General features: G+C 45.0%; 1 protein-coding gene across 4 annotated transcripts; it reads left to right on the top strand.

The window, feature by feature from the left end:
- The first annotated feature begins 108,613 nt into the window (after window positions 1–108,613).
- On the top strand, window positions 108,614–593,690 carry LOC146798199 (uncharacterized). 4 transcript variants are annotated; one of them, XM_085627943.1, is made up of 5 exons: window positions 108,620–108,742; window positions 260,426–260,535; window positions 457,691–457,756; window positions 590,449–590,522; window positions 593,548–593,690. In XM_085627943.1, exons 1-5 carry the CDS (start codon window positions 108,648–108,650, stop codon window positions 593,572–593,574), a joined length of 372 nt encoding a protein of 123 aa, XP_085484069.1. In that variant the 5' UTR covers window positions 108,620–108,647; the 3' UTR covers window positions 593,575–593,690. The 4 variants fall into 4 exon arrangements, 1 of the variants encoding a protein (XP_085484069.1); XR_014969125.1 differs by lacking the exon at window positions 590,449–590,522 and having other exon boundaries at window positions 108,614–108,742; XR_014969124.1 differs by lacking the exons at window positions 590,449–590,522; window positions 593,548–593,690 and adding an exon at window positions 458,475–458,878 and having other exon boundaries at window positions 108,614–108,742; window positions 260,426–260,531.
- Window positions 593,691–1,075,644: the final 481,954 nt, after the last annotated feature.

The following is a 1,075,644-nucleotide window of genomic DNA, read 5'->3' as shown; positions in this document are numbered from 1 at the left end:
CTCACTGGAACCACTTTTTTCTGCGGTTCTAAAATTGGCATCCCTGAACAACCAGGTTCACTAACATCCAATAGTTCACTACATGTGTCATGTCTTGTTCGTCTCAGGTCACTTCTTTCTGCTCTTTTATCTGAATCTCCTGAAGGACCAACTGAATTTGTCAGGTTATTCCCAACATATGGAATCACCAGTCCATTCTCACCTGCTCTCTGTTTGTCAAACACAGGCATAACTGGACCTATTGTTACAGGCACCGTAACAGCTTCCAGATTTTTCGTTAACTCCCTAATTTTCTCAGTCAGTTCTGTTGTCGTTTTTGCTAATTTTCTGGCATTTTCCTCACTACTTCGATTCTCTCTCTCCCTGAAAGAACTACTACCTCTTGATTCAGGTGTCATTTTTTCTTTCTCCACTGTATCTCTTATCGGAGAAACAACTGGTGTACTCTCATCTGGTTCTGGTCTATATGGAGGTGGTCTCTTGTAAATCATGTCATTTAAGACCTCATCCTCATACTCTCCATATCTTCTCATATCTGACTCAGGAACCCTTTCTACAGAAGGAGCAGAAACTTCAACTGTTCTCATTGGATATAATCCCTCTGTCATACTAGCATCTCGCCATCTTTTCATTCGATCATGATGTGTCTCACGATCATGTCTCCTCCCAAACATGTACCTGTAATACCCTCCAGATCTTTGCTTTTCTCGGTCATGAACTTCCTCTTCCCATTCCACTAAAGCCTCGAACTGTGTAGGTCTCGGCTTCGGGTCTAAGCATAACATCTTTTCCCGTAAGTTTCTCAACACGGCCAAATTAAATGAACCATGTTCTGGAAATGCTAGAACACCATCTTCTTTAGTATACCTAACCCAATTCTGCAACCATATACAGGTATGTAATCCATATTTCGCAACCATGAAGGATGCAGGTGTTTTCGCTGGAGGTAGCAACTCACCCTCTCTCGTCTTAACCTCTTTATCTTTGCTAAACCACCTTTTGACTTTTCCAAAGAATGTCTTTTTCTTTTTCTCTTCTTGGTAATACATTTTAGCGCTTACTAAAACTCTCTACTCTCTCCGTATTATAAATATACAATACAAGTTTTCAACCAATAGCAGCGCGACTCACACTAACGCACCAATCCTGGAGCGTCTACGTCACTAAACAGCTCTTCCAATCCCTGCGCGACTCACACTAACGCACCAATCCTAGCGCGAACTCTTTTCTGATCCACTATCCAATCAGAGCGCAGACCTTCTGACGTCAACAGTCGCTGCAGTCTCTGTCTCCTGTCTCTGTCACTCGTCTACCCCTCCTTTACAAAAAAAACTCTCAGTAGACTTCGTGTCAAGATTTTTACAAAATCTATTAGTTACAACATTGAAACATCTCCATTGTCTGCCTCGCTAACCACAGAATAGTAAAAGAGAGTCTATTTCTCAAGAATCAACAAACTTACATACATCTCATAACTGTTTCCTCTAGGACGTATCCAAAGAGTCTTACAATTAATAAATGTATATGCATTCACGCACATTCATACAAGGAAAATATATAGTACATGCACACAGAATCCTGCTTCCCGAGAACAGCGCACAATCTGTCCTATTACAGAATTATAACTCACAACAACTAAGCAGCTTACCTCTGCCCAGTTCCTCAAACAAGCTCAGAGAATACCTATTACTCCTCTCGCAATAAGCTTTAACGGCAATCCTTACGGATCCCTGGGACTTAAGACCAGAGTTTCACAGATAACCTTCACTACGATACACACTCCTTATATACCAGAAATATCTAATAGTAACATACGACGATGTCACTAATTCCGAACCCAGACAATGTGAACGCGCAACTTCTATTGTCACACGTAATTCCTTACAATCCCGTCTTTCCCGAGAGCAGCATATACTTCCCTCTGCCCTTCTACGGAACTGCTACAACAGCTTCCAAATTCCAGAAGCACTACATATAACTCAACATGACGACTCCAACATATAGTATTAGTACATATACCAATATCATCAAAAATAAATCAATAATCAATAAGCTAATATACAAGCAATCTTATCTTATCAAGATCAAGACAACCATCTATAACCATCCTCTGCTACCAGAGAAATTGATAGAGATCAGGGTATCAAAAATATGTCCACTACCACGGATAGAGTAATCTCACAGTTACACGCACATACATTCATCATACGCTAGGGCCCATTTCACTAACATACGCTCAAATACTCTACCAGCAATAAACCTGTGGGAAGAAAACTCCTAAACCACCCTGCATCTATATCTAAGCGATAGGACCTGATTATAGTGGTTGTCCTTAAACATACTCTATATAATCTATACAACAATGATCAAAAATGTACACAATAATTGACAAGAAAGAATATTCAACACCATGTTTAAAAGTTATATTGCTTTATCTAAAATTAGTCAAAGTAAATCAATCAGAATAAATCATTTCTCATAGTTACCTATTCTAACTAAGTGTCAGAACGGGTCAGGACCAGTCTCTCAGTAAAGTCTCTCAGGACAAAGTCCTCAGCACGGTCCTCTGCAACGCAGCTTCACGCAGCAAAGGTAAAATGGCAAGTGGCAAAAACCCTCCCTAAGCTAACAATTCTTATAATGAAAAATACAATGGAAACACACATAAAGTTGGCAGGATAAACTGTATCACTGAGCAGAGCGAGAAGGAAGAAATGTAACATTGCTACATCTGAAAATCTCCGCTCAGGAAAAGTCACAAGACGTGAACTACGGAACAGGAACCAAGAAACTATTAAAGTATCCAACTTGTACAACTTCCCTCGGCAGCCAGGCCACAGTTCATTGTCTGTTTCTGAAGCTCCTTTGTTTGCCATTTCTTTTGGAGATCCTCCAAACTGCTGATGTCCTCATGGAAAAATACAATAAGGACCACGGTCAGTTGTCTTCGACCTTTTTCCAGCAGGGGTCTCCCTTGCCACATCACAGAATATGCCACAGCCAGGCTTCGAAATACTGTCAGCTCGATTAAGGCCTTCATAGGCCACAATAGACCATCTTTAATTAAAGAGACAAAATAAACGTTACTACAGCATAATGATTAAACAGTGTAAACCCCACTAATACCCTTATGTGTATGTATTTATCTAGCTTTGCGACATAAAAAGCATTAATTCAGACAGCGTTTTGTGCTCAAATAAATAGCACACAGCAATGTTTAAACATGAAAACTTGCACGTTATTGTAAATACAGAAACAGCACAAATAAGCTAACCCTCGTGTAACTTTCTCTTGTGTTAGGACAAACAGGTTGATTAGTAAAACACACTTGCACAAAACAAATAATTAATTGTTAATTATTAATGAATTAATAAAACGCATAGACATGCCAGAGCTTCAAAAGCCCCAGAATTTTCTAAAAGAAAACTCTGCTCCAGCAATGACTGAAACCGAGGAACCTCTCTTTATGTCTGCTTGTTTTCTGTTTTATTTGCCTGACGTATCACTCTAGAAACTCTGATACCTAGAAGGCAGCCGGATAGTTTGAGTCAGGAATGGAATGATTGGGCGAAAGAAAACGGAGCTCACACAGAACTATTCAGCATGGCAGAGGTAGAGGCTTGATCAAAAGACAAATCATCTCACCAGGATTGCCTATAAAAAAGAAGGAATAGAAAATATAAAAAGAGACCACTAACAATTATCGTGCTGCGGCTGCTAACAGGTCCTGGGAGCTGGAGCTTCTCCTCTGAAAAACAGGAATTACTAAGTGCAACTTCTCCATGAGACAATAGGAAAAATAAAATTGGCAAAATAATCAACATCGCCCAAACCACTGTAATATCAAGGGCAAGGGGAGCGTGGCCAGGCTGCCAACCAAGATGGCCGTGCAGCACTGAAGCTCTGTCGGATGATCCCAGCAACTGCCACCTATCGCATGATTATGTGCGACAAATGCAGCTGAAACCGGGTCCCCATAACCGCGAAGAGGAGACTCCACGGAGCCGTCGATAGCTCCTGAGTTCGATGGAAGCCGTCTGAATTGAGCCTGGATTCTGATGGTGGGAGTAGTCAGCCACTGCAATGCAACGCAGCCTAGCGAAAAGCCCGGCCTACACCCGAGCTTGAGTACAAGCCCCCGGGCCTCAAGAACGAAAGTGCAGGGTCCCACTCTCAATGTGAGTGCGGTGAGTCGGCTTGGAGGGTGTCCCCCCTTATCCGCTCCTGCCGAGTGCTCCTCCATCCCATTTAGGTTGGGGTGGGTGGACTCGATCGGAGCCGCTCGCGGAGGCCCCGCAGTGACAGGGTTCGCGGGTGAGCCTGGGAGGCAGCCACCCGGCTGTAAACACAGGCTTGCGGGGAGGGAAGTACCACTGAGCCACCAGCCTAAAATAGGGCAAAAACCAATTATTTCTGGCCCTGGGAGCTGCGAGGAGACAGTGGCGGTAAACGACTTTCGACCACCATAAAAATAGATCCTTGTGCAACGTGGCAGCTGGCCACCACACAATCAATACTGGAGACCGCGGGGGAGTTGTGATCAGGTGCGCTGAGGACCCACTGCCTGCGCTTTTATCTAGCGCGCGGACATGAAGAGATTCACATCGCAAAAACCCGCCGCAAGCGTTGAAATGAGTTGAGTTGCTGGCTGGGCAATTAAAACCTCGACTAATATCCCACACAGACCGTGGTGCTGATTTGATGGGGAATACTATTCAGCAGCTTTGATCTGGGCGTGCTACAGACAAAGACATCGATCCACAGACCCCAAGAGGGGGGAAAATTACCCAGTTGTTTTGTCTTATGGCCTGCTACTAGAATGCCGCTACTATCCACTGTGCATATGCATGGGCCGTAAAGACCCTAAGCAAAGGGTTTTACAGTTTGGAAAGGCTGCAGAGAAAGTGCAGGAAACCAGTACCAGTATGGCGGAAGGAGGACAAGAAGCAGCCTCCATATGGACCCTTCGACAGCCCGGCTTTCCTGTTACAAGAGCTTAAGGCTGGCTTCAGAGCACTAGATTTGACGCCCTGGAAAGAGCCTGGACAATCTAGGTGCCAAAATTGAAGTCCATGATAAGCGGTTGGACACAGTGGAAGGGAAGGTTTCAGATTTGGAGGACAGGACAGCCTAATCCACCAAGCGTTTGGAACGCATGGAAAAAATCCTCAAGAACGTTGATATCCAAAACGAAGATTTGGAGGCACGCAGTAGGCCCAACAACTTTCACATTCTTGGGGTCCCTGAATCGACCAACGCTGGCCAAATCGATATATTTGTAGAAACTCTACAATCTGACCTTTTTTGGTAAAGACGCTTTCACACCTGGCTTTGTTGTTGAGCACGCACACCTCTCCGTAGGCCCTCGCCCCAATCCTGGCTGCCCTTCTAGACACATAATTGCACACATCATGAACTTCCGAGACAGGGACACTGCACTGCGCCTTGCCAGAGAGCATGGTGCGATCACTTGGCAGGGATCAACATTGGCTCTGTTCCCGGACTTCACCACATTGGTACAGGAGGCATGGCGCAAATACAACGGAGTAAAAGCCACGCTTAGAAATTTGGGTCTCAAGTACGGTATGCTATACCCAGTGCGCCTTCGTGTGGATATTAAGGGCAGATCCCGTATTTTCGACACACCTACTGCGGTGCAGGAATTCTGTAGAAACTACAAGAACAATGGCAGTCAAAAGAACGTAGTTAGGCCCCTCACAGCGGCTCAGTGGTCAGTGTGGAACTCTTCTCCACCGAATAATACCGGCACCAAGTCCTGATTCGCTGCTGCTCAGTTCTGAGTGTTTTTGTAATACATTGAGATAGGATAATTAACATGTTAAGTTAATGTACTACAATGCTGGGTGCTGTCGGGCGTTGCCTCTCCCCTGTGTGTTAGTTGATTATAATGTACCTTACTATTCTTCAGCTCATACATCTAGGATGTTTACATGATACATTTGGTTATCGTGTGATGGGGAAGTTTCCTTGCGTTTGGTTGCGCAAGGATGGGTGGGGGGAGGTGGGGAGGAATGTTTACAGTTTTGGTCACGACAACTTGTATATCAGTATGCTCACTGTCACACAAGGAGTTTTTCTCACGCGCAAATACAGTATTCATTGAAATTTTGCCCAGATGACGACGTTGAATAACCTGTCCGCCTACTCTGACCTGTCGCTGATCACCTGGGACGTTAGAGGCCTCAATAATGCTAGGAAAGGGAAGCACATACTACATTACTTGCAGAGGCACAAAATCGATGTGGCATTTTTTACAGGAAACCCATTTGCCCAAAGCAGAAGTCACCCATTTTGCATCGAGTTGGGGCCTTCATCACTACTTTTCAAATTATAGCACATATGAGAGGGGCACTGCGATATTGATACATAAGCGTTTCCCTTTCCACCTATACAAAACTTACTGCGACAGAGAAGGCCGCTATACAATAGTGGTGGGGAAGCTGATGGGCGACAGTGTGGCATTTGTGTGCTCATATGCCCCCAGCACCGACTGCCCTGAGTTCTTCCATGATTTACACTATCAAGTCCTGCAACTAGATGTAGAGCACACATTTATGGGGGGCGATTTTAATTTCCTGCTAAATCCTACATTAGATAGCTCCTCCCCCACGAAACAAAGCCGCGTGCATGCCGAGCGCTGTTGAAATTGTGTGATTCCTTGAAACTGCTAGATGTTTGGAGATGGTGCAAACCGACTTCCACCGCTTAAACTCATTACTCTGCTCAGTATGATGCATGGACCAGATTGGACTACTGGCTTATCTCCCCAGGCCTGATACCGTGGTATAGGGACACCCTGACTCTCCCCAGAATGTATTCAGATCACTCCCCAGTGGTGATGGGGGCTCGTATTCACAGACCAGAGGTATGTGAATGGCAGTGGAGATTCCCAGACTGGGCCCTTAACGATGACGTATTCCATTTCAAACTTAGGGAAGCAATAGAAGACTATTTCGAACTGAACACTGTTACAGTTGAGACCTGGGCCATTCTCTGGGAGGCTTTCAAGACATATATGGGGGATTTCTGTATTTCCAAGCATGCGGGGGTGTTGAAAGACCTTAGAGCAACTCTGGCACACATTGAACAGCAAGTGGAATTATTAGATAGAGAGCTGCTTGACTGCCCAAATCCGAAAGGGTTTGAGCAACGTTTAACTCTCCTGACCGAATTAAGGAAAGCCGTGGAATGGGGAAACCCACTTCTTAAGTAAATATGCAACCGCTTGCCGTTACGGAGAGGGCGAAAGACCAGGCCGGAAACTATCGCGACTTTTAAGACCCCAATATGGAAGATCTTGCATAACCGAAATCTCCTCACAGAAACTCTAGAAATTCTAGATGAATTTCTAGCATACTATGATGCGCTTTACACATCTAGAGAATCCCATAACCCTACAGATCAGGAGGAATATCTGGCGGAGATAGCCTTGGTATATTTGGAATAATTAATGCAAGATTTCCTAGCGGATCCCTTCTCAACGGATGAGATTATTGAAGCACTGAACGGCTCCACTGCCCCGGGCCTTGATGGTATCACGGGGGATTTCTATAAGTCTTATAAGGATCTATTGGCGCCTCAGCTGCTGGAGGTGTACAAGGAGGCACTTGAGGAGAAACCCTGAGAGAAGCAGTGAAAATTCTACTGCCCAAACCGGGAAAAGCCCCACTAGCATGCTGGTCATACAGACCGCTCTCCCTTTTAAACTTAGATTATAAAATCCTGGCTAAAATGATCACTTTAAGGCTTGCCCTCTTGCTGGACAGAATCATTTCCCCTGCCCAGTCGGGTTTCGTCCCCCATAGAGCTACCTCCTTAAACTTGAGAACCCTGTTTGCGGTGCTGTACAGGATAGCTCCGGAAGTCCCAGCCGGAGCAGTCCTCCTAGATACCCAAAAAAGCCTTTGACTCCCGAGAATGGCCCTTTTTCCTAGCGGTGATGCGGAGAATGGGTATGCCCAAAGGTTTCATTGACCACACAGCGCTGTTATATGCCGTCCTGACCGCTAGACTGCGCCTAAATGGCACATTATCTCGCTCATTTGCTCTCTCAAGAGGATCTAGTCAGGGTTGCCCTCTATCGCCACTACTATTTATATTAGCTATGCACCCCCTGGTCAGACACTTTCAAGACAGGCATCTGCAGAGAGGACTCCAGTTTAATACGGGCCCTCTCCTAATTTCTCTGTATGCGGATGACTTTATTCTGTACATTCGGACCCCGCAGACGAACCTTGAGCCCCTGATCTGGGAAATTGTCCAGTTTGGCCGGTTCTGGGGCCTGGGCATCAATTGGAATAAATCAGTGATATTCCCTCTCACCGTCAGCACCAAGAAGTGGAGTTGTGAATTCCCACTCGAATGGTGTGAAGACTCGAACAAATACATGGGAATACATAGCCACATGGACACAGAACAAATAATCTGATTGAATTACGGCCAGGCTATGCACAAACTCTGGTTGCAGTTTGAGAGATGGTTGCGGCTTCCCCTCTTGATTGCAGGCCGTGTGGCACTGATTAAAATGATAGTCCTCCCCAAATGTTGGTATTTATTTTACAATATCCCATACCGCTCCCGATTCGCTTTTTTCTGACATTACGCTCTTATCTTATCAGACTGGTCTGGGGGGGCAAGAGAACTAGGGTTAGCTGGAAGATTATGACCCTACCTTATGATAGAGGGGGATTTAGTGTCCCAAACCTTCAGTTATATTACCTAGTCGCACAATGTGGTTATGCACACTCCTGGTTTCACCTGGATGCTAGAATTCCATACCTTAGACCGGAGGCAGATTTAGTCTTGCCTGGTTGCCTTAATGTTGTACTGCCTCAGGGGTTCCCGAGAGACCCGCAAGACATCCAAACAGTCTCAACCACCTGCTGGGGTTGGAAAAAACTGATTAGAATCACTTGAGCCCTCATGTTATACTCCCCAGATAGCCCGATTATAAATAAATTATGGATACCCATCATAGAGGAGAAATTGATGCAGCGCACGCTTTCAAAAAATGACAAGTAAAATTGGGGACCTATTCACTGGAGGGCATTTATTCTCTAACACAGAAGAAGAGAGATTCAGCGAGGCCACGTTTATGGATCAATTTATCCTCAACCGGGTGCTCTCCGTACTAAGAGCGTTAATGCCGGGTTCCCCTTGGAATCTGAGCCTTTTGTCCCGCTCACCACAGTGATTGGGAGCCCAGGGGGAGAGCACCTAATCTCCAAACTATACAGGGCGTGTGCTGCAATACTCCCCATTGATGACGCCAAAGTCCAAGAAGCCTGGGAGGTAGATCTGGGACACCCCATCCTTGATGAGCATTGGTCTTTTTGCTGCACACAGACAAAGGAAATCTCCCTGAATATCCAGCACAAATTGATACATTTCAAATTTTTGCAGAGAATTTACATAACACCAGAGAAACACACACTATTGATCCTGATAGATCTCACTGTTGTCTGAAGTGTGGGGCGCCACACGCAGACTTTGCACACCTCACCTGGAATTGCGTTAAAATGAAGACCTATAGGGGTGAAATCTTCAAAGGAATTGGGGAAATCGTAGATCTAGAGATTGCACCAACACCTGAAACTGCATTGATGGGCTATGTGTTCGGCTTCCCGAAGGAGGTCCGTCATTTTGTGGCAATTGAGTTATTGCTGGCAAAGAGAGAGATAGCCATTAAATGGGGATGTAAAGACGCTCCAAAATTAAAAAGCTGGCTTAACAGTTAAGCATACTGTAAGATAAATAGCCATCTATACGCTAGCACCCTGCCATGAACATCCCGCCCGAAAGATATCTGAGGCCCCCTCCAGTGTTATTCGCCAGCATTAACCGCATCAGCTGCTGGGCAACAAGCGCATGGGATTGTGCCGACTGGTGTGGGCTAGACTGTTTTTCAGCTTGGTTTCGGTTAGTAAAGTTGCTAGACAACATCATTTGGGCAGAATGATGCTATATATGGCCCAGCTGGTGAAGAGAATTTGTGGTTGGGCCTAGGGGTCGGCCAGAGTGGAAAAGATTTTCCTTTTGCAAAATCTGTAATGGTTGTCTATTCCGTATTGCGTTTTATTGTCATGTATAATACAGTGAGTACTCATGAATCGAATGTATCTCATATGAAACTGGTAAATAAAGCTTTTTAAAAAAAAATATATATATATATATCAAGGGCAAAAATTAATACTAAAAACAGTCAAAATAGCTAGAACATATGGTGAGGGGACAGGAGGAGCATTATCCTTCTGTATTTAAGGATAATGAATTAGTGAACAAACGTTGAGACTGTGGTTACCCATGAAAAATCCCTATAAGAGTCTCATATTTATAAGGGGAGGCAATAAAGCATATCGCTCTGAATGGGGATGGAATAAAAGTTGTGAAAGCATTAGAAAGAGAAGAGTGTCATAAAACAAAATCTAGCCCTGAGAACCAATGCATGCGTAGGGTGTAACTGTGCTACATAATATAATTTGCCCAACAGCTCCGTAGACCTCAAGCTATAATTTAGTCCAGAAGGGTGGCTACAAGCGTTTCCACCCTAGTAGTGCCAGTTACTCCTCTCACTATTGGGAACAAATTGAGAGAGGCGAAAAAGTATTCTGGATATTCCCAATTTGAGCACAGCAGCTGATTTCTTGGATAGTATGTTGCAGCAAGTATAGAGGATGAGGACAATTTAAGAGACAAGCCAAAATAAACCTAGGAATATTGCTGGTCGCTGGACCAACTGAAAAAGCAATAACAAATTCTAGCAAAAACACAAACACTGACATGGATCTTCACCTGAACAGTCTACCACTTCTCCCCTTTTGATCAATGGAAAGACAAGATCTACTGGAATGAGCAAAGATGGCTCCTCAATGAGCCAGAGTGAGACAAACTGACAGTCTAAAAGACTAAGGGGCATATTATCAAGGAACTATCGCCAAGTTATCGGCACTTTAGCACAGCCAAAGTTGCGATTAATTTATCGCCCCATTCACAAGCTGGTGCTAACAGCTGATATCACCAGTTTTCCGGCGATAGCATTCTCAAAAAACATTGCCACGGATGAATCCGGCAACTATCGCCAATGAGAAGCAGAGTAGGCGTTCCCTAGCAAAAAGCTGTGACAACACCACTCCAAAACATTCTCAACGGCCAGCCAGATCTGCGATAAGAACAAAAAACATGCGATAAGGCGCGTTAGCTGCTCTGACCTGGTGTAAATTTGGACGACAACCAGCAGCAGACAAGGAAGCACAGCCCAGAGCCACACCTGGAGAACAACAGATGCCATGGAGCCAACGATCATGCAGCTCGGAGCCCCATCAGGGCCACAACACCCACCGCCACCCATCCCCAGATCGGACCCCCCCCCACCGCGGGCACCCCCCCACCTCCCCCAGACCAAGAGACTGCACATCAACGGCACAAAATTATGAACAAAATCATCTGCCTGATGCCGCAGAATCACAACAACTAACAGTCATGTGAGTACAGAAAAAGCTGAATCAATCACCATGGAAAGTCAGAACAAAATATCACAATCAAATTTCTCAACAAACAACTATTTGGAAGAGTCATGGCGGGTCATCCCTGGTCAATCTGTAAGGGACAGCCTGTAAGGCAACATCCAAGATAAGAAGGCACTCATCAGAGAGAGAGAGAAGGGGAGAGAGAGAGAGATTAGAGAGAAAGAGAGAGAGACAGAACAATGAGCGCAAGGACAATCGGGCCATTGGCCAACTGCTGCGTTTGTTTCGCAATTGGTGCACTCTATATCTAAGGCCTGACAACAATTTCAGCACGAAGGCCACATCACATTTCAGAAATGCAAGCATTAGTCAGACAAAAATTAGGCATGAAAGCTCCTTCGTCTCAATACACAAGGCAGAAGGACATCCGAACCTCCGACCTTGGTCTCCATTCTGCTCGGCACCCCCTGAGTGTGATACCATAACAGACATTTACGACTCCCACACCACGAACTGCGCTAATGAAAGAGCAACTTGTCCACATCCCACACACACTTGTCCTTGCTCGAGGTACACCTGCATGGCATGCCCCCAACACATTGCCAAAAAACAACCCATACGTCCAAACGTTGAACACACATACGACTCATTTCTCCGAGCTGTGGCATATCTTCCACAGAACTGCCGCCGGACTGAGGAGTGCCGGTGGTACGAAACCAACAAATGCAATGGCAGGCAATCCCGGGCACATGCACAACCTCTGTCACGTGGAACTGTACCGTGCATGAATGCTGCATCTGTTGGGAGCTTTGACAATGGCAGTTTTGCGAATCAGTTACCGTCTGAGTTTCCGGCTTGCGTACGTCACATGCATCCAGCCCTAGTTACACTGTCAATCATGCACATTTGAGTGGCCCATGGAGGTCTGCCTATCCAACACAACTGTAGCCGAACTGGATTATGACTTGTGTGTGTGCCCCCTGTTGGCCCACAAACAGGAGTGCAACTGGGATAGGTGTGCATGGGATGCCCTGATCTGTGACGTATGTGCTGGCAGTAGTGGATGGGAGATTGCACAAGTCATCTTGTGCAGTGACCACATCGAGGCGCTCCCCTATTGGGCTGTGTTGCGGATCAGTGAAACTGCGTGGTCGGAGCACATCTGTCCGGACCAGTTAATGGATTGTCTCTCCCTCGTGTTCCTTGAATTCGAGAACAACGTACTTCTGGAACTGATTGCTTATGTAGCAGAGCTTGCATTCATGGACGAGAGTGTACCTTTTTTGTGCAATCAATGTCCCTACATTCATCTATTCTCGTACACGTGAGTGAACATAGACATGACACATCTGTGTGATTTGGAATGTTTTATTCACATCCTGGGGAGTGTCGGAGCCGGAGGGGTACATGGCCAGTTCAAGCCCACATTACGTGGTTGCCCAGTGATGCGACAACCAGAGTCCTTGGGGTAATGCAAAGTTAATTTGGAGAAAAAGAGTTCAGTCCTCAGCCGATTGCTGTGTCATTGGTGCAAGGGCAGATATGGCAGTCCATGTCGGGGTCCAGGTGAATGTCTCAGAGTGTTCCTGGGGACAGTGGGAGGTGTTGTTCCAGGGCATGATACATAAGGCTGAACCAGGCAGGTACAGGCCATGTGGCGGCTGCGGATGCTACTGCCTCCTTCCTCACACAGTCTTTACTCTCCACATCTTACTCCTCTGAGATGTCTTCTGTGTCCGGTGTGTCAGGTGTGTGTGGTGGTGTTATGGCTGCATCACCGTGTGCCACTGAGACATCAGGGGGCATAGATGGTAGGGCTGCATCACTGTGTGCCACTGACACATCAGGTTGAGGAGATGTGTGTGTCGAAGTTCCAGCAGCAGTTATCTGTGACAGGCTCATTGGCAGCAATGGCAAGATGAGGATCTGCGAGGCATGGAAGATCCCAGCTACATCTCACTGGTGTTCAGCCGTGGCAGCCCTACTACCAGGCTGCATCGGCTCCATGGTCTCCATTGTCCTCCGCATCTGTGTCAACTCTGTGCTGTCATCGCTGGAGCCTTTATGACTAGACAGTTCTTGTATCCGAGTCATGGCCCCAGGGATGTCAGCCAAGGATTGTTGGTGAGCGTGGTGCTGACAGTGGGTGTCTGTTAGGAACTGTAAGTGGTCCCTGATGGGACTCAGACACCCAAGTATAGCATCGAGTTTGGCTGCCATGAGGTCGAACCCCACCTGCAGCTGATCAGCCATCTTCTCCTGGCACCCTAGCACACGGCGTTGGAATTCCATGTGTTGGTCGGGGGGTCCTTTGAGCCAGCAGTGGTGGTGTGTGCTTCCTGCTTTGTGGTCTGTGCAGGGTGTGGTGGCACCGCGATGCAGCTGGGCTACCCTGCTCTTGGGGGTGGTGTGCAGATGCTGTCCACGAGCCGTTGGAGGGTGTCTGGGCAAATGGGCAGGGTGTCCTCTTCATCATCACTGTGGAGATGTGTGGTCTGATCTACAGGAGGTGTTGATTGTCCTTCTGCAATGTAACGGGGAGATGCAGGTTAATAGTGTGTTCCATGTATGTTCACGCATTGTAGATGTTTACATTCAGACTGCATGACAGTGCACATTTTGGCTGTTTTGGTGAAGCTGGCTATTTGATGGGAGACAGTAGACATTTTGACTACATGACAGATGTGAGGTTATACTCATACATTATCATCTCACAGTGTCATGCACTGCCAGATGTGATTGGCCAGTTACTACGCACGGGCGGCACCAGTTGTGTCCTCTGCCCTGTGGTGTAAGGGTTGCACTTTGTACGACATTGTGGTCAATGTTGGTGTACTGTGCTTGCTATGTGTGTATGCTGCATTGTTGGCGAGTCGCCCCTGCAGCTCTGATTTTGCGGCCCCTTATCCCTTTGAGTCGGTGTGCTTTTGACTTGTGTGCTTTTCGGGTGCTGGGATGTTTGCGTTTTGGGTCATTTGTACTCTTGTACGGTTTTTGTACTCTTGTGCATTGTTTGTCTGCAGATGTGTTTTTGATGCCATGGGTTGTAGGTGCATGTGGATGTGTCAGAGTGTGGCCTGCTCCTTTACGGATGTGGTCCACACTCAGCCACCTCAAAGTCGTCTTGTGCACCATGGCATGTATTGTGACTGCAGCCATGCTATCTGTCATGCAGTGTCACTTGCATTGTCCGTGTGGCTCACAGAGCCGCTACTTTTCTGGATTACGCACATGTGCATGGGTAGGTTGGGAAATTGGTGATATGGGGGGGCCATTTGTAAACATTGTGGATGGGGGCCTACTTGGTGTTTCTATGTGTACTGCAGTGTGCCAAGGGTATCAGGGACATTTTCACACTCATTGTGGCTGTGCAGTGTGCTGCTCATTATTGTGCATGTGTACCATTGTGCCCTTCTTCCTCCGTCCCCTCTGTCCCTGGTCGTTACTCACCCTGTTGCTGTTGGATCAGGTCATATCGAGCTGTGTCCAGGCCCCCAACTCCTGCCACCGTCTCCACACTGATGACGGTGGCCACCATTTCCTCCAGCTCATCCAGCTCCTCCTGTGGTGCAGGAGTCCCACCTCCTGTCGCCTTTGCTGCCTTCCTGTTGGCAGCGAGTTTCTCCTTGGTTTGGCTGTGCACTTCATGCCAGCGCCTCTTGACCTCCTCCATTGACCTCCTCAATACTCTGACTGCATTCAAGTTGGTGACGATGGACTGCCATATTTTCATTTGTGTTGCCAATGACGCAGTGGAGGTGACGAACAGTTGTTGGTAGTGTTCTGTCACCTCCGTGATGATGATCCGGTGATCCTGCTGCATGAACCCCGTCTTCCTCTTCCTCTTCTCCTTGCCCTTCCCCGACCCCTGGGTTCCTGGCTGGTCCTCTGTGGGGATTGTGGGGTTTGGTTGTCCTCTACACTCGGTCCGGGTACATCCATGGTGCTACGCAGTTTGATTTGGTGTGGTTTTTTTTGTGCTTTTATAGTGCATTTTCCCACATGACGCGTGGGAATTGCAGCCCTGTGGCTGGTTGTCACTGGTTTTTGTATCGCGATTTGGGGCATCGCAACTTTTTTTGCGTTGGTGTTTTGCATTTCTGCGGAATCGCGTTGATTTTAGTGCAGACATTAGATGCGTTATCATAGGCCTATCCCATGGTACCGCCAGCTTGGGAATACCACGTTACCACGGTGTTATTTTCCCGCGACAGTCTGCGATGTGAAGAGTTGCGTTAAGCTACTTTTGCAGTAGTTATCACATGTTCTTGAGAATATCCCCCTAAATATTTACGTAAAACAACACAAATCAAGGACTATGCTTCATAGAACCATATAGTACCAATATATGAAAGCACCTGGGGCAGATTTACAAGCCCCTTGCGTCACTTTTGTGCTGCCGTTGCATCACTTTTTGTGACGCAGCTGCAGCGTAAACAATGCGCCACGTTGTGGCCCATTTACAATGGGACGAAACTAGGGAGATGCATCACGTTGTAAATCCCTGCCGCACATTATACCTGCATCAGGTATAATGTATGCAGGGTGGGCATTCCCACGCAAAAACCCGTGTAGAACTGAAGCTGTGAAATCTACACCATTACCCTGCGTCACACTACGTCTTTACTGCGTCAAAGTCTCTACGCCTGCTAAGACGAGGTATAAGGAATGATGCAGGGCTTTTTGGCACAGTGCTGGAGTTGCGTCACTTTCATGAGCAACTCCAGCAATGCGTCACTTTTTGTGCCAACAGATACATCAGAATTTCTGAGGCATGTTAATGCTTGCGCTATGGAGCACTGTATTATAAATACAGTGCATCCACGGTAGTGCAAGGACATTTGGCGCTGGCGTAAGGAAACTGACGCATCTATACAGATGCTTCAGTTCCTTGTAAATGAGAACCCTAGTCCTTAGGCATAAGAGAATTACTAGAGGTAAGCTTTGGAAACGGTCAGAGCTCAACGAAAAAAAGGGAGCAAAGGAGATTCCGAGGAAACAGTGAATACAGCAGCAATCAAGAGCATAAACTTCCTTCCCCAAAGAAGAATCAGGCCAGTTCCTCCACAAACGATTTACTGGGAGCCATATAAATGTGAAGAAGATAAATTCTCTCAGGCGAAGCATAATGAAAACCTTGATCCCCTTAATTATAAGGTAGGTGATATGGCAAACAAATTGAAACTGTTCCAGAGCCCTTCGGATAGTGGAGGGCCTTGTATATCAGTTGGAAGACATTGGTAATGCAACTTCAGGCTAAAATCTACAGAAAGAAAAAGTGAAGAATTTAAAACTATGTCAAAACAAGTCAACCTACTCATAAGCTGCATGGCGGGACTGAAGGATTCAACAGTAGAACTCCCATAGAGAGTGTTATATAGGAAGCGCAACCCAGTACCCCTTGTGAGCTTGGGTAAGAGAATCAACTAAAGTCAAAGGCAAACAAAGGTGCCATTCATAAAACAGTGTATGCTTAGTCTAGATATGTAGGTGTTTTTGATATTTGGTGCATTGAATTGAAGTGTATGAATTAAATGCAATCAAGCGTTTAACCATCATAAAGCAAATTGACAAATCAATTGAATTGGATAAAAAAATCAATCATGGGGCAAAACATTGAATAAAAAATGAATGAAAAACAGCCGTACGAAAATATTAAAGCTATTGCATTCTCTTAATGTAAATTTCAGAATAACATACAGTAGTAGGGGTACATAGAAAAGTAAAGAGACACATATGTCAAGTGAGTAATTTGTTCATGTTGTTACAATAATCGTGTGAGACAAATGTATGTCAACTCCACTCTCTCAGAAGAACATGAGCTGTACAATGTGTTCTAATGGTAAGTAAATTACATAAGGGTAATGGAACAATGTTGATGTTTTGGTTTCTGTAGTGTTAAGTTCGTGAGACCATCCTCAGGACTAATTGCATTTGTGAAATTTGAGGTCCCCTAAGACGCCTCATTTCCTGTGTAGTGCAAGAAATGGACCATATCTGATTAATTAACACTGGTTAAATTCGTCCAACAATGGCAAAGTCCTAAGTTGCATTTTGGCCAGCATCAGCTCTAGTATGGTATGGAAGAACTCGTTCCAGTAGCCAGCCATGAATCAAACGCGCCTGCTCTCCGTCCTCCAGGAACTGTCGTGGGTTCGGTCTCTATGCTAAGTACGTTAGACTGTCCTCTGGACTAATTGCATTTGTGAAATCTGAGCTCACCTAAGATGTCTCATTCCCTGGTGGGGAAGAGAAATTGACCAGATCTGATTAATTAACACTAGTTACATATGCCCCACAATGGTAGAGTCCTAAGTTGTATTTTGGCCAGTCATCAGCTCAGTACAGTGTGGAAGAACATGGCATGAATCAAACACACCAGCTCTCCTTCCGGTAGGCAGTACAGCTGATGTGGGTGTGTTTGATTCACTGTTAGCTACTTATGCAAAATCCTGGAGGAAGAAGAGCTGGCGTGTGTGAATCATGGCTGGCTACTAGTGTGAGCTTTTGCACCCCAGACTAGAGCTGCTGCCTGGCTAAATACAACTTAGGACTCTGCCATTGTGGGCCATATTTAACCAGGGTTAATCAAGTCTGGTCCATTTCTCTCCCCACGAGAATGAGACATCTTAGGGGAGCTCAGATTTCACAAATGCACTTAGTACTATGGAGACCAAAATGTTAACATAGTTCCACTACTCTTCTGTAACCTACTTACCATTAGAACAAATTCTACCGCTCATGGATATGTTCTTCTGAATGTGTTTTCAGAGCAGAGTTAACATACATTTGTCTCAACCATGATTATTTTAACAACATGGACAAACTACACACTGGACATATTTGCGTCTGAATGCTTTTCCCTGTACTCTACTTATGTATGTTATTTTTTTAAATACATAAAGTGAATGTAATAGCTTTTTTGTATGCCTGTTTATAATTCTTTTTTTCATTCATTTTTCTGCCAATGATTGATTTGATTTATCCAATTCAATTGATTTGTGTATTTGCTTTAATATGGTTAAACACTTGATTGAGTTTATTCTTATGATTTGATTCAATATGGCATATACCACAGACATTGTCATCAAGTGTAACAGGACTTTTGTTAGACTATTTACTAGGAGAGGGAACATTTGTATTTCTATCTCATCTTTTATTAACCCGTGTGCGCTGCAAGCCTACTAACATGTTCAAAAGTGGGAGGCGACCAAAAAACACACCGTTTTTTTCCCAAGACTGCACAATCAGAAGAGTGTTTGTTAAAGCTTGTAAAAAAAGACACATAACCACCTCAAAGGGAAATGCCTTTCCTGAATTAGCATTTGGCATCTCCATAAGACTAAACAAAATGAAGATGCTAATTCCTGCACTTAAGAAGCCTGGGGTACCTGTGTCCATCACCCCAATATCTAATCTAAATGTCACCTGGAAAGGTACTACTTATGTTCTGCAAGAGACAGGATAAACCCAGGACCTCCGAATACAGGTACAGAAAGCTGGTTCATAAGAACTCTGTAAAGCTAATCTGAATGGACTCTACTACTTTTCTCCTTACTTTCTCAAAATACTAGCTGTAATGATATGGGGCTCCATCCTTCAGATCCAGTACATTAGCTTCCCTTAAGGAATATCAAAATGTGCATTCCAATGTTTTCGGAGTAGGGCGGGGGCAAATGAGGGAGCAGGCTGGGGAAGTGGTCCAATGGGGCGGAAATAGAGTCAAGGCAGGGGGGCAGGTTGGAGGGTGGGAGTGGGGGAAACAAGACGAGTCTAAGAAAATGTGGTGAGTTAATAAAAGCATAGAGAATAAAGAGATGATATAAGCAACCAAAAATAGTATCCTCAAATCAAGACCCCTCAGGCCCCGATTTATCAAAGGACTGTGATGGAGCGGAAATTTATATCCTACACGGGGTACCTGTTAGGAGTGCAATGTAGTATGCACCCACATATTATTCAGTGTAATAGGTGAAATTAGATGTTAGCAGAAATGTGAACCAATTAACATGTTTTTGTGAAATTAACACGATTCACTGTGAAGCTCAACTAATGATTCACAGAATTGTACTGAATATGTATAAACGATGTGATACACTTATATAGGGCTCATTTGTGATGCAGCACATTGACCCGCTAAATGTATCTTGATTGTTTATTAGGCCAATGATGTAGTTGAACCAGACGCACTACTATAGTTAAGTGAATGTTTCTTTTGAGCATGCTAATGAGTTAATGGAAATGCTAAATGTAAATACCATGGTGCATTTATTAGTTTTGCCTTAGTTGTAGGCCTTAATCTACAGTACATTTTAAATGTTCACGTTTCTGAAACTAATGCTTAGATTCCCATGCAAAATTTGTAGAATGGTATTTGTTTAAGGGGAAGAGACCAAGGACAAACTGTTGCAGAAGGGCGTACATGGAGAAGGCCGTGAAAGGATCAATTTTAATGGGACACTTTCGTGGCTGGGCCTACAGTTGAGTATGTGAGACATTTGCTGATTAACATTTTAAATATGTGATGCTTTGAAGAGAGGAACAAATGCCCATTTCCATCTTGCCTTCCCGACAGAAAGCACCTGAGTGCTAGCTTACTACTTTCCTACATGTGGCTTTATGCTGCTGACCCTTCTGATGGTGGATCGACTTTTTAGGAAGATTCTCACCACTGAAACTCTTCCTCTTTTGAACTTTTGCTTAAATACTAAATTAGGGATGCCATTTCTAGAGTTGGGATAGGTAGAATTAAATGCTTTTCTCCCATGAAGTGAAGATGCAGGGGGACCCTAACTTTTGCTTTCTGATTAAATGCCTAATAGTCATAGAAATTGTTGTTCTTTTCTTGCTGCACCGAGTAAATCTCTTCTGGAGATTTTGATTTCTTTTGTTTACTTTATATTTTACACTCTCATGCTGAGATTTGCAAATGTCTAACTATTTTTAAATTTGGAATGAAACTTGACTAACCTTCATTTGGTTGTCGATCTGAGTTAGGGTGTAGACAAAATAGGGCTACACTGTATCTTAAATTGATTTACGAAATCTTGCTCCCCTTTATGCTTTCATGCTGCTAAAAAGAACCATCAAGGACTGACAATGGAGGAAAATTGAACAAATGGGCCCAGGCCCTTTCTACTGCGTTGCCCTTGGGTCACGCAGAGTGTCGCAAGGGAAATGCAATCCTTAAGTCAGATTTACCATGCCACGCAAGGCCCCCTTCCATGGCCCTGCATTGCTTGGTAAATCTAGAATAATGCAAGGCAACGCAGGTCGCTGCCTTGTGTTACTCTGCACCAGGAAGGTGCTACATAGGTAGAGCGTGGATGTTCCCAAGTATCCACCCATGCTTTTTGGCACATTCCAAGATTTACCAAGACTGGTAAGCCTGGGAATGCATCACAATGGTACACCTTCCCAAAAAAGGAGCAACAAGGATAAATATCTTTACTTCTCCTTGTTGTTTCCTCTTTCTAAGTGTGAAGCATTCTGCTGCACACATAGAAAGAGAAAAAAGCCTCTATGGATTGTTTTTGTGGCGGAAGGTGTCTCATCCTGCACAAAAACAACCTTGCTTTCAACTCAGACACCCTTGCACCATGGCAAAAGAGTTCCTGCGCTGGCTATGCAGCACATAGTGTTCCAGCGCAGGGAGATAGCTGTAATGTGCCATATCTTGGCAAATCTTGGTAAACCCTCTCCATGTGACTGAGCGCAGCAAGTAGTCTTGCTGCAATGCGCTGTGTCAAATAATGATAATTCTGGCCCTAAATTTCAATGGCCTAATAATAAATAAAAATGCAATTTCTTGTTTTCAGTATTTAAAACACACCAAAATACAGAATAATTGTTCCTTTAGTGCCTCATATTGCTAAGGAAAAGCCGGCAGACCTCAAATGGAAACAGAAATATAAATGGATACAGGAGAGCATACGTTTGTGCAACTCAACAACTCAGCAAGGTACTCTTACTATCTTGCAGAGGCTTCCTAGTTTGAATATCGTGACATAGCTGAACAGGGTAGATGGACTGTTTCACATAGTTGTGCTTACAAAGTGGCATTTTCTGTGGTCTCACACTATGGCCCTGTAACCAATGAGCCAGAATCTGAAATGAAGTTAAGAATCACACTGAGGGAATATCTCATGCATGTTGTTTTTGTGGGTGGGATTTCGTCTCACCCCAACAAATGTGGACACCGCTGGGTATTGGGCCTTATCTAAACACTTCTAGAAGGCAGACCATTATTCATTTACAAGAGCTAATAACAACTTATGATGTTATTGATATCCGGCACAAAAGGAATCCCCTAGAGTTCCAATAAACGTATCATAACACTGGTGTTACTCAATTTTTGTTCATCATAATTACATGGTAAGCAAAGCACAGTGTTTGTAGTTTATCAATACTATACTTACAAACTCAGGAGTTAGAAATGTCCCATCCAAATCCAGAGGCGCAACCAGAGCCACATTTCGGTAAGGGGGGGGGGTGTAATTCTTCCAGCGATAGTCAGAGCGGAGACGCAGGGGCTCAAGAAGGGGTTAAAAAACTAAAAAGCCTCGTTAGCAAGTAAATGGTCTTTCATAGACCTGGTAAGTGCTCGGGTGCGGCTGTGTGTGCCCAGGAAGCTATCTCAGCCAGGGCTGCCACACACGATGGGGGGGGGGGGAGGGCTGAAGCCCTTTCAGCCCAATGGGCGTTGCGCGCCTGTCCAAATCTATAGAAAAGTTTCTCAAGGATCCTCCAATGTCTGCCTGGAGCATGGAGCGCTGGAATTATGTATAGAATGGGGAGAAATTGACGGACAATTAAGGAACGTCTGGTAGAGAAGGTCTGTGCGCTGTAAGGTGTTGGGATTGGGATTCATAAAAATGATAGTGATATCCTCTTTCCACGTCTATTAACCCTATTTATCTACACCTAGAACAGAGAAACAGAGGAACTACTGACCAAGGCTCCCCACCTCCCGCTGACCTTTTGGTGATCATTGAGGCTGCACTGGCTGCTTGTGCCCCATGGTGGATCAGGAAGATGGGTTAGGCTGTTGGCAACTGGCAGGGGATGGGGCCGAGCCGAATAATGGAGACTAGCGGACAAGCAACATATTTGAGACTGTATAACCAGGCGTGCCCATTGCGCTGGCCTGTACATACAACAAGGGCCTGGAGTGCTGCTGCTGTTCAACGAGGAGCTGGGGACCCTCATGGAGATGGCAACAGCTGGCTCAAGTGAGCCATCATCCTTGGAGTCACCAATGGTGCTGAGCACATAGTACGTGTCCTGTGTGGCATAGGGTAGATTGGAACTGGTTAATGTGGAGGCTCTCCTACTGCTCTTTGGGGCCTTGTGCCCTGATCACTGCATCTGGGAGATGGGAGATGGCACCACCCCTTGTGTCCTCTCCCAACTGTTGAGGTTGTCCAAAACAGTGGCCTATCGAGGGACTGACCTTGGACTATGGATACTGTGTGTCACACTGGCCAGTTAATGGTGACCATTGCCCTCTGGAGCGAGAGGGGCACAGTTTGAGGGTGTAAACAGAGCACTCTGGCAGAGGAACGACTGGGAAAGACATGAGACGGCAAAACTGAGACACACCTCACTAAGATTTGCAAGCAGTTCTGAGCATCACTACTCTAGAAGACTACAGGGAGAGATTGGAGGTACTCCTGCAACAGGTCCTGTAGGGGAGTGGTATGTGGGAGAACTGACTGGGTATGAACATCCAGATGCACCTGTGTACAATCCCTGTGTGGGGGGTTGGTTTCCAGGTAAGACCATGGTGAAAGATAAGGCAGTGAAGCAGCCCCTCCAGACCTACATAACATCCAGGGACACTTGTTCCTTACAGCTTAGCCCAAAACGGAGCAATTAGCCAAGGCATTCCCCGAGCTGACCCAGCTGCTGGAGGAGAGTGTGTTTCCATCCTCATCGGACTCAAAAGAGGTCTACCTGCAGACAACATGTTGATCACTGGAGATTGGGGAAGAAATCGGGGATGTGTCCCTACTGCGCCACATTCTCTACAATGTAATGGATTTTATAAATTTACATAAAAAGGCTGAGGCAGTAGCACATTTCACCTAACACTTTAGTTGGGTAGGGTTAACAGTAAATCTGGTGCATGGACCCAGATGACCAGCCCCTTTCGTCTTCCTCACAGGAAAGAATCCATAAACAATTCCTAAATTCAAATGGCTCAGCATTGGTTGACAAGAGATGACTTCATATAAAAATCTGTTCAATATAATTCATCACAATTATTTGACATACTGTACAGACTCCATTCTGTTTGTTCAAAGAGATTTCTTTATTCATGTTCTTGTTTTTTAAAAACATTTTTTTACCATCTTTAATTCAAATGTAGACAATGCATTTCGTTACAGAGGACTTCTTCAGGGCTTCACTTGGAGGTCCCTCTGAATGACGCAGTGTGGAAATGTCATGGAGTTTATTGTCCACTGGCTCTTCTAGCAAAAATAAGATTTGCGTAGGATCGCTGACGGGAAGTTACTCATTGGTGGATAGACCACTTTTTATATGAAATCCTGGGACCATATAATTCGAACTGGAATTGTTGTTTAATGCAACATTGTCACGAAACCTGGTATGTGTTTCTAGTCTGTATTCTGTCTGCTGATTTATAGATCCAGTAAGTTTGATGGCTCACATCAAGAATCCTGTGCGCTTGTTCCCAGAGCAAAACGTCATCAGACTCAACAGAGTTCTACCTGCAGGCTACAGTTCATACTATCCAGGCACCATGTTGATCGCTGGAGATGTGGGAAGTAACAGTGCATGTGTCCTACTGCGCCACGATATTTACAATGTAGTGGATTGAGTTGCTTCAGTGGAAGTCTGTATTTCGGATGCTGAGGATTCATTGTAGGTTCACACTCCACAATGACCTGTCTGGTTGACTGAGTGACGCAGTGGAGGATACAGAAGAAAGAGCATGCTGCAACAAAAGCTGCATACTGTTGATCCCGAAAGAGGTAGAAGAAACTCTACCCAGAACAATTCTTTTGCAAATTGCTTTTGACATAGGTGCTAGCTGAGGACTGCTCGATATGCTTAATCATTGAACAGCCACACAAGCCCGCGGCTCAGAAACCCTCTCCTGGGGCCTCCCCTCCACCATTATAGCAAGGCCGCTTAACTACTTGGACTATTGCAGCTTCTCTATGGGAGACCGAAGCAAAAGTCCTGTATGATTCAACCAAAGTGGTGATGTTCACCGACTCTGCTAGATAGGTTCAACAGTAGAGGAAGACCTTGGCGGCCATACTAAAACACAAATTGCAATAACTGGACGACAACTGCTATATACAGATAGGCTGAAGCTGATCTAGATGATCCGAAATGGAAAATTCCACTTTTCTTGAGATGCCAGAATCTGCAGAAGACTAGGTGGAGGAGCTAAAGGACCTGCGTAGTGGATCGACATGCAACAAGAACAAAGTGGCTGTATGTGGCAACCCCCAGAGTACCATGCAATATCCTGGATTATGAATGGTTCTGTGACATGATCAAGCAAGAGATAGTGTTGTCCTTCACCAGATAGCATGCACCATATGTTTGTAAGCTATAAAAGATGCACCTGTAGATTTCTCAAGTGCCATAGCTATGACATAGTCCACTCTGGGTGCACAAGGGCATCCATGAGAGTGGTGCTCCAGTTCTGGAGATTAGTCTCTCTATCAGTAGTCTCAAAAGCTCTGAAGGCACTCACAAGTGTGGTGGGGAAGAGGTCATTGTTCAGAAGTACTCTGTTATGTTTGCTCATCAATGTTCTACCTATTTCTAATTATGAATGGTTTGCATTCTCCATCAAGGTTAAGAAAATGTTTACATTGACAGGGGCCCTGATATAAAGATAGCCTTAAATTGAGACTAATTTTGTGGCCAATTTTGTCAACAATTTGTCCCCACTCATTCTGAAATCTTCTAACTTCCTGTTGATGGGATAAACTTTCATTTAGATAAACAGGATATTAAAGGTACACTGTAACTCACGAAGGCACTTTAGGTTTTAGGTCTGAAACAACAATGTTTTCAGCCTACTCAACAGGTAGGACATATTTTGGACTCTATTTTCTCCTCTCTTGAGTCCTGTTTGGTCAGCTCCCTGTACCGGTTATCTGGGCAGTAATTTTCTGGTTCCATTTGGTATTAGGATTTCCCCAGTATCTAATGTTCCTGCCCAGAAACCTTCAGACTATTTGGTGAGACCCTGATATATGGTCACTCAACCAAAGTTGTCATTTAGAGGCTACCACTCCAAATGCTTCATCGTCGTTTTGGACTACATATCTGCATTAAATGACTGGTTATCTAGCTCCCTGGACACAGTTGTATCACTTCAGATTAAACACCTTTCAGAGTGAAACCCTTGGCTTCATGGTATTCTGAAAAGCTGAGAACTGTGAAAGTGGATTGCAAAGCTCTACAACGTCACTGGAGAAAGAATTAGAAAGAGGAGGCTAAAGGGTTATATCGAAGGGCCATTAAGAAACATCATCCTAGCATTTGATTGACTCTTTATAATTGTTTCGCAGACAGGACAGAAATCCTTCCAGAGAGGTCTTCTCCAGCTTGACGAGTCGTCATTACCCCTGGACCTGCTCCAATAGTATAATTCTTTCACAAGACCTGTGCAACAACCTAGCGGTCTTTTTTAAAGATAACATTCTGAAAATATGGTTCTCCTTCAGTCTTGAAAGTCCTTGTAGCATTGCCTCTGATAGAGCTTTAACCTAGCACCAGCCTGTACAAATTGCCTCCTCTATCTATTGAGACATAAATCTCTTATTACCAAAATTAAATATTGCTTGGCAAAAGATTCCTGCCCGCCTCGGATCTTGGCTCTTGTCAAGAATTTAGCAGCACCTAAATTGACTAAAATCTGTAATAAATCTTTGGCTACTACCACTCTCCCATCAAGCTGGAAACATGCTTCCTAATGAAGGAGCTAACTTGCATCTTGTGGCAGACAGGTAGTTGCAGCTCATAACTGAATGTGGTGATACAGTTCTATTTGCCACTGCCTGTGGGCACGTCACACCCTGACTCTTTTGCTAAAATCAAATTAGGTCCATGCCTTGGACCCTTCTCCCTCTCAGTGTGGTTTGAAGGCTGGGTTTCCAGTTACCAGTAGGTCTAACTTCTTTCTGAAGGACATGCTCCTATGACATGAGAGAAGGCTTCTTTTGCTCTCTCCCTTAGAATCTGTCATTCTCAGGTGTTGTCATTGCCTACCACCTCAAATACCCAGTTTCCCCTGCTTAGGTTTCTTTCTCTGCTTCTTTTAGATTATATACATCCCTGAGCTAGCACTGTACAACTGCATTGAGAAAGGAATTTGCAAATTACTGGACCCTGCATGCTTGACCTTCAAGAGAGGACTATGCATGGGATTGCAGAACTGGTAAAAGATGAAGAAGATTGATCTAAGAACAGCAGACAACAGTGGCATTAGGTCTGCTGACTTGAAGGACCAGACCTAAAGCAACTGCTGACATAGACCTGTGTGAGGGCCTGCTCAAGAAGAAAGGACCATCCAAGATCATCTGCCCCACTATTCATGGCTACTCCAAAATGAGAAGATGGACAATCAGGAAAGAGGCCGTCGAGCAATCTTCAGTGGACAATGCCAGCTCCCAGCTCTGCCACCCCTGTTTTTTTGGGTGGAGTTCTATTTAGGGCAAACTAGACCCGAAGGTATCAGAGCACTTGACATGAGCATCAGCTGCTTTACAGATGGACACATTCATTATTTTTGTTAGGCACAGGTAAATTAAGGGCCTCATTTATGAGGTTTTGCCGTGGGGCATTGGTGCGCTGCCCTACTGCAAAAGAAAAGGGCAGGAATGCATTGTATCTATCAGATACAGCGCATTCTTGTCCTTTACCTCTGCTCCGACGCACAATGGGCTGCCATGGGCCAACGCAGGCACCTTTGCACCATGGTGCAAGGGTGCCTGCAATCTGGGGATGCTTATTTTTATGCATGAAGGAAAAACAATCACAAGAGGCTTTTTCCTCTTTCTATGTGTGCTACAGAATGCAGCACACATAGAAATAGGAAAAACAAGGAGAAATAAAGGTATTTCTCCTCGTGCCTCTCTTACGCCTCCCCTGGGGAGGCATATGTTTTTGGCGCTTCCTCAGAGTTACCATTTTTCGCAAATCTGGGGCAGTGTCAAAAAGCCATGGATGTTGCTGGGAACGCCCCCAGCAAGACCAATTGCACGCCCTATCTGAAAGAGACACGTTAGTGATAGCTTCCTTACCTTAGAATAACCCCCAGGCATCAGACTGGATCCCCCTGCACGTCGGTAGGTGCCGTTGTGCGGCTCCACGTGTGTCGCGGGCATTGTAAGCGCCGAGATGATGTCATGGAGACTACTTAGGCGCCACCCATGCGCGCTGACGTCAGTTCGTTCTTTTTCCGCTCTTGTAAGCGCAGATCCGGTTAGAGCACGTACCTTAGTCACTTTTTGACTATCTTTTTGAGACTTTTTGTCTCCTGTAAGTTTGAGTCTACTCTGGTGCACGTAGGGCTGCCTGGTTTTAAGTCTTGTGGGGCCTGCCGTCGCAATATGTCGGTGGTGGACCCCCACGACGTCTGTCTCTACTGCCTGGAGAGCGACCACGACTCCCGGTCCTGTATGGACTGTTTGGCCATGGCCCCGAAGGCCTTGCGGTAGCGGTGCCAGAAGCTGTTTGAGGTCCGGCACTCGTCCCCTCGCCGTTCACGGTCCAGGGGTCGCTCCAAGAAACGCTCACGGGGCCACTATCATCGCTCCTCGGGCTCCAAGTCTTCACCCTTGGATTCGGGTAAGAGACAACACAAAAAGAAGTCAAAGAAGCGTTGTCGCTCTCTGACGTCCCCCCATTGGTCCCCAGATGCGGACAAGGGGGACAGGGGTTCTGCACCTGTGGCTCCTTTGGAGCCCGGGAGTCTCGCGGCCTACCCACCTTATCCAGGTCTGTCGGCGACTCACGCACAGGTGCAAGAATTTCTTGCTACCATGGACCGCCTGTTTAGGCCTCTGGTTACCGCCGGTATGCCCTCAGGCCCCGAGGTCCCGTGACAGGATCCTGTCGGGCCGTCGGTGGCTCCGGCACCGGCCCCAGTGCAACCCCTGGCTCCATCTCCGGCACCGCTGTGGGTGCCATTTGTTCCGCCCCTGCCCAGGTTCTTGGACAATTTTGTCCCTACCTGGGATCCGCATTGGGACACGGCACCGGTTCGGCCCCGTCCGGCGCCGCTCCCAGCGCCGTTTGTTCCTTCCCTGGTCCCTGCCCTGCCGCCACAGTCTGTCCCACATACGGTGGAGGTGGAGGAAGACTGGGAGGGGTCCGAGGACCCTCTTGTTTGTCAGTGTGACTCTGAGCAGGGCTGGGCGGACGAGTTAGAGGAGGCCGGCGGCCTTGATCTCTCCTCTGACCCAGGGTTTGCCTCTCCTCTGCCTACCATGGAGGAGGGCGCTTCGTACACAATGGTGCTCCGTCGGGCCGCTGAGGTCCTCCACCTTGATCTCCCCACAGTGGCCCTAAAGACTAATCTCCTCACTGAGGTGCTCCAGACAGCATCCACTTTGTCGGAGCCCCTGCTGCCATTTAATGACGCCCTCACTGACGTTTTACTGGGCACTTGGTCACGGCCATACACAGGGCCCCCGGTGGATAAGAATGTCCCCAGGCGTCATCGACCAGGTGACCCTGCCTTTCTGACCACTCATCCTACGCCCGAGAGCCTGGTCAGCCAAGCTGCGACGTCCCAGAGTGCCTTTCCCAAGGACTCTAAGAAGCTGGAGCAGTTCGGCAAGCGGTTGTTCTCTTCTGCCAGCTTAGGGCTGCGGTCGGTGAACACCGCATGCCTCTTGGGCCGCTATTCCCACGCGGTGTGGTATGCCGTTGCACAGGTGTTGCCTCAGTGTTCTGAAGAGACCCAAGCTGTGCTGTCTCAAGCTGTTGCCGAGGTTAAGTTCACCATTCGGTGTGGTTTGGACACCGCAGACTAACTAGGTAGAGCAATTTCTACGACTGTGGCGCTTCGTCGCCACGCCTGGTTGAGATCTACCAGGTTCTCACCAGATTTACAAAGCTCACTCATGGACATGCCCTTTGATGGCACTTTCCTGTTTGGTGATAAGGCCGACAGTGCGCTGGAGCATTTTAAGGGCTCGCGGGCTACGGCCAAGTCCTTAGGTCTTTCCACGAAAAGCCCAGCCACTCCTGGTTTTTGTTCCTTTCGTGGCCACGGAAGGGGTGCCCAGGCATGTTCCTTCAGCAAGTCTGTGCAGAACCAGCCTCAGCGTGGCTGCGGATGCGGTTTCCGCAGGGGCGGGTCTGAGAATCAGCGTAGGGGTCTGTCCACCTCTGCCCCGCAGCTTCTACCTCCAAACCTTCCTTATCCGAGCTTTGTGGGGCACCCCTCGCCAGTGGGTGGCAGGATCTGCCATCACCTCCCCCACTGGCACGCTATCACATCGAACAAGTGGCTATTGCAGATCATCCGCAAGGGTTACTCCCTTCCCTCAATCCACCCCTCCAGCTATGCCACCTCAATACCACCGCATGTCGATGGAACACTTGGCAACTCTCCAGCAGTAAGTTATGACCCTCTTGGCCAAGGGGGCCATTGAGTGGGTTCCTGGGCCAGAAGTAGGGAGTGGTTGTTATTCCCACTACTTTTTGGTCCCCAAGAAGGACAAAGGGGGTCTGCGTCCCATCTTGGACCTCCGGAACGTCAACCGCTTCCTCCGGAAGGAGAAGTTCAAAATCCTGACTCTGGCTCAGGTCTTGGCTGCCCACAACCCTGGAGACTGGATGGTAGCATTGGACTTGCAGGACGCTTATTTTCACATCCCCGTCCTGCCGGCCCACCGGCGTTACCTGCGGTTCACGGTAGGCCAGGGGCATTTTCAGTTTGCCGTGCTCCCCTTCAGCCTTACCAGCGCTCCTCGGGTGTTCACGAAAGTGATGGCGGTGGTTGCAGCTCATCTGCGCAGGTCAAGGGTGTCAGTCTTCCCCTACCTCGACGACTGGTTGTTGAAGGCGGGCTCGCCCCAGGCAGTTGTCTCCCACCTTCAGACTACGGCCGACCTCCTGCATTCGCTGGGGTTCTCCATCAACGTGCCGAAGTCGCACCTGAGTCCCTCTCGGCAGCTCCCTTTCATCGGAATGGTTCTGGATTTGACGCGGTTTTGGGTTTATCCTTCCGAGCAGCGAGTACGGGATATTCAGGCTATAATTCCAATCTTTTAGCCTCTATCCCGGGTTTCAGTCAGGATGACCCTCCGGCTCCTGGGCCTGATGGAATCCTGCATCCTGCTAGTGCAACATATCAGATGACATATGTGGGCTCTGCAGTGGGACGTGAAGTTCCAGAGGGCGCAGCATCAGGGCAACCTGTCCGATCATGTCCAGGTCTCGGAGGGCACTGCACGACAATTGCAGTGGTGGCTCACGAATCCCGATTGGGTCAATGGCAGATTCCTCTCCCTTCCCCAACCGGAGCACACAGTGGTGACGGATGCGTCCATCCTGGGATGGGGAGGCCACTTGGGAGAGGCGGAGATCAGAGGACTCTGGTCTCCGGCGGAGTCCCGGCTCCATATCAACCTTTTGGAGCTTCAGGTGATCCGACTTGCACTGAAGGCTTTCCTTCCCTCTGTCTGGGGAAGTGTGGTGGTGGTGTTTACGGACAACACCACCACCATGTCGTATAGCAACAAACAGGGCGGGGTGGGGTCCTGGACCCTCTGTCAGGAGGCTCTGCGCTTCTGGACATGGCTGGAACATCAAGGCAATAACTTGGTGGTTCAACACCTGGCAGGTTCTCTGAACGCCAGGGCGGACAAACTCAGCCGCCGGTGCTTGATGGATCACGAATGGTGTCTGAACTCGGACGTGGTGCAAGGTCTCTTTGAACAGTGGGGAAAGCCTTGGTTAGATCTATTCTCCACCGAAGAGAATGCGCAATCTCATCAAGTCTGCGCGTTGGAATTTCCAAGGCGGCTTTCGCTAGAAAACGCTTTTCGTCGCGAGTGGAGTTGCAGTCTATTGTACACCTTTCCGCCTATACCACTTCTGCCCCGAGTGCTGAAGAAGATTCAGCGCGACTGGGCCCAAGTCATCTTTGTGGCTCTGGATTGGGCACGAAGATACTGGTATTCTGAGCTACTCAGCATGGCGATCGATCCCCCGATCCGACTGCCTCTTCGGGAGGATCTTCTGTCACAGCAGCAGGGGATGTCCTCCACCCGAACCTGTCCAGCCTCCACCTACATGTGTGGAGATTGAGCGGGACAGTTGACAGCCTTCGATCTTCCTCTCGAAGTCTGTGATGTCATTCTGGCAGCCAGGCGTCCCTCCACTGAAATGGTACACGCCAGCATGTGGAACAAATTTGTGGCATGGTGCACAGCAAAGGCTGTGGATCCCCACTCTGCCCCTCTTTCTGAGGTCCTTCTGTTCCTGCTTTCTTTGGCCCAGCAGGGCTCTGCTTTGGGCACTATCAAAGGTTATCTTTCGGCCATCTCCGCCTTCCTACGGCTTCCAGATCAGCCTTCTCTGTTTAAGTCGCCGGTTGTTAACCGTTTCTTGAAAGACATTACGCACACATTTCCTCCCGTGCCGTTCAAAATGCCTCAATGGGACATAAACCTTGTTTTGACATATCTGATGTGCGCTCCCTTCGAGCCCCTTCATACCTGTCCTTTGCGTCTTCTCACTCTTAAGACGGCTTTCCTGGTAGCTATCACCTCTGCCAGAAGAGTGAGTGAGCTCCGGGCTCTTTCTTCTGTTCATCCGGACAAGGTGGTTTTAAGGACCCGTCCTTCTTTCTTGCCAAAGGTTGTCACGCCCTTCCACATTGGGCAGACCATCACTTTGCCCACCTTCTTTCCACCTCCACATCCTTCAAAAGAGGAATAGCGGCTCCACCGGCTGGACCCAAAACGTGCGCTCTCGTTCTATCTGACGCGCACACAAGAATTCCGGGTGGATGACCATCTCTTTGTTGGCCACGTGGGCGCCAAAAAAGGTCGGGCTGTGCACAAACTAACCATCTCTCGGTGCATAAAAGCATGTTACTCGTTGGCCAAGAAGGAGCCTCCTGTGGGGCTGCGGGCCCATTCTACCAGGGCAACAGCAGTCACTACTGCCTTGGGATGCGGCGTTCCCTTGCAGGACATTTGTCAGTCAACTACGTGGGCTTCGCTGCACACGTTTACCAAGTATCACTGCCTTGGCAGTCAAGTCTGGAGAGACGGCTTCTTTGGCTGTTCTGTTCTCCGTGACTTTCTGGTGTAATCTTGTTCACAGACCCACCACCTGGGTTGGTATTGCTGGGGTATCTATTCTAAGGTAAGGAATCTATCACTAACGTGTCTCTTTCAGATGCACAAGTTACTACTTGTGTAACGATATATCTGTAAGAGACATTAGTTAGTGATAGATTCCTTACCGCCCCACCCATCCTCCCCGTTCTGCGTACTGATTCTAGGGTTAAGGTCATCCCTTTCAGGGCCCTAGTTTCATGGCACCAGTGGTCAGTTTCTTGCATGGCTCTGCGTTCCTGGCGCGGAAAGTCGTGTACAGAACTGACGTCAGCATGCATGGGTGGTGCCTAAGTAGTCTCCGTGACGTCATCTCGGTGCTTACGACGCCAGCGACGGACGCCGAGTAGCACGACGCCACCTACCGATGCGCAGGGGTACTGCTGACGAAAAAACATTTCCGGATCCAGTCTGACGCCTGGGGGTTATTCTAAGGTAAGGAATCTATCACTAACTAATCTCTTTTACAGATATATCGTTACACAAGTAGTAACTTGTGCTTTAATTTAGAAAACTGTGTTAAAGGAAACGATAATTACGAGACAGCATTAAGCTAAAAAAGTGGCTTAGTGCTGCCTTGTAAATGTGGAGCAGGCTCCTGCACCACAGAACGTCACAAAAAGTGAGATTCTGGCAGCTCATGAATGAGCCCCTACGTGATTTGCCCAGAATCACAGGATGTTGAGCGTTCCTGCCGAGACTCAAACCTGGCTCCCCAGTTCCAGGGTCAACCGCTCTAGCTGTTAGGCCACATCCTCTCACCAAGACTCTTGCAGACTGGAGTGGATTTTAACCGTTGACTTTAGATGACTGTGTCCCAAATTCCATTGTTTACCTTTGCAATCATAAAAGAGCACCAGTGATTTTACTTGTTTGGCATGTGTTGGATGTTTCCAAACTCAAATTTCTGCAGCATTGACTAATAGACTGATTACACTAGTAAGCCCCATACCATACAAAGGGTTCTGTTGGCACTGGTCTTAAATGCAGCTGTCATTTAAACATCTCAGATTTTATATTTTTCATTTGCCTTCTAGGAAAGGGAGATTTCTAACAGAGTTCCAAAGTGTGGGGCTTTGGACAAAAAAGCTTGACCACCTTTACTGCAGAGATGAAAGTGGAGAATTTTCTGAAGGGCTTCAATTTTGCTTCACACTTTGCAGTAAGGTAGGTACTACTTATTTTGAGGGCCATATAAATGGAAGCAAGGTCATGCAGGCACTTATAGTTCAAGCGGCCTACCTTAAAATTAATATGATCTAGTACAAACAATTCTGTAGCTTACAAGGGCAGCATTTTGGAACTTTTGCAGGCTCCAGATTTGAGGTTCTGTAAGGCTTGAGTGAAGGATGTTTCAATGGTAGAGGCACAAGTTAACGTCTGGCTTTGCTGCCACTTTGCACTGATCATTAGTTATAGAAGTAAAGATTTCCCTTTCTTTGCAGGCACGCCACTGGCGTGCTGAAGGCGCGCCAAAGGCAAGCCCATCTGCGCACCCATCCATGTCCCTACTGCAACCAGCGCCAGAAACACTGCCACTGCTATGACTTAGCCACCCTCCTCGCACTCAACGCCGGAAGAAACAACTGCCAGCAGTCCGTGCCAAACACGACACCCGGCAAGTTCTCCTGCCTCAATTGCCGCAAATCCTTCACCACCGCCCCCGCAGCCAACACCAACCACACCCTAAAGTGCATCCTCCTCAACGTCCGCTCCTTGCACAAGCATGCCGTAGAGATCTGGAACACCCGGCAAGTTCTCCTGCCTCAATTGCCGCAAATCCTTCACCACCGCCCCCGCAGCCAACACCAACCATGCCCTAAAGTGCATCCTCCTCAACGTCCGCTCCTTGCACAAGCATGCCGTAGAGATCTGGAACTTCCTGAACACCCTCTCACCCGACGTCGCCTTTTTCACAGAAACCTGAACCAGCGCCTCCTCCGCCCCGGACATCGCCATCGCCATCCCAGAAGGATACAAGATCCAGAGTAAGGACCGGTCCAACCACCCGGGCGGGGGTCTTGCCATCACTCAAAAAAACCTCCACCTCTCTACTGCGAACGACTCCTTCCCCGCAGCCGAACACCAGCACTTCCAGGTTCGAACCAGCCCCAACTCCACTCTCCATCGCACCCTCACCTACAGACCCCTGGGCCCCCGAGCCCTTTCCGCCGACACCATCACTGACTTCATCGCCCCCCACGCCATCGTCTCCACTGACTACACTCTCATCTGAGACCTCAAAATCCATCTCGACAACCCCAGCTATCCCAACACCACTACCCTCCTGGACAACCTCGCCAACATTGGACTAAAACAACTCCTCCCCACCCTGACCCACAAGGCAGGACACACCCACGACCCCATCTTCGCAGGAGGAAACAACATTCACTTCAGCCACACCACTCAACCCCCCTTGATGAATCACCACTGCGTACACTTCCATGTCGACAAACCCAAACTGCCTGGCCCCACTCCACACCCGCTAGGAAGAAACTGGAGAAGAGTCACCGAGGAGCAGCTCAACTCCTTCCTCAACCTCAACGAGGCTCCAACCGATGCCAACCTCGGAGCCAACGAATTTCACACATGGATCTCCAACTGCGCAAAGAAACTTGCCCCACTATGCAATGCCGACAGACACCACCACAGCAAAGCCACCTGGTTCACCACCGACCTCCAAAAAGCCAGATGCACCTGCAGACGCCTCAAAAAGACCTGTAGAAACAGCAAGACACGCAAACACGACTCCACCTACAAAAACGCCTTGACGGAGTACCACCAATGCATTAGAACCCCCAAAAGAACCTTCATACGCAACATAATCCTTGCCAATGCCAGTAACTCGAAGGAACTTTTCAACGTCATCCAGTAATTCACCAAACCCCCCAGGGAAGCCACGGACATCACCCCATCCCAGGAACTCTGCAACAAGCTCAGATCCTACTTCCACTTGAAGATCAAAAACCTGTACGACAATTTCAACGGCCAGACCCCTGATCCAGCAACTATCATGCCCTCCCGATAGCGCCAGACAGACCACCATCTCCTCCTGGACCCAGGTCACTACCAAAGAGACCACCTTGACTATGAAGGGCATTCACTCACTCTCTCAAGGCCACCACCGCCATCGCACCAGAATTAAGTCGCACCATCAACACCACCTTCAAGACTAGCACCTTCCTCGATGACTAGAAACGGGCAGAAGTTAGACCCCTGCTCAAGAAACCATCAGCAGACCCCACGGACCTCAAGAACTACTGGCCCATCTCACTCCTCCCCTTCACAGCAAAAGTTGCCGAAATGACAGTCAACCAGGTTCCTGGGAGACAACGCCATCCTCGACCCCTCTCAATCCGGAATCCATAGCAACCACAGCACCGAGACCACCCTACTCACCATCAGAGATGATATCGGCACCCTCTTTGACCAAGGCCACACCACAGCCCTCATCCTACTCGGAGTACCCCAGGGATTGTCGCTCAGCCCTACCCTCCTCAACATCAACATGATCCCCCTCACTGCCATCGTCAGACAACACTGCCTCAACATAGTGTCCTATGGTGACGACACCCAACTCATCCTCTACCTCACCAAGGAACCCACCACCACCAGACTCAGATTCCAGGAAGGAATGCAAGATGTTGCATCCTGGATGTGAAACAGCTGCCTGAAGCTCAACTCAGGGAGGACAGAAGTGCTCGTCCTCGGAACCTCCCCGGCAGCATGGAATGACTCCTGGTGGCCCACCACCCTGGGCACCCCTCCCACCTTCACGGACCACGCCAGAAACCTTGGCATCGTACTTGACTCCTCCCTCTCCATGAAGCGTCAGGTCAACGCCGGCACCTCCAGCTATTTCAACACCCTCTGCATCCTCTGCAAGGCTTTCAAATGGATCCCCTCCCGAGTCAAGGAAGACAGTCACCCACACCCTCATAACCAGCAGGCTCTACTATGGGAATGCCATCTACGCTGGCATTAACAAGTCTCTTCTCTGCAAGCTCCAGACAATACGGAACATTGCCGCCAGACTCGTCCACAGCCTCCACCGACACGAACACACTAGCCAACACCTACAGAACCTCCACTGGCTCCCCATCGAGAAGAGAATCACCTTTAAACTACTCACCCACGCCTACAAATCCCTCCACAACACCTGACCCCAATACCTCAACAAAAGAATCACCTTCCACGCACCCAAGAAAAACCTTTATTCTGCCAACCACGCCCTCGACGAACCCACACGTATACACAGAACCAGAACGGGGGAAGAGCATTCTCCTACATCGTGGCCAAGACCTGAAACGAGCTGCCGACCAACATCAGACGCGCCCCCTCCCTGAACACTTTTAGGAAGGCTCTCAAGACTTGGCTCTTTGACTGAATGGAGTTGCAGACACGCCCCCCTCCCAGCTCCTTGAGACCCTCGCAGGTGAAGAGCACGCTTACAGTTCCCTGATTGACTGATTGATTGAAACCAATGGTATAAACAACTACTGACTATTGAAACCAGTTGGATGGTCGATGTAGTTTCAGAGTCAGAAAGTATGGGCAGATTCTTCAGCTTCTAAGATACATCAAAGTTTAGGTAAAAGGTTTTGAAGTCTAAGAGAGGCTAAAGCTATTCTACCCTCCGTCTGAAAATAATTCCGGCTTTGAGTTGTTAAGTTGGCCCTCAGCTAGATGTCTACAAGGCGATACTGCCGAATGACGTAAATTTGGGTCTTGTTGGCAGTGGACCGACCCAAAAGCTGGTTGTGGTTAAAAGGACCAAATAGGGAAGAAACAAATGCTAAATAGTGCAGGTACAAGAACCCAGAGGGATACCACATGAAAAAAGGCATCCTTTTGTGCAAAATAATCCATCTTAAGTTGATGGGATCTGTTCTCAAAGAAGAAATGAAATCATCTTACAATTTCTTCTGAATCCTATCACGGGGGGGGGAAACGTTTCAAAAGAATCCACTGGCCCAACCTGTCAAGGCGAAAGAAAGATGCAGTAGAACCCACAGGTTAGAAGCTCCCCCATCAATGACATTAAGGGTCTTGTCCCATAAACTTGAAATGGTCTTTTCTGATCCATGACGGGATCTAAAACCAAACTGTTCTTGGAATATTGCCTTCTGAGCTTTGGGAACACCCTACAATATAACTGAACAAGCAACTTAAAAGCACTAATTTTTGCCGGACAATAGCCTAATGCCACTAGGGCCTAAAGGTGGTTATACCAAAATAGCATTTGGGGTCGTATCTTTGTCCTAGATGGAACTAAGATTTTTCGAATTATGTTTTTCTAACATCGTTTTTGCTGTTCTATTATACAAAAGTACTAATACAGACCATATGTAATGTATTGCGTCTGTCGTATTGCGCACATTATGCCGTTAGTATGCCCTTGCAGCACTAACTGACTCCACGTAGCACCTAAACTTGGTTTTTATTTTTATCTGAAACTAAAGTAATAGCTAACCTTTGACCTTCTTTCAGTATTATTTGGCAGTGTGGTTCTCCTTTGAGCTCCAAACCCCTAACCCTGAGACTCCCTTCTCGATCTCAACATCCTAAGAGAGTTGAGGTCCAATGGGAGGCTGTGGCACATTTTAACAGCACAGTAGCATCCAAGGCAGGGTTCACCGCTGGTAAACAACAGTTACATAGTTGAAAACTATCCAGTGATCAACAGCTGCCCTAGGACCTGGAGCAAAGCACAACAATCAGTCTTAAAACAAGGTTCATATTTACTACGAAGTGCTGGAGCGTGGCTTTAGCCTCCTTGGTTTACCACCATGCTCCGCCACATCTGAAATGCAATATGGTGCAGCCCTGCATTTCCCCCTGCACTAGCGCTAAATTTAGGAGCTTAGCACCAACGCAGTGCAAGGGTGTCTGCGTTGAGGGAAGATTGTTTATGTGCAGAAAGGTATCCCTTCCTGCACATAACAATCATCAATGGCGTTTTGTAACTTCTATTTGTGGTCCTTAATGCAGCATACATAGAAGTTGTAAAACGTAATTTTTTTAATTGATTGTTTATGTGCAGGAAGGGTCACCTTCCTGCACATAAACACTCAATGGCCTTTTGCTGTTTCTAAGTGTGCTGCACATCACAGCACACATAGATACAGCAAAAACGAGGAGAAATGAAACATTTCTCCTCGTTGCACCTGATTAAGACCAGGTTTTCCCTGGTCTTAATTTTGGCCTGCCCTATATTTACACAGCCCTTGAATATATGGGGCAGCATCAAAATCAATCAGGGTTTTTAATGTACCGCCCGCCCGGTCCAGCGGGGCTGTGGGCGGTGAGATTTCCAGAAATCATTGCTCCTTTTTTACTTGACGCTGACAATTTTACTTTGTGGGTGACCTAAATATTCATTTTAACGATCCCAGAAGTAAGATTGGCTCTGCCTTGATCGACGATCTAGAAGCTATGAATATGTCACTCTGCAACTCAGGTCCCATGCAAAGGGCTGGTCATCTGCTGGATCCCATCCTTTCTAACCTGCAAAACATTACATGCCAAACAGCCCTTCCCTTACTTTGGTCTGACCATTTTCTAGTAAGTTTTAAGGTGGTGATCGACCTACAGCTGAAAAACTCTCTTAGGGGCATATTATCAAGCACGGTGTTAAAATTATCGCCGCTTTAGTGCCACAAAACTGCCGCTAAAGCGGCGATAATGGGCTTGATAATATGTCGGTGAGAATCCCAATAGAAGCCTATGTTGACACCAGAACATGGGCTTCTATTGGAATTCTCAAGGGCATATTATCAAGACCATTATCGCCGCTTTAGCGGCAGTTTTCTGCCGCTAAAGTGGCGATAATTTTAACGCCGTTTCTTGATAATATGCCCCTTACCTCTTTACCCAAACCGAAGTGTAGAAATTGGAAGAACTTGGATATTGAGTCTCTCAATCAACATCTAGCGAACAATATCCCAGCTATTCCTTCCATTAAGATTTCGGATTCAGATACCATCCACACTTGGATCATGGTATCTGTGAATACTTGCCTTCCAACGTCTTTCAAGAAATTAAATAACCATCACCCCCCGCCCCTTGGTTCACAGAAAAGCTAAAAGCCAAAAAACTAAATGTAAAGCCTTGGAAAGACACTGAAGGAAGGACTATGCACATGTATCCAAACATGGCTATAAACTTGTTAAGAGAGAATACAATTCCCTGTGCAAAGCAGCTCGGGCCGAACACGTGAACAATACTATTATATCTGCACATAATAATTCTAACATTCTGTTTAAAATGGTTAAGGAGCTCTCAGGAGCAACCTGTCAACCGACGCCTCCGGTACTTGATGAAACACACTGTGAAGACGTGGCAAAGTTCTTCATTGAGAAAGTAGAGAAGATCTATGCAGAATTAAATACAGTAACAATTAATGTTGAACTGCAAATAATGAACTCGCCCTCCACTTTAGGCTGAAACTCGCCACACGGGACCCTTGACTCTGTGTCTACTCACAGAATAACAAATTGGCAGCTATTAGACTCTTTGTCTTTTAATTGTATTTTAAATAGCCTTAAATCAGGCTCACCTAATGACCCGCTCCCCGTTCATATTTTCCAAAAACTAGAACCCACCTCGCTGAAACTTAGTATGAAGTAACTTAATGCATCACTGAGGGAAGCTATTTTACCAGCCGCATGGAAACACGCGATGGTTCTTCCCCTCTTGAAAAAACCGAATGCTGACCCAGCTGATCCTTTAAACTTTCGTCCGATCTCTCTGCTTCCTGTTTTCTCAAAAATCATGCAAAAACGTGTCAACCAACAGCTCACGCAGTTTGTGGAGTCCCATAAAATCTTGCATGTGTCTCAAACAGGCTTTGGAGCTAGGTACTCCACAGAGACCACACTTCTGGGAGTTACAAAAACACTACGTCAGCATTTGGACAGAGGGGAAACGGTGGCACTCATTTTACTTGACTTGAGTGCCGCTTTTGACACGGTGTCCCATTTAGCTCTTCTAAAAGTACTTCAGTCCCTGGGCATAATTGGCTCAGCTCTGGATTGGATAAAAAACTTTCTGACCGGAAGGACTTTTCAGGTTTTTCCCCTTCTGCTAGCTCTAAGATCCATTTATCTCCGTATGGAGTACCACAGGGGTCGATCCTTAGCCCTGTGTTATTCAATCTCTATGTTAGCCCTTTAGCTACCATTGCAGAAGAAGCTGGGCTGTCTATCTTTGCTTATGCGGATGACACCCAGCTTCTCTTCTCCTTATCCTCCAACGAACCATCCACTGTAACATCTCTACAGTTAGGGCTGCATAAAATACCTAGCTGGTTGCACACTAACTGGCTAAAGTTAAATGGTGGTAAGACTGAGGTTCTGATCCTGGGGAAAAATAAAGACCTCTGGGGCCCTCATCATTGGCCGCCACAAATGGGCGACGCAACTTAGGTATGGTTATAGACGATCAGCTATCTATGAGACAGCAAGTAGTTAAGATTGCATCAACTTGCTTTCCCATCCTAAAATGGCTCCGTAAGATACTGTGGATGTTGCCTGGTTCCACTCAAAAAACTGTGATCCAAGCCTTGATTATGTCTAGGCTGGACTATGGCAACGTCCTGTACCTAGGAGCCAATAAGGAGGAAGTTCGTAAACTGCAAGTGGTTCAGAACTCAGCAGCTAGACTGCTTTACCATGTGTCAAGAATGTCTTCCATCTCAGGTGCTCTCTGCGATCTTCACTGGCTCAGGATAGAGAACCGGACTAAATTTAAGGCCTTATGCTATATGTATAAGATCAAACTGGGCATAGCACCCCAATATCTTTGCTCCCTAGCTCAGACATACCTCCCAACCCGTCTGCTCCGATCTGCATCTCAAGCAAAATATTTAGTTCCTAGGTTCAAACTGTCACGCATGGGCGGGCGGTCTTTTTCCTATCTGCCCCCTGTGCTGTGGAATTTGCTACCCGCACCACTTCGTCATGAAGCCAGCCATAAGATCTTCCGTAAAGGCCTCAAAACCTGGCTATTTAATCAGTAGGTGTTGTTCTCTCTTTCGTAATATGTCCTTGGCGCCGGGAAACCTCCTGGTAGCTGTGCGCCTTATAAATTTAATTTATTAATAATAATAATAATAATAATGGGTGTTGGGGTGGAACGCCCACTGCAACACCCACTGCCCACCCCTTTCACGCTAAGTATAGCGTGAAAGAGGGCCTTATTCACAAGGAGGTGTTAAGCCATGTTAAGTGGCTTAAAGCTGGATTGTTAACCCCTTGTGAGCCCATGACGAGCTGGACTCGTCATGGAGCACAGTCGCGCTGTGCCCATGACGAGTCCAGCTCGTCATGAGGCATTCCCTGAGGAATTCCCTTTAATTAAAAATAGCCTCGGGAGCTGGGGAAGAGCTTCCCCAGCTCCCGAGGCCCCCCCCCCTTTCACTGTAATGACGATCGGCGCGCACGTCATTACAGTGAAAGTGAAACTGAAATGAGCCAAGAGGCTCATTTCAGTTTCACTTTCTACGTGCCACAGGAGGGCGATCCCCAAGCAGGGATCCACCCACTAGACACCAAGGAGGGGGGAGCGGCCCCTTGGGCAAGGGCCTTTGCTCCCCCCAACTGACGTTGGCACCATTTAGTCTTTTTGCCCCCCTGGGGGGCATATGGGGGCATTAGCCCCCAATCTGCCCCCCGGGGGGGGGTAAAAAGCCCACTAGACACCAGGGAATTTTTTTAAACTAAAAATAGGGGTGGGGGCTGCCCAAAACGGGCAGGCCCTTGCCCCCACCCCCACCCAATTACTACAGTCTTTCTGCCCCCCCCGGGGGGCAGATGGGGCATTGGCCCCTAATCTGCCCCTTCGGGGGGGCAGAAAGCCCACTGAACACCAGGGATTCGTTTTTAGGGTTTTATTAGGGTGGGGGCTGCCCGCAACGGGCATGCCAATGCCCCCACCCACCCGCCACCATTACAGCCTTTCTGCCCCCCCTGGGGGGCAGATGGGGCATCGGCCCCCAAACTGCCCCCCGGGTGGGCAAAAAGTCCACTAGACACCAGGGAATTGTAAAAAAAATAAAAATAGGGGTGGGGTCTGCCCAAAACGGGCAGGCCCATGCCCCCACCCCACCCCCCAATTATCACAGTCTTTCTGCCCCCCCCGGGGGGCAGATGGGGCATTGGCCCCTAATCTGCCCCTTCGGGGGGGGTAGAAAGCCCACTATACACCAGGGATTTGTTTTCAGTTTGTTTTAGGGTGGGGGCTGCCTGAAACGGGCACGCCAATGCCCCCACCCACCCACCACCATTACAGCTTTTCTGCCCTCCCTGGGGGGCAGATGGGGCATTGCCTCCCAATCTGCCCCCCGGGGGGGGGGCAAAAAGACCACTAGACACCAGGGAATTTTATAAAAAATAAAAATAGGGGTGGGGGCTCCCCAAAACGGGCAGGCCCATACCCACACCCCACCCCACCCCCCAATTATTACAGTCTTTCTGCCCCCCCGGGTGGAAGATGGGGCATTGGCCCATAATCTGCCCCTTCAGGGAGGCAGAAAGCCCACTAAACACCAGGGATTTTTTTTGCGCAATTGTTTTTAGGGTGTGGGCTGCCCGAAACGGGCACGCCAATGCCCCCACCCTCCCCCCACAAAAATGACAGTCTTCCTGCCCCCAGGAGGCAGATGGGAGCTGTAGCCCCCAATCTGGCCCCCCCTGGGGGCGCAGAATGCCCACTAGAAACCATGGATTTTTTTGTTTTATTAGTGTAGGGGTAGGGGCTCCCCAAAATGGGCATGACAATACCCCACCCCACCCCCTGAGAAATTCCAGTCTTTCTGCCCCCCCCCCCTGGAGGGCAGATGGTGGCAGTGGCCCCTGATCTGCCCCCTGGGGGGCAGAAAGCCCACTAGGTGCCAGCGAGTACGCAGGCTTTTTTTATGCGTGGGGGTTGGGGCTGCCCAAAATGGTCATACCAATGCCCACACCCCCACAAAAAATAGCCACAGTCTTTCTGCCCCTTTAGGGGCATATCAGGATGAAACCCCCTTCCCCGATTCCCCCCCAGGGCGGCAGAAAGCCCACTGGGCTCCGAATTTTTTTTAGCAATGTGCATACCTGTGGATTTTGGGCCCTAGCGCAGTTGGCACGTAGGCAAACCTAGAAAACCTGTACATTTTTTTAAACTAAACACCGAGGGGAATCCTGGATGGGGTGACTTCACTGGCTCTCAACAGGTTCTGTTACCCAGAGTCCATTGCAAACCTAAAAATGTGTCCAAAATAACACATTTTCCTCACATTTCTGTGGTGGAAAGTTCTGGAATCTGCGTGGGTCCACAAAATTCCACCCACCCTGCTTTCCCCAAAGTCTTCAGAGAAAAATGGTACCTCACTTGCGTGGGTAGGCCTAGTGCCCGCGTCAGGCAAGGGCTCAAAACCTATTGAGGAGACATCAAAATTACCTATCACAAAACAACCTGGTTTTGCAAAGGGGGTCCCATGAGTTTTTGGCCCTGGGCTTGGCGGCCATCTAGGGAAACCTACCAAACCAACACATTTCTGAAAACTAGACACCCGGTAGATTCCAGGGAGGTATGGCTTGCGTGGATACCCCAACGTTTCCTTACCCAGAGGCACCGTTTTTATCGGGAGACCCGGGGGAACGCTGGGTGGTAGGAAATTTGTGTCAGCCCGGTGATGCGACAACTTTCCCACACAAAAATGTGTGAAAAAGGTGATTTTTTCAGCTAAATTTGAGGTTTGCAGGGCATTCTGGGTGAGGAAACGTTGGGGGATCCACGCTAGACATACCTCCCTGGAATCCCCCGGGTGTCTAGTTTTCAGAAATGTGTGGGTTTGGTAGGTTTCCCTAGGTGCCGGCAGAGCTAGGGTTAAAAAACTACAGCTAGGCACTTTGCCAAAAAAGGTTCATTTTTCACTGCGAAATTGAGGTGTGTCCACGATGCGTTTTGCGCCGTTTCCTGTCGCGGGCACTAGGCCGACCCACACAAGTGAGGTACCATTTTTCTCGGAAGACGTTGGGGAACGTGGGATTGGTGGAAATTTGTGGATCCACGCAGATTCCAGAACTTTCCACCAGAGAAATGTGGGGAAAATGTGTTTTTTTGGCAATTTTTTAGGTTTGCAAGGGATTCTGGGTAACAGAACCTGGTGGGAGGCAGTCAATTCACCCCATCCTGGATTCCCATGGGTGTCTAGTTTTCAAAAATGTGTAGGTTTTTTAGGTTTCCCTAGGTGCCGGCAGAGCTATGATTAAAAAACTACAGCTAGGCACTTTGCCAAAAAAGGGTCATTTTTCGCTACGAAATTGAGGCGTGTCCACCTTACGTTTTGCGCCGTTTCCTGTCACGGGCACTAGGCTGACCCACACAAGTGAGGTACAATTTTTCTCGGAAGACTTTGGGGAACGCGGGGTGGGTGGAAATTTGTGGATCCATGCAGATTCCAGAACTTTCCACCAGATAAATGTGGGGAAAAAGTGTTTTCTTGGCAATTTTTTAGGTTTGCTAGGGATTCTGGGTAACAGAACCTGGTGGGAGGCAGTCAAGTCACCCCATCTTAGATTCCCCTGGGTGTCTAGTTTTAAAAAATGTATAGGTTTGCTAGGTTTCCCTAGGTGCCTGATGTAATGAAGTTAGCAGTCTAGTAGTTAGGGGGGCGGAGCGAGTTGGGTGGAGGGGAAGAGGAGGGGTCAGGACAGGATGAGGGCGGTTAGAGTAGGGACAGGGCTGGGGCTGGATGCAGAGAATAAAGCTCCAGTTGTAATTACAAGTAGCGTCTGTGATTATTTGTAGCGCGATGCTACAACTGGCGACGAGGGTGGGATGACCAAGCCCCACCGCTCACAGAACCCCATGAAGGCACCCTGTCCCAGGCAACGTCGAGGAGAACGCTGCCGAGTAAAGTTGAGCTGCCGCCTGAGGAGAAGAGGCCAGCAGCAGGGGACCTTGACCCCCCAGAGACCGTGAGGGAGCTGAGAGCGGCCGCAAGAACAAGCGCTGACGCGCTCGAAAGGAATAAAGCCGATCGCGCCGAAGCGCGACTCACGCCAGAAGCGTGTGCCTTGGGTGAGGCTGGTAAGCGCAGAAGTCGGGAGCCCACCCCGACCCTGCCTCGCACCCAAGAGTGAAAGAGAAGTGCCCCAGCGTAAAGGACGCCGTCCCTGAAGGCCCGCTGGCGAGCGCCGCTGAGCACCTTGAAGTCCGGGCTTGAGTGCCCGTCGATGTTGGAAGATCTCACGCCGTGAGTCTTGGCACGCTGTCGCAAGAAGAAACGCAGGAATCTGCAGAATAAGGCAGGAGCCCACCCCAACCTCACCTGGTAGTAGCCCCCGTTGGGGAGAAGCAGGTCCTGATGTGTGCTACCCTCTGAAGCAGCCCGCCAGTGAGTCCAGAGTGAAAGAGGACCGAGTGAGCCATGAGAGAAAGCCTCGTGTGCATGCAGTGACAGCGGCCATCTTGGAGTCAGGCACTTTTCAAGACAGACCCCTTGATTGTTGTAGAGCGGCCATTTTGAAGTCAGGCATACAGCAACAGAAACAAGCAATGGCGAGAAGAAATAAACAAGCATTGACAAGAGCAAATAAACAAGCATTGGCGAGAAGAAATAAACAAGCATTGACAAGAACAAATAAGCAAGCATTGGCGAAACGAAATAAACAAGCATTGACAAGAGCAAGTAAACAACCATTGGCGAGCAGAAATAAACAAGCATTGACCAGAGCAAAGAAACAAGCACTGGCGAGAAGAAGTAAACAAGCATTGTCAAGTGTAAATAAACAAGCATTGGCGAGAATAAATAAAGAAACAGGCACCAACAAAAGGGTGAAAAGAAAATAACGACACAATGGTGACCCCCAACACCTCACCACAGCGGAAGCCCCTTGTTGCGGGAGGATCACACCTGCGAGCTCCGGAACCTCTGACCGTGACCACGGGAGGGAGTATGGGCCCCGAGTGGCAAGAATGGTTAGAAGACTTCGAAGATTATATCGAGGGATCCAAAGTGACGGAAGACAAAGAGAAGTTAATTGCCCTCCGCAACCTAGCAGGCCGGGAAGTAAGCAAAATCATCAAGGATCTTTCGCCTGCAGATACTGGAACCTATGACAAAGTGCGTGAGGCACTCAACAAGAAGTTTCTCCATAAAAGAAACGTGGACTATGAGCACCACGCATTTCACCAAGCGCGTCAAGGGAAAGAGGAAGCAATGAGTGCATTCATCACCCGGTTACGACGGCTGTCGAGACACTGTGAGTTTGAAACCTTCTCGCCTGACGCTGCCATCAAATCGCAAATCATAGCCGGCTGTCACTCAGAAGCACTCAGGAGACGGCTACTGAGGAAACCCCACGAATTGGAAGAGATTGAAGAAATGACTCGTATATACGACCAAGCGGAGGAACACGCCGCCACCATTGAAACAGGACACAACGTCAGTCATGAGCAAGCACACCGCGTTCAAGAACAACCTCGTAGCAGAAGGAAGTATTTTCAGGAGAATAAATGGAGACATAGTCCGTCGTCTCGCCAACGACGCCCGGAGTACAGGAGAAGAGAACCAGGGCGAAGGGACCGAAAGCCAGAAAGGACTAAACGATGTTATCGGTGTGGATATGACTATCCTCATATAGACACCTGTCCGGCCATGGGTCAGCGATGCAGGAAATGTGGGCGATCCAACCACTTCGAAGCAATGTGCGGGGACTATCACAAGGAAATGCGAGGTGAAACAACGAGATCGTCCCGCTCAGACGCAAGGAAACATCACATACGAGCTGTTCAAGGAGAGTTCATGCGGTCCCCAGGCTCATCACATTCCAGCTGGGAATCATGCAGGTCACGATGGGAACGCAGATCCCCATCTCAGGACTCGAGATCATCTTCCTCCAAAGACTCGACCTACACTGTGGAATACTTGAACATGATTGCGGACCCTGATCAACTGAAAAAGTATCCACGCCTAGACATTAGAGTGGGGAATCACGACACCAAATTTGTAATGGACAGCGGAGCCTCGCTGAACTATATTCCAGTTACGGAACACGAGAAAATGGTCCCGAAACCCCCACTAACGTTCGCACCGGTCCGCGTCTTCACGTGGATGGCCAAAAAACCACTCCCCTGCCTGGGTAAATTCCACACAACCCTCACCCATGATGACATCACCATCATCATACATGTCATCAAAGGGCCTGAAGCCGACTGCCTACTTAGCCTCCCCACTGCAGAGCGTCTTCGTCTGATGGAAATATTATTCAAAGTCTACGACAATCAGAACTGTGCCAGCAAGTTTCCCAAATTATTTCAAGGCTTAGGCAAGCTGAAAGGTTGTCAAATTCGGCTGCACATTAACGAACAGATCAAACCCGTTGCGCAGCACCCACGCCGTGTTCCATTTCATCTTCAAAGTGCCGTCGAGGACGAACTTCAGGAACTTCTATCCGCAGACATCATTGAGCGCACGGATGGCCCGACCCCTTGGGTGTCGCCGGTGGTCATCGTACCTAAAAAAGGGACTCCCAACAAGGTGAGACTGTGCGTTGACATGCGCCTACCCAACACCGCAATTGAAAGGGAGCGACACCCTGGACCGCATCTGAGCGATATGATTGCTGCACTGAATGGCGCAAGGGTCTTCTCGAAGCTAGACCTGAACAAAGGTTATCACCAGCTAGAATTAGACACCAAATCTCGCTACATCACCACGTTTGCAACTCACCTAGAACTTTTTAGGTACAAGCGGCTGAGCTTTGGTGTCTCGTCTGCCGTGGAAATCTTTCAGGAGGCAATCCGTCAAATCATTCAACACATCCCCAACACCTTAAACTACAGCGACGACATCCTGGTCTATGGGTCTGATGTTCGTGAGCATGACATCGCTCTTGATCGCGTTTGCCATGCCCTGTTGGATGCAAATTTGACGCTGAACAAGGAGAAATGTGAGTTTCACTAGGCCACTTTGAAATTCTTTGGCCACATTTTCTCAGACGAGGGCATGAAGCCTGACCCGGACAAGATCGCGACCTTGAATAATACCAAGAGCCCGCAGGATGTCAATGACTTGAGGTCCTTCTTAGGGATGGCCAGCTACTGTGCCCGCTACATCCGTGACTATGCGACCATCATTCACCCCCTTCGGATTCTTACCAAGCTTGGTCAACCGTTTGACTGGACCCCTGAGTGGTGGCGGGCGTTCAGGGACATCAAGCATGCTATAGAGTCGGCCGACAGCCTCTCATACTTCAACCCTCAACGGAAGACTGAGATCACCGTCAACGCCAGCCCCGTTGGATTGGGGGCCATCTTGGCTCAATATGATAATGACTCTGGCCAGAGGCGGATCGTTGCCTATGCCAGCCGCAGCCTGTCTGATCTCAAGAAGAAGTACTCGCAGCCAGAGAAGGAAAGTCTTGCTGTAGTCTGGGCATGCGAACACTTCCATGTCTTCATATATGGCAAGCACTTTACCCTGATCACTGATCATCAGGTGTTGATCACCATCTGCGGCAACCCGAAATCCAAGATGCCTCCGAGAATTGAGAGATGGGGTCTCAGACTTCAGGAGTACACTTTCACTATTGTTCATAAACCGGGGAAGGCGGAGAACCCGGCTGACTACATGTCCCGCCACCCTCAGCCATCTTCAGAATCCAAACCATCGATTGCTGAGGAGTATATCCACTTCGTGGCTGACCAAGCATTGCCACCTGTCATTCCCATGGACGTCATTCGGGAGGTCACCGCCCAAGACACTATCTTGCAAATGGTACTCCACCGGATCCAAACTAATAGATGGAGACATAACACGCAAGAAGAAGACACAGACTCTACAATCCGGAAAGAGATACAAGCATTCCGGCACGTCTGCGATGAACTGTCGGTCACCACCGATGGAGTCATCCTAAGAGGTCAACGACTTGTCATCCCCAGTCAACTACGGCAGAGTGTTATCAATCTGGCCCATGAAGGCCACAGAGGAGTAGTATCTACGAAGCGAGCTCTACGGGAACGCGTCTGGTTCCCCTTTCTGGATCAAATGGTAGAGTCTACACTAAAGGATTGCCACCTCTGTCAGTTGACCAGCAAAAGCAATCCACCGGCACCACTACAAATGACCACCCTACCCAGTGGAGTGTGGCAAGAAATTGCTATGGACTTTTATGGACCGCTGCAGTCTGGAAAATATGTGGTTGCCATAATTGACAAATATTCATGATTTCCCATCGCACAAATAATATCGTCTACAAGCGCCTCCTGCACTCTCAAAGTGCTAGATGAGGTATTTGCAACATGGGGTGTCCCCAAAGAAGTCAAAACGGACAATGGGCCCCCATTCAATGGACACGAATTCAGTGCCTTTGCGAAACACATGGACTTCAAGCACAGAAAAGTCACACCACTCTGGCCACAAGCAAATGGCACCATTGAAAGATTTATGGCTACGATCAAAAAGACATTTCAGCAAGCCACTGCTGAGAAGAGAGAACTGCAGGCAGCTCTGAATGAAGTTCTCAGAGCTTACAGGACAACTCCCCACTCAACCACCGGACAATGCCCTGCAACCCTCATGCTAGGGCGGCCAATGAGAAATCGCATCCCGACATGGGAAGGTGCCTTGCAAGTGGTATCGCCAAATCACATTCACCAGGAAATGGCTGTGATTGACAAGCATAACAAGGACAGAATAAAATCGTATGCTGATGCCAAAAGGAGAGCGAGGTCTCCATCCTTGCAGGAAGGGGATCATGTCTTCATCAAACAGGAGCAGCAGAGAAAGACTGATTCCCGATTCCGTGACGAGCCACTGTTAGTTACCCAACAGAAGGGCACTATGTTGACGGCGGAATCTGAACAACGCAGAATCACCAGGAACATCTCCCACTTCAAGAGGTGTCCGCGAGACATAAAAGGACCTGGGATGAGCCTGACTGGCACTCCCGCACTTGAAGAACCTGGCCTTGGTGATACAGAAGGCAGAGGTCAGCAGAGTGAGCCCGTGCCGAGTGTGTCCACTGGGAACATGTCATTGCGGCCACGTCGTGATATCCAGCCACCAAAGAGACTCATTGTAGAGATGTTCTGAAGCACTTTTTGCTTGTTTTATTAAGAAAAGGGGAGATGTAATGAAGTTAGCAGTCTAGTAGTTAGGGGGGGGCGGAGCGAGTTGGGTTGGGGGGGAAGAGGAGGGGTCAGTACAGGATGAGGGCGGTTAGAGTAGGGACAGGGCTGGGGCTGGATGCAGAGAATAAAGCTCCAGTTGTAATTACAAGTAGCGTCTGTGATTATTTGTAGCACGATGCTACACCGGCAGAGCTAGGGTTAAAAAACTACAGCTAGGCACTTTGCTAAAAAACGGTAATTTTTAATTGTGAAAATGTGGTGTGTTCACGTTGGGTTTTGAGCCATTTCCTGTCGTGGGCACTATGCCTACCCCTACAAGTGAGGTACCATTTTTATCGGGAGACTTAAGGTAATTCAGATTTGTAAAGGAACTGTTATTACCTATTGACTTTCGATGCATTTCTGCCTTCCAAATGAAAGACATTGTGTAAAAAAGAAGTCATTCTAAAAAATGACTGATAATTCTCATGCTAGTATGAGTATTCCCAATTTCGTAAATGTGCAAATATCTACTGTTTCTAAACTCTATATTTTGTTGCCAATTCAGGAATTCATAGGTGTCTGTCATACCGATTTTTCCATGTACATATTTTTACAGAATAATTACTATATACCCGGTACATATTAAAAAACCATTGCAAGTTGCTGCTCAGTTTTTGGACCTGGGTTCGTCGGGTTCTTGGTGAACCTACAAGTCCTATATATCCCCACAACCAGTAATGTCCAGCGGATGTAACGGTATATTGCTTTCAAAGAGGTGTCATAATTAGAAGAAGTTACAGGTGAAAACGTTGACACAAAAGTCTTTTTTATTCAACAAATGTTCAATTTAACCTATATTTAACTGTTAGTTTCTATAAAAAACCTTGATGGATCTACACAAATGACCCGTTGCTGAATTCAGAATTTTGTCTACTTCTCTAAAATGTATAGCTTTCCAGGATCCATTATTGCTTTTGTACCCATTTCTACCATTAACTGGAAGGAGGTCGAAAGCACAAAAAATAGTAAAAATAGGCTATGTCCCAGAAAAATGCCAAAACTGTGTAAAACATTTTGGGTTTCTGACAAAAGTCTGGTATACCCTAAAAGCTGGAAAAATGGTGATTTCAGCCCCACAACCCCTTTTTTGATAACACTTGCAGGGAAAAACTCAGAAGCTTTCATTTTCAGCCTGTTGTTCCCATTTTCCCCCCAAAAACTAAATTTTGCTGTATTTTGGCTCATTTCTGTGACCCCTCCAGGGGAATTCACAAACCCTGAGTACCTTCAGAATCCCCATGATGTTGGAAGAAAAGGACGCAAATTTGGCGTGGATTCCTTATGTGGTCAAAAAGTTACAGGAGCCTCAGTGCGCACTACCCCAAATAGCCAAAAAAGGGCGTGGCACAGGAGGGGAAAAGGCCTGGCAGCGAAGGGGTTAATAAGGTGAAGCCCCTATTGCCACTACAACATCATGAAAAGTGATGTTGTGGTGGCGATAGGGGCTTATAAATATGCCCCCAAGTGCATTAAAACTGGAATGGGGAAAATGTAGGTGAGTGGTAATCATTTGTTTAGCCCATATTTATCCACTCTTTTCTTTACTCAGGACATTTTAGGGGCATATTTACAAGCCCATTTTCACTCCACAACATCACTTTTTGTGACATTCTGGTGGCAATAAGCCCTTTGCCTTATTCACAAGGCAGCGTTAAACCACTTAATGTGACTTACGTCACCTTGTGGATAATACCCCCTTTCATGGAGCACTTAGCATAAATGGAGCAGACAATGTGTGTTGTGGTAGGTGTTCCACTGTAACATCTAGTGCTTTTGGTGCTGCCTCCTATTTACAAGGGTGATGTAAATATTGGGCAGCACCAAAAATAAGATCAGGGAAAACCTGGTCTTAACTTGGTGAAACGAGGAGAAATGATTAACTTCTCCTCGTTTTTGCTCTGTGTACTGTCTTATGCAGCACACATAGAAACAGCAAATCACCACAAGTAATTATTTATGTGCAGGACAGTGTACCTTCCTGCACACAAACAATCATTAAAAAATGACGAGTTGCTACTTCTATGTGTGCTGCATGAAGCAGCACACATGGAAGTTACAAAACGCCATTACTGATTGTTTATGTGCAGGAAGGGACACCTTCCTGCACATAAACAATGATTCCCCGCAATGCTGGCACCCTTGCACTATGGTGCAAGGGTGCCTGCGTTGGCACTAGGCAGCTAAATTTAGCGCCAACACTAGGGAAAACACAGGAGTGTGCCACATTCTTGTAAATAGGGAAAATCACTGCATTTGGAAACTGTCGGAGCGCGGCATTAGCAACCTTGACTTAACACCATGCTCCAACAGTTTCCTTGTAAAATTGCTCCACAGTCTTTTTCTCATTTGCAGTGTAGAGGCTCACTAATTGGGCCTCACTCAAATGCGCTGTAATTAAATGAGAAATCATTTTATTGCCAAATTGTTATAGTTAACACTCTGGTAAATCAGTTGGATGTATGATCAAACACACAGATTTACAGCTCATAAGCAATCTAGGTGGCTAAGGCAGGTACTAAGGGTATATTTCTTTTTGACTTAGAACCTTCCTAATGTTATATGGACTATGCAAAATAGTCTGACTGCCTGAATGACTGATCCCCGACTGATTCCTGTCTAGGGCTTCTGTCTAGGATTCAAACCTCATTTACGACTTTGTGGATGTAGTCTCCGGCTGCTACTTCCAATGACTGTTTGCAGAATAGCCAAGCAAGGAAAGAAAGAGGAGGAAAACGTACTAGATTACTGCCAAGTACCCATCAAACTCCCCATTGGTGCAAAGCAGCGCGTAGCACAACTTTACGTTACTTTAGGAACTTTCCAACACAAATCATGGTTTGCTTTGAAATCACTAGTAAATCTGGTCTTTACCAACAAGGATTGCGCTTGAATTTCAGCTTGAAGATAAAATGAGCCTCTGGTCTTGACTTAAACAATCATTTTAATACAGTTTGACGAATATTGGGTTTTTATGAAAGACATACGCTCAAGTTATCCCATACAGTGTCGCCCACCTCGGTGTTTATTTCTGCTCTGAGATATATGTAGGATATTTATGTTGTTTCAGATTGGAATGGTAATTTGTCTTTTTTAGCAAATGCTTTGCACTGTTATAAAATATTCTTCTTATTTTTTAAGTTAATAAACATGTTTGTGGAAACCTTGGGAGAAATTCATTTCAAGGTCCAATTATCACAAAGGCAGGTTTAACCTTGCACGAGGATAAGGACAACAGATATTTTTAGTTGCAATATTTATTTAAGGGCTTAACTACTATAAGTAAATTTGAGGAGTACTTGTTTAATCTGTATTTTGCCATGTTCAACAGAATAATTGAAGCAGCAATCTTGAAGTTTGGAGTATTATGGGTATTATTGTGCTGTTGCTATGGAAACGCAAACTCCTATTCACTGCTTGAAGAGTAGAAATAGAATCATTATGCACCTCAGTGTTTTTAATAAAATCCTGTTTTTAATGAAACTATCAGCACAGAAATTCGTCAAACTCCACAAGGTTGTGCGCTTTCTGGGTTACTCGGTAGAAGTGATGCTCTGGTCGGGGTCTTTTATCAGCAGTGAGTCTTGTGCAAGGACTTGTTGGCATTCATTTCCTGATTCACTCCTGTAACATTCTTCAAAATAAACTACGCTGGCTCTGATAGCCTATTCATCACTATGTGATACATGTATCAAGCAGTCTGACGTAGAGGCTCCCCCATCACCAGCACTCATGGCAACTTCAGCACCCCATCAGTCGTGTGCCATCTGAAACCAAGGCAAGTACAGAAACTTTGATAGTACCAACCACCTCTCCACCATTGTGCACCAGCCTCTCCCAAACCTTCACCCCTCACTCTAGGTCACCCCCATCTCATTCTTCCAATCGGTGTTGGCCACCCACCTCTCCCAGTCTTCCATCAAGAATATATATATATATATATATATATATATATATATATATATATATATATATATATATATATATATATATATTACCTACTGGCGATAGCCAGTAGGTAGTTATAGTTAGGACCACGTTTCCATAGGAAAACCTCAACATTCTATTTTGAATAACTTTGGCGCCGGTCGACGAATCCTCGCAAATTTTTCAAAATAGGTGGGGCGCTACGCTCCGCTCCTACCCTGAAAGTCTCGGGGGGATCCGTCAAGCGGGGGCTGAGATAAAAGGGGGGTCCCAAAACGCGTTTTTCCCATGCATTTTTCCATAGGACCTTTAGAACGAGCTACAGCCCGAACGGCTGAACAGAATTACTCAAAATTTGGCAGAGAGGTAGTCCCTAGGTCAAGGAAGTGCCTTTTGTAGGTTTGGTGTAAATCTGTTCAGTAGATTCTGAGAAAATAGCCTTTAAATCAATATATATATCTGAGCCAGCTTACGGTACGCTTACCGTACGCTTACGGTAAGCGTACGGTGGCGTGCGCGAGCGCGATTCTGATTGGCTCTTAGATCTTAGTAAACATTCGAATCGGCCGAAACCAGGAAGCGGCGGCCGCCATTTTGTCTCTCGCACTGAGAGTGATTTTTAAAATATCAAGCCCAAAAACATGTAAAGGGGCTGTTTTGACAACTCCCTCCCACATAGTCATGTTGAGGGAGTCCCCAAACATCCCCCAAGTGCAAAAACGGTTTTATTTTTTTTTCGGCAATTTCGCGGGGTACGCTTACCGTACGCTTACCGTAAGCGTACGGTAAAAAAATAAAAATAAAAAAAACACTATCCACACTTACCCCACCCCCTGTGCTTTTGGTGGCCGAAGGCCACCAAATGTACAGGGCTTATCTTAAGGGCAAAAAACACTATCCACACTTACCCCACCCCCTGTGCTTTTGGTGGCCGAAGGCCACCAAATGTACAGGGCTTATTATAAGGGAAAAAAACTTAGCATTTAAAAAACCGTACTAATTCACTGAAAAAACCATAGGTTTCACACACGTTATAGTTAGGAATTAGCATTTAAAAAACCTTGCAAATTCACTGAAAAAACCATAGGTTTCACACATGTTATAGTTAGCGGAAATTTTACTGATAAAAAACCAGTGAAATTCCCCCGTTATAGTTAGCGCAGGCAACTATAACTCACGCGACTGCAATCTTCTGCTGATGACATATGTGTCTTTATGAAAAAAAAATATTTGTAATATATGTATAGCTAAAAATGTATGGAAGAAGACATGGGCAAATAAGTGTCTAAATACAGTATTAGCATCAGCAGAGGATTGCGGTCGCGTGAGTTATAGTTGCCTGCGCTAACTATAACGGGGGAATTTCACTGGTTTTTTATCAGTAAAATTTCCGCTAACTATAACATGTGTGAAACCTATGGTTTTTTCAGTGAATATATATATATATATATATATATATATTTGCAAGGTTTTTTAAATGCTAATTCCTAACTATAACGTGTGTGAAACCTATGGTTTTTTCAGTGAATTTGTACGGTTTTTTAAATGCTAAGTTACTTTACGCCATTCGTGGCGTGCGCGCCCACTTAACGCAGTTCGTTCCGTGCGCGCACGGTGCGCTTCGCGCACCGTGCGCGCACAGTGAGCACGCGGTGCGCTTCGCGCACCGCGCGCCCACTTTACGCAGTTAGTGCCGTGCACGCACGGTGGGCACGCGGTGCGTGCCCACGTTACGCTAGATGGGCCATGTACGCACGATGCGCTTCGCGCACCGTGCGCACATGGAGGACATATGATGCACTTCGTTTTGAAAGGTAATATTTAAATTTTTCACACCTCTTATAAGCCATGCACAAATGGTGCGCTTCGGGCACCATTTGCACACGGGGTGGGGAGAGTGTGGATAATTTTTTTTTTTAAATATTTTTTTACCGTACGCGTACGGTAAGCGTAATCGGCGAAATTAGCGAAAAAATAAAAATTCGGTTTTTGGCCTTGGGGGATCATTGGGGACTCCCACAATAAGGCTAGGTGTTTTGGAGCTGTCCAAACAGCCCCTTTACATGTTTTTGTGCTTTGTATTTTATTCCACACTCTCAGTGCGAGAGAGAAAATGGCGGCCGCCGCTTCCTGGTTTCGGCCGATTCGAATGTTTACTAAGATCTAAGAGCCAATCAGAATCGCGCTCGCGCACGCCACCGTACGCGTACGGTAAGCGTACCGTAAGCGCACCGTAAGCTGGCTCAGATATATATATTGATTTAAAGGCTATTTTCTCAGAATCTACTGAACAGATTTACACCAAACCTACAAAAGGCACTTCCTTGACCTGAGGACTACCTCTCTGCCAAATTTCTAGTAATTCTGTTCAGCCGTTCGGGCTGTAGCTGTGTCTAAAGGTCCTATGGAAAAATGCATGGGAAAAACGCGTTTTGGGACCCCCCTTTTATCTCAGCCCCCGCTTGATGAATCCCCCCGAGACTTTCAGGGTAGGAGCGGAGCGTAGCGCCCCACCTATTTTGAAAAATTCGCGAGGATTCGTCGACCGGCGCCAAAGTTATTCAAAATAGAATGTTGCGGATTTCCTATGGAAACGTGGTCCTAACTATAACTACCTACTGGCGACCGCCAGTAGGTAATATATATATATATATATATATTCCTGGTCGGTGATCCTATCTCGGATCATGAATGAGGCGCACTCCATGGGAATATCTTCATTAAGGTTTATTCAGCAACAGAACACAAAACACCCGACAGACGCGTTTCGGCTACACGCCTTTGTCAATGTCGGTAAGGTTAACATTTCTTCGTCTTTTAAATAAAACAATAAAGTTTCATCAACATCGAGAGAGGGGATCACTTTTTACATATCATGGAAATAGAGGAGGGAATCTCATTCTACAAGATCTCTTGTAGGGGCAGACATCTTGTAACGTGTCATGATTACATATAGAGTTTGATGTATTTACATAATTTGTGATACATATTCACATTCGATAATCATTGAATTTCATGAAATACATATTAAATATACATGAGATTTTAGCCCTGAATGGGCATACGCAAACAGAGGTTACTATCATGGTTGCTAAATATTTTTTCTTTATAACCACTATAGTCTAAGCACCTCTCTCTGTTAATTGATGTCTCCCCTATTGCATCCCCTTGGTTCCCTGCCGAGCCTTTCACAAAGAGGAAATTGGGGTGATACCGATCTGATAATTGTTAACTGCTTTCTGATTATCTATGTAATGTGTACCCAGAGCTCTTCTTCGTTGTTCAGACCAGAGGGGCTTTTAGTTTGCATCTCCAATATGTATCTCGATTCGAGTCTTCTAAGTTTCTTAGTTCTGTCCCCACCCCTCTCATCTTTTGGGATATGGTCCAGGCAAAAGAACCTCAAAAGGTTCGGGTTGGACTTGTGAAACTCCTTAAAGTGGCGTGCCACTGGATAGTTTACATCATGATTTTTTATAGCACGCATGTGCTCCAGAATTCTCTTCTTAGCGGGATGAATAGTGCTCCCTACATACTTTAGTTCACAGGGACAGGACAGGCAGTATACAGCAAATTCGGTGTTACAATTCATTAATTTGTTAATTTTTCTTTTCGTGGTTCTGCCTGGAATCGAGAATTCTTTCACCTTAGTTCCATTTTTGCACGCCTTACAGTTCATGCACGGGAAAAACCCTGTTATTTGATCCTTTCTCTTGGGGTTTTTGGGGAAATGGCTCCTTACGAGGTGATCTTTCAGGGCAGGGCCTTTTCTATAAGTTATCTGTGGGGTCTTCGGGATATGTGTCCCTATAACTACATCTGTTTTTAGTATTTTCCAGTTTCTCCGGAAAATCTGTACGACTTCTGATGACTGAGCCGAATATTCGGTTATCATTCTCATTGTATTGCTGTTATCTGTGTTGCGGGACTTACGTTCTCCCATTACCAACTCCTGTCTTATCAGATGTTCCCCTTTCTTCTCCGCCCTGTTCAGTGTTCTTTCCTTGTACCCTCTTTTCCTCAACCTACTGAATGCTTCATTTTTGGCTTTGATAAAATCCTTGTCAATGGTACAATTCCTCCTTATTCTGACAAGTTCTCCATACGGGACCCCCTCTATAACACTACTCGGATGGAAACTCTTTGCATGTAATGTACTGTTTCCAGCTGTAGGTTTCCGATATAATGTTGTCTGGATCTTGTCATCCTCAATATAGACTGTTAAGTCTAGATAGGGTACCTGGGTCTTACTGATGCACTCAGTGAACTTTAAATTGCAATCATTTTTGTTTAGGGCCGCCACATAGAGACTCACCTCCTCATGTGTCCCCTTCCATATAATGAAGAGGTCATCTATGTAACGGACCCATAAAGCAATGTTGTCTAGCCATTTCTCGTTCTCCCCTGCCCAGGCCACGTGCTTCTCCCACCAGCCTACGAATAGATTCGCATAGCTGGGGGCGAAGCACGTGCCCATCGCAGTCCCCTGCTGTTGATGGTACAATTCTCCTGCAAACATGAAAATATTGTTTTTCAAACAAAATTCTGCAAATTCCATGATCATTGCATTATGTTCATAATACTTTGCATGTCGTTTTTTTAGAAAGAACTCAATTGCCTTCAGTCCCTTATGATGTTCAATACTTGTATATAAGCTAGTGACGTCTAGGGTCACAAGCCACATGTCCTGTTCCCATTGAATGTTCGAGATTGCACGAAGAAAGTCCTTTGTATCCTTGATATAAGAACTCAGGTCCCGGACTAGTGGATTTAGAAAGCAGTCAATATAGATGGATACATTTTCCAATAGGCTGTTCAGAGAGGATACTATCGGTCTCCCTGGTGGATTCGTGTGACACTTATGCACCTTTGGCAGGTGATAAAAGGTGGGAATTTCCGGTGCTTCGCAAAAAAATAAAAAAAAAATATATATATATATATATATATACGCTCCACTTTCCACCTCTGGCGTGTTCTGCACTCTTACTGACGGGTGCATAACAGAATGGAGGTAGATCCATTCTTTAACATCAAAGCTACCATGTCCCGTGTTCGAGACACACTGCGCACTCGCGGTTCCTTCAACTTTCATCCAGCGAGGACGCGTTTCAGCATTCTGCCTTCTTCTGCTCGCATTAAGGGAATGAAACAGCATGGTAGTGTCGGTACTTAAACTGCTAGATGGTTTCTCATTGGAAGCAGTGGCTAGAAGGAAGAACGGGATTGGCTGCTCATCTGCCAATGTCTTTCTCACTTTTTGCTGTTATTGCGAGGTCCATAGTTCGGGAGTATTTCTTAAAAGTTATTGCAGTTCTGATGGTAAATGACTGTCTTGCCTATTAAGCCCAATGGCGCTCCCAAAGTGTCAGTTGTATACCTCTCCCTTCGCCACTACTCGGTTTAAAAAGTACCTCACTAGTTGTAATGTTGATCCAGGTTGGGGGGCCCCTCGTCAAACCTTGGGCTTAGAGACACTCTGCGCAAGGGTCGGCATATATCCTGTCCCTACCAGACTATATGTCTGGCGACCTTGTCGACGCTGGTGCCTCTGATGCCCATGCGGCGGTGCACCACGCAAAAAATATAAACGCTCCACTTTCCACCTCTGGCGTGTTCTGCACTCTTACTGACGGGTGCATAACAGAATGGAGGTAGATCCATTCTTTAACATCAAAACTCCCATGTCCCGTGTTCGAGACACACTGCACTCTCGGGGTTCCTTCAACTTTCATCCAGCGAGGACGCGTTTCGGCATTCTGCCTTCTTCTGCTTGCATTAAGGGAATGAAACAGCATGGTAGTGTCGGTACTTAAACTGCTAGATGGTTTCTCATTGGAAGTAGTGGCTAGAAGGAAGAACGGGATTGGCTGCTCATCTGCCAATGTCTTTCTCACTTTTTGCGGTTATTGCGAGGTCCATAGTTCGGGAGTATTTCTTAAAAGTTATTGCAGTTCTGATGGTAAATGACTGTCTTGCGTATTAAGCCCAATGGCGCTCCCAAAGGCCACAAGAAGAATAATTTCTCTCGTTATTTTAATTGGCAGCCAGCAAGCAAAGGATTGATCAGCAGCTTTCATCTAACAAAGTTCATGCGCCGTAATTGTCACTGACCATGTCATGAATGATGTAATATGTGACATCATCAGCAGTGGATTGCGGGCGCGCGAGTTATAGTTAGTAGAACTAACTATAACGGAGGAATTTCAATGGTTTTGTACGAGTGAAATGTCCTGCTAACTATAACACCCCTGAAACCTATAGTTTTTTCAGTGAATTTCTACTAAGGTTTTTTAAATGCTAATTCCTAACTATAACATGTCAGAAACCTATGTTTTTTTCAGTGAATTTCAAAGGTTTTGTAAATGACAATTTTTAAATGTAATAATTGCTATATATTTTTTTTATACTGATTTACATTTTTTTAAACTATTTATTTTTAGATATTTTTTTATTTAAATTACATTATAATTACATTATACATTACATTACAAAATATACTTTCTCAGAATGAATTACTTTAGTTTAAATACTTTGCAAATAGGCAATAGACTTTTAAGTACAGTAGTTACAGTTGTTGCCATGCACAACACAATTTCAGACACAATGCAACATTGGGCTCAATGTGAATTTCTAGTTAAATGGAATTAGTTACTTTATGGATTACTTTTCTAACCACAGGACTGGATCCTTGATTCAGTCCTGGGACATCTCCTGTAAACAGTTGAGTAAAAGCATTTTGGTTACACTAGTGATTTTTAACCCTTTCAGCGCAGCGCGGATTACCGCGCTGTGCTGAAGGGTTCGTGCGCGGGCCGTGACGGAGCGGTTCCGTCATCCGCACAGAGCGACCGACGCACATGACAGAACCGCTCCGTCACACGCATCGAAGGGGTTAAGGAATATTATTGTATTTTAAAAGTTGACACTTAGAAACTTTTTCACATAGAATCACCAATGTTATCCTATGGGAGGAAATTCACTTAGCAGGTAAGTAGTGTTATCATTACTTTTTCTTACTCAGTGGTGGATCCTGGATCCAGCACTGGTGCATCTCCTGTAAACAGTTGAAAGAATGCGTTTAAGTCATACAGGCGATTTTTTAGGAATATTTTTAGTTTGTGAAAATAGACACTTAGAGACTTTTCTGCTGAAAACCAGACAATGGATTCCTATGGAAGGAAATACAAGTTACTGGTAAGTACGGTTAGAATTACTTTTCAGGATCAGTGCTGGGCTAAAAGATGCAGCACTGGGTTCCCTCCTGATAACAGGAGAGTAAATCGGAATTCGTTGTTCAGATGATTTTAGGTGAGTATTTAAAAGTTACAAAACTCCACACTTAGAAGAATTTTCCAAATGAAACCAGTCAATGTTAGCCTATGGAAGGAAATTCAAGTTACTGGTAAGTATGGTTAGAATTACTTTTCAGGATCAGTACTGGGCTCAAAGATACAGCACTGAGGTCTCTTCTGATAACAGGTGATTTAATCGGAATTCGTAGTACATCCAGTAAGCGCCACAGAGCTGCGTAGCAGAGAGATGTAAAAAGGGGCACGGCCTGCACCACCTCTCTGAAACGCAGCGCAGTGGCGCTTCCTGGAAGCACATGGTGGGCTACTTGGTCCCCATGGTCCCTCAGGTTTGAAGTGGAATTTTTTCTCCAACTTAAAATGCGCCACAGGGCGTGTTTGCACACATCACGTCAGGCCCGTCCCCTCCCTTCACCACTGTGTAAACGCGCCCTGTCACCGTTCTAAGTTGAGAGATTAAGTCCCCTTCAATCCTAAGGGTCCCTAGGGTCAAATTAGCCCACTAGGTACCTCCAGTAAGCGCCACAGAGCTGCATTGCAGAGAGGTGTAAAAGGGGCGTGGCCTCTGAACACTGATCTGTTTCAAAGCCCCGGGGAGGTGGCGGTCCCCGAAGCATGTGGGGGGCTTGAGCCCCCCACACTGGGTATATTTTTTAAAAATAAAGCCCCGGGGGTGGCGGTACCCGGGGCCGTGGGGGGGGCTGTGAGCCCCCGCCATACATTTTTTTAAGCCCCGGGGGTGGCGGTCTCCGGGGCTGGGGGGGCCTGAGAGCCCCCCCAACAAAGAACTTGAAGCCCCGGGGGGTGGTGGTCCCTGGGGATGGGGGCGCCTGAGAGCCCCCCCGCACATAATTACCAAAGAAGCGCGACCGAAATCAGTGATATCATCAGTGATGTCACTGACCATGTCATGAGTGATGTAATATGTGACATCATCAGCAGTGCATTGCGGATGCGCGAGTTATAGTTAGCTCGATTAACTATAACAGGCGAATTTCTCTGGTTTTATTTGAGTCAAATGTTCAACTAACTATAACGTCCCTGAAACCTATGGTTTTTCAGTGAATTTCAAAGGTTTTTTAAATGCTAATTCCTAACTATAACGTCTGTAAAACCTATGGTTTTTTCAGTGAATTTCGAAGGTTTTTTAAATGTTAATTTCATATTTTAATGTTTATAAAACCTATATTTTTTCTATTATATTTTGAAATATTTTGGAACTCTATTATACTTCTTGTTTTTAACTTTAAAAATCATGTAATGTTTTATATCTTCCTCAAAAAATATGTATATTTTTTTTTGGGGGGGTGAAAAAACTGCACTCCTATACCGGTAGCGTACCAAGCTCCATCACCACACGAATCCTATCCACCATATTGCTAAACTCGTAAATGATGAGCATTTCATATCCGACGAGTTCATGGCACTGCGTCCCGGGTAACATCATATATGCATGAAGTCACCCCAGATACTACTTTGGTATCCGACGGGTACGCAATACTAAGCCACGCGTTATGTCATGTACGTATGGGGTTGTGCCTGCTGCGCGTTGCGAAGGATGCACTCAACTCCTATTTTCAATCAAGCTTGAAATAAACCTTCATTTACCTCCAGACGTTTCCACCATTAAATTATTTTTCCCTTTTCAGACAATCCCTTCATTGCCACAAGAAGGGCGGAGTGGGAGCTGACCCCGCAATGATGCCCTATCATTCTGACACCTTCCATCGTGGTATCAAGACACCTTTCCCGACCGGAGACCTGGTCTATCGTACAAACATACCCCGGACTAGGAGCTTGCACCAACACGTCGTGGGACACACCAGTGGTGGCAGGTGAGCAGTGAAGCCTCGGTGTGCAAGACCTACAATTGAGCACAGTGCGGGGGAAGGGGTTGGGGTGCAGCACCCTGGGTGCACAGGTGCATGCAAGCGATTTTCCCGTAGCTAATCATGTAGGACTTTATTATCAAACAACGGCGATAACATTACCACCACTTTAGCGACAGGAAACTGCAGCTAAAGCGACAATAAGGGGTTGATAATATGCCCTTGTAAATTCCCATAGAAGCCGAGGTTCACACCAGAACCTGGGCTTCTAAGGGAATTCACAAGGGCATATTATCAACCCCTTATTTCCTGCCGCTGACACTTAGAAACTTTTTCACATAGAATCACCAATGTTATCCTATGGGAGGAAATTCACTTAGCAGGTAAGTAGTGTTATCATTACTTTTTCTTACTCAGTGGTGGATCCTGGATCCAGCACTGGTGCATCTCCTGTAAACAGTTGAAAGAATGCGTTTAAGTCATACAGGCGATTTTTTAGGAATATTTTTAGTTTGTGAAAATAGACACTTAGAGACTTTTCTGCTGAAAACCAGACAATGGATTCCTATGGAAGGAAATACAAGTTACTGGTAAGTACGGTTAGAATTACTTTTCAGGATCAGTGCTGGGCTAAAAGATGCAGCACTGGGTTCCCTCCTGATAACAGGAGAGTAAATCGGAATTCGTTGTTCAGATGATTTTAGGTGAGTATTTAAAAGTTACAAAACTCCACACTTAGAAGAATTTTCCAAATGAAACCAGTCAATGTTAGCCTATGGAAGGAAATTCAAGTTACTGGTAAGTATGGTTAGAATTACTTTTCAGGATCAGTACTGGGCTCAAAGATACAGCACTGAGGTCTCTTCTGATAACAGGTGATTTAATCGGAATTCGTAGTACATCCAGTAAGCGCCACAGAGCTGCGTAGCAGAGAGATGTAAAAAGGGGCACGGCCTGCACCACCTCTCTGAAACGCAGCGCAGTGGCGCTTCCTGGAAGCACATGGTGGGCTACTTGGTCCCCATGGTCCCTCAGGTTTGAAGTGGAATTTTTTCTCCAACTTAAAATGCGCCACAGGGCGTGTTTGCACACATCACGTCAGGCCCGTCCCCTCCCTTCACCACTGTGTAAACGCGCCCTGTCACCGTTCTAAGTTGAGAGATTAAGTCCCCTTCAATCCTAAGGGTCCCTAGGGTCAAATTAGCCCACTAGGTACCTCCAGTAAGCGCCACAGAGCTGCATTGCAGAGAGGTGTAAAAGGGGCGTGGCCTCTGAACACTGATCTGTTTCAAAGCCCCGGGGAGGTGGCGGTCCCCGAAGCATGTGGGGGGCTTGAGCCCCCCACACTGGGTATATTTTTTAAAAATAAAGCCCCGGGGGTGGCGGTACCCGGGGCCGTGGGGGGGGCTGTGAGCCCCCGCCATACATTTTTTTAAGCCCCGGGGGTGGCGGTCTCCGGGGCTGGGGGGGCCTGAGAGCCCCCCCAACAAAGAACTTGAAGCCCCGGGGGGTGGTGGTCCCTGGGGATGGGGGCGCCTGAGAGCCCCCCCGCACATAATTACCAAAGAAGCGCGACCGAAATCAGTGATATCATCAGTGATGTCACTGACCATGTCATGAGTGATGTAATATGTGACATCATCAGCAGTGCATTGCGGATGCGCGAGTTATAGTTAGCTCGATTAACTATAACAGGCGAATTTCTCTGGTTTTATTTGAGTCAAATGTTCAACTAACTATAACGTCCCTGAAACCTATGGTTTTTCAGTGAATTTCAAAGGTTTTTTAAATGCTAATTCCTAACTATAACGTCTGTAAAACCTATGGTTTTTTCAGTGAATTTCGAAGGTTTTTTAAATGTTAATTTCATATTTTAATGTTTATAAAACCTATATTTTTTCTATTATATTTTGAAATATTTTGGAACTCTATTATACTTCTTGTTTTTAACTTTAAAAATCATGTAATGTTTTATATCTTCCTCAAAAAATATGTATATTTTTTTTTGGGGGGGTGAAAAAACTGCACTCCTATACCGGTAGCGTACCAAGCTCCATCACCACACGAATCCTATCCACCATATTGCTAAACTCGTAAATGATGAGCATTTCATATCCGACGAGTTCATGGCACTGCGTCCCGGGTAACATCATATATGCATGAAGTCACCCCAGATACTACTTTGGTATCCGACGGGTACGCAATACTAAGCCACGCGTTATGTCATGTACGTATGGGGTTGTGCCTGCTGCGCGTTGCGAAGGATGCACTCAACTCCTATTTTCAATCAAGCTTGAAATAAACCTTCATTTACCTCCAGACGTTTCCACCATTAAATTATTTTTCCCTTTTCAGACAATCCCTTCATTGCCACAAGAAGGGCGGAGTGGGAGCTGACCCCGCAATGATGCCCTATCATTCTGACACCTTCCATCGTGGTATCAAGACACCTTTCCCGACCGGAGACCTGGTCTATCGTACAAACATACCCCGGACTAGGAGCTTGCACCAACACGTCGTGGGACACACCAGTGGTGGCAGGTGAGCAGTGAAGCCTCGGTGTGCAAGACCTACAATTGAGCACAGTGCGGGGGAAGGGGTTGGGGTGCAGCACCCTGGGTGCACAGGTGCATGCAAGCGATTTTCCCGTAGCTAATCATGTAGGACTTTATTATCAAACAACGGCGATAACATTACCACCACTTTAGCGACAGGAAACTGCAGCTAAAGCGACAATAAGGGGTTGATAATATGCCCTTGTAAATTCCCATAGAAGCCGAGGTTCACACCAGAACCTGGGCTTCTAAGGGAATTCACAAGGGCATATTATCAACCCCTTATTTCCTGCCGCTAACGCGGCGATAATGTTATCGCCCTTCCTTCATAATATGGCTCATAATCTCTGGCCTCATGTATTTAATTTTAGGGACTTGCTGAACCACACTCTTTCTCGCAGACCCCAGCGTTCTAGAGCAAGGGGTGACGGAGGGTAACCACTAAGGGCTGGGTGCAATACGCCGACGCTCTGTATCCTCCTCCCTCTATTCTTTTGACTCTCCCTTCCCTTCTCCCTTCCACCCACTCCCCCTCCCTTCCATTCTCATTATGGTCCTTTCAATCGGACTATCTTTCTTTACCTCTTCCACATAGCACTTATGTTTCATTTTTGTCTTGCAGGTTTCCTACGCTGCTTCCACTGGCGTCCAACCCACGTTTTTCTATTATACTGTTCTACTAAAGTTACATTTCTATTTATTTCTATTTATTTCTGTTTTAATAAAGGCTACTTATCTTTTCAAATAAATAACTGAGTGTATAGGTCTTCTTTTTCTGATGACACTTGTCTATTGTTTATTGTGAAATCATCTGTTTATAGGAGATTTCAAGGACAACATTATTTAATATTAAAGTGCGCCTACCAAACATAATCTAACTGACTATAAGACAAATGAAGCCTCGGTAATTGTACAACTGCAAGAGTTCTATGAGTGTATCACTTTATAACACCATAAGTACTGCCCGTGTGATTACAGAACAAATAAGGCACTACCTCGGACCACCGAGGCATCAGGGACTGCCGAGGCCCACCCTGCATATTTAAATAAAGACCCAGAGTGTGGCGATCCCCGGACCTCAGTTGGCCTCGAACCCCCGAACAGTTAGTAAACAATACCCGGGAAGGTGGCGCTCCCCTAGGCTGAAAAACGTCTCTGTGCCCTTCCACGCCTAATTTACATGTGACATTAAGATCCCCAGTCCTTCAGAGACCTCGCAATATAATAATTGGATTGGCCATGGAACATTACCCACCCACCAGGGGCCTCATTTAAAAGAACGGGTGAGACCCCACTTTTGTTTTTTTTGTTCTTTTCTCTCCATTTTTACCATCCGCATCCCCTCTATTACAGCGATACGAGGTTTTCCTCCTCTCGCTTCAAGTAGTCGAACAAGTATTTGCTATCACAGGGTGGAAGCCATGCACCACCCTCAAATAGCAAAAACAAATGTCCAGCGAATGCCTACCCCGGGGCATTGTATGAGCTGCGCCTGAGAGGTCGCCCTCCCTACTACCATGATGCCTTTTTTAGTATAAACGCATATTAACACTACTTACACACGTGTAGTACAGCGACCAGAATGTAGTGAAGAAGCAGAGGAAGCGCAAAATCTTAAAATATAAATCCTACCTGAAGTCGGATGACAGTTCAATGAGCCGACGACCCTGGCATGAGTAGAAACAGCTACACGAACAAAACGGGTCTACAGCACAACGCAAGCAATTTTGAAATATTGCTGAGTGGTGCCTTCTTTTTGCCTTCTCCCACTCGTCGCCAAATTTATGTAGTGAAGAGGCAGACAGCAGTGAATCCAATAAGTAGATTTATTACAAGAAAACAAGACACCTGAAACAACCACCAACAGGAGCAGACAGCAAAGCAACCGTCTAATCCAGCACCGTGTACAAACTCCGCAAGGTTCCCCTCATGACAGCCCTACATTCTAACATTACATACTGAAGGCCATATTATTAAGGAACGGCGTTAAAATTATCGCCGTTTTAGTGGCAGGAAACTGCCGCTAAAACAGCGATAATGGACTTGATAATATGCCGTAGAGAATTCCAAAAGATGCCCATGTTCTCGTGTTAACATGGGCTTCTACTGGAATTCTCTACGGCATATTATCAAGCCCATTATCGCCGTTTTAGCGGCAGTTTCCTGCCGCTATAGCAGCGATAATTTTAACGCCATTCCTTGATAATATGCCCCTTAGATTCTACTAGAATTACATACTAACATTCTACTATGACTTACAATGGAATACTACACAGAGCACATGACTTCACAGCAATAAGCTTATAGTTTCATCCACAAGTCTTGACACTGGTAGGGGTAAGACTTTTGCTTCCCACTCCATATATTGTATAAACATAAACTAACACTTCTTCCACAAGTATGATACAGCGCCCAGAGCACATCACTTTACAGCAATGAGCTCACAATTTAGGCTCACAGTTTAATCCCTGAGTCTTCACACCAGTAGGGATGAATAGTTCGCTTCCCACTCCCTATATACTATAAACACATACTAACACTACTTACACACCTATACTACAGCGGCTAGTATCCTACACCGCCCAGAGCCCATCACTTTACAGCAATCAGCTCGGTTTCATCCCCAAGTCTTCACACCGGTAGGCGTAACTACTTCGCTTCCCGCTTCCGGTATACTATCAACACACAGGAACGGTCAGTAGTTCGCTTCCCACTCCCTGTATGGTATAAACGCCTACTAACACTACTTGCACACGTATGCTACAAACACCAGACCACATCACTTTACAGCAATGACCTCACGGTTTAGACTCTCGGTTTCATACCTGAGTGTAGCACCATATCATATCACCACCATGCCACTCTGAGCAACACCGCACTTTCAGACCGTTAACACTGATAACTACCTACTGGCGACCGCCAGTAGGTAATCAAGAACAAATTACAATAGTTCCTTGATTCTTTAAGCTTTCAAAAATTCTCTCTATTACTGTCTTTCTACTTTTCCATATAACTAGTTTTTTAAATATTCAAGTACACATCAACGTCAGAAATGCAAAGTATTCTATCAACACACTTTCTAGAACATTCTACAAGACCTGGAGGTTAAAAGTTCATCAATTTTTTTAAACCTAACTATTTTTTTTTGCAACATTTTCTCGAACATTTAACGGCACGTGCAGGTTAAAAGTTCACAATTGTTTTACGTTCGAACAGTGCCTTCCAAGTGCAAGTAGCAGGTGTGGTTGAGTTGAGCAAATTTTATCCTATAATATGTATGTGCAAACTGCTTTTTCTTAACCAATCTCAAACATATTTTTCCACAAAACGAATGTGCACCCTAAAAACAATGCTTTTCATCTCCCAATCAGGTACCGTTTTGTATGCGAAAAGAAACTAGTTCCCCATCTTTAAACATATCTCTTATTCTACGAAGGAACTGCATGAGCTACAGACACCTTTCCATACCTTCCAGCAATACCTTCAAAATGCTAGTATGCATCGTAGGACATAGCTATGTTTTCTGGTGCAAGAGGTATGCAGAACAGAGACGTATTGACTTAGACCTAGGTTTACAAAATGTGGACATTAAATGGTTTGGACAGAGAGGATTGAAGTGGCACCAATTGTTGCCTTTGTTTAAAACCTGTTTGCATCTCCAACACCCTGACTCATGATTATTCACTGTGGTGGAAACGACCTAGGCACATTGACTGGGGTAGATTTGGAAATGCTTATGAAGGACACCTTTGGATAATTGATTTTACTTTTGCCTCAAACTGTCTTTGTATATTCCAATATATGCCAAAAACAGAAGTGGAAATGGTCCCAAAAAGTTTGTCCACAGATTGAGAAATCTCGGAAAAAAGTCAACAATGCTATCTCTGCATACCTCAGAGACCACAAAATGGGGTACATATACAACAACATATATTTTGATATGGCGGATATATACAGAAGTAATGGAGTACACTTCACAGATCAGGGAAACCGAGTTCTCCTGAATAACTGGAAGCTGTGCAACCGCAATTATATGTAGCTCTAACGAATGAACACATGGGCTCTTTTTAGAGCCACCCTATAACTAACAACTTAGGCCCCCTATTTTAGGGCCATATAATGCCAACTTCCGCACCCTCGCCAAAATGTACAGCTGTGGCGCAGCGGCCAGACCATCTCACTTTGCAGCACAGACCTCTCGCTTTGATCCCCAGCTCTACTCACCCATAGGGGTGAGTAGTTTGTGCTCTACAAATACCATATTGATTTACCTTCACACTCCCTATACAACACCACCTAAGCACCATACACAAGCTACAATGCTCTAAACAAAAGTTCATTCAAGTACCTATAACCACATGCTGACACTACTTGCACAGATGTGGCACAGTGGCCAGAGCACATGACTTCACAGCATATGACACACAGTTTGATCTCACGCTTTCATTCCCGACTCCGGCAGCTGCTCAGCTTAGCATCATGAGACTCTAGACAATACCTTACATATATTCCGTACCCCAGGACTTTCATACCAGTACGGGTCAGTAGTTCGTCCTAGTAGTTATAAACACATCCGGGCACTACTTCCACAACTGTAGTGCAACGGCCACGGCACATGACGTCACAGCATAAGAAACACAATTTGGGCTCACGCTTTAATCTCCGAGTCCCGCACCAGCTCACCTTACCCGCATCAGACTCTACCCAATACCTCACTTAATTTCAATAGCCAACCACTTACACACCGGTAGGGGTAAATACTTCGCTTCGCACCCCTCGATAGCACACCCTAAACACCCCACAGAGGTTACAGTGCTCCTACCCTCCTATTTCCCACTTTTTTCCCCCTTTATTTTCCTCTTTTTTCACCTTACTCACTTCAACAGAATCACAAAATGGCAGACAACACTTCCTATTTGCAACCGCTCGCTCTGCTCGCAGCCAATCAGCAACAAGCTCATGCTCGTAACGCCTCAGCCAATCAGATGGCAGAATTTCCAAATATCGATATCTGTAAATTTTGATATTTCTCAAAAAGTACTGAACGGATTTACACCAAATAAACAAAGGCGTGCTTTATAGACCAAGACCCTTCTCCCTGCCAAATTTGGGGTAATTCCGTTCACCCGTTCGACCTGTAGCCTTGTCTAAAGATTCCTATGGAAATTAACATTGAAAAAACACGTGTTGGGACCCCCCTTTTTTCTCGCCCCCCCTTCATGAATCACCCCCAAACTCTCAACATAGGAGCTGATCTCAACAAAGAATTGGTTTTGAAAATTTCGCGAAGATTCGTCAATCGCCGTCAAAGTTATTGGGAATAGAATGTTGCCATTTTCCTATGGTAACTAGGTCCTAACTATAACTACCTACTGGCGACCGCCAGTAGGTAATATATATATATATAGATAGATATATAGATAGATAGATATATAGATAGATATATATACTGACAAAAAAACAAAGGTTACAGGGACATTATAGTTATGGTCAGATTTCACTCGTACAAAACCACAGAAAATCAGCAGTCATAGTTACCTGAGTTACCTATAACTTACACTACTGCAATGCACTGCTTATGACCTCACATATTACATCTCTCATGACATGGTCAGTGACATCACTGATGACATCTCAGATTAGTGTATGAGTCTCTGAGTGGGTTTCCAAATGACTCTTTGAGTAGGTCTGTAAGTGGCTGTGTTAGAGGTGCAGTACAACTGTAAATGGGTGCACGAGGCTCTGAATGGGTGTGTCAGTAGGTTCATGAGGTTCTGTGAATAGATGTCGAAGTGCTTAAGTAAAACTGAGGGTGAGTGTGTGAAAAAATATATATATATATTTCATTATTATTCATATTCGCGACCCAGGGGCCGCGCTGATGGTCTTTGTAAATATCTTGCATAATTAAATAAAAAACTGACACATAACTTTTGTCATTAACACCTCCATTCCTCAAACATGTGGTCAGAGTACCTCCACCCTGACCCCTTATATCACCTCTCACACACATTTTCATCCCCATCCCCCTGAGAATACTTTTTTATTAAAGGAGGAGGAGACACACTGCCCCCTCCCTATGCCACTATTGGCTGAAGGGACCCCATTCCCTGGGGCTTTATATGTTATAAGTTCGTGCCAAGGTGCTCATCTGGGCAACCATAAAACATATCATTGGGGGCCATAGGAGGAGCCCCAGAGCCCCAGCCAGCTCCCCGCATGGGAGCTGGCATTGCTCTAGTCAGGTGGGAGCAGCTTCATGTGCTTGCTCCCACCAGGCAGGATGAATCAGACTTTCCCTGCCTACAAGGGTCCGGGCAGAGAACCAAAAGTGTGCTCCACCCAGCAGGAGCATTTTCAAAGCTCCCACTGGGTGGGAGCACACTTGCTTTCCTTGCCCACGCTCCAGCAGGCATGGAAAACTACTGTGTCCCTGAGGTGGGCTCCCTGGGTAACAGTGAAAGAGTTGGCACAAAGGGATTGGGTGCTCTGGGGTCTCTTAAGGCTCAGGGAGGCCCACCTCCCATAATATAAATGATTTTGGACCAAAGGATGGGTTCCTCAGGGCCTCTACAGGCTTGGGACGGGGGCAGCACGTTCCCTACCCTAGTAATACATTTTTCCACCCCTGGGGATGGGGTCCCTGGGGTCTTTCAAGGCTTTGATAGGTGGGGCTGCATGCCCGCTCCCCTAAATATATATTATTAAAGATACCCATCAGCGTTTCTCTTTTTCATTTAAGGAAGTCATGATCCCACTGGAGCCCGCAGGTTCGCACATTTAAATATATATATATATATATATATATATATATATATATATATATATATATATTCACTGAAAAAACCATAGGTTTCACACATGTTATAGTTAGCGGAAATTTTACTGATAAAAAACCAATGAAATTCCCCCGTTATAGTTAGTGCAGGCAACTATAACTCACGCGACCGCAATCCTCTGCTGATGCTAATACTGTATTTAGACACTTATTTGCCCATGTCTTCTTCCATAAATTTTTAGCTATACATATATTACAAATATTTTTTTTTCATAAAGACACATATGTCATCAGCAGAAGATTGCGGTCGCGTGAGTTATAGTTGCCTGCACTAACTATAACGGGGGAATTTCATTGGTTTTTTATCAGTAAAATTTCCGCTAACTATAACATGTGTGAAACCTATGGTTTTTTCAGTGAATTTGCAAGGTTTTTTAAATGCTAATTCCTAACTATAACGTGTGTGAAACCTATGGTTTTTTCAGTGAATTTGTACGGTTTTTTAAATGCTAAGTTACTTTACGCCATTCGTGGCGTGCGCGCCCACTTAACGCAGTTCGTTCCGTGCGCGCACGGTGCGCTTCGCGCACCGCGCGCCCACTTTACGCAGTTAGTGCCCACGTTACGCTAGATGGGCCATGTACGCACGATGCGCTTCGCGCACCGTGCGCACATGGAGGACATATGATGCACTTCGTTTTGAAAGGTAATATTTAAATTTTTCTCACCTTCGGGCACCATTTGCACACAGGGTGGGGAGAGTGTGGATAATTTTTTTTTTTTAATATTTTTTTACCGTACACGTACGGTAAGCGTAATCGGCGAAATTAGCGAAAAAATAAAAATTCCGTTTTTGGCCTTGGGGGATCTTTGGGGACTCCCTCAACATGGCTAGGTGTTTTGGAGCTGTCCAAACAGCCCCTTTACATGTATTTGTGCTTTGTATTTTAATCCACACTCTCAGTGCGAGAGAGAAAATGGCGGCCGCCGCTTCCTGGTTTCGGCCGATTCGAATGTTTACTAAGATCTAAGAGCCAATCAGAATCGCGCTCGCGCACGCCACCGTACGCGTACGGTAAGCGTACCGTAAGCGCACCGTAAGCTGGCTCAGATATATATATTGATTTAAAGGCTATTTTCTCAGAATCTACTGAACAGATTTACACCAAACCTACAAAAGGCACTTCCTTGACCTGAGGACTACCTCTCTGCCAAATTTCTAGTAATTCTGTTCAGCCGTTCGGGCTGTAGCTGTGTCTAAAGGTCCTATGGAAAAATGCATGGGAAAAACGCGTTTTGGGACCCCCCTTTTATCTCAGCCCCCGCTTGACGAATCCCCCCGAGACTTTCAGGGTAGGAGCGGAGCGTAGCGCCCCACCTATTTTGAAAAATTCGCGAGGATTCGTCGACCGGCGCCAAAGTTATTCAAAATAGAATGTTGCGGATTTCCTATGGAAACGTGGTCCTAACTATAACTACCTACTGGCGACCGCCAGTAGGTAATATATATATATATATATATATATATATATATATATAGATATATATATATATATATATATATATATGTGGGTTTCTCATAATATTGGCTGTGAAGAATTCCCTGTTTCCTGGATTACGTGCTTTTTATAACCTTGGACTTTATGCTTTTAATGTGGAATGAGGCTGCTAAACAAGACTAAGCCAATGTATCCTCTGTAGATCCATTTGCGTCCACTGCAGGCACATTCTGTCCTGACCTCACAGGAAGTCAGAACAATAGGGTCACAGTATGAGATGTTAAGTATTAATTGGTATCCTGTTGTAAAGTAAATTGTAGAAGTACAATCTTCTCTGGCCCGGTTTCATTTAGGCTTTTGTTATGAGAGCCTGTGCTGTGGATTGGTTATCACCCAGTCCATAAATACTTCAAATGGTTCGCAATGTAATACAATATTATTGTGGCCTGTTTCCCATAAATAAAAATGTAAATCTAACTGAACATCCATAATCTGAATTTGGTGGCAGTGATTAATATATATACACAATGATACAAATGTGAAGTTTTCCAAGAAATGCAAAATTAAAAGAGAATTTTTTATAATATTTTGTTTTTGAACTGTAGGAGTTTTTATATTTCTTCTTGACTTGATTAAAATAAAGAGTACATAAGTAGTGCTACAGAAAAATCTCACCAGCTTTAGCGAGAGGTCCTACTGTAAAATCTGCCAGTTCCAGAAGTTACAGCATTGCTGAACAGAAATAGGGCTTTGGTGAGTGGACCTGTGAGGAATTAACCAGTGCATACCAGATAATCCATGATTGCCTTTTCCTTCTCATTTTTTTCAAATGAACTGCATCCCCACCTCTGCTTTTCTAGTTGCTTTGTGTGTTTCTTGCTTGTTGACTTCGCAGTGAGTAAAGAATGTATTAGAAGTGGATTTGGCTGAACTGACTGACAGGGAGTGGAGTTGTGTTTTAAGGGAGAGGTCTGTCTCACTTACTGAAACTTCCACCATGCTGACTTTCTTATTCAAGAAATACAATACATGAAGAGGTATGATATTACAAGTCACTTTCCCAAAGGGAGTGTTGGAACGAACATGAAATGATAGAATACCTCTACCAGGGGAACACCACAATCTGAGGAGGATGACACTGTTTCTTTCAGATGACATTTTGGTTAAGATTTTCTGGTACCATTTTGTGCTGGGTCTAAGATCTAAAATGCCCAGCATATGACAAAATCCCACAAGAATTTGAAAGGTTGTCAAGAGCTAATCAGACAGTGGTATAGTCAGAAGGTGACTCCGGTTGAACACCACCGTGGATAGAGGGCATGGGAGGAAGAGCCAGTGGACGCCTGGACACCAGAGGATACGTGGAGTGGGCTGTCCATTATGCTGGAAGAGAAGGGTAAGGTGACTTGCCTCCTGTATCATGCCAGCCCGGGGGCCTGCACAGGGTACTCCAGGTCGACCACCTTAAACCCCATTATCACATGCCTGACATTGTGATGCTGTTGGTGACATACAATAGGACACTGAGTTGCTCCATGGTCTGCTATACATGACATGGAGGGCTTATTGGAGATAGTGGTATCTGCCACACTGACAGAACAGCAACAGTAACACTGTCATCAGTTATTCTATCACTTTATAGTGCTGTTCTTACTGACACCCAATTTGGTGCACCCAAGACAGTGACACAAGTGACAGCATTCCTGTTAAAAGCAAGATTTATGGGCTGTCTGAGAAAGTGAAGGCCATCTTCAAAAAGGAAGTCTTCAAGATCATGTTGAGGGGGGTGACTGGACCCTCTATTACACTTTGGTCCAGTAGCAAATTCCCCAATGGAAGCATTGATTGCACAAATCATATTCTCATTGTATCACAGGGGCTTAATGTCATCACCAAGACTCACCAGATCATTGACATGTTAGGGGCTGCCAAGTTCGTATGCACCTTTGAAGTGACTTTGGGGTACTGGCAGTTTCTCCCGAGGATACAAAGTAGGGGTCTGCATTTTCTACATCCAAGGCAACTTTCAGTTTACAGTGAGACCGTGTGTAGTGTTTATTGTCCATGCCACCTTCCAGCCTAATATTAACCAGGTTCTGCCTGGACTAGAATACTTCAGTGTTGCCAACCTGGATAATTACATCATTTCAGCCAGTTTGGAATGACCAATTTGTTCAGCTCAAGGAAGTGCATCGAGCTATGAAGTAGCAGGCTTCTGAATCAAGGCCAAGTGTTGGATAGGGCTGGAATCTATGTTGTACCTTGGCCACCAGGTAGGCTGAGGTTGTGTCCAGTCTCTCAAGTGCAAGATCCCAACCATCATGGCTCAAGAGACTCATGGGTACTATCACCGGTTTGTTAAAGTGTATGGGAGCATAGCTGCGCCCTTGACGGAGCTGACATTTAAAAAGAACCCAAAAAGATTACTCAACTGAGGAACATCAGAAGGCCTCGGAAACCCTGAAAAAGGCATTGTGTACAGCACCTGTGTTTAGCACCTAACTATAACAAGGAGTTTGTTGTACAAACTGATGCTTCAGAGCACGGCACAGTGGCTGTAACTTCCAGGTTGAATGATGAGGGGCTGAACAACCCTTTCACGTTCATCAGCAGATGGCTATTATGTGGCAGCAGTGGAACAGCACGGAAAGAGAGGCCTAGGTGGCATATACCAAGGCTGCCACATATGCTTGAGAATCATTTTTTCCGTTCTGACCAACCACAGACTATTTAGGTGGCTAATGCAGATTTGGCAAAGAATCCTAAAGTGTTAAGGTGGCCCATTTCTTTACAGGAAATTCATTTTACAGTGGGATATCACACTAGTGCTGAACATTCCAACTAGGATGTACTTCTTAAATTCCTACACGTTGGCAATGAGGACTCCCATGGAGGGTGCTAAATTCTCACCTAACAAGCAGCACTGGGGGCCATGTAGCAATATGAATCTCCATGAACGTTTTCCACTATTTATTTGGACTGAATTTGCTGATTTGATATCTTTGACTCTCGCCTCTAGGAAACTTCTAAACATGCTTCCAGAGCATGTTCTTTTCACTTAAACAAGATAAGAATGTTTACTTAGGATTGGTTTATCTGACCATACATATGTGCCATACAGTAATATGGCACAGGTAAATGCACCTGGAGTCTTAAGTGCTGATATTACAGATGGGCTGCAGTACACATTTACTTACATTTATGGCAGCTAACACGGGTGCCGGTAAACTGTTTTGCACAAGGTGAAAAATGTGTACTTGTTAAATAGCTGAAGCACTTGGATTTAATGTTACGTATAACAGAGATTATTTTATGAAAATCGTCAATTTATGCCTGAGATAGGGCAACACCAAGAATGACGACTCCCCGGGTGGGCCTCCCACCCAACCCTGCAGTGACTGCGATGAGGCTTCTTCTGCCCAGAGCTGACCTGGATAGAACGTAAATGATCGCCATTGGAGTCTTCTGGAAGACAAAGGTTGAAGCTTCCTAGTGGACCTCTAAGAGGAAGAATGGGTTATAAGTGATACTTCCTTTCGGTCTTCTTCCTCCCTTATGCCTATTGGTGGAATGTTAGAGAGACATAGGACCTGCATAAAAAGAACTGATATGGAGGACTTGGAAAGGCTATTTCCACCAAGCAGTGCTCTAAGATCAGAGGTTGTTTTTAAAGCTGCCCGAAGTCCGGCCAGATTGCCTCCCACGACTAATAGAGTGGACAACACCTCAGAATCTGCTAGGGTGTGTTTGCTAGACATTTAACCAGTGACAACGTCCTCTACTTGCGAATTGGTGGCTCTAAACCCTGGCCCGAAGATTCTTGCATTTTGAAAGACATCCAGGGGAGGGTTCCCTGGGATACATTACATTATGGCTGACTGGAACTGGTAAGAAAGTGAGCAGGATGGACTGAGAAAATTCCTTATAGCATGGCAAATTTCACTATAAGAAGTGGCTTCATCCCCAGCTCTTTGGAGCACGGTTGGACTTGGTGAAGGCCAACCGTGGATTGCTCTGTTGTCTAGTTGCCTGTGGAAAATGACAGAGGCTTGGCAAAGCAAAGAAATGGTTCTCTGTTGAAATACCAGCTGTCCAGTTGGAGGTGGAACAGGGCAGGATTGTATGGAGCCCTGGCAGATGTGAGTGAGTGTGCTGGTCGCTCATTACTCATGCATCCTGGAAGTCTGAGGGTACTTTAAGTCACCATGAAGAAGATATTCCACTTACGAAAAGGTGAGAACCGTACTATTGGTCATGATCCGGAAGCCAGGTTGCTGATGGGTTTGTCTCCACAAAGTCCCCAGTGGTGAGGGTCTCACTTAGGAGTCTGTGAAGATTGGCAGTACTGGAGTGTGCCCACTGGTAACTGAACTGACTCTTTCCTGACCTTCTGGTCTGTGTGAGAGCAAAAGCAGCCTAATATGCTTGTAACCCCATTTTGCTTTGTAAGTAGGAGTGGCCTGCAGAGGTCACCTGTGGGTAATGCAGAGGAATATCTGTAGTTTCTGACATCTCATTTGTACTTATTTTTGTTTATTGACAGTTTACTCAAGAATCTAGTCATCCAGAATGCTTTATTCAAATATTGACATTTTGGTCTTGTTGTAAACTATTTTTTTTCTTTTTACTAAATTGGTTAATTGATTTTACTGATTAGCTACCTGCCTTTGAAGCTACTTTGGTGCTGTTTGAATCCTTCAATAGTACCTCTTGGCACAAATACTTGTCATCAAAGATGAACCAAGGTTTTCTCATTAAAACTGTATTTTTGTAACAAGGCACTGGAGAACTACTGTGGTAGCAGCCTCCCCCTACAGCATTAATCCTTCAACCCAGAGTAGCTGCTGACTACTGGAGTATTACAAGTGGAAAACGAGTACTTGGAGTGAGAACTTGGTGAATCTTCACCAGTTGAGTGGGAAGAACTTCTATGGTGTGGGCTGCTGAGTCCTGCTTTGAAAAGTATTTACTTAGGTCTATAGTGCTTGGAAATTCAGAAAGTCCAGCAAGAGAAGACGACTGGCAAGTATACGATTTTCAAGTTAACACGTGATTTAGAAGAAATTTGTAAACGTTGTTCCAGTGGAGGGATTGCCCCAACAACTTTAGTAAGCGACTGGGCCACTCTACTAGTTCTATATATAGAGGCTACACGGATGAAGTTTGAATACCAGTTTACACATCCAAGGGCCAGCAACGTCACTTCAGAAAAGCAGACTGCTGCACCTAGGTAACCTATTCCGTCCAAGTCTTCCAGCCTCTATGAACACCCTTGGGCAAAGCCCTCTGTTAAATACTCTATGTGTACTTCTGCCCATTAGAGGCTGTTTTGATAAGAAACTATTTTCTAGGTGCTACTTGCTCTATCATTTCCTTCATCATTTAGGCACATCCCCTTTGCAATGCTCCAGCGCTAGCCTCTCACAGAACACTCCAGAGCTGGTTGCCTGCCACTGCCGGTTTTCCATCCAGGGTGCAGACTCCTCAGCCCTCCAACGACATGGTGGTATTCTCTCCCAAACTCATATCCTAGGCTGTCTGCTTCTTCCACCTTCAGTGCTATCGTACCAGTCTGCCCCTGTGTTCCACCCCAGGCTACCAGCCCCGAATATAGGTCTTTGTCCCGCAGTCTTTTTTCACGCATGGAATCACAACGCGGTCGTTACAATGACAACGACTTGCGGAGGGGGGCGCTGGATGTTGGAATAGTATAATTTACCATTCCAACTCCAGTCTGTGCGGAAACTAGGGAAGGTGTTGGATTTTAAATCCAACACCTCCCCCCCCCGCGCGCAAGTCGTTGTTTCGACTTGTGGAGTTATGGTATGCGGAATCACAACGCGGTCGCTGTAATGACCGCATTGTGATTCCATGCGTGAAAAAATTTTCTGCATAATCGTCCATTACCACCAGCCCCTCCAGCTTCTACAAAAGGGACACTGACTCTCAAAGTTCTCTAATGAGAGCCCTCGCCATATGGATGTCAGTCACTCTCAGTCCTTCAACCCATAGACACCAGACTCCACAGGTCCTCCACCCTTGTGGTACCAGCATCTCCCAGCTAACCATCCAGATGTGTAGTTATCCTGGCTGGACTTGGGAGCAAACCTTTTAAGAAAATATGCTGCTTTTCTAGGATTAGTGACTGTCCAAAAATACTGGTAATGGTTCCTTTAAAAGCTTTTAGGTAAGGGAATTATAGAACAAATCTCTGCAGAAAATGTCAGTGCACATATAAGAGCACATTAAATTGGAAATACAGACAAGAGCAACATGTTTCTGAATCACAAATTGCTCAAAACAAAAAGGTAAATAATTGTCATTTCAAACTGCAGTGCCAGTACTGAAATACATTTCAATACAGTTTAACATTGTGTGGTTGCTCCCGCCCCAAAACCTTTGCACCCTTATAGAGCCCTTGCATAAAATATACCCAAGCATAGCACGAGGCATTAGGATTGGGACTCGTGAATGATGTTACATATCCGCTTTACAACATTTCGAGGCCATAGGGAATGCTCTGCCCCCATATAGTTCCCAGATCAGGATCTGCTGGAGAGAAGAACTACCTATGCTTAAGAGTTTTTCTTTTGGCCTTTTAAGTATGGAGGGACACAGAAATATCTGACATACATTAAGTTGGGATTTGTTATAGAATCCTGGTCAAATAAATGGAAAATAGTGTTGGAGCCTGATTAGTTCCCATGATCGATTGGATATGCTGACACCATGAAACATTCCATGGGTAGGCAGGCACTCCCTTGAGTGAGCTTGGTTCCAATTGGACAGATTGGCCCTCTATCCCTGGGAATTGATGGATAAACCTGGCAGTCACCCTAGAGAAAGGATGATCTATAAGGCCCCAATGCAATGAACACTATCATAATTTGAATAGTGGGAAAGGAGACTGCGATTCCAGTGGGACTGCAGTCCCTGGCACCTCAGAAGGTCGAGGAGGTGGCCCTTCCAATCAGATGCACCTGGGCGCGCCAGGCGTTATATAACACTTTAAGGTTACCTGCTGCGTGGGAAAGGGCACAGCGATTCTGGCGGTACTGCAAGTCCCAGGCACCTCAGCGGATCCAGGTGGTGGCCCTTCCAATCAGATGCACCTGGGGGCCTCACGCAGTATATAGAACTTTAATGTTACCCTCTGCGAAGGGACACGCGCAGGCTGCGCCCAGACTAAGGGCGGTCCATCTTGCGCCCGTCAGCGACAGTAAGAGGCAGGGCTGGGCCACCCTCTTGGCTCTTAAAACTGTTCACTTTTGATGCTGGGAAAGTGTTCCGATCCATTACAGGTACTTTTAAAGTGACTGTTTTGACTGTGTACAGTGCCTCGTGGTTCTGTTCCAACATTCATTGTATTACATGTGTTTAAAGCTTTTATGGGAGGGGAGGGGAGGCTGAAAGACTTGCAGCTAGCTCTGCACAGGTCTGACTTGCCTTGACTGCCACGCCAGCCCCATTTTCACTTCATTTGTTAAGTTTATCTTCTTCACTTCCATCCTTTTATGCCAAGCAAGTGTTGGGAGACAATGGGGGTCCACGGGGAAGTGTTGTCGTGGGACTGGTTCCTGCAGCTTCTGCAAGAGCGTGGGGAAAGATCTGGGATGCTCTTTGGTACGGTTACAGTTGTGTGTCCGGGAAGGCAAGGACTTTATCCTTCCATAAGTGGTGACTGCAAATGGGCCTTCTTCTTGAGTGGGTGACTAAGGTTGGCAAGTCAATTGTACCCTTTAGTTGGCTTTGGGGCTTGGTTGGCTGAACTACAATCCTATGACCTTGTGCATCCGGGCCTTCTAACAATGTTGTCACCTGTAATAAATAGATTAGTCAAAAATGGGCAAAAGAAAGGCTGTGGGTGGGGCATAAAGGGCTTCAATTGACAATAAATCTTCTATTTCGGTAGATGATAACTGCATCATAGATAGGATTAATAATCCTATATCAAAATGTGCATATATTATCAATTCCAACCCCCACCCGGGCAGTAAAAACACTAATCCCACTCCAGTCGAACCTGCAAAGCGTATTCCTAAAATGTGTGAGAAACCCCAATCTTGTATCCACACTCTCTCTCTCTGAGGGAAATGCCTCAGCTCCCCCTCACTGCTAACCCTGAGAAGTCTCCCCCCATTCCGGCCATTGACGAAACTGAGTGCGGTAATCGCTATTCTGCTCTTTCTTTATAAGATGCTGTGACAGAGAGGCCTCAAGTAGAAAGGTCTAGTCTATCCAACTCAGGGATTTTCCTAATGCTGCAGAGGTTGAAGGGGTAATTGGGGAGCTGAGGGATTGGGTCAAGGCACTCCTTAAGGTAGTGGAGAATCTATATGGGAGTAACAGCAGAGAGCAGGCATCGAGTCGACCTGGGTGAAGGAGGGGACCGTGCGGGGTCACTTGTACGAGGGAGCTTTTTTTAGGGGGCACGGGAGCCGAACGGACCTGGGGTACCCTATGATAAAAAATAGACCCTCTCTCATACTAATTATCTGAACTCCACAGCCCCCCATAGCAGCCACTACTAGTTAACTCTACCCCACCCCCCCATGCTTTGCCTGTTCCTTACTACTGCTCATACATCAATGCAGGGCATGTGGGTGTTCAAGGCAGCTACCCTAGAGCACGTTTGCAGGAGACGGCTGCACGTACAGGCCCACAGTGGCGGAGGAGCTCATTGGGTTCTCGCGAGCCCCAACCAAGAGACTCTGTATGTCATATACCAGAGGGTAGATTCATAATGATTTCTATATCCCAAAAAGGCTGGGGAAATCCCGGCCATGGTTTACCTCATGCATGTCCTCGAGCGGACCTGGGGAACCAGGGAAGATAAGGATTCACTCACCTATAAAGTCATCCACTGGTTTTGAGAGGTCAGGCACTGCTACTCCATTATCAGGAGCAACATTGCAAGTGTAGAAAGGAGAACTTCCCCCAGTGCATTGCATGATAGGGCATAGCTCTATTTTTAACATGGGGATCTGGAAGAGAGCCTTATAGCCATTGACTCCCAAACTATTTCTTGTTCAAGCACTGGCATACTGATAAAATATCAAGCTCCAACCACATCACCTGGGCCGAGCAGTTGTAGGACTGGTAAAACCGTGGGGGTAAATGGGAGCGGTGCTAGCTAGGCTTTCCCTTGACTGAGCCTCGGGTATCCGCCATGCTGTGTCAAGGATACACAGCTTCTTGGGGAGGGCATGCAAACGTATGTAATCTCATTTTAAGTATTGTCTAGTTCTTCTTGCAAGGCTGGGGGATTCTTTTACGGTCTACCTGTGAACATGTGTCGGTACAGGAGTCCCAACAAGTGAACAGCTCCCATGATGTTATACTGGAGGGGAATCATAATGGTGGCATCAACCTCCAACCCTCTACAGTAGATAGTCTGCCTCATCAGCCATGGATACAAATTGCATCCTGGAATGTATCCGAGGTATCCAAATTGTTATCTGAGGTGGAATGGGGTCAGTTTATTGATACATTTGATATTTGCCTGTTTCAGGACACGTGGTGTTTAACCCGTTTTTTACAGGAGTGGATTTACATCTTTTTGTGTGAACGCGTACAAGTCTGGCAGAGGCAGGCCTTGGGGAGGGCTTGGAATTTGGTTCAAAACTACACTCCAGGGTAAAATTAACATTGTCCCCAATTGAGTCTCCTGATAGCCTAGCAGTCAGGCTGGTGCTTCCTTCTGGTCTATCGCTAAAAATCTTTAATGTCTACAATAGAGCGGGAGTTTGTAATGCTGAGTCTAGGATACTTAATGTACTAGAACATGCCCTTTCTGAACATTTGGGCAGTGGTTTACTGTTGGTGGCAGAAGATTTTAACTACACTTTCGAACCGCTAGCTGCCACCTCCCTTGACTTAAATGAGGATTGGGACAGACTGTGGGGTATCCCGCAAATGTATCTACTGACTATGAGATGGACACCCAAAGCTGCCCAGGTATTGGCAGTAACATTAAATTTTGACTTTAGAGCTTGAAATGGTAGAACCCCCTCAGATCACCAGTACAAGATGACCTATAACAGGCCCGGTTGTAGGAGTAGAATTGACTACTTTTTCACAAATATAAAGCTCTGGCCTGCTATAGCGGTCATATAAGTGGCCAAATCGAGTAGGCAGTGACCACCACACCCTTAGCTTGACTCTTTTGGACAACCCAGTCCTGATATCTGCATGCCAGGGAAATAGGGATCAAAGAGAACTTTTGCATATTAACAACCGGACATTTATCAGGTGGGATGGGTGGAAAGAATCCTGCAGCCCTAGAGATAGTAAAACTAAGAGTACTTCTGGAGGTCGAACTTTTGTCTCAGCTACCACTTGAGTATAGGACTGAAAGATTTAAAAATAGTCATGAATTATTCACCCAGATAAGGGAGCTGCTAGCTCAAGCTAGATGTAAACAAAAGCCAGTGCCTAACCCGACGCTTGGTACAATGGAGCTTGCAGGTTAGCTAAAAGCAAGCTCCTAGTACCAATTAAATCAAACTCTCAATTAGAGATAGCAAGACGCAGGTCATGATATCGATAGGTACTGACCCAAGCAAAAAGGGATTGAGAGAGCTCCATGTGGCTGTCTCTGTATGAAGCTCTATCAAAAATAATAAGGACTTCTGGAGGACTGCCGCTGTTTGTTTAAATGGCCACAAAACTGCAATAGATTGTGTGTACAACCTCAAGAACGGGTGGCCCATTTCAGTAAATTGTACACTAATGTGTGTGGCACAGATAAGGAAGACAGTGCACCTTTAGGAAACATGTAACTCCAGCTCCCTTTGCTGTTCATTAAATGAAACAATATGCAATTCATTATTGTATCCCTGCTCACGCCCAAGGTTTGGACATGATTCCAAACGATTTATACAGAGCAAATCTGGAAATTTGTGGGCCATACATGAATTTGCTCTCTAACATGATCCACTCTGATATGGATATCCCTTCCTCATGGAAATTAGCAGAAATTATAACAATATACAAGAAGGGGGATTGCTCCAACCCCGGGAACTACAGGCCTATAAGCCTGATTGATTCCCTCCAAAATGTTTCTGCAAGCAGGTTTTGGCCCATTTACAAGACTGGATTAGTTGAGAGAGTGTCTTGTCAGATTGGCTGGTGGGATTTAGAATCAATGTAAGCACCACAGACCAGGTTTTTTGCTTTATCTGTATTTACTGGAAAGAGGTGATGATTAACGAGGGTAAGCTCTAGGTTGCATTTGTCGATCTCCGATCCGCTTTTGATCTGGTTCCCCTAGGGGCAAGTTGTGGAGGGTGTTGGAAGAAATTAGCACCCCCACTGAACATGGTAAAAAGGCTGCATACAAACAGTCTCAACCAAGTAAGTTGGGGGAAGAAAGGGACATTGACAGATTCCATCCGCGTAAATCGTGGGGTCAGGCAGGGGTGTGTTGTGGCCCCTGTTCACCTTATATATCAATGGAAGGATTGCGTTTGTGAACAGGGACATCTGTGATGTGCCGAAATTAGGGGTGCAGGATGGATCCTGCCCTCCTATTTGTGGACTACACCCTGCTGATTTCCAACACACCACAGGGGTTGCAACAGCTATTGACGACATTCCAGTTGCTTTGTGAAGAGTGTGGCTTGGATCTTAACAGCTTCAAGAACAAATGTATGTTTTTTTCCAAACTGAAGGTGATTCGATGCAAGAGATGCCTGCTGGTGGGTGATATCATAATAGGCGTGGTGGCTGGATTTGACTATCTAGGCATAAGTCTTACACCAAATGTGTGCTGGGCACTGCATTTGGAACAGGCTCAGTTGTCCCTAATTCAGCACACTGCAAACATAATAAACATTCATAGGAAAACTACATCTAGAAGGGTGGCCTTAGACCTCAAGATCTACAATATCAAGGCTATGGGGTCGGTCATGTATGCGGCAGAGTTATAGGGTGGCATGAATACACAGAGTCTTACTTTAGTGGAGCACAGGTTTCTAAGATCTCTATTAGATATTCCTGCAAGTACCCCATTGACCCCTCTGTATCTCGACCTGGCCCATAGAAGGATCTCTAAAGAAATTGAGTGCAGATTCCTTACTTTTTGGCATTGATTTTGGTCCTCCCCAGCTTTAGATTCCTATTGGGTGGTCCTTGGAGATCTTATGGCTTCAAAACGTGTCCCAAAAATCCCTTGGTTTTGAATTGTCAAGGATCTACTTCAGAAATTGGGTCTAGACCTATACTGGTCTTCTCCTAAGACATTGTGTACAATTCCCAGAGCCAGTATAAAAGAAAACTATTCGGAGTGTGTCGCTTTTGAAAATGTGTTGTACTGTAACGGAACGCTAGCACTAGCTTTCATTGATTTTAAACCCCTGTGCGCAGTGCGAGCACACAATTGATGAAATAGATCCCCCATTGGCAAGGAAGTTGTACCTGCAATTGAGGTATGGATCTTTACCCATCAAAGCTTTCAGCAGTAAATGGCAAAAGAAGGGCATTACAGATGATCTATGTCCTGCAGGCGGAGGGGGTTCAGAATTATTAACCCACGTACTATTCTTTTGTCCATCTTTTCACCACCTCCAGAAAAAGTGGACTGTGCCACTCTGCAGAAATTTGGGCACCAGAAACTACATGGAAGTGTTTCGACTATTGACAACGGATACAAGCAGAGAAGTGGTTTTTGATATGGCCAAATACCTAATGGCCCTGTGGTTAAGACGCATAAAGTGTTTACAGGTAATTACTGATCTGACAGTTGGCCAGTAGGCATTGGAATCTAGTACTCTTGCAGATTTGATTTCCAAGTTTGGTTGCAAGTATGGAGGGGGAGTCTTCATGAGGTCCTTTTACAAATGTATGGGCCACCTTAAACCCAAATTAGGAGGTTGTCCACTACTGTAGTATTGAATCCCAATGTTGTTTAGTCCAGTTTTTCCATTATATTGCACACTGTTGTTTAGATGCTTTTTTTTTTTTTTTTTTTTTTTTTTTTGAAAACCTTTATTGACAGTTCAATCAAGAACAAGTATGGGCCTACAACCCCCCGGGGCCGGCCGCTAAGCAATCAGAGCAAACAAAAGGCAAGTGTAAACACAGGCAGCACTTCGGGGAGCAGAATCGTAATGCTAATACTGTGAACAAAGTAGGTAGGGCACCAGGAGAAAAAGGTTTTCATTTTATAATGAAACAAGGCAGAAGGATCAGGTGCCAGACAATTTTCAAACCGCAATTACAGGTATGCAGAGTAATAAACGTAAGCGATTTAAAGCAATCCATTAGGTCAATGGCGCAAACACAAGAACATCAGGATGGGGAAAAATGTCATAAGCAGTTGCGCCTGCAGTCCCACGCCAGAACTCCCGGAGAGCACCCCGGAAATTGTGGTACACACGGAGCGGCAACGAGTCATAGCAAAGGAGGTGTATCACGCTGATCCCAGAAAAGAAAAACAAAAAGAATCAGAGAAGAAAAAGGAGGCCATGGAAAAAGAGATAAAAGACTAAAGAATCCCCTCCCCCAACCCCCCACCCTGCACCTCTGCAGATGAGTACGGCCCCCCCCCCAGCAGTGTGCCTGTCGCCCTGGAACCAGACCCGAAATATAGGAGAATAGGGAAAAAGAAGTAGGAAAAGAACCCCACCAGACGGGGGGGGGTAGAGAAAGTATTAATAAACTGGAGGAGGGCTTTCAAAACATACCCCCGGCTTCTCCCTCCCGCACGGTAAGTTTCCCCCAAAGTGAACAATAAACGGCACAAAATCTATCTTCTCAAAGAAAAATGGGGAGCATTATGCACCTATTATGCTGTTAGCTATGCCAGGAGAGCACGCAACCCCTGAGCCCGCCCGTCCACTAGATGACCACCCCTGAAGGATCAGCCTCATCCCTGACCACTCTTTGGGAGTCTGCCCATGCCTACCCCTCGACCCAGCACCATATCCGATGTTCCAAGGTAGAGGATTGTCCAAAAACGTCCGAGAAGCGACGCACACAGGTGGGGTGGAAGTCTCTGAGCATCAACACAGTCCGCAGCGTGGAGAAACAGGCTTCCCAGTGCTGCACAAGGATATGCACTGCACTCCAGGTCCAGGAAGGCAGAAGCAGCCAAAGCAGACAATAGTTGCTGGAGTTGTCTCTGGGTCGCAGGAGGGCACGTACGGGACGAGGCTACCACATCCCACTCAGGTCTAATGCCTCCGGGGCAGATTAGGTCCTCAGCTGGACGAACACACTGTAGCATACTGGCCGGAGCGTCCAGCCGTGCACTAACCTCAGGGGTGGCCGCCAAAGTGTCCTCCTGTGCGCAGTGTGGGTAGTCCCTGTGTACGTGCGGACAGGCGGGCCGCCACTGCCCCAACGCCGACGCCACACCGTCAAGCTTACTCCCCAAGACCCCGACACCATGAATCAAGGAGGAGTGAAGAGCACCAAGGGCCTCGAGGAGGTCGCCGTACCCCAGCACAGCTCTCTGCGATCGCGCTGCCACACTCCCGAAAGTCGCACTCTCACAATCCCGCTGCGGCCCAGCGGACAGGATGGTAGGCTTCATCGCAACAAGATGGCCGCCAAGTATGCCCGACCCTCACCGGGGCCGGGACCCCGGGACAAGCGTCTCGATGTCCATGTCGCTGGTGACCGGGTTCCGGGGGCAGGCGAAAAGTTATCCGTTGCGTGGTCACGGGCAACAGTCGTCCCCACTACGGACCAGCTCCCGTAAAAATTCGGGGGCGGCCCGCAATGATCAGGGCAGGATACGGGCGGCGGCCGGGCAGCTCACCATCAAAGGCAGGGGCAGCCACCGGAGGGTCTGAGAATTGCACCCCCGGGCATGCACTCGGTCCGCTACGCTTGACAGTAGAGACGACCACGACGAAATGTAGGCCGAGTTTGGCACCGCTCCGGTGGACCGACTCCACCCAGTCACAACAGGCCGCTGTTGTTGAACTGCCACCCGGCCACGGCGTCCACTCGAGGTCCCGGCTCCAGGGCCGCACAGGCCGCAAAGTTCAAATGCACATTTCTCCAGCGATACCGCAGCCAGAAACCTCGGAGTCACACAGTCGGGTGCCTCTCTCCTTCAGAAACACGACCGCGTAGCACAGGTTAAGGATCTCGTGCAGGATATCCGTGCGGGATGCGGAGGTTCACGGAGCCGGGAGTCTACGCTGCCGTCCCGGTCGCCATCTTGGCTCCTCCCCTGTGTTTAGATGCTTTTGATGAATTTATGAATTGGTCACTTTAATACAATGACATGGTTTTGCACTCTACTGTAGCATGTAAGATCATTGCTATGGTTGATAAAGTTTAATCATAGTGCTGGTAAGTCTTTTGGGATTCCTGGATACCTTGCTGCTACTATATTGTACCAGCTGTTAGCAATTTTTGTCTAGCATCTTAAATAGTTTAGGGTCTTTTTTATTGTGCACTAGTTTTATCCTTTTAAACATCACTTCATGATATTGGATCTTTATATTTTATCCAGGATATGTTAATATATTATCCACTTTTTATGCATTTTTGTAAACCTTTTATGTAATGTATAGTGATGTACTTTTATGATCCCAGTGATCGATAATAAAGTTTTGATGATGATGATGAATAGCTCTTCATGGGGGAGTGTCATGCCAATGCCATGTCCTTTTAGAGGCATTGTAGTGTAAAATCCGTAATGGGGGAGGTGTGGCCAGCAACATGGCCATGCAGACGTGCTCTTTGAGAGCGCTGGCCGAACACAACAGATCCGACCTTTATCCAGCCTCAATAAGGGTCATCCTGTAAAGCCTTGCTAACACTAATCAGGACACAGTCATCCTGAACACCCCACTGGAGATGTCCAGTCCCATAACAGCCATAAACAACCATCAGGCGCCCAGGGACAGAGTGCTGAATGTGGATACGCAAAATGGCGGCATGCACGGAGAAGTCAGCACGTCGGTTGGACCTTTCTGAACATTTGGGGAGTGGTTTACTGTTGGTGGCAGAAGATTTTAACTACACTTTCGAACTGGAATGTTGCATGCGGGTCGGCCTCTAGCAGGGCCCCTGAATGTTCGGGGGCTACGCAGTCATCATGAGCAGAACCATGAACGAAACAAGAGTCTGGCCTATCAACACTCAGAGACTTGGGTGCTAGACCCAAAGAATGGCAGCAACGGTGATGGAAAAAGGGCCACACATCAGCGCACTAGGGTAGGGGACTCTGTACCCAATGAAAGGACCAGGTTGCAGAGGAGAGATGTCATCAGACACTGAAGGAGAACACAGACAGACCCCAAAGAAAGCTAGGGGAACCAAACTCTTGAAGGCCTTCTCACCAGGCTTTGTGGGAGAGGAATGGTCCTCAAACTCTGAAGGACCACACCCACTTGCAGCAGCAATCACAGCCCTAGAACAAGCTCCTGAAAGCCAGGCAATGCAGCCGCAGACCGGTACCTTGGATCAGGGACAATAAGATCCTTGAGAAGGCAACTGTAAGCTGGAGACCAGAATGTTGGCAGCATATTTAATACCTATTGCACGCCCGTCAGCTACTGTTTGAACTGGGAAGAATTTTTTTTCTCTGTTTTTCTTTCTATTGCCGTGCTCTTTCGCCTCATTATTTCCTTTCTTTTTTGCCTTTTTGATTGCGGTTCCAAGTATTTAAATTGGAGAGGTTGTAAATGGAAACGGGAGGCGGTGACAGACCTCTCCATATCTTCTTGCGCACAAGTGTTTTGCCGTGTTATGGTTAAGTGTTGCAGGGAGACAACAAGGGGTTGGGAGGGTGGGTTGTAGGGGTGGCTGAGATGTTGATTGTCCTCTTTTTTTTGTTGGTTGAGATTGCTTCCAGAGGGCAAGTATGGAGACGGTGGCACACAAGTTATATGGGACACTTTACTACTGGAAGGCAATGTTATCTGAGTCTGGCAACAACCTCCTCTGAGGGCCGGGGCTTCTGTCTCTTGACACGGAATGTCAATGGTTTTGTAAACAAGATTAAATGGGGACTGGTGGCCCATTGTTTTAAGCTTATGCAACCAGATGTAGTTATGTTACAGGAAATGCACCTACAGGGAACCCAGTGCGGATTCCTAGGAATGGGGGCATGCACAACCTTGGCCCACGCAGGCTACACATCCGGGTCCAGGGGAGTGGTAATCTTGATCAAAAAGTCTCCTACCTTTAAGACAACATATAGATGGAATGACCCTCAGGGCGATACGTGGGATTGAGGGGTACATGTGGACGGCAGGAGGTTACCCTATGTGTTTATGCCCACCCTCGACTACAGGCTCCCACACTGAATAAGGTGGTAGACATCCTCTTGGAGATGCCCTCCTCCCTTCATCTCATAGGCGGTGATTTCAATGATGCAATGCAAGTAGTACTTGATAGATCTACACCTCCCACTGCAGACCCACATGTAACCCCGCTGGTGCATTTTGTACATACAATGAGGTTGTCTGACTTATGGCGACGTAAATACCCAAGAGATCAGCAAAACTTCCATTTTTTGGGGTCCCACAAGGCATATTATCGACATGATAGAATATTTGTCCCAGAGGACGAGATAGGAGGGGGAACTCAAGTGGATTACTTAGCCTGAGGATTATTGGATCACTCCCCCTCCTCATATGACTGGGACCCAAAACTAGACACCAAGCTACGGTATGGAAATTGAATTCCTGGGACCTGCAAGATAGGCAGATAGACTGGGGTCTCAGAGTAGCAATCGAGTTATTTTTTTGTGGAAAGAAAAAGGCACAGTCTCCTCCAGTATGACATTGTGGGAGGCCTTCAAGACCGCCCTAAGGGACAGGGCCCAGAACATGATCTTGCAACAAAAAAAACAAGGGGTTCTGAAACTAGAGGGCCTAGTACAGCAGATCCATCACTTAGTACAACAGTCAATTGCCTCTCCAGACCCTGGGGTCACTAGACAGATCGAAGCAATACGCACAGAATACTGCGACTTGACCCAAGACAACGCCAAACAACACATGATGGAGGCACTTTACATGCTTTATGAAGTAGGTGATAAGGCAGAGAAGGTCCTTGTCTAGCTTAGTAAAAAGAAAATAGAAGCACAAAGGGTGCAGACCATAATAGACCATGAGGAGGTAACCCATGCCACCGATGCACAGATCACTCAGGTATTTGCGCACTAATATAAGTAATTTTATGAAGCACGCTCCCATAGCGAACCCCACAGATGTTGCTCAATACCTGGCTGATGTTCATAACCCAGTACTAGAGGCAGAAGTGGTGGAGACAGACAAAACCCCGGGATCTAAAGGCATCCCTACTGAATTCTATAAACTCTACTTAGATCTCATGGGGCCTCACCTGCTGAACCAATACCAAGAAGCAAGTAAGTCGGGGACCCTACCCTCAGAACTTCAGAAAGCCACAATTACAGTACTGCATAAAGAGGGCATACCTAAAGACAGATGCGAATCATACCGCCCAATCTCACTCCTGAATACAGAAGTTAAGATCTTGGCGACTATACTAGCAACACGCTTGACACGGACCATCCCACTTCTTATCCAGAACGATCTGTCAGGCTTCATGCCAGGCAGGGCAACCCGGCTTAATTTACATCACACACATAATTCGATGGCCGTAGTGAAAGACTGGGTGCCTCCTCACGTTTTCCTGTCCCTTGATGCAGAGAAGGCATTTGATGCAGTAAACTAGTCCTTTTTAGGAAGTACATTGATTAAGTATTATACCGTAACCCAATAGCGGCTGTAAGGGTTAATGGGATGTCATCTTCTGAATTTCTGATTGGTAGAAGTACTTGGCAGTGTTGCCCCCTCTCCCCTCTCCTTTTTGCAACTGTGCAATCCCCAGCATGCAAGATGACGCTTCCACCCAGAAACAAAGGGCTCAGCTGGTCGGTCACCTTACAATACCTCTGAAAAAGAATATGCCTTTGTCATCACGAAGTTTCAAGCGCATCCATCAAATTAATGCCAATACTGGCTTCCAAGCAGCTTTCACATGTGCAGGTTAACCAAATGTGCACATTTACATTTCTTTCAGGCAGAAGACATCGTGGAAAAAAGGTTTGAATCTTGTTCAACTGTCTGTCTCTCTCTTGGCTTCACAGCGAAGGAGACTCCTTCTCTTCCACTTCAGCGGAAGCTTCTCAAATGTTGAAGGTAACCATCCCCGGATGGTTGCCTTTTAGCATAAGGTAGGGGAACCGTTTTTGTCAAATTATAAAAAGTATAGAAACGTTGTGATCCTTAGATCCCGCCCACTTTGACTTCTGGTCGCAACACATCTCATCAGCTAATTTTTTTTGTTGCGATCTTCACAGCATTGCTATTTTTGTACTTGTTTCTTGCTTCTTGCTTCTTGCAATTTGGATCGTTTGTTTCTGGATTCTAGTTCTGGTATTGCCTTGCTTTTTTCTCCTTGATGTCGTGAGGAGATTGGTGCCTGGTTGATTATTCCAGTGCTATCCTCAAATTCAATCAACAACTACTAGATCACCATAGGAGGTTTGTTATGCTTTGTTTTTCCTCCTAACTGTAACCCAGCTGGGAAGACACTTGCCTCATTTCACGTATTTAACTCTATGAAGGGTGGCACTGTGGCTATTGGGGGGACACCTCTTTCCTCAGACGATTAAGAAAGTTGCTCTACAGACATCTCAGCATCCAGGCCCTGATAAGTGGCCTACCTCAAGATGCGTCCCCTCCCAAAAAACAAGACCCCTGCAGTTGGCATGGAGAGGACATGGCCTCCTGAGTTTGATGTGAGCTCAATGTCGCTGCATCCCCTTTTGCCCAGGCGTCCAGGAGCCAGCCTGATTCCACATCCATCCAGCACACTGACATTGCTAGCTTCCATCCTGCCAAAAGAGTCTGCAAGATCTTTCCTTTTCATTGAGCTGTGCCAAGGAGGATTCAGAAATGAATGCACCAACTTGGTCTAGGATGGGAAGTTAGGCAGATCATTCTCTATGAGAGGAAGCCAAGAACTGTTGTCTTTTGGTGTTATTTGGAGGGTTCATTGAACCAAGACTCATCCCAACCTTAAGCTTTTGGCCCCAGTTTCTTCAAAATAATGACGCCCACTAGTTTGCCTCCCTGTCCATTCCACCATCTATGGCCCTTCAACCCTCCCGCATGCGAAAAAGTCAGGTAGATGTGGCTCAGGCTGCTCCATCTACCATCATCAACAACTGGGCGGCCCTGCCATCTACCTCGTTAACTCACTCCAACACGACATATCCCTGGTCGCCCACGCCTTCAGTCTCTCACCAACAGACATCACCAGTAAGGGTTCGAAGTGCCGTCCTGAAACAGATTCTCTTCACTGGGCCCTGCAATGACATTATATACAGTTTGCATTTTCACCGGGTTCTCCCAGATGCATGTAATAAATCGGGGTTTCTTCATATGCTCTTATTTCGGTGTGCTTATGCTACAAATAGTGTTCACGCTAGTGTGTGTTGGGATGGATTTTCCCCTTATTCTTCGCATGAGCAAGGACTGAGTCGGATTTCAGAACAACATGCCCACTCCATGTTTCAGAACTTGTCTGTGACAAATAGTCACCTGCATTCATCACCCATGCTCCAGGGCGGGCGACACTTTCGAAGCTACCCTGGGGGCACTTGCACAAACCCCATTCGAGAACCAACGTCACGTGCCTCTCTCTGGTTCGGTCAGCCTAGTGAGGACCGCAAGTAACGAGAAATAAAGAGGTTCCCCAGGCTAACAGCATTGTCATTCAGGGGCGTAACACAGGCCACTGCAGCGGGGCCCAAACCCTTCAGGGGGCACCAAACCTTTAAGGGGGCCCCATAAAGTCCACAGCCAATGAATATTTGTGAGATGTGGAAATCAGGGGCCACTCGTCACATTCTGCAGGAGGGAAGGGTATTATTTTGCATCACGCTACTGCTGTCATGTGCCTTACCTCAGGGAGTACTAGGCCCCCCAGGCCTTGTCCCTGCTCCTCGCAGCCCAAACGAAGCCCACTGACGTTCTTTACTATATGGGGCTGAAAAGCAACACTGCATCCTTCCTAGGGTAGCGACAACTCCCACCCGTAAATAAAGCACTACCTCATTCATCTCAAATTTGCAACCTGCTGTGATGTAGAATGCTGTCTCCGCCCTTCCCATGCTACAGCCAGAGCCCCAGCCCCACAACCCCAACCATCATCGAAGTCTGATCAATAACCTCCTCTCCCCCCCCCCCCACTGCTGCTCTCCCATCACAGAAATGCAGCCTAATCGATCATCTGTCCTCCTGTCCCGAGAGGTGGACAGATTCCCATTAAGCTGTTTCTTATCAGTAGGCCCAGGTGCGGTTTCTCCTGCCCCTATTTCGGCCGGAGATGCCTGCGAGATGGCGGCACTCTTTCTCTGAGTGCTGACCCGGTACCCCAAGCCCGCTGCTGGAGAGGAGGCGAGCTCGGGGTGCATGTACCTGAGGGGTGTGCTCCTGCACCCACGGCTGTGCTGCTCTGCGAGCACTGGAGAAGGCCTCTCGTGCTTTCTACTGGTCTAAACCTGCCTTCCAGGCCTCTGGGGGTTGGTCCATGCCACCAACCTCAGCCCAGCCAATCCCCCCACACTTCAAGCCTTGCATGATGCATGGCAGCTACCTACCCTCTCCCTCCTCATTGCCATACTTGCACACCTGGCACTGCAGCACTGGAGGTTTGGGCAACCTTGCGTTGACCATGCACATTTGGAGAAAACAGCTGATCTCATTGGGGCCCTCAGTTGTGCCCAGCTTCTGCTCCTAGCAGTGCATGGTTTGTGGGAGGAACCGAAGCAACCCTTCTCTAGGGCCCTGTTTCCATCAAGTACCCAGACAGAATTTCTGTGATAATGAATCAATGATAATATATGGGGTGGACATTCATCCAAACAAGGCAATGCAGGGTCTTAATAACTCTGGTGAATTGTCCTCCTCTCTGCTCTTGCACCCTTGGAACCTAAATCTCTAGGTGCCCTAGCTCGGTCATGTGTCTTGTGCTTCATTTCCAGAAATATTAAGTTCAGGGGCGCAAAGTTTTTCTTAGAAGCCATCTTCAGGCACTGCTGAATGCCAGGGTTGGTGTGAACCATGGCTGCCAAGTTTTGTTTCCATTTCATGCCCCTTTCTTCCACCACCCTACACTTGCTTCCTCTCTCTTTATCCTGCTCCTGTAGATTGCTTTCCGTCACTGCTTTCTCCCTTTGACACATCTCCTATCATTTAATGCATAGCTGCCAAGTTTCTCATTTCCATGTGTGAAGTGCTGGTCCACCCAAGTTTTCTTTGATTGTCGGACTTGTAGTCATGTTTTATAATGGAATAAACAAGACTACAAGTCCCAGAAGTCACAGAAAAAACAGGATTAAAGCTTCACATTATGTATGCCCCTGGGAAACTTGACAGGACTGTCATTCCGTTCCCCCTTCTTTCTCCTTTTTCTTACTTTCTTCTTCTTTTGCCCCGTGCCAAACTCTGATGAACAAAAATAAGTCTAGGCCCCAACAGGAGTCCAGATGTCCCCGACCCACACGAAATAAGCGCTGCGTTTGCCACCACCCCGTACAGCCCCTACTTCTGCGCCTCTGATCGATTATGATGTCACCTGTTGGGTGCGTATTCCGTGACGATCGCACGGGGGTCGCCGTGCGTGTCCAATTGGCAGCGGAAGCCTGTTAGGCAAGTTGTAAGGAGCGCCCTACCGGGCAGCGGAGGGGTAAAATGGAGGAGGAAGGGGTAGGTTTGAAAGATGCCACAGTGAGTGACGGGAGGTGTCAAGCCTGTGGAAGAAACCTCTGACGTCTCCTTGGCGGCGGATTATCAGAGGAAAATGTTCTGAGTATTTATTCTTTCGGTATTAATTCAATTTTTCGTCGGCTCACAGGGGCCTGCAATGTAATTACCGGAGTCATCGATCGCCGGCTGCGACGTCCATGAGAGGCGCATCCTCCGGCATTAACCTGACGGGTAAACAGGGGGGAGCGGGGTAAGCCGATTACTGGCTGCAGCAAGATGTGACCTTTCCGTTGGCATCGGGCGATGTCTTTAACCTCCGATGCCACCCCACGTGCTCTGTCGAAGGAGAAATGTTTCAGCTACAAGACAACACGGACAGCAGCATGTCTGAGTGGCAGTGGCAGTAACGCATGTGGGGGGGGGGGGGGAAGGGTCCTTCCGAATGTGAAGAAGGGCCCCTCAGTCGTCCATATCTCACAGATATTCATTGGCCTTAGGTTGAATGTGGGATTCCGCCCTCACAGCTTCGCGGAGGCTGCTGCGGCCCGTGTTACTTACTCCCTTGCTGAATAACCCTCATTGGGGAATTGAGGCCAATGGGGTTGAGCGGCTTGTTGCTAGGTGGTTTGAGAGGCTACTGCCATCATTGACCTGGCAAGGGTGCCGTGGAGCATAAAAAAAACACGTGAAATGGGCCGCACCGCCCCGACTGGGAAGTAAAAGATAGCCATAATTTGGGCTTAGTGAGACCCTCACATTCTGAGCGCCGATGCCATTGAACTTGATACACAAATGGAAGGCAGTTTACTTGGCAACTGCTATCAACCAATGCCCTTACAGACAGGGCTTTAAGTGGGCCGGGTGTCACTGGGTCTGAGCACCAGCAGTTTTTTAAAGGGGGCCTCGAAACGGGTCTCTATCGGGTTCTGACCGGTTACTCACCGGTAATATTCATTACTCCGAGTCGTAGCCCTCCCCGTCCCAGTCCAGGTTCCCATCCCTCCCTCCCTCCCTGTTCGGCTTCTTGTGCTTGGTTGGTACAGGATGTGGACTGGCGGGTCACGGAGTTATATGCCTCAGGGTATGGGTGTGGCCTGGAGGGAAGGGATGGGTTTTAAGTTGCTTGGGAGTTTCTGGTGGGAGGAGCTATGCTCATGTGGTTAGGACTGGGACGGGGAGGGCTGACGAGGAGGTAATGTTTTGTCCCTGGCACGAGCAGTCCGTTGTTTTACGGACTGCAGTGACAGCAGGCACCTCGATGTGCGCTGCTCACTTCTCACTAGAGGCAGTGCTTTAAATGGGCCGGTACTGTCCGGTATGGAGTACCGGCACTTTTTTATTTTGAGGGGGAGAGTTCCGGCACTTCTCAAGAGAAATGCTATACTTTTAATTGTAGAGTACTGGCACTTCCCAGAAACTAGCAGGTACTCTGGTTCAGAGTACCTGCACTTCTATTTTCCCATTTCAAGCACTGACTAGAGAAGTTGCGGCATGACGTAATGTCAAGTGAGCGTTGTAGGGGAAGGGAAATCCTTGCTTCTTACATCTCCCATTTGTCTGCTTTTTAAAACACGACTCCGAGCGCTGTTGCGAGTGAGGGGGCCGTATTGTATAGCGCACACTGCATATTTCCACTTCTCTTTTTGAAACTCAGGAGCAGCAACATTGTTGTGGTGTCACCAGGACTTTAAGTGGAAGCTTTTTCAATATTATAGACAAGCCATAGTTGCTGCTTATTTATCTTTTGCAACTAACAACCATTGACGAAGCCAATAGTCCTGACTTGTTGTAGGTATGATGTTACTTGTTGTATCATATATCTGGATGCAATGACAGAAACAGCAAAATACAAGTCGGGCGGCACACTATGCTAAGCACAGATTTTTAGCTTATGTGTTTTAAGTCAAGCCCCTTAATTACATTGGCCACGCCCCTTTGAGAGACCCCAGTTTTTCATCCCACTTAACCCCTTCCATGCTCATGACGGAACGGTTCCGTCATGAGCCACGGTTGAGCTGTGCTCATGACGGAACCGTTCCGTCATGGTCCCGCCCGCGCTCGAACCCTTCAGCACCGCGGCGGAATTCGCCCAGCGCTGAAGGGGTTAAAGCCCTGCTAACAGGTTAGTGTGAAGAAACAAAATGATCTGCCCACATTAAAGTCGTGTAGCTATCGCCTGGGCCTCAGTAGAAACAGGACCCTGCAGACTGGTTCGAAGGGGCAGCAGGCCAGCTAGCCTGTATCTGTCACTTGGACCTCAGTGCCACCATGGCGTTACAGGTTAACAGGGTGGGGCTCCCGTGACAGCCCTGTGCTACTGGCACCCTTCATTTATGTTTGTTGACATTGGCAAAAGGATGGACTCTGGCCTAATTCAGGTCACATACTTTTTAGGTGGGCCATAGGGCACCTAAAGCAACGGGCATAGGACCCGTGGGGAACAGACGGGATGTTTCTCCACACAGTGTGGAATGAGGGGATGCAAGGGACAATTCCCCCTGAATCCCACTTTTTAAGTATGAACTGATTTTAAATAATGTCAGGCCTTCGCTCTGAAGCCAAGCTGCACATCACCTAAGTCTCCTTGAAGTGCGTAACCTTAGGTGCGAACTCTGTGGGGGCCCACAACCTCTGTTTTGTTAATTAATTCTTGGTCATTGAAGTGTGAATAAGGAAATCCTGGAACTGCTATTTTATATTAATGTTGGCTCACCTGACCTGAGAAATAGAAGGTTTTTAGGAGAGGTTCAACACCTCAATGACCGCAGTTCAATATCTGGCAAAAAACCCAAAGAGGTCTCGGAGCCCCCACACAGTGTGCTCCTGCACCTTGAATTCAGAAAGGCACATTCTGTCATGGTGTTTGATCTTCAATGTCTGTAGAAACATTCCAAACAGGAAAGCACCCCTTTAAATCTTATGACATGCATATATATCTCTGTAAATAGTCAGTTGTATTCAAGGTGCAATAAGTGTATTTATTAAACTCCACATAATAACATTAATTGAATAACTGATCACAAAGACCTCACCTTCGGTGTTGAACGGCAGAGAAAAGGATTTAACCAACCAGTATCTAAGCTTCCCAATATGCAGTCCAGGACTCAGATCCAGACTTCTCCACTTGACCAAATTTGTGATCCCCGACCCATCCCTTTACTTCACTATCATCTTCCTTAACTATTCAGTTTGATAGCACACTGGAGTAATTCAGTACAGGGTATGTCCTTGTCAGTTTTAGGCCGGACTGAAACTCAAACAATAATGTATCTGTTCAATAGAGTTCTTAATTTTAAACAAAAATAGGGCAAGCTTGTAATCTTCTTTTTCTTTTCTTCAAGATATTCCGACGTCCAACCACCCAGCAGGAATTCGCCCTTGTTATGTTATGTGTTATGTTATGTTAGCCGGATTTGTATCGCGCACAGCTGCCCCAGCAAAGGGGCGTCCCGGCGCTTAAAAGAAAAGAAGAAAAGAAAAGGCCAGGCGTGAGTCCTTTCACTTCCTCTGTTTCTAAGTTTAATTAGAGAGCAGAGAGGTAAGTGATCGAGGGTTTCCCGATAGTAGCCCACACCCGTGGTTTAAATGATAATCAGTCTCAGAAAGGAAACAAAAGAAAATAATACAACACAGGAAGTCTTGTTATTCCCACCAGACTTCTATGGGTCAGTATCAAATTAGCATGATTCAGATCAGCAACAGATAGCGAGCTACTTCCCAACGGAGTGTACTGTTTTATAGAAGCCTGTTCACCTCACAATCCCATGAAGCATCTTCTGCCCCCCTCCTTCCCAGTATCCCTTGCTCTACCTGGCTGAGCCATGTTTCTTCAGAAATGTGGCTGGACTTTAAGTTCTGTTGGGGGTTTCAATGGAGTTTTCCATCTCAGTCCCACAATAATGGCGCCAACTTGGATACGTCTTCTACGTCTTCCAGGGTTTTTGTCGGGTGTTTACCAAATGCAGCGTTGGTACGAGATGGAGGGAGGTTGTTGAACCCGAGGCTTTTCTCCTGCTCCTGAACTCTCAGGACAGAAGCCAGGTAAGTTCCAGCTCCATTCTCTTTTTCTCCGCTTGGTCTCCCATGTCTTCTCCGTCGCTGACGACCTTCATTTCCAGATCTCACCTTTTCCGTTCTCTATCGTAGGTCTGAAAGACCCAGCATCACTCTGTGATATGTCCCATGTCTCTTCTGTGATCACCTCCATATGCAGACTGAGAAGGAGAGACATATCTGCCTGTTTGTTTAGAAGAGCTATCAAGCGACTGTGGGGACAAAGAAGATTGCTTGAGTAAGGGTTTATTACTTAAAATGACATGCCAAAGTATGTCATCCCCTTCTAAGTCCTGCGTGAGACTTGTCTTACAATGCTCTACAAAAACAACCCACTTATATATGTTTAATATAAATAATTTTGCCTCATATTTAGTAAAAAAATACTCTATAGAAGTAGAGAACATGAAAAACTGACATTGTACGAACCCCTTCCCGAGGGCCACAGTGCAAGCACGGGTCACTGGGCCCAACTGTGGGAGTTGAGGCCTTTTACTCCTGATGTTACAGGGCCCGATTTGCTATGGATTCTGAGTAACTAGGCCAGGTAGCTCTTCTTTACTTGTTTCTCAGGGTATGCGTGATCCGAGCAGTCCAAGGCTCTTCTGGAAGGGGGGATACAGGACATTAAACAAGGGCTCATAACTCAAAATACGAGCAGCAGCAGCAATAAATCATTGTCCAGTCAAATACTGTTTTATTTCTACCTCCTTCCACACAAAGGAAAATACACCATTCACAAAACAGTTACGCAGTCCACCTTCAGGTTGGGGCTCTAGTCTTCCTTTGGCAATTCCGTAGCCCCCTCCCTCCTCATGTTGACGATAGTGGTTTTGCCCCATTAGTGACATCCAGGATATGCACCACTAGCAGTCCGAGTCTCAAGAGTCAACTTTGACTCTAATTTGAAGTCAGTAGACTTCCAGTGCTACCACGCTAACTAGTAGTGAGTTCCCCTGGGGCCAGACAGCTCTGATATCAGTTTTACCAGCACCAGCAGGCGGGAAGCGCCTGGAGTTCCTGACACACCCTGCCCATGGTTGTCTGAAGCAGCTGCACCTGAATTCAGGTGAGTCTGCCACACACAACCTAGACAGCTGCACTTGGAAGGTGCGGAGTCTCTCATTCGCAGTTGAAATCCAGAAGCGACCGGAGGTTATCTGCGGCTTCTCCTGCAGGGAAAGAGTATGGTTCATCTCCTGGTGGGGGGTGGTTGCGTTGATCCTATTGTGGTTCCCTCGCATGGGCGATGCTACACAGGTGCTTCCATGGAGTTCTCACTTACCAGCAGGAGATTGCAGAACAGGTCTCAGTTCTTGATGGTCCCAGTAATCCCTCTGGAATACGGGGCACCATATCTCACAGTACATGGTGTTCCACCTCAACAGCACAGAGAAGTCTTTGGCTACGGCCCCTGCTGATTTATGGGGTTGCATTCCGCTATGGCCATAACCGCACACCAGTCTTTTTCCACAGCAGCTCCTCCTACTATATGGGGTCGCTGATTCGGCACTATCCCGAGGTTCTGACCCGATCGGTGCAGTGCGGCACACATCTCTCTTCTAGGCTGCTATCCCCCGCCAACTTTGCCCTGTATAGGAGCAACGACCCAATCGTTGCAGCTGCCATTTCATCACACATTGCAGAAGGAATTCACTCGACAGGGCTCCCTACTGGACCTTGCTACCTCCAACACTCTCCTCTTCCTCAGAGGGCACACTGGTCTTGGCAAGCAGGCAGCAACCAGTGCTCCAGGCTCCAGGGCAGGTGGTGTTGGATTCCCTGAGTGATGTCCCCTCCCCCAGCAAGGAGACTAACAGGCCTTGGCCCCCAGTTCTGGTCACAGGCAGGAGTCTTGTAGAGCTGCCCCTTCTCACACAGCCTGTCTGACTGCTCAGCAGATTACTATTTTGGGGGCCTCAAACTCCCTTTCTTATAGTCAATTTATAGAAACCAAATGTGATTTAGGTCCTACTACTTGAAGTGTTATGTTAGGGTGCTGTTTCTTTTGAAGGCTCCACTCCTATGCTCTCTCTCTCTTTCTTTTGAAAAGCAGTCTGTCACTTCAGGTGCAGCTCCAAAGCTAGTAGCCCCACAACACAGGCCATTAGAGGGACTAGAGTTAACACTTGAATATCAGCCACAGTGATAGGTGCATCAAGAGGTTAGGCCAGGGCCCCCAGCCCTACTCCTTATGATCCTCTTACCAGTCCCATCTCCTTCTTGAGATGTGGTCAGACTCCTTCCTTGTCACCTCTCACTCAATCAAAGAGCAGCCTTTGAAGTGTACATGGGAAACCTGGCTCTCTCCTCCCCAGTGTGTGTCCCACCCAGCTTCCAGGAATGCAGCCATACATGCGTTATCCATGTATAGCACCCTTCTAAGGCACACATACACCCAGCGCAGATATACCACTCCTGTGCTGTGCAGCACTTCACAACAAAGTGATGTAGACCAGGGGTGAGTTATGCACACAAGAGCGAAACTTTAAAAATGAGTGAACCTGTAGGCCTCATTTCAGTGACGCAGGTTAAAAAGGACCTGTTCAAGCCCCTACTGATCACTACACGGTATGCTACCACCACCGTGCTCGTGCTGCTTAACTGATGGTGAAGGCAGTAACCTTACATTACCATGCAGACTTTTCCATCCCAGCAGACATACTTTGGGTGACTCATGGCAACTCCATCAGCATGTGGGTATTTGCAAAGGTTTTATTTTACAAAAACAAAAAAACATTACTTTCAAAAAATGTCATTTCAGTGTTGCATTCACATGTACACAATTGAGACACTGATAAATGTTGAAAAATTAAAAAAATTCAATTTTAAAGCTCATATTATATTTCTTGTGACATTTGTTTCCGGATTTGCATTCTTTGATGGCTCTTGGAGCCAAACCTGACACATAGTTCTGCTCTGCCCAAAGCCATCTCTGGCCACAGTAAGAAATGTTGTGTCTCCTATGCCCTTGACTAAAGTCCTGCAGCAGCGTTTCCCAAATTCGGAGTCACAAGCTGAAATTTGGTGGGTCAGAAAATTCTAAGCAATAAAGATGACTTTAAATTCTGTTCACATTTGCCAGCTTCAAAGACAGAAGTCAAATGTCAGACTATGTCTTCTGGCAAATTTCTGCATGTTCTTTTAACATGGGGATTGGTGTTTACTTTTCTTTCTCTGACAGTAAAGTGAAAGGGGTTTTTACAGGAGTACAGGGAGAGTGAAAAGAAGGCTTGTGTATAGCGCTCTAATACCCGATTCGGGTCACGTTTGTGCTATATAAAACTCTGTAAAAAAAAAAAAAAGCTGTAGAATGTCAGGTTTTTTTGCAACCCACAACAAATTGTAAATGCCTGTAAATGAACTGTATGCATTCATCAGTTAGGAAAGCAAAAATGAAGCCATTTTTTGTATTTCTGAAATGTGCTGGGAACAGATTTTAATAGAATCAAAACAAATCAAGATACTTTTCTTGGTGATACACAAGGGATAAATATTCAAATAAACCAGATTTCCACACATTATTATTTGTGCGCTATATAGTTTTATCAGCAAAACTGTTCAAATTTACTTGCCAATTCAATGGAAAACATGCTATCTGTAAATGACAATGCTCTACCACAAGATGCTTTAGTTACATTCAAAAATAGCCCCGCCTAATGTCCTTTAAAGATAGGTGGGTTGTGAAAGTTGTTTGTTCTAAAAATTAGGTTGTGATTCTACTAGGTTTGGGAAGCACTGCCCTACAGGACATTTGCCAGAGTGGGACTGTCCAACTTCACCAGAGCTCCTGGTTCTAAGCCATAGAAGTAGAGTGACCTCACAGCAGGCCAACTGGAATTAAGCGATACAATTGTATTTTCTCCCACAATCATGGATTTGCCACATATTCCATCCTGCCGCGGGCGCTGCAGGTAGTAGCGGTGGGGGGTGGGGCCGGCTGGGGGGGGTGTTTCCAGAGACGACCACAAGGGAAAATAAAATAAATAATTCATTTTCCCTTGTGGTCGTCTCTTGGAATCCCCCCAGCCAGCCCTACCTCTGCAGCGGCCGCGGCTGATTCCATCATCTACACTATAATAAGAAAATATTACCCCCAAAATAATTTATTGCGCAACCGGATCACGCAGCGATGTGTGTTGCTGCACAATGGAAGGCCCTTCACAAAATTGGACTGGTCACCTTTCAATTGGTTATTGCTGTGTCTTAGTGTTAAACTGTTATCAATGAGGGGGAACCTTTGCTCAGACATATTAACGTGTAAAAGACAAAATAATGCTGTAATACAGTCACAAATTGTGCCACATTACACCACAAAATTCAGTCAGCCCTGCTGCATAATTTGGTCCTCCCCTGTTGCATAATTTCGGTGGCCATGCCTTACAAGTTGTTTGGTCAACAGAGATGCTCCCACTCTTCCTCCCATCAACCAGGCCTTCCAAGAGACCAGAAAAATATGTGGCTGTGTGCGAAAGAGAAAAAGGTGGAGGTCCATCGCCCTTTCAGGGCTATGGCTACTGTTGCACTCAGACTAAACACTAGGGGGCCTATTTACAAGCCCCTTGCGCCACTTTTGTGTCAATTTTAACATGGGGACAGTGACGTACAGGTACCTTTGGTACCTTTCTATATTGCCTTTCGGACCCCACCCAGTGCTGTACTTGACTGGCCACTTGGTGTACCTGAGTGTGTTTGCCAGCACCCTCTAGGACCTAGGCCAGAGTTTAGGTTTTCTAGAAAGGAAGCCATAACGTTCCATTACTTGCATATCTGAACCCAACGAGTAGAAGATTAAGAAAATACGGTTGTTTGTCAAAATGGGTGCCCCATAAAAGTATTTCACTATCTCGCCCATAGTCTGCAGGTTTCACGTGATTTAAAAATCTACACATAGGAGGAGTGGCGTAACGGAAAATGTGGAGGCCTCCCTTCAAAATGTAGCGAAGGCCCCCTGCTGCGCAGAGGCCATCGTTTGGTCCGTGCGGGGTGCTTAATTTAAATGCAGGGCTCAATTCATGGCATAACAACTATTGAATGTAACATTGGTAACATTTTGCTCGCTATAAGAATCTTACCCATATAGTGCCTTACTCTGCCCGGCCACTAACTGTCAGGGCTGCTTCATTGTTCCTCCTTCCAGGAACCCTGAAATGCCATATTCAGTTTGGCCACTGGTTGTCACTGTTGCACCACTGTATGATCCCAGCGGGACCTCGGAGAAAGTCGAACTTAACTGTGGGTGCCCCAGTGTTGGGCCAATGACATTCACCGCGCCGATGCTCTCCTCATGAGGCATCAGGGCAGTGACATCACAGGTGCTCGACGTCTTTGCACTGCTGCCGAATGTGTTGCTTATGTTTTTTTGCAGCTTTATATAGCGCGAACTCGATCCGAAGGTTATGGAGCGCTTTACATGAGCACCAGTAACATTTCCCACGGTCACATTTAAAATGTGGCAAAATCTGGGCAGATCACTTAATCTCCCTGTACCTAAAATAAATGTGACATTTATTTAGGCACAGGGAGAGTAAGTGATTTGCCCAGAATCACAGAATTTTGAGCCAACGCCAAGAATAGAAACTATTTTCCAGTTCCTACGTTCGTTCCGGGAATCTTAAGGGTTTTGGGTGTCCTAGGCCAAACATATTTTGGGCCCCCCTATTTGGAACAGTTTTGAATTCATGATCCAATTACAGGCCAGGTCGCTGACAGTGCGCTGTCACGTTGGTCCAGATTTTAAATGTGTTTACCTCTAATATTCAGGGATGTGTGTGTTCAATATTGTAACACAGCAGCTCACTAATATTACTGTAACTGATTTCTGTTACCCCCTCCCATTTTCTAAGTGTCAGTTCTTGTTTTGATGTAAAAGAAACGTTTTCTGGATTTTGCATTAAACATAAATACAACATTTATCTGCAAAATGTATGTAATAGACTCACGCATCCTCTACATTAGAAATACATGAAAGGAAAATGGTATTTTAAACAATCTGTTTAAGAAGTAATCAAGAGGGCAAGACTCTCTGCAGAGCTGGTTGTATCAGTACCCCCCCCCCCCCCTCCCCCCAGAAGCTGAGACCCTGGGCCAGAGCCCACTTTGCCCCCTTGAAAGGTCTCTGTGGTGGCTGTGGCCCTAACGCCACATCGTCTCGGCGACAAACACAAGGCCACTTAATATCCAGGGGTGTAACACAGGCCCCCCACAGCCCCCCGTGGTGCGGGGGGGGGCAAGCTCCAGGGGGCCCCCACAGCACACCACTCTGGGTGCAGAGCTCCTGATTGAGCCTGGAGGGGGCCCCTCCACGTGTCTTGCAGGGAGTCCCCCTCAAGGTTCGTTATGCCAGTGTTAATATCCAAATGTACACCCATTACCAGGGCTTTAAGTGGGCCGGGTATCACCGGGTCTGAGCACCAGGCAGTTTTTTATAGGGGTCCTCGAAACAGGTCTCTATCGAGCTCTGTTTAGTGCCCAGGCACAGGGGTCCGTTTTTTTCCGAACTGCAGTGACAGCAGGCACATGGATGTGCGCGTGCTCACACCACTCACTTCTCACTACTGGAGAAGTTACCGCATGACGTCACCCAGGTGTGCATTATAGGGGCAGGGAAATCCTTTCAAGAGAGTCATTTTCTCTCTGTATTTCCCTTCTCTGTTTGAAACTCGGGAGCAGCAACATTGTCGTGGTGTCACCAGGGTTTCAATTGGAAGCTTTTTCAATATTTTATACAACAAGACTGCTAATTCATCTTATGCAACTAACAACCGTTGACAAAGCCAATAGTCTTGACTTGTTGTAGGTATGATGTTACTTGTTGAATCATATCTGGATACAATGACAGAAACAGCAAATTACACGTACGCGGCACACTATGCTAAGCACAGATTTTTAGGTTATGTATTTTTAAAGCCACGCCCTTAATTACACTGGCCACGCCCCTTTGAGAGACCCCACAGTTCTTTCATCCCACTGAAAGCCTTGTTCATCACATGGGTCCTCCCGGCAAGCCCAGAGGTAGCGAGAAGGGCCTCCCACACACAGAAGATTTGGTAGCTCCGGACGTGTCGATGGTCCCGAAGATGAGGTAGGAAGAAACCGGGCCTGCTCTAACGCCGAGTAGGAAAGTGAGGACTATTCGCGAACAGCCTTCCCCCTCTCTCCTTGCCGCCAGTGTCTTTCATTTCACATCGACCTTCAGTGAGGTGTGTGGCGGGGGGCGAGGAGAAGCCTCGCCGGGGGAGAGAAAGCAGGTATAGATTGAAAGCCGCTTTAGAAAGCCGAGAGAAAGGGTCGCGGCAGCTGGGGCGCGCCGCTCTCCATTCTGTGTCCAGATGGAGGAGCCAGCGGGGGGAAAGAGCAAAGAAGGCGGCCGTGGTGGCTAATGGAACTTATTTATGTACCTGGTCCCCTGGTATTTCAACTCTCACTACCCACTCCTGCAGGTGCCCCCTCCCTCTCACAGCCGAAGGCAAGGGAGGTGCAGTCAGTCAGCCAAAAGGTACCAATTATCCTAGTATTATTCACCAACCGAATTGTCTGTTTATGTTTTAATAGTGGGAATTATTGCCACACAATTAAATGGTACGTATTTAGTCAACCCGGAGAGCGAGGCAGGTTATGCATGTTTACCTCAGGATGCGAACTTGGCAACCCCCGGGCTGCTTGACTGACGCCTGCTGTAGGCGGCGCTCAACCTCCTGGGCGGGTCTGGCGGTAAATCCTTTGCTTCCTCGTTAACTCTTCCAGCTGAGGAAAAAAGCGGGCTGTCGGGAAGGAGAGATTTGCCGAATGCATTAGCAACACGCCTTAAACCCGGTTTAATAATTACTGAGCTGATTAGCAGGCACAGATAAGGTGATCTGCTCGTGTCAGACTGAAATCATCTGATCGACAGTATCGATCTACCTGGCTTTGATCACCGGGTAGCGAAGGTAATGGCACAGACGATTCCCAGACAAGCATTTTAACTAGCGATCTTAGCATGTTTCAGTCTACAGAGGAGTCTACAGGGCCTAATGACTAAAAGTTTCATAGACGCGCAAAATGCATTAAAATCACTCGGCGCGAGAATCCGCACCCTTTCTATCAGGGTGTGAGGTGTTTTTCGCGACCGCCGACTCAAGGGAGAAAAGGCGGTATAATCCAGCAGTGGGAAAATAGCAACATTTTTTAAGTGAACGAAAAGGGAATGTGGTAGTTTCGGATCAGAGCCCAAAGCTTCATTTTCAACATTAATGTGTAGAACTTGTATAGCTGTTCTGGGGGAACGGCGCTGCCTGCGCGCTACTAGAAGTCAGTTTTAGAGGCTCTAGATTTATTTGCCTTTTCCTCTGACTTTAAGTTGTTTTATCCATAAGATGGCAATTTCCCCCTTCCTGGGCGCTAGTCCCACATGCTGCACAAATGACTGACACAGACACGAAGAGTTAGTGGATATAATTGGCCACGAGCATGTGCGCCCAGGCCCTTTTATGTAAGTGTCACCTGACTGGTGACGCCAGTTGGATGGGTGTGGGGTGGGTGTTATCACTGCTCCTAGGGAGGGGCTATTACATGATGTGTCTAGCAGAAGACTACATTCTCTGCTTTGGGCTCCCACCATTTTTACCCTCTCACCCTGGGCTCCTTTACCCCCACCCCGCTGCTGCCCCTCCCAGCCCTGTTTAGTTTCCTGCCAGCCCAGGTATTTGTCAATAACCATGCCACATGCAGAAAGTAGTTGTACACATCTTTATTCTGCTGCATGCACGTCAGAACTCAACATTCGAAGCTTGCCTCCAACTCATCTCTCCGATGCTTATGTCACAGGCCTACAGTGTACAGTGGGAAACAGAGGAGTTCCAACGTTCTTATATTTGCCAGACACTAAAGGGCATATTTAACCCCTTGGCTGCGGCAGGAATTCCGCCGCAGCGCTGGGGGGGGGGTTTGGGGGCAGCGCGGTGGCGCTGTGCTCATGACGGAGCCACTCCGTCATGAGCCACGGTTGAGCTGTGCTAATGACGGAGTGGTTCCGTCATGACTCCGCCCACTGCGCTAATCGCCCGCACAGGCGGGGAATCAGCGCAGCGTGGGAGGAGCAGCGGCCAACGGCCGCAGCATGACGGAACCACTCCGTCATGAGCACACGGCACCCGTGGCTCATGACGGAGTGGTTCCGTCATGAGCGCTGAAAGGGTTAAGAGGAAGTGGCAGAGTGCGGCGTTGGCCTCCTTGGCTTAACGCCGCTTCTGAAAATGCAGGGCTGCACCGTATTTATAAAGATACGGTGCAGCCCTGCATTTCCCCCTTACTGGCGCTAATTTTACCGCCTAGCACCAATGCAGACACCCTTGCACCACAGTGCAAGGGTGTCTGCGATGCAGGGGAAGATTGTTTATGTGCAGGAAGATGTCCCTTCCTGCACATAAACAATGTTTAAATGGCGTTTTGTAACTTCTATGGTGCTGCTTAATGCAGCACACATAGAAGTTACAAAACTTCTTTTTAAACAAAAATTATTGTTCAATGGGGTTTTGCTGTTTCCAAGTGTGCTGCACAATGCAGCATACAAGGAAACAGCAAAATGAGGAGAAATTAAACATTTCTCCTTGTTGCGCCAGGGTAGGACCAGGTTTTCCTTGGTCTTAATTTTGGCGCTGCCCCATATTTATGCTGCCTTGTAAATATGGGGCAGCGTCAAAATCAATGGGTGTCGCAGTGGACCGCCCACCGCAAAACCCATTGCCCTCCCCTTTCAGGCCAAGTATAGTGTGAAAGGGTGCCTTATTTAGAAGGCAGCGTTAAGCCACGTTAAATGGCTTAATCTTGCCTTGTAAATAAGGCGAAGCCCCTATCATCACCACAATGTCGTGAAAAGTGATGTTGCGGTGGCTATAGGGGCTTGTAAGTATGCCGCTACATCTCTCGCTATGTTAAATAAAGTTGCACGTTTTTCACAATAAATAAATAAACAAAAAAATACATGCTTCAATACATAGATTTACAGCAATTCTAACTCTTCAATTAAATGCTGTGGCACCTGAATCACATGTCTTTATCGGGTCATTGGAGATCGGGATCTGGCAGTCAAGGTGTAAGCGATCTGCACAGGTGAGGTGGAATCATCAGCAGACAAAGAATCATCAACAGTCTGCCTGGATCCAGTCTCTACATTGACATATGTTCGGTGAGTGATTGGCCACATGTCCAAAATGAGAGGGATCTCTCATAAGGCACTTCCCAGTCACTGTTGGACTTGGCTCTTTTTGCAGGGTTATCCCCAAACGTTTTGCTGCTTCCTCCTATTTTTTCCTGACCTTTTGTTGTTGACTATAGGACTCTGGGCACTTTACCACTGCTAATAAGTGCAAAAGCGCCTATGCTTTCTAGGTAAATTGTGTTTATGGATTGGTGTATCCATGATTGTCATATTTGATTTACTGGTAAGTCCCTAGTACAGTGCACTGTGTGTGCCTGGGCCTGTAAATCAAAGGCTGCTAGTGGGCCTGCAGCACTGATTGTGCCACCCACATGAGTAGCCCTGAAAAGGTATCCCAGACCTGCCACTGCAGTGTCTGTGCGTAGTTGTTAACTGCCATGTCGACGTGGCAAGTGCACCCACTTGCCAGGCCCTAACCTCCCCTTTTCTTATATGTAAGGCACCCCTATGGTAGGCCCAATGTACCCTCTTGGACAGGGTGAAGTGTATGTGAAAGGTATGTCAGGTACTGGTGTGTGTGACCTGTCCTGATAGTGAAATACTGCCAATTTAGTTAGTTTGAAAGGCTATCTTGCCCCATAGGATAGAATGGGAAATGCTTTGTAACATCTTGCAAGTATAACTACCCTCTGGGACAAGATAGTGTGCCTCCTGACAGCACCTTTGCTTCTGTGCCCGGATCTGTAATGTGGCGTAGGCGCAGAGCCAAAGGGATTCCCTCATTTGCATGAGACCACGCCACCATGCAAATGAGGGAATGCCCTCTGATGATGGCGCTGGTGCTTTATGTATGCCAGTGCTATAGATATTACAGAAAGGGCTGCACATGTGTCTGCAGCCCCTTCTGTAATACCAAAGTGCCACAGGGGCTTGCAAAGCGAGCGCTAATGCCCGTTGCGCCCCTCGGACAGTTCTATAAAATAGCCCCAGGTGTCCTCTCCTTATTGTGACCCGGTGAAGGGCACAATAAGTTTCCTGCTTCTACTCTACAGTCGATAAGCGAGGCCAGTTTTTATTTGGTGTATTGTGTATCACTTGCATTTATATATAGCTTCATACTCTTAATGAGGCCCTAATGTGTGTTTGTGAACGAGTAACACACCACTCATGGGGAGTGCTTTGGATTGAAGAGTTTATGACTGTGATATTGGCTATATGGGTAGATGGTGATATCGTGATTGCGGACCAGACATGAGCTCTTATCTGTTGCTGCTCCTACACATGACTGAAATGAAAAAGACTGAGGGATAGGACACATAAGTTTTAAGAAAAGGTGTTTGGATTGATGAAGTGTGAGACTGCATTGTGGCCTATGTGAAAAGGGTTTTATTGTCGTTAATGCATAGCAGATACTCTTCTAACTGTTGCTGTTTGTTGTGCTGCCAAATGGATGCAGTCATGCATGCTTGCGTTTACAATTTTTGGAGATGTCTGTAACCTGTAGTTCACACCAGTAGACTATGAAGCTAGTACCTATACAATCCACCAAAGCTCATGCTCTAATGGGTCCTTCTAAGCAACATTTTTTCATATGCTTAATTTACGAAGGTGTTTGCCGGTGCTTGGCGCCTGCACTTATTTCTACACACCAGTACATTTTTATCCACCACATGGTGGTGCTCTGCATCTATTTTATAGCAGAATTAATCCGTGAAAGACGGAATATTCTAGTGTACTTTTTAAACTAGCCCGTACGCACTGTGTAATTAGCTTTTGGCAGCAGTGGCTGTAGCTGATGCCACCTGCAATGGGCACCGTAGAAATAGTTTGGGCACTGGCACTTATTTTTCTTTTACAAATTAAGCACTGACTGGCCAGGGCAGTTGTACATTTCCACGACTCATCCAAGGTGTTACGTAGATTGACTCGTATTAATGGGTATTATACGTCCAGCCATGGTATCAGATTTCAGGGTTAGCCCAGCAGTGGCAGATCAGGTTTGGAAATGGTGATGCCCTTGGACACATGGCCTGCAGACCCTGATGGAGCACCTAGGTTACCAGTAATATCGCAGGTTACCGTTCAAGCCTGTGACAATGTTCACAAAAACCCACGGATAGTCGACTAGTATATTTCGATTCAAGCAGTATCATTTACAATTAGCTGAGTTGTAGGATAAATGAGGATTGGAGTGGCTTCTAACACTCCACAAGGGAACAGGCCTGTAATATCTTTTGGGGGAAACTTCACTCAAGTCGCGAAAAAGTGCACACATTTGTATTTTGCCCTGCTATGTATATTGGTTGAAAACTATTTAGCAACTGTGAGAGATCACCAATTTGTTGATGGTTATTGAATCAAGAACACAATCCAGGAAAAAGACTGCCCATGATGGCAGTTTCTTTAGAAGCAAACTTTGAGTTTAATTTGCACCTGTTCTTGATAGGGTAACAAAAAACCCAAATGGCAAACTATAAGGCTGCATAGTGCCAATAAAGTGAAATATGGGACATTTAGGCCCCCAAAAGAAATAAAGAAAAAGTTTAACACACAAAGCAAGAAAATCCTAGATTGAAAAAAACAGAATTAAGATATATATTTGTATGTGTGGTAAAATGTAGATATGTGTGGGTATATATAATTTTTAAGGCATAGTGGCGTATAAATTATGCAAAAAAGAAGCAGAGAATTCTGGGTAGTTCCCAAGTTAAGGTGGAGAGGGGCTCCTGTCTAGAGCACCCTGCAACAGTGATACTCAGAATTTGCTCCCATCAAAAATCTGCTTTTCTATCAGAGTTTTTAAGCATATAATTAGCACAGTGCCATCCATGCTGAGGCAGAAAGGGTCAAAGTTCCATTCCAAGTTCCTTCGTTTTGTGGGTCCCTTGTGATAATATGGTATGCATGTTGCAGAACCATCAGACTAGCCCTTCCCTCACACTGGCATAGCCATACTGTCACACACCACTTTCTGTCATGATTGATGGGTGCCTTGAATATGTAGTGGAGGAGTTGCTGGATTCCCAATGAGTTTGAGGGGAGTTGCAATATTTATTGGTATGGAATGTCTATGATGCTTCAGAGTGATCCTGGGAATCTGCTTTGTATGTAAGAGCTCCTAAACCAGTTAAAGAATTCCATAAATGGTTTCTCTGGAAACCAAACCCACAGCGTGTAAGGTGGCAGCTATTCAGGGATAGGACTGTCAAGAAATGGACCCAGAGTCAGGGTTCTCCAGGGGCTAGGTATCTGGAAACAACACAACAGGGAGTTAATTTTACCCATTTCATCCCGGTTCATTTTACTGAGCACCAATGGAAAAGCTTTGGCTTACTTTTGGCACCTGTTTTCATCATGTTATGGGCCAGTCCAGCTGTGGCCAGTGTTTATCTTTCAAGCTGTTGCGATTCCCACCCAGTACCACAAGTTCTGTAGGATAAAAAATCATGCTTCCGAGTTGGTTGTGTCTGTAAAGAGGTTATTGCAAGAAACAAAAGTTGTGAGTCTGCTATAGAGCGTACCTGCAAGAGAATCCCCATAGCTGGCAACTAAAGACAAGCTCCCTCAATCAAAGGCAAGGTGCAAATTTATAATGTTCTACAGACAGTTTATAGTATTGATCACTAGATTCTCACAGAGAAGCACGTGCGATGCTGGGCTCATGAAAGCTGCTCCACAGCCTTCACAAGTAACAATAATGTAAAAAAAAATTCAGCTCCGCAATCTCGTTAACTAATTCTGTCTCGAATGCCTAGGCGATGCTTGCCTTGCCACAGAAATGGGACATATCTGAGCTAAAAGACCTAGGGCCTCATGTAGGTAGCCAAATACCGGTCGGTAACGGCCGATTTTCGGTAATTTTACCGTTACCGACCGGTATTTTGGCTAATGGTATGTAGGGGGACAATTTTTGGTGTCGGAATTTACCGAATCGTTAAAATTACCGAATCGGTAATAATACCGAATCGGTAATGTTACCGATTCGGTAAATTCCGACACCAAAATCGAGATGTAGGGGGAGTGTGTGGGTGTGTTTTAGAGTCGGTATTTACCACCAACTTTTAGTTGGTGGTAAATAATTAAAGTATGTATTAATGCATTTTTACGCGCGTAGCAGTGTGCAATGTGGCATACATACATGCCCTTAGGGCATGTATGTGTGCCACATGTGCACACATGGCCGAATCAGGGGTGCAACAGGGTGTCAATGTGACACCCTGCCACCCATGCAAGTGTTCCCCCCATTACCGAATCTGTATTTACCGATTCGGTAATGAGGCATACCTTCCCATCAATGGGAAGGTATGCCTCATTACCGAATCGGTAAATACCGATTCGGTAATTACCGAATAGTAACGAATCGGTAAAAAATACCGACTCATTACCTACATACGAGTTACCACTTCTAAAATACCGATTCGGTATCGTTCGGTATTTTAGAAGTGGTAACTGGTATGCTACCTACATGAGGCCCCTAGTGCTTATAGGGTAGTATTCACATAGATCAAAAATATCTCTCATATTTTTCACTAGTAATTCCAAGAAATTTCCATTTGAATTGGCTGGAAATCCATTTGAACTGTAAACTGAGTAATCCCTGTGACTCGTCGCAGGTTTTTCCCTCCAGTAACCTTCCCTCAACTTTGGATGTAAACTGGTGCCCTAAGCCAGTTATTTAGTTTCCCTATGACTTCTAAATACTTTCTTCATTGCTGTGAACCTGATGGTTAACCAGGACTAGGCACAATCCCCTGGTACACCCTTCACGAGAAAGTGGCGGGGGACTCTCCTTAAGGAAAAGGACCTTCCTATGACTTTGTGGAACATGCCTTGGGTCCTGCTGACAAAAAAGCTGGTAGGCTAGAAGGAGATACCCACGATGAATAGACCAGCTCTTGAGGTGCCTGATACTATCAAGATGCAACGATGCCAGCAATCAGCTGTTATTATAGGAGCTCCCAGTTGATGAAACCCTCTTGATCAGTTGGCCCTTTGTGTGCTGCTTTTTGCTCCTGTGTCTCACGCAGCTTGGTGTTTGGCACACAGGCTTGTATCTCAGTGGTGTGCAGGCATGACTTGGAATATGCAAGGTTCCCTCCAGAGCCACCACACTTTGTCCTGTTGGGCAGTACATTTTAATAGACTTCACTGCACCATGTTGAAGTGTTGTCAAAGTCAGACCGAGTACCCTGAAGTTTCTGATCATTGGAAAAGGCTAATTTTGTCCTGACCTTCAATCTAAGTTTGGCAGCCGCAGCTGCAACTACTGAAGGTAAGAGTGGTGCGCCATGTTGCCGACTGGGGGGGGGAGTTAGAGAGAAGACCACAACGTTGTTCTGCTTGGGTTTTCGGATCAGATAGAACCCGCTCAACAGAGCCTCTCTAACCCAGCCAGAACGTTACCCCCTCCCTAGGGCCTATTCACACCTAAGAAACCACATGTATATATACCACCTAAGGACAGGGAATTCCTACTATATATATATATATATATATATCTATCAAGACCTCTTATAATACAAGTGGCGGCCTCGCGGTCCCAAATGGACCCAGGACTTCCTGCCCAGACGGCAGCCTCAGCCTCGCGGTCCCAAACGGACCCAGGACTTCCTACCCAGACGGCAGCCTTAGCCTCGCGGTCCCAAACGGACCCAGGACTTCCTACCCAGACGGCAGCCTCAGCCTCGCGGTCCCAAACGGACCCAGGACTTCCTACCCAGACGGCAGCCTTAGCCTCGCGGTCCCAAACGGACCCAGGACTTCCTACCCAGACGGCAGCCTCAGCCTCGCGGTCCCAAACGGACCCAGGACTTCCTGCCCAGACGGCAGCCTTAGCCTCGCGGTCCCAAACGGACCCAGGACTTCCTACCCAGACGGCAGCCTTAGCCTCGCGGTCCCAAACGGACCCAGGACTTCCTGCCCAGATGGCAGCCTTAGCCTCGCGGTCCCAAACGGACCCAGGACTTCCTGCCCAGACGGCAGCCTTAGCACGAGTTCATCCTATAATTACCACGACATACAACAAGGGAATCAGTGTTACTATGTATCAGATCACACAAAGACTACTAGTTGAGCACAACCTGTTCCCCAGTTCGAGGGGCTCTTTTCTCCCTTATTCAGTTACCACCTACCTGATCAGGATTAACATCTGTTCATGTCAAGTCACAGCTGACTAGAAGAATAGGCTACCCTCTTATACAAGAACACGCAGCACATGTTGATTCACTACAAACTGGATACTTTATTTAGTCACTACATACACGCTCACAGAACATAATACATATCACATATAACCTGCAAAGAAAAGTGAAAGATTAAGTTGTACACTCTAATAATAAAGGGGTTGACATCACCTTGGTCGTATGTAGCCTGCACTCAATGGTCATCTAGCTTCCCTTCTCGTCTGTGCCTCGGCTTCGCCTGGAAGTCACACCTCCGCAGTCACGGATCTACTCCCTTCTCCTTCTCCGAGTCACTGGGACCTCTTCCTCATCGGCTACTCTCTTTTCTCTTTGGCTATTCTGTTAGAAGAATATCTATCTCTCGGTTTTTCTCCACCTTCAAGTTTGTCATCTGTCTTCCCTGGAATAAGTAGTAGCTTTACTGCTAACGGCCAGGTGCCGCCTACGGACTAAAAGCCAGTGCCAGTATCTGCCTCAGACTTTCACTAATATAGAGGTGCATTTTCTCATGGAAAATTCCAGCCCGTAACCTGCCGCCCACCAAATTCTTGTACCTCCCCGTACCAAGGACACGTTCCCAGCCGGCCGGCCTGATGTAGTGTCTTCGGCATGAAGAAAAATACAATCCTTCGATAAGGGCCGGCCTGAACCGGTTCTCTCCAAGCGAATAACACCTCATAACTAAAACATCACCCTCGACCTAGAAACTTTCCAAGCTGCCGGAGCGGAAGGAAAGATGGAGTCTCTCCCGTTTAAGGCCTACCAGGCCTGGATTCAGCACGGCTCCATGAAATACCCTCACTATAGAACAGATTACCCCTAATACTAACGAATCTATCCTCTAGGATATATGTGCAAACCCTGATCTATGGGTAAGAACACAGGATCATGTCGAAGTGCCTAATAAATAGGCTCTATACGCTACTCTAACCCTTAGACTTGGATGGAAAGAGACTGAAGTCACATTAGTTCCCCTTAATCACAAGAGAGCTGGGAAAATCGAGCAGTACAAACGTAAAATAAATTCTTAATTTAATTTTTCCTTGTGGTCATCTCTTAAAATTCCCCCCTAGCCCGCCTCCCCGCTCCTACCTGCAGGGGCCGCGGCAGGTTATGTCCTAAAGCTTGTCGACGAGCCAGTGATCCCACTGGGTGTTGGATGGATTTGCGGAATGTATGCATTTGGAAATCTCAAGCTCTCCAGCACTGGCTCTGGCATGCGAGTAAGCTATCTATTATTTGGCTTGTTGCCCAGAGACACTGTTTTAGCAATTCCCCATGAAAGTCATTATTGCTAAGAAGTTTGATCTCTAATTTAGAAGTGACCTGTTTTGACTCGTCTGCTTTTGTCTGACATCAAACTGCCGTGAGATAGAAGAAGCTATTTTAGTAAGCATGGCCACGGTCGGATATCCTTCGGAATCAGCAGAGAGAGCTGCTTAAGATAATTATTTCCATGTCGTTATCTGTAGAATTTTGAAACGTTAGTGAAATAGGTACTTTCCAACTTTTTTTTTAGCTTTAAAAACTTCAGTGTTGCCGCAATTTTAGAAAGTGGCTTTAAAAAACGACAAAGCACTATTTTGTAAGATTTCTCTTTCGAAATTTTTTTGGGAATAGATCATCTGTATGAATGGTTTTTAAACGATTCACCCACGGGCAAATTTATGGGAAATGGACGAATGTTGCAAATTTACAAAGCTGTGACCTTTTCAGTTTCACACACCCCTGGATAATGTGGACTGTAGGGGGCAATGGACATCATTGGTAGCTGACTGAACAGGGAGAATTGCTATGATATTTGGGGTCACTGCTGTGCTAAAGAATCTGGTTGGACTTTTTTATGTGAATTGCTGAATATAATTTCTTCACTTTTATTAATTTGTGTAAATAAAAACTTTTTTTTTAAATTTTAGTTTTTTATTATAGCTCTCGCAGGACATTGACCTTTATTGGGTGTTTCTTGATTGTACTATACTGCATCCAATTTCCTAACCTGGGGGCACAACCTAGCTCACGGTTTTTCTTTTTTTGACCTTACTACCCATTGATCAAAGACCCAAGTAGGGTCTTTGGCAGTTTTGATCAGTGTAGTAGTACCTAAAGCCATGGAACACCTGTTGTAAATTAGACTTGACATCTGCCTAGTAATCACAGACTCCCCCAGAACCTTGAACAAAAGCCAGACTCACTGTTATGTATTTCAAGAGATGTCCACAGCAGATTGTTGGTAGTGTCCATTACTTGCCAAATGCATGTTGGTGACCCTAAGTGCGTTCTTTAGGCATTACCCCTACGAATATGCTTTCCCGACATATGCACTTTGTCATTACTTACATGGCTTCTTTTGCTGCCAAATGGAGTCTCTGTGGCAGCAGCAGAGCAGGAATCTGACGCCGGACATTGGAACCATCCACCCATGATTTCCAAAGAGCAGCCGGACAAACCAGCAGGGCCAGGGTTGAAAAGGGAAAACCCAACTCGGTCCCTGTCCTGGTTTCTTCAACTGGACCAGGAACTGGAAACACAACCCTATAAGAAACTGGGACAGTGCTGGGGATCCTGTCCCTGCTGCTCTGTGTGGCTTCTTAGTGGCCTCAGGAATGCATTGAGGTGCGCACAGACAGCCACATTTTAGCAGATATACTGTGCTGCCTGAGGCATGCACAATATGTCTGATAAATAAAATGGATTGTGCCTGCTCGAGGGGATCTTACATGAACAATGGCCCTGAGGTGCGCCATCCACGTACAAAGTGCTGTGTTTTTAAACACCCTGTGGCTGGATCATTCCTTAGCCCCCGCAGCACCTCTCCTCATCTTCCTGACGAGGCCAAGAGGGCTGACCTGCACACTAGCGCTGTTTATGCAAACACTAAAGCCGTATTTTCGTGAACGCTACCAAATTAAATAATGTGCAGTGTGGGGCGAGGCAAGGGGCAGAATGTTGGCCTCACATGAGGCAGGGCTGCACCCTGGTGCCCCTGATAAGGAGCCGCCGCTGCTCAATTGTCTCCTCCTCCAAAGATTCTCCAAATGGTGATCTATTGTGCTCTTGTGTTATGCAAACAAGAGGTCTGAATACAAATGATTGTTTCTATTATTATTAACCCCTTGCGTGCGTATGATGGAACCACGCCGTCATGAGCTACGGGCGGCGTTTGCTCATGACGGCGTGGTTCGGTCATGCTGTGGCCGCTCCGCCCACGCGTCACTGATTCCTCGCCTGTGTGGGCGAAATAACGAGTGGGCGGAGTCGTGACGGAACCACGCCATCATGAGCACAGCTCGCCCGTGACTCATGATGGCGTGGTTCCGTCACGAGCATGGCGGCGCCGCGCTCACCCCGCACCCGCTCAGCGCCGCGACGGAATTTGCGCCGCGGCGAAGGGGTTAAGATTGTTGTTGTTTGTTATTATTATTATTATTATTAATGTTATATTTAAAAGTGATCCTACATTGTGGAGAAGTGTGGCTCAATGGTTAGAGCGGCAGACCCTGATGCAGAGGTCTGGCCCAGGACCAGGGTTCAATTCCCGCCTTGGCGGATCTTGGGCTCATAATTCCTCGGACCTGATTTCTCGCCTCGGTGCCTATTCTAATCATGGGTCCCACGCTGCAACTCTGGGCAATAGCTTGCTTAATCTCCACAACGGCCCCAACAGCGCTGGGATGCCTGGCTTCACCCTGGGGATGCCCAGAAGTGGACATTTCACAGGGAAAAACCAGAAAGGGTTCCCTAGCGGTATGAGTACAGCGCCGGGAAACCCCGAAATGGGGTAGCTGTGCGCTATATAAGTACAAACACATTTACAAATTTACATTGACCATGGCGCTGTAGTTCACTCCTATTTAATTTACATTGCTGAACAGCTGAGGTGAGTATGGAGGGGACGCATGTTAGGTGGACAGTGCTGGAAATGGGTGCATCCAACCGGTACTTGCACAGCTTGTTCCGTTTAAACAAGGCCTTTTATTGTGTCTTTTTGCAGTGGCACAATTCTGTTCTTTGGCCTCAATTCTGAGTCACAGACGTCAAACTTTGAAATTGGTGACATAAATGGCAGCGGTGAGTAGTGGCAGCTTCCGATGTCCGACTGTGGCATACATAATCAATATAAAATGCATATATCAAGAGTAATGAGCAAGCTATAATTGTTTAAGAATGGTTCAGGAAAATGCCAATGAGTGCATTTTGGAGAATAATTTGTGCTTATATTGGCTAACAATCAATGAGTTCTGAAAGGGCATTCGTGAAATAGGTCAATACTTTAATTGTCTTCCAGTCAAGCCTGACTCTCACCCGGGATGTTTTGAGTTTCAGCCTTTCGAGAATGTCTCTCTCTTTTTTTTTTTTTTTTTAAAGTGCCAAAACTGCATTCTTTAGCGCATGTTATAAACAATTAGCTACAAAGCCATGGATATTAGAGGCAGTTCAAGAAAAGTTTGGCATGCAATATCACCTAACTCATTTTTAAGATGTATGCACCATCATATTTCACTTCTGCATTCCACTTCCTTCCATTTCCTATCCTATTCCTTCCAAACAGATAGCCAATCGTAGTTTATTAGTTTGACTGCCAGTTTGCTTGAATGTGCCAGGGTGGACAATATAAAGTTATACCACTCAGTCTCAGACTGTAGACCGCAGAAGCAGACAGATCTGTAACTGCCATACAGTGCAGGCTTCAGACAACATTAAACGCACACAAAAGGAAAAAACTTTTATTATATTCAATTTATCACAATCTGCGCTAGGAAAACCCTAAGGGTTTATTAATACTGCCCTCACCCACTAGTTAGTGGCATGCTTCATCATAGGACTACTTATACACCCTGCTGCAGGCCAACATACGGGGTGGAGCGCAATTTTTTTTTGGGGGGGGGGAAACTAGGGATCCATTTTGCTGAGACAGTAATCAAGTTAAACTATCTAGGAGGGTACTCTCTTTATTCCTTTCTCCCTGGGTTCTTCCTGATGGGGTGAAAAATGTTTCGGGTGTACTTAGGAAATTAACGTCCCAGTCACCCTCTCTGCTTTTATCGACATGTTTCTGCCAAATTCTTCTGCGCCACTAGGGGTCATTAGCATTCCTCAGGATATAGATCCTGTTTACTGACCTCCAAGCATATTCTTTAGGTGAGGTTATTCGTGTTAACTATACTTGCCTGTTTAAGTAATACTCCAGGAACTTCCCGAGTTTCATACATCCATTCCAAAACTCAGAGAGTGAGAGTGGGACGTTGTCAGGAGTCACACTTACTCCAAGGAACGATCATTGCCCATTTGGTCCTCTCTTCACCTTGTGCCTGTCAGACGACATTAGTCATGAAGTCATAAAAAGCTTAATAAGTATACATCATGCCTTTCTACAATTCATTAAATGAAAGCCACAGCATGCATTGCCCTCTGCCTCCAAGACCCAAAAACATCAAAAATAGATCTATTTAACTTGGCATGAATTAGTCATTTCGTCTATAGACCTCAGCTTCTGATTGGAAATGTATGGACGTAGACACACTTCAAGATCAAATGGAAGATTTTTCTTTAGATAAATAGACTCAAATATTCCAAAAAAGAAAGAATTCCATGTTTGTGTATAAAATTATTTTGAAGCATACTTCTCCCTGCAAATTCTTCACCTGTTGAATATCCCAGACACCAGACCCGGTCCAGAAATGTCAGGTATAAGGTGGTAGGTGGCACTGGCTCCCACTCTTCCTCTACCTTCAAATGTTCTTGAGAGAAGAAAAGACACAAGAAGAAAAAGAAGTGAACTAAGGCATCTCATTGTTGATCAAAATTGAGGGGTAAATCGCTGCATCACACCAATCCTCTGCTCCGATACCATTTTCTTCCTTAGAACCAGGATTGGTGGAAATAACCCCACCTCAGGAGCCCCTTCCGGCACCGCCCACCGCAGACACTATATGGGAAATGCCCCCCAACTCTGAATTGCCTTTGGGCTCTTTTCGACTATGTGGAATCTGCTGGGGTTGCTGATGGTGGGTCTTAATCAAGCATCAAGAGCTTCCTTCATTCTGCTAGGAACTAGTCTGATGCTGGACTGAAACATACCAACAATGGGATCCTTGCTGGCTATACCTGTATCGGCACAGATAAAGACATAAGTTTCAAAGCTGTTGATGCCAAAACCTTCACCAAAGCAGACTCCTGCTGCTTTGTTGGATGCGCTGATGGCACCAGTCACGAAAAAGCACTCCAGAAAAGAGGCTCACAGAGGAGAAAGAGTTGAGACAACAAGTTGAGACTGCCAGGGCCAACATTACTGGCAAAGGATTCATGGTCTCTTTGGATCTAATTCTGACCCTCGACAGATGCAGACGGGACAACATCAGGGCATAAACAATAGTGGTGACGTGGCTTATCCGTTTCCACCTCACTCTTTGGAGATTGTTCATTATCTGGCCCTGCAAGATGCCGGCTAGCTGGACACCTCTCCAGACATCAACATAGAAACTTCTCCAGGCCCTGTCCCCGGCAGAAATGGCATTGATCCTCTCAGGTTTTTTTTCCAGAAAGCAGCTGAACTTCTGGCTGCCCCTTCCATCGATGAAACTGAAATTAAATATTTTGACAGACTTCTTGCAATCTGACCCTACGCCGGCACACCCGCTCCTAACTATTAGTTATTCGCTGATGGAGCCTATCAAGGACGCATGCGTCAAACCTGGATATGCACCTGCCGTGAACACATCTGTGGAAAAAAGATACAGACCGGCACAGTGGGACTCATGAATCTTGCCAGTTGATCCCTTGTAGTACAAGCCCTCTTTATGTGGTGAGCAGAATCCAAAGCCCTCTCCAACCTTCCTGCAAAACAGGGAATCCTGAAGGCACTTACAAAAAAAACTTTTTGTGGGTAGCATGGCGCTTCCTGGCACGCAACTATGAGGGGCGTGTTTCAGTTTAATTCAGTGGAAGTTTCCACTTCATTGTGCATTTTCTCCCATTCCTTTGATTCCTCAGATTCTGAGGAGTATTTGAAAGGAATGAGCATGGGTTATCGTCACCGGTATGGACTGTCCAAGAAGGATGTGATACTCAAAACTACTGCACCTCTCCCTATGTCACAGGCTGTGCCTCCCACTCAGGACGGCCTCCTCTCCTAGTCAGAGTGACAAATTCTGTTACACAAGCTGCTCAGTCTCCACCTTCATGCATGGAGATTGAGTGGGGAGATTTGCATTATTCCCAGTTGCAACAGGAGATGGTCGATATTGACCTTATGCTCTCATTGCCCCTCTACCAAGTCTGCCTATTCTGGGAGGTAAAATATGGTTTCCACGTGGTTTGCTGTCTAGAACATGGACCCTTTGAAAGCTCACCTTCTGATTTGTGCCCTTGCTGGCCTTACTGGACTGTGCAGTTGGCACTGACAACGAGTACCTGGCAGGTCTGTCTGCTTTACTTCGCTTCCCAAGTCAATACCTGTAGTGATTAGATTTCTGAAGGCACAGGAAGATCTGTTTCCACCCAATCCCTTTATCATGCCCAAATGGTATCTGACTTTAGTTTGAACCCTTTTGATGGGTTCTCCCTTTGAGCCCCTTTACAGTTGTCACTATGTTTGTTAGTTGCAGTTAACCCGCCAAGGTGTGTCAATGAATTTACAGGCATTGAGCTTCCATCTGCCATTCACAAGCTTCTTCGCGAATAATCTTCAGTGCAAATGTGGTGTTCCTTCCTAATGTGGCGACCCCTTTCCATCTGTGGCAATCCACTACTTTTCTACTTTCTGTACTTTGACTCATCCCGCCAAGGTGTGAGAGACTGCACTGGCTGGACTTGATATTAGCTGTCTGCTTTCACATACCTATGAGGCAGAACAGGAAACTTTAGAAAGTCATAGGCTCAATGGAAGCCCATATTACTTTCTGACAGTGTATCAGAATGAAGACATGTGAGTAATAGACTTATGAGTCTACAAAAACTAACAGTAAGGTACCCGTTGAATTTAGAATTAGGTCCTGACGAAAGCCTAGGTCTTGATGAGCACTACAGGCTGAAACATGTTGACCACTCATTCATTATGTTACGAGCAACCTACAAGTCCATAGAATGTCACCACTTTACATTTTAATCTTACTCCTGTATGCTTCACCCTTATTAAAGTAATTGTTTTAAGATACAGGAGGTAATTGTATATATCACCATATGGATCCCATCAGTACTTTCCATCGGAAGGAGGCAGTCCTCACCTAGAGAAGCGAGTACCTAGGTGCGAAACCCAAGGGTGAGGCTGCCCAACAACATACCATAGTGGTAATAACTTACACCACCAGCTAAGATTGGTGGAGGGTTTCTGTTCCACACTGGAAAAATCCAGACCCTGCAGAACTGACAGGGCTCACTCTCATTTGATTATACATGTTATTAGATTGAAAGAGTAGTGAACTCTACACAACTTCTATTTCACCACCCAGAAAAATAATTACCAATGGTAAGTAATGTTTTATTTTTTTCCATTAGTTTTTTTTAATAAATTCAAGTTTGATACAGAAATATTGAATATGAAAAGGTAGTGCTTTACGTTCATATGTATAACCATCATTTAGGAAGCTTGGTTGCTATGATAGGGAACAGTCTCTAACCACCACCTTAATACAACACTTAATCAAGCAAGCACTGTGTCTCAAAGATAACCATGTCTACCCCCTGAAGGTGTTGGCACGAGAACATAGGCCTACTACTGAGCAGACCTGCTACAAATGCAGAACAGCATCAAAACAACACTTGCATTAAGAAACCACTTAGTAAGGTTCTGAAATAACTTTAGCAAAATGAAAGTGTTTTGTGACTAAAATGAGACCTAATTTTGTTATGAAAGGAGAACTTTTGTGTTGTATGAATATTTTGTCACTATGATGCACACCCCTTAGAAATTTTAAAATATGCCCATACATTTACTATTTTGCAAGATTAGGATGTAACCATGGAAAGCTTTCTCTTTTTGTTTGATATGCCCCTCTTCCTCCCTCCCCCCAACCACCACGGCTCTGCGCTGCAGGCTCCTGTGATGCCTTTAAAAAGGCACAGTCTTGTTCTTCTGCTTAGCTACATGGCACAAACGAAGAGTCAATTGTGCTCTTATGGTTGAGAAAAAAAATAGAGAGCTCGCTTATATGCAATCACCAGCAACTCATTGGATTAACCTCTTCTGTGCCCATGACGAGATAGTCTCGTCATGGAGCACGGTCGCGCTGTGCCCATGACGAGACTATCTCGTCATGAAACCCACCCGCGTGGGAAACGCCCGGCACAGGAGGGGGAAAGGGCGTGGCACCGAAGGGGTTAACTAATCAATATTTCCTCTTGTTTTATTGGAAGCCCATGCTATCAAAACCAGTTAGTTATCTGTTTGGTGAGGTGAACTCCTTCACAATGGCAAATATTCCTTTGCTTACGTTGATGATGCCATCGATGTGGTCTGCCAGAATGCAATGTTTTGTGGTCTGGATCATTTGGTGGAAGCGTCTCTGAATGGTTTTGAACATTCTCCTGTCTGCATTGCCCTGGCTCATTCTCCACTTACTCTCCAGTTGTTTGCAGTGGGTTTTCATCAGTCTGTATTCATCCATGTACCAACTAGCCTGAGATCCCGATTTTGTTTAATTTGCTCTGTTTGTGGGGGCCAGGGTGTCAGCCTTGAGGTGATCCAATTGTTGAAATGCTTGATGTCTTTGTGGAGGCTGTTGCTGTGTTTGTGTCCATTAATGTTGCGAACTGTGTTCCAGTCCTTGTCAGTGATGCTGTTCCAGTTTCAGTGGGCTGATCTGGCAGCGATGCTTGTGCTTTGGACTGGGAGGAGGAAGCTGAAATTGCAGAGAGAGTGGTCTGTCTAGGAGACTGGTGTGAGCTTGTCTACTGAGATCTTGTCAAAAGTGGTGATATTAGGTTCCAGGAGATGTCCAGCATTATGGATAGGTCCCTCTACTCGGGTGAAGACCAGGCTTCCAAGGTCTTCAAGGAGTGCTTATGAGTTGATGTTGGAGCAGTCGGAAGTTCATGTTTCTGAGTAGGATGCAATTGCTGGCCTTGAGGGCAAGTGATGGAACGAAGCCTGATGGTAACAATGAAGATGGTGCAGGGTCCCAATGACCTGTAGATGATAGTGCGGTTAGGGTGATGTTTAGTATCACGTGGAGCTTGAATGACAGGTGTTGCATGTTGGAGGATGACATGCCAATGGAGTTGGTACACCTGATGATGTTCTTGTGGATGGCATTGATTCTGCCAACGGGCTTGTGAAGTCTGTCTTGCCTGACCGCTTTATAGCTGAGGTGATGGCTGAGGCAATGTCAGGTGCTGATGAGACATTCATCCAGGTGTCTGTGAGCAAAGCAAAAGTCGTCCTGGGTTGTTTTCATTCAGCAGGTCCTAGATCTCTGTGGCATGTTTGGTGAGTGGGTGTTGAGGAGCATTCACGCAAGTGCATAGTGTTGTTTGCAGGACTGTGTGAATGTGAGAGAGTGGGGTGTTGGGTGGTGTAGGTACAGGTGCAGTTAGTGTTGAGGGTGGATAAGTGCGTGAAAATGTTCAGCAAACGCACAATAACACTTCCTCTGAGTTATGTGGTGCAGCGAGGCATTAGCGTGTAGAGGAGCAGCTGGCGTTGATGGCGAGGATGGTCTCAGCAGGGTAGAGTTGGGAGGGGGAGGCCTGGGCTTCAAGGCACTGGACATGGTCAAGGTGAGGACGGGCACAGACAGGCTGGTTTTGGAGCACCTTCGGCACGCCCACTGTGCATGTCCGCTGCACGTCTGCTATTAAGTAGGTCGGTGGAAGTGATGTCACTTCCTGTACATATGGATGAATGGAAATCCATTGAAGGCACCTCCTATGCAGGTCGATGATGGAAATGAGTAATTTTGCTTGTCTTCTTTTTTTTAAAGACTGTTTTGGCTGGAAACCATTGATGTCACTTACTGTGCACATGGATGATGGAAATAATTTTCAGTTCACAGGCTGAAAGCTGCTTGTAGGGTTTCTTTGCTAATCGCACTCCTGCTGAGACAAATGCAATCACTCATGTTGGCCAGAAGTGCCTACACAGGCTTGGCAACCCTGAACAAGGCACAGCAGAAGGTAAAAGGGCCAGTGTTTGGTGTCTGGCACTGCAGATTACACTGTTATGGGAGTCTTTGAATCTGGGAGCAATACAGTTGATTGCAAATTCCGTTTTCTGGACTCCCAGCGCTATTGTGATTTACCTTAAAAACATTATGGATTTAAAAACACCACTGGTTGTCCAGATTTCCACTGCAGTATATACCCACATGTCCCAGAGAGGTAGTCCCAATTTTACAACCAGGGGTTTTGAACTTGGATTACTCCACAACTGCTCAAGGAATTTAAATAAATGTTGGAATCCGTGAAGTCCTATCTAGCTACTTCAACAACACTCTCCACGGCAGACGGTCACTCATACATACATACACCTCAGAAAGTCTTCTCTCTCATCTCGCCCTCAGCGACACTGACCCTTTTGTAACTTAATTTTCTCCTTTGGTCACTCCAGATTTTGTGAATGAATTACCCTGCACTCAGTCTGATTTACTTAGTCTTTTAGGGGACTGGGCAGCAGGGAGCATGCAATTTTGAAAGAAAGGGAGTGGCCTTACTATCCAAGGGACAGGGTGCAAAATATGGTAACAGTATTACAAGAATTTATTCACACAAATGTTGTTTGATATATGTATTTTGTTCCAACACAGGCACACATGACTCTGTGCTATTTCCCATAAAAAGACCATTCTCGTTAAAGGTCCTGAGGAAGGTGATGCAAAATTTGTTAGCACACTGAAACGCGTCAACGCTCCTGTGGTGTTAAATTCAAGGAACTATTATATCATTGATATAAATTGAATAAATGTATGACATTTTTTTACATTAGAGCGTGAATTTGTGTTTATAATTATGAGCTGGGTTCTCTAAACTACACATCTATGAGAGTGATTCATATTACTTACGGTTGAATGTGGTGTACAGAACGGTAGTGAACTCCAAGGGAACAAATTCTTGTAATACTGTGTTAGAACTGGCGATTTCTGGTTGGCTAAGGCTTGCGCCAAAGTCAGGCAGAAACCACCACTCTAGTCAGGGCAAGGAAGTTACACGCCAAAGATAACCCCTGCTCACCCCCTGGGTAGCTTGGCACGAGCAGTCAGGCTTATCTCTGAGGCGATGTGTAAAGCGTTTGCGCGCGCACCCAGCAACAACACCCAAGGCCCAAACTCCACACAAGGTATTCTATAAAAATAACCTTTGTATTAAACACAACACATTGGATAAAAACACACACTTTACAAGGTGCCAACAGGCACGGGCAGAATTTACAAGGGATTATGTACAAGACCGGGCCACCTGGACCACTGTCAGGAATTAGCACTTTTTAGATATTTAGCACACAAAATATATAAAATCACTGTAGCACAAAAATAATCTGTATAGCACACAACCAGTACTTACTGGTATCGGGGAAGTACCACCTACGTAACCCTAACTACTTTAGGAGACTGTCACGCAGGGAACTAGAACCTCACTAGCACCACCTGTACTAGGAGAAAGCAACAACCACCTACGTATCACAACACCTGTAGGGGTAATAGAACGTTACACATGATGCATCACATTCAGAGGTGCAAGGAAGGAACACACATGATGCATAAAACATTCAGAGGTGTAAAAGCAATGGCACATGATGCATCAACACACATTCAGAGGTGCAAGTAGGAACAATTGCGCAAGACTCCACCTGAGCCACCACCTGTGGCAGTCCCTGGGCCAACTGGCCTGGAAGGGGCTAGGACGCCCTGCGTTCAGTCAAGCTGCGCCAGCTGCGCAGACTAAAACAAGAATGGTCCCCCACCTAAACGTGGCAGCTGCCCACTAAGTGCTGGGCAGCTGGAAAACGAACTTCAGGCACTCTGCGTGCCTCTGGAACGGATGTATGACGTTAGAACGCACACTTTTACAACGCATGCACTTACAACGCATTTTTTACAACGCATAATCCATTACAACGCATGACATTACAACGCATGACACTACAACGCATTTTTAAAAAATACCTTTACAACGCATTGCCATTACAACGCATACTACCTTTACAACGCATACCATTACAACGCATTATATTAAATTACATTTAAGGTAAGTATTAGATAGTATAGGGGTAAAATTACTATTCTAACTCCAGGGGGTGCAACAGTAGGGTAAGTGTTGGATAGTATAGGGGTAAAAATTACTATTCTAACTCCAGGGGGTGCAGCAGTAGGGTAAGTGTTGGATAGTATAGGGGTAAAAATTACTATTCTAACTCCAGGGGGTGCAGCAGTAGGGTAAGTGTTGGATAGTATAGGGGTAAAAATTACTATTCTAACTCCAGGGGGTGCAACAGTAGGGTAAGTGTTGGATAGTGTAGGGGTAAAAATTACTATTCTAACTCCAGGGGGTGCAACAGTAGGGTAAGTGTTGGATAGTATAGGGGTAAAAATTACTATTCTAACTCCAGGGGGTGCAACAGTAGGGTAAGTGTTGGATAGTATAGGGGTAAAAATTACTATTCTAACTCCAGGGGGTGCAACAGTAGGGTAAGTGTTGGATAGTATAGGGGTAAAAATTACTATTCTAACTCCAGGGGGTGCAACAGTAGGGTAAGTGTTGGATAGTGTAGGGGTAAAAATTACTATTCTAACTCCAGGGGGTGCAACAGTAGGGTAAGTGTTGGATAGTATAGGGGTAAAAATTACTATTCTAACTCCAGGGGGTGCATCAGTAGGGTAAGTGTTGGATAGTATAGGGGTAAAAATTACTATTCTAACTCCAGGGGGTGCATCAGTAGGGTAAGTGTTGGATAGTATAGGGGTAAAAATTACTATTCTAACTCCAGGGGGTGCATCAGTAGGGTAAGTGTTGGATAGTATAGGGGTAAAAATTACTATTCTAACTCCAGGGGGTGCATCAGTAGGGTAAGTGTTGGATAGTATAGGGGTAAAAATTACTATTCTAACTCCAGGGGGTGCAACAGTAGGGTAAGTGTTGGATAGTGTAGTGTAATATTATGCGTTGTAATGGTATGCGTTGTAATGGTAGTCTAACTCCAGGGGGTGCATCAGTAGGGTAAGTGTTGGATAGTATAGGGGTAAAAATTACTATTCTAACTCCAGGGGGTGCATCAGTAGGGTAAGTGTTGGATAGTATAGGGGTAAAAATTACTATTCTAACTCCAGGGGGTGCAACAGTAGGGTAAGTGTTGGATAGTGTAGTGTAATATTATGCGTTGTAATGGTATGCGTTGTAATGGTAGTATGCGTTGTAATGGAATGCGTTGTAAAGGTAGTTTTTAAAAATGCGTTGTAGTGTCATGCGTTGTAATGTCATGCGTTGTAATGGATTATGCGTTGTAAAAAATGCGTTGTAAAGGTAGTGCGTTGTAAAAGTTGCGTTGTAAAGGTTGTTCCCCTCTGGAACCCTCTCTGGGCTCTGTTCATTAAAGATATGCCCTCTAGAGCCCTCGTGGCTCTGCACAACGTTGGAGCCTCACTGGGCTCAAACAACAATGCCCCGGGAGCCTTCACGGCTCTGAACCAACATGCCCCCGAGGTCGGAGCGTTCACTGCGCTCTTCGTTGGAGTCCCTCTCAGGGACTCGAGTCACCACAATGCCTCCGTTCGTTGGAGTCCCACACGGGGGACTCTTTACACACAAGGCCCCCCCAGAGCCTCACGGGGCTCGAGACATGCTGTGGCAACTTTTGGAGCCTCCCGGGGCTCGATCACTGCCCCCGCACCCCCAGCACATGCGCGGAGTCCCCCAGCCCTGCTAAACACTCACCGGGCTGCTCGGGGACTCCCGCGTCGTCTCCGCTCTCCACGCCGGGGCTTCTAGTCACGCGGAGGGGCAGGCACCGACAATGTGCCTCGCGCCCCCTCCGCACCAGCTCCTCTCGCACTCCTTTCCTCCGTCCAGCGCGGGGTAGGCTCCCGCCTGGATCTTCGCTGCACAGGAGCGCGGGGTAGGCTCCCGTCCGCTTCCTGTCTTCAAAACGAGGCTTGCGGCCCGCCCCCAGGCTTGCCTGACTTCCGGTCACGAACCGGGCTGCAGCGGTGATCTCGGTGATTAGAGGGGTGGGCTCCCTCCGTGAATGCAATCCTCGGCGGGGTAGGCACCCGCCGCAATCATAAGCAAATAAGCGGGGTGGGCACCCGCAAGCTGAATCAAAGCGCTTCACAGCGCTACAAGGTGAGCCAGCGCTCGCAGCGCTACCAAGGATCCTAAAAGCGCTCCCAGGCTCTGAGAGACAGCTAGTCCAGGAAAACAGCGCGCCCAGCGCTATAAAGTCCAGAAAGCGCTCCCAGGCGCTACAAGCAGTGTTCAGCAACAAAAAAGGTCCTTCAGAGAGCAGGGGGCAAAGGCTGGGCCCAGAGCCAGCTCACAGGGCCCTCCAGCAGGGAGGCAGTCCCCAGTGGCGGTCTCTCCTGGCGCCCAGCAGCAGCAGGCCCCCCCTCAAGTGGATCCTGGAAGAGAACAACATGTAAGGGGACACAGCCCCTTTTTATACAGTACAAGGCTTTGTCTAAGGTGCAGGGAAGGGGCGAACCAGTTCCAGCAGGTTCCTGAGCACTTTGTTTTGCTCAGCCCCTCTCCCTATTCACTGGCAGGGCTAGGGTCATTAGACGCACCACAGGGGCCGGCGCCAGCATTGTGTGGGGGAAGCCCTGTCCTATTCAGGACCCAGGTACACTCCTCCCCAGCCATCAACATGCTACCTCCCCATTCACCACTGGGTGACTCCTCCTGACTCTGGGGAATTCCCTAGTCCGTCACCTGACCCCATCAGCCAATCGCCAGACAAGCCACACATTTCAGACTGCACACTGAAGTGCCCACTTCTAGAAGTGGCACTTCCACACCAGGTACATGCACGCCGCACACATCAACGCGCAGCATTCACTCACACGAGTCCGCACATACCAAACACGGGCCTGCACACCCCACGCATCAGGAACTACCGGGACACATACATTCCCCCATGCATTCCTATGGGAGGGCAGGCCGACCTCACCAAACGCACGCACTTTACCCTGGGACACAGCGGTAAAGTGCGCAGAAACCAAAATCCATTACACCAAGTCACAATATTAAGCAAAAAGTTTCGGGGTGAACCGGCCAGAAGGGCCAAGTCCAACATACTGTTAGCAGTGAGCATGCAACCAAACCAATGTGTTGCAGGTCCTACCTGCCCTGCACTATAAATTGCTACAAATCATTGGGATTGTCAGCACTGGCTGATGCTAAGCGAAACCTTGGAGATGTGATTGGGAATAAATAACGTGTATTGAGACAGCAAAAGCAGGTAGGGTCGTGTGGAGGGCATCCCCTAGCCCTGTCAGACACTCCTGGCCTCCTTCTCCAACACTGTCTGTGTGTCCAGCAACTGTGCAGTAAATGTCTGCCGGTGTTGGACCACAGACGCAACAAAGGCAATGGTTTCATAGTCTCAAATACCAAACCGCAGTGGAAGAGACCTCATTTCACTTCCGTTTCCACAAAGGCGCTGTATGGTTTAAGTTTGCTCTCTTGTTTCATTTAGTTCTCACTAGGGTGCTGCATTCTTGAAGAGAGATAGGTTGCCTGGAGTATGTGGATGGAGTTTTTGTTACTGTTTCTCACCAAGTCATCAAAATCACTGTCTGGTTAAAAGACCTAATATTTGTCACCAAATTTGCTCTATTAACGTCCAAGTTTTTTTCGTAAACTTTACTAGGGACATCATTGAAGTGCCACAAAGCATCCAAGTGGCTTCTAAAAGGGTTTTTAGTTTTAGGTTCTTAGGCATCTGCACCCTCTGGCATAGGATTTGCTAAAATTTTCTGCACGACTTCCTCTGATACAAAGTGTGGCATAGAACTAATGGCACCGTAATTGATAGCAGAAGAGTCCTTTAGGTGTCATCGACAGGCGACCTTAATGCCAGGACTAGGACCTTGGCGTGGATCCCAACTTCAGTTGGGGTGCTTCAGATTTTGATACTTGTATCACTTTTCTGGAATTTGCTAAATCTAGGATTTCAATTAAAACCTCTGAAAGGGCCCACACCATGGTGTAGCTTAACCCATTAACCGCAGCGTAAATTCCGCCGCGGTGCAGGTGATTTATTGCGCGGGCCCGCGTCGGCCAACGCATGTGCGCAGCACTACCGAGGTAGTGCTTGCGACGGCCATTGGCCGACGTGCGCACGCGACGGGTTAAGAGAAGCAGATGCCATCTTTTAGCATCTAGAATCTGTAAGCTACCCCATGACTACTTAATCATTCTATTGGCTGAATTGGTCAGATGTTAAAAATGGTAATTTTTAATCTGGTGTTGATTAAAATACCTAGGATTACCCAGTGTCTTTGAGAAAGCTAGCGAGATTGGCTCACGCACAAAGGCCTTGGTAAGGGACACATGCCCTTAGAGATAAGATGAGACTTGAGAAAGTTCTAGACATGGTAACTGTCTGTCGCCGGGCCTCGGGAGAAGAGGAGGGGTACGAGACAACCCTCATTGATGACAGCTTTACACCTCCCCTGCAGGGTGCTGGCGGCCCCTTTAACGCCGGCTGGCTCATCGCGGACGAGGAGACTCCCCCTGTGACGTCTGCGGCAGGGAACCAATCGGCAGTGACCATCCCCCGTAAGGCGGAAGCCCGCGAGGAAGACGCCGCGAAAGCCAGTGGAGGAGAGCGAGGAGGAGCGGTGAAGGAGAGCGAGGAGAAGAGTGGCGAACGAGAGGCGGAGGTCGGTAGCAGAGCGGTGCGAAGAACGAGTGCGACGGAGGAGGAGGAGAAGTCCGGAGGAGGAGAGTCGGAGGTCCGGACCGGACGGGACGAGAGAGCTGCAGAGCCAGGAGGCCACCTACACGGCGTCTCGCCCCGCCACGCGCCTGGAGGAGCGTGGCTGGGAAAGGTACGGGGCCGGGTCCTGGGACTATTGTCTACACGTGGAGGGAGGTAGCTATCGGGGAGGTCACGGGACGTCTAAGGGCACTGTTTCCTTCTGTGAGTGGAGGGACTCGATTCACGCACAAACCTCATCTCATAGCACGTGTGTTTTGGTGGAAGACCCCGGTGACTCCTCACACCCTTCCCCCCTCAGAATCCCACAGAGAAAGAACAGGTCACTAATATATTCACTCTCCATTCCTTGCATATATCCCGGAGGCATACCACTTGACGAGGACCCCGGAGAGGAGAAGAGAACCGTGTGCATACCCACATCGGAGAGGGAGAGAGAGACCAAGACTTTTTACTGTAACCTATAATAAATCCTCAAACTGAGTCCACTGTCTAGCCGTGTCCTTCTACCCACGGGGAGTGTAACGCATTGGTGGCACTGTCCATTCATATATCCCACTGTTAACCTGCGAAGGCATGCAGCCCTATCGGACATGGATAAAGGTACCAGAACTCAGATTTTATTTGTCTCCTTCGAGTAAATATGATTTCCTTCCTGGTAACTTTCCCCCTTACTGGGAAGTGGTTTGCATCATTACCCTGCTGCCCATGCGATAGTGTCCATACAGTCCACTGAGCACTTTGTTATTTTGCACTTCATATTCTGCTTTTAGTACCTGTTTTTTGTGCCCAATTTTAGCCAGGAATGGTTTAAAAACACATCAAGAAGGTTTATTGTTTCTACAACACTGAGTCCTCAACAATCTGTATGCAGTGTTGAATTTTATTACTCAGACGAGAAGCGTAAGGAAAAAATATGCAGCATGATTCAGCTATGATGCCATGGAAGGGCAATGATGACATACCATACATTTCAGTAATTGACTTTTGTGATTTCAATGTGTGTAATCTGTTTGCAATTGCTTTTAACATGATTCTGTGGTCTTTTTTGACAGAATAAAGATTTTGAACTTTGAACCTTGATTAAAATAATCTGGTCCTGTATATGATGGGGCAGATGGTACACTAATTGAATATGTGTATGAAGTTATTTTTGCTTAGATGGTGGTTTTATTTGTAATAATACCACATAGGGAGTGATGTTTTTATTTCTGGAAGTTGATTTGATATTTGATAATGTAAATGTTGATGATTAAATAATGATGAAGCATAAATAAAGATGTGATGCTTTACAGTTGAATTTTATTTTCTGAATAAATGTCCAAAAAGAAAATGTATTGTATTGGTCGTAATATGGATTATACATTCTTTGAGCGATTACCTGCAGTCATCTGCTGATGACTTAATTATTAAATGTACCTAAAGATATAGCGCCCCATGCATCAGCGAAAAAAAGGGCTCAAGGGAGCAGATTCCCAGAATCTGCCCTTTTGCAACTGTTATTTTTGCATTTGGGATGCATCATTCCAAATGCAAAAATCGCAATTTTAGGAATCGCAAAATTTGCGATTACTTAAATTGCGATTTGCATTTAAGGAATCACAAATTGCAATTCCTTAAATGCAATGCATTAACCTTAAAAAAATTAGCGATTTTGCAAATTGGAATTGCTATTACCGTCAATTTAAAGTTGAAGGTAGTTTGCGATTTCTTTGAAAACACACACATGCCCTTGGGGCATGTATTGTATTGTAATTGCATTTATATAGCGCTTACTACCCCTGATGAGGTGTCGAAGCGCTACTCCAGGACACATAAAGGATTAGTGTTGAATTAGTTTAGTGAAATATGAAAGTAATTAAAGTGGTGGATAGGTTAGTCAGTTATTTGGAAGGAAAGCGGAAGGATAGACGAGGAAAAAAGGTTTGCATTTATATCGCGCTTGTTACCCCTGATTGGGTTTAAAGCGCTTTTTTGGTGAGGAGCACTCTACTCTGGAACCCATAAGGATTACTGTTGAATTAGTTAAGTGAAATGTGAAAGTAATTTGAGTAGTGGATATGTTAGTCAGTTATTTGGATTTAGAAGGGTTGGGGAGGGGTAGAAAAGAGAAAAGGTTTGCATTTATATAGCACTTGTAACCCTGATTGGGGGTTGAAGCACTTTATTGTCGAGTAGCACGCTACTCCGGAACCCATAAAGGATTATTTTTCAAAATTAGTATAGTGAAATATGAAAGTAGTTTGAGTGGTGGATGTGTTATTCGTTTCAGATAGAATAAGGTAGCGGGGGGATAGAAGAGGGAAAAAGGTTTGCATTTATATCATGCTTGCTTACCTCTGATGAGGTGTTGAAGCACTTTTTTGGCAAGTAGCACGCTACTCTGGGACCCATAAAGGATTAGTGGCGAATTAGTATAGTGGAATATGAAATTTGAGAAGTGTACATGTCAGTCTGGTATTTTGATTGAAAAGGATAGTGGAGGGATAGGAGAATGAAGGATTTTGAATTTCTTTTTTGGGGAGGTCCTAGCAGTACCAGGAGGCTTTTGGATGAGTTAAAAGGGGCTATGGAGGGGAAGAGTCAGAGGGAAGAGTTTAGATAGGTTTGTTTTGGGAATCTGTATAGTAAAAGAGGTGTCAGATGATGCAAGGAGAGGTAGAGTAAGGGAGAGTCTAGAAAGGGTTATTTTGGGGATCATAGTAGTGGTATGGGGTTTGGGATAAATGAGTGGGTGTAGAGGATATATTGATTGAGGTATAGGGTGAGAAAGAGGGTAGTGCATTAGAAGGAGTAGTAGAAAGAAGTTTGAGATGAGTCACAAAGTTGGGTTAGAAGATATATTGAGAGAAGTATAGGGTGAGAAATAGGGTAGAGCATTGGATATTCTGAATTAGAAGAAAGTGGTAAATATATTGATCCATAAGTACATTGAAAGTATATAGATGCATAAAGGAGGTAGTTATATGTAGATTAAAGATATTGATAGAGGTACTGGATGAGAAATAGGGTAGTGCATTGGATATGCTTTTACAGAAATGCATTACAGATATGCTGTTCCCAGAAAGAGAGACCTGGCTTCTCCTCCGTAATATGGGATTTGGTTTGAGGGGAAGTGTGTGGACGCCCTCTTAGACCTTTTTAATTACCTATGCTCCTTTTCTGCACAATCGGCAAACCACCAGACTATACAAGCCTGATGGAAGTGAAGCTGACTCCTGGTCAAATGTTCTCACCTTTCAAAATGGAGGCATGTGTAACAGTGTTGCCCAGTTTCTGTTACCTGCAAAAAGGGATAATTGTTGTACGAGCTAGTCAACTGGGTTTATGAAAGCTTTTATCTGAGAAAAGAAGCTAATTTAAAACGTATTTAAACTCTGTTTTGAATATGCCTATATGTGCATGTTTGTAACAGTACCAAAATAAATCGATGACTGATTTCCGAATGACCTTGTTGCCTCTCTCATATTTCAAAGAACCTCTCATAGAAGGTACACTATGAGCACTGGGAGAAAGGTGCAGATAATGGAAAATTATAAACTGATGGTTACCTGTTTACCCGAGGCTCGTCCACTCCCTGAATGCCCAACTGCGATCCAGTGTTCGGGGGGGAGGTGGTGGGAGGCAGAACAACAGATGCACAAATTAACAAAAAAGACACTCCTCCAAGAAAACCACAGCCGCTCAAAATGATTGACTTGAAAAGTAGGTGCTGGAGGCCAGGATTTTTCTCTTAAGCATGCCACCTGCGATGCCAAATGCTGGGGTTTCAAAACTAAGACTGCCTAATGCTGATTGAAGGTCACTCCATCACCTACACATCCATTCTCTTATTCTTGCTGGATCTTTGTTTTTCTATCCTTCTGTTCCTACTCCTTTTTCCCTTTTCTGCCCTGGAGTTCTTGGACTGGTCAAAGTCTGATGATAAAATAAGTCCTGCGCCTCAAAAATATGTGCCCAACACTTACAATCAATGGTATAATTAAAGCTGCAGCTGCCACATGTAGCAGTAACTAGACAAAGAAAATCTTTGGCTCTGTGGATAAATTGTAATTTCAGGGGTACAACGGGGTGTCCTTTTGGCACCCTTGCACCTTTGAATTTGCATGCTCAATTTGTAAGTACCTATTTGGTTTTCCAATTCCCATTAATGCCTCTAGGCCCATAGGAATGAATGGGAATCAATTCCTTAATTGCAACTCATAATCTGTGAGTCTCATTTAAGGAATGAGTAGGAATCTCAATTTTGTTTGCGATTCCTACATACATAGGCAATAGCAAGTCTTTAATTGTGATTCTTTAAAAATCGTAATTAAAGAATCGCTATTGTCTATTTTGATGCATGTGCACCATAATGTCTTCTGTATGTAGTGTGATGAAGCAGGTAAAACAAAATGCTGTATACCTCCTCTAATTTGCATGAAATTAATTACGTAATCATTCTAAAGTTAATTTACAATAACATGTTTGCACTGGAAGTGTTATTAATCAACCTTTTACACCTTGATAAACAAAAATACACGTGGGACTAAATTGCTAATTGCTTGGCAGGACAATTAATTAACTACGGTATGCAAAACTAACCTTAGATTGTGGTGAAATAGTAAAATTGCATGATTCATGTTGCTTTGCGATCATTTGTGCTTTAAAAGTTATCAAGTGGTAAGTATTATTGCGTTAAATGTTGCTACAGCTAGGAAAATACTAATATATAGTGGGATTAGCATGGGTTTGAACATCAGAATTTTCATTTCTATATTTTAATTGCTGTTATGTCTATTTCTGCTTAATTTGGCATTCGGGCCTATTAGGCCGCAGTACCCAAGATGGCGTCCTCTGAAGCAGATGCTACCATGTGCATGTGATGACTTCTGCGCATGCCCAGATGGCTCTTGAAATCACGAGGTAGCTTGAACTCCTGACATTGTGTTCCCTGCCAAGGCCGAAGGTTAATCACTTGCCCGCAAGCCAGAAGATGATCAAATGGGAGTCAAGGAAGAGACAACCTATCAGTGGGATCCTTTTTACCTTAGGAAAAGATACAACTACTGTTTCCCCGCATGGGAACTGAACAGACTATGTCGATTTGAGAACTTTGTGAAAAGTCACTATGGAGAGCCAGTTTGCACTGGGAAAATTCAACAGACTACAGATAACCCCGAACTATCCAATCAGAACATTTGGTCTGTCCCTAAAGTTGCTATTCTAAAAATGGAGTAAGGCAGAAAAGGGTATATAACCTTCACATCAATCATTACGGAGAGAGAGTTGGAGTTGGAAAGGTTGGTTGCAGCAGCGTTCGTTCGTGGGTTCGTTTGTTGGGTTTCAGTTGTGGCTGCATATATCTTTGGGTTATTTCTTTGTTTTTCCTAAATTCTATGCTTTCCGTCTGAGTGTGGAATTGGTCCATGCTCTGGATTGATGTTCAGACTTTGCTGAAATTCTGAATTTTTCTACGCTGTATCCTGTATTTTGCATGCTGGTTTGATCCTTTGGTGAGGACTGGACTGCCCGTTCGAGGGAGCCTTCATTTGAGAATGCTGATAACTCTGTTTGATTTGAACCTTTTTTCATCTTTCAATTGGTAATGATTCAATGTACTTTTCTGAAAGTCTATGTCTAAGAGTAATTTCTGAATGTTCATATTTAAAAAAAAAAAAAATTTACTGATCAAATAATGAGCTCTAGAAAATAAATGACAACTTAAGAGATTAACAGTAAGATAAACACATTTTTAATAATAAGAAATTAGTTTGTTTTTCTTAAATTAATTACAGAAAATATCAAATGTTTCCTAGGCTTTAATTGTGTCTTAGCTGGTTCTAATTCACCATCGACCAAATAGTGGAGTGCCTTGATGTTAAAGTCAGGATTCTGAAGCTGTATATATAATGTAAAGCAAATTAATCCTGATAGGTAATAAGGTACCCACATGTCCAGTACCTTTTTCTCCTGTGAACAGATTCGAGTGAGAATGAATGAATGACGAGTGTGTTGATGTTATGGGCCCCACCAATGAATGAGTGTATGTATGAGCTGTTGTGAATACGAATCTGTGACATAAGGAGAATATGAAAATGCTGTCTTCCGTGCTGGATCAAGTGATATTTATTAATTGTACGCTTTTTTTCATAATTTTTCCAACTTCTTGCGATTTCACGAGGATCTAAGGCTATGCAATTTTCCTTTGTATGATGTATTTGAGACAGCAACTTATGTCATGCCACTTCCTGTGATGTCACAAGGCGAGTTAAGTTCAATGTTGCGTCTTCTACCCCTTTGATTGCTGCAAAATACCTCCAGTGTAGTCAATCTCCACGCCTTTATTTGCCGCTTGTTTAGGCAGAAGTTACTTTATGATTGTATATATGTATAGTAGAGCATTTGCCAATTGCTTGGCCTTTTGGTGCTTTGTGCAGAAATCTCCCTCGGGGGTTGTAATTCACACAGCAGTTTTTCACCACTCTGGATTTCATTCCAGGAGGTGGGTGGTTTGCAGAGGCGGCTCCTCCACTATGACGGAGGAGCGTCGCTCCACCTCTGCTACCCAGCAGAGACAGCAGTGAAAAATAAAATGATAATAAAATTATTTTATCTTTCGCTATTGTCCCTGCTGAGTAGCCGAGTCACTGGCCGAGCCACCCTCCTGAGCTTTGGGAGGAATTGTGGGCACTGCTAAGTGTGCATGACTAGAACGTCCGGCCATACGGCCATGGGCACTTAGCATTTCTCTACCCGGCTGTGTTGTACAGCCTGATGCAGAAAGGCCATAGGTTCCCTGACACAGTCCCAGTGGCAAACCAGGCCGCTCAGACCAATCCCAGCGCTTCTCTCATGCTGGGATTCCCAGCATGAGAGAAGCACTCTGATTTGGAATCTGGGAGCCTGCGCAGTGCCCACAAGTCCGAGGATCAGGAGAGGAGGAGGAGGAATATATATTTTGTATCTATTTATCCCCTGCCACCCTACCACTTCACATTGGGAGTAGCCACCACATGTGGTTTCAAGGGTATTGGTTATCTTCACAGAGGTGTTCTATAAGAGATGAACCTTGCTATTGCCAACCCAAGCAGTTTAAATGTTGGGTGTTTAGTTGGTTCTCTTTGTTTTGTAGTTGAGGCTTTGGTCTCAAGGGTCTCCTCTTAAATTGTATCAGTAATGGCAGTGTTGTCTTGTTTGGCAATAAATATTGTGCCTTTTCAAATGACCTAGGTCGTTTCATATCATTTTCATTTCATTAGTCTTTATTCGATTAAAAATCATAAAAGACACAGCATCAACAAATATACAAAACCCACATCAATAAATTACATAAAAAGATATTAAATATTCCAAGACTAATATGATGGCAATAAAACAGTACAAAGCAATAATCCACAAAACATGGAACCCAATAATAGATTTTAAGTCTGCAAATGTTTCCTTCTTATGACCCAACACAAGGACCAGAGCTTTGCCCCGGCAACTACAATAACCTCCTTTGTGTCACACTTAAAAATGCGCAAAGCTGTTTGCGCAGAACTTATACCTAATTGTTTGCACAGGGGCTTAATCCACTTCATACGGGGTACTCTATATGCTGGGCAAACAAATAGCACATGTGGAATAGTCTCTGGAATCCCTGGGCAACAGTGGCAGGAAGTATCCATATTTAAACCCAGATTTTGACCCCAATTTTTGGTAAATGATTTTAAAGGTAAGCATCCAACTCTGAATTGATGGTACAACTTCCTGTCTCCAATTCCATTAATAATGTCCCAGTAGGGTTCCAGTGAATAATCGACCTTATGGTCCATAAAGAGATCAGTTAGTGAGCCCCCAGTGATCTGAGCGTAAGATTTAGATTGGGACATCTCAACATACAGTCTCTTGAGCTCTATCTTCGACGGGAAGGAATTCCCAACTGGATCTAGCCAAAGTTGTCCTAGGTTCATAGCCATAAGGACAGCTCTGATTTTGTTGAGCCAAGGGATTTGGCGGGACTTATCCACCCCTATAAGATGTTTGAGAGCCAAGGCGTAGGGTGCTAACTCTGGGGTGGTCCATAAGCGTCTCCAATAAGCCAGTGGTCTAAACCCTGCTATCTCTTCAAATGTTACACTCCCCAAATCCTGCAGCAATGGTTTTAGGGGTGTAGATTGAGGTAGACCAGTTAGGGATCGCAAAAACGTATTTGGGGCAAGTACCAGGGGTTGCAGGTTTTCAAAACCCCAAAGTTCCGCACCATAGAGTATTGACGCTTGGACCTTCCCATGATACATCTTCATTACTGGAGCTATAGGTTTAGTTAAAGAGGATCTGTGTTCTTTTAGGAGTGCTCCCGCTAGTTGGTTATGTTTAATTACCGAGAGATCCAACTGATGGTTCCAAGTAAGTCTCCGTCCCAGAGTCCCCCTAAATATGCAAAATGGTCTGTTTGTTCAATAGGGGCATTATTCCTTCTGAGTGATATACTAATTTTTTTCCTCTTATGTAGGACCATAAATGTTGTCTTCCCAACATTAACCTCCAACTCATTATCACTACAAAAAAGTTGGAAGCGATCCAGAGCACTCTTTTTAGTTTTGGACAATAAAAGAGTATCGTCCGCAAACATTAAAATCGGTATTCTTGACCCAGCAAGTGTGCGGGCATCCGTGGGGTAATCTGTGAAATAGGGTACGACATTGTTAATAAAAAGGGAGAATAAAGTGGGAGCAAGCACGCACCCCTGACGCACACCTTTAACCACTATAAAACTGTTAGTGATCTCCCCTTGCCCTCCCCATCTCGCACAAGCAGAGTTGTTTTCATGGAGCCTAACAATAAATGATAAAATCTCTAATGGCATCCCAGCCCTTTCCAAAGATTCCCAAAGCTTGTTCCGTGGAACCAAATCAAAGGCGGATTTAAGGTCCACAAATGCTGCATATAGGACACCACCACCCAGCACTACTGTGTTCCAATACAGCATCATAAATCTGAATACCTGGTCAATAGTGCTGACATGGCTCCGGAAACCCGCCTGATAATTTGAAAGTATATCATTTTCATCTATCCACTCTGCTACCCGATTGAGTACAATTTTGGCCACCAGCTTCTGGGTAGTGTCAATCAGGCTGATAGGCCTATAATCGGATGGCAGGGCCCGATCGCCCTTTTTGTATATATGGATTATTTCAGCCCCCCGCCATGAATCTGGTATGGGGGCACCTCCTGCAATACCATTAATCAATATTTGGAGATATTTAACCCAATTTACACGATCAATTTTAAAAATATCTGAAGGGATCCCATCTGGGCCTGGTGCTTTCCCGGCCGGTAAACCTTCCAGTACATGCTCCACCTCTGCATAGGAAAATGATAATGCTCTCACTCTTGGGTAGGACAAAGAGGAAAACGGGATCATCGGATTAGTGCAGGCGAACTGGGTCTCAAAAAAGATAACCCAGTCGTCAGGGGATACATTATTTACCGGATTAGGGTTATCCATACAGCTTCCCCATTTAATAAGGTGCCAGAATTTACTCCAATTCCTATCCCAACATGATGACAACAAATCCCTCCAACGTGACTCGTCAAACATCCTCTTTGCTGAATATTGGGTTTGCTTATATGCCGCACGACATCTCCTGATTTCTGGAACTTGCCCCACTTTAATTGCACAAGATAAAGCCCTGAAAGCCCTCTTACAGTCCCCATTGTACCACTTAGCCGACTTAAATATTTGTTTTTTTTTATTGGCACAATTGGGATTTGGGCCGGATTTAAAAAGTATTGACCTCAGCTTCTTAACCATTACTAAATGCTGTGCTGTTAACCCTTGAACATTGACTCCTGCATTATCTAGATTTAACTGGGTGACAGCAGCAAGGGTATCCGATAAAATTTGCCCAATCATAGAGCATCTAACTTCATCATTTACAATGTGTTCCCACTTCACTCTACGACTGTTATTAGTGACTAAAATAGAGGACGGAACACCAACTTTCTCTATTTCCACTTTCTCTTCCGTGAAGCCTTCCAACTGTACTAAAAGTGGGTCGTGATCACTCTCTGTCCTAACTCGTACCTCCATATCAATCAATTTGGACCACAGTTCAATATTTAAAATAAAATAGTCTATCCTGCTATGCTTTGTACCCATGTTATAAGTAGGTTTGCCCTGGGGTTCTGATTTGGACCTACCATTAACTGCCCGGAGCCCATACTCCATTGTGAGTGCTTTTAGCTGAAGTGCGGCTGCCGACCAATTTTTAACAGGATCTAATGACAAGGTCGGGATATCCCAAACTAAATCCTCCTCACACGTGAGATTTCCATCTTCAAAACCAAGGGGTTCGTAGGTACAATTGAAATCTCCAGCAATAATAATATCCATAGGATTTTTTGGGACTGCAGGAAGATATCAAAAGCAGCCACTGTGGGTGAAGTTCTTCCACCCACCTGACCTCTGGCTTAAACATTCACTAGGATGCACTTGAGACCACATCCAACAGAAATAGAAAGAGCCAAAATGTCCACATCTGCTATTTCCACCTCCTTAACTACAATATCAGCCTGTTGTCGTACCCAAATTAGGAGACCTCCCAAAGATCTGCCCTTGTTTCTAGGAGCTGGGGTAGCTAGTTTCTATTTACCTGAACTCGTACCTCCATATCAATCAATTTGGACCACAGTTCAATATTTAAAATAAAATAGTCTATCCTGCTATGCTTTGTACCCATGTTATAAGTAGGTTTGCCCTGGGGGTCTGATTTGGACCTACCATTAACTGCCCGGAGCCCATACTCCATTGTGAGTGCTTTTAGCTGAAGTGCGGCTGCCGACCAATTTTTAACAGGATCTAATGACCAGGTTGGGATATCCCAAACTAAATCCTCCTCACACGTGAGATTTCCATCTTCAAAACCAAGGGGTTCGTAGGTACAATTGAAATCTCCAGCAATAATAATATCCATAGGATTTTTTTGGGACGCAGGAAGATATCAAGAGCAGCCACTGTGGGTGAAGTTCTTCCACCCACCTGACCTCTTGCGTAAACATTCACTAGGATGCACTTGAGACCACATCCAACAGAAATAGAAAGAGCCAAAATGTCCACATCTGCTATTTCCACCTCCTTAACTACAATATCAGCCCGTTGTCGTACCCAAATTAGGAGACCTCCCAAAGATCTGCCCTTGTTTCTAGGAGCTGGGGTAGCTAGTTTCTATTTACCTGAATGAGAAATATATGTGCTGAGAAAAGGATGACTCTACGGTTGGTGGCGATGGAACGTGAAGCGTGTTGCACATGGTTCTGGATGGTTGATAGTCTGTTCCCTGCTCCACTGCTCTTTGTGTTCTCCGAATTCTACCCAGTAGGACAGCAGCTTTAGGTGGGACATGCTGTTCCCTTTCACTGATCAATACATTCACCTGCAGGACCAGGCAGGTCTCCCTGCTCTGTTTCACTACTATTATTAGTAGAACCCATAGAAAGTTGGATGGAGGGAGATCTAGGACACAAGTAAAGGTTTTCTTAAGGGACTGAGATGGGAAACATTCGCAGTTCAGCATGTCCAGTCCAGGCACGTTGGAATTTAGATGCTTAACGACTTGGAGCAAAATGTATGATTTGGAAAAAGGGGACTCACAAATGATCGATCAGAAATCTGTTTATCAGTGAGTACTGGGAAGTCTCATTGACCGGTCGGGATTTCCAACACAAATATGCTAGTGGGGGCCTTATTGAACCTGCAGGTGTATTGTTGTCATCGCATAACCTTGGTTCCATGGGTCCCAAGGGCCCGCTGCTGGAGTTGTCTTTGATCTTGCTGGGTACATTAAAGATGTCACCACTGAACAACATTTCCTAACTGTAGGCCTTCCACACCCACTGAACGATTGCAAAACCTCCCTTTCCCCTCTAGGTACCAATTCACAAGTGACTGCAGTGCACGAAGGGGAGTCAGAGGCTGTTTAGAGGGAAGGTAAGGAAGAAAGAGATGAGGTAAGGAGGAGAAAGAACGGAGGGGCTGGGAGAGCCGCGTCAGGAGCTGATGTTCCGATTGGGGGGCAGAGGCCCGTGCAGGCAAGGGCTGAGGGGGAGGGCAGGCACACAGGCGAAGAGAAAATTAAATATTGATTATTTTGTAATGGAATTTAAATTTCACTTATCTCCCGGAGTTGGAAGTGACGGTGATGATAGCAGAAGGCGCAGGACTACAGGGAAAGCCTGGTGGCGGGGAACGAGAGGGAAATGCTGTGAGGTATCTACAGGCAGCAGTAGGAAGAGCTACATGCTAGTTCACAAAAATGCCAGGGTTTGCACAAGTGACATCAGCCTCTGTTTTGACCCCTAGTGACATGGTGGGCCTGAACTCTGTCCTACACTTATTGCTCAACAGCATTTTATTTGCTACTGACAGCCTTGAAGAGTATCAAGGAGAGGAAAGAGCTGGGCGTGAGCCTGGACCGGCAATCTCTGTTTGTGTTCTTATCTTGCAGCTGACTTTAAGATCTCTAGGTGCAGGGTACCTAGGGCAGTGCCAGGCAAAACTATCAACAACCCAGGGCAGCAGCAGCTACCCTGGTATACCCTTAATTAAGGCCATGGGTTTGCGGGCCCTGCGCCACTGGAGTAACGTAATGTGAGGGTGCCCCCCCCCCCTGAAAAGTACATGGAGGGGCCCCCTTCCATACTCACTCAGGAGCTCTCAGGCCAGGTACTGTCCTGAAGGGGCCTCCTGAAGCTTGGGTGCCCCCCCCCGCACTGTGGGAGCCTTTGTTATGCCACTGCCCTATGCCCTCCATACGTACTGTGCAGCAATGTCTCTTTTTTTTGTGTGCTTTCTCCTACCTCACTCCTGAAGTTTGGAACGACCTGCCCTGCACATCGGAGTCTCCACATAAGTTCCTAAATTCTGCAAGAAACTGAAGACCTGGTTCTTCGGCTAGCCCCGGCAGGATACCCTCCCAGGTGAATTGTACGCTATGCAAATGACAGAACATGCTCTGCAGTACTTGACCTGCACCAGGCGAGGCCCTTCTGTACCTTCCCCTCTAGCGAATGCCCTGCTGCACCAGTCTCTCTGCCAGGTAAGTTCCTGCTAAACCAGTCTGTGTGCCAGGGGAGTCGCTGCAGCACCCTTCCCTCTACCGGGAGAGTTTCTGCAGCACTCGTTCCTCAGACAGGGGAGTCGCTGCAGCACCCTTCCCTCTCCCGGGAGAGTTTCTGCAGCACTCGTTCCTCAGACAGGGGAGTCGCTGCAGCACCCTTCCCTCTCCCGGGAGAGTTTCTGCAGCACTCGTTCCTCAGACAGGGGAGTCGCTGCAGCACCCTTCCCTCTCCCAGGAGAGTTTCTGCAGCACTCGTTCCTCAGATAGGGGAGTCGCTGCAGCACCCTTCCCTCTCCCGGGAGAGTTTCTGCAGCACTCGTTCCTCAGACAGGGGAGTCGCTGCAGCACCCTTCCCTCTCCCGGGAGAGTTTCTGCAGCACTCGTTCCTCAGACAGGGGAGTCGCTGCAGCACCCTTCCCTCTCCCGGGAGAGTTTCTGCAGCACTCGTTCCTCAGACAGGGGAGTCGCTGCAGCACCCTTCCCTCTCCCGGGAGAGTTTCTGCAGCACTCGTTCCTCAGACAGGGAAGCCGTGCTGCACCTGCTTCTCTTCCAGGGGAGTCCATACAGCACTGGTCTCTCCGCTAGGCCAGTTCCTGCAGGGCCAGTGTCTCCAGGGATGGACCTGAGCACCTGTGTCTCTGTGAGATGAACTGCGGCCCCCACCCCTGCCCAAGGGATACCATTTATGTTTTTTAGCCCTTCACAAACCTTTAGTGAGAATGGAAAGCTAGGTAATTGGTAACGCGACAGGGCCCAAGGTTTCCCCTCTGCTCCCCTTCAAAATACTACTATGTCTGTCAAGGAAAATCAGGATCCCTCCGAGTTCTCAGCAGCGGTGCATGCTGGGCTCAAATAAATTGCACGGGAAGAATGCAGGAGAACTGTGTACGGGAGAAGTGAACCTTTTACACACTTACAAAGCCTTACGCAAGGCTTTGTAAGAGTTTTTTTTTTTAGGTCTGGGTTATGACAGTGTGCCTGTTGCCGGGCCGCTGGAATTATGTGATGCTGCGAGGTTTTCCTGCATTATCATAGCTGTGCCGCATTTGCCACATAATCCAACATATGCAGCATACTTTGCAGATTTTCGAGCTCAAATGAGTCCAAGGTTGCTAAACAAAAGGCATGACCCACAGTTCCATGCTGTGACAGATCCGTTGCAAATGTCAACGAATGACCTTTCAATTATTGACTGCAGTTTTAATATATTAAACTAGTGCAGAGAAGGTCAAACTTTACCCAGACAGTATTTATAGGTGTTATAATTACAAAATAATGAAATAATCAGCCTCCATATTGTTTTTCATTACGCTGCATATTTTACCCTTTCTTTCTGCATGATTTTACCAAACCTGGTGCATAAATGATCCTCACCTGCATAGTTACAGACTCCATGCCGAATGCTAACAATATACATAGAGTGGGCTTTCGGTATGCTCTTTGACTGCTGGCTTTCTTCGATCTCCCTTTTTCACTACGACTGACCCAGGGCCATCTCCCCTTCAGGAAACACCTCAAGACCTGGCTATTCGAGCAGTAGCAGCCCCCCTCTGCCTCCCCTCCCCCCCCCCCTCCCTTCAGCGCCTTGAGACCCTCACGGGTGAGTAGCGCGCTCTATAAATGTCACTGATTGATTGATCATTACCTTGAGACATGGTGAACCACGTTTTGGCTCAGCCCAATAGAGGGTTGATCGTTACCTAATGCTATGGGTGGTTTGGGTGCATCCTTACTCCACTGCTTGCATTAAAGAAAGTGAAGAGCTAGCCCTCTCGGACTGCTCCTGCTGGCTGCTTCCAGTGTACCTCGCTAGAATGCACACCCACTACTTGCGTTTGCACACTAAAACCAGAACTGTTGGCTTTACCAATGCTTGTTCTAAGGAGGCTAACAACGAGGTAAACGTACTGACACAAAGGCACCTTATCCTCTCATTTCCAATTTTTATGAGCAGCAATTGCCCACTTTTCCTCCGTACAAGCGGAAAGCTGGTTGTAGTTACATTGAAACTTTGTATTCCAGTGTTTAAGAGGCTGCTTGATACATGCTTGCCTTCCGGTTATTGTCTGTAACCATTTACCAATCACAAAACATTGAAATGTTTCCGGGACAATTCTGCTCTGTAGTTTGGTCCTCGCACCATACAGTACATCTCCTTCACCCTGGCATGCAAGCGCACCCAAGCAGCTGCTCTCCAGGACCGGCTTTGTCGCATTCATCCACATCCTTCAGTGACATGGGTGTAGTGAGTACATTGTGTTTTACCATCTTTGTATTTTTTGTCCGCTAAAGTTATCCTTCATATAAAAACCTCCTTCTCACTTCTTGAATTCCGCAAGAATCTGAAGTCCTGGCTTTTTGAGTGGTCCCGCTAGGCCCTGGGTTTGTTTGGACTCACACCTGCTCAGCGCTAGGACACCCTCCTGTGTGATATTGCTTCTAAAAATCTTGCAAAACATATCTCTGATTTCTTCGTAAGAAAACTTCTGCTCCTCTTAGGTGGCTTATAACGTTACGTGTGTGGTGACGATGAAAGCTTATTTTCTTAGTTCATTCTAATTTAAACCTAGCTTTGCCCGCGGGATGTGATGGCAGGTGACTTTAAAGTAAACTCTGCAGAAACCCCTTTTAGTGCTTGAGGTTTTCTGCACCAGTGGCTATGGCACCAAGTAAAGCTGCAGAACATGATGTGGTTGCATCAACAGAGGTGTGGTTGGGTCCCTTCATTGGAACAGTAGGGAGTGCTGCAGACCAGGATTGAGGTGCGGCAGTAGAACAGTTTCGATCCAGGACTGGACAGCAAGGCTTCTGCAGGCTGCTCCTGGGCTGCACTAGCAGAGCGGTGTGGGTTGTAGCACTCTGATCGCAGGCAGCACCAGTGGTTAGGATTTAGGTGGATTTCCAGATACATTTGGATTTCAGTGTTGTCTCAGCAGGGGATGGTGCAGAGGTGCGCATGGGTTCTATTTTGGTTTGATGGATGGGATTGGCAGAGTTGTGTGCGGGCCCTGTTGATGGAGTAGTAAGGGATGCTGCACTATAAGATTGAAGTGCACTCGCAGAGGTGTGCCTAGGTGTAATAGACTGACTATATAGGGATGCTGTAGGACTGAATTTTAGCATAGTGGCAGAGGAGCAAGTGGAGATGAAGAGCAGGCTTGGGGAGAATTGGGAGCGCTGTGCATTTGTCGCTGAGATATGACAGGAGCTTGAACGGTACTTAGATGCGAGGGGTCGGTTACTGGAGAAGCAAGTGGTGATACAGGACAGGATGGGGTGTCATCACTGTTTAATTTGAGCCCGTTGTTTCCGTGCTCAGCACCGGCAATTAATTGTAGGAACCTGGACTTATGACAGCTGCCACATGGTGGCGCTGTCTGTGTAATTTAGAGATGAGCAGTAAAACAGTTGTTTGTTAATTCAATATACATTAAAAACAACCAATACCCGCCACCCAAGACATTCTTGCCACCCAAGCCATTCTTAAAGCTTTGGCGGCCTCGGACAGTCTGAATTGACACACTTCAGTGTGATGGGTAGGAGTTGTGTAAGTAAAGTGGCAGTGTGTGGTGCAAACTGTCGTGGCCTCCTGATGAGGGCCCCGGCACTTTTTAAAATTTCTTCTTACAAATTATACAATGGGGGGCATATTTACAAGAAAGTGGCGAAGCGTGTCATTAGGCCAAGAAGGCTAACAACACGCTTCGTCACTTTAGAAACACAGGGCTGCACTATATTTACTAGAATATGGTGCAGCCCTGCGTTTCCCCCTGCGCTGGCACTAAATTTAGCTGCCTAGCGCCAACACAGGCGCCCTTGCACTGTAGTACAAGGGTGCCTGTGTTGTGGGGAAGATTGAAAAAAACTGTATTTTTTTTTTTTAATGATTGTTTATGTGCAGGAAGGGGGGACCTTCCTGCACATAAACATTCTTTGGTTTTTGCTGTTTCTATGTGTCTTGCTCAGGCAACACCCATGGAAGCAGCAAATAACGAGGAAAAATAGAGCATTTCTCTTCGTTTTGCCTATTTAAGACCAGGTTTTCCCTGGTCTCAATTTTGGTGCTGCCTCCTATTTACACTGCTCTTGTGAATAGGGGGCAGCATGGGTGTTGCGGTGGAACGCCCACCGCAACAACAATTGCCCGCTCCTTTCACCCTAATGTATAGCGTCATAGGGCGCCTTATTTACAAGGCGGTGTTGAGCCACATTAAGTGGCTTGACACTACCTTGTAAATAAGACGAAGCCCCTATCGCCATCACTACGTCACTAAAAGTGACGTTGTGGGTGCGATGGCGGACTGTGTGTGGGCCCCGTTTCTGCAGCGCACTAGAATGTAGTGCTGAGAGGCAGGCTTGAGGCGCATAGACACTGCATAGTGTGTGTTCCTGTGCGGGAGCAGCAGAGGGTGCGGCGGTTTTGTTGTGGTTGATGGGTGCTGCCCTACCTGCCCGACCAGGAGCTCTCGGCTCTCCGCCGAGGTCACGATTCGCTCGACTCCCCGCGTCCTTACTAAACACCTCTTCTCTGGGTTCTTTATCCTTTTCCAGGCAGTTATTAAAAGCTTTAGCATTTCCATTTTTCATCACTCTCTGTTGTTATAGCAACGAAAGATCGGTCTCTCAAAAAGCCACACGTTATTATGGTGCCCAAGTTTTGTGAAAGGACAAATCCGTCTCGAGGGCGGTTGTCCTCACCTGCTTCGCTGACACTGTATGCCCTTCGCTGCCCTGAGTGTCTGCGGAGGTTCGAATGGCGGCATCACGGATCCTGCCTTTTATCCTTCTGGGGATAAAATGTGTACATTCGAGTCGTGCACTGAGACGATTCTTCGTGAGTTGGATGCTGTTAAAAGGCCGGCTGTTCTTCAAGAGCAAAGGCAGGAAAAGCTGTAGGAGGCTCGGGCACAAGAGGCTGGGGTGCCGCTGTGGCAAGTAGCAATCTGTCTCCAGCATCTCCCAAAGCACTGTAAGGCCACATTCACGCCCAACTGTGCTCAAAATGGCGCGGAGCAGCGCTGGGTTGCTGGAAGTGAAAAGAAGCATTGGTACGGCCAAGGGATCTTGCTTTTTGCAAGCTGGTGCAATCAGAGCTGGTCTTTGCTCAGACAGCACCCTGGACAAAACCAAGTTTGGTGCCCCTTTCCGACTGGTCGTCTTTAATTCTCTGTGTGTTGAAAACATGGGGTGGCTCAGAGGGTGGAGTAGTGGGGGATGATTAAGGAGTTCCACTAGAAGGTACACAGACCAATGGCGACTATGGCTCAAGCAACCTTCATAAAGTGTTTAAGCGCACTTTTTTTGGAGCTAGGTCGAAGATTGACAGTTGCAGACTGGCTACACTCTTCTGAAGGCTGAAAGTCAGCACTCTGGACGTGGGCCTAGAGCCAAAAGCGGGTACTGGGTGCAATTTCTTTTTGTATTCCACACACTAACCATAACAGAAAAATTAATATGCAGCCATATAGTTCAAGTCTAAAATTTAAAATTAAAATTGTACATGATTTGGCAGCTTTACTAGTTCTATTTCTTTAATTAACGAGCTTTTCAGTTGTGCCGTTCATGCTGTTGGTATGGTTATATGGTTGGTTGTGAAGACAAAGAATAAATCGCCACATTACTAAGCACTCAAATAGCAGGCAGGTACGATGTGACAATGCCATTACACTCTATTAAAGTAACTTTAAAAATGAAATATATAATAAATCACCATCCAACTTCCCACTTGATGTGCAGGAAAATACAGAAGCAATATTTAAAGTTAAGAGTTTTTAAAATTTTTATATAGGGCGAACTTGACCCAAAGGTATCCGAGCGCTTTACATGAGCACCAGTTGCGCTACAGATGGGCACATTCATTTGTTAGGCACAGGTAGATTACTGATTTTCCCAGAATCGCAGGATGTTGAGCGTTATTGCTGAGGCGCGAACCTGGTTCCCAAGATTTGAGGTTGACCTCCCTAGCTGTTAGACCACATCATTTCCCCTAATAAAGTTATTATAAAAATAACATAAAATATCAACAATCAATCAACAAAGCTTTATTTCGATATTTGATTTCATAAAAGCACATTTACAGATTAAAACACAATTCAAAAAATACAAAAGAGAAGTCATGTAAAGACCTTATTACGATAAATAGTTTTAAAAAGTATTAAACTTTAACAGCTTTATGGATAATAAAAAACAATTAGTACTAATTCATCATACAGCCTTCCGCCTAATCAACCAGGCCCAACTTAGAAATGTAGCCACCCCACACACTATAGTTGTTCTAGCGTCAGCCTTAAGTCTTCGAAGTGCAACAGAGTGGTCCCTAGTTACAAGCTGCAAGCACACAGGTTTTAGCCATTTCAATCTAGGTTTCGAATAGACTGGGCATACAAAAAGAAGGTGGGAAATGTTTTTATTGACACCTAAGCAATTTGGACAATCCACGGGGGATTGATGCGGAGGCTTCCACTTACTAGTACGATCACGAAGAGGAAGAGTGCCCATCCTGAACTGAATAAAAGGGATCTATCCCTAGGCTTCATAATAAAGTCTAGATAGGGCTCCAAGTGGGGCGTAGACTTATGCTGCCGAAATGCCTCAGTCAACCTGCCTTGGTTGGGGTCCCTCTGCTCTTGATTATCGACCCATGCCCAAAAGGCTCTCTTGATTTCTGCCTTAGATGACAATGCCCCAGACTCCCAAGCAGTTACAAGGCCTATTGCCAAGAAAAGCTTCTTTATATTCGCTAACCATCCAATTTTATAAGCTCCCTGGAGGTTCATGACCTCTCTTAGGCCGTCCACGTACCTAGAGAGCTCTGGAATACGCCATAACCGCGCCCAGTATAAGAGAGGGTGCAGAATAACTAGGTCTTTAATAGAGCGCCGACCCAAATCGCTCAAAAGTGGCTTGGTTGGAGTGCCCCTCGGGAGCGATACAAGCTCTCTAAAGAACTTGTTTTCTGAAGTAACTAGCACATCTACACAACCAAAGCCCCAGAGTTCTGCACCATAAAGGGCACAGCCTACAGCTTTTGCAGCGTAAATTTCCAGAGCAGGAGCAATGGGCTTGGTTGTAGAGGCACGATGTTCCCTCCCTAGTACTCCTACTACCCGCTTGTGATTTAATGCCATTTTATCAATGTGAGGCTGCCATTTGAGTTTGTCAGAAATTCTGATCCCCAAGTAGTCAAACTCCCTGACACGCTCCAATGGCGTCCCGTCAAAAGACAAAGTAGATCTAGACGAGCTGCTCGGATTAAAGTAAAGGAGCTTAGTCTTGGAAGTGTTAATGGCAAGACCCTTTAGCTTATAAAACAGACAGAAGCGATCCAACAGCTTTTGTAATCCTGCCGGGGTTTTCGATACTAACAGCTTATCGTCCGCAAAAAATAATGCGGGAACTTTATCACCCGCCAGGACCGGGGCGTCGGCATTAACCTCGAGCAAGAAAGAAACTACACCGTTCACGAAAAGCGTGAAGAGTGTGGGAGCCAATACACGTCCTTGACGGACCCCTCTATTCACAGGGAATTTTTCAGTTTTTTGCTCCTGCGACCCCCATCTAATGCAGGCATAATTACCATCATGCATACGGATCAAGAGATTCAAGATAGACGGAGGAATACCCATCTCCTGCAGGACCAGCCATAGTCGGTCACGGGGAACCAAGTCAAAGGCGGTCTTCAGGTCAATAAATGCCAAGTAAAGACCGCCCTTGCCAATGGTAACCACCTTCCAGTGTAAGAGCACCAGCCTAAATGCCTGGTCAATTGTACTTGTACAGGCCCTAAAGCCCGCCTGGAACTGTGAGATAATATTATTTTCGTCTGCCCATGAGAGGACCCTCTCCAGGAGAACCCTGCCGACCAACTTCTGTCCAGCGTCTATAAGACTAATTGGACGGTAGTTGGCAGGGTCCCCCCTGGGACACCTCTTATAGATAGGAATTACTTCGGCCCCCTTCCAAGAATTCGGGACCGGTGAGCCTTCCAGCAGAGCGTTAATAAAAATCACAAAGTAAATGGCCCATCCCTCAATGTTAGCTTTAAATAGGTCACCCGGAATGCCATGTTGTCCTGAGGCCTTAGCAGGTACAATCTTATTTATAGCAGCCTCCACCTCCTTCTTCTCTATCTTATTAAGTGAAACCAGAACAGGGTGGGTGGCTGTGGTGCCACTTAAGGACCCTAGACCACCTGATTGCTCATCCCCTACATACAGTTTCCTGAAATGCTTGAACCACTCCCTATCCGTTATATGATTAGGAATTTGGTCCAGATCGCGGCCATTGGATCTTCTCACTAAAGTCCAAAAGAGCTCGCCGTTCTTAGACTGGCTCGCAGTTTTTAGACTGTCCCAATGCAATTCTTCCAATTCCCTCTTTGCATCTACAATTGCCTGCTTATATTGCAATCTTGCCAGCCGGACGTCACCCGGGTTATTAGATTTAATAGCAAGGACCAAACTGGCTTTTTTCAATCTACAGTTTCTATTAAACTACCTCTGAGCTGGCTTGACACTCATTGGGAGCTTTATACTGGGGTCTACAAACAGACTACCAATCAAATCTATAGTGTCCACATAGATTGTTTCTGCAGCGGCGGGGCCAGCCCTATCCTTACATGCTGCAGAAAGCCTAAGGGTCTGGTCATTGAGGATTTCTTCTAGGGAACTTAATCTTTGCTCATTCAACATGAACTTAGGCCACTTGAGAAACCTATTACAGTTAGATGGTAAAACTGTCTTGGTTAGCATTCTTGGTCCAGTGATAGAGGTATGCTCCTTCCTTTGCCACATTTCCAACATTGTAAGGGACAGAGGGTTATGATCACTATTTACTGATGGTATAATGACCATGTCATCCACAAACTTCCATGCCCTCCTGTCAACCAATATATAAATAGGCTTTCCTGTTTTCAGTTTCTATTTTTGGTGAATTCTGGTGGTGTTTTTTCAGTGTTTTCCAGTGATTTCAAAACCTCAAAAAAACAGTGCTTTTCAGTGGTTACTCATTTTCGCCCCATAAAAAACAACTGAAACGGTGTTTTACCGGTGTTTATGGGACGCTTTGCTTTTATTATTGTTTGCTTTCTTGATTGGTGCATGGAATATAGACGGTCTATGTACAGTGTATATGAGGTTAAAATACAGTTTTACAAGTCAAATTTATTGTAGTACACCATACAATATTTTTTCAGTGAATCTTTGGTCATTCGCGCTCTCTCTTTCCTACCCATGTACACTTTTATTGGGAAAAGGCCCTCTCGACATTGGCACTTGAGACTGGCAACGTCAAAACAGACAGTACAGTACACAATTTGCCAACTCTGGCCACTGACGTAGCTTTCCATGCCAATACTGGTGCACCTCAAGGTTGACATTGTCTGGGCCAGGTTCTGAAACATATGAGTTGAACTGGGTGCATATGCCCTCAGAGGTGTTAAAGCGGTCAAAAATGAAGCTGTACTTCGCAAAGTCTGGAGAAAATTCCCCTTTACGGAAGGGATCTAACACTTGTGCAGAGTACCAAAGTGAGGTTTCATTGGCTTCAAACGCCATGGTTGGTGAAGGGACATTTCTATGCATCATAGCTAGCCATTTCTCATGCATTGTGAAATAAAATTTCCTGAATTGGTCCTCAACACTTCTCTGCTTACCAAGTGGCAAGCATTCTAACAGGGAACGTGTTGCAGTGCCAAAGTCACTAAAAGTGTCGCCTAGCCTACTCTCGAGGAGATGTTTGACATCTACACCAATTATGCTGAACACTTGGTAGACCAGGGTGTTTTCTGACTCTATTTTTTGATTATGTCCACTACAGCAGTCATGTTTTCCTGTAGAAATCTGAGAATGCAGTACAATGTACTTTTTTTTACATCACTATCCATATGCACCCGAAGATCCTCACATTTCTTGCCTTTTGCATCATCACTAAGCAAAAAATCAGTAAACGGTCACCACATAGATAATATTGCATTCACGGCCTCTAGGACTGAGAACCACCGACTAAATGACACAGTTGGGATTACTTTTTCTTTCCTGCCACACAAAACAAAAAATGAGAAATATTTGCGTTTTAGTTTCCGCGCATACCGAAACAGTGCACCTGAATGGACTACAAAATCAATAGCATTCTTCATTAGCTCAGAAGATTGTAGAGCTGCTTTCAGCATACCATCTAGCGAGTGGCATGGATCTCTTACAGGGAAACACTTCAGCTCAGGTATTGCTTTTGACAGGTCATCACATAACTTTTTCATATACGTTGCGGAATCTCTGCAAATGCAAACAATATCACTCCAATCTTTGTTAAACTTGGTAAGAACTCTCTGCAGCAGCATTCCAAGTGACACTGCGTTGCATGTTTCCAGTACATCTAGATCTGCCATGATGGTACGCCTGTACCATCCATTTTTTGCATCACAAAATGTGATTAGCACTGCCACTGCTGGGTCGCCACGCATCTCTGGGGTTTCATCAAGGGTAATAGAGATCTTTTCATCACCTTGGAGTAACTCTGAAATATGTTCAAAATCTGCAAGGAACACCTCTGGTAGGTATTTGTCATTTGTGTTGCTCTTGGTAATGTTTTGCATGCTGGTGCACGCTTGCGGAACAGATTCCCAATGGGTCCATCGGCTTGGTGTAAGCTGGTTCCAGATTGCACTAGGGCACGTACAAATTCATGTGCCACATCCATTTCTTCCTCACGTTTTCTTTTGAAGCGTGTCATTGTCTCAGCAAGAGACATCTGGCATAGGCTGTCGCTATTAGGTGGCTCTTTCAATTTCAAGTGGGTCTTGGTGACAAGATGTTCAGCAATACGGCTTGCAGTCTTCCCAGTTACTATTGGGACAGTCACTCTGCAAAACCTGCAAATTAACATCTTTTGCCCACGCACTTCTTCAACCATGAAATCCTTGTTTTCCAGCACATAATCTTCTGCCGTCTTTATTCTGCGGGGCATGTTGTTCTGCGCAAACTAGATCATAAAAGAAACACTTAGAAACCGGTTGTGTACTGTTGAAAAAATAATGATGCCACTAAACAGGCTGCCAACCAATTGGTGAAATTGACGAACACATATTTGAGGCATAGCATATGAATCCATTTTATCTTTAAAGCCTGATGACACCGAACAAAAAGTGTACCCAGCCACCCTAATGAGACTCTCAGTCCAATCTGACATGAAAAATGCGTTTCAACGATGGGCACAATGTGGCTCCGATTCCTTGCTCTGGGACTCTCTCCCTTGTCCTCTTGGCCTTGAATTGACTAAGGATTCGAAAGTCTTCAAAATGTGTTTGTTCCAATAGCTGACCTTGACGCAAAACCTTCAGCCATCAGGGCTCTAACAGGAACATTCACGAAAACTGGCAAATTGCAGTTTCTCTGCCCCCGGTACAGCGGGGGCAGAGAGCTGCAGAGGCCCAGCGGACCACAAGCCCCAGGAGCCAAAGGGGCATCGCCAGCATTCCAGGTCCCGCCCTTTACTTGCCGGGGGTTCGTTGAAGACCTCGCGCCTCCCGCTTCGCGGGAGACGCAGCGCCGGTACAGCGGGGGCAGAGAGCTGCAGAGGCCCAGCGGACCGCAAGCCCCAGGAGCCAAAGGGGCATCGCCAGCATTCCCGGTTCCGCCCTCTACTTGGCAAGGACTTGATTAGGAGCCCCTCCTCAACGCCACTCGGAACGCGCGCGGGCGGCGCCGGACGAAGCCTGGGCAAAGGGCGGGCCGTCTGTGGCTGTCAGGGGCCGAAGGAGGCCGGGCTGGGCCACCCATCTAACATCGTCTAAATGGGTAAGCGCAAGCAATTCAATTGCGGGGAAGGGGGGAAAAAGGCCAAAGTCCCCAGGAAGTCGGAGTCTATAATTTCGTACCTATCTTCCGCTGTGGGGGCGTTAACGAAAGAAATAGCAAATGCGGAGTTGGAACTTGGCCTACAATCGACCACCCCCCCTGCACTCCGCCTGATTCCCCGTCTGCAAACACCCCCAGTGTCCCCTTGGAACCAGTAGTCACCATAGCTAATCCTTTTGCCACTACTGATCCGGCTGTCCCTTTGACAGTTCATGATGACAGCCAGGAGCCCCCAGTAACGATTACACAGGGTCTAGCAATGGGCCCCAAGAAGAAAAAACCCAGGAAGACTAAAGTCCAAGTCCCACCCAAGCCTGGCAATGACGATCTGGGGGATATGATAGTCACTGGTCTCTTCACGGTTGGAGCCTATCCTTACAGATCTGGCCAAGGATATTGTGGACACTTTGAATACTTGTGTTGCTGGACTTTTGGAAAAATGTGCTAAAATTGATGATTTTATGAAGGAGTTTAGGATGCAGAACAGATTGGGTGCGACTGTTGTTAGTACCCCAGGGAACAATGCTGAAGCACACATGATTAAACCTCAATTAAGTCGCAATCCCAGCACGCATAATCCTGTGTGAAGTAAGGTCAGTGTCACCCATGCCACAGCCGGACGTAATTCACTGGGGGGTTCTTATGGTAAAGGGCAAGATGTTTTGAGTAGCACCCCTGACCAATTATCCCCCAGTTTGGCCGATCCGGCTCGTGATAACCCCTTTAGACTTGACTTGCTCCCAGAGGCAGCCCCTCTGGTAGCAGTCTTTGTAGGTGTTCCCCACCTTCAGGCCGGTGAGTCTGAAATAACATGTGCCTTAATGAGGAAGGTCAGTTCTTGTCCGCGAATTATTGTAGTGGAGGGGAAGACATCGCCGCCAGTATAATTACAGCCAGAAGAGTGGGATGGATAGGGCATCGGCCAAAGGCAGTTAGGGGGGGACTGTATTGTAGTCAATTTCAATAATCCTTATACAGCATATAAATTGTTCTGGGATGGCTCAAAAGTCGCACAGGATGGGATGGCTCAAAAGTCGCACAGGATGGGATAAGACCAGTCCCCCCTACAGTTTTTTTTACCCCTCCGTACCACCCAGTGTGGATACTACCAGACCTCCTAATAACAATCCTGCCTGTCATAAGTCCCTTTTCCCCCGTAGTTCGAACTTGGTACAATATAGTGATCCCCGGCATGCGACACTGAGGGCCCAAACCTTAGAGGGTAATGATGGGGTTTTTGAGGATCCGCCTGGAGCTGCGATACCACACTTTGAGCACTCCAGGCAGGGGGAGGCCCTTGAAGAACTCCTAGCTAACTGCAACGTATTTGAACTCGATCTTATAGAAGGGGTGGATAGGGTTCCTACTTTTAAGGGTTTAACCTCGGGCACCGTGATAGATTATTTCTTCATTTCCACGGGCCTTTTGCAACTGGTGGGGACATACGGGGCAGTCCCGTCGTCCTTTAGTGATCACAATCCTGTGTTTCTCGAGTTGATTCTGGGGGACATTCTTACCCCCGAGAGTTGTATATACAGGGTGGGGGCCCCCCTTGTTGCAAAGGACCAAGGTCGGAGAATAAAGTGGACGAGGGTTGTGCCCGATACTTTCTTAGAGATTTTAACCACTGAGGTAGGAAGTCAGATGTCCATTTGTCTGGATAGTGAGCGTGTAGATAATGAGACCATAAGCGCCTTCGAGATAATCTGTTCCCGGATCGCGGCGGATCTCACTAATACGAATAACAACAGTGGCAATTCCGACCCTAGGTGGTTTGATAGTAGTTGCTCCAAGGCACATCGGGCGCTACTACAAGCATTAAAAACAAGTCCTAGAGATAGGGGGAATGTAGCCAATTTACAAAAGGCTTATAAATTAGCAATCGAAGGGCGAAAGAAGTCCATTAAAAAGGAGGCTTGGGACAAATTACTGTCTATAGATGTTTTGCGGGATAGTGCCAGGTTCTGGGCTACCATTAATGACCCTTTTCTCTCCGGCCAAGAGAATACTAACACCGACTGTGTTATTCAGGATGATGTTTGGCTTCACCATTTTGAAGAAGTTTACGGTGTTGGTGGCATGAGTAACGAGGGCCCTCCCGAAATTTTTTACCCAACGACCCCAATAATTTTTAATCGGGGGGAGGTTGAAAAAGCAATCAAAGAAACACTAAAGAATAAAGCCCCGGGTCCATACGGTGTCCCCGCTGATCTATACATGAACTCACCGACCTTTTCGGCAAAAATTTTAACTAATGTTTTTAATGCATCTGTTTGTAATCCTTTCCCAGCCTCTTGGTCCACCTCAGTCATAGTCCCGATTTTTAAAAAAGGTCAGCGCATGGACCCCTCTTGTTACAGGCCCATTTCCCTGTTAGACTCTGCCGTTCAAATCATGGGCAGAGTCCTCCTATTTAGACTCAGGGAAAATGTGGAGAGGCTAGGGGTGCTCTCTAATTTACAATATGGCTTTCGAGAAAAAAGGGGTACCATGGACCAATGCTTAAATTTACATCTTTTAATAAGCAAGTACACAGTGGCAAAGGACGGGTCCTTATTTATGGACCTATCTTCAGCCTTTGACATGGTGAACAGGGCCAAGCTTTGGAGGATCCTACATGATATTGGCATTGATCCCCCACTGATTAAATTTTTAGCGGCCCTACACGAAAAGCTTTTTGCCACCATTAGGGTAAACCAAGAGGGAAGATGCACTCGACACTTTAGTTCAGAGAGGGGGGTTAGACAAGGTTGCATTTTGGCACCCCTCCTTTTTACTATTTATATAAATGCCCTGGATAGCTTCCTAGGTACTACTAGGGCAGATTTCCCGCGTGTAGGAGCTTTATCAATCCTCGTTCTCCTATACGCGGATGATGCTGTCTTACTGGCCCGCACTGGGGTGGGCCTGCAAAGGATGCTGGACTCTTTTGCCTCTTTTATGGACCAGTTAGACCAGAAGGTGAACATTAATAAATCTCACGCCATGGTCGTGGGCAGAAGTAGCCGCAGCCGTAAATTAAAAACCTTTCATTGCAAGGGGGCGGAGGTGTCAAGGGTTCGCACCTTTCCATATCTAGGCGTTCTCTTTGATTATAAGGGTTCTTGGGGCCCCCAAATCAAGTTAAAAAGCATTTCTATGGCAAGGTCCACCAGTGCTCTTTTGGGTTTCTCAAAAAGATTGGGGGCGAGACCATGGAGGCACTGGTAAAAGTATAAAATGCTAAATGTTTGTCCATCGTTTTGTATGGTGCCCCGTTGTGGGACCACGTAGCCCAAGTTCAAATACAAAGAGTTAAAAACCGTTTTTTGAGATCCCTCCTGTCTGTCCCCCAATCCACCCCCACATTTAGTACTCATACAGAGGTGGGGATTGGATATATTACGGACAAGTTGAGGGTGGCCCCCCTGGTTTGTTGGGCAAAAACATGGTTAAATAAGGAAATTACGTTGAACCATGCCATACTTGCAGATATTATTGCCATGGAAAATGCCAAAAGGATCCCCTGGGTTGAGTATGTGCGAAAGACTTTTGCTGATCTAGGTCGTCCAGAGCTCTTTACGTCCCCGGAGAATATTGTCAAGAAGGACGTCCAATGGATCAGGGCTACTTTTCTAGAAGAGGCAAGGTTGACCCAGAAGGAGATGGAGCTTAAAAAACCAGTTGTGAGACAGAACTATGTTCTGGTCACCTCGCCCTCCCTGGAGCCATATTTACAGCTCGTAACTAAACCTTTTCATAGATTTTTACTGACCAGGTTTAGATTTAACCTAATTCACTACTCCCTGGGGAGTTTCCCTGTGTGGGCCAAACCTGAATGTAGTACGCCCTGCAGGTGCGACAATTTTTCAACCCAAGATACCCTGTATTTTATCATGTTTTGTAGTTTTATTCTGAAATGAGGAAAAAATATTTGCTTCCACTTTTAAAAGAGAAAGGTTTTATCCAAGTTAGACCAGCCCTAATACATTTACAGATGCTGAGTAGCACCGGCGATATTTTTTATGTGGCCAGCTTCTTGGTGGCAGCTATGAGGCTTAAGAACAAAAAACTGTCTTTCTCTGGGGAGATTGATTGTTAATTCGTACAATTGGGGTTTTTGTGTTTCTTTTAATTGCATCCTGTGGCTCCGTATGAATCCTGCTCCTTGCACATAGAATGACTTCTTACTTTTATAACTTCTTTTATTATTGTTTTTATCACACTTGTTTTATTCAAATTTTTATATGCTATTTACCAATGAACTGTATTTGTTAGTAATTTTGTGTGATTGCCCATTGCTTTTATGATTTTAATTAATCGAAATAAAGTGCTTTGACTGACTGACTTTGACTGATTTAAAACATTAAAAATCTGTATCCTTGGTACCCTAAATGCTTTTTAACCATCATGCTTTTAAAAAATTCGGTTCTGGATGTATGCACATTAGCTAACCTCCAGCTTGCCTAAAAGTGATTAATACTTGGTGGTCGAAAGCCCTTAGGCCAATTTCACGCTTTAAAAAAGTCCAAATAAATGCGATGTATATACAGATGCAGGTCAGGTAACCTATTGTCAGGAGAATGTTCAGCTTAATGAAAGGGGAATGTTGAATCCATGTGTACAGTATGAAACATTCATATACAGTTCAACAGTAATAAGGACCTGCGGCGTAAATATACTTGCATAGCTCCCAGATGCGCAACTACAGTCAAATTTCGGGGGGGGGGGGGGATTCGTCCAACAATCGGCTGAATGGAGATGCAGGGGCTCTAAGAAGGGGTGAAAAACAAGACAGCCTCATTAAGTAAAATGGTCTTTTACAGACCTGTGACGTACTCTGGTGCGGCTGCAGTAAGACAGACGCTGAGGTCTACCCTGGGAATATCCAGCTACGTCATAGGTTTCCCATCTGCATGGTACAATAAGCCGAAAGCCATATGGAGTTTTCCTAGTTTCACACAGTTTGCTCTAGTGGGTAAGCTGGGAGTCAGCACTCCAATGCTGGACCCAATAGCTGCACTTAAGCCACTGCAGATAGTTCCAAGCACTTCTCACTGGCACACCACGACGTCGCCATTGGTAACCTGCGGGCCGGCCAGATGGTGGGGGGGGGGGGGGTCAGGAGGTCATTGGTCCCCAGGCCCCACGCATTCTCAAGGCCTTGAACGTGGGCAACATTATTTATAGATTTTAAAGCACGTCTGCCCTATTTATTAATTACGAGCCACCTGACCATGCCGGGGCCTTAAATGGAGCCAGAGGCAGGACCTCAGGGCCGGCTTTAGGGCGGTGCGACCGGTGCCACCGCACTGGGTGCTGGCTTCCTGGGGGCGCCGTGTTTGAAAGTTTATTAAGCTTTTGAAGCACCTGCTGCAGCGTTTATTTCTGCCGGCAATTACCAGGCTTCACATAAATGTCAAGAAAACTTGTGTGATTAATTATCTTCCTGGAGAGAGATCAGTGTTTTGTAAAGTTGAGGTTTTGACTTGGGTGAAGTTAGTGCAGAGGATTAATATGCCTGCTGCAAACAACGTGTAGCAAGTAGATTACAGAGTGCATATGATGTAAACAGATCAGCAGATAATTGCTTTCAAAAGAGACTTGCAACATATTTTATCCACACAGAGTGTTAGTGTTGTATGCTGTGTTGCAGGCATGGCTTTATTATACTTTTTCATGGGTCCTCACATCCGGCTAGGGGTAGCAATGCTAAGATGAGAGTGAGTGGACCAGAGCAGCTGAAGCGAGGGGAGAGGATGTGGCCTAAGGGCTAGAGTGGCCGATCTCGAAGCTGGGGAACCGGTTCGAGTCTCGGCAGGGACACTCAACATCCTGTGATTTTGGGCAAATAACTTAATCTCCCCGTGCCTAACAAAATGAATGTGTTTGTCTGTAACACAACTGCTGCTCATGTAAAGCTCTTTGATACCTTCGGGTCTACTTCACACTATATAAAACTCCCTCCCCCAACACCCCCCCCCCCCCCCCCCAAAAAAAGCAGGTGCCAGATGAAAGAGAAGGTTGTCACGCAAGGTCAGTCGTCTTGTTTAACTAAGCCTGAATTCAGTTGGTCAGGAGGCCCCGTATCATCTGTGACACCTTCACCCAGCCCTGCATTCTTTTTAAATTCAACACCAAATGCATTCTGGGATTTGTAGTAGGCTATTGCTTACCATGCTATGCTGCTGACTGAGAGATTAGTGCTGGCTAAAGGCGTCACAGAAGGGACTTGCTACCTAGGCGGTGCGTAGGGGGGTCAGTGTCCCATTGAATAGGAAATGAGAGAAAGATGTCCCACTGTACCACCTAGTAGGAGTTCCCTTGCGGCACAGCTACCTCTCTAGAAATGTACAGCCCCCACCCTCCGTGACTGCTGCTCACACTACTGACACCGCCTGGTTCCCCCCCACCCTCCGTGACTGCTGCTCACAGTACTGACACCGCCTGGTTCCCCCCCACCCTCCGTGACTGCTGCTCACACTACCCCTCACCCTCCGTGACTGCTGCTCACACTACTGACACCACCTGGTTCCCCCTCACCCTCCGTGACTGCTGCACACAGTACAGGTACCGCCTGGTTCTCGCCCACCCTCTGTGACTGCTGCTCACACTACTGACACCGCCTGGTTCCCTCTCACCCTCCGTGACTGCTGCTTACAGTACAGGTACCGCCTGGTTCCCCCTCACCCTCCGTGACTGCTGCTCACAGTACAGGTACCGCCTGGTTCCCCCCCCCCCCCCCCTCACCCTCCGTGACTGCTGCTCACAGTACAGACACCGCCTGGTTCCCCCCCTCACTCTCCGTGACTGCTGCTCACAGTACAGACACCACCTGGTTCTCCCTCACCCCCGTGACTGCTGCTCACAGTACAGGCACCGCCTGCTCCCCAGGACCTGCCCTGCTTTCGGTTTCCCCACAGCACACTTTTAAAACAGGTCCTCGCACTGTGGGGTCCCGCGTTAGTCTGTAGGCCCCGGGCCCTGTAAGAAGCTCGGAGATGCCTGGTGGTAACCTGGCCTCCTTCAGGCACAGAGGCGCAACTAGAGCCAAATTTCGGTGGGGGGGGGGCTGAATCTTTGAGCAATAGGCAGAGTGGAGCTGCAGGGGCTCTTAAGGGGTGAAACAACAGCGAGGCCGCATTAACATGCAAATGGTCTTTTAAAGACCTGTGAAGTGCCCGGGTGCGGCTGTATGTGCGCCGGGAACCAGTCTCATCCCGGCCTGCCACACACGACGGGGGGGCCTTTGAGTCCATTGGGTGGTGCGCGCCTGGCACAAGCCCACCTTCCGGTAGTGTTTAACAAGGGCTCATTCTAATCTAAATTAACAAAAAGCTTTTTTTTCCTCGTTTATATACGTGGCTAAAATTGGTATATTCTCGTGAAATTGTAATAGAATGGCAACATTTGCTCCCTAGCTACCAAAATCTAGCCACCCTGCCAGGTTCCGCCTGTGCAACGATCCGCTACACCACGCTGGCTAGTGTTACAAAACAACATGCGGCATGTATGTACGTATGTATGTTGTTTCGTGACGCATGCAAGTCGAGGTGGAGTTAAGAATAGTAAATACTTCCCTATATGTATGTACCGTGCCAGCGTTGATATACAAGTCCAGGCTGATAGTAGTAACCTTGATGTTTTCACCTATAACCACAAGCACATAGATCACACTGAAAGAAGGCCCCACCACCCCCACCCGGATCACTCAAGGAACACAGTCTGATGATTTCACATATTTTACAAGCGATGAAATAAAAATGACGAAACCGAGGCGGTGCGCCGGAGCATTGCAGTAAGTTAACTCCTTGCCCTCCACACACTACGACAAATAGGCCAAACCTGTCATCCCTCCGCTCTTCAACCCCTGCTCGCAAGGTATTGGGACATGAACACACACACTTTCCACTTACCTGCTGGGCCTTGGAGCACTTGGAGCACTGGCAGTCGTCGTCTCGCTGTCGTCTCGTCGTCGCGGGGGTCTGAAGTGCGCTGCGGTGTGGTGTGGTGGGCCAGACAAAGTCCGGACAGCATTTTCAATCGGACCTGGCCCCACCCACCAACCTTGCCAACCAAAGTGTGTCCCCGAATTTAATGGGGGTGACACACGTTCCAAACTGCTCTGTTCTCGGGCCTAAATTGGGGCTTTGCATCTAACGCTTTGGCTCCATCAAGTGGCCATGTGGTGCAACAGCAATGAAAATCAGTGACACTCGGTTTAAACCGAGTCCGCTGATTTTCATCCGGTAGGGTACGGTCTGTCACATTCGGTTTAAACCGAATTCCGGACACCCTATATATAATCAATTCTACTCTGACAGGGGACCCTGTTGTATGTAAATGCTCCCATTACATCAGAAGTCGTACGCCCATTTTCTGCTCTTAACCCAAATTCTATCATTAAAGCATTCATTTGGATGGCAACTGGTAACCATCTCTTCGCCGGCTTAAGTGACAGAGAGGGGATGCCCCATCTGGCATCCTCATCATAAACTCCCAGGATGTCATCTGCTACTAAAGGCTCAAATGAGCAATTGAGGTCACCAGTGACCAAAATAAAGGAATCAGAGGGACAGGAAAGGAGCATATCGGAGAGAACAGAAATAGTAGAGGATTTTGCCCCCCCTTGGGTACCTCTAGCATATATATTAAAGAGTTCCCAGATGTTATTACTCTTCGTACCCTTAAGAGAGAGTCTCATTACATCTGGTGTAGAACAAGGATGGTGGGTAATCTTAAGGTTGAGCCCTGCCCTAACCCATATCATATGCCCTCCAGATGGACGACCACGACCTACCGAAGAAGCTGGGACACAGAAACAAGAAAAACCAGGCTTATACAGCGGTTCGAGGCTCCAGGTTTCTTGAAATAAACTAAGGTCATACCCATCAATAAAATCATTCCAGTCTGGTAAAGAAAGCTTATTTCGTAGGCCCGCCACATTCCACGAAACAAGCTTTAAATGACTGGAAAGACCATCACAGGAGATTAAGGCACTTGGAGAATGGTCGAAGTGTCGACCAACAATATTGATAACCCTCTGTGGTACACTAACAGGAATTGGTGATTCGGAACCCGGAAACTCGAGTGGTACAAAAAGACTAGAAGAATGACAGCCTGAGGTAAGCGGGGGGACTAGTCGGAACTCCTGCTCTATCCTGGAGTCAATCGACAGCCTCCAGACTAGTGAATCGATTTTGGATGGGGGTACAGTCTAAGGATAATAAAGGCCTTTGTCAACCCACATGCGACCGCCCCCTCCCAGTCCGCTGTACTAATGTCCACCCGTCTGCTAAACATGTAAAGTGGCCTGGGGGATAAAAGTAGGTCAATGGAAGGGAGTGAATAGTTACTCCTGAGCTGGGGTAGCTCCAGTTACGGATATACTCAACTATTTTAGGGTCATTGAAGTTGATCAAAATGCAATCCCCCTTTATATTCTTGGCCAGGTGTCCTACCCATGGCACCCTCCTAACCATAAGTATTTTACACACTACATGTGGTGGCAATGGTCTGTTTTGGTTTAACCAATGGACAACCCTGTTGCTCAAAGTTGTAGAAGATTCAACTTCATGCTTACCCAGTTCTGGGACCCCTGCTAGAATTACCATAAACGGACAGGCTTCCGGGGGTAAGTGCAGAATATTTTTCCCCCTAGGAACCTGGGCTATGGAGACCCCACCACCCTCACTAGACTGAGATATGTCATGCTGGCAGGATTTACTAGCAGCTGCCACAGCTGTGCCCTTATTGGCTTCAGCTAGGACCTGATGATCCATAGCCAATGCTGAGGGGTCTTCCAGGACAACCGGGACATTCTCTCCTCTGGCTTTATCCAGTGGTTGGGAAACCCTGGTATGAGTATCCTTCTTTAGGGAATCATTAATTCCCACAAAGTCATGCTCCATCCTTATCAAGTGCTGCTCAATCTTGCTTAATCTATCCTCGACTGGGCGAAGGAGAAGTCTGAATATATTAGTCAGCTCGAGGACCATCCCCTCTGCCCTGTCAGCTTGGCTTGGCCCCCTGCTTTCAACCTGAAATGCCGTTCTGGTGGACGATGAATGAGCCAGAGGTGCAATTATATTTGCTGTGGTAACCGTATCTGGCTGCTCCAATATGGCAGGGATTGGTCTAGGGTTTCTAGTATATCTCGTGGCTTTCTTTTTCTTCCCACCGTTGTTGTTCTTCCCACCATTATTGTCAGACAGCCCTTGCTTATACTTGGGAATAGCCCCTGGGTGTCTCTCCCGTAGTTGCCTGATGTTATTCTCCATTACTATACTGGGAACAAGCGGCAACATATGGGGAGAAGTCAACGAGTCAGTACCGTAGACTGCTCCTCCGAGGGAACATGGGGTGTAACACAGGGTGATAAATGTCTAATGGGGGTTTCTAGGGTTGGTAATACAACAATACCACTATTTCGTCCTTGGTGGGCAGGGGATCGCACTTTAGCAATGTGCCCCATTGAAGACCTCCTGGCCATTGCAAGGTCCTGTGAAACTCGACGTTCCATTATTGTGATCTGATCTATAACACTATTTACCCTCGTAATAAATTGATCCATAGTTCCTGTCAAGTTAGCATTGACCACTCTACCTCTGGCCTCTTTTGGTGGCATAACGAGGCCAGCAAGTCAATATCAAAATAGGGAGCAGTACACTCACGAGTCAAACCCCCAGGCGAGACGAAAGAGGGGTGGCTCGTCCCGTCCTTGCACAGGCTTGAACGGGCTAAAACGGGCCCGCCCTTGGCCCGGGCTTCGCCCGGCACGCGCCCCCGCGCGTCCCGCGAAGCGGGGGCCGCGAGTAGATTTGTAGCTGCAGGCAGGGGCAGGGTCAAAGGGAAGAGGACACAGGTGAGGAGATTATCCGGGCTGCTGGTCCTCGCAGTCCCTTGCACCAAACCGGGAGAAAAGTCCTTCTACTTCGAGCGGCACCCCAGCTGTAGCAAAAGGAAGGCCCTTTGTACTAACCACAGCTGCCACTTTGGAATGGAAGATTTTTAAATTTCCCAAACTGGCTTACTGCAGACCAGGTCCTGTGAAATTCCGATGTCGGGAGATCTGAGCCCGCTTCCCGCCTTCCAGAGAGAACATGAAATACCTTGAACCAGATGTCCAGTGGAGGAAGCAGATGGACATGTATGTATGTATGTATGTGTGTGTATATACATATATATTATGTAAGACTTTTTTTTGAAGCATAATAGTCTAGTGAGACACTTAGAGCTGGCATAAAGTCCAGACCTAATAATTGCACCTCATGACATTCACAAAGAGCGACGTGCCAACGTTGTTGTCGGCCTTGCTTCTGGTAAAGACAATAAGAATCACTCCATGGCATAAATATGAGCTAGAATTGTCTTGGATAAATATTTGCACTGGAAGCCCCCCCCCTCCGGTGAGAAAATTTCAACAACCATTGAAGAGTAGGCTGCATCAGATGTAGGACTTGATACTTACCCATCCTGGAAAAGCTTGGAAATGTTCTCAGTGGAAGGGCTGGAATAAGTTCCTTTCCGGGATGGGAAGGGCAGTGGAACATCCACAAACTTTGTGGGAGGGAACGGGAAGGGATCTCTCCAAGGAGAAAACTATGAATTTGCACAACGGGTTGCTTATCCAGAATGCAGAAAAGTTAAATGTGGTATTCCATTTATCTTTACACCTTAGACTATCACCTAGGTTGCTTGTAGAGACCGAGATCCCTGATGTTTGGGAACTTTTTTCTTTTTGAAACCAAACATAAAGACAGGTACCTCCTTGCATAAATAAAATTTAAAATAAAAGCCGTCTGGAGTAAATATGTATTTGGGTGAGGAACAATGGTGGGGATGGTGGAGATATCAAAGTTGGTGAGAGGAAAAATAATAATACAAATAAACACATGAGGATGACGTGGGGGAACCGACTAATTCAGCATCTCTTGAGGGCTATGCCTGCTTCTATGAGCCCCTCACCGCAGTGAGCCCTTCCTGCTACAAGGGAAAGTGGTTTAAGCCCATTGTCCAAATTAACTCTACACGCAGTTGGGGGTCGTTTTAAAAGTTGTGTCTCACTGAGATTACAATCTGGACTTTTGATATTTTTCTTCTTAATTTTCTAAAAAGATTCTACTTTCAACGCTGTGATTGAACGTGAATCTTCTCTGGATAAGATTCCAGTGTTGGGGGCCTCGTGCTGTACATCATATATTTACTTAAGAGCAGCCGAAGATGTATGCAGAAGAAAGAAATGGTGAACAAATCATCCACACTCTCTCACCACAAGATTGGATCCAGATGCAAATCAGAGTAATAGTGCTGATAATGGGATTTGTAAATATTAAGCCTTGTGAACTAAACATATCCCTATATTTTGGGTATCTAAGCATCTTGAGATGGTTTTATGGTTCATTTGTACTGCTGGACCGAAGACCTCTTCCAGTGACACCTAGTTATCGGTTTCTTTGCTTCATGGGGACATTTCTTCTGGAAGATTGAGGTGCTCTTTTATTTCAGCTGTCCCTCTTTTAATGTGTGGCCTTGCCCTTTCTTCCTACTTAGGAGGATATCTCTGGCTAGGCCAAGTATTTGAGATTTTCTTGGGGCAGGATGTAGGTGACTTCTGATTTTGGGCCTGCTGCTCTCCTCGCCTTTCATATATCTGATTTTGAGTAGCATCCCTGCTGAATTTTGAGGTATATCGCAGGGCACATTCCTGCTTGAAATTGTAACTGCTGGCAATCCGCTTTCTGCAGTAAAAGTAGTTGATTGTCTAGTATGACTAATTTTTGATGCACACTTCTAACTGCAGATTCCTCACCTTGTGAATATCCGCAGGTGCAGACTGAATCTGTAGATTTGTATCTGCATTTACCTCATGCACCAATAGGTGGCATCTTGTGGCTTTCCCCTAGCTCTGTTGTGCCCCTGAAATGATGCCAGAACCACATACAGCCTCCACTTCTATGCACTGATGTCAGGTCTTTTCTTTCTGCGCTTTTCAACTTGGATCCGAAGCTTGCACCCTTGTTTTCCAGTCCTTTGACAGAACTTAATTTTGCCAAAATGTTATAGTGTGCAAGGGATGTATCGTCCTGCAGGCTTTAAGTCCTGCAAGGATTGTAATAAGCAGATGTCCGTGACTGACCTCCATCAGGTATGCAACTGGTGTCTGGGTTCCTCTCATGACTTGCAATCATATGATGACTATGCCAGGATGAACCCAAAGGCCTTTCGAGACCACAAGCCAAGCTCTATATTGCTGAACAACTTTAGAAAGCACTTAATGGCTGGTCTCACTCGAAGCATAAGAAGTGAATGCATTCTCCCTCCCAAGTCTATACCACCTTCTTTCTGCCGCTCTTGTCGAGAGGTTGCATTGATGTAAGGAGGCCTCCCCATCTCTCTCCCGGTTCCCCGCAATCAATCAATCAAGCATAGCATTTGTAAAGTGCACCACTTACTTGTGAGGGTCTCAAGGCACTGGGGGCAGGGGGGGGGGGCGGAGTTGCTACTGCTCGAAAAGCCAGGTCTTGAGGAGTCTTCTTAAGGTCAGCAAGTCTTGGGTCTGCCGTAGGTGTATGGGGAGGTAGTTCCAGGTCTTGGCGGCGAAGTGGGAGAACGATCTGCCGCCAGATGTCGCTCTTCGGATGCGGGGGACTGTGGCGAGGGCGAGGTCGGCTGAGCGGAGCTGGTGGGTGGGGGTGTAGAAGCTGAGTTATCTGTTGAGGTACGCTGTTCCGGTGTTGTGGAGTGCCTTGTGTGCGTGGGTGAGGAGCTTGAAGGTTATCCTCTTGTTGCCGGGGAGCCAGTGCAGGTCTCTCAGGTGGGGTGTGATGTGGCTGCGGTGAGGGATGCCGAGGATCCGGCATGGAGAGGCGTTCTGGAAGTGTTGAAGTCGTTTCAGGAGTTTAGCCGAGGCTCCTGCGTAGAGGGTGTTTCCGTAGTCCAGCCTGCTGCTGACAAAGGCCTGGGTGACCATTCTCCTCGTTTCGGTGGAGATCCACTTGTAGATCCTGTGGAAGGTGTTGAAGCAGGAGGTTAGAGACGGTGTTGACCTGCTTAGTCATGGAGAGGGTGGAGTCGAGGATGACCCCTAGGTTGCGTGCGTGGTTGGTGGGTGTTGGAGCTGTTGTCAGTGCAGTCGGCAACCAGGGGTCGTCCCAGGCCGAGGGGGTGGGTCCGAGGATGAGGACCTCCGTCTTGCTGTAGAGCCAGTCCCACTGCTCCATCCAACCTAAATTCTCAGGCCCTTCAGTGACACCACAAAAGGTCGAAGCATTCAAGTAGACCATGTTGTGTATATTTGGCACCCTACCAATTCCAGCTAGCTTGTTTAGGTTCCCCAAGGATCTGAGGAGGCCTCCTGTCGGGCTACTGCCGGTGAATCCGTCCCAGATGCCGACTATGCCTCTTGATCCCACTGCTAGTTCCCCATGCGTCAACGCCACCAATGCCAGAGGAAGAACTTACTGTCCTTTTGGACTCTGAAGCAAATCCAACTTCACTGAAATAGCTCTCATTTACACCACAGACACCACCCTTGCAGACCCATTAGGACTTGAATGGGACATTACCACAACTGACACATTGATCGGATTCAGCACCCCATGATATTGATGATGATGCTGTTCTGCTTGGGTTTTCGGATCAGATAGAACCCGCTCATCAGAACCTTTCTAACCCAGCCAGAACGTTACCCTCTCCCTAGGGCCTATTCACAACAAGTAACCACAGATATATATACCACCTAAGGACAGGGAATTCCTACTATATATATATATATATATATATATATCAGCCAACTTTTCTTGCTCGGTTACAATCACCGCACCACCTGAACAAAGGGCGCGTCGTCCGTCCGGATCGTCCGGGCTCGATCCGTATTAAATGCTCCAAAGTACCAGTACTCGAAAGTAAAGGATGACGACGCCGTGTCTTGCAAAAATTCAAAATTTAATTCTCAGCTGTTGGACGCGTTTCGCCTGTCCCGCAGGCTTGTTCACCAACCGTTTACAATAAAGTTTGCCACCATTTTAAGACACTTACAGCGTGTCACGTGCACAAGGACTACAACTGCAGTGTATCCAACAACAGACTGGTAGTTTTTTCACATATATGTCAAATTGACTTTAACAATCTCTTAGCTTGATTATTCAAGAATCAATATTGATCCAATCATTGAAAATAAAACTAAGTGCCAAAAGAACAACGAACAAATTAATGCAGGAAGACAAATTACACGATATCATTCATAGGAAATCTCGTAATTATCGGTGATGTACCTGTCAAATGCTAATTGCATTCTCGCTGCAAAGCAGTGCCGTATTCTTTGGTTACATTAACTACAAAGATGTTTAATATTAATCAAGTCCGGTGTATTGCCCATTAGAGACGGTGTTGACCTGCTTAGTCATGGAGAGGGTGGAGTCGAGGATGACCCCTAGGTTGCGTGCGTGGTTGGTGGGTGTTGGAGCTGTTGTCAGTGCAGTCGGCAACCAGGGGTCGTCCCAGGCCGAGGGGGTGGGTCCGAGGATGAGGACCTCCGTCTTGCTGTAGAGCCAGTCCCACTGCTCCATCCAACCTAAATTCTCAGGCCCTTCAGTGACACCACAAAAGGTCGAAGCATTCAAGTAGACCATGTTGTGTATATTTGGCACCCTACCAATTCCAGCTAGCTTGTTTAGGTTCCCCAAGGATCTGAGGAGGCCTCCTGTCGGGCTACTGCCGGTGAATCCGTCCCAGATGCCGACTATGCCTCTTGATCCCACTGCTAGTTCCCCATGCGTCAACGCCACCAATGCCAGAGGAAGAACTTACTGTCCTTTTGGACTCTGAAGCAAATCCAACTTCACTGAAATAGCTCTCATTTACACCACAGACACCACCCTTGCAGACCCATTAGGACTTGAATGGGACATTACCACAACTGACACATTGATCGGATTCAGCACCCCATGATATTGATGATGATGCTGTTCTGCTTGGGTTTTCGGATCAGATAGAACCCGCTCATCAGAACCTTTCTAACCCAGCCAGAACGTTACCCTCTCCCTAGGGCCTATTCACAACAAGTAACCACAGATATATATACCACCTAAGGACAGGGAATTCCTACTATATATATATATATATATATATATATATATATATATATATCTAGACCTCTTATAATACAAGTGGCGGCCTCGCGGTCCCAGACGGACCCAGGACTTCCTACCCAGACGGCAGCCTTAGCCTCGCGGTCCCAGACGGACCCAGGACTTCCTACCCAGACGGCAGCCTTAGCCTCGCGGTCCCAGACGGACCCAGGACTTCCTACCCAGACGGCAGCCTTAGCCTCGCGGTCCCAGACGGACCCAGGACTTCCTACCCAGACGGCAGCCTTAGCCTCGCGGTCCCAGACGGACCCAGGACTTCCTACTCAGACAGCAGCCTTAGCCTCGCGGTCCCAGACGGACCCAGGACTTCCTACCCAGACGGCAGCCTTAGCCTCGCGGTCCCAGACGGACCCAGGACTTCCTACCCAGACGGCAGCCTCAATACAAGTTCATCCTATGATTACCATAACATACAGCAGGGGAATCAGTTTTACTATTTATCAGATCACACAAGAACTGTCAGTTTGAGCACAACCTGTTCTCTGGTTCGAGGGGTTCCTCTCTCCCTTATTCAGTTACCACTTACCTGATCAGGGTTAACATCTGTTCATGTCAAGTCACAGCTGACTAGAAGAATAGGCTACCCTCTTATACAAGAACACGCAGCACATGTTGATTCACTACAAACTGGATACTTTATTATTTATTATATACGCAATCACATAACATTACTATGTAACACATAACCTGCAAAGAAAAGTGAAAGATTAGGTTGTACACTCTAATAAGAAAGGGGTCGACATCACCTTAGTCGTGTGTAGCCTGCACTCAATGGTCATCTAGGTTCCCTTCTCGTCTGTGCCTCGGCTCGCCTGGAGGTCACACCTCCGTAGCTCCCTTCTCCGAGTCACTGGGACCTCTTCCTCATCGGCTACTCTCTCCTCTCTGGCAATTCTGCTAGAAGAGTATCTGTCTCTCGGTTTTTCTCCGCCTTCAAGTTTGTCATCTGTCTTCCCTGGAATAAGTAGTAGCTTTACTGCTAACGGCTAGATGCCGCCTACGGACTGAAGTAAGTGCCTCGTAACTGCCTCAGACTTTTACTAATATAGAGGTGCATTCCCTCATGGAAAATTCCGGCCCGTAACCTGCCGCCCACCAAATTCTTGTACCTCCCCGTGCCAAGGACACTTTCCCAGCCGGCCGGCCTGATGTAGCGTCTTCGGCATGAAGAAAAATACAATCCTTCGATAAGGGCCGGTCTGAACCGGTTCTCTCCAAGCGAATAACACCTCATAACTAAAACATCCCCTTTAACCTAGAAGCATCTCAAGCTGCCGGAGCAGAAAGAAAGATGGAGTCTCTCCCGTTTGAGGCCTACCAGGCCTGAATTCAGCACGGCTCCATGAAATACCCTCACTACAGGGCAGGTTATCCCTAATACTAACGAATCTATCCCCTAGGATATGTGTGCAAGCCCTAATCTATGGGGAAGATCACAGGATCATGTCGAAGTGCCTAGTAAATAGACTTCATTCACTACTCTAACCCTTAGGCTTGAATGGTAAAGAGACTGAAGTCACCCTAATCACCCATCAACACAATAGGGCCGGGAAAATCGAGCAGTACAGATGCCCATCTTTATAAGGAAGAAAATCTTTTTTTTTGTTTTGATCTCTAAGACGCTATTGGACTAGATAAGTCTCCTGACACTGGCCTGAACTCTCCACTTGGCCCTTCCACTGAGGTGTCAGCATCTTTCGCTATGGTTATGAGGATGGTTAAGGAAGACCTCCAGCTGCTATCAGTAGAGATAAAAATTAACGTTCTCTCAGAAGTTCTGCATCCTGAGCAGACTGCTTCAGAGCCATTCCTTATATTTAACGACAGCCTAACAGATACCTTAGTGGGCTCTTGTGTCAAACCTGTATCTTGCCCATCTGTGAATAGGCAAAATCCCAGACAGAACAGTCCTGCACCAGGGGAACCCATCTTTCCTCATCCAGCACCTTATTTGTGAGAGTTGTGGTGCATACTTCCACAAGCAGGTTGAACCCTAACTTCTTCCCTACTATGTCCCCAGACAACGACACATAGAGGCATTTTGGAAGAGAATGTTATCATCTGCCAACCTAGCCCTCAGATCAGTTAAATCAGTTGCCCCTTAGGACTACTCTCACACATAATCGTGAACAAAATCTTGCCCATGATCCCTAATGAGTTATGCACTAATTTGCCTCATATCGTACAATATGGACAGGACTCTGCAAAGGGCATTATCAGATGGGAGCTGGAAACCACAGATTGCTTGGATAGGCTAGTTGGTACCTGAGCGGCGCTTCTCGGACATGCTTTGATGAGATCCATAGGCTTCTCCATTGGCGTCTAGGTGTCACTACTGGAATGCCATTTCTTAGAACCTCTCTCTTCGGAGATAAAGCTGATTTGACCCTGGAGTGCTTCAAAGAAAGCAGAGCTCAAGCACGCTCCTTTGGCCTTTCAGCAGCCATGCAGCAGTATCCCCAACACTACTGCCTTCCAAAGTTTCAGAAGGGGCATTTAGCCGAGGCAATGCAAAGGCCTGACTCCGCAACAACAGACCTCCCAATCCTTTCAAGGTTACGGTCAAGGATCAGGTCGACAATGCCCAGGCCCTCAGAATCTACCCATGCCGCCACTCCCAAGCGCCTTTAGCTTGCACTCGGCTGCACATTCTCATCCTGTTGCATGCAGGATCAGTTATTACCTCCGCAGATGGTAGAGTATGACATTGGACAGATGGGTGCTACACATTGTCCAGGATGGAAATGCCCTACCTTTTCTCCTCATATGCCACCTACAACACAGCAACTTGCGGAAGACAATTTGTCTATTCTACAGAAAGAAGTCCAGGTTCTTTTTGATAAGAGCGCCCACACAAGGGTTCTGGCATACGTATTACTGACTGGATGCTTTTCCCGTTATTTTCTGGTGCTGAAGAAGGTCTGAGGACTTGGTCCTATTTTGTTGTTGCCTTAAATGGGTTAATATGCCGGTACTACTAGGGCCCCTGCCTGTTTAAAAATATATATATATGTATATATATTTCTTTGTCAATCAAGTTAGCATACTTTAGTAAACAATGTCACAGTTTTTCCCTCATGAAAACTCATCTTATTTTGTGCTAGATAATGACCTTTCCCTGCCGTTTGTTCTCAGTCCAATCCACATCAATAATGCACATATCCGTAAGTGTACCACACTCTCCAAGCAGGCTACCTACCCCCATCCTCATACCTGTTCTTTGTGCAGTCTTGCATGCTATCTTCTAAGTTTTGTTAGTGTTCCCAGTTGTGTCATCTGTGCCCTGCTTCCTCAAATAACTGTAAAGTGGTTGCCCAAGTAGTGAAGTCTTCTGCCACCTTGTCATCCATCTGTGATAGTCTCATATGATTCTCCTCTGCCAAAGCCCATTCCTTTGTATCGCTCGCTAGTCCAGTAAGCTATATTAGGGTTTCTTGTCCCCAAAGAGCCAATAGCTATATGAATTTCTACTCGCACCATTGCTAGATGTAGACCTTTATATAGCATCAAATTCCTCTTTGGTTTTGATACCATACTCAACAACTGCAGTTTTGGAGAAAGCTCTATAGCGATCCCTGTTGACAGCTACTGTCTTTCCACCACTTCCGTCCAATAGTCTGAGATGTTGGCACTGTTCGGTGTGAGATGCATAAAGAGTCCCCTTCCACTCCACTGCGCAGGCAGTCTACCGACCTACCCTGATAAATGCTCCACTATTAAAACAGGGTTCGATATGTGCGATGCACATAGTTGAATTGCTTCTTCTTAAATCTGGCATTACTAGAGACCCCTTTCACCTGTGCACATATTGTCACACACTCCTTATCAGCGAGTAGTTGATCACCCAAATCCTTCTCCAATGCTAGTCTGGCTTTCAGTACACTCTTTTGTCTGTCAACCTTCAGGGCATTACACATCAAGGTCACCAAGTGTCAGTGCACAGTCGTATGATTGCCTGTAGTATTTCAGGCAAGGGATATGATTTGAGAAAGTCAGTCCAAAGGGCTCTGGCAGGCCTGGCAACCTTGATGTACTGCAAGAACTGACCGAGCCCTCTGAAAACACCTTCTGTGCTTCCTGGAATTTAATGAAAGTCTCCTCCGGTCATAAGTCTTCCAGCAGCTGCCGGACTTTGTCCAATTTTAGTCATGTGCCCTCTGAACCTCTTCAAAAAGGGCAAGTTCAAGATTCTTACCCTGGCCCAAGTTCTTCCCGCACTTGATCCAGATGGCTATATGGTGGCGTTGGATTCGCAAGACGCCTATTTCCACATCCCAATACTGCAGGCCCACAGACTATACCTGTGGTTCCAAGTGGGATACAATTTTCAGTTCTCTGTGTGCCTTACGAGTGTCCATGACAGTGATAGTAGTGGTCGCTGCACATCTTTGGTGTTTGGAAATACCAATCTTTCCATTCTTCGGCTACTGGCTTGTGAAGGCAGGTCCCTCTCAGACAGTTATGGACCACATCAAGATGATGGCATATCTCCTGACATTCTTGGGGTTTTGTTCCATGTGCTGATGTCACTACTGACTCCTTCCAAGAGAGTCCCCTTCATTAGAGCTATTCTTTAAATGGTGCAGTTTAAAGCCTTTCTTCTACCTCAACGAGTCTGGGGCATTTGGGGTATGATCCCCATGTTTCAACCTTTGGACTGGGTCTTAGTGAGATGGGCTCTTAGACTTTTATGCTTCTTGGTCACCTGCATCCTGTTAGTGGACCACACCAGCTGGCACATTCAGGTTCTGCAGTAGAATCTGAAGTCTCGGTGAGCTCCTCACCAAGGGAACCTGTCGGATTCTATTTAGGTATTGGAGGAGCCTGCAAAAGATTGTTAGATTGCAGCTAGGTCAATGGAAGACTCCTCACACTGCCCTACCCACAGCTGATGGTCGTTAGTGATGCATCGTTGCTTGGTTAGGGAGGCCACCTGTGAGAGATGGAGAGTAGGGGACTCCATCGGAAACCCGGCTCTACATCAATGTGCTGGAGTTACAGGGAATTCCCCTGGTACTAAAAGCCTTCTTTCTGTCCAAAAAGGGAAATGGGAGCCGATCCTCTCAGATAACTCTACCATCATTTGGGACTGCAACAAGCAGGGTGGTGGGCGTTGTGATCCCTGCACCAGGAGAATTACCCCCTCTGGAACTGGTTGAGCCATTAGGGGATTTCGCTGGTAGTACACCACTTGGCAGGAGCTTTATTAGTAGGAAGGATGAACTCAGTCAGGGTTGCCAGTGGATCACAAATGGCAATTACATTCAGAGGGCTTCCAGCAGTGGGGAGAATTGAATCCTGGCTCAATCTTTTCCTTGAGAATGTGCAGCATCCAAGCTCTTTTTCTCTGAGACTCTTTCTGACTGGAATGGAGCTTGGGACTTCTGTATGCTTTCTTGCCTCTACCTCTCCTGTATGAAAGTTCTGAAGAAGATCTGGAACAACCAGGCCCATGTCCTCTTAGTTGCTCCAAACCGGGCCAGAAGAGTGTGGTATCTGGAACTTCTGGCCATGAGCATCTTTTCTCCGATCTGGCTGCTGCTTCGGGGGGTCTTCTGTTGCAGCAACAGGCAGAGCCCTACATCTGGCCCTGTGCTATGTACATCTACATGCTTGGAGACCGAGCAATGGCAATTGACTGTTTTTGATCTCCCAAGGTAGTGGATGTATGTGTGTGCCTGAAGATGGGAAACGTTTGTTACTTGGGGTACTTCTCTGGACATTCAACCATTACAAGTCTAGTTATCAAATGCATGGCTGTTTGTTATTTCCCCTGCACAGCAAAAACGTGCTGTGACTACTGTAAGAGGTTATATGTCAGCCATTTTGGCCTTTCTGTGTTTACCTGATCAACCATTGTTATTCAAACTACCGATTGTGAAGAGTTTCTCAGAGGGGAAACCCACATGTGTCTAACCAAATCCTTTGTGGTGCTTCAAGGGGGCCTTAAATTAGTTCCAACAGTCTTGATGTGAACTCCATTTGAGGCGATGCACACTGTTCTCTTCATCCCCTAACCCCGAAGACCGCTTTCTTCATAGTGTTAATGTCAGCTCTTTGTGTAAGTGAGTTGTCAGCTTGTCCTGTCTGGCAACCAAATTCCACCTTCTTTTCAGACAAACTGGTGCTCAGACTCAGCGTGGCATTCCTAGTGAAAGTCGTGACACCGTTTCTCGTCGGACTGTCTATCACCCATCTGGCATCCATCAAAGAAGAACGAGAGACTACATGGCTTGGATCCCAGAATAGCCTTCAGTTTTTATATTGATCATACCAGAGAACACCGGGTGGACGATCAGCCCTTTGTGTGGTACGCTGGAGCAAAGAAAGATCTAGCAGTGCAGAAAAGAGCAATCTCTAGATGGATAGTCCTCTGCAAGAAGATCAGCTTCACAATGGTCAATATGTAAACTCCAGAGGGCTGGAAGCCCATTTCACTGAGGCCACGGCTGCCTCCTCAGCATTAGCATGTGGATGGCCTGTCTTGGACGTCTCTCAGGCTGCTACATGGGTGTCAGTACACACGTTCACAAAGCACCACTGCTTTTGATAGTCATGTCAAGAGGGACACTTTGCCCGTTCGGTCCTGCAGGACTTTCTGGTCTGAGCCTTTTCATAGACCCACCATCTAGGAAGGTCTTGCTTTTCTACCGATTCACAAGGTGAGGGGTCTGTGGTTAGAAGTATCCATCAGAAGAACAACTTACTTGCCCTCTAACGCCGTTTCTGGTGGGTACTCTCCTCTAACAGCAGATTCCTCGCCTAGCCACCCATCTCCCAGTTCTGTAGAATGGAATCCTTTTTAATTCCTAATAAGATTCCATTTTAGAGATCTGCACACTGTTAACTTGGAACTGTGTTGGCTCTGCATCTGACAGTGTGGACAATCGAGACCGAATCTGACATGAGTACGTGCAGAAAGCGGGTAAATGTGGCTCTGGTGTCCTCTCTGGGGTGTAACGGAATCAGTGCGTAGACACACGACACTACCTACCAATGCGCAAGGGAATTGCTGAGAAAAATTTATGGATCCTGTCTGCCGCCTGGGGATATTCGCAAAGTTAGTAATCTGTGTTAGAAATTTTAATCAGAAAGAGTGTTATCAAAGGTCACTAACTTGTTCATTCAGAAGCTTCTTATATTTCTTCTGCAGTACTCCTAACTTGAAACGTTTTTCATTTGCCCCCTGATTTTAGGACCATGGAAAAGGGTGGCTTTTTAAAAATTCTGGCAGAGAAAGCATCAGGATACCCTCATATGTATTATGAATGTTGTAATCCTCTAGAGCATACCTCCTGCCTTGTTGGACAGATGGTTGATGGTTTTCCAATAGGGGTGGGCGGAATTGGCAAAATTCACTTTCGCAAATTATCGCGAAAATGTTAAAAAATCTCCGCAAACACGCGGAAATATCGCAAAGATGCGGAAGTTTTTTTCCCGCCCGTTCGCGGTATGTTCTGCGTGGTCGCGGCTCGCCAACTTACCCATCCGGTTGCTCGCGGGCGCAGCCATCTTGTTTTCACTTGTCTCGCGGTGCATGATCGCGAGAAGAAAGACGTGATCGCGCAACGAATGACGTTACTGCAGGCGCGAATTGTCGCGAGTCAGCGCAAATGGCTACCAACAATCCAACATCTCGTGGAGAACGCGACCAGATCGGGAAAACTTGTCGCCGAACGCGGGGATTCAGGGAAGGCGATCGCGCGCACGTGAGAATGTATTATTTTACAGCGCGAGCAAGCAAAAAATTTCCGGTAAAATGCGGATTGCGGAAATTTTGACGTTTTCGCGCTCTCCGCCGAACGCGAAAATGTCAAATTATCGCAATTTCCGCGAGCGGAACGGAATTTTAGCCCAGGCCTAGTTTCCCACTCATGTGGTAGATGATCTTCCTCCCAGGCCGGCACATTCATTTTTTCCCTTTGCCTGAGGTGCTGGTCTTGGGGTTAGATATCCTATTACTGAGCTGCCTTGCAGAATGGGCTCAAGGCCAATGTATTATAGCTTTTTTTTTTTTTTTTTAATCCAGAGAGCACCCATCACCAATCTGTCCGAGCTGCAGACAAGAGTGCTGTTGTCAAGTAGTAGACCAAGATGTTAAAATATGGGAGGACCAAGCAAACACTCTTGTGCTCTCTGATTGGTCCCCGCAAGACAAGTAATGATGCCGGTCTTAAGCCAGACTCTTCTATGACATTAGACTTCCTGCCACACCTTGCGCGGGAGGTTAGGTATACTAATTTTTTTATTTAAGCAGTCAAAATTCATCTATTTTGAACTCCAGAATATTTTGTGAGTAAGGCCTTGCTGAATGCCGGCTGCCCGTGGTCCACGCAGGAGACCCGCTAACAGGGCGGCCGCTTTAGTGCCACAAGAGGGCACAGGAGGCAGCCTCCGAGTGTTTGGAACCCTCATGGGTCCGGTATGCAGCGTCACTTCCGGGTAGAGGGGGCAGGGGGTGAGGTGTGTATATATACTGTTGTGTTTACATTCTTAGTGTGTTTCCTAGTTCTTAATTCTGTATGATGACAGCTAAGTGTTCTTAGTGGAACGTGTTTTGTCATTACGGAATGTATCTTTTGTACTAGGAGACAGTTACAGGAATTGAGGAGAACTGTTTGTATACTGGTCTGCTCTTCGAGTTATTAAAGGATATTGCTACCTTTTATCCTGATTCCTGCATCTTCATTACACTGGTGACGAGTTTCGAAGAGCGGATGAACCCACATCAACCTTGGAAGCAAAATTAAGAAGATTGTCAAGCTGTGATCCGAAGTTACGAACTAATGCTGTTCGGGAGCATCGGAAGATAAAAGGGAACCGGAGCAACCGGAGCGGACAAGGGAGCTGAATCTTCAAAGAAAAACGAAGGAAGTAAGACTGGGAAGTCAAGTATTTGACGAGAGAACCTACCTGAGTCCGTTGAGTCTCGACCACGTCTTCGCCATTGCAGTGTCTCGAGCGCGCCCTTGCTGCCTGCATTTTGTGCGCGATCATCAAGCCGAGCGTGGAAGCGTCATAGCAACGTGCGTGCGTAACCCTGTGTACGCGTTGCTAGGATACCGTCACTCCGTGGCAGAACAAGGAAATAACGCGCTGATCGACGTTTCAACACATTTAACACAGCGCAATACAGAGGAATTGGAAGTCAATGCTACGTTTGCACTGAATTTTTCAGCGAAAGGAGTAGTCAAAAGCGTGGTGGATCCAGTTTAGAGTATTTCTTATATATTTTTTTTTTAGTTGCTTCAAGGATAATCGATTACATTTGTTCCAGCACAAACAGCGTACGTACTTGCCGGTAATTAAACCGGGTTTCAACGAGGAGTATTTTTCACAATTTTAACAGTTTTATCTTGAGACTAAGCAAGTAATAAACTAACACATTATGAGTCAACCCAATTATAATATTACGCCCCCACAAGCATTTTGGATTTCAGGAACAGAACCTCCTTTGAAATGGTTGGAGTGGAAACCTTACTTTTGCAATTACATTGATGCATTGGATGAAGACGGGAAAATGTCTCATGCGCAAAAGAAAAGATTACTGTTACATGCATTGGGTCCAGTTGGGTTAAAAGTGTATGAAGGAATGTCTCAACCTTGTTTTCCAGGTGATCTGAATGTATATGCTTTGACCTTACTACATTTGGATACTTATTTTGCGCCTAAGGTCTGCATTAGCGTTACTAGGTATAAATTATTTTCTAGGAAGCAAACTAAAGACGAAAGTATTGATCATTATTTAGCGGATTTAAAAAAAATGGTTTTATATTGCAAATTTGGGGTGTTACAAGAGGATCTAATGAGGGACCAAATAGTAATGCATGCCTTTAACCCCACAATACAAGATACAGGTTTAGTGCAACTTGCAGTTCACATGCTGTAGCCCTAGAGGAGCTTATACGGCCTTTCATCCTTTCCACGGGTCAAAATAGTTGCACAGTTGAGTTGGGCGATAACTACTCTTTAATTGTGTGTGTTTGGTGCTTGGTGGGCTCTGTAAGACCAGAGAGATGCTCAGGTGTTCAGTGTCTCACCACAGCAGCCCACATTGTCAAGAGTAGCTGTTACTTTGTTATTACCGCCTATACTACAGCATTGCAGTGGCCCGTGGTGGTGGGGTGGCCCACAGAGGTCGTGGCTTGCAAATAAAGATGGTGAGGCGAACTTTGACTTTGGATTAATATGTGATCCCGCTTTCTGGAATAGGAATTCGACTACCTCTGAATTTCTGACGCTCACTCCTAGAACTAACTCTGCAGTTTGCATTCCCTGGTCGATGCTCAGCATTTAAGGGGAAGACAAAAAGCCAAGCTTTTACTGCTCGTTCATTTAGGCCTTTAAATAACTTGTTAAGTCTTCCTGAATAATAAGAAAATATATATATTTCTGCAGACGGATCTCTCTCTTCACTGAGTGCACTGCAGAAAATGCAAAGTGCAGCAAAAAACGCAATGTTCTGTCAGATCTGTAACGAGGGACATGTGGAGGAGACAGACTTCAGATAACAGCAGCTCTGTGCATGCTGGAGAGAGTCGAAATCCGTAACGAGGGGCAGACAGGAGAGCACAGGCAGTGAATTACAGCCGGTCTTTATTGGAAGAGGGAGTTCAAATCCGTAATGGGGACGAGGCAGGAGAGGGCTGCTCGATGTGGACAAGGGAAAGTATTGTTGGAAAGAGGAGGCACAGATGAGGAATGAGACACCAGTGAGATTGCCGCTGCCCGCGTCCCACGCAGTGGGACATCAGCAGGGCAGCTCTCTAGTGGCCGCCCGTCGCAGCCTTCCCCCAGGGAGGAGTCCTCCCCAATAGTGTGCAGGTGGAGGCGGGCCGTTGGGGGTGGGGGGCGAGGCTAGCCCCCCTACTTAGACGGCCCTCTCGCCCAGTTCCTCCTCTGCTTTCTGCGCGCCGCTCCAGCTCGGACACGCGTATTCCCGCCGTTCGCCACGTCGTGTGTCGCCCCAGCGTCCTCCTCGTTGCCCTGCACACCGGTTCTTTCGTGCCGTGCCTGTTTTCGGTGAGTGTCGTTGCTTTGGGCAGCAGAGTTTCTTGAAGTTTGCCAGGTTTGTGGATAGCGACGAGAGCCGTTTTTTGCGGGCTGTGCAGGGCGGAGGGCGGACCGTGTGGCAGGAGAGCCTGTTTCGAGTACGGTCGTGGGAGTAGCAGCTCGGTGACCGATCGTGGCCGATGGTGGCGCGCTAGGATCGGAGGCACTGTGGCATGGTTGTTGGGGTCTGATCGCTGTGAGGAACGGTTTTAGTAGCAGAGCGCGTTGGCGTATTGTGCCATGGCCCCCGCAGGTGCAGAGCGGGGTGGGGGCCCCATTGTCGTCGGGTCGAGTTCGCGCTATATAAGTATGTAGGGGTTGACTGCTGTAACTGTTGAGCCAACGTCCCGGCGACGGCGCAGTACTGATAATTGCAGTAAGGGTATTTTGCGGTAGCTCGTTGTTTTGCATGAATGAGTCAGCTGCATCTGTATTTTCCTCTGCCGTGCTTGGCGAGGTCAGGGGGGCTGCTGACTACGAGTCGGGTCTCGGCGGCGCTCCTGCCACCTCCGGGGGAATGGGTGCGGGGCTCTGCCGCCTTGGGGCAGCAGATCAGGGTTGCGAACCTTTGAGCGTTTGGTGTGCGCCAAGGCGGTTCGGCAGAGTCGCGCTTTGTATGTAATGATCAGACCCATGGCTAGCCTGCCGACTTTGGGGCTGTGTGCCAGGGTTCGAGCCTCGGGGTCGCTTCCGGTGATTCTGGGGCAGGTCGCGTGGTCCCTCCGTGCCTGAATGTGTAGTGTGGATGCGGTGCTCGTGTGAAGCGCTCCGCTGCCTTCATGTCGAGTTCGCGCTATATAAATATGCAACCTTTTTTCAGCCGTTGGGCGCATATAATGCCTGCTGTGCTCGCCACACCACTGCGGGACCCTCCCCCCACCTCCCCACCAACGCGGCAGAGTTGGAGCATGCTGGGGCCCCCCCGCGGATCGCCGGTGGTGCAAACGAGATCTGTCGGCGCACCAACCCCCCCCCCCCTTCCGGTGGCCGCAATACGGAGCGGGTGTGAGGGGGGCATGCATGGTACGGCGTGCGAGGGATCGGGTTCTTGCCCATGAGGTCACGTCTGTTTGCGGTTGCCGTAGCGCACGTGTTCTCGAAGTCACGGTCCTTTGTTGCCCGATGGCGGGTTGCTAGGTTTAGGCGTGCTCATTTGGTGATGCCTGGAAATCACGTAGAACCTTATGGTGGGTGCTTCCGGGCCCGGGGACCCGAGGCCTCTGTGGTCGCGGCGTGCACAAAGGGTATCCACTCTCCGCAGTGCCGAGAGGCAGCGCCTCTCCACCCAACTTGGGCCGGGCAGACCAGCTGAAAGGCGCACAGGCACACAATTTCTCATATACGCATGGAAAGTGAAGGCATTTTTCACAGTCGAGCAGCCACCTCACCGAGCTCATCTGTAGAAGCGCAGTAATGGGCATGTTTGCATATTGATTGCCAGGGCGTGATTAAGCCACACTTCAAGGATTGTATTGTTTTATCGCCGGTTCTGACTGTGGCTTAAAAAGGTTTGGGGAGGTAGTCACGCTTGGCCGGTACGTTAGGCACAAGGTGTACTTGGCATGACTAAGGATGCTTTTCTTCTCCTAGAGACCCGGAGATCTGCTCCCTTGGCTACAACAAATAATCATGTGACAGAGTTTGTTTCAGTCCAAGACTTGTGAGAGTAGATTAGGCCGATATAAGTGTTTAAACTTCCTTATTTTATATTTGTCGTGTTTCCCACAGTTGAAGCGGTCTGTTTGAAAACAAACCATGCCATTTATAAAGACTGGAAAAATCGAATTCAATATTCAGTGCGGGGGGTGAGCACCGGACACATACAGGGCGGGAGCAGGTCTGGGGGTGACACAGCTTTCCAAGAATCCTTTCCCAGGCGCTTCATCAAATTCCTCCTCCTATGTTTCGCCTCCAAAAGCACGTGGGGCCTGGGTCACCTCAAGCAGCCTGCAGGAAATTGGAGAGATTCTGTAGTGGTATATTTGTGCTTTATTGTTCAATATGCTTTTATCGGTGAAGTCACTGTGTGTTTATCTGTGGGGACACATCACTCGGGGTTAAAGTAGGATATACTGTAGACGTCAGGCATCCCTCGAACAACAGTTGGATATGCGAATAATTATGGCTTAGATGCATCGATAATACGCGCACGTTATAGACGTGTGATGAGCCCCGGTGAACATTATGTTCCAATTGCAGTCTGGCCGTTCCCATATTGTTGATTTCAGGTACCCATAGAAAGCACGAAGGGCAGGGTAAGAAAGGCGGCGCACTAGTTGAAATCGGGGAAATTGGCATGCACACCATGAGACACAGCATTAGTGGTGTGGTTTTGGGTTCCGGCTGGGGATAGTATATGCCACCTGGCGGACACTATGGGGATGGTTTTATTACCCGACACGCAATGAGTGTCAGTAAATTGCTGATGACGCGGGCCATGTCCAGTTTATATGGCTCCTCCCATCAAACTCTCGGTCGATCCGGGCCTAATATAGGAACTCTGGGTCAAGAATTAATATTCAGTGGAGGGACGAGCATAAATGGCAAGGACATCAATTGTTTTTGCAGCAGCAACGTACACGGTACAAATTCCGGGCGCTTGTACTGCAGGGATGTTTACGGTGTGGTCTAAAGCATTCTATTTATCTGAAATGCACTGTGTGGTCGAGAAAGATTGAAATTTTCGGGACAAACGCCGGGCACCTTTGCGCCAGACGCATGTTCACAATTTGGTCTACGCCGCCCTGTTTTCGGGACATGCATTGTTTTTGGGTTGTTTTAATTGTTGCAGATACGCTCGCAGATAGAGCTTGCGCTATATAAATAGGCAGCAACAAAGCAGAGTTAACAGCCAGGGGGGGGACAGCATATGCCAGAATGTGTAATGTAAATACGGTGCTACGCAAAGCGCTCCATACCTTCGGGACGAGTTCGCGCTATGTAAATATGCAACAATTTTCAGCCGTAAGCGCATAGAATATCTGCTGTGTTCGCCCCGTGTCGCTGCGCTTTGCGGTCATAGGGCTGAGATTGGCAGAGTGGCGTAGGGGCCAGCTGCAGTGTGTCCCAAGCCTGACAACCTGATGGTAGTTCTATTAAGCCCCCAGAATGGAACACGAGTGATAATATCAACTTAATGGTTATATAGTGCGTCTAATCAGAGCCCAGCACTATTTACAACGCGCTGTACATAACAAGTTCTATTAATGCGCAATTGAATGTTACTCAATTTATCGGGCGCCAAAGGATGTAAGGTCATAGTGTCATCCCAGATGTGATCAGGAAGCGCCAGATTCTTAAGGCTCACAACGAATTATTTGATAAGATAAGGTTTCTTTTTTTTCACGCCACTATGTCGGTGCCACGAGTCAGGATGACTCGTGCGATTCGTTACCATCCTGGAGAAAGATCAAGACTTTGTAGATTTGGAGGTTTTGACTTCAGTGTAGTAGTGCAGATGGTTAAATAAGCCCGCTGCAAATAACGTGTGCCAAGTAGATTTTCAGAGTGTGTATGATGTATAGAGGTCAGCAGGTTACTGTGTTCAAAGGAGGCACCCCTTTTGTCACTTGCAATGTAGATCTTACAGCCCTCATAGTCAACCGTGAGCTACGAACGCTCATCCTAGAGCTGCATACACACCACTAAGCGGACATCATTAGAACATTGATTAGTGTTGCAAAGAGGGTTAATTAGGCTGACTCGACCGAGCTTGTGCTTCTCCACGCCAAGCAGCCTTAAACTATACTGATATTTCATGCCCTGCGCAATTGAGTCAATTTCCCTCCAGTTCCCTGGGAAGGGTTTGGGGGCGCCAGGGTGATCTATGACGAGTCTGTACTCATTACGGTTTATGGTAAGCGTTTGAGAACATATGGTATAGTTTTTTACTAGTTTAGCTCTTGGCCAATGGTAGTTTTTGCAGCCAGATTCGGAATAGCTGGTATTGCAAGACACTAGAGGCGGTTGCGTGTCTGCCCAAGTTGGGGAAGGGCAGGCTTTGCAGATTAATTGATTACATGAATAAAGCCGCAGGTTATAGCTCGAACAGTGCAACTGTCACTAATCTGGTTGGCATTAGTTCCATGCCGGTGGGTACGAGTGGACGAAGTTGTGTCTCCCAAGTGGTGCAACAGGATACGGGCAGGTCGATAGGTAGATATATGTTCCCTGGCAGCAGGTGTACAAATAGGTCAAGGTTCAGCCTACATCCCAGTCTCAACCATGCTGCAATGGTCAGCTTGTGGAAAGGTGTATCACAGAAATTGAGCGACCAATGTTATTAATGTAAGTTCAACGCTTGAGTCAGGAGATGCTGCTGTCTCTCCTCCTCGCCTTGCTATTTAAAAAACAGCTGCGGTAAGGTTTCTCAAATTAGTCATAGTGAGCTGTTTTGAGACAGGCGGAAGGCCTGGGTTTGTCTATCATACTTAGCAATTTTGAGGTTATTCTCCCCGTTCCACAGGGAGGCCAGGGAAAGCACGGGGTGGCATGGTTGACCGAGACTTAGCCTGGCTTGCCGCTTCTGCGACCTTGTGGGGTTGGTTTAGGTATTGTATGAAGGTGACAGAGGCTGTCACTGTGGTTTGCTAGGCGCCAGGGCCAGATGAAGGTTTCAGTGTTAGGCCACAGTTGGGGCTGTAATTCCAGGCGAAAGCATTAAACCAGACAGCCCTGGGAATTAGGCAGGCGTACGATTGGCTAAGATTTTGGTCAAACTGAGGGAAAGCATATCGACCACAGATGATTGGGGAACCAGAAAACGCTTTACAAAGCAATGCTGTAGATTTCCGGTGGAATGCTGTATGGAATGGATAGGCTTCAGGGATAAGGCCGTGACCTTTCTGGAAGGGGCATTCTTCTTCGACCTGTGTCGAACTGGGAAAGGAAGTAAGGAGGGCTGGATAACTCTTTATTCTACCTGCGTTGGCACAGCTTGCCAGGAGTGATTGGCAAAGGTTTTGCCTTCAGCCAGCCTAGGTTAACACCCATCCCTCCCAGCTATTTGTTCATGGTGGTATTGGGCCGCATTTACACAGCGCAGTATTGGGCCCCTGGGGTTGTCAGTGTCGTGAATTACTAAAATTCCCTGAACTGAAGGTGTGGCCGGGTTTTACACGAGCAGAAGTTTGGGAGTGCAAGCCTCCACCTAGGGGGTGGTTGGCTGAATGTGATGAACTACTTCAAACGGTTCACAGCACTGCACGTGGGAGAGTGGCAATGCCCTGTGCATACTTCACCCGGACACCACAGAATGAGTGTCAATTATCTGTGCATACTTCAACCAGACACCCGGGAGTGGCATGCCCTCATCTACATGGTAATAATTGAGAGAGCAGAGAGCGACCATACCCCGTGAATATTGCACTTAAACTTTCTAGTAATGAAAAGGGATTATCACCTTCTGAAATAAGCATGACCAGAGATGTGCTGCTCTCCACTGACATTTGACAGGTTAATGGGCAAGGCTAGCGGAAAAGCCAGATGTATTGTCATGATTTAAGGCGGACGTGACCGAGGTATTGGCAAGATAGAGACACTGCCAATTATGGGTTAGGAACGAAATCATAACTGGGGCGCACAACAAATTATTTGATAGAAATGAGAAGTTTCCTTTCAAGCCACGATGTCGGTGCCGCGACTTACCTATAGCACAGCAACACTGGTATAACAAGGACTGTAGGCAAACACATTAACTCCTTTCAGCAGCAATAGAGTCCAAAGCTAGCTGCTATTCAACAAGCAAGGAATTGGATACGCTGTCCCGGTGGAGAGTAAGAAAAGAGTGGGATAACAGCGGGACTAGTATATGACTCTATCGTCCAATTTAAGGTAACTTAATTTACAAGTAGAGAGGCTAAAGCGAGGAGATGTAGCTAAGATATGGGCCAGTTTGTAGTAAACAATAGACTAATACGAGGTGAAAGGAAGCAAATTTAGGTAACCGTGATGTCAGCTTGTGTTTATATACGTAGGTGAGGTGGTTAACTCACACGTTACCTTCACCCTGCTTATTGTGCGGTAGCTGTTGGGAACACAATTCCGTGCCAGGTGGCACCTAATTGGGCCAATTGAAAAATCTTAATGGGATTGCAGGTCCATAGCGCCTATTTCACCAATGCCTTGTTACCGATGCCATATTGCCAGCCCGAGAATCAGATTTAGGTGTTGCTCTTCTCGCCCCGCCTTTCCTTGGAGCCAGGGAGGGGGGAAACGTTCACGAATTGGGGTCCGCGAGCTGAGCGATGTACCTTCGGCAGCTCAGTCAGCATATTGGCTTTTCCGGAGTCAAAACAAAAAAAAAAAAAAAAAAAAAAAAAAAAAAAGAAGCCGTCCATTTAGCAGTCACGTAAAATGTTCTGTCCTGCTAAAGAAATCATGCAATCCCCGCAGCAGCAGCTGCTATTCAGGAACCATGACGCTATTCTGGCTCCATATGTAGGTGCTAGATCTTCCCGTAATTCCGTTAGGAAGATCTGCAGTGGCATCGCTAAGAAGGCTAGTAACTCCAGTCACGTCTAAGCTGAGCGGCATTGGGGCCAAGAGTCATTCGTTGTTAGTCTGCCCTGGGCTTCTGAGTAATGTTGCAACTTAATGCCGTATATTTACGGTTACAGAACAGGACCCATTATTTAGCCCACTGACAGCTGGCTCGCAGGGGCGGGCACCTATAAACAGCGAAGGGAGGAAGGGGGGCTCTGGCAGCGACGGTAGCCTCCCCAGAGCTGTGGCGGAGTTACAGGGCGATCTGGATGCAGACGGGTACAGTAAGGGTACCTCTGCGACAGGCGGTACAGTAAGGGTACCCCTGTCCGGCACAGTAAGGGTGCCCGAGCCAAGGTCCAGGAGCCGAAGGGGGTTCTGGGAAGACCGCGACGGCGCCCCGTTAGTCCTTCGGGCGGTTGGGGGGCCTGACCAACCGGGGGTGTGCCACAACACGCTCCGCCCCTGTCAGAAGGGGCGGGAGTAGGAGACAGATCACGTGACCCAGTGGATGATCTGAAAATAATTATGTGCCACACTGCCGGGCATCGACCCACCGTTTGTGCAGGCTCACCAGGCGGGCGGAGCAGCTAGGGGCTGCTTGCCCTGGATCGCCCGTAAGATAACCCAATTTTATTGTCATACTATGTTGTATGAAATAAACCTGCAGCAGTTCTTCACCCACAAAGAAAGTGTCAGTGTAATCTTTGGGTGACGTCTGTGCATGCGTGTTGATTGAAGCGGATGACGGTGTGGTCACTATGCCGCTGCCCGCGTCCCACGCAGTGGGACATCAGCAGGGCAGCTCTCTAGTGGCCGCCCGTCGCAGCCTTCCCCCAGGGAGGAGTCCTCCCCAATAGTGTGCAGGTGGAGGCGGGCCGTTGGGGGTGGGGGGCGAGGCTAGCCCCCCTACTTAGACGGCCCTCTCGCCCAGTTCCTCCTCTGCTTTCTGCGCGCCGCTCCAGCTCGGACACGCGTATTCCCACCCTTTCCGCTTACCCTGCGTGGTGGAGACAGCGCGTTGTTGGAATGTTTTAATGTTTTCTTTTGCGTTGCAGGCGGAGTTACAGGGCGATCTGGATGCAGACGGGTACAGTAAGGGTACCTCTGCGACAGGCGGTACAGTAAGGGTACCCCTGTCCGGCACAGTAAGGGTGCCCGAGCCAAGGTCCAGGAGCCGAAGGGGGTTCTGGGAAGACCGCGACGGCGCCCCGTTAGTCCTTCGGGCGGTTGGGGGGCCTGACCAACCGGGGGTGTGCCACAACACGCTCCGCCCCTGTCAGAAGGGGCGGGAGTAGGAGACAGATCACGTGACCCAGTGGATGATCTGAAAATAATTATGTGCCACACTGCCGGGCATCGACCCACCGTGTGTGCTGGCTCACCAGGCGGGCGGAGCAGCTAGGGGCTGCTTGCCCTGGATCGCCCGTAAGATAACCCAATTTTATTGTCATACTATGTTGTATGAAATAAACCTGCAGCAGTTCTTCACCCACAAAGAAAGTGTCAGTGTAATCTTTGGGTGACGTCTGTGCATGCGTGTTGATTGAAGCGGATGACGGTGTGGTCACTAGACACAGACCCGGAATGACAGAAGCCGCTGCTTCAATAGAGAGAATTTACCGTGTATAGAGGGACAGGTTCGGGACCGTAGGCAGTGATTGACAGCGGCAGATTGTGTAGGAAAAAGAGAACTCCGCTCTGAAAAGAGGCGCCAGCGAGGACCCAGTGACAGTGGGTGAGGGGTGTCGGGAGAATGAGGGCGTTTGGAGAGCGACACAAACGAGGGACTATGGCAGGACATTTACCACAGCAGATGCTTGTGGAAACAAGATCTCGGATCTGGACTGAGGCTCCAGTGAGGGATTATACACACGAATTACAGCAGTGAATGAGAGGACAGACGGTGAGAAGATGTGGCGTAACAGTCAGAGCCGCCGACGTTGGAACTGGGGAACCATGTTCGAGTCTGGGCGTGGGCGTCGGCTCCAAAACCCTCGGTCGAGTTCGAGCTATATAAAACTGTAAACAAAGTGGGATGGGCGGGCGGCCATCTATAAAGAGGCCGCAAATGTGCCAGGGAGCAGCAGTCCTATCTGAAACCAGCGACAGGGCCGCTTTGCGTGGAAGGAGGATGGCGCGTGGATCTGTCACGAGGAGCTGTCGTGTGGGGGTGGGGCATGGAACCTGTGGGCACACACGCCCCGCAGCTCTACATGAGTTATGTGTAATTAGCACGATTAATTCTCCAGCCCTGCTGGTAAGGTAATGGCTGCACGCTGTGAATACCTGAGCGAACACCAGCGGGACAATGCCATTTGTCGTCATAGTGACCATAAATATTAAGGAGAAGAAAGAGGGGTGAGCGTTGCAGGAAGAAGGAAGCGTGGAGAACTCGGAGGATGGAGAGAGGGAGAGGCAAGGAATGAGTAAAATTGCAATCAGATGGACAACAGAAGGCAACCGGTTCTGCCGGGAGGATGAATGGGTTCTAAAGGGTAGTGGACACCGTGTGGATTTTCTGTGTTACACCATGCACCAAACCGAGTTTGCAGGGTAGATCTTTGCACCTCCGATCCTTTTCAGACCTGAACAGGTAGTGTGTCCTGGAATCCGCGAAGTACGTGGAATCCAGTTTGTCAGGAAAGAAGCGCGAGGGAGCTGCTTGTGCCTGGTTGTCGGAGTGTGCATGCGTGAGCCTGCCTTCAGATGCGTGACTTGGAAGCATGGTGCGAGCCCAGTAACTCTAACTGGACTGAAGGCATTTTGCCAGCAGGACACCGCTGTGGTGGCCCTGCCCTGCTTTCCCCAGCATGATACATTGGGGAAGGAAGATCTCCATCAGAAGGGCTCCTCAGGAACCTGATCGCTGGACGGTCTCCAGTGGTCAGACTGCCCTAGGCCATTATGGTCCCCAGATCGTATTCACAAGGCATGCACATGTGGAGGAGGGAAGGGAGCCTGACCCAAAGAAAGTGAAAACAAATGGACTACCCACCTCTTCACCTCAGATCACTTCACCTCAGATCACCTCTTCTATGGGTACTAACCTTAGTGTGTAAGAGGGATCTCCGCCTGTATCTAGGGTGTGGGCCTTTCTCTGGCCGTGACCTATGGATGAGTAAGCGCCTTATATTGCATAGCCATATTTGTGTGGCCCCAGCATTGTTAAACCCACAAACTGACTTGCGTACCCCGTTGCCCTCTAACGGCCTGTTATTTGCTACCAACAGCCAAGGTGGTAGACAGTCTGGGCTGCGTCTGAGAGTATTACGTTATCGGTAGGTTACCTCATTGTGGGAGAGAGACAGAACCACAAGAATGAGTGAGGTCTGAAAAATATTTCCCCATGTGAGTGAGGCTTGTTTTATATGTAATAAGGTTTTCCAGACAGCCATGGTATGTAATATATATAGATGAATCCGACTTCCCTTTAACGCAAGTGTGATGGACCACAGCTCCCCTTTGTATTAGGGAACAACTTTCAGTGAACAAAAACCATAGCCTGGTACCCAGCCAGCCATGTGTGCATCTTTATTTTTGTGTCCGAGCTGGGTGCCTAGATGCTTTTAACTAGATGAAGGCTTGTGTTGCTTGATTCTTGGTAAAATGTGTTGAGATGGTGAAGCCAGCAGTGCATAGAGATGAACTAAACCTGTGAACACATAGTTACATCTACACTGAAGACTAGGATGTGTGCCTGTTGCTGTACAGGTTAGGGTCACACCTGACATCCTACCTGGGGGTTAGGTATTCACAATAGAGAAACAGGGGCAGCTCTGGACATACATCTGGAAAGACTCTATGGGGCATATTTACATGGAAGTTATGGAGTGCAGCATTAGCCTCCTTGGCTTAACGCCGTGCTCCGCTACTTCTGAAATGCAGGGCTGCACCATATTTACACAACTATGGTGCAGCCCTGTGTTTTCCCCTGCACTGGTGCTACATGTAGCTGCCTTGCGCCAACGCAGGCACCCTTGCACCATAGTGCAAGGATATCTGCGTTGCAGGTAAGATTGTTTATGTGCAGGAAGGTGTCTCTTCCTGCACATAAACAATCTTTAGTGGCGTAAAACAGCCCACATAGAAGTTGCAAAATGTCATTTAAAAAAAATGATTGTTTATGTGCAGGAAGGGAAACCTTCCTGCACATAAACAATCAATTGGATTTTCCTGTTTCCATGTGTGCTGCACAACGCAGCACACATGGAAACCGCAAAAACGAGCAAAAATTAAACATTTCTCCTCGTTTCGCCAGGATAAGAACACCCTTGTAAATATGGGGCAGCATCAAAATCAATGGGTGTTGTAGTGGAACGCTCACAGCAACACCCATTGCCGTCCCCTTTCACGCTAAGTATAGCGTGAAAGGGTGCCTTATTTACAAGGTAGCGTTAATCCACATTGGTCCCTTTCGCCATCAAATCTTCCCAAAAAGTGATGCTGTGGTAGCGATATGAGCTCATAAATATGCCCCTATATGTCAGGCTCTGCTAGAGTTTTTTGACTCTGGTGTATATAGGAAAACGCTGAACACCTTATGACCAAACCCTTATATGTGCATCCTAGCTCCCTCCTTTTGAACCCACAGGAAACTGGATTCTCACCTCCACTGTCACAGGCCAAGGTTGACAACCTGGATTTATCATGCTTGTATCATGGCAGGCACTGTGAAAGTCTTAAATTGATCCATCTCCGAAGGTGATATGTGAAAGAAGCATCACTCAAATATATGTGCATAATGCATCAATATGTCTCACACATATGCCAATGAGGCATGGGCATTTATCTCCGTGCCATTGGCATAGAGTAGGAGTCCACTTCTGCAAACGTGCTAACTCAGTGGCCAGACGGATGAGAACGATGAGTTGGCTCAAAGACAACATGTCAAAAAGATGGTGCACCTATAGCCTCACCTTCTGTCCCACTTTCCTATCCAGGAACTTCTGCTGCCAGTGTTTTTTGGTCTTAGAGAAAATTTGCAAGTTGCATAAAAAAGCTAGGTGCCCAGGAGGCCTGATTCAGGAGTTCTGTGTTAAAAAAAAGTAGTATTTTGAATTCCTTAAAAACCTATAAAATGGAGATGAATTTCAGAGAACCAAATAATGAAAATGCTATTTAGCAGAAAAAAGAAATGAACTGAAATGAAGTTTAGTAGCAAAAAAGTAGAACAAAAACATCCTGAGAACAGTTTAAAGAACGTTACATGAACTCACCTGTGGGGAGCAGTGATAGGTAACTTTAGGGGAGAAGGCAGCGGTTATCACAACATGCCCCCCAACCCCCTACTATGTGCACAAATGGGAAATATTTTTGGTAGAATCCACATCTGTGTCTTAAATGCACATTACCAACGTCCCTGCATTCGCAGCCATTCACAAGGGTTAGCAAATTGGGCTTGCGTAATTAATCTTAACATTAGACAAATCATTTTTTGACGCCCTACCAAGACACAATTTGCGTTGCGACCTATTAGTACACTGGCCGTATAGCACATTCCATACCTCTTGACAAACCAGTGTGCTCATTGAACCTCTTGAATTACAAATAGGTATTTGTACATCAGGTGCATAGTTTTAATACTAAAGTGAAAAAAATATGTAAGCAGACCTAGGGAGATGAAGGCAGAGTAGAGAAACGGTTAAGAGGAGGAATGAGTGTTCAAAAGGGGCCCCCCAAAACAGTGGAAAAAGGTAGAAGCATAGGAGAAGGTGAAAATAAACCAATGACCAAAAAGATCTGAAGGAGAGCATTGGTAGTGCTCCCCACTCCCAATAAAAACACAAGGGTGGAGGAGAAAGGGAGAAGTAACATTACATAGAAAAAGAGTATTGTAAAGAGAAAAGGTGGCTCCGGGTGTGGGTTGGGCTAAACCCTCAGAACAACAATTAAACCAAGCATTGGAAAAGCCATAGGTCTTGCCTATGTGAGATTTATTGGCTTTGCTAATGTTTTTTTAGCTATGTTGCAAATGGCTGAAAGTAGGGTAAAAAAAACTATGACACAGCGAGCATTGTCTGTGTTATAGCTCTTTTAAAACAAATATTTTCTGTTATGCTGCACTGAAGCTAGCACAGCTGTATCTTATGGCTAAAAAAGAATCTGCCAAGCCAATTGATCTCGCATAGGCGAGACCTATTGTCTTTGCCAGTGCTTGGTATGGAATGCCGTATGGTAAGTTATACGAAGTATTTATATAGTGTTTACAATGGCTGAAGTGCTAATGTTCTAGAATGGAGTATGCCCTTGCCAAGGTGTTAGTGTGTCCAGATTTAGAGGCATTTTAGTGCCATACAAAAACGGTGAAAATATGCCATATGCATGCACTGAATATAACATAAGTTGTAGGTCATGGGTCTCCAACCGGTCGATCGCGAGCTACCGGTAGCTCGCGGAGACCTTGTCAGTAGCTCGTGATGCTTGCTGGTCAATTTAGTAGCCCTTTAGTGTTGTTTGGGCTGTTTAGTTTGTTTTCAGGCTCTGTTGCCCGCCCTCTCCCAAACCAGCTGCTCAGATTGGCTTTGAGCTTAGCTGGGGCGGGGCGGGCCAGGCCGAAGAGGATGACGTTTCTCCCCTTCCTACGTGCAGATCAGCGTGACTGTCTATGCGCCCCCTGCCTTTTCCTCACTGGCACCGCGCGCATTGAGTGAGTTACGAGTGCGAAGGGTGCCATCAGGCGTGGCTGTGCAGAGCAGCTGGTTTGCAGGTCGAGCAAGGCAAGCAGTATAGAACTGCCGGTACCCACGCCATCTGCCCTTTTCAGCAGAGCAGAGGTAAGCCATGGGAGCACACCCGACACTCCATGTTGTCTTACAGAAGCTGAGAAAAGTCTTTATTTCCACTGTAGATGAACTGCGAGGCAAAAAGCACAACACCTTCTTATTTCCAGCTGCTGCCGTTTTTTCAGAGAAACCCGTTTTTTAATGTGATGGCCCCATTCTCCTCACTTTCCACTTCTCTTTGTATTCATTTGTAATGCCCTTAAACATCTTTGTGCGACTCGGCACGTTACAAAACAAGGTCATTTTTAAAGAAAACAATATTTGCGCTGCGGTGATGTTCCAAATATGCCCAGTAAATAAGTAAATGAACTAGATAGGTATGTAAATATTTATAGACGTACTTGAGTAGGGCACGCAGAAAGAAGAGTACTTTAGTAATTAGTAGTAATTAAGCCAAGGAATATAAATATAGTGGTGATGAGTTTTAATGTATATTGAATTAATAAACAAGTGTTCTTTTGGTTATGTCTAAATTTCACAAACAGTGCCACCATATGGAACCTCTCATAAGTGCTGTGCCAATGCGGAGCCCCAGAAACCACTGTCCCAAAAGCATGGCAAACCTCTCTTTATTTCTGCTCCTTCAGCCCATTAACTTTTCCAGCTGACAGACGGGACGGGAACATGGGATGCCTCACTACCTCCATATGTGCAAATGTTAACTTTGTTGAAAGGCCCAGACATGATACGAGAATAGAACCGTGACACCCATCCATTTGGCAACCATACCTAACCGCACCCGTTCATGTGTGCGCTACCCCGTTTTTTGTGCCAGTTGTGGAGCTGAGGGGTCACAGTGCCCATCCAGGTGCTGGGGCAGTGTTACCGAGCATCCTGTGAAGCAGGCCCTGGCCCTTGGTGGGCTTTTGGGAACACACTATCAGTGCATTACGAAGAAGGTGAGCCACAGTTAACGTGACCTTGAGGGTGACTTTTGGAATCCAACACAGAGTATCAGGGTACATCACATGTAGTGCATATGACTCCAACCTTCCTGGGGAGGTCCCTACTTCAGAGGGAGGCCTGGCACTACCTGTCATGAAACACAGATGTTGTGCTTCATTGCTAAAATCTCCCCAGCGCCTTGACTACCTCAAAGGATTACTAGACACACTAGGCTAGAGCAGGGAGACCCCAGTCCGGTCTGTACTGGGCACACACAAGAAGGGGGCGCACAAACACAAAGTGGGGTTAAAGAAGGGTTTGTTGAGTGTTTCCAAGTAACAGAACGAGCTGCACTTTAATGACTATTAATACTTTGTAAAGCATTGCATGAATGGTGGCTTATCTTTGCCACATACCTTCCTGGAGGTCCGTATTACAGTGTAACCCCCCCCCCCCCCCCCCCAAGGATGCTGCATGTGGGCACACTTTGTTAGTGTGAAACTGCTACAATACCTTCCACAACACCCTGAGTGTGTTGCAGTCTGGCCTGGCGCTTAGTCAGAGTGCATAAGCTTCCCATATCACCCCATCAGCAGGCTTCTGAGTGTCTACTATACTACACAAAATTAGGCACAGTGGATAACTACACCCACCCTCATTTGTGCCCTGGCCTAGACCAAAGGCCTGGTGAAATGTCTCTCAGATGGAGAGTGGGGCTGCGTGGGTCCACTCTGGATACTGCCCCTAGTTTCATTGCTAAACCTGTAAAAAAAAAAAAGTTAGGAGGCCACTGCAGCTTGCACCACAAATTGCCCCTGCCAGTGATGCCAGAACCAACACAACTACTTGCCATCACGCTCCTACAAGTGTGACTTAGGCAGCAGGTTTTGGTAATTTTTTATATACATTGAATTATTAAACAACTGTTGCTGTGCTCATCTCTAAATTAGAGACAAACACCACCACCACCATGTGGCAGACTGACATAAGTGCACGTTTTGAAAATAAAGATACAGTGCCAAGCACCAGAAGTCAGCGGCTCAAATTAAGCACCAAAACCCATGTCTGTGGTCATGCCTAAGGGGTGGCAAGGGCATAAGAAAGTCCTTAAAAACTTTTCCTGTACATAGGAGCCACTCCCTATCCGGATGTGGACAAAAAATGTAGACCACCTCCTCGAGATCTGCAACAGTATGAGCTCCGAAGAAATTAGGCTTAAAGTCTATGAAACTGGGCGTGGGGGGATCTCTCGGAAAAATGCGTGAGTTGCTTGGGGTTTAGTAGCTCACGGCGATTTTCACTGACCAGAAGTAGCTCTCCCTACACAAAAGGTTGGAGACTCCTGTTGTAGGTAGACAGAAGAGTCCAATAGGTTACAGCTTTTATTACAATGATTCTTTAGGCTGTTACTTAGGGTGCAATGGTTAAAGAGAAGCAAAAAAGCACCCTTGACTGACTTGTGACTGCTTGTTTAGTAGTAACATATAACAATAATCGGCATTCAGCGGGTGTCCTAGATATTTTAGCCCCTGCACTACTGCACCTGCTGCACCATCCAAATCATTGCCCTTGTGCCTGTAAGCACTCAAGACTGCTTGCTTAGTAGTAACACATAGCAATAGTCAGCGTTTAGTGGGTTTTCTACACCTTTTAAACCCTGCGCCACTGCACTTGCTGCACCATCCAAACCATGGCCCCAGTGTCTGCAAGGTAATTGCTCTTGTGACTGCTTGCTCAGTAGTAACACAAAGCTATAATTGGCGTTCAGTGGATTTCCTAGACCTTTTGACCCCTGCCCCACGGCACCTATTGCACCATCCAAATGATGGCCCTACTGCCTGCAAGGTAACTGCACTCATGACTGCTTGCTTGGTAGTAACACATAGCAATAATCGGCGTTCAGTGGGTTTCCTAGAGCTTTTGGCCCCTGAGCCATTGCACCTGCTGCATCATTGAAATCATGACTCTAGTGCCTGCAAGGACAAATGAGGACATCTTTTATATCCAGTAATGTATGTGTTCTGAAAAAGGCACAGTTGCAGATGAAATACATAATTATTGTGAAGACAAACATAAACACAAAAGCTTTCATAAAAAGTGCCTTTAAACTTGTCCAACTCTCCAAAACCAGTTGCCGCAGATGTCTTCAATAAAACATATACTTTACACAACAACGTGAAAACCAAGTATCGCTAGATTGTGTTACAATGTGACTGGCTCTTTCCTGTGAAAAAAATCTTATCCTGTGCTTTAGAGTGAATGTGCCATGAACAGTTTAAATTGCCCAAGATCACCATATGTTAGGCTGACACTGAGACTGAAATGCGTTTTTTTACTTTGTTCCTGAAAGGCAGTTTCATAAATTAAATGGACTCGCCAAAAAAGAGATTTTTCAAAAAATTTGCAAATGTTTTGTGCAGATGAAGAACAAGATACCTTCTGAGATGGCTATGTCTACAATAAATTAACAAGCATCTTTGATGCAATAGGTCTTGCATTTATGCACGTTTGAGCTATTGGCATTGCAAATGACAATACCTTTTATTTTTGTTTTGGTTTTTAAAAAAGAAATAAAAGGCATTGTCATTTACAATGGCAATATCTTAAAACTCCCACAAATGCGAGGCCTATTACATTCCAAATGCTTGAAGTCATCGCTGAGTTGCCCCCTTCTGTCTTCCATGGCCTCTGATGATCTCCCCATTTGCTACTAGTTAAATAAACAAGCCGGTGGTCACAACTGGGCACGAGAGACCCTCCTGCCCTCATGCAGTAAGAGAAACTCATTAAAGAAAACAGTGCTTACAGACTAAAGAAAACGTTTAGCAACCGAAGTAAAAGGGACGTAATGGGAGGTTACAAACGAAGACAAGGCGGTACTAAGGAGGGACTAACAAGCCTAATAAATCAGAAGCCAGCATTTATGAAGGACAATGACACAAACCAATGACCAATATGGGCGAAGAGTGTGCGGGACTTCAAGTACATACTCTAATACAGCATGCCACGCAGAGCAGAGCATGCGCTGGGTATTCAGTTAAAATATCGAGCTTGAAATGTCGATTTGCCCTAATATTGAGTTTTAAATATCGTGACACAGAAATATCGACCGCAAGAATATCGTGGTCAAGACTATCGACTTTAAGGTAAGAAATATTGATTTTAAAATATATAGAAGTCAATAATATCGTTTACAAAAATATACTTGTTTAAAACATCGATTTTTTTTTAAATTAGTGTTCTGTATTTTAGTATATATTAATGTATGTGACTTATTTTTTGTATAAGTATTGTTTGTTTTTAATATATATGTTACATTTTTAGTAGTTAATAATTTTATTTTAATAACATTTTGAGGTTTTTTGTTCCGTGGCAGGTTGTGGGTTTATACGGGAATAGGGTGGGAATAATTTAATGATAATAAATTAATGAATATATTATTTATTAATATTTTTTAATTGAGATTTTTGTAATTGAGATTTTATAATGTTGTGTTTTTAATTATTTGGAGTAAAATGTAGTTGTTAATATTAATTAATTGATTGGCAATTAATTATGGCAATTGTGTAATTAATTTTAGGTGCTGGTTTCGGGGTTTATAGGGGTAAAGGGTGGGAAGTAGTTTATTTTTAATTTATTATAATTATTTGTTAATTAATATTAATTAATTGACAATTATGGTAATTGTGTAATTCATTTTAGGTGTGGGTTGTGGGGTTTTTAGAGGTAAAGGGTGGGAAGTAATTTATTTTTTGTTAATTATTGATTAGTTGAACATTAATATTAATTATTTAGTTGATAAGTGTAATTTTTAAATTGTTTTTTTGTGTGTTTTTTGGATTTATAGGGGTGAAGGGTGCAGAGTAAATTAATTTAACTTACTTTATAATTAGTTGTTAAATACTATTAGTTATTTAATTGAAAACCTTTTTAATTGTGTAATTCATTTCTTTACAGTTTAATTTTAAGTGTGGGTTGTGGGGATTATTGGTGTTAAGGGTGGGAAGTTAATTACATTTTGCGTTTTAATTTGTTTTTTAATTAATATTTGTTTAATTGATAATCATGTTAATCATGCAAATACATTTTCTTTCGATGTGAGTTGTTTGGTGTTATAGGGTAGGAATTAAATAGACCAAATGTATGTAATAATTAATGTTTTTGTTGATGATTTCTAAATAAAAATATTGATTTGTTTGGAAATTATTTTTATGTAATATAATATTTGTAGGTATTTGTGATATGTATTTAACATTATAATATGTTTTGTATATTAAATATATCAATATTTTTAACATATATTTATATTTTTTATTTACTTAAAAAAATATATATTTATTTTGTTGAAGATATTTTGTTTGTTGTTAATTTTGAACTGACTGGAGTGAGAATAGTACATTTTATCCCTCCGCAATCCAACACTTTCCCTATTGATGTAGTGACTGGAGTGGGAATAGTACATTTTGCCGGTCTGCTATCCAACACCTTACCTATTGATGCACTGACTGTCGTGGGAATAGTAAAATGTATCTCTCTGCTATCCAACACTTTCCCTACAGTTGCACTCACTGGAGTGGAAATAATAATTTTTACCCCTCCGCTATCCAACACTTTCCCTACTGTTGCACCCACTGGAGTGGAATTAGTAATTTTTACCCCTCCGCTATACAACACCTTTGCTACTGTTGCGCTCATTGGAGTTGTAATAGTAAATTTGATCCCACCGCTATCCAACACTTTCCCTACTGTTGCACTCACTGGAGTGGGAAAAGTAATTTTTACCTCTCCGCTATCCAACACTTTAAATGTAAGTTTAAAGATTTTTTATGTTATTGGGGGTGGGGGTGTGCGTGTGTGTGTGTGTGTGTGTGTGTGTGTGTGTATATATATATATATATATATATATATATATAACCTACTGGCGGTCGCCAGTAGGTAGTTATAGTTAGGACCCTGTTTCCATAGGAAAACCGCAACATTCTATTTGGAATAACTTTGGCGCCGGTCGACGAATCCTCGCGAAATTTTCAAAATAGGTGGGGCGCTACGCTCCGCTCCTACCCTTAAAGTCTCGGGGGGGGGGATTCGTCAAGCGGGGGCTGAGAAAAAAGGGGGGTCCCAAAACGCGTTTTTCCCATGCATTTTTCCATAGGATCTTTAGACACAGCTACAGCCCGAACGGCTGAACGGAGTTACTTGAAATTTGGCAGAGAGGTAGTCCTCAGGTCAAGGAAGTGCCTTTTGTAGGTCTGGTGTAAATCTGTTCAGTAGTTCCTGAGAAAATAGCATTTAAATCAATATATATATCTGTGGCAGCTTACGGTGCGCTTACGGTGCGCTTACCGTAAGCTTACCGTACGCGTACGGTGCCGTGCGCGAGCGCGAATCTGATTGGCTGTTAGATCTTAGTAAACATTCGAATCGGTCGAAACCAGGAAGCGGCGTCCGCCATTTTCTCTCTCGCACTCTGAGGGGGGGTTGAAAAACAAAGGCCAAAAACATGTAAAGGGGCTGTTTAGACAGCTCCTAAGCACATAGCCATGATGAAGGAGTCCCCAAAGATCCCCCAAGGCCAAAAAGGCAATTTTAATTTTTTTGAAAATTTCGCCGATTACGCTTACCGTACGGTAAAAAAAAAAAAAATAATAATTATCCATACTCTCCCCACCCCGTGTGCAAATGGTGCTCGAAGGGGACCATTTGTGCATGGCATATATTTAACCTGAAAAATTAAAAGATTACCTTTCACAACGAAGCGCATTATATGTTCTCCATGTGCGCACGGTGCGCGAAGCGCATCGTGCGTACATGGCCCATCTAGCGTAACGTGGGCACGCGTAGCGCACCGCGTGCCCACCGTGCGTGCACGGCACTAACTGCGTAAAGTGGGCGCGCGGTGCGCGAAGCGCACCGCGTGCTCACTGTGCGCGCACGGTGAGCGAAGCGCACCGTGCGCGCACGGAACGAACTGCGTTAACTGGGCGCGCATGCCACGAATGGCGTAAAGTAACTTAGCATTTAAAAAACCTTGCAAATTCAGTGAAAAAACCATAGGTTTCACACATGTTATAGTTAGCTGGACATTTTACTGATAAAAAACCATTGAAATTCCCCCGTTATAGTTAGTGCAGGCAACTATAACTCACGCGACCGCAATCCTCTGCTGATGACATATGTGTCTTTATGAAAAAAAAATATTTGTAATATATGTATAGCTAAAATTTAATGGAAGAAGACCTGGGCAAATAGGTGTCTAAATACAGTATTGGCATCAGCAGAGGATTGCGGTCGCGTGAGTTATAGTTGCCTGCACTAACTATAATGGGGGAATTTCAATGGTTTTTTTATCAGTAAAATGTCCAGCTAACTATAACCTGTGTGAAACCTATGGTTTTTTCACTGAATATATATGTGTGTGTACGAATATATATATATATATATATATATATATATATATATATATATATATATATATATATATATAGAATTTTAACATTATAAAATATATTAAAATTATTAATTTAATAATTGTTTTAAAGTAAATATATATGTTAATTATTTGTGTTTAACTTTTTTAAATTAAGTTTATTTGTTATGATTGTTAAAATGTATATTCAATTAGATTTTTTAATTCATTTTATTCTTTAATATATTTAATATTTATACATTTATTTTATATATATATATATACGATATTTTGTACAACTATATTTATGACATTGATATTTTTTTCTCGTTAATTTTGGACTTACTATTAAAAGTATAGGATGTAGATTTTTTTAATATTGATATTTTGGTCACAATATTTTTGTATGGAGATATTTTGGGCGTTGATATTTTGCCAGTGTACCCATGCGCTGCCTAGGCTCGACCTAAAACAGGGCAGAAGCAGGCTCCATGGAGAAAATACGCTGCAATCCTCTTTCCTATAAACACTTTCACTTTGAAGTCAGCTGAAAGCAAAATAACCAGGCTCCCACGAAAACACAGCTTGACATTTGACCTAGCTGTTTGAATGTCCAGCAAACGTGCGAGATAAGAACAAGATTTAAAGTCCTGTTGACAGAAAACAACTTCTTGGAAGAATACAGTGAGCATGACTTTAGGGCAAGACAAACTGAACCTGGACAGCCTAAAGCAAATTAAAGCCAGCAAATGGGAAGTAAGAAAATGTGAGTTACAAACCACAAAGTCAATGGCAAGCAATTGGCAGAATGCCTTCCCAGGTCAACTTTTTAAAACTCGACAAGCTGTCTTTCGCACACCACACAGCTTCGCTGTATGGTAGGCTGTGACGTAAAAAAAGGAGATTGGACCTCACCCAGGTGCAGGACGTGGGAAGTAAGTGAAGGAAAACATGCCTGAGCAAACCTTATAGAGAAACCAACACAGAGAACCCTTTTTCAAAACTTATGGCCTTTACAGCATTTAAATCAATGTAAAAGCCGACATTTAAAAAAAAAAACCTTCTAGAGTTTGGTTTCTACCATATCGTAAATGCCATTCATCTTGAAAATTGAAATTAAACTTTATGTGAAATGGTTTCTCCGCATTGGTATTTTATGAATATGTTTTCCTATGAAAACACATATAACCATGTAATAGATGTTAGTTTTTCCAAATGATCATAATGATTCTTGACCGTTAACTGTGACTTTGACACTCTTTCTGAATTGTCATGATCGCATTGTCACGAGTTGCGGGTCAGATACTCACATATTATATAACCTATGGCTTCAGACAACGTTTATAAATGCGAAGAAAAACCTTCTGCATTCATGACGCAGTAACACTAGCCCGCGGAATTCTATATTATTGGACATGCTTCTAAGCTACTTGTTGCTAAACTTTGCTTAGCTGTCAACTGTTAGAAACCTTTGCTTTTAGCATAATTTTGCGGAATATTATGATGTTTTGTATTAAATGTGTTGCTGTTAAATAATTAAAATACACACCTGATGGGGCTAACAGTAATTTTTATCTCTGAAATGGGAAACCTGAAATTGTGCCCTGTTCCGATCACTTTAATTACATTAAACCTCACTTTTACGGGTGCACCCATGATTTTGTATTTTTTATATATTGCCTCTTTTATAATGCTCCGCCCCATCACCCTGTCTGACTCATTTACTTAATTTCGGAGATGACTTGGTTGACCGCTCACTATGATTAGTGCTTAATTTAAAGTGGTGATTGTCGGTGGGGCCCACCAACACAAATGTTTGGTAGGCTGGCACTTATTTTTCCTCATCAGACTTAGACTCAAAGCAACAAAGAGAAAACACAAAAGGGTGAAAGAAGGAGGATGAAAAAAGACTGAAAACAATGACAAAGAAAGAAAGCAGGGCCATAAAAAGAACATGCAAGAGTAAAATAAAGGGGCAGGGAATGTCTGGTGGTGAGTGAAAGAGGCTTATGTTGGAGATAAGACTTGGTAGCCTTGGTATTCATACCCGACCTTCAATAGTGTCAGACATGGACTTTTGAGGAACCTTTAGGACACCAGCACTTATTATTTTACAAATTAGTCACTGACTACGACTAAAGTCATGCAGTTTGTCAGAAAACAAAATTAACATTGAATATCCGTGGCCAAAAAGACACTACATCCTAGCAGCCAGGGTAGGTTCAAAGGTTAAGCAACGGAACTTGGTATCATTCAAACACCTTACGGCTTGAAGGTAAAATGTGTACTCGAGTGTTTACTGAATGTTCATCACAAGACTGGAATGAAGGTGTTGCAGGATGGATTTTTGAGTTGTGTTACATCACAACATCTTTTTTGTCTTTTCTTTTCAGTCCTCATATGAGTTGAGGCGAGGAGTCTATTCTTGCGAAGACACCTGAGGCCATGTTTTGAGCACCATCTACTGTACATGGCCGCGTTCAACATTCAAGAGTTTCCAAAGGCTCTCAGTTCTTCCTTTGTTGATTTTTGTCTTAATCCTTGGACCTCTGAAATTCAACATTGTTACATCTTGAAGAGGTATCTTACACCTACTTGGTCACCGATACCGTGCCACGAATTGTTCCCATATCTTAATCCATTGTCATCGCCCATTAGTGCAATCCAACTTACATATAAATTGTGCTGCTCTGAAGTAATCAGTGTAGTCTGGTGGAACTGGGGATGCCCATGGCATGCTTATTTACCTTTGCTGGATTAAAATAAGCATAAAAACGTGTTGTGCTTGTGACTTCTTCAGTCTACCAACCCTCCCATTCCCCTCTAGGATGCCAAATATGGCTAGAGCAGGCTTACCTTTATTTCTCCATTCATTGTGTGTGTTCAAAACTTACCCACTTTCTGACAGTAAATTTGGACATCCGTACACTGCCAGAACATGTGGACATTTTCTGCGTTCTCTAGGCCACATTTACGGCAACGCCTCTTCTTTTGTTCTCCCATCTTCACTAGTTTCTTTGAAGACCAGTATGCTCTGTGCAATGTAAATAATTGATTTTTCTCAAAGGTGCAGATTTAAAAGTAGCCCAAAGTGTAGACATTGAATTGTTACCTTCAGATTCGTTGTGATTGTTACCTTCAGATTCCCGGAACTAGCCCGCAATATATTGAGACGTTCGGCTGAGTCCCCTTTTTATGGCTCAGATATTAAACCTCTCCCACCAGGTTTTTTCTACAGGCCAGGTCCTATTGCCAGAGGAGCCAGTAATGGTAGCCAGAGAGATGGAGGCATTCTCATTGAGGAGGGGAGGGTTGGGTGTTAAAACACTTATGCCCATCTGTCGGATCTTAATGATCTGGATTGACAGGGGGCAGACATTGAATACAGCCAAGTACAGTCAATAGTGAATGACCCCCTCAAATTCAGACAGCTATGCCCTCAGGGGAGCAGTAGAGAGAGAGTGTAGACCTTCCCATAAGTTATCCTAATCTGAATCACTAAACAGGACTCCAAGGTGACAAGATAATATTGTCCAGGTTACCCAGTTCACAGGGAGGGAGCGATATTAATCTTATATCCTGGAATGTGGCAGGGCTAGGCGTAAAATTCGAGAATGAAAGATGGATTCAATCCATATCCAAGTAGAAGATAATTTGCCGACAAGAGACTTAGGAGGTGGAAAACATATTTTTTTTGGAGGGTTGCAAGTCATTCTTCCTCCCAGCGGAAGAATCGCGACATGGGCGAGCTAAGGGTGGTCTAATTATCTTTATTGCCCTTCATCTATGTGGGACAGTAAAGCAACTAAACTGAAAATTGACAGTGGCGTTAGGTTTAAAATTGGGAGTAGGTAGAATGAAAAGTCTCACAATAATTATTTTCTACAATGCCAAAACTAGGAATTCAAGTTTGTCGAGTGTGAAGGAGTTAGCCGGGCTCTTAGATTAGCTGCAGGGGGATGATTTTTCATTGGGCAATCTGATTGTGCTAGGGGATTTTAACTGTCATTTATGTCCAAACATTGGACAAAACACTGGGGTTACTTCCGCATGCATTCAAGAAGCAGAAGAATGGCACATGGAGCACTCTAAGGAGGGTCAGTAATTAAATGCCCTTCTAAACACCCATGACCTAACGTTTACGCTCCAAAAGGCAGTAACGCCACCCAATAGTCTTTATCCGCCCACCTATAAAGGTAGGGGCTGTGCATCCACCACTGATTTTTATTTTTGTGTCTGTAGTGCTGACTCGTATTATAACATCTTTCAGGACTATAGAAAGTCCTTTCAGTGAATATAACCCTCTGGCACTGGAGATGCGGACACAGTGGCTGAAAATAGCCAAAAACAGCAGGGTCGGAGGGACATTATAGCCAACAGACCAGGGAAGGGGTCTGCGATGGTCACAGGTTGATAGTAATGGTTTTTATTTATCTTTTTTCAGAGAGAGGCAACAGGAGATTCTGAATTGCCTTGATATCTCGCCCTCCGAGGATGATGTACTCCGATCTTTTGACACCATAGCTAAGTCAGTGAGAACACTCCTAACTCTACCAGTCGTCACTTCCCATTCAAATAGCCCAAGGTGGTTTGACAGGGAATGCTCTGAGGTCCTTTAAAGCGGCTTTAAAAGAGACCCCCGTACTAGGTCTAAGGTAGCCAACTGTCGTGGCATTTAAAAAAAGCTCTAAAGGAACGGAGGTCTACCCTACAAAAACAGTCTTGGGGGGAACTGGTCGAGGCCAGTGATTTGAAGTCTAGTTCCTTATTTTGGAGTGTTATTAATAGACCTTGTGTCTCCGATCCTGACAAACCATCCATATGTCACCATATTGCACAAGATCAAGGGAAGAGTTACTTCCAGTCAGTCTATAATTATGGGGAGAAAGTGGATTGTAATAATGCCTGGGAGCCTCTCCCATGTGACTCTTGTATTGATTTGCAGCTACACAAGGTAATTACCGGTATAGAGGAATTGACTAATAACAAGGCGCCGGGCCAGATGGGATCCCGCCAGGCCTGTTTAGAAGTAACATCGAGGTGTGGGCCCCTATTTTACCCAGGGTTTTGTATGCAGCGGTGTCAACGGTCATGCCCCGGTCTTGGTCTACAGCCACCATCGTCCCTATCTACAAAAAGGGGAACAGGGATAATCCCAACTGCTGTAGACCCATTTCATAGATCGACCCGACCGTTAAGGTCATGGGGCGGGTCATACTCAACAGGCTAGTGGAATGGGCAGATAAAAATCAAGTTATCTCGGATATCCAACATGGCTTCCGAGCAGGCAAATCCACAGTGGATCAGTGCCTGAACCTCTACCTAGTGATAGCTAAATACACAATTGCTAAAGCGGGATCCATTTACTTAGGTTTTATGGATCTCAATGCAGCATTCAACAGGGTGAACCGTAGTAAACTATGGGCCCTGTTAGACGACTTGGGAGTAGAGCGCTCAATAATAAATGCCTTGATGTCTTTATATGCCCATACCTCAACTGTAGTACATTTCACTCAAGAGGGAGATATTATCGATAGTTTTAAATGCTCAAGAGGGGTGCGGCAAGGCTGTATTCTTGCCCCTTTTTTGTTTGCAGTGTATGTTAATGGGCAGGAATCTGCCATGATATCTCTGCATGCCGATACTCTGAGAATAGGTACTAGATCAGTACCAGTTCTGCTTTATGCAGACGACGCCGTGCTCATAGCACGTACACAAAGAGCATTGCAAATTTTAATTGATGGATTGGTCTCCTGTATGAAGAGACTGGACTTGTCTCCCAATTACGCGAAGTCATTTGTAATGGAAGTGGGCTGTCAAGGGAAGAGTAATACATTTTAAAAGGCAGGCTCTTATAGTATAGCCAACGTCCCAGCTTTTAACCCTTTCGGTGCCACGCCCTTTCCCCCTCCTGTGCCGGGCGTTTCCCACGCGGGTGGGTCTCATGACGAGATAGTCTCGTCATGGGCACAGCGCGACCGTGCTCCATGACGAGACTATCTCGTCATGGGCACAGAAGAGGTTAAATATCTCGGGGTTTCATTTGATGCCAAATTAAACTGGAATACCCTGAAAGAAGAGAAGGCAATGGATTTGAAGAAATCAATGGGTGCTATAGTGAACTTTGCACGTAGATTAGGTACATGGTCATCTAGGGTGATTTTAAAACCATATCAATCAATTGGCATTTCTAAAGCCGTGTATGGGAGTGAAAGTTGGGGCTATAATGGTGTGGGGGAGCTACAGACGATACATAATAAATACCTGGGATGGCTATTAAAGGTCCCTCAAGGTACCCCCGCCTATTCAGTCCACGAAGAATTCAGGGTGAGGCATGTGTCAGATTTAGTTGCAGTTAAGCCTCTGCACTGTTGGCTGAATATTTGGTCAAAGGAGGAGGCCTCCCTTAATCGTGAGATAATCTTGGATTGCCTCTCATTGGAGCATGCCCTTAAAATACTGATGCTAAGAGATATTAAAGAAACACTATGTAGCCTAGGAAGATCAGACTTGTTTACAAGTTTTAGATCAGTGAAGAAAGGCGATAAAAAAAACTAATAAATTAGCTTTTTTTTTAAAAAGGTTAGTGTGGAACGAGAAGAAAAGGAATTGTTAAAACCGACAGTTAGAGCACATGCCTAAGTGAAATCAGTGCAAGGAATAGAACACTATCTTACTATTTTAACTAGTGCTTAAGATCATTTTTTAATTGCCCATCTTAGATTTAATATGTTCCATCATTTAGTGGCCTTCCCTATCGGGTTCACAGCTTGAATTAAAGCTAAAGGACCCTGTGGCTGCGACAATAGGTCTCCACAGGATATTTTACATTTTGTCTTTTGATGCAAATATTTTACACATCCCTGTTGACTACATCTTAAACCATATTTAAAAGAAGTGGGTATTAGACCGGCTCGAATTTCGCTTTTGCCCATGCAACTTTTGCAGAATGAACACACTTTATTCGTGGTTACACACTTTTTAAGAGCAATGGTGAGATCCAGGAAATCTAGGAATGATTAAGAAGAGGGGCATTTTCTGCGAATTGCGATCTGTTCAAATAGGTTCTTAGAAAAATCAGCTAGCTCCTAGATCTATGTATAATTTAATGGCCCTGTAAGAGGAGTTCATATTGTGTTATTTTTGCAGTGATGATAAAATGAATTAGCCCATTTTATGACTTTGCTATTTTAATGTATTGTAACTTTTATGGCTGTATGCTTACCAAATAAAGATTAATAATATAACTTGTATAATTGTCTGCCTTTTATGAATCCTTTTTGATCTTCATGTACAAGTCCACCATTTACCTAGTCTTGTCTTTAAGTTATGATTTGGTAATAAAAGTTATAATCATTGCTTGGCTGTGATAGTGGTCTGTATGATTCAGATTCCTTGGGGTCTTTATTAAGCTTTAAGATTATACTGATTGTTGCTTCATCCGAAGAGTTAGGTTGGGTATCGCACGCTACATATACTGGAGTTAACAATCTAGCCAGGACTGGGGTTCGTCTTTCAAGATTATATAGTTCACTAGGTAAACCGTCCGGGCCTGGTGCTTTCCTTTTTTTTAGACCTCAGCACTCTTCCCACTTCCTCAGTGCTTATCTCCTGATTTAAACTGTTCTTCAACCCTGCTTGTAATACAGGGAGAGTCTCTTCCTTGAGCCAGATGTTCATCTGTTCTACTGTAATGTCTGTGTCCTTTGTGTATAGGTTCTTAAAGAAGTTTATTAAAGCCTGCTGTATATCTTGATCATCAAGACAGTGTTCACCACTCTCCTTAATTATTATTTCCTTGATCTGGCTTTTTGAACTGTCTACCCTCGTTTTCCATGCCAAAAGTTTACCACAGCCTTCCATTATTCATAATGAGCCAATTTTCTGGCCTCCCATCTCTTCCATTTAGATAGTCAAAAAGTTTCTCTTTTGTATCTTTTAGTCTATTGCTTAGATCTGCCTGCTCCCCGACATTATGGTTGAAGTGTAGAGCTCGTTGTAGCCCCCTCAATCTTTAATTCCAGCTCACTCAACCTACCTTGAAGTTCCTTTTTTGTCTGTGCTGCATAACTAATTATCCTCCCCCAAATAAATGCTTTGTAAGCATCCCAAATGATGTGTAGAGAGTCAGAGTCTTCACTTATCTAACAAAACTCTACTGTGTTGTTAGAAAGGATGGACGGACCTGGAGGGTCGGCCGGGGTCGGGAGGAGAGGTCTCCGGGGAGAGCCGTCTCCAGCGATCGTACAGATAAGTAACTTCCCCCCCACAGACAGATACCACACAAGGATAAGGTTCAGTGTTCTTTATAAGCACTTCTTAAGGTACGGTTGAATGGTACAAGGAGGTCTGGACTCAGGGGTCCCCTCGATTCAAGTCTCTCAATGCAGGGTAAGGGGGAACGGGACAGTCTGGTTACCAGTCAGGTAGTTCGGATGAGATGATGACTAGCTCACAATCCTCGAGCTTGGTGGTTTAGTTGGTACGGGCCGCGGCAGCGCCAGCAGGTCCCGGTCGAGATGGTCGGTACACGGTCCGCGGCAGCGCCAGCAGGTCCCGGAAAGATGGTCGATGTACGGTCCGCGGCAGCGCCAGCAGGTCCCGGTGAGGATGGTCGTTACAATGGGCCGCGGCAGCGCCAGCAGGTCCCGACGAGGATGGATGTTGCAGAAGGCCGCGGCAGCGCCAGCAGGCAGGACGATGGTTCACAAGAGCGGGCTACGGCAGCGCCAGTAGTCCGTCAAGGCTGAGTTCTCTCGGTGTCTCTCGACTCCAGGATACAACTGCCTTCCTGCTCCGGAGTTGCCCCAGTTATAGGGCAGGCGCTCTTTGATGTCCGGACCCTCGCACTTGGAGGTCGGAGGGCCCGGGATGAAGGTGTCCAGACACCCAGCAGGGGGTGGAGCCAGCGCCTGGGGGAGCTGGAGGCGATCGGCACCTGGCGGGGGAAGAGCTCTTGACACTTCGTCCTCCCATTGACCTGCCAAGTGGTCCGCTCACCTCCCGGGTGGATGGTGGTGCCGGGATGTCGGGGCCGGTCAGGCCCGGGGTTAGGGTCGGGGCGAGGCCACGCGGCCTCGTGGTGCAGGGCCCAGGATGGCGGCTTGAACCGGCCAGGGGAGCCGGTGGGGCTGGGCCCCGTGATGAGTAGAGGTCCGAGGGCAGAAGATCCGTCGGGAGACGGGGTACAGGTGCTTTTCGTGGGTTATGCCTGGTGGGCCGGAGCTCGGGCCCTGTCGTGCGGGGAGGGAGCAAGCCCTTCGTGTGGCCTGTCCAACATGCGTCCCCCCCAGCTGAAGGCGGGGAGAGTCACCCATCTCCTTGGGGACTCTCTTCGTCGAGGCGGAAAAAGCGGGACAGGCCATCCGCGTTGGCGTGGTCTTGGCCTGGTCGGTGCTCCACAGTGAAGTCCATTCCCTGCAGGGAAATGGACCAGCGCAAGAGTTTTGGGTTCTCCCCCCGCATCTGCATCAGCCACTGCAGGGGTCGATGGTCGGTTTGTACCCGGAATTGGGTACCGAAGAGATAGGGCCGGAGCTTTTTGAGGGCCCACACCACTGCGAAGGCCTCCCTCTCGATGGTGCTCCAGCGCTGTTCTCGGGCCAGGAGACGTCGACTGATGAAGGCCACCGGCTGGTCATGACCTTCGGGGTTTAACTGAGAAAGGACGGCTCCGATGCCGTGGTCGGAGGCGTCGGTCTGTACCATGAATTCCCGACTGTAATCGGGGGCCTGGAGCACAGGGGCGGTGCATAGAGCGGCCTTCAGCTTCTCGAAGGCCGCTTGACAATCGGGGGTCCAGTTAATCCGCTTCGGCTGGTTCTTGGACGTGAGACCCGTGAGGGGCCCCACGATGCTGCCGTAGTCTTTCACGAACCGCCGGTAGTAGCCGGTGAGCCCCAAGAAGGCTCGGACCTCGGTCTGGGTGACGGGGGGCTGCCAGGACTGGATGGCAGCAATCTTAAGTTGTAGCGGGGCCACCAGCCCGCTTCCCACTTGGTGCCCAAGGTAGGTCACAGACCCTTGGCCAATTTGGCACTTGCCGGCCTTAATTGTGAGGCCGGCCCGCTGGAGGGCCTGTAGGACCTCGTGGAGGTGACGGAGGTGGTCGGGCCAGTGGTGGCTGTACACAGCGATATCGTCCAGGTAGGCAGCGCTGAACTCTTCGAGCCCCGCCAAGACCTGGTTCACGAGGCGTTGAAACGTGGCGGGGGCATTCTTCATGCCGAAGGGCATGACCTTGAATTGGTAGTGGCCATCGGGGGTAGAGAAGGCTGACCGTTCCTGAGCCCTGGGTGTGAGGCCGATCTGCCAGTAGCCCGCTGTTAGGTCGAAGATACTGAGGTAGCGGGCGGCCCCCAGCCGGTCGATCAGCTCGTCTGCTCGGGGGATCGGATGAGCGTCGGTCCGGGTGACAGCGTTCAAGCCCCGGTAGTCGACGCAGAATCTCAGTTCAGGTGCGGTGCCGGGGGCAGCGGCTTTGGGGACCAATACAACCGGACTGGCCCAGGGACTGTCCGAGGGCTCGATTACCCCGATTGTGAGCATCTTGGCCACCTCCTCCTGTATGCAGGCCCGTACCCGATCTGGTACGCGGTAGGCCCGGTGTCGGACAGGGGGACTGTCCCCGGTGTCCACGTCGTGCGAACACCAAGGGGTGACCCCGGGGGTGAGGGAGAACAGGGTAGCGAACTGCAGTAGGAGGTTCCGGCAGCCCTGGCGTTGCTCCGAAGTGAGGGTGTCAGAGAGCCGGACCCCGTCCACGGAGCCGTCATTCTCCTGAGTCTTCAGAAGATCCGGGAGGGGTTCGGAGTCTTCCTCTGCCCCACTGTCCGTAGCCATCAGGAGGCTGAGTTCTGAGCGCACAAAGTGTGGTTTGAGTCGGTTGGTGTGGAGGACCCGAAGGGGGTTCCGGGAGGTCCCCAGGTCGATGAGGTAAGTGACGGGGCTTTTGCGCTCGACCACCTTGAAGGGCCCCGTCCACTTATCCTGCAAGGCACATGGTTCGGTGGGGGACATCACCCATACTTGTTGTCCAGGCTCGAACTCAACGGAGGAGGCATTGTGATCATACCACCTCTTCATGTCCTCCTGGCTGGCCTCGAGGTTCGCCTTGGCCATCTCTCTGAAGCGCCGGGTCTGATTGCGTAGGGCCAGGAGGTATTTGAAGACGTCTGGAGGGGTCTTTAGGGGGGCCATCTCCCAACCTTCTTTTACTAGGCTGAGGGGCCCTCGCACAGGGTGCCCGTACAGGAGTTCGAAAGGGCTAAAACCGAGGGACTTCTGGGGAACTTCGCGGTAGGCGAAGAGGAGGCACGGGAGTAGTACATCCCACTGGCGACGGAGGGGCTCTTCCAATCCCCCAATCATCCCCTTGAGGGTGCGGTTAAAACGCTCCACTAGTCCGTTCCCTTGGGGGTGATAGGGGGTCGTGAATCTGTAGGTGACCCCGCATTGTTGCCAGAGGGACTTCATGTATTTGGATATAAAGTTCGTGCCTCGGTCGCTGACGACTTCTCGGGGGAAGCCTACCCGGGAGAAGATCCCCATTAGGGCCCGGCCAACCACCGGAGCTGTCACGGTCCGTAGGGGCACCGCCTCGGGGTAGCGGGTGGCATGGTCCACCAGTACTAAGATGAACCTGTGTCCTTGTGCCGTGCGGGGGTCCAGAGGCCCCACGATGTCTATCCCCACCCTCTCGAACGGGGTGGTGACCACAGGGAAGGGTTGCAGAGGGGCTTTCAGCTTCCGACCACTCTTCCCGCTGGCTTGGCATGTGGGGCAAGATCGGCAGTGGTTCAGGACGTCATTCCTCATCTTTTGCCAGAAAAAGTGGGTCACTAGGCGGTTGTACGTTTTATCTTGGCCCAGGTGTCCAGCCAGGGGGACATCGTGGGCCAGGTTGAGCAGAAAGTCTCTGAAGCGGAGAGGTACCACCAGTACTCGACCGGCCCCCAGCTCGGCGATTCTTTGCTCGCTGTATAGCAGGTCGTTATCCCAGTAGACACAGTGAGTTCCGGTGGAGTCCCCTGCGTTCTGGGCGCTGGCTTGTTGGCGGAGTCCCTCGAGGGAGGGACAGGTCTTTTGTTCCTGGCGGAACTGTGCTTGGGTGGGCCCCCCCTCTTGACGCCACTGAGCCAGGTCAGGAAGGTCCTGGGGTTGCGCGTACCCTTCGGCCGTCGGGTCTGGGAGGCCGGCCTCGTCGGTGTCTTCTACTGGGGCGACTGGGGGCGGAGGTGCTGGCCATTCTGGTTCTTCTGATCGAGGGACGGCACGGGCGGCCATGGACCGGGTGGTTATGCAGGCCCAGTCCGGGAGGCCCAGCATCCCCAGGTGCTCTCTTCTCTCAACGGTGGCCCACGGGGAACTCCCGAGGTCATTTCCCAGGAGGCAGTCCACGGGGGCATCGTCCCGGACCGTCACCTTCAACAGGCCGGAGACCCCTCCCCATTCGAATGGAACGCAGGCCATTTGGCACAGACTTTCAGAGTTGTCTGCCGAGCGGACGGGGCAGAGAATGTTCGGCAGGATCTGCTCGGGCTTCACCAGGTGACAGCGGACGGCCGTCACACTGGCGCCTGTGTCACGCAAGGCCTCGGCTCGCTGTCCATTAATGGTCACCCACTGCCCATATTTCCTGGTGTTAGCGGGTAGGGGAGCCCGCGGGACCATGTCTCTTCCCCCTAAGCACGCCAGGACCATGGCGGCCGGTTCCCACTCTTGCTGGGCCGGCTCATACTCCTCTGGTTCCTCCAATGATCGCTCTTCCCCCAGGGCGGCGGCAGCTACCTGGCGGGGCTTGGGTGTTTGGTTCTGCGGGCAGCTCGGGTCATTGGCGTAGTGGCCGACTCGCTGGCATCGGTGGCACGTGACGTTGGCTCGGACCCCAGGACGCCACGGGGGGTTGCCCCGACCGGCCGGAGCCGGGGTGCTGACCACGGGTGTTGCGGGCAAGGCGTCTCTCCCTCGCCCCTGGCCCCCTCCTCCTCCCCGAGGACGGTGCTGGCCTTGGTTGTTTCTGTTCTGTTCGTGTGGCCCCCTCCGGCCCACTCGGGTGCTTTCCCATCGGTCAGCTTCGGCGGCGAGCTGCCGGGGGTCAGTCAGCTTACTGTCGAGGAGGTGTTGCCTGAGCTCGACGAAGCAGTTGTTTGACAGGTGCTCCCATACCATCAGGTTAAAGAGTTGCTCGTAGGTGGTGACCTGGCTCCCCTTTATCCAACCCTCGAAGGCACGGCTGAAATAGTTCACGTATTCTACCCAAGTTGTACCTGGGATCCGGGTGCAATCTCTGAACCTCTGGCGGTACATCTCGGGTGTGAGGCCGTAGCGGGTGAGGAGGGCAGCCTTCATGTGGTCGTAGGACGACATTTGGTGATCTGGGAGCTGTAGTAGGGCATCGCGCCCCTCGTTGATAAACCTCCCCCAGAGTCCGGCTCCCCAATCACTCCGGTCGATCCGGTGGGAGGTCATGGCGATCTCGTAGGCTTTAAACCACTGTTGTATGTCGTCTTCTCGGACATACTCGCGGACAACATCCTTGGGGATGTGGACTTTTTTCTCGATTGGCCCCGGGGTGTGTGGTCGCTCAGGCACCCCCAGTTCTTTATTCTGTTTCCGAAGTTCTATTTCCGCCAGTTTGCGCTCGTGCTCGAGCGTTATTTTTTTCTCCTCCAGCTCTCTCTGTCTCTGCTTCTCTTCTCGTTCATCTCGGAGCCGCATGTGCTCGAGGTTGAGTTTCTGTTCAGCTAACTTGAGTTCCCCATCCATCTTGAGTCGTGCCATTTCCAACTCGTGCAATCTGGTTCTTTCTCTTTCTCGGATCTCCTCCTGCGAGAGGCCCGTTCCCCGCTCCTCGGGAGCCGTGGCGTTCCCCTCTGGTGTGATGCTGCTTTGGTCGGAGGGTCCGGCGACCCCAGTTTCTGCCCATGACTCTAGTGCGTGCTTTAGATCCTCTTTGGTACTCAGGCCGGTGGTAGCAATGCCAAGTTCTATGCAGAATTGTCTCAGTTCGCGGTGGTTGTATTCTTCTAATTTCTCCATTTGGAATTTCTCGGTGGGGTTGCTATCTTTGGCTGACATCGTGTTGTTGTCGTGGGGTGAGCCACTCTCTGTACGATTCCGCGTTGATTCGGATCGCGCCGCTGGCCACCAATGTTAGAAAGGATGGACGGACCTGGAGGGTCGGCCGGGGTCGGGAGGAGAGGTCTCCGGGGAGAGCCGTCTCCAGCGATCGTACAGATAAGTAACTTCCCCCCCACAGACAGATACCACACAAGGATAAGGTTCAGTGTTCTTTATAAGCACTTCTTAAGGTACGGTTGAATGGTACAAGGAGGTCTGGACTCAGGGGTCCCCTCGATTCAAGTCTCTCAATGCAGGGTAAGGGGGAACGGGACAGTCTGGTTACCAGTCAGGTAGTTCGGATGAGATGATGACTAGCTCACAATCCTCGAGCTTGGTGGTTTAGTTGGTACGGGCCGCGGCAGCGCCAGCAGGTCCCGGTCGAGATGGTCGGTACACGGTCCGCGGCAGCGCCAGCAGGTCCCGGAAAGATGGTCGATGTACGGTCCGCGGCAGCGCCAGCAGGTCCCGGTGAGGATGGTCGTTACAATGGGCCGCGGCAGCGCCAGCAGGTCCCGACGAGGATGGATGTTGCAGAAGGCCGCGGCAGCGCCAGCAGGCAGGACGATGGTTCACAAGAGCGGGCTACGGCAGCGCCAGTAGTCCGTCAAGGCTGAGTTCTCTCGGTGTCTCTCGACTCCAGGATACAACTGCCTTCCTGCTCCGGAGTTGCCCCAGTTATAGGGCAGGCGCTCTTTGATGTCCGGACCCTCGCACTTGGAGGTCGGAGGGCCCGGGATGAAGGTGTCCAGACACCCAGCAGGGGGTGGAGCCAGCGCCTGGGGGAGCTGGAGGCGATCGGCACCTGGCGGGGGAAGAGCTCTTGACACTTCGTCCTCCCATTGACCTGCCAAGTGGTCCGCTCACCTCCCGGGTGGATGGTGGTGCCGGGATGTCGGGGCCGGTCAGGCCCGGGGTTAGGGTCGGGGCGAGGCCACGCGGCCTCGTGGTGCAGGGCCCAGGATGGCGGCTTGAACCGGCCAGGGGAGCCGGTGGGGCTGGGCCCCGTGATGAGTAGAGGTCCGAGGGCAGAAGATCCGTCGGGAGACGGGGTACAGGTGCTTTTCGTGGGTTATGCCTGGTGGGCCGGAGCTCGGGCCCTGTCGTGCGGGGAGGGAGCAAGCCCTTCGTGTGGCCTGTCCAACATGTGTCTTCCTTGAGTTGACTAATAACTAAAGGGTCACCTAACAAAGTTATATCCACTGTCCATCTAGCTGTTCCTGCCTCTTTATCCAGCAGAAGCTCCAACTTCACCACAGAGTGATCAGACAACCTCTTCTTCAATGTAAACCCAGTTGGGCATTGATTGATGGTCATGTGGTACCACCAGCAACAAGTCCCATGCTATAAGTAGGAAAGTTCAGTAACCAACAGAAGGTAGTTCCTTAAACAGGAGGTGTGTGAGAACGTTAGACTATGGTCTCTTACACCCTTAAGATTTTTGGTTACTGATAAATAGAATGCATGCAATGCCACACCAAACCTTTTGCTTTTCTCTTTATAATTCAGAAAGTGGAACCGAAAATAAATGCCTTTAATGTTTATTGGTTAATGAGATATAAGTTAGCTAATCTCCCCTTACCAGGAGAAACCTCCTTGGATTACTTATGGAAGTCTTTCGCTCGTCGTGGCCTTTTTTGGAAATGCAGGTACATTTTGACAAAACCTGTTTTTCTCTGAGAGCAGTTGCTGTTCATCTGAAAGAGGTGAAATGTTGGTGATATTGAATGGATCAATCTGGCTTAGGCCCACATTTGCTAAGCTGTTGCACAGATGCCCATATGACACAAAATGCTGGTACGTGACACAAACTGGCACAGAAAATAGGGTCAATCACTATTTATGTGCATAATATTTTTTGTACCAATGGCATAAATCACGTTATCTACATACATTATTTTCCATTTGATTTTTTTCATGTCTTTATGTATTACCTGGAAGACATATTTCTACAATCTTTTGCATGTTAATATCTGGGCTTTAGGAGAAATTGGTTTCTAGGCCTACTAACCTCGACATCAAACGCTAAGCAGCTGGGTCTTAAGCTTCTCCACAGAAACCACAGGGCCCTTGAGTGAGCCCTGGTGATACTTATATTGGTGCCGCAACCACTACGAGAATGTGATGGGCATGTGCTAAATGGCGCGTCAGCCTTAGTCTGGTGGTACTCCGGTCTACTGAATGAGATTATGAGCACTCCAAAATGGGAGAACCCACAGCCTGCCGGCCCTCTGACTTGAGGCATGATACCATCCGGAGGCTTTAGAATTTTCCTGGGGATTTTGAAGAGGGGGAGTTGAGCATTGTTTGTATAGGAAAGCCATTTCTCTCCTTCAGCGTAATGTGCTGCAGTCACCCAGCACCACGTGCATAGCCAAACCCTAAGGTCATTGAGCTGCTTTAAGTCTTATTGCTGTTTTTGCTGGTCTTTGCTGGCCACATATGGTGAAGGGTTGCAATGTGCTTCTGTAAGGCTGAAAGATGGACAACATTTGTTGTTCTGGTAATTCAGACACCGATAGATTTAAAGTCACCCCCCCCCCCCCCCTGTCTCTGTTTGAGACCGCACTAATCAAAGAGATCTCTAAGAAAAGCAAGGCACAATCCCTTCTATCAGATATTACCCTTGTCAGGATCTCTGCCAATGTAGGAAAGTATTATCTAGATTTGATTTTCTTGGCATGCACATTTTATGGCATGCTTTTGTGTGGGTGCTGGGCTCTTGACTGGCGGGGGTTGTGATATGTCAGCATTGTTTCTTCTGGCTCCTTGAAACATGTCGAATTCCAGGAACTCTGGAGAAGTTGGCATGTGCTAAATTGGCACATAGGCAGTAGCATCTCCTCTTCCACGAACCTCTCTTCTGAGATAAGTCCTGGGGAAGCAGAGTGAGGCCTAGAATTTACCAGGAGACCAGTCATAGGCCCTTTTTTTAAATTCAAGATTTTTTTGTATCGGAGAGATTCATCAACAGGCATTCGATTAGGATTTAGAGCATGACAGATGCAAACCGAGCACTTATTTCAAACAGAAAGCATAAAAAAGAGAAAATGCATCTATCAATAAAAAAGACATTGTGCAAATGTGCCAAACTAATTCAACGTATCAAAATTAAACGATTGGAAATATGTGTTTATCCTCAAAAGATGAAACCGAAAGAGAAAGTAAGTAATGGAAAGTGAGAGAGTGAAAGAAAAAGAGAAAGGAAGTGACGAAGATTAAAAGACAGAGTGCCATTATAGGCAATATAAACAACCGAGTCGTGGGCAGGTATATCTCCAGGGGGATTCATCTTTTTCAGGTATAAGTCAAATTTCGACTACAGTAAACGTGAGGATTTTTTCTTAAAATGAGCATTGTGTAGACTGTCTGCGCTTCTAATAAAACCTACTCATGTCCACCATGCATGGTGTGAGATGTTGTCATTTTCCCCGTTGGAAAAGATGGTCTTTATACCTATAGAGACTTGTATATCAATCAAGAGACGGTCCCAATTACTTAAGGAGTCTAATAATAAGACTTCTGAACAAGCCAATATCCCTACGGTAACGATTAAGTGAATTAGGGTAAATTTGATTTCAAAAATATTGTTCAAAGTCTCTGCAATTGATCTCCAGAGACTTTGAACATGTTTGCAGTAAAATAGTAAACGTTCAATCTCACCAGAGGGGTGATCACAATGCCAACCTGCAGCTGAGGTCGATATTTCGTGTTTGTACAGCTGCACAGGAGACCAGAATGACCTAGAAGCAGTCCAAAACTTGCTTTGAAGGATCAGGGGGGAAATTTGTGACGCGGAAGGGAATCCCAGATTTTTTCCCCAGGAGGAGGTAGAGATGGGATTGATAATGTACTTTGCGCAGGAATCCCACCAGACCTGTTGAGTATGTGCGGTGTCCAGTTTGGAATTCTTTTGTAAGATTATTTTAATTTGTGAAGCGGTAGGAGATTGAACTCAAGTTTCTCAAGGAAATTTAGGCAATCCGCAGGGTGGGAGTGCTTGAACTCCGGTAATAAGATTTTAAGTTTCAGGAAGCTGCAGAAGTCATATGGCTGCAGGCTGAATCTTTCGCACAACATAGCAAAGGAAAGGGGATTACCAGGGTAACCAAGGGGCATATTATCAAGCACGGCGTTAAAATTATCGCCGCTTTAGCGGCAGAAACAATGGGCTTGATAATATGCCGCAGAGAATTCCCATAGAAGCCCATGTTGACAACAGAACATGGGCTTCTATGGGAATTCTCAAGGGCATATTATCAAGCCCATTATCGCCGCTTTAGCAGCGGTTTTCTGCTGCTAAAGCGGCGATAATTTTAACGCCGTGTCTTGATAATATGCCCCCAAGATCTTTAACATAACCGAGTCTCATGTTGTGATCTTTCTCTCTGGTGGCCCTCGTTGACAACTTCTTATGCAGCATGACATATGCCATTACACTTGTTTTTCTAATGCTACGTAATATGTTTATGTAATTTTTTTAATATTTTTCAGTAGAAGAAACCCATTAGACAGTTTAGTGAGTACACTCAGAGCAGCCTCACCGCTTTGGAGGCCTCAAAAGGCTGGACCAGCACACTTTGGTCTAGAAAACAAGTGAAAATACATTCTCTGAGTCCAGTGTTGCCCTAGTGACCAATTTATGAACTGTATGTTCTACTTAGCTTTTTCGGTGGATAGAGTGGGTTAAACTAGCCACAAGGATCACAGTTTTAATTAATAACTCTATGATACGGGATTGGTGAAACGGGGCGTAGCTGTGGAGGAGGCGGAGCCCGCTCGAGCTGTGAACGCGAAAACTGTGAGCCACAAGGAACCGCCGCGGGGGCCGCGACCTGCGGTCCGCCGGTCCACCGAGATTGCCGCCAGTTGCTGGGTCTGCTGGGCCGGCGCCGGTTCCTGGGTGCCTGAGGCGTGACGCTGACGTTTGCTGAGCGGCCTGCTGGAGCACAGCTGGCAGCTTGAGCGAGTGAGTGGGCGCAAGGTGAGGGGAAGTGGGAAGCAGAACTGAGTGGTGCGAGAGGAGCGGGGTAGTGCGGAGCAATTCAGGCATAGTGGTGCTCCCCGCTCCCGCCCCTACCTCGCCCCTACCCCCCAGCCCCTAACAGGTTGCTTTTCAAACAAAGGACTGTGCTGAGACTTTGCAAGTGTGCCTAGAGCCTAGAGGAAGACCTGCTCTGAAGAGCACAGAGAGAGCGCAGAGCTCGGAGTGCGGTTCTCTGCCTCTCTCTTTTACCTCACCCTTCGCCCTTCATCCTTGCCTTCATCTCCTATGTACGGGGGCCCCCGGAGACCGCCTGAGCCTAGTGGGCTATTAACATTCACAGAGACAGAGACTGCGGGTGGCATTCTTTCCACGATTTGCCTGCATTTGTCCACGCTCCTGGTGCTTACCTGTGTGCCTCTGTGGTGCCTGGGGCTGCTGCCTCTCCTGTTGGTTCCTGTCTCTCCATCCCGCCGTCGCCGGACACCGCGACCGCAGAGTGGGGGGGAGTGTAAGACGGGACTACACTTCCCAGAATCCCTCAGAAGCGGAATTTGCGTATTTTCGCACCCGAACGCGCTACTAAAGTGACTCTGCCCCCTGCATCGCGGGCAAAGGGCGGGCTGTCAGGGGCCAGAGGAGGCCAGGCCGGGCCACCCCTCTTGTTAGTAATCGCAGGACATCTGTACGTGAGTAATACTGGTCGGGATTCGGGGTTGATAGAGGCAAGACATCACCCCATTTTTTCGAGACTCTACCATTTGACAAGCCACTCATGCTGGGTTTGCATATTGCGAAAGCCGTGATAAGGGGTGGAGGGGTCTAACACGCTTTTATCCCATGTAGGGTGCAGTGAATGTGTGGTAGGGTGGGGGTGATCAAAGACACTTAATATATTAGTATAGGTACTGACTGTAGCGGTGGGAAGTATGACAGGCAAAACAGTGACGCGCTCGTTAAGAGCAAAGCGTAGCACCCCGAGGCTTCTATGGCACACAAAGATGATACTAGTTCTGTATTCCCTGTCATCATGCAGCCTACTGCTATTGACCGAATGCTCAAAAGAGCGCTAGGGGCTGTGTCGAGCGAAATCAAGCGCACAGAGAGGCGCTTGTCTCTAACCCCAGATCCTGATCTTTTCTTAACCACACAAGATCAGGAGCAGGAGGTTGTATTAATCTCACGCCCTAGTCCCTCAGAAACCAGTGAGAAGGACATCTCAGGTGCCCAACTCATCACCACCAGGAATAAGGAGCACCTAGGCCCCACCAAACGTGCTACTCTACTTAAAAAAAAGAGATGCGCCCAAAAAAAGTGTAAGAATATAAACAGCCTAATCACCCACCCCAATCCCCCGAGTAGAAATAATAGTGGGATAGAGCGAGCCACACAGACATCCGCTCAAGCAGATCCTCCAATTTGGTTAACTAAGATCATGTTAGACCTACAGGCCCAAATAGGAACATTGATTACAAACCGGCTGAAGCCGGTGACAAGTAGGCTGGACAAAATTTTAAGTGCACTAAAGAATAGAGAGACAAAAGGCAGCTCACTAGGTGTCTCAAGCAACCCCACTAGCACCTTAGATACTAACCCAGTAATCCAAAGGGCGAATAACATCAGTGACATAAGGAACGTGCAAATAACATCTGCACAGATCCACGATGCCCCGGCTACCCATAGACAAGTGAGCAGGAATCATAACCCTAGTGAGCGCGGACCGTACCCTAACAGTGGCCCAGGTGCACAACAATTTGACAAACAGCCCCAACCCCCTGTTGATCCCAAATTAAATGCAGCAAATCATGAAGATAGGTTTTTCACAACACATAAGAGATTCCCTACCATAAATCTTCCCCCAGAGTCGTGCCCGTTGGTCGTTGTTTTTGCAGGGGTCCCAGAACTAAAAGAGGACCAGAGAGAATCACATCAGGAGCTTAAAAACAAACTCATCTATTGGCTCACCCAAAACAGACCAATATCTAATAACCAGAATGGGGAAATTCTCTTGGTCAGACGAGTGAATTGGATAGGGACTAGACCTAAAAATATTGAAGGAAACTGCATTATTGCTAACTTTAGGGACAGGGGGGTGGTTGAGCATATTTTAAGACAGGGACCACGGGGATGCACGACGGGCATAAGGCCATTGGCACTTAGCTACTTCTATTTGAGGCAGCAGGCACCAAATGAGGGACCGTACACTATAGGGGGACGTGTGGAGGGTCGAAATCCTAGTTTAAACGGGGCCCCAAATCACACACGCCAAGTGACAGGGATCTGGGAAGGAGGACACCCATGTTGGGCAAACAGGTTCACCCCACTAAGGTCGCTAGAAGAGATTGACTGACTACTCATTCCACATTCCCCTATTGTGCAGGCTGATACGGATCACACACAATCCAATCGGATTGACTCGATAGAAGGAACCCTTCCTACACATTGCCTGACTAAAGTTGATGTACAGTCTTCACCAGGGGTGGGTAGGCGCAGGACCCTAGCAAGGACCTCAGGAGCTCCAGACCCTCTTGATGGGGGTTACCCACAAATGCCATTAGGGACAGGAATCACAGCCCCTGTGCTAAGACAGCAGGTTAGTGATTCACAGAAACTATCCCCCAGGAACAAAGGGGGGTGGGCTAATATCACTCAAAGCATGGCAGGGGCAGGGCCCGTTACTATTGAGAAAGCGGGCCTGAAAATTATATCTTGGAACATAGCAGGTATTGCAGGAAAATTTGACAATAAGGACTGGCGCCAGTATATGGACCATTTCCATATAATCTGCCTACAAGAAACCTGGGCATTGGATAACATCCACCTCCAAATGGCGGGTTATAAATGTTTTTTTACGCCTGCACAAAAAACTTCTGCAGGTAGGGCCAAGGGCGGTTTGATTGTATATGTTGATCTAAATATAGAAGGTAAATGGTCTAACGTGGACTGGTTCGCATGGAACATCCAGGCCCTGAGGTTCAGGAATAAAGGGTTTTGTTTTGTTTTGTTCAATGTGTACAATACCGGTCTCCCTGAAAATGATACTACTTTCACGAGGGAATTAGACGCTAAGTTGAAACTAGAACTCGCTCCCACCCATGGTGCTTCGGCCATCTCGATACTAGTAATGGGTGATTTGAATTGCCACTTATGCCCGCGGCTGCTCCCGATCAGCGCCAATTGGTCAAAATGCCCAATAGTAAAAGGTCCCCATTTTAGCCACTCCCCAAGTGGTTTAGAATTGGGCAAGCTCTTCCACTCTCATGACCTCGAACACACAGTAGACATGATCCCACTGGGACCAGACGGCACACTCCCCCCTACTTTTAAAGGGAGAGGGTGCTCGTCCTATATAGATTATATTTTTGTCTCTAGAGGTCTAAAAAATCGGATAACTAAAGTAGGAATTGAGTGGAGCCTATTTAGCGACCATAACCCTTTGGTTATGGAGCTCTTGTATCAGGCCAAGCAAAAGAAGAAGGCAGTTGAGGGCACCCTTGAAAGTGTGACGGCCCAGGGCAGAAGACTCAAGTGGGCAAAATTAGATGGGGTTAGATTTTATCGGTCCCTGATGGAAAAAGGCAAGTCACTTATTGATGAGTGTTTAGACCTCTCTGTGGTAGGGGCTCGCTTAATAAACGCGTTTGGACAAATAACTAGCTTGGTGGATGGGCTATTGTTGACCAAGGCCCCCAAGAATATTCACCCCAACTCGCCGAGATGGTTTGATGGGGGTTGTACACGTGCTCTGAAGGATCTAAAATTAGCCCTGAGCAGCACGCCGAGGGACCCAGTAAAAGTTAACACATGCAGGTCAATATATAGGAAGGAGCTAAAAAGAAGGAAAGTAACACTGCAGGGGGAAGCATGGGCGGCCTTGAGAGAGGCCTCTGAAAAAAGGGATATTACAGAATTCTGGAGATTAATAAATTCCCCTTGTTTTCAAGACAATAACGCCCCTGAGGTCGCAACAAACATCCTACCGGAACAGTGGATAGGTTACTTCGAGGGCCTGTATAACCATGGGGAGGTGGACACCATAGAGGAGAGGGGGTGAACATACAGAGAATGATGGTGGTATTCGCCCTGGAAGAGATTAGAATGGGTATCGAGGGACTTACCAAAAACAAAGCCCCGGGCCCAGATGGGACCCCCCCAGATGTGTTCCTGAGTCACGTGGAATTATGGGCCCCTATTATAACTAGAGTAATAAACGCGGCCATTACGGTCGGTTTGCCGCGGTCCTGGTCATCGGCCATTATTGTACCCATTTTTAAAAAAGGCAACAAAGATGACCCTCAATGCTATCGCCCTATCTCTTTGATAGATGTCACAGCCAAAATCCTGGGCAGAGTAATCCTGAATCGATTGACTGAGTGGGCCGAGGATAATATCATCTCAGATGCCCAGTACGGTATTCGGATCGGTAGGTCCACCAGCGATCAATGCCTGAACCTATACATGCTGGTCGCAAAGTATACTAAAACCAGCAACGAAGCCATGTATTTGGGGTTTATGGATTTGGCCGCTGCATTTGACCATGTCAATAGGAATAAGCTATGGGTAATGATGAACCAACTCGGAATTGATCCAGGGATAATCTGCATACTGAGGGAATTGCACAGAGATACCTCCGCCAGGGTACGCTATAACAAGGATGGGGGATTGACAGAACCCTTTAGCTGTACCAGTGGCGTGAGGCAGGGATGTATTTTAGCTCCTTTTTTGTTTTCGTTATATATTAATAATTTGGAACAATCTCTTAATAATCTAAAAACAGATTGCCCAAGGGTTGGGACACGTAATATACCTGTGCGGTTGTACGCAGATGATGCGGTGCTTCTGGCACGAACCCCCAAAAGTCTCCAGACCCTAATTGATGGGTTCGTCAAATTCATGGAGGCGCTAGACTTGTCTGTCAACCTAAAAAAATCATATGTAATGTCAGCAGGCCACAAACCACGGACTGGCTTCACTTACAGAATCGGCACCCACACATTAGAAAGGGTGCATTCGTTCTCGTACTTAGGTGTGCTCTTCGATGAGTCACTAAAATTCACACCTCTTGCGCAGGAAAGGTGTGGCAAATTGGTGGCATCATCTGGGGCAATTTCAGGTTACGGGAGGAGAGTTGGCCGCTGGTGCCCGGAACAAACAATGAACCTTTATGGCTCAATGTGTTGTCCAAAAACTTTGTACGGCTCAGAAGTATGGGGTTTTATAAATCTGGATGGACTACAAAGGGAAGAAAATAAAATATTCCGCTCATTATTGAAAGTCCCCAATTGTACACCAGCTCTCATAGTCCACAAAGAACTAGGAAGACCCTACTTGGAGGATCTGATCAAGTTTAGACCAATCCTGGCTTGGCTCAAATTATGGACGAATCCGGAAGCCGCATTGAGCAGGCTGATTATACAAGATTGCCTTGGTAGAGATAAACATCTGAACATCCCATGGATCAATTATGTTAAGATTAGTTTGGAAAGTTTGGGTCACCAAGAGCTGTACTCAAATCCCTCACTGATTACTGCTCCGGATAAGCTTAACCTGAAGAGACTTTTTATGGAATCAAGAGTTTCGGGCAGGGTTTCACTAGAAGGGAGCAAACCAACAGTGAGCATTTACAGTAGGCTTGAAACACTGAAGGGATGGAACCGTATCTCTGTGTCTTGTACAATGCCCAAGAAAGATTTTTTAATGTCACGTTTTAGGCTCAATTTTTTTACCTTATTTGTTAGCTGATCCAGCTGGTTTTAATAAATCAATTGAGCAGAAGGGTGCCTGCGGCTGCGACAATAGCTCTCCGCAGGACACCCTTCATTTTGTACTTTTATGTCCCATATACACAACTCCAAGACGCAGATTTTTAAAAGATATTTTAAAAAAGGCAAGGTTTACCCGAGCCAAAGAGGCACTGACCTTTCTTCAAAGGGCTAGTGATCCGCTAACACAATGTGCGGTGATAAGTTTCCTGATATTTGCACTTAGACTCAGGGTAACCAGAGGCCAGCATTAATTATGAACACTGTAGACTTGCCAACTTGTCAGTTTGAATAAGCTATCAAGAAGGATTTTCTGTGATTAATGAACTAATTGTATGTATAGTGACTCGTTCAATGTTCTGTAAATTTATTTAATACTGTATTTAACTGTATATATGTGTACTCTTTTATGATGGTTTTTAACCACCGAATAAAGAACTATTCAATCAATCAATCAAATGATCTTTATTCGGATAATTTGAAAACATCCATAAGAGTACATACAAATGCATCACTCATCACTATACACATTAAAAATTACATTGAATGTGCAAAACAGCCAGATAAGTGCAAATAGCAATGTTCAGATTATACAAGGATGCTTCTAAATATAGTGGGCCATGTTCATTTTGTTCTACATCAAGGAATAAGAGAGAGAATAAAAACGATAGCTCTAAAAACACATCCATTTAAATATATATAAAACATTAAAAGTCATCCCAATGACAGTAAAACAGATCTTGTTAATCAAAGCATATCTAAGGGAACACCCATTGTGCAAAAAAGCAATGTGCAATTTATGATACAGACTATCAGGCCAGAAAATTGAACAGCCTTATAAAATTCATATTAGGATGTGTTTTAAAATCATTATTATAAAAATGTATTAAACATATTCTTATTCTACTGGTGTAAAGCAATGCCTGGAAGCTCCTGTCATATGTTTCCAGCGGTTCGACTTTAACATCTGCACTAATTTTAACCCAGATGGATAGTCCCCCACTGGGTCTACCCAAAGCTGGGGTTGGTACAGTTTGGTTAAAACAGCTGTATCCATCAAAAAGTAGGGAAGTGGTGCACCAAGTTTCTTGAAAAATCAAGATGTCAAATTTGGAAATCCAGTCCGCCCAGTCCCCATTTGTTACTTTAGCATTAAGACCAGCTATATTCCAACTCGGGATTGTCAAGTTATTAATGGGTGATACCAAGGTGGAAACATAACTATTGCCCTTAGGCGCCTTGGCATCATTCGTAGTCACTGTAGTCGGATCAATAGTTGGTTCCCCCGCTAAACCGGATATATTAAGATAATTCCTGCTTACTGGATCTGGGGAGGTAATTGGTGGTCAGTCCAAGGTACCCAGATCAGACAGTGCATTGAACCTGTTATGCAGGGTAAAAGATGGTAAGGCAGGGCTAGGTGGTCTATGATGGGGTCTGTAGAAGTAGCCCAATGGCAGAGAGGTTATGACAGTAGAGGGGGAAAAGCACATATTGATACTACCAAGAATAAATTTGACTGTGGAGGGATTTCTTAAATTGATCACAATGCAATCCCCTTCTATATTCTTAGGTAGTGGCCCAACCCAGCTCACCCGTCGAACGGTCAGGATTTCTCTCAGAATGTTAGGACCTACCCCTTTGTGTTTAGATAGCCAATCTATACACTTATTGTTTAGCTGCATCCATGACTCACTCTGTCCCTCACTTAACTCAGGTACTCCGGCCAGAATTATTACATAAGGGCATGCGTCGGGGGGCAAGTGGAGGGCAGACCCTGGGTGTATTGTTGGCCTTGTAGCGGTGGTTCGGCCCTTGTCTAATCCAGTATTGATAGGTACCTCCCTCCTTGTAGCTGGCAGGGTGGGAGCATCCTTTGACATAATGGTGGCCGTATTAATAGGGCATACTGGTTCTGTTGCTCCTATCAGGGTGTGCTGGGGGTTTTTTACAATGTGATTTCTCCCTTCGTTAACGGCTTTGGATGCAGTATTGGAGGAAATTGCGCTGCTGGAAGCATTGGTCCCTTCACTCAAAGTGCCCCTGTTGGTAGCTACCAGCTCTTTCAGAAGGCGCTCTCCCCTTATTAAATCAAGACTGATAGCCCCCCTCCTTTTGACATCTTCGTTCTTTATCAGAGTTTCTATTCGATCAAGTCTTTTAAAAATATTATTAAACTGTTTGATCATCTGACATTCTAGCTGTTTAAAAATAGTGTCCACAATGGTTTCCATAAAGTTCACGTTAGACTTCTTTAATGTGATTCCTTCACTAGCAGGATCGGTCTGTGTGCATGTGCAATTATAGCCATTACCTGGGGGGGTAGTGTCCAAGGGTCCTTCAACAAATTGCACTTGTTCAGTCATGACGTTACTGCCCCCAATTGTTTTTTGTTTCCCTCTAGTACACATACTCTGTGGTGTGGGTTGGCTATTATTGCATATAGCTTGTTTTCTTTTATTGGTCAATGATTTAGGAGGGCCTCTTTTCCTTTTTCCTCCCGCTGCTTTGGTTTTCGGGGAAGCAAGAGGGGTGGAAACGTGTACAGTGGCAGCAGACTGAGAGTCAAGAATAATTGTGCCACTTTCCCCCCCAGAGGGGATAGGTGGAATATGAGACGAGTTTGATTTTATAACTGTAACAGTTGGGGATAGAGGTACGATATGATCTATGCTTGGGTCCCGGGGCTCGGAGTGTGCACGTAAAAGCTCCAATGACATCCGTCTCTCTGTACTCTCGATTTCATTGGCAACCATGTTAAAAGCATTATCCAGCACACTTTCTAGAGATAGCGATGATATGGGGTGGGCCAATGCCGGTTTACTAGTTGGATTGACGGAGCGTTTCCCCCTGATCGACATGTCTCCTCGCTCACCTGACTTCTCAGCTTAGTGGGGTGGCCCGCCCGACCACTGTTGACCTCTGAGGGCCTCAGAGGGCCCGCCCTTTGCCCGGGCTTAGCCCGGCGCCACCCGCACGTGTCCCGTGTCGCGGGGGAAGTCCGTAGATATATGCGCCTCCAGGCGCGGTGATGATGGTGGCGGGCTTCCGCCGCGGAGGAGCTTGGGGGCTGTAGTCCCTCCTGCACACTGCGGCCGCGGGAAAGGATGGCTACTGCGGCGGCAGGGAGGAGACGCGTGCTCTTGGTGCTTCTCATGGGCTGGACACAGGTAGGGGCTGCCAGGGGATGCTGCGAGGAACAAAAGCGATCACCCGCTCTGCCGGGGAAGTCCGTAGATATATGCGCCTCCAGGCGCGGTGATGACGGTGGCGGGCTTCCGCCGCGGAGGAGCTTTGGGGCTGTAGTCCCCCCTGCACACTGCGGCCGCGGGAAAGGATGGCTACTGCGGCGGCGGCAGGGAGGAGACGCGTGCTCTTGGTGCTTTTCACGGGCTGGACACAGGTAGGGGCTGCCAGGGGATGCGCTCTCGCCCACTCCTCACTCTAAGTCTGCGTCTCTCCTCCCTTCCGCTAAAGAACTATTGAAATTGAAATTGAACTCTATGATCTGTAAAAATATGCATATTCAACCCCAAGCTCTTCCCAAACGACCCTCTCTTCTACCTTATAATTAGAGGTCAGCGAGCCGACAAATTAACAGACAGAGACAAACCAATGGTCTGGCTGGGATCTTATAGCCCATGCACAAGTCAAACCCTGAAAATGTGTTATGTAAATCATACAACAAACCATGTAAAATATGATAAAGTCTCTTCAAAGTTCAAAAAAGTGTATTTCTTTAACACGTGGAAGCTTTGACATTAATAGGGCACATTATAGCACTGTACTGAGAAGACCATATTAAAAGTGATAGTTTTGTACAACCAATAGTCTGAACTCACAAATTGGGAAAGTGCTTTCATAAATAATAATGAAGAAAAAAAGAGTTGGGGTGAAATAAAATATTTGCCCAAGATCACACATTTTAAGCAGGAAAGCCACTATTGATCCAGGGTTTCTAGTTTTACTCCATACATATCAGCCAGTAAATGGGTTTCTATTTGTCTTTCCTTATGTTAAGGCTTTGCTTTTACTTTAGTGCACTCTTATACACATTTAAAAATACAGAGCAAACTCAATCTGAAGGTATTGGAGAGTTTTACATGAGTACCAGCTGCATTACTCAAGGTCACATGCACTATTTATATGCACGGGGAGATTAGGTGATTTACCCAGAATCACATGATGTTGAGCAGATGCCCAGACTGAAATTTGGTTCCCAGAGTTTAATAGTCGGCAGGTCTGGCCATAACACCACATCCCAGGTGGAGGAAGGCAGAACTTTAGTCACATTAAAACTCGGCTCGTGGTTCCAACAGGGGCTTGAGCTGAGCAAATCCAGCAGCAGATTTACAAGCCTCTTGCAACATTTTTGCGCCACCGTTGCATCACTTTTGTGACGCAGCGGTGGTATAAATAATGCGGTCAATTTACAACGTGATGCATCTAGGGAGATGCATCACGTTGTAAAGCCCAGTGTCAGATTATACCTGCATATAATGTGGGCATTCCCATGCAGGAAAGCCTCATAGAAGTGATGCAGTGAAATCTACAAGATTTCCCTGCACTACTTCTAGGATGCCACTGCATCAAAACCTTATGCCTGCTTGAAGCTGGCATAAGGAGTGACGCAGTACAATGAGTATAGGCCTCCCCATGTACTGCAGGAGTTGCGTCGTGCTTGCGACACAACTTCAGCAATACGTGACTTTTGGGCCAACAGATGAGTCAGAATTTCTGACACATCTGTCAATCCTTGCGCCGTGGTGTGCCATATTGTAAATATGGCGCTTCCATGGTGGTGCAAGGGTATCACCGGCTGGTGCAGGTTAACTGACGCATCTCTACAGATGTATCCGTTCCTTGTAAATCTGCTCCCCAGGTTTCAGGCTCGAGCCTGCCTTAAAATGTTAGTACCTCACCTACCTTTAATTATAAAGTATGAGAGAATAAAGAGAGAGGAATGATTTGGATGTGCAAGAGAAACCCAATGCATTCAGAGTTGAGAATGGCCTGTAGATAACTGAAGCTGAGGCTTAAATGAATGCCTTTCCCAGTGGGCTACAACAACAACGACCTAATTAGCTTTGGTGCAGATGTTAACTGGAGATGGCGCAAAAAAAATACGGAACTGGCGTGTCTACGTCAGGGCGTAAGCTTGGTAACGTTTGCTCAGAGTGGTTGATGCCCTGTTTGTGGAAGAAGGAAAAGCCAGTAAGGGAAGATATCCGCACAGAGGGGAATAAAGGGTGAATCTGGCACGTGATGTGGATAGCAATAGTCGATCGGCTTAGGGAGGGGGCTTCTATTTTGCTGGGCATCTCGAGGATCTTCTGGGCTCGCAGGCCTGGGCTGCCCCCTGAGCAGGTGCGCAGGTCACGGTTCGGCGTTCCCAATGAAGCGCCAGAGGCGGTTGCCCATCCCACCAACAGCTGGCGCGTCCCAAGAGCGGCCTAAGGAACGGATGAGCGGGCCGGAAATGCGCGCGCTCCATCCACAGGAGAAGGGCTCCAGCGCCGCCCTCGCCCTGTCTGTGCACGTGCTCAGTAGTCACGGTGCGCAGAAGTGTGACTGTCAGGGTGTTGGCAAGGAGAAATGTCAAGAGATGGCGATAGCTCCTTTCCCAGAGACAAGTGACCAGACAAGCCGGCAGGCTGTGATTATCTGTGGGTATCATTTGTGCTGCCCCGGTATTTGGACGGTTGGAACAGTGCAGCTGAATCAAAGCCACGATTTATTCAGTGGAAGCGGTCTCGCGCCTGACGTTTTATCCAGTTTGTACTTTTAAAGTGGAAAGAAGAGTTATAGGGTGCAGACGGTTGAATTGTTGCGGCTTGCTTATATTTGGTCTAAACATATGTATGAAGATTCAATTAGACATGTATTCTTACTATTTCCGCGCTATCTTAGTACGCCCAGGACCTTATGGACCACAGGACCCCAGAGTAACCATGCCGCTGTCCCAAACCCCTCTTCTTTCGTTTGCCCTGACATTCACTTTATTTATCATCTTTATGCGGAGTTTGGGTAGCAGCATAAACTTGGAGAGTTATCAGACTTCTAATGTAGAGTTACCCAGGGGCAATCTAGCCCTATTAAAATGGTGATGGTAAACTGAGCTTCCCACCTTGTAGTTTAGCAAAGTCCTGAATGATGGCAGTATTTGTGTTTTGGGAAGCATTAGCTGCAAGAAGTGGGTGCAGGAGGGAGTTGAATACAGGGGGTGAATAGGGCTCACAACTCAGGGGGTGAATAGGGCTCACAACTCAACATGTGTGTAGCAGCAGCAAGAAATAATTACCCATCCAAATACTTACTTTTGTGATAAAAGGAGTATTTTATTTTTACCTCTACTAAAACAAATAGAAATGCGACATTCACAAACATCTACACGGTCCCCCTGAGGTCAGGACTCTAGTGTTTCTGTAGGCGGTTCCCAGGGTACCACTCCTTCCTTGTGATAGTGGTTATCCCCCATACAACATTGGTAAGTCAACAGTGTTTGTGCACCGCAGCGCTATCTTGCAAGCAATTTCCCCGCAGCCAACTGGCCCGAAATTACTATTACCAACACCTGCAGGATCGGAATGACTGGCGGTCTTGAGGGCGCCCTTCTCTGAGTGATGGAGCGGCAATAGCTGATTCAGATTAGTTCGCTGCACTCAGCCCAGGTTGGGGGCACTCAGCGATCGTAGAGTTCCTCACACGCGGTCATGCGACCAGAGGTTCTTTGCAGCCCCTCGGTGCAGGATAAAAGTCTCTGGTCCTTCCAAAGGCAGCGGGGGTTTGGGAGGGGTGCAAGGTTGCAGGTACACCGGGGTCCCCACAGTGGCCTCAGTTCTCTGACAATGACTCCAACCAGGTCACACGTCTTGCTAGTTCCGCTGACCCCCCTCTAGTATACAAGGTCTCTGTAGCCTCACTGTCCATTGGGCTACGACCCGATTGGCACAGCAAAGTTTGCGGCGGAGGACCCACCTCGCCGCGTACAGGGTCACAGCTCACCCCTACACAAGGACTACTGCCCTCACAGCTCAGTAGTCTTTGCACGGTGGCCCCTCCTGTCATGTGGGGTTACTGGCTCCTCACTGCGCACAGGCCCTGGCTCGATCGGTGCAATAATGCATATGGCTCACTTCACAGGTGCCCTCCTTTGGCATAGGAGGGCTGCTGAATTTCCCCTGCACACGGGCAATGGCCTGATTGATGCAGTAACCATCTTCTCACATCTAGCAAAGGAGTCCACTCTACCAGGCTCCCCACTGGACCTCACTCCCTCCTATGCTTTCCTCTTACTCACAGGGAACACTGGTCTTGGCAAGCAGGTAGGCAATGGTGCTGCATGCTCCAAGGCAGGTGGTCTTGGATTGCCTGGATGATTACTGCACTCCCAGCAAGGAGACTAACAGGGCTTGGCCCTTAGTCCTGGTCACAGGCAGAAGTTTGCAGAGCTTTCTCTCCCATCCGGCTGCTTGCCAGTTTATAATTTTTGGGGTCTCCAGCTCCCCTTCTTATAGTTGTCCGAGTCCCCTCTCAAGGCATACCGTTTCCTTGGTGGGGTGATCCTGCAGAGGCGACAAGAACCACCACCCCGTTTCCCGCCGTGCCCTAGTCGGGGTTGAGCACCGCCTAGGACAAGGGGGTACCCGGGTAGAAGCCAGAGAGGCGCGAGTCTAGATGGCGCTGGACACCAAGCTGTGAAGGAAAGAAGGGAACACGATTACTGTTCTGTCCGTTCCTTCTCTTCTCTCCTCTGTGTCGTGCCCGCCTACTAACCACTGGGTTACCTGGTGCGATGTCGTGTGACCCTCCTCAAGTGACTGGCCTCCGGTTCCCATGTCCAGGACTACAGGGCCGCAGGAATAACGTGCAGCTCCACAGATGGTGCAAACCCAAAAACAAGAATATAAAACCAGCGCTCCTGCGCAAATGATAAAGGGTCCCCTGTGTACCAGTCCGGTACTCTCCTGCGTGTTTAGGAAGGGAATGGAACCAAAATCATAGGAAGCAAAAAACCAGCGCTCCTGCGCAAATAATAAAGGTTCCCCGGTGTACCAGTCTGGTACTCTCCTGATTTTAGGAAGGGAATGTGGCAAAAATCATAGGAACAAAACCAGCGCTCCTGCGCAAATAATAAAGATAGGGTGAGTACCCTACTCCACTGTACACGCTCCGGTGTGCCGTGGTATGACTAGCATACAATGTCCCGATGGCAGAGACTGACGTCCACCTAACCTCGGTGCGTCCTCTGCTAAGACAGTACCTGTACCTCTCGAAGTCCGCAGCAGCGTCCCTTCTTCGGCGGTTTGTTCGGATGCTCCGGAGTGGCATCGCTCCTTCCGCGGCTAAGGCGAGAATTCAAAGCGATAATCAGCCGGAGTTCCCGGCTGTTATGCGCGATCAACCGGAAGTGAGTATTTCTGCCTTCCGGTGCGGTCTCGTAAGCACCAGACCGCTAACCCCTCCTCCTCGGTGGCGGGCGGCTCGCAGAACCATGACAATAGTCCATTTCCAGACACTAAATGTGATTTAGTGTCTGAGTTTTTCAATTTTATGTTGAGGGGTCGGTTTCTCTTGAACTGCCCACTCCTGTGCCCTCTCTTCCTCTTGAAAGCAGTCTGTCACAGCAGGAGCGACTCCAAAGCTGATAGCTCACTAACAAAGGCCACAGGAGTGACTAGAGTTCACACCTGGATGTTAACCACAGTAATATGTGTATCAAAAGGTTAGCCCAAGGCCTCAGCCCTACTCATTATGGTTCCACCTCCTTCCTGAGATGTGCCCAGGCCCCTTCCTTATGACCTCTCTGAATCAAGGAGCACCCTTTGAAGTGTGCAGGAAAAGCCTAGCTCCCCCTCTCCAGTGTGTCCTACCCAGCTTCCAGGAATGTAGAAATGCACAAATCTGTCTGTAGGGATTTCTCTACCCCCTGTTCTCTTGTTTAGCCATGCAGGCCTGGGTCTCGGTAAATGGAACCCACAGTTTACCATCTATTATACCATTCACATACCCACATACACCCAGCACATGCATTTAACATAAATACACACACTACACAGTACTGTATTCTTCATGTGCTGTACCACTCACAGGCTCACATATACTCAGTACATGCATTATTCAATATGCACGCACTGCACAGCACTGTTTTTCATTAACTGTACCAGGCACTCATACACCTAGCAAACATGTTCTACATGCACACACTGCACAGTGCTGCATTATCGCTGTATTTCACCCTTCTAAAGCACAAATTTACCAGAGCAGATACACCTCTGATGCACTGTGCAGTGCTCCTCATCAACCTGATATAGGCCAAGAAGTGAGTTAAGCAAACAGCTGCAGAACTTTGAATGAGTATGCCTGCATGCCTCACTCCAGTGACATGGGTTAAAGAGAACCTGTTCACTCCTACCGATCACTGCACTTGCGCTGCTTAACTCCTGGTGAAGGCTGTAGCTTTCTAGCACTATGAGGGTAGCACTCTGGATTCCCCTCCATGCTCAAGAAGACCGCAATCCATGAGACAGGCATATGTCATGGTGCAGACATACAATCAGTGTTTGCCTATGGCAACAAAAATCATCAATAGGGATCCGGACATCAGTGCAGTTGGTGCAGTCCGGCTAGGGGTGCACATCCATTACCTTGCAGAAGACCTTTCTGTCCCAACAGATCCTGATTATGGGAATATACCCCTCTGCATAAATCTCCGTCTCCTTATGTTTATGCTGACCTCATAGATTTCTGTCATGAGAAAGTTGGTTCAAGTAGACATGTCTTGCAACAACTGACAGATGTTAGGCAAACATTCACAAGATAATTCTATTTTGTGAATAGATGGTGAAAATGGAACTCTTGTGAAGAAAAATATTTCAAAAGTCGCAATCATTGTGTGAATAGACTGTCTCACCTAGAACGCATAACACCTATTGTAATTATAAGAGTAAACCTTCTGCGTGACAAAACACAATATGAAATCTCAGCTCACCCCTGAAGGTTTCCAAATAGAGCAGATAAGTAAATTATGTACCTGCGTAGTACCATATAGGCACAAGCCCCATCAATGTATTCTAGCACAACGGTGTAAGATTTAACATACCCAGCAATCTCACTGTGGGGGAAAACTGTCCCAGTTTGACTGGTTGGGCAATTTTGAACTCTGAAGTTGTACTGGCAATGATTGACATTGGACTTTTATAAGAATTCCTACAGTAAAGGTGTTAGACCTGACATCTTTTGGCGTGTTTCACCAGTCTTTTTGATTTCTGACATCCTGGTTTGACTCTATTTTTGCTGGTTTAGTGTCTCTGCGCACAGTCCCACTACTGTTCAGTGTTAAAGTGCAAGCGCTCCTTTTTTTTTAAAAAATTTTTTTATTATTGAATCATCATCAATCTTTACAACTGTAATCATACATATTTCAAGACTTAAATTAATCATATAACACAGAGAAAGGTAAATGAAGGAGAGTAGAACCAGATACGCAGATGAGAGTAAGAGATACCGAAGCGTGGCACATACAAAGAGACAGATAAGGATTCAACCCAGTCTTAATAATGAAATCAGTATACCAATCTTTCAGTCCGTCTAATATCGTTTATCATTCCATCCTTGATTGCCATTCAGCTATTGGTGCCCAGATTTGATTTCCCAATTTTTTTAACTTCCTTCCCCTTTTGTCATAGAGTGCTTTTTCTAAAGTATATATAGCCAGGATGCGCGATAACCACTGATGAAACGTAGGTGGATTTGGATCTTTCCATAGAGATGCTATACACAGTCGACTTACAGTCATAGCCAAAAATAAAAATTCATAACATGCTACGTCAGTGCCGTCTTTAGCCACCCCTAATACCATAACTTCATCTGTTAATCTGATAGAGATCCCAAGTGCCCTATCCATAAATTGTTCTATCAGTTGTTTATACAGATCTAGCTTAGGGCACGCAGCAAACATATGGATAGTGTCTGCCTGCGTACTCTGACATCTAGGACAGGTTATACCACTTGTTCCGCCCCAGCAAGCGCTCCTATTGTAAATTGTATTACTTATTGGTGTTTCCAGGATTGGCATATTTAATTTACTGGTAAGTCCCTAGTAAAGTGCACTGAAAGTGCCAGGGCCTGTAAATCAAATGCTGCTAGTGGGCCTGCTGCACTGATTGTGCCCCCACATGAGCAGTCGTTCAAAGGGTTCCCAGACCTGCACTGCAGTGTCTGCTCGCAGTTTACTGCGAAGTCGACTTGGCAAGTGCACCCACTTGCCAAACCCTAACCTTCCCTTTTATTACATGTTAGTCACCCCTAAGTTAGGCCCAAGGTACCCCTATGGGCAGGGTGCAGTATATTTAAAAGGTAGGACATGTCCTGGTGTGTGTGTGACATGTCCTGATAGTGAAATACAGTGTCATTCGTTTTTCACTAATGAAAGGCAATCTGTCCCATAGGATAGAATGGGGAATACTCTGTAACATTTTACAAGTATATCTTCTCATTGGAACAAGATAGAGGAACGGAGTTCAATATGCCTGAACTGAGAATGTTGAAATGCATCTTTTAGTAACAATGATTTTTATGTTCTGTGTTTGAAAATAACACTTTCATAACATAGGTATTTTCTTTCTTAGCCAGCCTGTGTGCCTCAGCTGGGTGGTGGATTGACTGTCTGGCTTTGGAGTGACAGGGGCTGGGGATGTGCATTCTCTTCAGACAGCACTTGGGGGGGGGGGGGGGGAGGTGTGTCCCTCCTTTCCTGGATGAGTCAAGGCTGGGCTGCATTTAGAGTAGTGGGAGGAGATTTCCATGCACCTGAATGGGCCTGGTCTGCCTTAGACAATGCTGTCTCTACCTCCTGCCGGGATGCTGGGCCAAAGAGGATCAAACTGGTTGGGACTGAGCACAGACACTCTCTGCCCAAGAGAACAAACAAAAATGCAGTATAAATACTGGGGCCCAGACCCCAGAACTTTAGAACTCGCTTGGATTACGGAACCTGCCAAGAAGAAGAGCTGGAAGAACTGCCAGGAGAAGTACTGCCCCTTTGCTGTGTTTTTGTTTTGCTGGGTTGGCCTGCAGTTGCTGCTTCTGCCTTGGCCAGTGAAAGGACTGGACTGAACTTTCTTCACTTGTCACTGAGTATCTCCAAGGGCTTGAAATAGAGCTTGCCTCCTGTTCATAAAGTCTAAGGGACAGCAAATACTTCACTTACCTCTGGGTACCGCCTCTGGAACCGCGAGTTTCAGTTGACACAGAAGGGGAAAACAAACACTGCAGTGGGCTCTGTGTCCTGAAGGCACCGCAGAGGGCACTGCTGCACTTTGCACCGACGACTATGACCACTTCTGCCACTGAGCCGCTGCTTGCACTGCGACCTGTAGGCACCGCTTTCAGCACCGCCTCACTTCATTCTGTCGCCCTGGCCTCACCGACAATGTCGCTGTCCACTGACCTTGACACTCGTGACCGCACCGTGGATTGGGGGCACCGCTTGTAAGTCACACGACGCACCGCCCCATCCCACACTTCAGTCTAGGCATACCAACGCCAGCTCCCATCAACCGGCTCTGTCGCTTGCTTTGTGACCTCTCAGCACCACCACGAGCACCGCCTCACTCGGCACCACAGCCCTGGGCTCACCGACACCACTGGACGACCGTCAGTGAACCGCAGCCTGCACTGCCAATTGAGGGCACCGCATGCCGCACCACTGTGCCTCACATCACAACCACAACAGTTGCCATGACCACCTTGCATGATGCGGTCCGCGGTAACCAAATTTACTGTTTACGAGTCTGCTGACACTTACACCGGCCTGAACCAAAGCAACAGCACAGACCCACTGTGCCTTAGCGAGCATTTGTCCAGCCCACTCAGGCCAAACTCCTTGCTGATCTCATGATTGAGAAGAGAGTGGGGCTTGGATGGAGAGTCCGATGCAGTCCTAGTGACCGCTAGGACGAGGAACAGAGGAGTGCGACGTGGCTGGCAGCACCAGGTAGGTCTTGTTTTGAAAAATGATTACCCCCAGTGCACTGTGCCCCAGCGCGCTTTCTGCTGTCCACTCTCCACTCTGGAGCCCGTCCACCCCCCCAGTCTTTATCTATGTGGGCCATCACTGTTTTTGCAAGTAGAATGCCCAGTGTCCTGATTAGGGGAAACCACTGCCATCTTTCCTTTGATACTCCAAGGTTGTCAGTGTTACTGCAAGTGTTCACGCAAATACCCGACAACAAATGAAAATAGCAATTTGAGTTGGGGTGCCTCTCGGTGAGGAGTCTAAAGAGTACCTTGAAGGGTGTCGCACTAGTGATTTAGGTGTCCATTTAACATGTAAGAAACGACTGACTTTGGAACTGAGCGCCTCAAACTGGGCAGGATGAGGGCCCAACGTGATGTCCATGCGTAGGCACCAAAATGAAGGCTAAGACTGTTCCAGCCACTTCACAAGTGTCTTTGAAAACCAATATTGTGTTTCAAATGCATTGGGCAGACTGTTATTTTAAAATGGTAAACTGGTTATCAGTATAATTACAATGTTTTAAATGTTAAGTAAGACAATGTGAGAAATGAAAAAGTAACAATAAGTGCAAATTTATGTCATTTAGCCACTTTTAACTCAACTGACAATTCCACTCTGATCCACACCCTGAAACCCACAGCCAAAACACTACAAGGCTAGAGATAAAGAAATGGAAGAAAGAAAAAAATAGGAAGCAGGTCCTCTCCATCTTCACTCACAGAATCTTGAATCAGATTTTAGTATCCATCAGAACTGACATCTCTCTTTAAAAAGCATGACACCGTAATAAGTCCCCGTCTGAACCCTTTGTACACACCCTGATTATACCTTATGCCGATTGTCCCTGTACAGCATTCCACTATCACTGGCTATATTTTCGCTATATGAATACCACAGATACATATATACATAATTTATTTGAGTGTAGCCCCTCTGCTTCCCACGGACTCTGATGTTTTAGTTTGATTGTTCACCATATTTTCAGTTTCAGATGATGAATGTATTTGTAATGAAAAACATGATTTTTCTTTTAAGAAGCCTTCGTCAACTCTCTATTGACATGTTTCTCTTGATTTCCATATCTGCAATGTATATATTTGCTGTAATGAATTGAAGCACACTACTTAGTATCAATTTTGTGTAAATCTATAGCTATCAACACAGAGAACATCTTTGTATATTTACTCAAGGCATGGCTCAGAATAAATCTGTTTGAAGACCTCCGATAGCATACATGCAAATCTTTGATGACACTTAAGAGGGACAGCAGGGTTTTAAGGAAGCTCCCTGAAACACTTACAGAGGCTCTGTGTAGTTACTAGTTAGGTCAGAGTTTCCATAAAAAGAGTGTTTTTTTGTTTTGCTAATAAATGTGACACCATTTCATGAATCCTGTATAAAACTTTCCATAAAAAGGTTCATCCACCTCAACTCCTTCATGGAAAATTTAAGGGTGGCTCGTATAGCGAGTTCCAGAAAAAGGTGAGGCGTTGGCTGTCCAACACGTTGTTTTCCCATGTTAATTCCCATTTGTGAGAAATATATGTTTAAATACGTACTTGGTTGGTCAAGAAGGGGTTAAAGAATAGCTTCATTTATGACAAAAGTGTGCACATCTAAAGCCATGTTGATGGAATCAAACATGCAAAACTTAAATTTAGCAATGAAACAAATATGGGGTTCTTTTTGCTATAGGAATTATTAGTGTTCTAAAAAATTTAAATGTGGACACATTTTCTTTGAGTTCCTAAATATCTTCCTCATCCATTTTAGTAAAACCTTCTGTAATGCACAGAGGAACGTGTGATTCCACCACCACAGCTGTCTGTCAGTTAACTCTCTATCAATCAACTGCAGCATCACCACAGAATTATAATAAACTAGAGCGGTAACCATTTTTATTCTAGACCAAATTAATGCGCACTTTGTGGGAATAGAAGTTGTTGAAATTAAAGCCTTTCCATGAAGAGTCGGCTGAAATATATGAGCATTTATCATGCACACATGAAACCAGAGGGTTCAAATTGTAAGGGGGTTTGTAATAATTTGTGACATAATATATTTGAAAGGGGCTGACAGTAGTTAAAGGGATGTTGGCATAACTACAGCATGCCTTTTCCACATCTGGTTACTCAACCTACCCATCTCAGTTGCTTAGTGGCCTCCTAATTTTAAAATAGTACCATTGTGATAGGAATATAGTAAACCAAAGTTTCAAGTGATGTAATTAAGGTAGGTGCTAGACCTTAAGTCATTGGAGACAACTAGAAATGTACTGGAAAACACATTGATTAAAATGAAGTTATAATTAGGTGTTCGAGTAAGACACAAGCTAACATTAAAAACCAAAAGCACTGGAAAATGGCAGTTATAGTTTAGTGAACTTTTTCACCATGTGGGCTCCTCCAAGGCACTTAACCGGCAGCCCCCTTACTATGCTAGTCCTGGGGCCCACACACAGCTCTGTCACTACACTTCACTCCTGATCAGCAGCGTCACTGCCGATCTGGTTGTGGGCTGCTCCGATTTGCAACCATGCTACTAATCCAGTGAAGGACCTCATAATTCTCTTCAACTCACCTCAGTCTAAGCTTGCAAGACCAAAGCTAAGAGCAAACAGAAGCTCTGCCAAAAGCACCCACAGCCCAACACTGCAGCCCTTCCACTATTCCAAGTACGGCTCACGTAATGCACCTCTATCTAGACAGGGGTGACTGAAAGATGCTTATGCCCATATTTATAAAAGTTGTGCGTTGCCCTTGAACCACTGAAGGAGATGCAAGGACGATGCAAAACCTAAATGAGATCCATCAAGCCACTCAAAGTCACCTTGCATGACTTGATAAGTATAGCATAACGCAAGACAGTGCCAAGCGCTATACTTACTCTTCAGCAGGGAAGCATGCCATGGGTGGAGGTGGGTGTTCCCACGCATGTACCCATACCTTTTGGCACATTCTCTGTTTTACCAACACTGGTATACATGGGAATGCATCACTCTGGTGCAAGTGTGCATGCTTAACCGGTAGGCAGCAGTTTGCGCCAATGCAAGCAGAGAGCAGGAATGCGCGATATAATGTTTATTACAGTGCATTCCCGCCCTCTTGCTTCCACGCAGCACAGCACAGCAAGGTAGCTTTCTTCGCTGCATGAAATATTGATAAATACGGGCCTTAGTATATCATTTATTCTAGGTCAGTTGGATCCTCTGATCCCATTTTGGGTGATCCTAGTGTTACCACTAATTATGATAGGATTCCACAGGAATATCTTAAACACAGATTAATACTGGAGTAAGTGCAGCAGCTCTGAGAAGAAAAAAGGAGAGAACAGCAGAACTGGGGTGGGGGACAAAAGACTACAATCAAAGAACAGGGGAGTAGCTATCAATGTTGTATCCCCACACCAATGCATCAGAGGGGCCCACTGCACTCTGAATATTGTCATATTTGACTTCCCGACCAGAGGCTAGATGCACTTTTACCCTTCCTTTATGGGCTGATGTTATCCTTGATACGCCATGCCTGAGAAAAAGAGAGAAGCCAACTGCAGATTTGTTGACAGAAGGAGGAAAGGAGATGGAGAGGGCTGATGAGATATGGGTAACAGGTGAAAATGAGTCATTGAAAAGGAGGTAGTTGGGATGTTACAGTAAGACAGGGCCACTGAGTCTAAGAGCAGCATGCAGTAGTAATGCATTACTCAAAATTATATATAGATTTCAGCATGATTGAAGACAGTGAAAGTGATAGAAGGCCAAGCCATGAAAGACCTGCAAGAATTATAAGGGGCAGATGTACAAATATTTGATGCACAAAAATTTGTTTCAAATTGTGCACTAGCTTTTTGTGAATTCAAAAAGATTTGGGGACAGACCTATGGACTAATAGGTTGGTTTGTAAAATATCCATTCAGAGTGGTTCGCACTTTGACCATCCTCATCAATATTCATGAGGTAGGTCGCAAATTGAGACCTGTTCTGATATGATGTCATCACAGGGATGGTGGCCTGCTGGGTCAGCCAAGAGTGAGATGTGAAGTCTTCAAAGACATTATCAATGAAGAAGTGATGGTGTCAGGAACATAACCGCCCCCTCACCCAAAGACACAAAAACCCTTCCGTTTAGCGCCGTACGACATAGAGACTACATCTCCCAGGAACATTAGCGTTTCCGGCATGCGCGCGCCGACGCGGAAAGGCTTCAAAGAGTGCTTCCGTGCTGGCGGCGTTGCCGATTATTCTGTTTACAGAGAAGACGCAGCGTGTTTAGGTTGCAGAGTTCTTCCTCCGGTTGTTTCCTCAAGCAGTCTTTTGGATTTTTGGGAATCTTTATGAACATTGGCTCCTGGGATTTGGTTCTTGGTTTTTGTTCCAAGAAGCCTGGTGACAGCGGGCGACGTAGGCAGCAGCCTGGTCACAGCGAACAGTGTGTAAGCAGCCTGGTGGCAGCGGGCGACGCAGGCAGTAGCCTGGAACCGCGAACATTGTGTGCAGCAGCCTGGTGGCAGCGGGCGACGCATACGGACCTCTTCATTCCAGTTGGGTATCGGTAAGGGTGCTGTGCACCGCCTCGTAGTTGAGCACCTACAGTTGTTTTGGTCACATTTGTAGCGATCCGTGGATACGCTGTTAACGGAACTAAGCTAAGCCTTGAGGGGGTTATTCACACCAGGTGTTCCTCCTTGTTGGAGGGCCACACGTTTGTAGGCTATTGCGAGTTGTAGGAATACCGGTGCAGTATCCCCCATTTCTTCCACGAACATTTAGCTTTGGTGGACCAGATATCAAGACCGTGTGGTTGTAACACGGAACTTTGTCACGTTTATTCGCCACACTGGAGTGTGGAATGATTTTATTTGCTTGAGTTGTTTAACACTGTATAGTAGTTCATTGCACCACTGTTTCTATTGTGTTTCTTTAATAGGGGTATGTGGATGACATGTGAAGAGCTCATACTACCCCTGTGAAGCACAGCATCTATAACACAAGGGTATGTAGAGGACTAGAGCAAAAAAGTAGCGAATACCCGAAAGAGTGGCAGGGGCGTTTAACCCATTCTGTGCTCTCTCTTTTGTAGTGGGACCTCTTTAATATTATTTGTACCAAACGGGCCAACCGGACTCTCGAGCTGAGGGTAAAAGACTGAAGGCTCCATTTGCTGAACATTATTTTCCTTTTCAGGTAGTGTGGATAGTGAGGGAACTACATGCACATACGACCTAGTGGTGGAGAGAGAAGAGGGAGGATCAGTGTTTAAACGTGTTGTTCTTCTATCGTTACAGATCTCCTTCCCCGCTGTCCCCTCCCTTTCCTTCCCTCACTCGACCACTTCGATAATCTGGGCTGTAATAGCTATCAGAATTGAAGCTGTCGAGGGGTGGACATAACAAGCATCGTTCCGGTCCTGAGGAGCTGAGTAACCCTGACAGAATAATCGGCCCAAGGTGTTAGCTCCTCCTGATCGAAACCTCTGCTTTAATATGGCTACCCTGGACGAAGTGGTGGCCGCCCTACAATCAGTGCAACAGGAATTAGCGGCCTCCAGACTAGAGACGGCTAATTTACAGGCTAAGGTAGACCGTTTACAGAAAAATCCGTTCGACGCGGGGGTTTTTTCCATGTCTCATCCTTCCCCCATTACAGTAGAAGTCCCCACGCCGATACCCTTATCACCCCCGGAGAGATATTATGGAGACGCCAATAAAATCCAGGTCTTCTTGACACAAATCATGCTGCATTTTAATTGTAAAGCGAAAGCATTCACCACCAATCAAGCTAGAGTAGCTTTCCTTATCTCTTACTTAGCGGGAGATGCGGCCTTGTGGGCCGTTCCATTAGTACAACGGGACGACCCTCTTCTTTACGATTGGGAGGGCTTTAAAGAGGAATTCGAGAACATCTTTGATCGTAGGTCGCATACCCTCTCAGCAGACCGTGAACTTTTAGAATTACGCCAAGGCAATAAGGAACTGGTGGTCTACCTTACTACATTCAGGCGTCTGGTAGCGGAAGCTAATTGGCCTGAAGAGAAGCAGTTCGCTATTTACTATCAAGGGTTAAGAGATGAACTCAAAGACATAATTGCGCAAATCGATCCCCAACCAACAACTTGTACGGATCTTATCAACTTAACCCTGCGATTAGAACATAGGTTGGGTGACAGAAAGAGTGACGTTCGGAGGAAGGAACGCATTCCCCTTCGTCCTGACAGAGTCCGCTCCAGAGATACACCACCGAACCCAGTCGAACCAATGGAAATCGGAACAGTGAGAGCTCCTTTGACTAGCGAAGAGAAAACCTTGAGACGGAAAAATGGTCTATGTCTCTATTGCGGTAAAAAAGGACACTTTGTCAGAGATTGCCTACAGAGACCCCAGAACTCTAGGGGAAACATTGGAAAAGGAACAAACCCTTCAAAAGAGGCGGAAAACTAGAACGCTCGAGTGAATTAAGAGGGAAACCCTCGAGCGCTACCTATTTGCCCTCTTTGAACGCGGCGGAGGTGAAAAGGTTTTTTTACATCAACATCGAAGTTAAAATCGGCGAAGAATGGAAAGAGGCACAAGCACTGGTGGATTCCGGTGCAACCGGCACGTTCATGGATGAGGAAGTGGCAGTACAGTTGGGAGTCGGTCTAGTGAAGAAAGCGATACCAGAAGTCGTGGTAGCGGTCGACGGAAGGGTACTAGAATCTGGCCCTATCCGCTTTGTAACGAACAGGATTGAAGTTCGATGCAATCGCCTACATGAAGAAGACTTGGAGTTCAGCATCATACGGTCCCCCCAACATGGTATTATCTTGGGGCTTCCCTGGCTCCAAAAGCACGACCCTCATATAGGCTGGATTACGAAAACCATTAGGTTTGATTCAGAATATTGCAGCCAACATTGTTTCAAGGCATTGGAAACTTCATCACAAGCTCTTTCAGAGCGACAGTGGATCGCAACTGCTGCAGAAAAAGACATCACCTTGCCCGCTAGTTACACAGCGTTTCAGGATGTATTCAACGAAATCCAAGCAGAAACCCTACCCCCGCATCGACAATATGATTGTCAAATTGATTTGATACCAGGAGCAGTAGTCCCTTGTGGTCGCATATACGCCTTAACGGAGAAGGAGAATGAACACCTACGACAATACTTAGACAAATATTTGGAATTGGGATTCATCCGCCCGTCCAAATCACCCGCGGCCTCGCCCTTGTTTTTCATTCCCAAGGCGAACGGAGAGCTTCGCACATGCATCGACTACCGAGCATTGAATGACATCACTATCAAAAATCGCTATCCCCTTCCTTTGATCCCGGTTCTCCTAGAGCAGGTGAAGACCGCGACCATTTACACCAAATTGGATCTCAAGGGAGCTTACCACCTGGTTAGGATGCGATCTGGGGATGAATGGAAAACCGCGTTTAAAACGCGATATGGCCTATACGAATATAGGGTAATGCCTTTCGGCCTTTGCAACGCTCCAGCGGCATTCCAATTTTTCCTGAATGAAGTGTTACGCGACTTCATGGATAAATTTGTAGTCGTTTACATCGACGATATACTGATTTACTCTGCATCAGAAGAACAACATGTCCACCATGTGAGCTCAGTGTTACAAGCCTTAAGGGAGAACCACTTGTACTGTAAACTACGAAAATGTGAGTTCCATGTGGACAATGTGGAATTTTTGGGAGTAATGCTTACTCCGAGGGGGCAAGTGATGGCGGAACGAAAAGTGCAAGCGGTGAAGTCCTGGCCGGAGCCACAAACAGTTCGCGATGTGCAATGTTTTTTGGGCTTCGCCAACTTTTACAGGCGCTTTATTCATCATTTCTCAAAAACCGTAACGCCCATAACGAAGTTACTCAGAAAAGGAACACCATTCAAATGGTCAACCGAAGCTCAAACAGCCTTCGAGGAGTTAAAAACAGCGTTTATCACGGCCCCAGTTTTGGCACATCCCAACCCGGAAAAACCATACATTGTGGAAGCCGACGCCTCCGAAGCTGCCATAGGAGCGGTCCTATCACAGAGAAACGACACAACAGGACAATTACATCCCATCGCATATATGTCCCAGAAATTAAACGAGGCGGAAAGAAACTATACAATCGCCGAGAAAGAGCTGTTAGCGATCAAAAAGGCCTTTTCAGAATGGCGACACTTCCTCTTAGGAGCCAAAGAAAAAGTAACAGTATACACCGATCATCGGAATTTACAATTCATGCGCTCAGCAAGGCACCTGACACCCAGGCAACTACGTTGGATGCTTTTCTTTGAAGAGTTCGACTTCGTGGTGACTTTCAGACCCGGAAAGGATAACAAGAAAGCGGACGCACTCACCAGGCAAGAATCCCTTCGAGACGAAGACATATTGATTGAACACGCTATCATTCCTCCTCACAAAGTGGTGGGTGCTATTCAAACCCATGATTTTCTACAGAAAGTAGCAGAAGGCAGTAGGACGTGTCAATGGAGATCTTGGTTCAGGACCCATCCAGAATGGAAAGAAAGACAGGGCCTATTCATGAAGGAACAAGTAATGCTGATACCCACCAAGAAACTGCAGAAACAGGTGTTCCAATGGTGCCATGATATACCCAGCGCAGGTCACAACGGTGCATTCAAAACCTTGGAGCGTGTTGGGAGACAATTTTGGTGGCCCAGCATGCGCAAGGATGTGACATCATGGGTTAATAGATGTGACATTTGCGCACGCATGAAGACCGATCACTTGAAACCACAGGGGTTGCTTCAACCCTTACCCACGCCATCAACACCCTGGAAGTACATATCCATTGACTTTATCACCGGACTTCCCAAAGATCAGGGCTGTGATACTATCATGTGCGTAGTCGATTACCTAACGAAATTAGGACATTTTGTTGCTTGTCCTCAGATACCCACAGCTGGGCAACTTGCCAAATTGTTGCTAACCCATGTTGTGCGACTACATGGTTTGCCTCATCGCATAGTGTCTGATAGGGGGACCCAATTTACTGCTAGATTTTGGAAGGTTTGGTGTGAGGCCCTACACATTCAAGTAGCCTTGTCCACGAGTTTCCATCCCCAGACGGATGGACAGACAGAAAGGGTAAACCAAACTCTCAAACAATATCTAAGATGTTATGTAGACTCCACGACAGAAACATGGGTGGATCAATTGTGGGTTGCAGAGGTAGCATATAACAGCGCTGTACATAGCTCCACAAAAGCGACCCCGTTTTATAACACATATGGGTTTCATCCACGGTTTCTTCCCTTTGTGCATCCCGAGACTGGAAACAACATCCCTGAGGTACACACTAGAGTCAAACACATCAGAAACACACTAAAAAGAACCCAAAATCAGTTACAGACCGCCAAAATGCGCTATAAAAAAGAAGCAGACAAACACCGGCGCAGTGGTCCCCAGTATAAAAAGGGTGACATGGTGTGGTTGTCTACGAAAAACATCCACTTCAAAAAGAGATCCATCTTCAACCCCAGATACATAGGGCCATATAGGATATTAAGGGTTTTAAGTCCTATTACAGTAAAACTTGCCTTGCCTTTGTCTCTTCGCATTCATCCCGTTTTCCATGTATCCCTCCTCAAACCGTCCGTAGCCCCAGTAAAGAAAAAACCCACTCCTATTTGGATAAATAGTGAACCCGAATACGAAATAGCTAAAATTCTCGACACAAAGACACGAGGAAGGAATAGATGGTACTTGATAGCTTGGAAGGGATATGGGCCTGAAGACAATTCCTGGGAACCCGCAAAGGCCATACACGCACCCCGTTTACTTGCAGCCTTCCACAGAAAACACCCGTTACCAAAGACCCGTTAGGAAGGTGCCTAAGAGGGGTGTACTGTCAGGAACATAACCGCCCCCTCACCCAAAGACACAAAAACCCTTCCGTTTAGCGCCGTACGACATAGAGACTACATCTCCCAGGAACATTAGCGTTTCCGGCATGCGCGCGCCGACGCGGAAAGGCTTCAAAGAGTGCTTCCGTGCTGGCGGCGTTGCCGATTATTCTGTTTACAGAGAAGACGCAGCGTGTTTAGGTTGCAGAGTTCTTCCTCCGGTTGTTTCCTCAAGCAGTCTTTTGGATTTTTGGGAATCTTTATGAACATTGGCTCCTGGGATTTGGTTCTTGGTTTTTGTTCCAAGAAGCCTGGTGACAGCGGGCGACGTAGGCAGCAGCCTGGTCACAGCGAACAGTGTGTAAGCAGCCTGGTGGCAGCGGGCGACGCAGGCAGTAGCCTGGAACCGCGAACATTGTGTGCAGCAGCCTGGTGGCAGCGGGCGACGCATACGGACCTCTTCATTCCAGTTGGGTATCGGTAAGGGTGCTGTGCACCGCCTCGTAGTTGAGCACCTACAGTTGTTTTGGTCACATTTGTAGCGATCCGTGGATACGCTGTTAACGGAACTAAGCTAAGCCTTGAGGGGGTTATTCACACCAGGTGTTCCTCCTTGTTGGAGGGCCACACGTTTGTAGGCTATTGCGAGTTGTAGGAATACCGGTGCAGTATCCCCCATTTCTTCCACGAACATTTAGCTTTGGTGGACCAGATATCAAGACCGTGTGGTTGTAACACGGAACTTTGTCACGTTTATTCGCCACACTGGAGTGTGGAATGATTTTATTTGCTTGAGTTGTTTAACACTGTATAGTAGTTCATTGCACCACTGTTTCTATTGTGTTTCTTTAATAGGGGTATGTGGATGACATGTGAAGAGCTCATACTACCCCTGTGAAGCACAGCATCTATAACACAAGGGTATGTAGAGGACTAGAGCAAAAAAGTAGCGAATACCCGAAAGAGTGGCAGGGGCGTTTAACCCATTCTGTGCTCTCTCTTTTGTAGTGGGACCTCTTTAATATTATTTGTACCAAACGGGCCAACCGGACTCTCGAGCTGAGGGTAAAAGACTGAAGGCTCCATTTGCTGAACATTATTTTCCTTTTCAGGTAGTGTGGATAGTGAGGGAACTACATGCACATACGACCTAGTGGTGGAGAGAGAAGAGGGAGGATCAGTGTTTAAACGTGTTGTTCTTCTATCGTTACAGATCTCCTTCCCCGCTGTCCCCTCCCTTTCCTTCCCTCACTCGACCACTTCGATAATCTGGGCTGTAATAGCTATCAGAATTGAAGCTGTCGAGGGGTGGACATAACAAGCATCGTTCCGGTCCTGAGGAGCTGAGTAACCCTGACAGATGGTTTCCAAACAAGTCATCAGTTTGGCGTTACGTCGCTCTTTTTGGCTCAGACTCGCATACCTGAAACCTGAGGCACAACACAAGATTTTGAAGCTCCCTTTTTTAGAGAACTTATTCTTGGATCACATGCTGATGATGAGAAGTCTCATGAAAACAAAATTAGACACACTACAGGTCATCAGATTGGAGAAAAGAAAGAAATACAGGTTACATTCAATTAAACCCTATGACTGTCAATAGTATCCTCAGAGGGTTCAAACCATTCACTGGCCTTAAGGTAAACATCAGCAGAGCCACTAGCAGAAGAGACCTCAATCCAGATGTACTGGAGATCACCGACAGTCTGTCTCAGCCTTTAAACCTGCCACTGGTGGCAAACAATGAGTTCTCACTACTCCCTCTTCTATTAACCATTCAGGGGGGGGGGAAGCATTACATTTTACCTGGAAGAGTGGAAAAACATAGCCAGTGACATATGGGTGTGGAATATTTTGTAAAATGATTACTGTTGCAAGTTCAGTTATCCTCCATAACTAGTTCCACTAAAGAAGTCATCCTCTTTCATTGGGAGCAACTTTGTCAAGAAGTCTCTATTGTCCTGCAAAAACAAGTGGTGGAAAAAAAATCATACAAACCTTTAAAGGAATGGGCATTTATTCCTGTTACTTTCTTGTGATGCAGTGGAAGTATTTTCCAAATTTCATTACACCAAAACAATTATTTTCATCATCTCTAGCTCGGTTCATAAAAAAACAACAACCTTTAATTAGTCACCATCTTGATTATGAAACTTTGGTCCTCCAATGGATCTTTTTGTTGAGCTAACAGGGACTTGAATATTTAGAGAACGTGAGGCAATTTACTCATGAGGACCTGAAAGAAAGAAATGCTAAATACATATCTATTTGGGGGCGTGGCTTGACGCCCAAGGAGTATGGACGCGTCTCCGTGAGGCTCCCGGTCCCGGAGCGGAGAAGTGCAACTTTGTGATGATTTCTAAGGAGGCAGCTGGCAGCAGTTAGCATAGGAAGTGCTCCTGCATCGCGCACCATGGTTTTCGAACAGTTTTGAGACGATTACTTTGCCTTTGTCAGGTAATTTCTGTCGGCTCGTCTCAGCAGTAGCGCGACCGCCATTTTGTTTTCCGGCGGAATGGCTTCTCCTTTTGCGAATTTCCATCACAAGGCGACCTAAGGACATAATTCCAGTGGCAATCGGAATCTCCTCCATTCACGATGTTCGAATGACCGTATCTTCTGTTTTTTTTTTTTCTTTTCTGGTGCTGTTTCTACCTCAGCCTGCATGGATACCAGCAGTGGCCGCCATCTTAGATAACGACTCGTCTCAGTGCTGACTGGGTCTGCACAATTTTGCTCGGAGCCTGCGAAGTTTCCTGCTGTCACTCGTCAGGACCACTTTTATGACGGAATGTATCTCTGACAACCGTCTTGGCAAGTGATTCCTGATCTTCGCTGACTCGCGACCAGCTACTGCGTACCACAGTTGGTGGCTTTTTCTTTTTTCCTTTTTCTTTTTTTTTGTGTGTGGCGTGCCCTGCTACTGGCCCTGCTGGTTGATGGGTAGGTCACGAGGCGCTCATACCAGCCCGTCCTTGCCGCCACGTTCCTTTATCAAAAACTCTACTTTATTCTCACAACTCTCCAAGTTGGAAGATTCGCTGTTAGCTGAGGAAGAAGACAAGCATTCAAAGATGGATTCTGCACCCGCTACAATCGCCAAGTCGAACGTGAAGAGGCTAAAGAAAGACCCTCCCTCGCCTCCCAAAGCATCCTCGGACATCTCCATGGAACTTTTGCTACATGAGATAAGGGCTCTTAGACCCTTTATGGAGGAAACAACCTCCACACTACAAGCTCTCTCTGATAAGTGGGGGCAACTTGATACAAGGCTTACAGTGGTTGAACGCGATGTTGCCACTTTCATTGACACTACTAAAACGATTCCTGTCATAAACTCGCAAATCACCAACCTCCAGAAACAGGTTGAGGACCTCGAAAACCGCAACCGGAGAAACAACCTCCGTATTTTTGGTCTGGGGGAGGGACTTGAAGGAAGCGACCCCATTGCGTTCTTTAAGACTTTCCTCCCTAAAGTCCTTCACTTGCCAGACGGAACTATGCTTAACATCCAGCGAGCCCACAGGCTGGGGCGCGCTCCTTTGGCGGGCTCCTCTCCCCAGCGACCGAGAGGGGTCATTATCTATTTCCTAGAGTACACGGATCTGCTAAAGGTGTTGGCGGCAGCCAAAGCTCTTCAGCGCGTCACATGGTCAGGTTCCACACTATTTTTTGCGCAAGATTACTCCAAGGCCACCGCTGACCGACGCAAAGCCTTCCTGAATCTTCGACCTGATCTTCGTTCTATGGGGGCCAGATTTGGCCTCTTTCACCCTTGTCTTTTCAAGGTCACGTACAATAATAGAACCACGACTTACGAAGACCCCGGACGTCTGCAGAGCTTTATTGACTTACACAGGATGGATGCCACCACCTCTGCCGGAGCATCCTCCTCACACATTGCTTAATTGTCACTCAACATTTGTGATTTTCTATTATTCTCCTTGCTCCACAGTTTCTCCACTCGCTAGGCGAAGTTGTTTCCGTTTTATTATATACAATAGTACCGGTTTTTTGTGCCGATTTCCACTGCATTGATGATTATGCATTGTTACAGTAATGTTCTTCATTATTTCCTTCTTTTCTAGGCCCGTATTTTCTTGGTTCCTGCTTTTTATTTCTTTTACAGTTGCTTCTTGAGGTTAACTCTTGTCACATGTTCTTGTTTCACAGTTATGATGTTTCCTCATACGGTCTTCCCCGTTCCCCATCGGATCCTCCCTGGACGTGTGTCTGCTCCATGTGGCTTCACCCACCCTCCCACTCACTCTCTCTTTTTGTAGGTATGTTTTACATTTTGTTTTGCGTCCTCGTTATTGTAGTGTTTTTGTTTTGTTGCTGTGTTCTTTCATTCGTATCTCATTGCCTTTATGGTATCCCTACTGCTTCGATTCCCTCTCTCTTATTTACCTCTATCCTCTTCTCAATCCTTGCTCTGTCTCTCTCCTCTATCCCTCTCTTTAATCAGAAGTTCTCTTTTGTGCCATACATTTTTTCCATTTCTTACGGATCTTGTACTGCATTGACTTCTCGCTTTCCAACTGCATTTTGTTTTACTTTTGAGTGCTCATGTCTTTGAAACTAGTTACTTGGAACGTTAGGGGTTTACATTCCCCTATTAAACGGCAAAGGATCTTGACCCATCTGGCCAAATTAAATGCGGACATTGTCTTTTTACAAGAGACTCATCTCTCCGCTGATGAATCGTTAAAGCTGAAAAGGGGCTGGGTGGGGGAGGTCTTTTTCTCTCCAGGGGATGGCAAACGGAACGGTGTCATGATTCTTTGCCGTAAATCTCTTTCGTTTACATTATTGTCCCAGAACTCAGATGTTAATGGGCGATGGTTGAATGTCAAATTATCCTTTAAAGGGGTTCCTATATCTCTGTTCAATGTGTACGCCCCAACGTGCGGAGAACCTTCCTTTTGGTCCACCTTAGCAGCTCAGATTGCCCTTGGTTTGGAAGAAAATGTTATATTTGCTGGTGATTGTAATCAGGTTTTTGACCCCTTTATAGATAGGAATTCCAAAGTCCCTTATATCCCCAATAAACCCCAGAAATCATTTGTGCGAGTCATCTCCCAACACCAACTCTTTGACGCCTGGCGTCTCTGTAATCCAACCACCAGAGAGTACACCTTCTACTCCCCCTCTCATCATACCCAGTCAAGAATCGACTACATTTTTGTTTCTCACTCCATCTCACAAACCCTTACGCAAGCAGAAATTGGCCCTATCCTGTTATCAGATCATGCCCCTGTGTCAATTGTATTCGAAATTCTCACTCGAGCCACAGGTCCTAAGAGGTGGCGTTTTAACAATACTCTCCTTTCTGGACCCGAAATTCACCGCTGCTTTTACTACCTTTTTTGAAGAGTTTTTTGAGTTTAATACCGACCAATCCATGCCCTTCTCCACCATTTGGGATGCTTTCAAGGCCTCAGCGAGAGATTTCGTGATTGGCTTTGTTGCAAGGAGGCGGAAACTTTCCCGCAAGTTTACTGCTGACCTTCTACGGGACATCAAGACACTGGAACACTCCTTTTACACCTCACACTCGAGCCAATCCCTCGCGGCCCTCGTCAACGCCAAATTAGCATTTAACAAAAAGTCTACGGAGGATGCTTCTTTGTACTTATTAAAGTCCAGTGCTAAATTTTATGGGGGCAAAAACAAGGCAGGAAAGATTCTGGCTAACTATCTGAAAGTCAAACAGAATAGACTCAATATTGAGTCTATTTATGATGAGTGCCTGGATCTCAAATTTAAAGATTCGGATATTCTGACCGAATTCTCCCTATTTTATAAATCCCTATATGCCTCCGAATCGCAGCCCTCTGAGGACTCTCTCTCCCAGTTTTTTTCAACACTTCAGACTCCTTCCTGTCATCAGTCGGATCTCACTCTCCTGGAATCCGATCTAACGCATCAAGAATTGTCAGCGGCACTCCAGCTGCTCAAGAAAGATAAGGCGCCGGGGCCGGATGGCTTTACAGTAGAGTTCTTCCAACACTTTTCAAAGCTCTTATTACCCAAGTTGCACTCCCTCATAACCTCTTTTAACACACTGGGGCGTTCCTCAGGCACCTTTTCGGAAGCACACATATGTTTGATACCGAAGGAAGGGAAAGACCATAGACACTGCAAGAATTATAGGCCTATTTCTTTGGTTAATATAGATTATAAGATTTTCTCAAAAGCCCTAGCCATACGTCTTGACTCTTACCTGCCTGACTTACTAGAAGCGGAACAGTCGGGCTTTGTTAAAGGCAGATTTATCACGGATAATACGAGACTTCTCTTTGACGTCTTGACCAAATCCTCGTCCTTGAAACACCCCCTAGCGGCAATAGCGCTCGACGCCGAGAAGGCGTTTGATCGAGTCGAGTGGAAGTACTTGTTTCATACTCTTCGTTGGTTCGGCTTTGGTCCCAAGTTTGTGTCCCTGATCTCTCTCCTTTATTCTAACCCCCGTGCGGCTATCTGTGCCAATGGTCTGATATCCCCATATTTTGATTTGGGTAGAGGAGTTCGTCAGGGATGTCCTCTCTCCCCTTTTCTTTTTAATCTAGCTTTGGAGCCCTTTCTCTCTAAGCTTCGCCAGAATCCGAATTTATTCGGCTTTCAATCAGCGAACATTCACCTTAAATTAGCTGCCTATGCAGACGACATTTTGCTTTTCATGTCCAATCCCAATGTTTCTGTCCCTGCCTTTTTGACAGATGTACAGGCATATTCCAAAATCTCTGGCTACAAATTGAATAGCGATAAGTGTGAGATTCTTCCCCTGACCAAGTACACTTTTAAAGCAGATTTCAGCGCCTCAAATTTTACATGGAGCCCCTCCCATATTAGATACTTAGGCATGCATATTACTCCCTCAATACCTGACACAGTAGCGCTATGTCTAAATAAATGCCTACAAAAAATCACTGATTTAACGGCCAGGTGGCATCCATTGTACCTCTCGTGGTGGGGTCGGCTAGACACCATAAAGATGATGCTCGCACCCATGGTACTATACACCATATCCAATATTCCAGTCCCTATTCCGGCCAAATTCTTCAAAAAAATTAATTCCGCCCTCTCTTCCTTCTTGTGGAATTCAAAGCGACCTCGTATGTCATTAGCTAAATTGATTCGCCCAAAAACCGAGGGGGGAGTTAACTTTCCTGATTTTCAGGTCTATCAAAAAGCTTTCCTTCTACGACAAGCCTCACTTTGGCTGCTTGACCCTTCGGAGAACTGCCCTCTATGGCTTAGAATAGAACGTCTTTACCTCTCTCCTTTCTCCTTCCTTGAATATCTCTCATTTTCACGTAAACCGCAGGCGGTGTCCTCTCCTATAATCAAACTGACTTCCAAGCTCCTGTTGCCCTCCCTTCCTTCGCCTCCAGATTCGATCGACCACTTCCTAAGTTCAACAATCTGGCATAATACTGACTTGACTATCCGCGGCAAACCATTCTTTTGGAAAACCTGGCGTCGAAAGGGTTTAATATGGGTGCACCAGCTTTTCTCAGACTCAGAGTTTATGTCCTTTCACCTGCTTAAACAATGTTTTGACCTGCCTGCCTCATTCGCGCATAAATATTCTTTGCTCAAACCGGCTGTGATGGATAAGTTAAATCACCTATCTGCTTTGCCTCAGGTCCCCGCTTCTCAGACTTCTCCCTCACATCTCTCCTCCCTACTTAAGTCTAAGCCCTCGGCTTCTAGCATATATAAACATCTGCTAGGAGCAGGTGCTCCTAGACAGAAATCTAAGGTGGAGGAAGCTTGGGAGCGCGATTTTCAACTTTCATGGCCACTTTCTCTTTGGAATAATATCTGGCTCAAGTTGCGCAAATCCTCCAGGGCAGCAAACCTCACGCAAACGTTATTTTTTGTGTATAATCGTATTCTACTTACACCGAGTGCTTTGAGCAAAAGATTCGCAACTACTCCAGACACATGCTGGTCATGTTCGTCCCCAAACGCTGACATATTTCATGCGCTGTTCTTATGTCCACTCGTGCAGAGCTTTTGGGAGCGAGTTTGGTCCCAAATAAATTTGATTTTTGACACTGCATTCCCTTTTTCTATCCCTCATATTTTCTTGGGGAGTCTTGCACCATGCTGGGAGAATGTCCCAGGTAAAACTAAAATTGTTGATCTGTTGTTGGCAGCGGCTTTTCAGCAGATCACGGTCAACTGGAAGGACTCCACAAAAATTTCCTATAAGGCGTGGTGGTATGTAATCTGCCATAATCACAGACTGGACACCTCTTTTGTATATCCCGTAAAACTGGCGACGAAACGTCTAGAATTGTGGTCCCCTGTTACATTGTTTCTCGACAAGTGTGCCAAAAAATCCTCTCAGATAAAGCCGTCCCAACCTGAGGTCTTGAAACCCCCATGAACCCCTTACACGTTCCCAGATTTACTTCCAAATTTTAAATATTGTTTTGGTTCATTTTCTATGCATTACTGGCACATCTCCTACTCATGAGTTTATCTCTTATTTTTTCACGCAGTATAAGTCGATTATAATATGATGGTATGAAATTGTCGTTTTCTTTTTGCTCTTTGTCAATGAATTACCTTGATATGTATTTATTGTTATTGCCTGTCACATGGATACCTTTATTTGTCTCAATAAAACTTTTCTTTCAAACTTAAAAAATACATATCTATTTCATCATTTTCTCTGAGACTTCAAAACCACTTATCTTGAGACAAGAAAGTGAAGACCCAAAGAATGACACACATACGAAAATATTTACTCATGGAAATCATTTATCTAGAGACTCAATTTGAATGGATAGAACATAAAATTGCATATTTCACATCAGGTTTAATATTTGATAGTTATTGAAAATTGCCACACATTACAAAGCAGATTCAATAATGAACATTTGCTGGTTGTCTAGAGAGGAAGAGAAACAATAGAAATTTGAGAATCAGTTTTCATATCATACAAACCATATATGGTTGAGACATAGTCTGTCTGCAATAGGGATCTGGTCAAATCAGAACTGCAGCACAGCGTGCTGTAGAAGGAGTCAGTTAACCCTTTAGCTGAAAGATTATTCCTTGCTCAACTTTACCAGCCGGCAAAGTGCAGGTTTGGGACAGTCAGGAAGGTTCAGTACAAGGGTATTGGCATTGAGGGGAAATCAAAGTTCAGTCCGACAGCATGCCAGGCAGGGAAAATGGGAAAATGACAGCCAGCCAGACTCCTACTGCAAGGGGCAATTATAGTTCCAAAAGTTCACAATTGACAGCCACAAAGTATCTTTCTTGTCGCCCACATGTTTTCTATTGGTTGCTAACGATGGGCTGCTCATGGTGTGATCAATACCTCACTAAAGAAATCCAGAAGCATTAAGTAATCCTTTTGAAAATTCGTTAAGTTCCAAATGTTCATCCTTTCCACGGAAGTACAAAACTTCCTTTTACTCAGTCTGTCCGTTCCCAGGCGCTTTCCCTGGGTTTGCAATCATAGTGATACATTTCTGTTAAGAATGTTGCAAAATCAAAAGTAAACCCATTGTTATCGAATTTAAATAGAAACTTTATAGAAAGTTCTCACAGCATCTAAAGTGACGACTTCACTTCGATTCTGCCTTTTGAGCAAGAAAGAAAAAGCATCTGAGGCCTACATGAAAATTCACTGAATAATTACCACATTATGATTATTATTAATCGCACATCAATAATTGTATTTCGATTTCTCTTGATTAATTCAATCCCTATTCTTCTTAAGCAGTTACATGTCAATATTAGGCACTACTAAAAAAACGGTATAACATCTTTTGCATGTTGATAATTTTTTCAAAGCATATATTGACGTGTCACTCTGAAATACACATTATCACATAAAGTTAGAAAAAAACTGCAGTTTTCCTTACTATTAATTATTACTGAATTAATCATTTTAATCATTTCAAGAGCTCTATTACGCACATCATTTCATTTGAACACATATTAGCAGTTATCGTCACCACAATTTTTATGTTAACTAAGGTTTCTTCCTTAAAACACGTGTTTATATGCATAGTGAATATCATTGTTTCTTCCTTCTGTTTGTTTATATTTTGACGTTCTCATGTTTAAAACACGTGTGCATGCTTTTACGATGCAGTATGAAATCTCAAGTTATTCACCTTAACCGGTTTACATGTTTTTATCCAGAAATAATTATTGTAATCTTATTAGAAAGCGAGAATTGATAGTGGCAAGCATCAATTAAAATTTACGCTCCATCACTTGTAAGGAAGAAAGGACCAAAGAAACAGTTCAGACTCATTCTACTTCTATAGAAAGTGAGCAAGTGGATTTGCAAAGAAAATCTCAGAATGTTGCCTCTGCATCATATCTACCCCCAGCTCCATCGGGAGATTGAGGATGATGCATAGATCTTCAAGATACCTTCTTCCCCATACCGAAAGAAAATAGCAAATTCCTGAGTTTTATAGTGGGAAGAGGCCTATACCAATACAGAGTCCTACCTTTTGATCTCAAGTATACACCCAGGACAGTTTCAAAATGCATGGCAGTCATTTTAGCACATCTCATGAGGCTGAAGATATTTGTCAACCCTTACCTAGATGATTTGCTGATCAAAGCTTCAACATATCAGCAAGCGTACCAACATTGACAGATTGCTATTGTCACCATCAACCGATTGGGACTGCATGTAAATCTTGAAAGATCAATTTCCTTCCCAGTACAACCCCTTCATTTCCTGGGAGCTATTCTGGATATGGCCACACAAAAATATTTCCTTCGAAAAAGAGACATTTATCTATCCTTCAGAAATGTTGCAGTCAAACAGCAAGGCAAATATCATCTCTCCTAAAATCAATGGCACCCTGCATCTTACTGGTGCCAAATGCATGCATAAACATGAGACCTCTGCATCAATGTCTGCAGGATCAGTAGGACCAGCTCTGAGGTAACAGGCAAGTAAAAGTGACACTAACAGCGTATGCAGAGCAATCGCTCAACTGGTGGTGTCTTCCAGAGAATCTGCTGAAGAGAATGAGTTTTCATCATCACACACCATCATTGACAATAGTAATGGATGCCTCCTTATCAAGTTAGTATGCTCTCATGGATCACCTTTAGATTCAAGGCTCTTGCTCTCCAAAGGAACAGACAAACCACATCAACCTCCTTGAGTTGAGAGCTATCTCTGAATGCTTTCCTTCTGTCCTTCAAGATGAACTCCCTTCTTGTACAGACAAACAATGCAATGACCATGCATTATCTGAAGGAGCAGGGAGGGACAAGGTCCAGAGCGCTGTCCCTGTAAGTGCAAGCAATCTGGAAATGGCTAGTGTGCAGCAATCTTCGGATTACAGCTGTCCATCTGCCATGCATCCAGAATGTTCTCTTAGCCACTCGAAGCAGAACCATAATAGAGAACCACGAATGGGCATTAAATAAACCAGTTTTGCAGGACATCTTTTGCGATTGGGGTTTCCCTCAAATAGACCTCTTCCCAAAAAGAGAAAACCAGAAATTACCAGACCTCACCTCAAGGATTTCTCAACCAGGCACAAATGAAGACTGCCCTTTGGATCACAAGGTCATGCAGATTTCTTGACCTATTTCTTCCCATTCCCCTACTGCAGTCAGTGTTCATCAAACTAACTCACTCAAAGACCTGATAGTTTAGCCCAACCTTCAATATTTGAACATGCAGCAAACAGACAGCCCTGCACACTTCTAAATATCAAACTTGTAAAATACACAGAAAGTAAGCTTTAAACAAAAACTGTTTTCCCAAAGAAAAATCAATGTCGTCTTGTGTTTTTAGATTTCATCTTTTATTCATTTTTCTCTTTTTCAAAGCGTTTTTTGCAACCACCAACCCGATTCGTCCACAATCTGACTTCTTCAGGGCTACAAAAGTAAATAAAAGACACTATTTACAACATTGAATACGAACCTATAAAATCCAAAATCCAGATCTAAAATCTGTAACAATCATCAACATGATTTATACACTATTAAATATGGGAAAAACAGTTACCACACAAATAGGTGTGAGCAATACGTGCAATCCAGTTAACCAATTTCATTAAATAAAGGTCCTATTTAGAGAACAATGTACAATGAATTAAAATGGGTTATAAAAACCATAATACGAAACCTCCCCTTTTGGTATAGGGTTGCTCCTCCATCCCCTAATTAATGTAATTGGTTAACTGGATTGCATGTACTGCTCACACCGTTTTGTGTGGTAACTGTTTTTCCCATATTTAATAGTGTATAAATCATGTTGATGATTGTTACAGATTTTAGATCTGGATTTTGGATTTTAAATGTTCGTATTCAATGTTGTAAATAGTGTCTTTTATGTACTTTTGTAGCCCTGAAGAAGTCCGATTGTGGACGAAACGCGTTGGCAAAAAATGCTTTTAAAAAGAGAAAAATGAATAAAGGATGAAATCTAAAAACACAAGACCACATTGATTTTTCTTTGGGAAAGCAGTTTTTGTTTAAAGCTTACTTTCTGTGTATTTTACACGTTTTATTTTTATAAGTGTGTAGGGCTGTCTGTTTGCTCTATGGTACTGGGGAGACGAAGTGGGCTGTCTTTGGTTTCTCACATTGGGACCTAGGGGTTTGTGTCTCAAGCCCTTTTTTGCACCTTTTTTTCTGTTTAAAAAAATAGGGACGTCAAGACTGGTACGGGTATCTATGCTTTGATCCCCAATTTTGTATGATAATACTTGAACATGGTAGCTTGGCTCCTGAACTCATAAATATGGCCATTGTAATCTTCCTCATGGGTGGAGGGACATGTTGAGGGAAGCTATAAGACCATTTACTAGGCTGTCCTACTCCTTTAAATAGAAGAGGTTCTGCACCTGATGTGCTCAAAACATTTTTGATCCTATCACCTGCTAAGAAGAAACAGTGCTTCTATATCTACTTAATTTGGCTAAGGCAAACCTGCAATTGTCCTCTTTTAAAGTACATCCTGCATCTGTTATGACCCAGAGAACATGTCCTTCACAAATGTCCTTTTAAAAAATTGTGGTTGAGGTTTCTTTTGAAGGCATTAAGAAAGTTTATCCTTCCATCGAGAGACACCACCTCCAACGAAGTTGAATATCATTTATTCACATCTCAAGGGCCCTCCATTTGAACCTTCACATATCCCTTCCTTACAACACTTATGATGGAAAGCATCACTCCAAGTAGCTATAACCTCTGCATGCAGAGTTAGAAACATTCAGCTATTCGTTACCACTAACCTTCCAAAGTTTTTCACAGTAATTGGGTAGTGATGAGAACTCACCCCAAATTCGACCTTTAAAGTAGTGTCAATCAAGTTAAAGCATTAGCTACCCTTTTTAGAATCCATCTTCTCCATCAAAAAGGTCCTACAAACTCATAATGAGAGAAGGGTTTAAACATTTTATCTGGATAAAACAAAAGAACTTGAGAAGGTCCAAATAATTGTTGGCAAACTATGGTCCATTGCATACAGGGCTTGCCATATCCAAGCAATCCTTATCGAAGTGAATAGTCTCTTGCATACTCCTGTGCTACCAGAAAGCCAGCAAAACCTCAACTGAAAGCTAAAAACCCATTTAAACAGAGGTAAAGCAGCAACTGCTGCATTACTGAGATACATTCAAATCTCTGAGATCTGCAAGGCATCAACCTGGAGATCTGTTGTTTACAAGACACTGTTGTCTTAATTCTGACACTAGAGCAGATTCCCAATTAAGGCAAGCTTCTTCAAGAAATCTCCTTGTCTAATTATTTTTAATATCTTTTAACTCTTCTCTTGTTGCTTAGGGTATGAGCCAGACATTCTATTCAGTGCTTGTGAATATCAATGGATATCCCCTGAAGGAGAAGGAACCGTTTCTTAACTGTAATTCAAGTTATTCTTTAGGGAAATCGTCTCCATTAAAATTATGAGCAACCCTCTCTCCTCCCCGATGGAAGAGATAAAGTTTGGTTTTATAATTTCCTGCTATCTACTTCATCAAAAAGAACTAAGTTAACTGCCACCCACAGAACATGATGAAATACTGGAGGTCAGGCACAGGGTTCTATTGTCTTTCTTACATTGATGCTACCTGTACAGTTACATTGTCCTATCATTCCCTATCATTCGGTTTAAAAGAAAATTGATAGACTTTGTGAAGAATGTTTTTAAAATTGTCACTTTTCTTTAATTTATTACAGCTTTGAAGGCTAAATGTAATTTCTTCAATCTTTTAAAGTAAATGAATGGAGTTAACAATATAGCATGATTATCAGCTGCTAAATTATAATTGTCAAGTGTACCCATGGCCTTCCGAAGTAAGGAAAAGATCCTACCCAAAATCTGACTTTGGAAAAGGTGCACCGGGATCCCTGGACGTGGGTGGGACTATTCAGTGCTTAGGGTTTAAAAGGAGATTCCCTTGAAGGACAACTAGGATTACAGGTAAAAAAAACATTTCTTTCATGCATCCACTTATGTGTGCCTACTTGCATTGGCCACCTGCTGTGTCCGGTGGGGCCAACGGCCTTCTTCGGGGCTCATGAATTCTTTTAAATATTTTTTTTGATTTCTGCAGTGGTACCTGGAATCAAACTGCTAAAACCAAACGTATGACCTTAAACCTATATAGGATGTATAGGGAATGTCTGAGCTTAGGGGACAGTATTTTAGAAAGTGTCAATGAATTTGACTATTTAGGCATTAGAATATCGCACACACTTTCATGGACACCTCGAACCCCTATGTAAGCAGCATAGAGTGTCAGCTGTATTAAAAATGCATAAAGCAACCTTATCAAGATCCATTTCATTGGTACTTCAAATGTATAGCCTTATGGCTGAAGGAGCCTCACTTTATGGAGTTGAGGTCTGGTGAATGAAGGAAATTAATGGTCTTAGGACTAAAGGGAATACATTTATTAGAGCTCTTCTTAATTTGTTGGTTGGCATTCCCACATTTCTGTTCTTCGTAGACTTGGGACTAAAGAGAATTGCTGATAAAGTGAAATTGAGACAGAAATATTCTCCTACAGAATGGAATTATTTGAGCTGATGGAGACGGCCAATTAAAATTAACTTTCTTGGTGAAAGTATATTAGGTATTGGTTTTATACTCTTGGGTTAAAAGACGTTTGGGATAACCCAAGTAGTCAAACTCATTGCCTGATAAAGGTGCTGAAAATTAAGTATTGGTCATATGTATCAGAGGAGTGGGTTGTGGGGGCAGTGAAAGGTGACTTGACTGACACATTTTAGAATCACAAAAGATTCAAGAAACTGGAACATAGATAATATATTTCATTTTATGCAAAATCCCTATAAAAAAAATTCAGACTAGTCACGTTGCCTATTAGTAACTTTAAATTGTCTGCTAGGAGACGAAACTCTGATGATTGTCCATTCTGTGAGAATGTAGTGGAATCTGAGGAATATTTCTTACTCTTTTGTGCGACTTTCATGCAGATGAGGAGGCAATGGATTTGCCCGATTTGCCGGAATCTGGGTCTACAAAACTACCAGCTAGCACTAAGGATGCTAAAATTGGACACACATGATCTTATTGCATATGGCTTGAATAGATTCATCCATAGTGCTTAGTAATTAAAAAAGAGGATTTTGCCATAGATAGTGTGTCCCAGAAATAACAATTCACATTTTATTTGGCTTTATTGTTGTATTGTATATGAAACAATTTATATTTTAATATTCTTTATATAATGTTTGATGTACATGGATAATATTTTTAATTGTGTTTTATGCGGATGATTACCCAAAATAAATATATAATTACTCAAAAAGAAGATCATAGTTATATTAAAATTATTCTGTGTGTTTTTATATATACTCAATAGCATTCATCAACACCCTTAGGTGAGCACTGCAAAAATACGCTTGTGTTTGGTACCTGTTAGTGAAGGGTATGTGCAATACTACACACAACAAACATTTCTGTCCTATTGACTCTGCTATAGTAGTCCAGGGTCATAAAGTGGAAAGGAATCTGACTTATAGTTAAAGGTGTCTGACATCTGTCCTGATCTCGAGCTTTGGCAAGAGGTCCTCCCACCTGATGCAGACCAGATTCTCTCTAACGTGAAGACCCAGAGAAATACTTGATGTCTTTAGTTACTCTTCATATGCAAGCATACATGACTGGCAGTCTTTGTCACCTCTCTTTATGAGGCATTTTGTACCCATGGTTATGTTTCTTGGAGGAACCAGAATACATGGTCCTGCACCATAAGCATCATATCAGAATATACATCAAAACATCAACAAAGCTAAACTGGCTTTTGGCAACCACTAGGTTATCAAGATGGGTTAGAGCTATCAATGTTCCTTGATAATTTAAACTATTTTTATATGAATTTATGTAATTTGAATAAGTATATTGGTTTTTGTATGTTTTTGTATTTTTTATATTGGGAGTCTTAAATTATTATTTATTTTTTTATATATATTATCTACTGGCGGTCGCCAGTAGATAGTTATAGTTAGGATCGTGTTTCCATAGGAAATCTGAAAATTCTATTTTGAATAACTTTTGCGCCGGTTGACGAATCCTCGCAAAATTTTCAAAACTAATGGGGCGCTCCGTTCAGCTCCTACCCTGAAAGTCTCGGGGTGATTCGTCAAGTAGGGGCCGAGAAAAAAGGGGGGTCCCAAAACACGTTTTCCCCTTGCATTTTCCCATAGGACCTTTAGACACAGCTACAGCCCGAACGGCTGAACAGAATTACTTGAAATTTGGCAGAGAGGTAGCCATAAGGTAAAGGAAGTGCCTTTTGCAGGTCTGGTGTAAATCTGTTCAGTATTTCCTGAGAAAATAGCATTTAAAAGCATATCAATATCTATACGCGCGCAGGGTGGTTACATGTTAGTCAACGTTCGAATCGGTCGAAATCAGGAAGTGTCGGCCGCCATTTTGTTTGTTTTCAGTGCGAGAGTGAAAAAGGAAGGTGGCGAACATGAAAAGGGGACAGGGTAGAGAGTTCCTGACCCCCTAGCCTTTGTCAGGGGGTCCCTGAAGGACCCCGAAGGCAGAAATGTTTTTGTAATTTTTTTTTTAAAAATCGCGGGGGTGCGTGCAGGGTGAAACCCCCCCCCCAAAAAAAATATTTTTAATACTTAGTTTATTGTAAAATAAATATATAAAAAAAATAATAATACATAAATAAATTAGCATTTAAAAAAACGTACAAATACACTGAAAAAACCATAGGTTTCACACACGTTATAGTTGGGAATTAGCATTTAAAAAACCTTGCAAATTCACTTAAAAAACCATAGGTTTCACACATGTCATAGTTAGGTGGATATTTCACTCGTAAAAAACCAATGAAATTCCCCCGTTATAGTTAGTTCAGATAACTATAACTCGCGCGACCGCCACTCTATCACAAGGATGATGTCATCAGTGATGTCATGAGTGATGCCACTGACCATGTCATGAGTGATGTAGTATGTGACGTCATGAGCAGTGGATTGCGGGCGCGCGAGTTAGTTATCTGAACTAACTATAACAGGGGAATTTCATTGTTTTTTTACGAGTGAAATATCCACCTAACTATAACATGTGTGAAACCTATGGTTTTTTAAGTGATATATATATATATACACATTTTTTTTTACATTTTTGTTTTACTTTTTCTTTTTGCTTATTGGAATAATACAGTTATTCATTTTAGATATATAGTAAATCATATTTATTTAATATTTTGATACTTCTCTCAATTTGTTGTATTAATTTTGCATTAGACTAGTCAATTGTATCTCCTTGAAGAAAAACATTTTCCACAATGTAGTAAAATATGGAGTGGGAATAGTAAATGGGAGTCCCTGAAAGTACAACACTTTCCCCAAAGTGGTTAAGTTTAGAGTGTGAATGGTACACTTGAACACCCCAAAGTCCAACTGTTTTCCCAATGCAATTAACTTTGCAGTGTTATATACATTTTTTAAACATGTAGTTAAATATATACCATTTTCTACTGTGTATTATTTTTAATAACTACTTTTTATTTCCAATTAAAAAACACTTAGTCCGAATATTTGTAATTAAATATATGATATAGTGGTGTGCAAACATTTCTATTCATAGCTATACATTTATTTAAATATCTTCAGTCATTTGTAACAGATGTCATCCTTTACATTATTTTAATGTTTGAACATATATTTAAAAAGTAATAAAACATGTGGTATATATTTTTATAAGTTTTTAATATCTTTCAAAAATAACATTTTATAATTATAGGACAACGTATTAACATTTTTGTAGTGTTATTTAGTATTTATAAGTATTTATAAATATTATGATACAAAAATATCTTTTTAGCATTGATATCTATGGCATGGAAGTCTTTTTTTTACTTTCCCATATCAGCCATTTTTTCTAGATACTTTGATTTTGTTAATAATTTTGGGCTGTTCCTAGAGTTTGTAGTTTATTGTTGCTGGTCTCCGGCTCAAGTAAGACTAATTTAAACTTATTTTATAGGGGTTTAGTGGTGGGGGATGTGCTTAGACTTGGAGCCTGATTTAGAGTTTGATGGGCGGGTTATCAATCACAAATGTGATGGAGTTACCCATGAGTCAAATTCTAATTCAGGCCCCTAGGCTAGTATTTGTAGATGAATGTTGTTTAAGTTACAAGACCCAAGTGTTTTTAGGATTATGCTAAGTCCTATTGTGAAATGTGATGTTTAACTATATATTATATGTGTATCTTATGTGTTTATTATTCATTTTTATGGTTTTTGTTTACTGTGCTTTGGTTTGTACTAGGGTTATGTATTTTGTTTGAGTGGGGTGATGTGAATTTTCCCTTTACAGGTTTTTATTTTTGAACATTGAAGTTCATTTTTAACCTTGGTGTGTTTCATTCTTTTTTATTCAAGGAGAAAAACAGATATTTTTTAACCAAACATTTTTATACTTTTTTCCTTATTTTGCAGGTTAACTAGAACATTTTATTTATTTTTTTCAAATTTTTTGAGGTTTGGATGGCTTCCTTGGATTATTGGACTCGTATTGGATGTTCAATATTTCCTTGGTTTGTTTTTGCATTTTTTAGGATCTTTTATAATATTTTTGGGGATTGTATTTTTTAAACGTCATTTCCTTGTCCAGGAATTCATACAAAAAATCATTAGTAATATCTTATTTTATTGATTTTATTTTTTTTGGAAGGAGAGAATTTTTTTTATGTGGCTATTTCTGCATTGTCAACATATATAATGTTGGTTGTTTTGCACTGTATATTTTTATACTTTTAAATATATCTTATGGTAAATTTTAACTATCCAGCAGAGTTTTTGGGCCTGATTACGAGTTTGGTGGTCCTACAGCAGGTGCAGCAACACGCCGTCCGCTATAGAACCGCCAGAACCGTGGTGCGACCTGCCAGATTAGGAGTTAAATCCTGGTCTGGTTGGTGTTCCTGCTGCGTTCTGGTATCTGCTGCTGCTAGGCTCATAGAAGAGTCTAACATGCAAACTGCCGCCGTCAGAGCACCGACTGCACCTTCCTGCATGGTGTAGCATACATTCCACACCATTCAGGAACAGGGGGTGCAAATGCAGGGAGGCACTACATGCCCTTACCAAGCTCAGGAATGGCAGGGGGCCCAGTTAGGGCCCCCTAAGCTGCCTCTTTGCAAACCTTTTCATGGCGGGTTCACCGCCATGAAATGGGCTGTGGACAGGCAACTTGTAATATTCTTTGTGGTGCCGCAATGGCACCTCCTGCATATTGCTGCACCTGTTAGCACCGCCTCCACCTCACGGGGTCCTTGATCTTGGCGAGCTGGCAGTCTCGTGGCTGTCGGACCGCCACACTGAAAATACTGCGGGCGTACCCGCAGTGTGGCATACTCATAATCCGTCATACTCCTAATCAGGCCCTTTGTCTTTTACTCAGAATGGCATTTTAAATTTACTGTAATAATATTTTGAAATAAATATTTTTAAAAGTGTTTGTGTGTGTAAATGGTATTGTAATGTGTTTTTTAAAGTAGGGCTCTTCCTCTTATGTCTAGATATGGTAGGCATGGGCTGTTAGTAAAGAGTGTTACTTTGAATGCTAGCAGTTCATGCATTTATTTAGTTTGTTTGGAGACTTTTGGTTGATGGTGTCCTGTTGTAATTTGTTTTTTAAGAAGTATTTTGTTTTGGATTCTTGGTGCCTTTGTATATTTTTTGTTTATTAATGGGAAAGCATTTTTATTTATTAACTATTTTAAAATTTGGGTGTTAAAAGATTAATTTACTTTTAGTTTTTTTGCACAATTTATGTTGTATATTGTGCTTTCGTTATGTATTTATTGTAAATAATCTGTGACACTGGATACACTCTGGGGCTTATTTACAAGCCTCTTGCGCCGTCGGTAGACCACTTTTTCTCATTTAAAAAGTGACACACCGGTAGCGCAAAGGTCTTATAAATAAGCCCCGATGTTCCTTAATATTGTTTCAAAAAACCAGCCCATGCATTTTCTTTTTCCTTTATTTTCACCACATCAAGGGGTCAATTATGATGGCGGACGGACTTTTGTAACGGTATGCGGGACTGTCCGCCAGAGGTACGGTGGTCCCGCTTTGGCCATTAGGATGCCACCACCACCGTGGCGGTGGCATCCCCCATCCACAACATTGTGGCGGGCGGTGCTCACAGCACCGCCCGCCACAATGCTGTGGATGCACGTTGTGCATTGGCATGCACGAGGTGACAGCCACCGCGCGGTGCCTGCCACCTTGTCCATGCCAATGTAGGGGGGCACCATAGGTACCCCCCCCCCATGTGCACCCCCCACCCCCAACACTCTGGGGGGCCCGCAATACCAGAAACTGCATGCCTTTCCATGGCGGCAACGCCGCCATGGAAAGGCAAGTGTCTGCAGGCTTCATAATATTGATCCAGCATCGTATTCAGCCCCTTGGTGTCTAGTTTTTTAAAAATGTCTGTGGTCGGTTTGTTTTAATAGGTGCTGGCCAGTGCTTAACTTGAGCCGGTGGTGAACACCAACACTCTTTTTCAGGGACCAGCACTTATTTTTCCTCATCAGACATCTCCCGAGTGCAGGAGAGTGAGAAGACTGAAACATGGAAAAAAGGAAGACGAGAAAGAGGCGGAAAATGACCAGAAAGTGAGAAAGCAGGGTCCTGCAGGAGTGAGATAAAGGGGCAGGCAGTGTCTGACAGTTTATTAAAGAAGCCTCAGGTGGATTCAGAACTACGCCACTTTAGTCTTTGGTGCACTGGCATTTCATAGCACTATCCACGGGCTTCTGAGTAGTGCTTTGGACACTGGTACTCTTTATTTTCTAAATTAAGCACTGGTGGCAGCCGAGCACAGCCCAAAATACAGCAGCTACTCCTATCTCTCATCTCTCTGTGTAGCCCTTTAGTTCCTTTTTGTGTCACGGTCTCTTGGCTCATCCACATGTAGGGTACAGTTGTTACTGGGAGACATGTGGGAACACTGAGTGGTAGTACATGCTGTGAGGAGCGATATTTTCACTCCAGGCCCAGTCGCACAGCCAAAATAGCGCATTTGAAAATTTACTCCAATTTTGTCATTACTTTTGCTTCATGTACTCAATGCTTTGTTCCAGTTTATGTATATGCTTGACTGTCTTGAATCCCCATGCAAGGTATCATGCAATTTCACTAGCTTCTAATGTTCACGATGTGCCCATCCGGACCTCTTTCAAGAGCACGATCGAAACGCATGATTCGTCCATAGCAGTAATCTTTATTTAAACCTAATGCATTTTGGGCTTCTCAGAGCCCTTCTTCAGGGGTAACTGCAATTAACCATTAAAACAATCACCATTACTACACTGTCCTTTATAATACATATACCAATTTCATTGTGCTATGTTGTTGATTATACCCACAAACCATACTGGAATAAAATAAAACCTGTGTTCTATTGTTCATTATCTTAATACTTTTACCATCCAAACAAATTCATCGTCCGAGTGTTAAACTGATCTAATCTGATCTAATCACATCCCTCTTCTTCCCTATAATGGTCTCATCCATCCCAACACATCACCCACACTGCACACTTTCAGCTCACGCCTCACTGATCAACCCCCTCTTCCTGATGAACTTCCTACATAATTCCCACACTTGTACTTCATTCACCTCCACACACTCATGCAAATGCCAACACTTTCCCTCATTCCCCACCACTCGCCCCCAGTTCCTCAGATTAACACTCGCCCAGCCTCACTAATACCCATTTCTTCAAATCTCCCCACTAACACTGCCCTCTAATCACCTCAGTTCCAAATGCTCACATGCAAGCCTGTATACTCCCCAATGCTCATACTCCACTCACCTCAACATCATCATATCAACACATGCATTCATCTCTACACACTTAAATTCCCCAAATCAACACTCCCCCAACTTCACTCATTCTCACTCTTCAATTTTCCTCTGTTCTCACACTGAAACCCCGTATTGATTACAATGTAAAAATCCCCCTCCAGTCGCCTCAGCCCCAAATCTTCACATACCTGCCACAGCTACTTCAAACCTCCATCCAAGCGTCCATTTCCGTATGAGGGTTTCCTCCCCTACACAAACCGCCCGTTTTTAAACCAATAGCTGACCACCAGGTCCCTCCCATGTTAATGCATACTGATTAATCACCTGATGTTGTATCCACTACCTGAATCAAAAAATACAACTCCCAGCACCCACAGGTTCCCCATAAACAAAATAGCTGGTGCAGATTAACTGAAATCAATTACGTGAACTTTTCACCATTAAATTTAAATAATCATGTGTCCTGAGGGGTAGGACATTTGTATATACTCAAAGATTCCTGAACTTTCCCACAAAGAAATGTGAGGGAAATATGTTTTTAGCCAAAGATGGCGGCATGCAATGGGTTCTGGGTAAAATAACCTGGTGGAGAGCCATGCAAGTCAAGCCATCCTGGACTCTCCCAGGAGTCTACTTTTCAGAAACATGCAGGTTTGGTAGGCTTCCCTGTGTGCTGGCTGAGATAGGGCCTAAAATCTAGGGGTGGGCGGAATTTGCGTAGTTGCCCTACGCAAATTATCGCGAAATTGCGCTAAATCTCCGCGAGCACGTGGAACTTTCACGAAGATTTGGAGATTGCTTTTCCCGCCCATTCGCGATGTGTTTTTGCGTGGTCGCGGGGAAAGATATCTCTAACTTACCCATGCGGTCGCTAATGGGCGCGGCCATCTTGCTCACAATGCTTATTTCCTGTTCTGGGTCAAATGACGTGTTCGCGATTGCAAACTCTCGCGAGATAGCGAGACCGGCTACCAACAATCCAACATCTCATGGCGAACGGATAGGAAAACTTGTCGGCGAACGCAGAGATCCGGTAGGTCGCTACCACGCGCGCGAAACCGCATTTTTAAAGCACGAACACGAAAATACTTCCGCTTTCGCAGCGGATCACGGAAGTTTCGACATCTCCGCGTTCTGTGCGGAACACGGAAATGCCAAAACTTCGCAACTTCAGTGAGCGGAATGGAAATTTTCGCCCAGGCCTACTAAAATCCACAGCTACCCAAATTGCAAAAACAAGGGTTGGTTTTCAGTGGAAAAAGTTGATGTGTCAATATAGCTTTTTGGGCCTTTTCCTGTTGCGGGGGATAGGCAATACAAGTGAGGTACCATTTTACCCAGGAGAAATGGGGGAACGCTGGGTGAGACATTAATGGCTCCCTACAGATTCCAAAACTTTCCATCATAGAATGTGAAGAAATGGTGTGTTATTAGCCAACATTTGAGGTTTTCAAGGGCTTCTGGGTAAAAACACCTTGTTAGAAGAACAGACGTCACACCAGCCTGGACACCCCAGGGTGTCTAGTTTTCCGAAATGTCTCATTATGGTAGGTCTTCCTAGGTTGCGCCTGAGCTAGGGTCCAAAATCTGTAACTACACACAGTGCAGAAAAGCATGGATTCTGCTGTGTAACATATGATGCCTCCAGGTCACGTTTTAAGGTGTATTGTGTCACAGGGGCGAGGCCCAGACACACAAGTGGGATACAATGTTTATCAGAAGACACACAGAATAGAAGCACCTTTGAGATTACCAACTAGATAGCTTTGAATTCGTGCCTTCCAAATGTAAGCCAGAGTGTAAAAAAGAAGGTATTTTGAAAAGTGCCTTCTTAATCACATGCTAGTATGAGTAGCCACAAATTCAGAGATGTATAAATAATCTTCTAAACTCAGTGTCTGGTGTACATTACAAAAAATTCATAGGTTTCCGGCAGACCCAATTTTCACCATTGTAAGGTACAGCTTGGTTGTTGGCTCTGAATACCTTGGGTTCTCGAACAACCTCCAAGCCCTATATATCCCCGCAACCAGAAGAGTCTAGAGGGCATACTAGTGTATTGCAGTGACGGCTACCATGTACAGAGGGTGGAGGGGCAGTAGACTAAAAAAAGAAAAAGACTTACCTTCTGACACGACTTCCTCCTTTGATCTTCTGGTATGCTCCAACCCGCAACACAGCAGCAAACTCCCCTAACCAATCCTGGCACTCCTCTCACCAGCATGAGACCAGCACCAGGATTGGAGCCTCACTCATCGCTCCTAGGAGCACTGTAGGGCCTGTGCTTTCTCCAACCCAGCTGTTTAAGACAGCAGTGTTAGAGAAGTTTAAAATGGACATGTCTGGCTGGCTGTCGCAAGATGCTGGCCAAACAGGCATGCTCATTTTAAGGTGCCCAGCACCCTGCTACTGCCACTCAGCACAACAGCACTGGATCTGTCCCGTCCTGTCACTCAGTTCAGGATGGGTAGGTTGCTGGAAAATTAAACGGTAATAAATTAACTTTATTACCGTTTTATTTTTCTGCTCCAACCTGGGGCATTCTTAGTGGGGTGATGCTCCTCTGCTCAAACGGAGAACCCGCCCTGGTGCTTTGCCTTTGTGAATCCGCCATTACAGATGAAAACGTTGTCGTAACTGCTGTTTTTTCCAATCGATCTTTCATTATGTTTCAATTCAACAGTTACTTTCTTTGGGAAAACATTGAGAGATCTACATAAATAATACCCTGCTGCATTCAGAATGTTGTCTACTTTTAAGAAATGTATAGATTTCTGGCATTATCCACAAGCATCACACATGTATCCATCACAAACTTAAAATAGGTTAAAAGTACAAATATTCAGAAAAAACTTAGCTACCTCTTAGAAAAATGCTAAAATTAAAAGATGGTAATTTTAGCACAGCAAACCTTTCATTGATGCCATCTTTAGGGAAAAAACAGACACTTGTTTGCAGACCTCTTCTTTCCCATTTTTACCAAAAGACCCTAAATTTAGGTATATGTTGGCTATCCTCTCAGTCCCTTCCAAGGAAATCCATAAACTTTGGACTCCTTTAGGTTCCCCATGATGTTGGGTAAAAAGAATGCAACTCTTCCTTGCATACCTTATGTGGAAGAAAAGTTATGAAGGTATAAGTACAGACTTCCCCAAATAGCCAAATAAGGGTCCAGTACTGGGGTGAAAAAGCCTCAGCAGTGAAGGGGCAAAAGTGTATGCAGTGTTTGCTGTTTATTTATATCTATTTACAATATTGTATTTTAGTTATTTTTCGGCTGTACTTTTGTAATCGACATTTGTGTGTTTACTGTTTATTTCTAGGATTACAATATTTATATTTTAAATACATTTTTTGCAATATTTGTTTATGCTGATATTGATTTCCTCAACATAGTGGCATACAGAACATTAGGTAGGTAGCTAAAGATCTTTTTTTCAGAGCACTGGGTCTGAGAAAAAGTCGGGTAAGCGTGCCTTGGGCATTCACTTTATCTCCTCTCCGCGTCTGGCTTCACAAAGTTCACATTTATGAAAAATCTCCTTTTGCTTCTTACAGCAGATGTTGGTTCCAGGGCCAGTGAGATGTGTCATTATAAAAAGAGGAAGAAGATGTTTCTTTACCTATTTTCCATTCCTGAAAATGTTAGTGCCATTCTGGATTTGAGATGAAAAGGCTGTCGGGAAGTTTCTGAGTTCGGGTTGTGAGGGAGACTACCTTCCTGGAGGCGTTGGAGCTCTCTTCCAATTTAGGGGTCTGGGTTTGCTCAGAGGCAAACAAGGATGTTTACACTCCCTTGGTTGATCATGAAAGCATGATCAGACACAGTCTCGATACTCTGTTTAATCTATATGGGCTGCAGTGATAATCACATGTATCCAGGCCTCATCTGTTTATTTCACTCAAAATTAAAGTCAATGCACACAAGGTCACAAAAAATATAACACAATAAAACTAAGGCCCTCATTACAATGTTGGTCGGACTGCCACCGACAGGCCATCGGTGGTGGTCCAACCGACAGATAGCCCTGAGATCCGACCACCAGATTTCAATACCGGTGGTTGGAGCACAAACAGTCAGAGGGGAGACCGTACCTTCCCCAGGAACATAGATCCTATGGGGCAGTGGTCGGAATCGCAATCCCTGAATGGCGGCGGTGCTGAGGCAGGCACCGCTGTTGGGATTACGATGTCCCTTTCCCACAGCCTTTGCATGGCGATCTGACTGGCTCTCAGAAAGGGACTTTGGAAGCCCCAAACATGGCCCCCATTCCTCATGGGCTACTGCAAGGTGGCCCTGGTGCACAGTAGTGCCCCCACTCACATCCATGTACACCATGCATGGATGTGCACAAAGTGCTCTTTTACACGGCGGCTTGTGCTGTGGCCCTTTTTCTGGGCTGCAGCATAAGCTGCTGTGTAAAAGAGCACTTTCTGACCACCAACACTCTTGTCCCATCCTAATTAGGGGGTCGGACTTGCTGACTGCTTGCCAGACGGTCTCCATGACCGCTGCGATAGCAGTCAGCGGTCCGACCACCACAATGTAATGAGGGCCTAAGTGTCCAAAATCAGGATGAAAACTTTTAATAATGAAGATTAGGGAGAGAGTCACCATTAGGGTTTGGGTCAGAGATAGGGTTTGAACAAAGTTTGGGAGTAGGAAGTGGTCTGTGTTAAGGTAACGCTAGGTTGATGATTTGGATTCATGTGAGGGTCAGAGATGGATTGAGAGTCAAGATTGGATAAGATTAAGATTAGATTTAGGGGTTCGAATTAGAATCAGGTTAGAGCAAGACATATCTGCATTCTAGTAACATAGGGGGTCATTACGATGGCAGGCGGACTCGAGATGGTGACTGGGACTGGCCGCCTGTATGGCGGCGGTCCCACATGTGAAATTACAATGCAACCACCACCGTGGCGGTCGCATCTTGGATGTTTACCATTTTGGCGGGTGCTGCTGGCTGCAGCACCCGCCGCAATAGTAAAAATGCATGTAGTGCCTTTCCCTGCACTACGTGGCAGGCACCACGCGGTGCCTGCCACTCAGTGCAGGGAAATGCAAGGGGGTACCATGGTACTCCCCCCTGAGTGCACAGCCACCTCCCCCAAACACAAAGGGCGCCTGCAATGGGCCCCCAAAACCAATCCCCGCCAGCCTTTCAATGGCGGTTTGCCCGCCACGGAAAGTAGCCAGCATCCTAATCTGGCGGACAGTGCCTGCTAGGCACCACCACCATTTTACTGATGCTGACCGCTCCGCCAGGCAATTGTAATGATTGCCTGTGGTGGATCCGTGCCCACCACTGCACTGCTGGCGGTGGCAGGCCTTCCACCATCGTAATGACCCCCATATTCTTGTTCCCAGCTCTGGAACTATTGGACATCAACTTTCAGTACTTCCTTAAACATTTATGCCTTCAGTTGCACTCCATCAAACCAAGATAGAATTTCAAAATACCTCAAGGGGTACTAGATTAAGTAAATGTCATTATAATATTAACCCAGGTTGCACCTCTTCAATAGCAAACTGGATGGTAAGTATTACATATTGTTTTATCAGTCATGTATGTTTTTTCCTTCTGCAGTCTCCAAGGAATTCAAACAAATTTATAGTATATCACTCAAATGTTCAAGGTGCAAAATTGAGGGATGGAAATTTATTTTCAATACATTTATTTTTCAGCAGCAAAAATCGTTACAAGATAAACATTATAATAAAAATCATCCATGCCTACAATAGTTATATATTTCACATTCATACCATCAATATTCACATAGTTAAAACTTTCTGTACAAACAATCATATCAGTGTCCAGCTCCCGTTCTTGGAAAGTGCTCACACTGCCCGGCCAACATAAAGAGATGCATAACTGGAAACCATTAACTCATCCCCTCTAGAGCGGGATGTCAAATCTTTTGATGCCTTTCGGTAGCAGGATACCACAAAAACCTTGACTAAAGAGAGTAAGACGCATGAGCCGCTTTATCAAATTTTGTACAGGAAGAAAAAATATATGCACATGTCACTTCTTGCAAGGAACAGGTATCATTAATTTCTTTCATGGGACCTTCCGCACATGCTTAGTATTGTTTTATAAAATTCGTAATGGAATGATAAAACTATTAAAACCTATATTCAGTTGATGGGGGGGGGGGGGTTAACTGTTGTTGTGCAAGCAGCAATGGATCGATCATTCTCTCTTTCGAGCCAATCACAAATGCACTTCCTTATTGAACCCTCCTCCAATATATAATTACATATTCTAAAAATCCTCAACTGTGGTTAGAACCACTTGGATGCCAAAGGTTTGTCAAACCAATTGACTAAGTGAAAACTGACCCACAGAACAATGTTATCTCCGCTCGAAGGAGATTCAATTGCATTCTTCACTTCCCTGGTAGAACGTCTCACACACAAAAGCACTTGAACCTTTTACATCAGTACTAACCATAAATTTTCAGCTTTTAAGGTGTTTGATCTAAACTAATGTCTGCTTAACAAGCTGCCACACTGCCCATATGTAAGATGATGCACAGCTAAGCAATGTTTCATCATCCTACTGAAAGCAAGCTGCTGAGCAGAAAGCTGCTATTGGAACCAGGTATGGAAAAGCATTTCCTGTATCCATAAGCTCCTTTTCATACCTTTGAGCACACGGTAAAACAGGTTGGAAAAGAACACACTGTTTTTATTCTCCAACCTCCCTCTTTCTTCATGTTTGCTTCTTGCAACAAGATTTTCCCTCTTTAGGCTTCCATACGGCAAACAGAATCATTTTCCTGTGATTACTTTCTTCTCCTTCTCTTCTGGTTGCTAACCTAAAGGTTTTCATCACTTTGCTGTGGGGAGCGTCATCATTCATTATTTATAATCCCATGAAGTTCTCCATGGAAGTTCCCAGGTCCTCTTTACCTTCTTCAGGGGTGACATGAAAAACTCTCACTTTATCATCAAGGTTCCATCCCCATTGTTGCTTCCTGTTGCCTCCTACTTTTTATGGCACAGTGACCCTGGAAGTGCTCAGTTCCGGTTTCTCTGCCTCTGACTTTTCGGTTCCCTTAAGGGTCACCACTTTTTCCTATGTACCATCAGCCACTGAATTATCCACATCAGTATCTTTTGGGCGGGGGTGGGGGGGATTTGAGGGGGTATATTCTATTTTTTATTCCAATTATGCCATCTATTTGGCACTGCCATCTGTTTTAATGTAAAACAACAAGTGGCATCTCCAATTCCACTGGCAAGCAAGACTAACTTCACTCTCCCACTCAGGGATAGTAAAACGAGAACCTACCATGCCCCCGCCACCAGTGTTGCCAAGCTGCACACTACCTCACTCTATCTGATACCCTACCATGCCACGTCAATGTAGCCAGTGCATGCCTCCCTGTAGAGTTCAGAATACTGCGGTAGTACAGGGTCTGGCCTGTTCTCTGTGGTGGTCAGCAGGGGCGTAGCTTGGTCAGTAGGATTAGGGGGGGTGAGCTTCACATTTTCCAACAATCATGCTGGGACATAGTGTTAAAATACATTATACGACAAGCAAGGCACGAAAACGGAGAGGAATGAAGATTGGTAGTTGTACTAAGTGAGGGGAAAGCACATTATTTTATGAAATAACCAACATGTTTGAAGTCTTTGCAAACAGAGAGAGATGAGAAAGTGTATGTGTTTTTTTGTCTGTGTGTGTCTGTCTGTGTAAAAACACCTGGTGAAATTCGACAGGCACCTCACCATACCGGACTAAAAACACCTGTATCCAACTATTTATCAAAAAATACATTTATTAAGGGGGTGTAACATCTCTAACACCCCCCTGAAGCCATGCCCCTGGTGGTCAGTTCTTCAGAGTCCAGAATTGGGACATCACGCACCAATTTGAGTGCTGGCCTCAGCAGTACGAATGCATCTTCCAAAGGAGGAAGAGATTTCTCAACCTCCATCCCCCAATTATGGAACAACTTGCCGGAGAATATACATAAGGAACATGACCTCCTCCCGTTTAGGAAGAAGTTAAAGACAGTACTTTTTTCGGAAGCCTGGGGCACAGTCTAACTTGCCACCCCCCCCATGTGCTAGGGTGGGGCTCTCTCTCATAGCGCTTAGAGACCTGAAGGTGATAATGCACTTTATAAATGGCAATTACAATCTGCCATTTTGGTATTACCCTTGGATGACGAGGGGAGTATGCCTCTTTGATTGGATGAACATTTTTCAGTGTAGGGACCGGTGCCACCATCAACGGACCATTAGACTTTTTACTGTTCTTACTGCCTGAAAAAATATTGGGGTCTCCTTTGCATCTACTTGTCGCAGCAGTCAAGAAGGCGAAACTGCATTCAGGACCACACAAGGCTAACAGTTTTTACAAATATAAACATTTTTGGAGAAAAGGTAAAAACTGTTTCCATAGCAAAGTTTAAAAGTTCGTTTTCGTCAAAAAGTCAAATGTTTTCAGTTAGAACAAGCACTTGCATTGCAATCAGTCTCGCCTTTGGGACCTTATACGTTTTTAGCTATGCAGCACATTATCTTGGGTGCTAGAACATTTGCTGTTGTTTAACGTGTATGTTTTTTCTTCTTTTTGCAGTTTTATATAGCACGAACTAGACTCGAAGGTATTGGAGGACAGAATATGAGCACCACTCACATCACAGAAGGAAACATAGGCATATTATAGAACTGCACTAAGAAGTACTTATTTCAAGTGTTATTTTTGTATAACTGGTAATTCATATCTGGAAGTGCCACACTTGTCGTGTTGTTTGAATGCGTGCATTAAGGCTGGTTGGACTATTGTACTTGATGGGGGGAATGCTTTTTTTTTTTTGGCACGTTTTTCCCGCGCCGGCAATGCACACATTTTGTCCACTGGGTGTCCACCGCTATCAAAGGGCAGCAGTGGGGGGCAGGGAGACTGTGAATGAAGTTTCAGAAAACAAAACAAAAAAACAGCCCCAGGCTTCTGCTGGAGATCAAACCCCAGGCAGTGGCAGAGCCGATAACAAACAGTGACAGACTTTCAAAGCCAAACCAGGCGGGCAGCAGCCTGGAGTAGTGGAGGGACGTCCTTATGCCTTCATTGGGTACAGTGACTTAGATGGAGGATGTGTGGACACGCTGTGACTCTGTGCGATGTCTCTGTCTGATGTTGGTGTCTGAGTGATTATGGTATGTGTCTGATGTTTGTGTCTGTCTCTGGTGTATGTGTATAATTTAGGTGTCAAAGTTTGATGTCTGGGTCTGATGTGTAACTCTGATGATTGTATGCTTTCTGGATCTGACGTCTGTGCCTGTGTCTGAAGTCTGATTTTAATGCCTGTCTGACTCTGATGTGTGTGCCTGTTTCTTATGTCTGTTTGTGATGTATGTGTCTGACTCTGTTGTTTGTGTGTTGTATCTACGCCTTAGTCTATGGTCTGGATCTTGATGTCTGATGTGTGTGTGACTCCGATGTTTGTTTCAGATGTCTGTGCCTGGACCAAATGTCTGTGTTGGAGTTTTAAGGTTGCGCCTGATGTGTTTGAGTCTGTGAGTGGTGTCTGTGAGTGGTGTCTGTGTGTTGTCTCTTTGTGCTATTATTGTTTGCAGTCTGTGCATGGTGTGTTTATCTTATTTCTCTTTGTGCACAAAGTGGCATGACCTGGATGTTGTTATAAGCCTGTGAGAGATGTTGGCGAGTGAGGTGTTTGCGTGCCAGCCTGCACGGGCTGGGTGGCGGTTTGGTTTGTGTGTGCTTGAAGGTGCAGAGTGGTGCCTTTGTGTTCTAGGCTGCACGAACTGGTGTGTTGGTGTGTTGTGTCTGTGCTGGAAGTTACAGTTTGGTGCCTATCTGTGTTGCCTGCACCAGCTGGGTGGCGGTGTGGTGTTCTGTGCTGATGGTGCAGTGCCTTTGTGTGCTAGCCTACACAAACAGGTTGTCAGTGTGATACATATGGGCTTGATGGTGGAGTGTTGTGGAGTGAATGTGCTGGAAGTCAGTGTTCGATACATTTATACTGTTGCAGGGATTCTGCTCATGCACAGAACTATGCGCAGGAAACCAGGACCTCAGTGAATTGTGATGTTCCAAAAAACTCACCTCCGCACCCAGAACCCCTATCCGACTAGCATCAGTGTCTCATTCGTTCTCCGTATCATCACAAAGCTACCAATGATTAGACAACCTAGAACAAGCGACTTAGAGTACTCTCAGGAATGGTGGGAATCAGAAACACCTTTTCGTTATTATTCTCATATCAGTCCACAACAAGAGTAATCAGAGACATGGTAAAGTTTAAAATGTTTCTTTTTAACTACGTGCTCTAAGGTGCAGTACTTTGGCTAACATAAGCAGACAAATGATTAAAAACAAAACCATCAGCATTGTTACAATACCATAAAAATTAAGGGAGAAATCATATTACACATGATAGTGGGAAATAACCACCCTCCCGTCGTTAGTAAGCTAGTTTTATGAAACTAATAGAAGGTCTCTAGGCTTGAATGGGGAACCCCATACCGTAAATATCAGCTTAGTTGAATCACATCACAGTATCAGCTCTGCTCTTTGTGTCTGGAAAGGTTTTCTCCAAGTGTCTGAATCATGCATGCAAATGCTATATTAAAGGCACCCGAGTTTCAGATATTAGCAGCTGTGTGCGTGTTATGTCTAGCGCGTGGGCCGATCAACCTAAATTCAAAAGCATACATTGTTATTTGACCTTGACGGCTTCTGCACACAGTGTTCAGACTAAGGTCGCGATGCACGTCTAGGGTTGTGAATAACAGACCGTTCTCATGTGAAGAAAAAGCAAGCAAACAGTTTTACTTGTAAAAACAGCTACCTGCAGTGTCGTGTGCAAAAGCAGCAAAAGTGGCAAAATGGCTATGTGCATCTAAAGCGCTTATGCTAACATAGCAATGTGTGTACATAAACCCCCGTCCTCACTACACCCTCCCTTGATCGAACCACGAACAGATTAGGGAAGCTACGTATGAACGCAGAGTTCAAGTTCTAGTTGAGACAGAACCAAGTTCATATATTGCCAATCCATATAAATGGTAGTGACAGTTCGAAAAAATTGTCGGGGAAAAGGGACAAAATAAAAACATCTCCCGAGGGCATGACACAGCCCAATGTGGAGTAAAAAGAAAAAAATCTGGATTAGGATGTGCTGAAGATGGACAACTGCCAATTTAATCCATAAACGTGTAGGCACAATAAGTTTCGCACTACACGAGCTACGCGTAGCTTCGCAAACTGCGTATTGCACTGTGCAAGATGCTGTTCACACTCATTGCACAGTGCTGGATGCTTGTCCGCACTGTGCAATCAGTGCAAACTGCATCTTTCACAGTGCAAGTGGTAGTTTTCTGCCGCTCAAGTAGATTTCTACTCGAGCGGCAGCTTTCTCAACGCGGACTGGTAGTTTCTCATCGTGAGCGGTCGCGAGCATACGCGACCACTCGCAATGAGACACCTGACCTCCCCGCGTTGAGATGCTCGCCGGGAGGTTTATTTTCCTCGCTCGCGATCGGCAACTTGATGTTGCTGATTGCGAATGAGGAAAAAGTCTCGCCGGGATTTCGTTTTGCTTGCTCGTGGTCGCCAACTTGACATTGAGGACTGCGAGCAAGCAAAAAATGACTGCTGCACTACGCTACGCGTGTTTGCACTGTGCTATGTGCAATTTGCGTAGTGCGAAGTAGCGCAAACTTCACAAACTACGCGAGCATAGCGTTGTGCTTTGCCCAGGCTTAGTCATTGTAATGGTCAGTAAATGAGTCAGCCATCCAGTCCAGTCAAGTAAAGTAAAGGAACATACATGTTCTTCGATAACCGGAGCCTCTAGCACAATCAGAGGACAACGTGCGTGTTCTTCAAGATAACTTCTTGCCAAGAACTCATATGCTGCTGCAAATATATCCCAATTCCCTAGGACTCCATGTGCCGCTCCACAGGCCATAATCCCGATGCCAGAACAGTCCAACTCATGAGCCACTAAGGGACTCATTAGTCGATCATAATCCGGAGCAGGAGACGCCGTGTTCGACAGGCACAAATCCAGAGCCCATTCGAACGGACAATCTAGGCAATGGAAAACAGGTTGCACGCAAGTAAATTAAGAGAACTGGAAGGATAATCCATAGGTTACACTTAGTGGCCAGTGGTAATGTTCCATAGTTTTCAAGCATCCGGTTGCGGGGCGGGTTGTCGTGTGATACAGATCGTGCAGCCATTGCGTAGCAAGCAAACCAAAAGGAGCACACCAGCAGTCAGCGCGAGAATCAACGGTAGCCCGCCGAAGACGCTGGAAAAAACAGAATGAAAAAATGCCGGTATCACACCAAATATTGTTTGGAAGGATGTCACGAGGCCGGAGTCCACAACTTTGAAAAAATGCACCAAGCCAGTTGTTGACGAGGCATTGAATATAGTATGAATCAGAGCACAGAAATGTAGGGGGAGATCAGTATTCAAAAGCGCATGCACCTCGGTGCGGGTGTTTGCCACGTGAAGGACAAATGTTTCATGTGAGGAAATCAGAGCGACTTCTTTTTGAGACAATAGAGCCCTTATTCTGCTCATCTTGTTGAACTCTGCATTCAAGGTTGGTATGGAAGGCCAGATGGATACATCTAGTCTCCCATACGGGGGTGGGAAAAGGAAATTTTTACAACAGACTACACGTTGGGAGACAGTTACAATGTATGGAATCTCCACTAATATCCCACAGCATGCCTCATTATTTAAAAGCAAATAACTACCGTTACCCAATAACGTAAATGTAGGTGTAATTGCTGGTACAGGAATTCCCTTTAGAATGCAAGCCAAATTTGGCACCTGAACGTTGCATGCGCCATGCAATTGGATGTTCCTACAGACTACCGAGTGATCAAGTGTGGAAGTGCATTCCTCTCCTTTCAAATAAACCTCTTTACCTTCTCTCAGGCACCTGTATGTAAATGGGAGTGACCAAACTTCATGCAGAAAAGCAGTACCGAAAGGTTCGTACCTGCCTAAGGCATAGTGTTTTATACATGAACTGAACTTAAACAATGGAAACGGTAATGTTATCAATCAATGGATTAGCCACGCAGCTGAGTTCGATTCGGCCACAGAGAATGGTAAAGGTTCCAACTTTTCAATATGCAACAATGAATATGTTGCATCCTTCATGGACATGAACTGTTGTTTATCAGTCAGATTGAATGGTAGGAATAAAGATGATGTATTCATGTAGTCCCAGGGAACTTTCCCAGCCTTCCATGTTCGTAAAGTCCATGCAATCTGCATTATAGAACGCAATTGATTTTGACCATGGTATAAAACAGACATATCATCCTGTACGATATCCACAACAGATGAAACAATATTATCTAGCGTGTAAATTCTGGAAGAAAGGGTGTTAATGCTATTATCGATGACAGCTAGCACTTTTTCTAAATTAGCTTGATCAATAGCCCTTAACCGAGAAGCAGCTTCAATTTGAGATAATTTCCAAACTTCATTGTAAACCGCATATACCCATCTTTTGGACCTGCCACCCACAGGACCCTTAACAAAATCATTCAAATCCACTTTGTCATTCAACTTTGATAAATGAAGTTTAACAGATGCCAAGGTGGAATGTTGCAGCCAGTTCTGACATAACTTACCTACAGAATAGGTAGTAACAGAATGGGAAAATTCAAATCAGGGGTCTACTCTAACCTGTGTATAGCCAGGGTATAGACCCAGAAAACGATGTTGACAGGAATCTGAGCTCTTCTGCCATACTAACCATCCTTCAGGGTCTATGTTGGAAATGTTGAAGGATGTATTAGTAACGAATGACTGCAAAGCATCAAGTGACAGATCTGTGTGATTTTTCCATTTTGGATAAGCACCCAGATCAGGAATTGAGAGGGAATTCAACTTTTTAGAAGTAGTCAATCCAAAGCAGGTGGTTTGATAAATGGTAGAATTCAAAAACAACATGTGGTTTGGGATAAGGCAAGAACGATGCAGAGTTTTCGAACCTTGCACTTGCCATGCTTTAGAACACCAAACAGATTCAAGATCAATGGTATTTTTCCACAGCTCATAGCCCCCTATAGCTAAGTCATCCATAAAGTACTTGGAATACAATAGTTTAGTGTGGGTCAGTCTAACTTTGGAAGTTGACTCAGCAGTCATTTTAAAATAAAAGGCTTCAGGGTCAGATACACTGAAATCAGTAAAATATGTAAATTTTTTCACTAGAATTTTGGAGGAGCTGCTCTCAATTGGCGCTGGACAATGTTCCCATTGGGTATAATTGACAAAATTTCAAAATGTATTTGCTTTGTGCAGGATATGATTGTCATAGTGTTGATAGCAAAACAACTTACTGTAAATTGGCTGTGTCTAAATACAAATCTTCTGCAGCATAATATTTTAAATCAGAAAAAAGAGCCTCTACGGCTTGGACATCCCAATCATCAGAGCGAATGTTTGGTTTCACAACATCCCCCATAGAAACACGAAGTACATTGGGAACATTAATCACCTCTGTGGGACCATGAATTTGAAATTTTACAGCATCCCACACAATCCCATCTAACACAGGTCAGGCAGTAATATTCACAAAAGTCTGGTCCCTTTTTATGATGTGTGATGAGGAGTGGGTTGCCAAAGTTCCATCAATTTATCTAATTGTAGATCTTTCAGTCACTTAGTGTCCATTTACTAGACGAAAAAATACAACCACAAATCCAATCGACATAAACCAAAAAATAGATATGAGAACCAGCCAAATGTAAGTCCATGGGGGAATTAAAAAATGTCTTTTAAACCAAACAACAAAAATAGAAATTTTCAATGGGGCATTGGAAGTCATAGAGTTAGTGTCAAATGAAAAACGTGACTGGTCCATAGCACTTGATTGTAAACCAGGCAACAACACATCTGTGGGATAAGGATACTCAACATCTTCAACAGGACCACCAGCCAGTGGAACCAATAAAGGATTAGTAACTGTACGCATCTCAATGGCAACATCAGGCCTCTTGGTATTTGCCGGAGCCAAAACAGAATTTCTTAGCATTGCTGGACAAGAGACCACTGGAGTCATACTAAGAAGAATCGGACACTTGTTGTAGTTTGACATTGTCAATGGAGATGTACCTGTTATCCTTGCGACCAGGAAGTGGAGGTAAAATGACTGTTCTTGTACCCTGCATGCCAAGTACCGGAACTGGAGCATGATAAGAGGGGTCGAACTCCGTCTTGTTCTCCACCTTCTCACGGACCAGGTCACCAAGTCGAGGTAGCCAGCCAACTACCGGAATCTGAAGCGCAGCATCAGTTGTGGAGGGCAAGTGTTCCTTTGCAAGACTGTCTCTGGTCTCTTGTAGATTATGTAATACAGCAGAGTGATCATCTACGTCAAAGGGTGTGGCCGACACCGCCATGTCTAGACCATCCGGGTATGGGACAAACATCTTTCTGCCAAAGAGCATTTCGTATAGGGTCCGCCCACCCAGAGACCTTCTAGGGAGATTATTAAGTGCACGTTGAACGCTATACAAATGGTCCAACCGGTTCCTGCCAGTACCTAAAACCCTAGCTGTCAGGGATAGCTTTAAGTCACGGTTCATTCGCTCCACAACACTATTGCCCTCAGGCCGATATGGAGACGAAAATTTGACTTGGACCCCCAAAAGACCTCATGGCATCTTTGTACTCCTTAGAGGCGAAGGAAGGACCTTGGTCAGAATGAAGGGTACCACATGCAAAAATTCCCACAAAGACACGCAAATCCCTGAAGACAGTTCAAGCATCAGCACTCCATTGTGGCCAGACCCAAAGAAAACGTGTGCACGAATCCACTGCAACTAAGATGTACTTATACGCAGTATCAGAGGAGAAAGGACCGCAGTGATCTAAATAAACACACCCAAGTGGTTTATTAGATATGTACAACTGCGTTTGAGGTGGATGCGCAGCAGTCTAAGGTTTAAACTGCTGGCAGATGTCACAATTAAGAACATAAACAAGAGTTTGTTTATACAATCCACGCCACCATTAACGTTGTTGTAAGAGAGTAACAATCGCCGAAACGCCGGCATGAGCAGAAGCCATACCTTCGTGAGCTGCTGATATCAAGGAAAGTCTGCGTTAGGAATCAGTCGGTCACCAACGCCGTTAATTCTCACATAGGGAACTTTATCAGGACTTAAATGATAAGAGTACCTGGAAGGGAAACCTCTAGGGTAATTACTACCCTTCTCTGTCGCAGCGATAGCTGACAAGATGTCATCATCAATCTTACTTTTGGATCTTGTAACTGCTGCTACTAGATATGTTGCCACTGCTGTTTTCGCTTCTTCGTCAGCTAAGCTGTTTCCGACAGCGAGGAGACCTACCCGTTGGTGCCCTAGAGTATGAATTACATTTACGAATGGCTGACGCTGTTTAAGGTCTGCTACTCGAACCCATAGCATTTTATGCTGGATTGTGCTACCTCTGGAATCACAATACTCATTTTGAGACCAAAAGAATAAATTGTCATCGAAAGACTGAACACAGTACAAAGAGTCACTCACTGTAAGAGTAGTAACCCGAGGATCAGCAAACTCCAGTGCAAGCACCAGAGCACGAAGCTCTGCCAATTGGGCAGTACAATCACCCAGCGTCTGTGTGTGCGCACAATGTCAGATTTGAATTCACCATTCACAAAAGTACCAGCCACTATTGCTCAGGCTGCTGAATAAGCATGCTTAGACCGCGTCGCCGGTTGCGCCGAACTGGTAATCCTCAAGCGGGCGCAAGGACAGAGGAGCTGGATAACAAATTCATACTGCAAAAACTCCTGAGTCTGCAATGAGGCATCAAAGATGTAAGTGACATCCGGCGATGTCAAAGAAGTGGCCCATTGTATCCAATGTGGATGCAAAGCTTTAGAACTTGGTGCACTGGCTTTCGTCACTGCCTCTAGTGCAGGATACGGTGTGACTACCAACATGCGTTTCCCTTGCGACAGCGCTCTCTCTTTGAGAATCGCCAGCTGTACTTCAGTCAAAACTTTTTCAATAGTTGAAAAGCGCATTTCAGCCAATGGGTACAAGTGTGATTTGTAAGCAATGGGGACTGTGTCGCCCTCATTGAACGTTAAGTACGTGAAACCCACTGCGCCAGGCACAATTCTTATTACCAGGTTAGTGTGGTTATCACGCGTCAGTAAGTATTTTGAAGCAAGAAGATCAGTCTGCAAAGATTGCAGGATAGCTGAATGTTCCGTCCGCCAGCTTGATTTGGAAAAGGTAGGTTGTACCAAGGCATATAGCGGTTTGATACACTGAGCATAATCAGGAATGTAAGTACGCCCGAAATTCAAAAAACACAGCAAAGATTGTAGTTTCTTCAGTGTTGTCGGAGCACACAAACATGCGCACTTCTCCAGGAAGTGAGGCTCTAAACCTCGTCCTTTGGTGAGTTCATAGTCCAAGAACAACACTGTATACTCTGCAATGTGACACTTTGCAAAGTTGAATTTGTAACCGAAGTCCGCAAACATAACAATGATGCGGTCAATGCGACACAGATGCGGCCATAATTCGTCGTCTGTGAGATAAATATCATCAACATACGAATACACATCAAGGTCAATGCTCTCTAAAAGAGAGACTACACGAGCGGCAAAGACACCTGGACTGTTTTTGTATCCCATGGCTAATCTTTTAAACTGTTTTTGTTTGCCGCCAGAAGTAAAAGCTGTCCATTAACTACTAATAGAGGACAGATTATGGCTATAAAAGCCATTGGAGATGTCAGGTGTGGTCTTAAACCTTTTTCTCATGAGACTATCAACGAGGGCAGAACTGTGAGTATTCTGTACCGCACAGGTCCGACAATGAGAATTCAAATGCCGGTAATCCAATACTAGGTGGTACGACCCCTCAGGTTTGGTAACAGTGAATAGAGGATTATTCATGGGTGACACACATGTTTCAATAACACCTTGATATTCCAATTGTTCAAGGATTTCCGCGACGTGCGATCTAGCTTCGCGGCGCATGGGATATTGGGGTTGTGGCTGGGGCATAGACCGTAATGGAATCTTATGGCTAGGCGACAACTTATCCCACCCAACCTGAGTACGGTACAACGCCGGAGCAAGTACCTGAGCCCACTCTTCTGCAAAGTACTGAGCCTGATCCTTCGGCACAGTGTGTGTAAAAGATGGGAGGATTACCTCCACCCCTCTAGGAGTGGCCAAAACGAAAGCTGGGGGCCTCTGCCTCTGCTAACAGAATGTCATATGTAGAGGTCAGATTTTCCCAAAAAATCCCTTTTATGGTATGTTGTATGTCACCTTCTATTAAAAGGACTATGTCATGTAGTCGGTCAGGGGGAGCCACTCTATTATCAGCAGTTTCTACTGTAATGAATGTATCAGTTGCTGTCGCCTTCAGATATGGACGCAGTGCTTACCTCACTACTGTAACCTCCGCTGCGCTGTCTAGCAGTGCCCATGTCAGGTCCAGAAGCTGCGTTCTCACTATCTGTTACATACCTCGGTGTTAGTGCACAACTTTCTTCTTTTGAAACGGGGGTCGTTGTTGTGCAAATTTGTCCTGCTTGCTATTACCGTCAGCCTGGCGGGGCTGCTCACGTCCTTTTTGGGCACCCCGACCTTTGCCACGTTCTCCTCCACCGGACTGTGAGACCGATGTTTCCTGTGAAGAATGAGGAGAACGTTGTACAGGGACCTGAAATCTATCAGGGGACCTAATCCTAGTGCGATCACGCAAATCATATGTGCGTTCAGTAGTGACTTGAACCGGCGACACAGGACGAGACCCCTGTTTCTGTTGCTGCTTCCCCTGTTTTTTAGCTTTCCAATTTTGTTTAGGAAAAGCTGGATGGTCGTCTTTAGAAGACGTCCCTGCCTTAGTTTGCAGTTGCGCAGGCGTTGTTTGACCAAAAATGCTTAACCCCCAGACTATTGCGGCCAATGGTCTTATAAGCCTTAACAATAATCCTTGGTAACTGCCGGGGTTTATCGACGTCGGCGACGAGGCGCAACCCATTCGACACCTGAAAGTTAACCGCATCTCCCTTGAGGTTAGCAAGGATGAGCGTGGAAACTACATCGAACACGCCTACAAGCCTCATTCCTAACTCGACCGCTGCCTCCGGACCGTGTTGATCCTGAACACGCTTGATCACGGAGGGCAGAACAGCCATAGACGGGATGCCAAAGCACTTCGAGTAGGCCACTGCAAACACCTTACCCCAGTTATCACAATCCGCTACCTCTGGGACTAAGACTTTCTGCAAACTAATGGTGAGGATCCTGTGTTTTTCCCCAGGAGTAGAATTCGGAAATAATGCTTCCAGCTGGTCAAATTTCTCAGCAAGCCAATAAGGCATATCGTCCTTATTCTGGGGGCGCTTGCCCATCACCGAATTAACCATGACGGGACTAATTGTAATCCCGGCTGTGCCAGCTCGTTGCGCCGCAACCCCAGGTGCCTCCACCTGGACATTGCGTGAGACATATTACACTAAAGCCCTATGTACCGTAATGAGGGCGGTGTGGAGTTGACATAAGTAATCCACCGGGGATTGCAAATAACGTGGATATGGTGTAAACTCGGCCAAGACTGGCCAAGTGGCCCCTGGAATGGACAAGGTACCTAAACGAACCAGTGTAACCGTGTGAGGGAGGGCGCCATTGAACCAAATACGATGCTGCCAAGCAGAAATTGGAATTTCCTGCGTCCTATATGGCGTGTAATTAGCTGGGACTGCCGTAGGAGTGTATGAGTGAAACGTATTATCATCCACATTCACCGCCGGCAAAGTAACCCAAGAGTAAAATAGCTCATAGGGATGCGATGCATCGGCACTCACTACAAAGATAATAGACATCCCATCGTCAAGCACCCCGAACTGCGTCAAATGACGCTGGAGAGGCGCGCCACTATGCGCTGCAATAGCGACTTCAGCCATAAGGACACAGAGAAGAAAAACAATCTATATTAACTGTAGCACAAAAAGGGTATAATTTAAAATGAAACCTTTTTAATTGTCAAGCTTGAGAGAACCTATATACAAACTGTTTAGATAGGTTTAAACCGTTACTCCCGTTAACCGGAAACAAGAGTGAGGGTATTGTGGACTAATATAAGCACTACTAAGGCGTCTCAATCATAAGACCAAAACATTAGGTGCGCCATGTTGCAGGGATTCTGCTCATGCACAGAACTATGCGGAGGAAACCAGGACCTCAGTGAATTGTGGTGTACCAAAAAACCCACCTCAGCACCCAGAACCCCTACCCGACTAGCATCAGTGTCTCATTCATTCTCCGTATCATCTCGAAGCTACCAATGATTAGACAATCCAGAACAAGCAACTTAGAGTACTCTCAGGAATGGTGGGAATCAGAAACACCTTTTCGTTATTATTCTCGTATCAGTCCACAACAAGAGTAATCAGAGACACGGCAAAGTTTTAAATTTTTATTTTTAACTACGTGCTCTAAGGTGCAGTGCTTTGGCTAACATAAGCAGACAAATAATTAAAAACAAAACCATCAGCATTGTAACAATACCATAAAAAATGAAGGGAGAAATCATATTACAAATGATAGTGAGAAACAACCACCCTCCCTTCGTTAGTAAGCTAGTTTTATGAAACTAATAGAAGGTCTCTAGGCTTGAATGGGGAATCCCATACCGTAAATTTCAGCTTAGTCGAATCACATCACAGGATCAGTTCTGCTCTTTGTGTCTGGAAAGGTTTTCTCCAAGTGTCTGAATCATGCATGCAAATGCAATATTAAAGGCACCCGAGTTTCAGATATTTGCAGCTGTGTGCGTGTTATGTCTAGCGCGTGGGCCGATCAACCTAAATTCAAAATTATACATTATTTGACCTTGACGGCTTCTGCACACAGTGTTCAGGCTAAGGTTGCGATGCACGTCTAGGGATGCGAATAACAGACCATTCTCGTGTGAAGAAAAAGCAAACAAGCAGTTTTACTTGTAATAACAGCTACCTGCAGTGTCGTGTGCAAAAGCAGCAAAAGTGGCAAAATGGCTTTGTACATCTAAAGCGCTTATGCTAACATAGCAATGTGTGTACATAAACCCCCGTCCTCACTACAATACTTCTACGAGGTGGTAACAATCAAACTGGTGGAAAGGTACAGTACTTGCATTAGAAGATAAACCAGTGTCCAAGCTACAACAAACTAATGTGGAAGAGCAAAACATTCTACAGAAGGACTTTAATAAAAGACGTAAAAAGATTTTTATCTACAGATTCACTGCTAAAATAACAGGTTTCAGCTTTAATCGTAAACAAGACTAAGAGACCAATCAGGATGGAGGGATGGACGAGGCAGCAATTATCTGTTCACACCTCTAAGTGAGCATCAGGGAGAACTAAATCATCATGTTAAAACAATCTAAAAACGTGTGTGTGTGTTAAAAAGTGTGATATTGCGCACCACGGCGATTACAGTAAGAAAGATTGTGACCATGTTATTGCATGGGGTTGTAAAGTGAGCCCGCTTCTTGAGAAGCAGTAAGCAGCAACTGTGTAAGTGAGCACACCAGTTCCACTGTAGGGGATCCACTGCTGCTCTCTTTGCTGTGATAATAGCAAAATATCCAATTAAAATATAGGAGAGGTGGTTGATGCCCCCAGGTGTGGAGAGCATGCTGACATGAACACAGTGAAAGGCAAGGGAGCAGAAGTACTCTGGGGGAACTTATATGTGACCGGGAAACCAATGAGGTGAATGGAGCTCTCTTCAGGGAAGACAAACATAAACAAGAGAGAAAGCAAGAAAACACATGACATGCATGCTAACAAAATGGTAAAAGAATAGCAGGGCGTTGTGGTGAAAGAGCATTTCACAACTCTGGAGCGCTGAAGGCAGGATTTAAAGGTGCAGGCACCGGCCTATTGGAGGAGCAGGCCAAGAGGACAACATGCAAGTTAAAGGGACGGGGAGTTTTTGGCCATCGGAAAGCCACACAAAATGTTTTAAAAGTTGGTTGGGCAAGCTGCACTGGAGAAAATAAAGGCATACAGCCACCATGTAAAAAATGAAGCACGGTGTGGCGCTTACTTAAAAAAGCATATAATTTTTTAACACAGACACTCTGACTGAGCAGCGCATGCACAGAAACTAAAATAAAATTTAAAAACTGACTTAAATAACAGGAACAGCTTGTCGGTTAAATGCGGTCGGGGAAGTGCGTAGCTGTCGTGTCTGCAACTCCAGCGACAACGAAGAAGTCATTAAGAAAAGAGTGCTCAGAAACTGAAAATAAATGGAACGGAGTAAAGTCACATGTTACAGGGGCAGTCCTTATGGGCGGTTACGACAGTAGAAAATGACGGACTAAGGATAGACTACTAAACAAACTAACCAAAGGAAAAAAAGCATTTACAAAAGCCAGTCAAAGAAGCCGTTTGAAAACATGGGCGGGGAATTGGATGGAGCTTAAAACCATATTCTCAACACGGCATGTCTCTAAATGAAAGAGCAAGCACTGCCTAGGCGAGACCTAATATCGATTATTTTTGGGGGACAAAGTGTAGGAAGAGCTGATTTTGGTCTACAATGGAAAAATGCAGTAAGTTGAGATTTCAGTGATTTGTATGCATATCAGTCCCTAACAAAATTCAGTATAATTTCAACTAAATAAAAATGTGTCCTTGAAGTTTGTTTTGTTAATTTTCCCTTTTACTGTTAAAATTCAGTTAACAAGGAACTTTGCACCACATGAAGGTTATGGGTCTCAAACATTGGCTAGATAATCCCAACCGTATATGTAGAAATAGTTCATAGGTATTTAAATGGGGAAGATGAAAGAGCATCTTTAACAGAATGCAGGCAACACTCCCAGCAAATCAGAACAGATGGATGTTTTCAAAACCTGTTTCATAGGGCCACGGGGCAGGCAGGGGTTATTAGGCCCAACTTTGGGGGTTTAGGCCTATAACTCCTAGTGTCCGACCTACTATGGGTCCTGAACAGCTGGGCCGAGTATTACCCTGACCTAGGTGCAAGGAATGCAAGGACGCAAGACTCAAAATACAAACAGTAACACAATAAGCTGATTGCCCAGTCAAATACTTGCTTTTGTGATAAAAGTAATATCTAATTGAAAAACACAAAGTATATCAGCTGGACCCCCTAGGATTTTGTGGCCTAGGATGGCACATTTTGCAGCACAAAAAGCAAAATTTGCCATCCCAAACCCCAAGATTAGGGGTTATTTGTGCTGCAGGCAGAACATGTGCCTCTCACAAAAATACCACTTGCTCCTCGGCCTGCACTGCCGGAGACTCTGAAAAGTTACAGTCTGTGATCTGGCAGAGTGTCCAGCAGCACCGCTCCTTGGAATAGGAAGGGTGTCTGATGCCAGGGAGTGCATTTCTACATTTGAAAAAACTGCTCTCTCTGACATCTGTCAGTCACTATGCCAAAGCGGCACAGGGCAGCAGGGAGTTAATGAAGTGGCAGGGATACAGGAGATTTTTCAGTCGGGGAGGGGGGCAATTGGGGTCAGGGGAAGGGTGGGACGAGTCTCCTTGGGTTGTTGAGAGAGGAGTAACTGGGACTCATTCATAGCGCAAACCTAACTAGTATTGTAACGCTTTACACTACAAAAACAAATAGTCAAGGGGTGCTGGATGCCACTAAACAAAGGGCAGTGAGGGATGGGGCCTGGCGAGAAAGGCAGGTAATCAGAGAGCCCTGGGCAAAAAGTGATCCTTTTGCTTTTCCAGCAACAGAGGAATTTAACACCTCTGCCGCCTTTCGCTCACCCTTCTTTTATTGACTCAGCTCAGTGCAGAGCCAACAAAAAGAGGATCAGACTCCGTGTTTTTTCAAATGCCACCATTTCGCTGGCACTTTTACAAAACTTGCAGGATTTTTACAAAAATACGAATTTTGCAATTATTTTTGTGAATCAAATAATCGCTATATCCTGAAGGGGGGTCTCTTCAGCAGCACACTAAATAATACCCAAAGTCTCTTAAAATCAGTGCTTTAGAGCCATCCTGGGAAGTGTCCCCAAGATCCCACTTCCTTCTAGCAGGGCTGTATATTCCCCATTCGATAATGAAGCTGACTTTCAGACGTGGCCTACAGTAGCCACCACATGACAAAGTCAGGTTCGGGCCTTAATAGTCAATTTGAGTGCATTATGCGCAATGTTCGTGCAAGTCCCAGGAACGAATTAATTCAGGGAGGACCAGGACATGTCTTCTTCGGCTCTGGCTTCATGATGTGGGAAGGCTGTGATGTACTGTAGTCTCCTTTGGATGATCCGTCAGGGCCACCACAGTCTCTGGAGAGCCAGCAGCAGTTTGGATGGCTTCTACGTAGCTTCCTTGCCTTTCAGTAAGTGCTATAGTGGGTGGATCCTGTTGGCACTATGTTCTAGGGTAATGACCCTAAATTTCATGGTGGACCCCATCTGGCATATTCGGGTCTCTCATTTACTCCACCACTGGAGCGACAGACCTAATCTTCACGGTGGCTCCCAGCTGGCATACCAGATAGCCAACATACTGCAGCAAGGCTGAGGTCTCTAAACTTTATGATGGCCCTCACCTAGCATACACAGTTTGTTGACTTTAATTACCAAGCACCACGACAATGAACATCTTGGTGACCCCCACCTGGCATACAGAGGTTGTCAACTTCCCACAAGAAGAGCAGTCGACCTGTACACATGAAGCGATCCTGACCAGACTGAGCATCTCAAATTGTATTCACTGAGACCACTTGACAAGATCCCCGCTGTGCCTTGTTCCCTCCAGACTCTCTCCTCCTCCTTATAAGGCCCTCTGGCCTTTGCAAGTAGAAAGAAAGCTGGTACTCCAGGCTCAGAGCAAGTGGTTTTGACTTTCTAGATCATAGCTTCTCATCTTGCTGGGAGACTAGCAACCTTAGTCCCAAGTCTTGGTTGCAGCATCTCAAAGTCTTGGTGATCTTCTTTCCATGCTGATGAACTGCTAGTGGGACTTTTATTGTCCGTATCCAAAAACAGATGTGATTTAGTGTCTGATCTTTTGACATTTGTGTTGTGGGTGTGAACTTCTATGAAGTGCTCTCTCCTCTGGCCCTGTCCTTTGTCAAAGGGGCAGTCTGCCACTGCAGGAGCAGCTGCAATGCTGATTGGCCCAGAATCAAGACTGAGGGAGTAACTAGAGACCACACCTGGCTCTCAGCCTCCACTGAAATATGTCTCCCAAAGGTTCAAACATCTAAGCCTTCCTGGTCTGTGGCCAACCTTATCGGACCCACTACCTTGCATGACAGCCCGTGCCCTGCTAACCAGTAACGCTTCCTCGAATCAGATATCTTTGCTGTGTGCAGAGGATTCTCTGTTCTCTTCCTCCAGTGTGGGTGTTCCCACCATGGCCCACAGGAATATCAGCAATCTGGCATACCCAATAAAGTCATAAGAATCATCAGGAACTTTTGCCAGGGAATGACTATAACCCATGGAGGACAACTCACGGAAGCCTACCAAGTGAGGACTGTAGTCTGGCAGGGTTGTTTGCTCTCACCTTTTCTCTTCCTGCTGGCCATACACTGGATCATGAAGACATCCACAACAAAACGAAGAGATGTAATCCAGTGGACACCTTGACCGTAGCTCGACGACCTGGACTTTGCAGATGACTTGGCTCTACTCTCCCACACCCATCTGCAGATGCAAGAGAAGACTTATAATGTGGCAACCACATCAGCACAACTTGACCTCAACATCCAAAGGGGAAAATCCAAGATCCTGAAGGCTAACACAGCCAGCACATCTATTGTCACTCTTGCAGGCGATGCACTGGAATATAATATCAGTCCTTCTGTGCGGAGCAGAGACTTGGAGGACAACAGTAACTACCACCAACAAAGCCCAGACCTTCATCAACACCTTTCTGAGGAAACCCCTCCCCTAACCAAACACCATCAGCAACAATGGCCTATGGCAGCAGACTTTCCAATTCCCTGCTCATGAAGAAATCATGAAAAGATACTGGGGCTGGATAGGTCACACCCGCTGCAAGCCCGCATCAAACACCATCGAGCAAGCTCGGACCTGGAACCCTCAAGTGAAAAGAAAAAGAGGAAGGCCAGTAAACAGCTGGAATGAAGCCTCGAAGCTGGACTGAAATGCAGCCACACAAGCCTTGGTGACATTCTGTAGGTGCATACTTAGTCATACGTAGTCCTGGCATCTATATGTTTGGGATTAGATCACAAAATGCAGCCTGCACCCATTACGTACAACCCGGCTCAGCCGCAGCTTCATTCGAATGGCTACTTACCTCATGGCTTCATACTATATCTGGTACTTGATATATCTCTTTTCATTTTTTTTTTCTTTTCTCCGTTTTTTCTTCCCCCCCTCTTTTCTTTTAGTTGTAGTTCATATTTTTCCAAATCAAAGATAAAAAAAAGTTGATATCTAGCACTACTTACTATTATGAGCACATATTGCACATGAGGAAATGCGACCTGTGTCTCAGGAGGTGCGAGGAATGCAATGAGCATCTCCCAGTCACCTGTTGTAACTGCACACAGACAGCTTCTGATTAAGTGGTGCATACACAGGCTACATATATGCAGTTGGAACCTATGATACTTCATGCATGTGTACCGCTATGTGCGCTGAAGATGCGAAACTTGCTATAACAATTGGTGGAAACACCCAACTTCATGTACATAGGCCCATGGCAGCATTTCTTTTACTGTAAGTTGAGTATGTACAATAATGTGTTGCAATTGTATAAGAAAAGATAAAATGCAATAAAGATATTTAAAAAAAAAAAATGAAGCCTCGAAGCTGACTGCAAGGAGATGGGTTACACCTGGAGCCAGAGAGTCATAGTTGATGGCCTATATCCCAGGAGGGGCAGTAGGCATAATTAGATAAGTACAGGTTTTTCAGTTTCAAATCAATACAGGGTGTATTGCTACTCAGTGTTTTAGTCAGCACTGGCAGAAATGGAAATAACATACTTGACTCTCCTAAATTACATAGGCTGGAGCCAAAATCGGCCCTGGCAAGAATGTTCAAACTAGTCCCACAATGCATGAAATGAGCGAGCATAAGAAGCAAACTCAACTTAACTGTGAGGTTGGGAGAGGGAGGGCAGCCGCCCAAATGTTATTATTTTTTTAATAGGCTGAACATTGCATTTTAAAGTTCAATTTTTCAAATATAAAAGCCAAATGGTCATCATTTATATATGTAGTTCAGAAGGGAAAGTAATGAAATATTCCATTACTTGATGGTTTGCCAGAATATCCAGGGGCAATCTTTCTACCAATCAGAAAATCTTGTGTGTACCTGTAAAGAATTATGTGATAGGTACATAAAAAATAGATGCACAGCAAGTAAATGTGTGTGCCACGGGAGATGCAGTCTTGATCTGATTCATTGTGTGCCTCTGAATAAATTCTGATATCAAGTCCTGAAAGATATGGTACCAGTTTTAAGTTCTGTGTCAGGACTTTGTATTCATCATTATTCGTGTGCCATTAAGAGTTCATCAAAACGCATTGCTCTGTTAATATATGGGACAAATACTCCCTGCCATACATAAGAAAAATTGCAAGTCCCCAAGGAGTTCCATGACTGTATAAGGAAACGAGGCTGAAGGCCAAGGTACTTTATAAGGTCATGGAACTCTGAGGTGACTTGCAGTATCCACAACATGTACAGCAGGGGGTTATTTTGTTCGTAATAATACATGGTCTCACCATCCACTGAATATTCGCTATGTTGCTCTTTCATATTCATTATAACATCAGTAAAAGCTTAATCTGTACTACAAAATTAAATACATCAAAAAGCAGTTCGATACTTTCGTAAAAAAAGGTATTCTAATCCGTTTAAAGTAAATCTGATTTAAAATATAGTGGCTCAAATTGTGTAGAAATATTCAGAGATGATATCTTTCCGTTAATGGCCTATTGAATGGAAAAAATAAAACATGCTGCCATAAATATCACCTTCCTACTTATCACTTTTTTTGGGGGGGGGGGAAACATGTCAGGAGGAAAAGCCAGTTCACCTTTACTTGTTTAAACTGCAGCTGTAATGATGCTCTGTGACATGCTGTTTTGACATAAGAACTCAGCAGTAATAACTTATTACAATTGGGTATCTAGATAATTTCGTTATTACAGGTGACAAGAGATGTCACAAGTTGTTTGTCTTAAGGAAGTTAGAGACATGGGTTGCAGACTCTCATTTATTTAAAATATGCCATTTTGCCAGTGCTACCAATGTGCCTCTGCTGGAGTACTTCTTATTATACCAGCCAGTTGAGAGTGACCGCTGTTACTCAACAAACAAAGGACCACATGCATTAACCCTTTTTGAGGTCGCAAATGGACCTATTTGCAGAATCGGCCCGTTTGCGAATGCAAAAAGACATTTTGACATTTACTAAACCCCTATTACGATTCAGTATCCTGTTACTGAATTGCAATTTGGGATTACGATTCGGTATTAGCAAGGGGCGTGATTAGGGCGTCCTTTCCCAATACCCCATCGCATCGGTATATATGAAAGTTTTGTGACCAAAATAGGGTCGCAAAGCATTTGCATTTTACCACCTACTTAAAGTAGGTAGTAACCCATTCGCAAATCCCCGTTCCCAAGAGACCCCTTCCCCTTTGTGAATGTTTGTAAAAGCAGACCATGGACCACTGCCTGCTCTTAAAAAATGAAAAGAAAACTTTTAATTTTAGTTTTTTAAATGCACCCATTTTCCTTTAAAGAATACGGTCTGTTGAAAACAAAACTTGATTGCTTTATCTAAAAGCAATAATGGACACGGAGGTCTCCTGACCCCAGCAGGTCACCATCCCAGTGATTTTAGCGATTCCTAATAGGTAGCAAATAGCGATCCACCTCATTGAAATTCACGAGGTAGGTCTATATGCGACACACTGGGACTCGCAAATGAAACTCAAAAGAGTTTCATACATTTGAACTAGCAATTTCCTTATTGCGAATCGTAGCGACTGTATTAAATCGCAATTAGGAACTCGCGATTTCAAACTTTCATACAAGTGGCCCAAAGTGCAGTTCAGTGATGCAGGAGAATAGTGCACATCCCACTGTGTCATGAGGTGATAGTGGCATGAGGGATGTTTTCAGGGTGCTTGGACGGTAACAGGTTACTTATTCTGAAAGCTCATGGATCAGACAGTTGAACTATCCTTTTGATAGTATAGCGGTGACGCCATTGTTGATGTTGCTCTTGTATAAAATCGCGCATTGCCATTGTAGTTTCACTTTGCATCAGTCGGTAAAACACCATTACTTGACCGAAAGTGCATTGTAGGTGGTTACCTAAAGCACAGAGTTAAGCAAAGTCTGTACTTCCTTCTTCCTTTTATACTTCCGTTTTCCTCCTGCAGAGAGGTAGAGTGGGCCTTCCGTTGAAGGCTTCTGTTGTAGTCACCGCTAGTGGAAACACTCTATGCTCACTGTAAATAGTGGGCTGCTCAGGAGAGAAAATTGGACTTTGAACCAAATAAGGGCACTGGATGGAGTGTGCAACTAGAATGGGCCATGTGGACCGCCAGGTTTAGGGTGTTGAGGCCCATTCACCTCTAAAAGTAGCCCCCTAGCCTGCAGCCCATCCGGAAGTGCCAGAGAGAGAATGGACAGTCCAGCTTTTTCAAGGTATTATTATTACACTCTACTTTTTAAAAAGAGGACTTAGTGGAGCTAATTTTTGGGAATTTTGGAAGTCCCGCCTGTGCGATTTATGCAAGATCTGTAACTCCAAAACCAGATCCTAAACATTTAATTAAAAAAAGTGCAGACATGTAAAACAAATTGAACACATAGATCTCGTTTGTTGTCCTTACTTTAGGCCTACTTTCAGATGACATCCCAGAGTTTTATTTGTCCTTGCGAACAGCTTGCATCTTGCGTATCTGCATGGTGTCCTATTATGGAGTTTTGATCAAATAACGAAAATCTAAAAATTTCTCTAATTCATATTGACCTTCGGCAGTGGCAGTTGGTGATGTTTGAAAGCGGTGCGGCATAACACTTGCCAGGATTTGACTCCATTTTTTTCACAATTTGCCATGAGAGTTCCCCATATGTTAAGAATTATCATCATTATGCCAATGCCAGCATTTTGTTATGTGCACTCTCTTATGCCACGAAAAACATGTAATATTCCAGTACCAGAATATTGCCATTGATATTGTCCATATACCATGGGTTGCCTGTGTGCCAAAAATAACCTTTAGAATTTCAGAGCCAGCATTTTATCATGGTTATCTTTCCCAAGCTGTCCCAATATACCATGGCTGCCCTATCTGAGGCAAATATTTACATCCAGTATGCCAGCACCATCGTTTTGCCATAGGTGTCTTCCCCTATGTCAGGAATTACTTAAATATTTCAGGGTATACATTTTGCCTTGGGTGCCCTCCCTTATGCCAATAATTAACTCCAAAGCCCCATGCCAACAATTTCCATTCCCTCCAGTATGCAAGTGCCAGAATTTTTGCACAGTGGCTGCTATGCCAAAAAATACTTCTAGTATGTGAGGGCCTGCATTTTGCCATGGGTGCCCTCCAATATGCCAGAAGCTACATGTACCTTGGGTGCCACCATAAGCCCAGAATTATTTTGAGCATGCCATGGCAAGCAGCAGACTCGCACTCATAAAACGTGCAAATAAACATACTCTTACTCATACTCTCACTCATACTCACTCCCTCTCAAATTGACACTTGTTATCCTCACTCAATCTAACTCACACTCTCATGTACTAATTCGAACTCATACTCATTCCCACACACACACAAACATACTCATACTCACAGGTTCTCACTCTCACTTACAAATGCACTTATGCACTCGCCCTTTCACACTCACTCACTCTGAGCCCTGGTGCTCCTGCACCTGCTGCACCATTGATAGCTACACCCTGGCTTACTTCTACTCCCTCTCACAATCACTCAATCCTTCTAAGGCACTCACACTCCTTCACACACTTATTCACACAATATTGGCAAACTCAGACTCTCACTCACTTCAACTCTGATTGACACACAAACACATACACTATCAATAACTCGCAAACACATACACAGAGAAACAACATTTTATTTCACTTAGGTTGTTTCCTTTGCTGGCAAGTCGGGGGCCCCATGGCAGCAGCAGAGAAAGAATCTGGTGCTAGACACTGGAGCCTGCAAGCCATGATTTACAACGAGGAGCTAGACAGCAGCAACCCCCCTCCAAGCTTCTTGATACGACTGTGAAGGAAATTGCGTTCTAAAAGAAACTAGGAGAGTTTTGGGGATCTTGCCACGCCTCTGTGTGGCTTATCATTGGCATGAGGGATGCGTTGATGCTAGCCCTGGCAGCCACATTGTAGCAGATATACTGTGCTGCCTGAGGCATGCACAATATGTCTGCTAAATAAAATGGATTGCTCCTGTGTGAGGGGATCGTAGTTGAACTAGGGCCCTTCAGTGCATAATCCAGACATCCACCTTCAGAGTGACAAGTTTTAAACAGCATTCTGTGGCTGGATCATGCCTCAGCCTCCCTTAGACTCTCTCCTCCTGTCATCAGGAGCTTTGACATGAGGATGAGCTGACCTGACCACTGGCAAAGTTCATGAAAAAAGGAGAGTTGGGTTTTCATGAACACTGTTCAGTTAAGCAAGTGGCGCCTCACAGGAGACAGTGCTGTGCCCTGAAGCCCCTAATAAAGCGCTGCAACTGACTTTAGGATTAACTATTTTGATATTTATTTAATAGTTGGACTTTTGATGAAAACAAATTAACTAGTGGTTCTTTGGGAAACTGGAACAATGTAATTTTAATCTGCACCTTATACATCACAATCAATTAAATTACTGAATCATTGTTTTAGGGTTGATATCAGCACTGAAAAAACACTGATCCTGTCTGCGAAACGCGTCTGCTGTAGTCACAGGGAAACAGATCTATCCATGTACATCGTATGCCGTTCTACAATATTTATAAAGCTTTCAATCACAAAATTCGGATCGGAGAAAAGTCGACACGATACTATTTGTAAAAAGAGATTGCTTTAGATAGAAAATAAAAATTTGGGGGAGTTGAAATGATAACAATGTTTTAGACTAGCATTTAAAAGAGACTGTAAGAAATATAAATAAAGGTGTACATCTCCCCCTCTCACAAAATCTTAGTTATACTGGACATCCCAGAGATTATATTTATATCGAACTCTGAGTACCTAGAAATAAAAAGTTTTGTTGTTGGGGCGGAAAAGTTCCTTACATGGTGACGGATATGAACTCCTGCCCTGAGTGAGGATCTGCAATGATGTTTTGGATATTGGTGCTGATTTTTCTGTCGTGGCCGGACACTGATCATGCATGTGTGCCATGACATAGGCCTGTCTCATGGATTGCAGTCTTCTTGGACCGGCAGGGGTGCCCAAAGCACTACCCTAATAGCAGGGGTGGCCTCTCCATCAGGGCGGAGGAGCGCCACCACCTGCAAATAAAACCATAAGAAAACGGGTTTCTAACCCGTTTTATTATGGTTTTATTTTAATCCCCCTGGCCCAGCACCCAGGACTCTGACGAGCATTGGTGCGGGTCCAGGGGGATGACACTGGGGTGGGTGGGGGGTTGATTGTGCACTCCCTTGTCATTTCACTGCGCATGAGGTATTTGGCCAGCTTTTCAGGCCGGCCAACCATCTCATGCTCAGTGAAGCTTTCTCCAGCCCTAGCTGCGTTGCTGGGGCTGGAGAAAGCAGGCACAGCCTCCCAGTCTGCCTGGGAGCGCAAAGCAATAGCGCTCAGGCCAATCCTGACGCTGCTTCCCTGTAGCATCATGATTGGCCGCAGTGCAGTCTGGAAGCCTGTCCCAGAAGCAGGAAGAGCGCTATGGAGCAGACAGTGGAGGCAACGACAATCAGATACGTTTATTTAAAAAAAAAAATGTTGGTCACCCGAACCCCTCCGGACTCCGAACAGCTCCTTCCTCCGGCTCACCCCGCCACTTTAGCAGGGGACAGGTCGCGACTGCCTAATAGTGGGGTAAGGCTACTGCCTTTGGCAGGTGTTAAGTAGCACACACATTGTGATGGCAGCATACAGTGTAGTGATCAGTAGCAGTGAACAATCCTTTTCACGAGCATTGGAGGTTAGCCACAGGGCTTGTTTCCTACAGCCAGGCCAGGGGGCGTGCTGCAAGGGGGGGGGGGTCGCGGGGGCAGTCGCGCGGGAGGTGTTTAATTTAAAAATAAATAATAATAATAATAATAATTTAAACTTACCTTGAGGCCGGGCCCCGCGTCTTCTTGGCTCCTGCTCTCCTGCCTTAAACAGGAATAGGAAGCAGACAGCCAGGCTCCCTCCCCTAAGCAAATCACAATGCTGGAAGCCGTGTTGTGATTGGTTGGGACGGTGCCCAGCCAGGGCTTATGGGGTGGGCATGTTCTCCATGCAGGCTGCATTGCAACCTGCACGGAGAAGGGCAGAGTGCGCATGACTGGTTTGAACGGCCCGAGAGGGCCGACCAAACAGTCTTTTTGCTCTCAGGAGTGGGAACACCACTCTTCCCCCGCCCTGCTTGAAGAGCAGAGCAGCCGCGCCCACCTGCCTGCCTGCAATGCAATCATAAAATGGTAATAACTAAAAGTTATTACCATTTTATGTTTCTGCAGTGGGGCATTGCTCCTCCGCCATAGCGGAAGAGCCGCCCCAGCTCCTATAGATGATGTCATCAGTGATGTTGCAGTCATTTATTAATGAGGTCAGAGGAAATGTCATCAGTGATATCAATAATGATATCATTTAACATGTCATAAATTATGTCATATAGTAGGTCTTAAGATGTGCATATCAGGGGGCCAAGTTAAGTTTAATTTGAACTCACTCCTCAGTTCCGCTCCCCAAGATCTACTGATTGTGGCTGGGAACCATGATCCCAGGGCAAGCATCATGGTAATGGACCAAGAGCCTATGGCAAGCTTCATTGGTCTAATTTCAGTCTTTCTCTGGGTCAGTGGCAATGATTTTGGGTAAGCAAACCCTGCAAAAGTCCCAACACAAGCCAATGAAGCTTGCTGAGTGCTCCCAGTCCATTGCCATGAAGCGTGTACTGGGTTTTCAAACCCTAAAATGAGTCAGTAAACCCTAAAATGTTTAAAAGGAGAACAAAACACTGGCTTGACCAAAGACGTTGACCACCTGTGTTGGGTTGGGTGCAGGGCTAGGCCGAAGGCTGAGCACAGTGGAGGTTAGCCACCCATGGTGGGTTGGGTTTAGGGCCTTTCAAAAAAGTACAAAATGGGAATAAAAACTGGGTTAGCTGAAAAATTATAATATTGTTTGCAAGTCTCTTGGTGTTCTTGAATTTGCCTCAACCGAGTGTCCAGGTTCTGTTCAAAAGAAGAGATGACCCTGCTACACACCAAACAATGCAATCCTGTTGTTGGATATATGGGATCATTGGTTTCCTGCTCTTCCTTTAGGGTGTTTTCAGGCAATCGATCTCCATCAGGTAAGGCATACAACATGGTTGCAGAAGATATAGTAACCTCTTTGGGTGTCCCACTTCCTCTTCAGTTTCTTAGTAATTAGCTGCTATTCATGCCACTCTTAAGGATACTTATGCATCAATATGGTCCCAAAGCGGTAATGCCCTCAGTTATACCTGCTCACAATCTTGTCGCAAAGAGTGAAAGTAACATAATTCAATGTTAATAATTTTTCACCAGTTGGAATCAATAAATCCATGGCTCATAATGATTTGCTGTTCCTCCGTGAACCCAGGAAATAGTCGTGAGGGCATAGACATGTCATGGTTTCGTGAATCTGGTTTGTGGTACCACAAATCTGAAATCGTGGAAACATTTAAATGTAACAGCATATGGAATTTGAGTTGTAGTCTGATTATCCCTACTTTAAAACAGCATAATGTAATGTGTTTTCATATCAAACACAACTTAAACAAAGTATATAGGGTTCTTGGATTTGAGCTACTAGTAATGAAGTCTTTCTTGCCTCTGTGATCACAGAAGAACCACAAACCTAGGAGAAGACTCACGGTCCGGAAATACTGAGTAGGTGAGTAGATCTGGGAAAGATCCTTGAATCCTTGGACACTAAAGCAAACAAAGAAGTACCTCAGTGGTTACAATATGAAACCAGCTCATGTGTCCAACAAAACAAGCCTCCATTCTTTCTGAGATACCATTTCCATTACCAGTGTCCATTTATACACACTGAGAACTTTCTGGGACCATTCTTCAGAATGTGTCAAAGGCACAGCTCCCAGAGCAAACTTTCAGCTGCATCAGATCATGGCCAGCAGAACCCAATGCAGCAACATAAATATTAAATTATTGGATAAATATTGACAGCTACACAAGCAGCAGATCATTCTGGCCTGCAAATTATGCATTCAACCAACAACTGGAAAAAATGTGAATGTCACCAATGTCACATGCAACTTATGCAATCAGGTTTGCGAAGAGGACACTCTCGGAGGGGAAACAGCATGTACAACGCTGTCTCCACAACCCATGCCAATAATTCGAGGTCGTTACAACGACTGCATTGTTAGTACGCAATACTATTACATTGCAAGTCATTACAACGACTTGCTGTAGGGAGTGCACTGGTATTGGATTTAAAATCTAACACCTTCCATGCTGTTGCGCAAACTGGAGTAGGAATGGTAAATAATACTATTCCTAAGTCCAGTGCGTCCCTACAGCAAGTCATTCTAATGACTTGCAATGTAATGGCATTGCGTACTAACAACGCAGTTGTTCTAACAACTGCGTTGTAATGGCATTCGATATAATCGCATGCATTGTAAGCATCTATATTCCTCTCGGATATAGTCATTTTGAAGTACAAGAATGATTAAACACCTTTATGCCATATGCATCCCAATAAATACTGCAGTGCAGCGATGGAAGCACAGCGCCACGATCAAGTAAAGAAGACACTCTCCCTTCAGAAGTTGCAAATGCTGCAGAAAAAGAACAATAGTATCCTAGATTAGTAATGCTCTCCAAAGTGCAAAACCAGTGATCTCAAGATCAATTAATCAACATTTAAGGGACATTATAAATCCTTCTTTTTCAGTTTAAAAAATAATTTTAAAATTCGGGTTTCCACACCAGTTTAGTTCAGAAGTTTACAAATTATGGTGCGATACCTAAATTTATTGATTTATTGAATTTATAATGCGCAACAGCTACCCAAAAAGGCTTTCCCGGCGCAGAAGCAGATCAGAGACTGAGATAGAAAAGGCTTGCAGGTGATTTGTTAAAAAGCCACGTCTTCAGTGATTTGCGAAATTGGACATATTCTGCTTCGTTTCGAAGAGCTATGGGCAGGGCATTCCAGAGTGAGGGGCCCGGATATGTGAATGACCTTCATTTGAGATGTCATCAGTGATGTCATGAGTGATGTCACTGACCATGTCATGAGTGATGTAATATGTGACGTCATCAGCAGTGGATTGCGGGCGCGCGAGTTATAGTTAGCTGAACTAATTATAATGGGGGAATTTCATTGGTTTTTTATGAGTAAAATGTCCAGCTAACTATAACGTGTGTGAAACCTATGGTTTTTTCAGTGAATTTCAAAGGTTTTTTAAATGCTAATTTTAGAATTTTTAATATATTTTTTATATATTTCTTTTACAAAAATTTCCCTATGTATACATTTATAGATTATCTGTATCCTTTAATTTGGTGTGGCTCATTATTTTTTTTACTTTGAATTTGGATAAAGTTGAACAGCATAGTTAATATGTTCTATTAACTTATGTACACTTTAATTTTTTTTTTTTCTATAAATTTTTAGGGTGCGCGCACCTAGTACGCATGCGTACGTTTTTCATGTACGCATGCGTACGTTATCTACGTACGCATACATACGTTTTAGTACGCGCTCGCAGCGCGCACCCAGTATGCATGCGTACGTACGCATGCGTGCGTCGTAGGTGCTCCGCGCGCTACACTCGAGCATACGCGCAGAGTACGCGCGCTGACGTTCGCGCATGCGCGCATGCTGCGTATGCGCGTTACGTACGTGCATAATACTTATGCGCATGCGCGCGTACACGTTCGCGCATGCGTAATTGCACCGTGCGCGCTCTGAGCTTGCTCCGTGCGCGCACCTCGAGTTATGTGATTAATAAAACAACACTTTTAATTGGTTTTCATTACTTTCAGTTTCAGATTGTTTCAACACCACACCCAATTCCCTCATGGCAAGTCATGTGATCAAGAAACATCACTTTTCATTGGTTCAAAGTACTTTCAGTTCCAGATTCTTCCAAAACCACACCCACTCCCCTCATTGTTAGTTCTGATTCCCTTGGAGAAGGAGCTACTCTGTTTTTGTGAGACAATGGCAGAGCACCAGCCACCTTCTGAGAGTGAACAGGACACTCTTGAGAGACAGAGGCAGAGGAAGCAGAAAGACTCCTTTATATGGCAGTTTTTCACTTTTCCTAAGGGATAAAAGAAGGTGAATGCACCAAAAGTCACCTGCATACTTTGTCAGCGGACCTTATCACATGGGAATGCTAATAAGAAGTACTTTTTTAGTATTCACACAATGTTGAGGCACGTTGAGAAAATGCATCCTGTGACTTTTCGTCAAGCTTCTGGAGCAAACCCTCCACCTGCTCAGCCGACGACATCTGCAGCAGCTCAGCCGAGCACATCTTTGGCAGCTCAGCCGAGCACTTCTTCTGCGATGGTGCCTTCACCTTCACCTTCTTACACACCTCTGGATATTCGTCCTTGTTTTGGGAGGATGTCTACACGGTGCATGGATTGTGGTACTCTTATTACTATGGGTGAGAGCAGTGTTGATCTCATTCAGAGAAAATTGGAGGAGCACTCTTGCACTGGGCCATAGTTTTGTTATTTTTTTTTTCGTTTTTCTCTTCCTCTGTCCCTACATTAACTCAAGGTCTCTTTTTAGAGCCACCTAAAATCTAAACACAAAAAGTTGTTTTTTGAATTTATTTGTCAATTTTTTGGGGGGGGTGCGCGCACCCTGCGCGCACCCAATGATGTTTTTTAAAAAAAATAATCATTTTTTTCAACTTTAGTAAACCTTCAGGGACTCCCTGACAAAGAGAGGGGAGTGGCAAAGTAATTAAAAAAGAGATGGTGTACATTTCACAGATGAAGGGAAGAGAGTCTTCCTATTAAACTTTAAACTCTGCATCAGTACTTACGTATAGGTACCCTAAACCTATCAAAAAAGATAATAGCTCATTTTAGTGCTGCGTTTGAATTGGCTGTATTTACAAGGAGAGGAAAAGAAAAAGACACACAGAGTGGCTTATCCTCTCCTTGTAAATATGGAGGAGCACCCTGCGCCACTAGTACGTCAAGAAAAGTGACGTAGTGGCAGCGCAGGTGGCTTGTAAATCTGCCCCAGAGATGTTAAGGAAATTAAGGGTAAAACAGACAAACAGTGAGTGACAGATACAGAGACAGAAAGCAAACAACTGAGAAGGAGTAAGGCAGTTAAAAAGACTAAGACATATGGATACAGCGAAAGAAACATGGATGAAAAATTTGTGATGGAGGTAGTAAAGGTAGGGGAGTAGTAGAGAAGGAGTGAGGGAGTTAACAAAAGAGTAGTAAAGCAGGAAGAGAGAGTGAGAAGAGAAATGAGAAAAGCAGAGTAAGGAGAGGTGAAGAAAAGGAAGCATGAAACGAAAGCAGTGAGACATACAGATATTTTAAACTTACCTGACCATCAAAGTAACTTATTTAGAAATAAATGTTTTTATTTAATTGCAAGGAAATTGAATTACATTTTCTAAATTTTCTTTCTAGTTCTGAAAAAAAGAAAAAAAGTATTAATATTTAACAATACATTTTATTAAACCGTACATGTTTTTTCATATTTAGCAAAGCAATTTTTTGCCCTTTTTTTGCTGTTTTCAGAATGTTTTGATTTTCACTGAAAATAGTGAAATTAATTGTATTCATCATTTAACAGCGGGCAAAAAAAAAAACTATCGGAAAGATTGTTTAAAAAAGCCCTGAATCTATCCTCACTAAAACATACCTTAATAGAAATGTCAAAAATACAGTTTAAGTACAATAACAATTTTCAAGAAATAACGTCTGTAAACCTTGTTGCAAAAGAACATATGCCAAAATAATATCTGTCAAAGAAGTCCACAATTGTTTGTTTTACCTTTCCTTGAGGCCAAATGGTAAGTTTAAAATCCTTTTTGAGTGCAATATTCAATTTTAATCCTTTAAAATTTAAATAATGCTTTCTTCAGATGCTGAATTTAGTATTTAAAATTTGGGTTTCAGAAAAATTAAGTAACAATTGGGTAAATCATAAGGCAAACGTTGCTTGAAAATCAATTGAGAATCATTACACAGTGTCCATCCTTTTTCACATTTAAGATAAACTGTGTAATGACCAGAAGTTATAGAAGGACCGTCATGAAAAATTATTGCAACTGCTACAAAAGTTTTTCCAGATATAGATAATTGATTACCAACAAACTTCTTTAGTAAAGTTTCCAATTTTGTTCCATCAGCTGTACAACGTTGTACCATTAAAATTACATACTGTCCATATTTCTTTAAAAATAACGTTGACAACATTTCAGATTTACATTCTGAACCTTCCATGTTGTGATTAGCGTCTTTAACTAGTTTACTAAAAGTCACTGTTTTACTTTCTGGTAATGGTAAATATATGAACCTTTTTTCACAACAATGTTACCATTTATAAGAGACACCAAATACATTTTCTACTTCTACCCCTTCATCTTCCAGTACCATCAGCATATACATTAAGAATTCCTGTGCATCTTGCTGCACATTTTGTGTACATCCAGAACATACATCTAAAAGATTTCTAACATCAGAAGCACTTTCTATTTTATTTTTATCATTACTCAGCTTCTCATAAAGGAGACTCAGCAAAGAACAGAATCTTTTTCCCTGATTTACTATTATCTGCTCTTGCAAAAATTCAAGATAAAATACAACATTCAGCACTACAGTTGCGTAGCAGTTGACACCAGAGCTATTTTCAAAATGACAACCAACAACCTCTTCCACACTGTCCTTTTTCTTTTTGCTTGCAGTCACATCACTGTCTTTTTGTTTTCTCTTCTGTACATCCTCATTACAGATATTCTCAAATCTCCTTTTCCGACAAACAACACAGGATACTGACCTAAATGAGGAGCATAGCTTCTTCTTAATCTATTATACTCCTTTACACAGTTTGCATCAGCACTTACTTTTGAGTCATCAAAGTCTATCATGAATAAACAAGATAATTTTTTCACGCGTGACAAAGCAACATATGCCATACCTTCTTTAAACACAGTAGATCCAATGTTTACAAAAGCACTATCAACAGTTAATCCTTGAGACTTGTGAATAGTTACAGCATATGCTAGAGAAATCGGAAACTGCTTCCTATGTACATATAAGTCTTTCACTAGCAAAAAATGAACTGAACAACGACTAATGACTTTAACCTCTTCAATCTGATCAAATTTTATTTTTAAGGATTCAATTCCATCTTTTTTCTGGTACTTAACAAAACCCACAACTTTACCTATAGCTCCATTCACTAAACCTTTTTCTACATCCAAATTACCTCTTAAAATTACTCTACTGTTCATACACACATAAAGATTCTTTTCCAAACCAGCTGTTTTTGAAATGTTTTTCTCCAGAGAATCCAATTTAGTAGGCAATTTGCCTGTCAATATAATAGTTATTCGTTCATGTTGAATTTTATCCACAGCTTCCAGTTTTATGATCTCTTCATTTTCCAATTTCAAAAGTTCTTGATTGAATACAGAGCATTCATGTAGTGTTGGCATTAAGCAGATTACAGTATTTTTTTCAGCAATTTTCTTGTCTATTTTCTCTGGAACTATTTCTTCTGTTGTAAACAGATTACCCAGCAATCGACTCTGTAATGCTTTTATGCCATGTTCTGTGAGTAGTCCAATTCTTATATCTTTCAGAATACTTGCATAATCCTCATCATTGGCTTGCCTCATATTGGTAATGAGTTCCTTATACTCAAAATATGTCCAAATATTTACATTGCCTATACTTCCTAACGACTTTTTCGTGTCTTCATGTGTAAGTGTATCGAATACAGATTGTCCTTTAACTGGAGTAAGTTGCAAAAGATCCCCAAAAACTATGATGTGTTTTCCTCCAAATAAACACGTCATAGTCTGTCTTTAGTATTTGCTGCATTCTTAAATGCACAAAGGCAAGCATTAAGTTTGATACCATGCTTACCTCATCAATAATGAGTACTTTCATTTTCTTCAATACTCTTGAAACTTCCAAGCAAGCTTCTCCTGCTAGTTTGTGGTATTGTATTTTGTTCTCATGCTCTACTGGTAACATTAGCAAACGATGTAAGGTAACTCCTTTTATGTTATACGCTGCTAACCCAGTTGGAGCAGTAACAACACAAGACAAAATGGAATCCGTTTTCTTCTGTAGATAGCTTCTAATTACATTAACTAAGAAACTTTTTCCAGTTCCTGCTTGTCCACTTGCATACATTCTCATTGCTTCAAAAGATGTGCATGAGCACTCTTTATTTTCATGTAGTAATCCGTGATCAATTTTTTTCCTGACTGCTTCATAAATTTGATGTTGTTCATCATTCAGTTGTTCTTCCAAATTCGGTAAGTTTATTAAATCATCCTGAGCATGATTCATAGCTGTTTCGACTTCAGTCATGGCTATTGCTGCTTCATTTTCTATGATTGGTTGTCCTAGAGGATCTTGACTGAATGTCCCAGAACTTTGACTGTCTTGAGAACTGTCTCTAGCTACTTCAGCTGCAATTGTTGCTTCTTGTTCAATTTCTTCATTTAACATTTGAACATAAGTTGTGAAAGTACTGCATTCTATGCTGTCTTTGCTAGCATTGAAGGAATCTTCATAACTCTGGAATTCTCCAAGTAGTTCGTCCTCTGAACGCCATGGTTTAAACAGCTGCAAAAGTGCCAAGTAGTAAAATTTCTTTTTGTCAGGAGTGTCGCAACTCAGCTTCCGGTGATTTATCAAACTTCCTTTTGTTTGCTTCACCAAACATCCTTCCTCACCACTGACTTTATATTTTCCATTGTTGATATCTTCTGTGGCATTCCGTTTAAAAATGAAGTTCTGCAGCACTTCATAGAGACACATGTTCTCAAGGTGATGACTTCTTTGTGGGTAATATGTGTCCAACATGTTTGTTCTTAAAATGTCTGTACTTTCTGGTTCGAACTCTGCTAAATATTCAATTTCTCGAATAGATTTCAGTACCTGATTTCGCATTCTTGCAAGGCCTAAACTTACCCAAATTATTCTTCTGGATTTCGAGTACAGACTTGCAGATGATAACCTATCTGAGCATTCGTAGGATCCAATTTTTTGATGCGATAACATCTTTAAACTGAAACTGTATAGCTTCTTACTGACAGTCTTCTCGTGAGAAATCTCTTCCCACATTTCCTTCAATTCCGTTTTCTCAGATTTAGTGATGTAAGATGTGACATACTGAGCAACAGCAATAGAATTGTCAGCCACATACTGTATATCTATGTTAGCATTCCACATGGATAAAATGACTGGGTTGTAGTCATTTATATATTTTGACTCTTGTTTTCTTCTTAGGTTGTAGGTATTCTTAGGCGATTTTCTTGTAATAGTATGTCGAACAGCTGACATAAAACTGTTTACTCTTCCTTTTGAAAGAACAGGTCGTGGAAATCCAAATCGACATTTTGTGTAGAATTTATCTTTACTCTTGTACTTTCGTCGACAGTATTTTCCACACCGATGACTTTGGAAACGTAAAACTTTCTCTTTTAAGTTTTTCTCTTCTGTGCTTTTAGGTATAGCACATGTTGCATATCCTTCAATGAAACTTAAACCTGCATCATCAGAATCTGTTCCAAATTTTGGGGCATCCTTGATCCACAACAGCATATGAAAATGAGGAGCACCTCTTGCTTGGTACTCTTTTCTCCAAAAGAAATCCACAATATCTCCAAGAGGTGGATTTTTTTTTATTGCAGATGAAGGACATCATAGCCTCAAATCTATGATTGAAATATCTGCAAATATTAACCGGATCCAATGATCACAATTCTCCTGCTGTCTTGTATTGTATGTTTTTAATGTTTGAATTTGCCTCCCGAAGAAAATCTAGAGGATCATCCCAAGCGTACTCGGCACAGTTTAGGGTAAGGAACCATGTAGGAGTTCCTAAATTCCATAACATACACTTCAATTCTCCATGGCGTCGGTACCAATATTCATTAGTCCCACGCTGACAAGCCATCAAATTGATCAATTGAGATTCCAAATGATCATCTCGCTGTTGCACTTTGTTGTTAAAGTCCTTTGCTGACACATTATGTAGATGTACTCCAGTTTTCAAAATGTGATTTACTGCATAAGATAGTGCAGACAAGTCACTTTCAAATAAAAGATGGAACAAATAAGGAATACTTTGACGAAATCTGGGATCTTCTGCATATAATCTTGTAGTCCGATACTCCGAAGCAGGAATCTGTACTGGACGTTCATCATATCGCCCACCTTCTCCTGTAGGAAACAGTTGGGGAAAACAACGAGCTTCCAAGCTCTCCTCCCATACACTCACAGGAGTTCCTTTTGCTTTCTTCATCTGAAACCGATCAATAGCGTTTCCCATAACTTCTTTAGAATGAAGAGTATGTATGCTGAAATGTTCATAAATTTCTTCTTCTTTTGACTTATCCACTTTTTTCAATTTGCCCAGTTGGTATTCCTGTGTCTTCTAGTAAAACTTCTTCATCTTCATCCATATAAATTGCTTCATACCATTTATTATTTTTTTTCAAATACAAATTTGCTCTTTGTACTTTTCGTACATCCACCAGCTCCTGCCAAATTTTCTTATTCTGTGTAGGTACACCATTAACCAGAATAACTAATGGTTCAGTTTCCAAAGTATCTGCATCAATTGTTTCCATATTTTTTTTCAAATCCAATGGCAAATAGACAACTCTTCCTTTTAAACCTCTTTGTAAATCCGAAGGAGGTAATTTACCTGTTTTTGGCTCCATACGCACTATGGTCTGAAACGGATGGACACATTGAATGAGTATAGACTCATACGTATTTAAATCAGAAAGTTCTGGAGGAATATCAACCAATTCTAATTTATTATGTAAAGCTATTGCTGGCATTGTATTTTCTTCTAACTTGTTATAACAGTATTTACAAATACACTGATCTTCACCCAATTCAAAACAATTTTCCAGAAATATATATGTTGCAAAATCTTTCCACTTATAATTATCTCCATTTTCACTTTTTTATACAGATCAACATTCCTTGTTTGAATTTTATAATGGTTTCTCCGGCAACAAATACAAGTAATATTTGGTCTTTCATTAGAGATGATAGTAAAAATTTTGAAGATGCAATGACAAAATTTACTAACAGTAAGTTCTACATTCTCTTCCACATTTTCATCAATAACTGTGTCATTTTCTGCACTTTCGTGTTCTGGACCAAAGTAACAAAACTGAATCTCATCAGTAACCTTCACTACATCTGATACAGATCCACGGAACAGAGCATTATTCAACTCATTTAACTTTAGTGCTGGACTTTTAGCAAAATACAATGTTCTCACAAACTTTCTCATTTCAGTATGATGTATTGCCAGCATCCTAAAATGGTGAAAAACACTTTGACACACTTTCCTAGATAGACAAGCCAGAGAATGTCCTTGCAAACCAGTATTCGCTCTCACTCTGCATGGATCTAGTCTTTGAAGCACCTTAATCTTCTGTTTAACACTCTTTTGACTATATTCTCTTAGAAAGTCACGTAATTTATCAATAGGTTCTTGACGCACAGTACAAATACTACTACAATTCCAAGTGTACACTGGGGCTTTAGGACGTCTCCCCATAACCTCATCAGCCATCACTTCTTCCTCATTTCTTGGAACCATTTTCTCCTTTTCCATTACACAACCATCTTTAACTTCATGTGCTCTACCATTGGTGTCAACTGCATGCAACAAACTATTACTTTGAAGATAACTCTCTTCATTAAAAAATGGTTCAGTACTTGAACTATGCTTCCATTCTCCTAAGAACACTTTACAAAAGTTATTTGTTTTCACTTCTCTTTTCCTTTTGCTTTGTGACTTCATTGCATTGACTAATTTATCTAATCTACGCATCCTGTTCAAAATTAAAATGAATAGTTTTTTTTTTATTTCTAAAGCCTTCGTAACAATACTTTCAATAAATTTCTTTTTCTTATGAAATTTGGTTTTCTTATTATATTTTTTCACAACCTTTAGCAAATTTAATATCACTCTTCTCTGAAAAATTTTTCGATGAATGTTTTTAAAATCTATTTTTCGTGTTAAGTCACTGTCTTACTTCTGAGTCTACATTAGCATTTTGGTTTTGCTGTCGACTCTGTTGTTGTTTTGTACTTGAAACACTGTTTGAATTTATCTTTCTATAATTTTTTTTTTTTAAGGTATTTTTTAAAAATTCTTTAGTCTGCTTACCAGAAGACTTTTTCTGTTTTCAAACACGAGCTTCTCCTCCTATTTTTTTTTTACCAGTTGTCTTCAAATATAGTTGTTGTTGCTTTTCTTTTCTCTTTCTTGACTTTATAAGCATCTTTAAATTTTTTCACTGTTGCTCAGCAATACCTGCAAGAAACTAAAAAAAAATACCTTAATGTAATTTTAATTCATTACAATTTTTTGTTGAGCTTTTCAAATCCTATCACATGAGCTGACCCTTTCCCACGAGTCCAAGTCTTACAAAACAAGAGAAACATGAATTAAATCTCTGACAACAATTCCTGTGTGCACACAGACTCATGGTGTGATTCTAGGCAGAAAACGATATTTGATTGGCAATTTCAAAGCACATTTACTACTGTGGAGGAGCAAGTGATAATTACTGTGACAGCCTGACACATTTTTCTTATATTTTAGAGAAGCAGAAAAGAGCACATGTACTTACAGCTACTTGAGACCATGACCATGTGTTACAGGGTGAGTGATTAGACTAGAGCAAAGGAAATGAGCCTTGGTGACGTTGAATGTGTTTGCGTTACACACTGCTATCTGAAACACCACACAGAGCTGAGTAGTACGCACGGGGGTGTTGGAGAAGCTGCTGCGTGTGTGCAAAAAGTGTGTTTCTGGAGACTGTGTATTGTCAGTTGCAAGAGAGATCTGCATGGAAACTTGCACAACTGCATGAAGAGTGCAGACATGTGTATAAGAGTAGATGTGTGGTAAGGGTTAATTGGACTTTTGAACATGTAGGAACAACCTCAGCCATTGCAAGATTTGATGGAAAATTTACCCTGTTGATTTGAAATGTGTTAGCATTTGCCTCTCATTTGTGAGATATTGATTTCTGCTGAGTGCTAACCAACACAGTTGAAGAAAACAAGCTGGCCCTTTCCTGAAAGTGCAAGTTTTACATAACAACAGCAACACAAATTAAATCTCTGACAACAATTCCTGTGTGCACACAGACTCATGGTGTGATTCTAGGCAGAAAGCGATATTTCCTTTAGCAATTTGAAAGCACATTTAGTACTGTGGAGGAGCAAGTGATAATTACTGTGACAGCCTGACACATTTTTCTTATATTTTACAGAAGCAGAAAAGAGCACATGTCCTAACAGCTCCTTGAGACCATGACCATGTGTTACAGGGTGAGTGATTAGACTTCAGCAAAGGAAATGAGCCTTGATGACGTTGAATGTGTTTGCGTTACACACTGCTATCTGAAACACAACACAGAGCTGAGTATTATGCATGGGAGTGTAGGAGAAGCTGCTGCATGTGTGCAAAGAGTGTGTTTCTGGAGACTGTGTATTGTCAGTTGCAAGAGAGATCTGCATGGAGACTTGCACAACTGCATGAAGACTGCAGATGTGTGTAAGAGTACATGTTTGGTAAGGGTTAATTGGAGTTTTGTACATGTAGGAACTACCTCACCCATTACAAGATTGGAAGGAAAATCTACCCTGTTGATTTCAAATGTGTTAGCATTTGCCTCTCATTTGTGAGATCATGATTTCTGCTGAGTGCTAGCGATCACACTTTAAGAAAACAAGCTGCCCTTTTCCTGCGAGTGCAAGTTTTACAGAACAACAGCAACACAAATTAAATCTCTGACAACAATTCCTGTGTGCACACTGTCTCATGGTGTGATTCTAGGCACAAAACAGTATTCCTGGGTGATACCAGTACACCTTAACTTATAGTGAAGACATACTCCATAATATCTAACATGTTCAAGGCACTTAAATATCTTCCTTAACATAACATGTAAAACACAACTTTTAAAGTGGTAGGAAAATGTACCATGCTGTTTTCAAATGTGTTTGCATTTGCCTCTCATTTGTGAGTAACTGATTTCTGCTGAATGCTAACCATCACACTTTAAGAAAACAAACTGCCCCTTTTCTGCGAGTGCAAGGCTAACAGAACAAGAGCAACACAAATTAAATCTCTGACAACAAATCCTGTGTGCAGACAGACTCATGATGTGATTCTAGGCACAAAACAGTATTCCTCAGTGATACCAGTACACCTTAACTTACAGTGAAGACATACTCCATAATATCTTACAAGTTCAAGACAGGTCAATATTTCCTAAAACACAAAATGTAAAACACAACTTTAAAAGAAGAACAACAATTCTAATATTTATATAAAAAATCACCACATACATCCCCTCTCAAACTCATAACTCACCTTTAAAATTAGTTAGTTGAGAAACAAATGTGGCACTCAAACAGCAGATTATCAGAGCCAGAATCTCAGAGCTGTACACCTCTCTCCTCTCACCACCACCAGTAAGTGGCAATGTTTCCCTCTCTTTTTTCACACATATACATGTTAATGTAAAATCAGTCCTTCCCACATTTTTTCAAATGGAATCACACATTTCTATGGGTTGCAACTTGAGGAAATGTAAATTGTGAGACTTATATGTCCCCTGTGTCCCCCTCAAACGCTTTATGTATACATGCATGTAACCTATGCATTTCCCCTCCATGGCCTGTCTATCACCATGGCCTGTCTATCATGATGCTTATGCTATAAACGTGGCCTGCCATCATCCAGTCTCCCATGAGAGAAACGACAAATCTGTATTGAGGCCTACACGTTTTACATCATGTTTCCCTGAACCACATGAAAACCCGTGTTTTGTGGCTCAGCCAGACCCAAAAAGAGGTTTCAGGTCTCAGACGTTCAGAGAGCTGCAGCTGCGTATCCTTGGCCTTGCACACTTGGGCCTCAGCCAAAGGGGCCCTGTCCGCCGAGACAGTATTGAGCACGGTTATCTGCTTACTCCTACCGAGCCGCATTCCTGCCTGGAGAAGGAGGAATAAACATGATCCGTCTACAAGGAGAAAGCCTAGCTTTACTGTCTCTCTTTGTGAGATTGCAAAACTCACGTCAGTGAAAAGCCCATAGCCCCCGTGCAAGGCCTCCGCAGTAAAGGAAGAAATAGATGCCACATTGGCTCTTGGTGATGGGCAACCTATGTCACAATTCAGTCCCTGCTCCAGACTATAGACACCAGATATAACAAGATGTGCTGGTCACTCTGACACTGAAGGCCTCACTGAAGGCCTCACTTCCAGACTCCCCGGTTGCACAGCAACCCTTCCCCACGTCAGTTACACGTCATGCTTGAGTCGAGCACAAGTAAGGCAAAGTTCCAGTATAATTCCAGCAGATCACGTAACCCCCTCCAGGTATCCACCCACCTATGACGTTTACCTGTTATCATCAAATGGACGCCCACTTGGACGCCCACCTTCACGCCCACATGCACACCCACATGCTCTTATCTTATTCTCTCTTGCTCTTTTGCTTACGTATTTGATTGAAATGTATATATACTGTACTCTCTGAATAATGTTTGAGAATATTCCCGAGAGACCCTTCCTGATCCCTTGTGGTGATGGAACTATTCTCCCTATGACTCGAGTTATTGGAATAAAGCCCTTTTGAACCTGATACCACAGACTCAGCCTCTTGCTTTATGCATGATCATATTGATATTATAGAAATTATGACTGCGTAATACTTTATTTACGACATTAAATGGCGCCCGAATAGGGACATATCTCCTTCCCCATGCGCCGGAGATGAAGGTCCAGTTTTGCCCCCTTCCACAGCCGTGACGGACTTCAAGTGTACACGTCGCGGGTTTTCCCGCCAACTCCCTCAGGCCAACGAAGGAGACGGACTGCGACCAGGCATCCATACGAGGCGGTGAGGATTGCGGATCGTCCCAACCCAGAGCCCACCTGCGAGAGAGCTGTGTCTGAGGTTTCTAGAGATCCACCTAAGATACGCCATTCCCTGCGCAGCGTCAAGTGTCCGAGGCCTTCAAGTTCAAGTTCTGCTTCCCGGTGAGTTTCTCATAGGGGTTGCAATCAAGACGGGTTCATTTAATGAACACGGTAAAGACGTGTCTCACTTGTGAGACCGGTATGTTCAAGAGCATGCATCAAGGATTAAAGTAATCTAGGTAGTAAGGTGCACCGATTTAACTGTATGAATGTTATTGTCTTAGTCAGGTTCAGTCAGGTTTGAATGTGTTAGGTTTTTTATGTAAGTTTGTTTCATTGTGAGTTTTGTTTTTTGATCATTGTGATTTTTGTTTTCGGCTACATTCCAACATGCCGTTGTTTTCAAAACTGCGTACGATATGTACCAGAAAAGGTGTACTAGAGGAACCAGTTAACATTCCGCCTAGGGACACACCTGGACATTTCATGTACTGTAAGCATGGTTTAGATGCCGTGTTATTTTTAGAACTATGGGTGGATTACACGAAGGATTTAGAGACAAAATATAGGTGGCCTACCACGGGAACGTGGGATGCGGAAAGCATTATGAAAGTGGAGGAAGAAATATGGAAGAGAAAATCTAGACCTGCTCAGAAGGACGCCATTAAGTTGTGGCGCAAAGAGTCACATAGAAGGACAGAGAAAGAGTTCCACAAAATAGAGAGAAGAAAACAGGAGTCTGAAAAAGCCAAAGAAAAGAAATTACAGGAGGAAGGGGAACGGGTAAAAAGAGAGCAGACCGAAAGAAAAACGAATACAGTCGTTGCTGGTATTTACCCCGTCCTTTCGGAAGAACTAGCAAGAGTGACCCCAGTAGACAGACCAATTAGAGTGCCACCGCCAGTACCCCGAAAAATAAAATAAACAGCATCCGAAAGATTTATTAACACCTACCTAGAGGAATCCCCACCAGCCTACGTGGACGGATCTTTCCCTGCACCCCCAACGCAAGACCAGCTCCAGGAGCTCGAGGACAGCGGGGAGGGAGGATCCGGAATAGCGTCAGGAGGGGGACTGACAGTAAAAGTAGACATCCCCGAATGTATATATGATCCAGATCCAGGAAAGGACAGAATGCTCGTGTTTTCACTACGGCTTAGACGAGCAGTCGCAGATCTGGAAAAATTACCAGATATGGATAAACATCTAAAGAAAATGTACACATTCATAAGAACAGGGGAAGGTTCTGAGAGCATAGCAGATGCTATACAAAATAGAAAAATAATTGTTAAGAACTATATCCTTCGCTTCCTAATTAACTGTCTGATCAGGGAAAAAGACGAAGGTAACGGGGATGTAGACCGTTGTTATATTGGTTGGAGTGATCGCATAGATGCCGGTCAGCATGATAAATCAGGACAGACAGATAACACGTGAACCAAAATCAAAAAGGCAATAATAGCGTCACACGAAGCAGGACCGAGCGGAAACGCTGAGTTATCATCTGATGATGAAGTAGGGGACCACGATAAAATACAATATGTGGGCCATGCCCGACGATTCGAAAGGCCAAAGGGCCTCAATCACCGTAAACAGGGAACTGCTATAAAAAAAAGATATTCCCTTGAAAGTTTGTTTCAAATCACCGACAAAGCGGTGAATGAATGGTTAGGTAATGAACAGCCTTTCACCCCGACTGAGAATGAATTAGCACGGTCAGCCACCCTGTGGGTATCGCAATACGATTTATATAATAATGATATTGTAGCACAGACGTTCTTGAGCCTCCCACCAAACGAACAGCGCATAGCTGGTGTTTACATGGTCCAACATTTAATCACATTGTATGAAAGTCAATATTCTGGTCCTGGTCTATTGTATAGGTTGCTGGACGACATAATACTAGACAGATGGATGAACATGGGTACAGAATTGATTAATGTCATCTTGGATCAGAGACACAAATATATAGTATACGTAACTAGGTCCCTGCTTCCCGCTCCACCACAGGTTAAGGGGCAGGCATACGACAAGCTGAACTCCCTACGAGAGGTACATCCTGTAAAGGATACAAATAATGTACTACAACGGGTGTATGTTTACACCCCTCTGTCAAAATTAGAGATACTAGAAATGAAAAAAATGTTGCCCTCCCATGATAAAGACCCGGGGGGTTTTCACAGAGAACTAAAAGACATTCTCCGCTTAGGGTAATATACATATGCTGACATTCTAAAGCTATTAAAAGTACTATTGCCTGCTGGTATTTACGAGAAACTTAAAGACAAGGACTGGGAGGTGGGAGAGAAAAAGATTGGCTGGAATGTGTTGCAAGCAGAAGAAGACGCAAGAGGCCCGGGGGTTGGTCTGGGTCCCCGAGCTAAAGAATTACCTGAACTCCTTGTACAAGTCTTGCCGAGATTATTAATTACCAAGAAAGAGGACTGGGATGCTATTTCAGCCTGTAAGCAGAAACCAGACGAGGACACTAGTGACTTTTACTCTAGGTTTGAGAAATGTTTCACTATCAATAGTGGCCTTAAGCCCGGTAGCGATTCATATCCCCATCTTTTCGTGAGCAAATTGGTAGAAAATTCCATACCTGAAGTAAAGTATAGGGTACTGAAGGTTGAGAGTACTTGGCAAGCAAGCAGCCCTTCCCAAATGTTACAGATGTTACAATATCACCAGAACAGAATTAGGGAAGAACACGATCAAGAAAAGAGACGAATGAAAGATACAAAGATGAAGATGCTGGTGGCCCAATCGACACCGGCAAACACAAACACAAACACGAACAAGAATGGCACGAAACTAGCTAGTGGGACTTGTAATTATTGCAAGAAGCCAGGCCACTTCGTAAATGAATGTGCGGTCCTGAAACACAATATAGCTATAGGTAAAACGAAGCCTCGTCAGTATCCTCCAAAGGATAGTAACACATCAGGCATCAGATACGTTTCCACCGCCGCCTCCGCCTGTCCATGCACCTGCACCTGCCCGCGCCACGACACAAATGTATGAGCACGCCCAAAGCAACTATCCAGAATACCAGGCATATTCATGAAACTGCCCAGAGAGGGAATTCGACTTGCCCCTTATTCCGGTTCCTGTGGACCAAGCGGGTCCCTATGTACATGCACGTTTACGAGGGCAAAATAAAAAGGTTTTGATTGACACGGGGGCGAGTAGAACTACCATCAGTCATTCCGAGGTGCCAGGGGCACCCCTCTCGGGCTCAAAGAGTGTATCCCTGGGTTTTTCAGGTAGACCTATTATTAATGAGGTTTCAGAACCAGTCTCCTTAGGAGTTGGTCCACTAATACATACTACAGACTTACTGCTTACTAAATCATGTCCGGAAAACTTGCTTGGTATAAAAACATTGAAAGAACTGGGAGCAATTATCTGTTGCACGCCAGAAGGAGTGCGACTGTATTTACGTGATTTCAAGGGACATTTTGTAACGAGAGATATTGACATCAGACTCCAAGACGTACCACAGCACCTATGGGCGAAAGGCCCGACTGACGTAGGTTACATGAACATTACACCGCACCAGGTCACCCTCAAGGAAGGTGTAGTGCTGCCACGGATTAGACAATACAAAATACCGCCTGAGGCTGAAATAGGGTTACTGAAATTAATAGATGACCTAATAGCACAAGGGGTGGTGATTGAGACAAATTCCAACATATGCAATTCACCAGTTCTTCCTGTTCTTAAAAGAACTGACTCCAATACATCACCTATATATAGATTAGTTGTGGACCTGCGAGAATTAAACAAATGTGTGGTGCCACAGTACCCTGTGGTCCCGGACATCTCTTCATTATTGACTGCCATTGATGCAAATGCCACGTTCTTTACTGTCATCGATCTGAAGAACGCATTCTTCAGTATCCCGATACATCCGGACAGCCAATATCTTTTCGGTTTCAGTTTAAAAGGCCGCAGCTTCAGATTCACGAGAGCACCACAAGGCTTCACGGAAAGTCCTAGCATTTATAGTCAGGCACTCAAAAGACAACTAGACAGTATTCATATGCCAAGCTCTACAGCACTGATACAGTATGTAGATGACATTTTCATCACTGCTAGATTGGAACATGATTGTGAAGATGCTTCACTGATGGTTTTACACTTCCTGGCTGACAAGGGGCACAAGGTGTCCCCTTCGAAGTTGCAATTCTGTGAACAGCAAGTGGCTTACCTTGGGCACTTGCTATCCAAGGAGGGTAGGAGACTGACACCAGAACGTGTACAATTGATTTCAGGTCTTTCACAGCCCAAGACACAAAAGGAAGTACGTGCATTCATTGGCCTCACTTCATATTGCAGACAGTGGATTCCCCAGTATGCTTACATAGCCAAACCCTTCATACAGTTGACAACACAGGAGGCAGCTTCAACTAATGTCCTCCCTTGGACACAAGAACACACTGTGGCATTTGAAGAATTAAAAAGAGCTTTATGTCAAGCACCAGTTTTAGCAATCCCTGATTAAAACAAATCTTTTATGCTTTTTGTGACAGAGCGGGATGGAACAGCACTATCTGTCCTCACACAAGATCATGCAGGAAAACACAAGCCCTGTGCTTATTTTTCTAGTACATTGGACCCAGTAGCACAGGCTTTGCCTGTGTGCCTAAAATCAGTTGCAGCAACAGCCTTAGCCATAAGACAAAGTGACTCGATAGTGCTGGGCCACCCCCTAACAGTACAAGTACCGCACGCAGTGGAGGTTTTCTTGAACCGAACACAAACACAACACCTGACTGTAGCAAGACTGACAGGTTATGAACTGACGTTATTTCAACCACACATAGAAATCAGACGATGCAACACACTGAATCCTGCTACTCTTTTGCCCTCCAGTACAGAAAACGTTTCACCACATGACTGTGTTGAAGTAATACATACCGTGACTAAACCAAGACAAGACTTGACAGATGTTGCACTCCCAGACCCTGACCTAACACTATATGTTGACGGCTCATGCATGAGGACAGGGGCGGGAGAATTAGTGGCAGCATATGCAGTGCCCACTGCTACTGAGATCATAGAGACTGAAAGAATAGACATACTGTCAGCACAAGCAGCAGAGCTCATTGCCCTGACACAAGCATGCATAAGAGCTAAGCACTTGAGAGTAAACATTTACACCGATTCACGATCTGCATACGGGGTAGTTCATGACTTCGGGGTACTATGGCGAGAAAGGGGTTTCTTGACCTCTCACGGGGCCAAGATACAGAATGGCCCCCTTATTCAAGCCCTCCTGGAAGCGATACATTTACCAACAGCCATAGCTATCCTGAAATGCAAAGCACATACTAAAGCCACCGATATCATTTCTCAAGGCAATGATCTGGCAGACCGAACTGCTAAACAGACGGCCCAGACCCCACTAGACATGACAAGCTCACAGATACCATCAGTGTCCAAAGCCATGACAGTTAGGGACCCTTCCAAGGATGTGCAAGACATACAGACACATGCCACTCTAGACGAATTAAAGAAATGGTCGGAACAAGGAGGGGTACTGACTGATCAGGGTTGAATGACTAAGGGCAAAACAAATTGGTTTCTTCCTGATTCGATGGTACAAGTGATCATAAATACTGCACATAGTCCTGCACACTTAGGAGAGAAAGCAATGCTAGACAGTTTACAGAATATATGGTTCAACAAGCACCTGCGTGCAGCAGCGAAACAAAAGGTCAGAACATGTATGATCTGTTGCCAATTCAATCCAGGTAAAGGCATTCCGATGGAACAAGGTGGATTCCATCCACCTGACCATCCTTTTGAAGTCCTCCAAATGGATTACATCCAAATGGACAGATGGATTACATCCAAATGGACAGATGTAGAGGTTACAAATATGTCCTGGTAGTAGTATGTTCACTGTCACGGTGGACAGAAGCTTATCCAGTCCCTGATTATACTGCCGTAACTACCGCCAGACAATTGGTACGAGAGTTTTTCCCACGTTATGGATTACCGCGTGTCGTATATTCCGACAACGGTCAGCCTTTCTCCTCTGAACTCATGAAACAAGTGTCCCTTCTGTTAGGGTATACATGGAAGTTCCATTGTGTACGACATCCTGAGGCAGCAGGCCTTGTAGAAAGACACAATCAGACCTTAAAGATAAAACTAGCAAAGATTTGCGCAGACAAAGGTGTAGATTGGATGGTAGCCCTGCCGGTTGCCCTCTTTTACATGCGAATGGTAGCCCATTCCAGAACAGGCTTATCTCCCTATGAAGTGGTTTTTGGTAGACCACCGAATATGTGGGGCACTCCAATGCCTAAAAAGATTACTGATGTTGATAGTAACATGCTAACAGATTACCTGGCTTCCTTGATGTCTGCACTACTCTCTTGTCGTTCGCAGGTTGCTGCCGCCTTCCCTGACAACACCCAGGTCAAGGAACAGTCCATCACTCCTGGGGACTTCGTATTAATACGGAATTTTGATAGATCGAGCCCTCTTGAGCCGAGGTGGAAGACACCGAAGCTGGTACTGTTGACCACAAGGACAGCCGTTAAAGTCGAAGGACGGAAAGGATGGGTTCATCTTCATCATTGTAAACGCTACTTTGGGAATAACGATTCTTTCAAAAAGGACACTAACTATACAGACTTTGAGCCCCCTTTTCTAGAGGAGACTCCCCAGCAGGAGTACAAAACCAAACTTAGATCTAAAAAGTCAGAACCCGTTTGATCAATTAAGTCCACTAGGTGGTGAAGCGGTTGAACATGTATTCTGACTCGCATAAGATCTCTAATACTTATAACGATGAAAAGAGCAAGATGAAAAGCAAATACTGTAAAATATTACGTGGAAGATGTATAGTGACTTTGATTTTTCTATCTCTTCTGTGTATCACTATAATATGTATCAGCTTGATACTACATGCTGTTTTTCCTCCTATTGCCTCACTCTTACACTCCTCCACTAATGATACCATAATGCACACATTCAGTGATCTGCCTTCTCATGAGCTATCATATCGACTTGCCTTACGCAACAATACCTTTATTCAGATGTTGCACCAATCACATCAGACTAGCAATGCTACAGACTGCTGGGTCTGTGGCCGACTTCCCCCGTATCAGAAGGTGAAGGGAGTGTTGCCTCTTTTCCGTTCTCCCATAATGGATCTTGTGGAGCATGGTTTGCCTTAATGACATCCATCCATGGAGATGCCAAAGAATGTCAAGACAAGGAATGTAGGGGCAACTGGGTATGGGGTAACTTGAACAAAGTCATGAATGAAGCATGTTTCCCAGATGAAGAAGGTCTTCCCCAAAGGAAAGGTACAGATCTAGAAAATGAAGAGTATCTGCAAGGAAATGCGACCCTTGTGTTGAATGTCAAGCCCATACACAATTTAGGTCCATCCTCAATTACCGTCCTGCCAGTAAAAGGGAATTTGTGTGTCAGAAAAGAAGGCTCAATACATTTGGGGCACAGCGAGTGTAACACTATAATAGTGTTTGCAGACAAAGGAAAGTCTTATTTCAGAGCGTCACGACACACCTACTTTATTTGTGGCCAGACAGCCTATGTGCAACTGCCCTTAGTCTGGGGTGGGACGTGCTACATATCATTTCTTTTACCGCCCGTTTTCCTGGCCCCATCAAACTATCATCAAGATCTCCGACTAGCACTTGTCCGACACAGACGAGGGCTCGATGCCTCTGGCATTGACCAGACTGAGACAGCTTGGGAGCAATATACAGATTTCAACAAAGGATTCTTTTTCTTCATAGGTCCCGTCCAGAATAGTAAACTTATCAGCAGGCTAACAAGGATTCTAGAAACAGTTGCTAATGAGACTGCATCAGCCCTGGGGAACTTGACCCAGGAACAGTCTGCTATGAGATTGGTCGTTCTTCAGAATCGTCTTGTTCTTGACGTCATCCTGGCGGATAGGGGCAGGGCCTGTAGGATCATCGGTTCTAGCTGTTGCGTTTTCATTCCTAATAACGCACCGTCTGTATACAAAGCAATAACAAGGCTCCACAAGATTGCCCAAAACATACATCAAGACCCAGGCACGTGGACTTGGTCCAGTTGGCTCTGGGGGTTAATATCGGCCTGGGGATGGAAAGTGTTGACCATCTGTGGATTAATACTACTAATGATATTCAGTTGTTGTCTATGTCTGCAGTGTGGCCCGGCCATTTGCGGCCTGTGTGCTACTGCATGTATTCCACACCCCCATATACAAAGCACTGAAAATGGAAAGATAATGCTGCAAGAACAGATTGACTGTCTCATGAGAATAGATGTGACATGAAAGGGTTCACTAGGGGACAAGGAGGGAATGAGGAAATGTAAATTGTGAGACTTGTATGTCCCCTGTGTCCCCCTCAAACGCTTTATGTATACATGCATGTAACCTATGCATTTCCCCTCCATGGCCTGTCTATCACCATGGCCTGTCTATCATTATGCTTATGCTATAAACGTGGCCTGCCATCATCCAGTCTCCCATGAGAGAAACGACAAATCTGTATTGAGGCCTACACGTTTTACATCATGTTTCCCTGCACCACATGAAAACCCGTGTTTTGTGGCTCAGCCAGACCCGAAAAGAGGTTTCAGGTCTCAGACGTTCAGAGAGCTGCAGCTGCGTATCCTTGGCCTTGCACACTTGGGCCTCAGCCAAAGGGGCCCTGTCCGCCGAGACAGTATTGAGCACGGTTATCTGCTTACTCCTACCGAGCCGCATTCCTGCCTGGAGAAGGAGGAATAAACATGACCCGTCTACAAGGAGAAAGCCTAGCTTTACTGTCTCTCTTTGTGAGATTGCAAAACTCACGTCAGTGAAAAGCCCATAGCCCCCGTGCAAGGCCTCCGCAGTAAAGGAAGAAATTGATGCCACATTGGCTCTTGGTGATGGGCAACCTATGTCACAATTCAGTCCCTGCTCCAGACTATAGACACCAGATATAACAAGATGTGCTGGTCACTCTGACACTGAAGGCCTCACTGAAGGCCTCACTTCCAGACTCCCCGGTTGCACAGCAACCCTTCCCCACGTCAGTTACACGTCATGCTTGAGTCGAGCACAAGTAAGGCAAAGTTCCAGTATAATTCCAGCAGATCACGTAACCCTCTCCAGGTATCCACCCACCTATGACGTTTACCTGTTATCATCAAGTGGACGCCCACTTGGACGCCCACCTTCACGCCCACATGCACACCCACATGCTCTTATCTTATTCTCTCTTGCTCTTTTGCTTACGTATTTGATTAAAATGTATATATACTGTACTCTCTGAATAATGTTTGAGAATATTCCCGAGAGACCCTTCCTGATCCCTTGTGGTGATGGAACTATTCTCCCTATGACTCGAGTTATTGGAATAAAGCCCTTTTGAACCTGATACCACAGACTCAGCCTCTTGCTTTATGCATGATCATATTGATATTATAGAAATTATGACTGCGTAATACTTTATTTACGACAAACTTTCAACCCCTTTCCAAATCATCCCTTCCCCCAACATGACTTCTGCCTGCTACCATAGCAACAGGTCATGGAACACTGGTGTGAGCAGAGAGGTCAGAAGTTCAGCTTGACTTTTCAAACCTAACAGCAAATCCAAAGTAATGTTCAGTGGGAACACGTTTTTCTGTACCAATCCAAAACATGCTTTTAAAAATGGAAACATACAGCCTATAGTTTTAACTGTAAAATGGTTTGAATCAGCCAATCAGTTCTTTTTTTTTTTTTAAGTATGTATGCCTCCATTTTTCAACTGTCTTTCTTTTCATATTGCCATTCTACTGAAAGACACCTCCTGAGTACATCCAGTTCTCCTTGAAAGATGTTCACAGTGTGGATTGTAGGTCACTGCTATGTCTTCTGGAGTGAAAAGTTTGCAGAAAAAAGAGGTATTGTGAAAGACCTTGCTTTGCCAAATGTAGATATTAAATGGATTCGTCAGAGAGGGTTAAAGTGGCACCAATTAATGCCTTTGGTGAAAACCTTTCTACATCTCCCACAGCCTAACCTTATTATTGTGCACTGTGGTGGAAATGACCTAGGCACTTTAACTGGGGTAGGTCTGGAAATGCTTATTAAGGACACCTTTGTGCAATTGATGTCACTTTTTCCACAAACTGCCTTTGTATATTCTAATATATGCCAAAGGCAAAAGTGGAACTGGTCCAACCAATTTTGTCCGCATATTGACAAAGCAAGAAAGCACATCAATAAGTCTGTTTCTGCTTTCCTTAGAGACTATGGTATGGGTTCTATATACCACAACAACTTGCGTTACAACATGCAAGGCATTTATAGAGGAGACGGTGTACATTTCAATGATGAAGGCAACAGAGGCTTCCTCTTGAACTTTAGACTCTGCATCGGTACTTACTTGTAGGTACCGAAAAACACTTAATAAACACAATGGCTCTTTTTAGAGCCACCTAATATCTAAACACTTAAACTTGATTTTTATTTCTATTTTTTTTAATGTTTTTTTTTCAGGTGCGCGCAGAGTGTGCGCACCCCGCAATGTTTTTTAAAAAATTTAAAATCTTTTTTTTGGCCCTTCGTGGTCCTACTGTGACCCCCTGACAATGGCTAGGGGTCAAGAACTCCCTACTCTGTCCCCTATTCACGTTCTCCACCTTTCCTTTTCAGTGCGACAGACAAAATGGCGGCCGACACTTCCTGATTTCGACCGATTCGAATGTTTACTGACATCTAACAACCAATCAGAATTACGCTCGCACACGGCAGGGTGCGCGCACAGGGCATGCACAGTGCGCGCACTCTGCGCGCGTATAGATATTGATATGCTTTTGAATGCTATTTTCTCAGGAAATACTGAACAGATTTACCCCAGACCTGCGAAAGGCACTTCCTTGACCTTATGGCTACCTCTCTGCCAAATTTCAAGTAATTCTGTTCAGCCGTTCGGGCTGTAGCTGCGACTAAAGGTCCTATGGAAAAATACATGGGGAAAACGCATTTTGGGACCCCCCCTTTTTCTCGGCGCACGCTTGACGAATAACCCCGAGACTTTCAGGGTAGGAGCTGAACGGAGCGCCCCATTAGTTTTGAAAATTTTGCGAGGATTCATCAACCGGCGCCAAAGTTATTCAAAATAGAATTTTGAGATTTCCTATGGAAACTCGGTCCTAACTATAACTATCTACTGGCGACCGCCAGTAGATAATATATAGATATATAGATATAATCTTTTTCACTGAAAAAAATCAATGGTTGGAATAACTGTTGGACTTGGCCCTTTTTGTAAGGTTATCCCCAAACCTTTTGCTTCTTCCTCCTCTTTTTGCCTGACCAGTGTTTGTTGTCTTTAGGACTCTGGGTACTTGACCACTGCTAATCTGTGCTAAAGTGCATATGCTTTCTGGGTAAATTGTGTTTATGGATTGGTGCTTCCATGATTGGGTATTTGTTTTACTGATAAGTCCCTAGTACAGTGTACTGTGTGTGCCCAGGGCCTGTAAATCAGATGCTACTAGTCGGCCTGCAACACTGATTGTGCCACCCACATGAGTAGCCTTGCAGTGTCTGTGCGCAGTTTTGAACTACCATGTCGATCTGGTAAGTGCACCAACTTGCGAGCCACTAACCTTCCCTTTTCTTACATGTAAGGCACCCCTAATGTAGGCCCAAAATACCCCCATGGGCAGGGAGCAGTGTATGTGAAAGGTAGAACATGCACTGTGGTATGTGACATGTCCTGATAGTGAAATACTGCCAATTTCGTTTTTCACTATTGTAAGGCTATCTGTCCCGTAGGATAGAATGAAAGATACTTTGTAACATCTTACAAGTATAACTTCCCATTGGTACAAGATAGAAGCACACAGTTTAGGCTCTCTGAACTCAGAATTTAATAACACATCTTTTAGTAAAGATGGTTTTTAAATTGTGTTTGAAAATGACACTTTTAGAAAGTATATACAAAGGCGGCTTGGGTCCTTGCTTAAACTAGACTGGACCACTTCTATTGTGTAAACTAACAAGGTATCTAGTTGCCATATTTATTGATTTATTCAAAAATAAAGGTACCAATGTTCTGATTTCATTAGCCCTTGTCGTTTATATCACTTTTCTTTATTTTTCTAACTTAGTGTAGTGTCAATTTGTGGTGTTATCACTGTATTACTGTGTGTTTTGAGTACACATACTTTACACAATGCCTTTGACAAGCTACCAAGGGGGTGAGCATGGGTTATCTAGAGTGTGTATCCACCTGACTAGAAGCAAGGAACCCTTCTTGGACAAAGGTACCAACCCCCGCCTATGAGAGAGACTGCTATCTTTCTTATAGTTTAGCATTGGAGCCGCTTTGTAGCACTTTATAAGTGTAACTTTCAATTGGGAGCAGCTAGAAAATTGCAGTTTGGTGTCTCTGGACTCAAACTTAAAAAACACATTTTTTTGTGAAGTTGGTTTTTAAATTGCAGGTCTGAAAATGCCATTTTTAGTAAGTTGGTATTTTCTTACTTGAACCATTCTGTGCCTCTGCCTGCCCCTAAATTGCACCTCTGTGTCAGGGTGAAAGCTGGACTTTGTGAACTCACTCTAGACAGTCCCACACAAAGGGAGCTGCGGTGTGCCCTGCATATCCTGATGGCCCATCACCAGGCTGATGGGTCTTCTTGAACTAGAGTGGTGGGAGGAGTTGACACTTGCACCTGAATGGGGCTGTGCCTGTCACCTCACAAAGAGCTGCATACCCCACTGTAGTGAAGGCCAGGGTCTTGTGCAATACAAAGACCTTCATTCTTTTAAGTCTCCCTACTTCAAAGGCTTAAATTGGGATATACTGGAACTCTGACACCATATACTCAAAACACTTCTGGACTAAGGATATTCTGCCAGGAAGAAGAGCTGTTGTGCTGCCAGGAGGGACTGCCACTTTGCTGCTTGCTTTGCTATGATGGCCTGCTGCTTCTTGCCTGGGAGTGAGAGGACTTGACTTTAGTCTCTACATCCTGCATCTGAATGCTCTTAAAGGGCTTGACTGATCTTGCCTTCAGTTGCTGAAGTCTTATGGACAACAAAGACTTCACCTGCATCTTACTACCAGCACCTGTATTCCTCTGCTGTGAGTCCCGCTCTGCAAGTGTGCCAAATCCAGTCCTGGTTCCTTGGAAGTGAGTTTTAGTGCTGCAACCAACAAACCAACGCATCGTCTCCAAAGTGTCATTTCAGAACCGGCTCATCCCTACGATATCAATGCATTGCCGCTGCCTGTACTGAAGCTGTGGTCCCCACTCACCGAGTGCATGACCATTGACCATGACTTACAATGCAGACCGACCTTGCCACAGCCCCTCTGAGGAACCGTCACTGCCTGAGTTTCGAACATCGTCTCAACAAAGTCTGTGATGCACTGTTCCGACTGACGCAGTCCCGGCCCTGCATGGTTTCCAACCGACACACTGCCTTCAGCCCAGCGGTTTGACATCAACGCCATAGAATCAATGCATCGTGATCTTGAAATTGACACATTATTGGCGCAGCGTCACCTTCAGAAACCTAGGCATCTCATCAGCAAATGATGCATCACCTCCTCTGTGCAACTGATTGTCCCAGGGCATTAAAGCTTCAACAATCTTGCACCGCCTTCAGGAACCAAAACATCGTCTGTGTGACTCCTCTATCCGTCCCATGCTCCAGTGCGGGCAGACTTAACTTTTCGATTTGTCACAGTCCGGCACGATCTGATATCCCCAGTTGAAGCTGTTCATTTCTAAGGATTGCAATCTGATTTCATCTTACAATGTTAATATTTTGACTTGTGTATGTGGGATTTTTGTTGTTTTAGTCTTGTTTTAAATAGATAAATATTAGCTATTGTTCTAAACTGGCATTGAGTACTTTTCTGGTGTGCACTGTGTTACTGTGAGTGTATGCATAAACACTTTAAAAACCTATAACTGGTGAATTTCTGTGTTTTTTAGATTTTAAAAAAATTACATTGTTACTGAACATTTTACCTAACTATAATGTTACTTTAACCTTTGTTTTTTTCGTTGGATTTCTAGTTTTTTTTAAACTTATAGTAATATTTTATTGACCTACGAAAAGCCAAACCCTGCCCGTGCAAATCCTTTGACTGTGGCCGGTAGGGGGTTGGATGCAGCGTCTGGGCTGCTCCCAACCCCCGGCAGACCGCCAACCCTGTGCTGCGCATGGCCTTTGGCCGTGTGCAATGGGGGTTGGCCAAACACCCAACCTATATATAAAGCAGATCTGTCATCTTTCTCAAGAAATTAACAATAATTTTAATCAAATGTATATTTCAATAATGACAAATATATTTAGTACCTTTTTTTGAACTACATGTCTGTGACTCTTTTTACACAGTTTTTATTATTACATTTCGAGATTGAAAACTGTGAAAATAAATTGTCAGAGCTATATTATTTTTCTGTAGGTTAAAAAAATAGAACAAATATGTCTCTTCCTTTTAACATTTTACACCCCATAAAATGCAATGGTAAAAATAACCACATCAAAGCCTTATATTTTATGTAATACTTCTTCAACACATGAAATATAATCATACAACCAGCACCTACTTGGCAATGCAATTCCAGCTGTAGAGCAAAAGCTCCAGGATGGGAGAATACTTAAAAAAAGTTCTCCAGGGGTCATGATTTCATTGACCTAGGAGATTTATAGTTTTTTTTTACAGTTGGTGAGGGGGTGCTGCACATTTTCCTACATCCCCTTGCAACATAAAAAAAGGTTTGTGATGTCCCTGTCCCTTCTAGGGGTATCACCAAAAAGACAATATATGTAAATAGCCCTCCCAGAGCATTATGGGGCACTCCTTGAAGGAGCAGTAAACAATAAATGAGTGGCTGTAGCTGCATATTTATTCACATTTTGCTTTAAAAACATTTTTATGGGTGTTCCTGTCCCACATGGGACACTCACAATTTTTTTTAGCTTTCTGCAAGTGGCCCCATTTCATGGGGTGAATTCATTTTTTAATCTACCTGGTATTTTCTAAGTATAGGATTAGCACAGTGCCATCCATGCCGAGGGGACAAAGTCTTTTGCCATTTCTACAGCAAAGTCTTTAAGCATAGGAACGCTGTAATACTGTGCCTGGAGTGATAACAGGCTTTTGTGATTTTACAGCTCAGCATGCACTGTACTAATCCTATGCTTAAAGATTGTTCTGTAGAAATGGCAAAAGACTTTGTCCCTTTCTATCTCGGCATGGATGGCACTGTGATAATCCTATACTTAAAAACTTTGATAGAAAAGCAGACATTTGCGGTGAGCAGATCTAGAGTGTCACTGGTGTTGAGAGTGCCTTCTACAGAAGCTGCTTTTCACCTAAACTTGAGAACTACCCAGAGTTCTCTGCCTCCTTTTTGAATAATTTATGTGTCATTCTATGCCTGAAAGGGTGCTGTTTTGACTTACACTGGGTGCTTCCTTGTGTCTGGACAAAGCTATACCTCTCTGAAGAGCTCTAATGAGAGCAAAACACATGTCAGGACCTTGCTGTAGAAATGAAAAAGACTTTGTCTATTTCTATCTCGGTATGGATGGCACTGTGTTAATCCTATGCTTAAAAACTTTGATAGGAAAACAGACATTTGTGGTGAGCAGATCTAGAGTGTCGCTGATGTTAAGAGTGCTCTATACAGAATATGGTTTCCACCTAAACTTGAGAACTACCCAGAGTTCTCTGCTTCTTTTTTGCATAATTTATGCCTCACTTTATGCCTGAAAGGGTATTGTTTTGACTTATACTGGGTTCTCCCTTGTGTCGGGAAAAAGCTGCACCTCTCTGTAAAGCTCTAATGAGAGCAAAACACATATCAGGGGTTGCTATTGTTTATTTCGGGTTGGCTTGGTTGGTATTTTACCAAATCAAAGCTGTGATACTGTGTCTGGAGTGGTAAAAGGTTTTTGTCATTTTGCAGCTCGGCATGGATAACACTGTCATAATCCTATGCTTAAATACTTTTCTGTAGAAATGGCAAAAGACTTTGTCCCTTTCTATCTCGGCATGGATGGCACTGTGCTAATCCTATGCTTAAAAGCTTTGATAGAAAAGCAGACATTTGAGGTGAGCAGATCTAGAGTGTTACTGGTGTTGGGAGTGCTATATACAGAAGCTGCTTTTCACCTAAACTTGAGAACTACCCAGAGTTCTCTGCTTCTTTTTTGCATAATTTATGCATCTCTCTATGCCTGAAAGGGTATTGTTTTGATACATATATATGAATACATGTATTCATTAACTATTAGCAATCGTATAATGTTAAATTTTTCAGTTTGCTAATAACTCTGGCACTGTTTGATGAATCTTCCCAAAACTTTCCAACAAAGTATCATCCACCTCTGATCTTCAAAACGTGTTTTCCCCCACACAAACTCCTTAGGAAAATTAGACACAACAACAGTCAAAACGACTGAACAGAATTACACCAAATGTGGCAGCAAGTTAGATCTTGACCAAGGAAGCAAGTTTTGGTTTATTTGGTGTAAATCTCTAAGTAGTTTTTGAGAAATTAAAGTTCAAACTTCATGCATATTTCATGCTGCAGAGGATCCACAGATGTGGGAGATCAAAATATAAGATCTGCTGGGCTGCCGCTAATCAACAAAGATGTAGTGGCAGCAGTCAGTTTAGGACTTGGGAAATCAGTCCCTTGTCCTCAAAAAATAAATTAAAAAATATATAAAGGGCTAGGGTAGAGATACCTCCCCCGAGGCCAATATTCTTTTAATAAAGAACTGTAACTAAAACTTGTGCCCTAAAGTAACAATAGCAGTACTCTCGCCATGCACTGCTTGTACCCTCACATATTAAATCCTCGTGACATTGACATGTTCAATGAATGCTTTGATAAAATTCCTGACATCTGAAATGTCATAATTGATAACCACACTGTGTATGGTGAGATTAGTTTATGTTTTGTCTCAATTACTCTTATCGTTCTCAAAAGATATTATTTTATTTGTTGATCTATATATTTCCTAGGTGCATCGATATATGCTATGCAGTTGACAGTACTGCTGTATTATGTTTTCATATCTCAATGATATTCTGTTTTAAAAAAACACTGTGCATGGTGAGGGCACACATTATAGTTGCTTAGGTCATGAGTCATAGCTACTTGATAAAAGGAAGGAGTTACATACCCACATAGAGGAACAAGGCCGAAGGCTGCTTTCCTTTATAAGGTTATAGAACTCTGAGGTGACTTGCAATATCTTTATCATGTATGCCAGGAGATACTTTCTACCATATAATACATGATCACACCATCAGCTTTCTCACAAACCACTTAAAATGTTTGTACATAACTCTTTCATTTGAAAGAGTGAGGATGCTTGTAAACATGAAGAATAAAAATAAAACCTCTAGTGCAAACTTAAACACATCAAAGTCCTAATAGATGTTTGTTGCACACAGATATGAGAAACAGTTCAATACAAAGCAGTTTAAAAAAAAACTGTAGAAACATGCAAAAAGATTCTAGCTTTTCTCCATCTAAGGAGTGCAAAAAATAAGCATACTCTCCGCTTGTCATTGTAAGCTATTAAAATAGAGAAGAGGAAAGAAAATACAAGTTTGTTGCTTTAAACAGCTGCTTTAATTATGCTGCATGACTTGACTTTAATTTTACCTTGGCTGCTGCCTCTGGCAGCAGGCAGAACTGGAGTGTAATAACCTTATAATAGTCAAATTCTGAGGTCCCTTCTTTATAATTGGCAACTTGGTGCATTGCAAGTTGCTGATTATGAAGAAATTAATGACTGAAGTTTATACAGGGATTACAAAATCCTACGTATTATATAACTGTAACAGGCGAATTTCAGTGTGTTTTTTTAGTGTAAAAAGTTATATTCTCCCAAAAACAAGGAGAGTTATTCTGCACTGCCGAAAGAGACATGGTAATGTTATACTTAAACCAAAAAAGAACAATGTCCCTTTCATGAGGATACATTGTCCCAAAGTTGCAGTTTTACTACCGTAGGTTTAACGGGCATGCCCTAAGTCGCAATAAACATTCATCCTGGTTCTCAATACCAAATAAATTCTGTTTCCTTAAAATATAAAATCAATATTATTTATTAAATTAATCATTTCATTAAAAAACATGCATGTGTCTGTATCATAATTCATGCACAAATTACATTATAATCAAACCATATGTCAATCTCCAATCAATAAAAGCAATGGCTATTATAGTTTCTTATTTTGTCTAATGTATCTCATTCATTTCAGATCAGTAATCTTTAAAAATGTTTAAGAATTCCTCAATCTCATAAAACACTATTGCATATTGTGTTGTACAAGAACAAACAAACAAATATATTCCCAACTCCATTCTATTCCAAAACTTTATTCGCCCAGTAAAAACTGCCATAACAGTACAATAACAATTATCAAAACATGATAAAATACAGTTCACATAAAATGCGATCGATAAAAACAATAATTTCATTCAATAAATAGCTTTCAGGATAAAAAGGGCAACACAAAACACACAAAATGATCACTTAGTGCAGACAGAAACATCAATGCATCTTTGTAGTTTCTTACATTCTGTGCAACAAATAGGGGTTTCAGAAATTGATATCACAATTCCTCATAAAACATGCAAAACAAAATAAAGTGCTTTGTTTGCACATTCCATCGCAAGGGCAAGGGATCTTATCAGAGGGACATTATTTCATCTTTGGAAATGCAACCAAATGGTGAGCCATACCACATCTAAAACTAGTTAAAACATATCGCTGTTCGATGTTATTTACATACATCAAGTACTCCTGGCAGCCATCCCTTTCTGTCAGGGACAAGTACAAAGTAACCATTGTTTTCCTCTTCTCATCACTTAATCTGAGTTCAGACCTATGCTCTAAAAAGATGGCCTTAATAAGGTTCTTAGTTAGTGATAGGACTTGGGATGGCTCCGACCTTACTGACTAATTAAATATGTTATGTTATGTTATTGGAGTTTTTAAAGCGCACTTATACCCAAGGGTGTCCTGGCGCTAACTAAGCTATGGAACTAAACACAGAGACTATATATGCTAACCATGGAATACGAGCGGCGTAGTCTAATTTTAGACAGTCAAGTATAATCAATTTTGTGAAGCTCATTTCTTCTTTCGACTGTATTGAGGGCCAAAGCAGCAATGGTTTCAGTAAAAGAAGACCCTCCAAATAGGTCAGCCTCATGTCTTTATGCACAATCAGAGACAAAACTGGCACACAAAGCAGCCACTTTAAAAAGGAATTTTCTTCTACTGGTAGTGAACTACTTGAAGAGTAACCCCACGGTCCAGCCCCAAATGTAGCAATGGACAGTCCTTTAGCCTTATAGAGCTCAATCATTTCCTTAATGGGGCGCTGACCCAATTTAGTTGAACAGTTAAAGACCCCTTCAAAATTCCTATTCATTTTAAGTTTAACATTTAAAATCTGTTGAACCCAAGAGCAATTACTAGTAAATTGGACCCTCAATTAACAGAATGTATTCACTCTATTAATTTTAGAGCCTTCAATTTGGAAGAGTCTAAATTTTATTGATTTCCACATACCATTGTGAAGGTCATTGTTTTAATAATTACCTTCTTTTTGTATGCCATAAACTCTCCAAAGACTTTCATTAATTTCTACAGTCCAATAGGGGTCCTAGATATCAATATGGTGTCATCGGTGTATGATAACACCGGAAAAAGGCACCCGGAAATAAGGGCTGTATCTGCCTGTAATGCCTGTAGAACTTCATCCAGCCCATTAATAAAAAGTGAAACAGCAGAGTGGAAAATGCAAAGCCATGTCTAATACCTTTCCCTACTCAAAGTAGATGAACGTTCACCCTGGGGACCATATCTGACTTTACTGAATAGTTTCACATAGATACGGGTCAATAAACAAATAATCTCCATGGGGGCACCTAGACTGTCTGCAGGCACCAGTTTATAATTATTATGAAGAGTGTTAAGTAGCATTTCATCCGTAGGCGAGCTATCAAATGCCACTTTCAAATGTTGTGCAGCCTGAGTACATAGTTGATCAAATTACCCCCTGCTTTTGGCTGGTATTCCATTAGGACTTCTAGTCAGAAGGGTATTAATGCAAGAGACAATACTTTTAAAACTATTTAGCATCCGCTCCTGGATTATTCCTCCCCCCAAGCAATAACTAATCTCTGTCGTATTTGTCTTAACAATTTTTTGCAAAAGGCTTTTGGGTTCAATTCCTGCCCATTTGATTCGGACCTCAATTGGCCTAACTAGAGTGATATTGGTGACTAGTGGTGGGTCTACCCATATGACTGCAAAACAATAAAGGTAGTACAATTGGGTTGTGATCACTTAGTACAGTCAGGACAGTACAGGAAGTACCAAACTTATTACTAGCGGCCACAGACACCAACTCATGATCAATTACAGTACAGGCAGCTCTACCAGTAAAAGAGTGGATCAGTTTCCCATTTAGACCCCTTTTACTCACTAGCATAAGGAGGTCATATTTAAAAATTAGTGAATTCAACACATTATCATAATTGTTGTGACAAAAGTGCGACATGTCATCACCATCCAAATTTGAAAACCCGCAAACATGCATCATGGGTAGAAGACACAACTGCATATTAATGTCACCTGCACAGATTTTAAAACAATTGGAATGAATTGGGCATATAAAGGATTTCAGCCCGGCATCTAGGGCATGGACCACCAAACTTCGGGTAGCATCAAAAACATTATCATAGAAATTAACCAGCACCACATCAGGTCCCCCATTAATAGTTAGTCAGAACATCTGGGTATGCGGTCCAACTGAGGACATTTGTTTAACCGTAACAGGGAGGTTGTTTGATATTAGGACTTGTAGGCCTCCTTTCGCCCTTCCCATAGGAGAAGGTATGGCACCCAGAAAATGGGAGAAATAACCCTCAACATGGATGGGTTTACACCCCAGTTTTCTTGAAGGCAAATAATATTCAACACAGTGGTCATCGTAATCCATTCTGTCACTCCCTGCTTATTCTGTAGTCCGCATATGTTCCAGGTAGTAAATAAATAGTGACCCTCAAATTCTTTGTTGGAGGTGGCCATTGGAAATTCAACATTAGATTGTACATTAATACTATGTGGCTCACTATCCTTGATTATACTAGACCAGTGATTATTTTCCCCCGTATTAACCTCCACTTCACATATACATGTCATATTGGTATCTGGCAAACCAACTACAGACTCCATCATAATTTTTTTGACACCCACACTCATATCATAACACTCCCATTAACAGCCATGCTGTGTTTGAGTCAATCGTTATCATGTAGTCAAGCCAACACTGCAAACCTATTAGACAAGGGGACAAGGCATGTGGTGGAGGAAATGGAGAAAAGTCCCTTAAAACCTGTTGGCTAATAGGCTTATCATTATATCCTGGTTCAAGATGTATATGGCGATAGAAATATCCCAATGGGAGTAAAGCAATGTTCCTGGAGAAAGGGGAGATAGCCATGGACCTTGCTAGGATTTCTTGAGAAAAGTCCAGTTGCTGTATATTAATGATGATACAATCATCTTTAAAGGTCTTCCTTAGAGGCCCCACCCACCCCACTCTCAGGGTCATCAATATTTTATATGATCTATTGGATGGAACTATATGGCTCGTATAAAACCAGTGTACAACTTGATTCTTTAAAGACTCCAGGGATTCACTTGATCCTGGATTCAATGGTGGTTCATTAGAAAATATTGACACATAAGAACAGCAGGATGGTGGTAAATTAATTATTACTGGGGTAAAATGGAATGGTTTCTCCTTGATTACTAGGGTAGCTACTGCGGGATTATGCTGCAGCGGATCTGGGGCCAAAGACTGGGACCGTGGTAGCATACTAGGAGCATGGTTGGTATAGGAGGTGGAATAAAATTGGGAGCTATCACAATGCTGGTAGGCCCTATGGAGGCACTATGGCCTGCCTCAGTAGGTGGAAAACAAACAACAGGAGGCACCCTGTAAACCCAGTTGAGACCGGGTGTAATTATTATGTAACAAATAACAATGTCTCAACAGGGAACAATGGGAAGAGAGTTAATAAAACATGCAGATTAAGTTGCAGAAAGACGAAAACGGGGAGACCGAAGTAGGTGTTTGACAAACATTGCGAGAGGTTTATATAAAAGTAAATAAGGGTCAGAAGAATAGTATCAGCACTATTTACAATTAGTTAAGTAAACCTAGGGTACTTGTGCACATAAGTGCTCGTGAAAAGGTGAAAATAGTCAGTGAGTGGCAGGGGTCCACAGGACCCCTGACACCCCCAGACTAATTTCGCAGACTGGATTCATTCCCTAGCACACCTTTGTTCTCCTCGATTCGATGAAGGGCTCTCCATAAGGCCCTTGCACCAGAGGGCCTCTCCTCCCCGACGGTAACCCGCGCTCGATGCCTCCTTTCTCATGGACACCGCACTTCTTTGCTTCCCCGAACTACTTCAGAACACCGTGTATGACAGTGCACCCCCTGCATTCCTGCCCTATACCTTGTCCCTATTCTTGGACCCATGATTGCCTAATACTTGGGACCCCACTGTCCGTTCAACACAATAACCTTGTAACCTGGTCCTGATGATGACCTGAACTCGTAACAGGTCGAAACATCAGCGACTCTCCAGTGCAAATATTGGCGCATCTCCAGGGTTCACCTAAATTACCCAAACTGTTGCATTTTTGTAAATCAATCATCGTGAATCATAAACCTTTGTAAATATTGTCACTACTGTTTAGCTTTTGTGCCGCCTCTCGCTGTCACACTTGTCACTTGCGCCGTTCACCTTTTCATGAGCACTTATGTGCAGAAGTACCCTCGGGTTACTTAACTTATTATAAATAGTGCTGATACTGTTCTTCTGGCCCTAATTTGCTTTAATATAAACCACTCACAATTTCTCAACAACTGCTTCAGTCTCCCTGTTTTCACCTTTATGCAACTTAATGTGCATGTTTTATTTACTGTCTTCCCATTTATACCTGTTGAGACATTATTTGTTACACTGCCTCAGGATATGGCACTAAAATAGTTTGGGGATTGGATGAATGGACATTCACCCTATTTACCCTTTCAGCTCTAATATTATAAATAAACTCATCAATAGAGTCCAAATGCTTAGTAATCGGCATTTTTAAATCCTGCTGCATACTATTAATGCTTTCAAGCAAATTGTTGTGTGCAGCTAGCACAATGTCTTGGATAGACCTAGTAGGATCTCTAGAATAGCAATGACCAGCTACTTGGTCCGGCTCAGACCAGGCCCCATATCCTTTTTATTTTGTCCCATTTTCACTTTTTCTTTTAGTTGGAGGGCCCTCACCAAAAGATTAATCCATGCATGGTGCTAATTGGCAATGAATGGCTTGTACTGGCTCTACTTTATGGACTTCATAACTTGAAGCAGATGAGGCATCTCCAGCATGTAGGTCAAGACAGAGTGCATCAATTGTGCTCAGATTAGCTGGTTGTATATTAGATGCAGCTAGGCCAGGGTTTACTAAATTGTCAGTAGCCAAGACTATTGGAACTGCTGTGGCGGAAAGTGGGCTTTCACAACACTAAATCTCCTTATTAAGAGCCCCTACAGCTTTCTTTATATAACCATCCAGAGTAGAGTTGTCGGCCTTGATTGGGGATAAAACTTTCCTTTTAACCATTCTAGTCATCCAGAGGCAAGTTTGCAGTCTTGAAAAGGGACATAAAGGTGAACTGATAATAACCCCACAGCCCCTGTAGTGGAATCCAAAGGGGGTGTCCCAGCCTGGCCTCATCCGAGCTATGGCGGGCTAAGATGTGTCCGTCTTGGCCCAGTCTTCTCCTGGTGCAAGCTCATGCATCTGGAGCCCTGGAGCAGGCTGGGGGATGTAGTCCCACCCCAGCCAGGATCAATGGCAGCAGGCAATAAGTGCAGGAAGGGAACAACAGGCAACCCTCGCTGCGGACTCCTGTCGCACGTTTATATGCCCTCATGTCTCAGGAGCCCTGGAGCAGGCTGAGGAACATAGTCCCATCCCGGCCAGGATGGATGGCAGCAGGTAGTCAGTGCAGGCAGAGAACAGCAGGCAACCCATGCTGCGGAACTCCCAGCACACTTTTAAGCACCCTCACACCTCTGGAGCAGGCTGGGGGAATGTAGTCCCACCCTAGCCAGGATAGATGGCAGCAGATAATGAGTGCAGGCGGGAAACAGCAGGCAACCCAACTCATTCCATCTAGATACGATAAAATGTCTTGATGGTTGTTAATGATTGGAGCTAGACATATGGTTTTGATTACTGTAATTTGTGCAGAAATTGTGATATACAATATATGCATTTTTTTAATGAAACAATTGAATGAATCGGAGCTTAACTATATTTCCTGTAACCTTTGATTTTTCAGTGAATATATCTGTATATATATATCTTTATATATCTATATATCTAAATATAATATATATACACACTCTCCTTGTTCCACTCGAGAAACGGGGCACTCGCAGGCGGGTTCAGTTTTGCGGCTGTGGACTCCACAATACTATTTCGCTCCACTTCTCTTAATCCAAAATGAAGATATCGCACTCCCGGGGACACTGTCAAGAAACTTTATTCAAATGACCAGCAACAGACGCGTTTCGGCAAAAATGCCTTTCTGGATGTCAATGACACATCGGAAACGCCATGTTTTTCAACATTTCTGATTTCATGAAAACAAGGAAAGGACTAGCGCACCCACAATAGAGGCCGAGCCCCAGGTGATGGAGTCCACGGGGCAGAAATTGGCCCGGGAGACGGGCCATGCGGCACCTTCCACTTATTTGATTAAAAAATAAATAAAAAGGCCTGGCCCTGAGAATGGGGTCCCCGGGGCTGAAATCAGCCTAGAGAGGGGGGCCATGCAGCCCCTCCTCCCCTAATAAATAAAAAAAACAGCTGAACTGGCAAGTCGTAGGAGACCCTCTTTCACAACCACTCTGCACATGCGCCTCTTGGAACACTACTGTTTTGGGGGATGAAGTCCCCTTGACTCCTGAGGGGCCTTGGAGGCCAACGACCCCTCCTGTTACCTCCAGTGAGTACCACACATTGGGATTGCAGTGAGGTCATTGGAGGCCCCACCCCCTTTCTCCACCACTCTGCAAACGCACCTCCTGGTGCACTACTGTTTTGGGTATGAAGTCCACTTTATTGCACTGAGGTACCTTGGGGGCCAGAAACCCCTTCTGTTACCTTCAGGAAATTCCACACAGCGGGATTGCTAAGAGGTCTTTGGAGGCTACGCCCACTTTCTCCACCACTCTGCAAATGCACGTCCTGGTGCACTATTGGTCGGGGCATAAAGTCCACTCTACTCCTGAGGGTCCTTGGTGGCCACCTACCCCTCCTGTTACCTTCAGTAAGACCCACACAGTGGCATTGCTGACAGGTTGTTGAGGCCTTGCCCCCTTTCTCCACCACTCTGCAAATGTGCAGCCTGGCACACAACTGGTTTGGGGATGAATTCCCCTTGGCTGCTGATGGTCCTTGGGGACCAACTACCTCTTCTATTGCCTCCAGTAAGTCCCACACAGTTGGGTTGCTGGGAGGTCTTCTGAGCCCATGCCCCCTCTCTCCACCACTCTGCAAACGCACCTCCTGGCGCACTTATGGTTGGGGGAAGAACTCCTCTTGGATGCTGAGGGACCTTGGGGGCCAAGAAGTCCTCCTGTTGCCTTTAGTAAGTTCCATGCAGCAAGATTCCTGAGAGCTGGTCAGAAGCCCCGCCCCCTTTCTCCACCTTTCTGTAAACGTGACTACTAGTTATAAAAACCCATAGAAATTCATGTGAGAAGTTGGCCTGATATATGCTGTCCACTAGTTATAGTGGACACCTTTTATCAGTCCAAACAACCCCTTATTGGTTATGGGTTAAAGACAACCTTTATTGAAAGCTATCCTAGTGGTAGCTATGGAGAGCAGCCTTCAGGCTAAGTCTTGAAGGAATGTAAAGCAGCTTGTTTTACCAGTCTATAATCACTTGAGTCACTAAATGAAAGATATCCACACCAGGTATATATATAAAATATATGTATTTATTACTAAACACACCCTCCTAATCTCTTTATGAGACTAAAGGTCAAAACACATAAGTTACACTTCAATAATCACAGTAAAATAGCACAAATACACGTCAGGCCCTCGAGGCGAGCCAAACCATATACTAAAATAGTGGTATAAGAACCACAACTTACCTAGACACAAGGCCTAGAGCCTGTAGAATCGTTGGGACCCCAAGAAACCACTCAAGGTAGTGACACAGGGGACCCACGGGGCCGTGTGCAGAGTGTGAACACAGCCGCGAGCTGCGGTTAGCTTCTATGGGGAAAGTCGAGGTTAGATTTTTAAAGATTAGGGACACTTAGAAATGAGTCAGGACCAAACCCTTTTGGACTTAGGAAGTTCTAGGGCTAGCACCCACGGGAGCACTGGAGTACTACCTCACCCAGGGAAGCCGGGTGCATAGGTGTCTTTTTGTGTCGGGTCGCGTCGTCTATTCCAATGGGAGCTGGCGAAGAAGTGCTGCTGCCGTGAAGATGCGAAGTGTCCGAAGAGATCCAAGCCTGGATCAAAGATGAGAAGAACCTGAAAGCAGAGGGGACAGAGTCTGGGTCACTTGCCAGTGACCAGGAAGGCGATGAGCAGATGCCCACTGATGACGGATGATTTCAGGTAAAGGACATGAAGCTTGACTCTTCAGCCACGAGGACCAGGAGGTGTCGGACAACCAGGAGCTGGATTCGAGCTGTCCCACAAAGGATGTCGAGTGCTGCAGCATCGGTGCCCCGATTGGAGGCAACAAGCCTTGGCAACAGCAACCCACACAGAAACAAGTAAGATGCTTCGGTGCAGACCAGCTAGGTCTGTGGGGCTCACCACTTGGTTGCAAGTCAGGGCATGTCTGGAGCAAGCAGGGATGCCCAAGGAAATACAAAGTTACCCCCTCAGGGACCCATCTGTCAATGGACCAGGGATCGTGAAGGGACCTCAAGACAAAACACAAAATGGCGGCCCACGGGTCACTCGGAATGACCAGGCTGACAATCTTCGGTGGATTTGGTGCTCGAGGTAGGGGCTACAAATTTGCCAAGCACGACTTCAAGAGACGTCGAGAAATCAATGCACTTGCAGAAATGCACTGTGACCAGGAGTTCTGGTTCCACGCTACTCACTAGGGCTACGGGTCTCAGCTTTGCTGGGCACTCGGGTTGGCCTATGAGATGTCTGGAAATTTTCTTCCTGGGCTTCAAATACTTCGGAGTCTGGAGAAAGCTTTGATAATGCAGACTGGCAAAATGGTTTGTTGGTGCCTGCCAAGCAGGGGAGTCACTCCTTGACCCCAAGGGAGATTGCTTCAGTCCTCTGGTCTTAAGCAGAGCGTCAAAGGTCCAGGATTCAGCTTCAGAGTTTCGTCCAGGGTAATCTAAAGTCCTAAGGACAGGAGTCCCATTCTTATACTAATGTAGAGGGTTGGACATACTCTTGGGACCCACCTATGGGAGGGTTTGGAAATAGGGGTGGCTACACCCATTTCCTTTGTCCAGTTTTGCGCCAGAGCAGGGGCTGGAAGCCCCTGAACCGGTTTGAGCTGGACTATGCACAGGTACAACAAATGTGCCCCCAGTGCAGGAGTTCAAAGCACTCAGAGAGTGCTCCCACCCATCCCCATTACACATCAGCCTGTCTGGTAGGTGGTTACACCTTCCTGTGACAGGAAACCTATTGTCCAGGCCTCCCCTGCTGGAGTTTCAGTCAGCAGCAGGAGGCCAGACCCGTGTCTGTGGCTGCAGCATCCATTTTGTGATGCCAGGGCTCTATTAAGTTTCTACCGGGTATACCAGTGCTGTCATGTCTCTCCCTCTAGAAGGGTAGGATCATACTCCTACACCAGTTACTGGTGTGGGGGTATGATTCCAAGGTGTTTGACACCAAACACGACATGTTTCCGTGCAGCCAGTCCAAAGTTAGCATTTGCCGTTTGGTTATAATGCACTTAAGAGTATATGGTCAGGCTACACTACAAACAGCATCAGAGAAGGGTCTCCGAACACTGCAGAGGGGCTCTGCTCATGCAGGGGCACCCTCTCACATAAGAACCAAGCACTCTGTCTTCAGGATTGATAAGGCCTGCCATAGGAGTGACTTATAGGTTTATATGTGTGTATATATATATAGTGATATAGGTAACCTATATCACAGTAAGGGGTGCATGCACCACCTTACCCAGGCTGCAGTAGCAGACCTGTGGTGTCATTTTGGGTGCCTTTCCAGGGGTGGCATAATACATGCTTCAGCCCCTGGTAAGCCTCTGGGTACCTATGCCCTGGGTACATAGTATACCATATATTAGGGACTTATAAGGGCACCTCAGATCCAATCTGAACTGTACCTAAAGTACATGGAATCATTTTAGAGAGGAAGCAGCTAGGCTGGGGCCCTGATTAGCAGGGTCCCAGCCAGCCTAAAGTCGAAAACGGTGAAACATCAGCAAAAAGTGGGGGTAAACATGTGAAGCAGATCCTACTCTCCTACAATTCACTTAAAAAACCAAATGTTGCAGGGACGTTATAGTTAGAAAATAGAATTTGAAAAACCTTAGAAATTCACTGAAAGATCAAAGGTTACAGTGATGTTGTAGGCTAAGATTTCACTTATACAAAATAATCAGTAGTTATACTTCCCTGAGCTAACTATAACTTCCCCCCAGCAATGCACTGCTTATGACTTCATATATTACATCACTCAGGGCATGGACAGTGACATCACCTTAACCTTTGTTTTTTCAGTGAATTTCGAAGGTTTCTTAATTGTATTTCTTAACTATAATGTCCCCGTACCCTTTGGTTTTGTCAGTGAATTTCTAAGGTTTTCTAAATTTTATTTCCGAACTATAAATCCCTGTTACCTTTGTTTTCCGGTAAATTTCAAAGGTTTTTATGCATTTTATTTTCTAACTGTAATCTGCTGAGGTTTACTTTCTGTGAAATGAGCATCATGGCAGAATTAATCCTGCCCTGTTTATTTATCCAAGAAGAGGCCACTGTTTTGTGCAACACCTCTACCCAACTGGAGTACTTTCTACTGACTGTTTAGTAAGTGCTACCCCATTGGGTAAATGTATAGTGCATCTCCTACATTACAGCTGCAGAAAGGACGCCAAGGAAATGTCTCCAGTGACTTTGTGTGTCTGTAACTTGCCAATGTGATTGTAGCTCGAGTGTCTTCAAAAGAGAACTTTACAAGGTGGAACTGCAGAGAAAAAGCACTTTGATGATTTCTACTTTACAGACGTTGGTGGAGATGCGATCGTATTCCTAGGAACCAAGATCCTGTCTCCCAAATCAGCAGGAAATGTGCTCGGGGGCCTTTTAGTAAGCTGTCCATCATCCTGGGAAAAAGGGCTTGAAGACATTGCATACCACTAATGTATACATACTTCTAGTTTTAGAACACGATCTTTAGTCCCAACAGCAGATGACAAGAAAGAACCCCCTTTGTTACAGAGACTACGTAAGGTATTGCGCTTGAGAAAAGCAAGGATGAAAACACTTCCATCACGTATTACAGATCATTTTTCAGTGGAAATGCAAAGAAAACACAATTGCTTTGCCTCTGCCATTTGTACAAACCTAGGATGATTAGTACTTTACCGAAGTGGAGCTTCTACGTGGTCACCTGCTTTTTTTTTATATCTGCAAGTGCTTCCTGTTGAGACATCATTTCTGTTAAATGAATATAGTGCCACAATGAATCCTGGCCTGCATATTTATCCAAGATGCCATCATTTTGTGCAACACCTCTACCCAAAGGAATACTTTCTATGTGCTAATTAGTAAGTGCTACCTCGTTGGTTAAATGTATAGTGTATCTCCTACACTACAGCTGCATAAAGGACACTGAGGAAATAGCTCCAATGACCTTGTGTGTCTGTAACTTTGCCAATGTGATTGTTGCTTGAGTGTCTTCAACAGATAACTTTAAAACGTGGAACAGCTTAGAAACTCCCTTAGGAGATTTTTACTTTTTTTTTTACTATGGGTAGGGGAGCCCCGCAGTCCCCCTCCTCAGGCCGATTATGACCCCGGTGACCCCCATTCCACAAGGCCTGGCCATGTCACCTCAGTGCCCCTAGGGCACCAAGTGTGCAATGGGACCGTGGGGGGAGCCTCAGGGCCCTTGCGGTCCCAGCCGGCTCCCTGCCTTCTGCAGGAGCCGGCAATGCTGTGACAGACAGGGGGGTACTGAAAGTCAGCTCCCTGTCTGTCAGAGCAAATTTTCATCTGTTTCCCTGCACGCATATTTGCATGCAGGGAAACAGATGAAAACTCCACTTTCTGCAAGCCTGAACTCTGGCTTACAGAAAGCCAAGTTATGTTTGCTTTTGCTTGGTAGAAGCTGTAATCTCCCACCAAGCAAAAGCAAACATTTACCTCCTGAGGGTGGGCCCTCTGGAGGTAGCAGGAGCCAGCGCTGGGGTTGGCGGTCTCCCTCCATTGTACAATTTAGCCCTAGGGAGGTGGAGGTCTCCGGGGCCGGAGAGCCGTGATGGACCCCCTACATTAATTTACATCAGCCTCCTGGAGGTGGCAGTGGTGGGGCACGTGTCCCCCCTTAAACTCAATCAATTGACCTGGGGAGGTGGCAGTCTCCGGGGTTATGGGGGGGGGGTGCAGGCTCCAGGCATTCATTTTATATATATTGCCCCTGGGAGGTAGCGGTCCCCGAGTCTATGTGGAGGATGCGTGAGCCCCCTGCAGTAATTTATCATGATTTGCCTGGGGGAGGGGGTCGCAGTCCCTTGGGTGCAGGCATGCCCGCATATATATTTTTATAATGCTCCGGGGATGTGGTGGTCCCCAGGGCTGTGGGGGGGTGCACGGGCCCCCTGCATTAATTTAGCTTAATTTCCCTAGGATGGTAGTGGTCCCCTGGGCATGGGCAGGCCCAGCGGTCCTGCCCACGCATACATTCAAAAGTGCCCCAAGGAGATCGCGATCCACACGGTTGTGAGGGGGCAGCGTGAGCCCCCTGCATTTATTTAAATATTTGCCAAGGGGAGGTGGCAGTCCCCGGGGTGTGGGGAGTGCCAAAGTGGCACTCCCTCCATATTTATATTCCCTGATGCCCCCTGGACCTTGCCCTTCCGGGTGCTGAATTAGTGAAGTGCGTCTTTTTTGTAATTTTTCAGTGAGAGCCATGGATCCAGCATGGCTCCCACCAGAATTCTTTTTTCAAAAATGTGTTTTTGCCATAGCAGCATCCCTCTGTGACCCCACCAGCACATCTATGGGGTCACAGTATTCCTGCACCTTTTCTTTTTTTTTAGACTTTTTTGTGGGACTCGGCTGAAGACGAGTCCCAAGATGTCTGCCTGGTTGAAGTGTTGGCAGCCAATCACATTTGAGCATGGGGACTGTTGTATCCTTTGAGGATCAAAGTCCCTAGATATAAAATTTCTTTTTTTTGATTTCTCCAAAACTACTGAACAAATTTGCATGAAATAACAAAAAGGGGGGGCGGAGTGAAGATGGCGACGGAGTAGGACGCTCTCCTCGGTCCCTCCGGCGCCGAACTTCTAAAGCATTGTATTCGCGGCCTCCCGAGGACTTCTGAGGCCTGCCGGCGGTAGCGCTTGGCGTCCTGTGGCAGCGGAGGCAGTCTGCGATCGCTGGAGGGTTTGCCCGTGGTGCTGGCTGCCCCGTGGCGGTTGAGGCCTGCGGCGCGGCTGGCGGCGGAGCCGGGACCTCACCTGCGACGTGGTGCTGACGCTGTGGAGCCCGTCTTCCCTCCGAGGGCGGAGCTTCGTACCGGCGGCGGCGACGTGGAGCAGTGGGCCAGCGGGCAGGGACTGAGCGGCCAACCCGGCGGGTGGACACAGCGGTGGGCGCCTGGGGGCACAACTCCCCACCCGGCAGAGAAAGTGAATCCTGAGGGGGCCACATGATCAGAGCGCCGCTGCACCGGAGCTTGTTCCGACCGGGCCGGCCCGGTGACACGAGGTGTGTGGTGGCGTCCGACCGCCTCTGGGCACCCATGTGCAGCGGAGGCAGTACTGGTGCTGCGGCCGCAGGAAGCAGTGGCGTGGGGCATCTGCGGCGACCTGGGGCGTGGGAGCTTGGAGTGTGCTCCGCCCGAAGTGACATTAGAGGACCTGTGCTCGGCCCGATCGCGTGGACCCGGTAAGCTCGCTCTGGGTCCTGCGGTGTGGGCGATCCCCCTGGGGGCTCCTGCTGGCGCTCGCTTGGGGGAACCATAGCCCCACTATCCTTGTGGCTGGCCAGCTCCCGAGAGGCGGTGTGCGGCCTGGGGCCTGAAGCAACGGGGTTGTTTGCGGAGTCGCCCTGTGGCCGGGGTGCAGCCACTTTGCTGGACTACCTGAACTATTGGGGTCAGGCGAGTGTCAGCCTACCCCCCCCGCTTGACACGTGCTGAGGAGTGGACTGACCCGGCGACCGGCCTCCCCCGGCGGAGGGGACACGTGGGGGAGCAGCGCCGGTGGTGGTGCCGTGTGGACCGCCTGTGGGTGACATTGAGTTCCCGTTGGGCAGGGCACAATGTCTGGCAAGACTCGAGGAGGCAAATCCAGACGAGACGGTCTGCAGCGGGGGGCCACTCCTTCGATGCCGCCTGGCGCTAGTGACTCTTCTAAGCCTCCTGATGATGATGCGCCTGTCACCAAGGCGTTTATGTTGGACCTGTTCAACGCTATCAAAGAGGACATCACTAGCCTCCGCTTCCAGCTGGCCTCTGACCTCCGGGAAGTACGTCGCGATGTGGATGGTATTGGTGAAAGGGTGGCAACCCTGGAGGAACACGACTTGGGGCTCGTCGGCGACGTTCATCAGCTCCAGCAAGATGTTCTTAGGCTCACGGAGCAGAACTTGGATCTCCAGGCCCATGCAGAGGACCTAGAAAATCGGTCCCGGCGGAACAACATCCGCATTCGCTCGGTACCATGGGATGGTGAAGCTGGGGACCTACGGGGCTACGTGGAGGGCCTGTTTCTGCAGATCTTGGGCGAGGACGACGTCCGTGAAATTCGGATGGACAGGGTGCACCGCGTGGGGTTGCCAAGAGGGGCAGGGGCTCCCCCCCGGACATCCTGGTTTGCATGCACGACTACCAGCTTAAAGAGCATATACTTCGGAAGGCGAGAGGGGCTCCATCACTGCTCTACCGGTACCACCGTCCCCAGCTGCTCCAGGATCTGGCGGCGTCGACGCTGCAGAAGCGCCGTGACTTTCGCCCCGTGACGTCTTTCTTGCGAGACCAGAATGTCACCTACTCATGGGGTCATCCGTTTCGGCTGATATTCCGGTGGCGGAACAGACTGGTTCAGGTCCGCTCCCTGCAGACTGCCAGGGAGCTCCTTGGTTTGGACGACGGGTCCCCCTCGCGGGGGGATGGGGGCTCGCCGGGGAGACAGCGTCGACGCTCCTTCCCTTGGCAACGAGTGGGGCGCCCTGCTGCCCCGGGTCGGCCGGACCCTGAGACCAGCGTGCAGGAGCGAGACGCCGCGGTTGCCTCGGTGGTGAATGTGACGGAGGCAGCCGTGCAGGACTCTTCTTCTGCTGCCTAGCTGCCCGGGAGGCCTCAGCCTGATCGGCGCCGGAGGGCCATCCTCCTCTCAGGTACCACTGGGTATTGATGTACTTTGCGAGGAGACACCCTGGTCCTGTTCACTGGAGGGATGAGGGCGGAGGCCCCGCATTCGAGACTTGGGGGATAACCACAGTGGTCCCGGCCTTGGTGATGTTGAGTTTACTTTTGTTCCACGTTATTTTTTTGGGGGCGGCCCTGGTTGGGGGGGTTCCGGGAGAGGGTGGGGGTAGGGGGGGTGAGTTGGGTGGGGGGTTGGGTGAATCCAGTGGTGGCGGCCAGGGGTGGGGTGTGCAGGCTGTGTGGGGGGTGTTGGTGGGGGGGGCGGGGGCGGGGTGGCGGAGGTTCTGGAGTGAATGGCTGTGTTCGTCCTGGCTGTAGGTGGGGGAGTGGGAGGTGGAGTTGGCTGGGGTACTTGGTCTCCTTGCCTTGTCGGAAGGTGGAGGCTCCCGCTGCTGTGTTTCGAGTGCAGTGGCTCCGAGGGGCGCTGCTGGTCCTGCTTTGGGAGGGTGGTCTTGGTCGCGCTGGTGGATGTGTGCTTGTGCGGAGGAGTGAAGGGGGGATCTGGCAAAGAAGGGAGAGGAGTGTTCTGCAGAATGCCTGTTACCTTAGGTACTTGGAATGTGAAGGGGCTGAACTCTCCGCAGAAATGCCAGAAGGTCTGGAAATACATTCTAGATCACCACCTGGATGTGGTGGGACTCCAGGAGACGCACTTGCCCCGGAGAGACGAGTCCCGTCTCAAGCATAGGCTCTTCCCTCTTATTTACAGGTCTTCGGCGGCGTCGAAGCATAGGGGAGTGGCCCTGATGTTTCGGTCGACCCTTCAGTTGCAGCCTCTGGGGGTGCGTAGCGATAAGGAGGGTAGATGGCTCGTGGTTAAGGGTGTGCTCCTCGGCAGGACCTGCACGTTCCTTGTGGTGTACACTCCCAACGCTGGGCAAAACCAGTTCCTTCTGGAACTGCTGCGCTCCGTGGAAGACTTTCTGGAGGGCGGCATCTTTTTAATGGGCGATTTCAATTTGGTCTGGGACAGGGACTTGGACTGTTCTCACCAGCGGAGGGCTGAGGCCGGCCTCTTCTCTGAAGAGACGCGGCGGCGGTTTGGGGAGCTTGGCCTGCTGGATGGGTGGCGCTCTCTACACCCCCTCTCCCGGGATTACACCTTCTTTTCTCACGTGCACAACTCTTACTCCCGCCTTGACCATGTTTTCTATAACCAGTCACTCCAGGGGTCTCTGAAGGACGCGAAGATATTCCCCCTCTCCGTCTCTGATCATAGCTTACTAGCGCTGAGCCTTCAGTGGGCCCCGGAGGGGACTGCGCCGCGCAGATGGTATTTTCCGGCGTCACTGGTGCGGGACGAGCCTTCCTGCAACGACCTCCGCAAGGCGATCCGGGAATTCTTTCAGCTCAACCCGGTCCGGGACACATCGATCTTCACTACCTGGGATGCCTTCAAGGCGTCAATCCGGGGTAGCTGCTTGTCCCTCAATGCGGCGCTTAATCGTATGCGGAGGGTGGAGCGGGAGGCACTGGAGGGGGAGCTCTCAACATTGGAGCAGGCGCATAAAGCCAACCCGTCCAGGCAGACGTTGCGCTCTCTTACGGCTATCAGGGGCAAACTCCGGGCCCACTATTCCAAAAGGGCTGAGTTCACCCTTCTGAAGCTTCGTCATCTCTCCTACTCACAGGGGAATAAGGTGGGGAGGCACTTAGCCCATCAGCTACGCCTCAAGCGGGAGAGGGAGTACATAGGGGGCATACGGGATGCCGCCGGCTTGCTACAGCACGACGACGCAACCAAGGCAGAACTCTTCGGGGACTTTTATGCTGCATTGTACTCAGGGGACGCCCTGGACCCCACTGCCCAAGAGGCCTATTTGCGCGCTCTCTCGCTCCCTCGAGTGTCTCCCGAATGGAATGACCAGCTTTCCGCCCCTATCACCAGGGAGGAAGTGTTGGGCGCCATTAAGTCTCTGAAGCCCCGAAAGGCACCTGGCGCGGACGGGTTCACGGCTCTTTTCTACCAGACGTTTGCGGAGGAAATCTGTGGGTTTCTGGTCCGCCTATTTAATGAAATGGCCCGATCGGGGATGTCCGCCGTCTCCATGGAGGAAGCGGTCATCTCGGTGATCCCCAAACCTGGCAAGGACCCCTCTGTCTGTTCGTCGTTCCGACCGATAGCTCTTCTCAACCTTGATGCTAAACTCTACTCTGCCATTTTGGCGTCACGCATGCAGGATTTGATGCCGACATTGATCCATCCTGACCAATCTGGTTTCATTAAGGGGCGGCAGACTCACAACAACATTAGACGGGTGATTCACCTTATTGAGAAGGCCAACCGGTTTCGTATTCCAGCGGTGTTGCTTGGGCTGGATGCCGAGAAGGCGTTTGACCGGGTGGATTGGCAGTTCCTGTTCCGCACCCTTCAGGCCTTTGGCTTCTCAGACGGGTTTGTGACCATGCTTCAGGCTAACTATCGTAGCCCCCAATCTAGAGTAGCGGTGAATGGGTACTTGTCCCCCTTCTTCTCGCACTCGCGAGGCACGCGACAGGGTTGCCCTCTCTCCCCTCTGCTATTCGCCCTGAGTATCGAGCCCCTTGCACAGGCGATTCGGGATCATCCAGACGTTCGGGGTCTGCCCTTCACGGGGGAGCAACATAAGATTTCTCTGTTCGCGGACGATGTCCTCCTTTCCCTTGCGGAACCGGCGCACTCCCTCCCCCATGTACAGGCCGCCCTGGCGCACTTTGAGGAGGCTGCAGGGTTCCGGGTCAATTATGACAAATCCTACATCCTTAATCTTACACTCTCGCCGGCGGAGGTGGAGCGGCTTCGGCCGCTCACTCCCCTATCGTGGTCTCACTCCTCTCTGTTATATCTGGGGGTCCGCTTGACCCCCACGGTGGGCAAGCTGTACTCGGCTAATTTCCCCCCACTCTTGGCATCTATCTGGACTGAGTTGCAGCGCTGGAAGCCGCTGTTAATCTCCTGGCTGGGCAGGATCCACGCGATCAAGATGACACTCCTCCCGAAGCTTTTATACCTCTTACAAGCCCTCCCTATTGTCCTAGACGGGGACTTTTTTTGCCGCATAAAGACTCTCATGCTTCGCTTTGTGTGCAGGGGGGCAGGGCTCGCTTTTCCTTTACCACTCTTCGACGGTCGCGGGCAGAGGGAGGGGCGGGCCTCCCTGATATGCATCTCTACTATCAAGCAGCGCAATTGAGGGTCCTGGTGGAGTGGACCCAACCCCTCTCGGAAAAACACTGGCTCCACATGGATAGGAGTGTGGCGGGTCGCACGATCTGGGACCTGGTGTGGAAGCCTAAGGGGGACAGGCCCAAGAATGCCTATCTTAGCACCCCCACCGGCACCACCCTAAAGGTTTGGGATGCAGTCTCAGGAGACGAGCGCTGGACCACTTTTCCATCGCCCCTCACTCCCATACACTTTAATCCGGCCTTTCCGCCTGCGTTGCGGGAGGGCCCTTTTGACGCCTGGAAAGAGGGTGGCTGCCTGGCCCTTACCCATTTGTTCCACGGTTCTGCCCCGCTGACTTTCCCGAACTGTAGGCGGGACTATGGGATTACTGAGAAGGAAAGGTTCCATCACAGACAGTTGCTACACTGGGCCCTATCCCCGACGGTTCGGGAGGCGGCGACTCGGCCGCCTACTCCCTTTGAAGTCTTTCTCTCCCGCACCTCGACCATGCGTGGGGTTATCTCCTTCATCTATGGTCACCTCCTGACCACAGCGGTCTCGCCTAGGCCACGGTATATGGGTCACTGGGAGAACCTTGTCGGGCGAGATATTACGAATGAGGAGTGGTCCCATCTATGGCGAGATATGGCTAGACATAATCATTCGATGGAACTGCGGGAGGCTCATACTAAAACTATGATGGATTGGTATCTCCCCCCTGCCAAGCTCCATCGAATTTTTCCGAACACCTCCGACAGATGCTGGAGGGGCTGTGGTTTGTTGGGGGACTTCCGCCACATCTGGTGGGATTGCCCGGTTATCCGCCCTTACTGGGAGGAGATTCTGTCCCATATTAAAAGCATCCTGGGGTATCCTTTTGTGGAATCCCTGGAACATGTGCTGTTGGGTCTTAGGGCCCCGCTCTTAGAACACCAGACTCGTGCAGACGAAAAAATCTTCTGGCTTTGCACTGGGGTGGCTAAAATCACCTTGGCAGTGGCCTGGAAGAAGAGGGAGGCCCCGGCGATTTGCCTATGGCATGCAAGGCTGTGGAAGTTGTTGTGCATGGAGCGAATGGCGGACATCTTTCTGGGGGATTTCAAAAATTTTGCTTTCCGCTGGGGACCTTTAGTGCGCTTCCTTTCTCGGGGGCTACCAGCTGCGGTTTGCCCGCCATCGATTCGAGCCCTACATCTGTTTCAAGTGTGAGTAGCATTGGAAGCTTGCAATGGGGTGCCTAAGTGCTGCCATCACTGGAGGGTTGGGGAGGGGGGTGGGTGGTTGTTGGTGGGTGGGGGGGGAGTTTTCCCAGGTTCCCTTTTTCGTTTGGAAAGATAAATGCGACAGTACTACGTGATGAGTGGGGGGACCTGAGATGATGGGCCGGGCTGGTCTGGCCCTGGAGACTTGCCTATTGGTGTACATTCTAGAAGGGCGGTCCTCTCACACTTGTGTTGTTTTCCTATTGGCGACCGGGACTTGGTTCCTTTTACCCATCTTTAGAGTTGATGCCCAGCTGGGCCGGACAATGGGACTTTTCCTAGTCATAGCGGCCCCCCTCACCTTGTACATCTCCCCTGCGTGGGAATTGTGGCGGGATTGCCGCGTGTCTTTCCTTGGTTTTTTGATTCTATTTAAATAAAAACAACTTTGAAGAAATAACAAAAAGCACTCTTTCTGGACCAAGAGTTAACTTACTGCCAAGTTTGATGTTATTTTGTCCGGCCGTTCAGGCTGTTACTGTGTTAAAAATTTCCTACGGAAATGAAATTTGGAAAAACACTTTTTTTTACCCTGCATCCTTTTTCTCAGCCTCCGCTTGACGGATCACCCTGAAACTTTCTATGTAAAACATGACTTACTATGACAATCTTTTGGGATAACTTCATGAACAATCGTCAAGCGGTGCCAAGTCAAAAAACGCCTTTCATATGGAAACTAGGTCCTAACTATAACAACCTACTGGCAACCACCAGTAGGTAATATATGCATAGCTTATTTATGAATTTTACAGAGATGTCAAGAATGCCTCTGTAGTTATAGTTAGATCAGAGTTTGCCTTCAAAGGGCATTTTATGTTTTTTGTTTGTTTTCGTAATAACTTTTGCTCATTTTTCAAAATTTGCACGAAAGTCTCCAAAAAAAGCACATCCTCTTTAGGTTCGTCATGATAATAACTCACATACCAAATGCTTTCTTATGATCTTAAAATATTTATAATAGTGAAAACAACACTTAAAAGTAAAATGTAATTAAATAACACTCAAACCAATTAATTATACTTAATTTATAGTCGTCTCTGTTAAAATTGCATGGGTAATGTGTTATATAATTTCATCTGTATTATTTACAACATTAGTAATTTAATCTATTTTATTAAGGGTGAGGTTCTGAGCATTTCATTTGGCGTGTGAGTTATGGTTTATGTGGCTGTCCGAATTTATAGATTATTAACTTGTGAATTTCAGTTGTTTATTGTTTTTAATTCATAAACATAACTTCACCTTAATTGTATTTTTTAAGTGAATGTCAAAGATTCTTTTTAAACATATGTTAATGTTTTATAGTCACAGTTAAGCACTACTTCACATAAAGGGTATGCAGACAGGTAATTGTGTTATATGGTCTATTATTGCCATTGAAGGGTTCTGATGACATCATAAAGCACAAGGTGAATAGTTTGCAAAGATCACCAGAACCCCAAGATGGCAATATAGGACCATAGTATACATTACCTGTTTTTGGGGGTGATTAGCTTGAAAATGAAGTTTTCTTCAAAGTGCAGCTCTCAATAGGCATGGGTTGCAATTAGAATGTTTAACTTTACCTTTTAGGACTAAATTGTTGATAAGATATTGGACAAGAGTCAGTAGATATATTCAATTCTGTGGCGGCTCTGATTATTTATCTTATAATTATAGATTTATATTTACCACATAAATTGCCTCACAATTTGCATATTTTGCCAATTTTAGCTAATTAGGTACACATAACTTGCTAGAGAATGCACCTCATAGTTGGGCTTGATTAGATAACATTGATGCATTATTCTTGTGGCCCCTACAATAGTAAACCTTTAAAGAGTGATTTAGTGGCTGTCTTAAAGATGATGAAATTCATGTTACACAGGGAACTGTACTGAGCACCTGCATTTCTTAAATTGAAAAAGGATAGTGCCTGCACTTACCAGCGGTGATGTACTTGCGGTGGGAGAGTAGACACACTGCATGGTAACAAACAGGTACTCTGGAGCAGATTCTAATTCCATTTCAGGCATAGCCGCTATCAATACATTTCCCCCCTTATACCCACCCTCTCTTCCTTCTATTTTGTCAACTCTGGTGTCTCACACTCTAGGGTCCTTTCTCTCTTTGACTTTCTTATTTAGACACTTTCCCATCTATTTATTCCCCCATCAGTGTTAACCTCTGTTTCTCCCCCTGTCTTTCTCTTTTTCTTGCCATATAGTTGATGTTCCTCTAACTATTTTACACTTATCTTGTCTCCTCTTTCTAACACTCAGTTGCTTTGACTCCTACTCACTGGTGCTGACTAGGGGTGGGCAGAATTTGTGAAATTCACTTTCGCAAACTATCGTGAAAATGTTGAAAATCTCCGCAAACACGCCGGAAATATCGCGAAGACACCTGTTCGCAGTATTTTTTGCATGATCGCGGCTCGCCAACTTACCCATGCGGTTGCTCACGGGCGCGGCCATCTTGTTTTCACTTGTCCCGCCCGCGTTCGATATGATGTGCCCGCGTCCTCACGCTCTTGCTCGCGGTGGAGAATGACGTGTTCGAGATCTCAATCTTCTCATACTCTCGCGGTGCATGATCGCTAGAAGACGTGTCTGAGACAGCACTTACGGAAAGTATAGTAGCATCTTATGCTGAAATATCGAACGCTCTTAAAAAATTATTATTAGTGCAACATCGCAAGAAAAAAAAAGGAATCAGGCTGGTTTAATTCAAGATGCACCCAAGCCTATTCCAACTTAAAACTATAATTACATAGACAACCTAGAATAGTGGATAACATCAGACTTGCAAGATTGGAATACCGACAGGCATTAAAGGAAAGGAAGAACACCTTGAGAAACGAAGCATGGGAAGCCCTTCACACAGCAGCAGTTTTGAAGGATAGCGCAGCTTTTTGGAGGGCAGTGAAGACACCATTCCTAATCACACATGAAGGTCCATCAATAGCCATTGCCATTTCAGAGGTGAAATGGATAACCCACTTCGCACAGGTACATAATGGTACTGACACTTCCTACATTAGACCTGACGATGAACTAGAGAATGACTACCCAAATATTAATTTAAATTTCACTCTAGATGAAGTGATTAGAGCCCTACATGGGAGTAAGACCGGTAAAGCACCCGGCCCAGATGGCATCCCTATAGACTTGTTCAAATTTAACATTGCATTATGGGGGCCCATTATAACACAGGCCATAAATGCAAGGTGTCAAACAAAACTGCCTGAAACCTGGGATGGGTCATTAATAGTACCGATTTTTCTAAAAAAAAAAGGGGATCGCCAGAATCCAGGCTGCTATAGACCGATCTCTTTATTAGATTCAATGGTGAAAGTGGTGAGGTGTGTAATTTTATAACGTCTTCAGGAATGGTCAGAAAAAAATAACATTTTAACCGACCTACAATTCGGCTTTCAAAAGGGGCTTAGAACTAAGGAGCAGTGCTTAAATCTGTCCCTACTTATAGGAAAATATACGAGGGCAAAAAATAGTAGATTGTATATGGTCATTGTAGACCTATCTGCGGCCTCTGATTCAGTAATACACGCAAGATTGTGGGAAGTTCTTGAGGATTTGAAAGTAGACCCTCCAATTATTGCCTTCTTAAGGAATCTGTATAGCAGCGCATCAGCTAGTGTACGTTTTGGAACAGGGGGGGGAACATACAGCTAACTTTCCCGTAAGAAGGGGGGTGAGGCAGGGCTGCGTGCTGGCCCCCTTTCTTTCTAACTTATATACGAATGGGTTAGGAGAAGCACTAGTTAGAACAACACATGACTTTCCCCACGTTGCCGGCCGACCCATTCCGGTACATCTTTATACGGATGGCGCAGTTAAGTTGGCAAGAACTCAAATTGCTCTCCAAAGGGTCCTTAACAGATTCTTTGTTTTTATGAAGGATCTAGGTCTCAGTATTAATATCTCAAAGACATATGTAATGCGATGTGGCCATAGACCTATGTGAGCGAAGGACATTTTTGTAGAGGGGCAGAAATTAAGCTCAACCAGGAGTTTTTCATATTTGGGCGTCTTGTTAAACAAAACTAATCGTGGGCCCAAACTATAATTGCCAAAAAATTATGCTTATCCGGACATCGAATGCTTTGGTGGGGTTTTCTAAGAAACTGAGCCGGAAACCCCCTGCGGAGCTGATACAAATGTATAAAGCAAGGTGTATCAGCTCCACGATGTACGGAGCCAGGGTTTGGGGATTAGCAAACACAACGCAGCTGCAACAAGTGGAGAACTCTTTTTTAAAATGTATATTATCCATCCCCCCGAGCGCATCAACTTTTGTTTGTCATGAAGAGCTAGGTTTCCCTTTTTTATCCGATTTAATTAAAACTGAACCAATACTGTTGTGGCATAGTATCTGGATTAAGGAGCAGACTCAGTTAAATCGGGATATTCTCGCTGATTGTCTTAAATTAGATGGAGCCTTAAAAATACCATGGATCAGCGTTGTTCGGGATTTTATGACTGATTTAGGGCACGTAGAGTATTTTACAAACACAAGCTCCTTGCAGAAGATCTCACGGGAAACATTAAAAAGGGAGGGGCTCTGCATGTTAGAAGAGGCTAGACTGTCTAGTGAACTCACTAAGCCCACCGTTAACCATCATCAAATTATTTTAACTACTTTTGGAATGGAGCCATACTTCTCATATGTATCTGTTACCTTTGATAGAATGTTATTGGCTAGTTGTAGGTTAAATATATTCCATAGAATGGTGTTGTGGCCCAAAATGAAGGATTGGTCGAGACCACTCCCACCATGTTCCTGTGATAACCACTCATGCCAATCTACAATCCACACCGTTCTCTTCTGTAAATTTTACTTTGAATTAAGAAAAGTGTGGCTGGTCCCGCTCTTAAAAACCTATGGGCTAAGACAATGTCGTCCTGCTTTTTTAAAACTTCACTTACTGGATAATGATCATGCAGTATGGAGACTTGCCATGTTTTTAAAGAGAGTATTTTATTTAAGGAAAATTTTAATTACCACTGTTGAATTATAATTCTTGTTCGAATGGTTTTAATTCTCCATGTAATAATATTGTCTATTTTTAAGATTGCGTTTTTGCCCAACATGATAGCTGCTACTCTGTAACGTTTACTTAACTGAATGCAATGTAAAAATGCTTTTTAAATTGTGCTTTTATGATTGTAAATTTGTAACAATCGAATAAAGCTTTATAAACTGAACTGAAATTTAGTTCAATAATAAGTCTCAATAAAATATTGTGATGACAGTACCTGTAAAGGGAGGAAAGAGCGAGCAGTTACAAAGACAGGTTTCACAGAATTATATTTACCTAAGGTGATAGATGAACCCAACTCCTTGAAGATGGGCCATACAGAGTCCACCGGGACAGGTGGAAGACAGAGGATCAGGACAGGTTTAGAACTGGGAAGGGGACCTCTTCTAAGTGCAACGCCAGCGTCGCACCCCTCTCCGGCACTACTCTCCTCGATCTTTCTTCTACAATTCCCCTTCTAGATGATTGGATTATCGATCAGTATTTCGGTCTCTCGAGTAGGGTCTCTGGCATCTTCAGGGTCTGAGACAGCGTCTTGGACAGCGTCTGTAGCAGCATACGTGTCGGGTCTGTGACGAGTCGGAATGATGGGTCTGACCGACGGATCTCTGGCTCTGGTCTGACAGATCTCTAACTAACTTACCTCAAGTCTGTGTTCGTGTACCACCCCCAAAAGTTTCAAAATAGGGTTTCCCCCCACTTCTGATTAGACAGGGCAAGGAGGTGAGTTCATCACATTATATTAAATGTAATAATATTCTTAGGTTCTTTGTTCTATGTTTCCGCCCCTCAATTTACTTTCCCAAATCTTTATTCCCACCCGCATTTCATATTATGATCAATACATTTTATACAATTTGTAAAATATGTTGCTCTTGTCCGGGTTGATGGGTTAAGTTCCCATGAGATTCTCCCCATCTTGTCCTTGGCTGGGTTTCAACGGTGTTATCATGGTTCCGGACAGTGTATGGTGCACGTGCGCACTGATCGAGTGGGGTAGGGATTTCAGTCACCTTCCGAGGCCCAAATACGAACTAATAATAAAGTCAGAGAAAGACTTGTTGGAATACAAAAATAAATGAATTCACTGTATACCACTTATTACTACTCTAATCCCATTTACTTATAATAATCTTTCGCATTAGCAATTAGTAGAACTTGCAAGGTTTAGTTTACACAAAGCATGCGCATTACCATGTGAGTTTCAAACGGCCATTTTAAATGCTATTGCGCAGCTGCAAAAAGTTTCCCCCAAGCATAGAAAACGTCATACCACGTAGATGCAGTAGACGCATGCGCAGTGAAATTCCTGCGTTTTGTCGGCCATTTTAAGACACTGTGGTTACTGGTTAGTAATACAAATACAAAAGCTTCCCCTAGATACAGTATGTCGTGTGTAATGCAATATTAGTATTTACAAAACAGGTTGATTAAAGTGTTACGCGTTATTTGAGAGGATTGCATCCGAGCAAGATTCCTCTTTACGAAACCTTGCTCCATCAATCCCCTATCTGATGGCATTTTATGCCATCACCAATTTTCTACTACTAATTCAGATGCCAACTTTAGCACTTTTCCATTTCTATTTCTTCTTCAACTCTATCATTTCTTTCTTTTTCCCTTTTGTTTTGTAAGCCCCTTATTCTTTTGTAAAAATCTCCCTTAATTTCTTCCAGTTGTATTTCTTCGTATTTTCTCTTCTTTCCCTTTTCATTCACTCCATACGCCTTTCTTTTCTTGCAACATTTGTGCCTAAACATAATTGCTTAAACTAATAATGTTATTCCCATTATTGGCATCATTATTTGACCTAAAATACCTTTTCCTATATTAGAAAACCAACTACCTATAGTAGAAATGATATTTGTAAATTTCTTCCATACACTGTCAACTCCCAGTGGTCTAATTTCATAATATTCTTAATATATCCTCCAATTTTAACACTTTTATCAGGAATACAAGTGCAACAATGTTGCGCTTTCAACATTTTACAGACTCCTCCCTCTTTTGCCAATAATATATCAAGAGGAAGTCTATTTTGCAAAACCATAGATCTGATCTCAACCAATTCTGTATTGATCATTAAGAACCCTCCAGCAGTGTCAGTAGATAACCAATCCACTACTGTAGACAATTGACAAATTTTGTGAGAATTCAGAATTACTCCCACTGAAGGTATCAATGCACTGAATACATCACCTACTATTTCAGAAAAACTAGCTCTTTTTACACGTGTTAATTCCTTTGCGTCTTTATTGCTTCCAGTGATTCCTTTTACATGATAGACTTTTGGAATTTGTTTCCAAAATAGCAACTCCCGTACCAATGATCAGGCAATCTGAAATAGGCTGTCTTGCCACATACATAATAAATTCCAGGAAATACTGGATCTGGTCCACCTTTTAGTCCCCATCCCCAAATTGATAAGAAATTATGTTTGCATTCACTGGAACCAATAAACACATTGTGAAATTCAGTGTTTAATCTATGAAGGCAGATCTTCCCTTTCATTTCAAAGTCCAAGGACATATCAGCATGAGTCTTGCCAGCTTTATAAATGTCATCTTTCTCAGTCGACTGAGGTATCTGTGGTTTCGGTTCAGAAGCCCTTCTCTGGAAGTCCTGTCTCCTTTGTTCAACTAGGTTCAAAAATACCTTTTCTTCTTCGTGTAATCTACTTGTTAAATTGTGTTTGTGTGCTTCGGCTATATCTATTGTCTTCATTGATAAAAAACAATTCTCCCATAAACAGTGAGTCTCTAGTACTAAGAACTGGGTTCATGCTTTTTCGCATGGGAACCTCGGAAAAAATCACATCTACATTAGAATGATAATATTGCATTTTTCCTGTTCCATAAAGTAAACTTGCTAACACACTACACAAAATACCATATGTTAATGGAATATGATGATATGTCACACCTTCTGCTACCGATGCCGGTAACTTCATACACACATAACAATCATTAACTTCCATAGTGTCCACGTATTGCACTAGTAATTTTGTAAATACATTTAAAGCAGTGTCATTATCTGTCACAGTGTGTGATATGTCTCACTCATCTGGTGCTTCTAAATCTACTTTGTCTCATCTTGTCTTATTCTCATCTGGTGCTTCTAAAACTATCCTATTTCTTTTAGTGTTAGCTACTCTCTCATCTGTGTGCGTGTACTGTATCCATTATATAAGGAACAGCAACTGTTAGTGCTAACCAAATTATAAGTACTAAAAATATGCTACATATACTTATTCTACAACATTTCTTTACACAATTTTGTTTTGGTTTTCCAGCAACTCTATTGTCAGCCATTTTCTTTTGGAAAAGAAGATTTCTCTTCTTTTAATTAAAATTAAATTTTGCGATGGCATCTTTTGGTAAACAATTTTCTTTTCAAGTTGGTCTCACTTCCTCAACAATTTGCTCTGCATTTATTTCTTCATCATTCTCTTCATTTATTTCCAAATTCTCGAAGTCTTCAATAATAACATACGTCCATTCAGGACCTTTGAATTTAATGTTCAATACTTTCAATCTTGTGCTTCTTCGTTTGGAATTTTCATTTAATTGTTCAGTATGACTGGATACCTTGTTTACTTGATCCGGTTCCTCAATTATTGTTTGGAGGCGGTATCTCACTCTCTTGATGACACTAGGCCGATTATCGCCTTTTCGGACTCTTTTGGCTTGCACTGCATTTTCACTTTCTATAAGTGTTCTTTTGTTTTCATTAGTTTGTGGCACAACTTGGTTGTTTTCGGAATCTCTCTCTATCTGACCTTGTCCAGGGCTTATTTCTTTACCGTCACCTGCCTGGATGCGTTCTTCTTCCTTAATCTGACCCTGTTCAGGTTTTATTTTAATTTGCTTTTCTTCTTCTTCTACCTGAACTTGTTTTTCTTTTCCTGTCTGGTTTTGATCAGGTCTTACTGCATTTTGGCTTTCTGCCGCCTGAACACGTTCTTCTAAGCCTATCTGTCCCTCTTCAGACTCAGGAGCTGTGGTTTCAGTTTCTTCTGTCTGAGTATATTGATCTCTCCTTGTCTGGTCCTGCTCAGGTTTCCTAACTGTTGTATTTTCACTCTCTTGAGCGCGTTCTTCTGCTCCTATTTGTTCCTCACTTTTTTCCTGACTAACTAATCTGGTTTGGCTTCTTGTTCTCACAATTACTTCAGGTATCTCTACTATTGGAATCCAATCATCCTGACTGGTGCTTGGTTGTTCTTGATCAGCTACTTCAGGATCTGTTATTCTGCATCCTTCAGCTGTACAACCTTCAGCATTCCCAACTGTTTGAGTCAGTTGATGTCCCTCTTCGTCAGGTGCTGGTACTCTTTTGGTATGGCTTGCATGAATTCAATTCGGCAAACCTGCACACTTTACTGCGGTTGTTGTAACCAATATAACCTGATGTGGTTTTTCCCAACTTGGTGCTAGGCACGATTCTCGAGTGTGATTCTTCACAACTACCCAATCGCCGGGGTTCAGATCATGCGCTTGGTTCGGCTGCCTGGCGACTGCGTCTTCTCCAACCTGATGAGCGATAGAACCCACTTGGTTAGCCAACTCTTTGCAATACTCCAGCACCAAATCATCAGATATATTCAACAGCTTGTGTCCTGGTATACATGCTTGTCTCATTGCTCTTCCCAAGAGTATTTAATGGGGACTCAACCCGGTATTCTTGTCTGGAATACTTCTGAGTCCCATCAGAACAAGTGGTAAAGCATCAGGCCAGTCCAGTGGGGTGGATGCACACACTTTTCCCAATCTTGACTTAATTGTGCCATTTACTTGTTCTACCACTCCAGAAGCCTCTGGGCGGTTTGCGCAGTTCAGCTTTTGTTCAATTTTGAATGCTTCACAAATTAACCAAATTATTTCATTATTAAAATGAGACCCTCTATCTGATTCAATAGTTACTGGAAAACCGAATATCGGAATGAGCTCTCTCAACGGAGTTTGGCCACTCTCAAGCTGTCGTTTCTTCGGGTTGGGTATGCTTCTACCCACTTTGAAAATAAACAAACTATGACAAGTACATATTTCAAACCTCGACAAACAGGTAACTGAATGAAATATATTTGAAGCCTTATAAATGGACCTTCTGTTTTTCCAATTTTTCCCATACTGACTATTGTTTTCTTACCTGGATTCATTTGTTGACAGGTTAAGCATCTTTGGCAAAGACTCTCTGAAACATTCCTGAAATTTGCATTAAACCAATATTGTCTGAAAAGTCTTATCATTGCATCTCTACCTATGTGGGTGTCTCCATGATACATCCTAGCCATTGCTGCAAGCATACAATGTGGCATTACTAGTCTGCCATCTAAGTAAACCCATACACCGTCTTCTGTCCTTCTCTGACAACCAACCTTTTCCCACGCCTCTCTTTCTCTAGTTTCCACCTCATCTTGTAGTTCTCTTACTTCTCTCCATGTTTCTAATCCTGAAAGCAGCATAAGTTGGCAGCTGAATCCACATGTTTCAATTTTCCTGTTCACTGCCATTTTATATTTGGCGCAGTGTTTGGCAACCTGGTCAGCATATCGGTTACCTGCCGTCACATGGTCATTTTCTGACTGATGTGCAGCACACTTGACCACATCCACTTCATTTGGTAATTGTATTGCCTCAAGCAATTCTTTCACAACAGGGAGACCCTGAAGAATTCAGGAAATCTCTCTCCATCCAGAGCTGGCCAAAGGCATGCACAACCCCGTAACAATACCGACTATCAGTGTAAATGGTTACTCTCCAATTTTTCCCATTTCTGCAAGCTTTAATTAAAGCTATCAAGTTGGTTACTTGTGCAGACTTGACTCCTGGTAAATGGGATGCTTCGACTATTCCTGCCAATTTACACACAACATAAGCAGCATACACGAGCCAACTACAAAGAGCTCATGTTCAGCATTCTCCAAGGGTTCTTCCTGTATGTCAGGACGAGGTTTGGTACTGAGTTCCGTCACATCAAGACATTCATGTTCGACTTAATCTTTCACCTCCTCATTGTATGGATCTGGGAACAAGGTAGCTGGGTTAAGAACAGTACATCTGACTATGGTCACGTTTTCAATCCCTAGTATATTTCTTTCATACTTTGTCATTCTACTAGGGGTAAGATACTGAGTTCGGGTTCTCGTTAAAAGAATTTCAACTGCATGTGGGATGTACACTTTTACAGGGTGTCCCATCACAATGGATTGGCTCTGTTCCAAACTCATGCACGTTGCAGCTAATGATTTTAGTCAACCAGGCAATGCAGATGCTATAGGGTCCAAAGTAGCAGAAAAATATGCCACCGGATGTCGCAATAGACCATGTCTCTGTGTTAAGACTGAGAGTGCACAATTATCTCTCTCACAACAGAACAGTGCAAATTCTTTTGAATAGTCAGGCATACCTAAATCAGGAGCTTCACACAGACATTTTCGTAATTTTACGAAGGCTTCCATGCTTTGATCATCCCACTCTATTGGGTCGTTTGCTCGCTTCTTTTTCATTTGTATCAGGGGTTTTGCCAATAGGGAAAACCCTACAATCCATTGTCTGCAATACCCTACAACACCAAGGAACATCCTTATTTCTTTTTGGGTTTGTGACATTTTCATTTGACTTATTATTTTTATTTTCTCAGAAGTCACTTTTTTTAGTCCTCTCTGTATCTGATGTCCCAAATATTTAACTTTTGTTTGGCAAAATTGTAATTTCTCTGGGGACACCTTATGTCCACCTTTAGCTAGATGTTTCAATAAAGCAATGGAATCAGTAACACAGTCATCCCGTGTTTTCGATGCGACCAACAGGTCATCAATAGACTGTACTAGTACTGACTCCCTAGGTAGCACTAATGTTTCAAGACAATTTTTTTAAAATGTGGTTAAAAAACGAAGGACTTTCAGTATACCCTTGAGGAACGCGATTCCAGACATAAATGCGATCCTCAAATTTGAAAGAAAAATAAAAACTGACTATCAGGATGCAATGGAATAGAGAAAAAGGCAAGGCATAAATCAATTATGGTAAAACATCCTGCCTTCCATGGTATCTGGTACAAAATCACTCCAGGGTTAGGTACTATAGGGCAACATGGCACAACAATCTTGTTTATCTTTCGTTAATCTTGTACTACCCTATATTTTCCGTTAGGTTTCTTGATGCCAATTATAGGTGAATTACAAGGACTACTCATTATTTGTTTTAGAATGCCTTGTTCAACCATTCGATCAATTTCTGCTGCAATACCAATTTTTACTTCGGGACTCATTTTGTATTGTCGTGTATTTGGATAAACTGAACCTTCTTTTACAGTCACTTTTATGGGATCTACATTTTTCATTAATCCCACCTCTTTTCCTGTAAAATCCCACACTTCAGGATTTACTGTTGTTTTGACCTCATCTGGTAAGTCATCTTTGGTCATCACAGAATATAATTCATCTACTTCTGTTCCTTGTTTTGCTAGCATGATTTTGTACACTCCATCTTCTTCTGGAGTCTTAATAGCAACACCTTCCGGTGTGCAAAATATGGTACAATTCATCTTGCACAATAGATCCCTTCCTAATAAGTTCACAGGACGGGAGTCACACACTATGAACTTATGCATTTCTTTGAATTTGCCAATACATACCTCCGTTGGTTTTGTAATGAGGGTCATAATTTGTTTATTAGAAACGCCCACTACTTGGATCGCTTTTCCCGAGAGGGGTAGGTTTGGGATGTCTGCTGTTCTTACAGTAGAACGGGTAGCACAAGTGTCCAATAAAAAGGTAATGTCATTTCCTTCCACCTTACCATCAATATATGGACCTGACTGATCTACCGGCAAGGATGCGCCAAGTACGCCTTCCTCTTCCTCCCCCCTCAGGCACCGTCATAAGGTGCTGTCATCAAAATAAGAATCCTGCAAAAACAATTGCGATGTTACAACATTTTTCTTACCACTTCCTTCTTGAAATCCCGTGTCCGTACTGTACTTGGTTTGACTTACAAAATTTGGCATAGGGGCAGGTGGCAATTGACTCTGTAGGTTTACAACCTGCTGCGGTTGACTCATTATCACCTCATTCTGCGTCTGTGGATTTAAATTTTGATTTGGGCCATTATTATGCTGTATACTTTTACACTCGTTTTTCCAATGCCCCAATTTTCCGCACTCATGACAGGGAAACCTTTTATTTGCTTCCTCTCTGCTCAATCGCCCTTTTGGTTTACCCCCACTATTCTCACCATGACCTTGCCCCCTTCCTGTATTTCCTGCCTGATTCTGTCGCTGAATTTCTTTCTGTTCTGCTAATGTCACTTGAGCCCACATCACTTTCTCCTCTAAATTCTTTTGTCTATTGTCAATTTCATCTCCACAATACTTTGCATATTTTAGGATCTCATCTATGGGCTTCGCTTGCCAGCACAAATTGTGCTGCTTAATCATTTGGGATATTTCTTGCCTTAATCCTGACACCAACCGATACACAAATTGAGTCATGTCCTTATCTCCGATATTTTCAAATCCACTATACTGCTTGAACACCTGTAAAAGGCGCTCATAGTAAGCATGTACAGACTCATCCTTTTCCTGAGTTGTTCTATCTATTGTTATCCAATCTGTTTCCTTTGGGGGAATATTCCCTTTTATGAAAGTGATTACCTCATTATATTTCTTCATAACCTCCTCTGAGGCGGCTCCTGTTTGCTCATTTCTCAGGTACTCATCACTAGGCCAATCAACTGTAATTTTGCATTCAGTCCACAAATCAGCAGGCACCACTATGTCAAATAAACCATCAAAATCTTTCAACAAAACCTTCGAAACCTTCACAAACCTCTCAACTTGCCTGTAGCATTCCACTGGCTTTTCTCTCAATTTAGGCAAATCATTTGTAAATGATAAAATATCCTGTCGGGTCCATAGGACATGTACATATCCCCCTCCTGGAACCTCTCTCATTGGGTACAATCTTTCAGCCTTCTCTGTTTCTCTCATCACATATATTCAGATGTCAATCGATTTGTCTGTGCTTCTTCCTTTTTCTTTGTCCATCTGACTTTCCATCTATCTAAATCTCCGTATTTTTGCAATATTGTCATCAACTTCTTTATCTGCAATTTTCTTCCTGACATATTCATGTTTTCCAGATCTTTATCAGAAAATTCTGCTCTATAGGGTTTCTGCAACACCTTGGATCTCCCTATTTCAATCCCCATTTCAGAGGCCAAATTTGTCAATTTTTCATGAAAGATTTTCGTGTTTCTGGTTTTGCTTCTGCAAATGAACAGCAATTCTTTCTCACTATAGGTGTGTAACCTATCCAGTCCTACATTCCCAGCTATCATTTATTCTAATTTGACTTTTAATTCGAAAATGTCTAATATTTTCGGTGGTGGGTTTGGTTTTTCTATTTTCTGTGCCCATCTTTCTATTTCTTCTGGGGTTGCTATTTTGGCACTCTTCGTCCCTGTGGATATCTCTATTCGTAATTCTTTCGAGCAACCTGGTGTGACTCTCTTAGGTGTGTCATTTATTTGGCCTCTTATCAGTAAGTCCTTTAATGAAATCACCGTCTCACATTCACTTGCTTGGTCATCAATTATTAATTTCTCTTTTCTCGGTTCAACAATGGGAGTAATCATGACAGGTGCTTTAGGACAATTTGATTTATCCCCATATAATGGGACAACAGGACCTATGGTCACTGGTATAGTCAAAGCTTCAGGATGTGCGTTTAACTGGGTAATTTTCCGTATTAATTCGCTTCTATTTTTATTTTTCGCTTCCCTTTCTCTCTCTTGAAGTACCCTTTCCATCGTTTTGTCATGTACAACCTGTAGAATTAAAGGTGTATCTAAAACTGGGGCACTAGGGGTTGTTCTATTCGGTCCTTCTTGATAAGGTGGAGGATTTTTAATTAAAATATCTTCTAAATAGGCATCTTCTGAGTCTCACTACCTGTCATTGTTAAGTGCTTTGTTTTCTCTGTGCGTTTTCCTCCAACCTGTTGCTCAGTCGTTAGTACAGGATATAATCCTTCAGCCACCATGGCTTGTCTCCACTGTTTTATCTGATTATCTCAGGTTTCATGGGGAAATTTTGGACACTATCTACTTAGGTTTCTGTTACTTTGTGATCTATCACGCTCAAATGCTTCAGTTTCCCATTCTTCTAATGTTTGTACTGGGTCAATCTAGGTCTAGGTTCTCATTCATTAATTCTAGTGTGTAAGTTATGCAAGACTCTCCCGTTAAATGTTCCAAATTCGGGGAAAGCTAATATTCCATCGTCTTTTGTGTATCCAATTTTCTAACCATACACAGGTATGATAGCCTCTTTCCATCATCATGTATGATGCAGGCATTTTTGGGGGAGGGATAAGAACTAATTCTCTAGTTTTAATGGGTTTATCCTTATTAAAATAATTTAAAATTTTCTGCATAAATGACATTTTTATCTTTTCTCCATACATTGCGTGTGAATTCTGGTTAAGATACTGTTCATAAACAAATCCAATAAACCTTCTATCTGGACGGGTCCCTATTAAAGTTGGATCCTACATACAAGTTCCAGTGTCTATTATAATTGGGGCTCCCGGTTTTATGGTATTTATTTTTCCACATTTATTTTTGCCACAAACAAAAGCCAACGCTACAGCTAGTATTTTTCCACATTTATTTAAATTGACAATGCACACAGGGCCAGCTCTAGGGCGGTGCGACTGGTGCCACCGCACCGGGTGCTGCCTTCCTGGGGGCACCGTGTTTGCAAGTTTAGTATGTTTTTCAAGCACCTGCTGCAGCGTTTCTTTCTTCTGGTAATTACCAGGCCTCACAAAAATGTCAAGAAAACTCGTGTGATTAATTATCTTCCTGGAGAGAGATCAGTGTTTTGTATAGTTGAGGTTTTAACCCCTTCCATGCTCATGATGGAACGATTCCGTCATGAGCATCGGTTGAGCTGTGCTCATGACGGAACCGTTCCGTCATGGCCCCGCCCGCGCTCGAACCCTTCAGCACCGCGGGGGAATCCGCGCAGCGCTGAAGGGGTTAACTTATGTTAAGTTAGTGCAGAGGGTTAACATGCCTGCTGCAAAGAACGTGTACCAAGTAGATTACAGAGTGCATATAATGTAAACAGATCAGCAGGTTACTGCTTTTAAAAAAGACATCCTCTTGTTACTTGCAATTCATAATTTAAAGTCCTAATATGCAACAGTGAGCTATTAACTTTCATCATAGGACTGCATGCCCACTGCAAAGTATACATTAGAACATTGATTAATGTTGTATAAAGGGTTAATCTGGCTAGAATTCGATTATTGTTATTGAAAAAAACCTCCCAACTATGCGGTTTCTTTTTCGACTCTGAGTTTGTGCTTTTCCAGACCAAGCACAGGGAAGGTGAGGCCTTTGCAGAAGGAGTTACAAAGAAGACTGGAAGATAGGAGGTAAGGACGCAGGTGCAGAGGAGGTAGTGGGAAGAAGGAAAGGTGTGGAGGCAAGTGCAGGGAGTGTGTGGGAAGGAGGAAGTCAAGGTTAGGGAATGAAAGAGGCAAGGAGAGGAGTGTGATTACAGGGGAAAGTGGAAATGGGAAATAATAGGGCTTGAGCAAGGAGAGAGGAAGCTTCAAGAGGGAAAGAAGGGTAATATCACTGTGTGGGTACCAGGTCTTTTTACTAAAGAAAATTCAACTATTCCTCACAGAAAGACACTTCAGAACGTCTGCTCAAGTTCTGGTACTCTTGAACGTGGATGATGGTAAATTGCTGCTTAATGGCAAATCTAATCCAGGGCCTTAAGAGCTATGACATCATCATTCACATACTTGTTGGAACTCCACTGGCACACCTTGAAAATCAGCTGCTGCATCAATTACAAATCTCAATTTAATCCTGGTCAAAACCAGCCAGGGACATCGGGGTGCTGCGGTGCAAAGTCTGGGAACCACTACTGTACCTGTTCTTCTACCATTTCAGATGAACATGTCCACTGGTTTCACTTTACCTAGTCTTCCTATGCCTTATTTGCCCCTTTTCATTCCCACTCACATCAAACCTTTCCCTCTTAAACAACTAATTGGTTCATGTACCAAAAGAAATCCGGCATGTAGGCTAACAAATAAAAGCTTGTCATCTCTATTCTTTGTTTTATTTGTTATGAAAGATCTGGATTTTAAATAAATTATGCTCATGTACTTATTGTGTGTGAAAACAGTGTACTGCAAATAGGTGTGCCACTTACTCACATGGGTAAAGTTTCATTACAGGCTAGTGTACAGGTGTGAGTTGCTCTTTTCGGGGGAATATCGTGTTTTGTTTCTCTTTTAAAAATAAGAGAGCCAGCTTTGAGCTACTGAGTCAATTAAATCTCCTGGCTGATCATTGACCTCACTAGTTGACCCCTGCTGATAGAAGAAACTCCACGCTGTGATAAGCACCCACTTCTCTTAGTTTCCACCAAATATTTCTGCTCCAGAACAGTTTCCTGCAAGCAAGAATTTACACAGAAAGGTAAACTGAAAAAACAATTGAAAAATACGCATTTTTAAATATGCATTTTTACACTTAAAAGACTCTCTTTACCCTGTTGTACATCAGTTAAACGACCCAATTTATCTTGCAGAGGTCAGTGCAGGCTTTAACATGAACTCTCGAAATAACCGCTCCGTAGTACTCTACTGCGGGAATCAAAACATCTGCTCACTTTTGATGGGCTAAGCATCTGTAACAACTGCTCACACTCGCCCCTACCTCTGAATTAAAATGAACAGCAGCTCTTTAAATATTAGGAGTTCCTCTTCCTCTCTGCCCTTGTTGGTTGCTGTTGAAAGCTCCACAGTAATCTGGCTCTGTCAGTCCAGAGGTTCAGGCGCTGCACAGATCGATGGGGTGACGGAAAACTGAAGTAATCAGAAATGGTGCAAGACCCGTACACTTTGCATGTAAACATGAATGGCAACGTGCTAGCCCATGGGAGTTTACAGCTTGCGTGTCTTTTGAAGACACTGACCAGTATGTTTTGTTTTCATCGTTATGGTGATTTGACTATTCGCCACTCCAGTGCTTGCGGTGGAATCTGCAACTACAGCCTGTGAGAACTTTGCCTTTACAGCTAACTCAGTAAAAAGATTCTGTGGTGTAGCCTGCTATCCGGCCCAAGTGCGGCTGGCAATTTCTTTCGGGGCTGTGGGAGTTTATATTCTGGTGCGGCCTGGTGTGGTTCTCGTCAGAGAGGGAAATTTTTTTTTTCAAACTACTTGCAGGCTTTACAGAAGAGAAGACTGCCAACTTTAATGTCTCCTGCTCTTCGGTGTGTCGTCAAAAGGCAGCAATGCACCACCAAGTGGACACCAGACACAATGCACTCGGCCTGCACTGCAGAGCCCGGTGTCATTTATTATGAATCAGAGGAGCAAAGTGCGTACCTCCCCCCCCCCCCACGTTTATGGCAGCCCGGGCTGAAACAGCTTACACACAGCCGCCCCCGAGCACTTCACAGGTCTTTAAAAGACCATTCGCTTGTTAATGGGGCTTTGTTGGTTGTTCACCCCTTCTAGAGCCCCTGCATCGCCACTTCGACTTTTGCTGGAAGAATTAGCACGTTACACAATACTGCCCTGTCAGCTGAAACCCAGAGGCATCGGGTTTTTGCTTGCAGGAATCGGGAGGCGGGAGACTAGCGCGGCAACATTTACTCGTATTTTACCGTTTTTAAATATAAATACAGACAAAGGAAATATCGATTTCCGTCTGTATTTATATGTATAAATCCGTAAATACGGAAAACCGGGAGCCCTAATTATAATTCTTGGGAACTCTATGGTTATGAGCAATCAAATATCTGCTCTTACTTTAATGATTCTCCAATACCAGTGCGGCTTCTTATTCTCCTAACCAATCAGATTCTGTTTTGCTATTCGTTTAGCCAATACTAGCGCGACTCTCAGTGACGTCAGTATCGCTCCTCACTACTGACTCCTCCTTTACAATATTTCACGTACGTTACACACTTACCCGCTGTTTCAACCAATCCCAACGCGGCTTTCTGTGATGTCAGTGCAGCACTCGAAACTGACCCCTCCTTTACAAGGTAATGCGAAAACTTATTTTCTTCAATTTACATGCAATTTTCATTAATTAACAACATAGAAACATTTGCTACTTTGTCTGATCTTCTAATTTCAAAGAATAGTCTATTTCTTTTGCTGCGAGTAAAACCTTTCGGTTTACTCTTCACACACTACGAGTAAAACCTTTCCGCTTACTCTTCACTCAAACATCAGAGAAACTGCTATTCCTTCAGTATTACCCTTTCTAGGTGATATAAGACCAAAGTTTCACCAGCGAATTCCTTTGCTATCATTTACTCTCACTTTTATACGAAAGAAAATAATCCCTAAATCAGTGCTTCTAGTCCTGCATAACTTTCAGCACCTTCCTGATCCAGACAAGTAACCTCACTGCAGTGTGGCTTCTATTCACCAACCGCTATTCAATATTCCTGGGAATTTCCAGACAACATAGAACAGAATACAATGAATAACGGGTGTTAATGCATAAATCAATAATACAATCCACAATATTCTCTACCTAACTAACTAGAACCCTAATCATAGCTCTGCTACCAAGAAAATACTGATCCAGTGTATTACCAGCTCGGGTTACTCACACACTATATACTCACCTGGGCCCATAAACATTCATACAAATAAGCTAGTAGTACCGCCGTAGTCAGTTTTGTTTACGTGCAAGATTTTGTTATCTTTACCCAAATTTTACCAATCCAATCTCCTTGACAATAAAGTTCCTTAGGTCAATGAATCTAGGAGCTAGTAGTGTAGGCAGAAATAACATTAAAGGGTTTCTCCAATAATCACAGACTCAGTGAGTTTTAACATTTTTATCTAATCAATAATTTTGTGAGTCAAAGATCAAATACATGTTAACATCGAGTTTCATTCAGGAAATAAATCAAATTTAGTTCAATAATAAGTCTCAATAAAATATTGTGATGACAGTACCTGTAAAGGGAGGAAAGAGAGAGCAGGTAAAAAAACAGGTTTCACAGAATTATATTTACCTAAGGTGATTGATGAACCCAACTCTTTGAAGATGGGCCATACGGAGTCCACTGGGACAGGTGGAAGACAGAGGATCAGGAGAGGTTCAGAACTGGGAAGGTGACCTCTTCTAAGTGCAATGCCAGCGTCGCACCCCTCTCTGGCACTACTCTCCTCGTTCTTTCTTCCTCAATTCCCCTTCTAGATGATTGGATTATCGATCAGTATCTCAGTCTCTCGAGCAGGGTCTCTGGCATCTACAGGGTCTAAGACAGCGTCTCTGACTGCGTCTGTAGCAGCATACGTGTCAGGTCTGTAACGAGTCGGAATGACGGGTCTGACCGACGGGTCTCTGGCTCTGGTCTGACAGATCTCTAACTAACTTAAGTTTCAATATCGTGTTTTCCCCTACTTCTGATTGGACAGGGCAAGGAGGTGAGTTCATCACACCATAATAAATGTAATAATTTTCTTAGGTTCTTTGTTCTATGTTTCCGCCCCTTAATTTACTTTCCCAAAGCTTTATTCCCAACCGCATTTCATATTATGATCAATACATTTTTTGTTGCTCTTTTCTGGGTCGATGGGTTACGTTCCCATGAGATTCTCCCCAGCTTGTCCTTCGCTGGGTTTCAACAGTATAGTGCACGTGCGCAGTGATCGAGTGAGGTAGAGATTCCAGTCACCCTCCGAGGCCCAAATACGAACTAATAATAAAGTCAGAGAAAGACATGTTAGCATACAAAAATAAATGAATTCACTGTATACCACTTATCACTACTGTAATCCCAATTACTTATAATAATCTTTCGTGTTAGCAATTAGTAGAACTTGCAAGGTTTAGTTTATGCAAAGCATGCGCATTAACATGTGAGTTTCAAGCGGCCATTTTAAATGCTATTGCGCAGCTGATAAAAGTTTCCCCAAGCATAGAAAATGTCATACTACGTAGATGCAGTAGACGCATGCGCAGTGAAATTCCCACGTTTTGTCGGCCATTTTAAGACACTCGGGTTACTGGTTTGTAATACACATACAAAAGCTTCCCCTAGATACAGGATGTCGTGTGTAATGCAATATTAGTATTTACAAAACAGGTTGATTAAAGTGTAACACGTTATTTGAGAGGATTGCATCTGAGCAAGTTTCTTCTTTACGAAACATTGCTCCATCACTACCCCTTCTCTGTGTTGCCTCTTGTCCATAACACACACCCCTTCTCTGTGTTGCCTCTTCCCTCCCACCCACCCCTTCTCTGTGTTGCCTCTTCCCTCCCACCCACCCCTTCTCTGTGTTGCCTCTTCCCTCCCACCCACCCCTTCTCTGTGTTGCCTCTTCCCTCCCACCCACCCCTTCTCTGTGTTGCCTCTTCCCTCCCACTCACCCCTTCTCTGTGTTGCCTCTTCCCTCCCACCCACCCCTTCTCTGTGTTGCCTCTTCCCTCCCACCCACCCCTTCTCTGTGTTGCCTCTTCCCTCCCACCCACCCCTTCTCTGTGTTGCCTCTTCCCTCCCACCCACCCCTTCTCTGTGTTGCCTCTTCCCTCCCACCCACCCCTTCTCTGTGTTGCCTCTTCCCTCCCACCCACCCCTTCTCCGTGTTGCCTCTTCCCTCCCACCCACCCCTTCTCTGTGTTGCCTCTTCCCTCCCACCCACCCCTTCTCTGTGTTGCCTCTTCCCTCCCACCCACCCCTTCTCTGTGTTGCCTCTTCCCTCCCACCCACCCCTTCTCTGTGTTGCCTCTTCCCTCCCACCCACCCCTTCTCTGTGTTGCCTCTTCCCTCCCACCCACCCCTTCTCTGTGTTGCCTCTTCCCTCCCACCCACCCCTTCTCTGTGTTGCCTCTTCCCTCCCACCCACCCCTTCTCTGTGTTGCCTCTTCCCTCCCACCCACCCCTTCTCTGTGTTGCCTCTTCCCTCCCACCCACCCCTTCTCTGTGTTGCCTCTTCCCTCCCACCCACCCCTTCCCTGTGTTGCCTCTTCCCTCCCACCCACCCCTTCCCTGTGTTGCCTCTTCCCTCCCACCCACCCCTTCCCTGTGTTGCCTCTTCCCTCCCACCCACCCCTTCCCTGTGTTGCCTCTTCCCTCCCACCCACCCCTTCCCTGTGTTGCCTCTTCCCTCCCACCCACCCCTTCCCTGTGTTGCCTCTTCCCTCCCACCCACCCCTTCCCTGTGTTGCCTATTCCCTCCCACCCACCCCTTCCCTGTGTTGCCTATTCCCCCCACCCACCCCTTCTCCGTGTTGCCTCTCCCCCCACCCACCCCTTCTCTGTGTTGCCTCTGCACCCCTTCTCTGTATTGCCTCTGCCCCACCCACCCCTTCTCCATGTTGCTTCTAACCCCCAGCCAGTCTTTCTCCATGTTGCCTCTTCCTCTCCCACCCCTTCGACATGTTGCCTCTCCCCCCCACCCACCCCTTCTCCTTGTTGCCTCATTCTCTGTGTTGCCTTTCCCCCCACCCACCCCTTCTCTATGTTGCCTTCCCCCTCCACAGTGCTACTCCACGCCATACAATGCCGCTTCAATCCATGCTACACAATGTCACTGCATTATATGCCACTCCACACAATGTCACTCCACTCAATGCCACTCCACTCCTCACAATGCCACTCTAATCCACGCCACACAATGCCACTCCACACTACACAATGCCACTCTACACCACACAATAGCACTTAACTCTATTTAATGCCACTCCAATCCATTCACCACAATGCCACTCTGCTCCATGCAATGCCACTGCACTCTGTGCTCCACTCCACACAATGCCAATACACTCCAAGCCACATAATGCCACTGCTTACTACTGCATGCCACATGATGCCACTCCACTCCACACATGTCACTACACTCCCCGTCACGCCACACCACTCCACTCCAAAAAGCCAATAGGTCTCACCTAGGCGAGGTCTATTGGCTTTGCTTCTCTGTTTGTGGCCCCCAACCCAAGTTGTGGAGAGGATGTGGCATAAGGACCAGAGTTTCTAACTTTGAAACCAGGGAACCATTTTCGAGTGTCTGCCTCGGCTCAACGTTCTGTGATTCTAGACAAATCACTTAGGGGCTATTTACGAGTCTGGGGGTCTATGGATCGCCAGACTCGCGGGGGCGCAGCAGTGGCGGTCACCCAATCACCCTATTAGGAGTTGGGCAGTTGGACCACCACAGCCCCTCCACAGCTGCCAGGGACCCGCTGTACCCTGGCGGTGTTGCTGCAGTGTAGACAGATTAATATGCTTGGCAGGACTGTCACGGTCCCGCCAAGTATATTAGGAGTTTACTCTCGGCCAGGGTTTTCATGGCGGTTCCTCTTACATGAAAACCCTGTCAGAAAGGCAACCTAGGGGGCTCTACAGGGTCCCCTGGTGCCTTCGCACCCTGTGGATGTGCACAAAGGGGCACAACACATGCCCCTGGACTTTTCAGTCCATGCTGTGCAGGAATTGTATTTGGCGTTTCCTTTGCGGTGCCTGTTTTTATTGGCACCGCCGTGGGAACGCCAAGAAAAAGCCCGCCAGACAAGAGGAAACTTCTAGTCTGGCATGCGACCCGATCACACAGCCAAAGTCGTAATAGAGCCCTTAATCTCTCCCTGTCTACCAAAAATGAATGTGTCGTTGTGTGATGTAACTGGTCCTCAATATAAAGTGCTCCAATACCTTCGGGTCGAGTTTGCCCTATATAAAAACTGCAAATGAAACAAATTCAAAACAAAAAAAGTCATTCTCGAGCCTTGTCTGTTTATTTCTCAAATCTCGTTTGCTCTACTGTATCCCCATTTCTATACCTCTCTTTCATGTGCCCTCATGTCTGCCCTGTTCTCTAACTAATCCCAACCCCCTCCCGTCTCAGCAGCTTTCTACCCCTTTTAATGTGAAGTTCACACTCTGCATTTCAGCTGTGCTTCCCCCTGTGGGATCTCACGCCCCACGCAAGTGAAAATTAATATGTTCTGAGCGAATAAAAACCCGGCTGCCTTCTTTTCTTTAATAGCTCTGCTAATGACTTCTGTTCTCCAGCTCGCAACTCCAAAATAACTTTATTCAACTCAATTACCGTCAAAACAAAATCACTGCTATAAGCACATTTCCAAAGACCTGCTCGTAGGGCCCAAAAACAAACTCAGTGAGGTCAACCCCCTCGCGCACTGATAATAATAATCGAATAACACTTTTCGCCGTTTATTGAGGACAGAATAGAAACTGAACTTTGTCCTGACGTTTAATTAAAAGGTGTTTTCATGACCCAGCTACATATCACTCGTGATATCAGTCCAGAAAGGCCGAAACATTAGTCACAGCACTGACTGATCCCTGCATTCGATGCATTAACCCTCGCATATAGCTTTCCGATTCGAGATGTAAAAAAACAGACCTACATAGTGTTTATTTAGATGGTATTTGTATTGCCACGAAAGAAAAGACCTTAGTGCCTAGAAACAGTAAAAAGAAAAGAACTTGGGTTTTAAGTAGTCTCTCATACTCCCATTCCTGCCTTTTCTAGCGCTGAAAATGATACTAATATACTGGATTTATTGATTTTAGGAAGAATGGAAGAATTAGGCCCTCATTACGAGATGGCCGAAAATTACCAATACTACTCCTATCTCAATTAAGAATTTTTTTTTTGCATCCGGAGTATACCAAGTCTGATAAAATAAAAAAAAAATACACACCTCCCCTGTTACGTTTTGGCAAGTTAAATCCGCCGGTATTTAAAGGGAGGAAATTGCCCAGTATTTAATGAGCAGGGCCGGACTGGCCGTAGCGGGCACCAGGCGTTTTCCCGGTGGGCCGGGTGGGTGCAGCGTTTGTTTTGTGTTCAGAGCTGCAATATCGGCCCCATGTAACAAAAGCGGCAGCAGTGCTAAAGCAGCAGGCAGTGCTTCTCACTAGCACCCCTTCCCCCTCAATGACCAGTGCTGGTCCAGCTGAGTTGCCAGGGCTGGTTTGCGTATTTGACCAAAATCTGCATGTTATACCCCACCTTAGTTGAAAAACTCATAGTAGATGCTATTTATCACACCCAGTAAACAACATACCCTGCAGTATTGTTATTATTCAGTTGCGATAAATATCACACATATCACTGGAACGCTCTTAATGATGGCCTATTAGTCGTTGTTTCGATCCGTACTTGTGACCTGGAGAACACCTTTCAATTAGCGGCAGGCAGTCATCATCTCACCATGTCCTCCTGCACATGCAGCAGTGTTGGCAGTTGTATTATTATTGTTATTATTGTTATTATGCTTGGATCACCTTTGGTAATGGAGTGGCGGGGCAAGAGAGAGTAGAGGTACGAAGAACGAGACTGGGAAGTAGCTGGAAGCAGGCTGATGGTATATTAAGTAATTGTAGGCAACCAATACAGATGGCCACCAGAGGCTGCCATAATTGCTACAAATTATTTTAAAAATAGCCTTGTTGCTAGCAGAGAGTGAATACTCAAATAGAGGGCCTGATTACAAGTGCTCTGGGTAATTATGATCCCTGTGCGCACACCTGTCTGCGCAGGGATCACAGTTAAAAGTAATACAATGTTTATTTCACTCAATAAAGACCAGAGGGCCAGATTTGTCAAAAGGTTTGACCCATTCTGTGTCTATGGGAAAATGTGTTTGTACATATGGACCAAAATGTGATAAAGTTCACACCCTCCCATAAATTTGGAAGGGTTAAACCTGCTGGAATTTAACTAGGGAAAAATACCTGATATTTAATGACACATGCAGATGTTGGTGTAGCACTAATAGCCACATGTTATTCCTCATTAAAGGGAAAGTACTTGCAATAGGTACTGTGAATCACACCAGATCATTTTTTAACTCGGGGTGTCAGATTTTATTTGCTCTGTTAAATACTATATAGCCCTCCTGGACACTCATAATCAGGCCCATATTGTAGCTGGTCTGAAAGTTCATGGACCAGAACTGGCTATCTGTCTGCGCTGAAAGGATGAGGGAATAGAGGGTTGCAGAGGGAAGAGAAGAGGGTCCAAAAGGAAGAGGCACAAAAAATGAGTGAGATAGAGATGAGCGGTGCGAGAAGTTACACAGAGGGTGAGGTTGTAACACTAAGATCTTCATTACAAGTTAAGGGCTAAATTCCCATCCCTATGTAAATTCGTGTGCACAGGGATCGGAATAATGAGTGGTGTGATAATTAGCACAACTCAGTAGGTTTTCCCCTAGTGTGGCCGGTGAAACCTGCTGAGATTTATCGTGGGAGAAATCCAGGAAAAGGGCAAGGCATGCAAAATTGACTGTGTTAATAGCAGATTCTGCATGCCGGCGGCAGCTCCTCCGTGGTAGTGGAGGAGCATCGCACCAAATACCAGCACCCCCCACACTCCCCCACCTCCACTGCGAGCCAGAAAGTGTCAAAAACGAGATGGTAAGAACATGATTTTATGACCATTTTATTTTTGACACTTTCTGCTAGCAAACAGAGTGCGAGGGCAGGGCCAGTGTGTCACTGCTGTCAATGATTGGCAGCAGTGAAGAGTGGCCACTTAAGTTTGGATTGCACATGTTGGTTTGGCCGGCTAACTTGCTACATACAAACCAAAATGCACAATTCAAACCTCTCTATCTTGGCTGACAGCTGGGTTGGAGAGCAGGCACAGGCCTACAATGCCTTTAGAAGCATGGAGCCAGCCCGCTCCATCCAATCAAGACACTTTAGAACAGCGTCTTGAATGGATAAGAGTTGTCTATGGGCTTTGCACTTCGAAGACGTGCTGCAGAACAACCAGGAAGTATTGCAGAATGAGCAGCAGTGTAAGGTAAGTATGTATATTTAAGTTAATCTGTATATTAATGTGTATTTATAATGTGTATGTGTTTTGTGTATATGCGTATGTGTTTGTATATATATATATGTATATTTCTCATTTTTCTTTTTGCATTCATGTCGTACTTTACGTTGTAATGAGAAGTATATATACTTATATATCTGATACGTTATGCAATGCTAACTAAGTACTTTACTTGTTTATATTCTTTTGCATTTATGTCGTACTTCAAGAACGTTTTGATTGCACAAATACGTTTGGTACTATCCTGATATTTTGCACCATTTCTTTCTTATAAAAAATTTGGGTGTGTTGATAATTGGGGGCGGGTCTGACCAACCCCTTCTTAAACACCCTTCACTGGATATCACTTGACCCGGACGAAGGCCCTTGGCCGAAACGCGTAGGTCGTTCCTTTTTTTGCACCTGATGCACGATGCACTTTGCTTTTTACTATTAAAGAAAAAGAAGAAAATTAAATGAATTGAGCAAACCTCAGTAATGACGTGGACTCGCTTGTTGATGTGCTGCCTTTCTGTGACCCTCTGAAATCCGGTGGATAACTCTTTGGGGGTACAATACAGGAAAATCCTTTCCAATAGTACGTGGTGTCGGACCACGAAGGCTCAGCACCTGGACGTTGAGCGGCGTCTTTCCCTTCCGACATCTCAGCGTTGGATTTCCAGTAACGACGCCTGTCTCCAGAACCAGCGACCCAGCAACAACACAAGAGTGAGGTAACGAGCGATGGGTTAACGGCGTTCGGCATGGCGGGAGACTCATGGGTGGGGGCTGGGGGCTTTTAGCAAACCGATAGGTCTCTCCGACAACTAGGGGGGGTCGACGGTGGGTTTTGCCCCTCAGTCCACGCTCGGTAGGTAAACGCCGATCCCGAGATTCCGAGCCCGCTCATACCATTCACCTCAGCAAATGCGAAAAGGTTTCTGGTCTCTGTAGTCCAGTCCCGATCGGGAACTACGAGGCAACTTTGGTAGAAGAATCCGTGTTGCCATTGGAGCGTGCAATCCCGTTCTAACCAGCAAGTCGCCACAATGCTCAAACTTCTTTTTTTAAAATCATTTCCAGCATCGGGTGCAAGGTGCACATAATCAGAGGGAAAATAACAATTACAGAATTGATTTCTTCGCTATGATTTCAATTTGGATTCTTTGGTTTGACAAATGGGATTAACACAAACAATATATGGTTATTTCTCTGAAGAATAAAACGTAATTCCATTCGAAAACAAAAATTACCTATTCAGTCATAGTGTTCACGATCATCTTCTTTAAACAAAAAGACAATTCAACTAGAACTTTGACCACTTGCTAAAAACAGAACAACCAAACATCGCCTAAAATAAACGATGGCTGACCGTTGGACAAAACGAGAGCAAGTCCTAAAAGACATGTTTGATGATGAAGGAGAAATAACAGTGGGACACAGTCAATATGATAATAGGTCAAAAGAATTAAAAAACTCACCGAAACAACTACTTAAGGAACTTGAACAAGCAAGAGTGGTTGAAATCAACAAATGGTGGGAGAGTGTTACCCTTAAAAAATATATCGACTGTAAAAGAGTACCTAGAGGCTTACGAATCTTTGTTTTACCAACTTTAAGTGATCTGGATCAAGATTTACTTCTTAAATGGCAATCAGATACAAATGAATGCTCAATGAAGTTAATCAACACCTTAATAACACATGCTGAAAGGAGATTATCACAAACTATGCAAACAATTGAAAAACTAGAAAAAACATTGGAAGATTTCAAGAAGACTACTGAAGGCACTAAATCATTTGAGGATATGGAAAAACGATTGAACAAACATGAAGAAGAGATACAGAGAAAGAAAATTCGGAAATTCCAACGTGACAAAATTGATTATGCCACAGGCAGAGTCTACACTTTTGCAAGAAGATATGATGCAAATTATAAAAAACAATCAATGGATCAAGCTCTTGATCAAACAACATCATGTGAAGAAACTGCCAGAATATCAAGTGCAGAGAGCTCTGAAGTAAGCTCCGGTGAAGAAGGAACGTCGACGAATCGATTGGGTTTGGATTTTTCCGGGGAAATGCGTCTGGTCAGAATGACAACACGGGGAAGGGGAAGAGGCCTCCCCCAAAAATCGGAAAATCATCCAAAAGAACCAGACGGGGGGGCAAGAGGCAAATTAAAAAAAACAAGAGATCAAAAGAAATAAAACCCCCAATGAATTACAAGAACAATCTAGTAGTCCACCTTTCCTCCAAAAAACTAACCAACAAACATCTTCACCTTCTAAATAAAGGACTAACTTTTGTTCCTTCGAACAACATGGACCTGGCTATGTCCAGGGTGGATCTATATCTCTTCTGCCGTAAATTGAAATTGAAAAAACATTTTGCATCAATACCAACAAAAGGCAATCTTCATCAAATATCAGAACCGTTGACATCGTTAACTCTGCATGATCTTGTGCCCTTAACAACAGCACACAACCTGCTATTTGAAGATACTAATACACCCGCAGATACAACGGACAGGACGAACACACAGATCTGTGAAACCTTAGCAATTGAAACAAATTTAACCATCAACAGCCAATGCAAGTCCAGATTACGATTCTGCCCACAACTACCTGCAGGCAACAGAGTTGACATTTTTCAAGAATTAATGACCGAAGAACTACGGACTATTTACATCAAAGAAAGGAGAAAAAACCATGACAAATATGGTAATATGACTCAGGATGACAGATGGGCATTGAACGATCTCAAAATGGATGATAAGATCGTAATCAAACCCTCCGATAAAGGGGGTAACGTAGTAGTGATGGATGAGCAAAAATATTACTCAGAAGTCAAACGCCAACTTAACGACCCATTAAACTACGAGAAACTCAAAGAAAATCCAATGCCACTGATCACTAAAACGTATCATCAAAAACTTCAAAATTGGCATCAAGCAGGTCTATTAGACGAAGATGAACTCAGTTATCTATTTATTAAACACCCTATCATGCCCACAATTTATGTACTACCAAAAGTACACAAAAGCCTAGACAATCCCCCTGGTCGTCCGATTGTCAGCTCATGTGGATCGTTACTGGAAAACACCTCTAGATTTCTGGACATCTTCCTATTTCCGTTTGTACTTGGATTACCATCATACATCAGAGATTCAATGGATTTTCTGAACAGGATTTCGAATATACCCTGGAAGGAGGAATACATCATGATAACGATTGATGTTGTATCATTGTACACCTCTATTCGGCATACAGATGGTATTAAATCCTGTGAATCCTTCCTTCGAACGAGGTCACTCAATGTGCTACAACAAACCAACATGCTAATAGAAATGGTGCACTTCTGCCTCACGAACAATGTATATATCTTTGACAAAAAGTATTACCAACAAAGCCAAGGCACAGCCATGGGGACTTCTTTTGCACCAACGTACGCAAATCTCACCATGGGCATGTGGGAGGCAGACCAATCTGGTCCGAAAGAAACAAAGGCATGTTTGAGCACATAGTACTCTGGGTTCGTTATATAGACGACCTGTTTCTAATATGGGAAGGCAATACAGAGGATTTGAACATCTTCCTCAAGGGTCTCAACAACAACCTTTTTCAACTTCAATTCACCTACAACATGAGCAAAACCATGATTGATTATTTGGATATTCATGTCTACATTGAAAACAATAAAATTTGCACTACACTCTTTCGCAAATCGACATCGTGTAACAGCATCCTATCAGCAAACAGCGCACACCCTAAATGTTTAAAATGGAGTATTCCCTACGGGGAGTTCCTAAGAGCACGGAGGAACTGCTCGGAAGAGAAAGAATTTCTTCTCCAATTAGAAGAAATGCATGAGAGATTTCTAATCAGGGGATACCCAACAGTAGTGCTAGACAATGCTAAATTAAGAGTTTTACAACAAAAGAGAGAGACCTTGTTGATACCCAAAAGAACTGCCTCTGTACAGAGTGACAACTTGGACACTAACAAAATAAGATACATCACCAAATTCAATTCATCAAGCAACATCATTAGAAACATACTTCAAAGCCATTGGAAAGTTTTGAGAAAAGATGATGATCTTAAAGAAATAACAACAGACCATTTAAACATCACATATAAAAAAGCCGCCTCTTTGAATGAAATTTTAGTTCATAGCCACCACCAAAGGTGCGAAAAAGGTGGAAGTAAAATACAATGGCTAACTGCAAAGGGCTTTTTCAGATGTTCAAAATGTAAAGCTTGCCGCCATGGCATGAACACACAGAAAATCAGTATCCTGACCGGCGAGTACAAGATCATCAAAGAGAGAATCACCTGTGAAACTACACATGTGGTCTATGTTCTGAAATGTGAGTGTGGAAAAGAATACATCGGTAGCACTGTTAACAAACTAAAACTGAGAATTCTACAACATCTGAGAACTACCAAGAACAAAGACTTCTCCTATGCTATCTCTAAACACATATGGAATGCTCATGATGGTAATTTTGATAAATTGAAATACTACGGAGTCGAACACATCCCCCAAAACATCAGAGGGGGAGATCGTGATCGTCTCCTAAGACAAGCAGAATCCAAGTGGATTATACTCAAAGGAACTGAACAACCATGGGGTCTCAATGGAGATGCTGAATTACACAATTTTTTATGATGAACTCCTTTTCAATTTATAGACATTTAATCTCATCATGATGCTATCAAAAAACTAATAGTTCTACATGTCTGTAAACTCAATCACCCTTTCAACATCATTCCATATCTGTACAAATCTTTTGAGAAGTCAAAATATGAGCACAATCATTAACATTAATACTAGATTTTGTGTAGTACACTTAGGACTTTTTGTAAACCTGTGGCACCCTTCTTTATTAGTATATGGGTATTTTCAAAAATGAGGTTTAGTTCTTATGAACCTTTTGTTATGGAGACATCATCAAATGATCTACTGTTAGGTACTGGTACTTTACCTAAATGCAACCCAGATAAAATCTATAATATAAATATGTAATATAATATGCCTTGGATCATTACTATACATACATACACATACCCCTAATAACAACTATTGTGTCTCCCAAAAAGAATATGTACCATTCACCATAAGACCTGCATTACACCTCTAACCTTTGTTAAAACTCCAGATCTGGTTGAACCATCAAATGAATACATCAGTTTTTAAAGCCATAACTGATGGTATTGAGTACACGCCTACATTTCCACTACAATTCACCTTACAAATATCCTTAGTTTACATATCTACACATATAGAATACTTGCAGTCCTTAAAATCTTGTAAAATCTTCTGCTGCTTTTTCTTCTCTCGCCTTCCCCCCCCCTCTTTTTATTTTTCCCTTTTCCTATTTTTGACGTTGCAATGCAAAGCATTTATACATCTGACATACAATGCAATGGGAATGAAGTACTTTACACATTTATATTTCTCATTTTTCTTTTTGCATTCATGTCGTACTTTAGGTTGTAATGAGAAGTATATATACTTATATATCTGATACGTTATGCAATGCTAACTAAGTACTTTACTTGTTTATATTCTATTGCATTTACGTCGTACTTCAAGAACGTTTTGATTGCACAAATACGTTTGGTACTATCCTGATATCTTGCACCTTTTCTTTCTTATAAAAAATTTGGGTGTGTTGATAATTGGGGGCGGGTCTGACTAACCCCTTTTTAAACACCCTTCACTGGATATCACTTGACCCGGACGAAGGCCCTTGGCCGAAACGCGTAGGTCGTTCCTTTTTTTGCACCTGATGCACGATGCACTTTGCTTTTTACTATTAAAGAAAAAGAAGAAAATAAAATGAATTGAGCAAACCTCAGTAATGACGTGGACTCGCTTGTTGATGTGCTGCCTTTCTGTGACCCTCTGAAATCCGGTGGATAACTCTTTGGGGGTACAATACAGGAAAATCCTTTCCCATATATATATATATATATATATATATATATATATATATATATATTCACAGAAAAAAACCATAGGTTTCAGGGTTGTTATAGTTCTGCTAACTATAACTTGCGCGCCCCCAGTGCACTGCTGATGTGGTCACATATTGCATCATTCATGACATGGTCAGTGACATCACTCAACAGAGAAGTGCTAGAGCCAGTACTGTATCACAATACTACAGGACAGGCAAGTGCTATAATTCAAACGTCCACCCACTTAAGAATGGTAAATCTTATATACCCTGGGGCAATAAACTAGTCCTGGGAAGACAGTGAATGTCTTAATACTGCCCTCATACACTTTGCAGTGTCATGCTTCATCATAGGGGCCACATCATACATCCAGGTGCAGACCAACACTCTGGATGGAGCGCAATTTTTTATTAAAGAAGAACAGTGGTGAGGGTAGAGAAAATTAGGAGGAACACAAAACACAACGTAACAAACGAAAACAAAACTTGAAGGAGAAATCTGTTCGCCTCAAACAAGGGACCAAAATGTGCAGATACAGATAGTTAAAACTCCCTAGGAGTCAACACTCAATTGTTTTATTCCTGTTGACCTCTGGAAGGATTACAACATAAGAAATGGGATAGACAGGGGAGGTAAAGACCCCTATATCCCCACTGCAGATACCAACATGTTTCTGTTAATTTTATGCGTCCAACCGAGTCGGTCTAGCATTCATCAGGGTGTTGGTCCCTACATTTTTTAGTCTCCACCCCAAGTCGGGTGTTTACCTTCTTACTTTAGTGCGTAGGACAATGTCCAGTTGTCAGATACTCTGGGAAATTACCGAGAGGAAATCTATTTCTGTAAAAAGAAAAAAAGGGAGGACAGAGCCCATAAGTTAGGTCCTATCCAACAGACATGTGTTCCCCGTTATTTAAAAACTAAAATTCATGTCTTCACACTAGTGCCACCAAGACACACATAGTGTCTACATATAGCCTTGTGATTTTATGTGAACACACACCTAAGCCACTGAGAGATTAACCACACCGCGTGTATCGCCTACAACCACTTAAACACTCAGTGACTGTATCCATAGAACTTAATTCAGCTTATATGTACAAATACTTCCAATCATAGTATTATCAAAATCGAAACCAGCCCCAGTGTGTCATATCACAGGAGTGCACCTAAATCTGTATTTTTATTGTTTCGTATTACTGTAATTTACTCACGAGTTCACAAGAATTTCTCTGAACCCGGGACCTTTGCGGGACTGCGCTCTTGTAGTCACACTCTACCGTAAAAACACAGTGGGTAAAGACAGAAAGGCATAGTTCCATTAGTGATTCCTTCTCCTCATCTTCCGTAATTATGATGCAAGCAAACCTCAAAACAACCTCCTTAAAGTCGAGGGTAGGCTGCCGAAAGCCCAACTCAGTCCCATTCTGAGCTCTATATTAACAAAATTGGCAACCCCAAGACCCAATGCACTCTGTAAACTATCGTGAAGTTCTATCAACCACCGCGCATGAGAATATCAAAATGCCACTGGTACAGAAACTCCCACTTACTACTCCAAAGAGGCACCATCAATTGCGTCCTCACCTTGTTCCTCCATCGAAAACGGTGTGCTGCCATTTCAACACATTTAAAGAGCCTCAGCGTTCAGCTCCACCCTTACCTTACGGACATAGAAAAGGGGGCTAACTAGGATCTAAAGAATCCCGAATGGTGGCCATTTGGAAAGAGTATTGATATCAAGTGTTCTCCTATAACGTGTATTCAATATTAAGTATGAGACTGCAATCTTGAGTACAATGCGATGTGCCTCGGTTATTTTTGATCTTTCAAACAAATGTTCCGCTAACACCTCCTCAATAACTGTGGAATGCAATCACAAACCTCGGGATACTTCAGACCAATATGTCTCGATAATATTTGATCTACGAGGAATCATACGCTAGTAAAAAACCAATGGCCATCAAATACAAACACCTCATTAGTGATTGCTCAAAGCGCCTCCAGCCGGATACTAGCGCTACCATTATTTGTTAGTAATCCCATGAAGTAAGAACCATTTTGTGATATTTATGGTTAGTGGCATCACTGATGAAATCATCCATGTGACAATCTGATACACCTCATCATACACTAGTATAACCTTTCATCACTCACTGTAAAATACAGAGTACCATATTTGAAACAATTGACACACCAATACCAGTTACTACATGCCCACTCACTGATTCCTAAGTCTACACACACAACTACCCATTCAACAACAGAATCATTTATACATGCAGTCACTAATTAATAGAACACTATCAAATGCACTTATACACATATATAGACATTGATACATCAGCAGTCTTCTTAGTCGGTTATGCAGTCATTCTACTCACTCATGAAAAAAATTAATCACACTTGCATTACTCACTAACACAATTACCCAACAACACCTCATTTATTCAAACATATAGTAATTCATAGTTAATATGTTAAAAAATCACCATTACAATTATACACTCATTCATATAGTTACTCTTACAATCACTGTCTCCTACACATACTTATTTATATACACCAACTCTCACATAATGTGCCTTTTATTTTTTTACTTTGTTGAAGATTTACAACTAAAACATATATTCGCTCACCAACACACAAATAAATACTCAGTTACCCAAACAACTGTTTCCACATGCACTCTTAAACCTATAACCTAGTCAATCAATAATTCACACATCTATGCATAGTTACACACACCCCATCCAACCACACACAAACTCAGTGTCCCATACAAATACTCACCCAACTAATCAATAACTAATATACACACTCATGTAGTTAGTGACCAACTGATGCAGCATGTTGTACAACAACAGAGACAGTGCTGCACACATTCACATAGTTTAGTTACTAATCCATGTATTAAGTGAGATACTTTTAATTACTCACTTAAACAGTCAGACAGCTACTAAATCCTCCATCCAGACAGTTAAATATCCACTCAATCTTCAATACAGATTGGTATATATATATATATATAAATACATATTTAAATTTCAAACAAAACCACATTCACTGGATGATGTCATTTGAGATGTCATCAGTGATGTCATTGACCATGTCATGAATGATGCAATATGTGACATCATCAGCAGTGCGTTGCGGGCGCGCGAGTTATAGTTAGCAGAACTAACTATAATGGAGGAATTTCTATGGTTTTGTACGAGTGAAATGGCCAGTTAACTATAACAACCCTGAAACCTATGTTTTTTTCTGTGAATATAGATATATATGTATGTATATATTATCTACTGGCGGTCGCCAGTAGATAGTTATATTTAGGACCGTGTTTCCATAGGAAATCCGCAACATTCTATTTGGATTAACTTTGGCGCCGGTTGACGAATCCTCGCAAGATTTTCAAAATAGGTGGGGCGCTCCGCTCCGCTCCGACCCTGAAAGTCTCGGGGGGGATTCGTCAAGCGGGGGCTGAGAAAAAGGGGGGGTCCCAAAACGCATTTTCCCCATGCAATTTTCCATAGGGACCTTTAGTCCAAGGTACAGCCCGAACGGCTGAACAGAATTACTTGAAATTTGGCAAAGAGGTAGTCCTCAGCTCAGGGATGTGCCTTTTGCATATATGGAGTCAATCTGTTCAGTAGTTCCTGAGAAAATCAAAAGTAAAATCATATATATATCTGGGCGGAGCCTAACCACACATCTCATCCTGAGATCTGATTGGCTGTCAGCACTTCATCCAAGAAGTGTTGGCAGCCATCTTGGGACCAATATACATGATAGCACCTCATTAAAAAGCATTGCAGTTAATAGAAGGTTTTAAGACTTTAGTTACATTATAAATTATTTGTTGATGGTACCATACTCATTTTAGGAATTGTGGTGTGTTCTAAGGTGATTTTACCATGTGAAAAAGCCTTCTGCTGGGATATCTTGAACCATGTTTTAGAGAACTATTTTCTCATGCTTTTCCCACAGAGGTTTGGAAGATGATCTATAAGCTAAACTGAGAGCATATTTTCTGTAAATTCACATTATATTTCTCAGTCATGTGAGAATGAAGTCTGACTTTCTCAGTAAAACATGTACATCCAACAAGGGCAGAGACTGTCAGTTGATTCCTTTGTGTTCCACTGCAGCTTCCCAGAGTGTTCTAAAGAACAACTAGAGCGCTAACAGTCTTACTTATGACAAAAGTATGGCACACCTGAAGCCATCTTGATTGGAATAAAGTGGTAACACTTAAAACATTTAATTTACAAAGGAACAAAATGAGGGGGTTAATTTTGCCATATAAATTATGATTAGTGCTGCAGAAAGAAAAACACATTTTGACTTCTGAAATCCTCTTTTATTTCATAAAAAAATTCTGACATGCAGACTGAAACATGCACTTTCAATACCAGCAGCAGATTTGCCTGGTGAGCAGTAGCTTTACTACAGTGATCTAATGAGCAACTAGAGTGCTAACATTCAGAATTTATGGAAAATGTGGGACACATCTGAATGCCTTCTTGATGGAATCAAAGTAAAAAACTGAAAGTATTTCCTACTGAGGAGAATGCAGTAAATGAGGAAATTAGGAAACTTCATAACAAACAAATCTCCCAAGATGGCCACCAGAGACAAAAGAATCCAAATGTAGCCCAAATGTAGCCCAAATATCACCCAGATGTAGCCCAAATGTAGCCCAATAACAGAACGTCCCAGAGTGTTCTTAAGATCAACTAGAGCGCTTACTGTCTTACTTATGACAAAAGTATGGCATACCTGAAGCCATCTTGATTGGAATAAACTAGTAACACTTAAAACATTTAATTTAAAAAGGAACACAATGAGGGGGTTCATTTTGCCATAGAAATTATGATTAGTGCTGAAGAAAGAAAAATTAGGGCATATTTTGAGTGACTTCTCAAATCCTCTTCTATTCCATTAAAAAATTCTGATATGCAGACTGAAACATGCACTTCTAATACTAGCAGCAGACGTAAATGAGGAAATTAGGAAACTTCATAACAAATAAATCTCCTAAAATGGCCACCAGAGTCAAAAGAGCCCAAATGTAGCCCAAATGTAGCCCAAATATCACCCAAATGTAGCCCAATGACAGAAGTGTGCAAAACACTTATTTTTTGTGTATTTGCAGTTTTATATAGTGCAGACTTGTCAGGTATTGGAGTGCTTTACATGAGCATTGGTTACATCACACAAGATCAAATTCATTTTGGTTGTAGACATGGGGAGACTAAGTGATTTGACCAGAATCACAGAATGTCGAGCTGAAGCAGAAACTCCAACCTGGTTCCCCAGTTGCAAAGTCTGCAGCTCTGGAAGTAACACCACACCCTCTCCCCTTGGATGCAACATTTAATCAAGTGGTCAACTGGATAAAAAAACTAAGATTACAAATAATTTAAAAGTTATTTGTCGCTATTTGAAAACTCAGAAAATATGTCCTCATTTTAGTTTTTTAGAGCACTAACCATAATTTTGATGCAAATAAGACCATCTCATATATGTAATTTCTAAAGGCAATGCTCTAGGCATTACAGTTTTGATTACATCAAGATGACGTCAGGCGTTCCACACTTCTGTAATAAATATAGAATGTTAGCAATCTAGTTGTTCATTGGGATACTGTTGAGAGGCAGAGGCCAGGGGCACGGACTCTGAAAATTGAAGGCAGGTAGGAGAGTGCAGAGGCAACAATTTGACCACACTAGGCAGGCAGGAAGGGCAGTGGCAGCACAACAGACTATGGAGGGCAGTGGAAAGGGGGGCAGGGGCTACAAACCAACAATACAGGACTGGCAAGAGAGGCTGTGGTGATGTAATAGACCATTGTGGGCAGAAGGAAGAGGCAGTGGTCATACAACCATACATGCCAACAGACCCGTTTCAGCCAGGAAACGTCCAATGTTTTTAAGCTCAAATGGGCTTTACTTGATCTGGTTCCTGTCTACAATCTTCTCTTTTTCAATGTAACTCAAAGGGGAAAATCAATACCCCAGTTTTATTTCAAAATCTCCCTCTTACCAAGTTCAAAATGTTCGCAAGTATGGTACATTGGATCATGGTAGGCAGGAGGAATTGGGGTAGGAACATGGACTCGGATAACAGAGGACAGGAGGGACATTGAGAGGTGCACCAAACTGACCCTACAGGGCAGGCATCAGGGTTTGCAGCAGCACAATACACCACACAGGGCATGCAGAACGGGAGTGCAGCACAACAATCCATAGAAAGCAATAGGGAGGGGACAGGACCATGCACATGGACAACAGACAACAGAGGGGAAAGAGGCAATGGTAGCTAGCTGTCCATAATGGACAGACAGGAGAGAAAGCTGCAGCATAACAGACCATAAAGGGCAGGAGGGATGGATCAGGGGCATTACAATGGATTCGACAAGCCAGGAAGGAGGGAATAGGGGTCTGCACATGGAAACAGAGGGCTGGGGGCAAGGGGGCAGGGCAGGAGCAGCAAGATGACCATGGAGGTCAGGCAGGATGGGCACTAGAAACAAGAAACACCATGGAGAGCAACAGTGAGACTGATGGCATACACACAGACCATGGAGGGAAGGTGGGAGAGGGTCAGGAGCAGCTAGCTGACGACACAGGGAAGGTGGGAGGGGCCATGGCAGCACCGAAGACCATGCATGGCAAGCGGGAGGGTTAGTGGCAACACAATGGCTATGATGGGCAAGAAGGAGGGTGCAGGGGCATGCACAAAGGACCATGGAGGATAGAAGGGAGGGTCAGGACCTGGGCACAGACAAGAGAGTTCAGGGGAAGGGGCCTCACAACAGACCGTGCGGGGCAGGCAGGAGGAGCAGTTGCAGCACAACAGACCAGGGAGGGCAGAAGGGTGTGGCAGTAAAATGGACCATGAAGGACAGTAGGAAGGGGATAGGGGCATGGCATGTGGACAGGCAGGGTGGAGGTGGCAGGGACAGGGTACAGTCATCTGACAATGCTAGGCAGGTGGAAGGGGAGTGGCAGCTCAACAGAACACTCAGAGTAGATAGGAGTGGCAGGTCCATGGAACATGGTGGTCAAAAAGGATGGAGCAGGGGCATGCACAAAGACATCAGAGGGCAGGGGGAAGGAGAATAGGGGCAGCAAGCTAAGCACAGAGGCTAAGCAGGAGGTCAATGATTGCCCATAGAATTGGGCAATGGAGTGCAGGAGGAGTGGACTGGTACACCATGCTAAATGGAGGGCAGTGGCAGCACATCAGACCATGCATGGCAGGAGGGAGGAGGCTAGTCCATGGATTCAGACAACAGAGGATAGGGAGGAGGTGGATGGGGCAGCACGCTAACTGTTCATAGAAGGTGGGTATTAGGAACTTTATTGTTTTTAAAATGTGTGTCTGTTCGAACTACTTAAAATATGAACAAGTATGCAGCATAATCTCACTTTTATTCAGGAAGAAGAGGACGTTTGGGACTGTGACTCCGGGCTCACTTGGCAGAAACATCCCCTGACCTTCCACCCCCCATCGCAAAATGTAATGCCCGTGAAAAGGGTAGGTGGACGCAGTGTTATATAGAACATAGTCCTGAGAGCACGATTGAAAATGAAAACTAGATATAGTATATGGTATAAACTATGCACCAAAAAGTGTGATATAAGATGAACCGGGGCGTGAAATATAATATGCAATACATTGTGCGCAATGACAGATTCATTGTAGAGCGCGAGATAGCACAGGCACTAGCGCTTGCTATGTGATATGCACCTTGGAGTGTAATATGCACAGGGCAGTGTTGTGTAACCTAACTAGTCTCTAAAGTTGTAATATAAAATATGTGCTGGGGAGTGTAACATTGCATATGCACTGTGACAAAGATATGGATCCCAGATTGTAATAAGTATGGCATAGCGCTGTGCTTTATAACATAGGCATCGAGGAAGGCACGTTAGATGGGGCAATATAACCCGTGCGGAGGCAAGTGTGGCATGACATATTCACGGGGTGGTGTTACAGTGCACATGGGCTAGAGAGTGTCATAGCATAAGCACTAGATGGTGGAATACAACACAGAGGTGTGTGGCACTCGGCAGGAAATGGTGGGTGTAACACAGCATGGGGCTCAGCCAGGAGCACGCTGTGACTCTCAAGTGAGGTTTGTCTCCTTTCCAGAGAGTAAAATAAAAAGTATTACACATCCGGCGGTGGATGTGTGTTTTATTAACCGTGAGGGGGTTTCTTGCATAGTTTGGTCGAATTTTTGTCGAATCCCCTTTGAATGGCTTGGTGTGCATGTGTATTAAATGTGCCCGTCAATACCTACCCATGTTTGTATAAATAAACGACAAGGGTGTCTACTTTGAGAGTACCCACCAACGGGGGCGCCGGGATTAGGCACGGTAGGGTGTCAGACATGTCAGAGCTTCACTAGCGGTGTGAATACGTTCTACGTGGATTCATTGTATGCATAGTCGCATTTTAATGAATATCACGCAAATCGTCATGGTGATAGGTACATAGGGTTTGTCCAGCAACACAGCCCCCCTCCTAAAGAATAAAAAAAAAAAAAAAAAGGCCATGACCCGGGGGTTGGGGTCCCCGGGGCTAATAAATTAGAAAAAGAAAGGGGGCCACACAGCCCTCCTTCTTAAAAATAAATAAATAAAAGACCGGCATCGCACTGGAGGCCATGCCCCCTCCTTGCAGCACTCTGCAAATGCGCCCCCTGGCCAGTTGTAAGTTGAGGAATTAATTCCCCTTCAATACTGAGGGTCCCTGAGGGCCAACTAGCCCAACAGGTATCTCCAGTATGCGCCAGGGAGCTGCGTTGCAGACAGGTGTTCTGAGGCCACGCCACTTTTTACACCTCCATGCAACACAGCTCTGTGGCGCTTACTGGAGGTACCTAGTGGGCTAGTTTGACCCTAGGGACCCTTAGGATTCAAGGGGACTTAATCTCTCAACTCAGAACGGCCACAGGGTGCGTTTACACAGTGGTGAAGGGAGGGGACGGGCCCTGAGGTGACGTGTGCAAACACGCCCTGTGGCGCCTTTTTAAGTTGGGGAAATAATTCCCTTTCAATCCTGAGGGACCCTGGGGTACAACTAGCCCACCAGGTGCTTCCAGTAAGCACCACTGCTCTGCGTTGCAGAGAGGTGGTGCAGGCCGTGCCACTTTTTACACCTCTCTGCAACGCAGCTCTGTGGCGCTTACTGGAGGTACCTAGTGGTCTAGTTGGACCCTAGGGACCCTCCGGATTCAAGGGGACTTAATCTCCAACTTAAAATGGCTACAGGGTGTGTTTACACAGTGGGGAAGGGAGGGGACGGGGCATGAGGTGACTTGTTCAAACACGCCCTGTGGTGCGTTTTAAGAAGTAGTTTTAATCCCCTGCCCTATTATATACTTGGGGCTTACAGAGGAGGTCATGCTAATCACAGGGGGACCCCAACGCATAGTGTGCCCTAGTGTATGTAGGTGTTTTCACTGTATTCTGAGTGTCTTTTAACATAGCACTGGCTCTAGGACTGCTTAGGCAGACTCAGTTACCACCAGTATCCGTCTGAAAAAGTTGAGGGTACAGGATGATTTTGCAACAAGGCTTCTTTCTGCTCTTCTGTTTGTTTTTCCTGCACGGTATATTTCTTCCTGCACTTTTCTTCGTCTTTGAGGACTTCTGTTGCTTCTTTCTGCATTTCTTTTTTTTCTTTCTGTGCGTTTTTCCTTCTTTCTTCACATGTCTTATCTCTGTAGGCATAGTTAGAAATTAGCATTTAAAAAACCTTTGAAATTCACTGAAAAAACCATAGGTTTCAGGCACGTTATAGCTAGGAATTAGCATTTAAAAAACCTTAGAAATTCACTGAAAAAAACATAGGTTTCAGGGGCGATATAGTTAGCTGGACTTTTCACTCGTACAAAACCATAGAAATTCCCCCGTTATAGTTAGTTCAGCTAACTATAATTCGCGCGCCCGCAACGCACTGCTGATGACGTCACATATTACATCACTCATGACATGGTCAGTGACATCACTCATGACATCACTGATGACATCATCCTTGTGATAGAGTGGCAGACCTCCTCTCCCCCTAATATAACCTTTCATACACACATTCAAAAATAGAAATTAACATTTTCAAAACAATGGCCATACCAATACCAGTTATAACAACCTATTCAGTAATTGTAAGATCCACATTCACCACTCATTCACCAACAGTCCTATACAGTCACTCATACATGTACTCACTCATCATATGTATTCATACACCTATACATTCTGTTACACAACGCCACTCATCCATAAAGTTACTCACACACGTAGTCACTCATGCTAATAAAGAATCAAACATCCGTTTACCTGCATATTCAGTTATACACACAGCACCACACTTACTTCTACAGAAACTTACACATACTTAGTCTTTCAAACAATCACTTATAGAAACAAATACTTATTCCTACAGGAACTCTTTCAATCTCTCACATATACTCACTTATATACACCAATAGTCACATATACTAGTTTAAAAAATATGTAGTTACTCATAAAGACACTATTGGGACAGTCATTCACTCACTAACACACCCATGCACACACTCATCCACCCATACAGTCCTGCACACATGCTGTCTTCAACACATACAAACAGTGAGTCACTCATTCATGCACCTATGCACTACGTAATACCCCCCACCGAACCATACAGACATCAGACACTCATACTGATACTCAAAAAATCAACTAATAACCTATATAGACACTCATGTAGCTACTCACCAACCCATGCAGCCACTTATACACAAAGTGAGAGACTGATACAGATATGTACATATTTAAACATTACTCACTAAGATACACTTAATCAGTCAGTAATACAATCAATTTTTCAAAAACAAATCATCCATTTATACATTTATATACCCATTTATTCTTCCATCGACCTTGAGATATACATATATAAAACATATATAATTTTCAGAAAAACACACATTCACTGGATGATGTCATCTGTGATGTCATTTGAGATGTCATCAGTGATGTCATGAGTGATGTCACTGACCATGTCATGAGTGATGTAATATGTGACGTCATCAGCAGTGCATTGCGGGCGCGCGAGTTATAGTTAGCTGAACTAACTATAACGGGGGAATTTCTATGGTTTTGTACGAGTGAAAAGTCCAGCTAACTATATCGCCCCTGAAACCTATGGTTTTTTCAGTGAATATATATATATATAATAATACTTGACACCGTTCAGTCCTATTGCCAAAAACATCAAGGGCACATTTAATTGCAAAACTGATTTTGCGATCTACATTCTGACATGCACCTGTGGCCTCAGATATGTGGGCAGCACTAAGCTACAGGTGCATGCCAGAATACTCCAGCATTTACGTGCCATCGTTAATAACGATGGCACTTATCCTGTTGCCAGACATTTCAAGGCAAGACATAACAACAACTTACAATGCTTGGAATATTATGTCATTGCCTCAGTCCCTAAATCTAGACGGGGTGGCGATAGGGAAAAAATGCTCAGAAGACTTGAGTCACAATTTATTATTGAGTTAGACAGCAGATTCCCCAATGGATTGAACACAACGGAAGACTTACATGTTTTTTTATAACCAATCCCTGTTTAATGATTTGTTTTGGGCCATTATCTGCTTTCTTTGCCTTTACCCTATTAATTTCATTATGAATTTTATTACACATACTGTATATCATCCCTTTTTTTAGTATCACATGCACAATTGATTTTTTTCACTGGTTCATTGGATTCACATTACTTTTCCCATTTAAGTTTTGGGACACAGACATCAAGATAGATTTAGTTTGTTTCCTCCTTTTGAATCACGTATAGAGTAAATTTTTTTGGAAGGTGGTTGATATTTGTTGCTTTATCTAAATATATATAAAGGAATTGATTGTAAATCATTACGATCCATATTGTCGTTACATGTCTATTGCATTCATGCAGTTAATTGAGAGATTGCAAAAGAGTAAAACATAGATGATATTTTTATATGGTCATATGCCTAGCATCAGGTTTCATGAATTGAGAAGCTTAGATGATTTTAATATGAAATTATTTATAAATATTTATATTTATTTATATGCTATGCTTGCACAGAATATTTTGCATTATTTGCACAATTGCATTTGCACTTTACCTACGCGCATTGCACTTTTTCATGACAAATGACCACCAGTAACACTGTGTCTTTTTTTGCAATCTACTATATAAGCGCATTTATGCGGATATCATGTGCCATTTTCAATGCACACTGACAATAATTGTCTGATATAAAATTTACAAAATATATAGCATGGCAACTCACAATGGAATGTTAACACAAATTTGGGCAACAAAATGTAAATATTGTAATTATACCTCCCGTTATTCGATTTATATATATCAAATTGTGATTTAGAAAACAGACTATCTATGTTAGCTATATGTAGTGTGTCCTCAGTTTTCAGTTTCTAATCACATGGTGTTGCAAAAAGAAAAAAATCACTAATTAAATTCGTGCAATGTACCCTTTAAAAGGGATGTTCTTTCATTTGCCTGACGATCTGTGACCAAGGGCGGACGCCCGAAACGCTTCAGATTTGGTGAACTTGCCTTTTTAAATAAACTTGCCGAAAGAAGACTAGGACTTGCGTGGTTTTTCCTCGTTGCTGCCTGTCTGGTGGTTCTGTGGTGAAAGACTTCTGTTTGCGCATATATATATATATATATATATATATATATATTCACTGAAAAAAACCATCGGTTTCAGACATGTTGTAGTCAGGAATTAGCATTTAAAAAACCTTAGAAATTCACTGAAAAAACCATAGGTTTCAGGGCTGTTATAGTTAGCTGGAAATTTCACTCGTACAAAACCATTGAAATTCCTCCGTTATAGTTAGTTCTGCTAACTATAACTCGCACGCACGCAATCCACTGCTGATGATGTCACATATTACATCATTCATGACATGGTCAGTGACATCACTGATGACATCACTGATGACATCTCAAATGACATCACTGATGACATCATCCACGTCACAATCAGATACACCTCATCATACAGTAGTATAACCTTTCATCGCTCACTGTAAAATACCATATTTGAATACATTGACACAGCAATACAAGTTTCTAAAAACCCACTCAGTGATTCCTAGATCTACACACACATCTAATCACTTACCTATAGATTCACTCATACATGCTGTCAATGATCAATAGAACACTATCAGTGTGCCCCCCCGCAATCAAAAATTAAATCGAGCCCCGGGGGGTGGCAGTCGCTGGGGCGGCATTATATTTATAAGCCCCAGGGGGTGGCGGTCCCCGGGGTTTCAGGGTGCCGTGTGCCCCCCGCAACTATTAAGGCTTTAGGCTTTGCCCTGGGGGGTGGCGGACCCCGGGGCAGTGTGGGGGGGATTGGGCCCAACCACACTTTTTTTGATCATGCACCTGGGACTTGGCCCCCCGGGGTCGAATTACCAACGAAGCGCGGGAGCCCGCACTTCGTTCGAAAAAAAATTTAGGCCAAAATTCGCGCTGGGTGCATGAGTCTCACCGATTTATCTATTTAAAAAATGCTTTATTTGGCCCTGGGGGTCCTTGTGGGACCCCCTGAGCAGGCCTAGGGGGTCAGGGTGTTTCTACCCTGCCCCCTTTTTGCGTTTTGCGAGGTTTTGTTTCTGTTTTCTTGTAGAACCAAGGCACAAGATGTCTGCCAACACTTCCTGGTTTGGAGTGTTGACAGCCAATTAGCATACAGCTCGTGCTCGCCAGGGTGCGCTTAGGGTGTGCGGATCCACCGCGGCCATAGATATATATGTGATTTCAATTTTGATTTTCTCAGGAACTACTGAACGGAATTTACACCATTTAACCAAAAAGCACAACTCTGAACCAAGGTCTACCTTTCTGCCAAATTTGGTGTAATTCCGTTCAGCAGTTCCGGCTGCAGCTGCGATTAAAGTTCCCTATGGAAAATTGCATGGGGAAAACATGTTTTGGGACCCCCCTTTTTTCTCGGCCCCCGCTTGATGAATCACCCCGAGACTTTCAGGATAGGAGCGGACCGGAGCACCCCACCAGTTTCAAACATTTCGCGAACATTCGTCAACCGGCGTCAAAGTTATTCCAAATAGAATGTTGCAGATTTCCTATGGATAATAGCTCCTAACTATAACTACCTACTGGCGACCGCCAGTAGGTAATATAAATAAATTATATATATATATATATATATATATAATCTACTGGCGGTCACCAGTAGAAATTTTATAGTTACAACCTAGTTTCCATTGGAAATCTCAAAATTCTATTTTGAATAACTTTGGTGCCGGTTGACGAATCCTCGCAAAATTTTCAAAACTAATGGGGCGCTCCGTTCAGCTCCTACCCTGAAAGTCTCGGGGTGATTCGTCAAGCGGGAGCAGAGAAAAAGGGGGGGTCCCAAAATGCGTTTTCCCCATGCATTTTTCCATAGGACCTTTAGACGCAGCTACAGCCCGAACGGCTGAATAGAATTGCGTGGAATTTGGCAGAGAGGTAGCCATAAGGTCACGAAAGTGCCTTTTGTATAAATCTGTTCAGTATTTCCTGAGAAAATAGCATTTAAAAGCATATCAATATCTATACGCGCGCACCGTGCACGCACCGTGCGCGCACCCTGCCGTGCGCGAGCGCAATTCTGATTGGTTGTTAGATGTCGGTAAACATTCGAATCGGTCGAAACCAGGAAGTGTCGGCCGCCATTTTGTCTCTCGCAGTCTGAGGGGGTGAAAAACAAAGGTGGAGAATGTGAAAAGGGGGCAGAGTGGACAGTTCCTGACCCCCTAGCCTTGGTCAGGGGGTCACAAAAGGACCCCCAAGGGAGAAAAAAACTTTTTTTTAAATCGCGAGGTGCGCACACCCTGCGCGCACTCCGAACCGTGGGTGCTCGGTGTGCAAAGCGCACCGAGTGCCCACAGAGCACGCACTGTGAAAAACCTTAAAAAACATAAATAAATAAAAACATAATTTAACATTTAAAAAACCGTACAAATTCACTGAAAAAACCATAGGTTTCACACACGTTATAGTTACGAATTAGCACTTAAAAAACCTTGCAAATTCACTTAAAAAACCATAGGTTTCACACATGTTATAGTTAGCTGGACATTTCACTCGTAAAAAACCAATGAAATTCCCCCGTTATAGTTACTGCAGGCAACTATAACTCACGCGACCGCAATCCTCTGCTGATGACGTCAGATATTACATCACTGATTACATATGTGTCTTTCTGAAAAATAAATATTTGTAATATATGTATAGCTAAAGATTAATGGAAGAAGACATGGGTAAATAAGTGTCTAAATACAGTGATGTCATATCTGACGTCATCAGCAGAGGATTGCGGTCGCGTGAGTTATAGTTGCCTGCAGTAACTATAACGGGGGAATTTCATTGGTTTTTTACGAGTGAAATGTCCAGCTAACTATAACATGTGTGAAACCTATGGTTTTTTAAGTGAATTTGCAAGGTTTTTTAAGTGCTAATTCGTAACTATAACGTGTGTGAAACCTATGGTTTTTTCAGTGAATATATATATATATATATATATATATATATGTATATGTATGCATGTGTGTGTGTATATATATATATATCACTGAAAAAACCATAGGTTTTAGGGGTGTTATAGTTAGCTGGACTTTTCACTTGTACAAAACCATTGAAATTCCCCCGTTATAGTTAGTTCAGCTAACTATAACTCGCGCGCCCGCAATGCACTGCTGATGACGTCACATATTACATCACTCATGACATGGTCAGTGACATCACTCATGACCTCACTGATGACATCACTGATGACATCACTGATGACATCATCCAGTGAATGTGTGTTTTTCTGAAAATTAAATAGGTCGATGAAAGAAGAAATGGGTGTATGTGTCTAAATGGATGATTTGTTTTTGAAAAATTGATTGTGTAACTGACTGATTAAGTGTATCATAGTGAATACATGGCTTAGTGAGTAATGTTTAAATATGTAAATATCTGTATCAGTCTCTCACTTTGTGTATGAGAGGCTGCATGGGTTGGTGAGTAGCTACATGGGTGTCTATATAGGTTATTAGTTGGTTTTTTGAGTATCAGTCTGAGTGTCTGCATGGTTCGGTGGGGGGTGTTACGTAGTGCATAGGTTCATGAATGAGTGACTCACTGTTTGTATGTGTTGAACACAGCATGTGTGCAGGACTGTATGGGTGGATGAGTGTGTGTATGGGTGCGTTAGTGAGTGAATGACTGTCTCAATAGTGTCTTTATGAGTAACTACATATGTTTTAAACTAGTATATGTGACTTTTGGTGTATATATGTGAGTATATGTGAGAGTGAGAGATTGAAAGAGTTCCTGTATGAATAAGTATGTGTTTCTATAAGTGATTGTTTAAAAGACTAAGTATGTGTAAGTTTCCGTAGAAGTAAGTGTGGTGGTGTGTGTATAACTGTATATGCAAGTAAATGTATGTTTGATTCTTTATTAGCATGAGTGACTATGTGTGTGAGTAACTCTATGGATGAGTGGCATTGTGTAACAGGATGTATAGGTGTATGAGTACATATGATGAGTGAGTACATGTATGAGTGACTGTATAGGACTGTTGGTGAATGAGTGGATGTGTATGTGGATCTTAGAATTACTGAAGAGGTTTTTGTAACTGGTATTGGTATGTCCATTGTTTTGAAAATTTTAGTCTCTATTTTTGAATGTGTATATCAAAGGTTATATTAGGGTGAGAGGAGGTCTGCCACTCTATCACAAGGATGATGTCATCAGTGATGTCATTTGAGATGTCATCAGTGATGTCATGAGTGATGTCACTGACCATGTCATGAGTGATGTAATATGTGACGTCATCAGCAGTGCATTGCGGGCGCGCGAGTTATAGTTAGCTGAACTAACTAGAACGGGGGAATTTCAATGGTTTTGTACAAGTGAAAAGTCCAGCTAACTATAACACCCCTGAAACCTATGGTTTTTTTCAGTGAATTTCTGAGGTTTTTTAAATGCTAATTCCTAACTATAACGTGCCTGAAACCCATGGTTTTTTCTGTGAATTTCAAAGGTTTTTTAAATGCTAATTTCTAACTATGCCTACAGAGATAGGACATGTGAAGAAAGAAGAAAAAATGCACAGAAAGAAACAAAAGAAGTGCAGAAAGAAGCAACAGAAGTCCTCAAATACGAAGATAAGTGCAGGAAGAAGGATAACGTGCAGAAAGAACAAAAAGAAGAGCAGAAAGAAGCCTTGTTGCAAAATCATCCTGTACCCTCAAGTTTTTCAGACGGATACTGGTGGTAAAGTCTGACTACCCAGTCCTAGAGCCAGTGCTATGTTAAAAGACACTTAGAATACAGTGAAAACACCTACATACACTAGGGAACATTATGCGTTGGGGTCCCCCTGTGATTAGCATGACCTCCTCTGTAAGCCCCTAGTATATAATAGGGCATGGGGATTAAAACTACCTCTTAAAACAGGCCACAGGGCGTTTTTGCACACGTTAACTCAGGCCCCGTCCCCTCCCTTCAACACTGTGTAAACACGCCCTGTGTCCGTTTTTAGTTGGGAGATTAAGTTCATTTGAATCCTGAGGGTCCCTAGGGTCCAACTAGCCCACTAGGTACCTCCAGAAAGTGCCACAGAGCTGCGTTGCAGAGAGGTGATAAAAGTGGCACGGCCTGGACCACCTCTCTGCAATGCAGCTCAGTGGCGCTTACTGGAAGCACTAGGTGGGCTTGTTAGCCCCCAGGGGCCCTCACTATTGAAGGGAAATTATATCCCCAATTTAAAACGTGCCATAGTGCGTGTTTGCACACGTCACCTCAGGCCCCGTCCCCTCCCTTCACCACTGTGTAAACGCTCCCTGTGGCTGTTCTAAGTTGAGAGATTAAGTCCCCTTGAATCCTAAGGGTCCCTAGGGTCAAACTAGACCACTAGGTACCTCCAGTAAGCGCCACAGAGCTGCGTTGCAGAGAGGTGTAAAAAGGGGCTTGGCCTCAGAACACCTGTCTGCAGCGCAGCTCCCTGGCGCATACTGGAGATGCCTGTTGGGGGCGCGTTTGCAGAGTGCTGCACGGAGGGGGCATGGCCTCGGCACGATGCCAGTCTTTTTTTTTTATTTTAATTTTTTAAGAAGGGGGGCTGTGTGGTTCCCCTTCTTATTCTAATTTATTGACCCTGATGACCCCATCCCCCAGGGCCTGTCTCCTAATAATATTTTTTTGACCCCAATCCCCAGGGCCGGCCACTGTTTTTTATTATTTTTAAAAAATATATATTTATAGACACACCTAGGACATGCTGGACAAACCGTACGTACCTATCACCATGACGATTTGCGTGATATTCATTAAAAGGCGACTATGCATGCAATGAATCCACGTGGAATGTATTTACACCACTAGTGAAGCTCTGACATGTCTGATGCCCTACCGTGCCTAATCCCGGTAGACACCATTGTCGTTTATTTATACAAACATGGGTAGCTATTGACGGGCACATTTAATACACATGCACACCAAGCCATTCAAAGGGGATTCGACAAAAATTCGACCACAACTATGCAAGAAACCCCCCTCACGGTTAATAAAACACACATCCACTGCCGGATGTGTAATACTTTTTATTTTACTCTCTGGAAAGGGGACGAACATCACTTGAGAGTCACAGAGCGCTCCTGACAGAGCCCAATGCTGTGTTACACCCACCATTGCCTGCCGAGTGCCACACACCTCTGTGTTGTATTCCACTAGCTAGTGCATATGCTATGACACTCTCTAGCCCAAGTGCACTGTAACACCACCCCGTGAATATGTCATGCCACACTTGTCTTCGCACGGGTTATATTGCCCCATCTAACGTGCCTTCCTCGATGCCTATGTTATAACGCACAGTGCTATGCCATACATATTACAATCTGGGATCCATATCTTTGTCACCGTGCATATGCAACGTTACACTCCCCAGCACATATTTTATATTACAACTTTAGAGACTAGTTAGGTTACACAACACTGCCCTGTGCATATTACACTCCAAGGCGCATATCGCATAGCACGCGCTAGTGCCTGTGCTATCTCGCGCTCTCCAATGAATCTGTCTTTGCGCACAATGTATTGCATATTATATTTCACGCCCGGTTCATCTTATATCACACTTTTTGGTGCATAGTTTATACCATACACTATATCTAGTTTTCATTTTCAATCGTGCTCTCAGGACTATGTTCTATATAACACTGTGTTCACCTACCCTTTTCACGGGCATTACATTTTGCGATAGGGGGTGGAGGGTCAGGGGGTGTTTCTGCCAAGTGAGCCTGGAGTCACAGTCACAAACGTCCTCTTCTTCCTGAATAAAAGTGAGATTATGCTGCATACTTGTTCATATTTTAAGTAGTTCGCACAGACACAATGTTTTAAAAACAATAAAGTTCCTAATACCCGCCTTCTCTGAACAGTTAGCTTGCTGCCCCATCCCCCTCCTCCCTATCCTCTGTTGTGTGAATCCATGGACTAGCTTCCTCCCTCCTGCCATGCATGGTCTGATGTGCTGCCACTGCCCTCAATTTAGTATGATGTACCAGTCCACTCCTCCTGCCCTCCATTGCCCAATTCTATGCCCCATCATTGACCTCCTGCTTAAACTCTGTGCTTAGCTTGCTGCCCCTATTCTCCTTCCCCCTGCCCTCCGATGTCTTTGTGCATGCCCCTGCTCCATCCTTTTTGCCCACCATGTCCCATGGACCTGCCACTCCTATCTACTCTGAGTGTTCTGTTGAGCAGCCACTCCCCTCCCACCTGCCTAGCATTGTCAGATGACTGTAACCTGTCCCTGCCACCTTCACCCTGCCTGTCCACATGCCATGCCCCTATCCTCTTCCTCCTGTCCTACATGGTCCATTGTACCCGCACACCCTTCTGCCCTCCCTGGTCTGTTGTGCTGCAACTGCTCCTCCTGCCTGCCCCGTGTGGTCTGTTGTGAGGCCCCTTCCCCTGAACTTTCTTGTCTGTGCACAGGTCCTGACCCTCCCTTCTATCCTCCATCGTCCTTTGTGCATGCCCCTGCACCCTCCTTCTTGCCCATCATAGCCATTGTGCTGCCACTAACCCTCCCACTTGCCAAGCATGGTCTTCTGTGCTGCCATGGCCCCTCCCACCTTTCCTGTGTGGTCAGTTAGCTGCCCCTGACCCCCTCCCACCTTCCCTCCATGGTCTGTGTGTATGCCATCACAGTCTCACTGTTGCTCTTCATGGTGTGTCTTGCTTCTAGTGCCCATCCTGCCTGACCTCCATGGCTATCTTGCTGCTCCTGCCCTGCCCCCTTGCCCCCAGCCCTCTGTTTACATGCGCAGATCCCTACTCCCTCCCTCCTGGCTTGTCTGTTCCATTGTAATGCCCCTGATCCGTCCCTCCTGCCCTTTATGGTCTGTTATGCTGCAGCTTTCTCTCCTGTCTGTCCATTATGGTCAGCTAGCTACCATTGCCTCTTGCCCCTTTGTTCTCTGTTGTCCATGTGCATGGTCCTGTCCCCTCCCTCTTGCTTTCTATGGATTGTTGTGCTGCACTCCCATCCTGCATGCCCTGTGTGGTGTATTGTGCTGCTGCAAACCCTGATGCCTGCCCTGCAGGGTCAGTTTGGTGCACCTCTCCATGTCCCTCCTGTCCTCTGTTATCCAAGTCCATGTCCCTATCCCATTTCCTTCCATGATCCAATGTACCATACTTGCGAACATTTTGAACTTGGTAAGAGGGAGATTTTGAAAAACAACTGGGGTATTGATTTTCCCCTTTGAGTTACATTGAAAAAGAGGAGATTGTAGACAGGAGACAGATCAAATAAACCCATTTGAGCTTAAAAACATTGGACGTTTCCTGGCTGAATCGGGTCTGTTGGCATGTATGGTTGTACTACCATTGCGTCTTCCTTCTGCCCACAATGGTCTATTACATTGCCACAGCCTCACTTGCAAGTCCTGTATTGTTGGTTTGTTGCCCCTGCCCCCCTTTCCACTGCCCTCCATAGTCTGTTGTGCTTCCACTGCCCTTCTTGCCTGATCAGTGTGGTTAAATTGTTGCCTTTGCACCCTCCTACCTGCCTTCAATTTTCAGAGTCCGTGCCCCTGGCCTCTGCCTCTCAACAGTATCCTAATGAACAACTAGATTGCTAACATTCTATATTTATTACAAAAGTGTGGAACGCCTGACATCATCTTGATGTAATCAAAACTGTAATACCTAGAGCATTTCCTTTAGAAATTACATATATGAGAGTGTCTTATTGGAATCAAAATTATGGTTAGTGCTCTAAAAGACTAAAATAAGGACATATTTTCTGAGTTTTCAAATAGCGACAAAGCACTTTTAAATTATTTGTTATCTTTATGTTTTTTTATCCAGTTGACCACTTGATTAAATGTTGCACTTAGGGGAGAGGATGTGGTGTTACTTCCAGAACTGCAGCCTTTGCAACTGGGGAACCAGGTTGAAGTTTCTGCTTCAGCTCGACATTCTGTGATTCTGGTCAAATCACTTAGTCTCCCCATGTCTACAACCAAAATGAATTTGTTCTTGTGTGATGTAACCAATGCTCATGTAAAGCACTCCAATACCTGACAAGTCTGCACTATATAACACTGCAAAAACACAAAAAATAAGTGTTTTGCACACTTCTGTCATTGGGCTATATTTGGGCTACATCTGGGTGATATTTGGGCTACATTTGGGCTCTTTTGTCTCTGGTGGCCATCTTGGGAGACTTATTTGTTATGAAGTTTCATAATTTCCTCATTTACTGCAGTCTCCTCAGTAGGAAATACTTTCAGTTTTTTACTTTGATTCCATCAAGAAGGCATTCAGATGTGTCACACATTTGCCATAAATTCAGAATGTTAGCACTCTTTTTGCTCATTAGATCACTCTAGTAAAGCTACTGCTCACCAGGGAAAACTGCTGCTGGTATTGAAAGTGCATGTTTCAGTCTGCATGTCAGAATGTTTTAATGAAATAGAAGAGGATTTGAGAAGTCACTCAAAATGTGCCCTAATTTTTCTTTCTGCAGCACTAATCATACTTTTTATGGAAAAATGAACCCCCTCATTTTGTTCCTTTTTAAATTCAATGTTTTAAGAGTTACCACTTTAATCCAAGCAAGATGGCTTCAGGTGTGCCATACGTTTATCATAAGTAGGACTGTTAGCACTCTAGTAGTTCTTTGGAACACTCTGGGAAGCTGCAGTAGAACACAAAGGAATCAACTGACAGTCTCTGCCCTAGTTGGATGTACATGTTTTACTGAGAATGTCAGACTTCATTCTCACATGACTGAGAAAGATAATGTGAATTTACAGAAAATAAGCTCTCAGTTTAGCTTATAGATCACCTTCCAAACCTCTGTGGTAAAAGCATGAGAAAATATTTTTCTCTCAATCATGATATCCCAGCAGAAGGCTTTTTCACATGGTGAAATCACCTCAGAACATACCACAATTCCTAAAATGAGTATGGTACCATCAACAAATAATTTATAATGTAACTAAAGTCTTAAAACCTTTTATTAACTGCAATGCTTTTTAATGAGGTGCTATCATGTATATTGGTCCCAAGATGGCTGCCAACACTTCTTGGATGAAGTGCTGACAGCCAATCAGATCTCAGGATGAGATGTGTGGTTAGGCTCCGCCCACATATATATATGCTTTTAAATGCTATTTTCTCAGGAAATACTGAACAGATTTACACCAGACCTGCAAAAGGCACTTCCTTGACCTTATGGCTACCTCTCTGCCAAATTTCAAGTAATTCTGTTCAGCCGTTCGGGCTGTAGCTGTGTCTAAAGGTCCTATGGAAAAATGCATGGGGAAAACGCGTTTTGGGACCCCCCTTTTTTCTAGGCCCCTGCTTGACGAATCACCCCAAGACTTTCAGGGTAGGAGCTGAACGAAGTGCCCCATTAGTTTTGAAAATTTTGCGAGGATTCGTCAACCGGCGCCAAAGTTATTCAAAATAGAATTTTTAGATTTCCTATGGAAACTAGGTTGTAAGTATAACTATCTACTGGCAACCGCCAGTAGATAATATCTATCTATATATATATTCACTGAAAAAACCATAGGTTTCACACATGTTATAGTTAGCGGAAATTTTACTGATAAAAAACCAGTGAAATTGCCCCGTTATAGTTAGTGCTGGCAACTATAACTCACGCGACCGCAATCCTCTGCTGATGCTAATACTGTATTTAGACACTTATTTGCCCATGTCTTCTTCCATACATTTTTAGCTATACATATATTACAAATATTTTTTTTTCATAAAGACACATATGTCATCAGCAGAAGATTGCGGTCGCGTGAGTTATAGTTGCCAGCACTAACTATAACGGGGCAATTTCACTGGTTTTTTATCAGTAAAATTTCCGCTAACTATAACGTGTGTGAAACCTATGGTTTTTTCAGTGAATTTGTACGGTTTTTTAAATGCTAAGTTACTTTACGCCATTCGAGGCGTGCGCGCCCACTTAACGCAGTTCGTTCCGTGCACGGTTTTTATCAACTTTAATAAGCCCTGTACATTTGGTGGCCTTCGGCCACCAAAAGCACAGGGGGTGGGGTCAATGTGGATAGTGTTTTTTTTATTTCGATTTTATAATTTCATGTTGCCAAAATTTAGTTTTTTTTACCTATTAATAAGCCCTGTACATTTGGTGGCCTACGGCCACCAAAAGCACAGGGGGTGGGGTAAGTGTGGATAGTGTTTTTTTTTATTTTTTATTTTTTACCGTACGCTTACGGTAAGCGTACGGTAAGCGTACTCGGCGAAATTGCCGAAAAAAAAATAAAACCGTTTTTGCTCTTGGGGGATGTTTGGGGACTCCCTCAACATGACTATGTGGGAGGGAGTTGTCAAAACAGCCCCGTAACATGTTTTTGGCCATCTTGTTTGATAAATAACACTCAGTGCGAGAGACAAAATGGCGGCCGCCGCTTCCTGGTTTCGGCCGATTCGAATGTTTACTAAGATCTAAGAGCCAATCAGAATCGCGCTCGCGCACGCCACCGTACGCTTACGGTAAGCGTACGGTAAGCGTACCGTAAGCGGGCTCAGATATATATATTGATTTAAAGGCTATTTTCTCAGAATCTACTGAACAGATTTACACCAAACCTACAAAAGGCACTTCCTTGACCTAGGGACTACCTCTCTGCCAAATTTCTAGTAATTCTGTTCAGCCGTTCGGGCTGTAGCTCGTTCTAAAGGTCCTATGGAAAAATGCATGGGAAAAACGCGTTTTGGGACCCCCCTTTTATCTCAGCCCCCGCTTGACGAATCCCCCCGAGACTTTCAGGGTAGGAGCGGAGCATAGCGCCCCACCTATTTTGAGAAATTCGCGAGGATTCATCGACCGGCGCCAAAGTTATTCAAAATAGAATGTTGAGGTTTTCCTATGGAAAAGGGGTCCTAACTATAACTACCTACTGGCGACCGCCAGTAGGTAATATATATATATATATATATATATATATATATATATATATATATTCAGCTCCACACTGCCAATCGGTAATCATACCGGAACACAGACGACAGCACTCACGGGGGAGAGTTCCAAGAAATGATTTATTTAGGAACTCTGGGCGCTCAAAACAGACTCGTTTCGGCAACTCGCCTTTCTCGATGTTAAGGTCGGAACGCCAACATCGCCATTGTTTTAAATTCATCGTTCGCGCTCGTATTCACAATCAACATAGTAGAAATACTGAAAAAACCCTGTGATCAGGATGTTAATATTCCGCCATCTTTGAACGTACCAAATGTTAACATGAAGCATCAAAATTGATGCAATTCACATATGGCGTAAACAGTAATCCAGCCCTGGATGGGCATACATTCATATGGCACGAAAGCGAACAAATTTACTCAAAAGGAAAAAACAATGAGCAGCGGCTTTCAATCCTCGACACACAATAGTTAAAACAGTGCATAGAATTTCATGACAAGAAAGGAGAAAACTCAACGAATGCAAACGTCATATACAGAAACAGACAGTAAATTTACAATGAAATAATTCAGTCCCCCAAATGCACCGCTAGCTCTTCACTACTGTTCAGACCAAACGGATGTTTACTTTGCAGGTCGATAATATAACGTGACTCAAGACGTCTGAGTCTTTGAATCCTATCACCTCCCCTAGGGTTGACAGGTACCTGATCCAAGCAAAAGTATGTTAATAAATCTCGGTCTCTCTTGTGACATTGATTAAAATGTCGAGCAACAGGATAGGACTCGTCAAAATTAGAGATAGCCCTCATATGCTCCAGGATCCGAATTTTGGCAGGATGAATAGTACTGCCAATATAACGGAGTCCACCGGGACAGGTCAGACAGTATATGGTATAAGGAGTGGTGCATGTTAGGAATTTAGTGATTTTCTTCGGTGTTGCCAAACCTGGGACAGTGTATGATAAGATCCTTTTGCTTTTCTTGCAGGCCTTGCACCTACCGCAGGGAAAAAAAACATTTAGAGCCCCAAATGGTGATTTCGGATCTACGGTAGGTTGATAACTGTGCACCAGGGTGTCCCTAAGGGATCTGGCCTTCTTGAACGTGATCAGGGGGTTGGGAGGTAGGTCACTGCCAATGGTGGTATCCGATAAGAGGGTGGCCCAGTTCTTTTTTAGGATGCGTCTAAGATGACCCGCATCCTTCGAGAATGTAGTAATCATCCTAAATTTCCCAATATTCTCCTCCTCCCTGTGTTTGTATTGATTACTCAAGAGGTCAGTTCTACTGGCACACTTGGCCTTGTTAAGGGCTCTGGTCAGAACATTCTCACTATACCCTCTCTGTCTGAAGCGGGCGAGGGCTTCGTTAGCTGAGAATTCAAAATCTGTCTCCCTAGTATTGTTTCTTCTTAAACGTAACAGTTCTCCGTAGGGAATGCTGTCAATCAGTTTCTTGGGGTGACTGCTGGAAGAGTGTAAAATAGCATTCCCAGCCGTTGGTTTACGATATAATTTTGTGTGTAATTTCCCCTCTGAAACAAATACATTAAGATCCAGATAATTAACAGCGTCTGTGCTGACCTCCCCTGTGAATTTCAAATTGACATTGTTAATGTTTAGAATTTGTATATATTCAGATGCCAATGCCGGGGGGCCCTTCAAAATTATAAGAAGGTCATCGATATAACGATGCCAAACCACAACTCTGTCTGTCCAAATTTTATTGGTTTCGGCCCCCGCCCTTAATCATTGGCTTGGATGACTGAAATGGAGGAAAGTGAAGTTGCACTTATAGTTGTTTGAAATCCCCGCCCTCCTGGGCGTAGTCGCTCGCACGGCCTTCTGGGATTTGGAGTGCACCTTTGTGTTGCTACAGTGAGCCTTTCTGCAACCAGCGATAAGTTCATCAGTATTTCCCAAGTGGGTCACTTCACAGTCTTAGAGGGTTTGTGCAAACACCTTACTGTCACGAATATCCAAGCCAATGATTAATGGCGGGGGCCTGAAACGCGTCTGGCTACACTTTGGACTTTGCATTGCCTATGAATTTGTGCTGCAGTCATGAATAAATCTGAAAGCATATTCATCCGAGTGTGGGCTCTCTCTTAAAGGTAACTTTTGCGGATTGATATATATATATAAGGCTTAAATAATAAAGTTCCAGCCACGAAACTTTGGGTCCGTGATTCTATATTCAATATCCAGGAGTCATTTATGATTAATATATATATATATATATATATATATATATATATATATATATATATATATATATATATATTATCTACTGGCGGTCGCCAGTAGATAGTTATAGTTAGGACCGTGTTTCCATAGGAAATCTCAAAATTCTATTTTGAATAACTTTGACGCCGGTTGACGAATCTTCGCGAAATTTTCAAAACTAATGGGGCGCTCCGCTCAGCTCCTACCCTGAAAGTCTCGGGGGGATTCGTCAAGTGGGGGCCGAGAAAAAAGGGGGGTCCCAAAACGCGTTTTCCCCATGCGTTTTCCCATAGGACCTTTAGTCGAAGGTACAGCCCGAACGGCTGAACAGAATTACTTGAAATTTGGCAGAGAGGTAGTCCTCAGGTCAGGGATGTGCCTTTTGCATATATGGAGTCAATCTGTTCAGTAGTTCCTGAGAAAATTGCAGTTAAAAGCACATACATATCTATAGCCGCGCATCGTGCGCGCACCCTTACATGCACAAGCGTAATTCTGATTGGTTGTTACATGTCAGTCAACGTTCGAATCGGGCAAAATCAGGAAGTGTCGGCCGCCATTTTGTTTGTTTTCAGTGTGAGAGTGGAAAAGGAAGGTGGCGAACGTGAAAAGGGGGCAGGGTAGAGAGTTCCTGACCCCCTAGCCTTGGTCAGGGGGTCCCTGAAGGACCCCGAAGGCAGAAAAAAACATTTAAATTCTTTTTTTTTTTAAATCGTGGAGGTGTGCGCACGGTGCGCGCACGGTAAAAAGCCATAAAAAATATATATTTTTATACGTAGTTTATTGAAAAATAAATATATATAAAAAAATTATAATACATACATAACTTAGCATTTAAAAAACCTTGCAAATTCACTGAAAAAACCATAGGTTTCCCACATGTTATAGTTAGGTGGATATTTCACTCGTAAAAAACCAATGAAATTCCCCCGTTATAGTTAGTTGAGATAACTATAACTCGCGCGACCACCACTCTATCACAAGGATGATGTCATCAGTGATGTCATGAGTGATGCCACTGACCATGTCATGAGTGATGAAATATGTGACGTCATGAGCAGAGGATTGCGGGCGCGCGAGTTATAGTTATCTCAACTAACTATAACAGGGGAATTTCATTGTTTTTTTACGAGTGAAATATCCACCTAACTATAACATGTGTGAAACCTATGGTTTTTTAAGTGAATATATATATATATATATATATATATATATATATATATATATATATTACCTACTGGCGGTCGCCAGTAGGTAGTTGTAGTTAGGACCCTGTTTCCATAGGAAAATCGCAACATTCTATTTGGAATAACTTTTGCGCCGGTCGACGAATCCTCGCGAAATTTTCAAAACTAATGGGGCGCTCCGCTCCGCTCCTACCCTGAAAGTCTCGGGGGGATTCGTCAAGCGGGGGCTGAGAAAAAAGGGGGGTCCCAAAATGCGTTTTTCCCATGCATTTTTCCATAGGACCTTTAGACACAGCTACAGCCCGAACGGCTGAACAGAGTTACTTGAAATTTGGCAGAGAGGTAGTCTACATGTCAAGGAAGTGCCTTTTGCAGGTCTGGTGTAAATCTGTTCAGTAGTTCCTGAGAAAATAGCATTTAAATCAATATATATCTGTGGCAGCTTACGGTGCGCTTACCGTTCGCTTACGGTAAGCTTACCGTACGCGTACGGTGCCGTGCGCGAGCTCAAATCTGATTGGTTGTCACATGACTGTAAACATTCGAATCGGACGAAATCAGGAAGTGTCGGCCGCCATTTCGTGTGTTTCACACAGGAAAAAAAAGGGAGATAACTTGAAAAGAGGGCAAGGAAGAGAGTTACAGACCCCCTAACTTTTGAAAGGGGGTCAAAGAAGGACAGAAAAGTTAAAAAAAAAAACATTTTTTAATTTTTTTTAAAAAATCGCGGGGTACGCGTACAGTAAGCTTACCGTACGCGTACGGTAGAAAAAAAAAAAAAAAAGAAATAAAATTCAGATTTAAGTGTTTAGATATTAGGGGGCTCTAAAAAGAGCCGTTGTGTTTATGAAGTGATTTTTTAGTGGTACCTACAAGTAAGTACCGATGCAGAGTCTAAGGTTCAAGAGGAAGACTCTGTTCCCTTCATCAGTGAAGTGTACACCATCTCCTCTATAAATGTCTTGCATGTCGTAACGCAAGTTGTTGTGGTAAATGGAACCCATACCATAGTCTCAGAGGAAAGCAGAAACAGATTTGTTGACGTGCTTTCTTGCTTTGTCAATTTGCGGACAAAAATGATTGGACCAGTTCCATTTTTGCCTTTGGCATATGTTAGAATACGCAAAGGCCGTTTTAGGGAAAAGTGAAAACAGTTGTGCAAAGGTCTCCTTCATAAGCATTTCCAGACCTACCCCAGTCAAAGTGCCTAGGTCATTGCCACCACAGTGCACTATTATGAGGTCAGGGTGTTGGATTTGCATGAAGGATTTCACCAATGGCATCAATTGGTGCCACTTTAACCCTCTCTGACCAATCCATTTAATGTCTACATTTGGCAAAGCAAGGTCTCTCACCATACCTGTTTTCTCTGCATACTTTTCACTCCAGAAGACATAGCTGTGCCCTACAATCCACACTGTGAACATCTTCCAAGGAGATCGGGATGCACTCAGGAGGTGTATTTCAGTAGAATGGGAAAAAGAAATGAAAGACAGTTTGGAAATGGAGGCATACATATTTTTTTAAAATAAAAAGAACTCATTGGCTGTTTCATACCATTCTACACTAAAAACTAGGCTGTATGTGTCAATATATAGAAGCATGTTTTGTATTGGTACAGAAAAATGTGTTACCAAAGAACAGTACTATGGATTTGCTGTTAGGTTTGAAAAGTCAAGCACTCTTGCTCTTTGGAAATGAAACATTGTGTGGTGAACTTCTGACCTAACTCTACACAGCAGTGTTTCAAGAGCTGTTGCTATGGTAGCAGGCAGAAGTCAAGTTGGGGGAAGGGTACTAGGCTGAAGTCAAGTTGGGGGAAGGGTACTTTTGGAAAAGGGTTGGTTTTCAACCAATAGAAATGTGTGATTACATTTGAAAAAAAGGGGGAAGCACTGAGATTTGAAATTAACATGTATATGTGTGGAAAAAGAGAGGGAAACATTGCCATTATCTGGTTCTGCTGAGAGGAGAGAGGTGTACAGAACAGAGATCCTGGCTCTGATAATCTGCTGTTTGAGTGCCACATTTCTTTCACAACTAACTAATTTTAAAGGTGAGTTATGAGTTTGAGAGGGGATGTGTATGGTAAATTAAGAAATGAATAATAGAATTGGAATTCCTTTTGTTGAAGTTGTGTTTATCGTTTTGTGTTTTGGGAGAAATTTAAATGTAAGGAACATGTAAAATAATATGGACTATGTTTTCACCATAAAATAAGGTGTATTGTTATAAATGAGGAATACTTTTAGGGTTTGAGGTTGCAGTCAGTAATGCAAATACATTCAGCATCACTAAGGCTGGTTGCCCTTGCTGGAGTGTAGTCAGTCACCCAGGTTACACATGTTTCTGGTCTCAAAAAGCTGTTTGGACATGTGCTTTTTTCAGAATCTGAAAAGTGGATTCAAAATGTGTCCGACTGTAAAAGTACATATCACTTGCCAAAAAAAGAGTAGTAAGTGTGCTTTCAAATTGGCAAAGAAATTTCGTTTTCTGACTAATATCAAACCATGACTCTGTGTGCAAAGAGGAATTATAGGCAGCGATTTATTGCGAATTACTCTGGTAATTTTACATTTGCATTAGATGGAAAGGGGGAGCTATTTTTTTCTGCAGAAGCAGACTCTTAGCACACACCCAGCTGCTTATCCTGTGGAATCATGCATAGTATTCACAACCGAGTGGGGATTGAGGTTGCAGTCAGTAATGCAAATACATTCAGCAACACTAAGGCTGGTTGCCCTTGCTGGAGTGTAGTCAGTCACCCAGGTTACACATGTTTCTGGTCTCAAAAAGCTGTTTGGACATGTGCTTTTTTCAGAATCTGTAAAGTGGATTCAAAATGTGTCAGACTGTAAAAGTACATATCACTTGCCAAAAAAAGAGTAGTAAGTGTGCTTTCAAATTGGCAAAGAAATTTCGTTTTCAGACTAATATCAAACCATGACTGTGTGCAAAGCGGAATTATAGGCAGAGATTTATTGCGAATTACTCTGGTAATTTTACATTTGCATTAGATGGAAAGGGGCAGCTATTTTTTTCTGCAGAAGCAGACTCTTAGCACACACCCAGCTGCTTATCCTGTGGAATCATGCATAGTATTCACAACCGAGTGGGGTTTGAGGTTGCAGTCAGTAATGCAAATACATTCAGCAACACTAAGGCTGGTTGCCCTTGCTGGAGTGTAGTCAGTCACCCAGGTTACACATGTTTCTGGTCTCAAAAAGCTGTTGGACATGTGCTTTTTTCAGAATCTGAAAAGTGGATTCAAAATGTGTCAGACTGTAAAAGTACATATCACTTGCCAAAAAAAGAGTAGTAAGTGTGCTTTCAAATTGGCAAAGAAATTTCGTTTTCTGACTAATATCAAACCATGACTGTGTGCAAAGACGAATTATAGGCAGAGATTTATTGCGAATTACTCTTGGAATTTTACATTTGCATTAGATGGAAAGGGGCAGCTATTTTTTTCTGCAGAAGCAGACTCTTAGCACACACCCAGCTGCTTATCCTGTGGACTCATGCATAGTATTCACAACCGAGTGGGGTTTGAGGTTGCAGTCGGTAATGCAAATACATTCAGCATCACTAAGGCTGGTTGCCCTTGCTGGAGTGTAGTCAGTCACCCAGGTTACACATGTTGCTGGTCTCAAAAAGCTCTTTGGACATGTGCTTTTTTCAGAATCTGAAAAGTGGATTCAAAGTGTGTCAGACTGTAAAAGTACTTATCACTTGCCAAAAAAAGAGTAGGAAGTGTGCTTTCCAATTGGCAAAGAAATTTCGTTTTCTGCCTAATTTCAAACCATGACTCTGTGTGTACACAGGAATTGTTTTTAGATATTTAATTTGTGATGGTGTTATTGTGATTTTCACTTGTAGGAAAGGGGTACATAGTATTTTAAGATTTTAAGATCATAAAAAATGTAGTAATATATTTAAATAAAATAAAGGAATTTTTTTTTAGTTTTTTTCAGGTATTGCTGAAGAGCAGTGAACAAAATTTAAGATGCCTACAAAATCCAGACTAAGGAAAAACCAAAAAAAAAAACTATATTTGAAGACAGCTGGAGGACCTAAGTTAGTTGGAGATGCTCATGTTGGGAAAAAGAGAAAGTCTTCTGGTAAGCAGACAAAAGATTTTTTAAGTAAGATCTTCAAAAAAAGGAAAAATGTACAAAATGTCTGTACTGGAAAGAATGTTTTAAATAGAAAACAACAGGAAAAAATTGAGCATTTAGTTAATGCAAATGTACCTTCAGAAACAATAAAGATTAACTTAAAAAGAAAAACAGCGTTTAAAGAGATTCGTAGAAAAATGTTTCAGAGAAGAGTTATGTCCAATTTGATAAAGGATGTGAAGAAATATAAGAAAAAAGCTAAATTTTATAAAAGAAAAAAAGAAATTGAAGCCATTGCAGCAAAGGCTTTAGAATTAAAAAGGAAACTATTCATTTTAATTTTGAACAGGATGCGTACATTAGATAAAATGGTCAATGTACTGAAATCACAAAGCAAAAGGAAAAGACTAGTGAAAAGAACAAACTTTTGTAAAGTGTTTTTAGGAGAATGGATGCATAGTTCAAGTAGTGAACCTTTTTTTAATGAAGAGAGTTATTTTCAAAGTAATAGTTTGCTGCATGCAGTTGACACCAGAGGTCGTGCTTATGAAGTGAAAAATGGTTGTATAATGGAGAAGGAGAAAATGGTTCCAAGAGATGAGGTACAAGTGATGGCGGATGAGGCTATGGGGAGACGTCCTTAAGCCCCAGTGTACACTTGGAATTGTAGTAGTATTTGCACTGTGCGTCAGGAATCTATTGATAAATTTCGTGAGTTTCTAAGAGAATATAGTAAAAAAAGTGTTAAACAGAAGATTAAGGTGCTTCAAAGTCTAGATCCATGCAGAGTGAGAGAGAATACTGGTTTGCAGGGACATTCTCTGGCTTGTCTATCTAGAAAAGTGTGTAAAAGTGTTTTTCATCATTTTAGGATGCTGGCTGTTCATCATACTGAAATGAGAAAGTTTGTGAGACGGTTGTATTTTGCTAAATGTCCAGCTATAAAGTTAGATGAATTGAATAGGGCTCTGTTCCGTGGATCGGTATCAGATGTAGAGAAGGTTACTGATGAAATTCAGTTTTGTTACTTTGGTCCAGAACAAGAAAGTGCAGAAAAGGACACAGTAAATGAGGAAGAAGTGGACGAGAATGTAGAACTCTCTGTAAGTAAGGCATTTAATGATCACATAACAAAATTTGCAATAATCTCTAATGAAAGACCAAATATTACTTGTATTTGTTGCCGCAGAACTCATTATAGAAAACAAACCAGGAATGTTGATCTCTACAGAAAAAGTGAAAATGAAGATAATTATAAGTGGAAGGATTTTGCCACATATATATTTCTTGAAAATTGTTTTGAATTGGGTGAAGATCAGCGTATTTGTAAATACTGTTACAACAAGTTAGAGGAAAATAGAATGCCGACCAGAGCTGTACATAATAATTTAGAATTGGATGCTATTCCTGCCGAACTTTCTGAATTAAATACATATGAGTCTATACTTATTCAATGTGTTCATCCTTTCCAGACCATAGTACGTATGGAGCCCAAAACTGGTAAATTACCTCCTTCAGATTTACTGAGAGGTTTAAAAGGTAGAGTGGTGTATTTGCCCTTGGATTTGAAAAAAAATATGGAAACTATTGATGCAGATACTTTGGAAACTGAACCATTAGTTATTCTGGTTAATGGTGTACCTACAAAGAATAAGAAGATTTGGCAGGAGCTGGTAGATGTACGGAAAGTACAAAGAGCAAATTTGTATTTGAAAAGGAATAACAAATGGTATGAATCAATTTATATAGAAGAAGAAGAAGAAGATTTACAAGAAGACACAAACACCAACTGGACAAATTGAAAAAGTGGACAAGTCAAAGGAAGAAGAAATTTATGAACATTTTAGCATACATCCTCTTCATTCAAAAGAAGTTATGGGAGACAATATTGATCTGTTTCAGATGAAGAAAGCAAAAGGAACTCCCGTGAGTGTATGGGAGGAGAGCTTGGAAGCTCGATGTTTTCCCCAGCTGTTTCCTACAGGAAAAGGAGGACGATACGATGAACGTCCAGAACAGATTCCAGCTTCTGAGTATCGAACTACAAGACTATATGCAGAAGATCCCAGATTTCGACAAAGTATTCCTTATTTGTTCCATCTTTTATTTGAAAGCGACTTGTCTGCATTATCATATGCAGTAAATCACATTTTAAAAAGTGGAGTACATTTACAAAATGTGTCTGCTAAGGATTTTATGGAGAAAGTGCAGCACCGAGATGATCATTTGGAAACACAACTGATCAATCTGATGGCTTGTCAGCGTGGGACAAATGAATATTGGTACCGACGCCATGGTGGATTAAAATGCATGTTACGGAATTTAGGAACACCAACATGGTTCCTTACCCTAAGCTGTGCTGAGTACGCTTGGGATGATTTACTGGATTTTCTACGAGAGGCATATTCAAACATTAAAAACATCGAATACAAGACAGCAGGAGAACTGTGCTCATTGGATCCGGTTAATGTTTGCAGATATTTCAATCATAGATTTGAGGCTATGATGTCCTTCATCTGCAATAAAAAAAATCCACCTCTTGGAGAAGTAGTGGATTTCTTTTGGAGAAAAGAGTACCAGGCAAGAGGTGCTCCTCATATTCATATGCTGTTCTGGATCAAGGATGCCCCAAAGTTTGGAACAGATACTGATGAAGCAGTGTTATCTTTCATTGAAGAATATGCAACATGTGCTATACCAAAAAGCACAGAAGAGAAAAAGTTAAAGGAGCAAGTTTTACGTTTCCAAAGTCATCGGTGTGGAAAATACTGTCGACGGAAATACAAGAGCAAAGATAAATACTACACTAAATGTCGATTTGGATTTCCTAGACCTGTTCTTTCAAAAGGAAGAGTAAACAGTTTTATGTCAGCTGTGAGACATACTATTACAAGAAAATCACCTAAGAATACCTACAACCTAAAAAGAAAAGAAGAATCAAAAAATATAAATGACTACAACCCAGTCATTTTATCCATGTGGAATGCTAACATGGATATACAGTATGTAGCTGACAATTCCATTGCTGTTGCTCGATATGTAACGTCTTACATTACTAAATCAGAAAAAACTGAATTGAAAGAAATGTGGGAAGAGATTTCTCACGAGAAGACTGTCAGTAAGAAGCTGTACAGTTTCAGTTTAAAGATGTTATCGCATCGAGAAATTGGATCCTACGAATGTTCAGATAGGTTATCTTCTGCAAGTCTCTACTCGAAATCAAGAAGAATAATTTGGGCAAGTTTAGGCCTTGCAGCAATGAGAAATCGGGTACTGAAATCTGTTGGAGAAATTGAATATTTGGCCGAGAATGACCCAGAAAGTACAGATATTTTCAAATCAAACATGTTGGACACATATTATCCCAAGAGAAGTCTTCATCTAGAGAACATGTGTCTTTATGAAGTGCTGCAGAACTACATTTATTCACGGAAAGCCACAGAAGACATCAACAATGGAAAATATAAAGTCATTGGTGAGGAAGGATGTTTGGTGAAGCAAACAAAAGGAAGTTTGATAAATCACAGGAAGCTGAGTTGCGACACTACTGACAAATAGGAATTTTACTACTTGGCTCTTTTACAGCTGTTTAAACCATGGCGTACAGAGGATGAACTACTGGGAGAATTTCAAAGCTATGAAGATTCCTTTAATGCTTGCAAAGACAGCATAGAATGCAGTACTTTCACAAATTATGTGCAAATGTTAAATGAGGAAATTGAACAGGAAACTACAATTGCAGCTGAAGTAGCTAGAGACAGTTCTCAAGACAGCCAAAGTTCAGGAACACTCAGTCAAGATCCCCTAGGACAACCAATCGTTGAAAATGATGCTGCAATAGCCATGAATGAAGTGGAAACTGCTATGAATCAAGCTCAAGAAGAATTTATAGACTTACCAAATTTGGAAAGACAACTGAATGAAGAGCAGCAACAAATTCATGAAGAGATCAGAGACAAAATTGATCACGGATTACTACATGAAAAAAAAGAGTGCTCATGCACATCATTTCATCCAATCAGGATGTATGTAAGCGGACAAGCTGGAACTGGAAAAAGTTTCTTAATAAAAGTCATCAGAAGCTACCTACAGCAAAAAACGGATTCAACTTTGTCTTGTGTGGTTACTGCTCCAACTGGGTTAGCAGCATATAAAATAAAAGGAATCACCTTACATCGTTTGCTAATGTTACCAGTGGAGCATGAGAACAAAATACAATACCACAAGCTAACTGGAGAAGCATGCTTGGAAGTTTCAAGAGTATTGAAGAAGATGCAAGTTCTCATTATTGATGAGGTGAGCATGGTATCAAACTTAATGCTTGCCTTTGTGCATTTAAGAATGCAGCACATTCTAAGGACAGACTATGACATGTTATTTGGTGGAAAACATGTCATAGTTTTTGGGGATCTTCTACAGCTTACTCCAGTTAAAGGACAACCAGTGTTTAATACTGTGACACATGAAGACACAAAGAAGTCATTGGGAAGCATTGGTAATGCAAATATTTGGTCCTTCTTTGAGTACAAGGAACTTACTACTAATATGAGGCAAGCAAACGATGAAGAATATGGAAGTATTCTGAAAGATATCAGAATTGGACTACTCACTGAAGCTGGCACAAACGCATTACAGAGTCGGTTGCTACATAATTTATTTCCAAAGGAAGAAATAGTTGCAGAGAAGATATACAAGAACATTGCAGAAAAGAAAAGTGTCATCTGCTTAATGCCAACTCTACGTGAATGCTCAATATTCAATGAGGAGCTTTTGAAATTGGAAAAGGAAGAGATTAGGAAATTGGAAGCAGTTGACAAAATTCAGGATGGAAGAATTACTATCACATTAACAGGCAAATTGAAAAATAAATTGGATTCACTAGAGAAGAACATTTCCAAAACTGCTGGATTAGAAAAAAATCTATATGTTTGCATGAACTGTAGAGTATTTTTAAGGAGAAATTTGGATGTTGAAAAAGGCTTAGTAAATGGAGCTATGGGAAGAGTTGTGGGTTTTATTAATTATCAGAAAAAAGATGGAATTGAATGTTTAAAAATAAAATTTGATCAGATAGAAGAAGTTATAGACATTTGTCGTTGTACAGTTCGTTTCATGCTTGTGAAAGACTTATATGTACAAAGGAAACAGTTTCCGTTTTCTCTAGCATATGCTGTAACTATTCACAAGTCTCAAGGATTGACTGTAGATTGTGCATTTGTAAACATTGGTTCAACTGTGTTCAAAGAAGGTATGGCTTATGTAGCTTTGTCACGAGTGGAAACATTATCTGGTTTATTCATGATAGACTTTGATGATTCAAAAGTTAGTGCTGATACAAACTGTGTAAAGGAGTATAATAGATTAAGAAGAACCTATGCTCCTCATTTAGGTCAGTATCCTGTGTTGGAGAAACGTGTAGTTTCTCGAAAAAGGAGAATTGAGAATATCTGTAATGAGGATGTAGAGAGGAGGGAAAAAAAAGAGGAGTGAAGAAATTGCAAGCAAAAAGAAAAAGGAAAATGTTGAAGAGGTTGTAGGTTGTCATTTTGAAAATAGCTCTGGTGTCAACTGCTATGCTAATGTAGTGCTGAATGTTGCATTTTATCTGGAAAGTTTGCAAGAGCAGATAATAGTAAATCAGACAAAAAGATTCTGTTCTGAGTTGAGTCTCCTTTTTCAAAAGCTGAGTAATGATAAAACTCAAATAGAAAGTGCTACTGAAATTAGAAAACTTTTAGATGTATGTTCAGGACGAACACAGTTTTCTCAAAATGTACAGCAAGACGCACAGGAATACTTGATGTATTTTCTTCAGGTACTGGAAGAAGAAGGGGTGCCAATTGAAAATATGTTTGGTGTCTCTTATAAATGGGAACATAGTTGTGAAAACTGTTTCAATACATGTGGCTCTAATGTTGATTCTGAAAGGTTTATTTATTTAACATTGCCAGACAGTAAAACAGTCACTTTTGCTAAATTAGTTAAAGATGCTAATCATAGCATGGAATGCGGTGAGTGTAAATCTGACATGTTTTCAACGTTAATTTTAAAGGAATACGGACAGTATGTAATTTTAATGATGCAACGATGTAAAGCTGATGGTTCAAAATTGGATACTTTAATAAAGAAGTTTATAGGACAGCAATTATCAATTTCAGGAAAAACTTTTGTAACAGTTGCAATAATTTTCCATGAAGGACCTACTGTAACTTCTGGACATTACACAGTTTATCTTAAATGTGAAAAAGGCTGGACACTGTGTAATGATTTCCAATTGATTTTCAGGCAACGTTTGCCTTTTGATTTAGCAAATTCCTATCTAATCTTCCTGAAACCTAAATTTTAGAGAGACTTTGATCTGTACAAAACAATTTTACCATTTTATTGGATTACCATTGGAATTTACAAATAAAAAGATTTTTCAAATTACCATTTGGCCTAAAGGAAAGGTAACCAATTGTATTGTGGACTTATTTAATTCCTAATTAATCTTTCGGAAACCAAAAATTTTAGAGAGAATCGGTAACATCTGTAGAATTTAAATTTTGGAATTTTATTGGATTACCATTGGAAATTTCATCAAAAAAGATTTTTAAAAATACCATTTGGCCTAAAGGAAAGGTAATCAATTGTATTGTGGACTTATTTAATTCCTAATTAATCTTTCGGAAACCAAAATTTTAGAGAGAATCGGTAACATCTGTCCAATTTAAATTTTGAAATTTTATTGGATTACCATTGGAAATTTAATCAAAAAAGATTTTTTTAAATTACCATTTGGCCTAAAGGAAAGGTAACCGGATGTATTCTGGAGTTATTTGAGATATATTATTTTTGTGATTATGCTTCTGTAACAAAATTTTCAGACGGTATTTTAAAGAAATAGTTATTGTTATTAGATGACATTTTTTTTGAATATTTTGCATTTCTATAATGTTATGTTTTAGTGAGAAGAGATTCTGGGCTTTTTTAAAACAATCTTTGAGATTGTTAATTTTTTTTTGCCCGCTGTTAAGTGATGAATGCAATTGCTTTCACGATTTATAGTGAAATGCAATATATTCTGAAAACAGCAAAAAAAAAGGCAAAAAATTGTTTTTGGGAAAATATGTAAATATGTGTACTGTATTATAAAATGTTTTATTAAATATTAATACTTTTTTCTTTTTTTTCAGATTGAGAAAGAAAATTTCCGAAAAATAAAGCCATTTTTATAAGCAATTTCAATTAAATTTAAAATTATAATTAAATTTTTGGGTGGGTCAGTTAAGTCAGAAATTAGATGGTCCCTTTCTTCCACTTCTCCTCAAACAGATTTTCAGTATTTAGTTATTAACCCTCAAGGACCTTGTAATGTGATAATTGTTTTTTAGTGGGTTTTTTTTAAAAAAATACGCTTACCGTACGCGTACGGTAAAAAAAAAGTTTTTAAGAAAAAGTTAAAAAAAGTTGAGAGGTAAGGTTGGCTCTTAAAAGAGCCGTTGTGTTCATGCAGGGACAGAGGAAAGGAAGAATGGGAACATTAGCTGGTAGGACAAATGTGCTGGTCTATTTTGTTGTTAATGAGGGGAAGACTGGTCTCCCTATGAACAATTAGACCATGGCAAAATGAACACCGCATAGTAACCCTCGCAAACCGATGGTTAGTTTCCACAGGATCAGAAAAAGGTGAATCTGCCCCCACAGATGAAGGGCTCTGCTGAGCTTCCGAAGAAGGACTCGGCTGAGCTGCTGTGGATGTGCTTGCTCGACTTACTGAAGGGTTGCCTCTAGTATGTCGTGCATGTGTCCTAGGATGTACATCCTCAAGGTGTCTCAACATAGTGTGATTCCCGAAGGAATACTTCTTGTTGGGATTACCTCTCGAAAGTACACGCTGGCACAGCTTGCAAGTCACCAAGGCAGCATTGACTTTTTTCTCGCCCTCAGGAAAAGTAAAATACTCCCATATAAAAGAGCTCTTCTGTTTCCTCTTTCTCTGCCTGATGGTGGTGCTGCTAGCCTCACTCTCAGCAGAAGAGTGCTGGTCTGCCATCGTATCACAAAGACCAGTCAGCTCCTTCTAAGGGATCACAAGCAGAAATGAGGGGAATGGGTGTGGTGTAGGAGAGTTCTAGAACTGAAACTACTTTGAACCAATCAAAAGTTTTGTTTCTTGATCACATGACCCACCGTGCGCGTACGTTACGCTTACGGTGCGCTTACGTTGTGCTTACGGAGCGCTTACGGTAAAAGTACGCATGCGCGTAGAAAAGACACGCGCTCGCGCGCATGCGCATAACGGGCACGCCCCAACACTTCCGCGTAACATGCGCGTGTAGCGTACACGCTTACGCACCACGTACGCAGTACGCACGGCTACGTAAATTGCGTAACCATACGCAAAAAGAGTAGAAAAATTATGAACATTACGCAAACCGTACGCTTACCGTAAGCTTACCGTACGCGCACGTAAAAAAAAAAAAAAAATCTGTTATACTAATATATCTTACCTGTTTGGAAAAAAAAAATGAGAAAAATTAATATATTGCAGATTTTTTTTAAATTAAGCATAGTGTCTTAAGAGAATATAAAGTAAAAAAAAAAACAAACAAAAAACCACTTGCAAATAAAAAAATTAAAAAACACGTTTAATATAAGAATTTGTAAAAAAAAAAACATAAAAAATCACTGAAAAAACCATGGGAATCACACATGTTATAGGTAAGAATTAGCATTTAAAAAACCATACAAATTCACTGAAAAAACCATGAGTTTCACACACGTTATAGTTAGGATCTAGCATTTAACAAACCTTGCAAATTCAGTGAAAAAAACATAGGTTTCACACACGTTATAGTTAGCTGGACATTTCACTCGTAAAAAACGATTGAAATTCCCCCGTTATAGTTAGTTAAGCTAACTATAACATGCGCACCCGCAATCCACTGCTGATGACGTAACATATTACATCACTCATGACATGGTCAGTGACATCACTCATGACATCACTGATGACATCTCAAATGACATCACTGATGACATCATCCTTGTGACAGAGTGGTAGACCTCCTCTCACCCTAATATAACCTTTGATACAAACATTCAAAAATAGAGACTGAAATTTTCAAAAAAATGGACATACCAATATCAGTTACAACAACCTATTCAGTAATTCTAAGATCCACATACACATCCACTCATTCACCAACAGTCCTGTACAGTCACTCATACATGTACTCACTCATCATATGTACTCATACACCTATACATCCTGTTACACATTGTCACTCATCCATAGAGTTACTCACACACATAGTCACTCATGCTAATAAAGAGTCAAACTTCCATTTACTTGCATATTCAGTTATACACACACCTCATCACGTACTTCTACAGAAACTTACACATACTTACTCTTTTAAATAATCACTAATAAAAACACATAATTATTCATACAGGAACTGTTTCAATCTCTCACTCTCACACATACTCACTTATATACACCAATAGTCAAATATACTTCTTTAAAACATATTTAGTAACTCATAAAGACACTATTGAGACAGTCATTCACTCACTAACACAGCAATGCACACACTCATCCAACCATACAGTCATGCACACATGCTGTCTTCAACACATACAACCAGAGAGTCAATCATACATGCACCTATGCACTACGTAATACCCCCCACCGAACCATGCAGACACTCAGACTGATACTCAAAAAACAACCTAAAATCCAATATAAACACCCATGTAGCTACTCACCAACCCAAGCAGACACTTATACACAAAGTGAGAGACTGATACAGATAATTACATATTTAAACATTACTCACTAAGCCACGTATTTACTAAGATACACTTAATCAGTCAGTTACACAATCAAATTTTCAAAAACAAATCATCCTTTTAGACACTTATATACCCATTTATTTTTCCATCGACCTTGAGATATACATATATAAAACATATTTAATTTTCAGAAAAATACACATTCACTGGATGATGTCATCAGTGATGTCATTTGAGATGTCATCAGTGATGTCATGAGTGATGTCACTGACCATGTCATGAGTGATGTAATATGTTACGTCATCAGCAGTGGATTGCGGGTGCGCGAGTTATAGTTTAACTAACTATAATGGGGGAATTTCAATGGTTTTTTACGAGTGAAATGTCCAGCTAACTATAACGTGTGTGAAACCTATGGTTTTTTCACTGAATATATATATATATATATATATATACAATATATACAAAACTCTGGAACTCATTGCCTGTTTCCATCAGAGTAATCCAGAATCATCTGGCTTTCCGTAAAGCCATAAAAACCTGACTTTTTCCCGGCCTTCTTGGTTAACATCTCATTTCTTTCTCCTGGGCGTATGTCTTAGGTTAGGGGTCGCGCTGGGACGCCCCGTTGCTGGGGCAGCCATGCGCTATACAAATCTGACTAATAATAATAATATATATATATATTTTTTTTTTCACTGAAAAAATCAGCGGTTTCAGGGACGTTATAGTTAGTTGGACAATTCACTCGTACAAACCAGCTGCTGACCAACCCATGCAGCAGCTTATACAATGACAGACTGATACAGACATTCACACAGTTTAGTCACTAACCCATGCATTCAGTAAGACACATGTAATCACTCACTTAAGCAGTCGGTCACGCACCTACTAAATCCTCCATCCAGGCACTTATACACCCACTCATTCTTCAATACACCTTGGCATATATATAATACATATTTAAAATTTAAAGAAACACACAGTCACTGGATGATGTCATCAGTGATGTTATTTGATAAGTCATCAGTGATGTCATCAGTGATGTCACTGACCATGTCATGAATGATATAATATGTGACGTCATCAGCAGTGCATTGTGGGGGCGTGAGTTATAGTTAGCTGAACTAACTATAACGGTATTCACTGGTTTTGTACGGGTGAACTATAATGTCCCTGAAACCTATGGGTTTTTCAGTGAATTTCAATGTGTTTTAAAATTAAAATGCCTAATTATAATGTGCCTCAATCCTATGTTTTTTTAAGTTAATTTTTAAGGTTTTATAAATGCTAATTTCTAACTATAACATCCCTATTAAGTCCCCTTGAATCTTCAAGGTCCCTGGTGGCCAAGTAGCCCACCAGGTACCTCCAGTAAGCGCCACAGAGCTACGTTGCAGAGAGGTGTTCCTAGGCCACGCCCCTTTTTACACCATGCTACAAACGCGGCTTCACAATAGTGAGCCATGTTTTTTTTCTTTATTTAAATACATATGCCTTTTCCCAAAATGTTTGAGGAAAGAGGCCCAGATATAGACATTTCATACATTAGGCATTCAGGTTCAAAAATTTAGGCGCCATCTTGGAATGTACTTGAATTACTTACAACGCTCTTTAAACCTGGGATATATTTACATTAAACTGTCAATTTTTTTAAACCATTTACAAAAGGTTCATTAAAATCTTGCATTGTAAAATGATTTAAATAACATATATACACATTTCAAGATAGATATGACATTTTTGGCAAAAATGTATTAAATGCTTATAAGTGATCACATTAAAGGGGAAAGTTCCCCAATCTGTAAAGTGCTTTTGTGCTTCAGTACTACAGTACTTCAAATCAAAAAGCTAAAAATATTGCACTTGTAAACAGCGTTTTGTTGTATTGCCTTGTCATAAATGTCTACTTCCTTGACCAACAATTCTAACAGGAAAAACATATCAAAGCCCATTTTTAATAAGGTGCGTTGTGCTAATGATTCCTAAAACTGCCATTTTATTACACTTGTTTTCCTCAAGTGTTAACCACTCTTTCATACCTTTTGTTTCTAAGTTTCTATTTATTTTTTATTTTCCACTTTTCTTTATCTACTCAGTAAAGTGCTAGTGCTTCTTATTACTAAATAAGGTGCTGATATTTTATAAAGTGCTTAGTGCAAATGTCCTCTTCCATGATAAAAAAACTTAAAACACATTTTTTAACTAAAAAATGGCTCTCTTGAGTGTGCAGTTTTTATAGCTTTTAATACAGACATGTGAACAAACCTTTATCCACATTCAATCCATTAGGCTCTTTACTGTCTAGTTCTAAGATGTAATACGTTACCAGTTTTCATAGTCCTTTTTCTCTATTAACCACTCTTTTCTTTTTGGGCACTTCCGCTTTACAGCTATAGTGCATTAGTGTTGGTTAACTTTGATGTATCCTTTCAGAGTGCGTTGCAACAGGGTAACTACAATCGTTGTTGCTTATGGCTCACCTGTGCTGCAGAATCCTTTTATGTGCTGGCAAGGTGGTGCTGCCTACATATAATTTTTCACATGGGCACTTCAAAATATAAACTACAAAACTGGACTTGCAGGTTAAAAATCCTCTTATTTTTACAGTTTTATTAAAAACCGTCTTAAAATTTGAGAGATTTTCCCCATGTTAGCAAGCTCTGCATTTTGAAAATTTTATAAAACCTTCTCTCTGTTGCAACCAGGTTTGTCGACCAGCATTCTCACTGTATTCACTTATCACTATCTGATCTTTTAAGTATTTTGATTTGTTATAGGTTATTTCTGGATACTTTCTCCTCTGTGATCCTATAACAGAATCGTATCTAATAAAGTGCCAGTGCTTGTTTAAAATTAATCTCATTTGCTCATGTTTTGTATTATACGTTGTTATTAACCTATGCGTATTTTCTCCCTGTTTATATTTTTTCTTTTGCTCAGCTGTTTTAGATGGCTCAAATAACAATTTTTCTCTATTTAACATCCTTGCTTTTTAGAGGCATTTTCCAAGATTTTTAGCGGGGTAGCCTCTCTGTAAAAACCGACTCTTCATTCCTTGTTCCACAATTTCATAGTCTTCCACAGTGCTACATGTTCTTCTAGCCCTGTAGAACTCTCCAAACGGGATTCTCCTTATAAAGGGTGTGGGATGTGACCTAGCCGTATGACCAGCAGTCGGTTTTCTGGAAACCGTGATATCCAACTTATCTCCCCTCACCATCACTCTTACATCTAGGAAGTCTATGGTCATTTTCCTGTAGTGACCCACAAAATTCAGATTTACCATATTCTTATTTAAATCATTGATGAAACAAACTACATCTGTTTCTGTGCCCTGCCACAGCACGAAAACATCATCAATAAACCTTAAAACAGTAAGACATTTTCTGTCCATTATTCCAACTGCGGCCCTCTGAGCTCCTGCTCCTCCCACCAGCCAAGATGTAAATTTGCATAACTGGGGGCGAAGCAGGTGCCCATTGCCATCTCTTGTTCCGGTTGGAGCAATTCTTTACCCAACATGAAAATGTTCCTCGTGAGGCACCACTCCATCATTTCTAGTACCATAGCATTATGGGCTGCAAATCTTATTGGTTTTGTTTTTAGGGAAATGATGTGTAGCCTTTAGACCATCTGTATGCCTTCTGCTGGTATAAAGGGTTGAGATGTCTAAAGTAACCAATACCATATTGTCCTCCCATTTCACATCATAGATGTGTTTGAGAAAGTCTGCAGAGTCCCTGATGTATGAGGGGAGTGTTTTAACAATAGGATTAGGAAAAAATCAATATATTTTGAGGCATTTTCGAAAACACTGTTGCAGGATGAAATAATCGGTCTTCCTGGTGGGTTAAAAATATCTTTGTAGACTATTGGTATCATGTAGAATACTGGAGTCACTGGATTGTCCTGTTTAATACATTTATACTCATCCCAACTTAATAGATTTTGTTCTTTCCATTCTTTCAATCTCTCTGAAAAAAGATCAATCACTTTTTCATAATGTGTTGATGTGATTCTTTTGTAACATTCTGTATTGTTGAGTTGTTTTAGAGCTTCTTTCTTATAGAGGTCCCTCCCCCAAAGATCCACATTCCCTCCTTTATCTGAGGGTTTTACTAGGATTCCTTGTTCTTTTTTGATTTTACCCAAGAGTTTATGAATTTGTGTCTCTCTGGTGTCCATTCGTCTTTTCTAAACACCCATGTTTTGGTAAACTCACTGCAGATCCCCTATTACATTTTCAGAGAATATGTCAAGATTGTCTCTTGCCATTTGCTTTACGAATCTTGATCTCGGATGAAAAAGTGTTCGATCTCCATTATTAAGTGTCAGTGAAGTCGCTTCTCCTGTTAGTTCCATTCTTCCAGTTCCCTCTTTTGGTAGGCATACATTTTCGTCGTTATTTACTAGAGACCACATGTCCTCTAGGATAGGAAAGTCTGATACAGTTAAAATATTATACTCTTCAGGAATGGTAATGGTCAGATCCAATAATTAAGGAGGTTCAAGGCAGTTCTTAATTTTATGCAATTTCATCAATTTAAGCTTTCGAACGAATTTATAAAGATCCATTCTACTGTTAGCGTAATTCAAATAATCGTTATAGCAGTAGGAGAGTCCTAATTCAAGTACTCATTTGTCCTTGTTCGTCAGTTTAATACACCTCAAGTTAATAATCGTATTACCCTGAGCTATTTCTGCCCCTTCTGTTTTACATTGGAATGCAGTGATCTCTCTGTTGTTCCTCCTTGTGCTCCTCCGATATCCCTGTCCTCCTCGTCTCTGTTTCCGCGTCCTCTTGGTCTGCCCCGACCCCTCGTTCTCTGGTGGTCTGATCTCTGATACATTTGTAAAAAACGGAGTTTGTTGGTTTCCGTTAGTTTAGTACCCACTGCTCCTCTTCTTGTAGGGTCCTCTTGTTCGAACTCCGAACCAGTATCTGAACTTATTTCACTCTGTGAAGTTTCTTGGCTTGTGGTCTTACTGGTCTGAACTTTCTGCCTTCACATTTAGCGAACGTGTATATACGTCCATTTTCATAGTCCAGGCGGTATCTTAAATTTGGTTGACTTTCTATCTTGGATTCGTTTTTCATATTTTTCCAATCTGACCTTCAAGTCATATTTAAATTTATTTATTCTCAGTTGATCTTCTTTTGCCAAAGTAGGTAGACCCCCAGGGACCCTCAGGATTTAAGGGGACTTTATCCCCCAACTTACAACACGCCAAAAGGCGTGTTTGCAGAGAGGTGCAGGGAGGGGGCAGGGCCTCCGGCGAGATGACGGCTTTTTTGTTTATTTTATTTTTTAGAAGGGGGGCTGTGTGGCCCATACTTTAACCATTTTTCTTGCCCTGGGCCCCACTCCTTAGGCCAATTTCGGCACCGGGGACCCCATCCCCCGTGCATGGCCACATATTTAATAATTATCCTTGTTTTTTTTTAAAGAGGGGGACAGCGTGGCCCCCCTCCTGAGGCCATTATTGGCCCCGGGGACCCCATCCCCGGGGCTGTGCCTCTATTTTTATGTTTTTTACTTAATTATTTTTTTAATCCGGGAGGGAGGCCATGTGGCCTCCCTCCCCGGCCACCTCTGGTCCCGGGGACCCAATCTCCCGGGGCCTGGCCTCATCGTTGGGGACCATGGGGGGAACCCCAATGCCCCCACGCTCCCGCCGGCTCCCCGCATCCCACGGGAGCAAGCATTGGTTTTGAGCAAGGGGAGTTGCTGACATGCAGCTACCCTTGTTCAAAAGTAATCCTGCTTTGGTTTTTGGAAGCAAGACCAGCTTTCCTGCTCTCGCTTCCAAAAACCAAAGCAGGGTTTGCTATGGCAGGGCGGGAGCCGTGTGGCTCCCGCCCTGCCATAGCAAACAGCAATGTCCCGGGGGTGGGCACCCCGGGACATTGCAGGAGCTGGCCCTGGGGTGTGGCGGTCCCCAAGGCCATCAAGGACCCCAGGAGGGGGGCTGCATGGCCCCCCTCCCAACGTTTAAAGCCCCAGGGAGATAGTGTAGGGGGGCTCGAGCCCCCCCACGGCCCCGGAGACCACTAATTATTTATTACAGCCCCGGGAAGGTGGCAGTCCCCTGGGCTTGGGGGGGGCCTAGACGCCCCCCGCTCCTATTTTATGAAGCCCCGGGGAGGTGGTGGTCCCTGGCCAGCGTGGGGGTTTGGGAACCCCCACGCATTTATTTTCAAAGTTCTGGGGAAGTAGCGGTCCCTGGGGCTGCGGGGGGCAACGTGCCCCCCGCATATAATTACTATAGCCCCGGGGAGATGGCAGGCCCAAATTAAATACACATTGCCCCCATGACCTGGCCCACCCGGGGGCTTCATTAAAATGAAACTCGAAAGCCCTCGCTTCATTTTCAAAAAATGTTCTTTGGGATTCGGGACCCCAACGCAAATTCTGCCAAAATGCCTTTTTTGGCCCTGGGGGTCCTTGTGGGATCCCCTGAGCAGGCCTAGGGGGTCAGGTTGCTTCTACCCTGCACCCTTTTCTTCGTTTTTAATCTCTTTTTCACTGTTTTCTTAGGACTCGGTTCTACCGAGTCACAAGATGGCTGCCAACGCTTCCTGGTTTGGAGTGTTGGCAGCCAATCAAAGTGAAGCTCGTGCCCGGGAGGGTTCGCGAACCCTCCTCGGTGCTCAGATATATAAAAAAAATATTTCTTTAATTTCTCAGCAACTACTGAACGGATTTATGCCATTTAACAAAAAGGGCTCTTTCTGAACCAAGGGCTACATTGGTGTAATTCCGTTCAGCAGTTCGGGCTGTTGCTTTGTCTAAAGTTTCCTATGTAAATTAACATGGGGAAAACACGTTTTGATACCCCCCCTTTTTCTCGGTCCCAGCTTGACGAACCACCCCGAAACTCTCAAGACTGGAGCTGACCAGAGCGCCCCACTAGTTTTGAAAATGTTGTGAAGATTCGTCAAACGACGCCAAAGGTATTGGGAAAACAAAAAACGCTTTTTAAATAGAAATGAGGTCCTAACTACAACTACCTATTGGTGACTGGATGAAATGCAACTGCAGTGAAGCATTGGCTTTGGATGAAGCACAAGACTCATTAACAGAAAGATTTCTCCAGAGAGCGTATAAGTCTGAAGTACTGAACCAGGCACGAGTAAAATAGACAGGGATACACTATTAATACCGGATCTAGAAAAAAGAAAGAAAAAGCAAAAAACAACTGGAGGACAAATCAGGATGATTACTGGATTCAATGCCTACCAGTCTAAAGTGAGAGATAATCTGTGTAGGCATTGGTATCTAGTTAAAAACAATCCAATTTTGAGTGGTACAGTACCCCGTAGACCCATGATCACGTTCAATAAGGCAAAGTTAATGAGGCAAGACTTGTTCAACACCAGCCTAGAAGTAAGCAAAAAGGAAGGCTGGTTGAAATCAAGGGAAAGCACTGAGTGTTTTTAAAATACCCCTCACACACACTATGAGTCCCATAGTGTCATGCTTCATCATAGGGGTCTTCCCGTCCCTCTACGGGGCAGGCGTGCTACTACCTGCGAATACAGGGGAGCACTGCTGTTATGAAGGAATAGGCTATGTGTAGTGAAGAGGTGTGAGATATAGGGTTAGGTGAAAATTACAAACAATGTTTAAACATTCCCTGGCTAGTAGAAAAAACAATTTTATTCACTTCTCTGGCAGGGAACATTAAAAAGGGGAATGTGTAGGAGGTGTATCATAATATGTAGCCCCCTACTGGGTCAACATGTTTCATAAGCAGTCCCCACTGCTTTACTCATCAGGACAAAACGTAATCCCTACTGCACTCAATAAAGATTTATTGGTTTGATTGTATGCCTATTATTCAAAAAACCAGACCGTCAGAAATGTATGTAGATCTGGAGTGAGATTCATATAAGGGTACACTGACCCCTATGGTTCATAACCAAATTGGTATCTGAAAAGATAAGGAAAAACACAAAATGCAAACAAGTTTTTGATTGTTACATTGACACATCACCATACTGTGGAACATCCAAATTAGATTTGTTTTGTAATAGATTAGATATGCTTATCGTGATATATTTTTTCGTGATATATTTTTCTAGATATATTTTTCTTCTATGGCAGCGTAGGTTTTATTCTAAAACCCGTGACCCACTGCCTATTTGTTGCACAGTGTCGTGGCAAGGTTAAAAAGAGAGTACTATAGTTAGACAAGAGGCAACGGGCACACACACATTCGACAAGAAATAAAAATAAAAAAACAAAACAAAAATTCTGGTACTGTTTGTAAAGGTGATCAATCATTCATCAATATACTCAGATGTGAGCAAGTGCTTCTTCTACGCTGCTCATTATTTTTACTTTTATCCTTTGGGTTGGGTCCGCCCATTCCCCGTTTTTCCGATTGTTTTTTCCATTACAGGTTTTTTATCCGGTGCAGATCGATTCCCCTTTTTATTGTTCCCAGCCAGAGAAGTGAATAAAATAGTTTTTTCTACTAGCCAGGGAATTTTTGAACATTTTTTTTAATATTCACCTAACCCTATCACTCACACCTCTTCACTACATATAGGCTATTCCTTCATAACAACAGTGCTCCCCCGTATTCGCAGGTAGTAGCACGCCCCGCCCCGTAGAGGGACGGGAAGACCCCTATGATGAAGCATGACACTATGGGACTCATAGTGTGTGAGGGGTATTTTAAAAACACTTAGTGCTTTCCCATGACATCTCATGGACCACTAAACGCACCTCACCAATTATCACTTAAAATTAAAAAAAACACTAGATAGTTGTATCTAGATAGGGTAGAATCACATTGTTTATTAGAAGCCATACAGGAGGAAGGTTCTATCCAGTTACCTCTCTACTCCCTAATTTGGTATTGATTTCGGTTGAAATCAAGCCCTCGTTTCCATAAATATTTTAAATGCAAAGCGTGTAAAATTGGTCAAAAACAGGTCATCTCACCACTAATAAACAAACCATGGGAAATCAGATGCTCACTGAACGGTAAGAGTGAATATGTTGTGTACATCCTACAGTGCACATGTCCAAATGCACATCTGCATTTTACAGCACTTGAGAGCGGTAAAAAATAACGACAAAAGTTATGTGGTTGCACGACATATCAATGAGATACATAATGGTAATATTAATGACCTGACATACTTTGCGATAGACCAAGTATCAAAATCTAGAAGAGGAGGAAACCAAGAGAGTAAACTTTGCAAATTAGAGTCAAAGTACATCTTGCTGTTTAACTCTAAAAACCCTACTGAACTGAATGTAGAAGAAGATCTGCATGTCCATTTAACCTAAGAGATGTATCCACTGCAGATTGTTTTTATAGTGAATTTTAATGTTAGCAGAGTGAATAAACAAGAATAGGTAGCAGAGACGGGCATCACGTAGATGCAAGTTGCAGTAATAAGAGAATGAAAATTGAACAAGAAATTTGAGTGATGGATTGATTAGTTTGAAGTAAATTAGTTGACTGATCTTTTCAGTTTAAAAGAAATGTTATGGGAGGCGAATGAAATAATTGAAGTACTCTTCTAAAGAGTAGGGTGGTGCACTTGCACTTTGATGTTTGGTTCAAGTAAATCAAAAAAAGATCCAGTACTGTAAAGCAACTTTGCACTTTATTGCATACATTTGCAGATATTGAGGTACTGTAATGCACTTGCACTTTGTGACGTAATTTCTGCACTGATGCTTGGATTATAAAATGAGTATCATAATGAAGCATTTGCACTTTGATTACATTTTAGATACATCGTGAGTCTCTCCAATATGAGTATATCAAACGTGTCACAATTTCCAACACATTTTTATGAACTTTCATTATTGTATTCCTTGTTTAAATCCATTCATGAATATGCATTTTTCCTGGTTTCCAATTTGCATTTTGTAACAATATTGCGCATGAATGTCAGTGCATTTTCAAGTCTATAACCCGGCAAGTCTTTTTTCTATGTCTATGCTGTACACAGATGCAATGTCACATGGTTTGAGGGTTTCCTATACACTCTTTACTCATTCGCTACGCGCTCATGTGATCAAGGCCACTGCGTTGGCCGAAACGCGTCTGACCGAATTGCACCGCTATTTGAAAATTAAACACTATCAAGGCATTACAAACCAGCTATTTGCAGTTGTCCGTTTCTCTTCCCGGTGCTGGAAGCACCTTGCATGGTAACTTGAGATATATATATATATATATATATATATATATATATATGTGTGTGTTATCTGTACATCCTCACGCCCCTCAGTGCGATTTGCCAATAACTGCCAATGCTGCATGCTATGCCTCATCTTTCTGTTGAAAACCCACAGTAGGGGGTAATTACCACACATGGTTAGGACCTTACTCCAGGGCAGAGGTCTTCAAACTGTGGGGCGCGCCCCCCTGGGGGCTGTGGTAGTGTTCTCAGGGGGGTGCAAATACCTCAGTAAAAACTTGTAAATGATAATTGCTGGAAGTGCAAATTTGTTTATTTATTGCGTTTCTAGCCAGTCTTCATTTACAAGCAGCAGCTGAAGTGCATGGCAGGGTCAAAAACATTATTTTAAAAGAACTAATTATTCTGTAACTATTTTGGTCTGTTTTTTCACCCGCAGGTAACTGAAGATAAAATAACACACCCCTTAAATGAAAACTAAATACATGTTAATACTTATGAAACCTCAATTGGATAATGCAATAACTGCAGATGTCTCTGTGTTAGGCCTAAAAGTTACAGAATCAAATAATGATGACCAGTGGGGAAAAGAGGCTTGAGTGTATATAGTCCTATGAGGTCCCAGCCGGTAACAGAAAGCACTGTGAATGTGAATATGTAAATCATTATTTTAAAACTATATGATACACAGTATAAGAAAGGCTGCTGCAGAATGGTTTAGTCAGAGCCACTGGAATCATGCGGCAGGTGAGCACCAAATTATGCAGCAGGGTTGATGAAATTATTAAAAAAGAAAGACAAACACTGCAGCATATTTTCTGATACTATTACTTCATTATTTTGTACTTTTTACACATGGTAAGATAATTTGGGCAAAGACTTTACCTCATTAGTACCAGTTTAACAACTAAATAAAGAAATAAGCAAATGAAAGGTGACCAGTTAACCTTTGTAAAGGGCCTTCCACTGCGTGTGAATACGTCACCACATTTTAGTAACTTTTGAAGTGACTGAGCTAGAAACAATTTTTTTCCTAAAATCTGCAGTCTACGAACCAGATGATGGATTATGTGGCAGATCCATAACTATGCGAAAAAAGCCACAGAATTATATAATTCCAGTCGCTCTGTGTTTAGGGCCACATGTATCAAAATTGCGATTAACTAATTGCGATTTTCTGAGAATCGCAATTAGGTAATCGCAAATTTCCAATGTATGAAACCCCATGAGTATCATATACCGATTGGTAGTGGGTCGCAAACCGACCTACCTCATTAATATTAATGAGGTGAATCACAATTTGCTAGCCCTCCAGGAATTGCAACAATCACAGGGTTGGTGGCCTGCTGAGGTCAGCAGACCACCATGTCTGTGATTGCTTTTAAATAAAGCAATCTTTTTTTTGTAAAGCAGTCTGTTTTTCTTAAAGTAAAACGGGATGCTTTACAAAAATATAAATGAAAAGTTTTCTGTTAGAAATGGGATTTCTGGTTGGCTAGGGCATGAGACCACCACCCCAGTCAGGGCAAGGGAGTTACACGCTGAAGATAACCTCTGCTCACCCCCTTGGTAGCTTGGCATGAGCAGTCAGGCTTATCCCATAGGCAATGTGTAAAGCGTTTGCGCAACACACACACAGCAGCAACACACTAGGCACACCGCAAAAGAAACTCCACACAAGGTTATATCAAAAATAGCCTTTGTATTATAAACACATTAGAATCATAATCACACAATACACACTGTGCCAACTGGCACTAGGCCATATTCACAGGGGATTATGTACAGGACCAGGCCAATCGAGCAATGGTCAGAACCATCAGAATGCAGGTAGTAAATATAAAACACAACCAGTAACTACTGGTACCATAATGACCTAAGCATTATCACATTAGCATTAGACACCATCCTAAAATATCATAGCATGACATTAGGCATAAACACATTAGGCCCAAACCTCATTAGCATAAACACATTACGCATTAGGCCTCACCAGCAAAAACACATTATGCAATAACCTCATAAGCATAAACACATTACGCATTAGGTATCACCAGCATAAACATATTAGGCAGGAACACAGTAGTGCACCACAGTAACACTACTACAAGGTGCATACGTCGCCTTAGGGCCTTGCGCCATTTCACCATCACACCTATGACCCCAGGCCAACTGGCCTTCCACTGGCGCTCAAATGCCCCATGTCCAGAAAAGTCAGTGAGTAACTGCCAATGCAGCGAAGCAAGGTGCGCAATGCACTGGGGGCTGGTGTGCACCTCACCCCTTTCTCAATAAGATAAATGGACCCCAAACGTTGCAGCTGCCCGCACTCTTGCATGGCAGCTGGAATCAGCACAAACAGGCACTGGCACTCACTGTGCCCTGAGAGCCCCACTGGACTCTATCAATAATTGACCCCCAAACAGAAATCAGCATGGGCACCTTGGTGCCTCAGGGAACACCAATGCTGCTCCAGGCACCGACAATGTGCCTCGGGGGGGGAAACCCTCTCACTGGGACCCTTCTGGGGCAACTCTCAGCACCAAAGAAAAGCCTCAATGCAACCCCACTCACCGGGGCTCTGCAGCAGGCTCCTTTTGTCTCCACCGTTGTCCTGAGGCACCGCAATGTGCCTCGATAGGGTGTGCCCCCTAGGCCTCTCTGTACGGGCCCCCTGGCACCAAGACTGTGCTGCTTAGCCCTCCACTCACTGGGGCTCCTTGTACATACCTCTGGTTTACAACTTGCAGGGATCTCTCCTTTTCTGGCGGCATGCGGGGCTCCCACAGCTCACGGGGGCTCCGCTCAGGGAGATTCCAACTTCGGGACTTCTTCCTGACCCTCCAGACTTCCTCTGCCCAACATCGCGGGGCTCTCCCAAGCTCACGGGAGCCCCGCTACGGCCCGCACGGACCTCTGATCGGCCGTGCTGCAGTTGGCGGGCTCGGCAGCCTCCTTCAGTTGGCCCCACCCAGAGTCAGGCATGGGAGCCTGACTTCCTGTTGCGCTTCCGCTTCCACCGCTCTCGGCCATTTCTCGGGCAATAGCAGGGTGGGCTCCTGCTCTCATGAGCGTAAAATGTGGGGTGGGCTCCCGCCATACCGACAAAACGCAGGGATGGGCTCCCGCTCAATCAGCAGCGTAGGGGGGAATCCCACATGCTGGGATTCCCTCACAGCCTTGTGCTGCAGACGCCAGCTCTTCTCTTCTGCTACCCAATAAAATTAAAGCGTTCACGAGGCGCTGGATTTCCAAAGGGGCACAGCTGGGCCCAGTCAGGCCAGCACACAGGGCCCTCCAGCAGGGAGGCAGTTCCTCATGGGCCCCAGCAGCAGCAACAAGCCCCAGTAAGCACAGGACCAGCTCAACACATGGGGTCACAGCCCCTATATGTATACCACATTTCTCTTTGTCTGCAAAGCACAGGGCTTGGGGGAACCAGTTCAAACTGATTCAGGAGCACTCTGTTTACAGTGCTCACACCCTTCTTTCGGAGATGGGGGCTCTGCCATCAGGTACACCACAGGGGGCGGAGCAAACATTGACCTAGACAGGCACAATCCTATTCAGGGGACTACTCCTCCCACTACTCCAAATGCAGATGCCCTATTCAGCCTAGCGTTGACTCACCCTGCCCCTCCTGGAGCCACACACACCTCACCAGCCCCTGTCAATCCAAAGCCAGACATGCAATCCACATCAGGCATGCAGACACATAACACACACAAATTCCAACTTCTAAAAGTGCCATTTCTAAAATAGTTATAATAAATCTGCGCACACCATTGCGTAGCATTTATTATTACTATTCCAAACATACCAAACTTGACCACGCTGCTCCTCTCATAACAGGAATTACCACTGAAACATTTATCAGGGAATCCCCAATGCATTCTTATGGACGGGCAGCCTCACAGTAGTTAGAAACCAAAATAGCTGTCACTACCAGGACATGTCACACCCTTAAGTTACATGTCCTACCTTTTACCTACAATGCACCCTGCCCATAGAGCTAGCTAGGGCCTACCTTAGGGGTGACTGACATGCAGTGAAAGGGGGGCCAAAGACATGGCGCATACTTTAGGTGCCACGTCACAGCGGCGGTAACACTGCGCGCACAGGCCCTGCAATGGCAGAAGCCTGGGATAGGTTTGAAAGGCTACTTTGGTGGGTGGCGCAATCAGCGCTGCAAGTCCACCAGCAGCATTTAATTTACCAGCCGTAGGTACTTGTGATACCAATTTACAAGGGACTGAGAGTCAAATTAAATATGCCAAACAGGTGTAGACAAATCTTACCATGTTTACCACAGAGAGCACATGCACTTTACACTGGACAGCAGTGCTAAAGTGCCCAGAGTCCTAAAACCACCAACGCCATGTAAGAAAAAAGGCTAGGAGGAAGGCAAAAAGTTCAGGGAGGACCCCGCAAAGAGGGCCAAGTCCAACATTTTCCTTTCATTTTTTTAATAGCAGGCAGTGGTCCGTGGGACCACTGCCGGCTCTTAAAAAATGCTTTTACAAACATTCACAATGGGGAAGGGGTCCCTTGGGAATCCCTGACCATTTGCGAATGGGTCACCACACACTTGAAGTAGGTGGTAAAATGCGAATATTTTGCAACCGCATTTGGGTCACAAAACATTCTTACATACCGATGCAATTCGGTATTAGGAAGGGACGCCCTTAACAGGCCCCTTCTTAATACTGAATTTAAAAACCCAATTTGCGATTCGGTAACAGCTTACCGAATCACAATTTGGTTGGATGAATGTGAAAAGCCTTTTTTGCATTCGCAAATAGGCCGATTCTGAAAATCGTCCAGTTTGCAAACTCAAAAAGACTTCATACATGTGGCTCTTTGTGTTTTAAGATAAAACAAGTGCTTTCAAAGCATATATTTAGTAATAAGTAATCAGAGTGTACCTAGTGCAAGTATTTTTAGAAGTATCCATGAAAAGGACACTTTCTCGAACTCAACACCCTTATGTCACTTGTCATCATGAAACTTGAAGTGACTCCATCATTTAAGGCCTATACTAGGTCCCCAACAACCCTTCAATTCAGTGATTAACCACTTGCACAAATTTACATTTCTTTTAGGTAGCAGCAACTTGGTCTGTCCAGCTCTTGGGTTCACAACACACGACAACCCACCCCTGTCCCCTTTCACTTCACCTAGAGGCACTGTAAGGTCCACATTAACCTTCCAGGGATGGTTGTTTCTTTTTTATTTAGCAAAAAATATGGAAACAGTTTATGTGAAATTAAAAAAGACATAGACACATCAGTTACCACAGGGTAGTCAGCAGGGTCACATTCAGAACAGAGCCCTTATCATCCAGCCCCCTGGGGTCTTAAAGTAATGACCCAGGAGAAAGAGAAAAAGAGGAAGTTTCATAGATAACATCAAACCCATGGCCGTTGGAGGGATGCTATCTGGGGGCTAATTTCTCATCTACACATGGACAGACACAGCTCTTTCTTACAGAGATGACCAAAGGAAGGTGAAAACATATAGGGGCTATTTTTTTATGAAAGCCAGCACTACCATTAATGTAGCAGGTGCAGTGGCTCTGGAGCCAAGGGTGTGAGGGGGCTACTGCAACATAATTATGACTGTCTTACTAGCAAAAAGTGGAGTGAAAACCCATTTTCCTTGCTATTATTAGGGCCTAGGTCACCATTGTAGCACAAGAAATTAGACCCCAACACCAGGTAAGGGAGGGCAAGGGGTGGGACTTTTTTCCCTTTTTCTATTACATAAAGGGGCAGACAGCATACTCTGAGCCTCACGCCTAGGAGTAATAGCTCTGTGTAGTGGGCAGAGGACGAAGCCTGTTTCGTAGGACTGTAGGTATCATTGGTGCTGCAGTTGCAGTGGGACTGAGTCCCAGAGGTGTGAGGGGCCAACTAAACGCCAATTATGGGTGTTTACTATCCTTTCTTCTTTGCATTAAGCCCCAGAGTACCTTGCCTCTGCCAGTGTTTTTGGCCTCATACCAATGGCCCAAAGTAGGTGAATACTGAAGCAGAGGAGACAGCTTAGCTTGGGCCTCAGAGAGATGACAGCAGGGGTATGGTGCAAAACCGAAGCCCATGTTTTTAACAAAGAGCAGAGGAATCTGCCTGTTTTACAAGGAAGTAGCTATCATTAGGGCAGCAGGTAAGTGACACTGTCTTACTCTCCAAAAGAGTCATGACTGTCTTACTCTATAAAAAGGGCAGTAGGCCTTGCTAGTATTAGAACGAAAGAAACCATTTGCTGCAAAGTGGGGGCAACGTGTAGGTGAGCTCATTTTTTTTCTGAAAGGGACAGAGAGTCTGTTTCAGGACTGGCGTACTGGCCCTCTTTAAATGGCTCTTTGATTACTGCGAAGAGAATAACGTTACATACAGATGCATCTTACTTTAATGAATACACATTAAAACCGACAATGGAGTCAAAGAGGTCTAGCTTAAGGCCTGCCGCTACATGGAGCTCAAAACTGTTGCTCTTAACTACAGGAAAGCGTAGCACCATCAAATGCATCAGAGCTAGGCATCAAAAGTTTAATCCATCTACTGTAAGCTCAGATTTGAAGCATAAAGTACAACATAATAAGGGATTGTTCATTATTTTCTTTTTAGGGACTCCCGCCCATGCAACTATAAAGAGAGCACATGTCCAGGTATCCAAAACCTGTATCACTAGAGGTAAGTCCCATTCCTGCTCTAAACTTATTGGACATCATACATAACAGACCGCAATTAAGATCTTCTTCCACTTTTATATTTTTCGTTGGGTTCCCTGCCATTAGCAACTCTAGAAGAGCCAGTTTTGGAAATCACGACAATCAGCCAGCTATACTTAAGAGTCATACTAACACTAGCGAACCCTTGATCCCCAATTAAGGTATTTGTGCCTACATACCATTAACAATGTTTAGCAAATTTGTGTATACAGTAATCATGGACTTTTGATACATGGGTGAAGGGGTGCATACCTCAATCTTTAAATACCCTGTTCTCCCCCCTCCCTATACAATATAATTGTATAGTCTTTGTAAGTCTCAGTGCCGTCCCCCCCCAGCCTTTCTACTTTCCATTAGTGTTTTTAACTTAAAATTTGACAGAAATTATTTTTGTGAGAACATAAACTTTCCCAAGATAATCTATTCATAGATCACAACTATGAAATGTATATAGTGTATATACTTTGTAGACTTTAGTCCCTGTATCTCCCCTTCATTCTTGTTTTGTAATTTTTTTCTTTCAGCGAAACCTCTCTTGTGACACTATAATCTTTCCTGTGACACTATAAATATAAACCAAAATTATGAAATGTACATATTGTATATTAGAGTAGGACTGACACCATGTAACTATCTATTATACCTTACCTCTTGTAAAATAAGTCACTTTTCATTTTCAGGTTTCATAATTTACATGGCTACCTGATGAAGGCTTAAGGTCGAAACGCACATAGGACTACATTGGATTACATTCTTAGCCATGAGATATATGAATGTCCCTATCTGTGTTTTTGCATTTTCGAAATGAACAAAAAAGAATAATCTTGTCTAACTAAAGTGATACTATGAACATAGAGAATTGAACATATTGTACTCATTCTGTTGACCCAAGGGCAATTGTTATATCATACATTGTTATCAATTTATATTATTGTAATGAAATGAGTATCATTAGACAGACTAAAGCTATAGGAATAGCACGTCGAAAATATGCAGAACTGTTTTAATATTTGTGATGCATGTCTTTCTATAAAATATATGAAAAAATAGGAGAAAAAAACCTTTTTCCTAAAAGATTAATAAAGTTAAAAATCAATAAAAACCATTGTTTAATGGTGTGGTTAGTTACAGTATTACAGTCTTTCACATATGCAGGCATGAAGGGAAAGGCAGCGGATAAAGCCTGCTACTGAGGGCTGCAGATATCATTAGATCAGCAGGTACAGTTGCATTGGGGCCCAGGAGTGTGAGGGGCTTGCGACACCCTAATTATGTGGGGTAGAGTGTTTGGGTCAATGTTTGTTCTCGTGTGACATATTTATTCTTTTATACTGCTCACATTTAGTTCAGAATTTGAGCTACAGAAAAGATTCCCTGAAATGATCTCGTACTCCGAGCCCACTGTGGTCAGCCTTACCACTCCAGCTCCCTCAAGTCTTGCCATAGTGTTTTGGAGGGGGCTGACTTCAAAACATTTTCCTTAGGGGGGGTTCAAATCAAAAGGTGTGAAGGCCTCTGCTCTAGGATAAGGAACCAGATAGCTTAGTAGGAATTACTAAGCTACCTATTTGTAGTCGTGGAGACAGTGTGGAAAGATGTACAGTGTATTGTCATATACAGTATAGAATATATAATTATCCTATTGACAAGGTGGCATGCCAACATAAAAAGCTTAAACGTATCTACTCAAAACGTCCCACAGAAGCGTCATGACGTAAAAAAATAAGGACAAGCGTAACGTTCGCTACAAAATATAGAAATTACAAATTACAAATCCCATAAAAGTCAGGTTGATGGATTCTATATTATTATCCAAAGTGGAGTATTTTTCAGAGGGCCTAATAACAGTTCTTGACTAAAGGTAAAGGATTACCTTGAAGGTTCACCATGGGACATTGTGCACAACCATGAAGTTGTGGAGTTAATACCCTGACCACGCAAATGTCCAGGCTGATCCGTTTATCCTAGGAAATAGGTTAAACGGGAGCTTTAGTTAACTTGCTTGGTCCACGTGATCAAAACACGGGTGTCGATTTATCTACTGGTAGAAATCTGCACGTGACCCCCCCCCCCCCCCCCCCCTGTCCAGTGCTCGCATATTGCCTATCAGATACAACAAGCTGGAAGAAAGTCTGAAATGACAAGAGGTGGTGGGGCCCTGAATCTGACCGTTTTCACCGTCGGGTAAAATGAACCAGCAGGCTGCTCCAGTTTTACAAAATTGAGAAATACTTAACTCGGGGCAAATCGTCACTTAAAAATCATATTAACATTCCTTTACAGTGATTTGTCTTACTTAGGAAAGAAAAAGCTGTTGACAAAAATAAATAAAATAACAGCAGCCTGACTTCAAGGCCAGTGTTAGTCTTTGAAGTTACTGAAATTTGCATTTTGATTAGTTTTTGCAGGGGCGCATGAAAACCGGGAAAACACAGCAGTGGTGAAATTTCATTGCTGGATGTAATGCGGCTGCCTCCGGTGGCCACCGTGCCGGAAGTTGCTTGGAGGCTCTAAGGAGATGTCGAGTGACAGGTTGTTCCCTGAACAGCCGTGATCAATACCAGATGAACCAGAACATGACCAGCCTGCCTCACCGTCTCCAAAACGAAGAACCTGCTTAAGAGACCAGTGGCTGCTTCTGAACAGCACAACTAGAGAACTTCCTTCTTTGGAGCCACAACCCCATCTGACATTATGCCAAACTTTGAGCCGCGTTTTGATTCCAGTTATCGTTCCACAACTACCCCCTTAACTGCTGAGGCCTTTTGACCCCAGTATTGAGCCTTTTGGGGCAGTGGCGTAACGAAACTTGAGGGGGCCCCCCTGCAAAGAATTCAGTCAGGAGTTCTCAGGTCGGGGGCCTGCTGCGCATGCACCAGTGGCGGCTGGTGAATTCTCAAAGTGGTGGAACGAAAAGCTGAGAACCAAGTTGAAGAAGGAAGTGAGTACAGCAAGCACACCAAAGTGAAAGAGGTGTGTTCGGGGTTGGCTTTCCCAAGTGGGCCCTTTAACCCCTTCCATGCCCATGACGGAACGGTTCCGTCATGAGCATCGGTTGCGCTGTGCTCATGACGGAACCGTTCCGTCATGGCCCCGCCCGCGCTCGAACCCTTCAGCACCGCGGGGGAATTCCCGCCGCGCTGAAGGGGTTAACCACTCAAATTATAGCTTTAAATAAATTCAGTCATTTGTCTCCAAAATATCAGCTTGTCAGTTTATGAAAGCAGACACGTTTTGCTATTAAATACCAGCTTTGCCTTCTTGAAAAATAATTTAAATTTACATAAATCAAGAAGTTATCTTTTTTGTGAAAAAGTTCAATTATTGTCATGAACCACTAAAACACATGATAGATTCCGCCTTGTTTGTTTGTTTGTGTGAAAAGTTTTATATAGCGCTGGCTAGATCCGGAGGTATCAGAGCGCTTTACATGAAGTAGGACATTGTTTCAGAACATTGTTACATCAGTTGTTGGAGTTACAAAAGTTACATGAATTACAAAAGCATAGCATAACATTAGAAAAAAAAACGGTAAGGGGGAAAGTACTTCAGGTGACACAGGAGAGTCGGGCTGGAAAAGGGAAGGCAGACAAAGAATCACGGAGGGAGGAGGTGGGGGAGGGAAAAGAAACACAACGTTGAGACGAGGAAAACAATGTCCGATGTCCGGCTGGGTAGGTGGCGGCCAAGGGGTGAACCAGAGCCAAACTCCTCTATAGCTGCATAGGACAGCTCCTCCGGGCATCACCCAAAGTTGCTCGGGCACCGCGGTGCGTACAGACAGTTTTGGATTCTGCCTTGAATATCTATGTGTCATAGTTGCATGTCATATGCGCCAATCTTATGCCAAGAATTAACGCCATTATGCCGAAGCAAGTATGAGGACTGTGCACCACGCAATCAGACAGGAATTACCACTATTATGCCAGCGCCCGCATTTTACCTGGTTTGGGCTCCATTATACCATGGGTGAGCACATTGGGCCGATATGTGCCACCATTATGGCAGGGCCAACATTATGTCATGTTATTTTATTTATTAAGTACACAATCATGGAACATTGCTGGTGTTGAAATGGGGTAGCTCTGTAGAATCTCACTAGTGGCTGTGACAAGCTCCCCTCTTTACCTAGTGATAGTTTTTTCTACACAAAGGCATGTCGCAGGCACAATGGAAAAGAGAGATAAAGATATGAACGGCTTCCTTGTTTGTCTCCAACAGTCCACCCCCTCTCGTCACAGCCCTTCCCACAGTACACAAGGACACCCATATGTCCCCTGTACCCTTCTACAGGTCAAATGCATATCAACCATCCTGCAATGGTTACTTATTTAGGGAAGTATGGGGAGAAATTTTAGAGAATAAAAATAGCTTGACCTTGATGCGGGGTATGAAATTGACTATGAGGCACTTGAGTACAGTTCTCTGCAGGTCAGCTGAGGGTCACGACTTCAGAGCCCACTGTGTTTACTCCCTGCCCTGTGTTAATTCAAGTCTATGTTGTGCAACCTTATTTACGCCCTGTAGTATTTCATTGTCTCTCATTCACCACTGTCCACCTACTGTATTTACACCCTGTAGTATTTCATTGTCTCTCATACACCACTGTCCACCTACTGTATTTACACCCAGTAGTATTTATTTGTCTCTCATACACCACTGTCCACCTACTGTACTTACACCCAGTATTTCATTGTCTTATTCACGACAGTCCACCTACTGCATTTACACCCAGTATTTCATTCTCTTATTCACCGCTGTCCACCTACTGTATTTACACCCTGTATTTCATTGTCTCTCATACACCACTGTCCACCCACTGTATTTACACCCTTTAGTATCTCATTGTCTCTTATTCACCGCTGTCAACCTACTGTATTTACACCCAGTATTTCATTGTCTCTTATTCACCACTGTCCACCTACTGTATTTACACCCTGTAATTCATTGGTTCTCATTCACCACTGTCCACCCACTGTATTTACACCCTGTAGTATTTCATTGTCTCTTATTCACCACTGTCCACCTACTGTATTTACACCCTTTAGTATTTCATTGTCTCTCATACACCACTGTCCACCTACTGTATTTACACCCTGTAATTCATTGTCTCTCATACACCGCTGTCCACCCACTGTATTTACACCCTGTAGTATTTCATTGGTTCTCATTCACCACTGTCCACCCACTGTATTTACACCCTGTAGTATTTCATTGTCTCTTATTCACCACTGTCCACCTACTGTATTTACACCCTTTAGTAATTCATTGTCTCTTATTCACCACTGTCCACCTACTGTATTTACCCCCTGTAGTATTTCATTATCTCTCATTCACCCTTGCCCACCTTCTGTATTTACACCCAGTATTTCATTGTCTTATGCACCACTGTCCACCTACTGTATTTACACCCAGTATTTCATTGTCTCTTATTCACTGCTGTCCACCTACTGTATTTACACCCAGTATTTCATTGTCCCTTATTCACCGCTGTCCACCTACTGTATTTACACCCTGTATTTCATTGTCTCTCATACACCACTGTCCACCCACTGTATTTACACCCTTTAGTATCTCATTGTCTCTTATTCACCGTTGTCCACCTACTGTATTTACACCCAGTATTTCATTGTCTCTTATTCACCACTGTCCACCTACTGCATTTACACCCTTTAGTATTTCATTGTCTCTCATACACCACTGTCCACCTACTGTATTTACACCCTGTAATTCATTGTCTCTCATACACCGCTGTCCACCCACTGTATTTACACCCTGTAGTATTTCATTGTCTCTTATTCACCACTGTCCACCTACTGTATTTACACCCTTTAGTATTTCATTGTCTCTCATACACCACTGTCCACCCACTGTATTTACACCCTGTAATTCATTGTCTCTCATACACCGCTGTCCACCCACTGTATTTACACCCTGTAGTATTTCATTGTCTCTTATTCACCACTGTCCACCTACTGTATTTACACCCTTTAGTATTTCATTGTCTCTCATACACCACTGTCCACCTACTGTATTTACACCCTGTAATTCATTGGTTCTCATTCACCACTGTCCACTCACTGTATTAACACCCTGTAGTATTTCATTGTCTCTTATTCACCACTGTCCACCTACTGTATTTACACCCTTTAGTATTTCATTGTCTCTCATACACCACTGTCCACCTACTGTATTTACACCCTGTAATTCATTGTCTCTCATACACCGCTGTCCACCCACTGTATTTACACCCTGTAGTATTTCATTGGTTCTCATTCACCACTGTCCACCCACTGTATTTACACCCTGTAGTATTTCATTGTCTCTTATTCACCACTGTCCACCTACTGTATTTACACCCTTTAGTATTTCATTGTCTCTTATTCACCACTGTCCACCTACTGTATTTACACCCTGTAGTATTTCATTATCTCTCATTCACCCTTGTCCACCTTCTGTATTTACACCCAGTATTTCATTGTCTTATGCACCACTGTCCACCTACTGTATTTACACCCAGTATTTCATTGTCTCTTATTCACCGCTGTCCACCTACTGTATTTACACCCAGTATTTCATTGTCCCTTATTCACCACTGTCCCCCTTCTGTATTTACACCCAGTATTTCATTGTCTCTCATACACCACTGTCCACCCACTGTATTTACACCCTGTAGTATTTCATTGTCTCTCATTCACAACTGTCCACCTTCTGAATTTACACCCAGTATTTCATTGTCTCTTATTCACCACTGTCCACCTACTGTATTTACACCCTGTATTTCATTGTCTCTCATACACCACTGTCCACCCACTGTATTTACACCCTGTAGTATTTCATTGTCTCTCATTCACCACTGTCCACCTACTGTATTTACACCCAGTATTTCATTGTCTCTTATTCACCACTGTCCACCTTCTGTATTTACACCCAGTATTTCATTGTCTTATGCACCACTGTCCACCTACTGTATTTACACCCTGTATTACATTGTCTCTCATACACCACTGTCCACCCACTGTATTTACACCCTGTAGTATGTCATTGTCTCTCATTCACCACTGTCCACCTTCTGTATTTACACCCAGTATTTCATTGTCTCTTATTCACCACTGTCCCCCTTCTGTATTTACACCCAGTATTTCATTGTCTCTTATTCACCACTGTCCACCTACTGTATTTACACCCTTTAGTATTTCATTGTCTCTCATACACCACTGTCCACCTACTGTATTTACACCCTGTAATTCATTGTCTCTCATACACTGCTGTCCACCCACAGTATTTACACCCTGTAGTATTTCATTGGTTCTCATTCACCACTGTCCACCCACTGTATTTACACCCTGTAGTATTTCATTGTCTCTTATTCACCACTGTCCACCTTCTGTATTTACACCCAGTATTTCATTGTCTTATGCACCACTGTCCACCTACTGTATTTACACCCTGTATTTCATTGTCTCTCATACACCACTGTCCATCCACTGTATTTACACCCTGTAGTATTTCATTGTCTCTCATTCACCACTGTCCACCTACTGTATTTACACCCAGTATTTCATTGTCTCTTATTCACCACTGTCCATCTACTGTATTTACACCCTTTAGTATTTCATTGTCTCTTATTCACCACTGTCGACCTACTGTATTTACACCCTGTAGCATTTCATTGTCTCTCATTCACCCTTGTCCACCTTCTGTATTTACACCCAGTATTTCATTGTCTTATGCACCACTGTCCACCTACTGTATTTACACCCAGTATTTCATTGTCTCTTATTCACCGCTGTCCACCTACTGTATTTACACCCTGTAATTCATTGTCTCTCATACACCGCTGTCGCACCCACTGTATTTACACCCTGTATTTCATTGTCTCTCATACACCGCTGTCCACCTACTGTATTTACACCCTGTAGTATTTCATTGTCTCTTATTCACCACTGTCCACCTACTGTATTTACACCCTGTAGTAGTTCATTGTCTCTCATTCACCACTGTCCACCTACTGTATTTACACCCTGTAATTCATTGTCTCTCATACACCACTATCCACCTACTGTATTTACACCCTGTAATTCATTGTCTCTCATACACTGCTGTCGCACCCACTGTATTTACACCCTGCATTTCATTGTCTCTCATACACCGCTGTTCACCCACTGTATTTACACCCTGTAATATTTCATTGTATCTCATACACCACTGTCCACTTACAGTATTTACACCCTTTCGCATTTCATTGTCTCTCATACACCACTGTCCACCTACTGTATTTACGCCCTGTAGTATTTCATTGTCTCTTATTCACCACTGTCCACCTACCGTATTTACACCTTTTTATATTTCACTGTCTCTCATACACCACTGTCCACCTGCAGTATTTACACCCTGTATTTCATTGTCTCTCATACACCACTGTCCACCCACTGTATTTACACCCTGAAGTATTTCATTGTCTCTCATACACCGCTGTCCACCCGCTGTATTTACACCCTTTCGTATTTCAATGATTCCTTCATGTCTTTCTTCTCTCAGCATCCATTAGCCATCTTGGAACAATAAATTCATAATAAACTACAGCAAAAGAAACATACAATGGTACAGCCAATAGTCCTCCAACCAACGTTAGACCTATTGGCTTTGCCAACGCTTATTAGATATGACATCTTACATGGATTCTCCCCTTCCGACCCACAATGTCCTTCCATTCTTATGTGTGTCCTACTCTCTCCCATATGACTCTGGTGATAGTTTGCTACACTCCAGTCCCATTCATTTCCCTGAATATATCTGTATTATTTTTAGCATTTCGTTGCTGTTCTGGGCTCATTCTATGCTTCATTAGACTTTAGGTACCAATTCATAACCTGCTCTTTATTGGATTCTTCAATAAAAAATATTACCAATGTGAATAACAAGAAATAGAATTCATAGCAAAACAAACATAAAATAAAAAGTGCACAGCATGGGCAGAAACTGAATACCTAAAATGTATTTAAAAAAAAGAAAATGAAGGTTCTGTGCTGTGGAACCTGGGAATGACTTTCCCCAACTCTATAGTACTCTGGAGGCCCCTAAAATGTGAGTTTTTCAGTTAAGCGGGAGTCAGTGGCGTAGCACGAGCCTCACGCGCCCTCATTTAAGGAGGTGAAAATTGCTCCCTGGCTCCTGGTTGGGTAGTGAAAGAAAGCTATAGTCAGTGTGCCCCTCCCATTCCTAGGACCCGATGCCACTGCACATGCTGAACCATTGGTATGTACGCCCATGGCCAGAGTCTAAAAGTAAATAAAGGGCTGATGATAAAGCGAGTTAATAATACTAGGCAGGTGCCGAGGGTGCCAGCACCAGACAGTGCCAAATTGATACCAAAAGCATCAAATATTACCAATTAATTCCAAGGAGGGAGCAAAAAACATAAAAATAGAATTTTGCTGAAGGCTCCAGATAGTTTTGCACTTGGTCTCAAATGTCGCTCAAAAATGTGCAATAACCACAGACATGTTCTCCCTTCCTTTGCACCTGGGAAGACCACTGATACAAATGGAATGTGGCATAACAGCCAGAGATGCTGGCTTTGGAACTGGGGGATCATGCTCGAGTCTCAGCGTTGGTTCAACATCCTGCGATTCTGGGCAAATCACTTAATAACCCCGTGCTTAAAAAATAAGTGTGGCCTTGTGTAACCCTCCAACAGTGTTCCTCATCTTTACGTAGCGCCTCTCTCATATGCATTTCATTTGTTGTGTAGCGCTACTCATATCAGTGTAGTGTGTGTCAGTACTATACACCACGCACACATTATACAGAGACAGTGAATCATACAAGTATGTAAATCAGTCTACAGGGAATGTCACATAAGCCAATGAGGATTACAAGGTGTAGGAATCACATGTCATCCATACTGGTGGGCAGTATATTTGAAGAGGGTTTGGTCTGGGGAAACACAAGCTCAGGATTTAAAGAGTATTCCATGGGGGTCAGCTTTACTGATAAAAATTTATATCTGCCCACACTTACTCATTTTAGCAACATTAGAATAATGAAAGACTGGATAAGTTCTAACTATATCACAAAAAAAGAAAGCGAAGTTCTAACTATACCATTCATGTTTGTCTGCAGCTGTTTGATGACAGGTCATTGGTCACTGTCCTATGTTAGGATTGTAACTACTGAACTGCAAGTAGCACAAGGATCTCTGTGACAAAGGCAGTAACCCACTGAGCTTCCACATAAAATACAGTTCATCTACAATTAAAAACTACTAACAGACAAATGATTTCTCTCCAGCAGGATCATTTAGCACCAGCGTTATCTGGGCATTTTGCATTGTCTTATTGTTGTCCTGCATCAGCCATGATAATGATAAAAACTGTTTAAATGAAGCACACATAAAGTATGTGTCCTGCTGGGCCTGTGCATATTTTAAAAAGAAAAACAAATGGTAACACATTCTCTTACCTACACCATTAGTCAAACTTTGTGTCACAGCCTGATGTGATAAGCAGCTGCAGGGGTCAGGAAAGGTGATAGGAATAAACAAACTTATTTTCTCATGCGCTGCATAGAAAAAGAAATATCCATGTAATGTAACTGGTGCTCGTGTAAAGCGCTCCAATACCTTGGAGGCGAGCTTACGCTATATTGAACTATTTAAAAAAGTGTTCTCTGTCATTTTCTACACGTACATCCATTTTCAAACATTCTTGAGCCATTTTTTTCTCTCTTCTGTGGAGATCTGGGAACGTTTCCATGTTCACTATCAGCATCGGGGACACTGCAGGCCACTGAGGAAACACTCTGTGCCATCCAGGGAGACTGCGAAGCCAATTGCATTTCCAATGCTTGCTTACCTTCCAATGTGTCCCAGCAGAGTCCTGTCCCTGGAGCTGCAAACCTTCTCCGCCAAGTCTCTGTTGCCTCCTCCCTTCTCAGAGGCTGTGCCTTGTGGGGAATGCTCTCTCTGGGGCCCCCACCCCCATCCCTTTTCCGGCCGGCTCTGACTGAAGAGAAACAATGTAACTTGTTACTTTGTTTCTCTTCAGTCCTGCCCTGGGTCAGTGCGAGGAGCTCTGAGCAGGCTGCAGACTGCACCTGCTTTCTACAGCAAGCCTTTCTCTCCCAGCTCTTTACCGAAGAGCTGAGGGGGCCCCCTTCACCTAACCGAAGACTGGGGGCCCCCCCGCACCGCGGGGGCTGCGGGGGTGTTTGTTACGCCCCTGTTTTGGGGCTATTTGGGGTACTTAACATTAGACCTCCATAAAAAAAATTCCCACACAAGATCATCCACCACAAATTTGCGTCCTTTTTTTCCAACATCCTGGGCATTCTAAAAGTGCTATTGATTTGTGGTTTCCCTTAGAGGGTACTGAGAAAACAGACAAAATATAGCTAGATTTAGAATTTTTGGGGAAAAATAGGAAAAAAATGCGCTGCAAAAAAGTATCATTTTTTTTTCTCCGAAAAATGGCACCAACAAAAGGTTTGCTGTGCTAAAGTCACCATCTTTCCGGCTTTCAGGGACATGCAGAGAGCTATATGGGAAAATCAACTTTTTTAAATCTCAGTTTTGTACTTTTTGTGAGAGGTAGTTCCTTTAACAACATTTTTGTAGTTTCAACCTACTTCTAGTTTTTGGCGGATGTCTGAGGCACGGATGGGCTTCACGACTAGGCTGCATGGAGTGCGCACCGCTGAGCAGGAAATTAACAAAACAAGTCATGCGTGACTAACCGATATGGCCCATGGGGAGATAATGCATGTAAAAGTGGCATTCTCCATGGTGTGACCAAACCAGCAAAAGAAGGGACAAATTTAAGCTATAAACCAATTAAAACAAAGGATTTTTGTAAAGCACATGAGGGAGCCAATCAAAGTCGAAGGGCGTGCTGAATGTCCATACACTGGATACAGCGTGGCTTGCAGAGCAGTGCATGCAAGTGGCTGGGCTCGACTTAAAAAGGTGTTGATGGGATGCCAGCCGCTTCCAGTTGCTTAAGCTGCATCTCACTACATGGTTTTTAGGTCTTGCTGTGAGATGTATTTTGTACTGTATGCGGCTGGGAGCTTGACCATTGCTACCCATTGTCCCTTTTATTTGCTGCCTTCTAATTGGCCAGTGCTTGCCGATGTCACTGCCTGTTGTTTCATTTGAAGCATGGACCAAGTACTGATTGGTATACTTTGATTAGTTTCTTTCTGCTGTCCGTTGACTGCCCTTGGTGACTCTGTACTATTTACTTTATTCATTCCATCCATGCTGCTTCTTCCCACTCCTGTTGCTTATTCTCCTCCCACCCCCACCCGATGTTCTCAGTGCTTCTTCACCTGCCACCCCCACTATCATCCATGTCGCTTTTACCCTCCTATCCTTATCTATGTTGCGTCTTACCCTTTTTCTGTGTTGCTTCTTTCCTCCTACTCTCCCGTTCACAGTGTTGCTTCTTACCTCCTACCTACCACCCTCCCATTGTCTGGGTTGCTCACCCACCCACCCTCCATGAGAAAAAAGGGCTATGACACGTCATTGTGTATTTTTACTGTCCCATTGCAGTTCCAGCTCACCCTCCCATGACCTCTGTTGCCCACCCACACCCGCCCTTCTGTTGTCTGTGTTTTCCACCCCCACCTGCCATCCCTTTATCTGTGTTGCACACCGCCACCTGCCCTCCCATTGTGTTGTACACCCTCACCTGCCCTCCTGTTGTCTATCTTGCACACCCTGACCTGCGCTCCCATTGTCTGTGCCGCCCACCCAAAAGTGCCATCACATTGCCTGTGCTGCCCACCCTCTATCCACCTTCCTGATGTCCGTGATGTCCACCCCAGCCCACCATCACAAAACTAGTGCTATGATGCGGCCAGCTCTGGCCACATTATATTGCTTTTTTCTAACTTTACTTTTAGCCATGCTACTATACAAGGTAGTTAAAATACATTGGCAAAGCCGAAAGCCAGGGCACAAGTCCTAAAAAAAGAAGTGGGGGACTAACCAAGTTCAGCAGTATTCAAGTGACATCATGGCACATGACATCACAGCACATGTCAATGCACTTGGCATCACAGGAAGTTACATCACAACCCATAACCTCACATGAAGTGACATCACAAGAAGTGACACCTTAACACCTCAGTTACATGTTTAGAAATTCTATAATGAGTATATTTGAGCTCATTACAAGATTTAACAAGTGAGTTGTGCTTAAAAAGTGACACAACACCAACCAAATCTGGGATATAGTTTATAATTTTTTTTTAACTGCCACAAAGAAATTGGCAGTAAGAAGAAATGTGGCAGAAGATCTGTATCTGTGCGGCTTAATTGGTTGCAAAATCTGAATTTCAAAATATGCTTTGAGGTTAAGGCGCCTGCTTCAGAGATGTCTGTGTATGCAGTAAATCGTGTATAATAATAATAATGGTAAGATAAATCTGTAAGTTAATGCATTTGCTGGACTGATCTGTGTTTTGTCTAGTCCAAATTTTGAATCAAAGTAGCATAGAAGGTTAATATAGCTCCTGCAACGCACATCAAGTAAAATGCAGATTGCAGATTCTTATTTTATGTAGCTAATGTAACCTGTGTAAGTGAGTTACTATTTTTATTACAAAGATCATTTTGATAGTTGCAGTTCATAAATTGTAATCCTTCTAATAAAGCACATTGAGCTCTGATGAACATGTGAGTCCCACACCTTGTAACCCTCACTGTCTTCTGTTACACATCACGTACAGGGATTTACACACATATGATTTATTGTCAATGTATAATGTTTACGTGTGATGTAAAGCGCCCTGACACCCTGCATTGAGATGAGTATCGCTGTAAAAGTAATAAACAAATTAGTGATTTTTAAATTATTTGTGTAAACACTAGGAAAAACCAACACATCTGAAATTCTTACAGCCCTTGCAAAACTCTTATATAAAGGGACTGAAAAAGTTAAAAGCATACCTCTCTTAAGTACCTGTGAAATAATGAGCTGTGAGCCTTTAGCTCACCTCCATTGCATGGCATGTTCTGTCTTCAACTCTGCAACTCAGGAGTCAAAGGCTCATAAATAACGTAAAAGGGTGGGTGGTTGGGTGCGTGAGTGAGTGAGAATACGGATGGATGGATAGATGTGTGAGTGAAAGGGTGGATGGATGGGTGAGTGAAAGGGTGGATGTGTAGCTGGATGGGTGAATGAGTGAAATAATGGATGTAGGGATGGTTGAGTGAATGAATGGATGGATGAGTGAAAGAGTGGATAAAAGGTTGGATAGATGGAAAAGTGAAAGAATGTATAGATGAGTAAAAGGGAGGGTGGATGGATCAAAGAGTGGATGGATGGATGAGTGAAAGGGTGAATGGATGATGAGAGAAAGTATGGATGCATGAGTGGGTGAATATGGATGGCTGAGTGAAAGGGTGGAGGGATAGATAGATGAGTGGAGTTATAGGGTAGGTGGATGAATAAAGTGAAAGGGTGAACAGAAGGATGAGCGAAAGGATGGATGGCTGGATGAGTAAAATGATGGATGCTAGGGCAGCATGCGTTAGCAGCTACAGAGTTGGGATGAAGTTCTTGATGGACCTCTTCTGTCTGCAATTTGGGAGAAAAGGGTGAATAAATGATTGGATGGATGGATGGATCTGAGTAAGTAAAAAGGTGGATGGGTGGGTGAGGGAAAGATGGATGGATGAATGAATGAATGAAATGATTGATGTAAGGATGAAAGAGTGGAAGAATGGATACATGAGTGGAAGGGAGGGGAGATGGATAATGAGAGAAAGAGTGGATGGGTGAGTGAAAGGGAGGGTGTAAGGATGCAGGATGACAAAAGATGGATGGATGGATGGATGAGTGAGTGAAAGGATGGATGGATATATGGATGGATGGGATGAGTGAAAGGGAGGATTGACATATGGATGAAGTGAAAGGATGGATGGATGAAAGAAAGGATGGATGGATGAGTGAAAGGACGAATGGAAAAGAGAAAGGATGGATGACTGAAAGAATAAATGCAAGACTGAAAGGGAGGGCAGATGGATGAAAGGATGGTTGTAAGGATGGATGAGTGAAAGAATGGCTATATGAGTGAAAGGGAGGGTTGACGGATGGACAGATGAGTGAAAGCATGAGTGAAGGGATAAATGGATGGGTGGATGAGTGGGTGGGTGGAAGGATGGATGGATTAGTGAAAGGATGGACGGCTGAGTGAAAAGATGGATGGATAGAGTAAAAGAATAAATGGATAAGCAAAAGGATGGCTGGATGGCTGATGACTGAAAGGATGGATGGATGAGTGAGTGAAAGGGTGGATGGAGAGATGGATAAGTGAAAGAGTGGATGGCTAGATAGGATTAATGGATAGATTTGACGATGGATGGATAGGCTTGGATATGGATGGACGGGTGGACAGAATAGTAAAAGACTGAATAATGGATGGAAGAATGAACAGATGACAGAATGTAAAGGTGAACTGGTAGATATCAGCAGGTGGATGGAAGGATGAAAGGATGAATGGATAGATGTTTGGATGAAAAAGACAAGAGAGCTCTTCTGGGAAGGGTCTTGCTGACTTGCATTGTTTGCTTGGTGCCATAAGACCATTGGTTTGAAGTGGGGGTATTTTAATTTTCTGGCTACTCCCTTACAAGTAATGGCCTAACCATGTCATTTGTAGATTTGAATATTTGAGTTGATCCTAGCTCTCAGACCCTTTACACTACGTAAAAGAGAGGTACTAGGCACTTATTCATTTGGATAAATCCATGGTTCATTGCAGAGTGAAAGATGGACAGCAAAGTGAGAGACATGTGTAAAGGTGGAATGCGGTCTCAGATTTAGAAAGGGGAGCCAATTGAGAAATGAGGTGAAAGTATTTGAAATGGCAAAGGTAGCGTGAGACATGGAAGATAGGATAATAGACGAAGGATGTTGTATGAGAGTGGAGAGTGAAAAACGTGGAGGCAGTAGAAGCAAGAAAAAGAGTCTGAGTTATGAGAAGCAGTTTTTGAGAGTTTTAAACGATCAATGTAAAAGCCAGTATGTCTCTCCTTTGGGACCTATGGGCTTTGCCAATTGCTTTTGTTGATTCTGTACAGCACTGGAAAAAGAAGCTTGGGATGACGCAAATGCTACTTGTGGTTGTGTCATTCCACTGATACGCACATGTGAAAGAATGCATGAGAGCACCAGCAGAATGATCCATGTGACTAGAAAAATCTAGAGACAAAGAGAATCCATAGAACGCTCACTTGTGCAGTAAAGGGACACATTTGCTTGGGTGAGGAAGTAGCACGTTTACTTCACAACAAAACATAGTACAGCAACGACAATTGCAGAATGTAAGTTTAGGAAATAGGTAGCAAACATGTAAACTGATATAAATCAAATTGCCCTAATTTACTATTTACAGCCCCCTTAGGGGCAGGCCAAACCCAGCAAATATGGCATAGTACACAAAATTCTTGGAGACCAAGGTAAGGCATTACATACCGTATACTTTTCCAGGGACAACAAAGCCCATTGTCCCTGCTGGGAAACCTATTGACATTTTACCCATACCCTCTACGTAAACTCATCAAGACTGGAGGTGTGGCCAGAAGCCTGGGACCTACAGCAGGCCAATCACCCTTCCAACTAGCCCCATCCACTCTCCTGCAGAAAGTGCTGATCACACACCCTAGTGCTTTCCAGGATCACACTGCCATTCCAGGCATATCAGAGCAATTTTATTTGAGCAAGTATAATTTCCAGGGTGGGAGGGTGGGTGTTTGTTGGACATGGTCCTTCTTAGGGGAATTTCCCTAAAACTTTTAGCTTTCCCCTCCTGGTTTTTGCCAACTTTATTTCCATTACCTTTGGACTCTGGACACTTTCCCACTGTACTGCAGATAGGAAAGTGTGCATGCCCTTCCTACACATGCCAGGATAGGGTGCTTACTTGATTGGTTTAGCTGCCGTACCTCTAATTGCCCTGTAAAAAGGTACACTACATACCCAGGGCTGGTGCTAGACTGGCTAGTAGGGGGATGCTGCAGTGATTCTGTCACCTACCAGGATAGCCTGCCAGAAATACCTCCTGCTCAGGTTGGCCTGTCTCACTCAGTGGCCAACCCTGAGGGGTCCTTAATTACCACCAAAACGGGGAAGGTGGATAGACTTGCGTATGCACTGCCCGGTTAGGGAATAACCCCTGTGTTTTGTTTTTCCTACCTAGGGTGTCGACTCTCCCCATGGGCCACTTCTCAGTTGTAGCTGATTCTCTTGTTGTGGCCTTAGAGCCTGGGGCACTTTCCCACTGTAAGTGCAATGTGAAAGTTTGCATGCCCTTCCTGCATACGTTAGGAAGTGGTACTTACTTGAGGTTTCTAAACATAGGTCAGGTCTGTCATTGTAGGTTGGTGTGTGCACTTGCACCCATGATGTTTTAGAACCTGTGTGCCACCTGCCATTCCAAGCTGGTAGGTGTATTTGCACAAATGGTGTCTTCAACTGAGTGTCCAGCCTGTGCGCATATGCACTTATGGTGTTTCTATACTTGTCCAGCCTGCCAATGCAGGCTGGTGTGCCGTTTTGCACCAATGATGTTTCTAAATACCTGTTCCGCCTGCCGTTGCAGGCTGGTGTGCGCTTTGCACCCATGGTGTTTCTACACAAATGCCCGGCCTGCTGTTGCAGGCCGGGGTGCGCTCTTGCACCTGTGATGTTTGAAAACCTGTGTCCAGCCTGCAATTGCCGGTTGTTGTGCACTTTGCACCAATGGTGTTTTTAAACATGTGTCCAACCTGCCATTGCAGATCTGTGTGTGCACAATTGCACGTCTACTCAGGCTGTCCTGTTAAAATCACTAACCGTTCTGAGATGACCTTTCACTACCACCATTGCATTCCGAGGGTACCCCTTAAGGGGTGAAGCGAGTGCAGGGGAAAGGCTGGGCAGGGACAGAAGGGTGTTCTCTGCCCAGGTAGTGTGAAATACCAATGTGTGTTTTCACTGCCTATGAGGTTTGCTCTTCCCATAAGCTAACATGGGAGTATGGTTGAAATTACTACAGGCTGCAATAGTGGATTGCAGTGGAGCAGCTTCATAATATTTCCTATCATTGGATCTGCAGTCAATCAATCAATCAAACCATTTATAGAGCGCGCTACTCACCCTTGAGGGTCTCAAGGCGCTGAGGGGGGGTGTAGCTACGTCTCGAATAGCCAGGTCTTGAGGTGTCTCCTGAAGGTGAGATGGTCCTGGGTCAGTTGTAGGTGTGCGGGGAGGGAGTTCCAGGTTTTGGATGCCAGGTAGGAGAATGATCTTCCTCCAGTGGTGGTTCTGCAGATTCGTGGGACTGTGGCGAGGGCGAGGTTGGTGGAGCGGAGCTGGCGGGTGGGGTTGTAGAACGAGAGGCGGCTGTTGAGGTATTCGGGGCCTTTGTCGTGGAGTGCTTTGTGTGCGTGGGTGAAGAGCCTGAACGTGATCCTCTTGTTGACGGGGAGCCAGTGCAGGTTTCCCAGGTGCGCGGATATGTGGCTGTGGCGGGGGATGTCGAGGATGAGTCGTGCGGAGGCGTTCTGTATGCGCTGTAGTCGTTTCTGAAGTTTGGCTGTGGTTCCTGCGTACAGGGCGTTTCCGTAGTCCAGTCGGCTGGTGACGAGGGCTTGGGTGACGGTCTTTCTGGTTTCGGTGGGGATCCACCGGAAGATTTTTCAGAGCATGCGCAGGGTGTTGAAGCAAGAAGATGAGAAGGCGTTGACTTGCTTGTTCATCGTGAGGGAGGAGTCCAGGATGAATCCCAGGTTGCGTGCGTGGTCCCTTGGAGTAGGTGCGGTGCCCAGCACTGTGGGCCAACAGGTGTCATCCCAGGCCGATGGGGATTGTCCGAGGATGAGGACCTCCGTCTTGTCTGAGTTCAGCTTCAGGCGACTGAGCTTCATCCATTCTGCGACGTCTTTCATTCCTTCCTGGAGGTTGGTTTTGGCTGTGGCTGGGTCTTTGGTGAGGGAGAGTATCAGTTGGGTGTCGTCGGCGTAGGAGATGATGTTGATGTTGTGTTTGCGTGCGATGGCGGCGAGGGGGCTCATGTAGATATTGAAGAGGGTTGGGCTGAGCGAGGAGCCTTGGGGTACGCTGCAGAAGATCTCGGTGGCTTCTGAGCGGAAGGGAGGGAGGCGGACTCTCTGGGCTCTGTTGGAGAGGAATGAGGTAATCCAGTCTAGGGTCTTTCCTTGGATCCCGGTGTGAAATAGGTGGGTTATTAGGGTGCGATGGCAAACGGTGTCGAAGGCTGCCGAGAGGTCTAGGAGGATGAGAGCGTTTGTTTCTCCGTTGTCCATCAGGGTCCTGATGTCGTCTGTGGCTGCGATGAGGGCGGTCTCGGTGCTGTGGTTGGCTCGAAATCCAGACTGGGATGGGTCGAGCGAGTTGTTTGCCTCGAGTAAAGCAGTCAGCTGTTTGTTGATGGTCTTCTCGATGACTTTAGCCGGGAAGGGAAGAAGAGAGATGGGGCGGAAGTTCTTGAGGTCTTTGGGGTCCGCTGTAGGTTTCTTTAGGAGGGCATTGATTTCTGCGTGCTTCCAGCTCTCAGGGAAGGTGGCTGACGTGAAGGAGTTGTTTATGACTTTCCGGAGATGGGGTGCGATGATGGTGTCGGCTTTGTTGAAGATATGGTGGGGGCATGGGTCAGAGGGAGAGCCGGAGTGGATGGAGTTCATGACGTTGGTGGTGTCTTCGGTGCTGGTGGGGGTTCAGGCGCTGAGTGTGTTGGTGGGGGTTGTTGGTTTGGTGACTGGAGGCGGAGTCTGGGGTCCGAAGCTGTCATGTATATCTACGATCTTTCGGTGGAAGAACGTTGCGAGGGAGTTGCAGAGGTCTTGTGACGGTGTGATGTCGTTGTTGCTGGCACTGGGGTTGGAGAGCTCTTTGACGATGTTGAAGAGTTCCTTGCTGTTGTGGGTGTTGTTGTCCAGCCGCTCTTTGAACGATGTCCTTTTGGTGGTGCGGATCAGCTGGTGGTGTTCGCGAGTGGCGTTCTTGAGGACTGTCATGTTTTCTGTTGTCCGTTCTTGGCGCCAGGCTTTTTCGAGGGTGCGGCAGGATTTCTTTGAGTCTTTGAGGGCATCTGTGAACCATGGGATTTTCCTGTTGCTGGTCTTGCCTGGGTGGTTCTTCAGTGGAGCGAGGTCGTCTGCGCATTTGGTGATCCACTGTGCGAGGTTGTGGGCTGCGTCGTTGATGTCAGCGGTGTCGGTTGGCGGGTTCTGGCTCAGTGATGCGAGGAGCTGGTCTGTGGTGATTTTGCTCCAGCATCTGCGGGGGATTTGTTGCGTGCGGTGGTGGGATGTAATCTTTTTGAAGGTGAAGTGGATGCACCTGTGGTCGGTCCAGTGTAGTCCGGTGGAGTGGCTGAAGGAGACGTGGTTGCTGGCGGAGAAGATGGGGTCAAGCGTGTGGCCAGTGAGGTGGGTGGGGGTGTTCACCAGTTGTTTGAGTCCGAGGTTGGCAAGGTTGTCGAGCAGGGTGGTGGTGTTGTTGTCGTTGTTTTTCTCCAGGTGGATGTTCAGGTCCCCTAGGAGGATCTATTCTGGTGAGGCTAGGGCGTGCGGGGTGACGAAGTCGGCGATGGTTTCGCTGAATGGTGTGTGTGGGCCCAGGGGTCTGTAGATGAGCATTCCTCTGAGGGTGGTCTTGGGGTCGGTGTGAATCTGCAAGTGTAGGTGTTCGGCGGCGGGGAGTGTGTCTTCGGCGTCGGTCGTGATGTTGATGGTGTTTTTGTAGATGATAGCGATTCCTCCTCCGGTTTGGTTGATGTGGTCCTTCCGGGTGATCTTGTAGCCGTCCGGGATGGCTATGGCGATGTCGGGCGCCGAGGAAGCGTTCATCCAGGATTCCGTGAGGAAGGCGACCTCTGGTGCTGTGGTGTCGAGGACGTCCCAGAGTTCGATGGCGTGCTTGTGGACGGAGTGTTTGTGTTGAGGAGGATGCACTTTAGGTGGTTTTTGTTGATGTTCGGTCCGGGGGTGGTCTGCAGGTTTGGAGGCAGGTGAATTTGCAGGCTTGACAGCTGAAGGGTCCATGTGTTCGCTTCGGGGTGGTTTGGTAGCAGGTGGGTGGTCGTCCGGTGTTGAGTGCGTTGAGGGCGGCGGTGTCGTATCTCAGTCGAGGTCCTTGGCTCCGTCGGGGGCCAGGGGTTCTGGCGCTGGGCACGGTCCAGGCGCGGACGGGCGCAGACGGGCTTGCCAGCGGCGCGCACTCTGCGCACGTCCACTGCGCGGCCGCTGCGCGGCCTCCATATGAGGGGCTGTGGGAGGGAGGAGCAGCTGGGAGGTGCGAGCGGGATGGCGGATGGGAACAGCGGGGGGCAGGGCTGCAGGGGCGCAGCGGCGGGAAAATGGCACAGAGGGAGGCGAGGGAGGGAAAGGACACAGAAGCAAAACGGGGGAAGGGGGCACAAGGGCACAGAAAGCAAAAACGAGGGAAGGGGGCACAGGGTACAGAAAGCAAAAACGAGGGAAGGGGGCACAGGGGCACAGAGAGCAAAAACGAGGGAAGGGGGCACAGGGTACAGAAAGTAAAAACGAGGGAATGGGGCACAGGGGCACAGAGAGCAAAAACGAGGGAAGGGGGCACAGGGTACAGAAAGCAAAAACGAGGGAAGGGGGCACAGGGGCACAGAGAGCAAAAATGAGGGAAGGGGGCACAAGGGCACAACACAGCAGTACAGTGAAATGAGAAATGCAACGAGAGGACAGGCTACACATGAGATGGCAAGGACTCGCGCAACAACAGGCAGCGGGAGCAGGCTACAGCATCACCGGGGGTCCGTGTGGTGGCTGGGGGGCGACCTACCTGGGGACAGGTCAAGGGTCGCAGTGACAAATCCTTTCCAGTGGTAAAAGTGGTTTTATCCTGATTTGCGTAGAAATGCCGCCAGTAGGAAGTGGGCATTTCTTTTGTTGTAAAATTCTTTGTGCTTGGCTCCAATCCATACTGGAGGTTGAGAGAGCACATCTTGGCATTCCCCAGGGACAGCTATAAAACACTGGCCATGCCATGGAGTGACAGACCTCTGCCACTTGAGGGCCTGGCTGGATAGATTGGAAGATGATGTTTTGACTCTTGGCCTCTTAAGCCAGATCATAACCTCACTGAAGATTAGGATCTGCATTCCATGGCCTCGTGGCAGACAGGACTGAAATTTAGGGGGGACATCTGTCCTTCAATGGTATCTATGGTGTATGACCCCTACATTGTGGGGACCTTAGCACGCATAAGTGGGTTGTTGGTGATGAGCAGATTCACCGGTTGCTGTATCCAGCATGGTCCGTTTTGTTGATCGTGTTGCATATCTCTTGTGCGACATGCCGACTGCATGTTGTTTGAGTGTGGTGCCTGATTCACAGGTTGTGACTTTCGGAGGTGGGGGGTGTAACCATAGTAGTGCCTCATTCTACCTCATGAGGTATTGCTGAGCTGGCGCCTGTGTGTGAGACCGTAACTGTCTGGTGTGACCAATAAACACGCGCACCAGATGTTGTGTCTAATTTCCAGGGAGGTATGAAAATTACAAATCTTCGCTGTGTGTGACTGAAGTTGTCTGATGCGACCCATGTCCAAGTGCACTAGATGTTGTGCCACATTTCCAGGGAGGTACGGAAATTGCAACTCTTAGGTGTGTGTGTGACTGAAATGGTCTGGTGTGACTCATATCATCGTGCACCTGACATTGTGCCCGCATTGCCTGGGAACAACTGTGATCGTCGTGTACCTGACAGGGTGCCTCTTTCTTCCAAGAGGCTCCCCTGCTTCACTCTCCACTCATCTATTGTTCCCTTTTTGGCGCTCAGGATGGCGTACCAACTGCCCTCTCCTCACCAGGCCTTTCCCGACGAAAGAGTGTTGCCAGGTAGTATTGTCGGGCTTGGACTTGGGTTGTGGGAGTGACTAACTGGGCTTAAGGAACTTCTAGAGTTGCTGTCAAACCCCCTTTGATGACTGCCTCCTAATTAGTCCTGCTACCTAACCCCCACCTGCTTTCCTGAAACCCTGACTAAGAGTGAGTTTGCATGCGGCCTAGTGCCCGGAGAAAGGACAGGTTATCTCCAATCTGTTGGCGTAGGATAGTTTGGGTGAGTTGAAGGGTGGGAGGGAGATTTGGGGCCACTGGGTCTGCAGTGCATTATCAGTTGAACTGTTAGGTATCAGTGCACCACATTAGGGTGTTGAATGCGTATGTGTGTGTTCCGTACAGACCTGCCTGATATCCGTTGCATCGCTTAACGGTGCGGAGTGAGTGTGCCTGTGTGGAAGTGACCATCTGCCTGTGATTCACGACACTGACCGGGGGTGTTGCCTTACATGTTGATTTCTTGCCAGAAGAACTGTACGTTTGACATTGGTTTTACCTGTGCAGCCTTGGACCGCAGTGCTGCTAAAAAGTGGTATAATTCTGTGTATGCACATATTTCTGCTATCGTTGTGACCCGGGGTGCACCCTCTAACTGTGTGGAATTGAATTATAAGAATTGCTAGGGTGGGCCTGGGATGGACAATGTGTTGCACTGCATAAGGATGCTGGGTGTGTAGATTAGGATATTTCCCAACTGTGCATATTGCTGATGCATTTGAACACGGTTGGGCCTAGTACTGCTAGTAATATTTCAAAATGTGATTTATGCCAAGACGTACATGATGGTCATGTTGTGTTGACTATATGTGTGTGAATACAAACATTATTTACAGGAAGCCTCTTTTGTGACACTCAAGGTAGTTATTGTGGGTGAGTGCTAAACCAATGCTTTACTCTCTGCCCCTTTGTTAAGCCTGACTACTAAATGCCAAGCTACCCAAAGGTGAGCGCAGGTGGATGTATGATCCGACATTGCAAACGGTTGCAACGCGTGTTTTTACCACATCGTTTCTACATCGCAATTACTATTACATCGCGTGTTTTTTCACCGCATGCCGTTTCAACTCCAATGTGTTTCCCCCTATGGAACAAAGCATTACTACGTATACAAAGACATCACTTTACCATTACAACGCGTATTTTTCTATCTTTTGCCTCTATACGAGGCTGCAGGGAAACCAGGGGTTTTTGTGTGGGCAGCCGTCCCCCCCTCTGTCCCTCCCACACCCCGAGATTTTGTTTCCCCCGTGCATATGCAGTGGTCGAAGTAGGCGGGATCGGCAGGGCACGGCGTGCCACTACTTCTTTAATTCTATAGCTTCCGTTACCCAAATTTTTTATTTTGAACATGCGTCCCGGGACGTAAGAAATATCCACGGCCTTAGAGAAGGCTGGGCATTAGTGGCTGTTCGGGGACGGACGGGGAGCAGAGAAGGAAAATATCTCCTTCTCTTGCTTCCTGCCCAGACGAGACAAGGAAGGTGTCCGCTTCTGCTCTGCTGCTGGCAGCTGCCACGTTACCCACCCTCTTTCTTACTCCTATTCCCTCTCTGTCTGTCTAACTCCTCCTCACTTACCGAAAACCATGACTCAAGAATTGGTTCTCACTCTCTCTTTCTTCCTGTCGTTCATTTGTTCGCCTGTGAAATGGATGCAAAAAAGAAAACTTTTGCTGGAAATGCCGTTTTTACATTTTTCTATTCCAAAGTGCAGCCTCGGAAATAAAAGGTTCATAATATGAAGAATCAATAAAAAAAACAAGACGGAGTGTTCTGAAAGTGGCCAGATTGTTTTTATTCAAACCCCAAAAACATTAGCGTCACTTTACCGAGTTTGCCAGTGACGCGCTGTTTTCCACTGGTGGGGAAGTGCGCCAAACCTGGGGGTTCTGCAATACCTGGTTGATGGGTGGATTGGAAAACAATATGTATACGGCGGCTTTGTGTTCACGAATGTGGTCTTTTTTAAACCACACTGCTTACGTTTTGTAAGCATATAAGTAGTGGACATTGAAATGGGTCCTTTCTGGGCCCTGTAGTTTTCAGCCAAAATTAATCGATTTCTGCATAATGACTGTAAAAGCGTTAAGTTCACCGTGTTGTTTCTGCTTACATTTCACATGCTTTATTTAATATTTCATTCCCTATGAGTGTTTGCTTTTTCCAGGATGTTGTTAATTTTCCCTTTAGGGAGCATATTGCTCTTGCCTAGCGCGTGATTTGAATTGAGCCGCATCCAGTTGTTTATAGACACCTCTAACTCCGCCCACTGACCCCATCCTCGGGTTATTCCCGCCCTCTGATTCTCCGACCACAGTTTTTTTTTGGTGCATATTTATATAGTGCGAACTCGACCCGAAGGTATTGGAGCGCTTTACATGAGCACTGTATTTACATTACACATTCGGGCACGGGGAGATTAAGTGATTTGCCCAGAATCACAGGATGTGGACGCGATCTCTAGGCTCGAACCCTGGTTTCCTGCACCAAAGTCAGCAGCGTAGCCGACGGACCACATCCCCTACAGTTCCCCTACTTTTTTCCCCCACTTTGACCACTTCACATATGTGACAATTAGTGTGTGTGCTCTGCAGAGAGGCCCAACATATTGTTGTCTGGAGACAATAATAGCGCTGTCCACATTGTTTTGATTTTGTGTCTTTGAGCCTTAGTGATTCTGTCGCTGCAACGTATCCACCTCTGTGAAAGTATAAATCTATTGCCCTGGCTGCATTCGACCGGGCTGCTTGAGTTGCACATATCTTTATACCTAGTGCCACCCCCGGGAGCAAGGACTGTAACTGCTGACATCTGCCACCCATCACCCCCTCTCTGAGAACTACATACACTGCTTCCTGGGCCCACAAAGAGAAGAGGGATCCTGCTGCCCAGCATAGAGGGTTCCTTCCAGGTGCATGTTCCAGAGTTTGCTTGCCGAAGAGCAGCTTGCGTTCTATCTACCCTGAAGACTGAGGAAGAGCACGGAATGTGTGACATAATGTAGTAGCAAACCTACAGTCAAGCCACTCATCCACCCTTTCATCCATACATTCACCCACCTTTTCACACATCCATCCATCATTCATCCATGCAACCCTTTATCCATCCATACATCCATCCTTCATCCATCCACCCTTTCATCCTTCCATCTATACATCCATCCTTCATCCATCCACCCTTTCATCCATCCATACATCCACCCATCATTCATCCACCCACCTTTTCACACATCCATACAGCCATCATTCATACATGCAACCTTATATCCATTCATACATCCATCATTCATCCATTCACCCTTTCATCCTTCCATACATCCATCCTTCATCCATCCACCCTTTCATCCATCCATCCATCCATCATTCATCCACCCACCCTTTCACACATCCATTCATCCATCCGTCATCCATCCACTCTTTCATCCTTCCATCCATACATCCATCCTCCATCCATCCTTCATCCATCCCCCTTTCATCCATACATCCATCCTTCATCCATCCACCCTTTCATCCTTCCATCCATACATACATCCTTCATCAATCCACTCTTTCATCCTCCCATCCATACATCCATCCTTCATCCATCCACCCTTTCATCCTTCCATCCATACATCCATCCTTCATCCATCCATCCATTATAGTGCCAGCCACCCATCAAAATCCTCGATGCGTCATCTTTCATCTGTCATAATCCATCATCTTGCACACCCGTTGTCATTGCTAGCGATGTAAAAGTAATTGCGCAGTTGTAGCGTGCGTTCTAAAAGCATGCGATGTAAAGCATCCTGTGATGTTAAAGTCGCGTTGCGATGGCAGCGCGTGAAAAGACCGTCGTTGTAATGGGTGTTTCCCGCGCAAGTTATACAGTGTGTGTAATCACCCATCCCTGATGGGAGTAGTAGGTTCTGCCTGGCTGGGGCATCGTCTTAGCCAACCAGAAAGTGCCAGTTCCAACAATGTTCCTAAGCGACTGGCATTTTGCTGCACTTCAGGTGACGAAGAGGATGCCTAGTGGTCTTCACCCCTTATAAACCTGTGCTTCTGTCTCCTCATTATGGCCACTTCCGATCACTTATCTGGCTACCTTACCACATGGCCGTATCAGTCCCCGGGGCTGGAAGCAGTGGCCCTGCCCGTCTATAAACGGCTGGCCCCTACCCTCCACAGTGGATGAATGAATGGCACCCTTCCACTATTTGCAGGGTGCTTGCCCACAGTACACTCACATGTGCAATGCTACTAGTTCTACCTGTGCTTGCTTTTTCCCCCACATAAGCAAAAGACACATCTACTAGATTGAGAACGCAGCAAGTTGACTTTTGTCCTCCATTGCTGCATAATTGCAGTGCCCCCAAAGCAGGCAGCACATGTTAAAAGGACTTGTGCATGAAGCAGAGAGAACGTGAAGTTTGTGAACTTAGAGGTATATATACGGTAATGGTGGTGTAGGGCAGTGCCGCAAGTTATCTTGCTGCGCTGTCCTGCGTCAAAGGGAAAGGGCAGGAATGCACCGTATTTATCCAATACTGTCCATTTCTGTCTTTTCCCCCAGTGCTGGCGCCGTTTTGTCAGCCTAGCGCCAATGCAGGCACCCTGTTGCATGCAGGATTGTTTTTGTGCAAGAAGGGGCACCTTCCTGCATAAAAACAATCGCGGGAGGCTTTTTCCTCTTTCTATGTGTGCTGCACATATAGAAAGAGAAAACTACTGGGAGAAATAAAGATATTTCCCTTGTTGTGCCTCCCTTGGGGAGGCGTTAGATTTTGATACATTCCCAGGTTTACAAGTCCTTGTAAATCTAGAAATGCTTCAAAAACCATGGGAGTTGCATGGGAACACCACCGCAACGTGTCCCTTGTGCAGAGGAAGGCAAAGCGGCGATTTCTGCTGTGTCGCATGACTCCATATTTATGAAACCATTCAAAGCCATGCAAAGTGGCTGCGAGTGGCTTCATAAATATGACTTGGAGATTTGCGTCGTGCATTTACCACGTTCCATGGTGCAAACAGGATGCAAGGTCCTTGTAAATATGCCCCTTAGTTTGGTGTGCATGAAAATCCTGCGTTGTCCATCCCTGGTGAGTTTCACTACTACTGCTGGAACAAGGCCAATGGAGGCACCAATGGGTGAGGCGGACTGGCCTCAAGGGTCCTGTGACCTCAGTGACAAAGTCTCTGTTTATCTTGGGTGTGCTTCTTCGTAGGCCTGCCCGCAAGACTGGAGGTGGACTTCTGAATGGATTGTAGTGGACAGACCTTCACATTTAACCCACACTGGCCTCCAGTAGGGTCCACCTGCTGGTGCTAAGAGACTAGGGCTTCTATAGTCTATGGAGGCCTTCTAAGGTGTAGTAGGGGAATATGCTCCCACATAGTTGTAAAAGCGCTATATAAATGCTACAATGTTACGCAATACTCTATCTGCGCATTTTGCAAATTGCACTCCTTGCAAGGTTTCTTAGCTCCGATCTATTCCTGTTTCTCAGGTGGGCTGGGGAAGATAACATCGATTTGACCAATAACATTTTATGATGATAAATGATAGTGAATTCCAGGTAAATCGGCACCGGAAATTCCACGGACCATATTTAAGCTTAGACACAGTGCGCCTCAGACTTACAAGCAGACCCAATTTGCAGTGGTAATGTTAGCACTACAGATCCCAGAATGCATTTATTGCTTATACTAATGCAGCTGGACTAGTTACCATTATTCCCCGGCGGGCCCACCTTTAAATATATTTGATTACCGGCTATTGCTGGTCTCCCTAAGCAGGTGAGGGTGACTATGAGTGTCGCAAACCGTGACCAAGATGCATTAGGAAAGCAGTGCGTGTCCCAGAAGGACAGCAGAAGATGTCACTCATTTGACTTGTGGTGATACAGCAGCGTAGAAGGGCGAAGGAGTTCCTGGTTATAAAGCATACTTGTCTAAATTAAAATTAGAAATTATGCGGTATAACACAGTGCAGCCTGTGACATTATTCGTTTCCCATGCTGTTATTTTACCACTAATGAATACTGCCAGGGTGTGAATTTCACCTCGTGAGTACCAGTGTAATATAATCCGAATGCTGCAATCAGTAACTAAAGTTGATTGGTTAAGCTTTCCAATATGTCTAACAATTTGCGACACCACATTGGGTGCTTTCTCTTACGAATCTCACATCGGCTCGAGCTAGAAACAAAATTGTTTTGGGTCACAGCTGTATATTATGCCGGAGATGGTCAATTATTATGCAAGTGCAGCATATTCATAATTATGAGGGAAATCTCCACACCAGTACAATCACATACTTCCAGTAGCCAGTAAAAATGAACTGGATTGAGTAGTAATGTAGTTGACCTTGACCCAACATAATCCATAACTTGCAGATTTTATCAAACAATCTTCAACAAGCATTTGCAATGCAATAAGTCTCGCATTCGCGAGATTTTGAGCTATTGGCATTGTAAATGACAATGCCTTTTATTTATGCTTAAAGAAATCCTGCAATAATCAAAGGTATTGTCATTTACAATACCAATAGGCCAAAGTTTAGAAAATGTGAAACCTATTCCATTGTAAATGCTTGTTTTTTTAAAGCGCCAAGGTTTGGGCTTAGACTCCCAGGTATTCTACACTGGAGTGCTCTTCCTTTGATTGTGGCGTTGTCAGTCTGTGTGAGCCCGAAAATAATGGGCAGATGAGGTCAAGGGTGGTGCCTAAAATGCATCCTGATGTGACCATTGTATTGGTCACAGTGGGGGCAGGCTGGGGGCCTCCTCGCTAAATTAGGTGTAAATCACACTCTAGCAGCAGGGCCACCAAAGGTTACCGTTTTCGCGTACTGGTCAATTACTGCTACATTGTTGCTTTGCAGGCCCCTGCCCCCAGATACAGAGGAGAAGAGGGAGAAGGTCGTGGCAACTGCAGGCACCTTCCTTAATGGGCAAAACACAGGGCTGAACGATCGCACAATATTTTTACATTCGGACCATTCCTGCCGTCCTGGGACGCATTTTTAAAATACAGAAGTAGGGGAACGGACTATGTTAAATTAAAAAAGTTGGGGCACGCCGTGCCCTTCCGATCCCGCCCACTTCTACCACTGACTGCATAGGAGTTTGTCCCCGCAGGGGGCACCTCAGGACATTTGAGCCACACTCCAACATTAACCCAGGGGTACCTTAGGTAGGGCCAAGACTGGGAACACCAGCATTTCAACCACCCTTCCAACCAGCCTCATCCGCTAATCAGCCTCTCTCGAAGGAAGTGCTGACCAGGCACCCTCGTGTCCTCCAGGGAAAGGCTTGTGTAGCCATTTCCGGCTATATTAAGGCCGGAGGGAAAAAAGGTCACTGGTACCTATGCCTTCTTTCCACCAATGATTTTCCTTTCTCTGTAATCGCCCCCCATCCCCAGACTCGTCTGTAGCAGTACATTTCATGTCATTCTTGCCGAACGCAGTGGTATAAGTGTCCTGGGAGAATCAGGAGGGCACAAAGGAAACCTCCATGCCAGCAAGGTAGCCAACTCCCTTCACACCCCGACTCAGAGAGGTAAATGTCTTCTTCATCAGAGAACTCATATGTCAGAAACAGCAACTGATGCCTGGTGGTATCTATATGGTGGTCATCATCAGAAAAGCTTGTAAGACATCGATTCAATATAGCTTCAGGCATAGTCGCGCTGGGAAAAGAAAACCTCTGACCAGAACAACAGGACACCTGACAAAAAAAGTGGCGCCATTTGTCAAAGATGGATATGAGCCTCTTGTGGACACCCAGCCGCCTAAAAGGGATCATGCTGTTTCCCCCAACCTAAATTAAGAGGATGTCTGGCTGGGAATCTGACCTGCCTCCCATGCCACCCCCAGCGTTCTGGAAGGTTCGCTCACATGAGGCCACCCATCCAATCAATTGTGTTCCATCCCTGGCCCCCTTGCAAGGCTGCTGCCATTGACTCACTCTGCCGCCCTGTTGACTATTGAGCAGGCCCGGCTCCAGGAATTTTTATTTGGGTGGGCCAAGGGTGCTTTTGGGTGGGCCACTGCGGGCTCGATTTGTCGCATTTATGTCTGGGCAGGCCTGCTTCAGGGCCCTCCTTTATCTCTTCTTAGTCTTACAAGGCCCAGTAAAACGCACTCTTTCCCAAATCTCTATCTAAATATTATCACACTCAAAAAGTGTTTTTTCCATGTAATATTCCTTTGATGGGAAGAGGAGGTTTCTGAGGTGGGAGTTTCAGGCAAGTGACACTTCTCAGGCTCCCTCTGTGCGAGCCTTCAGGGAGAATCCCTCCTCATTACTACCTCCACCTGACCCCAGACTCTGCAGCGCACTCCCTTACAGACTTGATTATCCACTACTCCTCTTCAGGGCACCTTATCTCACAGCTGACCTTGGGCCCCAGCCCCATATCAGGCACCATCGGGCTCCACTTTCCTTTTTCCCAGTAAAAACATTAGTAAAATCACCTTCAAACTTAAAACATTGAATATAGCAGTAAATATAATTAGCAAGCACTTTAAAATATGTTCCACAGTAGCCCTTATGACCCAACTGCTAATTAAATAAACAAAAACAGAAAGGCCATGACGGAGCCGGCTTTAGCGCTGATGCGAAAGTCTTTTTTGGCCCCACACTAATAACCTCTTTCTCCGTAAATACCTTTACTATCACCTTCCAACAGTGCCCCTCATCCCTCCATGGCCCCCCTATTGACCTCCTCCTCAGATTCCCTCACTGCCTCACACCACAAGTGCCCCGCATCTCCCCATAGCCCCTCCCCCTCATGACCTCCTCCTCGGACTCCCTCACTGCCACCATCCACCAGTGCCCCTTGTCTCTCTGTAGCCCCTCCCCCTCATGACCTCCTCCTCGGACTCCCTCACTACTACCTTCCACCAGTGCCCCTCATCTCTCCCTAGCTCCCCCTCCACCCCAGGACTTCTTCCTCGGATTCCCTCACTGTCAACCAGGGCACAAGTCCTAAAAAAAGAAGTGGGGAGGACGCTGACGTCATGACAGGAAGTGACATCATGAAAGATGGCTTGCACCATCATACTCATTGCCTCCCCTCGCTCACCCCTTAGATGCCATTGCATCAGAGAAGCCAGCGCGTGAGCAGCGTTCTGAATGAGCTCCGATCTCGCCCCAGAGAGGCCAAAGAGTGAATGTGTGGCTCCATTTGCTCCAGTTATCGAGCTCCCGGTAAAATAAGTGGGGGGACGCCGTCCACCTGTGTGGTACCCCGACTCGAGCCCTGCTGTCACCCTCCACCAGTGCCCCTCATCGCTCCACAGCCCCTCCCACTACCTCCTCCTTAGATTCCCTCACTGCCACCCTCCACCAGAGCTCCTCATCGCTCCGTAGCCCCTCTCTCATATGCATTTCATTTGTTGTATAGCGCTACTCATATCAGTGTAGTGTGTGTCAGTACTTTACACCACATACACATTATACAGAGGCAATGAATCATACAAGTATGTAAATCAGTCTACAGGGAATGCCACATAAGCCAATGAGGATTACAAGGTGTATGAATCACATGTCATCCACACTGGTGGGCAGTATATTTTAAGAGGGTTTGGTCTGGGGAAACACAACCTTAGGATTTAAAGAGTATTCCATGGGGGTCAGCTTTACTAATAAAAATGTATCTCTGCCCAAACATACTCATTTTAGCAACATTAGAATAATGAAAGACTGGGGAAGTTCTAACTAAATCACAAAACAAAAAAAGCGAAGTTCTAACTATACCATTCATGTTTGTATGCAGGCTCTTTGGTGACAGTTCATTGGTCACTGTCCTATGTTAGGACTGTAACTTCTGAACTGCAAGTAACACAAGGATCTCTGTGACAAAGGCTGTAACCCACTGAGCTTCCACATAAAATACAGTTCATCTGCATTTAAAAACTACTAACAGACAAATGATTGCTCTCCAGCAGGATCATTTATCACCAGCGTTATTGGGGCATTCTGTATTGTCTTATTGTTGTCCTGCATCAGCCATGATCATGATAAAAACTGTTTAAATTAAGCGCACACGAAGTATGTGTCCTGCTGGGCCTGTGCAGATTTTAAATAGAAAATCAAAAAGTAACACATTCTCTTACCTACTCCATTAGTCAAACTTTGTGTCACAGCCTGATGTGATAAGCTGCTGCAGGGGTCAGGGAAGGTGAATAGGAATAAACAAACTTCTTTTCTCCTGTGCTGCATAGAAAAAGATATATCCACGCAGCAGAACAGGAGGCAAAGGTGACCCTTGTCAAAGAAATGGTTTGTCGCCTTTCGCCATGTGGAGATGAAGGGGTGAAAAAATAAACAAAGCCTCGTTAACATGGAAATGGTCTCTTAAAGACCTGTGAAGTACTCGGGTGCGGCTGCGATAATCTCAAAAACTGTCTGTGTGTGCGCGCCCGGGAAGCTGTCTCAGCCGGGCACACACACACACACACACACACAGACAGCCCTTTGAGCCCAATGCCGTTGTGCGCCTGCCTTCAAGCCCTCACTGCGAGGGCCAAGGCTCCTGTTTGGGTAGGCCAGGCTCATGTTTGGGTGGGCCTGGCCCACCCGCTAGAACCGGGCCTGCTATTGAGTCCCCGCACCAGAACACCTTCACTGCTCTTTAGGTAGGGTGACCATGCGTCCCGAATTTGCCGGCACAGTCCCGGTTTCCAACTGCTGTTTCGGCTTTTTTTGGCTAATGTGCCGTTTTTTTTAGAGCGGGTCAGCTGAAAAGCGTGACTGGCACTTTTTAAGGTGTTCCAAAGCAGGGCTAGTTAGCAGCTGTTATAAGTAATCCCTTTTATTAACAGGTATGATGCTGATTTTAAAAATCACATTTTATTTATTTGCTTAGTGCCCTTTCTGCGATTCGGTGTTGATAAGGGGTGTTATTCTTTGTCACTTCGTTGATGTAAAATTGTAGTCCTTCCTCTATTGTTGCTAAATGTCCCCCTTTTGGGGGTCATAAGATCTGGTCACCCTACCCTTACGGCGAATACACAGTTGAAAATGATGGCAATGTAAGGATAGAAAGGAAGAGTCTGTTAAGGGATACATCTGGCGTTGCTCTCAAAGAAATAACTGGACTTTCATCACTCAATGGCCGCCTTCTGCATCGTTCCCAATGGTGGCTGCGCCTGCTGTTTAGGAATTCGGCGTGGAACCCATCAGGGTGAACCCCTCAACTCTAGTGCTCTCTACCAGATGTGCATAAAAACCCGCGTGTGCCACTGAAACCCATCGTGTGCATCAGGAAAGTGGGCGGGGTACCCATCATGCAGCCTGACCTACAGACAGTCTCTGGCGAGAGACACCCAGCAGAGTGTGGCCCCACACCTAAGCACTCCCAGGCCCCCTTGCTTCTCATGTCTGCATTGGATAAGACTTAGCCCCCCCCCCCTCGACATCTTTTTCAGCCCCCCCCCGAAATTTGGCTCTAGTTGCCTGCCTGGGATAGACTTACCCCCTCAGCAGTAGCATCATGAACGCTTCGCACCCAACGCCACCCAGTGGGAGCCATATCTGAAAAGGAGACAGGCACATCCAATTTTGACAATGGACACTGCTGTAGAGAGGCAAATCGTCCTGTCCTCGTGAGCACACAGAAGGTGTGTCCTCAATTGGCTTCCGTCAGTGATCGGCACCTTACCCGTGTATCCAGAAGGTGCCCTCTCCCCGTGGACTGAAGCAGACCTGGCAAGTCGCTGCATATCGGGGTCGACTCACAGTGCTACTTGCAGTCACGTGCCTGGCCAGATGTCCGTATCAGTGCACGAGGCCGGGGGCAATGGTCCTAACCGTCCTACCCTATCATAAACCTTAGGACAGCCTGCCCTCCATGGTGGAAAGGCTCATGGAGCCCTGCCGCCATCTGCGGTGGGCTTCCGCCAGGATTGTCGGGGGGTGTGCTGGGGTAAAGAAGCATGAAGGAGACGAGGGGGGAGAGAGAGGGGGGAGACGGGAGGATGGAGGGAGGGAGCGTGAGAGCACGAGTGGAGGAGGGAGGTGGCAGCAGGCTAAGGAGCGGGGAGGAGGGGCTGTAATGAGTGCGCTGCCATATGATCCGCCGCTTCTTGTGAATAATTTCTCATTTACATGAGGAGAGTGTGTAGGGCCCGTTATGATTTATAAATTAATCAGCCGTCTTCCTACGGTCGCCGCAGTTTTTACGTAATGTGAGTTTATTCCTTGAAATGTGCTCCGGAGGGGAAACGAGAAATCAAACCCGTGACATATTTATGAGACAAGGAGCGATCTCCTGGCAAAATGACAGCGACATTGGAGAAAGGGAGGGAGAAGGACACCGCGAAACATCTTTTCCCAGATCTGGATATGGAGACAAACACATACGCTGAAAAGGGGCACAAAGAAAGAATTACATACACAGTGAGAGACCTAACTCAGAGCTGAAGTATGGTCCCACCTAGACATAAAATTGTGTGTCTATATATATATATATATATATATATATGCATATGTGTGTGTGTATAGGTCTCATCTATAAATATACATGTGTATATATATATATATATTCCAATCGTAATTGCCATGCAAATGAAGACACCCACACAACGCTCGATTTTTCCTTGGTTTATTCGGGAGACAGCAGCGGAGTCAGGGAGAATCCCACAGCATGGTAAGGCGCCTTCTGCCTACGCGTTTCGAGAGTTTTCCCTTCATCATGGCACGGCGTTTGGTTGGGAGAATGAAAGCAAGCATGGTTTTCACAGGTGATATAGTTTGTTTGGTCCCGCCTTAGTGGGCGTGTTCTTGCAAAGCACCCTGGTTCGTGTAGTCCAGGGCAATTTCTAAAATCCAAAATTGGTGCTGTTTTCCCATAGTCCCTCTGTAGTTTTCACCCAGTGGGTTGCTGGCGATCCCCTTCTGTTTCCGTTGCTTTAGTGGTGCTCCTCGAACAGGCACGTTGTTCCGCATAAAGTGCCCCAGCCTCCCCACCAAACGCCGTGCCATGATGAAGGGAAAACTCTCGAAACGCGTAGGCAGAAGGCGCCTTACCATGCTGTGGGATTCTCCCTGACTCCGCTGCTGTCTCCCGAATAAACCAAGGAAAAATCGAGCGTTGTGTGGGTGTCTTCATTTGCATGGCAATTACGATTGGAATATGTGGTGGCCAGCCAGGGTCACGAAGACAACCCCACTGCTCTTGCAGGTCCGTGTGTCTCAGGCTGGGGCACCTTATGCGGAACAACGTGCCTGTTCGAGGAGCATCACTAAAGCAACGGAAACAGAAGGGGATCGCCAGCAACCCACTGGGTGAAAACTACAGAGGGACTATGGGAAAACAGCACCAACTTTGGATTTTAGAAACTGCCCTGGACTACACGAACCAGGGTGCTTTGCAAGAACACGCCCACTAAGGCGGGACCAAACAAACTATATCACCTGTGAAAATCATGCTTGCTTTCATTCTCCCCACCAAACGCCGTGCCATGATGAAGGGAAAACTCTCGAAACGCGTAGGCAGAAGGCGCCTTACCATGCTGTGGGATTCTCCCTGACTCCGCTGCTGTCTCCCGAATAAACCAAGGAAAAATCGAGCGTTGTGTGGGTGTCTTCATTTGCATGGCAATTACGATTGGAATATATATATATATATATATATATATATATATATTCACAGAAAAAAACCATAGGTTTTAGGGTAAGGTATAATTAGTTGGACATTTCACTCGTACAAAACCATAGAAATTCCCCCGTTATAGTTAGTTCAGCTAACTATAACTCGCGCCCCCGCAATGCACTGCTGATGACGTCACATATTACATCACTCATGACATGGTCAGTGACATCACTGATGACATCATTGATGACATCCCAAAGTGGTGACACTTAGGTAAAAAACCTTCGCAAGTTTGTTACCACTTTTGCTTCCCTGGACAAGGCCCAGCAATCTATCAAGAAAGTTTTCGCCCCACGTGTATTTTGACAGGCCGGCAGAGGCATTAGTCGCTCTACCGACCGTTCTTTCCACAACCAAGGCTCCAGAGGTTCCTTCAACAACACCAATTACCAGGATTTCAAACCCCAGTTCTATCCCCAGAGAGGACGGGCTTTCAGGGGCCGTGGCCAGAAGAACTTCAGGACCAATACCCAGCAAGGTAAGCCCTTCTGTTCCTCCTCCGGTTGGGGGCCATCCAAAATTGTTTCTCCCAAAATGGCAATCTCTAACTGCAGACCCTTGGGTCCTAAACTCCATCCAAGGCTATCTTATAGAATTCTACGCTCCACCTTTCCAGACAGTTTTTTCTCCTCCTCTCGCCCTAGCAGAGGACATGACAAACCTTATCTCTTCAGAGGTTCTATCTCTTCTTCAAAAACAGGCTATTCAGATCGCCCCTCTAGACCCTTCGGGTTTCCTCAGTTCTATCTTCCTGGTTCAAAAGAAGAATAAAAAAATGCGTCCGTTCATAAACCTGAAATGCTTCAACCAGTTTGTGGTTTATCGCCACTTCAAGATGGAGACTGTTAGACCTGGCACCATTGGTGTGGGTCTCCCTTCCATTTTTCGCTCTTGTCTCCTCAGTTTTTGCTGGTATTAGATGCTCTGGGCGCTGTGCCACTGCCATTCAGTGCCACAGCGCGAATGCTCCCTGTGTAAATATGACATGTGAATTGGTATACCCATGATTGGCTTATTTGGTTTACCTGTTAGTCCCTAGTAGAGTGGCCGTGGACTGAAGCAGACCTGGCAAGTCGCTGCATATCGGGGTCGACTCACAGTGCTACTTGCAGTCACGTGCCTGGCCAGATGTCCGTATCAGTGCACGAGGCCGGGGGCAATGGTCCTAACCGTCCTACCCTATCATAAACCTTAGGACAGCCTGCCCTCCATGGTGGAAAGGCTCATGGAGCCCTGCCGCCATCTGCGGTGGGCTTCCGCCAGGATTGTCGGGGGGTGTGCTGGGGTAAAGAAGCATGAAGGAGACGAGGGGGGAGAGAGAGGGGGGAGACGGGAGGATGGAGGGAGGGAGCGTGAGAGCACGAGTGGAGGAGGGAGGTGGCAGCAGGCTAAGGAGCGGGGAGGAGGGGCTGTAATGAGTGCGCTGCCATATGATCCGCCGCTTCTTGTGAATAATTTCTCATTTACATGAGGAGAGTGTGTAGGGCCCGTTATGATTTATAAATTAATCAGCCGTCTTCCTACGGTCGCCGCAGTTTTTACGTAATGTGAGTTTATTCCTTGAAATGTGCTCCGGAGGGGAAACGAGAAATCAAACCCGTGACATATTTATGAGACAAGGAGCGATCTCCTGGCAAAATGACAGCGACATTGGAGAAAGGGAGGGAGAAGGACACCGCGAAACATCTTTTCCCAGATCTGGATATGGAGACAAACACATACGCTGAAAAGGGGCACAAAGAAAGAATTACATACACAGTGAGAGACCTAACTCAGAGCTGAAGTATGGTCCCACCTAGACATAAAATTGTGTGTCTATATATATATATATATATATATATATATATGCATATGTGTGTGTGTATAGGTCTCATCTATAAATATACATGTGTATATATATATATATATTCCAATCGTAATTGCCATGCAAATGAAGACACCCACACAACGCTCGATTTTTCCTTGGTTTATTCGGGAGACAGCAGCGGAGTCAGGGAGAATCCCACAGCATGGTAAGGCGCCTTCTGCCTACGCGTTTCGAGAGTTTTCCCTTCATCATGGCACGGCGTTTGGTTGGGAGAATGAAAGCAAGCATGGTTTTCACAGGTGATATAGTTTGTTTGGTCCCGCCTTAGTGGGCGTGTTCTTGCAAAGCACCCTGGTTCGTGTAGTCCAGGGCAATTTCTAAAATCCAAAATTGGTGCTGTTTTCCCATAGTCCCTCTGTAGTTTTCACCCAGTGGGTTGCTGGCGATCCCCTTCTGTTTCCGTTGCTTTAGTGGTGCTCCTCGAACAGGCACGTTGTTCCGCATAAAGTGCCCCAGCCTCCCCACCAAACGCCGTGCCATGATGAAGGGAAAACTCTCGAAACGCGTAGGCAGAAGGCGCCTTACCATGCTGTGGGATTCTCCCTGACTCCGCTGCTGTCTCCCGAATAAACCAAGGAAAAATCGAGCGTTGTGTGGGTGTCTTCATTTGCATGGCAATTACGATTGGAATATGTGGTGGCCAGCCAGGGTCACGAAGACAACCCCACTGCTCTTGCAGGTCCGTGTGTCTCAGGCTGGGGCACCTTATGCGGAACAACGTGCCTGTTCGAGGAGCATCACTAAAGCAACGGAAACAGAAGGGGATCGCCAGCAACCCACTGGGTGAAAACTACAGAGGGACTATGGGAAAACAGCACCAACTTTGGATTTTAGAAACTGCCCTGGACTACACGAACCAGGGTGCTTTGCAAGAACACGCCCACTAAGGCGGGACCAAACAAACTATATCACCTGTGAAAATCATGCTTGCTTTCATTCTCCCCACCAAACGCCGTGCCATGATGAAGGGAAAACTCTCGAAACGCGTAGGCAGAAGGCGCCTTACCATGCTGTGGGATTCTCCCTGACTCCGCTGCTGTCTCCCGAATAAACCAAGGAAAAATCGAGCGTTGTGTGGGTGTCTTCATTTGCATGGCAATTACGATTGGAATATATATATATATATATATATATATATATATATATATATTCACAGAAAAAAACCATAGGTTTTAGGGTAAGGTATAATTAGTTGGACATTTCACTCGTACAAAACCATAGAAATTCCCCCGTTATAGTTAGTTCAGCTAACTATAACTCGCGCCCCCGCAATGCACTGCTGATGACGTCACATATTACATCACTCATGACATGGTCAGTGACATCACTGATGACATCATTGATGACATCCCAAAGTGGTGACACTTAGGTAAAAAACCTTCGCAAGTTTGTTACCACTTTTGCTTCCCTGGACAAGGCCCAGCAATCTATCAAGAAAGTTTTCGCCCCACGTGTATTTTGACAGGCCGGCAGAGGCATTAGTCGCTCTACCGACCGTTCTTTCCACAACCAAGGCTCCAGAGGTTCCTTCAACAACACCAATTACCAGGATTTCAAACCCCAGTTCTATCCCCAGAGAGGACGGGCTTTCAGGGGCCGTGGCCAGAAGAACTTCAGGACCAATACCCAGCAAGGTAAGCCCTTCTGTTCCTCCTCCGGTTGGGGGCCATCCAAAATTGTTTCTCCCAAAATGGCAATCTCTAACTGCAGACCCTTGGGTCCTAAACTCCATCCAAGGCTATCTTATAGAATTCTACGCTCCACCTTTCCAGACAGTTTTTTCTCCTCCTCTCGCCCTAGCAGAGGACATGACAAACCTTATCTCTTCAGAGGTTCTATCTCTTCTTCAAAAACAGGCTATTCAGATCGCCCCTCTAGACCCTTCGGGTTTCCTCAGTTCTATCTTCCTGGTTCAAAAGAAGAATAAAAAAATGCGTCCGTTCATAAACCTGAAATGCTTCAACCAGTTTGTGGTTTATCGCCACTTCAAGATGGAGACTGTTAGACCTGGCACCATTGGTGTGGGTCTCCCTTCCATTTTTCGCTCTTGTCTCCTCAGTTTTTGCTGGTATTAGATGCTCTGGGCGCTGTGCCACTGCCATTCAGTGCCACAGCGCGAATGCTCCCTGTGTAAATATGACATGTGAATTGGTATACCCATGATTGGCTTATTTGGTTTACCTGTTAGTCCCTAGTAGAGTGGCCTGTGTGTGCCCAGGGCTGGTAAACCAAATGCTGCTGGTGGGCTTGCAGCGCTGGTTTGCGCCACCCACAGAAGCAGCTTGTAAAGTGTGTCTCAGACCTGCCACTGCAGAGTCTGTGTGCAGTCCAGAACTGCCATCTTGGCTGTGAAGTGCACCCACTTGCTAGCCCCTGAACCTTCCCATGGCATCATGTAAGCCACCCCTATGGTAGGGTGCATTGTACGTGTAAGGTAGGACATGCCTTGGTGTGTGTAGCATGTCCTGGTAGTGAATTACATCCAATTTCGTTTTTCACTACTGTAAGGCTACCTGTTCTCCATAGGCCAGAATGGGCAATTTGACTATTATATTCTATAGTCCTAACTGACCCTAGGAACATGGTAGAAAAACAAATTTAGTATGCATTAGCTCAGAATATTAAAATACGTCTTTTAGTGAAGTTATTTTTATATTCTGTGTTTGAAAATACCTCTTTTAGAAGGTAGGTATTTTCTTGCCTAAGCCTTCCAGTGTTATGTGTATTGGCTGTCTGGTTTTGGAGGGACAGGGCAGCCTGAGTCAGACCTGGGTTGAATAGAGAGATCTGCATTGGAGTATGGGAAGGGGTAGCTCCTTGACCTAAATAGGGCTGTGCCTGGTAAGGTGGATGCTGGCTCCACCTCCTACTGTGCGTCTGATGGCAGACCTCCTCTTTCTGAAAGGAAGGATGCAGCCTGGTAAATAAAGTGCTCCAGGACTGAGCAGAACTGGTTCTGGCTGGGTTCAGTGACTTGTAGCTTTTGAGAACAAAGACCTTTGGGGTATAAATATCTGTGCTGAAACCCCTACAATTAGCATTGCTCCTAGACAACAAGACAAACCTCTGTCCGTGTAACTGAAGGAATCTGCAGGAGGTGACTATCCTTGTGCTTGTGTGCTGTTTCTTGGAGTGGCCTGCAGTGGTTACCATTGGACTTGGAAGAAGAGGGAAAAGGAATTTGGGAGAACTTTTATTTATCTTGCTACCGCAATCACCCAAGGGCTAGGAGAGAGCTAGCCTCCTGTTGAAGTCTCAGGCACATCAGACTTCACCACCAGCCTCCTGTTTCCTCCCAGCGAGGATTTCTATCTGCAGGTGAGGCTCCTGTGAGTTCCAAGGCCTCTAGTTCTACTACAGAGAAGAGAGTGCTGAAATTGTCGCTAACACCCGTTTGCGAGCCGCCGCAGCTGAAAGCGCACGGAAAATCATCGCGCTGCTGCGTGCTTGCTACCAAAGATCATTGCATCGCACGTTTGCGGGCTGCCAAGCGCTTGCTAAATCCAAAGATCATCGCACGGTTGCGGGCTGCCAAGTGTTCGCTTACCCCACAGATCATCGCATCGAGATCATCGCATCACGACATCGCAGCGTGGACGCCTGCCATTTTCATCGCATCGCATCAGGATCGTCGCTCCCTCGCGGAGCGCCATTTCTTCGCATCACAACACGATCACACACGCAACAGGATCGTCGCCTTGTCTCCTCCCTCGCGGTAAGGAGTCATCGCATCAACGGCCTAGCGTGCAGAAGTTTGTCGCCTTATCCCCGCACGCATCAGCAGATCGGCGCATCGTCTCCTCTCTCACGGCAAGGATTCATCGCATCGCCGGCCTCGCATGCAGAAAATCATCGCTACAGCTTCTTTGCGACATTCTGTTGGGTTTGCTACGAAATCCAGGTACTTTGTAAGTAAAAGGGTCGCAGAGACCACTGCTTTGAACTGAATTCCTCTTTGCACACTTTGAAATATTTTTGCAGCATTTCAAGAGTAATCCTATTTTACAGTATTGTGGCTTTTTACCGTTATTGGTCTTGTGTTAAGTCTATATATAAAGATACTTATTTTTTATAACTACTTGTGTGGTGTCCCTTTGTAGTGTTCTTCACTGTGTTACTGGGTATGGTCATAAATGCTTCACACACTGCCTCTGAGATAAGCCTAGCTGCTCGTGCTACGTTACCACAGGGTTGAGCAGGGGTTATCAAAGGGTGTAGCCCTCTTACTCTGACTTAGAAAGAAGGGTCCCTACTTGGACAGTGGCCAGCCATTGCCAACTAGAGACCCCCAATTCTAACAGAGACCATCATCCATCTCAGAGATTCACTTCGCTTGAATGATTGGATGGTCAGAATAGACCTTCAGGGCGCCTACCTCACCGTTCCGATTCATCATTCCCACAGAAAATGTCTCCAATTCCAATGGCTGGGAGTGACTAACCAATTCTGTTCGCTCCCTTTCGCTCTATCGTCAGCACCATCGTGCTTTACCAAAATCATGAAACCTGTGGCGAATTATCTTCGTTATCTCGGGATCAGATTGATTATTTATCTCGACGATATCCTCCTGATGAATCTTTGCACTCAGACTCTGTTATCTCATTTACATTTCACTCAATCTCTTCTCTCAGACCTAGGTTTTCTTCTAAATCACGAAAAGTCTATGCTCATTCCTTCTCAACAAATAGAGTTTCTAGGTTTCCTCGTGGATTCTTCCACCGCTTCTCTTTATTTACCTGAATCAAAGGTCTCCAATATAAAATCAGAAATCTCCCAGGTGCTTCGCAGAGACTCAATTTCCCCCAGATCCCTTGCAAGGATCATAAGTCTTTTGTCCGCTTCTATTCAAGCAATCTTTCCCGGTCCTCTTCATTATCGGGCCCTCCAGTGCCTAAAGATTAGTCACCTGTGGCTAGGCCTCGCTTATTCCTATCTTCTCTCCTTGGATCAGGAGTCCCGCCTCGAACTTCAATGGTGGCTAGACCATTTAGACGCCTGGAATGGCAGGACCATTTTTGCCTCAGCCCCAGATCTTGTATTAGAATCCGATGCAAGCCTGACAGGTTAGGGTGCCCGTTGTGGCACGATATCGACTGGAGGTACATGGTCACTCGAGTCGAAATTGCACATAAATTGTTTAGAGATGCTTGCAGGTTCCTTTGCAATCAGAAGCCTCGCAAAGAACAAGGTATGTTGCTCTATCCTCCTTTGCATGGACAATGTTTGTGCGGTACATTACATCAACCATCTAGGTGGCACCAGGTCCAAACCCCTGGCGGAATTAGCCAAGTGCCTCTGGGATTACGGTCTCCTCCACAGGATCTCGGTCAAAGAGTAATATCTTCCGGGCAATCTCAATTCCATAGCGGACTGGCACTCTCACTATCTAAGAGATTCCAGTGATTGGAGGCTTCTTCCATCCGTTTTTCAATCTCTTCTTCAAAAAAGGGGGCCCTTTACACATCAATCTCTTTGCTTCCCACCTCAATTCCCAACTTCCTCGTTTTTTTAGTTGGGGGCCGGATCCTTTGGCTCTCTGGAGAACAAAATCCCATCCAGGGCAAGATTTCTTTACATATCAATATTGGGGTAGGCAAATGCAACACTATAGAAAAAAGCCCATTCAGGGCATGATATAGCCGTTGCTGTGCCTGGTTGATCCAATAGATTGCAAAGTTCTTATGTTTTTTACAATCTATAAACATGTTTACAAATGGCCGACACCGTAGACTGAAGGAAGTCGGGTGTCCTTTGTTTTTGTTTAGCAGTTAATGAGTATTTAAGTCTGCTTTATGTCGGCGCAGGCCACTATTGATATATTCACAGAAAAAAACCTAGGTTTCAGGGGTGTTATAGTTAGCTGGACATTTCACTCGTACAAAACCATAGAAATTTCTCCGTTATAGTTAGTTCTGCTAACTATAACTCACGCGCCCGCAATGCACTTCTGATGATGTCACATATTGCATCATTCATGACATGGTCAGTGACATCACTGATGACATCACTGATGCCATCTCAAATGACATCACTGATGATATCACTGATGACACCATCCAGTGAATGTGGTTTAGTTTGAAATTTAAATATGTATTATATATTTACCAATCTGTATTGAAGATTGAGTGGATATATAACTGTCTGGATGGAGGATTTAGTAGCTGTCTGACTGTCTGTTTAAGTGAGTAATTAAAAGTGTCTCACTTAATACATGGATTAGTAACTAAACTGTGTGAATGTGTGCATCGCTGTCTCTGTTGTTGTATAACATGCTGCATCAGTTGGTCATTAACTACATGAGTGTGTATATTAGTTATTGATTAGTTGGGTGAGTATTTTTATGGGACACTGAGTTTGTGTGTGGTTGGGTGGGGTGTGTGTAACTCTATGCATAGATGGGTGAATGGTTGATTGACTAGGTGTATAGGTTTAAGAGTGCACGTGGAAACATTTGTTTGGGTGACTGAGTGTATTTATTTGTGTGTTGGTGAGCGAATATATGTTTTAGTTGTACATCTTCAACAAAGTAAAAAAATAAAAGGCATTGTATGTGAGAGTTGGTGTATCTAAATAAGTATATATAAGAGTCTGTGATTGTGAGAGTAACTATATGAATGAGTGTATAATTGTAATGGTGATTTTTTAACATATTAACTATGAGTTACTATGTTGTGATTAATTTTTTTCATGAGTGAGTAGGATGACTGCATAACCGACTAAGATGACTGCTGATGTGTCAATGTCTATATATGTGTATAAGTGCATTAGATAGTGTTCTATTAATTAGTGATTGCATGTATAAGTGATTCTGTTGTTGAATGGGAAGTTGTGTGTGTAGACTTAGGAATCAGTGAATGGGTACATAGTAACTGGTATTGGTGTGTCAATGGTTTCAAATATGGTATTGTGCATTTTACAGTGAGTGATGAAAGGTTATACTAGTGTATGATAAGGTGTATCAGATTGTCACGTGGATGATGTCATCAGTGATGTCATTTGAGATGTAATCAATGATGTCATCAGTGATGTCACTGACCATGTCATGAATGATGTAATATGTGACATCATCAGCAGTGCATTGCGGGCGCATGAGTTATAGTTAGCAGAACTAACTATAACGGAGGAATTTCTATGGTTTTGTACGAGTGAAATGTCCAGCTAACTATAACACCCCTGAAACCTATGTTTTTTTCTGTGAATTTCTTAGGTTTTTTAAATGCTAATTTCTAACTATAACGTCTCTGAAACCTATGTTTTTTTCAGTGAATTTCAAAAAGCTTTTTAAATGCTAATTTCTAACTATAATGTCTCTGAAACCTATGGTTCTTTCAGTGAATTTCAAAGGTTTTTTAAATGCAAATTTTTAAGTGCAATAGTAGTTATACCTATTTTTTGTACTGATTTTCTACAGTTTAACTGTTTATTAATATTTTATTCATTAAATAACATTATATATTTTTCTGAAAATTGCAACAAAATTTTTTTTTTAAAATTTAAACTAAAATATTTTTAATTTTGGTTTAATTTTTTAATTTTAATATATTTATATTTTCGTTTTTGAAAAAAAATGTGACAAATTTTTTTCAGAGTCGCGCACCCAAAGCGTACACATCACGGTGGGTGCGCGGATTCTAGCCGCCATTTTAGAAACATCGTGAAGGATCCGCGTACGGTGTGCGACGGCTGCGTGTTTTTCAGTTACATCATATACATTTACTATTACGTGATGTGCACGATTGGTATGCGACCAGTCCGCAACTCCTGCTCCTGTGCATTCGCGACACATGCACATTACTGTACGCGACGCTTGCGCGGTGCCGAGTCCCGCAACATTTTTTTATGTTCTAAAATGATATGTATGTGTGTTTAATATACATATTAGGGCAAGAGGCTTAGATATTCATAAAAATAATATATTTGTACATATAATAAACATATATTCTTTTAAAATATATTTTCACAAAGTCGCGTCAGGTGCGTGCTTCGTGAGCGCAGAGAGCGCGGATCCCATGTGACCTCAAAAAAAAGATTTCATTGGTTCATAAAATTTCCCACTGTAACTATTGAAGGACCCCACCCATTTTAATCACTCTTGCTGGAGCATCTTTAGAGAGACATCTCTTTTCCTACAAGAACCCTTTTTGCTTGTTTTATTTGGTGTTTTTCAAAAAATATCAAACAAAATGGCATCTGGACAGCAGCAGTAGCAAGAGGAAGCATCTTCTGAAGAAGAATTCTTGCAGGAGGCACCACGTCCACTGAGGCCGGAATCTGTTGTGTGGAAATTCTTCACTTTTCCACCTGGAGAGAAGAAAGTAAATGCGAGAAAGGTGACGTGCAAAATTTGTGACCGGGTCCTGTCAAGAGGCAGTGAAAAAAACATACTATTGTGGCACTGCTTCTATGTACAAGCATCTCCGGACCACACATCGTCTCAATCTTGCTCGGGAGGAAATGAGGCGAGCTGCTTTGAACCCCTCACCTGCTGTGGCAAGTACATCTGGAGCGTCCTCAGGAACACCTGCAATGGACATTAGGCCAGAATTCGCCTTTCTCGAGCAACACTGCGTGAAGTGTAAGAAACTTATATGCTTCGGTGAGCAGTCGGTGGATGCAGTTTGTGCTGTGCAATGCAACCATCGTTGTTAATTTTACATTATTTTTGTTTTTGGAATGATAAGTAATTCCAAATGTTTCCTGTTTTATTCGTTCCTTTTTTTTGTTAATTTTTTGAAAAAAAAATAAAATACAAAATTGTTAAAAAAAAAAAAAAAATACAAAAGAAAAAAGAAAAAAAAAGTTCTTATCAGAACTACCTTATCTGGTTAAAGAAAGAACTATAATTGGAAGGTAATGTGTGAACGTTTGGTTGACTATATGTATACTGCATGATTGACTGAAAGAATGCATTAGTAGTGTATGGTGAATTTATAGGTGAAGATTTATGAGGAAGTACTGCAGCGTGACACTGCAAGCTCTTTAGCTGCACTGCACTGTGGCACTTCCGAAGCACAGGGATGTGACATATGTACATGAATATGTTGCAACTCTGTGCTTCCCTCTGCACTGCTGCACAAACTGCAGCCATGCGGTGACACAGGCACCCCTGCACCATGGTGCAAGGATGTCTGTGTTGTGTGGAGATTGTTTTTGTGAAGGAAGGGACACCTTCCTGCTCAAAAACAATCAGTAAAGGTATTTTCCTCTTTCAATGTATACTGTGGAATGCAGCATGCATTGAAAGAGGAAAAAATGAGGAGAAATGAAAACAATTCTCCTCGTTGCGCATTGCTACACCAACCCTAGGATGGCGCAGCATTCACACACATCTCCAGATTTACGATTTCTCATAAATCTGGAGATGTGTCTAGTTCTATGGGTGTTGCGTGGGAACACCCACAGCAACACCTATGGGATGCCCCTTCAATGCAAAGTTCTGTGTATGAAGGGGTCGTATTTACAAGGAGAGGAAAAACCACGCAGGGTGGCTTTTCCTCTCCTTGTAAATATGAAGGAGTGCCTGGCGCCATCACTACGTTACAAAAAGTGACGTACTGGTGGCACAGGGTGCTTGTAAATCTGCCCCATAAGTGCTTAGGTATTGGCAGACTGATACAATAAGAACATAGTGCTGGGTGGGTGATTGAAGAATTGCGTGAGACTGACAGGAGGTATCCTACGCTGCATGGGTACGACTTCAGTATTTAATGGAGTGGACTAATAGTATGTATCTGCTTAGAGATTTGTAGGGAGTATGCACAGAATATTTTATGTGTTCTTGTGTTGGTGCCGAGATCATTTTATGGTTTAAATCTCTTTATTGATTTCAAGCAAACATTGAACAACAACCACCCTCGATTCTAGAGGCACAATACCAATGAGGCAACTGGGTTGCCAAGCTTAGCAAAACTACGGGTGGTAAACATAAACCGAGGACAAAAAAAAATTATAAAAATAATAAAACCATACAAAACCCCAATGCTACCACCCCCTTCCCTTCCCTCGTCCGCTATAACTGGTCAAGTGAGGGCAGCCTCTAAAGGATCAACGCTGCCGCTTGCGGCGATTCTGGGGAGTGGCTTTCGGGATCTGCGTATCTGCTAGGCGCAGTAACCGCAGATAGCGGGGACAGGTCAGCTCACGGAATTCAGACACCAGTAGGGTGAGGAAGGGCCTCCACAACTCCGGGAATTCGGATCCTCTGCCAGCTAAAGTGAGTGTGAGTTTCTCCATACCCAACACCCCCCAGAGTCTCTGGAGCCATCCAGAGTGTGTCGGGAGCTGGGCTGAGCGCCAGTGTATCAATATGTTTTGTGTCGCTGCGCCTAAGGCGATGGCCATCAGCCTGCCCCTCCGGGATTTGAGTGGGTACGTCAACGGGTTGGGCAAGCCCAAAAGAATGTACGCGGGGAAGCGCGGTAGCTCTGTCTCAAAGTGCAGGTCAATTTCATCCAGAACCTGGGACCAGTATGGTTGTATACAGGTACAGCTCCATAGAACGTGCACGAGGGTGCCCACTTCTCCACAGTTCCTCCAACACAGCGCGCTCCGGCGAGGGTCAAAGCGATGCAAGCGCTCTGGCGTATAATACCAGTAAGTGGCAATTTTGGTTAGAGTCTCCGTGAGACCCATGTGGTATGCAGAGTGCCGCGCTCTATGGTAGATACCGTCCCATTCCTTGTGGCTTAAGGATCTGCCCAGGTCCCTTTCCCACCGAGCCCGGCCTGCGTTATATGTGTGTGCGGTGGAGTCCAGAAGCAATTTGTAGAGGTCAGAGATTATTTTCTTATTGGACGTGCGTGTCATCAGCCATTTTTCATAAGGGGTCAGGAGACGCTGCGCCTGGGGCCTAACCTGTTGGTGGAGTGCCCAGTGTCGGACTTGTAAATATGGCATGCGCTCTGATTCCGGGAGGCCATAATGCTCCTTGAGTTGCTAGAATGTGATTATGCCGTCAAAATCGAAAAGATAACCCAGGGACCTACAAGAGGAGGAGCGCCAGGCGCGAAAGGCCTGGGCGTCCGCGCCAGGGCGGAACTCTGGATTGTCGAAGATTGGGGTGAGCGGTGACGGAAAGGAGGTCAGTCGGTGGGCAAGGTTAGTGCGATCCCAGGATTCCAGCACCGTGCTCGTGATGTAGGAGGCGTAGAGATTGGGTGGTCTATGCTGCTTACGAAGGAAGGGGATGCCCTGCAGCGGTCTGGCCGCCACCGCTTGGTCTTGAAACAGCCAGTGTTTCTCCGATTCCAATTGATGCCATTCCACTAAGTATCTAAGCTGAGCAGCATGGTAGTATAGTTGAAGGTCGGGCACCCCCAGCCCCCCCCGCTCTGGCGGGAGAGTCGCTACTGCATGTCGGAATCGGGGCTTACGGCCATGCCAGATAAAGCGCGCCAGGTCCGTCTGAGTCTGTTGGATCCAGCCGGACGGTGGGCGGAGGGGAAGAGTTTGGAAGAGGTACAAGACCTGCGGGAGGACCGTCATCTTGATGGCCGTAATCCTGCCTAGCCAAGAGAGCGTATAAGTTTTCCATCTGCGCAGTTCTGATCGAATGCGGGAGCGGAGATTAGAGTAGTTAAGGTCCGCGGTGGCCTGAAGGGTCGGGGCTAGGTGAATGCCTAAATAGGGAATCGAGGCAGCTGCCCAGCTCAGAGTGTGCTCTGCCTGGATATGGGCCAGGGTGTGGGAGGAGAGCGAGACATCAAGTGCCATGGATTTCTCCAAATTGATTTTGAACCCTGATCCCCGCGCAAAGCCGCACAGTTCGATGAAAAGAGCGCGCAGAGCTGAGATTGGATTGGATAGGGAAAGCAGTATATCATCCGCGTAGAGACTAATGGTATGGGTGTCGCCTCCAAATTTAATCCCCGTGATGAGGGGATGCCTCCGCACCCTTAAAGCCAGATGTTCCATATAGAGCGCGAACAGGAGGGGTGACAAGGGGCACCCCTGCCTAGTACCCCTCCCAATGGGGAAGCGGGAGGAAGTATAGCCGTTCACCCGGACCGTCGCCATGGGGGAGCGGTAGCAGTTTAAGATCCTGGTACGTAGCTTCTCCCCAAGCCCAGCGCTCTCCAGAACCATCTCGAGGTATGGCCAGTGCACCCTGTCGAAGGCCTTCTCTGCGTCAATGGCCAAGAGCATGTATTCTCCTTGCATACGAGACGCCTTTTCGATCAGATGCAAGATGCGCTTAGTGTTGTCGCTTGTCTGCCGCTGTGGAATAAAGCCCGCCTGATCCGGTTCAACCAGGTAGGCCATATGCGGCGCCAGTCGGGCCGCGAGAATGCTAGTGTACAATTTAATGTCTATGTTCAACAGGGAGATGGGTCTGTACGCGCTGCAAGCTGTCCGATCCTTCCCAGATTTGAGGATAACGACTATCGCGGCCTCTAGCATTTCACTCGGGATAGCTCCCGCTTGGTCGAAGGTGTTGAATAAACTCGTCAGGAGAGGGGCTACTTGGTTGCAAAAGGTCTTATAAAAGGCAGCTGTGTAGCCGTCTGGGCCCGGCGATTTACCCAACTTAAGGCGGGAGATCGCCGAGACAACCTCCTCTATCCGGATATCCCTCTCCAAGAGATCCGCCTGCACAGCAGGCAGGGAAGGCATGTGGGCCCCCGCTATATAATCAGCGCAGGCCTGAGTCTCCAGGGGCTCCCCGGAATAGAGGCCCGCATAGAAGTCGCGGAATGCCTCCGCTATATCGGCGTCGTCAGTTACAGGTTCCCCCCCTAATGTCCGGATCTCGCGGACTCCCTGCTTTTGTCTGGTCTCCCGCAGTTTGCCAGCAGGCGGCCGCACCTATCCCCTCCCGTGTAGTATGCGTGTCGAAGCCTGATTGCGGCGAACTCGGCCCTGTCCTGATCCAAGGCAGCAAGCTGCTTTCTTTTTATGCAGAGCTGCCGCCAGGCCCGGGAAGCGCCGGTCCTCTGATGCATTTGTTCAAGCTCTGAGACGCGCTGGGAAAGTTCCGCCCGTTTGCGGCTGCGTTCGCGGTTCTGGGCAGAGGAGATGGCTATAAATTCCCCCCTCAGGACAGCCTTCAACGCCAACCACTGTGTCGCTAGAGTCGTATCCGGATTAGCATTGAGAGTGAGGAAGTTCGAGATGGCTTCTGGAGCTGTTCAATAGTCGAGGGGTGGTGTAGCAGTGTATCGCGCAGGCGCCAATGTCAGAGAGGCTGCAGGGATGGCGGGAGCTGGAAGGTGGCCAGAACTGGGGAGTGATCGGAGAGGGAGGCCGGTAAGATGTCAGTGCTCAATGCGTGGGTCTGAAGTGATGAGGAACTAAGGAAGTAGTCTAAGCGTGCATACGTTTTGTGTGCCCCCGAGTAGAAGGAGTAGCCTCGACTAGACGGATGAAAGTGGCACCACAGGTCCGACAGCCCCAGATCACGGAGACGAGCTCGCCCGGCAGCCGAGAGGACACCCGCCTGACCAGTTCTCTGACCGGACCGGTCCAGTGCGTTGTCAAAGACAATATTAAGATCACCGCCCAGCAGCAGACAGCGGCCCGAAGCGGCGGCCGCATCGTCAAGAGCATTGAGGAGGAATGCAATTTGCCCTTCATTAGGTGCATAGATGGAGCCAACATCCAGAGTCACCCCCCCCCCCCAGTAAGAATTGATAGGTGAGGAGTCGACCCCTGATCTCCGCCCCTTTGTGTAAGACCCTGCCTGTGAAGGAGCGGGAAACCAAAATGGCCACCCCAGCTGTCTTGGAGTTGGCAGAGGAAAACATCTGTGTTGGGAAGGCTCGGGATTTCAATCTGTGGTGGTCCTTAGCCAGTAGATGAGTTTCCTGTAGAAGGCATATGTCCGCTTTCGAATGTTCCAGGTAACTAAGGACTGCCTTTCGTTTGACGGGATTATTCAGCCCCCGCACATTGAGCGTAAGAACCTTAAGGGGGGTGTGCGGCATCTACGGTCCAGTGAGCAAGGCGGAATCGCTGAAGGACGCTAACTATCCTAAGCAAGCGTGGGTGGCCACTGAAACCCTCTAAGACCTTGTGCAGCATCTGGCGGGGTGCAACAGGGGAGAGCGGACGAGGGAACCCACACCGAAAGAAAAAACCCAAAACCCCTTGCAAAACAAATATATCAATAGTAACAACATTAGCAAGACCCAACAACAAAGTCATGATCTGGTAAGACTGTTCGTCACCTTGGCAAAGCCAGGAGGGCGTCAGTGTGGGGACCATAGTGTGACCAAGAGGGGGAGAATCGGTGCCCTCCACCGCCCGCCTCTGGCCGGAGACCCCTGGGTCAAGTGCGTGGAGCTACAAGTGGCCAGTGCTCACTCAGCCCCCGCAGGCAGCCCGGCCAGCGCGTCCGTCGCCGAGGCCAGAGCGTCCCGCTGACTCTTAGCTATGTCTGTTTTGTTAGGCTTCCAGCCCCGTCTGCGCCCTCCTTGCTGCCGCCATCCTGATGCCGAGGGCCCCGGCCCAGAGTCCGCAGCTCGACTGTCCTCCTCCCCGTCCGGTGGCACCAAGTCCAGCACTCCGCAGGCCTCGGAGAGCGAACGTAGCTGGTGAAGTTTGCCATCGAGGCGGAAGATGATGCGGAATGGGTGCCCCCACGAGTATGGAATGCCCCGCTGCCGGAGATGATCCGTGACAGGGCGGAACTGCCGTCGGCGTTGCAAAGTGATCAGGGCTAGATCCTGGTAGAGCACCGGAGAGTGCCCCTTATAAGAGACTGGGTGGAGGGTCCTTGCTTTCGCGAGGATAGCTTCTTTGGTTTTAAAGTCTTGGACACACACCAGTATGTCCGCTGGGGGGCTGTAGGGCGCTCGGGGTGGACCGACCCTATGTGCCCTGTCCAGGACGATCTCTGCGTCATCCGGCGCTGCCAGGATGTGGCGGAAGAGGCCCACGACGAAGGCATGGAGGTCCGCGTTGTCGTCCGCGGGTTTCACTCCGCGAATCCGGATGTTATGCCTGCGGGACCTTTTCTCCAGGTCCTCGAGGTGGGTCTGAACATCTAGCTGCTGGTCTCGCAGGCGGAGGAGTTCTTGTTGGATCGTGTTCATGTCTGACACAGTGGCGTCGCTCCTCTCCTCCAACGCCGCCACTCGCTCCCCCACCTCCTCCACATCCCTGCGGATGTCTTTTATCTCTGCGGTGAGGTCAGCCTTCACTGTCTGTAGGTCAGCCCGCAGAGTCTGGAAGAGAGATTTCATGAACGCCTTGGTGACCGGCTCCTCCCCAGCGTCGGGAGAACGCTGCAGGGTCGCCATCTGGGAATCTGCGCCTTGATTGCTGTGGACAGGCTGAGGGCGCCCAAATATGTCCTTTAGAGGCTTTGATTTCCTCGCCTTGGATACTGGCATAGCGTAGTGTCCCACGAAGTGACTAGCGCCGAGGGGCGCGTCGATTTCGCCGCTGGGGATCAGGAAGCGCAGGGAGGTGGAGACTAGTAACGGCAGGTAAGTTCCCAAGCCAGTCGCAGGCTATCTCCCGCTGTCGCCCCGCGGGTCTGGTGGCAGGGTCTCGGAGGGGGTGTCAACCGGGTAGACACGTCGCCCAGCAAAGGCCACGGGGGGAGGGGAGCCACGTGCGCCCGCAGGCCAATGCCCGAACGTGGCCCACTGTCTATGTCACTGGCTGGTTGATCACCGGTGGTACCCTCAGCCCCCGGGGCTCACCTCCGTCGTCACCTCCCAATGTTCCAAGTCCGGGCACCCACCGGGCCCCCCTGGCTCTCACCTTGCTCCTGCCTCGGCGCTCTTGCGACTCACCGCCTTCCGGGCAGCCTCCGCGAGCCCACGCGCACAGGGCGAGCAGGCAGGCCTCCACACTCCCTGGGCGTCGCAGCCTGTCTCGCCGTTCAGTTCCAGGAAGGGGTCGAGGGCCCCGCCGTCGGCGCCCCAGGAGCCCCGGTCACCTCGGCAGCAGGCGGAGCCCCGTACGGGAGCAGATCACCGGGTCCGGATCCCATCAGCAGAGTGCCCCAGCCGGTCCCGGTCCGCGTCCAGCCGCCGGCGCTCCAGTCACAGCTCTCCCTGGTGCCGGGCAGCCCTCAGCACCGGTCCACCCGTCGACCACTCGGGACAGAGAGGGGTCCCGCTCCAGCGCCAGCAAGACTCCGGGCACAGGCCTCGGCGAGCCCCAGAAGCCACGCCGCCGTCCAGGGCCGCCCCTCCTCGCCGCCCGGGCCTCCGCAGTCTCCAACGCCCGGCGGGGGCGGCCCGCGATCAGGTTCCCAGGCAGAGGCCGGGATCGGGGTAGCTGGCCTCGGCAGGCCTCTCTCGGGGCCTCCGCGTTGGTGAAGCCTCCGCCGGGGACCGGCCACCGCAGGCCGGGTCGCCTCTCAGGGCTCTGTCTCCAGCCGTAGCCAACTGCAGCCGCCTCCCGCTCCAGTCGGAGCCAGCGGGTCCCCGGGGCAGCCCCTCGCCGTGATCTGCAGACGGCCACGGGTCTCCCTGAAGCTCTCAGAAGCTGTTTTCGGCGGGCGGCGGGCAGGAGCTCCGAATCCTGCGTCCTACCTCGCCGCCATCTTGGCCACGCCCCGCCGAGGTCATTTTATAAGAATACCACTAGTAACTGGAATGATGACAGTGCTGCAAACGAGTGAACACTTAATTTATAAGTGCTTACGTATTGGTGGAGTGATAGGATAAGTAGATAGTGGTAGATAAGTGATTAAAGAAGTGCATGGGACAGACTGGACGATTCCCACACTGCATGAGTACTATTTAGAAGAGTGTACCAATAGTATGTAGCTAGTTAGAGGTCTGCTTAGATAGTGCACAAAATATTATAGATTTACTTGTGTTAGTAGCTAGGCCATTCCATGAGTTCATGACTAGTAACTAGAATAATTACAGTGTTACAAACAGAGTGTATAGTGAATTTATAAGTACTTAGGTATTGGTGGAGTAAAAGGATAAGTAGATAGTGCTGGATGGGTGATTGGAGAAATGCATGGGACAGCCAGGAGGATTCCTACGCTGCATAGGTACTAACTGGGCATTTAGAAGAGCGTATCAATAGTTTGTAGCTGGTTAGAGGTGTGCATGCAACATGTACAAAATATTGTACCTGCACTTGTGTTTTTGACTACGCCATTCCTTAAGTATATGACTAATAATTGGAGTAATTTTAGTGTTGCAAAGAAAGTGCGTGCTGAATTTATAAGTGCTTAGGTATTGGCAGAGTGATAGGATACGTAGATAGTGCTGGATGGTTGAATGGAGAAGTGCATGGGACAGACAGATGGATTCCTAGACTGCATAGGTACTAACTGGGTATTTAGAAGAGCATATCAATAACATGTAGCTGGTTAGAGGTCTGCATGCATAGTGTACAAAATATTGTATCTGCACTTGTATTAGTGGCTAGGCCATTCCTTAAGTATATGAGTAATAACTGGAGTAATTTCAGTGCTGCAAAGAGAGTGCATGCTAAATTTATTAGTGCTTATGTATTGGCAGAGTGATAGGATACGTAGATAGTGCTGGATGGTTGAATGGAGAAGTGCATGGGACAGACAGAAGGATCCCTAGACTGCATAGGTACTAACTGAGTATTTAAAAGACTGTATCAAAGCTATGTAGCTGATTAGAGGTCTGCATGCATAGTGCACAGAATATTGTAGCTGTACTTGTATTGGTGTGTCTGTGGTTTCGAGAATGGTAGTCTGTTTTTTAGGGTGTGAGGAGGTGCATCAGATGATCACGTAGATGATGTCATCAGTGATGTCATTTGAGATGTCATCAGTGATGTCATCAGTGATGTCACTGACCATGTAATGTGTGATGTAATATGTGAGGTCATCAGCAGTGCATTACTTTAATCCAAAAAGCTGGCTGCCATATTGGCCTGGTCACGATGTAAAAATTCAGGAATTGATACAATAAAGAAAAGAAAACAAGTGTTAATATGCACATAATGTCATTTCAGCATATCTTGCCCCGTGACCGCCATATCTGTATGTTCGTCAACGTGACTTATTCATAATAAACATACTTAGAATTGCAAACATCAACATAGACAATGGACTACACATTACTTTAAAGTGAAAGGCTATCGGCCATATTAATCTGGGCACGTTGCGTATTATAATGGTTCTTACATGAAAGAAAAGGAAAAAAAGGGGTGTTAATATACACACACTATCCCTAAATAAAGTTCTAGCGAATATAGTTCCATTCCATTCACAGCTCATTTGAGATGTCATGAGTGATGTAACTGACCATGTCATGAATGATGTAATGTCTGAAATCATTAGCAGTACAGTTCGGGGGCGTAAGTTATAGTTAGCTCAGGTAACTATAACTGCTGAATTTCACTGGTTGTGTATGAGTGAAATCTGAGTCTAACTATACCGTCCCTGTAATCTTTGTTTTTTTCAGCAAATTTCTAGGTTTTTTTAACGTTAAGTAAGATGCATATCACAATGGATGGTGGGAGGTTGGAAGCAGGGCCTAGCATTGTGCTGCCCCCACCCAATCTTGCTGCTCCTGCCTTCCCTCCTCCTAGCCATCCATTGTCCAAGTCCATAGCCCTGCTCCCTTATTACAGCCCTGTGTGGCCTTTGTTCTGCCACTGGCCTTCCCGCCTTCTCTAAACAGTTAGCTTGCTGCCCCATCCACCTCCTCCCTATCCTCTGTTGTCTGAATCCATGGACTAGCCTCCTCCCTCCTGCCATGCATGGTCTGATGTGCTGCCACTGCCCTCCATTTAGCATGATTTACCAGTCCACTCCTCCTGCCCTCCATTGCCCAATTCTATACCCCATCATTGACCTCCTGCTTAGCCTCTGTGCTTAGCTTGCTGCCCCTATTCTCCTTCCCCCTGCCCTCTGATGTCTTTGTGCATGCCCCTGCTCCATCCTTTTTGCCCACCATGTTCCATGGACCTGCCACTCCTATCTACTCTGAGTGTTCTGTTGAGCTGCCACTCCCCTCCCACCTGCCTAGCATTGTCAGATGACTGTAACCTGTCCCTGCCACCTCCACCCTGCCTGTCCACATTCCATGCCCCTATCCCCTTCCTCCTGTCCTCCATGGTCCATTTTACTGCCACACCCTTCTGCCCTCCCTGGTCTGTTGTGCTGCAACTGCTCCTCCTGCCTGCCCCGCGTGGTCTGTTGTGAGGCCCCTTCCCCTGAACTCTCTTGTCTGTGCCCAGGTCCTGACCCTCCCTTCTATCCTCCATGGTACTTTGTGCATGCCCCTGCACCCTCCTTCTTGCCCATCATAGCCATTGTGCTGCCACTAACCCTCCCGCTTGCCATGCATGGTTGTCTGTGCTGCCACGACCCCTCCCACCTTCCCTGTGTGGTCAGCTAGCTGCCCCTGACCCCCTCCCACCTTCCCTTCATGGTCTGTGTGTATTCCATCATAGTCTCACTGTTGCTCTCCATGGTGTGTCTTGCTTCTAATGCCCATCCTGCCTGACCTCCATGGTCATCTTGCTGCTCCTGCCCCCTTGCCCCCAGCCCTCTGTTTCCATGTGCAGACCCCTATTCCCTCCCTCCTGGCTTGCCTGTTCCTTTGTAATGCCCCTGATCTTTCCCTCCTGCCCTTTATGGTCTGTTATGCTGAAGCTTTCTCTCCTATCTGTCCATTATGGTCAGCTAGCTACCATTGCCTCTTTCCCCTCTGTTCTCTGTTGTCCATGTGCATGGTCCTGTCCCCTCCCTATTGCTCTCTATGGATTGTTGTGCTGCACTCCGGTCCCGCATGCCCTGTGTGGTGTATTGTGCTGCTGCAAACCCTGATGCCTGCCCTGTAGGGTCAGTTTGGTGCACCTCTCCATATCCCTCCTGTCCTCTGTTATCCGAGTCCATGTCTCTACCCCAATTCCTCCTGCCTTCCATTATCCAATGTACCATACTTGTGAACATTTTGAACTTGGTAAGAGGGAGATTTTGAAAAAAAACTGTGGTATTGATTTTCCCCTTTGAGTTACATTGAAAAAGAGGAGATTGTAGACAGGAGACAGATCAAATAAAGCCCATTTGAGCTTAAAAACATTGGACGTTTCCTGGCTGAATCGGGTCTGTTGGCATGTATGGTTGTACTACCACTGCCTCTTCCTTCTGCCCACAATGGTCTATTATATTGCCACAGCCTCTCTTGCCAGTCCTGTATTGTTGGTTTGTTGCCCCTGCCCCCCCTTTCCACTGCCCTCCATAGCCTGTTGTGCTGCCACTGCCCTTCCTGCCTGCCCAGTGTGGTCAAATTATTGCCTCTGCACCCTCCTACCTGCCTTCAATTTTCAGAGTCCGTTCCCCTGGCCTCTGCCTCTCAACAGTATCCTAATGAACAACTAGATTGCTAACATTCTATATTTATTACAAAAGTGTGGAACGCCTGACGTCATCTTGATGTAATCAAAACTGTAATACCGAGAGCATTTCCTTTAGAAATTAAATATATGAGAGGGTCTTATTTGCATCAAAATTATGGTTAGTGCTCTAAAAAACTAAAATGAGGACATATTTTCTGAGTTTTCAAATAGCAACAAAGCACTTTAAAATTATTTGTTATCTTTATGTTTTTTAATCCAGTTGACCACTTGATTAAATGTTGCACTTAGGGGAGAGGATGTGGTGCTACTTCCAGAGCTGCAGACTTTGCAACTGGGGAACCAGGTTGGAGTTTCTGCTTCAGCTCGACATTCTGTGATTCTGGTCAAATCACTTAATCTCCCCATGTCTACAACCAAAATGAATTTGTTCTTTTGTGATGTAACCTAAGCTCATGTAAAGCACTACAATACCTGACAAGCCTGCACTATATAAAACTGCAAAAACACAAAAAATACAAAGTATTTTGCACACTTCTGTCATTGGGCTACGTGTGGGCTATATCTGGGTGATATTTGTGCTGCATTTGGGATCTTTTGTCTCTGGTGGCCACTCAAAATGTGCCCTAATTTATTTTTCTTCAGCACTAATCATAATTTCTATGGCAAAATGAACCCCCTCATTGTGTTCCTTTTTAAATTAAATGTTTTAAGTGTTACCAGTTTATTCCACTCAAGATGGCTTCAGGTGTGCCATAGTTTTGTCATAAGTAAGACAGTAAGCGCTCTAGTTGTTCTTAAGAACACTCTGGGACATTCTGTCATTGGGCTATACTTGTGCTACATCTGGGTGGTATTTGTGCTACATTTGGGGTCTTTTGTCTCTGGTGGCCATCTTGGGAGACTTATTTGTTATGAAGTTTCCTAATTTCCTCAGTAGGAAATGCTTTCATACGTGTCACACATTTGCCATAAATTCAGAATGTTAGCATTCTAGTTGCTCATTAGATCACTGTAGTAAAGCTACTGCTCACCAGGGAAGTCTGCTGCTGATATTCAAAGTGCATGTTTCGGTCTGCATGTCAGAATTGTTTTAATGAAATAGAAGAGGAGTTGAGAAGTCAAAATGTGCCCTAATTTTTCTTTCTGCAGCACTAATCATAATTTCTATGGCAAAATGAACCCCCTCATTTTGTTCCTTTGCATTTAAATGTTTAAAGTGTTACCACTTTATTCCAATCAAGATGGCTTCAGGTATGCAATACTTTTGCCATAAGTAAGACTGTTAGCGCTCTAGTTGTTCTTTCGAACACTCTGGGACATTATGTCATTGGGCTATACTTGGGCTACATCTGGGTGATATTTGTGCTACATTTGGGCTCTTTTGTCTCTGGTGGCCATCTTGGGAGACCTATTTGTTATGAAGTTTCCTAATTCCCTCATTTACTACAGTCTCCTCAGTAGGAAATACTTTCAGTTTTTTTACTTTGATTCCATCAAGAAGGCATTCAGATGTGTCACACATTTGCCATACATTCAGAATGTTAGCACTCTAGTTGCTCATTAGATCACTGTAGTAAAGCTACTGCTCACCAGGGAAGTCTGCTGCTGGTATTGAAAGTGCATGTTTCAGTCTGCATGTCAGAATTTTTTAATGAAATAGAAGAGGATTTGAGAAGTCACTCAAAATGTGCCCTAATTTCTCTTTCTGCAGCACTAATCATACTTTCTATGGGAAAAAGAACCCTCTCATTTTGTTCCTTTTTAAATTAAATGTTTTAAGAGTTACCACTTTATTCCAATCAAGATGGCTTCAGGTGTACAATATGTTTGTCATAAGTAGGACTGTTAGCGCTCTAGTTGTTCTTTAGAACACTCTGGGAAGCTGCAGTAGAACACAAAGGAATAAACTGACAGTCTCTGCCCTTGTTGGATGTACATGTTTTACTGAGAATCTCACATGACTGCGAAAGATAATGTGAATTTACAGAAAATATGCTCTCAGTTTAGCTTATAGATCACCTTCCAAACCTCTGTGGGAAAAGGAAAAGTATGAGAAAATAGTTTTCTCTCAAACATGATTCATGATATCCCAGCAGAAGGCTTTTACACATGGTAAAATCACCTTAGAACTCACCACAATTCCTAAAATGAGTATGGTACCATCATCACATGATTTATAATGTAACTAAAGCCTTAAAACCTTCTATTAACTGCATTGCTTTTTAATGAGGTGCTATCATGTATATTGGTCCCAAGATGGCTGCCAACACTTCTTGGATGAAGTGCTGACAGCCAATCAGATCTCACGATAAGATGTGTGGTTAGGTTCCGCCCAGATATATATGTGATTTTACTTTTGATTTTCTCATGAACTACTGGACAGATTTACACCATTTAACAAAAAGGCATGACTCTAAACCAAGGGCTACCTTTTTGCCAAATTTGGTGTAATTCCGTTCAGCAGTTCGGACTGTAGCTGCGACTAAAGGTTCTTATGGAAAATTGCATGGGGAAAACACGTTTTGGGACCGCCCTTTTTTCTCGGCCCCCGCTTGACGAATCACCCCAAGACTTTCAGGATAGGAGCGGACCGGAGCTAGCCAAATTTCGCAAAGATTCGTCAACCGGCGCCAAAGTTATTGGGAATAGAATGTTATGGATTTCCTATGGAAAATAGGTCCTAACTATAACTGCCTACTGGTGACCGCCAGTAGGTTGTATATATATATATATATATATATATGAGAAGTCCGAGTCGGATCCCCTTTCGACGTCGGCGCTTGTGTTCTAGCGCAGTGCGGATCTATTCGGCAGGATCCAGCCGATATATATGCACCAGGTTCTTAGTCTCTCGATTTCTCAGGCTAAGAAAAGATCGCACTCACTCGTAGTTTTTTCATGGAAACGGCTTTATTTTCCTTGCCAAACCCAACGCGTTTCACCTCAGCAAAAGGCTTGATCACGGGATAAGGTCACATGACAAGTGCCTTTCTTTTATGTTTAGCACGTATTCACTTCCTGTTTTATTAAAACTAGTGCATTGTGGTTAGTGAAGTGTATTAAAGTAAAATATAAGTTGTGCTTGTTGTCAAGTGAAATTAATCAAATTAATTTTACACATTCAGACTTCTGATAAATGTATTTGTACTTTGGTGTACTTTGTTCATTTGTCGTCTCTTATTAGTTGCCTTCTTTGTTTTACAGTCTTTCTTTTGCATTGTTTCTTGTGATTTCGTTGTTGGTGAGATGGTTCCTCATCCTGTTTTTAGATGGGTTCCTTGTTTGCTCTCTGGTGAACAATGTATTTTCAGTTGCTTGTAAAGGGGATCAGAAGTTGTTCTTTATTTATAGGTGAACATAAAGTTCTTCGTTTTGGTTCAAACCTCTTGGATCCAGGGTTCTGAACGTGAGAATGTGTTTCAATTCCTTTTGTCTGTGGATTTTCAGCCGATCTCCTCCTCTTTCCGATGTAGGTATCTGTTCCAGAGCCCAGCATCTTAACGTTTCCCAGTCGCCGTTGTGACTTTTTTCCATATGTTTCGCAACTGCATTTGTTCGATCTTTATGGATTGTGGCCCGGACGTGTTCCAAAATGCGTTTTTTAACTTGAAAGATAGTACTTCCTATGTATTTTTTATGGCATGGACATTCTATCACATATATCACATAAGAGCTTTTGCATATGAGATGTTGTCGTATCTTCCAAGTAATGCCCTTTTTGATATCAACTTCTCTCTGGGGTGTGTGGCAATTTTGCAGACCTTGCACTGTTTACATGGCCAGAAGCCTTCCCTTTGTAACCATGTTTTTTTCGGGGCTTCTTGGAAGTGACACTGGACAATTTGGTCACCAATGTTTCTCGCTCTTTTGTATGATATTTCAGGATGGTCTCCTATAATGTCCGCCATTGTTGTATCCAGTTTTAAGATGCTTTTATTAAATTTTTTATTTTCTGCACTGTAAGTCGTGATCAGTCTGATTTTTTGATCACTATTTTTTTCTTTTTTCTGAGATAGAATAGTATTTCTATCTTGACTTAGTACTCTGTCCAGGCACTTTGTGACTACCTTCTTTGGATATTTTCGGGCTAAGAAACGGCTGCTTGCATCTTCACTGTTCCTGATGAATTCCTGATTGTTTGAGCAGTTGCGTTTTAGTCTTAGGAACTCCCCATACGGGATGCTCCATTTCAGATTTTCATCGTGGAGTAAGAGTAATCTGAACGCAAAACAAAAAGAGATATTGAAAGATTTACAAGATGACAAAATGATTGAAATAAAACCGGCTGACAAAGGGGGTAACATTGTCATTCTCAATAAAACTGAATACATTGATGAAGTAAAACGGCAGTTGTCAGACGTGGAATGTTATGTACTACTAAACAAAGACCTGACAATAGAACTACAAAGCAAATTAAATAAGCTTCTTACGGATTGGCATCACAAGGGCCTGATTGACGAGGATGAATATAGATATTTGGATAAGAAACATCCAACACTCCCCACTTTCTATTGTCTTCCGAAAGTACACAAAAATAAAGAGAAACCACCGGGAAGACCCATAGTCTCTGCAAATAACTCCCTACTGGAACCAACATCTAATTACATCGATAATTTTTTGTCACCCCTAGTAAAAGATCTGGCATCCTAGCTAAAAGATACAACAGACTTGCTCAAGAAACTAGAAAAAGTACAATGGAAATCAGGCTACAAATTAATCACAATGGATGTGATATCATTATACACTAATATTGAACACTCCATCGGAACAGAAGCCTGCAAACATTACTTGGGAAAACACAACATACAATACAGAGATCATAATGAGATGGTGAACGAAATGATCTCACTGTGTTTAAACAACAACTTTTTCTTGTTTAATAAACAGATCTATAGACAGATAAGGGGATGCGCAATGGGATTTTCATTCTCACCAAATTATGCGAATCTCACTATGGGGTGGTTCGAGCAAAATCTAGCTTGGAACACGGCAAACTATGAGTGGAAGAATAAAATCATACTATGGCTGAGATTCATAGATGATCTCCTGATCATTTGGAACGGAACCGAAGAAGACTTTCCAAGATATTTTGACAAATTGAATAACTCCCCTACTAACCTAAAGTTCACATACAACATAAGTAGAGAAAGTGTAATATTCCTTGACACAGAAATATACATAGAAAACGACTCCTTACAAACCACCTTGCATAGAAAGAGCACTGCAACAAACGCCACACTACATGGGGAAAGCTTCCACGATGAAAATCTGAAATGGAGCATCCCGTATGGGGAGTTCCTAAGACTAAAACGCAACTGCTCAAACAATCAGGAATTCATCAGGAACAGTGAAGATGCAAGCAGCCGTTTCTTAGCCCGAAAATACCCAAAGAAGGTAGTCACAAAGTGCCTGGACAGAGTACTAAGTCAAGATAGAAATACTATTCTATCTCAGAAAAAAGAAAAAAATAGTGATCAAAAAATCAGACTGATCACGACTTACAGTGCAGAAAATAAAAAATTTAATAAAATCATCAGAAAACACTGGGGCATCTTAAAACTGGATACAACAATGGCGGACATTTTAGGAGACCATCCTGAAATATCACAGAAAAGAGCGAGAAACATTGGTGACCAAATTGTCCACAGTCACTTCCAAGACGCACCGAAAAAAACATGGTTACAAAGGGAAGGCTTCTGGCCATGTAAACAGTGCACGGTCTGCAAAATTGCCACACCCCAGAGAGAAGTTGATATCAAAAAGGGCATGACTTGGAAGATACGACAACATCTCACATGCAAAAGCTCTTATGTGATATATATGATAGAATGTCCATGCCATAAAAAATACATAGGAAGTACTATCTTTGAAGTTAAAAAACTAATTTTGGAACACGTCCGGGCCACAATCCATAAAGATCGAACAAATACAGTCGCGAAACATATGGAAAAATGTCACAACGGCGACTGGGAAACCTTAAGATACTGGGCTCTGGAACAGATACCTACATCGGAAAGAGGAGGAGATCGGCTGAAAATCCTCCGACAAAAAGAATCGAAACACATTCTCACGTTCAGAAGCCTGGATCCAAGAGGTTTGAACCAAAACGAAGAACTTTATGTTCACCTATAAATAAAGAACAACTTCTGATCCCCTTTACAAGCAACTGAAAATACATTGCTCACCAGAGAGCAAACAAGGAACCCATCTAAAAACTGGATGAGCAACCATCTCAACAACAACGAAATCACAAGAAACAATGCAAAAGTAAGACTGTAAAACAAAGAAGGCAACTAATAAGAGACGACAAATGAACAAAGTCCACCAAAGTACAAATAAGACATTTATCAGAAGTCTGAATGTGTAAAATTAATTTGATTAATTTCACTTGACAACAAGCACAACTTATATTTTACTTTAATACACTTCACTAACCACAATGCACTAGTTTTAATAAAACAGGAAGTGAATATGTGCCAAACATAAAAGAAAGGCACTTGTCATGTGACCTTATCCCGTGATCGAGCCTTTTGCTGAGGCGAAACGCGTTGGGTTTGGCAAGGAAAATAAAGCCGTTTCCATGAAAAAACTACGAGTGAGTGCGATCTTTTCTTAGCCTGAGAAATCGGGAGACTAAGAACCTGGTGCATATATATATATATATATATATATATATATATATATATATATATATATATATATATATATTCACTGAAAAAAACATAGGTTTCAGGGACATTATAGTTAGTTGAACATTTGACTCATATAAAACCAGAGAAATTCGCCTCTTATAGTTAGTTGAGCTAACTATAACTCGCGCGCCCGCAATGCACTGCTGATGATGTCACATATTACATCACTCATGACATGGTCAGTGACATCACTCATGACATCACTGATGACATCTCAAATGACATTACTCATGACATCATCCACGTGACAATCTGATGCACATACTGATGCTCTAATATAAACTTTGATACACCCATTCTAAAATGCTGACTTCTATTTTTGAAACCATACATAGAAGAATGCCATATACTACATAGCACTCACTATTTCCTAGGTCTACACACACATCCAGTCACTTATACATGTAGTTACTCATCAATAGAGGACTATAATATGCACTCGTACATATATTCATACAGTCACACGCTGCCACTCATCCATAGAGTTACTCACACGCCTAGTCAGTAATGCAAAGCATGAATCACATACCCATTTAATCATGTATACAGTTATGCACACCAACTTTGTTATTTTTAGACATACCATATCACTTATTTATAGAAATACTAACACATATTTCCTGTCTAATACAATCACTGATAGAAGAAGACACATATTTATACACCCACTCTTGAAATAACTTAGTCTCATGCTGTAGGAGAGTAGGATCTGCACTTATGTTGCCCCCACTTTTTGTCTGATGTTTACACTGATTTCTGGCTATAATCTGGCTGGGACACTGCTAATCAGGGCCACAGCCTCTCTGTTCTCTCTATTGGATGCACTAGTGATTGGATACTGTGTTACCTTATGAGCCCCTAGTATATGGTACCTTAGGTACCAAGGGCATAGATACTTCACAGACCTACCAGGGGCTGAAGCATGTATTATGCCACCCCTGGGAAGCAGACTAAATCTGACACCACAGGCCTGCTACTGCAGCCTGGGTGAGGTAGTGTTAGCACTCCTCACTGAGATATAGGTTCACTATATCTCTACCTACACACACACATATAAACCTATCAGTCACCCCTAAGGCAGGCCCCATTAATCCTGAGGTCAGGGTGCCTGGTTTCCATGTGAGGGGGTGCCTCTGCCTGAGCAGGGCCCCTCTGCAGCTCTCAGAGTCCATTCGCTGTGGCTGTTTGTGGATGCGGTTAAACCATATACTCTTACGGGCATTATAACCTAGTGGTAAATGCTAACTATGGGATGGCTGCATCAAAACATGTCGTGTTTGGTGTCAAACGCTTTGGAATCATACCCCCACACCAGTATCTGGTGTGGGAGTATGATCCCACCCTTCTAGGGGGATAGACATGTACCCACTGTGGAAACACGGTAGAATCCTGAAGAGCCCTGCCATCACAAAATGGATGCCACCAGTCACAGACACTGGGCTGCCCTCCTGCTGCTGACCGAAACTCGCAGTGGAGGAGGCCCAACAATAGGCATCCTGTCACAGGGAGGTGTGGTCACCTCCCAGACAGGGTTTAGTGTATTGGGGCTGGGTGGGTGCACTCCTAGAGTGCTTTGAAGTCCTGCACTGGGGGAGCAGTAGGCTCCTCTGTGCATATACCAGCTCAAACCGGTTCAGGGGCTACCAGCCCCTGCTCTGGCGCGAAACTGGACAAAGGGAAGTGGGTGTAGCCACCACTCCCCTGACCCTCCCATAGGTGGGGTCATAGAGCTAGTCCCTCCCTTCCTTGTAGTATAAGTTAGGGAACCCTTGCCATTTCAAACTAGATATCCCTGGACGACGCTCTGAAGAAGAACCCTGGACCTTCGACGTTCCGCTACCTCTGGAAGACTGAAGAATCTCCCTTGGAGTCAAGGAGTGACTCCCCAGCTTGGCAGGCACCAAACTTTGCAATCAACAGTTGCAAACCTTCCCGCTCCTGCCGGAGTTCGAAGTCCCTGCATCCTAGGAAGAGGATTTCCGGACTTCTCCAAGGCCATCGTGGGTCCCCAGCGACGCTGAGGCAAGTGGACTCCATGAGTGACGAGGAACCGCAATCCTGGGTACCGGGCACTATTTTCAAGTGCAACCCCTTCACGACGCGACGCCCTACAAACCTGTGCTTTGGACCATGTAAGGCCCAAGCCTCCAGCAGGATTTCCACTGAAGATCAAAGGCATACCCCATCCCGAGTGACCGTGGGCCCCTGTTGAGTAAATCCTCCCGAGGCGTCTTCGCGATCCCTTGCCGGTTGAGTTGTGGGTCTCCAAAAGACTTTTCTACAAAAATAAAGGGCTCCCCTGATTGCTCCAGGCCAGCCCTGACTTATCCTTGCGGGGTGAGTCCCTCAGACCTTGCTGGTCTGCACCGCTGACTTTTTACACTTTCCATAAGACTTGCTGTTGCCAAGGCCTGTTGGCTCCAATCTGGTCGCCGACACCTCAGTAAGCTGCAGACTTTGTGGGATACACCAAATCCAGCTCCCAGTTGTCATCGACACCTCCTGGACCTCATGGCTGAAGAGTCAAGACACCTGTGATCACCTGAACTCACCCGACAACTGTGGGCATCCATCTTCCTTGCCCCGGGTGACTGCCATGTGACTTTGAACACTGTCCCCTCTGCTTTCAGGTCTTCCTTCTTCTGAATCCAGCCTTGGATTCCACCGGACACTTCTTCTGTCTTCACAAACAGCAAGTCTTCTATGGCTCCCATTGAAAACGACGCCACGACCCGACACCAAAAGACACCTATGCACCCGGCTTCCCTTGGTGAGGTAACTCCAGCACTATGGTGCTCCTGTGTGTGTTAGCTCTAGAACTACTTACCCTGTAAGTGACTTGCTTGTAGACTCTCCCGAAGTATCCTAAAACTTTAAAATTCCAACTGCGACTTGCTCCATTGAAGTTAATTGGGATCCGCGGCTGTGTTCTCACACTGCATGCGTCTCCCGTGGGTCCTTTACTTACCTGCCTTGGGTGGATTAGTGAGGCCCCAGCGCTTCTGAAGGCCCTAGGCCTTGTCCCCTCGCAAGTCGATATTCCTAAGTCTCTTATTTAGTATATGGTCTGGTACGCCCCTAGGGCCCCAGCCATATTTGTGCTTAACTTGTTGTGAAATGTTGATTTGTGCAGATGTTCCTGACTTCTAATCTTATAAAGAGATTAGTAGAGTGTGTCTAGTAATAAATACATATATATTTTATATATATACCTGTGTGGTGGCCCTTCATTTGGTAATTCAAGAGATTATACGGTAAAGCAAGCTGCTTTACATTCCTCGAAAGACTTAGCCTGAAGGCTGCTCTCCACAGCTACCACTAGGATAGCTTTCTTTAAAAGGTTGTCTTAAACCTATCTACCATAAGAGTCGAAATGTACTGGTGCAAGGTGGCCACATTAACTAGTGACCAGCATATACCCGGCCAACTTCTCACATTGGTGGGCAGCGTGTGGGATTACAGCTTGCCATTGTTTTACCAGAAAATCTCTATTTGAATTACTAACTGAAAACCACTATAGGTACTCAAGGTACATATAAAGTCAAGCTTAGTATCAATAAGTTCTACTGAACTTAGAGCTGTGTGTCAAGGGATAGCACACCCTTTCTACAGCTCAAGCTAGGATCAGTTGGCCACAAACTAGTGTAGGTAGTACAATACTGCACAACACTAGAATGTCCTTAAGGGTTGGAGCCAGTGGGTCCACCCAGCCTCAGTATAAGGACATGACTTTCTTTGACTTGAAAGCCATGTGTGCTGCAAGGCACCTGAGGATAGGACAGAGTACCTCCACACTACACCTGATAGATCTGCTGACAGCAGATGATCTTAGATTAGCTCTAGGAGCTAAGGGATCTGAATCAGGGGGTGGGTCAATTACAGTGTCTGGGTCAGATGATGAAAATCAAGATGACCTGGGCTCTGTGGTTGAAGGGCCAGACCCACAAGGGTCTGAAAAGGACAGAGGAATCCTCCCTAAGAGAACTGACAGAGTGGAGGAGAGGCCTAGGTCCCTTTCAGGGGAATCTGACCACTCCTATCACTCTGGCAGGGAATCTGTCCAGCAGAGGAACTCCTACCTTCCTAGAAGGGAGACCTCCTCTAACAGAATGTACAAACGGCTGCAGTATGAGGAAGCAAGATTTGCCTTCAAGGACAAGCAGTTGGCATTAGATAGAGAAGCCTTTGAGCTCCAGAGAGCTTCTAGAAGAGAGGGGTTAGAACCCCCTGGTGGCAGCAACAGTGTCCCTAGAGGTAGAGAATATATTCCAGACCATAGGAACCTGTCCAAGGTTGTTCCTCCCTACCAGAGTGGGGATGATATCCACAAGTGGATAACTGCTATGGAAAGGGCCTGTAGAGTACAACAGGTCCCCCAAAAGCAGTGGGCAGCAATCTTGTGGCTCTCCTTTTCAGATAAAGGCAGAGACAAGCTCCTCACTGTTAGAAAAGAGGATGCTGATGATTATGAAGTCCTGAAGAGTGCATTGATAGATGGATTTGGCGTAACCACTGAGCAGTACAGGTTGAAGTTCAGAGACACCCAGAAAGCACAGACTCAGGACTGGACTGACTTTGTAGATTGTGCAACCAAGGCTCTGGAGGGTTGGCTGGTTGGTACTAGAGTTACTGATTTTAAGGGGTTGAATAATCTTATGAGGAGAGAACAGATCCTTAATAATTGCCAGAACCAGTTGTTGCATCAGTACCTGGTGGACTCTGATCTGACCTCTCCCCAGGAATTGGGAAAGAAGGCAGACAAATGGGTCAGAAGCAGTGTGAGGCAGAAAACCCAGAACCAAGGGGGTGACACTAAGGAGCAGGATTCTAAGGGCTCTGAGAAAGGTGGGGATAAGGCAAAAGACCAGAAGTCTTCACAAGGGCCCCAAAAATCTGCATCTGGTGGGGATTCACAGTCCAACAAAGGAAAAGACCAAAAGAAGCCCTGGTGCAAATTCTGTAAACAGAAAGGGCACTGGACTTCTGATTGTAACAAGTCCAAAGACCAAACCACCACCACTCCTGCCCCTAAGGCAACTGTTCCCCCTAGTGCAGCTACTGGTGGAGATGATACTCAGAATAAGGGTGTAGTAGGGTTGACCCTGGGTTCTGAAGTGGACTCTGGCCTAGTCAGAGTACCCAGTCAGGCATTGCTGATTTGTGATGGAGACATTGATATGTCCTTTCTTAGTGAGCCCCAGTAATCTAGGCAAATTCAAACAGCAGCCTGTAATAAATGGCAAACAGGCTTTGGCATTCAGGGACACAGGTGCTAGTGTCACCATGGTGGCAGAGGATCTTGTGGACCCTGGGCAGATCATCCCGGGTGAAATGTACCAGGTTACCAATGCAAGCAATGTCAGGACCAACCATAGTCTGGCAGTTGTGAATTTCTCCTGGGGAGGGGTAACTGGCCTCAAGAAAGTAGTAGTCAGTGCAGACCTCCCTGTCGAATGTCTATTGGGCAATGATCTAGAGGCTTCAGCCTGGTCTGAAGTAGAGTTATGGACTCATGCTGAGATGTTTGGCATCCCTGCAGAGGTATTTGCTGTGACCAGGTCACAGGCTAAAATGCATCAAACTGAACCAGCTCTGGATCCTGAAACTATGGATCAGGTGCTACCCAAGAAGAGGAGCAGTAGGGTTAAGGCAGTGCCTTCCCCTCTGTCTCAGATCACAGAGTCACCTCTCGAGGGAGGAGAAGCAGATCCTGAAGAATGAACTGCCCCAGAGAGACTTGAGCCTGATCAGGTTGAGTTCTTGGGGGCAGGGGGACCTTCTAGGGAAGATCTGAGTAAGAAGCAACAGTGCTGCCCCTCTCTTGAACCCCTGCAACAGCAGGCGGCTGCTGGGAGTGCTAGTGGGTCCCATAAAGTTTATTGGGATGAGGGACTCCTATATTCTGAGGCTAGAGATCCAACCCCTGGAGCCACCAGGAGGTTGGTAATAACTCAGAAGTTTAGGGGGTTCCTCTTGACCCTAGCACATGACATCCCTTTAGCAGGTCACTTGGGCCAAAACAAGACCTGGGACAGGCTTGTTCCACATTTTCATTGGCCACATATGTCGGAGGACCCCAAGGAGCTTTGTCTCTCCTGTGTCACTTGCCAAACCAGTGGCAAGGCAGGTGGCACAACAAAGGGCCCCCTGATACCACTACCTGTGGTGGGGGTACCCTTTGAAAGGGTAGGGATTGACATTGTTGGCCCCCTTGACCCTCCAACTGCATCTGGGCACAGATTTATCCTGGTGGTAGTGGATCATGCCACCAGGTACCCAGAGGCAATTCCCCTGAGGACCACCACAGCCCCTGTGGTGGCAAGAGCCCTCATTGGAGTTTTCTCCAGAGTGGGTTTCCCAAAGGAGGTTACATCTGACAGAGATACCAACTTCATGTCAGGATATCTTAAAGCAAAATGGAAGGAGTGTGGTGTAACTTATAAATTCACTACTCCCTATCACCCACAATGCAATGGGTTAGTTGAACGTTTCAACAAAACCCTAAAGGGAATGATTAAAGGCCTCCCAGAAAAGCTTAGGTGAAAATGGAACCTTTTACTTCCCTGCCTTCTGTTTGCATACAGAGAGGTTCCACAGAGGGGTGTTGGTTACGGCCCATTTGAACTTCTGTTTGGGCATCCTGTAAGAAGAGGTCCATTATGTTTGGTGAAGGAGGGCTGGGAGTTACCTCTCAAACCCCCTAAACAGGATGTGATGGACTATGTACTTGGTCTCCGCTCCAGGATGGCCGAATACATGAAGAAGGCAACAAAAAACCTGTAGGCCAGCCAAGAACTACAGAAAACTTGGTATGACGAAAAGGCTGTGCTGACTGTGTACCAGCCAGGACAGAAAGTGTGGGTGTTGGAGCCTGTGGCCCCAGCAGCTCTCCAAGACAAGTGTAGTGGCCCCCATACCATTGTTGAGCAAAAGGGAGAAGTCCCCTATCTGGTGAATCTTGGAACTCCCAGGAGCCCCCTTAGGGTGCTCCATGTCAACAGATTGAAACCATATGTTGACAGGGCTGACATGGGCTTGCTCGTGGCAACTGATGAGGAACAGGAGGAGGAGAGTGACCCTCTCCCTGACCTGCTCTCACAGAACCCTAATGATGTGTCAGTAGATGGTGTTGCTTAGGCAAGCAGCCTCACTGACCATCAGCAAACTGAATGCAGATAAGTTCTGCAACAGTATAGACATATGTTTAGCCAGACCCCTAGTCAGACTTACTGGTGCACCCATGAGGTGGACACTGGAGTCAGTCTGCCTGTCAAGAGTAAAATCTACAGGCAACTTGACCATGTCAGGGTCTGTATCAGGACTGAAGTCCAGAAAATGTTGGAGTTAGGTGTGATTGAGCCTTCAGATAGCCCTTGGGCTAGTCCAGTAGTCCTAGTACCCAAACCTCTTACACAGGGTGGTAAGAAAGAAATGAGGTTTTGTGCAGACTACAGAGGCCTCAATGTAGTCACCAGGACTGATGCCTATCGCATACCAAGGGCAGATGAGCTGATTGATACTTTGGCCTCAGCCAAGTAGCTGAGTACATTTGACCTAACAGCTGCCTACTGGCAGATCAGGTTAGCTGATGATGCAAAAGCCAAAACAGCATTTTCGACCCCTGGTGGGCACTACCACTTTATGGTGATGCCCTTTGGATTGAAAAATGCACCTGCCACTTTTCAGAGGTTGGTGAACAAAGTTCTGACAGGGATGGAAACTTATTGCACAGCTTATCTTGATGATATTGCTGTCTTTAGTTCCTCCTGGCAGGATCACCTGTTCTACCTCAGAAATGTTTTGGAGGCCCTGCAAAAAGTAGGCCTCACTATCAAGGCCACTAAGTGCCAGATATGGCAGAGTCCGGTTGTGTACCTGGGCCACCTTGTAGGTGGAGGCCAGGTTCAGCCTTTACAGAGTAAAATCCAAACCATCATGGAATGGGTTGCTCCAACCACCCAGACACAGGTGAGAGCCTTCTTAGGCCTGACTGGGTAGTATAGAAGGTTTGTTAAAGGATATGGATCTATAGTGACCCCCTTAAATGATCTTACCACAAAGAAAATGCCAAAAAAGGTTTAGTGGACAGCTAGGTGTCAGAAGGCATTTGAAGACCTAAAGCAGGCCATGTGCACTGCCCCCATCTTACAGAGTCCAGACTACACCAAAAAGTTCATTGTCCAAACAGATGCTTCTGAGCTGGGTGTGGGAGCTGTACTGTCTCAACTGAATGATGAAGGTCAAGACCAGCCAGTAGCTTTTATAAGCAGAAGGCTAACCCCTAGAGAGAAACGTTGGTCAGCTATAGAGAGGGAGGCCTTTGCAGTGGTGTGGGCCCTAAAGAAGTGGTGGCCATACTTGTTTGGCACTCACTTCATAGTTCAGACTGACCAGAAGCCCCTCCTATGGCTTAAACAGATGAAAGTTGAAAACACAAAACTTTTAAGGTGGTCCATTTCCCTACAGGGGATGGACTATACAGTGGAACATAGACCTGGGACCCAACATGCCAATGCAGATGGACTCTCAAGGTATTTCCACTTAGAACATGAAGACTCAACTGGTCAAGGTTAGTTTAATGTTCCTGCGTTTGGGGGGGTTGTGTAGGAGAGTAGGATCTGCACTTATGTTGCCCCCACTTTTTTTCTGATGTTTACACTGGTGGTTTATGGCTATAGTCTGGCTGGGACCCTGCTAATCAGGGCCTCTGTTCTCTCTATCAGATGCACTAGTGATTGGATACTGTGTACCTTATGATCCCCTAGTATATGGTACCTTAGGTACCAAGGACATAGGTACTTCACAGACCTACCAGGGGCTGAAGCATGTATTATGCCACCCCGGGGAAGCAGACTAAATCTGACACCACAGGCCTGCTACTGCAGCCTGGGTGAGGTAGTGTTAGCACTCCTCACTGAAATATAGGTTCACTATATCCCTACCTACACACACATATAAACCTATCAGTCACCCCTAAGGCAGGCCCTATCAATCCTGAGGGCAGGGTGCTTGGTTTCCATGTGAGGGGGTGCCTCTGCCTGAGCAGGGCCCCTCTGCAGCTCTCAGAGTCCATTCGCTGTGGCTGTTTGTGGATGTGGTTAAACCATATACTCTTAAGTGCATTATAACCTAGCGGTAAATGCTGACTATGGGATGACTGCATCAAAACATGTTGTGTTTGGTGTCAAACGCTTTGGAAGCATACCCCCACACCAGTAACTGGTGTGGGAGTATGATCTCACCCTTCTAGAGGGATAGACATGTACCCACTGTGGAAACACTATAGAATCCTGAAGAGCCCTGGCATCACAAAATGGATGCCACCAGTGACAGACACTGGGCTGCCCTCCTGCTGCTGACCGAAACTCACAGTGGAGGAGGCCCAACAATAGGCATCCTGTCACAGGGAGGTGTGGTCACCTCCCAGACAGGGTTTAGTGTATTGGGGCTGGGTTGGTGCACTCCTAGAGTGCTTTGAAGTCCTGCACTGGGGGAGCAGTAGGCTCCTCTGTGCATATGCCAGCTCAAACCGGTTCAGGGGCTACCAGCCCCTGCTCTGGCATGAAACTGGAGAAAGGGAAGTGGGTGTAGTCACCCACTCCCCTGACCCCTCCCATAGGTGGGGTCATAGAGCTAGTCCCTCCCTTCCTTGCAGTATAAGTTAAGGAACCCTTGCCATTGCAAACTAGATATCCCTGGACGACGCTCTGAAGAAGAATCCTGGACCTTTGACGTTCCACTACCTCTGGAAGACTGAAGAATGTCCCTTGGAGTCTAGGAGTGACTTCCCTGCTTGGCAGGCACCAAACTTTGCAATCAACAGTCACAAACTTTCCCGCTCCCGCCGGAGTTCGAAGTCCCTGCATCCTAAGAAGAGGATTTCCTGACTTCTCCAAGGCCATCGTGAGTCCCCAGTGATGCTGAGGCAAGTGGACCCCACGAGTGACGAGGAACCGCAATCCCTGGGTACCGTGCACTATTTTCGAGTGCAACCCCTTCACGACATTCAACGAGCCTGTGCTTTAGACCATGTATGGCCCAAGTCTCCAGCAGGGTTTGCACTGAAGATCAGAGGCCTACCCCGTCCTGAGTGACCGTGGACCCTGTTGAGTAAATCCTCCCAAGGCGTCTTTACAATCCCTTGCCAGTTGACTTGTGGGTCCCCAGAACACTTTTCTACAAAACCAAAGGGCTCCCCTGGTTGCGCCAGGCCTGCCCTGACTTACCTTTGCTGGGTGAGTTCCTCAGACCTTGCTGGTCTGCACCGCTGACGTTTTACACTTTCCACAAGACTTGCTGTTGCCAAGGCTTGTTGGCTCCAATCTGGTCGCCGACACCTCCGTAAGCTGCAGACTTTGTGGGGCACACCGAATCCAGCTCCTGGTCATCGTCGATGCCTCCTGGACCTCGTGGCTGAAGAGTCAAGACACCCGTGATCACCTGAAATCACCCGACGACTGTGGGCATCCATCTTCCTTGCCCCGGGTCACTGCCAAGTGACTTTGAACACTGTCCCCTCTGCTTTCAGATCTTCCTTCTTCTGAATCCAGCCTTGGATTCCACCGGACACTTCTTCTGTCTTCACAAGCAGCAAGTCTTCTTTGGCTCCCATTGAAAACGACGCCGCGACCCGACACCAAAATACACCTATGCACCCGGCTTCCCTGGGTGAGGTAACTCCAGCACTATGGTGCTCCTGTGTGTGTTGGCTCTAGAACTACTTACCCTGTAAGTGACTTGCTTGTAGACTCTCCCGAAGTATCCTAAAACTTTAAAATTCCAACCGCGACTTGCTCCATTGAAGTCAATTGGGATCCGCGGCTGTATTCTCACACTGCATGCATCTCCCGTGGGTCCTTTACTTACCTGCCTTGGGTGGATTAGTGAGGCCCCAGCGCTTCTGAAGGCCCTAGGCCTTGTCCCCTCGCAAGTCGATATTCCTAAGTCTCTTTTTTAGTATATGGTCTGGTACGCCCCTAGGGCCCCAGCCATATTTGTGGTTAACTTGTTGTGAAATGTTGATTTGTGCATATGTTCCTGACTTCTAATCTCATAAAGAGATTAGTAGAGTGTGTCTAGTAATAAATACATATATATTTTATATATATACCTGTGTGCTGTCCTTTCATTTGGTAATTCAAGAGATTATAAGGTAAAGCAAGCTGCTTTACATTCTTCTAAATACATAGCCTGCCTTCTGATCGACGCGGGAATCATTGTTTGACCTTTCCTGCCTTTCCTGCACTTTCCTGCACAAGCTCCTCGCCGGACCCACTGCGCAGGTCCCGCAGCGCCCATTGAACACCGTAAGGGCGGTCTGGAACTGGGGTTGCCTCAACCGGGGTGAGCGTCATTGGACAGGGCTGCGAGCAGCAGAGGACTCCATTGTCCAGGAGTCCCTGCGAGCCCTATTGCCTACACCTGGGCTGCTCTCCCTGGACGACACGCCCCCCTGCTTACGTACTTCCCTAATATAGGAAGCAACGCTACCGCTGTGCGGGAGCGCGCGGGGCTAAGCCCGGGCAAAGGGCGGGCCGTCTGTGGCCGTCAGGGGCCGGAGGAGGCCGGGCCGGGCCATACCCTGTTCAAATCGTGTCTTTGACTTTGGTGTGCTGAGTGTACCACTACCCCTGACCTATAGTGAAGCTTGTTATCAGTGCATAGATATTTAAAATGTCCAAATGGAAATCTGGGGACAAGCTGGTGGGTACTCTGGACGCTTTCTTGGTAAGAGCTGAATCCGTGCTGGTTCACGAAATTGAGGCCACGGAGCGGAGACTGTCTCTAGACCCTAGGCTGCTTGGAGGGGGGGCTATTCCCGCTGCCCCTCCACATGCCTCTAGATCGCCACCTAAAGCCATTGACACCACTAACAAGAACAAGACTCCCACCCATAGCCAAATTCCCATGTCTATCGAGCACTCCCCCATTCCTACTATTCAGAGCAACCCGGCTAGCCCAGTCTGAAGTACTGGGTATTTTAGACCCAGCGGTGCAGGGGCACACACCCTATGACTTCTGGGTTTCACCCTGTTCCGGACCTACAGAAACACAGAGTCTTCTGGGTGAAGTCAAAGAATCGTTTATTGGCTGCAGACCAATGACAGATATCCTAGAAGTACAACAGCGTGTATGTTCTCAGGAGACTGCTGAAAATCATAGGAACGGACTTCATCTTAAATACGCTTTTCCTTGCCTCAAGCATACATTCCTAGGTTTTATGATACGGCAATATACAAGTGTACATTACAAAGAAAAGGCAGAGTCATGATGACCATCCCACATTCCAGTTCGGCCAGCCCACAATGATTTACACAGTAAGATTCAGATCCCACGTTTGATGTAAAGAGACCCCCCAATAAACATGAGCATCTCCTGTTTTGGGAAACAAGTCATAAAGCAGGAACAAGCAGGTGTGGAAGAGATTAGCCGGGGGATTGTGTAGAATGAAAGGGTTTTATGACAGGTCAAGCCCTAATGCTAATCACAGGTGGACGGAGGAAGGGGAGCTCGTGAGACCGGTTTGACCCAGGGCAGCAGAGCCAGCTGCCCAGGTCACAGAGAAGTCAGAGGGAAAGCCCATATACTGTGAGGCCCGTATTAACTCCATCATAGCCTATGTGAGGGCAATGACAAGATGGCCACTGCTTCCAAAATGGAACCCGCGTAGTGGAGCAGAATAACGTGTACACAGTGCATTCATAGCTAGAACGATATGTAAAGCACTCGTACATGCCGCATTTACCATTTGCGGTTCGCTAATACCAAGATAGACAGGGGTAGGGCCCTGTCCCCTACGCGGTCCCGAATATTAAAGTACGACAGACCCTCCTTTTGCCCTTACATAGGCAATTACTATATTCATCTTAATCCGAGTCTAGGTCAATGTCCGCAAAGTCATGGAGATGTTGCTGTAGCATCATCCTATTACTTAGCTCGTCCCTCGATACAGGTTTCCTTACACATAAGGTAGCACAGAGGCCACATATCGCAGGAGCACACTGTATGCACAGACAGAACAGGAAAAGAATGGCTAAGATCATTCCAATGACCATCAGAACTTTCCAACCCCAGGCAGATATCAATTCCCAGAACCATCCCACCAGTGACCAATCTCCCTTGTCCACGTGTATGGCTTCAGATATTTTATGGAGTTTGGAGATGGCTTGATACACTGTTGGAGCATTATCTGGTATGAAAATGCAGCAACTGGATTGGATGACCTTGCATACCCCACCGCGGTCTGCAAGAATAACGTCTAGAACCATGCGGTTCTGCAGAGTCATAAGGCGATCCGCTTGGAGCTCAGCTGTCAGATTACTAAGGGCACCAGCCGTTACATTGACAGTGGATTCAACCACACGAGTCAGCTGTCTCAGGTTCCTACTATTGACCATAGGTCCCCAAAACGGCAGGAAACCCAAGAAGAAGTCTCCTGCTTCCTGACCGGCAGTGTCCTCCTTACTAATCACACCTCTCACAACTCTGGTCTTGTGATAGTCAGAGGCGGCAGTAAATGTCGGCGGTAGCAAGTTCGCAATATAACATGTGCCCGAGAAATCAGGGGGCAACCAGGTATATGCTCGGTCATGACAGATGAAATATGTGCCCTTAGCAGCCAAAAACGCAGGGGAAAACTGTGACGGGAAAGTGTACGTTTCAGTACAGTCACTTCTTCCCAGTTGAGCTCTAGGATTCTGACCATTACCCTGTAAGCAGAACCGACCCATGTGGGGTACGACCCAGATTGGAGATGAGATTTTTCGCTGTCTTTCACCCAGACTAATACTATACCCCGTCGCGTTCCATCCTACATAAGGTCTCAACTCTTCTTTGGGAATAGAGGAGTATGCATTAATATCCCTACTCATATCGGCAACTCCTTTCATCAAAGCCTTATTATTGGTGATGGGTCTGATGGAACGCGGTTGGCGAGGGGAGTATGTATCTAGAGCATAGAGAAACATGGTTTGGAATGCCCATGACGATCCATTGTAACTGTACGGTAGCACCAGGTAGGGAATACCCTTGTTAATGGTATGGGGCATTAACCCACACACCCAGCAATTGGTCGTATTCATTACCAGTTGGTGCTGGTGCAAGAGCTGGATAAACGAGTTATTTACAAACTCTGATCGTCTGGTCTGTTCGTGCTCAGGCAAAGGGTGAAAAGAGTGAGAGGAGGCAGTAGAAAGAGATATAGGCTGTTGAGTGGGTGCAATGGGCTTTTGAGCGGAGAAAAACACAAATCCTACAATAAACATTATGATACTACACAGTGTAAAAAAGCACAAAAAGACAAAACATTTACTTTTTACAATTCTACACATCCTTGCGTTAAAGTTCATTTCCTCAATCGGTCTCTCCATCTTAAAAAACTCCATCCTCTACTCGGGCCGCTCGCGGCAGATGAGTTTCTTCTGCTAAAGAGTACGCCTGTCAGTCCAGGGAAACGCCCTAGACCAACCAGAACCGTCGACCTAGTGTCTTCGGCCTGTACCCCAAAGTCTTGGCACCGCGACCCTGCGGCAGAACCCAGATGGTGGTTCGAAAAACAAAAATCAAGAAAGTCCTTCAGATGGGAGAGCAAAAATGTCAAAAGGGAAATAATGAGGAAATCTTTATTTGTCCATGGGCCTAGGTCTCAAATTATAGCGGAGACGGCCAGGTGCTGTTTGGTCTTGAAACAAAAGTTCGGGCTCAGTGGTGTCCAGTCGACTTGATGGTGGCACAGCTTCCTGCAGAATATTGTCACTCTCTTGGTCTGAAACTGTGTCTTTTAGGCGTGCGTCACTGAATGGTACAAAGCGAGGTACAATGTCTGTCTCTGAGTCGGCGATACCCTCCTTGACCCACTGGTCATATGGCAGAGGCAAGGGGACTACCTTGCAGTGAGTACCATGAATCCAGTGCTTCTTCCCTTTCACTCGCACTGCTGATCTTGTCGAAAGAAGAACAAGATGAGGGCCGATCCAGCGAGGCTCGTCGTTGCTCTTGCGCTGGAAATTTCGGACCAGGACCCACGAGCCAGGGTTGATAGGGTGTCCAGGAGGTTCAGAGGCTTGGGGAAGAGTATCATGTACCTGTTGGTGCAAAACACGCAGTTTAACAGTCAAATCATACAGGTAATCGAGCAGTACTGGATGCTCAATCTCACTGAACTTCGTAGGTCTCGGTACACCCCATACGTTGGCGGGACGGCCAAAAACGACCTCGTAAGGACTAAGTCCCACTCGTGAGTGTATGGTCATTCTAGTAGACAGGAGTGCTAGAGGTAGAGCGTCAGGCCATTTAAGACCGGTGCTCGCCTGGATTTTGGCCAGCTTGAGTTTTAAGGCTCCATTGTAGCGTTCTACTAATCCAGCTGATTGGGGGTGATTTGCAGCGTGGAACTTCTGCTTTATCCCTAGCCCTTCACATACATTCTTCATCACTTTACCCACAAACTCACTTCCGTTATCACACCACACCATTCTTGGCATCCCAAACCTAGGGAAAAACTCTTTCACAAGGGCTTTGGCTGTGGATAGGGCAGTGTTATCTTTCAGAGGATAAGCCTCAATCCATTTTGAGAAAGCACAAACAACCACCAGTACATATTTCAGGTTGTTACATCTTTCCATGTGAATAAAGTCCAGCTGCAAAACTTCAAATGGACATGATGGGGGTGCAAAGTGACCAGCCGGAGTTGGGGTTCCCCTACCAGGGTTGTACTTCAAGCATACTATGCAATTCTTGACCACATTCTCTGCACACTTGGGAATCCCAGCATTCTGCCATACTGGAGCCAACAACTTGCATATACCTTTCGTACTGATATGTGCCATTCCATGTGCCATAGTAACCACTGGAAGCACATATGCATCAGGCAACAACCATCGCCTATGTTCTGTCAGATCAATCCAACAACCATTCTCATCCAACTTACCCATACTTTCTCTCCACTTGCTTAACTCTTCCTCTGTGGCTTCAGCTTGAAGCGACTTCACACTCTCTATTGTGTTCTCACACATTTCAACATCATTAACCCATCTTGCGGGACCTGCAACATACATTCTAGTCTTCACATTCTGTGCTGTTTCTCTCGCGGTCTCATCAGCAAACGCATTCCCACGTCCAACATCATCTGTAATTTTCCTATGCGCACTGCATTTCATGATCGCAACTTGCAACGGTAGGGTCAGTGACTCAAGGAGATCATTCACCAACTTGCCATTCTGAATTTTAGCTCCATGCGACGTCAGGAACCCACGCTCTTTCCACAAACGCCCAAAATTATGAGCCACGCCAAAGGCGTACTGGCTATCTGTGTATATGTTCACTCTCATTCCTTCAGAGAACACACATGCTCTCGTGAGGGCGATTAATTCTGCTGCTTGGGCCGAATTATGTGGCACTCGTGCAGTTTCCACAACCGTGTGTAGAGTCGTGATAGCATATGCAGCAGTCGTGTCACCATTAGGGAGCTTGAAACAGGACCCATCTACCCATAAAGTGCCATCACACTCAGTCAGGGGAGTATCTTTCAGATCTACTCTCCCTTTCGTCTCTTCTTCTGTTCTGAACAGACAGTCATGCTGCTCAATCTCATCTGAGTCTGCTGGAATTGGCAACAATGTAGCTGGATTCAGCGTATTGCATCTTTTTATGTGTATGTGATTAGCTAACAGTGTAAGTTCATAACCCGATAGCCGCGCACTAGTCAAATGTTGTGTCTTGGTCCTATTTAATAATGTGTCTACAGCATGTGGAACCATAACAATCAATGTATTGTCCATTACCAAACCAGCAGATTGTCGGATAGACATCGCTGCAGCAGCTGTCGCTCTCAGACAGCTTGGCAATGCCCTCGCTACAGGGTCCAAGGTAGATGAAAAATATGCGCATGGGCGCGGTCTGTCGCCAAAAGGCTGTGTTAACACTGACAACGCACATCCATCTTTCTCGTGAACATACAATGTAAAAGGCTTACTGTAGTCGGGGGTACCCAACACAGGTGCTGAACATAATGCATTACGCAATTCCACAAAACTTTTCTGGCACTCTTCAGACCATGGGATAGGATTCGGTGTGTCTTTGCATGTTAAGGCTAACAAAGGTTTTGCCAATAAAGAAAAACTAGGGATCCAATGCCTACAGTATGAAGTGATGCCCAAGAAAGCACGCACTTCTCTCTGTGTTTTTGGCACACTCAACTGTGCAATAGCTTGAATTCTTTCTGGGGTCAGTTTCCTTCCCTCCTTCGATAAGAGATGACCTAAGTAGGTCACTTCTTGTCGACAATATTGCAGCTTAGAGAGAGACACTTTGTGATGGAAAGCGGATAAATGGCGCAACAGTGACAATGTGGCTTCTTTACAGATCTTTTCAGTATCCGCAGCAATTAGTAAATCGTCCACGTACTGAATCAGGATAGCGCCACTAGGTAAAACAAGTGCATCAAGCTGCGCTTTCAAAGCTTGACTGTATATGGATGGACTTTCACAGTAGCCCTGGGGAGCGCGTTTGAAGCGGAAGCTTCGGCCTCCCAGACTAAACCCAAAAATATCTCTACTCTCTTCTGCAATTGGGATACTAAAGAAAGCATTCTTTAAATCGATCACCGAAAACCATGCAGCAGAGGCTGGAATCATCGTTAACAAGGCAGTTATATCGGGGACAACCGGAAACTGTGGCACAACAATCTTATTAACCTCTCTAAGATCAATCACAAACCTGTAAACAGGTGGCTGTGAAGGATCCGTTCGTTTTAAGACAGGTAAGATCGGACTATTGCAAACGTTGCCTCTTGTCTCTTCTATCACACCCTTATTAATCAAGTCGCTGACAATGTCTAACAATGCTTTCTGCCCTTCATTAGAGATCTTGTACTGGGGAATACGTGGCAGTCTGACATTAGCCTTTAAAGTCACCACATATGGCGGTATCTCCAAGAGGCCCACATCATTGGGACCAGTAGCCCAAAGGGCATCCGGAAGGGATGACAATTCAGGTGGCATCGTATTTTTAGACAGGTACATTGGGGAAATCACTTTCCTACCTAATGTAAGTTGTACTCCTGAAGGAGAACAATACAGTGTAGCGTGCAATCTTTTCAACAAATCTAATCCCAGTAAATTCTCACCACAACCTGTTGTCAGGATCAGGGGTGCTTTCAGCTCACAAGGTCCAACAGAAAGTGACATGGGACTAGAAATCGGGTTCCTAACCGGGGCGCCAGAAAAACCTACTGAAACATTTATATCGCCAGACAAAGGTGCGCCAGGGAGTTTTGAATGCATGATTGAACTCTTTGCAGCACCAGTGTCTAGCAGAAAAGGCTCCGTTACATTGGCTGTAGTCACCTCAACATACGGTCCACTCTGATCCACTGGCACTGAAACAACTCCCTCTCTCTGTCTATGGCTGTCCTAGTAATCATTACTTTCTGCATCACCGTCCTCTGCATAATAATCATTATTATAATACTGGGCCGTATTACTAATCGCGTTAACTTGCTGATCAAAGCTATTGATGGTACTTTGAGGCGGCAGAGGACGCGCGTTCTGGGGAACACTTCCACGCCCTCTACCTCTAGGAGCTTGCTGACCACACATATTACCGTTCCGCTGCATTAATTTAGGGCAACTATATTTAAAATGACCTTCCTCTTTGCAGTATGAACATTGGTTGGGACCTACAGGGACACGTGGTTGATAATACCCATTCATTTGCTGGTTGTTCTGAAACTGTTGAGGTTGGTGATAGACACCTTGTGGTTGTCTATAATTATTCTGACCTCCACGTGGTGGATAGGCCTGCTGTAAAAGGACCTTTGTCTTTAATTCCTTAGTTTTCTTTTCTGTTCTATCTTTCTCGTCTTTATCTCTATTTTCATAATACTGTGCAGTAGCCAGTATTTGCGCTGAAGAAGAAACAGCCCAGGAACTCTCTGAATCTTTTAACTTTTTACACAGGTCAGGAAGTAGATTCTGCACAAACTTATCCACAAATAACCGTTGGCCACCCTCAGTACTCATATCCTGCCCACTGTGGTCAATAAACGTTTCTTCAAACCTAGTAAAGAAGTCTGACACTGTCTCATCTTTCTTCTGCTTGCATGCAGATAACTTGTCCCAATTTACGCGCATTGCAGGCATTATTGTCTTCATATACGTGATGATTCTACCAGGCAGTTCAGCTACTAAAGGTTCTGGTTTCGCACCACCAGTTTGTCTAGCATCAGCAGCAACAATGTTGGCCCATGTATCCCCTAGTTCTGCATTGTGATCTACATTACGAATTGATCCCCATAGAGGCTCTTGAACAACATTGCCAAACAACATGTCTATATCGGCCAGATTCATAATGCATGACCCTGCCGTCTGTGACAACTCTTTATAATAACCTGCTGGGTTCTTACGGGGATCAGGTAAGGACTGCTTAAGCGCTAATACTTCAGAGCGCTTCCATGGAACATGCACCCAAACACGCTGGAAATGCGCTGCCACAGCGGGGTTACCACCGACAGCTGCAACCGCTTCCTTCCATACCGGGGGAACTTCTCTCATGGGGTATTGTCGCGCTTTTGCCTTTTTCCCCACAAGGACCTCTTGTTCAAACAATGACTGTTGGCAATCGTCATTCCTAAGTGACAATACAACCGCAACTGCTTTATCTACTTCGCGGTCCACAATTATACCAGTTCCAAAATCGAACCTCACTCTACACAATTCCTGCGGGTTCGGATTTTTACCACTATCCTCCAATTCTTCACAGAGAATTTCGCACATTTTCTCGAACACATATCTCTGTTTAGGGGCATCCCATTGATGGAAAGTATTGACAACTGATTCCACATCATAAAGTGAAGGAAAAACGATCCATCTACGCGCCATGTGATCTATTACCTTTTTCTCATCGGGGTTAGGCAATTGGCTGCGCAACTGCTTACGCTGTACACCAGGAGTTGCACCAGATGACCCAAAGAGAGGAGACATTAATGTAGTAACCACATTAGCTAAGCGCTGTCGCGCTGAAAGAGAAGCTGAGGCGAGAACAGGGGGAAAAACAGAGGGAAGAAAAGAGGATGTAGAGACAGGTACTGGAGTGATGGAAGGAAGAGTGTTAGGGGAGGCAGTTACTGGATTAGGCAAAGTCGCAGGAAGTGCGGGGGCAGTTGGAAGCACAACTGGCGGCGCTTGAGAGGGCTGCGCTACAGGAATAGGAACTGGCTGCAAAGCAACTGGCGGTTGCGGCAAGGCTTGCAGTATATGCACTGGAGGCGGCATATTTACAAGCTGGGGAGGCGCCATGGCAGTTTGAGCATATGGGGGTGGCGAACTCAACAAATGTGACATCAGGGGATCTTTCTCCTTTTCTTCTGACTCATCCTGCTTAGGATGTGGCAAAGCTGGGTAACATTTGTCAATCCCTAACTTACGCTGCCTGTGCAATTGCTCATTCATTTGCTCCTCTTCATTGTCTTTAAATTGTACAGCTGCTTGCATTACTGTCATACCTTTCTCTCTCTTATTCTTTTTCGCTAACTTAATTTCCTTCTGTTTGGCTTCCTTTCGCCATAAGCGGAAAGAGTCAAACATCGCCGGCCGGGCTTTCTTCTTAAACAATTTAATTTCCAGATTATCTAAAATATCGGTATCAAAACTACCATTTTGGGGCCATTTTAAAACACCATCTTTCCTGGTGTAGTGGATCCACACTTCGTTATATGCAATGGGGCCTACGCCATGTTTCACATAGAGCTCATAAGTTGGAGTTCCAACCGGAGGAACCGGACATGATTCCTCTAGCTGGAAATCTTTTCCACAACCCAAACAGAATAATCTACCAAATAGTCCAGAACCAGGCATCTTCGCTCACGAGTCTAGATCCAAACGTCAAAGGATTATCGAATACGATAGCCTCGTGAATACACGAGTCCTCTGGTTTTGGCGTTTGCAAACTCCAAAGTACCAATTCAAATGATCCCGAAGGATACCAAAACAAATGGGAGACGCTCCACTTATACTTAACTGAATATTGCTGATCGATGGCGTCACCAGAAGACTCTCTCGATTGTTTCGCTCTCTCAAACTCGTCAAGGGTCCAAAACAGGTCGATTAATCAGGGCAGCAGTCCTTCGTAGCCGTCGGGACGCGGAGAACCTCGCAGAAAAGACTTTCGGACCACGTCGACATGCAGGGGTCGATGAAGTGGCGGCCTTCCTCCGGAATTTCCACACGAAGCTCCTCACGAACCTCTGGCTTGGACTGGTACCGCTGAAATCGTCCCGAGTTGGGCGCTAAACTGAAGTACTGGGTATTTTAGACCCAGCGGTGCAGGGGCACACACCGTATGACTTCTGGGTTTCACCCTGTTCCGGACCTACAGAAACACAGAGTCTTCTGGGTGAAGTCAAAGAATCGTTTATTGGCTGCAGACCAATGACAGATATCCTAGAAGTACAACAGCGTGTATGTTCTCAGGAGACTGCTGAAAATCATAGGAACGGACTTCATCTTAAATACGCTTTTCCTTGCCTCAAGCATACATTCCTAGGTTTTATGATACGGCAATATACAAGTGTACATTACAAAGAAAAGGCAGAGTCATGATGACCATCCCACATTCCAGTTCGGCCAGCCCACAATGATTTACACAGTAAGATTCAGATCCCACGTTTGATGTAAAGAGACCCCCCAATAAACATGAGCATCTCCTGTTTTGGGAAACAAGTCATAAAGCAGGAACAAGCAGGTGTGGAAGAGATTAGCCGGGGGATTGTGTAGAATGAAAGGGTTTTATGACAGGTCAAGCCCTAATGCTAATCACAGGTGGACGGAGGAAGGGGAGCTCGTGAGACCGGTTTGACCCAGGGCAGCAGAGCCAGCTGCCCAGGTCACAGAGAAGTCAGAGGGAAAGCCCATATACTGTGAGGCCCGTATTAACTCCATCATAGCCTATGTGAGGGCAATGACAAGATGGCCACTGCTTCCAAAATGGAACCCGCGTAGTGGAGCAGAATAACGTGTACACAGTGCATTCATAGCTAGAACGATATGTAAAGCACTCGTACATGCCGCATTTACCATTTGCGGTTCGCTAATACCAAGATAGACAGGGGTAGGGCCCTGTCCCCTACGCGGTCCCGAATATTAAAGTACGACAAGTCAGGGTAAAGACCAGGGGGATGAAAGCTGTGGGAAGATCAGCCATGGTTCCCCAGAATAAAACAAAGAAGGGACATAGTACAACTAAAACCAAAATCACACTTGCCAAAGTCTCGACCGAGGCTCCTGTTCATGGTGGACCTAACTCCCCTCCTATAGATATCCATCCTAGTGACCCTCCTGTCATTAACTGTTCCCTGTCCAAAAGGGAATTTATCAAACTATTAGAAGAAAACCTTTCCGCCATTCTGGAGCCGCTCTATAAACGCTTGGACCTGGTCGATCGTAGGCTAGCTAAGATGGAGGAGGCCTTAGATCGTATGCCCCCAGTATCTACACTACAGCCTCCTGTGCAAATTCTAGCAGGGGTTACCCCACCACCAACAGATGACAATTGTAGTAATCAGATGGGTGCCACGACACGTTCTAATAACTTGGTGGGCGTGGCAAGGAAAGCGGGGGATGTAAGAACTATCGCGTCAACAGATAGATCCAACGTAGAGGGTCCTCCTAATAAAATACTTTTGGCTTCTAGGAGTAATTGCGGCCAAATATCTAGCAACAACTTAGGTGACCATACGAGGCATCCCTTTTTACACTTGCCCCCCCAAGCTACTCCCTACACTATTGTCTTGGCAAATGTTCCTTCTTTACCAACGGACTCCCAAGAGCATTGGTCATCCCTAAGGAATAAGGCTCTACATTATTTGAATAAAAAGACCGGCATTGGGGACAGGCTGTATATGGACTTTAAAATGGCTAGAAGGATTGACTGGGTGGGTTACTCGGACAAAAATTTAGCCGGGGACTGTGTGGTCTTAAGTTTTAGGTCGCCAGGACTGGTAAATCATATACTCGAGATTGCCGCCAATGCCCCTAATGATTGGCTGTCCATTAGCATTCTACCGCTAGGCTATTTCTACAAACAGGAGGTGGCTATGCGACATAGAGGTGTCCAATTTTACAAGGGAGCTGTCCATAGACCAGATTCCCGAATCGAGCTTAATAACCGGTTTGAGGTCTTATCCTCCTTAGAAGACATTGACTGACAGAGGTTGGGTGGTTTGGGGTATCCTGTGGAAGGTGGCACTGGAACTGCTATCGACTCTGCTGCACTCCAACAAGTTAACTCGGTCGTGTTTGATGTTCCATTGGAGACTCCAACTTCACCCATAATGGAGTTAGACAGCCCACATGTAGTGCCATCAACCCCTGATGGGTGTCCAATTAACTCTGGACCCAAGGGACCCATGACCATTGCTTCTTGGAATATTGCTGGGCTGGAAACTAAGACTGGCCTAGCAGATTGGTCATTATCAATTGATGAAGTTGACATTTGGGCATTCCAAGAAACATGGGCAGTGGAGAACATCTTCCATGCAGGCTATTTAAATTTCTCGAAACCTGCAACCAGGGGACATAGAGGGTGACCGGCGGGGGTTTTAACATTTTGGGTTAGGCAAACTAGGGGGGTGTCTATTGAAATGATTCCCCTTGAAAACCCTGACATTCTGGGAATTAAAATCAAACTCCAGTGTGGCCCAAGTTTATTTCTTTTTAACATATATGCTAGGGGTCAAGTGGGTGGCAGGAGCTCGCAAGTTATTTCTGTACTTGAGACCTTTCTAGCGGAAAGCCCCTCTAATGGTAACACCATTATTATGGGGGATTTTAATACTTGTTTTGAACCACTGGATAGTGAGGATGGTATGTTGAGTGAGGAGGAAGACGCCTTTTTGGGCGTCCCACAGCTGAATTTACCGCCCGTCAAGAAATGGACGGAGGCAGCGCTCCAGGCAAAAGGGCTGTGTTTGGAATGGGGCTTCAGAGCAGTTAATGGTAGGACTAAATCTGATACCCTGGGTGTAGTGACATTTGACAACGGTCGCACAAAAAGTAGGATTGACTATATATTGGTCAATCTGGAAATCTGGCACATAGTGCTAGATATGGTCGTCCAAACCCGTATCGAAAGCGACCATAATCCATTGGTTCTCTCTCTAGATATTCAAGGTTTCAACCCCCCGGTTGCTGGGAACACAGTTAGCCGTGGAGTCCCACTAACACTGGGTAACGATTTTAGGCGGGTTAAATGGGCCAAGGTGGCTCTTGATGAGGCCAAAGTCCTAGAGATTAGGGCCCTGGTTGTAAGAGCTCTAGGAGAAATTAACAAATGTAGCTCACAGGACATCCTTAATATTAAAGTGCCACTGATTCACAAGGAGCTTACTAGTAAGCTGAAGACCTACTTCATTAATACCAAGCCCATGAGGGCAAATTTAAAACTTGAACCAACATCCTGGTATAATGAGCAATGTAGGTCCACACATAAAGCCCTCTTGTCCGCTATTAAATCTAGAATTTATTCTACAATCAAACAGGCCCGGCTCTTGTATAAATCCACGCTAAAGCAGGCTAAAAGAGAGTGGGACGAGGGTCGTTGGAAGGATCTGCTCGAAGCCTGCAAAGGCAGGAATATGTCCCACTTTTGGGATTTATTAAAGTGGGGGAATGGACAGAGGACGCTAGTCCCCAATAATAATGTGGACCCACACCATTGGGTCGCCCACTTCGAAGCCCAATACCAGCAGGGCTCTGAGCGGGTGCCACTTGCTCCTGTTATAGCCATTGACGTTCCCCTAAGGTTTAGTATTAAGGAGGTGGAGGCGGTCTTGAAGAACATCCCGAGTGGTAAAGCACCCGGTCCCGACTGCATCCCAGCGGACCTGTTTAGGCAGGATCACGATCTCTGGGCCCCATATATAACAAACCTGATGAACTCATTGGCAGGGGGAACCCCATTCCCCATTTCTTGGTCCGGAGCAGAAATAATCCCAATTTTTAAAAAGGGAGATCGTTCTGCACCGGGCAACTATAGACCAATTAGTCTCATTGATGCGTTGCAAAAAATTATTGCTCGAGTCATTCTTGGGAGAATCCACACTTGGATGGTTGAAGGAGACATATTATCAAACCTCCAAGTAGGGTTTCGGGCTCACATGGGAACATTGGACCAGGTTTTTAAATTCGTTTTAATCTACTGGACGGAGGTCTTTTTGAGGAAGGGGCTTATTTTTGCAGCATTCGTGGACTTAAAATCCGCATTTGATCTTGTCCCAAGATCAAAACTCTGGGACGTGCTGTTAAGGTTAGGGATGCCTAAAGAACTAGTTGATTTCGTGATCAAGCTCCATAGCTCCAATTATGCCCAGGTTCGCTAGGGGAACCCGGGAGAGGTCACAGAACAATTTAAGGTAGAGAAAGGAGTCCGCCAGGGGTGCGTTTTAGCCCCAACACTGTTCTCATTGTTTATAAATGGGGTCGTTCATTTTTTTGAAGACCACCCTACTGATGCCCCAAAACTGGATGGCCAAAGGGTGCCCTTGCTCATGTTCGCTGATGATACCTTGATTTTATACAAAACACGGCAGGGTCTGCAGCGGGCTTTATCCCGCTTCGAGGCCTTCTGCAGCGAACATGAGCTCGAGGTAAACGTAGAGAAAACAAAATGTATGGTTCTCCATGGGGCAGGAGATGTTACGGCCAAAGTTTTAATGGGTGGGAAGCCTCTGGAGCAGACCAAAGTTTTTACCTACCTAGGTATCACCCTGGGTGAAAAGTTGAGTTGGATCCCACAGATGAAGCTTTTAGCTTTGAAACATTCCCAGCTAGCAGGAGCCCTTCTGAGGGAGCACAGGCTCTCTTTAACCAAGCCAGTGGCACCAGTCATTAAGCTGTATTCTTTGAAAATAGTCCCTGCCATCTTATATGGTGCTGAGATTTGGGGGTGCTGCAATCTGTCCGATCTAATCTTGGCCCAAAATAAATTCCTAAGATCAATTGTAGGCCTCCCACGATCGGCCCCTCGAATCCCTCTATTGTTCGATCTAGGGTGTAATCCCATTGAGGACATTGTACAGCTTAGAATGGTCCTCTTCTGGAGAAGGTTGTGGTCTACCCCTGAGTTACATCACTTCGCTAAGGCATTACTTGAAGTAAGGGGGTTGGACCACTCAAATAAGATCTCATGGCTGAAAAATGTCAAAAATCTCCTTGATATGGGAATGAGGGATTTCTGAGTATCCCCGGACATTGTTGCCCCCCCATCTAAGACAGATTTAAGAGCAGCATACTGGAGTCTAGTAAAATGTAGGAGATATTCTACTCTGGTGGGCTCTCCATTGACCAGAGCCTTTTGGGATTTTAAGGATGAACCATCACTCGAAATATATTGGGATTTGATCACTAAACCTCGAGATTGTAGGCTGTATCATCAGTTTAGGGTAGAAACGCTCCCACTCAGGAAATTCACCAGTAAATGGAAAACTGGTACGGGAGATAGGTGCCCTTTCTGCCCTGACTGTATCGAAGATATAAACCATCTTCTCTATGTTTGTCCAGCCTACCACTCAGCTAGGGGCATGTGGCTCAAACCCCTGTGTAGATCTCTCTGTACAACCTCCGCCATGATTGCCAAACGTCTATTGAAAATTGGAGACAATGAAACCATCACAATAGGGGTTGCTAATTTCCTAAGCTGGTCTTGGGCTATTCGCGAAAGGAATTGTGGTTTACAGTAAATCTGTCTATTTTATTTAGATAGAGTTTTATGGTCATTTCAAATTTTAAATGAATTATCGTTGTGTATAATTATGTATTTTATGATACTTTATTATGGTCATTGTATCTAATATAGTTTTATTGTATATATGTCTTTTAAGATGAATAATCAAAATAAAGACTTTTTTGACTGACATAGCCTGAAGACTGCTATCCACAGCTACCACTAGGATAGCTTTATTTAAAAGGTTGTCTTAAACCTATCTACCATAAGAGTCGAATTGTACTGGTGCAAGGTGGCCACATTAACTAGTGACCAGCATATACCAGGCCAACTTCTCACACATGTATACTCATTTATATACTCCAACACTCACATATACTGGCTTAAAACATATGTAGCTAGTCACAGATATACCACTGAGACATTTATTCACTCGCCAACACACCCATAGACACACTAACTCACCCATACAGCCCTTTCCAGATGCACGTTTTAATCCATACAACCACTGAATCACCCACTCAGACATCTATGAACAGACTCATACACCCACCCACCCACACAGACACTCAGGGACACATACAGATACTCCGACAACAAATCAATAACCTATATAGACACTCATGTAGGTATTCAGCAACCCATGCAGTTGCTTACACACCAATGGAGAGACTAATACAGACTTTTACACAGTTTAGTCACTATCCCATGCATTTAGTAAGACACGTTCAATCACTCACTTATACAGGCAGTCACACACATCGGAAATAATTCCTTTAGGCACTTGTAAATGCATTAATGCGTCAAGACACCTTGGCATATATATATAAAACATATTTACATTTTATAGAAACACACATTCACTGGATGATGTCATGAGTGATGTAATTTGAGATGTCATCAGTGATGTCACTGACCATGTCATGAGTGATCTAATATGTGACATCATCAGCAGTGCATTGCGGGCCCGTGAGTTATAGTTAGCTCAACTAACTATAACAGGCTAATTTCTCTGGTTTTATATGAGTCAAATGTTCAACTAACTATAACGTCCCTGAAACCTATGGTTTTTTCAGTGAATTTCAAAGGTTTTTTAAATGCTAATTCCTAACTATAACGTCTGTAAAACCTATGGTTTTTCAGTGAATATATATATCTAGATATATATATATATATTCACTGAAAAAACCATAGGTTTCAGGCACGTTATAGTTAGGAATTAGCATTTAAAAAACCTTAGAAATTCACTGAAAAAACATAGGTTTCAGGGGCGTTATAGTTAGCTGGACTTTTCACTCGTACAAAACCATTGAAATTCCCCCGTTATAGTTAGTTCAGCAAACTATAACTCGCGCGCCCGCAATGCACTGCTGATGACATCACATATTACATCACTCATGACATGGTCAGTGACATCACTCATGACATCACTGATGACATCTCAAATGACATCACTGATGACATCATCCAGTGAATGTGTGTTTTTCTGAAAATTACATATCTTTTATATATGTATATCTCAAGGTCGATGGAAGAATAAATGGGTATATAAGTGTCTAAATGGATGATGGTTTTTGAAAAATTGATTGTATAACTGACTGATTAAGTGTATCTTAGTGAATACCTGGCTTAGTGAGTAATGTTTAAATGTGTAAATATCTGTATCAGTCTCTCACTTTGTGTATAAGTGGCTGCATGGGTTGGTGAGTAGCTACATGAGTGTCTATATAGGTTATTAGTTATCAGTACGAGTGTCTGAGTGTCTGTATGGTTCGGTGGGGGGTATTACGTAGTGCATAGGTGCATGAATGAGTGACTCACTGTTTGTATGTGTTGAAGACAGCATGTGTGCAGGACTGTATGGGTGGATGAGTGTGTGCATGGGTGTGTTAGTGAGTGATAGACTGTCTCAATAGTGTATTTATGAGTAACTACATATGTTTTAAACTAGTATATGTGACTATTGGTGTATATAAGTGAGTATATGTGAGAGTGAGAGATTGAAAGAGTTCCTGTATGAATAAGTATGTGTTTCTATAAGTGATTGTTTAAAAGACTAAGTATGTGTAAGTTTCTGTAGAAGTAAGTGTGGTGGTGTGTGTATAACTGTATATGCAAGTAAATGGATGTTTGATTCTTGTGAGTGACTGTGTGTGAGTAACTCTATGGATGAGTGGTGTTGTGTAACAGGATGTATAGGTGTGTGAGTACATATGATGAGTGAGTACATGTATGAGTGACTGTATAGGACTGTTGGTGAATGAGTGGATGTGTATGTGGATCTTAGAATTACTGAATAGGTTGTTGTAACTGGTATTGGTATGTCCATTGTTTTGAACAATGTAGTTTCTATTTTTGAATGTGTGTTTCAAAGGTTATATTAGGGGAAGAGGAGGTCTGCCACTCTATCACAAGGATGATGTAATCAGGGATGTCATTAGTGATGTCATTTGACATGTCATCAGTGATGTCATGAGTGATGTCACTGACCATGTCATGAGTGATGTAATATGTGACGTCATCAGCAGTGCATTGCGGGCACGCGAGTTATAGTTAGCTGAACTAACTATGACGGGGGAATTTCAATGGTTTTGTACGAGTGAAAAGTCCAGCTAACTATAACGCCACTGAAACCTATGTTTTTTTCAGTGAATTTCTAAGTTTTTTTAAATGCTAATTCCTAACTATTTTTAAATGCTAATTCCTAACTATAACGTGCCTGAAACCTATGGTTTTTTCAGTGAATTTCAAAGGTTTTTTAAATGCTAATTTCTAACTATGCCTACAGAGATAGGACATGTGAAGAAAGAAAAAAAAACGCACAGAAAGAAAAAAAAGAAATGCAGAAAGAAGCAACAGAAGTCCTCAAAGATGAAGAAAAGTGCTGAAAGAAGGGTAACGTGCAGAAAGAACAAACAGAAGAGCAGAAAGAAGCCTTGTTGTAAAATCATCCTGTACCCTCAACTTTTTCAGACGGATACTGGTGGTAACTGAGTCTGACTAACCAGTCCTAGAGCTAGTGCTATGTTAAAAGACACTCAGAATACAGTGAAAACACCTACATACACTAGGGAACACTATGCGTTGGGGTCCCCCTGTGATCAGCATGACCTCCTCTGTAAGCCCCTCTTATATAATAGGGCAGGGGATTAAAACTACCTCTTGGGGAGGAGCCTAGCGCGCAACCAAGATGACCGTGTAGGCACAGGGCTCCCGAGGGCCTCCGCAACCTCTCACGTCTATCCTGAAAAAATCCTGATTCTATCGATGGGCTTCTACAGGTGAACATAAGCGGAGGTGATACCCGTTGTCCAAATTTAAATCGGACTTCAGGAACCGGGATAGCATTGGCTTCAAGTTGGCGGCCTACTCCTGGCCTTGCCCCGGACTCGAATTGGCGTGGTGCCCGGGCAGAAAGTGAACAACAACGGCATGCAGGACCCGGGCTGGTGTGTACCCCGCACTTTCACTTTCGGTTTCGGGTCTCCTCACTGAAACTGGCTGAGAGACCCTGGCTTGTCAACGACACATCGATAGTGGGAAGATTGGGAATCCTGACTGGATCTTGGACACTAGCCTGGCCTACACTTTGTGATCGCCGAGGCTCATTAGATCGGCTGTCCAGGGATTACTAATCGTGTTGGTGGACGACAACCTTGGTGGCCCTCAGACAATGGCGCCTAGATCGGACGGAGATAAACAAAAATCCAAGACGACTAGGCGGGGAGGTTATACCCAAGCAAATAACATGGACCGCTATGCTCAGTCAAAAGGATCCCCTAGTGGACTGCATAAGTCACCGGAGAGATCCAAGGATGACCCGGGATCGTCCACAGAATTAACATTGCAGGATGTCATGGGTGCCATCGACGAGATGAAAGCTGCGGTTAGTCAGCAATTCGACACCTTGGCCCATAAATTGGACACGGTTTTGATCGACGTTAATCTAGTCAGAGCGGACCTTTCAAAAACTAATTAAAAGGTAAAATCCTTGGATCTGAAAATGTCGAGCCTGACAACAGACGTGTCCGACCTGCAAACCGAGGTCCGTAATCAGCAGACAACCAATGAGTTATTTGTCCGTCGGCTGGAGGACTTTGAAAGTAGGGCTCGGCAGAATAATGTGCGCATAATAGGGGTGCCGGAGAAATCGGAGGTTCCTGCGGCCGACCTCTTCGTGGAAGACCTCGTGATCAACCATTTTGCACCCAAAGGGTTGAGTAAATTTTTTGCGGTCGAGCGGGCCCATAGAGTTCTAGGTGGTAAGCTGAAAGCGGGCGCTCCCCCACGGCCTATTATTGCCAGAATTTTCAATTTCAGGGACAGGGACGCTATCCTGCAGGCCTCGAGGGTGAGTGGGCCGACGAAGTTTGAGAACACTACTATAAGTTTCTACCCGGACTTCACACAATCGGTCCAAAAGCAGAGACAGGGATTCATGGGTGTTAAACGGCGCCTGAGGGACATGGAGCTGAAATATGCGATGCTCTTTCCGGCCAGGTTGCGTGTTGAGTTTGAGGATCGGTCACAATTCTTCGATCGGCTGGAGGTGGTTGGAGATTGGCTTGATACTTTGCCCCAGCGACGAAGTTGAGAGGGACAGACTGAGGAGAACGGAGGGGGCTTGACAGGGCAGGAGGTTCCCGGTGACTGAACATTGCGATGACACTTCAATACCTTGGTTCGATGTTTCTATTCAGTGCCTTATTCTTACATGCCCGGGGGTTGTGAGGTGCTTAGTGAGGCTCTTTCCTCCTCTGGGGTTTCTTTTCGTAGATTAGTTAATGCTAGGGCGACAGGTACACTGCAAGTTGGGGGGGCTACATGGGCTCACGCAGGGGTGCAGGGAGGGGGGAGTTGTAACGGGAATGTTGGTGGGGAGGGGGGGTTGGGGAATGTTTGAATGTTTTACAAGGCAACGTACCGCTATACGACTGGTGGTTGGGGTCGTGTTCTCTGGGGAAGGGGGTTGTGCACGAGGTTGGGATGGGGGGTAGGGGATTGAGAGTACTCTCATGGAATGTGAATGGATTGGGGGACAGGATTAAACGTGGGTTAGTGCTGCAGTTTTTGAAACGGCTTTCGCCAGACATTGTCTTTCTGCAGGAAACGCATCTAATTGGGAATTCTTGCCATGCTATGAATAGGCGGGGATATCGTCTCGCTGTTCACTCCGGTTTCACTTCTGGCTCGAGGGGGGTGGGCATCTTGGTTAGAGCCTCTCTCCCGCTGGAGGTGGACGATATAATCCATGATGACAGAGGGCGGTATGCTGCACTCGTAGGACGGTGGGAGGGCAGAACTGTCTCGCTGGTTTCTGTGTATGTCCCACCAGGATTGCAGACTGTAACATTTGCTGATTTAGGGTGCATGGTCCTGGGACTCCCGGGGGGGGGGTTCTGGTGATGGGGGGCGATTTTAATACTGTCGTATCCGGTAGAGCGGATCATCACCCTCCCAGGGATCTCCCTGGGGCGCAGACCTGGCTGAGTGGGTTTATAGATACCCTCTGACTTATAGACTGCTGGAGATTACTGCACCCGGGACAGGCGCAATACACTTTCCACTCAGGGGCTCATGGAAGTCTATCGAGACTTGATTATGTCCTTATGCCGGCGGCCCAAGCTGTGATGGTTAGGGAAGTAGGACATCTGGCCCGGGGTATTTCTGACCACTCCCCACTACTGTTGCACATGGAGGTCACCCCCGGGGCTGAGGGGAGGGTAGCGCCGATTAACCCTTGGTACCTGCGTAATCCTAAAATCCGGGCGGAACTGGTTAAGTCTCTCGAACACTATTTTAACCCCTTGTGTGCCCCGCCCTGTGCCGGGCGTTGAATTAGCGGGCGGGGTTCATGACGAGATAGTCTCGTCATGGGCACAGCACAACCGCGGCCCATGACGAGACTATCTCGTCATGGGCACTCAAGGGGTTAATGAAAATGTGGGGTCAGTATCATCTGCTGTCTCGTTGTGGGAAGCCTTCAAAACGGTGATCCGTGGGCAAGCCCTTTCCCTAATTACCCACACCAAGAAAAGCAAGATTGAGGAGGTGGTTCGCCTTAAGAATGAAATAGCTGAGTTGGAAGGGGACCTGGAGCTGGGTGTTACGAATGATAAGTTGCACGTTCTCAGTCTCAAGCAGCTTGACTATAGAGCGTTGGTCACCGATGCCGCCAAAGTGATTAGTAGAGAGCAACAAGGGCGCTTATACGATGTGGGGGATAAGGCTGGAAAGTTGATTGCATGGTTGGACAAGAAAGAGAGAGCGAGTCGAGTGGTACCGGTCATTGAGAGAGCGGATGGCGCGCGTGTGACTGACCCTGTGGAAATTGTTGAATGTTTCGCGGATTATTTCCGCGAAGTATATTCTCCAGTCTCGGATCGCTCTGAGGATGACTCTCATCTACTGCTGAGAGATATTGCGTTGCCGTCTTTGTCGGAGGAGGATAGGATACTGATGGATGCGACGTTGTCGCCTGATGAGATTGCTTTGGCCATTCACTCGGTCGCTTCCGGCAAGGCCATGGGTCCTAATGGCCTTCCCATCGAACTGTATAAACTGCGTCCGGACAAGATGGCGCCTCATCTACGCAAAATGTTTCTTGAAGCAGGAGAAGTGGGCTCCCTCCCCTATGATCAGTGTCTTGCTACAATAGTCGTGATTCACAAGGAGGGGAAGTCGCGGGATCGATGTATCTCTTATAGACCTATCTCACTGTTGAACGCGGAGCCCAAAATTCTAGCTAAGGTTTTAGCTAATCGTCTGATTAGGGTCGTTGGCGACTTGATCCATCCGGATCAGTCTGGTTTCATACCTCACTGTAACACGGCTCTGAACCTGAGGCGTCTCCATGGAGTGCTCACCAGAGCGGCGCACATAAGTGAGCCGGCCATTTTGGCGTCTCTGGATGCGACAATGTCGTTTGACACTCTAGAATGGCCGTATCTTTGGGCGGTGCTCGCGAAATTTGGTTTTGGCCCCGGGTTTATCGGTTGGGTGAAGTTGTTGTATGATGAACCATTGGCTCAGGTGGTAGTGAATGGCAGAGTGTCGACACCCTTTGTGTTGGGAAGAGGCACGCGGCAGGGTTGTCCATTGTCGCCTCTTCTCTTTGCACTTGCCTTGGAGCCTCTGGCTGCCTGGCTCTGATGGGAGCCCTCATTGCGGGGCATTCGATGGACGCCTGAATTTGAGGACCGCATCTCTCTTTAAGCGGATGACATTCTCCTGTACCTCACATCTCCCCGGCAGTCTTTACTTGTATTAGTTGATGTTCTAAACTCATTTGGTCGTAACTCCGGCTTGGTCATTAACTGGACTAAGTCATGCGTCTACGTTCTCTCGGGTGATGCTCCTCTCCTCCCGCGTGGCTGCCCTATCCAGATTTCGCAATCGGGGTTTAAATACTTGGGAGTCTTCATAACATTAGACCCTGTGGCCCGTTATGAGCGGAACTTACTCTTCCCCACTTCAGCGACTAAAGGCCGACGTTTTGGGTTGGCGGCGGCTTCCGCTTTCACCGCTCGGACGTGCGGCGTTGTTTAAAATGATGTCACTACCACGATTCCTGTATGCACTACAAAACATGCTTGACGTTATACCGGCCCGCTATTTCCGTGAGGTGGAGAGTTTGCAGAGGCAATTGTTCTGGGACGGGCGATCGCGAATCGCTCTCACAAAATTGACACTCCCTTGGTATGATGGGGGTATTGCACTTCCCGATATCAAGCGATATTATTGGGCGTCCCAATTGGTGGCAGTGAATCACGGGATGTACGGACCGGCCCTGAACCCTGCGTTTGAGATGGATAAAATGTTATTGCCTGGTGGGGATTACAATAGGGCACTTTATTCGAAGTCTCCCGGTGTGCAGTTGATAGGCCCAACAAAGATAGCAGTACGTGTGTGGCATCCTGCGAATGCTGCGACGGGATGGAAGGACCGCCTGACTCGAGCGACTCCGCTGTATGCTTCAGAAAGGCTGGGCTGTTTGTGGAAAACAAAAGGATTTGAGAAATGGGATATGATTGGCATATGTAAGGTGAGTGATTTTTGGGTGAAAGGGAAGTTTAAAACATTTGAAATGCTGAAAGTGGAATATAAACTGAACGATAGGGAGTACTTCTGGTATGCTCAGGTCCGCCATGCGTTGTGTTCGGTTTTCCCTGATGTTACTGCTATCCCGGAATATTCCCCATTGGAGGACAGGGTGCTAGATGGCTACGTGCCTGACAGCACAATCTCCTTGATTTATAAAAAGCTTATAAACGAACGGGCGGACCTGTTGACCCACCTGAGGGAGGTCTGGGTAGCTGACGGTTTGGTATTAGACGATGAGGACTGGGTATCGGCGGTGGCCTCCCCGAGGGAAGTGGCAATTCCGGCTCGCCTTTGGTTCGTACGATTGAAGATACTCCATAGAGTGTATGTCACTGGACCTCGCCTGATGCGGCTCGCCTTCGGTTCGTACAATTGAAGATACTCCATAGAGTGTATGTCACTGGACCCCGCCTGATGCGCATTGGTCTTTCCGTGGATGGTCTGTGTAAGCGTGGCTGTGGTTCGCTGGGTACTTTCCTTCACGTCTTATGGGAATGTCCTGAGGTGGCTCGCTTTTGGAACCGAGTGCATGCGGTAATGGAAGAGGTCACACATGTCGCTCTGTTACCAGATGCTAGAAGGTGTCTGCTGAACGTGTGGGATCCAAATGATTATGATGTGGCACAGACGCAGTGGGCGACTTTGGGGAATATGGTGGCTAAACGCGACATCGCACAGTTATGGGGTTCTCAGAGGTCACCCACGATCTCGGTATGGAAGGAGAATATGGACTGGTGCATGTTTAGAGAAAAGACGGTGTATGTGGCGAGAGGCAAGCCCAGGAAATGGACTAAGGTGTGGGGTCCGTGGAATTCTTATCGCGGAGACATCTGCACCCCTCCTCTGGCGACAGTATTGGATGTTCCTTTGTCCCCCTAGCTGAACATTCCTAATTTGCTATGTTATGAGTATGTTACAGTTTGACTTTTTCTCCACTCCCGGGGCCCCCTCCCCTCCTCGGTCGCAGACCATTCATGATTACTATATGAAGTGGACTTTCCTACCCCGGGGAGCACGTACTAATACTTATAATTCTTATTGCCTTGTTTGTGTGAAATTTTTATAAGTTTTAAATTAAAAGATGAAACTGTCTTTATACTGGTATTCGGATACAACCGCTGCCTTTACTCAGAGTGCGGATGGACTAACGGGATCTTTTGATTGGCATGTCTGTATAACGATGAACTAACTCTTCTCGTACTACTTAGCGGCCGGCCCAAGTGGTTGTAGGCCCATGTCTGTAACTCTTTGAAGTCAAATAAAGGTTTTTTTTTTAAAAAAAAACAACAACAAAAAACTACCTCTTAAAACGCACCACAGGGCGTGTTTGCACACTTCACCTCAGGCCCCGTCCCCTCACTTCCCCACTGTGTAAACATGCCCTGTGGCCGTTTTAAGTTGGGAGATTAAGTCCCCTTGAACCCTGAGGGTTCCTAGGGTCCAACTAGACCACTAGGTACCTCCAGTAAGCGCCACAGAGCTGCGTTGCAAAGAGATGTAAAAAGGGGCACGGCCTAGACCACCTCTCTGCAACGCAGCGGAGTGGTGCTTACTGGAAGCACATGGTGGGCTAGTTGGCCCCCAGGGTCCCTCAGGATTGAAGGGGAATTATTTCCCCAACTTAAAACGCGCCACAGGGCTTGTTTGCACACGTTAACTCAGGCCCCGTCCCCTCCCTTCACCACTGTGTAAACACGCACAGTGGCCGTTTTTAGTTGGGAGATTGATTTCATTTGAATCCTGAGGGTCCCTAGGGTCCAACTAGCCCACTAGGTACCTCCAGTATGCGCCACAGAGCTGCCTTGCAGAGAGGTGTAAAAAGTGGCACGGCCTGGACCACCTCTCTGCAACGCAGCTCAATGGCACTTACTGGAAGCACCTGGTGGGCTAGTTAGCCCCCAGGGGCCCTCAGGATTGAAGGGGAATTATTTCCCCAACTTAAAATGCGCCATAGGGCGTGTTTGCACATGTCGCCTCAGGCCCCGTCACCGTCCCCTTCCTTCCCCACTGTGTAAACATGCCCTGTGGCCGTTTTTTAAGTTGGGAGATTAGGTCCCCTTGAATCCTGAGGAACCCTAGGGGCAAAATAGCCCACTAGGTACGTCCAGTAAGCGCCATTGCAGAGAGGTGTAAAAAGGGGCACGGCCTGCACCACCTCTCTGCAACGCAGAGCAGTGGCACTTACTGGAAGCACCTGGCGGGCTAGTTGGCCCCCAGGGTCCCTTAGGATTGAAAGGGAATTATTTCCCCAACTTACAAAGGTGCCACAGGGCGTGTTTGCAAACGTCACCTCAGGCCCCGTCCCCGTCCCCTCCCTTCACCACTGTGTAAACGCGCCCTGTGGCCGTTCTAAGTTGAGAGATTAAGTCCAGGGCTTGCACCCTAATTTTTTTTTGTTGAAAAAAATAAATTTGGCCCTCCCAAGGCCTGAATCAGCCCCGGGGACTCCAACCCCCGGGTCATGGCCTTTTTTTAATTTAAATTCTTTAGGAGGGGGCTGCGTTGCCCCCCTCCTCAGGCCACTTATGGCTCCGGGGACCCCATCCCCCGGGGCCAGCCTTTGTTTTTTATTATTTTAAAAATATATATATTTATAGAAACACCTAGGACATGCTGGACAAACCGTATGTACCTATCACCATGACGAATTGCGTGATATTCATTAAAAGGCGACTATGCATAGAATGAATCCACATGGAATGTATTTACACCGCTAGTGAAGCTCTGACGTGTCTGACGCCCTACCGTGCCTAATCCCGGCGCCCCCTCCGGTGGGTACTCTCCAAGTAGACACCCTTGTCGTTTATTTATACAAACATGGGTAGCTATTGACGGGCACATTTAATATACACGCACACCAAGCCATTCAAAGGGGATTCGACAAAAATTCGACCAAACTATGCAAAAAAAAACCCCTCACGGTTAATAAAAAACACATCCACCACCGGATGTGTAATACTTTTTATTTTACTCTCTGGAAAGGAGACGAACCTCACTTGAGAGTCACAGCGTGCTCCTGGCTGAGCCCAATGCTGTGTTACACCCACCAGTGCCTGCCGAGTGCCACACACCTCTGTGTTCTATTCCACCAGCTAGTGCGTATGCTATGACACTCTCTAGCCCATGTGCACTGTAACACCACCCCGTGAATATGTCATACCACACTTGCCTTCGCACGGGTTATATTACCCCATCTAACGTGCCTTCTTCGATGTGTATGTTATAACGCATAGCGCTATGCCATACATATTACAATCTGGGATCCATATCTTTGTCACAGTGCATATGCAACGTTACACTCCCCAGCACATATTTTATATTACAACTTTAGAGACTAGTTATGTTACGCAACACTGCCCTGTGCATATTACACTCCAAGGCGCATATCGCATAGCATGTGCTAGTGCCTGTGCTATCTCGCGCTCTCCAATGAATCTGTCATTGCGCACAATGTATTGCATATTATATTTCACGCCCCGGTTCATCTTATATCACACTTTTTGGTGCATAGTTTATACCATATACTACATCTAGTTTTCATTTTCAATCGTGCTCTCAGGACTATATTCTATATAACATTGGGTCCACCTACCCTTTTCACAGGCATTACATTTTGCGATGGGGGTGGAGGGTCAGAGGGTGTTTCTGCCAAGTGAGCCCGGAGTCACAATCACAAATGTCCTCTTCTTCCTGAATAAAAGTGAGATTATACTGCATACTTGTTCATATTTTAAGTAGTTCGCACAGACATACATTTTAAAAACAATAAAGTTCCTAATACCCACCTTCTCTGAACAGTTAGCTTGCTGCCCCCTCCCCCTCCTCCCTATGCTCTGTTGTCTGAATCCATGGACTAGCCTCCTCCCTCCTGCCATGCATGGTCTGATGTGCTGCCACTGCCCTCCATTTAGCATGATGTACCAGTCCACTCCTCCTGCCCTCCATTGCCCAATTCTATGGCCCAACATTGACATCCTGCTTAGCCTCTGTGCTTAGCTTGCTGCCCCTATTCTCCTTCCCCCTGCCCTCCGATGTCTTTGTGCATGCCCCTGCTCCATCCTTTTTGCCCACTATGTTCCATGGACCTGCCACTCCTATCTACTCTGAGTGTTCTGTTGAGCTGCCACTCCCCTCCCACCTGCCTACCATTGTCAGATGACTGTAACCTGTCCCTGCCACCTCCACCCTGCCTGTCCACATGCCATACCCCTATCCCCTTCCTCCTGTCCTCCATGGTCCATTTAACTGCCACACCCTTCTGCCCTCCCTGATCTGTTGTGCTGCAACTGCTCCTCCTGCCTGCCCCGTGCGGTCTGTTGTGAGGCCCCTTCCCCTGAACTCTCTTGTCTGTTCCCAGGTCCTGACCCTCCCTTCTATCCTCCATGGCCCTTTGTGCATGCCCCTGCACCCTCCTTCTTGCCCATCATAGCCATTGTGCTGCCACTAACCCTCCCGCTTGCCATGCATGGTCTCCTGTGCTGCCATGGTCCCTCCCACCTTCCCTGTGTGGTCAGCTAGCTGCCCCTGAGCCCCTCCCACCTTCCCTCCATGGTCTGTGTGTATGCCACCATAGTCTCATTGTTGCTCTCCATGGTGTGTCTTGTTTCTAGTGCCCATCCTGCCTGACCTCCATGGTCATCTTGCTGCTCCTGCCCTGCCACCTTGCCCCCAGCCCTCTGTTTCCATGTGCAGACCCCCTATTACCTCTCTCCTGGCTTGTCTGTTCCATTGTAATGCCCCTAATCCGTCCCTCCTGCCCTTTATGGTCTGTTATGCTGCAGCTTTCTCTCCTGTCTGTTCATTATGGTCAGCTAGCTACCATTGCCTCTTTCCCATCTGTTCTCTGTTGTCCATGTGCATGGTCCTGTCCCCTCCCTATTGCTTTCTATGGATTGTTGTGCTGCACTCCCGTCCCGCATGCGCTGTGTGGTGTATTGTGCTGCTGCAAACTCTGATGCCTGCCCTGTAGGGTCAGTTTGGTGCACCTCTCCATGTCCCTCCTGTCCTCTGTTATCCGAGTTCATGTCCCTACCCCAATTCCTCCTGCCTACCATGATTCAATGTACCATACTTGCTAACATTTTGAACTTGGTAAGAGGGAGATTTTGAAAAAAAACTGGGGTATTGATTTTCCCCTTTGAGCTACATTGAAAAAGAGGAGATAGGAGACAGATCAAATAAAGCCCATTTTAGCTTAAAAACATTGGACGTTTCCTGGCTGAAACGGGTCTGTTGGCATGTATGGTTGTACTACCACTGCCTCTTCCTTCTGCCCACAATGGTCTATTATATTGCCACAGCCTCTCTTGCCAGTCCTGTATTGTTGGTTTGTTGCTCCTGCCCCCCTTTCCACTGCCCTCCATAGTCTGTTGTGCTGCCACTGCCCTTCCTGCCTGCCCAGTGTGGTCAAATTGTTGCCTCTGCACTCTCCTACCTGCCTTCAATTTTCAGAGTCCGTGCCCCTGGCCTCTGCCTCTCAACAGTATCCCAATGAACAACTAGATTGCTAACATTCTATATTTATTACAAAAGTGTGGAACGCCTGACGTCATCTTGATGTAATCAAAACTGTAATACCTAGAGTATTTCCTTTAGAAATTACATATATGAGAGGGTCTTATTTGCATCAAAATTATGGTTAGTGCTCTAAAAAACTAAAATGAGGACATATTTTCTGAGTTTTCAAATAGCGACAAAGAACTTTTAAATTATTTGTAATCTTTATGTTTTTTTATCTAGTTGACCACTTGATTAAATGTTGCACCTCGGCGAGAGGATGTGGTGTTACTTCCAGAGCTGCATACTTTGCAACTGGGGAACCAAGTTGGAGTTTCTGCTTCAGCTCAGCATTCTGTGATTATGGTCAAATCACTTAATCTCCCCATGTCTACAACCAAAATGAATTTGATCTTGTGTGATGTAACCAATGCTCATGTAAAGCATTCCAATACCTGACAAGTCTGCACTATATAAAACTGCAAATGCACAAAAAATAAGTGTTTTGCACATTTCTGTCATTGGGCTACATGTGGGCTACATCTGGGTGATATTTGTGCTGCATTTAGGCTCTTTTGTGTCTGGTGCCATCTTGGGAGATTTATTTGTTATGAAGTTTTCTAATTTCCTCATTTACTGCAGTCTCCTCAGTAGGAAATGCTTTCAGTTTTTTACTTTGATTCCATCAAGAAGGTATTCAGATTGGTCACACATTTGCCATAAATTCTGAATGTTAGCACTCTAGTTGCTCATTAGATCACTGTAGTGAATCTACTGCTCACCACGGAAGTCTGCTGCTGGTATTAAAAGTGCATGTTTCAGTCTGCATATCAGATTTTTTTAATGAAATAGAAGAGGATTTGAGAAGTCACTCAAAATGTGCCCTAATTTTTCTTTCTTCAGCACTAATCATAATTTCTATGGCAAAATGAACCCCCTAATTGTATTCCTTTTTAAATGAAATGTTTTAAGTGTTACCAGTTTATTCCAATCAAGATGGCTTCAGGTGTGCCATGCTTTTGTCATAAGTAAGACAGTAAGCGCTCTAGTTGTTCTTAAGAACACTCTGGGACATTCTGTCATTAGGCTATACTTGGGCTACACCTGGGTGATATTTGGGCTACATTTGGGCTCTTTTGTCTCTGGTGGCCATCTTGGGAGATTTATTTGTTATGAAGATTCCTAATTTCCTCATTTATTGCAGTCTCCTCAGTGGGAATACTTTCAGTTTTTTATTTTGGTTCCATCAAGAAGGCATTCAGATGTGTCACACATTTGCCATAAATTCTGAATGTTAGCACTCTAGTTGCTCATTAGATCACTGTAGTAAAACTACTGCTCACCAGGGAAGTCTGCTGCTGGTATTCAAAGTGCATGTTTCAGTCTGCATGTCAGAATTTGTTTATGAAATAGAAGAGGATTTGAGAAGTCAAAATGTGCCCTAAATTTTCTTTCTGCAGAACTAATCTTAATTTCTATGGCAAAATGAACCCCCTCATTTTGTTCCTTTTTAAATTTCAATGTTTTAAGAATTACCACTTTATTCCAACCAAGATGGCTTTAGGTGTGCCATACGTTTGTCACAAGTAGGACTGTTAGAGCTCTAGTTGTTCTTTAGAACACTCTGGGAAGCTGCAGTAGAACACAAAGGAATCAACTGACAGTCTCTGCTCTTGTTGGATGTTTTACTGCTCGATCTTTCCGGTCTTATTGTGTTGAAGGGTGATTTAGGTGACTTCAGTCTCTTTCCATTCAAGTCTAAGGGTTAGAGTAGTGTATAGAGCCTATTTATTAGGCACTTCGACATGATCCTGTGTTCTTCCCCATAGATCAGGGTTTGCATATATATATATCCTAGGGGATAGATTCGTTAGCATTAGGGGTAATCTGTTCTGTAGTGAGGGTATTTCATGGAGCCGTGCTGAATTCAGGCCTGGTAGGCCTTAAACGGGAGAGACTCCATCTTTCCTCCTGCTCTGGCAGCTCGGGATGTTTCTAGGTCATAGGCAGTGTTTTAGTTAGGAGGTGTTATTCGCTTGGAGAGAACCGGTTCAGGCCGGCCCTTATCGAAGGATTGTATTTTTCTTCATGCCGAAGACACTACATCAGGCCGGCCGGCTGGGAACGTGTCCTTGGCACGGGGAGGTACAAGAATTTGGTGGGCGGCAGGTTACGGGCTGGAATTTTCCATGAGGAAATGCACGTCTATATTAGTAAAAGTTTGAGGCAGATACTGGCACTTGCTTCTTGTCCATGGGCGGCACCTGGCCGTTAGTAGTAAAGCTGCTACTTATTCCAGGGAAGACAGATGACAAACTTGGAGGTGGAGAAAAACCGAGAGATAGATATCCCAAAGAGAAGAGAGTAGCCGATGAGGAAGAGGTCCCAGTGACTCGGAGAGGGAGACGGGAGTAAACCCGTGATTGCGGAGGTGTGACTTCCAGGCGAAGCCGAGGCGCAGACGAGAGGGGAACCTAGATGACCATTGAGTGCAGGCTACATACGACCAAGGTGATGTCAACCCCTTACTATTAGAGTGTACAACTTAATCTTTCACTTTTCTTTGCAGGTTATGTGATATATATTATGTTCCGTGAGTGTGCATGTAATAACTAAATAAAGTATTCAGTTTGTAGTAAAGCAATATGTGCTACGTGTTCTTGTGTAAGAGGGTAACCTATTCTTCTAGTCAGCTGTGACTTAACATGAACAGATGTTAATCCTGATCAGGTAGGTGGTAACTGAATAAGGGAGAAAGGAGCCCTTCGAACTGGGGAACAAGTTGTGCTCAACTAGCTGTCTTTGTGTGATCTGATATATAGTAACACTGATGTCGTGGTAATTATAGGATGAACTCGTGCTAAGGCTGCCGTCTGGGCAGGAAGTCCTGGGTCCATTTGGGACCGCGAGGCTGTGACTGCCGTCTGAGCAGGAAGTCTGTGGCTGCCGTCTGGGCAGGAAGTCCTGGGTCCGTTTGGGACCGCGAGGCTGTGACTTGTAAAGCTGCCGTCTGGGCAGGAAGTCCTGGGTCCGTTTGGGACCGCGAGGCTGTGGCTGCCGTCTGGGCAGGAAGTCCTGGGTCCGTTTGGGACCGCGAGGCTGCGGCTGCCGTCTGGGCAGGAAGTCCTGTGTCCGTTTGGGACCGCGAGGCTGTGGCTGCCGTCTGGGCAGGAAGTCCTGGGTCCATTTGGGACCGCGAGGCTGTGACTGCCGTCTGGGCAGGAAGTCTGTGGCTGCCGTCTGGGCAGGAAGTCCTGGGTCCGTTTGGGACCGCGAGGCTGTGACTTGTAGGTCTTGGTATATATAGTAGGAATTCCCTGTCCTTAGGTGGTACATATATGTGGTTATTTAGGTGTAAACAGGCCCTAGGGAGGGGGTAACGTTCTGGTTTGGGTTAGAGAGGCTCTGCTGAGCGGGTTCTATCTGATCCGAAAACCCAAGCAGAACAGATGTCTATGTATTGGTATTTGTAAGGCGCCTATATCACCCGAAGGTCTCATAGCGCCAGCAGTTGCTCAGATGGTAAGGATAAGACACGCCGATTTAGAAGAGCCAGGTTTTCAAAAGCTTGCGGAATTTCTGATGGCTGGGTTCCAGTCTAATGTGGAGTGGGAGAGAATTCCAGCTTGCGGGAGCGATTTTAGAAAATGATCTGTCTCCATTTCTAACAGTTCGCACTTTAGGAACCATTAAAAGGTGCAAGCTAGAGGATCTGAGCATTCTGGCCGGACGGTATTCTGTCAGTTTGTTAGCTAAATAGGCTGGGCCATTGCCGTGAAGAGATTTATGAACTAGACAACACATTTTGAACGTAATGCGCTTCTTAATGAGGAGCCAATGAAGCATCTTCAGACAGGGGGCAGAGGAGGTACGGATAGGTAAATCCAAGGCCATTCTGGCTGCAGTATTTTGAAGAACCTGAAGTCTGTTAAGGAGGTTCTCGTTTATGGAAGCGAAAAGGGCATTACCGTAATCCAGACGACTGATAATTAGTCCCTGGATTAGAGGTAGACGAGAAGAAAGAGGGATCCATTTAAAAATTTTATTTAAGTTACGCATAAGTCCAAAGCTAGTGTGAGAGATGTTATTGATATGGTCTGCCATGGTAAGTTTATTGTCAAGCGTTATCCCTAGATTACGGACTGCTGATTTGGGAGAAGGGCAGGTACCCAATGGTGATGGCCACCACTCGTCAGACCAATGCTTATGGGCAGAACCAAAAAGCACAATCTCCGTCTTTGCCGTATTGAGTAAGAGATAGTTGTTAGACATCCAGTCCTTTACTGCTAGCATGCATTTTTGGAACCTATGTTTGATGTTGATGGGATTAGGCCCCAAAGTGATGAGGATTTGAGTGTCGTCTGCATAAGACACGGTCTCAAATCCAAAAGCTTTAATTAATCTTGCAAGAGGGGAAACATAAAGATTAAAGAGCGTGGGGCTCAAGAGCCTTGCGGTACACCCTTATCAACTTCCTGACTGGCCGATGAAAATTTGCCAATCTGGACCTTAGAGCTCCGCCCAGTCAGGTAACTTTTGATCCATGCCAAGGCTGAGCCCTCGACACCAACCTCCATCAGCCGTTCAATCAAGATGCTGTGTGAGATGGTGTCGAAGGCGGCAGATAGGTCGAGTAATACCAAAATGGCTGATTGTTTTGCATCTAAAGCCAGTCTAATATTATCGACCATTTCAAGTAGGGCAGTTTCAGTGCTGTGGAACGCCCTAAATCCTGACTGGGACGGGTCTAAGAGTTTATTAGATTCAAGGTGTTTGGTGAGTTGAGTGTTGATTAAGGATTCCATAATCTTACCAAACATCGGGAGAAGGGAGATCGGCCTATAGTTTAAAGGTTGAGATGGATCGGCAGAGGGCTTCTTCAGAATCGGTCTGACAATGGCTTCTTTCCAGTGGGAAGGTACCATTGCGTGGGTGAGTGAGAGATTAAAAATGTTGGTCAAATGAGGGGTCAAAATAGGCGCAATTTTAGATAAAATTGGAGAAGAAGCTGGATCAATGGGGGAGCCAGACTTGATTCTTTTCATAGTAAGAGTAAATTCTTCTTCTGTAAGTGAACGAAATTGATTTAGTGTAGTGACGGAGGAGGGCAAGGCTACAACGATGGACGACTCAGAAGATATGATAGGGGCAGAAACATTAATAAATGCTTTATAAATGTCATTTATTTTATTGTGAAAAAAAGACGAAAGGGTGTCAGCCCATTCCCTAGACGCATTTGTGATAGGTTGGCAAGTTAAAGGGTTAGAAAACTCTTTAACTATTTTATAAAGTTCTTTGTGCGAGTTTGAAGCCTGGTCAATCCTATTCCCCAGGTAAACTTTTTTGGCTAGAGCTATATCGCACATATATTGGCGATGAAGTTTTTTGTATTGCAATCTGTCACTGAGATCTTTGGTGTGTCGCCATTTGCGTTCACAGGCTCTTACCGCAAGTTTCGTGGTCTTAAGTTCCAAGGTGAACCATGGGGACAATTTATCGGGGCATCTGTTTATTTTACTGGGGGCAATTATGTCAAGAGTTGTCGTGATGGCTAAGTCTAAGTTATTGGCTGCCAGGTTAGGGTCGTTGTGAGATTCAATGGGAGGAGGGAAAAAGTGTGAAAAAAATACTTCAGGACTGATCTTATTCCAAGGTCTACTCATGATGGGATCTTTACTGGGCCGTGGTGTGGGTGAGGCACGTTGAATATGAAAATGGATTTTAAAATGGTCCGACCAAAGAACAGATACAGAACAGTCAATTGTTATTTTATTTGAATTAGTGAATAAAAGATCCAGGGTGTGTCCGGCGGAATGGGTGGGGCCGGTCACTAATTGATTTAGACCTAGCGCATTCATGCTGGAAATAAGTTCAGCAGTATAAGGATCTTGTGCTAGTTCAAAGTGATGGTTAAAATCGCCTAATAGAAAGAAGTTAGGGGAGGATAAACCATGTGATGCTATGTTTTCAGTAAGTTCATTAACAAAATTAGTTTTAGTTACTGGAGGTCTATATAGAAGGGCTCCTTTCCAGGATTCTTTGTTCCCCAGTGATAGCGTAAAGGTACAGATCTCACCCCAGTCTGCTATGAGCGAATTAACAAGGTGTAGCTTCAAGTGAGCTCTGTACACAATGGCAACTCCTCCACCTCTTTTGCACCTCTTGCAATTTTAAAGTCCTGGGGAATGGCAGTTGCAATATCTGGTAGTGAGGACATAGACAGCCAAGTTTTGGTGATGAAGAGGAGGTCAGGTTTGTCGGAATCTAAGAGTGCCCAGATTTCTAAAGCATGTTTAGGAAGAGATCGGGCATTGCAGTATATACAGGAAAGGGGCCTCAATGTAATAGGCGGGGACTCACTGTTGGTGGATACAATTGGAAGGCATCTTCTCTGCGACGGTGATGCGATGGCTGCGATGTTAATAGGAAAGGAGGGAGAAGAGGAATGATTTAATAAATTGGTGGTATGGCTATTATCATTTATAGCAATAAGTTCCTCACGGGAATATTGAATAAAAGCCATGAAATGGGTAAAAGAAAATAAAATCGAAGTACAAACGTGCAGCAGTCCTGGCGTCGGGATTTCTGGGATGTTCATGTTTTACTGAGAATGTCAGACTTCATTCTCACATGACTGAGAAAGATAATGTGAATTTACAGAAAATATGCTCTCAGTTAGCTTATAGATCACCTTCCAAACCTCTGTGGGAAAAGCATGAGAAAATAGTTTTCTCTCAAACATGATTCATGATATCACAGCAGAAGGCTTTTTCACATGGTAAAATCACCTTAGAACACACCACAATTCCTAAAATGAGTATGGTACCATCAACAAATGATTTATAATGTAACTAAAGTCTTAAAACCTCCTATTAACTGCAATGCTTTTTAATGAGGTGCTATCATGTACATTGGTCCCAAGATGGCTGCCAACACTTCTTGGATGAAGTGCTGACAGCCAATCAGATCTCACGATGAGATGTGTGGTTAGGCTCCGCCCAGATATATGTGATTTTACTTTTGATTTTACTTTTGATTTTCTCAGTAACTACTGAACGGATTTACACCATTTAAGCAAAAGGCACATGCCTGACCTGAGGACTACCTCTTTGCCAAATTTCAAGTAATTCTGTTCAGCCGTTCGGGCTGTACCTTAGACTAAAGGTCCTATGGGAAAATGCATGGGGAAAACGCGTTTTGGGACCCCCCTTTTTTCTCAGCCCCCGCTTGACGAATCACCCCGAGACTTTCAGGGTAGGAGCTGAGCGGAGCGCCCCATTAGTTTTGAAAATTTAACGAAGATAAGTCAACCGGCGCCAAAGTTATTCAAAATAGAATTTCCAGATTTCCTATGGGAACTCGGTCCTAACTATAACTATCTACTGGCGACCACCAGTAGATAATATATATATATATATATATATATATATATATATATATATATATATATATATATATATATATATATATATATATATATATATATATATATTCACCAAACTTAGCCCTGCAAGCAAGTCCGCACTCCAAATCAGGTAAGTTGCACAACAACTTTTATTCAAGATAAAGCGAGCATTTTAGTCCAAGATTCTCCCTTTTCCCACTGCCTGACGCGTTTCAAAGATACAATCTTTTTTTTCAAAGGCTATGCGAAGTTCCCAACTTTTCCAGCCACAATTCCGCCTTCAATCTCTGTTGTTTTCAAGCCTCCTGTGCACTCATGCATGGCTTTCATTTCATTAATTAATTTGGCACTGGTGTGTTCGTGCAAGGCATTGCAGTATTTGTGGTCTTTCAACATTTATTTCCCTCTAATGGGTTTGTGTGCAAACTTCGTTATTTTTAAAATAAGGAGCAGCCCTCCGGTGGGCTTTGGACTGAAAGTCCTGCTTTCATCAAATCAAAGTACCTGTATTTGCCATCGTCGATCTGAAATGATTCCAAACCCGGGTCCCTTCATTTATGGGTGGTGCGTCGACTTCACGGCTGGACCTGCCGTGTAAATATTTCTCCAAACTTAGCCCTGCAAGCAAGTCCGCACTCCAAATCAGGTGTGTTGCACAACAACTTTTATTCAAGATAAAGCGAGCATTTTAGTCCAAGATTCTCCCTTTTTCCACTGCCTGACGCGTTTCAAAGATACAATCTTCTTTTTCAAAGGCGATGCGAATGCATCATCACGCAGGGAACTGTGGGAGCTGGAAACTCGTGTGCATTCAAACTGCCTCTGAGGAAAGAGCATGAATGCTCTGAAACGCGTCAGGCAGAGGGACAAAATAATCGGAGTTGCACGCCTGTTCCTTTTGAATTAAAGGTTTGTGAAAATCACTGGCTGGAGGAGTGCGTTTCTTAATGCAAGGGCATTGTTTTGTGATTGCTTGCGCATGAAGAACGAGTGCAGACCTCCAATGGTGCCAAATTGTTTTATTTTTCTTTTAGTCCTCTGCCATAACGCGTTTCGGCCGTACTTGCGGCCTTGATCACATGACCTATATATATTTATTTATTTATTTTTTTGGCCATATATATGAGGCTTACAAATATATGCATATATAATGAATACATTTCCTCTGTAGTTAAGGTTGATTGTGAGCTACATAGGTGAGGCAACTATTTGCCAGTTTGGCTCCTCTTATAACTTTGGCTTCCCCTTCCACAAAATGTACAAAACGAAAATTAGGTAAACTCATTTGGATTTTGTTAAATTTGGTGTAGGATGAACATGGGGGAGTTAGGGGATAAAATTATAAGGATCTCCAATGTACCATTTCCACTGGAAACATTCATTGGGAATACTTTCTACCGAAATAGAGAAGATGACGGAACAAAAGTGCACCAGATTGGCAAGCATGTAATGCTGGCCAACTGATGACTTTTTTTTCTGGTATGATCATTTTTCGAATCAGCTATTTGACAAGAACCAAATTAATAAAGATAAGGTGCATCCTATATCAATGAGGTTTTGAAAGTTGTCTTAGAGCTGGAGAGTGTGGGTATTTTCCTGGGCATAGTGATGGCAAGTTCCAGATACTGGCACTTGATAAAGGGAAGGCCGCACTTCCCCTAGATTTAAGTCTCAACCTTAGAACATTTACAGTGCATGGATGTTGCATCAGAGAGAATACCCTGGGGTGTAACATGAGATTCGTTGATCAATAGAATCCAGGCCCAATTAATGTAACACCTATCCATCTAAAAATTCATCTTATAGTGAATCTGATCCTTGATGGGGATCCAGTGCAGTACATTTTGTCCTAGAGAACCATGCTCTTTGTTTGATTTGATTTTGAATTTGTATAGCGCTTGAATGCCCGGAGGCATCTTGGCGCTGGTGCAGACTGGTGCAGTGCTGCATTGAAAGACAGTTGATACTAATTAACAGCGTGTGAACAGCCAAGTTTTGACTTGCTCCCGAAAACTCAGGAAGCTGGAACAATTCCTAATAGGTAGGTATGGGGTGTTCCAGAGCGTAGCTGCCTTCAGTAAAAAACTCCTACCCCCCAAGCCGTCACATTGCATCAGAAGATCTGAGCTTTCTGCCTAGGGAGTACCAGGCCAACGTTTTGTGAAAATAGCTTGGTCCAGGGTTATGCAATGCTTTAAATGGTATGCATAATGTCTTAAACTCTAGACGTTTTGCTATGGGTAGCCAGTGTTTGGACTGCTGACTTATGTTTAGGAATTCTGGCAAGAAGTCGGGCTGACGTATTTTGTAGTGTTTGTAGTTTCAGATCAGTTGTTTCCGAACAGTAGCACCTCTGGTTTGCCAGAATTTAATTTTAGGCAATTTGTTTTCATCCAATGATCGATTTGAGCCATACAGTAGCTGAATCTATGGTCCATTTCTTCCTGATCTTTGGAGATTGACACCACAATTTGTGTGTCATCGGCTTAAGACACAACTGAGAACCCTAAGGACTTTATCAGTTTGACCATGGGAGCGAAATTAAAAAGGGTGGCGCTTAGTGAAGAGCCCTGACGCACCCCACATGGCAAACTGAATGGTTGTGATGTAAAGTTGCCCGAGGCAACATGATTTCTTCTATTTGTTAAAAAGTCTTTCAGTAAAGTCAAGGCTACGCCACTGATTCCCAGCTTCCTTAATCGGTTAATTAAGATAATGTGGTTAACCATGTCAAAAGCTACTAAGAGATCGAGTAATATCAGGACTGCTTGACCACCTTTATCCATGGTCCATCTGATCGCTTCAGAGGCGGCAAGCAAGGCAGTTTCTGTGCTATGAGCGTTTCTGAAACCGTATTGGGAGGGGTCCAGCAGATTATTGCTATCAATACAGGCCATCAATTCGTTCTTGTTAGACCTGGTACCATTGGCTTGAATCTCCCTTCCATTTTTTATGCTGTTGTCTCCTCTGTTTTTAATATGTTTTGCTGGTTTTAGATGCTTTGGGCACTGTGCCACTGCTATTCAGTGCCACAGAACAAGTGCTCCCTATTGTAAATTATTGTAATATATTAGTGACTCCATGATTGGCTGATTTGATTTACTTGTCAGACCCTAGTACAGTGCACCATGTGTGCCCAGGGCCTGTAGATTATGCTGCTAGTGAGCTTGCAGCACTGATTGTGCTCACAAAGAAGCAGCTTGTAAAGTGTGTCTCAGGCCTGCCATTGCAGAGCCTGTGTGCAGTCTAGTCCTGCCATGTCGACCTGGTAAGTGCACCCACTTACCAGTCCCTAAACCTTCCCTTTTCTACATGTTAGCCACCCCTAAGGTAGGCCCTAGGGCGGGGTGTATTGTATGTGAAAGATAGGACATGCTGCCCTGATGTGTGTGGCATGTCCTGATAGTGAAATGCAGTCAATTACGTTTTTCACTATTGCAAGGATACCTGTCTTCATAGGACAGAATGGGTAGTTTGATTATAACATCTTATAAGCCTAACTGACCCAGGGAACATGGTAGAAAAAACGAATTGAGTATGCCTGAACTCAGAATGACAAAATACATATTTTAGTGAAGTTGGTTTTAACATTCTGTGTTTGAAAATGCCACTTTTAGAAAGTAGGTATTTTCTTGCCTAACCATCCAAGCCTGCCTCTGCTAGGTTGTGTATTCCATGTCTGGTTTGTGAGTGGCAGGGGCTGGGGTGGCTCCAGGAGACAGGGTGAGTCAGCACAAGGCTGAATAGACCTATCTGCATTGGGAGTGGTGGGAGGAGTAGCACCTGGGCCTGAATATGGCCGTGCCTTCCTTCCACAATGCTGGCTCCACCTCCTGTGGTGCGTCGGATGACCCTGGCCCACACTGACAAATGAAGAAGTTGTGCACTGGCAGAACACAACCAGAACTGATTTGGACTAGGTACAGACCCTCTCTGCCTACAGAGACAAAGGATTTGTGTGTATAGAAAGGGGGACCCAGACCCCAGAACTTTAGATCACTTCTGGAGATCAAGACGGACCTTTTGCCACGGAGAAGAACCAGAGAATCTGCAGGAGCTTTTAACTGCCCCAGTGCCATTGTGTAATTGCTGGGGTTGGCCTGCAGTGGTTCTTTATTGCCAAGGAAAGGAGAAAGACTTTTATTTGCAACTTTCATCATCTTGAAGAAGAATCTCCAAGGGCTTGAACTGTGCTTGCCTCCTGCTGAAGTCTCAGGGATACAAGATTTCACCACCAGCTCCCCCCTGAATTTCCTTGCTGGGAATTCTATCTGTAGAAGCCTGCGTGTTGTTGGGAGCTGGAAGCACGACTCAATGAGAAGCATGTTGCATCTGCAGCTGTTGCCGTTGCATCATCGGAGAAGCGTGTCGCCACTACAAGGGTCGCCGTCGCATCACCGGAGAAGCGTGTCGCCGGGCCTTTCGAGGCTCTAAAGTTACAGAGTTACGGCCCGGCCACCGGGCGTGCACGCATCGTCTTCACGTCATCGCATTGCATGAAGGCGCCATCTTGTCGCATTGCAACCGGTACTCACTCGAGATCGTCTCATGACCTCCTCTCCGGGAAGGAACAGACGTATCACCTACTTTGCACAAGCACTGAGGAACAGATGCGTCACCTCCCCCGAAGCAAGGAACCGACGCATCGTTGTCCCTACGAACCTTTTATTTTTCTTGTGGGATGCATCCAAAGGTACTTTGTGAGAAATGTGTTGCATTTACCATCGAAAGCGAACTGAGTTATTTCTACCATCTTAAAGTCTTTTTCTTAATACTGTATTGTGGATTTTTGTCGTTTGAGTCTTGTGGTAAGTCTATATAAAGAATACTTGTTTTTATAAAACCTGTGTTGTGTCCATCTGTAGTGTTTTCACTGTATTACTGTATGTGTTCACAAATGCTTTACACACTGCCTATGAGATAAGCCTTCCTGCTCATGCCAAGCTACCACAAGGCTTAGCAGGGGTTATTTTAGGAGTGTAGCCCCTTACTCTGACTAGAAGCAAGGGTCCCTATTTGGACAAAGGTGCAAGCCATTGCCAACTAGAGACCCCAGTTCTAACAGTTCTTTAATACTTTTTCAAGTAGTTTGGTTAGGAAAGGAAGTCTAGAGTTGGGCCCATAGCTACAGGGTTCCTGGGAGTCCAGGTTGTTTTTTTCAATATGGGTAGGATGGATGCCACCTTCCATTAAGTGGGAATATGTCCTGTGCTTAGCACTTTATTGAGGATTTGTGTGAGTTGTTCTACAAAAATCATTGGAGCTAAATGTATGATAGTAGAGGGGCAGGGGTCTAATGGGGACCCTGATTTGCATGTCGTTATGAGTTTCAAAACATGCTCTCTGTCAAGGGGAGGGAACCTGTCAAGATTTGTAGGAAAGTCATTCCCAAGAGGTATGTATTCTTCCTTGTGGTTTAGTACAAAGGAATCAAAGACCTCAGTGACTTTAATTTGAAAGAAACTGGCAAGGGTATCGCAAGAGGTTTTATTTGCTGTGCCATCCTTTTTTGTTACAATTTTTGATAATTTAGTTATCATACAAAAAAGTTCCTTTTCTGCCCATGCCAACTATAACATAATAGTGGCGGCCGTACTTGTAAAAAGTTAGGATAGTCTAATTTGGATATTTTCATTGCTACTAGCAGCAATACCTTCAATGGACCAAACAATAGAGGAAGAATAGGTTTGATCTTAAATAGCCAAAAATGTTGTTGCTCCCTACCTTCCCAACCGCATGTCAAGAGGCATATCCTGATCAGAGCTAGGACCCAGATTCTTTATGGGCAGCCAATGTATGGGTTGGTTCTAATGATTGTGATAAAAGCAAAGATCTTGGTTTTCCTACTGACTTATCATCACATTGAGAGAGCGAGAGGATGAAATTCTTCGTGCATCCTTCTAGTTAAACAGCTAACTCACAAAAAAGAGCATGGGTATTAGGTAACCCTAAGTAATAATATGTAAGGGGTACTAATATATACGCCCGCAGGCATAAAAAAGATATTTGAGGTAACGTCTCACTCACAACTCTTCATGGCATGCTTCATCATTGACGACCTCCCACACATGAGCAAGTGGACTCAACCTTAAAAGGGAATTCTTAAATATTTTATTTTTTAAGGGCAAAAACAGAGGTCCAGATATAGAAATGAGAAATACCTAAGTGTGCAACAAAAAATGTTTCTTTTATTAACAGGAGCCTTTGGTATGATTAAAAAGAAAATCTGTGTGGTTCAGCGGTGAAATGAATGAATTATCTAGCCACATATAATTGCCAATATGTTTGCCAACATGTTTTAACTGATTGTAAAGCCTATACTGGTCTAAGATCTTCTTCAGGGCTCAGGAACCCCTTCCGCATGGTTTAATCTCAGTCCATGCAAAATAATCAGGCATGTGACTCTCATACCTGTCTACTGTGATGCAAAATGATACCTGTAGGCAAAAGTCTAAATCAGCGAGAGACATACTTAAAAGATTTAATTCTGGTATAGACGTCTTCTGTAATAGCAGTTTTCTGTGTGAATCAACTATTTCCTAAAGTATACCTGTATCAAAGCATACTCACCCCACCAGTGGGCACTGCAGTTCTCTAAAAAGGTATGTATTTCAAGTGTAAGGACTTAAACTGTAAGATAAATACAGTGCAAATTACATGCAAGTGTAGACAACTTTAATCATGCATACACAATCCAGGGGACTTACCCTCTCGTACGGTTTATCAATGCTTCGTGATCATGAGTGGTGGCGGACCGTTTCGTTGTAGTCACATACTCAACATACTGAAATAAGACTCTTGTAACAGGATAATATTACAGATTCAAAGGATGTTCAAAATGAATTTTGCAGTCCACTCTCTTGTTTGATTATAAATTTACATAGGGCCTGAGTTAGAAGCACTTTATCGCAGCCAAAGTAGTGATAAATTCATTGCACCATTTACAAGCTGGTGCTAACAGCTGATATCACCAATTTACCTGCGATAGTTGCCGCAAAAAACAACGCCACGGATGACACTGGCAACTAACGCTAATGAGATGCAGAGTAGGCGTTCCCCTGCAAAAACATGCAAAAAAAACACAACACCACTTTCACAATCAACTGCCAGATCCGCGATGCGAGTCAAAACCACGCGATAAGCAGCGGACGACTCCCTGCTGTAGGCAACGGAGCCCCGCACACAGCCACACCCGAAGAACAAATGACGCCATGGAGCTTCTCATCATGCAGCTCGGAGCCCCAACAGGGCGATAACACCCACTGCCACCTCCACCACCCCCTGGACCTGGACCACCCCCCCGACCACCACAGAGGTAGCACAGAGTAAGACAGCGGACCTACTGAAAACACACCACTCTCACAGACCTACTGCCTGCGGAAGTCATTGTCCACTATAGGCTCAAAAGGGCAACCATCCTCCTCATCCTGACCCACATTGCCCACAGGCTGACGGTACCAACACAGCGGACAACCAACATCCCTCCGCAGACAAAGCTGCTGGCTGTGCTGCACCTTCCAGCCAACAACTGCCAGAGTCAGAGGAGTCTCATAGCCAGCCCTATCAAAGTTCATCACACCTGTCCTGGATGCCATCCTCAGCTTCATACCCAGGTACCTTTACTTCCCCAACACTGCGCAGGAACAGCTGGAGACAAAGCAAGGCTTCTACGTCATAGCTGTATTCCCGGGCGTGTTGGGGGCAATCGACTGCACACATGTCCCACTTGTGCCCCCTGCAGATACTGCACACCACTATCGCAACAGAAAGCATCAGCATTCCATCAATGTGCAGGCAATAGTGGACCACTGGGGACTTTTCAACAATGTCGTCGCCAACTACCCAGGCAGTGTGCATGAGTACTTCATCTTCGGACAGTCCATCATCAACCAGCGCTTCCAGGATGGCACATATGGAATGGGACTGCTTGTTGGTAAGTGCCAAATCAACACATCACACACCCCAAAGCCACCAACACACAACGCACAACTGTAGGAATGCAGACGTGACCAATCCACATACAACATGTCAAACTACACGACCACCTACCAGACATGACAACACCACTCGTGGTCATACTGGGGTACCCCTGCACCCAATACAGTCATTTCATGGCACCACAGCCACACAACAGCTGAACGTGTGGAGATGCGGAATGCAGCCATGTGCGAGGATGCATGTGACCCGTGAATGAAAATGTACACAACGAGCAGTGAGGCGTGGATGTGCAGGACAGACCTGGCTATACAAACCATAGGCATGTCCATGCAGACCACAAATGCTGGTGACTGGAGAGTAGTGAGCAGTGGAAGCAACAATGCCACCCCAGCTGTGGAACAGATAGTAGAAGTGTCGCACGCTGCGTCCCCCCCTGTGTGCATGAGCATAGTGGGTTGGCCCTGAGTACGCCAGGGCTGCGCAGGGGTGTGGGGACAAACCCCGTTGCGCAGGGCGTGGTCCACTCCCAGGAAGGCCAACGTCACTGACAGTCCGGTACCGCCGTGGCATGCAACGAGGCCGACGCCGTGAGCAGCAGGGCCTGCGAACCTGTGCGCCTGCTGTACCCCAGTACGCTGATGCACAGACCAGGCCTGCCCGCCCCAGCACTCCAAGGCCACACAGCTCACCTGCCGACACCGTCGTGTGTCCAAGAGGGCCCAACACGTGCCCATGCAAGTTCCAAGCCCCAGTCACGCATGCTCAGCAGCCTCCTCAGACCCTCGCTGGCCTCCCCGACCCTGGCCCACATCACTCCTTAATTATTGACATGCTCCACCGGCGTCCTCTTCGGACCAGTAGTTCCCACATGTGGAACAGTGTCCTCAGGCGTGAATGGCAGTGACCCCATGTCCGTGGCAGCGGCCACAGCACAAGACTCCCTTCGATCAGTGTGGAATATTTGCATTAAGCCGGCCTGCGACACGTGATGCCACTAACCCTGTGCACCATGAGTGACTGTCATCAGCTGGCAGAACATTGTTGGTGTCTGAGCCTGTGGCATGGGGGTTTTCATTAGCAATGGGCAGGTACGGACCCGGTGTCGGGCCTGGGTCTGTGGCATTCATATGCGCCATGTTTGCGGACACAGCTGGAATGTGCACTCTGCATCATGCCCTGGGGCTAGGCCCCCCGTTCTACCCCGTGACACTCCGCAGAAGGCACATATGACACATATGAGACCCTGCTATGCCCTCATGACCCTACCCCAGTCTCCTGCAGTTCAGTGTCCTGTGTCGGTGGGTCTGTGTCTGCTGCTGTGCATCTGGGGCCATTAGCCCTGTGCGACTCGAGTCATTCCCCCTTGTTGTTCTGACATTGCATTTCTGAGTGCCTGATGACTGTTGGAGTTGTTGCCAGCACCAGCTACTTCCTGAGGGCTGGCTTACACACACCACACACACAGCCAACACACACAGCCAGCACTGGCGTCACTGTATTGGTGGGCCTGCCATCACATCCTGCTGAACCAAGTATTGACTCTTTTCTCCCTGCACAGGTGATCAAGGATATGCACTCTGCCCTTGGATGATGACACCCCTCCGAGACCCAAACACCCCCCCCCAGAGGCAGTACAATGCGGCCCACATACGCACCAGGGGCATCGTTGAACGCACATTTGGCGAGTTGAAGTAACATTTCAGGTGTCTGGACGGCACAGGTGGAAAGCTCCTGTACAGCTCGGACATCGTGTGCAAGATGATCGTTGCATGTTGTGTGTTGCACAACGTCTGTGTTCGCACCAATGCCCCATGGATCCCAGTTCCTGAGGTACCGGACGATGATGGTGACGATGAGGCAGGTGGCCCACATCCCACTGCAGCTGCGGCAGGAATGGCCCGTAGGAACTGCATCATTGACACTTACTTCCCATGAGCACATCACATTGTTGCCGCCCATGGCAATCGTGGAATAATTGAGGATGTCCAATAGCGATGCATGTGTGATTAAAACATATTTGCCTGTAACAGGTTGTACTTGTACATTGTCATGTTCCATCTCCCTGCGGTTTCAGGTGTGATTTGCCATGTTGTGCATATTTGCGGAACCTGTAGTGTCCTGTGGTCTGTTGTGCAGGGGTTGCTGTTTGTACCGGGATGTTCTCAATGTCGAGGTGTACTTCTGCTTATGTGCGTATGCTACTCGGTGGGCGAGTCGCTCCTGCGGCTCTGATTTGTCTGCCACTGGTCTCTTTCATGCGGTGTGCCGGTTCGTTCTGTTCTTGCACGGTGCTTGGATGTTGTGGTGTACATGTTGTCCTCTACTGTCGGTCAGGGTGCATCCGTAGTACTTCGCTGTTGATGCCTTTTTTCTGTGGCATTTTGCGTATGCTCTTCTTGTGCTTTTTCCCGTATTACGCGTGTGTATTGCTGCCCTCGCGCTAGTTGTCACTGTTTTCTTTTCGCGCTTTGGCATATCGCAGGTTTTTTGGTGTTGTGGTTTGTGTTTTTAACTCCGTCGAGGTGATTGTATCGCGGTTATTGTCCGTGGTTTCGGCAAACTATTGCATGGAACCGCCTTGTTGTGAATTCCACGTTGATACAGGGTTATTTTCCCGCGATGGGCTGCGATGTTGAGAGTTGCGTTAAGCTACTCTTGCGGTAGTTATCACACGTTCTTGTGAATGTGCCCCTTGGAGTGTTACTCTGATGTTGAAAATTCATATTCACTAAAGAATTGATACATTTTTTGAACAGTGTGTGACTGTGATGAGAAAGGTAGATAACTTAGCACCTTCACCTCTGTATTGAAAGTTTCCTTTCTAGTGAAATATGAAGTGCTGTGGACCTTAATGCTACATCCTGGAACTATACTGCATATCTACCTAAGGCAGGTCAATGAATAAAACCTCTCGGGTCCCTGATAGCATGCAAACTGACAAATACAACATAGAGGAACACTGCAATGTTGTTTCACATATATGGAAGAATGTCCTTCTAATTGTACGAGATAGAAGTGCACCAAAAAAGAATATAATGGTTAAGAGGCAGATAATATGCACAGGGGAACCTCTAAAGTGTGTCATGAGTTTTGCATCACAAAGTAAAAACACAAATAAGGATCATTTTGAATATACAGATATCTCCTTTGATTTCATCACCATAGTTGGTGTATATATTGAAAAGGAGGTGACACACTTTCTTCATCTAGGAATAGATGCTGGCCCCCACACCTAGTCAGCCCCCATTCTGCCTTAATACGACCAATGTATTCTAAACAGTGCAGTATTTTAAGCATGCTGCCATGCTAAGGCGTTCACATGCATGGATGTGTATGTGGCGACATATTGTATGGGGGTGGTAGAGGAGAATAGATATGTTAGGTCAGAGTAAAGTTTTGTCCAGCTTAGCCCTATGTTTGATGTTTCTAACCAGTATCTCCATCTTTGTTCAATGTACATTAGCTTCTTTGAAATGTTTGTGCTATTGGACGGCATCTGTTCGGCCACTGTCCTTGGTACATCAGTCTCTAAATGATCCTTTTCCAAATAATGTTGCTCATTTTTGTTGTTGTTTGTTTGCACATTATTGTACTCCAATTCATATTAAGGGTGGGCGGAGTTCACAGAGTTCTGCTATGTGGAACTACGTGAAGTGACATAAAAACTTTGTGGAGTTCCGCAAGCGGTGGAGTGTGATGTGAACTACCGTTTACGCTGATCTTCCTGTCGCACTGGTAGAAATTGTACCAGAGCGGGGAAAAACTTTGCTGCGCTATACACAGCGGTGTTTTCTGCACTCAGCGAGCTCTGTAGAGTGCAGAAAACTCTGCAAACTCTGTGTACGGAGCAGGGTTCACTACTCAGCCCTAATATTTATTCATTCTGATTTTGACCTTGTGTTGTCATCCCTATATATGTTAGGCCACATGGACATGTGCGCCTGTAGACAGCATTAGCAGAGTCTCAGTTAGTAAAATGTTTGAGAACCCAAGGAGCGTGCATCCTTAAGTCGAGTTGCTCCACTCTTTTATTATATTTACATATGTTATAGTGGCCTCAAGAGAAATGACCTACAACTGGTAGAAGATTCCATGTAGGTGTTATTACTTTCTGAGTGCTGGATACTTTTATTGGTTGTGTGTGGAGTAATTGGTCTTTAAGGGACTTTCCCCGTCTAAATAAAAACATGGGTTTCACAGAATCAAGTGATCCAGAAGTAAGTGTCTGCCAATGCTTGTTGTTGATTTTTGTATGCTGTTCCAATGTATCCCAAATGTGGTGACACAAATGAGGCATTCGGTCTCAGGTCTCTGATACATTTCAATAAGAAGATTTCTTGGATTATTTGACACCCTCTTGCCTGCTTTTCTTATTTTCCTCATAGGATGTTGTTCTATTGAATCTTGTTTTTCCATACAGTTTCTCGGTAATCTTAAAAATTATCCCACTGGGAGATTGACACAGAGACGTTTGGGATTAAAACTGTCTTACCTCAGAAGGTTGTTATGAGCTGTTGGTTTGTAGACTACTTCACATTTGAGGCTCTTTCCCAATCAGGCAATCAATGGCACGTTCCATTGAAGCGCTTATCTTTTTTATGCCCTTAAATGGTAGATTTAAATGCTTCCAACAGATTTGAATGATGTCCTCATACACAATCTATCTGCAAATGTAGCCATCTTCTAAATTAATTCTTCTAAGAATTTGGCATTCACGGTGCTTTGGACTACATATCCCTGTTGCCTATGCAATACGTAATTGTGAACACGTCCATGCAAATGGACACCTCAGCACAGCAACACGCTTAAATTGCCGCTCCGTTTGGCATACAGCACCCGTATTATGGCAGAATGGAGGATGACTACGTTTGGCTGCCAACATTTACTCCTTGACGAAGTAAGTGTGTCCCCTCCTTTTTAATATATATACCTATTATGTTGACAAAATTTCAAAGGCGGCATCAGTGTATTTGAAACGATCCTTATTTGGGACCAAAGGGTTTGCTTTTACATTGTGTCGCTAAAGTCGTGACACACAGTAGAGGTTCCTCTGTGTTTATTATTCAACTTTTAACCGATAAAACATTTTGGGCGCATTTCAGTCTCGTCCATTTAGATGGGCATTCAAATCCACGCCCGTCCTAGCGAATTTTGCAAGAAAATTTGAAAAAAGACCTCCTGAATAGTTGTTAAGCATATACAGGGCAAAATGTGTCCCTACCGCTATATATGGCGCTGGTGTATGGGGCTATTCTGATACCCAGCCGCTACAGTTGGTGGAGAATGCCTTTTTAAGATTTCTTTTGGCTGTCCCAGGCAGTTCTTCCACTTATACATGTCACGCAGTGGTGGGGATACACTATGTAACAGACTTAATAAAAATACAACCAGTTCTTTTGTGGCATAGGATTTGGACCACCACGAAAACCAATTTTAACAGGGACATTATAAGAGATTGTACTAAGCTCGATCGGGCTGTTGACATCCCATGGCTGAAATATATAAAAGATTTTATGAACGATTTGGAACATCAGGAATATTATGAGGATCCAAGCTCTACACTTTCTGTCAGTAGAAAAGATCTCAAAAGAGAGTGTATGACTCTTTTAGAGATAAATAGATTCTCAACAGAAACAGCGAAGCCAACAGTCCAGTCCAATCAATTGATGATGACCACGTACGGCATTCAGCCGTATCTTAAAAACATTGAAGGTTTACCGGATAGATCCGTCCTGAATCGTTTTAGGTTTGGTAATGGTATCTTCCATTGATTAATAACTTTTCCTGAAATGACCGATTGGTCATAAATGTTAAGTTAATGTCCATGTGCTGATGTGTCAGCACAGTCCATAATACATGCAGTCCTTTTCTGTAAATTTTATGTAGTACAAAGAAAGAGGTGGATCTTGCCAATCTTAAAGCTACTAGGTTTTAGACAATGCCGCCCTGCCTTTTTATTTTTGCAATCCTTAAATAATGAAGATCTTACTAGGTCTATAGCTTGCTTTTTAAAGAATGTAATCAGATGCAGATAAACTATCATATTATAAATTATAACAATGACTATTTTTAGGTGCTGTAAAAAAGATCGGTACCTTGTTTGGATATTTGTATAACAATATTGTAAATATTTGTGTTTTATTGACTATGAAATATTAATGACAAATACAAATATTTTATTGTACCTGCTTTTATGATGTTTTTGTAAGAAATCGAATAAAGCATATTGAATTGAATTAGGATGGGCATTCTTCCATGTATGTAAAACAACAACCTACGTAAACTTATATTGAAACAAGAGAGTGGGCTACAAAATTAATTTGGCTCATCATGTGAATCTACTGTATTATCCTGTTATAAGACTCTTGTTCCAATATGTTCCGTGTGTGATTACAGGGAAAACCCCATTTGTGGACATAGAGCATTAAAAAACCCTGCAAGAGGGTAAGTCCCCTGATTGTGTATGCATGATTGAAGTTGTCTATATGCGCACGTAATTTGCACTGTTTTTTGTAGTTTTAAGGCCAGATGTATGACCGTTTTTTTGCAGTCGCAAACAGGAAATCATCCCGTTTGTGACCGCAAAATAGGTTTGTGCAATATACAAACACTATTTTGTGAGTCTGTAACCTATTACTGACCAGCAAAAATAGATTTTGCGACTCACTATTAGGAAGGGGGATGCCCAAGGCGTCCCTTCCTAATAGCGAGTTGCACTTCTATGTACGATTGTTTTTTAACTGCAATTGCGGTCGCAAAACAAACGCAGTTTACCACCTACCTCAAATAAGTGGTAAGTCACTCGCAAACGGGAAGGGATCCCCAGGAGACCACTGCCTACTATTAAAAAAAAATGATACAGAACTGTTTCATTTTTCTTTTTTAAATGCATCCCGTTTTCCTTTATAGAAAATGGGATGCATTTAAAAGAAACCTGCTTTTGGATTTGCATATTGCTGGGGCTAAACTGGGGTGGCGAAGTGAGCTAAAGAACGATGATGGGTTCAACCCAGATCTGTGACTGGGGGTGAGTGTCTGAAAAGTTTTGGCGCTCCGTCCATCATCTCCTTGTGTTTGCTTTGTTCGCCCTAAGTTGGCAGGGTATGCCCAGACATGGGTCCCTTGCTCACTTTGCCACTGGATTCAAGATAGCCTGGCTGATGAGGGGTGTTACCCCGAAACCGGTCCCAGGATGCTTGTTTTTGATACAGGGAAGACCTAGCTTGGCAGTTTGGGCTGGACTGCTCCATTGAGGCACAGGATCAAGACTGATTTACATATAGCTGAGTCTGTACTGGGGTGGCCAAATCTGTGACTGGAAGTGAGTGTCTGAAAAGTTTTGGCGCTCCCTCCATCATCTCCTTGTGTTTGCCAAGTAAACTAACAACAAAAATTATCCACTGAATAACTGCAGTATAACCATTGACACTACAAGTAATGCATTATGCTCTGTTTGTCACTCCAGTTGCAGTAAATAGCTTCCTGCAGAAAGCACTGAATGATGTCTTGCCCACTCTGAACATACTGTAGAAAAGGTGTACATCGGATTTTATGTTCTCTATTCACCAATTCACCCAGTAAGTCTGTAAAAGTTTCAAAAGACAGTTTTTTCACTAAAGCCCAACCACATCCACTTTGGCATGCATGCTGGTGCCATTGCATGATCTTGTCTGACAAACGTAGTGCTAAGTATTCTGCAGTGATCACAATGAAAAAGATTTCGCAGTTACTTATATACACTTTAACTTCTGCAATTGACATGCATCGAAATTATAAACTGCCAAAAATCATAAAGGCCAATCCACGTCCATCCCGTTTTCACGAGACTGAAAACAAACACTGGGTCTACCCAGTTCTTGGGATAAACCTAGGTATGTAGACTGTAACATACAAGCATTAGCAAAGAATTGGCAAAAACAAAAATATATTAAAAATGTGTCATGGCACCAGACATATAGTGCAAATGCATCGTGATGCTACTCATCCCGCATCATTCAGTGAGTATGTGCTTTCACCATATGGTATGCCTGCTCCTACTGAACGACACCTGCACCTTTTATAGTAATGTCTATTCTGGGCCCACTTTGGTTCTCACTTAGTTTAGCATATTAGATGTTTTAGGCTGCTTCTGCTTGCTTGCACAGCCGCACATAATACTTTTGGTTTTTGTGACATTATTATAGAAATATGCGTTGCATGATGTTTTGTTATTCAATGGTTTTAGATCAGATAATCTTTATCTGGTATACAAAAAGTAGAACCATAAAAGCATACATTCAAATATATGTTAAAATCAATAAAAACCACAAGGAATTAAAGTAGCAAAGTAATTATTGTCATGGTAGAAAAATCAGTTAAACATCAAAACAACAAGAATCAGCTTATCATGTCGTAATACAGTAATATATATTACAATTTTATCAACTAGTAGAAGAAGAGCACCATAGAGGTATATTTCAGACTAAACCACAGTATAGCAGAACAAATGTGCAGTGAAAGAGCTTAATGCGGTTGCAAGCACCTAAGGGAGAGTACAGAAGATGTAGCTTGTCCCTATTATGTAGCTCTAACTACAACGAATACGAAATGCAATTGTTTATTTTCCCACAAGCTTTCTCAGAGGGGTAGCAGCTAATAAAAATTTGTAGTATTTATACTTCTTTAACTATTGTATTTAGAGTTGCTTTTAGAAATTTCTTATTTTATATAGGTATTTTCGCTTATGATAAATTTTTTCTGTATTGTCTGCATTTGTTCATTATTATGGCAAAATTTAATAAAACATTTTGAACTCAAAAATTTGTAGACTATCTGGCAAATAAACTCTGTCTGGAGCAGCTGTTGATAACACAGGGCTGTCTACAACTTCTAACATTCACATGCTGCAATAAAGGATTCAAACATTGTTTTCAAGGTACAGTTTATAGTTTACAGAAAAATAAAATGTGTAAAAGAGAGGGAGCCATTAATGTATAACAAGGACAAAAGTCTGAAGGCCTGATTACGAGTCTGCCGGTCTTGCAATTGCCAGACTCGCAGGGGGTGGCGGTCAACCGTTTTGCTGATTACAACTTTCAAAGTCGAATCAGTGGTGAACCAGTGGAACAGTCATTCCCTGGCGGTGGTGCAGTTGCACCACAACACAACTGTCAGGAATCAGAATCAAGGCGCCTTCATGTTAGGCGGAGGTCAGACAGTGGTTGCTAATTAGGAATAAATTACACAACTGCAACAGTTTCCCATGTTCAATTCCTGTCCTTATGGTTATATGAACTGCAACTTCCATGAGGCAATGGGGTTCTTGTAGTTCTGATGCGTTGACTCCTGGCTTTAAAAAACAAGCATTGGCATAGCCAATAGGTCTCGCCTTTGGGACCTTATAAGTATTTAGCTATGCAGCACAATATCCTTGGTGCAACAACATCAACTGTTGCATGGCTAAACACTTATAAGGTCCCAAAGGTGAGACCTATTGGCTATGCCAATGCTTGTTGCTGTTCTTGCCGTGAACTTTCTGAAAAAAATGTGGAGGAGGTTGCACAATTTATTTGCTTTTGGACTGGCAGAGGCAGTAAATTGCGTCAGGTGAACCTTTGTGCCACGATTACAGTAGTAAACATAAATAGAAACTCGAGTTACCCGACAGTAAAACTCGAATGACCCCTGCCAGACTTCCTATCATCCAGTCTCGATTCTCACACTCTACTCGTCAATAGCAGCAGCGTTGTATTTATTGCTTGGAAATCAGACTTTCGTTGCTGCGCAGCACCAAATGTGGTCTGCAGCATGTGGCAATGACGACTCAGCAACGGCGTCACCTGCAGGAAAAGTGCAAAATTGCATGGAAGGCTGGAAGTGGCCAAAACACACAAATGTGGCTGACCGATAAAACACGGAACAAGAAAACCCAGGAGCCAAGAACATCAGACTAGCGATTTAAGAAAGAGATAAGCGAAATGTATTATTGAGGGAGTTAAAATCCCCAAAAGTGAGACAACAAAACATCAGGAAAAGTATTTTCCACATTAAAATCATCTCCTGACAAAAGAAGCTGGCCGGTGTAACAACACACTGGGGAGATAAATGCGCTGACATCCATAAAGAGCACTGTGTATGAATTGAATAAGTGCTTGCATGATATGAAGCAGTGCACTAAAGAGATCCTGGAACAGACACCAAGAGGCAGCACTGGCAGTAGTAGCAGAAGAAAAGGTGACTGAAGTAATTACCACAGAGTTAGTGTGTGCATTCCAAGGCCAGAACATCAGACCTTGAAGCAGAGCAAACCTTAGGTAAACAATGCAACACATAGCAAGCAGCACATGACTAATTCTGCGCGTTTTCATTAAGACAGGATAATGAGAATATGCCTTGCCCATTGTGTTTCCCTCAGTAAAATTGTGTTTTTTTAAAACAAGCTAACTCGAACGTATCCTCGGGCAGTTAGGGTTTAAGGTGTTAAGCCCTTGCTTCCATAGAAGTTAATTGTTTAATGCAAAATGAAGAGCGTATTCACGTGTGCAATTTAATTTGAAAACCCACATGTAAAAAAAGATAGGATCTAAGGGTGGTAATTGTAGCATTTGTGAACAAGCATTGGCCGCGCGCGCGCCTCGCGCTCATATTTAAACAAGCATCAAGGCACCGGCGCTTTACTTTGAACATTAAAAGAAAGCGCGGGTTCCGTGATTATAGCAAAAGTAAAGAAATAGATGTTTTTTTCTATTTCTTTACTTTTGCGAAAGTGAAAGTCATCACGGTTCTAATGACCCGTGAAAGACTGCTGGCGGCAGGCTGTGCGCTTGCACGCTTGCATGAACGCAAGCGCTAGGCCAGCCAGCAGCACTTTGAAAACTCACCTACTAAATGTCTCTCCGAGCAGCGCATAAGCGCTGACTCAGCGAGAACTAAAAATGATGTTGAATGTCGGTGAGCGTGCGTAATTCCTAATCATTTGATCTTAGATGCGGAACTGCACAAGACGTTTTTACCGCCGTCCAGAGGATTTTCCTTTCTCCGTCTTTTGCACCTTGTGGATTCTGGTACCACGTATCGTTTACAAACCTCCATGGGACAGAACACTGAGGAGGGTTCAAAGTTATTACTAGTGAGACGAACGATCTCATTAGTGCCTCACGTTATTCTTCAGATGAACGAAGAGAGCGCCGGATTGCTAAGCACTCTGTGGATTGCATCAAAGAAAAAGGCTTACAAAGTCCCTTCATAGACTGCAACAATATTACAGAATAGTGATGCTTGCTTTTGGGATAAGCATCAGTCGTTTCATGGGTTCATGCTGAGTCGCGGTAGGAATAAGACTAGCAATACTTACCCCTATGCTGTTATGGTTATGTGGACCTGGAATCGTTTTCTTTTTCTTTTCTTTTGGTCATTGACATTTACCTTAAAGAATCAATAGCCTATTTGATTCTAGGGAGCATGTATCCTAAGGATTCCTACATTTTCTAAAGAAAAAAATGTTTCGCAATTTTTCAAAAGACAAAACATTTGTTGGCTGATTATCTCTCAGAAGAGCAGTTTATTATTTATTTTGAAGGCTTCTGAGTCCATATAGTTTCACCTTTCACTTTGGCATGTATAAAAGGTCATGAGTGAATGACTTCATTGTTTTATACCTCTCTATTCTCAGGTTTTGAAGGAATGAGGAACGTAGATTCGAAAGTTATTCACTGTATGGAAGAAATGAGCAACGCTTGTTTTGAGGTAATGGAGTTTCCATTCTTTAGTGAGACTTTATGAGAGTAGTCACAATTCCTGTTGGCAATTATTCTTTTCTTCTTTTCAGGTGTTATTGCTCTTTCCCCGCTGTTCCCTTCCTAATCCCTTTCCCCTGCTCAAACACCCTAACACTCTGATACTTTCAATATACAGAATTGGGGGTCTCTAAAGGTAGACCAATTAGTGCATCGTTCCGATCCTGAGGATTTCTCTTCCGCACACATGCAGGGAAGACTGACAGCAATATAACTCAGTCCCTCTTAGCATATTACGATTTTGGCCACCACTAGCATTTAATGGTGGGAGCCCCACCATGAAAAGGCTGGCAGTGGAGAAACAAAGGGAAACCTACATGGCCCCCATGTGCCCCCCTGCCATGGGGATTCAAGAAGGTGGGCACAGCATGTGCCTCCCTGTCCATATCCCCACAACTTTCTAGCATGTCACCGTCCATGCCATGCTGGAACTTTTTTGCCGTTCATATTCTGATGCCTGTTTTCCAGGCACCACCATGGAAAAGGCAAAGGCCTGCCGACCGTATTACGAGTGGTCCTTGCAAGGGTTTGGAGCAGCGGAGGTGGCATAGTGCCTTCGCAGCTGCACCAAACTCTAGGATAAAAATCAGCTATGCCAAATCTAAATCTAGTTAAATTAAATCTTTGTGAGTGGGAAAGGGGAAACATCAAATATGGTTCCATGTTCAAAGTAGTAACAAGAGGTATGCATTTGATTACTGCTTCTTTTTAGACTCATTCATTGGCGTTTGATGGGCACATATGGCAAAATAAATAATTTTTGAGTTGTAATTTTGGGATGAATGCAATTAGAAGTGGGTTATGATGACAGTTGTCTCTCCCCAACAGTGCAAAAGGTTCCTTTACATAAGATAGCCAAGGGAGGTTCTGTGCTGCATCTAAAGACTTACAAACATTGATTAAAGCCTGAGTAAGCACAATTTCTTTTTTAACCTATATTGATCTCCAGAGCATTAAGGGTGCTATTTTGACATGATCTATTAATGGTACAAGTCCAAGATCTGCATGACAGAGATAAATGGGGAGGCTATTTGGGACAGACAAAAGTCTTCTTAAAATGTTATCTTCGGTCACCTGAAGGACATCCACATTACAGTAATCTCAAAACCCTTCTACATGAGTCACCATGGCATGACAGTGTGGGATATATATTAGTCATGGCAGCTAGGGGTTTATTGGCCAGCTTCCTCACAAATCTTAAAACTGCCTTGGAACGAGTATTTGTTTCCTGGTCTAAATCAGATAAAGCCATGTACATTTATTATCAAAGGTGACACCAAGGTATGAAAAGTAGGGCGCACATTACAGTTTCTCACCATTGTTATATTGAGACTTTAGAGCAGTACTGGTCTTCCCTATGACCATAACATGAGACTTAGGGTGTTTGTCTTTAAGCCCAAACCATTCATGAAAAGATGGAACCTATTTAAATGGTTCTGCAATTAAAACACAATCGTCAGCGTACAGGACAGCGAGTAGCTTCCTGGGTCCAACCTTTGAAACCATCAACCTCTTCTACATAAATAAATTCTGTGACTATTCTTGGAATTCCGCCTGCACATTTTATACACGGACGTTTAGAATACATAACACTATGTTGTACTATTTTCTGCTCGGTCAGCAACAGCTCCTCACATTTTTGACAAAACATGGTAGACCAGCTGCAGCTTTTCTAACACAGCAGTTTTATCATTTAAACTGTGTTTTGTCCCTTTGTGGGCAGGGAGGAGAATTCCGGCAGAGAGACCTATCCTGGAACAAACGCACGCCAGGTATGGGATCTGATACTATTCGCAGAGATCACTAACATATCCCTTTGCTTACACAGCAAGAACAGGCCTAGACAGATAGATAATTTGCCATGGTTGGATTGTTTATTGTATACAGTCTGCTAGTAATGTTGATTACTTTGCTTAATTGTGTTTATCGACTTTTGGCAGCACATCTGCTTGATAATAGACTACAATAGTTTCAATAAATGTATTGTAAACTTTCATTGTTTCTTTCCTTTGTTTACTAAGAGCATGCATGAGTAAGATATGAAAGGCAATCATCTGTTTCCATGGTTACCTTGGGGACAAGAGGTGTGTGCTGTAGGTTTACCAAAGTCACCTGTTACTCTGGGAAGATTATGAGTTCAGGTAAAGCACTGCGAGCTAGTCCTGATTTGGGCTGCCAGGTACTGACATGATGGAGAGACACAGTCCTTACATTCTGATATCTTGTCACCCCAAGGCACAGTTTTGCTTACCAGCAGAATCCCTGCGACAATTTTTTAAGGCAGACGCCACTTGCTGCAGTAAATAAAAAGATCATATTGAACTGCCCTAATGCAGCAAGTGACACAATCCATCAGCACATGGGATCCAGAGGCTGTCCAATAAATGTAAAAACCTAAAATTTTAAGGACCTCAAGGGGTGGAGATAAACAACAGGGAGTGGGGGGAATAAAATAAAAATAAAGCTGGATTCGGTAGAGGGCTTGAAAACACGTTCACTCTGATAGAGTGTTTAATGAAAAATTAAAAAATAGGGCTACTTTCCTGGAGCAAGGGAGTAATGTTGGTGTAAGTGGGACTAAAGGCATCCCTTCCCCATGGTTGAACTCATGAAGCCTAATTTTGTTTTTTAACAAATCTTACAGGCATATTACCAATTTGGTACTGTATGTATATGGATTTCTTTCTTTTCATTTTTTCTAGAGTACAGTGCACTCAAAATTGAGTATTTGACAGGAGTGGGATCAGGGAGTATTGTTTGGTCCTGAAGAAAAGACTTGGGTAGGGTTTGAAACATGTAGACTACAGAAATTCAGGAACATAAGTCCATTAGTTTCTCCTTTTTCTCTCTAATTTTTAATCATAGCAGATAGAGGCACAAAAAATGTGTTTTCCTACTAGCCATGTATGTTTAGTTTTGGTTTTCCATGTATAATAAAAATGCCCCACTCCTATTTGTCTTGTCATCCTACATAGAATACAACAATAAGTGCTTCCATGTAACCCGTTGGTCGTAGCGGAATGGGAAGAACCCAGTGATGAAGCATGCCACCAAGGGGAAACGCTGCTGGGTGAGCGTTATTTAAAGAAAATTGCCTGTTTTCTACTCAACATCTGAAGGGGAAAGATAGTCAAAGAAAATGCAAACCATATTTTTGACAGTGATCAATAAATGGATAACCAAACTTGAATAAACCACTTGGGTTAGCCAATCCTGCCCTTGATCAAACATCACGAAAATAGAATTTGTTTTGGAGCATCTGAAAATGGTCTATGGGGGGTGGACAGAGATTTTACGCTGAAGATTCTGTGGGCTACTAATGCAGTGCCTACGAAAAGGTTGTGACAAGAAAAATATGCAAATGTTTTCTAATATGTTTTTGAACTGCCCACTGGTAATATAAGGCAATGTTCCCATTGTGTTCAATTCAAAACTGTACATGGAGTACTAATTCTATGTAAATAGTGGTGAGAATATGGATGCTAACAAAACATTTCACCATATTTACCAGAATTTAAATGCAAATCTTCAGGTTTGAATACTAAATAACATTCTAGTTCAGAAAACATGCTCTTAACAGTCTCTAAGCCCCATTTATAAGACATAGGACCAGGAGTAATTATTTTCTCCATGGCGACCTTAAATAAAAGGAATATGTAAAGTTTCTGTAGGATCAAAAATATCAAATGGGACCTTATCCTAAACAATTCAATCAGAGACTGGAAATGCAGAAATGTTCACAAGAGACGGGTCTCTTTTCACTTTATGTGAAGAAGAATGAGGCTTCAGTACTTCAGCTACCAATCCTGCAGCAGAGCGTTATAGAAGGTAATGTCAATTCAGAAGCAAAAAGAAAACTGTAACAAAAACAATCCAAATGAATAGGAAAATAAGTAAAATGGAAAACCAAATATAGGACCATGGAGGAATCGGATAAGTCTATTTCAGCCAGAGAAAAAATGAACATACACCCTGAAGTGATGTAAGTGAAGGTGAAGAATCTGAAGAAATATCATCAATATTGGCAAAGTAACCAACGACAATCTGTACATAAACTGGGACCTCACCTGGTAAAAGACAACTGGCAGACTCCTTCAAAGCTGGTTGGTAATAAACAACTTCCTTGTTAGGAGTAACAGTAGAAAACTGTAAATTCACATTCGCAGTAGTAACAAGAAGAAGTAAAAGCTCAGCATCTGAAGACCCCAACCAGGCAGAAGCAATATTTGTATTATTTAATGCTTGTAGGGGGATTTCATGTGTGGTAGTGAGAGGAAGAAGGTAACTACAGATGAGCCCTAAAGGCCTACTGTGTAGGACTGGCCAAATGGTGTAGCTTGATCAAATCTACTGGAACAAAATGTTTGTTTCTAGAACCATCACGCTGTGGCAAAATCACAGTTCTGGTACCTTTGATGCCACGGACTGACACCAGTGTTCGATGTGTGGGCTAAACTCATTCTTGTCTGTAATCTTACCCAGCCATATGCAAATCAGTCTTGACACTGTGCCCAATGGGAATAGTCCAACCCAAACTGCCAGGCCAGGTCTTCCCTGGACTGGAAACAAGCATCCGAAGACCAGTTTCAGGGTTTCAACCCTCTTCAGCAAGTATAGCTTGACTCCAGTGGCATGGAGAGCACGGGACCCACGTCTGGGCATACGCGTCCCACTCGGGGGTGACAAATGCAAAAACAACAATTGATGGACAGAATGCAGAACAATGTCATACATTCACCCCAGTACAGAGATCTAGGCCTAACTCCATCGTTTTTTTTCTCACCATTCCATTCGAGTTTGAACCCAGCCATATGCAAATCAGTCTTGACCCTGTGCCCAATGGGAACAGTCCAGCCCGAACTGCCAGGCCAGGTCCTCGCTGGACTGGAAACAAGCATCCGAGGATCGGTTTTTGGGTTTCACCCCTCTTCAGCCAGGATAGCTTGACTTCAAATGGCATGGAGAGCACAGGACCCACGTCTGGGCATACCCGTCCCACTCGTGGTTGACAAATGCAAAAACAACAATTGATGGACAGAATGCAGAACAATGTTATACATTCACCCCAGTACAGAGATCTGGGCCTAAATCCATCCTTTTTTTTGCTCAACATGCCATTCCAGTTTGAACCCCGCCATATGCAAATCAGTCTTGACCCTGTGCCCAATGGGAACAGTCCAGCCCGAACTGCCAGGCCAGGTCCTCCCTGGACTGAAAACAAGCATTCTAGCACCTAGGAACTGGGGTGGCGAATTGAGATAAAGAATGATGATGGATTCAACCCAGATCTGTGACTGCGGGTGAGCGTCTGAAAAGTTTCAGCGCTCTGTCCATCATCTGCTTGTGTTTGCTTTGTTTGCCTTAAGTTTGCAGGGTATGCCCAGACATGGGTCCCTTGCTCACTTTACCACAGGATTCAAGCTAGCCTGGCTGATGAGGGATGTTACCCCGAAACCGGTCCCGGGATGCTTATTTCCAGTCCAGGGAAGACATAGCTTGGCAGTTCAGTCTGGACTGTTCCCATGAGACACAGGGTCAAGACTGATTTGCATATAGCTGTGTCTGAACTGGGGTGGCGAAGTGAGCTAAAGAATGATGATGGACTCAACCCATTTTTGTGATTGGGGTGAGTGTCAGAAACGTTTCAGCGCTCCGTCCATCATCTGCTTGTGTATGCTTTGTTTGCCCTAAGTTGGCAGGGTATGCCCAGACGTAGGTCCCTTGCTCACTTTGCCCTGGATTCAAGCTATCCTGGTTGATGAGGCGTGTTACCCCAAAACCAGTCCTGGGATGCTTGTTTCCAGTCCCGGGAAGACATGGCTTAGCAGTTCGTTCTGGACTGTTCCCATGAGGCACAGGGTCAAGTCTGATTTGCATGTAGCTGTGTCTGAACTGGGGTGGAGAAGTGAGCTAAAGAATGATGATGGATTCAACCTAGATCTGTGGGTGGGGGTGAGTGTCTGAAAGGTTTCAGCGCTCCATCCATCATCTGCTTGTGTATGCTTTGTTTGCCCTAAGTTGGCAGGGTATGCCCAGATGTAGGTCCCTTGCTCACTTTGCCACTGGATTCAAGCTAGCCTGGCTGATGAGGGGTGTTACCCCGAAGCCAGTCCTGGGAGGCTTGATTCCGGTCCAGGGAAGACATGGCTTGGCAGTTCGGTCTGGACTGTTCCCATGAGGCACAGGTTCAAGGCTGATTTGCGTATAGCTAAAGAATGATGATGGATTCAACCCAGATCTGTGACTGTGGGTGAGTGTCTGGAAAGTTTTAGAGCTCCGTCCATCATCTCCTTGTGTTTGTTTTGTTCGCACTAAGTTGGCAGATATGTCCAGACGTGGGTCCCTTGCTTACTTTGCCACTGAATTCAAGCTAGCCTGGCTGATGAAGGGTGTTACCACAAAACCGGTACCGGGATGCTTGTTTACGGTCCAGGGAAGACATGGCTTGGCAGTTCGGTCTGGACTGTTACCATGAGGCACAGGGTCAAGTCTGATTTGCAGGTAGCTGTGTCTGAACTGGGGTGGCGAAGTGAGCTAAACAATGATGATGGATTCAACCCATATTTGTGATTGGGGTGAGTATCTTAAAAGTTTCAGTGCTCCGTCCATCATCTCCTTGTGTTTGCTTTGTTCGCCCTAAGTTTGCAGGGTATGCCCTGACGTGGGTCCCTTGCTCCCTTTGCCACTGGATTCAAACTAGCCTGGCTGATGAGTGGTGTTACCCTGAAACTGGTCCTGGGATGCTTGTTTCCAGTCCAGGGAAGACATGGGTTGGCAGTTCGGTCTGGACTGTTCCCATGAGGGACAGGGTCAAGACTGATTTGCATATAGCTGTGCCTGAACAGGGGTGGCGAAGTGAGCTAAAGAATGATGATGGATTCCACCCAGATCTGTAACTGGGGTTGAGTGTCTGAAAGTTTCAGCGCTTCGTCCATAATCTCCTTTTGTTTGCTTCGTTCACTTCATCAGTGGCTGTACATTTGGAAATATCATTTGAGTGCTCATCTCAGAAGTGTTGCAGTTCCTGTAGGACAGCACAAAATTCATTCATGTCAAAGGCCGTATCTGCCTCCACTGTGCCAGGATTACCAAGATCTGGAATGTACATATGGATGACAAAAAGTACCTCATATGGGGTATGATCACCCATGGATTGTGTAGGCAGATTATTTAAAGCACTCTGGACTCCATACAAGTGATGGATCGAACTTTGACTTAAACCTAATACTCTAGCTGTTAAGGACTGCTTTATGTCACGGTTCTTTCTTTCCACTATCGAATTTTCCTCAGAATGATAGGGGAAAGAATAATGCACAGCAACACCCAGGGTTTCCATGGTATCCCAGTAAGCCTTAGAGGCAAACGCGGGCCCCTGGTCCAGGTGGAATGATGCCACTGCATATGTCCCGATAAGGATTTGCAAATCTTTAATAACAGTTCAAGTGTCAGCCGAGTACAGCCACGTCAATAGAAATCTAGAACATGAATCAAAGGCCAATAGAGTACATTTAATTGCACCATCTAAATGCAAAGGTCTGCAGTAATCCAATTAGACACACTGTAGAGGTTTGTTTGAAACTGAGAGAGGTGTCTCCATTGGGCGAGCAGCGGCATAACTTTTAATTTCCTGACATGTCACAACTGAGGACAAATTGTGTGGTCTGCTTGTACAGACCATGACACCAATAGCGTTTCTGTAGTAAACAGATTTTGGCTGCCTCACCTGCATGGGCAGACACTAATCCTTTGTGAGCAGCTACGAATAATTTTAGCCTGCGGTCCTGGTAGGGTATCACTCGATCATCCACCCTGGGAATGCGAGGAAAATTTATGTTTTGAGCACTAATCAGATTAGAATATTTTGCTGAATATTTTTTAGGTAATGAAGTGCCATTGTGTGAAGCAGTGACAGCAACCATACTGCCTTTATCCACCCTTGTGTGTTAATGAGTAATTGCAGCTACAACAGCAGCCTGAACTGCCGCTTTGCGGCTTTATCAGCCATAACTCCCTGTAACATGTATTCTAACACTCTGATGACTTAATGTATAAATTACACGAGCCCTTCACAAGCAATCTTTAAGATGTGCCACTTTTCCCCAAAGCAATTTATGCTTGATAGTGTGTTCTTTAGAATTTCTGAAATCCATTTGGGTGCCAACAATGTAGGTTTTCATTAAAAGACTGGCCACAGTAATACGAACCTCACACTATGAGTGTGGGGAATTCAGGATCAGTATTCTCTAGTGCCAGAATTAAAGCTTTCAATTTAGCTACCTGAGAGGTATAATCTAAAGATTGTGTAAATGTTTTTTGTGGCTGGAACTCTCGATTTATCATGGCCCCTTTACCACTGCATGAATAGGACACTTTACTCCACAGGCGTTTACAACGCATGCCATTACCCTGCATTTTTTACTCCATGAAATCATTTACAACGCTGGGCTTTACAATGCAATCCATTACAACGCATTCCCATAACAAAGCAATTTACTATACTAACTCCACTGGGGCGTTGCTTTGGGGAATGTGTTGTAATGGTTTGCGGTGTACAGCTCTGCGTTGTAAAAGATTTAGCGGAATAAAAAATGTGGGGTAATGGCATGGGTTGTAACGCATTTGTGGTAAAGGTGTTCTATTCCATTTAGGTATCCTATATAGGCGCAGGTAACACTGCAACCTTTCACCTCTATCCTTCTCTACATTACATACATAACGGTTCATAGGGACTGACCTTTTACCTAGATACGACACTGCATTCAGAATGCTGGCTTTTCCTTGTTCGATACTCATACATCATGCATGAGGCTTCTTGGAAGCACAGCAGGACTCACAGAAGGACTCACATCTCCATATAATATCTATGTTAAAGTTCAAGCTCAACGTCATCCTTAAGGCCGACACAGTAACACAGCAAGGTAGGACCCCAGGGGAGACCTATGAGTATGTATACATCACGTCTTGCTTAGAGAGACAGAGGAGACTGTGACTTCCCGGCTGACACACTGACCAGAAACGCTGAGGTTCCTGCATGTAGACACTCCAGCTCGCAGTGGTCTAACATCCCTTGTGGGGTGTCCAACTTCAGACCAGGACGGGTCCCATATTCTCTCCTTACTCAGGTAATAGGGTTGACTAGATCCTAGAGGGATTCTTGGCATAACAACTACAACTATGCTAGGTACATTTAGGTACATCTAGTTAGGGAGACATCGTAGGAGTATGCACTTTTTATCATGTGTTTTATATATGTGTATATATTCATGAACACTGCAAAATGGTAGAACTGTACCATTCTTTTACTTTCGTAGTACTGCTAACCATACATCTCTGCTACTGTCTAATGGTTGTTACAGCACATCTATTCTACACTAGAATAACAACTGTTCAATAAATTCTTATTGAAACTCTCAAACTGTTTATTCTGTGTATCTCTGTGACAAACGAAGGGCGCACGAGTGACTGAGCGAAAAGTAGTATATTGTTTACACGATCCTGAGGGATGGGGGTTGTCATGTTCTGAGGTAGCCAGAAACTATTCTCTCCTCGATAAGAGGAGATTCTAGTGGCACTGTGAGCTAGCTAATGCAAACAGGCTAACGTATCCGGTGGGGGTGCTCGGAATCAGTCTGCGACCAAACCCACAGTTTGTTATCCGAAACGAGCAGATCCCGTATAGGTAATATAGGAACTACATGACAAAGGATATTTACTCCGCTGCACATGCAGCTGAGTATTGTTGTTTAGTGCCAAGTGCATGCTGAGCTGAACCATCAGTATATATTATTTAATCTTACTGATCAAGAGGCAAAACTTCACTGGGCACAGGGTATTCTTGTTCATATTGGAGAAATTCATGTGTTTGCAAGGTGATATCAAAGACATAGTAAACAGCAACAGCTATTAAGGAGGTGGTCCATTGTATACATCTTGGATGTAAGGATTTTGCGTTCGGAACACTTGCCTCGGTGAAAGCCTCAATGGCAGGAATGGGAGTTTCCACAATGATGCAATTCCCCTGAGTCAATGGTCTTTCCATTATAACAGCTGTCTGGACTGCAGTCAATATTTTTTCTCTCAATGCAAAACACATTTCAGCATTGGAGTATAAATGTGATTTATAAGCCATTGGTATAGTATCGCCCTCTTTAAAGGTGACATGTATAACCAGTGCATCCCGCAATTATGTGGATCACCAAGCTAGTTGTGTTGACACACGTGTGTTAAGTGTCAGGATGCAAACATGTCAGTTTGCAGTGTTCTGGGAATCTGTTTATGTTCTAATGCCCAATGTGTACTAAAAAAGCCAGGACAAATTAATTTGTAAAACAGTTTCAAAAGTTGTGCAAATTCTGGTATAAATGTACTACCAACGTTGAAAACATCTACAAGTGATTGTAGCTTTTTGATGGTGTTTGGTGATTGTAAGAGAGCATATTTCTCCAAGCACCTCGGGCAAACCAGCTATGGATGGTGTGCCATGTGTTATGGTATATATGACAGCAAAGACTGTGCCCCAGGTTGCACAATCCTCTCCTGGGGGAAGCATACCAAGTGGTAGGCACATTCTGAGAATTCCATGTTTGTGTTGTGGTCCCGTGTGGGGAAACACTGCTTCAAGCTGATTTGTTTTTTGTGAAATCCAAAACAGAATTTCCTGTCTGCTGAGAACTTTAACCATAATTACATTGATAGTTACTGGACTAATTGCTGGCACAGCTAACTGTGGTTTCATAGCTTGAACAGCCCTCCCAAAGTATCTGTTATTGTAAGTGTAACAAACGGCATTAGGCATCCATATATCCTAACTAGGCTTATGTATAGAGCACAGAGGTCTGCACCATTTAATGGTGCTAAGTTTAGGTATGGTGTGTAGTTGGCTAGGACTGGCCAGGTCGCCCATCATTGCTGAGGGGACCCAGTCTTACATTGTTTAGTGGATGTGGGAGAGTGCCTTGGAAATAATTCTTATCTTACTGAAATTTTAATGGTATTTCTAAATCTTCATAAGCTCTATATTGCCGAGGTGCTGCAGCAGGAATGTAGGTGTAGGTGTGAAATGCCTGTGAAGTGGCAGTGATTACAGGAAAGTTAACCCAAGAACAAAATATCTTGCATTTATATGCTTTGTAGGCCTCAACCACAAAAGTAACATCTCCACCCCTAACAGGGAGCACTTGTGCCAGTAATAGTGCTGTAACAGCATGCCTACAATTAGTAGAAATAATAGCTGATGTTGCCATATTTTATGACTGAAATTCAAAGAAAGGAAAACACTATAGTGGGGATACCCTTTTAAAGGTTCAAGTGTGAACAACCTGTAGACATCAATAGGGGTTTCCTATTAATTTGAGGAGGATTCATCCCTAACACCATGGACGTCTCCAAATAAGGTGAAAAGCAAACCTTGGGCACACGCAAGAACTACTCAGGAGACCCATTCAATAAGTACCTGACCTAGAACATTAGTGGTGCCATGCTATATGGGTCCTACAAAACAGATCTACCCTTTCATTTTTACTTTTGCATGTCCAAGGTAGACACAAGAAAGATATGAATATAACTTTTCAAGCATTTATTGAAACAATCATATTTATGTATAGAAAGCAGGAGCTGGAATGCAGACGAAACAAAGCATTGTACCTAGCATTACAAAAACGGTGGAAAAAATAAACAATTCAACATTGATAACATTGCTATATGATTATACTCCTAACTAATACTACCTATACTATCGAGAGTATAGTGGTAGTACCCTCTGCCAGATCCATTGAGATAGCCTAACCGCATACCTGAGTATGATGTGCCAAGCATCCGCTCTGTGGTAGAACAGGCTATCATACTTTGCAGGCTAGAGATCATAGTCAGAAGGGCTGTATCTTAGTCATAGTGTTCCGCATTACAGGATAATCCCAGCAGAAGTGCACCTCTGCCGAATATAGCGCAGAGTCTGTTTATATAATAAAAGCACTGTTCCAATCGCACTCTATCAAAGGTGCAGAGCTGATGCAATGGTTTGTCTGGAGCATGGGTACTCACAAAAATTTCCTCTGGAGCTGAAATGCACAGGTTGGGGTATCACCAGGGGCCACAAAGATGACTTTGGGGGTGTGTGGGTGGTGGTGCGTGGGTTGGTTCGGGATCAGGGGTAAGTTGGGCGGGACATGGACACTGAAAGTGACACTTTGTTGCAATTAAACCCAACCAATGAACTCGATGTAAAGGGATACTTATCCAAAATTACCCTTTTTTGAGCAATGAGAAACTCTAAAAACGGCCATGCAACTCCTGCAATCCCTCTGAAATGGTATGTCCCAAAACTATTTCTTGTGCAATTTCTTCCCTCAGGGCCCCAGTGTTAGAATAACCTGTCTTTGCAAACCAAGGGGCATATCTACAAGGCGGCGATAAAAAATTATTGCCGCTTTTGCGTAAAACCTTGCTTTAGCGCCTGAATTCCGAACGTCCACCTTTGCATCTCTAATGAGATGCAAAGTGGGCATCCCCTTCCCCCAGGATAACGGGAGAAATGTCGCTAAGCGACATTTCTCCTATTATCAGGCCTCACGCAAAGCAGCATAGAGACAAGAAAAGTAGCAATAACCTCTGTTATCGTTACTTTCCTTCCGCCTGCTTTGAAACTGATTTAGCCATGATATCCTATGGAAGGTGGATATCATGGCTAAGTATGTGAGGCCCTATCAGCAAGCTATCGCCAAACTTCGTGGGATTATCGCTGGTTTTCCAGCGATAATCTCACGTTAGGCAGTTAGCGCTAGGATTTTTATCACTTTTGAGATAAGCGTTGCTAATAGCACGCTATCTCAGCCGGCGATAATTATCCTAGTGCTAAGTGCACTTAGCGATAATTATCGTCGGTTGTTGCTGATATGCCCCTTAGTGCTGATCAGAGCTACCCTCATTGTGCACACGATGTTCTCATCAGCTGACCTCGGTATTACCGCAGGGCAGGGCCTTCATTAATATGATTCTGCACCCCAAGGGCCTGTCAGCACTAGCCTCCTGCAATTGAGATCTCCCAGTAGATTCAAGTCACCATGATCCTGCAGTATTAGCAGCTGTCAGCTCCCACCTGCATCCCCAAACCCAGTGTTATTGAAAGATGAGGAAGGGAAAAACATGCTGGGAACCACTGTTACTATTGCCAGTGCATAATTTCTGCAGCAAGACTTCTGTGTATGTCATAGGGCTGGCAAATAGATTCCAAGCAGGTCTATTTTCTAGGCGCAATCAGCATAGGGGGCTAACTGCAGTAGAACTGAGGATGCTAGGAACATTTCCTGAGTAACCATGTGAGGAGTCGAGGATGGACCTGTGCCCTGAGGCAGTTGTATGTTACTGAATTTTAACACAATAAACAAATAATCTAAGCTACAACTGATATTCCTATAGCAAACCAGTCACATCTAGACCTGGGCCCGGCTTACACCCTCTGATTAGCAAGCTGCTAACTAACAGCCTTCAACCAGGCTTTGAGCAGCTGCACTGCACCATGTGCTCTATAATGTGTGACATAGCATTTTAGTGTAGTGATGTGGACACCGGCACTAAAAGGCGTTAGTAATGACGCATGGAATTTGGCAGAGCTGCAGCTCTGCTCTTACGACAAGCTCAACTGCCTACTGAAGAAAGCCCATCCTACAAAAAAGAAACCTGATGTAACTTAGTTAACTAATTAACTTACTGAAAACAAGACAGTAAAATACAACTTAATAAACATGATCATTAAAACAAAAATCAGCACTCCTTCCTAGTAACAGCAACATGTTTTACTTTTTTTCATTTGCTTGACAATATTTTCTGGGTTAAATGGCCCCAAGTTTGATCTTTTAGGTGTATTTTCAAAACAGCCCACATCAACATTTAGATTCCGTATGCCCATAATAGCTTGTGTAAATCTGGAGAAACCTGCCAAGGAAAACAACCATGCTTCTGCAAAGCAGGGTCAAACAATGTAGTTGTCTGTTGAGGATGAGCTCAGTTCCTAAGACAAGCTGAACTTCCTTTAGAAAAAAGGCCAACTAAAAATCAAAATTATGTTAGGTGGCTACAAAATGTACTGGTTGTAAACAAGCCAAGGAAATACATGTAATCCCTTATTTGGAATAGTATATTAATCATATTAGATATCATGCACCTGGCTCCACAAAACCACCTTCTCTGCTCCTTTGGAGCTTCCACTATCGCTTAAGCAAACCCACCCTGCCCCCACATCACTATTCTTCAGGTGCCTCCCATTCCCTGGCAAGCTGACTTACTTTTAAAAATGAAACTCGGGCTGCAGATCCAAGCTGCCTGTAGAAGGGCCCTTCTACGGGCAGCTTGGCTTCAGAGGTGCTCAGGGTAGATCAGGTGAGAGGCAACATTGTCTGTGACCCACGGGCTGAGGCAAAGGTCAGTCCGAATTCTGGTCTAGTCCGGTGGTGAGGCAGGGCTGGCAATAATGCACAGCTGTGGAGCTAAACGCGGGTGGTGAGGAAAGGCTGAGGGCCGGTAAGACAGGGTGTCTATGCTGGGCTGGAAAAGAAAGCCTTTTTGAAAAGCCTCTTCCTCTGCTGGCCTCAAGCGAGCGATATCACTGAGCAGGGAGGAGGGGCGCAAATGAGCAGGTGGACACTAATTTTCTGAATGTGCTCCGTTATTGCTTTTTTTCACTGTGAATGCGTTCCAGAGGAATGAACAACAGGCAAAGTAGTGGCTGCTGTGTCCACTGTTGTTTTCCACACAGGAGTCACAGGGAAAGGTCTGGCGGGTCGCAAGTGACCTGGGGCCCATACTTTGAGCACCATAGGTCTGGAGCCTTAGAGCTGTCTCCAACCGGACTACCAAACACAACGACATTGCGTTCAATGTGCCTCGCGTTGGACGTGTACGAACAACATAAGAGCAATACTTGCTAAGAAATTAACTGCATGTACAATAACTTCTCAGTACGTTATCGTTTAAGTGTAAAAAAGATGTCAAGCTAAAATGTGAAACTAAAATGAAGGCTCAGAGTGGGCACTGCTGTACCTCACTACAATGATAAGCACAGAGAAAGTGTTGTTTCCTCCCTAACGCCTTGGATAGCTTCAATACTACAGTAGACACAAAATGTCTGCCCTTGTCACCTCCCTGTGCTATTCCTCCACTTAGGGATCCCTTTTACAGTTCTGTTTCATTCACATCTATTTCTCTGCTTCAAAGGTGCACTTCTGTAATTCATACAAATCTTTTAGAGTTGGTGTAAGAAATTGGAAAGTCTGAGAAACATACAAAGGGACTTATAAACTTGGAGAACAAGTATCTATTTAGACAATTATGCTTGCAAAAGCTCCTCCCATAAGACTGATATGTTGTGCCCTTACAACTGCCAGTTTAAATTTTAGCACAATAGAACCAAATAATCCTTTGATATAGGTTCTATTTTTAATCGGGATTCCTGCTGCGGTGAGGAAATCCCATTGCCTCAAGAAGAGCCCAAAATCAATGGCTACAGCGAATGCATAGTTTGAATCAGTAAATATAATAGCAATCTTTAGGGAAGCAAGAACATAGGCATGGTTAAGAGCAACCACTTCAGCAATTTGAGCAGGGTGCACCTGAGGCAAACATTGACTTTGTACAACTTCATAGGTATATATTTGTGATTACCGGCCACCAATGAGCCCCATGTATTCCTGAAACATGATCCATCAACATAATAGACAAGATCGTAATTAGTTATTACAGCATCTGAGAGCTCAATGGGAGGCTTAGCAGGGTGAGCAGTTACAACGAGACAGTCGTATAGCTCATGGTCCTGAGCTGTGGGTAGCAAAGATGGATGGAGGGTTTAGGACAGGTATCAAACTGGGGGGAAAAACATCACCACCAGTAACATGCACCGTGCCACACCCTGTTTTCAACTGTTAACTTACCAAAACAGACTATTTGTCGTTGACTCATCAAGATTAGCTCGAAGTCCGCTTAGACCCTCGAGGACAAAATGAGCTGAACTTTCATGTGGCTGCTGCATCCTTCCCATGCTATTAACTCACACTCCAAGCCTCTTCACATATCGCCCCTGCAACAGAGGTGCTGCCCAGTGCTGGGCTTCGCAGGTGGGCGATAGTGAACACCTTTGGAAGTGCTGTGAAAGTGCCCAAGGAGGGACGTTAAGCTAATGATTTTTCAAGCCATCTCAAGCATGTTCACAGCACTCTACAGGCAGCGGCGTAACAAAACTTGAGGTGGCCCTCTGCAAAGTACATGGAACCCCCACCCCACCAGTCAGGAGCTCTCATGTACCTTTATTGCAATACACACAATTTGTATATTATAAAGTACTTAAAGATCTCTGGGGTTTAGTGCAGGGTAAAAATAGAACTATAGTTTTATTCAGACTGGCAGGGAAACTCAGTGTGTTAAGTAGTGGTAGCTAGGATGGCCCAGCGCCTGTGCACAGTGCTGGAGGGGGCCTTCCTGCACCTTGGGGACTGCGAGGGCTAATGTTACAACACTGTCTACGTGTCTTGTCAATCAAACCCATCAGAACTGCTTTTTTTTGCCTCCCCAGGGGGCAAAAAAATGCAAAATGCCTTAGGCAGAAGCTTGGCGTCAAAGTCTGTCTACAGACCGAGCTGTTTACTTGCGATGGTGTAAAGACATATAACTGTTGGGTGGTTGGATCCCACAGACCGTTTATTTTACTAATGCATGTAATAGTCCTCACTGGGGTGTTGAGCCTCTCTCAGAATCGGTGGCTTGTGTTTGGGATGCTCGCACATTTGTAGTGGTTTGTCTGAGTGCATGTGTGCCTTCCTGCAACAAGTGTAGTGAGTCCACGTGTAGTTTGTGTCACCTGGTGAGGGTTTGTACTGTGTCTGTCATAGTTGTCTGCACATGTGGCTCCAGAGTGCTGGCATTGAATCCCCTGTAACATTTTGATGTTTGTGGATTCAGTTAACCCCACATATCGCACTATAGTGCGTCTAGCGACCCACGTAGTCCCCTAGAGCCGTAAGAGGTCATTTGCACTTCAGAAAAAGAAACGCACTCCCGGGTTTCCATCAATGTCTGATTGCCCTGTGCTAAATCTCTCACTATCACAGAGCTTCATCTGTGATAGAAAAGTGCTGGTGCCTGAGGCTATGATCAGAAGCTGGCGGTCGGTCCAATTAAACATCGGGGTGCCGAATATTAAGGCCATTGGTCTTTAATCCTCTACCAAACACCCTCTGTCCCATTTTCTCGAACTTTCTGGTTCCTGCTTTCTGTTTGTGACTGTTTGCCGCCTTTTGTTCCTTCATCTTTCTGGCCTGCGTGTTTTTCCATATCTTGCACTTTGTAACTATCTGATACAGGAAAAATAAGTATCAACCACCGGCTCAAATTAAGCACTAGAAGACAAAAAAGGTACGGTGTTCCTAGGTGGCAAGTTGGCCACCTGGTGAGTACTCAGAGTGGTGGGGAGGTGGGAAATACCTCCTTTCGGAACTAGGACCCTCACACACCCAGCAAGCTAGGTGTCATGCTTCATTATATGGGTTTGCTCCTCGTCGAGCCGGCGCTGCAATGCTCGACGGGCACCCATAAAGGGGCTCTTTATCGGAGATTTTTTGTTCCTTGCCGTATAGGTGCCGTGGGTGTGAGGGGCCTGGGAAGATGTAGATGTGGTGTGTGGGTTAAAACAGGTAAGGGAATCCTCTATAATTATTTTTATTCTGGAGAGGTCACAACCTGATTAAAAAGTAAAAAGAAGAAGGAGGGCGACTATTTTGTTTTAATCTGACAAAAATTACGCTCTACCGCTTGGTGGTCAACATGTTTCTCGCCTATAAAATGTCTCTAATAGATCAGTTGGCGATTCCTCAGGACCTAGTGACTAAATGAAAACTATCTACAGTGTGTGGTGTGGTTTTACATACCACTTCTTCTCTCGGTAGGATGTTCCACCGGAGAAAAGCAGCCAACCTAGAGTACAAACATAAAGGATCAAAAAACCAAATGGAGATATCGGTACATTGTCCTATTAATTTCAGTGGGTGTATTTCACCGTACACAACCTCTTTGAATCTATACAAGTGATAAAAACAACGTGATTTCATGCATATCACATTCTAAGTGTGCCTTCATTTGTATTTAAAATATAAAACCCTCAGTGTAACCAGTTAGTCATTGAACATCATGGTGAGTGTGTATCAGCTCACCTCTTAAGGATTCAAGTGCGGCTTCATCAGACCGCAGCGGAGTATATGGACACTCAACGTAGTGTCGCTGTTTATTAAAAGGAAAAAACAAATAAGTATGTTGGGTGTGGGCTTGTAGGCACAACGTTTAGTTGCTAAGGCCATGACTCTAGAGCATTAAAAGTGAAAGTGGGTTCAGGTTAAAGTAAGCCCATAGCCGTGAAATTGGTATCATTGACAAGGTTATTCAACAGACTCAAATTAAGCACTGCAATGTGGTCGCAAAGTCCCCGCTTTAGCAGCTACAGTAGGGTGGGGTTCTTTAAGGGCCTTGTCTGTCTGCAACTCAGCAGACAAAGGCTCATAATTATTGCTGGAAATACAGCATCAATAGAAGAGCAGCAGAAGCGAGGAAAAACTAGAGCTGGAAAGGAAAGAGAGGAGTATAGGAAGGGTGAAGGGAAGGAAGTATGGATGAATGAGCATGTGGATGAATAAGTGGATGAAAGGAAGAGTGAATGATAGTTGGATGGACAGGTGAAAGCATGGTACAGTAAAGGGATTGATAGGTGGAAGGTAAGGTGAAAGGATGGATGAGTGAGTGAAAAGATCGGTGAATGGATGGATATCAAAGTGAAGGATCGACAGTAGAGTTAATGGGTGGATGATAAAGTGAATGAATGGATGGTTGGATAGCACAGCGGATGGATTGATAGATGAATGGCATAGTGAATGAATGAGTTGATGAATGGATGGATGGCAGAGTGAATGGATGAAGGATGGATGGGTGGAAGAGTGGGTTGATGGATGGCAGAATGGATGAATGGATGGATGGCAGAGTGGATGGATTGATAAATGAATGGCAGAGTGGAAGGCAAAATTGATGGATGGATGGATGACTGGTTGGATGGATGGATGGACAAACGGAAGATACATGGAAGCAGTTCTATGGTGGAATCGGCTCACTTGCTTGTTGGCATCAGTGCTTTAGTTCAAAGCGGGGCTATTTTAATTTTCTTGCTACTCCCTTGGAAAGGATAGCCATCTAGTAGAGCAACTGGACAATGCCAATCAAGAAACCTACACTCAATCCCACCATCCCTGTTTGACCAAGCTGTGTGATCTCAGACATTTTCTTTATTTCATTGGCCTCTTGTTCCTTCCTTACATTTGAGAACACCTTGAAATGCATCATTTCATGATGTGCAATGTACAAAACTTGCATCGGGTTTAGTTTAGCACCCTATAATGTTGCTTCATCTATAACAACCAAGGCACCATTTAGGGGACATCAGTCAACTGACTTGCCTCTTGGTTCATTAATGTGTTATGGTGATTAGGGCAGTGTGGGAGAGGGTGGTATTTTTAGGTCTCGCAAAGGGCAGCGCATGCGCTGCCTCTACGAGGCATTAAGTAATTTGATGTGGTAGGTGAAACTCCGCCTATTGGCAGTAGTTTCTGCTGCTGCTTTCTATTTGTTAACTCTGGTATTTTTTTTGTTAGAAGGATTTTCATTGGCTTGAGTTCCGTTGTATCACTTCCGGTTTGCTTCCCTTTTGCAGGAAGCAGCACCGACTAACTACAGTTTCGGTCCGCTGCTCGGTGTTATGTAGTCATGTAGGGACTACTTCCTTGTTTTTTCCACCAGCGCCGCACTCAAATAGTTAATTTTGTTTTGCCTCCAACGTGCTCACTCTGCACGCACACTACCTGTGGTTGCCTCGGTGCTTTGTGCGTGTTTGTGCGACTGCAGCTGCTCACAGCCAGCCCTGGCAGCAGTTCCCCAGCACCGACATGCTTCATGCCTTCCTCCTCCTGCCAGTGTGCGGAGGTCCCTCGCGACCTCTTCACCTTGCCTACAGAATTCACAGACGTTGCAGCGCCACGTCTCGGCCGCCACACTCTACAAGCAATACCACCACTGCACCGATGCAGCTCGCCACAAGCTCCACCACGGAATAGGGTACCGCCTTGTTTTTATATGTTGGCAACTATAATTGTGCATTTATACCCTCCACTATGGTTCATTTTCATTCCCTCACGCTTGTTTTCCCTGCGAGTTAATGTCCTTGCAGAGGCAGGACGACTTGCGTAGCCAGGACAGGGGCTTTGGCAATGGCGGCGCATGTTTATTTTTTGCATTGCGCCGTGCGGCCATTGACAGACCCCCTGTCCTGGCTGCGCACGTTATCCTGCTTCTACAAAGAAAAGGCGTTTTTGAAATCTCTCCCTGTGTGAAACGCTGCTTTTGTTAAGCCCACCTCCTTTATAACTGCAGCGTGTCCCCGCTAGCACACCCAGCTGCAGCCAAACCGCAGATCGCGTTTCCACTCAGGTCATAAAATCAATACAAGAAATACCTCCTCCGGGTCCGTCCCGCCGCGCGGAACCTCGATTGTTCCCGAGATATGCCTCTGTTGTCTAAGCACTTGAGCTGAAGTGGTATGCAAGGTAGAAATCCGACCTCAGGCGAGTATCTGAACGCAGGAGCAAGAGCGAGTCTGTTAATTAGTGCTAAGGTGAGATTCGTTAATTAGAGATCACACAGGTTGCGCCCGAGTCGGAGTTGTGGACATCAAAACAGGCAGCACGATATTCCCCATTCCAGTGCTCATTAGCTGCGCACGTGCGGCACACACATAATTCCATTTTTGGCTCAAACACTAAGGTGTGTGAGGAATCTAAATCCAGGGTTAGAGGGTCACAGTACCTGTCCGTGTATGACACTATGGAATCTGAACCAAACAATGGGGCGCACAATACCTGCAGTTGTAATGTCAGGAATCTGAATCCAGGGTTAGAGGGACACAATACCGGATGTGACACTGAATCTGAATCCAGCGACTGATAGGGCGTACAATACCTGCAATGGTAGTGTGGTATACCCTGCCTGTGAGGGAGGGCTGTCCGACGAGATATGCGCTGTGCATGCTTCAGCAGGAGACGTGCCCGCCTGCCTGCCTGCCTCTCAAACTCTTGTCTGGGTGAGAAGGGCAAAGCGGAGAAAAAAAGCTTCCAGGTTACGAGTCTTTGAGGCTCCGTCCAAGCCAGGGAGAAGGAAATGAAGAGAGGCAGGAAGCGGCAGCTCAGCGGGAGAGAGACAGGTTGTGAAAGCGAGAGACAACAGGAGTGGCACAAGGAGAGAATGCAGACAATGAAATAATGACGTCTTGACTATTTACACTGTAGTTAGCACTGCCTGACTGGGATCTTGAAGATCCGGTCCTGTTGTCCGATTCCGTGCTACTTCTTGTCTACCTCAGACAGATGAACAGCTGAACCAGCCCTGCAGGGCCTTCAAAAGTGTAATCTGCTAATCTAATCGCACTTTAATCTCCGTACCAGGACACTTTGCCTACTGAGCCACAGTTGGGGGAGGAGTATAAAATATATATTTTTTAAAGCCAAGTGAGGCAGGGAGGTGTGTGGGAACCAACTCAAGCAGCGTGTTGTGACGTAGAGAGCGCAAGGGGTGGGGTTGGGATGGGGAAGCAGCATACAGAAGACCAAACAAGAAGATACACACACACCTATGGAGTGATAAAAAAAAGAAAAATGTTGTTCTCTGAATATAAGCAGTGGCAGCCTACAACTCATCCAATTAGAATCATTGTAAAGCAGCCGTTCTCCAGGGCAGGAACAGCGCAAGAAGAGGAAGGGACACCTGCTAGACTGGGAACACCTGCAAAGGTATACAAGAAGAGTCTTGTGGTGTAGCAATAGCATAATTGGAAGGAGGTGGACACAGAACAGATAAATCAAAGACTTGATAGTATACAGTCAAAATCCTGGTACAGCAATCAGACCATAATTCCATGTATAGTACAAGTAACATCGGGATAAAAGGCTTCAGCACCACCCCTCCCGTCGTGACACAGCTTCCCGGGCACATACACAGCCGCACCCGAGCACTTCACAGGTCTTTAAAAGACCATTTACTTGTGAAAGAGGCTTTCTTGTGTTTTTACCCCTTCTTAGAGCCCCTGCATCTCCACTCTTCATATTGCTGGAAGAATCAGCCCCCCATCCAGATTTTTTTTTTAGTAGGACTCCTCCCACCCCCCTAGAAATTTGGCTCTACTTGCGCCTCTGGTCACAGTGGAGTTTGGTGGGGGGAAACACTGAACAATAGCCTTTTTGTAAAAAAGTAAGAATACTTAAAACCTATACATGTAATTTTACGAAGGTTAAAAACTGAAAAACAGTTCAGTATGCAGACAAGCAGATTAAACAAGCATTTGCAATAAAATAGGTCTCGCATTTACGCGAGTTTAGGCTATTGGGCATTATAAATGAGAATGCCTTTTATTTGTTTTAAAAACGAGAAAAAAAATTAAAAGGCATTGTCATTTACAATGTCAATAGCTCAAAGTTGCGTAACTGCGAGACCTATTGCATTGCAAATGCTTGTTTAATTTAATATTCAGAAACTATACCTGCTAATAGTCAGTGCATTGCAACAATCTAAGGTGAAAAGATAGAATATATAAATATTTTCTTGCTGAAGGACGTTTGTTGAATGTTTTACAAGCCAAATATTTTGATGGCTCAGCTCCTGCTCTGGCTGTTACAGCCAGACTAGACCCTTGGCCCCTTGGCTCCGCTCTTACTCTTCCTACAAATTTGTTGGCTAGCCCACCTGTAGAAAGAACTTGATGGAAGTATTAAGAGGGAAGTACTAATGAACAAGAGGTAGGGGGGTGTTAGCAAAACGGGCGGACCAAAAAAAAGCAAGATAATGCAAGTTATAACAAAAACACATTATAAGGCAATATTTGCATGACATCTCATCACTATCCGAGCTAGGATGACTGTTCATTAATTAAGGAATCGCATTGCTGCACACATTACGCAGAAGATTAATGACACGCACTTATCCATGATAGAGCGTCCAAGGAGGCAGACGCTTTCAGTATGGGCGGTATTCCCAACCAATTGCGAAGTGTGACTCTAGAACCGTCTACACGCATGAACTGAGACATTCCCGCGCTCTCCCTGAGGTGTGCCCAAATATTAGCACGCTGCCGCAGCCTTCTAATAACGCCAACAGTGGAGGCAGCATCTCTCGCCTCTAATTTAATTTTCTGTTGTCAAACGTTGATCAAAACTGTGAAAGGAAAGGCGTTGAGCGGGCAATTTGAGGCAGCCGAGAGCGATAGGCACGCGCTTGGAAAAGGGGAGAAAAGCGGAAGAGGTGATGTGGAGGGGCGCAAGAAAGAAGAAAAATACCGTCTAAGTGGCTTCTATTGAAAGGTGATGAAGAACAATGTAGAGGTTATGAGTTACTAGGCTTCCATATGTACTAGTAGTTTCCCCCCCTCTCAGAAACCACTGGATGAAACCTGCCGCCGAATTAGGCATTGATTAGCACAAAGAGGAAACTATGACAAGTAAGGTAGTGTTCGTCTATTACTATGCTACGTTTGAAAATGGGAATATTAAATTAACACAGTTTACATATTTTATAGATTTGTTTGTGTTAAGCAGCCATTTTGTGTTTAGCCATTTTATATGTCGATTCGACCTCTTTTAGTTTGGTAGTGAGCCAATTCAAAGCTCCTATCTGAAGACGAAAGTCAGTCTCAATAAATAAGCGCTACAGTAACACAGGAAATAGTTCCTGTGGCCAAACTTTACCACTTCAAAAGAAAAATAAGAATGTATTAATTAACTCTTCATAATTAAAGTAACTGCTGGCTTTGGCTCTGGTGGGCTTAGTGTGACAATCTTTTTTATTACGCCCCTCCTCCCAGTGACCTCCCACCCTAACATACTCCAACAGTTTCCCTCATCTCCCCATAGCCCCTCACTCACATGTATTTCATTTGTTGTATAGCGCTACTCTTACCAGTGTAGGGTGTCAGACCACTATGATAATGAATGAAGCAATAAATGAAGCACAAATAAGGATTTAAAACCTAACAGTTTTTTTGGGGTTGGCTTTACCAATAAGAATTAATTTCTACCCAAACAAACCCTTTTTAGCAACATTGTGCTAATGAAAGACTGGGGTAAAACTTAACTTTCTAAATCATTCCTTGCGGTTTGGTTACAGCTCTTTGATGACAGTCCATAATTCACTGTTCTATGTTAAAATTGTAACTTATGAACTGCAGGTAATACAAAAATCTCTCTGCCAAAAGCTGAAACCCACTGAGCTATCTACATAAAATAAAATTCAGCGATCTGCATGGTACATGTTCTTTACAGGAGGCGTATTAACCCTCTGCAGTACATCATGATGAGTCAAAACTGCTACTAGACCAAACTTTGATCTCTCTCCAGCTGGTACATTAATCACCAGGGTTATCTTGACATTTGTATTGCTGTCTGAAAGTTGCTGGACTCACTATTTGCAAGTTTAAGTTTATTACATAGTTAATAAAAAACAGTGCAAAACAATCCAGTAGCGGCATTATAAAACCATAAATATATGCATAATAAGATAAAATGTTAAAAATATTTGGCAACTTGTCAATAAACGTTCCCTAAATGTAAAGTGCTATAGTTGTTTAAACCAGCCAGTAATGCTCTTGGCTGGATAGTTTTGATTGATAGTATATTGTTATCAAAGTTCACACAGTCCTTTTGTACCCCTTCCTAGTGCAGAGTAGATAAGAACCCATGGACAAAAAGCAAACAGCATTACAACCATAGATATACAGAAATACAATTTGTATATAAAATGTTCTATAAAGTGTTAGGCAACTTATTCTAAGACTTTTACTTAGTGCGAAGTGTTGTGCAGTAAAGTTGTATAAATCGACCATTAATGCTCCTGGCATGTAGGTTGGATAGATAGTATATTGTCAACAATGCTCAGTCTGTCGTTGGTGTTCTCATACCTAGTGCGAGATTGGGGAGTTAAGCATGCCCATACTTTGTGGCTCAGAATCTGCAGAGGCCGGTGCGTCCATGTACCTGTTCCATGGCCGGTGGCATTTTCTTTTCCACTAGCATGAGAAATTTTACCAGCCTACAGTACAGCTGCAGGGCCTTGGGCCAAAATCAGGCAAGCACTGCTTGTCTCCGGGAACAGATTCCACTTAAGTTAAAAGGAGCTTTAAGCAGCTGTCTTCTTTCCTCCAGCAGATCCTAACAGGTACATAGAAGGTGCATCGGGTCTTCTTTTGTTTTGCAGTGTAAGCATCAGAAAGTGTGTGCTGAGTCCCTCAACCAAGGTGGAAGATTCAAGGCACATGGGAGTAATCCCAGGCGGTGCCCCAGGATTCTTTTTTAGTAGATCTATGATAACCCTGGTTAGAATATTTCTGAGGTGCAAGAGCTCTGTAGTCATTTATGGTTATCCAGATGTGAGCTTGAGCTGAGAAAATGACATTGTCCTCCACAAGTGAAAGTAGTTTTATTGCTTTCCATACCAGTTTTTTTAAACCTGTATGGTGCCTGTGTACGTTCCAGAGAGGACACAGCCCATTTGTTGACAGGGACTCCTGGAGGTAGCTTCTTGCGGACGATGTATCTCTCTTTAGTAATTCATGCCATAATAGTTGGTTTAAGGTGTTTGGTGCGGCATTCCATATCTTGTTCCAGCAGATAATGTAAGCTCATGCCTTGCCAAGGATAGTTTTAATAGGTCGAACTCCAGCCGAATCTTAGCTGGTGAGGTGTAATTTGAGAGGCTGAACATGATTCTGTATGCTTTGACTAGAGTGCTGTCCAGTATTCTGGCGTCTCTGCCTCGCATGGATTCACTGCCATAGGTGATTGTTGGAAGAATTTTGGCTTATGCATTCATGAGAAAGAGACAGATTCATACATGAATTGCAGCCTGCTGTTAGAATGCTGTAGTAGTCCAGCTCCCCTTTGAGGGTAATGGACTTAGGCTGGGAGACTCCTCTGCGGAGACTTTGAGAGAGGCAATTGAGCAATGGATAATAGAGGAAGAAGGATGGGAAAGCAACATAAAGATAACACAATATCATGGACCCCCAAATGAAGTGTAAGACGTAGGGGGCACAGAGCAAGATGAGGCATGGGAAGACAGACCTAATAGGAATGCAAATGAACAGGACACGTACCTAAGCCACATGATTTCCACCTGTGTCCTCTGCTGGGTTATTTATGGTAGAAAGAGGCCCCTCAGTAATGTGGAAGAAGTAAATTCCAAAAAATAGAATACAAGGAGGACTGCTAGTATTGTGAACTCTTTTCAGATGAATTGGCAAAATGACCTAAAAAGAAGGGGAAGAACCATTGACTCTGAGAAGGGTCTTTTCAACCTATTGACTTAGCAACTGCCGAAGATTGTATACGGCAGGGACAGGGCAACCCAGATTGGAATTATCCCTATATGCAAGAGTGCCTCGCTGTATGGGATCAGTATGGTATGCTATAGACAAACCAACTTAAGTGATCTGAAGTAATAGACCAGATCCTAGGTTAGGCCCAAGACCCATAAATCCTCTACCAATAAATCTCTTACCCCTCATTTTCAAGGATGGACAACTGCCCACATACGTACCATGGGCGCAAATGGATATAGAAAATTTAAAGAGAACACCATCTCCACTGTCTGAGGGAGTGGGAAAATGGATAGGATGCTTTGAGAAATACGCTACTGGAGTGAACCTCGCCATGGGTGATGTTAAAAGCTTGTTAAGTTCTCTGGTGAGAGACAAAGTAAATACAATTTTTGTCAGGGCAGGATTCCCTCAAATAAGATTGAGAAATAAACAGTTTGATGGGTCCTTATTTAACAATGTTCGTCAATTTGTTTGGGACGTGTTTCAGCAAATATACCCAGACCGACCAGTCATTGAAGCCCTTATGGCAGATAGCATAAAACTGATTGAAGACATTGCAGAATTCATCACCTGAATGGAAGAACAGTGGGTACAGAAAGTAACTAGGAAAACACAGGAGAAAATGTAATAATATTTTATAATGTACTACAGTGGGGCCTGCCCACTGATATACAAACAAGCTTATATGGAGTAGTCAGAATAGAGGCTAAACCGTGGGCAGAAAGGACAAGGTAATGACAGAGCAGGCAGAGAGGGCCACAGCTAGGTTGGTGCAACAGAAACTTTAAACAAGCATTTGCAATGCAACAGGTCTCGCATTTACGCAAGTTTAAGCTATTGGCATTGTAAATGACAATGCATTTTATTTATGTTTTAAAAAACAAAAATAATAGTCATTGTCATTTACAATGCGAATAGCTTAAACTCGCACAAATGCAAGACCTATTGTATTGCAAATGCTTGTGCTGATTTACCCCCTACCATTTTAGTGTACGGGCACACAGCATCCAGCTGACCCTGTGGCTAGCTTGTTAACCAATATAGTAATTATAATTTGAGAGTCTATCTCTCACCTCCTCCCATCACATCACCAGGCGCATCCTATAACAGGTGGTCATCACGCACGACATGAAATGAAAAACACTTTCCATATAGGCTCAAAACAAAAACACCACCTCCCAACCGCACCCTCCACTGGGCTGCAGCTAGCTATCCATGCGCGTAGCGCTTCGGTGAGCTATAGAGGAGTGTTAAGCACTATGCAAATTTTAAAACACAATGACATGCCTCACAGTAGCCCACGATCCCTCCATCACTTCGCCGCTTACCTCAAGTTTGTAAAACACCCCCACTACTCTTACCGTAGATACCAGTCTGATGCGCCATGTCTGGAATTTCCAGCTTATTAACAGGTCATCAGGATGCAGCCACTTCGTCCCTTCTTCCGGGTCCTAACGTCAAGAGGTAGGTGTGCCAACAACAGGAAAAAACGTCTGAAAATGGCGAGACTAATAACAGGCGGGGTTTGCTTAAGCCATTGGGAGCACTTCCAACTTAGACATTATAAATACTGGGTTCCTGTAATGGCATAAAGATGGCCGCCTTTCAAGAGCAGCAGAGGTACAAGCATTTTAGGGAAGGCTGAAAAGAAAAAAACAAGCATTTGCAATGCAATAGGACTCGCATTTACACAAGAACTATTGCATTGGAAACTGGAGTGCGCATGGGTGGGGGAAAGGGGCAAGAAGGCACGAACAACGGGAGTGTGGGGGTAAGAAGGCACGGGAAGAAAATAGTGCTAATGCAACACTCGAAGTAAAGGGGCCAGTAACCATGGAAGGATACAAAGGACGACATGGCTGTCATAAGGAGGGACTAACAAGCCGTTCAACCAATCGGAAGGCAGCATTTAGAAAGGACAAAGACACAAGCCAATGAAAAAGATGGGCAAGGGAGTGGGTGTGGCTTCTCTCCCATAGTTTACTACCACAGATCAACCCCAGAGCAGCGCTTGCGCGTTGGCTCAGGGCTCAACCTAAAAATTAAGTACACAAGGGGCACTTGTAGCAGCACCACCAATGGCTGTCACAGTGCAAAAAACAAGGAGGACATAGGACAGGACAACAGTTTTATTATTGTGGCAATATGGGTCATTTTGCAAGGGAATGTAGAGTGGAAAAGAATAAACAAGTGCAGAGATATTTCGCTCCACAGGGGCAGATGGGGCTACAACAGATGCACTGGGCTCCCCAAATAATTCCTGCAGGTCCCTCAAGCTCAGTGGACTGCACAACAGTGGCAAATGTCACAAAGTATGCCCCAGGTTGTTAGAAGTACTACAGGAGGACCCACACAGGTCCAGGTGGGAGGAATAACAGTGAAAGGAGGTAATCCTTTTTCTACACAACCCCAAATCCCAAATGCCTGGAGGGACATTAACCAACAACTATACCCAATGAAGAAGCCCACAGGCAACCATTATGTGTCTAATCCTATCGGTAATCCACAGATAAGACGTGGAGCCCACTGTGATGTTAGCCAAAGAAGGTCATCCCAATTGTTTTTTAATCAACACTGGGGCACTAAAGCTTGTATGAAGGAAGGAACTCTACCACTTTCTCACAAGTCAATGGACACATAAGAGTTTTCTGGGACTTTCAGGAGGGTGACACCTGACAGAGCATAGAGTATTAGAAATTAGCCCTCGCCCACCACCACAAAACAAAAGCAGCAGTTCCTAGGATTCTGCAATTATGTGAGACAGTGGGCATTTGACTCTGCCACCCCGACCGCACAATTTTGAACTGCTTCTGAAAGAGTCCTATACCAATGTCACAGTGCCAGTGCAGTTGCGGGCACCAGGGTGGCAGCCAGTAAGTAACTTGGCAAAGAGTTAAGGAGGTTTTTCATGAATCCAACGGCCAGTGCAGCAGCAGTTCCTAGGATTCTGCAATTATGTGAGACAGTGGGCATTTGACTATGCCACCCTGACCGCACAATTTTGAACTGCTTCTGAAAGAGTCCCATACCAATGGGAACAAAATAAACTGGACTGATTGATGAATGAGAGACAGCATTTCGGTAGCTGAAGAATGCAGTTACAAATGCTTCAGTGCTAGGTATGCCTGACTACAGTAAACCATTCTACCTCTTATGTCATTGCAATGGAATGACAATTACAGCCGTACTGACTCAAAAAACATCCATGGGACACAAACCAATTGCCTAATACAGTGGGCTGCTAGATCCCATCATGAAAGGTCACTACCCACGTGAGCAAGCATCTGCTACAGCAGCATTTGCAGTCCAGAAAAGCACCACAATAGTGTTGGGATTGCTTTTAACACTGTTTGTAGAGCATGCAGTATTTGCTATTTTACAAAGAAGCAATAGTACTGTTACAACTCAGGGAGCATCTGGGTATGAAGTAATACTTTCGGTGCCATATTTACAAGTGATTCGCTGTCACACAGGAAATCCAGCTAAATTCTTTGCACACCCAGTTACTGACGATGAACGGGTACTTGATTGTGCTGATTTTACATAAATGCAAATACTTGGGGCCACTAGATTATAGGAACTGTAGTGTCTAGTAGTTGGCTATATAGGGCCTTTAGTGGTGTGGGGTCATCTAAGTTTGAGCGATAATATCTTGACAAAATATACATTTTACCAAACATTTTAACCTTGACTATAATTCATCTTCCCTTCAGATCTGTAATTGCCTTCACTACTAATGCAGTGGCTGTTTAAAAAAAAAAAATACAAATAGCCACTCTTAACACAACACGTCTAGTTAGTAAAGACATAAGTGCCCACCCATTTTTGCTTCTTCATAATCTCGCCCTACTCCGCCCTGAATAAGTGTGTTTCTTATTGCACTATTCACCGTTTTAAAGTATTCCAGGACCTTTTGTCTGGTGTTTTTAACTCTAAGGCCATTCAAATTCTGTGTCAATATATTAACTGTCATAAAATTTTGCAAGTTCCCTCCCCCTAGCAAGTTTGCTAATTGTCCTAGCCCTTATTATCATCCATACCTCCCTAGAACCAAGCTCCTCCTGAAAATTCGCACAATGGACAATTATTTTTATTATTTTTTCCCATATGCTCCCACACCTAGATTCCACTGAACCCCCCACCTCCCTACCACCATCCCCTGGAGAACCCTCCCTGTCTTTGGGCAGATCATAGATTGCCCTTTTCGAGAACCCTTCTCTCTAAGCATCCATTTTTATACTTTTTCTTTTTGCTGTACTTTGATTTGATCTAGAAGACTTCCCACCTCCTTAGGGCCTCTTATATTATACATTTGAGTTCTCTACATAACCTTTGGAGAAGCTGGGAAACGTATCTGGGCTGTGGCCCCAGGGCCCTAAGTTTCTGTATGTATTGGCCTAATCCCCATTGCCTATCTTGTGTAGCTCTTGATGTATCTGAGCAAATTCGGAATGACCACACCCCTTTTGTAAAGGTACCAGCTTTGAGTACCTCACTTAAGATTTTTTCTTTTAGGACATAAGTTTTGAATTTGACTAAAATCTTTTGTGCGTTTTTCCTCAATTTTCCTTTTTTAAAAGGGTCTCGATGTACCCTTGGTATGTCTTCTTCTAGCACTGTTTCCTCTAAACAGGGGATAGATTCTTTCAATAACTTAATCGCAAAGCTCTTAACATTTTTACCTTCCACTCCCTCCGGAATATTTAAGATCCTAAGATTATGCCTTCTTGCGTTTTTTTCTAAGGTCTCAATTTTGTCTCTTAGGTCATTGATTTTAAAAGTCTGTATTTCTTCCTGACCAGCTACTACTTCTCTACCAAGTTCATATAGGGAGGTTTCTACCACTGATACCCGATCCTTTAAAGTGTTAATTTTTGCTTCAAGTGCCTCACACGTCTGCTTTATTTTTTCTTGATGCTGCTCAGATTTATCGAAGTTTAACCTCATCTCTGCGATTAAGGTTTCAATCAATTTTCCCATTTCTGGGTGCTCTGTTTGTCTTTGTGACTGAGGTTGTTGTGCCTCATCTTGCAGTTCTCTTTGTGGTACTTCTGGCTGTAGTGGTAGTACAGCCTCTGGTTCCTTCAAAGCTAGAATTTGAAATCTGTGACTGACGAGAACCCCTCCTCCTGTGGAAATTTCATAATTTTTCTGCATGTCTGCGCCAGTCATTGTGTTAGTTCTGTGCTCTTTCTGCGAGCACCTGGCGGGTGTGTTGGAAAAATCCTGTTTGGCTTGGACTTTGAAAAAAGAGCCCAGGGAGGGTGTCATTTAAATTTTTGTTCCTGCTTGTTTGCCTCGTACTGGTATAGACGATATTTCCAAGTTCTGATTTGGTCCCCCTGTTTTCCCAAATGGTTATTAATTACAGGCACAATAACAGGGCTTCTGCATGTATTTTCTGGTACAATACTACCCGCAGTAAAGTTCCTGTTTCTGAAACAGTAACTAATCCCCATTTTTCGGTATAGTCCTGGTCTAATTCTGGTGAGGATGTGTGTTTCCTACCCTTTTTTTCTTTAGTAATGGTTTACAGGGCTGTGGGGGCTGTATGGGTTTCCTACCCCCTCCTCAGCCACTTACCGGAGTCATGCGCGTATTCCATGCTAACGCAACCCCGGCTGTCAGGCCAAACCGCAGAGCTGCCGGTGTCATGCTTGTAATTTTCATGGCTGCCTGAAGGACCCCAGAAGGAGACCCAGGCGGCAACTCACCGGCTCCACTGCAGCTCTGTTGCTGCCTTTGCCCAGACACAACTGCCGTGACTACGCAGCCCAGAGGAACTCTCTTGGCGTCCAAGGCACGATTCCACTCAATTAAACTCCTGCAAGAGGTTGCTGATTTGGTAAGTTCTCAACCCAATTATAGGTCACAGGTATGTGTGTGTCTGCTCATCCTAGAGAAATCCTGGAGAAAGCGTGCATACCGATTCATAGCGAGTCTGCCTAGAGAGCTCTGGAGCTCCCGACCAGACCTCTTAGCCGGCCACCATATAATCCTGAGTGAAGACTTTAACTTGCTAATAGATCCTGAAGAGGATCAGTTTCCCTCCCGGAAAACAGCAAACGTACCTAAAATGAGGATGTTGTTGAAAAGATATATGGAAGAACTGGGGTTGGTGGATGTTTGGGAAAATAAAGGAAATCAGGAGAACAAGCTCACTTAAAAAAATAAAAAATATGGTCATGCTTCTAGAATAGACTTTTTTAAGTGGATAGATGATTAAGCTAAAATGTTACTCACATGTTTGATCACTTGGAAGTTTGCATGACATTAACGACAGAAAAGACTCTTGCAACTCCTAGGTGGACGTAAGATCGCACTCTTCTTTTAGAGAAGCAGGCTGTGGATAAGCTGAAGTCAGCGACAGAGGAATATTTTTTAATGAAAATGAAATCGGAGCCCCTACTCAGACAGATTGGGATGCGCATAAGGGACATTGATTAGTCTGGCCGTCTTTAAAAACAGGAATGCTAGAAATAAAATCAAGCAATTAGAAGCTAAAATCCAAGAGTTGCATATGTGAAGTGGAGCATGTTGAAATCCCGCAAGAGAAAATAGAGGAAGTAAAAGAGAAGAAGAATGACCTGGTGAATATCTTATAGGCCATAGTTAGAAGCAAATGGGAAGTGAGTAAGATTCAGCATTATGCATATTGGGAAGGAAGTGGAAAACTCTTGGCCTGGATGTGAAAGACTGAGCAAAATAGAAATAAGATTCTGGCGATTTGAAGGGAGGACCAACTTATTATTACCACAGACGATCTAGAGATTGAGAAAGCCTTCACTAACTTCTTCCAAACCATAGTGGTCTCAGAATTTAGATATCCCAATCTTACAACATGAATATAGAGACAAACTGAATTCTGAAATAACATTGGTGGGAGTGATAGATGTGATAAAAAAACTAAAAAAAGGGAAAGCAGCCGGTCCAGACACCCTTCTATACGAGTTCTATATGTTCCTAAAGGAAGTACGGGCCCCTATTCTAACTAAAATGCTGAATGCAGTCTGTCTAGAGGGACAAGTTTGACCAAAATCATGGCATGAAGCAACCATAAGTGTAAGGATGAAACCAGGGAAGGAATAGAAGTGCTGTGAGTCATACACATCAATATTGCTATTAAACAGCGATTATAAAATATATACTCAGCTAGTGGCTAGATGGCTGGGAACGGTGATAGGTCACTTGGTACATGGGGACCAGAAAGGTTTTATTTAAGGAAGACAATTGCAGAAACTGACCCATGAACTGATTAAGGCAATACATGTAGCCACTCAAGAAAAAATTCCCCTGTCAGTGCTCCCTTTTGACGCAACTAAATCTTTTAATAGGGTCAATTGGCTTTTCTGCATAAAGTAATTAATCATTTTGAACTAGGCGAGGAATTCTCAAAGGCAGTGAAGTCCATGTATAAAAACCCCGCCGCTAAGATACTGGTCAATGGTAATCTCACAGAGGAGATGCATATTAAAAGAGGCACCTATCAAGGATGCACACTATTACTGTTGCTTTTCAATTTATATATTGAACCTCTAGCCAATGTAATTAGAGCTACCCGAGAGATCATTCCCTTCCAGGTCCCGGTTTGGCAGAAAAAAGCTCTGTACCCAGATGATTTAATGATTTTTACAAGAAACTTAATAGTTTTATTCCAGAGTATAACAGACATCTTGGAAAAACGTATGGAAGTATCAGGGTATCAAGTTAATCAACAAAAAACGGAAAAATATGGAGTGGAACTCCCCTAACTATAATCCCCTAGTAAAGGACAAGATAAGATACTTAGGAGTTTTGGTGTTGAAAGTCATTAATGAGATGGCTCACGCAAATTTTAACATGAGGATGACGGAGACGAGAAAACTATTAAAAGGGTGGAGTGGTTTACCACTATCATTCATGAGAAGATCTAATGCTCTAAAGATGTCAAAACTACCAAACTTTACTTACATCTTTAATACCATATTAATACCATACCTCTAGCATTCAAATCCGATTGGCTCAAAAAACTGTAAGCAGAGCTGAACAGTTTTATATGGGCCTCAAGAGGAGTGAGACTATCTTAGGAGAAGCTAAGAAGGAAAGAAGAACAATGGGAAATTGCTAGTCTGGATTTGTATCAATATTGTTGGACATTCCAGTTTAAAAATGTTAGGCCATTACTTATGAAACACTCTGCCTATTCACCATATCAACAAGCAATGATAGAAGGAAGTTTCTTTCCTTATAAGTTTGGTCACCCTAAATACTTTTAAAAAGTGAAGTTGAGGATGATCTGCTTGTTAATTGTGATATCAAATTAGGAGAGCTTTAAAAATACCATATTTCATTACCTACGCCCCAATATGGAACTCACCAGGACCTCCAGAATGCCTGAGAGATAAACTATCGACTTCCTTGATATAAGTGCCCTATGGGTGGTACCTGCTTGTCTCAGAATGGTGCCACACTCAGGAGTGCTCAAGGTTCCTCTGCCAAATTCGAGGGAAGCAGAGGACAAGGGTAGGTGCGACGCGCGTCTTGCACACGGTAACCTTGATCATGCCTGAGCGCAGCAACCCTGCATTATCCCAGGGGGTACCCTGATTTACAGTCTTAGGTTGGACAGCCAACACAAGACAAGTAGGTACCACTCATAGGGCACTTGTATAAACACAATTGTGAGGTAGGAAGATTCATCCATAATTTTTGTCCTGAAGAAGCGCCATGAATTCTTTAGACCTACAGAGGCGTGAAACATGTTGACCAGCGTTTGATCATAATTGTGGGCATGAGTGACAAGTCACTAGGGTACTTTATCCCCTTATTAGTAGCACTAACCTAGAAAGGTTTTAAAATCTGACGGGGAATCAAGCTATTAAAAGTTTCAGTGATATCCCTTATCAGTTTTAATGTACATCACAACACACCCAACACCACCCCACATAGACTTTTCTTGCACTCATCATACGGCAATAAAAACAAAAGATCTCTGCCAAAGTGAATCTTCGGGGGACCCGTAGGGTATTGTAGTGCCAGCCCGATGGGGAGCAATGGCCGTATGTTGAAGCATTACATCCCTCAGAATGTGTGAGGGCAACATGAAACAGTCTTCCTGACTGCCACTTTTAAATGTGTCTAACCTTGATTAAAACTCCTCTTGTTCTTCTTTCCTAACTAGGAACAGTGATCCCAAGTTTTTGCATTTATCTCAAGCCCAGGAGCACGGACACTGGACCTCCTTCCAGTTCTTAGTCTCCCCCCTTAACTTTTGACAGAGTGTGCTGATTTTACCCCAGACGAAGTAAGGTGGATGAGGACCCCATCCCAGGAAGTATATTGCTTTTTGTTGATGGGTCTTCTTTGAAAGATAAGCAGACTGAGGTGAGACATTCAGGAGCAGCAGTTGTAAGGGGTTAACGGGGATCATCTGATACATTACAAATTATAAACCAGGTTCCGCTATGTTCTCACTTTGCAGCACAGGCAGCTGAATTAGTGGCCATTATTAAAGCATTGCAACTTACTGAGGGACTAGAGGACACTATTTATTTATTTTCAACCTACGTCACCACCACTGTACATTCCAGCATTCACAGATGGGAAAGGAGGATATTTCTTAAATCTGATGGATTCCCAGTGATGCATAAAGATTTATTGGCACAAGTCATACAAGCTTTAACACTTCCATCTGAAGTTGCGGTGTTAAAGTGCTCAGTGCACACCAATCAGCAATGCCTTATCTCCAGAGGTAATGCTCTTGCAGATTGGGCAGCAATAGAATTAGCTAAAGCGTTCACAAATTATAGTCAATGTGATGAACATATATTAGATATGATGTTAAGCAGGCAACTGGACGCTACAGAATTTCCACCCCCATATACCTTGACAGCTAAATTATATTTGCATGAATTGCAAGAACAAGTATTACCTCATGAAAGGGAATTGTGGGAACAGCGAGGTTGCATTCAGTCCCCAACATATTTTATGTACAGGCAAGAAAGTACAGGCAAGCCAGTAATGCCACAAACTCTGTTGTATACAGCTCTAGAGCAACTCACCTCCCAGCACACACTGCAAAAGAGTATCTTCTTGCTACATTGCAGGCAGATTGATTTATTTCACAACTATCTGAATGATCAATATGTACAGTGCAGAAGGTGCTATATGTCAACAGTACAGCCCCTAGTTGACTTTAAAGGTGATCATCTCAACAATACTACACCCAACAGGTCCAATTAAAAATCTACACTTAGATTTTGTTGACATGATAGAAAGCTGTAGCAATTTGAGACATCTTATAGTAGTTGTTTGTCTATTCTCACAATGGATTGAGGCAGGACCCTTTGTACATAATGATGTTAAAGCGGCAGACAGTTTTCTGATAAGAGAGGTGATACCAACATGGTGCGTGGCAGAAGTGATTCACTCTGAAAATGGACCTAATTTTGTCAATGAAGTCTTTTAACATATTTGCACCGCCTAGGAATAAAACATATACTGACATCTGTTTATCACCCCCAAAGTAATGGAATAGTGGAGCGCCTGAATGGTATCCTAAGGAATAAAATAAGCAAACTATATGATACTCTGCAAAAGAAATGATTGTACTGCCTATCACTGGTTTTGCATGCCCTCAGAAATCAACCAGGAAGCGATCACCATTTAACACCACATAGAATAGTAACAGGACTTCCCATGCCCAACCCTTTAATGATAAGGAGGCAAAATACAGATGCCCATAAGACAGCTGAAGTTTTACAGGATTGTTGGACTTTGCCCTTTTTGCAGGGTCATCTCTTAAACGTTTTGCCTCCCTCCTGTATTTTCTCTGACCTGTTTTTGTTGGTTTTATGACTCTGGGCTCTTTACCACTGCTGACCAGTGCTAAAGTGCATATGCTCTCCCTATTGTAAAATGATGTATTGATTAGTGACTCCATGATTGGGTTATTTGATTTACTTACAGAACAAAATGGAGAGAAAGGGATTTTTCTACAATGGTAAACCATTGAAGGGGGGCACTCCCAGTCCCCTCGTTATATAGTATCAAACAAAATGAGGGAGTACTCACAGAAAACAGAGAACTGTCTGTAGAGTATAGGCACAAGGAGCAAATAAAGAAAAAAATTATTTTCTTAAGAAGACCTCTCACTCACCAACCTAGTTGGTGACATGCTTCATCATTGAGGTCCCACCCAGAAAGCCGAGTGCCATCCGGGTGTGCTGCGACACCTGACTACAGTGGAGCTGTTTTTTTTTTAAGGTGAATAGTGAATTTAGATAATAATTGGTCGAATTTAACCCAATTGGAAATACTTTATTCTGGGGTAATTAGGACAATGATTAAAAATAGTGAAGACACCAAGGAAGGTTAGATTGACCTCTGGTATCTAATAATAAAAATCAGTGAAAGAGAAAAATTAAGGTCTACATGTTTCAACCATATTGATGCGATTGCTAAGGTTTTCGTCAGGACCAAACACATGACCCGGAAGGTACACACTCGCTAAGGTGTGCCCTGTCCACGGTCAGTGGTAGAAACCTAACCCGTTACTCACAGTTAGGGAACCTTTCTCCAGTTGTTGAAAGGAAAAATCTGTAAAGAAACAAAAACGAACACAGGACAAACATATAGTACATATAATCGTCACTCTTCGTAAAGTCAGTGCTCCTACTAATTGCCAACAAGAGTAGTGTGCGTCACACGGTTGAAAAGCACTAGAGTGAGCCTCATCAATGGTGAGGGTGTGCTTACACAATCACAAACATATTCAGTACAGGCGATCCATAGTCATACATCTTACTCTGTAGTGAACATGGACCATACACATCTAATCCATACCCACACATACGAGTTTCAAAGAGTGGGCGTCTCTGTACTCTGATAAGAGTACAACCATACTAGTGCACCAGTGTAACCTAGGGGTGAAACGGGAGATATCCCGAAGGCCCTGGTTAAAGTGAACCCACGAGTGACTAAAGTATAGTGGTGGGTAAAAAACATAAAGCCTCACTTGATGTGGTGGGCATGCCGCTAAAACGAGGTGAAATAACCAGATCGCTTAGTCTAGTGATGAAATTAAAAGTGTAGTGAACCAAACATAGAACTGGGGGGGAAAGAAGTACGCTTACTTAGAGAGCAATATTAGCGCATCTCTTGGGAGGCGGGATCACGCGATTAGTAACTTCAAATCTAAATAAAGACAAAGTTACATAGATCATGTACATACTTTAGGCGATGTTAAGCGGGTTCAAGAAATCACCACGTTACCATAGTACTCACTCAGAGCCACAATCGGTCTGCTATTACGCCTAGTAGTGATCTGCCCAGTCTCCCGGTGGAATAGTAGAGACCCCGGTAGGAGCCTCTCTAATGAGAAGGTAGTTCCGGGTCACGTGGGGGAGGCGCTGGCGTGCGTGTCACGTGGCAACGTGGAAACATAAAGAAATGGAATGTCGGGTCAAAAAAATATACATATGGAACAATAAAGTTACAATGGCTTGATTGTAAGGAAACAGCGAGCTATGTGTTTCAGAACAGGAACACCCTAAAACAGGGAGGCGATGGGAAAAAAAGATCACAATAAGAACTTAAGTACCCTGACATCTTGGCAAAATTTAGCGGTTAACTACAAAATAGGAGAAAAACCTTCCACGAAATGACAGGTGAAACAAAGTGTCATAGCCTGATCACACACACGTCAATACCCGTACAGTGGGATAGTACGGGTTATGATGACAGGATAGAGGGATTCGTTTCAACAATTAGAAAAAACAGCCCTGGAAAAAGTGTGACGTGTGGAAAAAAGGGGGGCGGGGGTTGGTTTCACTATTCGTTCTTGACCATGTGAGTCCCTGGCATGCTCAAGAAGCCTATGTTGAATTGTGGAAATATGGATTTTTCTGGTCAGTTATGTCCCCTATCTTGGACCCCAACGGTTCTATGTGCATGTTACAAGTACATGTATGTTCCCTCCAGTTCCAGTTATGAAGACGCAAATACATGTGCGTCCATCGTCAACATGTCCTCTTTCAGATCCGCCATGAATGGGCTGGATATTCGATTCGTAAGTACGAAAGGCCACCGACTTTATATGGCTTAGTTACTCCATTTTTGCAGTTCAGGCGAGTAGGCCCTGATTCTGCCATCAAGCCTTTCCCTGCTTTCTGCCTCTGACAGCTCCAGTCTGAGCTCGCATCTGTATCCATGAACTTTGTCCTACTCCCTGTGCGGCTAACGGTGCCTGCCTCGGCCGGTCTGCCTGCCTGCCAAAAACTGTATTTCACCTTCAAGTTATCTGTTTCGCTCCTCAGCCGATGCATTCCTGTCTAGTAGTTTAAGTAAACATTTCCTTCAGCTACTGAGCAAGGGCCCGGCTTCTCTGTCCTCATGCAAGTAATTCATAGCCCCGTTACCATGGAAGGTTTCTGCCCCTTGCATCTCATGTAGACACTTAGACGCTTGTGCATGCACACACAGTCAGTATAGAATAGATTTTGTCCAAGAGTCCTTCCTTTGTGGATAACATAGTTCTTTAAACATAGGATGTTAGATATGATTTGGGATTAGGTTGACTTGACCCCCCAGACTTCTTGTCTCCACATGTAGAGCTAAATGTCAAGTCCCCTTCACCCCCTAGTTGCACGTCAATCACGCGTCATGCTGCTGCGTGCGCATCTCTGCCAAGTATTTCTGCTGATTTTGCGAAATTATTTCATAGATCCACCCTGTGTGACATCACAACCAATGACGTTCCTTTGTTACGCTCAATCACGCCCATTTTCATTACGCATGTATAATGTTATCTTCCTTATCAATTGTTACGCCTCCTGCATTTGTTTCATTGTAATGTCTGTTCTATAAAAATGATTACTTGTCAAATAAGTATTGTACTTCACTTCCTGAACCCCCGTGGTGATGGAACTTGGAGGCCACGATTCGAATCGTCCATTGGAATAAAGCCCATTCTGAACCTCTTATACCACGGATTCTGCCTCTTATTTTACTGAGCTATTTTATTTAAGATTCTGTATCAAATTAAGTCCCGGTAATTAAATTATTTACCACATGAATGGCGCCCGAATAGGGACACTTTCTCATCTCACGTGCCGGTGGTGCGTTGCAGGCCCGGTCTCCTGCCACAGCTGGACGGACAACAACGCGTACCAGCAGGATTTCCTGTATCTCCCTCCGGTCAAGCGGGGGCGACTGAGGCTGCGATCAACACCCAGACGAGGCGGTGAGAAGTGCGAAGTATCCCAACCAGAGCCTAGCTGAGAGAGCAAGATCCGAGGTATACAGAGGCCCACCAAGTTCCGAAGTTTCCGATGTTCCGAATTTCCGAAGTTTTCGAGTCGAGTTCAGTTCAGTTCCGTTCCGAGGCCTTCCGTTCCGAGCTACCCGGTGAGTACCATTGCTGGGGAGGCGTTCTGACGTGCACAGAGGTTGTGCCGGTCAAGACGGGTTTGGGTACACAAATCCGGTCTGCACTGTTTTAGCAGTGTATCTGTACTGTTTAGCAGTATATCTAGTATATCAAGTATATAAAAATTCAGAATAATTCAGTTAATGCCGAGAATTATGTTTTGTGATTAAGTTTTCTTAGATCGTCATCATCATTGTTGCTCATTTAAAACGTTAAATGTTAAATATGTTAATACGTTCTGCATATTGTGGTATGAATGACTGTTCATTATTGTGCTTTTGTATTAAGTGTGTTTAAGAATAAGTATCAGATCAGTTGTCAGTATGCCGCTCTTTTCGAAATTAAGACAGATCACAACTAGAAAAGGGGTACTCGAAGAAGCTGTTCCTATTCCTCCTAGGGACACTCCAGGGCATTTTATGTATCACAAACATGGCTTAGACGCCATATTATTTCTTGATTTATGGGTGGACTACACCAAGGAATTACCAGAAAGTCAGAGGTGGCCCGCAGCTGGGACCTGGGATGCAGAGTGCATCATGAAAGTAGAAGAAGAGTTATGGAAAAGGAGAGCTAGACAGTCACAGAAAGACGCCATTGAATTATGGCGTAAAGAATCGTATAGACGTACAGAAAAAGCATGTAGACAGGAAGAGAAAAGTAAGGAAAATTCAAATAAAGTTCGAGAAAATCTGTTAATTGAAGAAGGTACACGAGTAAAATCAGAACAAGTAGATAGACAAAGAAATGCCCTTATGAATGGTATGTATCCCCTTCTGGCCGAAGGATTACCTAAGGCTACTCCGGAGATACCAAAAGACTTGCCACCCCCATTGTTTCCAATAAAAGCACATCCAAAGGGGCATCCCAGAACCGCAGAAGATGTTTTTCTTTCCTCATATTTAGATGACGCAGCTCCCGAGTATGCTAACCCTGCACCACATAGACCGTCTGCTGGGGGGGTTCAACGTCAAGACCATGTGTCTGTACCTTTGCAACAACAAATTCCGACACAAGTTCCGGCAAGCGCATCTGTCTCTACATCTGTTCCCACGGCCGTTTCTACAGCTGTGTCCACACCTATAGTTGCTGTATCACGATCAACGAATCCTTTCGCGCCCAGTACCCCAGATGGGGCTACCGGAGGTGCTACCAGCGTGTATTCTACGCCACCCAGAATAAATAAACTTACTTTTCAAGAATCAGCACATCCACGTACGCCCAAACTTATAAATACCCGCACACTTAAGGAACTTCTAGTAGATTGTAGATATGACCCTGTGCCCGGCAAAGAGGACGAAATGGTCCTGGCATCATTACGTATCAGACGAGCTGCGATGTTCCTAGGGAAGCTACCAGGAATGACTAAACATCTAGATAATATATATCATTTTGTCCAAACAGGGCGAGATTCTGAATGTATTAACAGAGCTATGGAATACCAGAAAGTGGAAATACAGGGGGAACTGTTACGTTTCCTCATAAATTGTGTGATCAGAAATCAAGACCGACCGGGGGTAAACCCGGAAGTAATGCAAATTCTTACGAGATGGAGCCAGAATATATCAGACGGGAAACATGATAAGCAAACATGTATAGTAGCCATGTGCCGAAAGATCCGTAAAGAAATAGAACGAATACATGAAGAGAGATTGGAAGTAGACCAGTTTGAACAAAACGAAGAGGGAGAATTAGAAATTCCCGCAAGACAGTCAGAAACTATAGCCTATGTAGGTAGAGGAAGATCTTGTAGTAATACTAGATGTTTTACTGATCCGATACGTCCGATATGTCCAGATAATAACAGAACTTATCCAACACCTATAATAAATATAAGGTCTCCCGAACATTCGTTCCAAGCCGCTGACAAAGTACTCCGAGAACGAAGGGGTTATCACCTACTCGATTCTATGGATGAACAAGAATTAGCCAGATCAGCCGTTCACTGGATTGACAGCCCCGGAAAATATGGTGATGAAACAGTAGCACACACGTTTTTGAACCTCAGCCCAGATGAACAGCGTTTAGCTGGGATTTATATGATTCAACAACTTCTTATATTATACAAGAACGAACATTCCGATCCTGGTCCTTTACCTGATATATTGACTGAATTACTCACGAATAGATGGAGAGGTTCAGGTACTAAGTTAATTAGAGAAATACTAGAATCAAGAAAGCAGTACATTCTCTTTGTATGCCCAGAACATGTCTCACTGCCCATCAAGGAAAGAACGCCGTATTACATAGATAGACAGAATCCCTTGCGAGAAGTGCACCCAATAAAAGGCGAAGACAATCAGTTTAAACGCGTATTTGTATATACGCCCATATCTAAAATAGAATTGTTAGAAATGAAGAAAGTAGTACCCAGTCATGACAAAGACCCAGCGGGTTTTCACCGAGAAATTAAAGACATGTTACTCATGGGAGAATATACCTATCCTGACATTATGACAATATTAAAGGTATTAATGCCTGCTGGCATTTATGAAAAACTTAAGGAAAAAGAGTGGGAAGTGGGAGACCAAAAGATAGACTGGACAGCATTAGAAGCAGAAGAAAAGGCCCGAACTGCAGGTTCAGGGCTCGGGGATAAAGTTAAGGCGCTACCAGGTTTACTAGTACAGGTACTGCCATGTTTATTAACTACGAAAAAGGAAGACTGGGGTGCAATCTCAGCCTGTAAGCAAAAACAAGATGAAGACACTAGTGATTTCTATGCCCGATTCGAGAAATGTTTTGGTATAAATAGTGGCATAAAAGCAAGTAGTGAGTCATATCCACATCTGTTTGTGACAAAATTAGTTGAAAACTCCTTGCCCCAAGTGAAGAATAGAGTATTGAAATTCGAAAGTACCTGGCAAGGTAACACCCCGTCACAAATGTTACAAATGTTACAGTATCATCACAATAGAATAAGAGAAGAACAAGAACATGAACAAAGACGTATGAAAGACACAAAAATGAAAATGTTAGTCTCCCAGACAGTTCCAACTGACGGTCACAAAAAGGGTGTGACACATTCCGGAGATTCAGCAGTTCCTGTAAAAGGGACATGCAATTATTGTAAACAGGTAGGTCATTATGTACACGATTGTCCAGTCCTGAAACGTAATATCGCCATAGGTATTGCAAAGGAAAGGCCACGGCCACTCAGACAGGATCAAAATGAACAAGGAGCCCCGCAGCATGCACAGTCCATGCCAGCTCCGCAACAGTCTATACAGTTTGTGCCAGCTGCACCAGCGCTGCCTGTTGCTGCCACACAAACAACGACACGACAGCTGTACCAGACCGCACAGTATGAATATCCTGATTATCAACGATACGCATGAACTAGCCTAGAGAGGGAAGTTGACTTACCCCTTATCGAGGTCCCTGTAGATCAAGAAGGACCTTATGTGCACAGTGAATTATTGGGTCAAGATAGAAAATTTTTACTTGATACAGGGGCAAGTCGAACAACAATAAAACGTAGTGAAGTTCCGGAGGCACCCCTCTCAGGCTCACAGAATATTTCCCTTGGTTTTTCAGGAAAACCTATTGTTAATGAAGTATCACAGCCTCTTCCACTTACGATCGGACCCTTGACCCGAACTACAGATTTATTGCTTACTAAATCATGTCCAGAAAACTTGTTAGGTATAAAAACATTGAAAGCTCTAGGAGCGATAATATGTTGTTCTCCGGAAGGAGTGAGATTGTTTTTGCGTGATTTTAAAGGTCACTATGTGTCCCGAGACATGGATTCCCGACTGCAGACTTTACCCACACATTTATGGGCACAAGGCCCTGCAGATGTTGGTTGCATGAACATTACACCATATCGAGTTACACTAAAGGCAGGAGTGGTACTACCACGAATGCGACAATACAAGTTACCACCAGATGCTGTAGTGGCTTTACTGCAAATCATTGACGAGCTCATTGCCCAAGGAGTGGTTGTGGAAACCGACTCCAATGTATGTAATTCCCCGATAATTCCGATTCTTAAACGAACTGATCCAAAGGCTCCGCCAGTATATCGATTGGTTATTGATCTGCGCAAATTAAATAAATGTATTGTACCACAATACCCCGTAGTTCCAGACATCTCTTCATTACTGACAGCTATTGACTCCGAAGCAACATTCTTTACTGTAATTGATCTCAAGAATGCCTTTTTCAGCGTCCCAATAGATCCAGAAAGCCAATACTTGTTCGGATTTAGTTTAAATGGACGAAGCTTTAAATTCACACGCGCACCTCAAGGATTTACAGAAAGCCCCAGCATCTATAGCCAAGCACTGAAACGAGAACTTGACAGTATCCACATGCCAGTCAACACTGCACTACTTCAATATGTCGATGATCTGCTGATCACCGCCCGAAGCGAACCTGAATGTGAAAAAGCATCACTGACGGTTTTACAATTTCTAGCCGAAAAGGGGCACAAGGTGTCCCCTTCTAAGCTGCAATTCTGTGTCCAGCGAGTTGTTTATCTTGGTCACTCGCTGTCCAAGGAGGGAAGGCAGCTTACACCCGACCGCATTCAGTTAATTGCTAACATGCCAATACCCAAGACACAAAAGGAGGTGCGGGCTTTTATAGGCCTCACTTCATATTGTAGGCAGTGGATCCCTCAATATGCATTTTTAGCAAAACCACTCATTCAGTTGACAACACAGGAGGCGGCCACATCGACTGTCCTCCCTTGGACTCAGGAACACACACTAGCTTTTGAAAGCTTAAAGAAAGCTCTATGCCAAGCACCTGTTTTAGCAACACCATGTTACAGAAAACATTTTACACTCTTTGTTACAGAACGTGAAGGTACTGCCTTGTCCGTACTCACTCAGGAACAAGCAGGATCACACAAACCATGTGCCTATTTCTCTAGTACATTAGATCCCGTAGCCCAGGCTTTGCCTGCGTGCCTGAAATCAGTGGCAGCAACAGCTTTAGCAATAAGACAAAGCGATGCCATAGTGTTAGGACATCCATTGACAGTACAAGTACTGCATGCAGTAGAGGTTCTTGTGAACCGAACGCAAACACAACACTTGACCATAGCAAGACTTACAGGGTACGAACTAACATTGTTTCAGCCACACATAGAAATCAGACGCTGTAATACATTGAATCCTGCCACACTTTTACCTGTAATCGGAACAGACCCACTAGCTCATGATTGTATTGAAGTTATTACAATAACGACGAAACCCAGACAAGACTTGACAGATGTCCCATTGTTAGATCCAGACCTGACGTTGTATGTAGATGGTTCATGTATGAGAACAGGTACAGGAGAGTTAGTGGCCGCTTATGCAGTCACAACAGACGCTGAAATCATTGAAACAAATTGTATAAATACCTTGTCCGCTCAAGCAGCAGAGCTCATCGCTCTGACACAAGCCTGTATTCAAGGCACAAATAAAAAAGTCAACATATACACTGTTTCACGTTATGCATTCGGAGTTGTACATGACTTCGGCGTGCTGTGGCGAGAGAGAGGTTATTTAACTTCTCACGGTGCCCACATTCAGCACGGATCCCTCATTCATGCTCTGTTAGATGCAATACATTTACCCACTGCAATATCGATTATGAAATGCAAAGCTCATACGAAAGTTACTGATATCATTTCTCAAGGCAATGATTTAGCTGACAGAACAGCTAAACAGACTGCGCAAACTCGCACATCCGACATGACAAAGACAATAGTCCAGACACCAACACATTGTATGACGATTAAGGATCCCGCTCTTGATGTAATTGACATACAGACACATGCTACACCAGACGAAATAAAGAAATGGACGGAATTAGGAGGGATCCAAACGGACCAGGGATGGATGACGAAGGAGAAATCTGTATGGTTTCTTCCTGACTCTATGGTCCAAGCTATCATAAATACAGTACATAGTCCAGCGCATCTAGGAGAAAAAGCTATGCTAGACAGCATCCAACACATTTGGTTCAACAAACATTTACGAGCAGCAGCTAAACAAAAAGTCCGTACCTGTATGATCTGTTGTCAGTTTAACCCAGGTAAAAGCATCCCCGTAGAGCAGGGTGGATTTCAGCCTCCTGATCACCCTTTTGAAGTCCTCCAGATGGATTATATCCAGATGGAACGATGTCGAGGATTCAAATATGTTCTCGTAGTTGTCTGCGCTCTTTCCCGCTGGACCGAAGCTTACCCAGTATCAGATTACACTGCCCCGACCACTGCCAAGCAGCTAGTTCGAGAATTCTTCCCACGGTACGGTTTACCACGTGTTGTCTATTCAGATAACGGCCAGCCGTTCTCATCCGAACTGATGAAACATGTTTCACTTCTGCTAGGATATCAGTGGAAGTTTCATTGTGTCCGACACCCCGAGGCAGCAGGTCTCGTGGAACGACATAATCAAACTTTGAAAATCAGATTGTCCAAAATATGTAGAGAGAAAGGTGTTGACTGGGTAGTAGCTTTACCAGTTGCACTCTTTTACATGAGAATGGTAGCACACTCTCGAACGGGGCTATCCCCTTATGAGGTGATCTTTGGAAGACCACCGAATATGTGGGGGACGCCTATACCCCGTAAAATAACTGATGTTGACTGTAATATGCTGACAGATTACTTGGCTTCCTTGATGTCTGCACTACAATCTTGTCGTTCACAGGTAGCTGCAGCCTTTCCTGACAACACTGAGGTGAAACCCCATGACGTAGTTCCGGGGGATCTAGTTTTAGTGAGGAACTTTGATCGGAAGACTCAGCTGGATCCTAGGTGGAAGTCGCCGCAATTGGTCCTGCTCACCACAAGGACAGCCGTGAAGATCGAGGGCAGAAAAGGCTGGGTACATTCAAGTCATATCAAGAAATTTCATGGACTACCATCGGATGTAAATACCACACCTCGTGTGTCTTCGCCCATTGACTCAAAGCTCCCTTTGGTTGAACTCAGTAGCCCGGAACAATATAAATTAAAACTCAGGTCTAATAAGTCAGACAATTTGATTGTTTAAGTCCTCTCCAAGGTGAAGCGGTTGAATTTGTCTCTGACATGTATCCCTTAGACCTGAATAGAGGAAAAACCCGAAAAATGTTGAAACGACATGCGTACTGTAAATCACTGCGTAGTCATTGTATAGTGACGTTATTAATTTTGTTTTTCTTGAGTCTTATAATAATCACTGCAAGTATATTGTTGCACATATATTATCCTATTTCTAAACATGTCTATAATGTTACTGCTGAACATTCCTTTAGTGACCTACCCCCGCATGAATTGTCCTATAGATTTGCGCTGCGCAATAACACTTTCATTAGTATGTTACATCATTCCCATCAGACTAGTAATGCTACCAATTGTTGGATATGTGGTCGACTCCCTCCCTATCAGAATTATAAGGGAGTTCTGCCCCTCTTTCCATATCCGTTTACACACAATGGCTCCTGTGGAGCATGGTTTAGTTTAATTAATTCCTTAGACTCAAACACAGCAGTTTATCAAAACAATTGGGTATGGGGAAATCTGAACTTAGTTTTACTCAAAGTCTGCTACCCCGACAAGGAGGGTCGTCCCAAGAGAACAGGAACTGATCTAGAAAATGAAGTATATGGATTAGGTAATTTTACACTTAATCTCATGATCCTGAATGTCGAATCCGAAGTTGCACCAATTTTGCCTGCCATGTCAGTGTTCCCAGCTAAGGGTGAATTGTGTGTAAGAAAGAATGGTTCCATACATATGGGCCATAGTAGATGCACTACTGTAATAGAATTCAGTGATCAAGGCAAGTCTTCGTTTAGAGCTTCTCGCCATTCCTACTTTGTATGTGGTCAGACTGCATATATACGTTTGCCTCTAGATTGGGATGGTACCTGCTACATTGCATTCCTTTTGCCACCTGTTTTCCTAGCTCCTCCTGATTACCACAGAAATATTCATTTAGTACACAATAGAGAACGGAGAGATCTCCCAATTGTCGATTACACTGAGACGACATGGGAAAAATATGTAGATTTTAATAAAGGGCTCTTTCCCTATATAGGTACAGTTACCAATAGTAAGCTAATACGTAGATTAACTAGGACTCTTGAAGCCGTAGTGAATGAAACTATTTCCGCCCTAGGCAACTTGACAGAGGAGCAGTCTGCGATGAGGATTGTTGTTCTTCAAAATAGTCTTGTCCTTGACGTCATCCTGGCCGATAGGGGCGGAGCTTGTAGGGTCATCGGATCAAGCTGCTGCGTATTCATACCAGAAAATTCGCCATCTGTATATAAAGCTATAACCCGCCTTCATAAGATTGTGAGCCAGATACACCAGAATCCAGGCACTTGGACTTGGTCCGGGTGGTTTTGGAGCGTGTTATCAGCCTGGGGATGGAGAGTTCTATCGTTCCTAGGTATTGGCCTTCTTATACAATTCAGTTGCTGCTTATGCCTGCAATGTGGACCAGCGATTTGTGGTCTGTGTGCCACATCGTGTATTCCACATCAAGATTTTCATTCAAGATCCCGGAAGAAGAAAGAAGAACAAATGATGCTATATGAACAGATCGATGGATTAATGAAGATTGATATCTCTTGACGGGCAAGTAGGGGACAAGGAGGGAATGTGGAAATATGGATTTTTCTGGTCAGTTATGTCCCCTATCTTGGACCCCAACGGTTCTATGTGCATGTTACAAGTACATGTATGTTCCCTCCAGTTCCAGTTATGAAGACGCAAATACATGTGCGTCCATCGTCAACATGTCCTCTTTCAGATCCGCCATGAATGGGCTGGATATTCGATTCCTAAGTACGAAAGGCCACCGACTTTATATGGCTTAGTTACTCCATTTTTGCAGTTCAGGCGAGTAGGCCCTGATTCTGCCATCAAGCCTTTCCCTGCTTTCTGCCTCTGACAGCTCCAGTCTGAGCTCGCATCTGTATCCATGAACTTTGTCCTACTCCCTGTGCGGCTAACGGTGCCTGCATCGGCCGGTCTGCCTGCCTGCCAAAAACTGTATTTCACCTTCAAGTTATCTGTTTCGCTCCTCAGCCGATGCATTCCTGTCTAGTAGTTTAAGTAAACATTTCCTTCAGCTACTGAGCAAGGGCCTGGCTTCTCTGTCCTCATGCAAGTAATTCATAGCCCCGTTACCATGGAAGGTTTCTGCCCCTTGCATCTCATGTAGACACTTAGACGCTTGTGCACGCACACACAGTCAGTATAGAATAGATTTTGTCCAAGAGTCCTTCCTTTGTGGATAACATAGTTCTTTAAACATAGGATGTTAGATATGATTTGGGATTAGGTTGACTTGACCCCCCAGACTTCTTGTCTCCACATGTAGAGCTAAATGTCAAGTCCCCTTCACCCCCTAGTTGCACGTCAATCACGCGTCATGCTGCTGCGTGCGCATCTCTGCCAAGTATTTCTGCTGACTTTGCGAAATTATTTCATAGATCCACCCTGTGTGACATCACAACCAATGACGTTCCTTTGTTACGCTCAATCACGCCCATTTTCATTACGCATGTATAATGTTATCTTCCTTATCAATTGTTACGCCTCCTGCATTTGTTTCATTGTAATGTCTGTTCTATAAAAATGATTACTTGTCAAATAAGTATTGTACTTCACTTCCTGAACCCCCGTGGTGATGGAACTTGGAGGCCACGATTCGAATCGTCCATTGGAATAAAGCCCATTCTGAACCTCTTATACCACGGATTCTGCCTCTTATTTTACTGAGCTATTTTATTTAAGATTCTGTATCAAATTAAGTCCCGGTAATTACATTATTTACCACAGAATGGCTCATTGATTGTTATATGTACAGATGTTAACCAGTAGTAGGTGTCTTATGTACAGAAAGAATTCATGCTGCAATGACATAGCGTGTGTAATTACAATCAGTAATAAAATGCTGTACTCCAAATACCAATAAAAAAGGTAAGTACGATAAGTCATTGTGATGGAGTAGTAAGCAAATACTTATCTTGGCAACACAGTATTCCAGGGAATGTTCTCATTAAGGCCAGTGGTATGGGTAGATAGCCTGTAAACCCACCTTTGTTCTTTTTCGAACAGCCTCTGTTGTATCTTAGCACCAGATTTTATTTGTTCAATGATTGTCCACCGCATATCGTTTGTGGTATGATTTCTTTCAAGGAAGTGTTCTGTTAATTTAGTCGTGACCCTTTTGCATCTGATGTTACTACGATGCTCGCATATTCTCTGCTTTATCTTCCTTGTTGTCATGCCAACATATCTTAGATTGCACGGGCACACTGTTACAATTCGTGTGTGTCCTTTGAGTCCAAGTCTTCCCTGGTTCAAGATCAAGAGTTTTTGTGTTACTGGTCAAATGACAGACGCTGCAGTTACCACACGAGTAGTGGCCTACAATGTCTGGTGGTCCTCAGGCATTCAGTACAGTTGATGGATTAGCCTTTTCAATAGTTATCGGCGGGTGTTCACCAAAGTATCTTTTAAGCTCCTTGCTTTCTTAAAAGAAAAAAGGGGCTTCTCCCAGTGTAAGTTGCCAGTATTAACGATTGACCAATGTTTATTAATAGATTTGGTCATCAAATTAGAAGCTGAATTGTAGGTCGTGACACAAGTTAAGGGTAGTTCACTTTCTGGGTGATTCTTTTGTTCCAAGAGAATTTCTCTCGGTTGGTTTCTTGCTCGTTTTTGAGAGTTTTGGATGATTCTTTTAGGATAACCTCTTTCGGTAAGTTTTAGGGTCAGATCTTTAGCCTGACTTCGATAATCCGTGAGCTTGCTGCAGTTCCTGTGTAGTCTTAAAAACTGACCATAAGGTAAATTTTCCCTCAGAGCTCTGGGGTGAAAACTCTCAAATCTTAGCAGATTGTTCTTCGCACTTAGTTTGTGGTGAGTTTTCGTTTCCAGAAGTCCATTCTCTTTCATAATGACCACATCAAGGAAGATCATCGTCTTGGGGTCCACATTGTGTGTGAACCTGAGGTTGTTATCACAGGTGTTAATCCAACGTAGAAAGCCATTCATGGTTTCAATAGGTCCTTGCCAGATGGCAAGGACACCGTCTATATATCTCTTCCAAAAAATGATATGTGACCAAAAAGGGTTTTGATTGGTCAGTATGAATTTGGTTTCAAAATCAAACACATAGAGCCCCGCTACACTGGGAGCGAAGGTGCTCCCCATTGAAGTGCCCCCTATCTGTAAAAATAGATTCCCCTCAAATTCAAAGAAGTTCTTCTTTAGGGCTAGTTTGGCACACTCCAGTATAAAACTTTTGGGGGTTCTATACGTCCACGCTGACATGTCAAGGGATTTTTTCAGCACTTCCAAGGTGTCATCTTGTGGGATGCTCGTATAAAGACTCTCTATGTCTAGACTGACCAGGATTGTGTCTTCATCCACTGTAAGACCCTCAAACATTCTCAATAGGCTCTTAGTATCCTGGAGATGGGTGGAAGTCGCCTGTACCAATTCTTTAAAGAAGAAATCACAGAAACGTGAGAGAGGTTCCAAAAGGGATTCGATCCCTGAGACGATTGGTCTCCCAGGTGGTGGAATCTTGTCTTTATGCATCTTAGGGAGGGTATAGAAATAAGGGATCCTACCTTCACTATTGGTCAGAAAGGTGGCTTCTTGTCTTGATATATGACCCATATTTTCTGCATGTTCTACCAAAAGAGTGATTTCTTGTCTCAAATCATTCGTGGGGTCTAATCGAATAGGCTGGTAGTTCCTGTTATCAGATAATAATCTTAAGCATTCCGCTTGGTAGGCCTCTTTATCTTGAACAACAACTCCACCTCCTTTATCTGCCTGCTTGATCACTATGGTATCACAGGATTTTAAACTTTTCAATGCTTGATCTTCTTCTTTGCTCATATTGGAAAAAGGTCGCTTCACAGTGAGTTGTTCAATATCTTTGTAAACAGCTTGTTCAAAGGCTGCCAACTCAACAGGAGTGGCATGTGGAGGAGGAATGAAAGTGGACTTCGTTCGTAGTCCAGTTTCATTATAGTCCTCTGTATTGGTTGACCTGTCGTTTTTTTCGAAGAAGGCCTTCAATCTCAACTTCCTGAAGAAGGCGGCTAGTTCACAGTGAAGTTGGAATTTGTCAAAACGTGAAGTTGGAACAAAACCGAGTCCCTTACTCAGGATCCTTTCTTCCACTGAAGTGAGGGGTCTAGTTGATAAATTCGTCACTAGACTCTGCTGGTACTCGGTCCTGGCTGTGGTGCTTGTCTTGCTCCTGGTGTTGTTCCCCACCGGGTCGTCTTCCTCCCAATGCACTTGATGCGATCTTTTTTTTCCCATCGCCTCCCTGTTTTAGGGTGTTCCTGTTCTGAAACACATAGCTCACTGTTTCCTTACAATCAAGCCAGTGTAACTTTATTGTTCAATATGTATATTTTTTTGACCCGACCTTCCATTTCTTTATGTTTCCACGTTGCCCACGTGACACGCACGCCAGCGCCTCCCGCACGTGACCCGCAACTACCTTCTCATTAGAGAGGCTCCTACCGGGGTCTCTACTATTCCACCGGGAGACTGGGCAGATCACTACTAGACGTAATAGCAGACCGATTGTGGCTCTGAGTGAGTACTAAGGTAACGTGGTGATTTCTTGAACCCGCTTAACATCGCCTAAAGTATGTACGTGATCTATGTAACTTTGTCTTTATTTAGATTTGAAGTTACTAATCGCGTGATCCCGCCTCCCAAGAGATGTGCTAATATTGCTCTCTAAGTAAACGTACTTCTTTCCCCCCCAGTTCTATGTTTGGTTCACTACACTTTTAATTTCATCACTAGACTAAGCGATCTGGTTATTTCACCTCGTTTTAGCGGCATGCCCACGACATCGAGTGAGGCTTTGTTTTTTACCCACCACTATACTTTAGTCACTCATGGGTTCACTTTAACCAGGATCTTCGGGATATCTCCCGTTTTACCCCTAGGTTACACTGGTGCAATAGTATGGTTGTACTCTTATCAGAGTACAGAGACGCCCACTCTTTGAAACTCGTATGAGTGGGTATGGATTAGATGTGTATGGTTCATGTTCACTACAGAGTAAGATGTATGACTATGGATCGCCTGTACTGAATATGTTCGTGATTGTGTAAGCACACCCTCACCATTGGTGAGGCTCACTCTAGTGCTTTTCAATCGTGTGACGCACACTACTCTTGTTGGCAATTAGTAGGAGCACTGACTTTACGAATAGAGTGACGAATATATGTACTATATGTTTGTCCTGTGTTCGTTTTTGTTTCTTTACAGATTTTTCCTTTCAACAACTGGAGAAAGGTTCCCTAACCGTGAGTAATGGGTTAGGTTTCTACCACTGACCGTGGACAGGGCACACCTTAGCGAGTGTGTACCTTCCGGGTCATGTGTTTGGTCCTGACGAAAACCTTAGCAATCGCATCAATATGGTTGAAACATGTAGACCTTAATTTTTCTCTTTCACTGATTTTTTTTATTAGATACCAGAGGTCAATCTAACCTTCCTTGGTGTCTTCACTATTTTTAATCATTGTCCTAATTACCCCAGAATAAAGTATTTACAATTGGGTTAAATTCGGCCAATTTTTATCTAAATTCACTATTCACCTTAAAAAAAACCAGCTCCACTGTAGTCAGGTGTCGCAGCACACCCGGATGGCATTCGGCTTTCTGGGTGGGACCTCAATGATGAAGCATGTCACCAATTAGGTTGGTGAGTGAGAGGTCTTCTTAAGACAATATTTTTTTTCTTTATTTGCTCCTTGTGCCTATACTCTACAGACAGTTCTCTGTTTTGTGTGAGTACTCCCTCATTTTGTTTGATATTTGATTTACTTGTCAGATCCTAGTACAGTGCACCAGGGGTGCCCAGGGCTTGTAAATCAAATGCTGCTGGTGGGCTTGCAGCACTGGTTGTGCCACCCACAGAAGCAGCTTGTAAAGTGTGTCGCAGGTCTGCCATTGCAGAGCCTGTGTGCAGTCTCTGACTGCCATGTTGACTGGCCAAGTGCATCCACTTGCCAGTCCCTAAACCTTCCCTTTTCTTCATATCAGACACCCCTATGGTAGGCCCAAGGGCAGGGTGCATTGTAAGTATAAGGTAGGACATGCCCTGGTGTGTGTGGCATGTCCTAATAGATAGTGAATTACAGCCATTTTCGTTTTTCTCTATTGCAAGGCTATCTGTCCCCCGTAGGCCTGAATGGGCAGTTTGATTATTACATCTTATAATCCTAACTGACTCAGGGAACTAGGTAGACATTTGAGTTTAGTATGCCTGAACTCAGAATTATAAAATACATCTTTAAGTGAAGTTGGTTTTCACATTCTGTGTTTGAAAATACCACTTTTAGAAAGTAGGTATTTTCTTGCTTATCTGTCTAAGCCTGCCTCTGCTAGGTTGTGTATTGTGTGTCTGGTTTTGTGAGTGCCAGGGGCTGGGGGATTCCAGGAAGGAGGGTGAGTCAGCACAGGGCTGAATAGAGAGATCTGCATGTAGATGGGTGGGAGGAGCTGCACCTGGGACCTGAATACGGCTGTGCCTTCCCTCCACAATGCTAGCTCCACCTCCTGTGGTGCGTCTGATGTCCCTGGCCTGCACCGTGAAAGGAAAGAAGGAGTCTTGTCAACAAAGTGCTCCAGGATGACCAGAACTGGTTTGGACTAGGCAAAGGGTTCTCTGCCTTCAGAGAACAAAGAGAAAAGTAGTATAAATATGGAGACCCATACCCCAAGACTTTAGATCACTTCTGGGAACAAGACAAACCTTTTGCCAAGGAGAAGAACCAAGGAAGCTGCATGAGTTTGGACTGCCAGTGTGCTGTTTGCTGGGTTGGCCTGCAGTGGAATCTTCATTGCCAAGGAAAGGAGAAAGAAATTTTACAAAACTTTCATCATCTTGCAGAATATTTCTCCAAGGGCTTGAACTTGTGCTTGCCTCCTGCTGAAGTCTCAGAGACAAAAGACTTCACCACCAGCTCCCTTCTGAATTTCCTTGCTGGGAATTCTATCTGCAGAAGCCTGCGTGTCGCTGGGAGCTGGAAGCGCGATGCAACAAGAAGAAGCGTGTCGCCGCCACAGCTGTAATCGTCGCATCGCCGGAGAAGCGTGCCGCCGCCGCATCTCCCCAGAAGCATGTCTTCGTTGCAGCTGTCTGCTGTCACATCACCGGAGAAGCGTGACGCCACCATGAGGGTCGCCATCGCATCACCGGAGAAGCGTGTCGCATTGCCATTTGTGGCTCCAAAGTACAGAGTCGCCGCAACGCTGCCAGGGCGTCTATGCATCGTCTTTACATCGTCGCATTAAGGGCGCCATCTTATCGCATCGCACCGGATTGTCGCATCGCATCGAGGCATCATCATGCCGCATCGCAACCGGGCCGCAGCACAAGAATCTACGCATCACCTCCTCTCCGGTAAGGATCTTGCCGCATCCCCTACTCTGCGCAAGTATTGAGGCACGACGCATCGTCTCCCCCGAAGCAAGAAACCGACGCATCTCCAACACTGCAAGCCTTTTGTTTATTTTGCGTTACGCATCCAGATACTTTTGTGAGAACTTTGTCGCATTTACCATCAACTTGAACTAAGTTACTTCTACCATCTTTAAGTCAATTTTGAGTACAGTATTGTGGATTTTTGTTGTTTGTGGTCTTGTGTTAAGTCTGTATAAAGAATACTTATTTTTATAAAACCTGTGTGGTGTCCATCTGTAGTGTTTTCACTGTATTACTGTATTTGTTCACAAATGCTTAACACACTGCCTCTGAGATAAGCCTGTCTGCTCGTGCCAAGCTACCAAGCGGGTGAGCAGGTGTTATCCAGTAGTGTAATCCCCTTTCCCTTACTTAGAAGCAAGGGTCCCTGTTTGGTCAAAGGTACCTACCTCTGCCAACTAGAGACCCCCAGTTCTAACATTGGTGGCAGCGGTGGGATTTGGACTGGAATTTGTGACTCATATACAGTGATTGGTGTACACTACTAGCGAGTGCAGACCAAACTCGACCACATACTTTTTTTTGGTAGATTTTATTTTCCTTGGACTGTTATTTTTTCCTTAGAACTGTCAATTCTTACTACCATGAGTAGGCCAGCATCTGTTGCATCTATGGATCTTGATTTTGAGGAAGGAAGGTTGGAAACCTACACTTTGAAACAGCTCAAGCATCTCTGCAAGAAATGGAAAGTTGCTACACCAGGCATTTCTAAAAAGGATGACTACCAAAAGGCGCTGAGGGCCTGGGTAGAAGCAAGAAATGCCCCTGAGTCAGTGGTGGAGCCAGCTGGGGATGCAGATGGGCAACTGGATAGGCTGGTGTTTCCAGCCAGGGAAGGGGTACTGCCCCCACCTGGCAGTAGTGTTTCTTCCAAAGACCTGTCCCCCAGAGAGTTGGAAGACAGGGAGAGAAATAGGGCACGCAAGCTGGAGATGGCTAAGCTTAAGATGGAGGGTCAGAGGGAAATAGAGAATAACAGGTTGTCCTTGGAGAGACAGAGAATGAGATTGGAACATGAGTTGAGAATGAGGGAGCTTGATTTGGAGCTCGAGAAGCTTGAGGCTATGAGTGCCTCAGCCCACAACAACAAATGTGTGTAGCTCAGAAAGTGAGCTTTGCTGCGTTGTAGGTGGAATCCAGCTCAGATGGTGGCTGCAAAATTGAATTTTCTAGGGAATAGTACACACAACCAGAGATTTGTCGCCTGACTTGAAGGGGGGGGGGGGTTAACATATGCCAGGAGGTTCAAGGATCTGAGGTAGCTCCAGTGGTGCACAGTGTCCTGGAAGTAGATTGGAGCACTGGCGCAGAGGTTCATGGTCCTAGTGTTGGGAGGGACACTCCACTGACTCTAGATGAGAGGAGAAGGGAGGGGTTCCCCCATGGTTGAAGTACTGGTGTGTGAATGTGGAGACTGCCCAGATGAGTGTGGGTTGAATGACAGAGACAGTCAGATACTGTCTTGCCAATCTCAGGAGAGTGGTGTGGAGTACGTGTGCAAGGCACTGGATGGTGAGGTGGAGGATAGTTTAGTTAACCCTTGTAGGGGGCTGTGTGATCCAATTGTGGGAGAGCATATTGTAAGTCTCTGTTTTCAAGAGCTATGCCAACACCTGTTGAAGTGTGAGTTCTCTGACCTCAGGGAGCTCACATTGGAGGCAGACCATTTGATGTAATCCAGAGGGTCTGAAGAGGCATTGGGGAGTGATCCTAAGAGGAGTGGCTCAGGTATCTTCCAACCCCAGCGTGGTGGAAGTGGCTCAGAGTAGCCCAGCTAGATCCTGTAGTAGTGAGAGGGGTGTAGGGCCTCACGTCCTGTCTTTAAGGTGAAGAAGTGAGAATGGGTTATGTCCCGGTAGTGCCTCAGTTTCAGAGCCTGGATGGTTCTTTAAGGGAACAGCAGGTGGAGAGCCTAGTCTGTCCTGATGGGCCGCCCATTGAGGGGGATCCCCTAGTGTCTGGTGAACTGGGAGTGTCTGTAGGCAGGCCTTCATCCGTTCTGGTGTATGGCAGTACCACTCCTAAGTGGAGGGTGCAGAAGTCCAGATTGAGGGGTGAGAGGGGGAAAGAGTCCTCAGTGGAAGAACCAGTGGGTCAGGGGCCAGCCAGAAGGGCTGAGTACTCAAGGAGTGACTATGGTGACACCACTTCTGTCCTGTGGGATCTTCACACACTGTCAGATGGACAGGAGTCAGGAGATCTGTGCCAGGCAGACTGTCACACGACACATGAGTTATGTGTCACTCTCAGAAAGGGTATATGTACTCCCCAGGAAGTCCTGGTCTATTAGGCAAGTATTCAGCCACAGGGGTTGATCCCTGGGTTGGGAAGCCAGGTTCAGGTGTTGCCTGACCTGGAGGGAAGGACAACTGTAATCAGTGTCCCTACCGGTTTGTCTTCTGGGGGCACCACTCCAGGTGGGAGGGTGCAGTACTCAGGAAGGGGGTGCAGAAGGTACGGAGTCCTCGCCTCTGACCCCGGTTCTACCTGAGGGCTTAGATCCCAGGTTGGTGGATCAAATGCAGGGACAAGGCTCTGAACTGGTGGGTCAGCGCCAGGATGTCATACCTGACCTGACAGGATTGAGAGGGGACAAAGGGTGCCAAGCACCTGAGGCTACTGCCCTCCGCTCTCTGACGCCACAGAGGTTTTGGAGCCCTAAGAGGCATACGGCCTGGGTCTCATCACTGAATACTGTCAGTGGCCACTGTGGCTTTCTGTCTTTCTGTTGGGACACACCTGTGAGCCAGCTAAGGTTGGGTGCTGCACAGATGGTGTCCACAGGTAAGGAGAGGAGTTCCATATGGGTTAGTTTAGTGGACCCTGAGATTATGGACAGAGGGATCAAACTAGGTTCAGATTGGCATAGAACTGGATTCTGCCCCTGCAGTTGCGGGTCAGGTCCAGGTTCAATCACCCAAAGCAGGGAAGCCCATCAAGGTAGTGATTGGTCTACCCTGCGTTTTGGCTGGAAGGGGGTTGTGTTGGACTTGGCCCTTTTTGCAGGGTCATCCCTGAACTTTTTGCCTCCCTCCTGTATTTTCTCTGACCTGTTTTTGTTGGTTTCACGACTCTGGGCACTTTACCACTGCTGATCAGTGCTAAAGTGCATATGGTCTCCCTATTGTAAATTGATGTATTGATTAGTGACTCCATGATTGGGTTATTTGATTTACTTGCCAGACCCTATGTGAGAAGTTGGCCTGGCATATGCTGTCCACTAGTTATAGGGGACACCTTGCACCAGTCCAATTCGACTCTTAAGATGATAGGTTAGAAGAAAACCTTTAAAGAAAGCTATCCTAGTGGTAGCTGTGGAGAGCAGCCTTCAGGCTAAGTCTTGAAGGAGTGTTAAGCTTATTGTTTTACCATAGATAACCTCTTGAATAACCAAATGAAAGAGTAGTCCACACAGGTATATATATAAAATATATGTATTTATTCTAAGAATAATCCCACTAGTCTCTTTATGAAACTGGCGGTAAAGATACAATTCAAACAAGCATTGATAGTTACAATAAATAGCGCTGGAATCATAGGGCCCCAGGGGGGGACCAAACCATATATTAAAAATGTGGTATAATAACCACGACAATTCTATAGACAGTGCCTAGGGCACTGCCGGGTCGCTGGCCCCTTACGAAACCACCCAAGGTAGTGAGGAAGGGGACCCACAGGAGACGCGTGCAGTGGTATATAAACTACTGTCCGGATCTTCATTAAACCCTATGGAGAATGTCGCGGTTGGAAATTGCAAGAATCTAAACACTTCTAGCAGGAGTTCAAGTTCAGCAGCTTAGAGTTAAGCCCTTGGAGGGCCCACACCCACGATGGTACAGAGGAACCACTGTTACCTGCCCCAGGGAAGCCGGGTGCATAGGTCGTTTTCGATGTCGGGTCGCGATCTCGTTTTCAATTGGAAAAGGTGAAGAACTGCTGCTGGCGTGAAGCGTCGTCGATGTCGTGTAGATTGAAGATGTAGATCTTGAAGGTAAGGACCTGAAAGCAGAGGGGACAGAGTCTGGGTCACGGCACAGTAACCAGGGGGCTCAGGAGAAAGAGCCCTTCAATGTCGGGTGCTTCCAGGTGGAAGATGGGTAGCTTGGATCAGCAGCCACGGCGTCCAGGAGGCTTTAAGGAAGGCCAGCTTCTGGAGGGCGACTGTCCCACAAAGGATGAAGGCCGCTGCAGTGTTAGTGTCTGGATTGGATCCACTAAGCCTTGGCAACCGCAACCCACGCAAGGATCACAAAACAGCTACGGTGCAGACCCACAAGGTCTGAGCAAGGTCTCCAGTGAGGAGACTGTAGAGCAGGCTTGAAGCAACCAGGGGAGCCCTTTAAAGTAAAGATTGACCTCTGCTAGGGCCCACCAGTCGAGAGACAAGGGACCGCGGGAGGCAGCAATTTGGAGAGCGTAAAGATGAGCCCACGGGTCGCCGGAGCAGGCTGGGGCATCGTCCTTCAGCACAAGTAATGCTGAGAGGTTGGCTCAATAATGGGCCAAAGCACAACTTCCCCACTGGTCGGGGTCGTGTGCTGTGCAAGAGGTGGCTGGTGTCCTGGGGTATTGGGGATCTCGGCACCCACGGGGTCCACAGTGCTGAGCTTTGCTGTGCACACTCACTGGCCTCTGGGATGCTTGGAAACCCACCCCAGGGTAGGCAGAAGTCTTCGATGTCCGTAGGAGCAGCAGAGTTCCAACCTGGTCACTTGCAGTGTTTCAGGTGCCTGCCAAACATTGGGGTAACTCCTTTACCCCAAGGGAGATTTCTTCATTCAGCTGTGCGGCAGCAAGTCGAAGGTTCAAGTCTGTGAAGTCCAAGATTAATCTGAGGCTCTGGGGACCCTGCACCCACCTTTATCCAGAGATTAGGGGAGTGTCTGAATCAGAGCCCACCAATGAGAGTTCAGGCGGGAAAGGGTGGCTACACCCTCTCCCCTTTGTGTGTTTTCCCACCTGGGCAGGGGACAGGATGCCCCTGGACCGGTTTGAGGCAGTGTATGCAGAAGTAGGCACTGGAGAAGCCTATGTGCAAGTCTGAAAGACAGCCTATGGTGCACCCACCCAGTTCCAATCCACATAGTCTGTCTGGGGAGGTGGGAACACCTCCCTGCAACAAGATCCCTATTGTCCAGCTGCCGTGGCTGGAGTTCCGCCCAGCAACAGGCAGCCAGAGTCGTGTGGGTGGCGGGTAGCATCCATTTTGTACTACGTGTGCACTTTTAAATTGGTGTCTAAAATCTGCCACTTTTATCATATCACCCCTCTAGCAGGGGGGAATCATGCCCTCACTCCCATTGTTGGATTTGGGGTATGATTCCCACATGTTTGACACCAAACACAACATGGTTCTGTGCAGCCACTCTCAAGTTATCACGCTATCACGATTACTTATAATGCAGTTAAGAGTATATGGTATGGCTGCACTACAAACAACCCAGCAATAGTTTTACGAAGGTTGCAGAGGGGCCCTACTCAGGTAGGGGTTCCCCCTCACACATATCTCAGCACCCTGCCTTGTAGGATTAGCAAGGCCTGCCTTAGGGGTGTCCTATGAGGATATATGTGTTGTATTAAGTGGGATACAGGGTACCTATATCCCTGTAAGGGGTGCAAGCACCACCTTACCCAGACTACAGTAGTGGTCTGGTGGTGTCAGTTTGTATGGCTGTCCCCGGGGTGGCACAACAAGTGCTGCAGCCCCTAGTAGGCCTCTGAGGGACCCATGCCCTGGGTACCTAGGGTACCATCTACAAGGGGCTGGTCGGGTGTCCTCAGTATCCAATTTGTATGTACCTAGGGTACTCACATCAGTTTAGAGAGGAAGCAGATAGGCTGGGGTCCTGGATAGCAGGGCCACAGCCTGGCCAGAGTCAGAAAACAGTCAAACATCAGCAAAAAGTTGGGGGCAACTATGCAGTTGATGCCACTCTCCTACACCCTAGGGGTGCCCAGGGCTTGTAAATCAAATGCTGCTGGTGGGCTTGCAGCACTGGTTGTGCCACCCACAGAAGCAGTGTCACAGCTCAAGCCTCTTGTACCATCAAATGACCCCACTGTTAGTCAGGGGTAGCAATGCCTGCTCTGCAGAGATAGAGAACGTTTTGCGAGATTCCCTTGCCATGCTGAAGAAGGACAGGAATTTATACACGCTCCCTTAAGGGACTGAAGAAGGACAGGAATTTATACACGCTCCCTTAAGGGTATAAATGCAGGCCAGCAGATGGACCCAGTGCTTGGCTTCCGGAAACTTCACCCTTGAGATCACGCCCACTTCCTGTTCCTTCATGGAGATCATCCTTGCTGTGGCTGAAACCTGTTTTTCTGTGGAGGTATTAAATCCTATTTCTTTTGGGTTGCCAATCATTTTTGTTCCTTTTCTTTTGCCAGCTGGCACGCTACTGCTCCCTGATTCTTTTTGTGGATGGAGCGTTTGCCTGTTATTGCGCAGTAGCGCTAAAGGCATTTAATGAGCAGCACCTATTTTTTTATTTGAGCCGTGTGTGACTCCGCGGCCGCGTTTGAAGGTAATTCGTGGCCGCGTCCTTTTTCTCACTGCACCTGCGGTCGCGTATATATCTAATGCGCGACCATGTTTATTACAGTAGCACAAGCGCCAATTCATGAACATTCCTGGCCCCCAATATCAAGTCGCAACATTGAGCTGAATAAACGCCCCCGAAATAAAAGGCCTTTTGGGAAATTGAACCATACTCCAGCTTTTTTATTTTGTGCCAAATTCCCTATGTTTGGAAATCTCCATATGTTCTCAGTAATAGACTGTGAATGCTCTTAAGAGGCCTACGGATTTGTAAAGTCAGACTTTAAACATGTTTGGACATTGAAAGCAAACCATTTTGGATTTATCTGCCTCTTCTTCAGATCTTCTGCGGACTGTGAAGGAAATAACTGATGTGCCTGATTTACCTTGTTCTTTGAATCAGTCACAAAGTTCATACGTTCCTTATCAAATCTGGCTGGTAAGTGGAACGACTGTCTCTGCGGGACAGGCATAATATCCTTACGAAGTTTTCGAGATTTACATAAGGGGATAGAATTTCATTTGGGGCATTTCTTGTTTTCTCTCCTAGGACACTCATTTTGAATTCGCTTTCCTTGAACCTTTTGGGGATTCAGAAGAGGCTACCTGGGTTGGATATCATTCCCCGCATCTCCCTGGGCTAGCCTTCCTGTATGAGAGAATCTCTTTTCCATATCATGGGGGGCTGTCTTTGGGGGGGGTGGAGAGCTCTCTTCGTTCCCGTGGACTGGGCATCACTTCAGGTCAGTGGATCCGGCGACAAGCAGCTTGTAAAGTCTGTCTCAGGTCTGCCATTGCAGAGCCTGTGTGCAGTCTCTGACTGCCATGTTGACTGGCCAAGTGCACCCACTTGCCAGTCCCTAAACCTTCCCTTTTCTTCATATCAGACACCCCTATGGTAGACCCAAGGGCAGGGTGCATTGTAATTATAAGATAGGACATGCTCTGGTGTGTGTGGCATGTCTTAATAGTGAATTACAGCCATTTTCTTTTTTCACTATTGCAAGGCTACCTGTTCCCCATAGGCCTGAATGGGCAGTTTGATTATTACGATTATTACATCTTATAAACCTAACTGACTCAGGGAACTAGGTAGAAATTCGAGTTTAGTATGCCTGAGCTCAGAATGATAAAATACATCTTTTAGTGAAGTTGGTTTTAACATTCTGTGTTTGAAAATACCACTTTTAGAAAGTAGGTATTTTCTTGCTTAACTGTCCAAGCCTGCTTCTGCTAGGTTGTGTATAGTGTGTCTAGTTTTGTGAGTGACAGGGGCTGTGGGATTCCAGGCGGGAGGGTGAGTCAGCACAGGGCTGAATAGAGATCTGCATGTAGATGGGTGGGAGGAGTTACACCTTGACCTGAATAGGGCTGTGCCTTCCCGCCACAATGCTGGCTCCACCTCCTGTGGTGAGTCTGTTGTCCCAGGCCTGCACCGTGAAAGGAAAGGAGTCTTGTCAACAAAGTGCTCCAGGACTGACCAGAACTGGTTTGGACTAGGCAAAGGCCTCTCTGCCTTCAGAGAACAAAGAGAAAAGTAGTATAAATATGGGGACCAAGACCCAAAGACTTTAGATCACTTCTCGGAACAAGACAAACCTTTTGCCAAGGAAGATGCAGGAGTTTGGACTGCCCCTTTGCCAGTGTGCTGTTTGCTGGGTTGGCCTGCAGTGGTGTCTTCAATTCCAAGGAAAGGAGAAGGAACTTTTACAACACTTTCATGATCTTGCAGAATATTTCTCCAAAGGCTTGAACTTGTGCTTACCTCCTGCAGAAGTCTCAGGGACAAAAGACTTCACCACCAGCTCCCCTCCGAATTTCCTTGCTGGGAATTCTATCAGCAGAAGCCTGCGTGTCGCTGGGAGCTGGAAGCGCGACGCAACAAGAAGAAGCGTGTCGCCGCCGCAGCTGTAATCGTCACATCGCCGGAGAAGCGTGCCGTGCCGCATCTCCCAGAAGCGTGTCTTCATCGCAGCTGTCTGCTGTCGCATCACCGGAGAAGCGTGACGTCACCATGAGGGTCACCGTCACATCATCGGAGAAGCGTGTCGCAGGGCCTGTCGCGGCTCCAAAGTACAGAGTCACCGCAAGGCTTCCAGGGCGTGTACGCATCGTCTTAACATCGTCACATCAAGGGCGCAATTTTATTGCATCGCACCGGATTGTCCATCACATCGAGGCGCCTTCTTGCCGCATCACAACCGGGCTGCAGCACGAGAATCTACGCATCACCTCCTCTCCAGTAAGGATCAAGAAGCATCCCCAACTCTGCGCAAGCATTGAGGTGCGACGCATCATCTCCCCCGAAGCAAGGAACCAACGCATCTCCAACACTGCGAGCCTTTTGTTTATTTTGCGTTATGCATCCAGGTACTTTTGTGAGAACTTTGTGTCGCATTTACCATCAACTTGAACTAAGTTCCTTCTACCATCTTTAAGTCAATTTTGAGTACAGTATTGTGGATTTTTGTCGTTTGTGGTCTTGTGTTAAGTCTATATAAAGAATACTTATTTTCATAAAACCTGTGTGGTGTCCATCTGTAGTGTTTTCACTGTATTACTGTATGTGTTCACAAATGCTTAACACACTGCCTCTGAGATAAGCCTGTCATGCCAAGCTACCAAGGGGGTGAGCAGGGGTTATCCAGTAGTGTAATCCCCTTTCCCTGACTTAGAAGCAAGGGTCCCTATTTGGTCAAAGGTACCTACCTCTGCCTACTAGAGACCCCCAGTTCTAACAAGGATGAAATGAGTTGTTATTTGTACAAGTTCATGAAATCTGTCAAGTTCTTCTCTAAACAGGTATTGCATATGGAGAAGGCTACCTCAGCCCAGCGGATCAGTCAGATACCCGTTGGCCAGAAAGTTTATGTGCGGAATTTGATATGGCAATGGAAGGATCACAAATACAGTAGTCCCTTCTCAGAGACAATGAGTACTACCACTGTCTGTTCTCCCCTGCCGCCGTTGCTTGTTGCTTCGCACGGCCGCCGTGGGGGGAGACTACAGCTCCCAGACTGCACAGCGGCGTCCTGCACCGCCCACTTCCCGCCTGAGCGCGCCCGGAGGCGCATAAACACCAGCTGCTCCCTCGGTGGAGCGGGAGACTCAACCACTCAACCACTTACTCCTTGGGGCTGGTATCATTACTGCTGGGGCCCTGACGCTGTCTGTTTTCCCCTGCCACCGTTGGTTGTTGCTTCGCACGGCCGCCGTGGGGGGAGACTACAGCTCCCAGACTGCACAGCTGCGTCCTGCACCGCCCACTTCCCGCCTGAGCGCGCCCGGAGGCGCATAAACACCAGCTGCTCCCTCGGTGGAGCAGGAGACTCAACCACTCAACCACTGACTCCTTGGGGCTGGTATCATTACCGCTGGGGCCCTGACGCTGTCTGTTCTCCCCCGCCGCCATCGCTTGTTGCTTTCCACGGCCGCCGTGGGGGGAGACTACAGCTCCCAGACTGAACAGCGGCGTCCTGCACCGCCCACTTCCCGCCTGAGCGTGCCCGGAGGCGAATACACACCAGCTGCTCCCTCGGTGGAGCGGGAGACTCAACCACTCAACCACTGACTCCTTGGGGCCGGTATCATTACTGCTGTGGCCCTGACGCTGTCTGTTCTCCCCCCGCCGCCGTTGCTTGTTGCTTCGCACGGCCGCCGTGGGGGGAGACCACAGCTCCCAGACTGCACAGCGGCGTCCTGCACCGCCCACTTCCCGCCTGAGCGCGCCCGGAGGTGCATAAACACCAGCTGCTCCCTCGGTGGAGCGGGAGACTCAACTACTCAACCATTGACTCCTTGGGGCTGGTATCATTACTGCTGGGGCCCCAACGCTGTCTGTTCTCCCCCGCCGCCGTTGCTTGTTGCTTCGCACGGCTGACGTGGGGGGAGACTACAGCTCCCAGACTGCACAGCGGCGTCCTGCACCGCCCACTTCCCGCCTGAGCGTGCCCGGAGGCACATAAACACCAGCTGCTCCCTCGGTGGAGCGGGAGACTCAACCACTCAACCACTGACTCCTTGGGGCTGGTATCATTACTGCTGGGGCCCTAACGCTGTCTGTTCTCCCCCACCGCCGTTGCTTGTTGCTTTTTGCTTTGCACGGGCACCGTGGGGGGAGACTACAGCTCCCAGACTGCACAGCGGCCTCCTGCACTGCCCACTTCCCGCCTGAGCGCGCCCGGAGGTGCATAAACACCAGCTGCTCCCTCCGCGTTGCAGACGCGCGCGGGCTGCGCCGGGTGAAGCCCGGGCAAAGGGTGGGCCGTCTGTGGCCGTCAGGGGCCAGAAGAGGCCGGGCCGAGCCACTCCCTTAACAAGCGGTCACCGACGTTTATTAGATGCTCAGGAGCTAAGGTACTGTGTCCCGGCGAAGGAAATTACATGTATTTCCCTGGGGGCTCGTGACATTGTTAACTATACACTACTCAGCTCTTGTCACATTTTGTGTGTTGCGACCCATCTTGTATCCATCCCTCTGGGTGTCGGACTCCCGTTATGGGTAAAAGGAAGGCTGTAGAGGGAGGTCAGATGGGCAGCAGTAAAAAGGATAAAAAAGCAAAGAAAACCACTCATGCTACCATGAACTGTGTTTTGACTAGAATTAAGGAGATTGTCAATGAATGTGAGGATTCACTGGGTGGTGGGCAGGCGGGGAGTAAGATATCTAATACCACTACAAATCATAAGAATACAATTCCATCTATGTTTTCTAGCCAGCATGTGAATAAACAACAACGTATTCTCACCGCCCCTACCAAAACAATCCCTGATCCTCAAGTTACCCCTGCACAGGCTACGGACACTATGAATGTTATAGAAGCTGGCCCAGCCATTCCTGATTGTGCCCTCCAACCTATCCCATGTTCTAACAGGTTCGCCCCCCTCGACTCTGATCCATCTTACCCTACTAATTCTGCTGAAAAGCTTAATGTGGATGTTGTGACCCCTAATGGGTCTGGTGTTGATACTCTGGTGGTGCTTCTAGATAGAATCAAGAGATTAGAGGACTTGGTGGAGGACCTCAACAAGAGGGTGGAGAGCCTTGTTGCAAGCCAAGTACCCCCCCGATACTCCCTGTTGTCTCATCATTTTCTGGGGTTGCCCCTTCTACGAAGAAGTCCGTTCCACCCAAGCTAATCCCCCCAAAAACCAATGTTGGATTTGTATATGGAGGGGCTCACAGCGAGGATAATAATACCAGAATAAATGGTCCCGCTAAGTCATATGCAGACATGGCAAGACGCCCAGAGCTAGCAGGGACCCCAATTACAAATTCTCTTAACAGGCGCCCCTCCAGTTATCTCCTGCCCCTTACATGGAGTAATAACAATCTACCATCTCATATCCCAGCTAACTTGCCCATGTCTCACCCTCTCCAGGCCAAGTCCTCTGTTTTCATGACCTATGTACCAAAATTACGATCATGGTGCGGTTCTGAAAACAGTGATTCATTACATAATAAAGCTATCCACTGGCTGAGGCATGTTAGAGGGTGCAGATCGATTATTAGAGAGGATATAACATGGGTAAGAAGGTTATCACGGGCGGATGCTACTACTGATTGTGTAGAGATTGTACTTGGGGATCCTGCTCTAGCAGAAAACTTATTACTACTTGAGTATAGGTCATCACCCCCTGCTAACTCTTCAATTCAGATCCGCAGGTTTCCTGCTTGGACTTGCTCGAGGGAGGGAGAGGATTCTGGTCTACGACAAGTGGACTGACTATCTAATTCTCGAACAATGCCCCCTTCATATTTGCTTGTATCCCATGCAAATGAAGGGCCAGCTCTGAACATTACTTCTCCTCCCAACATGTCTTTAAATGGTCTGGGCGAAATTGTCGAGACCATGGTAGTTGATGAAGGATGTCAAAATAGCAGGGTGCTGGATGTGGGGACTCCTACAATGATCATTCCCCCGGGAGCTATCAAGTTTTTATCATGGAACATTGCGGGGTTAAATAGGAATCTTATAGATCCTGTTTGGAGTGATTTCATCGATGAATTCGATGTAATCCTCTTCCAGGAAACTTGGAGCCTGGTCCCCCTACACAGATCAGGGTTCATTACCTTTTCGATCCCTGCAATTAGGTCAATACGAGGACGACCCTCGGGGGGTCTTTTAATCTGGGTCAATATTAGCTTGAACTGGACAGTCAAGAGCCACATAAGCACATCTTCTGACCTCCTGCATATATCCATTAATGGAGATGTCCATCAATCTCCTCTTGAAATATTTAATATCTATGCTAGAGGGACCCCCGGTGCACAAGTAAGCCCTACCATATCAGCTCTTGAGTCTGAACTTACAGCCATTACCACTCAGGCGGATGTCATCGTTGCCGGGGATCTCAATTGTACTTTTGAGCCCCTGAGCAGCGATGACATCCTGGGCATTGGAGATGTTGATTCTAAGCAAGGTATACCCCAACTCACTCTCCCACCAATAAAGAAATGGACTAAGAGAGCTGTCCAACTCAATGCGTTAACCCTGGAGTTCAATCTGAGGGCGACAAATGGACAAACTCGTTCAGATGGTTTGGGAGCCCCTACCTTCATAAGAACTGGTGCCCCCTCGCGCATTGATTACATCCTGTTGGACACCGAGTTGTGGCTGGATCTTATCGACATGGAAGTTATCCCTCGGTGTGAGAGCGACCACAACCCGCTGTCCATGCAACTCAGGCGCAGGCCGGTCAGTACTTCTATTGAGCCCTCAAATAAGCAGAGGCCTGGGGCAAGAGAGGTTCTCCCGACTAACTGTAAAAGGCGGCTCAAGTGGCCTAGGGTAGTCAAGCGAGAGATGGACCTGAGTAAAATCAAAAGGATAGTGATAGAAGGTACCGTAGCATTGGATACGCCCTTGGGTTGTTTGTCACAGGCCCTTTCTTCTAATGATTTTCTAGAAGCATTTCAACAGACCGTGGTAAGGGTCGGGAACTTCTTCGAGTTGCACGATAAGGGGGTTCATAAGCAACCCTCTCCAAAGACAGAGAACCCATGGTTTTCACCTGATTGCAGGGAGAAGAGACAGATTTTATCTCAAGCTATAAAATCCAAGCAACAGCCATCCATTGCCAATGCCCGGAAAATCTACGATAAAGCTATAAGGAAGGCGAAGCGATCGTGGGATGAAACCCACTGGCAGGATCTAAAAGCTTCAGCCTTATTGAAAGATTCAACCCCCTTTTGGAATCTTACTAACAATAGCGATAGGGGAGGGGCGGACCCAATCCCGAATCATATTACGGGAGGTCAATGGCACCTACATTTCTCTGATCTCTACTCACACAGGGATAGTGTGGTTTTAGAAGAGCAGACTCCGGTGGCAGAGTATCCTGTATCCTTGGAGACAGGGGCCCAGTTTGGGCTAATAGAGGTTCTCTCTGCGATCAATAGGATCTGATCGGGGAAGGCTGCTGGCCCTGACGGTCTCCCTGGTGACCTTCTCCTCAATGAAACAGATCTTTGGGCAGAGTTCAGCCTCCGGACTCAAAATAAACTAGCTTCAGGATACCCAGTCCCGGATTCGTGGAAAGGGGCGGAGGTGGTGGCCATTTATAAGAAAGGGGATAGGGAGGACCCTGCCAACTACAGACCGATTAGTTTAATCGACGTGATACAAAAAGTTGTTGGCAGAGTCCTCCTGACCAGGATCAAGGCTTGGGTAGATGAGGGTATTTTGAGCCATTTTCAAGCAGGATTTAGGGAGGGAGTAGGAACCATTGACCAGATCTTCAGATTCTGTACAATACATTGGAAATCTGTTATTATTGAAAAAGGCAGCCTTTATTTGGCGTTCATTGATTTAAAAACGGACTTCGACCTGGTCCCACGATTAAAACTGTGGCAGGTGCTCTGTGATCTGGGCATCCCTCCTCTAATCCTGGACCTCCTCAAACGCCTTCACGAAGGCAATTTCGCAAAAGTCAGGTGGGGATATCAGGGCCAGCTCACAGAGAGGATAGCTGTTGAGAAAGTGGTCCGCCAGGGTTGCGTGCGACCCTGTTCTGTCTCTTCATAAATGGGGTGGCAGAACATTTGAGAGACGACATGGCCGATGCCCCAACCCTGTGCGGGGAAAAACACCTACCCTGCTCTTTGCTGATGACACTCTGTTGATTTCAAAAAGCCCTATGGGCTTACAAAGATTGTTGTCCCGTTTCTCCCAGTTTTGTGACACCAGGGGCTTGAAAATAAATACAACAAAAACCAAGCTGGTGATGCTGTCACCCTCAAAAAGCTTTAGGAACAACATCAAGTTAAACAACACTACACTAGAGCTAGTGGAGGCTTTTGATTATCTGGGAGTGAGGGTCAATAATAAGCTTAAATGGGCTCCCCACTTGTCCAAAATGCTCCTTGTCCATAAAAAAGCCTCAGGGGCAATAGCGAAACATCAGAGGCTCTCATATAGCAGGCCAATAGCTGCGGCAGTCAAGGTCTATGAGGGGAAGGCCATGTCAGCGGCCCTCTATGGGGCGGAATTGTGGGGATTCGACAATCTAACAGAGCTGCTCAAATCTGAGAATAAGTTCTTTAGGGACCTAGTCTCGCTTCCTCTGTCTACCCCGCTAGTTCCGCTTCGCAGTGATTTGGGTAGACATAACATCAGCAATGTGGCTAGGTTGCGCCCGATATTATATTGGACTAGGCTTAGAAGGTCCCCTGCACTTCATCATTATGCTTCTGCCCTGGACGAGCTGTTAAAACTTGGAGCAGAGTACAAGATTCCTTGGGTGCGGAATCTGAAAAAACTGTTGCAGATGATAGGCCTGGAAGAGGCCTGGGAGAGTCAGTTTCCCCCACCCAAATCAACGATAAAAAAGATCTATTGGGAATGGGTCATGACCAATACTCTGAGAAATCAGAGGGGCGTCCTAACCTGTTCCCAGTATGGAACCCCTTATGGACCTGATTGAATCTCCTGGAGACAGGTTACTATACCTAAAAATGAGATATGGTACCCTCCCACTTCATGAGTTTCAGTCTGGTTGGAGTAAGTCAACTGAGACCCCCAAAGGCTGCCCAGGCTGTGCCTCGCCCACAGAGTCCATTGGCCATTTTATGTTTGCTTGTCAGGCGTACAGGCAGCCAAGATCAAGATGGCTGAAACCGATTTGCATTAATCTGGGCACTAGGTCGTCCAGGATGGCGCTGCGTATCCTGACCTATGAAACATCAGTCCCCAGTGTTATCTGTGGGACTGCCAAATACCTGGGCTGGGCCTGGAAGATAAGACGCAAGCTCCTTAAGGCGTATCAACCACAAGTGTAATCATCCACCTTCTTGACCCTGCACGAACACTATTGCTTATTCACGCCATGCAATGGAGGAGTGGAAAAATGTTGTAAATATATACACATATATATATATATATATATATATATATATATATATATATCTTTTTTACTGTTTTATCTGCACAAAGAATGAAGCTATTGTTGTAGTGGGTTTTAAATAGTTTTTATGTACTGTACTATACTTTTATGATATCTTTTTATATCGAATAAAGTTACTACAACAACAACATTGCTAGTAAACATCACATAATATCAGAAAGAGTTATCAGATGTAATGAATGTCCTAACTCCTAACAGACCGCAAGGTATTGGCAATGAAGCTAGATACAGTGGCCCAGACAGGGATTATAAGGTACAAGGGTGAAACTTGGAGAGCTAAGATATTGCAGCAGGGATTTCTAAGGGTATCCTGACCTACACTTATCTGCAAGAATTACTTTGAAACACCCAGGCCTCACGATTGTCTGGAAGGGCCATATTTCTGAGTGAATGGGTCAGTACACATTCATGGTCCTTGGCACAATGGCGCTACATTTGGGTGCAGGGCCCTATCTCTATGGAAGGGAAACCAGTCTGATAATAGTATATAACAGAAGTGTCAGGCCGTGTGGGATGAGAATATATCTGGACTAACCTGAGTAGAAACTCCTACAACTCTGAGCAGCTAGAAAGCTCATCCTTTTTGCTTTGTGTTTCAGGGGAAATGGAACAGTCCCGGTAGGGAAGAACATCAATTGCATTGTCACAACATACAACCCTGACATGCAATAGGGCAACTCCAGCCTGATGGATTTGTACTGGAGCTGTGGCGAGTGACTATATATACTGCTTCCGTCAGGATGGCAAAGACTCTGTTCTTTGGTCACCACGCACACTTCCTCACTGGTGATTCCACATACTGATATTTCCAAACTGCATGACCATCCCATAAGCCGTCCAAGGACCTTGCTACACCATCATTGGAGGAAGAGAGCTGCTGTGCATTATTGTACTACAGACCTGGAAGAGCACAGGTTGTTTAACGATGCACAAATCTTCATCCTTTTGTTAATTCAAGCAAAAGCAACTGCACGTTGGCTCCAGATAACCCGCTGGGAGTTAATGAAGGTCATAAACACCACTGAAGGTGGCTTCAATGGAATCAAAGAAGAACTGCGCGTCATAGGAGTAATGATTATGCAGCATAGATATGTTTTAGACTTAATGACGGCTATGGAAGGAGGAGTATGTGCCAAGATTTAACCGCCTGTTACACATATATAAAAGTCAATGAAGCTGGCAACAGAACACTCACCAAAGCCATACAAGCTCTACATATCTTACATTAGAAGATGGTGGACGAGGTAGGTGCTTGCAAGGTGGGTCACTTGGGTACCATCCTGGATGTCAGGACTATTTAAGGCCTTGTTGCCTGTTGTGATATTGCTCTTGATAATCTGTCTCATCCAGATAGTGATAGGATATAGTAAAACGGTTAGTCAGATGTTAGGTTAGTCAATATAGTGCAGGATGTCAAGAAGAATGTATACACAGTAATGACTCTTGGTGAAAGGGAAGGTGCGAAAGTATTTGAAAATAAACTAAAGGGGGAAATGTTAAAATGAATGTAGAAAATTAAGAAGGCCTACTCATGTCAATGAAAGCACCCACAGAAACACATGTACATATGTACGTGTTAAAGGAGAAATACAGGCCTAAGCTGTCTTTGGTACCAGAATAAAAAAAAAAGCACAGATGGAGTCCGGACCCGTGGGAGGGAAGTAGATAAGAGCTTTAGTAGAATAGAGGAATAAAATTAGGCACAGTCGAAATGGAAGGTCACAGGTGCTTATTGCAAGAATATGTATCTGAGAAAAAATAATTTCAAAGCTTAGTGTCATAGTTTATATAGTATATATATATATATATATATATATATATATATATATATATATATATATATATATATATTCACTGAAAAAACCATAGGTTTCACACACGTTATAGTTAGGAAATAGCATTTAAAAACCTTGCAAATTCACTGAAAAAACCATAGGTTTCACACATGTTATAGTTAGCTGGACATTTTACTCGTAAAAAACCAATGTAATTCCCCCGTTATAGTTAGTTCAGCTAACTATAACTCGCGCGCCCGCAATCCACTGCTGATGACGTCACATATTACATCACTCATGACACGGTCAGTGACATCACTCATGACATCACTGATGACGTCATCCATTGAGTATGTGTTTCTGAACAATTTTAATATGTTTAATATATATAGGGAAAGGCCTGTTGAAGAATGAGAGGCTGTACAAGTGTGTAAATGGATTATTTTCTGTGGTGCATAACGATTCTATAAGTGAGTCATTAAATGTATCTTACTGCAGACTAGTAACTAAACTGTGTAAATGTCTGTATGTGTCTGTATGTTGGTGTATAAGTGGCTGCATGGTTTTGTGAATAGCTATATGAGTGTCTATATGAGTTATTGATTTCTTGTCTCAGTATCTGTATGGGTTCCTGAGTGTTTGTGTGGGTAGGGTGTGTGTGACTCTATGCATAAATGTGTGAGTGGGTGATTCTATGGGTGCATGGTTTTAAGAGTGCATCTGTGATGGACTGTATGGTTGAGTGAGTGTATGTATGGGTGTGTTAGGGATTGAATGTATATCTCAGTGGTACATTTGTGACTAACTACATATGTGAAAGGCAGTATATATGCGTGTAAGAGTATATAAGTGGGTAGATGTGAGAGTGTGTGATTGTGAGAGTGACTGTATGGATGAGTGTGTGCTTGTATCAATGATTCTATAAGAGCGTAAGAATGTGGTACTATTTTTATGACTAAGTGAACTTGAGTGTGTATAACCGCATAGGTGAGTAAATGGGAGTGTGATTATTTGCATGACTGACTAGGTGTGAGAGTACCTCTATGGGTGATTGGTGGTGTGTGAGTGTCTATATAGGTGTATAAATGCATATGATAGTTTTGTATGGAGTGACTGTAAGTATGAGTGACTGTACAGCTGAATGATTGGAGGTGTATGTAGACCTAAGAGTTAATAAGTGGGTATGTAGTTATTGGTATTGCAGTATGTATAGTTTTGAGAATGGAACTCTTAAATTTTGAGTTGATGTATCAAAGGTTATATTAGGGTGTGAGAAGATGCGCTAACTTATCACATGGATGACATCATCAGTGATGTCATCAGTGATGTCATTTGAGATGTAATCAGTGATGTTATGAGTGATGTCACTGACCATGTCATGAGTGATGTAATATGTGACGTCATCAGCAGTGGATTGCGGGCGCGCGAGTTATAGTTAGCTGAACTAACTATAACGGGGGAATTTCATTGGTTTTTTACGAGTAAAATGTCCAGCTAACTATAACATGTGTGAACCCTATGGTTTTTTCAGTGAATTTGCAAGGTTTTTTAAATGCTATTTCCTAACTATAACGTGTGTGAAACCTATGGTTTTTTCAGTGAATTTGCAAGGTTTTTTAAATGCTAATTCCTAACTATAACGTGTGTGAAACCTATGGTTTTTTCAGTGAATTTCAAAGGTTTTTTTAATGCTAATTTTAGAATTTTTTAATATATTTTTTATATATTTCTTTTACAAAAATTTCCCTATGTATACATTTATAAATTATCTGTATCCTTTAATTTGGTGCGGCTAATTTTTTTTTAACTTTGAATTTGGATAAAGTTGAACAGCATTGTTAATATGTTCTATTAACTTATGTACACTTAAATTTTTTTTTTCTACGTACGCATACATACGCTCGCAGCGCACACCTAGTACGCATGCGTACGTTTTTTGTGTACGCAGGCGTACGTTATCTACGTACGCATACATACGTTTTAGTACGCGCTTGCAGCGCGCACCCAGTACGCATGCGTACGTACGCTTGCGTGCGTCGTACGTGCTCCGCGTGCTACACTCGCGCATACGCGTGGAGTACGCGAGCTGACGTTCACGCATGCGCACGTGCTTCGTATGCACGATACGTACACGCATAAAATTTATGCGCATGCGTGCGTACGCGTTTGCGCATGCGCATGCATAATTGCACCGTGCGCGCTCTGAGCTTGCTCCGTGCGCGCACCTCGAGTTATGTGATTAATAAAACAACACTTTTAATTGGTTTTCATTACTTTCAGTTTCAGATTGTTTCAACACCACACCCAATCCCCTCATGGCAAGTCATGTGATCAAGAAACCTCACTTTTCAGTGGTTCAAAGTACTTTCAGTTCCAGATTCTTCCAAAACCACACCCACTCCCCTCATTGTTAGGTCTGATTCCCTTGGAGAAGGAGCTACTCTGTTTTTGTGAGACAATTGCAGAGCACCAGCCACCTTCTAAGAGTGAACAGGACACTCTTGAGAGACAGAGGCAGAGGAAGCAGAAAGACTCCTTTATATGGCAGTTTTTCACTTTTCCTGAGGGACAAAAGAAGGTGAATGCACCAAAAGTCACCTGCATACTTTGTCAGCGCACTTTATCACGTGGGAATGCTAATAAGAAGTACTCTTTTAGTATTCACACAATGTTGAGGCACGTTGAGAAAATGCATCCTGTGACTTCGTCAAGCTTCTGGAGCAAACCCTCCACCTGCTCAGCCGACGACATCTGCAGCAGCTCAGCCGAGCACATCTTTGGCAGCTCAGCCGAGCACTTCTTCTGCGATGGTGCCTTCACCTTCTTACACACCTCTGGATATTCGTCCTTGTTTTGGGAGGATGACTACACGCTGCATGGATTGTTGTACTCTTATTACTATGGGTGAGAGCAGTGTTGATCTCATTCAGAGAAAATTTGAGGAGCACTATTGCAGTAGGCCATAGCTTTGTTATTTTTTTTTAGTTTTTCTCTTCCTCTGTCCCTACATTAACTCAAGGGCTCTTTTTAGAGCCACCTAAAATCTAAACACAAAAACTTGTTTTTTAAATCTATTTGACAATTTTTTTGTTGGGGTGCGCGCACCCTGCGCGCACCCAATGATGTTTTTTAAAAAAAAATAATCATTTTTTTCACCTTTAGTAAACCTTCAGGGACTCCCTGACAAAGAGAGGGGAGTGGCAAAGTAATTAAAAAAGAGATGGTGTACATTTCACAGATGAAGGGAAGAAAGTCTTCCTATTAAACTTTAAACTCTGCATCAGTACTTACGTATAGGTACCCTAAACCTATCAAAAAAGATAATAACTCATTTTAGTGCTGCATTTGAATTGGCTGTATTTACAAGGAGAGGAAAAGACACACAGAGTGTATCCTCTCCTTGTAAATATGGAGGAGCACCCTGCGCCACTAGTACGTCAAGAAAAGTGACGTAGTGGTGGTGCAGGTGGCTTGTAAATCTGCCCCAGAGATGTTAAGGAAGTTAAGGGTAAAACAGACAATCAGAGAGTGACAGATACAGAGACATAAAGCAAACAACTGAGAAGGAGTAAGGCAGTTAAAAAGACTAAGACATATGGATACAGAGAAAGAAACATGGATGAAAAATTAGTGATGGGGTAGTAAAGGTAGGGGAGTAGTAGAGAAGGAGTGAGGGAGTTACAAAAGAGTAGTAAAGCAGGAAGAGAGAGTGAGAAGAGAAATGAGAAATGCAGAGTAAGGAGAGGTGAAGAAAAGGAAGCATGAAACGAAAGCAGTGACACATACAGATATTTTAAACTTACCTGACCATCAAAGAAACTTATTTAGAAATAAATGTTTTTATTTAATTTCAAGGAAACTGAATTACATTTTCTAAATTTTCTTTCTAGTTCTGAAAAAAAGAAAAAAAGTATTAATATTCAACAATACATTTTATTAAACAGTACATGTTTTTTCATATTTAGCAAAGCAATTTTTTGCCCTTTTTTTGCTGTTTTCAGAATGTTTTGATTTTCACTGAAAATAGTGAAATCAATTGTATTCATCATTTAACAGCGGGCAAAAAGATTTTCACTGAAAATAGTGAAATCAATTGTTTTCATCATTTAACAGCGGGCCAAAAAAAAACAATCTCAAAGATTGTTTAAAAAAGCCCTGAATCTATCCTCACTAAAACATACCTTAATAGAAATGTCACAAATACCTTTTAAGTACAATAACAATTTTCAAGAAATAACGTCTGTAAACCTTGTTGCAAAAGAACATTTTCCAAAATAATATCTGTCAAAGAAGTCCCCAATTGTTTGTTTTACCTTTCCTTGAGGCCAAATGGTAAGTTTAAAATCCTTTATGAGTGAAATATTCAATTTTAATCCTTTAAAATTTAAATAATGCTTTCTTCAGATGCTGAATTTAGTATTTAAAATTTGGGTTTCAGAAAAATTAAGTAACAATTGGGTAAATCATAAGGCAAACGTTGCTTGAAAATCAATTGAGAATCATTACACAGTGTCCATCCTTTTTCACATTTAAGATAAACTGTGTAAAGACCAGAAGTTATAGAAGGACCGTCATGAAAAATTACTGCAACTGCTACAAAAGTTTTTCCAGATATAGATAATTGATTACCAACAAACTTCTTTAGTAAAGTTTCCAATTTTGTTCCATCAGCTCTACAACGTTGTACCATTAAAATTACATACTGTCCATATTTCTTTAAAAATAACGTTGACAACATTTCAGATTTACATTCAGAACATTCCATGTTGTGATTAGCATCTTTAACTAATTTACTAAAAGTCACTGTTTTACTTTCTGGTAATGGTAAATATATGAACCTTTCAGAATCAACATTAGTACTGCTTGTGTTCATACAGTTATCACAACAATGTTCCCATTTATAAGAGACACCAAATACATTTTCTACTTCTACCCCTTCATCTTCCAGTACCATCAGGATATACATAAAGAATTCCTGTGCATCTTGCTGGACATTTTGTGTAAACTGTGTACATCCAGAACATACATCTAAAAGATTTCTAACATCAGAAGCACTTTCTAATTTATTTTTATCATTACTCAGCTTCTCATTAAGGAGTCTCAGCAAAGACCAGAATCTTTTTTCATGATTTAGTATTATCTGCTCTTGCAAACTTTCAAGATAGAATACAACATTCAGCACTACATTTGCGTAGCAGTTGACACCAGAGCTATTTTCAAAATGACAACCAACAACCTCTTCCACACTGTCCTTTTTCTTTTTGCTTGCAGTCACATCACTGTCTTTTTGTTTTCTCTTCTGTACATCCTCATTACAGATATTTTCAAATCTCCTTTTCCGACAAACAACACGTTTTTCAAACACAGGACACTGACCTAAATGAGGAGCCTAGCTTCTTCTTAATCTATTATACTCCTTTACACAGTTTGCATCAGCACTTACTTTTGAGTCATCAAAGTCTATCATGAATAAACCAGATAAATTTTTCACGCGTGACAAAGCAACATATGCCATACCTTCTTTAAACACAGTAGATCCAATGTTTACAAAAGCACTATCAACAGTTAATCCTTGAGACTTGTGAATAGTTACAGCATATGCTAGAGAAATCGGAAACTGCTTCCTATGTACATATAAGTCTTTCACTAGCAAAAAAGGAACTGAACAACGACTAATGACTTTAACCTCTTCAATCTGATCAAATTTTATTTTTAAGAATTCAATTCCATCTTTTTTCTGGTACTTTACAAAACACACAACTTTACCCATAGCTCCATTCACTAAACCTTTTTCTACATCCAAATTACGTCTTAAAATTACTCTACAGTTCATACACACATTAAGATTCTTTTCCAAACCAGCTGTTTTTGAAATGTTTTTCTCCAGAGAATCCAATTTAGTAGCCAATTTGCCTGTCAATATAATAGTTATTCGTTCATGTTGAATTTTATCCACAGCTTCCAGTTTTATGATCTCTTCATTTTCCAATTTCAAAAGTTCTTGATTGAATACAGAGCATTCATGTAGTGTTGGCATTAATCAGATTACAGTATTTTTTTCAGCAATTTTCTTGTATATTTTCTCTGGAACTATTTCTTCTGTTGTAAACAAATTACTCAGCAATCAACTCTGTAATACTTTTCTTCCATGTTCTGTGAGTAGTCCAATTCGTATATCTTTCAGAATACTTGCATAGTCCTCATCATTGGCTTGCCTCATGTTGGTAATGAGTTCCTTATACTCAAAATATGTCCAAATATTTACATTGCCTATACTTCCTAACGACTTTTTCATGTCTTCATGTGTAAGTGTATGGAATACCGGTTGTCCTTTAACTGGAGTAAGTTGCAAAAGATCCCCAAAAACTATGACGTGTTTTCTTCCAAATAACACGTCATAGTCTGTCTTCAGAATTTGCTGCATTCTTAAATGCACAAAGGCAAGCATTAAGTTTGATACCATGCTTACCTCATCAATAATGAGTACTTTCAGTTTCTTCAATACTCTTGAAACTTCCAAGCATGCTTCTCCTGCCAGTTTGTGGTACTGTATTTTGTTCTCATGCTCTACTGGTAACATTAGCAAACGATGTAAGGTAACTCCCTTTATGTTATACGCCGCTAACCCAGTTGGAGCAGTAACCATACAAGACCAAATGGAATCCATTTTCTTCTGTAGGTAGCTTCTAATTACATTAATTAAGAAACTTTTTCCAGTTCCTGCTTGTCCACTTACATACATTCTCATTGGTTCAAAAGATGTGCATGAGCACTCTTTATTTTCATGTAGTAATCCGTGATCAATTTTTTGCCTGACTTCTTCATAAATTTGTTTTTGTTCTTCATTCAGTTGCTGCTCCAAATATGTTCAGTCTACTAAATCTTCCTGAGCTTGATTCATAGCTGTTTCCACTTCATTCATGGCTATTGCTGCTTCATTTTCTACGATTGGTTGTCCTAGAGGATCTTGACTGAATGTCCCAGAACTTTGACTGTCTTGAGAACTGTCTCTAGCTACTTCAGCTGCAATTGTTGCTTCTTGTTCAAATGTTAAATGAAGAAATTGAACATAAGTTGTGAAAGTACTGCATTCTATGCTGTCTTTGCTAGCATTGAAGGAATCTTCATAACTCTGGAATTCTCCAAGTAGTTCGTCCTCTGAACGCCATGGTTTAAACAGCTGCAAAAGTGCCAAGTAGTAAAATTCCTTTTTGTCAGGAGTGTCGCAACTCAACTTCCGGTGATTTATCAAACTTCCTTTTGTTTGCTTTACCAAACATCCTTCCTCACCACTGACTTTATATTTTCCATTGTTAATATCTTTTGTGGCATTCCGTTTAAAAATGAAGTTCTGCAGTACTTCATAGAGACACATGTTCTCAAGGTGATGACTTCTTTGTGGGTAATATGTCTCCAACATGTTTGTTCTTAAAATGTCTGTACTTTCTGGTTCGAACTCTGCTAAATATTCAATTTCTTGAATAGATTTCAGTACCCGATTTCGCATTCCTGCAAGGCCTAAACTTACCCAAATTATTCTTCTGGATTTCGAGTACAGACTTGCAGATGATAACCTATCTGAGCATTCGTAGGATCCAATTTCTCGATGCGATAACATCTTTAAACTGAAACTGTATAGCTTCTTACTGACAGTCTTCTCGTGAGAAATCTCTTCCCACATTTCCTTCAATTCCGTTTTCTCAGATTTAGTGATGTAAGATGTGACATACTGAGCAACAGCAATCGAATTGTCAGCCACATACTGAATATCCATGTTAGCATTCCACATGGATAAAATTACTGGGTTGTAGTCATTTATATATTTTGACTCTTCTTTTCTTCTTAGGTTGTAGGTATTCTTAGACGATTTTCTTGTAATAGTATGTCGCACAGCTGACAAACTGTTTACTCTTCCTTTTGAAAGAACTGGTCGTGGAAATCCAAATCGACATTTTGTGTAGAATTTATCTTTACTCTTGTACTTTCGTCGACAGTATTTTCCACACCGATGACTTTGGAAACGTAAAACTTACTCTTAAGTTTTTTTCTTCTGTGCTTTTAGGTATAGCACATGTTGCATATTCTTCAATGAAAGATAAAACTGCATCATCAGAATCTGTTCCAAATTTTGGGGCATCCTTGATCCACAACAGCATATGAATATGAGGAACACCTCTTGCTTGGTACTCTTTTCTCCAAAAGAAATCCACAACTTCTCCAAGAGGTGGATTTTTTTTATTGCAGATGAAGGACATCATAGCCTCAAATCTATGATTAAAATATCTGCAAACATTAACCGGATCCAATGAGCACAATTCTCCTGCTGTCTTGTATTGTATGTTTTTAATGTTTGAATTTGCCTCTTGAAGAAAATCCAGAAGATCATCCCAAGCTTACTCAGCACAGCTTAGGGTAAGGAACCATGTAGGAGTTCCTAAATTCCGTAACATACACTTCAATTCTCCATGGCGTCGGTACCAATATTCATTAGTCCCACGCTGACAAGCCATCAAATTGATCAATTGAGATTCCAAATGATCATCTCGCTGTTGCACTTTGTTGATAAAGTCCTTTGCTGACACATTATGTAGATGTACTCCAGTTTTCAAAATGTGATTTACTGCATAAGATAGTGCAGAAAAGTCACTTTCAAATAAAAGATGGAACAAATAAGGAATACTTTGACGAAATCTGGGATCTTCTGCATATAATCTTGTAGTTCGATACTCCAAAGCAGGAATCTGTACTGGACGTTCATCATATCGTCCACCTTCTCCTGTAGGAAACAGTTGGGGAAAACAACGAGCTTCCAAGCTCTCCTCCCATACACTCACAGGAGTTCCTTTTGCTTTCTTCATCTGAAACAGATCAATAGCGTTTCCCATAACTTCTTTAGAATGAAGAGGATGTATGCTGAAATGTTCATAAATTTCTTCTTCTTTTGACTTATCGCTGAACTTACCTGACGCTGTGCACGACTCCTGGCATTTTCTTCTTTCGGGGCGGTAACGATGTGGTCTCCCCTGCTGCCATCATTATCGCTGGCCGCTGTGGGGGGGGGACTACAGCCCCCAGAGTCCTTGGTGGCACTTCCTGGTCCCGCCTACCAGCGCGCCCGGAGGCGCTTAAATTCGAGAGGCTCCCTCGGTGGAGCGGAGGCAATCGCTGAACTTACCTGACGCTGTGCACGACTCCTGGCATTTTCTTCTGTCGGGACGGTAACGCTGTGGTCTCCCCTGCCGCCATCATGATCGCTGGCCGCTGTGGGGGGGGACTACAGCCCCCAGAGTCCTTGGTGGCACTTCCTGGTCCCGCCTACCAGCACGCCCGGAGGCGCTTAAATTCGAGAGGCTCCCTTGGTGGAGTGGGGGCAATCGCTGAACTTACCTGACGCTGTGCACGACTCCTGGCATTTTCTTCTTTCGGGACGGTAACGCTGTGGTCTCCCCTGCCGCCATCATTATCGCTGGCCGCTGTGGGGGGGGGACTACAGCCCCCAGAGTCCTTGGTGGCACTTCCTGGTCCTGCCTACCAGCGCGCCCGGAGGCGCTTAAATTCGAGAGGCTCCCTCGGTGGAGCGGGGGGCAATCGCTGAACTTACCTGACGCTGTGCACGACTCCTGGCATTTTCTTCTTTCGGGACGGTAACGCTGTGGTCTCCCCTGCCGCCATCATTATCGCTGGCCACTGTGGGGGGGGGACTACAGCCCCCAGAGTCCTTGGTGGCACTTCCTGGTCCCGCCTACCAGCGCGCCCGGAGGCGCTTAAATTCGAGAGGCTCCCTCGGTGGAGCGGGGGCAATCGCTGAACTTACCTGACGCTGTGCACGACTCCTGGCATTTTCTTCTTTCGGGACGGTAACGCTGTGGTCTCCCCTGCCGCCATCATTATCGCTGGCCACTGTGGGGGGGGACTACAGCCCCCAGAGTCCTTGGTGGCACTTCCTGGTCCCGCCTACCAGCGCGCCCGGAGGCGCTTAAATTCGAGAGGCTCCCTCGGTGGAGCGGGGGCAATCGTTGAACTTACCTGATGCTGTGCACGACTCCTGGCATTTTCTTCTTTCGGGACGGTAACGCTGTGGTCTCCCCTGCCGCCATCATTATCGCTGGCCAATGTGGGGGGGGGACTACAGCCCCCAGAGTCCTTGGTGGCACTTCCTGGTCCCGCCTACCAGCGCGCCCGGAGGCGCTTAAATTCGAGAGGCTCCCTCGGTGGAGCGGGGGCAATCGCTGAACTTACCTGACGCTGTGCACGACTCCTGGCATTTTCTTCTTTCGGGACGGTAACGCTGTGGTCTCCCCTGCCGCCATCATTATCGCTGGCCACTGTGGGGGGGGACTACAGCCCCCAGAGTCCTTGGTGGCACTTCCTGGTCCCGCCTACCAGCGCGCCCGGAGCCGCTTAAATTCGAGAGGCTCCCTCGGTGGAGCGGGGGCAATCGTTGAACTTACCTGATGCTGTGCACGACTCCTGGCATTTTCTTCTTTCGGGACGGTAACGCTGTGGTCTCCCCTGCCGCCATCATTATCGCTGGCCGCTGTGGGGGGGGGACTACAGCCCCCAGAGTCCTTGGTGGCACTTCCTGGTCCCGCCTACCAGCGCGCCCTGAGGCGCCTAAATTCGAGAGGCTTCCTCCGCGTCACGGGACGTGCGCGGGCGGCGCCGGGCTAAGCCCGGGCAAAGGGCGGGCCGTCTGAGGCCGTCGGAGGACGAAGGAGGTCGGGCCGGGCTACCCCCCTTGTTGTGGACAGATAACGCACAGTGAGAACATATTTTGCCATCCATTGTGCATATTGTGAACTATATGACTGTGTTGTAGTATAAGTATTAAACAGGGTAAAGGAAGAACGCTCACTGCAATATCAGTCATGGTTAGACGAGGAGCTAAAACATCAGCAGACTCTGCCTGTAACACTATTGATACCTACCTGGCAAAAGCAGTTAGTGCTCTTACCCAGGAAATAGACCGTACAGAAAAAAGACTGTCTATGGGTTCAAGCGCACTACCTCCAATTAACCTAGGCAACCAAAGCAATCAATTTAATAATGATGCACCTACAGCGTTAACTCCCACCGAAGGAGATGTCGCCAATGATAGCATTCCCTCGAATATTTCTAACTCCCCTAGACTGTTTGTTACAGATGCCAGTCCGGTTTCAATAACATCCCCATTGGAAAACAAAAAAGGGGCACGAAGAAAAACCACGGGGCCAGGCATTGGGCCAAAGAAAAGAGGGAAAAAATTAACATCTGCCGACAATAAGGTTGTCACACGCACAAGGGCCAATCAATGCACCCTGGAAACCTTTAACCCGGAGGCGATTTGCGATAAACTTGCTGAACTTATTAGACCACTATATGAAAAAGTGGATAATTTAGCCGGGGAGGTTGATAAATTAAGACGAGCCATTAATAAAGTTGGGATGCGGGACCCACAAAAAATAGGTATAGAAGTTCCTACTATAACAATGGGTATGGACGAAAGGAATATAGATGCCCTTAATAGTATCAAAGAAAAGACCCCCATAAGCCAGCTGCAGGGAGATTCACTTAACCTTCCTCTTTTACCGGTGGGTGGGAATCTAACAGAAAAAGTCATTCAGAGAGGACAACCAAATAGTAATATTGCACCTATGGAACAAGCAAGTCCGGAGAAAGAAGTCTATATGACCTCAAAAAATGCTGGAAAAATGCCACCTTGCATTAATTTGCCTCCAGAATGCAGTCCATACGTAGCAGTACTCGTGAATATTCCCAAGCTAAGAAACGGGCAAGAGGAGAATAATGATACACTTAAGAACAAAACGCTCCACTGGTTGGCCAACAATTGTAATTTCCCTATGGAGGGGGCCTGTCAGATTATATTAGCACAAAGAGTAAGTTGGATAGGTCCCCTTAGAAATTTTTTTGAAGGAGATTGCGTTGTAATACATTTTAAAACCTGCTCCTGGGCCAGAAACACTCTTAAAAATGCTCCCGTACCCTCTGCATGGGAATGTAACACTACCTTACTACCATTAGGCTATTTCTACAGGCATTTATTGGAACCCAGCTACCCAACGAACCCCAATATTACAAATACGGTGAGACCATGCTATTACACTCCCATCCCCACATATAACAGATTTAAAGTTCTTGAATCCATGGAGGACATTGATTGACATATTCCTGCTAAAGGCTCTGCTTTTGATAGCAATCCCCCTCCCCCCATAATAAATGAAGCTTTTAAAGATGAGAAGGGAGAGATGTGTTGTGATAACCAGGTTACCTTTCACACACCTAAAACAGCAGAAGCCGCACAGTTATCTACTACTCCTGAATTAATTTCAGCAGAAGTTGGTAGTGGAACTGACCGTTTTAATTCCACTTGTATTAAAAGGAATGGAAATATGGATGTTATTTCCTTTAACCCGGCAACCAATGAAGATATGATAAATGGCAGTACAATCGCCAACCCTGATTTGGTTGTAGGTTTCAGTGTAATCACCTGGAATATAGCAGGCATAAACAGGAAACTGGACACCCCCTTTTGGAAAGATTTTATTAACATAGGATATGACATAATATGCCTTCAAGAAACCTGGAGAGAGGAGCCTATTTTTATTGAGGGTTATTCCGCACATTGTCTGAACGCAGTAAGCTCCACTACTGGCAGAGCAAAGGGAGGTCTTCTAGTGCTGATATCTACTAAACTCAACTCCTGTAAAATTAGAAGCTGCATCTCAGTGGGTGTCCACTCTCAGGTGTTATGTCTTGAGTTTGACAAAGGAAAAAATGTAGTTTTGATTAACTATTATAATAATATTTTTTCCACAGAGAGAGGTACATTTTTGACCCCACTGGATATGGAATTAGAGAGGGCACTGGAGCTCTTGGGTAATCAGTCGGTTATTTTATGGGTGGGCGATTTCAACATAAGCCCGTGTAGGTTTGCCATGAATGATTTATGTGGGTTAAGTAGGGAGAGTGGAAACAAACAGGATGCTGACTACTTACATTTCCCACATTGTATGTATGGTATGGCCTTAAATAATATGATAGCAAAACACGATTTAGACATGTTAAGTTGTACAAAAAATAAAGAAAATGTCAGTTGTCCTACTTTTACAGGAAGAGATGCTAATACTTATATTGATCATATTTTGCTCTCCAACAACATTGCTTATTCTAATTTATGGGTCAACGAACAAGTATTGAGCGATCATAACAGCATTTCTATATCGTTGCATTGTTGGGGTAATAAATTGAGAAACGATAGTAACTGCATTAACTCTGTTGAAGCTGTAAGACCAAATGGAATGAGGATCAGGTGGTCAAGGATTGTCCCACATAAACTACTAAAGGAACTGCTGGACAAATGCAGCAAGGAAATAGAGTACTGTCTTGGCGAGGAAGTCAAATCATATACTATATTAAATAACGTACTTTTGATTAACGAAATGATAGATAGTTTATTGATTAGGAAATACAAGGGGGGAAAATAAACTAATTCAGGTTGGTTCGATAAAAGTTGTACTCGCGCTTTACATGAGCTAAAAATAGCTTTGAGTGCCAAACCTCGTAACCCCACTAATGTCAAAAGTTGTAGAGTTAATTATAAACTATCCCTTGCCAAAAGGAAAAAAGAACTTCAAGAAGAGGCTTGGGATAACCTCAGTTTAGCTGCAGACACAAAAAATAGCAAACTTTATTGGGAGACTATCAATAGCTCCTTTTTAAAGAATGACAGAGTCCCAGAGTTATCTTCACATGTAGACTGTAATTCATGGATGGAACATTTTTCAAATGTTTTTAATCCAGGTGGGATTGTTTTAGATTTAATATCGGATAAGGACCTTTCTTGGCCCAGGCTACCATTGAACATAAGCCTTGAGGAGGTTTATGAAGGATTAAATAATAGCAAAGGAGGCAAAGCCGCTGGCCCAGACGGGGTCCCGTTGGACCTCTTTAAATCTGAACAGCATTTGTGGGCCCCTCTTTTAACCAGATTTTTAATGCAACTGCAGAGGGTCAACTGCCCACTTCATGGGGCCAGTCTTTAATAATTCCTCTTTTTAAAAAAGGCTCTAAGTCTGAGGCGAGTAATTACCACCCTATTTCATTACTGGACTCCTCTATTAAAATTCTGAGTAGAATAATGCTAAACAGACTAGAAAAATGGGCCACAGACAACTCAATTTTATCAAAGGCACAATATGGCTTCAGGAAAGGCCTGGGTACCTTGGAGCAGTGTGTTAATCTTGACCTTTTGGTCAATAAATACACTGTTGCCAAGGAAGGGAAACCTATTCCTTTGCTTCGCTGACCTGAGCAGCGCTTTCGATCTGGTGGATCATGAAATTTTGTGGGACATCTTGTTAGAACTTGACGCCCCAAAGGAGTGAGTTTACTTCCTGGCGCGGCTCTATTCACAATTATCTTGTAAGGTTCGCTATGGCCCCCAGGGTGAGTGCACACCTTTTTTTAAAGTTGCAAGAGGCATCCGACAGGGTTGTGTATTAGCACCGTTTTTATTTTCATTATTTATTAATCAGATTGACTCAATTTTATGTAAACTACCCTCGGATGCCCCTATTATAGATGGGAGCACAACCCCAATTTTATTGTACGCTGATGACGCCGTACTTTTGTCAAGAACACAGGTCGGGTTACAACGCCTTATAGATAGATTTGTGACATTTATCAACAATAGAAAATTGGTAGTTAACAAGACCACGACTTTTGCAATGGCATGTGGTAGGAAAGTTAAATCAACCACCACCACCTTTTATATCGATAAAGCCAAGATTGAAACGGTCAAATGGTTTTGCTACCTAGGAATAACATTTTCAGGAGATGGGAAATGGATACAAGAGGATGAAAATGTTAGATCAAAGATGAGTAGAAATACTAATAGCATTTTTAGATTTGCCGCTAAATTGGGTCAAAGGAGGATAAAAGAAATGATGACAATCTAGAACGCCATGTGTATTTCATCTGCACTATATGGGGCGGGCCTGTGGGGTCACCATAGTGTGAATGCACTACAGAATGATGAAAATAAGTTTTTTTAAAAACTATTATGTGTTCCCCCATCAGCATCTACCCTGCTAATTCACAAGGAAGTAGGCATAGACCATGTTGCGGACTTAGCTGCTTTACGCCCATTATTACTCTGGCGCTCTATCTGGTCTAAAACCGAAACGATTTTTACGCAATCAATTATCAAAGACTGTTTGAGGCTTGATAATTCATCATGTATACCCTGGCTGAGTTATATCTATTATTGGTTTAATCTTTTATTCGACTGTAATATTCGTCTGAACCCTGAGACATCAGGACTGATACCTAAGAAAGACCTAAAATTGAAGTTTCTCTCATACAAGAACGCGGCTAGAGAGAAGCAGTCCAGAAATTTAACAACTACTGCACTTTATAGTGATTTGAATCTGAGAAAAGGTTTCCAGGCCCACCTCTCTTTTGTCACACGTAATTCTCACTGTTTTGTTTTAACGCGCATAAGGTTGGGGATTGTCCATCATTTAGTTTCATTCCCCCATATGAAAATCAGATCCGATAACATGTGCCCTTGCGACAATGTCTCGAAACAAAGCTGCTGCCATTTTTTACTGTTTTGTAAATTTTATAGTCATTTTAGGAGGTTTTATCTTAAACCCATCTTTTTAAAATATAATGTTCGGTCCACTAAATCTGCATTGAAGTTATTAACAACTATGGAAAGCACTGATATTTGCTTTTTGACCGCAAATTACGTGTTAAAATGTGTATTTATAAGGAAGTCTATAATTGTCCCTGTATAGCTCCCGTTGATTTGCGTATTTTGCACATTTATCTAGTACTGTTAGTAATTCTCCATGTATTACAAACCTTGAGCTCCGTTTTAGATGCATTTTGCACTTTAATATTATTCCCTTTTGTCTATTTGCACTTTACATGCACGGTTTTCTAGCACATTTGTCACTTTATGTGAAATTTGCACTTTATCTCTGAAGGTTTCTCTGCTTTGCATGGAAATTGGTCAAATCCATGCATAAAAATACAGTGTGTATTATGAAGAAGGTTTTCTTATATCCTATGTAATTTTTATTTTATTAATGTTTTATTGTTTGCTTGCTTATATGGTTGTATTCTTCCAACCGAATAAAAGCTTTTGAAATTGAAATTGACTTATCCACTTTTTCAATTTGCCCAGTTGGTATTCCTGTGTCTTCTAGTATTTCTTCTTCATCTTCATCCATATAAATGGCTTCATACTGTTGGACTTGGCCCTTCTGGCAGGTTCACCCCTGAACTTTTTTGATTTTTACTGGTGACTTGGTGTGGTGATTGTTTGGTTTCTGCGCACTTTCCCTGTGTCCCAGGGTAAAGTGCGTGCGTGCTCTGAGTGCATGTGGTGAGATAGGCCTGCCCTCCCATAGGAATGCATGGGGAATGTATGTGTCCCTAGTAGTTCCTGATGCGTGGGGTGTGCAGGCCCGAGTTTGGTATGTGCGGACTCGTGGGAGTGAATGCTGCGCGATGATGTGTGCGGCGTGCATGTACCTAGTGTGGAAGTGCCACTTCTAGAAGTGGGCACTTCTGTGTGCAGTGTGTCTGTCGCGTGATTGGCTGGTCGTGTCATGTGACGGGCTAGGGATTCCCCAGAGTCAGGATGAGTCACCCAGTGGTGAATGGGGATATCAGCAGCTAGATGGGTGGGAGGAGTACACCTGGGTCCTGAATAGGACAGGGTTTTCCACACACAATGCTGGCCCCGCCCCCTGTGGTGCGACTGACGACCCTAGCCCTGCCAGTGAATAGAGTGAGGGGCTGAGCACATCAAGGGTGCTCCCCGACCAGCTGCGACTGGTTTTCCCCCTCACCCTGAACCCAGAACAAAGGGTTTGCCTGTATAAAAATGGGGCTGTGTCCCACAGAAGTTGTTCACTTCCAGGATCCTGAGGGGGGCTGCTGCTGCTGGAAGCCAGGAGGAACCGCCACTTGGGACTGCCTTCCTGCCCTGGAGGGCCCAGTGAGCTGGCCCCTGGCCCAGCCTTGTCCCCCTGCCTACCTTCCTAGGAACTTTGCTGGACTTGGTGGATTATTCTGCCCTAAAGCGCTGGGAGCGCTTTATCTGTGTCACTAAGCGCCTGGAAGCGCTTTGATTGCCTTAAGCGCTCAGGAGCGCTTTATTGCTGCTAGCCGGTGCCCACCCGGTGTTTACCCCGATTATTTAATCAAGCGGGAGCCCACCCCGCATTGTGGTGTGCTTGCGGGTGCCCACCCCGCTTATTTGGTTATTCTTACGGCGGGTGCCTACCCCGCCGTATATTGCATCATGGAGGGAGCCCACCCCTCTTTGCCACCGTAAAGAAAGTCACCGCCGCGGCCCCTGCCGAAACCCAGGAAGTCAGGCAGGCCTTTTGGGACGTGGGCGGGACTGCCAAAACAGGAAGCGGACGGGAGCCTACCCCGCGCTCCTGTGACGGAGATCAGGAGGTGGCGCCAGCGACTCGACGCCGCGCAGGGCTCTCGTGTGTCGAGGGAAGCCCCGCGCCGGGAAGAGGAACGCCGCCGAGAAGAGGTGCAAACAGGAGCAGGCGGGAGCCTACCCCGCGCTCCAGAAGTGCTGCCGGACGAAGAAAGAGCCTTCCCCGACGAGCCCGGTGAGTGAGGGCTCCGAGGGGGGGTCCGGCCTGCATTTCGCTCCCGCCGAGGGGGGGGAGCCAGTAACTGTGTAAAGTGCCAGAGAAGGCACTACGTCTAGAAGTTCTTGGGCGGCCCCGTCTGTTAGCGGGCCGCCCCAGCGGGGGCCTTTCTATTCTCGTCCCAGAGTGGGACTCCAACCTATACGGGGGCAGCATTCCTTGAGCGCGTTGCACGCTCCAACGTCAGGGACATTTTTCTTAAGAGCCATGAAGGCTCCACGGGGGCATTCTTGTTTTTAGAGCCTGTGAGGCTCTGAGGGCATTATTCCTTTTGAGTCCATGAGAAGGACTCCAACGAAGGGGGACTAAGTGTTCACCGAGCCCCGTGAGGCTCTAACGCGGTGCCCAGGTGTTTGCAGAGCCCACGAGGCTCCCACGTTATTCGGGGGCATTTCATTGGTGATTCTGAGTCCCAGAGGTGACTCCAACGTCTGGGGGCACCATTTCTCGAGTCCCTGCGCAGGACTCTAACGTTGTGGGGCAGCCTTTCGCTTTTCTGAGTCCAGAGGGACTCCAACAGGGGGCATTCTTTTTGGCAGAGCCCAGGGAGGCTCCAAGGCATGCCATATTTGTTCTAAGGGCCCAGAGGTGCCCAGGCCCCAGTCCCTACAGCTGCCCAGCACTTAGTGGGCAGCTGCCACGTTTAGGTTGTGCCTTGTGCGCCTGGCTTGCGCAGCCTGCATAGTCGCTCCCTGATATCGCTGTATATTGGGGTATTTCTGCATCCTGAGAGGCCAGTTGGCCTGCGGACAGTTATCTTGTGTTGTGCCCTCCCCTAGGGCACTTGGTGATTTTCATACATGTAATTTTTGCGCCTGCGCAATGCCTTCATGATATTTTCTGTCCTGAATTGTGTTTACACCTCTGAATGTTATGCATCATGTGTTTATGTGCTTAGACCCCTACAGGTAAAGTGATACTTAGGTGGTTGTTTTCTCCTTAGTACAGGTGGTACTAGTAAGGTCCTAGTTCCCTGCGTGATATTCCTAAAGGTGGTTAGGGTTGCGTAGGTGGTACTTTCTGGTTACCAGTAGTTACTGGTTGTGTGCTATATGTTCTATTTTTAGTGCTACAGTGATTGTATGTGCTATGTTCTAAAATATTATTCCTACGTTCTAAGTGCTATTTCTAAAGAGTGCTAATTCCTGACAGTGGTCCATGTGGCCCTGTCCCCTGTATATATAATCCCTTGTAAATTCTGCCCGTGCCTGTTGGCACATTGTAAAGTGTGTGTTTTTATCTAATGTGTTGTGTATAATACAAAGGTTATTTTTATATAATACCTTGTGTGGAGTTTCCTTTGTGGTGGGCCTTGGGTGTTGTTGCTGGGTGCGTGCGCAAACGCTTTACACATCGCCTCAGGGATAAGCCTGTCTGCTCGTGCCAAGCTACCAAGGGGGTGAGCAGGGGTTATCTTTGGCGTGTAACTTCCTTGCCCTGACTAGAGTGGTGGTTTCTGCCTGACTTTGGCGCAAGCCTCAGCCAACCAGAAATCCCATTTCTAACATTGGTGATCAGCGGTGGGATTTGGACTTGCGTTTGCGCTGTACCGCAGCGGCAACTGGCCGCACTACAAAACTCTGCATTTAGATAAATCACATGGTATAGGGATTATTGTTCTAAGTTTGTTTTTAATTGTCATTTCTTTGGAAATGTGTTTTTGTGCACTGTGAGTTAGGTGTCCCTAGCTCGGGAGGGTAGATCATCCCCCTTAGTGCATTGTGTTTCTGGATTCACCAGAGGGTGGGATCCAGTGGTGGCAGCGTAATAGTGTCCTGTACATTTGTCCCCCGCCCTGCGCCCAGAGTTGGTACCTGTGTCACGTGGTGGTCAGGTTGAGGAATCAGGGGTGGTAGAAACTGCCTTACCAGTCCGAGGGGAGGGTTGTGTGTGGATGAGTGGTGAGTGGCACTAGGCAAGTGAGTGTGAGTTCTCTGGGTTAGAGAGCTTGCTGAATCTTTTTGTGAATTGTGTACTCCTGTTAAACTCAGACCCCTAGGTTCCCTGTGTGATCTTTTCTCTAGAACGTCTGCCAGTATGGAGCCTGCTTTTGATCTCAGTGATCTAGTTTATTACAGTATGCAGGAGTTGGGAAGGTTCTGTAGAGAAAGAAACATAGGGGTGAGAGAGTCAGACACTGTGTACGAATTGAGGAACTACATGATTGGATGGCAAGCAGATGAATGAAAACGTGAGCGCAGTGAGGAAGAAAGGGCCCGGGCCTCACACCTGGAGGGTGGTGGGTCTGTGGGGAGCCCTGAAGACTCAGAAGAAGATGACAGTACCTGGACGCCAGTAGAGAGTGAGGACCCCGTAGGTAGGGAGTCCCTTGCTGGGTCCAGCGTAGAAGATAGCGCCTCACCCCTTTCCCTGTCCCCTGAGCGCAGTGGTAGTTTTCTGGATTCCCCAGTGAGGGTGGAGTCCAGGGGGGGCAGCAATATAAAGTGCAGTATAGAGAGTCCCAGTCCCAGTTCCCCGAGTGTGGTACCTTGTTCCCGAGAGGAGGAATGTAGGTTGAAGTTCAGGGGCAGTAAGAAGCTGTCTCACCAGTCTTGGGAGGAGGCTGTGGAGGAATGTCATGATGCCCTGGTGGACTGGTTGGTGTTTAACCCGGAGCAGGATTTGGATGGAGTACTAAATATGATTATCAAGGAGCAGATGCTCAGTAGTTGTTCTCCAGGGTTGCGCCAACACCTGTTGAGGTATAACTCTTTTTGTCCATTTGAACTTGCAGAGGAAGCAGACCGCTGGGAAAGGGCCAGAGGTTCTCTAGTGTCATTAGTGAGTGATTCCAACAATAGTGGGTCAGAGATCCTCCAGCCCAGCGTGGTGGAGGAGGCTCAGTGTAGCCCAGCTAGGTCCCAGGATAGCGAGGAGGGTGTAGGGGCTCGCTGCCTGGCTCAGTGGAGCAGGAGTGAGGGGGTGACCGAGGGTCCCCAGACGCCCGAAACCCTGCCTCAGGACTTGGATGGTTTCATGAGGGAACACCAAGTTGGGGACCTAGGCTGTCCTGTTAGTCCACTTGAGGAAGATCTCTTAGTGAGTGGAGGACCTGGGGCACCTGTGACCAGGGCTCCTGTGGTTCTGGAGTCTGGCGGTACCGCTCCGGTAGGGAGGGTACAGGAGTCCAGCGTGAGTGATTGGGGGATGGGTTCCCCAGTGGAAGAGCCGGTGGGTCAGGGACTTCCCAGTTGGGCTAGGTTCCTGTGTAGTGACCAGGGTGACACCACTTCTGTTCTGGGGGATCTCCGCGCACTGTCAGGTGGACAGGGGACGGGAGATCAGCGCCAGACAGACAGTCGCTCGACATACGTGTCATTTGATAGCCTCAGGGGGATGGAGTGGAGATCCCCAGAAGTCCTGGAGTGCCAGGCAATTATTCCACCAAAGGTTCTAGGCCGGAGGTTGGAAGGCCAGGTTCGGGATCAGCCTGACCTGAAGGGTGGGACGTCTGTAATCAGCGTCCCGACCAGTTCTTCTTCCAGAGGTACCGCCCCAGTTGGTAGGGAGCAGGGTTCTGGAAGGGGGTGCAGAGGGTGGGAGAGCCCACCTCTGCCCCCGGTACAACCTGAGGGGTTAAACCCTGGGTTGGAATGGCGTTCTAGGTGTACCCCTCGCCAGAGGAGGAGGAACCCTAGGAGAAGAGGTAGGGGGAGGAGAGCCTTCCCTGAGACTCCTGGTCCGCCTGAGGGTGTAGACCCTAGGCTGGAGAACCAGTGGCAGTCTAGTCCTGTCTTTCAGAGAGGAAGAGTGGAGAATGGCCGCTATGTGCCAGGGGTTACTACCCCCCACTCTGTGGTTGGGCAAAGACCAGTGGCACCTGGGTGGCCTAGGGCCTGGTCTTGGCCGCGGACAGCTTGGGAGTACCAGTGGGGTAGCCCAGTTGGTCCAGACAGTAGTGTTAGAAAGAATTCCATGGGTTCACCGTGGCGTAGAACCGGAGGGTGTCCCTGCAGGTGCGGGCCCGCGTCCGTGTTCTATCGCCCCAAGCAGGGATGTCCATCACGGTGGTGATTGGGCTGCCCTGCGTTTTGGCTGGAAGGGGGTTGTGTTGGACTTGGCCCTTCTGGCAGGTTCACCCCTGAACTTTTTTGATTTTTACTGGTGACTTGGTGTGGTGATTGTTTGGTTTCTGCGCACTTTCCCTGTGTCCCAGGGTAAAGTGCGTGCGTGCTCTGAGTGCATGTGGTGAGATAGGCCTGCCCTCCCATAGGAATGCATGGGGAATGTATGTGTCCCTAGTAGTTCCTGATGCGTGGGGTGTGCAGGCCCGAGTTTGGTATGTGCGGACTCGTGGGAGTGAATGCTGCGCGATGATGTGTGCGGCGTGCATGTACCTAGTGTGGAAGTGCCACTTCTAGAAGTGGGCACTTCTGTGTGCAGTGTGTCTGTCGCGTGATTGGCTGGTCGTGTCATGTGACGGGCTAGGGATTCCCCAGAGTCAGGATGAGTCACCCCGTGGTGAATGGGGATATCAGCAGATAGATGGGTGGGAGGAGTACACCTGGGTCCTGAATAGGACAGGGTTTTCCACACACAATGCTGGCCCCGCCCCCTGTGGTGCGACTGACGACCCTAGCCCTGCCAGTGAATAGAGTGAGGGGCTGAGCACATCAAGGGTGCTCCCCGACCAGCTGCGACTGGTTTTCCCCCTCACCCTGAACCCAGAACAAAGGGTTTGCCTGTATAAAAATGGGGCTGTGTCCCACAGAAGTTGTTCACTTCCAGGATCCTGAGGGGGGCTGCTGCTGCTGGAAGCCAGGAGGAACCGCCACTTGGGACTGCCTTCCTGCCCTGGAGGGCCCAGTGAGCTGGCCCCTGGCCCAGCCTTGTCCCCCTGCCTACCTTCCTAGGAACTTTGCTGGACTTGGTGGATTATTCTGCCCTAAAGCGCTGGGAGCGCTTTATCTGTGTCACTAAGCGCCTGGAAGCGCTTTGATTGCCTTAAGCGCTCAGGAGCGCTTTATTGCTGCTAGCCGGTGCCCACCCGGCGTTTACCCCGATTATTTAATCAAGCGGGAGCCCACCCCGCATTGTGGTGTGCTTGCGGGTGCCCACCCCGCTTATTTGGTTATTCTTACGGCGGGTGCCTACCCCGCCGTATATTGCATCATGGAGGGAGCCCACCCCTCTTTGCCACCGTAAAGAAAGTCACCGCCGCGGCCCCTGCCGAAACCCAGGAAGTCAGGCAGGCCTTTTGGGACGTGGGCGGGACTGCCAAAACAGGAAGCGGACGGGAGCCCACCCCGCGCTCCTGTGACGGAGATCAGGAGGTGGCGCCAGCGACTCGATGCCGCGCAGGGCTCCCGTGTGTCGAGGGAAGCCCCGCGCCGGGAAGAGGAACGCCGCCGAGAAGAGGTGCGAACAGGAGCAGGCGGGAGCCTACCCCGCGCTCCAGAAGTGCTGCCGGACGAAGAAAGAGCCTTCCCCGACGAGCCCGGTGAGTGAGGGCTCCGAGGGGGGGTCCGGCCTGCATTTCGCTCCCGCCGAGGGGGGGAGCCAGTAACTGTGTAAAGTGCCAGAGAAGGCACTACGTCTAGAAGTTCTTGGGCGGCCCCGTCTGTTAGCGGGCCGCCCCAGCGGGGGCCTTTCTATTCTCGTCCCAGAGTGGGACTCCAACCTATACGGGGGCAGCATTCCTTGAGCGCGTTGCACGCTCCAACGTCAGGGACATTTTTCTTAAGAGCCGTGAAGGCTCCACGGGGGCATTCTTGTTTTTAGAGCCTGTGAGGCTCTGGGGGCATTATTCCTTTTGAGTCCATGAGAAGGACTCCAACGAAGGGGGACTAAGTGTTCACCGAGCCCCGTGAGGCTCTAACGCGGTGCCCAGGTGTTTGCAGAGCCCACGAGGCTCCCACGTTATTCGGGGGCATTTCATTGGTGATTCTGAGTCCCAGAGGTGACTCCAACGTCTGGGGGCACCATTTCTCGAGTCCCTGCGCAGGACTCTAACGTTGTGGGGCAGCCTTTCGCTTTTCTGAGTCCAGAGGGACTCCAACAGGGGGCATTCTTTTTGGCAGAGCCCAGGGAGGCTGCAAGGCATGCCATATTTGTTCTAAGGGCCCAGAGGTGCCCAGGCCCCAGTCCCTACAGCTGCCCAGCACTTAGTGGGCAGCTGCCACGTTTAGGTTGTGCCTTGTGCGCCTGGCTTGCGCAGCCTGCATAGTCGCTCCCTGATATCGCTGTATATTGGGGTATTTCTGCATCCTGAGAGGCCAGTTGGCCTGCGGACAGTTATCTTGTGTTGTGCCCTCCCCTAGGGCACTTGGTGATTTTCATACATGTAATTTTTGCGCCTGCGCAATGCCTTCATGATATTTTCTGTCCTGAATTGTGTTTACACCTCTGAATGTTATGCATCATGTGTTTATGTGCTTAGACCCCTACAGGTAAAGTGATACTTAGGTGGTTGTTTTCTCCTTAGTACAGGTGGTACTAGTAAGGTCCTAGTTCCCTGCGTGATATTCCTAAAGGTGGTTAGGGTTGCGTAGGTGGTACTTTCTGGTTACCAGTAGTTACTGGTTGTGTGCTATATGTTCTATTTTTAGTGCTACAGTGATTGTATGTGCTATGTTCTAAAATATTATTCCTACGTTCTAAGTGCTATTTCTAAAGAGTGCTAATTCCTGACAGTGGTCCATGTGGCCCTGTCCCCTGTATATATAATCCCTTGTAAATTCTGCCCGTGCCTGTTGGCACATTGTAAAGTGTGTGTTTTTATCTAATGTGTTGTGTATAATACAAAGGTTATTTTTATATAATACCTTGTGTGGAGTTTCCTTTGTGGTGGGCCTTGGGTGTTGTTGCTGGGTGCGTGCGCAAACGCTTTACACATCGCCTCAGGGATAAGCCTGTCTGCTCGTGCCAAGCTACCAAGGGGGTGAGCAGGGGTTATCTTTGGCGTGTAACTTCCTTGTCCTGACTAGAGTGGTGGTTTCTGCCTGACTTTGGCGCAAGCCTCAGCCAACCAGAAATCCCATTTCTAACACATACCATTTATTATTTTTTTTCAAATACAAATTTGCTCTTTGTACTTTTCGTACATCCACCAGCTCCTGCCAAATTTTCTTATTCTTTGTAGGTACACCATTAACCAGAATAACTAATGGTTCAGTTTCCAAAGTATCTGCATCAATTGTTTCCATATTTTTTTTCAAATCCAATGGCAAATAGACAACTCTTCCTTTTAAACCTCTTTGTAAATCCGAAGGAGGTAATTTACCTGTTTTTGGCTCCATACGCACTATAGTCTGAAACGTATGGACACATTGAATGAGTATAGACTCATACGTATTTAAATCAGAAAGTTCTGGAGGAATATCAACCAATTCTAATTTATTATGTACAGCTCTTGCTGGCATTCTATTTTCTTCTAACTTGTTATAACAGTATTTACAAATACGCTGATCTTCACCCAATTCAAAACAATTTTCCAGAAGTATATATGTTGCAAAATCTTTCCACTTATAATTATCTTCATTTTCACTTTTTTTATACAGATCAACATTCCTTGTTTGAATTTTATAATGACTTCTCTGGCAACAAATACAAGTAATATTTGGTCTTTCATTAGAGATGATAGTAAATTTTGTCATTTCATCTTCAAAATTTGTACTAACAGTAAGTTCTACATTCTCTTCCACATTTTCATCAATAACTGTGTCATTTCCTGCACTTTCTTGTTCTGGACCAAAGTAACAAAACTGAATCTCATCAGTAACCTTCACTACATCTGATACAGATCCACGGAACAGAGCATTATTCAACTCATTTAACTTTAGTGCTGGACTTTTAGCAAAATACAATGTTCTCACAAACTTTCTCATTTCAGTATGATGAACAGCCAGCATCCTAAAATGGTGAAAAACACTTTGACACACTTTCCTAGATAGACAAGCCAGAGAATGTCCTTGCAAACCAGTATTCTCTCTCACTCTGCATGGATCTAGTCTTTGAAGCACCTTAATCTTCTGTTTAACACTCTTTTTACTATATTCTCTTAGAAAGTCACGTAATTTATCAATAGATTCCTGACGCACAGTACAAATACTACTACAATTCCAAGTGTACACTGGGGCTTAGGACGTCCCCCCATAACCTCATCAGCCATCACTTCTTCCTCATTTCTTGGAACCATTTTCTCCTTTTCCATTACACAACCATCCTTAACTTCATATGCTCTACCATTGGTGTCAACTGCATGCAACAAACTATTACTTTGAAGATAACTCTCTTCATTAAAAAATGGTTCAGTACTTTAACTATGCTTCCATTCTCCTAAGAACACTTTACAAAAGGTTTTTTTTTTTCACTTCTCTTTTCCTTTTGCTTTGTGACTTCATTGCATTGACTAATTTATCTAATTACGCATCCTGTTCAAAATTAAAATGAATAGTTTTTTTTTAATTTCTAAAGCCTTCGTAACAATACTTTAAATAAATGTCTTTTTCTTATAAAATTTGGTTTTCTTCTTATATTTTTTCACATCCTTTAGCAAATTTAACATCACTATTCTCTGAAACATTTTTCTACGAATGTTTTTAAAATCTATTTTTCGTGTTAAGTCACTCTTTCTTACTTCTGAGTCTACATTAGCATTTTGTTTTTGCTGTCGACTCTGTTGTTGTTTTGTTCTTGAAACACTGTTTGAATTTATCTTTCGATCATTTTTTTTTTTGAAGATATTTTTTAAAAATTCTTTAGTCTGCTTAGCAGAAGACTTTTTCTGTTTTCCAACACGAGCTTCTCCTCCTATTTTTTTTTTACCAGTTGTCTTCAAATATAGTTGTTGTTGCTTTTCTTTTCTCTTTCTTGACTTTATAGGCATCTTTAAATTTTTTCACTGTTGCTCAGCAATACCTGCAAAAAACAAAAAAAAATAACTTTTTTGTAATTTTAATTCATTACAATTTTTTTTTTGAGCTTTCCAAATCCTATCACATGAACTGACCCTTTCCTACGAGTCCAAGTCTTACAAAACAAAAGAAACATGAATTAAATCTCTGACAACAATTCCTGTGTGCACACAGACTCATGGTGTGATTCTAGGCAGAAAACGATATTTGATTGGGAATTTGAAAGCACATTTACTACTGTGGAGGAGCAAGTGATAATTACTGTGACAGCCTGACACATTTTTCTTATATTTTAGAGAAGCAGAAAAGAGCACATGTCCTTACAGCTATTTGAGACCATGACCATGTGTTACAGGGTGAGTGATTAGACTAGAGCAAAGGAAATGAGCCTTGGTGACATTGAATCTGTTTGCGTTACACACTGCTATCTGAAACACCACATACAGCTGAGTAGTATGCACGGGAGTGTACGAGAAGCTGCTGCGTGTGTGCAAAAAGTGTGTTTCTGGAGACTGTGTATTGTCAGTTGCAAGAGAGATCTGCATGGAAACTTGCACAACTGCATGAAGAGTGCAGACATGTGTATAAGAGGAGATGTGTGGTAAGGGTTAGTTGGACTTTTGAACATGTAGGAACAACCTCAGCCATTGCAAGATTTGATGGAAAATCTACCTTGTTGATTTGAAATGTGTTAGCATTTGCCTCTCATTTTTGAGATAGTGATTTCTGCTGAGTGCTAACCAACACATTTGAAGAAAACAAGCTGGCCCTTTCCTGAAAGTGCAAGTTTTACAGAACAACAGCAACACAAATTAAATCTCTGACAACAATTCCTGTGTGCACACAGACTCGTGGTGTGATTCTAGGCAGAAAGCGATATTTCCTTTGGCAATTTGAAAGCACATTTAGTACTGTGGAGGAGCAAGTGATAATTACTGTGACAGCCTGACACATTTTCCATATATTTTAGACAAGTCAAAAAGAGCACATGTCCTAACAGCTCCTTGAGACCATGACCATGTGTTCCAAAAAACAAGCTGCCCCTTTCCTGCGAGTGCAAGGGTAATAGAGCAAGACCAACACAAATTAAATCTCTGATAACAATTCCTGTGTGCACACTGTCTCATGGTGTACACCTTAACTTATAGTGAAGACATACTCCATAATATCTAACATGTTCAAGGCACTTAAATATCTTCCTTAACATAAAATGTAAAACACAACTTTTAAAGTGGGAGGAAAATGTACCATGCTATTTTCAAATGTGTTTGCATTTGCCTCTCATTTGTGAGTAACTGATTTCTGCTGAATGCTAACCATCACACTTTAAGAAAACAAACTGCCCCTTTTCTGCGAGTGCAAGGCTAACAGAACAAGAGCCACACAAATTAAATCTCGGACAACAAATCCTGTGTGCAGACAGACTCATGATGTGATTCTAGGCACAAAACAGTATTCCTCAGTGATACCACTACAACTTAACTTACAGTGAAGACATACTCCATAATATCTTACAAGTTCACGACAGTTAAATATCTCCTAAAACACAAAATGTAAAACACAACTTTAAAAGAAGAATGACAATTCTAATATTTATATAAAAAATCACCACATACATCCCCTCTCAAACTCATAACTCACCTTTAAAATTAGTTAGTTGAGAAAGAAATGTGGCACTCAAACAGCAGATTATCAGAGCCAGAATCTCAGAGCTGTACACCTCTCTCCTCTCACCACAACCAGTAAATGGCAATGTTTCCCTCTCTTTTTTCACACATATACATGTTAATGTAAAATCACAGTCCTTCCCACATTTTTTCAAATGGAATCACACATTTCTAATGGTTGCAACTTTCCACCCCTTTCCAAATCATTCCTTCCCCCAACATGACTTCTGCCTGCTACCATAGCAACAGGTCATGGAACACTGGTGTGAGCAGAGAGGTCAGAAGTTCAGCACACAATATTTCAAATCCAAAGAGCAAGAGTGCTTGACTTTTCAAACCTAACAGCAAATCCAAAGTAAGGTTCAGTGGGAACACATTTTTCTGTACCAATCCAAAACATGCTTTTAAAAATGTAAACATACAGCCTAGTTTTAACTGTAAAATGGTTTGAATCAGCCAATGAGTTTGTGGTGATCTAGCATACATTCCAATGACATGGTGTTATGTCATTGCAACTCTGTTGAAGAAATGCTGTGGTCACATAGATGTTGTCCAAATGCTGTAACAGGTATCACACCATTTGAATTGTTGCGAGGACGTCCACCTGCCTCAAAGTTGTGCCCTGCTTGGTTGAGAGAGTGTCAACACAAAAGTGATCATTTGTTAAGTATGGATAAAATTGTAAGACCAAAAGTTGAAGTTTTTCAAAGTAAAATGAAAAATCATTACGACACTACCCACAGAGTTAGACCTGTTGAAAGTAAACTATGTGTAGGAGATTGGGTTCGCATCAAGGACCCTAATCTTGTTCCAAAGGGAATGTCTAAATTTAAACCTGCTGTCAGAATTGAGGTTGTGACTAAGAATGCAGTGAAAACTAGCAGAAATGAATGGTGGAACAGGGGACGGGTGGTGAAGGTAGATTGTCAAGATGCTCTTTCACATGATTCTTGTATTTCACCCAAACCGTTTTTACATTCTCATGTTCCTTCATCCATCTCTACTGACATTGTTGGGTCTGAATCCAAGGGTTCATCTTATCCTGAACTCGAGCGCAGAAGTAGCAGGCGGAATGTAATGAAACCTTTAAGATATCGTGATTAATGTTCTTTTGTATTAATTATCAGATGTTTATATATGTATTGATGTTTTTTATGCTATGTTATTCTATGTAATGTGTTTCTGTTTATTTATTGTAAAGAAGGGAGATATTGTGGTGATCTAGCATACATTCCAATGACATGGTGTTATGTCATTGGAATGTGGAATGTACTGATGAGGTTGGAGTGGAGAGATTCCATGTGAGACAGTTACTCTGGGACTGCAGCAGCTGTGGCTAATAAACCTATCAGTTGAAGTATCCAACTCTCTTACTCTTAATTCCATAATACTTCACTACAGAGTTCTTTTTATTAACCCCTTCGCTGCTAGGCCTTTTCCCCTCCTGTGCTAAGCCCTTTTTGGGCTATTTGAGGTAGTGCGCGCTTAGGCCCCTGTAACTTTTTGACCACATTAGGTATCCACGTCAAATTTGCGTCCTTTTCTTCCAACATCTTGGGGATTCTAAAGGTACCCAGGGTTTGTGGATTCTCCTAGAGGGTTCCCAGAAATTAGTCAAAATACAGCAATTTTTTTTTTTTTTGTGAAAAATGTGAAAAACGGGCTGCAAATGAAAGCTTCTGGGTTTTTCTCTGCAAATGGTATCAAAAAAGGGTTTGTGGGTCTGAAATCACAATTTCTCCAGCTTTTAGGGAATGACAGAATTTTGTTAGAAAACCAACATTTTTTACACAGTTTTGGCATTTTTCTGGGACATACCCTATTTTTGCTATTTTTTGTGCTTTCAACCTCCTTCCAGTTAACGGTAGAAAAGGGTACAAAAACAATAATGGATCCTGGAAAGCTATACATTTTTGAAAAGTAGACAAAATTCTGAATTCAGCAACGGGTCATTTGTGTAGATCCATCAAGGTTTCTTTATGGAAATTTACAGGCAAATATAGAAAAAATTAAAAATTTGTTGAAAAAAGCAGCCTTTTGAGTCAACGTTTTTACCTGTAACTTCTTCGAATTATGACATCTCTTTGAAAGCAATGTACCGTTACATCCGGTAGACCTTCCTGGTTGTGGGGACATATAGGACTTGTAGGTTCACCAAGAGCCCAACGAACCCAGAGTAGAAAAATGAGCAGCATTTTGTAATGTTTTTTTTTTTTGGTCCGGGTATATAGCAATTATTGTGGGAAAATGTATACATGGAAAAATCGGTATGAAAGTCACCTATGTATTTCTGAAATGGGAACAAATTACAGAGTTCAGAAACAGTGCATATTTGCACATTTTCGAAATTGGGAATACTCATATTTGCATGACAATTATTGGTCATTTTTCAAAATGACTTTTTTTTTACACAATGTCTTTCTTTTGGAAGGGAGAAATGCATCAAAAATCAATAGGTAATAACAGTTGCTTTACAAATTTGAACTACCCTAAGTCTCCCGAGAAAAATGGTACCTCACTTGTGTGGGTAGGCATAGTGCCCACGACAGGAAGTGGCTCAAAACCTAAGGTGAACACACCACATTTTCACACTGCAAATTTACACTTTTTTTGCAAAGAGTCTAGCTGTAGTTTTTGAACCCTAGCCCTGCCGGCACCTAGGGAAACCTAGCAAACCTATACAGTTTTGAAAACTAGACACCCAGGGGAATCCAGGATGGGGTGACTTGACTGCCTCCCACCATGGTCTGTTACCCAGAATCCCTTGCAAACGTAAAAAATTGACAAAAAAAACACATTTTCCCCACATTTCTGTGATGGAAAGTTCTGGAATCTGCGTGGATCCACAAATTTCCACCCACCCCGCGTTCCCCAAAGTCCTACGAGAAAAATGGTACCTCACTTGTGCGGGTCGGCCTAGTGCCCGCGACAGGAAACGGCGCAAAACGCAACGTGGTTTTGCAGTGAAAAATGACCCTTTTTTTGGCAAAGTGACTAGCTATAGATTTTGTACCCTAGCCCTGCCGGCACCTAGGGAAACCTAGCAAACCTATACATTTCTGAAAACTAGACACCCAGGGGAATCCAGGATGGGGTGACTTGACTGCCTCCCACCATGGTCTGTTACCCAGAATCCCTTGCAAACGTAAAAAATTGACAAAAAAAACACATTTTCCCCACATTTCTGTGATGGAAAGTTCTGGAATCTGCGTGGATCCACACATTTCCACCCACCCCGCGTTCCCCAAAGTCCTATGAGAAAAATGGTACCTCACTTGTGCGGGTCGGCCTAGTGCCCGCGACAGGAAACGGCGCAAAACGCAATGTGGTTGTGGAGTGAAAAATGACCCTTTTTTTGGCAAAGTGACTAGCTGTAGATTTTGTACCCTAGCCCTGCCGGCACCTAGGGAAACCTAGCAAACCTATACATTTTTGAAAACTAGACACCCAGGGGAATCCAGGATGGGGTGACTTGACTGCCTCCCACCATGGTCTGTTACCCAGAATCCCTTGCAAACGTAAAAAATTGACAAAAAAAACACATTTTCCCCACATTTCTGTGATGGAAAGTTCTGGAATCTGCGTGGATCCACAAATTTCCACCCACCCCGCGTTCCCCAAAGTCCTACGAGAAAAATGGTACCTCACTTGTGCGGGTCGGCCTAGTGCCCGCGACAGGAAACAGCGCAAAACGCAACGTGGTTTTGGAGTGAAAAATTACCCTTTTTTTGGCAAAGTGACTAGCTGTAGATTTTGTACCCTAGCCCTGCCGGCACCTAGGGAAACCTAGCAAACCTATACATTTTTGAAAACTAGATACCGAGGGGAATCCAGGATGGGGTGACTTGACTGCCTCCCACCATGGTCTGTTACCCAGAATCCCTTGCAAACGTAAAACATTGACAAAAAAAACACATTTTCCCCACATTTCTGTGATGGAAAGTTCTGGAACCTGCGTGGATCCACAAATTTCCACCCACCCCGCGTTCCCCAAATTCCTACGAGAAAAATGGTACCTCACTTGTGCGGGTCGGCCTAGTGCCCGCGACACGAAACGGCGCAAAACGCAACGTGGTTTTGCAGTGAAAAATGACCCTTTTTTTGGCAAAGTGACTAGCTGTAGATTTTGTACCCTAGCCCTGCCGGCACCTAGGGAAACCTAGCAAACCTATACATTTTTGAAAACTAGACACCCAGGGGAATCCAGGATGGGGTGACTTGACTGCCTCCCACCATGGTCTGTTACCCAGAATCCCTTGCAAACGTAAAAAATTGACAAAAAAAACACATTTTCCCCACATTTCTGTGATGGAAAGTTCTGGAATCTGTGTGGATCCACAAATTTCCACCCACCCCGCGTTCCTCAAAGTCCTACGAGAAAAATGGTACCTCACTTGTGCGGGTCGGCCTAGTGCCCGCGACAGGAAACGGCGCAAAACGCAACGTGGTTTTGGAGTGAAAAATGACCCTTTTTTTGGCAAAGTGACTAGCTGTAGATTTTGTACCCTAGCCCTGCCGGCACCTAGGGAAACCTAGCAAACCTATACATTTTTAAAAACTAGACACCCAGGGGAATCCAGGATGGGGTGACTTCACTGCCTCCCACCATGGTCTGTTACCCAGAATCCCTTGCAAACGTAAAAAATTGACAAAAAAAACACATTTTCCCCACATTTCTGTGATGGAAAGTTCTGGAATCTGCGTGGATCCACAAATTTCCACCCACCCCGCGTTCCCCAAAGTCCTACGAGAAAAATGGTACCTCACTTGTGCGGGTCGGCCTAGTGCCCGCGACAGGAAACGGCGCAAAACGCAACGTGGTTTTGGAGTGAAAAATGACCCTTTTTTTGGCAAAGTGACTAGCTGTAGATTTTGTACCCTAGCCCTGCCGGCACCTAGGGAAACCTAGCAAACCTATACATTTTTGAAAACTAGACACCCAGGGGAATCCAGGATGGGGTGACTTGACTGCCTCCCACCATGGTCTGTTACCCAGAATCCCTTGCAAACGTAAAAAATTGACAAAAAAAACACATTTTCCCCACATTTCTGTGATGGAAAGTTCTGGAACCTGCGTGGATCCACAAATTTCCACCCACCCCACGTTCCCCAAAGTCCTACGAGAAAAATGATACCTCACTTGTGCGGGTCGGCCTAGTGCCCGCGACAGGAAATGGCGCAAAACGCAACGTGGTTTTGCAGTGAAAAATGACCCTTTTTTTGGCAAAGTGACTAGCTGTAGATTTTGTACCCTAGCCCTGCCGGCACCTAGGGAAACCTAGCAAACCTATACATTTTTGAAAACTAGACACCCAGGGGAATCCAGGATGGGGTGACTTGACTGCCTCCCACCATGGTCTGTTACCCAGAATCCCTTGCAAACGTAAAAAATTGACAAAAAAAACACATTTTCCCCACATTTCTGTGATGGAAAGTTCTGGAATCTGCGTGTTTCCACAAATTTCCACCCACCCCGCGTTCCCCAAAGTCCTACGAGAAAAATGGTACCTCACTTGTGCGGGTCGGCCTAGTGCCCGCGACAGGAAACGGCGCAAAACGCAACGTGGTTTTGCAGTGAAAAATGACCCTTTTTTTGGCAAAGTGACTAGCTGTAGATTTTGTACCCTAGCCCTGCCGGCACCTAGGGAAACCTAGCAAACCTATACATTTCTGAAAACTAGACACCCAGGGGAATCCAGGATGGGGTGACTTGACTGCCTCCCACCATGGTCTGTTACCCAGAATCCCTTGCAAACGTAAAAAATTGACAAAAAAAAACACATTTTCCCCACATTTCTGTGATGGAAAGTTCTGGAATCTGCGTGGATCCACAAATTTCCACCCACCCCGCGTTCCCCAAAGTCCTACGAGAAAAATGGTACCTCACTTGTGCGGGTCGGCCTAGTGCCCGCGACAGGAAACGGCGCAAAACGCAACGTGGTTTTGCAGCGAAAAATGACCCTTTTTTTGGCAAAGTGACTAGCTGTAGATTTTGTACCCTAGCCCTGCCGGCACCTAGGGAAACCTAGCAAACCCACGCATTTCTGAAAACTAGACACCCGGCGGCTTCCAGGGAGGTATGGCTTGCGTGGATGCCCCAATGTTTCCTTACCCAGAATCCCCTGCAAACCTCATTTTTTGCTCAAAAAATCACTATTTTCACACATTTTGGGGTGGGAAAGTAGTGGCATCACCGGGCTCACACAAATTTACCACCACCCAGCGTTCCCCCAGGTCTCCCGGTAAAAATGGTGCCTCACTTGTGTGGGAGGGCCAAGTACCCGTGGCAGGCAAGGGCCCCAAACGTAGTGAGGCGACATCAAAATGGCCTATCGCCAAACCACCTGGTTTTGCAAGGGGGGTCACTTTGGTTTTTGGCCCGGTGCGCGGCGGCCATCTAGGGAAACCTACCAAACCCAGGCATTTTTGAAAACTAGACACCCGGCGGCTTCCAGGGAGGTATGGCTTGCGTGGATCCCCCAACGTTTCCTTACCCAGAATCCCCTGCAAGCCTCAATTTTTGCTCAAAAAATCACTTTTTTCACACATTTTGGGGTGGGAAAGTAGTGGCATCACCGGGCTCACACAAATTTACCACCACCCAGCGTTCCCCCAGGTCTCCCGGTAAAAATGGTGCCTCACTTGTGTGGGAGGGCCAAGTACCCGCGGCAGGCAAGGGCCCCAAACGTAGTGAGGCGACATCAAGATGGCCTATCGCCAAACCACCTGGTTTTGCAAGGGGGGTCACTTTGGTTTTTGGCCCGGTGCGCGGCGGCCATCTAGGGAAACCTACCAAACCCAGGCATTTTTGAAAACTAGACATCCGGCGGCTTCCAGGGAGGTATGGCTTGCGTGGATCCCCCAACGTTTCCTTACCCAGAATCCCCTGCAAGCCTCAATTTTTGCTCAAAAAATCACTTTTTTCACACATTTTGGGGTGGGAAAGTAGTGGCATCACCGGGCTCACACAAATTTACCACCACCCAGCGTTCCCCCAGGTCTCCCGGTAAAAATGGTGCCTCACTTGTGTGGGAGGGCCAAGTACCCGCGGCAGGCAAGGGCCCCAAACGTAGTGAGGCGACATCAAGATGGCCTATCGCCAAACCACCTGGTTTTGCAAGGGGGGGTCACTTTGGTTTTTGGCCCGGTGCGCGGCGGCCATCTAGGGAAACCTACCAAACCCAGGCATTTTTGAAAACTAGACACCCGGCGGCTTCCAGGGAGGATGGCTTGCGTGGATCCCCCAACGTTTCCTTACCCAGAATCCCCTGCAAACCTCATTTTTTGCTCAAAAAATCACTATTTTCACACATTTTGGGGTGGGAAAGTAGTGGCATCACCGGGCTCACACAAATTTACCACCACCCAGCGTTCCCCCAGGTCTCCCGGTAAAAATGGTGCCTCACTTGTGTGGGAGGGCCAAGTACCCGCGGCAGGCAAGGGCCCCAAACGTAGTGAGGCAACATCAAAATGGCCTATCGCCAAACCACCTGGTTTTGCAAGGGGGGTCACTTTGGTTTTTGGCCCGGTGCGCGGCGGCCATCTAGGGAAACCTACCAAACCCAGGCATTTTTGAAAACTAGACACCCGGCGGCTTCCAGGGAGGTATGGCTTGCGTGGATCCCCCAACGTTTCCTTACCCAGAATCCCCTGCAAGCCTCAATTTTTGCTCAAAAAATCACTTTTTTCACACATTTTGGGGTGGGAAAGTAGTGGCATCACCGGGCTCACACAAATTTACCACCACCCAGCGTTCCCCCAGGTCTCCCGGTAAAAATGGTGCCTCACTTGTGTGGGAGGGCCAAGTACCCGCGGCAGGCAAGGGCCCCAAACGTAGTGAGGCGACATCAAGATGGCCTATCGCCAAACCACCTGGTTTTGCAAGGGGGGTCACTTTGGTTTTTGGCCCGGTGCGCGGCGGCCATCTAGGGAAACCTACCAAACCCAGGCATTTTTGAAAACTAGACACCCGGCGGCTTCCAGGGAGGATGGCTTGCGTGGATCTCCCAACGTTTCCTTACCCAGAATCCCCTGCAAACCTCAATTTTTGCTCAAAAAATCACTTTTTTCACACATTTTGGGGTGGGAAAGTAGTGGCATCACCGGGCTCACACAAATTTACCACCACCCAGCGTTCCCCCAGGTCTCCTGGTAAAAATGGTGCCTCACTTGTGTGGGAGGCCCAAGTACCCGCGGCAGGCAAGGGCCCCAAACGTAGTGAGGCGACATCAAGATGGCCTATCGCCAAACCACCTGGTTTTGCAAGGGGGGTCACTTTGGTTTTTGGCCCGGTGCGTGGCGGCCATCTAGGGAAACCTACCAAACCCAGGCATTTTTGAAAACTAGACACCCGGCGGCTTCCAGGGAGGTATGGCTTGCGTGGATCCCCCAACGTTTCCTTACCCAGAATCCCCTGCAAACCTCATTTTTTGCTCAAAAAATCACTTTTTTCACACATTTTGGGGTGGGAAAGTAGTGGCATCACCGGGCTCACACAAATTTACCACCACCCAGCGTTCCCCCAGGTCTCCCGGTAAAAATGGTGCCTCACTTGTGTGGGAGGCCCAAGTACCCGCGGCAGGCAAGGGCCCCAAACGTAGTGAGGCGACATCAAAATGGCCTATCGCCAAACCACCTGGTTTTGCAAGGGGGGTCTCTTTGGTTTTTGGCCCGGTGCGCGGCGGCCATCTAGGGAAACCTACCAAACCCAGGCATTTTTGAAAACTAGACACCCGGCGGCTTCCAGGGAGGTATGGCTTGCGTGGATCCCCCAACGTTTCCTTACCCAGAATCCCCTGCAAACCTCAATTTTTGCTCAAAAAATCACTTTTTTCACACATTTTGGGGTGGGAAAGTAGTGGCATCACCGGGCTCACACAAATTTACCACCACCCAGCGTTCCCCCAGGTCTCCCGGTAAAAATGGTGCCTCACTTGTGTGGGAGGGCCAAGTACCCGCGGCAGGCAAGGGCCCCAAACGTAGTGAGGCGACATCAAGATGGCCTATCGCCAAACCACCTGGTTTTGCAAGGGGGGTCACTTTGGTTTTTGGCCCGGTGCGCGGCGGCCATCTAGGGAAACCTACCAAACCCAGGCATTTTTGAAAACTAGACACCCGGCGGCTTCCAGGGAGGTATGGCTTGCGTGGATCCCCCAACGTTTCCTTACCCAGAATCCCCTGCAAACCTCATTTTTTGCTCAAAAAATCACTTTTTTCACACATTTTGGGGTGGGAAAGTAGTGGCATCACCGGGCTCACACAAATTTACCACCACCCAGCGTTCCCCCAGGTCTCCCGGTAAAAATGGTGCCTCACTTGTGTGGGAGGCCCAAGTACCCGCGGCAGGCAAGGGCCCCAAACGTAGTGAGGCGACATCAAAATGGCCTATCGCCAAACCACCTGGTTTTGCAAGGGGGGTCACTTTGGTTTTTGGCCCGGTGCGCGGCGGCCATCTAGGGAAACCTACCAAACCCAGGCATTTTTGAAAACTAGACACCCGGCGGCTTCCAGGGAGGTATGGCTTGCGTGGATTCCCCAACGTTTCCTTACCCAGAATCCCCTGCAAACCTCAATTTTTGCTCAAAAAATCACTTTTTTCACACATTTTGGGGTGGGAAAGTAGTGGCATCACCGGGCTCACACAAATTTACCACCACCCAGCGTTCCCCCAGGTCTCCCGGTAAAAATGGTGCCTCACTTGTGTGGGAGGCCCAAGTACCCGCGGCAGGCAAGGGCCCCAAACGTAGTGAGGCGACATCAAAATGGCCTATCGCCAAACCACCTGGTTTTGCAAGGGGGGTCACTTTGGTTTTTGGCCCGGTGCGCGGCGGCCATCTAGGGAAACCTACCAAACCCAGGCATTTTTGAAAACTAGACACCCGGCGGCTTCCAGGGAGGTATAGCTTGCGTGGATCCCCCAACGTTTCCTTACCCAGACTCCCCTGCAAACCTCTTTTTTTGCTCAAAAAATCACTTTTTTCACACATTTTGGCGTGGGAAAGTAGTGGCATCACCGGGCTCACACAAATTTACCACTACCCAGCTTTCCCCCAGGTCTCCCGGTAAAAATGGTGCCTCACTTGTGTGGGAGGGCCAAGTACCCGCGGCAGGCAAGGGCCCCAAACGTAGTGAGGCGACATCAAAATGGCCTATCGCCAAACCACCTGGTTTTGCAAGGGGGGTCACTTTGGTTTTTGGCCCGGTGCGCGGCGGCCATCTAGGGAAACCTACCAAACCCAGGCATTTTTGAAAACTAGACACCCGGCGGCTTCCAGGGAGGTATGGCTTGCGTGGATCCCCCAACGTTTCCTTACCCAGAATCCCCTGCAAACCTCAATTTTTGCTCAAAAAATCACTTTTTTCACACATTTTGGGGTGGGAAAGTAGTGGCATCACCGGGCTCACACAAATTTACCACCACCCAGCGTTCCCCCAGGTCTCCCGGTAAAAATGGTGCCTCACTTGTGTGGGAGGGCCAAGTACCCGCGGCAGGCAAGGGCCCCAAACGTAGTGAGGCGACATCAAAATGGCCTATCGCCAAACCACCTGGTTTTGCAAGGGGGGTCACTTTGGTTTTTGGCCCGGTGCGCGGCGGCCATCTAGGGAAACCTACCAAACCCAGGCATTTTTGAAAACTAGACACCCGGCGGCTTCCAGGGAGGTATGGCTTGCGTGGATCCCCCAACGTTTCCTTACCCAGAATCCCCTGCAAACCTCAATTTTTGCTGAAAAAATCACTTTTTTCACACATTTTGGGGTGGGAAAGTAGTGGCATCACCGGGCTCACACAAATTTACCACCACCCAGCGTTCCCCCAGGTCTCCCGGTAAAAATGGTGCCTCACTTGTGTGGGAGGCCCAAGTACCCGCGGCAGGCAAGGACAACAAACGTAGTGAGGCGACATTTGGGATAGGCAATGTTGATGTCGCCTCACTACGTTTGGGGCCCTTGCCTGCCGCGGGTACTTGGGCCTCCCACACAAGTGAGGCACCATTTTTACCGGGAGACCTAGGGGAACGCTGGGTGGTGGTAAATTTGTGTGAGCCCGGTGATGCCACTACTTTCCCACCCCAAAATGTGTGAAAAAAGTGATTTTTTGAGCAAAAAATGAGGTTTGCAGGGGATTCTGGGTAAGGAAACGTTGGGGGATCCACGCAAGCCATACCTCCCTGGAAGCCGCCGGGTGTCTAGTTTTCAAAAATGCCTGGGTTTGGTAGGTTTCCCTAGATGGCCGCCGCGCACCGGGCCAAAAACCAAAGTGACCCCCCTTGCAAAACCAGGTGGTTTGGCGATAGGCCATCTTGATGTCGCCTCACTACGTTTGGGGCCCTTGCCTGCCGCGGGTACTTGGCCCTCCCACACAAGTGAGGCACCATTTTTACCGGGAGACCTGGGGGAACGCTGGGTGGTGGTAAATTTGTGTGAGCCCGGTGATGCCACTACTTTCCCACCCCAAAATGTGTGAAAAAAGTGATTTTTTGAGCAAAAAATGAGGTTTGCAGGGGATTCTGGGTAAGGAAACGTTGGGGGATCCACGCAAGCCATACCTCCCTGGAAGCCGCCGGGTGTCTAGTTTTCAAAAATGCCTGGGTTTGGTAGGTTTCCCTAGATGGCCGCCGCGCACCGGGCCAAAAACCAAAGTGACCCCCCTTGCAAAACCAGGTGGTTTGGCGATAGGCCATCTTGATGTCGCCTCACTACGTTTGGGGCCCTTGCCTGCCGCGGGTACTTGGCCCTCCCACACAAGTGAGGCACCATTTTTACCAGGAGACCTGGGGGAACGCTGGGTGGTGGTAAATTTGTGTGAGCCCGGTGATGCCACTACTTTCCCACCCAAAAATGTGTGAAAAAAGTGATTTTTTGAGCAAAAATTGAGGTTTGCAGGGGATTCTGGGTAAGGAAACGTTGGGGGATCCACGCAAGCCATACCTCCCTGGAAGCCGCCGGGTGTCTAGTTTTCAAAAATGCCTGGGTTTGGTAGGTTTCCCTAGATGGCCGCCGCGCACCGGGCCAAAAACCAAAGTGACCCCCCTTGCAAAACCAGGTGGTTTGGCGATAGGCCATTTTGATGTCGCCTCACTACGTTTGGGGCCCTTGCCTGCCGCGGGTACTTTGGCCTCCCACACAAGTGAGGCACCATTTTTACCGGGAGACCTGGGGGAACGCTGGGTGGTGGTAAATTTGTGTGAGCCCGGTGATGCCACTACTTTCCCACCCCAAAATGTGTGAAAAAAGTGATTTTTTGAGCAAAAAATGAGGTTTGCAGGGGATTCTGGGTAAGGAAACGTTGGGGGACCCACGCAAGCCATACCTCCCTGGAAGCCGCCGGGTGTCTAGTTTTCAAAAATGCCTGGGTTTGGTAGGTTTCCCTAGATGGCCGCCGCGCACCGGGCCAAAAACCAAAGTTACCCCCCTTGCAAAACCAGGTGGTTTGGCGATAGGCCATCTTGATGTCGCCTCACTACGTTTGGGGCCCTTGCCTGCCGCGGGTACTTGGGCCTCCCACACAAGTGAGGCACCATTTTTACCAGGAGACCTGGGGGAACGCTGGGTGGTGGTAAATTTGTGTGAGCCCGGTGATGCCACTACTTTCCCACCCCAAAATGTGTGAAAAAAGTGATTTTTTGAGCAAAAAATTAGGTTTGCAGGGGATTCTGGGTAAGGAAACGTTGGGGGATCCACGCAAGCCATACCTCCCTGGAAGCCGCCGGGTGTCTAGTTTTCAAAAATGCCTGGGTTTGGTAGGTTTCCCTAGATGGCCACCGCGCACCGGGCCAAAAACCAAAGTGACCCCCCTTGCAAAACCAGGTGGTTTGGCGATAGGCCATTTTGATGTCGCCTCACTACGTTTGGGGCCCTTGCCTGCCGCGGGTACTTGGGCCTCCCACACAAGTGAGGCACCATTTTTACCGGGAGACCTGGGGGAACGCTGGGTGGTGGTAAATTTGTGTGAGCCCGGTGATGCCACTACTTTCCACCCCAAAATGTGTGAAAAAAGTGATTTTTTGAGCAAAAAATGAGGTTTGCAGGGGATTCTGGGTAAGGAAACGTTGGGGGATCCACGCAAGCCATACCTCCCTGGAAGCCGCCGGGTGTCTAGTTTTCAAAAATGCCTGGGTTTGGTAGGTTTCCATAGATGGCCGCCGCGCACCGGGCCAAAAACCAAAGTGACCCCCCTTGAAAAACCAGGTGGTTTGGCGATAGGCCATCTTGATGTCGCCTCACTACGTTTGTTGTCCTTGCCTGCCGCGGGTACTTGGGCCTCCCACACAAGTGAGGCACCATTTTTACCGGGAGATCTGGGGGAACGCTGGGTGGTGGTAAATTTGTGTGAGCCCGGTGATGCCACTACTTTCCCACCCCAAAATGTGTGAAAAAAGTGATTTTTTGAGCAAAAAATGAGGTTTGCAGGGGATTCTGGGTAAGGAAACGTTGGGGGATCCACGCAAGCCATACCTCCCTGGAAGCCGCCGGGTGTCTAGTTTTCAAAAATGCCTGGGTTTGGTAGGTTTCCCTAGATGGCCGCCGCGCACCGGGCCAAAAACCAAAGTGACCCCCCTTGAAAAACCAGGTGGTTTGGCGATAGGCCATCTTGATGTCGCCTCACTACGTTTGGGGCCCTTGCCTGCCGCGGGTCCTTGGGCCTCCCACACAAGTGAGGCACCATTTTTACCGGGAGACCTGGGGGAACGCTGGGTGGTGGTAAATTTGTGTGAGCCCGGTGATGCCACTACTTTCCCACCCCAAAATGTGTGAAAAAAGTGATTTTTTGGGCAAAAATTTAGGTTTGCAGGGGATTCTGGGTAAGGAAACGTTGGGGGATCCACACAAGCCATACCTCCCTGGAAGCCGCCGGGTATCTAGTTTTCAGAAATGTGTGGGTTTGAAAGGTTTCCCTAGATGGCCGCCGAGCCCTGGGCAAAAAACCAAAGTAACCCCCCTTGCAAAACCAGATTAACTATTGTTACTACAGCGTGAGAATTTAGGAATAATACTGCAAAGAAAATGTGGCAGACAATTTGAGGTTTACAGGACAATGGGGATAAAAAATATTTTTCAAATCACTAGAGAGACATCACCATGAACTCCCAAGGGTTTTCGACAATATCTACAGTTGATGGGTTATTCTTACATGGAAAGTGTACCTTGGCAGAGAAACAAAAGACAAAGATTCCTGCACAACCATCTATTCCTCAAACACACACACATACTGGTTGGATTTGGCACGAGGGCAAGTCATGGTTCAGTGTATTAAATTTTATTAACAAGATATTTCACAAAAATGAAATGCACTGTCAATAATTAAATTCACAAAAAACCAAACCAATGACTTGCAGCTCGTGAGCTGTAAAGCCACGTCAAGGCACCAACCACTTTACAGGCCATTCACACACCTTTCATACGTGATACAAACAAGACCATTCGCACCACCAGGTACAAAAGCAACACAGTACAAAAATCACCAAAAAGGGACAAGGTACACCCTGCTTCAGAAAGACAAATATTACTGCACAGTCATCTAACCCGCAAGCACACACACATACTGGTTGGATTTGGCACGAGGGTGAGTGATGGTTCAGTAGATAAAATTGTATTACCAAGTGATTTCACAAAACATGAAATGCACTGGTAATAATTGAAAGGGCAAGAAACTGAACCATTGACTCACAGCTCGTGAGCTGTAAAGCCACGACAAGGCACCAACCTCTTTACAGGCCATTCATACACCTTTCATACGTGTGAGACATACAAAACCATTCACACCGCCAGCCGCGGGCCCATCACATAACAAAACTCACACCAGCACACAGCGCCATTCAAGGGCCCATCACTTTCACACGCCCACAATCCAGACACAGCAACTACACAGGCTGAAGGATTGCGTGGAGTGGCACTCAGCTAGCAGTGTGTGTAGTGACCAGCAGAAAGTCACTACTCACACACAGCCAGCCAAGCACCAGTCGACACACACCGCTAGCCAAACGCCAGTCCACGCACACCGCTAGCCAAGCGCCAGTCCAGGCACACCGCCATCCAATCGCCAGTCCAGGCACACCGGCAGCCAATCGCCAATCCACCTACACCGCCAGCCAAGCTCCAGTCCACGGACACCACCAGACAAGCACCATTCCATGCACACCGCCAGCCAAGCTCCAGTCCACACACACCACCAGACAAGCTCCAGTCCACGGACACCACCAGCCAAGCTCCAGTCCACGGACACCACCAGCCAAACACCAGTCCGCACACACCACCAGTCCACACACACCGCCAGCCAAGTACCAGTCCACGCACACCGCCAGCCAAGCACCATTCCACGCACACCACCAGCCAAGCACCATTCCACGCACACCGCCAGCCAAGCACCATTCCACGCACACCACCAGCCACGCACCAGTCCACGCACACCGCCAGTCCATGCACACCGCCAGTCCACGCACACCGTCAGCCAAGCACCATTCCACGCACACCACCAACCAAGTGCCAGTCCACACACACCAACAGCCAAGCGCAAGCCTACACACACCGCCATCACATTTTGGATTTTTTTAGAAAAAAATAAAAACACAAACAAATTGCAAATAGATACAAATCTTCTAACAGAAAATCAGCAACTAAATACATTGCACTAACACCAACCTTGAAACAGAATCATATTTTCCAAAGAATACAGACCAGGCAGTTCACTTTACCACTCATGAATCTTCCCAGAAATTTTTACGCGTGTGGTACGCTCGGAAACAAGCAGAGAGACACAGTGCAGGATGAGAGGGACAATCGGGGCAGTCCATACGACTCTCCTTCCGCAAACCTCTTCGCCAACAGACTCTACATCTCCTACTGGGAAAATCTTTTGCGGGTGTGGGAGGAATGTGATCTGGAAAGTGGCGTTCTTTCAATCTAGCAACATCCTCCACCAGTCCAACTCTAGGAACACTTGCCTGTTCCACTACAACAAGGCTGCCTATTACAGACTCCTGAAACTTAGCAAAAGTCATCTTTGACTCAGGGCAAGAATCCTGGAACACAACAAAAGCATTAAACATTGCCAAGTGGAAAAGATGGATAGCCAACTTCTTGTACCAAATGTAAGCCTTACGAAGAGCAGTGTAAGGTTCCAACCTCTGATCTACTCTGTCAACACCACCCATGTGCCTATTATAGTCTAAAACGCATACAGGTTTGCGCGCTTCAGCGACCTGACCCCAAACAGTCACAGGTGCAGTGCTTTCATCATGGATGGAAGTCAGCATGTAGATATCTCTCCTGTCTGTAAACTTCACAGCAAGAAGCTCCTGGCAACGCAACGCACTGCACTGTCCCCGCACAAGCTTTTGACAAACAAGTTCTTTCGGAAAACCTTTACGGTTACAGCGGACTGTGCCACAAGCAAAAGTGTCCACTTTGGCCAATTCCCTGAACAACCGCACACCAGTGTAGAAGTTATCTACATATAAATGGTGGCCTTTGTTAAAAAATCCTCTACCAAGTTCCCAAACAATTTTCTCAGTCACTCCAAAAGTGGACGGACAACCAGGGAGGTTAAACCTAGATTCCTTACCGGTGTACACCCTGAAATTAGAGACATATCCAGTCCTACTGTCACACAGCATATACAGCTTTATTCCATAGCGTGCCCTCTTACTAGGAATGTATTGCCTAAAAACCAAGCGGCCCTTGAACAACACCAAAGACTCATCCACTGCAATTTCTCTACCAGGGGCATAAATCTCAGAAAATCTATCAACAAAGTGATCAAGGACAGGCCTAATCTTAAAAAGACGGTCACAATCAGGGTGATCTCGTGGCAACGCTAAACCATTATCAACAAAGTGCATCATCCGAAGCAGAAGCAAATACCTGTCACGAGTCATGACTGCCGGAAAAATAGACGTTGCCATCAAGGGACTGCTAGACCAATATGAAGCCAATGATGGCTTCCTTAGCAAGCCCATCAAAAAAGTTAAACCCAAGAACTTCTTCATCTCTTCAACATTTGTGGGAGTCCACCGGGTAGCTCTAGAGTGTGGCTTAAGACTGGCACTGTTGTCCCTCAAAAACTGTTCGGCATACAAATTAGTCTGCTCAACAATCTCTGCCAAAAACACATCGTCCATAAACAACTGAAAAAAATTTACAGGCAAAAAGTTCTCAGTATTCATTCTAGACCCTGGAACACCAGTAAACTCTGGAAATTCCGGCTGCACCATGCCAGGGGCAACCCAGAGGTCATCACTTTCAACGGGAAGACTTGCAGCCCCAGCCTGCAGCCCAGATGTCTCTTGCCACACTACACCAACGGAAAGGCTTGCAGCCCCAGCCTGCAGCCCAGATGCCTCTTGCCGCACTACACCAACGGGAAGCCTTGCAGTCCCAGCCTGCAGCCCAGATGTCTCTTGCCGCACTACACCAACGGGAAGCCTTGCAGCCGCAGGCTGCAGCCCAGATGCCTCTTGCCGCACTATCGGCACATCAGTCTCCTCCTCTAACACAGGCACTTCATCCGCACTAAGAGTATCTTCATCATCCGATGACCCCATACGGAGAGAAAACTCACTGCCAGAATCGTCCCCTGCCCCCTCTCCCTCAGAAGCAGAGTCAGTCTCTGACCCAATATCAGAGGAAGACTCAAACAGCAAACCAACAACCTGCTGAGCAGTCATCCTGCGGCTAGCCATTATACCTACTAAGATAGAAGACTGCACAAACAAGTCAACAACAACCAACAATGTGCAAACCAAGTAAGTAAAGAAATGTGTGCCTTATATCAATAAGATCAATGTACTCAAAAACTATACAATCCAAAATCAAGAGACAGCTGCACTCACCAGAAACAAACTCTGCAGTGACACAGCAAAGACCAACGATATCAAACTAGAAAGAAGAAAAAAAAACAAATTACTCACAAGACAACAAAATACACATCGAGCACCAATGCAAAAAGTTTTTGACACTCAAAAACCAAACATACTGCTATTATTACACCATTTGCAAAAAAAAAACAGGCAGAGAAATCAAACACATTTGCATTGTACAAAAAAACAGTCTCTTACCAAACTACACAAACAGCAAAACCACCAGAACCAAAACGTCAACGTGAACAGAAGAAAAGCCTTCACCTAGAACAAAAAAGTAAACAAAAAAAACATTACAATTGGAAATCACAAAAAATATAACAATAAACATTATAACATGCCATGTCACTACCCAAATGGTCAATCGGTTTGTGTGCCAGGTCAGGCAGAAAACAGCAGGAAAAAAAAGGCTATTCAGTCCCGGGGCGGGTGAGCCAAATACATATAACAAATTGCACCCTGGAAGCGAGGGGTCACTTCTATTTCTAATTGAACTAATTCCCTGGTGTCTAGTGGGCTTTTCTGCCCCCAATGGGAGCAGAAACGGCAAAAAAATAAAACCGATCTGCCTTCAAAAAATTTAGGGGCCCAAGGAAGCGACCCTTGCCCAAGGGGTCGCTTCCTACAATAATATTTATATCCCTGGTGTCTAGTGGGCTTTTCTGCCCCCCCCCTAGGAGCAGAAACGGACAGAAAGACGACCAATCTGCCCCCAGGGGGGGCAGAAAAGTATTCTAAATAATTAGGCCGCAAAGGAAGCGACCCTTGCCCAAGGGGTCGCTTCCTACATAAAGAAAAAGACATCCCTGGTGTCTAGTGGGCTTTTCTGCCCCCCCTGGGGGCAGAAACGGGCAGAAAGACGACCGATCTGCCCCCAGGGGAGGCAGAAAAGTCTTCTAATCACTTTACCACCCTAGGAAGTGACCCTTGCCCAAGGGGTCGCTTCCTACATAACGAAATAGACATCCCTGGTGTCTAGTGGGCTTTTCTGCCCCCCCTGGGGGCAGAAACGGGCAGAAAGAAGACCGATCTGCCCCCAGGGGGGGCAGAAAAGTCTTCAAATTATTGGGCCCCCCAAGGAAGCGACCCTTGCCTAAGGGGTCGCTTCCTACATAGCATAAACGACATCCCTGGTGTCTAGTGGGCTTTTCTGCCCCCCCTGGGGGCAGAAACGCGCAGAAAGCGGACCGATCTGCCCCCAGGGGGGGCAGAAAAGACTTCCAAAAATTTTGCCCGCAAGGAAGCGACCCTTGCCTAAGGGGTCGCTTCCTACATAGTATAAACGACATCCCTGGTGTCTAGTGGGCTTTTCTGCCCCCCCCTGGGGGCAGAAACGCGCAGAAAGCGGACCGATCTGCCCCCAGGGGGGGCAGAAAAGACTTCGACAAATTTTTACCCCCAAGGAAGCGACCCTTGCCTAAGGGGTCGCTTCCCAAATTCGAAATAACAAATCCCTGGTGTCTAGTGGGGCAGCCCTACTCCACGATCGCGACGCTGTGCGCGATCGTGGAGCAGGAATGCCCTGTATTGAGACATCGGGGGAGAGGAAATACTCTTTCCTCTCCCCCGATGCCTCAATACTACAAATTTCACCGCCGCGGCCCCCACCGGACAACAAAACCTACCTCTGCTCCCTTGGACGCGCTGGAAGAAATGGATTCCAGCGCGTCCAACGCTTCCTGATGACGCCGGCGCGCGCTGTGCGCGCTGACGTCATCAGAAAGCGTGGGGGGGCTCGGGGGGCTCGGGGGTGGCAGCGGAAGCTCTTCCGCTGCCACCCCCGTAAAGGGGGGCAAGATCGCTGCACAAGGGGGGGAGCGCCAGCGCTTCCCCCGGGGGCTGTCCTCATGACGGAACGGTTCCGTCATGAGCACAGCCCAACCGATGCTCATGACGGAACCGTTCCGTCATGAGCATCGAAGGGGTTAAAAAAAGTATGTATGCCTCCATTTTTCAACTGTCTTTCTTTTCATATTGCCATTCTACTGAAAGACACCTCCTGAGTGCATCCTGTTCTCCTTGAAAGATGTTCACAGTGTGGATTGTAGGTCATAGCTATGTCTTCTGGAGTGAAAAATTTGCAGAAAAAAGAGGTATTGTAAAAGACCTTGCTTTGCCAAATGTAGACATTAAATGGATTGGTCAGAGAGGATTAAAGTGGCACCAATGAATGCCTTTGGTGAAAACCTTTCTACATCTCCCACAGCCTAACCTTATTATTGTGCACTGTGGTGGAAATGACCTAGGCACTTTAACTGGGGTAGGTCTGGAAATGCTTATTAAGGACACCTTTGTGCAATTGATGTCACTTTTTCCACAAACTGCTTTGTATATTCTAATATATGCCAAAGGCAAAAGTGGAACTGGTCCAACCAATTTTGTCCGCAGATTGACAAAGCAAGAAAGCACATCAATAAGTCTGTTTCTGCTTTCCTCAGAGACTATGGCATGGGTTCTATATACCACAACAACTTGCGTTACAACATGCAAGACATTTATAGAGGAGACGGTGTACATTTCAATGATAAAGGGAACAGAGTCTTCCTCTTGAACTTTAGACTCTGCATCGGTACTTACTTTTAGAGCCACCTAATATCTAAACACTTAAACTTGATTTATATTTCTATTTTTTTTAATGTTTTTTTTCGGGTGCGCGCAGAGTGCGCGCACCTCGCGATGTTTTTAAAAAAATTAAAATCTTTTTTTTTGCCCTTCGTGGTCCTACTGTGACCCCCTGACAATGGCTAGGGGGTCAAGAACTCCCTACTCTGCCCCCTAGTCACGTTCTCCGCCTTTCCTTTTCAGTGCGACAGAAAAAATGGCGGCCGACACTTCCTGATTTCGACCGATTCGAATGTTTACTGACATCTAACAACCAATCAGAATTACGCTCGCGCACGGCAGGGTGCGCGCACAGGGCTTGCACAGTGCGCGCACCCTGCGCGCGTACAGATATTGATATGCTTTTAAATGCTATTTTCTCAGGAAATACTGAATAGATTTACACCACACCTGCGAAAGGCACTTCCTTGACCTTATGGCTACCTCTCTGCCAAATTTCAAGTAATTCTGTTCAGCCGTTCGGGCTGTAGCTGCGACTAAAGGTCCTATGGAAAAATACATGGAGAAAACGCGTTTTGGGACCCCCCTTTTTTCTCAGCCCCCGCTTGACGAATCACCCCGAGACTTTCAGGGTAGGAGCTGAGCGGAGCGCCCCATTAGTTTTGAAAGTTGCGTGAGGATTCGTCAACCGGCGCCAAAGTTATTCAAAATAGAATTTTCAGATTTCCTATGGAAACACGATCCTAACTATCTACTGGCGACCGCCAGTAGATACTATATATAGATTACCCTGTTAATTATCCGTACAGGCATTAGTTGCATATACTACCATTGACATGTGGCTTTACACAATTTGATGTCATTATTTTATTGTACATTACGTTTTTCGTAAATAATTGATTTGTATCTACATAGAACTATAATCACGAATGTCATGATATATTAGAAAATTACAGCAACAATTTACATCAAGTTTTCACTGTCACTAGGTGATTTGTAACTCTTTTGAACTACAACTCCCAGAATTCAATGGGAGCAATAGCCTTACAGGAAATGACATATAACACCAGCTGATAGTAAGGTCACCTACCGTGAGAAAGGCCGTCATGGCCGAAACGCGTCGGTACGACAGACTGGGCTTTGTTTAAAATAAAGTTTTGAAAAGAATTGGTTCCAGAGTGCGGCGTCCTTTGTAAGAAAATTGAAATCGGCCTGGGTTTGGCCCTACGCTCGCACCCGCTGCTGTGCGATCCGGCATTAAACTCCATTGCTTCAAATTCAAATTAAGCCGGAGGCGCCCGACTGAGACGACTGAGACCTACAAGAATTACATCAGGATACGGATTGATCCGCTGAGCGAGGAACACTGCTAACCGTGCTGGGTCGAGCGCTGGAGGACGGGGCAGAGAGCGCCGCCCACACAGGAGTCTCCCCTGCCGGGTAAGTGTTTCAAGAATTCCGCTCCTTCAAAAATATTCTTAGTACACCAGTCTCATCGAAGCGACTTGAAAGGAATAACGAGTACATCGTTAAAGGCATTGCCACACACTGCTGTGTTGCTTACCGAAACTTTTTCTTAAGTTGGAACTCTACCTCAATCCACTTTACAATCCAGCCCTCACAAAACTTAAAACCTAATGACTATAAATACTTTCTTTACATATACTAACACCCGTGATTCTCTTTAAACACAATGGAAGCTCGCAAAGTGAAACGCGCACTGACCGCAGCAACATTGTTTCTACCTGGCGGGAAATCAACACCGCTTTCTAATTCGGAACAAACTAACCCAGCCGAATTAAATCCTACAGCCAAACAATTGTTTGTCCAGGTGGAAAAACAATACAAACGAGAGGTTAGTAAAAGCTGGGAAGCATTGGCCTTGCAAAAATACTTGGAAGTAGACAGAGTACCTCGAGGTCTAAGAATATTCACGATGCCAACTCATCCCGACACGAGGACAGACATGCTAGAGGTATGGGGAGCCAACAACATGGCTTGTAGCCAAAATATGATGCGGATTTTAATTAAATACGCTGAAAAAGACTTAGAGGAAATACATGCACTAATAAGTAAATTAGAAACAGAAATCTCACTACAAAATAAAGATGAAACAGTCAAGTTGCGCAACGAAATGGAAGACCGCCTCGAAAAATATGAGGATGAAATTCAACAACGGAAACATAGGAAATTTCTACGCGACGGGGCGGATTACAAAACCGGACAAATACTGACATTTGCCAAAAGATTTGATGCACTCAAGAAAAACTATGCCTCCAAACCTCTGGTTACAAGGGATGAGCCAAGCAGTGAATCTGATATTACTGAAAGTGACAATGAATTATTGGCTAACACTAACACGACTGGCAAAACTACTTTTTTAGAGGAAATGCGCCTGGTCAACTTGGATCAGAATCTATCCAGGAACCGTGGTCCAGGCAGAGGAAGAAACAGGGGCAGAGGACGAGGCAGAGGGTCTGGAAGAGGAGATACAAAATCTTCAACAGCTACAGAAAAACGAGAAGATCCAGGTCAAAAAAGACAATATTGGCTGAGAAACAAAACAACAAAAAAGAATTAGAACAAGAAAACCTTGTGATAAATCTGTCAGACTACATTCCAACCAAAACTGAATATCAAATATTAAATAAAGGCCTCACCTTTTGCCCTCAAAAACACTTCAACTACACCGACACCAAGATCGACTTATACAAATATGTGCGCAAACTGAAACTTGTCAAAACACATGCCAACAATCCTATCGTTAACACAGACCCTACTCATATTTTGGAGGACTCAAATGTACCAGACACAATACAGCAATCTGCTTTAACAATTGAGGAAATACCCAACCTCCAAACTCTGTTTGACCTTGCTTACAATGTGGATAATCATGAAAGCACTGAAATGGAAATGTTACAACTTGACATAAATACTAAACAACATACTCCCAGTGGTCTTAAGAACAAATCCAAATACTGCCCACAGTTATACCCTGGAAACAAAATTGATTCTTTTTCAGAGGCTGTCATGCATGAAATAGACACCATGGCCAAATTAAGAAACACCAAAGTAAGAGAAAATACATCCCAATCTGAAAACCTAGCATTACAATCACTCGCCAATAATCCTCACATCATTATCAAGCCTGCGGACAAAGGTGGTAACATAGTGATCCAAAACGTATGTGATTACAAGGATGAGGCATACAGACAGCTTAATGATTCGGATAAATATATTCAACTACAATCTAACCCAATTTACAAAATGATCGATGAAGTCCGTAGAAACCTGGACAACTGGCAATCACAAGGCCTTATCAACGCAGATGAACGAAAATTTCTTTTTGTAGAGAATCCTACGATCCCCACGATCTACTTTCTGCCCAAGATTCATAAAACCCTCATCAATCCTCCGGGCAGACCCATCGTATCATCTTGCAATTCCTTGTATGAGAACATTTCATCATATGTAGATTACTATCTGGCCCCCATGGTCCGCGACGTGAACTCTTACATTCAAGACACGGGAGACTTCTTTCGCATTTTGTCCAACACTACCTGGGACCCAGCATATCTTATGGTTACAATCGACGTTGTCTCCCTGTACACCTCTATCCAACACAAAGTAGGACTCGATGCATGCGCATACTTTCTCAAACAAAGACACATAGGTGAACTCGAACACTCCGCAATGAATGCTACTCACGATGATACAGATGTGTCTTAACAACAATATCTTTCTCTTCAATCATCAAATATACCACCAACTCTGCGGCTGTGCCATGGGTGTCTCTTTTTCACCTAACTACGCTAATCTCACTATGGGATGGTGGGAGAAAGAAATAGCTTGGGGCCCCCACAATCAAAACGCCTTGGAAAAGATCGTCCTTTGGTCAAGATATATTGACGACCTTTTTTTAATTTGGAATGGGAGCAAAGAGGAATTCATGGAATACTTTGCTATCTTGAACAACAATGACATTGGCCTATCCTTTACATGCAACAGTAGTCGACATACAATTGATTTTTTGGACATCACAGTCTATATAGATGAGGGCCAACTGCATACTACCTTATATCGCAAGAAAACAACAACTAACAGTATTCTTCATTTTGAGAGCTTCCATCCAAATGCACTCATTAGAAGCATCCCCTTCGGGGAGTTCGTTAGAATGAAAAGAAACTGCTCAAAAAATGAGGACGCATCCAAGGAAATTTAAAAAAGTGCCCAAAGACTCAGCAACAGAGGATACAAACAATGTGATTTAAACAAAAGTAAGAATAAGATCAACAAACTAACACGGACTCGAATTTTGATAAATAAACCACGAGAAAAATCTAAGGAGACACAATCATGTCCGCGACTAATCCTGACCTACAGCAAAGAAGCAAACATAATCAGACCGAGCGTGCAAAAATACTGGCCATTACTCCAACAAGATCGAGATCTGGCTCAAATTATCGGACCAAGACCTCTCATCACCTTCCGCAAAGCACCTTCGATCAAGGACACTATAGTCAAGAGCCATTTTCAATCAAAAAACACCACTACGAATTGGCTAACACAACAACAAATCGGATTCAGGAAATGTAACAACTGCAAAGCATGCAAAATTGGAACAAACAAGAAAAATATCAGAGATCCTAATGGAAGAAAAATTGATATTACAAAGAGAATAAAATGCACTACCAAGTTTGTAGTTTATTGCATTGAATGCAATTGCGGTATGAGATACATAGGGAGTACGGTTTGCATGTTGAAAAAGAGGATTCTCGAACACATAAGAGCTGTAAAAAATCGAGACTTATCGTATGCAACCGCCAAACATCTCCTTACATGCCAGAACGGAGAATGGCAAAACATGAACTTCTTTGCCTTAAACACAGTAGAAGAAAGTGAACGCTTGGGAGACCGTAAGAAAACGCTCCGACAGCTAGAGTCTAAGTATATAATTAGACTGCGGACAAAAAATCCGAAAGGAATGAACACCGATGAGGAATTTTATATTCACTTATAGTCACAGACATGAGACTGTAATAATAATTTGTTTGAAGTTTTTCAGCTCTTATTGTACTAGACAAATACTGATACTTTCCAAGTACCCTGCGATATAGAGAATTTAGATACATACTTTGAACATGTACAATAACATCCAGCCACTGCAACTAAAATACATCATTAGTCTGGATGCTTACGTACTATAAGATTACCCTGTTAATTATCCGTACAGGCATTAGTTGCATATACTACCATTGACATGTGGCTTTACACAATTTGATGTCGTTATTTTATTGTACATTACGTTTTTCGTAAATAATTGATTTGTATTTACATAGAACTATAATCACGAATGTTATGATATATTAGAAAATTACAGCAACAATTTAAATCAAGTTTTCACTGTCACTAGGTGATTTGTAACTCTTTTGAACTACAACTCCCAGAATTCAATGGGAGCAATGGCCTTACAGGAAATGACATATAACACCAGCTGATAGTAATGTCACCTACCGTGAGAAAGGCCGTCATGGCCGAAACGCGTCGGTACGACAGACTGGGCTTTGTTTAAAATAAAGTTTTGAAAAGAATTGGTTCCAGAGTGCGGCGTCCTTTGTAAGAAAATTGAAATCGGCCTGGGTTTGGCCCTATGCTCGCACCCGCTGCTGTGCGATCCGGCATTAAACTCCATTGCTTCAAAAAAAATAAAAAAAATAAAATATATATATATATATCTCCAACCAACAAACAAAAGTATATGTCGTACGCTCTCAGGAAAGACCAAGCAGCAGTCAAGAAAGGTGATCCAAATTTAATTCTACACAACGCGTTTCGGCGACAGCCTTGTTCACGTGTAGAGTTACAATGAAAAACGATACTGATAAAGTTACACATGATCCACATCATAGACATAGAAAATGGGGGGCTGTGTGCAAACGAAAGGTTACTGAACATGGCATCCATCTTGGAAAGGTGTGTTACAGCATCAAAACATGCTGGTGTGTTCATTAAACAAAGTTTTCTTAGATTTAAACAAAGTTTTCTTAGATTTAAACAAAATCCTCATCCCCATAAAACCTGTGAGTCTCCTAACACAGTATCTGACAATATATATGCGACATTTATCAACAAAATACGTTGTGTCTCAACCCAATGTTTCCTTTATGCACATAAGTAATCTAATGTATATATCACTTTGCAAATGAACTAAGAAGGGCGACATGAGTAATGTACTAATTAGCCATTGCAAATATTAGTAATGCAGACATTTGGTTCTAGCAATAGGTGGAGACACATTTACTGACTTTTCCGCATTGTATACTACATCGCGTATCATCGTATTATCTGTCTTTACCCATGTATTAGTAATGGGGATTTGGAAACACAACGTATTTTGTTGATAAATGTCGCATATATCTTGTCAGATACTGTGTTAGGAGACTCACAGGTTTTATGGGGATGAGGATTTTGTTTAAATCTAAGAAAACTTTGTTTAAATCTAAGAAAACTTTGTTTAATGAACACACCAGCATGTTTTGACGCTGTAACACACCTTTCCAAGATGGATGCCATGTTCAGTAACCTTTCGTTTGCACACAGCCCCCCATTTTCTATGTCTATGATGTGGATCATGTGTAACTTTATATCAGTATCGTTTTTCATTGTAACTCTACACGTGAACAAGGCTGTCGCCGAAACGCGTTGTGTAGAATTAAATTTGGATCACCTTTCTTGACTGCTGCTTGGTCTTTCCTGAGAGCGTACGACATATACTTTTGTTTGTTGGTTGGATAATTATCACCGGCATGCTCCGCCGGAGTGTACGCCACCTTCCAATGGGGCCCAGTATTCCAGAAGGAGCTGTGTTACTTTTCGTATATATATATATATATATATATATATATATATATATATATATATATATATATATATATATATATATATATATACACATTATCCACTGGCACTCGCCAGTAGGTAGCTATAGTTAGGACCAAGTTTCCATAGGAAGAGCATTTTTTGTTTTGCTTATAACTTTGGCGTCGTCTGATGAATCTTCATGAAAGTTTCCAAACTAATTCTTTGTTCATATCAGATCCTATGTGGGAAGTTTGGGGGTGATTCGTCAAGGTGGGGCTGAGAAAAAAGGGGGGTCCCAAAACATGTTTTCTCCATGTTCATTTCTGTAGGAAACTTTAGACAAGGCTACAGGTCGAACGGGTGAACGGAATTGCCCCAAATTTGGCATGGAGAAAGGTCTTTGTCTACAAAGCACGCTTTTGTTCATTTGGTGTAATTTACAGATATCGATATTTGGGAATTCTGCCATCTGATTGGCTGAGGCGTTACGAGCACAAGCTTGCTGCTTATTGGTTGTGAGCGCAGCGAGCGGTTGCAACTAGGAAGTGTTGGCCGCCATTTTGTGATTCCATTGAAGCGAGTAAGGGGGAAAAAGGGCAAAAAGAGTAGGAAACAGGAGGATAGGAGCACTGTAACCTCTGTGGGGGAGTGCGAAGCGAAGTAGTCACACCTACCGGTCTGAAAGTGCGATGTTGCTCAGAGTGACATGGTGCTGAGATGAGATGCTGCTACAGTCGGGTATGAAACCCAGAGCCTAAACCGTGAGCTCATTGCTGTAAAGTGATGTGCTCTGTGTACTGTTTCAATGTAAGTCATAGTACAATATTAGTATGTAATGATACTATAATGTAAGTATGTAATGTTAGAATGTAGGGCTGTCATGAGGGGAATCTTGGGGAGTTTGTACACGGTGCTGGAGAAGACGGATGCCTTGGTGTCTGGTCCTGTTGGTGGCTGTTTAAGCTGTCTTCTTTTCCTGCAATAAATCTACTTATCGGATCTACTGCTGTCTTCCTGTTCACTACATAAATTTGGAGACGAGCGGGAGAAGTAGAAGAGAAGGCAGCACTCACCAAGATTTTGCGCTTGCTTGCGTTGTGCTGAAGACCCGTTTTCTTGGTGAATCTGTTTCTACTCATTCCAGGGTCGTGGGCTGATCGAACTATGTGATTCTACCTCTGGTAGGATTTTATTTTTTGATTTTGGGCTTCCTCTGCCTCTTCACTACACTCTGGTTGCTGTACCACACGTGTGCAAGTAGTGTTAGTATGCGTCTATACTAATTCTGTAGTTATGCATTAAACAAAGCATCATGGTCCCATGGAGCGCCACCTCCCAGGCGCAGGTCATACAATGTCCCGGGGTGTGCAAGTGCGGAACATTTATGTTTGCTATTACAGGGCGGGAGCATTGCTTGCACCCTGTGATAGTAAATTCTTGTTTGCCTCGTTGAAGCGAGAGGAGGAAAACCTCGTATCGTTTCAATAAAGCGGAACCGGATGTTAAAAATGGAGAAAAAGAAAATGAAGCTGGGTCTAACCCGTTCATTTAAATGAGCCCACTGGTGGGTAATGTTACGGGGCCAATCCTATTATTATATTGCGGGGTCTCTGCAGCACTGAGGATCTTAATCTCACATGTAAATTAGGCACGGGAGGGCACAGAGACGTTTCGCAGACTAGGGGATCTACACCTCCCCGGGTATTGTTTATGAATTGTTTGGGGGGCTTCGGGGCCAACTCAAGACTGGAGATCGGCAACCTCCGGGGCTTTATTTAAATATGCAGGGTGGGCCTCACCAGTCATTGAAGCCTCGGTGGCCCTAGGCAGTGCCATATTGGTTCTGAAATCACACTGGCAGTACTCATGGTGTTATAAAGTGATACACTCATAGAACTCTTGCCGTTGTACAATTACCCAGGCTTCATTTATGTAATAGTCTGTTGGTTTATATTTGGTAGATGCACCGGAAAATTAAACAAAATTTCACTTATAACCAGAAAAAGAAGACCCATACACTCAGTTATTTATTGGTAAAAAAAAAATAACTTTTATTAACACATCACAAATAAATGGAAATGTAACTTTATTAGAACAACAGTAAAACATGAAAGAAGTGTGGGGGACTCCTCTGGAAGCAGCGTACAAAACCTGCAAGACAAAAAAGAAACATAAGTATGTGTGCCATATCTAAGAGAAAAAGAAAGGCAGTGAGAATGAACAGAGGAAAGTGAGAATGGGACAGAGAGCGAGTGGGTGGAAGGGAGAAGGGGAGGGAGAGTGAAAAGAACAGAGGGAGGAGGAAACAGAGCGCCGGCCTACTGCACCCAGCCCTCACTGTTCACATCCTGTCACCCGTGTGTCTGGGACGCTGGGGTCCGCGAGAAAGAGTGCGGTCCAGCAAGTCCTTAAAATGAAACAGAGATATGAATGAGGCCAGAGATTACATTATTATCTATGGAAACATCGCTTCCCTGCACCTGTGCACCAAAGCTGCTGCACCCCAGCCCCTTTCTCTGCTCTGTGCTCAATTGCAGCTCCTGCGCGCCGACGCTTGACTGCTCACCTGCCACAACCGGTGTGTGCAAGGACATGCCGGAGTGAGCTCCCACTCCGGGGTGCCACTATCAGGGTGGCCCAGCAGGTCTCCGGTTGTGGACGATGTCTTGATACCACGGTGGAAGGCGTCAGAATGCCCAGGGCATCATCACAGGGTGAGCACTTGCTCCGCCCATTTTGGCTCCACTAACCCAGTGTCTGAAAAGGGAGAAAAAATATAATGTTGGAAATGTCTTGCGGTAAATGAAGGTTTCTTTCAACGTTAAAAGAGAACACCAGTTGAGTGCATCCTTCCTTCTTGAAGTACGATCTTCGAACTGTTAGTGGTAATCGTGGTTCAAAGAGGAGTTGGAGTGCACAAGAATATACAAGGTTAAATAATAATATGTTATGCATACAAAGGAACAGAAGCATAATGTGCACGTGTAATGCAGTGGCACAAGCCTCTGTGCATGTACACTTAGTAATCAGCTCACTACAGTGCCCCAAAAGCCAACGCCACATGTCTGTAGGGCAGCGCTGCCCACTGACTCAGGCCCACTGTATGGTCCAGCAGGTCCTTAAAATGAGACAGAGATGTGACTGAATGAGGTCAGAGATCACATTATTAAGCAGGGCAATATCGCTTGTTTGTACCTGTGCACCCAGGCTGATGCACAGCATTGCGCTCAATTGCAGCCCCTGTGCACCCAGGCCCCACTGCTCACCTGCTGTCATTGTTGTGTGTCCAAACACGACGGGCAGCAGTGTTCACAATTCAGGTGCAGTGTTGATTGCGGCGATGGTGTACTCCTTATGGATCCCTTTTTTTATTGCGCATTGTGATATGCGAGGTGGATGCTGCCATATCACCTGAGGCAGTGTAGAAGAACTAGGACATGTGGCGTCGTCGTTATCCTATTTATACATACGCAAAGTGGGCTGGGCTTGCATACGCCAGGCGAGCGTAGGGGTGTGAATAATAGTTCCGGGGACCTGGGCGTTGTTCAGTTCCTGCCTGGCCAGGAAGTGTACTTATGTGTGTTTCTGTTGCAGTTTTGACATCACAGAATGCGCAATTTACATTAATGTAGCATGTACCGGGAGGGCGGCAACTATCGCTAATGAGATGCTGTTCGAAACATTGAATGGCCAACATCACATGCCGTTGTCACGGTTGTGGATATGCGCAGACACTCATGTCAATGGTGTGCGGTATTATTGAAAGTGTTGCTATCGCGAAGCGCACACATGTGAATGTGCTCGGATGGAGGGAGGATCAGCAGTGCGGCTACGTCATAAATAGTGATAATGTTCATTATAGTCAAGCAATGCATGCCAAACGTGAATCTGAAAGTCTTACATATGACACACTACTATACTGGTAAAGCCTGACAACAGAGAATACAGCAATACAAATGTACAGATTACTGATCACTGTTTGTCACATGTGATCTAGGATGTGCACTCTGCCCGTGGCTGATGATACCCCTTCGGGCCAACAGTGCCCAGGCCGAAAGGCAGCACAATATTGTGCACACACACACCAGGGGCATCCTGTAACACACATTTGATTTTTGATGTAACGTTTGAGATGCATGGCCATCACACGTGAAAGGCTTATGTACAGACCATGAATATTGATCAAGATGATCGTTGCATGTTGTGTGTAGTAGAAGATATGTGTACACAGCAAAAAAACTTTTCAAAAAAGTGCTCTAAGCAGAAGGGGTGTGTCTCATCAAACGCTGTAGAGAGAATGACTAAAATGGGTGGGGTCCTCCAACTGTTACAATGGGAAATGTTATGAACTGATCAAATGCTTTTTTTTAAGGTCACATGGCAATCGCGCATCGAGGGCGCAAGGAGGCCGCACACGACAAGATTTTGAGAAAATATATTTATCATAATATAAGTTTATTACAGTTAGAAATATATAAATATTTAAAATATTTTAGATTATCGCTTCCTCTCATATACAGTTTAAAGCTATTTAGATATAGTTTTGAGACATAAAAAAAACGAGTGAATGGCGTACCCAGCGCCACACCATACGTCTATGATGGAACACAGGGCCTGGCAGCGTGCACTCGTCGCATACGCAATGCGCAGCGGGCGCGACCTCATATGTACATGACGTAACGTGTAGCTTGGTACTGCGTACCCGTCGGATACCTATGTAGCAGCTGGCGCGAACTCATATGTACATGATGTTACCCGGGACGCGGTGCCACGAATCCGTCGTATACGAAATGCACATGCTTTACGAGTTTAGCAATATGGCAGATACGATTCACGTGGTGATGGAGCTTGGTACACTACTGGTATGGGAGTGCAGTTTTCTCCCCCCAAAAAAAGATGTACATATTTTTGGGGGAAGATATAAAACATTACTTAATTTTTAAAGTTAAAAAAAAGAAGTATAATAGAGTTCCAAAATATTACAAAACAAAATAGAAAAAATATAGGTTTTATCAACATTAAAATATGAAATTAACATTTAAAAAACCTTCGCAATTCACTGAAAAAAACATAGGTTTTACAGATGTTATAGTTAGGAATTAGCATTTAAAAAACCTTTGAAATTCACTAAAAAAAACATAGGTTTCAGGGACGTTATAGTTAGTTGGACATTTGACTCATATAAAACCAGAGAAATTCGCCTGTTATAGTTAGTTGAGCTAACTATAACTCGCACCCGCAATGCACTGCTGATGATGTCACATATTACATCACTCATGACATGGTCCGTGACATCACTAATGACTTCACTGATGCATTGCGGGCGCGCGAGTTATAGTTAGCGCAACTAACTATAACAGGCGAATTTCTCTGGTTTTATATGAGTCAAATGTCCAACTAACTATAGCGTCCCTGAAACCTATGGTTTTTGTTGTGAATTTCAAAGGTTTTTTAAATGCTAAATTCTATCTATAACATCTGTAAAACCTATGGTTTTTTCAGTGAATATATATATATATATATATATATATATTCATTCGAATAATCTTTATCCAATTCAAAGAATCATCAAAGCATTATTTAAATATTATAAAACATTTCTAAAAGTATATACAGTACATTATTCCTATATTATTTACATTCGACAGAGTCATCGTTTCATGAAAATACAATGTGGTTACACAAGTTTAGGGTCTTCAATTCATCTTATCCCTGTGTAATAGTTTTCCGTTTACATCATTTGTAAATTGTACACATAAAGTTCATAGTGCAAACTGACTTGGACTTCTTTCGGATATCTGCTAAAAAAAATTCAATGATATTGATACAACATTCTTGAATAAAACTACAATCAATTCACTCCTTGAATAAAACTAAAATCAATTCACTCCTATCATTCACATTTTATATTGCACAACATTAAACCAGGATACAGGTTATGATAATTCCAGGACAGCCCCTGGATTAAAATATGATAATAAAATTATAAAAGTTTAAAATGTTAGCCTTTTCTTTTTCCTTATAAAACTGATGGCTAATAAAAATCTGCTGACACCTAATACAATAAGTTTGGAACTATCTGTTTTTAGTATTTGTAGCATCTCATTGTATTTCCTAATATTCAAGCTTCTGCCTAATGGCTTTATCCATTTTCTTCTGGCATTTACATATGCTGGGCAGAAAAATAAAATAAGTGCGATATCCTCCTTAGCTCCTAGTTGGCATAACTTACATTTACAGTCTTTGTCGCCGAACTGTGGCGTTGGCCATTTTGATGTAAAAGCACTTATCTCAAGTGTTTCGTATCTAAATTTCAGATATAATGTTTTTGCAAGTTGGGGTTCAATTTCATCCAAGAATGACTCATAACAAGGAGTGATTTTGAACATTAGGAACTGTGTTGTAAGTCTTCCTGATGTACTATTTAAAGTGACTTTGTGCCAAATAAAATTCCAATAACTGTTCTTAATCTCGCACTTTGAATCAGGTGTCAAAAGTCCTGGGTTTATCCAAAATCTGCGTAAACCTAAATCATGAAGCCCCTTACGAATATGGGCCAACCAGGGAAAAGTAACATGGGCATCAAGTAAAAAGAGCTCGCTGAGTGTCTGTATGTTTCTAATTCCACTGTGGTCCAGATCCTAACCCAGTACAATGGTGTTCTCCAAATCTCCTGATTTTCCAATCGTTTTATACCAAATCATACGTCAAAGGGATCATATATATATATATATATATATATTCACTGAAAAAACCATAGGTTTCACACATGTTATAGTTAGCTGGACATTTTACTGATAAAAAACCAATGAAATTCCCCCGTTATAGTTATTGCAGGCAACTATAACTCACGCGACCGCAATCCTCTGCTGATGCTAATACTGTATTTAGACACTTATTTGCCCATGTCTTCTTCCATTAAATTTTAGCTATACATATATTACAAATATTTTTTTTTCATAAAGACACATATGTCATCAGCAGAGGATTGCGGTCGCGTGATTTATAGTTGCCTGCAATAACTATAACGGGGGAATTTCATTGGTTTTTTATCAGTAAAATGTCCAGCTAACTATAACATGTGTGAAACCTATGGTTTTTTCAGTGAATTTGCAAGGTTTTTTAAATGCTAATTCCTAACTATAACGTGTGTGAAACCTATGGTTTTTTCAGTGAATTTGTACGGTTTTTTAAATGCTAAGTTACTTTACGCCATTCGTGGCGTGCGCGCCCAGTTAACGCAGTTCGTTCCGTGCGCGCACGGTGCGCTTCGCGCACCATGCGCGCACAGTGAGCACGCGGTGCGCTTCGCGCACCGCGCGCCCACTTTACGCAGTTAGTGCCGTGCACGCACGGTGGTCACGCGGTGCGCTGCGCGCACCGCGTGCCCACGTTACGCGGGATGGGCCATGTACGCACGATGCGCTACGCGCACCGTGCGCACATGGGGGACATATTATGCGCTTCGTTGTGAAAGGGATTCTTAAGTAATTTCTATAAATCATAAGCCTTGCTCAAATGGTGCCCTTCGGGCACCATTTGCACACGGGGTGAGGATAGTGTGGATAATTTTAAAAAAAAAAAAAATGTTTTACCGTACGCGTACGGTAAGCGTAATCGGCGATTTTTCGAAAAAATATAAAATTGGTTTTTTGGCCTTGGGGGTTGTTTGGGGACACCTATATCGATGCTGGGTGGTTGCGAACTGAATATACTGCCCCTTTATATGTTTTTTGTCTTTGTTTTTGCTGCCCCACTCAGAGTGCGAGAGAGAAAATGGCGGCCGCCGCTTCCTGGTTTTGACCGATTCGAATGTTTACTTAGATCGAACAGCCAATCAGAATCGCGCTCGCGCACGTCACCGTACGCGTACGGTAAGCGCACGGTAAGCGCACCGTAAGCTGGCTCAGATATATATATTGATTTAAAGGCTATTTTCTCAGAATCTACTGAACAGATTTACACCAAACCTACAAAAGGCACTTCCTTGACCTGAGGACTACCTCTCTGCCAAATTTCAAGTAATTCTGTTCAGCCGTTCGGGCTGTAGCTTGGACTAAAGGTCCTATGGAAAAATGCATGGGAAAAACGCGTTTTGGGACCCCTCTGTTATCTCAGCCCCCGCTTGACGAATCCCCCCGAGACTTTCAGGGTAGGAGCGGAGCGTAGCGCCCCATTAGTTTTGAAAATTTTGCGAGGATTCGTCGACCGGCGCCAAAGTTATTCCAAATAGAATGTTGCGGTTTTCCTATGGAAACAGGGTCCTAACTATAACTACTTACTGGCGACCGCCAGTAGGTAATATATATATATATATATATATATATATATATATATATCCTTGACCTCCGATAGCTCGCCTCGCTAGTGTGGCGCTCCTTGCAGCTGTGCGTTACCTTGCGGTTGAGCAAAAACAGCTGTAAATTGTTCAACCCTTTCCCGTAGGAGAGAAAACAGGTCGCACTCCGGTAAGTGTTTTCAAAAGATATCCAATGTTTATTTCACAACCCTCCCCAGTCTGGAAAGCAAAAACCAACGCGTTTCGATCTCCCCAGAGATCTTGATCACGGTTACGCCCCTTACAATTGTGTAGCATACTTAAAGCGAAAAGTGCTTACATCATTTCCTGTGTAAACTTTTGTGGGGCATTATGGGATTCGTAGTTTTCCTATTTACATCACTGCATTTGCGTGTAAAATAAAGCAATTCTATATGAAATTTCAATCATTTCTGCTACATTTTAAGGTATAATCCAAAATAATTATATATTGGAATATATGGAGAACATATTGAATATATCACCAAATCTTACAATTGATGCCTCTAGTAGCTTGACTTTTTCCATTGTCAATGGTTATTCACTGGTGTTCTCACATTATTATTTCCTAACTGGAATTTACCCCATAAAATTCCAAAAAGATACATGATTCAAAAATCAAAAGGTGCAAATGAAACAAAACCGAGTGAATCTGTTAATAATTTCAGTTCTCTATGTGTACATAAAAGGCTAAAGGATTGTCTTTCTCTTAATGATAAATTTACATATATCATGTTCATTAGGTTTCTTGAAACTGCTGTTACAGCGATTTTCCTTCATCATCTTATTTACAAATGTGTATAAAGTTCCTCGCTTTGGTTCAATCCATGTGGTGTTAAAGAGCGTAAATTCAGGATATATCTTGACTCTTTTTGTCTCCGTTTTTTCTCTCTGTCACTGCCTCGCTCTGGTTTTTTGACCATATCAATCCCATAAAAGGTTAAAGTCTTCCAATTGCTAGCATGGTTTGTTTCCATGTGTTTTGCAACTGCATTTGGTCTGTCCTTGTGAATAGTTGCCCTCACATGTTCAAGAATCCGTTTTTTTAATTCGCATATAGTGCTGCCTACATATTTGAGTTTGCATGGGCATTCTATTATATACACAACATACTGACTCTTGCATGTGATTAAATCTTGTATCTTCCAGATTTTGCCATCTGCCAATCTAATTTCTTGGGTGTTTCTCGCGATCTGACATACTTTGCAGTTATGACACTTTTTAAATCCTTTGCTTTGTAGCCATGATTTGTTCTTTTCCTTGTGAAAATGACTATGTGTTATCCGATCTTTTAAATTTGCTGCTCGTCGATATGTTATGTTGGGTGCATTGCCCATGATTGATCCAACATCGTATCCAATTTCAAAATTTTCCAATTTCTTTTTAAGATTTGTCTGATCTGAGTTGACTCTTATGAGAAGGTAGTTATAAATCTTATTGGTTCTATTTCACCTTTTTGAGTTTCTTTTTCTGGAATCATTTTTAGTAATTCCTTTCTGTCTTTTTCGTTGACTCTTTTCCATCCATTATTAATTTGTGATTTTGGATATCCTCTCTTTTCAAATCTTTTAAAGGTTGTTGCACTCTGTTTGGACCATTCTGTCTGTTTTGAGCATATCCTGCGAACTCTTAAAAATTCACCTTATGAGATGTTTTGAAATAGACAATGCTGATGGAAACTGCTTGCATGTAAGGTTGCATTTGTAGCTGTCAATTTTCTATGCAGTGTTGTATGAATTTCATTGGCCTCAATGTAGATTTCTGTGTCGAGGAACGTGACTCTCGTTTCACTTAATTAATAAGTGAATTTGAAATTTGCAAGTGTTTTATTTAAGATTTCAAAATATTATTTGAATTCAAGCTCAGACCCATCCCAAATGATAAGAAGAATTCTTTTGTTTGGGAGTATTTCACTTTTCCAGAGGGGCAGAAAAAGGAAATTGCTCCATTAGTCACCTGCTCACTTTGTGAGCGTGTCTTATCTAGAGGTAACCCAAGGAAGAAGTATTCCTTTGGTAATCACAATATGATGAGACACATTAGGGATGTACATCCCAGGACTTTTGCTCGACATACTGAAGCAAACCCTTCAGTAAGTCACCCGAGCACACCCGCAGAAGCTCAGCCGAGTACATCTTCGGAAGCTCAGCCGAGCCCTTCCTCTGCGGTGGGAGCATCACCCTCTTCTGCTCCTCTGGAAACGAACCCTCGATTTCAGAGGGTACAAATGAGGTGCACCACATGTTATGGTCTAATTGTTCATGGGGAGCCCAGTGTTTCCCTAAGAAACAATAAGATAGACCAGCACACCTGTGGTCCTTGTTAATATTCCCATTATTTCTTTCCTCTGTCCCTGTATTAACACAACGGCTCTTTTAAGAGCCAACCTTACCTCACAACTTTTTTTTAATTTTTGTAATTAATTTTTGTAATTTTTTTAACCAAAAAATTTTTTTTTTACCCTACAAGGTCCTTGAGGGAGTACAACGGAAATGAGAAAAGCAGACAGAGAAGTGAAAAAAAGGGAGCATGAAACTAAATGTGTGATAAATACAGAAATTTCACACTTACCTGACCAACAAAATAACTTATTTATTAATAAAACCATCATATTTTTAAAGAAAAAGCTGACCCTTTCCTACAAATGCCATTCTTACACAACCGGACCAACACAAATAACATATCTGACAACAATTCCTGTGTGCACACAGACTCATGGTTTGATTCTAGGCACAAAACAGTATTCCTCAGTGATACCAGTACACCTTAACTTATGATGAAAACATACTCCATAATATTTTACAAGTTCAAGACAGTTAAATATCTCCCAAACCACAAAATGTAAAACATAACTTTTAAAGAAGAATCACAATTCTAATATTTATATCAAAAATCACCACATACATCCCCTCTCAAACTCATATCTCACCTTTAAAATTAGTTAGTTGAGAAAGAAATGTGGCACTCAAACAGCAGATTATCAGAGTCAGAATCTCAGAGCTGTACACCTCTCTCCTCCCACCAGAACCAGTAAATGGCAATGTTTCCCTCACTTTTTTCACACATATACATGTTAATTACAAATCTCAGTGCTTCCAACATTTTTTCAAATGAAATCACACATTTCTATTGGTTGAAAACTTCAACCCCTTTCCAAATGAACCCTTCCCCCAACTTCACTTCTGCCTGCTACTATAGCAACAGCTCATGGAACACTGGTGTGAGCAGAGAGGTCAGAAGTTCAGCACACAATGTTTCAAATCCAAAGAGCAAGAGTGCTTGACTGTTCAAACCTAACAGCAAATCCAAGCTAATGTTCTGTTAGAACACATTTTTCACAACCAATGCAAAACATGCTTTTATAATTGTAAACATACAGCCTAGTTTTTAGTGTAGAATGGTTTGAAACAGCCAATGAGTTCTTTTCATTAAAAAAATATGTATGCCTCCATTTTACAACTGTCTTTCATTTCATATTGCCATTCTACTGAAAGACACCTCCTGAGTGCATCCAGATCTCCTTGAAAGATGTTCACAGTGTGGATTGTAGGTCACAGCTATGTCTTCTGGAGTGAAAAGTATGCAGAAAAAAGAGGTGTGGGGAGAGACCTTGCTTTGCCAAATGTAGACATTAAATGGATTGGTCAGAGAGGGTTAAAGTGGCACCAATTAATGCCTTTGGTGAAAACCTTTCTACATCTCCCACAGCCTAACCTTATTATTGTGCACTGTGGTGGAAATGACCTAGGCACTTTAACAGGGGTAGGTCTGGAAATGCTTGTTAAGGACACCTTTGTGCAATTGATGTTGCTTTTTCCTCAATCTGCCTTTGTATATTCTAATATATGCCAAAGGCAAAAGTGAAACTGGTCCAACCAATTTTGTCCACAGATTGACAAAGCAAGAAAGCACGTCAACAAATCTATTTCTGCTTTCCTCAGAGACTATGGTATGGGTTCTATATACCACAACAACTTGCGTTACAACATGCAAGGCATTTATAGAGGAGACGGTGTACATTTCACTGATGAAGGCAACAGAGTCTTCCTCTTGAACTTTAGACTCTGCATCGGTACTTACTTGTAGGTACCTCAAAAAAAACACAACGGCTCTTTTTAGAGCCCCCTAATATCTAAACACTTAAATTTGATTTTTACTTCTATTTTTTTTGTTTTTTTTCTGCCGTGCTCATACGGTAAGCTTACCGTACGCGCACCCCGCGATTTAAAAAAAAAAAAATGTAAATGTATTTTTCATACTCTTGGGACCTTCTTGGACCCCCTGACAAACGCTAGGGGGTCTGCAACTCTCTTCGTTGCCCCCTTTTCATGTTCTCCTCCTTTGTTTATCAGTGTGAGACACACAAAATGGCGGCCGACACTTCCTGATTTCGACCGATTCGAATGTTTACAGTCATATAACCACCAATCAGAATTAAGCTCGCGCACGGCAGCGTGCGCGTACGGTAAGCTTACCGTACGCGCTCGGAGTGCGCTTATAGATATATATTGATTTAAATGCTATTTTCGCAGGAAATACTGAACAGATTTACACCAGACCTGCAAAAGGCACATCCCTGACCTGAGGACTACCTCTCTGCCAAATTTCAAGTAATTCTATTCAGCCGTTCGGGCTGTAGCTTGGACTAAAGGTCCTATGGAAAAATGCATGGGGAAAACACGTTTTGGGACACCCCCTTTTTCTCAGCCCCCGCTTGACGAATCCCCCCGAGACTTTCAGGGTAGGAGCGAAGCGGAGCGCCCCACCTATTTTGAACATTTCGCAAGGATTCGTCAATCGGCGCCAAAGTTATTCAAAATAGAATGTTGCGGATTTGCTATGGAAACACGGTCCTAACTATAACTATCTACTGGCGACCGCCAGTAGATTATATATATATATGGGAAGCCATTTGGCGTTTCGAGTGAAGAGTCACTGCATTTTTTCACTCGCTATGGTATGCATTAAAACCCGACATGAACCAGATGGAAGCAGCGCTATGGGGAGGCTGGTTCAACGCACTACACCAATCAGAGCGGACTATCCTTTACTTTAACCAGCCCCCAAGTGTTACTACATTCACTGGAAGAAATGTGGCACTGAGGAAAGCCGACAGGCTGAAACGCGTCTGCCTTGCGTTTCATTCATCTAAATGGAAGCGCTTGATTTTGGAATAAAAGCATGTGGCAACTCTGAGCATGTGTCGGCCCCGTTTGCTCTTCGGATAAATTGGGGATTGGAGTGTATGTTAAATGCGGTATAGCAAGCACCGCTAACCGGCACGCCCTCCCGGTTTGGAGCTCCGCGCAGACTTGCTAAAAACTTTTGGTGTTGTATTAAACTACAGCGCGGCGCCCCCCCGTATGGCAAGGACACTCACCTGAGTTGAAATACCTGACGGGGAGAGAGGACGCAGTCGTGTGCTGCGTTAGGAGTTTGCCAGATGGGATTTTTCGAAACCATTGTTAATGCCGGGACTAAGTGCAAGCCCTTGCCAGCAGGACTGGGAAGCCATTTGGCGTTTCGAGTGAAGAGTCACTGCATTTTTTCACTCGCTATGGTATGCATTAAAACCCGACATGAACCAGATGGAAGCAGCGCTATGGGGAGGCTGGTTCAACGCACTACACCAATCAGAGCGGACTATCCTTTACTTTAACCAGCCCCCAAGTGTTACTACATTCACTGGAAGAAATGTGGCACTGAGGAAAGCCGACAGGCTGAAACGCGTCTGCCTTGCGTTTCATTCATCTAAATGGAAGCGCTTGATTTTGGAATAAAAGCATGTGGCAACTCTGAGCATGTGTCGGCCCCGTTTGCTCTTCGGATAAATTGGGGATTGGAGTGTATGTTAAATGCGGTATAGCAAGCACCGCTAACCGGCACGCCCTCCCGGTTTGGAGCTCCGCGCAGACTTGCTAAAAACTTTTGGTGTTGTATTAAACTACAGCGCGGCGCCCCCCCGTATGGCAAGGACACTCACCTGAGTTGAAATACCTGACGGGGAGAGAGGACGCAGTCGTGTGCTGCGTTAGGAGTTTGCCAGATGGGATTTTTCGAAACCATTGTTAATGCCGGGACTAAGTGCAAGCCCTTGCCAGCAGGACTGGGAAGCCATTTGGCGTTTCGAGTGAAGAGTCACTGCATTTTTTCACTCGCTATGGTATGCATTAAAACCCGACATGAACCAGATGGAAGCAGCGCTATGGGGAGGCTGGTTCAACGCACTACACCAATCAGAGCGGACTATCCTTTACTTTAACCAGCCCCCAAGTGTTACTACATTCACTGGAAGAAACGTGGCACTGAGGAAAGCCGACAGGCTGAAACGCGTCTGCCTTGCGTTTCATTCATCTAAATGGAAGCGCTTGATTTTGGAATAAAAGCATGTGGCAACTCTGAGCATGTGTCGGCCCCGTTTGCTCTTCGGATAAATTGGGGATTGGAGTGTATATATATATATATATATATATATATATATATATATATATATATATATATATCCCAACAATTGCACCAGCAAAGATAAGGCCGCACTCTACTACAGGTAAGGTAAACAACCTTTATTCTCTCGATAACAGGCAGCTTTTCATTCCGTTTGTGTGTCTTCTAGGCTTTACGCGTTTCAAGGATTTTGTTCCTCTCTTCGGAAGCCATGCTTTCAAACCGGCATATTGCGTGCACTTCCCACATTGCCCTGCGTGCTTTCATTTATAGTCCTGGCCTCAGGTGTGCCACATTTAACCAATTTTTCACTGTTGCACGCCGGTATCTGTAGTTCAGATTTTTGCACCATTTACACCTTCCAGTGGGTCCGATCTTACTCGCGTTATTTTATGAAGACTATTGAAAGCCAAGGTGATTACAGACACAATTATTTCGGGACTCACTCGGCATTTATTCAGCCCTCTCCCCCCTTTACCAGGCACATCAGTGCTTAATGAAGCACAACGCGGTTCCGCATTAAGTATTTACCGATGAGATGCGTGCTGGGATATGCAGTCACTATCACCAGGCTGCAGCTGCAATCAATAATGAGCGGAACCAGCTATACTCCCGCCAATGGGAGGGCCATGGAAGATTCAAAGGAGGGAGAGGGTGTAACCCTGTGCAAACAGGCATCTGAGGAAGGCTCACACCAAAATGCATTATGACTTGCAGACAGTGAATAAAGGGTCACCTTAATTCTCCCCGCTGTGTCCTCTGGTCTCTTCCTTTAAGTGATCTTCCCTGCATGTTTTCATGCGCTGGCCAGTATCGCGTGTAAGAGGACCCGTCCTATAAAGAGGCCTGCAACATTACTGGCAACGTGGCATATTTCTCCAAGGGATTGGATTTGCAAGCCCGCCTCAGAAACAGGCCGAGCAAGTTTCTGATGCTATCAGCAGTCCGTGACTGCACGGGGACTCGTGATCATTGTATCTAAACGTCACTGCCCGGTTTGTCACTTGAATTGGGTGCTGAGACGTTGGGGACCCAAGGTGATCACAGACACTATTATTTTGGGACTCACTCTGCATTTATTCAGCCCTTTCCCCCCTTTGTCAGGCACAACAGGGCTTAATGAAGCATAACGCGGTTCCGCATTCAGTACTTAATGATGAGATGTGTGCTGGGATATGCAGTCACTATCATTTTTGAAAGAAGGGGACCCCTACATAACCAATAAACTTGCTATACGCAGGGACTTGAACAATAATAGGAAAGCAAGTTGCGATCAAATTATGCCAACAAATACCAGGTATATGAATAAACGTAACCAAAAAGCTGTGCTCCACATATAGATCAAAGACACAAATTTGATATTGAAAAATTTACATATAATTTTATTCGTATTCATCAGTTATTTTTCTATATAAATAAACATCTTTTAAATTTATCTATTAAGATCATTTCCTTATTTTCTTTTCAAAAGGTGGAAAGAATATATATACAATACCAATTATTTACAAAAAGTAAATCACAAATATCAAGAATTGTATTTGGAAAGAAATACATAAATTGGTATAACAGTCGATGTGTAGCTGATGAGAGCAATGCGGTAGATGGAGACTATCACCAGGCTGCAGCTGCAATCCATAATGAGCGGAACCAGCTATACTCCAGCCAATGGGAAGGCCGTGGAAGATTCAAAGGAGGAAGAGAGTATAACCCTGTGCAAACAGGCATCTGAGGAAGGCTCACGCCGAAATGCATTATGCCTTGATTCTCCCCTCTGTGTCCTCTAATCTCTTCCTTGAAGTGATCTCCCCTGCATGTGTGTATATATATATATATATATATATATATATATATATATATATATATATATATATATATATATATATATATATATATATATATATTCACTGAAAAAAACATAGGTTTCAGGCACATTATAGTTAGAAATTAGCATTTAAAAAAACAGAAATTCACTGAAAAAACCATAGGTTTCAGAAACGTTATAATTAGTTGGACATTTCACTCGTACAAAACCATAGAAATTCCAGCGTTATAGTTAGTTCAGCTAACTATAACTCGCGCCCCCGCAATGCACTGCTGATGACGTCACATATTACATCATTCGTGACATGGTCAGTGACACCACTGATGACATCACTGATGACATCTCAAATGACATCACTGATGACATCATCCAGTGACTGTGTTTCTGTAAAGTTTAATTTTGTTTTATATATATGCCAAGCTGTATTCAGGAATGAGTGGATGTATGTGTCTGTATGGAGGATTTAGTAGATACATGACTGACTGCATAAGTGAGTGATTAAATGTGTCTTACTGAATGCATGTGTTAGTGACTAAACTGTGTGAAAGTCTGTATCAGTCTGTCTGTTGTTGTATAAGCTGCTGCATGGGTTGGTGAGTAGCTGCATGAGTGTCTATATGGGTTATTGATTGTTTGCCTGAGTATTTGTATGGCTGCCTGAGTGTGTGTGTGGGTGGGTGGTAGGTGTGTGACTCTGCGCATAGATGTGTGAGTGGTTGCTTCACTGGGTGTATGGGTTCAAGAGTGCATGTGGAAACAGCTGTATGGGTGGGTGAGTGTGTGTATGGGTGTGTTGGTGAGTGAATGGATGTCTCAGTGGTACATGTGCAAGTAACTACATATGTAAAAGGCAGTATATGTGAGTGATGGTGTATATAAATAACTATATGTGAGAGTCAGTAATTGTGAGAGTGGCTGCATGGATGAGTGTGTATTTGTTTCAGTGATTCTATAAGAGAGTAATTATGTGTTAGTATCTGTATGAATAAGTGAGGCTGTGTCTGTATAACTGTATAGGTGAGTAAATGGAAGTATGATTGATTCTTTGCATGACTGACTAAGTGTGTGAGTGTCTGTATAGGTGTATCAGTGCATATGATAGTGGTATATTGATGAGTGTCTGCATGTATGAGTGACTGTATGGGTGAACGAATGGATGTGTGTGTAGACCTAGGAATCAGTCAGTGCGTATTTAGTAACTGGTATTGATGTGTCTATTTTTTCGAAAATGGTAGTCTGTATTTTAGAGTGGGTGTATCAAATGTTATATTCATGTGCGAGGAGGTGCATCAGATTTTCACGTGGATGATGTCATCAGTGATGTCATTAGTGATGTCACTGACCATGTCATGAATGATGTAATATGTGACGTCATCAGCACTGCATTGCGGGGGCGCGAGTTATAGTTAGCTGAACTAACTCTAACGCCGGAATTTCTATGGTTTTGTACGTGTGAAATGACCAACTAACTATAACATTCCTGAAACCTATGGTTTGTACAAGTTAATTTCTATGGTTTTTTAAATGCTAATTTCTAACTATAACGTGCCTGAAACCTATAGTTTTTTCAGTGAATTTCTATGTTTTTTTAAATGCTAATTACTAACTATAACGTGCCTGAAACCTATGGTTTTTTCAGTGAATTTCTATGGTTTTTTAAATGCCAATTTCTAACTATGGGTACCAAACAATATGCCAATGCTGCAAATGGCTTTTGCCAACACTTTTTTTCGTGTGTATTGACTTAAACAATTACACTTTAGACTACTTTTTCGGTCAGATTTAATCAGACAAAGGTAATTCAATTACATTACATTTCCCTTTTAGAACATCCGATACTTCCTAGTCCCAAACCACACCGTGGTGTCCACAATAACTTTACAATTACTTTTTTTGTTATGAATACAACAGTTTTTTTGAGTTTTTTTGACACCTTCTAACAATAAACAAAATTACACAAGAACATTCAACTCTTTTCAGCATTCATACCCACTCATACCCATTCGTATTCTTCATTTTATACAAAACAAACTCAGTGTAAACGTGTCAATGACACGTATAGGCCATCCATAAAAACAGTGTTCTTGTATTTTTTAAAACACTTTGTTGTTTGTTAAAGTCTTTTTGCCAATTGATTGGCCTTAACTAGTAAGGTCTACGCGTTATGCGTCAAGATTTAACGGCGAAAACCTACAGAAGCAGAAACGAAGCACAGCAGCCGCATGTATGAACCCCACTCACTGAGACGCGGGAAGTTAATTCCATTTAGTGCCACGAACGCAATTGGCAACCTTGAAGCCATTGCAACGCACGGACTGTGACAGAGCCATTTTCATCGAGGCGTAGGACGTATTTTGGCCTGAGACATCGGATATACTGCACCTCGATTGACAACTTAAAGCAGAGGCTGACGGTTAGTTCATCAAATCCCCTTGCGAGTTACAGACTGCATTCAAACTGCAGCGCTCAATGGTCCTGACGAGGATCCCAGAAAGAAAAGGGTTCCGAAACGCGTAGACCTTACTAGTTAAGGCCAATCAATTGGCAAAAAGACTTTAACAAAGAACAAAGTGTTTTAAAAAATACAAGAACACTGTTTTTATGGATGGCCTATACGTGTCATTGACACGTTTACACTGAGTTTGTTTCGTATAAAATGAAGAATACGAATGGGTATGAGTGGGTATGAATGCTGAAAAGAGTTGAATGTTCTTTTTAATTTTGTTTATTGTTAGAAGGTGTCAAACTCAAAAAAACTGTTGTATTCATAACAAAAAAAGTAATTGTAAAGTTATTGTGGACACCACGGTGTGGTTTGGGACTAGGAAGTATCGGATGTTCTAAAAGGGAAATGTAATGTAATTGAATTACCTTTGTCTGATTAAATCTTACCGAAAAAGTAGTCTAAAGTGTAATTGTTTAAGTCAATACACACGAAAAAAAAGTGTTGGCAAAAGCCATTTGCAGCATTGGCATATTGTTTGGTACCCATTATTAGTAGACTTGGCCTTGCTGCCATCAAGTCAAAACCCAGAACTGTTTTTTCAATTTCTAACTATAACGTGCCTGAAACCTATGTTTTTTTCAGTGAATTTCAAAAGTTTTTTTAATGAAAATGTGTAAGTCTATTGTACCTCAATCCTATGTTTTTTAAAAATTATATATATAATTTTTTTTTTAATTGTGAATAATTTTTTGTTAGGAAAACCATATTCATTCTTTTAAAAAAAAAAAATGTTATACAGAAGTCGCGCACCCTACACGATGGCTGCGCGCATTCCTGTAGCCATTTTGAAAAGTCGCGCTGGAGTCGCGACTTCGGCGTAATTTGTAAAGTATGAAATATCTTTAAATTAATGATAAATAAAAGTTTTCCTTAATAAATGTATTTTTAAAGTATTATTTTCAATATAATTTCGACTAAAAATTATTAGATTATTATTGGATTCGGAAGTTAGGAGGGATGGCCATTTTGCTCGATCTGTTTTGCAAGATTTTTTGTTCTAGTCAGGTGGACACCCTCCTCCGGGTGAGGTACGGCTTGAGGATTCTATTCAAAAAGTGAGGAATCAACAGGCAGAAGTATCCATCAGAAGGGCAAGTTACTTACCCTCGCTAACGCAGTTTCTGGTGGATACAGTATCTGCCTGTGGATTCCTCTCTGTGCCACACGCCTCCCACTTGTCCACCTGTTTCTACCAAAAAGATGCTTTTACTGTTTAGCATGACTGTTTTTAGTATGTCTTAATCATGCTTAAGTTTTACTAGAGAGAAATGCTTGATCAGTTGCTATTTCTTTATGCCTTTATTAGTTATGCATTTGTATGTATATATATATATATATGAGTTATTCCGTAGAACAGCTGCAATTGTAACTCCACACCGTCACAGCATATACGGACACGGACCATGAGTAAGTGCTGAATTATTTTATTCTGTGCCTTTTTGCCGCCATAACGTTTCGGCTCATCCGAGCCTTGATCACATGACATATATATATATATATATATATACATATTACCTACTGGCAATTGCCAGTAGGTAGTTATAGTTAGGACCTATTTTCCATAGGAAATCCGGAACATTCTATTTGGAATAACGTTGGCGTCGATTGATGAATCTTCGCGAAATTTTCCAAACTTTTGGCCAGCTCCGGTCCGCTCCTATCCTGAAAATTTCACGGTGATTCATCAAGCGGGGGCCGAGAAAAAAGGGGGGTCCCAAAACACGTTTTCCCCATGCATTTTCCCATAGGACCAGTTGACGCAGCTACAGCCCGAAGTGCTGAACGGAATTACACCAAATTTGGCAAAGAGGTAGTCCTCAGTTCAGACTCATGCTTTTTGCTTAAATGGTGTAAATCCGTTCAGTAGATCCTGAGAAAATCAAAAGTAAAATCACATATATATCTGGGCGGAGCCTAACCACACATCTCATCGTGAGATCTGATTGGCTGTCAGCACTTCATCCAAGAAGTGTTGGCAGCCATCTTGGGACCAATATACATGATAGCACCTCATTAAAAAGCATTGCAGTTAATAGAAGGTTTTTAGACTTTAGTTACATTATAAATCATTTGTTGATGGTACCATACTCATTTTAGGAATTGTAGTGTGTTCTAAGGTGATTTTACCATGTGAAAAAGCCTTCTGCTGTGATATCATGAATCATGTTTGAGAGAAAACTATTTTATCATGCTTTTCCCACAGAGGTTTGGAAGGTGATCTATAAGCTAAACTGAGAGCATATTTTCTGTAAATTCACATTATCTTTCTCAGTCATGTGAGAATGAAGTCTGACATTCTCAGTAAAACATGTACATCCAACAAGGGCAGAGACTGTCAGTTGATTCCTTTGTGTTCTACTGCAGCTTCCCAGAGTGTTCTAAAGAACAACTAGAGTGCTAACAGTCCTACTTATGACAAACGTATGGCACACCTGAAGCCATCTTGGTTGGAATAAAGTGGTAACTCGTAAAACATTTAATTTAAAAAGGAACAAAATGAGGGGTTCATTTTGCCATAGAAAGTATGATTAGTGCTGCAGAAAGAAAAATTAGGGCACATTTTGAGTGACTTCTCAAATCCTCTTCTATTTCATTCAAAAATTCTGACATGCAAACTGAAACATGCACTTTCAATATCAGCAGCAGACTTCCCTGGTGAGCAGTAGCTTTACTACAGTGATCTAATAAGCAACTAGAGTGCTGTAGTGAAGATGGCTATCTATATACGTACAATGCTAAGTTAGCACAACCACGTTAGATGTTAGAAAGCCATCTTGCCACTTTTGCTGCTTTTGCATACGACACTGTAGTCACATGTTATTAATTGAGAAATGCTTGCTGGACTTTGCTTCACACGAGAACTGTCTGTTGTTCACATCCCGAACAGTGAGCAGCGACCTTGGTCTGAACATCGTGTAAAGAATCAGTCTGGGTCGCTAGACGGTGCATGTTGTTGGGTTCAGGTTGATTGGCCCACTATTTAGCCATAACACGCAGGCAGCTGCAAATACCTGAAAGTCGGGTGCTTTTAATATTGCAGTGTTGCATGTTTTTCATTACATTCGGAAGAAGAGCTTTCCCAGGAGCAGAGTCTAGCTGATCCTGTGATGTGATTCCACTAAGCTGATCTTTACGGTATGGGGTTCCCCATTCAAGCCTAGAGACCTTTTATTAGTCTAATAATAGTAATATTAGTTTACTAGCGAAAGGAAGGTGGCTGATATCCACTCTCATTTTAATATGATTACTCCTTTCATTTTCTATGGTATTGTAACTATGCTGATGGTTTTGATCTTAATCATTTGTCTGCTTATGTTAGCCAAAGTACTGCATCTTAGGACACAAGGTTTATAAAATAAACTCTTTAAACTTTACCATGTCTCTGTTTATTCTGTTGTGGACTGATATGAGAATAATTACGAACAGGTATTTCTGATTCCCACCATTCCTGAGAATACCCTAAGTCGCTTGTTCTGGGTTGTCTATACATTGGGACCGCCGAGATAAAACTCGGATAACGAATGGGACACTGATGCTGGTCGGATAAGGGGTGCTGGGTTCTGAGGTGAGTTTTTGGTACACCACAATTCACTGAGGTCCTGGTTTCCTGTGCATTGTTCTGTGCATAAGCAGAATCCCTGCAACATGGCGCACCTAACATTTGCAATCACAAAAGGAGCTAGAGAGGGAAAAACGTGCCAGAACGCCCTCCAATCAACAATAGTTTCAACAAAAAAGTACTGGCACACTGTAGCAAAAACTTCCTTGTTACTCTGGACTAGGAAGGAGGAAGTGTACTTTATCACAGACCTCCAATACTCATTTATATTGTCTGAAGACAGCCCATCCAGAATGCTACAAATTTAACAATTAAAATAGATAGAAAAGTAAGAAAAAAGGAGAATGTGCAGTCAGTCCACAAAAGGATACACTCTACAGAGACCCTCAATAATAACGAGGTGAAAAAATGTGTAGAGAGAGAGAGAGTACCTCACGTGCGCACCACCAGAGGAGCTACTGGTTGGTTCTCACCAGCTTGCCCACGTTTATTTCATCATCGGTCACTCTCTCTCAAGAAAAAAGTGTGCAGTGTCCAGTGGAAAAACACAAAACACAAGACAGTGTAGTGTGAGAAACACAAAAACAAATAAATTGTGCAGACAACGACAATAAAAAATAGTGAGGGTGTATAGACTCACAATTGATTGTTTTATTCTGGTTAGGAGTCTATCACCCTGTTTAAAACCACAGCATGTTGCATACCTTAATAATGACGGCCAACATGTTTCATTGCCAATAAAATTTGTGGCAAGTTCATCAGGGCAAGAAGGGGTCAAGAATCACCTTCTCTGGACACACACCTTTAAAAGGACTGACAAACACAGACAGACAAACATACAGCATAATCAGTACGGAGAGGGATGAGTTCACTGACCATCCAAAGGATGGTGATGGTAACAACATTTAATTCATTACCTAGTTGGGGCTATGGGCCCACATACCAGCCACCAACCAGTCGCAGGGGCGTACTAAATTTTTAACTATCGCCTTCCTGTCCGGCAAAGCACGACCGTCGTTGGTGCCTGCACCTGTGGAAACAAGTATAGACCGTCTATACCTGACTTAATCTGGAAAACACACTGTGTATTTACTCTTCCTCAATCTACAAACGATCAATCACCTCGCTGTTTGGAAGTTCTACTCCGTCATTGGTCCTTACAACAAAATAACCCATTGAAATCTGATGTATCACATCAGCACAACCCGTTACCGATATCGTTTTCACAGCTCAACTGACTTCAACAATCGCATCCGTCTTGTTCATACCAAGCTTAAATAATATGTAAAATGTAAAACCCTGGTCTTTTCGTACCGCAACAGTCACGCAACACCCAAAAAATGAAAACGGCGTTTTTCAGTAGCTCATCCGCCCCCGGCTTACCCTGTCCCTTGTACAACCAGGCGGTACCTCAACACTGGAGCAACTCAACGCGCGACTGCGTCCAATTTCAACGAGTAGCTATGGCATCATCTCGCGAGACTACGCGAGTCATCAGGTTGTATCAATCAATACTGGAGAATGCCGCAGCCATTTTGAAGTGGTCAAGGACCCCGATTTAAACTCATTACGACCTCGACTGGAAAGAACTACTCTGACTACAGAGTAGTGGGTGATTATGCCATCTTGTTTAAAAACATAAGCCCGCATCCATTAGGGTGAAATCCCATAAGTGGAGGACGTAATCCTAATCCAAACCGGTATGCAGGCAAATCTCTACAGCACAAGGACCAATATGGCAGCCATCTTACCAGAGATCGATATAATGTGTAATGACAGGGGAGTCAGTCCGCGATTAATAACGGTAGGGATAGCTCAGGGAAAGATTAAGATTGATATTAACCAGCCTCCAGAATGCATCGTGGAGCGCATATGTGCACCATAAACATATTTCATACAGCGCCCAAACCAATAGCGCCAGGAATAAACTAAACCCATGGCCCGTATGTCAACTGATGTGCACCCCGGGGAGCAGGAGAATCTTAATCAAATTGTTATGGAACATGCGGAAACACTTTACCAGGGCTAGACTATGTTTAGAATGTTTAGAAAGGTTCATCAGGGGTGAGTGGAGGTAGTGTATTCATAATATGATGAAATACTCAGCTTGTTAATAACCACCTATCTGCTTACTTTATTCCACTCGATTTGGTCATTAAGACCAATGGTGTCCCCCTTCTCAGTGAAAATCCAGCGGGCCTCCTTCACGGCCAGTCTCTTGTCAATATCACCCATGTCGCCCCAGACTTTCTCCAGGACAACCCACTTTAAAGATCTAAATTGATGTTGCTGGTCTTTGTAGTGTTGGACTAATCGAGTGGTGAGCTTACCAGCCCTAATAGTGCTCAGATGTTCCTGAATGCGTACCTTGACCTTGATTCGTTCTTTTTTGGGCCAGGCTCAACAAGGCAACAGAGGGGGAGGTCACAGGGGACGGGGCAGAGCCAGACAGAACCAGTCTCAGAACTGGCAGATGTTCTCCCCGCGTCAAACTCGCAGCCGAGGTTGAGCCCCGATGTAGATGTGAACAACATTGTTGTGAACCTATCGGGACATGAACTAATAGCCGGTCAATTGAAAGTACTGAACCGCGGCCTTGGGTATGTTCCAACCCCCAAACATGACTCTTTCAGATGCCGGACTGAACTCCATGAAATGGTGAGAAAAATCAAGATAAAAAATTCTTTGCAAATAAAGAACAGACTCCTGCTTCAGTTTTTTCCACGGATTTACATCGTCCCTCCCAGTTTTGTCCACCAGTATCTTCAGTTGGTCCTGAGGTGGTAGTTTTTGAGAACAAGGTTCTGAATGAGATCAGACTTCTGGAGGAATCAGAGCAGGCCAACACCTATAACAACATGAGCAGATTGGATTGGGCTGCAGTTAAATCCTTGCAAGATAACACTGCACTCACTATCAAATCTGCTGATAAAGGGGGCGCTGTGGTTCTTATGAATACCAGAGACTATGAGGCGGAAGTTCTGAGGTTGTTGAGCGACAGGAGGAACTACCGTCCTCTTGCACGTGATCCTACGGCTGAACTGCCACAACAGATTACCATCATTGTGGCACAGGCGCGGGAGAAGAAGTGGATCACTGCGAAAGAGGCGGAGTTCCTCGTCAACCTCAACCCCAGGACACCGGCATTTTATATTCTGCCGAAGATTCATAAGGCCCAGCGTCCACCCCCAGGCCGTCCCATTGTATCGGGCATCGCCTCGGTGTTGGAGCCTCTTTCCCAGTTCTCTGATTTCTTCCTCAGGGAATCTGTAATCACCCAACGGTCTTATGTGCAGGACACTACCGATATCCTTAACATCATCAATGATATGGACTTTGATCCCTCCCAGCAGTTACTTGTGACCATCGACATCGAGTCCTTGTATACTAGCATCCCCCAGGACGCGACGCTGGTGGCAGCAGCTCGCACCCTGGGGGCCCAGGAGTGGTTTTATGACACTCCCCAGTCCTTTGTCATGCAATGTGTGGAGTTGACCCTCACTCGTAACTTTTTCTGTCACAAGGATGCCCTGTATTTACAGATCTCGGGGACATCGATGGGCGCTACATTTGCGCCGAGCCTGGCGTGTATTTACGTCGGCCAATTCGAGGAAAACTACCTTGACCACCCCTCTAATCCCTTCCAGGGGAACATCTGCCTCTGGAAGAGATATATAGACGATGTTCTGTGTATTTGGAGGGGTACTCAACAACATCTCTGTGAGTTTCTTGAATGGCTGAATTCACTTGACATCTGTTTGAAATTTACTTGGCAGTTCAGTAGGGAGGCGGCTACATACCTTGACCTTGATATCATTGTGGTGGATGACAAACTTACTACCAGCGTTCATCACAAGCCCACTGATAAAAACTCCCTATTACACTACCAGTCGTACCACCCCAGAGCTCTGAGGGACAACCTCCCAGTTGGTCAGTTTCTGAGATACCGCAGAAACTGTTCCTCTACATCTGATTATTTACATCAATCAGAGGTGCTGAGCATGAAATTGGAACAACGTGCTTACCCTAAGAGGATTATCACCAGAGCCCGTAAAAGGGCGCACAATACACCCAGGGAGGCTTTGCTGGAGAGGAACAAGAAGGAAGCCAAGGAGAGTTTGCCAGTGGTTCTTACATTCGACCCGTTGTCTAATAAGATCAGACAAATAATCAAGCGACATTGGTCATTGTTATCTACCAGTGACTTCCAGATGCCCCAGCCTAGATTTGCATTTAAAAGGACTCAAAACCTTAAGGACAGACTGGTGCATACAAGACCTGCCCATGTTCAGAAGAACATAAATCTACCTCCAGGACACCATCCCTGTGGGAGCTGTTCAGTATACGAACTGACGGAGAAAACAACTGAGATCACACTAGGTAGTGGGAGGACCTGGTCTCTCCGTCAGTTTACCAACTATAATACTTGCCATGTAATCTACAGATTGACATGTCCTTGTGGACTACATTACATTGGTCTTACATCTAGAAAGGTCAAGGTACGCATTCAGGAACATCTGAGCACTATTAGGGCTGGTAAGCTCACCACTCGATTAGTCCAACACTACAAAGACCAGCAACATCAATTTAGATCTTTAAAGTGGGTTGTCCTGGAGAAAGTCTGGGGCGACATGGGTGATATTGACAAGAGACTGGCCGTGAAGGAGGCCCGCTGGATTTTCACTGAGAAGGGGGACACCATTGGTCTTAATGACCAAATCGAGTGGAATAAAGTAAGCAGATAGGTGGTTATTAACAAGCTGAGTATTTCATCATATTATGAATACACTACCTCCACTCACCCCTGATGAACCTTTCTAAACATTCTAAACATAGTCTAGCCCTGGTAAAGTGTTTCCGCATGTTCCATAACAATTTGATTAAGATTCTCCTGCTCCCCGGGGTGCACATCAGGTGACATACGGGCCATGGGTTTAGTTTATCCCTGGCGCTATTGGTTTGGGCGCTGTATGAAATATGTTTATGGTGCACATATGCGCTCCACGATGCATTCTGGAGGCTGGTTAATATCAATCTTAATCTTTCCCTGAGCTATCCCTACCGTTATTAATCGCGGACTGACTCCCCTGTCATTACACATTATATCGATCTCTGGTAAAATGGCTGCCATATTGGTCCTTGTGCTGTAGAGATTTGCCTGCATACCGGTTTGGATTAGGATTACGTCCTCCACTTATGGGATTTCACCCTAATGGATGCGGGCTTATGTTTTTAAACAAGATGGCATAATCACCCACTACTCTGTAGTCAGAGTAGTTCTTTCCAGTCGAGGTCGTAATGGGTTTAAATCGGGGTCCTTGACCACTTCAAAATGGCTGCGGCATTCTCCAGTATTGATTGATACAACCTGATGACTCGCGTAGTCTCGCGAGATGATGCCATAGCTACTCGTTGAAATTGGACGCAGTCGCGCGTTGAGTTGCTCCAGTGTTGAGGTACCGCCTGGTTGTACAAGGGACAGGGTAAGCCGGGGGCGGATGAGCTACTGAAAAACGCCGTTTTCATTTTTTGGGTGTTGCGTGACTGTTGCGGTACGAAAAGACCAGGGTTTTACATTTTACATATTATTTAAGCTTGGTATGAACAAGACGGATGCGATTGTTGAAGTCAGTTGAGCTGTGAAAACGATATCGGTAACGGGTTGTGCTGATGTGATACATCAGATTTCAATGGGTTATTTTGTTGTAAGGACCAATGACGGAGTAGAAGTTCCAAACAGCGAGGTGATTGATCGTTTGTAGATTGAGGAAGAGTAAATACACAGTGTGTTTTCCAGATTAAGTCAGGTATAGACAGTCTATACTTGTTTCCACAGGTGCAGGCACCAACGACGGTCGTGCTTTGCCGAGCAGGAAGGCGATAGTTAAAAATTTAGTACGCCCCTGCGACTGGTTGGTGGCTGGTATGTGGGCCCATAGCCCCAACTAGGTAATGAATTAAATGTTGTTACCATCACCATCCTTTGGATGGTCAGTGAACTCATCCCTCTCCGTACTGATTATGCTGTATGTTTGTCTGTCTGTGTTTGTCAGTCCTTTTAAAGGTGTGTGTCCAGAGAAGGTGATTCTTGACCCCTTCTTGCCCTGATGAATTTGCCACAAATTTTATTGGCAATGAAACATGTTGGCCGTCATTATTAAGGTATGCAACATGCTGTGGTTTTAAACAGGGTGATAGACTCCTAACCAGAATAAAACAATCAATTGTGAGTCTATACACCCTCACTATTTTTTATTGTCGTTGTCTGCACAATTTATTTGTTTTTGTGTTTCTCACACTACACTGTCTTGTGTTTTGTGTTTTTCCACTGGACAATGCACACTTTTTTCTTGAGAGAGAGTGACCGATGATGAAATAAACGTGGGCAAGCTGGTGAGAACCAACCAGTAGCTCCTCTGGTGGTGCGCACGTGAGGTACTCTCTCTCTCTCTCTACACATTTTTTCACCTCGTTATTATTGAGGGTCTCTGTAGAGTGTATCCTTTTGTGGACTGACTGCACATTCTCCTTTTTTCTTACTTTTCTATCTATTTTAATTGTTAAATTTGTAGCATTCTGGATGGGCTGTCTTCAGACAATATAAATGAGTATTGGAGGTCTGTGATAAAGTACACTTCCTCCTACCTAGTCCAGAGTAACAAGGAAGTTTTTGCTACAGTGTGCCAGTACTTTTTTGTTGAAGCACCTAACATTTGGTCTATTGATTTGAAACGCCTTAGTAGTGCTTATATTAGTCCACAACACCCTCACTCTGGTTTCCGGTTACCGGGAGTGACGGTTTAACCTACCTGTGTTTCGACTAATAGGTTCTTTCAAGCTTGATCATTAAAGTTATTTTTACTGAACCCCAGTGCTACTGTTGATATCATTGATACTCTTTAGTGTGTCCTAATGGCGATCGAGATAGCCGCGCATAGTCGTACACCTCTACGCCGTCATTTGACGACGTATGGGGTGCCAGATGATGGGATGGCTGTTATTTTTGTGGTGAGCGCGGATGCGTCTTACCCATATGAGTTGTTTTACTCTTGGGTGACTTTTCCGGTGGTGGATGACAATGATACGTTTCATTCCTTTACTCCCACGCAGCTACCTGCGGTCTATACCCCATATAGGACACAAGAAATTCCTATCTCTGCCTGGCAGCATACCATTTGGTTTAATGGCGCCCTTCCCCATGCGGTTGCACCGGCTAGAATGGGCCCGTTGTCTATTGCAGGGGCCACATGGCCGGTGCTGGCCGGCTTTACGCCTCATCCCCGCTATCTCATGGTGGCGGTGGCTGAGTTGCGGGTACTACACACAGCCCTGATTACAGTTCATAGGGCTTTAGTGCAGTACGTGTCACGAAACGTGCAGGTGGGGGCACCTGCTGTTGCGGGACAACCAACGGACCACCACGCGGTGGTTATTAGTCCTGTTATGGTTAATTCGGTAATGGGCAAGCGCCCCCAAAGTAAGGATGATTTTCCTTATTGGCTTGCTGAGAAATTTGACCAACTGGAGGCGGTTTTTCCGCATACCACTCCTGTAGAAAAACACAGGATTCTCACCATTAGTTTGCCGAAAGACTTAGTCCCAGATATGGCTGATTGCACAAACTGGGGCAAGGTCTTTGCCGCGAACTACTCGAAGTGCTTCGGCACTCCGTCTATGTCTGTACCACCCTCCGTCATCAAACGTGTTCAAGAGAATCACGGTGCGGAGGCTGCTGTTGAATTAGGAATGAGGCTCATCGGAGTGTTCGATGTGGTGGCTTCCATGGTAATGGGCAACCTCAAAGGCGATGCCATGCAGTTCCAAGTAGCTAATAAGCTGGGCCGCGTGGATGAACTCGACAGGCCCAAGGAGTTCGCTAAAATAAGTGCGCAAGCCTATAGGACCGTGGGCCGTAGTGCGTTGGGTGTTAAACCAACCGTGGTAGTTCCTGATATAGTACAGCAAACTAAGGTGAGCTCATCTACTAAAGACGAATGCCCACATTTTTCTAAACAAAGTTGGCGAGCAAAGAAACAGGGGAAGCAGCAACAAAAACAGGGGTCGTGTCCTGCCTCGCCCGTGCAGTCGTCCAGCAAACGCACATATGATCTGCGCGATCGATCTCGTATTAAGTCACCTAATAGATTTCAGGTTTCTGAACAACGCTCTCCTCATTCTTCACAGGAAACATCGGCTTCACAATCCAGTGGCGGAGACCGTGGGAAAGGAAGGGGTGCCCAAAGTCGTGAGCAACCCCGTCAGACTGACGGCAAAGGCAAGCAGGACGAGTCTGCACGTCAACGAACCCCGTTTCAGAAGAAGAAAGTTGCTGCGCTATCAGCGAGGTATGCCACAGATGGTGCGGACGCAGCTTCAGAACCTGACATGGGCACTAACGCTGCTCGACAGCGCGGCGGAAGTTACAGTAGTGCGACAAGCACTGCGTCCATATCTGGTGGCGACAGCAACTGATACATTCATAACTGTAGAAACTGCTGACACTAGAGTGGCTCCCCCTGACAGACTATACATTATAGTCCTTTTAATTGAAGGTGACATACAACGCACGATTAAAGGGATTTTTTGGGATAATCTGACCTCTTCATATGATATTCTATTGGCAGAGGCTGATTGGCCCCCGGATTTCGTTTTAGATGCTCCTAGAGGGGAGGAGGTAATCCTCCCATCCTTTGCGCACAAAGTGCCAAAGGACCAAGCTAAAAAGTTCGTCGAGGAGTGGGCTCTGGTGCTTGCACCTTCGCTGTATCGTAATCAGGTAGGCTGGGATAAATTGTCCCCCAGCCATGAAATTCCGTTGCGGTCCACGCCCCAGCCGCAACCCCAATATCCTATGTGTCGCGAAGCAAGACCTCACGTCGCGGCAATTGGAATATCAAGGAGTAATTGAAACATATGCGTCACCAATGAATAATCCTTTATTCATGTGACAAAGCCTGACGGGTCGTAGTTTTGGATTACCGGCATTTAAACTCTCATTGCCGGACATGCGCAGTACAGAATACCCACAGTTCGGCTCTCGTCGATAGTCTCGTGAGAAAACGGTTTAAAACCACACTTGACATTTCCAATGGCTTTTACAGCCATAACCTGTCCTCTCTTAGTAGTGAGTGGACGGCATTTACCTCGGGTGGCAAACAAAAACATTTCAAAAGATTACCGATGGGCTATAAAAACAGCCCTGGTGTCTTCGCCGGTCGCGTTGTCTCTCTGTTGGAGAGCATAGACCCTGATGCGTACTCGTATGTGGATGATATTTATCTCACAGATGACGAGTTGGGACCGCATCTGCGTCGCGTTGATCGCATCATTGTTTTGTTTGCAGACTTCAGGTACAAATTCAACTTTGCGAAGTCTCACATTGCGGAATATACAGTGTTGTTCTTGGGATACGAACAATGAAGGTCGAGGATTGACTCTGCGCTTCCTAGAGAAATGCGCATGCCTACGTGCTCCTACGACACTGAAGAAATTACAATCTCTGGTGGGTTTTCTGAAATTCGGTCGAACGTACATTCCTGATTATGCCCAGCGTATCAAGCCACTTTATGCCTTGGTACAACCTACTTTTTCCAAATCATGTTGGCTGCCAGAGCATTCAGCTATATTGCAATCATTGCAAGCTGACCTTATTGCTTCAAAATACTTACTGACGCGTGATAACCACACTAACCTGGTAATAAGAATTGTGCCAGGCGCAGTGGGTTTCACATATTTAACGTTCAATGAGGGCGACACTGTCACCATTGCCTACAAATCACACTTGTACACTTCGGCTGAACTGCGATTTTCCGCTGTCGAGAAAGTTCTGACGGCAGTACAGATGGCGTTTCTGAAAGAGCGAGCGCTATCGCCAGGTAAATGCATGTTGGTGGTAACACTATATCCCACCCTTGAAGCGGTGACGAAAGCAAGTGTACCTAATTCTAAGGCTTTGCATCCAAGCTGGATACAATGGGCCATGTCCTTGAGATCGTCTGACGTCACATATATCTTTGACGCGGCTCTTCAGACTCAAGAGTTTTTGCAGTATGAATTCGTTCATCCAGCTCCTCTGTCTTTGCGCCCACACGAGGATTACCATTGTGTCATTTACACTGACGATTCTGCGCAACCGGCTACTGGATCGAAGCATGCCTATTCAGCGGCCTGCGCAATTGTGGTCTGTACTTTCGTGAATGGTGAATTCCAATCCGATGTCGTGCATACGAAGTAGGCCTGGGCGAAGCACTACGCTACGCTCGCGTAGTTTGCGAAGTTCGCGCTGCTTCGCACTACGCGAACTGCACGTAGCACAGTGCGAACACGCGTAGCATAGTGTTGCGTAGTGCTGCGGTCATTTTTTGCTTGCTCGCGGTCCTCAACGTCAAGTTGGCGACCGCGAGCAAGCAAAATGACATCCCGGCGAGACTTTTTCCTTGTTCGCGATCGCGAGCATGGAAAATAAACCTCCTGGCGAGATTCCCAACGCGAGGAGGTCAGGTTTCTCATTGCGAGGGGTCGCGTATTCTCGCGACCGCTCGCGATGAGAAACTACCAGTTCGCGTTGAGAAAGCTGCTGCTTGAGTAAAAATCTACTCGAGCAGCAGAAAACTACAGCTCGCACTGTGCAAGATGCCATTTTCAATGATTGCACAGTGCCGGTTGCTTCTCCGCACTGTGCAATCATTGAAAACAACATCTTGCACAGTGCGAACATGTTACTACGCAGTTCGCAAAGTGCTACGCGTAGCTCGCGTAGTGCGAACTTCACTTTGCGTAGCTTCGCGAAGTGCTACTTCGCGAACTACGCCCACCCTTAATACGAAGTCATTGGGTGATTGTACCACACAGTTGGCGGAGCTTCGTGCTCTGGTGCTTGCACTAGAGTTTGCTGATCCCCGAGTCACTACTCTTATAGTGAGTGACTCATTTTATTGTGTCCAATCTTACAACGACAATCTACATTTTTGGTCTCAGAATGACTACCATGATTCCAAAGGTAGCACGATTAAGCATAAAACGCTTCGGGTTAGAGTGGCAGAACTTAAAGAACATCTGCCTCTCGTTAATGTTATTCACACTCTTGGTCACCAACGAGTTGGTGTCCGTGCTGTCGGCAACAGCCTAGCTGATGAGGCAGCAAAAACAGCAGTGGCGACATACTTAGTAGCAGCAGTTACAAGATCACAAAGTAAGATCGATGATGACATCTTGGCAGCTATTGCTGCTACAGAGAAGGGAACAAAATATCCAAGAGGTTTCCCTTCTCGTTACCATTATCGCTTAAGTCCTGATAACGTCCTGCTAGTGAGGATTAACAACGTTGGCGACAGATTGATTCCCAACGCGGACTGCAGACCATCTTTTATATTGGCAGCTCACGAGGGCATGGCGTCCGCGCATGCCGGCGTTGCAGCTACTGTATCTCTGTTACAACAACGTTACTGGTGGTGCGGTTTATACAAACAAGCTCGCGCTTATGTTCTTAATTGTGACATTTGCCAGCAGATAAAACCTTCAACTGCGGCGAGCCCACCACAATCTCAGTTGTACATATCTAATAAACCACTGGGTTGTGTTTATTTAGATCATTGCGGTCCATTTACCTCTGATACTGCGTACAAATACATCTTGGTTGCAGTGGATTCGTGCACACTTTTTCTGTGGGTGTGGCCACAAAGGAGTGCTGATGCCCGTACTGTCATCAAGGATTTGCGTGTCTTTGTTGGAAGTTTTGCATGTGGTACCTTTCATTCTGATTAGGGCCCTGCGTTCGCCTCTAAGGCGTACAAAGAAGCCATGAGAAATTTGGGCGTCTAAGTCGAATTTTCGTCTCCATACCGACCTGAGGGTATTAGTGTGGTGGAGCGAATGAACCGTGACTTAAAGCAATCTTTGACAACCAGGGTTTTAGGTACAGGCCGGAACTGGCTAGCCCACTTATAAGACGTGCAACGTGAACTTAATAATCTCCCTAGAAGGTCTCTGGGTGGGCGGACCCCATACATGATGCTCTTTGGTATACGAATTTTTGTCCCGGACCTTGATGGTCTAGAGACATGGCGGCGTCGGCCGCACCCTTTGACGTAGATGATCACTGTGCTGTATTGCAGAATCTAAAAGAAGCCAGAGACAGTCTAGCGAAGGAACACGTACCCTCCACATCTGATGCTGCGCTTCAGATTCCGGTAGTCGGCTGGCTACCTCGAGTTGGTGATCTGGTCCGTGAGAAGGTGGAGAACAAGAAGGAGTTAGGCCCCTCTTATTGTGCACCAGTTCCGGTGCTTGGAGTACAGGGTACACGTACAGTCATTTTACCTCCACTTCCTGGTCGAAAGGATAACAGGTACATCTCTATTGACAATGTCAAGCTACAGCGAGTGGCCGATTCTTCTTAGTATGACACCGGCAGTTTCTTGACCTTCGATGCTGAGAAATTCTGTTGTGGCCCCAGCTTCTAACACCTTGCCTGATGTTGCCGTCGAGATGCATACAGTTACTGGTCCTTTATTGCCACTGACACCTGGTGGTCTACCTGAAGATATTGAGTATGCTTATCCTGCGGATGTCCCATTGCCTGTTTTACAATCCACCACAGTTACCCAGTCAGGATACTCCTTTGACACTAATTCAATGACTTCCATTGCCCCGTCCAAAGTTTCAATTTTTGTTGCCTGGTTCAAAAGACATTTTTTAATTCCCCCTTGGACTTACATTTGGCTGGTGCTCATATGTATTTTTTTGTTTATGTCCATTGGCTTTGTGGGAGTGTTTTTTAGACTTATCAATGGACACTACCTGAAAGAACGCTCTACAATTCGACTAATTGATGGAACTTTGGGCCCCCACTTCTCATCACATATCATGAAAAGGGACCAGACTTTTGTGAACATTACTGCCTGGCCTGTACGTGATGGGATCGCTTGGGATGCTGTAAAATTTCAAATTCATGGCCCCACTGAAGTAATCAATGTGCCAAATGTATTTCGTGTTTCTATGGGTGATGTAGTTAAGCAGAACATCCACTCGGATGATTGGGATGTACCAGCAATAGAAGCACTGTTTTCTGATTTGAAATATTATGCTGCATTTGATGCTGAAGATTTGTATTTAGATACTGCTAATTATGATGAGAAATTCTGCTATCAACATTATGGCACACATTTCCTACACAAAGCAAATACGTTTAGAAATTTTGTAAATTATACACAATGGGAACACTGTCCCGCCCCTAGGCTGGGCAGCTCCACCACTTTAGTGGACAAATTCACATGTTTTTCTGATTTCAGTGTGTCAAATCCGGCCTCCTTTTATTTCAAGGTTGCGGCTGAGTCTGCTTCTAAAGTTAGACTGACACACACCAAATTGTTGTATTCCAAGTCCTTTATGGACAAGTTGGCAATTGGAGGATATGATCTGTGGAAAGCTACTATCGATCTTAAATCGGTTTGGGGTTCTAAACCGTGGCAGGTACAGGGAACAGAAGCTTTGCATCGTGCCTGCCTCATCCCGAACCACATGTTATTCTTGAATTCGTCAATTTTTCAGACCACCTGTTTTGGATTGGCTACTTCTAAAAAAATTGTATTCTCCCTCCACTCCGGGTCTGGGTGCTTATCCGAATTGGGATAATCATACAGATCTGTCCCGTGCTACGTTGCAGTCATACATTTCCAACACATCCTTCAATATTTCTGAATTGAATCCGGAAGGGTGGTTAGTGTGGCAAACGAGCTCAGATTCCTGTCAACATCGGTTTCTAGATTTAACACCGGGGTATACACAAGTTTGTGTAGACCCCCGATTTGAATCTTCTCACACTGTAACTACCTACTCAGTAGGGAAGTTATGCCAATCTTGGCTGCAACATTCCACCTTAGCATCTGTTAAACTTCATTTATCACAATTGAACGACAAAATAGATTTGAATGATTTTGTTAAGGGTCCTGCGGTTGGCAGGTCCAAAAGATGGGTATATTCTATTTACAACGAAGTTTGGAAGCTATCACAGATTGAGGCTGCATCCAGATTATGAGCTATTGATCAAGCCAATATGGAAAAGGTATTGGCTGTAATAGATAATAGCATTAATACCCTGTCTTCCAGAATTTATACCTTAGATAATATTGTTTCATCTGTGGTAGACATTGTGCAGGATGACTTGTCTGTATTGTATCATGGTCAGAATCAATTGCGTTCCATTATGCAGTTTGCATGGACATTGCAAATGTTAAAGGCTGGGAAAGTCCCTTGGGATTACATGAATACTTCATCTTTGTTCCTCCCTTTTAATTTAACAGCGAAACAACAATTCATGTCCATGAAAGATGCAACATATTCCTTGCTGCACATTGAAAAGTTAGAACCTTTACCTTTTTCTGTTGCCGAATTAAATTCCGCTGTGTGGCTTATCCACGGGTTGATAATGTTACCATTCCCCCTGTTTAAGTTCAGTTCGTGCATGAAACATTATGCCCTTGGCAGATATGAAAAACTTGGTACTGCCTTCCTGCACAAGGTTTGGTCACTTCCATTCACATATAGATGCGTGAGGGATGGAAAAGAGGTTTATTTAAAAGGTGAAGAGTGCACTTCCACGCCAGATCACTCTGTAGTGTGTAGGCACATTCAATTGCATGGTGCATGTAATGTGCACGCTCCTAATTTAGCTTGCGTCCTGAAAGGGAACCCTGTGCCAGTTATAACACCGTCTTTTACGCTGCTTGCTAACGGTAGTTATTTTCTGTTAAATAATGAAGCTTGCTGTGGGATGCTAGTGGGAATTCCCTACATAGTGACTGTATCACAGAGAGTAGTTTGCTGTAATAACGTCCTTTTCCCACCCCCGCATGGACGGCTCGATGTATCCATCTGGCCTTCCATTCCAACCTTGAAAGCAGAGTTCAATAAGATGAGCAGAATAAGGGCTCTATTGTCTCAAAAAGAAGTCGCGTTGACTTCGTCCAGGGAAACATTTGTCCTTCACGTAGCAAACACGCGCACCGAGGTGCAGGCGCTTTTGAATACTGATCTCCCACTTCATTTTGGGGCTCTGATTCAGACTATCTTTAATGCCTCGTCAACAAGTGGCCTGGCTATTTTTTTTTAAATTGTGGGCTCCGGCCTCGTTACCTCCTTTCAAACTATTTTTGGTGTGATCCCGGCATTTTTTCATTCTATTTTTTCCAGCGTCTTCGGAGGTCTCCCTTTGCTTCTCACCCTCGTAGCTGGGGTGCTTTTGTTGGTCTGCTTACTACGCTATGGATGCACAACTTGCGTCACATGACAGCAGGTCCCGGCTGCTCCATCTTCGTAACCGGGTGCTTGAATACTATGGCACTTTACCACTGGCGACCTTAAGCATAGCCTATGGATTGTCCTTCCGGTTTCCCTACTTTACTTGTGTGCAGCCTGTCTTTCATTGCCTAGATTGTCCATTCCAATGACCTCTGGATTTGTGCCTGTTGAACTCGGTGTCTCCTGCCCCGGATTATGATCGGCTAATGAGCCCCTTAGTGGCTCATGAGTTGGACTGTTCTGGCGTCAGGATTATGGCCTGTGGAGCAGCACATGGAGTCCTTGGGAATTGGGACATCGGAACGGCTGCGGCTGAATTCTTAGCGAGAAGTTATCTTGAAGAACACACCTGTTGTCCTCGAATGGTGCTGGAGGCTCCGGTTGTCGAGGAACATGTGTGTTCCTTCCCCTTGCTGAACTGGATGGCAGATAATTTTGCAGAACGTTCCAATGATTTCCTCTTGGAAGCGGTTGCAACTTATTGTGCTTATACTTTGATGGATTGACTTTTTTGCCCCTTCATTTCGTCATACGTCCTGCAATGATTTTTTTTTCTCCTTTAAATGTTTTTTTTTCAAACCTTTTTTATTTTTTCTTTGTTTTTTTTTCTTTGAACTTCTTCACTTACCTTATATGGACTTACAATTTATGCCCTTGGTTCCGTTCTATCAAACATGAACTCTGCGTTCTTGCAAGTGCGTCCCTACTGGTTAGTGGTCCGATCAAGGGGGGTGTATTGAAGATTGCTATCTATATACGTACAATGCTAAGTTAGCACAACCGCGTTAGATGTTAGAAAGCCATCTTGCCACTTTTGCTGCTTTTGCACACGACACTGTAGTCACATGTTATTAATTGAGAAATGCTTGCTCGACTTTGCTTCACATGAGAACTGTCTGTTGTTCACATCCCGAACAGTGAGCAGCGACCTTGATCTAAACATCGTGTAAAGAAACAGTCTGGGTCGCTAGACGGTGCATGTTGTTGGGTTCAGGTTGATCGGCCCACTATTTAGCCATAACACGCACTCAGCTGCAAATACCTGAACGCACTCAGCTGCAAATACCTGAAAGTCGGGTGCTTTTAATATTGCAGTGTTGCATGTTTTTCATTACATTCGGAAGAAGAGCTTTCCCAGGAGAAGAGTCTAGCTGATCCTGTGATGTGATTCCACTAAGCTGATCTTTACGGTATGGGGTTCCCCATTCAAGCCTAGAGACCTTTTATTAGTCTAATAATAATAATACTAGTTTACTAGCGAAAGGAAGGTGGCTGATATCCACTGTCATTTTAGTATGATTACTCCTTTCATTTTCTATGGTATTGTAACTATGCTGATGGTTTTGATCTTAATCATTTGTCTGCTTATGTTAGCCAAAGTACTGCATCTTAGGACACGAGGTTTATAAAATAAACTCTTTAAACTTTACTGTGTCTCTGTTTATTCTGTTGTGGACTGATATGAGAATAATTACGAACAGGTATTTATGATTCCCACCATTCCTGAGAATACCCTAAGTTGCTTGTTCTCGGAAATTAGGAAACATCATAACAAATAAGTCTCCCAAAATGGCCACCAAAGACAAAAGTAGCCCAAATATCACCCAGATGTAGCCCAAGTATAGCCCAATGACAGAATGTCCCAGAGTGTTCTAACGAACAACTAGAGCTCTAACAGTCTTACTTATGACAAAAGTATGGCACACCTGAAGCCATCTTGAATGGAATAAAGCGGTAACACTTAAAACATTTAATTTACAAAGGAACAAAATGAGGGGGTTCATTTTGCCCTAGAAATTATGATTAGTGCTGCAGAAAGAAAAATTAGGGCACATTTTGACTTCTCAAATCCTCTTCTATTTCATAAAAAAATTCTGACATGCAGACTGAAACATGCACTTTGAATACCAGCAGCAGACTTCCCTGGTGAGAAGTAGCTTTACTACAGTGATCTAATGAGCAACTAGAGTGCTAACATTCAGAATTTATGGCAAATGTGTGACACATCTGAATGCCTTCTTGATGGAACCAAAGTAAAAAACTGAAAGTATTTCCTACTGAGGAGACTGCAGTAAATGAGGCAATTAGGAAACTTCATAATAAATCTTCCAAGATGGCCACCAGAGACAAAAGAGCCCAAATGTAGCCCAAATATCACCCAGATGTAGCCCAAGTATAGCCCAATGACAGAATGTCCCAGAGTGTTCTAACGAACAACTAGAGCGCTAACAGTCTTACTTATGACGAAAGTATGGCACACCTGAAGCCATCTTGATTGGAATAAAGTGGTAACACTTAAAACATTTAATTTACAAAGGAACAAAATGAGGGGGTTCATTTTGCCATAGAAATTATGATTAGTGCTGAAGAAAGAAAAATTAGGGCACATTTTGAGTGACTTCTCAAATCCTCTTCTATTTCATTAACAAATTCTGATATGCAGACTGAAACATGCACTTTTAATACCAGCAGCAAACTTCCGTGGTGAGCAGTAGCTTTACTACAGTGATCTAATGAGCAACTAGAGTGCTAACATTCAGAATTTATGGTAAATGTGTGACATATCTGAATACCTTCTTGTTGGAATCAAAGTAAAAAACTGAAAGTATTTCCTGCTGAGGAGACTGCAGTAAATGAGGAAATTAGGAAACTTCATAACAAATAAATCTCCCAAGATGGCCACCAGAGACAAAAGAGCCCAAATGCAGCACAAATATCACCCAGATGTAGCCCACATGTAGCTCAATGACAGAACTGTGCAAAACACTTATTTTTTGTGTATTTGCAGTTTTATATAGTGCACACTTGTCAGGTATTGGAGTGCTTTACATGAGCATTGGTTACATCACACAAGATCAAATTCATTTTGGTTGTAGACATGGGGAGATTAAGTGATTTGACCAGAATCACAGAATGTTGAGCGGAAGCAGAAACTCCAACCTGGTTTCCCAGTTGCAAAGTCTGCAGCTCTGGAAGTAACACCACATCCTCTCCCCTAGGTGCAACATTTAATCAAGTGGTCAACTGGATAAAAAAACATAAAGATTACATATAATTTAAAAGTTCTTTGTCGCTATTTGAAAACTCAGAAAATATGTCCTCATTTTAGTTTTTTAGAGCACTGACCATAATTTTGATGCAAATAAGACCCTCTCATATATGTAATTTCCAAAGGAAATACTCTAGGTATTACAGTTTTGATTACATCAAGATGACGTCAGGCATTCCACACTTTTGTAATAAATATAGAATGTTTGCAATCTAGTTGTTCATTGGGATACTGTTGAGAGGCAGAGGCCAGGGGCACGGACTCTGAAAATTGAAGGCAGGTAGGAGAATGCAGAGGCAACAATTTGACCACACTGGGCAGACAGGAAGGGCAGTGGCAGCACAACAGACTATGGAGGGCAGTGGAAAGGGGTGCAGGGAAACAAACCAACAATACAGGACTGGCAAGAGAGGCTGTGGCAATATAATAGACCATTGTGGGCAGAAGGAAGAGGCTGTGGTAGTACAACCAAACATGCCAACAGACCCGTTTCAGCCAGGAAACGTCCAATGTTTTTAAGCTGAAATGGGCTTTATTTGATCTGTCTCCTGTCTACAATCTCCTCTTTTTCAATGTAACTCAAAGGGGAAAATCAATACCCCAGTTTTTTTTCCAAATCTCCCTCTTACCAAGTTCAAAATGTTCGCAAGTATGGTACATTGGATCATGGTAGGCAGGAGGAATTGGGGTAGGGACATGGACTCGGATAACAGAGGACAGGAGGGACATGGAGAGGTGCACCAAACTGAACCTACAGGGCAGGCATCGGGTTTGCAGCAGCACAATACACCACACAGCGCATGCGGGATGGGAGTGTAGCACAACAATCCATAGAAAGCAATAGGGAGGGGACAGGACCATGCACATGGACAACAGAGAACAGAGGGGAAAGAGGCAATTGTATCTGGCTGACCATAAAGAACAGGCAGGAGAGAAAGCTGCAGCATAACAGACCATAAAGGGCAGGAGGGACGGATCAGGGGCATTACAATGGAACAGACAAGCCAGGAGGGAGGGAATAGGGATCTGCACATGGAAACAGAGGGCTGGGGGCAAGGGGGCAGGGCAGGAGCAGCAAGATGACCATGGAGGTCAGGCAGGATGGGCACTAGAAACAAGACACACCATGGAGAGCAACAATGAGACTATGGTGGCATACACACAGACCATGGAGGGAAGGTGGGAGGGGGTCAGAGGCAGCTAGCTGACCACACAGGGAAGGTGGGAGGGGCCATGGCAGCACAGAAGACCATGCATGGCAAGCGGGAGGGTTAGTGGCAGCACAATGGCTATGATGGGCAAGAAGGAGGGTGCAGGGGCATGCACAAAGGACCATGGAGGATAGAAGGGAGGGTCAGGACCTGGGCACAGACAAGAGTGTTCAGGGGAAGGGGCCTCACAACAGACCGCGCAGGGCAGGCAGGAGGAGCAGTTGCAGCACAACAGACCAGGGAGGACAGAAGGGTGTGGCAGTAAAATGGACCATGGAGGACAGGAGGAAGGGGATAGGGGCATGGCATGTGGACAGGCAGGGTGGAGGTGGCAGGGACAGGTTACAGTCATCGGACAATGCTAGGCAGGTGGGAGGGGAGTGGCAGCTCAACAGAACACTCAGAGTAGATAGGAGTGGCAGGTCCTTGGAACATGGTGGGCAAAAAGGATGGAGCAGGGGCATGCACAAAGACATCGGAAGGCAGGGGGAAGGAGAATAGGGGCAGCAAGCTAAGCACAGAGGCTAAGCAGGAGGTCAATGATGGGCCATAGAATTGGGCAATGGAGGGCAGGAGGAGTGGACTGGTACATCATGCTAAATGGAGGGCAGTGGCAGCACATCAGACCATGCATGGCAGGAGGGAGGAGGCTAGTCCATGGATTCAGACAACAGAGGATAGGGAGGAGGTGGATGGGGCCGCACGCTAACTGTTCAGAGAAGGTGGGTATTAGGAACTTTATTGTTTTTAAAATGTGTGTCTGCGAACTACTTAAAATATGAACAAGTATGCAGCATAATCTCACTTTTATTCAGGAAGAAGAGGACGTTTGTGACTGTGACTCCGGGCTCACTTGGCAGAAACACCCCCTGACCCTCCACCCCATCGCAAAATGTAATGCCTGTGAAAAGGGTAGGTGGACGCAGTGTTACATAGAGCATAGTCCTGAGAGCACGATTGAAAACTAGATATAGTATATGGTATAAACTATGCACCAAAAAGTGTGATATAAGATGAACTGGGGCGTGAAATATAATATGCAATACATTGTGCGCAATGACAGATTCATTGGAGAGCGCAAGATAGCACAGGCACTAGCGCGTGCTATGCGATATGCGCCTTGGAGTGTAATATGCACAGGGCAGTGTTGTGTAACCTAACTAGTCTCTAAAGTTGTAATATAAAATATGTGCTGGGGAGTGTAACGTTGCATATGCACTGTGACAAAGATATGGAGCCCAGATTGTAATATGTATGGCATGGCGCTGTGCGTTATAACATAGGCATCGAGGAAGGCACGTTAGATGGGGCAATAAAACCCGTGCGAAGGCAAGTGTGGCATGACATATTCACGGGGTGGTGTTACAGTGCACATGGGCTAGAGAGTGTCATAGCATACGCACTAGCTGGTGGAATACAACACAGAGGTGTGAGGCACTCGGCGGGCACTGGTCGGTGTAACACAGCCTTGGGCTCAGGCAGGAGCACGCTGTGACTCTCAAGTGAGGTTCGTCTCCTTTGCAGAGAGTAAAATAAAAAGTATTACACATCCGGCGGTGGATGTGTGTTTTATTAACCGTGAGGGGGGTTTCTTGCATAGTTTGGTCGAATTTTTGTCGAATCCCCTTTGAATGGCTTGGTGTGCGTGTATATTAAACGTGCCCGTCAATAGCTACCCATGTTTGTATAAATAAACGACAAGGGTGTCTACTTGGAGAGTACCCACCGGCGGGGGCGCAGGGATTAGGCACGGTAGGGCGTCAGACTCGTCAGAGCTTTACTAGCCGTGTAAATACATTCCATGTGGATTCATTCTATGCATAGTCGCCTTTTAATGAATATCACGCAAATCGTCATGGTGATAGGTACATACGGTTTGTCCAGCATGTCCTAGGTGTTTCTATAAATATATATATGTTTTTAAATAATAAAAAAACAAAGGCTGGCCCGGGCGATGGGGTCCCCGGGGCCGATTAAGGCCTTGGGAGGGCCAAATTCATTTTTTCAACAAAAAAATGAGGGTGCAGGCCCTGGGGGATGGGGTCCCCAGGGCCAGTAAATTAGAAAAAGAAGGGGGGCCACACAGCCCTCCTTCTTAAAAAAATAAAATAAATAAAAGACCGGCATCGCGCTGGAGGCCACGCCCCCTCCTTGCAGCACTCTGCAAACGTGCCCCCTGGCCAGTTGTAAGTTGGGGAATTAATTCCCCTCCAATACTGAGGGTCCCTGAGGGCCAACTAGCCCAACAGGTATCTCCACTATGCGCCAGGGAGCTGCTTTGCAGACAGGTGTTCTGAGGCCACTCCCCTTTTTACACCTCTATGCAACGCAGCTCTTTGGCGCTTACTGGAGGTACCTAGTGGGCTAGTTTGACCCTAGGGACCCTTAGGATTCAAGGGGACTTAATCTCTCAACTTAAAACGGCCACAGGGCGCATTTACACAGTGGTGAAGGGAGGGGACGAGGCCTGAGGTGACGTGTGCAAACACGCCCTGTGGCGCGTTTTAAGTTGTGGAAATAATTCCCTTTCAATCCTGAGGGACCCTGGGGGCCAACTAGCCCACCAGGTGCTTCCGGTAAGCGCCACTGCTCTGTGTTGCAGAGAGGTGGTGCAGGCCGTGCCCCTTTTTACACCTCTCTGCAATGGCGCTTACTGGACGTACCTAGTGGGCTATTTTGCCCCTAGGGATCCTCAGGATTCAAGGGGACTTAATCTCCCAACTTAAAAAACGGCCACAGGGCGTGTTTACACAGTGGGGAAGGGAGGGGACGGGGCCTGAGGTGACGTGTGCAATCACGCCCTATGGCGCGTTTTAAGTTGGGGAAATAATTCCCCTTCAATCCTGAGGGCCCCTGGGGGCTAACTAGCCCACCAGGTGCTTCCAGTAAGCGCCACTGAGCTGCGTTGCAGACAGGTGGTCCAGGCCGTGCCACTTTTTACACCTCTCTGCAACGCAGCTCTGTGGCGCTTACTGGAGGTACCTAATGGGCTAGTTCAACCCTAGGGACCCTCAGGATTCAAATGAACTTAATCTCCCAACTAAAAACGGCCACAGGGTGTGTTTACACAGTGGTGAAGGGAAGGGAGGGGACGGGGCCTGAGTTAACGTGTGTAAACAAGCCCTGTGGTGCGTTTTAAGTTGGGGAAATAATTCCCCTTCAATCCTGAGGGACCCTGGGGGCCAAATAGCCCACCAGGTGCTTCCAGTAAGCACCACGGCGCTGCATTGAAGAGAGGTGGTCTAGGCCGTGCCCCTTTTTACATCTCTCTGCAACACAGCTCTGTGGCGCTTACTGGAGGTACCTAGTGGTCAAGTTGGACCCTAGGGACCCTCAGGATTCAAGGGGACTTAATCTCCCAACTTAAAACGGCCACAGGGCGTGTTTACACAGTGGGGAAGTGAGGGGACGGGGCCTGAGGTGACGTGTGCAAACACGCCCTGTGGCGCGTTTTAAGAGGTAGTTTTAATCCCCTGCCCTATTATATACTAGGGGCTTACAGGGGGACCCCAATGCATAGTGTTCCCTAGTGTATGTAGGTGTTTTCACTGTATTCTGAGTGTCTTTTAACATAGCACTGGCTCTAGGACTGGTTAGTCAGACTCAGTTACCACCAGTATCCAACTGAAAAAGTTGAGGGTACAGGATGATTTAGCAACAAGGCTTGTTTCTGCTCTTCTGTTTGTTCTTTCTGCACGTTATCCTTCTTCCTGCACTTTTCTTCGCCTTTGAGGACTTCTGTTGCTTCTTTCTGCATTTCTTTTTTTTCTTTCTGTGCGTTTTTTCTTCTTTCTTCACATGTCCTATCTCTGTAGGCATAGTTAGAAATTAGCATTTAAAAAACCTTAGAAATTCACTGAAAAAACCATAGGTTTCAGGGGCGTTATAGTTAGCTGGACTTTTCACTAGTACAAAACCATTGAAATTCCCCCGTTAGATACTCATACAGCTATTCACAAAACCATGCAGCCACTTTTACACAAACACACAGACACATACAGAGATTCACACAGTTTAGTCACTAGTATGCAGTAATATACATTTAATGACTCACATATAGACTCAGTTGCGCACCTAGAAAATCATCCATTCACAAACTTGTACATCCAGTCATTCTTCAACATGCCTTTCCCTATATATTTTAAACATATTAAAACTGTTCAGAAACACATAGTAAATGGATGATGTCATCAGTGATGTCATTTGAGAGGTCATCAGTGATGTCATCAGTGATGTCACTGACCATGTCATGAGTGATGTAATATGGGACGTCATCAGCAGTGGATTGCGGGCGCGCGAGTTATAGTTAGCTGAACTAACTATAACGGGGGAATTTCAATGGTTTTGTACGAGTGAAATGTCCAGCTAACTATAACGTGTGAAACCTATGGTTTTTTCAGTGAATTTGCAAGGTTTTTTAATTGCTAATTCTTAACTATAACGTGTGTGAAACCTATGGTTTTTTCAGTGAATTTCAAAGGTTTTTTAAATGCTAATTTTTGAATTTTTTATTATATTTTTTATATATTTCTTTTACAACAAGTTACCTATGTATATATTTATAGATTATCTGTATCCTTTAATTTGGAATGGCTCAGCTTTTTTTTTTTTGAATTTGGATAAAGTTGAACAGCATAGTTAATATCTTCTATTAACTTATATACATTTTAATTCATTCATTTTTTTTTTAAAGGGTTTATTTACCGTGCACGCCCGGTGCGCGCACCCATTACGCATGCGTACGTTTTTCGTGTACGCATGCATACGTTATCTACGTACGCATGCGTACGTCATAGTGCGTGCTCGGTGCGTGCACTAAGTACGCATGCGTACGTACTCCGTGTGCGCACGTGTACGTTCTCCACGTACGCATGCGTACGTCGTGCGTTGTCTGCGCGGTATGTTCGCGCATGCGCGCGTACTATGCATGCTGAGTTCACGCATGCGCGCATAGTACATACGCGCATGCGCGCGTGCTTCGTACGTGCACAACGTACGCGCGTAATACGTACGCGCATGCGCGCGTAGTACGTTCGCGCATGCGGGCGTGCTTCGTATGCGCTACGTCCGCGCATAATACTACGCGCATGCGCGCGTACTCGTTCGCGCATGTGTACTTGCTCCGCCGTGCGCGCATCGAGCGCGCACCTCAAGTCATGTGATTAAAAAACAACACTTTTCATTGGTTCATACTAGTTTCAGTTTTAGATTCTTCCAACACCACACCCACTCCCCTCATGGCAAGTCATGTGATCAAGAAACAACACTTTTCATTGGTTCAAAGTAGTTTCAGTTCCAGATTCTTCCAACACCACACCCACTCCCCTCATTATTACTTCTGATTCACTAGGAGAAGGAGCTAATCTGTTTTTGAGATACAATGGCAGAGCAGCAGCCATCTTCTGAGAGTGAACAGGATACTCTTGTGAGAGTCAGAGGAAGCAGAAAGACTCCTTCATATGGCAGTTTTTCACTTTTCCAGAAGGCCAAAAGAAGGTGAATGCACCAAAAGTCACCTGCATTCTTTGTCACCGGACCTTATCACGTGGAAATGCTAATAAGAAATACTCTTTTAGTATTCACACAATGTTAAGACACGTTGAAAAAGTGCATCCTGCGACTTTTGCTCGAGCAGTTAGTGAAAACCCACCAGCAGCTCAGCCGAGCACATCCGCAACAGCTCAGCCGAGCACACCATTGGCAGCTCAGCCGAGCACTTCTTTTGCGGTGGTGCCTTCTCCTACTTCTACACCTCTGGATATACGCCCTTCTTTTCGGAGGCTGTATACACGGTGCATGGACTGTCATGCTCTCATTTCTCTGGGTGAGACCAGTATTGATCTCATTGAGAGGAAATTAGAGCAGCACTTATGCACCAGGCCATAGTTTTTATCATTTTTTCATTTTTATCTTCCTCTGTCCCTACATTAACACAAGGGCTCTTTTTAGAGCCACCTAAAATCTAAACACAAAAACTTGTTTTTTAAATCTGTTTGTCGATATTTTTTTTAGGGTGCGTGCACGGTGCGCGCACCCTATGATTTTTTTTTTTAAATAATCGGTTTTGTCACCCTTTGTGATCCTCCAGGGACTCCCTGACAAAGACTAGGGGGTCAGGAAGTCTCTACCATGCCCCCTTTCCATGTTCTCCACCTTTGTTTTAAATTTAAACAGATTTTTAAATTGTTTTTTTTAATTGCAAGTAAAATGGATTACATTTCCTAAATTTTCTTTCAAGATCTGAAAAAAAGAAAAAAAGTAATGATATTCAACAATACATTTTTTTAAGTAGTACATGTTTTTTCATATTTAAGAAAGCAATATTTTGCCCTTTTTTTGCCGTTTTCAGAATGTATTGAATTTCACTGAAAATAGTGATATCAATTGTTTTCATCATTTAACAGCGGACAAAAAATAAAACAATCTGAAAGATTGTTTAAAAAAAACCCTGAATCTCTTCTCACTTAAACAGACCTTGATAGAAATGTCACAAATATATTAAAAATACCTTCTAAGAACAATAACTATTTGCAATAAATAACGTCTGTAAATCTTGCTGCTTAAGCACGTACACCAAAATAATATCTGTCAAACAAGTCCACAATTGTTACCTTTACCTTTCCTTGAGGCCAAATGGTAATTTTAAAATCCTTTGTAAGTGAAATATCCAATGTTAATCCTATTAAATTGAAATAATGGTTTCTTCAGATGCTGGAATTTGTATCTAAAATTTTGGTTTTAGAAAAATTAAGTAACAATTTGGTAAATCATAAGGCAAACGTTGCTTGAAAATCAATTGAGAATCATTACACAGTGTCCATCCTTTTTCACATTTAAGATAAACTGTGTAATGACCAGAAGTTATAGAAGGTCCATCATGAAAAATAATTGCAACTGCAACAAAAGATTTACCTGATATTGATAATTGATTTCCTACAAACTTCTTTAGTAAAGTTTCCATTTTAGTTCCATCTGCTCTACAACGTTGCATCATTAAAATTACATACTGTCCATATTTATGTAAAAATTACGTTGATAACATGTCTGATTTACATTGAGAACATTCCATGTTGTGATTTGCATCTTTAACTAATTTACTAAAAGTCACTGTTTTACTCTCTGGTAATGTTAAATATATGAACCTTTCGGAATCAACATTACTGCTGCATGTGTTCATAGAGTTTTCACAACAATGTTCCCATTTATATGAGACACCTAATATATTTTCTATTTGTACCCCTTCATCTTCCAGTACCATAAGCATATACATCAAGAATTCCTGTGCATCTTGCTGGACATCTTGTGTAAACTGTGTACATCCAGAACATTCATCTAAAAGATTTCTAACATCAGAAGCCCTTTCTATTTTAGTTTTATCATTACTCAGCTTCTCATAAAGGAGACTCAGCAGAGAACAGAATCTTTTCATGATTTAGTATTATCTGCTCTTGCAAAATTTGAAGATAAAATACAACATTGAGCACTACATTTGCGTAGCAGTAGACACCAGAGCTATTTTCAAAATGACAACCAACAACCTCTTCAACACTGTCCTTTTTCTTTTTGCTTGCAGTCACATCACTCTCTTTTTGTTTTCTCTTCTGTACATCCTCATTACAGATATTCTCAAATCTCCTTTTCCGACAAACAACACGTTTTTCAAACACAGGATACTGACCTAAATGAGGAGCAGAGCTTCTTCTTAATCTATTATACTCCTTTACACAGTTTGCATCAGCACTAACTTTTGAGTCATCAAAGTCTATCATGAATAAACCAGATATTTTTTTCACGCGTGACAAAGCAACATATGCCATGCCTTCTTTAAACACAGTAGATCCAATGTTTACAAATGCACTATCTACAGTTAATCCTTGAGATTTGTGAATAGTTACTGCATATGCTAGAGAAAACGGAAACTGCTTCCTACGTACATATAAGTCTTTCACAAGCAAGAAACGAATTGAACAACAACAAATGTCTTTAACCTCTTCAATCTGATCAAATTTTATTTTTAAAAATTCAATTCCAACTTTTTTCTGGTAATTAACAAAACCCACAACTTTACCCATAGCTCCGTTCACTAAACCTTTCTCTACATCCAAATTACGTCTTAAAATTACTCGACAGTTCATACATACATAAAGATTCTTTTCTAAACCGGCTGTTTTCGAGATGTTTTTCTCTAGAGAATCCAATTTACTTGTCAATTTGTTTGTCAATATAATAGTTATTCCTTCATGTTGTATTTTATCCACAGCTTCCAGTTTGACAATCTCTTCATTTTCCAATTTCAAAAGTTCTATATTGAATATAGAGCATTCATGTAGTGTTGGCATTAAGCAGATTACAGTATTTTTTCCAGCAATGTTCTTGTATATTTTCTCTGGAACTATTTGTTCTGTTGGAAACACATTACATAGCAATCGACTCTGTAAAGCTTTTCTGCCATGTTCTGTGAGTAGTCCAATTCTGATATCTTTGAGAATACTTGCATAATCCTCATCATTGGCTTGCCGCATATTGGTAATGAGTTCTTTATACTCAAAGTATGTCCAAATATCCACATTACCTATACTTTCTAATGACTTTTTCGTGTCTTCATGTGTAAGGGTTTGAAATACTGGTTGTCCTTTAACTGGAGTAAGCTGCAGAAGATCCCAAAAAACTATAACATGTTTTCCTCCAAATAGCACGTCATAGTTTGTCTTTAGAATTTGCTGCATTCTTAAATGCACAAAGGCAAGCATTAAGTTTGAAACCATGCTTACCTCATCAATGATGAGAACTTTCATTTTTTTCAATACTCTTGCAACTTCAAAACATGCTTCTCCTGTTAGCTTGTGGTATTGTATTTTGTTCTCGTGCTCTACTGGTAACATTAGCAAACGATGGAGGGTAATTCCTTTTATGTTATATGCTGCTAACCCAGTTGGAGCAGTAACAACACAAGACAAAGTTGAATCTGTTTTTTGCTGTAGGTAGCTTCTAATTACTTTAATCAAGAAACTTTTTCCAGTTCCGGTTTGTCCACTCACATACATTCTGATTGGTTGAAACGATGAGCACTCTTTATTTTCATGTAGTAATCCGTGATCAATTTTTTTTCTGACTTCCTCATACATTTGTTGTTGTTCATCATTCAGTTGTTGTTCCATATTTGATAAGTTTATTAAATCTTCCTGAGCTTGATTCATAGCTGTTTCGAATTCAGTCATGGCTATTGCAGCTTCATTTTCTACGATTGGTTGTCCTAGAGGATCTTGACTGAACGTCCCAGAACTTTGACTGTCTTGAGAACTGTCTCTAGCTACTTCAGATGCAATTGTTGCTTCTTGTTCAATTTCTTCATTTAACATTTGAACATAAGTTGAGAAAGTACTGCATTCTATGCTATCTTTGCAAGCATTAAAGGAATCTTCATAGCTCTGAAAATCTCCAAGTAGTTCGTCCTCTGAACGCCATGGTTTAAACAGCTGTAAAAGTGGCAAGTAGTACAATTCCTTTTTGTCAGTAGTGTCACAACTCAGCTTCCGGTGATTAATCAAACTTCCTTTTGTTTGTTTTACCAAACATCCTTCCTCACCAGTGACTTTATATTTTCCATTGTTGATGTCTTCTGTGGTATTCCGTTTATAAATGTAGTTCTGCAGCACTTCATATAGACACATGTTCTCAAGATGATGACTTCTTTGTGGGTAATATGTGTCCAACATGTTTGTTCTTAAAATGTCTGTACTTTCAGGTTCGTACTCTGCTAAATATTCAATTTCTCGAACAGATTCCAGTACCCGATTTCTCATTCCTGCAAGGCCTAAACTTACCCAAATTATTCTTCTGGATTTGGAATACAGACTTGCAGATGATAACCTATCTGAGCATTCGTAGGATCCAATTTCTCGATGCGATAACATCTTTAAACTGAAACTGTATAGCTTTTTACTGACAGTCTTCTCGTGAGAAATCTCTTCCCACATTTCTTTCAATTCCGTTTTCTCAGATTTAGTGATGTAAGATGTGACATACCGAGCAACAGCAATAGAATTGTCAGCTACATACTGTATATCCATGTTAGCATTCCACATGGATAAAATGACTGAGTTGTAGTCATTTATATATTTTGACTCTTCTTTTCTTCTTAGGTTGTAGGTATTCTTAGGAGATTTTCTTGTAATAGTATGTCGCACAGCTGACATAAAACTGTTTACTCTTCCTTTTGAAAGAACTGGTCGTGGAAATCCAAATCGACATTTTGTGTAGAATTTATCTTTACTCTTGTACTTTCGTCGACAGTATTTTCCACACCGATGACTTTGGAAACGTAAAACTTGCTCTTTTAAGTTTTTTTCTTCTGTGCTTTTAGGTATAGCACATGTTGCATATTCTTCAATGAAAGATAAAACTGCATCATCAGAATCTGTTCCAAATTTTGGGGCATCCTTGATCCACAACAGCATATGAATATGAGGAACACCTCTTGCTTGGTACTCTTTTCTCCAAAAGAAATCCACAACTTCTCCAAGAGGTGGATTTTTTTTATTGCAGATGAAGGACATCATAGCCTCAAATCTATGATTGAAATATCTGCAAACATTAACCGGATCCAATGAGCACAATTCTCCTGCTGTCTTGTATTGGATGTTTTCAATATTTGAATTTGCCTCTCGAAGAAAATCCAGTAAATCATCCCAAGCGTACTCAGCACAGCTTAGGGTAAGGAACCATGTAGGAGTTCCAAAATTCCGTAACATACATTTCAATTCTCTATGGCGTCGGTACCAATATTCATTAGTTCCTCGTTGACAAGCCATCAAATTTATCAATTGAGATTCCAAATGATCATCTCGCTGTAGCACTTTGTTCATAAAATCCTTTGCAGACACATTATGTAGATGTACACCAATTTTTAAAATGTGATTTACTGCATAAGATAGTGCAGACAAGTCACTTTCAAATAAAAGATGGAACAAATAAGGAATACTTTGACGAAATCTTGGATCTTCTGCATATAACCTTGTAGTCCGATACTCAGAAGCAGGAATCTGTACTGGACGTTCATCATATCATCCACCTTTTCCTGTAGGAAACAGCTGGGGAAAACAACGAGCTTCCAAGCTCTCCTCCCATACACTCACGGGAGTTCCTTGTGCTTTTTTCATCTGAAACAGATCAATAGTGTTTCCCATAACTTCTTTAGAATGAAGAGGATGTATGCTGAAATGTTCATACATTTCTTCTTCTTTTGACTTATCCACTTTTTCAATTTGCCCAGCTGGTATACCTGAGTCTGCTAGTAAAACTTCTTCATCTTCTTCCATATAAATTGATTCATACCATTGATTATTTTTTTTCAAATATAAATTTGCTCTTTGTACTTTTCGTACATCTACCAGCTCCTGCCAAATTTTCTTATTCTTTGTTGGTACACCATTAACCAGAATAACTAATGGTTCAGTTTCCAATCTATCTGCATCAATTGTTTCCATATTTTTTTTCAAATCCAATGGCAAATAGACCACTCTTCCTTTTAAACCTCTTTGTAAATCCGAAGGAGGTAATTTACCTGTTTTGGGCTCCATACGCACTATGGTCTGAAACGGATGGACACACTGAATGAGTATAGACTCATACGTATTTAAATCAGAAAGCTCTGCAGGAATATCAACCAATTCTAAATTATTATGTACAGCTCTGGCTGGCATTCTATTTTCTTCTAACTTGTTATAACAGTATTTACAAATACGCTGATCTTCACCCAAATCAAAACTATTTTCCAGAAATATATATGTTGCAAAATCCTTCCACTTATAATTATCTTCATTTTCACTTTTTTTATAGAGATCAACATTCCTTGTTTGAATTTTGTAATGGCTTCTCCAGCAACAAATACAAGTAATATTTGGTCTTTCATTAGAGATGATAGTAAATGTTGTCATTTCATCTTCAAAATCTGTACTAACAGTGAGTTCTACATTCTCTTCCACATTTTCCTCCTTAACTGTGTCATTTCCTGCACTTTCTTGCTCTGGTCCAAAGTAACAAAACTGAATGTCATCAGTAACCTTCACTACATCTGATACAGATCCACGGAACAGAGCATTATTCAGCTCATTTAACTTTAGTGCTGGACTTTTCGCAAAATACAATGTTCTCACAAACTTTCTCATTTCAGTATGATGAACAGCCAGCATCCTAAAATGGTGAAAAACACTTTGGCAAGCTTTCCTAGATAGACAAGCAAGAGAATGTCCTTGCAAACCAGTATTCTCTCTCACTCTGCATGGGTCTAGTCTTTGAAGCACCTTAATCTTCTGTTTAACACTCTTTTTACTATATTCTCTTAGAAAGTCACGTAATTTATCAATAGATTCCTGTCGCACAGTGCAAATACTACTACAATTCCAAGTGTACACTGGGGCTTTAGGACGTCTCCCCATAACCTCATCAGCTAACACTTCTTCCTCATTTCTTGGAACCATTTTCTCCTTTTCCATTACACAACCATCTTTAACTTCATAAGCTCGACCATTGGTGTCAACTGCATGCAACAAACAATTACTTTGAAGATAACTCTCTTCATTAAAAAATGGTTCAGTACTTGAACTATGCTTCCATTCTCCTAAGAACACTTTACAAAAGTTATTTTTTTCACTACTCTTTTCCTTTTGCTTTGTGACTTCATTGCTTTGACTAATTTTTCTAATCTACGCATCCTGTTCAAAATTAAAATGAATAGTTTTCGTTTTATTTCCAAAGCCTTAGCAACAATTGTTTCAATATATTTCTTTTTTTAATAAAATTTGGTTTTCTTCCTATATTTTTTCACATCCTTTAGCAAATTTAACATCACTCTTCTCTGAAACATTTTTCTACGAATGTTTTTAAAATCTATTTTTCATGTTAAGGCACTCTTTCTTACTTCTAATTCTACATTGGCTTTTCGTATTTTCTGTCGACTCTGTTGTTGTTTTGTACTTGAAACACTATTTGCAGTGGATATATTTTTCAAATTTTTTCTTTGTTTGAAGATATTTTTTAAAAAATCCTTAGTCTGCTTACCAGAAGACTTTTTCTTTTTTCCAAGATGAGGTTCTTGAACTATTTTTTTTGGTCCAGTTTTCTTCAAATATAGATGTTGTTGCTGTTCTTTTCTCTTTCTTGACTTTATAGGCATCTTTAATTAATTTCACTGTTGTTAAGCAATACCTGAAAGAAACTAAAAAAAAAATACCTTTATGTAATTTTAATACATTACGATTTATTTTTTAGCTTTTCAAATCCTATCATATGACCTGTCCCTTTCCCACAACTGCAAGTCTGACAGAACAAGACCAACACATATTAAATCTCTAACATCAATTCCTGTGTGCACACAGACTCATGGTGTGATTCTAGGCAAAAAACAATTTTGGTTTGGCAATTTCAAAGCACATTTACTACTGTGGAAGAGTAAGTGATAATTACTATGGCAGCCTGACACATTTTCCTTATATTTTAGAGAGGCAGAAAAGAGCACATGTCCTATCAGCTATTTGAGACCATCAGCATGTGTAACAGGGTGAGTGATTAGAGTAGAGCAAAGGAAATGAGCCTTGGTGCCGTTGAATGTGTTAACATTACACACTGCTATCTGAAATACCACACAGAGCTGAATAGTAAGCATGAGAGTGCAGGAGAAGCACCTGTCTGTGTGCTAAGAGCGTGCTTCTGGAGACAGTGTATTGTCAGGTGCAACACAGATCTGCATGTCCGCTTGCACAACTGCATGAAGACTGCAGACATGTATGTAAGACTACATGTGTGGTAAAGGTTAATTGGAGTTTTGAACATGTAAAAACTACCTCACCCATTGCGGGAGTGGAAGGAAAATGTACCATGCTAATTTCAAATGTGTTAGCATTTGCGAGAAAGTGATTTCTGGTAAATGCTAACCATCACAGTTCAAGAAAACAAGCTGCCCCTTTCCTGCGAGTGCAAGTCTAACAGAGCAAGAGCAACACAAATTTTATCTCTGTGAAAAACTCCTGTGTACAGATAGACTCATGGTGTGATTCTAGACACAAAACAGTATTTCTGGGAAATACCAGTACACCTTAACTTATGGCTTAGACATACTCCATAATATCTTTCAAGTTCAAGGCACTTAAATATCTTCCTTAACATAAAATGTAAAACACAACTTTAAAAGAGGAAGGAAAATGTACCATGCTATTTTCAAATGTGTTAGCATTTGCCTCTCATTTGTGACAAAGTGATTTCTGCTGAATGCTAACCATCACAGTTCTTGAAAACAACCTGCTTCTTTTCTGCGAGTGCAAGTCTAACAGAGCAAGAGCAACCCAAATTAAATCTCTGTGAAAAATTCCTGTGTATAGACAGACTCATGCTGTGATTCTAGGCACAAAACAGTATTTCTGGGTGATACCAGTACACCTTAACTTATGGTGAGGACATACTCCATAATATCTTTCAAGTTCAAGGCACTTAAATATCTTCCTTAACATAAAATGTAAAACACAACTTTTAAAGTGGTAGGAAAATGTACCATGCTAATTTCAAATGTGTTACCATTTGCCTCTCATTCGTGAGAAAGTGATTTCTGCTGAATGCTAACCATCACAGTTCTTGAAAACAAACCGCCCCTTTCCTGCGAGTGCAAGTCTAACAGAGCAAGAGCAACACAAATAAAATCTCTGTGAAAAATTCCTGTGTACAGACAGACTCATGGTGTGATTCTAGGCACAAAATAGTATTTCTGGGTGATACCAGTACACCTTAACATATGGTGAAGACATACTCCATAATATCTTTCAAGTTCAAGGCACTTAAATATCTTCCTTAACATAAAATGTAAAACACAACTTTTAAAGTGGTAGGAAAATGTACCATGCTAATTTCAAATGTGTTAGCATTTGTCTCTCATTTGTGAGAAAGTGATTTCTGCTGAATGCTAACCATCACAGTTCTTGAAAACAAGCTGCCCCTTTCCTGCGAGTGCAAGTCTAACAAAGCAAGAGCAACACGAATTAAATCTCTGTGAAAAATTCCTGTGTGCACACAGACTCATGGTGTGATTCTAGGCACAAAACATTATTTCTGGGTGATACCAGTACACCTTAACTTATGGTGAAGACATACTCCATAATATCTGACATGTTCAAGGCAGTTAAATATCTTCCTTAACATAAAATGTAAAACACAACTTTATAAGAAGAATCACATTTCTATTATTTATATCCTACTACACCACATACATCCCCTCAAATTCATAACTCACCTTTAAAAGTAGTTAGTTGAGAAAGAAATGTGCCACTCACACAGCAGATTATCATAGCCAGAATCTCTGAACTGTACACCTCTCAGCAGAACCAGTAAATGGCAATCTTTCCCTCTCTTTTTTCACACATATACATGTTAACTTCAAATCACAGTGTTTCCCACATTTTTTCAAATGGAATCACACATTTCTATTGGTTGCAAATTTCAACCCATTTCCAAATGATCCCTTCCCCCAACATGCCTGCTACCATAGCAACAGTTCATGGAACACTGGTGTGAGCAGAGAGGTCAGAAGTTCAGCACACAATGTTTCAAATCCAAAGATCAAGAGTGCTTGACTTTTCAAACCTAACAGCAAATCCAAACTAATGTTCTGTGGGAACACATTTTTCTGAACCAATACAATACATGTTTTTAAAAATGTAAACATACAGCCTAGTTTTTAGTGTTGAATGGTCTGAAACAGCCAATGATTTCTTTTTATTTTTAAAAAAGTATGTAAGCCTCCATTTTACATCTATCTTTCTTTTCATATTGCCATTCTACTGAAACACACCTTCTGAGTGCATCCAGATCTCCTTGGAAGATGTTCACAGTGTGGATTATAGGTCACAGCTATGTCTTCTGGAGTGAAAAGTTTGCAGATAAAAGAGGTATTGTGAAAGATCTTGCTTTGCCAAATGTAGACATTAAATGGAGATTGGTCAGAGAGGGTTAAAGTGGCACCAATTAATGCCTTTGGTGAAAACCTTTCTACATCTCCCACAGCCTAACCTTATTATTGTGCACTGTGGTGGAAATTACCTAGGCACTTTAACTGGAAATGGAAATGCTTATTAAGGACACCTTTGTGCAATTGATGTCACTTTTTCCACAAACTGCCTTTGTATATTCTAATATATGCTAAAGGCAAAAGTGGAACTGGTCCAACCACCATTGTTCGCAGATTGACAAAGCAAGAAAGCACATCAATAAGTCTGTGTCTGCTTTCCTCAGAGACTATGCTATGGGTTCTATATACCACAACAACTTGCGTTACAACATGCAAGGCATTTATAGAGGAGACGGTGTACATTTCAATGATGAAGGGAACAGAGTCTTCCTCTTGAACTTTAGACTCTGCATCGGTACTTACTTGTAGGTACCAAAAAACACTCAATAAACACAACGGCTCTTTTTAGAGCCAACCAACATCCAAACACTAGATCTTCTCTTTGAAATCTTTTTTAAAAAAATGTTTTGCCGTGCGCGCACCTCGCGAATTTTTAAAAAAAATTAAAATCTTTTTTTTTGCCCTTCGGGGTCCCACTGTGACCCCCTGACAAACACTAGGGGGTCAGGAACTCCCTACCCTGCCCCCTTTTCACGTTCTCCACCTTTCCTTTTCAGTGTGACAGACAAAATGGCGGCCGACACTTCCTGATTTCGACCGATTCGAATGTTTACAGACATATACCAACCAATCAGAATTTCGCTCGCGCACGTTAGGGTGCGCGCACCGTACGCTTACGGTGCGCGCACGGTACATGCTTATAGATATTTATATGCTTTTAAATGCTATTTTCTCAGGAACTACTGAACAGATTGACACCAGACCTGCAAAAGGCACTTCCCTGACCTGAGGACTACCTCTCTGCCAAATTTCAAGTAATTCTGTACAGCCGTTTGGGCTGTACCTTCGACTAAAGGTCCTATGGAAAAATGCATGGGGAAAACGTGTTTTGGTACCCCCCTTTTTTCTCGGCCCCTGCTTGACGAATCACCCCCAGGCTTTCAGGGTAGGAGCTGAGCTGAGTGCCCCATTTGTTTTGAAAATTTCGCGAAGATTCGTCAACCGGCGCCAAAGTTATTCAAAATATAATTTTGAGATTTCCTATGGAAACACGGTCCTAACTATAACTATCTACTGGCGACCGACAGTAGATAATATATATATATATATATATATTTTTTTTTTTTTTTTAGTATACTATGTATACATGTGAAAATGTGTCGGTCCACCTGTTTACCTCGGTGGCACGGAAAAAATGGGTGGAGCTGACATCAGCACGCCGACGAGGTCCGTTTATGGCTCCTATGACATCATAAAGTGTCGCAAGCGCATCCGTGCTATTATGACATCGTCGTCGACGTGGGAGAGCTAGGAAAGAATTTCCACGGAATGCTGGCACAGGGGATATTCACCTAAGTGTTCAGGCTAGTGCTTTGGGAGCAACTGTTTATGTTGCCGCTCGAGAAACCGAAACCAGTGATCTGAGGGCAAAGGCCCTGAAGATGGCACACGAGGTGGGGAGCCCAGTTGTGTGCACTGGCGGGGCAGCAACTGACAAGCACCACTACCCACAGAAAAGGTAACGAGGGCACTGAATAACACAGATCTTCTCTTTGTATTTGGCAGGAACAACAAGGTTAAAATGCCCTAGTTCCAAAATGTAGAATTAGTGCTACAACGGTCTTCAAGAGGACCTGCGATGGATGCCGCTTCTGCCTTCTGTACACTGGAGGCGGCACATGGGTCACGCAGTACGGTCATACCGCGGTGGGACGCACACTCGTTGACCTCTCGTGGCACTGCTCCACACTTCTGGGACAACGCTTTCCATTAGCTGTGTTTTCTGATGACATGTCGTGCCGGCCCCGTCCAACAGCAGAACCCCTTTAGATCCAAACAGACTCTTCCACTTTCTCACTGGAAGTGAAACTAGGCCACGTGGACACTTTCACAATACAAGAGCCGGGAGTGCACTTTTCGGTAAAAAAAACACATTCCTTCCTCCTAATTTATCAAATAAACGACTAACTGAAGAACAGGGGCCAGCTTCGATGGGTAAACAGCCGTTATAACGACTTTTTTACTTCGCGATACCATTACAACACATGCGTTACCACGCATGCATTGTACATCGCAAAGTCATTACTACGCATCTTTTTAGAACGCATGGTCATTTACCACGCATGCTTTTACAATGAATTTTGTTGTAAAGGTATGTATGGTAAATGACCATGAGTTCTAAAAAATGTAGATGATCCACGTCGTTGTAAGGAAACAGAGGCTGTTCCGTTTCCTCACAATGACGTGCACCGCCCCTCAGAGACGACATGAAATAGGAACCACGAGGAGAGAGGAACCACAAGGAGTGAGAGGTAAGGGGAATTGGGCATGGGGTGGTGGTTACTTTTCTAGGGTTTAGGGTAGTGCAGTGGTGTTTGGGTAGTGTAGGGGGTCACGCTGAGGGTAGTGTTTTAGGGTTTAGGGTAGTGCAGTGGTGTTTGTGTAGTGTAGGGGGTCATGCTGGATGAAGTGTTTTAGGGTCTAGGGCAGTGCAGTGGTGTTTGTGTAGTGTAGGGGGTTGTGCTAGGGGTAGTGTTTGAGGGTTTAGGGCAGTGCAGTGGTGTTTGTGTAGTGTAGGGGGTCGTGCTGGGAGTAGTGTTTGAGGGTTTAGGGCAGAGCAGTGGTGTTTGGGTAGTGTAGGGGGTCGTGCTGAGGTTAGTGTTTTAGGGTTTAGGGTACTGCAGTGGTGTTTGGATAGTGTAGGGGGTCATGCTGGTGTAGTGTTTTAGGGTTTAGGGTAGTGCAGTGGTGTTGGTGTAGTGTAGGGGGTCGTGCTGGGGGTAGTGTTTTAGAGTTTAGAGTAGTGCAATGGTGTTTGGGTAGTGTAGGGGTCGTGCTGGGGGTAGATTTAGGGTGTAGGGTAGTGCAGTGGTGTTTGGGTAGTGTAGGGGGTCATGCTGGGGGTAGATTTATGGTTTAGGATAGTGCAGTGGTGTTTGGATAGTGTAGGGAGTCTTGCTGAGGGAGTGTTTTGGGGTTTAGGGTAGTGCAGTGGTGTTTTGGTAATTTAGGGGTAGTGTTTTAGGGTTTAGGGTAGTGCAGTGGTGTTTGGGTAGTGTAGGGGGTCGTGCTGGGGGTAGTGTTTTAGGGTTTAGGGTAGTGCAGTGGTGTTTGGGTAGTGAAAGGGTACTGCTGGGGGTAGTGTTTTAGGGTTTAGGCTAATGCAGTGGTGTTTGGGTAGTGTAGGGGGTATTGCTGGGGGTAGTGTTTTAGGGTTTAGGGTAGTGCAGTGATGTTTGGGTAGTGTAGGGGTTCGTGCTGGGGTAATGTTTTAGGGTTTAGGATAGTGCAGTGGTGTTTGTGTAGTGTAGGGGGTAGTGGTTTAGGGTTTAGGGTAGTGCAGTGGTGTTTGTGTAGTGTAGGGGGTCATGCTTGGGTTACTGATTTAAGGTTTAGGGTAGTGAAGTGATGTTTGGGTAGTGTAGGGGTTCGTGCTGGGGGTAATGTTTTAGGGTTTAGGATAGTGCAGTGGTGTTTGTGTAGTGTAGGGGGTCATGTTTTAGGATTTAGGGCAGTGCAGTGCAGTGGTGTTCAGGCACTGTAGGGGGTCTTGCTGGGGGTGGTGTTTCAGGGTTTAGGGCAGTGCAGTGGTGTTCGGGCAGTGTAGGGCTCTTGCTAGGGGGTGGTGTTTCAGGTTTTAGGGCAGTGCAGTGGTGTTCGGGCAGTGTAGGGGGTCTTGCTGGGTGTGGTGTTTCAGGGTTCAGGGCAGTGCAGTGGTGTTCGGGCAGTGTAGGGGGTAATGCAGGGGAGTGGTGTTTCAGGGTTTAGGGCAGTGCAGTGGTGTTCGAGTTGTGTACGGGGTCGTGCAGAGGGGTGGTGTTTCAGGGTTTAGGGCAGTGCAGTGGTGTTTGGGCTGTGTAGGGGGTCATGCTGGGGCTGGTGTTTCAGGGTTTAGGGCAGTGCAGTGATTTTTGGGCAGTGTAGGGGTCGTGCTGGGGCTGGTGTTAGAGGGTTTAGGGCAGTGCAGTGGCGTTTGGACAGTGTAGGGGGACATGCTGGGGGTGGTGTTTCAGGGTTTAGGGCGGAGCAGTGGTGTTCGGGCAGAGTAGGGGTCGTTCTGGGGGTGGTGTTTAGGGTATAGGGCAGTGCAGTGGTGTTCGGGCAGTGTAGGGGGTCATGCAGGGCATGGTGTTTCAGGGCTTAGGGCAGTGCAGTGGTGTTCGGGCAGTATAGGGGGTCTTGCTGGCGTGGTGTTTCAGGGTTTAGAGCAATGTTGTTTGGGCAGTGTAGGGGGTCTTGCTGGGGGTGGTGTTTCAGGGTTTAGGGCAGTTTAGTGGTGTTCGAACAGTGTAGGGGGTCTTGCTGGGGCTGGTGTTTCAGGGTTAAGGGCAGTGCAGTGGTGTTCGGGCAGTGTAGGGAGTCTTGCTGGGGCTGGTGTTTCAGGGTTTAGGGCAGTGCAGTGGTGTTCGGGCAGAGTATGGGGTCTTGCTGGGGCTGGTGTTTCAGGGTTTAGGGCAGTGCAGTGGTGTTCGGGCAGTGTAGGCAGTCTTGCTGGGGCTGGTGTTTCAGGATTTAGGGCAGTGCAGTGGTGTTCGGGCAGTGTAGGGGGTCTTGCTGGGGCTGGTGTTTCAGGGTTTAGGGCAGTGCAGTGGTGTTTGGGCAGTGTAGGGGGTCTTGCTGGGGGTGGTGTTTCAGGGTTTAGGGCAGTGCAGTGGTGTTCGGGCAGTGTAGGGCTCTTGCTAGGGGGTGGTGTTTCAGGGTTTAGGGCAGTGCAGTGGTGTTCGGGCAGTGTAGGGGGTCTTGCTGGGTGTGGTGTTTCAGGGTTCAGGGCAGTGCAGTGGTGTTCGGGCAGTGTAGGGGGTAATGCAGGGGAGTGGTGTTTCAGGGTTTAGGGCAGTGCAGGGGTGTTCGAGTTGTGTACGGGGTCGTGCAGAGGGGTGGTGTTTCAGGGTTTAGGGCAGTGCAGTGGTGTTTGGGCTGTGTAGGGGGTCATGCTGGGGCTGGTGTTTCAGGGTTTAGGGCAGTGCAGTGATTTTTGGGCAGTGTAGGGGTCGTGCTGGGGCTGGTGTTAGAGGGTTTAGGGCAGTGCAGTGGCGTTTGGACAGTGTAGGGGGACATGCTGGGGCTGGTGTTTCAGGGTTAAGGGCAGTGCAGTGGTGTTCGGGCAGTGTAGGGAGTCTTGCTGGGGCTGGTGTTTCAGGGTTTAGGGCAGTGCAGTGGTGTTCGGGCAGAGTATGGGGTCTTGCTGGGGCTGGTGTTTCAGGGTTTAGGGCAGTGCAGTGGTGTTCGGGCAGTGTAGGCAGTCTTGCTGGGGCTGGTGTTTCAGGATTTAGGGCAGTGCAGTGGTGTTCGGGCAGTGTAGGGGGTCTTGCTGGGGCTGGTGTTTCAGGGTTTAGGGCAGTGCAGTGGTGTTTGGGCAGTGTAGGGGGTCTTGCTGGGGGTGGTGTTTCAGGGTTTAGGGCAGTGCAGTGGTGTTCGGGCAGTGTAGGGCTCTTGCTAGGGGGTGGTGTTTCAGGGTTTAGGGCAGTGCAGTGGTGTTCGGGCAGTGTAGGGGGTCTTGCTGGGTGTGGTGTTTCAGGGTTCAGGGCAGTGCAGTGGTGTTCGGGCAGTGTAGGGGGTAATGCAGGGGAGTGGTGTTTCAGGGTTTAGGGCAGTGCAGGGGTGTTCGAGTTGTGTACGGGGTCGTGCAGAGGGGTGGTGTTTCAGGGTTTAGGGCAGTGCAGTGGTGTTTGGGCTGTGTAGGGGGTCATGCTGGGGCTGGTGTTTCAGAGTTTAGGGCAGTGCAGTGATTTTTGGGCAGTGTAGGGGTCGTGCTGGGGCTGGTGTTAGAGGGTTTAGGGCAGTGCAGTGGCGTTTGGACAGTGTAGGGGGACATGCTGGGGGTGGTGTTTCAGGGTTTAGGGCGGAGCAGTGGTGTTCGGGCAGAGTAGGGGTCGTTCTGGGGGTGGTGTTTAGGGTATAGGGCAGTGCAGTGGTGTTCGGGCAGTGTAGGGGGTCATGCAGGGCATGGTGTTTCAGGGCTTAGGGCAGTGCAGTGGTGTTCGGGCAGTATAGGGGGTCTTGCTGGCGTGGTGTTTCAGGGTTTAGAGCAATGTTGTTTGGGCAGTGTAGGGGGTCTTGCTGGGAGTGATGTTTCAGGGTTTAGGGCAGTTTAGTGGTGTTCGAACAGTGTAGGGGGTCTTGCTGGGGCTGGTGTTTCAGGGTTAAGGGCAGTGCAGTGGTGTTCGGGCAGTGTAGGGAGTCTTGCTGGGGCTGGTGTTTCAGGGTTTAGGGCAGTGCAGTGGTGTTCGGGCAGAGTATGGGGTCTTGCTGGGGCTGGTGTTTCAGGGTTTAGGGCAGTGCAGTGGTGTTCGGGCAGTGTAGGCAGTCTTGCTGGGGCTGGTGTTTCAGGATTTAGGGCAGTGCAGTGGTGTTCGGGCAGTGTAGGGGGTCTTGCTGGGGCTGGTGTTTCAGGGTTTAGGGCAGTGCAGTGGTGTTCGGGCAGTGTAGGGGGTCGTGCTGGGGGTGGTGTTTCAGGGTTTAGGGCAGTGCAGTGGTGTTCGGGCAGTGTAGGTGGTCGTGTTGGGGGTAGTGTTTCAGGGTTTAGGGCACTGCAGCGGTGTTCGGGCAGTGTAGGGGGTCATGCAGGGGTAATGTTTTAGGGTTTAGGGCAGTGCAGTGGTGTTCGTGTAGTGACAACGCATGCGCTGCATCGCTAGGCGAGACCTAAAAAGCATTGCACCAAGATGGCTGTCAACACTTCCTGGATTGAAGTGTTGGCAGCCAATTAGAGCCACGCTCGTGCTTGCGTAGTTAGGTCCCGCCCAGATATATAAAGATTTTTTTCCTTTAATATCTCAAACCACTGAACGGATTTACACCATTTTAAAAAAAGGTCACTTTATGAACCAAGCACTACCTTTTCGCCAAATTTGGTGTCATTCCGTTCAGCAGTTCGGGCTGTAGTCGTGTCTAAAGTTTCCTATGAGAAATAACATGGAGAAAACACTTTTTGGGACCCCCCTTTTTTCTCAGCCCCCACTTTGCAAATCACCCCAAAATTTTCAGGATAGGAGCTGGCTGGAGCGGGCCACAAGTTTTGAAAATTTCACGAAGATTCGTCACCCTGCGCCAAAGTTATTGGGAAAAGAAAAAACGCTTTTCCTATGTAAACTAGGTCCTAACTATAACTATCTTCTGGCGACCGCCAGTAGATAATATATATATATGTATATATATATTTCTCGGCCCCCCCTTGACGAATTACTCCCAAACTTTTAGCATAGGAGCTGATATGAACAAATAATTAGTTTGGAAAATTTCATGAAGTTCATCAAACGACGCCAAAGTTATAAGCAAAACAAAAAATGTTCTTCCTATGGAAACATGGTCCTAACTATAACTACCTACTGGCGACCGCCATTGGCCCGCACCCACTGCTGAGCGATCCGGTTGAAGCCACATTGAGAGGATATATATATACATATATATATATATGTATATATATATATATATATATTATCTACTGGCGGTCGCCAGTAGATAGTTATAGTTAGGACCGAGTTTCCATAGGAAATCTCAAAATTCTATTTTGGATAACTTTGGCGCCGATTGACGAATCTTCGCGAAATTTTCAAAACTAATGGGGCGCTCCGCTCCGCTCCTACCCTGAAAGTCTCGGGGTGATTCGTCAAGCGGGGGCTGAGAAAAAGGGGGGGTCCCAAAACACGTTTTCCCCATGGATTTTTCCATAGGGACTTTAGTCGCAGCTACAGCCCAAACGGCTGAACAGAATTACGTGAAATTTGGCAGAGAGGTAGCCATAAGGTCCGTTTGGTGCCTTTTGCAGGTTTGGTGTAAATCTGTTCAGTATTTTCTGAGAAAATAGCATTTAAATCAATATATATATCTATACGCGCGCAGCGTGCGCGCAGGGTGTGCGTACTCGGCCGTCCGCGAGCGCACTTCTGATTGGTTGTTACATCTTAGTAAACATTCGAATCGGTCGAAACCAGGAAGTGTCGGCCGCCATTTTGTCTCTCGCACTGAGAGGGGAGTGAAACACAAAGGAGAAAAACATGTAAAGGGGGCACGCTGGACAGTTCCTGACCCCCTAGCATGGGTCAAGGGGTCCCAGGAGGTCCCCCAAGGGCAATTAAAATTTTTTAATTTTTTTCGGTAAATCGCCGATAGAAATGAAAAAAATAACGCGAGGTTCGTGCAGCGTGCGCGCACGGTGTAAATGTTTAAAAATAAAATTGCAATGTCAGTCCCCCCGTGTGCGCATGCAGCGTGCTGCGCTGTGTGCGTGCATGGCTCATATCCAAGTAACAATTGATGCCAAAACCCTTAACAACAAAGCGTATCATGTGTCCTCCTTGTGCGGACGGTGCGCGAAGCACACCGTGCGTACATGGCCCATTAAGCGTAATGTGGGCGCACGGTGCGCGTAGCGCACTGTGTGCCCACCGTGCGTGCACGGTGCGCAAAGTGCACCGTGCGTGCACGGCACTAACTGCGTAAAGTGCGCAAAGCGCACCGCGTGCTCACCGTGCGCGCACGGAACGAACTGCGTGAAGTGGGCGCATGGTGCGCAAAGCGCACCGCGTGCCCACCGCGCGCGCACCATGCACGAAGCGCACCGTGCGCGCACGGCACGAACGGCGTAAAGTAACTTAGCATTTAAAAAAACGTACAAAGTCACTGAAAAAACCATAGGTTTCACACACGTTATAGTTAGGAATTAGCATTTAAAAAACCTTGCAAATTCACTTAAAAAACCATAGGTTTCACACATGTTATAGTTAGCTGGGCATTTTCCTCGTGAAAAACCAATGAAATTCCCCCGTTATAGTTAGTGCAGGCAACTATAACTCACGCGACCGTAATCCACTGCTGATGACGTCAGATATAGTAAACAGCTCCCAGCATGCACTAGTTCCAATCCTTCCGGCAGCTGGATCCGATGTTGCTCGCAGGAGCGCCGAGATTTGCCTTGCAAAGGGGGGGCCGTGTAGCGGCTGGTGGCCCCATAGTTCAAGTGTTTAGAGCTCCCTCGGGTCCCCAACGTAAAAAGCCCCAAGAAAAAGGAACAAAGCCGGGCCGTGAAGCAGGATTGAATCAACCCGCCTCCCGGTAAAGTTACAGGCTGCCCTTGACAGAGGCCACTTGCATTGGCCTGTTCCTGAGGCGGTCCTGGAAACTATCAATACCTTGATAAAAGAACCAAATTGCCAGAAAAGTTCCAGGACGCTTGCTTGGACGGGTCCTTGTATCACGCTCCTGGCAGGCGTAAAATATATGCCACACGATCACCTTCTCACAAGGAAACCCAAGGACACAGCGCGGTACTTGTTGGAAGCCTTTAATCACCAAACCAAACCGCATGATGCATTTCGGCCATTACGCCTTCCTCAGATGCTGAATCGTTCGTGGGTGTCACCTCCTCCCTCCTTTGTAATTGCCAGGGCACTCCCATTGGTGGGAGCTCAGCTGATCCTGCTGCCTGGGAATGCTGCAGTATAGTAAACAACTACAGCTCCCAGCATGCACTAATTCGAATCCAAGTCCAGGTCGTGAGATGCACCGCCGCAATGCGGACCTGCTACTGTTGTAGTGACAGCGGCGAATGGAGCAGGAGGTTGGGGACGGTGAAAGGATTGGGAACCGTGTTTTTAAAATCACTGTGGTACTGAGACTCCAGCATCCCACATGGGAACTACTTTAAGGACTTCAAGTCCCAGAATGCTATTGTACTCACCTGAGCCTGTTGTTTGCAAAAATAAAGGGAAGATACTGAGGTGCCATGTTTGCTGGTGATCTTTGGTGTAGCACTCCTTTGATGAAGGGCGTCGGAGCAGCGGTAACCACAAAGCTGTCCCTGTACTTGTTAACCTCCTGGGTGTGCGTCTCAATCATGGGGCAACTCTTTCTTTCCTATATCTATATCTATCTATATATCTATATATATCTCTCTATATATATTGTTGTAATGACTTCCACGTGCTCTGTTCCTGGGAAAAGCTACGGACCTGTGTGTTGCTGCCTTTGACGTCTCCCTTCCCGCTGCCGCAGCCTGACATCCTAGCGGCCGCCGAGAGGAGGGGGACTCCATCTCCCAGCCTGCCCTGCTTCCCGCCCTGCTGGTCACACGCCCGGAGGCGATATAAAACCCTGTAAGGCTTGGCGGAGTGGGTTCTCTGTTCCTGGGGGAAGCTACGGACCTGTGTGTTGCTGCCTTTGACGTCTCCCCACCCGCTGCCGCAGCCGGACATCCTAGCGGCCGCCGAGAGGAGGGGGACTCCATCTCCCAGCCTGCCCTGCTTCCCGCCCTGCTGGTCACACGCCCGGAGGTGATATTAAACCCCGTAAGGCTTGGCGGAGTGGGTGCTCTGTTCCTGGGGGAAGCTACGGACCTGTGTGTTGCTGCCTTTGACGTCTCCCCTCCCGCTGCCGCAGCCGGACATCCTAGCGGCCGCCGAGAGGAGGGGGACTCCATCTCCCAGCCTGCCCTGCTTCCCGCTCTGCTGGTCACGCGCCCGGAGGCGATATAAAACCCCGTAAGGCTTGGCGGAGTGGGTGCTCTGTTCCTGGGGGAAGCTACGGACCTGTGTGTTGCTGCCTTTGACGTCTCCCCTCCCGTTGCCACAGCCGGACATCCTAGCGGCCGCAGAGAGGAGGGGGAATCCATCTCCCAGCCTGCCCTGCTTCCTGCCCTGCTGGTCACGCGCCCGGAGGCGATATAAAATCCCGTAAGGCTTGGCGGAGTGGGTGCTCTGTTCCTGGGGGAAGCTACGGACCTGTGTGTTGCTGCCTTTGACGTCTCCCCTCCCGCTGCTGCAGCCGGACATCCTAGCGGCCGCCGAGAGGAGGGGGACTCCATCTCCCAGGCTGCCCTGCTTCCAGCCCTGCTGGTCACGCGCCCGGAGGCGATATAAAACCACGTAAGGCCTCGCGTCGCGGGATCGCGCGCGGGTCGCGCCGGGCGAAGCCCGGGCAAAGGGCGGGCCGTCTAAGGTCGTCAGAGGCTGAAGGAGGCTGGGCTGGGCCACCCCCCTAAAAAGTGAGGCAAATGATTTATTTAAACTGTTAGTTGCATGTGCATATGAGCCCGCTGTGACAAATGAGTCCAAAAAGTCGGGGGTGGCAAAGACTTCACATTTGGATATGGCAAAACGCCGAACCAAAACATTAGCCGATACAGCATGTAACACCATCGATACATATTTGTTAAAAGCGGTCAGTGCCCTCACCCAAGAAATCGACCGAACTGAAAGATGTTTATCGATGGGTTCAAATGTACCACAATCAACAGAGCAAGGAAATCTCAGTAGAGTTATTAATAGTGAGATGGCCACAGGCATGATTAGTTCTGATGGAGTTAATACTAATGTTAGTACCCAGTCTAAAATTTCGAACACTCCTAGACTGTTTGAGACAGATAACAGCTATGTTCCCCCATTATCCCCCCCGGTCAACCCAAAAGGTGCATGCAAAAAAAGTACAGGTCAGGGTAACATTACGAGGAAAAGGGGGAAAAAGCAACCACAATAGAAAACATGGTCACTACTTGCACAAGGGCTAAACAAAACTCTGCAGATATATTTAACATAGAAGTTATTTTTGATAAATTAGCTGAGCTGATTAGGCCCTTACACGATAAGGTGGATAATTTGGCGAGGGAAGTTCATAAATTAAGAGGTTCCGAAGACACAAATAGGTTGCATGAAATACAAAGAGTAGGTGCAGAAGTAACTACTATATTAGAGAGCACTACTGAAGGAAGTACTGGTAATACAAATGCGACCAATAACAAACCCTCCACGGTTTCTATCATAAATGCCAAAAGTGTTCCTGTTAACAAACATCAAGCCACACGTCAGCTCTGTGGAGGTTCAGCCATAATTCCCCAAGGTAGTATTAGTCAGGGAGCTCAACATAATGCTTAAATTACATCCACAGAACAACTATGCAGGGACAAGGAAGCTCATGCGCCAACAATAACTACTAGACAGACTCCACCTTGTATCCACCTGCCCCCAGAATGCAGTGTGTATGTGGCAGTGCTTACAAATATACCTAAGTTAAGAAATGGGCAAGTGGAAAATCACGATGCACTAAAAAATAAAACTCTCTATTGGCTGGCCAATAATTGTAATTACCCCATGGAGGGGGCCAGCCAGATCATACTGACACAAAGGGTGGGCTGGGTAGGCCCCCTCAGGAAAAACTTTGAGGGGGACTGCGTTATAATAAATTTTAAATCTAGTTTATGGGCTAAAAACACGCTAAAAAATGCCCCATTGCCATCGGTGCGGGTATGCAATACAACCTTATTACCATTAGCCTATTTTTATAGGCACCTATTGGAACCCGGCCTCTCAACTAATAATAACCCTGCAAATCATTTGAGGCATTATTCTAACTTTTCTATTCCAACATTTAATAGATTCAAGGCTTTGGAATCCCTGGAGGACATTGACTGACTTAATCTGCTAAAAGGCATAAAACAGGATAGTTTTCCTATAAGCCTTATATCGACTGTAACATCTGTAGATTGCCAGGAAGAAAAGAGATTCGGCAGTCATGATACCCGCCATCAAATTAGCACAGTCACACAAACATCTACGGCCCCTAAATCTGGCACAGTTGAAGCAGCCAATACATTAGAGGAACTGAATTCTATCTGCACACCAACCAAGTTAGACTTGAAAGATACCTTTCTACCTAAAGAAATTCTTGCAGTAGAGAATAAAGGATGTTTAGCTGCCAACTTAGGCTTGGATTTGGGTTATAGTGTTGTTACTTGGAACATAGCAGGTATAAATGGAAAATTGGAAACCCCATTTTGGAAGGATTTTATAACTACGGGCTATGACATAATATGCCTCCAAGAAACTTGGTGCAAGGAGCCTATTTTCATCGAGGGATATACCTCGTATTGTTTGAATGCAGTTAGCTCAGTTGCTGGAAGGGCTAAGGGAGGTTTATTACTACTAATATCAACTAAACTTAATACCTGCAGAATTAGAAGTTGTATCTCAGTAGATTTTTACTCCCAAGTATTGCGAATTGGATTTAATAAAGGCAAAGATTAAATATTGATAAATTTTTATAACAATCTTTTTAGTACTGACAGAGGTAAATTCTTAGTTCCGTTGGAAAATGAAATTGAGAGGACCATGTCATTATCACGTAACCAACCTATTATCCTATGGGCAGGAGATTTTAATATTAACCCATGCCCTTTTGCAATGAGCGATTCGTGTGGGTTCAGAAGGGAGAGCGGAAATGTGGAGGATACTGATTGTTTGCATTTCCCACACTGCCTCTATGTCACAATGTTAAATGATATGATAGCAAAGTTTGATTTGGAATTGCTAAGCTGTACGAAAAATAGGGAAAATTCTAACTGTCCTACTTTTACAGGAAGAAATGCCAACACATGTATTGATCACATCTTGCTCTCCAATAACACCGCTTATTCTAATTTATGGGTGAACGAGCAAGCGTTAAGTGACCATAATAGCATATCTATGGTTTTACATTGTTGGGGTAATAAGCAAATCAAGGAAAATAATTGTATTAACAACGTTGAAGCTGTGAGACCGAATGGTATGAGGATCAGATGGTCGAGGATCGTACCACATGAATTACATGAGGAGGTGATAAGAAAATGTAGCAAGGAGATGGATTACTGTCTTGGTGAGGAAGCTAACCCTAATATTATATTCACAAGTTTCCTTAGGATTAATGAAACAGTAGAAAGCCTCCTCACTAAGAAAAATAATGGGGAAAAAGTAATTAACTTAGGATGGTTTGGCAAAAGTTTTTCCCCTTGCCCTCCATGACTTAAAACAAGCTTTGAGTACCAAACCACGCGATCCCACTAGTATTAAAAACCTTCGCAGTATTTATAAAGTAACCCTTGCTAACAGGAAAAGAGATCTTCAAGAAGAGGCCTGGACTAACCTTAATTTAGCGGCAGATACAAACAATAGCAAAGTTTACTGGGAGACTATAAATAGCTCCTTTTTAAAGAACAATAGAGTGCCCGAAATTACCTCACATGTAGACTGTAACTCGTGGACCGAACATTTTTTAAATATTTTTAACCCTGAAAGGATAGTTTTAGATCCCCCAACATTAAGCGATTGTACTTGGCCAATGTTACTTCTGGATATTAGTTTAGATGAGGTATATGAGGGCCTAACTAAGAGTAAAGGTGGTAAAGCCCCTGGACCTGATGGGGTCCCGCTGGACTTATATAAATCCGAATTACATTTGTGGGCCCCTATTTTAACTAGGTTCTTTAATGCGACTGCGGTGGGACAGATACCTATTTCATGGGGCCAATCATTAATTATCCCCTTTTTAAAAAAGGCTCCAAATCAGAGGCAAGTAACTATCGCCCCATTTCCCTTTTGGACTCCTCAATTAAAATAATGAGTAGGATCATGCTGAAAAGACTAGAAACTTGGGCCACGGAAAACACAATTTTATCAAAAGCACAATATGGTTTTAGGAAAGGTGTAGGGACAATGGAACAGTGTGTAAATTTGAACCTCCTTATTAATAAATACACAATTGCTAAGGAGGGTAATTTGTTCCTTTGCTTCGCAGACCTGAGTAGTGCTTTTGATCTTGTAGATCATAAGATTTTATGGGAAATCTTATTAGAATTAGGTGCCCCAAAGGAATGCGTATATTTTCTATCACGACTATACTCAAGACTATCATGTAAAGTTCATTATGGGCCATCAGGGGAATGTACACCGTTTTTTAAAGTTGCTAGAGGAATCTGACAGGGTTGTGTTTTAGCGCCTTTTTTATTCTCACTATTTATTAATCAGATTGATTCTATTTTAAGTCAGTTATCTTCGGATGCCCCTATCATAGATGGATGTGCTATCCCGATTTTATTATCTGCGGATGACGCTGTTCTACTATCGAGAACACAGGTCGGTCTACAACGTCTTATTGATAACTTTGCGTTATTTATTGGAAACAGGAAACTGATAGTTAATAAATCCAAGACCTTCGCAATGATTTGTGGCAAGAAAGTAAAACCGGCTAGAACCTTTTTTATTGATAAAGTTAAAATGCAGACGGTCAGTAGGTTTTGCTACTTAGGTATAACATTCTCTGGAGATGGGAGATGGGAAATGGGTAAATGAAGACGAGAATGTGAGATTGAAGATGAGTAGAAACGCAAATAGCATATTGAGATTCTCCGCTAAATTGGGGCAAAAAAGAATTAAAGATATGATGGCAATCTACAATGCCAGGTGTGTTTCATCGGCATTGTATGGGGCAGGGGTGTGGGGAGACCATTGCGTGAATTCTCTACAGAACGATGAAAATAAGTTTTTAAAAAAATTATTAAGTGTACCCCCCTCAGCATCAACTGAGTTAATTCACAAGGAAGTTGGGATAGATTATGTTATGGATTTAGCTGCATTACGTCCATTATTACTCTGGCGGTCTATTTGGTCCAAACCTGAAACACTATTCACGCAAACGATTATCAAAGACTATTTTAGGCTAGACCATTCGTCACGCATATCTTGTTTGAGTTACATCTATTATTGGTTTAACCTTTTATATGGCTGTGACATTCGTTTGAGACCAGAAGCTGCAGCGGCGATCTCTAAGAAAGATCTCAAATTGAGGTTTCTGTTATATAGGAGAGCGACCAGAGAGAGGCAGTCTAGAACTTTACCAACTGTAGTATTTTATTATGATTTAAATTTAAACAAAGGTTTTCAGACATATCTCACTACTGTAACACGTAATTCCCACCGATATGTCCTAAGCCTACTAAGGCTGGGGATTGTCCACCACTTAGTGTCATTTCCGCATATAAGAATTAGATCCAACTCTTTGTGCCTCTGCGACAATATCTCAAAACAAAGCTGTTGCCATTTTTTATTGTTTTGTAAGTTTTATCACTATTTTAGGAAACTGTATCTTAAACCTATTTTTTTAAAATACAATGTTCGGTCCACCAAAACTGCAATGAAGTTACTATCATCTTTAGGAAACTTAGATATTTGTTTTTTTTACTGCATCTTATGTGTTAAAATGTGTATCTATAAGGGAGTCAATAATTTGTCCCATGTAGTTTTAATATATTTGCGTATTTGCACACTGTTATGCACTGATAGCAACTTTATGTTCCTCCAATCTGGAGGTGACTGCAGTTATATTGCACTGATAAAGCCCTTACCTGCACTTTGCATTTTGGCACAGTTATTAAATTTGGAATTTGTACATGGTTAAATATGACTCACATTATGTCTAGGAATCCCAGATAATTATACTGTATTTTACCTGCTAAGCATGTGGAACCATAAATGCCTCTTTTGCACATTACTATGTATAGATAGCAAGTTTTTATACTCCTAAATTTGAGGAGATTGTGGATATATATTGCACTTTAGTAATGCCTTATTGCACCTTGCCTTTGTTTGCACTGTTACTATATATTTGCTACCATTTGTGGAAATACAAATCGCCAATTAATGCTAATGGAATTTCCCCCTGGCATTGAAAGGGGCAGAAGTTTTATATTGTAATGTACCTAATCGATTATTATGGTATTTTTTTCTGATACGCAAATGAACCCCTTTATGACTAAATTTTTTATTCAATTTTGTTTTATCAATTTGTTCTGCTTATATGGTTGTATCTTGCAAACCGAATAAAGCTTTTGAACTCGACACTTTGAACTCGACTTCCACATAATACTTTCAGAAATGACATCTCTGACATCTCTGTGAGATGTTGGTATTCTAGAATGTCAGCCTACCATGGACTGATGGGAAGAATGTTGTAGGAGTCTGGAAATGAGCCTGCTGTCAGTTGGGTGGCTGAGCTGTTATTACCTATGGCTTTGAATAAACCTCATTGGAAATCCACATCTTTACTCTGCATCTTCATTCATCACAAGAAGTTACCATTATAACACTGGCGACGACTGGGTTAACCAACAGCTCAACTCCAAGTACCAGCGGCGATGTTTGAAAACTCAAGAAAGCCTCTCTATGTCTTCATTTTTCTAAATGGACAAAACTGTCAAGTAAGATCTTTCCTTATCTCAAGCAACACTAACCAATTTAATGACGCTTTAATCTTTGATCTGAGAGCATGTGGAATACAGCGCGCATTCATGGTGTAAAGTTGAATCTTTGACTGAATGATTTAACGCCTGCGTGTTTAAAATAGCAACACTTCAAGCCTCATTGCGTTTAAGATTCTCTGCGTAATGTCTTGCACATTGTCTATGTCAACATGAATCTTTGACTACTTCTGCTGGCGTTCGCGTGTTTTCGCTATCAACGCTTCAAGTCCCACTATGTTTCTTTTCTCTGCGTGGTGTCCTGCTTTGACTGCACCTGTACAGGGTGTGAATTTCGTGTACAGCCTGTGTCTTGTACATGCACCTTTGGATTGTGTTTTTTAGTACTCTCCTGCGATACATACTTCCACAAGCCTGATCATTGCAGCGTCAGTGCCGGTTACGTTATTTTCATTTAAATTAGACTCCCCTTGGCACTCGCGCTGCCGCGCGCTACATTCTTCTTCGTGCCGATCATCGTTCCGATGTTGATTCTGTTCTTCCTCGAGGCTGAGTTACACGTAGTCTCACATTGACTTCCTCACAAGCGTGATACGTAAAACGCAACATACAACGTCAGCGTCGGCAGCTGGAACGCAACGCAAAGCACTACGTCAGTACTTTCATCTCGATTCCCTTCATCTCCTAGCAACCAGTGTGTTTCACTTTGAATCGACGCTGACACACACAGCGATATTTTTTTACTGCGTGTCTTTCAGATTTAGCGCGTTTTTTTTTTCAACATCAGTTTAGTTGTGGACAACATACTTTGAGGCTGACACGCATGTCTCGCCTTCTGAAACGTGAACTCTGGAACTTACCCTGATTTTGTCAAGTCAGCGCTGGCACGCACAGCTGACTTATCAACTGCGTGTCCTCATTCCAGTAATGCTGGTACTGCGCTGACACGCACAGCTGATATATGTAAAGTGTGTCTCTTTTTAATCAACAACAGCACAGCGCTGACACGCACAGCTTACACATTTAGTGTGTGTTTTGATTCAATCATCTAGTTGTTATGTTATGTTAGTTACATTTTAATGCGCACAGCTGCTCCAGCGAAGGAGCGTCCTGGCGCAGGGAAAGGAAAACACCACATAACACTGGATCCGGTGACACGAAACAGACAATAAAAACTGGAAATAATTAAAACAAGAGGGTTTTCAAAGCTCTGCGGAAAGACAATAGGTCGTTCGAGAGACGAATTTCCAAGGGGAGAGCGTTCCAGAGGGTTGCGGCTTTCACACGGAAGGAGCGACCCCCCATCCGACTAAGTCTGAAACGGGGGACGACCACCAAGGACTGTCCAAGGGATCGTAGTGAACGAGTGGGAACGTAAGGAGAGATCAATGAATTAAGTATTCCGGGTGCCAACTCTCTCAAAATTTTAAAAACCAGGCAGAGAGCCTTGAATTGGATACGCTTGCATATCGGGAGCCAGTGCAAGGACCGCAGGGTGTTAGAAGTAGGGCAGGATCGAGGCAGACCAACCACCGCCCTAGCCGCCGCATTCTGGACTCGTTGTAAACGAAGAATCTCGGCCTGGTTTGCTCCTAATAGGAGAGAGCTGGCATAGTCCAACCGCGAGATGATCATTGCTTGAATGACCAGCTGTCTTGTAGGGGCATCGAAGAAACGCAGCAGGGGTCTTAGCCCGCGTAGTACTCCAAAACAGCAGGCCGCCACTCTCTTTGTGTGAGTCACAAAGCTAAGCGTATGGTCAAGCCAGACTCCGAGATTCCTGAGTTCCAGAACAGGGACCGGCGCTGATCCCAGCTCTGGAGGCCACCATTCGTCCCCCCAGTGGTCCGCTTCCCTTCCAACGATCATCACCTCAGTTTTTGACGCGTTCAGTTGGAGACAGTTGTTATTCATCCAGCTGGCCACCTCTCTCAGTCCACTTCGGAACCTGAGGGCATCCTGCTTGGCATCCCCGCTGATCGTAACCGCCAACTGAGTGTCGTCAGCATAGGAGACCATGGTAAGGCCCCATTGCCTGACGACCTCAGCCAGCGGCTGCACGTACAGATTAAAAAGCGTGGGACTCAGCGAGGAGCCCTGCGGAACCCCCAGGTCCAAAGGATGGTACTTGGACTGAAAAGGAGGGGTGGCAACGCAGAAGGAGCGATCGCTGAGGAAGGAGCGGCACCACTGCAGAGCTGAACCACAAATGCCAATGTCCTGCAGGCGGCGTAGCAAGATGCGATGGGAGACAGTGTCAAAGGCAGCGCTCAGATCTAATAAAATAAGCGCTGCCGTTTGACCTGCATCGAGCACACCTCGCAAATGCTCAACCATTGCCAGAAGGGCCGTCTCAGTGCTGTGACCAGCACGAAACCCATTCTGCGTTGGATCCAGGACATTCACAAGGGTCATGTGCTCCGTGAGGGCCCGATTTACATGGGCCTCCATAACCTTGGCCGGCCAAGGGAGCAAAGATATAGGGCGGTAGTTTTCAGGTCTCGATGGATCCAGAGATGGTTTTTTAAGGATCGGGGAAACCACCGCTTGCTTCCATTTGGCAGGGACCAGGCCAGAGGTTAGGGAAAGGTTAATCAGGGAGCACACCACTGTGCGTCCCTGAAAAGCAACGTCCCTGAACAGCGCAGATCTTACCGGGTCTGCAGGTGATCCAGACTTGACTCGCAGGGCCCACATTGCGAACTCCTCATCGGAGATGGTAGGAAAGGAGTGCAGCGCTGGACAGCTGCTAGAGCCGCTCCAAGGGATCACAGGAGGCAGTGTGCTAGGAAACGCCAGATAAATTTTCCTGACTTTATCCAGAAAGAAGGTGGCTAAGGCTTCACAGTGGGCGGTGGAACTGTCCAACTGTGGAGGAACTCTCTTTGCCATTAAATCTTTTACGGTTTTAAAGATGGTTTTAGTCGGATTAGGGCTGTTTCTAAATTCGGCTGCGTAAAACGCCGCCCGGGCCCTGCATATAGCTCGATGGTAAAGCTTTACTAGGGCCAGGTAGATGGATTTCTTATCGGCATCGTACGACTTACGCCACACCCTTTCCGCCCGTCTGCAAGAGGACTTCAATGCACGCAGCGTGCTGTCATACCAGGGGCTGGCCTGCCGGGGACTGGACTTGCTGGAGATGATAGGTACCAGGACGTCCAGCGCCCTGGTAATCCAGTTACAAAACCGGTCATATCCCGAGGTGGCATTCAGCAAGGGACCTAGTGGCTCAGCACCCATAATACGGTGAAGGTCCTCTAACCTCAGTTTGTTCCAATGGCGCCGGGGAATCCGCAAGGGAGGCGGTATAGTAGGATTGGCAGGGAGAGGAAGCCAAGCAGACACCAGATGGTGGTCAGACCATATCACAGGATCAACCGCCACAATCCGAACATTCGAGAGAGTGGTAAAAAACGGATCCAGGATGTGGCCGGCCACGTGTGTAGGCTGAGAAATAAGCTGGAACAACTGCAAAGCCTCTAAGTCGGCCAAAAAACCACTGATGGCCGGAGACTCTGACCTGTCAAAGTGGAGATTTAGATCACCCAGGATGGAAAAATTTGCGCAGCCACTAGCCAATAAGCTCACAGCCTCCGGAAAGGCACCTCTAAAAGCAACATCGCTGCCTGGAGGGCGATAAACAACCATCCCTGACAGCGAGAACTGAGGGCTGATGGAAACCTTAAACAGCGCACTCTCACATCCGGCAATCTGCAAGATCGTCCAGGTGCATGTGAAGGCGGATCTAATAAATAAGGCGATCCCTCCACCTCTAGAATGGCGGTTAGATCTAAAGCATGAATAGCCCGGAGGACAAGCAAGATTGACTATGGCGTCGTCAGTATCTTGTAGCCAGGTTTCAGTTACGGCCAACAGATCTGGTGTCTTATCCAAAATGAGATCAGCCACCGACAGATGGTGTTTCACTAGAGATCTGGTATTCAGATTTAAAAATCGTAGACCAGATCCCAGACTACCAGGCAACGGAAAGAGACCAGGAGGAGCTCGTGGTGCAGGAGAAGTGGCGAGCTCGCGAATACCTACCGGCTGGTCCAATGACCATCTAGTGCAGGCACACTGACACGGGCCACACAGCGGATGGTGGGGTGTGGCAGAGCAGCGTGGGAGTGTATTTCTGATGGCACGAAGCGAGGCGTCGGAATACTTAATCATCCTGACAGAGCGAAAGCTACGAGCACACAAATATATGCAATGTTATAATAAAAGATGAAGTCCCCAGCGTACCGCGCGTACTTAGCGCGGACGGGCGCAGACGGGCAGACTCTGGCTCGACTCCGGCGCGAGTCAGGCGCTACCGCTGCGCGTCTCCGCTGCGCTAGCAGAGTGAGCTTTAAATACCAGCTCACCTGGGCTACAGGAAGCGCTAGAGCGCTGCAGCAAGTGGCCCAGGAGGCAGGAGACCACCCCAAGATGGCGGCCAAGCGCCACGAAGAAGCTACAAGTGAGTGGAAATTCCGCGAAAAAACGCGGTGGGGGCACAGTTAAAATGCAAGTATGAGGCCAGGGACGGTTCTAGTAATTAAACGAGGCTCCAAACAAAAAATAATGCAAACATAAAAACAAGCTTTTTAAAATCAATAGTAAGCGCGGCGCGCTTAAATGTAACTAAAATAGCGACTGATATAGCGCATGCAGGCACCTTTCCCAAGGGAGGACAGTGGGAGAGCTCGCCTTAAGTACCGGCTCACCTGGGCTACAGGAAGCGCTAGAGCGCTGCAGCAAGTGGCCCAGGAGGCAGGAGACCACCCCAAGATGGCGGCCAAGCGCCACGAAGAAGCTACAAGTGAGTGGAAATTCCGCGAAAAAACGCGGTGGGGGCACAGTTAAAATGCAAGTATGAGGCCAGGGACGGTTCTAGTAATTAAACGAGGCTCCAAACAAAAAATAATGCAAACATAAAAACAAGCTTTTTAAAATCAATAGTAAGCGCGGCGCGCTTAAATGTAACTAAAATAGCGACTGATATAGCGCATGCAGGCACCTTTCCCAAGTGGTTCAGTGCAGATACACACAACTTATTCGCCTATTTTAATCTCACCTTCTTGCACTGTGTTAGTTTCACACGTTTACTCTTTTCAATTTTAGAACAACAAATTTTGCATTCTGCTTATCTTATACTTTATTTATTTATTTATTAAGAAAGAGTGTGTTTTTTTCAGTTTTGTCTCTCATTACATTTGCTATAAAAGTACGTTTTGAGTCATGCAGAATGTTACAGCTGCTCCGTTCTTTCTGCAATCTCCAGGGGATCCACCTATCAAATGGTCTAAGTGGAAGAAAGTTTTTGAGCGGTATGCTCGTGTATGTGGAACCTCTCTCAGTGTTGAGAGGAAAACTGCTCTACTTATGCACTGTCTTGGATCTGAGGGACAAGATGTCTTTGATCATCTCCCAGATGTTCCAAGCATTGCTGCAGCAAACTTGAATGATTTTGAACAGTGTATGTATAAACTTGATGCACACTACTTACCTAAAGTAAGTACTATTTTGGAGCACTACCACTTCGGTAGACGTATGCAATAAGAGGGTGAAAGCATATGAAATTATGTAACTGATCTTAGACGTCTAGCCTCCACTTGCAAATTTGATATCCTTATTGAAGAAAGAATAAGAGACCAATTCATGCTTGGTTGTGTGTTGGAAAAAGTGCGGGATAAACTTTGGCTCACAGATGAACCATCTCTTGATGAGGTCCTGGTGGAAGCTAAAAGAATAAAACACTCGCTGGAGTGTGTGAAAGAGATCAAAAAAGATCTCAATAAAAAAGTTTCTGTGGTTAACACTAGTGTACCCTCTAAGCCAAAAGAATTTCAAATGAAATCCCTAACTAAAGACAAACTGACTAGCAAGTCTCGAGCTCAGTTCAATAAAGAAAGTAGGTGTTATAGATGTAACGGCAGTGGTCACTGGGCAAATGATAAATATTGTCCCGCTCTTAATGCTGTGTGCTCTTATTGCAAAAAGAAGGGTCACATTGTTAGTGCTTGCAGAATCAAAGCCTCAAAAAAGAATGTAAATGAAGTTTCTCATGAAAATACAACTGAACAACATGATTTTGAATGTGGACAAATTGTAGTCCAGGTCGGAGGTGATGGGCCTTTAGACTTTATATTAGTAGAAGGCCATAAAACTAAAGTGTTGTTCGATTCAGGGGCAAAGATTACCATTGTGTCTAGTAAATTCTTTAGTGACAATTTGAGTGTGAAAGTTAAATTACTAAAACCTGACATTCGCCCCACTGCCTATGGAGGTGATCCCATTGAACTGAGAGGTTATTTTGTGGGCCTGATAGAGTATGAGGGTCGTTTCACTTCTGGGAAAATGTATGTCTCAAGGAAAGGTGATAGTATTATTAGCTGGTGGCATCAAAAAGATCTAGGTGTCATGTTGGATCCCAATAATACTCCTCCCATCATAGTCAAAGAGAGAAATACAATCAAGTCCGTTGACAGTTCTCCTTTACAATCCCAACTTATGGAAGAATATCCGCAAGTGTTTGGTGATAGGTTGGGTTGCCTGAAGGGGTACTGCCACAAAATAAAGTTGGCCCCGGGATCTGTTCCTGTATCAAGTAAGGTGCGTAATGTCCCTTTCACCGTTAAAGAAGATATGTTCAAAGAGTTAAATAAACTAAAATCTCAGGGGATCATTGAGGAAGTGGAAGGAACATCATGGTTGGCTCCGGTAGTGGCCGCTAGGGAAGGCTGATGGGTCCCTGAGATTATGTGTTGATCTCAGACAGCTCAACAAGTGTGTACTTGTGGATAAGTATCCACTTCCAAACATATCAGAGCTTTTGAGCTTGGTGTCTGGTGCAAAGATGTTTAGTACTATTGATCTGACGTCCGCGTATCATCAGATTTTGCTTGATGAATCCTCCAGGGATTTGACTGCTTTTGTTACGCCTTTTGGGACATTTACATTCATAAGACTTCCATTTGGGTTGGTTTCCGCCTCTTTTGTCTTCCAACGAGTTATGGAGAAAGTGTTGGTTAATGTACCTGGTGTCTGTGTATAAGGATGACATTTTGGTGTATGGGTCAGATGTGTCAAAACATGGTAAGAGAGTTAGACAAGTACTAAGTAGACTTACTGCTCACAATTTGACTATCAAGCGAGAAAAATGCAAATTCGGCCTTGATAAAATTGATTACTTAGGGCATACCATAAGTGGCGATGGTGTTGTTCCGAAAGCTGATCTGGTGAACACAATTAAAGATCTAACAGCTCCCACTTCCAAGGAAGAACTTATGCGTTTTCTTGGGATGGCTGAGCACAACAACAAATGTATTAAAATTTTTGCATAGGTCACTTTTAACATGAGAAATCTCTTAAAAAGGGGGAGAAATTTGTGTGGGATGAATTATGCGACAAGGAATTCAGTGAGATAAAACTTAAATTACAAAATGCACCGAATCTTCGAAATTTTGATCCTACTAAATCGCCCATTATTTCCAGTGATGCGAGTCTAAAAGGGCTTGGTGCAGTTATGTTTATTTCAAGAAGTTTAAAAGGGGCCGTATCCAGATATTCAGTGATTGAGTGAGAAGCTCTTGCAATATACTGGGCCATTAAGAAATTAAAAAAAATTCTATGGGGGACCTCCTTTATGGTAAGAACTGATCACAAACCCCTATGTGAGGTGCTGACTAACAAAGGTATTGACTCCATTTCTCCGAGAATCTCAAAGTGGATTGTTGGTTTACAAGGGCTTGATTTCATTGTCAAACATGTTCCTGGTTCTGACAATTTAGTTCCTGATACGCTTTCAAGGCTGGTTCCTACTGATCATTCGGATCTATCTGACACCAAGACTGATCTTTCTTTTGGTCATCCTCATGACTTTGTGTGTGAAGTAGACTACAAAGTAATTTCCCATGAGTGTTGGATAAATGCTTGCAAAGATGATGTAATCATTCAGGATGTCTTAAAACTTATTTGTGATGGTTGGCCTCATAAAGAACAGGGTGGTTTGTCTGTGAAAGATTTTTGGCCCGTGAGAGATCAGCTCTCCTGTTGTGAGGGTTTGTTGTTGAGGGTTCACAGATTAGTTCCACCTGTATCCTTAAAGAAAGACCTACTAGATTTAGCTCATGAAGCACATTTGGGGATCTCTAAAACCAAAGAAAGAGTGCGCTCAAGTTATTGCTGGCCAGGTTTAGACACTCAGATAGAGCACTTAGTTTGAGAATGTGTCCAATGTTCCCTCAGTGAAAAATGTCTTAAGACTAGGACCCAACCCATGGAGAAGAGATCTCGTCCCAGTGGTCCCTGGAAAGACATAGCCCTTGATATTTTGGGACCTATTCATGGGGATGGTTCTGACACCTTTATCATTGTTGTCATGGATTTGTTTTCAAGGTGGCCAGAGATATTCTTTGTAAAGAATGTGAACACCACTACTGTTATCGAATGCCTAAAGAAACTCATCGCTAAGGAAGGGATTCTTGAAACCATATTGACTGACAATGGTGTACAACTTGTTTCTGGGGACATGGAATATTTTCTTAATAATTGTGGGATTACTCATAAAAAGTGTGCTTTATATCATCCTGAGTCAAATGGCACAGTCGAAAGGTTCAATAGGGTTCTTAAAGAAACTGTTTCTCTGGCAAAACAAAACGGTCTTAATTGGAAAGATGAAACATCAAAAAGAGTCTGTGTGTATTGTTTTGCTCCCCATACTACAACTGGGAAATCTCCTTTTCTCTTGTTTAGGGGGAGACATCCTGATACTTTTTTAGAACCACCGTGGGTGAATACATTTCTGTCATCCAAAGGTGGGGTTTTGGATTCTACCTCATGGCAGGAGAAAGACGATTTAGAGTGTCTAAAGAGTAAAGAAAATTATGATGTGCGACACGCTGTTAAATCGACCAAAGTTTCTGTTGGTGATTTGGTTAGGATCAAAAGACCTGGGTTTTGTGTCTCTGGTTCCAAATTTTCAAAACCCATAAGAGATATAAAAGTTTTTGATAATGCTATAAGAACTGCTAATCATTGGGTGTGGAATTTGGTGCGTGTTGCCATACGTAATAAATGTGATGTTTTTGATTCCTCTCAAGATGTTTTAGGAAAGAAAACTGTTCCTGAAGTTGGTATGAGGCCCAGCAGGGTTTCTCGCACTCCCTCTTATTTGAATGACTATGTTGTATGATGTGTTTTTTTCTTTGTTTAAGTGTTGGTTATTTCGCTTCTGTAGTATGTAAAGGAGGGAGATATGTTGTAATGACTTTCACATAATACTTTCAGAAATGACATCTCTGACATCTCTGTGAGATGGTGGGATTCTAGAATGTCAGCCTACCATGGGCTGATGGGAAGAATGTTGTAGGAGTCTGGAAATTAGCCTTCTGACAGTTGGGTGGCTGAGCTGTTATTACCTATGGCTTTGAATAAACCTCATTGGAAATCCACATCTTTACTCTGCATCTTCATTCATCACAAGAAGTTACCATTATGACATATATGTATTGTTCACCAAAGGCAAAGCTAATGTAGCACTCGCTAGGGAATTTTTCAATTCTTTATTACAAGCCATCTCACTCCACCTACACATTTCAACCACACAGGTCTTGGTCACAGTACGTAATTGTAGTCCATCATTACCTTTTCCTTTATATACCTCTCTCCCACTACTCCCATAATGAGGCGTTGTGGGAATGGTAATCACATTTTCTAAACCCTGAATTAAAGCATCACTCATCAGTAAATCAAGTGGTCTTACATGTGCGTGTTTTGCAGCAAAAGATATCATCATCTGGTTTTGGTGAATATTGCATATTTTTGTTCATATGTACTTATACAAGATATTTCTGTGACTGGTCTGACCCATATTGTCATTTTATAGTAACCGCTATAGTACACCTCAGAGTCTGTCACATGTAATTATGTACTGTAATTAACATGGTTTTATAGAAATGTAGGGGTATATACTGAGTGTCCTACCCTGACTTGCATCGTGGCTAAGTGTCAAAATTGCAATACTTCACTTGGAATATCATAATTGTACATAATCATTGAGTATGCTATATACAGTCTAGTGCTATCTGATATTTATCCACCATTCTTCTGCCGCATATGTCCCACCTGCAGTAATTGTATCAATATCTCACAAATCCGAGTCATGTTCCATTAGCAAATACAAAAAGTAATCAAATAAAGTTATAAGTGAATGTACATCTCCTCATCCCCATTCAGACCTGAAGGGGTCTTGGTTTTAAATCTAATGATGGGTTGTGATTCCAGACGTCTTATGTTTAAGGTCCTGTTGCCACCTCTTTCATTGATCAGAACAGTAGGTATTCCAGAGTATGTCATGTTGAGCTAGTTCTTACCTTCATGTGTCATCATATGCTTGGCAACCACATTTGTTATATCCTTGTTTTGGGTAGCTTGGATATGATCTAGGATGTGTTTCTTCAGTGGGCATATCGTGCTGCCTATGTAATGTTTCCCACAGAAACATTCAATCAAGTAGACTACATATGTAGTCATAGGTGATTGTTTCATTGATGTTGACAATTTTTCCTCGTGGGTCACTGATGGTTTTCCTGTTCTTACCGATTTTACATGTTTTGCACCTGCCACACTTGCTGAAGCCTTTTTGTAAACTCTGTAACCAAGTCTCTGATTTCTTCATCACAATGTGGCTATTCACCAGGTTATCAGATAATGATGGTGCTTTCCTGAAGGTTATTTGAGGTCGAGCACCAAGTTTCTCCCCTATAACAGGATCTTTCCTTAATACCTTCCAGTACTTACTCAGGATTTTTGGGATTTTGAAGCTTTCCCTGCCATAAGTTAGTATCATCCTGATTGAGTCATCCTTTTTCTCAACATTCCTCCTTTGCTCACCAGAGTGTGCGCGCGCGTTAAGGATCTTGCTTTGGCCTCTCCCCGTTGAATGTCACAGTATTTATACCCTCACTGTAGGAATCTCTTTTTCATGTCCTTAAATTTTGATTCCATTTATTTCATCTTGGAACAGTTTCATTTCATTATCAGGAACTCGCCGTAGGTTATGCTTTTCTTCAAAGAATTGGGGTGGAATCTCGACCTATGATATATATTTATAATGCACCACCCTTCTAAGTTTCCAACTAATCCTGTAAGCTTTTATTAGCATTAATTACATTTATTTGAATAATAGAATAACAGAATTAGACAGAAGTTTTCAATATCTTCAGAAAATGCTACCACCTCATCGCCCTCCCAAGTAGCTGCCATAGTAGCAAAAGCACATTCAACTTTTTATAACACCGACACTTTACGCCACTGATATCTGAACACCATAATATATAGTATAGTGAATCAGGGGCGCTTATTGGGTTGTAATTAAGATTGGGGTCTTCGTTGAATATTCTTATGCTGGTAATATCCTCTGATTTCAGTGTCTTTAAATGACAGATGCTCCTCAGAAGTATATACCTATTACATCAATCTACAAGTGGTAAAGAATGCCACACCGATCCTCATTATAATTAAAATCAGTCAGATATATACATCTGTTCACATTTTTAGGCCCTTCCTGTGTCTTCTATGTCTCTTATTGTGAAATGCCAGTCTCCTAAACACTAATGAATCTCTCAGTAGGTGGACACCCTAATTTGGGCACCCATTGCACTTTACAAACCCTCATTCGTCAGTTTGTTTTACAATCCTGTTTGTTTGTGAGGTTGCTTAGTCCAGTTCGTTTCATGAAATGCTCAATCTTACCTTCCCACTTATGCTCTTCTTTTCACACATAGCATCAGTTAATGTTATGCTTCCCTTGCCTTTTGTGAATATTTTGGGGATTCTTTTTTCATCCTTATTTGGTGTCACTGTATCATTCCCACTACTATTCAAAGTTTATTTCTGCCTTTGCTTCGGATGGTTCCTAGCATATTTCTACTTCTTCTTGCATCTTCACCAAATATCTCTGTTGATGAGTACTTTTGAACACAGCCTACTAAGCGCCATAGTTTATGCTGCAGTCATTTCATCACTTTGCTTAAAGATTTACGAAAATTGCCTCTTGCTTATTAAAAAGAGGTACGTTCCTTGAAAACAAAATTTGTTGCCAACTTTTCACAATTTTTCAATTTTGCCATGCATTCTGACTCTAGAAAATGTATTGAAAATATGCAGTACAACAGTAACAAGTCCAGTAAGAACTACAAACAAAATCTTAGTGATCAATTGAAGATAATCACTATCCACATTTCCAACTTCCTGCTGGTGATACGGCATGATGGAGACTCTTAGCATATATTAAATTTAAGAAATGCTTGTCACACTACTCCAGCATTGTTGTCTTTTTAGCCCTTGTTACACGACGAGCCTCCTGTGTAGTCACTTGGGTTCAGGGGAGAAATGAGTATGGGTGTTATGGGGCATACACTTTTTAGACACTCCCTTACTGTGTGCCTGTAGGTGGAGTTTACTCCCGTTCCCTCCTTAAATATTCCTTCTAGCCGAGAAGCCAGTGCTTGGCTTTCGGATTCCTGAATCTAGATACCACGCCCTTCTTGACGAGATCCTGTTTCGTGAATTTCCTACACCTTGATCCTCAGCGTTTCCAGGCTCCCTCTCGCTGCCCCCCCCCCGAGGAAGAATCCTCACTTGTGCGAGCCCACGGAGAGACTTCCCCCACTCCCCGCTCCCTAACGAGTGTTTATTCGCGGCCGCGGGGTAAAGTCATAGAGAGACGCGACCGCGTATTGAAGACTACTTTGTTCCCGATTACCTTTCCCTCCCCCGGCATGGTGGCGCTATCCCTTTAACATACGCCGTCAGGGTGTGGTGGCGTGAATGCAGATACATTGTATCTAGTTTCCGCGCATGCTGTTCACCGGCACACGGTGTGTGTTTGTGTAGAATTTTATGTTGTATGCGCGATGCTCATTTTGGAAATTATTTGAGGATCCTCACCTGAATTTCTTACGCACTTGAGGTGCGTGTTTAATGCCACATATTGGGAAACTCATTTTTTATAAAGTGAAGTAGCAACGAGCTGGTGTTGGAGACAGTTTTTCTCTTTTAGCGTGTGTGCCCCATTTATTTTACAGCACTGCTGACTTGAGAGGGTTGCTAGTAAGGCGCTTCTAAGAATCCCCATTGAGCACATGTAGCAGAGCCCCAGAGAAACTCCTTCCTTGATTGTCACCTACTAGGCACCAGCCCCCCTGCTCTGCCCTATCTGTCCCTAACTACTTCTTGCCCTGCTGAGACGCCCCTGCGACTTACCTGCCCTGCTGAACAAACACTTGCCCTGCTGAGTCAATTCTATTTTTCCTTATTGCATCAAGAGATGTCCAGCTGGTAAGAGGGGAGCGGGTGTCATCGTTAACCTCAGCACTAAAGTGAATGCTATGTCTTCATAGTTCTAAGGGAAAGGAGACCTATTACTAATATTTTCCTTATTGTCTCTTCTATTGGTTGTCCTCTTCTTTGACCACTCTGAGGAAATCGGCTGGGGGATCTGAAGTATAATCTACCAAGTTTTGGGTCCCCACATCTCTCAGGGTCTGTCTACAGGTAGAGTGTATTGGGCTCACGCTTCCGTGGACAGGCCTCGGGAGTGTGGGGATATTCTCATCGCTCCTGTGGATTGGGTCTACTGGCTCACACAGGTGGGTCTATTCGGCAACAGAAAGCCAAGCCCACGAATTAAGTCCACCCGAGCGACGATGAATCTAGAAGGAGCTAGTCCCTTAACGGAGAACCCCCTCCACAGCCCTACCGTAGAAGAGTTGGCGGCAGCCCTGTTGGGCCTCCAAAGACAAGTAGGGAGACTCAGAGTAGAAAACCACCAATTACATGTAGAATTAGAAAGACAGCAACATGTAGACAGTGCTACAGCGGCAGAAACTCCGCACAAGAATAAACGTACATACATACAACCTGCCCGTTTCACGGTTCCTTCGCCAAATGGTCGAGTCTACGGCTGCTAGTCCCTCCAATCCCCAAGCCATACAGGTGTCCGTGCATACACATAACCCCGTTCCTCTAGCAGTCCCAGAGAGGTTTTATGGAGATAGCGCCAAATTCAGTGGTTTTCTCAATCAATGTCAATTACATTTCCTTTGTAAGGCTACTGCCTTTCCCGATGACGCCGCTAAAGTTGCGTTTGTTATTTCGTATTTAGGGGGTAACGCTGCTAGTTGGGCGGTCCCTTTAGTTGAAAGCAACGATCCCCTTTTGTATAATTTTACGCTTTTTAAGGACAAATTGAAGAGTTTTTTCTCGAAACATACCTATGTACAAGCGAGTGACAGTGAGTTATTAAGCTTGAAACAAGGAAATAAAGACCTTCTGACCTATGTGACGGAGTTCAATAGGTTGATAGTAGAAACACAATGGCCGGAAGAGAAAAGAACCTCTCTCTTTTATAGAGGATTAAACGATGATTTGAAAGATCTCTTGTCTCATATCGTGGACCCTCCCGAAGATTGTCACTCCTTCATTGATCTAGTGGTGAGACGCAATCACAGATTAACGGAACGAAAAGGGGAGAAATCTCGTGGAAACCTGGCTCGTTTTCTGATAGTTCGAGGGGACAAAAGAGAGAATAAAGAACTCAAAGACACCAGCGAACCAATGCCAATAGGGGGTATGAGAAATCCTTTAACTGTTGAAGAAAAAGAAAGACGGAGAAAACAAAATCTTTTTCTTTATTGCGGAAAGGGGGGACATTATGCGAGAGGCTGTCCTGCCAAAACAGGTGCAATCCCTAAGACTGCAGCTATGTGTCCGGTGTATGGTTTCGCTTGGGGAAACTAAAGAACTTGAAGAAGGAAGAGACCGTTTCTTCAAGTGATACAGTTTGTAAGGTCTCTTTAGAGGTGGCTAGTATTCACACACCCGTGGCACGCCATTATACCTTATCAGTTGCTCTCATTGTATCCGTTCAAAGCCGCAAGAACTTATCCATCCTTCTAGATTCAGGGGCGACCAGTAATTTTCTAGATATTCACCTGGCACAAACTCTGATAATCCCCTTTCTGCCCAAAGCTAAACCCGAACCCATTAGAGCAGTGGACGGCACAGACTTGTCTTCAGGTTTGATCGCTTAGCATACTTCCGCTTTGACCATGGTGTGTTGCAATGGGCATTCGAAACAAGTAGTATTCGATCTCATAGACACACCTAACTTTGGGGCTATCCTAGGGGTGCCATGGTTGCAGGTACATAACCCCCAGATAGACTGGAATTCTCGCAAGGTCACTCTAAGATCTGCTTATTGTATGTTACATTGTTATAATGAAGCACATGAGTGGGAAACCCCGTTATGTTGTGCGATGGAGAAGTCGGAGATGACTCTCTCTCCTATGTACAGTGAGTTCACAGAAGTCTTCGATGTAGAAAAGGCCTCGGCCTTGCCTCCTCACAGAAGTTACGACTGCAGAATCGACTTGATTCCTGGGGCCGAATTGCCGGTGAGTCGTGTATATGCTCTTACGGAGCCTGAAACTGAATACCTCCAACAATACCTCTCGGAAATGCTGGACAAGGGGTTCATAAGACACTCTACATCCCCCGTGTCCTCTCCCCTCTTCTTCATTCCTAAACGCGAGGGGGGTTTAAGAGTCTGTCTTGATTACAGCACCTTAAATAAGGCGACCATAAAGAATAAGTATCCATTGCCTCTCATTTCTGTACTTCTGGATCAAGTGCGAGGGGCCAAGATATTCACCAAACTAGATCTTAGAGGAGCCTACCATTTGATAAGGGTCAAAGAGGGCGATGAGTGGAAGACTGCCTTTCGTACAAAATTTGGCTTATTCGAGTACTGCATCATGCCATTCGGTCTTTGCAATGCCCCTGCCGCTTTTCAATATTCCATTAACAACATTTTACGTGAATATCTTGACCTCTTCGTCATTGTATACATCGATGATATTTTGATTTTCTCCAAATCTGAAAAAGAACATGTAGAACACGTAAAGAAGATCTTGAAGAGACTAATGGATAATCATCTCTTCGCTAAACTAGATAAAAGCACATTCCACACAGATAGAGTGGACTTTCTGGGGTTTATTATCTCCCCTGATGGCATTCTTATGGATCCAAAGAAGATAGATGCATTAGTCAAATGGCCCAGTCCAACCTCATTGAAAGAGGTACAATCATTTATCGGGTTTGCAAATTTTTACAGACGCTTCATCGATCATTTTTCTGATCTTATCACCCCCATTACGAGACTGTTACGCAAGGGAAGCCAGTTCGCTTGGTCAGATGAGGCAGAAAACGCATTCTTGCAGCTCAAAAACAGGTTCGCTACAGCGCCTATCATGTGTCACGCGGATAACACACAGCCTAATTATGTGGGAGCAGATGCCTCTCAATATGCGGTGGGTGGCGTTTTATCCCAACGTAATCCCACCACGGGGTGTGTACATCCTGTGGCGTACTTCTCAAAAACGCTGCTCCCTGCTGAACAGAATTACACCATAGGGGAAAGGGAACTCTTGGCTATAAAGCTTTCTTTCCAAGAGTGGAGACATTATTTACTGGGATCCCCACATACGACCACGATCTACACAGACAATCTTAATCTGCAATTTTTTAAATCCGCCAAGGCCTTAACCCCTAGACAAATGAGATGGGTATTATTTTTTAGCAAATTCGATTTCATCTTCACCTATCGTCCTGGAACACAACAGGGAAAAGCTGATGCCTTGTCCTGTTTGGGAGCTGACTAAAGAATACAAATAAGCGAACCTACTCCTCTCATTCCATTTGATAAGATTGTTGGAGTCAGTGCTAAGGACCATCCCACCGCACCCTTCTTGTCTCAGCTAATGAACGCCTATGGAGAGATATCTCCACTAGAGTGGACAAAAGACGCTCAACAAACCATTAAAGATGGGTTATACCTTCACGATGATAAGATATACGATCCCCTTATGAACCTCCAGCAACAGATAATCAAATGGTGTCACGACACGCCCCTAGCGGGTCATCCGGGTGGTGAAAAAACCATTCAGTTGTGTCAAAGATAGTTCTGGTGGAATGGGATGAACAAGGACGTTCTGTCTTATGTCTCGAAATGTCCTGTATGTGCAAGGCAAAAATCTTTGCATACTGCCACTGCCGGGTTGTTACGTCCTACAAACATACCAGCGATTCCTTGGCATACAGTCAGTATGGACTTCATTACTGATTTACCTCAAGTACAGGGCTACAACACGGTCTTAGTAGTAGTAGATCTGTTTACAAAAATGGCACACTTCATTCACTTGAAAAAATTGCCCACTGCCAAAGACTTGGCACAGGTGTTCATAGATCAAATCATTAGACTGCACGGCGTTCCCTCTGTGATAATCACCGATAGAGGTGCCCAGTTCATTTCACGGTTTTGGCAGGGTTTATGTACAGCGCTAGGAATAGATCATAGATTGTCCATGGCGTATCATCCACAAACAGATGGGCAAACTGAGAGGACTAACCAGACCCTTAGAACAATTCCTACGATGTTTACTGTCAACCATCACATCAAACTGGGTACATGCCCTATCCTTAGCTGAATTTGCCTACAACAATTCAATGATTTCATCCACCGGTGTTTCCCCCTTCTTTTTTGCTCAGGCCCACCATCCTAGGTTCCTTCCTTTCCCAGTGCCTATGCACTTAGATTGTATACCTGCAGTTCACCGCCATCATGCTAACATTTTAGACACCTGGAAGGCGGCGTCTAGAGAGTTGAGGAAGACACAAGAAGCCATGAAGAGACAAGCAGGTAAACACCGACGGCCTGCCCCAGATCATAAAGTAGGTGATCAGATGTGGCAACCTCGTTACGTTGGACCTTATAAAATAAGCAAGGTCATCACTCCTGTGTCTCTGAAATTAGAGCTACCTGAAGAAATGCAAATCCATCCAGTTTTCCATGTGTCCCTACTGAAAGAATGTCAATCCCCTCAGAATCCTGAAACTCCTTCTCCCCGTTCTAGTTGGTAATGACCTAGAATATGAAATCAAGAGAATACTGGATTCTCGTAGACATCAGGGCAAACTGCAATATTTAATTGATTGGCTAGGGTTTGCTCCAGAAGATCGGTCTTGGAAACCTGCTGAAAACGTGCATGCCCCTGTTCTTGTTCGTAGATTTCATACCCTACATCCCGACAAACCCCGTCCTGTAAATCTGCCTATGGGTGGGAGAACTGTTACACGACGAGCCTCCTGTGTAGTCACTTGGGTTCAGGGGAGAAATGAGTACGGGTGTTATGGGGCATACACTTTTTAGATACTCCCTTACTGTGTGCCTGTAGGTGGAGTTTACTCCTGTTCCCTCATTAAATATCCCTTCTAGCCGAGAAGCCGGTGCTTGGCTTTCGGATTCCTGAATCTAGATACCACACCCTTTTTGACGAGATCCTGTTTCGTGAATTTCCTACACCTTGATCCTCAGCGGTTCCAGGCTCCCTCTCGCCGTCCCCCCCCCCCCCCGAGGAAGAATCCTCACTTGTGCGAGCCCACAGAGAGACTTCCCCCGCTCCCTAACGAGTGTTTATTCGCGGCTGCAGGGTAAAGTCATAGAGAGACGCGGCCGCATATTGAAGACTTCTTTGTTCCCGATTACCTTTCCCTCCCCCGGCATGGTGGCGCAATCCCTTTAACATACGCCATCAGCGTGTGGTGGCGTGAATGCAGATACATTGTATCTGGTTTCTGCGTACGCTGTTCACCGGCGCACGGTGTGTAGAATTTTATGTTGTACGCACGATGCGCGTTTTGGAAATTATTTGAGGATCCTCACCTGAATTTCTTATGCACTTGAGGTGCGTGTTTAATGCCACATATTGGGAAACTTATTTTTTATAAAGTGAAGTAGCAACGAGCTGGGCTTATAGCTGGTGTTGGAGACAGTTTTTCTCTTTCAGCGTGTGGGCCCCATTTAATTTACAGCACTGCTGACTTGAGAGGGTTGCTAGTAAGGCGCTTCTAAGAATCCCCATTGAGCACAAGTAGCAGAGTCCGAGAGAAACTCCTTCCTCGATTGTCACCTACTAGGCGCCAGCCCCCCTGCTCTGCCCTATCTGTCCCTGACTACTTCTTGCCCTGCTGAGACGCCCCTCCGACTTACTTGCCCTGCTGAACAAACACTTGAGTCAATTCTATTTTTCCTTATTGCATCAAGAGATGTCCAGCTGGTAAGAGGGGAGCGGGTGTCATCGTTAACCTCAGCACTAAAGTGTATGCTATGTCTTCATAGTTCTAAGGGAGAGGAGACCTATTACTAATATTTTCCTTACTGTCTCTTCTATAGGTTGTCCTCTTCTTTGACCACTCTGAGGAAATCGGCTGGGGGATCTGAAGTATAATCTTCCAAGCTTTGGGTCCCCACATCTCTCAGGGTCTGTCTACAGGTATAGTGTATTGGGCTCACGCTTCCGTGGACAGGCCTTGGGAGTGTGGGGATATTCTCGTCGCTCCTGTGGATTGGGTCTACTAGCTCACACAGGTGGGTCTATTCAGCAACAGCCCTCAAGCTGGCCCATCATTGTGTCACATGGGTCATGCACCTCTTTTCCTATTTAAGTCAAATAAAACAATGAGCAAGAACGAGATTCCACGAATGAAGGAGAACATAGGCAGGGGAAGTTAATCTGCTGATGTGGTTTAATAGCAATAAGCTCAAAAAGTGCAGCATGAAGTCTCTGTTGAAACAAGCTTGGTAATGCATCGGTTTCGCCTATGTGATGAATAATAAGCTGTTTTTATCAATTACCATCGAGGATGAAAGAAAGAACTCCCTGAGAATTATCACGGAAGTGGAGCGGATGTGGTGCAGCAGCCAGAGCTGCTGACTCAAAAGCTCAGCATCCCGGTTCAAGTCTCTGCACCGCAACATCCTTTGATTCTGGGCAAACCACTTAATCTCTCCGGGTATTAAATTGCGCTATAAAAATCTGCTGTCAGAGGAAAAAGCAGTGTTCCACCAGAGCGGAAATTAACACTATTTTGGCTACGGGAAACTGATAAGAGAAGCAGAGGTGGAACAAGCATTTGTAAATGCAGGAAAATTTGCTTCAGCCAATTGAAATTGAGGAAAACTAAGTGGCAAGCACAGGAACCAATCGAAAGCCAGAAAAGCGAGGAAGCGGGATGTACGCCCCTTTTAAGATTTATATTAAAAACAATAGATTTCACAAGCACAGTGCAAGTGCTGTGCAGGCAAAACCTAAAAAAGCAGTTCAGTGGCCTTTCACAATATGCATCACAGTGCTTTAGAAAACTTAAAATATATACTTGCAAAAGAAGAATTCACATGTTTAGCACCAAATATTTGAAATGTTATTCACCAACAATTAATGATATTATATTGCATTAAAGCACCAGCAGCATTTTAGGTGTGTTGCCCTCTCTGACTAAGAGATCAAAATAGTATGTACAAACTATATAAGTGTTGCTGTAAGGAGGACATAAGCCTAAATCTAGATTTTTGAAATACAGATTGCACCTCTTTTCTTCTGTTCAAGCTACGTAGGTTTCTGTTACTATCGCTGGAACTCATTGTTGATTTTATTCTCTTTACTTGCATATTTTATTCTCTGTATTTGCATATTATTTGTAAGTATCGCAGAAGGAGAGCGTTTAAAATTCAAAGCATCAAATATTAAAATGAAATGCAAAATGTTTGGGCGTCTTCTAAATTATGAGTGTCTTCATGAAATCACTGCTTCTAGAGAACACTGATGAGCATGTGATTTTGGCATAAATTATGAAAATAGCATTTTCATGACAAAGAATGAATCATTTTTTCTATCATGGTTAAAATAGATTTAAATATGTAGGATATTTATTTGTTGATGCAGATAAAAATGCTTATCCTTTTCCAACTGTTAGGGACATTTTACACTGCCTGGGTGAGATGTTGACCACTATATTCCACAAATACAGCACTTTAGAGCTGAAAAATGAATGTCAGAGACTGCACTGAATTTTAGCTACAGGATTATTAATACTTGATCTGTTTAAACTACAAACCTGTTTGTTGTTGACATCTGAAAATGATTTAGGAGTTGGGGTACTATGTGGCAAGTGAAGAAATCAATAATCAAGTTGAATAAATAATTTTATTATATAAATTAATTAAAATCATTACAAAGTATCTTGATTCTGGAACTGGTTATTCTATGTATGCCACACAGTTCCAATGTATTTTCACACCCTCATTCTGAGATGTTTGTATGTCCAACTGTTCTTGGTTTTATAATAAATTAACTAAACTTAATTGGGAGTCTTAATTAGTTAGTTCATTGGAACGGTAATGATTGATTGGCTAACGATTTTCCTCACCCCACACTTTCATGCAGAGAAAAAGAGACATCAGCCTAGGGTTCCATAGTGAATCTAGAATGTTGAACCCGGCTCCTTCACTAGAAATCTAGCAAGCCTTATAATTCTCTTGCAAGCCTGGCTCAATGCTTCCCTTCAGATAGCACTGCAGGCTAGGGGGTTTGTAAGATTATAAAATAGCTCAATAAAGATTATGTGTATGTAACAATTCCTTATGGGTAGCTCTAGAACTTGTAATATTATTTCTTTTAGGGGTGCATACTGGAGATTGTTTTCTCTATAATTGTAAACTTAGCCCTAGATCTGTTCAGGGTTTGTACAAGTATCTCATACAATAGTTGCCTGAGCCGTTAAAAATCTATTGAAATACCATCTCTAATGACCCCTCCTTAGAGTGTATAATCTGATACCAATATCTAAGAAATTGGTCCTTGCATGCTAAATCGTTTTTGTAATCCAAATTTTAGGCGAATCTGTACTTGTCAGATGAACTGTGGACTTATTAACATTTAATTGACTCTTATCAAATAATGCTGCTATTTTCAATGGGAATGCTTACTTGCCATATGAAATTGTTTGTTTTTTATTTGGCCTTTCTCACACTTATGATAGCTTCAGATGTTGGACTATATAGCTTTGTGTTTAGTTGGCATAGTGTAAATATTAAGTTGCAACTATTTTTTCCAATGTTCTCAGGAGGAGTTGCGGTTTAATTGTCAATTAGCCATATTCCCAAGTAATTATACAATTTGGTGTGATCTATCTTCTCAGGGCCTAATTTCTAAAACATTTTTGGTTTCCCCTTTAGTTTTCCAAATGTCATCACTTTTGTTTTGCTAGCATGTAACCCCTTGTTGCTTGCGCTATGTTTATGCAGCTCATCGAGTGAACGTTGTAATTCGATTTTGGGTGATCTAAAATTACTGGATTGGCTGAGAATTGTTGGATCAGGTTCTTGTGCAGCCCTATTTTTTTTAATTTATTTATTTATTTATAAGGTTATATATAGCGCAAACATGACCCTTGTAGGTATTAGAGCACTTTACAGTGTTAAATGAAATAGGGAGTATAGAAAACAATATAAACATCAAGGACAGAACACGTTATTACAGAAGCCTCCAGAGAGACCACCACAGGGTCCAAGACATAAGAAAAAAAATTATATAAGAACATTACATGCGAGAGATATACATGTGTGCAAGACTAAGGGGACAGACCATGTTCGGTAGTGGAGATTGTGGATTCTACGGAACACATTTGTTCATCATTATTACTTTAACTTCTTTCTTGAATGAAGCAGGTGAGAGGTTCATTCTGATTTCAGTGGGTATGGCATTCCAGATTATTTGGGCAGTACCTGAGAATATTCGGTTATATGTTTTCTTTTATAGAATTTTGGTGGTTTCAGCAGTAAGGAGCTACTGCCTCTAGTTGCTCTACAGCCACCAGATAGCTCCAATTCGTGTGCAAAGTATATCAGTGTAAGGCTTTGTGGGTCATGCTAGCAATTTTTAAGCAACTTCTTGCCTCTTATGGGAACCAGTTTAAGGATTTCAGATCAGGAGTGATGTGATTGTTTCTTTTCAATCCTGTCATGAGTCTAGCAGCAGAGTTAAGAGAGTCCTTTAGAGGTGCCATCTTACATCTGGGAAGACTGCAGAGTGTTGTCCTTTAATAGTTCAGCCTGGGAATCACTAGGGCTTGAACAGCTGACTTAAAGTCATCAAGAGGAAGCAAGGGTTTAATTTTTCTTAAGATGTTCATGTGGAAGTTCACTCCTTTGGTAATAGAGCTGATGTGCTTCTGCATGTTCAGATTCATGTTGAGCATTATTCCCAGAGATCTCACTGAATCTATGATGTGTGGTAAGCATTTAAAAGCAGTTAGATGTTTCATTCATCCTGTGATGTCCGGTGGGCGTTCAGGTATGGCGCAATAAGGAGGAATTCTATTTTCAGGGCATATAGTTTGAGGTGGTTACAGGTCAGCCAGTTTTTGTTTTTTTGTAAGGTTGTGTTGAGAGACCTAATATCTTTGAGGGAGGAGATTTTCTAGGTACATTTGGGTGTTGTCAGTGTACATGTAATAGTGGATGTTAGAAGAATTAAGCAATTCAGTTAAAGGTTCCATAAACAGGTTAAAGAGAGTAGGCTAGAGAGTGAGGACCCCTGTGGGACACCCTAGTGTGACCTGTGTAGGGTTGGATAGAGATGTTTTGACCTTCATTCTTTGGGATCTGTTGTGGAGAAACGAGGTGAACTAGTTAAGAAGGGACCCTGATAACCTCATCCTACGTTTAAGTAGGTCTAAGAGGTTGTCATATGTGACTGTACCGAAGGCTGATGAGAGGTTGAGGAGGATGAGAGGGCAGGATTTGTTTTGCTCCATCATTTTTAGGGCATCATCAACAATGTGATTGAGTGCCGATTCTGTACTGTGGCCCTGATGGAAGCCGCTTTGGAATTGATCTAGGTGGCTGAATTGGTTAATGTGGTTGCACAATTGTACATGGACAAATTTCACATTTCACAAGGTGGTTCGCCTGTGTCGTCATATTAGTGATTGGCCGGAAATTGTTTGGATCTACGTGAGCTGCTGTGTTTTTTTTTTAATTGTGGTAACCTGCCCAGCTTTAAGGCTTTCAGGGATCGATCTTAGGAATAGTGAGGCATTAACTGTCTTAGTCCAGAGAGGGAGTAGGGACCTTTTGACCTCCTTGAAAACATTCGCTCGTATGGGGTCACTGCAGTGGTTGGAGAGTTACAGTGCTATTATTATTTGGAGAAGGGTGCTTTAATCCAAGTTATTGAATGTGCTCCATGAGGGATTGGTTTGGGGGAAACAGCAGGTCCTCTTTATCATGGTCCCTAAGTCAGCAGTGTAAAAGTTAAACAGTAGCGGACCAAGGATGCAGCACTGTTTTATGCCTTTATTTGTACCCAGGTATCTATAAAGAGGGGCATCATTGTTTTAAGCAGGATTTATGGAATACCCCACTCATCCAGCTTCTTCCATAATGTTTCATGGTCCATTCCATTGAGAGCTGCTGAATAAAGCAAAGCAGAGTTGAGTGGCGGCTGAAAAGATTTTTTTTCGCACTAGCGGTCAGGTGTGATAGGGCAACAAAATGATCCGATCTACAGTCAAGGTTTATTGACTGAATCCAGTTGGATAATAAGGAATCTTGTTTTCTTTCTCTATCAATAATTAAACAGAGAGCACAGTGGCCATGGAATCTCATGATTCCAGTACCCCAAATTTCATTTTGCAGATTGTTTACTGCCATCATCACTGGGCTAGGGTAAGAATATTCCTTATAAGTGTAGAGTAATGACAGTGGTGGGGGCATTCACGCCTGTGCCAAAATGACAAATCACCTCAGATATTAAAAACTGTTTCCAGCCAAATTAAAAAATATGTGGCACATGACAGTGATAATGTTAAACTGTCTACAGTAAGGGAAAGGGAAGAAAAGAGCAGTGGACCACTAAGGAAAACATAGGTGTGTTAGATCGTTTGTGAACAAGGGTCAGTCAGACCTGTACACAATGTAGGCAAAACAAGAGACAGAAGGTGAGGGCACTCAGAGCCTGCACCAGTCAGTCTGGTTCACGAAAGTTAGAGTAAAAGTGTGGTGCAAAGAGCCGGGAACGTGACCTTCTACATCCCCACTACATAATGTAGAGCTGTCTTAGCAACTATCATGTTTGTAGTACAGTGCAAGGTGTGCTGTGTCAAATTACCACAGCCTGAGAGCAGCATTAATCCGAAATCAGATAAGGTATAATTCTTACACATCCTTGTCCTCTCTCTCAGTTTATATTCTAGCCTTTCTTTCTCACCTTCACTCCATTCTGTTGCACTTCTGTCCTGGAAGGGAGCGGCTCACTAAATGGATGTCCTTCCAGCTGAACTCCCCTTTCCTAATAGTCTCTCACCACTGATTCCTCTACTCATTCCATCCTTTCTTGCCTTTATGCTCCATTCTTTTCTCTTCTGTCTACCAGCTCTCGTGATGCACTCCTCCAAACAATATACAACTATATACTTAATCCTATCCACACACCACACCTATCAAACACCTCACATATGTCACACACACTACAGTACATCTTATCACAAGTCTTTTTATAGTTCACACTTAAAATGATGTGCTTTACACACCTTCACAAAGACTGCGCCACATGATACATTGCAACTGTATAAATGTACTCCTCTGTGAACAGCAAACCTACATCCCAGCTCACACTCTGCCTTAAGACACACAACACATCGCCACATATCCACTAAACCCAAGCCAATATCTTTAGGTAAAATCAGTGCAGCAGTTCTGCGATCGTTCCTCACTTACCGATGGCAGCTCCCACCTGTGGACCACATCACATAATCAGCAACACCCCCAATGTCCCCCCGTACACATTGCTAGACTCTCCTTACACAAGCGCTAATCTATCCTTATTTATCCTCATGAGCCATAGCCATGTAAATTGGTTTAATAGAACATTGCAAGATCGAATCAACAGGAGCTCCCACGATTGATCTACCCATAGCATACATTCCTGAAAAGCTCACACTGCTGTTAATCGCTTTTACCAAGCTTTATGCCAATATAATCGACTGCATGAGAGTTTTACCCAAAATTGCATTCCAAGTACACTACACTTTTAAGGGGTTGTTACAATGTTACACGTTACAATGCATTCCATTACAACGTATGCTTTTACAACTTGGACATCACAACGCAAAAACCACTACAACGCATAATTTTACAACAAATACTGTTACAATGCAATCCCATAGACTAACATTAAAAGTACCATTACAACGCAGTTCATTACATCACATGCCCTTACAATGCATGCCATTACAACGCAAATAAAATAAACCGCCAAAATAAAGGTTTTCACCCTCACAAAATAATTTGGGAAAAAACCACAACATGACATTTTGAAAATCTTATTATAAAACAATTTCTAAAATGAACATTTACAGTTACTTAAATGGTTTAAAAACGAAACAACATAATACTGATCCAAAATGACGAAGATGCCCTGCAAAAGCAACATTACACGTGTCCTCTCACTATTACTGCTAATAACTCTGTATGCCTTAAAAAAACAAAATGGCTGCCATTCTAAACAAACACAAAAAAAATCTTTCTAAGCATTCCATTTTAAATACAGTTTCTGGCACATTTAATTTCTACATTTAAAATGCAATCTAAAACATATTTGTTTGCAATTAACATTCAGCACACCAAAACGTATTAATTGAGCCAGCCACCATTTTGTGCTCAGTGGATCACTGACTTCCCAGGTGTCCACACGCATTGGAGCACAGAGCAAAAAAAAGAAACATTGCTTTGGAACACTGTCACCTAGAGATCAAGTAAGGAAAAAAATCACAGCAAACACACATGGGTATAATACAAGATGAACCCTGATTATTTTCTAATAATAATTTTTTTATTACTCCACAGACTTCTGCCTATCTCTATATAAAGACACTCACAATAATAAGAGTTGTTTAAATAAATCAACTGCTAATTTAAAAACAATTTTTTCTCATTATCCATTAAAGATGAATTTAAAAAAACTAAGGGGCCGATTACGATGGCGGGCGGACAAAGATTGCCCACCGTGGCAGCTGCAAAAGGGACCGCCCGCCATAGGTGCGGCGGTCCCGCAATATGAATTGTGATGCGCCCGCCACACTGGCTAGCACATCCCGTATATTTTACATTGCGGCGGGTGGGGCTGCAAGCAGCACCCGCCGCACTGTAAAATATACATGTTGTGCTTTTACATGTACAACGTGACGGCACCGCGCGGTGCCTGCCACATTGTACATGCAAATGCAGGGATGTACCATAGGTACCCCCCATGTGCACCCCCCAACACCCTGGGGGCTTGCAACAGGCCCCCAACAGCAGGAACCGCCAGCCTTTCCATGGCGGCCACGCAGCCATGGAAAGGCTGATTTCAGCCTGCATCGTAATATGGATGGCGGTGTCTTCCAGACACCGCCACCATATTAAACACATTTTCCGCCGGTCGACGAGTCGAATGGCGGAAAAGCGGCAGACGGTCTTTCCGTCCGCCGCAGACCCCTCAGCCATCATAATATGGTGGGGGGTCTTTGCTGTCAGGATGGCGGGCAGATCGCCCCTGCTGGGCCAGCGGGGGCGATCCGCCCGCCATCATAATCGGCCCCTTAATTACTGAGATGGCATAGTAAAAAAGAAAAGAGTACAACATAAACTGTCAATTAGAATATTAATACTCAAATTTCACCTCGGGGAAGGTGCTGGATGGTGGTGGGGGCAAATGTAATATTCCTACTCAACAGGTGCTTGCTTCAGGAAAGGTGATGGATGGTAGTGGGGGACAAATTTACTGTTCGTACTCCAACAGATGCTGGCCTCAGGGAAGGTGCTGGATGGTGGTGGAGGCATAAATACTTTTCCTACTCAGACAGGTGCTGGCCTCAGGGAAGGTGCTGGATGGTGGTGGGAGCAAATTTACTATTCCCTCTCTGATAGGTGCTGTCCTTGGGGAAGGTTCTGGATGGTGGGGGCGGCAAATTTACTTTTCTTACTCGGACAGATGCTGACCTTTGGGAAGGTGCTGGATGATGGTGGGGCCAAATGTACTATTCCTACTCCGAAAGGTGCTGGCCTGGGCGAAGGTGCTGGATGGTGGTGGGGGCAAAATTACTTTTCCTACTCCGACAGGTGCTGGCCTCAGGGAAGGTGCTGAATGGTGGTGGTGGCAAATTTACCTTTCCTACTCCAACAGGTGCTGGCCTCAGGGAAGGTGCTGGATGGTGGTGGTGGCAAATTTACTATTTCTTTTCCGACAGGCGCTGGCCTCAGGGAAGGTGCTGGATGGTGGTGCTGGCAAATTTACTATTCGTATTCCTACTGCTGCTTATCTCAGGGAAGGTACTAGATGGTGGCGGGGAACTAAAAGAAATAAACCAATGTTGTCAGGTATTTAACACAGTAATGTACAATGACCCTTATTTGTGCTGCCCTCGAATAAAGAATACAAATGTACTTAAATTTAAAAAAAAATAATGCATAAACAGTAAATTTCACGATTACATTTTTCTAGTTCTTTTCAGATCTGCAATACTATTTGCAAGAGAATCAAAGCTTCAAAAAAAGACACCACAACACACTGCAATCAAAATCCAGGAGTACCAGAACATTGAAATAGAACAGCAGGTAACTTTTTATAAAATAACGTATTAAGTCTAAACAGTCTTTGAAACTGAGCCCCCCCAAAAAGGGAAATGTAAAACTATTCCTTAACCAATCTCCATCAATGAAATAAAAACTAGAACCAGGATTAATGGAGTATATCACAACTAACTACAGAAAAAAAACATTTTCCATTTTTACAGGTGTAATACAAAGCAACCATCCTCAGGAAAACAAAAGCAATGAAAAATATAGTAATTTCTTCTTTTTATTTCCCTACAGTTCAAACCAAAACACATCACCAGTGTAAAGAATCACATCTACAAAATCAACCACATCAAGACCATCAGAAGTAGCCGAGCACACAACAAGCCATACTATACAAGGTAAAGTTGAAGAAAAAAATAAATAAACACAAATAATAACTTTTTTTCGCAGGTCTTAAGAAAAAATACATTTGCATGCAGACATAACATTGCCTTTAAAATAAGAACTTGCTGAACAATTTAAAAAAATAAAAAATTTCAAATAAATATTTGCAAAACATTTTTCTTTGCAGGCTATTTTCAAAAGTACATGTCAAATTCAAAAAATGAAAAAAAAAAAAATTTGATTGCTTTCAGAACCAAAGAAGCCATAACACAACACCAAAAAGAGGGAACAGATTGAACAAAAATCTCAAAACACACACCATCAGCTTCAGGAATTACAGTTCCAAGAACAGAGAACCCTTTAAAAGGTAACATATTTCCTAAACTCAACTATCTTCAAATATATAACTTTTTTTTCTCAAAGGTATCAACGCACCAAACATTTCAAAGCCAACATCACAAAGCCTAATAAACGAAACCCTTGTTAAAACAAAAAAAGTAATAGGTTGTAAAAGATTAATAAAAACACTTTTTTTCAGGTTAATTAAAAAAAAAAATCATACACCAAATCACTAAAATAATGTTTTATCTTTTTTTCCTTTCTAAATGAAGAAAAAGAATGGCAGCAAGTAAACAAGCCAACTATTTAAAATCAAGCTGGGGAAATCGACTTCTGAGATACGGTGGCAACATTTATTGTAAGGAAAGATGAACTGAGCCCAGGTGTCATTGGAGGTGTGTGCAGTATTATGCATCCCAATGCACAGGCAGAACGGTTGCTCTTGGTGACAATGTTGAAAGAACAACCGAGCATAACCACTTTGCCTCTGCAATGGAGATTGAAGTTCAAGAAAATATTGAACAAATAAAAGTCCTAGCATCCGCCTCTAATGAACCCTGTGGCTCAGCTTTGAGGGAGGTTTCCCAAAACATACCTATGCATGTAGTTTGTTCTATGCCTACTATTCCTAATCTACGTCATATTATACACAGACAACAAAAACAGGCAAGTAACCCTCAATATGTTACACCACAAACCTACACAGACATCAACATACCAGAGGAATTACCAGTAACCTTTACTAACAAAACATTCATTTTGGATGACAATAAAAACCCTCTAAAACAAATACAATTTTTTTGGCACACCGCGTAGCCTTGCTAAGCTAGAGAATAGTGATATTTGGCTGATTGATGGTACATTTAAATCTACCCCCAGCCCTTCAGCCAAATATACACTATGCATACCAACGTTAACAACAACACTGTTCCTTTAGTGTACACAGTGGCGGATGGTGGATTTTCCAAGTGGTGAGGTGAAAATTTTGTCCCCGAGTTTAATGAGTGATTGAGCTCAAAATTCAAAAGGAGGGTGCGATACCAAACCACCTTGTATTCTGGGAGTTGTATTTTGCCATTTTACTATGGGGTTAGACATTCCAGGATGCAAAGTGTTGGATAAAAACAGCACATGGGCATGGCATGGTGCCAATGCCATTTGGCAGCTATGTTTTATACAAGCACAAGGGGATGTTTCATTTCCTCAAAACAAGCCGTAGAAGTCTGGGGACAGAGGAGCATCATGGTTCGCATTCAGGGACCAAAGCTTAGCAGGTGAAGTGCAGCCTTCAGTTCCCACCCATCTCATCTGTCTACGACATGTTCCAAGCGCCTCACATCACCCTAGCTCCTCATGCAGCATCTTGTATGCGGCACTTGGCTGCTGGCAGTCAGAGGGCATCTGCCTGGGTACTGTTCTGACAGTGGGAGGTGAGGCCCACTGGCATCTGCCACTCTGCCTGCTCACTGGTAATGCCACACACTGGCCCTGGAGAAATGCGTTTAATGTTTAAAAAAATATATAAAATGTTCCTAATTATACATTTTTTTTAAATTGTACTTTATTCTCTTTTAGTTAAAAAAAGTTTATTGATTTTATGAAAAATTATTTATTATTTTTAAATGTTATTTCATTCTAATAATTGTTTTGAATTATTAATAAAATGTAATTAAAACTTGACAAAAGTGTATAGTGCTTCATTAATAATTTTATATTTAATATATTAATTATTATCCATTATAATCTTGTGTTTATATATTTTTTAATTAAAACTCTAAAACATAGAAATAAATTTGGTAAGAAGATTAATACCCAGGTATTAAAATTAATATCTGAGTATTAATATACTTCCCCACTTACAACCCCTATAACCCTCATATCCTGTGCCTAAAGGAGGAAAATGTTAGAAACCCTTAGATAACATAATATTTTTTAAATTAATTACAATTTTAATTTATGCAGTATTACAAATAATACTCGTGTATTAAAATAAATACCTGAGTATTAATAGACTTCCCCACCCATAACCCCTAAATCCCTCACATCCTGGGCCTGAAGGATTACATTTCAAACCCTAACATAAGATTTTTTTAATTAAATATAATTGAATTTCTAAATGTATTCTAAAATTTAAATAATACTCAGATATTAAAATAAATACCTGAGTATTAATACACTTCCCCGCTCTTAACCCCTAAATCCCTCACAACCTGTGCCCCAAGGATTAAGTTTCTAAACCTTTAACAATTTTTAAATAAAAATATAATTTAATTTCCAAATTCATCCTAACATTTAAATAATACACAGGTATCAAAATAAATACCGGAGTATTAATACACTGACCCACCCTTAACCCCTAGATCCCTCACATCCTGCATCTAAAGGATTATGTTTCAAACATTTTCATATTTATTTTTAAAAAAAAGGTAATTTAATTTCTAAATGTATTAAACAATTAAATAATAATCATGTATTAGAATCAAGACCTGAAAATTAATACACTTCCCCACCCATAACCCCAGATTCCCTCACGTCCTGTCCCTAAAAGATTATGTTACAAACCCATAACTAATATTTTTTTTTAAATAATGTTAGAAAATATATAGTTTTTTATATACATTAATACTCAGGTATCAAAATGAATACATAAGTATTAACACAAATTCCTTAACAACCCCTAAATCCCTTATAATCGGTACCAAAACACAAAGAAACAAATGCATTTGTAATAAAATTAAATCAATTTTCCTATTTAAAAATTACAACTAATACTATTATTCTAAACATTTTAAACAAAGTAATAGCTTAATTTAAAAAAAATATATAATATAACAACAAAAGCCACTTACCTCAACCATAATTGCATTGTAATAGCTTGCTTTGTAATGGGCACAAATTGTACTGGTACCTGAGTTGTAAAGGTTTCGTCATAATGGCATTACGATGTAATGCCTGCATTGTAAAGGTAGTTTCCCCTTTAAGTAGGCCAAGCAATTTGTGAATGCTGAACTAAACATAAAAAAGTCTAGCCTAACACGTGTCCTAGAAAGCAACTGGCTCTCACCTGTAGAAGAACATCTTGAAGCCCAATATCTAAGTGAACCCATAGGCTGATGGTTTGCAAATCAAAATTACTTATCTGGCAGGGTTGAAGTGGGTGAATTCTAGAGACGAGTGGTATGACTGCACGTTGATAAGCACAATAATTGGACCCTGTTTATAATGCACACTTAAATTGAATCAGCAGTTATATTCTGTTATGCTGGTTTCTAGAATTGTATTCAGGCCACCCTAAAGTTGTCCAAAAGCGATGACAGTTGATAGAATTGATGAAATGGAGTATTTAGCAGGACCAAACAGAGAGAATTACCATCCTCAAACATGAGAACCTAGAAGGGGACTACACCTCAGACAGACCAATATAGCTCCTGAATACAGAAAATAAAGTCCTTGAGGATAACCTGCTACTGCTGATAGTGGGCTAGTACCTAAGGGCTAAGCTGTTTTTTTCTCTGGGCACCCAACTATTTACAAACCTAATCATTTCAATCTGAATATACAAGCAACAGCTGTATTCCTAGACGTGGAGAAGGCCTTCAATTCCCCTGAGTCGGTATTCATGGTGGACTAAGCTACTTCGCTATTAAGGTACACTGAATCCACTAAGAATTTTCAGCTGTAATGTTTCATAGATGAACTCATTGATAGATGGAACAAATCCCTGCTGTTGCTAGCCAAGTAAATTGCCATTATGAAAATTATTTTCTTAAACTGCTACACCTCTTTCTCAATGCACCTATGCTCCCACTAGATCCTTTTTCAATACACTGAACTCTCAAATGACAAGACTGGCATGGTAAGGTAGGCAGCCAAAAATAATCTGGAACATGCTCATTAAACCTTATGAGAAGAATTTCTGCACCAGATCTTAAACTACATTACCACATAGCTGAGGCACAATTTGCCTACATCTGGATAATATGCTCACTGGAGGTCATAGACCTACGAGCCAAGAAGGAATCAGCCAAACCCTTCCATCTAGCAACCATAATAATTAAACAACAGGGCTGACTAGAGAAGGTCTCAGTGCCACAAAATGCACTGCATACTCGTGGAATTCGTTACAAGCAGATAAGGTCTATGTAAAGTATATTCAACTGTGATTCCCTGACTACCAGGAACATCAGAACCAAAGGCAGCCACACAGTTATCTGACCCGGGAATTCAATACATAGGTGATTTGTTTTCACAAAGTCTTGAACAATCTAGGGGCAATGCAACTCTGGCGAAGACATCGAGAACTTTCCTATATTGCAGACTGTGCAAAATCCTAAAACACACTCTCCCATCTTTCCTGCAGAGTTGAAGATAACACCAGCTTTGTCACTAGTGCTTAGGTCTCAAAACCCATCTCACTTAGGGGCCGATTAGGATGGCAGGCGGACTTTAGTCCTCTCGCCACCCTAGCGGTGCTGGGACAGGCCGCCAGTGGTGTGGCTGTCCCGCACCTGCAATTAGAGTGCCACCGCCACCATGGCGGTGGCATCATCCATTCTCAGGATTGTGGCGGGCAGTGCTCATAGCACTGTCCGCCACAATGCTGGGAATGCACTGTATGCATTGTCATGCACAAGGTGACAGGCACCGCACGGTGCCTGCCACCTTGCGCATGACAATGAGTGCACCCCCAACCCCCCAATACCCTGGGGGTCCACAACGGGCCCCGTAAGCACAATCCGCATGCCTTTCCCACCACGGAAAGGCTGCTCCCCGCTGCCTTCCTAATATGGATGGCGGTTTCTAGCAGACACTGCCACCATATCAAGCCCCTTTTCCGCCCGGTCATCTGTGTGACCGGCGGACGGTCTTTCCGTCCGCCGGGGTCCCCCCCTGCCATACTAATATGGCAAGGGGAAATGGGTGGCAGGCGGGGTGTGTTGTAGGGAGGATCGCCACACCAAGGGGGTGGTGGCGATCCACCCTCCATCCTAATCGACCCCTTAGTATCACAAATGTAAAAATTGGCAGTGACCCCGTTTAGTCATCGACCTGTAGAGCAAAACAGAGGTGTGAGATAGAACTAGAAGTAGCAGAAGAACAATTGAGATATTGCTGAACACAAATCAGATACATTTCCTCAAATAGTAAACACAGACTACTACGCTTTAAATTAGTACAAAGATTGTACTACACACCAATCACATTATACTAATACAGGTAACTTGAATCAGCTGAATAATCCAGATGTAGATATGAGAGAATTGACTTATTTCACCTTACCTGTAGATGCCCTGGAGTAGAAGCCTATTGACAATATTGGAGGATAATATCCCAGATTTTAGACACTTCTCTGACTTTGACTCATCTGGGCAATTCACATAACATCGCTACTAATGTAAGACATTACATAGCAATAGCACTCCTCCTAGCTAATTGTAGGGTAGTAGTGTGCTGTGGATAGGCCCACTTCCAAGGCTTAAGGACTGGATTGATGATTTAATCTGTTGTAACAACACTGCAGACACATACACCCCCCTCCTGACCCCCAATAGTTGGCCTAAAAATATATATGATCCCCTTTCCACCACTATCTTGCAACCTAAAAGTCTAATCTTTAAATGCACTACATTTTGCAAAATCTGACCAACTTTTAGGAGAACGTCTTCAGTGTGAATGGTAGGGGAGATTCTAGTTATGTTCCAAAAGATCTAAAATTGTACTAATGGAGATGTGAAATATCGGTTTGTTTATAAAGACCTAAATAATGTCCAAGAGGTCTTATGTATCAAAAGTACAAAGTTAATGATTGCTATGTGTTGTTGATGGAAAAGTATTAATGGTAGGTAAAAAGAACAAAACCGTGAGAGCAAAAGATTGGAATGCTAGTGCATTGTGGGTAGACCACTTTACGCTTCAGGTTGGCTGATGAATAACGAAGGAGAGACCATTAGGGAGTGGTATAATAAAGGAGGAATCGGTTCCTGACCAAGACTTTCAAATCATGGGAAGCTGTTAGCGGTTTATGTTGTTACTGAAGGACAGGTTTTAACAAAGATTTGACTGGAGATGCATATTTAGCACATAACTTCTTTATCATATCCTAGTCTCTTCGCTAGAGCATCAGTTCTATAGCTCTTGTCACAATTCACCTTCCCTCCCTCTCTAGTTAACTGCCAGGCTTTCTGTGGTGAGTGTGCCCTCACATATACACACACACTCCATTAAACATCACATTCATTTAGCCACAACCACAGTTCATCAGCTTCTACTTACTTGTCTTAATTTATTATTTAACTGCAATTCCACAGCTAAAGTGATATTCAAAGGGATAGTAAGATGTCTCCACTAGCTGCAGCTCCGCCTCCTTCACCTAGACAGGTTTCACAGAGGACATAGGCCTCAGGGTTTAAAGAAGAGCCATCCACAAGCTGCTGTAGGCCACACTGTGGCATGGACTGAGGCTCCAATCCGGCTTTCTGGCCATCTACTACGTGCAGAACAAATTCAAAATAGTCATCCTTGGTTATCCCTGCTTTGGATCACAGAGGCTGCATTGTGGTGTTGGAACTGCAGGACTCCTATTTTCACATCCCCTGCCTGTATGCCCACAGGTTCTACTTGTGGTTTAAGGTGAGCCACAAGCTCTTTCAGTGTGCCGTGCTCCCATGCGGTCTCACCATTGCTGCTTGGGTGTTCACAAAGGTGATGGCTGTGGTCACTGCCCATCTTTGGGGGTCGGTGGAACCAGTCTCCCCCTACTTTGACGACTGGTTGTTGAAGATTAGCTCACCACAGTTAGTTACAGACCACATGCAGATGACGGCAAACCTCTTGACAGCACTGAGGTGCACAATCAACCTGCAGAAGTCACGTCTCACTGATTCACAGAGGCTCCCTTTCATAGGAGCCATCATAAAAATGGTCCGCCTTCATGTCTTTCCCCTGGACCAACAAGTTCAGGAAATTTGGGCTATGATCCTGATGTTTCAGCCTATGCGTCAGATCTCAGTGAGGATCTCTGAGGCTTCTTGGCAGACTAACCCTCCTGCATCTTGCTCACCAAACATGACACTGCTTTGCAATGAGACCGGAAGTCTCACTGGGCCCTGCACCATGGGAAAACGACAAATTCCATCCAGGTGTTAGCGGAGACTGCAAAAGATCATCAATGGTGCTACTCAACTGCAGTTAGGCCAGAAGCAGACCCCTCTACTTGCCCCACCCGAGTGGATGATGGTGCCGGATCCATCGCTAGTGGGTTAGGGAGGTCATCTGAAAGAGGTGAAGATCAGAAGACTGGTCTTCGGCAGAGATCTGTCTAATAAATAATAATTGTTTGGAGTTGCAGATCATTCGCTTGGCATTGAAGGCCTGCCAGAGCTCATGGACCACACCACCGCCATGTAGTAAGCAGGGCAGGGTGGGTTCCTGGGTCCTGTGTCAAGAGGCTCTGTGCCTATAAAACTTGCAGAATCAGTGGATGTTCCAGGTGGTACTCCACCTGGTTGGTTCTTTAAAGGCTGTTGTGGACAAACTCACCCAGTGGCGCCTAGCAAATCCAGAATTTCAGATACACTCGAGGTGGCACAGGGCATCTTCCAACAATGTGATAAGCCCTGGGTTGAGCTCTCGTCCACCACATAGAACACGCAATGTCAACACTTTTGCACACTGGACTTCCCAAGAAGGCTGTCTCTTGGAGACGCAGTCTATCTGCATTGGAGCACTGGACTCCTGTACGCCTCCCTGCCCCTACCTCCCCTGAGTTCTAAAGAAGATCAGAAACAACCAAGCCAAGTCATCCTAGGGGCTCTGGATTGTGTCAGGAGAGTGTGATATCTGTAGGTTCTGCGCTTAAGCATCCATGCTTTGATCAGGCTGCCACTTTGGAGGGAACTTCTGTCACAGCAGCAGGGCAGGGTCATGCCCCTGAGCCTGCACAATCCACACTTACATACATCGAGATTGAGGGATAACAGTTGATCCCCTGTGATCTTCTTCCGAGGTCGTTGATGTAATTTTGGCAGCCAGATACCCTTTAACAAAATCTGTTTATGGAGGGCTCCGGGAAAGTTTGTGGTTGGTGCAGTACCCACCAGTTGGACTGGTTGTAGGTTAAACTGTTGGATGTGTTGTTCTTCCAATCTCCTGTGCTCCATCTTATCCCTAGACTCCATTGTGTAGACCCCCAAGAGAGCACTACATTTTTACTTTTCTCTTGGGCAAAGGCTGTGATGAAATAGATCATCTCTTGATGCATAGTCCTCTGGATTAAGGTCTTCTAAGCAGTGGCTAGTAAGCAGCACCCTCAAGGACTATGGGCTCATTCCACCAGGGCTAATGCTGCTACTACTATGGTGCCTGTCCTGGATATTTGTCAGGCAGCTACGTAGGCATCCGTGCACACATTTCCAAAGCGCTCCTGCCGCAATAGTCAGGTTCTCTTGCCTGCTTGGTCGTGCAGAACTTATCAGTCTGAACCATTCTACAGACCCACCACCCTAGGAGGTACTGCTTTGTCATCTATTCACAGGGATGAGGAATCTGCAGTTAGAAGTATCCATCAGAATAACAGGTCATTTACCTTAGGTAGCCCTTGTGAATACTCTTATCTAACTGCAGATTTCTCACTGCCTTCCCACCTCCCTCTTTTGTGGTATTGTCTCTTCCATCTAAAGAGATCCCACACCTATGAATCTTTACACTGGTTGTTAATTCACCAATAGACACTGTGTGAGGGCTTGGACGAGTCTGTGAAACAAACTGATGCCAGAGTGCACCTTCGTGCACACAGACGCACTGCTTTAGGGATTTCCAGACCCAGTTTGGCACCTAGGGGAATTCACAGGGTGAGGAATCTGCAGTTAGTTAGAGTATCCATCAGAAATAGCGTTACCAAAGGTAAGTGACTTGCTCTTCACGTTGTCTGGCATGAGAAGGAGAGACTTGCTTTGAGGGTGTTAATACAAGATTTTGATGACAAAAGAAGCCAATTGTTTACTACTCACTTGCACTTGGTGATGTTGCAGAACAGTTGCCTTAGTGCCTGTGTGTAGTGGCTGGAGATGGCCATCTAGTTGAAGCGTTTGAACAAAGTTTGTTAGGGTCACCTCAGTCGCTGTACCACATGCCATCACTACATTATTATTGGCTACTAAAAATTAGAATGTTTCAATGTCTAGGTTGTCATGCTATGAAATACTGTTACTACCTGTTTCTCACAACAGATTATGCAATATCCTGTGTTGAATCCAGCTTTCATGTTTCCTACTGCTCACAAGAGTAAACCTTACCACTGCCCACCTATTAACCCCCACATTGATCTCACTGAAGCACAGTTGCCAAATTGTGTTCATGTGTATTTTGTTGTGGTTCATGGCTCAGAATCAATAAGGGAACACAAGTTGTAGGTTACACTTTTTGTGGCCTGTATGATGATGTTGAAAATTAGTGCTTCCCAATGTGCATTCTGCTCAACTAACTGAAATGACTGGTCTTACTCATGTTTGAAGACTAACTATATTAAATTATTCAAAATATATCTTAGGGGTTGCCACAGTTTTGGGCTTCTCTGGATGTAGTATCTGTTCCTAATCTATGCTACAGTCCTTTTAAAAAATGGGCTCTGTGTAAAGGGTTTTCTCGATACTCCTCAACTGCCCTCAAAGTTTGCTCATCAGTCTGTGGAACCCCTGACCCTTTTGCTGTCAGCAATGGGAAATCTGCTTCTCCCATGCAGACTGCTCCTGCTCTACGGACCGCTATGCCTCCCGTCCAAGACCTGGAAAGTCTTCTGTTGCTGCTGCTAGCTGCACAGACCCCCATTGTGATGCAGCCACTTCATCCTGCCTAAGGCCATGGCCGGTGAACCAACTAGTGGGAGCATGACCGTTACCTCATCTCTTGAGGATTCTGCAAGTTTTGTTTTGATTAGTGCACCCGGTAGCTTTGTTTGGAATGGTCAGGCAGTAGGTGTGAACAAAGCAACAGTGCTAAACCGGCTGCCCACTTAAACAGACTCTCTCATTTGTGCCAATACCTTTCTGCATTTCCTGCAACAGTACAAGAAACATCTCAGTTTGACAGAGATTTCTAGCAGTAGATTCCTCACCTTTTGAATATTCCCCAGGCATCACACTGCCTTAAGAAATATTTCAGCAGTACTTCTGCACGCAGGTAGGTGGCACCGAACAACCTGTACCGGTGCCAATCTGCTCTGTAAATGATGTGCAGAGCCTACATAGGTACCACTCCTCAGCACTAATGTCAGTTCCTTTCATTCCGCGCCATCAGATGCAGACCTGGAGTTCTGTCTCGTCTCTCAGACACTTACCTAGATATTTCCAATAATTTTCTTCAATGTGCAAGGGATGTCACCCCCTAAAACAACTGTTTTTTAGCCCTGTGGGGACTATTGCCAACAAATGTCTGTAGCAGCTCCCCATCATATGGACCTGTAGTGTTGGGTGAAGTCACGACTCCAAGGCTGTAGTGACTGCACGTTGATGACCCCAAAGGCCATCGGGGACCGCAAGGTGAACCTTACATCACCAAGCATGCGAAGACTGTGCTGAGAGCCTTCTAAGTTGTGTAAGTTGTGAGAATCAAAGCCAGAGTGTTATCAATGCACGCTATATCAGAACATGGGGGAACGGCACCCCATCCAGCATTCTAGTTATCTACACGTCTTGAACCTCTCCCCTCTTGGGGGAGTTGTTTTTTGATGGTAGTGTACGCAGCCAGGCCAAAACTGGTTCCCAAATGTCTTTAGGTCTGGATTGTGTTGGCATTAGTTCCCAATACGTTGATGCTGGTTTTGACAGAAACTAATATCCTATATCCATGCCTTCCTTGAGGGTGCGCGCTTATCACCCCAATTTATCACAACCCTACGTTTAGCTAATAATAAGATCAGTGCATGCAATTTTCTGGTCTCTGTAGGCGTGTCCTAAACGTATTCCAAAATGCCAATTGTAGGTGCGAACATTATGTGAGTTTCTAATATGGCATCTATCTTACTAAAAATGTCTGTCCAGTATCTTAATACTGCGGGGGCAGTACCAGGCCATGGGTAAAATGTAGCTGAATTCGCTCTACATCTCCAGCATTTGTCGTCAGGCCGGAGCCCCCATCTAGGTAGTTGGGTTGGCATTCAGAAATTCCAGTCTATCATCGCATTTGCCTTGATGATTGGTGTATTCGTCTGCATTGTGTTGTATAGTCTAGTAATGAGCTTTCTCGCCGATGGAGTCGTTATTATGTGTTCCAGTGCGAGTAATGTAGGTGGCGGGCTGGGACACGAACTGTGTAATTTTCGGCATGCTGCTGTAATCCTGTGATATGTGAACATTACGTTGAACCGCCCAATCTGACCCTCTGGGAGGGTTGGTGGGGCTCTAAATCTGTCCTCTGGGTATAAATCTGCAAATGTATTAATGGCTATCAGTCACAGTGTCTCTACCAGCCCCTTTTCCGCAAGTATAGGTATCTGAGGGTTGTGGGCCAAAGGCATAGCCGGAGCATACAGGAGCGAAAGCTTTGCCAACTGTTTCAATCTCCCCCATGCCCAATGTAACATTTCATTGGTGTTTATTTCCTCTGTGGGGCGTTTATATGGCGAGTATAGGGCCACTGAAAGGGGTGTGGGCGCTGCTCTGTCCATTTCCCCTGCCACATGTGGCTGAAACGGGGTGGGGTGAAGCCAAAGATTAGCAAATTGAGCTTGAGCGCAAGATGCATAAAGTGCATAAAGTGCTATATCAGGAGCTCTCAGTCCCCCCTGTTCTTGCGGTAGCGTCAAAAGTTCCCATGACACGCGGGGCTGTTTCCCAGCCCAGATCAAGGATACCATTAGTAATCTCATTTTCTTAAAAAATACTGTGTAAGTAGCATTGGGATATTAATGAACAGGTAGAGAAATTTTGGTAATATTACCATCTTTGCTATGGCAATCCTTCCTGCAAGTGAAATCGGGAGTTGGGACCATATTCCTATCTTACCCTCTAGCCATTCTCCTGCCCTCCTGTAATTCATATTCCAAATGTCTTGTAACTCACTACTTAACCAAATCCCTTAACCAAAGCTTTAAGTTTGTGGGTTCAAATAGTGCAAAACAGCACAAAATGTTCTCAGATTGTGTGCAGTTGATCGCCCAGGAATAAACCCCCACTGGTCTGGGCGCGCAATAATAGGTAATAGAGGTTGCAAACTGTTGGCTAATAGTTTCGCATATATTGTAGCATCTGAATTTATAAGCGAGAGTGGTCTGTATGAATCTCTTTCATTGGGTGGCTTGTTTGGCTTTAGTAAAGATAATATGGTTGCCTCTCTCATAGTTGGAGGTTGCGATCCAGTTTCCAACGCCTCGCTGTATACCTCCAGTAGTCATGGAGCAAATATATCTGCCTAGCATTTTTAGAAAGCAAGCTGTCAGGCCATCAGAGCCTGGAGCTTTGTCTGCTGGTAATCCGTTTATGACCTGTACTATGTCTGCTACCGTAAATGGTACGTCTAAATATTCTCTGTGTGCTCTTCCCAGCCACAGTAATTCCAGAGAATCAAGATAAGAAAGGAGGCCCTCACCGTTCTCTTGGTTTTGTGCAGTGGTATATAACCCGGAGTCGAACTTTATAAATGCATCTGTGATATTTTGCGAGCCAGGTATCAGTTTGTGTCTGTCGTCTAGGATTTCATTGATATAAGTGTTATGTCACGGCTCACGGAGTGTGTTAGCTAATGTTTTCCTTGGCCTGTCTCCCTGTCCATACCTTCTGGCCTGTGTGTATTTGCCCAGAAATGTTACTTCCTTCTGAGCTTCTTCTTCGTATTCCGAGATTTTTCCCCTTAAGTGTGGTAGTAGTGCCTCACTCTCAGAGACGCAGAACCAGCGTTCCAAGTCTGCAATTTCATTTTCGAGCTTCACAAGACGAGTTCCTTATTGATTTTAAGACACCTACCTGTCTTGCTATACATTTCCCTCTAATTACTACTTAAACGCTTCCCATAATGTAGCGTGAGATGAAACTGTATCTTGATTAAGTTCAAAGTATTCTTCAATATCTTGTCTTATCTCTTCGCAGAACACTTTGTCTAGCAGCCCGTTAGGTGATAGTTTCCAAGTAAACATTGGCTTGTTGTCGCCTGAGATTTCTAAATGTAAATAACAAGGGGCGTGATCAGATAATGTGCGGGGGAGGTGTTCAATGTCTTTCGTCCAGGTGGCTACATCTTTCGAAACCAACCAGAAATCTAGCCTGGACCATGCTCTGTGATGTGTGGTGATGCATGTACCCTCCGGTTTATCAGGATGTGTACTGCGCCGTATGTCTATCAGTTGTCCGTCGGCGATAATACTGTTCAGTGCAGAACCAGCCTTAGGTCCTGCGTGTAGATCCTCCATTCCGTTGCTGCATTACGAGATTCTAGACAGCAGAGGTAGCTATTGTTAGCATCCTTGCTGGTCCTACATTATGTTGTTGTTACATCCTTTATTTAGGCATTAAAGAAGGGATTATTAATTGACTCTTGGCCGTTTTTCACTTCTGTCCCATGCCAGCTGTGACCGCTTTGGAACCTGTCCTGCTAACCAGATCTACACAACACCACGCCACGACTAACCTGGGCTCCAGGAACGCTGCAACGCTGCATTTTGGACGGGGAACCTACGCTGTGTGTCTCCCCCACCGCCTCCACGTCACTGCAGGCCGCTGTTGGGGGAGACTACAGCTCCCGTGAACCATCACAGCCCCGCCCCTTTCCTGTTGTCAGCGCGCCCGGAGGCGCTTTAAAAACTCGCGGCTCCCTCAGTGGAGCGGGGGGTGCTAACCAGATCTACACAACACCACACCACGACTAACCTGGGCTCCAGGAACGCTGCAACGCTGCATTTTGGACGGGGAACCTACGCTGTGTGTCTCCCCCGCCGCCTCCACGTCACTGCAGGCCGCTGTTGGGGGAGACTACAGCTCCCGTGAACCATCACAGCCCCGCCCCTTTCCTGTTGTCAGCGCGCCCGGAGGCGCTTTAAAAACTCGCGGCTCCCTCCGCGTCGCGAGACGCGCGCGGGCGGCGCCGGGCTAAGCCCGGGCAAAGGGCGGGCCCTCTGTGGTCACCAGCGGTCGGGCGGGCCATCCCTCTTTCGACAACAGGCTGCGCAGGTAACCAAACATACTATGGGGAAACGCACTAACACGATCGTACCTGTTGCTCCTGTTGTCCCCATTGAGTTGCCTATATCGTTTGATACACTGCTGACCAATGCCCTTACTATGATTACCAATGAGATTGCAGACACTGAAAGAAGGATGTCCATTGGTCAATCCACTATTATTCCCCCATGTTCTCAATCTGTAACGGCTACTTCTAATCATGGCCCTCCTCTCTCCCCTGCAGTAATTGTCATCAAACCATCTGTTCAAGCTGACATATTAGCCCCCACCCCTGGAGCTACTAATTTGGCGAGTGTTCCTGTCACGGTTATTTCATTGGAACCTGAAACAGATACAGCACCATCTACCAACAAAACAGCAGGGGAAAAACGTAAGAGAGGCCCTGCCAAAAATGTTGTAAATAAAAGGAAACAACCAAGCCGATGCAGAAATCAACCCACCCCACAGAGTATGTGGCAGAAAGATAAAAACTGTGAAATAGTAACATCAACTGACACTGAGGATTTACTGCCCCCATCATCATTTTCGGACAAAGGCCCTGAGAGACTCCCTGTTTCTGCATGCATACTACAGCCTCCAGTGGTGGACAAAGGCAATTGTGGGGATTACATGTTGCCGTTTGAGGGAATTGACAACTCTGTCTGTACGCAGACTGAGTTCTCCGACCAAAATATTCAATCTAAACCCAATGGCAACTTGATTGAAACTATTGTAGATACCGTTTTTAAAAAAGTTGAAATTCAAATAGCTAAACAATTTAATACTATTTTTTAGAGACTAGATAAAATTGAAAACCTTGTCAAAAAAGAGGATACTAAAAGGAAAGGTATTGTCAGTCTAGATGCTCTTCGGGGCGAGAAATTCATGAAGGAGTTAGAATTATTATGTAACGGTATGAGGGAGGGGGGTCCGGCCGTTATTGCTGACCCTGGACCTAGTAACATCAAAGGCCCAACTATTTCCAAAAATGCTTCGTCTAACTGTAGCCTAGTTAATACACCACCCGTACGGAACATTGGTCTAATTTATGACCCCTCTGAAGTAGCAGGAACTGTAACGGCCAAAACTGCAAGTTCAAATGTTAAGGCTATTACTATTCCATCAGTCACTTCACTAGTCAGGACAGGCATCACCATGGATGGTGCAAGTAATAGTGGAGGTGTACCTGCAAAAAATAGACCCACTAATAATCAAGGGCCACCACTCCACTTACCCCCAGAAGCTAGCCCATATGTCCTAGTTTTAGCAGGTGTCCCACCCCTTAAAGAAGGTCAAAATGAGTCATGGGCTCAACTACACAATAAATGTATCGATTGGTTGACCAAACATAAAGGGGCAAGATGGGACATTTCAAATGAAATGATATCAACCCGTCGGGTGTGTTGGGTGGGTCCACAGTACAAAAATATTAGTGGGGACTGTATAGTGATTAATTTTAGACACCCAAACTCTGTTAGATTTTTTATGGATAACCAAAACACTCACGTCAGTTTCGCCACTGCAATAACTCTCCTTCCACTCGGTTATTTCTATAGGCCCCCCATAGACCACCTCAAACGGCCCATACTATTTTCCCTTTATTCAATAGATTTTCCGCCCTATCTGATTTAGGAAACCTAGATTGACTACCATCAACATCCTCTAGCATATCCAATGAGGTTACTAGTACTGTCCTTTTGGAAGAATCAAATCCCACATGCATCGATAAGATACGCCCAGGTAGATTAGTACCTCCTCAGGTAGTATGCCCCGATCCTCCTACCGCCCTTCTTTCCTTGCCCATTATTTTACCGGTTGATACCTTGAGCATCATTAGTTGGAACATCGCTGGGCTCTTAGGAAAGATGAAAATTAAAGAATGGGTTACTTGGATAAGTAATTTTGATGTGGTAATGTTGCAGGAAACTTTTGCACTTGTGCTCAACTATTGGAGGGCTTTTTCTGTCATAACCTTATTGTACCATCTCCTGCTATGGGGCGACCTAGTGGCGGTCTATCTATCTGGGCAAAAATGTCTAAGGATGTTAAGATTGAACAATTAAATGTGGTCAGTAAACACTTGATAGCCGTGAAATATGCTGCAAGGTTAAAGATTTGTTTTATAAATTTTTATAACAATGATTTCGTTAACCATCCCAATCCTATGTTTTTAGAATTGTTTAATTTTATCGATGAAATTGCTAATGGTGAAAAGTATGGCCAATTTGATGGTATTTGTGTAGGCGGAGATTTCAATGCTCACATCTATTCAACATCCCCGCCCTGTAGACGAGGATCCGAACTACTGGATTTATTATATAGCAGGGATTTAGATGATGTAATGGGCTACGGTGGAATTGCTGAGGAAAAAGCACCGGCTCCCACCTAAATTGGCCGAGGCAGTTCAACAACTATTGACTATATATTTACTTCCTCCCTCCTCAGTAGTGTGTTACTCAAATCTGAGGTTGTTAGCAGTTCATATAGTGATCATCTGCCAATAGTAATTCACCTTAAATCCATTAAAAAACCTATAGGCCCACACGAGATTGGGGCCTCAAACAATACTACATCTACAGATAGGCTAAGGATTGTATGGAGAGGGATTGATAACCAAGGAATTTTAGCTAATGTGATTAGGAATCACCCTCTATTGATTGCTAATTGCTTAACATTTGGCGGCACTGCTATAATTAAATCTTTTTGCGATTTGTGTGCAGCTATAAAAAGGGCAATCTCCAAACCCATAAAAGAGAACAAAATAAACAACCATAGATGGTTTGACACCAATTGTTCGAGGGCAAACAGAGAGCTCAGAAGGGCCTTGGAAGCTAATCCCCGAGATGTGTCCCTCGTCAGATCATTACGTCTTAAATATAAACATACTACATCTACAGATAGGCTAAGGATTGTATGGAGAGGGATTGATAACCAAGGAATTTTAGCTAATGTGATTAGGAATCACCCTCTATTGATTGCTAATTGCTTAACATTTGGCGGCACTGCTATAATTAAATCTTTTTGCGATTTGTGTGCAGCTATAAAAAGGGCAATCTCCAAACCCATAAAAGAGAACAAAATAAACAACCATAGATGGTTTGACACCAATTGTTCGAGGGCAAACAGAGAGCTCAGAAGGGCCTTGGAAGCTAATCCCCGAGATGTGTCCCTCGTCAGATCATTACGTCTTAAATATAAACATACACTAAAAGCTAGATCTGAGGAGCTGTTGCTAAGCCACTGGGACAATTTAACTAAAACTGCTGTTCTAAAAGACTCGACAGGGTTTTGGAGTGAAGTAAAGGTTTTGAGAGCCCTGGGTAGTAATATTACCCCGATAAATTGCAATATTACAGGGGATTCATGGGTCAACCATTTCTCTAAGCTCTATGCCGCGGCTGGAGATTCAACCGAGGACATTTTCCCTGATAGTACCATAGTTATAACATTAGAGGAGGTGGAGGAAGCCATCAACAACAGTGCCGGCAATAAGGCTCCTGGCCCTGATGGCTTGTCCATTGACCAAATAAAATCTAACATCTGTTTCTGGGCTCCCTTACTCTGTAATCTTTTTAATAATTTGAGTAAGGACTCCATCCCCTCGACATGGTCCAACAGTACCATCGTGCCCATTTTTAAAAAGGGAAATAGAATGGACCCGGGGTGTTATCGACCAATATCTTTGATTGATAACACCCTGAAGGTCCTTGGAAGGGTTCTATTTAATAAAATCAGTACCTGGGCCGATGAGAACTCTATCATCCATCGTTGCCAGTTGGGCTTTAGGAGCAAACTTGGTACGGTGGAACAATGCTTGAATCTCAATCTCTTAATGGCTAAATATACAAGAGCCAAACAATCCCCCCTATATTTTGGTTTTATGGATTTAAGTTCAGCTTTTGATTTTGTAAACCGTTCTCGCCTTTGGGCTATTCTTTTAAAATATGGTTTAGATGAACCTTTAGTTCACTTCTTAGCTAACCTCCATCGTAATTTGAAAGCTAGAGTACGAATAAATAATGAAGGTGAGGTTTCAAATGATATTTTAATTGGCAAGGGGGTGAGACAAGGCTGCTTCTTGGCCCCCTTGCTTTTTATATTATACATCAATGAATTAACTAACTCTTTATGTAACCTGACAAAGGACGTCCCTATCATCAATCAGAGACCTATCCCGGCGTTACTTTACGCAGATGATGCGGTCCTCATGGGCCGCACCCCGAATGCTCTGCGCATTTTAATATCGGGATTTGTTAACTATATGTCTGATCTAGGTTTGTGCACTAATTTTAGCAAATCTTTTATAATGACCTGCGGCCCTAAAAATTATAAAATCTCAAAGATTACAATAGGTCAAAACATTTTAAAAAGCACTTGCACTTTCCCTTATTTGGGTCTACTATTCTCTAATAGCGGTTCATGGCAACCACATGTTGCGATGGGGAGGAACAAACTTTCTAAATCTATCAATTCTGTTACTTCACTTCGTCAACCACGTCGGGCAGACGTGGTTTCCAGTCTATCACAAATTTACCGGACTCAATGTCTCCCAACTGGAACGTATGGAGCAGAAGTCTGGGGGTTCTCGAACTGCTCAGAATTACAAAGAGAAGAGAATAGATTCTGTCGGAAGATCCTGGGGGGGGTTATTAGTGCACCGACCTTTGTATGTCATAAAGAACTAAAATTACAATACATCGAGGATTTTATAAGGGCCAGACCTGCACTATTTTGGTAAAGGATTTGGCAAAACCCAGCAGCTTCTCTTTCCCGTGAGATCATTATGGACTGCCTGAAAAGTGAGAACTCGAGTTTAATCCCCTGGATAAATGCGGTGGAAAGGAGCCTTGTGAGTGTTAACTATGGTCACCTTTTCACAGATCCTGACCAGATCGACCCCTCCCATAAAAATCTGGTGAGAAGGGCCCTCTATCAACATTTTCATAATGAGAGGGAAAGAGTGGACTCACTGAAATTATCCACAACAAATTATTTAATGACCCGGGAATCACATATTGTATCTCCGACGTCACCCCAGCCCTATCTATGCAAAAAATTGGGCAGGTGGAACAGGAGTTTACTATTTAGATTTAGAGATAGGAGCATTGTAAACCTCATTTGTTTTCCACTAGGCTACACTCAAAATTTGGATAAATTACATTGTCCTTGTGATCTTGGTGGAACTCAGAGTATGCTCCATTTTATTTTTGGCTGTGGTTTTTATAGGAAATATACAAAACATTACCTAATCCCCTATTGCAGGAAACATGATTTGATTGACCATAATCATGCTTATAGCCAATTTTTAACGCTTGGATCGGACGAACTAATTTTTAGAGTTAGCGGCTTTCTTAAAGCAATTGTACGTTCACGTAGGTCTCTGAAAATTGAGTGATCCTGTTTATATATGTATTTTGCACTTTGAAGCTTATTCTGCACAAACTTTGTCAGTTTTCATATGCATCGTGCACTTTAAAGCCAATTTGCATGAACTTAATTTTAGTTTACATATGCATTATGCACTTTAAAGCCAATTTGTACAAATTGAATGCATTGCATTTGTCTTACTTTTACAAAGTTAGTGATTACATTTTTGTATATTGCATGTATGATGGCTCAACGTACAGTTTAGTAAGATTATATAATTGTATTTTAATTGCTGCTTTTTCAAGATATATTATTTGTTATTTTAATTTGCGATTCAAAATTGTAAGCGATAAACTGTGCATTTTAAATTTTGGTTCTCTGCTTTTATGGATGGTTTTTTAAATCCGAATAAAGTCTATTTGAATTGAATTGAATTGGAACCTGTCCTTTTCTACCAGACCTTTTTCATACGGATTGCTTAAGAGTGTGGACTATGCCTTGTGAGTTTTCATTGCTAGAGAATTTTTCTCATTAGCATGTCTTTTGTTTTTTCACTTTTTCGATTTTCGAACACGTTATTCGTTTTTATTTAATATTTTTCTTTTGATTCTGTCAGCACTTATTTCGGGTATATGGTTAGAAACCAAACATATTTTGTTCACATTTTGCCTATTTCTTTAGGGGCTTCTTCATTGCACTCTGTAGGTGATGGTCCCATCTAGTACTACCTCTGTAAAGCAATTTGAGTATCTTTTTTCTTAACAACTTTCTCTTCTGGCTTTGGTACTGGATCTATTTATCCTCTTTTGATCATGCGCTTGTGTTGTGCTGGTTACCAATTTATAGAGCAAGATATGTCAAAATATATTTTTCTGTTTTATAGAATGGAGCTGTGGACCTCACTTCATATTTGATATATTTATATTTTTGCCTCCCTTCCCCGTACCGCACAGCTGATTGGTTGGATTGCCTTTAGTTTTCTGCCCTGAAGAAGGTGACGGCTACACCTTTGTCCACACCGAAACGCACGTAGGCACTGCGCTGGACAGATACCATACCGTGGTATACACAAAAGAACAGCCCTAATACCTACTGTACAAAGTATATGTTATCTTATGTACCATCAACTGCCATCAATGCACTGCTAAATAATATTAGTTGAAAATTGTTCTAGAGTTCATGACTGTACCGGAGATGCTTTCTTGTTCAACTTAATGTATTAATCAGCTTCATACCACTGTATTTGTGATTTTTTGGCATCTGTCCTTAATCCAAAATTATCACCGATCACATTAAATATTGTGCACAAAAGATATCACTAGGGAGAAAGAGACACTCCCTCTTGTAGGAATCAGGACCATGAAGTACGGGGAACCTGAAGACTACCATGGCCATTTCCGAATGTTTTCAAGGGTACAAAATGCTCCTTATATGAAGCTCAGATCCCTGTAGTACGGGCTGACCTGAAAGAACTTGCAGCCGTACCCAAGTGCAAGTAAAGCGGCTGACTCTTGCGATTCTCTGCAGGAGATCTGAGCTTCACATAAGGAGCATTTTGTACCCTTGAAAATATTCTTTAGTGCACAATATTTTACGTGATCGATGATAATTTTGGATTAACTTACTATTCATGTCGGAATATAATTTATATTGGAGACATGATCTCCTGGATAGATATTGAATCTGGAGATCATACTCAGGCAATTACTCAGAATCTTAAGCCCTGAGGAAGTCGTATGGGTTGTCAGTCACCTGCAAATGATGAAACGCATTGCCTAAAGGGAGTGGAAGGAATAAACAACATCAAAGAAAAAGCTCTGACTACGTTATTGTTTTCTCCTTTCTTAATTGAACTTTACTTTGATTAGACCTGGATTATGGGTGTTTCAAAAATTGTAAACTGTCTGCTTAATCTCTGATTGATTTATGGGGAAGTAGGGTTTATCTTCCCCTTTCAAATGCACCCTTAAATATTATTTGTGTGGGCTGTAAGAATATTTATAGGTGTGATTTCTATATTAACGCCTACTCCCTCCTACACCCAATATGGTGCTGCCATCCGACTGTATTTAACATAACATAAACTGCAAAAACCTATGTCCCCTCTCCACCCACACCAACCCCCCAATCAGGTTGTGATCTATACACCCCCATTCTCAAAACATTTAATTATGTGCCCAGACAACTAGCCTGTGTCTTAGGCATGGGAGATCTCCCCGAGGGCATGGTAGGGTCGGTGTTCTGCCCCACCAACATGCGGGCTGGCCGTGTACCCCATGGAGACTTCCGCATCCGTACTCTGCTCAGCGTGAGTGCATTTATAAGTAGATAGTACCTGAGTCAAGCCAGTTCCCGCTGTCTTCTCAGAACCAGTCTTTAATAATTCCGCAGCTTGATCATTCCCTGCCACATTCTGCAGGCAAAGTCCAGGCTCACAGTCTCAGTCATTATCACTCAACCTTGCCTCCGTTGACTCAGCGTTCTTTGTTATTGGTGAGCAAATCTTATTCCCTATGTGTTTAGCATATTTGAGAGCCAATTTGACATCTGTAAAATGAGGTGATGTTCCTTCATGAGATATTTTCAGCTTTGCTGGGTAGAGTAGAGCGTAAGGGATATTTGCTTGGAGAAGTTTCTTAGCTGGTAAGAACTCCCGCCTAGCAGCCTGGACCACCAGGGTGAAATTGGGATAGAACGATAATCTGTTTCCCTTGTGGGTGATGGTGTTACGTTCTCTAGCTTGTCTCAATATAACGCCTCTGTCACGATAGTTCAATATCCGGCATCGCGCCCACTGGTGGTCTAGGGCCCAAGGTGTGGCGGGCTCTCTCCACCACAAACATTGTCGACAAATCTGGTCCTAAGAGTTCTTGGGGTAGCTCCTCCACGCAGGTCTCCATTTTCATAATGGCGGTGGTCTCCGGTATACCCATTATGCAGATGTTATTGCGGCGGGATATCCCTTCAAGGTCATCGTTCTTAGCCCTGATGATGGTCAACACTTTATCCATTTGCAGTAGCTGCTCTTTGGCTTCCACCTGAAAGTTGTGCGCATCTGACGTGTGATTTTCCAGCTGGTCTAGTCTTTTTTCGTGAACATTGACTTTTTTTCTTGACTTCATCTAATTGTGTTGAAAGTTTGTCAACTTTATTGTCAATAGTCTTTAAGCTAGACTTCATCTCAAGTAAAAGGGACCGTAGATCGTTACTTTGACCCTCTGTTTTCTCTCCTGATGCTTGCTCCGTCTCCGGGTTATTGTCCGCGTCTTTCTGTCTAGTGGTTCTTTTGTTATCAAACATTAACCTGGGTTGCTTGGGGTCAGGTTTACCCATGATTGGAGCTGGGGCAAAGAATTCAGATGGGTGCAGCGTAGTATACTGCTTGTGGTTCTCTGTCCCGATCACAATCCTCCGCAATGTGCGACTGGTAGACATGTTGACTAGTAGTGGCGATCTTCGCAAACAACAGCGTGCACTCTGGGGCAATACTTATGTGCGTATTGTTATAGAGCACACCATTATACAAAACATGGGCTCTTGTTATTGATGACAGTGTTCCGGGGTGCGTTTTAACTTTTACGTGGAAGGATTCACCTTTGTGGCTTTCGCAGGATGCTCTCTGCTCACATTTCAGCCATATCATACAGCCACGAGGTGCTCGTATTCTTTACAGTGACGATGGTTCTAGTGATTCACTGTATATCACGCATCCGTTAGTGCTCACAGTCCAGTTGCCACTGGTGACCCCCGCAAGGTAACCGTCAGACAATGGTGACCTTCCGTTTATATGACATGGGCTCCTCGCGGGTACAACTGCAGCCCTCAGCGCGTCCCCCGTAACTGCCAAATTGCGAACCATATCCACAGTTCAGGATTCCTTACGCCGTCCTACAAGTCTGTGTGATCCTGTGTCTCGCACCCAGGTCCGCAAAACTCAGCAGCAAACTTGAGGGAAAAAGGATCCTACATCCGCAATTTGCACCCGCTCTAGGTTCGAGCGTCCCACTGTGCCACCCCGTGCCGGCTCAGCTTTTGCCTCAGTCTACAGCCTGCTTGCTGCCTTTAGCATGCCCGGTGGAAAGCCCGCGGCACAGTCACCAGGATGGTTGGTAGTTCTATGCCCGCGGTCACGTGATATATAGCAGGCCTTTTATTCTCTGCACTCACCGCTCCAGAGTCTGGTTTTCACTGCTTTCCATATCGTCCGATAAGCCCAAAAAGAAACACAAGAAATCGAAGCAGGACTCTGCCCCCTCTTGCCACTTGGATTCAATTGAGCAGGTGCGGGGGCTGTACCATGGCTTTCAATCTCACTCCTGGAGTCACCCGACTTTGGAACTGATCCTGCAACTAGTTCCGGCACAACCTGAGTTTCTGGGGCCATCTACCACTCCACAACAGATTGAAGTGTTCCATGTGGCCACGCTCCAGCTCGTCCGAGCCTTGCCGACTCCTACTTTTGCACCTTTGGTCCCCAAGGAGCCAAGAGGCATTCTATCTAGAGCACCATTGGTAGTTTCAGCCTTTGTGCCAGTTGGGACTCCGAATCTATCGCCATAGCTCCACTCCCAACTCCTTCTCCGACACCATGGTCCACACTGGTTCTAAAGAGTTTGACCCCAGCCCGAATCCATCAATACCAGATAAGGAGAAGGTACCCATAGTCCTGTCCAACTCAGAGTGAGCGCCATTCCGACCTTGACCAAAGTCGCCTCTTTGACAGTTGAGGTGCCGCTCCATTCATTTGATCTGCTGCCTTCACAGGGGAGACAACATACCCTACACTCACTTTTTGGCATAGACTGCAACAATGATTATGACACCTATGATGAGTTTACTCAGCCTTACCAAGACAACAGTTGGTATGAATCCTTGCAGGATGCTGGGAGGAAATCGTCTCAGATCTTTCGGTCCCAAGAATAATCCAACTTGGGTATTGCCTAGAGCTTCTATCAACTGCACCAAACAATCCACCCTGTACACACACCCGAAGCACAGAACACCTCCCCCCTATCTAAGAAGAGGTACACCTGCTTCTACTCAAGTGAGGCACATAGCCAATGCCCTTAAAACGTCAGGGAAGAGACGTTTACTCTCTGTACTGTGTAATCACCCAAACAGAATGCCTCCCTCAGACCAATCCTTGACTTCAAGGCCCTCAACAAATGCATCCTATTGGAACATTTCCACATGACAACCCTACAGGATGTTGAACCTTGCTGCAGCAAGGCAGCTTCATAACTGTTTTAGATCTGAAGGGTACCTGCTTTCACATACTCCTCCATCCTGCCTCCTGGCATTACCTTTGCTTTGACGTAAGTAGCCAACATTACCAATTCAAGGTGCTACCCCTCAGATTTACCAAAGCCCCAAGGGTTTTCCTAAAATGCCTAGCGGGCATATCTGCCAACTTCGGAAGGAGGGGACACATGTTTTCTCATATCTATATGATTGGCTGATCAAGAGGGCAGGCAGACAGTAGGATCTAGCACACAGCTAAGGCACAATCTCCCTGCTCTGCAGTTTTGCATTCACAATAATCACCACCAAATCTCACCTTCAACCCCTACAAAATCATCTCTTTCTAGGGTCTATTCTCAATGCTGTTCCTTTGAAGACTCACCCCTTCAAGGAGTGATAGCTTTCCAGCAGTTGCTGCCTCTTTTTTAGCCACATCATTGTCATTCAGTTAGAACAGTAATGCATTTACTTGGGATGCTGCCTCCTGCATTGCCATAGTTCCCCATACCAGACTACATATGCACCCATTGCATGACTGCCCTTCACAAGCAGGAGGGTTCATCTAAAGGATCTAGTGTTACTGAGGGCTAGTACTCATCCCTCTGCAGTGGTGTAACAGCAACAACCTGCTGCAGGCCATGCCCGTCAGTAATGCCAATCCTCAAGTCACTATCGCCACGGATGCATCTTTTGCTAATTGGGTAACTCATCTCCACAGCTTGACAGTTTAGGGTGTCTGGTCACCCCAACTGCAGGAGTTCCCCATCAACTACCTAGTACATCTGGCCATCTACCTAGCCCTCTGACATATAACATAACTGCCATGTACTACCTGCAGAAACAGGTTGGTACTCACTCACCCCAGCTCTCAGTATTGGTGCAAAAGATTTGCCATTTGGCGATTCACCACCGTATTCTCCTCCTCGTGAAGTACCTTCCTGGAGTGGACAGAAACTTTGCTGACCACGAGTGGGAACTCAACCCACAGGTCCTACTCACTTACTTTCAATGCTGGGGGTTCCTGCAGATATACCTGTTTGCCATTCATGAAAACTCAAAGTGTCAAAACCTCACCTCCAGCTTTCCCCACCCGCAGAACGTGAGCAATGCTGTTTGGATAATGTGGTCAGGGATATTTGTCTATGCTTTTCTTCCTTTCCAACTTACTCTATATGTGGTAAGGAACAAGAGGCAAACATCTCTTACCCTCATGCTGGTGGCTACTACACGGTCTAGACAACCGAGACAACCAAGACTCTCAACCCTCCTCAAGATGTCTCTCTCCCCACAAGAAACTCTCCAACAAATCAGAACATTTCACGCAGCAACAGAGCAAGAGTAGGCACCCTGACCCCGGCAACTCAATCTAGCCATTTGTCACCTGGAGTTCTTAGACTTTGGAAATCTAATCAGTCTGCCACAGGAGTACATGGACATTCTAAAGGAAGCCTGCAGACCCATTACTAGGGCATGCTATGCAGTGAATCGGAAAAGATTTGTTGATTACTGTAACTCCAAACATCTGGACCCCCCTAAAACAGTGGTCAGAGATATTGTCTGTTATTTACTTCACCTATAAAAATCAGATTAGCTTATACCTCCATAGGCCTACATCCTGCAGCAATAGCTGGATACATGCAAAGAATCTGCCCAGAGTTCTAGCTGCCTCTCTCTGGAATCTCAGTATTTTACTTACAAGTGTCATGGGTCTTCTAGTTGAGCCATTGCACTCACACATCCACACCACACAATTATCATACTTGCTCTTGCCAGACCGGGCGATTTTCCATAACTCCTACATCCAGGAAATCTTAACCATTTTGAAGGAGTTCTGCAGCCTCACACAAACTTCTGAACCATTGTTTCTTTTTGAGAGCTCAGTCAAGATCTGTCTAGTTATTTTTATAACAAAACTATTTCAAATTTATGATGCTTTTAAGCCACAACCCTTGCAGGATTCTTTAGATTTCATTACCCTCCCCTCCTGTACTAGCTGAGAGACATCCTCTTCCTGACAAAAACGGATGAAGTAACCAGAACTACGCTCCCCTTCAAATACGGCTCACCCTGGGATCCCTGCCCTCAGTACATTTTCACAATTAGTTAAGCTCCCATAGGCACTATTCTCACCACCCTCTTTAGTCTCGCTGTTACCTACCTTCTACCTCACTGAACGGAAACATGTCCAGGTTCTACTCCTCCTCAAGAAACCACCAGCTGAAACCAAGGTTTTAACTAATTTCAGGCCCATCTCTCTTTCACCCTTTTCCCTGCCAAATTACTTGAGAAACTGATTATTTGCAACTCACAAGTTACCTGGAAACCTACCATCTTCTTGATCCATCGCAATTGCGATTTCAGTCTGAGCACAGAACTTTATCGGTGCTACAGCTGACATTCACAATATCATTGAACAGTGAGCCACAAGCACCCTGGTCCTGTTAGCTACATTTGATATGGAGTCCCATCCCACTCTTAAGTTCTCCACGGATGGGGCATCTGCCTGAAGGACCTCCAATGGTTTGTCTTTTCTGTCTCACCTATCATAATGCATCTTCCCACCATATTTTCATTCTTATTCTCTCACGACTAAATGCAGTTTCCACAGGGCTCTTTGCTCAACCTCACTTCGTTTAACATATACATGGCTCCACTTGGCACTTTTATCAGATCCTTCAGCATTAACGCAATATCCTATTCAGATGACACCCAGTTGATCCTCTCTCTATTGGAGAACACAGATAAAGCTCAGGTCAACTTCAAACTCTGTATGTTGCTTTTATTGCCACTACTACTATGACGATGTCAACATTCTCATCTCCACAGGCTAAACTTATCATGTCCTCATCTACGTCGACCATAGTTTCTGTAAAGGTGAGACTTCTATGTCGACGGCAAAATCGTCCATGAAAAAAGGACTGTTGTTGAAAGATTTGTCGATGGCCCTATCATCGCCAGTGCAGTTGTCAAAGGCCCTCAAACAGAAGAATCTCTCGTCAACGGCTGCTTCGTCAATGGTGGATCTATCGACTGGCCGGAATCCCACATCTACAGATTTACGACGACAAACATCAACGAAGTCGACAGAAGAGTCGTTGGCGAAGGCTCTATCATCGATGGCAACAACTATTGTCATTAGTTACCCCATTGATGATCCCTTCGTCTGCAATTTTGTCTATGGCACAGGGAAATAGATTTGAGTTTCCATGGAAGAATGTACAAGCAGATTCCCCCCATCCAAACCGGCTACTGGATTCCCTCAAACTCTGATTGCTAAGTCATCTTTGATCGCAGGGCCACATCCTATATCACTTACAACACAGCAACCACAAGTGGAGGAGCATCATACTACTGACGAAGAAAGAGAGGAAGGAGAACTAAAAGAAGTGAATCTTCCCAACCAATGGGATGATTACCAGATACAGACACCATCTCTGTCAACCCCGACTCCGGTATATTCGCCACCGAAAGACATAGTAGACTTTCATGCTCCAATGGAAAGGGCGGCAAAGAGATTTTAGCTCCCCATGATCACCAAACAGTTTGACTATTTCCTATAGGATTTTAAGGAACAAGCTAAGAGACAGGTTTGTTCTATCCCCATAGTGGGTTTCAAATGGGGGGAAGGCCTTAAGGTAATGCGAACACCGGCCTCCATTACAGCAGTTTTACCTAAGCTGGAAAAGAAATACAAAGCACCTGACAACTCTCATGCCAGCCTCATCAGTCAGCCAAAGCCGGATTCAGTGATTTCCCAGGCGGCTCAACCTCATGCCAGAAATACTGCTTCACCTCTGTCCGCCCCTCCTGACAGGAACAGGAGACATTTCTTGACACCATTGGCAAGAAATTCTCCATTATGGCAGTAACCACATTTAGGGCAGCAAACGCACTTACAATATTAGGTAGATATAACCGCCAAATTTGGTCAGACATTACGCCGTTTATTGATCTGCTGCCTGAGTAGTCGAAAGCAGAAGCAAGAAAGATCCTTCAGGAAGGAGAAATGATCTCAGTGGAAATAATTGATTGTGCTGAAGACGTTTCTGTCAGTTGGCTGAAGCGGAAGTACTAAGATGACAGGGATGAGCAAGAGCAACTCCTTTTCACCTGGAGGTGCAAACCATGGTCACTGATATGCCTTTTGATGGTGAATCCCTGTTTGGTCAACACATTGATGAGGCTCTGCAAGCAATAAAAAAGGATACGGACACAGCGAAGGTGTTAGGCACCCTGCATTTTAATAGGCAGCCTTTTCGTGGAGTTCAAGGCCCCGGCTCGTCTTCCTTTTGGGGAGGTTACATCCAGTACTAGCAATTTCAGCCATATCAGGGACAATCCCAATACTCATCAGCATAACAGCATCAACAATCATATGAACAACCACCTTCCGCCTCCTCCAAGCTCTATAGAGGAAAGATATCCAACCTCTGATGTCGGCCACAAATCACACCTCTTCCCTAGACGTTGGTGGGAAAATTACCTGTTTCCTCCCCAAATGGTCTACGATAACAATGGACAGATGGGTCCTAGATATAGTTTCTAACGGTCACACATTGGAATTTCAATGTATTCCTCCAAATCATCCATCTCAGGCCTTTCACCTTCTCATCTGTCAGAACTACTGTCTCAGATAAACATCATGTTGCACAATGGAGCGAGCGACGTGGTACAAAGTGCACAACGAGGGGCAGGATTTTATTCAAGATTTTCCTCTTAAGAAAGAAATCAGGGGACTGGCGCTCCATCTTGGACCTCCGTCACCTCAACAAATTCCTGAAAAAACAAGCATTTCGTATATATTGTCTTTTCAGTAAGTGCTACAACTCTTGAATCAAAATCACATGACTACCTTGGACTTCAAGACGCCTATTTCCACATTCCACATTCCCATTCACCCCAAATACAGGGAATTTTTATGCTTCAGAAGGCCTGCATGGATGATTAATTACAGGTTTTACTTTTTGGCCTTCGTTTGTCCCCTAGAGTGTTCATCAAGGTATTAGCAGCAGTGGCGGCTCATCTACGACAAGCAGGGATTACAATTTTCCTTCACATGGACGATTGCCTTATAAAGGCAAATTCCTTCATTGTGGCAAGCAGACATATACAGGAGTGCCTATCTCTTTTCCAATCTCTAGGGCTGTGCTTAAAAGTTCCAAAGTCTCAACTACTTCCCTCATAGGTCAGAACGTTTTTAGAAGCAACTATAGACACCCTACAGGCATCACAGGAAAGGCAAGAAAAGGTACGCAGGCTGTCAGCTCTACTCCTCATAAAAAAGTCAATTTCAGTACAAAAGTGCAAATCACTACTGGGAATGCTCTCCTCCTGCATTCCTCTCATTTACAACTGCCGCTTGCGCATGAGGTCCCTACAAGAAGAACTAGACAGCCAATGGTTAAAGATCTCAGGGTCCTTCGAGGATATCATTCGGATAACACCACAGATGAAAGATGCGCTTCAATGGTGGACTCACGTCCCAAACGTAGCCAGAGGCCTGCTTCTTCTCGTTAGACACTCCGCTATATATAATTATGACAGATGCCTCCATTGAAGGCTGGGGAGCACATGTGCAGGGTTTAACAGTCAAGGGCAAATGGGACAGCCAGCATCAATCCCGACATATCAATCTGTTGGAACTCAGGGCTGTTTTCCTTGCTCTGAAGTCTTTTCTTTCAAAAATCTCAAGAGCAACAGTGTTAACTCAGACAGACAATACTACAAGTATGCACTATCTACAAACAGGCCGGAACAAGATAGACTGCGCTGTCTCTGCATGCTCAGCAAATATGGAACTGGGGAATTCAACACAAGATAAACTTAACAGCGGAACATGTTCCAGGAGTGGCCATTATTCTTACAGATTCCCTGAGTAGGGCAAGCTCTGTCAGCCACGAGTGGGAACTGCACCAACCAACGTTGGACCAACTCTTTTAATTGTGGGGCAAACCGAGTTTGGATCTATTTGCGACCAGCCCGAACCGCAAATACCAGTACTTCTCTAGTTGGCTACTCTAATAGGGATCGTGGAGAAATGCGTTTTTGCTCAAATGGTCAACAATTGATATGCTTACATTTTTCCTCTGATTCCGTTAATTCCAAGGGTGCTCTGGAATGAAGAAACAACCTTGTTGGATACTGCTCATAGCACACAGGTGGCCCCGCCAGTTCTGGTTTACAGAACTCCTCCTTCTCTCGGAGTACAAACCCATTCAGTTACCACCAATATTGAACCTGTTGACGACACATCACGGCCAGGTCCATCGTCCAGATCTGATATCTCTTCGGTTGTGGGTTTGGCTCCTGAACACTATGAGTTTGGCAGTTTAGCCATCCCGGCTGATTGTTGGGAAGTCCTTGCTAATGCTAGGGCCCAGGCCACTATTAAAATATACAAGCTCAAATGGAAAAGATTCTGTCACTGGTGCTCAAACTCCAAGTTGCATCCTATCCAGTCACCAGCAGAGCAGATACTTTTGTTTCTCCTCCAGTTGGCAAGATCTGACCTCTCTCACTCTTCCATAAAGGTCCACCTTGCCACAATATCCGGATTTCGACTGCATAATAGTTCACAATCGCTTTGCTCTTCAAGAATCATAAAACAATTTCTAAAGGGATTATTTAGGATGTTCCCACCAATAAAGCGGCCACCACCACCTTGGCATCTCAACATTGTGCTTGCTCAACTAATGAAAGGACCATTTGAGACCATTCATAGAGCAGCGCTAAAATATATCGCATGGAAAGCGTACCTTCTGCTGACACTTACATCATCTAGACCGGTAAGCGAGATTCAAGCTTTCACTTTTTGACACCCTTTCTTTCAATTCACGATGGACACCGTAATCCTTCATCCCAATCCAACTTTCATCCCTAAGATCCAATTGGATTTTTATTTAAATGAGCCAGTCGTCTTAAAGACTTTTTTTCCATGTCCGTAAACACTAGCGGAAAGATAATTACACACCTTGGACCTCAAGGAATGTATTCAATTCTATTTGTTGAAGATTGCCAGCATTCGCAAAGCAGACCAACTGTTTCTGGCATATGGAAACATCAGGAAAGGATATGCTGTGACTAAACAGACTATAAGTCAATGACATCAGCAAGCTGGAAAACCACTATCTTCTACAGCGAAAGCCCCAACTAGAGCTGTTTCCTCTTCAACAGCCGTTTTTGCCAGTGTGCCCATACAACAGATCTGCAGAGAATCAACCTGGTCCAGCAGGCACACGTTTACACGGCATCACTGTTTGTAAGCCGCCAGCAACGCTGATGCAGCTGTAGGACAAACGGTTATCCGTAATCTCTTTCAATAAGGTGAGCCTCTTTCACTTCCCTCCATCTCATATGGCTCCATTACACTTGTTATGTTGTTTACAACATAGTTAACATTTAATAGACATAAGTTATATGTATTTGCAGTGATGTTGATATGTGGATGTTTAGCCTGGAATGAGGAATTAAATGTTGAAGGAAACTGACCTTTGGATTGCTGTGTCGTCCTTCTGGCTGAGCGATCGCCGAATACCGGAAGTGGTTGTGGATATATATTATATATATATATATATATATATATATGACCAAGACCACGGACGTGGTCGAAACGCATCATCCTCTTCTGCCCTTTGAGGAATAAAGCTGTTCAAATGATCGAGTGGGCTCGTGTGAATTCCTTTCTTGGCCAGGAATCAACTGTTTCGAAATATATATAGATATATATAGATATATATTCACTTAAAAAACCATAGGTTTCACACATGTTATAGTTAGGTGGATATTTCACTCGTAAAAAACCAATGAAATTCCCCCGTTATAGTTAGTTCAGATAACTATAACTTGCGCGACCGCAGTCCACTGCTGATGACGTCACATATTACATCACTCATGACATGGTCAGTGGCATCACTCATGACATCACTGTAACATCATCCTTGTGATAGAGTGGCGGCCGCGCGAGTTATAGTTATCTGAACTAACTATAACGGGGGAATTTCATTGGTTTTTTACGAGTGAAATATCCACCTAACTATAACATGTGTGAAACCTATGGTTTTTTAAGTGAATTTGCAAGGTTTTTTAAATGCTAATTCCTAACTATAACGTGTGTGAAACCTATGTTTTTTTCAGTGAATTTGTACGTTTTTTTAAATGCTAAGTTATGTATGTATTATTATTTTTTTTATATATTTATTTTACAATAAACTACGTTTAAAAAAAAAAAAAACGTTTTTTTTTTTTTTTGGTTTTTCACCGTGCGCACCCCCGCGATTTAAAAAAAAATAATAATAACTCGGCCTTCGGGGTCCTTCAGGGACCCCCTGACAAAGGCTAGGGGGTCAGGAACTCTCTACCCTGCCCCCTTTTCACGTTCGCCACCTTCCTTTTTCACTCTCGCACTGAAAACAAACAAAATGGCGGCCGACACTTCCTGATTTAGACCGATTCGAACGTTGACTAACATGTAACCACCAATCAGAATTACGCTCGCGCACGTTAGGGTGCTCGCACGGTGCGCGCATGATGCTCGCACGGTGCGCGGCTTTAGATATGTATGTGCTTTTAACTGCAATTTTCTCAGGAACTACTGAACAGATTGACTCCATATATGCAAAAGGCACATCCCTGAGCTGAGGACTACCTCTCTGCCAAATTTCAAGTAATTCTGTTCAGCCGTTCGGGCTGTACCTTGGACTAAAGGTCCCTATGAAAAATTGCATGGGGAAAATGCGTTTTGGGACCCCCCTTTTTTCTCAGCCCCTGCTTCACGAATCCCCCCGAGACTTTCAGGGTAGGAGCGGAGCGGAGCGCCCCACCTATTTTAAAAATTTCGGGAGGATTCGTCAACCGGCGCCAAAGTTATTCCAAATAGAATGTTGCAGATTTCCTATGGAAACACGGTCCTAACTATAACTATCTACTGGCGACAGCCAGTAGAATATATATATATATATATATATATATAACATTCGTTGGTTAATTATGTTTTTTGTCTCATATAGGAATATATCCTAAAGTGTAACGGCTATCAATTCTGATTCAAATATGTGAATCTATGAAAGATCCAATGATGGAGCAGAAAATAAGTTACTTACCTGTGTTGGTATCTTTCATAAATTCATATGTGACCCACCCTCCTCCCCGTAGAGACTCCCCTAGCTATCTAAATGTGCTTTAAATGTTACTTTGAAGAACCAGAATCTTTTGGACCTGGCGGCGCAGGGTATGCCCTCCGTCTCCTGGGTTCACCTGCTTCGATACACAGAGACACGGGACACTCTGTTGGCGTTAGAAGATTGGATTTATTTAGCTGCAGCTAGTACAGTTATCCTAGAAGTACACAAAGTAGGTTCTCAGGAGACTGCCACTTCATTCTGTGGCGCATCAGATTAAATACTATACAATATAGAATTATTAACAGAACACATGCCCCAAGCAAAGAAGAAAAGAGTCAATAGGGTAAGTGGAAAACAAAGCGGAACCAGTAAGAAGGGTTCGAAAACAGAAAGATCAGATGACTCGAAGAGTCCTCTCCTCCAACTGTGTTTGTCATCCCACCCCCGAACTTAATTTATTAACAGATTACAACTGACTTGCAGGTGGTGAGATACGTTTGTGTGTATTGGAGGACGGGCATGACACAAGAGAATGCTAGCAGGAGACAGTGAAGGCCAATCAATAAGATATGATCGGGAAAGAATAGTGTGAGCCTACAGATAGTTGAAACAGGGATTAGAAAAGCCAGACACGGATTAGTGTACTCGGCTAGTCCAAACACCAGCCTCGCAAACAAGGCCGAGGACGTATTTTGACACCAAGCTACGGGAAAAGCAGAAAAGACTTCGTTCGCCGTGCTGCCTGAGTGGTGGCAACACAAAATGGCGGCGGGTTACAAAATTGCGGGTCGATTCGATCGTGATCGGAAATCGAAGTTCCTCAGACCCTCCTTTTGTCAAAACTCAGGCAAGATAGACTCACGTTAATCTGAGTCCACATCAATAGCCATGAGATCATCAAGCTGTTGTTGTAACATCATCCTTATGTTTTCTGTCACTTGAGGTTTGGGTCTTGAAATGCACATAGTAGCACAAAGATCACAGATAGCGGGACCACAGTGCATACAAAGACAACAAGAGAATATGATTGTCAAAATTACTCCAAGGAATGTCAATATTTTCCAGCCCCATTTGGACAGTAATCCCCAAAACCATTCCGTTAAGGACCAATCTCCTTCGTCCTGATGAATAGACTCGGAGATTATATGCAACTTGGAAATAGCTTGGTATACTGTTGGAGCGTCATAGGGAATGAAAATACAACAGCTTGACCCGATCAATTTACATACTCCACCACGATCGGCAAGAATAAAGTCTAAGGCAACTCGATTTTGTAAGGTCATAAGACGATCCGCCTATAGTTCCGCCGTGATATTACTCAAGGCTCCTACAGTGATGTCTATTGTAGTCTCCACAACACGGACCAGTTGCCTTATATTTTTGCTATTGGCCATTGGACCCCAGAAAGGAAGAAAACCCTTAAGGAAATCTCCTCCTTCTTGTCCTGTGGTGTCTTTGGAGTCAATAATTCCTCGGCTGAGACGGGTTCGGTGATAATTGGCAGAAGCAGTGTAAGTAGGGGGGAGAAGGAAAGCTATGTAGCAGGTACCAGAGAAACCCGTTGGCAACCAGGTATAGGCTCTATCATAACAAATGAAATAGGTGCCTTGTGACGGTACTAGAGGAGGTGAGTTCAGAGAGGAATAAATGTATGTGTAGGAACAGTTACTTTTTGGTACAGTGTCAGAAGTGCGTTCGTTTATCTTTAAACAGAAGTTACCTTGATGCGGTACAGTCCAGATTGGTGAGGATTTCTCCTTTCCCATTTTATTATTAAGACTCGACATGTATTGGGTGACGTTCCAATTAGTGTATGCTTTTCTCTCATCAATAGAAATCTTGCTATTGTCCATGATTTTAGCCATAACTACCATACCCTTAATCGAAGAACTATGACTGAAATCCGGATAATTAATTTGTGAAGCAACAGACCGTCTGAATTTACTTTGATATGCATTTGAGAAAATAACAAAGAATGCCCAAGCGGAACCCTCATAGGAGAAAGGGAGGACTAAATATGGTATTCCTTTTTCAGTAGTATGTGGCATAAGACCACATACCCAACAATCAGTTGTGTTAACCACTAATTGATGCTGGTGTAATAGTTGAACAAAAGAATTATTGTAATACTCGATTCTTCTGACAAGTTCATGTGAAGGGAAAGTATGGAAAAGGTGTGGAGAGATAGTAGAAGAAGGCAAAGAAAAGGAAGGTGAGGTGTGTTTTGGCTGCAAAACATAAACTATCCAACCAATAATCGCCAAAGCAATACATAATGATATCAAAACACATAGGGTTATACTGTAACGACTGTACATTATTTTACAAGATGCTTTCTTTGTTTAATTTCTTCTCTTTTCGACACTTGGTGTAGTTTCCATTTTCACTAGTGGATGCTCACGGCAATCTTCCTCAATCACTAAAATCACGATGCTCTACCGTCCTATGACACTGAAAGATCCCGCAGACCTATTGTCACTACTCAGGTCGTGACCTAGACTCCTACCGTGACCCTGCAACCTAAACAGAACACTACACAAGGAGAAGAAAATTTCAAATGTTCTTTTGTCTGGGTCGAAGATGGTAGCGCTCTTTCCCAGGAACACTTTGATCTAGAAACAATGTTCTTGGTTCAGTCGTATTTAAGCGACGATGCAATGGAATCGCTTCCTGTAAAATGTCGTCGTCCTCCTTCTCAGACAAAGTCCCATTCAGGTGTGCATCGCTAAAGGGCATGAATCGTGGAACTGTTTCGCCTTCACAGGCACCAACCCCTCTGCGAACCCACTGATCGAAAGGCAAGGGCAAAGGTACTTTCTTGCAGTGCACACCGTGAATCCAATTTTTCTTTCCTTCAACTTTAATTGCTGTCCTCGTGGTAAGAAGGACCATTCGGGGCTCCCGCCATCTGGGCTCCAAATTCTTCTTCCTCTGAAAATTGCGGATGCAGACCCAGTCACCTGGACGGATGGAGTGACCTGGATCTGTGGAAGCCTCCGGCAAAGCACTCCGAACCTGTCGATGAAGGACATGCAATTTAGTTGTAAGGTCATGCAAATAGTCAATCAACACTGGGTAGGGCAAATCTGAGAACTTTTTAGGACGAGGTATTCCCCATATGTTGGCCGGACGGCCAAACACCACTTCGTAAGGGCTAAGTACCAGACGAGAGTGTACTGCAGTTCTGGTGGATAGCAAAGCTAACGGCAAAGCATCAGGCCAATTGAGTCCCGTACTTGCTTGAATTTTTGCTAACTTTAGTTTCAGGGTCCCATTGTAGCATTCTACTAAACCTGCTGATTGGGGATGATTTGCCGCATGGAACTTTTGCTTGATTCCAAGACCTGCACAAACTTTCTGCATGACTTGGCCAACAAATTCGCTCCCATTGTCGCTCCAGACAATGCGCGGCAATCCAAATCTGGGAAAGAACTCTTTAAGAAGGATTTTGGCTGTGGATAAAGCTGTGTTGTCTTTCAAAGGGTATGCTTCTATCCATCTCGAAAAGGCACATACTACCACCAGAACATATTTGAGGTTGTTGCATCGATCCATATGAATGTAATCGATTTGCAACACTTCAAATGGGTATGTCGGAGGAGCAAAGTGACCTGCTGGAGTGGGGGTTCCCTTTCCTGGATTATACATCAGACAAACAATACAATGCTTTACTACGTTGTCTGCACATTTAGGGATGTTCTCATTCTGCCAAACTGGAGCTAACAGTTTACAAATACCTTTTGCACTAAGGTGAGCTGGACCATGAGCCATAGTAACCACTGGGAGTACATAAGCATCTGGTAACAACCATCGTTGATGTTCCGACAATTCTACCCAACAACCCATCTCATCTAACATTCCCGTACTTTCTCTCCACTTGCTTATCTCTCTTTCTGTTGCCTCTTTCTGAATCATTTTCACGCTTTCCACTGTATTCTCACACATTCCTCTCTCTCTGACCCAATTTGCAGGACCTGCCATATACATTCGACTCATTGAATCTTTCGCTGTTTTCTTTGCTGTTTCATCAGCAAATGCATTTCCTCGTCCAACATCATCCGTTATCTTCTTGTGAGCACTACACTTCACTATCGCTATTTGGACAGGTAAAGTAAGAGACTCAAGGAGATCAGTTACTAACTGACCATGCTGTATCTTAGTGCCATGTGAAGTTAGGTAACCCCTCTCTTTCCAGAGACGCCCAAAATTGAACGCGACACCAAAGGCATATTGACTGTCAGTGTACACGTTCACTCTTTTCCCTTTTGATAGTACACAAGCTCTCGTCAGTGCTATCAACTCTGCTGCTTGCGCTGAATTGTGTCTAACACGCGCAGTTTCCACAATCGTATGTAAGGTAGTTACAGCATAGGCTGAAACCGTATCTCTGTTAGACATCTTAAAACAAGAACCATCTACCCATAGAGTCCCATCTGGATTCTCTAAAGGTGTGTCTCTCAAATCAATCCTACCTTTTGTCTCTTCCTCAGTACGGAAGAAACAGTCATGTTGATCTTCAACACTCTCCTCATTTGGAAGGGGAAACAAGGTAGCTGGATTCAGAGTATTGCATCGTTTGATGTGTACGTGACTAGCTAATAGCGTCAGCTCGTAACCAGTTAAACGTGCACTCGTGAGATGCTGTGTCTTCGTTCTGTTTAGTAAGGTATCCACTGCATGTGGCACCATGACAATAAGAGTGTTATCAAACACTATCCCAGCGGACTGTCAAATAGAAATCGCTGCGGCTGCTGTGGCTTTGAGACAACTAGGCAATGCTTTAGCTACGGGATCTAACGTAGCCGAAAAATAAGCACATGGTCGCTGTCTATCTCCAAATTGCTGTGTTAAGACTGATGATGCACAACCTTCTTTCTTGTGAACATACAGCGTAAAAGGCTTAGTGTAATCTGGGGTACCTAGTACAGGACCAGAACACAGAGCAGTACGTAAATCAGTGAAACTCTTTTGGCACTCGTCAGTCCAAGGAAGGGGCTGAGGCGTATCTTTTAAAGTGAGTGCCAACAGAGGTTTGGCGATCAAAGAGAAGTTAGGGATCCACTGTCTACAATAAGAAGTGATTCCCAGAAAAGCACGTACTTCCCTTTGTGTGGATGGTACAGACATTCGCGCAATCGCCTGAATTCGTTCTGGTGTCAATCGTCGTCCCTCCTTTGATAGGAGATGACCTAAGTAGGTAACCTCTCGACAAACATACTGTAGTTTGGAAGGTGAAACCTTGTGATTCAGCTTAAATAAGTGATGTAGCAGTGCAACAGTGACATCTTTGCAGATATCTTCTGAGTCAGCGGCGACTAACAAGTCGTCCATGTATTGGATAAGAGCAGCACCAGTCGGCAAATGAAAAGTATCAAGATGACATTTCAAAGCTTGGCTGTAAATGGAGGGACTTTCACAGTACCCTTGGGGTGCGCGCTTAAACCGGAAGCTTCGGCCTCCAAGAGAAAAAACAAAAATGTCCCTACTCTCTTCTGCAATGGGAATACTGAAGAAGGCATTCTTTAGATCAATAACAGAGAACCAAGTCGCTGTGGAAGGTATCATAGTCAACAAGGCAGTGATATCTGGAACAACAGGAAATTGTGAAATCACAATTTTGTTTACTTCTCGCAGATCAATCACAAACCGGTACACAGGAGGCTGAGATGGATCAGTACGTTTAAGAATAGAAAGAATAGGGCTATTGCATGTGTTGCCTCTCATTTCTTCGACCACACCCTTCCGAATGAGATCATGAATGATTTCTAAAAGCGCCTTTTCACCTTCAGCAGAAATTCGATATTGTGGAATACGTGGTAATTCAACATTGGGCTTGAGAGTAACAACATAAGGTGGTATTTCAAGACAACCCACATCGTTCTGACCTGTGGCCCAAAGTGCTGTCGGAAGAGAAAGCAACTCAGGAGGAAACTGATCTTTAGACAGATACATTGGGGAGATCAACTTCTGACCTAGAGTGAGATGTACGCCTTAAGGAGAACAATATATTGTAGCATGCATCCTTTTCAATAGGTCTAGACCCAACAGATTCTCACCACAACCATTCGTTAACAGAAGTGAAGCTTCCAAGTCATAAGGACCCACGGAAATAGGCAAAGGACAAGAAACCGGGTTGCGAACAGGGGCGCCAGAAAATCCTACAGAAACATTCGTTAAGCCAGACTGTAACGCCCTGAACGTCTCAGGATCGTTTAACAGACACGACAATGAGGACGCAACCACTAGTGAAGGGTTAGTTGTTTTAATGAAGGCAAATATAATACAAAGAATAAACAAAAGTTATAGTCACTGGAATCCTCCAGGCTAAGTACGTTACCAGCCCACAGCACGGATGGTCCTAACCGTCCTCTGCATATACGCCGGTCCCGGCGTATGCCAACAGAGGGCAGAAATGAAATGGCCGACAATGCCAATCGGTAGGCTGTGAGGGGCACGAAGAGTGTTGGGGAGAATCGAGGAGTCAGGGAAACACCCAGCCGGGGTCTCTACCTGAAGGGAGCAGCCGCTCAACCTCTTCCTCAGACTGCACCGGGACGCGGAGTCACCTCCTGGTGATGCGTCACCGATACCCCAATCACAAGCAAGAAGACTGAACCGAGAGCAGCCGCTCGATCGATCCTGTGGACTTCCGAGTCTGTAACGCGGCAAACACCTCCTGGTGTGCGTTACAGCTGGCAGTCCCTGTGTCTCTGGTCGGGCTGGGAGTTACGACTCCAACCAGCAAAAGCGCCACTGCGCTTGGACTCAGCCGAGTCAAAAAGCGAAGCTCAATGGTTGACCGGTAGAGCTTCCGGGTCCTTCACAGGTGACGATGGGGCAAGACACGGCCCAGGGAGTAACGACTCGACCTACCTCCGTTCTTGCCTTACTGGAGCACCACTCCGGAACACTGCTCTTCACGAAGCAGGTACGTCGGTGTGAACACAATATCCGACAGCGTTGTACCTCCCGGTTCCTCCCTTTATAGGGCGTGTTTTCCTTGAGTTATGTAACAGCTCTCCTGTTTACATAAGGGTGTGTTTCCTTGAGTTATGTAACAGCTCTCCTGTTTACATAAGGGCGTGTTTCCCTTGAGTTATGTAACAGCTCTCCTGTTTACATAAGGGCGTGTTTTCCTTGAGTTATGTAACAGCTCTCCTGTTTACATAAGGGCGTGTTTCCCTTGAGTTATGTAACAGCTCTCCTGTTTACATAAGGGCGTGTTTTCCTTGAGTTATGTAACAGCTCTCCTGTTTACATAACCTCTCAACCGCTAAGCATCCTGGGAGATGTAGTCCGTTTTCGCTGGTTACCGTTTTCCTCCCCTCGTATGACAGGAATTCTTGACAGTACATCCTCCCTCTCAGCGGCTCCCCACGGGTCCAGCGCTGGCAGGAAAACGCCGATGGAACAAGGAGACCAAGCGCGGAGCATGAACCCCTTCAGCCGGTTCCCATGAATGCTCCTCCGGGCCATAGCCTTTCCACGCAACCAGGTACCACAGCTTCCCCCTGCGCCATTTGGACGCCCGTATGCCCAACACTTCATACTCCACCTCCGACTCCACGCATACCGGCCGAGGTGTCCCAGACGGCTTGGAGGGTGCTGGTTTGAGCAATGATACATGAAAGACAGGGTGTATCCGCAATGACTGGGGCAAGCACACCTTCACGTTCACGGGACCCATACACTTGGTAATTCGATAGGGGCCCATGTACTTGGGATGGAACACGCTGTTCTTTCGAAACCTCATGTTTCTTGTGGATATCCAGACGTAGTCTCCAGTGCGGTACAGTGGCCCGGGCCTTCTCTTCCTATCTGCCGCAGCCTTGTATCTTCTCTTGGCCTCTATTAGGACAGCCCTTGAGCGCATCAATGGGTCTTTTATGTGGGCCACCCTGTCCGCTGTGGCGGGAATCCTGTCCTCTCTGAACGGATGTAGAAATGGCAAGAACCTGGGATGTTGGCCATAGTTGCTATAGAACGGAGATGACTGTGTGGAGCTGTGAGTGGCGTTGTTATAGGCTATCTCTGCAACCCATAGCAAGTCGACCCATTCTTCCCTGCCCTGGTCCACAAAACATCGCAGATACTGTTTGAGCGTTTGGTTCAGGCGCTCGGTTTGGCCGTCCGTTTGAGGGTGGTAGCTGGTGGACAGGGCGGTCTTAACATGCAGCGCAGTGCACCAAGTCTTCCAGAATTGCGCAGTAAACTGCGACCCCCGGTCCGACACGATCACCCCAGGTAATCCATGCAGTCGTACCACATTCTTTAGGAGTAGTGACGCCAATTCCCCGGCCGTAGGGACTCTCTTGCAGGGGATGAAGTGCCCCATTTTCGTCAAGTAATCCACCACCACCAGTATTGCCGTCATCCCCTGGTCTACCGGTAGGCCCACCACGAAGTCCAGTGATATGCTATCCCATGGTCTATCCGGGGTCGGAAGTGGATGTAAGAGCCCTTGGGTTCGGCCATGGTCGGCCTTCATGGTAGCACACGTAGGACACTCCTGTCCCCACCTCCTGACATCCACTCTCATGGTTGGCCACCAGAAATGCCGTCCCATGCTAGCCACCGTTTTTTCAAAGCCCAAATGACCTGCGCATGGAGAGTCATGGCACCAGATGAATGCTTGTTTCCTTAGCCTAGGCGTGGGTATCAATAGGCACCTGCCCTTCAGGGGTATCCCGTCCTTCAGCTGCCATTCTCTGTGACTGAGGAGCCACCTCCGCCATGCGAATGACCTGATCCCTCTCTTTATTCCCCTCAGGAAAGTATCCGGTTGGATAACCCCCAATACCATCCTCGGGGAAATGATGGAACGCTCGGTCGCAGGCAATGGTTCCTTAACTGCAGATTGACGGGACAGGGCGTCCGCCTTTCGGTTTTCCGTCCCCGGCCGATATGTGATGCGGAAGTTGAACCCCGCAAAGAAGATCATCCACCGCAGCTGCCTGGGAGAAAGGTGTCTAGTGGCCGTCATGAACTGTAGGTTCCGATGGTCCGTGTACACCGATACCACATGTCTTGCCCCCATCAACCAATGCCTCCATTCGGTGAAGGCGTCCTTGATTGCGAGAAGCTCCTTCTCCGCAATATGGTAGTTGCGTTCGGCGTCGTTGAGTTTGCGGGACATGTACGCAACGGGATGAAGCACCCCTGTGTCGTGGTTGCGTTGGGACAAGATAGCCCCCAGCGCCACATCCGACGCGTCCGCTTCCACCACGTAGGGGAGATCCGGATCGGGGTGAGCCAACACCGGCGCCTTACCAAAGGCGCTTTTCAGGGCCTCAAAGGCTTTGTTCGCTTCAGGGGACCAGACAAACTCCTTGGACTTCCTCAGTAGCTGTGTGATTGGGGCCACCACTCCTGAAAATCCATCTATGAACCGCCTGTAAAAGTTGGCGAAGCCAATGAAACTTTGGACGTCCTTCACGCTTTGGGGCACCGGCCATTCTTTCACCGCCTTGATCTTTCGTTCTGCCATCTCCTGTCCCTCTGGACTCAGCATCACTCCGAGGAATTCCACGGATGTGACGTGGAAGTCACACTTGCTGAGTTTACAAAACAGCATGTTTTCCCTCAGCTTTTGGAGCACAGCTTTGACGTGGTGTACGTGCTCCTCCACACTGGACGAATAGATGAGGATGTCGTCGATATATACGACCACGTAGATATCCAACTCCTCTCTGAATACCTCATTCAAGAAGTACTGAAAGGCTGCCGGGGCGTTGCACAGACCGAACGGCATGACGAGGTACTCAAAAAGGCCGAACCTGGTCTTAAAGGCGGTCTTCCACTCGTCTCCGTCCCTCATGCGCACCAGATGGTATGCCCCTTTCAAATCCAACTTGGTGTAGATACGAGCTTTCTTGACCTGTTCCAGAAGTACACTGATGAGAGGCAAGGGGTACCGATTTTTTATGGTTATCGCATTCAATGCCCTAAAGTCCTCACAGGCTCTCAGCTCCCCATTAGCCTTCGGGATGAAGAAGAGTGGCGAGGCGGCCGGGGACTTGGACGGGCGGATGAATCCTAGCTTGAGGAGTTTATCCAGGTACCCCCGGAGATGCACGTTTTCAGGCTCCGTCAGGGCATACAGCCTGCCGCTGGGAACGCTGGCCCCTGGCACCAGGTCGATCTGGCAGTCAAACTGTCTATGTGGTGGTAGCACTTCCGCCTTCACCTCATCAAATACATCCTCAAAACTGTGATAAGCCTGGGGGAGAGCCACATCTTTTTCTGCCTCTGTAGCCACCGTCTGACTCCCGCTCTCATCTGCGTCAAGGGATTCCGTTCTTATTCCACAATGCAGGATGCAATACGGTGACGTCATTTCGATGCGATGTGTTGGCCAATCCACAAAGGGGTTGTGTTTCTGTAGCCACGGCAATCCCAATATGACGCCATATTGGGGCGCTCGGATGATGTTAAAATCGATTTGTTCCAAATGGTTCCACCCATATCTCATCGGAAGGACCCCCGTGTGCTGCCCGATGGGCCCCGTCACCAATCGCCTTCCGTCTACAGCATAGACGTCTTCGGGTACAGCTTTGGGAAGAAGCACTAGCCCTAGCCTGCATGCCTCGTTGTGGTCCATAAACATGCCAGTGGCCCCTGAATCCACCATGGCCACAACGGGTATCCACTGGTCATGCACTCCCACGTGCACCGTGATAAACAGGTGTCGTTGTCCCTTAGTGACCGAGTTGGAAAGTGAAGGGATGGATGAGTGACTCCGAGATGCCCCTTCTCTGGTCTTGGAGTCCTCTAGTTTTCCGCCGGTATGTCCACCACGGCTGTTACCGACCGGTTGGCCCGATAACGTGACGTCTTCGGTTTGGCAGGGCATTCACGTACGTAGTGGCCTTTTTTGCCACAATATAGGCACAATCCTTGTTTACGGCGTGACTCTTTCTCCGTGGCTGTGAGGCTCGCTCGTATTGCGCCGATGTCCATGGGTTCTCCCTTGGACGCGGTGGAAGTTTCAGGACTTCCCACCGTCACATAGGATGGAAGGGATTTTCCTTTTCTCCCATGATCCCCCTTTCTTTCACTTAGCCTATGTTCCAGCCGTAATACCAGGTTGATAAGGCCCTCACATGTCTTGGGTTGAGGGTCAATATGAGCCACGGCGTCCTTGAGCTCATCGCACAGCCCTTGATGGAAGAGCGCCGTCTGTTTAGCAACAGGCCACTTGGTTTCCGCAACCAGCCTTCGGAACGCGTTGAGATACTGCACCAGGTTGTTGGATCCCTGTCTCAACTCAAGCATTTCACGGTCCGCCGTGTACGAGTCAGCCCTTCTGTCGAATACCTTCAGGAATTCCTCGCGAAAAGCACCCCAATCACATAAGAGGGGGTCGTCCCTGCTCACCAGAGGTACGGCCCATTGTGCCGCGTTTCCAGCCAAATAGGATATAAGGAAAGCCACACGAGCCTGACTCGTGGGGAACGCCTTTGGTTTGCACGATAAATGTAGCGCCACTTGTGTGAGGAATACCTGCACTGTGTTAGGATCCCCACTGTACCTCTCTGGTGTCGCCAAGGGGATGGCTACCGGCATTTCCACTACTACCGCAGGGGTCTGATTCGTGAGGGAGGTGCTGGGCGTGAGCGGGTCCAATTGGATAGCATCCAGTCTGGCTTTTACATCGGCTGTTTCTTGCCTAGAGGCAGCCACTTCAACTTGCATGGCCGCTAAAGCAGCCAGCACATCATCAAGTGTTGCCATGTCTGTTATCGACCGGGAGACAGTTAGTGTTATTAAGGTCGGATATTTTGTAACGCCCTGAACGTCTCAGGATCGTTTAACAGACACGACAATGAGGACGCAACCACTAGTGAAGGGTTAGTTGTTTTAATGAAGGCAAATATAATACAAAGAATAAACAAAAGTTATAGTCACTGGAATCCTCCAGGCTAAGTACGTTACCAGCCCACAGCACGGATGGTCCTAACCGTCCTCTGCATATACGCCGGTCCCGGCGTATGCCAACAGAGGGCAGAAATGAAATGGCCGACAATGCCAATCGGTAGGCTGTGAGGGGCACGAAGAGTGTTGGGGAGAATCGAGGAGTCAGGGAAACACCCAGCCGGGGTCTCTACCTGAAGGGAGCAGCCGCTCAACCTCTTCCTCAGACTGCACCGGGACGCGGAGTCACCTCCTGGTGATGCGTCACCGATACCCCAATCACAAGCAAGAAGACTGAACCGAGAGCAGCCGCTCGATCGATCCTGTGGACTTCCGAGTCTGTAACGCGGCAAACACCTCCTGGTGTGCGTTACAGCTGGCAGTCCCTGTGTCTCTGGTCGGGCTGGGAGTTACGACTCCAACCAGCAAAAGCGCCACTGCGCTTGGACTCAGCCGAGTCAAAAAGCGAAGCTCAATGGTTGACCGGTAGAGCTTCCGGGTCCTTCACAGGTGACGATGGGGCAAGACACGGCCCAGGGAGTAACGACTCGACCTACCTCCGTTCTTGCCTTACTGGAGCACCACTCCGGAACACTGCTCTTCACGAAGCAGGTACGTCGGTGTGAACACAATATCCGACAGCGTTGTACCTCCCGGTTCCTCCCTTTATAGGGCGTGTTTTCCTTGAGTTATGTAACAGCTCTCCTGTTTACATAAGGGCGTGTTTCCTTGAGTTATGTAACAGCTCTCCTGTTTACATAAGGACGTGTTTCCCTTGAGTTATGTAACAGCTCTCCTGTTTACATAAGGGCGTGTTTTCCTTGAGTTATGTAACAGCTCTCCTGTTTACATAAGGGCGTGTTTCCCTTGAGTTATGTAACAGCTCTCCTGTTTACATAAGGGCGTGTTTTCCTTGAGTTATGTAACAGCTCTCCTGTTTACATAACCTCTCAACCGCTAAGCATCCTGGGAGATGTAGTCCATTTTCGCTGGTTACCGTTTTCCTCCCCTCGTATGACAGGAATTCTTGACACAGACAAAGGTGCGCCAGGGAGTTTAGAATGAATAATAGAACTTCTCATTGCTCCAGTATCTAGTTGAAATGGTTCTGATACACCCATTGCAGTGACGTTGACATAAGGGCCATTTTGATCTACTGGGATTGGCACAACTCCTCTACTTTGTCCGTGGCTGTCCTAGTTGGCATGAAGACTCTCATTTTCGCCTTCAACATAATGGTCCTCATTGTAATATTGAGTGGATCTCACATTTTGCTGATCAAAATAGTTCATGGAATTAGGAGAAGGAAGGGCACGCTGTTCTTGAGTTAACATACCTCGACCTCTACCTCTGTTTGCTGACTGGAGGCCAGCACGACCTCTTGGAGCAGACGATGCTCCATTGCGCTGCAATAAAATCGGACAACTGCTCTTAAAATGACCAAAGGCGGAGAGAGTCAAACATTGCCGGCTGGGCTTTTCTTTTGAATAAAACTGTTTCTAAATTGTCTAGCACATCGGAATCAAAACTACCGTTTTCTGGCCATTTAAGAACACCATCTTTCTTTGTGTATCGAGTCCATGTCTCGGTAAAGGCAATGGGGCCGATACCATGTTTCGAGTAGAGCTCATATGTGGGAGTTCCAACCGAAGGAATCGGACAAGAGTCCCCAACTCGGGAGTCCCCATTACAACCAAGACAACAAATTCTTCCAAACTTAGTCAGACCAGACATTTCACAATGACTCTGGACTGTTCACAAACTTCAAGGGAGTAAACTCAGTTTACGCAGCACAAATGCACTTACCCTCGGCTTTAGTCGTTGCAATGACTAAATCTAAGATGCCTAAGGACATCAAAACAAAGAACCAAAGTTGTGGGCGCGACCCACGAAAATACTTAACTTAACTAAGGACGTCTTCTTCCACCAACAGACGCCCGTCTATCGTCTCGCTTTGCCATACATCACCAAAGGAATGGGCCAAAGCAGGGCAGCAGTCAGGGTAGCGGTCGCCAGTAGCCGTCAGGAAGGAGTAACCGCGCTGCAAAAGACCTTCGGACCACTTTCGACATACAGGGGTCGCTTAGTGTGGCTCGCGAACCCTCCGGAATTTTCTTGCGAGGTTCCTCACGACCTTCGAGCAGAACCGGTACCACTGAAGCTTCCCCACGTTGGTCGCCAATTGAAGAACCAGAACCTTTTGGACCTGGCGGCGCAGGGTACGCCCTCCGTCTCCTGGGTTCACCTGCTTCGATACACAGAGACACGGGACACTCTGTCGGTGTTAGAAGATTGGATTTATTTAGCTGCAGCTAGTACAGTTATCCTAGAAGTACACAAAGTAGATTCTCAGGAGACTGCCACTTCATTCTGTGGCGCATCAGATTAAATACTATACAATATAGAATTATTAACAGAACACATGCCCCAAGCAAAGAAGAAAAGAGCCAATAGGGTAAGAGGAAAACAAAGCGGAACCAGTAAGAAGGGTTCGAAAACAGAAAGATCAGATGACTTGAAGAGTCCTCTCCTCCAACTGTGTTTGTCATCCCACCCCCGAACTTAATTTATTAACAGATTACAACTGACTTGCAGGTGGTGAGATACGTTTGTGTGTACTGGAGGACGGGCATGACACAAGAGAATGCTAGCAGGAGACAGTGAAGGCCAGTCGATAAGATATGATCGGGAAAGAATAGTGTGAGCCTACAGATAGTTGAAACAGGGATTAGAAAAGCCAGACACGGATTAGTGTACTCGGCTAGTCCAAACACCAGCCTCGCAAACAAGGCCGAGGACGTATTTTGACACCAAGCTACGGGAAAAGCAGAAAATATTTCGCCGTGCTGCCTGAGTGGTGGCAACACAAAATGGCGTCGGGTTACAAAATGGCGGGTCGATTCGATCGTGATCGGAAATCGAAGTTCCTCAACTTGTGCTAGAAAATCTGAGAGCCTGGAGCCTCTGTGGAGAGAGTTCTAAAGAGTGCTGTCACCTGAATGACTGGACTTTGGACCATTCCTAATGACTAGGACGAGATATTAAAGTGAATGTTTGTTTTTTCTCCATTTACTTCAATGTTAAAGTCATTACTTACTGCTTTTAATGTACCCTGGGACTCTCACTTCAACGACGGGGAATGAATCAAGCATGTGAATCTGTGAAAGATACCAATACTGGAGATCCACTGTTACAGGTAAGTACCTTATTTTCTTTCTGATGGACATTTCTAACCATAGGTTCCTCACCTTAAAATTTCCACAGGTGCCAGACATCATCCCAAACTTTTTTATAGCATTTGCTCCAACACATTAGAAGGTTGTGCCATCGGACTCCCCACAATTTAGCTTCACTTCCTGTGCTCCTAGAGATGGCGCAGAGCACTATAAAAGGGCCACTTCTGGGCAATTACATGAATTCTTTCTTTTCTGCACTCTTCAAAGTGGATCTGGAGCTCTGCTCCCAACTTTGTCAGGTTTCATCAACTCCAGAAATTGCAAGACAATGTGCTAGTGAGATGTCCTTTACAAAACACATTCTATTTATGACAGAGAGATCACCCTAATAAATAGTACCCACTCTCCCTCCAGTCATTTTTTAACACACCACTTCAGACTTCACTGCCGCTTACACCCACGCACCCAAACGGCTTCTCATCAAAAGATTTCCGATAAAGAGACTCGTCGGGGGACCTGTAGGGCATTGCAACGCCGGCCCGATGAGGAGCAAAGCCCAAATGATGAAGCATGACTTCCTTCGGGGGGTGTGAGGGCATTATCATGAGGACACACTGTCCCTCACAGATAGAGTAGTGCACAAAAAAAGTTTCTTCATCTTTCATCCTCTACAAAGAACAGTGACTCCCTTTGTGTACTAGACACTTTACAAAACACAGTCTTCAAGCCGTGATACTACAGCAGGTCCAAAAGATATCTGCCTGTATGTCCTATGGTTTTAGTACAACTTGAAGTCATGCAGTAAATGCTGTGAATGCACCCAAAGATAATCATGAGGTGGGAGACAAATAAATACATTGCAAATACAGTAAATGAGTTGATTTGCTCTCCAAGCAGCAGACCCGGTTCCGCTCCAAGTCACAAGCCCATACTCGATCCAGCTCCTGGATCCTACTCAAGGTCACTGTCATCCAGCAAGTCAAAGAAAAAGTCACATCATAATTACAAGCTATCCAAGCGGGCAGCAGCGGCTCCTCCACTGAGGTGGAGGAGCGTCGCCCCACTGCTCTCCGAGCAGTGAAAAAAGGAAAAAATAATGATAATAAAGTAACAATATTATCATTTTCTATTTCCTACTGCAGTGACTCTGTTGTTTCCTGGAGATGAAGCTGGGCCCTGTGATGCCAGAGCACTGAAGGGAGAGGAGTGATGGCACTCTAAGTGTGCATGACATTTTGACCAGCCCTCCTGGGCCGTCCAAAACCGTCAGGTGCACTTGCCATGTTCTCCATCCAGGCTGCTTTACAGCTTGGGTGGAGAACAAGCCCTAGGCTCCCAAGCTTGGTCTGAGCATCGAATGACAACGCTCAGATCAATCACAACGCTGCATTGCAGCATTTGATTGGTATGGGGAGCTTGGGAGCCCCGGTGCTTCCTGCTGCCGGTTTCCAGACAGGAAGAAGACAAGAAGATGAAGAGGATTGGTGGAGAGTCGGTGGCAACACTGGCCATAGCCAGGTGAGTGTTTTTATTTTATTTTAGCTTTTTCATTTCCCCTATCTACCCCCACTGCCCTCCCTGCCCCACCACCTGAGTCGGTAGTAACCACTACTGGAAGTGGGACTAAATCATGTCCTCCGACTTCCACTCTGGGAAATAGTTGTGCAATCAGCACTCTGAGGACCTGATTCTGCCATTGCTCCTCACCAAGCCGCTTCCTAGGCTGCTGATGGCACGCCTCGAGTTACTCAAGCTGGTCACTGCTGGTGCTGAGCCATGCCTGAACTTCTGCACCTGAGGCCTCGCCACATCCAACTGCCCTGGCCCCGACTCTAGCGGCACCAGCATTGCATCTAATCCCAATGCCTATGTCTTGTCCTGAACAGCCATTCGGCACACACTAGACCTGTGTTTTCCTATGAGACTATCAAGGCTTTGGGTGACCCTCAGTACCAATCTTATTGCAGGCTCGAAGCCTTGTTCAGATTCAGTTCTGATGCTGGCCAAGGGTGCCAAAGTATGTTTTCTTGATGAATAAGATGATGAGGTAAACAATGTGTTCCCCCCTCATTACATTGATGATGGATTACACTTAGATCTGCAGAATGCCAATGGAATGGCCTAGATATTTCCCCAGAGACATAGTTGAACCCCTCATTAGGACTACCCACTTTGCCTCTTTCACAGTCGTAGTCCACAGAGAGTAGAAATGTTGGACTTACAGCTACCTACTATAGAGACTAAGGCAAACTTACTGACAGAAATCTTGCATTCAGGGCCTGCTGCTTTAAAGCCCTTACTGCCTTTAAACAAGGCCCTGATGGAAATATTGATGGCCACTTGTTCTAAGGCCTGTCCCACTCCTCTAGTAAGTAGCTAGATGTCACATGTCTGCCCCTGGAGATCTGGCGTTTTTGACTCCGCATCCGACTCTTGATATCTTGGTTGTTCAGACGTCCACCAACATGACAAGTCCCAATGCGCTTTCCAAAGCACCTTCGAGTGGGATTCAAAGTGAATTGCTGCATTTTGCAGTCTATTAATTTGTCAGCTTTTCATTGAGGTTTATGAATGCTGTTTGCCTTCAGGGACTCTACACGCATGCGGTGGTATCTTCATATATACATTGTCTTATGACGCTTTTTCTTGAGATCTGCCTGCCTGCTGCTAAAACGGGGACGCTTCTTCCTGAGACCTGCCTGGCTGCTGCTAAAATCACTTACCTGCCGTGAGGGGAACGGCTCTCTTCAGCGGGGTGCTTCCGTGCCCTTGTCCTTGTTTTGCTTGTGGACGCCTCCACCACCACCGTGAGGGGAACGGCACACTCGAACTTCAGCCCCCAGCATCCTTGGTGAGCGGCGCTTGCGGTGACGACACCTGGCAGCGCCGGACCACTACTTAGGCCGCCAGGTGTCACCGCAGCGCGGGACGCTTTTTCTTGAGATCTGCCTGCCTGCTGCTAAAACGGGGACGCTTCTTCCTGAGACCTGCCTGGCTGCTGCTAAAATCACTTACTGCCGTGAGGGGAACGGCTCTCTTCAGCGGGGTGCTTCCGTGCCCTTGTCCTTGTTTTGCTTGTGGACGCCTCCACCACCGCCGTGAGGGGAACGGCACACTCGAACTTCAGCCCCCAGCATCCTTGGTGAGCGGCGCTTGCGGTGACGACACCTGGCAGCGCCAGACCACTACTTAGGCCGCCAGGTGTCACCGCAGCGCGGGACGCTTTTTCTTGAGATCTGCCTGCCTGCTGCTAAAACGGGGATGCTTCTTCCTGAGACCTGCCTGGCTGCTGCTAAAATCACTTACCTGCCGTGAGGGGAACGGCTCTCTTCAGCGGGGTGCTTCCGTGCCCTTGTCCTTGTTTTGCTTGTGGACGCCTCCACCACCGCCGTGAGGGGAACGGCACACTCGAACTTCAGCCCCCAGCATCCTTGGTGAGCGGCGCTTGCGGTGACGACACCTGGCAGCGCCGGACCACTACTTAGGCCGCCAGGTGTCACCGCAGCGCGGGACGCGCGCGGGCGGCGCCCGGGCAAAGCCCGGGCCAAGGGCGGGCCTGTCCTTGCCCGTCAGTGGCCGGTAGAGGCTGGGCTGGGCTCCTTCTCTTGGATTTTGAGTTTATTGTATAGTAAGTTGTATTGGGGTCCGGAGGCTGTACTTGGTACTAGGGTGCAGAGCTAGTGGTGGGCTGTTTGTTGTGCAGTGTCTCCCTCAACATGAGTAAAAGGAAGTTGGAGGGAAGGATAGCGGGCACTTTGGATGATTACCTTACAAGGGTTGAACTTGAAATAACTGATAAAATCCTAGCTGTGGAACGGAGGCTGTCATTGGATCCATTGACTACCCTGACCAGTGCTGTCCCTGTTGCCACTAATGACATCCTGCCGGACGCGTGCTCGGCTCCCTGTTTATTGGGGGGCTTGTTTAATGCGCCCCCATGTACTGGTCATATTGATCTATCTCCCCCATATAGTCCCCTACCCACCCCTGTAATGGTATCCACACGTGCGAATAATAGAGCAGCTGGTTCTAAAGCCAGAGAACCCCCATGCAAAAAGAGGAAGAGCAGGGTACAATCTAAACCTCCCATTTCCAGAGTTCCCATTGGCCCCCTGGATACGCAGCCCCCAACCCAATCCATTGCTCCTATATGTACAAGTAATTTACAGTGCCCTGGCCAGCAGAGCTTTGACAGTTTAAGCTCCTTATTGCGGGACCAATTAACGATACTTATCCAACCAGTCCTTGCTAAGCTTGATACTGTGGTAACCAGACTTAACCACATTGAAGATAATTTGGCGAAACTCCAATCGTTAGCAGAAACTACATCCGCGCAGCATACTGTGGAAGTGACCAGCAGTACTAGTGCTAGGCCTATGACCGCACAAAACGCTATAGGATCCTACACAAGTAACACTGCGACCTTAACTGCTCCAAGGGCTCAACCTCTCAGACCTTCCACAGCTTATAATGTTGTTAGAAGTCCTCTGACCAATCACCAGCTTACTGAGGAATTGACAAGGCCTGTACCACCAAACTTAGTGGCTTTGGAAGAATCAAGGAGTCTCCACCTCCCCCCAGAAGCTACACCCTATACAATCATCTTAGCCAATGTTCCACATTTGGCGGAGGGGTCTAGTGAGCATTGGTCTAATTTAAAAAATAAAGCTTTGTACTTCCTAGGTAGGAAGTTTGGGGCGACCCAACCATTTATTGAAGAGTTTAAAATGGTTAGGCGTGTGCCCTGGGTTGGGCATGATCAAAAGGCCCTAAGAGGTGACTGTGTCGTATTAAGTTTTAGGTCTCCCCTACTGGTAGAACGCATCCTGGAGCAGGCAACACACCTTGCTTTCTCTCAAGATGAGATTCTAATTCTACCCCTAGGTTACTTTTATAGGCCAGTAAGGGCATTGACCCATATGTCACTACGTGGAACCCACTGTGGCCCTTTATCAGGACCACAACCAATTAGGTTAAATAATCGCCTTGCTGCATTGTCCACTCTGGAGGACAACGATTGACAGGGGGATAATTCAGTGTCGACCTGCCCTGTTTCAAACGGGAGTTTACTGCGTGTCTGTTGGGAGCCATTTCTTCCCTTGCAATTCTTGTCACAAGACAATGAATTAGCCCCTTTTGTTACACCTGTACCCTTGAGTGTATCACCCGTCTGCCTTATTAGTGACCCTCTCACGGAGGCACAGTTAACAAACCCGTCAAATGCTAATGTCAGCTTATCAATTTCCTCCTGGAATATAGCCGGACTCTATTCTAAACTGGCTTCTCCTGACTGGGTGGCGTTTGTAGATCGGGTCGACATTTGGTGTTTTCAAGAAACATGGGCAGTTGACCCGATTTACCGAGTAGGGTACGTAAACTTTTATAAAGCGGCCACGAGGGGTATTAGAGGCAGACCGGTGGGTGGTCTGTCAATATGGGTATGCCAATGTGAAGGTATAGAAGCAAGGGAAGTCCCTACGGATAGCCCTGATATATTGGCCATACATGTTTCCTCTACTAGGGGCCTTAACGTCTATATATTTAACATCTATCTTAGGGGAGTTCCCGGTGGAAAATGCCCTCCCCCTGCTTTTGTATTGGACCAAACACTACGAATTACGCCTAGAACTGGCCACAGGGTAGTGGCAGGTGATTTTAATGCCTGTTTCGAACCGCTTGGCTTCGATGATTGGCTTCTCTCAGAGGCTGAGGATTCCGTGTGGGGCATTCCCCAATTAGAATTAAACCCTATTAGCAAATGGTCACAAATAGCCCTTTTTTTAAAAGGGCTCTGTTTGGAAATGGGGTTGCGTGCTGTCAATGGAAGAACACTATCGGATAGGGTTGGCAAGTTCACTTTTGATAACGGAAGAAGTAGGAGCAGAATCGACTATATCTTAGTTAATTGTGAGCTATGGGCAGATGTCATCGACATGGTTGTGACGGACAGGTTAGAAAGTGATCACAATCCCTTGATGCTGACCTTATCCGATAGTAGTTTTTCAGGAGGTGCTACGGACGATGTATGCTCCCTCCAGGTTCAAGTCACCATGTCAAACGATTTGAGAAGGGTCCGTTGGCCCAAGATTGCCCCTGATCCTACTGCCAGGGCTGTTATTAGGGAACTGGTTAATGATGCTCTGTCCAAGCTGTCTAATTGTGACTCAAAGGAAGAGATTATTAACTGCACTCCAGACATTCATTGTGAATTATTTACAGCTCTTAAAAACTTTTTCATTAAAAACGTCCCAGCCACTGTTAAACCCATTAGTCAGCGGGAAAACACGTGGTTTGATGCAGGGTGTAGAAAGTCACGTAAAGCCCTAATCCAAGCAATCAAATCAAGGGAGCCGATATTGATCAGGAGCTGTAGAGCCGCATATAAATCTGCCCAAAGAGCAGCTAAGTTAAATTGGGATGAATCTCGCTTGCGTGAGTTATTTGAGGCTTGTGTGGGCAGAAACATGTGCCATTTTTGGCATCTTCTGAAATGGGGTAGTAACCCGCAGGCTATGACACCGGCCAACCATGTCGCACCCGCCCAGTGGGCTAGTTATTTTGAAAACCAGTTTAAGTCCACAGAAACCACCCTTAATGCCTCGCTGCATCTCAGTGATGCAGGTGTGTTAGAGTTTACCTGTAGTGAGGTGACTCTAATCCTAAAATCTCTCCCCAACGGTAAGGCCCCAGGTCCTGACTGTATACCTGCTGATCTATTTAAACAGGACTTGGATCTATGGGTCCCCTATCTAAAAAACTTAGCTAATGCCCTGGCTTGTGGTGCGTCGGCACCGGAATCTTGGTTTGGGGCTGAAATTTTGCCAATTTATAAGAAGGGCGATCGTTCAGTCCCTGCCAACTATCGCCCAATTAGTTTAATAGATGCGGCCCAAAAAATTACTGCGCGGTTGTTGTTGGGCCGCATCACTAGTTGGATTACTGATAATAATGTCTTGACGCCCTTTCAGGCCGGGTTTCGGACACATGTTGGAACCATAGATCAAGCCCTCAGGTTTACACTCTTATATTGGAAGGAAGTCTATTTAGGGGGGGGTATGCTCTTTGCAGCATTTGTGGACCTAAGGTCCGCATTCGACTTGGTGCCTAGATCAAAACTGTGGGAGGTTCTTCGGGAGATGGGCATGCCTGCCGAATATCTGAGGCTTTTAGTTAAGTTGCATACCAACACATATGCACAGGTTAGATGGGGTAAGCCTGGGGAAGTGACCACGAGATTCAAAGTGTCTAAAGGGGTCAGGCAAGGGTGTGTCCTGGCCCCTACACTGTTCTCCTTGTTTATCAATGGAGTAACTAGATACTTTTCCGACTGCCCGACTGATGCCCCCTCGTTGGCAGGAATGAAAGTGCCCTTGCTCATGTTCGCGGACGATACGCTCCTCATTTCTAAAACCCGACAGGGGCTTCAATTGGCCCTCTCTAGGTTTGAGTTATTCTGCCGCGAACATGAGCTCGAGGTTAACGTGGGGAAGACCAAATTTATGGTTCTTCGTGGCCCACGTCCCGTTAAAGCTAGGGTTGATATGGGTGGTGCAAGGCTGGAACAGACCTCTACATTTACATATTTGGGGGTCACCTTTAGTGACAACCTAAGTTGGGGGCCCCAGATAGAATTGCTTCGGTTAAAGCACTCCCAACTTGGTGGTGCCTTATTAAAGGAACATATGCATTCCTGCACTAAACCCATTGCACCTGTGATACAAATTTATGGTTCTAAAATCCTCCCTGCAGTCATGTATGGCGCCGAGCTATGGGGGTTTAGTAATCTTGACTCCCTGAGGGTGGCCCAAAACAACTTCTTGAGATCATTGATAGGGCTACCCCCCTCCACCCCACGCATCCCCTTGCTATTCGATCTGGGATGCCAACCCATAGAGGATATGATCCGGTATAGGCCCCTGGCGTTCTGGCGACGCCTATGGACTACTCCGGAGCTATCCCTTTATGCTAAAGCGCTGCATGAGGTAAAGGATATGAGAGGCTCCCATAGAATTCGCTGGCTTTCAGAAATTAAACTTATTCTGACAGAAATGGGCATGGGCGATTTGTGGTCCAACCCTGCGTCGGCTGTCTTTCCCCCTAAAAAAACATATAGGGATGCCTACTGGCTCTGGGTCTCACAAAAACGATATACTCCTTCTACTGGTGGTTCCCTGACCTCAATTTATTTGTCTATTAAGGATCAATCATCTCTAGAAGCATATTGGGATGTAATTACCAAAAAGCTGGATCGGAAATTATACCACCAATACAGAATTGGTACCCTTCCTTTAGGCTCCTTCACTTCTAGTTGGTCATTAAATGGCACCGATAAATGCCCATCCTGTAAAAATTTGGTCGAAACAGAAGATCATTTTTTATTTGTATGTCCGGCATATTACCAACCTAGACGAGTCTGACTGCGACCTGTGTGTCGTGAACTAGGTGTTAGATCAGCCCAGGCCGCTAGAAGGATCCTAAAGACTGATACATCCTCTCTTGTGGTCATTGGTCTAGCCAAATACATTAGTTGGGCGTGGCTTTTACGAAAAAGATGAAATTTCACCACTGGTCATATATATTATAGCGTAGCGTAAATAGTTTTTAGTCTTAAATTTTATAAATCATACATTAATTTTTAATTGTATTTGATGAATTTTAATCTGTCTTTTAAGATGAAATACTCGAAATAAAGACTATTTTGACTGACTGACTATTACTATGCTCTTGTGACATTCTATTCTGGCACCTGGCTGTTGTTCTTGAAAATATTGCATTTGGCTCTCTAAGTCAGTTGAAGGCGTTTGAGCTGGACATCTGAAAGGTACAGTGTTGGAGAACTATATTACACATCTTCTATATAATTTCATTCAGCGTCTTTTAACACATGCAAGATTGGCCAGTGAGATAGTACTGGTCATCCCGACAAATTTAGGAATGCCTTCGCTCTGACTATCCAAAGCAAACAGGATGCAGCAATATATAATTCTTGAGAACCAGTCTGGACTTATTGTGTGGGCCATGCCATGGGTACCAGTGTTATGAACAAGTGTCATGCCTGGATGCATGCCACAACAAATTCAGGTGATGAGCAGACATCCTTTATGGAAATGTTGTTTGGCATCTCCAGGCTCTTTGGCAATTAGGTGGATGCTGTGTTGGAACATGTTACAAACAGCCGTGCTATGGCACGTTCTTCAGGCTTGCTCTCTCCAGGTAGTAATTCCATCAGCAATACCAAAAATTTGAAGGATGCTTTTGAGATCTCGCTTATCAATAAAGGCATCCCTCACAACCCTTCCAACTGCCCACACTGCCCAATTCTGACTCGAGAGGACATTGTGGCAGAGGCCTTGGACACCATCAGTCCTCTTCTTTCTCCTTCCCTGCAGCAACTGTGGCTAAGCTGCTTTGATTCCCCCTTCCCTTGTCATGCACAACTGATATGCCACACCCAGTTAAGTACCTGTGGACCTGAGGATATGCTAGATGACCAGGAGCTAATCCAAGGTATGGTATACTTGAAGGGCAAATACTTGAATGACAAGCTAATCAAGCTCAACATTGAACAGTCATTCTTACTGGTGGCACTAAGACATTGTAGGGTGGCATTCTGCATCAGGAAAAAAGTAGGAGTTGGGCAAGTTGGATATGGTACACATCAAGAAGAGTGAGGTAGGTCCCACCCCATGGTTTCTCTGGATGCCATTGCTTGAACATCTTCACATCCTTTCTAAGTGTGATAATGTTTTGTGTTATGCCTACCGAATCTTTTAATATAGAGAAAACATCACATAAACATCGGACAATCTCTGAGCTGAGGTGAATCGCTTACATTGGTTTTGATAGATAGACTTCATCTCTGGCTATAAACCAAACCTACTTAACACCTGCTTCTTGTACATCACCACATTCCGATCCTTGTTTTTCTGTGGCACTCCTAAATACCTACACTTTAGAATTTCGAATGCTTTTAAAGTGTTGCATTAACTTCAGCCATCACAGTGCCATGATCAAAGAACAGAATGTTCAGGTGTGAGCAGTCCTTCTCTTCTGAAATGTTTGTCTATATTGCTGTAAACATGAATTCTTGTCCTTTAGGATTGACTTTTTTTAGTTACCGTTTCGTTTCCGAAGGGTGTTGCGCTTGTTCCTACAAGATGACGGATGTCAAGGTGTAGGGATGTCATAAATGGGTCCATGCGCTTCAGTGTGAGTGATTTGATAGCAAGCACATGACACGGAAAGATTATGTACTGTGGTCAGTTGTAGTTGCTGCAGCTGTAGTCTGATCTGGCTACCACCTCATGGTGTTATAATAACACTGTCTTTCTTAAACATTTTGCTATGTGTGATCATTTTAGTCATGACTAGATTTGGGAGTCCATCACCCCACTAAGTTGAGAGGGTGTTTGGAGAATGAGAAGCTGTGATCGGTCGACTGAGGAATGTGTGTTGCCTCCAAAACAATGCTCTGCCTGACTGCCGATGTTGGAAGAAGTGTCATAACCACAAATTTAGTGGGTCAGCTTTGGTGCGTGTTCCCTGTGGAACACTGATATTTCTGCGCTGTGTTCTAAGCCAGAATCTGTTCACTGCAATACTGCCCTGTGCCCTATGCACAAGCCAATCCTCTGCTGTGTTTGTGTGACAAACTTGGTGCCTGCTGGAACTCAAAGGCGTAGGCAGTCGTGGTGTTCTACTGCCGGAGGCATGGTTGGTTGCCTGTCCTCGTTTTTAGGGTCGGGCATTTTAGGTACTTGAATCAGGGTGAGGAAACACCACCATGGCACGTTGCACGTATATCCTTTAATAACTGCGATGCGCCCGCACATATTCTTAAAGGGTAGAAATCCTGAGTCAAAATGGATCACACAGTGAACCGGTACTGGTCCTGGGCTTTTTAACGCCTGCGACTCACATGCATTGTCAAGGTGTGTTCACTGTGATTGTATTCTGCTAGTTTTTGTGTTGAGTAGTGGGATTATTTTATATGTATAGAATATTGTGAGATCGTGTTGTTCAATGTTCTTGAATACTATTGTTTTAATGAATTCAGTGAGTTGACCTCCTTCCTCGTTATTTCAACATGTAAGACTTCTGGTGAGGATGCTTCAACGAGACATCCTAACTTACTACAGTGATATACATTTTGAAACAAGCCAGTCTAATTTTGATACAATGGAGAAGGCGGAGTGACTGTTGTACATGATTGCATGTGTACACTGTGATACGTATGCATTGTAGGTCCAGGTCCTACACTGTTAATGCTATAAAGCAGATGGTAAAAAGCTGCCCAAACATGACCGAGTGTGTACAGTGCGATATGCGGACTTTTAAGTATCAACAGTATTAAAGAAGTGCCTGTAAAATGGGTTGTAGCATACCAGTTGTGTTACAATTATTCTCAGTTTGCCGTCTTTGATCAACTGATTAGAGTGCTTCATGTGGTGACTCAGTCAGTATATCGTCAGTTGTAATTGTGTAACAGTTCTTGTCATATAAATTACTAAACATGATAAATAGTCAAAGTCTGTCAACTCCACTGTGATTCCTGGAACCACTGTGAGCGGCAAAAAATTAAAGGCTTTCACCTTTTATCTTACTGCAATTTGTTAGACCTTGCACCTTGGCGTGGGTCTCCCTTCCATTTTGTTTGCTGTTGTCTCATGTGTTTTTGCTGGTGTTAGATGCTTTAGGCACTGTGCCACTGCTATTCAGTGCCACAGTGCAAGTGCTCCATGTTGTAAATTGATGTATGGATTGGTGATTCCATGATTGGCTGGTTTGGTTTACCTGTCAGACCCTAGTACAGTGCACCAAGAGTGCCCAGGGCTGGTAATCCAAATGCTGCTGGTGGGCTTGTAGCACTGGTTGTGCCATCCACAGAAGCAGCCTGTTAAAGTGTGTCTAAGGCTTGCCAAGGCAGAGCCTGTGTGCAGTCTGGTACTGCCATGCTGACTGGACGAGTGCACCCACTTGCCAGTCCCTAAACCTTCTCTTTTCTGCATAGTAGTCACCCCTATGGTAGGCCCAAGGGCAGGGTGCATTGTCAGTATAAGGTAGGACATGCCCTGGTGTGTGTGGTATGTCCTAATAGTGAATTACAGCCATTTTCGTTTTTCACTATTGCAAGGCTATCTGTTCCCCATAGGCCAGAATGGGCAGTTTGATTATTACATCTTATAATCCTAACTGACTCAGGGAACTAGGTAGAAATTCGAGTTTAGTATGCCTGAACTCAGAATGATAAAATACATCTTTTAGTGAAGTTGGTTTTAACATTCTGTGTTTGAAAATACCACTTTTAGAAAGTAGGTATTTTCTTGTCTAACCATCCAAGCCTGCCTCTGCTAGGTTGTGTATTCCTTGTCTGGAGCTTGAGTGACAGGGACTGGGGGATTCCAGGAGACAGGATGAGTCAGCACAGGGCTGAATAGAGAGATCTGCATGCAGATGGGTGGGAGTAGTTGCACCTGGGACCTGAATAGGACTGTGCCGTCCCTCCACAATGCTGGCTCCACCTCCTGTGGTACGTCTGATGTCCCTGCCTGCACTCTGAAAGGAAAAAAGGAGTCATGTAAACAGAGTGCTCCAGGACTGACCAGAACTAGTTTGGACTAGGCAAAGGCCTCTCTGCCTTCAGAGAACAAAGAGAAACTGTGTATAAAAAGGGGGACCCAGACCCCAGAACTTTAGATCACTTTTGGGAAACAAGAAGAAACCTTTGCTGAGGAGAGGAACCAGAGAGACTGAGGAGAGACTATCCTTAAGCTTGAGGGATTGGCCTGCAGTGGTTGCCTGACTGCCAAAGAGAGGAGAAAGGAACTTTGTGTGTACTTTATTCAACTTGTGAAGGATCTCCAAGGGCTTGAGAAAGAGCTTGCCTCCTGCTGAAGTCTCAGGGACAACAGATTTCAACCACCAGCTCCCCAAGAGTTCTTTGGAAGTGCCTGCAATAGTGTTGGGCTTTCTGAGGGACTGCGTGTCGCAAGGAGCTGGAAGCGCGACTCACGAAGAAGAAGCGTGTCGCCACAGCAGCCGCTGTCGTCCCATCACTGAACAAGGGTGTCACCGTTGTAGCTATCGCATCGCATCGCAGAAGCGTATTGCATCACCGGAGAAGCGTGTCGCAGCCGTAGCCACTGTCGTCGCATCACTGAACAAGGGTGTCGCCGCTGTAGCTGTCGCATTGCATCGCAGAAGCGTCTCACATCACCAGAGAAGAGTGGCGCAGCCGCTGTCGTCGCATCTCTGAACAAGGGTGTCATCGCTGCAGTTGTCGCATCGCCTCGCCGCAGCATCTCGCATCATCGGAGAAGCGTGCCGCAGGGCCTGTCGCGGCTCAGAAGAATTGTTGAGTCGCCGCACGGCCGTCGGGTGTGAATGCATCGTGTCGCAGCAAGAAGGAGACGCCATCTTTGATTCATTGCACTGGATCTTCATCACATCACGGCGTTGCGGGCCGCATCGCCACAGAAGCGCAGTAAGAAACCGACGCATCACTGTTCCTGCGTGTAAGGAACCGACGCATCACCTTCCCTGCATCACTTTCGTTGTATAGCGTTACGCATCCAAAGGTACATTGAACTCAAAGTGTCGCATTTTAACATCTAAAGAGAACTAAGTTAATTCTACCATTTTAGGTACAGTATTGTGGAATTTTGTTGTTTGTGGTCTTGTGATAAATCTATATAAAGAATACTTATTTTTTATATAAAACTTGTATGGTGTCCATCTGTAGTGTTGTCACTTGATTACTGTATGTGTTCACAAATGCTTTACACACTGCCTCTGAGATGAGCCTGTCTGCTCGTGCCAAGCTACCAAGGGGATGAGCAGGGGATATTTTAGGAGAGTACCCCCTTACCCTGACTAGACACAAAGGCCCGTATTTGGACAAAGGTACCTACCTCTGCCAAATAGAGACCCCCAAATCTAACACAATTCATATAGAAAAGTATACAGTTGAGCATAATTTTGCGCTTTTATTCTATTAAGTGAGGGTCCCTGAGTGTCAATTTTTTGTTTTGTACATTTATGAAGAGGCTATAATTCATAGGGAGAGTCGCTGCCAAGTATAGTAACTGTTAGAAATTGGGTTACTGGTTGACTGGGGTGTGAGCCGTGATCAAGCAGCAACCACAGTCCTAGTCAGAGTAGGGCACAAGTGAACTCCAAATTAACCTGTGTTCACTCCCGGTAGCTTGGCACAAAGCAGTCAGGCTTAACTTAGGGGCAATGTCTAAATTATTTGTGCAACACTACAAACAGTAAAACAGTGAAAACACCACATGAAAAGTATTCCACAGCATGTTAGGAAAATAGAGAAATATATTTTTTTTAAAACAAGACCAAGACGATAAAATTCCAATCAGTAGAACTGGAGTTATTCACTTTTAAAGAATAAACTGCAATACAGCACCTAAAAGCATAAAGTGCCAACCACAGCTATCTAGTTGTGCTGGACCAGTTCAAAGTTAAACGTTCAGGCCGATCTTGAGGTGGCGTGGGTTGGATACAGTCCCAAATTAGTTTAGCTGAAGGTTTTCCTTCCCAAGTATTCTGGCAAAAGTCCTGTTTGCTTCCGAGAGGGTCGGGAGGAGCAAGAACATTGTGGGCAGCAGTTGGTGTGATGCAACGAACAGGCCTGGTATTGCGGATGGGTGAGCTGTAGCTCCGCATTGGTGATCCCCCGCCGGCTGCCGATGCTGCTGTGCGAAGAAATGGGCTGGAGACAGCTCACGCTGATTTTTGAGCGAGCAACACGGTTCCGCTGCGAATGGACCTGTTTACGGTCATGAATAGCCCAAAGGCTTGAATTCAAGAGCTTGAGAGCCAACCAAATGGTCCAGGACCTGAGAGGCACCACTTGGGGGGTCAGGAACTTGCTGAAAATTGGTCCAGGTGCTGTTGGGAAGCTTTTATGTCCTTGGGCCTCAGATCAGGAGGCCAGCAGACTAGCCCTTTGAGTCACTCTGGGATCCTGGGTTCAAGGTGAAGTTGCAGGTCCAATTCGGCTCCCCCAGACAAGACGGCAACAGGGAGCAGGTCAGGACAGCAGGGCAGCAGTTCCTTCAGGGCAGCAGTTCAGCAGAGTGGCAATCATTGTGGCAGCACAGCAGTTTTTCCTGGCAGAGTATCCACAGGTCCAGAAGTGTACTGAAGTGGTGGCGTCTCGGGTCCTGCTTTTATACACAGTGCCTTAGAAGTGGGGAAGAGCTTCTAGAGGTATACATTTGCAGTGCACAGTGCCTTGCCTTCCCAGCCCTGGTTCCAGACTAACTGCAGGGGATATGCAGCCCTTTGTGTGGAGACGGCACACAGCCTGTTGAGGTGTAAGTAAGGCTGGGTCCAGCTCCTCCTTCCCATCCTGCTAGTGATGGCCCATTCTGTCCCACCTAAGCTGCCAGTGTGTGTGGCTGTCAAGGAGAAATATACAAAGCCCAACTACCAACTGCACCCAGCCATGTGACCAGAGACAGACTGCAGGCACCCATTGGCTAAGGCAAGAAAATGCCAACTTTCTAAAAGTTACATTTTCAGAATTGTAATGTGAGATCTGCGTTCACCATAAGTTAGGATTTTAAATTAGGATTCCAGAGACACAAAACATGAGCCAGTGATCCCATCCTAGTTGCAAATTACACTTATAAAATGGAATAAGGCAACTCCAATGTTATCCTATGCGAGAGATAGACCTAGCAGAAGTGAAAATAAAATGTAAGAGTTTTTTAGTACCAGGAGATGTAAAATGTTAAACTACATGTCCTACTTCTTAAATACATTGCACGCTGCCCTCTGGGCTGTCCCGGGCACTACCCTAGGTGTGTATTATATTTATTAAAGAGGAAGATTTGGGCCTGGCAAAAGGTTTATTTTGCCAGGTCAAAATGGCAGTTTAACCCCTTCGCTGCGGCGCGAATTCCGCCGCAGCGCTGGGGGGGTGAGGGGTGAGCGCGGCACCGCCATGCTCATGACGGAACCACGCCGTCATGAGTCACGGGCGAGCTGTGCTCATGACGGCGTGGTTCCGTCACGACTCCGCCCACTCTCTAATTCGCCCGCACAGGCGGGGAATTAGAGCCGTGTGGGAGGAGCAGCCGCCAACGGCCGCAGCATGACGGAACCACGCCGTCATGAGCACACGCCGCCCGTGGCTTATGATGGCGTGGTTCCGTCATAAGCGCACAAGGGGTTAAACTGCACACATAGGATCTGTCATGACAGGCCTGAGACATGTTTAAAGGGCTACTTAAGTGGGTTGCACAATCAGTGCTGCAGGCCATGCTAGTAACATTTAATTTACAGACTCTAGTTACATGTAGTAGTGACTTATAAGTAAATCAAATATGAAAATTGGGAAATAAGTCAATGGTACCATGTTTTAAGCAGAGAGCACAAACACTTTAGCACTGGTTAGCAGGGGTAAATTACACAGAATTCTAAGGCCAACAAAAAACAATCGTCAAGGAATAGGAGGAGGAAGGCAAAAGATCTGGGGATGACTCCACAGAAAGGGCCAGGTCCAACAGTAGTTGAAAAATGAAAATTCCTTATGCATTCACAACAGATCCATGAGTCGTTCGATCAATATGTGGCTCCACTAACAAGAACAATGTATTGAATTACTGCCGACCTTCTTTGGTTACTTTTAGCACTGGAGTGCATTTTGGGAGATGTTTGGCTCCTGTATCCTCAAATAACTGCCATTTTACTTGGAGCAGCTAGCCTCATTATTGACTGTTTCGTCCTCTAATTATGTGAGTTTTGGCTTTATCACCTTTATTTTAACTTACTTCGCTTTCACCAGTAGCTGCGCTTCACAAGGGAGTTTGTGGAAGGCAGTGGGGGTTGCTTGGCCCTTGTTTGTCGCTTATTTTACAAAACTGTATTTTTATTTGTTCTCTAACGTAAGCTTTTATATTGTTTGTTTAGATTTTTTTTAACTAATGAGCTATTGTCCTGAAGAAGGTGATGAAACACCTATACACCGAAATGCCACGTTGACAGTTTGTTCTCTTGTTTTGTTTTAAAAAAAATGTTTTATGATTTTCAATGATATGCTTACGAACTTATATAAATGTTTTTAAATATATAACGTGGTTCAATATGTGAATATTCATGTTTTTTATGTATAATATATTGCTTTCACGTATGAGTATAAATAAAATCTCTTTTGAAATAACATTTCCCTTTTAGAATTTATCATTTAATAGAAATGTTTTTCTTACTTGAATAAATAGAAATTTGTGATTAAGCGACCTGGAAATCTCTTACGTTTTTGATATATTTGATTCAGGTCACGGAGTAATCAATAGTGTCTGTAAAAAAAAATGTTTAGGTCTTAGTTGGATCCTAACTGTAGAAATAAAATAGGAGAAAGGAATTTGTGTTGTTTTGTAGTTCTGAAGAATGCCTGGGTGAGTATGAGAGGGATGTTTACAAAAATATATAGGAACTTGGGGAGGACTACCATTTTAGCGATTGCTATTTTTCCAGCTAGGGAGAGCGGCATTGCGGACCAGAGTCGGATCTTACCTTCAAGCTAAGTTATGGCGTGACCCAAGTTCATATTTCAGAGCTCCTGAGTATCCCTACTCAACCAGATCCCCAAGTATTTGACAGGGCTAGTCGCCCATTGGAGCGGGTAGTCAAGTTCAAAGGGGATGGCGCTGTCAGTGGGAACAACATAGACTTTTTCCAGTTAATCTGGATGCCTGACATGCCGCCGCATTGTGTGATTTCACGCAGTGTCAGGAGCAAGTTTACCTTAGGGTTGTTAATATACAGGTTGATATCGTCCGCGTAATGTGATATTATTATCCCTCGAGTAGAGAACCCCAGGCCTCTGGCTGTGTGGTGTTGCCTCAGCCGTGCCTCCAGTGGCTCCATCGCAATCACGAAAAGTAGGGGGTTTAGGGGGCAACCCTGTCTAGTGCAATAGGTAACTGCAAATGCATTGGAAATTTTACCATTTACACACAAACACGCAATGGGGTCAGTATGTAGAAATTTGATATTTTTTATGAAGAGCGGGCTGAATCCCAATCTAGTCAGCACCGCAAACAGAAATGGCTACTCCAAGAAGTCCAACACCTTAGTACCGTCAAGTAATGCAGCTACTGCGGGAAATTGAGGGTCTCGATACTGTAGGATCGTGAAGAATGTACGCAGATTGTGTGCAGTCGACCTCCTAGGGATGAAGCCTGATTGGTCGGGTCTGGCTATAAGCAGCAATAATGGCTGAACTCTGTTGGCCAGTAGCTTCGCGTATATTTTATTATCTGTGTTTATTAAAGAAAGCGGACGATATGAGTCGCAAGATGTGGGGTCTTTGTCTGGCTTTAGTAGTAGCAATATGCTTGCATCCCGAAGCATGGGGGGTAACCTGCCGTTTTCGATGGATTCTGGATACACAGCTATGAGATGGGGCGCAAGGATCGATGCATAGCATTTATAAAAAGAGGCTTGGAGCCCATCTAACCCAGGAGCCTTGTCAGGTGGTAGACTATTAATAACTTGGAGTACGTCTGCTTCAGTATAGGGTTCCTCCAAATATGTTCTGTGCGTTCTGCCCAGCCACAGCAGCTCAATTGACTCGAAGTATGATTGGGTACTTTCGGGTAGGCCAGTGTGTTGCGATGTATAGAGGTCGGAGTAAAACTTTGTGAGATGGTTCATTACTCTCTTGGGGGCCTCTGGTGCCTGTTGTGCCTCTTTCCTTAGTTCTATAATATAGTCTATGGTGCGGGGGTGGTTTGAGTAGTGAGTAGCTCCCAGGCCTGTTGCCCTCGCTGTATCTCCTAGCCTGTGCATGCTTGCCTAGGTATTGGACCTCTCTCTGCGCCTCCTCCGTATAGTCGTTTAGTTTATCTCTAATTTTGGACAAGAGCTCGGGGTTGCTCAATTGGAAGTATTCTACTTAAAGTGCACAGATTTGTGGTTCAAGGCTTTGCAGTGCTTGCCACAGTGCCTTGAGTACTCCAGCTTGCCTAGCTATACATCTTCTGCGAATGACCACCTTGAAGGCCTCCCAGAGAGATGAGGGGGACGAAACTGAGCCCTTGTTATGTGAGAAGTATTCAAGGATATCGCTTTTTATTCCCTCTCTGAATGCAGAGTCCATGAGCGCTCTGGACGGGAGTCTCCATTGGAATGCCTGGGTAGGCGTGGAAGTTATTAGTAAGCGCAGCAGGCAGGGTGAGTGATCCGTAAGGGATCTAGGAAGATGTTTAATGTCTGTGGTCCATAAAGCCGCATCCTTGGATAGTAGCCAAAATTCAATGCGTGACCAGGCTGAGTGTTGTGCTGTAACGCATGTACCCTCTGTTGTATCTGAATGCCATTGTCGACATACGTCTATCAATCCACCCTCACGTATAATTGTGTTCAGTGCCATGCTAGCATTGGGATGTAGTTTGCGTGATGCGCCCTTGCGATCCAGGGAGTCGTCGAGGACTACATTGAAGTCTCCCCCCCATAGTATGGTTGAACAGTCTATCTGTACTAACTTGCCCCATAACTAATTGAAAAATTCAGGTGTGTCCGTGTTCCTGCCTCGAAGATTCCTGAATGACAACGTGACGATCCTGCACGCCCAAAAACCTTAAGTATTAAGGGGAACCCATGAGATTAGAACTCAAAGCCAATAAATTTAACCCATATACGATGGCTCATATTTAGAAGAACCGCTGTATTTACTTTGGCCGGCGGTATATACGCACCTAGACAAAGGCAAGCGCCGGGTTCATTATCGGGGCCTACGACGGGTGTCAATGAGATTCTCCCTTCATTTTTGATCTGGATACTAGTGAGGAGGATGGAGGTATCTGCCCCATTCGCCCCCTGCAATTTCATGCACCTTTATATCTGTGTGGCCACCTCCAATCAGCAAGAGGTTTTTAATGGTTCCAGTTAAATTTGTTTGTCTATGAGAGTTAAAATTAAAAGTCTTGATAAAGATGGTACTATAAGGCTTCCATCGAAACGCGTCGACGCCCCTTAAGAAAAACACAATTCGTGAAGAGACTGGGACTACTAAGTACTTATCGACATGACAGTACCGGGTTCCAGCCCACAAAATTAGGCAATCATGGATGTGTACCATTTTATGACAGATGTGTTTGTCTTTTGCATGTACTCTCTTTTTTTAAGGTAATTACTATAAGGCACTGTTCCAGGGTCGGTATGGTTGAAAGTCAACCAAGACCGTACCTCAACAAAGGGAAAGTAAAGAGAAAGATCTATGTTTTAGAGGTCTAGGATGGGGTACTCAGGATGGGGGGAGACAACATTAGTGTCTCTTGTTGCCCTCACACACCCCGAGGGATGTCATGCTTCATCATCGGGCGGTGCTCCTCGTCGGGCCGGCGGTGCAATGCCCTACGGGTCCCCCGAAGGGTCTCTTTAGCGGAGATCTTTTAAGAGCGCTGCCGATTGGTGCATGCGGGTATGTGGAGGGGGAGTACCAAGGTCAGTGGTGGCTGTAGTGTGTGCAGGAATAAAAATACCTAAGGGTTACCAGGGAAGCTATTTTAATAAGAAGGCACCCTTGGTACATTAAAATACGTGGCAAAAATGTTACTAATTAAAACGTGATGTGTTTAGTAGTAACTTAAGGTACAGGTCAAATGGTCGACATGTTTCGCGCCTTTCAGTGGTCAGTGTGATCCATGGCGCTTCATCAGGACCAGTAGAGGTGAAAAGTGTGGGGAAAGGTGCCCAGACTATGTGTGGTGGGTGGGGTAAAATATCACCCTCCCATTCGGCAAGGAGAGGGAGTACAGTGTCTCCTAAACAGGTGGTGTGTGCAGGGAGGAGTCTGTTGTGCCCCCTTTGCGTAAGACCTAAAGTAAGAGCTTGAATTGCTTCTTGAGTTAAAAAGCGGCGTAGGAGGCCCACACCATCTAGGGGGGTTGCTCAGGTGACGGCACTGGAAACCTGCCCGGTCCTGACGCCTGCTCGAAGCACCTTCGAGCAGGCGTCACCTGAGCAACCCCCCTAGATGGTGTGGGCCTCCTACGCCGCTTTTTAACTCAAGAAGCAATTCAAGCTCTTACTTTAGGTCTTACGCAAAGGGGGCACAACAGACTCCTCCCTGCACACACCACCTGTTTAGGAGACACTGTACTCCCTCTCCTTGCCGAATGGGAGGGTGATATTTTACCCCACCCACCACACATAGTCTGGGCACCTTTCCCCACACTTTTCACCTCTACTGGTCCTGATGAAGCGCCATGGATCACACTGACCACTGAAAGGCGCGAAACATGTCGACCATTTGACCTGTACCTTAAGTTACTACTAAACACATCACGTTTTAATTAGTAACATTTTTGCCACGTATTTTAATGTACCAAGGGTGCCTTCTTATTAAAATAGCTTCCCTGGTAACCCTTAGGTATTTTTATTCCTGCACACACTACAGCCACCACTGACCTTGGTACTCCCCCTCCACATACCCGCATGCACCAATCGGCAGCGCTCTTAAAAGATCTCCGCTAAAGAGACCCTTCGGGGGACCCGTAGGGCATTGCACCGCCGGCCCGACGAGGAGCACCGCCCGATGATGAAGCATGACATCCCTCGGGGTGTGTGAGGGCAACAAGAGACACTAATGTTGTCTCCCCCCATCCTGAGTACCCCATCCTAGACCTCTAAGACATAGATCTTTCTCTTTACTTTCCCTTTGTTGAGGTACGGTCTTGGTTGACTTTCAACCATACCGACCCTGGAACAGTGCCTTATAGTAATTACCCTATTGACTTCTTGGAGCACAGGCACTGGACCATTAACTAGCTCCTGGTCCCCCCCCTATTTTTGGATACACTCTCTTTTTTTAAAACATTTTTTTAATTGGTAATGCACTTTCCATGTGCTGGTTTAGAAAATGTCCAGATATGTTTATAACATACATACTACTCAGATTTATTTCCAGATGTTAGTAGAAAAAACACTATAATCGACTTTCCACACATTTTCTGCCCTGTGTATTGTATGACCTGTTTTAAACAATAAATAGATCTATATTTGCTTACAAAAATCTTGTCTAGACTGTTACCCTTGGGTATATGGGTATGTTTTCCCCAGATATATGATGTGAACTTGAATGAGTGTGATTCAGATGTACTTGAGTACATAGAGTTAATAATATTTAGAGTTTGCTCATTTAATACAACGGAAATTTCTTTTGTGATACGAGTGTCCGTGTTGGGGCCATATACAGCCACCAGCACCACCCGAAACTAGCATGCACTCCACCACCCTGTATCTACCCTCCGGGTCCGAATGCATTTGAATTTGATTCCAGTATATGCCCCTAAGGATGAGGATCACAGTCCCCCTAGCATAAGTGGAGTATGTCATTGAGTACATGTTACCCCTGTGTCCGTCCGTGCTTTAGCCTGGTGCATGTCGTATTCAGGAGATGCGTTTCCTGTAGAAACATATGTCTATCTTGTGTCTAACTAAGTATGCTTGTACTAGTCTGACTTTCTGGTTATCGTTGAGTCCTCGTATGTTCCATGTGAGACAATTATATGAGGTCATGTTGTAGGTGTGTGATTATCCAGGTCATGATGCCAACACTGTGTCTCGCTCACCCCCATCTCCTTGTCCCCCAAGGTCTGCTAAGGTTTGCTCCATTGTGTACCGCATTGTCGGTCATGTCGCCAGAGGTGTGATGTAATTGATCGAGCTGTACTGTTGCTGTCTTTTTCCTTTAAAACTGCAAACTCCCTTCCACATGAACTGTCCCCACCCACACCAACCCCCCAAATAGGTTGAGACTGGAAAAACTCATCCCAAATCTAACATAACAAAACAATGACAAACAAACTTAAACATCAAATCAGGTTAGTTGTATACATGGGAGTTCTCCCGGGGACGTGGAGGCACCGGCGTGCAACCCAGTTGAGAAACTGGGTGGCCGAGTCTTGTGGTGAGCTGATGCTATGCATACATGTTCAGTACAAAGTGTGAAAGTGCCCCACCACTGTCAAAATAGGGAATGACCATTGCTGTCTTATGATAGTGAGTTTGTTGCACTCGAGGACACAGCTAGAGTGAAGTTATCTGCTTTGTCGAGAGTCAATCGTTGTCACTGAAGCCATTGTCCGTAGTTTGCTTTTTATTAGACCCCGATGTTTGCTTCATGGTTACCCCAATGTGTTTGGCATATTTCAAGGCTGATTGTGCATCACTGAATATGTGCGTATTATTGTCATGTGTGACCCTCAACTTGGCGGGATACAGTAGGGCGTACATTATACCAGTCTGTTGCAGAACTCGTTTAGCCAGAGTGAATTCATGGCACGCTGCCTGGACACCAGGAGTGAAATTTGGGTAGAAGGATATGTTATTTCCTTTGTAGGAGATCTAACTGCGTTCCCTGGCCCCTCTGAGAATGGCGTCTCTGTCTCTGTAGTTCAAAAGTTTAGCCAGTATCGGTCTGGGGGTGGCGTCCACTGGAGGTCTTGGTCCTAGCGAGCGATGAGCCCACTCAACTATGAACATTGGAGACAAATCTGAACCAAAGATGTCTTTTAGCATTTTTTCCACAAAAAGTTCCATCTTGCCTGTGGTCTCAGGGATTCCCTCAATACGTATGTTGTTCCCGCAGGAACGTGCCTCCAAATCATCATTCTTTTCAATGATGACCATGAGTACCTTTTCAATGTTGAGCAGGTGTTTCTTTGTTTCAACTTGGAATTTGTGCATTTCCGTATGTCTGTTTTCAAGTTGATCCAATCGCAGTTCATGTGTGTCCACCTGCTTTTTGACCTGATCTAGTTGGGCAGTAAGGACGTCCAGTTTTGAATCGATGATTTTGAGGCTAGATTTCATTTCTAGTAATAGGCTACGCAGGTCATCATTGCAACGACTGGCTTCTTCTGGCGTTGCCTGTTTGTTTTCTATGTCTGTTTCCAGCTGGCCGGTTTGTCGTTTGAGTTCAAATGACAACTTCGATTGCTTTACATAATATTCCCCCATTGTGCGTGCCCAAGGGGATTTTCCCCACAGGAGGAGAAGAGAGCAACCACCACTGAGCCTGGGTTCCTCAAGGCTGGGCTACTCAAGGCCTCAGAGTGCCAGGGGATACACACTGCTTCTGTGTCCAGTGCGCGTGCAGCGCTCCCCGCGGGGCGTCCACCTGTTGGGCCTAGTGCGAGGATTTAGGCTAGAAAGTGTCCTTGAGGTATTTCTGTTCATGAGGGGGGGAAAGGGGGCTACCTCGCACTCTTTCTGTAGGCCGATGGTGTTATTACTCAGACTTGCGAAAGTCACCACATATTCTGCACACCATGCGCACACCAAAGTTAAAATATATTGGAATATTGGGGCCAGCACGGTGGGTTCTCATGCGCTCTCCAGCTGTCCGGCCTGTTGCATGACGCTATCGTTTGTAAGATGTAGGAGTTCCCATGTAGGGTTGCGGGGATGCGCTTCCTATTGACCCCACCATCAGAGCAGCGCTTCAGGATGTCAGCATTAGTTTCAGGGGCAGCGCGCTACCCCCGAGGTTGTTGCTGGCTGCAGTCGTCAAAGTGCAAGCTTTCGACTAGGCCCTCCTGGCAGGTTCAGCAGCCACCTCCTGGGTGCCCCACACTTCACTTGGGCCTCACATCAATTCCGGGCCTCAGGGATCGCAAAGTGCGCTGCCGGCGAAACTCACCGGCAAAGCCCGGGTTGGGGCGTCACAATGTTCTTCAGTCTCCATGGGTAGCAGGGAGGCATGGGGGCACAGCCTGCCAATCATCGCCCATCAATCGCCCAGCGGCCCATGGCACAGCGCGGACCCCACTGATTGTCCGGTCGTGTCCGGAGCAGTCACACAGTCGAACAAGGGGGATGCACAACCGGCCGTCCCCCGCCTCCCGCACCTTTCTTGGTAGATGCAGCAGTGCATGCCAGGTCTCACTGGGGACTCCACTGTGTCACTGGCCATACACTACACCGCCCACCGGGAAGTGCAGCACCTCGAGCGGCGGGGCTCAGCCTGCGCATGAGTCATGCCAGTCCCCCGCCGCCACAGCTCAGTAGAGCCGGATTGAGACCGCCGACACGGTATTCCTCTGGTGGACCAGACCCCTGGCCGCTGTCCGTTTCACGCAGTGCCAGCTATTCTCGGTATGCTCCGCATTAGCATTAGGATATTAAACGGATTCAGTCTCAGCCGGCACTGCCCTCTCAATGAGCGGCCATCTTGCTGCTCTGCGAGACCACACCCCCCTAATTTCCAGACTTGACCGTGTGGCTAAAAGGGGAGGAGGGCTTGCCACAATTGACCGTGAGCATTTTAACATTCTAACCCAAGTGCTCTCAGCAGCCCTGGAGTGTGAAACACTTTTTAAAAAATAGAACCCAACAAGCAACATTCTTTCAATGGTATACTGATATACCAGCCCCCTGGCCCCAGAGCAGCATTTATTAATAATGCCAGCTAACTACTTGAAACAAAAGCTGATCTTCCACACCTTGCCATTCTTGGACATTTTAATTTCCATTTAGATAAATCACTTGATAAAGACTCTGCCCATCTTATCAATCTCAGTGTTAGTGCTGGCTTGACCCAACTAGTTAATGGACTCGCCCATATTGCAGGCCATTACTGGATGGAATTTTCTCAGATAACTTCCATCTTCAAACAACATAGTCTCTTCCGCTTGATTGGTCTAATCACCTAGTGATGTTTGAGCTTAACTGCAAGACGAGTGATCAAGAATCTACTATTCCCAAATCTATTAGGACCAAGAGTCCATGGCATAGGTTTGACACCGACATTTTCAATAAAACCTTAACCCAGACCCTGTCTATGGCCCCAGAAGATCTAGACTCGGCTACTAGTAGCTACCATCAATGCCTGGATGCGACCCTAAACCAACTGATCCCTTTTAAAGAACGTCCCATCCATAGACCCACCCCCTCTGAACCCTGGTTCATGATAATCCTAGGCGTCAGAAACAGAAGTGCTGTCAGCATGAAAGAAAGAGGATAGCTAACTACAATCCCAAAGAAAAGGAAAGCAATAAACAAACGATCCAAGATTATAAAGTAATGATATACGGGGAAAAAGTGCGTTATTTTACGCACAAAATCCAGTCAGTCAAAAATTTCTCTAAGGAACTATTTGCAACAGTCAAACATTTCCTAAGCTCTTGTACATAAAAATAAGTTTGTTAATAGCTTGGCCACTTTCTTTCAATATAAGGCCAAAGTAGTCTACAATAGCTTTTTAGCTGGCACTAATCCTGCCAGGCTATTGGCTGATCATGTCCCTGCAAACAACCCAACCCCACCACTCAAAGCCATAGGAAATGTTTCTCAGGACTACACAGCAGATAAAGATATTTCTTCTAATTCTACAACAGACCCCAATACATCTTCAGCTGCTCCCCCATATAGGGAGTAATCTACGATTCTGTCCTTTTCCTCTCTTACCATCGATCAAACTCTGGATCTGTTAAAGAAATTTAAATCGGTGGCCCCCAGTAATCCTTGCCCCCGAATAGTGTGCAGTTAGCACCGGAAATCACAGCCATATTTCTTACTGACATTTTTAATAAAATGTTCAATACTGGATATTTTTGTCTAGAATGGAAAAAACCGTCCATTTTTCTGCTTCTCAAAAAAACCAAATATGAACCCCTCAGATCCAAATAACTATTGGGTAATCTGATGGCTGCCCTTTCTTTAATCTTGAACTTTCCTCAAACCAATTCGACTTCAGAAGCCATCACAGCACAGAATTGGCCCTTATCACTGCCTCAGAAGAAATCAGACAGACTCTGAATGCTGGTGGCAATGCTGCATTGATTTTATTAGATCTCTCAGCATCATTTGACATGATCAACTACACTCTGCTCATTAACCGTCTTACCTCCTTAGGAATAAGGGGCAAAGCACTCTCTCTTCTAAAACATTTTCATGTCAGACGCGAGCAAACAGATGCACTAGAAGATTTCTGCTCTCCTTATTCTCTGACATGTGTGGTCCCACAAGTGTCATCTTTGAGTCCTACTCTTTTTAACCTGTATATGATCCCACTGGTGAAATTGATCAAATCTTTCGGCTTTGCACTGGTGTCCCACGCAGATGACACCCAAATTGTGGTGTCAGTGGCTAGCAACCCAGAGGTTACTACGTCAGATTTTATAACTGTATCCTGCAAATTGGGAGATGGATGAGTGAAAATTGTTTAAAATTGAACTCCAACAAAACAGAGGTCTTGCTGTTTGGTAGAAACTCACTCATCCTACTGGTCACCAAATTGGTGGCCCCGGGAACTTAGAATGCTACCCACCTAAGTCAGAAAGGTCAAAATCCTTGGGGTTCTTTTTGGTAGTAAACCGTCCTTCGAAGGCCTAATTAAAAACATAAACGCCTCTTCTTTTTTTCTCTTAAAATTTCTCAGGAAAGTTCTCCCATTCATCCCTATGGAACTACAGAAACAAGTGGTGTGTGCTCTAATTGTCTCTAAAATGGACTACTGTAACACACTTTTCACTAACATTCAGAAAGATTTTTACAAGCTACAGTTGTTACAGAACGCTGTGGCCTGACTGCTTTCAGCCATACCGAAACACAAATCTGTGGCACAAGATCTAGTTCAGCTCCACTGGCTTCCCGTTAAGAAGCGCATCGACTTCAAGGCACTGTTTATTTCCCTTAAGTCCTTGCATAACCTATGCCCTGAATATCTTAAACGGCAGTTTCAGCGCTACACCCCTACAAGGCCCATATGGTCTGCGTCTGTCTACATTCTAGTGATTTCTAATTGTGAGATATCAACCTGGGGTGGCAGGAGCTTTGTGACCAGCACTGCCAGGGTATGGAACTCCATGCCCCTTAGTCTCAAAATGAAGACTGACCTTCAGAAAGGCATTAAACCTGGCTCTTCAATCATCGACGCAGCATCTCTATTTCATCTGGTAGGCTTTCTCCTATTAGTGTAGCGCCTAGAGACCTCCGAGTATTCAGGCGCTTTACAAATTACTTTTTCATTTCATTTTTTTGTGTGTACTTGTCTCAAATTGTGAGCATTAGAACTTTCTAAACCATTTGAAGAGGGTCTAATTGGTCTGCTTTTTCTCAAATAAAAAGTTGCAGGAAAGACTTTTTAGCTGCACAAATCCAACAATCCTAACAGTACTAAAACAATCAGGAGTCAGTGGAAACCCAGTCTTCATATACTGTAAATATGATGTCGGGGATTGTGAAGACTTACTTTGAATATAGACAATGGGCCATATTCACAAGGAGCTATCGCTGAATTAACAGCACTTTATCGCGGCCAAAGTTGTGATAAATTTACCTCCCCATTCACAAGCTGGCGTTAACAGCCCACAGCACCATTTTACCCGCGATAGCAGCCACAAAAAACATTGCCACAGAGGATCCCCGCAACTATCGCTAATGAGATGCAGAGTGGGCGTTCCCGTGCCAAAAGCCACGACCACACCACTCCTCAACATTCTCAATGACCAGACAGATCGACGATAAGAACACAAAACCGGCGATAAGGCACGTTAGCAGCAGGAAATCTACACCTGCTCTGACCTGGTGTTAAGTCGGACGGCAGCCAGCTCCACAAAAGGGATACCAGCCCAGGGCCACATCGGAAGGGCAACAGATGCCATGGAGCCACACATCATGTGGCCCGGACACACAAGAGGGCCACAACACCCACTGACACCACCCCCTGGACCACCCCTCCCTCGCACCCCCCCACAAAGACATGCCACATCAGCTACACAAAAAAATTTACAAAATATTCTGCATGACGTCGCACAATCACAACAGTTGAAATGCATGTGTCGTCACAGAAATGAGCATCACACATTCACTTTTGAATCAACAAATAAAACTTTATTAAAATGAACACCTAAATTAAATGAAGACACATAGGTCACAGCCTGCAAGACAAAAAACATGATGAGAAGGTGTGTCCTTCGCACATCAAAGGACAGAGAGAGACCGAAGGAGAGAGAGCGAGAGAGAGAGAAGAAGAGAGGGAGCGAGAGAGAGAGAGAGAAGAAGAGAGGGAGCGAGAGAGAGAGGGAAGAAGATGGGAGAGAGAGGGGGAGAGAGAGAAGAAGAGAGGGGGAGAGAGAGAGAGAAGAAGAGAGGTGGAGAGAGATAGAGAGAGAGAGAGAGAAGAAGAGAGGGGGAGAGAGAGAGAGAAAGAAGAGAGGAGGGAGAGAGAGAGAAGAAGAGAGAGAGCTGCCCCTGCGCACCCTGGCCACACTGCTCCCCTGCAGCCACCTGTGTGTTTCCAACCACTTGCCGGCATGTAGTGCAGTCGATTAGGTCACACATCTGAGTCAGAGCCGTCATCTGACACAGAGTCCAGATACATGACAGGCACAGTACACACACTCGCACAAGACAACAGCGCCTGCTCGCCCATGCACACCAAGGCAGAGGCATCACAAAGGCACCCGCCACCCACAGAGCATGTCCGCCCATGCACACCATGATCTCACTGCTCACCTTCCGCCATCGGCGTGTAGACTGGATGTTCCACCACGTGCCGCTTCAAGCCACAAGCTCTGGGCCCGCGGACATGGTACCCTCCACACCATGCAGCCACGCTCCGCAGGCCACCGGGACTCACGTGTGTTGCTGGGTCTGGAATACTCCATGGCTGAAGACACACCAGTGCACCCGGCAACATTACAGGCTGCATACCCGCTCAGTTCTGATTTGTTCAGCATTACGTACATCAATTGTGTGTCTTTTACACACCCGATCAGCCCAATGGGTGCCACAAAGTCTGTGACCCGGAAGCGAGGCCACGTGGCAGTAGGCCTGCGCTGCTCGCTGGCACTGGCCTACACTGCGGTCCAGCAGGGCACACGAAACCTGAGTTGCCCGGACCACCGGGACATGGCATCATCGCAGGGTGACCACCCGCTCAGCAGCTTAAGGTGCCACTGACTCAGTGCACCCAAAGTCACTGTCCCGTGGTAGGATGCCTGTGCCTGCCGCAATGTGCCGGGTGCGACTAACCCTGTGCAACCCCAGTCAGCGCCACGGGGTGGTCGGCCCGTGGCACCAACCCAGTGCGCAACAAAACTCATGTGCCTTTCATGATTGGGAACCGTGGCATCCGTCATCCAGTCACCACGGGCAGAGGAGAATGTGACGTTGTCTGCCCCTTATGTTGGTGGAGTCACATGGCCTGTGACGCCTGCGCCGGATGGGTGTGGTGTGTGTGCAAACCTGCCCTCAGGGAGTGGCTGTGACATGCGGACAACTAGACCAGTGACCTGCACACCACAAGCGAGCAATGAGGCCCCCCCCTCGGAGCGTAAGTGGAGTGGTCTGGCCTGCCGTACGTCGGACCAGCTCAGGGCCTGCCACAATGACACGTTGGCTCTGGACGTGGTTCAGTCCTTGTCCGGACAAGAAAGTGAGTGATGCGTGTGTCTCAGTTGTAGTATCCACGGGACCCGGTACACAAAATGCAATGTAGCACCCTCTGACTGGCATCCCACAGGATGACTATCATTGACGCAAGGGAAATCACTGTACCTACATTCATCCACACATGCATACATGACTGATGATGGACATGACACAGCAGTGCGTCAATAGTTATTTATTGCACATCCAGTGCAGTTATGCAGCCGGAGCGGCACAGGGCAATGCCCAGCACACTACACACTATTGGCCCGTGGAGGATGACAAGTCCTGCTGAAGGGAAGGGTACAGTCCGCAGCCTGGTCGCAGTGTCATTGGTCACCAATCCGGAAGTGTCAGTCCATGTCGATGTCCAAGGTGAGTGCAGTGGAGTGTATCATGGGTCAGTGGAAGGTCATGAGGCCATGTGCGGGACCAAGCAGACACAGGCCAGGTGGCGGTAGTGAATACTAGTGGCTGGTCCTTCTGACCACAGTCCCATCCGCGTCCTCATCCCTGGGTGTGTGCCCTGCCCCACCTGTGGGTGTTGTGGGTGTTGCAGTACAGGTTGCCGCTCTGTGTGCTACTGAAACATCAGGGGACTGAGTAAATACGTCTGTCACACTGGGAGGCAAAGACACACCAGGGGGCGGGGATGTGGATGGTGTGGGGGCAGCAGCATTCATCGGCACCACACCTTGTGGCGGCAATGCCATGGTGGAGGTCTGTAGGGCATGATAGATCCCAGCTACATTTCGATGATGTGCAGTGGTGGCTGCCAGCCTTTCCACCTCCATCCGCACAATGTCCTCCTTGAGCCTCCGTATGGTATCGCTGGAGCCACTCTGAGCGGACAGCTTTTCTACTCTCCACGTCATGACTCCAGCAATGTCAGTCAGGGCTCGTTGGAGACCATGGGGCGGACATAGACACCCAAGGATGGCGTCCAGTTTGGCAGCCATGATGCCGAAGCCCATCCACACCTGCTCAGCTGTCTCCATCTGGCACTACTCACCCGCAAGGGTCTCAAGGCGCTTGTACGAATACCACTGTGGAACCCATCCTGGCTTTCCCTGTGAGGCATCCACTCCTGGGCACCCCCAAGGTGGAGGCCAGGCATCCTTAGCGTTGTGGGGGCCGTTGTGGAGATTAAGCAAGCTATTGCCCAGAGTTGCAGAGTGGGACTCCATGATTGGAATGGCACCGAGGCAAGAATTATCAGGTCCGTGGAATGTTTGAGCCCAAGACCCGCCGAGGCGGGGAATTGAACCCTGGTCCCGGGCTAGACCTCTGCATCAGGGTCTGCCGCTCTAATCATTGAGCCACACTTCTCCACTCAGTTGTTGTTGTTCCTGGAGGTCTTGGGAGGGTGCCGGGGCTGCCTCCTGCTGGGTGGTGGGTGAGGTCTCATCGATGTAGCTGGGCTGCCCTGAGCCTGGAGGTGAGTGGCGGATGAGGTCAATGATGTCTTGGATGGTTTGGGTGTCGATGCTGGCGTTGACCTCCTCGTCATCCGTGAAGAGTGGTTGGGACTGCTCTGCAGGAGGTGTTGACGGTGCCCCTGCGATGTGAAGGGGAGATGATGTATTACTATGTGTCCACATGTGTGTAGACGCATGGTACAGGTTGACATTCAGATAGCATGGTATTGTACATTGTGACAGTCTGTAGATCTGGGCGATGACCCTGAGTCATTGTGGGTGTGTACTGTGCTCTGCTTTATTGTGCATGTGTGCTATCATGGCCATCTCCACCCATCCCCCCAGTACCTGGTGGTCACTCACCCTGTTGCGGTTGTGTTGTGTCCTGTTGAGCAGTGTTCGGTCCCCCGACTCCGGCCACAGTCTCCACGTTGATGACTGTCGACACCAGCTCCTCCATGTCATGCAGCTCTAGCTGTGGCGCTGGGCCCCGACCTCCAGTCTGCATTGCTGCCTTCTGGTTGGCGGAGAGTTTTCCCTTGGTCTTCCTCTTGATGTCATTCCATCGCCTTTTGACCTCGTCCATTGTCCGCTTGTGCTCTCCAGCAGCATTCTCCTTGTCGACGATGTCCCGCCATATTGCAGTTTTGGTGCCCAGTGACACGTTGGAGGTGACGAATAGTTGATGATGGTGTTCCATCACCTCCGTGACTATGATCCTGTTTGCCTGCGGACTGAACTTCGTCTTCCTCATCTTCTTGTCCTTGCCCTTCCCTGTCCCCGTGGTCCCGGGCTGGTCGTCCGGGGTGCTTGTGGGGTTGCGCTCATCCTCTGCGCCTGCTCCGGCAGCCTCCATGGTGCTTGGGTGTAGGTCAGCTTGTGTGTGGGTGTTTTTTCTGCTGTTATGGAGATTTTTCCCACCTGCCAGGTGTGTGTTGCAGGCCTGGCGCTGCTTATCGCTGATTTCCTCATCGCGCTTTGGCCCGTCGCAGGTTTTTTGGTGTTGTGGTTTGTGTTTTTATCTCCATCGAGGTGGTTTTATCTCAGACATTGTCCACGGTTTCGGCAGACTATCACATGCTACCGCCTTGTTGTGAATCCCACGTTGTCACGGGGTTATTTTCTCCGATGGGCTGCGATATTGAAAGTTGCGTTACGCTACTCTTGCAGTAGTTATCACGCATTCTTGTGAATATACCCCATTGTTTTGGAAAAAATACCGAGGGGACTGGAAGCAACAAGACCAAGAATTTGTGCTGAAAGTGTGGCTATAATCATTAAGAGTTATTTATGAAAACTTGTCCAGACTGACTTGTGATATGTGGATAGTTAAACCACACTTTGTGAGGAAGCGTTGGAACATGCACAGTCAGAGTTTATGTTGTTGATGATGTGCAAGAAACGGAAAGAAATATAGCACAATTAACAACAACAGCTGTGGCTAGAGTGAAAACCATACGCCCCAGTGGGTCCACTGTGTTTTCTTCTGTTCCCCCTAACCATATACCCAGTTGTGGAAGATTCTGCTACCATAATTGCACAAGATAAATATTCTGAATAAAAGGGCACTCAATCAGCAGTTCCAAATATGAAATCAGTAGTCTTCTGGTTTATTCATTATTTCATCAGTTCAAAAATAGGCAATAAGGCTTTCCTTACTGCCAACACACACACATGTGGAGACGTTGCTCTTATGGTTTTTTTTTCATCTGTGACTTTTCCAGTACTGCAGTATGTAAATATACATTTTCTGTGTCACTTTCACCTTAATTTGTGCACTCTTACCATGAATTTTACTTGGGAAGATGCAAGGACGCTAAAAATGTTACGTGTATTGCTGAATAGGAATGCCGATTGTATGATAAAATCAGGGTCTACAATTGTATTCATTGGCAGAGCTAATTTTTATATAAAATGGTCTGAGATAAAGCTTAAAAAGTGAAATATTTGACCTGGTGTATATCAGAAAAATGGAATTGTTCTTGATGGGTATTTCTGGGTGAAAATTACTTTTGAGGGTAAGAGTACTTATGCAAAAGTTTATGAGGCTGAGGACGGAGACAATATTATTGGCAGACACTATCTTAAAACATTACATATGAGGTTTGATCTGTGCTCCAAACTCCAGGTTTCCCTAGTTGACATGAATGATCCTACCAATGGTATTCTACATACATATAAAGAAGTGTTTAGCTGTAAGATTGGTAAGTTGAAGGGTTTCCACCATGTCATAAAATTAAAACCAGATGTTTTATCAGTCAAGCACAGACTGCATGGTGTGCCTCTTTCACCCAGAGAGGTAGTAGTGGATGCTTTAAAGAAACAGCATGCAGATGGGTTAATTGGGCCGATAAAATTTTCTCTGTGGCTTGGTCCCATAGTTGTAGCCTAGAAAAAAAGTGGTGAAGCAAAACTGTATGTCGATCTCCAAAACCTAAACTAGACAATTTTTGTGAATTGCCACCAGTTTCCCAAATTAATAGGTGTCCACTTTGCATGGAGCTTGGGTGTTCAGCACATTAGACTTAAAAGGTGCTTACCGACGGCTAGAACTAGGAGACAGTTTACATGATCTAACCGCTATCAAGGGACTCCACTTCCTGCCATATGGTGAGAATCTGATTTGGCATTAAGGACAAATGTAACCCTCCTTTTCTATTCCTAGAGGAATGCAGGCGGACTGTATCATGGCCCGCCTCCTTTTCCATTTTTTCATAACTGACATTACTATCTGTCAGGAGGAGTCTGGTTTAGACACCCCCAAAGCTGTTTAGTGTGAATGTCCCTATTGTGCTATATACAGATAATATAGTCTTGCAATCTGTGACCAAAAACTCTCTTCATGCTATGAGTGATACATTTCTTAGTTTTTGCAGGCCAAAGTGTCTGCCTATCAATATGAAGAACACTAGGGTCATGGTATTTAAACCAGGTATACTCTAAAAGAGATCTTCCAAAATAAGTAGGGATGTGCTAGAAATTGTCGACCAGTTTGACTACTTTGGCATGCACTTCCATTGTTGGCTTAGCAGGCAGTACTATCTAAAAATCTCCATAGCTTAGAGCATGCTGCAATGCTGTGCTTACAGATGCTAAATGAATAGGCAAACAGCTGTTGAATGCCATCCTGAAGATTTACAACCAACAACATTTGCTATAGCACTCTGTGGCGCTGAGATCTGGGGCTACCATAAAATCTGAGATCTTTAAATAGTGGAAAACAACTTGTTGGACACATTGTTAAAACTGGGCCCCGGGACTCCATTAGCCTCCCTGTATGTGGTGTTGGGTATACAGGTTGTTCTCAGACCTGTATTATTTTGGATCCGCTTGAATAGCAACCCTTTGGCAACTGTTTATCTACGATCTGCCTTGGAAAGTACTAGCTTTAGAGCACATAAAAGGCTGAAGCTGGAGGGAGCATGTAAGCAAAGTACTGAGTGGTTTTGTTTCTGACCAGCTTTGGAAGGACCAAGCCACATAAATGCTGAGAGCAGTGTAGCTGTCGAGGAGGCCTGCTGTTGCATTACATCTACCATTTCCAGTAGCGACATGCGCCCCCTGGCTTCTAATTATTTTGAGCATTATACTTGGAACCATGTGCCATATTAAGACTTCCTACAGCCACAAATGAAACATACTTAACCCATAAAGTTTAGATCGGAATCTTTCCAACCAGAGTTTATCGCTCCTAATGAGTTGCACATCTTTCCCATGATTGCATATGTGCATTGGAGAGCAAAGGCACAATACGACACTTTCTACTTTGTTGCACAAAAAACGTCTGGCCCAAGACGGAACTGGCTTGCCATTTTTTCAGGGACCGTGGAATAAGATCTTATATTTCTATATCAGGACCGGAAGCTTCAGATTATGGTATACTTTCTTTACTCCATTTTCAATTAATTTTCAATAGCAGCTATTTTAACCAATACAACCAAGACCACTTTTCCCAGAAACCCAAGGAAATTGGTGAAAAAACAAACAAGGGACAAACATATCCCAAAGTCCAATGTCCAATCACAATGCCGGGTCCCTCCTTAGACTCTTGCCCATCCTCTATCTTTGCTGCTCGCAGCCATCAGATGAGTGTTTTTTTCCTTTCTCTAATGAATTTCTGGTATAATGTCTAATGTGTTTTATTGATCGCAGTCGCAGAGGCGAGTATCAGTCTCCCGCCACTACGAGGTATTGTTTCCTACCTCTTGCGCCTATCAATGGTAACCTTATGCCAATTGTTTGTTGTTGCTTTTCTGTCAGTCGCGGGACTGAGTAACGGTCCTATGTGACTTTCACTTTGATGCTGAGTTTGTGCGAAGGTTGCTGCGCATTACCTGAAGTATTTTCAGTCATATGTCCGCTTGTCGGCCCTACTCGTCGACTGCCCGCCTTTCCCTGGGGCGAGTGCGGTCTGGACCTCTGGCCGCTAGGTGGTGCTGTGTTGAGCGCTTTTCTCGATGGTAACTGCTCGCGGAATTTGGATTACTGTCAGTTCCGATTCCGTCCGTCGTTGCTTGAACCTCCATCAACACCTGGAAAGTTACACCCTCATGAATGAGGGTTTGTACAGGTGAAAGCCTGCATTTTTCCTGACGCTCACTGTGTAACACTCTGGATATGTGTGTGTGATCCTTGTGACGCCCGAGGGGTGTATTTCAATTGCACTGCAAGTGGAAGGCTCTAAGGCTGCATAAACTACACTAGCCCCAATGTATAACCGGGGAAGAGAACTAGAGGCACAGGGCGCCAGGAGCTAGCCAGCCTCCAACATATAATGTTAAACACAAGTGGGGCTGCTCCTAGAAAAGTGATCTACAGGTGCTTAAACTTGCATAGTGAGTGTAGACATCTCACAAAAAAGTGAAGGACTGGCCTCACACACCACCTGGTGTCATGATTCATCATTGGCCGTCCTAGCCCTCTAAAAACTCAGTTTGATAGAGGGCAGGCAACGGTTCTGAGTAGGCTGCAGGCTGTGATGCAAGGTTGAGTGTTGGGGATTTATTGTGATGTGGTGGTTCCGAAGCAAAGCTGTGAAAAATGCTTTGCACTGTGTTTGGTTCTGACCACAGCTGGGCTGGTAGAACACCTTCAAGACCCTTTCCAAGGGTCTAAGACTGAGGTGGCACCACTTGGGTGGGGTCGGACTCACAGCAGACAGTGTCCAGGTGCTGGGTTCCGTGAAGGTTGGAACCTTTTTTGTCCCTGAGGCACTGATCAGGAGGCCAGCTAACTAGACCTTGGGGGTCACTCTGGTGACCTGGGTTCAAGATGCAGGTCCAGTCCTTCTCACTCAGGCAGCAGGACAGCATTGTAGTAGTTCTTCTTGCAGAGCAGCACATCAGTCCTTCTGAGTCTTCCACAGGTCCAGAGGTGTACTGAAGAGTTGGGTCTGGGGTCTACTATTTATAGCTTGTACCCACTTTGAAGTAGGAAAAGGTTCTCGAGGTTCCCACCCTCAGAGATGTTTGAAAAGTCCTGCCTCCCTGCCTTGGCACCCGCTTGTCTGGAGACACAAACGACTAGTACCAAAACCTTTTGTGAGTGTGATGGCAGAGCCTTTGTGGTGTGCAAGTGTAGTGGGTGACAGATCCTCGACCTCACAAAGACAGATATGGACTGTCCTGCTACACCTATTTCCCCTTTGTCTTACTGTCTGAGAGTAATACATGAAGACCATCTGCCAGCTACATGTAGTCATGTGACACTATTTACAGGCTGCAGAGACAAAATGGTTGGACAGGAAAATGCCATCTTTCTTAAACTAAACAATAAAACATTATAGCTTGTCTGAAACAATTTAACAAGCACAACAAATTGTGTGATCAAGAAATTGAATTAGCATGACTACTTCATTTTTTCATTATCCATCTTCAACTGTTTTTTTTAGAACATTTTGCATATCATATCCCAGTATAGCATATAAATCAATGTCTGATATACTTATTCATCCCACATCACATTTCGGTGTTATACCAAAATCTTACATAATAAATGTTACAAAAACAGATGAAACAAGACAACAATATTTGTGATATATTTAAATTCACAAGTTCCCATCATTTGATCAAAAGGAGTATCATATTTTTCTCAATTCTCCATACTAGTAAGACAAAGCATTCACAGAGGTTGTGAAGAATTAATAATTGAACCAAGGACAGACAACCAATCTTTACAGGTTGCCTCCACAATAAGAAGAGATTCCTACAGCTCCCTAATGTGTAAGGCTGGGTTGTCTAACTCCGCTCCGCCGGTGGAGTTTTCAGAGTTTTGCCAACTCCGCGCTCTGTTGGGAACGCAGAGTTCAGGCACAAATTCCGACTCTGCGGCGGAGCGGAGTTAGCCCCTGCACCCACGCCCAATTAAAGAGTAGGAAATAAACACTTACCTGGACTGGCGTCTCCGGGCTGCCCTCCTCCTCGCTGTGGGCTCAACTCGCCGTCCACCGTCCTCGCCGCTCACAAACCCCTACTGTATGTCTTGCGAGAACTGCCAATGCGCACACAGCGGCACTGAAACTACTTTGTGGCGGATTTTTGATTTATGTTGGATAACCCACTGTCAATTTCCCGGTTCGTTTTTCCAACGTAGAGTTTCTGGCATGGGCAGATTCTCCCATATACAACATTTTTCGTCCTACAGTTTGAAAATGCAGCATGTTTCCATTTAATGTTGTCCAGTATAAACTCAGAACCAGATATTGCTTGGTCAAATGCGACACATGTTCTGCATTTATAATGCCCTTGGAGAGGTGGTAACTTCCAATGTTGCCTCAAATTAGTTTTTGATGACATTATAGGAGTATATGCGAATACAAGGTGCTTATCAATGCCTGAGTTTTTTTGAGTGCGATAAGAGGCTGCTCATATGTACTGTCTAAAATTGATCAACTCTTTTAAAATGGTTAGTTTGAGGACAATATGTAGATACAAATACGAGCCATTCTTGAAAGCCTCTTTCTCCCTTCTCTAGCAGACTTTCTCTAGGAGCGAACTATGCTCTCTTTATTGAATTTTTGATGAATTTGCGAGGGTACCCCTTTTCTTTAAGTTTCATCAACAGGATGGTGGTATGATGGAAATGATACTCTTTCCGTGTGCAATTATGTGAGATCCTTAAAAATTGCCCATATTTTAAATTGTCTTTGAGGCTTCGTGGGGGGAAGCTTCCATAGTGTAAGGCATTATTCTTATCTGTTGGTTTCCGATACAAGGATGTAGTCAGCTGCTCATCCATAGGACCCCCTCTGCATTACTTCCACCGTACTCCCATGCTTCACATTGCTGTCTCTTTCCTGTGTTTCTTCCTTTGTGCTTGATTCACAGAGAAGCAGCGGGTTTTTGGATCTGCTTGCCAAGGAGCAAATGACCTCATGACTTTTAGATCTACTTTTCAGAGGAACAAAAAGTTCAACAACACTTCTATAGGAGTGCCTGCCACCAAGAGCCCTGGGACCTGCAACGCAGTCTGTGGTGTCATGGTGGAGTTGGTCAGTAATTAAGGCCAAGGCTTAAAACATGTGAACTACAGTATTATGCTGTACACAGCATGATGTCTGACCAGCATTTTGGTGCCTCCTTGTCAGGTTTTTCATTGTTTTATGATTCTCTTTTATTAGAATAGGACATTAAATCAACAGTACAAAATGTGAATTGCGATGCGTGACCCAGTATGTAGGTGGGTAATAGTTGATAGTGATACCAAGCAATGTAATGTCAAACATAGAGCTAGTACAATGATGAACATCCAGCAACCCTCCCGAAGGCTCAATGGGGGTGATACTTATCCCACAGGGACACCTCCCTATGCTTAAAAATATAAGAGACCACAGTACTACGGGCTACTTTTCCATCATATGCGAACCACTCAGCTCCCATGCCCCAGTCCATATCTGCACTCCATCACTCTGCTTGGGGTATTATCAGGGAGCCGCATAGTTGTGTAATATTTAATTAAGCTATTACCAACCTTAAGTTACAAAAGAGACGCTGATATCTGGTACCTTCCTGGTCACCCTGTATGCCCAGGATACAAAGTTTCCCTCTTGGGGTCAATGGCAGCCCTGCAACCACCGCTCCCCTCTAGTAGGGCTGTAAGGAAGGACAGTCCCATAAGGAATGAAAAAATGTTCTCTCTGTCCACATCCCCTGAGACATTCATCACTGTGAGCTGTGCCAATCCTAGCCATCAGCACTCAAGTTTAGTACATTCTGTGCAAGATATTTAATTGAAAAGGCAGAACCCCACTTTGATTGTAACCTCCCTAGGCTCAAAGAGTGCCTCAGTCCATTCGTCATCAGAGAGTTCCCCAAAGTCCAGCCTCCACAGTCTCTACAAAGCCTCTTGGGCAACCAGTGGTTTATTTATGAGTTTTCTACAGTTCAGGGATACTGTTTTGCACCTCGGGGCTCTTCAAGCACTCTGTCTTCCAGTAGATTGGTGTTCGATATCTGAGTGATATCTGGCAAGTCTCAAGAAAGAGCATGTCAGAGGTACAAGTAGTGGCAGACCTACCTCTGGAGCATCATATACTCCTATATGAGCGCTTATTGCTTTATGGCCTTATCTATCCATATGTCCTTGAGGGTACTAATTCCTATTAGGTCCCTGCACTTAAAGCCAGACCGTCTCTGCACCTTGGTCTCCAGGAGTTCCATGGTGGGTTGCCTCCTGTTAGGGTTGCAGACCACCCCCATTTGATGGAGCACCTTATCCCACACCTGTAGAACCTCTTTATCAGTTTTCTGCTGTTGCATCCAAACATATTACACAACAACAAATATTCCTAAAACAAACCAGACCTCTTTGGCTTTTTGAGTGCTTATTACCAGTTTGATATAAATGAGTAACAACAATTTTGTTTGAAATAATTTAGCTTGGTAATTACAAATAGCACATTTGGGACCATCACTATGTGCACACTGGAGAGAGACCAAGGATTGGATGAGAATGTAATCGAACCCTGTTATTGCCCACTGACTCAAACTGCCTTTATTCTCAGATCAAGAGCTCCTAGTTGTGCACCATGTTGAACACGATCCCTGAACGAGAACTCACCAAGGCACCTAAATGCAGCTCAACTCACATGTACTATACAAGCATTGGAAAAAAACATTAGTTCATCCGTTTAGACACAAGACCTCTTGGCTTTGCCAATACTTAGTAAAGTACATTCCAGTTACAATACAACATTGCACTACAGTAAATAAAGTTTACATGTTATTAAATTTAAATTCTTTACTTACAAAAAAAAATATGCAATTTATATACAGTACTATATTGCTAAAACCACTAACAAAGCCAATAGGTCCCAAAGGCAAGACCTATTGGCATTGCCAATGCTTGTTTCTTTTAAGTAGCAGTAGATTATGAAAGAAGGGTCCTTGCTGAGGTCAGGCTCTGGTTCATTACAGCTTGAATGTGTAACGCTAAGCCAAGATTTCACCAGGACAAATGCACTGCTGCATTGCCAGATTTGCAGTCTGCATGGCCACAAAATCCAAAAAGCAAATATTTTTATCTCTATGCGACATTAACAAATGTAAATCTTTGGAAGATTCACTCGCAATAGCATTCAGACATGAAACATTTGTCGTTGTTTAGCTACCCTCGAATTGCCCTTCCTGAACACGTGTATTTTTAATATCCTGCAAACGTTTAAGAACAATCATATTTGCGCCCTAACATGATTCATTTAGCTAAACTGGTTGTGCCTTGGAACTTTAAAAGAACACAATGCATTCATTTCCACTAGGTTTATGACAGAACAAAGCCTGAATATATTTTTTAGGTCTCAGCTAGAAACCATGCGCTGTCTTGAAGAGACGTGTTTTATCTGTGGGATTACGAACCACCCAGCTCTTACCTTTGGTAAACTTCAGCGTGCCTCTCATTTTCTTAGATGCCAAATTATCATGGCATGCGGGCGTCATGCCCTCTTCTTGTGTTTGTCCTTCCCATTCGCATGGACCAAGTACATGTCTCTGTACACTGCTCCCGGTTTGCGGAGTAATATTGTCTTTTTTTCTAGCACTCGGTAGGAATACTTGTGTTTTCAGGCTGTCTCCCTTGTACATATACATATATACTACTAAAATGCATGCACATGTAGATAAATAAATGTATTTCGTATAAGGTTGTTAACACACGAACAGCACTTTTTTTTTTTGTGCCTGATCCGATGGTATTGGAGCGCTCGCGCCGTCCTCCGTCTTGCTATAGCGCGAACACGAGTCAATGGTATTGGAGCGCAATATGTGCTCACCAGTTACATTCTACAATAGCACATACATTTTTAGGTCTCGCGTTTGGCAGCGCATGCGCTGCATGCGCTGTCTCAGCGAGACCTAAAGTAATCTATATGTTGGCTGAAACTTAGTCTATTTTGTTTTTCTGCTTGTGATTGGTTTAACTGAGGCATTGTGTTTGTGTTTGTGCTTTCTGTTGGCTGTTGATCCTCAAGTTACTTCCGTGTAGTTCCAAAGCAGCGGCGCTTAACTACAGTTTTCGTCCGCAACTCGCACTTGTTTTCATTAACTGCAGTGTGCCATCTGTTTCTCATGCCACGTTTGTTTATTTATTTAAGACGTGCTCCCCGTGTTCGCGATAGAACGGCGGCCTTCCTCCAGCCCAGCATGCTACTTTCAAGCCTGTTTTTTTATTTCCTACTCACAGCCGGGTCTGTTTCTTCTCACTTCCAGCCACCCTCGGCTCTCCCCTCTCTTTTTAATCTTTCTCTTCTGCGAGGCGCGGGCGCTCGTTTAGAACTTGTGACCTGCTTCCATGTAATTTGGCGCTTGAACACACTGAGCCCACGCCGAATTCATGCAGACGCTAACATTGACATTTATCAAAGGACAGAGCATGACTCCGCCTAACGCTGCGTCTGGTAAACACTGCACCGTTGACGGTCACTTTGTGCACACTCACCATCGTTATGCCAACAGATAAATCCTGCACAGTCAAAGGACTTGTTCTCAGGAGTGTTCTGGTTTTCGCTGCCCATGTACACAGATCGCTGTTCTCATTGTCTAAAACGTTTCATTGGTTTGAGATAGCGCATACACAGACAGTCAGGCCTGTCGCTTTAAAGAGCATGGCATTTTGGCAGTGTGTATGAAAGCGAAAAAGGTGTTAAACGAAACCAATATTTAATAATCTTTAACTGAAAGTAATGCATCCAAGGGCAGTCAGGTGTCAGAGCTGCCGACCTTGGAGCTGGGGAGCCAGGTTCTAGTCTTGGCGTCGACTCAGCGTCCTGCGATTCTAGGTACATCACTTAACCTACCCGTGCCTGCCAACAATGAATGTGTTCTTGTGTAATGTAACAGGTGCTCATTCAAAGCCCTCTAATACCTTGATGTCGTGTTCGCCCTATATAAAACTGAAAAAAAGGCTGTAAGTAAAGAACCAGGGCTCGATTCAGAAATACTTTTCTGTGACTTGTTCGTGGCTTATTCCACCAATCCAAAAGTGAGACAGATATACTCCTGCAATTGAGGCGTAAATCAGTAGTACTACAGGAGTAAGTCAGATGTAGTTGCCGAATCATCGATGACGCATTACTTTTCAGAGATGTCCTTAATGCTGTCTTCTTCCCTGGTGGCTTTAGCTTGTGTTTGTTTCAGCAGCTGCTTTTTTTTATATGTCAGCTGCTGTCTTGTTTTAGGAGCGTCCAACATGTTGAGAAAGGTCAATCCAAGCCGGGATTTCAGTAGATCCACATATGCTAATATTACATACAATGACTGGAATTTATTTGCATAGTCAGTGGTTACCATAAAAATCTCTTGTGCATCGGCCCCTACTGGACCAGGGTTGGACACCCTGAAAAAGCCCCTAATCATTGAATCTGCCCTGGACTCTTAGGCAACAGGGCCTGATACTGGCAAGCAAGCATCTGGGAAGGTGTCCCCTCCCGCCGAGGTATGTGGGTGCCTGCTTGAACTTGGCCTTTAGACCAGTGATAGCGCTGTGTGTCGCCCAGATATTTTAAAGTGACTTCGGTAATCCTTTAATGTATCTCACCTTTATACCCACGAGAAACCCTCCTTATTTTCGTTGCTGTAGGAAGCAAAGCTCTATCAACCCCTGCAACTCTCCTCGACTCCTCCTCGACTCCTCCAAACAACCATATATTACCAGAATTAACAGCAAATGGACACCCGAAAATAGTACTCGTGCAACAAACAGAGAGGATGGAACCCGGTGATAGTGCTTTGAGTGTATATGTGTTGAAGCGCTAGAATGTTATGCTGGGAACTCATGCCCGGAAGCAGCATGTGTAATAATAATCATAATCAGGGCCACTGGAATTATGCGGCAGGGAGGACTAAATTGTGCGATACAGCTGGATATTTTATGCAGCGTGAAAATGCTAATTATGTGGCATTACGTGGCACATTTTGTTGATTACCTCATTATTTTTGAATTGGTAGAAGTGTTAACACTTTCCATGTAAGGTTTCACCCCATCAGCACCACTTTGAAACACAAATACAAAAATAAGCAGCAGAAGAGTGAGCAGTCAACCTGACGCATTTTTAGTAACTTTGGCTAGAAACATGCCAGTCCTTGCCCCCTGCCAACTCCCGTCATTTGTAAATTGCTTATTCCCCTAATTGCTTGTTTTATTTAGGTTCAGGCATTTGAACACAGGAGGGTCCGGGACATGCTGGCTGAGCTGTGTTACCTGCTCATGTTTGTGTGTGTCTGCACCCCTCCCCGCCTCGCCACACATCAGTTCTTGTTATTATTCACGCTTCTCTTTACAAAGGTACAAGATATGTATCTTGGCACCTTTATAAGAGAGAGTACGGTAGTTGGTACGGTCCTGTTTTTCGTCTGCATGTCTACTAAAGACAGTATCAGGGCTGCTGTAGGGACACATTTGTGGTGTGCATGTATTAGGTGCCTTACGGGTGCTCCCTGCTCAGCAGTTTCTGGCCCCTCTCTGGGGACTTGCCACATACTACACAATCCTTGCAGTAGACTTGCCGCAGTGGCCGTTAGAGAGCATGCTGGCTCAGGGTTTGCTGCTCCGGCAATGGCTTTCTGCTGCTTCCCAGGTCTCTCTGAGATGTGTGCCGAAAGCTGCCTGCTCCTCTCTCGGCTCCGCTCAGCAGGGCCACCTGTATAAATGCAGGGAAGTCTCGATACCTCTGGTCACCCTGCGCACCGTCTGGATCCGGCCTCCTTCCAGCGCCACATACAGGGCAAGTGTGATCTGCGACACCACACACAGATAGCCCTGGCTTCTTGTTCTATATCTCTTCTGCCTCGTCACTAATGCCTTCTATTCTCTCTTCTCCCTCTCTCCTCGCCAGTGTTTTAGCTAATTTTTAGGTCGAGCCTGTAGCAACGCTCATGCAAAAAAAGCATTTGCAATGCAATAGCTATTGCTATTGGTGTTGCATTATTATGAGCAATGTCAAGATCTCAAACTTTAATAATGCGAGACCTATTGCATTGCAAATGCTTGTTGTCTCTGATCCTGCTTCAATTAAGGTATTTTTTTTCACTCCTTCATTGTTGCTTCATCCCGCCCTCTCCCATCGTTACTTGCCCATCTCCCCAATCCTCCTACTTCCCTGCTTGCCTAAAGTGCATGCACGTTTATATCAACAAATGCATTTCTTAAAAAGTTGTTAAAACATGAACCACACTTGCTTGTTTTTTTGCTCAATCCAAAGGTATTGGAGTGCTTGTTCCGACCTCCATCTTGCCTTAGTACTAACACAAGCCGATGGTATTGGAGCACTTGAAGTGCTCACCAATTACATTACAGAATGACACATTCATTGTAGTACTCAGGGGGAAGCGGAAGTGATTAGCCCAGAATCACAAGTTGTTCTGCGGACCTTGAGATTTAAACCTGGTTCCCCTGTTGACAGTTCTGGCCGTTACACCACATACTCACTTCACTTCAAGCTCCTCTACTGTTTCTCACTATCATTTCCACATTTGTTCAGCAAGAACCCTTCAACACGGAACAAGCATTAGCAAAATAGATCTTGGCAATGCCCAAGTTATTGGCCTTGACAATGTGAATGTCTTTTAGCCTTGTTGTCTAGCAGCACATCTGCCGTTCAGAGCCGCTGGGGCTCTATCTGTATTTGTCTTCACCATAATGGAGGCAGTGTTATGATGGGGTTTGCTTCGCCCCTGCACAAGGAATGGTGGCAGTGGTGAGGAAGTGTCAGAATTAAGCCAGCAGTACGTTATATGGGCAAGAAATAGAGATCCTGTGAGCCCAGTTGTTTAACATTCCATGTCACAGCTAGGTGGGCTCAGCTGCCACAATCTGCTTCCCAACTCTACCGGCCCCACCACAGGACGAACAGTGGCCAGGGCGTTCCGGTTCACAGTTTTATTATGTACACAGTAGAGGCAGATGAAAGCGGCCAATGTCTAATTGGGCAGTGTCATAAAAGTTTGCCGCCGCAAGTGTGCCACATTGGGCTTAACAGCACCATGATGCAGATGGGGCTACTTCAGGGTGATAAGAACTCGGTCGGGGTAAATAGGCAATGGGAGTCACCCCAGGAGACCCCTTTGTCATCTAGGCTCCAGTCGGGGGCTGATCAACGTCCAAGCACGCCGCAGCGGACCTCCCCTTTCTAAAGTTTAGTATACTTTGCTTGGTTCCAGGTATCTCTGCAGAGTGTACAGTGGAAAGCTGAGAAGTTTAAGTCCCTTTTTATGTGTGACGTAATGTGGTTCCAATGATATCAGTACTGCAGCAGTTAGGCATCCGTATCCCCACATATACTGGCTCACCGGCATGCCTTGGAGCCTGTTACAGTCATGCAAATGGGGTCTGAGAGCCTTGCCAGACCCCAGCACTGTGCCTAATGAATAAGTCTTACATGGTAATTTCAATCCCTTGTGCACAGGGGATGGAGCAACCCAGGAATCAGGCCTCCCACAGGGTAATGCACCACCACAATCACACCGTCAAGAGTGAGGGGGGAGAGAAGGGCCTCCGAACCCCTGCAGGCGGAGCCACAGCACATGTGTAGTGTCCTGCTGGACATATTCTAGTGTTCCACTCCCACTGCACACCCACCCATCGCAGGCGTCACCAGTCAGGTGACCCTGTTAATAAAAGGGACCAGGGGCACGTGCCCCATGCCAGTTGTCAGTACCCTAACACTGTGCCCGTGTACCATTATTAATCAGGATGTGGGCCTAGGGCCCACATCACCACAATAGCGACGAGCAGGTCTGACATCACGTGTACACCGGCTGGCTCTCTGTCGTGCCCCAAGGAGAAATGTAGCCCGAGGCTCCCTGCACCGGTATGCGATGTAAGGCATGCCCTTACTGCTGTGGGTCTGCACACGCATGGCCCAGGAGAGAAGCAGAGGGATAGTGCTGCCATACCAAGGAGTGACTCCACCACAGCCACTGTCCAGCCTCCACAAAAACACAGATGCTGGACAAAATTAAAGCCTGGGGTGTTTTAGTAAATTCCCCTACTATCAATACTGACTCACTAGAAAAGGTGGCTGATGTATCAAGGGTTTATACCCATTCTCTGTGAGTAAATGTGATGGTACATATTGGGAAAGATTCTTATGAAACCTACATTGTTCCTATCAGTGAAAGACTCAAACATAGCCAAAAAATCAAATATGATTTTGATATTTCCTGATTTTCTACAGTTTATAAAATAAATAAACTACACCTAAAATATGCTTCTAACCTCTGAATCTTTAAACCAAAGACCACAAAACTGAAAAAAGGAAGAAGAAACAATATTTTAGTGACATCCCTAAACAACAAAAGTCACGCAGAATAATGTTAGCCCAGTCTTTCTTACTGCTACCTTATATAACAAAGTTACATTATATTGGCCCCTTCAGGAAGAAATAAAAATGACTCTTTCACTCTCCTTTTCCTTTCTTTGAATGGTATTTAGTTTGTGGTTGTGCAGGTTGTTTTCCAGTGTTTATATGTTTACACTGGTGAGGGCTATTTACATCTGGTGGAGTTTTATCAGTTAATATAGGTTTAAACCTAAAACCTGACAGCCTAGGCATAGCCTATTTAGGTGGGCAAAGACTCCAAGAGTCACTCTAAATGAGCCAGGACAATCATCTAAACACTGTAGGGTGTCTGGCCTCACTTATCCAAATTACTGAATATGACTGCCACAGTGGAAGGACCTAAAACAAGTAGCTTCCTATTTTGTGGGGGGTTTCCTAAGGAACCCATCCAGTGTGGAAACACATCTCCTATCACTGAAGAGGTTCAATCTTCTATGAGACAGGTTTTTGGAGATGTTTTTCGGCAGGGCTCGGAGGTTAAGTGGTTGACTTCCAGGCAGATTTCAACAATAACCTGAATATGTGTAGAAGGGGGATGGCAGTTTGCAGACTAGAAGCACTTTCAGACTTTATGAGCTATATTCTTTCAGGGAGTTAGATGTGTATAAAGAAGGAGAGGCACCTTGGTCAAGCAAACAAAAGAAGCAATCTGATTGTTTTGCTAATGTTGAGATCTACTCCTACAAAATAGGAGGTAGCTTAATTTTATCTGTCAAAAGGTAAAAGACTATTATGTTAGACCATGCAGTCTATGGAAAAGTTAAATGATAGAATTCACTAGAATCCCAAAGATGAATACTGACCCTCTATATAGTTTGATATTCATAACAGGAAAGTGATCTGGGGAAAGTCAATATGCTGGAAAATTGAAGAAAACAGTGAAGTAGTGCAAGCTTTAATAAAAAGTTGGTTTCTGAATCAAAAATAACAATTGATAGTATCTTTTGAGTTGAACAAGGGTTTGTCAATGTTCATTACAAAATACAATAAATCGCTCTGCTTAGCTTCATTCTCTTTATGGTCATGAGAATGATATGTTTTAATGATGTGTTGTTTAAATGTCAAAGATGCACATTTTTGGTTCCAGTTCTTCAGGAGCATCACAGGCTCCTCCTGTCCATCTGAGAGGAGAAGATTTGGCAATTTGTTTCCACTCCTTTGGGATGTCGTTGCAACCTTGGTGTTTTGCCAAGTTATTAAAACCCATAAGTCATCATTCTCAATGACCTGATAATTTGGTTTTGTAAAATTGTATGAGGATGTGATGACCATGGTGAGTGTTCATCCTATCCTCATAACAGGGCCATCGAGGATCCTGTTTCAGGTGCAAACAAGTGTTTGCACCTGAATCAAATTAGACTTACATCATGGAACAGGCAGTTTTCCTGCACACCTGTAGCCAGTTAACCTGGACTCATTCGGTGGTAGCTCAGGTTGACCTGATTAGTCCTCTGGCTTACACTCCTTTTCTGCACTTTTACAGCAGGGTTCTGAAACTATCAGCCTCTGTAACATCGATGTTTTGGGGCTCAGTATGTCCAGTGAATACATTATGGACTGATGTCTTCTCATCAGCTCTGCCAAAAACCCTAATTCCTGTATATTTTCATGTTCCTGTTTCCTTGCGTTCAAAGTTTATCGATGACTTCAAGCCATCAATGATCATTCTAGGCACTTATTATTAAGTTATAGGCATGCATGGCACATCAATAAACTAGTGATGGTCATTAAAGATGCAGCAAGAACAATGCTGAACACCTGTGATGCATTAAGAAGCAAGTAACTGGCATGGGCTATACAAGAAGTCAGTGATGGTCAGAGAGAATGTATCAAGAAATAGTGTTGATCATGTACAATGCACCAAGAAGCCTTATGATGGTAATATATAATACTACAATAATTAAGTTAGAGTTTTTATTCATTTGTTGTTATATTATATTTCTTCCACTCTTGCTTTATTGTTGTACATCTGTTGACTGACTGACTGACTGAATTATTTTTAGAGCGCTCTTATGCCGAGGCGTCTTGGCGCTGTGAGACGGAGAGATAGAGGTGGCAGAGATTAGGGCAGCACAAAGAGCCAGGTCTTCAGCTCTTTCCTAAATTTGGCTATGCTCTTTTCGGAGCATAGTGAGGATGGTAGACTGTTCCAGAGCTTTGGGACTTGATAGGAAAAGGATCTGCCGCCCCAACAGACTCTCTTGATCCTAGGGATGTGAAGTAGATTTTGGGAGATGGATCTAAGTAAGCGCTCCGGAACATATGGGGAGAGAAGGTTGGAGAGCTGTTTAGAGGTCTGTCCATATTGGGATTTGTGGGCTAGGCACAAGGCCTTGAATTGGATTCTTTTCCTAACTGGTAGCCAGTGTAATTCACTTATTGCTTTTGAGGTGGGGTGTCGTTTAGGAAGATTAAGCAGAACTCTGGCCGCCGCGTTTTGAATGGACTGGAGTCGGTTAAGTTGTTTTTCGCCGGCACCTATGTATAGGGCATTACAGTAGTCTACCTTAGACATAATCAGAGCACCCACGACTGTTTTCCTCAGGGCGAAGGGGATGTAAGGCAAGATTTTTCTAAGGACCTTCAGTGTGAAGAAACAGGACGAAGTTACCTGGTTGATTTGGGCTGTGCAAGAGAGGTCCTTGTCCATTATGAAACCAAGGTTTCTGACCTTGTTTGCCGGGGTGGGACATACGCCTGCTTCTGGGGGCCACCAGAGATCGCTCCAGACGGAAGGTTTTTGGCCAAACTCAATAACCTCCGTTTTTTCGGTGTTGAGTTTGAGGAAGTGAGAGTTCATCCATGCCTTAACGTCTGACAGACAGTTTCTGAAACTGGTGGCAGTGGCTTCTACAGTCTGAGCCATTGAGATCACCAGTTGTGTGTCGTCAGCGTACGAAACTAAATGTAGGCCGTGGGATTTAATCAATGCGGCTAGGGGTGTGACATACAGATTAAAAAGGGTTGGTGACAGAGCCGACCCCTGGGGAACTCCGCAGGGTAGGAGGAATTCCTCGTACAGAAGCCCGTCCCAGTGGATTTGGTGAATGCGTGCCTGCAAAAAGGTCTGGAGCAGTTTTAGGGCGGTATGGGAGATGCCCAGCGCTGTTAGTCGATTTAAAAGGACGTCGTGGTTCACGGTGTCAAACGCCGCTGTCAAGTCTAGTAAGATCACAGCGGCTCTGCCTCCTTTATCCATGGATTGACGAATGTCATCAGATGCAATGATCAGAGCAGTTTCTGTTGAGTGACAGGCCCTGAAGCCGTGCTGCGTGGGGTCTAATAGGTGGTTGTCCTCAAGGTGTTTTGTTAGCTCCTGATTCATTGCGTTTTCTAGAATTTTTCTAGAATTTCTGTTTACCAGTACTGTCCTCTGCAGGGGAAGCCTTGCAGTAGGGAGGGGAGTTACTGGGCTCTGGTTAGATTTCTATTGCCCTCCCCACTTTCCAGCGTATTATCACGCCCTAACCATGCTCCCTTTTTTAAGAGACCGGCTATTTGTAGATGCAGAGTGTGTGTCCTCAGAGCGGATGCGTGCAGTGGGTGCACCAAATGCAAGCCTGTCTATGCCCAGATGGTGCCAGGACTGCTGGCCATTTCAGGTCAGCCCCTAATTCATACAACAGACAGGAATTCTTGGGTCTCTCCCCTGCCCGATGTCTGCTGTGGAACTCTAAATCTTGGAAACGCTGACTCACATTGTAAACACTGTAGTTTCCTGGTACCGGTCCCCATGCCGCTGTTAGGTGAAATAAGTCTTGTGTCATGACCTCTTTATTCCTCTAAATTTTTCACTTTTAATAGTAGATCGCTGGTAAAGCACAGACTTGAGATGCATGACTTTCTTGAAGAGCACATGCCGGAGGCAGCCTTTCTGACTGAGACATGGCTAAACGAGGACTCCTCCCTGGACATATTACAGGCCATCCTGCAAGGCTTTGTGAGTGTTAGGCGGGATAGGTAGTCACATAGAGGGGGTGGATTTACCATAATATTTAAACAAGATCTTCAATGCACCTTCTCTGAATTCTCAATTGAGGGCTGAAAAGTTCCCTTCCTCTCCTTGGCTCTCTCAAACAACTTTGCTGTGTCAAGAGCTCTAATTTATTGGCCCCCAGGTCCTCTGTCTAATTCTTCCATCTTACCAGCTGGCACGCTGTTCAATTTACCTCTGCACTACTCCAAATTGTTGGTGGTAGGCTATTTTTTGCATCCACTTTGACAATATCAGCTCTCCAGTAGTTAAAGCGCTAGTAGATGACATGGAGATCTTACAACTTTCCCAACTACTTCTTACCCCCACCCATAGATTAGAGCATATTCTTGAGCCCGTTTTTACTAATTTTGTGTATATTGAAACTCGGCCACCCCTCCCGATTGCCTGGTCAGATCATCTTGCAATCCCAATCTATATATTCTATGATAAAGCGCCAGCGAACCACTCTCCCTCTTCAATGCGAGCACGGCAATGGACCAAAGAGACCCTTGAGAGGTTTAGTCAAGCTCTTGACAATTGTTGTCCTACACTGGTCTATTGTGCATACAGTGTACAAATAGATGACTGGATTAGAGAAGCATTAGATCCAATTGCCCCTCTTGTAAAGCAAGTTCCAGGCAGACAAAAGCCTTAAGCAGGATGGTTGAAAGATGAACTTTTTATTTGTAAAAAGAAGTGTAAGCGTCTTGAGTGCCTCTGGCACAGACCCTATCACCCAGATTGTAGAGCTGACTATAAGGTGGCATTAAAAACATATCACTGGCTTATTCATCTTCCCTGCAGAGAATATTACACTAAGAACATGCAATCTACCTATAACACATCACGCAAAATGTTTTCTATTGTCAAATCACTTGCCTCGTTATCCTCAGTCTCACCTTCATCTCTTCCATCAGAAGAGAGCTGTAATGCTCTAGCCTCTTTTTTCTCCGAAAAAGTGGAGAACATCTATGCATCTTTCCTGGCTGAAGCTAGAAACTATACTCAGCTGAAGACATGAATTGATTCATAAGCTGACAGTTCTAAGCTTCTACAATTCAGTTGTATCCAACTTGAGGAGCTTATGTCTCTGTGCTCTGCCATCAAATCTGGCTCCCCATTAGGCCCAGTATCTCCTTCCATTTTAGAGCAGGGCTGTGAGATAATCCAGCCTGTCCTGTGTGAACTATTAAACCACTCTCTGTCCTCTAACTGAGTTCCCCAGCTTTGAAAACACGCTATTGTGGTTCCACTTATAAAAAAAACCTTTACTCGACCCCTCCAAGCATGGAAACTATCGACCCATTTTGCTACTACCACTCTATTCTAAGATTGTAGAGAAGCATGTGAATTGGTAACTTTCTAGCTTTGTGGAGGATAATGACCTCTTTCATAGGATGCAATCAGGTTTTCATCCTTCCTACAGCAGCAAAATCGCCCTGCTGTTAGCCTTGGAGCCAGCTCGTCAGATTATGGATGATGGTGACACTGGGGCAATATTCATGTTGGACTTCAGTGGCGCTTTCGACACATACCATGTCTCACAACATCTTGATCAAGAGACTCTGGCGGTGCAGTATTGCTGATAAAGTGCTGCTTCGGCTTGCCTCATTTCTCCAGGGACGTACCTTTCGGGTCTCCCAAAAACCATTCCACTTGACGGTGCGTCCCTTACAGCAGGAGTGCATCAGGGCTCTTCACTGACTCCCACCCTATTTAATATTTGTGTTCGCCCTCTGGCTGAGGTCATTGAGCATTATGGGTTTACCATCATCGCATGTGTAGATAACATGCAACTTGTCATAACTCTATCTCAGAATCGCAAACATATGTCCTCTTCTCTTTGTTTATGCCTGTCTGAGGTTGTAAAGCTGAATGCAGGGAAGACAGGTGTTGGTTCTGGGTAAACACCTTAACATCTGGTCCAATGACTGTTGGACGGATAGACTCAGTCCCTCACCCCCCCACCAGCCCCCCCCCCCCCCGCGTAAAGTCAAAAATGTGGGTATCTGGTTTGAAGACAAACTTTCCTTTGATAACCAGATTGCCTCACTTGCAGGGAAGGGTTATTGAATGCTTAGACCGCGGAAGACAATTTTCCACCTTTTACCAGAGTCTGCCCACAAAACTGTAGTCATAGCCCTGGTTATATCCAGAGTGGACTACTGCATTGTCCTCTATTTAGGTGTGTCTCAATCTTACCATAGCAGTCTTCAACGGGTCCGGAACGCTGCAGCTGAGATGTTGCTCAAGCTGCCTAACGTGCCCCCCCATCGGTACCACACTTAGGAAACTGCACTGGCTCAAGGCGAAACCCGCCTTCAAAGCTCGCTGCTAGTGATATAAGGCTCCTTCCTCTCATGGTCCATGTTATCTTCAGGTGATGACCAAACCCTGTGTTCCATCCAGAAACCTGAGATCAACTGAAGCGAAACGGGCCGTTATTCCAAAATGTAAAAGAGTCAGAATTGGAGGCAGCTCTTTTAGCTAACTCGCACCAAAAATCTCTTTCTTTTGCAGTCTGGCAGGCTTCATCTGAGACTCTTTTCAGGAAAAAACTGCAAACTTGGCTTTGTGGGTCTGGGTGAGAACTGATTCAACATAGTGGGCAATCTCTTTTTCGGGAGTCAGAATCCTAGCGCTGGGAAACTTCCCAAGAATTAGCGATGTGCTTTATAAGTATTATTATTATTGTTATTAGACCGACAGAGCATCATAGCGATTTGACAGAGGCATGGGGCCCCACACAGCTAAACAATTTGGGGATCTTTGAGGAACCGAGGCACATGTCATGAGGAATAAATGAACTGCAGGGGAGCTTTGCAAGTAACTAGCAGGAGGGACCGAAGTGCAGTAGTAAAATGGCCGACATGTTCTTTTGGCTTGTAAAACTAGCCTAAAGGAACTAAAACTATATTACCCCCGTTGGGGCCCTAAAATGTAGACTCCTGCAACATACACCGTGCCAAGCATGGAAGCCTAAAGTTTGCAATCACACTGTATGCCCTCAGGAGAGGCACCTGTCCATCCCAGCCTTCGTGTCATTTGTATGTCCCCAGCGGAAGAGAAGGTGAAACCTTTGTTGCTTATAGACCAATTGAGTACCTTATTGAATAGCTCTACACCTGATTCCCTCTTACCCTATTGAAGCAGGGGGACATCCGCAAGGATTGCCACATACCGGCATGCTGCAGGTGGAAGATTAATGATGTCACTTTTGGGGTTTGAGACCACCGTCCTCTCGCTGGCCCATGGCCAAATTAAGCATAGGTGATGGATTTAATCCTCTCCAGCCAGTGACGCCCAAGTTCAAAGCTGGCAGATGGGGCCCGCAGCCAAAATGTTGCCCCAAACTTAGTGTGTAAAAGTTAGTGCTATTTGGGGCAGAGTGAGGTCTGAGGGGAGGCCCAACTGTATAGATTGATACAGGTCACCGCTTTCACCATTTGGGACTTGCAAAGGGAGAACTAAATTGGTTACATGATCTTGGTCTTTGGCAACCAATGTAGTAACAAATGGGTGCAACAGCTGGGGAAGGGGTGCAAGCTGTAGCTTGATTCTTTTTAGGCAATCAAACAGGGAGGAAAGTTCTAATTGAAGTAGAGCTTTAAATCTAGAACAACAATATTCCACCAAGCGATCTATGCTGATTGTCAATATTTTTATAGGGATTTGAGGCTGGGTTGAGGGCGGGGGGGGGGTAATTATAGTGGGAACAGATTCCTTTGTTTGTTTGGCTTTAGTGACTTGGGGCCCCCATTTTATCCTCTTAGAAGCCTGGGAACGGGGACTAACAGGGGTGTCCTCTAGCAGCGACTGGGATGGCAACTGAGAAGTAGCGCTTGCAGTTGAGACAGTGGTAAATTTATAACTGGAATTGGGGCCTCATCATTACCAATAAGGAGAGATACAGCCCGAGTCCCACGTATAATCTTTTCTCTGTTAGGGCAATTTTTGTACTAATTACCCCCCACAGCCCTTTCTAACATTCTTTCTATAGAGGCACTTTTCGCTGTAGGAGCAGTTGAGGTCGACGCCCCCCATGGTTTTTCTTTTGCCCATAATTCGGAGTACTCTAAGTAATTATAGGCAGCATGTATGATTGTGTGACAGGGCCTAAAGGTTAAAACAGTTTAAAAAAAGAACAGTACATACAGTTACAGGTGGCAAGAGGGATGGCCCAGCCCTCCCAGCCCAGCCTCCAACATGCGTGGATGGGCCTGCCCTTGGCCTGGGCTTTGCCCAGATCCGTCTGGCGCTGCTGGTGGGTTGCTGCGCTTTATAACGCTGGTTCTGGGGGAGGGTTTCTTCTTCCTGCTTTACCTCCTCCCAAAGGTAATGCCTACATAGGATTATGGGTCTTGATGTCCCCCTGGTCAGCTGAGGGCGTCCTCCATATAATCAGCAGTTCTATTTATTAAGGATATGCAATAAGTAGTATAATATAGCTCCACATTCTCACAAAGGACACCCCTTATACAGATTCGACCATTCAATATATTGCACATGATAAAGCCTAGGAACCTTCACCCATGATTTCTGGCATACAGCTTAACTGTCCACCCAGGGTCAAGAGAAGCAAAACTGAAAACTCTTGATTCCCCGTGTAGGATGGGCTCAGGTTGAAGAGGAGTGAGTTCAGCTATTGCAAAGGTCTCACTGGACTACAAGTCAGTGTCTTCTGATAATGTGCAGCACAGTAGACATAGCTCTCCAGAATGAAGACAAACACTCGCAGAAGTTCAGATTATCCAGATCAGGTATAATGGGATCATTACTGCTGTATAACAACCATTAAAACTTCTCCCACTGATGTGCGCAAACAAAAGCTTTATATGCTTTATAATGCTGGTGCTGCTGCTGGACCGGTCGTCGGCATTTGATACGGTGTCTCGTAAGATCCTCTTAGACAGGCGCAGGCAGTTGGGAGACGGGGACCATCTTAGCCTGGTTCAGCTCCTTTCTTGAGGGCCGGTCCCAGAGAATACGGTTGCAAGCTTATAATTCCTCCCCTCGCCCCCTGATTTGTGGAGTCCCTCAGGGCTCGGTCCTCAGCCTGACCCTTTTTAATATCTACCTTGCCCCACTTGTAGAGCAACACGGTGTAAATGTTATCTCATATGCTGACGATACCCAGCTTGTGTTCTCCTTCAAAGCTCACTCTGAGGCTGCATTTACAAACTTCAAGCAGTGTCTCATGCCTGGATGACTGATAATTGTCTCAGGCTGAATACCGACAAAACGGAGGTTTTGTTTTTCAATCAGCCTTCCCCTCCACAATCCATCCTCTGGTGGCCTTCAAAGCTTAATCCTCCCCTCTTCCTGTCTCTTCTGCCAGGAACCTGGGGTTCAAATTCGACACAACCCTCTCATGCAAGACCCAGATAGGCCATGTTTCCTCGTCCTGTTTTTGGAAAATGAGGGCTCTACGGAGATTCCTCTATTTCCTACCTATGGACTGCAGGAAAATAATAGTCCACTCGCTGATTACGTCGCAGCTGGACTAAGCAAATAGTCTGTACTTGGGTTTGCCAGCCTACCTGATCAGGAAATTGCAAACTATACAGAATGGAGCCACTAGGCTTATCGGAAACATCCCGCTACGGCATCATATTTTCCCTCATTTACGTAGTCTTCACTGGCTGCCCGTCAAAAGGAGAACAGAATTTAAGGCACTGTCTCTTGCCTACAGAGCAATCAACAACATTGGCCCTCACTATCTAAGGAAGAGACTCCGTAAATCCCATCAGAAAAGGAACCTAAGGTCGAATCATCTTGAACTCCTAGCTGCTACCTGCTTTGCAAAGGCCAGGCTAGGAGGACGGTCCTTCCCCGTCAGAACCTCGACCCTTTGGAACTCCATGCCTGAACACACCAGAAAGGCCAACTCAGAATCTACCTTCCGGAAATCCTTGAAGACTTGGCTCTTCAACCTTCCTTAGTACCCTGTGGCACCTGACAACTGGGCCTCACCTTCTGTCTCCACTGCTAGCGCTGAGACACCTCCGTTGGGGGTAGCCGTGCGCTCTACAAGCTACAAAAAATAAATACAAATTACATACATGGGAAGGACTACTCCTTAGGACTCCCTAACCTCCTTATTAGTCTTCCTCTATTTCCAGGCTGTGTGAAGTAGAAATTGCAAACTCACTACGAAATAAAGCGAATCAGCAAAAGTTTCAGTAGTTCATTCTAAGCTAAGAGCCCCATAATTGTGTATGGTTTGTTCTTCTGTATTCATGAGACTTTGCTGTCCGTCCATTTAGCCAAGAGTATGTGTTCAAGACGACTCTGTGTAGTCTGATTTATGGCTTTAGGTTGAGCAGAATGAGTGTATTTCCAAACTGATTGGTTTTTGACAAGCTACAGCTGACAATTGACCTGAGAACCATTTCATTATCTGGAATTCAAGAATTCATCTGTCGAGCTACTGAGCGGCCAGAGGTGTACTTGTGAAAATTTGCTGTTACAGCAGTTGACACTCAGAATAGACATACAAACAACAGTGACAATAGAAAATGATAAACAGGGATGGGGGTGCCAGCTGGCTTGTTTGTTGGGGACTTTCATGTATTGCCTTTACACATGCTGGAGGGAATTTCTAATTCCATTCACATGGGTCAATTCTTTTGTATATATGTATATGTCACTCCTTTCAGAGGACCACGGGAAGCAGGGCTTACTGAATCCAACTGTTGGGTTTAGAGGCCTTTTTCTCCTGATGTCACGGGGGCCAATCTACTATGGGTCCTGAGAAACAGGGCCAAGTATCACCCCTTCAGCACTGGACTCTCAGCGGTAGCAGGAATAGGGGAGTTCAAGGCTTCTCAGGGGTAGGTATGTGTAAGGTAGGCAGAGGTAAAAGACTCAAAATACAAACAGCGACCCCAATAATCTGACTATCCAGTCCAATACTTACTTTTGGTAATAAAAGAAGTATTCATTAAACATGCAAAGTATACTACAGCACACTAAATAATACACGCTACAGTGTCTCAGGGCAAGTGCTCTAGGGGAAACAGCCTTTGCTACGCAGTTGTTCCATCGCGTTACCCTTACAACGCGGTCATTAAAACGACCGCAATGTTAAAATGCGATGCCTTTAAATCCCAAGTCATTAGATCGACTTGCTCTAGATGGCGCTCCAACCTAAGGAATAGTATGATTTACTATTCCAACACCTTTCCTATTGTTGCGCGGGGTTGAGTTGGAATAGTAAATTATACTATTCCTAAGGTTAGAGTTCCATCTAGAGCAAGTCGATCTAATGACTTGCGTTGTGAAGGTATCGCATTCTAACAATGCGGTCGTTGTAACGACCGCGTTGTAATAGGAAGCGATGTCAAAGCATTCGTTGTAACATGCTATATTACACGCGATGACCTAGGCAGTGTCCCCCAGGTTCTCCATCCCCCTCCTCCATGCTACCAAGCATGTCCCTGGCGGTTTGCTGGTGGCAAAACTGCAAGTTCTGCTTGCTCTAGCAAATGCAAAAAGAACAATTGATGGATGGAATGCTGAACAATGTCGAACATTCACCACCAGTACAGAGATCTGCGCCTAAATCCATTGTTTTTTGGGTATTTAGAAAAAATATTGAGTTAGAAATGTCGACTTACACAAATATCGAGCTGCAAATATCGTGACACAGAAATATTGACAGCAAGAATATCGTGGTCAAGAATATCGATTTTAAGGTTAGAAAAATATAGAAGTCAATATAATTTGCAAAAATATAGTTGTTTAAAATATCGATTGTTTCATTAGTGTTACGTATTTTAGTATATATTTGAAATGTATGTGATGTATTATTTTATATAAGTATTGTTTATGTTTTTTAATATATGTGTTAAATATTTAGTAGTTATCAATTTTATTTTAATTACATTTTGTGGGTTAATAGGGGAATAATAATATTGTATTTATTAATTTTTATTTAATTGAGATTTTATGGTATTGTAATAGTGGGAAGTAATATATTTGTAATTAATTATTCATTGGTTGTTAATTAGTATTAATTAATTGGTAAATAATTATGGTGAGTGTGTAATTTTTTTTAGGAGCAGGTTGTGGGGTTATAGGGCTAAAGGGTGGGAAGTAATTTATATGTAATTAATTAATAATTACTTGTTAATATTAATTTATTAATTGGAAATTAAATATGAAAATTGTGTAATTAATTTTAGGTGCGGGTTGTGGGGTTTATAGGGGTAAAAAGTGGGAAGTAATTGATTTTTAATTAATTAATAATTGGTTGTTAATTAATGTTAATTAATTGAAAATTAAATCTGGAAATTGTGTAATTAATTTTAGGTATTGGTTGTGGAGTTTATAGGGGTAAAGGGAGGTAAGTAATTTATGTGTAATTAATTAATAATCAGTTGATCATTAATATTAATTAAGTAATTTAAAACAAAATTGTGTGTCGGTTTTGGTTTTATAGGGGTAAAGGGTGGGGAGTAAATACATTTTACTTAATTTGTAATCAGTTGTTAAATGCTATTAGTTTTTACTTTGAAAATACATTTTAATTGTGTAATTAATTTTTTAACAGTTTAAATTTAGCTGTGGGTTGCGGGGATTATAAGGGTAAAGGGTGGGAAGTTAATACATTTTTATTGTTTTAATTTGTTTTGTAAATAATAATATTTTTTAATTGAAAATTAATTATGTTAATTATGGAAGTTCATTTTTTTAAATTTAGATGTGGGTTGTGAATTGTGTGGTTTTATTGGGTAGGAAGGCAATAAACTAAATGTATGTAATAATTAATGTTTTTGTTTCTAAATAATTTCTTACTAAAAATATTTATTGGTTTGAAAATTATTTTTTTATTTTAATTAATATAATATTTGTAGGGATTTGTCATATATATTTAACATTATAATATGGTATTTTAATTGTTAAAATATTTATATATATATATTTTTTTAAATATTTCATTTCATGTTGATATTTTGTTTGTTTTTAATTTTGATTGACTGATGTGGGAATACTCATTTCTACCCCTCTGCAATCCAACACTTTCCCTACTGTTGCTCTGACTGGAGTGGGAATAGTAAATGTCATCCCTCCGCTATCCAACTCTTTCACTAGAGTTCCACTCACTGGTGTGCGTATAGTAATTTTTACCCATCTGCTATCCAACACTTTCCCTACTGTGACAGTCATTGGAGTTGAAATAGTAATTTTTACCCCTCCACTATCCAACACTTTCCCAACTGTTGCACTCACTGGAGTGGGAATAGTAATTTTTACCCCTCTGCTATCCAACACGTTTCCTACTGTTGCACTCAATGGAGTGGGAATAGTAATTTTTATCCCTCCGCTATCCAACACTTTCCCTAATGTTGCATTGACTGAAGTGGGAATAGAAAATGTTATTTCTTCGCTATCCAACACTTTCACTACTGTTGAACTCAATGGAGTGGGAATAGTGATACTCACATCTGGGCATACTCGTCTCACTTAGGGCGACACATAAAAGTATATAAAAAAGTGATGGAACATCATGGCGGTCTGACACTGATCTCTCGCGCAAAACGGGTCCTGACTGGACTGGTGACCTCCATGCTATATACCATGTACAGGAACACATACATCCCAGCATAAACATGCAAGTATCACACGCTGTCCGGTGCTACACACATCACCATGCAGGCCATGGGTGAGTTAAGGACACAGCAGTTGAACTTTACAGAAGTGGGCCAGTAGACAGTACTACAGTGACACAAGTAAAAAGCCTATTCACTCAATTGATTCATCCTAAACACAAAATGGGTAAACTGCTGCCACAATACTTATTTCGCATAACTCTTGGCAAGAGCTTTAGCCCCTAACCACTATTAGGTTATATTAAAAGTATTTGTAAAGCACGCGTATACCTGGCGGTGTCTTTGTGCTGCTTCCAATACAGTGGGCTGAACAGTTGTGGGATGAATAAGCGCGTAAATCTTAGTTGTTAAAAAGCCCGGTTTTCAGTGCTTTTCTGAAGAGTAGATCATTAAATATGGATTTTATATGTAAAGGATGGGTATTCCATGTTTTCAAAGTATTGACCACAAAACGTCTTCCGCCAAATAAAGATCATCTGAATTTAGGAGCAACCACATTTTTTGCATTTAGAGAGCTCAGCGGCCTAATGGAACAATGCCATTTGAAGCATTTTTTACAGATATTCTTGGCCTCTGTTATAGATTGCCTTGAGGGTAATACACATGGCTTTAAAGATGATTCTCTGTTTGACAGGTAGCCAATGTAGTTTACGTACTGCCTGTCTAGCAGGCTGATTTTAGGGAAGGCATAGCAACATGACTGCTGCTGCATTTTGGAGAACCTGGAGTTTGTGTGGAAGTTGTCGCTGCATGTTCAGTTAAAGACTGGAAACAACCTTTACAACACAACCATTACATTGCACTACATTTACAACGCAATCATTACATCTCAACATCCTTTACAACGCATGTCACTACAACGCATCCATTACATTGCATGTCACTACAACGCATGACACTACATCGCATGTCACTACAATGCAGGCATTACATCGCATGTCATTACAACGCATACCATTACAACGCATAGTAGCCCTACACTATCCAACACTTGACCTACTGTTACACCCCCTGGAGTTAGAATAGTAATTTTTACCCCTACACTATCCAACACTTACCCTACTGTTGCACCCCCTGGAGTTAGAATAGTAATTTTTACCCCTACACTATCCAACTCTTACCTTAAATGCAATGTAATGGTATGCGTTGTAATGGTATGCGTTGTAAAGGTATAATGCGATGTAATGGAATGCGTTGTAAGTGTAGTTTTAAAAAAATCAGTGTAGTGGTATGCGATGTAAATGTATGCATTGTAAAGGATGTTGCGATGTAAAAACTGTGTTGTAAAGACATGCGTTGTAAATGTATGCATTGTAATGTCATACATTCGTTAAAGACATTTAAAATAGTCAAGTTTAGACAAGACTAAAGCTGTCACAACAGTTTTCTGTAGCGTCTCAGGTAGATAAGGGAGAATTGTCTTTATAGTGTAGAACGACATGCTTACCTCCAGAACTCGCATCCTAAATTGGACCCACCCAGTCGCATAGAGGAAGTGATCGCAGCTCTTTTAACCCGGCTGTTAAACTCCTGTTTTGATTTGAGTTCCCTGACTGACTCAATGCTGGAGGCGTCCATTTAGGTGATTCTTAAACCGCTAAAAAATATGTGGGGCATATAGGCCCATCTCCTTTCTTAACATAGACACCAAACTCTTCACAAGTATTCTCGCTGCCCGTCTGAATCCTATTATGCTGGGTCTGGTTGACCCCGACCAATCCGGCTTCATCCCGATGAGACAATGTGGGGATAATACAAAACGGCTCCTTCATCTCACTGACCTCATTCAACGATCACGAAAGGAGGCTCGTCTCCGTCAACAACAAATTACTGGTTCAAAAGCAGAAGGAGGCCTGGGGTCCCCTTGCTCCTACGGTACTTCCAGGCTTTGCAACTGTGCTTTATCGTGGAGTGGAACTGCCCGCTCTCTGAGAAGAACTGGTCTTTTATGGATTAGACGATAGGTGGCGCCAATATATGGTGTGAGGTCTGGCTACCTCGTAAACATAGAGCCTGGGGGCTGTATTCTTCCCCAGTGACTGCCACGACCCTGAAAACAAGGGACTCTGTTGCCCTTAAGCACAGGCTGACGACATTTTCTTCCCCAATGATGCCGATTTTTGATAATACCGACTTCTCTCCGGAAATCAGTTCCGATGTCTTCAATTACTGGCGCGAGCAAGGCTTCGACCCCCTCAGTGATTATCCCGTTTACTTAGCTGCAACAGAACTATTTGCTTCCATTGTCAAATGTGTTCCAATATGCGCAGCTGAGACATTGGGTGACCTCCCCTCACCCATTTTGAGAACTGATTGGTGTGTAAAGAAGGAGATAAGCACCTCATTTCCGAACTCTATGCTCTACACTCTGATGGGGGCTCTGCTCCCAAAACCAGAGGCCAAATACACTGGGAAGATGTACTAGGACACCCCCTTTCCATCAAAGAATGGAATGACATTTTCTATAGGGTGCATCACACAGCGCACAACATGTCCAGCATGAACTCTGCGTATGAAATCGATTTTGACTGGTACCTTGCATGCATACATAGCTGGAATAAGGGGTGGTCTGGAAACTTTTGTCGGAGCTGTGACCAAACGGGATCCTTCCTTCACCTCTTGTGGCACTGTCCCAAATTGGCCAGGTTCTGGGACCAGGTTTTGAACGAAATTGACCTAGCGTTTGACACAACTATACCTGCTTCCCCGCATATACGATCTTAGGGTTATCCAACCCCCTGACCTTACCCCTGCGGTCGGTATGTGGCAGGCAAATTGCATTAGCATTAAGCGCTGCATTTCAAGTACTCGTCGAGTCGTCGTGCGCTGGGGGCGGAGAAAGTCCCAGATCACATATCATGGCTGCACAAATTATGGGTTGTCTTGGTGATGGAGCATATGTCAATGAAGGTGGAGAATAGTACTGCTGTCTACCCAGAATTGTGGGCCCCTTTTATTCGGATCTTATAAGAGGAGTTCCATTAGGTGACCTGCCCGAATTACCTGCAGATATTGCACTTGTTCCCCTGAGATGACAGTGAGGACACTTAGACCTTATCATAGCACTGAGCGCCGACCCTGGCCCTCAATGAGTATCTGTCTGCTGGGCATGAGACGTTGGGTATAATGGTGCAGGGTAGTAGGGGGTGGTAGTTGGCTGGGATCTTTCCTTCTTTTGGTTTCTTTAGCCCCTTTCTGGTCTGCCACTTCTCGCCGCAGGCTAACCCCAGGTAGACTCATCGCTACAGAGCCTTTCCCGTACTCTCCTTTCATTCCTTTCTTTACTGTCACTTTCTTTCTATCACCCTATACCTATTTTCCCTGCAAGCCATGTAGATGGGCTCAGCTGAACATATATCTCATGTACCTGTAATCACTGTAATACATACTACGTTTGGCTAACCCTGCGACAGAAATGCTAATGTATCTGTTAATTAAAATCAATTGAAATAAAATAAAAAAAGTTCATTGAGTCCGTTGATCGCTGCCGGCATCCGGGTTGTCTTCTCAGAGCTGTGTGTCATCCCTAGCAACTTTATGTCACCTCGGGCCACTGTATGTAGTCAGAAAAGCTATGTTAATGAGGTGCTTGCCTTAATAAACAGAATTGTTCCATAAAATATATCCTTTATCAGCACTGTGCATGTGTGAGTACTGAGCACTAGTGATGGCCTCTGACCACCTGGAGAATCTATTACAACTAAGATGTGCCTTTTGTCTTAGTTCTGGATAAAGGGCCTAAGTAGTCAATATATATTACTTGTCCTGATTACTGCTGTACAGAAACCACATGTCCTGATTCTTCTGCTGGGGGTCGCTGTTACAGGGCACCGTTCTTCTTGTGTTTGATCATACCTTAATCAAGACAAACAAGTGTCAACATGACTTTGTAGATCATTTCCCCATGAGGACCACCGCCCTATGTTCAGTAGCATATCTTTAGCGTTTTGTTACATGGGGTGACTGTAGTTCCCTTGAGACGTGCATTTAAATAGGTATTAAAGCATTACTTCCTGAATTGATCTGCGTGTTGTGACGAAATTGTGACCTTCTTCCTGAGTAATCTGTGGAGCGTTTTGGGTGCCACAACACCCCACCCCTGGAGAAACAATTTCTCCAATGTCCTGTGCATGCTGTACGTCCTTTCCCTACAATGTTTTGTGATTAAAGCATCTTTTCTTGGCAGCTATTCTAACATTCGGCGCTTTACTTCTCTTGTTTGCTCTTTATATTTGGCTCAATTGGCAGCAATGGTGATCTGTGGTGTAATTACATGACAGTTAGCATATGGACATTCTGTGTCCCACCTAGCTCTTTCTGCAGCAAGGGAATCTGCCCTTTCATTGTCTGCAACCTGTGGTCCTTGTGAACGATGTGCATTTATTTTTGTCACACCAATCTTGCCAAAGTGTGATGTTGTTTTGTACCCATTCTCCAGAGATTTTTTTTTATTAAAATGGTTCCTCGTTGGAACTACGGAATCCTTGTATAGCATTGAGATAGATTCTACAGCTTCATGATGCAAAGTGTGAGGCAGCGACAATATGTTTGTATGTTGTGCGCTCTTTGGCATGCATTACAGCCTCCCTGAGTGCTGCTAATTCTGCCTATTGTGCAGATCTATTGGTTGCTTTTGCTATCAAAGCTCAAGTGACAGGAGGCCCGTTATCACCTGCGTAGGGGTATATGATCTATCTCTATGCCTCGATATATTTGTTGTCCTCTAAGTGCGAGTGTCCATCTGCTACATATGTTGTGTATATTGCGTGAGCCATTTTCTTAGGGACGTGTTCTTACAACTGAATGAGACACGTGTGTGACGTCACTGGGCATTAGTGAGCGGTGCCTCGTAATGAGACACCAGTCACAGCCGGATCGTGAGGGGTAACTGGAAGACACTGGACCGCTCAGCTTTGTAGAGCAGCTGTCCGTTTTGTTATTCTGATGCCGCTGACATTCCCTTGACGCGACTTCCCCGATATTAAAATTTCAGTGTGGCGTGAGGGGACATAATAATTGTTTTTGGTTTCCAAAACTGTAATGGAACTTGGCCAGTGCCCAATACACGGTTAAAATTCTCCACCCACAGCTGGCGTAGCGCTGTTCTACTGGGCATAACATTTGAGAAGCAAACCCAATGGTAACATGTTTGCCTCCCGTCCTGTGCTATCACCGCCATAGTATCCATTATTTTAATAGGCCATAAATATTATGGGAGTTCAGGGTCGAGGCTGACTAACAATGGTACGTTCTGTAAACAGCATTTTAATTTAGCAACTGCATCGGTATGTTTTTCTGCCCAGATCATTGTCTTAAAACGTAACAGGCCCTCCTGGGGGCTTAGCATAGCGTGCAAACAAAGGTGTGAATGTTCTTGAAAAACCATATCTTCCTAACAGAGGACTAAAGGTCAATAACACAGGGGGCGTCAATATAGCCTGCAGCCGCGCATGTGCAATACACCTCCCTTGCTGGTGTATCATGAAGCTTCTACACTTTATTTAGGTACTTGCTGAGTAGCCCATCCTTCTGTAACATATGGCAGAGCACAGCAATGTCAGACAGGAGTTGTACTTCATTTTCACTGTCAGGATATTATCTATATTACTGTATGACTTTACAGGTGCTATTTGCAAGGATTGCGACTGCTATCCTGTGGAAAATGGTTGGTAACATTCTCAGACCCTGGAGACTCACATTCTAGTCATACAGATTAAGTCAGAAATGGAAGGCTGTTTGCTTTCTGCTACTTTCCATGAGGGGGCAATTCCAAAGCCCATTCCTCAAATCAAGCGGAGTATATTGTGGCCTTGGGGTCGGTCTTTGCAATGAGTTTGGGAAAAGCAGCCACCACCGGTGCTTTAGCGGCGGGATCTTTATTATGTTCTCAGTAGTCTACACATAAGTGTTAATCTCACCGTCCATTGGTGTTTATCTTTCTTGCTACTGGCCAGTAGTTGGCATAGATCCTCACCTGTGCAGGTGCAACCACATTGTGCTACAATAGCTCTTTCATAACTGAGCTAATGCTGGGTAAACTGACTCTAGGAATGGGGTACATCTTTTTTTTGCACGAGATCACTCATAATCTTAATCTCGGTCTGTACTTTGACCCTGTTACACACTAAAATTAATGGACAACATCGACTGTGACCTTTAGGATAGCGCTCTTTGAGAAGTAATGCCCTCGCCTACCTTTCGTGGCATGCTTTATCATAGAGTAAAATTTGCACCCAACTTGTTGATGTTTGGTTGCTCTAGATATATAAAATTGGGGATCAGAAAACAAATGATAAAACTGCCTAAATAGAAATCCAAAATTAATAAGAAGTGTTTTTGGGTTCCCTTGATGGATTAAAAGAAAACAAAAGTTCAGTTGTCCCGAGGTATTATTGCGCTACCATCTGTTCAATGCCAACATGTTTCGCCAGTATTGTTTGCACAGATTGTGTCAACTCCCTTCTTCTGGACTATATGAGCCCTAGGATATGAATCCTTCTGTCAATAGTTAGTTGTATATCACATTATGTGTCAATCACACAAAAGAAAACGAATTATAATGGAAGTGGTTACTCACTTTTAGTAAAATCACTGGAGTGCTTTCAGTGGTCAGACTTATAATTCTTAACCCGGAGTTTGCAAAGAAGCAACTCCCTGTAGTCAGTCATCAAGGCCTTGATTCTGGTATGTGGCTTGTCAGAAACCCTCTGCCAGCATGGGATTTGTTTAACGGAAAATCACCTGATGGGTTCTCTGAATGTCAGAGCCGACAACTTGAGGCATTGATATCTTGCCAATCACGAGTGGCGTATTCGGCTGACGGTAGTCCTGGGCATCTTTGCTTAAGTGGGCACTCCTCAGGTGGATTTGATTGCCTCCTTAGAAAATGCTCTGCAGTAGCAACTCTACGCCCTCCAGTATCTGTTCAGGGGAGCCTAGGGGAAGAGGTTCAGTTTAAAAGGAACTTTTAACTAAATTAAACGTTTTTTCCAATGCTCTTGATTCATCAATATCTGAGAAGATTTGGCAATACCAGGCATAAGTCATTCTAATTGTCCCAGATTGGCCAATGAAAGTGTGCTATGTGGGCCTTCTGCACTTCTACCTGTATCCCCTGCTCCGACTCCCGTGCAAGACAGACCTTCTCTCCCAGTCAGAGGGAATTGTGCGACACCCGAGGCCTCCACCTTAATGTCTGGAGTTTGACTGGGAACATTTAAGCTCCTTTAAGCTGCCACTGAAGGTGGTGGACGTTATCCTGTCAGCGTGTCCCCTCCCCACAAAGTCATATTTTTGGGGAGATGGAACAATTTTGATCATGGTGTGCAAACAGCTATGATGTCACTTTGTGATCCCGAGTGCCAGAGTCTGCCAGTATGTACTCTCTTTAACTCAGAGAGGGTGTTCAGAAGCCACTTTAAAACGATATTTAGCTGTGTTGTTGGTATTCCTTTGTCTCCCAAATCATCCTTTCCTTTTCAAATTCCTTATTGTCATACCCCCTCAAGAGGGCTGCCATCAGGGGGCACACTGACCGTGTGCCACGTTTTTGAGGCGCACTTTTCTTGACAGTTTCTTTGCACCTGCATCCATAATATGTTGCAGGTGCAGAAGTAAAGAGATCACCTCATTGTCATAAGGCCATGCCCCCATGCAAATGAGGGAATTCCTTCTTGACATAGTGCTGGCACTATATGTGCGTCATTGCTATCAGTAGTACAGAAGGGGCCACACAAGCGTCTGTGGGCCCTTCTGCAATACCAAAGTGCCCCGCGGATGCACAAAGTGGGTGTACATAGCTGTTGCGACCTCGAGGCACTTTCTGTAATATGATGTCATATTGGATGACCAACATTTTTTCGGTTACAGTGGCAGTATGAAACTAAAGATAGTACAGAAACTGACACCCTGCTGGATTATCCTCTATATCAAAATGTGTTATGTACTTGCTAAAAAGGAAGGAATCAGAGTTCACTCCACCAGGGCTAAGTCCTCATCTTCTGCACTTGCAAGAGGTGTTCCAGTTGCAGACATCTGCAAGGCAGCGATGTGGGCGCCCCTATACACTTTTGCCAAACATTGCTGCTTTAATTCAGAGGTGCATAGGGACAGGCACTCTGCAGGGCTTCTTTATTAAACCATCCACTCGCCCTTCTCTAAGGAATGTGGTGTTGGGAATCTATTCAGCAGGAGAAGAATCAGCAGTTAGACGTATCCATCAGAAGGAAAAGTTACTTACGTGTGGTAATCATCTTTCTGGTGAATACTCTATCAACTTGCAGATTCCTAACCAATCCCATCCACCTCCCTGTCTGATAGTTTTAAGGACAGGGATTGCTTAATAAGGTTCCAGTTAGAAGCTTGGTACAGCACTATGTCTAATGGATGTTTCTCTGTATTATCGCCTCGAAGGCTTAAAAAAATGAATGGAAACTGATGTTGTTGCATCAGGACAGGGGTTTTATGGCTTTGGTGACATCTTCTGACATCCTTTCTGGTACTGACAGGAAGCCAGCACCCCCTTCCTGCATCATAGAGCTTTAAAAATTTCCATTTCCAGTCTGACGCCTCGAATTATTCAATAGGTGAGGAATCTGCAGGTGGATAGAGTATCCACCAGAAAGATTTCTACCGAACGTATGTAACTTTTTTTATTTCTTTTTTATCCTCCTACGGGATTAGGCAGATCACCCCCCAAAACATAAAAAACATGTTGGTAACGTTGACTGCACCATTACACAAAAATGGGGAAACCCAAAAACAATCTGTAGGACCTGAGTAATATATGTAAAAAGTGTAAAGAATGTTTTACATATCCAAGAGGGAACAAAGTAAATGCAAATCGGGATTACTTTCGCTATTTTTCTTTTCATGTTGCCGATTTGTTAATCAAAAAATATGTATAAGATTGAAAGTTGTTTTTGAATAAAACTATTCAAGCTGTTGCGCCAAGATAAGTGCAAAGGGGTAAGTGGTAGATAGAGTGCATGTGATCAGATGAAGGTTGAGAAGAAATTAGAAATACAAAGGATGATTCAATACAATACAAAGTTCTAGAAATCATAGGTATGTAACCTGTCTGGGAATATTAGACACATTTTGTATAATCTATAGCGAGTTTAGAAAATATTGACTACAATTCTTGATATCTTAACAGAAATGCAGTTCCAGTACAGGTTAGTGTGTGAAGAAATGTTGACGTTTCGACCCTGGGTGTAGGGTAAGGCCAATTGTTCCTTAGAAAGGGGTCTTCATCAGGATGGAGTTGGAAGCAACCTACAAGGAGGGTAAAAGGAACAGTAAGTTACTTAATAAAGTGTGTGTAAAACCTTGGTATGGCAGAGAAGGTCACAAGGCTCACAAATGAAGCACTGTACTGTGATCAGTGCATTGGTATCATGGAGAAGGGCCCGTAGGCTCCAGTTCAGGAACAAAATGAAGATGAAATCACATGGTCCAGTTGAGATCCGTAGCGGAATTGATATACTGAAAAGGAATTTAAAGGCATGTGACTTAGAATATTGCATTTGTTAAAGATGATAACAATGGAGAAAAGTGGGGGTTCAGGTACTCACCCGTCTGTTTCACTGGAAAAAATATTTTCTAAAATACTGGGGTAGTGACAAAGGTCGAATAAATCAGGCAAGGTATGTCTATACAGAGGAAAAATAAATGTCATTGAAAATTACAACCAGAAACATCTCATGAGCGAACTGATCATTTATAAAAGAGATGGCTGCGGAGTTTACCTTTCCAGAGCATCTCTGAGACACTGAACAGCAGTGTTTGCAGTAGTACAGTTCTGAAGTAGTGATTCAAACGAGGGCTGAGTTAATCAGGCAAAATTATCTGTACAGCAGAGGTGGAGATAAAAGGCATTGCATTAGCGATATGCTAGCTTGCAGTCGAAGGAAAATAGGGAGACGGCCGTGGTGCTACCTTAAAGGAGCGTCTCCAGCGGAAAACTCACAGCTTTGAGAGTATGGTGAAGACCATGCCCAATGATAGGCACACAGGAGGTCAACGTGCACATGGCTGTGCTCACGCCGTGAGCACAGTCGCTGGCTGCTGCCTGCTACCTGCACTTACGAGTTGTCCAGTCATCCAGTGACCGTGTCTAAAAAGGGGATGGGCAATGTAAAAACATCCTTAACACGTACCAGCATGCAGCTATTAGTTCAAGTAGTATCATTTATTTGGATTGCATTACCCGAAAGAATAAATTAAAAATAAAAATAAAATAAAAATGCAACAAGTCTGAGGGTATCAATCTATGTTACAAGAGATGACAAAAAATGGGATAAGGGACTGAAGGATGGTGCATCCTGCATGGATGATAGGAAATGTCTACTTATCACGCATGTAGTTAATGGAAAGAAACAGCTCTGAATGTTATTTAACAAGTGAAAACAATTTGCAAAAGTTATGTGATACAGACTAGAACAGTGTAGACATGGCTACTTGCAGATACATTAACTTCTCATATAAAGACATAAATAATTTGCAACACACAATGGAAACAATCAGGCTGATTGACAAACTTGCTTTTGACCCCACACAACAACTATTGGTAACCATGGATACTGTATCACTGTATACCAGCATCCCACAGAGGCCAGCTTTGGAAGCTATAAAGATTGTTCTTAACAGCAGACCTCAACCCATCCAGGTTCCCACAGAATGTATCATACAACTATTGGAAGTAGCTGATAGAGCGCGATTGTGCTCTCATTTGTAGGGGTGAATTATAATCACAAGTAGTTCCCACCCACACATTTATTCCTTGGTCGTGTTAACCTTTGGTTATTAGAAAATGTAATGTAATAACGTGTAAAGTGATGTGATAGAGATTTTCACATATTAAGGAGGGATCAACATTGTAATAATGCGCTATTTTATGAAAGCCTTAATGTGCTGAGTTTATATGTGACTAATGAGAAATCATTTGTTTTCTTTGCAATACATTGATTTAAATGTGATCCATAGCAATGATCAAGCAATTGTATGCTGAATGCAATTTAATGTTGTTTCTTATGTTAGCCGAGTTCTGTAGGTCTCATGTGTATTTCTTCCTGGCTGTCTTGATGAGTTTGCTAGTAGAATTTCATGTGCAAGTTGAATTTGCTCTTTCTCATGTCTCAGTTGCAGGTGGAGAAATTCTTCTTTGTTTAGAATTAAGCTTTTGTTTTAGGAGCTAGGTTTCAGGAGGAGAGGATACATTTGAGCGAGCAATGCTGATAATGTGAGATGCTGTTCTTTCTCACTGGAGAAGTCCTGGGAATTAAGGTCATCGAGCAAGAGCCTGGGAGCATTGCTACTACATTGAAAGTTACTTACGAGGAGGTGTCCAGCTGGATGGGATGATCGTGTGATGTGATGAGGGGTGTGTCCTACAATTTTTGTGTTGGGGTTGGGGACAGAGTCTGGGGTACTTCTGGTGTACCTGGAGAGGAGAAAGCATCTTAGAACGAGCTCTGTAGCTTTATGCTACTTGACCCATTCAACATGAGTGCACTTCTTAGAAAGCTTAATGTGCTGACTCCTTTTCTGAACTTGCCTAGGAAATGCTAAGTAGGGATGTCACAATAGTGGTAGCGTAGGGGAAGGCTAATGCTTTTCACTTACGAACCTGCAATGAAGAAGACTTTTGATGTTGGCGCAGTTATATTCTGCTTCCTGATTCTGGAACTGGTCATTCTTTGTATGCTACATCGACTCAACTTTACCCGTAGATTTGGCTTTGTATTAGTTCTAATATATCTCCACACCCTCGTCTTGCGGTGTCTTTATATCCAGCTGTTCTTTGCTTTGTAATAAATTAATTAAACTTTGAATGTGGAGTCTGTGATTCTTCAGTGTCATGGTTCATTGGAATTACAACGTATGATTGGCAAATAGTTTTCGCCCCTCCACACTTTTAGGCAGGGAACAAAGAGCCATTGACCAGGGGTTTAAGAGTGAGTCTAGAATGTGGAACCCGGCTCATTTATAGCTATGATGAAAAACGACTGCTTTTTCCAAGGGGAATTATTATTTACAAACCAAGAGAGTTGCTATGGGCGCTAGCTTTGCACCTAATCTGGTCATATTATATATATGGACAACTTTGAAACCAATTTAATCTTTAATGATGACAACCCGCACGTAATAATATAACCCTTTGGTAAAGATACATTGACGATGCACTTCTCAGAAAGACAGGCAATAAATCTGACCTCAAATCTTTCCATACATGGTTAAAGGGCAGATCAAAAGACATTCAATTTACGATCCAATCTAATCCTACCAGCATTGACTTTCTGGACATTTCTATCAAAGCACAGGTAGGTCAACTCTACACAACAATGTTTAGAAAAGTACTGAAAGGCATACCGTCCTTCGTTACACCAGCTATCACCCCAGGGGCCTCAGAGACAACTTGCAGTACGGACAATTTCTTAGATTACTCAGGAACTGTTCCAGGAAAGCAGATTATTTTAGGGAATCCACTGATCTACAACACATACTCGCAGAGAGAGGTTATCCTAGGAGCCTGCTAAAGAGGGCATGTAAGTAGGCCGCGTTCAACCCCAGAGAAACTCCTTTGGAAGCCAAATCACGTTCCAGTGACACTATGAACAAGATGATCTGTGTTACCACTTACTTCACACGCAACAATGACATATGGCGGGTTGTCAATGGTCATTGGAAATAGATCTTAGAGGAAATTGATATAAAAGAGCCACTGATGCACACATTTAAGAAAGGCAAAAGCATAAGGCACCATATAGTTCATTCCCTTTTAGGGGGCCCCCAGCAGCCCTCTATTCACTCTATGTGGAACTTACCCAAAATTCTTGAACACTACAGATGCGGCCACTGTAAAGCTTGCAAACTCACGACAGACACTGAGTGTTTCACACATAAAGAACGCAAGTTTGATTTGAAGTATCACACGAATTGCAACAGTGTAGATGTAATTGATATCATCGATTGCCCATGTGATCTACTTTATATTGGCCAGACCTGCCAGAAGGTCAAAATTTGAATATTACAACCCTGCAGCCATGTTAGATGTAATGTACAAGGAGCTCCTTTAGTGGAACTGTTAGAAACGGGATTTCTGGTTGGTTAGGGCTTGCGCCTAAGTCAGGCAGAAACCACCAGTCTAGTCAGGGCAAGGGAGTTAAACGCCGAAGATAACCCCTTCTCACCCCTTTGGTAGCTTGGCAGAGCAGTCAGGCTTATCCCAGAGGCAATGTGTAAAGCGTTTGCACAGCACACTCACACAGCAGCGATACACTAGGCACACCACAAAAGAAACTCCACACAAGGTTATGTAAAAATAGCCTTTGTATTACTCATAAAACACATTAGAACCTAATCACATATATACACTGTGCTACCGGGCACTTATTATGACTTTACAGGGGATTATATACATGACAGGGCCAATTGGGCAACTGTCATCACCATGATACCTCACAGTGAGAGAAAACAACCAGTCACTACTGGCAATAGTGCATTTAGCATAACCACATTATGTCAAGCATCAGTCCCACCTTTCAGCATAGCCCATTATGCATGAACATAATCAGCAGGGCCCCCTATCAAACATTTGCAGCAGTGCACACAGAAGAGAATCACCATAGGGATTCATAGGGTGCCACCCTTGACAATGTACCACCAAAGCCTAATACCATCAGGGCGTAACATTAAGCAGCTTCCCGTAATTGCCAACGTACCCTTACATCAGGGCACCACATGTGCTAATTGTGGAGCGGGAGCCCTGTCCTGGTCTCGCCCCACAATACTTCCCCAAAAGGGGCAGCACGATGCCCCTTAGGGCGGGAAGACCTTACTTGGTCCCCCTCGTGAGGGACAAAAAGAAAGAGATGGCAAAAAGCAGCCGCTCGCTACTCTGCGATGCGGCTGCCTCCGGGTAAATGAGGAAAGGGGTGGATTCCCCCTCCGGTCAGCCCCTCTGGACTCACCCTCATTCCGTGTACCTGGAGAGCTTCTCCTTGCTGTGTCGGCTGGCCTCTCCTGCGGCCCCACAATCTCGGTGTCCTCAGGGGGAGCTCTCACCCTCTGACAACACACGGCCTCCCCTCGTCCTAGATTAGGGCCCCGCCCACAGTCAGGCCAAGTCGCCGCCTGACTTCCGGTTCTTCTGCGGACCTCTTCTCTCAAAACCAGGCTTCTTCTGCCTGACGTCCGGCCTTGGGAGGGCCGTCCTTATGCGCAGGAAGTCTCTGTCAGCTTGGCTCCTTTCTTCCTCCATGTAGTCGTTGTGGCTTCACTTTCCACTGCACAGGGAATGAGTAGGTATCCTCCTCCCCTTCTCACTTCCCGGCACGTGGACCCACCTGGCCCCTCCTACAACCAGGCACTGCCACACTTCCCTTCACCCTTGCCTGGCTTCCGGTTGCAGGGAAACGCCCAAAGCTTCTGCGATGCCACCGCACTTGGCGAGGCCATGGGGCCCCTGGGCGAGTTGACTTCCAGGCACAGAGCTCGTTACGAGCCCAGTTGGAGCCCCTGTCTCGGGCTCGGGAAATAACAGTAAAACAAGGAAAATGCTGACCACGTGCTTCTTGTTTGCGACACAGCGCTTAGGGGCACAGCGGTGGTTAGATGCTCCTCACGCTCCAGGGCGGCACATCCAGCACAGCCCCCACCACACTTCTGGATTGTAGGTTGCACAGGGCAGAGGTGGGCCCAGGCAGGCCAGTTCACAGGGCCTTCCAGCAGAGGGGGAGTCCTTCACGGTAGTTACTCCTGGCCCCCGGCAGTCCTACAGCCCCCCAAGCTATAAGCAGATAAAACCCTTACATGGGTTCACAGCCCGAATACTTACACAATTTAGTGTCTTTGTTCTCCCCCTGGCACAGGACTCTGCGCCCGATCCTAACCAGTTCTGGGCGGCACTTAGAAGCATCTTTACATGTGCACAACATCCTCCTTTGTCAGTGTAGGCTCTGGCCCCAGACACCCCACAGTGGGGCGGAGCCGGCATTGGGTAAGGCAGGCACAGTCCTATTCAGGTCCAGGTGCTACTCCTCCCACTACTCCAAATGCAGATTGGCCTATTCAGCCTAGCGCTGATTCATCCAGCCCCTCTAGAGCCACTGCACCTCCCCAGCCCCTGTCATCCAGAGCCAGACATGCAATACACAATAGGCAGGCACAAAGACACATTGCACACAGAAATGCAAACTTCTAAAAGTTGCATCACTAAGGGGGGTGTGTGGCCAACTACGGAGCATTACGGAAGCTAGCTGAGAGAGCTCCCCGCCGAGCCCCGACATTTTGCCTGGTATCCTGTAAGAACGGGGGCTGTGGAGGAAACTAAGTGACACGGAGTGCAGCGGAGCATATCTGGCTAAACAGGGACCCGGCATCGATTTTCTGACATACCCGTGCCGCCGCTCCTTGGGCCGAGATCAGACTGGGTGCAGCTAGAAGGCTGGTCGGAGTGGTGGAGGGGGCTTGTGGTAGCAGACCAGGGAGTACACTAGCCCAGAGGTAGCGGCTGGCTGTCTTGTGATTGTCCGTGCTGACTGTGGAGGGGCCAGCCGGAACATAGTGTATATTGAGCTCGGCGAGGACGGCGACCGACTGACAGAGAAGAGACAAGATGGCGGCCGCAGGTCAAAGGAAGCGGCATCCCGTGGCAAGATGTTGATGACTGGCTGGCGATGTGAGGGGACCCGCGCCCAGGTCGGCAGGATTACAAGCGCATTCAAGGTAACCTGCTGCTGAGGGCATTAGTGGCAGTTATCACACGGTAAGGTCGAATCCTGCTGTTGAGGCCTGCTGCATCACGGACCTGCGTGCCTAATACAGAGAGGCGGCAACGCGAATGGTGAGGCCGGGCTTACCTGCTGACAAATGCTGAGAAGTGGGCAGTTTATATCAGCGGGACAACTACACTGCTGCACCACTTGAGGAGGGACTGGAAGTGCTGTGCCAGTGGTGTGGAAGAGGGCTGTATCATTGGCGACCACGAGACCCACGGCAGGGGGGTGAATAAAGGAATCAAACAGCGGGCCTCAATGATAATGAGTTATAGAGGTACTGGCATTGCGCTGTTGCTGCGCCACCACTAGCTTGGATACAAGCGGTTAGGAGCGGCGAGACCTGGGGGGAATACTTGGTGACAGGAGAGACTGACCACTCACTTGCACTGGAAGTGTATGTCACTGAACCACAGCTACGCGGCGAGCATATCCCTGATGCATGGGTCCTGGTGAGGTTCCGAAGTACACAGCCATTGGTTACCTGTCGCACCACAGGTGTCGGGGATTAGCACATAAACAGAAGAGCGGCCTCTCTGCGTGAATATACCCAAGGGAAGTTGGGTCTGGATGCTCAGGGGTGCAGTCTGTCTTTAGCATACAGTAAGTGGAACAAAGGTGGATCCCCTCTGCTTGTGATTCTTTAGTGTGAGTTGTGGAGTGAGAAAACTATACCTCGCCATAATGAGCCACACCAAGACTAGGCAACTTGACCCTCCTGCATGTGGCGACACTCATTCTGCAAGGCGCGATGATGCGGCGCATGGCGCTGACGCTGAGGTGGTGACACCCACGGGGGCTGAGCAACACAGCGATAAGTTAGACCTCATACTAAAGGAAATTAGAGATTTGTGTACGGCGATCGAAACACTAATAGGGACGCTCTCTACTAGCCTAAATTTATTGCAGGCGGACCACAAGAAACTGGCAGAAAAGGTAAAGTCAAACAAACTTGCCCTAGATGATTTGATACCTCAACAAACTATACACACCTCTCAAATGGAGCAATTACAATGCCAGTTACGGGGGCTACAAGATAGGGTGGATGATACCGAAGGGCGCTCCCGCCATAATAATGTCTGCTTATTGGGAATACCGGAAAGGAGTGAAGGACATAATCCCACCCAATTTGTTGAAACATGGCTCTGAGACCACATGGCAAAAGAGGGCCTAACTGAACTTTATAGTGTGGAGAGGGTGCATAGGGGACCGACCAAGCCTCCCCCGCGGTAGCACCACCTAGACCAATAATAGCTAGAATTCTGAATTATAAGGACAGAGACATGATTTTGCAGGCTGCGAGGGAGAATGCCTCCATCCGTTTTGAAAATAAAACAATTTCCTTATATCCGGATTTTACAGTCGAAGTTCAGAAAGCGAGAGCTACTTTCCAAGATGTCAAAAAGAAATTGAAAAAACGCAACCTGAAATGCGCCCTACTCTTTCTGGCCCGCTTGAAAGTCATTTTTGGACAAACATCTCTATTTTTTGATAATCGTGAGGAAGTGGCGGACTGGATGGAGATTACGTTTACGCCTTCTGTGTCACAGAATGTGTCATCTCCGAGTCACTCTACAAGATCCTTGATGCACCTAGAAGGAGCAGTTAACACGAGGGAGAACCGAGGCCAAGGAAGTTGGATTGGTATGAGCCCGTCCCCAGAACAGATCTCGGACAGTCAAAGAGATGCTCTCCTGACGGCAGCAGCCTTGGCGGAACACGATGCTCAGTCCCGCGCTAAGTCTGTTAGCTCCTCGGATGAAGATACAGTTCACTCGGACTCTGAGTCTAGGTTAACATAGTGGAGAGGTGTGGCTCACTGGTTAGAGGCGGCAGATCCGCAAGCAGAGAATCGGCCAGGGACTAGGGTTCAATTCCCGACGCGGCAGGGTTGTGGACCAGGGTCAAAACGGACTCGATAATTCTCGCCTCGGTACCTACTCTAACCAGGAACACACTCTGCAACTCTGGGCATTAGCTTGCCTCATCTCCACAACGGCCCCCCACATTCGCCGGGGATGCCTGGTTTCACCTTGGAGATACCCAGGAGGGACCATCTCACAGGGATAGCCTGGACGGGTTCCCCAGCGGTCTACAGCGCCACGACGCCTCAGGGCAGCAGTGCACTTTACAAGACACATACATTTACATTTCTGTCGGTTACTCCACAGACTGTGAACGAGTGTTGAAGTGGTCCGATGCTCCCTCTGGAAGTTGGTATCATATAAAGTACTGATTAATGTGTCCCAATGTACATGATGTCACTTGAAGGTCCCGTTCTTTTATGATTATTTTGTGTTGATGGGGCCTGTGTTGGGAGCACTGAGAATAATGTCACTGCATGCAGGATACTGTATGTAAACCAATGGTGGTTGGCACCCCCCCTAAGGCGAATGCACTGTGGTACGGTTTCTGGTTACTGGTTTGGTCCTCTACTGTTTTACAGAGGAACCTAGTATTGGGTGTTGTATTGGGGTGTTTTGACATGAACCCTACTGTAGGTACACACATAATAAATCAAAGGCAGGGATGATGAGCCACGATTTTAGCTGTACTGAAGGAATAGATGGCACAACCTAGCACATACACAATCACATCTTGGAATGTAAGAGGGCTCGGTTCTATACACAAAAGACATAGAATCCTTGCACAGCTTAACCGTAGGAAGGTACATTTTGCTTTGTTGCAGGAGTCTCATCTTACGAAGGCTGAGGCTATAAAAATGCAAAACAAATGGAGAGGGCAGTTGTTTTATACATCTTACTCAGCATTTGCTAGAGGAGCTGCAATCTGGATACGGAATGCCACCCCCTTTGCATTGTTAGAACAGCGAGTTGATGTACATGGTAGATATGTGCTATTGCTGGGTACTCTAGATGGGTGTTGTGTAGTCCTGGGAAGTATTTATGCTCCAAATTCGAAGCAGGATAAATTCCTGGACCTGTTATCCACAGCATTGGCGGGGTGGGATTCCTACCTGCTGGTAATAGGAGGCGATTGTTATGCAGTGCTTGATATAAATATGGATAGATCACACCAGCCACTGCAAAATACAGGAAGCAAGAAACAAGCGGAGGCTCTGCGTAGATGGGCAGAGGGCTGGGGAGTATGTGATGTATGGCGAATGAAACACTTGGAAGATAGAGAGTACTCCTTCTACTCGCCACCTCATGACCTACACACTCGCATTGACAGTATTTTCTGTTCATTGCCACTGGTTGCTAATGTGCTAGATACAACATATTTAGGAAAAACCTTTTCAGATCACAACCCACTGGAGGTTATTATGAAATGGGGAAGGGTGCCTACACCCATTGCAACATGGAAATTGCAGCCCATAATATTGGAGGACTCAGTGTTTCAGATGCATTATCTACAGCGATAACTAACTACTTCAGGGAGAATGCACACACCGCCAGTACGCGCCAACTTGAGTGGGATGCCTTCAAGCAGTGTTACAGGGGGTTGCCATTAGCACACAGGTAGGGGTACGATCTGCTGTCATTAAACGCCTCAAAACTGTTGAGGATAAATTGGGGGAATTAGAAAAGGAGGCGGCAATGAGTGTCCCAAAGTAAGATGATTTGCTGGAAGCACAGATTCAATACGCAGAACTGCTGGAAGACATACGAGTGCTAGATTATAACCTATATACCCAAAAGCAGCATGCAGAGGCTGATAAAGCGGGCCCACTGTTAGCTAGGATAATACGAGATACCCCACCGACAGCTCCGATCATTGAAATTAATACACGAGATGGTACAACTGTCACTACGTAACCAGACATAAATAGGGCATTTCAGGCATATTATGAGTCCTTATATGCCGCTCCACCAGAGCCTGATCAGCCAGAGTTCGACTCTTTCTTTGCAGAACTCCCCTTCCCACAGCTGTTGGATGACCATAAGAAGGAACTGGATAATCCAGTCACGGAAGCGGAGATCAGAGCAGCCATTAAGGCCCTGCCCAGAAATAAGACGCCGGGGTCGGATGAACTGCTGGTTGAATTTTATGCGACTTATATTCCCTTGTGAGTCCCACATTTAAGAAAGATGTATCAAGAGTCACTGGAACTTGGCTCCTTGCCAAACACTACACTTCAGGCTCTGGTGGTCTCCTTGCCAGGCAGAGACAGTAGAGATATTTCGGGCTATAGACCCCTTTCACTACTCAATACTGATTATAAACTTTTAAGTAAATTACTAGCTATTAGAATTCAACATTACATACCACGATTGATACACGCGGATCAGTGTGGGTTTGTACCAGGCAGAAGCACGGTGCATAATATCCGCAGATTGCATCAACTGATGTCGCACTCCAAAACACATCCCCAAAATCAGGGATGTATCTCCTTAGATATACGTCAGGCTTTTGACTCTCTCCGGTGGGACTACATGTTCTGCATTATGCCTAAATTTGGAATCCCAGATGCATTCACAAAATGGATTGCCCTTTTAAATACCAACCCTACTGCTAAAGCTTGCACGGGACAATATATATTGCAACAATATGCAGTGACGCGAGGTACGAGACAGGCCTGCCCACTTTCACCCTTAATATTTGTACTGGCTCTAGAACCATTACTCGTAAAAATTTGTAGGCTGGCGCTTCATAAGGGTATTAAAGCTGGACGTGATACGCATGTAGTCTCCTCCTATGCAGATGATATCATTTTATATCTTGTGAACCTTAGAGATGATCACATGCCCCTTCCCACGATATTCAAAACTTTTCAGTCACTATCAGGGCTTTCCATAAATGAAACTAAGTCATATGCCTTTGCATTCACGGAACAGTTGACTCATGACCCAATACACTTTGGTCAGTGGTCATTCTAATCAGCGCCGACTACATTTAAATACCAGGGAATTAACGTATATAGGGAACCAGTGGACGTCATTGATGGCAATATCACCCGAGCGATAAATTCACTCAGAGCTCAAATAAGGTTCTGGATATCCCTCCCCTTGTTGGTGGCTGGTAGGGTGACTATTGCTAAAATGGTGATGCTTCCATGGTTAATTTACTATTTCACGAATTTACCACTTTTAATTCCGATGCAAGTGTTTAAGCTGCTGGATACAGTGTTGATAGAGCTGATTTGGGGGACGGGTCGGCGTAGAATAGGACTGTTCAAACTGCAGCTAGCTACTAAGAGAGGGGGAATGGGTGTTCCGGATTTTAGGGCATATTGCTACGCAGGTCAGCTACTGTGGCTGTCATATTGGACTGCAGGGTATAACCTCCAAGAAATAGAAATGTCGCAGGGAGAATGAAATAGGGGCACCCTACATGCGCTGCTGTTACCGAACGGTGTGATTCCGCCATCCACTCCCCCATTATTGAAAGTGGCAATAATATACTGGAAAAGGACACTAGCTTACACAAGGAAACGAATCCCATATGCGCCTAACATACGATTGATTGGCATAACTACTCCACTGGGAACAGTATCACTAAGATACATTTCTGTATGGGCGGAGGCAGGTGTAGACACTGTTGGAATGTTGTTTGTGGACAACACTCTGATGAACCATGATACCTTTGTGGAAGAGAGAGGAGTGCCGGACACCCTGTTCCTCTTACATGCAATCATAACACGCTACATCAGACATACATGGGCTCCCAACATTAATGAACCCCCAACGCACACACTGGTACATTTACAATACTTAAAGGGGAGGGGAAGCCATTTGACCCTTTGGCTGTACCAGGGTATACGGTTGCATGCTGAAATGCCCCTACAGGCGCTTCGAGATAAGTGGACTGTGGACTTAGGCAGGGTATTTACTGATAAGGAATTGGACAACATTTTGGAATATCCAAAGAAGGTGTTGCGCAATGTGAAGTTTAAATTTATCCAGTTGATGATTGTGCACCGAGCATACTTGACCACACGAAGACTGCACACAATGTCCCCGAGCACGTCGGATGTAAGCCCGAGGTGCAAGAGTCCCAATGCTGACTTGCTACATATGCTATGGACATGTCCACGCTTGCAACATTACTGGGCTGAAGTGCACAAAGTCCTACGGGAGGAGGCCCCAGGGAGGCGGGGTGTAACAGCGGAACATTCCTTACTGGGGCTGGGTATAAAACACAAAAGTGGTAACTCCACGAATAGATTTGTCAATCTGGCGCTAATTCTGGCTAAACAAACGATAACTAAACGCTGGAAAGCCACTACAGCACCATTAGTGGCGGAGTGGTATAGTGAGGTGGTGAGATGGGGCAGAGCTGAGAGCGCTGAGCTCATAAGGGAAGAAAGTAGAGGATTACGCAAAAAGCCTATCTCATTAGAATGGAACACGATAAGGGAAGAGTTTATAGCAAAAGAATTGTAAGGAAATATGACAGTTGCGCTGTTCCTAAAATGCCTTGTTACTTATAATCATATACTGTGAATATTTAGAAAATGTCCAAGGTGTGATAATTGTACATGCAAGAGATCTTTCCGGTACGGTGATGTTGCTACTAGTCCAAGTATGCTTGACTAGGATGTATCTTTATTCAAATTTATTACAATTACATAGGGGTTCATGTGGAGGGAGGGGGGTTATTTTAGTTGTTACGTTAACAGTGTCGCACTTCATGCAGAATTTATTACCACTATTCCAAACATACCAAACATGACCACGCTAATCCTCTCATGTCAGGAATTACCACTGAAACACATATCAAGGAATATCCATTTCATTGCTATGAGAGGGCAGCCTCACAGTAGTAAGAAACCAAAATGGCTGTTTTGTCACTACCAGGACATGCCACACAGTTAAGGCACATGTCCTACCTTTTACCTACAGCGCACCCAGCCCTTAGGGCTAGCTAGGGCCTACCTTAGGCGTGATTGATATGAAGTAAAAGGGGAATGCAATGGCAGAGGCCTGAGACAGGTTTGAAAGGCTACTTTGGTGGGTGGCGCAATCAGTGCTGCAAGCACACCAGTAGCATTTCATTTACTGGACCTCGGTATATAAGATACCACTTTACAAGGGACTGATAGGTAAATTAAATATGCCAAACAGGTGTAGACCACATTTGCCATAGAGAGCACATGCACTTTACACAGGACAGCAGTGATAAAGTATCCAGAGTCCTAAAACCACCTGCACCAGGTCAGAATAAATACTAGGTGGAAGGCAAAAAGTTCTGGGATGACCCTACAAAAAAGATAAAGTCCAACAAGAACACTTCCACACTCTCACTCGGTTGCTAGTCTGAAATGGTTAGTCCTGAAAAAGGTGTTGCGCCCTAGAGGGGGTAATATTACGGACCTACTTAACCTACGAAAGTGCAAATGGATGCACATTTTGGACACTGTCAAACAAGGGCTAAATGAACAAGAAGCGATATCTAGACAGTTGTCTCTTCTCAATATGGGTCAATATCATGTTACACCACTAATTATTGGTGCCCTGTGATGTTCACACTTGATGGTGCTACGCAAAAAGTGCAGACAATATATTCGATACGGGGTTTGTCTTATGTTAGGTCAATGCTAGTTCCACACTAAAACCAAAGCATGATTATGTTCACTATTTGAATGCTCTTGATATACCTTACCATTGGTCTTTCAATTTTTTTTAATGGTTATACAGGAGGAGTGGACATTTGCCAGTCATATCTGTTCTAACACTGTATTGTACATCGTACCGCATTTGTGTCGCAATTTTGTTATGTCTTTATATGAGAAGTTAATGTATCTGCAGATTAGCCATGTCTAAACCATTCTAGTCTGCATCACATATTTTTTTGTATTGTTTTCACTTGTTAAATAACATCCAGAGCTGTTTCTTTCCATTGACTAACTATATGTGTGATAAGTAGACATTTCCTATCCTCCATGCAGGATGCACCATCCATCAGTCCCATATCACATTTTTTGTCAACTCTTGCGACATAGATTGATAACCTCTGACTCTTCACATTTTTATTTTATTTTTTATTTATTCTTTCGGGTAATGCAATCCAAATAAATGATACTCCTTGAACTAATAGTTGCATGCCGGTACATGTTTCGGATGTTTTTTACATTGCCCATCCCCTATTTTGACATGCTCACTGGATGACGTGACAACACGTCAGTTCAGGCAGCAGCCAGCGACTATGCTCCCGACGTGAGCACAGCCGCATGCACATTGACCTCCTGTGTGCTTATTATTAGGCATGGTCTTCACCGTACTCGCAAAGCTGCGAGTTTTCCGCCGAAGACGCTCCTTTAGGGTAACACCACGGCCGTCTCCCTATTTTCCTTTTATTGCAAGTTAGCATATCACTAATACGATGCCTCTTATCACCACCTCTGCTATACAGATAATTGTTCCTGATTAACTCAGCCCGTGTTTGAATCGCTACACCAGACCTGTACTACTGCAAACACTGCTGTTTAGTGTCTCTGAGACGCTCTAGAAAGGTAAACTCTGCGGCCTTCTCTATTATAAATGAGCAGTTTGCTCATGAGATGTCTCTAGTTGTAATTTTCAATTGAATGTATTTTCCCTCTGTATACACATACCTTGCCTCATTTATTCAGCCTTCGTTACTACCCCAGTAATTTAGAAAATATTGTTTTCCAGTGAAACAGATGGGTGAGCACGTGAACCCCCATGTTTCTCGGTTTATATAATCTTTAACAAATGCAATGTTCTAAGTCTCATGCCTTTTAATTCATTTTCAGTATATCGATACTGCTACTGATCCCGACTGAACTGTGTGATTTTGTCTTCATTTCTTTCCTGAATTGGAGGATATAGGCCCTTCTCCTTGATATCAATGCACTGATCACAGTGCAGTGCTTCATAGGTGAGCCTTGATACCCAGGTTTTACACACACTTTATTAAGTGACTTACCGTTCCTTTTACCTACCTACCTTGTAGGTTGCTCCCATTTTTGTCCTGATGAAGACTACTTTCTAAGCAATTAGCCTTACCCTTCACCCAGGGTCGATACGTCGCCATTTCCTCACACACTAACCTGTACTGGAACCGAATCCATGTTTAGATATTAAGAATTGTAGTCAATATGTTCTTAACTCACTATGGATTATATAAAATGTGTCTAATATTCCCAGACAGGCTCCAGATTTATGTAATCTAGATCTTTGTATTCCTACCTTCTTCTCAACCTTCATCTAATCACCTGCACTCCATCTACCACTTACCCCTTTGCACTTATCTTGGAGCAACTGCTCGAATAGTTTTATTCAAAAACAACTTTCAATCTTATATGTATAATTTGATTAACAAATCTGTAATATTGACTGAGCAACTCATGTTTTACTTGAAATATTTTATACTTCATGTCTGCTTTGTTTAGTGACATGGCTCCACTCACCTAAAAATCCAGGGGTCTGCGGGAGCAAAGAGAGTCCACCCTAGCCCTCTGAAAACTAAACCTCAATGCTCGGATGGAATACGGGTGTCAGCAGTGAGTTACAGGGGGAGAGGGGGATTGGTTGAGAAGGATGACATAACAAAAATTATCTCCATCTGCTAGTTGATTGACAGTATGGTCATCTGGAAATTCACCATGGGACCTGGGTTGCTCTTAGTTGAGATGCTTCTCCAGTAGCAAACACACACAAAAAACCAGGGGCTACATTCAATGGTTCAAAAATATTCAACAAGCTCTTGAACTGTTAACATTTACCCCTTTCAAAGTCCCACTCTTTCCCTATTTTAGCATAGGGGAATAACATGTTTGCTATGTCTCAAGTCCCAAATAACGTGAGGGTTTCTGTCTCTCGATTGTCCTCTGGATCTCTGGTTACATCACTGTCGCCCATTTTCCAAGAATATTCCATCCGATTCTTAGGGTCTAGTTTAATCAGAGTTAAGTTCGGACTTAGGACCACATGTACGACTAGTTTTAGCGGTCACATACGGAGAATCTGGACATTTACGACTGTTAAAGAGCCTTTTCCTATGTACTAACCCTATTTTGCGAGTCGGTAACCTATTATTGACTCTCAAAATAGGATTTGAGAGTAGGTATTAGGAAGGGGCATGATGAGGGCGTCCCTTTCTAATAGCAAGTCGCAAGGGGATGTATGAATGTTTTACGACTGAAATGTGATTGCAAAACATTCATATTTTACCGACTCCTTGAAGGAGGTTGTAACCTATTCGGAAACAGGAATGGGTCGCCAAGGGACCCCTTCCTCTTCGTAAATGCAGGTGCCAACATTTTTTAAGATCAGGCAGTGGTAGCACGGACTACTGCCTACTCTTAAAAAATGAAAAGGAAACTTTTCATTTTTCTCTTTTAGATACATCCCGTTTTCCTTTCAGGGAAATGGACTGCATTTCCAAAAAAGAAAATTGCTTTATTTTAAAAGCAATCCCAGACATGGTGGTCTGCTGTCCCGAGCAGGCCACCATACCTGTGATTACAGGCCATTCCCAATGGGTTGCAACTTATTACTTGCCTCATGACTATTGATGAGGCAGGTCAATTGAGACCCTATTGGGAATCGCTAAATGTGTCTGAGACACATTAGTTCATCGTATTTTGCGACTTCCTAATTGCAAGTCGCAAAAAGTCTCAATTAGGAACTTACAAAAATTTTCAGTTGAGCATGTGGCTTGGAACTCGCTAACTGGAATGTACAACAGTGTCTCAGACACTGTTTGCGGTTCCTAATGGGGTCTCAAATTGCATGCCTCATTAATATTTATGAGGCAGGTGGAATTTGCGACCCCATTAGGAACAGCTAGCACTCCCAGGGATGGTGGCCTACTGGGGTCAGCAGGCCACCATGTCTGTGACTGCTTTTTAAAATAAAGCAGTTTTTGATAAAAAATGCAGCCTGTTTTCCTTACAAGAAAACGGGAGGCATTTAATGAAGAAAAATGAAACATTTCTGTTTCATTTTTTAAGGGCAGGCAGTGGTCTCTGGGACCACTACCTGTTCCTAAAAATATTTTTGCATCCATTCACAAAGGGGAAGCGGTCCCCAGGGGACCCCTTCCCATTTGCAAGTGGCTTACTTGAAGTAGATGGTAAAATGCGAGTGTTTTGCAGCCCCAGATGCGGTCGCAAAACAATGGTACATTCCATTGTGACTCGCTATTAGAAAGGGAGCCCCTTCTTAATAGCGAGAGTCGCAAATGCTATTTTGCGAGTCACTGATTCGCAAAATAGCGTTTGTATATGCTGGGACCCTTTTTTGCAGTTGCAAACGGCCCGATTGCCTGTTTGTGACTGCAAAAAAACGGTTGTACATCTGGCCCTTAGTCACTTAGGCGTTTAGGTTCAATGCACTGCCTGTGTACGGCAGCCAAGAATCTTTCTTGTTGTTAATGCACTGATGTTCTTTCTTTGTCTTTTGTAGGTTGCTGATATTGCCAAAATCATCAGAAGACAGGACGCATGGCTGTACAGCAAGCTGGTGACCTCTGGAGGAAGGATCTGGAATCCGAAGCAGGTAAGCAGGAGCTCGGGGAGGGCAGGCCTTCTTGGGCGGATATCTTGAAGCCAAGGGCAGGGATTTTATACTACTGTGCCCGAGATGACTGCCATTTCTTGTGGGAGTCCGAAATCTTGCAGGATTTCGGCTCCCCCTTTTTTTTAGATCAGATGCATTGTAACCAAGGGAACAAGCGGAAGCATGGTACATTAAGGGAGGGACAGGGAGCCTAAGGTAGGTCATTTGGGGAGTCATGAAATTGTCAGTGTTGGAATTTGACTGTCCGTGAAATCTAACAATGATATTGGTGTGGTCAGCAACGTGGGACTGGAGGTTAAGAGCCAGGGGTGGGGGTTAATCTAATTCGGACAGACAGTTGCTGAAGGAAGGACCAAGGGGGTCACCATCTTCTTCTGGTTTCGACCCTTGACCTTGTTAGGTAGGTTGCTCCCCCTCCGCACAGCACCGCTCGTGCGTCCTGACCCTGCCGCAGCTGCCGCTGCTGAGGAAAGTTGAGGCCCTCCTCCACCAGTAGGCTACCACCTGCGCCTCATCCCTGGTGGCCAGTGGTAGGCCTCAGGTCTGTCCTATTGTCGGTGTCATTCATTGTATTGCCCTTATTGTTTTTTGGTGACTGTGACTGCTGTTGTCTGTCTTCCCCCTGTGCCTGTATTTTCTCCTGTTCCCATCGTTACCCCCGTGATTGTGTACACTTTTTTCCTTCTGTTCCTATCGTTACCCCCATGATTCTGTGCCCTTTTTTCCTTCTGTTCCCATCGTTGCCCCCGTGATTCTGTGCCAGGTTTTCCTTCTGTTCCCATCGTTGCCCCCGTGACTCTGTGCCCTTGCATTCCGTTCCTTTCGCCGCTCCCGTTCCCACCACTGCGTCCCCTACGCCCCGCCCCCCGGACTGCCCATTCGCTGCCCCTGCCTCCCAGCTGCTCCTCCCTCCCACCTCCACATATATGGCGGCCGCTGCGCAGTGAGGAGAGCGACCCTTGACCTTGTTAGGTAGGTCGCTCCCCCTCCGACCAGCACCGCTCGTGTGTCCTGACCCTGCCCCAGCTGCTGAGGAAAGTTGAGGCCCTCCTCCACCCGCAGGCTACCACCTGCACCTCATCCCTGGTGGCCAGTGGTAGGCCTTAGGTCTGTCCTATTATTGGTGTCATTCATTGTATTGCCCTTATTGTTTTTTGGTGTCTGTGACTGCTGTTGTCTGTCTTCCCCCGGTGCCTGTATTTTCTCCTGTTCCCATTGTTAGCCCCGTGATTCTGTACCCTTTTTTCCTTCTGTTCCCATCATTACCCCCGTGAGTCTGTGCCCTTTTTTCCTTCTGTTCCCATCGTTACCCCCGTGATTCTGTGCCCGTTTTTCCTTCTGTTTCCATCGTTGCCCTCGTGATTCTGTGCCCTTTTTTCCTTCTCTTCCCATCATTACCCCCGTGATTCTGTGCCCGTTTTTCCTTCTGTTCCCATCGTTGCCCCGTGATTCTGTGCCCGCTTTTCCTTCTGTTCCCATCGTTGCCCCTGTGACTCTGTGCCCTTGCCTTCCGTTCCTTTTGCCACTCCCGTTCCCGCCACTGCGTCCCCTGTGGCCCTGCCCCCCGGACTGCCCATTTGCTGCCCCTGCCTCCCGCCTCCCAGCTGTTCCTCCCTACCACCTCCCCATATATGGCGGGCGCGCACAGAAAACGCGCCGCTGGCGCGCAGCAGGCGCGCCTAAGGCAAGCCCGTCTGTGCCCGTCCATGCCTGGACCGCGCCCAGCACCAGAAGCCCTGGTCCCCGCACCCGCCATGACGACCGCCACCACTACGATGCCAGCACACTGCACGCTCTCAACTCCGGACGGACCCACACCTGCTTCAAGGCTGCCCCGAAACGCACACACGGTCCCTTCACCTGCCGGAACTGCAGCTACACCAGCCTCAGAGCCGCCAAACCACCCGCCAAGAAAGACCTCAACCACCTCCGCTGCATTCTACTGAACACCCGCTCCGCACGCAAACACGCCGTCGAGCTCTGGGACCTGCTCAACACATCATCCCCGGACGTCGCCTTCCTGACAGAGACTTGGATGAACGGCTCCTCAGCACCCGACATTGCCATAGCCATCACAGACGGCTACAAGTTCACCCGCAGAGACCGCACCAACAGACTCGGAGGAGGAATCGCCATCGTCCACAAGAACTGCATCAGGGTCTCGACCAGCACCAACGTCACTCTCAGCATCGCCGAACACATGCATTTCCAGATCCACACAGACCCCAACTCCACCCTCAGGGGCACCCTCGTCTGCAGACCCCCGGACCCCAACCCCAGTTCAGCGACTCCATCCCCGACTTCATCAGCACGCACGCCCTGACCTCCACCGACTACATCCTCCTCGGAGACCTGAACTTTCACCTTGAAAACAACAACGACAGCAACTCGACAACCCTGATCGATAACCTCGCCAACCTTGAACTGAAGCAACGCGTCACAATGCCTACCCACTCCGCCGGCCACACGCTCGACCCCGTCTTCTCCTAAAGCCCCCACATCTCCTTCAGCCACACCACCAAACTCCTCTGGACCAACCACCGCTGCATCCACTTCACCTGCCAGAAACCCACCACACACCACCGCACCCAGCAGATCCCCGCCGCTGCTGTAGAAAAATCACCGAAGACCAACAACACGCAAACCTCGCTCTCAGTCCACCCACCGAACCCTCTAACACCGACGCTGCCCACAACCTCAAACGCTGGATCGACGACTGTGCCAACACCCTCGCCCCGCTGAAGAAACCCCTCCACAGAGACACCAGCAAGAGGACCAGATGGTTCACCCCAGAACTCCTAGCCTCCAAGCGAGCCTGCCGGAAACTAGAGAAGAAATGGCACAGCAAACAGACTCCGGACAGCCACGCAGCCCACAAGGACGCCACCCGCAACCACCATCACCTCATCAAGACTGCCAAGAGGACCTCCTTCAAAGACCGCCTCGACAACAACACACACAATAGCAAGGAGCTCTTCAACATCATGAAGGAACTCTCCAACCCCAGCTCCATCACCAACGACATACCGCCGTCGCAAGCCCTGTGCGACTCCCTCGCCACTTTTTTCCACCGCAAGATAGTAGACATCCATGACAGCTTCAACACCCTGACAGCCCCAACAGACAGCAACACAACAGACTCTCCGCACACCATCGACCACGACCCCCTGCCAGCCTGGGCCAGCATGAGCATCAATGACACCATCAAGACCATGAGCACAATCCACTCCGGCTCCCCGTCAGACCCATGCCCGCACCACATCTTCAACAAAGCCAGCAGCTCCATCGCACCCCACATGCGCGACATCATCAATCTCTCCCTCGAGACCGCGACCTTCCCAGAGAGCTGGAAACACGCCGAGATCAACGCCCTACTCAAAAAACCCAAGCAGACCCTAGAGACCTCAAGAACTTCCGGCCCATCTCTCTGCTCCCGTTCCCGGCCAAGGTCATCGAGAAGATCGTCAACTGACAGCTAACCCGATACCTCGAAGAAAACAGAATCCTGGACACCTCCCAGTCAGGGTTACGCTGCAACCGCAGCACCGAGACTGCCCTCATCGCCACCACCGACGACATCAGGACCCTGCTGGACAACGGTGAGACCTCAGCCCTCGTCCTCCTGGACCTCTCTGCCGCCTTTGACACCGTCTGCCACCGCACACTACATGCACGCCTCCACGCCATAGGGATCCTAGACAAGGCTCTGGAATGGACCACCTCCTTCCTCTCCGGCAGAACCCAGAGCGTCCGCCTTCCCCAATCCGATCCGAAGCCTCCGAGATCATCTGCGGCGTACCCCAGGGATCTTCCCTCAGCCCGACACTGTTCAACATTTACATGGCGCAGCTCGCACACGTTGCCTGACAGCACAACCTCAACATAATCTCCTATCCCGACGACACTCAACTGATCCTCTCCCTCACCAAGGACACCATCACCGCCAAAGCCAACCTCCACAAAGGAATGAAGGCCGTCGCCGACAGGATGAAGATCAGACGACTGAAGCTGAACACGGACAAAACGGAGGTCCTCATCCTCGGCTCCAACCCTTCAGCCTGGGATGACTCTGGTGGCCGACGGCACTGGGGGCAGCCCTGACACCCACCGACCATGCACACAACCTGGGAACCATCCTCGACTCAACGCTCTCCATGATCAAGCAAGTCAACGCCGTCTCCTCCTCCGGCTTCAACACCCTCCGCATGCTCTGCAATATCTATAAGTGGATCCCGATAGATACAAGAAGAACAGTCACCCAGGCCCTCGTCAGCAGCAGACTCAACTACGGAAACGCCCTCTACGCTGGAGCCCCGACCAAGCTCATCAACGCATCCAAAACGCCTCGGCACTACTGATCCTCGACGTACCTCGCCACGGCCACATCACCCCCCACCTGAGAAACCTGCACTGGCTCACTGCACACAAGGCACTCCACAAGACCGTCCCAGCCTACCTCAACAGACGACTTTCCTTCTACATCCCCAAACGCCAGCTCCGCTCCGCCGACCTCAGACTCGCCACAGTCCCGCACATCCGAAGAACAACAACCGGTGGGAGATCCTTCTCCCACCTCGCTGCCAAGACCTGGAACACCCTCCCACTGAGCCTACGATAGACCCAAGACCTGCTGACCTTCAGGAGACTACTCAAGACCTGGCTGTTCGATCAGTAGCGCCCCCCCTCCCAGCGCCTTGAGACCCTCACGGGTATGTAGTGCGCTCTACAAATGTTTGATTGATTGATTGATTGTTTTCCATTTTCCTGCAGCCCGCGTCCATTAAAAGGGCTAATAGTCACAGGGAGTTGGAGCAGGTGTAACCATTAGGATCTGATACTTTATGTTTGCTATAAGTTTGTCAGTGTGTATACTTTTCATATGATGTGGTGGTTCAGGGTGGTCTGTAGTGCCTGGAGTTCTAATAATGGTAACTTGGAGTGTGTTTAATCCTGGCATGTAATGTGTGTGTGGGTTTATGGGTTTCACGGATAATGCTGCTGCCTCATCTCTACGTTTTGCTCATGTAATATGTTGTATATGTCGTGTAGCTTGAAGGGGAGTCCATTATATGTGTCTTTTATTTGGTTTACCAGAAGTTGGTGAATAGTCTCATTATTCCTCATTCACTCGTATGCGCTTAATGCATTGTTTTTTTATACTGGGAGTGAGTGTTGATGGAGGGCAGAGGACATGGAAGGACTGCGGCTTAGCATTAGATCTAGTAGTATGGTCTGTGAAATGGTACTCATTTAAAGGCCTTGTAGGTGTATTTTGTTCATTCTATTTGGATTGTTCATAGCATTGCTTGCCTATGCTATTGTTTTTCCTGCATATGCTAATGCCTTTTGTAATTCTATGATATGACTAAATGAGCGTCCCTTTGCTATTTTATGTAGGACCGTGTTAATATCCTTTGAATCTATGTATGTTTGATCTTTTCTGTTCCTCTTCTGTGTGGTATGAAGTATATGCAGATGTGGCTGTTTTGTGGGTATATCTGGTGGGGTTTCCCAAGGTATACTGGAGAAGTAGCCTATAAGGATACAAAAAATCAGTTGAACGTTATCCATCTTCTGGTTCATTTGAACAACCGCCCCTTCCACACTCCATTCTTTACCATATGAACTCATCTTTAACTGACTGCAAATTAGTTCCCAATTCCTTCATTGTTTCCCACGTATGAGACCTCTCATTATATTGTTAAAAAATGTGTTTATATTGCGCAGATGACAGAATAGTTGCATCTGCTTTTGTTGGTAAGCTTTATTATCGTCTAATATTTTGCTTGCTGTTAGTGCTAATTCATTATTTTCAGTTTCTAGACACTGGGCTAAAAACTATAGTGCTTGAATGATCATTGAATCTCTCTTTCTTTTTAAAAGTTCAGCAAGTGGTATGTAATATTTCAATGTGTGCTCACATCCACCAATAAGACTGGACTGCTCAGTCTTTGTAAACTTTCTGCACAATCTCCTGTACTTTATTAGGTTGAGCATTCAAGACCTCTTGTATATACTTTATTATATACTTATATGTGTATGTACTTTGTTGGCTCTGGAGATCAGCCCTAGCACTTGTCTGCTTCCGCTTTTTCTGTTCAACTGCCTCTATTTAACTTTCTTGATAGAAAACGACCAGTAGAGGTCAGTAAAATACCAGAATTGCTTTCTGCTTGTTCAACTGCCTCTATTTAACTGTCTTGATACAAAACGACCAGTGGAAGTCAGTAAAATACCAGAATTGCTTTCTGCTGAGAGACTTTCTTTTTTCAATCTTTCTGGCAACTGCCTCTATTTAACCTTCTTGATAGAAAACGACCAGCAGAGGTCAGTAAAATACCAGAATTACTTTAGCATTCTCTAGATTCCAGCCCATAGAAATTGTCTTCCACAAGCACCCATAGAAAATAATATTTTTTTCAAATCTTGTATTTTCAGTGATATGACCACCAAAGGATCTTGTTTTATATTAAAAACAGTGCTTTGGACCATACCATTTGCCGCTGAAAGGCAATATTTCTCTCCATGTGTTCCCATACCCGGCGTGTCATGCAGTTTGGTGCATACTTTCTCTCCATGTTAAAGAGCAGTAGATGTTTCAACACCCAGGCTAATGTGCTGCATAGCTAAATACATATAAGGTCCCAAAGGCGAGACCGATTGCATTGCAAATGCTTGTCTTGATCTGAGGGCAAAGGTCCCTTTGAGTCACAATAGACATATTCTATGTGGACATGGTGAGTGGCACTTCAAGGCAACGGAGCAATAAGCAGCACTCACCTGAGGTGTTTGCTTGGTATGTTCTCTTCGTAGTGTGTGCTCACAGACTATAGATTCACACACTGCTGCCTCTATATATTAATCCTGGTCTATTGTGAAACTTTGTCTGTATTCCCCATCGACAATGTGCTAAGGATCTGAATCCAGCAGGTTGAAGAAGACGAGTGCGTTCAGCAGTTGCAAAAGTGTCACAGGATTCTTAAGTCAGCACCCTATGATAATGTGGAACACAATAGGGACAGCTTTGCGAATGAAGACAAACACTGAGGTTTAAAGTATACAGATCAGGTTTAAAGGGAGCGCTCGTATAACAGGCATTAAAGGTCTTCCCCCTCTATGCACAAACAAACGCTGTATATGCATGTGAAGGACAATTACTTACAACTCCTCAGTCTCTTCATAAGTCTGTTTCTATTTTTAGGCTTTGTGGAGCAGAAACTGCAACCCTATTAGGAAATAAAACAAATGTGAAAAGGTTGCAGGAGTTTATTCCAAGAGCCCCATAATTGTATCTGTTTTAGCCTTCAGTGTCCAAGACTACATTTGTTTAGCTACTGCTCGGGCAGAGGCACATTGTGTGAATTCACTGTTACAGCAGTTGACACTCAGAATACAAATATAAAGTGCAGTGAAATAGAAAATGAATAACATGGAAGCGGCTGTCAGATAGCCTTGTTTGTAGGTTACCTTCAAGTATTGCCTTTACACGTGCAGGAGTCCATTCTCTAATTCCATCCAGAATGATGAATCAAGAAACGGTCTTGGTCAAGTACAATGCATCAAGAAGTCAATTATAGTAAGCTATGATACATTAAGAAGCAAGTGATAGTCCCACAGAATGCATCGAAAAGCCATTGATGGTCATGTGTGATGGGTGATTAACCAAGAAGGCAATGATGATCATGCATGAGGGATCAAGAAACAGCGTCTTGATGCATTAGGTATGATCATCATTAGTGTTGTTCAGGCAGGCCAACCCTGGTCTAGACATGATGAATGTGCATCATCATGTTAATTATGCCAGCACAGCTGGCTGTGATGGAGCAAGGCCTCATATAAAAGAGACTTGCTTGGAAGCAATCCTCTCAAATAACTTGGAATACCGTAATAATTGTGTTCGTAAATACTAAAAATGCACCCGAAAATCTGCACACTGAATCTAGGGGAAGCTTGCCTATGTGTAATACTAACAAGTAACCCGTGTGTCTCTAAAATGACTGCTAAACGCTGGATTCTGCATTGCGCATGCGTCTACTGCATCTAAGCAGTATGACGTACTATCGCTTGGAGGGAAATCTTTGCAGCTGCGCAGTTGCTCTTAAAATGGCCACTTGGAACTCACATGATAATGCACAAGCTTTGCTGAAATTAAACCATGTAGGTTTACTAAAATGCCAATGCGTAAGCTATATATAAGTAAATGGGAATAGAGTAGAGATAAGTGGTATACAGCGAAATCTTTTTTTAGAATCTTAATACTCTTTCTTTGATCTCTCGATTAGTTCGTATTTGGGCCTCCGTGCGGGACTGAAGCTTGTGCATCATGTGACCTTTTCACATACCCAGTTGAAACGACCCAGGAGCCGTAATGTAAAGCCTTGAACATCGTCCAAAAAGAAGAATAGTAACATGCCCTGAGAACAAGCATGATGTCCTGAGAACGGGAAGATTTTTTAATAAAACTGTATACATTGTATTGATTTACTTGTGAATACGGGTGGGAAATAAAGCATGGGAACGTAAATTAAGGGGAGGGAACATAGATCAATGAGCTTAAAGAAAAGTATTAAACTTAGCATGGTGCGATGATCATTTCCCCCTTCCTTGTCCAATCAGAGTTAGGAGTTTCGTAAATTCGAAACATTCAGGGGTGGTACATGCCATTAGAAAGGTATAATAGAGGAAGTTTAGCTGTATTAGTTACCACAGAGAGACAGAGAATGCTGAGAGACTGAGATGCTGTCCGAATTTTAAGAAAATACTGAAGAAGATCCAAATCCAGATTTAGAACTTTTGAGGCACCTAATAGAGAACATCGCGGAAGAATTGAGGAGGTACACAATAGAGAACTTTGCGGAAGAATCTAGGAGGAAGAGGGGTGCGGCGCAGGTGTCGTATCTAGAAGAGGTCATCTATCCTGTCCTGAATCCTGTCCTGAGCCTTGGTCACCTGATCTGTCCCAGGGGACCCTTCCTAATTCCTTGGCTAAGGGGTTGGTTTCCACACCATACTAGGTAAATATAATTCTGTGTAGTATGTCAATATATTGTTCTCTCTTTTCCTCTCTACACAGGTTCCGTCATCGTAATAATTCTGTTTAACTATTATTCTGATTGAATTGTTTTTCTCTTCATCTCCTTGTCAAAGACGGTGTTCCTAACGGTACTAGGGTTCTTGACTCACATGAATTTACTAGATAAACATTTTAAACTCTCCTGAGTCTGTGGTTATTTAATTGAAGGTTTATTATATGTAAATTTTCACCTATTTAGTTAACTAAAAGTTCCATTGAACAGAGGAAAATACATTGGATCAAGAGGTTTGGTAATATACAATTAGATAAAATTCATCTTACAGGTATTAGCACAATAAATTGACCCCAGCGGTATTTACTAGCCTATTAATGAATGAGTGTGTTTATGGGCCCAAGTGAGTATATTGTAATGAGTATCTGAGGTTGGTAACCCGCTGGATCCGTTTTTCTGGTAGCAGAGCTATGGTATCATTTATTAGCTAGTTAGGTGAAAAAGTTGAATCAGAATTATTGGTTATGTATTAACTTACCTGTTTGTACTTGTTTTATGTTGTCTGGAAACTCCCAGGAATATTAAATAGCGGGTGGTGAATGGAAACCACACTGCAGTGAGGTTGCTCGTTTGCAAAAGATAGCACTGAAGGGCTATGCAAGGCTGACACTGCTGAATTAGGGGCTATTTTGTATAAAAGCTAGAGTGATTGATAGCAAAGAGTTCGCTGGTGAAACTTTGGTCCTATATCACCTTGAAAGGGTAGTACTGAAGAAGTAGCAGGTTCATTGGTGCTTGAGTGAAGAGTAAGCGGAAGAGTTTTACTCGTAGTGTGTGAAGAGTAAGCGGAATAGTTTTACTCGCAGTAAATGTGAATCGACTTTCTGGTTTAAGTGAAGCAAACAGAGTAGCAAATGTTTCTATGTTGTCATTTAATTAATTTGTATGAAAATTGAAAGAAAAATAAGTTTTGTGTTACCTTGCAAAGGAGGGGTCAGTTGAGGGTGCTGCACTGACGTCACAAAGGGCCGCGCTGGGATTGGTTCGAACAGCGGGCGTGTGACTGACGCGAAATTGTAAAGGAGGGGTCAGTAGTAAGGACCGATACTGATGTTACATAAAAGCCGCGCTAGTATTGGCTAAGCCCATAGTGTAAAATAGAATCTGATTGATCGAAAGAATAAAAGCCGCACTGGTATTGGTTAGACATTAGAGTAAAAGCGAAGATTAGATTTGGCTAGCAAGATAGACGCTACAATAATAATTGACAGTGGGATTTGTATGTGGAGACATGATCCAACATTAATAGGGAATCGGCCTGATGGAAGGTATTTAGGTTTTGTCAGAGAACAATATATAAAAGGATCAAAACCAAAAATGTACAGAGAAAAGAGAAAGATGACATTTATGCAGAAAATTTAAAATTATTTTAAAAAGGATAAACCTGTTAAGACTAGAGAGGGAATTCTTATTCCTTCCCCGAAAACACCCGCATCATACATGGTGATGGAGAGAGGCTATCATACTTGTGTATGGTTGGAGAATTGGATAGAATATACAAAAGAAGATGGAGTGCTAGCTTTCCCAGAACATGGTACATTTAATGGGAGAATTCTGCAAACCCTGAGATTAAAAATGAATGAAATAGAGCCCCGACCAAGATTAACCCAATATAAAGCTTTAGAGGAATGGGAAACTGAAGCATTTGAGAGCGATAGATCCAGAAGTCGCAGAAACCTTAGTGGATTTTATCCGAGGCTAAAGCGTGAAACTCAAGATAGTCAGATGAAACAATGGAGACAAGCAATGGTAGCTGAAGGATTATATCCTGTACTGATGACTGAAGAACATTCAGGAGGCAAATGCACAGAGAAGACCAAACATTTAACGATGACAAGTAGTGGAGAATCGAAAGATGATTTTTTGGAGGACATTTTAATGAAAAACCCTCCGCCTTACCAAGAGGAACCGAGCAGAACTACTCCTAGTGCTCCGGCCTTGGGAACACCATTAGTTCCCCAAATTATGCATGACACAACAAATGGAAGGGTACTGCAGAAAAAAGAAAGAGAGGTAATACACAAGAATAGGGAGGAATTGATACAGAAAATACCACAATTGAGTACTCACCATGAAGCCCTAACCATACCCGTGACTATAGGTCCAGTGGTTCCATTGTATGGTGATAAGACAATTGCTCAGAAACCTCCAGTCATGTCCACACCTACAAATGAACCCAGAAAAGAGAACTTAATCATTGATGATCAAGGTAGTGAATGTGAGTCGGTAATATCATGGATGGATTTACCGATAAGAGGTCAGATAAGTGAAACCCCGAGAAGAGTTATACCTAGTTGTTCGAAGGAAGTACAAAAACAGCCACAGGAGTTAAGAATGCCACAATGGTATTCCCAGAAGAAATAGAAAGATGGGCACAGGGAATAGACAAGCCAAAACAACCAATGAAAATGTTCGATATCTACAAATTGAAAGTGAAACTGGAAGAAATGATAGCTGGGAATGTAGTGTTAGACAGGTTAAACACTTACAGTGAAGAAGAGTTATTGTTTATCTGCAGAAGTATCACCCGAAATACAAAATTATTGCATGAGAAATTGACAGAATTAGCTTCTGAAATGGGAGTTGAAATAGGCAAATCCAAAGTATTTCAGAAACCATACAGAGCAGAATTCAGTGATAAGGACCTAGAAAATATGAATGTGTCTGGAAGAAAGTTACAGGTTAAAGAATTGATGACCATTTTACACAAATGGGGAGATTTAGACAAATGGAAAGCTAGATGGATGCGAAAAAAAGGGAAGCAGCACGTGCCAATCGAACCACTTCTGAATTTGTGATGAAAGAAACAGGAAAGGTAGAAAGATTATGTCCTATGAGGGAGGGACCAGGAGGAGGATATGTACATGTACAATGGACTAGACAGGATATTTTATCCTTTACAAATGATTTCCCGAAGTTAAGAGAAAAACTAGTTGAGTGGTATGGGCAAGTAGAAAGATTTGTGAAAGTTTCAAAAGTGCTGTTAAAAGATTTGGATGGGTTGTTTGATATTGTGGTGCCTACGGGGAACAGCCATTACAACGCGGTTATTACCACGCTGTGCAGTTACATCGCATGCGTTACAACGCATGCGATGTTACAACGCTATGCCATTAGAACGCAAGTCTGTACATCGACTTGCGCTAGATGGCTAACATTACAAATAGTGTAGTTTACTATCCCAACACCTTCCCTACTGTTAAGTGGACTGGAGTTGGAATAGTAAATTACACTTTTTTAATGTCAGCACGCCATCTAGCGCAAGTCGATGTAAAGACTTGCGTTCTAATGGCATAGCGTTGTAACATCGCATGCGTTGTAACGCATGCGATGTAACTGCACGCGTGGTAAAAACCCGCGTTGTAATATCATACATCCGGTGCCTACTGATTTATGGACAGAATGTATAATTACTGTTGATTGGCCTAGTGATGAATATCCAAGAGATGAGAAAACAGGAGCTCCTTCAGAAGAGGTAATGAAGAAATATCGTAACACACAAATCAACTCTCGGGTCTGAGCAACTTTAGAACCAGAGCGTGAAAGGAGGAATACTAAGTGGAAGCTGTGTCTGAAATGGCAGTACCCTAAAAAAGAAAGGAATCCCTTTCAGGACGAATGCCCTCACTCACCTAAAGGTGACATGCTTCATCATTTGGGCTTTCTCCTCTCAGTGGGAAAACCTAGTCCCACTGAGGGCTACAACCACCGCACTGAGAGGTGGGAGCTCAGGGATGTTTTAGGGTTTTAGGATACTCAGATCCCAAAGATGAGCACTAGCGTAAAGTGAGGGCGCAGCGCAAAGAAAATATTTTTTGTTTTAAGAAAGATGAGCAAAAGTGATCTAAAACTGACTAGCGCTATTGAACAAATTATTTTTATTGGCTCATTAGCCCTGTCAGAAGTAAAAACAGTGCAGAGCAGTGGCTATTGAAAACTGCTTGGTGACAAAAGGTCAACATGTTTCAGCCAATGACCATCTTAAAAGTATGTATGGCTTTCATCAGGACCACAAAACAAAGCTGCTGCTAGAAAGTATGACACATGTGCAAATAAAGTGTGAGAAAAGACCAAACCAGTTAATGTTCTTGTGGATACGATCTCGCTGGAGCTTGTCTAAGTTTTGGGACAAGTAGGCCCACCTCAACCTGGTTGCAACTCAGGGAAGGGAGCCCCGCTCTCTCCGTCGGTACTCCGTCGTAGTACAAAGATTGCAACCGGAGTGTGTCATACTCAGCACTGCACTGTTTTTACTTCTGACAGGGCTAATGAGCCAATAAAAATCATTTTTTCAATAGCGCTAGTCAGTTTTAGATCACTTTTGCAAATATTTTCTTTGCGCTGCGCCCTCACTTTACGCTAGTGCTCATCTTTGGGATCTGAGTATCCTAAAACCCTAAAACATCCCTGAGCTCCCACCTCTCAGTGCGGTGGTTGTAGCCCTCAGTGGGACTAGGTTTTCCCACTGAGAGGAGAAAGCCCAAATGATGAAGCATGTCACCTTTAGGTGAGTGAGGGCATTCGTCCTGAAAGGGATTCCTTTTTTTTTTAGGGTACTGCCATTTCAGACACAGCTTCCACTTAGTATTCCTCCTTTCACGCTCTGGTTCTAAAGTAGCTCAGACCCGAGAGTTGATTTGTGTGTTACAGTACGTATTGGGGAGATAAACTACTCGCAGGTCTTAAAATGTGTCCCTCGGACCCCCGTTCCCTCTTTCTGTGTGTTAAATAATGAAGAAATATCACCAGGTGATCACTTTCTTGAAAGGGAAAATTCCTCTGAAAGAAACAGATTGGGTAAAAATAGACAGAACAACCCAGGACAGAAATGAGTCCGTACATACCTATTGTGAACGCTTACTACAGGTATTTAAGCAGTATATCGGGTTTGAGAAAATTGGAGATAAAGACATGGGACATTTTGTGTATCGATTTGTGACAGGATTAAAACCAGAAATTGGAGACATGATTCGGCAACAAATGTTGTGTTGGCAAGCGAGGCACATTAAACGTAGAACTGCACACCTGTTAAATTGTTAACAAAGATTCATCCAAAATTAAACTACTGTGTGTGCAACCTTGCCGGGAGTAGCCTCTTCCCCAAAAACTTAAGATAATGAATAGTGATTTATGTACATCAATTAGTTAAACATTACTCAATGTGAAATGCATATAAATACAATACAATACAAAAAATCAAATGCTAATAATATTCAAAATAACGTTTCAATGTACAATCTTCGTTGTTTCATTAGCCCTGCCCAATGCATTTCGGGATTTGCCTAATCCTTTCTTCAGGAGCCTCTGTAAAAAAATAATAATAAACACATTGCAAAAACAACTATCTTCAAATATAAAATACTGATCTTCAAAGCACAGGGATAGACAACCCATATTTGTGAATATCAACATTAATGGTAAAATGAAACTGGCAAGAACCAAGGTAAAAACAACTGCAAAAAATGCCAAAATGTGTGAAATTAATAACTGCCATGATAACACCTATCTAATTTTGTACCCCCCAAAAAATGTGGGATGAATAACTGCCGTGATAACACCCATCTAATTTTGTACCCCCAAAAAATGTGTACATCAAACTTGCACCAAACCATTCCCAACGTGGTAAACTCCAAATCCCGGCATGCACCCTGTGCAGTTGCAAACAGTGACCAATGCCCAGCGCCTCCATACTCTTTGCCGTGATACCTAACTGGACCGACCGCGCCATACACTTACTAGGGGTACTATAGATCTCAGCAAAATCTGAGCTCCAAAAACTGCCAAACCTTCCTGAAAGGTTGGTGTTTGTAAAAATGAAAGTGTATCCTCCTAATATCCTTAAACGTGAATATAATACCTCCACATTGAAAACGTAGCTCCACTCTCGACTTTCTTCTCCTTTCTCGTTTTGATACCACCTGCCTCGGCGGAGCACCGCCTGCGAATATATAAAATTCGCACATCACTATCCTGATTTATACTCCTAGAGGAGGTGAATAATTGAATGAAACCCACCACACATGTTATATAAATCTTACCGTGCTTCCAAGCGAGGCCCATCTACAACTTTCTCAAATACGCAAAGTATTGCGGAGATGAGATAGACAATAAACGAAAGAAATTGGAAGAAAAACTAATGTGGGCACAAGTAAAATTAGCAGACCAGCAGGAACTCCAACTAAATAGCCAGACAGAAAATCAAGGAAAGGGACAAGGCCAAAATGAAAATAATGGGGGTAAACAGAAGGGACGAATGAGTAGAGAGGAGGCAAAGAAAAGGTTTCCTTGTCATGGGTGTGGAAAATTGGGGCATTGGAAAAACGAGTGTAAAATTATACAAAACAATAATGGCCCAAATCAAAATTTAAATCCAAAGACGCAGAATAAGGGGCTAATGATTCAACCGCAGCAGGTTGTAAATCTACAGAGTCAGTTGCCACCTGCCCCTATGCCAAATTTTGTGAACCAGACCAAGTACCGTGCGGACACCGGATTTCAAGGAGGAAGTGGTAAGAAAAGTTCTGTAACTTCACAATTTTGTTTACAGAACCCTTATTTCGATGACAGTAACCAATGAAGGTGCCTTTGAGGGGAGGAAAAGGAGTGTGTACTTGGCGCATCCTTACCGGTAGATCAGTCAGGTCCATATGTTGATGGTAAAGTAGAAGGGAAAGATATTACCTTCTTATTGGACACTGGTGCTACCCGTTCTACTGTGAGAACAGCAGACATTCCAAACCTATCCCTCTCAGGAGAAGCGATCCAAGTAGTGGGTGTTTCCAATAAACAGATTAGAACTGCTATTACAGAACCCATGGAGGTACGCATTGGCAATTTTAGGGAAATGAACAAATTCATAGCGTGTGACTCCAGTCCTGTAAATTTATTAGGAAGAGATCTACTGTGAAAAATGAATTGCACAATATTTTGCACACCGGACGGTGTTGCACTTCATACACCAGATGAAGACGGAGTCTCCAAATTTATGTTAGCTAAACAAGGCACAGAGCTAGACGAGGTGTATTCTATGATGACAAAAGATGACTTACCAGATGAGGTTGAAATGACAGTAAATCCAGATGTGTGGGATTTTACAGGAAAAGATGTAGGGTTATTGGCAAATGTAGACCCAGTAAATGTAACTGTAAAGGAAGGTCCAGATTACCCAAAAACTCGACAATACAAGATGAGTCCTGAAGTTAAAGCTGGTGTTGCAGCAGAAATTGATTGAATGATCGAACAAGGCCTTCTAAATGAAATAATGAGTAGTCCCTGTAATTCACCTATAATTGGCATAAAGAAACCTAACGGATAATATAGGATAGTTCAGGACCTGAGAAAGATTAATAAAATTGTTGTGCCGTGTTGCCCTGTAGTGCCCAACCCAGCCGTGATTCTGTACCAGATACCCTGGAAGGCAGGATGGTTTACCATAATCGATCTATGCCATGCCATTTTCTCTATCCCATTACACCCAGACAGCAAATATATTTTCTCTTTTAAGTTTGAGGATCGTATTTTGGTTTGGAATCGTGTTCCTCAAGGGTACACTGAAAGTCCTTCAATTTTCAATCAGATACTGAAAAAGTGCCTCGAAACCTTAGTGTTACCAAGAGAGTCAGTATTAGTGCCGTATATTGACGACTTACTAGTCGCATCCAAAACAAGGGATGACTGTGTTGCTGATTCGATTGCCTTGTTGAACCATTTGGCTGAAGATGGGCATAAAGTGTCCCCAGAAAAATTACAGTTTTGCCAAACCGGAGTCAAATATCTTGGACACCAAATAGAACATGGAGTGAGGAGAGTGACGTTTGAAAGAATAGAAATAATAAGACAAATGAAATTGCCGCAAACCCAGAGAGAAATCAGAATGTTCCTTGGAGTTGTAGGATACTGTAGGCAGTGGATTGTAGGGTTTTGCTTATTGGCCAAACCCCTAATACAAATGACCAAGAAACGAGCAAAAGATCCAATAGAATGGGATGATGAAAGTATGGAAGCATTTGTAAAATTACATAAATGTCTGTGTGAAGCCCCAGCATTAGGAATGCCAGGTTATTCAAAAGAATTTGTACTGTTTTGCTGTGAGAGGAATAGTTTTGCACTCTCGGTTTTAACTCAGAGACATGGCTTAATGCGACGACCGGTGGCATATTTCCCTGCTACTTTAGACCCTGTAGCCTCAGCTTTACCTAGTTGTTTAAAAGCAGTAGCTGCAACATGTACAAGTCTAGAACAAAGTGAGTCCATTGTGATGGGACGTCCAGTAAAAGTGCACGTTTCACATTCAGTGGAGATTCTATTAACAAGAACTCAAACTCAATATCTCACTCCTAGTCGGATGACAAAATATGAAAGAATCATCTTAGGTGTTGAAAACGTGACAATAGTAAGGTGTACAGTGTTTAACCCTGCCACTTTGAGACCAGACGCCTATGGAGAAGAAGTGAGGGATGAAGTCGAACACAATTGTCTGGATGTGACGGAGCTTTGTACTAAGCCCCGTCCAGACATACAGGAAGAACCCCTGAAAAATGCAGAACATGAATTGTTTGTAGACAGCTCGTGTATGCGCCATGAGGAGGGAGGACTGAGTGCTGCTTACGCTGTATGTATATTGGCTGGAATAGTCGAAGCATCCTATTTGCCAGGAGTCAAATCTGCACAGTTAGCCAAATTGGTGGCTTTGATTAAAGCATGGCAAAATCGGGAAAAATTGGAAAGTAACCATTGTTACTGATACTCAGTATGTTAACGGGGTTGTGCATGATTTTGGCCAACTTTGGATGCAGAGGGATTTCTTGACTTCTTCAGGATTCCCAATTAAAAATGGAAATTTCGTAAAAGAATTGCTTGAAGCAATACAATTGCTAAAATAAGTGGCAGTGGTCAAGTGTGCCGCACATCAGTCAGGAAAAGACTATGTGACAGCTGGTAACAGGTATGCTGACCAAGTTGCCCAACATTGTGCCAAATATAAAATGGCAGTGAAGAAGAAAATTTAAACAAATGGAATCAGCAGCCAACTTATGCTACTTTCAGGATTAGAGACATGGGAATAAGTAAGACAACTGCAAGATGAGGCAGAGATGAAGGAAAAGGAAGAATGGGTAAAAGTTGGGTGCCAAAAGAGGTCAGAAGATGATGTCTGGATTTGCCCAGATGGCAGACCAGTAATGTCAGACTGTATGCTTTCACAAATGGCTAGAATGTATCACGGAGATACTCACATGGGCAGGGATGCCATGATCAGACTCTTTAGACAGGATTGGTTTAATAAAAAGTTCAGGAGTGTAGCAGAGAGTCTATGCCAGAGATGCTTAATTTGTCAACAAATGAATCCAGGACAAAAGACAGTGGTCTGTATGGGAACAATTAAAAAAGGGGAAGGCCCATTTATAAGACTACAGATTGACTTTATTCAATTGCCCCCTTGCAGAGGATTGAAGTACATACTTGTAATAGTCTGTTTGTTTTCACGGTGGGTGGAGGCATACCCTACAAGAAGAAATTACAGTATAACAGTTGCCAAACTTTTGCTGAGGGAACTGATTCCTCGATTCGGTTTTCCAGTAACTTTGGATTCAGATTCATTTTAATAATGAAGTAATTTGACTAATCTGTGAAGCATTTAAAATTGAACAAAAACTGCACTGTGCATACCGCCCAGAGGCTTCTGGAGTAGTAGAACAACTGAATGGCACTATAAAAGCAAGACTGGGACAGATATGTGCATCTACTCCACTGGATTGGCCTGATGCTTTACCTCTTGTTCTGATGGGGCTCAGAAGCATTCCTGGTAGGAATACAGGGTTGAGCCCCATGAAATACTCATGGGAAGAGCAATGAGGCAGGCATGTATACCAGGACACAAACTGTTGAATATATCTGATGATTTGGTATTGAAATATTGCAAAGAACTGCCTGACCTAGTGCATTCTATCTCTCACCAGGTTGGAGAAGACGCAGTTGCCAGGCAGCCAAATCAAGCACATAATCTGAATTCTGGTGATTGGGTGGTGGTGAAGTAATACATTCGAGAGTCGTGTCTTGAACCCAGGTGGGGAAAACCACAGCAAGTTATATTGGTTACCACCACAGCAGTGAAATGTGCAGGCTTACCTAATTGAATTAGTGCAAGCCATACCAAGAGAGTACCAGCACCTGGCACAAAAGGTTCTCAACATACACAAGCAGTTGAGGCTGTGGAAGGTTGTACAGCTGAAGGATCTAGAATAACTGTCCTGAAATAGCTGATCGAGAACAACCAAGCACAAGTCAGGATTACTGGATACCAGTGGTTGACATACCTGAAGTAAATGTAAAAACAAGAAGCCAAATTCATTTAGAAAGACAGGAGAGAAGTAAGGACCAGTCAGGTATAGAATAACCAGCTCAGGAAAGAGGTGATACAGCTATTGGAGAACCTGAGCAGGAACAGATAAGGAGTGAACAATCTACTCAGACATGAAGTGAATGCAATAATAAATGAGTCTGAGGAGGGACAGACTGGTCTAGAAGAACGCGTTCGGGCTGCAGAAACCCAAAGTATAATAAGAACCGAGCAGGACCAGTTAGGAAAAGAAAAACAAGTTCAGGTAGAAGAAGAAAAGAAAATCGAGATAAAACCTGAACAGGGTCAGACTAGGGAAGAAGAACGCATCCAGGCAGAAAAGGATGGTACAGGAGTAAGCCCTGGACAGGGTCAGACATTGAGGAAATCTGAAGACGAAGATAACCAATTTGTGCCACAACTTAACGAAAATAAAAGAACACTTGAAGACAGTGACAGCGCAGCGCAAGCAAAAAGTGTCAGAAGAGGTGACAACTGGCCGAGTCTTGTGAAAAGGCTAAAGTATCATTTCAAAACAGTTAATCAAGAACTTGACCAAGTAAACAAAATTTCTAGTCAGTCGGGAACATCTGCTGAACAGCCCAGACGACAAAGTCAAAGATAGATAATCTTGAACAATAAATTCAAGGGTCTTGAATGGACCTATGTAATTCTTGAAGCATTCGAGAATATAGATTTGAATGAAGAAATTGATGAAGAAATATTTGCAGAACAGATTATTGAGGAAGTGAGACCAACCTGAAACTTTCTCAAAGGAATTTTGAATTCCACAAATAAATCTAAAGTATAGAAGAGAAATCTTCTTGACTCAGAATGGCTGATGATAGGGCTGCTTGAAAACCGAAACGAAATTGTGTACAAAAATGTTGTAGAATATACATATGTAGTATATTTTTAGTACTCATAGTTTGGTTGGTACTGACAGTAGCCATTCCTTATTTGATGGTTACAAAAGAAAGGAATAACACAGAAATGAATGAGAATGTAGCTAACATTAAAGGAAATAGGGTAGCATTAGAAGCACCAGATGAGAATAAGATAAAACGAGACAAAGTAGATCTAGAAGCACCAGATGAGTTATGAGACATACCCCACAGTGTGACTGACAATGACACTGCTTTAAATGTATTTACAAAGTTACTAGTGCAGTATGTGGACACTATGGAAGTTAGTGATTGTTATGTGTGTATGAAATTACCAGCATCAGTAGCAGAAGGTATGACATATCATCATATTCCATTAACATATGGTATATCTTGTAGCGTTTTAGCAAGTTTGTTTTATAGAACAGGAAAACTACAATATTATTATTCTAATGTAGATGTGATTTTTCCGAGGTTCCTATGTGAAAGAGCATGAACCCAGTTCTTAGTACTAAAGACGCAAAGTTTATGGGAGAATATTTTCTAACCATGAAGACAATAGATATATGCTGAAGCACACAAGCACAATTTAACATGTAAATTATACAAAGAAGAAAAGATATTTTTGAATTTAGTTGAGCAAAGGAGACAGGACTTCCAGAGAAAGGCTTCTGAACTGAAACTACAGATACCTCAGTGGGCTGAGAGAGATGACATTTATAAAACTGGCAAGACTCCTGCTGCCGTATCCTTGGACTTTGAAAAGAAAGGGAAGATCTGCCTCCATAGATTAAAAGACTGAATATAACAATGTATTTATTGGTTCCAGTGAATGTGAACATAATTTCTTAGTTATTGGGGGATGGGGACTAAAAGGTGAAACTGATCCAGTATTTCCTGGAATTTATTACGTGTGTGGCAATAAAGCCTACTTCAGGTTGCCTGATCATTGGTACAGGAATTGCTATTTTGGAATAGTATTCCCAAAGGTGTACCATGTGAGAAGAATCACTGGAAGCAATGAAGACGCAAAGGAACTAACACGTATAAAACGAGCTAGTTTTTCTGAAATAGTAGGTGACATTTTCAGTGCATTGATACCTTCGGTGGGAGTTATTCTGAATTCCCGAAAAATTTGTCAGCTATCTACAGTAGTAGATCGGTTATCTACTGACACTGCTGGAGGATTCTTGATGATCAATACAGAAATGGTTGCGATCAGATCTATGGTTTTGCAAAATCGACTTGCTCTTGATATATTATTGGCAAAAGAGGGCGGAGTCTGTAAAATGCTGAAGGTGCAACATTGTTGCACCACATACCTGACAAAAGTGTTGAAATTGGAAGATATATTAAAAACATTACGAAATTGGAGAAATAATTGAAACCACTGGCAGTTGATAGTGTACGGAAGAAATTAACAAATAGTATTACTACAATAGGGAGCTGGTTTTCTAACCTGGGTAAGAGTATAAAAAGTCAAATAATACTGCCAATTTTAGGGATAACATTATTAATATTAGCAATAATGACATGGTTCAAATGTTGCAAGAAAAGAAAAGGGTATGAAGTAAATGAAAAGAGAAAAAAAAGAAAGTATGAAGAGATACAACTTGAAGAATTGAAAGGAAATATATATAAAAGAATGAAGGGTTTACAGTACAGAAATGAAAAGAAAGGCAATGAGAAGGTTGAAGAAGAAATTGAGATGTGCTAAAGTTGGCATCTGATTTAGTGATGGAAAATTAGTGATGGAATAAAATGCCATCAGAGAGGGGATTGATGGAGCAAGGACTCCATGCAAGTTTACTAAAATGCTAATGCGTAAAATATACATAAGTAAATGGGAATAAAGTACAGATAAGTGGTATACAGTGAAATCATTTATTTTTGATTTTAATACTCTCCTTCTTTGACCTCTCTATTAGTTCGTATTTGGGCCTCCTTGAGGGACTGAAACTTGCACATCATGTGACCATTTCACATGCGCAGTTGAAACGACCCAGGAGCCGTGATGCAAAGTCTTGAACGTCATCCAAAAAAAAGAATAGTAACATGCCCTGAGAACAAGCACGATGTCCTGAGAATGTAAAGAATTTTTAATAAAACTGTATACATTGTATTGATTAACTTGTGAATACAGGTGGGAAATAAAGCATGGGAAAGTAAATTAAGGGGAGGGAACATAGAACAATGAGCTTAAAGAAAATTATTAAACTTAGCATGGTGTGATGATCCTATCCCCTTTCCTTGTCCAATCAGAGTTAGGAGTTTCGTAAATTCGAAACATTCAGGGGTGGTACATGCCATTAGAAAGGTATAATAGAGGTAGTTTAGCTAGATTAGTTACCACAGAGAGACAGAGAATGCGGAGTGACTGAGATGCTGTCCGAATTTTAAGAAAATACTGAAGAAGATCCAAATCTAGACTTAGAAATTTTTAGGCACCTAATAGAGAACATTACGGAAGAATCGAGGAGGCACATAATAGAGAACATCGCGGAAGAATCGAGGAGGAAGATAGCGTCAGAGAGGGGTGAGGCGCAGGCGTCCTATCTAGAAGAGGTCATCTATCCTGTCCTGAAGGGGGGGTGTGGCTAGCTGCCTAAGATCCTGCCGACGGGAGACAAGGTGCGCACTGCGGCCGTGCGATGTGATGAAAGGCCCGCAATTGACTTGGTGCTTCACCCTCCCCCCTGGCTTACAGAGTCGGGCGCGATTATAACCCTTGTCGCCCTGGGATTTTGTGCAGCTCGAGTGTTACGAGCAGGAAACTACCGGCAGAGAAGCGTGGCTGGGATTCTTTGCCACTCTCGTCCCCCTGCTGCTGCAGGCCTCTCCCCACCCGGGCACTCCTATGACCAGATTGACTCGCATTGGCCTCCACACGTGCACCACAGCGGCCCAGGCTCCGCACTACAGACGCTGTACCTCACCATCAGCGGGAGCGGCCCAGGGGGCTACAACATACAGTAAGGTGCAGCTCGCTTGCTCGGGGGTGCATAGCTGGCTGGTGCCGGATTGCATGAAACACATGCTTCCTCCCTCGGGGTACTGAGGGCAGTATCTGGATCATGAGTTCCCTGAATCCTACACTGGCCTGCTGTGCTTTTCCCCACAAAGTGAGGTCCCCCGTGCAGGACCCCATATTGGATAATCAGCGAGGAGGCGCTTCTACTGGTTTCTCCGTGAGGCCTCCTCTGCCACTTGGTCCCACTCCGGCGGTGTAGGCCCGGCCTTGACACACTGTCCTGGCCTCTAGGGGTGACAACCGGGCGAGCTCACAAGAGTAACCCATAAATCGTATCTCATCAGCCTGCACGGATACCTGCTGTACTGCTCGATTTTTCCGGTCTTATTGTGTTGAAGGGTGATTTAGGTGACTTCAGTCTCTTTCCATTCAAGTCTAAGGGTTAGAGTAGTGAATGGAGCCTATTTACTAGGCACTTCGACATGATTCTGTGCTCTTCCCCATAGATCAGGGCTTGCACATATAGCCTAGGGGATAGATTCGTTAGTATTAGGGATAACCTGTCCTGTAGTGAGGGTATTTCATGGAGCCGTGCTGAATGCAGGCCTGGTAGGCCTCAAACGGGAGAGACTCCATCTTTCTTTCTGCTCCGGCAGCTTGAGATGCTTCTAGGTTAAAGGGGATGTTTTAGTTATGAGGTGTTATTCGCTTGGAGAGAACCGGTTCAGGCCGGCCCTTATCGAAGGATTGTATTTTTCTTCATGCCGAAGACACTACATCAGGCCGGCCGGCTGGGAACGTGTCCTTGGCACGGGGCGGTACAAGAATTTGGTGGGCGGCAGGTTACGGGCTGGAATTTTCCATGAGAAAATGCACCTCTATATTAGTGAAAGTCTGAGGCAGATGCTGGCACTTGCTTCTAGTCCATAGGCGGCACCTGGCCGTTAGTAGTAAAGCTGCTACTTATTCCAGGGAAGACAGATGACAAACTTGGAGGTGGAGAAAAACCGAGAAATAGATATTCCAAAGAGAAGAGAGTAGCCGATGAGGAAGAGGTCCCAGTGACTCGGAGAGGGAGACGGGAGTAAACCCGTGATTGCGGAGGTGTGACTTCCAGGCGAAGCCGAGGCGCAGACGAGAAGGGAACCTAGATGACCATTGAGTGCAGGCTACATACGACCAAGGTGATGTCAACCCCTTACTATTAGAGTGTACAACTTAATCTTTCACTTTTCTTTGCAGGTTATGTGATATGTATTATGTTCCGTGAGTGTGCATGTAATAACTAAATAAAGTATTAAAGCGATATGTGCTACGTGTTCTTGTGTAAGAGGGTAACCTATTCTTCTAGTCAGCTGTGACTTGACATGAACAGATGTTAATCCTGATCAGGTAGGTGGTAACTGAATAAGGGAGAAGGGAGCCCTTCGAACTGGGGAACAAGTTGTGCTCAACTAGCTGTCTTTGTGTGATCTGATATATAGTAACACTGATTCCCTTGTTATATGCCGTGGTAATTATAGGATGAACTCGTGCTAAGGCTGCCGTCTGGGCAGGAAGTCCTGGGTCCGTTTGGGACCGCGAGGCTGTGACTTGTCTAAGGCTGCCGTCTGGGCAGGAAGTCCTGGGTCCGTTTGGGACCGCGAGGCTGTGGCTGCCGTCTGGGCAGGAAGTCCTGGGTCCGTTTGGGACCGCGAGGCTGTGGCTGCCGTCTGGGCAGGAAGTCCTGGGTCCATTTGGGACCGCGAGGCTGTGACTGCCGTCTGGGCAGGAAGTCTGTGGCTGCCGTCTGGGCAGGAAGTCCTGGGTCCGTTTGGGACCGCGAGGCTGTGACTTGTAGGTCTTGGTATATATAGTAGGAATTCCCTGTCCTTAGGTGGTACATATATGTGGTTATTTAGGTGTAAATAGGCCCTAGGGAGGGGGTAACGTTCTGGTTTGGGTTAGAGAGGCTCTGCTGAGCGGGTTCTATCTGATCCGAAGACCCAAGCAGAACATTTGGCGTCACGAACCGTTTACGAAACCTGCGTGCGTTGTGGTTGTCTTGTGTTTGCTTTCGACGCGTGCGTGGTTTTGTTTGCATTTTATTTTTGAATATTTCTGTGTATAGTTTTTATTTTTCTTCCTTCTTTTCTTTTTCTTCTTTTCTTCTTTTTTTTTTTTCACGATGTTTTCTAGAAGGTCTAAATCTACTTTTAAGTTGCCCGTTGATATTCCCGGATGGGATTCAACGCCTTATGAAGCCTTGGCCCGTGAGTGGGCTGATTCTACTGGTTTGAGTGAGAATTGGAATTCTTCTTTGGAGCTGGCAGAGCCGGCTGATGTGATTGCTTGTTTGCAGAAGGCACCCGTATCGAAGGGTGAGGAGATTCCCATTTTGGGGCGCAGAGGTTGGATTCTTTTGTCTGCATACAGGATTCTGCATGAGAGATTGTTGAAGTTACAGATATCTCTTAAAGATGTGGAAGCGCACTTTGTTGAGATTCAGAATTCTCATACTTTGTTGCGGTGTCAAAATAAGTTGCTTGCTGATAAACTTGAGACTTACCAAACTATTGCCGAACGGGCGGCTGTGCGAATTGCTCGTTATAAATACAAGAACAGGCGCGGTCGGGTTTCGACGCGAAAGGTGCGTCTGGTCGTGGCGACAGCCGGGCTGGATTGGAATCCTGATGAATGGGATGGTAATATCTGGAACTCGACTGATTCTTGTTCCTCGGGTGAGGAGTCTGCCAAGCGCAAGTCTTCTCGCTCCCGCCATGATTGTAAGTCTGCTTCTCGCACCTTTGATGGTGCACCCCGTGATTACGCTCGTTCTTCGAGTGGGATCAATGCTTCTTACACTGATTGTCCCTCTACGAGTACTGATCGGGCTCCTTGTGATGCTCGTCCCGCGGTTTCTGCGCATCCAGTTTTCCGTCGGAAGTTTCAGCAGTCTCCCAATGCTCCGCATGGTATTTCTTTGGACTGTTTAGAAGACTTTACTCAGCAGGAAATTAGTGACATTTTGCAGCGATTTCGGCAGCGAGCTGGTGAGTCCTTGCTCACATGGATGGTGCGCCTTTATGAAATGGGCGCTGCTGGTATTATGTTGGATACTGGCGATTGTTTAAAGTTCTGTTCCTTGAGTTTGGATTCTACTGTGCAGGATCATTTTCGTAACTATAATGGTGTTGGTCAGATTTCTTTACTCCAATTGGCGACTGAGGGTTGTAATGTAAAATATCCTACTGAATCTGACTGGCCTGTGAATGACAAGCCGTGGTATACTTTGCGTGATGCTGCTCAACGTCTCAAAGAGGAGGTGATGAAAACGGCAATTTTTCTGGGTACTGCTGACAGGTTGCTTGATGGTTCGTTGACATCTTCTGTGCGGAACCGTATCATTCGATCTTCCCCTGTTGCCTATAAGCAGGTCATGATGACTTTATTGATTAATCAGACTGGTAACGTGTTATCTACGGTTTTGGAATCGGTGCGCCAACTCGGTGAGTTGGGTGAGTGGTTTAAACCTGAACGTCAGTCCCGGCCTGACACTCGTACTCCTGGTGAAAATAAACTTACTAGACGTGATATTTTTTCTGGTCTTCTGGCTGATGGTGTGCGAAGGGAGGACATTGATGGTGAGACTACCGCTCGTTTGTGGGAGTTGTTTCGCAAACGTGGCTTGGATCGAAAGGAGGGTGCCCGGCGTGTTCGGACCACTGAGTGTGATCGTGGTGGTTCTGACGGTAGCGGTGATGACGACCGCCGTGGGCGCTCTGTTCGTCGTGATGATCGACGTTCTGCACGTGATGTGTCCCCCCGTCGAGAGCGAGACGGGGAGAGAGAGGAGGAAAGAGAAAGGGGGAAAACTGACTATGTTTACAGCAGACGTAGACATGATAGGGATCAATCCCCTGAGTTGAGGAGGAGAGAGGATCGTCACAGTTTGGTCGATCGTAACCCGCAGTACAATGCAGAAGATACGAATCCGTTCCGTACTGGGAATGGATATGAACAGGAGGTACCGATACCTAAGAAGCGTGAGAGTCTTTATCCTGATTTATCCTGGTATACGGAATGCAGTAAGAATGATTAGGAAAGAGGTCAAGCTCCGGTACACAGATGGGCTCACAGAGATAATAGACCCTATGTAGATATTGACATTTATTGGAGACATCGTAATATCCAAAGGGCCCGAGCATTGGTAGATACAGGAGCGGAGGCCACTCTTATTCATGGAAAATCAAAGAAGTTTACAGGTCAGCCTTTTACTATTACCGGATTAGGTGGAAAAGAAACCCCTGCAGTTCAAACTTTGCTTGAAATGAGAATAGGTAGAATTCCTGGAAAAGAGTATTCTGTACTAGTAGTGCCACTTCTAGAATTCATAATTGGGATTGATATTTTGAGAGGAATGACTTTGCATCTAGATGACGGATGTTACCAATTTGGAACAACGCATTATATATCGTCCAGACCTATACGGGTTGGTCGTTTAAGAATGCCCCCCATACAAGTTCCCCATGCGACAAAAGTGGTTTGTCAGAAGCAGTATCGTATTCCAGGTGGTCATGAGGAGATTAGTACCACTATTCAGGAGTTAGTGGATGCAGGAGTCATAACCCCAGTTACTTCTGCTTGGAATAATCCTGTTTGGCCGGTGCGTAAGAGTGATAACTCTTGGCGCATGACCGTTGATTATCGAGAATTGAACAAGCACACACCCTCTTTGACTGTTGCAGTACCGGATGTTATTACACTAATTGAGAGAATCCAAAAGCATCCAGGTACATGGTACGCGTCCATTGATATTGCTAATGCTTTCTTTTCAATTCCGATTGCCCCAGAGTGTCAGGAACAATTCAGTTTTATGTGGAACGGGCGTCAGATGACGTTTAGAAGTCTTCCCCAGGGCTATGTGCATAGTCCTACGATATGTCACCGGCTGGTGGCAGAGCATTTGGCTGAGGTACCGGTTCATCCCCAAATTCAGATATGTCATTATATTGATGATGTTTTGATCCAAGGCGAAACACAAGAGGAAGTTCAGACCCAATTAGACAGAGTCATTGAGTGCCTGCGTGAGAAAGGTTGGGAAATCAACCCAGATAAATTGCAAGGTCCGTCCCAGGCTGTAAAATTTTTGGGTATTAATTGGCATGAAGGGCACCGTGAAGTGATCCCTCAGGTTAAACAGAAGATTCTTGATTTTGCAGTTCCTAGAAATAGGAAAGAAGCCCAGAGCTTCATTGGTCTGTTTGGCTTTTGGCGCCAGCATATTCCTCATTTGAGTCAAATATTGGCCCCCTTGTACCAGGTCACGCGTAAAAAGAATGCATTTGAATGGGATAAACCACAGCAAGATGCGTTTAGTCTGGCAAAAGAGGCAATTCAACATGCTCTGGATTTATGGCCTGTACGTGATGGTGACGTGGATTTGAATGTGTCTGTACAGGGCGTTTATGCAAATTGGAGTTTGTGGCAGAAACAAGGCAGGAGTAAAGTACCGTTAGGTTTTTGGACCAAAAAGTTACCTGATGCTGGTGAGCGTTACACACCCTTTGAGAAACAGTTACTTGCTTGTTATTGGGCTCTGGTGGATACCGAGCAATTGACTTTGAAACATGATATAGTTCTGCGTCCGGAAATTCCTATCATGCAGTGGGTTCTGAGTTCGCCGAAAACTCACCGAATTGGACACGCTCAAGAGGCGAGTGTGATTAAATGGAAATGGTACATACAAGACAGGGCACGTGTGGGCCCGAAAGGAGTTGCTTCTTTACATGAGCAGGTGGCGCGAGCGCCATCGACTGAGACTGAGAGTGAATGTTCCGTACCTTTAGCACAGGAGTCTCCTGTCAAGTGGGGTAAGCCTTTTGATAATTTGTCCGCAGCGGAAAGAAACCATGTTTGGTTCACTGATGGTTCAGCGAGGTTTATAGGGATGACACGGCACTGGAAGGCGGTGTCCTATAATCCGGTCACACAGAAATTGTTGAGCACAACTGGTGAAGGTAAAAGCAGCCAATTTGCCGAGCTTTACGCTGTTTACCAAGTTTTGAAACAAGAGTTACCTGGTACATGTCATATTTTCACTGATTCTTGGTCTACTGCCAATGGACTGGCTGTTTGGTTGCCAACTTGGCATTCCCATAATTGGAAGTTACATTCCAAAGAATTATGGGGAAAAGAGTTATGGCAAGAAATTTGGGAGATGCTCCCACAGAGTACTGTTACAATCTTCCATGTGGACGCTCACACCCCGATAGATTCTCTTGACAAATTTTTTCATAACATTGCAGATGAGAAGTCTAAAATTGCTGAGGCAGTGGTGGACAGGCAAGATTCTGATATTGCGGGATTGGCGAAATGGGCACACCAGAAGGCAGGACATTTTGGAGAGAAGGCCACTAGCAGGTGGGCTGCTGATCGAGGAATTTATATTCCCTTAGATTTAATCAAAAATGTTATTTTACACTGCCCCGTTTGTCAGCATATCAGACGGCGTAAGGTGCCCCAAATTGTTAAAGGTCATTTACATCGCGGCAAACTGCCCGCTCAAATTTGGCAGATCGATTACATTGGTCCACTTCCCATGAGTAGGAATTGTCAATATGTTTGCACTATTGTTGATACATACAGTGGCCTGCTGGTAGCCCTTCCCTGTAAGCAAGCTACCCAATTGAATACCATTAAAACATTAGAATTAATTATGATGTACTATGGTGTGCCATTCCAAATTCAATCTGACAATGCATCCCATTTTCGTGGAAGATTGGTACAGGAATTCTGTGCGGAAAACAATATTGAATGGATATTCCATATCCCCTACTACCCACAGGCCTCGGGCCTGGTGGAGAGATTGAATGGCCTGCTAAAGGACCAGCAGCGTAAGTTAACGGATGACAAGTATAAAAATTGGCGAGACTTTTTGCCCCAAGCACTATTGATTTTGAATAATCGTCCTTTTTTAAATGCTGAATCTCCACTTATGCGTTTGTTTCCCCCGAATGCTGAGGCTATGCCTAATGAAATCAGAGAAACTGTGATATATTGGGAAATTACTCCCGGAGCTTTGGCTCCATGTAGAGCGACCCCAGGGTCGGCAGGTTTAGACTTGCATGCTATGGATGACATTGTTATAAAAAGTAGAGATCGAGTCATCATAGAGACAGGTGTTGGTGTTCAGATACCACCTGGAAATTTCGGATTGATCGCCCCTAGATCGGGGCTGGCTGTAAAAGGCATTCAGGTGCTTGGAGGAATTATCGACAGTGATTATCAGGGAGAGATTAAGGTGCTCCTGCTGAATAGCAGTGAGGTTGACTTACTGATACATCGCACTGACCGAGTGGCTCAATTACTCATAATGCCTGTTTTCAGTGGTGTATTAATGAAGGGCACTGCTCCAACGTTGCTAACTGTACGTGGCCAGAAAGGTTTTGGCTCCACGGATAATCCTGGGGCCAGAGTTTGGGTGCAGTCGCCTAAGAATCCCCCTGAACAAGCAGAGGTCATTGCCACCGGTCAGGATAATACCATTTTGGTTATGAGACCAGGGAAAGATAGCTGGGAAGCGGTCCCGGCTGATAAATGTTATTTACGAGAATGATTAATGCCTGTATTTGGTTCTCTTTCAGATCATTCTTTGGATTGTTGCTGCAGGATGTGTCGGAGCCGGACTGTTTTCGGACTGGTACGACGAGAAAGGATGGATCCTATCAACCCGGGATGAACTGGGAACCCGAGTGTTGCGTTCCTTCGCTGCATGGGATTCATCATCGAACTTTTGGACCGCACTTGCAAAGAGGGTGACTGACGCCCCTCACTTCTGTTTGACACCGATGAGATCTGTACATGACATTCTGGCGACCTGCCTGGTTGCTGTCCCCGCCTCATTGGAAACTTTAACTCATATTTTTAATGTCTCGAAGGCCCGTCCCAATATTCTCCTGGGTGATTTTGCTACCCATGTATATTGCCCCCTATGTATTGAATTGCCGAACGAGCAAACCCCCATCCAGTCCCAAATACTTACTTATAATATCACACAAGGTGATTTGTGCTTCTTTCTTACGTGTAATCCTAGTGCGATCTCTGAATGTCTGCGCCTAAAACTAAAAGGCGCCACTTCGTTTACAACCCACGAACGGACTTTGTGCTTTCAAAGGACACCGACCACATGTGTTTCAGTTCAGAACAATATGACTTGTAATAGTTTGGTAGTTACCCCCAGTCACTATCGCATGATGTTACTACCTGCCGGATGGCTTTTCTCATGTGGTAATACTTCCTGGCCATTTGTCCCTGCAAACATTTCCGGAGGCCCTTGTGCCATTACGAGACTCAGTTTGTTGATGTTCGCATCGCATCCGAATGCCAACTCTCGTGTGCTTCGAGATACTGTAATGTTACAGGAGGATTGTGACCCATCTTTGCATTTATATTCCAAGTCTGAATACCTTAGCTTAGCTGTTTCAATTATTGGTGTTCCTGCTTTGGCGGTTTATAATGCCAAATCTATTGGGAAAATGGCCTGCTGGATGGTGAAATCTATTAATCATACTTCTACAATTTTGTCTGACATGCTATTAGACGCCCAGGGTGAACGTAGGGCCATTTTGCAAAATAGAGCGGCCATTGATTATCTTTTGCTTAAACATGGACATGATTGCTCGGACTTTGAAGGTCTCTGTTGTTTTAACTTGTCTGACCATACACAATCCATTCGTGCTCACATCGACAAGTTGCGTGACTTAACAGAAGAAGTTAGAAAACACATTGACCAGGGCTGGTTTGACTGGCTCTTTAATTGGTTACCTGATATACACTTGCTACGCCAAATATTAGGTGGTATTTTGATTGCTGTTGCTGTTTTGATTTCTATCTGTTGCTTTATTCAGTGTATTCCTTCATTATTTCAATTCTGCACACTTGGTACTAGACATAGATCAGTTAGCTTTGTTTCATATTATTCTTCCACAGATGTTAGCTCCATTTAATGAATGTATAATAGACTGAAGTCAAGGGTGAAATGTACTGCTCGATTTTTCCGGTCTTATTGTGTTGAAGGGTGATTTAGGTGACTTCAGTCTCTTTCCATTCAAGTCTAAGGGTTAGAGTAGTGAATGGAGCCTATTTACTAGGCACTTCGACATGATTCTGTGCTCTTCCCCATAGATCAGGGCTTGCACATATAGCCTAGGGGATAGATTCGTTAGTATTAGGGATAACCTGTCCTGTAGTGAGGGTATTTCATGGAGCCGTGCTGAATGCAGGCCTGGTAGGCCTCAAACGGGAGAGACTCCATCTTTCTTTCTGCTCCGGCAGCTTGAGATGCTTCTAGGTTAAAGGGGATGTTTTAGTTATGAGGTGTTATTCGCTTGGAGAGAACCGGTTCAGGCCGGCCCTTATCGAAGGATTGTATTTTTCTTCATGCCGAAGACACTACATCAGGCCGGCCGGCTGGGAACGTGTCCTTGGCACGGGGAGGTACAAGAATTTGGTGGGCGGCAGGTTACGGGCTGGAATTTTCCATGAGAAAATGCACCTCTATATTAGTGAAAGTCTGAGGCAGATGCTGGCACTTGCTTCTAGTCCATAGGCGGCACCTGGCCGTTAGTAGTAAAGCTGCTACTTATTCCAGGGAAGACAGATGACAAACTTGGAGGTGGAGAAAAACCGAGAAATAGATATTCCAAAGAGAAGAGAGTAGCCGATGAGGAAGAGGTCCCAGTGACTCGGAGAGGGAGACGGGAGTAAACCCGTGATTGCGGAGGTGTGACTTCCAGGCGAAGCCGAGGCGCAGACGAGAAGGGAACCTAGATGGCCATTGAGTGCAGGCTACATACGACCAAGGTGATGTCAACCCCTTACTATTAGAGTGTACAACTTAATCTTTCACTTTTCTTTGCAGGTTATGTGATATGTATTATATTCCGTGAGTGTGCATGTAATAACTAAATAAAGTATTAAAGCGATATGTGCTACGTGTTCTTGTGTAAGAGGGTAACCTATTCTTCTAGTCAGCTGTGACTTGACATGAACAGATGTTAATCCTGATCAGGTAGGTGGTAACTGAATAAGGGAGAAGGGAGCCCTTCGAACTGGGGAACAAGTTGTGCTCAACTAGCTGTCTTTGTGTGATCTGATATATAGTAACACTGATTCCCTTGTTATATGCCGTGGTAATTATAGGATGAACTCGTGCTAAGGCTGCCGTCTGGGCAGGAAGTCCTGGGTCCGTTTGGGACCGCGAGGCTGTGACTTGTCTAAGGCTGCCGTCTGGGCAGGAAGTCCTGGGTCCGTTTGGGACCGCGAGGCTGTGGCTGCCGTCTGGGCAGGAAGTCCTGGGTCCGTTTGGGACCGCGAGGCTGTGGCTGCCGTCTGGGCAGGAAGTCCTGGGTCCGTTTGGGACCGCGAGGCTGTGGCTGCCGTCTGGGCAGGAAGTCCTGGGTCCGTTTGGGACCGCGAGGCTGTGGCTGCCGTCTGGGCAGGAAGTCCTGGGTCCATTTGGGACCGTGAGGCTGTGACTGCCGTCTGGGCAGGAAGTCTGTGGCTGCCGTCTGGGCAGGAAGTCCTGGGTCCGTTTGGGACCGCGAGGCTGTGACTTGTAGGTCTTGGTATATATAGTAGGAATTCCCTGTCCTTAGGTGGTACATATATGTGGTTATTTAGGTGTAAATAGGCCCTAGGGAGGGGGTAACGTTCTGGTTTGGGTTAGAGAGGCTCTGCTGAGCGGGTTCTATCTGATCCGAAGACCCAAGCAGAACACCTGCCTATAGTGGATTCACTGAGGAGCCTGGATTGTGCAAGAAGGAATAGGCTCGTTCCCCCCCCCCCATCCTTCTATTCACCTACCCCAGGCGACTGGAGGACACTATTTTCCACCACGGTCAGCACGTATCATGGGCAGAGTTCGAGTGAAAACAATGGATGGCCACCAAGGTGCAGGTGCCCCCTCCACCACACCAGAAAGCTCCAGTCGGCCTCCTTTGCCAGGGAATGCGTCTTCTGAGCTTATCGTGAGTGCGCCTGACAAGTTGGATTTAATACTGAAAGATATCCGGGACTCCAGGGCGGCCCTTGAACTGCAGATCGGCACGCTCACCACGGGCTTTACATTGCTCAGGGCGGACCACAGGAAACTGGCTGATACCGTTAAGGAGCATGACCAAACCCTCAAAGACATGGATCCCTGAGTTACGGCAAACACCACAACCCTACAACATCTGCAGCAGCAGGTGACGGGCCTGCTCGATCGGGTGGAAGATGCAGAGGGCAGGAATAGACGCAATAACATCCACGTCATTGGCCTGCCGGAACGCAGCGAAGGCACAAAGGCAGCAGAATTTATGGAAGTCTGGTTCAGGGATTATATAGCACAAGAGGGACTTTCTCCTTACTTCTGTGTTGAACGAGCCCACAGAATACCACCCAGAGCACCCAAACCGGGCGAACCACTCGACCTCTGATAGTAAAAATTCGGAATTATAGGGACCGAGAGCTCCTTCTACAAAAAGCAAGAGAAAAAGCACTGATCCAGTACGAAAACCATCGCATCTCTCTATACCCCGACTATACCATCATGGTCCAAAGACAGAGATCGTCCTATCAAGCCGTGAAGAAGAAACTGCAAAACGCACAGCTTAAATACGCCCTTCTGTACCCGGCTACACTGAAAGTCATCTATGACAAAACAAAACACTTCTTCGAAAGCCCGGCTGATGCCGAGGAATGGCTTGAGGGCATGTGCATTGGTGCAAGCCAGGGCAGTCATTCAGTCTTCTCCTCGTAGGGATCCGGCAAACCGCAGAGAATGAGTCACCGCCGGACACAGAAGACCACTCAGACTAAGGGGGGGTGCTGGACCATCATGTGAACAGCAGAGACTCGATCAGGAGGGGGCCCTTGCTGTTGCCGGGACTTTTCGAGAGGACTCCACCAAGATTCACACGGACTCAGAGGACAGCACCCTCAACTCAGACTCTGAACATAGTATCACTCTGTTCCCCACGATCGCACCCCGAGCAGTGGATGACCAATTCAACAATTGAAGCAGGATTTTGACACACTACGAGCATGACACAGCACAGGACCTGCTGCGAATTAAACTCTTGTGCAGAGGATGTGATCCCCAACTTCCAGCGACCATTATATCCTTTTTCGCATATCGCCTATAAATGCTATCACTATGTTTTAACCTGTATGGTTCTGTTTTAAGTTTAGATTGTCTGTAAAGGATGTGGTGGCGGACTGCTCATGTGACTCTGCGAATTTCTCACTGTTTTGCTGGGTTTCCGGCTGTAGATTACTCAGGAATACTTAGGCGGAACCACTGTCTCTGACATGATTAGTTATACTCCCCCCCCCCCCCCCCTTCTGGGTTCCGTAGAGCCGCCAGGACTGTAACCTCAGTATGAACATGTTTATGGCCGGTGGCAGCGACCCCCCTCAGAGCGTAAGCACCATTAATATGATTGTTGCAGCTAGTTGTTGAGCCCAGCGCAGTTTGGGCGCTGAGCCATGTTTTGTTAATGTTAGAGGGAAAGGGAACTCCTGGTCGATGTCAGTCTATCGGCTCCATATAACTTGGAGCTCCATGCAGTCTATGTCATGCCTAGAACCGCTGCCACATTATGTTCCTACAACCTACTAATGTGGAATGTACAAGGGATGGGGGCAATACAGAAGAGGCACCATATCCACACCTATCTCCGTAGGCGAAAAGCACATATAGTTTTCTTACAGGAGTCCCACTTAATGGAGTCAGAAACAAAAAAAACACGCAAGAAGTGGCGGGGACAGGTCTACTCTACTAATTACTCTGCTTTTGCTAGAGGGACGACCATATGGTTAAGCCACGGGGTCCCATTTGTCGAACTAGAGCGCCGCGTAGATGATCAAGGGAGATACATCCTACTGAAGGGCACACTTGATGGCTCATGGGTGATTCTGGGCAGTATTTACGCCTCTAACTTTGAGCAGGACCACTTCCTCCATAGATTGGGTGCAGCATTAGCTGAGTGGGATGGTATCCCCTGGGTGTTGGGGGGCATTGGAATGCAGTCTTGGACACGAATATGGATAGGTCCCATCCTCCACTACATGGTACAGATGCCCGTAAGCTAGCCGAAATATTTAATAACTGGTCGGCTGGTTGGGTGCTTTCAGATGTATGGAGATGTCTGCACCCTACTCATAAAGAATATTCATTTTATTCTCCCGTACATAGCCTCCATACCAGGATTGATAGATTCCTCTGCTCCAATTCTGTTGTCACTCAGGTCTGCCATTCCAGATATCTAGCAAAAACCCTCTCTGACCACAACCCCCTAGAGATCACACTTACCTGGGGTAATGTGCCAACCCCAGTACCCACCTGGAAATTACACCCACAATTACTAGAGGATGCTCCATTTCGAGTAGGGCTCTCCACCACCATTACTAATTATCTAGCCGAAAATTGGAACACAGCCTCCTCTAACCTTATAGAGTGGGACACGTTAATGGTAGTGATAAGGGGGGCGTCGATAGGACAGATAGTGGGAGCCCGACAGGAGACACATCAAAGCTTGCTCAGAATTGAACAGCAAATGACTACACTAGAACAGGAAGCAGTGACGGACCCAGACAAACGGAAGGTATTACAGAATGCCCGTATTAGCCATGCTGAAACACTAGAAACCCTACGGACGATTGATCATAGGGCCTACATGCAGCGAAAACACTCTGAGGCTGATAGAACTGGGACACTGCTTGCCCGCCTGGTGCGAGACAAGCCTGACCCACCTCTCATAACCCAAATTTGTGCACCTTTTGTGCACATCTTAGAACTCTCTATGATGCACCCACACTAAATATGAACTTTTCCATCGCGGACTTTTTGATGGATCTTACAATTCGTGTACTCTCAGATGCAGTACAAAAGGAAATTGATGGCCCCATCACCCAACAGGAAATTTGAGCTGCAATTAAAGGCCTGAATCGTAATAAGGCACCTGGGCTCGACGGGCTACCTATAGAATTCTATCATACTTATTCAGATGCTCTGGTCCCCATACTAGAGGCGGTCTATAGGGCTGCCTTGGAAGCCAGCCATCTACCACAATCCACCATGCAAGCGTTGGTCACCTCGTTGCCAAAACCGGGGCGAGATAGCCTTGATCTGTCCAATTATAGGCCCCTCTCCCTGTTGGCGACCGAATATAAAATTCTGAGTAAGGCTCTTGCTAACCACACACAACCCTACCTCACTACTCTCATACATAGTGACCAATGCGGGTTTCTGGCAAATCGTTGCACGTCCCTTAACACGAGACGATTACATTACGTCATGAAGGCCACCCCGTGCGCTTACCAGTCTGCGGGGTGCTTGGCATTAGACCTTCGACAGGCCTTTGACTCCCTATCTTGGGATTACATGTTTGCAGCAATCCAACGATTCAGGCTCCCGGACACATACCTTAAGTGGGTATGCCTACTGTATACTTCCCCCACTGTCCGAGCCCGTACGAGACGTTACATCTCAAACCAATATACAATTCATAGAGGTACGCGACAGGGATGTCCACTGTCTCCCCTATTGTTCGTTCTGGCACTAGAGCCTCTGGCGGTGGCACTCAGGCGGTCAGCGGACGGCCTGGGAATTCCCATAGATGATACGACCCACCCTATTTTGATTTATGCAGATGACATCCTCTGATATCTACGTGATCTGACTGCCAGTAATGCGCCCCTTCCCGATATTTTTGCCACCTTTGAACAGGTATCGGGCCTTGCTATAAACCCGAGAAACTCTCTGGCCTATTTATTCCAGGAAATACCATACCCTGACGATCTAAAATTTGGCACGTACACCTTGCCAGTAGCCCCCACCACCTTCAAATACTTAGGCATCCAAGTATATAGAACGCAGTCGGATCAACTCGACGGCAACTTAGTGAAGGCCATAACGGCCCTTAGAGCTAATGTGGCTTTCTAGACCTCTCTGCCCCTATCGGTGATGGGACGTATCGCCATCTCGAAAATGGTGATGCTCCCTCGCCAATTGTATTATTTTGTGAACTTACCTATCGTAGTCTCACAGTCCATTTTTAATACCCTGAATGCTATATTAGTGGAACTCATTTGGGGGGCAGGCTGGCGAAGGGTGAGCCTGCAGAAACTCCAATTGGAGCCTCGTGGTGGAGGCCTGGGAGTCCCCGACTTCAGAGCATATTACTACGCTAGTCAGCTCCAATGGCTGTCTTATTGGACGGCTGGGAGAAATTTACAAGAAATTGGCTACACACCTAGAGACCTAGACCGAGGCACATTGCACTCCCTGCTTCAGCTTAATGTAAAAATCCCTGTGGAAAGCCCTCCTCTGCTAAGGACGGCACTGCAGTGCTGGAAGAAGGCGTTATTATATACTTCTACAGTGACCCCATATTCGAAGAACATCCCCCTGCTGGGTATCCCTACGCTGCAGGACAGGCTTACGAAGACCAGGATCCGCGCCTGGGTAGAGACGGGAGAAGAAGATGTCGGGCCTTTCTTTGGAGATGGCAATCTACTTGATCACACATCCTTTCTACAGGCTAAAGGGGCACCACCACGTTTATATCTATTACAGTCTCCCATTACATTAGGAATACCTGGGCACCGCAACGTAGAGAACCTTCACAGCATAACTTGGTTCACCTCTTATATTATATGGGGAATGGGGGACACCTAGTTAGATGGATATACACGGGTATACGTGCACACGCCGCAATTGCACTTACATCCCTTAGAACATAATGGTCCGAGGATACTAATACAGAAATTACAGATAAAGCTTGGAAGTGCATCCTTGAACACCCTAAAAGAGTATCCCGTACTGCCAAACTAAAATTTATACAGACAATGGTTCTTCATAGGTCATATCTCACCCCACAGAGAATCCACCGTATGTTCCCTGAGGCACACCACTTCTGCCCCCGTTGTAAAGGGGACGAAGCAGACTTCCTTCAAATGCTATGGTCCTGCCCCCGCCTCCAGGACTACTGAAGAGGTGTTCGTCAATCCCTAGGCGAGGTCCCACACCTATCTGTCTCAGATAGTGCCCTGGATTGCCTCATGGGCCTTCGTAAAGTTACAAGTACACAGTAAGTGCAACTGAGATTCTTAGATTTGGTCCTCATACTGGCAATACGAGCCATTACCATGAGGTGGAAATCCTCCAGGTGCCCGACATTTTCCAGCTGGCAAGTTGACATGATATAATGGGGGAAGGCTGAAGCCAAAGCCCTTCGGAGAGAGGAAGAGAAAGGACTACGAAAACACCCCATTTCAATGGAATGGGATATTATGTTACATGATTTCGAATTACTTGATTTAATACCCCCACAGTGTAACCCAACACCGTGAATCGCGATACGGCTTTGAGACCACCTGCCTCGAATCTGCCAAACCCCGAGCCACATTCTAAGATACATGGGTAATGTAGGACCCCTAGCAATACCCTACTAGCCCCCTTAGGCTACTATTACAATTAGCATAGTCAGACCAGGAGTACGGGTTGGGTGGGATGGGGAGGGTGGGGGCATAGATAGGTTTGTTTGGTTAATTGACAATATATATATGCTTTAAGTTCATGATGTTTATGTGACTTCACGATTATCAGAAATCATAGCTATTATTCGGTAGTACATGAAGTCCATTTTCTGTCGTGATATTCGAATACTGGAAAGTAGATTCATCCAATATTACTGTTGATACTGTATAAAGAACAAATGACCTTCTGTATTAATCTTTGCATTGGATGTGATGTCAAGGGCCTCAATAAAGTATGTTAAAAAAAAATCTAACCTGTCCTGAGCCTTGGTCGCCTGATCTGTCCCAGGGGACCCTTCCCAATTCCTTGGCCAAGGGGTTGGTTTCCACACTATACTAGGTAAATATAATTCTGTGTAGTATGTCAATGTACTGCTCTCTCTTTCCTCCTTACACAGGTTCCGTCATCGTAATAATTCTGTTTAACGATTATTCTGATTGAATTGTTTTTCTCTTCATCTCCTTGTCAAATACGGTGTTCTAACTGTACTATGGTTCTTGGTTCTTGGCTCACATGAATTTACTAGATAAACATTTTTAACTCTCCCGAGTCTGTGGTTATTTAATTAAAGGTTTATTATATGTACATTTTCACCTATTTAGTTAACTAAAAGTTCCATTGACCAGAGAAAATACATTGGATCAAGAGGTTTTGGTAAGATACAATTAGATAAAAATTCATCTTACAGGTATTAGCACAATAAATTGACCCCAGCGGTATTGACTAGCCTATTAATGAATGATAGTGTGTTTATGGGCCCAAGTGAGTATATTGTAATCAGTATCTGAGGTTGGTAACCCTCTGGATCACCTGTCACAAGGACCATCATGTCGACTCTATTTTTCTATATTCAGATTAGATATTTGTGTCTGAGGCCTACCACCTGTCTCAGTGGCTGGGCTGGGGCAAGGCAGGCTAGAGCAGCACAGGCGCAGGATGAATTTTTCTGCGAAGGCACAACTCATAAAGTACAAATTACAGGTGTGTACTCGGCATACGTTTTGCTTGCCTCTCTCTACCTGGAAATGGAACAGGCTGACCATAATTCTGCCCTGTCGTTGAGCTTGTGGCAACCACAAATTCCAGTAGGATCACTTAGCCCTGAAGTGTCTAGCACTGCACTATCCACCAGCATCACCCTAACTGCTGAGCTGCGCGAGTCCGGCAACGCTAAGGGGTCGGGGAGCAGGCGAGGGCATAACATAGGCCCATCAGCGCAGAGGGGCTCCTAAATGTTCAGGGCCCCCCAAACATTCAGGCATATTTATTCAGGCTAATGTATTTCTGCGAGATATGGGATACTAATGGGCCCCTGAACACATACTGCAGGATGGCCCTTTCATTTTGCGTTACGCCTCTGGAAGCAAGTGGGCAGTAGGCACCGGAACGGCATGATAAGCAGAGTAGTGGATACCCACTCGGCATGCATGGATTAATTACAGTACCAAGCAGTGACCTGCTGTGACCAGCCATTGTGCATGCACTGAGTGTGTATGTACGTAGGTTTTGTGCGCAAGTGCGCATGCACATATACTATTTATTATTACAACAATAACAAAACAGAGATTGTGAAACAAGTACAAATGGGAGCCTGGGCACTTTCATATACATTTGAATTTTCACATTTACACCAGTATTTTGTTGAGTAACGCTATTTACAGGGGATTCAATTATTCTAACCAAAATGAAAAAGCAAACAAGGAAGACTATTGTACAGTGGGTTCGCCTCCTCTATGGCAGAGGAACTTCTTCCCACAAGAAAAATAAAATGATATTAACGCCAGGTTATTATCATTATATTTTTCCCTAGCGATCTCCAGGTGTTGGGTGGGGCGTGGCTGGGCTGCTCACAGAACAGGGGAGGAGTGGTGGCACTCCCCAAGTGTGCATGACTGCTTGGTCAACCGTCTTTTTTTTTGTTTAAATATCTTTATTGTTTTTCTTAAATTGCGAATCAATCCATGGTCGTTTGAGGTATCATACACACATATAGGAATCGACATTTTAAGAAGAATGCATTGAACTGTGGTATGTTACATGAATATGAATGTGATTACAAGATATGGTAGTACATATGTGCCTCTACAGGAGGTCTGTGCTGACAAGCCATTGCATGCTACTTGTTTTTTTTTTTGCACTGCTGCACTATGGTTCCCTATCTACAGATAATAGCGGCTGTGCGATTTGCGGTCGCAGCTAGTGCAAACCTGTCAGTTATTACATGGGGTGCATAGTGTAAGCGTATTTGGGGGCTGTAAATAGCGTATCCATTTCAGTATTCCACTGGGAGGTTGTGTAAACAAATGAGGCCAATAAGACATACATAATCTAAACCTCAGAACTAATAACATAATAAAGAAACTGCCATTGAAGAAGAAAAAGAAAAGGGGGGGAGGGGGAGCATTCACAGCATGACTGTGCATGCAAATGTCCATCTTGTACATGTCCTCATGGTGGCTCGCCAGGGTGGTACTATGACTCATAAGGACGCTGCTTGGTCAACCGTCTTGGGCCGACCAAACAGTCCTGCGCACTGTGCATGTTCCCCACCAGGCTGTAATACACAGCCTGGTGAGGAACATACCCAGCCACCCATTCCCCATCTGAGCGCCGAGCCATGGAGCTCAGACCAATCGCAACGCTGCATTTCAGCGTTGTGATTGGTCCATGGGAGGGAGCCTGGGTGCTTTCTGTTCATGCGTCTGCAAGAAGGACGGAGGAGATGCGGCCGACGGTAAGGTACGTTTTTTTCTCCATTTTTTTTTTTTTTAAACTCCCCCTGCCCCGCCCTACCACTGATGCCCAGTAGCAGCCGCTGCTGCCGATGTACTCTGTAATTTCAAAAAGGGCACATCATAATAGACTTTAAGCCATTCGTACTATTTTTCAAAAGACAAAAAGTATTTAAGTCGGAACCTTCTGGTTCTTCTTCCAGATTTCGATTCTAAAACAGTGAGGAAATGAAAGTGTAGTACAGCTTTTATTTAAATGAAGTAGCAGCACAGCAGAGGCCATCTTTAATAGCTTTACAGGAAGAAAGGTGTTCTATATAGTCATTCAAGTTTTAAAAAGCGCAAATGTAAATTTTTTAAAGAAAAAATAAAATGTGAAGAGAAAGAATAATCTTATATTCATCCTGTAAATAAGCATTGGCAACGCCAATAGGTCTTGGCAATGCCTGAGCTATTGGACTTGTCAATGTGAATGTCTTTTAGCCATGTTGTCTAGCAGTACATTGGAGAAAACTGGTTTTGTATATACTATACCAAAGTTAGGTATAGTGTGCACAGAGTCCAGTAGATCCCCAGAGGCTTAAGTAGATAATACTAAAAGCTCTATTTGTTGTTGTTTGGTTGAGCAGTTAGGCTTATCAGAGGGCTGTGTTAAGCATTTATTGTACATACTTAGGCAAGAAATGATAGCACATTTTCAAAGACTGAATCCGGACCAATTGTTTTGTATGAAAAGTTATCATTTGGTTATTTAATTTCTAGAACCAATAAGTACTCGGTTGCAGGTATATAACAGTTTTCAAAGGAAGTAATACTTTTCAAAATGCCGTAGGAATAATTTTGCAAGGCTGTAGAAATGCTTTACATTCTTAGAAATACTTTTGTGTTACCAATCAGACACAGTAGCAGTTAGTACCTGAAAAAGATAGACAGTTCTATGCAATAGATAGAATGCAATGCAATCCTATGGAAGGAAACAGGGTTATGCATTAGCGGGTAATCACCCGACTTACTCTGTCGGTCTTCGCTGATTTAGACCAAATCTGGGCAAGATTCAGGCACTGGGGCGGGCCCAATGTTAGTCAATGGAGACTGGGGGCACCTAAGTGCGGGATTCAGTATCCACGCCACGGCATTCGATACCGGCAATGACATTTACCCTCACGGAACAAAAAAAGATTGATAGGATTCAGTAGACCGCCAACATCCTTACCATCACGGTCATCGTCAGCAAGTTACTGCAGGTCAAATGGTGGCATCGCTAACCCAGCAGTCGTGGTCAGGGGGATGGAGGGGTTCCGCCATTGTCGAACCATCACGGTGAGGGGGCGGTCATGCAGGCAGTACAAGAGGAAGCCCACTAGGTCACTTGCAGGAGGGTACGGGCTCTTGAGAACAGAGCTCCTAACAGGTGGGGTCATTGGGCCGAGAGGATTCCTCTTGGTCGTGGTAGTGGTCTAGCTGCAGTGCTTTCTTCTGGCAGGGCAGAGTCGCGTTGACACAAGAGTCGGCCCTCCAACACTTTGTTCTTGGGGTTCTTTTGCAGTCATGAGCCATATCAACACAAGTGCTGGTCCTCAACTGCTGCGGTTCTTGTACCGGCAGGTACCGGGGACTAGAGCCTCTAGCCCAAAGGGAGGTTCTTGGCAATTGGGTGAAGGCTGAAAGGTCTCTGGGGTTTCTTGGAAGCCTTGCAGGGTTTCTGGAAGGAGAGCAAGTCCAGTTTTCGAACCAGTTTGCAGGTGACAGGGTTCTTGCCAAGTTCTGTCTCCATTGGTTAAGTTCCTGGTCCTGTTGCGGTCGTCTGCTGTCTTCATCTTTGGTCTGTCAAATCTGAGGATCAATATTCAAGGGTGCCCCTAAATACTGAATTTAGGGGTGTTACAGGTACAGACAGATGGTAGCCAATGGCCTACTTTCCTGTAGGGTGACTGAACTCTTTGTTTGTCCCCTCTCTTTGGGGAGGGGGCATCCCCGGCCTAACATGATTGGTTAGAATCCTTCCATTCAAGATAGAGGATTTCCTAAGGAGGGGGCCACCTCTGTCCAGGGTACCTTAGAGGTGGCCCTGACAAAGGGGGGACATACCTCTCCGGACTACTAATTTCCCCGCCGACCTTGCCACCAAAAGTGGGGCTTGGTCGGGGGGCAGGCTTCTCCACAAGCTGGAGAGGCCCTGGCTAGCCTATCAAGGAGCAGGAAGCCTTTGAGGCTCACCACCCTGAATGCTTTTCCTGCTTGGGGGTAGGTGTAAAGCACCTCCACCCCAAGCAGCCTTTGTCTCTGACCCACAAGAGCACAAGGGCTCCCAACTCAGGGGGTCAGAAACATGTCTGTGTTTGGCAGGCTGGTGCAGACCAGTCAGCTGGACACGAGGGAGTTTGTTGTGTTTCAGGGGCCACCTCTAAAATGCCCTCTGAGTGCATTTTACAAAAAATCCCACACTGGCATTAGTGTGGGTTTATTGTGCTGAGAAGTTTGATATCAAACTTAGTATTCAGTAAAGCCATCGTGGACACGAGGGAGTTTGTTGTGTTTCAGGGGGCACCTCTAATTTGACCTCTGAGTGCATTTTACAATAAATCCCACACTGGCATTAGTGTGGGTTTATTGTACTGAGAAGTTTGATATCAAATTCATTATTCAGTAAAGCCATCATGGAGCTGTGGAATTCGTAATGACAATTCCCAGCCCATGTACTCAATATGGCTTACTCAATATGGCTTCACTGCACTTGGGACTTGGACACTGTAGGGATATATTGCTCGTGCAGCTATTCCCTCACCTGTGGTATAGTGCACCCTGCCTTAGGGCTGTGAGGCCTGCTAGAGGAGTGACTTACCTATTCCACAGGCAGTGGTTGTGGGCATGGCACACATGTATGCCATGTCGACTTATAGGTTTTGTCTGCACCAAAACACACAGTCAGCAATGACAGTGTGTATGTGTTTGGTGAGGGATCACAGATGGTGGCACAATACATGCTGCTGCCCTTAGAGACCCTTGCTGGTCACAAGGCCCTTGGTATCAGGGGTACGTTTTACAAGGGACTCATCTGTGGGCCAGAGGTGTGCCAATTGTGGAAACAAAGGTACAGTTGTGGGAAACAATCCAGCAACTTGGAACCTGATTGACAGGGACACAGTGCCCCCTCAGTCAAAGTGCATCAGATATCAGGCAAAAAATGAGGAGGGTACCAATACAAAAAGGGGTATAACCATGTAAAAGGGGGCACTTTCCTTTACACGTCTGCTGTTCAGCATGGCTGAAAGTCATTGAAAGTCCAGAATCACAGGATGTTGAGACTCGCCATCACCGAGTCTCTTTGCCCCCCATGTTGAGTTTATTATCCTTCTCTCCTGACACAAATAAGTGCTGTGACGAGGCTTGAGCTGGCCGCATCACAACACTTTTTTAATTGACTTTCAGCCATGCTGAACAGCAGATGTGCTGCTAGATAACATGGCTAAAAGACATTTACATTGACAAGGTCAATAGCTCGGGCATTACCTAGATCTATTGGCTTTGCCAATGCTTGTTTGATGTTGACGTGGTCTTACTGGACAAATGTGGAAGTGATAGTGAGAAACAGTTGTGGAGCTTTGAAGTAAAGTGAGGTTGAGGCATAATGGGCAGAGATGCTGACAGGGGAACTGGAGAATCCGATTCGAATCTCGGGGTCGACTGAACAGTTGTGATTTTAGGCAAATCACTTACACTTCCCTCTGCATAGGGCAATGAATGTGTCATTGTATAATGTAACTGGTGAACAGTCTAATGCCATTGGCTGGTGTTAACACTATGGCAAGATGGAGAGCGGAACAAGTGCTCCAATACCTTTGCATCGTGCAAAAAAATAAATAAATAAAAGTAGCACCCGGGAGGTTGTGGGGGGACAGGTCAAGCAGGGAAGCAGGAGGGGATGGAGAGATTGGCAAGCTACGATGAGGGAGGGTTAGAAGAATCAACAATGAAGGGGTAAAAAAAATCTATACTTGAAGCAGGATCAGTGACAAAAACGAATGCGTCATTGTGGAATGTGGAGCACATAAAGCGCTCCAATACCATTGGCTCATGTTTGCGCTATGACAGGACTGTGGATGGAGTGAGTGCTCCAATTCCATTGGATTGTGAAAAAAAAAGTGCTGTTCGTGTTTTAACAACTTTTCAAGAAATGCATTTGTTTACGTACACACGCATGCATTTTAGTAGTATGTGTGTAAGTTTGCAAGGGAGACAACCTGAAAACTTAAGTATTCCTATGGAGTGATTGAATACAAAGAAAAAATTGCTCTGCAAACTGGGAGCAGTGTAAGGAGACGTACTTTGTGTGAGCACTATGGGAGGGCCAAACACAAGAAGAGAGCTTGACGCCCGTATGCCATGATGGTAGGAGATGGGTAGCATGTGAGCCCACTGATAGAACACAACACGCCTCTTCGGGACAACGTATGTGCTATCAGGTCGAGCAGTGCATGAGCTGTCTAACAAGACCGAAAAACAATAGATTTTTCATAGCCTACTGGCTTTGCCAATAGAAATGAGGAGATTGTTGTGTAACTTAAGCCAATGCTAGAGAGATGATATGGTGTCCTCTTGGGAGAGGTTGTGGCATAAGGGCTAGAGCTGTGGCATATGGAGCCGCAAAATTGGGTTTGAGTTTTGGCTTCTGCTTAACATCCTTGATTATGGGCAAATCACTTAGGGCCTCATTATGATGTCGGTTGGAAAGCATTCCGACCGACTCGGTGTCAGAATGTTTTCCAACCTACTCGGTTCAGGGAGTCCGACTGACCGATTACGATGTTTCCTTACACCGTTCGGTCAGCATCCCATTGACTTCAATGGGAGCCTGTATTCCAACCAACAACACAGACTCCCATTGAAAAAAGGGGTTGTTGTGGAAAACCGTGCACCCTGTGGCCGGCACCCCATGGTGCCTCCCACACTGTGCATGGTTGCAAAGAGCAGTCCTATGGGTACCCCCATGGGCCGTAACCGGAGGCCTCTGGGTGTAGGGGGGCCTGCTACGGGCCCCCATAGTTGGATTCTGACAGCCAATCTGTGTCAGACAAATCGAGTCAGAAAGGCTGTCCAAATCCGACATCGTAACACGTCGGTCGGATATGCATGTATGTATGTATGTGCGATCTTATATAGCGCTCAAATTACCCTTGGGCATCTCGGCGCTTGCATTGGGAACCCGTCCTGGTTTTTCCCTGTGAGATAACCCGTACTGGGCATCCCCAAGGTGAAAGCCAGGCATCCCGCCGCAGGGGGCCGTTGTGGAGATTAAGCAAGCTTGTTGCCCAGAGCTGCATAGTGTGAACTCGTGCTTAGAGTAGGCACCGAAGCAAGAATTATCGAGTCCGTGGACAATTGGGCTCCAGACCCTGCCGCGTCGGGAATTGAACCCTGGTCCCAGGTCTGACCTCTGCTTCAGGGTATGCCTCCTCTAACCAGTGAGCTATAGGCCCATAGATCTGTACGATTCAGCTCCGACCGACTCAATTGCTCCAAATGCTGGTCAGAACCAAGTCGGAAGGACCGAACAGTTACTTACCATTGTAATCGGTCGGTCGGAATTGTTTCCTAATCCGTCAGAAACACAGGTTCCGACACAGATTCGGACAAACCGAATGCCTTTTGGAGCTTTTCAGACCCACTCTGTAATGAGGCCCTTAATCTCTATATGCCCACAAACTGTTTTTTTTTTAAATGTATTTATTTATGCATTTTCAAGAGCAAGAAAGGCAGAAACAAGTGCAGGGAATGTATCATGATGAGTGTACAGGGTTAGACAAATACAATGAAATAACAAAGCAGGCATTGAGGCTAGAATAAGACAGTGAGCGATAAATCAGTCCAAAACATCAGAGGCAGTACAATGATCATAACTGTAGTTCACATACAGCAACAGTGTTCAGCCTTTGAAGTGAGTCCATGAGGGGGGGAGGATGGAAATTTAAAAAACATATATTATGCCTAAAGAGATTCAGGCAGGCGTCACATTATTAGTCTGTGTGTTGTTGGACCCATCAAGAGGATGAGAAAGTAGATATGCCGTAAGGGGCTCCCAATAGTCATGAGGACGGAATGTTAGGAGGAGCAGTTCAGCAAAGGCATACATTTGTTCCTGCCAGAATACCATGTCTTGGATCCAGTCCTTAAATTTAGGTGCTCTGCCCCGACCCCACCTACATGCTATGTGCCGTTTGGCGAAGAGGAGACTGAAGGAGACGAATTTACGGTGTACCACTGCTAGCGCCTTGGTATAACCAAGGAGGGCAAAAAGGGGAGTGTACGGAAGATGTAGTGATGTCATTTGGTCCAGGGCTTCGAATACCAGGAGCCAGTACTCCTGCACAGCACTGCAGTCCCAGGCCAGGTGTAAGAAGTCCGCCCCTGCAACCCCACAACGGTCACATCTATCATTGTCGCGCAATTTAAAGCGATGAAGCTTAGCTGGTGTGTAATATGTGCGATGGAGGAATTTGTAATGTAGAATGCGGGGACGGCTGCTGGACGTGCTTTGTTCCGTCTGTGTAGAGCAGTAGTTCTATTGTTCATCAGTAAGAACCAGCCCCAATTCTACGGACCGTTTGTCCCTAGCAGTGTTCTGTGTGATGCTCTGAGTGGTGTACAGAGTATGGTATAGGGAAGAAACCAGGTGAGACGCCGTGTCTCTGTGTAATATTAGGCGCAGAGGGGTAACCTCCGTGGGCTCCCGAGGGTAGGTAGGGGTATGCTCCTTGAGTCCCTGGCGCAATCGGATATATAAAAAGATGTCCATGGGGGAAGGTGGCTGTGTGGAGAAAAGTTGCTGCGAGGTACGGAATGTGCCATGAAGATAAAGATCCCCCCAAGTTTTAATACCATATTTAACTTGGGTTTTCTTAAAAACTCCTTCCTGAAGGATGGGCATTTTCGGGTGATAAGCCAGGGGGAGCAGGGGTGAATATAATATGGGGGCCTGGGTTCTTGTAACAATGTTTTACCATGCCTTCACCGTAGTGGTGATGAGGGATGGGTCATCAGTGTGTGGTGCAGTGGTGGTAAATATGACGCCCTCCAGTGGAATGCGATCGGATAACTACCAGAATTCGGCTGCCACCTGAGGCATGTATCTGGGGGGGGGTGGAACCAGAAATGGGCATAATGAGCCTGTGCACATGTGTAGTAAAGTTCAAAATTTGGTATGTCGAACCCCTCTTGCGAGTATGGTCTAGTGAGGACATCCCATTTTATTCTGGGTTGTTTACCACCCCAGGTGAAGCGAATTAGTTCTGTTCGAAGCATCATGAAGAAAGCTTTCCCCGGATCATAGGGTATGTTCAGTAATAAGTAAAGGAGTTTAGGGAGAATGACCATTTTGATCAGGGATATGCGTCCTGCAATGGATAGCGGTAGGGCGATCCATCGTGTGACCTTGTCCCTTATCCCATCCAGAGCACGACCGTAATTGAGCTGCATTAATTTGTCGCGATTCACGGTGACGTATATGCCGAGATATTACGAAGCAGCGGATTGAGATTTATTTGAGGTTCCCTGACTTTTAGCGTGATGTCATCCGCCTATAGGGAAATCAGAATGTGCCGAAGTGGGCCTCGAAGGGCTTTGTCTTGGTGGTATTGTCGAATCTTGGCAGCAAGTGGTTCAATTGCAAGGGCGAACAAAAAAGGTGAGAGCGGGCACCCCAGTTGGGTGCCACAAGAGATGGGAAAGGAAGGTGAGGAATGGCCATTAATGAGGACCTTAGCCTTGGGACTGGTGTAGAGCAGGCGAACCCAAGATAGAAATCCCTTCGGCATGCCCATGTTTTGAAGTACTACGAAAAGGTAGTCTCATTCCACAGAATCGAACGCCTTTGTGGCATCGAGAAATACAGCTGCCAATGGTATCTTTGGGTCTATCATGGGAAGAGTGGAGAAGACCGTGCAAAGATTATGTGAGGTTGCCCGGCAAGGGATAAAAACAGATTGGTCCGAAAGGACCAATTTTTCCATTAATAAGCTGAGGTGATTAGCTAGGATCTTTGCGAGGATCTTAGTATCCGTATTAAGCATGGATAGGAGTCTGTAGGAGTCACAACTATCCGCTGGTTTATCCTCATATCCAACCTCATAGATGGCGGGAGGTAGCCCAGCTCCTGTGCCTCATTAAAGACAAGATGGAGAACTGGGATTAATTGGGCAATATAGGCCTTATAAAAGTCGATAGGAAGGCCATCAGAGCCTCGGGCCTTACCAGATTTCATTTGCATTATCGCCTCATGAATTTCGTCATTTTCAAAGGGCGCAGCAAGAAACTCCCACTGTGAATCGCCAAGCCATCCGAGGGTGATATCTCGCAAAAACGGGCCAAAATCGGGGGGCTTATCTCTGCATGTGCCATACAGGTCAGCATAGAATTCAGTAAAAGTATGAAGAATGTCCTGGCTGTCCCTATGCTTCACACTGGTAGAATCCTTAATCTCAAGAACGTAATTGGCAAATCTAGGTAGACGAATAGTTTGTGCTAGTAGCCTACCAGGGCGCTCGCCCTCCCCGTACCTGCGTGCGACATGGTATTTCCCTCAAAAGCATGCCTCAGAGTCGGCAGTCTTTTTAGATTCAGTGAGTTTTTCTCTAAAGGAAGCGAGGCATGGGTCTGAGTTATCCCCCCAGAGGTCAGCCTCCAGATGCTTGAGTTCGCTGTCGTACTTTAATCTTTGGGACCGCGTAGGGGACAGGGCCCTACCCCTGTCGATCCCGGTATTAGCAAACCGCAAATGGTTAATGCGGTATGTATGAGTGCTTTATATAACGTTCTAGCTATGAATGCACTGTGGACACGTTATTCTGCTTCACTACGCGGGTTCCATTTTGGAAGCAGTGGCCATCTTGTCATTGCCCTCACATAGGCTATAATGGAGCAAATACGGGCCTCACAGTACATGGGCTTCTCCTCTGACTTCTCTGTGACCTGGGCAGCTGGCTCTGCTGCCCCGGGTCAAACTGGTCTCACGAGCTCCCCTTCCTCCGTCCACCTGTGATTAGCATCAGGGCTTGACCCATCATAAAACCCTTTCATTCTACACAAGCCTCCGGCTAATCTCTTTCACACCTGCTTGTTCCTGCTTTATGACTTGTTTCCCAAAACAGGAGATGCTCATGTTTATTGGGGGGTCAGTTGGTATCAGATGTGGGATCTGAACCTTACTGTGTAAATCATTGTGGGCTGGCCGAACTGGAATGTGGGATGGTCATCATGACTCTGCTTTTTCGTTTGTAATGTATACATGTAATGGCCATATCATAAAACCTAGGAATGTAAGCTTGAGGCAAGAAAAAGTGTATTTAAAGTGAAGTCCGTTCCTATGATTTTCAGCAGTCTCCTGAGAACATACACGCTGTTGTACTTCTAGGATACCTGTAATTGGTCTGCAGCCAATAAACTATCTTTGACTTCACCCAGAAGACTCTGTGTTTCTGTAGGTCTGGAACAGGGTGAACCCAGAAGTCATAGGGTGTGTGCCCCTGCACCGCTGGGTCTAAAATACCCAGTACTTCAGTTTGGCGCCCAACTCGGGACGATTTCAGCGGTACCAGTCCAAGCCAGAGGTTCGTGAGGAGCTTCGTGTGGAAATTCCGGAGGAAGGCCGCCACTTCATCGACCCCTGCATGTCGACGTGGTCCGAAAGTCTTTTCTGCGAGGTTCTCCACGTCCCGACGGCTACGAAGGACTGCTGCCCTGATTAATCGACCTGTTTTGGACCCTTGACGAGTTTGAGAGAGCGAAACAATCGAGAGAGTCTTCTGGTGATGCCATCGATCAGCAATATTCAGTTAAGTATAAGTGGAGCGTCTCCCATTTGGTATCCTTCGGGATCGTTTGATTTGGTAATTTGGTAATTTGGAGTTTGCAAACGCCAAAACCAGAGGACTCGTGTATTCACGAGACTATCGTAATCGATAATCCTTTGACGTTTGGATCTAGACTAGTGAGCGAAGGTGCCTGGTTCTAGAATTTGGTAGATTATTCTGTTTGGGTTGTGGAAACGATTTCCAGCTGGAAGAATCATGTCCGGTTCCTCCGGTTGGAACTCCAACTTATGAGCTCTATGTAAAACATGGTGTAGGCCCCATTGCATATAACGAAGTATGGATCCACTACACTAGGAAAGACGGTGTTTTAAAATGGCCCCAAAATGGTAGTTTCGATACCGATATTTTAGATAATTTGGAAATTAAATTGTTCAAAAAGAAAGCCCGGCCGGCGATGTTTGACTCTTTCCGCTTATGGCGAAAGGAAGCCAAACAGAAAGAAATTAAGCTAGCGAAAAAGAATAAAAGAGAGAGAGGTATGACAGTAATGCAAGCAGCTGTACAATTTAAAGACAATGAGGAGGAGCAGATGAGTGAGCAATTGCACAGGCAGCGCAAGTTAGGGATTGACAAATGTTACCCAGCTTTACCACACTCTAAGCAGAATGAGTTAGAAGAAAAGGAGAAAGATCCCCTGATGTCACATTTGTTGAGTTCGCCACCCCCGTATGCGCAAAATGCCACAGCACCTCCCCAGCTTGTGAATATGCCACCTCCAGTTAATATACTGCAAGCCTTGCCGCAACCGCCAGCTGCTTTGCAGCCGGCTCTTATCCATGTAGCGCAGCCCTCTCAAGGGCCGCCAGTTGTGCTTCCAACTGCCCCCGCACTTCCTGCGACTTTGTCTAATTCAGCAGCTGCCTCCCCTGACACTCTTCCTTGCACCACTCCAGTACCTGTTTCTACATCCTCTTTTCTTCCCTCTGTTTTTCCCCCTGTTTTCGCCTCCGTTTCTCCTTCAGCGCGACAGCGCTTAGCTAATGTGGTTACTACATTAATGTCGCCTCTCTTTGAGTCATCTGGTGCGACTCCTGGTTTGCAGCGTAAGCAATTGCGTAGTCAGTTGCCTAACCCTGATGAGAAAAAGGTAATAGATAACATGGCGCGTAGATGGATTGTTTTCCCTTCACTGTATGATGTGGAATCAGTTGTCAACGTTTTCCATCAGTGGGATGCCCCAAAACAGAGATATGTGTTTGAGAAAATGTGCGAAATTCTCTGTGAAGAATTGGAAGATAGTGGTAAAAATCCGAGCCCGCAGGAGTTGTGTAGAGTGAGGTTTGATTTTGGAACTGGTATAATTGTGGATCGCGAGGTAGATAAAGCAGTTGCGGTTGTATTGTCCTTCAGGAATGATGATTGTCAACAGTCATTGTTTGAACAAGATGTCCTTGTGGGGAAAAAGGTAAAAGCGCGACAATACCCCATGAGAGAAGTTCCCCCGGTATGGAAGGAAGCAGTTGCAGCTGGTGCCGGTATCCCCGCTGTGCCAGCGCATTTCCAGCGTGTTTGGGTGCATGTTCTGTGGAAGCGCTCTGAGGTGTTAGCGCTTAAGCAGTCATTACCTGATCCCCGACAGAACCATTGTATTCATATAATACGTATACCCAGGTTCTGAGGGACACCGGGTCACCCCATTATTTTTTGTAAATAAACCCCGTAAAAACCCAGCAGGTTATTATAAAGAGTTGTCACAGACGGCAGGGTCATGCGTTATGAATCTGGCAGACATAGACATGTTGTTTGGTAATGTTGTTCCACAGCCTCTATGGGGGTCAATTCGTAATGCAGATCATGATGCAGAACTAGGGGATACATGGGCCAACATTATTGCTGCTGATGCTAGACAAACTGGTGGCGCGAAACCAGAACGTTTAATAGCTGAACTGCCTGGTAGAATCATCACGTATATGAAGACAATAATGCCTGCGATGCGCGTAAATTGGGACAAGTTATCTGCATGCAAGCAGAAGAAAGATGAGACAGTGTCAGACTTTTTCACTAGGTTTGAAGAAACGTTTATTGACCACAGTGGGCAGGATATGAGTACTGAGGGTGGCCAACGGTTGTTTGTGGATAAGTTTGTGCAGAATTTACTTCCTGACCTGTGTAAAAAGTTGAAAGATTCAGAGAGTTCTTGGGCTGTTTCTTCCTCAGCGCAAATACTGGCTACTGCACAGTATTATGAAAATAGAGATAAAGACGAGAAAGATAGAACAGAAAAGAAAACGAAGGAATTAAAGACAAAGGTCCTTTTACAGCAGGCCTATCCGCCACGTGGAGGTCAGAATAATTATAGGCAACCCCAAGGTGTCTATCACCAACCCCAACAATTTCAGAACAATCAGCAAATGAATGGATATTATCAACCACGTGTCCCTGTAGGTCCCAACCAATGTTCATACTGCAAAGAGGAAGGTCATTATAAATATAGTTGCCCTAAATTAATGCAGCGGAACGGTAATGCGTATGGCGCAAGAGGTAGGGGTGGTCAGCAAGCTCCTAGAGGCAGAGGGCGTGGAAATGTTCCCCAGAACACGCGTCCTCTTCCGCCCCAAAGCGCCATTAATAGCTTTGATCAGCAAGCCAATGCAACTAGTAATACAGCTCAGTATTATAATAATGATTATTATGCAGAGGATGGCGATGCAGAAAATAATGATTACTAGGACAGCCATAGACAGAGAGAGGGAGTTGTTTCAGTGCCAGTGGATCAGAGTGGACCGTATGTTGAGGTGACTATAGCAAATGTAACGGAGCCTTTTCTGCTAGACACTGGTGCTGCAAAGAGTTCAATCATGCATTCAAAACTCCCTGGCGCACCTCTGTCTGGCGATATAAATGTTTCAGTAGGTTTTTCTGGCGCCCCAGTTAGGAACCCGATTTCTAGTCCCATGTCACTTTCTGTTGGACCTTGCGAGCTGAAAGCACCCCTGATCCTAACAACAGGTTGTGGTGAGAATTTGCTGGGATTAGATTTGTTGAAAAGATTGCATGCTACACTGTATTGTTCTCCTTCAGGAGTACAACTTACATTAGGCAAGAAAGTGATTTCCCCGATGTACTTGTCTAAAAATACAATGCCACCTGAATTGTCATCCCTTCCGGATGCCCTTTGGGCTACTGGTCCCAATGATGTGGGCCTCTTGGAGATACCGCCATACGTGGTGACTTTAAAGGCTAATGTCAGACTGCCGCGTATTCCCCAGTACAAAATTTCTAATGAAGGCCAGAAAGCATTGTTAGACATTGTAAGCGACTTGATTAATAAGGGTGTGATTGAAGAGACAAGAGGCAACGTTTGCAATAGTCCGATTTTACCTGTCTTAAAACGAACGGACCCTTCACAGCCACCTGTTTACAGATTTGTGATTGATCTTAGAGAGGTTAATAAGATTGTTGTGCCACAATTTCCAGTTGTCCCTGATATAACTGCCTTGTTAACGATGATTCCAGCCTCTGCTGCATGGTTTTCAGTGATCGACTTAAAGAATGCTTTCTTTAGCATCCCAATTGCAGAAGAGAGCAGAGATATTTTTGGTTTTAGTCTGGGAGGCCGAAGCTTCCGCTTCAAACGCGCTCCCCAGGGCTACTGTGAGAGTCCATCCATATACAGTCAGGCTTTGAAAGCGCAGCTTGATGCACTTGTTTTACCTAGTGGCGCTATTCTGATTCAATACGTGAACGATTTACTGATCGCCGCGGATACTGAACAGATCTGTAAAGAAGCCACATTGTCATTGTTGCGCCATTTATCCGCTTTCCATCACAAAGTGTCTCTCTCTAAGCTGCAATATTGTCGACAAGAAGTGACCTACTTAGGTCATCTCTTATCGAAGGAGGGAAGGAAACTGACCCCAGAAAGAATTCAAGCCATTGCACAGTTGAGTGTGCCAAGAACACAGAGAGAAGTGCGTGCTTTCTTGGCCATCACTTCATACTGTAGGCATTGGATACCAAGTTTTTCTTTGTTGGCGAAACCTTTGTTAGCCTTAACATGCAAAGACACACCGAATCCTATCCCATGGTCTGAAGAGTGCCAGAAAAGTTTTGTGGAATTGCGCAATGCATTGTGTTCAGCACCTGTCTTGGGCACTCCTGACTACAGCAAACCTTTTACATTGTATGTTCACGAGAAAGATGGATGTGCGTTGTCAGTGTTAACACAGCCTTTTGGCGACAGACCGCGCCCATGCGCAAATTTTTCATCAACCTTGGACCCTGTAGCAAGGGCATTGCCAAGCTGTCTGAGAGCGACAGCTGCTGCAGCAATGTCTATCCGACAATCTGCTGGTTTGGTAATGGACAACACATTGATCGTTATGGTTCCACATGCTGTAGACACATTATTAAACAGAACCAAGACACAACACTTGACTAGTGCGCGATTATCGGGCTATGAGCTTACACTGTTAGCGAATCACATACACATAAAGAGATGCAAAACGCTGAATCCAGCTACGTTGTTGCCAATTCCAGCAGACTCAGATGAGATTGAGCAACATGACTGTCTGTTCAGAACAGAAGAAGAGACGAAAGGGAGAGTAGATCTAAAAGATACTCCCCTGACTGAGTGTGATGGTACTTTATGGGTGGATGGTTCGTGTTTTAAGCTCCCTAATGGTGACACGACTGCTGCATATGCTATCACGACTTTACACACGGTCGTGGAAACTGCACGAGTGCCACATAATTCGGCCCAAGCAGCAGAATTAATCGCCCTCACAAGAGCATGTGTGTTGTCTGAAGGAATGAGAGTGAATATATATACAGATAGCCAGTACGCCTTTGGCGTGGCTCATAATTTTGGGCGATTGTGGAAAGAGCGTGGGTTCCTGACGTCGCATGGAGCTAAAATTCAGAATGGCAAGTTGGTGAATGATCTCCTTGAGTCACTGACCCTACCATTGCAAGTTGCGATCATGAAATGCAGTGCGCACAGGAAAGTTACAGATGATGTTGGACGTGGGAATGCGTTTGCTGATGAGACCGCGAAAGAAACGGCACAGAATGTGAAGACTAGAATGTATGTTGCAGGCCCCGCAAGATGGGTTAATGATGTTGGAATGTGTGAGAACACAATAGAGAGTGTGAAGTCGCTTCAGGCTGAAGCCACAGAGAAAGAGTTAAGCAAGTGGAGAGAAAGTATGGGTAAGTTGGATGAGAATGGTTGTTGGATTGATCTGACAGAACATAAGCGATGGTTGTTGCCTGACGCATATGTGCTTCCAGTGGTTACTATGGCACATGGAATGGCACATATCAGTACGAAAGGAATTTGTAAGTTGTTGGCTCCAGTATGGCAGAATGCTGGGATTCCCAAGTGTGCAGAGAATGTGGTCAAGAATTGCATGGTATGCTTGAAGTACAACCCTGGTAGGGGAACCCCAACTCCAGCTGGTCACTTTGCACCCCCATCATGTCCATTCGAAGTTTTGCAGCTGGACTTTATTCATATGGAAAGATGTAACAACCTGAAATATGTACTGGTGGTTGTTTGTGCTTTCTCAAAATGGATAGAGGCTTATCCTCTGAAAGATAACACTGCCCTATCCACAGCCAAAGCCCTCGTGAAAGAGTTTTTCCCTAGGTTTGGAATGCCAAGAATGGTGTGGTGTGATAATGGAAGTGAGTTCGTGGGTAAAGTGATGAAGGATGTATGTGAAGGGCTAGGTATTAGACAGAAGTTCCACGCTGCAAATCACCCCCAATCAGCTGGACTAGTAGAGCGCTACAATGGAGCCTTAAAGCTCAAGCTGGCCAAAATTCAGGCGAGCACCGGTCTTAAATGGCCTGACGCTCTGCCTTTAGCACTCCTGTCCACCAGAATGACCATACACTCACGAGTGGGACTTAGTCCTTATGAAGTAGTTTTTGGCCGCCCGGCCAATGTATGGGGTGTACCGAGGCCTACGAAGTTTAGTGAGATTGAACATCCAGTACTACTCGATTACCTGTATGATTTGACTGTTAAACTGCGTGTTTTGCACCAACAGGTACATGATACTCTTCCCCAAGCTTCCGAACCTCCTGGACACCCTATCAACCCTGGCTCGTGGGTCCTGGTCCGGAATTTCCAGCGCAAGAGCAACGACGAGCCTCGCTGGATCGGCCCTCATCTTGTTCTTCTTTCGACAAGATCAGCAGTGCGAGTAAAAGGGAAGAAGCACTGGATCCATGGTACCCACTGCAAAGTAGTCCCCTTGCCTCTGCCATATGACCAGTGGGTCAAGGAGGGTATCGCCGACTCCGAGGCAGACACTGTACCTCGTTTTGTACCATTCAGTGACGCACGCATAAGAGGCACAGTTTCAGACCAAGAGAGTGACAATATTCTGCAGGAAGCTGTGCCACCATCAAATCGACTGGACACCACTGAGCCTGAACTTTTGTTCCAAGACCAAACAGCGCCTGGACGTCTCCGCTATAATTTGAGACCTAGGCCCATGGACAAATAAAGATTTCCTTATTATTCCCTTTTTGACATTTTTGCTCTCCCATCTGAAGGACTTTCTTGATTTTTGTTTTTCGAACCACCATCCGGGTTCCGCCGCAGGGTCGCGGTGCCAAGACTTTGGGGTACAGGCCGAAGACGTTAGGTCAACGGTTCTGGTTGGTCTAGGGCGTTTCCCTGGACTGACAGGCGTACTCCTTAGCAGAAGAAACTCATCCGCCGCGAGCGGCCCGATTAGAGGATGGAGTTTTTTAAGATGGAGAGACCGATTGAGGAAATGAACTTCAAAGCAAGGATGTGTAGAATTGTAAAAAGTAAATGTTTTGTCTTTTTATGCCTATTTACACTGTGTAGCATAATAATGTTCATTCTAGGATTTGTGTTTTTCTCCACTCAAAAGCCCATTGCACCCACTGTACAGCCTATACCTCTTTCTACTGCCTCCTCTCACTCTTTTCACCCTTTGCCTGAGCACGAACAGACCAGACGATCGGAGTTTGCAAATAACTCGTTTATCCAGCTCCTGCACCAGCACCAACTAGTAATGAATACGACCAATTGCTGGGTGTGTGGGTTAATGCCACATACCATTAACAAGGGTATTCCTTATCTAGTGCTGCCGTATAGTTACAATGGATCGTCATGGGCATTCCAGACCATATTTCTCTATGCTCTAGATACGTACTCCCCTCGCCAACCGCGTTCCATCAGACCTATCACCAATAATAAGGCTTTGATGAAAGGAGTTGCCGATATGAGTAGAGATATTGATGCATACTCATCCATCCCCAAAGAAGAATTGACACCTTATGTAGGGTGGAACGCGACGGGGTATAGTATTAGTCTGGGTGAAAGACAGCGAAAAATTTCATCCCCAATCTGGGTCGTACCCCACATGGGTCGGTTCTGCTTACAGGGTAATGGTCAGAACCCTAGAGCTCAACTGGGAAGAAGTGACTGTACTGAAACGTACACTTTCCCGTCACAGTTTTCCCCTGCGTTTTTGTCTGCCAAGGGTACATATTTCATCTGTAATGACCGAGCATATACATGGTTGCCCCCTGATTTCTCGGGCACATGTTATATTGCAAACCTGCTACCGCCTACATTTACTGCCGCCTCCGACTATCACAAGACCAGAGTTGTGAGAGGCGTGATAAGTAAGGATGATACTGCCGGTCAGGAAGCAGGAGACTTCTTCTTGGGTTTCCTGCCGTTTTGGGGACCTATGGTCAATAGTAGGAACCTGAGATAACTGACGTGTGTGGTTGAATCCACTGTCAATGTAACGGCTGGTGCCCTTGGTAATCTGACAGCTGAGCTCCAAGCGGATCGCCTTATGACTTTGCAGAACCGCATGGTTCTAGACGTCATTCTTGCAGACCGCGGTGGGGTATGTAAGGTTATTCAATCCAGTTGTTGCATTTTCATACCAGACAACGCTCCAACAGTATATCAAGCCATCTCCAAACTCCATAAAATATCTGAATCCATACACGTGGATAAAGGAGATTGGTCACTGGTGGGGTGGTTCTGGGAACTGATATCTGCCTGGGGTTGGAAAGTTCTGATGGTCATTGGAATGATCTTAGCCATTCTTTTCCTGTTCTGTCTGTGTATACAGTGTGCTCCTGCTATATGTGGCCTCTGTGCTACCTTATGTGTAAGGAAACCTGTATCGAGGGACGAGCTAAGTAATAGGATGATGCTACAGCAACATCTCCATGACTTCGTGAACATTGACCTAGACTCGGATTAAGATGAGTATAGTGATTGCCTATGTAAGGGCAAAAGGAGGGTCTGTCGTACTTTAATCTTTGGGACCGCGTAGGGGACAGGGCCCTACCCCTGTCTATCCCGGTATTAGCAAACCGCAAATGGTTAATGCGGTATGTATGAGTGCTTTATATAACGTTCTAGCTATGAATGCACTGTGTACACGTTATTCTGCTTCACTACGCGGGTTCCATTTTGGAAGCAGTGGCCATCTTGTCATTGCCCTCACATAGGCTATAATGGAGCAAATACGGGCCTCACAGTACATGGGCTTCTCCTCTGACTTCTCTGTGACCTGGGCAGCTGGCTCTGCTGCCCCGGGTCAAACTGGTCTCACGAGCTCCCCTTCCTCCGTCCACCTGTGATTAGCATCAGGGCTTGACCCATCATAAAACCCTTTCATTCTACACAAGCCTCCGGCTAATCTCTTTCACACCTGCTTGTTCCTGCTTTATGACTTGTTTCCCAAAACAGGAGATGCTCATGTTTATTGGGGGGTCAGTTGGTATCAGATGTGGGATCTGAACCTTACTGTGTAAATCATTGTGGGCTGGCCGAACTGGAATGTGGGATGGTCATCATGACTCTGCTTTTTCGTTTGTAATGTATACATGTAATGGCCGTATCATAAAACCTAGGAATGTAAGCTTGAGGCAAGAAAAAGTGTATTTAAAGTGAAGTCCGTTCCTATGATTTTCAGCAGTCTCCTGAGAACATACACGCTGTTGTACTTCTAGGATACCTGTAATTGGTCTGCAGCCAATAAACTATCTTTGACTTCACCCAGAAGACTCTGTGTTTCTGTAGGTCTGGAACAGGGTGAACCCAGAAGTCATAGGGTGTGTGCCCCTGCACCGCTGGGTCTAAAATACCCAGTACTTCATCGCCCTCAAACCTGTGGAGGGTGCGACGTAGATCCCGCAAAACCCCAAAGCTTTTGGCCATGCAAACCCCTCGGATCGTGACCTTAAAGGCCTCCCAGACCACACCTATCGAGGAGACTGAGTCAATGTTGGTCTGAAAGAAATTGGTGATTTCCTCTCCTACCTCAGTCCTAAACACCGTGTCAAGCAATGCCTCTGGCATGAGTCTCCAGATTCTAGGAGTGGACAATGAGCTGGGCGGGGCAATTGTTATAAGCACCGATGAGTGGTCTGAGTAAGTTCTGGCGAGGTGAGTGGCCTGCTGGAGCCAGGAGAAAGCCCCCTGGGAGACCACCCAGTAATCCAGACGAGCCCAAGAAGCATGTGGGGCAGTAGAGTGGGTGCCCTCTTTTCTTTCAGGGTGGACTTGTCACCACGCGCCTGTGAGCCCATGAGCCGTGAGTATTCCCTGTAGGGCCTCTTGTGTTTTTGTATAGTGCAAGGGGGAAGGGTTAGATCTGTCTAATGCCAGATTAAAAGCAGTATTGAAATATCCCCCCCAGATAATATGAGTGGATCCCACCTGCAATATGCGTCCCCATAATGTAGTGTAGAAATCGGGGTCATCAATGTTTGGCCAATAACAGCATACTATCGTGACTGACTGGGTCCCCAGCATGCCCTAAAGCATACAGCTTCGCCCCAGGAGGTCCTGCTGTGTGCACCCCAAAATAAAGGTAGTGTTCCGTTTTACAAGTATCACTACGCCCCTACACTATGTGGAATAGGAGGAGAAGACTCGTGTGGTGGCCCATTTACTAGCGAATGTAGGGGAACGGGCTGGGTCCAGATGGGTTTCCTGTAACACCGCTAGGTGCACATGATGCCTGTCCAGGCATGTGAGAATTTGCCTGCATTACCGGGGTCACAAAGGCCTCTAACGTTCCAAGTGATTAAGTTAAGGTGTAAGGGCTCAGTGTGAGATGACATGCCAATTTATGTTAGGAAGCATGCAATATGCCTTGTACAAATCATTATAAAATGCGCCCTGCAGTAAATTGCCTGTTTCTGCCTGTTGAGAGAAGAAAACAATACATACAATTACTTCAAACCCTCCCACCACCCCCACCCACAACGGCGCCCCAATCGTGCTGGTATGGCCACCTTTACCCAAAACCACTAACACATTGCAACAGTGCAATAAGGAGTGAGTCATCATTCAAGAAGTTTTTCTGAGGGAACTCCCATGTGGAGGTACGCTAGTGGGCAACGAAAACCTCCCCCATTTAAGATGCAAGGGTCCCCTCCCATTGGACCGGGAGATAGGGTGGCCGTAACCGGGGGGGGAGGGTTGCTTGGCATAACATGGTTTGTAGGTTAAAATACACACCTACAGTGATGAACTAGAGAACATAAGGGATATGAATAGAGCAGTAAACATATCATACAGAGGCAAAGAAAAAAGGATTTGTTGACAGTAACATTCACCAATGAAATTATGGACTTGAAAAGCATCCAATCTTGGCACTTATCTGCAAGCGGAGAAAAAGGTGAAAAGGGTTCTAGCTCATCCAAAGTGGGATATGGCGGGAGCACATGCGACTCCGCCTCATGCCCAGGGCTACAGTAAAATGGAGTCGAAGGCACAGCAAGTCAAAACAACTCCAGGGTGGTAAGTAGGAGCACCAGCGTAGTTAGTTATTCCAGCTAGAGTCAGACAGCCATAGCCAGAGTTTGGTGCAATCAGTCAGCACTCAGTGATGGGGATTGGGAAAGGCGATCTGGAGAATCCCTAGATGGAGTATTCTTCCTGACGGTTCGGAGAAAGTCATCCACTTGCTGGCTGTTGGTAAAGAAATGGTGCTTGTCGCGGTAAGTGACGCTCAGGCTACCGGGATATAATAGGGCGTATTCGATGTGCAGCTTGCGAAGCTTCTGCTTGGCTGGCAAGAACTTACGTCGGGTCTCCTGTACCGCCATTGTGAAGTCAGGGTATTTGGAGAAGTTGGCGCCTTCAAATTGTTTGTTTTTGTGGTCCCTGGCCAGTTTCAGTGCGGAATCACGGTCTCTGTAATTTAGGAGTTGGTTGACTATCGGCCCCGGAGTGGCTCCTGGGGCTCAGTGGGGGCCCAGGGATCGATGAGCTTGTTCCACGATGAATTGGGTGGAGAAAGCGTCTGCTCCAAAGGTGGTACGTAAGAGACGTTCAATGAAGTCTTCCATCCAGCCGGTATGTGCACTTTCGGGGATTCCAGTAACGCGGATGTTATTGCGTCGGCTTCGGGCCTCCAAGTCCTCATTTTTGGCTGCAATTATCTTAAGGAGTTTATCCATTTGCGCCAATTGTTGTGTCATCTGAGAGGTGGCATCCTCCGTATCGGAAATGCGCCTTTCTGCTTCCTTGAGTTGTTTGTCGTGTTTCTCCACCTTCAGGACTATATAATCCATGCGGGTGTTCATGGAGTCCATCTTGTTGGAGAGGTCTGTTAAGCTGTGTTGCATTGCCAAGAGAAGAGTTTTTACCTCATCCGCTGGGGTTGGTGGAGGAATAGATGACAACGTGTCGGCCGGTAGATCTGTTTCTTCGGCATTGGAGCGAGTGACAGCTCTCTTTGTGTCAAAAGGGAGTTTAGTTTGGCGACTATCGGGCTTCCCCATGACGAAAAGAGTCCTGGAAGGAGAGTGTCCCGGCACGGGGAGAAAGGAATGGACCCTTCCGCTTTGGGGTCTGCGCCAGAAAGTAGGCCCTGAGGGAGGGTGCCGCAGCAGCGCTGTTATGAGAAATGCAGAGGGCTGTGAATAGGGATCAAGGACGTCAAACTATGGGCGAATATGGGCCTTCGCTGTCCTAGGGTGAAGAAAGTATCAGTAGGCGTAATGGCAGTGGATGCGAGAAACCAAAAGACGCCGGATCGCCAGGGGAGAAGAGCCAAAAGGACTAGCCACAACGTCTCCGAGAGAGCGGGATGCAGTGGTGAAGCTGAGGTCCGGGATGTCGGTAGATGATATTGCAGGAGAAATGGCGGCGCTGTCTGTAACAGTTCTGCAACAGATGAGGCATACACCCTTCCTACGGAGAATATCGCACTAAGTCTTTGGCTGGGCACTGCGAGGGCCACTTAGGAGGACCTGTAGCTTGTCACAGAAAAACCTGTGGTGTATCGCCGCGGCAGTGTTGCGAGATATTCACTGGAGTCCCGCCGCCCAGGGGCCACGCCACCATCTTCGTGAGGCCTGAAGCGATGTCCAAGCCACGGCCAGCAGATCTTGGGGAGAACCTCCTCTCTGCTCCGTGCGTCGGTATGGCCGGTCTGCCCCACTGGGAAAACAACAGAAAAAACAAATGTGTCAGGCAGATCAGCAAGGCACCAAAGTGGGCAGGCTGGTGATATCCCAATTAATAGCGCCAATTTCTGGAGTGAGACTTGCCGCCAGACCGCTAAGCCGCCTGCAGTTTATTCCCGGCCCCCGGTCACTGAAAGAGCACAGGCAAAAGCAGAAGAGTCAATCCGGAGGATGGGGGAGGGGGAAGCGCCGAGGAGATCGGTGGTTGATGGTGCAAAGAGGGGGCAGGCAGGCTGGGCGCCGGGCCGGAGAAGGAAGCTCTGCGCCAACAGGTATGCAGGAGCGATTGTGCCTCACCATGGTATGGTCCTGCGTCGAGAGCTCTGGATCCGGCCTGCCCGCTGCACGATCTGTGGTGCTGGAGAGCCTGGCGTGCGGCTCTGACGGAAGCCCACAACGCAGCGCTCCAGGCAGCAGGGAGAATTGGTGGCAAATCGCAAGTGCAGGCCGCGCGGCCCTAGCGCCACGTGGGATCCCCGGTTCTCGCCTGACCAGCGCAGCCGCCCACGGATCACCGCAGGTCTCCGCCTCCACCTCGGGCAAATCTTTCCGACATTCTTTCAGCGTCCAGAGGCACTTTCAAGAGCTGACTTTGCTATCAGCTGATAGGTGCAGTTGTCGGGAGTCTCCGTCAATGCATGCGGGGGTTATTGCGGCAGATTAACCCAGGATAAATGGTGAATTAGAGAGCCAAGCATCCGGAGCCTCACAGGCGTGCGGCCATCTTGGTCGTGCGCCACCTAGCGCCCCCCTACATGCCCACAAAATGAATATGTCCTTTTGTAAAGTAAGTGATGCTAATGTAAAGCACTCCAATACCTTCATGTAGTGTTTGGTGCTATACAAGACTGCACAAAAAACAGTAACTGGTGCAAATGTAAAGCATTCCAATACCTTCAGGTGGTGTTGGCGCTATATAATACTGAACATAGAAATGTGAAAAGCAGAGTCAGGGAGGAGGGGGATCTGTGCAATGGAATTCAGTGGGGAACGCAGTGATGGGCAGGAGGTGGATGGGAAACCAACAGCAAATTCAGGCTGCCACAGGGAGATTAAGTAAGTGGCCATTATCACAAAATGTGGAACTGAGGCAGAGGCTAGGGAGACGATGTGGCGTCCTCTTGGGAAAGGATCTTGCGTAAGGGCCACAGCTGTCGACTATGGAGCTGGGACAGCTTAGCATCCTTGATTCTGGTCACATCTCGTAATCTCCCCGTGCCTTTAATTGAATGTGTCCTTGTGTAAAGTAACTGGCGCTAATGTAAACCACTCCATTACCTTTTGGTGGTGTTGGCACTATATAAAACTGCACAAAAAAGTAACTGAGGCTAATGTAAAGTGCTCCACTACTTTCGTGGGGTGTTGATGCTATATAAAACTGTACAAAAAAAAGAAAGAATCACAGTGTCATGCTAGTTTACAGTAGTCAACATGAGGAAATATATTGCGTTGGCAACCACATTAAAAGGATTACTTTTGCCATGGACACTGAGGGGCAGGCAGACCTTGATGGCATCAACACTCAGGCTGGCTTCTGTGAAGAAAATTCAAGTTAAGCAACAATGTGCATGGAAACACTTTACCAGTGAATGTGGAAAATGTAAGAAAGTGTCCCGACGGAAAAGATTTGAAGAAATAGAGTCTCATCCTATGAAATGAGAAGCAACAAGGTGAGACACGACCAGTTCAATCATTTCGCATGGGAGAAACGTGGCTATCAAATTACAGCAGAAGACACATGCACTTTAAAAGCTCAGATAGGCCCTGTGATAATGTATACCTGATTCAATTGAGGTCTGATTTTCCAGGTACAAACACCATTGCCGAATAACCAAATATGGTGTAAACATGCACACACAGCTAGTACCCACATGTGTGAAAAATAAACAGACACTACTTGTGTGCCAAGTAATAGCAGCCGTGCACACATGCTCCAAACAGCATGTCAGCTGTACACTAACAGGAAATTCAAAGGCAGAACACAACCACTCACCAGAACGAAACAATGGGGGTTTAAAGCATTGATGAGGCGGGGGAGATGGTGATTGGTGGACGGGGCAAGCACTGGCAGGTGTGAGGGAGAAATCACAGGGAGGAGGTGGGGGAAACGGAAAGCAGCAACAAAGAGGAAAGCAGTAACGGGAAGAGCGTAATCTGTGGACGGGGCAAGCACTGGGAGGTTTGAGGGAGCAAACAGCAATGGAAGGTAGGAGGTGGGGGAAATGAAAATGGCAGCGAAAGGAAAAGTAGTAATAAGGATATAGTCCTTTTATACCCAAAACTTCACCGGTGTAGCCTCACTGATACAGTATGCTGAGAGGAGGAGCCGGGCTGAGCTGCGGAGCCTCTGAGAAGTACACAGGGCAGCCAACTGTGTTTTGGTGCTGACTGGGGTGCCCCAGTGACGGGGGGGTGATCCGAGGACGGTGCATGAGGGTGGGCGGGAGGAGATGGAGCTGGTAAAAGGATGAGCACTGTGTAGAGTGCTGAAAAAGAAAGAAAAAAGTAGGTCCTAAAGCGGTCAGGAGAACCGGAGCAGTGGATGGTTACAAGTGCTTGGTTCATGCTCTGAGAGGAGGGATAGGCACAAGAAGAGCCATGCCCATGTATGCCAGGGACAAATGGTGACAAAGAATATCAGACAGATGATGGAGTAAGCAAATACTGGGAAGTCCGTGGGCGAGCTGAAGCCCACAGATTAAACCCATGTTTCTTTGAGGCAGCGCATGCACTATCTAGTGGAGACCGAAAAACCGGTAAATCCTATTATGTACAAACATTATATGTAGTTTGAACTGGGAACAATAAAAGCAAGTATCCCATGTGAACTCTTTTTAAATGTTGCCATGAAAAAATCTGTCTCCACTCTGTGCAGCTCGTTGGCTGGAATGTGGCACGTTCCAACTGCTCTCCTTCCATAAAGGGCAGGAGAGGGATGCTCAGGCCAGAACTCATCCCACTGCTGCCTCCCTCACAGTGATTCTCTGATACTCAATTTGATCCCTGGAAGGAAACAGAGTATGTTCCCAGTGCTTAATTTAAGGTGCTGCTGGCAGGTGGAGCTCTCACCCACCAGCACTAATTTTTAGGGACTGTCACTTATTTTTCCTCAACAAACTTCGTTCAAGAGCATCAGAGAATAAACACAAAAGGAGGAAAGAAGGAGGAAGAAAAGGAAGGGAAAACAATGACAAAGGGAGAAAGCAGGGATGAAAAAGAACCCGCAAGAGTAAGATAAAGAGACGGGGAGTGTGTAGTGGTGGATTACAGAGGCATGAGATGGAATCAAGACTACGCAGTCTTGGTATATGGCATTAGGGCTGGGCAGAGCACACGTAGTGGTACTATGCCAAATTCTGTGGAGTTGCCCAAAAACTCAGCAGAATTCTGCAGAGTTCCGTGAGCAGGCATATTACTTTAATGCCTGAGCCTGGCATGATATGATCCACTCCACTGCTTCCTATATTTCCACAGTGGTGCCAGTGATGCAGCCAGGCTCTCACCCCCGGAGCTGAGAGGCACGGAGTATGGGTGTGCAGAGTCAGACTGGCCTGACCTTGATTCCTTGAATAGCTTGCTGTCGCCGAAATCACCATCACCCAGCTCACAGACGTGGTCCCTCTCCTGCGGGAAGGTGGCACGGCACCAAACACTCAACAACAAAGCCATAATCAATGAGTGACAGGCAAAGTAGAAGGAGGTGATGTCAGCCTTCTGAGGCGGCCCCTCGGCGATAGCCACACACCAGCGAGCTCCAGCCTCAAGCTCCTTCCAGAAACGGAAAGGGTGACACCAGACTCCCTCCTCTCAATAAAAGCTTCAACCAGGAAAGCTAGTCAACTCATGGGTGAAAAGTGAACGTGTCATAGTGATTACCATTTTAGGGTCAGGACACTATTAGTGAGCAGACTAAATAAGTCTGATAGGGTTGCCTGACCCTAAGATGGTCGTCACGTTTCACCATGACACGTTCACTTCTTACCCATGTGCAGACTACCTTCCCTGGTTTAAGTCAGACCATAGCGGGTCCGCGGACTATAGCAGGTATGTCCTGGGGTGGTGAGAGGACCGGCAGTGGGGTTCATCTACTCCTCCACCTTCTTGAGTGTTCCGAAGTGATGACATTTGGGGGTGGGGGCAGAGGGCAGATTTGACAGCTGATTCCGATTACGTGGTTAGCAGATAGTTGTTTGTTTACATATCGTTATTAGGAGGCTAAAGAAGTAATCTCTCTGATCGTCTTCCTTCTAGACAGTGACATGACATTGACCTGCTCATCTAAGGCCACATTTGAGGGCACCCCAGAATGTGGCTGCATACATTGGCTAGCATTTATAAGCTTTATTTTTTCTTGTATATGGCATATGAAGTAACTATTAATGCTTTGTAACGGAGACCCCCTACCTCAGATCGGGGCCCCCTTCCTTACCCTGTCCAGGGAATCCTTTCCGCTCAATCCTCCCTGTTCGGACAGTCCATCCAAGCTTTCATCCACAGCCCCGGTGACCCCAGGAACCCCGCCCCTCTTTCTCTTACAGGAGCCAATCCCGAACAGCGACCCACCGGAAGGACAACCCCTGATTCCCGGAAGTCCGTCCTACCCGTTCCCCGCCGGGGACAGAAAAGCCGGAAGACAGGAAGCAGAAGTCGTCGAAGGATCGTGGAAGGAGAGTCCGGCAGGAGATACGACGAAAGGAGAGGACGAGAGCGGCGAACCAGAAGAGTGGTCGGAAGACTGGTGGAGTTCCCCGGAGGAGGCTGAAGAGCGGCCGTAACTCGGTAGAGTTACGGCGGAGCCCGTGAGTACCAGTTTTCTTCCAGTATAGCACTCTAAAGCACCCGTGTGTACCTTGGGTTCTTTGTACATAGATGTATATAGTCTCTCTCCTGTTAGCACCCCTGCACACTAGTAGGATCTCTCAGTATCCATTGTACAGCACCTCACGCTTTGTACATAGTATCCCACTCAACCCCCTTTCCGAACACCCATCTTTCCTCGACTTGTCCCTCTTTCTCCTTGTCCCTTCTCCTCACAACCCCCTCCTCTTTATCACTCCCCGGTGAAGGTTACGGCAGCGGCACAGGCTGTCCGCAGGTCTAACGGCTCCTTCTGTGTTTTTGTCTCACTGCCCTCCGAGGTGTCCGTCCTTCCCCCTTCCTGGGACCAACGTCGGCGACTTGGACAGCAGAAGACCTTCGGTGAAGACGACCGCAACCGACTGGATCCCACATCGCTTCCACCCCCTCCTGCAGAAGACCCGCATTCTATCCTGTTGCACACCGTACCTTGGACTCAATAAAGTAGACTATTGCACACTATATACGGCCTCCTTGCCTGCTTTTCCAGCCCGCCAATTCCCAAAGATCACAGGTGGTGTCAGAAGTGGGGTCAGCTGGAAGCATGGAGGCCGTAATCAAGAAAATGGCGGAGAATCAGGAGCAGATGGGGATAATGATGGAGCGGTTCTTGAAGACGGCCGAGGACGATCGCGGCCAACTACACGATGTGTTAAAGGGTCAGGGGACCACCCATGAACAGGCTATGGGAAAACTGACCACTGTGTTGGAGCACCAGAGACCAACCACCTCCCTACCCTCAGTGGTACTGCAAAAATACGTGCCCGGGGAGGATCCCGATTTTTTCTTTACCAATTTTGAGAGATTGGCACAGGCTGCAGCATGGCCTGCCGACCGCTGGGGTCATTACCTGGGTCCCTTATTGACCGGCGAATTACAGGCGGCGTACCAACAGGCGAACGTACAGGGTACCACACCGTATGGGGACATAAAGAAATGCATCCTTGAACGGTTGGGGATCGACGATGAAACTTATCGCAGGAAACTACGGCAAATCAAGGAAGGACCCCAGGAAACCCCGAGAGCTCTATCCTTTAGGATTAAGGACCTGGCTAATAGGTGGTTGAGACCAGAATCCTCCACCATGGACGACGTGTTACAAAAAATCTACCTAGAACAATTTCTGATGTCCTTGTTGCCCGGCACCCAAAGGTGGGTACGACAACATGCCCACCTTACCCTAGACACTGCGGTGGAAATTGCGAGTGCCTACAGTCGGGCACAAGAGATCCAACGAAGTAAGGAAGATCCGCCCCCCAAACCATATCCCTCCACAAACCTCCGACCTTCCCGTCCGTCTTTCCAAAGGCGACCGGAACCAATCCCCCTGCTCCCATACCCCGTACCTCCCCGACCTAATAATCCCGGACCCCAGTGTTACCATTGCGGGGGTTTTGGTCATATTGCTCGCTTGTGCCCCCAGAAGGAGGAACCCATGGAGGTGGGACTCGCCAGGAATTATGTGTGTTCGATCCCAGGCACGTCACCTCCGTCGTTCCGCTGCCCGGTAAGCTTTGATGGGCAACCACTTATGGCCTTGGCTGACTCGGGGTGTCGTCAGAGCGTTCTCCGGCCCCAGCTCTTGCCTCAACCTGTGGGGCCGACGTCAGGTACGGTCGCCATTCAATGTGTCCATGGAGACACAAAACAGTACCCCACTACTCAAGTTCGGGTCCAACACCCCAAAGATCCTGGAACCACCCTCTCTGTTGGTCTTGTACCCACTCTACAGGAACAGGCTATTCTGGGAAGCGACTATATGGGACTACCAGGACTTCTGCAAGAAACTACTGATTCCCTGACCCGTTGGTGGGGAGAAGCCCCGTTCCCTCAAGGACCTGTTTCCCCTAGGACTGATCCCAAGCCACCGAAACCCAAAGCCCAGAAAAAGAAGGAGAGACGTGAATACACCGGTGTCTTCCCAGTGACCCTCGAAGAACACCCGTGGCAGACCGACAGAGAATTCAGGGCAGCCCAGCGAGAGGATCCGGTGCTGCAGGAAGCATGGGCCAAGGCAGTAGACCACGAGGATCCTCTTATAGTAGGTCCCTACTTCTTTAAGAAACATGGGTTGCTATATCGGAAGGGAGGGTCCCACCAAAAACCACAATTACTCATACCCGGTCCCTTCCGGGAGAAGGTACTCTTTCTGGCCCACAGCCACCTTCTGGGGGGACATTTCGGAGACGAGAAAACCAGCCAAGCGATCTTAGACAGGTTCTATTGGCCAGGGGTACACCAAGCCATCAAAACATACTGCAGAGAGTGTCCGGTCTGTCAGAAACACAGTAGATACCAACCTCCAAGGGTACCCCTACAACCCCTGCCCCTCATTGACGTCCCTTTCAGCAGGGTAGGTATGGACATCATAGGGCCCTTGCTACCTTCCCGAAGTGGTTGCCGATACGCCCTAGTTATCGTGGATTACGCCACCCGCTTTCCCGAAGCCCTTCCCCTACGACAACCCACCACCCAAAACGTTGCGAAAGCTCTCATCACTGTGTTCTCAAGGGTAGGATTTCCCCGGGAGATCCTGACGGATCAAGGCACTCCCTTCGTCTCCTCCCTCATGAAACAGGTCTGCTCCCAACTAGGGATTAAACAGATACGCACCTCGGCGTATCATCCACAAACCGATGGGTTAGTGGAACGATACAATGCCACCATAAAACAAACCCTAAAGAAACTATTAGGGCTGGAGGCGAGGAGGTGGGAGGAGATGTTACCCCTTGCCTTATTTGCGATACGTTGCAAGACGCAGAGCAGCACAGGATATTCGCCCTACGAACTGTTGTATGGCCGACCCCCTCGTTCTCTATTAGACATGGCTCAGGAAGCCTGGGAGGCAGAACCAGATCGCACCCGCCCCCTCCCGGAATATATGGAGAACCTCAAAAACCACTTGTCTCTAATAAGGGACATAGTACATCAGAATCTTACACAAGCACAAGAGAAACAGAAGGGTCAGTATGACAGAGGCACAAAACACCGGGTCTTCTCAGTGGGAGACCTAGTTCTCTTAATGATGCCCTCTTCCGATCAAAAGCTCCTTGGGCAATGGCAAGGTCCCTACACCATACTCCGACAAATAACCCCTGTCACCTACGAAATACAACTAGACCCCACACGGGGTACCACCCAGATTTACCACGTCAACCTGCTAAAAAAATGGGAAGGTCCTCGTCCCGTCCTGACCGGCTCTAGGGGTCTGGAACCCCTTTCTTTCTCCCCTTGCATAGACCCCGCCCTACCTCCGTCCCTGAGTGTAGCCCTCCAACATCGTCTCTCCCCTTTACAACAGGTGTTTTCCTCTTTGCCTGGTCACACCTCCATTACTGAGCACGCCATACAGACGAGTCCGGGGAAAGTGGTCCGACAAAGGCCTTATAGAGTCCCTGAAGCACGTAGAGCGATCATACACCAGGAAATCGAACAAATGTTAAAAATGGGCATTATAGAACCCTCTGTAAGTGACTGGAATTCCCCGATAGTGCTTGTACCCAAACCTGATGGGTCTGTTAGATTTTGTATTGACTTCCGGGAGGTCAATAAGATATCAACCTTTGACACATACCCGTTACCCCGAGTAGACGAGATGGTAGAGCGTATAGGGAAAGCCCAGTACATATCCACTCTGGACCTTTGTAAGGGGTACTGGCAGATACCCCTCAGAAAAGAAGACCGAAAGAAAACGGCGTTTTCGACCCCTGAAGGTTTATATCAGTTCCTCGTCCTCCCCTTTGGCCTCCATGGCGCGCCCGCCACATTCCAACGGGCCATGAATCATATCTTACGTCCCCACACTCAGTATGCAGGGGCCTACCTCGACGATATAGTTATCTACAGCGACACCTGGTCACAGCACTTGGAACATCTCCATAACGTCATTTCCTCTTTGGGCTCCTATGGGTTCACGATTAATCCCGCCAAAACCACCCTGGCAGCCCAAACCGTTAAATATCTGGGATATCTCCTGGGTGAGGGCCTCATACGGCCCCAGAGCAGCAAAACAGAAGCCATCCATTCCCTCCCCTTCCCCCAGACCAGAAAAGACTTGAGGGCCTTTCTGGGCCTCCTTGGTTACTATCGCAGGTTTGTGCCCAATTTTTCCCAAAGGGCCGCCCCGCTCACTGACCTATTGAAGAAAGCCACGAAAACAGAGGCCATTCTGAAAAACCCGACTCCCCTATTGTGGCATGCATTTAACGATCTGAAGAATGCCTTGACCTCCAATCCCGTACTAGTTAGTCCGGATTACACACAACCCTTCCTCCTTCAGACAGATGCTTCAGAACAAGGTTTAGGGGCAGTACTGTCACAGAGGGACCACGAGAGGAACGAAAGACCCATCCTGTACCTCAGCAGGAAACTGTTTCCTCGAGAACGGAATTATGCCGTCGTGGAGAAAGAAGCTTTGGCGATTAAATGGGCAGTGGACAGTCTCCGTTACTACCTAGAAGGACGTGACTTTACCATCTTCACCGATCACGCCCCCCTTGAGTGGATGGCCCGGAACAAGGGGCACAATGACCGTGTCCTGCGGTGGTTCCTGGCCCTCCAACCATACCGCTTCAAAACAGTACACCGAAAAGGCACAGAACAGGGTAACGCGGACTTCCTCTCTCGCTATCCCCTATCCACACCGGATACAAGAAAGACAGCTAGGGAAAGGGAATGTAACGGAGACCCCCTACCTCAGATCGGGGCCCCCTTCCTTACCCTGTCCAGGGAATCCTTTCCGCTCAATCCTCCCTGTTCGGACAGTCCATCCAAGCTTTCATCTACAGCCCCGGTGACCCCAGGAACCCCGCCCCTCTTTCTCTTACAGGAGCCAATCCCGAACAGCGACCCACCGGAAGGACAACCCCTGATTCCCGGAAGTCCGTCCTACCCGTTCCCCGCCGGGGACAGAAAAGCCGGAAGACAGGAAGCAGAAGTCGTCGAAGGATCGTGGAAGGAGAGTCCGGCAGGAGATACGACGAAAGGAGAGGACGAGAGCGGCGAACCAGAAGAGTGGTCGGAAGACTGGTGGAGTTCCCCGGAGGAGGCTGAAGAGCGGCCGTAACTCGGATGAGAGTTACGGCGGAGCCCGTGAGTACCAGTTTTCTTCCAGTATAGCACTCTAAAGCACCCGTGTGTACCTTGGGTTCTTTGTACATAGATGTATATAGTCTCTCTCCTGTTAGCACCCCTGCACACTAGTAGGATCTCTCAGTATCCATTGTACAGCACCTCACGCTTTGTACATAGTATCCCACTCAACCCCCTTTCCGAACACCCATCTTTCCTCGACTTGTCCCTCTTTCTCCTTGTCCCTTCTCCTCACAACCCCCTCCTCTTTATCACTCCCCGGTGAAGGTTACGGCAGCGGCACAGACTGTCCGCAGGTCTAACGGCTCCTTCTGTGTTTTTGTCTCACTGCCCTCCGAGGTGTCCGTCCTTCCCCCTTCCTGGGACCAACTTCGGCGACTTGGACAGCAGAAGACCTTCGGTGAAGACGACCGCAACCGACTGGATCCCACATCACTTCCACCCCCTCCTGCAGAAGACCCGCATTCTATCCTGTTGCACACCGTACCTTGGACTCAATAAAGTAGACTATTGCACACTATATACGGCCTCCTTGCCTGCTTTTCCAGCCCGCCAATTCCCAAAGATCACATGCTTGTGTAAGATTTATGGAGAACAGTGATGGCATCAGGAACCTAGAGAGGGTCATGGCCCATGCCCTAAGAAACAGTGCTGGGCAGGTACAATGCAGCAAGAAGTCAACTATGGTAATGTCCATCAAGAATCAAGTCATGGTCTTGAATGATGCATCAAGAGGCAGTGCTGGCCAGGTACAAGAACAAAAAGTTAGTGAAGACTATGCATAATACCTTGAGCTAGCCAGCGTCAATCATGACACACTTGGGGGGTTGTAAAATGCATCCAAAATCTGTGATGGTCATCTACAATTAGTCTGCAGCCTGGTTTTTGTACTGTTAGTTAACGGAGAGAAATATCGAGTCATGTTTAATCCCCATATTGACAGCAGCAGAGAGGAATGACTCAGATTCACCAAGAGTCCTAGCAATAGTTTGGGCACCATACAAGTTTCAGATGACTAATTGGGTGCTGTTTCATACCATACACTCTATATTGATCCATAACACCTACTGAGGTGATTGCCATTGCACAGGTAGGCCAGCAGTAGCTGTCTCCCTAACATCGAGGGTGGAGATGATGAACAAAGGCCTTTGTCCCTTACCAAATGCATCTATCAGGCTTCCCAAACATCTATCTGATGAGATGCAGAGATAAGAGATGCTGATAAGTAGAGACATCTTCCACTAAAACATTGCTAAAAGATGTATGGTACAGGGGCGGCCGCCACTAACAAAGGATGGTGGAGCGGGTGGGGGTCCCCGTGAGGTGAATGGGAGGGGGGAGAGCACATGGGTGGGAACTTGTTAATAATAGCAATTTTAAAAAACTTGCCTGGAGCCGCTGGCCACCTCCTGCGTCGCTCCTGCTGTCCTCTTCCTGGTCCCAGCAGCCCCTGGGACAGACTCCCATCCAATCCCCGTGCTGCAGAGCAGCGCGAGGATTGGCCTGAGCGGGCAGGAAAGATGCTCCGCTCAGGTCAGGGAGTCTGTGAGGTTTCTCCAGTCCGGCTGCTGAATGCAGCCAGGCTGAAGAAACCTAAGTGTGCCTGTGTGTTTTGGTCAGCCTGAAATGGCTTGCCAAACACATACGCGTACTTAGAGAGTGCACAAGCACTCCTCCACCCACATCGCACACCCCGCCCCTCCAGGCACAAACTGACTCAGACCCGGCAAACATAAAATAAAATGATGCTAGAGCATTGTTTCATTTTTTGTTTGCTGGCTAAAATGATGCTAGAGCATTGTTTCATTTTTTGTTTGCTGGCTAAAATGATGCTAGAGCATTGTTTCATTTTTTGTTTGCTGGCTAAAATGATGCTAGAGCATTGTTTCATTTTTTGTTTGCTGGCTAAAATGATGCTAGAGCATTGTTTCATTTTTCGTTTGCTGGCTCTGCGCCAGGCAGTGGGGTGACGCTCCTCCACCGTTGCGGAGGAGCTGCCACTGGTATGGTTCGTCCTGTCTCTTTAATGGTTATGCTTTAGTGGAGGTTGTGATGCTTTAGTGGATGTTTTTTTTAAAGTACGTGAAGCAGATAAGAGATCATGGGTGTGTGTGATAATATCTGAAACGTCAAGGGATAGAAAAGGTGTAAAGCATCAAACCACCTATATAATTCAGTGCAAAGTACAAATGAGCCCATACCGTTCAGGAGTTGCATACTAAGTGAGCAGTTAAGTGCTAACTGAAGATGGGGTGTAAGTGGTATGTGAGCAAGGTGTGGGAGCTTTTGCAGGTAAGTGAGTATAGGGGAGGGATGGGAGTTGAGATGCCAATTTGGGGGCAGAGTGAGAGTAGTGTTGTAGGCAGTGCCTGGTTAAGAAGTGGTAGGTATTGTAAAGAAACCTGTAATTCATAGTTAATGGAGGAGTGATGGAGAAGTGCATGACAGGGAACAAGTAGGACAGACAACTAGTTCCTCATGGTATAGGGGTAGTGCTGCAGTCCTGGTTGCGCGGAGTGGAATTTAAGATATGGATGTAGCTGTTGGGTTCCTGTATAGGAAGTAGAGATGAGGCTGAGGAAGGGACGGTTGTAGGGAAGTATTGGAGGTAGTGCAACGTTGGAAGGGATAGGGAATGATACACAAACACTGGCATCTGGACAGGAGTACAGTGTTAGAGGCGCTGCAGGATGGGGTACGGATGCCACTGGAGAAACAGTTATAGATTAAATCTTGTTTGATACCCTTAGTCTCAGCTGAGCGTGTTTAGTATTGTAAGGAGCGTGGTAACATTTAAGAATGATAACAGTGCAGAAGGTACGTTTTTGGGGAAGGTTATTGAAGATGACGACTCAGGGGCCCTGACTCATGAGAAGTGGCAGATCATTCCCGGCGTCCTAGGCTTGGGGTAGTAGAGGGACTCAAGAGGCTGACTGACCACGAAATATGGAGGGCTAGACAAGGGCTCCAGAGTGGATGACGTTTGTGGATAGCTATTGTTATGGAGAAGCGGCAGCTTCTGAAGACTCTGCAGGCCATAAGGGTGGGTGAAGGATACAGCAACCATGAGCCTTGGTGATCAGAGAGGAGCCGATGTGAGAGTGGGTGGACGCGAGTAATAGATAAAGGTTGGCACACATCCAGGCCCAGAAGATCAGCAACCACACTCAGGACGTAACAGTGCCCATGATGTAAAAGGATGACTCGAGGCATGTTCTAAAGAGGGTCATTTCCCAACCAAGTGTTGTTGGGTTAGGTAGTATTTATAGTATGCGTCTAAATGCCTATTGAACAAAAAAAATTCTCAGGCAGCAATGTAGGAGGAGTGCTGAGCTTTGTGCTTGGATGAGATATTTCCAGCTCGGAAAGAGAGCTTTTCCCCCACAGCTGCAGTTTTTCTCATTTCATGCCAATGTCCACAACATAGCAGAATTCCCATGGAAATGTTTGAAGCAAGCCAAGGCTCTCTCCCTCCTTTAGGCTTCACTGCCTGGTATGCATGTTTAATCCCGACGCCTGGCGCCCTTCTGCGTTAGATAACTACAAATTAACCAGCTCTTATCGAGCTTTTTTCAATTGAAGACTTTGGCTTTTTAACTCTGGGATCGGAGGTCTCCCTTCTATAAGAAAAATTAAATATTTCAAAATAGGTGGACGGATGGGGGTTCGACTCTTTACCAAGGCTCAAAAGTTAGTGGCCAACAACCAAGCCCTCCCTAGAGCAGAAAGCAAAATATGTCTCTCTAAGGCTTTTCTTAGGCTTAAATATTTGCCTTTTTGATTAAAAACTAATGATGCTTGTGATCTAACTCAATTTCCCGAGTTTATTTTTGAAAGACAATCATTTTCATGTAGTTTTTTTAAAATCTGCGCGGGTGGCTCTCTGCTGACTGATGAAAGTGTTCTTTCCCAGTCTGTCATCTTTTTTTCTTTTAGGCTAGCAGACGTTTCCAGTGTTACATCGAAATGAAAATTGTCAATGTCATGTCTTTATCCTCGGAGACGTCTCCTCGGACTTGGTAGATTAAAAAGTAAAAGCCAATAAAACGGCTTATGTTCATCCTTTGGTTTTCCTGTCCTTGCTTTATCATTTTCTCACTCCATTTACAGTGTCTTACCCGCTTTGTCCCTATGTTCTCTCCATTCTTCACTTTGCCTACCCTCCTCTTTTCTCTCCATGCCCAACTGGAGATCATTCTGCAATACATCTTCATTTGTCTGTAAACAAAACAGTTTTTTCCAACTTACCATCTTCTTGTTCCATGACATTTAAATCACTCTTTAGCCCCCCTTTTCAATTTCCACTCTTTCTTTAATTCACCAGAAAGCACCTTTTTTTCTCTTCACCTTTTCTGTAATTCTTCTTATTACTTGGTCCTGCGTCTTCTTCTTTACTCTTCTTTCTCTCGACTTTACACCTCCTTCCTTCCTATTTCTCGTATTTTCTTCTTCATTTATCTATAACGATTTTATTTCCTCGCATTACGTTATTGTTTATCCCTGTCTTCCTCTACTCCCTTCAAAATGAATATTTTTCTTTCTCAGTCTTCTTATCTCCTTTGTCAACCATTGTCTCTTCTACTTCATTTTTCTGCACTTGCTGCTCCATTACTCTGCTATTTCAGTTTTTTGATAATCTGTCTTTCTAACTTTTTGCTCTCTCTCTTTTTCTCTCCTTTCCCCGCTCCTGTCCTTCCTCCAAATATTTTCGCAGTGACCAATCAATTCCTCTATTTCCCTTAACTCTTTTATCCTCATTCAATTTAGTGCGCTTGTTCTATTCCGTCTACCGGCCCTATTTTCCACATTCCCTATTCCATCCCCTCACTATGTGTTATGAGCTCCTCTTCAGCGTTTGCATTTTGTATTATCCCTCTCTCAATCTGAATTGTCTTTTGCTAGCTTGCTCTTTTATATCGTTTTCTTTTTCTAGCTCTTTTGAATCATTCTTGCGTCTCTTCTCATCTCCTCCTTTCTTGGCATTCTTCCTCTTTTACAGCCTTCTTCCCTTTCCCTCAATACGCTTTCCTTTTCTCTGCGTCTCATGTCCCCCCTCGTGAATTTTCAGTCCCCACTCGAGCCTTCCAGAAACGCTACATTAGTGAATGTAATTAAGGGTTTTCCTTCCGGAAGGTTAATGTAGAATTATTTAATAAAAAATTGAAAAACTGAAACTAGATGAAATTGAGATCTGGTTTCTTTGGAGTGTGTCCATTTCTGAAACTGAACAATTTGTCATTTCAATTTGGCATAATTAGCAACTAATTAGAGATAAATGGAAACAGAGCTGACATCTGTGAACCGTTCCTGAAATTTCCCCCTCCCCCATTTTACAGCAACGTGGGGGGTGGGCAGCTGAGGGAGAGGAAAGAGATGTGACATTTAAACAGCCTCCTGTGTCATACATAGTAGTACAGACGCAAGGCATGGCAAGATTTGGCACCAGTTCAGGTAGGACAGTAACAGGGGTGAATGGAGATCAGGATGAGTTCCATGTTCAACAGAGAGAACCTGCTGCCACCTGCTGGCTACCTTGGAAACTGCGCTGATGTGGTTTATAAATGACTTGAGTGTCAAGTTCCCTGGTCACCTGTGAAGCCACCGGCCAGGGGCATAACAAACACAGGCCCCCCGCAGCATCCGCGGTGGAGGGGGGAGGGGTGGGCGAGCTGCAGCCGCCCCCCTCAGCACTGTAGTCAGGCCTGAGAGCTCCGAATTAAATCGGGAGCTGGGACCCCTCTGTGTACCTTGCAGGGGGGCCCTTCAACGTTCGTTATGTTCCCCAGCACCACAGCTATTGAATGTGCCAGGAGGCAAAAAAGAAAAAAACAGGCATTGCACTAGCCACACAAATTAGTTTTTACAATTACCTTTGACTGAACAGCAGGGAGTAGTTGATACAATACATGAGCCTACATATCTCCTTAGATGTCTGCTTACAACTTTGCATATATGTTTGAATATATATATATATATATATATATATATATATATATATATATATATATATAAAAAACTGGTAGTCGCCAGTAGGTAGTTATAGTTACAACTTAGTTTCTATCAAAAAGGTGAATTTCAGTTGCCTATATCTTTGGGCCGGTTGATGAGGCTTCAATAAAATGTGCCCTAAAAATTTGCCCTTTACTTCAGATGGTGTCTGGAAAGTTTTGGGGTGTTTCATGTAGCATGGGATGAGAAAAAGGGGGGGGCCCAAAACGGGTTTTCCCCATCTTAATTCCCATAGGACCTTTAGACACGACTCCAGCCCAGACTGCTAGACGGAATTAGACCAAATTTGGCAGGAAGTTAGATCTTGGCAAGCAGATACTGATTTTTGTGATTTTGTGTAAATCTGTTTAGTAGTTTGCAAGATATTAACTGGAAAACACATTTGTATATATAGAGATGCAAATCCTCTCCGGATTCAACAGTCCCAGTGTTGAAATCTGTTTGGCTGTCAACACTTCAACCAGGAAGTGTTGTCATCCCTCTTGGGACTCAGCTTCAATCATTTATTCAATCAGGGTTTGTTAAGTGCGACTACTCATCCATGGGGGTCTCAAGGTGCTGAGGGGGGCTGCTGATCCGATTGGGTGCTAGGGTTCAGTCAAAGAGCCAGGTCTTTAGGTACTTCCTGAATTGGGTCAGCAAAGAGGATTGCCTGTGGTGGAGGGGCAGGGTGTTCCAGGTCTTGGCGGCGAGTTAGGAAAAGGATCTTCCTCCGGCTCTGGTCTTGTGGATCTGTGGGATGGAGGCCAGGGCCAGATGAGCAGAGCTGAGGAGTCTGGTAGGTACGTGGAAGGAGAGGCAGTGGTTCAAATATGCTAGTCCTGCGTCGTGGAGGGCTTTGTATGCATGTTTGAAGAGCTTGAAAATGATTATTTTGTTAAATGGGAGCCAGTGGAGTTCTCAAAGGTGTTCAGTGATGTGTCTGTGGCAGAGTACGTTGGGGACCAGTCTTGCTGCGGCGTTTTGAACGTTCTGTAGTTTCCTGAGGAACTTTCTGGGTGATGCCGGCATAGAGTCCGTAGCCATATTCATGTCTGCTGCTGATGAGTACGTGGGTGTCTGTCTTTATGGATTCGCTGTGGATTCATCTGAATGTCTTTTAACGCAGGTGAAGTGTGTGGAAGCATGATGAGGATACAGGGTTGATCTGGCGGTTCATTGTCAGTAAGGAGTCCAGTATGATACAGAGGTTTCATGGATGGTCCATGGGGCGGGGAGGTCCTAGCATGACGGGCCACCAGGAGTCATCTCAAGCTGAGAGGGTGGGTCCCAGGATGAGGACTTCAGCCTTGTCCAAGTTGAGTTTGAGGCGACTGTCTTTCATCCAGGTGGTGACGGTCTTCATCCCTCTGTGAATGTTGTTTATGGCGGCTGTGGGTTCGTTGGTGATGGAGAGGATTAGCTGGGTGTCGTCGGAATAGGAGATGATGTTGACTACGTGGTTCCTGACGATGACTGCCAGCGTGGCCATGTAGACGTTGAAGAGGCTCAGGGAGGAGTCCTGGGGCACTCTGCAGCTGATCTCTGCACACACTGTGTTTGACCGCTGAGGAAGGAGTGGATCCAGTCCAGGGCCTTGTCGTGGATGCAGGCATCATAGAGTCTCTTGATTAGGGTGCGTTGGGAGACAGTGTCGAAGGCAGCCAAGAGGCCCAGAAGCATAAGAGCTGCTGTTTCGCTCCGGTCAAAGAGGGAGTGGATGTCGCCGGTGGTGGCGAGGAGGGCGATCTCGGTGCTGTGGTTGCTTTGGAAGCCAGTTGGAGAGATGTCTAGGACATGGTTGGCTTCGATGAACTAAGAGAGTTGGGCGTTGATGGTCTTCTCTGTGACCTTGGCTGGGAAGGGGAGGTGTTAGATCAGTCTGAAGTTCTTGAGGTCTGTCAGGCCGGCAGATAGCTTCTTGAGCAGGGGGTTGATCTCGGCGTGTTTACCGTCACCGGGGAAGGTGCCGGTTTCAATGGAGCAGTTGATGGTGCAGTGTAGCTCGGGGTCAATGGAAGTGGCTTTTCTATGGAACATAGGATGTGGGCAAGTGTTTGAGGGGGCTCTGGGGTGGATGCTCTTCATGATCTTGAGTGGGTCATCTGTATGAACGGGGTCCAGTTGTGCAGGATCTGTTGGGGCACGGAGTCATTGGATTAGGTGGTGGCGGGCGTGGTGGGAGGGTCTTGGGTGTCTATGGAGGAGTGAGTAGGGGTGTCAGTACTGGTATGGGTCTGTAAATGGGCATGTGAGGGGTTGTGTGAGTGAGCATACAAGAGGTTGTATGGAGGTGTGAGCAGGTGTGTGAGTGGTTCTGTGAATGATGTCATCAATTATGTCATCAGTGATGTCACTGACCAAGTCATGAGTGATGTAATATGAGAGGTCATAAGCAGTGCATTGCGGGGGCGTAAGTTATAGTTAACTCAAGTAACTATAACTGCTGAATGGTTTTGTATAAGTGAAATCGGAGCGTAACTATAATACCCCTGTAACGTTTGTGTTTTTCAGTGTCGACACTCAGTAGTTATAGTTAGGTCTGCCATTCCTTAGAAACACATTTTTTTGTTTTCCCAGTAACTTTGGTGCTATTTGACGAACCTCCACAAAACGTTCCCAAAAGTTCCATAATTATTTTCAATAGACTTTTTCAGGCAATGCTACTGCAAAAAATAGATTTGGCAGGAAGCTAGATCTTGGTATGCAGATTGTGTCTTTAGATTGCAGCTTACCAGACAGATAAGGTTGCGGTATGCGAAAGAAATACAGCGCAGCTGTTTGGTATGCGAAAGACATCTTGAGGAGTTTCAAAAAGTTGACCTGGGAATGCATCCTGCCCTTGCTTGCCGTTGGCTTTGCGGTTTGTAACTTAGATTTTCTGGCTTTTCATTTGCTAGCTTTAATTGCTTTAGGCTGCACAGATTGTGTTAGTACCTCCCCATGCCAAAGCCATGTTTACAGTATTCTTCAAAAAACTCAATTTATGTGATAAACAGGCCTGTAAATCTTGTTCTTATCTTGTCACATTTGCTGGGCATTCAAAGACTGAGGCCAAATGTCAAGCTGTGTTTTGGAGGGAGCCTGGTGTTTATTTTGCTTTTGGATGACTTCAAAGTGAGAGCATTTTCTGGAGTAGTGAATAATTAAAGAGTGGCTTCCTACAGCTCATTTATTATTCACTTTGGTGTCCCAGTGTCCACCCAGGGCACCGACTATAAAAAAAAACGTATTGGAGATGGGGGCATGCAACCATCCTCCTGAGTTTTTACAGCCCGAAGATCCCATCCCCTGAGGCTTTAATTTTTTTAAAAAAGGGAGGGGGCAAGGACCCTTCCTGAAACTTTATGACCCAGGGTGCCGACATAGCCAGAGATGGGTGCGCAAGTGCTCACGCAGAGCACCTTAAAACCACTACTTGGCAGCCACGGGTTGAGCCCCAGCCGGCTCTCTACATGCTACAGGAGTCTGCATTGCTCCTGCATGGAGGGAGCAGCTGTTTTTGTTCCCCTCCCCCCATGGGCAGAAGCAATCAGAGTTTTCCCAGCCTGCAAGAGAGAGACAGTAAAACAGAAGTCTGCTTCCAACTGCTGGGGGCCTTTTCAAAGCTTCCGCTGGGTGGAAGCACACTTCTATCTCCCTACCTGCGTCCTTATGTGCACGGAAATACTAAGTCTCTGGGTACACAGTGTGTCAGCGGTCCTGGAGGATGGGGTCTCCACGGCCTATTACGGCTTGGGGAGCGAGCACATGGCCATCTCTCCCCTTCATAGAATATTCTGCCCTAGGGGATGGGGTCCCCAGGGCCTCTTTGAGGCACAGGGAAGGGTACACAGCTGGTATTGCAGGATCCAGTGCCACCCCCTGTGGTACTGCATTGCTGGCTGTTTGGTACCGCAGTACCGCAAATATGTTTTTAAAAAACATAATAGAACTGCTTTTCCCGTCTTGAAGATGAAACACATTGCCAAAGCTACATATACATGGAATCACCAGAGACATTACCTTATGGTCCTTCACGTAGCTGTAGTGTAGAATATGCACTAGATATTACCCAATGAGGTAGCACTTACTAATCAGGCAATAGGAATAAGTCCATTCGAATGGACATTTGATGCAAAACTGTGAACTTTTCTTGAATAAATATACAGGCAAGTTTCATTATGGAACAGATGCTCAATTTACAGAAATGAAACCTCAACGGGAAGCACTTACAAATATGAACATAGCAGGAGCCTCAGTCGAAGCTCCACTTCTGTAAATGTCAAAACGATCCTAAATCCTTGTGCTTAACCAAGGCAGAGCCAAGTGTGTTCTCTCTACATTTCCACACAGAATAACAATCTGAAAGGATGGGGAGCAGGCGCAGGATCAGCAATGAATGGCAGTGGCAGCAGTAGTGACCAGGGAAGTAGAATGAAGGGACACGCCCCCAAGGAATGAGGAGGGAGCGGTAAAGAGATAGGAGCAGCAACAGAGGGCAGTGAGAGCACAACAGACCAGGGAAGGAGGGCAGGGGCACGTACACAGAGAATGAGGGAGAGGGGGAAGTAGAGGAACAAAGGCAGCATAACAGACCAGGGAGTGTTGGGACAGGGGCAAACACATTGATCACAAGGCAGTCGGGGCAGAAGTGGAGGGCAATGACAGTACAACAGAGCAGGCTGGGAGGGGTGAGGGGCATGCAACTGGAGATCAGGGGCAGGGGAAGCAACGTAAGCCAGTGGCAGCACAAAGGCAGTGGCAGCACAACAGACCAGAGACTGAGGGGGCAGGGGCACACACACTACAAGAGAGGGTGGAAGCACATAGAACTGATAAAGGGGCAGGGGGAAGCAACTGAAGGCAGTGACAGCACAACAGACTAGGGTGTAAGGGGGAAGGGGCAGCAACAAAGGGCAGTGGCAATAAACGGCCAGCTGAAGCACAACAGAACAGAGAGGGTGGGGCAAGGGCAGCAACAGAGGGCAGTGGGAGTAAAACAGACCAAACCAGGAGGGTGTGGAGACACACACTTGAAGATTTGGGTGCACGGGGAGGGGAAAGAGCAGCAACAGAGGGCAGTTACAACGCAGGGCAGTTTCAGCACAATACACCAGAGAGAGAGGGTGCAGCAACAGACGCCAGTGGCAGCTGAGGCCTATTGGCAGCACAACACACCAGGATTGGAGGGGGCCAGGGAACACACACAGAAAATGAGGGGCACAGGTGAGGGGCAAAGGAGCACCAACAGAGGGCAGTTACAGCATTGGGGCAGTTGCAGCACAGCATACCAAGGAGGTAGGGGGAAAGGATATGCACACGTAGAATGAAGAGGTCAGTGGCAGCACAAGAAGCTAGTGGCAGCACATGGATAGTAGTAGTACAACAATTGAGGAGGGGGAAGGAGGCATGCACACTTAAAGGCGGGGCCAAGGGGTGAGGGGAAGGGAAAGCAGTGACGGTCATTGGCAGCAGAGAGACAGTAGAAGAACAACAGACCAGAGAAGGAAGTGGCAGGGGCACACACATAGAGAGCATGGGGTTGGTGTGAGGGGGCATGGGCTGCAACGGAGGGCAGTGGTAGCACAGTGGCAAAGACAGCACAAATGGCCAGGGAGGGAAGGGGCATGGGTACACACACAGAGAACCGGGTGTGGGGTATCAACAAAGAGCAGTGGCAGCACTGTAGACTGGGGGGAGGTGCAAAAAACATGGAGAATGGATATGGGGCAGCAATGTAGGCCAGTGGCCAGCATAAGGTAGTAACGGCACAACAGACATGGGATGGATGGGCAGGGACACAAACATGGAGAACAAGGGGCAGAGGGGATAGGGTCAGGGACAGTAAGCTGCTCATGGAAAGCAGGAGGGAGGGTGCAAGGGCGTGCAAATGGAGAATGGAGGGTAGGCAGATCAGGGGAGGCTCAGCACACTGAGCACCAAGGCCAGGCAGCGGTGGGTTGGCCACCTGCGGTGGTGGGCCTGGGACAACGACCTGCTGTACATGCCTGAAGGCCTTGCTCAATGGGGGTGTTGGATGAATATGATCAAAGACTCCAGAAATCATCTAAAAAAAACAAAGGCCAACGAGACGCTATAGTTAATTATTGTAATATGATCTTTCCGTTCATTAAAACCCACCAGACATTAAGATTCTAGCTTACGTTAAAAAACTCAAGAAATTCACTGCAAAAGCCAAGGGTTAAAGTCACGGTATGGTTAGTTGTTGAATTAAGTTAAAATATAATGTTTGAAAAACTCAAAAAATGACTATCTGCCAGTTAAAGTTCACTGAGCTAACTATAATTTGTGCTCCCTCCTTGTACTGCTTATGACCCCACATACTGCATCATTCATGACATGTTAAATTAGATCATTGATGACTTCACTGATAATATTTCAAATGTCATCATTCATGACATCACTAGTAACAACATCCAAGCTACTGCTCCTTTAATCATTCTATAAACTGCTAGATCATTTTAGAAATCAAAGTAGGTAATAAAGGGCCCACAAATATATATGGCATAGGTTGGCTATATGCACATTCAAAGTGCTTATATTGTTTATATCGAACTCACAAGCCTGCAGAGTGTGAAATGTATAAGTCTTTTTCAACAAAGACATTGAAAGACCATGAAAGAACATAACGTTTTTGTGATTTTGGAGATGATTGAGACTGTGCTCTAAACACATCATGGCAAGCCTTCAATATAACAACAAAGGAGTCAAAAAAGATTAATTTAAAGGACCTTCTGACCATGTTTCTAAGGGTCAGAAAACAAGGTTAGCCACTGTTAAGTGCTACAGAGAACACAAAATATTTAAAAATATCAAAGTAGGAGGTAGCACAAGGATAAAGGTGAGGATGAGTTACAAGCAAAAAGGACAAAACTTACCTCAGGGTTCTCTGGACATGGGGCATCAGTATTCGCAACAACAATAAAGTCCTTTAAAGAAGTTGAGAGTAAGCCATCAGCGATGCAGATATCACGATTGATTAAAAATATGAGACAAAAAGTAATCAGTTAATGAAGAAAACACCTTTAGCCTACAGTACACCGTTGATGAATGGACCATTGAAGTCCAATTGGTTCCATTGATGAGATACCACCAGAGATGAAAACACCATCATCAATTAGAGAACAGTACCGTCAATTAGGTCATCACAGTCTGCAAGAACACAACTGCTCACAGGAAGGCCTTCATCGACAAGGGCACCGGCATTGACGGCACAGGCAATAATGACACAAAGTCAACGAGGAAATTGGTGGGGCATGTACAAATTGAAGACCCTCAGTTACACAAATGGAAACAGTTCCTAAAATGTTACTTCTATAGGCGATGGTAGTATCTGCATTACCCTTGCAGCCACTGAAGTGGTTAATAGAAGATGCTTCCCTGGGCCAGGAAAAAGAGCCAGGTGGAAGGTTTCCTTAGCAAAGGTGAGAACCCAGAAGAAGAAATAAGGGCTACTCACTCACAGCAATTAAACATTCAGTGTATTGATTTTGATGGTGATAATGATTATGTGGGGCAATACGCATACCAGACAGATAGAGGTCTTTGATAGCCAAGATCATTACTGTACAAATACAGAAGGGATGAATAAATACACCCTTCAAAGAGACTGGTACAAATCTCTATGCAAATGCCTAATTCCTTGAAGGTTATGATTACAGATATTTACAAGAGGCTACCACCACCGGTACAGACTAAGCCACAACCTGAGTTGATATGCACGCCACAACCAATGGCATTGCAGCCAGTTGAACTTGAGTGTAGTATTTCTGTACCAGGAACTTCAGGTAAGGACTCGAGGCCAGTTACAGAAACATCAGGAAAAGATCCAAAAAATGAAGAATCTCCTAAAAGAATGCAGACATTACAGGAGATGTTGATGGGACCTCTAATGAAGAAGACAGATCTAAAGTTGAGTAAGATGAAATTAGCGATGATGAGAAGGGTGAGATACATCCACATTTTCAATTGATGATGATGAGACAAAGGCATCTTAGGAAAATCCGCCCAGGTCACCTGGTGACGATTAAGAATGGAACCAGTTTATAGTTCCAACAAACAACTAATAGAGAAAACATCTAAGTGCCTCCGTCTTTCAACTTGTGTGGTCGAGAAAACTTGTTTTGTGATTTTAAAGAAAGATCTCACAAAGATCGCACACAGTTTGTGGTCGATCCGTCAATTAGACCAACTGTGAGAAGAAGGCCTGAGGACGCAGAATCCTGCTCCAGCCTTTGTTAATTTAGTGAGGATTAAGAAGAAATATCAAGCAACAGACACTGCTCAACGCTGGATTTTAAATCCGGTAAAAAGAAAACAGGCTGAAAACAGGCTCTGTGATATAGGCGGCACAACAGAGATCAAGAAATCCTTCACAGCATGTAGAATCCCTACTGCTAAAGAGGACAAAAAGTGGGACTCAATGGGCAAAAGAGTCAGTGTTTTAGCGGTAGATGCCATTGAGACAATTCGTCACAACACCCAACCACTCCGCCGGCCACACGCTCGACCCCATCTTCTCCGCAAGCCCCCACGTCTCCTTCAACCACACCTCCGAACTCCACTGGACCGACCATCGCTGCATCCACTTCACCTTCCGGAAACCCACCACGCACCAACGCACCCAACAGATGCCTCGCCGCTGCTGGAGCAAAATCACCGAAGACCAGCTAACTATCACCCTTGCACAGAGCCCACCCACCGACCCCAACGACGCTGACACCGACGGTCGTAACCTCAGACAATGGATCGACGACTGCGCCAACACCCTCGCCCCGTTCAAGAAACCCTCCAATAGTCACAGCAGCAAGAAAGCCAGCTGGTTCACTGAAGATCTCCAGGCCTCCAAGCAAACCTGCCGAAAGCTGGAGAATAACTGGCTCCATGAACGAACACCGGACAGCTACGCAGCCCACAAGAACGCCACCCGCAGACACCATCACCTCATCAGATCAGCCAAAAGGTCCTCCTTCAAAGACCGCCTAGACAACAACGCACACAATAGCAAAGAGCTCTTCAACATCGTGAAGGAACTCTCCAACCCCAGCTCCAACACCAACACCAACGACATCCCTTCTTCGCAAGACCTGTGCGACTCGCTGGCCACCTTCTTCCATTGCAAGATCGCAGACATCCACGACAGCTTCAACGCCACGACCACCCCGACAACCACTGTGACCTCCGCCCCCATGACCACCATCCCACCAACCGCCTGCTCTCCTGGACCAACATTAACAATGACAACACCATCAAGATCATGAACACCATCCACTCCAGATCTCCGTCAGACCCTTGCCCACACCACATCTTCAACAAAGCCAGCACCACAATCGCACCCCATCTCCGGAAAGCCATCAACATCTCCTTCGAGACAGCAACCTTCCCGAAGAGCTGGATGCACGCCGAGATCAGCGCCTTACTCAAGAAACTCAAGGCGGACCCCAAGGACCTCAAGAACTTCCGGCTCATCTCCCTGCTCCCGTTCCCGGCGAAGGTCATGGAGAAGACCGTCAACAAACAACTGACATTCTACCGCGAGGAGAACAGCATTCTGGACCCGTCCCAGTCCGGGTTCCACAGCAACCACAGCACCGAAACTGCCCTCATCGCCTCCACCGATGACATCAGGACCCTGCTAGACAACGGAGAAACCGCGGCCCTCATCCTCCTGGACCTGTCATCCGCCTTCGACATGGTCTGCCACCGCACACTATGAACATGCCTCCATGACGCCGGGATCCAAGAGAAGGCCCTGGACTGGACCACCTCCTTCCTCTCCGGCAGAACACAGAGCGTCCGCCTCCCCCCTTCCACTCCAAAGCCACCGAGATCATCTACGGCGTACCCCAGGGTTCATCCCTTAGCCCAACGCTGTTCAACATCTACATCGCACCGCTTGCCCACGTCGCCGACTACACGACCTCAAAATCATCTCCTACGCCAATGGCACACAGCTGATCCTCTCCCTCACCAAGGACCCCCACACTGCCAAAACCAACCTCCACGAAGGAAGGAAGGCCGTCGCCGAATGGATGAGGAACAGTCGACTGAAGCTGAACTCGGACAAGACGGTGGTCCTCATCCTCGGATCCACCCCTTCGGCCTGGAACGACACCTGGTGGCCGACCACCCTGGGAACCGCTCCATCACCCCGACCACGCACGCAACCTAGGGGTCATCCTCGACTCCACCCTCTCCATGACTAAGCAGGTCAATACCGTCTCTTCCTCCTGCTTCAACACCCTCCACATGCTCCGCAAGATCTACAAGTGGATCCCCACCGAAACGAGAAGAACGGTCACCCAGGCCCTCGTCAGCAGCAGGTTGGACTACGGAAATGCCCTCTACGCAGGAGGCTCGGCCAAACTCCCGAATCGGCTTCAACGCATCCAGAATGCCTCTGAACGCCTGATCCTCGACATCTCTTGCCGCAGCCACATCACACCCCACCTGAGAGACCTGCACTGGCTCTCCAACAAGAGGATAACCTTCAAGCTCCTCACCCACGCACACAAGACACTCCACAACACTGGACCAGCGTACATCAACAGCCGACTCAGCTTCTACACCCCCACCCGCCAGCTCCGCTCCACCGACCTTGTCCTCGCCTCAGTCCCCCGCATCCAAAGAGTGACCTCCGGTGGCAGATCATTCTCCCACCTTGCCGCCAAGACTTGGAACACCCTCCCCATCCACCTACGACAGACCCAAGACCTGCTGAACTTCAGAAGACTCCTCAAGACCTGGTTTTTCGAGCAGTAGCAGTACTGATTGATTGATTGATTGTTTGAGATAGCAAGTTCATTGGCTAAAATTGAATGGTTTGACTGGCATCTATGGAGTCACATAATACCATTCTTAGAAAACCTTTTTTGAAGAAGACAGAGAGAAAGCCCAGGCCATATTGAGTGATGGAGAACAAGCATTATCTTAATGAATAGATGCAGAAATGGGTGATTACAATTCCGCATTTAAGAAAATTAGAAATGCCACAGTCATGAGACTGTATGGCTGGCTAAATGGTACTTCTTTTAGACCTGAGGTCCAATCACGTGTGCTGGACATGCCATTTGATGGCAATAACTTCAAATGTCTTTGGTAAAATGTGGACGAAGTGAAGCAGTTCAAAAAATAAAGGCAGATACCAAAACAGCTCGGTCATTAAGTGTGCTTCAAAATAAACAACCATTCAAAGGAAATTGAAAACAGGATCAAAGATGAAGTCAAAATTAGCAGGGATAATTTTTTTGCCCTCAGTAGGCAAAAAGGATGTATAGGGACAGGAAGGAGACAAGACAGCAAAGACAACAGAGGGGTCAGAAGTACTGGCAAGACAAAAGCTAGAGAGATAATCAGTCCTTAAAGATTAAGGTAAAAGGAGGAAGAGTAAGATTTGGTATGCAGCAATCCCTCTCGGATTTAGTTGCCAGTGGAAAAATGGATGAAATATTTCCTAGAAGATTGCCATCAGATAACCATGTGTGGTTCTTCAAATTTTCATGGCGCAAGTAATATAACAAAGAACTTGGCAAAGAAGCTGAAATATGAAAAGACATCTTTATTAACTCAATTGAGTGAGACTACGTCGCACAGAAGCCTTAGCAACTGAATGAGGCAGTCTCCAGAACAAAAACCAGTCTTCTCTTTTATACAGAATATTCCGCTTTGGGCAACACCGCCCCTGTTTTACAAGTGGTTATTCACATATTTTGGCTTCAAAGAAAAGGCAGAGTCATGATGACAATCCCACATTTCAGTTCGTTCAGCCCTCAATCATTTAACCCAGCAAGGCTCAGAACCCTCATCAGATATCAGCAGACCCCAATAAAACGGGCACCTCCTGCTCGTAAAACAAGCCATAAAGTAGGAAACAGAGTCAGATGTGAAAGAGATTAGTCAGGGTTTGTGTAGGAAGAAGGAATTTATGATGCCTCGGGCCCTGATGCTTATCCCAGTTGGCCGCAGTAAAAGGAACCGGCCGGACAGGGCTGACCTCGGGCAGTGGAGTCAGTTTGCACAGGTCACAGAGAAGTCACAGAAGGTGTACGTGTCCTTTAGGCCTAGGCATGGCCTTAGCACAGAGCCTATGTGAGGGCAATCACAAAAATGGCTACTGTTCTAATATGGAACCCGAGGGTTCAATATGTAGTAATATATATATATACGGTGAATTCATTGGTTAAACATGACGAAAACACTTGTACATACCGCATTTGTCATTTGCGGTTTGTTGATACCAAAGTCGGCAGGGTAGGGGCATGCGTCCAATGTGGTTCCAAATTTTTACAGTACCACAGACCCTCCTTTTGCCCTTACATAGGCAATAACTATGCTCATACTAATCTGAGTCCAGGTCTATATTCATAAAGTCATGAAGATGTTGCTGTAGCATCATCCTATTACTTAGCAACTCTCTCGGGACACGTCTCCTTACACATGTAGTAGCGCAAAGGCCACATATGGCAGGACAAAATAAGGAATACCTCTATCCGTAGTAGGTGGCGTAAGATCACACACCCAACAATTAGTGATGTTCACTACTAACTAGTGTTGATGCAGAAGCTGTACAAAAGAATTGCTTACGAATTCTGATCTTTTAACCTGCTCATGTTCAGGAAAAGGGTGAAAAGAATGCAAAGAAGCAGTAGTAGGAAAGGACATAGGTTGGGAAACGGGTGCAGAAGTCAATTGGGTAGAGAAAAACAATCCCACCCATAAATGACAACGTCATGTTTAAAAAGACACTAGAAAACACGTTATTAAGAACATATAGGCAACGGGAGAAAGTAGTGACCACTATTACAAATGAAATAATAATTTTTCACAACCCTAAGCAAAAAGCAAATCCCAAAATGATCCAGTAACATTTTTAGGGCTCCTATGCATTTCAGTAATTCTTGTATGTTCAGGTGAAACAGTGGTGACCCTCATCAATGCTCTAAGGTGAAAATACTCTTTCCACAGAAAATGGACTTTATTCTGCTTTTACTAAACAGAATAGTACTTTAAAACAATGCCAGCAAAACAACCAGTCTCCTAACACCTAGTCTATACAATCACACGGAAACCTCTTGTGAAACCAACTATGCCCAGAGTCCGTTCAAAAAGCCTCTCTGGCAGGCTTCTATTGTCCATCAAATCTTCTTCTGTTGTTTTCTTTCGCATGGGCCTCTCTAGTCAAGCCTTTCATGAGAAAAGTACTGCTTAGTTGGAGTGCCATCCTGGCAAATACCCACAGCTCACTCGAAAGTCTCAATGTCTCAAGGCAGTCTACCTGTGTCTCTCCTCTGCGGCAGACACTACAAATAATATGCTCTTCATTGGTCATGGGCACAGATCATCTTGTGCAGACCCGGGACCATTCTCAGGATCCAACACTCATCATTCGGTGTCAGAGGACGCTCAGGCTTCCCTTTCATGGGCACCAGAATGTAGTGCCTTTTGTCAATCTTGGACCCGCCGGTGCACTGCACTTCCATTGGAGCAAAGGAAAAGAGGGGGGTGTGTGGCCAAAAACTCAGGCCAAGGGGCTCAAGGGACTGCACACTGTCAGAGGTTACCAGCACATGACAGGCGCTCTTTTGCACTGAAATTCTGGTTTTGTGGCAAAACCAGCTCCTCCTTCTTTTCTGATGTTGAACGCCTTCTGATGAAGCAAGTGCGATGCTTTAAACAGTTCGTTGTATAACAAGGGGACTGCAAACAGGTGGTCTGCGAGTTTCAATGGAGTGGCCACACGCCATGGGGCAATTTTGGTCTAGAATATACTGTCATTCTCAAAAAGCAATACAAATATAAAGACAGTAGGCAAAACAGTGTCTTTAATCTTTTCAATTGGGTTTCCGTGTGAGAGCCTCCATCATCTAAGGGTAGATAACTACACGAGAATTCTGTCTAAATGGATGTCTTCACATATGGTGGCATTGTCTAATGGGGCAAACACATTTTTTTTCTCAATGATTTCAACTAGGTGTTCCTAAATTCCTTATCTAGAACATCTCAATAGAGAAATCACATGGTACAAATTATCATGGGCATGTAGAAAACTTTCACATCAGGTGCAATATGCAATACACAGGCTAATAGTCAAATATGCAAACAAAAGACAAGAACTAGAGGGTCCTGATATTTGCATGATTAGAACACATCTGATCCCACCAAAAATGAAAGCAGCACGAACAAAAGGGTAAAAACCACATTAAAAAATAGACATTGAAAATTCGTCATGTTCAAAAGGGTAAACGTAAGATATCTCCTATTGATATGGAAAACTTGTCTTACTATAATATTGAGTCAGTTAACCATTCTATCGCTACCCTGACAGTCAGGCTGGAAAACATTGAAGCAGGCCTAAGGAAATTCTTGGAAACCAGTCTGGCCATACAAAAGGGGATTATAAATAAACATGCAGTCTGGAAGTGTGTACCTGAACAATACACCTACAATAATAAATGGGCTGACTGGTGAAAGGAATACGGAAAAGGGAATTGGAACTAGGACACAACTAAAATCCCCAATAACTAAGCATGATGCGACATCAGTCAGGGGAGAAGCAACAAAAGAAAAAAAAAATCTATAGGAAGAACAAGAAGTTACTTGGGTGATGGTCAGGCATGTGACACAACACCAAGAGTACGGGTGATACACAAAAGGCCAAAGTTACACACATTTTAACTGTACCGCTGGTGACTACACCACATACGATACTCCTAGGTAATATTCCAGTTCCTTCTTCAGGAAAAAAAATGAAAACCTGGTTTTTCTTTTAAGGAACAAGAGCCATATGCTACTTAGGAAACAGAACATCATAAACTAATGTAATATAGAAATTAGGCCACCTTGAGTCACAGATCTATAATTTCATCCTTAGGTCCAATCAAGGATACATAAATATAAGGCTGCCTGTTCCTTTAAGGGAAGGGGCAGTAACGTGACTAACTACAGGTGACACACTTCGATCCTGTGTATCTCTTTTATTTTCCTTCAATACTATTATAGCCAAATAGACATGCACTGGTGAAGTGTTGTCTCTCATGTTCACAGCATGAAATATCATTAGCTGTGGAATTTAGTAACCAGAACAAGTTCAACCAACTGTTGCGTAGCGATGGGCATCGTCATGACCATCCCCTCAAAACACAGGTAAACTTGTAATAGTATCAAAAGCAGCAACAAAGAGAACAAAAACATGCAAATTAATAAAAAAAATAATAAAAACGCACAAAACGTCAAGCCATCAGATATACTTGCTGTATATCAAGCACAAAAAGCATAGACAAAACAATAGCATATGTCAATAAGTGGTGACACACAACACCATGTCATGTACTTTTATGCACTGTAAACCTGCAGCCCAAAACCCAATATACGGGCCTGTTTAATTTGTCAGGTTTAAAATCTTTACCCTCCTTTTGACAGCAGATCACCAGGCAATGGAAATCTGCTGTCAAATATAACTTTACTGTTTCTCTTCTAACGTACAGGACCAGCAAGAACAATTCATGATAGGACCAAATACCCAAAAATAAATTTCCATTACTTAACTGTTACCCTCTTGTCAGTTACCTGGCAACATCAAGCCACCGTAGTTTTACCTTTCTGAAAGTAAAAATCGTTACATGACACTCCATATTAATTTGGCACCTACAGTTTCCACTGTGAAAAAGAAGTCTTAATTGGCAATACGTTCTCACTTAGGCATGTAGCCTTAAAAATTTTAGAATCTTATTTTCTGTCTAAGACTTAATGCAACACTTCGTTTTCTGTTAAATAAGAGCTAATAGCAGGCATCATTCTATTTTTTTTTTTTTTTTTAGAGCGAGACACAAATGTATCTGTTCTGCAAAGCATTTAACATGATGTTTGGGCTTTCAAAGAAACCCCTTTTCTATATTTTCCCTTTGGAAATAAGTTCTTTAGTTTTAGTGATGTTGTTATGGAGAAACCAGAAACCCCACCTTTAGAGACCCGTGTAGCAAGGTCATTCTGCATTCCACAGAGGCAAGGCCCTAATTTAAAAGGTCATAAATGTCAACGTGGCAGCCTACTCCATTGTTTACGGGAAAACTAAAGATAGCATCTCAGCAGCGTGACGAGCCAGCCTCTGCAGCTCTCCTAGCCCCCAGCTTCTGCCACTCTGAATTTGTCAAAGCCAGAAGGCCTTCCTAATTCCTCCTAATTTGCAATAATTTACTCTATTTTGAAAATAATTTCTCCTTTTTAGGCGCTAAAAAAATTATCTCTATTCCCAGATTATTAAACTACATGTACTGTGAATAATTCACAAAACTTAATAACACACATACCAGTTTTTAGAATAAATGCTTGTTGCAATCCTATGCAATGGTACACATTTCATCAACCTTAAATTAATGAACTTCTCAGTAGGCCCAGCTGAAGTTAGAACCTTCAACCCTGATATTAAAACAAGCCGTTGTACTGGCATATTGACTCATTGAATCATAAGAAGGCACAACCTGTAAATATATATCAAACCTAAATGTATGTATTTACTGAAGCCTGAGACACTTTAAAAAGTACTCTGAATGAAAGAAAATGCAGTTTAAACAGTGTTTTTACCCAAATTCGACTTTGATATTTCAGGCATTAAAAAACGAATGTCCTACAATTTTCTTGCACAATATGCATTACCAGAATGTCTATTACATAACCCATGAGTCAGGCATTGGAAATAATAACTTATACTTTATAAAAATGAGCTTGTTTGCGCCTGCGCCAAGGGAAAATTGTACACCCGAATGCTTGTCATTTTAGTGATGCAACACAACTTAAATCAAATTTTAATGCTAGGAGGTCATAGTATGAGTATTAAGCTTTATAAATATCAAAAAACGATTTTGAAAAGCACTTAGTTCTTAAAAATAATTTTTCCATGATTAATAATTTTCTTTAAAAAAAAAATCCCAATTATTCGTTTTTGTGATAATTCCATGTATAAAAAGCAAGCTGCATCTCTTGCCTATCATTTTGGACACATTAACTCACAAGCCTAAGCGCATGAGCCCAACTTGAAACGCGTCACATTTTTGCGCCACTTTCATTTAAAAAGGACGGTTCTGCAAAATTCCACCCGTGTTTAACTGGGAAAGTGCTGGCTGAATGAACATTCCTATCAAATATACTGCAGCTGAAAAGTCTGCCTATGAACATCTAATACAATGCATCTAAGGAAAATGCTGTAAATTTATTTATTTTTGCAAAAAATAGATAATTTCATTTTTGGGGCCTTATTTATATGTATTGAATGTGTTTCTAATTTTATCCTTTAAGCATTTAACGGCAGTTTTGTATATGTGCACAACTGCTCATTCTATAAATTAAAGAGCAGCATATAGCTATTTTAGCACATCACATTATTCATTTCTGGATTTTTCCTAAGTTTCTACTTAACATTAATTAATCAACATTTTTGCTTAACAGACTGAAAACATCAGAAAACCCACAAACACATGTTGAGCTCATTTCAGACATAAACAGAAAGGGGTCAAACAGACAATACAGCGCGCTTTAGCCATTTTTCATAAATAGCGCCGTCGCAATTTACTTACAGAAGTTGCACTAATGAGAAAACCACATAGACATTTAACAGTTGACTTACAAATCAATACGCAGGACAGAAAGAAAGAACAGCTCACAGACTATACTTGAACCAAACCATTTGCAAATACTAGTTGTAAGTCATATTTACAAGAAACGCTTCTCAATAGTGTTCCAAAAGGCTGCATAAACAGCCCAACAGACAGATGTATGTCCAAGAAGTAGTGAATGCGCTCAATTCACTAGCTTTGCCTAGCAGAACACCAAACAAAATCGTTCTGCATATCTTTATTCATAAAACTGCGCAGAACAAAGTATCCTTGTTTTGTATTATGTCAGATTTTAATTCCCCGGGGATACAAAATCACCAAGGAAGAAATATGTTTTTTTTTAATCTAACCTATTTAGATATTTCCCACACTATGGTACCTTCCAAAAAAGCAACACATTTTTCCATGTGAGCTTCAAAAACAGGCATGCCAAAAATACTGCGGAAAACGCAAGTATTATAATCAAAATGGTGCGTAAGGTATTTTTCGTACGTGCACCGTTCAACTAAACCAAATGGAGAAATATCTCCTCATTACCTGCCTACACAAATTGCAATTCGCATATCCAAACCTATACAAATCAAAAGTTGGCCAACACAAATTTCACAGTTCCAAAGCTACATTTCAAACTTGCTAAGATCAGGCATCTTATAGCTCACTAATCTAGCTTCAAACTTCAAGGGTTTATCTCTACCAATACACTCGCAAATATGCGAGACCCTTGGCTATGGTAATTGCAATGACCAAATCAACAAACCAAGAAACCAACCCCTCGGCTTTGGTAATTGCGATAACCAAATCAAAGACAAAGAACCAAAGGACTGGGAGCGACCCACTTATACTTAATTCTTATTTTTACTAATCAAAAGGTTATCCAAATTCTAACTGTCAAGTTCTACATAACCAAACGTCTTTTATAATACTCACGCCAAAAAGTGTTCTAATCGGGAGTGACATCTTTTGGAGAGTCAAAGTCAGAAAGATCAGAGATATACTGGGCTGCAGAGACAAAGAATCCCCCAGAACCTCGGTGCTCATAGTACCTGCTTAGTGGATTTCTGTCCTGTTCTCCCCAGTAGATTTCTGTCCTCTGACAAGATCGCTCCTCCAGATAGTCACTTGTATTGATGCCGTGCTGTTGGGCGCCAACTGTGATTCTTCAAATTTTCATGGCGCAAGTAATATAACAAAGAACTTGGCAAAGAAGCTGAAATATGAAAAGACATCTTTATTAACTCAATTGAGTGAGACTTCGTCGCACAGAAGCCTTAGCAACTGAATGAGGCAGTCTCCAGAACAAAAACCAGTCTTCTCTTTTATACAGAATATTCCGCTTTGGCAACACCGCCCCTGTTTTACAAGTGGTTATTCACATATTTTGGCTTCAAAGAAAAGGCAGAGTCATGATGACAATCCCACATTTCAGTTCGTTCAGCCCTCAATCATTTAACCCAGCAAGGCTCAGAACCCTCATCAGATATCAGCAGACCCCAATAAAACGGGCACCTCCTGCTCGTAAAACAAGCCATAAAGTAGGAAACAGAGTCAGATGTGAAAGAGATTAGTCAGGGTTCGTGTAGGAAGAAGGAATTTATGATGCCTCGTGCCCTGATGCTTATCCCAGTTGGCCGCAGTAAAAGGAACCGGCCGGACAGGGCTGACCTCGGGCAGTGGAGTCAGTTTGCACAGGTCACAGAGAAGTCACAGAAGGTGTACGTGTCCTTTAGGCCTAGGCATGGCCTTAGCACACAGCCTATGTGAGGGCAATCACAAAAATGGCTACTGTTCTAATATGGAAACCGAGGGTTCAATATGTAGTAATATATATATATATATATATATATATATATATATATATATATATATATATATATACGGTGAATTCATTGGTTAAACATGACGAAAACACTTGTACATACCGCATTTGTCATTTGCGGTTTGTTGATACCAAAGTCGGCAGGGTAGGGGCATGTGTCCAATGTGGTTCCAAATTTTTACAGTTCCACACATGGACAAAAGGGTTTTAGACATGATCATATGCTGGAATTTCTATAAGAACCTCTGTTTCTTCCCCCAAACCCAGAAAAACACCAACATCTTCAAGAGTTACAGCTAGATATAATGAAAATATTAAGGAAAGAGGCTATCAAGGAAGGACCATCGAAGGAGAAGAGCATGGACTTGTACTCAAAATTCCTTATCATATTAAAAAAAATAGGAGATTAGGGATCAATAATGGATTTAAGATATTTGAAAACTTTATAGGAAGCAAAGTTACTGCATTATTACTTTACAGGAGATTCTGCCTTTCATGAAAAGTCTATCTATTATAAATAGATTTGGAAGACATCTACTTCAATATCCCAATTCACAAAAATCACAGAAAGTATCTTCAATTCATGACCGAAATTATCAGTTTCAAACCCTTCCTTTAGGACTTTGACCAGTCCCTTCAGTCTTCTTGAAATGCATGACACTGATTGTAGCATGCATAAGGTGAAAAGGATGTATGATATACCCATACTTGGCCAATTGGTTCTGAAAGACAGGCACCCTTCAGAAAGCACTGTGGATGACCAGTTTTACAGTGAAAAACTTTTAAGGCTAGGGTAACTTTTAACAGAATTAAATTAAATCTGAATCCGAGCAGAGATTTGGAGTTTTTGGTGGGAAGAATAGTAACATCGAGAAGAGTGGTATTTCCCTATCGGGAAAGAGGCAGCAAGTTGAAGAGCAAGGCAGCGTTTCTTTTAGGAAGAAAATGCACCTCTGTGAAACTGCTTCAAGCAATGTTGGCAACAATGTTGTCCTGCATTCAGTTAATACCTCACTGATATCTCCTATGAGGTTGATACATAAACTGTTTAGTGAACATTGGCAACAAGTTCATGGAGGATCGGAAGACATAATCTGAATGTCATCATGCATGAAAAAGGTGTTATAGGTGGTGGATTACGCAAGAAAACTTTTAAAATTGCAAGCGTTACTGCCAGAGAAACTAAATTTCTTCTGGACAATGGATGCATGTCTAGCAGGGTGGTGAGAGTGTTTAAACCAAATGCAAACAAATGGTTCAAATCACATAAGGAAGGAAAATTCCACATAAACTTATTGGAATTAAGACCAGTCAAACTAGTTCTGAAAGTTTTTCTGCCCAGAGTAAGAGATTCACATGTCATGGTCAGAAGAGATAATACCACAATGTTCCTTATTTGTATAAAAAGGTGGAACAAGAAGATTGCTTTTATCAAAGAAAGTGCAAACAAATTGGATTTGGGCATTTTGCTACAATGTATCACTTTTAGCAGAACGCATAACTGGAATGCACAACAACATACAAATCCCCTTGAGCGGAAGATAGGCAACAGTTAGTTAAAATTGATATTTCAAAGTGTCACCAAACAACAGCGGGACATGTTTGCAACAGATCAGAATTGCAAAGGCCAAAATGTTGCGATCAGATGTTTTCCAGGCACACACAGGAATGCTTTTTGGATAGGTTAGGCAGGGAAATGTATCTATGCATTCCCTCCTACAGGGTTTTCCAACAGTGATGTGCAAGATGAGAAAAGAAAGTTGCAAAGTGATCCTGGTATCACCAGCATGGGTGTGTCAACATTTGTATGCAGATTTATGGGAAATGCCCATAGAGATAGTTGTGAAAATCAAGCCAGATGTGAAGCTACTTCCAAAGAATAGGGTGCTACTACTACACCACAACCCTCAGTGGTTTACACCTACAGGATGGTTCATCAAGACTTAGGGACTGATTACGATGTTATTAGGAAAGGCTCCAGATGGGATTCGGTATTTCAGAATCTGTTTCGGAACCCTTGTTTCCTACTGAATCGTACAGATTTCCCAACGACCGATTACAATTCCTGGAAACCATTGGATCAGACTGAATCGGTTCCGAAAGGCATCCGGAAAACCCGAGTCTTTCAGAGCGGATTCGTACAGCTTTATGGACACGGTTTCCAGACGAGCGATCACGATGACCGATTCAGACAGCCGCTCTGATTCAGTTTGCCCGAGACAAAATAGCTGCCGGAATCTGTCTTAGGTGGGCATGCTGCTGGCTCCCCTTCATACTGAGACTTACGAATGCAACCCATGGGGGTACCCAAGGGACTCCTATTCCTAACCATACCCAATGTGGCAGGCACCATGGGGTGCCCGACACAGGGTGCAAGGTTTTTCCCAACCACCCCTTTTTTCAATGTCAATGGGAGCATGTGTTCTCGTTCAGAACACAGAGTCCCATTGAAGTCAATGCGAGTCCGACCGAACGACGTTGGAAAGCATCGTAATCAGTCGTCCGGACTCATGCTACCTGATTTATTTGGAAACTATTCTGGAGCTGATTAGTTCGGGACAGTTTCCTAACAAAATCGTAATCAGGCCCTTAGAATTGGTACATTAAAAAATTTCTGAAGATTTCAGAAAAGTTCTAAAGGAAGCAAGAGCACCAGTAACTAATAATACATATAATTTAAAATGGAATTATTTTGTGGCGTGTGAACAAAAGAGAAGCTAACCTCGCTTGATATGGCGTGTGAAACGGCGTCCCGACAACCCCAACCGGAACACCGTCTTTCCCCGAATTTACCTCCTTCGCCAGCCCCGGGACTGTATCCCCGGCTTCATAATGCCCCCATAAGGACTCGACCTGAGACGCCAGCAAAACACCGGAAAATCACACCCTTCCTTTCCCCACAGAGACCAACCAGAACATCGGGTCAGACAGCCTCAAATATCGCGGACTCCGGAAGCTCCGCCCCTATGGCAGCGACAGCACCGGATAAAAAGGAGAACCCGGAAGTGCGAAGGGTCGGAGATTTGTGGCAGGAACCTCGGACTGGAGGACGCGAAGGAGAAGAGGCAAGAGACGGAGAGCAGACGACTGAAGCAGACGTGTGGACCGAAGAGTGGTGGAGTCCACAGGAGGTGGCTGTAGAGCGGCCGTAACTCAACGGGAGAGTTACGGCGGACCGCGTGAGTGCCTTTAACCTCACTAGTTTACTCACTAGGAGTCCCCTGTATAGTCCTTGTATACATTCCCCTTCTCTTTAGCATTACGTTCCCTGCACTGTATTATAACTGTATAGCACTGCACTGTGTGCCCTGCCTCGTCCTTCACGTCCCGACCGAACACCCTTTCTTTTTTTCCGCCCCGTATTCCTTTCCCCCGGTCCCTTCCTTTCCTCACTGTCTCGTTTTTCCGCCCCTTCCCCACACACCCGGGTGACGGTGACGGGAGCAATGATCCTCCGAAAAGGATAGGACTAACGGTCCCTTTTGTTTCTCTTCTTGCTCCCTGCCCTCCGTGGATTCTCCACGTCGCCGAAACCTCCATTGGAGCCGCCGAAGACCGCAACCAGCATCGCCGGCCTAGAGTGGATCCAGCACCCGGACGTCCTCCTTGTTTACCTTGTGTTCTACCTTTGTGACTCTTCAATAAATCCCTACTATAGCACACTACATACGGCCTCCTCGCTTGCTTTTCCGGCCCGCTGCACACCCAGCCTCACATTTGGTGTCAGAAGTGGGATCAGCCGGAAGCATGGAGGCCGTTGTCAAGAAGATGGCGGAGTCTCAGGAACAGTTTGCCAAACTGATGGAGCAGTTCCTAAAAACGGCTGAAGACGACAGGGGCCAACTTCACGATGTCTTGAAGGGTCAAGGGACCACCCACGGAGAGACCCTGGAGAAGCTAACAACGGTCCTGGGTCTGCAGAGACCACTAGCCTCCCTCCCTTCGGTGGTACTGCAGAAGTATGTCCCGGGGGAAGACCCGGACTACTTCTTTACTAACTTTGAACGTCTTGCCCAAGCAGCCAACTGGCCAACGGACCGTTGGGGGCAATACCTGGGACCCCTTCTCACAGGCGATCTACAAGCCGCATACCAACAGGCCAACATACAGGGCACCACCCCGTATGCAGATATCAAAAGATGTGTGTTGGAACGACTTGGGATCGACGATGACACGTATAGAGTAAAGCTACGCCAGGCGAAAGAGAGGCCACAAGAGAATCCCAGGGCCCTCTCATTCCGAATTAGGGATCTTGCAAACCGATGGCTCCGGTCGGAAAACTCTACAAAAGACGAGATACTGGAGAAAATCTATTTGGAACAGTTCCTGAACTCTTTATATCCTGCCACCCAGCGGTGGGTGAGACAACATTCCAGACTCACCCTAGAAACCGCCGTTGAGATAGCCTCGGCCTTCAGCCGGGCACAGGAACTCCAGCGGGGCAAAGAGGAGCATCCGCACCGTACCCCGAACGCTGGACCATCACGGCCTCTCCGGCCCCTTCTCCTCCGAAGACCAGAACCAACCCCCCTGTATCCCTCCCCGGTTGTGGTCCGTCCCCCTAATCCAGGACCTCAGTGCTATGCCTGTGGCGGTTTCGGTCACATTGCCAGGATGTGCCCGCAGAAGGAAGAACCTATGGAGGTCGGGCTTGTCCGGAACTATCTCTGCACCCCTCCGGACACCACACCACCAGTCTTCCATTGTCCGGTCTCTATCGATGGTCAACAACTCATGGCCCTTGCCGATAGCGGCTGCCGTCAGAGCGTCCTGAGACCTCAAGATCTGGGACATCCCGTCCGTCCTACGGGGGTGGTTGCCATACAGTGTGTCCATGGGGACACTAAACAGTACCCCACTACCCAGGTGCGGATCCAGCACCGGTACGACCCCGGGAGCTCCCTCACTATTGGTCTGGTCCCCGCTCTCCCCGAACAAGCCATTCTGGGGAGTGACTATCCAGGACTGCCTACGCTTCTCCAGGACACCTCCGACTCCCTGTCTCAGTGGTGGAAGGACGCTCCTTATCCAGGCCAGACCTACCCTGCAACGGTTCCAAAAACCCACAAAACCAGAAGCCAGAAAAGAAAAGAGAGGAAAGAATACGTCAGCGCGTATCCCGCCTTTACTGATGACCACCCGTGGCAGACGGACAGGGAATTCCGAGCAGCCCAACAGGAGGATCCCCTTCTTCAGGAAGCCTGGGGAAGGGCCCTCGACCACGAAGACCCCTTGCAAGTAGGTCCCTATTTCTTTAAAAAAAACGGGCTGCTGTACAGAAAAGGTGGGCCCCAACAGAACGCCCAGTTGCTTGTCCCGGGTCCCTTCCAGGACAAAGTCCTTTTCCTTGCCCACAGCCACCTTCTGGGGGGTCATTTTGGCGACGTCAAAACCAGTCAAACCATTTTAGAGAAATTCTATTGGCCCGGGGTGTACCAAAGGACCAAAAACTATTGTCAGGAATGCATCATATGCCAGAAAAACAGCCGACATAGACCTCCCAGGGTGCCACTGCAACCCCTCCCTCTCATAGACGTCCCCTTTAGCCGAATAGGGATGGACATTATAGGACCACTCTTGCCCTCCCGTAGCGGGTGTCGCTATGCCCTGGTCGTAGTGGACTACGCCACCCGCTTTCCTGAAGCCATACCCCTGAGACAACCCACTACCCAAACGATAGCCAAAGCCCTGATCTCCCTGTTTTCCCGGGTAGGGTTTCCCCGGGAAATCCTAACCGATCAGGGCACCCCTTTCGTTTCTGCCTTGATGAAGCGAGTGTGCGCTGAACTGGGAATTAAACAGATCCGTACGTCTGCTTATCATCCGCAGACGGACGGATTGGTGGAGCGTTACAACGCCACCCTCAAACAGACCCTCAAGAAGCTCTTGGGCCTAGAAGCCAAAAGGTGGGAGGACATGCTGCCCTTGGCCCTCTTCGCCATCCGCTGCAAGCCCCAGAGCAGCACCGGTTACTCACCGTATGAGTTACTGTACGGGCGTCCCCCGCGTACCCTGCTAGACATGGCACAGGAGGCCTGGGAGGCTGAACCGGATCGCACCCGTCCCCTTCCAGAATACCTTGAGAACCTGAAAACCCACCTCTCTATGGTCCGGGACATAGTGAGACAGAACCTCGAGAACGCTCAAGATAACCAAAAGAAGCAGTATGATAAGGGTACCAGGTCCCGCGTCTTCGCTGTCAACGACTTGGTACTCCTCATGATGCCCTCATCAGACCAAAAACTTCTTGGACAGTGGCAAGGGCCGTACACCATCCTCCGACAGGTGACCCCGGTTACCTATGAGGTAGAGATAGACCCTACCCGTGGTACCTCCCAAATATACCATGTAAACCTGCTAAAAAAATGGGAAGGACCCCGTCCCGTTCTATACGGAAACCCCGATCCCCGACTTCTCTCTTTTGACTCCTGTGTAGATCCGGAACTGGCTCCGGTACAGACCCAGGAATTACGGGATTGTCTGACACCCCTGAAAGCGGTCTTCTCCTCCTCTCCTGGCCGAACCAATATCACCGAACATGCGATAGAGACCATGCCAGGAAAAATAGTCCGCTTAAGGCCCTATAGACTTCCCGAAGCACGCCGAGAGGTCATACGACAAGAGATAGCAGACATGCAGAAAATGGGAATCATAGAACCCTCAGTGAGTGACTGGAATTCTCCAATCGTCCTTGTGCCAAAACCAGATGGATCGGTCCGTTTTTGTATTGACTTTAGAGAGGTCAACAAGGTCTCTACCTTCGACAGCTACCCCTTACCCCGGGTGGATGAAATGATTGAAAGGATAGGCAAAGCAAAGTACATATCGACCTTGGACCTATGCAAAGGGTATTGGCAAATCCCCCTCAGGGAACAGGATAAAAAGAAGACCGCCTTTTCCACCCCTGAGGGGTTGTACCAGTTTTTGGTTATGCCCTTTGGTCTACATGGCGCCCCCGCCACCTTTCAGCGCGCTATGAATCAGGTTTTACGACCCCACGCACAGTATGCTGGGGCCTATTTGGATGACATCATCATCTTCAGTGACAGCTGGCCCCAACATTTGAAACATCTTTTTGACGTCGTCTCCTCTCTAGGGTCTTTTGGGTTCGCCATCAACCCCGCCAAAACAACCCTGGCGGCGAGAACCGTTAAATACCTGGGGTACCTTCTGGGGGATGGCTTAATAAGACCCCAAGAAAACAAAACAGCCGCTATTCGATCCCTTCCCTTCCCCCACACAAAAAAAGACCTCCGAGCCTTCCTAGGACTTCTCGGATATTATCGACGCTTTGTACCAAACTTTTCCCAAAGAGCAGCAGCCCTGACGGACCTGCTAACAAAATCAAACCGATCCGAGGAGAAGCTACGGAACCCCTCTCCTGAAGCCTGGCAAGCCTTTACGGACTTGAAGGAAGCCTTGACCTCCAGTCCTGTCTTGGTACCCCCCGACTTCTGCCGGCCTTTTATCCTACAAACAGACGCCTCTGATCATGGGTTAGGGGCGGTGCTATCCCAGAAGGATTCCCTAGATAATGAAAGGCCTATTTTGTTTGTCAGCCGCAAATTGTTCCCCCGTGAAAAACACTACGCCGTGGTGGAGAAGGAAGCCCTGGCCATCAAGTGGGCAGTGGACCATCTCCGCTATTATCTGGAGGGCAGAGATTTTGTCCTCTACACGGATCACGCCCCTCTGGAGTGGATGGCCCGGAACAAAGGCCAGAACGACAGAGTCCTCCGATGGTTTCTCTCCCTACAGCCCTTCCGCTTCACCACCAAACATAGGAAGGGGTCCGAACAGGGCAACGCAGATTTCCTTTCGAGATACCCTACGTCTCCCGCCCCTACAGGAAGGACAGCTAGGGGAAGGGGATGTGAAACGGCGTCCCGACAACCCCAACCGGAACACCGTCTTTCCCCGAATTTACCTCCTTCGCCAGCCCCGGGACTGTATCCCCGGCTTCATAATGCCCCCATAAGGACTCGACCTGAGACGCCAGCAAAACACCGGAAAATCACACCCTTCCTTTCCCCACAGAGACCAACCAGAACATCGGGTCAGACAGCCTCAAATATCGCGGACTCCGGAAGCTCCGCCCCTATGGCAGCGACAGCACCGGATAAAAAGGAGAACCCGGAAGTGCGAAGGGTCGGAGATTTGTGGCAGGAACCTCGGACTGGAGGACGCGAAGGAGAAGAGGCAAGAGACGGAGAGCAGACGACTGAAGCAGACGTGTGGACCGAAGAGTGGTGGAGTCCACAGGAGGTGGCTGTAGAGCGGCCGTAACTCAACGGGAGAGTTACGGCGGACCGCGTGAGTGCCTTTAACCTCACTAGTTTACTCACTAGGAGTCCCCTGTATAGTCCTTGTATACATTCCCCTTCTCTTTAGCATTACGTTCCCTGCACTGTATTATAACTGTATAGCACTGCACTGTGTGCCCTGCCTCGTCCTTCACGTCCCGACCGAACACCCTTTCTTTTTTTCCGCCCCGTATTCCTTTCCCCCGGTCCCTTCCTTTCCTCACTGTCTCGTTTTTCCGCCCCTTCCCCACACACCCGGGTGACGGTGACGGGAGCAATGATCCTCCGAAAAGGATAGGACTAACGGTCCCTTTTGTTTCTCTTCTTGCTCCCTGCCCTCCGTGGATTCTCCACGTCGCCGAAACCTCCATTGGAGCCGCCGAAGACCGCAACCAGCATCGCCGGCCTAGAGTGGATCCAGCACCCGGACGTCCTCCTTGTTTACCTTGTGTTCTACCTTTGTGACTCTTCAATAAATCCCTACTATAGCACACTACATACGGCCTCCTCGCTTGCTTTTCCGGCCCGCTGCACACCCAGCCTCACATGGCGTCACATGAATTCTTATCTTACCTGCAGCATCTGGCTAAATTTGGTTTATTGTTCATATTGATAAAGGTTCACTTAGCTGCAACTTCTAGATTTCTAAGATCTAGAGGCATTGCATTTGCAGAAAATTGTTAAAGAGTTTCTAAAGGTTAGTTAAACACTATTTTTGCAGCATTAACGAAAGCGCCATTTGAAACAATTCATAAGGCATCTTTTAAACTTTTGCATGCATGTCGACAAGGAGTTTACAATGGAAAGGCTCCACACGCGACACAGCGTGATGTCATCTGAGCCAATAGAAGACCTTGTTGGCGTGCTGACGTCAATTCCCTTTTTTCTGCGCCGTCGACCTGTAACGTTTTTTTTCCCAGGCTCTCTATTTCTGGGAGTTTCTTTGTTGCGGATTGTCATGACTTTGTGGCCATCGAGGATGACTACTCCAAGAAAATCAGCTTTCAAGCCATGCAGAGAATGTGGGGGCCAGATGTCCATCACTGTCCCTCATGAAGACCGTTTCGTCAGACCACGATGTTGGGACGTGCACTTCGTACAAGCGAATGAATTGTAAAATACTAAAGGAGTGGGAGGCAAAATTATTCATGGCCAAGGCCAAGAAGCAGAAAAGGGATCACAGGAGGTGGAGGACCCATTCGAAGTCGCTGACCCAACATACTTCAAAGTTGTTGAGGAAACATAAGAAAAAGTGACGCCATGGTTCTTGGTCTCCCTCATCGAAGAATGCGACTCCGAAATTGGTGTCTCTGTGTCCCAGACGTTATCGAAGGAATGAGATCTTTCCGTCGTCTTCACCTGAGGGGACTCCGGCCCCGTCTCCGAGAGCAGTGACTCCACCAGATCAAAGAGATGCAATGCCTCCACCATTGCCGAAGTCGACTAATCCATGGTACCTCCCCGAGTAGTTTCAAAGCCCGTAGTACCGGAGCCAATGTATCCTGCATTCCCGACTTCGGGTTCAGACCCCTTGCATTTTTTGAATGCGATGTTTGGCTTGTTTGCCAGAGCAGCAAACCCTACTGGTGCACCTGTTGGCCCCATGGGTCCGTTGGCATATTACCTGGGAAGTTTGCCATTTCACTTTCCTCAGACACCTCTCATGCCTTTCATGCCTATGGTTCCAGGGAGTTGGCCTCCTCCGACACCACGATTTTCGACGCTGTTGCAATCATTGGAGGGGCGAGTACCGCTGGATGGTTCATCTCTGGCGCCATCTGGTTCCGAACCAGCGCAGACTTGACCGTGACCGGTGCCGCTGACTCATGTTGCAAGAATTAGGCCTTGGAGAGAGGTACTAAGACTATTGGAGGTAGAAGAGTATCAGGAGGTGCATGGAGAGGCTGAGGAAGGAGAGATTATGGCCTGGACACCACTCCTGAATGGGAGCTTTTATCTCCTAAGGGTCTGCCGATGCAGTAGGTGACCACTAATTACTCTGTGATTAAAAGGCTACGGATCTCTTGGAATTGCCTCTTCCTACAGCGGAATTAAAGTCTAAAATACTGACGGAGGTGCTCCGTTCTCCTATCTATATTTACTTCCCTTTAATGAGGCTTTGACAAAGCCCAATCTCGATGTCTGGCAGAAGTCGATGTCTGCTCCAACGGTTTTCAGGATCGTGGAAAGGATGTACAAGGTGGGTCTGGGGGATCCTGCTTTTCTGTCCACCCATCCTTCGCCAGAAACTTAGATGTCTAGGCTTCGTGCTCCTTGAGGCAGCCTGCAGGTTCCTTCCCATCTACACCTGCATATACGGAGTCAACACGCATGGAGCAATTAGCTAAGAAGGTGTTCTTGTCGGGGAGTATGGCCTTCAAGTCAACAAATGCCACATGTCTTTTGAGCCGCTACATCCACTCCCTCATGGACTCAGCCAGGGAGGTGTTCCTAAAATTGCCTGAGGAGGTGCAATGGTATTTCTCTGAGATGTTGGCTAGTGTCCAAGCTGCTGCCTGCCAGGTGATACAGTCTGGTCTGGACACTGCCAATTCGGTAGCCAGGGCGAAGGGATCATCTGTGGCTACAAGGATGGATGCTTGGTGCCATGGTTCAGGGTTCTCTTCTGATGTCCAAGGTTCTTCACTGGATCTGCCATTCACTGGATCTTGCCTGTTTGGAGCTAAAGCAGATTCTGGGCTGCAGCACTTTAAAGACAGTAAAGCCACAGCAAGATCATTAGGGCTTCAGTCTCAGCCCAGGAGCTTTGGACATAGCTGCAAGTTTCTTGGCTTTGGGAGGAACTTGTCCTTTCATGCCAGGCAGCAGCCGCAGCAGCAGCAACAACAGGCTAATCCCTTATACAGATCCTATAGGTTAAAGGGCAGAGGTCACCTGTGGGTCGCTGCGTGACAACATGTCTCCTCCTCCTCATCTTTTGCCCCGCCAGCTGGTGCGGCAGGGAAGCAGTTCTACCTCCGCTATCCTAGAGGATGTACAAGGTGGCTCTGGGGGGATCCTGCTTTTCTGTCCACCCATCCTTCGCCGGAAACTTAGTTGTCTAGGCTTCGTGCTCCTTGAGGCACCCTGCAGGTTCCTTCCCATCTACACCTGCATATACGGAGTCAACACGCATGGAGCAATTAGCTAAGAAGGTGTTCTTGTCGGGGAGTATGGCCTTCAAGTCAACAAATGCCACATGCCTTTTGGGTCGCTACATCCACTCCCTCATGGACTCATCCAGGGAGGTGGTCCTAAAATTGCCTGAGGTGGTGCAAGGTTATTTCTCTGAGGTGTTGGCGGGTGTCCAAGCTGCTGCCCGCCAGGTGATACAGTCTGGTCTGGACACCGCCAATTCGGTAGCCAGGGCGAAGGGATCATCTGTGGCTACAAGGATGCATGCTTGGTTGCATGGTTCAGGGTTCTCTTCTGATGACCAAGGTACTTCACTGTGTCTGCCATTCACTGGATCTTGCCTGTTTGGGGCTAAAGCGGATTCTGGGCTGCAGCACTTTAAAGACAGTAAAGCCACAGCAAGATCATTAGGGCTTCAGTCACAGCCCAGGAGCTTTGGACATATCTGAAAGTTTCTTGGCTTTGGGAGGAACTTGTCCTTTCATGCCAGGCAGCAGCCGCAGCAGCAGCAACAACAGGCTAATCCCTTATACAGATCCTATAGGTTAAAGGGCAGAGGTCGCCTGTGGGGTGCTGCGTGACAACAGGTCTCCTCCTCCTCATCTTCTGCCCCTCCAGCTGGTGCGGCATGGAAGCAGCTCTACCTCCGCTATCCTAGAGCATACTTGACCCGTGGGAGGACAGGTGTCCCATTGTTACTACAGATCTCTGGGTGTTGAACATAGTAGAGAATGGGTGTGCCCTGCCCCTCCGGGAGTTCCCCCATTCTTTCCCTCCCCACCAGGCTTGTGCTCGGAAGAGCACCTTCTACTTCTCCAGCAGGGGGTTTTGTCATTGCTGCAAAAGGGTGCGATTGAGGTGGTTCCAGAGCAGGAAAGGAGTCACGGATGCTAGTCCCGGTACTTCCTGATTCTCAAAAAGGACGGCCGTTTGAAGCAGATCCACAACCTCGGGGTTTTAAATTGTTGCCACAAACAGGAAAAATTCTAAATGTTCACCCTGGCTCAGGTTCTTATCATAGTACGTCTGTACCTGTTGGATACAAAGTTTCCTTGCTGTTCAAAATCTTAAGCTATCGGACTGGAACACCCTCTTTCTTTGTGTGACAGCTCCTCTTGGGTCTATTAAATTTTTCCTCCCCTACAGTCAAGTTTTATCGTTAGTTGGCTATGTCTATCTTCCACTTGATCTATTAACTTCTCTATATCTGTTAATATGCATGGCAAATTATGACGATGTGCATAAGCCGTATCTATGTAACAGTAGGTACAAAATACTTTCCCACTCCATCTTCCTGCTTGTAATAATCGTACCTGTTCAAGTGCTTATAAGCTGGAACTTCTGAAACCACTATTCATAATGACCCTTATCGTAAAACATACTGAGTAACAGACTACAAGAAACACCATACGCTAAAGGAAGGTGGTGAAACTGAATATCCTCCTCCACAGACCAGGCAAGTGCATTCACACATAGCAATCTCTCACATCCATCGTGCTCACATACTCATATAGCAGCTTTGCGTAAGCATTAAGCGTGTAATCACCTTTAGACAAATCTACGTGTAACATTTGACTAGTCTGATCTACCATAGCCTTTTCAGCTCCTATGACACCCTCTTTGGTGCTAGAAGTAACAAGTGTGGTTGTCCCTTGCACTCCCACCCCTACAACTCCAGCTTCAAGTGAAATCTTTACAGACACAATAATAACTACTGCTATCACTATTATCACTCCTACTATGAGTGTACCTATCACACACTTAGACCTATGGTTCAAATTTCCAGACTCCATTTTTGAAATTGTCGGTTTAGCGCAGCAAGAGGTCTCTTTCTCTGCCTTAGATTGCTGGCTAACCAGTTCACACACAGGGGCATATTCTCA

This window comes from Triturus cristatus, chromosome 9 (genome assembly GCF_964204655.1).
Source record: "Triturus cristatus chromosome 9, aTriCri1.1, whole genome shotgun sequence".
In the NCBI taxonomy this organism is placed as follows: Eukaryota; Metazoa; Chordata; class Amphibia; order Caudata; family Salamandridae; genus Triturus; species Triturus cristatus.
This window is presented reverse-complemented; position numbering and strand designations above follow the sequence as displayed.

Bases quoted from the DNA above. Each gene is read 5' to 3' on its own strand.
- LOC146798199 (XM_085627943.1), top strand. From the start codon at position 108,648: ATGGGTCCTCCCGGCAAGCCCAGAGGTAGCGAGAAGGGCCTCCCACAC. The intron at 260,536-457,690 runs GTATGTTTTACA...TTTTCTTTTTAG, and splicing joins CTCACTCTCTCTTTTTGTAG to GGACTCCCGCCCATGCAACT. The intron at 590,523-593,547 runs GTAATGGAGTTT...CATCCTACATAG, and splicing joins TGAGCAACGCTTGTTTTGAG to AATACAACAATAAGTGCTTC.